Source organism: Gorilla gorilla, chromosome 16 (assembly GCF_029281585.2).
Source record: "Gorilla gorilla gorilla isolate KB3781 chromosome 16, NHGRI_mGorGor1-v2.1_pri, whole genome shotgun sequence".
Lineage (NCBI taxonomy): Eukaryota > Metazoa > Chordata > Mammalia > Primates > Hominidae > Gorilla > Gorilla gorilla.
The window spans coordinates 61,111,866-62,260,548 of NC_073240.2; the positions used below are offsets into that span (position 1 = coordinate 61,111,866).

General features: G+C 41.1%; 3 protein-coding genes, 5 long non-coding RNA genes and 2 pseudogenes across 27 annotated transcripts; 7 read left to right on the plus strand and 3 right to left on the minus strand.

The window, feature by feature from the left end:
* Window positions 1-7,825: 7,825 nt before the first annotated feature.
* Window positions 7,826-55,736, minus strand: ANXA2 (annexin A2). Of its 5 annotated transcripts, none has more exons than XM_004056283.5 (13): window positions 55,617-55,736; window positions 43,737-43,795; window positions 40,057-40,156; window positions 24,670-24,764; window positions 21,193-21,306; window positions 17,387-17,477; window positions 16,158-16,237; window positions 14,401-14,460; window positions 12,630-12,723; window positions 11,971-12,066; window positions 11,440-11,498; window positions 9,568-9,690; window positions 7,826-8,183 (listed from the first exon to the last, which is right to left on the minus strand). In XM_004056283.5, the coding sequence occupies exons 2-13, from the start codon at window positions 43,782-43,784 to the stop codon at window positions 8,124-8,126; spliced, it is 1,020 nt and encodes a 339-aa protein (XP_004056331.1). In that variant the 5' UTR covers window positions 43,785-43,795; window positions 55,617-55,736; the 3' UTR covers window positions 7,826-8,123. The 5 variants fall into 5 exon arrangements, with proteins under 5 accessions (XP_004056331.1, XP_063554638.1, XP_063554636.1 ...); XM_063698568.1 differs by having other exon boundaries at window positions 55,545-55,661; XM_063698566.1 differs by having other exon boundaries at window positions 7,826-9,690.
* LOC101124068 (large ribosomal subunit protein eL42-like) lies at window positions 48,078-48,389 on the plus strand (annotated as a pseudogene).
* A 6,693-nt stretch (window positions 55,737-62,429) lies between the features above and the next one.
* LOC101123719 (small ribosomal subunit protein eS10-like) lies at window positions 62,430-62,927 on the plus strand (annotated as a pseudogene).
* An 18,385-nt stretch (window positions 62,928-81,312) lies between these two features.
* ICE2 (interactor of little elongation complex ELL subunit 2) lies at window positions 81,313-137,324 on the minus strand. Of its 9 annotated transcripts, XM_019011190.4 has the most exons (16): window positions 136,750-137,323; window positions 136,120-136,252; window positions 134,246-134,350; window positions 126,270-126,531; window positions 124,798-124,917; window positions 114,889-115,026; window positions 113,541-113,657; window positions 113,218-113,377; window positions 111,822-112,003; window positions 107,025-108,018; window positions 106,153-106,328; window positions 100,598-100,727; window positions 94,389-94,473; window positions 90,221-90,271; window positions 86,701-86,959; window positions 81,313-82,004 (listed from the first exon to the last, which is right to left on the minus strand). In XM_019011190.4, the coding sequence occupies exons 2-16, from the start codon at window positions 136,158-136,160 to the stop codon at window positions 81,876-81,878; spliced, it is 2,949 nt and encodes a 982-aa protein (XP_018866735.2). In that variant the 5' UTR covers window positions 136,161-136,252; window positions 136,750-137,323; the 3' UTR covers window positions 81,313-81,875. The 9 variants fall into 9 exon arrangements, with proteins under 9 accessions (XP_018866735.2, XP_055219133.1, XP_018866736.2 ...); XM_055363158.2 differs by lacking the exon at window positions 86,701-86,959 and having other exon boundaries at window positions 136,750-137,324; XM_019011191.3 differs by lacking the exon at window positions 136,120-136,252 and having other exon boundaries at window positions 137,185-137,323.
* Window positions 137,325-146,682: 9,358 nt separating this feature from the next.
* On the plus strand, window positions 146,683-242,080 carry LOC109023482 (uncharacterized). Of its 6 annotated transcripts, none has more exons than XR_010130998.1 (6): window positions 146,683-146,754; window positions 186,516-186,663; window positions 203,789-205,450; window positions 209,671-210,036; window positions 211,674-211,820; window positions 241,690-242,080. It is a non-coding gene; the product is annotated as an uncharacterized lncRNA (long non-coding RNA). The 6 variants fall into 6 exon arrangements; XR_008671828.1 differs by lacking the exon at window positions 146,683-146,754 and adding an exon at window positions 173,868-178,207; XR_008671829.1 differs by lacking the exon at window positions 146,683-146,754 and adding an exon at window positions 173,868-178,181.
* Window positions 151,280-887,812, minus strand: RORA (RAR related orphan receptor A). 3 transcript variants are annotated; one of them, XM_031002532.3, is made up of 11 exons: window positions 887,391-887,812; window positions 337,188-337,217; window positions 189,708-189,793; window positions 172,815-172,956; window positions 169,421-169,816; window positions 163,702-163,823; window positions 161,727-161,859; window positions 160,952-161,059; window positions 159,148-159,258; window positions 158,082-158,194; window positions 151,280-155,754 (listed from the first exon to the last, which is right to left on the minus strand). In XM_031002532.3, exons 1-11 carry the CDS (start codon window positions 887,554-887,556, stop codon window positions 155,590-155,592), a joined length of 1,572 nt encoding a protein of 523 aa, XP_030858392.1. In that variant the 5' UTR covers window positions 887,557-887,812; the 3' UTR covers window positions 151,280-155,589. The 3 variants fall into 3 exon arrangements, with proteins under 3 accessions (XP_030858392.1, XP_055219135.1, XP_030858391.1); XM_055363160.2 differs by lacking the exons at window positions 337,188-337,217; window positions 887,391-887,812 and adding an exon at window positions 251,514-251,836; XM_031002531.3 differs by lacking the exons at window positions 337,188-337,217; window positions 887,391-887,812 and adding an exon at window positions 251,100-251,348.
* On the plus strand, window positions 254,325-265,972 carry LOC129526999 (uncharacterized). The gene is made up of 3 exons (XR_008671832.1): window positions 254,325-254,935; window positions 257,051-257,115; window positions 259,575-265,972. It is a non-coding gene; the product is annotated as an uncharacterized lncRNA (long non-coding RNA).
* Window positions 340,118-345,762, plus strand: LOC101126260 (uncharacterized). Its single transcript, XR_008671833.1, has 2 exons — window positions 340,118-340,949; window positions 345,240-345,762. It is a non-coding gene; the product is annotated as an uncharacterized lncRNA (long non-coding RNA).
* On the plus strand, window positions 422,143-423,877 carry LOC129526996 (uncharacterized). The gene is made up of 3 exons (XR_008671827.2): window positions 422,143-422,644; window positions 423,302-423,660; window positions 423,741-423,877. It is a non-coding gene; the product is annotated as an uncharacterized lncRNA (long non-coding RNA).
* LOC129526997 (uncharacterized) lies at window positions 521,161-526,292 on the plus strand. The gene is made up of 3 exons (XR_008671830.2): window positions 521,161-521,289; window positions 522,408-522,548; window positions 526,102-526,292. It is a non-coding gene; the product is annotated as an uncharacterized lncRNA (long non-coding RNA).
* Window positions 887,813-1,148,683: the final 260,871 nt, after the last annotated feature.

Genomic DNA, 1,148,683 nt, shown 5'->3' on the forward strand with positions numbered 1-1,148,683 from the left:
GGGCCCAGTTTCTAATCGTACACTACAATATGACATATATTATAGATGTGGTAATATATTACATATATTTATTTGATTTAGTACATGCTTCCTTTATACTAAGAACTATACCAGTGACATTACCTGTATTGCCTCATTTAATCCTCACAACAACCCTATAGGGTAGATACTATTATTCCCAGGGGAGCAAAGCCATAAGGAACACCAAGTGGGGAGACCCTAGGGAAAAGATTCAGCTTAAGAGAACTCCCAGGCTTCCACTGGGGTTCAAGGGTAACAGCCTTTGTTGCAGGTGAATCCAACCCAGAGACAATCATCCTGACTGTCCTATGGCCTCTCACTGGGGACTTATAGCCCCACAGGTGGTCCCAGACAATTTCGACCCAGCAGGCTAACCACTGAGCACCTTTAACCCTATAGACTTTATTTGGTGGAGATAGGAATTGATTGATTTATGTATCTCTGAGGGAGAGTCCCTCAAAACTTCTAGTATCGAACCCAGAATTACATTGTAAAATACGTCAGAAGTACATTAATGACCCACCTTATCTGGCTCTTCCAGTTAAATGCTTACTTACATTCAGCCTCCGGTTATGCTGCACACTTTCTCATACCCTGTTCAATAGTCCCCGCCCCAAGTTCCCTTCTTTAAGAGCCATATTCTCTGTTGAAGAAACGATAAATGAATATAAAATCAAGTATGCTAAAGGATTCATGGATCACCCCTTCCAATTATTTTTTTTTTTCCTGAAGACAAATCTTAATGCCAAGACCAATGTCAAGGGGGGAGTTTCCGGCAGAGAGACGGATGGATGGGGGAAGAGAGGACAAGGTTGTTTTCTGGTCTTTGGACTTGCGTAGCACATTCTTTGTGCCAAACAAACAACTTGTCATCATCTCTGAATTCATCGGTGGCAGGCAGGTTATTTACAATAAGGTGAGGCAGGCAAGGGGTCGCAACAAATGTTCTAAGTAGGAGCAAAGAGTCACCAGCAATGATGGAAAGACAGCAGAGGTCCTTGGATAAAGTGATAGGATAGTCCAAGCACCAGGGCAGGGCCCACCCTTTAAGAAATTGCTGTCCCTATTGTGCAAACACTCCTCCAGGAGTGAACTGAGCGGAGCAGGACAGGGAATGACAGGAGGAGTTCTGGGGCATGGGGAGAAGGGTGATGCAAGAACAGGGCTTCCAAGTAGCTGGGACATGAGGTTAGCTCCCGGGGCATAGCAGTCTCAGCCCCCACATGACCAGGGTTATGAGAGGGGAAAAAACATGAGCCCCAGGCACAGCTCACCCCTTCCCCAAGGGGTAAGGAGGCCAACAGAGTCTCGGGAGCAGCAGGAGGCACAGCTGAGTCAACATTCCATGCCCAGGCTGGGATGAAATGAGGGAGGGCCAGGACTGAATTTCTATGTGGAGTTCTGGAGGCCTTGGCCAAAGGAAGAAATAAACAACACACAGGCTAGGAAGAAGGCTAACATACCTTACCTTACTCTGTGTCTGTCACTATGAGAAGCCAGGTGTCAATTACATGGAAACCTCATATTACAACAGAAATGGCTGCCCCCCTCCCACGCTAGTGCACACCTGTAGTCCCAGCGACTCAGGAGGCTGAGTGGGGAGGATCATTTGGGACCAGGAGTTTGAGGCTGTAGTGCACCGTGATCATGCCTGTGAATAGCCACTGCACTCCCTCCTGGGCAATACAGCAAGACTGTGTCTCTAAGGAAGAAGAAAAACAGAACTGGCAATTATGTCACTGAAGAGCTGAAAAGTTTTGATTCTACTACCTCTTTCTTTGCTTCATCTATGCTCTGAAATCATTTTCTGTGATTTCTTTGTTTTCACAGCAGTTCAGAATACAATATCTGGGTGCAAACTTCATTTTCCTTTCCTCGTTTTATGACTCTGATGGGAACCTGTGTTCCCTACTGATACATAAAATTGCGTTAACTTAGGCTCTTCAAAGCACAAAGTTAGCTCTAAATTATGGGGCCCTGAGGTGTCTGAAATACTTACTATGATTTGTCTGGGAAACATATTGTAGGTATAAAAAGTCAAAAAGAAAACAAAGTCAGGGGGTACCCATAAAAAGCTTCCCTTCCAGCTTCCCATCGTGGGATGTGGGCTGTTCTGGTAATGCGAGAAGAAATGGTGTCAAATCAGACTGAGATTGGAAAATAGGCTTTGACATTGAGCAGGACCTCATTCCTCATTCCCAGGCCCAGTCAAGAAGACTTTTCCAGGGGTACCCAATACTGCTGTGGTCAGTTTTTGATCTCCTGCAAACACCCGACTTCCCAATCAGCGGTCAGACACTCCAGGTGATATGTGGGGGCTGGGCACCATTTCCCATCACCTGGGAACTTCCTCTTTCCATCTCTGGAAACCCAGCTCTCCCAGGGAAAGGCTGTTTGCTTCTCTCTTTCACCCCAGAGCCCACTCCTTTGAGATAATCCAGGTATATATCCTGGATTGAACTAGACATTGAAAAACCAAAAGCCACCTTAACTCTCCCATGGGGCGAGGAAGGCCTGACTGTGGCTGCCTAAACACCAACTCCTCTTTGAGAAGGGGGAGGAAAAACTGCATTTTGTTCTTTCTGATGAGCTTTCTGTCAAGGAAACAAGAGCTGATTCCCAAATGGGTCATCTTGCCAATTATATTAATAGCAATCCGTTCCAACTGGGGTTTCAGGTGATTTCCGTTTTCTTCTTCACACTTTTCTGTGTTTTCCAACTTTCTGCAATGATTATATAATCCTCTTTTAAGAAAACCATACCAAAAAAACAACAAAAAAAAATCCAGCTTTATGGATTGCCTCCCCATGCCTGTAATCCCAGCACTTTGGGAGGCCGAGGTGGGTGGATCACTTGAACTCTGGAGTTCGACACCAGTCTGGGCAACATGGCAAAACTCCATCTCCACCAAGAAATACAAAAATTATCTAGGTGTGGTGGTATGCACCTGTAGTCCCAGAAACTCAGCGGACTGAGGCAGGGACAGCTTGAGCCTAGGAGGTCAAGGCTGCAGTGAGCCATGTCCACACCACTGCACTCCAGACTGGGTGACAAAGCAAGGATTTGTCAAAAAAAAAAAAAAAAAAAAAGAACAAAACAAAAAAAGGATTGCCGCCCCTAGAAACTTTCCAGGTGCTTCTCTTGGATGCAATCAGCTACTCTCAACCCCCAAGTACCTGTGCTTTTCCCAGTCACAGCCCTTGTCATTCTGCTTGGCTGGCTTTGCCTTGTTCTTACTCTCTCTTATCTGCATATCCCTAGTGCTTTGTTCAGGGACCAGCACATAGGAGGTACGTCTATTGAATAAATGAAGTCAATGAATGAATACATGGATGACTGAGGACCAATATTACCTGCAGAACTATAGACTTTAACAAATCTTCATAGTCATATATCAGCTCATGTCTATTCAGACAAAGGCAATTCATTGAGACCAAGATGGTTCTCCAAAACCCAAGACTCCATGGTAAAATTTGAAATCTGGCAATCTCGGAGTAACAAAGACTTGTTTCAAACATTTCTCTGTTCCTAATCCAAACTCCTTGTTATTTCTTGGATTAATTAATCTTTAGACATTTACTTGAAAGCATAATTGCCTTGGGCTATATATTAGTTCATTCTCACACTGCTATAAAGATACTACCAGAGACTGGGTAATTTATAAAGAAAAGAGATTTAATTGACTCACTGTTCTACATGGCTGGGTAGGCCTCAGGAAGCTACAATCATGGCAGAAGGTGAAGGGGAAGCATGGACCCTCTTCACATGGCAGTAGGAGTGAGACGTGCAAGCAGGGGAAATGCCAGACAGTTGTAAAACCATCAGATCTCATGAGAACTCAGTCACAGGAACAGCATGGGGGAAACCCACCCCTGTGATCCAATCACCTCCCTCCCTCCACACGTGGCGATTACAATTGGAGATGAGATCTGGCTGAGGACACAGAGCCAAGCTGTTATCAGGCTGTAATGGATTACAGCTGAGAAAGTTCCAATTTGTCCTCACCTGCTGTTTAAAAACATCAGCCACCCTCACAGCCAGGTTCCAGTGGCATTACATGTTTTTTCTGGTTTGTTTCTTATTAGTAGAGACCTGATGGTTCAACTACAGGTCAGCAAGGGGGTCAGGGGTGCGTTGGAGGAGGGCCACGATCATCCCTAAATATTTAGCTCATTTCCTTCACTGATTTTAGGGGCACAAGAAAGTCCTCTTGTACCCCAACCATTCATTTCCTAACTCTTCTCATGCCTGTACTAGGAGGACAAAACTTCCATTCCAAGATAGAAGATAGGGTGGGTCCTGCAGACTCATCCCAGGGAAAAGGACATGGGCTAACAGCCATACCAAGGAGTAGCTGGGAGATGCCCTTCCCAGAGCAGTAAGGAGGCCACCAGAGTCCTGGGAGCAGCAGGAGGCACAGCTGTCCTACAGACCCTGTAAGGGGACCAGGAAAGACTGAAGTCTACCTTTGACTCCCTCCCAATTTTGCCCAGAGCTTGCCTAGCTTTTGCACCGAATGCAGGCTATTTAAAGCTGGAATTGTTGAGTTCGGATTTCTATCAGGGATTTCTATCTGGTTCCCTCTCCTCTAACACTCTACTGCGAGGAACAAGACAGAGAGGCCTGATTAGGGACACAGAGCTGGGAACAGCACAAATGCAAAAGAGGACTGGCAAAGTGTTTTTGTTTCAGGGGAAAGTGTTTTTGTTTCAGGAAACCTGCTGACATAGGGAATGCTTCTGTTTTTCTGCAGAAATGCTGCCTTCAGTGGACAAAATTCAGTCAAAATCAAGCTAATTGAGTGCACAAATGTAATATTTTTCCAGGGCACCTCCAATTTAATGCTTGATGAAATTGTGTCTTTCGCATATATTTACAAAAGCTTTTCTTCATCCAGAAATGTCTGTTAAAATTGCTTATAGATGCTGAGATAGCAAATCACTCTTCTAATGTAATGAGATAAGTCATCTCTGTAAACTTTGCTTGCTCAAATGTACTCGCATAAAAGAAATCAGGCTACAAGCTTTTTTCAATAAATAGAATGAACAACTAGAACTTGATGGCTGTAGCATGTTCTGCCTCATTGCTAAGGGATGTTTAAAATTGCTCGCACTCTCTCTCCTCGCTCTCGCAGCAGTTTTCATTTTGGTAGTTGATGGAAAAAGGAGGTCAAATAAACCGATGTGGATAAGAAGCCAAAGCCGTTTGTCAAAACACAGGGAGAGGACTGGAGAGGGAGTCATTTAAAAACTAAAAATTGATTTAAAAGATTTCTGTCCTCAAATCATTTGTCTTGCTAAATGTAGCATTTTGTGAGCCTGGTTTTCCCTGCTGTAGCTATATTTACTAATAGTTTATACCATGGGAACTTCACATACTGGGGAAGATTCATATATACAGCCATTTGTGCATAGCCCAGTAAAACTGGTCTGAAGATCAAGAGTCCATGGAGAAGTCAAGACCTTTCGGGGTTCACCCATTTGTTTCTAAATAAGATTTGCCTTCTAACTTTTTTAACTGGAAAGGCAACTCTGTAGCAAAAGGCGGAATAGACCGTCTCACACACACCTAGGTCACAATACAGGGCTGTCATGTATGGCTGCACAGGTTGTGCACTGCACAACACCAAGGGAGATGTCATTCACATAGACTACAACAGGATGAGTATTCTCTGAGGTTGTGCGACATGATGGCTCTGCCCAGCCCCACCAAGGCAGGGAGAAAAAAAGCATGTTCTTGATCGCAGTGTTATAGTACAATAAGTTTTCATAGCTACATTGCATCAATTACCTTTTATTCCTCAAAGAATAAAATCAAAGTTCTTGTTACCAACTCACAGCCTGCCAGGTACCCTTTTCCTTCTCTTTGCAAAGTAAAATTTCTGGGGAGAATAGTCAAACCTCCAGATGGTTCTCTTTATTCATGAAACAGTTTGGACAGCTTGACTGAAGAGGACAGGCTGAAATCCAGAAAAAAATGGGACCAAAATTCAAGTGCCCTGGCTGTGAGTTTTGGAAAACACTGGACTGCCATTGCTTTGTATAGAGGAAAGACAGTAGACAGTGTTTGAAACAGTTCTCCAAGCGCCTTTCCTACGTTGGCCTGCCCTTTCGACTTTCCCACATACCTGTTGGCCACACCAGTGGCCAGACTGTCCTGGGCACAGTGGGAGCGTAAGTTTCCCCACATTCACCCCATGGCCTTGTCTGCTCCACACCACTGCTCCCTTTGCAGCCTGAAACACACGTATGATTGAGAGGTAACAATGCCTAAATGTTCACTGATCTGAAACATTGCTCCTGACAGCCTCTGCCCAGCCCTATCAATTCTGAGTTCAATATAATTTGGGGTTAATGAGAAAGGTCCTGCTTCTCAGGCAGTTCCTTGAACTCTGCCCCAAGCACACAGAACAGTATATTCTGTGATTTGGGGCATCCATTTTAATATGTATAGGCAGGACATATTTGATAAAATACCTGATTTTTGCATAACCTGCTTTTTAAGGACTATCTCAGGGGCCTTTCAGGTACGTTATGGGCCACTAGTGACCCAAGAGCCATGCTCCATCCAAATTTCCATCTAAAGTTTGCCAAAGGGCCAAAATAGCAGCCAATCAGCTCACGGATGTATTTGGTTTGGTCAATGCCATGTTGTTACGACTGTTGTTTGAATTGAATTTGAATGCCTCAAGCAAGGCAGGCATTCCCCATTTTCCCCAGATTCCCCACTTCTGTCCAACCTGCCCATTTCATACATTCATTTCCATTACCTGCCTAGTCCCTGCAGATGACTGAGTGGGCCCTGCATCAGCCAGGTGCCAAAAATGAGTAGTTGACACACCCTCCACTAAGGAGAAGGGTTAGGAGGAGTAGTCAACTTCCCCTCACTCCCAGCCCTCTACCCTGCTTACGGGGAGCACTTGTATAAAAAGGAATCTGCAGAACCCAGTACCAGCAGCCTGGGGACAGCACCTTTGCATTTATGAACACAGATAGATACATACATATATATACATGCGTATGCAGTCTATCCATGAAAATGTACTGGAAACCAGGCGACTCCAGGGAAGGCCACTGGCTAGTGAGGGAGAGACATAACTTTCACTGTACAGAAAGAAGTCTCTAAACTTTTTGATATGTGTACCATCGTATCAGCGACCTGTCATTCATTCCCAGACCCCTAAGAACCTGCATGGAGTGCTTTCTCCCAGCTGTAAAACCTCACCTTAGATTTTAGGGTGCAGCTCAAATGGTTCCTTTTCTCTATCATCTTTCTCAATCCTCCCAGTCAAAAGAAATCCCTTCTCCGTGCTCCCCATCGGCTTGTGTTGGATCTCCTTTGCCAGAACGCTGTAGCCTGCCCCACCCTGCCCCACTGCTCTCTCCAGTTTGTAGCTGCCCCGATGCTTATTTTCACCTAATTAACCTGTAGAAAGATAAGCAGATGAGGGGTCCCTCTGGGATCCTTTTTCTCCCCTATAGGTCCTCTCATGCCCTGGGCATGTACTGCTGCCCAACAGAACTTTCTATCGAAATGTTCCCTACCTGCACTATCCAGATATACTAGCTGCTGACCACATGTGAAAGCTGAGCATTCGAAATGTGGATTGTGTGACTCAGCAACTGATTTTATTTTATTTTATTTCATTTAAATTTAACTTAAATAGCGACACTTGGATAGGGGCAACCATGCTGTACAGCTCAGTCCCAGAGCTTTCTTCCTACAGGGACAGCCTCACCAGCTGAACCCCAAGCACGTTTAATTTTCAAACAATTCAATTGAAAGCAGGGCCACAAAGTACGTGTTTCTAAAGTACAAATTCAGTTTATTCATCTGTTTATGACACAGTACACAGGAGGCAAAGTGTTTCACATCATAGACTTCACTTCCAACTCCTTGGAATGTTCATTTCTTTGGCTTACAGGAGAGACTAGACAGGAAGGCCAGGCAATGCTTAGGCAACTAAAATGAGGTTGGGGGTAATGCTAACGCCACCCTCACAGGGACGGCCACAGGGACTGTTATTCGCAAGCTGGTTTTCTAGACCTGTTAGCTGGAAGCATGGTGAGCACCATTTCTGGACGCTCAGGCCGTGTCGGGCTTCAGTCGTCTCCACCACACAGGTACAGCAGTGCTTTCTGGTAGTCGCCCTTAGTGTCTTGCTACAATGGCCCAGGAAAAAAAAGAAACGCGGTATCAGAAAAAAGCCCAGACTCCTCAATAACACAGAAGTAGCCTCAACGCACAATGAAGCTTCTCCCACGACAAAGAGAAGACTCTGCAGGAGACCTGCCCTGACACAAAGGCCTGGAAGGCCACACCCAAACCATTGCCAGGGAAGCCTCCAGGAGTGTGGTCGGAGGAGGTGCTGGGGAAGACACTCAAGGCTCCTTAGGACTGTGGGGTGGAGGGAGTGCAAGGTGCTGAGGATTGACATAGGTTAGTGACCAGGGCTGTTCTTACTGCAGCAAGGTCCTACAAACACCCCGACTTTCCTCTCTCGTCCTCGTCTTTCCACAGAAAACAGGGTACTTTCCTAGCTCACTCTCCTATTTCCTGCATTATTAAGGTCAAGTGGAAATAAGCTGGTGAGGTGAGGAACAATTACTAAGAGTCTAACTGGTCCTTTGACTTTAAACATGTGCCCTAATAAACCTGGCTACAAAAAATCCAGCTCTAATTTCATCCTTGCTAACCATGGGCATGCCTTTGGACATCTGAGGAACTTTTAGAAAGGGGAATTGCAAGGGCTGTCTGAAATCTACACAGTGGTACCACTGTGAATGCGATCACTTCCTTACTGCAAATGCGACATCACATCACAACAGAGAGATGCTAAACTGATTGGAGAGATGGGAGTTCTGAGTAACTGAAAGTTGTTAGGCCTATCCCAGAGGATTTTTCAAGGAATCAACGCATAATAAAAGTAAAATGTGGCCAGGCGCGGTGGCTCACACCTGTAATCCCAGCACGTTGGGAGGCCGAGGCGGGCGGATCACGAGGTCAGGAAATCGAGACCATCCTGGCTAACACGGTGAAACCCTGTCTCTACTAAAAATACAAAAAAATTAGCCAGGCATGGTGGTGGGCGCCTGTAGTCCTAGTTACTTGGGAGGCTAAGGCAGGAGAATGGTGTGAACCCAGAAGTTGGATGTTGCAGTGAGCCCAGACTGTGGCCACTGCACTCCAGCCTGGGTGAGAGAGCAAGACTCCGTCTCAAAAAAAAAAAAAAAGTAAAATGTAATTGATCTTCTAAGCCTCTTCGGGATGTCAGCAAGCCTTGCAGGATCATCGTCATGAACACCGATGATCATTGTAGAGTAACAGATGTGAAAAATATAAAACATCTGCCTGATTCTACAAAGTCCAGGACAAATCACAAATGGTGCTTTCAAAATAAATCCCTGATAGTTGATGGCTAGCATCTCTTCCCCAGAGAGTTAGAAAACAGAAAATCACCATTCTGTCATCATTCTGCCAGGCCACCTGCCGGGGCCCGGGGTACTCTGGATGGCAGGGCAGGCTGACACTGCACCTCGGGCTTACCTGGATATAATAGTACAGGGACTTGCCGTACTTTCTCTTGAATTCAGACCTAATTTTCAACATGTCCACTTCACTGCGGGAGACCATGATTCTGATCAGGACCTTATCTCGCGTCCCCTTGCCCTGAAAATCAAGTTGATATTTGTTACATTCGCTGAGAATGTTATCGTTAAAGAAAGCATCTACAGGTTGAGCATCCCTGATCTGAAAATCTGAAATCTAAAATGCTCCAAAATCCAAAACTTTCTCAGTGCCAACATGATGCCACAATGAAAAATTCCACATACATCACTTAACACAAACTGTTTCATGCACAAAATTATCAAAAGCGTTGTATAAAATTACCTTTAGGCTATGTGTGTAAGGTCTATATAAAACATAAATGAATCTCAAGTTTAGACTTGGGTCCCATCCCTAAAATATTTCATTATATATATGCAAATATTCCAAAATCAAAAATAACTCTGAAATATAAAACATTCCTGGTCCCAAGCATTTTGGATAAGGGATATTAGGGCACAGTGTACACTGCCTGGGTGATAAGTACACCAAAATCTCAAAAATCAGCACGAAAGAACTTATTCATGTAACCGAACACTACTTGTTTCCCAAAAACCTATAAGAAAGGAAAGACAGAGAGAGAGAGAGAGAGAGAGAAAGAAAGAGAGAAAGAAAGAAAAAGGGAAGGAAGGAGAGAGAAAGAAAGAAGGAAGGGAAAGGAAGGAAAGGGAGGGAGGGGAAGGCAGGGAGGCAGGGGAAGGCAGGGAGGCAGGGGAAGGCAGGGAGGGAGGGGAAGGCAGGGAGGCAGGGGAAGGCAGGCAGGGAGGGGAAGGCAGGGAGGGAGGGGAAGGCAGGGAGGAAGGGAGGAAAAAAGAAAGAAAAAAAAAGACAAGAAAAGAAAAGAAGAGCTTCTGGGAATTTCAAACACACCAGGCTGTAGTCAGCACAGACTCCCACTCTATGCCACCATTCAAAAAATATATACTGAGCACCTACTACTGCAAGGCTCAGTTCAAGCAGTCTGAGTCTCCATATGTAACAAGAGGTTCCTGACTCTTGCAGGCTTAGAGGGGACATGCCAACACATTCCTATCATCGCTCTGTGCCATTTCTAATGATATGTGCAATAAAGACCACTGAGTTTACTTCCAGAGCATCAGACCGAAGGCACCAAGGGGTGCTATTTGATATGGAACTCAAAGACAGATGGCAGAGGCAGCGCAGACAAGGGAGATGTTCCAGAAGGAAAATGCAAAAGCCTAGAAGCCAGAAAACACATGGCACATTTGAGGCGTAGAAAATGGGATGGGTCTACAGGAAGAGGTGGTTCGTTTAGGGAAGGGTTGTGGGGCTGTCTTTGGGGTCTGATAGACCCAGGTTCACATCTGTCTGTGTAACTTCAAGCAGGCTGAGGTATTCTGAGCTCCATCGCTGCATTTATAAAGAAGATAATCATATAAGCCTCAGAGGTTGTTTTGCAATGATTTAAGGTAAAATAGTAGCACATGTCTACTGTATAGTGGGTGCTTAATAATCGCTCCCTTCCTCGCTTGTCTTGACTCTGGCAGTAACAGGAAGAAATCACTGAGAAACCTGAGAAGGGATCAGACACGACTACCATGTCGCATTTTCTCTCTCCCATGGCACTTTACTTTCTGTCTGTACACAAATATACGTTCAAGCAGCTGAGAGAGAGAAGACAGATTTGTGGTTCTCTCAGCTGTCAAATACAACCACAGCTGACTAGTGTGTTCCTGCATCCAGACAGTGGGGTCCCCTTCCTCCATCCATGAATCAAGGAGACTCAATTTGGGACCCAAAAGAAGAAAAGCTGAGTGTGGAAACACAGCTCTCTCAGCCAGCTGCCCTTACCTTCATGGAGTCGTACAGCCGATCAGCAAAATACAGGGGCTTGTTCTGAATGCACTGAACTGTGGAGAGAAGAAAGGGAGTCAGGGCTGCAGCTGCTCTGGTCTCTCCTCTACCAGTGAGAGAGGATGCCCTGGCCCTGGGCCACAAACCAGAAGTGACCTAATGCAATGGAAAAGAGCTGCAAAATAGGACAGGCTAAGGGAAATGTAGAAATCCTCTGCAATACTAAGTTCCACCAAGGTTTTAAACCAGGGGTCTCTGAGGCCTGCAGAACCCAAGTGCATACGTGAGTTTCCACAACACACCCCTCTCTCCTCCCGTTCTCTTACTCCTCCCTGGCAACAATCTGTTACCAAGTTAGGCCTTTCTTCAGTTTTATATTCTTAAATCTATACAATTAAGACTGTAAAACTATCCAAAGCATGCATAGAAGCCACACCTCCCAAACACATTTGGATAAAGAGGATGGCCATCTGTCACTTCTGCTCTGGTAGCTGATGTCTACCAGGAATGGGGGCCACATTCACTTACCCAGGTTCAGGAAAGCATTTTCCAGGTCTCCTTTAACCTCCTTCCTGATGCTTTCCAACATGTCATAAGGGCTGTAACTCTTGTACCTATCAAATACTGAGGAAAAGCAACAAAGAGTTATCAGATCAGAGCCACTAGTCAAAGCTGTCAACGATCACCCACCTAGTTTTATGCACCATAATTTTTTTAAAAATTGAGGATGATCATAGCATCCTAGGAGCTTAGAGGTTGCCACGGTGACTAGAGCCAACATTGGCCAAGTTTGTTGTGGAACAGCCATACCACCTGTCCTGAATGGCACTGCCCAGGCCACATATTTGGACCATCTCTATCTCCCCTGAGTGGAACCCATTCCATCCGAAAACCATAGGAAACAGTACAGAGCATGCACCAAAGTCCACTACTTCAACAAATAATGGCAAGACAAAATGATCATCAAACAAGAAGGAGCTGCAGAATAAAGCACCAAATGCAGAAACTATTTGCAAGAGAAAAGAATCCAGAATGGGAGAGAAAGGTGAGGGAAAATGGGTGAGCCTATGAGAGTGCCAAGCGGAGACAGAATCTCATTCTGGCAGACTCCACCCCAACATGGACATCCACCCGGCCGCTCCAGCCAGGGCTCCAAGGCACTGAGACTCCCTCAGCACAGTGCCCACCTTTCTGGAGGTGGGGCACGCTCCGCTCGGTCATGATGCTGATCCACTTGGGAACATCAGTTCCTTTCCTCTTCACTCCAGCGTCATAGAGATCCTATGAGTACAACCAACCAGGAAAAGTTAACTACACATCCAATGTAACGTCAAAAAAAATGTCACGCAAAAAAAACAAAAAAAGCTACACATTCAAAATGCCAAACGAGGAAAGATGATTATACTGCAGACATGGGCAGAGACCTACTATTTAGGTCAAAAGTCTCAATTACAAGCAGTCTTCCTTAGGCACAGATGGATACCATATGAGACTGCAGATAGTTCGTGAGGTCTGCTGTACAATCTCCTTCCTTGAATAAGAAAGGAGGGACCAAGAGCTTGTATTCATATAAAGAAGAACAAGTAAATGTTCATTAACACATCTGGCCCTCCTCCCTTTGGGCACATTTAGGGGCAGATAAGCTAGCAGATGTTTACTGGACAGCTACAGACCAGGCTCTCATTCCCAAGCTTCTCAGAGACTCAGGGAGTGATGGAGCTTGAAAAGGAGCCCATCTCATCTCATTTTCAGTTTCTGGAAAATTTAGGGGCTACAAGTAGCCCTCACAATGGCAGGGAGGGCAAGAGGAAGAAAGGCTTATGCAAGGGTAGATATTCATTCCGTGATCTTCCACCATCTAGGAATTGCAAAACCCAACTTCTATTACTTTATTTAAAACCCTTCTCTACTACCTGCTAGAAGTGCCATGTGGAATATATTGAATTTTAAAACTAACATTAATTTAAATTAATTTTTTTCTGCAGCTTTTATGACTTACTTTGAGATAACTGTTGTCCCTCTGAGTAAAGACTATAGTTCATTGCAGTCTAAATAAGCTTAACAAATAGTTCTCAGAGATAATGGAACTAGAACTGGCAAAAGTCTTATTCAGCCAGAAAAGGACAGGTCTCTGCTGGCCTCCCTTTCTCCCCCACCACAACAGAGCAGTACGCCATCCTGTCCCTGGCTGTGTCTTCTCCACCTTCTTCTGCTTCCCACCTGCCTGCCTGATTGGTATGCACAGCCACATTACACTCTGCAGAAACTAATGCTTCCATACAAGCAAAGCCTGAGTGAGCATATGTGAGTCACGTATTGATTCTGTAAGTAACACCAGCATTATAAGAGAATATCTTCTAATAAACACTGCTGTCAGACTACGGTGGGTTTAAAATATGGCCAGAAATTCTTTGAGGTTCCTCCCTTCCAAAGGAAGAGCCTAATCCCCTCCCACTGAGTGTAGGCTAGACTCAGCGACTCACTTTTAATGAAAAGAGTATGACAGCAGTGCAAGGTGGGACTCCTGAGGTTAGGTCATAAAAGACACTGTGGCTTCCTCTTTGCAGATTGCTTGCTCTGGGGAAAGCCGGCTGCTATGTTGTGAGGACGCTCAAACAACCCCATGGAGAGGCATATGTGGAGCGATTCTAAGGTCTCCTACCAACAGTCATGTGAAGTGCACCATCTTGGAAGCAGATTCCCTTGACCCAGTCAAGCCCTCAGGTGACTGCAGCCCTGCAACATTTTGTCTGCAACCTCAGAAAAGACCCTGAGCCAGAACCATTGGGCTAATCTACTCCTCAATTCCTGACACACAGAAACTGAGAAATAATACATGTTTGTTGTTTTAAGCCACAGAATTTGGGAGTCATTTGTCACACAGAGTTAAATTACTATATAGACTATCCAGAGACTTACCAGAAAACAAAAACTCAAACCAAAAAGCTCAGCACTTACCCGGGCATCTTGGTCAATCAGTTCATAATCAATGACAGAGCCATCCTCTGCTCTTCTACCCTATGGGGGAAAGAAAAAGAACTTCAAATCCATTTCTTTGTGTATTTTAAAACTGAAAATGTTTTCTCCCCAGTCCATGTACGCCATTATTTAATTTCCTAAATAAGTATCCACGTAAGATTTTTCTTACTTTGAAACCTAGATGGGGCCGGGCGCGGTGGCTCACGCCTGTAATCCTAGCACTTAGGGAAGCCAAGGCGGGCAGATCACGAGGTCAGGAGATGGAGACCATCCTGGCTAACAAGGTGAAACCCTGTCTCTACTAAATTAGCCAGGCATGGTGGCACATGCCTGTAGTCCCAGCTACTCGGGAGGCTGAGGCAGGAGAATCGCTTGAACCAGGTTGCTGTGATCTGAGATCACGCCACTGCACTCCAACCCTGGTGACAGAGTGAGACTCTGTCTCAAAAAAAAAAAAAGAAAGAAAGAAAAGAAAAAGAAAAAGAAACCTAGACCAGCCAAGGAGTGGTAAAATCATTGAGCAAGGAAGTGGGGGCTGTGCCTTGCCATCAACAATCCCCTCCTTGGTACCCAGTCCTGGCCTACACACCTTATAGAATCCCTGTCCCCATCCCCCACAAAAAGCTGATGAGATTTGGCTCTTTCTCACAGAGAGCTTGAGATGCGGATGGAGGAATATGTGGAAACAAATGTAAAGCAGCCCGGGAACCCACAGCACTAGAAAGACACAAAATGCGGGAGGAGGAAGAACTCTCAGAGGGCAGAGTCAGCAAAGAGTGTGAACGATGGGCCCGGGCTTAAGCTGAAACTTCAAGGGTCAGTCAGATGCAGCTAGCCAAGCAGAGCAGGAGAGCCAGCTGGCACACGAGGGATGGCACAGCACGCTCTCAGGTAAGTAAGGAGCTGCCCTGTCAGAGCAGAGCTGAGCAGGAAAGATGAGCAAAGATGCAGGGAGGGTTTACAGGACCTTTCACAGCAGTTAGGAGTTTAAATTTGATGCAGCAGAAATGGGGTTTCAACAGAGGAGTAAAATGGTGAAAGTGTATTTCACAGAGATCCGTGGATGGTGGTACATGGGGCAGGTGGTAGCGAAGAGAGGAGAGCCAGGGAGAATGGCATAGGAGTTGTTGCAGTAATGGAGATGTGAGTGGGCTGGATGCACTATCTGTCATTTGTCATCAGGGTTCCCAGGGTCTCTCGTCCCTCCCCTGGCACATAAGTATTAAGCTGCACGCTGGCCAGAACTAGGGATTCACAGGGGAAATGCCCCTTCCTCCATGTTAATGTGTTCATACTAGCAATCAGCTCCACAAAGACTACTCCACCCCAGACAAAGGACTATATGGGCAAATTCTTCCATGAGAAGTAAACGCAGTGAAAAAGAAACCAGAAGGTTACTTCCCACTGGGTCCTGCATGACCACAAATAGAGGCAAAGTGACCTTCCCTAAGTCACACGGCCAAGGCTCTGGCACATAAATCCAGGCCAGGACTTGAGAGCCGCCCATCCCTTCTCTGGCTCCCAAAGTCCACTTGTCCATGAGGTTTTGCAGGATAAGAAATCCTATTATACAAAATTGACAACTCTGCAGTGACAGTGCAAACCCACTTTCAAAAATGCAGCTGAATTTCTGATGCAGGCACAGGGGATTTAGTTAATTCACTCCAAGTATAAAATGAGGTACGTGACTTGCCTTGGGAGGAAGCAAGGGCAAAGAAAGAAACTGGGAAACCAACCTTTGCCAGGGCAACCATCAGCTTGCGGAAGTCACCAGATGTGTCCGAAATAATGTCCTTCTCCAGATCAGTCTTGTACACTTGCAGGAAAATACATCTGGTTTTATGCTTTCTGCCTGTGTAGCCAGCCATCCACCCCAATCTCCCCATTTCCCACTAAGACTCTGAGAAGGAGAACAGCTACGTCAGCTGGACATATCCATTCTCCTTAACCCCAAACAGAGGAAGGATTCACTAGAATGATTTTCACCCTCATGAAATCAGAGCCAGAGTTATTATCCATGACAGGGGGCAGCAGGGCTAGATCAAATCAGGGATCCTCAGGCTCACCTTTGATTGGTGACCTCTCGTGTAGTTTAAATACTGGCTCCCAGCCCTCCTGACTGTGAGTACTTGTTCTGAACATCAAAAAAATTGGAGGTCTACACACGCACACACACACACAATTGTGCTTTACTGTCCACCGAGAAAATGCACAGCGGCAAAAACTACTAAGAATTAAACAATGATTTGGAGTGAAATTATATTTCAATATTCAAAATAGCATCTATATTGAAATACAGTAGCTAGAGAAGAACTGTAATGTTCCTAATACAAAAAAAAAAGATAAATGTGTGAGGTGATGGATATCTCAATTACCCTGACTTGATAATTACATATTATATATAATACATGTACCAAAATATCACATGCACCCCCAAAATATGTAAAACTATGATAATAGCAACTTTAAAAAGTAAAACAAAAAAGAAATGCAGTAGCGATGTAAGTTGCATTGTTTATTCCCCTCATAGCCTTCTATACTGCTTAGTGTGCACCAGTCCACAGGGGTCTCTTGCTGTAATTCTTCAATTATCCACAGTCCAGAGTTGGCAACCTCTTGAGCAGAGACTGAACAGCACCCAATAAGTGGGATCCATATATAATACTTGCTACTTCTCCTCATCCGATCTTTTTTAAAAACAAGTTTTGTTTTCTCTCCTTTCCCTCCTGTCTACCCTTCTTCTAACACAGAAGTTCTAGTGGAATGTAATAATCAAAATGCAGGCAGTGAGGAGGTGAAGGAGAGAAACTTGGACCACAGCCAACCTCGCCTGCATAGTCAAGGTGGCAGGCGCTTCTGCACATCACTAATGCAGGCATCTTAGCCCGAACTCTAACCCCAGTGGCCAAGATAGAGTCACATAAATTAGGCTGAGAGGATGAATCACAGAAATCAAGCTACTCACTTTCCTTGTAGACTCTGTTAATTTCCTGCAGTTCCTGGTTGGTTCTGGAGCAGATGATCTCAATGAGAGAGTCCTCGTCGGTTCCCAGCCCCTGTGAACCAGGAAGCATGAACATCAGCAGGGAAATGCTTCCCCACCATTAGCCTACTTCTCTGATCTCCATCAAGTAAATTGCAAATATGGATTGGGTCTGTTAGCATCCTGCTTTCTACATTCCTTCTGAAGAATCTATACTCTATCCCTCAGCACAAAGTAATGGTATTTTCTATTCCTTTAAAAAATGCGTCACCAGAGCACAAGATGGTGGAACTGGCATGTTTGAGTTCAACTGTTAATATGTTTTTTTTTTAAAGTAGTGAATAGGGGCTGGGCACAGTGGCTCACGCCTGTAATCCCAGCACTTTGGGAGGCCAAGGCAGGCAGATCACGAGGTCAGGAGATCAAGACCATTCTGGCTAACGCAGTGAAACCCCGTCTCTACTAAAAATACAAAAAATTAGCTGGGCATGGTAGCCGGCGCCTGTAGTCTCAGCTACACTGGGAGGCTGAGGCAGGAGAATGGCGTGAACCCGGGAGGTGGAGCTTGCAGTGAGCCGAGATCGCGCCACTGCACTCCAGCCTGGACGACAGAGTAAGACCCCATCTCAAAAAAAAAAAAAAAGTAGTGAATAGGAAGAGGCAGCAATAGAATATGCCAAAATGTTAAAACTGGCAATTGCCTTTTGCTGTGGGTATATAAAGTAACTTTTTCTTATTATTATTTTTCACTTTCTACAATAACCACTCACTATTTTAACAGATGAGAAATTTCTTTGTTAAACAATTCTCGCTAAAATAAAGGAATACAGAAATTTTATGTTGTCACTTGCAGCCAGCATTGTTAGAGTAAGTCTTTTTACAAGGCAAAGGTATAGTTAAGAAAAAATTTTTAGCTTCACCTCTTTGAAATGTAAAATTGTGTTAATGTTAAAAATTTCATTCTTGTCCTTCCATTTTTGCTTGATAATTATGCACTCTTCAGGCACTTTAGGGAAGCAAAAAGAAATAATGAAGTGCCAAATAAACCTAGACACCAACACTTTATTAAGGAATAAGAATTTGATGGGTGATGTATTCAAATTTAATATATACACTTTTGAGCATGTCAGATAGCTTGAAAGGACTCAATGAAACATGTATTTCAAAGCTGGCTTCATGATCAAAGTCAAGATTTAATAATCAGGATTCTTTAATACTTGTCTTTCCGAATATGGAACTATCACTTTGAACTAAGTAGAATTACAACTGTTTAAAATGTAAATCAATTATAAGGTGTTAATACAATAAGAAACTTACTTACCCACATGAAAAGTATGTCAGCTATTAATTAAACTTATTAGAGGTTATATGCCCCTGAAAAAGTAGTTTGTATAATATAAGCTAAGCCTCAGGTTAATGGTTAATTTTGAATTTTATTCTTCATCTAACCTTTGAGCCGACGGCTCTTCTTTCTGAGTTTTTAATCATGATTTGTAGAGGTTCCAGCAAAGCCAAAAATTCTCCCCTTGTTAGCAAAAGGTCCACACAGCATTCTACACAAATGTTATTAAATGACTACCGAGTATCTTTGAATATTTTGAGAGGCAGTTGTTCAATCTCAAGGATGATAGAAATATAGTCTAAAAATAACACACATTGGGAGAAATGTTATATCCTGACATTGTAGAATTGCAAGACAGGCAGAATAATGTACGATGTGTTTCCTTCCATCACTGATATACCAGTGGTAATATCTGAGAATTCCAATAGTGTTTTTATGTCTACATTCAAAGGTGACCTTGGCAATTTCCAAAGCCCGGCCCAAACTCTCCACAGACTGTCCACAATTCCTATCACAAGGGCAAATTCTACTGGAACATATGGCAGATACTGCCACCGGTACTGCCAGAAGTCAAAACAGATTTTTTTTTTAAGCATAGTTCAGTTAATGTCACTTCAAGCTTCATGGATTTTGGACGGGTATTCAGCTGTGATAGCTAATGGAAGAGCTGGCACAGGGTCAAAGCTTCAGCAGTTAAAGCACCTTCCATTGGGCCCAATTACATAGATTACAACAGTGACTGACAGCTCAAAAAGGTCTGTTTCAAGTCACTAATACCTAGTAATAGATACCAGTAAAGCCACACGAATCACAACTAAATAGATTCTTGACGAAAATAAGATAAACTGATCTGAAGTGTTGATGGTCAGAAGAAACCTAGGAGAGGCTGACTCATCTCTGCCTCCAAAGGTCCACAGACTCGGTTTTCAGGAGCGCTATTTTTATCAACCAGGATCATGAAATGTTGTCGACATTTTATCATTCTTAACGACGTCTTTTCTGCAGTACAGCCTACTTAGGAAACTCAGACAAGTCCGCTAAAATAAATTGAGCACAGCTTGGGCTAAGCTGAAGAACTAAAGGAAGAAAGAGACTTAACAACAAATCTTACAGCAGCCCTGAGCTATCAAATTCCAGGCTTTGGAGATGCCCAGTGTCCGAAGCAGCCTCACTCTTGTGTTCTCTGGGAAAAGGATGACAACTGAACTGTGACATTAGCTCTGGTGACAGGCTTACAGCTCAGACTGTTCATAATTCAGGAACAGTGGCATCAGAGAAAACACACTCAGACTCAGAATAAAAAATCAAGACCAATGGTTTCCCTCATCTACAGCGCAGACTTTACCCATGTATATCAGCAGAGGGCAGTGTCGGACTGTTCAAATGCTGCAGACCCACACTAAGAAAAGGGTCCAAATGTGTTGCAATACAACATACATTCATGTGTGTGCATCTATTGCATTTATATAAAACTTGATGTTGGCCAGGCGCGGTGGCTCACGCCTGTAATCCTAGCACTTCGGGAGGCCAAGGTGGGCAGATCACCTGAGGTCGGGAGTTTGAGACCAGCCTGACCAACATGGAGAAATCCCGTCTCTACTAAAAATACAAAATTAGCTGGGCGTAGTGGTGCATGCCTGTAATCCCAGCTACTCGGGATGCTGAGGCAGGAGAATCTCTTGAACCCGGGAGGCAGAGGTTGCAGTGAACTGAGATTGTGCCATTGCACTCCAGCCTGGGCAACAAGAGCAAAATCCATCTCAAAAAACAAAACAAAACAAAACAAAAAACTTGATATTTTAAGTATGCACAAAGTTCAGGAGGTTTCCAATCTACAGTTTTTACTTAATTTAACCTAAAATTCCAGGTTCAAAAGAACTTTACAAAAGAAAAACATAAAAGATAACGTGCATTGAGACTTCACAGTTACTTTCTCACAGGTACGATTCTGGTACGATTCATCATCCAGAATTACCCCTTATATGCACTATGATGTTCTGATTCTGCCCGAATTTGAAACAAATGGTACTGACAGAGAGAGTATGGGAGGAAGAAACACCCACGAAAGGATAGGCAGAATTTGCAAGCTTCACTTAACAAAAGCTATGAGTTTTTTTTCTTGCCTTAATATCACAACATATCTTTTTAAAGGAGGAAGTGTAATCAAGGAAGTAGTTTTCCCAAATGGTATTCCAATTGCCCAGGTGCTGAGTAGTAGCAGCTGGTAACTGACTTCTCAGCATCATGAAATTTCTTTACAGTCTTAAAACAAGTAATTGAAATATTTTTGGTACAAATCCTGAGACATATAACTTCAGTTCATTTTTAAAAAATGGTTCCAAATGAGAATTCAACAAAACTGAAAATCACCAAATTACACTCAGAAAGCTGTAATTCTCAAAATTAATAGCAGATTTGACAGAGATGACATCTCACACGCATTTACCTTCATGGAAGCTTTTAGCTCAGAAGCGTCATACTGAGCAGGTGTCTTCAATAGGCCCAAAATCACCGTCTCCAGGTGGCCAGATAAGGCTGACTTCAGTGCTGATGCAAGTTCCTTCAAGATAACAGGCAATCATAAAGAAAATATTTATTTTACTTTAAAACTAGTGAGTAAAACAAAAGTAAAAGGGATCTTTTTGTGAAGCAGGTTGGGAGTCTTTGACCACTCTGGAGTCTTGGGTCAAACACCCTCAACTGCATTCCCTTCAACAGACCCACATCTCAGAAACATAAACATCAGGCTTTGCTTCAACGAAATTCCTTAAAATCCAAGTTAATTTTGCCATCTTCCCCGGTCAATAAAAGGAAACTGGAGTCGTATGTGATTCCTAAGAAAGCTGTGAGAGTGCAGGCACTTTGCAATATGCTTGAAAGCAGTAACACTCCGTGGAAGGCAGGACGCTTTCCGAGATCAAGGGCCCTGCTAAGAAGGAGATGTTTGAGCAGACAGCCTCCTGGCAAGCAGATCTTGTGGCCTCCCGATATACTGTAAAAGACGTGGGGGCAGCCATTCCAGCGGCACCTCCTCAAAGTCACCAGAAGGAACCAGAGGCCCCAACACAGTTGGAAGTGAGGTCATGAAACTTTCCTAGGCAAAACACTTCATCTAATACTGAGAAAATATCTCTTTGTCCACACCAAACTTGGTGTTTAATGGAAGTGACAGGAAACTAACACCCCCGAATTGGCCCCCTTGAATTCCCTGCTGCATGTAATTTCTTAAGGGTTGGATCCACTGTCACCATGAACACAAAAATTTGTCAGAGGTCTGGTCAGCACCCATGTATGTAGACAGACACCCCAACTCAATGTGGCTTTTAGCGATGCTTCCTCGAGCTAAACTTCCTACAAATCATGGCTGATGACGGAAGCCTCCTACTGAAATAATGTTCTTCTTTTCGCTTTTTTCTTTTTCTTCTCTCTCTTCTTTCTTTCCTTGCTTTCTAAGAGCACCTGTGGCATCTACAAAGCTTAGCCCCTACAGGTACTTGCAGGCTACGAGAGGTGATTTGCAGCCTGCTTCAGAGACAACCATCCTGAATCGTTCGTAGATGTCAAAAGTGTTAGAACTGACATGGATCTTAGAAGCCACCTGGCTTTCACCACCCATTTTCTCCTGCTTCCCAATGTCCCAGGAACACACAGCACTTAGGAGGGGACTGTAAAAGCAGTAGCTCCCAATTATAACACCAGTCTCCCAGTTTGGAACTTTGAGGTTAGGTAACTCCAAACTTAGCCTACCCTTGACACTCCCCTCTACCCATTCTCTATTCAAACCTCAAATAGCATTTGGGCACCTACTGACTTCTTCCACTTCTATTCTAAACTCCTTACGGGTGTTCAACTTCCTGTTTCTCACAATGTCCAGCACAGAGCTTTGCATTTAACAAAAACTAAACACAAACTCCAGAAATGTATGATAAATAAAACATAACCCTTCCCTGTAAGGAGAAGCCTCGCATCTGGCGTCTGCTAGAACATGAAAGAATCGTAAAAGCAGCTGTCTCTCCCAGCTCCTCTCCACTCTGCCAGCAGGGCCTAGGTTCTTCAAGCTCATCACCTGGGAAGCTGCAGCCCGTATCCCTAAAGAACTCTGCAGCACAAATCTTCCTTATTTCACAAATTTTCTTCTTTATTTCACAAACAGCCGATTGTTTCACTTGAAACTATCTCAAGTAGTTTACATATCTTTTATAAAAGATACATAATTCTCCTTGGCCTAAGGCTGAGAGTCAAGAATTAGTAGGATGGTGAGCTGTCCCCAGCACACAGCAAAGCCTGTGAGATCTTGGGACCTCATCATAATTCTGGTAATATCTTCCCTCCTAGAGGGTACGTGGGAGCTTTGTTCTCCATATATCTAATCTAAAACCAAGATCTAGGTTTTGGGTGTGGTGGCTTATGACTGTACTCCCAGCAGTTTGGGAGGCTGAGATGAATCATTTGAGTCCACATGGCAGAAGGTGCAGTAAGCCGAATCACACCACTGCAGTCAAGCCTGGGTGACAGAGCAAGACCCTGTCTCAAAAAAAAAAAAAAAAAAAAAAGATCCAGGCTTCTATGTTTGTGTGTACACACCCAAATGTATTCCAAGACCATACTCTGTGACAGCTGAAAGATCAAATTTTTTGCATGCTGTCCAGAGATGAGCCTTCTGCTCCACTGGGAACTTGGCTCTACCAGCTCACAGACCCCTTTGGGAAGCTGGAGAAATAAAACACTCCCCTCTATGCCTCACTACAGAAGATTAATACACGTCTAGTGAAAGAAGAATTTTAATGCACATGAGATGAAAGAAGCCAAATGCTTTCCTATTTATGTCCTTTCCAACTGTTTAGAGTGCGGGGGATGGAAGTGTAGCAAGGCTTGACCTGCAACTCCCAGGACCCTGCTGGTCATGTCAATCCCAAAGGCAGAAATGTCTCTTCTAGAATCCTTCCAGCTCACCTCCACTGTGGCTACGAGTGAAAGCCATAAGTCAAACGGGAGCTGCAGGAAGCCACACTTACTGCACTGTCCAAGAATAAATCAAAAGCTTTTAATAGCAAGAAGTTAAAAATAAAGCAGCACATCCTTAAAAATAAAATTTCCTAAAACTGACACAATAAAGGACGAACACGCACTGGTTGTTTCTTAACCACTAGTGGACAAGCAAAGGGAAAAAGCACACAAAGACCCTTTAAATAGTAGGAGCATGGCATGTTGAAGGTAGCTTTGCAGACCAAATGAACTACCAACTAAGCCCACTCGTTGCAAAACGCTTAAGAATTCAAGTGTATATTTTTAAAATGAGAGGAGCTTGTTAGGATCAACACTCAGTGGAGGCTAGTATCCTAAAATTAAATTAGAAACATCTTATCAAGAACCGGCAGAAGTCATAAAGATGAAATGAGTTGCTACATGTACAAAACTGAGCACAGTGCCTGGCCCAAAGTAAGCACTCAATAAATGGCGCCTGTTGTTGTTATTGTTGTTGTTCCCTATTCCTAACTTTCTATTCCCAGAAGCTCTCCCTCCAGGTAGCCTGGGTTGGGGGAGGGTACTGTCCTTACACGGGAGCTCCCAAGCACTCTAAAGCGAGCATGACCATCTGCGCTCTGCCTCCTCTCAGATCAACGGTGGCATTAGATTCTCACAGAAGCGCGAACCCTACTGTGAACTGCACACGCGAGGGATCTATGTTGTACACTCCTTATGAGAACCTAATGCCTGATGACCTGAGGTGCACGCGCGCGTGCACACACGCACACACACATGTGCAGTGACTCTTACAAGGATTTAACAAGAAAATCTTAGATATCCAAGGGTCCCAGAAGTCTTTTGCGCATGAGAGCCACAATTCATGAAAAGAAAAAGCAATGTCTGAGGAAACAAAAATTCAACAAGAAATGTCCTCCATCCCTGGAATTGCCTGTACCTTTTTGGTCCTTCTCTGGTAGGCGAAGGCAATATCCTGTCTCTGTGCATTGCTGCGGTTGGTCAAAATGTTGACAATGGTGACCTCATCCACACCTATGGAAATACAAGTTGTTAATCGTTACTCAGTATACTCTAGTATTTTGGGCTTACATAGAAGGTGTCAAGCAGAGTTTTTCAAACTGAAATTTATATACTGTTTTCCAAACTGAAATACCCAGACACCAAGATTTGTTCTATCTCTTTCGTCAGCATCCTCTACCCAATGCGTACACTCTCTTTCCTTTTTTCTTGAGAGCCTCAAACCTCAAGCTTAAATGGACCTTTTAAATATCTGTGGTTTAAAAATTACTTTATTCATAAATTGGTTTCTGGAATCAACAGTAGGAGGTGCATATGTGGGGCTTTGGCAGTCAGATGGAACAAGAGAGATTTAGTAGGATTTTAAATGAAGGTCCCCAAATTGCCATTTAACTCAGGATTTAATAGAGAGTAACTGCAAACTGAATTAATAGAGATAATTATTTATATTTATTGCAGGATTATGGCTATATAAGCAGCTAGGTATAATTTCTATAATTATAAAAACTGCCATGACAAATGAGTCAGATTTAATATGGCAGTTGTATTTTAATAGCATAATTGATTAATACAATCATATTTATTGAAGACAAAATTGTTTTGTAAGGAAAATAAACGTTCCACTGCCTTTAATCTTCAATAGGCAATTTTAATAATCAATTTTATAACTTCATTAAAAAGAGTAAGTGTTTTAATCTAAATTAAATCTAAATTGGGAGTTTTGAGGTGCCACCAAAATATTTTAGTACCTATTTTAATTGGAACATGTGTATTTACAAAGATAAGCAATGCCTTCTGGTGTCTGCAAGTTTCCAATTTCATATCAGAAATACTCCTAACATGCCATTTAACTTAAGAATGCACAGTTTGTAAATTCAGAATGTGAAAAGTCTCTCTCCTGACTGATTATTAACTTTGTTTAATAAAAGAAACAGTCTTTGCCATAACTAGATAGGTAACTCTTGGGTGAGAGAGTAGAGTTGCTAAACCTACAAAGTCACTTGCAAACTACAAATGGCTTGGCCTGAAGAAAATCGGAGGAGTCCTGAAGAAACAGAGAGGTCAAAACTGTAACGCTTGAGACAAAGACAAACAGCAGATTGACAGAGGAAGTATTTTGAATTCTCAAGTGTGTTAGATTAAAAAGTTTATATAAAGTTAGAATTTCTGGGTATAAAAATAAATAACTTTTTAAAATGTATATGCTCATTTCAAAGCAAGTCCATACCAATATGCTTGCTATCTTAACTGTAGCATCTATAACTTTACCTCTCATTTTTAGAGTAGCCAAGGTAAACACAGAAATCCAATTGCTGGATATGAGATTCAGCTTCAAAGATGCTTATTTCAGCATTGTATACAATATTGAAAAGTAAAGTAGGAAAAACACCTGTGTCCAATAAGAGGCTGATTAAATGTTCTTTTTTCCATATAATGGGATACTATGCAGTCATTTAAAATGATGGCATAGAAGTATTAATTAATGTTGGAAAATATCCACAATATAGGTACTGTTAAGTTAAAAAAAAAAAAGGTTGCAAAGCAGTATGCTCCGTATACTCTCATTTTTGTAAAATGTGTATGCACGTATAAGAAAATACCTAGAAGTCTCTATATCAAAATTTTAATAGTGAACATGTGAGTGATGGGATTATGTATAATCTTTCTTTTGATTATCTGTACTTTCAAAGTTCACCATAATGACCATAAATGGGTTTTTTTAAATACCCAGTGAGTGGCAGGCAGTCATTGCTCCAGAATCGACTGGTGACTTCACTTCAAGAGAGTCCCTGTATAACTCTAAATACTTCAGTTAGAAAACACAGTATGCATGGTAATTAGGAATTACATCTATATAATTCTCTTCAGTTTCCAAACATCGTAAGACAAGCTATGTTATTTAATCCTCATAACAACCAAGAGGGGATAGCTATTTCTCTTTCTATTTCCTAAGTGGAGGCTCTAAAGCTCAGAGGGACTGCAGCCCATCCCTGTATGTGTTATGTGTGTAAGCATTTGTCCTACTGGGATCTCAGCTTCTATATCTGCACAAGAAGGGGGCTTGAACAATGACCCCCCACTTCTGCTTCCACAAAACACTAATGGATATAATTAAGCTTTAACTTATATTTTGTTTCAATTAGGAACGGGCAGAAGAGATTGATTCAAAGACTCTAAAATACCCACAAAGTGACGTGTGCCTGGGCTGCTGTGCATGCATGCCTACCCACACATGCGTGTTCGCTTGCTCGTTTGCTCCCTTGCTCTGTCTCTCAAAATTCTATGGCTCTAGCTTTGTATTAGGAAAACCACTTGTTTATTAACGTGTTTTGCCTTGTACTTAATTTTATTACCCACAACTGAAAATACTGAAGAACCATCACAAAATACAATTCTATCCTCTAACCTCAATTCTAATACTTCCAGAAGTCAACCTAGGGGCCGCTGGCCTGAAGGCATACCAAGAACAGTGACCCATAAAAAAGTATTCTCTCTTAAAAACAAATGCAAAGTCTGTGTTTGGGTCAGAATGCGGTTCTTGGCCCCACCTGCATTAAAATCACGTGAAGCACTTATTAAAAACACAGTCCCTTAGGCTGCACCTGAGAACTACTAAGGAAGGCTCTCTAGAACTTGGGACCCAGGAAGCAGCACTTCAACAAACTCCCTAGTAATTCCTTATTTGAGAATTACCAACAGAAATGGATAACCATGGTGGGAAATGGAAAGGTCTCTAGAAATCTACCTATCTAAAAGACTTCTATGTCACTTCTATCAACTGCTTTTGTGAGGTACAGGATCTACTACAATTTTAGGAAAAGAAGTGCTTACTTTTGTCCAAACAACCCAGGTAAGAAGTAACATCTAAAGAGTTCACTCCACAAGCCGCAATGCAGTCCCACACTCTTAGCCAACGACACAGCTTTTTGCCCTTCTTTCCATAGCAGCTAAGTGTCCAGCCAGCACAGATAGAATTTAATCCAATTATCGGAAATCCCCATAAAGAGCCTGGGTGGTTAACCTGAATCTTACCTAGGAGGCAGCAACAACCACAGTCTAAAGGAATCAAAATGTATTATACCTAAATTATTTACCAAGCAAACAGCCAGCTGAGATGCAGTATCTAACATGCTGGGACTTTACAAGTGAACAGCCATAATGCATTGCACAAGTGCTAATGCCACTAACTACAGAGAAATGAAATGGAGGCTGTTTCTGCAAGCAGAAGATTCCCCTCCTACCGCCCTGCCCAAGAACCTCACCTGCATCAGCTATTTCTCCCATACCACTGTCTGAATGTTTCAAATTGAACTGGAAAGAGGAAAAAATCATGGAGCCAGGATCGACTGCCTAGTCAAAACCACTTAAGTCATGTCCTATATTGTAATACCAAATACACGCATCTGCAAATGGGATTGAACCATCTTATCTTTAGAACACTGCTGCTTCCTCTGGCCCTGCTATTGTAATTGGTGAGGCCATTTATTCCTGTGAAAAATTGTTCAGTACAGGTTGAGGCTGCAAGGGTCATCCGGTTACTCACCATTTCTACCCAGGATGCAACTGAAGGACTCGGACGGAACCTCGAATACCTATGTCAGCACAATCATCATCAACAATGCACAACCAGTGCCAGGACACCAGAAAAGCTCTAAATTGAATATAGTGCCAGAGGCCCAGGAGATGGGGCTCTGCCTCCCTTGATTTATACTCTCTGACCGTGTTCCAGTGCTTAAGGAAGTGTTTGCTGGGCGGAAGGGCACAGGGTCTAAAGAAACTGTGTGGGTGGGGCGAGGGCATAAAGAAGAAACAGAAAACCTGAATATCACTTTCTTTTCCATCCTCTTCCTCGTGTGTCTGATATGAGTGATCACAAAGTCATCTAAGCAAAGGCTCTCCCCAAAGAAGATCGATGTGGATAGGGTGATCCCACAGAATATGGGTGAGAACATGAATTCTGTGATCCGGGCAGATTTTTTACAATTTTTTTTCAAAACTAACAGGAGTTACAGTTTTCCAACATTGGTGAGGAACCAAGACACAAATGTATTTGGCTCCTGATAAGAAACAGCACAAGGAAATCTTTAAGCATTTACTCGTTGAACAAAAATAGCCAACTAATCTAACTAGGTAACTACAACAATATTTTCAGCACCTGGATAGTGGGCACTCCCAGAGGTCAGTCACTGTTCCAAATGCCAGTCAATGCGAAGCAACAGCTTTGCCAAGGGAATGCCACGGGGAGGTGTTGCTGACAGCAAGGTGCCAGTAGAAACCTGGGGGTCCTGGGTCCCATAAATCATTCACTGTATTTTTCAAGCACAGAGAATATTTGCAGTTTAAAATGATGGCTGGATCCAAAACCACAAAATCAGCCTCCTGGAGTTTCCTCCTCCTCTCTGCGGGTGGAAACCCCAAGTCAGCTCAAGCGCCTGGCATTCCATGGAAAATGTGTGTCTTTATTGTCCATGGCAAGGCACCAACAGCCATTCTGAACAGGATGCTGACTCACATCTGCCGAGACACACTGACTGCACAAAGAAAATGGATTTCATTTGTGTTTGATGAAGGTCTCGGGAGAGTGGGGGTTGACTTGGAAAACAAAGGAAAACTGTCCAGATCCTCTCCTTACCTAGATTATGGGGAAGACCACGACTTGACTAAGATTACTGAGCATACCAGTATCAAAGCTGAGAAGAAATCATCTTTACAAAAAGAAGGTCAGAGGCATGCCACAAAGAGAGGACAATGCCACAGAGCTATGGGACGTGTACATGGAGTACACATCCATGTAACGTGGACGTAGTTCATTTATTATAATAATAGTAACCTTTTGCCGGGCGCAGTGGCTCACGCCTATAATCCCAGCACTTTGGGAGGCCAAGGTGGGCGGACCACGAGGTCAGGAGTTTGAGATCAGCCTCACTAACACGGAGAAACCCCATCTCTACTAAAAATACAAAATTAGCCAGGCTTGGTGGCACATGCCTGTAATCTCAGCTACTCGGGAGGCTGAGGCTGGAGAATCACTTGAACCTGGGAGACAGAGGTTGAGGTGAGCCAAGATTGAGCCATTGCACTCCAGCCTGGGCAACAAGAGTGAAACTCTATCTCAAAATAATAATAATAATAATAATAGTAACCTTTTACTGAGTACCTTCTATGTGCCAGGCATTTTTATCAGATGCCCATATTCTATCATGTACTTCTCACCACACCCATCTGAGGTGGGTGCCATTGTCACCCCGGTTGTACTAATGAGGAAACCAATGCTCATAGAAGGCAGAGACTCACTCAAGGTCACACAAGCAAGACACTTGCAGGGCTGAGATTCAAATCAGGACTAAAGACCCTGGCTCACTGCACTGGGCAACTCTGCCTCCTGTGATAGAAAATTATGCAAAACTTGAAAATAAAGCAAGAGGAAGACAGCATATCCTCCAGGTATGTGCTGGAGCACTATCTCACAGGCCCAAAGACTCCTGCTCAAGGGACCTGCTCTTACCTGACGTGCTGCTTACTACTGATTTGGGCATACACTCTGTGGGGTTACATGTTAACTTGTAGATTTTGGTCCAGTAGAAAAGATAACCCCAAAGGTTGTGGCTTCACTGCCCTGTAGGACATTAATGGTCTTGTATTCAGCTCAACAATTTTTCCTTTTTTTTTTTTTTTAAACAGGGTCTCACTCTGTTGACCAGGCTAGAGAACAGTGGTACAACCATGGCTCACTGTAGCCTCAACCTCCTGGGCCCAAATGATACTCCTGCCTCAACCTCCTGAGTAGCTGGAAGCACAGGCACTCACCACCAACACCCAGCTGATTATTAAAAATGTTTTTTTAGAGATGAGGTCTCCCTTTGTTGCCCAGGCCCTCCCAAAGTGCTGGGATTACAGACAAGAGCCACCACACCCAGCCTGGCCCAACAATCTCATTCCAACATTCTTTTCTCAACACTTACCAACATCCAGTATCTCAAATTCCCTCTGAACCAGCCTTACCTCAATGCATTAAATGTTTAATATATGTTTATCCTATGAGTCAAGTTTGTACCTTTTTAAAATTATACTTTGATACTTTTTCATACCACACTCCACCATCTAGCTCCTACAAAGGATATGGGACAATAATGTGTCAACACGTGTAGAGAACTGGGCTGAAATTTTTACATACAAATGCACTTACATTTGGTAATCTGTAGATAATGATTTGCCACCTGGTAATAATGCATGGCCACTAAAGGGATAACCCAGTTGAGGTTTTTTCCAGCAGAAAGAGCTAGAAGACTCTCTTCTGAGGAGAGACATGAATAACTCAGCAAAGGGAGGAAGTCCTTCCCAACAAGCCTGTTAGGCCAGCCAGTCATCCATCTACTGAGAGAGATTTTTAGGGAGAGAAAAGCTCCCCTCTAGCCATAGGACTACCCAAAAGCACCTTCAGCCATGGTGCTGGCTGGCCCGGAACCCCTGCGGTCAAAGTTGCCCCTCTGGGTCATCCAGCACAAGCGAGCACTGTGTCTCCAGAGCGTCTCTCATCAAGACAGGACACCCAGCAGGCTGACAGATGCCAGGGGAGGCCTCTGGATAAGTAGCAGCCACAATATAGTGCTTTGGAAACTCCATGGGACTCAGACCTGTGAGATCCTGGGGCACATTAGTTCCCTTCCTAGGCCTAGGTATCTCACCCCTATAGAACAGAGATAATGATAATACTTATTTTACCAGGATGCAGAAAAGGCTGGCTGAGTTAACGACTAGAAACACATCTACTGCCTTCATTCAGCTTCTCTGTCACAAGCCTGGCCCCTGCCTGCATTTGAATTTCTGCCTGTGAAATATGGGGCAAAGAAAGATAGAGAACATTTTTGCCATTGGCACACATGGATGAGTAGTCCAGTTACATGACAAACTCTCGCAGCTGTCAAGAGATGGGAGAGAAAGTAGGCATTGCACAGGGTGCAGTGAGGCAGGGGAGTTTGGTGCCTCTCCCAAGTCTGGCACAGCTGGGGCATACAGTCTCAACTCGGGGAAAGTATAGTTTAGCTAAGTGCCTAAGAAGTGGTTTTGGTCCAAAAATCAGATTTCTTCTATTTCCATTCTGCTTTGATCTCACTTCAGCTGAGTTCCTTAGAAAGGATTTAAGGTATCATCGACTTGGTAATCTCACCGGCTGCTTTAATAATCTAGAATCTTGTCTGCCTTCCATGCAGAATTATATTTCTGAAACAAGCTACAAGACCAGCAGGAAAACACAAAGTACACCACTGCTCAAGATTCAAATCAAATCGTCAGTGAAGGAACATGCATAAAATGCAAGCCCTGTATTGTGCTCTGCTACTCCGTCAGCCTCATGGGACAGAAAATTTAAAAATGTGAACAGATGCAAGAGAAACCAATGCAGCCACCCTTAACTCACTTGATAGTGGAGAACTTTCTTGGCGTTGCTGACACCAGATTAGAATCTGGTTACTGCCATTGTCCCTGGGTGAAACTGGTATTTGGATTTCCTCAGGGAAAAGAGCTAACCGTTTTTTAAAAAAAAGAAAGAGCTGAAGAGAGGCAGGTGATGAAAGCTGATGCTTACAATTAGAAAGGCACCAGGGACTCCTTTTCCAGTGTTTGATAGCTACGTGGCTCAGGTCCGGCACCTACATAGCTACATAGACAAATATCACTACAAAGAAAATCTGTGCTGGCAGAGTCACAGGGTGGCTGTGACTCAGCACTGGCCTCTTTGTTCCCAGCACTGCTGTAAGATGAGAAGTCAGTCTAAAGTAAACTTGAACACAGAGAGAAAGGCCTCAGCAACTGGGAAGGGTCCGTTCCCTCCCGTTCCCTTCCAGGAGGGTGAGAAGGCCCTGGGCTACATGAGTCACAGAAGAACTCACACTCAGACCTGCTCTTGTTGGTTTAGCTTCTCACTTGCAGCCCTCTGTTAGAGGACAGAGGCTACTTTTCCCACCCAGTCTGCCTCCTGGCGCCCTCAAGAGAATATATTTCTAATTGTTCTGCTCAGCCAAATGAATATACCTGGTGTGCAGGTGAAACCAAAAATATCCATCCTGGCTTGTTCTGCAGTGGCATGGGATGTTAGTCTTTTGGCCACAGAAATCTTAAGCAGTTCTATTTTAAAAGTATAAGAAAAAAATAAGTGCAAAACTTCGTGCAGTTATGCTTCTATACTTGCGCTTCTGAGAAAGGGGGAAAAAAATCACCCACTTTTGCATCCCTTCCGGAGAACACAAATACTGCTAAAATCAAAACTGGCAATAATAATAGGGTAATTCATTACCCTCCCCTTCCAGAGAGAGACCAAAGCTGTACCAGTTTATTGGCACTTACACTAACTCTGGGGTTGTGCTGCTGCTAATTACAATCTATTTTCTGGAGTCTAGATTCATCCTTTTCTAATTTAGCTGACTTTCCTTTCTAGTTATTTGGACCCATATGGTAAACCATTCACAGCTGTGTTGTACACGCCATAGTATATATTTAACCCAAGGCCAATCTAAACCAAGAGACTCCTACAGATTAAGCCTCAGCAACCTCTTGTTAATTAAGCAGTATTACTACTTTTCCATGACTTTACTCAGTTTCTAACCAGACATAAATTAAGGTAAGTCGTTGCATAGTCTACCTCAGGATGGAGCATACATAAAACAATCCTGCATTTATTTGGTTTAGGCAGCACAGACAAAAAATACTCAGATCCCGTCAAACTAGAAACAAAGCAGACTTATTTTGATTTTAGCAGTATTGTGCTTCTCCCCGCTTCTCATAAGCACAATAAACGAGTATGTAGAGTATGATGAGAACACAGACCAAGAAATAGCTGGTTCTTCCTTCTCAGAGAAAGCCTGTTGATGCTGTGCACTGGCCCAGGCTGAGAGGTGAATGGGAACTGTGCGGATGTTTGAGGTGGGGAGGAAGGAGGCTACATGCTCCTCAAAGAACAAAGGCAGAGGCATGCTCTGTAGAGGGCCGTGAACAGAGCCAGAGATGAGGCTAGAAAGATACTCTGTAAAGGCTGAAGCAGGGAGGTCCCTTAGAAGACAGATGCCATAGGCCAGGCGCAGTGGCTCACACTCGTAATCCCAGCACTTTGGGAGGCTGAGGCAGGTGGATCACCAGAGGTCAGGAGCTCAAGACCAGCCTGACCAACATGGAGAAACCCCATCTCTACTAAAAATGCAAAAAAAAATTAGCCGGGCATAGTGGCACATGCCTGTAATCCCAGCTACTCGGGAGGCTGAGGTAGGAGAATCGCTTGAACCCGGGAGGCGGAGGTTGCAGTGAGCTGACATTGTGCATTGCACTCCAGCCTGGGCAACAAGAGCAAAACTCTGTCTCAAAAAAAAAAAAGAAGAAGACGACAGATGCCATAACAGCTCACAGGAGAGGGATGACAAGAGTTAGGGGAAGGGGTGAATAAGAGCTGCCTCCCAAGCACAGGAAAGTGAGCCAGGACAGGTATTTTTGGTTTTGTCTGCACACCTGGAGGTATATTCATTCAGTTGAGCATAGCAATTAGGAATATATTCTCTCGAGGGTGCCAGGAGGCAGACTGGCTGGGAAAAGTAGCCTCTCTCCTCTAACAGAGGGCTGCAAGTGAGGAGCTAAACCAAGAAGAGCAGGTGTGACTGACAGTTCATCTGTGAGAACAGCCTTCGTGACTCCTGCAGCCATGCCCTGGCCATGGCAGGCGGTGCCCCCAAACAGGTCTCTGACCAGCTCTACCCTCCTCGCCATCATCCCACTCCAGGCCTGCTCCTGTGCACCATCCGTGTACTCGACAGCAGCTGATTAAGCCTCCTCCAAAGTGGCCTGCTCCCAGCTCTTCTTCCTGAGAGCACACAGACCACAGGGAAATCAATGGAACATTACATGGAGTGGGTAACGTCCCGGCACACTCACACACACGTGTGTACACACACGGCTACCCCCGTCTAGGAGAGAAAGAGGGCCAGTCATCATCACATGGTCCTTTGGCTTTTGTTTCTATCAATACTTGAGGTTTATACCGTGTCCTTTGATGTCAAGGAAACACCAACTACTTAGTATTGTCTCTTCCCGATGAAGGGTTAGAGGTGGGAGTGGGGCCAAGGTGCGGTGTAAGCTTCTTAATTACACTTAAGGTAAAAGGCATTCTAAAAAAAGAAGGTAAGATCTTAATTAGCTCATTTTTAAGTGGTTTTAGTTATCCAGTATCTAATAATATCAAGGAGAAGGAGGAAGGAACAAAAGCGTTGTTATCCTTTCCAACTAATGACTTCATTTTTGTTTTTAATTAAGTTTACTGCCTTCCACTATGAAAGTAATACAAGTCATCATAGAAAATTTGCAAAATACAGAAATACAGAATATACTGAAAGCCCAAGAAAGGAAAAGGAGCGATTGCCCACAATTCCATAAACAGGCATACCTCAGAGATACTACTGGTTCGGTTCCAGACCATCACAATAAAGCAAATATAGCAATAATGCAAGTCACACAATTTGGTTTCTCAATGCATATAAAAGTGTGATTATATTATATTAAGTGTGTAATAGCACTATGTCTAAAAAACACATATCTAAATTTTAAAAATACTTTTATTTCTAAAAAATGCTGGCACAGAGACAAAGTGAATAGCATTGCCACAAATCTTCAATTTGTAAAAACCGCAATATCTACAAAGTGCAGTAAAGGAAGGACCATGAAGTGAGATACGTCTGTTTCCATTGCTAATGCCTTTTATTTTTTCTTTTTTGATTAAAAGAAATCACAGGCCAGGCCTATGATTTCACACCTGTAATCCCAGCACTTTGGGAGGCCAAGACAGGTGGATCACATGAGGTCAGGAGTTCGAGACGAGCCTGGCCAACATGGTGAAACCCTGTCTCTAGTAAAAATACAAAAATTAGCCAGGTGTGGTGGTGCATGCCTGTGGTCCCAGCTACTCAAGAGGCTGAAACAAGAGAATTGCTTGAACCCAGGAGGGTTCTGCCAGGAGGCAGAGGTTGCAGTGAGTCAAGATCATGCCACTGCACTCCAGCCTGGGCAACAGAGTGAGACTCCGCCTCAAAAAGAAAAAAAAAAAATGGTTGTGGTTGTGATCACATAGCATATACCATCCCATTTCTATTTCTTGATGCAACTGACACATTTAAGGTGAATGGATGTTAAAATGAGTGTTAAGGAAGTTACTATGGTGATGGCTGCACAACTCTGCAAATACACTACTAAACACACTGAAATGTACACTTTATATAGGCAAATCGTATGGCAGATTAACTGTATCTCAATAAAGATGTTGAAAATTATTGACAAACTTTATTTTTCCTATCTACATTCTGCAGACATTCTATGTAATACAGAGAGTTACACATTATCTATGTAATATAGTTTCACTTATTTACTTAATGATTATAAGGAAGTATACCTCAAGACATACTTCCCAACTAAAAGATTTATCTGGTCTTTCACTATCATAACCAATGCTAATATTAGCACTGAGCTCTTATGAATATCATATTCCTTCTTCGCAATAGTTCCTAAAAGGATTTAGGGTTTTAATAATGCCAACAATCTAGAAATTATTTTAAAGGACCAATGGACTTGCAAAACCTAGTTACTCTCTAAAATCACTAAGCATCAAAAATAAATAAGTAGGCTGGGTGCGGTGTCTCATACCTGTAATCCCAGCACTTTGGGAGGCTGAGGTCAGCGGATCACTTGAGGCCAGGAGTTCGAGATCAGCCTGGCCAAGATGGCAAAACCCTGTCTCTACTAAAAATACAAAAATTAGCCAGGCATGGTGGCACATGCCTATAGTCCCAGCTACTTGGGAGGCTGAGGCATGAGAATAGCTTGAACCCAGGAAGCAGAGGTTGCAGTGAGCCGAGATTGTGCCACTGCACTCCAGCCTGGTGACACAGCAAGACTCTGTCTTAAAATATATATATAAATAAGTAAATAAATAAATTGGCCAGGCGCGGCGGCTCACGCCTGTAATCCCAGCACTTTGGGAGGCCAAAGCAGGTGGATCACGAGGTCAGGAGTTCAAGACCAGCCTGCCCAAGATGGTGAAACCCCGTCTCTACTAAAAATACAAAAATTAGCCAGGTGTGGTGGCACACACCTGTAATCCCAGCTACTCGGGAGGCTGAGGCAGAGAACTGCTTGAACCCAGGAGGCAGAGGTTGCAGTGAGCCAAGATCACACCACTGCACTCCAGCCTGGGTGACACAGTGAAACTCCATCTCAAAAAAATAAATGAATAAAAATAAAATAAATAAAAAGTGGACCTAAGTGAAACTCACTGAGCATTAAGTCTGGGGGGAAAAAAAGGAGATGGAGAATCTAAAGCTAGACCACAAATATGAGACTTAACAGAAGTCAGAAAGACCACAGATGAACAATGTTTTTCATATCTGAAAATTCAAGGCAATGAAAAAAATCCACTCCTCACAGGTGGGTGCTACAACATTGTGGTGCCTAAGAACACAGGCCTAGGGGTGGACAGAGGTGTGTTCAAATCCCAGTTTGATCCAAGGCCAAAAGACCTCAGGCATACTAATCCTGACTTGTATCACCCAAGACCTGGGGATGACAGAACACTACATCAGAGGTTACTTTGAAGTTCATCTAAGATGAATGTTCCTGAAGTGCCTGGTGCAATATCTGCCCACAATGAGCATTTTATAAATAGTTGCAATGATGATAATGTCAGCTGCTTTTGATCAAACTGGAATGTCGGAATCTAAATCTTAGCCCTCCCAACGTTTCTGTCTAAAAACTACAGTATTTTTCTACTAACTCCAAAAGGCCTGAAGGTATTTTTATTACCATGAGAGTTTCAGCTGTGACCAGAGTTCATTTGCGCAATCTTTACATTCCAGTGCACTAAGTGCTTTCTCACGCAGGGACAAAAGAAGTCTTTGTCCCATGCTTGTGAAAAGCACCATCTTTGCTAGATGAGTTAACTGCTAAACTTAGGGCTGCTGCAATGACATGCTGGGAAACCACATGAATCTAGGCACATCCAAATAGTGAAATAGGATGGGTTTTAGGAAAGCAAACCACATGGATGTGTATGGGCATGTGTGTGTGCATGTGCTTGTACGTGTGTGTGTTTTAAGGTAACGTATTTTGAGTACCATCTATATGCCAGGCATCGTGCTAAATGCTTCATACTTTACAACAATCCCGTGAGGTGGGAACTTTGATTAGCACCCCTTTATAGGCAAGGAAACTCAGTCTTAGCAAAGTTCCGTGTTTTCCCCGAGTCGGGTGGCTAATGAGTGAGTTGTGGAGCCAGCATTTGAACCTGGGCTCACACACGCTCTCATCCACTATGCTCCACTGACTGGAACTGGCTGTAGTGAAATAAGCCCTGCAGATTTTAGTTTAATTTTCTGATTAGTAACTTTTGGCAAGAATGGTCATTTAAATGCACCAAAAAAAAAAAAAAGAAAAAGAAAAAAGAAAAAAGATTGGGCTGGGTGCGATGGCTCATACCTGTAATCCCAGCACTTTGGGAGGCCAAGGCGGGCGGATCACCAGAGGTGAGGGAGTTCGAGACCAGGCTGACCAACATGGAGAAACCCTGTCTCTACTAAAAACACAAAATTAGCTGGGCATGGTGGTGTGTGCCTGTAATCCCAGCTACTAGGGAGGCTGAGGCAGGAGAATCGCTTGAACCCGGGAGGTGGAGGTTGCAGTGAGCCGAGATGATGCCCTTGCACTCCAGCCTGGGCAACAAGAGTGAAACTCCATCTCAAAAAAAAAAAAAAAAAAAAAAAAGATTTTTTTTTTAAAGGTCTAATTTGGATGCTTCATTATTCTGCCCTCAGCTGTGCAGACAGTCATCTGGGGGGTGGTCCACAGCAACTGCAGAACATAAGGCTTCCCCAAGGCAGATGATGCAAATAAATCCTCACATCTTGTTAGAACCATACAACATTAAGTGGATTTTTCTACTCTACTTCCTGTCTCTGGAAACAAGGCCACCAGATTCTACACGGTTTTAGGAAAGGTGACCATGTAATGTATCCTCCAAAATAAGACAGTTCTGAGAGTGAAAGGTGCACTATTAGTAAATACGCAGGCATAAACCGGGACTTCATCCTAGTTATAGGTTCCCAGGTCACCCTGGTTGAGGTTTCTCAGTCTTTCAACGAACCGTATATGAACTATGTAAGTGTGTCAGTAAGTTAAAACGCTGTACATAGAAGAGAAAAATGTGACATGGCTCTTCACCAGGGCCACAAACCAGCAGCAGCTCTAATTGTGCTGGGTCACGTCTGCATCCCAATCTGGCCTCATGGTGAAAGGAAGTGCTTTATCCAAGGGGGGAAAAGTGGAGAATCACAAAAGTCACCACAAGAACTGCAATATTTTTCAGGGATTCAGGGGATGGGACAACCCCAAGGATTGCTTAATTAATATAAGCCCAGAAAGTCTGAACATCCTATTTTGTAGACCCAGAAAACAATATAATGACCATAAGAAGCTCTTGCTCAACCCTAACCAATTAGCACTTTATTTGCTTTATTTCAAGAGGAAGGCTTTTACGCCTCCTGGTCTTCTCTTACTCATCCTAGAACTTGAGGAAATACACTCATTCTGACAGCTCTTCTAATTCCAGCTCCAGGCCTAAGGAGCAGCAGAACTTACAGGGGTTTAAAAAAAAAAAAAAAAAAAAAAGTCTGAATTTTTCACTCTCTAGATCAATCTAAGAGCAATGTAGTAAGACTTTCCCAGCAAATGTAATTAAATTAAAGGGGACTTGGAACAAAAAATGCCCTTAGGGACCACTATGACCAACTTCTTCCTTGCAGAAGAGGGACTGAAGCCTCAAAGTGAAGAGCTGCACCCAAAAGCATACCCCTAGGACCAGATCCGGCTCCCAGACTGATTCCTTTTAACCATTACTTGGTTAAAATACTATCTCATGTTGTACATCTCTCCAAGGAGAAGAAACGGGGGGTGGGGGAGGAAAGAATGGAAGGGAGGGAGGAAAGGAAAGAAGGGAGGGAAGGGAGGGAGGGAGGGCAGAAGGAAGGAAGAGCAGGAAGAAGGGAGAAAGAGAAAGAGGGAGAGAAGGAAGAAAGGGAGAAGGGAGGGAAGGAGAAAAGGAAAAAGAAAGAAAGGAGGGAGGGAAGGAAGGAAAGGAGGCATGGGTTGAGCTAGGTCTGGATCCACTCCATTAAAGCTCGATAACAATTTCAAATCCCCAATGTATGGCGATTTGAGGGAGAATAAAGAGACAACCAAAAATGTCTCAGTAAGACCCTGACAAGAAGAGGACAAATATATCACCTACCTTTGGTCTTGATGGCTGTTTCAATGTTCAAAGCATCCCGCTCAGCATCAAAGTTAGTATAGGCTTTGACAGACCCATATGCACTTGGGGGTGTAGAGTGCTGAGGTTAAAAGATAAACATACTCAAATGACACACATTTAAAATCCTCTTGTTGAAATAACAATTCCTAATATGTTTTCCTATTGTTTCTTTTAACAATTCAGATCATTCTCATACTAGGTAACTAGGTAGGTATTAACACACCATCACACTTCACGCAAGCAATTTCATTTTTTCTAATAAGAATTCTTCAAAGGCTCAGCTAGTTTAGAATATGCTGTCTCAATTTCAACTTTTCATCTTACTTTCAGTGACAGATCAAAAGCAGACAATGCAAAGCTGGAGACCTGAAGCCAGCATTTACTCAGGACGGCTCTGAAGACCATTAAACTGGGCTGGCAACAGTTCGAAATAAGCTGAAAATGTGGAAATGCCTCAATGACAAGGGTGTTTAGCCAAGTTTCTGCTACAGGTACATGAATTTCTACTGGGCCAGTGTTGCTGAGCTTACAATTCAGATAAATGAGGGAAGCAGCTTCTCCCACCTCTTTACTTTGGTCACCACTGTGGCACCAAGGTGGTCTGGCCAGACGGCCCACATCCTCCTTGTGTTTCCCCCCTCTCTCCTCTGTATCCTTCTCTCTGCCTTTGTTAACACCATCCCTTGTGCCTACCACCCTCCACTCTTCCTAAGATTTCTTATTGCCTTTTAAACCACACCCTCTTCCTTTCCCAATGCTTTTCTTTTCTTTTCTTTCTTTTCTTAGGTAGGGTCTCACTCTGTTGCCCATGCTGGAATGCAATGGTGTGATCATGGCTCAGTGCAGCCTCAACCTCCTGGGCTCAGGTGATCCTCCCACATCAGCCTCCTGAGTATCTGGGATTACAGGCACCTGCCACCACACCGGACTAATTTTTTCATATTTTTTGTAGAGACAGGATTTCGCCGTGTTGCCCAGGCTGCTCTTGAACTCCTGGGCTCTAGTGATCCTCCCATCTTGGCCTCCCAAAGTGCTGGGATTACAGGCGTGAGCCACCACGCCCGGCCTTTCAGTGCTTTTCAAAGCTCATTATCCTTCCTGATCTGACAGATGGGAATCTCCCATTCCAGATTGAGGTAAGGACAATGGCGTGCTTCTACGTCAGTTCTCCTTTCAAGGTATTAACTTCCCTCCTTCTTTGAAATGCTCTTATAATTTTCCCTCTCCCTGCTACCCAGTCCCAAAGCTAAGGGCAGACAAAGAGGATGTACATTGTGGTTGTGGTTGGCTGATGGCTGGTGGAGGCAGCATCACTGCCCATCCTCAACATCAAGGCTCCCATCCTGCAACCCACTCCAACCTCCTCAGCACATAATGCCCATATAATGTGATGACTTGGCCTTGGCGCAGTTTCTGTGAAGAGTGAAAAGGCCAAGATCCCTGAGTTACTTCTCCACCCACAGGCATCACATTATAAACCACCCAGCACCCACGCCATTCCATTTTATTAGCACGGAGACTGTATAGGTGAGCATCTAAGATGCCTTCCTGTATCTAGATGACTCCCAGGAGAGGCCAGAAATCTAAGTTCAGCATTTGACAAATGTTTCCAAATGCACATGTGAGGCCTATCTTGGCCAAATATTAAATCCAGTTCATATTTATAACTTGACATGCAATGCATTATCAAAGTATGTTCCATCTAATTTCACCACTTAAACTTTCCAGTAAGATGAACTTGATGACACGGAGCACACATTCAGGAAAAAGGCAAAGTGCTATTTTGAAATACTCAGTGTGTTTGCTATGGTAGCTATAAAATGTGGATGAAATCTAAGGAAAAACATTTTCCCATTTATTAAGAGTGCCATCAGTTATTTACAAGGCAGGCAGTCCAGGCATTGAGCCATATCACGTATGACTGCATTTACCAGGAGATACGTAGTCTTGTTCCAAAAACAACAGTGAGGGGGAAAAGTTTTGTGTCATTTTATAGTGTCTCTGGAAATGAAATTAAATCGAGAATTGAACCTATTACCTATAAAATCCACTTGTCTGAAATGAAATTAGTGAGACAAAGTTATCTTTTCTTTCCTTAAAATAATGGGGAACATGTGACATTTTCTGTTTCTGCCCCACCTCTCCACACATAGAAATATACTAGAGTAACTTCAGAGGCTACACAAAAAGCCATCTTATAAAACCTGATAGCAAAAACAATCTAAGTCCAGTAGAGAAGCAAATTATTTAGCACCTGAATTTGTCTGACCTCAACATGCAGTTTGTATTGCTGCCAAAAACAGCATGCACAAGTTTCAAGAAGAAAAAGATTTTTAAAAAACTCTATAGGCTTTATACTCCATACAACCTGCGCTTTCACAGGCTCCATCAATTTGAACATTTTGATGGCAAGTACCATGAACAATACAGAGGGTCTTGCACCATGTGACCCAAGTCACTGTCAACCCTCTGTTGAGTGATTCATTGCATTTTAATTTCAATCAAAGCATATTTTGAAAGATCTGTCGGATATGGCTACAAACCAGTATCAGTGCTGAGTTTGCGTAAAAGCCATTTCTGCCAAGATGACCTGGAAGATGTATAGTATCATTAGCTATTTTACATATTCATAATTTATATTCCACTTGATTCTAAAAGTATTTGAAATAATTTTAACTTCACATATAGCTTAAATTTTTTAATTATAAAAAAAGAAACAAATGCAACAGAATTTCTACGTTCACATATTTCCTATGAAAGAAAATTCAGTTTAGTTCTAAATTCCCTAATAGCCACAGCAAAAAAAGAAACGGATGAATTATAATAATTTCATTATATTCTTGGTTTTTTAAAAGAAATATCCTAGCTTTTTAGAGAAAATATTTTCCAGGTGTGAAATTTTTTAAAGTATAGATCCTCGAGCCAGGCATGGTGGCTCCCACCTGTAATCCCAGCACTTTGGGAGGCCAAGGCAGGCAGATCTCGAAGTCAAGAGATCAAAACCATCCTGGCCAACATGGTGAAACCCGGTCTCAACTAAAAATACAAAAATTAGCTGGGTGTGGTGGTGCACACCTGTAGTCCCAGCTACTCGGGAGGCTGAGGCAGGAGAATCGCTTGAACCCAGGAGGTGGAGGTTGCAGTGAGCCAAGATCACGCCACTGCACTCCAGCCTGGCGACAGAGTGAGACTCCATCTCAAAAAATAAATAAATGAATAAATAAAATAAAAGTATAAGTCTTCATCTGGAATAACTTCCTGGACACTGTAAGAAATCCAAAAGATGCAGAATTATTTTTGATATGGCTGTGGCTTATGCCAACCAGTAATAAAATCCCAGGACATGACATTAAAAGTCATGCATCATAACAATTACTACCAATGACATGCTAAGTATGGCAGAATAAAATTCCAGCCATTCCAGTGTCACTAATTCTGTCCAATTTTAATGTGAGGCCAAGAAAAGTTTCCAGTGCCATGATATTTCTTTCAAATTGAACTACTAGGAACAGCTGAAGTATTAAGAAAGAGGAGAACCAAATGATGACTGTCTGAATTGTCCCCAACTTCCTTAGATGTACAAGGATAGAGAGTAATATGGTTATCCAGAGAGATGTCCAACTTGCAAAAATTATATAAAGTGAAAGTGATATACTTACGTCACCCTCCAAGCTGAGCTTGCACAGGATTTCGTGAACAGTAGACATTTTGAAGGAAGCTGGAAAAAAAGTACAACAAAAAGTCTTTATGAAGAGGCTTTCCTTTACTCTGAAGCACAGCGATTCATTATGCTAATTTCTACTCCTTGGACCATTTCATCTGACGGTATTAGAGTAGTTTTTGCAAACAGATGCAATTCCCATCTTACGATCGTAAAAACTAAACCTCAGAGATGGTCTGCCTTGGGTTGGGATGGACTACTAAACTAGCCAGTCTTTCTCTTCCTCTGTGTAAACAGAACCTGGGGAGACTGATTTGTGAATGCAAAAACAAAATGTTCCCCATGGCTAATGCAACCTGTTCAGACAGGATAAAACTGAGTCTTCTACTTCTCATAAAAGGTGATGGGCTTGCCAAACCAGCCACTACTTCTGTATTTCTCACAAGTAATTAAACATATTGAGAAGGACCTGAAAGCTACGATGTGAATCGAAATTAGTAGCATTTTCATGTTGCCCTAATTCTTAATTGGAACCTTTATTATTACCCATAATTACTTTCTTAGTCCAATGATACTTGGAAGATATTAAAGTATTTACGAGAAAGACGATGGACAGATTTTCTGACCTTAACTCATTCCATAAAGGACTGAATCTGTTGTATTTAAGATTTGAAATGGTTGAAATGAAGTCATCTTCCAGTTAATATACTTAATGGGGCAGCAAAACAATAGCCTGATGAATTGGCTTTCCAGCTTTGCAATCACACAGTTCTCGGAATTGATACACCCAATCCCTGCCAATAAGGAGTGCTCAATTGGTGGTAAATTTATCTCAACAGAGACAAGACAGGTCATCAACATAATCACCCCAAGAATAAAGAAAATAGAGTAGAGCTGCGTCCTGAAATAGACAGGAATGACATTTAAATTGCAGCAACTCCTGCTTTGGTCTCTTTTTGCTTAATATTCTTTGATCAAGGAAACTGCACACATGCAAATTCAGCTTTCTATTCTCTTCACTTTGTTTAGTCTAAATATTTTCATAAAACTGGTTTGGCGAGAGTATGTGACATAGATATTTGCTAACTTATAGGAACATTTTGGACTAAGCAGATCCCAGGCCTGGTGTGGGAAGAAAGTGGGGAAACGTAAGAGGAGAGGATTCGCCTTTAGTTGTGGTGAAGGATATATTTTTGCAAGATTCTCATCCTGGGCTCTCCCCCAGACCACTACTCTCTTCTTGATGCTCACAGAAGCTTTTTATGCACAGCGAAAAGTCAGTCAAAGACCTTCCACTTCCCCCACACTCACAACTCTCAGACAGCCTCCCCACCCCAATTTGTCCCACCGTTGGGGTATAATTCTGGTTTGTAAAAAGTATTGCTCTAGAAATAAACTGTGGTACATTCAGACATGGAATATTATTCAGCACTGAAAAGAAATGAGCCATCAAGCCATGAAAAGACACAGAGGAACCTAAATTGCACATTGCTGAGTGAAAGAAGCCAACTGAAAAGGTAACATAGTGTATAGTTCCAACTTCATACCATTCTGGAAAAGGCAAAATTATGGGGACAGCAAAAAGATCAGGGATTCAGGGGAGGGGATTATTAAGGCAGTGAAATGATTCTATATGATATTGTAATGGTGGATGCATCCATGTACAACACTAACAGTGAATGCTAATGTAAACGATGGACTTTGAGTGATAATGATGTGTCAATGTAGGTTCATCAGTTCTAACAAATGTACCACCCCGATACAGGATGTTGACAGTGGAAGCTATGTGTATGTGGGAACAGGGGAACATGGGCATTCTTTGTATTTTCCATTCAACTTTGCCATGAACCTAAAACTTTCCTAAAAATGAAGACAATCGGCCGGCCGGGTGCGGTGGCTCACACCTGTAATCCCAGCACTTTGGGAGGCCGAGGCAGGCGGATCACGAGGTCAGGAGATAGAGACCAGCCTGGCCAACATGGTGAAACCCCATCTCTACTAAAAATACAAAACTTAGCCGGGCGTGGGGGCGGGCGCCTGTAATCCCAACTACTCCGGAGGCTGAGACATGAGAATAGCTTGAAACCAGAAGGCAGAGGTAGCAGTGAGCTGAGATCACACCACTGCACTCCAGCCTGGGCAACAAGAGCAAAACTCCGTCTCAAAAAAAAAAAAAAAGACAATTTAAAATAGTCTTGCTCTGTAGCAGAACCATCCAATACAGTAGCCACCAGCCTCATGTGGCTACAAAGCATCTGAAATGTGGTCAGTTCAAACTGAGATGTGTTATAAGTGTAAAGGACATACTGAATTTTGAAGACATAGTATGAAAAAAATATATAAAATCTCTCATTTATAATTTCTTTCTTGGTAAAGGCAGGGGCTTGCTATGTTGCCCAGGCTGGTCTCGAACTCCTAGCCTCAAGTGATCCAAGCACTGAGATTACGGGCATAAACCACTGTGTCCAGCCCAATAACTTATATATTGATCATATATTACAATTACAACTATGATATGTTGAATATATCTTATTTCCATTTAATTTCCTTTTTCCTTTTTCCATTTTTTTTCCTTTTTTTTTTTAATGTTTCAGTAGAGACAAGGTCCCACTGTGTTGCCCAGACTGGTCTTGAATTCCTGGGCTCAAGCAATCCCTCCGCCTTAGCCTACCAAAGCACTGAGATTACAGGGGTGAGCCACCACACCTAGCCCTTTTTTTTTTTTTGTCTGAGACAGGGTTTCTCTCTCTGTTACCCAGGCTGGAGTGCAGTGGTGCAATCATAGCTCACTGCAGCCTTGATCTCCAGGACTCAAGAGATCCTCCTGCCTCAGCCTCCCAAGTAGCTGGGACTACAGGCGTGTGCCACTACACCTGGCTTTTTTTCAGTAGAGATAATGTCGCGTTATGTTGCCCAGGCTGACAGTCTTCTTGACAGAGCAAGAAATCTCCAACTTCAACATGGACCAAGAAACATTCTAGAGGGTCTCATCAGTATCCCTCAGCCCGAGAATTACCGAAGCAGAGATGAAACTCCTAGGACGGACATCAAACCACCCAAGCCCTGGCCTCAACTATCACCCCTGGACTCAGGCAGAACTGGACCAGGTCTGCAGCAGGGGATAAACTGTTGTCATCTGCTGTGCAGAATTCTAGTCTCTACCATAAACAGGCAAGAAATAAAAAATGCCAAACATAAAACAAAAGCAATACCAGGGAACTAGCAAGTCAGAGTTGCAAACAGAGTTGTTTCCACTTAGAGAGTATAGATTAAATTCCACTTGTTTATGAAATCAGGTACCTCACATCGGTTCCGATGTTTAGAAAATCTCAACTAGAGGCACGGTAACTTTTCATTGTGTTGTTCTTTCAAGTTGTCTTTCCAGCTCTGAGCTTTGTACACTGCTGCCTACCCGTGTCCCACATGGGACTCCCCAGTACTGTGCAGATCAAAGACAATCTGATAGGCTTCTTTACACTCTCCATTCATGTTAATTCTTCTCCCACAGCCACAACACCTTGAGGAGACTGTTAAAAGCCCCACAAATCTTCCTTTCGGTTTCACCATTCATAACTGTGCTGCTCTTTCATCAAATCAGTCCTGCATGCCACCACCAACTAAATTTCTCCATTTAATCTTGTCAAAATCATTTGACATCATTTAAAATCAGTCCTCCAGCAGAGCCCAGCCTTTCAAGATGAGCATCAGAATCCTGTAAACAGTAAACAGTTCCCTCTGTTTACTCCCCAGCTAAAGTAGACTAGGGCCAAAGTGTGACTTGCCTCTCCGCACTCACCACTACTTCAGTATCTGCTCCAACAGGGTCACCACGACCCCTACTCTACAGAACTCTATCTTGCCTTTCACTGCCAGGGCACTTTTTGATACCACTTCATTCATCCATTCGGCAGAATGTTTTAAGTGCCCTACACGTGCCAAGTATTCAAATGGTGAATGTATAGGTACACTTCAAAGCAGTAGAGAGTATATGGTTGACCTCATCTTCCCTACATAGTCCCAGTCCCCCTACAGATTTCAGATTATCTTTACATAATGCAGGTGCTAAATCAACTTGAAAACAATGAGTAGCTATTTTGCATAACATTTATATTATTTATAACCATTTTGCAGAAAAAAAAACCAAAACACAAACATCACAATAACCACAAAGTCACACTTACCACAAAGCAGTATCTACGAAATTTGACATTATCCCATGCAGGTGCCTTTTGTATCCATATAAATATTTCCTACTTCATGCGAGTTTAATGGCAAACATTTTCACCCTAGAAATAAAATATGGCCTCTTTCCTCCCATGCCGATAGCATTCCGGAAAACATGGTGAACATTCCTAAAACCCACTGGGCTTTCTGTAAGAAGTGTGGCAAGCACCAACCCCACAAAATGGCACAATACCAGGACTCCCTGTATGCCCAGGGAAAGCGGCGTTATGACAAGAAGCAGAGTGACTATGGTGGGTAGACTAAGGCAATTTTCTGGAAAATGGGTAAAATTACAAAGGAGGTTGTGCTGAGGCTTGAGTGTGCTGATCCCATCTGCAGATCTAAGAAAATGCTGGCTGTTAAGACATGCAAACATTTTCAACTGGGAGGAGATAACAAAAGAAAGGGCCAAGTGATCCAGTTCTAAGCATCATCTTTTGTTTTATTATGAGGACGATAAAATCTTGAGGTTATGTCCAAAAAACAAAACAAAATAAAAAGAAATAAAATACAGTGCTTGCTTCTTCACTCCATCAAATCCCCTAGCAATGCAAAGTCATTCTGCATACGATCTATTATTCGCTGGAAGGAACAGTTGGCTTTGCGATTCACTGTTTGTTAAAACATTAGTTTAATATAGCATATTTGACTAATGAGAATGTGTCAGTGTGCTGCTATCCTTGAAAGCAGGAAAAGGAAGTCTTGGCAGTGCTACTGTATGTTACAAACACTGGTAATACGCAAGGAATTAATCAACGAACCCATACCAAGCATACGCTGAGCCTGCACTATATTAAAGGATACAAAAGACACTTATAAAACTGTGAAATGCAGACTTCCACCCTGCAGGACCTTTGAGCTCTCTTCCCTTCGTGCCTCTGTGACACACTGAGAGTCTAGTCCAGGGTCACCCAGTGAATTAAGTAGCTGAGGCAGGGCCAAAACCCAGATCCCCAGACTCCTGGGCCAATGCCCTTTCAACCTCACCACAATGGTTCTTTATTCCAAGTGATTAAGACACAGAGAAAAAGATCATAGTCATCAGAGCGGGATTAGTTAAGGGCTTAACAGGGAGGTGCTGTCTGCCTAGGCTGAGAAGGGTGAATCACCACGGGAGGTTCCAGCCAAGAAGCAAGGGGCAAGGCCTGGGGAGAGGGGAAGAGGAATAATGCCCCAGGGTGGCAGAAGAACAAGACTACAGGCTGGAAAATGAGCCACGTCCAGTGGGGTGCCCTGTGGGGAACCTAAAATATAAGTCTCTGAATGGTGCAAAGTTAAGCTTGCCTATGGAAATACTGGGGAACCTATGAATCAAAATGATTGGGACTCAGCACTCATATTTATCTATTCACTAAAACATTTGCTCTGGAGGCAGAATTTTCTTACTGAAAACAACTACTCTGACTTTAGTGTACTTACTGTTTTGAATGAAAATAAAAAATAAAGCCTACATGCTGTATGAGACAATTTCACCTCTACTCACTCCTCATCACCGTATAAAACTCATAAATCCATTAAAAACAGAACCACTACTCCTTTTCTGGCAGACTTCTCTAAAGAACATGAAAATGGCAGTTTGCACCACTCTTTCCAACACTTCATCCTCACCCAGCTTGCCGACTGGTTTCAACTCGCCAACAAGAAAAAAAAAAAAAATCAGCAAATTCAATCTGTTGATGAGTACATCTACATACACATCAGTGCCGTGCCTTCCATTCCCAGGGAGGGCAGGGTCACTAGACAACATCACTAAAATGACCCTTTATCAGAAAATGTTTTTCTGTTTAAGGAAATCAACTAGAGGTACAGGGAGACTCACTGATAAAAGCCATACCCACCTCAAACTGGTTTAAAATCATTCACCACTTGGGTGGGAAAACAGGTCACTTGGCCCCACCCTAATGAAAAGAACAGTTTCTTCTGCCTTGAAAAGGCTGACAAATGAGACTGTGAATGCCTGGCTAAAAAAGCTCACAGTGCAAGGCTGATCATTAATGAAATCAGTGCAGTTATTGAGAAACAAGTCATTTACATTTAACATAAGGACTATATTATTTAGGTTGGTGCAAAAATAACTGCCATTACTTTTAATGGCAAAAACTACAATTAACTTTTGTACCAACCTAATAATTTAAGGGTTTGTCCTTATTAAAAAAAAAAACTCTATAGATTTTATTGTATTCTATTGCTTCACTACGAAAGTGCAGTTACAAACAAAAAAAGGACAAGTGAAGCAGTTTTAACTTCACTCCCAAAAAGAAGAGTAAAAGTTTACAAAAAGGTTAAAACAAACAAACAAAAGAAAACTTAAAAGTCAACACTTCAAATAGTAAAAACACATTCTACTGAACTGAATTAAGAACCAGTTCCAAAAAGCCCAAATGTTAATCTGAACAAACAAAAACATACTGCAACAGGGCTAGTCTGCACAGGCAAATCTGAGTCTAATCCAGAAGTTTTGTGGACACACCCACTTCACAGTTTAAACGTGGAGTGTTGATGCGTTACCACAAAACAGATTCTTAGCAACCATGGTGAATCAATCAGGGACTGATGATTCAAATGAAGATTTTAAAGCAAAAATGGGTAGAGGTGGGAGCGTGGAGAGTTGGGTTTCTCCATCAAAGCTCTTACTGTACACAGTCCTGGACACACAGTCTACAGGCCACACTGGAATTTTAAACTAAAAAAAAAAAAAAAAAAGCATGTACTGGGTGAGGAGAGGGGTTCCCACTGTACTCCATCCTCCACCTACCTACTGCATCTTATTTAACAGAACCTTTTTGAAAGCAGATATTCTTCTCCTTGGTTTTATGGTCTTGATTAATGACTGAGTCACAGGGCCAACTCATTCCCCAGAATTCCTGGAATTCGGCCCAGTGACCTTGATCAAACTGAGCAGGAGGGACACACAGCACTTGCTCCAGCTTGTCTCTTCCGTGGCCTGATCTGAATCAATATTTGTTTGCTCCCTACTGACTTGTTGCAGCTTCATGCTCTCACAGCCTCTCTCTGCTGGTATCCTGATCGGGGGTTGGAGTGGGTGGAAAGAGACCGGCAGGAAGAATGATGTCACTTGGCATGAAGCACTTTCAGGGTTGGGAAATCCAGGCCTTCAAGTCTACAACTCAATTTCAGTGTTTTATGGCCCACATATTGTATTTTCAACAGGGCCTGGCCGCCTACAGAAAAAAGTCTAATGTCAGCATTCAAGACCTTCCACACTGTGGACTTACCTACCTTTCCTTAAATATCTTCTATACACACACACATGCATACACGCATCCTGCACAGAAGAGTTAACTGGACTGTTAACTCTTCTCCAAACATGCTCAGCACTTTCTAAGTTCCCTCCACCAGGAACCTCAATCTTAATTAGCTGACATCTGAATGAGTCTTTAGGATACAGGAAATCATAAATGCCGCCTTTCTCACACACCCCTCCTTGCCCTGTGCTTCTGCAGCTTTTTGTGTGTCTGTGCAACATTAAAGTTACATGTGTAAAGTCTGTCTTCCGTATTATCTGCCCACAGGGTTTCCAACTTAACTCCCTCCTGTTTCCTCATAGGTCTGAGCACAGTGCCTGGCACACGATAGGCATTCAATTTCATCTTGGGATGGTTTACACACACTGGGTCTTTCTATATTAGAAAGTCTTTTTTTCTTCTTTTCCAACACACTCTCCTTCCTCAATTTTCTCTCTCCCTCAGACTGGACATTTCAAATGCAGTTCCAGTTCCGTGCATTCAGAGCTGGAGGCTTAAATCACCAACTTCTGCAAATCTTAGCAAAGCCCAGCAGGTCGCTTCAGGGCAGCCTCTTAACATATAGCCATGCCCCCCACCTCTGTACTGTCAGGGATACTTGGGTCCTAGCTCTGTCCATAGGGCCACATGGGAACGTAACCTACAACTCCTAGCAAGAAGGCAGCAAAGAGGCAGGATGTATGAGTGGCCTTAGGACTCTGATTTCCTCTGAGCTGTGAGTGTATAGCCTGGGTGTGGCAGGGAGACAACGGACATGGACAAAGGGCTCCATAACACAGTCACTCCCTAGAATAAGAAATTTCTACACCACACCTGGGGTAAAACTCAGGCCACTTGGGTGCTACCGACTTGTCCTCTAACAAGGTTGAGCTCAGCTGGATTAAAAGCTTCAGGGTGGGCCAGGCATAGTGGCTCATGCCTGTAATCCCAGCAGTTTGGGAAGCCGAGACAGGCGGATCACTTGAGCTCAACAGTTCCAGACCAGCCTGGCCAACATGATGAAACCCTGTCTCTACTAAAAATACAAAGATTAGCCCGGCATGGTGGTAGGCACCTGTAATCCCAGCTACTCGGGAGGGTGAGGCTGGAGAATCACTTGAACCTGGGAGGCGGAGGCTACAGTGAGGAGAGATCGTGCGACTACACTCCAGGCTGGGTGACAGAGCCAGGCTCCATCTCAAAAGAAAAAAAAAGAAAAAAAAAAACAGCTTCAGGGTGTACCCTAGAAGGGAGATTTGGAAGTAATCTGGTAGAACCACCCAGAAGGACAAATATGGGCATCTCCTGACCCCTACTGCTGACCTGTCCCTCGAGAAAGTAGATGAGGACTGCCTCTGGCAACAGCAGAAGAAAAAAGATACCAGGCAGTGAATGGGTGGAAAGAATTTTTCTGAAGGACTGGAATTTCCTCTGGTGTGGCCTACAACTAGAATAGGGTGTGGCACCAGGGAAAGTGAAGAGGATTCTCATGTGAAAAAAAGAGGAACATTCCATTTCTATTTAATTCTCACAATTGAATCTGGAAGGCAGCTTAAGACACCATAATTTTAAGCAAAACTTCCCCAAGGTAGGTAAAATATGAAGTTCAGGTCTGTGGAACAGCTGGATTAAAGGGGAAATGAACTCCCACCAAGTTTAGAAACTAGTATTAATTTGGGAAAACATAAAGTTTAAAATCCAACAATTCACTTACTTTGTCTCTTTTCTTTCTCTCTCCGCCAGATTTAAGGTCTAAAGAGCAGGGATTTTCTTTTTGGCGGGGGTCTGTTTTGTTCACTGCTGTATCCCTAGTGCCCACAACTATGAGTGGAACACAGTAGGTAATTAATATTTTGTGGAATAAATGGTTGTTTAAAGCAGCCCACTAGAGCCTGAGACTCCTTTTGTGACAATCCCGCTCTCCTTTAATGAAAAATGTCTCCGCAGGCTCCAGGCTCTGCACAAGCAAAGGGTGAGAACGAAGGCTCCAGACAATGCATTAGTGCCAGATTCTAGGCCCAATGGTGTAGGAAGAGCCTACAGCCCTCAAAATCAATAGCAATTATAGAAGCACATCTACTTTGCCAGGAAAACTACTTAAATCAGAAATTAGGAAACTAACGGCCATGACTGCGAGCCTAATGTCAATCAATACCATAGTTTAATAGCTCAAAGACACAAGATGCTAAATATTGAGACTCCAGTGCAAGACTGAGCTCCTAATCAAAGTCAGTGAGTCAGCAATATTTCCTGGGCATTTACCACAGGCAGTCTAGTTGGCACTGCGGGAAATCACAAAATCTAAAAGGTCTCCAAATCACAAACCTCCAATTGTAAAAATGCACATAGATGTCACATCCTTCCACTGCAGATGCAAGGGACACTTTTGGAGAAACCCTTGACCTTTAGATAATCGACAGACTTGGAAGAAGGGAAGAAATTACTAAGCAGGACTGTGTTAACACTCCTGGCCCTTGCCCATCAAGGGCACCTCTGCTGCCCCAGTCTTACCAAAAATCTGCCTTAATATTGCCTGAATATTACTGCTTTACGTTCTATAAATTATAGATCTGTTTAGGTGAACGAGGGTTTTTTATTATTATTATTTTATGTATTTATTTTTTGAGACTGGGTCTTGCTGTGTTGCTCACATTGGCCTTGGACTCAAGAGATCCACTAGCTTGAGCAGCTGGGACTACAGGCCCACGACCACGCCCAGCATCGTTGTTTTTTAAATAACAGGACTCCTCTGGGTTGCTGAGGCTCTTAGGACCACCAACCATTCCTAACTTAATGAATATCGATTCAATCTGCTAGTCTCTAGCTGGATGCAGGTCAGCCGAAATGGGAAGGAGGAAGGAATGCAGCGTAACTGGACCAGCCTGGATGGGAAGAGCCAGAAGAGCGTCTCTAAGGAGGTGGAAGGTGGAAAAAAGAAAGTGGAACAGGGGCAAAGACATAATTTTCCAATTAAAATAATTTACTCAGTGTCAACCTTAAAGCTAAAAAAAGTTCCAGAAAAATATTTCAGTGATTTAGTCTTCCTATACACACATTGCCCCTCACTACCCTCCACCTCCCCACCACCAATCCCTTAATTAGGCAGTGCATGTTAAATAGGTCTTTCAGGGCTAGCCTGGGAACGTCAGCACCTTCTGCAACACTGTTTCAGTGGGAAAGTGCATTCTGCATTCCAAGTCACCAAGTTCCAGACAGGCACAGTAGCACACACGTGTGAACAGAATCCATCAGTACAGTCTGGGGCCCAGGCCTCTGCACACCAACAACTTAAGGTTCTTGGTAATGGCCCAGCGTGCACCCATGAGGCCACTGCTCTTTTACACACGCACTCAGAACACCCACAGCTTTAAAACGGCAATCTTACTACAAAAATGACACTTCGCATTTGCACAGCACTTTGTTTTTTGTGTACTTTACACATTTATTACCTAATGACCGGGGTTTTTGAAATCTCCAATAACTCTGGGTGGTGGTAAGAATAGGCATCCTTAAGCCACCTTCCCAGATAAGGAAACTTATCTGTGTTCCCCTCCTTCTTAACAGCCGGCTGATGGAACCCAAGCCCTCCACACCAGCACTGGGGCCAGCTGCACAGAGCGGCCAGAAGGGAGAGGCCCCGGGGCCACGCCCTTCTCTCTACTCGCAGTTCCTGACTCATTGTCACATCATGGCGAGTAACAGGACAACCCTCCCCACAGAATCATGGGGGACACTACCTTCCTGATGCCAATGTGTTCAACCAAGCGGGAAACTCTCCGGGTAGAGTGAAATCCGAAGTTGCTATGCTACAAGATAGCCTAGAGCAAGGGGAATAACTGACGTTTTAATGTCTTCTTTTATGGGGGGCTGAGGGGTGCCTACTCACACGCCCCCCTCTCATCTTCCCCCGCTACTTCCCTCCTGCTGGTCGGTTCAACTCCACAAGCGCGCGTTTGTTTCGAGTACAGTAACTTAGAGCAGATGGGGGGCACTTCCTAGAGGGCGGTGGAAAGCCCACTTGCTACTGCGGCGCCGGGGACCTGCGGCTCCCTGGGCGGCCACGCCCTGCCTCGGCGGCGCCTGGCGCGTCTGGAATGCGGGGCCTCCCTCCGCCCCCCTCCCCACGCCGCCTCGCCCCGCTCCCGCGAGGGCTTCTTGGGGAAGCCCGACCCCCCACCACCTCTGCCCTGCACCCTCCCGGCCCGAGCGCCGATGGCCCCTCACCCCTGCCCGAAACACCTTGTCCCTGAGCCCCCTCCCCAAAGACTCTCCAGTGCCGGCCGGCCCTTCAGCCCCCTGCCCCCGACGGCCGCCGGGGCCTCCCTGCCAGGCCGTACCCTTCTTCCCAGCGTCTCCGCACCCCGCTAGCTGGCGGCCCATCGCGGGCGGGCAGGGCGCGCCCCGCTTACCTGGGCCGTGCGCCGAGAGCTGAGAGCGTCCCCAAATGCTGAGCAGAGCCGGCTGGCCTGGGTGGGGCTTTTATACCCGCCACATCCTCCCTAGGCGAGGCGAGGCCCGCCCCGCCCCGCCCCGCCTCCCCCTTACACGGCCCGCTCCCACCCCAAGTCAGGGGTGACTCACCCCGGCCAGCCGGCCCGCAGGGACCGCGCCCTGGAACGCTCCCGAGCCGCGCCACGCGGGAGCGGCCCCAGCGCCCCTGGCCCTGCCCTCCGAGAAAGCCCGGCCGAGGCTGCCCCGAGGCCCACAGGGACCCCGTTTCTTCCTCCTTTCCTCATTTTACTTCTTAAGTGCCACGTCGAGCTCTCAGCCTCGGCTTGGGTTAATAAATTAACAAGACTTTAGTAGTAGACTCTGGGCTTGATTAAGTGGCTTTTTTTTTTTTTTTTTTTTTGGCGTTAATGCAATAGAGGAAAGAATTGTTCCAAGAAACATAAATCTGGACTCCCCTGAGCTGGGGCTGTTGGCATCCAGCGCCCCATTACCGTCTGCAAACATGTCAGCTTAACCTCTGGCCGCCAGTTCCCGGGGGGCGCGCGGCGAGGGAGGGAGATTTGCCCTGTGCTGCAAAGCCTGGCCCGCCCCGGCCTCCGAGCGCCAGGAAGCCCCGAGCCTGGGCTGGGAGGCCAAAGCCGGGAGCCAGGATCCCACCTCAGTCCCGCCCAGGGAGGCGCCCCTGTCCCTAGCACGGCTGTGCTCCGCTTCTCTCCGCGCCTGGGGCATCTCTGCGCGGCCACGTGGCAGGCAGTCCTGAGCGGGGTGGGGCCCATAGTTTTGAACCCGGAGTTTCGTGTGTGTGTGTGTGTACGCCCATAGCTTTGAACCCGGAGTTTCGTGTGTGTGTGTGTGTGTGTGTGTGTGTGTGTGTGTGTGTGTGTGTGTGTGTGTTTCTTGCAGCATAGCTTTGAACCCGGAGTTTCAACAAAGAACTTTCCTTTCGTCCTTCTTTCATGACTGCTGGGTGTGTGTGTGTGTGTGTGTGTGTGTGTGTGTCTGTCTGTCTTGCAGCCGTTTAGCCACTGTGTGTGTGTGTGTTTTGCAGCCGTTTAGCCACTGTGTGTGTGTGTGTGTGTGTGCGTGTCTTGCAGCCGTTTAGCCAACTCCCTTGCTCAGTGTTGCTGTTACTCGCTTTTCTTCCGAGAGAGAGAGAGAGAGAGAGAGAGAGAGAGAGAGAGAGAGAGACAGAGAGACAGAGAGACAGAGAGAGAGAGAGTGAGTTTCTTGCAGCCGGTTAGCCAACTCCCTTGCTCGGTTTTTCTGTTTCTCACTTTTCTTCCAAGTGTGTGTGTGTGTGTGTGTGTGTGTGTGTGTGTTTCTTGCAGCCGTTTAGCCAACTCTCTTGCTCGGTTTTGCTGTTTCTCGCTTTTCTTCCGTGTGTGTGTGTGTGTGTGTGTGTGTGTGTGTGTGTGTGTGTGTGTTTCTTGCAGCCGTTTAGCCAACTCCCTTGCTCGGTTTTGCTGCTTCTCGCTTTTCTTCCAAGAGTCACGTTGGCAACGTGCAGGCAGACACCTATTTGTCGTATGTGAGACGACGCAAATACTGTATTCGAACCTCAAACTAACAGGAAAGCGACGCTGAGAATCCCGAGGACCTCTGGCTGCGTTTTTTAAACCCCTCCTTGCACACTACTTCCTGCAGCTCTTTTTCCTGGTTTTGATGATTCTGTGTTTCAATCTCCCATTTATCTTAACATCCATTTTTACTTTCCAGTTGAGCGTCAATTCACTCCTGGGAATCAGAGAATGATAGTAAGGCCAACATTCAGTGCTCTGCTCACTCGCATAGAGTGACACAGGCAAAGTCGGCCACAGCTGGGGTGTTTTAACCCGCCCAAAGCTTTCTGTTACCCAGCGCTTTCACGAGGAATTATACACGATGGGCCCTACCACAGGGCCAAATAGAAAATCAAGCAACACTTTGGGTACAATTGCTGATTTACATTTATAGCTCTTCAATTCAGCCTGAAAGCTTCAAAGTCAGAAACAATGTTTATCTGCTTACTTGGTGTGAACATTTTGGAAGGTTAGGGGAACACAGGCAGACAGTAATATTGGGCACGATTCAGCCTCCCTTCTGTGTATCTCAAGGTAGGTTCCACAGTCTCTTACTCCTAATCGTGCTGTGATAGGCCCTTTACAGAAGATAAAATTTAATTCAAATCATGTGGAATATATAAAAGCCATCAAATGTCCAAAAGAATTTTGTGCTCATCTTGGGCATGCCACAAATTCTAACTTCTATAGATTTGTACAATCACCAGGCTTTGCATCATGCTAAAGAAATGTGCACTGATGTTATCATAAAAATGAAGCTATTAGAAGTCATAGTTTGCTATTTCTGAGGAATGTGAGGCCAGTTCTTCCAGTATAAAAGATCTTTTATTAGTCAGAAGACTCTATTTTCCCCCCGGTTGAGGAGAATGTTTACATCAGCCCTCAGATTGTCTGCTGTTGTCCATATTGTTCTCTAAGTGCTTGACTTTGTTTTGTTCACACTTCATCTGCTGCACTCAACACCTACTAGCGCCTAGCTAGCAATGATAGGCACTCACTAAATGTGATAGAATGATAGAATACAATTATTCACTGAATAATAGAATGTTAAAGCAGGGAGGGGCCCTAGAGATTAAATTGCCCTATCCTTGATTTTTACTATTATTATTCTTATATCTTTTAGTTGAGATCTCACACTGTCACCCAGGCTGGAACGCATGGCATGATTAGGGCTCACTGCAGCCTTGATTGCGGAGGCTCAAGAAATCCTCTCCTCTCAGCCTCTTGAGTAGCTGGGACCACAGGCCCACGCCACCAAGCCTGGCTAATTTTTCTATTATTTGTAGAGACGACAAGGTCTTGCTATGCTGCTCAGGCTGGTCCCGAACTTCTGGGCTCAAGTGATCCGCCTACCTTAGCCTCCCAAAGTTCTGGGATTACAGGCGTGAATTACTATACCCGGCTCTTGATTTTTATATATGAAGAAATTGGAGTCCAAATAAAATCTCCTGCCCAGTCCAGGGATTAAATAATGCACCCAAGACCCTCGTATCAGTTAGTTTTGCAGTATAATAAATTATCCCCATAAACTTAGTGGTTAAACATAACCATTTACTTGCTTGTAATTCTGCAATTTAAGCAGGACACCCAGTGGGGACAGCTTGGTGCTCCTCCACAGCATGTTGGGTTGGGTAGCTTAGTTGGGGTTGGAAGATTGAAAGCAGCTTCATTCATTTGTCTGGCGCCTGAGCTGGGATTGCCAGAATGACAAAGAGCAGGCAGGGCCTTTCTCTTCCTTGGTCTTACATCCTCCAGGTTCTCCTCTTTTGCTACACCACGGTAGTCATGGCAGCCAGCCTTCTAGAAGCAAAAGCTGAAGCTGCCAGGCCTCTTGGCTCACAGGCTGTGCAAAAACAAGCAATAGGCTGCATTTGCCCTATGGGCTGTAGTTTGCTGATCCTTGTTTTAATCCATTGCCCTACTCAAGTTTTTGGTTTTGCCCTCTGATATCTAGGCTCCTCCCTTTAAGATGTATTTCCTTTTCTTAAGAATGGCCCAGTCCAGGCATGGTGGCTCACGCCTGTAATCCCAGCACTTTGGGAGGCTGAGGAGGGCGGGTCATGAGGTCAGGAGATCAAGACCAGCCTGACCAACATGGTGAAACCTCATTTCTACTAAAAATACAAAAAATTAAGCTGGGCGTGGTGGCGGGCACCTGTAGTCCCAGCTACTCGGGAGGCTGAGGCAGGAGAATGGCTTGAACCCAGGAGATGGAGGCTGCAGTGAGCTGAGATCGCACCACTGCACTCCAGCCTGGGTGACAGAGCGAGACTCCGTCTCAAGAAAAAAAAAAAAAAAAAAAAGAATGGCCCATATTTGTAGCTGAGCAGCTCTCTCAGTCTGCTTCATTCATGCCAGGAGAAACTGAAAGGTCTAGAAACCTCTTTTCATTTTGCACTTTTTCTGGTTTAAGCTGGCAGTTGTTTCAAGTATCTTAAAAACCATGTAGATTTTCTATATCTTATTAAGGTTCACACCATGCTCCAAGATTTATATACAATTTTCTCAAAAACTTTATTTATATAAATCTTGCTGAGGTTTAATTCCATGTTCCAAGAGTCACATTCATTTTTTTTTTTTTAAATAGATCTCTCTCTACTTTACATGTCAGGCTGCAGTGGGACAATGCACTTAAGATTCTTACAAGCCCTGAGATGGTCTTCGAAGTACCACATTAAATCTTTCTTGGAGTCTTTAAAAAGAAGTTTTTGCCGGGCGTGATGGCTCACACCTGTAATCCCAGCACTTCGGGAGGCCAAGGCGGGTGGATCACAAGGTCAAGAGATTGAGACCATCCTGGCCAACATGGTGAAACCCTGTCTCTACTAAAAATACAAAAATTAGCTGGGCTTGGTAGTGTGTGCCTGTAATCTCAGCTACTCAGAAGGCTGAGGGAGGAGAATCGCTTGAACCTGGGAGGCGGAGGTTGCAGTGAGCCAGGATTATGCCACTGCATTCCAGCCTGGCAACAGAGTGAGACTCCATCTCAAAAAAAAAAAAAAAAAGATTAAAAAATGTATAAAGAATGTCTGGTATATTGTAGGTGCTGAAAAAAGCCATAGTTATTTCATTGGCTTTTTTAGTCTTTGCAGCAGCTGGCCTTGCTGAACTCATAGTAAGACCTCAATAAATCCTTGTTGAATTCACGTGTCATGACCCAAACCACACAGAGTACTCTTGGTATGGACAAACCACAATGTCTATTTTGTTTGGAGGCATTTCCAGGGAAAAATCTGCAGTGACTTCAATGTCTCTTTCTCAGCTGTAACAGACATTTTTGACCTCAGTTCATTCTCTGTGAGACAGCCAGAATTCTCTTTCTGAGACATAATTCTGATTATATGACCCCTCTCCAGAAACTCTTCCCAGCAGGGCTCTGACCTACCTGGGCAGCCTCATTCCCCCACATCTTCACTCTTCACCGCTCCATGTGCCACTGCTGGACAGGCCAGGCTCATTCATGCTCTGTACCTTCCTCCATCCTGTTTTCCTGCTGGAATGCCCTTTCCTGCTTTCCTCAGTGGTGAACTTTGCCTCATCCATCAAGCCTCAGAGTAAATATTATTTTCTACTGCAGAGCAAAGGCTTTCCCAAGCCCTTCAGGCAGATTTGACTACTTCTCTTGGCATTTTTAAAATATACCTCTCCTCGAATGGCGTGAACCCGGGAGGCGGAGCTTGCAGTGAGCCGAGATTGCACCACTGCACTCCCGCCTGGGCCACAGAGCGAGACTTCGCCTCAAAAAAAAAAAAAAAAAAAAATATATATACCTCTCCTCTTGCAATTGTCACCCCGCATTGTTATTTTTTAATTTGTTGGTCTCAGCAACTAGGCAGGAGCTTCTTGGGGACAGGCATTTGGATGTTTCCTCTTTGCAATGACATTATCTTACCTAGTACCTGTTTACTATCAGATTTTTCTCCATAAATGCATTACCTTGCCTTTGTTCATACTTAAACTCACCTGGCAAAAATTAAAATGTATAGTATTCAGTGTGGTGAAAATGGGCAAAATGGGAATTCTCAGACATTATCGGTGGGAGGGCAATTTGTCAGTATCTATCAATACTTAAAATACTCATGCCCTTTGATGCAGTGATGTTGCTTCAAGAAAGCTATCTTGAAGAGAGAGCTCTACATGACCATAACAATATATGTATAAGGACATTTATATCAGCATTTTAAGATTGAAACACCCTAAGTGGCCATCAATGAGGCTAAATTAAATTAATTTTAGAGTATGTGTTCAGTGGAATGAAACTGCTGAAAGGAATGGAGTAGATCAATATGTTCTGACATGGACAGATTTCCAAAATATAGTGCTAAATGAAAGAACAAGCAGAATGCAAGTGCAAAACTGTGTCTTGCTGGATTGCTAAGTTACAATACGTTGTATAAAACATTATGAAAACTGATTTGGCTACAGATGCCCACTCTGTCAAGATCATTCCTATATTAACCCACTGGAATATTGGGATGCTTCCTGAGGTGTAAGCATCTTATTCTTAACTCAGCACATTTTACTGCATTTATACATTGGCATGTCAGAGACTGAATATTTCAAACCCTATCAGCCTCTATTGTTTCTTCCAACAGCATTTTTCCATCTAATTTTGTAGAAAATACAAATATTTAGCTGCTAAGTGTCTGTTATCAATAGAAAAAAAACCCTAATTCTGCAATACAATATGTATTTCTTAGCCATAGAGTCTATTCAAAATAGGACAGTATTTTTCATGAAATAAAATATTTTGAGTGAACATGAAAACACACAGAAACATAGCTGCATTTTGAATGTTTTTATCTTCATTAAGTGTCTATTGAAAGTATTTTGGGTGTTTTGAATTTTTTTAACTTTGAATTAGTCTTCAAAGTTAAAAAATTGAATTAGTCTTCAAAGTTAAAAAATTCAAAACACCCAAAATACATTCAATAGACCCTTAATAAAGATAAAAGCATTCAAAATGCAGCTATGTTTTTGTGTGTTTTCATATTCACTCAAAATATTTTATTTCATGAAAAATACTGTCCTAACTGCTTGGGAGACTGAGGCAGGAGAATCGCTTGAACCCGGGAGGCGGAGGTTGTGGTGAGCCGAGATTGCGCCACTGCACTCCAGCCTGGGCAACAAGAGCGAAAAACTGCGTCTCAAAAAAAAAAAAAAAAGGTTCCTTTTTTTCCAGCCCCGGCCCCAGACGCTACAGCCGCCGAAATGTTGATGCCTAAGAAGAACCGGATTGCCATTTATGAACTCCTTTTTAAGGAGGGAGCCATGGTGGCCAAGAAGGATGTCCACACGCCTAAGCAGCCGGAGTTGGCAGACAAGAATGTGCCCAACCTTCATGTCATGAAGGCCATGCAGTCTCTGAAGTCCCGAGGCTACAGGAAGGAACAGTTTGCCTGGAGACATTTCTACTGGTACCTTACCAATGAGGGTATCCACCATCTCCGTGATTACCTTCATCTGCCCCCGGAGATTGTGCCTGCCACCCTATGCCACAGCCGTCCAGAGACTGGCAGGCCTCGGCCTAAAGGTCTGGAGGGTGAGTGACCTGCAAGACTCACAAGAGGGGAAGCCAACAGAGATACCTACAGATGGAATGCTGTGCTCCCTGGTGCTGACAAGAAAGCCGAGGCTGGGACTGGGTCAGCAACCGAATTCCAGTTTAGAGGCAGATTTGGTCGTGGACGTGGTCAGCCATCTCAGTAAAATTGGAGAGGATTATTTTGCATTGAATAAACTAACAGCCAAAAAAAAAGTCAAACAGAATAATATGACTAAATTGATTCTATTTATGTTAATATTTATGTGTATTCACACATTTATGTGTATATTCGTATATGTCTGCATAAGTAGGTTCATGTAAGCACATATGTAAATATATGGAAGTATGTACACCAAAGTGATATTGGTCAGCTTTGGGAAAAGTATTTGTTCAGGAGAGTGTTCACCTTTACTACATATGCTTGTTTGCATTGTTTGATTTTTGTTAACAGTTAATAGAGACACCTTCTATAGTTTTGAAAAGAGTTGAAAAAAAAAAGACATATAGCCAGCGAAAAGAAGGGCTGTCTTCTTACACTTAAGATTATGACAGGTCATGCCAGGCTTTGGGGAAAACTTGAATCTTTTTGATGGTATTTTTCATGTATATTTAAGAAAACAATAATTTAAAAATCTATAAATAGAGGAAAAGATGGACATCATAGCACTCTCTGCTGACAAAGAAAGCACTCAATATTGTAACATCTCATGTGATTTTGTTTCTTCTAGTTATAATCTATGAGAATACAACTTAGGCAGAGCCAATGCTTATATATTTCATACAATGCATGAAGAAAAAAAGCTTGCTAAGCAAATTAATATAATAAATAAGATAACTTGTGGCATGAAGTTTATGGGAAGGGTAGAGCACATTTCGTTGTTCATATAAGCTTTGTATTGTTTGTATTACATCTTTTATCTCTTGGTACTATGACTGTTTATGTTTCAGGTTGCACCATCAAACTAGGAGCTCCTTGTTCATCTTTGTAACACCAGCGTGGGGCTCATAACATGCTCTCCATGTTGAGAGACCTGACGTTGTTGGAGTGGACTCTATTACTGGATACTCTGATATTCATCATAGAACTCAGGAGGCTTGGGCTCCGGTCCTAGCTCCTATATAAATTGGGTGTACTTGTACATGTCGCTTAAGCTCTCTGGTCCTGTTCCTCACCTGGAAAATAAGGGTCTTTGACTAAAAAATTATCAAATTCTGTTTTAGCTCAAAAACTTGATCCTTAATATGCAAATGTAATAATTTAAGCACATTAATCATATACATGCACATCTATATTGCTAAACAGAGACAAGATTTATCTGTTCACTGAAAAGGCCCAATAGGATTTCTAAATGGAAGTACTTTGAATAATAAAATTATACCTTTTTACAAGTAGATCAATAGACCATTTTTACCAAATATGATTGGCCTTCCTTCTCTGAATTCCTTTTTTGTTCAAATTAGGAGGGGTATCCCTGTGTAATTGAATACATGCATATAAAGTTGTTGCTTTCATTCAGACTCTTTGGATTGTGGGGCCCCAGCATGTATTTAGCTCCTAGATTATTTAAACATATAGCTACAATTGAGAAATATCACTTTAAAGTAAATAAAGCTGTGTCAAATATCATTAAGATAATAACAGGCAACTGTTAAATGTCCGTATGTTGCAAAGGAACTTAGGTTTCTAATAAAGTGAACCTGTGATAACATACTTAGGTAACTAAATATGGGTATATACACTAAGGACACACTTAAAGCTATCACTAGCAATAGAGTGCAAATATTCCTCCCCACTCTTCAGGGAGTGTTGGCAAGCAGCAAGCAGAATGGAACCCAGTTTTGTAACCCAAGAGGCCAGAGCTGGTACATGGTTGCTTTGGGAGAACATGAGAAGTTGGAGTGCAGCTAAGCTAGATACCAAGGGAGAAGCCAAGGGCACTATGATCTGTTAAAAAGTCTGAAATACAAGAGCAGAATTTAAACAGATGGGGAGGCCAAGCTCTATGGCTGGAAGAACACAAATGCAAGTAGGAGGGAAGCAAGGAGGGAGGGGACAGGCTGCAGCTGGGGCTGGGGTGGCATCCATTGCCTCTGTGACCATGATGCTGGGAGATTGGGTGAGGTTGGAATGAATCGCTGGCATGCATACTAAATCATCTCTGCCATTTCTTCAAACAATGCAAAAAAGAGAAGAATAGGAAGGAGAAGGAGGAGGAAAGGAAGAAGACAGTGGAAGAGAACATTGTGAGGGAGGATACTGTGACATTGTGATACAGAGAGCAGTGAAGGGAGAGGTTTATACTCCTGACTACAGCATAATGACATTTTTTTAACGTCTAAATTTTAGTTTTTACTTTCTGAGCCAGTTAATATAAAAATACATACATAAATCAATTTTAGTTTCTTAGCATCTGGAGAACAGAATATTTTGGCCCAGATCATCTGTAAGTTCCTTGCTAGCTTTTACATTTGTAAGACCCTGCTAAAACAGTCTCAAATTCTGTAAGACTCAGTTAAAACAATCACTGAGAGATTCATAAACCAACTTTATTACTCAGGTAGTAGAATTTTAGTTCAACTACTTAACACTTTGGCATCTGGTTTTCCTGGGGTTTTTGTTAAGAAGGCCTGATTGCTTTCTAACAGGGTGGGGTCTCAGAATTGTGTTAGAAGCAAAAGGCAAACAGATGGGTAAGCTGCTCTAATCAGCTCAAGCTGGAAAAACAAACAAACAAAAAACCAAAAAAACCTCTTTTCTCTTAAAATGAGAGGTTGGTCTTCCCCAAATTCCAATGCTCCACTCCCTGATTTGGAGATGAATCAGATGACTTCACTGGTCTTCCCCTTCTCTGATTTCTATGATTCATCAGCTAAAGCAACTAGGGTGGGGGAAAAAGAACCCTTCTAGTATTCAGGTTATGTTGCAGCTTAAAAGGAAGGAATCTAAGGAAAAACTGTTAGAATTGTAAAATAATGAAGAAAGCAAACTTATAATTCTCCTAACTCAGACATATTTTTAAAGAGGACTCCCTATTCTGGTAATTATCAATTACATGGACTTTCCTGGTTATCAGTTGTTTTATAAATATTTTTCTATGAAATCAGTAAAAAAGAAAAAAGAATGCATCGTACAGACAAAAACCTAGTTTCAGGCTGGACGTGGTGGCTCACGCCTGTAATCCCAACACTTTGGAAGGCCAAGGTGGGAGAATTGCTTGAGGCCAGGAGTTTGAGCCCAGCCTGGGCAAAAAGGCAAGATCCCATTGTTACAAAAAAAAAAAAAAAAAAATTAATTGGGTATGGCGGTGCACATCTGTAGTCCCAGCTACTCAGGAGGCTGAAGCAGGAGAATAGCTTGAGCCTATGAGTTTGAGGCTGCAGTGAACTACGATTCCCACCACTGCACTCCCCCATGGGTGACAGAGTAAGATCCTGTCTCTAAGAAGAAAAAAAAAAAAGAGAGAAAAAGAAATCTAATTGGTTTTGACCATCTGAAAAAGCTGCCAGTATCTACCTGATTATAATAATCAAGGAACCCCCAAGAGTCATTCAATTTAACAAACAATGAGTATCCACTAAATGCCAAGCCAGGCAGGGCTACACAGCACATACATAATAGGAAGAAACATCAAACTCCACCTTAAGGACTAGTGGAAGTTAATATGTAATGATAATTTGACAAATGCATCAGATATGAAATCTAAGTGCCAGGAGAATACAATAAGAGAAGGACTAATTCTGTCAAGGAACAGTTAACAATTAGAGAAAGGAAGTAAGCCATTCCATCTTGGCCAATGCATTAAAGTTGCTCATAGTTAGTTGAAGCCATTGCACAACCATGAAAGAGGAAATGTAACATAAACCAATGTATTCTCTATCAGCAGGAAGTGGCAATGTAGAGAGGTGTGACTGTTTATTTTTAAACAAACCATCCAGTATAAAAACAGGTGAAGAGAATTAGTCGTTAGAGAAGGTATGTATTTGATTAATGCCACCATTGTGAAGATAGTTTTGGAAACCCTCTGCTTAAGTATTTCCCTCAAAGCTGAAGGCAAATTCTGGTCACTTGAGAGGAGTTTTGAGGAAGAGCTAGCAGTCATTCTGGACCAGGGCTGGTGATTAAGAGGGGAAAAGATAGTAGCAGAAGAGGATACTGATTTGATCAGGCCCTCATTTGATAACATTGTTCAGTGAACTCAGCAAGATTTATTTTCTGGTTGTAAAAATATTTAATCATTCTGATATGAGGGCTGAAGTGGATATCTATCAGTCCAATCAAGCTTTTAGACTTCCTGAAATACTCAATATTCAAAATCATGTAATATTATTTAAAAGTAATAATTTGGTGAGGGTAAAAATGTTCAAAAATGTAGTGAACTGAAGTGGAATATTCAATGATAGCATGAATAATGTACTTATACAGCAAAAAGGAGTTTAAAAATCCAGTATTCCCACGAGCAAGGGAATAGCTAAGTGTGATGTGGTTTCCAATGAATGACATCAGCCCTATGTAAGTCTCCACAGAAATAGGCTAACATCTGCCATCCCCTTCCTCTTCCAGAACCTGTGGTATTCTTGTGGGCATTCTGGATACCTGGAACAAGCTGAAACATGAACCCAGACAACAAAAGAGTTAAGAAGGTACAGACAGGCCGGGCGCGGTGGCTCACGCCTGTAATCCCAGCACTTTGGGAGGCCAAGGCGGGCGGATCACAAGGTCAAGAGATCGAGACCATCCTGGCCAACATGGTGAAACCCCGTCTCTATTAAAAGTATAAAAATTAGCTGGGCGTGGTGGCGTTCGCCTGTTGTCCCAGCTACTCGGGGGGCTGAGGCAGGAGAATCGCTTGAACCCGGGAGGCAGAGGTTGCAGTGAGCTGAGATCACGCCATTGCACTCCAGCCTGGGCGACAGAGCAAGACGCCGTCTCAAAAAAAAAAAAAAAAAAAGGAAGGTACAGAGTTAGTGGATGCAGGGTTGGACCTGAGACATCTGCCACTCACCCAAGCCAGTCCTCAAAGATGTTGACCCCTCTCCTAGGGCTGCAGTTACTCTTCCTTCATAAACAGAAATCATATCTTGGAATAGTTAACATTGCTTCTGTTAGTCTACTGATAAATTACGTATATTATAAAATTACATAATTTTATATTGTATATTATAAAATATATACTATATATTTATATATTTATATTTATTATATATATTATATATTTATATATATTATATATATTATATATAATATATATAATATTTATATATATTATTTATATATAATATTATATTTATATAAATATATATATATATTTATATATAATATTATATATTTATATATAAAATATATAAAAATATAATATATATAATATAATATATTATAATATATATATTATATATAATATATATATTATAAATATAAATATATATATTATATATATAATATATATATTATAAATATAAATATATACTATATATAATATATTATAAATAATATATAAATATATAATATATATTTTATAATATATTATATTATAAAATTATCTGCCCTGTTTTGTTAAAAAAAACATGAAGCCCTTATACCCTTAATATCTAATTGAAAAGGAATGGCAGAGAGGTAGGGGAGAATGGCCTGGGACCCACATGGGCTGACAGTACAGGTCTCCATATTACCATTTTGTTTTGTTTAAACTGTTTTTTTGCTTTTTTTTTTTTTTGGTGTTTTTCGTGTTTTTTGAGATGGAGTCTCACTCCGTTGCCCAGGTTGGAGTGCAGTGGCGTGATCTCAGCTCACTGTAACCTCTGCCTCCCGGGTTCAAACAATTCTGCTGCCTCAGACTTCCATGTTGCTGGGATTACAAGTGCCCGCCACCATGGCTGGCTAATTTTTATATTTTGAGTAGAGATGAGGTTTCACCATGTTGGCTATGGCTGGTCTCAAACTCCTAACCTTAAGTGATCCACCCGCCTTGGCCTCCCATGGTGTTGGGATAACAGGCGTGAGCCACTGCGCTAGGTTTGTTTTAACTGTTTAAGCCCAATTTTCTCTTTCAAGGCTGCAGCATCTTTTTTTTTTTTTTTTTTAAGGCAGAGTTTCGCTCTTGTTGCCCAGGCTGGAGTACAATGGCATGATCTCAGCTCACCACAACCTCCGCTTCCTGGATTCATTCAAGCGATTCTCCTGCCTCAGCCTCCTAAGTAGCCCACCACCACGCCCAGCTAATTTTGTATTTTTAGTAGAGATGGGGTTTCTCCATGTTGGTCAAGCTGGTCTCGAACTCCCAACCTCAGGTGATCTGCCCACTTCAGCCTCCCAAAGTGCTGGGATTACAGGTGTGAGCCACCAAGCCTGGCCTTTTTTCTTTTTTCTTTTCTTTTTTTTTTTTTTGAGACAGAGTCGCACTCTGTTGCCCAGGCTGGAGTGCAGTGGCACCATCTCAGCTCACTGCAACCTCTGTCTCCCGGGTTCAAGCAATTCTCCTGCCTCAGCCTCCTGAGTAGCTGGGATTACAGGCACGTGCCACCATGCCCAGCTAATTTTTTGTATTTTTTGTGGAGATGGGGTTTCACCATCTCTACAGGCTGATCTCGAACTCCTGGCCTTAAGTGATCTGCCCACCTCGGGCTCCCAAAGTGCTGGGATTACAGGCGTGAGCCACCAACCCCGGCTCAACATCTTTTTTTTTTTATTTTAATTTTTATTAGAGATGGGGGGTCTCACTATGTTGCCTAAACCGGTCTCGAACTTCTGGGCTCAAATGATCCTTCAGGAATAATTAAAAATATTTTTTTTGTAAAGCCAGGGTCTCCCTGTTGCTCAGGCTGGTCTTGAACTTTTGCTCAAGTGATCCTCCTGCCTCAGTCTCCCAACATGTTGGGGTTATAGGCGTGAGCCACTCCTGGCCAGAGCCACTGTACCTGGTTCGACTTTAAAAAGGTTAGGAGAAAGACCAGCTAGGTAAAAAGTAGCATTTAAAGAGTTATCCGTCCAGGCGTGGTGGCTCATGCCTGTAATCCCAGCACTTTGGGAGGGCTAGGCGGGCGGATCACAAGGTCAGGAGACCATCCTGGCTAACACGGTGAAACCCCGTCTCTACCAAAAAAATACAAACAAATTAGCTGGTCATGGTGGCGGGTGCCTGTAGTCCCAGCTACTCGGGAGGCTGAGGCAGGAGAATGACGTGAATCTGGGAGGCGGCGCTTGCAGTGAGCCGGGATCGCGCCACTGCGCTCCAGCCTGGGTGACAGAGAGAGATTCCATCTCAAAAACAAATTAAAAAAGGGTTAACCATTATTTTTTTAAGTGACTTTCTTGGAAGGTTACCACACTTTTCTTTGGAGAATTACATTTGAATTATATCATTTGGAAGTGAACCTTGAATGTGGAAAAAGATTTAAAATCTGCACCTTCCATCTCCTTGGCTTGGCTGCATTCTCACCATATGGCAGGCATATTTAGCACACAGAAACAAGAGTGAACAGCTTGCCAAGTAGGACTGATCACTGTAAACTTAGGGGTGTTTTTGTTTTTGTTTTTTGGAGACAGGGTCTCATGCTGTTACCCAGACTGGAGTGCAGCGGTGCAGTCATGGCTCACCTCAGACTCGACATCCTGGGCTCAAGTGATCCTCCCACGTCAGCCTCCTGAGTAGCCAGGATGACAGGCACATGCCACCATACCCGGATAACTTTTTAAAATTTTTTGCAGAGACGAAGTATTTTCATGTTGTCTAGGCTGTTCTCGAATTCCTAGGGTCAAGCAATTCTCCTGTCTTGGCGTCCCAAAGTGCTGGGATTACAGGTGCGAGCCATTGCACCTGGCCAGCCTTAGGTTTAGATTGAAAAGTAAGGTCTCCTGACCTCCATGTCCTCAGACTTCCCTAGTTTCCATCCTGCCCCGTCAATCTATCCTATCTATTGTAGTCATACTTTCCATTCTAGAAGTTTAACCATGTTGCCTATCCCAACTCCCCCCACCCCCCGCCAGTTAAAAAGCTTTTGATTATTTCCCATCTCAAGATAACTTCCACAGTCTTTTTTTTTTTTTTTTTTTTTGAGATGGATCCTCACTCTGTTCCCCAGGCTGGAGGGCAGTGGTGCGATCTCGGCTCACTGCAACCTCTGCCTCCCAGGTTGAACTGATTCTCCTGCCTCAGCCTCCTGAGTAGTTGAGATTACAGGCGTGTGCCACTACAATACTTCACATTTATACAGTGGGTTGCATTTTTAAAAGAACTTTCATGTTCATTATTTATTAGATGGGTACTACAGCCAGTAGGATATACTAGAAAGGCATTAATATCCAGGTTTTTTTGTTTTTTTTTTTTTTTTTTTTGAGACGGAGTCTTGTTCTGTCACGCAAGCTGGAGTGCAGTGGCACGATCTCTGCTCACTGCAAGCTCCGCCTCCCGGGTTCGCGCCATTCTACTGCCTCAGCCTCCCCAGCAGCTGGGACTACAGGCGCACGCCGCCTCGCCTGGCTAATTTTTTTGTATTTTTAGTAGAGACGGGGTTTCAGCGTGTTAGCCAGGATGGTCTCAATCTTCTGACCTCGTGATCCGCCCGCCTCGGCCTCCCACAGTGCTGGAATTACAGGCGTGAGCCACCGTGCCCGGCCAATATCCAGGTTTGACCGATGAAAATACCAGGACTTGAAGAAGGAAGAGATAGGGCCTTAGCAAATGGCAGAGTTGAGACTATGTTTCAGTGATCTTTCCCCTTTCCTCCCCTAACTGCTTCTTCCAACACAATCCAACCCTGAGCTGGCTACTTCTAAGACTCAACCTCTCATACTTTTCTTCCTCTGAAAGTTGCAGCTGACAGTCTTAACGTTCCGAAGACTTCCTCACTGCTGGATGTGAATCAACTCTAGCACTGGGCTCCTGGGAGGCAGAAGGCTTGGCTGACAGCCTTGTATGCAAAATGACATTTAGGCCTTAGGCACTTAGTCAGTTACAGAGTCCTGCTCCTTAAGAGTAAAAGTTTTCAGACGCTAGAGTGTAATATCAAAAAAGCCAAACCGAATTAGGAACGGACCTATCACTTTATTAGCCTCCCAACATGCACACATAGACAGAGCTATGCAAGCCTGCTGCACTGTGACTTCACACGCTCCCCCACCCCACTTTCCGAACTCAGAAGAAACTCATTGCACAATTCTACGGGACCGCAGATTGGTGCTGGACAGAAACTATTTCCAGCTGCCCATTGTGGCACTTGGGAGTTATAATTTGCATCACTTTTGATGGGGCAGAGGGGAGACATTATACCTGCAAAAAGTGTTCAATTATTTATTTTTTACAATAGTAAAACTCTTGTTTGGGTATTGTTGGGACCCATGACTAGATATTAGTTAAAAATAAGACACCAATTCCCTAAAATACAGACGGGACATAAAATACATTCTATTTCTTAGTTGTATAGAAATGTTAACTCTCTCATTCAATTAAACAGGTGGATCTTAATCACTTGATCATTTATTCTGGATCCCTTTCTGACTTTCAGTTGAAAACTTCAGGGACAAATGTAAATATTGTCTCATGAAGGATTATGTAGTCAGTGAGACTGTTCCCAGACATGATATTCTCATTATTTATTTGGAGTTCCATCTGAAGGGTTAAACCAAAAAAGCTTTAATTTTTTTTTTTTTTCAGTTTCAGCGGCTTAAGTTGGACAGATGTCTGCTGAAAATCCAGTTTGCAAAACTGTGTATGACTCATGTTTACTTGGCGTTGGAGAACATTATCTATGGATGGTGAGGCGTAGGAAAGAGTGGGCATATTTTCAGCACACCTGTGATTGGGCACAGGTCTCTCCCTGTGAGAAGAGGTAAGCTTTTTGTTGTTGTTGTTGCCCCAGGAAGAAGGACAGACTACATACTCAGGTGGAGACAAGTTTTGGCTGAAAGATAGAATGGTTTTGTTTGTTTTTTGAGACAGGGCCTTGCTCTATTGCCCAGGTTAGAGTACAGTAGTGCGATCACAGCTCACTGCAGCCTTGATCTCCGTGGCTCAAGCAATCCTCTCACCTCAGCCTCCCCAATAGCTGAGACTACAGGTGTGTGCCACCACGTCCAGCTAATTTTTTAATTTTTATTTTTATAGAGACAGGGTCTCACTGTGTTGCCCTGACTGTCCTCAAACTCCTGGGCTCAAGCGATTCTCCTGCCTCGGCCTCCCAAAGTGTTGAGATTACAGTCATGAGCCACGCTTGGCAAGATAGAATATTTTTCAGAGGTTTCTTTTTTTTTTTTTTTTGAGATGGAGTCTCACTCTGTTGCCAGGCTGGAGTGCAGTGGCATAATCCCGGCTCACTGCAACCTCCGCCTCCTGGGTTCAAGCGATTCTCCTACCTCAGCCTCCTGCATAGCTGAGATTACAGGCACATGCCACCATGCCTGACTAATTTTTGTATTTTCAGTAGAGACGGGGTTTCACCATGTTGATCTGGCTGTTTTTTTTTTTTTTTTTAAGACAGGGTCTCACCCTGTTGTCCAGGCTAGAGTGTAGTGGCGTGATCATAGCTCACTGCAGACTTAACCTCTTGGGCTCAAGGAATCCTCCCACCTCAGCCTCCCAAGTAGCTGGGACCATAGTCATATGCCATCACGCCCAGTGAACACTTTCTTTCTGGTGCAACGTGATGTTCCAGATTAATCTTCCATTGTCCCTGACCCAGACTTACAATCAGTAATTTCTTCAAAGAGCCCTGGTTTCTTTTAGTGAAGAACGGGATATAGAAACCAAGATCTGGATGTTACATGTGCCATTGCTACTAAATTGTCACTGCATCTAGACCCTCTCAGCAGAATAAGGAAATATGGGACGGGCACAGTAGCTCATGCCTGTAATCACAGCACTTTGGGAGGCCAAGGCGGGTGGATCACTTGAGGTCAGGAGTTTGAGACCAGCCTAGCCAACATGGTGAAACCCCATCTCTACTAAAATACAAAAATTAGCCAGGCGTGGTGGTGGGTGCCTGTAATCCTAGCTACTCGGGAGGCTGAGGCAGGGGAATTGCTTGAACCCAGGAGGCGGAGGTTGTGGTAAACTGAGATTGTGCCACTGCATTCCAGCCTGGGCGACAAAATGAGACTGTGTCTTTTTTAAAAAAAGGGCCAGGCAAGGTGTCTTATGCCTGTAATCCCAGCACTTTGGGAGGCCAAGGCAGGCAGATCACCTGAGGTTGGGAGTTCACGACCAGCCTGACCAACATAGAGAAACCCCATCTCTATATTAAAAAACAAACAAACAAAATTAGTCGGGCGTGGTGGCACATGCCTGTAGCTACTCAGGAGGCTGAGGCAGGAGAATCGGTTGAACCCGGGAGGCGGAGGTTGTGGTGAGCCGAGATTGCACCATTGCACTCCAGCTGGGCAACAAGAGTGAAACTCTGTCTCAAAAAATAAAAATAAAAATAAAAATAAATAAATAAATAAAAAATGTATGCATATGTACTCACACAGCTGTAACTGTTTCTTCATCTCTCTCACTGTATATTAAATACCATGAGTTCACTCTGATACTTCCAATTCCAATTGAATATCACAGGGTTTATTCTTGCCTTCCCCTTTCCCATTATCTGTATTTTTTTTTCTTTTTTTTTTGACAAGGATTCTCATTCTGTTTTCCAGGCTGGAGTGCAATAGCTGAACTCAGCTCACCGCAACCTCCACCTCCTGGGTTCAAGTGATTCTCCTGCCTCAGACTCCCGAGTAGCTGGGATTACAGGCGCCTGCCACCATGCCCAGCTAATTTTTGTAATTTTAGTAGAGACAGGGTTTCACCAGGTTAGCCAGGCTGGTCTCGAACTCTTGACCTCAGGTGATCCACCCGCCTCGGCCTCCCAAAGTGCTGGGATTACAGGCGTGAGCCACCACGCCCGGCCCCCATTATTCGCAATGTATTTATTTGCTCAATGAAACTGATATGTAACCTAAGTCCAGGCCCTTGGCCCTAACAAAGGTGAAGAGGAGTGTCTTAGTCTATTTTGTGCTGCTATAACAGAATACCACAGACAGGGTGATTTATAAAGAACAGAAATGTAATTCTCACAGTTCTGAAGCCCAGGAAGTGCAAGATCCAGGCACTTGCGTCTCGTATGTGCCTTACTGTGTCCTCACATGGTGGAAGTCAGAAGGGCAAGAGCGGATGAATTCTGAATCCTCACATGACAGTAGATCAGAAGAGGGTGAACCCACCCCCATACATCCTTCTCATAATGGCCTAATCCATCCATGACCTAGCCACCTTCCCAAAGGCCACACCTCCCAACACTGTTGCATTAGAGATTAAGTTTCCAACACATGAATTTTGAAAGGGAACACATTAAAACCATAGCAAGGAGAAAATAAAAAAAGGCCAGGTTGGTCTCAGACAGGCAAGCCCCATCTTTCCTGGTGTCTCAGCACAAACATGAGCCCTAAACATAACATGCCTATTCCTCTCCCCTAAGTTACAGACCCACATTTTCAGTGTTCTATACGACATCCCCGTAATTGTTCTGCTGACGTTTGGTTGAAAACACAACTTGTCTTTTCACCCCCTCTCTATTCTAATATTTTCATTTAAGTCAGTGGCAACACTTAGCAAAAACCTCAGTTGTCTTTGAAATATCTTACTGCATGATTCTGTACATACATGCTATTTCTTCGCTTACTGAGCGATCTGGGCCATATCTTCGCTTACTGAGCTATCACACCCCTACCTCCAACCTTATCAGCTGGAGAACATGCACACATCAATAATCCAGATGCTCATTAACTTGTGATGGAATTATATCCAGATTAACTCATTGTGAGTTTAGGCTGAGCACAGTGGCACATGCTAATAATTGCATCACTTTGGGAGGCTGAGGTGGATCACTTGAGGTCAGGAGTTCAAGACCAGCCTAAGTAACATACCAGGTCCTCATGTCAACAAAAATAATAAACAAACAAACAAATAATAAGTTGAAAATATTGTAAGTTGAAAATGCATTTAACATACCTAACCTACCAATAAAAAAACAGAATGGCTGTATGGATACTTGAAGTATGATTTCTATTGACTGCATTTTGCTTTGGCATCATTGTAAAGCCCAAAAATCGTAAGTTGAACCATTGTAAGTCAAGACCATCTTTACATATTGATTAAATGTTTGCTGCTTGCCAAGCTTGATTCTAGATACAGGGGAAAAATCAGATACGGTTTTTAGGTCAAGTTTTAGCTCATTTATGAGATCTTTTTTGATGTCTACAGGTAGAACAACTCCTACCTCTTCATGTAACTCTTACCCATTACAGAAATTAATCACAATATTTACATTTTTGTACCCATTTAGATGTCTGTCTCCTTCTGTGAAACTGTAAACACTGAAAAATGTGTTTTAAGTTTGTATTCCCAACACCTAGCACAATGTCTGTTACCCAGTTGTGATTCAATGTTACAAGTAAACATTTATTTTGAGGATAGGGTAAAATCAGATATCTGCTGCCTCTTAAATAGCTTTCTAATCTATACCTTTTTAATACACCTGCTATATGCACAGTTAACACCTCCTGGCCATTGGTCTTTCTCCTCTCTAAATAATTCTTTATACTGTAGCCTTCCTAAAATTCATCATTTTGCTTAAAAGCCTTTAATACCTCCTCATTGCTTTCCGATTCAAACCAAACTAGGCATAACATTCAAATCTCCTACTATTGAGCTCCAACATACCTCAACTTCATCTCCCACTTATCATATTTCACCCCCCATGCTTTTCACATGACCAACTTCGCTATTTCCTAAATCCAGCTCCTCTCATGATTTTCCCTCATGCTGCAACGCTCCACTTCCTTTTTGTCCACATTTTTACTTGTCTTTCAAACAGCTTAAAGGTCATTCCTACTAAGCCTTTCTCTGATTTCCAAGTGTCCCTTTTTCTTACTCCTTTGCACTATTGTGTCAGTTGAACATTTTCACTTATATTACAGCTAATTATGCATATCTATCTTCTGAACTAGATTAGGAAATACTCTTAAGGCAGAAACCAATCCTAAATTTATCTTTAAATCCCAAGAGATTGGTATAATGCATTACATCCAGTAGATACCCAAAAAATGCATTACCAATTCAACAGAGGACAGGCAAGGTTTTGATATGTGATAATAAATCCAAGTAGACACAGAATCATGTACAATAGCATGCAGGCAGGGACAAGAATAGCTAATTTATGCAATGTTAAAGCCTGGCTAGAGCAGTTGTTGCATTAATGGCAGTGCTTGGAAGGGACCGGATACTCATGTTATCAATGTGGCTTTGCCCTACTGGCATATGTCTGTTAGGATTATGTGTAAATACTCTCCAGTGCTGTATATTATTATTTTTTGAGACGGAGTCTCACTCTGTCGCCCAGGTTGGAGTGCAGTGGCACAATCTCGGCTCACTGCAAGCTCCGCCTCCCGGGTTCACACCATTCTCCTGCCTCAGCCTCCCGAGTAGCTGGGACTACAGAAGCCCACCACCTCACCCGGCTAAGTTTCTGTATTTTCAGTAGAGATGGGGTTTCACCGTGTCAGCCAGGACGGTCTCGATCTCCTGATGTCATGATCCACCCACCTCGGCCTCCCAAAGTGCTGGGATTACAGGTGTGAGCCACCGCACCCGGCCTCCAGTGCTGTATATTTTTAAATAAGCAAAATCTAGGATAGGGAGAATAGAAAATATTCCTTCTCCCCACACCCACAAGAAACAGATTTTGAAGAAAAGGGAAGAAAGTCAACCCACTAATCACAGAATCTTTATAAGGGTTCTTCACTTTCAAAACAGCAATAAATTTATACTCAGGCTTTCCTCCTACTTTCTTAAAGAATCAACCAGGCTATAGCTCATATATTGAAAGCAAACACATCTGCCAAGGCAAACTCTTGACCGTTTAAATCTGTTTGATGAAGTAATCTAGAGATCCACGATCTTGGAAACACAGGTCTGGTTCTTGACTCTTTCAGTAATTTTTGCCTGGCAGGGCAGATCCAAATCCCAGATAGATGCCTTGTAAATGTGTCTGCCATTATATACCTTGATAAGTAGTCTGGACATGAGTGAAGGGGACATGGCAACAGTAGATGGATAAATGAAATGGATCCCCTTTATTTCTACATCTCAACAAGAAACTCAATAAATCTTAATATCAAATACGTTAAGGTTTGATTAAAAACTACTACATACCAAACAACAAAACAGAACAAAACAAAATACTACTATATACCTATAATGCATAGAAAACATCTTAACATCTTTACAGCATGTCCATTAGGAACTACAGATGCAGTATGCTAATGAAAAGTTAAAGTTTTCTTTCCTCTCCCTCCCCTAAACCTGTTCATAGCATATGTGATTTAAAAATATGTTCACAAATTCTTTCCAAACTTCTCCCTTCAAGGGTGGAGCTTAAGTGTGGGCTTAGCGACTTACTAATCCTTCAGATGACTGCAGCCCTAGCCAACAGCCTGACTGCAACTTCATGAGAGACCTGGACTTTTGACTTACAGAAACTGTGAGATAATGTTTGTTGTTTTAAGTAGCTAAGTTTTGGGATAATTTATTATTTAGCAAATTGGTTATAACCAATATAGCACACAAACCTAGAATCCAAAAGTAGAAATGACTAAAAAAAAAATGAACATTTAAAATTAACTTTCTTCCCACTCTAACCACACTATTTTCTCAATGGGTTAACACCATCATTTACTCAGTATCTCAAATGAGAAACCCAGAAGCCAGCCATACTTTACTCTCCTTACCAACAACAAAACTGAGTTGTCATTTTTTTTTTTTCCCCTATACATCACTTGAGCCCACTCCTATTCTTGCTGCTTTAATTCTGGGCCATTGCCATTTTTCAGTTACTACAACACAGGCTCCCAACATTTCTTCTTTCGCTTCCCAGCTCCATCGCATTCTCTAGACTAATGCCAACAAGAGCCCTTTTCAAATACATATCTGATCATGTCAGTTAATTAACCTTCACTACTGGTTCCCACATTGCACAGGACAAAGTTCAAATGTCTTAGCACAGTGTTTCTGTCCCCATCCTGCAGTTTTCTCTCTCATCTCCCATGTTCATAGCCTACAATCTCTCCAACTTTCACCTTTTCATAGGCTGCTTAGTTTCACTTAGTTTCTTTGTGGAAGACCTTTAATTTTCCCTTATAAATCCTACTATTTTTAAAAGACTCAGCTCAAGTTCTATCTCAGAAAACCTTAACTACCAAGATCTGGTTAGATGACTTGCTTACTTTATCAAAGCACTTATCACATAAAGCAGTATAGTGTCTTCCACTAGAATGTGATCTCCTTAAAAAAAAAAAAATCTTTGATACCTACACATTCATGCATCTAACTAGTATCTGCTAAGCAACTACATGACAGGCACTGTATTAGGTGTTTATTACTAAATGGTGAACAAAACAAATATGCCCCTGTCCTTGCAGAGCTTGTAATCTATAAGAAAAGAAAATCAAAGAAACATATAAATATGGTGAGATCTGAAAAAACAAGAATATGAGAGAGTAACTGTGGGGACCTACTTTGGAGTGCATGGCACATAGTTGCACTCACTTACTGAATTAAACTGTTCTCAAAGAGGTGTGTATAAATTACACCTTCACTGCTAAGGTATAAATGGGCCAGGGTGATCACATCCTTGCTAGCCCTAAGTCTGATTTAAAAAAAAAAAACTTGCTCATTTTTTGAGATAGGGTCTTCATCTCTCACCCAGGATGGAGTGCAGTGGCACCATCATAGCTCACTGCAGCCTCGAACTCCTAGACTCAAGCGATCCTCCCACCTCAGCTTCCCAAGTAGCTGGGATTACATCCTGCTAAACATATTGTCAGTTACTTCTTGGCTTATAAATTCTCAGTACTAAAAATCAAGAAAAAGAACATAAAGCATATCAAATGTATGTTAAAAAAGGAGGCTTCACTAAGCACAAGCAAAAAACTACCTTTATATATGATCAGTGTTATTCAAATACATGGATAATATAACACATTTTATGATGTAAAAAGTAATATTTAAAAATTAAAAGGCAAGTCTTTCTGGTATTCAGAAGTCTGAAGCAACCACTGTCCAGCTCTTTAAAAAGAGCACATTCCATTCTGGTGCACACAAATGTGCATTAAAAATAAAATAAAAAAGTTTAAGAGTACATTTCAAGGGAATCCCTGCCTTTCCCTTGGCTCGCTGGCAAATGATTCACAACCAAAACATTTCTGGGATATGTGACTTAAGGAATAAAAAAGTTCAGTGTTTTATAAAAGGGAATGGCAGGATGAGGAAATGATTTATCAAGATACAATTTTACTAATAATTACTTCTTAAATAACTTAAAAATGTTTTATAACAAAAAATCAAAATGAAACAAAACTTGGTAGTTGAATATAAGTATTTTCAACTGTTACAATATTTGAGGAGATTTTTCGGTCTAATTTCTCAGAAATTAGGCCAAAAGAATAGCTATTCTTTAACACAGAATAGCTAAAAAATTTCATTGTGAAGCAATTATCTAGGATTACAAAACTTGTATTTTACAAATGACATACATAATTTCTGAAAATTTTAGTGTAAGGGTTCTAAAGATTAAACAAGCCTGTCCTGTTTTTTTTTCTTTGAGACAGGGTCACACTCTGATACTCAAGCTGAGTTCTGTGGTGCGATCACGACCCACTGTAGCCTTGACTTCTTGGGCTCAAGCAATTCTTCTGCCTCAGCCTTTTGAGTAGCTGGGACTACAGGCACACCGCACCACACCAGGCTAACTTTTTTATTTGTAGAGATGAGGTCTATGTTGCCCAGACTGGTCTCAAACCCCTGGACTCAAGTGATTCTCCCGCCTCGGCCTCGCGAAGTGCTGGGATTACAGGTGTGAGCCACCACGCCCAGCCCTGTCTGTAGTTTCTTAGGTCCAAATTTGCTACAGCAACATCAGTTGATTATGCCCTTTTCCAAATTCATCTGCAGGCCCGGAAAATTTAAATCAATCAGTATAGATGATAAAAATAGTTTATGCTGGCCAGGCACGGTGGCTTACCCCTGCAATCCCAGCACTTTGGGAGGCCAAGGCAGGCGGATCACAAGGTCAGGAGTTTGAGACCAGCCCGGCCAATATGGTAACACCCTGTCTCTACTAAAAATACAAAAAAAAAAATCAGCCAAGCCTGGTGGTAGGTGCCTGTAGTACCAGCTACTCGGGAGGATGAGGCAGGAGAATCGCTTTAATCCAGGAGGTGGATGCTGTGGTGAGCTGAGATCATGCCACTGCACTCCAGCCTGGGCAACAGAGCGAGGCTCCGTCTCAAAAAAAAAAAAAAAAAAAAAGCTTATGCTTTACCACATTAACCTTGTCATTTGGAGCAATGACACTGACTTTTTTTCTGGAAAACATACCTATCTCTTTGCTTTCAGCAGTGTATTTCAACACTCAGCTTTAATCTAGAGATAGAGGCATCTGTCATCAAACATGTTATACCACCAAATTTTCTCTTTCATTAAACAAACTGATGGTTGCCAAACAAGAAGACAGTAATCTGACTTTTCAGAGGCAGGGAGTTTTTATTTTTGGCTTCTGTAATGGAATTTCACCAAGTTTTTAAAGGTATTAACTTTATTAACCTGTAACATTCATCATTTTAAAGGAGTATATAAAAACTGTCAAAAGGGGTCAGAAACAAGGTTTGCGATGCTCATAATCATCTTCAGCAGTGGCAACATTTAACTTTTTGAGTCAGTCTCAACAGACTGGCAATATAACACAATACATAATGATAAGTGTTGTTCTTGATAAAAAACCAAATTATTTTTCTATTTACAATTTTTAGAAAAGGTTTAATGTAAAAATATTTTTCTTCTTTATATATTTCCCTGCCATGATAATGTTAAAACATATCAAGATCCTCCTCAAACTTTAAGGGTGAAAAGCATACCATTCCATTTTAGTTGAAATATTCCTTCACATAGCCAACACATTTTTTCAAGGCACTCTAGCTACTACAGGAAAAATGTTCCTCTTGCCTACTGATTATTTTCCCTCAAACTTATCTAAATTAAACACTGTTATAACTGGTTTTTTAAATTTAATTTTCCATGGTACAGTCCTCAAGTTATTTTTCTTTTATGTGGAGCCACTCCTTCAGTTTCAACTTGCTGAGCAGGCAAGCAACTGCTTTTGGTTTCCATGGAAACTGGATTCCTGTGGCTGCGTGTAGGCATTCTCGTTCCACCAATCTAAGAGATGAAGCAGAGAACAGAATAGCTTAATGTATCTACAACATACCTATATACAGTCAACTCTGTAGTATTCATACATGTGTTAACCACCTTGCAAATAAGCTCTTATATATTTTTCATCTCCAGCTAGCTGGCTGTTTCTAAACAAGTTTTAATCTGACACATTTTTAAGTACTAAACTTTCAAATAACCATCAGAGAAGTTGATAGATCTGAGTAGATGGGGAGAAAAGTGAATGGGGAAACTATTCTCTGTGTTAAATTTATTAGAGGTTGAAAAGATAAATTAGAAATCAAGGGAATGACAGGCCTTATGTGTGATGTGTTTGAAATAATTAAACTGAAGGACAAGAAAAAGGAAGAAGTGAGTAATAGGGAGGGAGCGAAAGGAAATACAAGAAGGTCAGAGGTGGTAAACAGGGAGAAGAAATTACGTGGACAAACAAGAAAGACAATAAGAAGGGTAGGGAAGATAAGGAAAGAAAATGAGGAAAGAGATGAAGATTAAGAAAAAGGGAAGTAAAAAAAAAAAAAAAGTAAAAGTGTAAGGAAGTTTCAAGACAAGAACCCAAGTAGCAGGGAAATCCTGAAGGGCTGAAAGAGGAGAGCAAGAAAGAAATAAGAAAAGGGGAAGAAAAAACTGGAAGGCGGAATACAGAGGATGGGCAAAGGGGAAGAGGGGGATTAGAGTTGGGGAAGGAACTTTGCTGTGGTTCTACCTTCAAGTCTACCCTTCCTTACCCTCACTTTCTAGCTCACACAGTCAAAGAGAGGTGGTCTATTTTTTTTCTTTTGAGACAGAGTCTCGCTCTGTCACCCAGGCTGGAGGACAGTTGGCGCGATCTCTGCTCACTGCAACCTCCACCTCCTGGGTTCAAGTGATTCTCCTGACTCAGACTCCTAAGCAGCTGGGATTACAGGTGTGTGTCACCACGCCTGGCTAACTTTTGTATTATTAGTAGAGATGGGGTTTCACCATGTTTAGGCTGGTCTGGAATTCCTGACCTCAAGTGATCTGCCCGCCTCAGCCTCCCACAGTGCTGGGATTACGGGCATGAGCCTCCGCGCCCAGCCAAGGTGGTCTATTCTTAAGACATAATCCCTTGCTATGTAGTCATGTTAAAGATGTGATCTATAAAAACAGTAATGGAGAAGGCCAATCTCACAGAGAAGGACCAAAGCTGTATAGCCTGAAACTATTTCCACAGAACCTGCCCATATCTGCCTTTATTTTCCCTGGCCACCTTGTTCTCCTCTATTTCTTCATATCCCGTCCAGTGAATTTCAGGCCTGGGACTGAAGGGTGATAGTGTAACTCCAAGCACTCTCTCTCATAATGCTAGCCCAACAGAAATACTATTGGCATTTGCTCCAAGGGGTTACAGACTCACTGAAAAGGCTCGGACTCTGGCTTCCTTTATTTAATATCTACTGTCCCTTTACAAAGCATTTTTTTTGATTTACATTTACCTGACCAGAAAGGACAAATTGAATATAGATTTGTCTGTGTGAATCTGATGAACTTTTGTAATATACTGATTAGAAAAGTGCTGCGACTTTTGGATGATCTATACCACTCCTCACTCAGCTGGTATTTCCTATAAAGGTATATTGACCACACTAATTCTATCTGTTAAAATCTTTGAGAAAAGCAAGCATTTTGAAAACCTCCAATGCAAGATTGTGTGTCTGAATGTGTAAAATAAATGTTTATTACAGAAGATGTAGAAAGAAAAAAGGGATAAGTGTGAAGCTGCTGCAAGAAGACTGGAAGCAGAAGTCAAAAGTAGCCCAGGAAGCAAATGGGACCCTTAAATACAATCTCTACTTGATGCAGTAGGGAGGCAGATGCAGGCTCTACTGGCATATCTCTCAGGGTTAGTACCAAAGGCACTATACAAGGATGAGATCAGAGTTCAAGTGGACTTGTGACTATGGGATCACATCAGAGGCAGAAACGTTTGAACAAATTTTTACACCATGAAAACATGCAGATGATTTCTATTTCATATAGGTCTTACTTCCCTGGTTTCCTGAAAGCTGTCATCTTACCATTGCTGCTAAAACTAGAATCCATATTTGCACTTACTTTGGTTGGGACTAGAAGGCCCATTCCCATGGCCTAGGTAGGAGGTAGGGAAGAAGATGGGGTAATTCCTATCAAACACAGGGCTAGATTGTGGGGAGGTGAGTAGGTCACCAAAAACTTTCCACTGGCTTTCAAAAATATATCAAACCAACTATTAGTTATCTAATTGTCCACTGTACCTAATGCTGGGCTCTACAACAACCTGGGCCTGGATAATCTCGTTAAGTATTTGTTCCTGGACTGAACGCATGAAGCACACTCCGTGATACACATGTAATTGAACTGTTGTAATTATGTGGCCAAATTGTCAACATATGGAATTTCTCCTTTTCCAAATACAGTCACATTTTGGTCAAAATGAACTACATATACAACAGTGGTCCCAAAAGATTATAATGGAGCTGAAAAATTTCTATCATCTAGTGATGTCGCAGCTGTTACAACATAACAGTACAATGTATTACCTTGTCTACGTTTAGATATCCAAATACCAGTGTATTACAATGGCATACAGTATTCAGTACAGCAACATGCCGTACAGGTCTGTAGACTACCTAACAGCAATAGGCTATACCATACGGCCTAAGTGTGTAGTAGACTACACCCTCTAGGTTTGTGTAAGTAAGCTTATGATATTTAAACAAAGACAAAATTGCCTAGTGCTGCATTTCTCAGAATGTATCCCTGTCATTAAGTGATACATGACTACAAATTGTGTTATTGTACTAAAGCACATTCTAGACATTATTTAAAAAAAATCAAATCATTAAAGTATTTCCAAAGCATAAAGCATTCAACACTATTTTAGTGTCAGTCTATATCAATAAGGAAAGTATATTACTCATTTTTTTAGAAACACCTTGCACACACGTAATACATTTTTCCTTTCACTTAAAGTTGTTCAATTCCAAGGTATTAAACTGTTCATTTTCACTAAAAAGGAATAAGCCACTCCCACACAGAATTACATGTTATAGGTGAGAGACTATAATCAGTGTTTCTAAATTAAAAGGAAATCATTCTCCTAGAAAAACACAGATCCTTCAAAAATAGTTCTTCAATTATTTTTAAGTTACTTAAGAAAATTTTTCCTTAGGTTATAAAAGTTACTACTTCTAGTAAACTGGAAACAGACAACCAAAACTGAAGATAAAATAGCTTAAAATGCTAACAAGTAACTTTCTCCATTCTTTCACTTGTCCCAACTTAACATTTATATTTTCTTGGCCAAAGCTAAGTAGGAATGTACAAGGAGTTCTCATGTCTAAAAGGATACTCCCAAACAGTAACTTAGGGTGGAGAACTGAAAGACATAAACAAACAACCCTCCTTACTTTAAATTATTGAAAAATCCTCAGTATTTGCATTCCAGCTGTTTCTCATAAGGATTTGAGGACATTTACAGATTAATTCAGTATAGTACAGACAGTGAAAAGGAAGAATACACAAGTGATAGATGCTCTGGGGCAACCATAAAGAGAAGATAATGACTCAGACAATAATTCTGATTCAAAGACTTTTGGCAGTAAGTAAGGAAAATATACTGGATCGCATTCTGAACACATTCAGAGTCATTTGTAGAGAGCAAAACTTTTTTCTTTCCTTTTCTTTTTTTGAGATAGAGTCTCGTTCTGTAGCCCAGGCTGGAGTGCAGTAGAGTGATCTTGGGTCACTGCAACCTCTGCCTCCCAGGTTCAAGCGATTCTCCTGCCTCAGCCTCTCCAGTAGCTGGAAATGATTACAGGTGTGCACCATGATGCCCAGCTAATTTTTGGTAGAGATGGGGTTTCACCATGTTGGTCAGGCTGGTCTCAAACTGCTGACCTCAAATGATCCACCCACCTTGGCCTCCCAAAGTCCTGGGATTATAGGTGTGAGCCACCGCGCCCAGCCCAGTGCAAAACTTTTCTAACAACTAAACTCAAATTGGAATTTCCTACACAATATACAGAATGAGTGACATAGCAGAGAATAACTCTAGCTATGGGTTTATAAGCTTCAGATAATGTCATTCAACTGTTACTTTTGGCAAGGATTCTATAAAGAGAGTAATGTTAATTGTAATTCAGTAAATACTGAGTTACATAATACCTAGAAAGACACAATTTAGTCCTTGATACTTTAGTTATATTTTTAATTAGGCACTCTGTTCACAAACTAGTATTACTTCTTTTTCCTCATCCTAATTAACAATGTTTAATTATATCATAATTTTATTACATGTACTCTTCCGCAAATTGCCTAAAATACTTAATGAAATGAAACCCAGTATATATAAATAAAAATTACAAAAAAACCCACAACTTTGCTTTTCATAGGAATATAAGGATTTAACTACGTGGATGCCTTACCCATACACCCACTGTGCAAGCTAAGAGAGTTTTCTTTAGTTGACTTATAAATCTTGCAAAAATAAAAAAGTTCCACTACCACAAAGACTGGACTCACTATGGCATACAACTTTATCCTTCCTATGGATATAGCTTTTAGAATGGTGCTGTGATTAATATGACAATGAGAACATCAGGTTGAAATATGGTAAAGTCAGTGAAATAGACAAATAATAAACAACCTAATGAACCTTTAATTTCAAAAAAGATCTTACCTTTTGTTGTGTTGTGGTATCCAGTGATTTAGGTGGAAAAGTACAAGGTATTCTTCCATGATGGATATGATATGGTAATAACAGGCTGGGATCTAATGGGACCCAGGGAACTGAGAGACTGGAAGGTACACCAGGAAGGCCGCAATGTGTTTTATACAAATTGTATGCTGTCCTGGTAACTTTTCCATCAGAGGCCTTATAAATCAGGAGTGAAGAATCTTCTGCTGCATGAGATAACAAGTAGGAACCCTCCTGCAAGCTAAATTCACACAATGAAACTCAACCCACTGGCTCACTGTGTCAATTTCAACATCACTTTCTTAATCATAATCTATTAGTAAAATTGAAAATTATGAGAAGATCACATCACCTCTAAAAATACTTTTATGACAAAATAAGATTGAAGAAATCTTTAAAACTATTTTTATGCTTTTTAGGCAACTAATTTTAATTCTTATTCCAAAGTTCAGAATACTTGATCATTTTCTTTTTACTTTTATAGCAATTCGTAAGTTTTCATTTAATGGGAAACAAACAGTGTGCCTAATTCTCTAATCCATAGATTAGATATTTATAGGTATCTATACTGAAAAGCATTCCTACAGCATTTTCATTCATTTAACACTGCAACTATTTTGTACCTAATAATAGATAGATGACTAGATACAAAAGTGAAGGTGATATGTTTGCTACACTGAGTAGTTTAAAATAAAGTGGAAGAAACAGTCAATGGAACAATCACAGTACAACATGAGGTGCTATGAGGATAACAGAAACAATAGCAGCTAGCAGGTATTAAATGTTTATTATGAGCTAACTACTATATTATGGCTTCAAATCTATTTTCTATTAGATCTTCCACAATAAACCTTCAAGGCATATTAATTTAGGGTGATAAATAAACAAATTAGAGATGCTAAGCAATTTGCCCAAAGTTGTGAGTGTAGGCTTAGATATAAACCCAGGCATTTGAACTCCACAGGCCATACCCTTAATCATGATCCTCTACTGTAGCAATAACAAACTATGTTGAACATCAAATCCACATTTTTCCTTTCTCCTTATAAAGTTTTAAATAATTCAATGTATCATCTTAAAGAACTAAAGGGATATGAATAAATATATTGTGCTTTCTTAGGATTACACAGTCCTCTGGATCAAAGATGTTAAGGAGAACATCCGTTCTTTACAATATATTATGAAAAAATAAAGACTTATCATACTTTAGCTATACAGATTTGCCTATAAACCTAATCAGTTACATTTTCATCAATTTTTAAACTGAAAATAGGTGTTGACAATTGCTCTTATCCTCTGGAAATTTTTTTTCCCAATCATTTTCATATTTCCATATAAAGAAATGAATAATTATTTGATAGTAGGAATAAACATTTCAAAGATTGAGTTTTAATCAATGAAAATCATATATCTTAACTACCTCCACTAAAAATGGAGAAAGCTTTCATTTACAGAAGAATATATTAATATTTAATTCATGGAGAATGAGAGATACTCTAAGGAGGAGTATCTTACAAGTGCTGTACATGTCTAATGTACATAGATGAATATAAGCTATGGTAGACAGAATAATGGCCTCCTAGAAATGTTTATGTTCCAAACCTGGAACCTATGAATATGTTACATGGCCAAAGGGAATTAAGGTAGCAGATGGAATTAAGGTTGCTAATCAACTGATTTTAAAATGATCAAATTTTACTAATCACAAGAGCCCTTAAATACAGAAGAAGAAGGCAGAAGAGACTCAGAGGGAGATGCGACTGTACAAGTCCAGAGAGATGCGACTTAACTTGGCTTTGTAACTTTGAAGATGGAGGAAGGGAGCTACAAGCCAAGGGATGCAGGCAGCCTTTAGAAGCTACAAAAGGCAAGGACTAGATCCTTCCCAGAGCCTACAGAAAGGAATGTAGCTTTGCCAATGCCCTGATTTTAACTCAGTGAACCCTGTTAGACCTCTGACTTGAGCACTGTAAAATAATAAATTTGTGTTGTTTTATAATATTAATTTGTGGTAATTTGTTACAGCCACAATATAAAGCTAACACACAAACTAAATAAAATATTGATAATAAAATTTCAAAAAACATCTGGCAAATTTCATGCATAAGCTTTGTATACAACATGAAGAACAGAATATATAAAATAAAAATCCTGTCACATAATCACAGAATATCAGAACTGAAAAGTACCTAGGAAGTTATTGCACCTGACACCATCATTTTACAAATAAGGAAAATGACATCAAGTTAGATAATAGAATTCTTCAGAACTAGAGCTTTGAGATTTTGACTGTAAGTTCAAGTTTAACATTTGGTAAGGGCATAAGAGAAGGAATGCAAACATTCATATAACAAAACAGTCTGGCAAATCATCAGGGGGAAAATCCATATCCTAAGACTTGCCATGGATCTAAATGACTGTTCATTTAGCTCTATGTTCTTTTTTTTTTTTTTTTTTTGAGAGGAAGTCTCACTCTGTCGCCCAGGCTGGAGTGCAGTGGCACATCTCAGCTTTGCAATCTCTGCCTCCCGGGTTCAAGCGATTCTGCTGCCTCAGCCTCCTGAGTAGCTGGGATTACAGGTGCACGCCACAAAACCCACCTAATTTTTTTGTATTTTTAGTAGAGACGGGGTTTCACCATGTTGACCAGGATGGTCTCCATCTCCTGACCTCATGATCCGCCTGCCTCGGCCTCCCAAAGTGCTGGGATTACAGGCGTGAGCCACTGCGCCCGGCCTCTATGTTCTTTTTTTTTTTTTTTTTTAATCTTGAAAGTGAAAATAATATAGCTATGGTGGGCTGAATAATGGTCCCCCACCATGATGTCCTTATGCTAATCACCAGAACCTGTGACTGTATTATATTTAATGGTTTTGCAGGTGTGATTAAATTAAGGATTTTGAGATGAGGGGATTATCCCAAATTATGTGAGAAGGCCCAAAGTAATCACCAGGAACCTTATAAAAGGGAGGCAGAGGAAGATATTACCACAAAAGGAGAGAAAGCAATGTGATGCGACGCAGAGATCCAAGTGACATGCCCTGAGAATGGAGGAAAGAGCCACAAGTCAAGGAATACATGTGGTGACTAGAAACTGACAAAGGTAAAGAAATGATTCTTTCCTTAGTCTCCAGAAAGGACCACCCCTGCTGACACCTTGACTTTTACCCAGTGAAACTGATTTTGGATTTCTGAACTCCAGAACTAAAAAGAGAATCAATCTGTTTTGTTTTAAGCCACCAAGTTAGTGGCAATGTGTTACAGCTGCAATAGAAAAATAACATAATAATAGACTTACAGGAAAATGTACTTGCAAGCTCATTAAAGCCAGATACTAAATTATTTTATATTTTTACAATATAAATTTTTACATTTGATATAATAATTTTTGCATTTCTAGGTTATTTTGTCTCTATTCCTGACAGTACATTTTCAAAGTTTCTAAGAATTTTCATCTAAGAAAATCAGATGTATCAAAGCAAAATGCCTAAAAAATACTTACCTACTTAATTTCTTTAGAATGTGTTGGAGGATGTTAAATAAATTGGAAATCCTGATAAACAAAAGAAATTCATGTAAAATTAAACTGCAAAAAACTTAACTTTTAGCAATTACAGCTCCTCAGGCAGAGAAATGCCCTCAACAACAACAAAAACAGCGGATGAGATAATGTAATACAAAAAATACTGAAACTTATTTCTATTTGGATTAAATTATGATATTTACTTAATTTTTGGCATTTCCTTTTTTTTTTTTTTTGAGACGGAGCCCTGCTCTGTTGCCCAGGCTGGAGTGAGTGCAGTGGCGCAATCTCTGCTCGCTGCAACCTCCACCTCCCGGATTCAAGTGATTCTCTTGCCTCAGCCTCTCAAATAGCTGGGACTACAGGCATGCGCCACCACACCAGGCTGATTTTTTTGTATTTTTAGTAGAGACGGGGTTTCACCATGTTGGCCAGGCTGGTCTTGAATTCCTGACCTCAGGTGATCCACCCGCCTCGGCCTCCCAATGTGCTGGGATTACAGGCATGAGCCATGGCGTCGGGCCAATTTTTGCCATTTCATGATTTCCTTTCATTATCATAATGTATTTGGCTTTTTGTGAGTCAGAGCAGTTGTAAAGAGATCACTATTTTATGTTCAAATTATATACTTAAAAAAAAAAAAACGCTGGCCGGGTGCAGTGGCTCACGCCTGTAATCCCAGCACTCTGGGAGGCCAATACAGGCAGATCACGAGGTCAGGAGATGGAGACCATCCTGGCTAACACGGTGAAACCCCATCTCTACTAAAAATACAAAAAATTAGCCAGGCATGGTGGCAGGCGCCTGTAGTCCCAGCTACTGGGGAGGCTGAGGCAGGAGAATGGCACGAGCCCGGGAGGCGGAGCTTGCAGTGAGCCGAGATGGCGCTACTGCACTCCGGCCTGGGCAATAGACCAAGAATCCGCCTCAAAAAACCAAAACCAAAACCAAAAACAAACAAACAAAACGCTAAGAGGTCTTTAGTAAAGCTAATATGCCAAAGAGTTTGTCTTTCAGAGATGGTGGTGAATTAGCTTCCAAGAAAATTGATAGGTACGTTAAACCTGTGATGACAGAGAAGCCACTCACTCGGGACAGGATAACTAAAGGGAAATAAAACACAGGCTTTTTTTTTTTTTTGAGACAGAGTCTCGCTCTGTCGCCCAGGCTGGAGCGATCTTGGCTCACTGCAAGCTCTGCCTCCCGGGTTCACGCCATTCTCCTGCCTCAGCCTCCAGAGTAGCTGGGACTACAGGTGCCCGCCACCACGCCCGGCTAAGTTTTTGTAATTTTAGTAGAGATGGGGTTTTACCGTGTTAGCCAGGATGGTCTCATCTCCTGACCTCATGATCCACCCGCCTCAGCTTCCCAAAGTGCTGGGATTACAGGCATGAGCCACCGCACCCGGCCAAATACAGGTATTTAAAAAATTTCTTTAGTAGTTCTTCTAGACCTAAAGTCCGTCTGTCCATCCTTCCTTTCTTCCTTCTCTTCTCTCTCTCTCTCCCTCCCTCTCTTTATTTTTATTTTTTTGAGACGAGTCTTGCTCTTTTTGCCCAGGTTGAAGTGCAGTGGCACGATCTCGGCTCACTGCAACCTCCGCTCCTGGGTTCAAGCGATTCTCCTGCCTCAGCCACCTGAGTAGCTGGAATTGCAGGTGCCCACCACCACACTTGACTAATTTTTGTATTTTTAGTAGAGATGGGGTTTCACCATGTTGGCCAGGCTGGTCTCGAACTCCTGACCTCAAGTGATCCACCTGCCACAGCCTCCCAAAGTGCGGGGATTACAGGCATGAGCCACTGCGCCTGACCTCCTCCTTTTTTAAAAAAAAAATGTTTTTCATTGAGAAAAGCGAGGCAGGTGGAGAGTAGGGTATGGAAAAGCTTTTCTATTCAAATATGTAAAAAAAAAAAGTTACTGTTCAAAAGAAGCAGTCCTTGTAACAAGCAGACATACTGAAGTACAAGCAGAGAGTTCAAATTTAGATCTGGGACCCTTAAAAAACAATGTCAAGCCTGTGAAAGCTGGAACTATGCGGCTAGTAGAAGTCAGAACCATTTCTTATCCTAAGTAGGAATCAAACATATTAACTACCAAGGCTGCAACTAGCTTAGCTGTGTGCTCTAGGGCACACCACTCTAATATTTCCTCATATAAAAAATGGAGATAATACTACCACCAGCCTTTCCTAGGAAGTTGTGAGATGAAAATGGGATAATATTCATAAATTATTTTGCTTTGCATTTAGACATTTAGAGTTCTGAGTACGATAAATTCATTTCAGTCACGTGTGTAATGATGCTTGGTAGAAGGGCAAACTTTGAGAAATTAGACTCTCAGAGTTTTTGACTGTACTATCCTTTCCCTTTCCTGTAATGGAGTAAAACGTTTACTTCCCATGCATGGTGGCCACTTTGGCTCTAGCCTCCCTTAAGTAAAAAGGCTGGTGCCACTGGCATTATATTTAATTTGGAGATGGAGATAATATAAACGGATCACAAATTGGGTCTGTGCTCCATCAATGGATGAATGAATAAAATGTGATTACACACACACACACAATGGAATATATTCAGCCATAAAAGAAATGAAATTCTGTTATTTGCATCGTGGATAGAACTGGAAGTCATTATGTTAAATAAACCAGGCACAGAAAGACAAATATTGCATGCTTTCAATCATATGTAGAAGCTAAAAAAGTGGATCTCATGGAGCACGGAGATACAGAATAGCAGATACAAGAGGCTGGGAAGGAAATGGATGGGAGAAATGAGAAGCTGGTTAAGGGGTTAGACAGGAGGAATAACTTCTAGTATTCAATACCATAGTAGAGAAATTACAGTTCATCATAATTTACTGTATATGTCCAAATAGCTAGAAGGGAAGAATTATAATGTTCCTAACACAAAGATAAATGTTTGAGGTGAAGGATATTTCATTTATCTTGATTTGGTCATTACACATTGTATATGGGTATTAAAATATCACACGTAGGAGCCGGGTGCGGTGGCTCACGCCCGTAATCTCAGCACTTGGGAGGCCGAGGCAGATGGATCACGAGGTCAGGAGATGAGACCATCCTGGCTAACACGGTGAAACTCCATCTCTACTAAAAATACAAAAACTTAGCTGGGTGTGGTGGTGGGCACCTGTAGTCCCAGCTACTCTGGAGGCTGAGGCAGGAGAATGGCATGAACCCGGGAGGCAGAACTTGCAGTGAGCCGAGATCACGCCACTGCACTCCAGCCTGGGCAACAGAGCGAGACTCCGTCTCAAAAAACAAAACAAAACAGAACAAAAATCACACGTAGGGCCGGGCGCAGTGGCTCACACCTGTAATCCCAGCACTTTGGGAGGCCGAGGCAGGAGGATCACCCGAGGTCGGGAGTTTGAGACCAGCCTAACCAATATGGAGAAACCCTGTCTCTACTAAAAATACAAAATTAGCCAGGCGTGGTGGCGCATGCCTGTAATCCCAGCTACTCAGGAGGCTGAGGCAGGAGAATTGCTTGAACCCAGGAGGTGGCGGCTGCAGTGAGCTGAGATCACACCACTGCACTCTAGCCTGGGCAAAAAGAGCGAAACTCTGTCTCAAAAAAAAAAAAAAAAAAAAAAATCACATGTACCCCAAAACACGTATAACCGTCATCTACCACTAAACAAAGAAAAACAAAACAAACAGTACATACTGCTGGCCAGGCATGGTGGTTCATGCCTGTAATCCCAGCATTTTGGGAGGCTGAGGCAGGCACATTGCTTGAGTCCAGGGGTTTGAGACCAGCCCAGGCAACATAGTGAAACCCCGTCTCCACAAAAAATATAAAAATGAGCTGGGCATGCTGGTGCACACCTGTAGTCCCTACTTGGGAGGCTGAGGTGGGAGGATCCCTTGAACTGGGGAGGCAGAGGTTGCAGTGAGCCGAGATCACACCACTGCACTCCAGCCTGGGTGACAGAACGAGACTCTGTCTCAAACACACAAAGAACAAAAAAAAAGACAAAACAAAACTGAGTCCAATGAGACCTCTATACATAAAAAGACTAAAAGTCTTGAAAATAATTTAAGCTTAAACAATATTTAAAGAAAAATTAATGATCACATTAACAAATTTTTCAATTCTCACCACAAAGTAAACTTTCTTACTTGAGTGCTGAAAGCTTTTCTTTTAATTCTTCTGAGGTAATTTCTTCCAGTAGAAAAAGTTTTGAAGTAAATGCATCGATATGCCCTAAAATAAAATATCAAACTTAGAAAGAACAAGCAATTGCAGTATTTAGAAAAAAAAACAAACCAAGTTATCCTGTCTCCTTAAAGATTACAAATTTTAATAACTGTGAAGAAATTTTACATTTTAAAAGGAGAAATACACATTTTATTAAGTCTTAAGTAAAGCTATATTTTAAAATGACATAATTCAGATTATAAAACATTTATACTCATTCTAAAATATTTGCTGAATATATGTTTACACATGTCCACACATACGAAATCATTTCAAAGCCTACAATTTATGAACAACAACTATTAAAATACTGGTGTTTCTAATTCCTATTTAAGTTACATTTAATTAGCCAGGCGTAGTGGCGGGCGCCTGTAGTCCCAGCTACTCGGAAGGCTGAGGCAGGAGAATGGCGTTAACCCGGGAGGCAGAGCTTGCAGCAGTGAGCTGAGACTGCACCACTGTACTCCAGCCTGGGTGACAGAGCCAGACTCTGTCTCAAAAAAAAAAAAAAAGAAAGTTACATTTGCATGGCGTTTATGAGGAGAATTACGTATGTATTATCAAAATAAGCAGATAAAATCAAATGTACAGGGGCTAAGACACACTTGGTTCTTAAGGTAAAAATTAGATTATGAAAATCTGGCTTAATATTTTTTAATTAGACTGGGTGTGGTGGCTCACGCCTGAAATCCCAGCACTTTGGGAGGCCGAGGCGGGCAGATCACCTGAGGTCAGGAGGTCAAGACCAGCCTGGCCAACATGGTGAAACCTCGTCTCTACTAAAAACATAAAAAAATTAGCCAGGCATGGTGGTGGGCACCTGTAATCCCAGCTACTTGGGAGGCTGAGGCAGGACAATTGTTTGAACCCAGGAGATGGAGGTTGCAGTGAGCTGATACAGTGCTACAGCACTCCAGCCTGGGTGACAGAGTAAGACTCCGTCTCAAAAAATATATATATATATTTATTAAAGCACACCATAAGATTTCCCACAGTTAAAAAAAAAAAAAAATCAAAGCAGTCAGTTCCAAGTTTTACTTTTTTTTTGAGACAAAGTTTCGCTCTTGTTGCCCAGGCTGGAGTGCAGTAGCATGATCTTGGCTCACTGCAACTTCTGCCTCCTCAGTTCAAGTGATCCTGCCTCAGCCTGCAGAGTAGATGGGATTACAGGTGCCCACCACCAGGCCTGGCTAATTTTTTGTATTTTTAGTAGAGACTGGGTTTCATCATGTTGGCAAGGCTGGTCTCGAACTCCTGACGTCAGGTGATCCACCTGCCTCAGCCTCCCAAAGTGCTGAGATTACAGGCGTGAGCCACTGAGTCCGGCTGAAGTCTTATTTTTATTTATTTATTTATTTTCATTTTTTTTAAGACAGAGTCTTGCTCTGTCTCCTGGGCTGGAGTGCAGCAGCGAGATCCTGGCTCACTGTAACCTACACCTCCAGCGTTCAAGCTATTCTTGTGCCTTAGCCTCCTGAGTAGCTAGGACTATAGTTGTGTGCCACCACTCCCAGCTATCTTTTTTTTTTCTGGTATTTTTGGCAGAGATGGAGTTTCATCATGTTGGCCAGGCTGGTCTCGAACTACTGGCCTCAAGCAATCCACCTGCCTTGGACTCCCAAAGTGCTAAGATTACAGGTGTGAGCAACGGCACCTGGCTCCGATTCTTACTTTTTTTACAAACACAGTATGAATCTAGAATTCCAAAAAACAAAACAGCAAATTCTCAATATGACGCTTTTGTTATAACAAGTAATGCGTATGTTCTAAAACAAAACAGGTTGAGAGCTAACACCAAGGTCCTGAAATATACCAAGGAAGAGTGACATAAAAGAGTCCTGGGTTAAATGTTATATAAGCAAGTCAACACAAAAATCGTATGTATCGTACCATAGTTAAAAACATCAACTAGCATGATGAGAATATAACACGTATCAATGTTGAAGACAAATTGTTCTTATTTTTTTAACTCCTAATATTTAGGTATCAAAACAAATTACCTGGAAAGCTGATGTCAATCACTGGGACAATTAAAAATGCACATAATTTAATGTTTCATTTTCTTACCAAGCCCCCTTTCATTTGCTTTATGCTCATACAAATAATTAGAAACATTTTTACCAGATGGCTTCCTTGTAAGACACCAAATTCATTTGTTCCCATACCTACTTATTATATGTAACACTCATTAAACAGTGGCATTTCTAATAACAAAGACACATTGTAATGATTTAAAAACCATAGAAAGGAAATACTAAGCATAATAACTTTTAGATGTTTACTAATTATGTCTTTGAGAAGACTAATAGTTCTTACCTTTTGAAAGAAATTCATTTAAAAAAGTTTTATAGTATATGTCAAATATGGTCTGTCAAAAATAACTATACAGAGAATACCATACTAAGTGCTCTGAGGATCTACCTCCTCAAGGAGTTCACAACTCTCTCAACATTGGAGCTTTCTAACCTGTGGGCCTCAAATAAGATATATATGTGCTTAAGATACTCATCACCTCAGCCCTTCAGGCAGCTCAGCAATGCTTGGGATGGCAAAAGCTTCCTGGCTAGTGCCCTTCAGCCACAAGCAATCTCTCTTATATATCACAGTGTGCTGTACAAATATTTATGTGCATCAAGGCTGGAAAGCACTGATTTATAGAGGACAAATAAAATCTATACATAATAAAAATAAAGCTTTTATATACAAGCGTTCATTCATATATATATATGCACATAAACATATACATGCATACATGCATTCATATATGTATAGGTACTCCTTGCTTTGCATGCAGTGTTAGGACCATAAAAATGCCCATACAGGCTGAAACCCTGCAATTGTAACAATCAATAGTGAAAATTACAACTGTTTGGTTACCTTTAAAATTTTTATCAAAACACTATAAATTCTCTATCAATCATAAATGTATAGGAAAACGAAAAGAACAGTAAAATATTTTAGTACACTGTAATTCAAAAAATTAAAGTGTTTTCTTCATGAAACGTTAATGAAGAGCAAGCAGTTTGAACAGTGCTTGTTACCTTCTTGCACAACTTGTCATAGGAAGGATGCATCTTTTCTTTTTCTTTTCTTTTTTTCTTTTTTTTGAGACAGGGTCTCACTCTGTCGGCCAGGCTGGAGTGCAGTGCTGCGACCTTGGCTCACTGCAACCTCCGCCTCCCAGGCTCTTGCGATTCTCCTGCCTCAGTCTCCTGAGTAGCTGGGACTACAGGCGCATGCGACTACTGCCCAGCTAATTTTTTACATTTTAAGTAGAGACAGGGTTTCACCATGTTGGCCAGGCTGGTCTTGAACTCCTGACCTCAAATGATCCACCCACCTCGGCCTCCCAAAGTGCTGGGATTAGAAGCTTGAGGCACCGTACCTGGCCGGATGCATCTTTTCTATGCCATGGTGAACCGTTATATTCCTAAGGATCAGCTTCTGACACTGTATCCTTGGTGCCTTCAATGTCATGAAATTATCTTCAGGATTTGTTTAGTGTAAAATCTTATGCAAGTGCCACTTGTTCATCCTTTATGTCACAATGCTTTCACTAAGTTTGTCTGGCAGCAAATCTAGAGTCACTGTAACAATAGCCGTGCCAACATTCCCACTCTTTGCTATTTCCTCTGTAATTCCATTTATGTTCCATTCAAATTTCACTTCTGGCAGTATCACCTTTTGTTTCTTTGCTTTGCTTTAATATTTTTTGGTCAATTCTTTTGATTATCTACTTTGGTAAAATATCACATGGGTTTATCACTGGGAGAAAAAGAGTCAACACAACTGCACACTCTGCTTTCTGTGCATGAACTCAATGGGTACACAATAAACAATTATAAACAGACTTTGAAAGAAGTGACATGACTGGTCACTGATCATGATTTGCCTGTTACTTATGTAGTGATCTGTGGACTGAAGAGCCAGCAGTGAAGCTTATACCTTATACAATTACTCACTGTTAATACACGGTCATAACTAAAACTTGTGCTTATTGAAACTGTGTGCTAAGTGAGGACTGCCTACATATCAACTATATAGAATTGATAAATATTATAGGGTTGGAGGGTGAATACAGAAGTTGCAATGAGACTATGTGGGAAACTGTCTTAAAGGAGTAAATCTTAAAGTTTTTATGGGGAAAAGATAAAAAGAGTACTGCAACTAGGGAAAGCGGGGAACATGTTTATAGCAAAGCAGAGCAAACAAACAAATCACAAGTGTGTTGATTCTACTGAAAAAAGAGACTATAAGCTATAGAATTGATTCTCAAAGTGTGGTCCCTAAACTAGCAGCATCAGTACCACCTGAGAAAGTCTTAGGTCCCAATACAGACCTAGTGAATCAGACACTCCAGGGTGAGGCCAGCAATCTCCACTTTTAAAAGCACTTCGAGTGATTTTCTTGAATAGCTTCCTTAAATTAAAAGAGTATTATAACATTTTTAAAAACTCAAAAACTCAGATGTTATCCCCCAATACCTACACCCCACCAAAAAACCCCGAACAAACCAAAATCCCACAACCATACAATTAATATATGCTTTTCACCAAACACTTGTCACAGAAGCCAAAAATACTATCCCAGTACATTGAAATGAAAGGCTCACAAGAGGATAGGATTCACAGAGAATAATCAGCAGTTAGGATTACTTAGGATTTTACAAAATAATTAAAATGAAGTAATCCATACAGTTGATGTTAAACTGTACATTTAAAAACTGAAACCTTATTTTTTTTTTGTCATGAATCTCCATTCTCTGTCAGTACTTTAAACAAAATTTCAATCATAAGTTTTTAACTGGGCCTTTTCTAAAATGGACGTGGCTGGCAAATTGCATTCAAGTAGCTAATGTTGAGATTGTTGGTGTGAGGTCTTTGGAGGAACATTGAAATTTTGGTTACAGAATGAAAATTACTACAAAAACTTCGAGTATGTGTATGAAGGAGGAGGAGGGAGGCAGTACATCACCAATTAGTGCATTTAGCTACTTCCTTTTTTGAGTTAAGCAGAAAGAATCAATTATCTACTTAATACTCTCATAAAACATGAAAACAAAATACTGATTAACCAAAACAGGAAAAAACATTTTAAGTGAATAACCTTTCTTTGATTAAGAAACACACCCTCATAGGATTTATTACATACAAGCAATCAAGCTATGCAGTATAACACAAAATTTTATTAGACTCAACACAGAATTTTATCAGACTCTGACCTTAAGCTGTTTATTGTCTAACAGGAAGAAGGGATAGGTGTTAAGAGAGAATAAAGTACAAAGTAACAAGTCACAGAGAAGTAAAAGACTGCACTAAGAGATCAAAGAAAGCAAAAGACTACACAGAGGAGCAGTCTGAGATGATTAGAAGGGATTGAGATTTATGGGATGCATTGAGATGTTCGATATTGGACATTCCAGTGGGAGGAAATACTACCAATAATGACTAGCAAGTAATCTATTATGTGAGGATGTTAACTGTACATGAACTGAGCCAATGCAAATTGAACTTCAGCCTAATCCCCATACCCCAGGAGAACAACTAAAACAAAGGAAAAAGTCATTTCATCAAAATATTTGAGGTTTTAAAAGTAGTGTCATTATAAGAAAATTTCAAAATAAATGTATAGGTCAATAAATAGTTAACCAATTAAACAGTACTCTAAGAAGCTAGAAAACAAATGTGTATTTTTGATTATACTATTAAATAAGTGTTTCTAAAATAGGCCAGCATGGTAGGTCATCCCTGTAATACCAGAGCTTTTGGAGGCTAAGGTAGGAGGATTGCTTGAGGCTAGAAGTTCAAGACCAGTCTGGCAATATAATGAGACCCCATCTCAAGAAAAAACAAAAAAATCAGCTGGGCATGGAAGCACATGCCTGCAGCCCCAGCTACTTGGAAGGCTGCAGTGGGAGGATCACTTGAGGCCAGGAGTTTGAGGTTACAGTGAGCTATGATCACATGACTATACTCCAGCCTGGGCAACAGAATGAGACCCTAAAACTAATAAATACATAAATAAAAACGAAAAGTAAAAAAGGGCAGAATAGAAGTATTCACAATTGAATTTACAAGTATGTAATTACAAGGAAATTAAAAAGGAGAATAAAGACTTTTGTATAACTTACCAACATAAAATGAGCTGTTGGAATGCAATAAACTTTCAGTCCATAAGCGACAAAGTTCACTTTCAGTCAGAGCTTCAACTCCATAACAAGCTTGATACTCTACTTTTGGTAGTACATAAACTGGAAATTGCTGCAATGCAAAATTATACTTTTTCAAAGCTCTATTAGTTTACTATTAATGGTAAATACATTTGCCTATACAGCTTTGCCACTTTCAAAATGCTTTCACGTAATCTTATTTCATCCTTTCAATTACAGCAGGATTCACACTGTAAGATGGATACATTCAGGCCTGATGAATAGAAGAATGTTTGGTGCCAAAAGGTGGATGGATGAAAGAGATCTCTCCTCACCATTCCCATTTGTGACCAAAATCAACATACCTCCCCACATAGGCAAGGTTTGATTTTGGTCAGGCAATGTGACTGACAGCAGAATCCTTGCAACAAAGCCTATCATACATAGTTGCCCAAAGGCTCAAAGCCAGATGCTGGGAAGCACTGACTTTTTTATATACTAGTCATTTTCAAGAGGATAAAAAAGGTAGAATTTGTTTCTCCTTTAAAGCATGAGTCACATTGTCTTAGGCTCAAATACTCTGAGCAGCTGGTTTCATTCCACAAATGAAAGAGCACTAATGCCTACATTAACACCTGTTTGTCATTAGCTTCAATTTAACGGCTTTATTTCAGACACGAAGTATCTGACAAATTATCCATCCAAATTCACTGGTCAGGACACTACATAAGTAAAATGACTGTACCTATTACTGGCCTAAGGGAGCGTAAGCAAAGAAATACATGTTGTTCACTGTGCTTATGCTATCTCATTATCTTCAAAGAAAACTCTACTCTTAACAGGAGTCTATTTCCAGTTGCAGAAAGAGAAACACATGATTTAAGGTACTTAACTTGAACTGATAAGGCTAATTAGTACTTCAGACATTATACTGTGTCACCATTTATAGATTTGAAAATATTTCATCAGTATTTCTTAATTCTTGATTTTTACAAAGTGGCAAAGAGTGGGCTTGGTACAATGATGGTGGTAAGAACAATTCAAATCCACTAATATTTTTGTTATCAACAGTAAGTGCTGTTTCATGTGATTTGCCCTTGAACTATGTGCATGTGAGAAATCTGGTGATCTTGTTAAAATGTAGAATCTGGGGTGGAGCCCAAGATTTTACATTAATAACAAGCTATTGTTCCAGGGACCATACTTTCAGTAGGTAAGGCCTCCAGTGTGTCTTCTCAATTAAAAACAAAATTAAATGTGATTAGGATTTTACCAATAAAGCACTTTATAATTTTGCAAATGGTTATCTGCATATGATTTAGTCTCTCATAACTTCAGAGCAAATAGGAGGCCGAGATAAAGAAATTTGCTCAGGCTGCGTGCAGTGGCTCATGCCTATAATCCCAGCATTTTGGGAGGCTGAGGTGGGAAGATTACTTAAGGCCAGGAGTTCAGGATTAGCCTGGATGAAACAGCAAGACCCTGCCTCTACAAAAAATTTAAAAAAAAAAAAAATTAGCTGGGCACGTGGCACATGCTTACAGTTCTAGTTACTCAGGAGGCTGAGGTGGGAGGATCACTTGAGCCCAGAAGTTCAAGGAAGCAGTAAGCTATGATCGTGCTACTGCACTCCTGCCTGGGCAACACAGCAAGACTCTTGTCTCTTTTAAAAAAAGAATGAATGAAATTTGCTCAAGGACACATAGCTAGTTTACAGCAGAACTGAAAAAAGTTGACTGAGAAAAAGGATCACATTTCTGGATTAGAAATGGGTAAGAGTTAATTCCATATATTTAAAAAAAATTTTAAATATGTATTATTTCTAAAAAGCAAATACTTTGGGAGATTTTCTTTGATGAAACTACTCTATCTATAAAACCAAGTCCTAAAACCAGTTTAATTTCTGTATGTATTCTACTGCCATCTCCAGGAAGCCAGGGGAAAAAAAAGGCCTGAACATTTCATCTTTCCTTAGTATCCCAAAATTGAAGTAAAAATTTAAGGATAATCAAAATTTTCATACTATAAAGTTTACTATTTTTTTCCCTTGATAAATGGCTCCCCAGGTAAAAGCTTTTCTTGGTTCTGTTCCAATTTTTCACATAAAGCACTTAGGATACTTGGTTCATTGAGACAGACAGTAATAGATATTATGACATCATCCAAAGTTCCTGGGTATGGATTTCATAATCATGTATTGAACTCAGTAAATTCTGTTTTATATCTTGTGGTCCAAATTAGCCTCTTTATTATTATTGTTTTTTTGAGATGGAGTTTCACTCTTGTTGTCTAGGCTGGAGTACAATGACGCAATCTCAGCTCACTGCAACTTCCGCCTCCTGGGTTCAAGCGATTCTCCTGCCTCAGCCTCCCGAGCAGCCAGGTTTATAGGTGCACCACCACGCCTAGCTAAGTTTTGTATTTTTTTAGTAGAGATGGGGTTTCACCACGTGGGCCAGGCTGGTCTCGAACTCCTGAGCTCAGGTGATCTACCTGCCTCGGCCTCCAAAAGAGTTGGGATTACAGGCGTGAGCCACCGTGCCTGGCCTAGCCTCTTTATTTTATCCCATCACTTGAGACTGGCTGATGTTTTAGGTTCTCCTTTAAAGTGCAACTCTTATTAAGCAGAGTTTTGGTAAGGAAACATAAATGATACTGGAAACTGAAATGACAACTAAAATAACTGAAGAACTGAGGAAAAATAAAGAAGAGATGAGGTTCTTGGACAGCAGAGGTTGAAGACACTTCTAAGTATTTCAAAGCTCTATCTAAGCAAGTTGGTTTTTAGGTAGGAAATACTAATGGGGGATGTAATTTTGCTGAATTAGTTTAAATAGTACCACTTACAACATTTTCAAACTGGTGCCTCAACCTCCCTAAAGTTCCCTTAGTCAACAATACCACCCCCTCACCATTTTCCTCATTTACTCAGTGCCTATTTACTGAATTTCCATAGGATAAAATATTTTGGAGAAACAGAGATGAATAGGACATAATTCCAAGGGGCATACATTTTAGTAAGAGATTTAAACCATAAACTACTACATATAATAACGGGGGCAATGTAAGCATTCACTGAAAATTTTAAAATTTTATTCTGAGTTTGACACAATCAGAAATATAAGGCTTCTATTTAGACAGTCTTTAGGGTGTGACTATTTTGACATATTTTGATGAAGAATGGATTTTCTTCTATAAGGTTATGTCTTGAAATTTACAAATTTCACCTTAGTCAAGTGAATTACAATGTCCTTACCAAGCTGTCTTGTTCAAGAATTAAACTGGTATCCAAAATTTCCCTAGGCTATTCTTACTTAAGAGATACTGGCCATCAACAATTTTTAAGTGCTGTAAGCTGAAAAAGAAATACAAAGTGGTATGGGTTCACAGAGTAGGAAGTTAAAGAAATGAGGTTAGCCTCAAAATAAATCAGAGAGATAGCAAGAATCAAAGAAATAAAACCTTGAAAATACAATCTATAGGACTGATACTGTATGTATTCAAGATGTTCAAGCTTATGGTTATTAAGTTTATTAGTTAACACAGATGAGGCAGGAAAAATTAGCAAATAAAGTCAAATCTTTTAATTCACAGGATGTTATAGCATTTATCTAGGAGGAGACTATCAAACCTACAGAATTTTGTCATTCCTTGAGTTTCTCTTGTAAAGAGCACTAAAACCAAACAGTTTTCAATTAAAACCATTTGGTTTCTAAAATTTCAAGTTTGAATCAATGATAAAAACTAAACTATGTGAATTAGAAGTTTAATAATTTAGGACTTTATAATCTTCCTTCTATTTAACAAAAGATAAAAACATTATCAAGCACAAGTTCCACCAAGTCCACTGGATTTGGGTGGACAAAGTGTACATCCTGGATCTGGATGGGTTGGCCTTAGAGTTTATCATAGTAGTCAAACCCTCATGCCGCTGTTATTAGCAGTGTGGAAAAGTTGGCACTTTTTTTTTTATTTTTTTTGAGATAGAGTCTCACTCTGTTGCCCAGGCTGGAGTGCAGTGGTGCGATCTCAGCTCACTGCAAGCTCTGCCTCCCAGGTTCACGCTATTCTCCAGCCTCAGCCTCCCATGTAGCTGGGACTACAGGCGCCTGCCACCATGTCCGGCTAATTTTTTGTATTCTTAGTAGAGAGGGGGTTTCACTATGTTAGCCAGGATGGTCTCAATCTCCTGACCTCGTGATCTGCCCACCTCGGCCTCCCAAAGTGCTGGGATTACAGGCGTGAGGCATCACACCTGGCCCAGTTATTCTTTAATATGATACAGTAGACAGTAGTCAGGAAGTACTCCACAATGATCAATAGCAGAACATCACTAGTCTGGATTCACCTGATCCCTACCTCAAAACACAGACATTCAAAGTGGTCAGTGATGATTCTTATTGGGCAGTGGGTTAGATAACAAGAGACAGGGACACCAAAACTTGTTTTTTTAAATGTGTACTGTGACAAATACATACAACAGAAAAAGTCCTCAAGAAAAATTAAAGGAAACACTTTAATATTACATACTCAATTATAATATAGAAGATTCCCTTTATTTACCAGAATTCAGTAGTCATACACACAAAAAAATGCAAACTAATCTGAAAGAGAATTTCAAATATGAAAAATTTTTAAAAGAAGTAATTACTCAAATTGCAGCAATACATTTTTTTTCCTGAGGAAAATATTTATATCAAACCCAAAAGAAACAACAGGGGAAAAAAGAAAGGAAGAGATTTGGTCTTCTAACAGTCCTGAAAAGACCTTACATATGTGTGAAAGGCCATCTTTCAAAAGTTCTACTTGGACTTCTAAAGCAAGTCAACATGAGCCCCAAAGTGAAAAGAACTCGAGTTCACATGTAATAATGGAAATCCAAATTCCCAGAGAAAACAGGTATATATGTGCCAATCTAGATGTAATCTATGATGATGCCATTTTTTAAAAAGTTTATAAAAGTGGAGTATCCCTTATCTGAAATGCCTGGGACCAGAAGTGTTTCAGAGTTTGGATTTTTTTCTGGATTTTCGAATATTTACATATACATAATGAGATATCTTGGGGACAGGACTCAAGTCTAAACACAAAACCCTTTTATGTTTCATATCCACCATATACATAGAGCCTGAGAGTAATTTTATACAATATTTTATATACTTTTACACATGAAACAAAGTTTTGACTGGAGTTTGGACTGTGACCCATCATACGAGGTCATGTGTGGAATTTTCCACTTGTGATACCATGCCGGAGCTTAAAAGTTTTCCAACTTTGGAGCATTTTGAATTTTGGATTAGGGCTGCTCAATCTGTATATTCCAAGCATGAATGTTACCGGCATTTATGGCTACTATATACACTTTCCCTTATTAAAATCGATCTCAGCATTTTAGTAAAAACAAAAAACAAAAAACAGAACTCAACCTGAAGATACTACTATGAGTGCTCAACAATTTAAACTTCATAGTAATGGCATGTTAAGTATCTACTGATTATTTATGTGATCATATTCTAACTCCGCAAATAACAACTTACTCTTCTGATTTTCTTCCGTTTTTTAGAACGTGGTCTTGTCTCTATCCTCTGGACACTGCAGCGTACGAGTAACAAAAGGTCTTGCAGGCTAAATAACTTATAAACAAAATTTCCTTCCTGAGGAGCTAGGTATTCCGATGTATCTTCAACATAGTCCTGAAGTTCATACGGCAATCCTTTAAAAATAGTATTTCTCATTTTTAAAATACATTAGCTCTTACCCATCATAAGCAAGGATACAACAATTCAATTAACTATTTTTAAACTTCTATCATCTTTAATTTTCTACTTCTCTGCCTAAGGGACCCTCACACTATTACCATTTGCTTACTTTTACTGGAACTGCTAAGAGCTGAAATCCTAGCTTTAAGGTTCTTCTCCTTTTAACCTTCACTAACTATAGGCAAAGTATAAATTCGTGAGACAGCATACCATGTGAGAAAAATAGAAAGTTTAAAAAGTAATGTTATTCCTAATCTAGGCAGAGCTGAGGAGCAGATTTATTTCACAAAACCAAAAAGTATAAAACTGCAGTCCAACACCAAGTATAAATAAATTTTAAATCAATCAATGTTTATGATTATTCTGGATGCTTACCCGTCATCAATTTGACAAATCACATTACCTATAGCTTAGCAGTCACTGTACATGTTAGATAAACACAAGTTGCAAGACCCACACGCCTTTGTATACATATCTAGAGAGGATTATTTTGGAAGCTGAAATACTGATCAATAGATTGAAAAAATGAAATATCAGTGACTATATGACAATTACAAAACAGGTTATAACAAAGTAAAGGAACGAGGGAGAAAAACCTAAGGAAAAAGAACAAGTAATACACTGTAGGCTCTTTGTAAATATTTACTTACGTCCTTTTGGCTTCTGAAATGCAGAAGGCCATCCAGATTTCGGCCAACTAGAGGAGTCTGAAGGACCAGACAATTGCTCAGAAACAGAAGGCTGTTTAGAATTTTCTAAATTCATTAAGGGCAATTCGGGTACTTTTCTGGAAATTGGCTTTAAGAGCTCATCCTGCATTTTTAAAATCTCTCCAACTGGATCAAATTTTTTATATACTCGTTTGATAGGTTTTTTTAAAACACATGACTCTTCAGGACTACAAGCAGTATTAGTCTGGTTTCCTACAGAAGCCTGTCCTGAGGAAGAATTTGGACTAGCTGGTCTAGAACTTAAGTTAGAACCCACAACAGCTGTCTTTCCATCACTATTATTTTTACACTCTGTATCAATGATTAAACACTCCTCATCTGTATCACTGCTGCAGAGAACTGTATCTTCAGTTTTTGCTGCTTCTGATCCAACAGTCTTTTCCTTTGAGTTGTCTAGGTTTTCCAGAACATTAGGTTTTTCACCATCAGCATGTACCATATCTACAGTCATATCATTTTTATTAGAAGTTTCAATTTCCTGAGAATTTTCTAACAGTAAGGCATCAGATGTTTTCAAGTCACTATCTTGTATCAAAGGCTTGTCAGAATTTGATACCTTCTCACATGATTCAAATCCCTGATCATCTTTAGTTATGCATTCCTCAGGGCCACCATCCATACCAGTGACCAGCTGTTTCTCCTTTTGCAATTGTTCCATCAGAATCTGAGATAAACTTCTAGAATTAGCAGAAATGTCTGGTGCACTTGGTGCCACAGTTGTAGTTCCTGCTTTGGGGGCTGTAGGAGCATCTGTCATGTTAGGTACTGTGGAAGTACTTGCTGGACTTGGTGATTTTGATGCTTTGGTGGTGGTTACTCCAAAAGTTTCAAGTTCTGTGACATCATCATCAAAATCCAGATACAAGTTTTCAAGACTCTCAATTTTTCGGCACTCGTTGACTTCACAGGACATCTTAAGTAAATAAATTGGTAAAGTATTAGTAAAAATTTCAAGCCACCCTACCTATCTCTTAATGTCCCTATCCCTGTCATACATACTTCCTGCTCTTTTAAAGTAGAAAGAAAAGTCTAATGGTTGTAAAAGGTTCTTGTTTAAGATGACAACAAACTACTACCAGCTATTATTAACCTTATCTTCCCACTGAAATGTTCATGATAACAGGCAAATTTGCCAAGTTATAATAGCACAAGAAATGGAATATTTACAAACTACCACATCTCAAGAGGAATTTCAACGAATCAAAAAATAGACAAGACCACAAAGAAGAAATGTAGGGCCAAAGGGGAGGCAGATTTTCATTTATGTCTACTCTATAGGCTCCTGCAGAGACACTTGGTCTTAGCTGACCAGGAGGAAAGTCCCTCTGCCACTGTGAGGACGCTGCTTTCTAATGCGTCCAGAGAAGTGTCGCCAGCTTCTGGTGCACCCTTAATATCAATCAGTGACTTTCTTTCCACAACTACTCAGGGAAAACAACTCTCAGCAATAAAAGATGGGGCAGAAATTGACAGAAGGTGGTTTACTGTATTCTGAGACATGAAGTCATAAATGTTGTTTTTCATGTACTGTTTTGGTAATGGAAAAACTACACACAGCTTTAACTTATTCAGGACTACACTGTCCCCTCTACAAGGAGACAAGCACCAGAAGATCTCTCTTCAATCTGACAGAGCACTTTAAATACCATAGAAATTTGGTAACTGGTTATGTACATCCACTAGCCTTACAGTTGAGGATTTAAGAGAAAGGTTCTAACAGTAACCAGTAGTGAGTAAGAAAGATCAACTCATGTAAGTTACTTAACCTCTCTGAACCTCAACAGCCTCATCTCTAAAACAGGTACAGCAGGGGCATCTTCTTGGATTTGTTCTAAAGATTAAGTGAGAAATTATATACAGAAAATCTCTTGGCATAGTGCCTGTCACATAATAAGCAGCCTCTCAGTAAATGGTAGCTAGTGAATGGTAATTCCTACTAAAAGACTACCAAATTTAGTAAAAAAGTATAATTAAACTATATGCTGCTTATGTGAGGCATTCCTACACAAAAAGGTTAAAAACAAAACAACTACAGATGCCATCAAGAGATAAAAAGAGGAAGAATAGCAATGAAAGTGTTAGACAAAGCAGAATTCAAAGCAAGAAGCGTTATATAGAAAAGGGAGAAATGCTAGTTTGAAAAAAGAAAATCCATGATAAACAGATAGTGGTCATAAATTTTTATTGTACAAACTGAAAAATAAAAGAAAAATTTGACAGAAACACAATTATACTAGGTCAATGAGATACTGTCTCTAAGTAAAAAATAAAAAGGAATACAGAAAGTATAATATTAAACGATGAGAATATATATGAAAGATTGAAAATACATATGTAAACAGACTACAAAGATATACTTTTTCCCTTCCCAAGAATCCAAAGGGCATTTCAAAAAATGAACTATAAATTAATATACAAAGAAAATCTCAATATAGACCAAAGCAGAATCTGATAAAGTCTTATTCTATGTTCAGAAGGAAATAAAATTAGATATCATTAAGAAAAATGTAAACAAACAATAAACTCAAGCACTTGAAAATTTAAAAACATTCCAAATTGTTGGACTACAGAAATCAAAATAATTCCACAATACTTAGCAACATAAATTAGACTAATAGACATTAAGAAGTATAATAATTCGAGGCAAAAAAAGCATTATCATCCTCTCATTTTTACTTACTTTTGCTAGTAAGCAAAAAAAGCATTATCATCCTCTTATTTTTACTTACTTTTACCTGCACAATCCAGAAAAAGCATTTTACTCCAAGTTCAGGGCCTGAAAACTCAGGCTGTAATTTCAGAGAAAGCTCATTTACTTCTGGTTCACCCTGACTCCTGAGGTGCAGCCCCTTTGGGGTCCAGGCCCGTGGTGGAAAATTGAAGTTTTCCTTTTATCCCCCTAGTCCTATGATGCTGCCAAAAGCACAGTTCATTTTCTTAGTTGCCTCTTCAGAACTGGCACATATAATCCAAGGAAAAGATGACCCTAAGTAATAGGCTTACCTTCTGGGAATCCTGTTTTCTTCAGTATCTCAGCCCTACAATTCCTCACTATCTTGTTAGCTTTGTGATACTTCTAAGAAAGACATTTTAATATTTGTCCAGCTTTTTTACATGTCATCAATAAAAGGAGGGTCCAAATTACCTGGTCTACCATTACTGAAAGAAGCCACTGTCAATTTTCATCCCTCTTAACCTACCTCATGTTTCTTCTTGTTACTGCCTGACATTCACCTCAATATAAGTTTTAGGCAGATTTTTAAAAGTAAAATGTGTAAGAAGAAAACATAAGTTAAAAATGCTTTATGACATATGTATCATAAAAATATTAAAAGGCAAATGGCAAAGAGACAAACATAAACAAATATAAAAACCAAAAGGCCAATATCCTTAAAATTGTATGAGCTCTTAAGTACAAGAAAAACATTTTTATATTTTAAAATTTTGTTTGCTTCCTCATTTTACTCAAGTCTCTGTTCACACTTCCTATCCTCAGAAAAGCCTTCTTAATCGTGAATATAAAATGACCCCTTCCCCACCCATCTCTCTATTTCCCCTTAACGTACTCTATTTTTCTCCATAGCATTTACCACTACCTGCTTTTTTACTGTATCTGGGCCCTCTGCCACTTATTTAAGGTCTGAGGGAAAACAGGTTTTGTTTTTATTCACTGCTGCTTCCTCCCTGCATAGAATAGTATCTGCTTAATAAAAACTTATGGAATGAATGAATCAAGTTCTCTATAAACAATGTATTTAAAAATAATGGAAAAAATATTTTAAAATACAGAATAATAAAAGCTAATATTTACAGAGTGCCAAGTGTTACTCTAAATGCTTTATATGTACAAATTCATTTAAACCTAAACAATCCTATGAGTTAGGTAATATCATGATGCCCATTTTACAGATAAGCAAACTAGACACAGAGATATTATGTAATCTGCCCGAGGTCACATAGCTACTAAGTATACTGAAGATTAACAATCTGGCAAAATACTTTCTGTAACAATCAAATTAAGCTCACCTGTTCCTTTTCACACTTAAAAACTCTTAGACATGGGTCAGGTACAGTGGCTGACGCCTGTAATCCCAGCACTTTGGGTAGCTCAGATGGGTGGATCACCTGAAGTCAGGAGTTTGAGACCAGCCAGGCCAACATGGCGAAATCTCATCTCTACTAAAACTACAAAAAATTAGCTGGGTATGGTGGTGCACACCTGTAATCTCAGCTACTCGGGAGCCTGAGGCAGGAGCATCGCTTGAACCCGGGAGGCGGAGGTTGCAGTGAGCAGAGATCGCACCACTGCACTCCAGCCTGGGTGGCAGGGTGAGGTTCCATCTCAAAAAAATAAAACTCTTGAATATGAATGAGACCAATTAAACAAAACCTCATATTAACCACCACCATCAAGGAGTTTTCACTACATACATAACTAAAAACCGTGCTTAGCCTTTAACATAAAATATCAAACTTAACCCTCATAATAACCTCGTCAAGTAGGTACTACTTCCTTTCATGTATGAAAAGAGAAAACTTAGGCTGAGGGAGGTTAAGTTAGTTGCCTAAAGTCTAGCTAGACTCGAAAATCAATTTCAGTTTGAATCTAAAGCCTGTATTTTTAACTACTAGGTTTAGGGATTTGCAATAAAACTTCACGCTTCAAAAGGATAAACAAGTACATTCCCCTTAGGGGAAAAAAAAAGCATTACATACGTCCATTTCAGATATAAACTCTTCAGGTTTGTCCATAAAGACTGCAGAGACTGGAACAGATGTGTTTTTGGACATCATAAATTTTAATGGAACTTCATGAAAGATTTGATTTCTCTCTCTCATAGTCATTTTCTTTTGGGGAAGTGGTGAATTAATATATATTACTTTAACCGGTTTTGAACCTTAAAACAGAAACCAAAGAAAAGAGGTGATTAGTATCTAATTGTGATATATTTTTTAAAAACAGGATGTATGACATGAGGATCACCAAAGAGACACAGGAGAATGGCAGCACATGTCCCATATATTTGCTACCCTTAGACTAGCAGATATTAAAGTCCTTTAGAAATCTAAGGGCAAGAAAATCCAACTGGCGGGAGAAAAATGTCTTTCTAGCAATGTTTAAAAAGGATTTTCTGGTTTTTACTATTATATTCTTACTGTCATTATTACTCAGTTTCTTATAGGAACTTGCAAAAAGTGATGAAATATTTACCACATAGAATATATTACATTTAACTCTTGTAGTTTTGTTTCAATAGACATAGTCTTTCATTTATTGTATTTATGCTGTGACATATATTAACTCTGAAAGATATTTAAAAAATTAAATATCAAAACAGTATGGACATAATTTCTTATATACAGGAATTAATATGCAAATATTAATTTTATTGTCAAAAGAAAGACTACCCTATTGCTTTTATGTATAGACTTACTGTTATTCCAAGTTCCAGTAACGAACAAGTAAATAAGTCATAAAAACTCACCCATTTGAGGCTGTCTACTAAAGTACTACGTTCCTTTCATTTCAGTGAAAGACAGAACAACCTGACCATTTCATGTATTTCTTGGCCACCCTTTGCCACCATTTTGTCTCTAACTCTCACCCTTAAACATGACTACAGGTGCTATAGACCTAATTAATTCATTTAGTAGTGCTGAGCCTAAAGTAGCTTTACACATAAAAAAGTTTTACTGAATGTGTCAAACTTAAATCCTCCTTAAATCAGTACTTTGATATCTGACAACTGACCACCTATATTTAGACAGCTGAAATGAAATGGTTCCAACCTCTTTTTTCTTTTTTTTAAATTTTACTTTAAGTTCGGGGATACATGTGGAGAATGGGCAGGTTTGTTACATAGCTATACATGTGCCATGATGGTTTGCTGCACCTATCAACCTGTCATCTAGGTTTTAAGACCTGCACGAATTAGGTATTTGTCCTAATGCTCTCTCTCACCTTGTCCCCCACCCCCTGACAGGCCCCGGTGTGTGCTGTTTGACTCTCTGGGTCCATGTGTTCTCATTGTTCAACTCCTATTTATGAGTGAGAACATGCAGTCCAACTTCTCTTTTTTGAAAGCATTATTTGACATAGCAAATTACAAACCTGCAACAGGTATTACTTGAATACACACTGGAATTTCCCACTGTTCCTTGTACGTTGGTCCATGATTATTTAATAAGGTAAATAATGACTGACTAGTTAGAGCTATCTGAGGGTGATATCTGGAAACAAGCTTCTCTGCATTTGGATCTTTACTAATATCCTGAAAAACAACAAGTAATTTGTTACTTGGTTATACTTATTGAAAATTTCTTCAATAAAGAACAAAAAAAGTCAGAAAGGGGACTTTGGGACAATCGGGTTAGATATATTTTGTGAGATATAAAAGATTATTTAGGAAGATCCAATGTTGCCTTGGTACTTACATAATGCATAGCTTCAGCTGTTTGTTCTGACGTTTCGATGGTAGTTATATCGTCCTTTGAGAGCTGCAACTTTATAGGCATTGAGGGAAATACTGTTTTCACATATTTTACACTGCCCTAAATATGAAAAAAAAATCATTTTACTGCAAAAATCGCAATGTATTTTTTTCTAAGAAAAGTATCTTTCACCATATGAAACTCTTAACTTGAACTTTATAATTCTACTAAATGTAAACATCAGATTTAGAAACTTTATGCCAAGATATTCATGTTTTTGCTTAAGAACCACTACCTGTGGTTTTTTTTTTTTTTTTTTGAGACTAAGCCTCACTCTGTTGCCCAGGCTGAAGTGCAGTTGTATGATCTCAGATCACTGCAACCTCTGCCTCCTGGGTTCAAGCAGTTCTCTCACTTCAGCCTCACGAACAGCTGGGGTAACAGGTTTGTGCCAGCACGCCCAGCTAATTTTTGTATTTTTAGTAGGAACGGGGTTTCGTCATATTGGCCAGGCTGGTCTCAAACTCCTGACCTCAAGTGATCCGCCTGCCTCGGCCTCCCAAAGTGCTGGGATTATAGGTGTGAGCCATCATACCAGGCCAGTTTCATAGAATTTTTCCTGCCACTTTAAAGTCTATCCTGTCCTTTTAGGAGATACAAATCATAACAGGGGATGGTAGAAACTCCAAAATATCCTCTCCACACACTTACTTCCAATATGTTTGTCAATAAAATCTCATTAAAAAAAGGGGCTTTCTGCTTGTATTCAGGGGCATTCAGATGGGTGCCCCTGAAAATCAAGGAACAAAGTAGTGACATTTTTAAAAACATCAAGTATTTGTATCCACAGAATAAAAAGAAAGGGAAACAGATTGGTATTACATATTTTAAAAGTTATCTAATTATTGCTTAAAATTTAAATATAATGTCTATATAAAATATACATGAGCCAGGTGCAGTGGCTCACTCCTGTAATCCCAGCACTTTGGGAGGCTGAGGCAGGTGGATCACCTGAGGTCAGGAGTTCGAGACCAGCCTGGCCAACATGGTGAAATCCCCACTTCTACTAAATATACAAAAATGAGCCGGGCTTGGTGGCAGGCGCCTGTAATTCCAGCTACTCGGGAGGCTAAGGCAGGAGAATCACCTGAACCTGGGAGGTGGAGGCTGCAGTGAGCCGAGATCATGCCATTACACACCAGGCGACGAGAGAGAGACTCTGTCTCCAAAAAAAAAAAAAAAAAAAAAAAATATATATATATACACACACACACACACACACACACACACACACACACACACAAATATTTCAGACAAAAAAAAGCTTATATCCTCTGATAATAAACCTTACCAATGCAAGAAGAGTTTTTTCTAACTTTAATCCCATCTCTACTCTGAATGGGAAGAATCCCATTAAGCTGGTGACCTCGTGGAGAGTATAGAATTCTGAATACTTTTTCACTTGTTCAATGCAAGCTCTTAAAATTTTCTGAGAAATAGAAATTAAGAAAAATTCATTTGTATTGTATTTCTCTAATAATGCAAAAAGAAAATTTTTAGTTACATGTGACTATGTAATTATTCATTGCAAAAATTAGCCCGATTTCATTAATCAAGCTACTAATACACACATTGTATATTCTTTATTTTCATATTTTTAACCCAGTTACTTACAATATTGATGTTTAATACTAAAATCAGCAGTCTCATTAAAATTTAAAATTAGAGAAGACACATATTTTCCATGTTATTTAAGAAACTGTTAAAGGCACATGAAAATTTCAACACACTTTTCTGCAATCAAAGCAGTTATATGAATAATTAGAAATTAAGTAGTATACTCTAAAAACATTCTCAAGCACAATGAATTAACGAAGTAGTTATCTTACAGGTCACTCTAATCTATAATCTAAAAAAATCAATGAGAAATGTTATAACTAATCCAAATGATGGAGTACTTAGTATTTTCTTTCCTCCAAACTGTTTTCAAAATATTAATGACTTATCAGGAAATGTAATCAGTAAGTTAATAAAATTCACAGCTTTCTGTGAGAATAATATGTGCCACTTCTGATAATACAGAAACAATTCAGAGATGCACAGCTGTTGGGGGTGGGGAAGAGTTGTTTGATTAAAACACACACACACATTATCTTCTAAGATACATATTTTTTCTTCTTCTGTCAACGAACCTTATCTGAAATGTCTTAGAAAATATTTTAGGTCGCAAAAGCTCTTGACATCTTTATATATTATCTTTATCCTATATATCTACGTCCCCTCTCCCTTCACATATTTGTAAAATGTGTCACGTTACAAATCAGTAACTTTACTCCAGTATATCTTCTCATCTATAGTTTCAGAACCCCTTCCGCCCTTTTCTAATCTCTACTGCCTGCTATCTTTCACATTTTCTCTCTTCATCTATGCTTTTCATGGAAGATCTATTTAATTCATGGTATCATTTGTAACTAACACAGATGTGGACTAATATGGAAAAGTTTTAAAAAATCTGAGTCAACTGCAAACTCGTATCTGCAAAATATCTTTGCTCCTTATTTGTACTATTAGTTAACTTTCACTTGCAACATTCCTTTCCTATGGTAGTTATTACAAGAATTTGAATACGCAAAGGAAGGTGATAAATAAGAACTATGTGAAATAGAGACCATTCTTGTTAGATATTCATTGGCACATCATTCCTGGTAAAACTGTGGTGGATGTTAGTGTTTTTAACTGAATTTACTTAATTCAGTAACTACAGCAAGAGAGTCAAAGGAAAATCTAAGACAGTTTTACACCTATACTCTGATACATTATACAATTATCAAAGTATTTTACAACTGGTAGGTATTCGATTAACTAAATGATCATTATTTAGCTTATGTAGCAAAAAAATGTTTTATATTAATAATTTATCTTTCTTTGAAAAATAACTAACTGAACACAAGAGGTTAAAAGATTCAGGCTGTTCCCCATCACTCACCCACTGAGTGCTATTAGTGTTTAATACTCAAAATATCTTGAGAATTAAATACACCAAAAGCAAATGCATTTATACAATACAGATGTATCATGATTAAAAATGCTCCCTAAATTTTATTTTGGGCTAGAAAGGAAAAATATTTCTGGGCTTGGTGAAAAGTGAGGAAAATATGCAAAAACCATAAATCAACATATAGAGGAGAAACTAGAGCAGTGAGCAGTAAGAAAACCTATGAAAGGTGAGGTGGCTTGAGGGCTAATTCTTCAACCAGTTCTAAGATCAGGTGGGAAGCAAAACATAAGACTTCTACATTTAAGCAGGGATTTGAACAGATATATGTACATTTATGTTCATAACAGCATTATTCATAACAGCCAAAAGGTGGAAGCAACTCCAGTGTTTATCAATGGATGAACAGATAAACTAAATGTAATACACACGCGCACACACAAACACACACACACACAATGGGATATTAATCAGCCTTAAAAAGGAAAGAAATTCTGACACATGCTACTACTTGGACAAATCTTGAGGACATTATGCTAAGTGAAATAAGCCAGTCACAAAAAGACAGATACCGTATGTTTCCTTTTATATGGGGAGACTAGAATAATGAAACTCATACAGACAGAAACAGAATGTGGTTGCCAGGAACTGAGGGGAAGAGGAAACAGGGAGCTACTGTTTAATGGGTACTCAGTTTCAGTTTGGGAAGACGAAAAGTTCTGGAGATGGATGGTGGTGATACTTGCAAAACAATGTAAATGTATTTAACGTTATTGAACTGTACACTTAAATGGTGAAAACGGTAAATTTTGTTATGTATACTTTACCAAAATGAAGGAGAAGCAATCACTGAATATGGTTGAGAATTCTCCAGAACTGATGGAGGCTATAAATCCATAGACACAATAAACACAATCAGCCAGCAGGATTTTATTAAAAAGCATATTTTTATGAAACTCTAAAACACCAAAATTAAAGTACAGTAAGAAAAGACAGAAGCCCTAAAAGAAATGACAATTAGACAATACATTTTTCAACAATAACATGAAGAAGTAGGATTGTTATCTTTAAATGTTGTGGAAAAAAGGTAACTGCCAACTTTGAATTGCATATGAAATACAATGATCTTACTAAAATGAGAACAAGAGAGATAAAAGATTTCCAAATAAACAAAAATGGAGATTGTTCACCATTAAGAGACCCTCATCAAAGGCACATCTAGAATACACAGGTTTTCAAGAAGAATGAAAGAATCTCAGAATGTAGGTTTGAGAAGAAACGGTGGGCCAAAATCTAGCAAACCTGTAGATAAATTAAAACAAATATAGTCCATATAAAACAATAATGTGGGTAAGTTTAAAAAAGAAACAGCATTACAACAAAAATAGCATACAAGTCAAGAGGGATGTAATGAGAGTCAAAATGCTCTATGATTTCTATATTGTTTGGGAGGCTAGTTGATATTGAATGGAAGTATTGACTATAAAAATTCAAGAGTAACTACTAAGAGAACAGAAAGTAGACATGTAAATTCCAAACCAACAGAGAGGGGGAAACTAGGAAAAATGTCAATCCCCTCAAAAGGAGTTTAAAAAAAAAACACACACACAGAAAAAGTAAAAGAAGCAAAAACAAATCAATATATACCTCATCATAATGGATGTAAGTCACTAAACTTTCTAATTAAAAGAGATTATCAGATTTTATTTTTAAAAGAAAGGAAAGCAATCTAGCTGAACAGTTTTAATCCCACCTAGATTTTTGCAGAAATGGACAAGCTGATTCCAAAATGTACATAAGAATGTAAAGAACCCATGATCTCAGGACTACAAAACTACAGTTATCAAGACCATATGGTTTTGGCATCAAGACAGACATACAGATTAATGGAACAAAATAGAGTCAAAAAATTGATCCAGGCTGGGTGCGGTGGCTCACACCTGTAATCCCAGCACTCTGAGAGGCCAAGGAGGCAGGTGGATCACCTGAGGTCAGGAGTTCCAGGCCAGCCTGGCCAACATGGTGAAATCCATCTCCACTAAAAATACAAAAAAATTAGCTGGGTGTGGTAGCAGGCGCCTGTAATCTCAGCTACTCGGGAGGCCGAGGCAGGAGAGTCGCTGGAACCCGCGAGGGAGAGGTTGCAGTGAGCAGAGATCACGCCACTGTACTGCAGCCTGTGCGAGAGAGGGAGACTCCGTCTCCAAAAAAAAATTGATCCACATGATGGTGACAAGGTAACTCAGTAAGGGAAAAAATACCCTTCTCAACCAAACTCTGTGCTAAAGCAGAGTTTCTCAACATTGGCATTACTGACATTTTGGACCACATAATTCTTTGTAGTGTTAGGCTGTCCAGTACACTGTAGGATATTTAGTAGCACCTCTGGCTCTACCCACTAGACGCCATCAGCACCCCTACCAAACTCTAGACATTGCCAAATGTCCATTAGGAGGCAAAGTCACTCTCAGTTGAAAATGACTATGCTAGAACAACTAGATATTCATAGGGGAAAAAATGAACTTTGATCCTTACCTTGTATCTTACACAAAAATTAACTTGAAATCAACACAGACTTATTTTCATGTATAAGTTAAAACTGTAAGCCCTTTAGATTAGGGTTTCTCAATGCAAGCACCCCTGACATTTCCAGCTGGATAACTCCTTGTTGCGGGGGACATCACTCACATGCATTTAGTATGTTTAGCAGCGTCCTTGGCCTCTACGCAGTAGATACTAGTAGCATTCCACCAGTTGTAACAACCAAAAATGTCTCACCGTCAAAGTCCTAGGGACAGGTGGGGTGGGGGGGCGGGTCAGGAAGGATTAAAACTGACCCTAGTCTGAGAATCACTTGCGATAGGCAAATATTTCTATGCTAGAACACATGAAATCACTAACCACAAAAATTTTTGATAAATTAGACCATTAAAATTCTGTTCTTTGAAACACTATTTAAAAAATTTAAAAATACATCACAAACTGGAAGAAAACTATATATAATGGAGTTGTATTCAGACTATATAAAGAAACTTTACGGCTTAATAAAAATAAAAGCAAATAAAAAATCAGCAAAATACTTCAATAGACATTTCACAAAAGAAATGCACTTAAAATGAGTAATTTTTATATGTAAATTATACCTTAATAAAATTGTTTTAAAAATTAAATGTGGATTTAAAAGGGAGGCTTTAGTATTTAATGGCTATATGATGCTCTAACAATAAAAACACAGTGCAATCTTTTAAAAAATGTGGGGGAGAATGAGAAGAGCATAAGAAAAATAATTTCAACTGTTTTCAGTAATCGTATTGATCACTAGTATTAATATTGTTATTTTGAGGCTGTTGTGAGTGTAATGTGGGATAAAGCAAATGAGACATATGAGGTATTTTTCCTTTAAATCTATTTCCTAGTTCTATCCACTGAATTATTCTCAAAACAATGATCAACCCAGGAGCATCCGTAGTGCCCAGATTGTAGTCTTGAAATATCATTTCACACTAAAAGAAACAAGGGCTCTTGAAAATGGCTGATTCCAGGGCCAGGGCAGGAAGTGTACAAAATGAGCCTCAAAGACTACCAGACTGACTGAAAAGCCAGTAGGAAGAGCCTCTCAGTGAGTTAATACTATTTTAGGCTTACAAAGGATAATAATCGTAGTGGACAGAAACACATATATATTTAACTCAATGATTTAATAATAACATTTTAAAAAAAGAAAAGACACCAACATTGGAGAATAAGAAGGAACTAATTTTTTTAAAAGTGGTATTTAAAAGGAAAGAATCTAGTATTTATTCTGCTACATGGTAAGCTATATGAACTGGGAAACCAAATAGTAAGTAAGGGAAAGCATATCTTTTAAAAAGTATTCCAATGAATAAATGATGCAATCAGAATATTACAACTGTGCAAACCACAGTGAATGAATCCATCTAGGCAGTGAGCATTACTAGCTGGGGTGGTGGGGAAAATGTTAGTTGACATAAAATTTCAGTCAGGAGGAAAAATTCAAGAGATCAATTATAAAACATGGTGATGATAGTTAATTACAATGTATTGTGTTCTTGAAAACTGCTAAGAGAGTAGATTTTAAGTGTTCTCACAACAAAAAAACAGGTTTGTGAGGTAATGCATATGTTAATTAGCCTGGTTTGGCCTTTCCACAATGTATACATATTTAAAAAACATACAGTACAAAATATATACAATTTTAACTTGTCAATAGAAAAAGATAAAATTCAAAACAGAAAAAGAAGAAAAACTGCAACATACATAGCCCATAAAGTTTTTGTATTTGGAATATACAAAGAAATCTTACATATCAATTAGAAAAAATGAACAGTCATTCTGCAAGAAAAAGTGAGCAGGAAGCATATGAAAACATGCGCTCTCTCTAGCTCTCGCTCTCTCTCTCTCTCTCTACATATATATATATGTCCCAGATGTGGAGCAACAGAACTCTTAAACACTGCTGGTTAGAATGTAAATTGATATAACCTGGTATAGCCACTTTGGAAAACCACTTGCAAATCTACTCAAGTTGAAGATACGCATACTCTATGACCCAATAATTCCACTTATAGGTATACAAACAGTCCCCAACTTATGAAGGTTCCACTAAATGATTTTTCAGATTTATGATGGTGCCAAACCATTGCAATTTTGTCGCAACGTACAGCATTCAATAAATTACAAGACACTCAATTTATTATAAAATAGGCTTTGTGTTAGATGATTATGCCTAATTGTAAGTAAATATAAGTATTGTGAGCATATGTAGAGTAGGATAAAATACACTATGATATTTGGTAGATGAGGTGTATGCATCTTTAACTCATTACAGGTTTACTGAGATGTATGTAACTCTATCGTGAGTCAAGAAGCATCTGTATATCCAACAGAAACGTGTGCATATGTGTACCAAAAGAAATGTATGAGAATTTTCTTAAGAGTACTGCTTAGAATAAGCTCCAAACTGGAAACAACCCAAGTTCTGATCAACAGGATAAATTGTAGTTTATTAATATAATGGAAAAATGGACAGAAATGAAAATGAATGAACTACAACTCACACAACCTAAGAATCAAAAAGCACAATACTGAATGAAAGAAGGAAGGCCCAAAAGGATTCTGTTCCCATAAAATTCAAAATCAGGCAAAAAGGGCCAAGCACAGTGGCTCACGCCTATAAACCAGCACTTTGGGAGGCCGAGGCAGGTAAATCGCCTGAGGTCAGGAGTTCGAGACCAGCCTGGCCAATACGGTGAAACCCCATTTCTACTAAAAATACAAAAATTAGCTGGGCGTGGTGGCAGGAGCCTGTAATCCCAGCTACTTGGAAGGCGGAAGCAGAACAGCTTGAAACCTGGAGGCAGAGGTTGCAGTGGGCTGAGATCGTGCCATTGCACTCTAGCCTGGGCGACAAGAGCGAAGCTCCGTCTCTTAAAAAAAAAAAAAAAAAATCCCAACAAAATCAGGCAAAAGAGAAGTAGAACTACCACCCTCCATACACACACAAAAAGCACAGAACTTATCACCACCAAAGCTGGGACACTGATTATTCATTCAAGTAAGGACAACGTTATACAAGAGGACTACACAGGGGGCTTCTGAATTACTGGCATTATTTTATTTCTTGACCTGGATAAGAGTTACGTAGATATTTACTATATAATTATCTGTTAAGCTGCATCTATTTTTTCTTTTGTTCTATATACTTTTCCATATGTACATGACATTGTACAACATAAAATTTTCAAACTAAAAGATCTCAGAAAAATATCAGTGAATCTTTGGGATGGGGATGTAAAATACAACTTAGAGAAAATGTGCTGCCACATCAATATGGAAAAAAACATGACAATGTTTATCATTTATCATTAGCTACCAAGTAATGTACTTTGTTAATAAAGTACAGTTTTATATTCACCTAAGAAATATCTACATTGAGCATCTGAGCACTTAAGCGTGCCAGACACTATTCTAGTCATTGGAAGACCACGAGTGAATAAAACAGCACTTACAAAAAGGCACTGTTTTATAAAAACAGTGAGGGGAAGGACAATAAGCAAAAATAAAATGTGGTAAAGGGAAAAGTGAGGGTCATACTACATTCCATAGGGTAATGAGGGACACCCTCATTGATAGGTGACATCTGAACAGACAGAGACCTAAAAGAATCAAGACACTACTACACGCAGAAATCCGGGGAACAGATTGAGAAAAATAGAAACCCCAAATGCCAAAGGACTTAAGGCAGGACTATGCTTGCAGTATTGAAGAAATGTAAAGGCCAGTCCGCAGGTGGGGGAAGAATAACTGATAGGGCAATTTGTAGAAAGTGAGGATGGGGGATGGGAGGGAGGGGAGAGATCATGCAGGCCACTGTAGAACTTTGTGAAGACTCTTCCTAAGAAAGATGGGCTGTAATCCCAGCACTCTGAGAGGCTGACGCAGGAGGATTGTTTGAGGTCAGGAGTTTGAGACCAGCCTGGTGAACACAGGAGGCCCTGTATCTAAAAAAAGATAGCTGCAGTGGCATATGCCCATGTCCTTGTTATTCAGGAGGCTGAGCTGGGGAGGATCACTTGAACCCAGGAATTCAAGGCTGCAGTGAGCTAGGATTGTGCCACTGCACTCCAGCCTGGACTATGACTTATGTATTAAAAACATCATTCTGGTCTTTTAAAAGGCACTATCAAAACAAGAATAGCTGCCAGCTCCTTTTCCACATAGAAAATTATGACATTCCCTTTGGATATATTTAGGTTCACAGAAAATAAAAATCAAATTCGTTTATTTAGAAGAACCATTCTTCCGGTTCGTATTAACAACAAAATTCTTCCTTACAGTGTTTTTTTTTTCCTTCCTTTTTCTGAGACAGGGTCACGTTCTGTCATCCAAGCTGGAGTGCAGCAGCACAATCAAGGCTCACTGCAGCCTCCACCTCCTGGGCTTAAGTGATCTTCCCACCTAAGCCTCCCAAGTAGCTGTGACTAGGACTACAGGCACATGCCACCATGCCAGCTAATTCTTTTTGTATAGATGGGATTTTATTATGTTGCCCAGGTTAGTTTCAAATCACTGGGCTCAATCCTTCTGCCTCGGCCTCCCAAGGTGCTGAAAAAATAGGTGTGAGTCACCGTGTCCGGACTTTTTAAAAAAACAGTGAAAGTGTAACACTCCTGCTGTCCTTCAACTTAGACTGGCTAGTTTTGTTTTTTTAAACTACGGTAAAATTTACCATCTTATCCCTTTTTAAGTGCAGAGTTCAGTAGTGTTAAATATATTAACACTATTGTTCACAGTGTCCAGCTTTAAAGGCTTAAATAAATTTAGACTGATATTTATAAACTCTACTACAAATATATGTGTGTGTGTACACATATATAGTTATTATTTAAGTAGTATACTTTATTTATTCATTTTTTTTTTGAGACAGGGTATCGCTCTGTCACCTAGGCTGGACTGCAATGGCACAATCTTAGCTCACTGCAAACCTCCACCTCCCAGGTTCAAGCGATTCTCCTGCCTCAGTCTCCTGAGTAGCTGGGATTACAACCGCCCACCACCACGACTGGCTAATTTTGCTATTTTTAGTAGAGACGGGGTTTCACTATGCTGACCAGGCTGGTCTCAAACTCCTGACCTCAGGTGATCCACTCACCTCGGACTCCCAAAGTGCTGGGATTAGAGGTGTGAGCCACCAGGCCTGGCCTGTTTAAGTAGTATACTTTAATTTTCTGGTAGGCTCAATGAATGATGGTAGGGTACAAGCTGGGATGATATACAGGTCTTACTAATAAATTTGCATGAATGAGTGAAGTATCCAAAAATGAACTCAGAGTTGAAATTTATCATTTTGTGGCTGGTTACCACAAACATAATGAGCACAAGTTCACTTGACTGAGTTTTAAAAGGCCATTCAGACTTTTAGGGACCAGGATAACTCTTTAAACACTATTCTCTCACAAGGGAAATCAGTGGGTCAGTTCAAACTATTATGTGAATAAAATGTAATGATACAATACAGTAGTTGGATTGTTAAAGAATATAAATATACATAAAAATATACTATAGTACACAATTTTGAGATGTTAGTTTTTCTACTATTTTAATGCATGATGAAGAAAAGACCTGTGGTTTTTAAATTGGTAACACTGACAGTTCCGAATGCTTTTGGTGGAATCATCACACATTTCAGAATGCTGCTATTGCCTATCACTTGGCAATTTACAGAAATGTGAGTTGTTTTTTTACCTCTGTGAAGAGACGGGCATCATCAGAAAGCATATTATAATCCTGCGCACATTTCTTTGCAGAATTCTGCAAAAACTTTAGGAACTCAGTAACTTCTTCGTTCACGTGTTTTTTCATATCCTGATTTTTAAAAAAGTAGACATGTCTTGGGATAAAAAGTTTCATTAAAAAGAATCACATTCTTAATCACTGCTATAATAATTTGGACTTAAAGAATAATTAAAGTATCAAATCCAAAGCAGAAATCAAAGAAGTCAGTAAAAATTATTATGTAGTAATGATAAACTGCTATTAAAAACTCCACAAAATAGAAAAGCAAATGACTAAGACTATACAATACATGCTCAGGAATTGAGAAGTTGATTTTATAAAATGCTGTCAAAAAAAAATTTTTTTTTAATTTATTTTTTTGAGACAGAGTCTCGCTTTGTTGCCCAGGCTGGAGTGCAGTGGCACGATTTCGGCTCACTGCAAACTCCGCCTCCTGAGTAGCTGGGGCTGGCTATATAGGCGCCTGCCACCTCACCTGGCTAATTTTTTGTATTTTTAGTAGAGATGGGGTTTCGCCATGTTGGCCAAGCCGGTCTTGAACTCCTGATCTCAGTTGATCTACCTGCCTCAGCCTCCCAAAATGTTGGGATTACAGGCATGAGCCACTGGGCCTGGCCTCAATTTTTTTTAAAAAGACATACATCCGAATAGAAAAACGAGCAAATAATATAAATAGGCAAGTTACCAAAGAAAAAATAAAAATGGCTTATACACATATGGAAAATGCTTACTGTCATTAGTAATCATAAATTAAATTAATGTAAAGCAAGAGATCATTTTTCCCATTTTAAATTAAAGGCAAAAAAGGTAATGTCCAATATTAGTGAAGATAGTTTTTTCTTTTTTTAAATTTGATTTCGATTTTCTTTTACCTTACCCCTGTAGGATTAGAGAAGATAGTTTTTTCAAAACCTGTCATACAACAGAGGTACAAACAAACTGGTTTAAACTTTTTGCAGAACAATTTATGCATGTGTAACTGCAGATCAAAGCTTTGAAAACATGCATAGGTTTTGACCTAGCAGTTTTATTTTTAAGAATTTATCTTACGGAAACTATCATCGATATGAACAAAGATTTTGCTACAAAGATGTTCAGCACAGCATCATTTATATAACTGAGAATTTGGAAATGTCTTAATTGAAATAATTAAGCAATAATTTAAAATTGGTATAATCTACGTAAAATTCTACTGCTAGTACTTAAGATGAACTGGAGCGAGTCATGCTCAGAAGTAGAGCCAAATGCTTGAACTACAATGGAACCAACAAAAGAATTAAAGCACCATTGCTCTCTCGATCTCCTTAAATTTTCCATTTTAAAAAAGATGACGGGACCTAAAAACATAAATGTAAATTTAAGATACAAATATTTCCTAATTTTTATTATTTTTTCCTGAAACTGAAGAACACAATACATACCAAGTACTGCAAGTAGTCATTTTTATTTATTCCAACAGCTTTGGAATTTGCAGGAATCTTTGCGTATTTAACCAACAAGTCCACATAACTCCTCTGCTCTCTCTGTGAGAAACGAGAGAAACGAGGATAAGGAACTCTTGGTTTTGGAAGAAGAACCATTCCAATTGTGGTTTTAACTTTTTCCTTTGCTTGAGTTGCTGAACTAACTGCCGGCTCATTTTCTACAGAACTTGCTGAGGCATTCAAATTTTCTCCTATACGTCTGGAAAACAAAATATAATTTACAAATATGTGCTTTTCACATGAAGATTACTATCATGGAACTTCATGATTCTCAATCACCAGGGAGAATAGAGCGTGATTAACAGAGTAAACTCTGGATTATTATCTAACTCTGCCACCTGCATTTTGATGTTTAGCCATTTAAAGTAGATTAAGTATTCTGTGGGATATGATCACAATGCAAACTTACCTTCAATTACCTGATGGAGAGGAAGAGGTATACTTATTCAATTTAGAAGTTTTTTTCCCATTAATAAAGAGGGGAAAATCGTTCTTGCCAATTACACATGCAGGTACTTTATGTTTACATTTTATTACAATTTGAGTTTTTAATACTTAAATTCATCACTAAGATTTATCAGTTAATATGGTGAATAAAAGCTACTAAGAACAGAATGTAAAGGAATCACAAATTTGAGATTAACAAAATTCATTGAGATTCTAAATGTTCTGATTTCCTCTGCTTATCTCAAAAATTAAGAAAATTCTAACATTATGCACCATATTTTTTGAAAGCAGTATTGGTTTTGGAAAAGTTGTACAATCCTCTATCACTCTGGTACATGGCTGAGTTCATGGAAATGACTTTATGCTTTTCATGGATGCCAAAGAAAAATCCTGGTGTATCGTTAATGAAATGTACCAGAAGAGAAAGTAGTGAGTAGCTTCAGAACCTGTTACCATATGTGTTTATGGAATGTGTGAAGGTTGTTAGAATCACAATGGAGTCACCAATGTTTAAAAATCCCTTAATATCATGGAATACTATGCAGCCATAAAAAGGAATGAGATCATGTCCTTTGCAGGGGCACGAATGGAGCTGGAGGCCATTATCCTCAGCAAACTAACGCATGAACAGAAAACCAAACACCACATGTTCTCACTTATAAGTGGGAGCTGAAAAATGAGAACACATGGACACAGGGAAGGGAATACACATGGGCGTGTTGCGGGGTGGGGTTGGGGTAGGAGAACATTAGGAAAAATAGCTAATGCATGCTGGGCTTAATACCTAGGTGATGGGTTGGTAAGTTGGGTGGTAGATTGTTACCTACGTAACAAACCAGCGCATCCTGCACATGCACCCTGGAACTTAAAAAAAAAAAACAAAAAACAAAAAACACAAAACCCCTGATAATAAGAGCTAGGGAAGGCCATGAAGACAGAGTTCTCATGTTTGAATTCCTGATAACAAAATATTTCTGCAAGGGTATTTGTTCAGGAACTGACGGTCCTTGGATTGGTGTCACCTTTGTTATTCATCTTTCAAAGATCAGGTATAAGTATTTCAAAACGATCAGATAATCCTAATTTTTTACTTTAAAAATCTTTGTCCTCCTTTACCTCCCTGAATACGCATAGTTTACCATGGCATACATACTCCCATTGCAATGCTTTATTCCCAAATAAATTTCTTTTATTTTAGAGAGTTTCTCTGTTACTTAGATTCACAAATGCTACCCCTGCTTTTAAGAAGTCACCTTATCCAAATCAAAGTATATGAACACAACTTCCTTATCTTATTCATAATCCATCTCTATTTTTGCTATTCAGTTATTGTAATCTACATTTTAAATAAGAGACTTTAGAAGTGCATCAAAAACTATACTTCTTGGCCTGTACACTATAACTTCCACCACAGTAACTGTTCCTATAACCTGGCTCCAAATTACACAACAATCCACAGAGGAAGGGAAACTAAAGAGAAAGATGGACATCTGCTGACTCATTCTTCATTCCTCCATTTGTTAATGTTTATTAACTACCATGTGCCAGCCTATGCCAGGTACTGGAAATACAACACTAAGTACAGTACCATCTCCAATCTCCAGGACATTATAATCAAATGCATTAGACAAGTCAATGAAGAAGAAAGAAAAGTAGATATGTACATCAACACAATGGGACTATGGAGAACTTGTTTCCAAAAGTGAACATACCAAATACATGACTGAAGAGAGTCCTAAGAACATAATGATCAGGGATTAAGGGAAAGAAAGAGAAGAGAAAATATCCATAGCAGTGGTTCACAATCATGACAGTTTTAATGTCCCCAGGGCATTCTGGAAGCCTGTAGGTGTATTTGGATTGTCACAAAAGGGGGGAATTAAGGGTATTCAGAAGGGGGGAATACTAAATGCCTGCAATATGCAGTACTATCCTGCATATTTTAACAGTCCCCTTCAGGCTTTCTCTTACCAGGTACAAATAAGTCTAGTCCGTTATTACCTCTTACCAGGTACAAATAAGTCTAGTCTGTTATTATTTATCCTAACAGTAAATTTTATTTTTCCTATGATTATTTTATGGTATGCTTTATTTTCTCTTAAATACTTAAAATGAACTTAAATGAACTGTATTCATTTTAACTGATGCATCTCACTACCTCATTATATCTCATAATGCAGTAGTCTATGAGTTTAAATATTAAAAAATAAATTATTTCACACTTATAGGTATAGGATATATTTGTTTTTAAAAATTATATCTATTAATTTCATTTTAAGCTAGTAAAGGAGGTATCTTATTTCTTATAAATACCCGTCATAAAAAGTGGGAGGGTATCAGTCTGATACGGCTGAGAACTACTAATTTAGATCTGCATCTGGACAAAGGGTGAGTTACATTCCATCCAAAACTACTACTGATTAGTTTTAAATTAACTTTATAACACTAGAATAAATATGGCAAAAATTCCAAAAGATGACAACAGTATTTTAGAAATATGTAGGTCCTCAAATAAAGCAAAAATATTTAAGACCACTCTCTCAGAGCTAAACAATGGATAAAAAACTACCCAAAGAGCTGATAAGGGGATGGGAGAATTTTGGAAATTAAAATTAGGATGCTTAGGTTGGCTCTGAAAATAACACAGGTAAAAAAAGACACAGCTACTAAAGTTTCTCCAATAATTGTATAAAAATAAGCATATTTTAGGTTAACAAAATAAACATTAACTGCTGATCTTGGGAGAAATGTATTACAGCAAATTGACTTCTCACTAGAAAACGTCTTGAGAGCTCTTCAAACCTAACAGTATTGTGTCTTCACTTTTAACAATACTGCTTCACAGCTGTCACTCTGAATATGAGAACATGTCCGTCCTTGTGACACAAACTGGCAAATTTAATTAAGCTGCTGCAGCAACAAGATGCTGACTCAGATATGCCAGACTAGGAATGTCAAGAAATTCTAGCAGTTTAAATTGGCTACATTCAGCAAAGAATGAAATGGTAGCACATCAAGATCATTTCCTTGTGCAGTGCTGTCAAGAACTTCATCAGGGTGTAAACCAAAAGCATCTGACAGGGTTTCTCTATTCACGTATACAGCATTATGTTTTATTTTGGTTGATGGTTTGAAGTTTTGCCCCTGCATTTTGTCAACTACCCATTCTCCTTTCTCAAAGTTTCTATGGAAAAAAAAAAAAAAAACAAACAGGGTAGAATCCAAAACTTTAAGTTTCCTATACTTTAAGTACTGGTTTGGTAGCTTGTTTAAAAGTAGCATTTGGAAATGGTGCTTCTAGTCTCCATTTCAAGTCTACTAGTATCTTCTGAGTTTGATTTATTTTCCTAAGTAAAACGTGTTAAAGCTTTATATATATATATTTCCATGTAAAGCTATTTCCCCGCTTGTTTGCTTAAAACTCAGTTACGAGTATCTGCAAACAGAAACTTTAATTAAAAAAAAAAAGGTAATTGTTTACAGTGGCTATTTCTACATGAACAGCTCATGGGTCATTTTAATATCCTCTTTTATTTTCTTGGGGGACTTTCCAAATATTCTACAATTTTTTTCATGCTTCAAAGAAAAGTAACACAATATTAACTTTTTATATTATTCATTTGTAAAAACACTATTCAAGTTGTTCTTTCATTTTACAAACACTTATGGAGCACAGAGAGTAAAAGGAAAATTTTTTTTATCTTGAAATTAACAGAATAAAAGGCCTTGTTTTTCAACAAGAAAACAGTTGTAAACAAGAAAGCCTGAAATAATTGTAATAATTATTACAGCAATTAAGAATTATTACAGTAATTACCGTAACAATGACTAATAATTCTTAATAAAACAAAGTTAGGAAAAAAGACTAGAAACATCAATAACTTGTGTATTTTTTCTATAGTACAAGGTAAATTATACTAATAGATTATTTTGTGCTCTACAGAAATCTAAAGAAAACAAGGGTATTCTAAGAAAAAAATATTTTAGGAGTTAGGTATGCCCAACTTCCAGCAAAATGCCTTTTTCCTTGTACAAAGCCAGGCTATAACCCACATCTGGGATATGCTGAACAGAAGTGGACTTGCAAAGAACCGTAAAAATAAACTTGGCACACTGGCGTGCACCTATAATCCCATCTATTCAGGTGGCTGAGGCAGGAGGATCACCTGAGCCCAGGAATTTGAGTCTAGCCTGGGCAACATGGCAAGACACCAACTCTAAAATTAAAAATAAAATGAGAAGCAGTGGCAAGATGAAGATTAATACCTGAAATTTTTAGTGTGAAAAGAGAAAGGCTGAGAGAAAAGTTCAAATAAGTTGTTTTTTTGTTTTTTTTTGAGATAAGGTCTCAAATTTTGAGATGGGGTCTTGCTCTTTTGTCCAGAAGTGCAGTGGCATGATCATGGCTCACTGTAGCCTTGACCTCCCAGGGTCAAGTGATCCTCGTACCTCAGTTTCCCAAGCAGCTGGGACCACATGTGCCTGCCACCACACCAGCTAATTTTTAAATTACGTGTAGAGACAAGGTCTTGTTATGTTGCCCGGGCTGGTCTTGAACTCCTGGCCTCAAGTGATCCTCTTGCCCCTAGCCTCCCAAAGTGTTGTTATTATAGGCATGAGCTACTGTGCCCAGCCAAGATTATTTGTGTGTGTGTGTGTGTGTGTGAGTGAGTGAGTGAGAGAGACACACAGACACAGAGACAGAGACAGAGAGGGTCTCACTCTGTTGCCCAGGCTGGAGTGCAGTGGCGTGATCCTCACTCACTGCAGCCTCAACCTCCCTCGACTCAGGTGATCCTCACACCTCAACCTCCCCAGTAGCTGAGACTGCAGGCACACAACCACCACACCTGGCTATTTTTTGTATTTTTGTAGAGACAGGTCTCACCATGTTGCTCAGGCTTGTCTTGAACTCCTGGGCTCAAGTGATCCAGCTGCTCTGGCCTCCTAAAGGGCTGGTATTACAGGTGTGAGCCACCTACGCCTGACCTGAGATGATTCTTTTTTTTAAAGATAGACATATGTTCTCTAAATCCCAGGACAACAGAATTTATAGGCATTTTTTGATCCAAATAAACAATAGCAATTCTTTAATTGGTAGTAAGTTTTAAGAAATTAGTTATCCTCAAAAAACTTTACAAGTTGAATAACAAATAGTTTTTAAAAATATCCATAAATGTACATACATAGGGAGTCTATTGCTTTAACTTTGTATATCTGACATCAGCACAGACATTATAATTATGCACTTTGGCAAGAGGAAAGTTGCTTCTGAAACTGCCTCTTTAAAAAATTGTTTATTTTTAAAAAATTGTCTCTTTTTTTTTGTAGACAGGATCTCACTCTGATGCCCAGGCAGGAATATAGTGGCACAATCACAACTCACTGCAGTCTCAAACTCCTGGGCTCAAGTGATCCTCGTGCCTCAGCCTCCTAAGTAAGACTATAGGTATGTGCCACTACACACAGCAAATTATTTTTGGAGAGACGGGGTCTCAATTTGTTGCCCAAGCTGGTCTCAGACTCAGGCCTCAAGTCATCTTCCTGCCTTACCCTTGCAAAATGCTGGGATTACAGGTGTGAGCCACTGAGCCTGGACTAAAATTGTCTCTTTAATACAACTTCTGCTTGTTTTTATGTAAACTTACGCATTCATTTGATGGAATCAAAAAAGCACTTTTTTCTTTAATGCTTTTTAATGGCAATCTGGCAATATCTATCAAAATAAATACACATACGTACCCTCCACTGACAGGAGTTTATCCTACTTATACAAGCACATGTAAAAAGGCTGCTCACTGTTTCTAACAGTAAAGGAATGGAAACAAGCTAAATATCAACAGAGGTCAATTTAAAAATTATATACACCCAACTATAGAATACAATACAGCTATAGGCCGTGCATGGTGGCTCATGCCTGTAATCCCAGCAAGTGGAGTAGGATGTGCAGTAAATGGAAAGTTTTTAGTCCTGTTTTTAAATCCATTCTGCCAATCCATCCTTTGATTGGGGAGTTTAATTAATTTACATTTAAGTTATTGATAGGGAAGGACTTACTACTACTGTTTTCTGTATGTCTTACAGCTTTTTTGTTCCTCATTTCTTCCCAGTGAGCATATTTAAGTCTTTAAAGAAGTCTAAGTATAAATGAGAGAAGAGGTAAGAAAGTAATTAGGAGAATATGTGGAGTCCAGGGATTATTTAAAACAGGAAAACTTGAGCATGTTCAAATACTGATTAAGTTGGCCATGCGGAGTGGCTCCTGGCTGTAACCCCAGCACTTTGGGAGGCCAAGTTGGAGAATCACTTGAAGCCAGGAGTTCAAGATCAGCCGGGGCAACACAGCAAGACCATGTCTCTTCAAAAACAAAACAAAAACCAAAAAGTAATCAAGATGACTGAAAATGGGAGAGAACAAAGATAGAAGAGTAAGAGGGTACAACGGACAGAAAAGATAACTGAGAAAGCAGGAAAAGATGGGGAGATATGCTTCCTCCACTGTAAAAGGAGAAATGAAAAAAGTAAATGTTGAGCTTCCCTGGGGGAGTTTCCTAATTCCTCATTTGGTGTATTTATACATTTTTCTAGTAAACTCAATTACTTGGTTTCCGGATTCATCAACAACAGAGTAGAAACAGTCGATAAAAAAGGAAAAGAAGAGCTACTACAGGCAAGTTGGCAGTAAGAAGTAAAAATTATCACTTAATAGTCATTAAATATCAGAGAGGAAAAAAACCTTTAGCAATTTGGCAATATCTATTAAAATATAAACTGTACATATTGTCTGACCAAACAATTCAATTTCCGTGAGTATATCTTACAGAAATAACTATGAAAACTCACCAATATATTGTTTTTAATTACCAAAAAAAAGAAAAAAGGGAACACAATGTTTTGCAACACAAGACTAGTTAAATGAATTAAAAGTACATCTATAAGCTATATAGTGAGGTAATATGCAACCATTAAGATTGAACTAAATGTTGGGGCATGAAAAGATATTCAAAATATCACTTTAAATGACAGATAACTAAAAAACAGTTTTATAGTATATTTTTAGTATGATCCCATTTTGTATTATATACCTGTATATGTATGTGTGCGTGTACACGTTATAAATAGTATACTGCTTAGTACTATGCTAAACAATTATTAGTATAATATTGGTACTATACTAAAACATTTATTGGTATAAATGTTTCCATAGTATTATACTATATTGGTATAGTATTATAAAAATATTGGGATAGTTTAGCATAGTATTATAAAATACTATAAAATTGTTTTGCAGTTCATGTGTGGAGAAAGGACTGAAGGTCTGAAAAGATAAATACCAGTGTTAAAAGTTGTTTTACTTTAAACATTTCTATAATTTGAATGTTTAATACTAGAGATACACATAAAACTTCAACTATCAGAAAAACGACAATCAAATATGGAAATAAATAACCAAATAAACATATTACCTGTTGGATAAAACACGTAGTTCTTTTAAACTTGGAGCCATGGAATGATCTTTATAATTTTCTCGAGAGAAAAACGTCTTAAGGCCATTTTTGGGGGAAATATCCCTGTGAAACAAAGTAATTTACTTACATTTGACAATTCAAAATCTCATGCTAGACTACGACACATAATGGCACAATTGAAACTTACAATTTCATACCTTCTTACCCCCCCATCCCCAGACAATCTCTTCTTACTATGTTTAATTTCATATACCAGATCTGTGGGCTTAGAAGTGTTACTTCTTGGATAGCTTTAAACCCAGGCCCATTATGAAATTCTCCAGCTCCAATAATCAGCTCTACATTTTCTGTAGTACACAATTAAATAAATGTCACAGAGACTGGAAAGTTAAAGATAGAAAAGACTGAAGTATAATCAAGGGTCTGTCAAAGGCTGGCCTCACTTCTGGCTCTAGGACATAACATTAAGATATTTGGTTGCTGAAAACACTTCTCAACTTATTTTTGTTTCATGCACTACTGTGCTGAGCCAAAAGACACTACAAAGACTAAATAGCCTAGCTATTTTGTTTACTTTGGCAAATGGGATAACTGGTTTGCTAAAACCACCTCAAAGGTGATATGATTTTTCACAACACCATAATTAATTTAGAGACTAACATATTATATTCAATGCTTTCCATATAGTTAGGCATCCAAAAATGCTGTTTGAATGAAGGAATTAAAAATTTGAAAACACTGAATCCATTAATGTTACTAGGGAGGACAAAGGTCAGTAAAATTCCGTGGAAAAGGATAATTCCAAGGGCTACAATATTGTGCAAAGGTTCTAAACCACAACTAGTTCCACAATGCCGGTGGTACACAAGAGCATCTGTGCTACATCTGAATGCATACTTTATAGCACTGGCAAGGAATGCAAATGTGCATACCTCTTACCTAATCAAATGGTAACTTCTGGGTGTCCTAGTGCCCAGATAGGAAATTCTAGCATATTTGCTCCATACTCTTCTCCTTTTTAAACTGTTCTTAAGGGCATTTATCCAAAAAACTATATTAAGGTATTAATGGTAAAATTAGAAAGTCTTATTTGCTATGTATCAGTATAGTTTCTTATTACCTTGTCGTGGTATTGTATCTGTGACATCTCAATAAATTCTTAAGTTTCTGCACATCATATAAAAACAAAGTAAAGGGTCTCAGGGATTGTGAGCTCCCTGGGGATGGGAGTGTTGTTAGCAATAAACAAATACTCACTGAACATACTGACTTAATAGTCTGAGTCAGGTACTATTTTAATACTCTTTGTAACCATTTATAACATTTGATCCTCCTTGGCTGGCTTAGTAAATGTGTGTTAAAATGAACTAAAGCAGCACATGTATTAGCTAGATGGCTACAAAACCACTATATTATTTAACCAGGCTCTCTATTTGCAAAGTTCTCATACACTTTTAAAATACAGTCTATGCATTTATATCATTTGATATAGATTTCAATATAACAAAAAGCATGTCTATTCTTAAAGAGGGTCTTTTTTATTACTTGTATGGAAATGGGCCAAGGTTCTTGGACTCAAGAAAATTCCAGTATCTCTCCTTCACAGGAGACCAACAATAAATACCTGAGGGAATTATACCTAAAAATAATTTGAGTGCTGAACTGTGTTGTTCCACTATAGAAGTGGAAGTACAGTCAGCCATAACTCTAGCATTCAGTATGTGAAGATGAGGATAGGGTAAATTCTGAGACCCTAAACTTGTATTTTCTGTTTCCTCCAAATCTCTCTATGCCAGAAATCTATTTTCTTATGTCAACCATCAGCCCCACTACACTCCTCTTCAGTGGATTACAAAGTGGCTACAACTCACCAATCCAGTCCTGGTTCACTTATGACCATCTTGGAGCTCATCTTCCTAGATTTCTGCTTCACTCTAGCTCACAGTTCACAGCTGCCTGGCTGCGAAGGCTCCAAGAGGCAGGATCCCTCCAGAACTTACTCAGCTGAGTAAAAACAAAAGGCCAAGATCAAAAGCAAGTGATTGGCTAGGCCAGGTGCTATTAGGTGAGGAAGAATCTCTCCCTAAACATCTACCCTCAACAGACTGTGGCACCTAAAACAGAATACAGCAGACCCAAGGTTCTTTGTAGCAGAGCAGCAACGACGATACAGGACGAGCCCTTTTCCATTTAATCTACGCCGGGAGTGTTACTCTTAGGACACTCACTATGGAAATAAGAGCTGAAACAGAACGGTGTTCTCATCGCTTACATACTAGGCCACTTGATGGCATGGAACGGGAAGTCAACTCAGTTTTCCATTCCCTTACTGCCAAAATAAATCTTTTGTTTTCCCGACCATGCTTTGTTATGGGGCAGATTCTGGCAGGCACTGCATGACAAAAGCTACCTCGATATCAGGAATCTTAGGCCTTTCACAAAGAACCTCACATTTGAGGAGACTGAGGTCAACTTAAGTGACATTTCACAAGATCACTTACAGACATCATCAGGACTACAAATCAGGCTTGATCTCTCATGTTCAGTACTTCTCCTGTGACCCCAGGCAGACTGATAAAGTGACATGCGAGAACCTAATCAAATTTAGGAGTCGGTCTCTCGGCACCGAACGGGCCCGACCGGCTCCCACTTAATCTACCTCTCACACTTCGACCCAGTGTGGAGCTGGGGGGGAATACTCGAGGAAGGCAAAAGAAACGGCTGAGGGAAAGGGGACGCAAAGAGAGGGGAAACAAGGTTCCAGAAAAGCAGGTACAAGGGCAAGCAAACCAGGGGTAGGAGCCGCGCACAGCCAGGAGCAAGGGGTCCTGGCCCGGCCGCCATGTTCCCTCCTCCCGCCCCTGCATGAGCACGCCCGCTGGCCCGGCAGCGCCCTCCCGTCCGCGTCTCGGCTGCAACACAGCCTTTCCGCCCACCTCATGGTCCGCGGCGGCTCTTGCCCAGGCCGCAGCCACACACCACACACGCTCCACCCCACTCCTCACATTGTCGCGCGCGCCCAAGAAAGACCATATTTAAAGGATGTGGCCGCGCCGACTCGGCCCTGCGTGATGACGTCATCAGCGGCATAGTGGGCGGGGCCTTGCGTCTTGACGGCTGCTCCCTTCTTTTCCTCCCGCCACAAGCGCTCGCTGTGGTTCTGGCAGCGAAGGGCGAGACTGGGTTCGCCAGGCGGAAGTGGTTGGAGACTGCGTGTTTTCCTAGAAAGTCCTCGACCTTCGTCGGGGAGAGGAGGGGAGTGATAAATTGGAAGGCGGACAAGCGACAAGTGCAGTACTGTAAAGACCCAAAGATACTTGGTTGTGACCTCAGGCAAGTTTCCTGACTTCCCTAACCCAAACTCCTCATATGTAAAATGGAGATGAAATTGTTACTGCTGCTTCATACGGTTTTTTGGAAAGGATTAAATGAAACAAAGGAAGAAGCTGTGCTCTGCACAGTACCTGGCACATAGTAGGGCCTCATTAAGTGCTCCTTCACCTCCGCTCCACTCCCCATCCAGTTTTAGCTGTGAGTTCAAACACTAGTTTTGTTCTCATCCATTACGGAAAGATTTATTGACCATAAACAGAGTACTTTGTGCTTGGTGCTGGGTACACATGGACTAAGACTGAATACTGATTTTTCCAGTGCTTTGGATCTCTGGCAATCTAAGACATTTACATTAAATACAATAGAAAGTAATAAACTACATAAGAAAGGTGTATAGATTGAGGTTAGAGGGAGAGGAATAGCTAGTGTGAGGGGCAAAACGCAGCTTTGAATAGTATTGAGTACTTACATGTCAGTTACTGCACTGAGCACCTGCCATGTGAGCTCATTTGAAGAATGTGGGTATGTGGAATGAAGAGAAAGGGCGTTCTAGACAGACCAGCACAAGTGTCAAAAGACAAAAATTTGACACATCTAAAGATCTCAGTTGGCCTTATTGCGATTCTGGAATCAGGCAACACTTCATTCCTTAAAATGGAATGAGTGTCCCAATGAGTGGAACAGAGGAGGTTGGCATTACGGACAGAAAAAAGGGCTGTAGAAAGTGGAAACAAAGAACAAAAAGCAGATTGATCATTTCAAAGTTACTTTCCTGGTAAGGTGGAGACAGACAGTACAATAGAAAGATAACTGATTGGTTAACATCAGGTTACTTCAAGTTACTCTTTGCTGTAGGGACTAAAACAGAGGAAATTCATTATCTTGCTGATTGAAAATTGAAACTGGCCTGTTACCTCTGTCTCCTGATTTCTTGGAGGGCCAGATAACTCAGTTTCGGTGTGGTGAGCATGAGTGATTCCATTTTTATTTTAGTCTGGTCTCTTGGGGTCTAGTGCAGAAGTTCAAAACAATGGCCTCCTATAATTTTTTTTAATACAAGGAACTGCATAAACTTATTGCATAAACAGAATCTAGTGTGTGCTATTAGGGAAGCATGTTCTACATTTTATTTTAAGACAGAGTCTCCCAGACTGGAGTGCAGTGGTGCGATCTCAGCTCACTGCAACTTCTGCCTCCCGGGTTCAAGCGATTCTCCTGCGTCAGTCTCCCTAGTAGCTGGGACTACAAGTGCGTGCCACCACACTTGGCTAATTTTTGTATTTTTTTTTAGTAGAGATGGGGTTTGCCAGGGTGATCTTTAATTCCTGACCTCAAGTGATCTGCCCACCTTGGCCTCCCTAAGTGCTGGGATTACAGGTGTGAGCCACTACACCTGGCTGACATTTTAGACTGATTTAGAATATTGTTAGAAATTATGTTAATGTAAAAAATATGCTACAGGAAACCATAGGTAGTTTATTTTGCCTGGAATGCAAGGTCTCTGAAGAGTAGTAGAGGAAAAGGGGTTGGAAAAACTGGTTGAAGCTAGAACACTTAAGATTTTATAAGCCAGACTAAGGAAGTTTGACTTTATTGTATAAGAAATAAAATGCTAGGAAACAAACAAACAAAAAAGCTTACATAATGACACAATCAGAACTGGCTGGCTGTGCTTCAGGAAAGTTCACCTGGCAACCTACGGAATTCATTGAAGGGAGGAGGCCAGTTAGGAGACAGTGTTTGTGAATGCTTAAAAAAATCAACCACTGCAATGCCTGGCACTGTGCAGATAGCATTTCTTTTTTTCTTTTTTCTTTTTTTTTGAGATGGAGTCTCCTTCTGTCATCCAGGCTGGAGTATAGTGGTGCGATCTCGGCTCACTGCAACCTCTGCCTCTCGGGTTCAAGCGATTCTCCTGCCTCAGCCTCCTGAGTAGCTGGGATGACAGGTGCATACCACCACGCCCGGCTAATTTTTATATTTTTAGTAGAGACAGGGTTTCACCATGTTGGTTAGGCTGGTCTCGAACTCCTGATCTCGTGATCCGCCCACCTCGGCCTCCCAAAATGCTGGGATTACAGGCATGAGCCACCATGCCTGGCCGCAGATAGTATTTCTTATTAGGTAAGTGATGTGGATGGCTTGTGTAGGACAAAGGCAGTGTAAAAGTTCATGTGTTGGGTACTGTCTCACAAAGCATGCAGTCAGGAAGAGTTGGGGACACCTGACCTGGCCTGAAGGAACTGCTCTAATTGTTTAAGAGCTCATGCTGCTGGGAGGTACCTGCCCATGGTAGTGTGATATGGTAGCATTACCGTACAGCTCTGTGTTGAGATTTCAGATCATCACCAAACAGTATGCTCTGAACTGGTATATCTGAGTTTCAGTGGTTGCAAGATAGCACACAGAATCAGAATTTTTAGAATCAGAACATGATTTGGAGATTATCTAGTCCAACCCTCTTGTTTTCCTTACAAGGAAATGGGCTCGTTTCAAGATTGTCAAGTGACTTTTCCAACATCACATGATCAGTGATAAAACTGATACTAAAACTCAGGTCTCGTAATTCTTGCCAACGTGTGCATTGTGCATCTTCCCAAAATTCATATCTTAAATGAATATGTAATTCATATGTCATATTATAGGAGCCTAATGGCCTCCTATAATTTTTGTTTACTACAAGGAATCCTAATGGTATTTGGAGGTGGTATCTTTAGGAGGTAAGCAGGTTTAGATTAAGACACAAGGGTGCAGCCCCAATGATGGAGTTCATGCCTTTGTCAGAAGAAGAGAAACCACAGCTCATTCTCTCCCCCAAGTGAAGACACAGCAAAAAGGTAGCCATCTGCAAGCTGGAAACAGAGTTCTCACCAGGAACCAAATTGGCTGGCAGCTGGATCTGGACTTCCAAGCCTCCAGAACTGTAAGAAAATAAATGTCTCTTGTTTAAGCCTCCCAGGCTATGGAATTGTCATAGCAGCCCCAGCGGAGTAACATACAATACAATAAATATATGCAACCGTTCTTTTCTGTTTTGTGAACCACAAGAAGCTTAGTGGCAAGAACATGGACTTCTGGATTCCAGTAGATATCTATCTGAGGTTTGCATCGCAGTTTTTCTGTCTACTGGCAGTGTGATCCTAGGCATGTCGTGTGTCCTCTTGAGTCTCAGTTTCTTCATCTGGATAATGGAGGCAGTGATACCTCACCTACAGAATTGTTGTGAGGACTAGAAGTAATATATATAAAAAGTGCATTGCAAAGAGTAAATGTTCAACAAATACTAGCTATTAGTATATAATTTTTCTGAAAGAAAAATCAAAGATGAACAAAACACAGTGGAGATGGCACTGTACAAAGACCTATAATGCAAAGAAGAAATGGTGGGCCGGCCGCGGTGCCTCACGCCTGTAATCCCAGCACTTTGGGAGGCTGAGGTGGGTGGATCACCTGAGGTTGGGAGTTCGAGACCAGCTTGACCAACATGGAGAAACTCCGTCTCTGCTAAAAATACAAAATTAGTCTGACGTGGTGGTGCATGCCTGTAATCCCAGCTACTTGGGAGGCTGAGGCAGGAGAATCGCTTGAACCTGGGAGGCATTGGTTGCACTGAGCCGAGATTGTGCCATTGCATTCCAGCCTGGGCAACAAGAGTGAAATCAGGCTCAAAAAAAAAAAAAAAAAAAAAAGGAAATGGTATACATATATATAGAACATTCCATGGGACCACAAATGAGTAAGAAATTCATTCTGATGGAGATAATTTAGAGATTACTTCAGAGGAGTTTAATTTATTTTGGGTCTTGAAGGATGCGTAGGAGTTCACTGGGTAGAAAAGGGGCTGTGGGTTTTAAGTGTGGGAAAAAAAAGCACAGAAGTGTGAACAGCTCCACATATTCTGGGGAAGAGGAAAAGCTGTTGCATCACTGTGTTGGGGAAATGAAGGTTGTTGGACCGGAAACGGTGAAGCGGACTAGAGCTGGTCTTCATTGCCATGCTAGAGATTTTGGACTTTATTCTCTGCATTATGGGGAATCTGTGTGTGTATATGTTTGTGTATCTGTGTTTTAAATAGCTTGAGTTATAAGCTACATACCATAAAATTCATTCATTTTAGTTGTACCATTAGGTGACTTAGTAAATGTGTGAAGTTTCACAACCATCAGCATGATAAAGTTTTGGAACATTTCCATTAACCCCCAAATCCTGTGTGCCCATTTGTAATCAGTCCCTCTTTCCAGCCCCAGGCAACCATTAATCTACTTTCTGTCTCTATAGGTCTGCCTTTTCTGGACATTTCATTTAATGAAATCATACAATATGTTGTCTTTTGTGTCTGGATTCTTAGCATAATGTTTTAAGGATCATCCATGTTGTAGCATGTATTAGTATTTTTTCGTTTCTGTTGCTCAATAGTAACTCATTTACGGATATGCCCATTTTGTTTATCCCTTCAACATTTGATGAACATTTAGATGGTATCTACTTTTTGGCTTTTCTGAATAATGTTGCTGAGGGCATCATTTATGTGTACAACATTTATGTGAGCATTTTATATGTACAAGTCTTTGTGTTAACTTTGCATTTTTATTTCCTTGAGTAGATAACTAGGAGTGGAATTGTTGTATGGTAAAGTTATGTTTAACTTTTTTTTCTATGTTGCTGACACTGGTTTCAAACTCCTGGCCTCAGGTGATCCTCCCCTTGGCCTCCCAAAGTGCTGGGATTACAGGTGTAAGCCATCATGCCCGGCCTATGTTTAACTTTTTAGAAAACTGTCAGATTGTTTCCCACAGCATTTGCACCATTTTATTCTGTGGATTTTTAAGCAGAAGAAAGATGTGGTTTTCCATTTCTGGTAAACTGGGGAACAAACAAACCCAGAAGTTGAATGAGAAGCCAATTTAATTTTGAAAGAGTTTATAACAGTGTGTACTTCTTTGAGTTTACAAAATGTTTAATTGGACCAGAATTTAAAAAAGAACTCTAAAAACTGCAAACATTAACTAAGCAATTACTAGGTGTTCATTTCTTCTTGGGGACCAAATCAAGACAGAGAAATGTGCAAGATCATCTTTTTTTTTTAATCAGTAATAAGTCATTTTTCTACCCCTCAGCTAATGAGCTTCCTTTGCTTGATTTGGGGTGAACTTGGCCTTGGAATAGTTTACAGCTTGGTAACTGCTTCACTCAGGGAATTGCCTCATGAATTTACAATCATCCATAAGGTATTTTCAAAATAAGAATCCAGAAATAGTCCTCTAGCAAAAAGGTTTCAATCTAGTAATTGATTCAGAAACTTTTGGGGAAAATATTGTCGCTAATTGCAGTTTGTTCAAATCAGGCCTTTCAGCAATAAATGGTGTTTCGAGTGGAGAGGGAATCATCAATGCCAAAAACCAGCAAAATACTCTGGCCTAGGATATGCTATGTAAGAACAAGAATGGCTAAAGTTTTCGATTTTTTTCTACTCAGAAGATAATATTTTCTAAAATGTATTTAGGTATGTTCTGTATTATGTGGCCCCTGGGCTGAAAAAAACCCCAGAAATCATTGTTCACTTGAAAGATGGTCTTTTATAGCGCATAAGTGTTCTACAGAGAGAAGTTGATAACAGAGATAATTCCAAGCAGAATAATTTAAAAATTGTATTTGTCTTTAGAATGCAGTGTGTGTTTTATCAGAGGGGTAGAGAGAGAATGGTAGAAGGGGTGGGTATGGGGCTTGTTAGGAAGTCATTATAATAGATTTTGGGTGAGGCTAATATTAAAGTTAATTTTTGTCCTTCAAGCAAAGAACAATTGATAGATGATATAGCTTCTTCCCCACAAAAGGGAAGTTATCCTGGAATTAAAAATATTGTTTGAGAAGTCTATCAAGTGGTTAAATAACAAATGGATTACTGAGATGACTATATTATACTGGAGTAGACAGTTCCCCTCCCAAGGAGAAAAAAATCTAGAATCAAATTAAATACAGGAAGACTGGTTTCTCTCTTTCCAACATGAGAGATAAATGACATTAGAAAAAAACCAAGAGTTTTCTTTAGCTCACCACCGGTGGCACAGTGAAAGGAGAGAGCTCCTGTTAATCTCCTAGAGTGACGCTTCTGCCACCACTGGGAGTCCAGGCTTGCTTCAAAAGCAGGGGGCGAGGAGTAGAAGCAGTAGGGGAGCCATCAGTGTGAATCTGCTGGAATCTAGGGGGGTTCTCTTGACCAGACATTCCCTTCTCATCCTCAAGTTCCCGAAATCCCTTAAGCATGGAAATATCTTTTTTTCTTCCTGTCTCTGATGACTTACATTACATTAATAATCTCTTTTGGACCATGGTTTTGAACACCACTGGGCCCTATCTTCAATTTCTTATTCAAAAGGGGAAGCCAAGGTGCTTAACTGCATCTCAGCACAGCAGCAGCTATCTTTCTTACCACCATGCATGTGGCTCGGTGTTTTCACAGACCTGTTAGGAGAAGCTGAGGCCTCTGCACCTGCCCATTTGGTACAAATGCACGTTAGATGTGAAGTCCGCTTTTGAGGGGCTAGACTTGCCCCTTGCTTCCTCTTGCCTCATGAAGAAAAGTTTAGTAGTAACAGTAGCAACTAAGACATTCTTGAGGTCATGTCTTACTGACCAGTCTATGGTTATTACTTTTGCTTTCTTCCCTAGACTTTCTTAATAACCTGACATTTGTTATCCTTTCTGCTTTTCCTGTGAGATCATCAGGAACAGAATTTTAAGAAGTCTCTTCTATATTCCCGTTTACCCTTTTTGAAACTGAGCAAGCTAATCCAGGATAAAGAGGTGGCTGAAAATCATTATTTTTGGCAAAAGGAGTTTAGGCATGAGTTTGGGCAGAGATCTAGAGGTGACAGATTTCATATTTTAAACTCTGTTTGCATTAACTCTCAATTTCTGCAGACACTGGAAAGTGTAGTGTTTATAATTATGTAGAACTTGATGGTCTACAAAGATTTCACATGCATCATATTTCATTCTTTTTTTCTGAGGTAGTTGAAAATAAAAGCAGGATTAGGGATTGTTTACTACTTGCAGCAACTTTGGGGAATAATTCAGATATTTATTGAATGCTACTGAGTGCAGGGGATGCTTAGGCATTATGGTATGTGGAGGAAAATGCCAGCTCAGTTGCCTTTACTCTGACTTCAGAGTGTTTTATAATTTGAATGTCCTTGATATTACATTGAAAATAATTGATGAGGTTTTTGCCCCATTAAAATGGTGTAATACTAAGCTGATGCTAAATTTATGGTTCACCCCTAAGTAATTTACTCAAAAGAAAGGGTGGGAGTGGGGCCATGACACTGCAGGTAGTCACAGACTCTATTAAAAGTCTTTGGCAACATTTCTACAATTCAATTTTAATGACTTCTAAAGCAAAAATGACAATCTATGCATTCAGGATTTCTCTCTTTCTGCACTCAGGGAAGATGGGACTAATCAGTCATGGCACCCTTTTTCTATGAGACAGGAAGCAACTTCAGAATTCTCAGTTCTGCATTTCCAAGAGTGACTGTCAATCAGTGGGTGTTATCTCACAAGTTAATACCTTTTTCTTTGCCTTCTCTGATCAAAAGGGTTGCTTGATCCTTTTAAACATTATTTTCCCTGCAAAATGGCAGCAAATAATTTTTTTTTTTTTTTTTTTTGAGGCAGAGTCTTGCTCTGTCGCCAGGCTGGAGTGCAGTGGTGCGATCTTGGCTCACTGCAACCTCTGCCTCCCAGGTCCAAGCGATTCTCCTGTCTCAGCTTCCTGAGTAGCTGGGACTACAGGCACATGCCACCAGCCTGGCTAAATTTTGTATTGTTAGTAGAGACAGGGTTTCATCATGTTGGTCAGGCTGGTCTCGAACTCCTGACCTCGTGATTTGCCCATCTTGGCCTCCCAAAGTGCTGGGATTACAGGTGTGAGCTACTGCGCCCAGCCAATAATTTTTTAAAAAGTGCCTGGCCAATAATTTTTTAAAAAGTGCTACACCGGCCAGGCGCAGTGGCTCATGCCTGTAATCCCAGCACTTTTGGAAAGACGAGGTGGGCGGATCATGAAGTTAGGAGTTTGAGACCAGCCTGACCAACATGGTGAAACCCCGTCTCTACTAAAAGTACAAAACTTAGCTGGGTGTGGTGGTGTGTGTCTGTATTCCCAGCTACTTGGGAGGCTGAGGCAGGAGAATCTCTTGGACCTGGGAGGCAGGGGTTGCAGTGAGCCAAGATCGCACCACTGCACTCCAGCCTGGCGACAGGGCGAGACTCCATCTCCAAAAAAAAAAGCCAGGCACGGTGGCTCACACCTGTAATCCCAGCACTTTGGGAGGCTGAGGTTGGCGGATCACCTGAGGTCAGGAGTTCAAGACCAGCCTCAACATGGAGAAACCCCGTCTCTACTAAAAATACAAAATTAGCCGGGCGTGGTGGTGCATGTCTGTAATCCTAGCTACTCAGGAGGCTGAAGCAGGAGAATTGCTTGAACCTGGGATGGGGAGGTTGCGGTGAGCCGAGATCTCCCGCCATCACGCTCCAGCCTGGGCAACAAGAGCGAAACTCCGTCTCAAAAAAAAAAAAAAAAAAAAAAAAAAAGGTGCTGTGGTATACACCGGTGCTTCTCACACTTTAATGTGCATACGGATCACCTGGGATCCTATAAAAATGCAGATTGATTTAGTAGGTCTGGGTGGTGCTGGGATTCTCCAGTTCCAACAAAGTCGCAGGAGATGCCGTGCTGCTAGTCTGGACCACACTTACCTACTCTCTCCTAGACCCTTCACTAGAGACAGGATGTAAGTTAGGAAACTATGTACAGTCCAATTCAATAACCAAGAAAAAAGAAGAAAAACAAGGCAAGTGTTCCATTAGAAGCTGAAGTTTTATTATAGGATAACAGTACATAAAGCACATCTAAAATTGATGTGTTCAATGCACTTTTAATAAAGGTAATGTGATATTAAAGGTACAGTTTCTAAGTACAATATAACAACATTCATATTAGAATGAAAATTGGAGTATTTAAAAGACAACATTAAATCTCTCTTTTTTGTACAGCTTGTATTTACAAAATGAATCAAAATATTTTTTTTTTAAATTCAGGACTCAATAAAATAAACAGCTGGAAATAAGCAGACTACTGTAAGAGTGAATTGAAAAGAAAACCCAAGGTAAGTGAAAAGTTGGATGATCCTCTAATAAAGATCATTAGCAAAGTTTTAGTTCAATACTAGTTTTAGGATTCCCATAAATGGCTTGCATTTTTAGTGTGGCAGAAAAGGAGTTTTTACATACTGTACACAAAACAGACAGCATATATTTATAGGTACAGTATTACTGTTTCCAAACTTGCATGTATATTTACAGAAGGCTGAGTTTGTTTACTCAGAGGTTTGTGAAATTTGTGTGCTTAATCCTCAAGACCTACACACAATTAGAATCAGCATTTCATGTGGTCTTTTTAAATGTGGCTTTAATACTTGGTTGTAGAGGAGAATGTTAACCGTAAGGCTTGGCTTACTTTGTAAATTTAACAAAACAACCCAGGAAAAACGTTTTAATTGGGGCACACTTGTTATCATTTAACAATTGTCAAATGCTGACATGTGCTAGCCATTGTGCAGACGCAAAAAGATACATACAATCTCTACCCTCAGGAAGCTTAGGATGCTAAATGGTGCTTTAAAAAAAGGTTTCAATCTCTTTCCAAGAGAGGCAGTTAAGGAATGATGTGATTTATATTAAAAGAGATTTCTCCCTCAACTGTAGCCAATCCACTTTAAAAGGTTAACTACTAGCATTAGCTCTCATTAACCACACAATTGCATTTATAATTAAGGTAACAGCAACTCTTCCACAAAAATGGAAAATGTCTAGAATTGTGGGTAAATATTGCAGTGCATGGAAGCCAATAATCATGGCTTAAGAATTTATCACCTTCAATTACAAAAAGTGCAGTAAACAGAAACATTTGCTCTACATTTATAAATTGCTCAAAAATCTTTGCTAAAGATCTTACAAATTCAGTAATATTACAGAACAATTCTAATCAATATTTAATAAGGTTAACTACATCCTTAGTTAGATATTTGATAAACTTTGCTTTTCAATAATGCCAATAGATCTTGGGAGAACGGGTAGAAAGGCTTAATTAAGCTACTTATTAAATAACTTTAAAAATGAAGGTCCTTCACTCAGTTCATGGAACTGGTTGAGGTCATACTGAAACAGAACATCCCGTGTCGAATTTGCTTTATGGCCCATGTTATGGCAGAGGACGTCTCCATCCTTCTCATGACTCAGGTAGGAGGGGAAAGGTTTATTCTGCCATCAAGCCATCTAGGATATTTTATGTAAATGCCTATTATCTATAATAGGAGCTAAGAATACAACTGTGTTAGGTGCCAATAATACAATTCCTTAATAAGAAAAAAAAGTATATTGCTCCATTAAACAAGTTTCTTTAGGATCTTGAAGGCCTGGCAAATTATTTTTCAGCTTAGGAGATATGCTGTAAAGCCAAGTAGCAAACATAAAGTAAATGCTAATAAGTTTCCATATAGCCATATTTATAAACAAATTCACCCTACAGATGTCAAATATCCATACTAAGGAAGTAATTTTATCCTAATTAAATACACTCTAGAATAATTTATATAATGATATTATGTATTTAAAGAGAAAAGCATGTCCCAAATCCAGCACTCTGATACAGCTGCCAGTTGGGCATAGGTAGATATATATATATGTATATATATACAAATATATAGTTATACTCAGTGAAATTAACAAGACCCAAAGGTGGTATTGTCTAGGAATAAAAGGGATAATTTTTGTTGTTCACAAAAGTAACTTGTCTAGCACCACACATCAGAAAAACACAAAAATAGCACACTCTAGTTCTAAACAGCTATGTCTAAAATAGATTATATAGTAAAACCGGTATTATACAGCATATTGTGGATTTGATAAACAGATAAATATTTGCACTGAGTAGGCTGTTTATAATATAACATTTTCTTATCTATACAGAATGAAAGCCAAAAAGTTAACTGTATAGAGATGTGCAGAACAACATTAAATATTATGACTCAAAAGCAGGGACAGGTAAATTTGAAAGAAGAGTAAGAGAGAAAATGTTTACAGGCCATTACAAGTTCTTAAGTTAATAGTAAATAAGGAATCGATTGCTCAAGTTGAAGAAAGCAGTAAACAAGAGATTGCATTTACATGCAGATGTCTAAAATTTGTATTTTTTAAGTCTATGCACAAAAGTCATTTGTTTTATTGCTTGACATTCAGTTATGGCTAGATTATTTAACCTATTTTTTTTGTACTTTGGAAACAAGAATATTGTTAAAGGTGCCATAAAAATGGACAACATTGAAAACGGTTTGCAAATAAACCACCTAACACTGCAGTTCTTTATACATATTAAAAGCCTTGTCTGGGGTTTGTCATATGTTAAATATTATTTAAACTGGGAAAATATGTTGTAGCTTGAAGCCTCCCATTGGCCCAAACATCCAATACAAAAACACATCTCCACAAAAGGAGCAGGCAGACAATACAGGTACATTTATAGAAGCAGCCAGCTAATGTCCTAATGTTTAAAAATTTACCACTGTGTAATATGAGATTTCAAACTGTGTGGATAACAAGAGAATTTTGGATTCAGGAAGATGTATACAGTACCTATGGATTTTTTTTTGTGAAATCATTTTCACTATATTGCTCAAGAATTATCTGCATTTACATATGCAATCTGTTCAATGATAATCAAGTTCCTAGAAATAGTATTCATCCACATTAAAAAGTAATAATGATGAAAAAGGAATCACACATGAACACTGGAGAGAATTTAGTTGTTCTTAGAGAACAACATAATGGCATGTGCAACATGTCAAAGCTAATAGCAAGCTATCTTTCATTAGTTCTTAGAAGGATGAAAGTAAAAGAAGTGTGGTACTGCTAATGTGGCAAAGTACATTAAATGTAAACAGCAAACAGATTTCCTAGGCATCTATTTAAAATATTCATATTCACTTTCTCAATATAAGACTCCATGTTATGTTGCATCACTGACAAAAGGTTGTTTCTATTTGGATTGAATATTCTGTCATTCATTTATAAATAAATGACTGAATGTATTTATTGCTCTAAGTTCTGAGGGTTTGGTTGAACATGGAGATCCCCCCCTGCCCATCTAGGATGGCTACTTGGTATGAAGTCAGGCTTCTGGATTCTTTTAAAAATTATTCTGAGAGCCTGACAACACTGATCTCACCTACACAAACAGACAGACAGACCCAGAAGTGAAACCAATTGCACTGTGGAGACATTGCTAGTCAGTCTTCTCATCTCTTAAACATAAATAGCAATAGGAAGGTCTCTATAATAAAATCTGATGGAACCTCTTTACTAACATTATGTTTAGGGATAGAATGAAGACCTGTATCATAGACTATTACCAATAGATGAAGATTTACTGTTGCAATTGCATTTCTGGGCACATTATTTGATCTATAATATAAAGTTGTTTTCATGGGGTTCTATATCATAACTTTATAAGAAGTGGCAATCACATGTTATGTAAAAATGTCAATAACGTGTGTGTGTATACACACATATACAAATACACATAGGAGAGATTTCTACCATTTTCCATATTCTTTATTATCAAAAACAACATGGTAAAGGTATCCTTTTCATCTTATAGACATGGGAAGTTTTCCCAGATTATGTTCCTCTATCATAGTAAGAAAATATATAAATCTTGTGAATGTGTATCCCAAGGTGGAAGAATCAGAGCCAACAATTACATTGAACTTCTCTGATTTTATGGAAAGTAATATGTGGAATATGATAACAAAACTGTATTTCAAAAATATAACATGTAACACTAAATGTTGGCTCGAGTTGCTGCTGTCATACAGGCAGGTTTTGTTTTGTCTTTAAACATTAGCTCTTGTAATGCATCAGATATAAACTACACATGTAGAAGTAAGAATTGTTTTCCATGAAGGAATTTTTGGTTTGCTTCTAAGAGGAGAACACATGAAAACAATAGTTAATTGCTGGTATTTTAAAAACATATTTTATCTTTTACCTATATCACTGTACTGATAGGCAGGTCTCTCCTCTTATTAAAATTTTCATCCTTAATATGTAGAATTTGAAATAGTCTTTAACATATGCTATATATATATTTATCATGCATATTTTAATTATTAGAGAAATGGTAACTGGAATATGCAAGGACTATACTTTGAATGATGCTCTTTGCTGGTACATTATTAATTTATCTTTTGAACACACTGGCATAACTTTGCTTTGGAAGTTATTCAGTGTTTTGAAACACAAGACTGACGAGCACATCAAGTTCTAAACTCAACAAAATGAGACGAGAGTAAAGAGTTTACACACACGCAGTTCTATATAGTTCACTTGTGCCTTGGAGGGATAGTATTATTATCATTATTATTAATAATAAAAAACACAATTTGTCCCAGTAGTACTGGCCACCCTGTTTTAAGAGTTTTAGGAGATCCCTGAGCACATTGTTTCTGACTCTTAACCCCAACTCCAAAATGATAGGGCTTCTATCGTTGATACCAAGATGGATTGTCATTCACAGTAAGTCAATTATAAGGTGCTTATTTACCCTTGTTTTTCACCAATCAGCACAAAGAACTGTTAGAAAATAACTTTTTATTATTATCTTAAAATAATAGCATTGGAAGGACATATGATTTAAACAATCAATGTTGGAAACAGTGGCTTTAGGATTATTATCTGGCTGCCCCTCAACAATAACAAGTGATTCGATCGACATTCCTTAGCCAAAAACAAAAGGCAAAACAAAAAAAACCAAAAAACAAAAAAACCCCAAAAAACTGTACAAATATGTATTTTTCCCTGAGGGATCAAGGTACACCCGCAAGTGCTCTATGTACATATTGCACTAGAGAGGAATGAAGAACATGTGCAAAAAAGCAACAATGAGAGAAGCTTACATACTACTTAAACCTTTTCATGAAAGATACTACTAGGTTGTTTTGCATTTTGGAATGTCGGAACACAACAACTAGCTATTCCTTAGTCTAAAACTAAAAACACACATTTCTACTATGGCACATTCAATGAAATAAAAAGTTTTCCAAAGACAGATAGACAAATTCCATCAAGAAAATAATACAAAGTTTGTTTGTATTTTTTTTTTTAGAAAATTACATTACTTTCTTTCTTTGTTTCACATTACAAAATCTTTTTTTCTTTACACAAATCACATTTTATTGCAGGAATATTTCAAGTGCCATCAAATATTTATAGAAGGGTTAAAAAAATAGAAGTCTCTCTAAAGTGGTCCAGACAAGGCTTTGTATAGAATAAATCTTTTTTTCCCCATCTTCTAGTTTTGATTTAAGTATTTTGAATACATTTTCTTTTCCATTGACACTTAATAGCCTAGAAGCGGTCCGACGCACACACATCATACACATGCAAATCACACACACACACACACACACACACACACACACTCCTTCCTCACCTGACCCTCAGCCCACCCCCATACGCTCACAGATAACTGGGTATCCACACTATAAAGAACAACCAAACTTAGAAGCAGTGTCTTAAGTCATGTTTTTCTTAAGTTAGAAAGGGTGAATTAGGATGCTGAAGACTTTAAAAAAAATCCATAGCTTTAATACACGTTAAGATGCTGAACACTTTAAAAAAAATCCGTAGCTTTAACACAATTTGCAAACTGTCCAAAAAGCACTTTCATCTGTACTTTTGTTTGCATTGTGAGCAAGGCCAGATTTTTCACAATATAATAACCATTTGGACACCATTGGAACAGAAGGTATTCAGGCTTTGTACAAAAGCCTTATTTGCCTTATGTAAAAAAATTGTATAAAGGCATTGTAGCAGCGGGGCTGACAGTGATGTGGTTCCAATCCTTAAAAGACTATTGGAGATTGAAGTTTAGGAAACTTTAATTATAAAAACTATTAAGGATAATTGTTCTGATATCACCCAAGTATTTTATGTCATCACATAGATGTTTTTATAATAATGAAGAAAGGAAAATGCAAAGTTTTTCACATCCTTTTCTGAGCTCCATATTTTTTTTAAACTGAATTTATTGTTTAACATCAGATCCCAACTTAGATCCAAATAGTAGTCAGTTGTTTCCTTGTTTCATGGAGCATGTCTCTGTCTACAATTCCATCCTATTATGTCAATCAGTGGACTTGGCTCTTAAGCTCCACCGCTGCTTTTCTTTCAGAAACACCTGGGAAGAAGCATCATATTACCTATCTTGGTTTACCGTAAAAGCAATGTCACCATGGCATGACTATTACTGTGGTTAGAGCATGATTGTTTGTAGGTACATGCAGAATCCCTTCTGGGAAAAGGAATTTCTTTTTAAGTTCATCATTATGTTCTCTCTCACCCTTAGAGAAATTCAATTAGCTTTTATTATTTCACAAATCGACACTGGAATTAGGTTTAGTTGCTCTTTAATGCGCTAGCACCTGAGGCTGGTCATATTCAGAAAGCTTTGGTTAAAAAGAAGTTAATATACTTTAATAAAACCATCCCCAAATTTAGTGAATCTGAATGACAAAAAAAAAAAAAAAACCAAAACCAAAAAACTAAAACACAAAACTCAAACAAAAACAAAACACCATTTCCCCCCAGAGGAGAAACAATAGAAAAAAAATGGATGAATAAATAACTGAACTAAGCTTGGTACTCTTTTCAGAGTATAAATACTATTGATCTTTAAAGGAACTATGCTTACTTAAATTAAAGATTTGATTTAACCCTTCTTGCCCCAATATAAATACTATATGCCGACAGTTAGCATCTCTCTATAAACACATAAAATTTTACACGCCTGTAAGAAATTTAAAGGAATATTACTCTTCTAGTTATGGTTAAACTCTTACTATGTTTTTGGAAAAAAAGTTGGATGTTATTTAGGCTTCATACACACATCTGTGTGAATAATACCTTCCCCTTTTCCAAGTCCCTCAAGAAACAAGTCAGAAAAGTCAGTGGAGTTAGAAACAGAGTGAAGTGCTCTGGGAAGCCCATGCTGGTAACCTAGCATGACGTGAAGAGCTGCAATTCCTGTAGAAGATTCCGCAGGGACCCCAATGGCAGAGGAGACTATTTCTCAGACATAAAGGGCTGCATGGAAACTCCTACCTTAACACCCATCGGAGATGTTCCCTTTTCTGTACAAAATGGTCTTTGACCAGTAGTTTGAATCCCACCCCTAGTGCGACTAAAATCATCGTCTAAATGCCTACATTCCCAAAAGGTCACTTGTTTTTAAAATATGCACATCTGTTTATCAGACTATTCCTTTCCCCTTCACCCACTAGGGATTATTAAAAAAAAAAAACCATGAAATTAAACAAAAACAACTCAGTATTTCTCACCTGAACACACAAGCCAAATAATCTTCTAAATATTTAATAAAATAAATTACAGTCCACAGTTTCCTAGTGAAGATAAATACAAGAGTAAATGTTTGCAGCTAGCATCAACTTCACTTTAAAGGCTTAAAGTATTTAATATTTAAATAAGAGAAACTGGTTCAACATTGTATGCTTCCCTCACCCTCCTATCCATCGTTTTTCAAATATGGAGAGCAACATTCTTGAATTATAGCATCTATTGACAACAAATCTAGAATTAGTTCACTCTGAGATAAACTCATAGGGTTCCTAGATTATACCAAGAACATAAACATTCACAAAGTAAATGCTTCATGTCCTCACATGGGGAGTGTGCATTTGCTCAAGATATAATCTTTGGGTCCTTCTTATAATAAAAGCTAGATTCCAATAAATATTCTGGTTATTGATTTGTTCTCAAAGCATAAGAATTCCAAGTTGAGACCGAGTCCATATTTAACTACTGAATTGTGTAAAATGAGCTTCTCCTCCCCCTAGCCTCCATGAGGTGGCATTTTAAAAAGCTTTAAAAAAAAAAAAAAATGAGCATGATGGTATATGTCCACCACGCCAATCATTCAACTTTGTATGAAGCATAAACACATCTATCATTAAACTTACCAAAAAGCAAAGTATAATTTAGGGAGAGTTCCGTTTCTAATTCCAAATTCACATGTTAAAAAAAAAAAAATCCAACGTGGTGATTTCTAGATATGACCAGCCAGTTTCTTAAAAGTAATTTTGTAAACAGCAGCATAAATACCTCCCAACGTACCTTCCAAGCCTTCTCAGTTAAACTTGTGTTTCTGGTGCACATGCGACACGACAGTGAACACGCTAGCATTTAATTTAAAGAAAAAGGTGCAAAATGAAAGTGCCTTATCAATTCAACAGGAAAAGCTACACCAGTAACTACATTTTATATTACTTAAAACAATATATAAACAATATCTCTTTTAGCTATATATAGTCTTCATGCCCATTTACCCTGTAATATATTATAATGCTATTGTTGCTACTGCTATGGACCCTTTTCATGCCATCCTGCGGACTGGCAATAATCGGTGAAAAAATAAAAACTTCCTTCATGAAACAAAGAACTAGTTGTGCAAAGTAATGCCGCAACCTCCGCTATGCACACCAGTCACCGATTATTGCTGGACTCTCTGTTGTTACTGACAGATTGGTGACTCTGTAGAAAGTCTGTGGGCAGTGAGCTACAAGAAAAGGAAATCCTCCGACTTTAGTACCCTCCTTCTGTTGTAAACAGAGGTCAATGATCAAGAAGTCAAGACAGAAAAAGGGTCCATATCTGTAGGCATAATGGAAATCATATGCATGAGAAAAACAAGTTCAACTTTTATTTGTTTTCATTGTTTCCCCTCCTTTGCCTGACCCCGATCACCAAAAGATGTGCAGTGTGTGGCGCTCCAGGTCTGTGCAGGGCCATATAAAGTGTCTCGGTTAATTTTTTTGTTTGTTTTTCATGTCTGTACTTCAGACATTCTAGAAGTGCTTAGGTGATAACATTTACCCATCAATTTGCATTGCTGGCTCAAATTCTGAAGTGAACAACTCCTTGTATAATGGAGGAAAATGAAGTCGCACAATGTCTGGGTATATTGCTTTAAATGCCATTAGCTTTTCTGTATGTCGTCCACATAAGGCTCTTAATGTAGACACCTTGCATATTAACTGTAAGTGAAAGAAAGGACACACCGTCAGGCAAGAACAGGCATAAGCATCAAAGATCAGGGAATCTGAATGATCTTTATGACATTGTTTATAATGGTGAAACACACTTAAAGCAACTTAAACATCCAGTAGCAGAGGATTGGCAAAAATAAATGATGGCTGGGCGCAGTGGCTCATGCCTGTAATTCTAGCACTTTGGGAGGCCGAGGCGGTTGGATTGCCTGAGCTCAGGAGTTCAAGACCAGCCTGGGCAACACGGTGAAACCCTGTCTCTACCTAAAAAAAAAATTAGCTAGGCATGGCAGCATGCGCCTGTAATCCCAGCTACTCAGGAGGCTGAGGCAGGAGAATTGCTAGAACCCGGGAGGTGGAAGTTTCAGTGAGCCGTGATCGCGCCACTGCACTCCAGCTTGGGTGACAGAGCAAGACTCTGTCTCTTAAAAAAATCAATAAATAAATGATGATATAGTCATGTCATAGAATGCCAAGTATACATTAAATATGATTTTCAAGATGAATAATTCAATAACTAGAAAAGATGTTCATAAGCAAAAGTTGGCACAGCTTGTCAGCAGCAGACTCATACAGAACCCAAGGCTCTTGACTTCTTCTACTCCAAGATGCCTTCTGCTCTACTTCCTGGAATCCTGCCTTCTACCACTGTGCAAAAAGATGTCTAGTGATAGAGAAGCGGGTGAGGGGCAGTGGTGGGTGGGTAGTGAAGGCACTGCAACTGGAGGTGATGGCATCCTCTACACATTTTATCCAGAACTGGCACTAGTCAACTCCGATAACTACACATTTCTTTTCAATAAGGAGTTTTGCCTGTAATAAAGCAATGCTGGGTCTGAGCAAAATAATAGAGTCAGAAGGCCTGGATGGAGGTCCTAGCAGTGACCATTTACCAGCTGAGGGTAATGACACAATTTGCAAAATTACTTTTAGATTCCAAAGCACCTCACAAAGGCAAACTGCTTATTATTTTAACCCAGAATAACCTTCTCTAGGAAATGTTTTCACCAGATCTTGTCCACATGTTAAGTGCTGTTTATAATCAGAGATCCTAATGGTACTCTTGCATTTGGGCAAAGAGATGGAGAGTGAAGCTCCTGACAGGGCTCCTCCCTTCCACTTCCCATTCCTGCCCTGTTTGCTCATTTAACAGGTGCAAAATCAAAAAGCAAGACAGCAATTAACCCCCAGTTACCCCTTTCTGACCTAACAGGTGCGAAATCAAAAGCAAAACCAGCAATTAACCCCCAGTTACCCCTTTCTGATCTAACATAGCTGTAAAGGAGAAAAAAAAAAACAAGCAAACAAATAAACAAGAAAACAAAACCAAAAACTTCTCACATCATCTCACACAATAAAATACATAAAATAAGAAAGAACAGGGCTGATTGTTCTAAGACCAAATACATACTACTAGCAATGACACTGAAGGATATTAGCACATTTAAAAAATTGACATTATAATCATTTTTATTGTGAAAGATAATGATTGGTAAAAATGAAACCTTATGCTTTGAATACAGAGTAGTGATGGGAAATTGACAAAAATGCAAAAGTCATTTACTGTTGATGACTAGTGAATTTAATGGAAGTAGAACTAATATTAGTATATATGGTCATCCTGATTAAGTCTTTTAGTCCTTTATAACTTCTTCCAAAATTCAAAGATTATAGGCTGGGCACAGTGGCTCACTCCTATAATCTCAGCTCTATGGGAGGTGGAGGAGGGAGGATTGCTTGAGGCCAGGAGTTCGAGACCAGCCTGGGCAACATAGCAAGATACCCATCTCTACAAAAAATAATAAATAAACTAGCCAAGTGTGGTAGCACATATACCTGTAGTCTCAGCTACTCAGGAGGCTGAGACGGGAGGATCTTTTGAGCCCAGAAGTTCAGGGTTGCATAGAGCTATGATTGTGCCACTTCACTCCAGCCTGGGAGACGGAGTGAGACCCTGTCTCTAAAAAATAAATAAATTCAAAGATTATTTTTCCAGTTTATGTCAGTGCAGAATATTAACTCTGCTTTATGCCTAACTTTGATGGAAGAGAATTTCTAGAATGTAATTTTTTTTCCTACATTGCCTTATTGTTGCAGGACACTTTGTAATCAACGATAATAAGTATAATTTAGACTGAATAATGAGCTGTGGCTCAACAGAATTTTTTTGAAATGGAAATTTATTTCTTTTTAGTAGCCTGTTGCCTTCTGATACTTTTGGGAATTGGTCATATGACTTACATAACCATATTGGCAGCATGATTTGTGCCAGGGGATAGTTCAGGCCACGCCAACTAGAAGCCTTTGGCACTCACCTTTGTTAGTATTCCATCTTCTCGGTGATTCTTCTGTAGGACGTGTTGAAGAGCTAGCTGAATTTTCTGTTGCAGTTTTTCAATTTTTACCTTTTCTTGCAGCCATGAGCGATCTAAACATAAAAAAATGATATTCTTTAGCATTCCTCTGACATGGTGTCAGGATCCTTCTTCTCCGGATTCTTTTGATACAGATAATTATATCACAATGGATATTTAGAGACTCAGAGGCCAGTTTCACTCGTCTTTCAAAATTTCTCCTAATGGAGTGAAAAGTGATCTAAGGAAGTTATAAAACAGGGTGTTAAACCTTTCCTTTTTTACCAATACTTAAAGGAAGGATCCTCCCTTTCCAAAGGATAAACAATTAAATATGAGGCCATACTCATATGAGTGCAAATGAAACCATCATAGCCCCTTGAGACGTTCTAATAATTATACTCTGGAATGAAATATTCATTATCGATCCTGCTAGCTTTTTTGAAAAATAGGAAAGTTTTCTTGTAATCTTTGTCAACTAAAATTGTCAATAGAATTCCAACTGACCTAAGGGTTGTTAATTTAGGATAAAGTCTTTATGTCTAAGTCTTCCAAATAGAAGGTAGTAACTTAGCAAAAGTGATTATCCCCAAACATGCACTACTGGTTGAAAACACAGATTAAATTCAGATAATCTAGTGGATGACATCTAAATGGATTTTAACAAAAAATAGGATGTCTTAAAAATCACGTTATCCTGGAGACTGGTGTTAAGACAGGCAACCCTATTCTACCACAGCATTTCTCTTGGTATCAGGAGGTTAATTCTGGACTGGATTTTGTTCAATTCTCATTTCTTTACATTTTGTCTGAAAGGCATGAAGTTTTCTCAAAAGAATATATGTTTGTGTTGGATGGGTGGAAAAGAGAGGGTGTTATTTGAAGACTTAAAATCCAATTTAATAAGGGTGGAGACCTCTCTTAGTAGCTCCCAAATATTTTATAGGTATTAAACGTATGGGCCTTGTAAAAATTCTTTATCTTAGACAATTCTAAAACCATTTTTATTTTTATTTGGTTGTCTTACCTGCTGACATCAGTACAAATGCAGAAAATAATGCAATTTCATCTTCAGTCAGGTGCATAGAACATAAACTCTTTCCAAATTCAAACACAAAGCTAATAAAGTCTTCACAACCTGCCAAAATGAAAACAAAGACAGTTTAGAATTTTGATTATTGTCTTAGGAGAAAAACCTAGGTCTTAGGTTTTCCTAAGGTTCTCCTAAGTCCAGTAGAAGGTCTTAGGAGAAAAACATGGGGAAGGTGAAGAGAGATCTAGTGGTTGAAGATCAGAAGGAATAGTAGTAACATTTCTACAGTATAATAGTTTAAAATCTTAAAAGAAAAATCTGTTTAGCCATCACCACCACTTCCATCACATCACCATTGCCACTGTCATCCTCACTGAAAATAATGAGACTGAACTTTTGTTGTGTGATTACTGTGGCAAGTATTGCTCTAAGATATTTCTTTGGGTTTCTTCTTATTTTAAAACAGCTCTATGAAGGAGGGATTATTATTATCCCAATTTTAGAGGTAAGGAAACTGAGACTTGGAGAGGAAAGTAATGCACCTATGGTCACACAAGTAGAAAGTACAGCCTAAGAAGAAGCAAAGCTAGGCTGACTGATTTCAGAGCCTACACTTTTAACCTATAGAGTCTAATAGCCATATTCTAACTGATATGTTAAATTAACTCATTTTTGTTTTCAACTCTATTTCATCTGAAACATCCTTAAAAATGTTAACAAATGACACATTCTGGTGGTAAAACTATTATAACTATTTACCAACCTGAAAACACAGAATGTGAAAGTCCCCTAGAATAATAATCCGTTTTCCAAAAGACTGGTTAAGTTTGGTGTCTATTCCTTCAGATTTGCATATTTTACATATAAATGTATATATTTAAATGACAATGTGCTACATGACTTCATTATATATATCATCTGTCATATAACTTTTAAAAACATCACTCATTTTAGATATTTATCCATTCTTCTTAATAACTATGTTCATTTTATTTAAATTATAGAAATCCAAAATTTATTATTAATTATTCTGAGACAGAGTCTCAATCTGTCACCCAGGCTGGGGTGCAGTGGCACGATCTCAGATCACTTAAACCTCCACCTCCCGGTTTCAAGTGATTCTCCTGCCTCAGCCTCCTGAGTAGCTGGGACTACAGGCGTGTGCCACCATGCCCAGCTAATTTTTGTATTTTTAGTAGAGATGGGGCTTTGCCATGTTGGCCAGACTGGTCTCAAACTCCTGACCTCAGGTGATCCGCCTGCCTTGGCCTCCCAAAGTGCTGGGATTACAGGCATGAGTCACCGCACCTGGCCCAAAATTATTTATTATAAATTATATATCATGGTTTCACTTAACTGTAACTTTTTTATTTCTTTGATATCTGCATTTCAGTCTCATTAATGGTTACTGTTTGAGGGGGATGGAAGGGCAAAGCTTTTGCCCTTTGCTTAATTTTATGTATCAACTCACATCCTAAAGGTCATCTGAATAATATATCACCAGCAAATCTGGTTTCTTAAAATCTGGAAGGGAACTGGAAGGACATGTCATATAAATCCCTTTGATTACCAACTAGATAAAATGAAACTCTACATCTTTACATGTAATGTAGACAAAAAACTTTTGAGCTATATGACTTTTCTACAGTGACTAACTAGAAAGTAAAATAGGTATAAAACCCCTTAATTTTTGTTTCTAAATAAACAGTTTTCATTTTGTCCAAGCAGAGCTTTCACTCAACCCGCATCTTTTCCTATAGCCCCGATTTGAAGAAAAGGCACCTTGATATCCTCTTACCTAAGGATTTGAAGACGTCAGGGCTGGCATACTTCCCATCAAAGTACACGGTGTTGTTCTGAGAGTCAAAGGCACGGCACATTCTGATAAACACCACCTCTAGAGAACCTAAGCAGAGGCAGAAATGGTTTGGGTCATTTGGGTCATCCAATGTTAGTGAGTTTGTTTCTAAGGTGCTCATGTAGAGACTCCTTCTGAAACAGCATGGTGGGTGTCATGTGCAGTTTAGCTAGCGGGTTCTCAGTTACATCAGCTGTCTATCCAAAAGGGCAGAGTTTTCTATGTAATTAAAAGACTGTTGTGCTGAAGCTAAGCCCTGTTCAACTGAAGTGAGGGTTGATTTATAAATTACTTCCTTAGCACTCTTCTACCTCGCAATGCAGAGTCTCAGAGTTGCTAGGAAAGCATTTATTCATATGTACTAAAACCAAGAATCAAAAACAAGTATATCTTTCTGAGTTCTACTTCCTTCTTCCTAACATCATAAACTCGGAGGACTTGGAGTGTAGAAACAAAACACACGTGATGGGAAAATTTGGGAATGTAGGTGACCTTCAAATTAATCTTTTCACCCAGAAGAGAAGAAAAGTGGGGGGAATGATTCCTGAATATATCTTAAAACCTTTGAAAAGAACTCCATTTCTGCTAAGGAAAACCTGAGCTATTATCATTGGAGAAAAACTGTTCCCGACACCTTCCTTACCAAGCATTTCTTTAATAAGCGGGTGAAAGCAGGTTAGGAAGAGATCTCAGAATTCACTTGCAAAGCACATACCTGCTTTTAGAAGCACAATTTGATCATTTTGACACAGTTCCATAAATCCATCAATGCGTTTGGCAAACTCCACCACATACTGTATAGCTTCTGTAATTTTGATGGCACACAATTGCCACATCACCTCCCGCTGCTGTTAAAGAGGGAAACACATTAACATCCTCCAGGAAGATGTTAGGTTTTGTAGCAGAAGCTGCAGAGTTATGAAAGCAAAGCATGCCACTGCTTTAGCCCTGGGCCACGAAGAGTGGCAAAGTGGGATCTTATTTTATTTTATTTTATTTTTGAGACGGAGTCTCGCTCTGTCACCCAGGCTGGAGTGCAGTGGAACAATCTCAGCTCACTGCAACCTCTGCCTCCTGGATTCAAGTGATTGTCCTGCCTCAGCCTCCTGAGTAGCTGGGATTAGAGGCACCTGCCACCACACCCAGCTAATTTCTGTATTTTTAATACAGACAGAGTTTCACCATGTTGGCCAGGCTGGTCTTGAACTCCGGACCTCAAGTGTTGTCTGCCTGGGCCTCCCAAAGTGCTGGGATTACAGGGATGAGCCACCGTGCCCGGTCTGGATCTTCTTTTAAGTAATTATTTTGCCTTGGGAAATTTAACACCACTTTACTTTGGGGGAAGGGAGAAAAGGAGGAATCAACTGAATTTATTGTGCACCTACTATGAGCTAGGTGCTTTATGACATCCTTGTTTTAATTCACTTTCATAAGAATATTTTTTCTGGCTGGGCACGGTGGTTCACGCCTGTAAACCCAGCACTTTGGGAGGCCGAGGCAGGGGGATCACTTGAGGTCAGGAGTTCAAGACCAGCCTGGCTAACATGGTGAAACCCTGTTCCTACCAAAAATACAAAAATTAGCCAGGCGTGGTGGTACACACCGGTAGTCCCAGCTACTTGGGAAGCTGAGGCAGAAGAATTACTTGAACCCGGGAGGCGGAGGTTGCAGTGAGCCGAGATTGCGCCAGTGCAAGTGTCAGCTTGGCGACAGAGTGAGACTGTCTCAAAACAAAACAAAACAAAAAACTGGTGGATATGGGAGCCAGGATTCAAATCCAAGCATTCTCTGACTCTAAAATCCCATTTCATATACTTTGTTGCTTCTTACTGTTTTCTTGCTTCTCCTTTGTAGCTTTGGCTGCTGGCATTACCTGCTACCTCAAAGGCAAACAAAGCAATGTGTTGCTATTCCCCAACATGTCCTGTTAAATTCTTCTTATATTCGCACTCTCCATTTCAGTTACAGAATGATCTGGATCTTTTTCGTTGCTAACTTGTTTCCCCAATCTTAGTTTCAGACTGTTCCCACCGATATGATGGGTTGGAAGAAACACTGAATTAGGAGCCAGGAGTCAAGGTCTGGTCTTGATGTTTCACTCTCCAGACATGCCAACGCATGTTAGTTTTCCTCAAATGTAAAATGGATTCACCTAGATAATCTTGTTGATCTGGGTGTTTTATAGAAAAAGGCAAGTAGGGTACTATTTGTCAGCCTCATATTGCTAGATTCAGACTGGAGTTATGATCACAGCTTCTAAATTTTTTTTGTATATACTCCCTAATACAACTTCCAGAAACATGAGGCTTCCTTGTCAACTTCCAGAAACATTAGGCTGAGATTATTTTACATGAACTTCCAGACCTTAAAATCTTGATTGTGATATTGAGACAATTCTCAATTCATTTAGACTTTTGGAAGCTGCTTAATCTATTCTCCTGTTGACAAATGGAAGGAGGTATGTGTATACCTAGAAAGCACAATAGAAATTATTTGCTATTGCTGAAATTTTGCATCTCAGTTAAATGGCAAAGCTTCGAGTACATTAGTAGCTTCAGAAAAAAGATATTTAAACAGAAACCTGATGACATTCATTCTTTAGTCTGTGTGAACTCTTGACCAACTTTCCTATACCAACACCCTTCCCAATATTGCCTCAATCCTAGGAGGAAAAATTCCTCAGATCATACCTTGTTTTGATAGTTCTCAATTTCTTCCTGTAAAAAGGTCTGCCACGTTATCTGCTGGAGCTCTTCTCTCAAGTATTGGCAGGTTTCCAGATGCGATTTAGATATATTCTGTGCAAGGTGTTCTAAGGAGAAAACGGGAGATCACAAACATGAAAAGCGAAGTTCTTTGAATAATTGGTGATTTAACATTTGCTTTAAGAAATAACAAGTAGAAAACAATGTGCTGTGCGAGTTTTGACTGTCTTTACACATTTAAACAAGTAATTTGGAACTGTTTTGTATTTCGGAATGTGAAGGAGGATAGGGACTTTGCAAAGCCAACATTTGAAGATAAGACCTGGTGACTTCAAAGACCCTCCTGACTTTGCCCTTGTTCTGTGCCTTTATACCAATGTCTAGGAATGAAAAAATATTGACCTAGATAGACATAGGAAATGATTGACGTGGTATTTCTTCTTGGCATTTTTATGAAGACACATCTGCCACATAACATTGACCTGGGAAGGATTATTCTTATTCTTGAAAAACTAGAAAATGATATTCTTTTATGGTGACAACTAGGTATTTCTTTTGTTTTTCCTGCAAATTGAAGAACAAGCATTACTGAGGGCCTACCATGTGGCTATGCATAGTGTAGCTGTGAAGCCACATACTCTGGAGCTAGACCATTTGAGTCTGTATCTCAGCTCTGCTGCTTACTAGCTGTGTGATCTTGGGTATGTTATTTAACCTCTTTGTGCTTGGTTTCCTCATTTGTAAAATGAGGGAAATGGTACCTATTTCACAGGGCTGCCATGAGAATTAAAAGAGTTGAGCCCTTAGAATGGGGAGGATTACTTAGAATGTGCTACAGAATATTAGTTATTATTATACTTGAGCATAAGGAGTTTGAAGATATGAAAGACCTAGAGGCCAAAGAAGTTTTCTCTAGGAGCTTGTAATCTGGTGAACACGTATGAACACATTGGAAGGACAATTCAAGTCTAGATAATAAGGTATAAAGTTGAATTACAGAAGAAGAGAAAGAAAAAAGTAATTGAAGCTGTCAGAAAAGGAAGAGATTGGCTGGGCGTGGTGGCTCACGCCTGTAATCCCAGCACTTTGGGAGTCTGAGCTGGGCAGACCACTTGAGGTCAGGAGTTCAAGACCAGCCTGGCCAACATGGTGAAACCCTGTCTCTATTAAAAATACAAAAAAAAATTGGCGTGGTGTTGGCTGTCTGTGATCCCAGCTACTTGAGAGGCTGAGGCAGGTGGATCACCTGAGGTCAAGAGTTCGAGACCAGCCTGGCCAACATGAAACCCTGTCTCTACTGAAAATACAAAAATTAGCTGGGCGTGGTGGCGGGTGCTTGTAATCCCAGCTACTTGGGAGGCTGAAGCAGGAGAATCGCTTGAACCTGAAAGCTGGAGGTTGCAGTGAGCCGAGATCACACCACTGCACTCCAGCCTGGGCAACAGAGCGAGACTCCCTCTTAAAAAAAAAAAAAAAGAAAATTATATCTGGGGAAATGGAACAAGCAGTTTTGTGCTTGGTGGATTGGAGCACAGAGAAACTCAGGCAGGAGGACCACATAGAAGGCTGCTAGAATCTAGATGCCAGGAACTAACAATTTGGAGCAGCTTGGTAATAATTGTTCTGGAAGGGAAGGATGATTAAAGAAGTATTTTTTAAAAGAATTGACAAAATCCCATGAATATAAAACCATATCAAAAAATGATCCCTCTCCCTAGGGTTTTGAGTATAGAATAGGCAAGTCATTTTAAAAGAACGGTGCTGAATGCAAACTTGGCAACACTAGGGAGAATATCTTTTTGTTTGGAAATTTGTAACTGCTTTTGTCAAACAGAAGCAGACTTGTTTGTGTGAAAACAGAGCAGGTTCACCTAAATGGAGCTGGAAACCAGAATCTCCTTAGAGACACTGAAACATAATAAACCTGAATGGCCCTACTTGGCAACACATAGACACTAAAACAGCATGAATAAATAACATAAAAAATAAAACACAAATAAAAGAACAAATGTAAAGGAAAGAATGAGAAAGTGAGAGGGAGAAGCCAGTAAATTACATGTCTTAGAATCAATGACGCTGGAGAATAGGTGAGTAAAGACAAAAATAATGGGGAGTAAGAAACAAGAAAATACATAAATAAGGTAGTGAACTACCTCTTTTGGAAAGAACTCTCACTATATAAGATCGTTTCTAGAATGTAAACCAATTTTTGCCGATAAAAAAATGATGAAGATGAAGAGTCTTCGCAGGGAAGTAGGGGGGGGATGCTGTGGAGTGAAGAATGAGAAGAGGCTCATATCATTTCCTTCCAGGTTATGTTTCATTTCTAGTTAATAAGATACTTAGCATCTTGTGGTTTCACTTTGTCTTAAGAAACTGTGGCCACTTAGCCCTACCTATTTAAAACAGCCAATAAAAAGTGGGACAACAAATCATGCAGTGTACATGACATACCAGTAGAGGGCAGTGGTTGCATTCACACCATCTGCTCACCAACAGCCTTTCATTCCAATTCATAGTCGATTTGGCAAGTGTAAGATTTTAGACACTTCGCTATTTTTAAATCTCCATTTCAGCAAAGGCGAGTATGGTCAGGCTGAATAAAATTCGAGAATTTAAGCGTGGTCTCTCAGATAAAGTCTGGAATAGTGAAATACCTTGAGCTAGGAGTTAGGAGACCTGGCTTCTGTCTGAGCTCAGCAGATAATCTATAGTCTACCTCACTTTGTGACTGGGACAAGTCATGTGCCCCAACCATGACTGCTTCAGCAATACAGCCAGCGCCTCGATACTTCAGATGGGAAGTCCTCGCTTCTGAGTTAGTCACAGATTTTCATAGTGGGAAGGAACTTTAGACAGCATCTGGTCCAAACTGTCCTTGTTTAACAAATAATAATGACATTAATAATTATGATAGCAGTTAACACATATAGCATTCACTATATGCAAGTCCCACATAATTTGTGTCTATCCTGAATATGTATGTTTTCTCACTTAATCCTTATAACAACCCCAAGAGAAAGGTACTAGTATTATCTCCATTTTACAGAGGAGGAAACTGAACCACAGTGAAGTGACTTCTTCAAGGTGTCACAGCTGGCAAGTAGCAGAGCTATGATTCAGACACAGACCTTTATATTCTAGGAGTAGAGAAACTACAGCTCGCAGATGTTACGTGGTGTATACTAGGTTGTATAACTTATATTAATGCCAGGACCACAACCCATATAAGCAGATTTCTTGTCTCATACTTTGCCCAATATATCAGCTGTTTCTCCTGCGCAAAGCTTTAGATATCAGTTATAGTAACAAACATAATTTGCACTTAAAACCTAGGTCGTTTATCTGGAATGTATAATTCAGGTACTAATTGTACACCAAGGGCAAAATTTCCTAGCCAAGGATGAAGACATATTTTTCACTAAAAGTAATAGGTTGTGCATACTACACTTGAAAGAGAGAATTGGACTTAGGATGTGTTGGTTTATAATTTATTTTCCTATTATACAATTGGTTTCATTTGTTTAAAATCTGATGACAAAGTTTAGCCTAAAATGAAGTCAAGAGTCTTAGTTAAAGAGATAGCAGGCTTTAAGCCCCAAAAGAAATACCAGGGAAATTTAAGTAGCTTTGGAGAAGCAGCAACAAGACTTGGGCCACTTTCATGATACTCTTAGCTCCCTGAAACACTTTGCATGTATAAATGGGATAAGAGAATTAGAGCCCAATTATATACTTTCCAGATAAATGCTAGTTTAGTTTTGGGTTTGGGAATTCTCCTAGTGATGATCTCATTTAATTTATCCTGGTAAATGCCACAACACCTGTGAAAAATCCCTAATTTAAAAGCACATAGAGCAAGCATGGGGGGCAGGGCTCCCAGACTGCACTGGAAAGTGAGACCATGGAAGAGGAAGCTGACTTGTCCGGGAGCCTCAGGGAACAGGCTCAGCCATTTCTGGCCCCACTTCGGTATGAGTGCATTTTTTAGCCAAAGTGCCATGTTCAAGGGCAACGCTTTGCCTAAGGCCTATGGATTTATTTCAGGATTGAATATTTGACAAACAAACAGGACAGAGTCACTAGTATTTATGGTAAGGTGGAGGCAAACCTAAAGTGAGTCAGGTCATTTTTCATGGTATCATGTCAGCTTTCAATCAAATCCTTATTCATATCTGAAAATTGTACTTTCATTACAGTTCTGCTTAAGGCTCAGCCAACCAAGATTTCATGACAAAAAGGGAAGGTTTTTGTTCTAGTTCAAGAAAAAAAAAAAATCAAACCTACCTCTGCTCAGCTTGGCTTCTAGCTCAGAGGTTTCTCTGTTAATCAAAAGAGCTGCAATACACCTTTTAATGCTGTTCAGTGGTTAAAGACCAGGCTTAAAATGTCCCTGCTCTTGAGGATTTAAATTTAGACCCATAAAGAGATGCTTGTGTAAAAACCGTAAAGAACATTCAATTTGTTCTATTTGGAGAAAGATTTTACTGGAAATATAAATTTTCACTTAAAAGATGTTTTATGGGGTGCAGAGGTAGAGAAACCGTCTAAAGAACACAGCCATTATTTCTGTGAACTGAGGATTTCTGTGCTCAAGTCTGAACCTGCTGTTTCTTTTCCGTCTGAAGTCTTCATTCTCTCCTCGTATTAACTTAGTCATCTCCACAGCAACTAATTGAAATATCCCAAAGGATTATAACCTTGTGTGAGGAACCACCAGGAGGAGCAGATCAAATTTAAAAACTACAAAGGTTCTTATCAAAGTTTTTCTAATAATAGTGCTGTACTTAAAAATCGATTAAATATAGCAGTGGATGTTAACACAACTTCCTTGAAATGGAAAGTTGCCCATTGTCTGTGTTATCAACATTTCTAGGTCACATCTCCCAAGAAGCAGTAATATTCCAGCAATAAGAAAAGGACAGTTTTTTGTCTTTTGCATGGTGAGCCTTATATGAATTACATCAATTTTGTCACCAATATCCATCATCAGAACATTTTGTTAAGTAAAGAAGCTGATTTCTGTTGAACATTTATACTATATATCAGAGTTGCAAAAATGAGATGCCTACAGGGGCTGTGCATATGATATAAATGGCGGGAGTCGGGTGGGCCCATTGAAAGGTGTAATCCCCTGGCTGTTGCCAGTTGGCTGTTGACATTCACAAATGTTGGCCCAGTGTAAATAGATCATTTTTTCCCCTCCCACAAGAAGCTAAAAAAGCTGAACTTTTGGGTATAATTATCCAAATTTAAATATTAGCAACTGATTCAAAAATTTTAAAACTCTGCCCTGGGCAAAAAAAAATATGTCTGTGGGCCAAGTTCAGTTTGTGGACTGCCATTTTTTTTTTTTTTTTTTTGTCACCTTAGGTATAAAGCAATCCTTGGAATATAACTAAAGTAAACCACTAATGAAGTTAATGTAGCCATTTCCTGAACTTACAGTTTTCTGCAGAATTCAAAGACTGCTTCCGTTGGTTTTGTCCCATTTCTAATGCTGAGAGGTCAATGCATGTATTGGATAAAACATGGGAAACAGCAGAGGGTCAAAAGCAAGGGGGCAGGACAGAAAATTAAGTGGCCCAAATGGTAAAGGTGAATTGCATCATTTAGCAGAACTCATTAGAGGAAAGTCAGACATACCCCTTTTACTTCAAAGGGCATGAATAGAGCATCCCAGGAGAAGCATGCATGCCATTACCTAATTCTGCCATGGACACAGTTGGGGAAGTCTCGCCGTTGGTGAACGAACAGTAGGGAAAGAAGCCTGATGCTGGTGTGTAGTCACATATTGGTTCTGGTTTGATTCCATTGATATCAAGACCTGACTGGTCTGGGGAAGGCTGTATGTCCAGGTAGAAGCTGCTGACGGCGGAGTCTGCCTTACTCCCCTCAGGGGTGTGCCCGTCAATGTAGTTACTGAGGTCGTCGTGAAGTTCCGTCAGCCCGTTGGCCGAGATGTTGTAGGTGGGCGTCAGCGGCTCAGCCTCTCCAGGCTGCTGCTGGTGGTCGCGCTGCTGCTGCTGCATCCGGTGTTTCTGTACTTCTGCATACAAGCTGTCTCTCTGCTTTTTTGACATTCGGCCAAATTTTACAGCTGGAAGAAAAAAGCCAAACCATACTACATACAATGCGCTTTTCTTCAATATTCTCTCCTGCGAGCTTTGGGGTTTCCTTTGAAGTCTCACACAATCTCAATCCAAAACTGCATGACCACAAAATAAGGACATATTCAGAGGTGAAAACAGTTCCAACCTACACAGACTTGCTCCAGCTCCCCAACAGCAAACACACATCCCAGAGAAACTCATGTTTCAGAAAGAGGCCTGGTGCAGGTAGGAGGGGCCCAGAGAGATGCCACTTCTGTTTCCCTGCTGTCACATCCCCCCTGTTTCCACTGCGCCCCACTGATAACTTAATGGGCTTGTTCACTCTCCCCCCGTGCAGCTGGCTTAGGCTGTCTCTTTCTCTCCCACGTTCAGACCAAGGCACAGGGAAGCAAAAACTCACAGGGTTCATCAAGAAATAAGCAGTCAAACCTCAGCGTTCATTCAGTTCACCGTCTTGTATGCTCCGACAGTTCTCCCTGATCAAATGGCCACTTCTGCAGCTTCATTGTGAGGTCTGAATGAACTGGATGAGGCCTCTGTAATTCTTTGAATTACATCAGAGTACCTGACCTAAGAAGCCCCCTCCTCCAGTCATGGGTCATGGGTCATGGGTCATGGCAGCCCCTGTGGAACCCTGAGACCCATCTTTATTTTTATTTATTTAGTTAGTTATTTTGAGACAGAGTCTTGCTGTCACCCAGGCTGAAGTGCAGTGATGTGAACATGGCTCACTGCAGCCTCAGCCTCCTAAGGTTCAAGCAATCCTCCCACCTTGGCCTCCTAAGTATGCTGGGACCACATGTGCACATCACCACACCCAGCTAATTTTTTAACTTTATGTAGAGATGGAGTTTCACTATGTTGCCCTGGCTTGAGGTCTGGAACTCCAGGGCTCAAGCAATCCTCCAGCCTCATCCTCCCAAAGTTCTGGGATTACAAGTGTGAGCTACCACTCCCAGTAGGACCCATCTTTAAACACTTTCTGCTGTTCCCATTTAGCCTCAAGTAATCACAGCATCAGGATTTGGAAAGGAGAAATATGGTATTATAATATAAGATCCTTATAACGTATAATCCTTGTTGGGCAGATTTCTGTTTGTAATGCTTCTCTTTGGGATGTGTCCCCATATTTAAAGTGGAGCAGTCACTATAATGAATAACTTTCCAATTCATTCAGAATATCAAATGAATTCTTGTGAAACACCAAGATAACGGAAAACAAAAACACGCAAACAAAAAACCCTATGATTTCCTGGTCTGAATTCTTCCATGAACTCATTTATTTTTCAGCTAGACTGTCTTTGCTGGAGGGACTTAGTTCTCCTAATTGATTGTGGTTAAATTTATAGCTGATGGGGTGGATGCATTCATTCATTTGACTGTGATCGTAGTTATAAGAGTCTAGGGCAGGAGGCAGGATAGATGGACACGAAGTTGGGAACCAAGGCCCTCACAGTGGCCAGGTGGTGAATTCTTTTCTTGCCAAAGAGGACGCGCTGTCCTTGTTCACAGAGGAAACAGGTGAGCTGGAATACTGGTCACCTTCCAGTTTCCACAACTCAGATAAGAAACTTGGGTGGGGCTGCTCAGGCAGCAACCAGGCTGATGTGGGCTCTGAATTTCAGAACCATAATTTCTTAACCTCCAGAATTCTTTCTATGCCTACAACAACTTGTGCTATTTCTTATATGCAAAATTTTCAGAAGGCATACTGAAGGTGCTAAATTTTTTTGAAAAAAATTTTCTAGGACACTCAAGGGGCCTAATACCCACAGGTGAAACTTTCTGCTGTGACTCCGCAATTATGATTTAACTTTTGTATTAATATTAACGACAGTAATTATATCCTGTAAGTGAAATAAAGGGACCAGCTCTTGAGAAAATGCACACACAACTTGTGATTTAAACTTACAAATTGATGAGATATACCTAACTTTGTCAGTTTAGTACCATCGGAAAATGAAATCTGCAGAGTTGCATGTCACAGGAATTTCTGAGAATATGGTGGAAGTTCTGTGATTTGTATCTTCCAATGTCAAAAGCTTCACTTTTGTAGTGGTGCACAGAGTGCCTCTTAGAATACGCAGGAACAAAAGTGAACTCGTGCCTATGTAGATCTACAGGCGCTAAGAACATCAGATTATGGGGAAGGCAGACTGTTGGAAAGCCTGCTCCGCATTCTGAAGTATTTTTCCACAGGCTGAAATTCCACTGGAGGAGACATTTTCCTTCAAAGGGATCTCTTAAGAGAGCCAGCTGGTATATTTGGAAAAATCCTTAAAATGGACCCGCTGTGCTTTCTGCCCAGTTTCCATGTATAAGCATAACTGTCTTGAAATCTGGTGTTGATTATTCAGTGCACTTAAGATAGTTTTCCAGGAAGATCTTGAAATGTTTTGTACTTGAATGGTAGACGGTCTCTATTCCTTAAAGTAGCTTCATTTAATGAAAAGAACACTTGTCATTGAGCCATGCTTTGCACTATTTTCACACATTCTGTATGTACAAATATTTGGCTTTGGCATGTGATTCAAAATATCCAGTTAGCATAAAAGCGGCTTCATCCCAACCTCCAATAGACTTACTAGTGTAAAGAAAGTAACAGTTGTGGTTCACATTTCCTGCAGGGGAAAATGCCTAGAGGAGACATCTTTATTAAGGCCTTCAGATGACACTTACCGTCAGTCAATCGACCCACCTATAATGGCTGAAATATCAAAAATCTGAAGGTGTTCTGAGCACAAGACACTTCTCCTCCACACCACCCCCACCCATCAGCCAGCTGGCTGACTCTGAGGATGAGGAGGAGGAGGAAGCAGCTGCTGTGAGTTCCATGTAGCTGCCAGAGGAGCATGGGGGGCGGGGCGTAAGGTGGAATAATGAGGAGGGGGCAGGCGGGGCAGATATTGGCAGATCTGAGTCCAGGTTTCAGAAGGCACTTTCACAACCCCGTGCAACTGTACAACTCAAGCTGTGAGAGCTCACCATCTCGAGACATCCCTACGGCAAGGCATTTCTGTAATCGACAGTGTTGGCAGCGGTTTCTACTGGTTCGATCAATCAAACAATTCTTCTGACGAGGACAGGAGTAGGTGGCATTGCTTTGCTGACTTCTCCTGAAAAAGCCCTGTGATATGGTTATAAAATATAAAACAGGTTAGTGTCAGAATGAGTGGTATGATACTAAAGGCAGGATGCTAAGCACTGAGGGGCATTAATATTTAATGGAGAATTAAACTTGTAGCAGAATCATCCAGGAGACCATTAATGAAATTAAAGTCACTTCTTTTTCCTTGAGTAAAATTGATCCCCAGAGCCTAATCCTCCATCCCTTATACCTGCAAAACTTTAACTTCAACAGACAGTTGCCCATGTAAAAGGCACAGGACCAGGTCCTTGTTCTTGGCTTCTGATGATCAAAAGCAATGTGCCTGATGGAATGATACAAAAGGACTTACCTTTAGCCTTTATCTCCAAGAGATTTTTTGTAAAATAAATACAAAACACTTCCCTGGAATATCCAAGTTAAGGAAGATGCAGCCACACCACAACCTAGGGCACTGTGAACCTGGTGAACCATGGTAATCTTCACTAGCCCATTTCAACACACAGCCCTTTAGGCGTTTCTCACTCCCCAAGTCTGAATCTGCTATCGCAAGCATTAGATAACACTTGGATGGATTATTTTGGCAGATCAGATTGGGAATATTCCCTCATCCCTGGCAGTTTAGAAATACCACATGTTCAGAACCATGGCCTTTAAAGATGGAACAAATCCAGTCCGATGCTCATCAAGTTCCTCTCGTGTCAAGTGCTGTTTGGGAAATGAGAGGGGATACAAAGATGTATAAGGAGCTACTGACCTCAATCACTTTATTTTTGTTTGTTTTTGCTAACTTCCTGAGCTGTATTCTTAGCTGATTTTCACTGTTTATTCTTAGAGTGTCAAGTTTTCCTTTTAGTGATGTTTTAACAGCAACCCAAAAGCTTTACTATGTAGTATTTTCATTCTCATTCAGTGAAAAACATGTTCTAACTTTCAATAGATTTCTTCTTTAATCCAGATGTGATTTAGAAGCATATTTCTTAATTTCCAAACACATGGGGGCTTTTTTTCAGGGGAGGGGGCAGGGTCTTGCTCTGTCACCCAGGCCAGACTCCTCGGCTCAAGCCATCCTCCTGCCTCAGCCTCCTGAGTAGCTGGGACTGTAGGTGCACACCACCATGCCTGGCTAATTATACATACATACATACATACATATATATATATATATATATATTTTTTTTTTTTTTGTCGAGATGGGGGTCTCGCTGTGTTGTCCAGGCCTGTCTTGAACTCCTGGCCTTAAGTGATTCTCCCACCTTGGAGTCCCAAAGTGTTGGGATTACAGGCATGATCCACCTTGTTATCTTTTTATTGCTGATTTATCTTTCAGTGGTTTTGCAAGCTAGGGATGTATGCAGAAAAAAAGGTAAGTAGAGTCATTTCCATGAAGCAAAGCCATGAAGGGTACAAAAGAGAATTATTACCTTCAAAGCTTTAGTTGTGAAGATAGATGACCCCAATGAGGGCGACACTAGTGGGGAGAGGTAAAATCCTAAAGAATTAACAGAGTGGTAGGCAAACTGATAAGGGTGCTCTCCCACCGAACGATTTTTCTGGAGGTCAATTTGGCAGTTGTATCAAAAATTTTTAAAAAGCCTACCCACTGAGCTAGGCTTTTAAGGAATACACCTTAAAGAAATATTTAGAATGGTACAAAGATTTTCCTACAAGGGTGTTCTTCACAGTACTATCTATAATATAGAGAATGTAGAAAGATCCTAACTGTCCAACATTACTGAATTAAAAGAGTCATATTGTATACTCATACAATGGGATTCAACCACTACAAATGGTATTTCAGAAATATAATTATTGATATAAAAGGTGATAAAAATATACCATTGAATGTTTAAAAAAGGAACTAAAGAGCTAAACATAGTATAATCCAAGTTTTGGGGAAAAAAAGGACACCCATATATTTACTATAAAAGAAGATTTGGAAAATTATGCCCCAAATTGTTGGCAGTAGTTGGTGGGGCCAATCATTTTAATTTTCTTTTCGTTCATCTGTGCTTTTTTTTTTTTTTTCCCCCTACAATAGGCAGATGGGAAGGTATGTGGGCAGCTTGAGAAGAAGTGCACCTGCCTTCCTTTGTAATGGCTGGGGGCCTTTGTCAACCAAGTTGATGTATATGACCTCAGGTTCCAGTTCTTTGGAAAATCCAACCTGGGATGGGACAGGGCAGGACCCTGACTTCTCACTCCTCTTGCTTTCAGCCAAGCTGCTTGCTAACCTTGACATGGGCAAGGCTGGGGGCCTCATGTCTCAGACTCTCTCTCTGTTGTACTTTAAAACTCTACCCTTGATCAAGTCCCGCCTCTTCTGTAAAGCAATCTCTCTCTTCTGAAAAATATCTAAAGCTATGTTTTTTATTTTATTTTATTGTTTGTGTGTGTCTGTTTCCCCTGTGAAAAGGAAGAAGAAGTAAGGCTTTCTTTGGGGGCTTACTAGAGAGAATTCAAGAAAATATAAATGGTCACAGAGGCAGATAATCCTTAGAAAGAGATACCAAGAGGTCAGCTGTCTAGGTATTCATTTTCCCCTGAGACACATAATCTCTGTCCAAGCTGAAAGGTGTTTATCTCTTTCTTGAGACTCTCCCACCATTCATACCCTTTGTGTAAAGGCATCACTGTGGATGCTTAAAATCAGGAATGTATTTGTTTTTGCTTTAGCTGAAGTTGAGTTTTGTTTGCTTCACATTAAGCCTGTTACAGTTTCTTGTATGATCACCGAATATGAGGAATGTCTGAATGATCTCTTCTTTTTTTCTTTAAGTGGAGCTAGTACTTGAGGGCTGCCATGCTATTTCCTAGATATCTCTTCTGAAGACCAAATCCCAGCATCTGTCACCTTTCTTTCTAGGCTCTTTTCCACCTTGCATATTTCTTCTCAGAATCCTTTCCAATTTCTTCACTACTTCTTTTTTTCTTTTTTAAAACTGAGACAGGGTTTCGCTATGTTGCCCAGGCTGGTCTCGAACTCCTGGGCTCAAGCGGTCCTCCCACCTCGGTCCCCCAAGTAGCTGGGATTCCAAGTGCGAGCCCATGTATCTGGCATTATTTCTTCATTTCTTTCAAAAGTCTGAAATCCCTAACTAGACATAGCTCTTGAATAATGGTTGGGTCATTAATGAAAAGGATGCTACTTTTTAGTTTGCACACACACATTAAGTTAACTTCCACCCACCATTAATAAAGTCCAAGACTGTTAACATAGAAGCCGTATATTAATCATCGGTTAGCTCTGCTTTAAGGGCATGAGGATGATGATGACAGATTATCAGTCTTACTGAGTACTTGTAGTAACCATATCTTTTTATTCTGTATTTTGGATGCAGACATCTTCGGGTTATCAGTCCTACTGAGTACTTGTAGTAACCATATCTTTTTATTCTGTATTTTGGATGCAGACATCTTCGGGCTTTGCAGACACTGGAGGGACTGCCCTTGCAGGGCTGGATAACTCCTACATACAGCAAACAACCTGCTGTCAGCCACCTCTCACACAAAACCAAGCGGGCTAGAGCCCACACCCAGGACACCTTCTTCATCAGGCCTTTACACTTCTCGCCATGATTCCCCTGCCCTGGTCACCCTAGGGCTAGGTACCAGACAATTAGGGACAGCCCCTACCTCCTAGCGCCATCTGTAATGATTCAGACTAGCCACTTATCCTAATCCTGCTCATCCTACTGCGCCTTCCTTCCTGTGGAAAACACCATGGAGGCTCTTGGCAGTGTTTCCCCACATCCCTCTCCCCTTCACTGACCCTGGCGCTTCCCCATGTGTCCCCTGTATGGTCCCCTGTATGGCGTGGCATGGGCCCTGTCTCTAGGGATTTGTGAGTCCAGCACTCCCTCCTTAATTGTCGTTTTGCTTTCCTCGTTTCAGTTACTTGCGTCAACTGCAGTAAAAGAATATTAAGATATTTTGAGAGAGAGAAGGGAAGCAAAGAGAGACCACATTCACATAAGTTTTATTACAGTATATTTTAATAATTGTTCTATGTTATTATTATTGTCGTTAATCTCTCATTGTGCCTAATTTATAAGTTCAACTTTATCACAGGTCTGGATGTATGGGAGAAAACAGTATCTAAAAGGTTCGCAGTTTCAGGCATCCCCATGAGGCTAAGGGGGGACTACTGTGTAACAAACTTCTTCCTTCATGACAGTCATTTCCAGATCTGTGTGTCTTATGGTACCTGATAAAAACAAATCCCAAATACCATTAAAACAGCACTGACTTCATACTAGGCACTCTATGCTTTATGTGGATTGTGACATTTACTTGTGACAAGGGCAATACTGGGCAAATCCTATCATTTCCCTGGTTTTAAGGCTGAAAAAACAGAGGCTTAGAGAGGTGTAGTGACTTGCTCAGAGTCCTCGCTGTAGCGTGGGGTAAAGCCAGGATATGACTTCACATAGTTTAACTCCAGAACTTACACTGTCATCTTGTTTTGTTTTTCTGCTTCTCTTGTGTGTCAAAAGAATTCCTCCTTAGTTGTTCTCATATGGGGCAACCATTAAATTAGGCAGTGTAAAAAACAAGTTATGCAGAATAAAGTAGCACGAGCAATCTACTCTGAAATTAGTGTTTTCCCTCACTTTAGCACCTTTAGCTGACCCAGCTTCCTACCGCCCAGACATTTTACAAAATCTCTCTCTGCAGTTGCCTCCTGATCTGGATTAGGAGTCACACAAGAAAATCAGTCTCATGAGTCCATCATTTTTCCTCATTTCTGACCAGAAGTATTCTGCCCCATTTGCTTCACCTTACTTATTTCTAAATCACTCTAGCTCATTTAAACAAACAAACAAACAAACAATGAAACTTACTGCAAGGGCACAGAATAACTATCATTAAAGATGTCTGTGTAATTATGCCATAAGTTGCAAGGCCAACTCATGAAGCATTCTGTATGTTCTTTGAGCAGTGGCACTGTGGCTCGAACCAATGTCCAGCTTCCACACTATCTGCTTGGAAGAGGATTACCCTTATTTGGAAGTCTGAGTTTTGAGGATTTGGGGAAAGCAGGCACGCAAGCAGACACACCTTATTCTCTACAGCATCATTTATACCTCAACTAAGTCAGCTGAGCAAATGCCTGCTGAAAAGTTCTGGGAGTGGCATAGCTAAGAACCAGAAAGGCGATCTTTCTTTTGGATTAAGTCAACAGAGTCATACCCACAAGGAGAACTATCAAATATCAGATGCGAGAGGTGAAGTCGGGTTATAAGGTGAGAGCTGAGAAGGGAGAAACAGGGTGAGTAAACCTCCATGACTCAGACGAATACTGAACTTTGCATTTCAGGAAGAATGAGGGTTTGGGTTGCTTCTTTTTCTTTTTAAAAACCTCTTCTTTTCAGTATTCCTTCGGGGGCGGGGCTTCTCAGAGGATTAAGGGTTTGGAAAATTAAACAGATAAGATACTACGAGTTAAATAACACATAAGAGGAAGAAGGATTAGAAAGAGGAAGAAGAAGAAAAGTAGAAAGTGTGGTAGGTACCTTCCTACCTCAAGGTAGAAGTAGTGTGTTTCTAAGTACAGAGATAGATTTTGTCTGATTGGGGAGAAATCCTGCAAAAGGATTAGGAAGTGAGTGAGCTGAGAGATGAATTCCAGGGATCGGAGGTCATACAGAGAGCAGGGGAAGCACAAAACTAGGGCATGGAGTTTTGGGTGGAACTGAGGAGGCGTAAAAAAAAAAAGTGCTGAAGTTGTGAGCTGGGAAAGGTATCAAGTACATAATTTGGCAATTTTGTTATTTCTAAAAGATGAGCTAACAAATTACTTGGCTGTCATAAAAGTTCACTTTTTATGGATGTTAAAAATACATGGAGATGTTCATTTACAAACATGGTGAGCTTGAGCCAGAGAGCCACCATGATACATTTCAGGTAGTATATGTTTAGTGTGACTGTGGCGCACTACCACCACCTAGTGGCAGCAGATTACCATGCAGCTATTGCAAATAGAAAATTAGAATAAAACAAACAGGCCTTTGGTGCTGAAAGACTTTGAGAGATTATCAGGTACAGCAGTTGACATATAGGTGATGCATCAGAAACACCCACAGAGCTTTTAAAAGATACACCTTAGATATATCAAACCAGAACTATATATCAAACCAGAACTATATATCAAACCAGAACTTTTGGCGATGTGGTCCAGGCATACATAGTAGTTTGAACAATGAGAAATTCCCATTTTTATAAGTCAAAAAAGAAAAAAATTGTCATTTTTTTTTTTTTGAGACGGAGTCTTGGTCCGTCACCAGGCTGGAGTGCAGTGGCATTACCTCGGGTCACTGCAACCTCTGCCTCCCGGGTTCAAGTGATTCTCCTGCCTCAGCCTCCCGAGTAGCTGGGACTACAGGCGCGCACCACCACGCCGAGCTAATTTTTGTATTTTTAGTAGAGACAGGGTTTCACCATGTTGGCTAGCATGGTCTAGATCTCTTGACCCCGTGATTCGCCTGCCTCGGCCTCCCAAAGTGCTCGGATTTACAGGCGTGAGCCACCGTACCTGGCCACAATTGTCATTTTTATAGTAAATATTTTTTAAAAGCTCCCCGAAGACTTTGACTTCCTTTTGTTAAGAACCAGAGATTGATTCGAGTTTTCTGATTTGCCAAAAACAAAAATGAAGTTTAGAATGTTAAATGACTTGTCCAAGGTCCCATGGCTGGGACTCAATCTCTTGTCCTGATTTTAAGTCCAGTGCCCTCTCACTTATATGTATCTTCTTCATTGTGAGACAAACAAAACAATGTCACACATTCTCGATTTCCTGACACAGAGTCCCTACATATCCACCTTTTGTTTCAATTCCTACTGTCTCAAAGACATCTCTCCAGTGTTCCTCCCTTATTTCACCGAGCTTTTCAAAACGCCTTGCACTTTTATTTCTGATACGTGTCTTACCTTCTCTGGAAATTCTATTCCCTAATACTTTTTCTTTAAAAAAAAATGACTGCACACTATGAATTTTTCACTGACCCCATTAGATGGGCGCTTGGCAAACTGGGACAGAGGCCACGGTGTTCAGGAGAAGGCTCCTACCAGGTTGCCAGAGCTGAGTGCTAAAATGTCAGGAATTTTGTTATTAAGGCTAGTTATTAAATCTGTTATTACACATTAACTGATGCATTCCTGACATAAAAAATTAACTACTTTTTAATGATTATTTTACTATTATCAATATTCTTCAGGTTGTCTACATCAATTATCCTTATATCTGAAGGTGGAAATACTATACCATGCTGTGCTGCTGTGCATCCCTTCCCTACTCTGCATTCTGTGAAAGAGCGGGTCGGGTGGCTTGAAAATGGCCATTGGTGGGATTATTTACACCACAGAAATTGGCAAATGTTACAGATCAGGGTTTGATTTATTATTTTGCTTTATTGTCTAGATTTAAAAAGTGATGGCCCAATGCAGTGGCTCATGCCTGTAATCCCAATACTTTGAGAGGCCGAGGCAGGAGGATCGTTCGAGACCAGCCTGGGCAACATAGACCCTGTCTCTACAGGAAATAAAACAATTAGCCAGGTGTAGTGGCATGTGCTTGTAGTCCCAGCTACTTGGGAAGGTGAGGTGGGAAGATTGTTGGAGCCAGGAGTTTGAGGGTGCAGTGAGCTATGATTGTACCACTGCATTCCAGCCTGGACAACAGAGTGAGACCCTGTGTCTTTAAAAAAAAAAAAAAAGACCGGGTGTGGTGGCTCACACCTGTAATCCCAGCGCTTTGGGAGGCCGAGGTGGGCAGATCACAAGGTCAGGAGTTCGAGACCAGCCTGACCAACATGGTGAAACCCTGTCTCTACTAAAAACACAAAAATTAGCCAAGCTTGGTGACAGGTGCCTGTAATCCTAGCTACTCAGGAGGCTGAGACAGGAGAATTGCTTGAACCCAGGAGGCGGAGGTTGCAGTGAGCCAAGATCGCACCACTGCACTCCAGCCTGGGCAACAGGGCGAGACTCTGCCTCAAAAAAAAAAAAAAAAAAAAAAAAAAAAAACTGATGAAAATTATAATAATGCAGATTAAACTTAACAGTACATCATATCCAGTGCTCCCATTGTGAATAACATAAAAAGTGGAAGAAACGTTCTTCTAGTATTTGAAAACTATTAACTGAGTCAGCAAGGAAGTGGTTCATGTCGTTGGCGAATGAATGAAGTTCCAAAATGTCTTCGTTGTTTCACTCTCTTCTTACTCATTAATGTAAACAAAATATCAACCAACATTCATGTTGGAACTAGTCTTTCCTCAGTTGTAACCATGCAGATAGATGTAGGAGTTCAGCAAAAATCATGAGAGCATTCAGTGAGAATCATTTGTCTATATGAAATTTAAAATAAAGAATATTGTATATTTTATTATTGTTTGAAAATTATGTGAAATTATATCAATGAGATAGATACCAAAGTTATCTACATACAGATAGACACTTTTTGCTTTCCAGAGAGCCAGTTGTTCACAGCTTACCAGCATGTGGCTGGCCTAAGCCTCATCCTTGCTGTGTCACCAGCTCTCCATCACGTTGTTTCAATGCGTCCCCCTGACTTTGGATAGGCATTCACCCAAAGTTGTGGTTTGGCCTTCTAGAGCCCCCATTGACTTTCTGGAACAGAATATATATATTTAGAGATAGAGTCTCTGTCACTCAGGCTGGAGTGCAATGGCGTGACCACGGCTCACTGCAGCCTCAACTTCCTGGACTCAAGTGATCCTCCCACTTCAGCCTTCTCAGCAGCTGGGACCACAGGTGTATGCCATCATGCCTGGCTAATTTTTAAATTTTTTGTAGAGGAGACGGGGTCTCGCTTTGTTGCCCAGACTGGTCTTGAACTCTTGGCTTTAAGTGATCCTTCTGCCTAGGCCTCCCACAATGCCGGGATTACAGGCATGAGCCATTGCACCCGACCTAAAAGAGAATGACCCACAGCCTGTTTGCCAGCTGTCCTCTCCAGTGTTTTCTTGCTCAGTGACGGGCATCATCTTTCCCTCAGTTACTCAAGGCAGAAAGATGGGCTTCACTTAATCTCTGCCTCCTCCCCACCCATGTTCAAGCATCACCAAGTTAGGCTGCTTCTTGGCACCTTGCTATTTCTCAGATCCATCTACTTGTCTCCATCTTTACTGCAGTTTTCTTAAGTTTCCATGTCTTTCACTTCTTGAGTTGGTTATTATACAACCTTCCAATTGGGACCCCTGCTTCCATTCTCATTCCCTCCAATCCATTTCACACAGTTACTAAAGATATCTTTCTAAAACATCAAACTGATCAAGTCACTTCTCTGCTTATGAGCCCTTAATGGCTCCCTGCTGATGACCAGGCAATGACCACATGTCCGGGCAGCTCTTCTCAAAGTCATAGAATGACCAAGCCTAAACTTCTATGTTCACAGTTCCCCAAAGAAACTCTCTCCTTCCCTTCAGGATTCACTGAGAAGATATTCGGTTGCTCTGGGAACCTCTCTGACCTGGGCCCTCTCAAAGCTGGTTGAGGGGCCCCTCCCATGTGTACCTTTAAGAGTCCTGTATTTATCCCCCTCCTAGCCCTTACCTTGTTGTATTATTAATGTCTACCTTTTCCAGGGCCTGACTGCCTTGTTTCTTTGTTTCCAGTAGCTAACCCAATACTTAGAGAAGTCAACAAATACTTGTTGAATGAACAACCAGAGGAAAAAATGGTGGCAGTGATAAAAACAGTGGTGACGATATGCTGAGCACCTGCTCCCTACTAGGCACCATGTTGGACACTTTGCCATCATTATTTGCAATCCACAACAACCTACAATTGGCAAAGTAGGGATATGTATATCTGCTTTACAAATGAGAAAGTTAAACTTAAGAGAGGTTAAGCCATGTGCCCAAAGTCACAGAGCAGGTAAGGGGAGGGCCCAGGATTTGAATTCCTGAATCCTAGGTGTATCTTATTCCAAAGGCCATAGACTTCTTAATACACCACCTAAAAAGCACCAAGACAAACATGTAGGGCCGACTGAATAACAACAACAACAACAAAAGATGAACAAACAACAAAACAAACACGCAAAAAAACACTTTTCAATTTCTGTAGTCCGAGTTCCCTACAATGGTTCAGATGAGGGAGACGGCATTTTATAGGGTATCAAATACCAGGTTTCCATACAGGTAGGAAAGCACTCATTTGTCAGATAAATTTTAAAAGCCTGGAAATATGCCTGGCACTTCCTACTGGAGTTTTAATAGTTTTGTCTAAGTTCATGGGCTGGCTGGACGCTGCACTGTGGGTGTGGCTGGGAAGGTGAACGGGGGTCTGATTCTGAGTTGTCCCCTCCTGTGTGGGGCTCCTTCTCAGTGAAACAGAGGCTGAAATGCTGATCTGATGTTTGGTCTTTTGACAATTTTCACTTAATGAATTGATTCCTACAGTTCATTAACATACCCACTTCCACTTCTGTATACACATATGTCTTAATTAGCTGCTCATTGGCTGTTTAATTACAAGAAAACAGCTGACAGCTGCCTTGCTGAATTCTAATGGCAGACGCTTTGGAACGGCTACACACTTGCTTTTGACAACCAATATTTATTCATAACTCTGCGATTTATTGTGAATGCTCGTATGCCTGCCCAAATTATTGTATTTTCCAGTACAACTAAAAATTTGGAATTTGGGGGACTGCTGAAGTGGGTGTATGTCTACCTTTCATTTTACGTCTGAGACTAAGAAAAGCAGAGATGAGAAAAGCAGAGAATCTTCTATGTACAAGCATGTACTGTGTTGCAATTTTATTTATCGTGGCAACTTTCTGTTGAGAATGTTCAGAAGCATGGGGGTGAGAAGGAAGAAATATCTCTGGATCAGTGTGGGCCAAAAGTTAATTATCTGGCTAGAGGGGGAAAAAGAGGATAACTTCATTTTATTGAGGGGTAAACATAAAGGGCATGCATGGATTAAAATCAAGCAGATGAAATTATAAAATTAAAGTTGGGTGGGGGTCAGAAATAAGAGTCCTCAAAGAAGCATATGAGGAAAAAAAGTTGTTCTTTAGAAAGAGCAGGCAGCCTCATTCACGAAAGTTAGCTGGTCCAGCCCTATACTCATACATCTGGCAGCAATACATCACAGAAATTCAGATTTCCTGAGCTACGTTTTTGTTCAATAGTGACTGGCCTCCCTGTAGAATTGTATGCGCAAGTGGTCTCTGATTAAAGCTGCCCACGTGTCATATTTGTTAAGTGTCGATATCTGCTTTTGACTGTGCTTTGCCATACTCAGATCCAATCCAAGTGAAGACATTCAGCAATGGTTATTCCCAAGCACGCACAAGGGACCTGCCCCAAGCCAGGTGCTGTGTCAGGGCCCTATCTACAACATGGCTTCGAGCCCGGCGTTTTCTGTGAGCTGAGGAAGGGCAGCAGTTACTGAGACATGATTAAGATCTAAACAAACAAATAAAAAAAAAAATCTGAATCATCTTGATGCAAATTGGGTTTTAACACAGCCCTACCACTTGCGCATTTCATCACAGGACTGGAAGATTTAGCTAAACAAAAAGTTTCGCTTACTGCCTGTGTATAACAGAACCGAAACTCAGGCATCGTGAGGATGCAGTAACAGCTTGTCCTCCCCCAAGTGGAATTTTCATTTTAAATGCCCAGCTCTAATACTGGGGCCACGTATTAAAAAGCATTAAAATAAAAATGTTGAGCATGAATGTATCAATGGTGAAAAGTAGACAGAATTAGTTCACGACTAGCGACATTTTACAACTGAGATAATAATATTAGAATCCTTTAAAAGACAATTTGAGCCAAAAGGAACATTCATAAAAGCTTCTTTTTAACCTAAACATAAAAAGCTCCAGAAATGAAATGGCTTTAACTACTTCAGTGGGGGAAGGTGTCACTTATACACTCTAGATATTTTTGAAAAGCCTTTTTTATTGTTTAAGAAAATATATTTGTTAACGCAGAGACATTGTCTCAAATTATCTTTAGTGGGTAGAAGAGGAAGCTTTGAATAAGACATCACCTTAAATGTATTGATTGGTAAGTGTATATTGGACAAATGAATGCCAGTTTGTTCTTAGTGTTATCAAGAGGAAAAGGTTTTAAATGTAATCAGAAACCAATTCACTAACCCCAATACTGGATCGTGCATTATCATTAAAAAACTTGCAGTTAAAATTGTATAGCCAAAATATCTAAAAGGATATGGATTAAAAAATGTATGTGTGTCTATGTATGTGTGTCTTGAGATCAAATGTTCATCCTCATCATCTGAGCAGCCACTGTATCTCATGATGAAATTAGGAACAGAAGTTGAATGGCAAACAAGATGATTTCTCAAAAGCAAACCTTAACCAATGATTATTTTCCTCCTAACACTTCATATTTTTATTCACTTTGAAGATTGAACTTTAACATCTACAGCCTCTAGTGTTACCATGGCCTTTTCCTGTGCTGGCATGGGGCACGACCTGCCCCTCCTCCCTGGCAGGCCTGCCCCAGCTCACGTTATGCCCCCTCATCATGCTCACCCAAGGCTGAAACTAAATTCTTTTCCAAGAGCTCAGAAATGTCTGTATGAACAGAACTAAAAACCTTGCAGGCCTGGATTCTAACATATGTTCTTCCGAAATGCAGTGTTCAGGCTGAAGCAGTGCCAATACATTGTTCCCTGATTCTTTCAAGAGAACAAGTAAAATACGTTTATAATAAAAACCTTGGCATAATGGAGTCCTTAAAAATTTGAGGATGGTGTGCCTGTCTACCCTCATCTTCCACTAGCCACAGAAAGTGACCCTTTGCTTCAATCAAACTGAGTTATGTGCTGTCCCCTAAATACAACCAAGACTGCCCTTTTTCTGGGCTTTTGCCTCTGCCATTCCTTGTTCTCCTTCCTCCTCAGCACAGAATGCCCTCCCAGCCACCTTGACTGGGAAAATCCTTCCTCAGCTCCAGCCCACAGTTGGTTCCTCCTCAATGAAACCTTGCTAGGCCAACTCTCCTTTAGACCACCTAGATATGCTGTCTAGTGGATATGTGCTGCTTTTTTCTTTTTTTTTTGAGACAGGGGTCTTGCTCTGTTGCCAGGCTGGAATGCAGTGGCGCCATCATAGCTCGCCAGGAGCCTTGAACTCCTGGGCTCAAGCAATCCTCCTGCTTCAGCCTTCCGAGTAGTTGGGACTTCAGGCAAACACCACCATGCCTAGCCAGTTTTTTTTATTTTTAATTTTTTTGTAGAGACAGAGTCTTGCTGTGTTGCTCAGGCTGGTCTTGAACTCTTGTGCTCACATCTTCCTCTCAACTCAGCCTCCCAAACTGCTGGGACTACAGGTGTGAGCCACTGTGCCCAGCCTATATGTGCTTCTTATGTATATCATAGATTGTGGCCTTCCTCTATATTAGTTCTTGCATTGCTATTTAGCTTTCCCTACACAGGCCTCATCTCTACAACTAGACCATAAACTGCTTGAGGGAAAGATGTGGTCTTCTATATCTTTGGATCCCTTACAGTGCTTACATAGTGCTTGGTCCCAAGGGAGTGCTCATAGTATTCTTTTTTATTGGCAGATTCTACATAACACATTGCAAATGGTCACAACAATCAAGACTATATCCATAGATGTCCCAGAAATAATATCTGACTATACAGAGCAGCATTACCAAGCCACCAAGAAGTCTGCCTAGTAATGACAATGATAACAACAGCTAACACTTAGTAAGTGCTTGTGATGCATCTGGCATTCTTCCAGGTACTTTCCTTAAATGCATGTGACAACCCTATGAAGTTAGTTATTACAGTTACAGTCCTCATTTTACAGATGGGGGAACTGAGGCACAGAGCAGTGGTATAGGCGCTCAAGCTGGTAAATAGCAGAGCTGGGATTTCAACTCGGGCAGTCTGGTTCCAGAGTCAGAGCAGAAGCATGGCACCTGCTGTCTCTCTACAGACAGCAAAGGGGTTGGGGAGAGGATGAACTAGGAACAGCCAGAAATGACAGAAAGAGCTACTAAAGCTTCTACCATTTTTGCTTTTCATGTGCAATGCTTAGCAACTATGTGCCAAAATAATTATTTCAGCAATTAAACAGGTCCTCTAGTTTCTTATGGTGTCAGCTTGTTAATTTAAAAATGCAATTTAAAATACGTTCACAAAAGGATTAGCTCAGAAGATGACTGATCACCTTTCTTCTCTCATTAGATATCTATTTGATATGTCTAATGTGAAATTTTTCTTATGTTTAATTACACTATCTCAGCAAAGTTATTTACAATTGATCATAATAGAATCACCTTTACCTGGTTAGAACATGATAAATAATTAACATAAAATGGCAAAAATAGAAGTCTTTTGACTTCTGTTTTTATAACTAGGAATAAAAGTGTTAGTTATAGCAGAGAGAAATTATAACGGAGAACAAAGAGTATATGTATCAAATATAAGCATATAACATTGTTCAAGTCCCTGGCTAGGCATAGGCCCAATCTGTTAATAAAATTATGTTTTATTTATTTTGTGGTTTTCATTGGATAAAGTCAACAGAGCAGAGGAACAGAGCCACAGATAACTGAAAACCACTTTGGCACTGAGGAGGTATGCAGACAAGATCTGGAAGGGAATCTAGAAAAATGGCAACTTTGGAATAATAGATACCTTTTGTTTTCTTATCGCTTTTATTTTTGTCATGATAAATATTAAGAGTAAAAAGAAAATTCACATTGTTTGTGCCATGGTACTCAGTCAACTTAGGTTTTACTCAATAGCATGTTGTTAATTAATCTTCCAAATTGTTGGGGTATTTCATATGAAGTAGCCCTTACCCCCACCTTGTCCTTTCCCCAGACTCCATTCCTAGATAATCACTTCTGTCAATTCCTAGATAATCACTTGCCTTACTGACAGATTCAGAGGAAGCCATCAGTTTTTTGGGCAGAATGAAGGGACAAATGGTGAACTGGTATCCGGGATGCTGCCTAGAACCCTGTCCATTTAAGAAGACACCCAGGTGATACGCAATGCACAAAAAGCACTGGAACTCCCAGCAGGCAAGCACTGCAGTCTATAAACCCTCTATTGAGAAAGGCCATGACATGTCTACCAGGGACACAGATTTGGGAGGCAGAACACAAGACAGGGTGAGGGTGAAAGGCAATGGCTACCTGGCCACGTCAGCCAAACCAGCTCCAAAAATCAATGCAATGACAGTGGTCACAGGCAGATCACTCTCACCTTATAACCTGGGATGGCACAGACCAGACAGATTATTTCATTTTGTTTTGTTTTTCATTATTTTTGTTTACTTTTTTGGAGAGAGGGTCTCACTCCATTGCCCAGGCTGGAGTCCAGTGGTGTGATCATAGCTCACTGTAACCTTGAACTCCTGGACTCAAGTGATAAACCTGCAGCTGTCTTCCCTGAGTAGCTGGGACTACGGGTACACACCACTATACCGGGCCTCTCATTTTGCTTATTTAATTAGTCAACTAATTTTGAGGGAGGGCAGATTTTGGAAGTAAAGGGCATAGATGGTTCTGTAGTATGCGGAAATCTGAAGCTTTGCTAAGATGGGATCAACATGAAGCATCTGTACATGTACAAATTAGCAAATGTTACCATGACTAACAGTAAAATGAATAATTAAGGAAATTATAAGGTTAATTTCCTTGGAGTCTCTCAGTAGTCATTTGTGTCTATAGGTGATTTTGTATTTTACAACATTGTATTTTCTAATTTCATGAAAGGAAAGCTAACCAAATTTGTGGATTTTATTTTTTGCCTCAGCCTCAAAAAGCCTTAGGGCTGATTCAGGCCTGGTTGTAGCAATCGGCTGTCTCAAAGGCCTCCTGCATGTTTAAATAGCTTCTCTCCTGTTTATTTTGCACTGTTTTATCCTGTAAGCTGAGCTGTCTCGAGGCCCTTCCAATATAAGCATGAGGATTTAAATCTTAATAAATTGAGATTTGAATAATAGAGGTAATCTGGGCTTGGGGGGTCTTGAATTATAGGGATAAACATCTCTATTTCTCATCTGCACATTATGCATGTGCTGTACACATTTCCCCATGACCAAGGTCAGAAATAATAAAATAGTCATAGCAGAAATAATACTGATAATATTTAGAGGTAAATAGCACTTTTCTGTTTGTAAGGACTTTTATGTACAGATTCTCCTTCTATTCTTGGAATAGTCCTAAACAGTAGAAAGATCAGGTGTTATACTCACTTTAAAAATGAAGCAACTGAGTGACAAAGAGATTAAGACACATTCAAAACAATATGGACAAGTGGAGGCACTAGGACTGGAACTCAGGTCTTCCTGATAGCTTTCCCACAATTTGTTAACATTATGTGTGCTAACAATAAGACTCAACTCAATGACATTCCAATTAAACTTACTGGAGATGTCTTTTTATAAGCTTATGACAGGGACATTGTAGAAGTCTGGAGTTTTAAAAAATCTTTTTAAAAAAGATTGCCACAGAGATTGCTCATGAGTTCAACTCTGGGGTTGAAAGTGATAAACAAGCAATGCTCAAATACCTTTTTGTAATCTCCTATTATTTTGAAGGAAGTAGTAAAAATATATATAACTTCTTTAATTGTAATTTAACACCAAAATATTCAAAATATTTTTTCTATCCTGTAATTTATCATTCAAAATTCTAAGGAGTTGAATTTTAAGACATAAATGGAGACATACAAATCACAAAGATATATTCTAACAAACATTAATAGAAACAACAACAATTAAAAAGGCTTACCTTGCAGCCTTCACATGTAATGACACCATAATGGATTCCTGATGATTTGTCTCCACAGATCTTGCATGGAATAATTTCAATTTGAGCTGCAACAGAAGCACGCAACCAGTTAATTACATTTTCTTTTAAACACCTTATAAAAGCGTTCCCTGATCAGCATTTGTATAGTGAAAACTAATAACCTGCTAAACATTATACTGCATTAACTATTCATTGCTGAACTGTGAGGGTCCCCCTAGAGCCCTGGACTAAATTATGGCTGCTCGTTATATAATAGCTTTCGGGTTATTAAAATGGGTCATTTGAGAAGGTGTTTAAGAACCCGCAAGAAGACTGGAATCAGCATTTCAAAGCCTTCAAGAACTGGAGAGTTCGCAGTTTAGGCCTCAGAGCAAAGCAGATACTGAAATGTTTCCTCCAATCTCATTTTCTACCATTATTTTTAAAAGATCATAAATCTGTCTTGGCTGAGCATTATAGCTTGACTGCTAGAGAAAAATACACTCTAAAAAGTCAGGTCTAGTTAGAAAATGATTCAATTCAAAATATTAATCAGTTACATATGATGGTAAGAATTCCTTATCTTTTAAAAAATTAACGCAGTTGCCATGTGTTAAAAATTAGTCCATTTGTGTACAATCAGAACCTTTCAACCATAGAGTTAATATCCTGTTTGAATTTAATAATGATGAATCCTGACAAATAGGATGTGTTGCTTCTGAGTTCTTTACACTGGAAATTTAGTTCCTGGTACAGAGGGCATGTGTTTCTACCCAACTGATTACTTAAAGATGCCTCATGCTGGAAGACCCGCAAATAACATGTATCACACCAAAGTTCTCAAATAAGGCAAAGCACATTTCTAAGCAAACACATTATACCTCAGAGTTAAAAAGAGCATAATTAAGGATAAAAAATAAGGAATAATTAGGCAAAAGAAAATCCTTAGATCAACTATTAAATAGAATTTATATGTGAAATAAATAAAGACCAATGCTGAGCTGTATAGACAGGATGGGAACAGTCACCAGTTTACCTGGAATGTGTCATTATGCTAAATTCATTTTCCATGGTTTTCACTACTGGGTATCATGTTAGATTACCTACTGAGTTACACACACAAACACAACTGCAAGTGCCCAAGTCTATTTCATTTCTGTACAGCCCTTACCTAGCCCCAGACCTTACACAGAGTAATTTCTTTGTCCAAAGAATATGTCACATAGTGTAAGTACCACACAGAGACACACAGCCCACTCTTTCTTCTAATGTAATCCCATATCCTGGGATGATTTCACAACCACTTACTTTGGATTTAAGGTGATGTTGCATTCAATACTTAGAGCACACATGAAACTATTGGATTTAACCTCATTATAAACCATGTGTACTGCTAACTCCCTTTCTCAGGGCCTAATACAAGTACTGTGGTGACTTTTAGGGAGTGCAAGCTATTCTAAAAGCTATCCATCATTTTTTTAGTGCTTGCATACTGAGTTTCTTTGCTGTCCAAATTTAGAGATTGTTCCAGATCTCACATCCAGTGTATTTTCTATACTCTGGAGGCTTTCTAATACCCCAATAATGGTGACTTTGGACACTAATAGGTATAGTTTGAGTTAAGCAACTTAAGCAAGTTAATATGTTTAAGGTTGCATTCAACAAAAGTTGTCATTTGCAAGTCTGCCTCATGTTAACACTTGGCTTGATTTCTTCAAGAAAAATTCTTTATGAAATATGAAATCTAATAATGTCTCATACTGCACAGTCCTTCCAATATGTTTGATATAGTCAAGGCAAAGGTTTGTGCCACAGATCTGCAACTCTAGAGAAAGCGAGTTACGCCTAACATTTTTCAGAGACGTGGAAAAGCCAAGTGGAAGTAGAGAAATCCTGAAAGGTGCTATCAGCTGAGAGTTATTGCCTGCTTTTCCCTACATGAATTGAGTAGGCTAGAATGAGAACCAGCCTCCTTACCCTGATTCCTAGGAATGTAATAATTAGGCAACGTGAAGTCCTTGAACCACCTGTTAAACAGAATTTATACATGAAATGAAGAAGACCTACTTGGAGCTGCTTCTGTCCATGTCTCACCTCAAGGTGTAATGACAGAAATTAGGGATGAACAAACCTCTTTAGGTCCTAGCATTTAAGTCAGCATCAAAACTACCTGACGCTAAACTTGGGCCTTTCAAGAGTTATCTTCATTCCATCTTAACAATGAGGGAGATCAAGCATGTCTATTTAGTCCTTTACAAGAATATGAAGGCCCTGGGCAGGGCATATTGAGAACAATGAGTAGAACTGCATCTGGACAAACTGAAAATGATATGCAGTATTCCTGTACAGTCGGCCTGGACTCACAGTGGATTACTAATTAGAAGTGAAGCAACGATGTTTAAGGCTGTGACCAAGATGCCTGCCTGGCATGGAGGTCTGCTCATGATGGGGGTGGCCCCGGGAGTACCATACTGGCCCCAGCACTTCCACCCTTGGAATGGCTCATGTCCTGGCAGGGGTGAGGGTAGGGGTGCGGGTGGGGAGCAGTTGTAGTACAGACCCCAGAGTTTGGTGCCACTGTGACACAGGACTGATGGCCTGAGTCAGGCTTCAGCTTGCAGGGGTTTTCAGATCTGGAGGATATTTGAGCGGAGACAGTCACGAGATCTGTGGAGGCCAAGACGCTTAGGATAAATGGACTCACTGTAGATTGACTTGTATTTCCAAACAGGGGGGCCATTCACTTAGATCTTTGTCCCCATGTGTCTGTGCTTAGTTCCAGTGGGCTAAAGAATCAGATTTAATTGAAACAGGCTTCACCGGGAATCTCTCGGTAAGGTGGTAGAAGGGTTTCTGGATAGCAAGTTGAGGTATTCTGATTGGTTAAACTATTCTCCTAGGCTTCCTCCTGCTTGGTTCTCTTATCTCAGATGACAATTTCAGTTGCAAATGCACTTTAGGAAATGACTAAAATCCTCCCACTCCAAAAGCAAACCCTCTGAATGTGATCTGATCACACGTGTTGATATTCCCAGAAAGCGAGCATTTGCAGATTGGAGCAGGGCACTTGCTCAGCCCTTCATTTAAGCCAACAATGCACAAAAGCCCTCCCCATCCCCCATTTTAGTCAATTTCCAGAATTCAAATGAATCCATGAGAAAAAAACGCAGTCAATGCCTTGCAAATTTTTCAAAAGAAGGCAGTTTAGTTTTGTGAATTTGAGTTTTCAGTCCAACAAGAAGGAGGAAGACAAAAATCCCTCTGCCCTTTGCCTTTCATCGTGTAGGCTTTTCAGTTTCCCACCAGGTAGTGTGGTGTCTTCTCAAAACAATCTTCTTTTAACACAAATTATGAATCTTGGCCCATATATATACTGCACACATTAACTCAGCCAGCATTTCAAAGGATGAGTTCTGTCAGACAGCACTACTGTCAACGTTCACAAGTATATTGATTAAATTAGCCCACATACATATTCATCCCAGCAAAGAGGTTTATTGTGTAGTGGAATATCTGGAGCAAGATGCGCACATATAATCATGAATTGGCTTCACAATGAACAATCTTGCTATGAAAAATTCTAATTTGCCCACATTTTCAGCTCTATTGCCTAAATAATTTGCTCTCTCATGCACCCTGTGTAATTCAAGCAGGCTCTCCACACCTGCAGAGGCAAATGCAGTTTCAAGGAGCTGACAACAAGTGGCAGCGGGCATCAGGAAATCCTGGAATGCAAGGGTGCTAATTAACCAAGTGGTCCTTTGGGCTAGGCTGTCATTTAGCACTGCACTTCTAGAAGAAGTTTGCTTTGAATTTTTAATTATAAAAGGAACAAGAACTTGGGCACTAGCATTCTTAAGATGACATTTATTCCTCAGGACCTATCTTAGGAGATAACATGGTCCAGAGAACAATGCCCATTTTCCCAAAGAATTAAAAAAATAAAAATTGTATGACAGGCACCCAGTACTTCATTCTGTGGGTGAGTAGTGATCTCTCAATAATAATCTAATTTATAATAATAATATCTACATGTATTTGTGCTAATAATGTGTCACGCATTATATCTCACTCACTCCTCCAATACCCTTTGCGGTAGGCATCACTACTTAATCGTTACTGTCATCATTGTCATCATCATCATTGCACTCTTATTAAGCAATCACTAACCAGGGCTCAAAAGACATCCCCTAAGTAGTTTGTTTAAACTTAACACACTACTCAGGAATTGATGTCAACATCTCTTGCTGGGAGTTATCCCCTTAGTTTATAACTAAAAATAAATAACCATCAACCTTCTAGGCCACTGATCTCAGTTTCACAAAATTCTGGTTAGAATTTTAACCCTAAAATGACCAATGTCAACGTTTGACAGTTCTTAAGGCCGGGCAGATTACTTAACCTCTCTGAGCCTCAGTTTCATACTTGAAGATTCAAGGATGTGATACATAAATGACATACCATATATATCTGTATGAGCATTTTATATATGTATTCTCTATATATGCCCATCACATAGTTCTTAGAAATAGTTGGCACTCAATAAATAGTAGTTGTTATTATTGTTGTTGTTGATAAGAAATCCTGCCTTATAGTGAAATGAAATTCTTTCCTCTAGACTTTAAGCTCTTTCCGAGGTGGGGATAGAGAAAAGCTGCTTATCCTCCAAATAACATGACAGGCAGTTCCTACCAGCTACCGCAGCAATCCTTCACAACATTGCTGCTTAACTGTTTGCCACAACACAGTGGTATGTTGCAATAAGTTGCAGGAGTGTCACAGGGAATTGGTTACTAATAAAAGTTTTACAAAATTAAAGTTTTTTATTGGTTCACATGAAAACTAAACTAATATAGACCCAAGGTTACCCCAATAATATCGTTCACTCTAGCTCAATTGCACAACCAAATATTTTCTTGAATTGGACTGAATGGGGTGGGGTTACTGCTGGCTTGCCAGGAAACGGCCAATGGCCGAACCTTGGGTACACCTATGAGAACATGTCTGTCATGCTTATGAATGTCAACCAATTTTGTGTGTCTTGCAAAAACGGTCAAAAACTAGTGCTTTAAAAAGCCTATCTTTTACACAGATCTGTTGATGGTGTTTTTTTCTGGAGTGCAGAGAATATGGAGGACTTTTCACTTGCTATGTTACATATTTCTCTAATGTTTGAATTTTTTACAACCAGCATGTATTACTTTTCTAAGCAGAAAAACCAATAAAGATTAAAAAGAAAAACCCTAAGGCATTTGATTTTATTTTCAGTAAAATGGCTTGAGTCCTTTATGGATTAGTCACTTTATTTTATCCCCTGTTTAAAACTGCCAGGGTATTAAAGGCTTCTGCAGCTGCCTGAATGGCGGCCTGGCTTGCATGTCAAGGTTAGCCGGGGGAGAGCTGCAGAGTCTTCACCTTATTCCCTGGAGGGACTTCTTCAGGAGCACCAGGCTTCTAGAATTTTGTGGCCCCCTTGTTTCAGGGCTTCTAAAGATGGTCATGCAGGTTGTGCTCTGCCCAGTGCGGCCTAGCTGAGGGGTCAAAAGTAGAGGCTGAAATGCACCTGGCTGTGAGCCTTGCTGCAGAGTGACTGCAACAGCCTGGAGAGAGGAAACCTTTCTTCAATCTGTCTACCCAGACAAGCTCCCTTTTTTCAAACCCTCCTTCCAGGGGTAGTGCCCCTTCTCTATAGTGCTAGGAGTGGACAGTTCAGGGAGCAACATGCTTTCTCTCCACTCTGCCATGGGAGGCCCCAGGACACCATAAGGGTTTGCAGAGAGCTCTCATTACATCTCCATGTGGAAGGGGAACAGACCATTGACCTGGACCTGTGGCTTGGAATAGAGTATGGGTATGTTCCATAGCACAGGCATGTTCAATGGCCATCAGGGATGAGCAGAGCCGAGTTATAGCTGCATCCTATGCAAACTAACGATGAGCTTGTTTGGCCACTTGGTCTGCTAAGTTCATTTTAAATATAACACTAATATGTTTCCCTAGTACATTATTTTCTTCTCTTGATTTTGGATTCTTTCATGACAGTATTTCATCCTTGCTGAACATCACCAAAACAATTAGATCTCCAATTAGAAAGCCCTACTCCTTCAGTAAGCAGTCTCGCAGTCATTTTTGGCAAAAATAGTAATGCCTGAGTTTTTGCAGAATTCTATGTAGTTTTCAAAGTTTTTATCCTTGTCAGCTTGCTTTGATTTTGGTGCTTTCAACATCCCTAAAGGAGGCAGATAGGTATTATCATCCCCATTTTACAGATACGGAAAATGAGCCTCAGGAGGGTTAAATGGCTTCTTCTCTATGTCCAGATTTCCCAGGGTTTTGATGTAGACATAGCCACAAGAAAGACAGACTTGGTGTCTCTTTCCTATTCAGGATTATTTGATATGTTTAGATTTATGCCATCACTGATCTGGGGCTCTCAAGAGGACATGACACCAAAAAGAAAGCACTGGGAGTCAATTCAGCTAAGAGGTGGAGTTGGCCCTTCCAGGTCTCCCTCTGAGACTGAACTCCCTGGGTGGCCTCAAGCAAGTCACTTACACCTCCACTTCCTCCATCCATAAAATGGGAATAATTCTTACCTCCCAGGCAGGTGGTGGTAAATGAGTGCTCACAAAGCTCTTTGAAGATGAAAAACCTATATAAATGGGAAGCTTCAGGAAGCTTGCCACATCATTCATGGCAAAGATTGCGATGCTGTGTCCTATTACCCATATCCAGCTATGCCACAAAGAGAATAAAAATTACACAGTACCATAATTCTCATCTGCTAGCTAGACTTACTTAAATGTTTTTTAATCATTGGTTTCCAAGATGCTTTCCCAACGGACTGATGGGTCCAGATGTTACTATCTTATTCACAACTTAGAAGAAAAAGAGCACTTAGATGGAGAGGTCGCCTCTCTATGCAAAGTCCTTGACCTAGCTTTATCTAGGGCTTGTACAGTCTTGTCAGGGCATGATGGAAATGGCACGATTCCCACTTGTTAACATAATAAACATATATGTCACCCTCTGACATCCCAAGCCTTATTATTAAGTTGACATCTGACTCAAATGAGTCTATCAAATTATAGCCATTAAAAAAAAATGTTCTGCACCTTACTAAATAAGCCACTTCTCAAAAACTTCAACTGGATTGTAATTTCTCCGGAAAACTTAATGGCTTTAAAAAAACCATTTTTCAATAAAAAGTGTTGAGTATACCTGCCAAATGCACACACACACACACACTCCTCAAACCATCAAGAGATCAAACATTCGTGAACTAAATTTAAAATAAGACAAAATTGAAGTTTTGGAACTTTGACGATTTTTCTTCAGTCTTTTAAAGACTTAGGTGTGTAAGAGTTAAAATACTACGCCAGAATGCCCCATCTGAATTAAGAGAAAGCTGAGCTGTGTGTGCAGGAAATCTCTGAAGAAGAAGGAAGCCAGGCACATCTTCTCATGTGGCTTTCTGTGAATATGCAGGTGGTTCTGACAATGGGAACTGAATATTAATCCTTTGTAATATGTTTCCATCCCTACTAGATTAAGCTTTCTAGAGAAACTGACTCACATTCCCTGATGCATATGTATCTCTGCTAAAAGCCAAATCCAAATGAGCACTTTTATCCCTAGACAGGGAAATTCTGTCAAATCAGAGAGGAAACAGATTTTTCATATAGAAGAACAGCGGGTGGCTTTGATTTTTCGATCCAGTTCTCTCTAGAATTCTCCTATCACATAGTAATGCACAAACTGTTTAACTTTAAGGCAATTGACTCTATACCTTTTTTGGTATCTACCTGGTAACCAATTTAAACCTTGAGTGAAAGACCTGAACAGCAAGAGAATAAGCTTCCTAATACTTCATCCTACTCATCCAGTGGGTCAGATACTAAATAAGTAAATTCTCACCCAATAAATGATGCCACCATGATCAGCAATACAATCCTTTTTTTTTTCTTTTTGTTTTTCCTCTCTTTTGCCTTTGTAAACAACAGAACGTATTTGTTGTTAAGGATTTGTGGGGTTATGTGATATCAAGGGCTAAGATAAAGGTAATCGGCTGTTTAACCAATGGTTCTCAGTTGGCATAAGGTCCCTCTAAGATTCTAGAATTAACTACATTTTAAAATATAAAGTCCTTGAAGATTTTCTAGGACCCTGGGATCAGTAACATTTAACAAAAGTCCTCTTTCTCTAGAATCTCTTGGGGTGGGTTAAATGTCATTTCATATCAGCAGGAAAGAGAACCCATTTATTTTGCTAAGTGATTAGACTATGCTCAAGGGAAATTCCTAATAATGTTGTTTCCAACAATGGTGTCCCTTACATAATTCTGGATAATACTAGACAAAAAAAAGTCATCTGACTCACAGAACTGCGTACATCTTTTCTTGCGATCAACCTCACTCTAGATACCAATTCCTTTTTTTCTCCTTAACAGGAACAATTACGCTACATTTAGGTGAAATCTTCCTTACAGCTGAGAGCACTGGGGTCAACTCTTTGCTTTCATTGCTCAAGGTCTGTTTTTCACAACAGAAAAGAACATCTTTAAAATCAAACCAAATCTGGTGATCTAGTTTCTGCTCAACTAAAACATGAGAATTACACTTACTGCGTTTTATGTAACAATCTTACTTTAACCAATTACCCCCAACATTCTCACACCTAAGCCTATGAGAAAACCACTCCACTTTCCAGCTGTCTTAACTTCGCACCAAATTTCACATAACCCCACAAATTCTTAACAACCATTGATTACTAATTCCACCTGCACAATTTCCATGACCCCGCCCATAACTGTGCGGTCACAAAACCCAGCTGCATGAAGTAAGATGTGCAGAAATGGGTCAAAATAACAAGAATACAGATTAAGTCATAAAAGCTTACCAGGCAAAGGAACCCATCATTTCTTTCCATGAGCTCTGATGGCATTCTGAAGATCTGCTGCTGCTCATTGAATAGATGTCACTCAAGAAATATTCCCCAACTAAATAAACTGGATTCATGGTAAAAGATTGGAAATAACTTATAACATTAAACCTTGAAAATGCATTTACATCCCTCTATAGCAAGCCAAGAACACTAAAAAGACAACACATTTATAGTCACAGGAACATAGTGTCATGACACCAAAACTTTCTTGGTCCACAGATCATTTTAGTGGGTGAGGACTGTTAAGAGAATTAGCCCACAGCCTGTATTTCTCCTCTACCTCTGTGCTGTTTTCCATTTCAAAAAAGTGTCCTTAGAATTAATAAGAGGATGAAGCTTTGGATGAGAGATGAGGGAAGGGTCCGGTTTTTATTAAAAATCACAGGCAAATTATTTAGGCTTGCCAGAAGCGGAAGTGTAAATGTTTTCATATTAACCACTTTAAGATTGTAAGATCTTGAAGAATTAGTGACCAACTCCTAGAAATTCAACTAGTTCCTTCACCTCCAGTTTCCAGGACATGGTCATTAACATCTAAACAAAAAAATATGGCAAGTTCTAAGCCTTTCAAATACATCACAGATGTATTTCTGAACTGTGGCTCAATGGTATTTCAAAAAATTCTCTTTTGTAATGCTTTTCTAAGACAACCAGTTCAGCCAGGCATACTAATGACCAAACAACCTGAGGACTTGTTTCTGACTTTCCCTAAATGCATGGTCTTTAAACTTGCTGATTAAAGAAACATTTCCATTCTTAATTACAACATATAAGCTCAACCTGAGAATGGATAGCAATATTTGTGGATAGCTGAAGCACAGTTATTTCTGTGCCTATTCCCAAGGGGAAGTGGCAGGAGCTGGTGGCTATTTCTTAGTAGGAAAGGGAAATACAGAAAGAGGCAGCAGAGCCTTGGGGATTTAAGTAGTTGCGAGACATAAGGAGAAGAAATGCTCTGGACCAAGCTAAGAGATTGTCAGATTTATTTTAAGAAGGTCTGACATCTGAGCATCAATGCACACACTGTAACACCTCATAAATGTCATTTTTTTTCCCCAAGAAAACGAAATGTATAGCCTGTGTATTTATCTTGAAGCCACTTATTTTTATGTAAGTCATGCACTAGAGGCAAAGTAAGAACACAACAGCCATGTAAAGATATCAAAACGAGGCCCGCACCACTGTCCTTCCTATACCATTTTCAGTTTCTGCTCCTCTAGTCCAAGGTGCTTCTTTTGCCTGCAGAGACAAACATTTCAGATGACATTCTATGACTGTCCTGAAAACACTGCTATCAGCTATCCACTGTTTGGCAATGTGTGTCTCTGTCACTTAAGATAGCTTGAGTGAGTGAGTGTGACATTATCACTGCAATAAGTGAATCTTTCTAATTTGCAGTAAAAGTATACCATTCACACACTTTGGTACTTCAGTACGGCAAGGTTTTCAAATCCATTTCACAAGTGGTGGCAGCACATTTCACATCGGATGGAAACACACTCTGATTGCTAACAGCTGCTGTGGGCACAGCTTACTGTCAAAGCCAGAGCTCAGAATAGCAGGTCCTTTTTAATGCCAATAGCTGCTACCATCTTAAATGGTAACACAGGCACACACACGCATATGCCACACATGCACACCGTATGCTCACATGTACCACACATACGTACACTACACACATATACCATGCTCACACACACCACAGATGCACACCTCACACCACAGCACACATGCACACCTCACACACACGGCACACAGGCACACCTCACATGACACACATGCACACCTCACACACGGCACACAGGCACACCTCACACACAGACGGCACACAGGCGCACCTCACACATGGCACACATGCACACCTCACACACACATGGCACACATGCACACCTCACACATGGCACACAGGCACACCTCACACACGGCACACATGCACACCTCACACACGGCACACAGGCACACCTCACACACAGACGGCACACAGGCGCACCTCACGGCACACATGCACACCTCACACACACATGGCACACATGCACACCTCACACACGGCACACAGGCACACCTCACACACGGCACACAGGCACACCTCACACACAGACGGCACACAGGCGCACCTCACACACAGACGGCACACATGCACACCTCACACACACATGGCACACATGCACACCTCACACACGGCACACAGGCACACCTCACACACAGATGGCACACAGGCACACCTCACACACAGACGGCACACAGGCACACCTCACACACAGACGGCACACGGGCGCACCTCACACACAGACGGCACACGGGCGCACCTCACACATGGCACACATGCACACCTCACACACACATGGCACACATGCACACCTCACACACACATGGCACACATGCACACCTCACACACACACGGCACACAGGCACACCTCACACACGGCACACAGGCACACCTCACACACAGACGGCACACAGGCGCACCTCACACACAGACGGCACACATGCACACCTCACACGCACATGGCACACATGCACACCTCACACACACGGTACACATGCACACCTCACACACAGGGACACATGCACACCTCACACACGGCACACAGGCACACCTCACACACAGATGGCACACAGGCACACCTCACACACAGACGGCACACAGGCACACCTCACACACAGACGGCACACGGGCGCACCTCACACACAGATGGCACACGGGCGCACCTCACACATGGCACACATGCACACCTCACACACACATGGCACACATGCACACCTCACACACGGCACACAGGCACACCTCACACACGGCACACAGGCACACCTCACACACAGACGGCACACAGGCGCACCTCACACACAGACGGCACACATGCACACCTCACACGCACATGGCACACATGCACACCTCACACACACGGTACACATGCACACCTCACACACAGGGCACACATGCACACCTCACACACATGGCACAATGCACACCTCACACACGGCACACAGGCACACCTCACACACGGCACACAGGCACACCTCACACACACAGCACACGGGCACACCTCACGCACACGGCACACGGGCACACCTCACACGACACACAGGCACACCTCGCACACATGGCACACAGGCACACGTCACACACAAGTCTATTCAGCTGCAAGTCCTACCTCCACTTGCTGAGAACCTGCATGACTGGGCACCAAGGATACAGCACACACACACAGCCACCCCACATACATACAGTCCACACACACACAACACATATACACCACACGCACCACAGATGCACACCACACATGCCACACACACATACACTGCACATGCACCCTACACACACACCCCACATGCTTACACATACACCTCACCCCCCACCCCCAACATATGGGCCTACACACGAGTCCATCCAGCTGCATGTCCTGCCACCACTTGCTGAGAACCTGCGTGACTGGGCACCAAGGACACAAAAAGGATGCACAGAACCCACCAGCGCACCTCATCTTGTTACATTAGTTTCACTGCATAGGAATTAAGGATGAAAGTGAAAACTTTTTTTTTTTTTTTTAAGGAGAAAGAAGAGAGTTGATTATGACCTTGAAGACAAAGTGTAGAGATTTGATTTGCAAAATCTAGAGTCTGGGGTTGAATTTCTACCCTGACATTTGTTAGCTATGAGAACTTGGACACTTTCTTAATCTCTCTGTGCCTCAGTTTCCTCACCTTTAAAACGAGCCCTATCTCATTATTACAGGGTACACAAGTAAAGTGCCTGTAGCATCAGCGCTCACCACATAGTAAGTGCTCCATAAATGTTAGCTATAATCATCATCACTGTCTTTTTTTTTCTTTAGACAGGGTCTCGCTCTGTCACCCAGGCTGGAGTGCAGTGGTGCGATCACAGCTCACTGCAACCTCCACTTCCTGGCCTGAAGCAATCCTACCACCTCAGCCTCCTGAGTAGCTGGGACTACAGGCACACACCACCACACCTGGCTTTTTTAATATTTTTTTCAGTAGAGATGGGGTTTCACCATGTTGCCCAGGCTGGTCTTGAACTCCTGGACTCAAGTGATCTAGCTGCCTTGGCCTCCCACAGTGCTGGGATCACTGTCTATCTTTTAAGGATGATAGTATTTGGCAGGGGCTGCAGCTGGAGTTGAGGGAACTATCAGAAGAATGGAGGATAGGTCACTGTATTCCTTTTGTTGTATAACGACATGGAGTTTAGCCGCTTTATTTCTAACACAGAGGCCTAATGTGAGAAACAACACTAACCAGGGCACGATAGAAAGAAACCAGTGTTTCTTTCTAGGGAAAGCCCACAGTGAGGCTGGCATCTTGGAGAGGTGGTAAGTGGAGGAAGTGGGAGAGAGGCCTCACACACTGGTAAAGTGGGGAAAAGACTGAACTACAGGGTTCGGAGGCTCTCACAACTGCCCGTGCAGTGAGCAAAATTCACCAAATGCCTGTAACGCTTTGTGACCCTCTTTCTCCAGAGCTCAGCTTCCTCTTCTGTTCTTAGGCATAGTGCTGCACTACATAATCTTCCAGAGCCAGTCCTGCTGTATTACACTGTGATGTGAAGAGTGAGCTGAACTCTCATTTCCCCAACAGGGACCTCTTTTTATGGCAAAACCCAGCAGGTTTCATCTCGTCAGGGAAAAGGGATAGAAAGTGGAAGAGAATTCTACCTAGTAACTAATTTTTCATTTTCATTGGTTTAGGAAAGGAAATACAATGAACTGTTCTCTTCGAGATCCAGAATAAAAGTTCTGGCAGCTAGAACACCGTTTTTATACACCGAACCCCTCGTGCTCTCCCTGCTTTTTTTTGTTGTTGTTGTTGTGCTTGATGTTAGAAAATAACATTACTACTATGAAACGAAGAGAATTTTTTTTCAAAACCATGTCTTGCCATTACAGATGAGACAAGGCAACACCATGCTAATACGCTGTTGATGTAAAAATAAAAGTTTTTTTTCCCTTCAAAGTAAACAAGTTAATTGAACGTGCTAGGACAGAGTTAGGTTATTTTTTTTTCCCCCTCTCTTTGAAGGCCACTAATTGTGCCCTTTTGCTTTAAATCAATAGAGGCAAAGCCCACAGCAGATAGTGTCAGTAATGCAAATCCATTTCCTATTGTAATTCACTTTTCAGAACAAAACCTTTTCCATCAGCAAAGCATTTTAGAACCTCAAGCTACACTGTTCCCACCTGCAACTGTCTAAGGTATTGGAGGTCAAGGACAGTCCAAGGCCAAGTCAAGGACCATCAGGACACAGAGGAGTAACTTCTGAGGCAGCCCCCGGTGGTAACATAAAAGCGTAATATGCATCAGACAAGTGCCTTCGCTGTGAGATGTTGGGGAACCAAGCCCAGTGGGGTGGCTGGCGTCAGCTCAGTGTTCCAGAAAATTCAAACTATTCACCACAACTTGCCCTGATTTTGCCTTCACTGCTATTCAAAGAGGCCTGAAGCAGTTACTGAAAGCAATTCCAAGAAATTGAGTTAAAAAAAGAAAATTAAAGTTTAGAAAAAAATCATGTGAATAAGTGTGTAGACTTACAAATAAATTCTGAATGGAACAGAATATTTGGGGGGTTCATAACCTTTGGTATATTTGTTTTAAAAACCAGCCGCACCTCAAACACACCCACCAACAATGAGACGAATGGCTAGCACTTATGAGGAATTATTATTCATTTAAAATACCCTTTAAACTATGTCACAAAGATAAATTTGTTTAGTCCTTACCTGTCCCCAAGCTTCAAAATAAACCATAATATTTCTATTGAAGCCAGTTTCTTGTTCTTGGAATCAGCTTTGTGAGTTGTCAGTTAGGCTAGATGAGCTGATTAGTATGGAACTTAACACTGTCAGTAGCAAAACAGGTGCTCTATCAGAGAAATATCAGTCCATTTTAGGAATGTTTTTGAGAGTGAACTGTGGTATCTATGAGAGAAAAATCAAGCCTTTTCCCTCTTCCGGTCTGCTACGGTAAATGGTGTGACACAAGGATGTTTCACTGCCCAATTAGCGTGGTCCATTTTAAAGTGAATCTGTTATTTTCCTTTCCTTCCTCATTCTTGACTTTTAGACACTGCAAGTTAACCTCAAAGAATGTCTTCTTTGGGCATAATTTTACAAATATTCTTTAAGATCCTTTATCACATTTCAAAGCACTTTGCGAAAACAAAATGTCCTCAGTGGGGCAGGTGAGATCTCAGGAATAGTGATAGAATTCATTTTAAATAAGTCTGTGTGATTTTTCTACTGTATCATTTCAGGGACTTTGCTTAAAGAGGCTTTAAGGAAGAACTTAAAATGGAGAAAGCCAACTTTTGAACGTGGTGATCAGGTTGCCTTCAGTCTCTTCTACGTCAGGGAGTCAAGGGGCTGTGGAACCATCCGTTCCACCTGCTACATGCTTTCTCACCCTTCTCCTAACCTGACAAATACTATGTGGCATCTCCATCATGGTTGACATTGCTAGGCCCTACCTTATTCAACTCTAACTGAAAAATGGAGAGCAAGAAAGGATTATGTAAGAAAAAATGAAAAACTTTGAGGGCCAACTAACAGATTTCCTAAACTAATGATGTATTTTAATATTCCAGGGATTTGATTTAGGAAAAATTGTTATTTGGATGGATGCTTGTCTATTGAGAGAGTAATTGTTAAACTAAAGGAAACTGGTCACAAATACTTTAGCAATGGCTATAAATGACCAGTGGGCCAAGGATTTTGAGATCGTGAGAGACTTCTCCAGGAATGTTGTCATTCATTTCACTCCAGTGTGGCTCTTTTCCTCCATCTGCGGTAAGCCAAAACAGTTCCCAGGAGAAACAGATAGAGACAGGAAAATAGGTAGCAGTTCTGTATAGTCTTCAGTAACAGCTCATAAACCTTAAAAAAATGGGATTTTAATAAAGCCCATTTTTTATATTTTTAAACATAAAATGGAATAAAATGATGATAGTTCCAAAGGACTTCCTGTGGGGAAAGCTTCAATGTCACAACTAAAATTTACGTCAAATTCCCCAGCACACCCTTGTCTTCAACCCGAGGTTGCGTAACGGAGGTTTGCTGAGCCTGGAAACAGGGAATTCTGTGTGATTGCAGTAAAAGCACCAAGTGGCCTCATGACCAAACTCTCCTGCCTCTTAGTGGTTTCTGAACTGGTGGCTGAAGTCAGAATTGTCCGTGATTACTATCAGATTATGACAATGAAAGTCACCATTCTGTGTTCTTTTGAGCAGGATTTTCCCTTGTGTTGTCCCTCCCTTCAGCTTCCCACACTCACTGCTTGCGTAGAATTTTGTTAGGGGAGTAGCAATTCTGACACAACCGAAGGTGTGTACGGATCAACAGTGGGGTAATGTGGATATCTGACACGTACTGTGGGCGTGGAGATGCTCCTATGTTGTGGTGGATGATAGCCTTCGAATGTTCTTTGTTGTCTTCATTGTCATCCACTCTATTAATGTTCTAGAAGAAAGCTAGTGGCCAATATTTTCTTCCAACAAATTCACTGGCTCCAACCTTGACACCAAAATGAGGATTGAGCGTCAAAGTTCTTATGTTGTCATTGCCCCAAACTACTTGGAGCTACTTCTTATGCAGCTGCTCTCAGTGCCAATGAGATAAGACACAGTTGTACTTTATAGTCCCTCTCCTCCTTTTTTTTTTTTTTTTAAAGATAGGGTCTCGCTCTGTCACCCAGGCTGGAGTGCAGTGGCGTGATCTCGGCTCACTGCAACCTCCACCTCCCCCAGGGTTCAAAGGATTCTCCTGCCTCAGCCTCCCGAGTAGCTGGGATTACAGGCACCCACCACCACGTCTGGGTAATTTTTGTATTTTTAGTAGAGACGGGTTTCTCCATGTTGGCCAGGCTGGTCTTGATCTCCTGACCTCAGGTGATCCACCCACTTCGGCCTCCCAAAGTGCTGGGATTACAGGTGTAAACCACCATGACTGGCCTTTTTTTTTTTTTTTTTTAAGGAAAATGGCCTGGTTTGGTTTCTTCACTTACCTTTTTCAGCATATTAACTATTGGTTGTTTTCAAATATCAAGCTCACGTTTCTAGGAGAACTATGGCCACTATGGAGAATATGAAAACATTGCTGAAGGAGGTGAAAGCCATTTCAGAAGAAGAGTTATATATTAGCTTTTGGCAGTGACAGCGTTATGGGCACGGACATTCAGCCTTTCCAGTTGACTGCTTTGAAGGGGCAATGTTCACGTGGAAGTATACCTCCTAGTACGTTTGCTAAAATAAAATCAGCTTCATTACCTAATAACATAAATGACTTTGGGAGAAAACTCTGAGTCTCATGTTTTATTTTTCCTGATAATGCTGTTCAATTAGGGCAGACTTTGTGGAAATTCTGATTTCATTACCCATCACTGCTGCATGAAAATACGTTTTCTGAAGTCATGCTCTGAAAGAAACTAAGTTGTTTGCTACAACTACCCCTACACAGAAATTAGAAAATTATATGACAAGAAGTTTACTTCAGCCTGCAGTTGGGACATAGGTTATTACTGAAAGTAGTCGTCGGCATGGTTTCTGGTTTCACAGTAAAAGAAGACGACTTGAAAGGACTCAGTGGTTTTGATGCTCTTCTGAAATGAAAACACTCAGTGAGCACATAGCATTGGGTTGTCATTAATGTCAGCCAAGCGAAAACACTGTCTCCATGAACACTGCAGTCATTTCCCCGCCGAGACCATGACTTTCCACTCCCTGGCATTTCGGGCACTGTGCTAGTACTTTTCCAAAAGAGACTCTTAAGGCAATTCATTCTAGATAATCAAACACACATAACAGTCTTAAATGAATAGGTGGCCTGAATTTGCTAAAGTCAGCCAACAATTTCCAGGGGAGAATGTGTTATTTTCTGAGAAATACTGTAAGGCAATGATGAAACCCTCAAGCGCTGGGAGGCACGAAGTATAACTACTACACTTCACGGTAAATAGCATTAGTTTGTTTGTTTGTTTATTTATTTATTTATTTATTTATTTATTTGAGACGGAGTCTCGCTCTGTCACCCAGGCTGGAGTGCAGTGGCGCGATCTCGGCTCACTGCAACCTCCACCTCCCACGTTCACACCATTCTCCTGCCTCAGCCTCCCGAGTAGCTGGGACTACAGGCGCCCACCACCATGCCTGGCTAATTTTTTGTATTTTTAGTAGAGACAGGGTTTCACCGTGGTCTCTATCTCCTGACCTCATGATCCGCCTGCCTCGGCCTCCCAAAGTGCTGGGATTACAGGCATGAGCCACCGCGCCTGGCCAATAGCATTAGTTTAAAATCATGTTGTGGATAAAAATGTAATCAGGTAGCTTTACATTGCTCTTATTAAACTTGATACACACAGTTTAACATGGTCTTGTGGAAGAAAACAGGAAAAATCTCTGGCATTCTCGATATGTTCTATGATATGTAGCAGCTCTTATGTTCTGTGTCTGTCGCCTATTTTGTAAACAGGCAACAAAACACCATACTTCATCCCAAAGTTACGAGAAACAAGGAATTAAGCATGTTGTGTTGGATGGAGTTAATGATATAACGTTAAAAAATAACCCCACAGTTTCCATCTACTCTCTTGCTCTCTGCAATCAAGCTGGGCATGAGAGAAGAAAATAAAGTGATTTTCTTAGGTAGCGAGCAAGTGTTGGAAAGTGGCATTTACTATATCACCAGGGCATATTTGTTGTTGTTATTTTTCCTCCCCCATTCATTGCCTATGAATTAATTTAAGAAACAAGGCATCAGGGAATAGGCTAAATATAAAACAGTATTTGCTATGTTTTTTAGTGTCAAACACTATAAGACCAAGGTACTAAACTTTGAATGAGAAAATATTCTGCAGTTTCTCAGGATCTCACATGTTTGTCATACTTCTTACAGTGGTAGTATACTATTTTTAATATCACTTTTATATTGCCATGATTTTTAAACACCAAGGTAAATTCTCACAGAAAGATTGCCTGGGGATAGGTATGTGTGTGTGGGAGGGAGGATCTGGCGATACTCATATGGTAATCTTTTTATTTCATCCATTTTCTCTGCTTTCAAATTATAAATTCAAACTATAATGTCACTCTCCACCCCCTCCCATCTCCTTCCCAATCAACAAAACAAACAATAAAATTCATATTTTACTATGTGTATTGTGAAACAGCCTACAATAGGACACCAGTGCTTTTTAAAGTCCTACTTTTTATAAAGGGTCTGATTTTCTTCTGGCCATCAACTGAATTGTAAGGACAACATAGCTCATTTTATGAAACGAAAGTGATATTCAAAAACTAAGTGGCTGAAGATGTAATTGTCTATATGTGAGCTGCTTCTGACCTTGAAAAAAGTGTAGAAGAGGGGCCGGGCGCGGTGGCTCACGCCTGTAATCCCAGCACTTTGAAAGACCGTGGTAGGTGGATCATGAGGTCAGGAGTTCAAGACCAGCCTGGCCAAGATGGTGAAACCCCATCTCTACTAAAAATACAAAAATTAGCCGGGTGTGATGGCACACGCCTATAATCCCAGCTACTCGGGAGGCTGAGGCAGAGAATTTCTTGAACCTGGGGGATGGAGGTTGCAGTGAACCAAGATCGTGCCATTGCACTCCAGCCTGGGCAGCAGAGTGAGACTCCGTCTCAAAACAAACAAACAAACAAACAAACAAACAAAAAAACCAAGAGGCACATTTAAGACTTGAAATTTAGATGGAAATTTTAAAGTTTTAAGTTGTTCATATTCTACCCCAAACACATTCATCTCAAAAAATAATATTTAAAGCCATAGAATTTATAATTTATGCGTCAATAGTTTCTCCTTTAAGTGGTCACCAAAAAGATATCAAACTTTTTTTGCTATAAGAGCATATTTAAAAAATATCAATGAAAGTGTTACCAGTTTTCAATCCTCCTCACTTGGACATTAAAGGGATTAAAGTTATTGTCAGCACACACATGGATCAGCTTTCAATGGAAAAAAATTAATGTTTTTTGATGTTGTTTCTTTTCCTTAAGGCTCAAGGACACTAGGAGAAAGACATAAATAGAAGTATATATTATCATCTAGATGGTGACTCTCCAAGGGGATGATGAGGGAACAGAAGTAATGCTACCCTAATTCTGAAATAATAAAAGCTCAAGCAATGAATGGCTGAATTCACACCTCAAAATTTCATGGAAGACAGGCATCCAAAAATAAGCTTTCAAAACTGAATGAACTCATTACCACAATTAAAGAAAACAAAAAGAAACATTTTGCATAACTGCTGGTTTTGCTGCTCCTTCTGCTAATTTAGTTTGTCTGGAAGAGCCACTGTGTGGACCACCCATGCTTCAATGCACTTAACCAACACCTTTAGAAGAAAACAGGATAGCTACAAAGTAAGTGGTATCTTTTTATGTTTCAGATTTCCATAAGGCGATTTCACAGTATTGCAGAGTGAAATCAATTAAGAAATAACTATAGCTATATAGGGAATATGCAACACATTAATATATTTATGGAGACTATATCTAGGCACATTTATTTTCAGCATTTGAAAATTACTGGTGAGAGTGAGTAACGTCCCTTCCCTGTTGTTTTGATAATCTCATGTCTTTTAAGCAAAAGGAAATGTATACTGCAAAATAGCTTTACCACTCTGACCTCAATATGGAGTAAAATGACAGATAACAAGCAGAAGCCGGTCAGTTTCACAAGTAAGTGATTCTGATGCTTTGGCTCATCCTGGTCCCTACATCCTGATCTGGCTGACTTAGTTAAAACCTGCCATTTCTAAAGTTTAAGAAATTAAACATAGTTTGGGAGTACAAAGAGCCATCTTTGCTCTGATCTCATTAACAACCTCATAAGAGTTCATTTCCCTCACTAACTGTCCTCAGGAATGAAAGTTAAAAGACCTTGAATAATTTTTCCTACCGCCCCACAATGATACTGTACTACTGTCCTCGTTCCTGGTCTGAAACTCCTCTGGAAAGAGATGCACAGCCTCTAGTAAATCATAGTTTTTGTTTTGTTTAGTGTACTCTAAAGAGCTACATGGAACCTTTTAAATCATTCAATGCCAGGTCCATAAAGACCTCTGTGATTAACAAATCAAACCCCTTTCTTTTCAGTCAAGGCACCTGAGACTGAGAGGTAAAGTGACTGTCCTAAGGTTACCAAGCTGGGGCAAGACCAAGGTGATACTGCCACCATCTGTTCATTCTCCTGCCACCTTTTCAACTAGGGTTTATCCCAACCTCCTCATTTCACAGAGAAAAACAGAACCAGTGTGAACAGAAACAATTCACTTGGGAAGAGTGAGCCGAGGCTCTTTTATCAGTGTAGGTGGTTGAACTTCGGTAGCCACAGGGGACCTGACTTTGAGGACACAAAACACAGGATCCTTCGTGGTTCACAGTGGTGGTGTTAGGGAGAGGCAATGAGCCTTGCATCATAGGTAGAACACGATGCAGCTGCAGGTGCAGAGAGTTATCAGGGAGAGAAGGGCCCAGAAGACTGGGAAAATGATAGTGGTGTCAAACAGGAAAATTACACTGAAATTACACCATGTCTTTTTACATTTTCCTCAGTCTCCGTCTGAGCCACAAGTGCACTGCAGTCATTTCAGAGATACAGAAGCTTATCTTGCTTTTTGAAAAGTTTTTCTTAATATCTGTCCTAGGGTCCACAGGAAATGAAAAACCCAAGGCATCCCTCGCCCTCTCCCTGCAAGTCACCTGCTATGAATACCTGCATTCATTCTTCAAAGCCTTTATCACTCCCTGGAATGCCACGTATTTATTAGCTGTCTCCACACATTAAGAATAAGATGTATAGAGCAGGAACCTGTCATTCTTCTCCATCCTATCTTCCCAGTGCCTGCCTCAGTGCCTGACACATAGCAGGTGCTCCAAAGGAATAAATAAATTAGGAAATCCTACCACCTGCTTCTAGCACGTAATATCTACTACCCTGGAGTGGAATGAAAGGGTTATTAAAATACCCAATGACAGCCTCAGGTCTTTCCTTCTAGTGTGGAAACTCTACAGCAAGAACCAACACAAATTAAAGTGTCTAAAAAAATCAATTGGGGCAGGCATCTTCTTCTGAACTACATTTACTAGAGCCTGCCACCCACAGATGTCAAAGGAATTCACAGGATTAAAAGAAAAGGCTGGAGGTGAGAAAGTTAATAACTACTCTTGCGACATCTAGGGCTGGGCTACAAGTGGTCAGCACATGGACCTCTCCATATATGTTGTTAGATGTCAAGGAGTGGCTTTACAGATAGACAGCCTTGGACCCCAATGCTAAATCTTCCACTTATTAGCACTGTGATCATGGGCAAGTTATTTAACCTCTCCAAACTTCTATTTCCTAATCTCTACCACAGAGATAACAGTACCTACTTCACAGGGCTGTTATGAGGCTCAAATGCGAGAATATATGTAAGCAACTAGCTCAATGCCTGGCATACAATGGTAACTGCTATTACTATTGTTATATGAGCTATTGATATTTTTATCTGATCCCAGATAATACTCAATAATCAAAGTTAATCTCCATCTGCTTTTCTGAACCAGGAATTACTGCTTTATCCTGGGATTACTATAAGGTCAAGATGGCAAGTGAGTTTCAGCTCATATTCCGAGTCACATGGATTTCAAGTGAATGCTTGGGGGCTGGTTGAGATGCACTGTGCTGTGATTGATTGTGACATGTGCCAAGGGTGTAGAGCCAGGCTTGTTGGTTGGTTCTAATATTAGAATTGGTAAGCCTCTTGTAGTAGTATCACAGAGACTAACAGCTATTTTAATATTATATAATAAAGCACATAGAGAAATCAAAAGAATGGGCTAAGAGTCAGATGGTCTAAGTTCTAATTTTAGCTCTGCAACTAACTGGTGAGAAGATCAGAATATGCCACCCCAAATTATGACACTGTGGCATGAAGATTATTTTGAGCTGAAAGCAACTGAGAAACAGCAGAAAAAGCTCTCTACCCTACCCCTATCTGCCTATAGGCAGGGCATACATTTCCCCTTGTAAAGGTGCCCTCTGCCCCAACCCCATACCAGGAAGAGGAGACAACCCTTATCACTACAGATGGGCACTGACTTAAATCTGCTAAAACAAACCTTATTGAAGTAACCCTTGTCTTCCATTAGTTCCCACATATATTTACCTTCCCACAATATATGGCCCCTAGAAGCCTCAAACCATTTTCCTTTATCTTGTCACTTCTCCATAAGTTTATTGCCCTTTGTTAAAATGGTACATAAGCCTCCAGATCTGATGACCTTCTTGGGGGTATTCACTTAATTTCTGTGAGGCCCCCTGACATACATATAAAATAATCCTTTTTCTCCCGTTAACCTGTCTTTTGTAAGTTTATTTTGTGGGGCCCCAGACACTGAATATAATAAGCAGGTAGAGGAAGAAGTTGGGTTTTTTCCTCTCTAACACTGAGTAAGTGATTTTAATCCAGTCACTTCTCTTTCTCTGTAAAGTTATTTCCCATTGAAGTACTGTGATTTGCTGATAATTGATTTTTTAAAATGTAAGTAAAGTGAAACACATATAGCTATGACAGGGCCTGGGGTACAGGATGGGTATTTGTTATGATTATTTGAAAGAAAAATAAAAGCACAAGGCTATTATATGGAAGTGTAACAGTTAAATATTTTCTGTCCTCATTCAAAAAGATTGACTCTTCCTATCAATGAGGAATATATTCACAATGAGATAAAATTGCAATATTTTTGGCACTAAAAAAAAATCAGCAAATGCTTAGTAATTCTCCAAGAAAGACAAGACTGTTGTGAATATGGGGGCTCTTTAATAACCAAGGCACCATTTAAAAATAGCTAGAATTAATTACAGGGCTAATGACCCATTGAAAGGCTTATTTAAATACCAAAGCCAGCACTGAACAATCATGGAAAATATGACTTAAAAGGGCTTTAGAGAGCAGAAACCAGGAACCGCAGTTGAAACAAAAAACACATTATCCTAGAACTCTAGCTACTTTGGTGAGAAACATTCAGGATGCGAAAAATCTCAGGGGAGTTCTCAGGCTGGGTAAGAGAAGCCACTAGGATCAACAGAAAGACAAGAAGATGACACATACGGTCACCTGTTTGGAAAAGAAGGACTGCCATTTAGCATTCACCCAAAGAGAAGAGAGAAGAGCCCTTCAAAAACCATTCTCCCCCAATCATCAAGGCTTTCTTTCCCCCACGCTCACCCCCTGGTTTTCTGATGTACCCACCCATTTTTAATGTACCATAGGATAAAATTAAAATTTCCACAGAGAGGAAAACATATATTTTAATAAGTCTCTGTGGCCACTTTAGAGCCGCATTATCTCCAAGAGCTTCCTGTGTCTTGGTCCTCTGTGCCCTGCATCCATGCCATCATAAGCCAAAGAAGAGGTGATAATCTTCAGCGTGCCCTACTTGCCAGGCAAAAGTGATGCCACTGCAGTTCTTAGCTTCTCTCTGTACCAAAATGGCCTTTCTGTATGTCAGTATCCTGGGAGCACACCAGGTGGCCAGAGCTGAAACAGTTTCATTACTTCATTCATGCCCATTGATTAAATGCATTACTCTTACCCTTATTTACTGTGGCCTAGACATGCCTTGTAGTTGCCTTGCTAAGTTAAAAGTGTCATAAAATCAAAAGGTTCCAAAGCCCTTGAGAGCTCAAGGTGGGGAGGTAGGAGAGGGAGTGAGGCACTCTCGACATATATTGGTTTCAAGGAGCAAATATAAATTTTAGTATAAATTGCTGTTCACAATAACGCTTTTAAACCAGCAATTATTTACACTGTACTACTCGAGAAACCCTATAATTATTCTGAAAGCACTTGCCAACGTCTACCCTGTTTCATAATTGCCAACACAGCCTTCTTCAAAAGAATTAGTGGCAATGTTAAAATTCTGTTTGGTACTAGGTTACTGTTTGAAACAATTAGTGATTGCACGATGTTGGGATATGCAAGCAGAATGGGGCCAATAAAGTACCCTAAGAATGAAATGGTCTTGTGTTCATATTCACAGGTGGGAAGAAAAGGAAGGTGGTGGCTGAAAGGGAAAAAAAATTGCTTGAATTTTTTTTTTCCTTTTTTTTTACTACTTTCCCAAGAAATACTGTCATCTGTTGAGCAAAATGACTTTAAGAAAATGTTTTTTCAAATGCTGGAAATGGTAGTGATTTGAAGGAAAAAAGATAACCCACTTCTCCCTCTTCCCCACTCCTTCTTGCCTGGAAAATATGTTTCTATTTCCGGCCTTTACTCCTGATATTTGTAAGTGAATCTGGGTAGTGATTGTGGAACCTCGGCTCACACATCTCAAAACACCCATCTGTGCAGGTCACTTGACTTTGCTGACCTATTTTCTGCTGTTTCTTTCTGCTACACAAATCTCCCCCACTTGAAAGAGCAATAGTCCCTCTACTTTCCAATGAAGCACAGACAGCAGAGAGATTTCTCACTCTCTGTAAATGCAAAAGCTTTTGGAACGTCTGGCATTTCAGGTGAGTGTTTAGGAAAAAACGGATCTCATCCTGGGTGTCTCTCTCATCTTTATTTCATGCTTTCTCTTCTTATAAACCCACAACTGTGGACAAGGGGATCTGTGTTCCCCATCGCCAAGTGAAAATACATGCTAAATCTACCCTCAAAATTGAGGGTGCTGTGCAAAGTTTCATAAATAGAAACAGGGAGGAGAAAAATCTGGCATGATAACTTCTGAATTTAAGCCATTTATTCTCACCTCCACCCCACTTCTATCCCGCCTTTTCTCTTTTATGAACAGGTGATATAAAAGCAGAGAACTAAGGCAGTTACCTAAATAAATTTTGTATTACTTGTCTAAGTATTTTAGGGAAGTGTTTTTTCTATTCTGAGTGTCCAGGCTATTTTCTTAGTTCTCGTGTTCACTCTGCAGGTGAAGATATTGTCACTGACTGGGGAATGTGCCTGTGGACCATAACCCAAAGGTGGCATCTTTTGTGATAAAACAGGTATATCCCTGTTTCATGAGTCTATTGGCCATGAAAGAGATCCTCTATGCCTGGAAGTTCACGGCTTCCCCTTTCTCTTCATCATTTTCTGGTTCTGCGGGAGGCTCCATCTTTGATTCAAACTTCACTTCTTCCTAAAAGCCTTCGTAAATGAAGAAACCTTGCAAATTACAGTGGATGTTTCCCCTCACCATTCATGTATCCAGTTTGTAATTCCTTATCTTCTTTTTGTGAATATGGTGGCTTGCCATTTTGCCTCCAGGAACACTTGTTTGTCCACCCCAATCCAATGATAAAGGACAAAGAAAAGATTTATCAGAGCATGTATTTATGCATAGCACATCCCCAAATGGTTGAACAGCAATAAGTACCCAAAAAAGTACTGTTTAGGTAGCCAACTCCCACTGTCTAATTTAATCCCACTGAAACTGGATGTGTCTTTTTCTCCTTTTGTTCTAAAGAAACTTGTTCTACTACTATTTGCTGGCAGGAATAATTTTCTGCCACCTGTAGTACTCTCTGCTTCTGTGAAGGCTGAACTTCAAGTTGCTGTGAAAGAATCTGCATTATCCCTCTATAGTCATACCTAAAATTAACCCACTGTCTTAAGTTAAATAAGATATAGAATGCTCACAACTGTTATGGTTATCGGAGAACTAGAGAGTGAGGCTTTCTGGCACTACGAGAGGATGTAGAAGATGACACATGTGGTTTGGCCTTTATTTGGAAGCAGCAAAAATCACAGAGGTGGTGGTTACAAGACAAAAAAGGCCAGGGGAGTGAACACAAAGTTTTGGCTGAGTTACTTTGTACTATTATGTAATGAGATACAAGCTCGGCCTTGCTTGAGTTTAAATAACCATAATGAACTGTTATAAACTCTGGGATGGAGGCATTATAAACATAGGAAATTCTGTACTTGGTCCTCCGGTTGGTCAAGTCTACTTGTATTCATAAGGAACACATTCCCTTGGGCTACAAGAGAAACATTCTGCAAACTGGAAATAGAAGTTACTTTCTGGATAGTTCTCTCAAAGAATATAATGAAGTAAACCCGAACTTCAGAAATCTCTGTGATCATGTATTTTAGAACATCACCAGAGCAAATAGCAATGAATCTCAGCTGATTAGAGCTTTAGTAAGTAATTGGGATAGCCGAATATCCAAATAGCTGGAGTTTTATCCAAGTAAACACATGAAAACAAAGAGGGCAGTTATCATAAATATTTTTAAAGAAATATTTCTAAATTATGACCTATTTCTTTTCTTTGTAGAGAATTTTGAATAGAATTTACTTTCTTGATGATAAACAGTCATCAGAAATTTTATTTTAAAATTTATTAGAAATTTGGAGAGCAGGATGTTTGGCCTCTGAATGGGAACCTTAGTAGTGCCAATGACGAAAGAGAGTATTAAATATGGGTGATGTTGAGAAAAGCAAGATTTTTGTCTAGAAGTATGCCCAGTGCCACACCGTGGGAAAGGGAGGCAAACACAAGACTGGGCCACATCTCCATGGTCTCTGGACGGAGGACAGGTCAGGCCTTTGGATTCACTTACACAGACGCCAGTGAGAACAAAAGCATCACCTGAAGACAGGATACACTGATGGAGTATTTGGAGAATCCCAAAAAGTTCATCCCTGGAACGAAAATGATAGCCTATCTCAAAAAAGCTACTAATGGGCATTAATTAGTTGGCCACTGCCTTGTTTATGACAAAACAGGAACATCTCATGACTTTTTTGTGTGTACCATAATTTAATAGATCTCACACACCAGAATTCAGATCATTAATGTCTGACCGAATATTTTTGTTGGGCAGTCCTGTTAACTAAGACTGGATTGTGGTTAAATGCGTATGTTCGATGTTTCTTTGAGTTTTAATAGTAATTTCGATTCAGTAAATGCTATCACTGTTTCCCCCTTCTAAAGATATGGTTGGACTTCATTAATAATGTTCAACTTTTCATAAAGATGGTGAATACCACCTTAAAACCTATTGGAGATTGGTTTTATGTTTAGATTTATATAACTGGTTATGTGAATATATTTAAATACTTGGGAATTTCCTTCACTGTCTCAGAACCAAGCAAAAGTCACCTGTATTTTGTGTTCTGTTGCCTCTTAAAGGCAAGGTCTGAAGATAAGGTAGCAATGTCTACTTTATATTTTTGGCTTTGACTATGCCAATCTAATTAGAATTCCCTGTATCTAAAACGGTTCCCTTTACTTACAAAAAGGCATTTTAGTGTAGGCTTTAGAAAAGTGTGCAATATTTAGAGTGATATTATACACTAAAGTGTAATAGTTGAGAAGAGTGAAATATTTTTTATTTGATATTACACTTTGGTGTGTAGTGTAATATCAAATATACTTTATAAATAATAAAATCTTATAAATAACAAAATCTAATAAAAATCAAATAAAGAATATTTAATATTACACACCAAAGTGTAATACCAAATAAAGAGTATTTTACTCTTCTCAAAAAAATTTATTAGACACTTATGAAAAAAGTATAAAATTATTGTATATGCTGTAATGCTCTGAAGGCCTTCTAAGATTTATATGACATTTTGCCCCAACACTAAATGGCCCTGGTTTTTATCCTTTTTATGCTTTTTCTTCCTCCTTCATCCGTAGTTTTCCTTCCTTCTGTAGTCATATGCTAGATCTTATGAGGCCCTCCCTCTACTTGTAATTAATATTTTGTCTTAGAATTAGCTATGTCTTGGAACCCAACCAGATAACTAAGCTTGTGTAAAAACCAATTATAAATAGGATGTACTGGGTCTAAAGAGATTTCCTCTGAAATCAAGTGCATTCACTGTAGTGCTTGAACTTTGGGACTCTGTTTTGGCAACCTAAAGGCCTATTTGCTTACTTCCTAACTTCTCAGATGTTTTGTGACAGAGAAGGTTGCCAGAGGACAGATTCATCACAGGTGACGTATTGCTGTAGTAGGAAGGCAAAAAAGGTAATTGAAAGACCCTGTTCTTCAAATTACCAAGAGAAAGATGTCGTGCAAGGAATAGGACAATGACCTTTCTGTTATTTGCATTACGGCTTGATAATTATCACAAGTACATTCAGTTTGAGAGTTTCTCGATCTCTTCTCAATGCCTTCAAATAGATATGTTATAAGACACGGCAAATTGATTCTTTTCCTAAGCGAGGCCAGTTTCACGTTCCAAAAATATTTCAAAGCCAAATACACATAACTTTATAAATTTGGCCACTGTTTTTTTTCCCCTTGACTGTTTTATTCTTGACTGCAATAGCCAAGAGTTAATATAGTTGCGTTTTCTTAAGGAAGCAACATAAGTTCTAACAATAAATCTGTGAAAATGAATTTGTGATTTTAGTTCATTTTTGGATGATTTCAACCAATCATTGTAGCCCATACCTGGCAAAGCAAAAAGTTTATCACAGCAACTCCTTATTTTGCTCCCTATGAGACTGTATTAAATTTAGATCTCTCCAGAACATTTGACTCCCTTCTTAAGGAGATTTATGTTGAAAATTATCATATAGCCACAAAACGCAGTCCATTTTATATTAAAATGTGAGTGTATTTCTAAAATTTTTTCTTTTGTTTTGTTTGTGTTCTCAAGAATGCTTTCTAAAACAAACTCATGTGACATAAACAGGGCCAGCTTGCCCTAGTTACACCCTTACTATTTCATTAACAAAGGAACTGGGCTGCCATTCTGTTTTTGTTATGCTTATGCTGAATAACTGTACTCAGCCAGCTGCCATGACTTGTCTGTAATCCCAGCACTTTGGGAAGCCAAGGTGAGAGGAACACTTGAGCTCAGGAGTTCAAGACCAGCCTGGACAATATAGTGAGACCCTGCCTTAAAAAAAAAAAAATGTAGCCGAGTGTGGTGGTGCCAGTCTGTGCCTGCCTGTAGTCTCGGCTACTGGTAGGGGAGAGGGGCCTGAGGTGGGAGGGATCACTTGAGCCTGAGTCACGGCTGCAGTAAGCTGTGGCAACAGAGCAAAACCCTGGGTGACACAGCAAGATGTGTCTCAATAAAAATAAGTATATAACTGTATTCAAATGACTTTCTTCTTCTAATGTGGCTGCCTGGGCAATTTGTCCATTTTTTCCCAGCAGCAGCTGCTAATGTTTAAGTGTAATTTTACGATAAATTTTTTTTAATTAAAAAAATTAAAAGTTACACCAGCTTATTGAAGCAAATATAGAAAATACAGAAAAGTATACGGAATAAAAAATAAAACATATTGTCTTCACTGCAGAGACAACCAAGTCTTTAAAAATGTACATGTCTGTATATACACATCTGTACTCACACATGAGCACACACACATGTTGGCAGTGATGTTTTAAAATGTGTTTTTATACATGGGAAGTTTTAACTTGTGTTTTTTTAAATATGGAGAATGCAAAATAATAATAAATAATGAGGCATAATTGTAATTGTGATGACAAGAAAGTAATAAAAAAATGTTAAACTCTTTAACTCTGAAACTAACGTTAAGAATTTTATCCCGTGTTGTAGATCCAGGAACACTTGAGGAAGATGCTTTAACCACAACATGGCTCTCAAGGTTTTTGGACCCCCTTCCATAATGTAATAGATTCTGAATTGCAAAATACCAATACATTTTGTTAAAGGGTCAAGAACTATAGAAGGAAAGTACATCTCAATCCAAAACTATATCCATTGAGAAAAGAAAAATAGCTCAGAACCGTATGAGCTATATGAGTGATGCAAAATTTATCACGCCCTGAGAGACATAATATGGGACTTCAGTCACACTCCCCCCATGCAGGGGTGGTGGTGGGGGACTATTTAAAGCCATTTTGTTCCTGACTAGATGCTGCCTCCATTATCTTCATGTTACTGGAATCTGTGATACACAGAACAATAGCTTATGGGTTTAACAAAAAAAAAAATTTTTTTCTTTTTTTTGAGACGGAGTTTTGCTCTTGATGCCCAGGCTGGAGTACAGTGGCGTGATCTCGGCTCACCGCAACCTCTGCCTCCCAGCTTCAAGCGATTCTCCTGCCTCAGCCTCCTGAGTAGCTGGGATTACAGGCCTGCACCACCACATCCGGCTAATTTTGTATTTTTAGTTTCACCATGTTGGTCAGGCTGGTCTCGAACTCCCGACCTCAGGTGATCTGCCCGCCTTGACCTCCCAAAGTGCTGGGATTATAGGCATGAGCCACTGCACCCTGCCAGTTTACAAAAATTTTGTTGAGACAGAGTCTGACTCTGTCACCCAGGCTGGAGTGCGATGGCACGATCATAGCTAACTGCAGCCTTGACCTCCTGGGCTCACACAATCCTCTTGCCTCAGCTTCCTGAGTAACTGGGATGACAGGCATGTGTCAATATGCCCAGCTAGTTTTTACATTTTTTTTTGAGGCGGGGTTGAGGGGGGGTTGTTTTTGTTTTGAGACAGAGTCTTGCTCTGTCGCCCAGGCTGGAGTGCAGTGGCTCTATCTCGGCCCACTGCAACCTCTGCCTCCCGGGTTCAGGCGATTCTCCTGCCTCAGCGTCCCAAGTAGCTGGGACTACAGGCCCATGCTACCACGCCCAGCTAACTTTCTGTATTTTTTTTTTTTTAGTAGAGATGGGGTTTCACCATGTTAGCCAGGATGGTCCCGATCTTCTGACCTCGTGATCCACCCGCCTTGGCCTCCCAAAGTGCTGGGATTACATGCATGAGCCACTGTGCCTGGCTTTGAATTTTTTGTAGAGATAGGGGTCTTGCTATGTTGCCCAGGCTGCTCTCAAACTCTTGGGCTTAAGTAATTGTCCTGCCTCAGACTCCCAAAGTGCTGAGATTACAGGCATGAGCCACCATGCCTGGCCAATAGCTTATGTTATTTAAATATAAATTCTTGGTAAACAATTTAGAAACTGCCTCTTATTTCTTCCTTTAAAAATTCACTTGTAACTGCTGTTAATCCGAGTGTACAAGGCAACTTGAATCTGTACTCCCAGGTGGCTATCCTCAAGTTTGGGCTCAAATAAATGCTATACTTAATCATATTTTCTGAATCTTGTTACTTAAGGCTGACACGTATAAGTTGAAATTCTCCCAAAGTGAACATGGAGTCAGTCTACCAAAGTAAAACCAAACTAAGGTGAATATTTAAATATTCAGACAAACATCCCTGCTATTGAAAAAATCACAAATATTTGCTTAGCATCCACTAAGTGCAAGATGCTGATGGTGCAAATACCAGGTGTGCCAGACAACTGCTCAGCCTTTTATACCTCTTGGCCTAACTAGACACACCTGCAGTTTTCCACATGGAATTCCTCTTCTTGCACTTTGGCTTAAGCATGCATTTTTTCTAATGGCGGAAAATATTAAACAGACTTTTGCTTTAGAAGGTATCTCACTTCACTTCAAAGCAAAGTCTGCCTTGTGAATTTAATTAGGGAACCTTCATGAGATTTTAGCCCTTATGTATATTTCCAACTATTTTAGTCATCAAGAACACTTACTGTTCCAATTCTGCCACTGATGTGGTCAATCTTAGGGAAATTTCTTTGAGCCTCAGTTTCTTCATTTGTAGCATGGGGATCTTACCCACCTAAAACCAAACTGAGATAGCACAGTGCTTGGGGGACAGGAGACTCTCAGTAAACAGCAGCTCTTATTGTTGTGCCCCAGAGAGTCTCTTAGGAAACGGGCTCCCCAGAGCTTCAAACCATGGCTTTTCCTGTGTGGCTACATCACAGACATTGTTTATCAGAGGACACATCTTCTAGTTCACTGTGGTTCATTCTTGGTGGTCATTGGAAGTTTGCTCCATTACAGCAAGTACACACACAGGTAGCGATGGCCTACATATTTATTTTCAAGCAATGTTTTCCAGCAGACATGGCATTCAGTGTTGTATGAAACATCCCCATACTATTCCACAGACCTGCATGCAGCTTTCACTTTGCCCTCTATTGTACAGCCTTTCATGGGCTGCTTGACTTGAGCACACTTCTCACTACATACTTCATTTTATTAGGATATGAATTTTATATCCAGATAATGAATCCAAAGTCTGAGAAAGATGCATGCTTACAATTGGTATACAGCACGGCTGTGGAGACATGTTGAGAAGCTCTGGGATGAGACACCTAAATTCAAATCCCAGCTCACACTTCTGTGTGAACTTATGCAAAAATTTTAACCTTTTTGATTCTCAGTTCCCCTCATCTGTAGAATGGTTATCCCCATTCTGGGTTATCCCCAGAGTTGTTGAAAGTTAAAAGTGATCATGCTTGTTCAGTGTTTACCCAGTGTTTGGCATAGAGAAAAAATGCAATAAATGGCATCTTATAATGCAACTGTTACTGATTTTATCTTAACATAATGCTCTTTACATTTGGCCCACCAAATAAGATCATCTTTTGGAACCATTTTTTACTGCCAGTGAGAGCCATTTGGTGAGAATGATCCACACTCTCATCTAGTTGCTTTTACCTTCACTTATGAGAGAGCTGACTAGGGATAGGGGTAAACTGAGGGTGACAAAAGACTATTTTCCTGTGTTCTCAGTCTGCTGGGCTATATTAAATCTGATCTTTTGGTCTCATCAGGACAATCCTCTAACCAGGAAAGGTGGGGGCCTGAGAAGACTACAGCTTGCTAGAGCAAGTCATCCTTGACATGTTGAACTTTCAACAAGTTTATCACTCAAATATATTTGGGGGATAGGGAATCTGAGAAAATCCTAGATTTAAAGTATTTTATCAGCGCAAAACAGTGATTATTCTAAGACAATTATATGACAGCATAAAAGTATTGATATTTAAATATCTCAATACCCCAATGACACCCGAACGAAAACCCTGCAACCAGTACAATAATAGCATTATTATACATTTTTGCTTCACTTTGTGGGACTTTAAATTTAATGCCAGAACCAACAGCTTACAAACTGCTGTGGACAAGCAGTGACCCCCTTGTGAGCTCGGTAAATGTTATCTACTGTATTCTACCAATATCTCAGCAAAAAGACAGAGTGTTCCTGAAACAGTCTCTAAAGTCGTCCATCAGAGCTTTGAAGAAGAACACTGTCTTCTTTTCGTGTGGGCTGATTTTAAGGGACAACAGAGGTTTAACAGAGGACAACACAAATGGATTGAGATAAAACTGCTATATTCCCAAGAATTCTCCCATAAAGGTAAATTCCACAGATAAGACATTTACTTTTTTCTTTTTACATTTTTTTTGGTTTTAATTTTTAAAGTTTCTTTTTCTTGCAACTAGAAGCTCAAGTACTATTGCTATTCAGTGTTGGTTTCAGATAGTGCTAGAGGTGGCAAAAATAATTCTGCAAATGCGACTCACAGTGTGCACATTATATGTAATCTATTTTCATGTATTCATTAGCAGAGACATTTGGAATACCTTGTTGCTGAATAATGAAATAAATTGCATTTGTCCAATATCGTCCCATCTATATCACATTTATTCCAGACTTGAGCCTACACCAATGTTATTCAACAGCCAACTCTGTCTCATTCATAATGGATTTTTTTCCAAATGGATCTGTTTCATGTTAAAATTAGTGATAAAGTTAGTTTTTAATGGAATAGGCAGCAGGCAACAGCAGCTTCCGAAAGTATAACCTAATGGGGATAACTTAATTATTAGCCATATCACCCTCAGAGAACCAGGATTATAATAAAACTCAATTTGGTACAAACATATATAGATACCACCCCTGTTTTTTTTTAAAATTAGCTAATTATGATGTGGCCTGAATTGATAAAGTCAACACATCGTCTCAAAGAACCACTTAAACACTTAAGGAAAATGAATAGTCCTTGGATTCAAGGCCAGATATTTGATGGATTTATAAATGTCACTCACCTCCTGGCTTGAACAGAAGTGAATTCTGATACAAGTTTCTTGCCCACCTACACTCTTGATGCTGGTAAACTGTTAATTAAGCATTTCGGTAATATAATGCGAAGTTAATAACAGAGACCTATAATTAACATACACTCATATGTGCACTCTAAAAATAGGGTATCAAGGAAAGTCTTCCTATTAGGTGATGTGATCAAGGATTAATTGGTTAATGTCTATATAGCCCACCTATACATAAATAAGCTTATGATTATTATAATTATGGAGAGCAGAGTTCAAAATCCACTTCAAGTTCAAAGAATAATAATTTATACATCTAAGTATAAACGCAAATATTTAACTCTGTAAAAATACTTATTTTAATGCTATTCCAAATGTTTAATAAGTATTACTCATCACTCGTTTTACTTTTTCTTAGTAAAAAATCATAGATGTTTCAAAAAATAATTCCCTTTTGCCATTAATAACATTTTAATGTTATTTTAATTTTTTTTGAAAACTTGGTCATAGGCAGGGAAGAGGGAAAGTTTGGTGTTAATGCAGAAACTGCCTTGTTAATCACAGTGCATACTGGTGGATGGATAAACAGGTGATTTAAATTTATTGAAAGCTAGGTTTATATGAAAAATAGAGCAATAAAGTTGGCTTCCCAATAAAGTTGGGTTCCTAGCCTCCAAGTCTTATATATTACTTGAGGTTGGGGAGATGACTAGATGAATACATGGTAGCAACTTATAAAGATCATAATAACAGAATATACCAAACCAGATTTTTTTTTAGGGAATTCGAGAAGATTATTTGTCATTTGACTTGGGCCACAGAGAATGAATATCACACTTCCCTAGGCAGTGAAAGTTGCGATGGGAGTGAAAAAAAGCCAAGGAGAGGTCCCAGCATGAACATGCGTGATGTGTTCAAAGAGAGGCTCACTGTGTCTCAAGGGCAGGGTAGAGTGGAGCAAATGGCTCAATATAAGGATGGAAAGTGGGTAGCCAGGTTGGCGGGACCTAATCCTAAAGGGCCTTGAATAGTCTGTTAAGGAGTTTGGACTTATTTTCTAGGTGACTTAAGCCTTCAGAACAGAAAGGAGTCTGTTTAGATTACGTGTGAGAGCTCATTTGTCCAATGTTCAACCACACAATCTCAATAATGATAAAGATACTAACAAAGATGAACTAGCCAAAACCATTAATCTGCTTCCATAATGAGCTAGCCTATGAGTTTTTAAAATATGTTTCTAGCCATTAATAACCAGGGAATTTCACATTAAAGTTCAGATTTATAGATTCTCTTAAAAAAAAAAAAAAGACCTGGTGATGACAGAGCAGTTATTCCAAACGGCGACAGAGCCAAGGGAGGTGCTCCCTTTCCAAAGCATATGTGCCGTCCAGCGGTCCAAGTGCCTCCTCTACCTGCCACACTCACACCACCTGCCTAGGGGCACTAAATGTTTGGGTTTGCATCTTTTCTTTTAGAGAGATGCCCTCTTTTATTATCATTATTATTATTATTATTATTATTATTTTTCTGAGACTGAGTCTTGGTCTGTTACCCAGGCTGGTGTGCAGTGGTGTGATCTCAGCTCACTGCAAACTCCATCTCCCAGGTTCAAGTGATTCTCCTGCCTCAGCCTCCCGAATAGCTGGGACTACAGGCATGCACCACCACACCCAACTAATTTTTGTATTTTTAGTGGAGACAGGGTTTCACCATGTTGGCCAGGCTGGTCTCGAACTCTTGGCCTTAAGTGATCTGCCTGCCTTGGCCTCTCAAAGTGCAGGGATTACAGGTGTGAGCCACCAGGCCCAGCTGATACCCTCTTTTATTAGCAAGAATAATTCTACCATTGCATGAGTTCATACATACTGATTATCTCCAGCTTCTTTTGGTAATGCATTACTTTCCCTTTTTTTCTTTCTCATGCCAATAAAGTTTTCCATTTATTCCTTTACTTAAAATTGAAGTTATACGGTGTTAAATAAAATGTGTTTGGGTTGAAAATGAAAATGAAGATGTCATATGTAAGGGGCCTATGATGAACAGAAGGTAGAAAGCATGCTCTGTGGCAGGGTTTCTCAGCCTTGGCACTACTGACATTTTGTGTGAGATAATTCTTTGTTGTGGGGGTTGTCATGGGCACTGTAGAATGTTTAGCAGCATCCCTGGCCTCTACCCACTAGATGCTAATAGCACTCTCGAATTGTATTAATCAAAAAAATCTCTCTAGACACTGATAAATGTTCCCTGGGGGTCAAAATTGCCCCCAGTTGAGAACCACTGTTTTATGGAGAGAATGGTTTCCAGGAAAATAAGCTCTGGATAGGACAGTGGTGCTCTGCTGGAAAATGGATAGGACAATGCTTATGTCTCCTGCTGTTACCTCTGCCCCCGTGCACCTTTCTGTTCTTCCAGAGACAAGGGTTGCCCCACCCACAGAAAGGTGGAACAGCCAGGCATCCTGAGGGTAGTGATGCCAAAAGAAGCCCAAAGTCCTCTCCTACCTGGGAGAAACTTCAGCACCTCCATGAGGCAGCATGGCAGTGAAGGCTTTCTCTGCTCTCTACTGCTGATGTAGTTAAGGGAAAGAAGAAAGAAATTTGCATGATCTACTCTCAAGACCCAAACCTCCCTGTTTGCATACCCCGGCTCAGTGCGGTGTCAGAATGCTTCTAAGGAAGGAAGAAGCCTCTTTTCTCTGACAAGGCACTGGGGAAGTCTAGTCTAGATCTCACTTGGGAAAGCAGGACTTGCTGCTGCTAACACCTGGGAGGCAGGAAGCAGGCCAGGCACAGATCCTGGAACACATCAGACCAAAGTCCAGGACCTCCTCTCCTTCGGCTCGAAGGGCCTTGACCCAGAGCTCACTCACCTGAGAGCTTCTTTCACTTTTCTTGTAATATACATTTATCTTGAATCTAAGCACTGTTGTTGCATTATCAAACTGTCAGGATGGTTTTATATGTTTTCCTAGTACAAGTAAAAAAGATTAGTTGCTTTGCAAGGAAGGAACAGGGAGTTGTTGATGACAAAGTGAAATAGGTAAAAGTTGACTGAATAGTTTTGATATTTTTCATATGGATTTCAGTTTAGATGGTTTTGTGCTAAAAAAAAATCTCAAGATTATGGCATTTCCTGGAGTTTAAAATAGGCTGACAATACAATTTACAAAAGGCCTTTTTGTGGTTAGTGTCTTTTCACACCTCTATCTTCTGGCATTTAGAATCTAATCATTTCTTTGTGGTAAGAGGTATTATATATAGAAAATTGGTTGAATTAAATTAATCAACGAAAGTGGCTTGTTCATTTTGCACTCCTTCTCAAAAGAAACCACTGAGGTGGGAGGACTGCTTGAACCTAAGAGTTCGAGACTAGCCTAGGCCACATGGAGAGACTCCATCTCTTTAAAAAAAAAAAAAAAAAAAAAAAAAAGCCATGTGTGGTGTCACATGCCTGTAGCCCCAGCTACTGGCGAGGCTGAGGCAGAAGGATCACTTGAGCCTAGGAGTTCCAGGTTACAGTGAGCTATGATGGCAACACTGCACTCCAGCCTGTGAGACCCTGTCTCTTTAAAAAGAAAAAGAAAAAACCCAAAGGATTCATTTTTACAAAATTCAAGTCTTCTGAATGATGCTTAGTAAATATGTAGTAGATGCTCAATACAGGCTAGCTAATGACAACAGTGATTTTGGTCCTCACCATAATGGGGCGGAAGGGTGGTGGTTAAAAGGGGAAACAGGGCAACAGCAAAGAAAAATGACAATTAGTCTCCTCATTCAGTAAATAATGAGTAAATGAAATAGCAGTCACTCCCTTACAGTAACGACAGCTCAAAAGGGTGAATGGCTTGAACAGGGGAGGATGAACAATACAAGGGTAAAAGAGGGATGCAGACAAGGAAGGTTTTGAGTAAGTTAAACCTACTGGCGACAAAGAACGTACAGAGAGCAGGGCCAGGCAGCTGAAGCATTCTTTTATTCACAAATCAATGGAAGTTATTCAAGCCAATATGGTTTGATTTAGCAGATATTAACTGCAGCTAAAGTGATGCAAATACGTCAGCAAAAGGAGAGCAAGATAAACATGAGAAACCCACACTCGTTAAAAAGGGAGATGAGAACAGAGACTGACATTTAAAGATCAGATTAAAAGGATAGGAAAAATGAGAGAAAAGTAAGACAATGTGAGCATGAGATCCTTCGACAGAAGGGAGGTGAAGGGGACAGATCCAACAATCCCCCTGCTTATTTGACTCCGAGACAAGAGAGAAGATAGCCGATCACGGGCCGTCAATAACACAAACACAGCCCGGGCACTTCATAAATATTTGTTGAGTAACTAAATGTGCATGAAAAATGCCTTCCTTTCTGGATGTGAAGATAAACTGAGATTTTATATGGTACCATATTAACAAGTTTTTGTCTTCAGGAGAATGCTTAAAAACATGGACAGCATTATTTTTGTTTTGTGTGGGTGTATGTGTTTGTTTTTCAGACAAAGTCCTGCTCTGTCACCCAGGCTGGAGGGTAGTGGTATGATCACAGCTCACTGCAGACTTGACTTCCCCAGGCTCAGGTTATCCTCCTACCTCAGTCTCCTGAGTAGCTGGGACTATAATGCATGCCACCATACCCAGTTTATTATTATATTATTATTATTTTGCGTTTTTTGTAGAGACAGTGTTTCACCATGTTGCCCATGATGGTCTTGAACTCCTGGGCTTAGGAAATCTGCCCACCTTGGCCTCCCAAAGTGCTGCGATTACAGGTGTGAGCTACTGCGCCTGGCCCATGGACAGTTTTAATGATGATTTTAAAACAGCTATTCATTTGGATAAATTTCCATGAGCCTCATCTTGTACCCCTGACACAGGTGCCATCATAGATTCAATTAGAGGGTCACGGTACAGTAGTTGGAGCACTAGACTGAGAGTCAAGAGACTAAGGTTCCAAAATTGGCTTTGCTGCTAAGTGTGTGATGCTGGGCAGCCACTTAACCTTTCCGAGTTTCTGTTTTCTCTGGGGTAACAGGAGTGGCTTGGACCAGGTAACTCTCAGGCCTCTCTCATGACCCTACATGTGCAATGAAGTACATTACCATATTAATCAGCTATTTTGCCCTGTCTGTATCCTGCCTTGTATGCCCAGTGTTGAATGGCAGATAAAAGTTCTTTTTTTTTCTCTCCTCATTTTGCCTGCTAGTGGCTTGTCAACAGTAGTTGCTATAATCAATTCTGGAAATGTTTACCCATCTGTATTATCTGAAGGCTGTTATTTACTGTTCTTGCTATTTTTTTTCCCGGGGGGTGTAGTAATTTCGATGTGCCTCCCACAGGAGACCGCAGCAAACAACAAGGATACATTTTCACAATACTCAGCATGAAGGGACACTGTTTTGCTGATGTCCCTGACACAGTTTGAATTCATCGTAATGGTATATTTGAAGTGGTTTCCTGTGTTTTTTTGTGTGTGTGTGTGCGCCTGTAAAGACTAAATTAAAGCTCCAGTGCATATGAGTCCTACTGTGTGCTGTTACTCTTAACTAGAATTAGTTTTTTCTCTTTTCTGTGAAAACACAAATAATTGTGCAGGCCAATTAAACCTTTTGATAGAAATGAATAGCCTAGTTTTTAAAAGAGTTAAAGAGGCCTAAAACATCACTTACAGCACTTTTTGATATCATAATATTACATCTGAGCTCTCTGTGGCACTCTTAGATGAAGCATGAACTATGGAAAGATCATGAAGAGGCATGAGGGGTCCCTGATTTTAGTCCCTGCCACTAACTTATCCTGACATGGTGTTTAATCTCCCAACTACGCGATTATAAAGTTAGCAGATTGGACTAGATGACTGCTAAGGTCTCTTGCAGGTCTAATAGTCTATAAAATGCCCAGGTAGTTATGGGACTGTTGTATTTAGCTATGTCACCTTCTACAATGAAAATTTTCTTCCCTGCTGGGAAGTTATCAAAATTCACTTTTTAGAATGTTATGCCAACACATAAATTGACCTCACTGCATTTCTGTTACCTCATTAAAAAAGTAATAATCCATGAAAAAGTACAAGGTGTGAGGGTGATTTATGTAAACAGAATAATACCTTACCTTAAACACACCAGAACGTACTGCAGAGCACATAGGAGTAGCTCATGAATCCCAGCACTCCCAGATGAGGACAGGGAGGCCTGATATCTAAATTCCATGCATAAGATTCCATAAGTCTACGGAAAAAATACTAGGTATACCCTCATCCATTGCTCACTAGCCATGCTTTGAATTTGGGAGCCTTACAATTACATAGCAAAGTTGAGTAGCTTTAAATGTAGAAAGCAGGTCAGTGAGTGGCTTTAATGTGGATTCATCTGTTGGAGAAGATGTGGTCCTGCATTTCACATGGCCAGCAAAGGGCAAAGAGGGGACAGTCACTCAGAAATGTGTATGTTGGGGGAAAGAACCCCATAAGAAACCTACCAGAAAATGGGCATCATCCCTCACATTTGCAAAGCCTTTCACAACTTTACTAAACACTCGAATGCTCTGGGCATAGTGAACCATAAGAAACAGAGGGGTTATAACCCACAGGGTTTAATAAATGCATGGCTATTATAGACAACTGGATCATCCGGCTTTTACCATTGGTAGCAAGAAAAAAAAAAGAGGGGCTTTTTAGTCATACTCCCTCCTACCATTTAAAAACAAATCTATACATAATATAGATAACAAAACTATATTTATGAAGAAGCACTTATTGATGGGCCAACCACCTGAAATGTATTACCTCATTTAACAACCTCAAAATAATCCAATGTGGTTGAGGCTGTTTTCATCCTCGGTAGGAGATGAGAGCTGAGTGAGTTAAGCCGCTGGTCCTGTGGCAAGGAAGTCAGATCACCACTATTCTGGATCAATTTGTCAAGTTTCAAGTGTTTACCTTGAATACAAAAACAACCTGAGAGGCAGCTGGCAACGAATACTTCTTCACAGTATGGGCATGAGTCCTGACTAACATGTACTAAATTACCAAGCATATCTTTAAATAAACGTGTACCACAGCAACTCTAATTCAAACAACAATCTTTAATGTAATAATTACACTGGCTGTGACACGAGCTCAGCCGAGAGTGTATTTTTATTTTAACAAGGCTGAGTAAGTACATGAGTGTGGGCTGAGCTTTTTGCTCGACAGTCAATACTTGAAAGCTGGCTCCAACCTTTAATTTAAGCATTCGCTTGTAGCACCAACAGGGCTACAGGGTTTCTAGTATCAAAGACACAATCCTCCGTCCTTTCATGGCCCTACTTCTGTAAGCAGCATGATTGAACTGCGGCACCACAGAAACTTGTTTTCCCTCCTTCTGGCAGCGTTAAGCCAAAACACTACTGCCCCATTCATCTTAACGACATCATAATGAAGTCCCTGAATCAATTTATATCAAGCAAAGTGCAGAAATCCATTGAAGACTCATGGCGGATGCCCTTCATACCTCTCTCAACACCATACAAGAGGCAGAGCGGCCGCACAGAAACCCAAATCATACCACAGAAGAGACCTTTGCCGCATCCAAAAAGCTTTTTTATCTCTTGAAATAATTAAGGGAAAGGAAGATACTGAGAATATCTCATTGTTTCTCGTGTTTCTTCATGTGCCTTAAAAATATCTGGCAGCCTCCCTCCGTGGCCTCCCGGCACCTTCAGTAGAATGAACAACTCCCGTAGAATGAGGGTGAGAGCCTGTCATAGTTCAGACCCCACCGGTCTCCTCTACATGCCTTGTCTCCTGCAGTCCCCGACTTGCCTTGCTCGCTGTCTAGCTTTCAAGGATTTTCACAAACTACCATTTGTTGGCAATAACCTTCCTTTGCTTCAAAGCTCAGCTAAGCCTTCACTTCTTCCAAAAAGCTGTTCCTAACCCTTCAGTCTGATTTGTGCTCCTCCTCTGTGCTCCTATCATCTCCTGCATTCCTCTGCTCTGGCATTTACACTATGTCATGATTTTATTTCCACCTTGGGCCCTCCCTGGCCTGTGAGCTCCTTGAAGGCAGGGACCACTTCTTTTCATCTTTCTGGTTCCAGCACTTTTTATAGTGCCTGGCACACATCAGATGCTCAATCCATTTCTATGTGTATTTTGTCTACTTCCATTCTACTGCAGTGTTCAGAAAAAGCCCCTAACCTCAATTTGCATGATGACCTAATCTCGGAATCTGGAAGAATGTGAGTTTCTGAGACTCCGGTGGTGCTGGGGCTGTTGGGTCAGAACAGAGCAGGGTTAGCCCAGCCCTGCGAGTCTGGCAGACTCAGCCCCCAATTGGAGCTATGTGCTAGCCCTGTGATCCTAGACAGGTTGCTCTGCGTCTCTGAGTCTCCGCTTCCTCCTCTGTAAAAAGGAGGATGAAAGGCTAATGTAAGTATTAAATGTGGTAATCCATTTCATGGTGCTTGGCACACAGGAAGCGCTTTATAAATGATAGGCTTAGAACATATATTACTGGTTACAAATAGCAGGGCTTGGAAAATGCAGAATTAGAAGCCTCTTATGTTATATGATGAGAATTTCATGCAAGTTCTTCTTCCATCAGCCCCCATCTGACCAGACCACATAACTCATATGCTTGGGCACTGGCAAAGGCCCCTGTTAAAATGCAATGTGTACCGGCTAAGGCTGGATGAACTCATTACCCTAACTTCAAACTTGAATACATGACGTGTACCATTTACCACGTGTACAAGAGGATGAGAGGATGGGGATGTTAATAACAACACTTCTTCAGTGCCTGCCATATGCTAAGTGCTTGTCACATGTGAGACATTGCATTAAGTACCTTCCATGTGTTACTTCCTTCTTCCCAAAAATCCCTATGAGGTAGATGTTATTATCATCTTTATTTGATAGATGATAAAACTGAGGTTTAGTGAGGTTACATGACTTGCCCAAGATCCATCAGCTAATACGTGGCATTTCTGGGACTTAAGACTTATATTTGGAAAAATTTCCAGATCCATGCTTGCTCTTATGCCTATGCCAACTTTCTGAGAGTCTTTCTTATTTCTGTATCTTGTGTCACCCGGAAGAGCCAGGAGAGAATGGGACAGAAGATCAAACTACTGAGTCAGGGGCAGGAGAAGAGGAGGAGGTCTGGAGATTGTACTACTCGGTTTTTTATGTGGTGATTAGGCAACTCTGCCCTCAGCTAAACCAGAAGGCCACCGAGAGCCCTAAGAGAGGAGATGATAAAGTTTGAAAACATAACTCCGTTTGTCTAATGCCAGCCTTAACCTAGGGCCAGAACCTTCAGCAAAGAGCTAGAATGTACACAGACAGCATTAAGTCTTAGAAGACCTTCCTATTCCTATAGCAACGTCACCACATCTTCTGATTCACTTTTTCCTTCCCACTTGACTAGCAGGTCATTCAAAAGCCAATGGTTATAAAGCAAGAAAACAATCCTGTAAAGGTTCATACTTGGCCTTCATGATACGGAGTTACGGCTTTGTACCTGTACTTGAAGTATAAATGCCTTCAGTTTCCCTACTGTAAGGTCGTAGGTCCAGTTTACCTTTGTGAAGTGGTGGTACAAAGGAACTGAGAATAAACAAAATGTTTAGTAAATGACAGAGTGAAAAATTCCAAAGTCGAGTCTAGAGAATATTTTCAGTACTGAGAGTACATTATTTACAAAAAAAAAAAATTACTGGAATCCTCCTGCCCTTTGGTAAGCTTTTTATTGAAGTGCAACATGCAAACAGAAACAGACACAAATGATAAATGTAAGCTTTATGAATTTTCACAGGCAATACTCCCAGATCAAGAAAAAAAAAATGTCCCTTTGGTTTTTTAAAATAGTTTTCCATGCCTGGGTCAAAATCACCGAATAATGCAAAACTTAGCTTATAAAATTTATTGTTTAAAGTTCAGTTAGCCAGAAAATGCTAAAAGTTTAATAAAATACAATGCCTAAACATGAGCCATTTTATTTTACTTCAAAGAGAATAATTATCTTACACTTGTATTTCCCAAATTGGAAAGTTAGAAGTTTTGTTTTCTTTTTAACCACGAATGGGCATGTAGTTATTTCTCTCACCCTTTAAACGGCCAGGATTTCCTCAGCTGCACCTTCCCAACACCCTCTCCAAGAATAGAGCGTGGCTTGCCTTGCTTTCCTTCCTCTTCACTCCCATCCTTCCCCCACATCACCACTGTGAGTTGTTCTGAAACGGGGCCATCTCATTCTCCTCAGCCCTCCTAATTTTGGGTAGATCCACAGAAGACAGGAGGTGCTTTTTCTCATGGGCAGCGTGGCTGTGGGCCATTGCACAACCTCTGTTTATACAGTGAGTCTGTTTATACAGTGAGTATGCTTCAGCCTATCCCTTTAACTGGCTAATAAAACTATGCTGGGAGCAACGTATCCCAATATTCTGAGACTGATTTGGCTCTGGGGGCACCAACTTCTCTCTTAGTTATAACAGTCAGAAGCAAGACCCTGGAAATGCAGAATGTGCCAAAACACATTTGCTCCCACTCAATGGACAGCCTTTTGATAGGAAACCAAATGGAATGCAAGACCTGAATGCCCCCTATTTGATAATAACAAAGAGGCAGATGGCCCAGCCACAAAGGGCAATGTGAATGTCTATATGTTAGATGCCAACAAAGTGATTATAAAATTAAGGACAAGTATTTGGGCATTGCTTTCTAACTGCATGTTATTTTTCACAAGAAATTTCAGGGAAGGTTGAGCTTTCACATATTTAATTAGTATAATGGAACTGATTCTGCCAAGTGTATCTGTTAGTCGAGGGCTTAGCCTCCTTGTCACACTCAGGTGCTGACAGCTATCTGGGCAGAACTCTTCCCCCTTGGAGAAGGTCTGATGGGGAGTGAATGGTATATGTGTTAAGGTGCCTATCACTTGCATTGTGGCAGGCCTGCAAGGGCTTTCCATCTCTATACACAGTCATAAAATTCTCCAAGGTGCCTACATTCATGACAAAAGTTTCACATCTTTCAGGAGCTGGGATAGCTCTGGAAGTGGTACTAATTGTATAAAAGCTTTTTCCTCCACACCAGCCCAAACCAAAAAGAAAAACAGCCATCATTTACTAGTACTATTTTTGCTAATATAGGTTGCAGATGATTAAAGATAAACTGTAAAGCCTCTGTAAACCACAAATTTTATGCCCAGATCTTTGCTATATTAATTTAAAAAAACCCCAAAATCTCTGAAAATAGAATATCACCAAAGATTCTGGTCTTCCACTGTTATGAAAGATGAAGACATTATAAAGAAAACGAGGATTACAAAATTTGCTCTGGAATTCATGTTTGAAAGTGCTTTCTTTAATATAATTTATAGGTCATCTGATAAATCTGTCTGAATTTAAAGCCCCTTCTATCATTACCTTGTGCTTTGTCATACAATTTTCAGACTATGTCTCCTACAGTAAATTGTAGAGCAAGAGCTCTCAAACTTTTTGGTCTCTGTATACTTTTATGCTTCTAAAAACTGCAAAGAGGCCTGGTGTGGTGGCTCACGCCTGTAATCCCAGTACTTTGGGAGTCTGAGACAGGCGGATCACCTGAGGTCAGGAGTTCGAGACCAGCCTGGCCAACATGGTGAAACCCTGTCTCTACTAAAAATACAAAAATTAGCTGGGTGTGGTGGTGCGTGTCTGTAATGTCAGCTACTCGGGAGGCTGAGGCAGGAGAATCACTTGAACCTGGGAGGTGGAGGTTGCAGCAAGCCGAGATCGCGCCACTGTACTCCAGCCTGGGTGACAGAGTGAGACTCTGTTTCCAAAAAAAAAAAAAAAAGCTGCAAACAGCTTTTGTTTTTGTAGGTTATACATCAGTCATTACCATATTAGAAGTTAAAACTGGGAAATTTACACAATTTACTTATAATTCAACTTAAAATAATAGTAATAAACACATTGCATATTAACATATAAAAATAAGTATATTTTATAAGACAAAAAGTTAGCATGAAGAATACCATTATTTTACATTTTTGCGAATCTTTTTATATCTGGCTATTAAAAGAAGACAAGTAGATTCTCATAGCTGCTTCTGCATTCAATCTGTTGTGTTATGCTCTTATGGTTGATGTATGTGAAGAAAATCTGGCCTCACAAAGATATGTAGCCAGAAAAAGGAGAGGTATTATAATAGCCTTTTCAGATAATTTTGGATATTCTTCTGTGGTACTACACTAAAACTCAACAAGTGGTAGTTTCTTAAAGATTAGTTAGCATATGGAACCTGAAGCCATATCACTGACTTTTTGTACTTTGTTAAATTAAAATACACTGGTATATTTTGCACTTTGAGTGGATCATTTACCTACATATATTTTTAAAATATCATCCATGGGTCACTTGGAAACTACTGGTTCACTGGGTTTTGTATATCTTCCAGATTTTGACACATTTCATTATTAGATGTGGTTATATCAAGGAATTATGTTGATTAATATCACTACCCATACCATCAGAAAAGTTTTTTAGTATTGGGAAGCTGTCAGATTCCTGGGGTTGGATACAAGTTTTCCAAAATTCAGATCTTTGCCTGAATGTATGGGCAGTAAATACTGTGAACTGTTTCTCAGGAGATAACAGACTCAAAGTTCATTTTTGAGAAAATATATGAAACATATCCACATCTGAATAATTATAGTCCGTTATTCTATTAAGTAAAGTGGCATTCCATTCAAAAAACAGCTAGTTCAGCTCTTAACTCAAACAATGACACAAGTACTTTTCCCTGGAGACAAACATGGTACTTAGTAGTATAAAGCAGAAGTGCTTTATGCAAACTTCCAATTTTGTCATAAAGAACATTAAAAAGGTATGGACTCGAGGGTCAAAATTTAATAAAGTTAATAAATTTTTCTGCTTCATCAAGGACATTCTTAAATGAAACTTTTTTTTTTTTTTTGAGACAGAGTGTCACTCTGTTGCCCAGGCTGGAGTTAAGTGGCGCAATCTCGGCTCACTGCAAGCTCCACCTCCCAGGTTCATGCCATTCTCCCGCCTCAGCCTCCTGAGTAGCTGGGACTACAGGCGCCCGCCACCACGCCCAGCTGATTTTTTGTATTTTCAGTAGGGATGGGGTTTCACCATGTTAGCCAGGATGGTCTCGATCTCCTGACCTTGTGATCGATCCGCCTGCCTCGGCCTCACAAAGTGCTAGGATTACAGGTGTGAGCCACCGTGCCCGGTTTTTTTTTTTTTTTTTTTTTTTTTTTAACAGCAACTGCACAGTAATGAAGAATACCATGACTGCTGGTACAGCTTGGCATTACTGTCCTGCTTCCTGCTAAGGTGCCAGCAGTTTTACCCACCAATGCTTTGCACCATTAATACAAATGGTGGTCACCGTAGTAAAAAGGGGAAACAATGCCTCAGTATTGTTATGGAACTGGTTTTTATCTCTTGGAGCTTCTGAGAGGGCCTTGGGGCCCCGCAGGGGGTCCCTGGATCACACATTGAAGACCACTACTATAGAGGATAGTATCTATAAATCCAAACACTCTCTAATCTGCTAAATGCTTATGTCCTTGTGGGGTTCACGTAAAGAAGATTTAAAAGGTTTATTTCTGTCTCCACTCTCCTGCCCTTCCTGCTTAAAAAAAAAATTCCATTGTGGTAGTTCAACATAAACTGTGTGTATAGAACAAAGAAATTACAGTACTGTTGATTTCATCAGCATTTTCTCCTAACAAAGAAAGCTAGCTATTCTAACATGCTATTGAGAAAACTATTGAACTACCATGAGTTATAGGAAATATGACATGCTCAGTCCCCCCTCCATCTCACCTAAGTCCCAACTCTCTCCCAAACCTTTCACTTTGGGGGTATTTTGGATGAGCTCTTAGTAGTGTCCTCAGAAATGATTGGTTGTCCTAATTCAGCCCCATGCAAATTAATGCTCCCCTAAAGAGGCCTTATTATAATTTTCAACCCTTGATGTCTACATAATCCCCTATAGTTCTTTAACTTCTTGCTTTCTAACTTCTGTTTACCGATGCACTACTTTTGTCAGCTCAGTATAGCATCATTTAGTAACACAGTTGCGTTTATTAGGTCTCCCTAGAGCCTTGAGAAAGCTGCTTTGTATTTATTAATGACTACACAGAGCACTACTATTTTTCAATAGCATTTAAAAATGAGTAAATTACTGAAGATGAACTATAAAAGAACTTTAAATTTCAAAGGCAAGCAAAAAAAAAGCACATTATTTAAAACCACTCATAATACTTGCATGGTTAATTTTATTTTCAATGTAATATCAAGAGAGAGGGAAGAAAGTCAAACCCAGACTCTTCTTCCTGTTCTACTTCTGGCATTTTGGAGTACGCATGATTTGAGTTGGAGAACTGAGGCATAGATCTGGTGATTAATTAAGAGCTGGTTTAACAGGTCTAAAGTTCATTATCTCACACACCTGTTAAGTAATGCACACCTGATTCAGCAGACATCCACCCACAAGGTTAATCTCAAAAAATTAAGCAATCAACAGGAAAGAAAAAAGAGGCATACTGCACTAACTTAGGTCCAGTTTTATGTTCTCAAGCATAATTCCAATCCACCAATTTGAAATGTATCCACTTTGTTTTCTCTTATTTTGTGAATAATTCCCTGTACTATATTAGGCGAAGTTAGAGTTGCCCACACTGGTATAGAATTCACTACTCAAGGAAACCAGAGAGACCAATCGCTCCTGTGATGAATCTTTCCGAACCAAACTTAAAGTGATGTGAGCAATTATGGCGTTCATTTGCCCTGCTTTTATATTCCTGGTCATTTATGAAATGAAGACGCTGATCTGCAAAAATCACTATGCATTCATGAAAGGAGCTCTGGGAGCTCCCCCTGAGGATCTGGCTATGAGGCAGAAACATACCTCAGTGCACTTCCTTTGTCTTGTGCTCCCTCTTTGATGTACAAGTCACTGGTGGAGTAAGCTGTGATCGCTTTGATGTTGAACTTCTAGACTTTATTGTTACTAGCATGCCTACAAAGAGAGCTGTCAGTCATTTCTTACATCTGAACAACCATGTTTCTTTACAGCACCTCTTTTACAAGCATCAATCCTTAAATACATGTTTTCACATTCCTGCTGATTACCACACTATCTTTGTTGGGGGAGGGCTGTGCTCAAATATAACTACAGCACCCACATTTTCTGTAAACACCCTGAGGCATCATCAGATGGCTGGTAACCAACCTTCTTCAACAAGAGAAGCCCCAGTGCAAAACATATTTCTAGCAAACGAAAACATTCTGAAAACGCTCGATCCATCTTAACAGTTGAAATGAGTAGTTTAGCCAATATTTCCCCTAAGCAGCCACTGAAATTGCATTGAAACTTCCAAGCCACTTCAAAAGGGATTCTGAACGCAACAGCAGCAGGGGGCTTAGAAAGACTGCCAAAACTCTGAGACATCTTAACTCATCTTAAACAACTTTGTTTCTCTGCAATAGTGGAAACAAAATGCTTCTGTTTTACAAGATTTTGCTTGTGGTAGAAACATTGCTTTTGAAATGGATTTCTATCAAACCAATTGTTTTGTTAAACAATATCATTTTCAAAAGTTGCTTGATATTACGGATGCAACTTAAGTTAGAGGAGGATGATTTTTCATAATCTTGTGTCTAGGGCAAACGTGGCTGTGAATGCAATGTATGTACAATTTCTTAGATATATACAAAATAGGCAGTATGCACATCTTTAAAGATCTCTGTTGAAAAAGATATGGCTCTAATTTCATTTACCAGCTCCCATCAGATTTTCTTTCCAAACTCCTTTATCGCTTCTGAAACTGCTGAATACTATCAAACCCCACTGGGAAATTCCACACAAGGAAATAAACTTAAGGTGCTTACATCACACCATGCTGGTTTATAATGAACTGCTGTCTTTTTGAATAAATGTTTCAATGAAATCCAAGTTTTTAAAGATGCCAGGTCTCAAATTAGGAAGTTAAATGATATTTTTTCATGCTGGAGCTTAGTTCTGCTTTTCTTTTTTATAAAATAAGATGGCATCACAAGAGATACATTGTTTCTGCTTGCTAATAAACTGCAGACGATACATTGGGAGAGACTCAATTTCTTTGGGTTCCTGGCCTGGAATATTTGGTAAAGAATAAAATTACTGTGGTATGCAATGGTTAAGGCTACTCCACGGTTTCCATTTTTAAACAACTGCCCCCGCCCCTTGGTTTTAAATCAACCATCAAAAACGGAAAAAGCTTTAGGCTACAATTTGATAAATAAGGTATGACTGTAATTTACTAGAACTAAGTCTGGGCATATTTATTATTAATATTAATGAAAACTTGCTTGTTCTTAAATTTATTTAAATAGCATAAAGTAATTACCTCTTTCTATCTTAAATTTTCACTTCCAAAAGGAACTGATTAGCTGATCGAAGGACCTATAGCAATTAAGGGTAGAGACAGGGAATAAGGAAAGTAGGAGGCATTTGTTTGCCTCTCCCAAGTCTCAAACAAGAAACTAGACCATGTTTCTGTTTTAATAGAAACACTTTCATAGAACGGTAGAGATGGAAAAGATCTTGGTGACTACCAAGTCCAACCCTTCAACTTTAAAAACAGGGAAAGTGAACAATTGAGGTTTAACCTGACAATTATTGCATCGCAGATCTGGGACAATAACCCATATCTTCATCTTCCCCCACCCTATGTAGGGGGGTTTCCACTACTCAACATTGTTTTGCTACACTGCGGACAGGGTGACTCATGTACAAAGTGAGGGTGTTGGGCTTCAGAGGTTTCTCAACCAGAATTATCTGAGTATCTTTAAAAATGTAGCAATACTTGAGCTCTACACCTTGGGACCAATAAAATCAGAAATCTGTAAGAGCACAGCCTGGGCTTATATATCTTTTAAAAACTCTCTAGATAGATTAATATGCAGACCAGGTTGGGAGCAGATGACCTGTGAGGTCTATTGCAAAATGTTCACCATCAGTTGGGAAAATTTTTTGATTCAGTTCCCTGATGTTGACCCATGAGGCCATAAGCATTTCTAAACCATTATACTGTTTTTACATTGGCTTAGCTGTTGTCATTATCTGCATTTATCTAGTTCATTGATATGTTTACTTAAGTATTACCTACCTCTCCCACCAGAATGTACACTCACAGAGACCAGAGACTGACATGATCACTGCTGTCCCCTCGGCCGCCAGCATCACATCTGCGACAATAATGAGATACTACACCAGCATTTTCAAAAGAAAAAGGGGGCTGGTGTCGCAGTGTGGAAGCAGGCAGGTGGTCCTTCTCCACACCAGCCAGAGGAGGTCTACTTTCGTCTATCCCACCAGACTAGAATCTAAGCTGCACGAAGGCAGCATTTGGTCTCCCCTGTTTGGATGTCACCTCCAGAGCCTGGACGCTGGCAGATACACACCAGATGCTCAGTGCCTGAGAAAGGCCATGTGCTAAACAGGAAGCACTGATCAGCTTCCAGGGCACTGAAACCTTTACTTTGTGGCTGAATAAAGCAACCTTGAAAAGACATCACTGTTTCCACTGAGTTGGCCTTGACTTCTGCAGTAAGACTCCTAGCCTGCTCCTGCTAAGTGGTCACAGTATTGGCAAGACCCAGCCCAGGCACACACTGAAGGCTAAAATACTTTGTGTCTATGTCACATGCAGAGGCTGGGGCTTCTGGACAAGGCTTTATGCCGAAAAGGAGCACAGTATTTGAAAAGTCTCACAGCAGCCTCCAGCACCAAAACAGCCTCAGGGTTCTCTCCTGTTTGGGCCAATTGGGGTAAGAGATTTGAGGGAACAGTCTGCCCACTTGCTTCTGCATGCTGGTTGACAGCAAGGCCAAAGTTAACAGAAAAATATTTCACGTGTGTTAATAACAATGCCAGAAATTGCTCACATCTGGCACCTCTTCCATGCTGAAGGGAGTGAGCTAAGGAGAAGTGAATGGTTACCTTAATATAATTTACCTTTCTGAGATTCCCTTTCCTCGTGAGTAAGAGGAAAGGGTTAGCCCCGAGCAGTGGTTCCCAAACCTGTCTTATCCTCACAAGAGGATCTTTTACAAAAGAAGATTCCTTGGCCTCCCCCCCTAGGCTTTTGGAAGCAGGATCTGTGCAGGTGTTGCTGGAGAACGGCATTTATTTTTTAAATGCTTCCCAGATGACTGTGAAGATCAATGACATTTGGGAACCACTAAAGGACTGGAGGACTCTGCGGTCCACCTGGCTCTGACAGGCTAGAACAGAGAGCTTCACAAAGTGAGGCCTAAGGACCAGCTGCATCAGAAACATCTGAGATGCTGTGTAAATACACGCCTTCGTGGGCCTCACCCCAGACTGACAGAATCAAACTCTGTGTGAGACCCAGGAATCTGCCTTCTTAAGACTCTCTGGAGTATGGGTGGTACTCTACAGTTTCAGAACCACTGTTTCAGGCAGGATTTTAGAGCTAACTTATGGCTTATGTGGAAGCAAATCATGTTCATCCATAAGTATAGGGTTTGACTTTATCCAGTTACATTAACATTTCATTGCATTGTTTGGCATGTCACAGAAATCTCCTTTGTTTTAAATGGCATGTAGCTTATAGCAAATGCAAATGTGTAAGTCCAACAGTCATAAAGCAGCCTTCTCTGACTAAGTGTGGCTGCCAACTTCTCAGTGCATTTTTTAAATGCTGATTCATGGCTTAAGACACTTGATTGGGAGGAAGGTGTCTCGGCTCCTATTATAAAAGCACAAAGGTGGTACCTGAATTACCTAGCACACAATAGGCACTTAAGTATTTGCTGAAACAAATTTATTTACTTATTTTCACCCAGTGTTCTACAGAAGATTTGAAGTGAGATAAACAAATAAAAAGAAGGAGGAAAAAAACCTTTCCAACAACCGAAAAATGAAAATAACATTCTGTGAAAAAGAGAATACTTCTCATGTGGTGAAAAAAATCACACTTCTGGGTGGCGCAGTTTGTGAAACGGTTGGCTTCAATAACTGATCTGAAACTTAACCACAAGTCTTCACTTCTGAACCACTGCCTTATTTCTATGATAGAAAGGTTTAAACAGCAGGTTTTCCTTGCTTTTTATTTTTTTCTTCTTTTTCATGAAACGCTGCAATTTCATCTTTCTAATAGGAACACATAAGCACTATTATCCTTTACAAGCCTGGTGATTATTTGTCATTATTATTACCCTGGTTATTCTAGCTCAGATCAAAGGCTTTGACTTCTTCAGCAATGCAAAATTCATATAAACGTGCATTCTTATACCTCTGTGTAGCACCAGGAACAAATAACATTTAAGCAAATAGGAAGATCTATATTCATTCCTCAGATTCCGACACAGAAATCAGATTGTTTTACCATTGTTTCACACTTGTTATCACACCAGAATCCAAATCCACAATCCACTTGTATTATCTATTTATCCTAAAAAATATGCAAATGAATGCTTGTCGCTACCTCATGCAGAGTTTCTGACATATCCTCTATCTTATTTTTTAGGCAAACTGTATATACTTAAGTGAACCAAATGATCTAACCATAAATCTTCAGAAACCAAGGGGTTAATAGTTTTTTTCATCCATGTTTAAAATTGTTTTATTACCCCCAAAAGCTACTGTAGTTTACTTTTTTACTAAATGTTTATCATTTTTGAAAAAGAAAAGCTCTAGATTTAAAAAGGGGAAACGCTGAATTTAGCTCATCAAATGACGACCTCTTTTTAAAAGATATTCAAGGGTTGGGAAATAGAATGGAGTTTTAAACTTAAAAAAATACGAGGATTACTAAAAATGTCATAACAATTGTTTACTCACAAACCAAATTTCCCTTAAATTTAATATTGAGCCAAACAGCAAATAAATCAGCTTTAAGTTAAAAATTTTTTTCCTTTACTTCCTGCCAAGCAAACTTAAAATTCAGTATCTCTTCCACAGTTACATTTCTGATAACCATGAAAAACAACGAGTTAAACTTTTGAATCTGGAATAGAATGTCTCTCATTCCAATTAAGAAAATAACTACAACCTTTGACCTTCCCACTAGCCTGATGGGAAATTCACTGGCACCATTATGGGTTTAGCCGTCCATGTGCAAGTAACCACTAGAGGGCAGCCTTATCTCATATCTGACATGCGGCAGAAAAATACCTGAAATGCTTCTAATGTTCCTTTAATTATTTTTGTAGTATCTTTGATTTTCCTGGATACTTAATAATCAACTTCAAATGGAACTAAAAGTATTCCTAAACAGTTCAAAAGTCCACTTTCACAAACAATGATATCACAAAGACTGGTGGTGAGAGGTGCTAGCGATACAGCTAGCTGATGTTATCTTTAAAATTTTAAAACAAAAGTTTTTCATCTTTAAGTCATGGCTGCCTCTTTACTATGTGCTGGGTTAAGTGCCAAGTCAATTATATCACAGCTGGCACTTGGGGTCCATCTTTGGCATCAAAATTTCAAGTGGTTCTAGGCAAACTGAAGTGTGTTTGAGGAAGAAACTGACCAAGATTGTGGGAAGGCAGAACCACACTTACAGCAAAAAGGACTGGAGAGGGACAGCAGATATTACGTATTAGAGGGGTGTGTGTGTGTGTCTGCGTGTGCATGTGCGTGTGTGTGTTACAGTACTAGTCTTCAAATGACTTACAGTCTTTCATTTGAAAGATGGATTAAATGTGTTCTGCACAGCCCCAAAGGAAAGGATCAGAATAAGGGATTAAAAGTACAAAGGAGAGAGTTATGCTTGATATAAGAAGACTTTTCTAATTCAAGATGGAGTAACCTACCTTTAAAGATAGTGAGTTCCCCATCGTTGGAGGTGTTCCAGCATAACCAGATAACTACTTGGCAGAAATATTGTGGGCAGGGTCCAAATCCCAGTGAGACATTCATCTGAGTGACTTTAAAGGTTTCGTCTGAGACTGAAATAATCCTTATTTGCTTTCAGACAAACACACCTTAATCCAGCAGTCATTAAGGCCATTCCCCACTAAGTGAGAAATGAGCTTTTTCAGATCTACTTGAAAACTTTTAGACTTCACGTGATTTTCTAAAAGACAAACGATTTCTCAAGAATAGATCTACAATCATGCCCCTAAGCTGTCATGAAAACAAACAGGACAGCACTCACAAGCACGAGAATTCGTAAGCTTTATACTACACAAAGTCATATTAAAATTAGAAGATGCATTTGTGAACGTTCCCTTTGCCTAAGGATAAGTGGAACATATAGATATATCTCTCAATTCTATCATAATGGCGATTGGTTATACAGGTTAGCTGTACTTCATGGTATTCTGTATTCTTGGGGAAAATAATGCTTATATTTCACTCATATCCTCTTAAAACAAGCAGACTTAATGAAAATCATGGATGAAGAGAGCTACTGATAAGCAAATAAGAATAACCCCATTTGTACCAAACTGATTTTATTAAATAGTAATTTAAAGATATTAGGCTCAGCAAAGCATTACATAATTGGATCTATTTTTTTCCCATAAAAATGCCAGAGTTATAATTTCCACTAACTAGAGACAAAGTTATATCCAGGACGTTTTTCACAGCTTCCTCCAGGGGAGGCATGAAGATAGAAATTAGGGTTGTAGTTCTTGTTTCACCACGTTATCAGATGGAAAAGCTAGGCTATAATGCAACCTCTGTGAGCCTCAGTTTCTTCATCAGTCACTGATGGGACTATCAGTGACTCTCTGTGGAGGATTAAATGATGTAAGAGTGTTTGTAAACCATAAAGCACAAAATAAATATAGATTAGCATCATCTCCCTATTTGTTTATGAAATGCCTAGTAAACTTCATAAGCAGTAACATTTTAAAAAATGAAATAACTGGAAAACCTAGGGAATAATCTTGACATTATTTTTTACACCCACAGGAGCAAAGATTTTTAAAGTTATCGTATTATTTCCTGAAAATATGATGAGGGCTAACAAATTTCATTCCAAAAAGAAAATCCAGAAACAAAAGATTTCAGCTGCTTCCTTGCATTTTGCCCATTGGATAGTATATGCTATTATCCATCTATTTAGACCTCCTATCTCTTGACATAGCACTCTTGACAATTAACAGAAAAATCATGTTCTATCATGTCACACAAAATACTGACGGATAGAAAAAGCTCTGACTACGACTCTCTCAGTTCATGAATCAAAAGGTTGGGATGGAAGGGAGTTATCTTCAGTAGAATAGCTAGATGGGGGAGACAGAACTTGTAAATCATTCCTCAGAGGGTCTGTATGTGGTCTTTGAGATACTATCAAATGTCAATTCACACCTGACTTGTCACTGGTAGATGGCTCCAAAAAAACTGTTTTTTAAGTAGAGAAACATAGACGTGGTGTAGCTGCTGACTCTGAGTGTCTAATTATGGCTTTAAAATTATTAAATATGAAACATATAAAGGCAGCCTTGATTTCTTACTAATAACTGCTGTAAATAGTAAAAATGAATGCAGAAAACATTTCCATGACAGAGTATTCTTAGGAAATTTGTTCCACATAAGGGGTTTTGTTGATCCCTATAATAATTTAAGAGATTAAGAAAACTGAACCCTACATCTACCTCTGCAAATCTATTCATCCATCCATCCATCCATCCATCCATCCATCCATCCAGTAACTTCTTCTCTCCAGTAAATGGCCATTTATAAATATTATTTTTCTAGGTACCCCAGAGCAAATAACAAAGTGGCTGGGTGCTATTGTAGGTGCTTTGCAATTGTCACCTTGCTGATCTCATCCACTTTTATTGTGTTTCACTTGAGTGGGAGGGAAAGATAGGAGAAAAAGGAGACTAATGAGAATTATTAATATATTTACAAGTGTATCTACTACATATTAAAGAGCTAAGGTTTAGATGACATACTGTATATTTTTAAATGACTATTTCTGTTTAGAAATTACATTATTTCATGACTGGGCAGCATTAAATAAATTATATGGTTCTCAATTCAAATCGTGGGCAAAAGGGTTTACTTGTGCATGCTGCTGCTTTGTATCTCAAGTAACGTGATTGAAATATATGAAATCAAGAGGCTGCCCATGAAAATGGTGCTTTTAAAATACTCTCTACTTCATGGAGGGTCCAGGCTTCTCCCTCCTCCCATGGATAAATGGATTCAGAAATCCTCTTTGTCTTTAAAAGAACTGATCCCTTCTTGCCAGATAAGTACTCTGCTCAGTAGTGGCAACCATTTGGGTTTTCTCTTTTCAAGATCCAGCCATCACCTTCTCCCAATCCTTCCCATCACAGGTAACAAAAATGGTACAAAAATCCCAGTGAAGGGATACCAGGCAATGGGTCCTTACAATGAGATCAGAGATCGAATTCCAGTTTCATTTCGGAAAAAGAAAGGCCAAGTTCTTCAAAACTACAGAATCGTATTTATTAGAGTTGGACATACTACCAGCACATACAGTATTTTCAAAGTGGTGAGGAGTCTTGCATTTGCACATGAATCAGGCTGGACAAAGAATCTATGGGCCAGAAATTCCCTTTAAGCCTCCCTGTGCTCTTATAACTCCATTTACACGAACACAGGCTGAGCACTCATATGAAGCAAAGGGGTATATCATCTACTGAAACTGATGAACGTCTTACATTTCCTTTCAGTACTCCGCTGCCGCGTGACATCTGGCCAATGCACTTTTATGATGAGCAGAACAAGTGCTCCCCCGATTATAAATGTTACAGCTGGCTCTCTCCCTTTGCCCAAGAAGCAATCCAAATGGTATTGGAATTTTGTTGTTAATTAAACAAAAGCAAAATTGAAGGATGAGACTAGAGTTGCTCAAATGAAGATTTATTACATTTGAGCATGAAACTAAGCCTAAACTTATTTGACAACTAATGCAGAGGAAGGATTTTCTTCTTTGGTGAGTTCAAAGGGCCTGATTTACTGATGTTTAAAAAACATCAGTAAATCAGCCAACAAAGAGAATCTTTCTTTTATGGTGGCTTGTTTTCTCCTCCCTTGTCCACATGCATCCACATACCAAAAAGCTATATTGTAAACAGTATTTCTGTTTTGCACGAAAAATCTAGTTATACAAACTGTCTTACACATGGAACCAATTTAACTATTAAAACTGAGAAGCAATAGGGAAGTATTTAATAAGATTCTAAGCCAGTTTTTTCCTCTAAATCTGATATGGAAACATTTACAGCATTCCTCACTTCCCCACAAACTATTTTCTCTTTCAGCTTAAGTTTGCACCAAAGCAAGATAATCCCATTAAAATTCAGGATATTATGATATTGGGAGTGAAATATTCTAATTGTTCAGATGCATTCTCTCTCCCTCTTCCTCTACCTATCTCTCTCTCTCTCTCTTTCAGGCAGCTGAGTTTATAGAAAAATTGCATTGCCAGTACTTCTGAGGCACTTTTTTCAAAGCACCATACTATGAAACTATTATTTTATGGCGGACAGAGGTCACTCCAAGTGTGGGGGTAGCGTGTGTGATTCTCATTATTCTATTAGGAAGGGATAGTATGGAACTTCACTTTGTAGAATTACAAAAGCAAAAGCCTATGTACTAGGAAACATCAACTTTAAATCAAAATATTAAAACGTACTTTCCTTTTTTTTGGTGGGTCGTTACTGTTCATTAGGGGAGAAAGCAGTTTAAAATGTCTCAGCCTCTTGCCTTTCCTCCAATCAACACAAATTATGTTAGACAAAGTGGATAAAGACTGGCATTGACATCTTCCAAATAGCAAAATCTATTTTATAATTTAAAGACAAAAAATGCTTTAACTGCAGAGGGCATTTAAGACGTTTCACACTTACAGGGCTAATGAAATGCAGGACTAGCATAAAAGTTTTTTTGGGGGGGTGGGGGAGAATAGATTTTTTAACATAAGAAGTCGATAAGAAATCTTAATAATTTTTCCTCCCAAATAATTTTAAGTGCTTAAGAGCGCGGATCACGGGAGGTTTCCTCTCTTTTACTTATATGAATTACATATTCTAAAAATGATTAAATTCCATTTCCCTCAAGCCACAGGGGAAAAGAGAAAATTTGCTGTGGGCACATTATATATAGAAAGATTTCATCTCAAGCAGCTCATCTTAACGTCCAGTACGTTTCGGCCTGTTAATAATTAATAAAAGAGATGCCACCCAATCTCTAGTGAAGAAAGGCAAAGCTCGGTGATCCGAAAGTAAAACCAGCGCAGATACCGAACTGGTGTCCTTCATTCCAGATTGCAACAAAACCCCAAACTAGCAAACGTTTAACAAGCGCTTGGCACCCGCACGGGTGGGTAGGACCCGCAGGACAGTCTGGGTCTGCACAGTTGCTGCGCATTAGGGAAGCCGCGTCCGCCGCAAACAGATGGGGCTCTAAATCCCCAAGCCTGGCGGCCGGGCCTGCGAAGCCGCTCGGGCAGATTATCCACGGCGAGGAACCTGCGGGCGCACAAGCGGGCGGCGGGCGGCGGGCAGCGGGCGGCGGGCGGCGTGCTGCGGGCTGAGTTTCTCCGGAGCTGTTTGCAACCGTCCCAAGAGCGAGTCTCGGTTTCTCCGGCAGCACGGGCGACTTCCTGCACACCTCCAAACTTTAGCTTTCCCATCAGAAAGTTCCCTGACTTGCCACGGTTTCTCTCCTTCTCACCTGAGAGGACCTAGAGCCAGTCCTCCCTCCAACCAGATCCCCCTCCCCTCCCGCCCCCGGCCCGGCCACGGAGTCCTGATGAGGGCGGAAGGCCGGGCCGCCCGGCAGGATTGGCCGCGACTAACCCGCGCCCGTCGGCCCTCACCACGGTCTAACCTCCGCCCCTGCCCGCGGATCCCGTGGGCTGCCGAGTTCCTCCCCACCTCCATCCACCAGCCAAAGTGTCAAGCGGGGTGCGCCGCGGCTCCCTGGGCCGCCGAGAGCGTCTTGGCACGCCCGAGGCGCCCGTCTCGCTCCGGCCCGCGCGCTTTCGGAAGTGGCCGCGGCGGGACACAGCGCGGACCTACGGCTGTTGCCCGGCCGGCGGCCGCTGAGGCGCTCGGGGCCGCAGGGGGAGGGCGCAAGGCCTGGGGCGCTGACCAGTCCCCGGGGATGACATCGCGACAACGCGCACGCACGGCCCTGCCCGGCCGCGGCGCCTCCCCGACCTAGGCCGGAGCTGTCCCGGGTGCGGGCCCTGGGGACCGGCCGCGGGCGTCCCCGGCTTCCTCTGAACTCCGCAGACCCTCCCCTTCCTTTCCGAAGCGCGGCGACTCCCGGCAAACTTTCTTTTGGGAGACCCGCCGGGTGCCAAGCGGACCCAAGAGACTGACAGGAGCCGGAGGGGGCAGCAGAGGGGGATCCACCCTGTGCGCCTTTGCCCAATTGGAGGCAGGCCGATCCCGTGGCCGGGCTCAGGTGGCGCCGCGGCGGTGGCCCAGAAGGCCCTGGCGGGGCCCCCGCGCCGAGCCCCGGGCAGTACGTGCGTTCGGGCAGGCGCGCCCACCCCTCCCCCTGCGCGCCCTCCTCCCCGCCCCCCGGAGCCGCCAGCCCACCCGGCCCCGGCGGGGCGCCCGGGCTCACCTTTCATCGCTGCGATCACAAAATACATCATTTAAGCCGCGGTGCGGAGAGCGCAGGGAGAGCGGATGGTCCGACCCCGGAGCCCCCTCTGCCGCCGCCGCGCCGCCGCCGCCCGAGCCACAGCAGCAGCTGCCGCAGCTGCCCGCCCGCCGAGAGCCATCCCGAGCCATAAGAGGCTCCATGTGACCGGCTGACATCACGGCCGCCGCTCTGTTTACACCGCGCCCCTCCGCTTCCTCCCGGGGCGGGAGGCGGGAGGCGGGAGGCAGGCGCGCCCCAGCGCCGCGCCCCGCCCCGCCCCCGCGGGCAGGTGAGTAGCAGCGGCGGCTCTGCTGGCCCACCCCGGCCGAGCCTGCCCTCCCGCGTCCCGGGCCCTCGCCCGGGCGCCCGCCTTCCCCTCGCCTTCGGGATCACCTGTGGCCGCCGGTCGCTTTTCTGCACGCAGCGCCCCGCGGAACGCGCCTCTGACCACTTTCTCCCCCGACTCGGTGGGGCAAGAGGCTCGCAACCCGACGCCACTCTCCCGCTGGCTGGCCGGAGCACTCGGGGGCGATAAATGCGCCAGCTCGTTGGTGGAAAAGACAGGTTTGGTCTGGGGAGCTACGGTCACCCTCATTTCCTAGAGCGCCCCAGCTCTAATCGGAAGGTACGGCCCCCTTCTGGGCCGTGGAGAACGAAGCCACTGGGACCGTCCGGGGAGTGGAGTAAGCTCCTCCGAAGTCTTTCTGGAGAGACTCGGCCTGGGCGGGGGAACTCCGCCCACCCAACCCTTGGCAACCCTTGGATATTGGCAGTTATACCAATAACCAAGGTCCTGGTCTACACCTGTCCCCCCCAACCCCCTTCCCCGCGTCCAAGACCACTGATACCTGCAAGGAAAGCCGGAGATTGTATGTGAATCACCTAAATGAACTCCAGTTGCCAGCTGATTTGAGCCGCTAAATTCCCAGGCTCTTCCGTATCTCTCCAGAGAACCCATCTACAAGTAGGAAAAGCTATCGTTTTCATACCCTAAAAATGAAACACTGTGGTAATTCTGACAGAAAATAAAGACCTCTGAAGGTGAACTTTGTACATTTTAACATGCGACTAAGACTTAATTCCCTCTAAACTTTGAAGCTTAATTCTTTTTACTGTCCTTATGGAACTGTAAATCATGACGTTATTATTTTACAGATCAATCTCTTTACGATGAATTTCAGATGCTACATACCCAGAGTCTGCATTGTTTAAAACTTTGGTCAGGTTGTCTATAGTACCGAGCATAACAGAAAAAAATTCTGAAAAGCCAAGTTTGCGTACCTATTGCGGTTCCTTCACGAAATTTCATTCTGCTTGCTTTTCTGTTGGTCTGTTGCCACGCACAACTTAAAATATCAGATGGCTGTTAGCTGTTGCATTCATGATGATTAAGCAAGGATAATTCTAGCATATTTTTTTCTCCATGTAAGTGAGTTGCTCTTGCCCCTGAGTTGGGCCACAATTTAAAACACAAGCAAATAATCAGCACTGTAGAAAACAAGGATTCATACACTCCCTCCCCAGCCCCCTTTCAAGGCAAAATTGAGTCTTCCAAACATTTATACGGCGCTCTGATTTAGAAGGTCAATAAAGTTCGTTGTCCTTCAGTCAAGCCATGGCTTTATAAAAGTTTGATTTCAGATAAATTCATTCCAATACAGCTTTTTCTCTTAAAGATTTTCCCCCCAAAAAAAACTACAAAGAAAAGAAATTATAAAAATGTGAACCCAAGACCTACCCATGTTAACTCAGCTGTCCAGCCATAGCAAAGTGGACAAGAGTTTCAAATGAATCAACCATACCCACCGTAATGTTTACAATTATGAAATTAAATCACACCACGTTCCTATGATGCAACTATATCTCCCAATGAGGCAACGCCCCTCAGTTACACTGACACCATCATTCACATTTGGTTATTGATTTCCCTTGTGCTAACGACTAATGCCAAGCTATCCTATAAGCAGGTCCCAGGTACAATTTTCTTTCTTTTGTATCGTTAAAGGATGGAAAACCATCGGAGACTGCATCCTGGTAAGTATGTTCTTCCCTACTCAATGCAAGTGAACCCAGATATACAACTCGGATAATTCACAATGCTACTTTAAAACAGTATCCTGCTTTAGAAAACAATGTTTTCACAATAACCAAATCTATTAGCTCTAGCATGCCTGTGAGACATCTGACTCCAAGGTGAATAATCTGACATCACTAGTAATCAGTATTTATTTCCAGATCATTTCAAATGAAATCAGTCATTGGGAACAACATGTAACATGACATCTGCTCCTGCAGTTATAAGTAGAATCATTCATTCTATAGATATGTCCCCAATAGAAATATAATCTCAAGTACTTATCTGAAATATTTACACATTTATTCAACAAAGACATTTCCAGAATAATGTAATACTGACCTTGCCCTTTAGAGATGTATTTCATTCACTTCCTACAACTAATGAGCAACAGAATTTCAGATATGAAGTCCTAACCTTCCAATGTAGCTAGATGCTATTTGTAATACATGCCTCTATTAAATGTCTTCAGCTTTTAACCCAGGTTATATTACTGTTCTTTATATTAACACAAAGCTCTTTGAGAGTAAAAGCTATAGGCTGTTTTTTTTTTAACCACTCAAAATGCACATTTTCTATGACATTATAAGGCCCCAACCAAACAAATCAGTCAGGAGTAAAAGGGAACATCTCCCATATTGAAGGGACATCTCCCTTCAATAATACCAAATTGGAGCCATAAATGATACATTTTAGCACAAACTTTTACCCACTGTATATTAAAATACAATCATGTAAAAGCCGGGCATGGTGGCTCATGCCTGTAATCCCAGCACTTTGAGAGGTCAAGGCGGGTGGATCACTTGAGGTCAGGAGTTCAAGACCAACCTGGGCAACATGGTGAAACCCCATCTCTACAAAAATACAAAAATTAGCCAGGCGTGGTGGTGCATGCCTGTAATCCCAGCTACTACTCGCGAGGCTGAGGCATAAGAATTACTTGAACCCAGGAAGTTGAGGTTGCAGTGAGCTGAGATCACACCACTGCACTCCAGCCTGGGCGACAGAGCAATAATCTGTCTCAAGGAGAAAAAAAAAATACAATCATGTAGAAATACAATAAAATATTAAAATGCAATAAATATGTAGGAATAATCGTTTGGATTTTATTAAATAAATGCTTATGAGTGCCGACTGTGAGAGAGAACACAGTGCTAAGGAACATATTCTTTCTTTTTCTTTTTACCAAGTGTTCTGAAAAAAAAAAAAGTAATATTGCTTACATGAAGATAATTAAAGAGAATGGGACTTCTTTACCAGGAATGGGAGTTTGTTATATATTAATTTGCAGCTCAAAGGTTTCTGTTGACTAATCTCAGAAAAAGAAGGCACACAACATACTTATAAACACATGTAACTCATCTCAGAGTCTCCCAGGATGGTCACAGCCCCACGTGGTGTTCCTGTGTGCTGGGTTCCACACTGAGTCTGCCACTTACTGAGAAAGTAAAGAGACACTTCTAATGCCAAGTTGTTCCCAAAAACACCTAGGGGAAAAGATGGGTGCATTTTTGCAGGAGTCTAGACTGTAGTATCACTAGTAAATTGGTGCCAATCTTCCTATGTTACAGTTTAAATAAATGATACTTGACTTTATGAGAGTATATTTTGTTTTTCACCACACAAGTTCTGATCTCATAATTTGCCACCCCAAATCACAGATGTAATGCTATTGGGGAGAACAACAAACCAGTGGACTGGCAAACTTATCCCGAATCTGCAAGTGGCTCCTAGGACAAAGGTGATTTCAAAGTTTGCTGATGCATGTGAGGCACAGCATTTTGGTTTTGTCTCACCCAGGCCCTGCATCTCTCTCTCCAGTGTGCATCTGCTTGCTAATTCAATTAATTTTGTTATAGCTGAACAAGAAAGGGATCAGTGAAAGGTTAATGTGGTCCTAGGCAGCTTGATTCAATGGAATCCTTAGCCACCACTGCACTGTGACCTTTAGGAGTTGAGCCATTCTGGTTGACATAGAGCCAGGGGACCAAGTTTCCTATAAACACAATAGGGTCAGACCCAGAGAGTTCTAAAGCAAGGATACTTGGGAAGCTATGGACACGTCACAAACTAACCTAGAAGAGATCACAGCCTTGCTTAAATATGAGTCCAGAAGGAGCCAGTTTCTCATAAAGGAACACTTACAAATGGAGTAATACTGGTGAGACCCAGAAGCCAACAGTAAGACAAGAAGCTCTGCTGTTTATGAGTATAAAGGGGGACGGGACAAGTGGATTAATGTGGTTTATCTGCCTTATTCATGATTTTAAAATGAATATAGATGTAGATTGAAATATGCATGTATGTATACATATGCGTAGTTCATGAAATATGGTGAAATAGACTACATTTGGGTGGCAAGAGACACCTACAATTTTACACACTCCCACCCACACACACATACACATATTTCTCATAATCAGCCACACTTACTGAGTAGGTATTATACTGACACTGTGATGGATAATCGAACAAGAATAAGACAGTAGCCCTGATTTTGAGAAGGTCACAAATCAGCTGACCTGTGCTCTGAAAACTGTAGCGTTCCATGAGTCGGTCCAAACATTCCTGAAGGTGTAACATGTCTGGTTGCCCATTGAAAAGATGTTTGCGCAGCACTCTGCCACTCACTAACAGTTGATAGATGACTGCAAATCATTAGTGTGGCTATTAGTGTAATGGGATGTTGGAGGTGAAAGATTTGACTAAATGGAGACAATGGTGCAGGGCTTCTGGGATTTCTGGAACCATATATTTCATACACTTATTAGGAAATTCAGAGGACTGGCTTATGTTTTGTAATCACCACAATAAGGAAAAGGGTAAAGTTCACAGGCATACAGAGCTGAGCAACCTCCACAGAATAGGTGGGTGGCAGGTGCCTCACTACACACACACCAGTCAAGGCAGGAAGGGGAGAAATGCAAACCAAGGCCAAGAGGGACCTCCATTCCTTTATGTCCCCATGCTGTGTCCTCACCCCATTCCTATACCTGGCAGTGGTACAGGAGATACACACACACACACACACTCTACATATATATATATACGTAAGCGAACGCAAGAAATACAAGTGAACTCAGAATCTGGAATCTTGGGTCCAGGATAGTTTCACACTTGTCATTAGCTTTCTACATCACATCAGGCAAGCCATTTTACCTTTCAGGACACCAGGCCCCTCAACTGTAGCCTGATGGAGTAGGAACTGACTGCAACGGGCCCCTACCACTCGAACATCCTGTGACTGCTTTCAGAATCATTCCCCATCCACTTTTCGGGAACACTTTCTTCCCTTTCTCTATGCTGTGCCATATCTGCTTACTTCTCCAAGAAGCCTTCTTTGTTTGCTTGAACTCCATGGTATGGTGGAATGGGCTTTGGCATTAGATGAAGTTGGGCTCAAAACCAACCTACATCCCACTCAGTAGCTGTATGAGCTTGAGCAAACCTTTGTTTCACCATACGTCAAATAAGGAGAGTAGAGCCTTGTAGGGCCACTAGGAGGATTAAACAGTATACAGAAAGGAAAAAGTGATATCTCTCAGTAGAGCTTACAAGTGGAACTGCCATCACCACCCCTTACATCATCACACCCTTACATTGTTACACACACAGCACCTGTGCCTGACATAAAATGTTAACCCTTAATCAAAATTTGTTGAAATGTTTCTCCGCATGCACTTTTGCTGAGCGTTCTACAATTTTGAAACTCGTGTGTGTGTGTCGTGTATATAAAACAAGTATAGTTGACCCTTGAACAACACAGATTTGACATGTGTAGGTTCACTTATATGAGAATTTTCTTCCGCTTCTGCCACCCCTGAGACAGTAAGACTAACCCTTTTTTCCTCCTCAGCCTACTCACTGTGAAGACAATAAGGATGAAGACCTTTATGACAATCCACTTCCACTTAATGAATAGTAAGCATAATTTCTCTTCCTTATGATTTTCTTCATAACATTTTATTTTTTCTATGTTACTTTATTGTAAGAATACAATATATAATACATATAACATACAAAATATATGTTAATTGATTGCCTATTTTATTGGCAAGGCTTCTAGTCAACAGTAGGCTATTAGTAGTTAAGTTATGGGGGATTCAAAAGTTATATGCAGATTTTTTACTACAAGGGGGTCAGCACTTTTAAACCCTACATTGTTCAGGGATCAACTGTATTTATTAAGCACCTGCTAAGTACTGAGGACACAAAGATGGATAAGAATTAAATTGTCCATTGGCCTAAGAGGCCCTGTGGTCTAGCAGGCTTTTTATGTCTTATTTCCTATAGGAGAGAAAGTTCCCATCCAATGACCAATGACTAAACACCTTCTGTGTGCATTACACTGTGCTAGTACGTCGAGAGGAAAGGACAAAAATCAAGGTATCAGTCTATCCTCCAAGGAGCTTGCAATCTAGTAGGAAAATAAACGCAATGCTTATAATGTAAGGCAGAATGTGTGGCACATACTCGAAGTGTTCCAGAAATAAAGTACCATGTAAGTCAAGAATAAGAGTGGTTACTGTGTGTGGGGTTCATCTGAAACTTTAAGAGAAGGAGGACTTCATGAAGGAGATTTGAGCTAGACCTTGAAGGCCAAATCACATCTTGGTGGATAGAAGTAAAAATGAAGAGCCTCTTAGAAGGACGATAGAACACAGTTGTAAAAGTACAGGCTGGGTGCTGTGGCTCACGCCTGTAATCCCAGCACTTTGGGAGGCCAAGGTGGGCAGATCACCTGAGGTCAGGAGATTGAGATCAGCCTGGCCAACATGGCGAAACCCCATCTCTCCTAAAAATACAAAAATTAGCCAGCTGTGGTGGCAGGTGCCTGTAATCTCAGCTACTTGGGAGGCTGAGGCAGGAGAATCACTTGAATCCGGGAGGCGGAGGCTGCGGTGAGCTGAGATCGTGCCACTGCACTCCAGCCTGGGCGACAGAGCAAGACTCTGTCTTAAAAAAGTAAAGAAAATAAAAGAACACAGTTGTAAAAGTACAGAGACAGAAAATGCATTTCTCACTCAAGGAAACTAATAATGAGCATTTACCAGAGATAAAATACACACAGATAAGAAGGGGAGAAAGCCCAAAATGTAGGTTGTAGCTATTTCTTCTGCCTTCCCTCACAGTGCCCAGGACAGAGCTCTGCAAACTATACACTTTCAGAGAATGATTTTTGAAAAAATAATTGGAGGTAGAAGAAGGGAATTGTGCTTCAGAAAATAAATCTCTTTGCAGCTTGCTTATTTCATAGTCTTATTGTAAGGATTAATCGTTGGTTTGATAGTCATAAAGTTAAATTACACTTAATAAAACACATAGAGCAAAAGAGTTCCACATCACAGCACACCAAGGAAGAATAAAACTGGAAATGGATGTTATTTCATCAGAGTGAAAAGCTAAGCAGAGCATTTTAGGATGAACAAGATAAATGGAATGTTATTTGATTTTGTATCTCATCCATTTCAGTTCTGAAAATTATCTGAGACAGTTCTATTAATATAGATGCTTCATATATAGGCCATATTTTATTTTTTAAAGAACTATCTTAAAAATATATTTTCAAATAATGGAGAAAAGATAAGCGGTTACAGATGGTTTTCCCTATTTTTGTCATGCATGATCAAGGACTGCAGAGTAACGTGGGCTTCATTGGGAAATCCAAATCTCGCAGCTAGGAGCGTTCCAGGAGCAAATGCTGGCATTATTTTGCTTTCACAGGGAAAATATGTTCCTGTTCAGTCAAGCAAAGTAATCAATTATTCTGCATTATGAAATACTCATTTTATAACTATTGACATTTCAGACAGTTGTGCCACATGTCAATAGTGGTTTTGATGCTCACATTTAAGCTCCAGCTTATAGGATGGGATTCATCTGGGCTGACAGTGTCTGATCAGAAGTCTATTCTCTGCTCTCAGAAGTCCATCTATTATTTATGTCCAGTCCTACACTGTGGAAGTCTGTTGTGAGCGCTAAAACAAGAATAGATTTGGGTATTTTTTTTTTTAATAAAAAGGTTAAAATTTTCTCAATGTGTTAGATCCACATTTTAAAAAATCACTCTTCTCTTAAAATCTCTTCCTACATTTTGTAAGATGGAGGTAGATTAAATTAGGCATTCCAGTCAGAAGTTCCAAAATTCCTGTTAGATTTTTAGCATCTAGTGAAGCCTTGTGTCCTCAAAAATAATTTTGTGAAATCAAAATGGCTTTCCAATCATTATATAATACTGTTACTGTTGCTGCTACTACCTCTCCTACTGGTTAACTATTCCTTGGAACTTCCTGTGTGGCAAGCATTGATTTTATGCTCTTTTTAAAAATCATTTCATTTATGGAAAAACATTCTGTACTTTTATTACATTCATTTTACAGATGAGGAAACTGGGGCACAGAGAAATTAAGCGACTTGTCCAGGAGGACAGGGCCAATAACCAGTGGAACCATAAGAAAAAAATCCAGGTACACTGATTCTAGCATGTGCACTCCTAAACATTATGCTGCAACTCTCAAAAATTGAATTAATTTTTCCTTCAATTCAGCATTACTTAGCATTTCAAAAATAGCAAGCTGACTTCTCCAGAAATCAAGAAGTACTACCCTAATAACATCTAGGCATGTGTGCGAGAAATTCTTTTATCACTGGCTTCTATAATTGAGCAAGGTTAGCATGTGTCATTATGAATTGTTGCACAATTTAGTAAATTATTTAATTACTACTAATGAGGAAACATACTGTACATGGTTGTAATTATCCTGTTGGAAAACAATGTTGCCATTTGTACGTTTAAGAAACACTTGCTACATACCAAATTAACTCTTGAGGGAAGTTTATTTTGTATTTTGGAATAATCAAACAACTCTAAATGTTGTTAATGGATGTTAGATAGGATTACAAGGAAACTGAAAAATACACAAATCAAAGCTGACATTCCTAAAAGACTCCAAACCAGAAACATCTGTTAAAAAGGTAAAAAAATAATGATTTCATGGTTCATGATATTCTACAGAAAAAGCACAAGATATATTTACTGTTTTTACTTTTCCAAATTGTTTCACTGCTGCTCTTTTCATAGTTTTTGCAACATATATAATATAGCAATTTGTTCACCTACTTTAATCACCCAACAAATGGCTTTGATAGCTTAATAATCTTAAGCAGAGCCATTTATTTTCAATGTACTTTGAGTAAGCTGTTATCTACGTTTATTAAGTGACTGTAGTTATGCATAGTCTTGTTATTTACAAAAGAACACAGTACATACATAGCCTCGGGATGTTTTGACAACACATCTTAAGTAAAATATTGGTAAAATAATTTTCAAAATATAATAAAAGTGAGAAAGAGTGACTTGTTTGTGTTAGCTACAGTATACATTATTGAGAAACTACTGATATGCATTATTGAATTTGTTGTAAAGCCTTAAGTACGTAATAGTCTCGGAAAGCCCAACTCGCCCATTATTTCAAAGGTTAGGTACATGTTATATGGTGAAACTGACTTTCATAAACCAGAATGTAATGGTGATTTGATTTACAACATCTTTGCTCCTTGAAATATAACAGAGGTAATGTAGCAAAGCCATTATAAACAAGGAAGAATAAAAAAGGGAAATATCAGAGTTCAAGACACTCAAAGAGGGCATATGGTAAGTCTCTCTGCTTCCAAGGACACGAACAGTTAACTGTCTGTTTCTGACAGTTGCCTATCATTAAATAATCATATTCAAGCAAGATAAGTGATATTATCATATTTGCTCTGTTGTCTTGTTTGTTATATTATCCCAAGGTCAGCTGCCATTAAACTGGGTAATCCAAATCAAACAAAAGTTTTGTCCTCTTATGAATAATGCATATACTGGAATCATATTATGATTTGCAGATTTCAGCACTTGTCAAAAAACTAGTAAGAAACTGTTTCCTGTCACCATGTTAGATTTAGGCGTAACAAAACAAGAGAAGAGAAAACATGTTTTATATGTTCAGAGAGATCGCTGCTCAATTTGCAGTATAACATAAATTACTACATAGTGGTTATTTTACACTAACAGTATTTTATCAACTAGAACTACTGTAAAACATATAGAGTGCTCTCTATTTTAATGGTATTTTCTGATGTCACTGTGTCAAACTAGAAGAATTGCACTTTGATTCGTCTTTCAGATCTCAGTTTTTTAATCTTATTAAAATATAATTTACATGTTGGAAAACTCACCCTTTTTAGGATACAGTTCTTTGAGTTGTGACTAAGGCATTTAATTGTTTAACCACAATTAAATTAAAAGACACAGAACAGTTCTATTCCCCTCTCCCCCAGTATTCCTCTGTGCCCCTTTATAGCCAACCCTCCACCCCAAATCCTGGCAACCAGAGATGTTTTGTGTCCCTACAGCTTTGCCTTTAAAGAATATTATTTCAGTGGAATAGTATATTATGCAGCCTGTTGACTGGTTTCTTCTACTTAGCATAAAGCATTTGAGATTCATCCCGTGTTGTTGAGTACAATAATTTGCTCTGTTTTATTGTTGAGTAATATTCCATTCCACAGTTTGTTTATTCATTCCTCAATTGAAGGACAGTTGGGTTGTTTCCATTTTATGGCAATCAAAAATAAAGCTGGTATAAATATTCATGGTACAGGCTGTGGTGTGAACCTAAATTTACATTTATATTGGTAAATACCTAGGAATGGGACTGTTAGATCATATGGGATGGATATATACATTTAATTATAAGAAATGCTTGATGGTTTCCAGAGTAGCTGTGCCATTTTGCATTCCTATCAGCAATGTATGAGAGTTCCAGTTGCTCCATATCCTCTCCAGCACATGGTGTTGTTGAATATTTATCCATTCATTGCTGATTTTAGTTCTTCAAAGTACTTAAGTTCTATAAAGTTCCCAGGAACACTGAATTTTAAAAGACAAAATTATTCCTCCTAGAGGAAATAGAGGGTTAAGTTTCTGTGAGTCTGTGCTCATAACTTTTTTGTCAACTGATCAATACCTAACTTTGTTTTATGTGTGTTTCTATTTAAAGACATCTTATTTAGTATGTATTGCAGATTCAGTAACATTGCACTGGCAGCCAACAGCAGTATAACTCATGGCTAGAGACAGCTTATGTAACACATTGTATTTTCTCCATTAAGACATATCACAATCTTCTCGCGCTTGAACACTAGACAGCACTTCAGCAAGCACTGTGCTTGGGGATCATTTTAAACAGTGAGACTTATCAACAAAAAGCACAAACAGGGTGGGGCATGGTGGCTCACGCCTGTAATCCCAGCACTTTGGGAGGCTGAGGTGGGTGGATCACCTGAGGTCGGGAGTTTGAAACCAGCCTGGCCAACATGGTGAAACCCCGTCTCTACTGAAAATACAAAAGAAATTAGCCGGGCATGGTGGTGCGTGCCTGTAATCTACGCAGGAGGCTAAGGCAGGAGAATCGTTTGACCCTGGGAGGCGTAGGTTGCAGAGAGCCGAGATCGCACCACTGCACTCCAGCCTGGGTGACAGAGCGAGACTCTGTCTCAAAAAAAAAAAAAAGCACGAACATTAGAAAAATATGGCATTGAATAGACTTTAAAAAGGACACCTGTTTATAATATGACAGCTGAAACAAGAGGGCAGAACATCACCTCAATGGACCTCAGTGGGGAACCTGTTCTAGGACGCTGTGTGCACATACTTGTCTGCCAATGACCGCATACCCAGTGTTGATTTTGGGGTTATAAATAAATTTTAGTGAGTATGCAAATTTGTAAACACAAAATCCTCCAGTAATGCAAATGGACTGACCTTGTTTATCTGCTTTTTTTTGCCATTCTATGGTCTAAGTTTAAATGTCACTGCCCTATAGACATCTTGTTCTTCTCTTTTTGTAAACCTGATTCGTCACCCTCTTTTCAAATCATTTATTATCTTTTCTGCCTTCTTCTTTAGACTCTCCACACTAGAGTCAGGAAACATACCTGTCTTATTCGCCATTGTATTCCTTATATCATTAAGGCTTACCATAGTGCCTGGCATACATAGATGTTGAGTAAATATTTGTTGAATCAGTGAATACTTCTTTGAAAGTAGCATGTATGGAAGAAAAAGCACTGGAATTGGAGTTGGAAAATCTGGTTTTCCATTCTAGTTCCAACAGTGGCTTTGTGATTGGTGACAAGTTACTTATATTCTTTGAGCTTCAATTTCCTCTCCTGTACAACTGAAAAACTAACACCTATCTTTAGAGATGTTTTTAAGATCTTAAAAGTCAGGCAATAAACATGAAAACCATTAGTATCTGGCACACTGTTGATACCCAATAATCACTGGATTGGAGTGGTTTATGACCTACCACTAGACATTTATAACTGTATGAGCCATATAAAATATACTAACAAACAGTGTGAACAGGAAGTTTATTTGGACATACAGATAGTGCTAACTCTCCATGTATTTGGCATTATATACTCAGAGCTCCCAAATAATTAAGAGAATTTTTCACTTTAGAAGTGGATCTTTTGTTATTCTGTCAACCTAGCTATGTTCTTCAGAGTCAAAGGTTCTACACACGATATACTATGTACATGTCACCATGAAAACTGATAATTTGTCTACTCCATTTCAAAAAAAACTTCCTGAATGTTTAAAAGCAATTCTTCAGTAATGTAGTTAGAGTTTGTACTCTCTGGAAACAAGATTTTTTTTTTCTTTCAAACACTCCTAGACAAACAAGGACATTTAGTTAAGAAGCTTATTATGATTCTGTCTGAAATGCTTTCTTACAAAAACCTATTGTATCCCTTAGGATTTCAAGGCAATAAAAACCAATAATTTTAATAAAATTATGTCAGTCTTCCCACATATAACTAAGGCTAACAACATAATCTAAATGTTAAACTATAGTGGAAAAGAAACTACGTAAACAATGCATAAGGTTACTTCACTCAAAATTTATACAGATGGTTTTCTTACAAAATTACGATGATCAGATATGATTAATGATACGATTTAAGATTATTGGTCTTTAATAGAGGCAAAACATGATGACTCACTGACAAAGCAAGCTAATAGCAGGGAGGGAGAGAAGGTAAGTTTGTATATTTGACTACAAAGCAAAACAGATAAGTAAAACCACAGAGTCAATAATGATTATATTATAGGAAACTTTCATTGTTTCCTAACTTACATTTATATTAACTTTTCTGGAGATGACGTTTTTTAAACATATAAATCGTCATTAGGAACCTGACAACAGTTCTAAATCAAACCTAGGGTTTAAAACATCATTTGCCGACAGACATCCTCCAAGTGTTTTCCGCAGAGGCACATCACTTCTGATTATTCCCAGGCTATTTTAAATGATCTTGGACAGGGCTACTGAATGACTTGTCAGCGAACAGGAAAACATTATGACACCACTTCTCCAGATTTCTTCCCAGAACACGAAATATTTGGGATCGTTCTAATTGAATCAAGGCTAGCTTGAAAAAACAAGTTAAGCTTCACTTTAAAGCTTTCAGTTTTAACTGGAGGAATGCTTCTAACATATGGCAGCTGGGCTCTGACTCACAGCAACCTTCAAATTCTGGCCAAAATGTCTGTTTCCTGAGATTGTGTCTGATATGCCTGTGCATCCCTGGTGGGGCCCAGCAAGCATTCAGTAAATGCTATTGTTGGAACGAATGAATGAATTAAAGGGCTCCTAATTAGGAGCTACAAATTCTTCCAGCAACAAAATAATCCCATAGGAAAGCTGCAATGTACTTGGAATTGGTATCTACGAAGAGTTCTATTTTCAGCTCCTTTACAAATTATTTTTATCATTTATGCTCAACTTGGTCTTTCTTGTTGTTGTTTTTTTTTAAACCAAGATGTGAAAAGCACAGAAGCATTTTCTAGAACATGAAAGACCAGTATACTTTGTAGAAAGTTTCATTCGTATGTAGCTTGTGTGTGATAATTATTTTTAAATCTCAGTTAATCATCATATATTTTCTCGGAGCAGACTTTGGGTGAGGCACTACGTGAAATGTTTGAAAAAGATAGTTAAAAGGAAAAAGTCCTATTCTTGACTATGCACCAAAAATTGTAACTAACACTAGTAGAAGGTATGCAGTTTCCAGTAAGGCAAGTGGTTATCTAAAGAAATACTAAATTAGAACTGCTATCTCAGAAGTATAAACAATTGCTATAATACTTTTCAATCAGACATCTCTCACATGAAAGCCTTGTGAAATGGAAGACAGAAGCCGAAAAAACAGAAAAGAAAAAAGAAAAGAAAGAAACAAAGATCAGCAGAGATACCACTAAAACTCCAAGAACCAAAAGTTTGTATATGTGCTTTAAAAAGCATCCCTTTGATATTTACTCCGAGGCTTTTTTTCTCTTATGTAAGACATAATTCTGACAACCTTGATGTCTGAACTTCCAGTATACCGGAGATATTTTGGAAGCACAACAGAGACTTGTGCTCATAGGCGCGAAGAGAAACAATAAATATTGAAGGAAGAGATTTAAAAAATGATAAAAAGGTAGACATAAGAACTCAAAAAGTATGGCAGCATGGAGCCATTTAGCATAGGGGCAAAGAGCCAACCACACCTGCCGAGTTTCTGAGTGCATCCTGTATTACAGCATACTGTACACACCATAATAATTAATGGTTATAATGACTTTGAATCACTAAGGACGTATTAACCCATGAACTCTAAGAAGACAGGGACTTACATAATATATTTTGAAAGCTCCCCTTCCCCCTATAAAGTGATTTAGTTTAGGCACTTACAGAAATACGCTGCAGAAAATTAATTTTTTATGATGTACCTCATTTTCTGATAATGCCTTGAATGTGACATGGTATACATACCTAAAATAATAACCCTAACTATTTAAGACCTTACACTCAAGGACTTAGGTGTTCCTGTTTCAGTAAGCTGTGTTCTGAAGCATACTGGAAAAATAAAGCGTGTTCCATAGGAAGCTACCTGCATTATACACAGGTATTTTATTTAATTCTAATATTAGCCAAATATCAATAAAGTAAAAACTCTTCAAACACAACCCTTTCCCCCTATTTAAAGCTAGAATGTTTTTGTAAATATTTACTGGAGTGATGAGTGTTCAGGGCTCAAGTTTATTTATACATCATTCTGTGAAGGTATTTGTTGCAATTGCTATTTATATAATAATGTTTAACCTGCCAGAATTCTGGAGAAAGAAAGATTAGCAGTTAAAGCAAGTTCAATGGGAAAAAAAGAAGAAAGCCATAGACACAACTTGGCGTTGTTTCCATTCAGTGCAGGTGAAGTGACAGGTTTCTAAAAGTATGCTTTATCCATGCACACACATGATACGGATACCTTTTTCTTGGCTGCAACAATTCTTTTTCAAAACTGCTAGCCTGTTTCCAAGGCAGCTGCAAAACGTCCGTGAAAACTAGTTAATTTGTAAGAGGCATGGAAACTGCTGCCTCTCCACCTGCCAGGCTAGATCCACATCGTACAGACTCTACAATGGCAGGAGCTGAGGGTCCTGAGATAAATTTTCTCGGCTCCTGCACAGACGGAGGAAAGGGAAGTGATTGCTGAGAATGTCCTAGACATGGACGCGGAGCTCAGATGCTTTTGGGTGTTCTGTCTCTTTCACTCCACATATTGTCCTGGATGCAGAATAATACTTTTTGTATTAAAGTCACTGTGGCCACCTCCAAATTGCTTTTACATTTTATTGTTATTATCATTATGTTGTTGTTAATGAGAATGCAGCTGAAAGGCTAAGTTTGACACTTAAAAACGACCAAAAATCCAGCAGGCAGGAATCACCCCCACTCACAGATAGGGTAAGTGAAGCTCAAAGAGGCCTCTGGTTCAGCAGATCATACCGCTGATGGTAGAGCTGGGGCTTGAACGGGGGTTTCTGACTCCCACTCTAGTGCTTACTACATGTTGCAAGATGCTAAGTATTGAAAACTGATTTCCTGTTCCTGAAGAGTTTATATTTTGAGAAACACAGGTTGGCAAGTGTAAGGAAAGTTTTCCATGGTAGGACTTTGAAAAGGAAACAGGAGGCTGTTTTTTATTTCTTCTTCAGAAGATTTTTTGTCACCACTTCTATCTTTCTTTCTGTTCATACATTATTATATTATCTAATCATTCCTGCCACGAGAGATAATTTGCATGGCTCTTCAACAACATGTCACCAATAAATCACCAAACACATTTTAATAAATCAGGCCTCATAACAATCTACAGTAAACCGGATCATATGACGTTGAGCATATACCAAGCCTGGTCATCTCATGGGGGTGTTACAGTCTCTGGTCCTTTCTGTGTGACCGAGAAACACACACAGTTTACAAAGGGCCCCCGTGTCTATCATGACATTGGCCTTAGAAGTTAAGAATATACTTGCAGTTATGTCTCTTCATTTTTATGGCCCTGTATTTCATTAATTTCATTAAGTCTTCCTTGTACATTTTAATATTTCATCCATTCACATGGTCAGGAGGCCTAGGCAGGCTGATTCATATTTGCTTACCAATAGCAGAAAGGAAGGGTTCCTATGATTAAGTCTAAAACTGACCTCCTTTCCACATTGAAGGGATTATCATTTGGCATCTCTGCTCCACAGACCTTTGCTCTTAACACCATTTGCTTGGTATGAAATACGGAATTAATTTAGAAAAGAACCATGATTAGGTACTAGGGCTTTTGAATTAAAACGTGAAATACTTAATTAGGCAAAATAACATGGAACATTAATGGCAGGGATTTTAGAGGAAACAAAAATGTGGCAGCCTTAGGGTTAAATGACTTTTAAAAGTCTCAGGTATAGGGAATGACAGACCCAGAAATAAAATCCTCAACGTCTCATACGTGCTCAATGTTCTGATCATTTGGTCACACTCTAGGAAGAGACAATAAATATATATCTGTGGAAAGTCCATAAGATGGAAATGAGGTGGCCTACCTTTCATCATTTGCAATGATCACAGACAAAGCCATTTATAAAAATACCTGCCATAACAGAAGCCGCCGCATCTCAACCCAAAATGGGAAGACACAGAAGAGGTTGATAAAAATGAAATCATGATACACGAATCCTCATCCTATCACCAAAGTGGTTGCCCAAAGAGGGGTCTCCACGGTTGCCTGATGAAAAGCACAAATCATGGACTACCCACTGGGAAAGTGGGGACAGAGAAGTGAGGGAATGGCCTCTTCTTCAGAGGGCCAAATCATGGACTACCCACTGGGAAAGTGGGGACAGAGAAGTGAGGGAATGGCCTCTTCTTCAGAGGGCTGAATGGCTGGACTCTGTCGAATGAATAGATAACACCATTGCAGAACAGACAGTGGAGATGAAAGTAGGAGCCAATGAAAACAGAAGCAGGGAGGAAAACCATCAAAGGCGTGAAAAAATAACAAAAGTCCAGGGACTGATGTGATCAGCACCCACATGCTAAAATTGCAGCTCGAGAGAGCCGTTTGAAGCTGCTAAAGAGATTTAATACAATCTGGAATGAACAGAAATTGCCATCAAATAGAACAGAAGGGCCACCAAGAGACCTTAAGGAAGGGCAACCTAATGGAATGTGAGCCCTGCAAAGAGCTCACGTGGCAATGTCCTTTTGAACATCTCAATCATTCTAAAGTGTCGTGTAAGTCACACACACACACACATACACACACACAGTCCAGGGTCTGTGGGGAATTTTGATGGGAGGTGCTCATCAAAAGTCTTAAATAATGCAAGGCAATGGCAATCCATCCGATCTTCCACTCTGAGGACCAGGAGCAAAGAACAGACGCAGGTTTCATCAAAGCAGCCTCTCATCTTTCTAGCACATCTGCAATGTCCATCTCACCAGGGGTGACCTTCTGAGTGAACTTTGGGAGAGACGTGCTCTTTGGTTTTGTCTGGGTTGCAGTTTAATTCAGCAGGAAGCGGGCTGTGGCTGGGAACCACAGCACAAAGAAAATCACGGTAAGGAGGTGAAAAATGCGGGACTGATCGACAATAAGTGAGATGAAATAAATGACTGGTAGTTTTTTATGAGACCAGCAGAAGAAAAATATATATGTATATATGATAGGTGATCACTTTTAAGGCTTGTTCCCCATTGCTGTTACTAAGTAGGCAGTGATAGAAACAGCACAATTGAGCAATAACACTGAGATCAGAGAGAGAGAGAGAGAGAGAGAGAGAGAGAGAAGGAAAAAAAAACCCAAAAACCAAAAGGATCAGAGAGGCTCTTTAGGACTGTGTCCAATCCAGGGCGACCATCCAAATACAAACTTTGAATTTCATTCAAGTGCCATGTGGATAAATTGCATTGTGGAGATAAAATATAGAGACTTTAGAAAATGATTCTGTTTTCATGCAGATCATTGTCGATAACTCCTCAGGACTGAGAGTGTTTTGGTTTGTGCAAGGTAGAAAAATCAGAAGATAATAAAAAGTTCGTAGTAGATAAAGCTAAGAAGTCATGTCACCTAAAGTGTATGGGCCAGTGGTCTTTCCTAATTTCAAACAAAGGGAGAAAGAACGTATTCTAAGTAGTGACAAGTTAAAGGGAATTTGCATTTGGTGGTAAACAAAATTTCTATCGCCGCTCAATTATCGTCACTCTGCCAGTCTGGGTATTATTACATAGACAGTGGGGAATGGAAAATTCTTTCCTCTTGAATGGGTTCAATCTCTCAGACCTCAGAAGATCTCCAAGGGAATCTCCATAGCAGGAGTGGCTAGACCCTTGTTTCAATATCTTCTGTCTCTAACCCTTGGTTGTTCATTTCATATCCTACCATGTTTCCAGCACTGAATCAGCCCCAGAATAGGACATGAGTAGAATGAAAAAGGGATTCGATTTGCCATAGCTTTAACCTTCCTTAAAGTCTTCTGTGTTTATGTACTACGAGTTTTCTAGCGATATGAAAATGCATCTTTTTAATAATTCTATTCTGCATTTTCTTTGTCTTGGTAGAAAGCAAAATCAACATGTATTTTTACCTCAAACAATCTTGAGTTTTGCAAAAAAAAAAAAAAAAAAAAAAGGTGGAGTCTTCTTTGCACAAGGAGTCTAGAGAACTCTTAGCACCTAGTAGGTGCTCAATAAATACCAGCCAATAGGCAGGGCTCCTTTCCTCTGACAGCTGGCCATAGACACAAGCTGCTTTGGGAAACCTGATGGAGAGACCCGCCTTTCTGGCAGAGCCATCCTCACTCTTTCATCACTGCACTCAAAGATATTACTGATGTTGGTCCTCTGGTTTTGCTGCTTTTTTCCTCTGACTGGACTAACTGAGTCTACTCTGCTCACTAGCTGCCACTTCAGAATCCTGTCACGCAGCGGAAGGCCAAAGGACATTTTCCCCTAAGTCCTTTTAACTTCCTGGCATTCCGTTTTTCAACCCCACATTAAAGGTGCTGATGTTTCATCCTAGTCCTACCAGCCAATGGGTGGCCTCAAGTTAGACTAGGCAGGGCTTCTATCGGCTCTTTCCCTGTTGGGCACAGGGAGAAGGAACCCAGAGAAATGTTTCCTCAAGCTCATTTTCTAATTTTTCCTTGGATGCTATCACTGAAGTTCTGAGATCATGTATTAAGAAACAGACACATTTGAAACTAACATACAACAGATGTCAACCTAGGGCCAGGATTGGCCAGCAAGACTGATTTTTTGCAAGTTCTCAAAAATAATTTTTTTCTTTTTGCTTGCCTTTTTTCCCCTGTGCCCTTGTCCAATGCCCAGTCATCTTATAATCCATTAAAGCTGGTATACCAATTCTGTTTCCTTTCCAAGACAAGACCTGCCAACTTGAAAAACAAAAATGAACCTCTCCTCTTTTTGGCATGTTCCTCCAAGCCTCAACTAACCCCGGGCAGAAACTAGTGGATGTATGCCCAGTTGAAGCCTGAGGTTAGAGTCATAATTTTTACCTCCTTTAGCGAACAATTCCCTGGTATGTTCCTGAATTGTCATTCTTAGTATATTGCTAGACCAGGCATTAGCAAACCCAGCAGACTGGCATTCTCTGCAGTTTGGTAGAACAAGCCTGCTGTCATACGGAAGCTGAAATCTGAGACACCTCTGTACCTAGAAGAATCTCTCTCTCTCTCTGTTTTTTTTTTTTTCTCTCTCTCTCTGTTTTACTCTGTCCCCAGGGGTAAAGTATTTTCTGCAAACATGAAATTAGTTTATATTTTAAGGGCTTTGGATTTACTAATTTTGACTAAGTTAAAAAGGGCAGAGCAGTCTCCTAGTACTCTCCTGAGTGACTCAATCTGTGATTCTTGGGAAGGGTTTAATGGACATATTTTATTTTCATTCAGGGTGACCTCACTGATCATTGTGCAAAATGCCTTTTCTTTTTTTTCTTCCTTAAAAGAAAATAACTGCAATTTTCTAGGCATTTCCTAGAGAAGAAAACTGTATTTTTTTTTACTTATCTTTAAGGCCACTGTTCAGGAATTTTTTTTTTATTCTATTTAAAGTGTAGGTGAAGGTGATTATATCTTTCCAAAGTCAGTAAAACAAATGTGTTGCATAAGTCATTTCAATTCAATTAAGAGAAACAGGTCAGATGCTAAAATATTAGTAAAATCAATTATGAGTAATAGGTCTCCTGTTAACATGTATCACTACAACCGCCTCTCTCATAATATTTGAATAAATTTACATTTGTTTCGTATCTCTGTGTGCCTGTAATATACAGGGGTGTCACTTGACCATAAAACCTTCTCTATTTCCTTCTCTTTGTTACATTTTCTCTGGTGTGCCTTGGAAATGACATGTAGACTAACCCTTTAGAGTGAAGTTTTTTCTAAGGAGAGAAAGCCCGGTGACAAATTAAAAAGAGCTTTGGAGTCAGATCCAGCTTTGAATCTTGTCCTGTCACTTGTCAGCTGGGCAGGGAACTTCATCCTTGGGAGCCTTGGTTTCCTCACCTGTGAGGGTAATAGTACCTTTCCACGGGATTGTTCTACGATTTAAATACAACAACTTGCTGTAACATGCCCACCAGATTGCCAGGCACGTCTGGCATTCATTAAATGAATGTCTCTTTGTGAACTCTTTTGAAAATCCTAAAAATTACTAATATATAAGAGAAAATAATAATCACAAAATCTCAATTTGATATCTGTTTGTGTGTGTGTGTGTGTGTGTGTGTGTGTGTGTGTGTTAGGATTACAGCCACAAAGTCACCTGAAAAAAAAGAAAAGGTGTCAAAGAGAAAGACTTTCTTCTTACTATTTGGTAAAAGGGCACCCTCAGAATCTCAGGTAGACAGTTCATGGGAAGGCCTTATGGGACAATAAATTTCTGCTGCAACCTCAGTAGCCTTTCTTTCAGACAAACAACTGATATCTGATATGGGGAAATTATGTGAAAAAAAAAGAATACAACATTGAGTCTATGCCATAATTGGAAAAACATGAAAATGACATACATATATGATAAAAAATGAAAAAGGAAAACTGGAAATTTTTTGGTAGGTTAGTAAAAAAATGGTCATTTTTTTTCCTTTGTAAAATCCTTTATTCTTACAGGACTTTTGAACATTTAAGTGAAAAATAGAGAATTGTGTGATTAGAAATTCATCCTTTTAGGCTGACAGGCTACAATGCCTGCCGGTTGAAAAAGATAATATCTCAGGAAGTTAAGTACAGTTTGGCTTAATGGAGTACTTTCCTCCTAATCGCACAGAGGAAATGCAAGCATTGGCATTGACTGCTGGGGAGGAGGAAGGAAGGACAATTTTGGAGCATGGGCCATCAGCTGAGGGGAGCAGACCTGGAGATAGTAGACCCTAAATCGAAATAAAAACATTGGAGCAGCAAGGCAAATCAGTACAAATGCAACCTCTGGAAGGTTCTAGTTGTGTAGGAAAGAGCATTAAGGTTGATTCGTTTGGAGTGTTTCTGTGTATTTTTGAGGAAAAGAGGCATTCATAGGGCACATTGATGAGAAAGTCCCAAGAAAAGCATTCAAGGGTTTGGAATGCAGTTCACGGACAATCTGGCTTATAAAGACATGGCTTCTGTGTCGGTTCTGTGACCCTTTGTGGGGAGGGGGCAGCATGGCACAGGAGAAAGAACAAGGTCTTCAGGGCTTGACAGAATAAGGTTCAAGCCCATCTCTGCCACCCACTAGCCATGTGTGCTGGGCAAATGGCTTAACATCTAAAACTCAGTTTTCTCAAGAAATAGGATACTTAATATTTATAGTAATCATAAGGTTTAAATGAGATTATACACACGCACATGCAGACAGACACTGACATGCTTACATACATATAGCTGCCTGGAGCATAGTAAGCTCTCAAATAACGCACCTTTTCTCAATGCAGGGAGCAGAAAAGAGAAGAACTCCCTTAAATTAATAAAGTTCTTGGCTGTGGCTCCATCCCAGTTTATGTGCTCAAGTTGAGACCAGAACAGCCTGCTCAGGGAGCTACAGGTTGAAGAGCTGTCAGGGAAAACAGAACAGCGTCAACCCACACACAGCCCCCTTTCTGCTTCCTAGAACCTGGTGGTGGATCAGCTGCCACTATCCACAGCCACCCAAGTCCTAATGCTCTCTCGTGTTTCCTCATCTTAGTGCTAGTGCACTTGGCAGAGCTGATGGCTCTGATTCCTGTATTTTGAATCCTGTAATAGCCCATGCTGACCACACTTGGGGTCAGGGGATATAGATAAAGGGGCACTGGGTGGCTTCTCTTCTCCACGGAGCCCTGAGATCGAGTGCTTCTACGTCCTGAAGGTTTGCCTATCTTATCTGGGAAACCAGTAATAGGAAAGAATAACACCCCAGCCGGTATCTCTAACCCTCACCTTGCAACAAGTGTAAAATGAGAAGGGGAGGGAAGATTCGCCCCAAAGTCTCACGAGATGGGGCCTCCAAGGACTTATCAGGAGCTTGCTAAGCAGGTAACTCTGTACCGGGGGCTCCAGCAGCAGCCGGGGAGGAGAAGGCTGATAATGGGATTTGCGTTTACCCAGCAAAACCAACAGGGAGCAATCTTCAGTGGGTGGAGGAAGAATGTGAGCTCACGATAGCCCAGGTCCGGGGAAGCTGCTCCCTGCCAGCCTAGCTCATAAGGAAGTTGTTTATGTTTTCTGTTTGCCAAAAAACCTTTGTGCGCTGCTGAAACCTGTTTATCCTGAACTCCTATCAATCAACGCATGGCAACCAGTTCTTCAGATGACAAGTCCTTTTGTTAATGAGCAAGGAATGACTGACGAGGCCCTGCTGCCTGAAACCCCTTAGCTGCATGGAGTTCTGTGGATGGAGGTTGAGAGGGCTGCTTCGAAAATAACTCTGTTTTCTCACTCTCCATTCACCCATGTGCCCCAGCTCTTGACATGTGAGCAACCTATAAGCATGATTGTTATGAGCATGTCTCATTTGGGGGGTGCTGAATTTAGTTCCTCTAAAAAGTGCCATTGCTCCAGGAGAAGAAAATGCACCTCTATTGGACTCTTATAAAACTCAATGTGAAGAGCATTATAAAATACCTCAAATTTTGTCCACATATATACACTCACACGCATAAAACACTTTATGTCCTGTTTAATGTATGCATGCACAAACTTAGGCACACATATGTATTTGTGGTTTGGGGATCAACCGAGAGCAAGGTAAATTAGGGAACATGTGAATTGGCAGTGTTAAACAATTTGATAAAAGTGTTGATCAAATCCCATAAGGGTGTGTGTGCTCAGGGTGGTGCTATGACGCGTCTTCAGTGTGTGTGAGACTAATGCCAGCGCATGCGTCTGCCCTCTCATCTCTCACCTTGTTGTCTGTTAAAATCTCGTCTCCCACACCTGCCAGGCAACCTCCCAGTTGCACGAGGGCTGTCATTGGTTGGTGAGGATTGAGAAATTTTGATTTGTTTGTTGTTTTACTGGTATCTATTGTGAACCAAAAGTTAGAAAATATTCCTTGAGTCCTTGTGAAGGCTCAGAAAGAAACAAGAGCCGGGAAGAGCAGCAGAGGGGTGTCTGGGGGAAGTTGTGAAGAATTCCAGGGGTCATGGGGTTTAAGAAATTCTGATCTTGGAACTGAAACAGACCCCAAACATGTCAGAACTGCATTTCAGGAAAAGAGCTTAGGAAAGAAAGTTTCTCAGGTACAAATGAACTGATTTTCCCTGAGTAATCTTGTGCGTTGCACAAATAAGAATGACCATACCTGCGTTCTGTGGTTGAGGTACATCCAGCTTCAGCTCGACTAGCTGCAAGGTTTGCTGAGTCAGGGGAAAGGCTGTAGGAAACCCCCTGGTCCTCAAAACCCCCCTTGTTCTCAGACCAGCCTCACGTCTACCTCTATAAGTAACAGGTTGAGTTCTCAGAGAAAATACATTGAAGAAGACTTGATGTACATGCTTTTACTATGATGGGCAAGATTCATATAAAAGACAATGCATTTGGGGGAAGACTTGCACAATATAGAATTGCTTCTGAAATCAATCAAACAAAAAAGCCCACAACAACACAATAGCCCCAAGCTTTCTCTCCTTTCTGTCCTAGCACAACTTATCAGAGGCAGGGGTGATATGATGATATGTATTCTTTACTAGTGAGTACAGTAGGACAGGGAGTGTATCTGTCTGGCTCAGTGTTCTATTCACAGAACCCATCACAGTGCCTGGTATACAGCAGGTGCCATTTTATTGCTCATATTTGTTGAATCAATCAATCACTCGTACAAGGGAGAGAACCCAGCCCCAGTCTTCAATAAGTGCTTGTCCACTAATTGAGGCAAAGAAATCATACCTGGCCCATTGAAATTTGGGGGCCCTATTTTTACCACAGAAACACAGGAGCAAAGGGTGAACTCTGTACTGAGTTTTGAAGGCAGCAAGGTCTGAGGAAGCAACTGTGCAAAAGGCAGAACATGACAGTGAGAATTCCTCTTGGAGAATATCCTATCCATAGACTCCCCCGGAGGGAATGCCTGCAGAACTGTCACTGGCCAATTTCAATGCGTGTTACAGATTCATAGCACAGTGGATGATGAGCTATATTAATCAGGAAGGAAGGAAGAAAGAGTAAAGAAAAACACACACACACACACACACACACACACACACAGACAGAGAGAGAGAGAGAGAGAGAGAGAGAGAGAGAGAGAGAGAGATAGAGGGAGAGAGAGAGAAACCTAAAACTGTGAGCTTCTTCACAGCCTGGTCTTCATTAAGAACTTCAAACCTGGCGATGGGCAGATTTGCCCTGTGGTGGGAAGGAGGCCTCAATTCATCCAGTTCTTGATAACAGTTGCTAAGCCCAAGTTTGGGCAGGACTGTTCCAGAGGCTGGGCCTGGCTATGTCAGGGTGTTGCTGTGGGTATGGGGGAAAGATAGAGAGGCAGCTAGGGATAAGAGGTGCTCAAGAAGTCTGCTGTACTCTTGGCAAGCCAAACTCTGGTTCTTAAAACTAAGAAGTCATAGAGAAGTGAATGGGGCTTGTAACTGAGGGCAATTTTTAATTATCAGTTAGGAATAGACTACTACAGGGCACAGATAAGGTGTTAAACAGATGTTCTTTTAATAGTTATCCATATCTTTCTTTTCTTGGCCAGTAACACTTAGCTTGGCTGGTTTTCTTCTCCTGTGTTCCTGGAGGTGGGGCAGAGGTGACTGGGGACTCTAAGAATCTGACAGCAACACCATCCTCAGAAACAGTGAGGGAGTAATGCTTGGGTACCAGCATTCAAGACTCAATCAACTTTGGCCAAGGCCAAGGGCAACCTCTGCTACACTGCTCTCTGCTCTGACCCCTGCCTACCCACACAGCCCCTACAGATACATGTAGCAGATGGTGACGCAGATCCCATACACGCACATCTTGAAGCCCATCCTTTGTGTTCAGTATTGCACCCCAGGCACCTGGCACACAGCAGTGCCCCAAAAATGTGTCAAATGTTGGATGACTGGATTAAAATATTAGGAGGCAGGATACCTACTTTATGTTATAGTTGCCCCTACCAAATTTCAACTCACTATAAAATATGTGAACACAACTTAAAAAAAAAGTATTTATTCTCCAGGAGCTTTATAAGAGGCAGGATACATAGGTAACATGTTCTTTATACTTTGATGACAAAAAGAAAAATGAATGTATTTTCTCATTTCAGGATAGGAGAAAGTCATCCTTCTTTTGAGTTTTACCTCTTAAAGATAATCCCCTTCTCACTCTCCAAATGTCACTTTCCAACATTTCTATGTTATGGGAATAGGTGATTTCTTTGTAACTTTTCCTGCCTTGCCCTTTCTCCAAATCTTGCTAATCTGCTGGGTTTGAAGCTCATGCATTTGTTTTTCCCATCTGCCTTAACACCTCCTTGCTGACACTTGCCCAAAGGTGCTCAGCATAAAAAGGGAGTGGTCTTCAAAAACATAAACTAGGTGTTCCCTGTTCAAATGCAAACTTGACAGGTATTCTCACAGGGAATACTGGCACCTTTCCCTCAACAGCTGTACAAAAGGTTAAAACTTGTTCCTGGCAAACACAGTTACACTAATGCATCCTACATGGATTGTCCCTTCTTGTGCTTCACTAAGCTCTAATTGCAAACATGTTGGACATAAACTGCTTACTGTAATGTTTCATAATGTAAAGTGCACTCCAGGATTCAGTGGTGCTTTCTTCGAGTTAAAGCATGATCATGGTAACGAAATGACTACAAAAACTGACACACATTCTTCAATAGATCATCTTTCTTTGGAGACAAAGACAAGTTGTGACTCCTCCTATTATTGAGGATTGAATTCAGTTTTATGCACTGTCAGCAGCCATCTCAGCTGCATTTGAACAATTTGGGGACAAACTATCTTGGGGCTACAAATATGGCAACCCATATTCACAGATGATGTATCATGATGATGCCTTTTACATCAGTTCATAATCATCAGGGCTGAGGAAATTTTGTTTTGCTTTGTTTCCTAAAATCTTTTAAAATTTTATTGCATAAGAATATCATAACATATAAGTCAACTGAGAAATTTAGTAGTAATCCTGTAACACTAAACACATTAGCTGCTTCCCTCCTTCCCCTCATCTCATAGCATTGAAATCTGTCTGCACACAAGCAGGAGTTCGGCCTACAAGTTGGTCCCCACATTTTCTGTATCGCCACTTTATCATGAGTCATAATGTATTATCACACAAGGATCATCCATCTTGACCACTTCACTGTGGCTCAGGAGCTGTCAGGTCCACCAAACCACTCACGATTTCAGGGCTTTATGCTTTTAAGATCCAGAACCACGGGCATTGTTTGAGGCACTTTCTGCAGAAGGTGTACCGCATCTTTGCCTGCTTTTGCAGGCCTCAATGGACAGACAGCCGTAGTCCACTAGGCTGATTCTCTCTGTTCATTTATTCAGGTTTCCAAGAGCTCCATCCACCTTCTCTGACATCTTCCCCAATCATTCCTGCCCCTAAGATTCTTCCTGTCCCTTCAACTCCTGAAGGTCCCACGGTCAGCATCTCTCACTATCTCCTTTTGTAGCTAAAGTATAGATGCTTCGTTACCCTAACCAAACTCTGTTGCTTTTAGAGTGAGGAATCTACTTTAGACTTCTTTGGAGTCCCAGGATATCTGGTGCACAGTAAGTATTAATGCATATTTACAGATGGATCTGAATAATATTTTTGAGATAGCCATCAAATGGAAAGTAAGTGAAAATAACATAGAAAATGCGAAAGGGAAAAAGACATCATGGTATTAGCTCAAATAAGGACAGGGACCACATCTCATCCCTTAAGTGACTTAATCTCTCTGTGCTTCATTTTCCACATCCAAAAAATTGAAATCATAATAGAACCTACTTCATAGGCCGTCATGAGGATCAAATGAGTTCTTATGTGTAAAGTGGTTAGAACAGTGTCTGGCATGCAGCAAATGGTACGTATTTTTAAATGAAAATAAAAATTAAGTAACATGGTAATGTCCAAATCTAGGGTAGTACCTGCCACAGAGTAGCTGCTCAATAAAGGCTGAACTCAATTACTGTGTGTTTTGTGACACTTGCACCAGCATGGCCCTGGGAGGGAGCAGCAGCTGGGACCAAGGGGCTGGCTGGTGACAGTATCTTCCAGGAGAAGTGTTTGGGAAAGCAGTAAGCTCCACACTCCAGTTCAAAGGCTCTGGAAGTTACCAGGTTCTGCCACAAACTCGTTTGGCTGGAGTGCTCCCAGGTCTGGGATGTGTGGCTTTTCGGGTTAGTCCAAGGCACAGTTGCGGGGCACCCTGGCGCTGATGGCTGCTGGGGAGAAGGGGACAGCCCGGAGCTCCGCCTCCCACTAGCAGCTCAGAGCCGGCACGGAAAGTTACTGCATGTGAACGTGGCAGGAATGATGGAAAGCCCAGGGCTGCCAAGTGCTGCAATCCCGGGCTGCGTTTCTTATGCTCACAGGTACCGGCTCTTCAGGGAGTCTAGTCTATACACGCTTCCTGCGCATAACTGTATTCTTTCAGCAGTTACTATGCTTTGGCGTAGAGGGAGGAGACAAAAGTTTGAGGGAGTGGCAGTGAGGCATGAGCCAAGATCCCATACACAATGTCTTCCTTGCCCTAAGATGTTCCTAAGAAGAACTTATAATTTCACCCACTGTATTGTGTATCTCTGAACTTTCATCGAATATATATATATATTTTAAGAAAATACCTCTTTATCAGGTTCAACCCACCAGAGGCTTCCATTTGTCTATTTGCCCATCCATTTTTTAACAAACATCTCCTAAGCATCAATTTTCTGTCAGCTACCCAACTAGGCCCTGGAAACCCAGAGAAGCTCATAGTCCACTGCAGAGCCAGAGAGTAAATTGTTGCTATAAGACATGAAGGGCTATAACCGGGGCACACACAGAGAGCTGCCTGGCAGAGAATTATTTCTGCCAGGTGGGGACAGCAGCCTGCACAGGCTTGCAGGGGTGCCTTGTTAGAGCTGGGCTTTGAAGAATGACTCCAGTGGGGAGGTCACCAGGTGAACAAGTGGCCTAATTAGGCTGTGATGTACATTTATCATCTTTGTCCCACACCTGCTTTTTAAGCGAGGCTTTAAAAATACAAAAACAGATTGTGGGTTGGAGAACAGTATTGTATCAATGTTACATTCCCTGATTATGATCATTGTACTGTGGTCATGGAAGAGAAAGACTATGTTCTTAGGAAATCTACACTGAAAAAGAGTAAAGGGTGGGGGCCGGGCGCAGTAACTCACACCTGTAATCCCAGCACTTTGGGAGGCTGAGGCAAGCGGATCACCTGAGGTCAGGAGTTCGAGACCAGCCTGGCCAATACGGTGAAACCTCATCTCTACTAAAAATACAAAAATTAGCCGGGCGTGGTGGCAGGCACCTGTAATCCCAGCTACTCGGGAGGCCGAGGCAGGAGAATTGCTTGAATCCGGGAGGCGGAGGTCGTGGTGAGCCAAGGTTGCACCGTTGCACTCCAGCCTGGGCAACAGGAGTGAAACTGTGACTCAAAAAAAAGGGAAGTGGAATGTTCCCTCCATGTAGTACCCATAGTATGTGTATACTCCCTCTATAATAGTATATATAACAGTATTTATACATGGGTATGAGAATGATAAAGCAAGTAGAGCACAATGTTAATAATTAGTGAATCTGGATAAAGGGTGGGTGGGAGTTAGTTATGCTACACTTGCAACTTTTCTATAAGTTTGAAATTATACTAACACAAAATGTTAACAAAAATGTGTAAAATACAAAAGATACCAAATCAGCTTCTAAAATACCAAGATGCAGGCTGGGCGTGATGGCTAACACCTGTAATCCCAGCACTTTGGGAGGCTGAGGTGGGCGGATCGCTTGAGCTCGGGAATTTGAGACCAGCCTGGGGAACATGTGAAACCCTGTCTTTACTAAAAATACAAAAATTAGCTGGGCATGGTGATGTGTGCCTGTGGTCCCAGCTACTCAGGAGGCTGAGATAGGAGAACCACCTGAGCCTGGGAGGTGGAGGTTGCAGTGAGGCAGAGGTTTCAGGGAGACAAGACTGCATCACTGCACTCCAGCCTGGGTGATGAGCCAGACCCTGTCTCAAACAAACAGAAAGAAATACAATACCAAGATGCCAATGCCTTTTATTACCATCATTCTGAAAAGGATCAGCAATACTCAGGACATAATTTTAAAACAATTATTTTTTGAGATGCAGTCTCGCTCTGTCACCCAGGCTGGGGTGCAGTGGCAAAATCTCAGCTCACTGCAACCTCCACCTCCTGGGCTCAGGTGATTCTCCCATCTCAGCCTCCTGAGTAGCTGGGACTACAGGCGTGTGCCACCACACCTGGCTAATTTTTGTATTTTTAGTAGAGATGGGGTTTCACCATATTGGCCAGGCTGGTCTCAAACTCCTGACCTCAGGTGATCCACCCGCCTCAGTCTCCGAAAGTGCTGGGATTACAGGCATGAGCCACTATGCCCGGCCAGGACATAATCTTTGATTGCAAGGTTGCAGCTACCCAGTGAGACCCTGGAAACCCTGAGGAATGCCGTGTCTTCCCTGTGTCTTGCCTCACTTATTCACTCCCTTCTTTTTTCCCTGAAACCTTGAAACTTACAGTGTAAAAGAGCCAGGATAGCAGTGAAGCCCACCACAGGTGTGCTCTGCAAAGTCCCTGAAAGAGGAGGGCCCAAAAGATGTTGCTTGCCTCTCTGTAGTGTAGGGACCCCTAGGAATCTAGAGAGGGGTCAGTCTAAAATATTTAAAATTCTTTAGTAATGCCCAGGAGGGGGCAGTCAGCTTAGCAAGGATTTGGGATCTATCAGCAACTACAATTCTATTGCACTTGCTTATGATACATTTTTAAAAGCAGAAAGCAAAAATTAAAAATAATAACAGCAGCAGCTAATATTTACCAAGGGCTGATATACCCTAGGCACTTGTCTAACTACTTAACATGGACATCTCATTGATTCCCCCATGAAAGCACCATGAAGTAGGTACTGCTAATGTTCCCATTTAACAGACAAGGGAACTAAGGCCCAGCTAGTCAATGGTGGAATTGGATATAAGCACAAGTGGCCTGGCTCCAGAGCCAGGCTGTTGCCCATAACATTATGTTGCTGTAGGCTCTGGTTACCGCTTTATGTGAATATGGACAAAGGATACAGAGGGGGATGAAAGCAGTATGATTAGTTGGGGTGGCAGGACCACAGTAAGTTTACTTTTATTTTGATGTTCATTGTTATTTATGTATTAAATAATTTTTTAAAATCAAAACTATTGATTGATCATTTTTGACCCAGGAGATGCAGTTTGAGATATGTGTGCCTAACATAGAATCTTTATCACTAAATAAGTTATAGCTTCTCTGTGACTTGTTTTCTGTATCTGAAATATGAGATGATATTTGCCAACATTTTCCCACTAAAATTCTTGCTCGAAGGTTGAAATTCTGTGTATGGTATGTGTAGGATATGGAGCAGGTGGAGAGTAGGGGGTGGGAAAGGGTGGGGAGGCCTATGGTGGGGTGACTACAGAAATACTCTATAGGACAATTACTCACTGGTGGAATCAAACATTATGCATGAGGCCAGGCTGTGCTTTCTATTTATAAGGTATTGTTCAACATTGGAAAGAAACATCAGATCTGAATTAGGGTTTTTATTTTTTCCACCTTTCCTTCCTTCTTTTTTTCTCTACATCCCTCTCTTCTTCCCTTCCTTTCTTCCTTCTTTCTTTTCCTGGGCCACTGGAAGCAATGTTTGGTCATAGTTATATATTTTATCTGATAGAAGAGACTAGCAGAGACTTAGACCATAGAGAGTCAAGAGGCCTAAAGACCTTAGCATATCTTCCTTTGAATCCAGGGACATGACCCCCTGATATAATTTAACCTCATTACCACATGTATGGAAGAGGTCCTCTTCCATTTGCTGCATATATATATATATATATATATATATATATATATTTGCTGTATGTGTGTGTATATATATATTTGCTGTATATATATATTGTATATATATTTGCTGTATATATATATATATTTGCTGCACATATATATATATATATATATACACACACACACACAAACACACACAATTATTCATTGGAAATGTATCTACAAAAGGTAAATTGTTTGAGGTAAATAAAGGGACATGCTACTATGGCTAGAAACTATGTTGGTTAGTTGGTATTTTCTTCCTGGTCACCTTTCAGGCAATCTGGATAGAAAGCACAGCTTTCATTTCTGTGTAACATCCATCTGTGTTCAAAGATGCTTTTGAGAGGGCCAAGGGAACAATGATTTAATGCTGTCAAGTGCTTTGAGATCTCAGACAAAGAAGCTCTGTAAATACTGAGCATTAGCAACCCCAGTATCATTCCCCTCAGTATTATCAAGGCTTTGGAAAAATTAACCAAGAAATGGGCCCTGGCATATTGAGAGCAGCAATCGCTTCTGGAAAGCTTTAAAGACCCTCTACATTGGGAAATGTAGGGCTTAGTGAAAACACTTGCCCAAGAACTACTTTTCTTCGTTTGCAAATTAAAACCACCAAAGACTAAAACCTGCTACAATGTGGGAAAGAAATAATTACATTAAAGCTTTTCAACCAAGCTCCAATGGAGAGAGGGCAAGGGATTGTGGGTGTGCATGTACTTAAGAGACACAGACATACAGAAAGACACAGACGGGGCTTCAGAAAAAACAACAACAACAACGGAAAAAAGGCTTTTGTGCATGTTTAGATTTACCACAAAAACAAATCTTTTTTTTTGTTTTGTTAAGTAAAAAACTTATTCATTATGTTTGGTGAGGTTGTAGGGCAACAGGCACTCACATACATTATTGGTGGCCACATAAACTGGCAAAGTCTCCATGAAGGACCACTTTGCAACGTCCATTAATATTATAAATGCATTTACCATTGTCCTACTATTCCGCATCTAGGAATTTATCCTGTACCTCTATTTGCATATGTACAAAATGGTTCATGTTTGAGGATATTCACTGTAGCTTTGTTTGTATTTGCAAAGCCTGAAAACAAATTAAAAATTTATTAGGGGATTAAATAACGTCTGGTGTATCATTAAAATGGAATATCATACAGTTGTTAAAAAGAACAAGGAAATTCTGTACGAAATTGCTATGGAATTATCTCTACAGATGTGGTGTGAATTGAAAAAATCAAGATGCAGAACAGTGTGTACAAACAGATATATTTGAATATGTATGTTTGAATTCATCCTGCTAACATATTTATAGAATGGATTTTCGGAAGGCTGCATAAGAAATTGGTAACTGTGGCTAAGGCATAGGGCTTACACCTCTAACTTTATATCCTTTCGTACCTTTTGAATATTGTGTCATGTACCTATGTGTCCTATTCAGAGAACAAATTAATGCTAATGGTGTATGAAACCACTGATTAAACAACAAAGTGAAAATATGAGCTTTGTAACATTTTCTAGGGATGGGGGTTGACAAGTTGTGTCTTCAGGGCTCCCATGTTCTTCCTTCCTCAGCAGGGACAGGCTTCTCAGCACGCTGCTGCCTCAGGGAGCCCAAAGGGACACCAGGAATGCTCAGCCTGTGTTAGCTCACGACTATTTCCCTGCCTCTAACTTCTCTAGTTCCCCACAGTTCAACCCAGGGTGGGTAGCCTGGTGTCTGTTTGAGCTCAACCTCCCCAAACCAGGAAGCCCAGAAGCTGTACCAGTCACTGTCAAACATCTATCTGAGCATACAGGGAATTCCCCTCTTGGGACTGACAGGGAAAATGATCCCTAGGGATTAGGGCCTCCACTGGGCTGTGTCAAACATATTTCATAGTTCCTGCAACTCTGACCAGGGATCGTTTTGAAATTCGGGTTTTGTTGTTGTTGTTGTCGTTGTTGTTGTTGCAAGGAACAAAGACTCACCAAACTAAAGCGTGATTCTTGCAAGAATGCACATGGAGTAATATGAGTAGCCGCGTTCTCATGGAATTTAATAAGAATTATAAAACAACAACCTCAAAAATATCATTGATGAACTAATTAGCTGCCCAGCATGGTGCTCGGTGCTTTGCGTGGATTGTCTCCTTTCAACCCCATCATAAACCCATGAGGCTGTCGCTGTTATTACCCCCATTTTATAGGACATTTGGGCTTGTAGAGGTCACTGTCACCAGAGTGGGTGGGCCCCACAGAAACAGGATCGGGAAAATCTGCTGCTCTCTTGCTGTCCCTCTCGTGGGCAGAACAGTTTCTCTGCCTTAAGGTTACTGCCTTTCCCTGGATGTTTGCCTCTCAGTTCTGATACTAACTGACTCACTCACCACCATTGGGCTCATTCATAAGACTTTGCTTCCTTATAACAGCAGCTTCTACAGAGGGATTCACGACCTTCTCCACCTCAAATCTCTGTGCTTCAGCTGCTGCCCACCTGCCTCCTCCTGTTCAGATTTCCCCAAGAGAGGACTTGAGAGATCATCCTTCTGTTGGAGGCCAGCCACTTCACTGGTCACCTCCTGACCTTTGGCTTGGGCATCCCACCTCGGGTTCCCATTTTGATTCATTCCTCTGTGGCTGAAGTCCTCATGGGCTTCATCTTTTCCTTCACTCGTCAGATATTCTTGGAGAACTGACTTTAAGCCAGACATTGGGTTGTGGGTGGTGGGGGGAGGGTACACAGTGATCAGCAGAGCAAAGAACTTGCTCTCAGTGGCTCTTACCTTCTGGCTCCTTCACCTGCAGGTGTGGGTGTGGCAGACATTCTGGCCTGTCCAGTTCAAAGACAATGACCCATGATTGACCACGGCACTCTTGCCTCAGTCTCTAAGTCACTGTCTCCTGGGGCCCCCTCATTCATGCCTTTTCCTGGTTACCCATCTGCCTCCAGAAACTGGGGCTGTGCTTTGCCCCAGTGTACTATGGAGTCCAAGGTGATCAAACAGATGGCTCCAACAGCTGGGTGGAGAATGATGGGGAGGAGTCTGGGGGATAATGCTCAGAGGCCCTGTGAATCTGCTGCCACGGGCAGTGGAATCCCAGCCACAAAGAATGAGGTACTTACAATTCTCCCATAACTGTTGACTAAATTCCAAAGCTGGGCTCCTCTCTTTTCTTTTCTTTCTTCCCTTTTTTCAATACCAAATAGTTTGAAAAAATTCCATGCTTTGTCAAATGCCCTCTCCTAGGCTCAAATTAACCTTTTCCAAGCGTCTTTCACATTCTTCAAACTCTTATTAATCCCTCAAAACCCAGCTCCAGGCATTGCCCTCCTCAGTGATTTCTTCTCTAAATTTGAGATAATCATGGCTTCGTATGGACTACTTTTGTACTTGGCATACATTTTTATTGTTACCCTTATCATACTGAGTTGCAAATATTTGTTTAGATGCGTGTCTCCTCTCCTGGAGCGTAAGCTTATAGAGAGCACGGAACATGTCTTAATTATTTATTTATTTTTTAATTTAAACAAATTATTTTAGGATAGTTTTAGAGCTACAGAAATTTGTAAAAATAGTACAGACAATGCCTGTATACTTTATTGTCTGGTTAACATATTGCTTTACTATGGTATGTTTGTTACAACTAAGGAATCAACATTGGTATGTTACTGATTATTTCGCTAGTTTTTACCTGGTGTCCTCTTCCTGTTGCAGGATCCCATCCGATCTCACATTATGTTTAGCTGTCATGTCTCTTTTGCCTCCTCTGGTCTGTGACAGTTTCTCAGACTTTCCTTGTTTTTGATAATCTTGCAGTTTTGAGGAGTACTGGTCAGCAGTGTTGTAGAATATCCCTTAATGGGTTTGTGTGATGTTTTTCTCGTGGTTAGACTGGGGTTTGTTTATTTTATTTATTTATTCTTTTGGAGATGGGGTCTTGCTTTGTCACCCAGGCTGCAGCGCTGTGGCACTGTCATAAATCGCTGCTGCCTCAAACTCCTGGGCTCAAGGGATCCTCCTGCCTCAGCCTCCGAAGTAGCTAGGACCATAGGTATGTTTACTGCACCCAGCTAATTTTTACATTTTTAAAATACAGACAGGGTCTTGCCATCTTGCCAGGCTTGGTTATTTTTAAACACCAGCACTGAATTAAATACCCAGCATGTACCACCTAGCACAGACCAGGCATTTAATTAATGTTTATTGAACTGAATAGAATTCAAGTATTTCTTCAGCATCTTCTATATAAATAGAAGCCTGACTGATGCCCTTGGAGAGGTGAAGAAAGGAACTCAAGTCCTGTAAAGATCTTCCACACAGCTGAATAATAAAAGACAGTATGCACCCAAATGTCAAGTAAGGAGAACCCAGAGAATGACCTATTGCAGCTCAAGAGATGAATTAATCAGAATGAGCAGGTGAAGTCAGCATCTGTGTGAAAGAGGTGTCTGGAAAGGGGGTGGGTTTAGAGAGGCCCTTTTTAGTTCTCAAGCACAAGGAGCTTTTCCCTGAGCTAGGGTCTGCTCACATGCTGAGCCTGAAGTCCAGAGGTATTTCTACCCCTCTTCTCTCATGGCTGGCAGGCTTCTCATTTTTGAGGCCTTGGCTTAAATGTGACCTCTTCAGACCTACACTATCTAAGATAGGCTCCACCTGCCACTCTGTCTCACAGCACCCCGATTGTTTTCTTCATAGCTTTTCGATGTTTATAAGGATTGACTGTTTATTCTTTTTTTTTTTTCGAAACAGAGTCTTGCTCTGTTGCCAGGCTGGAGTGCAGTGGTGTGATCTCGGCTCACTGCAACCTCCGCCTCCTGGGTTCAAGCGATTCTCCTGCCTCAGTCTCCCAAGTAGCTGGGACTATAGGCATGCACCACCACGCCCAGCTAATTTCTGTATTTTTAGTAGATACGAGGTTTTGCCATGTTGGCCAGGATGACTGTTTATTCTTTGTTGTCTGTCTTTCTCATTAGAGTCTAAGCTCCTTGAGGGCAAGTACTGCGTTTTGTTATTCACTCTGGCAGAGCACATAGTGGTTCTCAAATTGTCTTGCTGTATCAATGAATGGGCTGATGTTGGCTGAGACTGAGAAGGCATGAGACAGTGACAAGAAGATATGTGAGGAGTTGCTGTAAGAGGCCCTGAAATGGAGCAAGAGTGAACTGGGTAGGCAGATGGGATGCTGCCAGGTCATCAGACTGATCACAATGGTGTCAGGTCATACCAAATGGGGTGGCATAATTTGGGCAAAGGCCAGCAATGTACTAGGTGTGGGCTGCACAGATGTACGGGTCATCCAGTGATTTTCCATCTTGGAAAGGCCAGCCAGCATTCACAGGACAAAGATGGGGGGATTAGGAATAACTGAGGTCAAGGGAGGGGCAAGGGCTATAGGAGCGTCTACATAAATCAACATTGAGAATGTATTCCATGAATGAAAGTAACACAAAAGCTGTTGGCAGGCAAGGGTGGAACCCAGCCTAACTTCCATGGTGTTGTCACAAGCCCAAGAAGAAAAAGGGAACTCTGATGAATACTTCTGAATGACAAAGATAAAATGGAAGACCTATGATTTGGCTATTGGGCTATAAAAAAGGACAGCCATCACATGAGGAAATCTAGAAAAATGAGATAATGAGCTTCAGGGCTCAGAATGGAAAGAACCCCATAGAAATCTTTGATCTTTTCCACCATGAGTTCTACACTGATGCAAAGGACAGAATCAGAATATACATTCCCTGATTTGGAAAGTATATATTTTCCCATCCAAGTTCATTGTGAACTGCTGACCAAAAGGGCAGTGTTTTATACAGATTCTGTCTAGAACTAGCCCAGTGGGAAAAGCCTCGGAAAGTATATGGCAGAGAAACTCAGACTCCAGAGTATGATTTAGTAACAAAAAGAGTGGTGTGTCTTGTCTTTGTATGCCCGTATAAATAATCACGATGGCTGAACTCTGCTATTTTTCATCCAACCTAAGTAACAGCTTTGAAAAAGAAAGATAACAGTGACCTGTGTGTACAGCGTCCAAGGGAACCATTAGCAGTGGAGCTCCCCAGGCTCCTGGGAGGACCAAGCACATGGTCCAACCAACCATCTTCTGACAAGGTAGGGGTGGGCAGTGGAAGGCAAAAAGAATGGCTGCACTTGTGTTTCTGAAGGTCAGACCAAGAAACCAAGGAGCGTCTTTGTTATTTCAAATCTATAGCCTTTGAAGTCCCAGCAGGTAAGTGGGTGAGTCTCATATACAGCTCAGGAACTCCTTTCTCCTCTGTACCTCCTTAGAGATACAGGGCTAAGACAGCCCAGGTGTTAGCCTGTCCAAGCCCTTCATTTGCAAAGGAGGAAACTGATGGGCAGAGGACAACACAAACTGCCCAAAGTCACACTGGTAGATGGCATTTGGGCCAGGATGAGACTTTCTTTTTTTTTTTTTTTTTGAGACGGAGTCTTGCTCTGTCACCAAGCTGGAGTACAGTGGCACAATCTCGGCTCACTGCAATCTCCTCCACCTCCTGGGTTCAAGCGATTCTCCTGCCTCAGCCTCCCAAGTAGCTGGGATTACAGGCACCCACCACCACACCCAGCTAATTTTTGTATTTTTAGTAGAGACAGGGTTTTACCATGTTGGCCAGGATGGTCTCTATCTCCTGACCTCAGGTGATCCACCCGCCTCGGCCTCCCAAAGTTTGGGATTACAGGCGTGAGCCATTGCACCCGGCCAGCAGCATGAGACTTTCTAACCCAGCTTTCTTTTCCCAATCCTAAGCAGCCCATCTGGAGCTATGTGACTGACCACTAAAACTGCCTCTGATTCCACATTTTGATTTTTGCTCCCATAAGCACTGTTCACAGTTTTCCCCCTCATATTACTTCTGTAACAACCTTGAGGTGGTCAAGGAAAAGAAAAAACACCATCCACATTCCTAGGCATTTTAAGGAAATGCACACCAGGTATCTGACCCAGACTCCTACTTCCCTGCCAATCTCCAGCTCATATCAATTCATTTCCCTAACAGAAAATAGGTGTCAACTTTGTAGATGGAAAGTAATTTCCCTGCAAATATTACCAGAGAGGTTACTGGCACTACTTGACAGTTTTATTATTACTTTTGTTTTACAGTAAGGTGGGGGATCTCTACCTTTGCCAGGTAGAATACTGAAAAAAAAAATGTAGAGCTTTTAACTTTGTATTAGTTTTAACATCGGAGGGGAAAACAAGAAACAAAGAATATGTGTGCTGTCCGCATGCCCAGTACGGCTAAGGGCAACCTCACAGGATCCTGGCTTTACTCACTTCTCACCCACAAACTTTCAGATCCTGGAGCTTCAGTGTGGGTTAGAGGGAATTACTCCGCAGCATCTGAAAAGCCAGCTCACAGGTGGGCCGCTGGGGTGATTTGGCAGGGCCTGCTTGTAAACACTGGCTATCAACTCCTTTACAAGGTAAGCCAACCAGGGGCAAGTTAACTCGCTTTACTCTTCTCCGGGTTTAATAGAAGGTGGGTATACTTTTATAAGAACCCAATAATCTAAATATTTCACACGTAGACAAGAAAACTAGAAAGCCCCAAGAGAACCGAAAGAGTATTTTATTAATAACTATTTATGTGTAGTAGCTACTTAAATTCATGTTTCACTACCTATTTTTTTTTTTTTTAGACGGAGTCTCACTCTGTTGTCCAGGCTGGAGTGCAGTGGCGCATCTTGGCTCACTGCAAGCTCCGCCTCCCGGGTTCACGCCATTCTCCTGCCTCAGCCTCCCAAGTAGCTGGGACTACAGGAACCTGCCACTACACCCAGGTAATTTTTTCTATTTTTAGTAGAGACGGGGTTTCACCGTGTTAGCCAGGATGGTCTCGATCTCCTGACCTCGTGATCTGCCCACCTCAGCCTCCCAAAGTGCTGGGATTACAGGCATGAGCCACTGCGCTCGGCCTCACTACCTATGTATTTTCTAAAGGGTCAGATAGACTTAGGTGTAGGTTGGCCCGAGAAAATGCAGGGTTCCCAGTTAAATTTGAATTTCAAATACACAATGAATAATTTTTTAGTATATTCCAAATAATGATAGGACATACTTTTATTCATTGTTCATCGACACTGAGTCCATTAACCAGCTGGTTTATTTATTATTATTATTTTTCCCCTTCTTCATTCTTTTCTGACCTTCTGTGGCTTAATTTTAGGACTCCTATTAGAGGGTGGAGGGAGAAATACAACTCACACGCATCGGGTGTCCTACTTATCATTAGCTGAGGCACAAGTTTTGGGAGGGGAGGGATTTGCTACTTTGAGCTAAAAATGGTGATTATCTGCATTCTCTCTATTACCATATGGACAGAATTAGCCATAGACTGATATTTTCCAGAGACTGGATTTTGCAGGCCAGTAAAATCCAAAAAGAAAAGAAAAGGAAATTGGGAAATTGTGAGAAGATCAATACACTGTTGCCAAGTTTAAATTTGATCAAAAAAGGGTGTTTAAAAAAACCCCACAGCTACCATCTTCAATTACCATTAATTCATAAAAGAAAGCAACATTTCAATACCCCAAAAGTAGGAAGGACACACTCTTCTTTATTTCTTAAATAAAGTTGGCAGCTTTACAATGGATTGCCCTCATTTTTGTGGAAACTTCATCACAATCTGGTGCTGGCTCTGAGATCTGAGAATATGCAGACCAGGTCATGCCACAGCAGCACCCATAAAGTGACAGCAGCAATGCTGCACTTTTCACAGGTTTGTGTTGGTAGCAGATAACCACAGAGCACCTTGCAGTAAAGGAAGGAGAAGGTGAACATGTGCCAGTTCGAATTCTGATGATGTTAAATTAATATTTAATTTAAGCATTTTATTTCTGAGATGTATATTATTTGTGTGGAAGCATAGTGTGATTTTTCCCAAACCACAAAGCATTTCTTTAACTTATAATATATAGAAAACGTTTTTCCAAACTTCCTTTGGAGCACAGCTCAATCTCTGAACTTTTCCTCCCTATCTCTATAAAATGAATGCTTCAGGAACTGGATAATGTGACGCTGAACTTAAATAGCCCCCTTCCTAAGAGAGTTCAGAGGTCTTTGAAAATACAGGTAATTAAGCCTCCTGGTTCCTGAGAGCTGGCAGAATGTGTGACCTCAGCTGAGAAGAGTTGGGTATTTGCCAAAAGGCAGGTGTAGTTGGTAGCAGTGCTCAGAGACCAAGTCCCCAAGTTCAGATTTTCTATCCCTCTTCCCATTGTATAGAAGGGAAAACTATGGTGTGAAAGTGGATGATTGCCTGAAATTGCTGAGTAATTAAAAGGAACCATGATTAAAATAAACTGCCCAGCCCAAATCTCATATGTAGTTTGTTTTATCTTCCTCCAACCTAAGAAATGTATATAAAGGTATTTTTACCAGGGAAATCCTTCTTTAAATAGGGTTGAAACTCAATTTCATATGCTGCAGAGAGATGCAAGGTATTATTTACCAATGATCCCTAAATATTCTTTTCTTCTTCACATGGCTGTGAAGTTGCAAACCGAGTATCCTTTTCAATGGCTTGTTGAAGCAAAGAATTAAATATACATATACAGACTAAAATATATGTTAGTATATTCTTTAGAAATATGAAGAATACCCCCAGCTTTTCACAGTGATAATCTCTGGGTGGGGTCTTTTTAATATTATGTTTTTCTGTAATGATGGAGTTTTAAAATAATTGTAATTGTCTATTACTTTTAGAATACGTAAAAAAGATACACAGCATGCACATTCTTATTAAAAATCACTTCAACCTGGACTTCTGGGATGTCCTTTAAAGTCACCTAGTACTTGCACTTTCCCACAGTCCTCTGTCCAGCCTCTCTCAGTGACCTGAGACATTCAGTGCCACTTGGTTATTCCAGACATTTGTCTTTCTGAGAGAAGCAGCGCCACCACTTTTTTTTTCTTTTTTTTGAGCCAGAGTCTCGCTCTGTTGCCAGGCTGGAGCACAGAGGCGCAATCTCGGCTCACTGCAACCTCCCCCTCCCGGGTTCAAGCGATTCTCCTGCCTCAGCCTCGGGAGTAGCTGGGACTACAGGCGCCCGCCACCACACCCGGCTAATTTTTGTGTTTTTAATAGAGACAGGGTTTCACCATGTTGGCCAGGCTGGTCTCAATCTCTTGAGCTCGTGATCCACCTGCCTTGGCGTTCCAAAGTGCTGGGATTACAAGCTTGAGCCACCGCACCTGGCCCACTTTTTTACCTTCTCAAAACCCCAACTCTTCTGTAATTACTGAAGCCCAGGTAATTTTCCCCCTAGCCCCATTGAATACTGGCTTGTTTTCATTTCTCTCTCTTTGTCTTTTGCCTTACTAATTCTGATGTGATTGTTTTTTCAGCCTCAGCTGAATAGCAGAGAGATTTTGGCTTTCATTCCAGAATGATGTTTCACAGAAAGTCAACTCTTGTTCCAGGTATGTGATAAACATCTCACTAGTGAACTTCTTGCTGTTTCTAAGCGATTAACGGTTTGGTTAGCAAGCCCAGAGCCCTGCAGATACCTTTTGCCTCCTACACAAGAAGTAAGCTAATGAAACCCACGGAGCATGGCCTGCCCCTCTGCTTCCCTTTAATGGTTTCTGTCACCCAGGCCAGGCTGCCGCCACCATGACTCTGCATATCGATGTGCCGCCTCAGGGCAAGCAGAATGCAAATGACGGTGGCCCTCAAATTGCAATTTAAGGATAGCTGTTATATCTTCCCATATATTTCTCTTCCTAACCTCCAAATTTGAGGATAATGTGCTGTTTTAACTTATTCTCAGTAGGAAGAATGTTAAACCTTAGGGTGATGGTAGTGTATTGCTGAATTCTGTGTTTTGGAATAAATTAGATTTTTTTGATGTGGAGAAGGGAGAAAGGGGGAGCACTGAATGCAAAGATAATTTGATTTTAAAAGCTAGAGTTTCCTGGTTCCTGGGTTCTAGATATTTAAAAAATAGCCACAATTAATTATGTAATAAATTGTAGGAGGTTGTCAAGTTGTCATCTTTATTAAGGTGTTTCTTGCCAGACATATTCAAAATCTGTGTACTCAGATGTTAATTGCATTTGCCTCTATTGATTAAAATATACTTTCTGCCATCAAAATGGAACTCCAAGATGTAAAGGGAAAGAACACTTTAAAAGGCGTTTCCAAAGTCGTCTTGGATAGAGGAGCTTTCATCCAAGGGTGCTATGTGGCATTCCGGAAATGAATCAGAGACTTGGGCCTCCATTTCCTTAGAAACAGAGACGCTGAAGATCGTTAGGGTAAATGAGTGGGACAAAGTACACTCTGCATTTTCTTTTTAATTTCAACTAAAAAAAATGCTGCACTCTTGTCTTGGCTGGAGAAACATCCTCAGCCTGTTCATCTCCTATCCTCTTCCCAAATCAACTCCAAATTTGACTGACTGAATTTTCAGTTCCTGTATTTTCAGATCTGGCTCTCTCTGTGGTTGTGGTAGCAGTGGTAGTGGTTATGGAGTCTGTAAGACTTGCCATTTTTAAAACGCCGAAAGCTCTCTTCAGGTTAAATAGTCTCTCTGTCTGATTCTCAAATGAACTCCTTGAGGAAGAATGTTCTGTGTGTATCTAGAAACCTTAGTTCTACAAGAATGAGAGCTAAAGAAGCTCACCCATGTCCCACAGAAACCACTTCTTCCCTTTCCTGAACAAGAAACCGATGTTCTTCATCTACTGTCTGTCCACCCAGGCTTGGAAGACAGGTGAAAACAATCCCATCTTTCTATTCCTAGAAAGAGGTAGGGATGTGATGCTTACATTCCCCTGGCTTTTACTTGCATCAAATGTGGGAGGAAGGAATAAAAGAGAAGAGGAAACTAAAACCTGAGAAAGGGGAAGAAGAGAAAGTATTAGGCTGATGCAAAAGTAATTGTGGTTTTTGCAATTACTTTTAATAGCGAACCCCCGCCCCCCAAAATCATCTAGCAATCTGCCCTCTGGAGTGAACTTGAATAAAAGTAGGTAATAGTACCACTCTTGGCTTAGAAGTATCTGATTATCCCTACTAACCAGTACAAGACATAGATTTCTGAAGGAAAAGGATGCCTACCATTGGCTCTTTTTTGTTTTTGTGGTTTGATTTTTCTTATTTTTTAAAAGGTTCTAAAAATAATACATATATACCTGGTAGAAAATTTGAAACTTAGAAAGAAGTTAAAAGAAGCATACAGAATATCACCACATCATATTATCTTATTAGCCAAATGCAACCACCACTACCATCCAGGGAGGGTTCTTGCCAGTATTTTCTCTATTTTTTCCTATGCTTTTAAAAATCTTCACAACTAAAATCATTCTGTGCACAGAATTTCACATACTACTTTTTATTCAATCAAACATATTTTCTCATGTGTTTATTAATTCTTTAAATATTATTTTAATGGCAGTATAATTTGCCATCATATGACTATATTATAATTTATTAATAATTTTCCCAATAAAGGACATTCAGAGTGTTTAGAATTTTAGCCATTATAAATAGTATTAAATAAACATGGTTTTTGTGTGCATTAATCTTTACTTTTTAAATTATTTCCTTAGAATAATCTACTGGAAGTAGGATTACCAAATCAAAGAGTATCATCATTTTCAAGACTTTAGTACCTATCACCAAGAAAGCTGTATCAATTTATATTCACAGTATATTAATGTCTTTCTGAAACTGACTGAATTGATTAATGTCATTTAAAAATCATGCTATCTTGTTAGGCCTCTGATACTTTGTATTTACTGGTAAGGCTGAAAATTGTTTACAGACTAATTAAACACATTATATATTAAGGTTATTTATTTTGTGCCTTAATATTTGAAAAAATACATCTTATCAGTTTGCTTTTTGTCCTTTTTGCTGATTGTTTATGATCATTTTTGACATATAAAAATTTTATTTTTCTCTATATTTCAATGTATTGACCTTTGTATTCTGTAATTTCTTCTATTACTGTAAAGTACAGAAAATCTGCCTGTATCTAGATAAATATGCAGAAATACATTCTCGTTATTTAATTAATTTTTCAAAAATATTTCTTTAATTTATCTAGGATTTAATTTGTTATACGGCATGAAAAAAATTTATTTTTCTCTGATAAGCTAAAAATCATCATGCACAATTTATTACTTTTTCCCCACAGCTTATATATGTATTCTATTGACACATATGCAAGATTCTTTTTACATATGCGAGATTATGTTTTGGGGTTTTCTTTCAGCACTTTACTGATCTCTTTGCCTATTCATTTATCAGTAGTTTCTCCATCCCTAGTCCTTTTCTTTCTTTTTTTCTTTCTTTTTTTTCTAAAGTTCTTTTAACTATTCTTATTTCTTTCAACTTAAAAGGTGGCCAAGATGACATACCAGAAGGCTGTCTAAAATTACTGGAGAAAGAGAATCTTTGCCTTTAAAGTTTTAGGTCTTAGGTGAAAACGATGCAGTGTTAGCTCTTGTGTCTATAAAGGGTGGGGTTCATGCTATGACACAGAAAATCAGAAAGGATTTTCTTGACATTTGTAGAAACAGTAATATAAAGAATTAGGTACCTTTTGGTTCATCTTAAGAAAAGAAAATTTCCAGTGAGGAGATTGAGACATTTAATGTTAAAAAGATCCTCTCTCTTCTAGGGCACGAGTAAAGATATCAACCCATCTATCTGTAGAAAATTGCCAGAAACTGTCACAAAATAAAAAATGAGAGAAGGCCTGAATTACGACAGTCCTGGTGGGGTTCTACAAGGTGTGTGCCAAATAATTTTGTTTTCTTTTTAAGGCTTGTTAACAGTGGATAGCTTAAGGTGATGGGGTTATAGGTGATTTTTTTCTTGTCCTTATTTAACTGTATTTTCTTTTTTTTTGTCAAATTTTATAAAAGCTTTTTTTCTTAATAATGGCCTGTTAATTAACATCTAGAACCCAGTACTGGAAGCATTAGTCCCAAGAAGTGCAAAGTTACAAAAAGTGGATTTTCTATTTCTTCACCTCTTACCTTAATAGACACAGAAACACTAAAACTCATCTCATTAGAAGAGGTTTTGTGAAAATGAGACAGGACATATCTAAACCAAGTGCTTTTCCTCCGAATAAGATTTAACCTAAAATGAGGTTGGGGACTGGATGAAGTTATGAAAAAACTACTCCTTAAAACTGCTATTTCTAAAGCTAATAGGAATTCTTTTGTAGTGGGCTTTTTTCCCTTGACAACCAACGATTGATACATCTTGCATGTTAAAATGCAGAGGGCTATAAGTAAGTTTTCAATGGAAATACTTTTTTTTCCCTGCACCTTCCCTTTTTGTGATACAGTTGGCACTATTTTACTGTCTTAAAGATTCCCATTTTACTTTAATGGCCTCTACTTTCCCCTTTTCTTAGCTCTTCTTAATTTTTATGCTTTTCATTAGTAGATAATTCTCTCTGGCTGACCAACGGGGATGAGGGTCAGAGTCACGGGCAATATACTATATCTGCGTTAGTCTGGCTTGAGAACAGCGAAACCGTTCCTCCTTCTCGAATTAGTCACTTTAAGTATAAGTGATGGGCAGTCTCTGTGACAATGATTTTGTCATAGTAAGCACTTGAAATACCTGCTGCAATTTTTTCACCACCCCCCTCCTCCCCGTTTCAATCAGGCAAGTTTATCTTTGTTCTTTAAACCATAAGCAGGTTTTTGTATTTTTTTTTTTTTTGCATGCCACATTGAAAAGAAATAAAAACCAAGCGCCATACATGTCAATTAAAGGCATAAACAATTAAGGGATAGTCCATTTCCCCCTTGAATCTTTCATGCTTATTTTCCCTTCTTAGAATGACACTTAAAAGCCATCGAAGCTTCAACGGGACCAGCGTCTCCCCGTTTTGTGGGGTGTAGAGCAAGGTGTGGGAGGAGCGTTTGGCATGTCAAGTCTCTGCTCTACAGTGGATCTCCACGTCCTGGCTTCCAGTGGACAGCCCTGTGAGATGGGGAAGATTTCCTTCCACTCAGATAATGTCAAGGCCAATGTGCCTTTCAGGAGATTGTCTGAGAGATTTCGAACATTGAAACTGTAAAAAAAATTGAGCTGGACAGATCCTTGCCACCACTTTTTCTGCTAAATATAGAAAAGTTGTCATCGGGTTGCACAAGCAATTTCCAGCTACAGCACCTCAGGAGGGGAGGCGGGCTCCTGTCTCTCATAGTTAAAGTGCATAGAGCTGAGCCGACCCTGACTCATGGGTTGTGAGGAACAAGGGAAGGTGGTAGAAGAGTAATGAGAGAAAGGCGTCCTTGTTTTGGTTAAATATAATGACATGGGAAGATGTGCAGTTGATGATGGTATTTGCTTACAATGTCATAAAGCATCAATAATTTGCAAGAAAAGGGTAGAAGGAGCCCTACCCCAGGAGTCTGTGCTCAGAGTTTCTCCTCTATCATTGCTTTGGAAAACACTGTTGTATAGTGGAGGGAGACTGTAAGATATGGAGCCAAACAGGCATGGGTTGGCATCCCAGCTTTATCACTTACCCTTTGTTTGATTTGGAGTTAATTACTTAACTTCTCTGAGCCTGAGAGTCCTCATATAGAAGATGTGGGTAAAATAATATTCCTCTCGCAGCATCACTAGGATTCATGTTAGGAGTAAAGTACATGGCACTACTAAGTGCTCAGCATTTGTTGGCACCCTTCCCCTTCTCTCCTTTTAGGCAAATCATTTAGGCCCCCTGGACATCAGTTGCATCTCTCTTAGCAAGTCCTATTGGTTCTACCTCCGGAATATATTTAGAATTTATCCACTTCTCTCTATTGTCATTGCTGCCATGTCAGTCCAACGTGTAGGCCGTTGCGATGCCTTCCTAACTGGTTTTCCTCCTTCTGTTTTTAAACCCAGTGCAATCCATCTCCACATAGCAGGCAGAAAGGGCATTTTAAAAATGTAAATCACATCGTGCCCCTACCCTGCCTAAAACCCTCCCGTGGCTGAACTTAGAGTAAAATCCAAGCTCCTCACCACAGCCTTCAAAGGCCCATGTGATCAAGCCCCTGCCTACCGCGTTCCTTTTAGACTCCACTTGCTACTGCTTTTTTCTTCTATAAATTTTTTTTTTCCGGTTGTACTGGCCCTTTTCAGTTTCCAGAACACTCCAAGTTTATTTCTACCGCAGGGCCTTTTAATTTGCTGTTTCCATGGCTTGGAAGATGCTTCTTCTAGATTCTCCTGTGGTTGAAACCTTCTCCTAGGTCAAATGTTCCCTCCTAAAATTTGTCATCCTTGACCTAGTCACTCTCTATCACAGCCCTAATTTATTTTCTTCATAGCACTTGTCACTATGTGAAAGTATCTTAAATACTGTTTATCTGTTTATTTTCTGTTTTCCCCCATGAGAATGTGAGCTCCATGAAAAAAGGGGACTATGCTTTTCTCTTCTTTTAATTTTTTTTGAGACAGAATCTCACTCTATTGCCCAGGTGGTAGTTCAGTGGCGTGATCTCAGCTCACTGTAGCCTTGACCTCCTGGGCTCAAGCCATCCTCCCATCTTAACCTCCTGAGTAGCTGGACTACAGGTGTGTACAACCATGCCCAGTTAATTTTTTGTATTTTTGTAGAGATGGGGTCTCGCCACATTGCCCAGGATGGTCGCAAACTCCTGGCCTCAAGTGACTTGTCTGCCTCAGCCTCCCAAAGTGCTGGGATTACAGGCAAGAGTCACCACACCTCGTGTGGGACTATGCTTTTCATTGCTGAATAAACCTAGAACAATGCCTGTACCTAGGAGGCCCTTGGGAAGCATGTAAAGAATGGATTCTGAATAAATACGTATAATGGGATAAAAATATCGTCCTGAAAGTTGGTGACTGGATTTGAAAAATCTATGTCCTTTCCATTTCTTTTTTTTTGAGATGGAGTCTTGCTCTGTTGCCCAGACTGCAGTGCAATGGCACAATCTCAGCTCCCTGCAATCTCCGCCTCCTGGGTTCAAGTGATTCTCCTGCCTCAGCCTCTCAAGTAGCTGGGATTACAGGCATGTGCCACCATGCCTGGCTAATTTTTTGTATTTTTAGTAGAGACGGGGTTTCACCATGTTGGCCAGGCTGGTCTCGAACTCCTGACCTCAGGTGATCCGCCCGCCTCAGCCTCCCAAAGTGCTGGGATTACAGGCATGAACCACCACGCCCAGCTTCCTTTCCATTTCTAAAGATTCTATGATTCCTTGGACAGAAAGACTAAATCCTGGGATAATTTTAAAGAAACACAATTAGAAAATTTTCAAACACTCAACATATAGTAACTCATATTAAGTTTACCAAGTAGAGGCACTTCGGGTATCTGCTTTAATAAAAAAAAAATGACTTACATTTTGCATGTCAAGTATTTGTATGTCAAAGGATCCTTCTAACCCATTTAAAAATTTTGTACCTTTAAGTAGCATTGCGATTCTCTGAGCAAACCTATTTAGAGTTTGCTTAGCATGCCCTTTCTTCACAGATCTTGAAAAGGAAAGTGACCCCACAGTATAGCACATCTGCTGAAAGAAGTGGCTCAGGTGAGCTCAGGCTGTGTGAATAGTATGTCCTTTAGCTCAGGGAGTCATTCTTTCCACTGTGCTCTGTGCACGTGAGACCACTGCTGGGGCCGTGCTTTAAGAGGGACACGGTAAAGTGGATCACATCCCAGGGAAGTAAGTAGAAACCAAGTGAGGAGAAAAAAAAAAAGGAAGAAAATGGGAATGCCTAACTTAAAAAGGAGGGGATGGTAGAGACCTGATAGTTGTCAATTATTGGGACCAAATCTGAAAAGACAGATTTGGTGCCATTCCATGGGACAAATTTGGAACCGGTGAGTAGAAGCTACTGAAAGGCAGAGTTGGTCCAGTCAGTGTAGGACATTTCCAACAGTCTGGCCTCATACCTAAGTAAAGCCCTGCTTAGAAATATAATGAGCAGCTGCCTTTTCTGGATGTTAAAATTTCAGGCAAGTAAACTGCTAGTCAGCTATGTCCTTCCTACAAGGATTCCTCTTATTGTAGATGGGTAACATGCACACTTCCGGGAAGCTCTCAGTGAAATCTCTTCACACTGCTCAGCATAGTGGTTCACACCTGTAGTCCCAGTGCTTTGGGAGGCTGAGGTAGGAGAATCACTTGAGCCCGGAAGTTCAAGACCAGCCTAGGCAACAAAAAATTTACAAAAAAAACTTAAAAATTAGCCAAGTGTGGTAGTGGCATGCCAGTAGTCCTTGCTACTCTAGGTGCTGAGGTGAGATGATTGCTTAAGCCTAGGCGTTCAGTGAGCTATGATCACGCCATTGCACTCCAGCCTGGGCAACAGAGTAAGACAGTCTTTAAAAAATAAATACAGGCTGGGCCCGGTGGCAGCCATTTGGGAGGTTGAGGTCAGTGGATTGCTTGAGCCCAGGAGTTTGAGACCAGCCTGGGCAACATGGCGAAACCCCACCTCTATTAAAAACGCAAAAATTATTTGGGCCTGGTGAAGTGCACCTGTAATCCCAGCTACTCGGGAGGCTGAGGCATGAGAATTGCTTGAATCCGGGAGGCGAAGGTTGCAGTGAGCCAAGATTGCGCCACTGCACTCCATCAGCCTGGGCGACAGAGCGAAACTTGGTCTCAAAACAAATAAATACGTACATACATGCACACATTAAATTAAATTAAAAAGAAATCTTTTTACATATTCTATGTTGGTTAATATTCTTTGGTTTGCATCAATAGTGTTATTTCTACTCTGTCATGTGTGGAATATGATAAGTCTGCTATTGCTAATGACCTAGGCCCAGAGAACTTTGAATTTCAAAAGTTAACCTAGAATCTCAGAGATCCATGGTTTTATATTCTGACTTGGAAGCAAGTCACTGGCTATTTCCTATTCGAGAGATTTCTAATCTGGAAGGCTGAAGGAGGCTACCACTCTTCTTGGTGAACAATAGTTTGTGTTCCAAGAATAACCCTGGGTTTGAGGATAGAAGATAAGAAGATAAGGCTGGAGAGTTTAAGAGTTGTATTAGATCTCCTTTTAATCTGCAGCCTAGGCACTATGTTATTTTCTCCCTATGCCTTCCAGCAGGGGTGGCTTATAACTCCAGGCAGAAGCTGAACCTCCTTGGCGACACCCCCTAGCCTGACCCCTCTTTTCTCCTTCTTTCCTTCCTTTGCCTTTCATTAGAATTCCTATGAGCCTTTGAATGCTTAGCATGAAAATGAGCCCATTTTATTTTTGGAACCCACAGAGGCAGCCCTGAGGGGAGTTATTGTGTTGCTTTTAGCAGCTAAACAAAAAGGTGTGAAATCATTTGCTGGCTGTTCTAGAATGGGAAAAAATAAATAAAAAACTGAGAAGGAAGGTTCAGGACAGTGTGTGGCAGCTTGGACAGAACCTCGTGATGAGGGCTTCTCTGAGACTTATTAGTAACCAAAGTGACTTTGGGAATGTCTGTGCATTTCTCTCACCTTCCCAGGAAGTTACTAGAATAGCACAGGAAGCCACTGGGATTAAAAAAAAAAGATTGATTTTGCAATACTATTTCCATGTTGCCTTGAAAAAGACTTGAGGAGGGGACTAATTTGAGAAAATTCCTTAAAGCTCTTTGTAACATTTCTTATACAGGCAGCATGAGGGAGAGGAGAGAGGACTATTTTACCAAGATTTTAAGACTTTCAAACAACCAGGGAAGGCTTCTGTGACAGGTATGTGAGTCTTTGACACAGGCCCCTAATTATTTAAACACATTAACAGTGGTAAGAGACAAAGGCCTCAAAGAACTCAAGCAACAAGAACTTCTTGTGAAACTTGAGGTTTTTGCCCCATGCTAATAACATTCATTGAAAGTCGTCTCCTGTTTTGGGGGGGCTGACGGCCCCAGATACGTCTCTTCTTGGAAGAAGATTATATTTTGAAATGTCTCTTCATTAGAAGGGCAACTTCATTTTCAACTGGAATCTTTGACATGGGATTTCTTTTTTTAAAAATTATGGAATATTTTTAAAACGGCAAAGTATTAACATGTAAACATGCAGAGACATGGTAAACTCATGTCCTTATTCCCAAATTTTCACATCTGTTTTACATTTAGACCAATCTATTTAAGCTCATTTTAAAAGAAATGAAAGGTTATGGTTGTATCCTTCACATTTCCATGCCTCCTTCTCTCTCTTCCCAAAGAGACAAACCGTGTTCTGTGGCTGGTGTGTGTCCTCCTTCCTGGACTTTTAGGCAGTCCTGACCAAGTAGCCACTTGGCCTAATGAACATGACCTTTGGAGTATTTAGGTAGCCTGATTTCAGTGGCTGGAGGATCTCTCCTTGCGGGGGCCAATCACTGGGCCCATCTTATGAAGGTGGCTAAGCCTTCTTTTTTTCAGTATTCAAGGCCAGAATTACAGTATAGTAAAACAACAGGAAAAGGCAATCCTCCTCAAAGTACTATTTCGTTAACTGAGTCATCTATAGAATAAATAATATTGATTTTCCCTTTATTGCCAGGAAGTATGCCATGTGCTGAGATATAGTGAGTCACAGATAAACAAGTAGAAATTAAAAACACTGTAATTCCAAAATCTCTCTTAGGGAAGGAACTGCCCCGGTTTACAAAAATTCCATGATAAGCTATGACCTTGAGGATATGAGTGGCAGGAATCAAGAGACTGTTGGGCAAGGAGGATCGTGGCATGAGGGAGGGGGAAGGAGAGAAGGAAGGAGGAGAGGAGGAGAGGAGGAAGTAGGAATCTCAGGGTGGGAGAGACAGAAGATGGATGAGAGTGGCAAAAAGGACAAAGGAGGGAGATGAAAGGGCATGTGGCAAAATGGCTATGATGAAAAAAAATCTACAGTGGCTCAGCTGCTAGAAGATTCTAACAACAAGGTCCTGACAGATAAATTTTTTTTTTTTTTTTTTGAGACAGAGTCTCACTCTGTTGGCTCACTGCAACCTCTGCCTCCTGGGTTCAAGCAATTCTCCTGCTTCTGCCTCCTGAATAGCTGGGACTACAGGCATGCGCCATCACGCCTGGCTAATTTTTGTATTTTTTGGTAAAGACAGGGTTTCACCGTGTTAACCAGGCTGGTCTCGAACTCCTGGCCTCAAGTGATCCACCCGCCTCAGCCTCCCAAAGTGCTGGGATTATAGGCATCAGCCAAGGTGACCAATTTCCTTACAGATCAATTAGAAGTCATTTGTGTTAATGTGAAGGAAGCCCATTATTTACTACCCGTCCTCTTCTTCCCACTGCAGTAAAATGTTCAGTGAAATAGGTTTTTTTTTTTTAAATTAAGGGCTGATTTCGTTATATGTTATCATACATATATACAGCATATACATATACGTGCCATGTACACACAGACGCATATACACACTTCTCTATGTAAAAGATATCTGGATAAACTGAAACAAATCAGTAAAAAGCAGAAATTCCGCACCATATGTGAGCATGAAAACACAACTTCGGGGCCTCCCCCGTATGCTCTCAAAGCTAGGAATTCTCAGACACCCTGGCAAAGTCTTGACCTTCATTTGGCATTGGAAAAGTACATTGAGGGACATCTCAAAGGACAGGGAGAGTTTATTTGTCACCAGAGTTGAGGGCCAAGCTTATTGTTTCATAGTTTTATACTGTAAGTTATAGGGAACATGATTTGAATATGGGGGTAGACTCTGAAGTCATAATTTATCAAACCTCTACCATAGCTGCCCAAATGCTCTTTTTCCTTGCTTCCAACTCGCAAACTCTTAATTCATCTTTTCAGATTCTATTTAAATGTCACCTTATCTATGGAACCTTCCCTGATTCCCCAGGGAGGGTAATTTCCTCTCCTGAACTTCTATATTTCTCCAGATATCTCTCTATTACAGCCTGTATCACATAGGATCACATGACTTTGAACCTTAATACAAGGTGGACCTCATGGTATCACTTTTGAATTCCCATTGCCTAGTGAGACATGTGTCACTTTTGCTGAATAAAACCCGGGTATGTGAGCAATAAAGAGAAACTTAAAAGTGAATGCACTGCTTCAGAAAGACCAGACTTCCAAGCCCCCGAATGGTGGCACCACTGTCCCCCAATAATTTTGTTACTACTTGCCATTTGTTTTGCCCCTTGTTCCTATTTTGAATAAGAACCCATTGCTCTCCAGAAGTAAAAGCAATGTGATCATTTGTTTGTTTATTTACTCCCTGCACCAAGACCCAGGGTGACGAGGCTGGATTGCACATGGGGCGTGGGCATCAGAAACTGGAAAGTCTCACCCTGCCCAGCCTGTCTGGCTCGTATGCTTGGGCAAGTCACATAGCTCCTGTGGGACTCCGTTTCCTCACCCAGTGATAATGACCGGCTTCACAGGGTGGCTGCGGAGCTTAATTAAGGATTGAGAAGGAAGCAGAAAATACAAAGTGCAGCATACACGCAAATTTCCCATATTTATTTTTGGGCTCAGTAACCTGTTGGTAGGAGGTGTTTATGACCTGGAAGAGGAGTCTAGCAAGAGATGTAACTAGCTATTCTCATTCCAAAATGGTTCACTTGGTATTGACTGGGAAATGGGCCATGTCATTCTTGCTTTTGTTCGAGTACATTCTGTGGCCCTTCCTGCTAAATTTCTGGGTATAGCTTGCCAACTCTAGGCCTCAGTTTTCTTGTACAAGGACTTTATCTATCTTTCCTTTATGCTCAGATATGCTGTGATGGCTTAAGCTTTTTCCTTAGTGCTTATACCCTTAAGCCGCACTCAGATAGAAGACAGAGGGAAGGCATACACGTTTGTGAGTGACCCCATGGGGTAGTTCCCTGAGCCAGAAAAGACAGAGACTTATGACGCCCTGCATAGGTGACACTCGAAATCTGCCTGGCTTTGCGGATCCTGGCCTTTCTTCTAAGTGCTTGGAAGACCTTGGCAGATTCAGCCAGCATTTTGATCACTGCCAGAGCCTGCAGCTTTGTTGCTAATTGTTTGCAGAATGAATTGAGCAAAAGCACAACTGGTCCCAAGGCAGGAGTGAGGAGGTGAGGGAAAGACAGAAAAACAAACCAGAAGAGAGGACTGGGTGACTGCCTTGGAAAATCTTATTATTACTAGTACATTTTTTTGTCTTTTAATCACAAAGGCTGTCTCTGCACTAGGACTAAAGAACCAGAACTGTTCAGAAAGAGAGAAGAGCCCAGCGCCTTATACGCAGGAGATACTGAAAAACATCATATAAAGTGTTTACTGTTGAGAGAAAAGTACACATCAGAGGATGCCCATTATTGATATAGAGCCTTCTCTGTATCTGGATGAACGTGACCAGGAAGTCACCCTCAGCCTGCTGCAGCTGTTTTCAGAATCTGTGGGATCACACCCCAGAGGCAGTTGGGTCAGCCGCAGGCATCAGGTGAGGAGGAGGAAGAGTGAGACAGCTATTACAGGCTGCCGGACCAGGTGGCTGTGAAGAGGTGTGGGGCCACCAAGGCTTATATAAGGAGGATGGAGAACACAGGCCAAAGGGGAGGCTGTAATGCTGACTTCGATTGGCTAACTTAATATAAGGCAGACTGAGGGAGGAGGAGGAGGGCAGGAGAGAACACGCTTTAGAAAGCATGACGGTGTCTCATTCTGTTTGCAAGTGAGCACATAGGTGCCTTCCAAATATGATCCTGAAGAAGGTGCAGATAAATGAAAAATTGGATATACAATAAACCACATACCTCTTTATGTTTATATATGAACATATTAAAGAAGGCTGGCTTTAGTAATGATGCATATTCTAATTATATCAATATTGGATGCACCGTTAGTACCATTTCTCAACTTCATTTAAAAATCACTTTCAGAAAATACAAAAAATAATTCTGAAGATTTTAACCTTAGGTGCCCGTAGATCATTTTCTTAGGAAACTGCAGCTTTTAGAAATGCTGGACATACTTTATCCAAAGCATTATAACTGGTCTTCCACAAGCCTAGGATAAAGTTTTCCACAGAAACACTACTACAGAAAAATGCCACATGCCATGGATTAAACACTGAAACCAGCTAATCACAACACATGAGAGCAAATGTAGCATGTTCAGAGAAGTACAAATATGTTGTTGAAACATGTCTGTCATGAAATCTGATCTTAACAATCCTCTGAAGACTAGCCTTTTTGCAAAGAGAACTTATGACTAATATACCTCACGGAGGGGGTCTCAGTTTCTAATACAGTTAATTTTATCTGCTTTGATGATGGAAACGAAAGACACCCTGGAAACATCCTCTTAATTCTAAGCACCATCCACTCTTTTTGAGGGGGGAGAGGGAAGCTTTCAGTAATTCCCAGTGTGTCTTATACTGAATATATAGAAGATGGTAAAGCAGGGCCAGGTAATTCCAACACTTAAACTGCTACTTAACCATCCACATATTAAAGGAGTTTACATGGATTGTCAGCTACGAAAGAGGTTTCTCAATCTATATCCCACTCCACAGTCAACTCTCCTCACAGGTGCTCTTGGCTGTGGGGCACTCATAATCTCAGAAGCCGATAAGGCTGCCAAGTTCAAGTTGCCGTGACTCTGAACATAGTATAATATTCCCATTCCAAGCCATAGCCCGTCACTTTTGTGGCTGTTCAGATGAGGGCCCTTCTTGGTACCACTCCGACTCACATACACTGGCTGCAGTCATGTAGCAGGTGAAGGACTTAAGTGTCACTAAGTTGGTTTCCAGTTGCTTCCAGGAAAAAAAAAAAAATCCCCGGCATATAAGATTCTTGCTCCTGACACCTGGCACTTTCTCCTTGTGTTCATGGCTGCAGAGAGAAGATCCGGCCATTACTGTTTTGGCTTCAAGTGCTGCCTCCTACACACATATTGAGGGGCTCTGCAACAAACAGAAACCTAGGGACACTGACATTTTGGAGGCAGGGTGTAGAAAAAAACACTGTATGTGTATCTGAAAACTCTGCCATGCACGTCAGCCCTGACACGCCACTTCCTAGCTCTTCTAACGTCAGAACATTCTGTGTTAGGAGTTGCTAATCAGTCCAATATCATATGTAGTTTAACGGTGTTGAGACACATTTGCCAGAAAGGAGGCCAAAAGGAAGGGCCCCTCTACTGCTATCTTCTGCAAAAGATCTGATCACTTGTGACTGCAGCCCCTCACTTTGCCCCCAGGTGTTTTCTCCCTGTGTTGTTCTTGGGAGTGTTTAATTTGGATTGAGCATCCATGGAGCTGTGTAAACACTGAGGTCCCATGAATATTACAATATTAAACAGCAGTGGTAATTACCAATAGACCCCTCAAAAAGCAATCGAATAGCAAACTCACCTTAACTTGGCCTTTGTATCTCTGGCAACGGAAAGCTCAAAATGCAGTTGTCATTTTTGCACAGTCATTTACCTTGACACCCTCCCTCTGCCGTGGAATCAAATCTCCATGTATAAAAATAAACCTAGAAACTTTCTGTTCACACGTTTTGAGGTATATGCACCAAATGACACACTTTGGGAGGTAAGCACGAGTCATGGTAACTGACCACATCCTTTATCTTTTCATCCTAAGACTTAGCAGAACTTTATCTTTACAATAAAATGGCCTTTAGAAGTGGGTATCACCAACTTCAGAATGTGAACATCGTTACTGAGAAAAAGCATTTTCCTTTTAAACAGAAACCAACAGCCATGCATTAAAAGGCCTGAGGAAAAAAAAAAAAGTTGAGCTACCACAAAACAAACAAATATTCAGCTTGGTTTCAGGAAGCTTAGAGAGGATCAAACAAGGCTTTCTCTATTGAAGTTGTTCGAGAACATTTATGGTTATTTCAGCTTCAGTTTCTATTTACGCTGCTGGCTTTTATGCCTCGACCTCAGGAGGGCATTCCAACTTCAGGTTAACTCACAAGTAGCTTCAGAAAAGTTGGCCTGAAAATCCCACCCCCAGAGTGGGGGAGGGGAAAGCACAATGGTTCACACTGGTTTCCAAACACCTTTCAAACCACTGCTTTGGCCTTGAGTCGAGGATATCTCAAAAACTGGGGAGAGAAATTCCACGGAGAGAGGGTGAGAAAGGTATCTCATGGTGTGAAAATTCATATAGGGAGACTATCTCTTCCTGCGGGATGAAACCAGGAGGAGAGAGCACCAATTTGCGGAGCCCTTGTGAAGGTTTCCACTCAGGAGTTTGCAATTTTCTGTTGGTCCCTAGGGAGGAAGATTTAGTACATGGTTGAATTTCCAAGCAAATTAACTTCCAGAATAAAGGAGGAACTATGCCAACCCTTTGCAAACAATATTTTTGTTTTATAAATCTATTTAGTTTTCAATTCTTCGTGCCATTTATCCTCATAACCACGTTTTGGTTGGTATTTTTAATCCCCTTTTGATGGATCAGGAAATTGAGGTTTAGAGATTAAGAAACAAGCCCAAAGTTATACGATAAATACATAGAAAAGCTAAGATTCAAACCCGGGTCCTTTTGCCTCTAATGTCCGAGTCCCTTCCAGTATGCCACACAGCCCCTGACCACTCCCTTCCGTTAACAATGCATATTGTCAGTGGTGGAAAGAGGAAGAAACTTTTGGAGTAGAATACTGAACGGTTTTGATTAGGGAGCGGATATGAGGCAGAGGAAATATTATCACTTTGGTGGTTGTTACTATGTCCCCATCCTTTCATGGAAACATATGGAAGTTTTCTCTTAAACGTACGTGTCAGAACTTGCCGGTGAAATTTAAGTCACACCCTGCATATGGTGCAAGTTCATCTCCGAGAAGCAGGAGATGAAAAAGCCGCTGTTTCCAGATGTATTAAATCTCACATAAATACCACACGTTGCTTGCCTCTGGAGAAGGTCTCAGTAAGGTTTGTCCAGATTTCAACACAGAGTATTCCTATTTACATATATCCCGCTGCATACATACTTAGCTATGTCAATATCCACTTGGCATACTCTGGAGCTTAGAAAAAGTTTCCTGCCGAAGCTGAACAGCTTCCCTTGATTGCTCCTTTGCAAACCTTCATGGTTTTTTCATTATAACAGATTTTTGATTACACAAAACATGCCACTATTCTATGGTACAAAATCAAGCTACATCCCTTTACCCAACCGCCCTTCCCCCATAACATCGATACCAAAAAGGCTTCCACTCCAGGGGGCTTCTGGGAGCATTCCCACAAACCACACAGCTTTCTGCACCCTCCTTCAGCCCCAATCTTTTTAAAAGTTAGTACAACATGTCCATAAAGGCCACACTCCCTTGCAGAGTTTTTGAACAGCCACTTTAGCCACCTAAATCTGAGAGAGATAAATTTACAATCCACTTTAGGTTTATGTGGGGAACCATAAATATCAGGCTTGAGCCCTGAGGGCTAGAATTTCATGGGCCGTTAAGCATGTCACCAGGTGGAAAGCTGTCAATAGCTGGATGTGAGTTACACTGAGATAACCGCAGGGGCCTGGCTTAAGAAAGTGTAGCCCTGATCAAAGAGGGGTGTCCTTTTACGTTGTTCCATCACTCCACTCACCAATTCTCCCTTCCTGCCTCTGATCTCAACCTCTCCTTCACTTCCTGTTAGGTGTCCTCTGTGCTAGGTAGCAGACTGCCTTTTTTTTTTTTTTTTTTTCCTCTAGAGTGAAAGGTTGGGTGACATATGGAAAGAACAAGAGACGTGCAGTTCTGGCAGATCTTGATTTAAATCCTCACCCTGCTATTTAGTAGCTATGTAATAATGCACAAGTTACTTAACCCAACTTAGCTCATTTTTCCAACTGTGAAATTATTAAAGATAATTAAAAGCATAAGAAAGGCATAAGTAGGGCCAATGGGTAGAGACTGTAAAAAGACAGATTGCCTACTTAGTAGACAGAAGAACTTTCTAAAAGCCAGATTGGCTCGAAAATAGAATGGGCTGCCTTGAAAAGAAATGAAGAAGTGAATATTCTCTGTGACAGGTTTTGCACATAAGCCGGATGCAGGGTGGTAGATCCCGAGAATAGATAGGAGTTTAGACTGGCCACTGCAAAGGATTTCTAATCTTGAAATTCCATGGTTCTATGATTTGCATATGTGTCCTTCCAGAAAAGCTAAGATAAATCTTCTCAAATCCCCTATGCGGAAGAAAAGTAAATTGGCATCATATTTTTTCATTTTCATTTTCCTTCTAGAAAACTAATCCCTTCCATGTTTTCCCCCTTCCCTCAATTAGTTGGTAGAGAATCCCATTTCCATCAAGTGCACAGAACACATTTAACCATTTTGAAACACTTAACATTTAACACAAACCACATGGCCGTAAGTTTTAATTAGTTCCCGCTATACAAATAGGTCCATTTTTAGAAAAATCAAAATGCTCAATGCTGGTGCTTGCTCTCTTCCTCTCCATTGTTTCTCTGTTTGACTAGCTCAGTGGCACTTTCCCATCCTGCCCTCTTGCTGTCTGAGCCCATGGCACCTGCCAATAAAAGTGATGACAGGCTTTGATGCTCACACAGGTTTGCAACAACAGAGTTCACTTCATAATCACCAGACTTCAGCCCGTAAGCGTGATCTGAGTGACACTGGATTTTTTACCTGAGATGTTACGCTGTGGGCTTTCGTTTCTACAGGTTATGAACCACTTTGAAAGTGATTTTTTTAGCTTGCTAGGGGGAATGACCTATGAGCCTGCAGACAAATCTCAACTGATTGGGCAAAGCCCAGACCCTTATTAGAGTGCTTGAGTTTGCTGGGAAAACTGGCTGCCACATATGAGCCACAGATACAAGGTCGTCCTTTGGCATAATGTGTACAGGTGCATGCGTGTGTGTGTGTATGCGTGTGTGTGTGTGTATTTGAACATGTTCAGGTCATGAAGCAAATCAGAAGTACAAACCAGTGTCTTCTGTTTGGCCAAAGTGAATATCAAGGGAAACCACAGAAGATAAAGTGCACTCGTGCAACAAGGAGTGATGGGAGGGCTAAGCCTAGGGCTCCCGTCCTCACCCTCATCACAAAGTGACTGCTATGAATGACTGCATGTTGATTGGCCAGGCATGGAGGAAGCACATACTTATACCAACATGTTATTTATTCGGCCAGATATTATTGTCTTACTTTTATGGATAAGACTCAAAAAGATTAAATAACCTGCCCACAGCCACATTACTTGTAGGTGGTTGTGATGGAAGTTGAGCCCATGGTAATGGACTTTTCATGGCACTGTCCACTTTCAGAGGCCTTCTCAGCTCAGAGTCCGACTGTATCTGCCTCTCAAGCCCTGTTTCAGCCACCTTGTCTCATTTTTTTTTTTTACTCTGATATCATATTTCCTACAAATAGTGGCCAAATTCTTCCTTCTCCATGTTGGCTGTCTTATTTGCCTAATGTTATGATTTGTGTTTCAGATACCCTAGGGTACATGTTTTTCATCTTTTGAGTGTCCAAAACTACAAACAGCTTTAGGGACAATTAAAATCTCAACAGGAGCAAGGATTCTATCAGGAGACCCTGACCTTTGCAGCCAACACTTTACATGAAGAAGCAGCTTCTCTTCTTCTCCCGTGAAGGCCGCCTCTTTAGATAGCTGGGATTTAGCATGCCTGTCATTTTAGTCAAAGGAGCTGCTGAATAAAGACTGTTGACCAAAGCTTCTCACCGGCTAAGGACAGAATATTTCTTCTCTTTGCAAATGAAGATTCCAATCTTCTCATCCTGAGACAGGGGTAATGCAACTGTTTTGATTTGTACCCTAAAATGTTCCACGGTACACTGAACTGTTTTTAAGGTAGAGTTTTAGAAGAGGCCGATTTATTTTTAACCTTGACACAATTTGAATTTAACAAACATTTTTTCCATATTTCACTTTACACATTTGTTTGCACTGAAACTGCATGACTAGAATAAAGCATTCAAAACAAAGCAGGCAAGCAAGCAAGCAAACAGAAACCCATCCCACTTCTCCCTTGCTATGCAACTAGGCAAGTAGACCCGAGGCTCTCTGAGATTTGAAATGCTGTGTTCCTTAACGCAGTAAACTGAGTAATGTGTCCCCACCCCCACTCCCCAATGTCCACATCTTAATTCCCAGAACCTACAAATATGTTATTTTAGGCAAAAGGGACTTTGCAGCTGTGATTAAATTAAGGATCTGGAGATGGGGAGATTATTCTGGATTATCTGGGTGGGCTCAATGTAATCACAGGGTCCTTATAAGAAGTAGACAAGAGGGTGAAACACAGAAGGTGATGTGACCATGGAAGCAGAGGGACAGAAGGAGACTGGACGATGCTACGTCGCTGGCTTTGGAGACAGAGGAAGGAGCCATGAGACAAGGAATCCAGGTAGCCTCTAAAACTGGAAGTCGGGAAGCAGATATTCCCCTAGAGCCTCCTGAAGGAACTGGCCGAGTGTTAGCTCAATAAAACTGGGTTTGTACTTCTGATCTCTGGAACTTTAAGAGAATAGTTTTGCATTGTTTTAAGTCCCGAGTTTGTGGTATTTTGTTATAAAAGCCATAGGAAACGAATACACTTGTTTACCACTTACTGCATCTCTTATGTCTAGTATTGGGCTTGGTATATGAGATGGACTCGTAAAGTAATATTTGTTGGATGCACTGAAAATATAAGGGAAAGACGTCATGAGAATGGAATGTACCAAATTCATGGCAACTTTTTAAATTTTTATTTATTTATTTATTTATTTTTGAGACAGAGTCTCACTCTGTCGCCCTCATGGAAACTTTTCTGATTTAAAAAAATTCTCTCTTTCTTAGGATGAAAGAAACATTCCTTTAAGGCTCAGAAGGGTGTACAGTTACCCAGATATCCATGGCAAGGCCCCAGCGGTTACAGAGTTGTGTTTTAGCTCTTCAGGCCTAGCAAGCTCTTTCCTGGGACAAGTAAAGGAGACATAGGCCATGATAAACAGCACTTAGTGGCCAATTGCTTTAAGAATACCTGTTTAGTGTTTCCAGGGACTCAAAGCTCCAGGGGGACAAGCAGGAAGGAGAGGCAGTGTCAATTACTGTACAATACAATTAGCAAATACCAGCACCTTGAGGAATGTTTGGTATATAGTAGGCAGTCAGGAAGCAAATGCTAGAATGAATGACATTCAGAGCTTGTGACCCCTTTCTCCTAAAGCTTCCTACAGTAGAAGTCAGTCTCCTACTACTTCTACCTTCTCTGTCTCTTTGGGTGTTCATTTTCGTCGGATTTTACTCATATCTGCTGAAGAAGAGCAAAGGGGAGTACCTTTCAACCTCAGACACAGACACGTGTATTTGTCAACAGGCCACACATATTCTGGGCACAGGGACTGCAGACCGTAGCAACGTACCTCACCTTTTCTGAGACCCTCACCCTTGTTCAGTATTTGTAAGCCTTTTAATTTAAAGAAAAATAAATTAAGCCATGCTAGCTGATTAAAGAATAATTCCAAGGAATTTAACACTTAGTGATTATATTAGCGATGTACAATAACTTCTCACTTTGGATTCTTTTAGATGTATTATGGAGGTAAAAACCAATATTTTCTACCAAACTGGAGAAATTTAGATGATCTATTTTTGAGATATAGGTTCAGAGAAAAATTAATGATAAAGACTGGAATAACTCTAGTTGCCCCAAGTCAACATCTCATTGGCCCTTAGAATCAGAATTTAGGAAGAGAGAGGTTTGGGAGACCATGCAGTCCTGCTTCCTCACTTTGCAGATACGGAAACCAGGCCTAGCTGGAATTTCCCCAGATCACACAGCCAGGAAACAGCAGGCTCAAAACTAGGGCCTTCTGAGTCCCCAGTGCAGCATGCATATGTGTCTGCCTTGTTTCATTATGTAATGGTACAGCGAGTTTGGAGGCATACGAAAACAGACAGACACTAATCTTGCCTTCAAGGCGTTTACAATTTAGCAGGGGAGATAACACATGTATATAAAATACTTACTAGACAAAGTAAACAGCAGTATGCTCTATAAGACAGGTATGGATTAAAAAGGAATCTTTAAGTCATTGAACCCTGAGATTCTTTTTTTCATTTTTTTAAAACAATAGTAATCAAACTTGTGAAATAGTGAACTTCCTCCATTTTGCAAGATTCCTCGAAACCAAGTACTTGGAATATAACTTAGTTAAGGATTGCACAACACACACTATTTGAGTATCTGATTTGGAAAACTAAGCCACAGAGCCAGACCACACAATGCACACTGGTTGGAATCTGCTGGGCAGGTATCTCCCCGTCTGTCCAGGCAAGCCAAATCAAATAAGGCCCTGAGTTGAAAAGGAAGAAAAAGTAAAGGATAAATCTGTTGACCACCACTCTAGGAGGCCAAGGTCTCTTTCCTCCCCATTAGTGGTGGCTTGCTCTAAAATAAAAATACCACACTTAAGCTGTGATAGAGGAAAGCCCGTGGTTTGGGACCCAACTACAAAGTAACAGCAAAAGAGAGATTATTACTCCCTAGTGACTCTCTTTTTGGTATAATTAGAAGAATAGAAAGACCATTGAAGAGTGGGATTTGTGAGAAATATGGGTCATGTGTCTGCAGCACTAGTTGCTTGCAGAATTGGCTATGTGGGTTGGCACACAGCACCGTGAATATTAGAAACCACAAATCTCCAGGGTTTCTTGAACAAAGTAAAAGGCCTTGTCTTCAGATTGCCAGGTTGGAGGCTGGCTTGTGAAAGAAGCCCCTGGGTGAGCTCCAAAGCTACCTATGCATTTCTGCCTTCTCCGTCTCTTTCTTCTCTTCCTCCTCTCCCTCTCCCCATCCCTCTCCTCTTATTTTGGATATTGCATCTTGGTGGGCCTAACTGTAGCTTTGCTTATGCCAATACCCCCCTGCCCCACCCCCTGGGGAAGCAGGCCCTCTCCATGACAACTGCCGACGTAGAATCCACAGAGCTCTGGACAATGGGACAAACCATATTTCTATGAACAAAACCAAGGTAAGTGGATTCCTTTGCCCCTGGAGGACTAAAGGAGTTACTCCCCAGTCAGATTATGCTGTAATTGAGGGCCCAGAAAAGGAATGAACTTCCCTGTGTAGACAACAGAGCCAGTTCTTAAAAAGCTATGCCAGCGTGCAGACCCTTTAGAATCTCCTCCTTGGGAGCCTGAAATGGAAACAAAGTACTTCCCTGTGTTCACCTGTCCAATCGTTGACTCCTCTGCAGAATTATTCTCTTGGGTTGTAAGTAAGCTAAGTCTTCTATAAGGCATACTTCAAGAAAAAAAGGAAAGCATAAAATGAGTTTATAAAATCCTAAGGATTAACTATGCCTTGGACACAGATAAATTGCCACGTTTATCACTGCACTTCCCTTTATCTCCTCCTGAGATGCTTTCTTGGTTCCTCCTTCACTGCTCTTCAGGTTCTGGAATATTTCTTAGCCAACACTTCATCCACGATGACTTCCAGGACCCCCAGTGAGGGGTGGAGTTTCCTATGTTGTCTCTTTTCTTGGCCTCTCCATCCAAAATATTTAGATGGTGCATTTGTGGCCTTTCTCTCTCTCTACCACTGCCTCCTCCAAAAAAAGGAAAAGCGGGGAGTGGCGGGTGGAAGGAGATTACATTTGTCTTTCTTTTTTTCTTTTTTTTTTTTTGGAGATGGAGTCTTGTTCTGTTGTCCAGGCTGGAGTGCAGTGGCGTGATCTCGGATCGCTGCAGCCTCCGCCTCCTGGGTTCCAGTGATTCTCCTGCCTCAGCCTCCTGAGTAGGTGGGATTACAGGTGTGCACCATCACGCCCAGCTAGTTTCATCATGTTGGCCAGGCTGGTCTCAAACTCCTGACCTCAAGTGATCCGCCCACCTCAGCCTCTGAAAGTGCTGGGATTACAGGCATGAGCCACTGCGCCTGACCCATTTTTTTCTCTTATCCTTGGTGCTTTCCATATAGTAGGAGGTCAGGGAGATCAAGGGGATTCCTGGATGCATAAATAAAATCTGCATTTCTTAGGAATCTGATGGACAAGAGAATCCAGAATCTCTGCAATGGGCAGAAGAGAGGACCAGACTTTATGGTTGATCTCCCCACAGGCCATACCAACAGGGCAAAGCCCTTCTGTATGTATTTCTGTTTTCACATGTATCTGCACAACCACGTGTTTAGAAATCAGAGGGTTGCTATTTGTAAAACTCTTGAAAACCCCTCTTTTAAATTGTAAAAATTATTTAATAAATGCCAACCCAATCTACTTTAGCTCAGTGAGCTGCTATTAAGTGCAAAGAAGATAACATGTTACAGGTAAGTCTGTGCTTAAAGAGCTTTGGCCACAAAGACTAAACAGGGTCCATTCTCCCATGTGAAGAAAAATGTTTCTATTTCAATTGTGATGTTTGGAATTTCACCTTAAAGTACAAAAAAGGCACTGTTTCTGTAGTGCCTTTTGGAAAGGCACTGTAGAAGTGGCTGATGGTCCTTGTGGAATCAGCTGGCCAAGTGTTTCCTCCTTTCTACCCAGACTGTCATTGGAGTATATTGACCCATCCCTGACAGAAAGTCTGTGTAAGCCCGAGGAGGAAGAACATGCCGCAAACCTGCTGCAGAGCATTAACAAGAACAGAATTAAAAAGGATCACTTCTGGGACTCCTCACACAACTTGGAAATCATGTTCAATAAAAGAAAAGATAATTTGGGGCCACACTACCTGGAATGAACATCTGACACTCAGTCACTGGTCTGGATTTAGAAAACTGCTTTGATCCCCGGAGGGAAGATTGTTAATGAGTATTTCAAAGGACAAGATTGTCGAAGCATGATAGAGTTGAAAAGGGTACTGGTTTTGAAGGGTCCCAGCCTTGCTTCCACTTCCGTAAGCAAGTAGAACTGACTTTGAACAAGACACATTACACTGCCCTGAGAAAACGTCCTCATCTCTAACATGGGAGGTGAAGTTAACCCTCTAGTCCATCCAACAATCAAATCTAGGCCTTAATGACTATGAAAACATGGAAAAAAATTTAAAACAAGAGCAGGTAATGCTTGCACCTTTTCGCTACCTGAAAGGAAGGTCAGACAACCTTATTATAAAAGGTAACTTTTCTTACTTGCATGCTAACAATCAATGCATAATTTACATAGCAATGCATACACTTTATATAGTTCAAGAGATCATGTTGACTGCCTGAACTTGATATGCTTCATCCTTGTCATGTCCTCCTCACTAAATACTAACTACCCAAAGTGATCAAACCCCAGATGTAAAAATAATCATCTGATAAATCACAGACAACAAGGAGGTGAAAAAAAGAACTCAAACATTTTTGAGTTCATAAAAAAATTGAATAGCATAATCTACCACTATGTTCCCATCTCCCTGCTAAAACAATATTTTATCACTCTGGCTTTATTTATTCCCAGTCCTCCCCAACATACTTATTTTCTGGAGCATTTTAAAGTAAATCTTGGATATCTTGTCATTTCATCCACAACGACTTCAGTCTTCATCTCAACTAATAAGGATTTTTTAAAAACTACTACCACGACAGTATTATGCCTGACAATATTAAAAAATTATTTACTATCATCTAAAGAACCAATCAATATTCAAATTTCAACAATCATCTAAAAAAATTTTTTTCTTTCAGTTTTTGGCTTGAATCAGCATCTAAACAAGCTAAGAGGTGAAACTGATTTCACCCAATTCACAATCCTTTGTCTTTTAAATATTTCTTTTAGATGCTGACATTACTTAGACACAATGTATCTGGAACACAGATAATGTGAAGGTCAGCTTCATCGCAATATTATTTGAAATGTCTTATTCTATGAATCAGATATAAATGTAGTTAAAGGCTCAGAACTGGAAAAATCTCAAGTAATTCTCAGTTTTCCCAAATGCATAAATGATTTAGGCAACCTTAATGGAATGCTTTAAAGATATTTTGCTAAATCTTACACCATTCCTAGGAAGAATACCTCTGACAGACTTTAGCAGCTTTTATTGTGCCCATATAAAAGCTGGATTTCTTAGACCGTGGAGCAGCCTAACAGCACAGATAGTGTTTTCAGTTGTAGTTTCACCTGCACCTTAAAAAGAAATCTACCTGCATATGCTGGCAACGAGGACATCTTTGAAAACAGAGCTAAGAGCCTCAAACTGTCAACTCCGACTTTTGGGAAGAAGGGAGGTGAACAGTTTCTCCATTCAGCTTCCATGAGGCCTCTCTGGTAACACACAGGCACTGCTGTGACTCATAACCAGAAATACTGTTTTATAACACCAGTCTGTGTTTTGTAACACACACTGAAAGAAAAAAAAACCTATTTAGAAACCAAAACCAAGCCCTACATCTGGGCATTGGTATCAAGATCTCAAGATGTCAGAGTGGCTATTTAATTCAGATAAAGTAGGCAAGTCCTTATCCCTTTCCTTGGCAAGAAAGTGGAGGCTTCCTGCCTGCTGCACATGCCCACAGGAGGAGCAACCATGAATTTAATTTTCTTAAAACAGAAGCATTTTCAGACTTGTGTTTTCCTGGACAGCTGCCTAGTGGCTGTAATCCATAATAAGGGCGTGTAATTGACAGTAATGTGAATCACTCACTGAAATTCTGGCAAAAAAAAAAAAAAAAATAGAGGAGTTATTTTTTTTTTTTCAGGAAAAAATTAAAGAGCAGATTCATCCTGTCCATTGAAAATAGCAATTACTTTACATTTCAGCTCATTAGCTACCTTTATATAAAAAAATCACTGTAATTTGTACTAACTATCAGCAAGTGTTGTAAAGAAGTGGTGCAGTTGCACAAGGCATGCAATCGGATGTGCTGGGCCAGGCACAATCTGTAAAATGGCAAATGTAGATGAGTTACTTGATATAGCATACATGGGATTCCTGGCCCAAGAGTGAGTTACAGGACACTGTCCTAACAGTGATTTTGCCACTTAAAAAGCTGCTATCTGCCTGGGACCTTGTAATTATTATGGTAATACCCAGGGCAGACTGATCAAGCTGCCATTGATGTCTATGGGCAGTTTCAGAACTCCTTTCACTCAGACACAGGGATCTCCAAAAGAATGGTTGGGGATTTTCCCAGGTAGAAGCTGTTGGAACCATGGAAACTTTGAGACCAGGTAAAGGGTTTCTCCCATCTATTAATTCTCTTTGAATAAGGGGAAGAATAATCTCAATTAACTTCACTATCAACCTGAAAGGGCCCCCTCTTTTCCAAGGCAGAGGCACGGGAACTAAACACTGGAAAGCTACGGAAGATTTAATTCCATTTAGATAAACCCTGACTCCATCAGAACCCGAGAGGTTCAGATATTTTTCTGAAACTTCAGCACCTGTGAGACTAGCAGCCCTTGTCCAGAACTACCTGGTATCTCGAGCTTCTGGTCCCAGAGGGAACAGAGGGGTATTTTGAACTGTGAAAATCCCACGAATGCATGAAGAAAAACTTGGGACTTTAGAATGCTGAGGTCTGTGTTAGGAAGATGTATATTGAACCAAAGAGTGGAAACACTTAACCTCTTTCCCTCAGTCAACCACACTCTATGAAGAAGGCTTGGATTTATTTTCTCCTATTGGGATCTTCCATTCTTAGAAGAAAAATGGAAGTCAGATTTCATTAAAATAGAGGTAATGTTGGGATTTTGATGAATGAAACTAAAATTCATTTTGTGCTTTATCATTAATTATTTCTGAGAAGCTTTTTCTCATATGACAACAGTTGGGGGATGGTATTATTAGCTTATGATGGTTCCCATCTTTGACAGCCACCACTAATCTCCTACTTAATTCTGGCTTAATTTGCAAGTAGTTGCTAACAGGCAAAATGAGGGTGGAGTCTCATAAACCACTAAAAAGAGAGACTTGCTATGCATATAAATAGGCCCTGCAAAAATATTTCAGATACTGTATCTCAATTATTAGACAGTAGCAAACTGTCAAAATCTAAAAAGTAACATGGAATATGTATAACTAGTTCTTTGCAGGCATTCTTTTTGTTCCTATATGAATACATTTTATGTGAGCCCAAATGGTTGGAAATGTGTTATTCATTTTTATAATTGAGAAAAATGTGTTAACGCTCTGGAATGTCCATGTGTGGAAAAATAAAACGTTATATGGAATTGCACACACATATGATTTATAATGCATGCTTCCAGGACCAGAAATCCTAACGAAGAACCTTATTCAACAGAAAAAAAATTTTTTTTTCTTCAGTATGTGCAATTCTGGTATACTGTAATGCTGAGGCCAAGCATATATTTTATTAAAATCCTAGCTAAGCAATAAAATATGTGTCATCTTAAATAAAAGAAAACATGTTTTTCACAAAAGCTAAATTTCTTGTCCATTTTTGTCCCCCTGTAGTGGATGCTGTGGTGTGCTGCACAGGTCCCTCCCTTTAGGATGGAGGCCCTCATTCCCCTGGGGCCCTGAGTGTTGACTGCCAGTGGCTCATAGCTGAATTGCTTCCTGAGATTTGTCCTTAGGTAAAGTGGAGCTGCCTTGCCCAAGGTTATGCCCTTAGGTGCAGCTGACACCCAATGGCTGCCTGATGCAGAGTAAAAGATGCAGCCCCCTTGCTTCAATTTGGTACATCACTGAAGGGCCACCCCCACTCTGATCTCCCTGTGGCATCTGCTGAAGCCTATATTGCAACTGTTCAAGTTTTCCTTCTGCCCAGTCCAGCTTCCCTCACTCCCTATAGGCATTGTCCCTATAAGCACACTCCCATAAACTTTCTGTATGCCAGTTTCAGAATCTGAGCATCTATTCTCTGGGGAATTCAATCTAAGATAACTTCGTTTATTTAAGGATACTTTAGTGGAGTGATTAGCTGGGCATAATGATGAATTTTAGATCAGAATATGGTAGAACTTCACTTTCTTCAATGTGAGATAGACCCAACTTAGCCTTTATGCCAAGAGGGTTAGTTCCAGAAGTTTTTAAAAAACTCTAGCATTGCAAGGTGAGCTAAATTAATGGTAATGGTACAGAATGAGACTTTTTTTGTTGTTGCTGTTATGGAGTTTCACTCTTGTTGCCCAGGCTGGAGTGCAATCACGTGATGTTGGCTCACTGCAACCTCTGCCTCCCAGGTTCGAGTGATTATCTTGCCTCAGCCCCCCAAGTAGTTGGGATCACAGGCATACGCCACCATACCCGGCTAATTTTGTGTTTTTAGTAGAGATGGGGTTTCACCATGTTGGTCAGGCTGATCTTGACCTCCTGACCTCAGGCGATTCACCCACCTCAGCCTCCCAAAGTGCTGGGATTACAGACATGAGCCACCACACCTGGCCACAATATGAGAAATTTTATAATGAGGCTTTGCTATTGAAAATAATCGAAGAATCACGTACGATATGTAGATGATTGGTCACACACAGAATGTGAGAAGTTGGCTCTTCTACATTTCAGTGGCATAATTAACCCAACTCTCCACAATTCTTGTAAGTAAGACTCTGGGATAGAACGAGGAAGAACTCACTGACCACTAAAGAGTAGGTAAAGCACTAGGAAAATCTGTGAGAATGAGACGCATATTGGTCATTTTGTTCATTAGAAATCTAACCTAAGAGAAACGTATCAACAGAATCTCAGGTGAAGCAATTTAGGGCAATAAAAACATATTCTTCTAAATGATACTGTCCCTGAGTGGCTCCCCTAGTGAAAATGAGAACATCTTCCTGTCTCTCAAATCACCCCAATTATACACAGGATTAGGTAACTTCCACAAATCAGGCCATGGAAAGTTCTTTGATTTAGAGATACCAGGCAGGACTCTTTTTTGAGGGGTGTGGGAGCAGGAGGAGAGGAGGATGGTGGTGAGGATGTGTGTGTGATAGTAACAGTTTTTCCTTTTCCAACATCAAAAACCATAGGCCTTCTAGGACAGCTTCTACTTTGATTGCACTTGGCTGTGTGAAAGAGCAGCACAAAATGAAGATAGCTCCTCTCACTGTGCTATTAAAGACTCCCATCTGAGAAAGAAAATGGGTGAAGGAGGCTATAAGAGATGGCCTTTCTATCAAAAAATCAACTTCAGAAGCCTAAAAGATCTTCTTGCTTCATCCTGTTCTCATTTAGCTTGCTAATAGACGCCTCATGAGAAAAGAATTATTGTGAAGCTGAGAAAGTAAGATTTAAATTTCCTAAGAAGAGATGGACTTTACGTTACAGGCAAGGGACATTTTTTTTTTCTCTTTTTACAATAATTCCAAAGTGCTTTTTGACCTTGGAAGAAGAAAATCAGTGTTAAGATAGAATTGGTTAGGTCATCGCCTAAGGAGGCATAAAAGGCCACCAGGAAATAAATTAAAATTAAAATAGATTCTTTTATTGGGTCACATCTCATCCTCTCATTTATGAGCAAGGCTTCCACTCAAGCAATTGATACTGCAGGGGATAATTTTGCTCCTCTTGTTTTGACTCAAGAAAAAGTTACAAACAAAAGTAGGGAGGAAGCTGCATATGAAGCCTAAAGGACATTTTTAAAAGAATTCCAAGGAAAAGAGCACAGAAACTGTGGTTGTGTGCAGCCACTGATGAGGTGGACAATAGTTTTGAAATTATTGGTTCCTGCTAAACTAAGGGAACATACTTACATTCTAGACCAGACAAACATAGCAAGTCACGTGTTCTGACCTTGAACAAATAAATGTCATTTCTTTCCAGAATTTATGTTAAAATTCAATAAGTAATCTGGGATTATCAGGACATCTACTTCAGAAACTGTTAAACATTTTAGGATTACTTTTTCTTCTCTAGACTGGACAAATACAGGATATTTCCCTTGATAGGATATACCCTTCATTCTTGGAAAGGTCAGCCAATTCTCTTTTCTAGTAGGTAGTTTCCTACTTTGCATAAATGTAGATGCCAATGGTAACTGAAAATCGTCCCTTTACCTTTTACTCTATAGATTTGATCATCTGATTTACATGGATAATGCAAACAAATGGTGTTCAAGAGGTCACTCAGAAAATTAACACATTCTTCATATCTAGAAAGATAGGCAAGTATTTTTAAACCTCTCGATAAGATTCTGACTTAAATCTTACAAACTGCAGAAAGAAACTTTAAAGCTATCAGCCCTAAAATTTAGCCCTAATACTGAGACTCAAAATGCATATGGTAAATTGCCAGGTGTCAAGAAGCCCTTTGAATTATAGTATCAGTTTCCAAACTATTATAATGCAAATCTCACAATATAATTTCAAGTAATAAATACCTATTCTTTCTTTCTTTTCTTTTTTTTGAGACTGAGTCTCGCTGTGCAGTGGTGTGATCTCAGCTCACTGCAACCTCCATCTCCTGGGTTTAAGCAATTCTCGTGCCTCAGCCTCCCTAGTAGCTGAGATTACAGGCGCCTGTCACCATGCCCGGCTAATTTTTGTATTTTTAGTAAAGACGGGGTTTCCCCATGTTGGCCGGGCTGGTCTTGAACTCCTGACCTCCGGTGATCTGTCTGCCTTGGCCTCGCCAAGTGCTAGGATTACAGGTGTGAGCCACTGTACCCAGTCTATTCTTTCTTATAGCTGTTAACAATGAAAAGATCATTATTTTTGGCCAAACTGAAATGAGCGACAAGAGTGGTCATAAAATCGTGTATGTATACACACACATACAGACACACTTATTTAAAATCTACAGGTATTGAGCACATAGTAGATACTGATCACTCTGTTAAGCCCAAGGGATACAAAGATAATTTTTTTTTTTTTTTTGAAACAGGGTCTTGCTCTGTAGTCTAGTCTAGAGTGCAGTGGTGCACTCTCTGCTAACTGTAGTCTTGACTTCCTGGGCTTAAGCAATCCTCCCAGCTCAGTCTCCCAAGTAGCTGGAACTATAGGTGTGTGCCATCATGCATGGCTACTTAATTTCTTTTTTTTTTTTTTTTGTAGATACCTGGTCTCCCTATGTTTTCCAGGCTGTTCTTGAACTCCTGGACTCAGCAATCCCCCCTCCTCAGCCTCCCAAAGTGCTGGGACTACAGGCATGAGCCACCACACCCGGCCAAAAAATTAAAGAATATCTAGTAGGACAAAGCTACATAAACAGCAACTATTCTGCAATACATTTCATACTGTCACCTTAATAATGTACTGTGGGGGCTGCAGCAATTAACAAGGTGGAATTGGAGAAGGCTTTGCATGGCAGATGCTACTTGTGTTGGCCTTTGATGGAGCAATAAGACTTTATAGGTGCAGAAGATGATGAAGGACATTCCAGGACAAACAAGATACTACAGATACAAAGGCACTGAGGTATGCCCATGCATGGAATCTCCTGGGAACAGATCATTGAGGATGGCAAACACTGCCTGCATGGGAGAAGTCATGAAAAGAGCAGTGGAAAGATTGAGACCAGATTGTAAAAGGCCTTGAATGCCATACTTAGGATTTAGACTCCTCAGGTGACAGAAAACCTTACAGGAGGTTGAATGAGAAGATTCCACCTTGTTTCTAAGGAGGTAGAATCAGAAGATTCTAGAGAAGGCCACAGTCAAATTCTAGAGAAAGCCACAGTTTTTCTTTTTCCTTACTTTTCTTTTTTATTGTGCAGGAACAGGAATTACCGAATGTAAGGCTGGTGTTCTCTAATATACCTCATCTCAGAGAATAGAATTTAGCCAAGACAGATTTTTATCACAATCTTAGCACACAGTGAGTCTTGGTACCACTAGACAAGACTGCGCTCTCTTCCCTAAAAGATTCACAATCGTCCCTCTTACTGTTGGTGTTCTGTTGTATTCACACTGCAAAGCAAAAGGAGTGCCAAGCCACACCTTGAGTTCTCTGCTCTGCAGGTTTACTGCCTGACAAGCCTTAAAGTTAGAAAAATATTTCAAGCTGAATCTGTCACTAACAACTTTATATGGTTTGTTGTTTCCTGTGTTGCTTGTTGAGAATGCCTGGCCACTGAGAAACGAAATCGGAGGCAGATATTTCTGACAGCGAGCCTCCCTGCCGGGTGCTTTATCATTCTTTATGTTAAATACATCACCACGCCTAAGCCCTTGCAAGCCAAGAAGTTAAGGTTATGGTGTGGACAACAAAAAACTGATATTTCTCCTAATTGCCTACATTTATTAGAAGTTTTTGAATTTATACAGGCCATGGGTAGCAGAGAGTATAGTTCGTTTTTTGTTTCTTTTTGTTTTTGTTTTTGAGACAGGGTCTCACTCTGTCACCCAGGCTGGAGTGCAGTGGTGTGATCATAGCTCGTGGCAGCTTTAAACTCCTGGGCTCAAGCAATCTTTCCACCTCAGCATCCTGAGTAGCTGGGACTATAGGCATGCACCCCCATACCCAGCTAATTTTCTTTTTATTTTTTGGTAGAGGTGGGGTTTTGCCACGTGCCCAGGCTGGTTTTGAACTCTGTGGCTCAAGTGCTCTACCTGCCTCAGCCTCCCAAAGTGCTGGGTTTACAGGCATGAGCCACTGCACCCAGCCCAAAGAGTATGATTCTATTTTTCTTTTTAAATTTAATTCCTCTTCATGACAGTCTCTTGTGGCAGGAAAGTGGTTAGTTTATAGATAGAAGAAATCTAGGACCAAAGAGATGAAATAATTGGAAATCATTGTTTTGATAGAGTCAGGGGCAGAGTTTGCGACAGCGTGACAGCATTCCTTGGCTGCTGCTTTCAGGGGGAAGCCCGACAGCCTTGTTTCCGCTGCAGACTTAACTGTCCTCACTCCACGTAGATCAGTTCGATTCCTGAGCCCGAATGACAAGTTGAACTACCAATAATGCCTTGCACAATGTTTGAAGCGACATAATCAGCCGGAGAGGGACTTGTGTCAGTTAGACTTTGTCTCCTTAAAAATCAAGAGCAAGAGTGGTAAGAGAGAAGTTTTTAACAAGGAGGAAAACCCTAGACAGTTGTCTCTAAGATTCTTCACCACAGCTTCAAGGACAACCAGGAAAAGAGCTGCTATTTGAGGCAACTTCATTATAAAATCATTTTTAATAAGCAATCTTAACAAAGAGAGGGAATACTCTTGTGGAGAAACCCTCCAGGGACCCAGAGGCTGCCCAGTTAAGTTATTAGGAAGTTTCACACAAGGGACCAAACAGCTATTTCATTGGCCTCGGGGGACAGAGTTTAGTTTTCACCTTTTCTCTAGAGGCACTGGTGTTATCCTGTCTACTAACAGCAGAGACTGGTAACAATCAATTATCCCGACGCCCCAACCTGGTGAGGGAAAGTGAATTTTCAGTTTTGTCGACACAAAAAGACATGGTGTAAGAGAAAGAGAGATAAATTAACTCAATATGGCTCATTATACTGGAGACTAAGAACGCACAGCCAATGAAAATGCCTCATCAGGACCTTGGTATTCTTTAAGTAAAACGACAGAAACTTATTCTAAGGAAATTAAGAAATATCCACAATGAGAAAAGGATGCTTAGTTGTCCTCTTACCATAATTGTCCAGCTACATGAGGGAAATAATTCTTTGTGCTGATGAAAAAGTAATAGTCACTGCAGTTGACTTTGCCTACCTAAGGAGTGAGCAAGGTTTGGAATTTGGGGTTTAAATTTTTATAAAGCTATTTGTAGCTGAGTTTAAAAGGGTTGGAAAGACAGAGGCTCCCAGGGTAGCAGAGTAGCCTGCAGCCAATTAGCAGCTCGAATGAAAGAAAGCAAGGAGAACCATTAGCTGCAAAATTCAAAGTGCTTATGTATTTTTCAAGTTTCACTGCACATTCCATGCCTCTGATTTTAATGAAATGGCAAGAACGGGTCTTACAATTAGACCTTAACACTGTGGAGTTAGAGAAAAAGTGAACATCCTTTTTCTTTAATAATCAGAAGAGCCTTCTCTTTTCGGACCAGATCTCTCCTTCTCAATAAGCAGTTTTTTTTTTTTTTTTTTAAATGTAGTTGGTCACAGGAGCACACACAGAAGTAGTTCTAACTAAGGATAAAAATGTCACCTGGGTTCAGAGAAGGGACTGGAGCAGGGAACATCTGATTCACATAACCCTAACTAAATGACTGTGGCAGAAAAACATTGTTTATAGGTCACTGCTTTTTTTCACACACATTCTGTGGCTCCGCATTGGTAATGAGAGAAAGCCAAAACCTGCTCTCTGTTCTTACTGGTCTGCCTTTTCCTTGTTAATACTCTACTCCAGTCAGACCGATCTACACAATCATCCCTGATCACACCTAATTCTTGCTACCCTTCCAGAGCAAGCTCAGCTCACCACACATGTTCCCAACTCATACAGCATGTAAACACATATTCTATTAGGTTGGTGCAAAAGTAATTGCGGTTTTTGCCATTGAAATGGCAAAATTTCATAGCCCTGCATTTTCCTGCAATTCTTTCATTACTGAAAGTTCCTCAAATGTGTGTGTCCTTTCTCCTAGATACAGACTAAACTATTAGACAGGGAGGAATATAAGTTAGATTACCTATACTGCAATGTGCCTTAACAATGTTAGGCACAGGAGCAGGGGTTAAAAATATCAAGCTAAGAAAATCTGCCTGGCTCCCTGCCCTATCTTTCCATAGGTATGAACTGCAGTCTACTTTCCAGTCTCTGTTCCTCAGACCCCGATATTACAGGTGTCTGGATTGCCCACCATATAATTTCCTTCCCCTTTCCTCTAAGAAGAAAATGTAAAATAAAAGATTTATAGATTAAGGCCTTTCCACTGAATCCAAACCTTAATCTAGTATATGCTACCTCTTATTTTTTTTTTTTTTTTTTTTTGAGATGGAGTCCCACTACATTGCCCAGGCTGGAGTGCAGTGCTGTGATCTCAGCTTACTGCCGCTTCGGCATCCCAGGTTCAAGCGATTATCCTGCCTCAGCCTCCCTAGTAGCTGGGATTACAGGTGCACACTACCACACTCAGCTACTTTTTGTATTTTTAGTTAAGATGGGGTTTCATCATGTTGGCCAGGCTAGTCTCAAACTCTTGACCTTCAGTGATCCACCCGTCTCGGCCTCCCAAAATGCTGGAATTACAAGCGTAAGCCACCATGCCCGGCCACTCCTCAATATGCCTTCTAATCAGTATCCTTGGCTATGAACTATTTAAGACATTAAGAACTGGAGTTGATGCCTAGGAGACATACAAAATCAAGAAGGGAAAGAGCTATCACTCCTACATAGAAAAACATGTTTTCCCAGAAGTGGAAGTGGATTGGGTGGAGAACATTCCATTGCAAGGGATTTTGGCAGTCAAAGGAAAACATTTAACTGAATAGCTTAAAAATCTTCATCATTATAACGTATAGATGTGGATGTCAATTATAATCCAAAGGGCCATGTGACTACAAATGCACCAACTTCCTGGCCACAGAACTGATAAAGAAATCAGTGTAAAAAATTTAGTGTCATCAATGAAAGTGAATGTAGAGTGATCACTCTCTTCTTGTTTTAAACACATTGGCATCTCTGTTTCTTCTACGTTTTTATTCCTTTGCGTACAGATTGCAATAAAAAGAGAAGCTGATATAAGTGTAAATCCAGTCCTAAGTTCAGATATGCTTAAACATCCTCAAAATCTAGATGTTAATTTTCTTATATATCCCATTGAGATATATATATATATATATATATATATATATATATATCTGTTTCCTGAGCATTCTTTTAGCTTCCAGGGTTTTTTTTGGTTTGGATAGGTTTCAAAGAAACCACTGTGTCCTGAATCACAGTACTGCTTTGTGGCAATGAAAGTTATAAATGAATTACTAAGTTGGTCTAACAAAAAATTATAAATTGATTATAAATGTCATTAATGTCCGTTAAAGGCTTTGTTTCAGAGGAAGATGGGTTTGTGCTGTACGAAATATATATTATTACTAGTGTGGGGTACATAGCTGTCCTAGAAGCAGAAGTAACCACTTTGAACAATTGTTTTATTATGGAATCAGCTGTGTTATATGACATTAAGTAGACATCAGTTCTTTGATGAACTAAGTTAAATTGTTAAAAAGATAAGTAATGGTCATTTAAAGTAAGAAGGTTGGCTAGGTGCAGTGGCTCATGCCTGTAATCCCAGCACTTTGGGAGGCTGAGGCAGGAGGATCTCTTGAGCTAAAGAGTTCAGAGACCAGCCTAGGCAACATAGCAAGACTCTGTCTCTCTCTTTTTTTTCTTTTTGAGACAGACTCTCACTCCATCGCCCAGGCTGGAGTGCAGTGGCATGATCTCGGCTCACTGCAACCTCTGCCTCCCAGGTTCAAGTGATTCTCATACCTCAGCCTCCCAAGTAGCTGAGATTACAGGCGTGCGCCACCACACCTGACTAATTTTTGTATTTTTAGTAGCGATGCAGTTTCACCATGTTGGCCAGGCTGGTCTCAAACTCCTGACCTCAGGTGATCTGCCTGCCTCGGCCTCCCAAAGTGCTGGGATTACAGGGGTGAGCCACCAAGCCCAGCCAGCAAGACCCTGTCTCCACAAAAAACTAAAAATAAAAAACAAATTAGCTGAGCATGTCCCAGCTACTTGGGAAGCTGAGGCAGGAGGATCTCCTGAGACCAAGAGGTTGAGGCTGCAGTGAGCCACGCGCATGCCACTACACTCCAGCTTGGCCAACAGAGCGAGTCCCCTTCTAAAAAAAATAATAAAGTAAGAACGCTGTACAGTTTCCAGTAGACTACTTTGTTTAAATACTTTTTTTCACATAGTGGGAATAACATTCCCCTTTCTTATAATCAGTTTGTTCTTCAAGCTTAGAAGCCTGTGGAGGTAGCATAGTTGTAAGGTAAAAGGAAACCTGGGTCAATTGTAAGAATGACTATGTTGCACTTGGCTTTCTTCCTATACTTTAGAGTGGAAGAACCACTCTGAAAAATGAAGCTCTTCATTTTAAAAGCATTTAAACTGGGGATTGCCTTTACATCCTGGCTCCACCACATACTAGCTAGTTGTAGGACCCTGGACCTCGGTTTTCATCTGTAAAGTGGGGATAGTAGCAACACCTACCTCACAAAGTTGCAGTAAAGATAAATAAATGAACACTTAGAAAGTGCTTAGAGAAGTGCCTAGCACTCAGTGCCCCACAAGTATTAGTTAATGTTGATACTGGAGATAACAGTGTGGCTCTTATGTGTGCACAAGGGGGCAATCTACTCTGTTTTGACTCCGGGCTTTGCCCAGCTGGGTGAGTTAACAAGGTTTTTCACTTCTCTAAGCTACTTGTCTCTCATGTACATTTTCTTATTTAAAATGCGGGTGCAAGCAGTACAAAGCTTATAAAGCTGATGAGCAGATTAAATGAGATAATGCACGTAAAGCATTAAACACAATGCTTCGAATATTCAAATTGCTTGGTAGGTGGTGTTCCTGCTATTGCTGCTGCTGCTACTACAAGTAATGGTACTACTGCTATTACTTCTGCCATTATTACTGTCAATATTAAACTAAGCATAATGCAAACTTCTGTCATAGACATCTAACGCTTTTTTAAAAATCAATCTAATCATGTCTAACTAAGCATTTATCAAGTAGGTAATAAGTCTATCAAGTCCACACCAATCCCTAGTGGGCTAGGCATGTTTGTTTTCCCCCTGGTAGTGATTATGGATTTTAAAGAGCCAATCACCATCTCAACACACCCTTTGGAACCTATGTTATGAAGTGGGAATACAAATACTTTTTGTCCAAATGCAATTCATGAACCTCAAGTCTACTAACTGGGCAAACTTGAATCAACTGGATGTTGGGATGGAAATGCTCGGGTAACTATTCAGTTTTTCTACGGAGTTCACAGGTCCTCGCCATGAACTGCGGGCTTTAAGACTATGCAAATCTTCTACTTTGGAAGAACTGACTGGCAGGGCCAAGTGCAGTCCATTTATTTTTAATATGATGAGACAGAGAAATCCTGTTAAGCTTAGGAGCGCTTGGCTCTAGCTGAGCAGGCTGACTCTAAACAAGGCAAATGCTTCCAGACAGTACAGAGAGATTTTTACTTTCTCAGACTGGCTGATTTGAAGAAACTAAACAGATGTTACTCTGTAAGAATGGGTGGAGATGAGCAGCGGGGATAGGTTTTAGCACCCAGGGTTAAATTTTTGCCTTTTGCTTTATGGCTATTTTATGCTTGGATCACAATATGAGAATCCTGGATATTTCCTCTAGTTTTCTTTTCCTCTCCCATACTTCCAGCTTAGTTTGTTTTCCAGTTATGAGCTGACTTATGGAACTGGTACACCCGGCATTTGTGTTTTCAGATTGTTTTATGTGATTATGTACTTCTATCCCACCCTATCCCCTATCTTGTCTCCCTCTAGTCTTTACCTACAACTAGTCTGTAACGCCTGGAAGGTAAAAAGCCTATCAGCGCAGAGTAGGTCCTCAATGAATAGTTGTCCCTTAATTAGCCCTTTAAGAGGCCAGCACCTGTATTTTAGTCATGACCCACTGCCAACAAGCTTACTGTCTGAGATAGCTGGTAGCCTTGGTAAGCTAAGCAATGAATCTTCCAGTTACTTTGTGAGTACTAGGTTATCCCTTTTCCTATTTGTCAATGGGCAGACAGGATCTGGATGAAGGCCTACTAAAAGAACTTCAGCATGGCTTCTTCTCACATCTGTCTTAATGGAACACCCTGCCAGCAACAGAAATTATAACTGCCGTGAGTCACTGTGAGTCACATGGGTTGCCACGGAAACCTACTAACTATATCACCAAAGCACCTTCCATTAGCTTTGCCAAGAATGGTTCCTGAGTTTTCCTGGACTGTGAAAACAATGTGGGTGAGCCCCAAGTTTGGGGTTGCTAAGAGTCTACAATAAAAAAGTATGGCCTCAAGGAAAGGAAAAAAAATGAGAAAATAAGATTATTCTAGTTTTTGGATCTCCTGAGTAAATGGCAACAATTGTGACAACTTGTTGGGTTCATTTTGTGATATCAACAAATGCCTATGGAGAGGAGGTTGAGGCCTCAAAACTAATTTTCTCTAAGTCAAATTCAAAGCCAAGTCTCTGGGGTGAAAAGTGAATACATTAACCTATTCCATTTTAAATGACTGCAATAAACACTTTTTAAAATGGATGCAAAAGATTAGTTCTCAGAGAAATATTTTGATTTGTGCTAAAATATTTTACTATTGAGAACTAAATCTTTTTATAAATAACACAGTGCTTTAATTTTATATTGTAGGTATTAGCCTGCTACAATCAAACATTTGAAAATGTACTAGATTACCTTTTAATGGCTATTCACGTTAAATGAAAATATTTCAGAAGGTTCAGAGGCATATCTTGTTTGGGTTTTTATTGGGGAAAATTAACAACTCAAGTTGGGAGTAAACTGACACATTTTCCTGACTGCTTCCACTGAGTAACCTGCACCTTTCAGAAGCTTGTATCTGTCCCTCAGTGTGGGAGAAAGCAGGCAGGGCAGGCTAGGACAAGAGGTACAAGGACTGTAAACAAGGATGAGAACAGAAGGAAGCAGCAACGGTCTGATGCCTCTGGAAACGGTTCAGGGGCCTACCAGATATCTTTTGGGTCTGTGTTGTGGTGGCTGTCTGATATATGTCCTCTGAGGTTAGGACTCCATGATGCTAAACTTTCCAGTAGCTGGAAAGAGCTAGGATGATTTGTTGCATCTTTTCACCTCCATATTTATCCTCTTGTAACATTGCAGCAAATGCAGAACTATCCAAGAAGCATTAGACTAAGAATTCAGGAGTGAATGACTCGTTGTCCTTGGCAAATAATAAAAACCAACACAGCAGCTGATTCCGAAAATGATACTTATCTGCATGGTGGCTATTTCAGCAGGAAAGAGACCAGAACAAACTTGTGAAACACCAAAGCAAAGCAATCTTGAAGGGGTCCAACCAAATACATGTGCTATATAATCCCCAGGAAAATTAAACTGCAATTCCACACCACAGTGTAAAATTGATCTAATATTAAAAACTCTCTTTTATGTTTGCACACCAAAAACCAACAGCAACATTTCCTATCAACAACTGAAGAACATCACAAATATAAGAATTCCTTGAACAGTTTGGGCATGAGAAGCACTAGAAATTCCAAAGCTTGTCTTCTCCCACTGGCCAACTAAACAGAAAACAAACACTTAAGGTACCCTTCTCAGGAACTTAGGAGAAACTGAGTTCTCCAAAGACTATGTCCATGGGCTCCTCTGAAACTTAACAATCAAATTTCCTTTCATGGGAATTTCTGGCTCAAGTCACCCAAAACATTTATTTTTTTTTAAAGAAACACTACCTGTGCTTTCCAGATAACAAGGTGGACTAAAATACTATCTGGTGTCACAACTATTCAGGCTCATTTTGCAGTATGTGCACCTCTGTCTTGTGTACCTGTGAGCTGACACTCTGGTCTGATAATATATTCTGCAGCTGTACATATTAATTTGTAAGTTGAACAATCTCTCCGTGAGGGCAGTTAGGAAACCAAGATTGAAATTGCTAATGTCGGGTGACTTCAGCTGTCGATGATTATGTAGTCAAGTCTTGACTAAGGTTTCCAAAACCCTGGCTAAAAATGGAAGTTTTGAGACGGTACAAAAATGAATTCATACACTTCACTGATAGTGAAACTTTTTGAAGAACAGATGTCAAGATGATTTAAGAGGAGCTGGAATTTAACATCTTAAAAAAAAAAACGTATAGGCAAGTTAGGACAGTTCAGTTTTCAAGAAAAATTCAACAAATGCTAAAGAAGAAGTAATTTGGGTGACTGTTAGTAGAGAAAAAACTGACTGATTGTCTTTCTCCTCACAAGCTGTGGGCCCTGTGGAGATGCTAAGATCAGAAATACGATGGGCTGTCTGCTGAGCTGGGTGACAAAAACAATCTCCATGTTCAAGTGGCATGGAGGACTTCCACTAACATGTAACTTGGACAATTCAATTTCTCCTTGGCATATGTAAAGTTTTGTGTCAACTGTGTTTTCAGGTGCTATTCTTTCCAATTTTGTCATTTGGCCATTTTTATTCTGGGCCCTCTCCCCCAAATCATGAAAGTAAACATCAACCAAAACAATATCATTTCTGATCCAAATCTTTCTGTCCATTATATAAAAGGAGCTTTAAGTCTTTCTACATTGACTTCAAGCTTAATGCCTAAGAATTTTCTTGCTGATTTTCATAGTTAGAAAGGCACTCAAAGTCCACCCTGTGTGGCTATATCTTGATTTTGCATTAAAGCCAGTATAGCTGATGAAATTCTTTAAGCCTTTGTGGAAAGACCCACCTGGTTCAAGTGTCTGTTATTAGAACACCAATTTTTCCTCTCTAGCCACCACTCTCATGCTGTCATCTAAGTCCCTCCATGAATTTAAACTCAACCCCAGGTTATTGTTTCTGCAATAGCCCAAGAAAATTATTCTCAGGGATGACAGTTCCTCGAATGTCTCTCTTTATATGGACTGTCTGTATACTAGGTAACATCTAGATTTCTGTCTATGTTATCTTATTAGTTGAGATGTACTCTTCATGTCCAGTGGAGCTGAAGTAGTGGTTTTGTCCACTTATCTAAGAGCCAAGTCATAATGCAAACAGTCAGTAGCTTTCTGTACATTGCCAGGTGGCCAGGAGTCCATACCCCAAACCACCATACACAGTAGGCACAATCATCAGCCCCTGTTGGGGAGAGGCCCAGGACTGAGCTAGCAGAAAGACTGAATTACTTACCACCTCTAGAGTGGGTCCCTCCGGGCCAGGGACGAGCTCATGGGCAAGGCTGTGCAAGGAAGCGCTCTGTATCATGCCTGCCCTGCGGATATACAGAGGACTTCAGTCTCCTGCACTGTCAATCTCTCAGTCATCATGAGCTCAATTATGCACCGACAACAGCAAGAACAAGAACAACAACAACGACAAAACAACCCCCAAAAAGCTAAGGGTCACAGACTACCCTGATGGAGGGACAGCCAACTGGAACTGTGCATTGAGAGATGGAGGTGCCATCCGGATCATGTGTCTAGTACGGGCCTGACCTTTTCATTGTTCCTCAAGCAAACATTCCATTGAAGGCCATGAGAGAGCCACGTGGAGAGACTGCAGGACAGGGCCCTCAGAGTCAGGCAACTTCTCATCCAATTTGACGTTTTTTGGTTTTTTCTTTTTTTTTTTTTTTCATTTTTGTTTTCTACAAATACAGATAGACAGACAGACAAACCCAAGAGCAGATTTCAAGAATCAACTGAGGCACAAGATAAACTACTTTGATGTAATACAGATGTTTTCCCCCAAACGTTTCACATGAAATAAAAAAATTTAAAGTGTAATTAGGAAAAATTGGGGGATACATCCTTGTTGTCCCTGTATTGTGCCATAAATATCTCCACTGCTTGCCTTAGAAGAATGCCCAAACATATCTCATAGGTAGCACGTATCCGTGGTCTAAAATAGTCATCAAATTCTAATGACACCATTAATTCAAAGCCTAAATAATATGCTGGTCAATTACAGTGAAAGTTGACTGCCTGCATCAATGATGTCTTGTTTCATCCTGAGGTTCAAGGCACAGTCAAACATCATTGCTCAGATTGCAAATCACAACACCTTACATTGACGTGAGTTTGTAACTTATGGTGTAGTTCAAATGAAGGCAATTGATGAAAGCAGTTGAACCTGAGAAGTGGGATGAATACAGAGCATAAATCCAGCACACGTTTCCACATCAAACTACCGATGCCATTTATCAGGGCCCTCGCAGGCCATGCCCGTGGTCGAGCGACAGCGCCTCTATTCCCAGTCAGCATCTCTGCTCCACAGACATGAGTACGAAACGGCCTAATTTGTGAACTAGTGGTGAGGAAAAGGAGACCAAAGTTTAAAAGAAATCAAGGTGATGTTTCCTAGAAACATACCAGCTCTTCTAAGAAGGATCTAGAATAAGGGTGATCAGTAAGTAATTGATCCTCCTGGCTAGATTTCATGATTTTTCTAAAGCTTCATGGCTTGAAACACTGGAATTCATCAGAATATGTCTCTAGCCTCTCTCTTCAACACACACTCAGTACAAACAGGTGGAGATGTGCCACTTCCGACCACTACAGATTGAAAAAAAATGACCTCTGTTGACCATGGATCACAGCTGAAACATTAGTATATACTTGAAGGGTCACAGCAGCCAGACATATGCGAATTCCAACTCTTCAGAAAACTTTGGACAGAAAAAAAATGCATTACTTACATGTATGTGTCTTCTTCGTTACTGAGATACCTGGAAGAGAAAAAAACAATAACATAGGTTAGAAAGTGCCCTGTGTGTGCTGCTTTGAATGTCCATCATTCCCAGTGTGCTCAGGAAGGCGTTTAGTTCAGATGGGGAAGTGGAAGCAAGACCAGTTTTAACATTGCACAGGAGTGTCACTAGACCTACCCCAAAGGCATGCAACCGTGACTGATGAGGCAGCGACCATCACCTCCTGGTTTAAGAGGTTCTGTGGTAAAAGTGGGGAGCATGGACAATAACTAAACAGGGTTAAACAGGACGCGAGGAGACTCTTATTTTTTATTTTAAGTAGGGGAGACAATCATGTTTATAGGCAGAGTGGGAAAGATTTAAGGCACAAGAGAGCAGTGCCAGCCTACTCAGACGAGGGTAAGATGAGCAACACGGCAATTAATTTGCTATGGCCATTGGTTCTGTGTTTACTCTTTAATGAAAACGACCCTTCCTCCTCCCATGAAGCACAACTTTTAATGGTGAGGGGGAAATACATCCACCAAATGTACCTATGTGTCTGTACTCATTAAGGTCAGAAAGGGAATCACTGCTACTTCTCCATAAATGGCCCCCAAATGTTTCATACAGTTGAAACACAACTGAATGAAATGTATGAACACAAACTACGAAAACACGAGCGATTCATGAGTCAGCACCCTTGATATTTCAGGGTGATTTATAGGTAGCAGGTGACAAATAGAACTAAGCAACATTTGGCACAGAAGTCCTGATAAAGATAGCATAAATGTATGCTTTGATGCAAACGACACTATCTCCATTTCAGAATTACTACATTTTGAATCCTTTATGCTGCATTCTTTTTGGGAGACGTTCTTGAGACTAAGTAGGCTCAAAGTCATAAAACTGTTGAAAACATTTAGCCTGTGACTAAGAACTGTGGTAAACCTTGAAATTTTTTTTTCTTTCAAGTTATTAAGGGAACCATTTAACCCTCCTTTGGAAAGTAAAGGTTGTTGAAAAATTTGGCAGCCACATCAGACCTATTACTTAGCTAGGGAACATGTCGTACGGGGAAGAAATCTGTTGTGAAAATCCACGGCAGACATTTTTTAAAAAGTTGGTTCCGAAGTTGTGAGCCAAGACCAAAATCACACACTTGCTCCCCCCAACACTTTCCAAAGGATTTATTTAGGGAAGCTGAAATTACATAGCCCAACTCAAATTCTTCTCCCCAACCCCACAACTTTTATTGAGGAAAACTATTGTTTTGTTTGTTTGTTTGTTTGTTTTAAATCATGTTTGAGTTGGCTTCACAAAGTGAAGTTAGAACCTTCTAAAAAAATCCTTGAAGACTGTCTCACATGAAAACTACAAAAGTGTTCTAGAACTTTTTGAAATAACCTTTATCGTGGGAAGGGAACTTCCCCCAGCAGCAGCAAGGAGTAAAGTTTAAAATCTGAATACAATTTGCAACTCCAGCTCATGACACCAGCACCAATAAATTGATACATTAGTGCACTTTCAGCATTATGAGAGATATATGTGTATTTTCCTTAGGAAATAGTGCTTTCTGTAAAATCACTTTGAAGAGAAAGTGCTTAGGCTGTCTCTCCTGATTATTCAAAACCTCCACACAATTGGATTTAATACAGCCCAAAACGACCTATCTATATTCGCTGAGTGTGGAACTATTTTCTCTTGACATCCAAAGGCCTGATGAAAATACCACTGCTTTGACTTTTCTACTTAAATTTATTATACAGCGTGATGCAGTGTTCTCATCAAATATTTTCATGACGATTACATTGATAATAGATTTTGAAAATCTTCGCAAGAAAGCTGCTTGATCTCGGAGGTCGCAGTAGCTGGCATGGAGCTAAAACTTTTCATTATCTGTCTCCAGCAGGAAGCATGACTTTGGCAACAACACAATCTCTCGGTCCCTCAGTTTTGTTTAACTGTCAATTAATAATCAATATAAATAACTGGGAGCTACACTTATATTGGGATTGCCAGATTTAGTAGATAAAATACAGGCTACCCAGTGAAATTTGAATTTCTGATACTAATTTGTAGTTTATCTTACATTCAAATTTAACTGTGCATTTTGTATTTTATATGGCAGCCTTAACCTATACAAGAAGAATGTAAATTACATTTATGATAGCCAATGAAGATATACCAATCAATTAATAAACACATTTTTATGGAGAAAAGCTTACACTCCTGACACAAGAGCAATATTTGTTAAAATTGCATTACAACTGCTTAATTATGGAGGTATGACTGTGCATGATATTTAATTTTTTTAACCTAGCCATTCTGAAGACAGAAGTCTATTTCCCTAGAGTAAGTGAACAAACAAAAACAATACAAACACACAAAAGGCAAATTTAATGAAAAAAATCAGAAAATGTATTGGAATTCTCTTTGTTCCTCTGAAACCTAATTTCTCCATAGAAGCTCTAGTACTTCATAGTAAATGATTCCATAGAAGTACCAAAAAAAGCAGAAAACATCCTTTTCATTTCACAGATGGGGAAACTGAGGCTCAGGAAAGTTTAATTGGCATAATAAAACATTTCTCTGTGGAAAGTTATATTAAACTGGAAGTACACTCATGGCAAATCTTTAAAAATGCTAGTGTAGATGTACCCTCAAAAAAGTAAATACTCAAAAAAGTTTTACTCCTTGGAGCATACCACTCAGCAGTCAGCTCTGTAAATAATTTAAACCTATGGGAGTGCCCTCAGCCATATTTAAACCAGGAAGACTCATCCTGAGTTTGGGTGAAAGATGTACTCAGATGCTGATGCAAACACACAGAAACCACAGTCCCTACTACTAGAAGAGCATATTGAATTGAATCTAGAATGTTCCGGAATATTCTAGAACATAGTATTCTGCCAGGAATCCAGCTGACCGAATTACCCACACTTGCCCGCCTTAGGCCTTCATTCGCAGCAGGCATGTGTGCCTGGGTTTGTTACCAGCAGCCATTTTCTCACCCTTAAATGAGGGATGGGTCTCCCCTTTTCTTTTTCTGATTTTCCTAGAGGTTACAAGATTCCTGTTTTTCTCACCAGGAAGAGAGGTCAGCCTCAGTGAGCTCATAGCAGTCATACATTGCCAGTGTTTTTCCTCAAGTGGAAGGAGAAAGGCCTTCAGAAAAAAAATCATACGCAAACCTAGTGCTACCACCAGCAGTAGCTCTGAATCGAGATTTTTGGGAGAATTAGGCTTACTAAAGATAAACTACAATAAGTCTCAAGGAGGCAAATAATTCTGATTCTAATGAGGAATCCAAGAATAAAGGCAGCTCTTAAGGTAACTAGATCTGGAGTCAAGCTGACCTGAGCTTGCGTGTATAGCCCATTTTCCTGCTTCTAGGTTGAGAGACCTTGAACAAGTTACTTAACTTTTCTAGTCCTGAATTTCTTGGTTTCTAAAATTGTATACAGTCATGATGACACTTAAAAGACTGTTGTGAAAATTCAAGGAAATAAGGATGTATGAAGAGCTTTACAAATTGGGAAGTGTGACACAAATGACTTTGGTAAGGGGTGAGCAACTCACATAGTATTAGTTTAACCAAACTGAATTACCATGTGATACTGAAAGCTATGCCATTGCTACTCATGATGTCCCTCAGTTTCATACTGACTCATGGCCTAGGACTCTGGTTTTCAGATCAAGTACTCTGACTAGAAAATATCCTCATGTTTGATGGAAGAGAGCATGAGACGGAGAACCAAGTTCCTTAAAGTAAGTGTACTCTATTCTAGATCCCAAGCTCCATTCTCTTTACTCTCTAAAGTCTAGGGAAAGAGCCTGGTATGGTGGTGGGTACCCATAATCCCGGCTACTCGGGTGACTGAGGCAGGAGGATAGCTTGAGCCCAGGAGTTCAAGTCCAGCCTGGGCAACATAGTGACACCCAGTCTTAAATTTAAAAAAATAAACAAAAGGAAGCTGCCTACTCACTAGCAAGTGGCTGCATTATCCAAGTGGGCTGCTGATCAGCACAGGCAAGGACTTTGGTCCCCACTACCGAAGGGCATCGAACCAAGTCCAGCTGTTGTGCAGGTTTTGATTCACTTCCAAATGACTGGGAAGAACACCAAGATCCTTCCCCAGAGATTCACAAACAGACCACGAGCAGGGTAATGCTCTCTACAGAGATAGGGACTTGATAGAGTTGTGGTGAATGACGGGGTGGAACCAAGTTTCTAAACCTAAAATACACATACACCCTAAGCCCAAAGTGAACACAGTGGATGACTTGGGCAAATAATTTAGCTTCTCTGGGTCTTAGTTTTCTTATATACAGAATGAGGTAGTCAGTGACATTTTTTTTCTTCCAGACAGGTTCTCAGTGTGTTGCCTGAACTGGAGTGCAGTGGCACCATCATAGCTCGCTGCAGCCTTGACCTCCCAGGCTCAAGCCATCCTCTCACCTCAGCCTCCCTAGTAGCTGGAACTACAGGCATGTGGCACCATGCCCAGAGAATTTTTACTTTTTTTGTAGAGATGGGGGTCTTGCCATGTTGTTCAGGCTGATCTTGAATGCCTGGCCTCAAGCAATCCTCCTGCATCAGCCTCTCAAAGTGCTGGATTAAAGGCGTAAGCCACCTTGCCCAGCCAACACGATTTCTTAATTTCCCTTCCAGTTCATCAACCAATGGCTCCTTGCCCTGCTTCTAAGCTATCAAACCAAACCACATCTTTCCAAGCAACAGGCTGTCAGATCTATTTCTCACTGTAAGAAATCCAATGTGGCTCATAATCAAAGGTAACCCCCTGAAACTTTTTTCTTCTTGCCTTTAACAACCAAAGAAGAAAAAAGGCAGTGCCCACAAAAGGTTATATAAGTAAAAGATGCACTTTTCTTGGGAGATCTTTAAAAATTATCTGGGCTAGAGAAAAATGGCACCTTTTGATAAAGCTGTAAGACTCCTTCTATTTTACCCAGATACACACACACACACACACACACACACACACACACACGGCAGGTGTATTTCCAGATTTCCAGGTAATGCTTGAGCACAATTTCTAACTTAACAATATGACAGAAGTTTTAAATTGCCAGTTAAACCCCTAAAACTAAGAGGGCTAAAAGGCCCCAAAATATTCGGTCCAAAGCAAAGTTGGGCTTCTAATACAGCAAAAATGCTTGACTCTCTTTAACTGGCCATGCTTCAAAGTAAAGCAAAGGAAATGTCATGAAAATATCACAGATTTAGCCCTGCCATGGTTATCAGTAGGGAAGTTTCATTATAGTCATCCCAGAACAGAGCACTTCAGGAATGTAAGCTGGTATTTCCCATCAGTGCCAAATCTTGGACCAGTTAACTTTCTTGACGGACTTCTAATTTTCTCTTGGTTTTTAGGAAATTGTCTGGGTATCCAGTTAATTTTACTTTTTTTTCTTTTTTTTTAGTAAGAGGTGGCATTTTTCCTCTTCCCAAATTTTGCAATTACCAAACCAGCATTTCCAGAGGCCTTGTATCCTGGACAAGGCTCTAGACTTGATGCCACTCTGCCACTTTGCCAGTATTCAGCCTGCGTGTCTTCTTTTGTCCTCTTTTGCAACGAGAAAACAACTTTTGAGATAGAGATATTAAAAACTGAAAAAATTCTGTGTTAGTATTAAAAAACAAACAGGCTGGTCATGGTGGCTCACGCCTGTAATCCCAGCACTTTGGGAGGCCGAGATGGGTAGATCATGACGTCAGGCATTTGAGACCAGCCTGGCCAACATAGTGAAACTCACAGTCTCTACTAAAAATACAAAAAATTAGCCAAGTGTGGTGGTGGGTGCCTGTAATCCCAGCTACTCGGGAGACTGAGGCAGGAGAATCACTTGAACCTGGGAGATGGAGGTTGCAGTGAGTTGAGATCACGCCACTGCACTCCAGCCTGGGCGACAGTGCGAGACACCATCTCAAACAAACAAACAAACCACTCAAAACCATGCCATGTAGATTTCCTTTTATTTTAAAAATATGTCAATATTTTTACATTGCAAGTGAATGTGGCAGGGAGGAAGAGATGTGTTGAGTGATAATGAACAAAGTCTTGAATTGGCCCAACTCATGTCTCTACACCAGGCTTGCACATTGACTCCTCCTTTAATTCCTAGAAAAGGAGGGCTCCAAATCTGAAGGCTTTCACAAGATTTATTCTCCCTCCCTGCAAGATGTCTGAGTTAAAGAAGACACCTATTATTTAAGCTATGAGAGCTTGGGCAAATAGCTTAACTTCTCTGAGCCTTTCTTTTCTTATTCCATAAAATGGGAATAAAATTCTTAGGACTAGGTTTATAGTAAAATGTAAGATAATTCACGTGGGGCACAGGATATAGTACCTCTTTCCTACTAAAGTATGTTTCTTATTGCATACACCTTGTGAATCCACTTTATATTAGACAAACAGAGAGACAACCCTTGATTGGACATAGGCAAAACCCATTAATCCTGTTATTAAACGGGATCATCCGGGAAGGCAGCATTGGAGAGCTAAGGAAAGAATTTTCCAAATAAAACCCAAACACTTAACCCACTCCCTGCCACATTCTCAACAAGCATGCTGCAAAGGCTGTGGTCTCCTGGATCCGCTGTGCTCTCCTTACTTCTTTTTGACTTCCTCATTGTGAGGCGCTAGCAGTTAAAACGGCAAAATTATATGCAGTGCATCAACACTAGCTAAGAAACGAGGCCTAGAATTTAGGCTTCTTTTTTGAATAGCTAATAATTGTTTTCTAAAGAAAAAATATCACTTTGTGCTGGCCTTCTGTCCCCCTCCTCCTCAATCCTGAGTTGTCCCAGGAGACTGCTCCATTCTACACATAGTCAAAAAGAAAATCTATGCACGAGGCGGATCCGGAACACAGCCCGAGTAGGGCCTCGCCAAACAAAATGATGTTACAAAACAACGTCCTTGTCTAGGACAAAAGAACTATTAATGATAATCAGTACATATTACTGAAAGTGCTCCAAGTAATCTTTGGACTTTGTTTCAAAAATTCTTAATGGACACTAATGCTTAGAGTTCACTCAAAAGAGAAATAAATTATGTGCCAGGGTTGCAGGGACCAAGGACAACACGTGGAAGGCATCAAAGCATTAGCAATGTTACGACAATCAAACATTTTGTAATTGCATAAAAAGCCTTTAAAAATCATTTAGATATACTAATTATGAACATTAATAATACTGTAATGGGAGGTTTCTTTTATGTTCGATTTGAGCCTAGGTTGAGCTGTTTCGGCCATAATATTTCAGCTCTTTTACCAACCAAGGTGCTTTTGACGCCATGAAAAATATTCCATTTTAGTTTGAAAAATGGTTATGGGAATGGATAAGAGGAATTTTTCCTGTTTTTTGAATTCAAAAAAAAATTTGTGATTGCTCTCCATCTCTAGGTCATATTTCCTGACATTAGTGCCCAGAAATATCTTTTAATTTTGGACAGGCAGACCAGAAGTATGCCCTCTTTCAAGTCCTGCCTTTATCTTTAACAAAACAGTTCCAAGGACAAAGCCTCATTCCGGGTTCCCCAGCAAAGGCAACATAAAGAGACCATCAGTCTATCTGAGAAAGAAATCTTCAGACAAAACTTATTTGGGAAACATCCCTCTTCTCAGAGATTACTATTCAATGCACTACGAAAAGTCCATATGTAAGGAGGGTAATTTCTCTTGTTATTTACTCGTCCCAAAGTATGATTAGTACTTATGTATAGTAAGAATCATAAGAAGCCTTATTTTTTCAAATTGACTTCCTTTTATTGGGTGTCTGTATGGAAGATGATGCTATCCATTAGATATTACCTGGTTGATTTAAATTTGATCTTGGAGCTCTGAGGGCAGAGGTGTGAACTGATATCAACACTTTCAGCTTAGCCTTCTAGAATTGAGCAGTTTTATCTTCTAAGTGAATAATTCAGCTCAGGTAAACAGCAGCAGCTTTCACCATGCTTTTCCAGAAATGCTTTACTTTATGTGCCTCTGCAATCTGTTAAATCTGTTTATCTTTGTCACTCATATGGGCAGGTACGGACGTGAACTGTCTGTGGGTGACTTGCCTGGATGCCGGCTATAGCTGCAGCCCCCAAAGTCGAAGCTACCAGAACAGGCTGGATGAGGATGGCCCAAAGATTATGGAGTTGCTGGCCCCAAAGCAAGTCAGACACTATGGGAAGTTTGCATGAATCACGCCCTTGGACAGACAACCTAAATCATAACTCATCGAGCATGGATCCTGGTCAGCATACCAAGTCAAGGCAAGTAAAGACTGAAGAAATATCACCTGGTCTGCAGCTCCCCCCAAAACGAAGTCTGCTACTGATGGCAGAAGCATAGATAGACCAAGGGTATCACTATGTAATGATGGAAGAAGGAAAAACCCCATGCATTCACTCATGTCTTGAATCACCTAGAGAAGAGAGGGAATCTGCCAAAGTGGACACAATAGAAATTCAGTTCTAAATTTGGAGGAAATGAGACCCACTCTCAGATAAGATGAAAAGTAAAAGCCCTAGGATCCAATGGGGTATTAAACAAATATTTAAAAGTAGAGAGGTAGTGACCAGTTACTTCCTAATATATAGAATACCATGGGCCCCTAAAGAATGTTTTAGAGTATCAATATTATTAACACTTTGAAGAAGACGTATGAAAAACTGATTAAATTATAAATTAGGAAATCATAGATCATTATTATTTGTAGCCTCTCTACTCCCCTCTGATTACAAAACTTTAGGCAGTTTGTCTGGATTGGTGATTGCTGGATAAAAGCTCAAGAAAAGAAAGTAGCCATCAAGATACTTCTCTTGGGAGGCCGAGACTGGAGGATCATCTGAGGTCAGGAGTTTGAGACCAGCCTGGCCAACGTGGTGAAACCCCATCTCTGCCAAAAAATACCAAAAACATTAGCCAGGCATGGTGGCGCATGCCTGAAGTCCCAGCTGCTCAGGAGGCTGAGGCACAAGAATCACTTGAACCCAGGAAGTAGAGGTTGCAGTGAGCAGAGATTGTGCCACTGAACTCCAGCCTGTGTGACAGAATGAGACTCCGTCTCCAAAACAACAACAACAAAATACTTACCTTGCATTCATAGATTTTATGAAGAAAAGTTTGGTATTGTTAGATTAGATGTACAAGCTATGTTCCCATATGGGATTTTAGAATCAGGAAATCTGGATTCTTTTCCCAGCTCTGCCACTTACCAGCTATATAATTTGGGGCAAGATACTCTCTCCGATCCTCAGTTTCCTCATCACTAAAAGGAGAGGAAAAAGATTTCTTCTTTCATTCTAAAATTCCACCACTAGAAATTTTAGGAATTAATCATGAATATACACAAGAGTTATCATAACATTATTTATATCAGCAAAACATTCAAGGGAACACCCAAATATTAGCAGTAAAGGATGGCAAATAAAGCATGATATGTTTACCAAATGGAAGACGCTACCATCATTAAAATAAATAAAAACAAATCAGAGACAATGATGTTCCAGCTGCATTATGAGAAACAAAAAAATTCAAAGTCCCAAAGCATAGTATATCATTTTGTCAAAAAAGGAAAAAAAAATGTATAGAAAAAAGACAAAAAATACATACACCAAATTAATGAGAGTGATTATCTTTGGGTGGAGGAATTATGACCGATTTTTCTTTGTCTATGTTTTCTAAAATTTCTATAAAACACCTGTACAAATAAAATTATAATAATAAGAAAGAAAAGTTAATATTAAATAACTATTCCACAAGGTTACTGTGAATATAAAATGAAATAAAGCAAGGCAATGTTGACCTAATATTAGTTTTTAATATTGCAAACATCTCTCTGTGACTGTTAGGAGACCCAGTTTCCTATGGCAAGTACTGATTGCATTATCCTTTCTAGGGAACCCTGTGTGAAGTCTGAAGTGAAAGTGTGATAGCATAGCTGGCCACTTTCAGGAGTGCCCTGTGGTGATGGATAATCTGATAATACTTGCCAAAATGGTAATCATAACCAATATGCTGATAAAGGTCTGAAAAATAAGGCTTGCTTAGTACCATGTATTTTGCGCAGTGCTCGAGAATGCAGTGAGAGACCTAGGGGCTGACGTGGGACAACTTTTGACTCCTAGGAAAACCACCACCCTTTAGCTACCACACAGGTGTTTGCCTAAGCCAATGACTATAGGGCATATGACTACAGTGTCAACACATACCAGCAACCAAAGGCCTGTGGAGACCTCTGCAGTACAGGTGCTACCTCAGAGACTGATCACAAAATCCTCAAGGCAGGAGTGAGCCCTTTCATCAGGACCTCCTGATAAATCTCCAGGAGTTAGTGCCCTGTAATACAAAGAGGATGACCTCTGGAGTCAGAAAGACCCAGGTTGCAAGCCCAGTTTCACCTACCAACTAGTCGTTTCACTTGAGGCAAGCTACTTAGCTTGAGCCTCAGTTTCAATATCTGTAGGATGGAAGTAAGGATACTTTTTTCATGAGGCTGTTGTGATTATCAAAAGATATAGGCAGTGCAAAGCTGAAAGTGGTCAGCTGTCAGTGAATTCTATTATCTAAGCAATGTTATCTGATGGCAATGCATCTTACAGGAATGCATTGGAATGTTCCATAGAGAAGGGAAGGAAAAAAGGCCCATATGTCCTTGGGATGTGACACTAAGGTGGCCCTGAGCTTCAGAATAAACTATGGGTTCTTTCTGAGATTGACATACCTTGTTATATTTTGATTGATTTCAACTAGCACAGTTCTTCTCTTTTAAATTATTCTTTTTCCATTTGTCTTTTTTTAAATTTTAGTTTTAAAAAGGTTGTAACGGGTTGAGTTGCATCCCCCAAAAAGACACATTCAAGTCCTAACTCCTGATACCTGCGAATGTGACCTTATTTGGAAATCATATCTTTATAGATATAATTAAGATGAAGCAATACTGGTTCAGGGGCCAGTCATCTGAATACTTAGACTAAGTATTTAGATTTAGTCTAAATTTAATTACTACTATCTGTGTAAGAGGAAGGAGAGGGAGATGTGCATTCAGGGACACAGACAACACATAGAGAAAAAGGCCACATGCAGATGGAGGAGGGATTGGAGTGACATAGCTATAAGCTCAAGAATGCCAAGGATTTCTAGCAACTACCAGAAGCTAGGAGAGAGGCTTCAGGAACTGCTTCCCTAAAGCCTTCAGAGGGAGCAAGGCTCTGCTGCCACATTGATTTTGGGACTTCTAGCATCCAGAACTGTGAGAGAACACCACCATCCTTTAGCTACCACACAGGTGTTTGCCTATGCCAATGACAATTGGCGTAAAACAATTTCTGTTGTTTTAAGCCACCCAGGTTGTGGCACTTTGTTACCACAGTTCCATGAAATTAATACAAAGGTCCAGGAAATGTTATGAGTGTAAGGTGTCTGGCAATAATACTCTGGGGTCCTCCAAAAACAGAGTGCAGCTGTTTTCTTGCTGCCCCACCAAATCCATTCTCCCATGCCTCCAGGGCAGTCAAGTTTTAGATGGACACATAGCCATCCAGTTAGAGGCTGTAATTCCCAGAGTCCCTTGCAGCTGGGTATGGCCAAAAGACTAGATTCTTACCAAGACATGTGACCAGGAGGGGCGTGTGTAACTTCCATGTCACTTAAAAGGAAGCTGTTCACTCTGGATATCCTTTCTGTCTCTCTTTCCATGGACTGGAACTTGCATAAGGCCATGACCCAGCTCCAGCCATGTGGGCAAGGCCACCTTTGGAGACAGGAGAGAGCACCCAGACAGGACCTGTGAGCAGAGCTTCCTTGGCAGCCTCCACTGGCTTCAATACCACAGGAGAGAGAAGCCAGCTTCTACCTCATATAAGTCACTGTGTTCTTGAGTCTCTTTGCTACAATAGTTTTCAACTTTTACCCTAACAAATACACAGGGTTAGGAAATAACTAGTTTATAGATTAAAATCCCCGAATGTTAGATCTGGAATAGACTAAAGAAATTGTACCTCTCCCTGAAAAAGGACGGCAAACTGGGACTCAGAGGGATTAGGCAACTGTTTTCAAGTCAGCCAGCCAATTAGGAGCAGAGCAAAAAGTAGCACCCTACACAGGAGTGGCTCTGTGGGCTCTGAGGCCTGGACGTGTTGAAGTCTTCCTGTTACTATACAGGGCACCTCAACTGGACCCAGGAACAATCTCACTAGCCTTACTTAGAAGCTCCATGTAAGCCAGAGTGACTTTTTGAACTATAAATCCGATCACATCAGTCCCCTGCTCAAACTCCTTCCACAGTTAAGAGGGTCCTACATGATCCGGCCTGCCTAGTTCTCCAACCTAGTGTCTCCCTCTCTCTCTGTGTCTCACCCATCTCATTCTTCCACACTAGCCATCTTCAATTTTCTCTAAAGCTCTAAGCTTGCTCCAGACTCATCCTTTCTGTTTGTAGTTCCCCCTGCCTGTCTCACTTTCCCTCCACTTCTCCGCAGGTCTCCTTCACATCCATCCAGATCTTTGCTCAGCTCTCATCTCCTGCTAGAATGCTTCCCAGCCAGCTTATCCACATTCACTCTCCCTGCCCCCCTCTCCATTTTGCTTTACTTTGTATCTTCACAATAGTTCCCTCCTCCTGACATTCTATGATATAGTTGTATGTCTTCCCAACAATTTCAATTCTTGAAGCAGGGACTTCCCATCCTTGGTATACCACTGTATTTGTGATGCCTAGAATGGTGCCTGGCACATAGATACTCACAAAAAATTGTTAACTGAGGATCAGAAAAACTTGTTAAGTGAATGAAGTTGACTCCCCAAAGCCACACATCTAGTTTACCAATAGTGACTCCAAAGCTCCTGGAAGTGTGTAGAGAAGACAAGAGGAGCATAGAGGGTGAGATAAGTGCTAACTGAGAAGGTCGGGGACATCTAAAGAGAGGTTTGCACAGCTGAAGAGAAACTGGAAGGCTACATACAAAGAGTGAGAGGGGAGAGAACACACGCTAATCCCAGGACCCAAAGCAAAGGTCAGGCAATCAATAGAAAAGTTAAAATGGCACTTTTAAACACTTGTGATAAAATTGATTTGGTCATTACCAGAGCTGAACACAGGGCATGCATGCCTCATCTGTTAGAAAGATCTTTATGATCTTGTTAGCAGATCCCCAACCCAGAAGCTGTAAAGGTTATAACCCAACTTGTAAAACTAATCTCATATTGGCTCTGGGATAATAAAAAATCTGCAGAAAACTTTTTAGTTAACCATATGCTACATACAGCAAGAAGCCAGGCTTGTGTGGCTGGCTTCTCCTACATGGCAATTCAGGATAACTCTCTCATTTCTGAGATTGAGAAAACTATTTTGGAAACAGTGATTTCAATATGCATAGTTCTTAGATACAACAGCTTAGAGGTTAACTTGAGTTTAACAATTTCTCTCCTATTCAAAGTGATTTTATAATAAAAAGTCAGCATGCCATTCCCACTGAATTAAGCTGGGATCAGTTGGAATAGTAGTTTGGCAAAACTGTTTTTGCCAGATTTTTAAAAAAATACACTTTATTTTTAAAGATAGCTCTGTTTTATATTTGCATAATCCCAATTGTAAATATTTAGTTTATCATTATTACTTAATCTGTGAATTTTGGGTCATTCTTCCTAAATAAAACAATGCAGCATCATTTCTTGACTAATACTCTTTTGGACCACGTGGCAGGTCTATGGGGTAGTACAGAAAGGAAAAATGAGTTCACGCTACATAGCAGGTCCAGAAAACAGAACACAATAACAATCACAAAACATTTCTAAGCAGCCTTGTAAAGGAAACAAGGGATAATGTGAGAGCACTGGGCATTTACTTTTGAGCAGGATGCATGCTAAAATATGTAAAGATGAAATGATATGATGTCTGGGGTTTGCTTTAAAATGCTTTAGCAAAGGGAAACAGGGATAGATAAAGCAAGTGTGACAAAATGTTGGTAAGGCTGAATCTGGGTGTTGGGTATAGGGCAGTTCATTCCACTGTTGCCCCTCTTTGCATTCATGTTTGAAATTTTCATAATAAAAAATTCAAGCCAGTAAGGGCTGGCTGGAAAACTTTAAAAAGAGGTTCAATCTCTCTAAAACTGTGTGAGTGATCCCAATCAAAAGAAAGCCCAGGACCAGACGGATTTACAGCTGAATTCTACCAGAGCTACAAAGAGGAGCTGGTACTATTTCTTCTGAAACTATTTTAAACAATTGAAAAAGAGGGACTCCTCCCTAACACATTCTATGAGGCCAGCATCATCCTGATACCGAAACCTGGCAAAAATACAACAAAAAAAGAAAACTTCAGGCCAATATCCCTGATGAACATTGATGCAAAAATCCTCAATAAAATACCAGCAAACTGAATCCAGCAGCACATCAAAAAACAAATCCACCATGATCAAATTGGCTTCATCCCCGGGATGCAAGGCTGGTTCAACATGTGCAAATCAATAAATGTAATTCATCACATAAACAGAACTAAAGACAAAACCACATGATTATCTCAGCAGATGCAGAAAAGGCCTTCAATAAAAGTCAACATCCCTTCAGGTTAAAAACTCTCAATTAACTAGGTATTGATGGGACATACCTCAAAATAATAAGAGCCATTTATGACAAACCCACAGCCAATATCATGCTGAATGGGCAAAAGCTGGAAGCATTCCCCTTGAAAACTGGCACAAGACAAGGATGCCCTCTCTCACCACTCCTATTCAACATAGTATTGGAAATTCTGGCCAAGGCAGTCAGGCAAGAGAAAGAAAGAAATATTCTTTCAAATAGGAAGAGAGGAAGTCAAACTGTTTGCAGATGACATGATCCTATATCTAGAAAACCCCACTGTGTTTGCCCAAAAGCTTCTTAAGCTGATAAGCAACCTCAGCAGTCTCAGGATACAAAATCAATATGCAAAAATCACAAACATTCCTATTCACCAACAGTAGACAAGCAGAGAGCCAAATCATGAATGAACTCCCATGCAGAAGTGCTACAAAGAGAATAAAATACCTAGCAATACATCTAAGAAGGGGAGTGAAGGACCTCTTCAAGGAGAACTACAAACCACTGCCCAAGGAAATAAGAGAGGACACAAACAAATGGAGAAACATTCCATCCTCATGGATAGGAAGAATCAATATCATGAAAATGGCCATACTACCCAAAGTAATTTATAGATTCAATGCTATTCCCATTAAACTACCATTGATTTTTTTTCACAGAATTAGAAAAAACTACTTTAAAATTCATATGGAACCTAAAAAGAGCCCGTATAGCCAAGACAATCCTAAGCAAAAAGAACAAAGCAGGAGGCATCACGCTGCCTGACTTCAAATTATACTACAAGGCTACAGTAACCAAAACAGTTGGCAGCATGTTTTCAATCTACTTTCTGATTTCCTCATCTCCCTCTGTGAAGTAAGTAGTGAAGATACTGTTGGATCCATTTTGCAGTGAGGAAATTGAGTGTCAGAAAGGTGGAGGGGCATGTTTAAGGTCAAATGGTCCCTGTAAGGCAGAGCTGGGCCAGAGCTCAGTCAAAGGTTTTTGTTTCAGTGGCCATTAAACTTATTTCCTCCTCCTCCTGACACTGGCCCAGTGACTTAAATGCTCCTCCCATGCCCACATCAAAAGTCAAAGGTACCCGGCAAAAAGCACGGAAGATGAGCATCTGAATTCTGGCTCAAAGAGCTCCCTGTGGTCTCCATGCCTTGCAGCGTTAACTCTTTCACCAATAGGCTCTCCTAGCTTTACATCCTGGTTGTCCCTTCTCATTTCGTACAGTTTGGATTTGACAAATGAGAGTTTCGATGGTGTATTGTTGTGCACATAACTGCCCCTCCGTTCTACCCACCTTGTATTTGTGAGCAAGAGATACATCCAGGACTGGAGGGGCCTCGCCCAAACCTCGAGGACACTCCTCACTGCCAGGGTGAGAGACTGGACCCTTATGATATTGTATTATCCAAATGCATGTGGATCAATCCTGCCACACACAGCCAAGTGTTCCCTTGTCTTTGCTTTTCCCCACATAATGTAAAACCAGCACTCTCAAGGCCTTTACAAATTGATAAATCAACCCATATGCAGTGAGGTCACTTTAGTTACCTCTAATTTCAGAGCTGTCACTAATTGGTCCCAGAATCTCTTTAAATTCAGGTCTACAGGGCCAAAAAGAAGCTTGAAATTATTTGAATACCTCATTAATGGACAATGTATGAACAATTTGATCTTTCAGCGCAAAGTGGGATTTATTTGTCTATGAAATCTCAGGCTTGCCATCTACCCCCGGTTGACTGCATAATTGTTCTTGCCCTGCCCCATGTTAGTCAGGCACCATGTTAGGTGACACGGAAACAACGGCAGACAAGATAGTAATGATCCCTGCACTCATGGTGCTTAGGAGGAAAGGCCTATGTATGTATTCTAGTACCAGCCAAAGCCTCTGCTAGTGACCCAAATTCCACTCTGCCCATACATGTTGCATTAGCCCCACCCACGTTCCTAGAAGCCATCTCTTCTCCCTAGGGAAGCCCCAACACTGCTCTTCATATCCACAACTTTAAGGAGCAAAAAGTATTTTAGGGACACTGAAAAAATTCAGGCTATACTAACTTAGCCCAACCCTTAGCATGTTCTCTTTTCATCTTTGTCACTTGAGACCCTGTTGACTTTTTTTTGAGGGTGCCAATATCCATCCGAGTATGTACATGACAGGGACCTCTTCTTGGCTTATACATTTCCTCCTACAAACATCTTGATTTTTTTTTCACTTGCATTTCACCAGATCCTGTTACAGGATCTAAATATTCCAAATAATTCTTACAATTGCTATATGATGAAGAGAACGGATCCTGTTACTCTTTATTTACGTACATAAAATCCGTGCCTCAGTTTCCAAGGTGACAGAACAAAGAAAACAAGTCATCACCCTGATGCCAATACGGACGAAGGTCAGACAGCTTTGATCTCAGACACCAGGCACTTTTCAGCCAGCGCAACATTCTCATTTTTCATGATTCCTGCCCCGCGCCCCCACGTCCCCACAGCTATGCTTCCTGTGGCTTACTGAAGGGTGCTTTAAATATGGCTCGAGAAAGTACACGGAGGAAGCAAGTAAACTTTCAGGATTTTAGTTCCAGCAAATGAAGGCAAAAGTGACTAATCAGAGTGAAGAGGACTCAGTCAGGAGCATCAGTCGCAGAATGAATCAGCCTCAGCCAGCAAGTAATGGCACAAAGCACTGTTCCTGCGACCACCAAGCCACAGATAAACCACCGGCACTGCAAAGAACTCCTACATCACTTATAAGCTGACAGAAGTCTTATTATTATTATATATTATGCTGAAACTCTGAGCCTTACTGTAAGTCATCATTTTATATAGTTTTCACAATGACAGTAAAATCCTGCCACAAGTGGCACTGTCAACTTTTCTATGAGCACTTTCTTTTCCTCACGGTGACATTCAAAGTTCAGAGTCTCCTTCATCTAAAGGAGCTGTCCTATCAGCTCGCTAATGGGAACAATTCATTTAACCTGCACTCCAAGTACAGCCACGGAGCCGAGTAAAATATGTATAGGATCCAGGGGGAATCGGTCCTCCCAGCTGGCCCCTCCTGCCATTTGATTCATTGACGAGAGTCCCACTTTCTTTCCACTTAGGCTGATTTACAGAAAAAAAAAAAAGACATTCCAGAAAAATTAACTATTAGCCAAATCTCCTCTAGCTGCTGGCTTGGATTATATAACAACTCCCTAATTCCAGAAGCTAAGGAACAGAAGGCCAGCATTTTCTCTGATTTCCTATAGTTTTAAAGCCTTTCCACTGTACCCTCCTTTTCTCCCAGCCCACTGCACCACCACATCACCACATACGCCTTTGACAGTCTACATGGCTCATATTCCTCATTTATTTTAATTATATTGGGTGCTTCTGCTTACACACTGCAATGTATCCTGGCTTCATAAAATACTCACTTTATATGACCCTTGCTTGCTGCCTTTGACCCACTCACCGTGAAACACTTGCGGAGCCAAAATTCTAGGAAAACCACCTGCAATTATTAATGCATTAAACCAGTGTTCTGAAACGACTAAATGCATTATTTCTGCTGTAGAAGAAAACGCTGAGGTGAAGCCAGAGCAAAGGTAAAAGACCTGGTTTTCCTAAAATGGATATAGCCTTAGAGGCATTTATATTCTTGGAGGACACAGTCCTGATTCTTCTGATCATTTTTCAAATCGACTTAATGAGTGTGAGATGGCCTGCTCATTAAACTGATATAATAGGTAAATATCACCTGCATTTAGGGTGGGCAACAGAAAGAGGGCAACTGTTTTCTGGGATTGTAAAGGATTTGCAAAGGGAGCAAAAATGCGGGCCTGGTTTCTGAACGAGGTTTATGTTCTGCTCTCACTTTTGACTGGCTGCCACAATACACAGGGCGAGAGATTTTTAAGCTTTCATGAACTAAAAGCAACGCCAATTGCTATGGATTGCTTTTTATAGAATTTCAAGTAATTTCACATTACAAATGTTACCTCTGCTTATGACTTCCTTAAAAGATAACCAAATGCCAAGCCCATTGGAATAAACATCTAGAGCAAAGAGCTACATGTACCCCAACAAACTGTTTTTTCAAAAGCCACAAGCCTAGGTTAGATGCTTTGTCTACCACACTGCCGCTCAAGTGAAGCCTCCCTTCTTCCATCTTCCAAGTACAGCCAAAACCCTAAATACAACCTTTTTAAGGATTCTTTACAAAGTGGATGTTAAAAGTGAACACAACCTCATTGAACCATCTATTCTTCTTGCTTTAACCTGCAGAGTCATCTACATTTGCTATTTCCTTCAAGTCTACTTTTTTGTTTTTCCCAACACTGGAAACTTCAGAGCCACTCACACATTGCAGTAATTCTGCTTGCTCTACATAAAATAAGGCCTGCTCTTGGGTTCACACAATCAGGCCGGTTACTCAGTAGAATCCGTGGTCTAGGGTAACTCTGAAGAGACGTAAATTTCTAATTTTTATACTTTCCTCAAATTTTGTATGTTATTTTTGTTGTTTCAAAATCCAGTGCTTTATAATAAATTTATAGGGTGCCTAAGGGGGTCTCCATTCATATTATATGGTATCTCATTCACGGCTCCTCCGGGAGAGAAATACAGACTTATACCTCTCAGCCAGCCAGCAACACTTCCGCTTGTGAAGTTCCTATATAATAATGAGAAACGAGGCTCCTGTGGGTATCCCACACATGTGTGTAAAATAAACGCCTACAAACTGAAAACGATGCCATGCTACACTTAAAGCAGGATCATGTGGGTAAGCTGGAAAAAACACTTCCGTGTCTGTAGTCGTGAAGTGATTCTGTATTTTATTGTAGACATTGTATCAAGTCTCAGTTTCAAGTGATTTTTATATATACTCCATGCTTCAGCTGAGATGTCTTCTGTTCCTCCTTCTTTCCAGGAGCATCAGCAGCTACAGTCAAGTTTCAAGAATGGGGAATGCTGTGGGAGTGTGCAGGCAATGGCCTAAAAACAATAAAAAAGCCCCACTAAAAGCTGGCTTGCTTTTGATTATTACTCTGTGCTGACAATTCTTAGTAATGTCAGTGATAAAATAAATTACTGGGCCGACCACTCCCTAGCCTGCCCCTCGTTGACATGGCACTGCGAAAGCACTCCAATATCTTTCTTAAGAAGGATACATTAGGATTTAAATACTGAAAATACTATATATTCACTGTAGGACATGTAGAAAAAAATTTTAAATGTTTTAATGGAGAATTAAAATGTACATTAACTCTACCACTTATTGATAATCATAGCCCTTTATGTCATAATTACTTTTTTGGTTATTAAAAGTAATTCTACTATAAATATCCTTGTTACATAGATTTCTTTTGGCATTTGTGTGTTTTTTTTTTTTGGAAGTACATTCTTGAAAGTTTAACTTTTAAAAAGCATTGAATAGATATCATCGTGTCCTGTAAAAAGTGTTTACCAATTTATAATTCCTAGATTAGTGTACACCTGTCCCAACGCAGAACTTTATCATGAAAAATAAATCCTGATAATTTAACTGGCTAAAAAGGTGTCCCTTTAAAATTGACATTTCTTTGTTTATTTATGATGTTGTTTTGTCTGCATTTTAAAAAAATTTTGTTTTTGTTGTCTAAGTTTCTTGACTTTTGTATTTCCTCTTTTGTTAATCGCCTGTTCATAATCTTTGCTCACTTTTGTATTGTGGTATTAGTCCTTTACTACTTACTAATTTTTAAGACTTCTGTATAGTTAATCATATGTTGCTTCTCCCCAGTTTTTCTTTTAAATTTAGTTTAGTTTGTTTCTTGTATATGTAAACTAGCTCTACCACTTATTGATAATCATAGCCCTTTATGTAATTTCTACCTTTTTGGTTATTAAAAATAATTCTACTATAAATATCCTCTTTAAAATATCCAACCTAGTAATCTTTTATTTATGGTTTCTGCCTTTCCTTGCATGCCTGTAAGGACTTTATTTATTGCAAAAATATATTCACCTATACTTAAAATATTTTTATGATTTTACTTTTTATATTTAATTTAAAAATTCAAATAAAATTATCTAAATATACTTTTTTCTTGCTCTAGTTTAGCTTGCACAGAAATTTGTTTCACTCCACTTCTCAAGATTTGAATCTAAACAACACGCCAACTATCTTATGTCTTTCTTTCTTCTCCCGAGAGGTATGTCACTGTGTCTGTTGTGTCAGAAAAAAAATCAGGATATCAAAAAGGCTTAGAGCCAAATCCTAGCCCAAAAGATTTACATGTAGAATCTGAGTTAGCTCACCTCTTCTTTAGAAAATAAGGCCAACCATTGAGATTTGGGGCATCTATTTCTTAAATTTGTTTTTACTGAGTAAACCTGGGCAAGTTTCCTGACTTCTTTGTAAAATGGGGATTCTAATAAGAGAAGCACAGTACTGTAGCATCTATATTTAACACTTTCTGTAACAGATTACTGGTATAACAGGAAGTTTCACTTTTATCTTTATTGTATTTAGTTTTTGCCTGCCACAACAACTACTTATGATATTTTAATATTTACCAAGAGTTTTCCAAATAGGGCTGATTCTATTAAAAAAAAAGACCCCTTGTGCTATTTATACAAGCTTGTTTAGATTAGGATTATATTCCTGAAGCTAAGAGGGCTTCATTTGCTGATTTCAGAACAAAGTACACAAAAAGAGCATGAAATGACACTGCTGAGACTGTTCCACTAGTTTTCTGTTTTTTGTCCAGAAGGAAAGCCAGGGAGGTCAGAGAGACAGAAAGTTCTTTGCAGAGAGGTCCACCCTGCCCAGATATGGGAATTGTGCTCGTTAGGAGAAGTAGTGGGGGAGAGGACGCACATATTTTCTGAAAAAACTGGAGCATGGGAAGAATAATGTGCACACTGGCCATCAAATGAGATTTGAATAACAATTTACCACTCTATTCAAAAGTGTCTAAAATATAACAACCCCTCTTTATTACTCCCTTTTGCCAGGACATTTGCCATCCCAGAAGTACTAAGAGACAAAATTTTCAGCAGCAATGCATTTCTTAAAGAGAAGGACAGCAGGGTAGTTGACCTTTGATCCTGTCTGACCATACCCCAAATCCTTGACATCCTTAGCTTTGCAGAAACTGGAGGAAGCAGAGCCAATGTGATGATGCTTAAGGGAAATCTTTCATGCCACTGATAGGAAACAGGAATCCAAAGGACATTTTTAACTCATTCCTCAAAGATATGGGGATGAGTATAATTTACATTCATCCTCTACTTCATGACGGGGAAAGAACAGCCCAGTAGTCAAAGCAAGGAAAAAGTCAGGAATCTTTTCACTGGTGTATTTCATCAGCAATAAACGTTTCCCCAACAAAATGCTGTATTCAAGGCATCAAGGAAGTTACTTAATGAAGAAAGGCACCTGGCTTCTCAGCCTTTATAGCTCTCCAAATGTTCCATGTTTTTAAAGACCTCCAAGCTTTTTTCTGTTCCTTCTTCTAGGGATGCTCTTTCCTTTTTCTTGACTGGGCTAATTCCCATTTATCCTTCAAGATCCAAAGCAGGGCTTCACTTTGTCATCACACCCAGAGTATATTGGTTGTCTCTCCCTAGCACATCCTTAATCCAGCCTGCTGTGGTCTGTTGTGCAGGTTGGTCACAGTCCAAGGTCATGGGTGAAGGGATGTGTGGGGACATGTTTCATTCGCCGATTGCCAAGCCATGTGCCCTGGTTTGGGTTTGCCTCCATCCCGAGGAAGGAGGCACCTTTTAAAAGTCACCCAAAGGTGGCCTACTCTTCTCTGCACTTACCATTCTCTTGTTTACTTGTCTGTCTGTTCACTGCTCCCACCACGTACATTCATCCCTCACTATCTTCCCTCTCAAAGAATACAGAACATCACTCCTTCCAATTAAGTACACGGACAATATCTTTTATCTCTTGATCCTAAGCCCCTGCCATTGTGTCTGGCACATAATAGCTTCTTGGAAAATATCTCTTGAATATTTGCTGAATGAATCAAATGTACCTTCAGGAAAGGTACAGCTTTATGCAAACGCCTTAGCTTCCTAGAAGTACTGTAAAAAAAGCTTCACATGGGCAAGAACCACCATGGATCAAAGGGGACTGAAGAAGTTAGGAGAAGTTTATGGAGGAGGTGAGTCAGTATCTCACAGGATCTCACAGAGAAACTTCTAACTGGGGATTCAGTTTCTCTCAATTTAGTGTCCGGTGAACAAAGGATTTGGAACTTACCGACGTACTGCCTCTGCTCTCCCCTGTAACTGTGAGAATGCATTCACTAGCTCAATCACTCACCGCAATATTTATCCATCACCTACCACATGCAGAACTCTGACAATACCCAGGCCCTCCACCTGCAGCACAGGCTCCGGGGAGTGCCCTGTCCCCGACTCGGTCTGCTGTGATTTTTCCTGCTCTTGTCCTTGCGTGCCCATGCTGTTTCTATAGGAGAGAGAGGAACGGTGCTCCTCTCCTTCCGTATTGCAAACATGCTCACCAGTGACCTCAGAAGTCTGGAGGGAAGAGTGATGAGGCAGTGTTTTAAAAGGGCTGTGAGGTTATCAGGGACTGTTACATCAGTCTTTGACTCTTCAAAGGCCTGGAATACTGTAAGACAACAGCAACTTCTCATAAAGGTCACATTTCTGTAATTCCCTCTGAGACCCTCCCGAGGAATGCTTAATTGATCAACTAACATGCAGGAAATGCTCTAAAAGGCAGTTTTCACAAACTGGTGGAGGATAAAGACAAGATCTTTCTGAGAGAGGTAGTTTAGGATTATAGCTGAGAGCACAGGCAGATGATGGAGTTTGAGGCTGGGATCAGTGCTTACCAGCGGTGGAACATTGGGCAAGTCACTTACCCTCTCAAAGCCTCGGCTTTCTCTTCCGTGAAACTGAAATAATGATGGTACTCTTCTCATAGGGTTGTAATTCGGCTTCAATGATCTTTTTTTTTTTTTGAGACAGAGTCTCGCTCTGTCACCCAGGCTGGAGTGCAGTGGTGCGATCTAGGCTCTCTGCAACCTCAACCTCTGCCTCCTGGGTTGAGGCGATTCTCCTGCCTCAGCCTCCCGAGTAGCTGGGATTACAGGCACGAGCCACCATGCCTGGCTAATTTTTGTATTTTCAGTAGAGATGGGGTTTTGCCATGTTGGCCAGGCTGGTCTCGAACTCCTGACCTCAAGTAATCCGCCTGCCTTGGCCTCCCAAAGTGCTGGGATTACAGGCATGAGCCACCGCGCCTGGCAAGTTTCAAGGATCTTATGTCTGCAAACCATCAAGCAATGACCAGTGTGGAATGAACTCCTTCAAGGGTATGTGAATAACCTTAGGAAGTCACATCACTTATAAGCCAGTATTAATATTAATGTTACCTAGCTTGGAAAATTTTACAAGGATTAACTGAAACAATGCATGTGCAAGTGGTTGTCATATGGTAGGTCCTAAAAACGGTAGTTCCTTAAGATTATTGGCATGAGATTTTTCTATGATGCTATGTTTAAAACTTCATTCTTGAAGGCTGACTTTAACTCGGTTTGTTTGGGAGGAAGCCCTCTCCTTCCATGGTCACCTTGTGTGGAATGGGCCTTTTCCCTCTTGCCATTTTCATTCAAAATATCTGTGGCAGTGCTGCGGAATATTCCAATACGTCCTCTTGACCTCTATCCATAAACAGCCTTTCTCACAATGAGATGTTCCGAGTTTAGGAGCCTTGCTATTTTCAACAAAGAATTAATTGCAAAGTAATTAAGTTTAGAGCAAGGGAATAGATGAACCCTGTCTATCATAAAGGAACAGTGTGGATGGTGACATAATGGAGCAAGGAGACGATGCTTCAGATTAACACACACACACACACACACACACACACACACACACACACACACACACACACACACAATCTCTTTTCTAAAGCACACAAAGAAACCTCCCATCACATATATTGACAAGATAAATCTAAGCTGCTTAAAGAAGCACTTAATTTTGTTCTCATTAAGTCGCAGGGTTAAGGGCTTTACCCTCAACGCCCATGGAAGCAATGTTAGGTTTTCACCTTGGAAAGTTCTCTGAAGCCCTAAGTCCATTGACAAATATAGCACTAAGATGTGTTACAGAAAATTGCATCTGAAAGCCAGTTGCTTTGCTGGCCTCATTCCCACTTGGCTCTGTGTTCTTCAATGAACATAGAACGCACAGAGAGCACCAGAGGGGCACACGTGTTCATCCCTCAGCCTTAATGCACACAAATTCACGACTGATCAGCAGTGGATCTAAGGTGGGAGGGTGTGCAGCTTAGATGGGGACAGTCACAAGCCGGTTTTACTACTAGAGCTAGGAGGCTTAATCTTCTTAATAGCGATTAGGTTGATGCCACCCTAACATTTTCTCTGGTTATTTCAGGGACTGAGAAGGTGCCAGCTCACATCACACATCCTTTCTGATGATATGAATGGAGAAGTCTATGTCATAATTTAAGGTGCATTCTTACACATCCTGTGTTCTGATTAGAGCAATATATTGCCAGATACCTCATCTTTGCACCTGAAAACACAGTACCTGGGATTTAAGAAATATTTGAGCACTTGAAAGGAAGAAAGAAAAAAAAAAGGAAAGAAGGGAAGGAAGAAGGTCTAGAAGGACACATACCAAAATTTTAACTGTGATTGTATCTAGTAATTTTCTTCCTTTCTACTTTTATGTCTTTTCCATAATTGTTATAGTGAGTATTGTTTTACTTTTATGACGGGTACAATAAAATGAACTTGATTTTGATCATTTACTAAAACTGCTTTCAAAAAACATCAATTCTAATACAACGTGCTTTAAAAGTCTTCATTACCCTCAAGGAATTTTACCTCTGACTCTAGGCAACACAGCCGTGACAAAAATGCGCCACTCCAAGCTTCAATAGACAAAGTCTAAAGTTAAGGTTTTTCCCGAGGTGTTTACATCTCGGCTCTTCTCTGGTGCTTTTTCATGGTTTGGTTTGGAGGTGAGTTGTAGGAGGGGCCACACCGGCATGTGGTTGCAAGGAGAGAAGGGTGTTGCTGCCCTCCCGGCATCACACCCATCCTAAGAGCAAACACAACCCACAAACTTGGGTGTCATACTGCCTGGGTGGCTCCCCAAAGGTGCTGGAGGCACACTCCTAGAGGGTGGGGCCGAGGAAGCTGAGATGCAAAAAAATAAAAACAATGGCCAGGTCTCTGTTGGGCAAGGTTTTCTGTTGTCTTCTTTCTTCTTGCCCCTACTGTTCACAGTATTTGGCTAGGTTTTGCTTAAATCTTTCAGAGAGGAGTGTTAACCTCCCAAAATGAAATAAAATATAAAAGGAAATAAAATAAAAGCTTGAAAAAGATGACCAGGAATGCCATAGAAAGAACGTAGAGATAGAACTAAAGTTTAGGGTACTTCAAATGCGTAATCTAGGTCGGACGGGCACTGATTCACAGAATACTATATTAGAGACCCTCACAGCAAGCCTTGTTGGTTATTGATTCAGTTCCAGACCATGGTTACCTTTCGGTATTGTACAATATTGGCTTGAAGTACTCCACGTTTGCACCCCTGACTCATATTGCTCTGGATGGTGAATGAGCTTGCACACGACATCACATTGCTCCCCACTCTGACCTACATTATGTTTTGCTGTGAATGAGTTTAATGGATTAAGATCTGATTGGCATGAGCTTCCACGTGTGACTGCCTAGGGTTGGCAATGCTTTCCGTGAGCCCACAGAGGCACTGCAGACGTTTGCTCTGAGTTTTCTTCTCGAAAATTTTGCTTTGTGTTTTGTTTTGCTTTCCTCCTAGTAAGAGTATCGTTCTCATTATGACATTTTTGTGCCAGAAAAAAAAAAAAAGAAAGAAAAAGTGAGCAGTTCCCTACCTACACAGTGAAAAAACCTAGGTGGTTTTTACTGTTATCCAAAACACAGGGCATGCTGAACTGGTTTCATTTGAAGGCAGGGCTTGTATTAAATGCCAAATAAGGAATTTTTACACAATGCGGAAAATGAGGCAAATATAAAATGAATATTGGGTTGAGTTTTCCCTGAAATTTCTGTGGACTGGAGTTTGGATTTAAAATTTTCCACTCATAACTTACATTATCAATTTGTAGACTATCACCACAAGTATGTGCATAATGATGACCCTGTGATTTCTGAACAGTTACTTAACTACAATGGGATTTAATCAAAGGATTCAACAATTGTAGGGGCAAAAGGCCATAAAATGAACAAACTTAGAACTGTAGAGCTGTCTTTACTATGTAATTATGATAAAGGAGACAAGGGCATTTTCTAAAAGCAGAGAGGTGATTGTAGTGTCTATTTTCTTTGGTAACTAAGACCTTAAAAACAAGCTTCTGAAGTTACGGTTACAATTAGAAATCCATCCCATTCCCTTCACCAACCAACCAACTGACATTTTTTTATTATTAAAATTTTTTTTAATATATATTCTGTTCTATAGATTGTAAGAATTAGGAAAACTGGGAGATAATTTCTCTAAAGGGAAGTATAATCTATTTGCTTAATGATCCTACAAGGAGCTAATAAGTATCTTCTCTCTTAGAAATAATAATACTTTGCTTTTATATAGAATCTTTCTCCAAGGAGTGCAAAGTATATTACAGATAATATCTAATTAATCCTCTTAGGGTCCCCAGGTGAAAGGGAAGTGGCAGGTATTATGAAGGTTCATTGGCACCATCAACATGTCTCAGGTGAGGAAATGGAGCTATAGAAAGCACGGTAAAAAGGGCACACGCAAAGTTATTTAGGCTAGATCTGCGTGACCTCAAAGCACCGAATCCACCCATTGACAAGAAGAATCAATCGAGTTTGAGCAAAAAAACAGGATCGTTTGACTGAATGCTTTGCCTTTTCCACCAGCTGGGCTCATGTAGCATGAGTTTTAGTAGATTTGCCAGTGAAAGAACCCACATTACCTGACTTCCAGCCTGGTGGCTTCTTCAGAAGGACAGCATGGGTAGTATGGATTGCTTCAATTTCCCATTTGCTGCTTGACACAGCACTCTCAAGCAGCACATCAGCCATGTGGCTGTGGTTTTGTTTCTCATTGTCCTTTTAAGTTTGGTTGCCTGGAGTCTGTCCATTGTTCTCTGCAAAGTGGGTTTGTATAGGGTATTTTGGCGGTGGGGCATGAAGGAAGGTAGTATGGTAAGAAAGGGGCAGGGGATTGAATAATCTGTTTTGGTAGCTTCTATCTGTTGAAGCAATAGGAGATACACTACAAGTCTACATCTTTTGTATCAAGATAAATCACAACCTGAGTCTTGAGAGAGGGAAGTATTTGCCCTGCTGCAAGTGCTGCTCCATTTCACTTTTAAACATTCCATGGGCCGAATTCAGCTTCCCATTGTCACAAATCCTCTCTGGAGACAGAAGCCCATACCAGTGTCTTGATCAATACCTGATGAACAGGAAGAGAGTGCTTCTGCAAAGAGGGAGCAAACCTTAAAATAAAAGCCGAAGTAGCACTTCCTAAGCTTGAAACTCTTTCACTGACAAGCTCTCTGCGGAGTTGGGGCTCAGCTAAAATCACCTCCCAAAAAGGAAAAAGCCTCCAAGAGAAAATTCAGTCAAATTAACAAACTAGTTGCCTCTGATGTGAACTACATTTTTGACAGGTTGAGATAATAAATAGTTTCTGATGCTTACTTACCTAGCTGAGGAGAAGTTGATAGTGGTTTTACAGGAGAAAGACACTAATAATGTCACTTGTTTTGCAAATGGAGGCATACAACATGCTCTGAGGGAAGATACCACTTTTTTCAATATTGGATCTCAACAAGTCCATCCGATGGCCCTCAATTGGCCACTGGAATCTGTAACCGTTGGTTTGCCACTAGACAGGTGAGCATCTACTGAAGCTTCTCAGAATGGAAAAGCTTCCATTCTGGCTGTTGCGAAGAGAAGAAATCTCACCCATCCCCCTGAATTCACTCTAGCCTGCTCTCTGACTCTAGCTTGCCCCTCATACAAGTACGAATATTTCCCTTTAAGCATCCATGGTCATCTATTTCTTTATTTTCTTTATTTTATTTATTTATTTATTTATTTATTTATTTATTTATTTATTTATTTGAGATGGAGTCTTGCTCTGTCGCCCAGGCTGGAGTGCAGTGGTGTGATCTCGGCTCACTGCAAGCTCCGCCTCCCGGGTTCACGCCATTCTCCTGCCTCAGCCTCCCGAGTAGCTGGGACTACAGGTGCCTGCCACCACGCCCGGCTAATTTTTTGTATTTTTAGTAGAGACGGGGTTTCACCGTGTTAGCCAGGATGGTCTCGATCTCCTGACCTCGCGATCTGCCCGCCTCGGCCTCCCAAAGTGCTGGGATTACAGGCGTGAGCCACCGCACCTGGCCCACGGTCATCTATTTCTTGAAGCCACTCAACTGGTCCTTAAGTCCACCCACTGACATAAATCCTCTTTTAATAACCTCGTTGACCTCTTCCTCTCCCACAGCTCTTCTCTGTTTCCATGAAGTTCCCATTTGTGTCCAGTTCTTGACTGGTACACTGGCCATCCTCCAGCCTGGAATATCACCCTACTCTCTAAGTTTAGCCTCTCCCCTTATTTAATACTGGGGCACATACTAAGTTCTTCCAGATCTGCTTCTCATCCTGTTCCTCTCACCCACCCTGTAGGATTTGTATAGAACACATCGTATACATACTTGAGTTCATGTTTACCACCCATTTGCAGGCCTTTTTTGTGGATGTATGCTCAGCCTCTCCTTCCAAACTAACTGCCACCTCCTTGGACTGAGACTTAGAGTTTAGGGTTTTCAGGATAGAGAGCTTATCTGTTAGGTCCTTTGAACCGCTCCCTAGCATTCTGGCAATAGAGGAGCCCTCTGTATTATTCGTGTTGATAGCCCAACTAGGACTTTCCTAGGCACCTATCTTCTTTTTTAAAACAAAATGTAGCCTGACCAACATGGTGAAACCCTATCTCTACTAAAAATACAAAAATTAGCTGGGCTTGGTGGTGTGTGCCTGTAGTCCCACCTACTTCGGAGGCTGAGACAGGAGAATCACTTGAATCCAGGAGGCGGAGGTTGCAATGAGCCGAGATGGCACCACCGCACTCCAGCCTGGGCAACAGAGACTCCGTCTCAAAAAAAAAAAAAAAAAAAAAAGGAAAAAAAAATGTCACCAACATCACATCCAAGTGGCATTCAACTCTGGCTTGCATTAGAAGTTGAGTTCTTTGTCATTTTATGCCTGTGTGTGTGTCCCAGGGTGGGTGGGAGAAACACTTACAAATAGCTTCTATTGAATAAAGGGCTATGAAGGAATTTTCCGTAACACTTGCACAAAAATTATTGCATTTAACTCCCCAGGCTCTTCATAGAAATCCTAACATCTTCCCCTCCCTCCCAAGCCTTTTCAGTTCCCTACACTTTCCCCCCAACCCTGTTCCCAGGGTATAGCGGCAATAGAGCAGCTAAGTGTGTTTGGTATTCAGTTAGAATTATTTATATATCAGAGCCCAGGCTTGTTCATGCAGTAGAATGCTGAAAAGGAAGTGAATCAGATCTATTCCCTAACAGAGCATCCAGGGGTCAGGGTGAAAACAAATACTGATGATAAGGTAAAATCCATGTTCTACAGTCAGCTTTACTGTGAACCTCAAATACCACAGCCACGCAGGACCAAGGCCTTGATGTAGTGCCTGCATAGCTAGCAAAGAATACGTGAGCAGCTAGTCATTCCTATCCTAGGGAAGCTCCTGAGCCCATGAGCATGGGGAAAATCCCAGAGGCCTTCAGGAAACCATTGATTTTCCATCCCTTCCTCCAGGCCTACACATCTCAAAACTTATATCAGAAAGATCCGTGGTGGGATTCTACAATATAACATACCCTAGCTTGATTAACTTTATGTAAACATATCTTTGAACTAACTACATTTAGGTTTTTCAGCAGCAGTAATTAAGAGCTACTACCATTCACTGAGTTTCTACTATGTGCCTGGTATTATTATACAGCTCTCATTTAATTCTACAACAACTCTGAGAAACCATTAGCATTACTCTCATTTTATTGATTAAGAAACTCAAAGATGCAAAATCTGATATCTACGAAGTAACAGACTGAGGATTAACACTCGGGCTCCTTTGATTCTAAAGCCCATTGTTTTCCTTTAGATCAGGGGTCCTTAACCCCTGGTACTGGTCCTGTTAGGAACTGGACCGCACAGCAGGAGGTGAGCCAAGGGTGAACCAGCATTACCACCTGAGCTCCAGATTCTGTCAGATCAGCAGCAGCATGAGATTCTCTCAGAAGCATGAACCCTGTTGTGAAGTGCACACGTGAGGGATCTAAGTTGTGCGTTCGTTATGAGAATCTAATGCTTGATGATCTGTCACTGTCTCCCATCACCCCCATATGGGACCATCTATTTGCAGGAAAACAAGCTTAGGGCTCCCACTGAGTCTACAATATGGTGAATTGTATAATTATTTCATTATACATTACAATGTAATAATAATAGCAATAAAGTACACAATAAATGTAATGTGCTTGAATTGTCCTGAAACCATCCCCCAACACTCCTGCCCCACTCTGTGGAAAAATTGTCTTCCATGAAACTGGTTTCTGGTGCCAAAAAGGTTGGGGACCGTTGCTTTAGATCACCCTGCCTCTGTATGCCACATGTGAGGCAGTGGCTGCATTTAGAAGGTGGGGGCTGAAAGTTCTGCTGAGGAGGGAAGAAGTAACTTGAATATCATGTGTCTGGTGTGTCAGGAGTTTTTACCTTGGTTTCACTGTCTCAGAAACACTCAGGGCTGGAGGCCCGATAGGAGAGAGACTGGATTCTTATCCAGTTTATGCCACTCTGGACAAAGCCCTATCTTGCCTTGCACTTAGACTTGGGAAGACAGGTTTCTCCTTATGTTAAAAATTAGTTGGCCAGGTGCAGTGGCTCACGCTTGTAATTCCAGCACTTTGGGAGGCCGAGGTGGGTGGATCACCTGAGGTCAGGAATTCGAGACCAGCCTGACCAACATGGAGAAACCCCATCTCCACCAAAAATACAAAATTAGTTGGGCCTGGTGGTGCATGACTGTAATCTCAGCTACTTGGGCAGCTGAGGCAAGAGAATCGCTCGAACCCAAGAGGCGGAGGTTGCAGTGAGCCGAGATCGCGCCATTGCACTCCAGCCTGGGCAACAAGAGCGAAACTCCATCTCAAAAAAATAAAAAACAGAATTAGTTATATTAAAAAATAGAACAGACAATGCTGCCACTGTAAGTCTTCAATCAGAGTGTGGATAAGTAACCCATCTAAGATGTGGTGCAGGATATGTTCAAGTCTCAACCCAGGCAAGAGCTCTGTGATGAGAAGTTGACTATTAATGGCTGGGTGGCCTTCACCTGGCATGCATTTACTCACATTCTCATGGCTGCAACCCAATTTCCTTCCTGAGCAGTGGGATGATGTTGGTGGGCTTTCTGGACAGCTCCTGTGGTGCCTCTGAAAAGCAGGGTTCTGCTTACTACACTGGTCCCAGGGCACAGAAGAGGGAGGGAGGGCCCCGCATGAAGAATCCCAGGCAAACCTCCAATCCTCTATGCTCCAGAGCACACAAACAATCAGGACCTGTAGGCCTTTCAGCAGAAGGGGCCTCAGAGATGATCCCTCCAACTCCAGCACTTAGAGGTGGGCAGACAAGGCAATGAGAAAGGAAGCTCCATGCTTAACACTGCTGGGAAGTGGTGTGCTGAGACTAGAATTCTGGGCTTTTTAAACTCCACATCATCAGAGCTTCTCCAGCCTTGCTCTGCCCCTGCAGCCCAATTTGGGCACATTTATCCCAAAAGAGGTTTTGCCTCTGTACGGCCTCATAAGGACGGGTCACTCCTGTCCCTGCTTTGAGTAACTCCCAACACAGTCTCCGTGCCCTCAAGGCTATGTGTGTTTCTCACTTTCCCTGGAACTAGTCACTCATGGACACTCTGGACTCCTACTTCTGAACTGCATACTTCTGCAGGCCCAGGCCTACATATCTTTCTTTCTTAGCTGCCATCTTCTTTTTGTCCAAGTAGCTGCCAGCATAGAACAGGTAATCAATACATATTTATTAAATAAATGAATGTATAATGAATAAATGTCAAAAAGTTGCCTATAGTACTCAAGAAGATGGACAGTTTCAGGCAGCAGTTAATTAGAAGACAACTTCAATAAGGGGTAATATAAGGTGGCTCTTCTTCCCCATTTTTGCATCCTTCCTTCCTCGCACTCACACTGTGAACCAGAAGGGTTTACCTTTAGCGTGCTATTCTATGGTTGAAGAGGAGGCTAGGCTGAGGGTCTCCTTCCTCTGTCTTGTCAGAAGCACCCCTAATGGTGGTTAATAAATTCGATTGCATCTATCCTTCAGTTTTCTAACCTTCTGTCTCTTTTGGTCCTACCTTCAGCTCAAGGGCTTAAGAAAGAAGATATTTCTTTTGGGGAAGATGATTTAACCTTTGATTGGACCTCCAGGTTTCTCAAACCCTGTCAGCAACCCACCTTTGCATCCAAGACTTACTAGGAAGATCCAACATTTAAAATATCACTACTGAAACAAATTATATGATAATAAAACAGCAAATTCCTTAGCCTTCCCACAGTCACCCTCAAGATGTTATAAATTATAATAGAAGTGGTTTCAATTCTTTTTTTCTGCAACAGTACAATAAAACTATTTTGTGATACGTAGTCTAATAATACACAGATTTTTTTAAACAAATGAAATCTGAAATGTCAATGACAGTGTTTTTTTCTTCTATGAATATTAGAAATCTTAGCAAGTGTGGCTGATACTTTCAAATGGGACTCATATCCTACATAGGACATGTTGATAATATTGCATTAATTTGGGGATGATGAAGACTTATTCCAGAGGTGGTATACCAGTTGTTCCCTAAATATTCTATTTGGATTACAAGTGATTGTCTAACATTTAAAAAATTGAAGTATATTCCAACATTTAAACATCTAGATGTTTTCTTTAAAAAGGTGTGTTTTGTTGAATATAGAAAATAGGCAATACAAGGTCTTTGTTCCTGCATTATACAATTAAATTTGGTCTAAATGAGTGACCGCCATCTTTAGCCAGGACACAAACTCTCTGGTCAACATAACCCACAGTACTCTCTATTGTCTAGTGGAACTGAGGTCACGTGTCAGTTGCCACTTATCACTGGGTTTGCGTGATGATTTGGATTTGTTTTGGCTTATCCTTTTGATATGAACCCAGACAGCTTAAGGTATCCACCTAACTTCTGCAGTCATCTGCGACAGGACCCCAGTGTATTGCAAGGCATTATATGACGGACTGGACCCAATTCAAGCTCTGGTACTTGTTCCCGAGGTCAGAAGGCAAGCCTTTCTTGCAAACTGCACAAGACTCAACACAGTCCTACTGCTTCCAGGAAGCCTTTTGTGACTGCTGGTGCTCAGCTTTTCTTTATTTCCCTGACGCGGGGTTCCCCAGCAGCCAAAACCAATGACACCACTTGGTGAGAATTCACATTGTCGTTCAGTTGCTTGACTTAGAACAGATTTGTCTTTCTATGGGAGAAAAACCCTGAAGATGAAAATACTATCTCTTGGACAAGAAAGCCTGACCTCTCTCTGCTCACGGCTATTGGACACATATCCTATTCAATAGAGCGAATACTTTGAACCTGGGTTAAGCAGGGGAAAAAAAACAACAATTTAGGTTACCTTAATCAGCAAGGCAAACAGACTTTTCATTTCCTTTACTTTTTTTCAGACTGTGGCCAGGGCTTCCCTGGCAATAAAAGATCATACCAAATTGTTCTAAATTATGTAGATGATAGTTATTAATATAATCATCTTCCATAAGAAAACAAATGTCATAAAGCCAGCAATCCATGCCAGAGAAGCCCAGGAATGTTCCCCCTTAGTAGGGTGTCCGGCTAACCCGGGCGCTGGCAAGTCATTCCTCCCTTCACAGTCTGAGGCTGAAGAGGTCACTTGGTTTGAGGAAATGGCTCCTCAGCTCCTCCTACCCCCACTTTACCCACTAAGAAAACCAATGGCGCCTTTTATCAGTTTGGCAAAAAGACAAAGGGAATGTTTAATTCTGTACTTAAAATTCTTGGTTCCTACTGTCAGCATTCCCAGTTCTCAGAGAACACTGAATGGATATTTGAAGAGTTTTGTGAAACTGAGACTGAACAGTGGCAACGAGGAGGAAAAGATCCAAAATTAAAAGAACATTTAAAAATACACGCCCCCGTACATTCCACTCTCCTCACTTTTCTCTCCTCCTCAACCAAGTCATATTCAGCCCTTAGGAATATTCCCACAGGAGGGAGGTGATGTAATATCCTCAGACTGTCTGTGTTCCAGTCCCAATTCACCCTACCTAGCCATGAGGACTTGGGTAAGGAAGTGAACGTCTCCATGCCACAGTCCCCACGACAGCAAAGTGAAGTTAACAACAGTGCCAAGTTCTGGAACCTGTCATCTATGAAGGGCTCAATACATATAAACTACTATTATCATTTTAATTTTCTAAGGAAAGCACCTGATTACAACAGGATTTGCAATACAGAGTAACAGCTGCCAACTGGCAGACTGCTGACCCTAGCCTTTCAAGCTAAGACTTTGCAGGGTAATAAAGTGAAGCTCTCTAGTCATTTCAAATGAGTGAACTGTTCTCACTTGGCAAAACCGGGGCCTCTAGAAATCCAAAAGAAATTGAATTAGCACCTTCTTCATTATCTCTCTCTTTTTTTTTTTTTCGAGACAGAGTCTCACTCCGTCGCCCAGGATGGAGTGCAATGGCGTGGTCTCAGCTCACTGCAACCTCCGCCTCCCAGATTCAAGCAATTCTCCTGCCTCAGCCTCCCAAGTAGCTGAGATTACAGGCGCATGCCACCATGCCCAGCAAATTTCTTTTTTGTATTTTTAGTAGAGATGGGGTTTCGCCACGTTGACCAGCCTGGTCTCCAACTCCTGACACCAGGTGATCCACTGGCCTCGGCCTCCCAAAGTGCTGGGATTACAGGCGTGAGCCACCGCATCCGGCCAATTCTTTTTATTTATTTATTTTTTGAGATGGAGTCTTGCTCTGTCCCCCAGGCTAGAGTCAGTGGTGCAATCTTGGCTCACTGCCACCTCAACCTCCCGGGCTCAAGCAATTCTCCTGCCTCAGCCTCCCTAGTAGCTGGGATTACAGGCACCTGCCAACACACGTAGCTAATTTTTGTATTTTTAGTAGAGATGGGGTTTCACCATATTGGCCAGGCTGGTCTCGAACTCCTGACCTCAGGTGATCTGCCCGCCTCAGCCTCCCCAAATGCTGGGATTACAGTTGTGAGCCACCATGCCTGGCCAATTATCTCCTCTTTTAAAGAAGGATTTTTCTTCTTACATAGAAAATTTGTGTTTAAGGGGGATCTTGGGATGTCAACATGGGCTCTGCCTTTTCAATCTGAAAATATACTGACGTGATGCATGACCATCTAAGAACATTGCTGCACTTGAAATGTGGTCTATAAATTATTTTATAGACTGAATAATGTAATCATCCTCAGATTAGAAGGCCAGAAGAGGCTGTATGAGGCCCTCTTTTCACAGAAGAGCCATCCAATCCCTGAGAGTTGAGAGACTGTGACCAAAATCAAGTGAGGGGTAAAGATGGGGCTGGAATTCAAGTCTTTTGGCTTCCCATCAAATGAATTTTTCATCTCACCAAGCTAACTCTGATAGCTAGGTTGGATGACTATGCTGTTGGAAAGTGCTGGGCCTTGTAAGACTTTCTGATTCTAGCTCTTTTTGTGAGAGAGGATGAGTTTTAATAACTACACAAACACCCTATTTATTCTCAAGCAGCCTGTGATGCAGGGCCTTGGCCATACCTCCCAATGTGTCATCATTTCCATGGGAAGACCTACAAGGAGCAGGAATCCAACATACAAGGACATAGTGAGGAGCAAAGAGGCATGAAAGTGGATAAGAATCTTAGTGGTGGAAGTTTGAAAACACTGAATAATGAGAAACTTTTTTGAACACAATGATGTGGCACAGTCGGCTGTAAAACATCTTCTTCCTTTGTTAGCTTTCTTCCAAAGTGTCCCAGCGACAGGCTGGTGGTCAACTTTCATGGTGTTTCTCCAAAGACCTTCACGTGGTGTCTCATGGCAGACTGGGAAGACATTCCTTGGAGATTGTCTAAGGAGAATAGAAGAAGCCTGGGCAAACAAAGCTATGAAAACCACAACTTCATTCATTCCTGAAGGTTTGCATTCACAAAAATTGCACAAATTGTTCTGCACATTGAAAAATAACACCAAAATCTTATTTTTAGAAAGGGAATATAATGACAAAATTGGGGTTCCTTTAGCTTTCCAAACAGTGCCCAACAGTAGTTTCCAAGAAAGTCATGAGCTAGCTTTTTTCTAATTGTGTACACAGTTGTGTTTGTGTAAATGTGCACAACTGTATGCATGTACACAAACACACTCACCATTTAATAGCCAAAAAGCCCTCTAAAATGTGAGGGGAAGGAAAGATCCATTTTCTAGTTCAAGTCATCAGTCTTAAAATTCACAGTTGGGAGAAATTCTGCTACAATGAATTATGTAAAAAAATTATGATTCTTCCTCTCAACCTAATGTAGGAGAATTGCCTTCACCCACAAATGATCTTACGCTACACTAGAACTACTCAGTCAGCATCTTTAATTATCATTTCCCACCAGCCTCTAGGCCAGTGCTTTTCAAAGTTTAATGTGCATACGAATTGCCTGGAGATCTTATTAAATATGCTAATTCTGATTCAGTAGGTCTGGGGTGGGCCCTGAGATTCTACACTTCTTACAGTTGCCGAGTGATGCCACAACTTCCAGCCCATGGACTAAACTTTGAGTAGCAAGATTCTAGACCAAGCCCACTTAACACTGTTCTCTCACTAGGGCAAGAAGTGGGCTACAGCCAATTTTATGGCTAGGATGGTAGACTTCTGTGAGGTGCCACATTCCCTGTGAATCTTCCCCTCCTTCAGAGATACCTCCTTCTGTATCATCTTTCTTCCTTCTCTTCTGAACGCACTTGCAGTTGCAAACCTAAAGGAGACAGCCTGTTGCACTGGTCCAGGGAGAAAAGCATGCAAACTTGGATTTGAATTTCATCAATACCACTTACAGGCCAGGTAATTCTCTCTGAGCCACATCTGTAATATGGAGCTAAGATACTGTGGTGTGATGATATATATTGGTTTTCATCCACAGTCCCTGGCTCATAACTCCCATATCCTTTGTTACAGTCTTTTGTTATAATGTTGATTGTGTGAGGCCTCAGGGACAGGTCTCTGATCTTCTCCTGCCCTACGGTCACCTGCCCCAAAGCAGGACTCTACTCTTTCCCCACCTTTCTGATTGTAGGTTTTAAGACCCTCCTCAGAGAGAGTCCCACCCTATACTCTGAAGAGAGATAATGCTGATATCATGACGCTTCCATAAAAACCCAAGAGGACTGGGTTCAGAGCTGAATATGCGGAGGTTCCTGGAGAATGGTGCCCCAGGGAGGGCATGGAAGCTCCGTTCCCCTTCCCCCATACTTAACCCTAAACATCTCCTCATCTGTATCCTTTGCAATATCCTCTATAATAAACTGGTAAACATGTTTTCCTGAGTTCTTTAGACTACTTCAGCAAATTAATTGAACCCAAAGAGAGGGTGGTGGGACCCTCAACTTGAAGCTGGTTGGCCAGACGTTCTGGAGGCCTGGACTTGCAACTGCTGTCTGAAAGCATGGGGGGCAGTTGTGGGAACTGAGCCTTCAACCTGTGGGATCTGACAGTATCTCCAGGTAAACAGTGTTAGAATTGAATGGAAGGGTACCCAGACGGTGTCTGCTACTTGGTGTGTGGGAAAAACTCCCACGCATGTGGTCACAGAAGTCTTCTGTGTTGATTATTGTTGTGGTGGTATGTATGCAGAGGGAAAACTCAGTTTGTGAGAATTTTTCCCAAAGTGGAAATCCACCCCTGAGCTTGTTATGGTAGATAAATGAGAGAATGTACAGCACCCAGAACAATGCCTTGTGCGCAACCATTCAACAAACAGCAGCACCCTCTTCTCTTTCTTTTCAAGTATCATGCCCCAAGTCAGTTCTTCATCCATGGTCCCAGCAGGAAAGACTTGAGGGCATAGCTTGTAATACCTATAGCATGTAATAAAAGTCCTATGGCACTGGCAGTTAGAAGGCAAGGTACAATCTTCCTTTCTTGGCAATAAGTTATAAAACCTTTATCATGTTTTTTTGTCTTTTGTCATCACCCCTAAATTGGTATTATTTGGCATTGTCATTAATTAACTAACACATTTTACTGAGCCCCTATTATGTGCCAGACAATAAATCAAAAATACAGATGAAATCTCCAAATGCAACCAGCTCCCAGATTAGCTAGAGTTTAGGTAGAAAAACTCTGGATAATTGATTAAAAGGTCGCATCTTCTTCTTTCTTTTTTCTTTTTCTCTTTTTTTTTTTTTTTTTTTTTGAGACATTGCCTTGTTCTGTCACCCAGGCTGGAATGCAAAGATGTGAACTCTGCTCACTGCAACCTCCACCCTCAGGGTTCAAGCGACTGTCCTGCCTCAGCCTCCTGAGTAGCTGGAATTACAGGCATGCAGCACCATGCCAGCTAATTTTTGTATTTTTAGTAGAGACAGGGTTTCACCATGTTGGCCAGGCTAGTCTCGAACTCCTAACATCAAGTGATCCACCCACCTTGGCCTTGCACTGGGATTATAGGCACATTGCATTTTCATTCTAAGATTTGGTGTTCTACAGATAGGACCTTCGTAACAGCAAAGTTATGTCACTATGGTACAGTTGGCATAATAAAATTAGTTCAACATATAGGCAAAAGAAATGATGGTCTGGACATCACTGGGCAGAGTTTTTATTCTTCTAAGTTCATCAGTTACTGGTAGAAGGATTGTGCTAGAATGCTCAAGTTTCTCATCTCATCCCTGATGCTGCATTCAGAAGCAAACACCACACCTGCCAACATTCTAAAGGTGGTTTTCTTGTTGGGGAATTCAAAGCGAAGGTGACAGCAGAGAAGTAAAGACACTCACTTAGAAAATGGTCACTCCTCACTTTTAAAAATGAGTCTGGTAAATGAAAAAACGTTAGATTTACAAATTGAATAGAAAAAACACTCTATAAGAAGGTTTTCTGGCTAAATGAATGAAAGGTATCCGTCTGTGGTTTAATCACATTCGATTGAATAACGGTTGTTAGCTAAATTTGACTTTCCTGTCAAAATTGTCACCATGTTGCAAACTGACTTTAAAAGACTAACTAGAGCCAGAGTGGAGTAGTGAGAAATTAATACACAAAGCTCGGGTAACAAGGAATTCATCTAACCATCCATTTCTTGACCTCTTTCTAACCCAAAGTACAAAACTTGGCAGGAAGCAGATGAGGAAGTCATTAATATGTGGAAAAGGATCTCTCAAAGGCACACCAAGACCCTGTGCCTTTCACTGATGAAAATCAAAAGGAATTGTACAAATATTTACCACAAGAAAATAATTCTAAAAGGTGAAGGATTTCCACAATTGACACAGAGCTCTGTATTACTACCTAGGCAAAGTTTCTGGTTAGTACAGGCTCCCGTGCCGTTCTGAAAGTGAGGTGTAGAGGTCAGAGTTCAAGGACTGGCCTTGAGCTCTTTAAAAAGATAATCAATCAGCTTTGTGTGTGTGTGTGGGGGTGTGTGTGTGTGGCATTTCTAGTCAAAGATGCAAAAAGGCCTGATGAAAACTGTTTGGTTATGATTCAATGTTTTTCTTCCTTATTTGGGTCTTTACTTGATCAAATCAACTGTAAATTTGAATATGGACTCAATATTATATAACATTAAAGAATTATTAATTTTCTTTTGGTTTGATCATGGCATTATAGTTATATAAACATATTTAAAAATATATACATTGAAGTATTTAGTGTTGAGATGACATGATGTCTGAGATTTTCATTAAAATACTTCGGCAAAATAAAAAAATGTGTGTGTGTGTGTTAGCCGGAGGGGTAGGTGAAACAACGATGGTAAAATGTTGATGGTCACTGAAGCTGAATGATGGGTTCACTGGAGCACTGCACTTTCTCTCAACTTGAGTATTTTTGGAAATTTTCACAATAAAAGATTAAAAATCCAAAACCACAAAATATAGGGTTTCTTAAAAAGCGCTAAAAATAGTTTACACAACAATACTGACTCTTGCCGTGAAATGCAGAGAATAGGTGCAAAAACCCAAGAGCAGTAATTAATGGCCAATCTTATGTGCATTCCTTTAAGCACAAGCAGCTGTCATAAACATCTTAATTTAAAGAGTTGGGGTTTGGGGAATCATGGCACTGCAAAAAGCTACGTCCTGCTGCTGCTCCACAGAACTGGTACATATCAGACCCTTAAATTTTTAAACACAGCTTTCATGTTTTTGAGAGCTGAAAAACCTTTGAAAAGTCAGCTTGTTAGGAAATTCACCTTGCAGACTCCTACTTCAAGGGTTGGTGGAGGTGCTTGGGTACCGGAAAAATTGATTTTGGGGTGGGGGTGGAGGTTCACAGGTAAAATAAACATGTTGTGTGCTTCAGAAGAAGCTAGCTTGCTCTAAATATACGGGGTGTAGCTACATTGCAGTGTTGCCTTTCAGCAATGCAAAATATACCACCTGGCTAGAGAGGTATTTCAAGTCTACAAAGCCCCACCTCCCAGCCTTTATTGTTCCTTTTCCAGTCTTTGTCATAAAATAGAAAGAGGCGGCATTTTGAAGACGGAAGAAGCACGAAACAGGAAGCAGGAGCCTAAAATCGAGTTTCTCATACTGCTGTGTGTTACTGTAAACACTAGGCCATGACCTGCCCTAGGTGCTTCTTCTGTGACATAGGATCAGCATCTCACACCCATGAAGGTCTCTTGAATCCCTTAGGGCCTAACACACCTGAATACATGGGCTGTGATATGGGAGCTAGTCTGATGCCTCCATCACCCCACAAGATGTAGTCCTCTCCCTGACGGCAAGACGGCATGTGAGAGTCCTATTTGGGTTGTAAAGTTTAATGCGAGCAGAAAGAGGCAGACGATAGCTAACATAATCTAAGTTAACCATTGAAAAACCCATACTGTCCAATAAAAATACTGGAACGGACCCAGTCACCTTTTATCAAGGGTACATTTAACCATCCTCATTGGTGGCTACTTCCATTCATGGTCACGCCCTTCCCTCTTCCCTCAAGAACTCAGGATTTGTGTGTAAATAAGGACGTGTTGTGGTATTTTGGGTGCTGATGGTTCCCCAGGAACTTAGGGACACCTGTGTGCAGGGCTGCACTTGACAAGAAACAAAGTTGCCGGCAGCACAGGACAAGGCCTCCTATTAATTTCTCGAATCGATCCTGGCAGTGATTATCTGGTCCAGGAAAGAACAGGTCTTTGTTCATAGCACCAGATTTGAATTTTTTAAAACAACACTCTCTATTGCCCGTAAGAATGACTAATAACGGGCGGCTGTAATTTCCCAGAGTTTGTGGGTATGACTTCTTCAGCTTTCCTTGCATTTGAATTTGCCATATTTCGACTGGGGGCTTCCTAGGGCTTTCAAGCACAATGTAACCAAAACCCCCAGCCAGCTCTCGGTTCAGCCTGGAGAACTTTGTGGTACTCTCGAACTTACTACTTCCTGCCCCCACACCTGAGAGTCTCCCCGCACACTGTTTTCCCTGCATCATCCACCATCAATCAAACAAACAGAGAAACACAGAAACCTCAGTTCTCAACTGCAATCAATACAACCTCCTTTCCTGGGGTAACGCTGCCTTCGTTTTAAAGGTCATGGAATGAGTCAGGGGCAGAAGAGAGAAACAGAGGCCGTGGGTTCTTTGACTCCACATCTCGCAGAGAGATCGGTGGATCCAGAAAAATGACCTCATTAAGCTGCACCAATTGCCGGGCGGGGAGAGCAGTCCAAATTAACAAAAAATCAGAGTGATCAGAAAACAGTTTTGTTATTTTACACGTGGTCTCAAGAGCTAGAGAAATAAATTTGCCTAGTGTATGTTCTAAGTCACAAATAGATAAGAGGAAATTGAAACCACAATCAATAGCCAAGCACCTCCCTGAGGAGACCAAGGCTGCGCTTCCATTACAATAATATTCTTATTTATGTTTTCCCATGCACATTATTTAAGTATATATTTATTTACTCATACAGACCAGATTTGTTGAGTACTGCTATGTGGAATTCACAGTATGAAGTGCCGTGGGGCAGGCAGACCTGGGTACCCTCAAAGAACTTGGTAAATAGCTATTTCTTAACTGCTAGTAAACAAGTTTCTCTTCTAGTAAGAAAAAATAATGGCTGGAAAACTTATTTACACCTTCAATACACAAGGCTATTTTGCACAAACCAGATATAGGAAACATTTATATATGGAGCTTTTCTAAAACAGATAAAATCAGGGCTCAGTCTTCTTTATGAAAACAAAAAGTAAAACACTTTGCAATTTGAGCAAAGATTATTTCTGCAGAGGGTCGTCTCTAGTAAGAGGTGCCTGCTCCTCAGACCAAGTCTGTCTCTTTCAGGGCCATTCCTTACTGGATGGTGACTCATTTTACTCAAGGACTCGCCCTAGACAGCGTGCAACCAACCCTTTAGAAACACATCAATTGTTTAAACAAACTATGCCTGTATTCATTTGCTTAGCAAATCATTTTGTCACAGATTTAGCCCAGCCAGAGTCTAAATGATCACAATTACTGAAACCATACCAATACCTTTTCTACTGAAAACCTATCAAAGAAATAACATCGGTTCACATTATCATGATCGATTCTTGCCCTTTTCTCCCTTAACACCATTCTCTTCCCTTTCAGTTTGTTATTTATTTTCTTATGTTCTGAATTTCAAGAAGACTTCCATGTGTTATCAACATATGGTACATCATTCACATAAGTACATAAAATTCTCTATATGTCATTAAAGAACTGAGCTTGCGTTCCAGTGAGTGAAACTGAAGAGGAAATAAAATCACAAAGATAACCCCACAAACTAAGGTGCAGCTAAAATAGCAGTACGCTTCCCCCATCACTCACTGCACTATTTCTTAGAACTTTTATCTTTACATATGTACAAATAAACAGTGTGTTTCTGTTCTGCCTCATTTGTGTAGAGGACTTACGTGCAGCTCTCTGACCTTCCTCTGGCTCTGATTAGCCCCTGAGGGACGTGGATCACCCACATGCAACAGGCTGCTGACACCAGCAAAAAGCTGTCTTTCAGAAGAATCAAGAGTCCCACCTAAGGACATCATGTCCACCTGCTCTTCTCTGGTTCAGCTGACTTCCCTGGACTTGCTTTCTTGTTGCCCTGACCTGTGCTCTGTGCCAGATCTCACAAACAAGGCTGGACTCTGCTTATTCCTGACCAGTCTTGTCCTGTAGTCATCCAAGAAGAATGCTGGAAAGGAGGACCACAACCTTGGCCAGTGGAGACCCTGTCATTCTGATGAACATTTCTAACACAAGATGTGAAGACCCTCCTTCCCATTTCTCATCCTTCCCTCTCCATGTCTCACAAACACCAAGTCTATTTCCCAGAGAAGCGGTCAGGGTGCAGTGAGTCGGGCAGCCAAAGTAATCCTGCAGGTGAGCATGTTGCCACTGACCCTTGAGTTTAACTTCTTACCAGGTCTCTGCAAAGATAGAAAAAAACTAGCTTGCAAGAAACCCCAGCTCTCTGGATGATCTGTCCTTAGGCTGCTGAGATTTTCAACGGTGTGCAGAGAGTTGAACTTCACTTATTTTCAATAATTATAAAAATACATAAGAATTTTATGTATTATTTAAATAATACATAGGGACTCCTTATCCAAGAAAGACCTTATCCAAGAAAGATATTGTCAAAACTAGATTTTATAAAAAGGCTAACCATTATACATAAATAAATGGCTTAACATATAACGTTTTATTTTAGCAATAGCAGCTACCCTTAGTTTCGATGCGCATATAGGTTGAAAAAGGTTTGCTGAAAGAGAAAAATAGACTGTTTATTATCTCAAAACTGGTTGAGATTGACAAATGTGATCCTATCAAAACCATTCCCCGCCCCCCACTCACATAAAATGGCCATGTTCTTTGAAAATTTGTGGAAAATTACTTTTTTTTTGAAAATTATTCCCCTCAGGGCACATAAGACGCAGGGAAAAAGCAAAGGAGAAACTAAGTTAAACTAGTTGAGTACTTTCTCAGTGAAATGATTTGAAAGATCAAATCCCCCTAAATAAAATAAACAATAGATTATCTGCAAATAATCCTTCCTGGAGGTTTTCACACCAAAACAAATATGGAATAAACTCATGAGACTTTATCAGAGTCAGAGTTATGACTCTAGCCAGGAGTACACACAACTCCATCCATCCATCCTGCCATCCACACATCCATTTATTCATCTATTCAAATAACAAATCAAGAAGTATTTATTGAGTGCTTACTACATGCAATATCTTGCTCTTGGGGCTTGGAGGCTACAGGAAGGACCAAGGCAAGCTCTCAATCCACAAGGAGGGTGAGAGAAAGGAAAAAGTTTGGAGTATGTGCAGTTGTGTAGAGGTTTCTTCAGTGCACCAGAGACCAGATGGATCTGTGCGGCACGGTCAACACTGTAGCCCTTGACCTTATCTTAGAGAAACTAAGTGCTTGAGGTAAAGATGTTAATTCCCTTAAGGCTTAGCAAATGTACCAAATCTGATAGTGTGCCATCTGTATACTGACTTTACCTCTGGCTTCATGTTATGATTCCTACCTTTGTTTTCTTTCCACCCTGATTTATTCATGAATTTTTATCTTGGATACTCTATGTGGTATTATAAGCCACCTCAAATCCTCTTGGGAAATAAAGGGGTCTAAATTCTTAAAGGATAAATACAATTACCCTGCTAGATCACTAACAATGATAACAAGGATGGTAATTCTTATTATCACAGGTAACTTTCATTGAGGGCTTCTATGTGTTGAGTACTGTTCCAAGCACTTTACATGTATTTTCTTGTTTATTCTTTATAATAATCTTTCGAGATTGATACAATTATTATCCCTATCATAGTAAAGGAAAACGAAGCACAGAGAGCTTATGTAGTATGCTAGTATGTGGTAGAACCAAGATTTGAACCCATACACTTTGAGTGTGGAGCGGCTCCTTGTGTTTTATCCAGGTGTTCGGGCTCTCCAGGTCTCCTGATGGGACAGAAGCCCATTGCTTCCTGCTCGGACTCAGTAGCTTTCCCTATTGTTTGACTTTAGGACTCCGATGCTGTGTCCTACCCAGTCTTAGGGAACTTCTTGAATATTGGCCCCATCTTCTCTGATGCTGTGGCCGGTTTAATAGCAGCTCCCATATCTGAGTACTGTGTCTCTGGAAGGTGAGCTCCTTAAGAAAAGAGTGTGTCTTGCTCACTTTCTAATTTTGAGTACCTGGAGGCACACATGAGCCATAGCAGGTGTTTAAGAAAGGCTGGTGTGGGTTGACTGAATGAATGAGGGTCCCACCACTTTCCGGTGAATACTGTGCCTGAGATCTTCTGACCACCCTCCCAGAGAGGCGCTCCCAGGTCCTGGCTCCCTCCTCCCCGCTCCTCACACTGGGCCCTTCATGATAGCTCTGTAGCTTCATCTGCCTGTGTTTGGTGAGTTCTACCTGTCTAGGTGACGCTTCTAAAATTAAACAACTATTAATCTGTGAATGGTAAAGCATATGCATTCAGATTTTATCAAAGCAGAAAGCACATTTTACAAGGAAAAAGGTCTTTCTGATTAGCGATTATAACATTGACTTAATTTCAATCTAGTTTACCATATTCAGAAGTGCCACATTCAGAATTGGAATGGGCACTTTTAATTATCGTACGAGTGCAGGCATTTCAATGTCTTCCTTTCCCCCGATTCAGCTTAGCACAATGCCAGCACCCCTCTCTTTCCCACTCTCACATGGGTCTTTCTCCGTATTTTCTGCGCTCTTATTACCTGGACTATTTGCTTGCTGATGAATCATGTGTAACTTAGTGATATGCATCATGGTGCTCAATTGTTATTTAATTCCTGCTTTGTTAGTTCATGGCACCCATGTTTCTATCGCCCATGGAATTTTTTTTTTTAATTTTTAATTTTTATGAGTACATAGTAGGTGTTTATATTTAGGGGGTAGATGAGATACTTTGATACAGGCATGCAATAAGTAATAATCACATCATGGAAAATGGGGTCTCCACCCCCCCAAGCATGTATCCTTTGTGTTACAAACAATCCAATTATAATCTTAGTTCTTTTAAAATATACAATTAAATTATTTTGACCTTAGTCACCCTGCTGTGCTGTGAAATACTGTTTTATTCTTTCTGTTCTTTTTTGTACCCCCTCCCATGGAAATTTCTTGAAAAGAGATCATTGTGACTTGTGCCTTTCGGGATCTAGTCACTTGAGAACTGGTTCCACGGTGCTTCAGTAAAGGCCATGAAATTTCATCAAAGACTATGTCCCTCAAATAAATCTAATTAAATGTCCTCCACTGGGTCATTCATACGAGTGAAGTGGAAGGGAGGCCATATAGAGCAGTCTTCAGGCAGAATTCTGGTCAGAATTGTAGAAATTCGAGTCACAAGGTAAAGGCAAGAAAGGCAAGGGGGGAATGGTAGTGGTGGTGGTTTGGGGGGCACACAACATTTTTTGAATCACCACATCAACTAGGTACCAGGCTAAATGATTTACACACCTGATTTCACTTAATCATCTGCATAACCCTCAGATGTTGACATAATGCTGCCTCCCCTTCTACCCATAATTAAGGCCATATAGCTATTAGGTGATGAGGTTGGGGTGTGACTCTGGGTTTACCTGACTCCAAAATGATACTGTTTCCCCTATATTGCTTTCAGAGTCACCTTCACTTTTCACTGCATGCACTGTCCAGAATCCCTCTTTAAGCTCAGAATGAAGGAAATGAAGGTTAATGAGAGGTCATGCTGGCAAGTCTAAGAAATGAATGGGGTCAGGACCAATGGAGAAGGAAAGTGGAAATGTCTGCGTTCTTTGTTGTCTCGGGATTGCAAAAACAAAGGAGGCAAATGGTTCTAAGCAGGTCAGTAAAAGCCAGTATTGAGCACCTACTGTGTGCAAGGCAGTTTGCCACAGCACAGGGCACAAACAGAATTGGGACAAGATCGTATTACCCAGGCTCCAGCTTATGTGAAAGCCAGCTGGGCCAGCAGGACTCATTTCCCTTTCGTTGCTGCTGGAAAATCAGCATCCAATCATCTCTTGAAAGACCAAACCAAGGTAGTTCCTCAGCCTTGCTTTGCGTAGGCCCCGCCTACAGCCTCGTCTGCATGTGTCTCCCGTGGGGCTGCAGACGCGCCACTGTGTCTAGGGGCCGGTGGGTATGCGGAGAGACTAAACCAGACTTCAGGCAAGCAGGGGGTTAATAGCTCATAAAATAAAACCCTCTAACAGAAAAATGTTATTTTAATTGTATTACATTGAGGAGCCCTGAGGGTCGTGGGGTAGATAATCAAAAAGGACAAGGAGGAAATTAAAAAAGGGAAGAAGGCAATCAAAAAGGCCATTTAGGAGAGGCCCTTAATCCTCAATAGAAAGAACACTAATTATACTACAGAATCTCCTTATAATTAACCCTGATATAAAGTGTTTTTTGAGCAGTAATAACTTTCACATTCACAATCATTTTGATCGCAAACTCCTGTGAATGCCTCACAAACAGCAGCTTGCACAGGTTTGCTGGTTTTTGTCCCCAGCAAGCCCAGGGATTACACTGCTGTTCATAACCAAAAAGACAAATATTTCTGCCCTCAGCTAAGTCCACTGCTTCACTGAACTCACCCATTGCTTTCATTTTTTGTTGTTGTTGTTTTGTTTTGTTTTTTGGCAAGAATAGCTCAAAAGTCAACCATTCTTGTGCCTCCTTCCCCTTCTTTGCAATTGCTTCCCTGTGCTCGTTTTTAACCTTTAATATGACTTGGAATATCCCACGGTTGCAAAACCCACTGAATTCCCAACATACCTTCCTTAGTGAACAGACCCCTGCTTAGATTTACCTACACTCCTAGGGCACACATTGCTGTAATAGTTCTTAACGTTTCCAGACAAAAGCAAGGATTCAGACGGACTCTGCTCAAATCCCATCCAAAATAAAAGCCTCACATTCCTCTCGCTGACAGCTGATCCCTTATGAACCAAAGCTCTAAACTGTCAACTAGAAAATTTTAAGCACAGAACAGAACAAGGAAAGAATGCAGACAGTTATAGATTTCAGGGGTCCCAGGGTATCTGGAGGCAAAGCAACTGGGACCAGTGCACGAAGGGAGAAGGTCCTGGAACAGGTTGTTTGGGACTTTAAAAAAAAATGGCGTGAAAGTGAAAAGAATCTGTCCCTGTCCTTACATGAACCGGCCATCGCTCTTATCCCACCTAGTAAGAGAAGGAGCAGGATCTCAGATCCCATGAGATCCCTGGGGAGATAGTTTCAATGGGGCACCTGCCTGCCAAGTGAAACTCTAGGAGAGGTTCACGGGCACTCACTCCTGACATTCACAGCGCTCTGAAGGTATTCATCTCCTCTGAATGCACTCCTGGACCTGGCTTCACCTCCTCCTGGCAAATACACAGCGGACGTATCTGAAAGGTCTACCTGCTCACAATGGGCTACATCCCCACTTTAACTAGGAGACTGGGACACCAAGGTTTGTGAAACATTGAGACTAGTATTTTTCCTCTGTATCAAAAGAACGAATGCCAAAGGATTTTTTCCATTTTTCCTTGCATGTTATTGGAACTAAAAACCTTACTTCTCCTTCCCATCCGGGTGACTCTTCTTCATGTAGAATTCAACAAGATAAGAAGATGCTTCCTTTTTGCTTTTTTATTTATTTACTTTTTTAGAATCAGGTCTCATTATGTCACCCAGGCTAAAATACTTTTTTTGCTTTGTTAACAGAATCCATAACAAAGAGACAAATATTCTCTTACCATTCAACAATATTAAGTATCTGCAATATACCCACCCTCCCAACTCACCCTTGGACCTAGACAATACAGGATAGGAATTATATTGACCCTGCTTGTGTAGGGACTAGGTTGCTCCTCCTCAGTTACCTATTCAGTTGAATAGCAAGTTACAGCTCATTAACACAGAAAAACATAGGACATTAGTTCATTTCCACTTAAAAATATCCCTACTAAGTAAATCATCATTCGTTTCATCCAAAATACCTACAGAGACACACAATTCACTTATAAAGTTGAATGAGTGGATTAAAAATGAAGAAAAGATTATAAGTCTCCCATTTAAAAAATATTATAAGTAAAATGCATTTACCAGTAAAATACACTAAAAGGATCTGCAGAAACATCCCTGCTCCATTCATTAATGCAACAAGTATATGCCAAGTGCTATTCATTTCTCAACACCTAAAGGTGAGCCAGGCACAGACCCTGCCCTAAAAAAACTTAAAGTGTAGTAGGGGAGGTAACTCACATTTACATATAATTCAACTGTAAGTCAGAGTGCGAAAAGTACTATAAGAAAGGTGCAGATTTTTAAAAACTTTATACAATAATAAAATCATAATATAAATGTAAGATATTATTAATTGCATCTGGTAGAGGTCTCCCCTTGAGTTATCCCATCTGAACACAGAGCTAATACATTGTTATATCCATAGGCGGGATATTTACAACTCCCTTTGTTGGGGTTTTATTCTAGGTGTAATTACCACTAGCAGGACAGGAGCTGGAAGCCAATAGGAAAGGCCGAAGCTGATGCTGATCTTTACCTCCCCGTTTTTGGTGTCCCTTGCTTTGAGAAGGCGGGCCCCAACACTGGGTTCCCTCTCACATACCCCCACCCCACCCCATATTCTGAGTTCCTCCCACCTCTGTTCTGCTCCATCAAAACTTCATTGACAAAGAGCCTCATGGATGCCACTAAAGAGGACAACACATTAACTGGAAATGCTCAATCTCTCGATCACTTTCCTTACTCCAACCTCCAGTGATACATATTTTAAAAGAGTGTCCTGGAGATGAGTCTTTAGCCAAAAGAAACTCCACCTTAGGAGAAGTGGGGACAACAGAGTCAGGAGTCCTGGATTCTAGTCCCAGATTAGTCACTCAATGTAGTACCCTAGGACAAATCCATTTATGTACCTGAGCCTCCATTTTCTCCATTGTTAGAATTCACCAATAGCAGACTCCCAATGTCCTGAGTATGTAATATGCAATATAAAGCTCTCATGAATTATGCAAATAAATTTAAATACAATCATGAGAGGGAATTTTAGTGAGGTGCAAGGGATCTTTTTGACAGGAACCCTGTCTGTATTACCTTGGGTAGGGTAGGTTTGTCCTGAGGCAAGACCTGTGCCAACAAATGGCATTGAATCCAACCCAACTGGATTGTAATCATTTATACAGTTGTTGGTTGATTTCTTCTTCTGTGTATTAAATCTAACATATGAAGTCTAATCCAACTTATACTTTATGTAGTCAGGGTTAGGGATGGTATTTTCTATGTAATATCTTACCTCTCTGCTTTAAGGCTAGTTGTGGACAATAGATTTAGTTTTTTTAAAAAATTGCTAGATTCCTTCTTTTCTGGTTCCATTTCTGGAAATAGCAACATTAGCAGCACTGAATCAAAGTGGTTCTTCTCACGACTTGTCCCTTGTCCCTTTTTACATTTATCTCGTGTTACGCCAGCACAAATAAAACCATGAACAAGAGTAAACAGCGAATGTTGGGGAAGGAGTTTTTAAAAGCAGACCTTGGTATCACTTTTAAATAGTCCACAGTTCTAAATGAGGCTGCAAGCATCTTGTCTTCCTTCAGTTGACTGCAGGAGAAGATCTGTACTAGATGATGCTGGAAGGTCTTCCTCTGTACAGGAAGACGGCTTTCCTCCCACACGGTTTCAGGTGTGCACACATGACACTCGGATGTGACTGTTAGCAGCTGGAAACTTTGAGGTTACCAAGGACCGTAGGAAATGCCATTCTTCTCATTCTGAAGAACTGAATTTGGCCAAATGGTCTTAACCTTTCATAGCCTGATTTCTTTTGTGGTTGTCATATCATTCAATTAATTTAAACCAACCATTCCTTCTTTAAAATATAGAAATAATACATGCTGGCTGGAAAAATCTTAAAAAATACAGTAGTATGTAGAATACAAATCAAAGGAGCTTTTCACTTCCCCCGCATTCCTTAATCCTTCTCTTCTCTTTTGAGGTCGAACTTTTAAATATAACATTTTCTAGGCTACTTTCTGTGCTTTAAATATATGCTTAAATACAGATGCATGTATGCGTGTGCTCACTTGTATTTCTCTTTGCATGTTTTCCTGTGATCATTTCATTTTACTTAATACTATATCATGGATTCATTTCCAAGTCAATATATCTATATTTGGTTACTTTCTAACACTGTTTAGTATTTACAAGGAATAAATAGAAAGGTATATTACAATATGAAAACTTTATGTCTCAACAAAATCTCAGTGAGCTATTCATATAGGAAAAGAATTTTTTTTTTGACAGACAGGACAATATTTTCATTGCTTCTTTTTAAACATACTTTTATTTTAAATCCAGGGGTACACCTGGTTTGTTACATACGTAAACATGTGTCGGGGGGTTGTTGTATGGAATATTTCATCACTCAGGTATTAAGCCTGATACCCATTAGTTATTCTTCCTAATCTTTTCCTTCCTCCCACCTTCATTGCCTCTTAATAATAATCTGTCATATATTGAGGCTAACCCAGTAAGCAGGAAAGCAGCCCAGCATCTTTAACTCAAGAAACTTGTGAACTTTGGTGAGCCATATGGAGTAAACAACTGTCAGTGATGGTGGATAAGGTCATTTAAGCAGGTGTGTCTAGGAAAGAATGATGCCCCAAACCCCCAAACAATACACTTGAATTTCACCAATAAAAATTCATTCCTTTGGTCTAAACATGGCCAATACTAAGCCTTCTCTTTAAACATGCATATGTGTTTGGGATAAGCAACCATTTAGTTTGTGGGATGCTTTCCTTTCCAGAAACCATGATTCAATCTGAAAACACTGAGTGTTTCTGGTGAAAGAAGATTCTGACATTGGGGAGAGGCAGACACAAAATAGAGAAGATGTACTGAAGGAAGAAAACAGAAAAAAGTCAAAACAGCAAGGATTCCAAATTAGCCGAAGAATCAGTCCCCTGCCTAGAGATGGCCCCAACTGCTAAGAGGAAAAGTTAACTTCAGGTGAATAACATTAGATTTTTTAGAAAGGTAAGTGGTTTCTTTGGTGAACTAGAACAGAGGAGGCAAGTAGAGCAAGCACACCAACACTCCCACTCCTTGTTTACAGCAGACATCACTAATCTATTGTGGCATTCTTGGTACTCCAGGCAGCCACTACCAATTGACTGCTGTTAGTGCCCAAAATGAAATACAGTCTGTCATTCAGTCATGGGAGTCATCATCTCCATTATTAGCAGCCATGAGTTTGAATTTCACAAGTAGACATGAATTGCATAAGCTTAAAGTTGCTGTCAGGGTTCTTTTTCAGCCAAGTATCTGCAGAGGAGGACACGTCCCAGGGAAAATAGGAGGTCTCTAATAGCTAATGAATTAGGATCCTGCCATACCAGGCTAGAAGCTCCGAATAGGCAAAGGGAGAGCACTGAGTAACCAGCCTCTTAGAGGCTGAGTTGAATGGTCATCTAAATCAACTGTGCTATGGAATAGGATGCATCTCTAGCAGATGCTGGGTACACAGAGTTTTCAAGAATTTAAAAAAGACATTGCCTTAAAATGTCTTGTTTGGATAGGGCCATTTCTGCATATACACCCCCAAATTAGATTATTTTTAAAAGGTTCTATTATCTAAAAATACTATGTAACATTTTAAAATATAGTAACCATCAAGGAAAACAGAGACTGAATCTAACAGGAAGAGGATGTGAGTGTCAAATTGTTGGATTATATAAGATGGAAAGGTAGGTGCGGGTGAGCCAGCACCTTCCAGATTCCTGAGAGGCAGCAAAGTGAAGGTGCCTGTGCAGAAGTCAGGCCAAAGCTTTTCTCTCTGTGGGAAATCTTCAGCAAACAGCCAGTTCCCTGAGCTCAGGACACACCACATCTACCACCACATTTCAGGAGGCTTACTTGGAGTTTCAGTGTAGAAGTTGTCCTCAAAAAAATTAAGCAAATTAATCTAGAAAGCCTTAACTTGATTTGGCCAGCTTAGTTCAACTGTGTCAGAGGGAGGTTGAGCAAGCCCTTCCAGCTTGTCTGAGATGTGATAATCATTCTCATTCTCTCTCTCTCTCTTAATCACTCGCACATATCCATCCGTGGACACACACACGTGTACACACACCCCCCTTTACATAACCAACACATGAACACTTACACAACACTACATACCCTGACACGTGAACAGTTAAACATACTTACAATCACACACACACCCACATACACTCACATACTTACAGCTACACACACACACATGCACTTACACGCTTCTATAAAGACTATCCTGTTATCACCCTTCAGAGATGCAGATTCAAATATTGCCCCATCCCCCATCATAGTATTTTCTTTCAAAACAAAAACTACTTTCTTTTGACAGAAATCTCCGTCTTCGAAAGGGACACTCTCATAAACATTAGGCCTTGGAGACTGTGTGGAAAATAAGCACACACCTGCTCTGCGGCCGGCCCCTTTATTGCCAAGATGGCATTAGCTTGCTCCTCTGGAGGAATTCTGGCTCAGAACTTTTATAAGTTGGAGACTCAGTTATGCTTCTTATGAGTTCCCTAAATTTGGAAATGGAGGTAAATAAGGAAATGCATTAGTCAATGTCCTTCTCAACCTCCTCCCCTACTCATATTTCAATCTTTTCCCCCTGCTTTCTTGGGGTGATTTCTTTGAATTAGTAAAAACTACCGACTGTAGAGGCCAAAAATGAGGCACAATATTGAGATGGGAATAAGGACAGTGGAGGACACAAATGCCAATCTTACATATGAGTATGACCAGTCTGTGTGAGTAAATCCCCAGGGCATGCAGTTTTTGCGTGGGCTGAGCCAACTCATGTCATGCCAGACTCCACTGAAGAGTGAGCAGTGTTACTGTGAGATACCAAGGAAATAACACACTTTGACATGAGATCTTTAGATTTTAATTAAAATGCAAATATTAATGTTGTCAATATTGGGGGATTAGAGAGGATATTCCCCATGAATAAGTACTGAGGAAGAAAAAAGACCATGATCTGAAAGTTAAACTGTATGATCTCCCATAAAAGGGGATGGCAGAGATATGCAAAGTCACTTTACGGAGCTTCTGGAAGGCAAAATTTGACTGGAAGCTGCCTGAATTTACAAATCCATCAGAAGGAGGTATGATAATCAAGCATGGCCATGGAAGCAGAGAGAAAAGAGAGTTATGGAAACAAATGTGGGCAATGGCCTGCTAGGATTTCTCAGGCCTAAGGACCCAATCAGTTGTTCCCAGTGGATGGGAAGTTGAGTTGCCCAACTTATGTGTATCCAACTATCTGCACACAGGTGAGCGGTTAGAATAGGGGCAGAGAGAGAGAGAGAAAGAGAGAGAGAGAGAAAGAGAGAGAGAAAGAGAAAGGACTGAGATGGGAATGAGGAAAGGAATAAGAAATGAAAAGAGGGCAACAGAGTGGGAGGAGAGAGACAGAGAGTGAGATGGAGATGAGAGAGGTGACTCTTAATCCTTCATCAGCCTCTTGAGCTTCTCAGAAGATGAACATCTCTCTGTGCTCAGCAGGATTCTTAGTGTTAATTACAGCTGCTGTTCATTCAACGTGACCCCTAAATCAGTGTTCTCCAGCTGAGGTCTTTGAGCCAACAGCATCAGCATCACCTGGAAATTTATTAAAATACAAACTTGAGTCTCTCCCCAGTCCTGCTGAATCAGAAACTCTGGAGGTGGGGCCTCTCAGTGATTCTGATGCACGATGAAATTTGGGGACCACTACCCTAAACACAAGCCAACTACCACATCTGGAGCTCCACTGAAAAAACAGCTAAAGAAATCTCTCTTCTTAAATAAACGCTGTAATATTCTGATTTTAACACAGGAATGATTATTTTATATATCAGTTTTGGGAGCTTGAGAGATTTGAGTCTGCTCTCTCATCTCTGAACACTGCAAAGACAAGACAAGTTTTTGAGTCTGTGGAGTTGAAAGTTTGTCTTTGTAAATAGGAGACAGTCACCAACATAATGGCCCACCGTTAGATTTCTTGGGACCCCTGACCTCTCCATGTCCTGCGTGGGTACTTCTCCGTTTTCACACACTTAAGAGAAAAGTAGATTTCCCTGATTTGAGAGAGATCCACACCTTGATAACATGCTGCAGAAAGATACAGTATACTCTCCCAAAAGACTATTCAGCATGGTGTAAATGTAATGGCAATCATGTAGAGACTTTGAAGTGACAGATGGGGCTAGAAATCTCTGTGATACTTTTGGCAATGGCTAACTAAACTGTTTTCCTGCATTTCTAATACATCAATCTGGTATTTGTTTCTAGCCTGCTTTTATTGTTTCATTTTATCTGCTATTTGCACTCAGACTTGACTTGCAGACAACCATGGGCAGCACAGCTGGGTATAAAAGAGAGTTATTTAATGGTGTTATTTAAGGTGTGCACCTTAGCCATGCAGTTTACAAAAGCAAATCTCTGTGAAGTACAAAGCATCAGAGAGCAAAACAACAGTCACTGACATCTCTTCAGAGGAGAGAAAGAAGCTGAGTCACTGAGCCTGCAATTCAAGAGAAGGCAAATATATCACAGAACAAAGAATAAACCTCCACCCTGGGTCACAGGACATCTGCCTCAGAGATGTTCACCAACACAGAAAGATTTGTTGCTTATGATAAAAGACATCTGTGACAAGACATACTGAACAAAGGATTATTTGACCTCTAACTAAACATAGCTGCTGTATAAAAGGTTGTTTTTTTATATAATATTGCCAAACACTATTTCTGTAGCTCTTTTAAGAAGAGGGAGAACAGCAAGTGTTATTAAATCTGTGGTAGACATCATTCTAAACTGTACCTGGGAAAGCATATGACACCTCCATCGTAACTGCCTAATTTGCTACTTAGGGATAGAAACTAATGCTACTTAATTGAAATAAAACCAGATGTGCTGCTGAGAGCCTACCACCTTTAGAATTATGCTAAGCATCACAGGGTAAAAAGGAAAAAAAAAAAAAACAAAAAAAAACGAAATTGCACTTCGGCCTCCAGACGAGACAAGGTAAACAGAAGGTGAGTTCAAAAATGTTTGTATTTAGAGAACTCCATGTGAATTGGAATGTGGCAGGAGAAGCTTTCATAGAAGAGATGAACTTTGCTCAGTGGGTAAAATTTCACAAGGCAGTTTGGCAGGAAACACAAGCAAAGCAGCACAATGGATTCAAGGCTCAGTGGTTTTGAAGATAAAATTCAATCCCTCACTTCCATTTGGGATGAAATATTGGGAAGCAGCAAAAGTGTCACCAGCAGGAAGGTCAACTCACTATTGGAGACAGACTTACTGACTTGACTGGTCAAGCCCAATTTAATCCTCCATCCCCAATTCTAAACACACAGTAGATTAGATGTACCCATGCCCTTCACAACACACATTTCAGCTGTTACCTCTCCCAATTATCTTGCTTACCTGTCAATTTTAAGGCATCATCTAGGGATCAAGCAGATGCCTTCAGAAGCCAGGACTGAGTCTAGGGGAGGGGCTGAACAGGTTACAGGGCTGGGGGATTCTCACTAGGGATGTCAGTTCACTGCTGGCTAAGAGTGAGGCCCAGATTCAGTCTTCTCCTTTTTTTCCCCTGGTCCCAAAGTATCCTGGAACAGTGTTTTCTGGTTGCGCTATGAGTTTTCATGGTGGCAATCTCAGTTGGTACAGGAACCTAAGGTAGACAGCAGAGGTGCTAGCAGCATGGTGGGAAGTCGGAGTTATTAAGGAAAATATCCGAAATACAACCCATTCTGTCTCCCTCTTCCAACTAGCAATAATCAGGAAGGCCCTTCAGCTTCAGTAATATTTGAGAAAGGACTCCTGCACCCAAAGGAAAACCTTTGCATAGGCCAGCATTCGGTTTAAGACTTTTGGCCTTGTTCTCTCAGTTCATGAACTCTGATTTGATATTCTGTTACCTGAACAAACTCTGATCTGATATATATTTTTTTTCTTCCTGAAAAAGAAGTGCATTGGAGGTATGGTGATTTCCAGAGCATCTCTGAGGAAGTGTAAGTCTGTTTGTGTGGCCCCTGTCTACCATGTATTATAATGATTTATGGGTCTGCCTCGCTGTCCCCTACTAGAGTATCAGCCTCAACATTCTCTACCTTGCTCAGTCTAAAAACTTACACTGGGGAAACATTCAATAAACAGTTATAGGCGTCTACGGCCATACCTCCCTGAAGGTGCCCGATCTTGTCTGATCTTGGAAGCTAAGCAGAGCCGGGCCTGGTTAGTACTTCGACAGGAGAATAAATAGATACACCTTGGCTAAAGGAACATAGCGGTGAGAATTCAAGTTCTTGCCACCTTCCCAATGCCTCGAAGACAGAAAACTGAGGTCTTGCTAGACCTTTATTTACCACCGCTCCTTACCACTATGTCCTTTCCTAGAGCCCACCGGTGCAGCTCTTCCTAAATGCCTCAGCATCCAAGTGTACTTTCAGACCTGAACCGCTGCAGCGCCTTTATCCTGGACCATCCTGCTACAACCATGTCATAGCTGTGCATCACTAGAGGGGATGCCAGTGGGTGGTTAGGGAAGGTATCAAATTGCATGGAACAGGAGAGGGTACAATCAGGTGGATCATGTTGTCACTGCTGCTGGACGGTCTCGTGGTCCAACTGCACACAGCCCTTCTGGAAAAGTGATGGTGTCTACTTCTACCTATTTCCAGGAAAGGAAGTTCTATAACTTCAGGCAGACAATTCCTATGTCTAAAATTCATTACGTCCCCTAGTAATTTCACGATGGTGCTCTTGGAAGAGCACCACCTATTGGCAAAAAGACCAATGGAAGGTTAACCTCCAGACTAGTGCTTCTCAGGGTGTGGCCTCGGGACCAGTGGCATGGGCAGTACCTGGGAACTAGGTTAGAAATGCCAGTTCTTGGGTCCCATCCCAGGCTGACTGAATCAGAAACTCTGGGCATGGGCTCAGCAATCTGTTTTTAACAAGTCCTCCAAGTGATTGTGATGCTCACTCGTTTCAGAACCCCTGGTCTACAGAATGGGGGCTATAAGCGTCATGTGTATATATCAGTTGTCAATTTAGAATTACCTGTTTGTTTGGCTCAGGTTTCTTCTGTTTATTGCTGCTTGTTAGGAAGAGATATCCCCTGCATTCCATAGATTGTGTGAACTGTCAACTGGAGAGGATGGGATACAATTTTCACAGGCCACTGGGCTCCTGGAAGCTCAGGCTATTTGACTTCGAAGAACTACATACAAGACCCTGATTAATAAATTTGTCAAGAGCTGCTCCTTTTTGTGACAATTCTAGCAGAGACTTCGGCGACAGCCGTCCACTTTTATGGATTTTAACTGAGTAATTAATAGGATAACAGTTACAAGTGCAAGTTAAGTGCGTATGATTTCTCCTGGATTGGGTCATAAATCAGTAATATAGCTTTTGAAAGTGAATGGGAAGAGACGCTTGAAAAGAAAGACCTACTGGGAGCTGAATGAGGGATCCCAGACTTAATTTGAAGCTCTACCTTCTCATTTTAGTGAAGCAAGCAGTTCCACAAGGGATAAGCCGAGACCGTAGCAGCTTCTGTTTCACTTTGTGCTTCAGCTATAGCCAAACATCGACAATGTACCAAATGGAGACATTTTTGAAACTGTCCTCCTCTCACAGATATTAAAAGCAAAAACAACTCTTCAATACGCCAGAGGTAAGAAGAAAGGAGGAGCATCAGCAAAGACTGAGGAATATTTTACAACACAGTTACACAGACTATTACACTTCTATCTTTTCCCAGGTCCCCGGGCTGACTCCTGCCCCAACCACAAATTCCTGGGCTGCTCTAGGATGTAGGGGCCACTCATCTGTTCCAAATCAATTCAGGGCCTCAGGGCCACATCACATCTTTTGTGGGCCCTGGGCGCTTTTGGCTTCACAAGCCCCTTTCTCCATAATCAAAAAATAAATAAAAACTACATTTTATGATTTCGTTGGTATTAAGACAAATATAATCCAGGCTGGATTTCATCATTATGTATTCATTATTCTTACATTCATTTTGTCCTTCTGATTTGAAAAGAAATGAAAATTAAAATAGTTTTGTTGGTCCCTAAAAGTCCTGTGGGCCTGTAGTCGTTTCCTACGACTGCTGGAACAAAGTTCCACTCACTGGTGGCTTACACAGAGGAAGCGCATTGTCTCACAGATCTGGAGGCTGGAAGGCCAAGATCAGGTTGCTGGCAGGGCCATGCTTCCTTTGAAGGTGCTGGGGGAAAATCCATTCCAGTCCTCTGTCCTAGCTTCTCAAAGTCCTCTGTCTTGTGGCAACATAACTCCGATCTTCACAAAGCATTCTCCCTGTGTGCATCTGTCTTCAAATTTCCCCCTTTTATAAGGACACCAGTCATGTCCGATCAGGGGCCCCCTACTCCATGATGACCTCATTTTAACTTAACTAATTGCTCGGAACAGACTTATTTTTCAAATAAGGTCACATTCCAAGGTACTGGGGATTATGATTTCAAAATATAAGTTTTGAGGAGGGGGACACAGTCCAACCCATAACACAGGGCTGTGGCCTTGTATCTAATGAAAAAGTCACTTCTTTCAAGGACCTTCTCTGAGATTCTGAAGGCAACATAGAAACCCGGGGTCTTCAGTAGCATCAGAAATGTGATAAACACCCAGGGGTGGGGAGAGATACATTTTTGGTTTGGGGCTGGGCGCAGTGGCTCACATATGTAATCCCAGCACTTTGGAAGGCCCAGGTGGGTGGATCACTTGAACTCAGGCTTGAGACCAGCCTAGGCAACATGGCAAAATCCCATCTCTACAAGAAAACACAAAAATTAGCCAGGCGTGGTGGTGTACACCTGTGGTCCTGCTACTCGAGGGGCTGAGTAGGGAAGATCACTTGATCCCAGGAGGCAGAGGCTACGATGAGCCCTGATCGCACCACTGCACTCCAGGCTGGGTAACACAGCAAGACCTTGTCTCAAAAAAAAATGTTTTTTTTAAAGGAAATACTTCACCACACTTCCAGGAAGATTTTGTGTGGACCAACTCAGTCTGGGGGAAGGTGAACTTCTCTCAATGCCCCACTTCATGCAAGTGCCCTGCCTCGGGGACCTCCCAGTCTCTGATTTAGGAGCAAACCTTCCTCCACCTTGAGCTTTTCATCCTGCACATTGACCGCTTGTCTCTGGGAGATGAGCCCCACTAGGTATCGAGGAAGGAAACGATTTCTTTTTTGAAAGAAATCTGATTTTCATGAAGGCCATGTACTTCTCGTGCTCTTTTTCCCATGTTAACTTTAGCTTTTTTCCTCTCCTGAAAGAAACAATCAGCTTGCCCCTGGGTCTTAACTGACAATCCAAAACAGAGGAGGAAGAAAGAGAGGTTCCATCCAAAGAAAGAGATTTGTCCATCTCCCCTGGACACCAACCTCTCTTCTCCTCACCTGACTCCTCTCTTCTATTAGAAAGGAGAGAAAGGGAGCAGGGGAAACTGGAAAGGGGACTTGAGATTATCACTCCCTTTTTTTTGGCTTCAGTTTTTTTAAAGTTACTATCAGTCCATGGCAACAAAGGCCTCTGAATTCTTTCTGTCTGGCTCAATGGTTTAATTATCAAAGGATTCTATAAACCCCAACAACGTGTGGGCTACCCAGCTCGTTACCCCCCGCACTTCAGAAGAAAAATCACCTCACACAAAAACAGCCAAATAAAGTTGCACAGTCCGAGAAGGCCCATCAAGCGAGAACTGAAACAGTACATGAACTCTGCCTGTCCATTTAAATTGCAAAAGCTCCAGCACATTCGCAGACACACAATTCGGTCTGGCAAAACCATTCACAGTCCTGGATGTGAACTGGAGCCTACGACATTAAAGGCACCAAGGACAATGCCAGTGAGGCTGTGTCCAAAGCTGGACTATCTCCATGAAATGGTTCTCTCTGAGCAGGCAGAGGTAAATAACAGTAATTCCTTTGAGAGTGTGCATGCCAGAAATGAAGAGCTTGTGAAGTTTATGTGGAGGAGCTGTTGAAACCACCCCAGGAAGACTTTTTCTCTCAGCACAAATTATAATAAAAAAACTCAGTGGCACTCTGAGCTGTAAATCTCTTAGGTTAACTTTTAAAAAAATGTGACATTGTTAGGTACATACGCAGGACCAAATGAGGTATTTCTTTTAACTGTTCTGCTCTTCATAGAGCCTCTCTCTCTCTCTCACAGCTTTGGTGGTTTTATGACCATACTGAAGGAGCTAACAGAATCCTGTTGCTACCAATAGAGGGTGGGTTGGTTAACCTAACAGACTGACCCGAAAGGTTGGGCGAACCCCAGTGAGAAAGCAGCTGTGGCACTTTTTGAGGCTGTGCAATTGGTTCACCTGTATTTCCTGCGCGGTGTTGAAACAATTGCAAAATATAAGCCTAGGCATTCTTCCTGGGCAGTGGCAATGGTGTGGTTTAGAGTGAATGGACATCCCATGCTCCAGGTCAGTGATAAACCGCTTGAGTTATCCCCAAATCCTCTCCAAATGCTTCAAGCAGCTAATCTTACAACACTGACCATTAACAAATAATGTGGGACAGGAAGAGAAAGTTCAGTGAACCAATGACTCAAATTCAATTCCCAGCCAGAAACTTCATGGTGCACAGAGGACAGTGTCCTAAGGAACAGTGGCTCTTGCTTAATATGACCTTCAGGCTTTCTTTACCTTGCAGGGGCTGCGTGCACTCCCAGGCTTCTCCTTCCCTCAAAGGAGAAAGACTGTTTACTCTGTTCATATGATCTCTGATGATAAGAGACTCAACAGGCCATGGGCTTCAGGGGTTCTTTCTTGATGCTATGAAAACCAAGATCAGGAGAAAGTGAGATGGGTCTATGCCTCCTTGGGTAAGAGCTTCTAGAGAATGGAATAAAGCACAGGATAGGGTCAGACAGACTGAAAATTCTCAGAGGGTTGTGTTCCAGGGCAGACACTGCTGTTGGTTCCTCCCTGTCTGGCCCTGGAAATGTAGAGGTTTACACCTGGGCCATTAGTAAATGCCCCATAATTCCTGATAGCAGATCTAGTTCCCCAACCTTACTGCAGAGGCATGGGAGCTGCACCTCATTGGCCTAATGGACTCCAGGGAGTTGGTCAAGGAGGTGCAGCCCTCTCCCTGGAAATTTAGAGTCTCAGGGACCTTCTCACTGTCTTCATCTCTTCATTATTCAAGTGGAAGGCCTCAACAAACTTGTCTTCTTTCCACACTTCCTGCATGGCCGCATGGCCACAGCTGATCCCCTCACTCGCCTCAGACCAACTGTGCAAATCTCCTTGGGAAGCAACATGCCACTCCCTGCCAAGCCTCCTCTGGACAGCGCCTGCGAGTTCCTTCCCTCTCCACTGGACAAAAGTTTCTCTCACAGCATTTCTGTGACTTCTGAAACCCAACCTCCTCCAAGAAGCCATTCTAGATTGATTAGAGAGAAATGCAAATAATTCCTGTGACTACAACTGGAGATATATCTATATCTATCTATATGTATAGATAGATATATATGTGTATGTATTGGGAGTTATTATCATCAACAGCCACCAAGTTTCTTGGTGTCTCCTCACTGTCATCCACATTGAATGCTGTTATTCTTTTAAAAAGTGAAAATAACTTCAATGTTTGAGTGATTATAAAAACGTTATATGCTCACTTAAACAGGTAGATATGTAAGTGCAGAAATCTATTCAGAAGAATGTGAAAATCACACAAACCCCACTACACACAGAGTAAACTTTTCTTTTTATCTGACAGGTAAAAATGGTATGTGTCTATGTTGTACAACATATTTTGATATATGTATACACAGTCGAATGGCAAAATCAAAGCAAGCTGTTTAATATGCATTACCTCACAGACATCATTTTTGTGATGAGAATTCTTAAAATTTCTGATGGCAATTTGTAAGTATTTATTATTATTAATTGTAGTCACTACGATGTTCAATAGATCTCTTGAACTTATTCCTCCCGTCTAATTGAAATTCTGTGTCCTTTGATCAATGTCTCCTTGATCCCCCCAATCCTCAGTCTTTGCTAACACTATTCTCCTCTTTGCTTCTATGAGTTTGACTTTTTAGGATTCCACATATAAGTGAGATCATGTAGTATTTGTCTTTCTATGCCTGGCTCATTATTTCACTAATGTAATGTCCTCTAGGTCCATCCATGTTGTTGCAAATGACCAGGACTTCCTTCTTTTTAAAGTGGAATAAATAGCATTCCATTGTGTATTGTGTATATATACCACGTTATCTTTCTCCAGTCATTATTTGATGGACACTTAGGTTGATTTCATATCTTGACTACTGTGAATAATTCTGCAATGAAAATGGGGAGGCAGATACACAGAAACAAATTATATGATATCCCTATTTATGTAAATGCATTTATTCAATTTTTTTTTTTTTTTTTTTTTTTTAGTCTCACTTTGTCACCCAGGCTGGAGTACAGTGGCACAATCTCGGCTCACTGCAACCTCCGCCCCCTGGGTTCAAGTGATTCTTGTGTCTCAGCCTCCTGAGTAGCTGGGACTACAGATATGTACTACCATGCCCGGCTAATTTTTGTATTTTTAGTAGAGACAGCGTTTTGCCATGTTGACCAGGCTGGTCTTGAACTCCTGACCTCAAGTGATCTGACTGCCTCGACCTCCTAAAGTGCTGGGATTACAGGCGTGAGCCACCGCACCCGGCTGTAAATGCATTTACTCATGACTGATACTGGTTCTGTGATGTTGGCAAAAATTAAACTTAGGCTAATTTCCATAGCAAAGGTTAAGTAGCTACTTATTAATTGGTCCTGTTTACATGCCTACCATGAAAGAATTATTTTTAGGCTTAAGTGGAAACCTTAAGCTTGACTAAGACCATCATAAGAAAACAGTGAATAGCATATCTACTTGAAGTGGAAGATGAGTGAGCTTCAATCCCATTGTCACTCTGCTATAGACACTGATAAGTCTTATAAAGGCAGGAAACTCTAGTTTGAGTGAAAGAATGACTGAGGTTGACAAAAGAAGTATCCACAAGGCATGGTGAGTGGATCTGCCAATCTCTCTGCCCATCTCCAGACAGCATGACTCTGATTCTAAGCCCAAATTTAGTGGGAGGCTCTGCCGCCACATCTTATGTGCTGCTGGGCTTGGTGAAGTTTAGCAGTCACTGTCTCTGTTACATGCATATGTGACAAGGAAAAAGTGATTTACAGCTTCTCTTTCCCTCTTGTCCTCTAGGGAGAAGAGAACCTCTGTCCAATTTTATCCTGGGCCTTATTTTTCCAATCAGAGTCATGGAATGGGGATGAAGGAGAAGAATAAAAAGAAGCCAAGACCATTTGGTTGGTTTCCATTGGAGAAATCAGACTCACAGGAGGGGAAATGCTAGATCTGTAAGATAAGGGGTGGGTGAGAAAAATATAAGAATCAGAAAGCACTAGGGTTGAAAAAAAAAAGTTCTGGGAAACTTCCTTTTTTTTTGAGAAGGAGGAGTGATTAAGACAGCTGTCATATTGTGATAGGTGGAATTTTGAGGAGATAGATAGATAAAGAGATTTTTCAGAAAATCTGCCGTAAGCTGTGGATGGAACTCTTCTTTTAGCATTTTCTGAAAGACTGTAATAAAGATATACGTTGCTTTTAAATTATTTTTGAAAACCAATGTGTGCTTCTTTGGGAATGACACTGTGCTGACACGAGGGACACGAGGCAGCTCCATTTCATGCAAATTAGGTAGAAACAGCTGTGTCGTTTGCTTAGGGCTCTCAGTTTCTAGAGGACAGACTCCCATACCCATGTAGCTGATTCGGTTATATCCAGGGAGGCATCTTGCCATAGTTACAAAAGCTCTGAAGTAGGAACCTGAAGACCTGCATTTGAGTTCTGGTTCTCCCTCTTACCAGCTGTGTGGCCCAGGACATGTCACTTACGCTCCCTAAGTTCAGTGTCCTCACCAGTAAACTGGGGAACAAGAATGGTGCTATGTGCCTGCACCCTGGACTTCCATGAGAATCAAGTAAGATAAGGGTATGCCAGCTTGCTCTGAGGACTGTGAAGAGCCACCCAAATCATTACTGAGGAAGGCCCCTTGGACAGCACGATATTCAGCAACTTACTGTCCTGGTGATAACAGTGGTGGCTGCAATGGTTCTGAGACTGATTCTGCCCAGGGCCATTAACAATTCTTCTCTACTCCTTCCTGGTATCTTCTCTGAGTCGGGAGCCAGGGAGGAATAAACTCAGTCCTAGGAAACCTACTGGGAACTGGACAATTTCCCCACCTCATTTCACCCGGGGCCTCCACCACTGATTAAATGGAAATGCTGGAGGGCATGATGGGCCCAGGCCAGGATTCTCTTGAATCCAGCCTATGCCTGGCCACCGCGCCCTGTGCTGATGGTGACTTCACCCGCTGGCTCCCATCTCAATGGACGGCTCTTTCTGAAAGGCCATTTTGTGACTCGTCTTGGGAGTGCTTCATTCATGCTGGCTGAAGTTCTTTGCTCAAAATTAACTCTACTCAGCCCAAAGCAGCCAAAAAGAAACCGAATGAGACAGCAGGGAGTGAAGACCTCGCACACTCTAAATTTGCTTCCAGGGGAGTTTTCTCTGCTTTCCAGGATTCCAGCAGAATCTCATCCAACCTCAGAGGCAACTGCTAGGCTGAAGCCAAGAGCCCACCTTCTGTGAAGTCCTCTCCCCATACGTTCCCGTCACTCCCAGGATCTGCATCTTCCTGTGCAAAAGTAATCAGACACATGTCCGGGTAGCTACCTGCTGCCTCAGAAGCAGATCTTTTCTTTTTGTTTTTAGTTGCTGAGACCAAAAACTTGGCCGATTCTGTCTCTGGTCTGAGGCAAGAGTCCTTGCATCTGATTTTCCTAAGAGGCAGCCCAGAGGCTGGTCAATAAGGAGCTGGCCTGCTTTCCTTGGCCTCGGCATGGACAGAGAGGCCAGGGCCCAAAGCAGCACCAGGATCTTGAACTAAGACACAGGCAACTCATTTCACTTTCCTGGCCGCCTCAACACATCTGTCTTGTTGGCCTGTGTCTAAACCTCTTGAGCGATTCCAGCTGCTGAGCCATGCCTGTAGACATGGCGACATTTGGTTTCTGTTAAAACAGAACAGGTCAGTGTGTTCACCTGCTTCATTTTTTTCCCTCCTGCACAAGGACAGGGACAGAGGCAGCCAAAAACTGATGCTGCTGACTTGGAGATCTCCCATTCTGTTTCAGTGACTTCATGCCTTGGACTGGCTGCTGCTGGGTCTTTTAAAGCCGCTTTATTTCCTGTGTATTTCCAGCACTCAGCCAAAAAGAATGTACACTATGAAGAAAATGTCTACTACCCCTCAATTGCAGACCCTCTGGAAAAAAATATCTGGAAGGCTTTTAAATAAAAGAAATAATTACAACCTGCTGAGTGCCTTACAGAATCCATGAAACTCGACCTTTTGCAAAATATCATAGTATTTCCTGTGGCTTCTGTAGGCTAAGCCTTCGTGGATTTATAAGTATGTGTCCAACACAGTCTCTGGGCTCCATTTTTTAAAATCCAAAAGTCAGAGTTGAAAAGCACAAATCCATCCTCTTGGAAGACAGCATCCCAAAAGGTGTTAAGTTAAAACCCAGCTGTAAAAATATAGGCTGCCAGCTGTCAGGGGTGGTGGGCCATGTGCATTTTTTTTTTTTAATTTAATGAATGGAGGTTTGATCTTCCAGCTTGCTGCCCAGTTGCAGCTTTTCAGATGCTGAACATGTCAGGTATGCCCTGCAGGTGTGTATAGTTACCGCTTACACCTACATAGTGGGTGGAGAGTGGTTTACGAGCCTTGAGATTCATAAATTCTAGTCTTTAGAACTCGCAACATAAGGATGGTTAAAAATTGGAAAGGGAGAGAATAAAAAACATTCTGACCTTAAACTACCTGTGATCAATGATGCAGACTCCTGGTAGCCGGTCCCAAGAGAAAACTGAAACCTTTGAAAGACAAACCCAAGGAGACAGAAGTTTCTATTAACTTTCCAGAAGAGGTAAAGATTCTAAGCCTGGGTTCACTGTACATGACTGTGTCTTGCTATGACTGTGTGTGGACAGACAAGATGAACTAGAGGGTGTACAATTACATGGATACTTCGTCTTGCATAGACCACCTCAAATATGTAGTCATAAAAAATATCTTTCCCTAGGTGTTTTTGAAAAATAATTCAGATTATTATTTCAACTGCATGCTGTAGGTTGCCTGCCTTAGTTAAACCCAAGGAACTAGGGACTTCATTTCCAGTGGGGAAGAGTCGAATTCCATATCAAATTACTCTGAATAAAATAGTGAGTAGAAACTCACCGATCGACTCTAGTTAGTGTCAGCCTCAGGCTGAATTGTGAACTGATTACCATTTGTGTTCACAGTCTTCTGCCCTCCCCTTTTGTTCCTCTTAACCCCCAATGTTAGAGACCCTCTATTAAAGCTTGGCAGCACCCCAGGCTGGGGAATATCCCCCTGCTCAATCTCTTCTCTAAGAAACCAATAAAGTGATTTTGGTTAAGGTGAGAACAGCTAAGTATGGCCCACCTCCCAGATAACAGCAATGTTTTAATCCTTAAGGGAGAGTTCAAAAAAAGTCAAAATCCTTAGAAACAAGGCAAGCTGGTGAGGAAGATCTTTTTAACTGGGAGATGGGCATGTTCAATGCTTCTTATCCACCAGCTTCAAGGGAGTATGAGAACACCGCCTGAGAGATGGGAATGTACAGATGAACTTGATTTACTCCATAAATCAAAGGTAGGGTTCGAGTGACTGGAAGTAGAGCAAAGATATCGAAACAGATTTTTTAAAATTGGCATCTCTTTACTTAGCCTCGATCTATTAAATAGAAGAATACATACAAATATTTTTATACAGAAAGAAAAATTCTAACATGCTCCAATCACCTGCCAGAGACACTTTATAAACTTCCTACCATTTGGACTTGCCTCCACCATTTCAGAATTTCAGAATAGGTGAGGCTTTCCCATGTGGACCACAAGAATGACTACTGTGCACAAGGAGAGGCGGTTTTGAGATGCACAGTATGTGACTGCTGGAGGACACAAGCAAGGCCAGGAGTAGAATATGCAAACAGGCCATGGTAAGCTCTCAGATGAATTGTCTTGGGCTCCCAGTTAAGCTACAAATCTAGTAGGTAGAACCTTTCTTGTTTCTATGCCTCTCCTTTAGGGATCTAATTCTTAGTAAAGCAACTCAGAAAGAAAAAAAATAATAATGCTTCTTTGTTTCTAGGACTTGGCCTTTTGTTTTATAATTAATATAGATTCCCACCCAATGCATAAATGTTTAAAGCATCATTTATATTGCATTGCCCACTTGTTAAAGTTTAAAATGTTGCAAATGGCCAAGAGTCTGTGCTTCAGTTACAAGCAAACTTGCTCACCCCATGGTCTTAATCTCCAGCAAACAGTGGCATAAATGAACCTCTGGGTCAACTTTGTGTTTGCTGCACATCCTCTGCCATTATAAAATAAGATGAAAAGATTTGCTTTTAAGTCAAAGCCTAATTTAAAATATTTTAAGTATGGACATATATGCGCTGGCCTAAAATGTGTGTGTTTGCACATGTGTGCACATCTGTATCATATAGTTTATATAGAAATGGATGAAAAAAGTAGTCATAAGCCAATACTGATATAATTAGCAAAAAAAAAAAAAAAAACCACACATAAGGAGACATAAATTAGTGCCTTCAGACATAGGGATTATTTTGTTAACAAGGGAATGGGTCCAGAGACTGAACCATCTGCATTCAAATAAAGTAAGAGGTTCCTCCTCACGTGGTTCTTATATATGTTAATGTTTCACACTTCTTTGACTTATATGTCAACTCATAGGTGGATTGTGCAGTGGCTTCAAATTAAGGCAGCCTCTTAGTCAACTTGTCCTGAGCTGGGTTCTTAACTAGGTTCCTGACCTTATGACCTTATGACCAACCCAGCTCCTGGTTCAGTAACTGAGTCCTTGTTCAGTTCTATCCTGGTTCTCCTTCTAGGCCTCCCAGGTCTCAGCCTGGTTTCTTTGAATCCCACTCTTACCACCCTAATTTTTAGGTAGTATGGATTTCCATTACAGGGTTATAATGCAGGAAGCATGGCATTGATAACGGGAAGTTGGGGTATGTTTCAGCAACACCTCCCTGTTTAAGGGGGAGATCAGTCTGCACTAGTGGGAGTGTTTGTATTCTAGAATATTTTTAAAAGAGGAAGCTCGAGTGTTTTCCAGTACACAGAGGAACTCTAGATAGCTGTGAAGGAGTTTCCCCATTACCTTAATCAATGTATAAGTGATTGTCAATATTTTGTATAACAGATAATCATAAATTTTAGTAAATATAAGAATCACCCCGGGAGCTTGTTAAAATGCACATTCCTACAGTCCATCCCCACGGATCCTGATTCAGATGTCGTGGGGTGTAGTTTATGAGCTGTGGTCTTTCCCCCTATTCTCTCTTGGATGGAATTTTGAGAAACATGGCTCTATGCCTTCATTGAACAACATCCACCTATAAATTACAAATTTTAATTTCATACAGACTATTATTGTTATAAAAATATTTACTGTCTTTAAAAGTTTAGTACATCCCTTACAATCTCACTTGCACCATTAATTCTTCCAGTAAATTATTTCTCTAAAACATAGATGTAAAAGTTAACGTAGCCTGATCCAGATTGAATTACCGCAAATTGCTCTAAGCAGGGATGAAATGTAAATTAATGAGATTTCTGTAAATGCTTATTTTTTTTTTCTAACTAATATTCTATGGTGGTGAGTTATGATATGCAGTCAAATATTGAACTGTTTTAGCTATTTTAGGAGATTAATTTAAAGGCTATTTTTACACTAGCTAAGAGAGGGAGAATAAGTTGATGATCAATTTAAGTAACCCTTACATTAATGGACTAAACTTTGTGGGAAAAAGTAAATGCAAACCAGAATTGCCCAGGTAAATGTTGCAGGCTGTCTGTTAGCACACTTAGACACTGTCTCCTTTTACCATGGGATATGATGGAGAGAAAATCTGTTCCCTGATTTCAGGCACCTAAAGATCTAAATCTAAATAACAAAAACAATAACGATAATAGCTAATATTAGGGCTGGGTGCGGTGGCTCATACCTGTAATCCCAACATTTTGGGAGGCCGAGACAGGAGGATTGCTTGAGCCCAGGAGTTCAAGATCAGCCTGGGCAACACAGTGAGACCCCGTCTCTACTAAAAATTACAAAAAATTAGTCTGACGTGGTAGTGTGCGCCTGTAGTCCCAGCTACTCAGGAGGCTGAGGTGGAAGAATTGCTTGAGTCTGGAATGTCGAGGCTGCAGTGAGCCATGAGTACACCAGTGCACGCCAGCCTGGGAAACAGAGCAAGACGCTGTCATAAAAACAATATAGCTAATATTAATCAAAACCTTTCTATGTGCCAAGTATTTTTCACTTATTATTTCATATTATCTTCACTACATCCCTACAGATGGATACTATTATCAGCTCCAATTTACCGTTGAGGAAATGGAGGTTCAAAAAGGTTAAGTAATTTGCCCAAAGCCATACAGCCAGAAAGTGGCATAGCCAAGTCTGACTCCAAAGCCTAGGAGACCCAGGTCATGTCTACAGCTGAGAAAGGACTCACTCTCCACCATGCCACTGGTCTCCTCAATCAGTATTTCCTTTGTTTTAGGCATAAACTAGCTAGCTAAAATCTGCAGTTTGAAAAGTTCATGTCAAATGAAGTGACATACAGAGAACAATTGTGCAGATAATTTTCTTTAGAAAACAGAAGCAGAGAAAGAATCCCTTTTAAAATTTCAGTTTCAATATATTTTTGCAAGCATATTTTTGTCCCAGATGCTACCGTGTTCAACCTTGTCTGAGTCTGGTGACCAAACCTCAGTGAGCGTTCTGTCCAGGTATAGCAGCTGTTTTGGGCAGCCTAATAATTAGGCTCTCTATGTATATAATCTTTCAAGGAGAGAAGACATCAAACTGAGATTAGATTAGAGGAAAAAGAGTGAAAGAGGACCATGGATAGTAATCTATTCCCTTTTGTGATCAGCATGTAGAAAACAGTTTCAGAAATGTATTTTCATTTTTCACTTAAAAATATTTGTATTTTACCTTCAGGGAAGGTATTCAGTATTCTAGCAGCTGCTTCAGAAAGAGGGAATTGGCTGGCACTGTGCCATGCATGCTTCATAGACAAAGCCACCTAGGTCCATAAACACAGTCATCTGAGGGGCAAAGGGCAGGGAAGGATTCAAGCACCTTAGTTCCAACTCCAGGTTGGATGTCCCTCTCGTTACCCCATGGTAAAGGGATTATTTCACTCAACTGTGAGGACTTGGCTGGCAGAAGGCATTTTCAGGCAGGCAGTGAGGAGAGCAGGGAAGAAAGGCAGGTGGGGAGCAGAATCCAAGACAGTGCAGAGGGCCTGGGAGACCAGGAGAACAGGGAAAGCCCACAGTCAGAGGCCCTAAGGAGTATGTCTCCTAAGAGCCTTCAGCTGAATGTCGTTTCCCTCCCCATGGCGGGGCATCTCTCTCTACAACCTGTCCATGGTTCACTTTGTTCTGCCTCCTTCAACAGTGATTCCAACCCTGTTGTCATGTATTGATTACTTATGGCAAATAACATCAGGAGGAATTGGCAGTTGCGTGAAGATCAGCAGTGGGAATAAGAAGTGGGACTAGCAGGAAACGGATCACCATCATTAGTATCATTATTATTTAATTAAGCTTTGCTATTACAACAATAAATAATAACTGATAATAATAATAATGATGATAAGCTAGCATTTAGTAGACCAGGTGCTATGCCAATCATTGAAAATATGCATGCTTATTTAACCCTCAGGCTATTTTGATCAGTATTTTCTTTATCCCACTTTACAAATGATGTTGAGGTGTAAAGAGATAAGTACCTTGACCAAGGTCCTGGGCAGGTGAGTGGTAGTGCTGGGGCCCAGATCCCAAATTCTGACTGCATACTCTGACTCCAGCACCTGCTTTCTTGACCACTGCGGGCCTGGCTTTCACAGGTGTTACCTTCCTGCATCCTCACGGCACCAGGTTGAGCTGGGTGTCGCTATCCCTGCTTATAGATGAAGAAACTGAGGCTCAGAAACAGTAAACAATCTGCCCAGGGAGGAGGAACAGAGCTGAGGAACAAAAACAGGCCTCTAAGCTCCTCTACCAAAACTGCATAGACCACTCTGTAAAACACTCCAAGTAAGGATGGGACTTTATTTCTCACCCCTATGACTCCATGTCTAGGTAGAAGCAGAAGAGTTTGGGAAGAGATCCGACAACATGTGTGAGGAGATAGAGAAGCTGTATGCATTTAACCTATCTCCAGGGTCCCCATCACTTGAGAGAAGGGCCATAAGGAGGTGGAGAAGGATCATCCGAGCTAGGCTGAGTCTTCTTTGACTTGCTAAAAAAAAATAGGGAGGGAGAAGGCAATGGGCTAGTATGGGAAAGAATAAAGAAGAGAGAGGGCAGACATAGGAAAGAACATCAGGCAGAGAGAAGCGTCTTAGAGCAGTAATCACAACCAAAATTTCGGGCACCAACAAAAGCCCATTGACGCTCAGACACCTCTGACTTTCCCCATTTCCTTCCCGATGGCACAAATGGAAGCTCTGATTTCCCCTTTCCTTTTCCTTCTGGCTGATGCATCCTGACAAATACAGTATGTAAAGCGCAGGGACGTGTGAAAGGAAAGTGTGGCGACGGTTGTTTTCCATCTCCCAATAATAGCGTTTCAATTTGGTACCTAAATAAACAATCTATTTTAGTGGCTCCCCTTTGATATCTCCAATGTTCCCTTCTGTTATTTCTGGCAGTTCCCAATCCTGTGATGTGATTAGAGAGGATGATTACACTTACATAACAGCATCAAATTAATTTGCCGCCGAGAACAACAGCGGTAGGAAATCATTGGAGTTCTCAAATTGCTCCCCCCACCCCCACCCGCCTCGAGTTTATTTAAGTGACATCAAGGGATTAGAGCGAAGTCGGTCAGTAGAGCACTGCTGGGAAAACAACCAAAACATCGACTCTGACCTTGTAAACGAAAGAGGAACAGAGCAAATAATGAATAGCGCTGGTCCCAGGCCTGGTGCAGGGGCCATTGGATGAATCAGCCTCCCAAACACACATTTCCGTCTGTCTGCGGGAGAAAGAAACAAACTGTACCTTTCAGTGCAGATTAGATCCATTTTCCTGGGGCTATGTCCAGCCAACCAGGGACTGTCAAAACCAAAGATATTTGAGATTTTGCTTATGTTTCTTTGCTTTGCTTTTTGGCCCCTTTTCAAAACGACAAGAAGAATGTAAAAGTTGACTTGAATTTTTTTACTCTGTGAGCCCTGAACAAAAATCCAGAAAAATAAAGCAGAGGCAAATATTATTGCTTCTGGTTTTCTAAAAGATATGACAATAACAGCTCAGAAAACTGTAGCCCATGATTCCACCAAAGGTTAGAGGTTCAGAACAGGGAGCAGCACGTGGATGGCGTAGAAAAGGGACCCCTTTAAGTCCTACTCGCAGTTTAGTTCTGACACGAACCTTCAACAGTTACTTCAACTCTCTGAGCCTTGGTTTGCTTACCCAAGATAGCAGATATTACCGTCTTTCATCTCTGTTACAGGGTTGGTGTTCACCCATCCGTTCATTCTGTTAATCCATCCATTCAACAAGTATTTATTGAACACCAATTCTGTCTCAGGAACTCTGCTGGTAACTGGGAATACCAATGGACGTGGTCAGCCCTAGGAGCTTATGTCCTAGTGGAACAGGGAAATAAAAACAGCCAGTGTGCTCTGAGGGCCTGCATGGGCAGGCACTGACCTCTCCACCCTTCATCCCTTATCACATGTGAATTTCACAACCACCATGCATGCGTAGGTATCTCTATGTCTATTTTACAGATGAGGAAATTGAGCCCAGATGTGTTAAATAACACTACGCCAAATCACACTAGGAAGCAATGAGATTGAAACCCAAACCTAGGTTTTCAGAATTTAAAGCCATGCTATATCCCTTTATATTTTTTGGAACCTGACAAGCTCTGAAGCACTCTGCAAATACAAGGAACTACTTTAAGTGTGTTTGCACAAGCTGTTCATATACTAGACAGACATCACAAATGCATGAATTTCTATTGCTTTATTCCAGTGATTACAGCACTTGATTCTTTTTAAAGCAAATCCACTTCTATTATCCCATTTGATCCTTGTAACAGCATCATGATACATGTGGAGCAAGTATTATTACTCCCACTGGACAGATGAAGAGACCAACATTAAGCAACTGGCCAAGGCCCTTGACCCAGACCTGGAACACTGGTCCGTGGCTACTCACTTGCTCTTCTTCCTCAACCTCCTCTCAATGAGTCTGAATAAGGATGACGTTTTCAATTTTGGCCTCAATAGAATTATGGTTACTTCCTATATTGTGTTAGTCTTTTGAGTCCTAATGGCATCCCTTTTTGGGTAGAAATCCATATTTACAATATAGCATGAGGTATTTTTACATTTGTCTGCTTTGAAAATCATCGGCTGCTTTTCCACCTTATGAGAACGTGTCACACTTTCCCATCATCTTTTGTTTACATCATTGTTTCACTATCATGGAGGTTTCGTTGTGCATTCCTCTCACTTAGCTCTTTTAGAAGACTGCTCTTAACACCAATATATGGGGTTTCCAAAGTTGGGATTACTCCAGTTAGGTGAATTTGACCCTTTGTTCCAAACAAACTCTTGTTAATTCCAGCTGTACTGTAGAATCCATATCATCTGAGTCTGCTTGTTCATACTTCTCTTACTTCATGAAATGGACATCAAAAAATTATTAGGGCTGTTTTAGTCTCATGGCTTAGCTCCTTGCTAGTTCTTCTACCTGAAATGCTTGACCCCCAACTTTGACGCCCTTCCCTCATTCTTCAGGGACAACTCAACTTCCACATCCTTGAGGATACATGTCCACAATACCTCTGCCAACATTGACATCCACCTCCTCTGAATTTCCAAATCCCATAGACTGTCAGAGGTTTGCTGCACAGGCACATGGGAGGAGCTCTGGTCCTAGTCCTTTCTTACACAGATGAGGAAACTAGGACCCAGAGAGGGCAAATGACTTTCCAGTTGGTGGCAAAGCTGGAAATAGGGCTCCATTCTCTTGCTTCTTAAAGCTAGCACTTCCCTTAGACTCCTTTTTCTTTCCTTCTAACGTCTGTGGAATGTGGGTTGTGTATGCTCAGTCTGGAATGGATATCTCTCTTATTATCCCCATAAACTCAGTGCACTTCTTGAAGATGAGAGCTGAGTCTTTTTTTTTTTTTTTTTTTTTTTATACTTTAAGTTTTAGGGCACATGTGCACAGCGTGCAGGTTTGTTACATATGTATACATGTGCCATGTTGGTGTGCTGCACCCATTAACTCATCATTTAGCATTAGGTATATCTCCTAATGCTATCCCTCCCGCCTCCCCCCACCCCACAACAGGCCCCGGTGTGTGATGTTCCCCTTCCTGTGTCCATGTGTTCTCATTGTTCAATTCCCACCTATGAATAAGAACATGTGGTGTTTGGTTTTTTGTCCTTGCTATAGTTTGCTGAGAATGATGGTTTCCAGCTTCATCCATGTCCCTACAAAGGACATGAACTCATCCTTTTTTATGGCTGCATAGTATTCCGTGGTGTATATGTGCCACATTTTCTTAATCCAGTCTATCATTGTTGGACATTTGGGTTGGTTCCGAGTCTTTGCTATTGTGAATAGTGCCGCAATAAACATACGTATGCATGTGTCTTTATAGCAGCATGATTTATAATCCTTTGGGTATATACCCAGTAATGGGAAGGCTGGGTCAAATGGTATTTCTAGTTCTAGATCCCTGAGGAATCACCACACCGACTTCCACAATGGTTGAACTAGTTTCCAGTCCCACCAACAGTGTAAAAGTGTTCCTATTTCTCCACATCCTCTCCAGCAGAGAGCTGAGTCTTTTCGTCTCTGAATCCCATAGCATTTTTCACAAACCCAACACATAGAAGCTGTTCAAGAAATGGTTGTGGGATAAATGATTGTTCTTCATGGAAATGATCTGCCTTTTCACCTCCAAGGTTGTTTGCTAACTCATCTCCTGTTTGTTCCCTCTCTTGTTCTTGCAGCAGTTTCTCTCCTCCATGCAAATCATGTCCACTCCATTCCATACCTCTGCAGAAAACTCTGACTTCGGCTTAACCTGCATTCATTCATTCATTTATTCACTGAATATCTGCAAAGTGTCTGTGCTGTGCCAGGCACCGTCCTGGTACAGGGGATGTAGCAGTGAACAAAACGAAATCCTTGCCTTTGTGGGGCTTATCATCCCTCAATATCTCCACCTTCTCCTAAGTGACAGCTCCCAAACTGAGGGAAACCCAAGGTTTCACAAAAAAGTTTCTGCAATGTTCATATCATTAAAGGTGATAATAGCAGATATTTTAATTTCTACTTAAATAACTGGATGAATGTAGTGAATACTTACATATGGTTTTCCTTTAAAAGAGCAGAGTTTGGCATCACCTACCTGTGCTCATGACTTCGTCACCCTCCACCATTGGGTGAGGAGCTGAATGTTACCAGTTATTGTGGCAACTGAACCACGAGGCAATTTAAAATGTTTATTTTTGGTTAATTGTTTAATTGATTAAGTTGTCTGATTCTTACCCACAGCGGGTTTTTGGTAACGACAAATAGTAGAAGAATTCTGAAGTAAAAATTTGAAAAGTTTATAAAGACTGTGCATCTGATGATAACTTTATAAATATATGTCAAGGTATTCTTCACTGGATTTCAGAATTGCATTTACGTGTCACATAACCCATTAAGATCTCGCCGTTAAGTTCAAAAGTCAATGTTAATAATGGAAAGTTTGGTGTTGCTTATATCCAGTTTGGCTTTTAATGTTTTGTATAGATGTGTTTACTAATAGCAGCCAGAAATCCTCTTTTATTTCAGTAGAAATAAACAAAGAATAAAAATAAATCACGTTTTTACCCAAAATGTAAGCTTTTCTAGCATTAGTTGTAAAGGCAGATTTTGTCTGTTTTTGACTACTTTTGATACTATGAGACACAGTTAAATTTCAACCCACAGTTCAATATTTATTTAGTTGCCAAACTAAGCACACTAATAGATGTCATTTTAATGTATGTTTCATAAATGGTCATTTCTTACATAATTAAAGTAAATTAAACCATGGGCATCACTTTTTAGATGGAACTCATTCAGAATTTATTATTATAATCCATGAATATTAGTAAATACTATATTCAATTAATTTTGTAATAAAATCTTTAAGATACACTTATCTAAAATGACGCATACATTTTAAAACATTAACTCATTTCATTTTGCATTACATGCAAAACGATTAGATGTTTAAAAAAATGTTCAAATAATATATATTAGTATGAAATGAGTGCATAAGTTTAGAAATGGTTGGGGAACGCTGTTCTAGACTCTTTATATCTGCCCTTGCCCTTACCATCTTTGCACCTTCTCTAAAACAACCATCCTTCTCAGCACTGTTGATCATCTTTTCTCTCCCTTGCATCATCAGTCTTTCCTTTTCTGCTTTCTTCTTTTCCTCAAATCCATAAACATTATCAGGTCTCTCTATTCTACACAGCCAGCCAACCAGCTATACACAGGTTCAGGAAACCTCCTTCCCAGTCCTGTCTTCCCCTCATGCTGCCACCTTACACAGTCAAACTTCTGGAAAGAGTATTTTTCTGCCATTTTCTCTGCCTCAGGGCCTTTGCACTAGCTGTTCTTCTGCCTAGAATGTTCTTCTCACAATTCTTTGCATCACTGGCTAAGTCCTGCCATACAGGTTTCAGCTCCTGTAAGAGCTGACCAACCATGCTACAGTGCCCAAACAATCCGTCTTCTGATTCTGAGTATTTTTTACTATCTGACACTTTCCTTGTTCCAAAAACAGAGCACATCCCTGGATGTGACTCCAGGGTGTAAAATAGTGCCTGGCACATAGAAAGTGCCCACGCTTACTTGTTGAATAAAGGAACAGACAAGTAAATGATGAACCCTTTCAGCCTCCCTTGCTGGTTTCTTCCCTCTCTCCCGACCCCCAAATGCTTGCTTTGTGCAGGAGTCTGCCTTTTAACCTCTTCCCTTCTTCCTTTTCACACTCTCACTGGGTTATCACAGCCACCCGTCACCCTCAGAATTCTAACATTCACCCACATGGAGATCGCAAACACAGAGCATGGTACAGCCCAGCAATGCAGACATTGCTAGCAGATCTCCACTCTCTTTTCAGGATAGTCTAGTGTGCATGGTGATCCAAGACAGGATCTTCCAATCAATGGGACCGGCACCTCTAGGTGAAGGCTATTTGCTTTCTTTGACCTATATGTCAATGACTTCCCAAATCTATGTTGGCAGCACTGGAGTTTTCAGACCCCTTTGTCAAACAGCCTTCTGGACACTTTCATTTGTTCACCTCTAACATCCAGCACAATGCTTGGCACAGGGTGAATGCTCAGTAATTCTCCATGCTACAATAAGCATGTATTCAGTGACACTACCCACTCAGATAGTCTCTACCAGCTTGCTAGGTATAAAAGGGAGGCTCACCTATTTGTGCTTCTCTTCTTTCAGAGTTGTGGTGGCAATTTGCCAGGTCTCGAGCACAGTACCCATTTGTAACAAGTTCCACGTTTTGGCCAATAGTTCCACAATTTCACCCTTGAGTTCCTTCAAAACTCTTGGGTGGCTGCCATCAGTTCTGGTGACTTATTTACACCTAGGATGTCATTCTAGGACATCCTGTCCATTTGCCACAACTTGTTCCAAGGCTGGAGACCTCTCTGTTTTCAAATACAGTTGGGGAGCGGGAATTTTCCTCTTCACCTCCATGGTAACAGCTAATGCCAAGGATTTGCCACGACTCTCTCAACTAGTTTTTGCTCATTTTTAAAGTGGTGATCATCAAGTGAATCCAACTGATATAATGGTCTCTCTCATTTTTTCACTGCCATCGGTACATAAGAAAAGAATACTTTCTGATTGGCATAGAAATTCCCTGCAAAGTCATCCTCATATTATCTCCTGAAGCACTGTGCCAACTAACTCTATAAAGTTCCAGCTGATAACTCAGATGGATTCAAAAGCTTTAACACCCACCAGATCATTTAAACTGAATTAAGAATTCTGAAAGATTGATAAGAGAGGCCAGACAGTTACCACTTTACAGACAAAGAAACTGAAGTCCAGAGTGATCCAGAGATCTGAATGCCACATAGCAAGTTAGCACCTGAGCTGAGGCTCAAACCATTCTTCAGATTTACAATCCAGTGGGTTTTCTCCTTGCTACACCTTGATTCAGCTGAACTGCATCAACCTATTCTAATCCAATCAAATGCTGAATGAATAGTCATTAGGACAACTGGAAAGAACTAACTGACGTCAAAATGGTTGATTCAGTAGCCACATGCATCTATGGCCTCATGTAACAAAAATGCACTCTGCTAAGAAATATTCCCCAAGGAGAGCCTGAGAGAACACACTGAAGAGTCCTGCCTTACAGAGGCCAGCCTGGACTATGTTTGAGGGTGGACAACACAACACACATAAATACATACATAGCTTTGTACATTTCAAGGCTTAAAAGTTCTTGCTGCTGGATTTTATCTTGAGATTAATTGAATTCTCACTATAGGATCCTCAACTGGAATCCAGGTTGAGGGGGACATGGGGGCCAACTCTAGCAATGAATACATCATCAAACAGGGGGCAACTTTGAGTCAGTAGCAACCACAATTCCCACAAGAGAATAATGAGGAAGCTGAGTAGTTGGAAGGATTAAATACTGGCATTTCATTTTTAGGATCACATTTTGCGTGCAACCGCAGCTCCAGACCTGAAAGACTGGCCGTCTCAGATTTGCCCATACACATAGAGAAATCTGCCTCTAATGTAATCTGACATCGTCCCTACTCTCTGATTAACCACTTTTGGGTAGGCCTCAAAGAAGTCCGTGCCAAATGATGCCCTGTGGATCTCAGGAGCTGCCAGTTTCATTTTCCCTTCTACCTACTCTTTTCCCAAGTATTATCTTGCCAGTTGAGACAATCTGATGGAATGGAAAGAAATATTTAACCATCTTTGATACAAAGATAGGAGGGGGAAATATGATTTGCTATCCTATTTTCCCCCATTGAGGAGATAAAAAGTACTTTGTTAGATTTAATTTCTTTGGTACAAAGATTAGTCTGAGAGTATTTTGAACTTGTCAGTCATTCAACTCAGTATTTTAAATTTTTTAAAAGCATAACCTTGAAGTATATGTGGGCTTTTTAAAATAGTTTTAAATTTGAAGCCCCTGAATATTTTATAAAAAGTTCAATTTGTATGTGTGTTTTTTTAAAAGGTTTTAATTTACTTCATTAGAAGCTCTCTGAGCTTTAAAATATTTTTTTTTTCTAATGTTTCTGAGCCTTCCTTTGGAAGAATAAAATGCTCTTCTAAGAAATGTCAATTGATCGTTGGGGTCGAGGAACTGTGCAGAGGATGAATGTGAGCTAAACATTCTCTGGCACCTAGTTGATCTCTCTTCCACATGAAGCGTATTTGCTAATGAAGGGAGCATTGGTATGGGACCGAAGAAAGGATTCCCTTAGTCTGTTAATTTACTTGGAATAATTCATTAGCTGACACTTTTAGCTATGAATTTAGCTGGTAAATCCCAGATCACCCCAATATTATGTGTAAAGAGGATAGTTCAGTCTTTTTGTGAGAACTTTGGGAGGATGGATTAAAGCCCTTTCTCCCATAGTTACCCTGACATAAGGGAGCTTGTTAATAAAGAGCTCTTTGGATCCTTTCCTTTGTACAGGCACTGTATGAATATTTATGGAATATTTCATCTGTAAACAGCATTAAAATATAAACAGAGCATACCAAGAAATAGGAAGGCCATTTTCACCTAATGCATAGCAGTGCTGTGAAAATGCTAGGGTTCCATTCCTGGTTATCAGCTAAGGAACAGCAAAGAAGGAAAAAGTTATTTGTTTAACAAATCAGGGGGCAGCAAGTCGTGTGATCCAGTGGAGCTTTGGTATTCTTGTTAATCAAGTCTTCTGGGTAATTGAATGACGATGCATGTCTATACATGCAGACAGACACACACACACACAGACACACATACAGGTGCCTGATATTTGTAACCACTGTGACTGGTCATATGAGATTGTTGCTTTTGTAGATAAAAAGTGGTCAAATATCAGAGTTTTTGTATGACGCTGCCTAATTAGTGCCACCCTAAGTTTCCGGCCCTTCTCCTTTTGGGCACAGGGAGGGGTGGGAATACGGAATTGCTGTTCACACGTGGGCTCCTACTAGCAAGATGAGCAGGAAAGGGAGGAGAGGGAGGAGTTGAATGAAACCTTCACAGAGACCAACTTCTGCAGATTCCATGGGCGACATTGCCTCTTCGAAGCAGCAGGATGGAGGATGTGGGGGTGCCACCCAGCCTGTACACCAAAGACACTTCCCACTCACCAGTTGTGGCTGTGTGCTCTTGATTGCAAACCTCTGGTACCCATCACAGATGTATTATCAATTTTCAAAGGGATTCGTATACAATAAAATACACTCAACAAGAAAACCACCCAGAACGCAATGAATCATTCTTTGATGATTCAGAAGGCACTTTAGGATCCTGTAGTGCCTTAGGGGCAGCATTACAAACATCAATTATCTTATGGTAAATGTGTAGAACAGCTAGTTCACAAGTTAAGAAAGAGCTGGGCAACTCTCTTTTATGATATGTTTTTTTAAAAAATAATGTTTTATCCCAGGCCTTTTCTACTTTCAAGCTCTTGCCCAGAATGTTGCTTCTATTTTTGCAAAAATGGCTCACTTACCAGCTTGGAGAAGTACCTCTCCTATGGTGTGCCTGAGTAAGTAAAACTGAAATTGTCTTATTTTCCTATGAGCCATTTCTGGGGCTAGACTTCTGTCCTTCTCCCCTAACCATTTAGGTATGCCTCTAATTAAATTCAAAACACTATATGAGAATTTTGGTCCGACAAAGATGACAAATATTTGTTTAGAAAGCTCAGTCAGGTGGCACACTTATGCATGGTTCAGTTTCAAATGTTCCTTAAAACCAGGAGGGTGTGCGATTCTATTGAATTCAGGCCAATTGCAAGCTAAGTTTCTCCCTCTTTGCAAACTACAGTAGTTGGTAATGAAAAAAAAAAAAGTCTAGTCCTTGGAAATCAAGTTCTTGAGCACTTTTGAAAACAGACTAATCCAAAACATCTGCAAGAATTTTATCTTTAAAAACCCAGGTGTCTAAAACATAAGGGGAAAAATATACAAATGAGACTTTGTCAACCAAGTTTTTGAAAAACAGGTTTCTAGCAGAAAAAGAAGCATCTAGAATAAAATGCAGCTGGCTTTATGAATCTTTATTTTCCATGGTGATTCTTCCTTTTTGGTCTTCAACAAAGAATGGAGTTTCTAGGTGAGTCTTGTCAGATTTTCCAAAAATACTATTAAACTAAAACGAGGGGATTCCAGGCAAGATAACATCTCTGGGAGGCTCAACTCTGGCTTGAATTTATTAAAAACTTCTGGTTCTTAATTTAAATTTTAATGGTGGTAGACCCAAAGCAGCCAGACACGAAGGTTATGGTATCAGATGTGAATAACTGAAGACAGATGTGCCGTATTTCTATCAAACCAGAGGCCTGGGCCTTGCCCCATCTATGGTGAAAGGTCACCAGAATTCAGAGAAAGAAGGACATATTACAGCCAACTGTGTGCCTTTAAAGAAGTGCATGAAACACACACAGTACACACACACACCCACGCACACACACACCACACACACAGGGAATAAAGGAGCATCTCCAGCTTGCTTATACACATATTTACTCCTACTATTACAAGGTGAGCCTACACATGATCTAAAGAAATGTCATTTTACTTGAAGCTACTGTGGCTTTGTAGCTACATTTTGTTACAAGTTCAATATCATCTAACCGCTACCCTAAAATTATGTCTGCAAGGGGGACTATTGGTATTTCGTAAACTGCTGCTGCTTCTCCTCTTTCTCTGTTACACATGGTCTAATGGGTTTAGAAAATGACATTCAAGACGCTGCTTTGCCAATTAGAACTTCCGCTACCTGATTCTTGAAGGACATAGCATGCCTAATTGTGTGCTCAGACATTTTATTAAGTTGTTTTGAGTGCTGAAAGTCTTTTAACCTTCATATAGACCCATATTCATAAACAAAAATGTTTTCAGGGAAAAAATAACAGGGAAAAAGGCATTTAATTACAAATAAAAGTACTGTTTCCAATATGCACAGATTTTTTTTTTTTTTTTAACCAACCTACCAAAGCAAAGGCAGGCTGCAGATGGTGAAAACTGAGTTGGGAAAACTGCACAGATATTTTCCCAAAACGTTCTCAGCGATGCTGCAAATGCCATTCTGGGTAGCTGAGAGGAAAAGACAGCAAGCATCATCTTGCCAGGGGCAGAACCTATTCTCAAGCCACTTTGAGAGCAGGAGTTGAACAAATATGATTTAGATGTTTCCCCCGCCCTGGAAACATGGTCTTGGGTTAACCGGTCCTTGGACAAATTTAAGAACAGTGTCTCCTACCAGGGAAATTATCTCATGCAAGAAAAAAAGTTCCCGTAAGCATCAAATTATTTTTCCTTAACTTTCTTTTAGAAAGTTTCCTTTTCAAAGTTTAGGAGGTTACACAGCATGTTAAACTCTTGACGAGATCTAAGGCAGAGGAGCGAGGAGGTTCGCTGCTGCCAGCCTTCCAAGAGAACCCAGTCATTAAGGAGCCCCAACTGTCACCAATCATACGGATCCCCATGTGGGACACACTTTAGCATGAACACAACCTTGCCTCGGAAAGCATACGTGGGAAAATATGCCAGGGGGGTAGCTCCCCAATTCTCCTGCCCAAAGATGTTTGCCATAGACTACGCTGACTGGCCCATTCAGGAGCCCCTCGGGTTTCCGATGGACCTACCCTTCTGATTTGAGATCATCCACGTGTTTTCCCGCCTCTGGAGGCTTTTATTTTCTGCTTCCTCCCTTCTTAGTACAGTGCCAATCACTGCTCTCCCCCGCCGCCCCCCTCCCCAAAGGCTCTCTGAGGCTGCTCCCTTTGTGATTGGCATCTCATTAATGAAGAAGGGCTGGTGTCTCTCATTACAGTTAGAGTGAGTGAGAGGACCTCAGAACTAATTTACTTGCTCTCACTAGGGAAGACACTTGCCTCCATCAAGAACTTCACTTTCCTGCTGCCTGTGGCAATAAAAGAACCCGTTTTGTTTTAACATTAATAAGGTGAGAGAATAGAGAATTTCCAAAAGAAATTAAGAAAGGCAAGAGGGTAGGTGTTGGCCCATGGAAGTTTCCCTAAAGCAGGTCTGATGGTGGAGTTCAGTGAGAGGCCTTTGATGCGGCAACATCTGGACCACATAAAAAAAAGCCTAGCAGGCAAATAAGAGACTGGCCAAGCAGAGAGGCTGGGGTGGGAAGCGGGAGGCATGGGTTCTAATCCTAGGTCCTAAGTCCCTGAGTGACCTTGGGCGAGTCTTTGATTTTTCTCTGGTCCTCAATTTTATTATCAGTAAAATAAAGGAATGGAATAAAATGGTCTTTTAGGGTTCTCTCAGCTCAAAAATTTTAATATTCTGTAAATGGGGCTCTGGACTATTTAAAACTTTTTTCATGTTTGGAGTGAGTTTTTTTATCTCTGGCAACAAATTAGAAATTCCTCCAGAATTAAAGAGCATGGAATGGAAATCATTTGGCTTCTCCAGCTGAAAAGGTCAACTAGATTCAGAAATGTACTCCAAGGCTGCACTGTCTGCATGGAAACCTAATTAGAGATCATACTTCATTGGCTAAAAGGGATCAAACTTATCTGAGCTTTCATCTGGATATGTATTTTTAAAAAATTACTCTGAGTTACTAATTCATTTATCTTTCTACTTACAGGGAATTCCACTCATTGATAAAGCTCGGCTTCGACACCCCTGCTCACAATGAAATACCTTCCTTGCCAACCACATTGCTTTATGATCGTGCCCCTTTACCACATTGTACTTGAAATGCCTTGTCATTTAAGAAACCATAAAAACGACGTCTTTAAAAATGGGTTCATCATTTAGCTGGAGATGGCTTCTGTGCCTGGAATCAGAAGCCTGTCCTCTCGGTGGTATGCCTCCACAAAAGGAAGCGAGCTACCACAAAGGACAGCATCATGTGTTGCCTTCATTGCTATTGAATCGGGAAGTTGGTGCCCAGTTTCAATACGGATGACAAAGTAGTGGGAATCTGAAATGCCTACATTAGAAGTAAGGGTGTCTTTATATTGGGAATATCCTCGAACCCAGGGCCCATTTCTAATTCCCCCTTCTCTCTTTCCCTGATACAGGCTATTTTTGAACGAGAAGGACTTTGGCTCCAATCAACAGTTTGGTTTCTTACTGTTTACATCTATGAGTCAAAGTAGCTTGCTCCCAGGATCCCCCACCAAACCGAATGAAAATAAATTCAATGTGTGCCCACTGAGCCTGGCCTGGGAGTTCTTGAGATCAACTCAGAATCATGGTCTTTCTGTCACTCCCAAAACAATCCTACCTAATTCTACTTGTTCCTAAGTATTGCCTTAGGATACTGACAGTCTTTTCTCCTACTTACAGCTTTTGAATGAAATTAAAGCTAATCCTCTCTGGCTTGGTCGGGTCTTGTGTAAGATTCCCACACCCCACAATCAAGGCCTTGCAATGTGGTGTTAGAAGAGATAGCCAAGTTACCACACCTGCATCACGATTCGGATAAGGATAGTATTTTTTGCCTTCCATGAGACAGCTTTGAAAACCTGAGTCACAGAAGCTGCTTCATGCAAATCCTTCCACTCTCCTCCTCACTGCCAGTACATTGGCACCTCCTTCTTAAAATGAGAAGAGAAGCATAAACAAGACCTTTGTGGACCTCAGAATAAAATGTAAGATCTTCAGATTTCCATCGCATGATTTCACCAGGCCAAGGCAGCCCAGCTTCATTTTTACGTGCACTGTGGTTCTAAGTATTTACAGTGGTGTAACCCGCTCCCCCACCCAACCCCCCAATATCGGTACTTTACTCACTCAGCTTCTAGCAAGAAGAATAAACAAAAAGAATCAAAGAGAAGAAGGCAAGAAACCGGGGACCAATTTTCAGGTCATCCTTTCCTTCTTAAAAGAAGGAATTCGCCTGCAGTGTCTGTAATTTAGAAGGTTTTAATGAATGGCTTCTAAATTATTTATTACGCATAGAAAGCTGTAAACATCCCTCTCTAAACCATTATGATATTATCTGGGCAGGAGTCAAAAGGTTCAAACATTTGGCACTTTTCACTGGACTGTTGTTGAAAATAGTTCTGCTCTGTGAATGTAACTTCTCTCCTTCCTTGTTACATGGAATTGTGTGTGAGCCTGTGAGCCTGCGAGCCTGTGTCTGTATCATTCACTTGAGATCGTCAAAAGGCATCCTGGCTTTGTAATTTGCTCTTTTGCAGACTTTCGACTTAGTAAGAGATTCCAAAATTAGTAAAAAAAAATATAATAAAGTAAAATAAAGCCAATTTAAAAAGCCATCGACAGAATACACAAACTGGATATTCAAGCAGAAGTGTTTGAAATGCCTCAGCCTCATTTCAAAGAGCTTCCTGCTGTCAAGCCCAAACACCCAGACAGGTAGACTGCTGTGAAATATGTAGGCGATGCCTGCTGCCTGATTTTCAGATGGCGAGGAGGCATTTGAAAGCATCAAAGTTCCCTGTATAGATGTGTGTACATTAATCCCTGCCTCTGTGATCTCTGCACTCGCCTATTGTAACTTGCTGTTTAATAGATTGCCAAACTTTGCCCTTCACAGACTGCACATTTTTTTTTTTTCCCAAGGATCTGCTCCTCTCCCAGGAGCTTCTTGCTGGGGCCGAGTTTTAAAAGTTTTCATTCCTGGGCTTGTGCTATGGCATTGGGTCACTCTTTGAATTCTGCACTTTTGAACACCTCACTTGTTGGCTTGCTTTTCCTCGCCCCTGGTGTCGATGTCTGTATGTGGCTAAAGTCAGTGCCCTCCAACCACGAAGCATCTGCCATGAGCCAGCCCTGATACGAATCATTAACAACCACAGCACTAGCCCTGTAAGAGCCTGTAATGTAGTGGGAGAGAAGATAGAGATCAAAGGCTGTCAACTGGCAGCCCACAGGTTGTGTATGGCCCAAAGACATGTACTGTTTTGCCTACACTGTGTTTTAAATTCAGATTAGTAACTAACACAGAAAAGATGGGAAATTTCACTTAGAAATCTGTGCTTCAAGCTTCTCTTGGAAAATTGGAAGGTGTGATTAAACAGGGCTTCCTGCCTGCATGGGTCCTGTTTTAGTTGGGATATATATTTTTTTCTAGACTGAGGTGGTGGAACAGTTACCATTAAGGACCTCAGCCTTGGCTTTCTTGATATCTTGATGCTATCTGCTGGGACATTGGCCTTTTGAGCCTGTGGTCCATGATAAGGACACACACAAAGGCAAATACTAACTGGAAAATTTGGGGGATACCAGCAGGTACTCTAAATATGTCCTCTCATTTGATCTTCTAAACACATCTACAAATCTGCCATTATAATATCCACTTCACACATGAAAAGTTGAGGCTGTTTTTAAGTACCTTGCCCTATTTCACACAGCTGACGATAGAGGAGTTGGGTGTTGGAACTAGAGCTATTAGCTTTGAAGCACCCTTCTTTTCAATTAGAAAGGCAAGAAAGTCCCCAGGAAGGGTGCAATATGGGCTGCCAGATCTCACATTGTCTTCTCCCACTGAAACTCAACTCTGCTCTAGTCTAACCACACCACACTTCTCACTGTACCCGAGGTATTCTTGGTCATTTGATCACTTCTTGTGTTTGTGTATTCTATTCCCTGTCCTCACCTTCTCTTTTGTACCTGCAAACTCCCTTCTTGCTTTGCAAAACCAAGAATAATTGTTAGCTCCTTTATGAAGATTTTCATGATGCCTGGGTCAGTTTGTCTAACACTGGGGCTCCTAGAGCCTCCATTTCTACTCAAGTGTCTCGTGGTAAAAGGTCCGTATACTGGTGGCTTTTCATTGGACTGTCAGTTCCTTAAGGGCAGGGCCACATCTCGTTCATCACTCTACACCACCATGCCCAGCACAGATGCCTGATATGCAGGAAGTACTACTCCATGCAGGGTGGCCTATGGGTCGAGTTTTCCGGGCTGAATCACACACTTATCAAGGTCTCCTTGGGGGAAGTGAAATTGAATTGGAAGGGTCAATAGTAAATTCCATCCGTGTTTTCATTTGTTTTCTCATCCCCCATCATGACACCCTCGCTTATCCTCCAAACTTTCTGCTTAACAAGACTTTGCCGCTGCCTCCTCTTTTGCCAGATGGCAATGCACTCACTACTTCCAATACCCAGATACATCCATCAAGCAACTTCAAATTTGAAACACATCAGAAACTTGCTGGGCATGGAACAGGTAATGAGGAAATGGCATATGTGCACAGTGGGATCGTGATGGGGCTGTAAAGTTAATCAAGAAAGAAACAATTCCACCAAGAGCTTGTGAACGTACCTGAAAGGATGGGCAGGTTTGTCCAGGTGTGAGCCGTAGGCTGGCTGAATGTCTCTTTCTCATGTGGGTTATGGGAAACCAATATGCCTCCAAATCACTGGCTGGACGTCAACTGAACTTTCAGTTTTTATTTTCCACTCCCATACTATTTTTGAAAGCGTTAAATAATTGCCTTTACAGCTAACCACTAAAGGCCTCATTTAACAAAAATCAATATGGAGCAGTACAAGCGTGGAATAAACCAAACCAGAGGCCAAAGCTTAAAATTCATCTCACAACTGAATCATAAGTGGTAAAATTAAGAGCAGGTGCACTGACAGACAGAGGTGAAGGCTGGCCTGATAAAATGGATTTTTGTTATTTCTAATGAACTCATCACATGCAGACAATGAGAAAGGACTGACCAGGTGGGAGGGAGGAGCTGACTTTGGCAATGATGTGTCTTCTCCACAAAATGATTATTTCAAGAAAGGATGCAGAGTAGAGGCTGTAGTACATTTAGGGGAGTTTCAATCGGCATTATTTCATTTCTCCTCCCTAACAAATCTTCACTGAATGTGTACTGCATGTGTGGTTATTTTTAAAACGTGCACAGTGAACACAGCTTGTGAAACTTCGGTCATCATCCTAATCAGGCAACGAATGCCCTATTCAAGATTGGTGTATGCTAGCGACCACATTTTAGAACGATTTTACCTGGTGTGAACAGAGAGTAAAGAAGGGCCACCCCTTTCCCTTAATAACAGGTTCTTAACTGTTAGTCCCAGGAAGTAAAGCAAAGGCAAATGAACTTCCATGATAAATATTTAAGAAAAATAATCTTTAATTGAGTTAGAATGAAAGTAAATGTGCAAACTGCTATTTGAGATAACTGTCTCGATAAGCCTCTTGCAAATATAATATGAAGCAGAAAACCTGTTAACTCTTTTTGTCTCGTCTTTATTCACCAGGGTTAGGTGCTCTTACATGGCAGGGGGAATCTGGACTAGTAATATCTTGATGAAGTTGCAAAAAGAACAACAAAAAAAAACCCATTTGGTTGAGCACTGTGAGCTGACATATGCACCTGTAAGCCAAGATAATTACAGAGCTGCTCTGCAAATTTGGTTACGGTTTAGGGGATAATCTTAGACTAATAAAATAAAACATCCTTGAATGTTCTAGTCACCAGGTAGCAGAAGCCTGCTTAGGTCTCAGTGGATTCCTTCTTTCTGGTCTCATCGGCAGTTAGATGTTGATGTTATAAACTCTTATGCCACGAGTGTGCCTCTCTGATGTCTGATATCCATTTGGAATCACCTCGGAAAACTCACTATTACCAGCAGTTTCTTCAAGCAGACCACCCTCTATGCTCCTGAATGTTCTCTGACCAGGCTGGGCCTTTCTTTTCCTCTAATAATTAGCCACCCATTGTCCCCCTCCAATTTCTTCCAACCCTGTTTCCTACCCCTTGCATTTTTCTTGCTTCTTTCATTTTCCCTGTGTATGCTGACTGCCTAGTTCCTCTTCTACTAAATTATGCTCTATTATTTCCACTGCCTGAAGAACTCACAGCTGAAGCATTATTTCTAACCTTATTTTGTATTCCTAGCATGTGCTATAACCTGTTTTGAGTTTTATTTGCAGCCAAGATGCTGACACAGCTCCAATTTTGTTTTCATATTTTGATTGGGTAGGAGTGTTCATTACTGTGGGTACTAGGGTAGGGAAGAAAAGTCATTTTAAAAAGGCACAATTTACACCTTCGTTAAAAGGCTTTTTGTTTCTGAATGCTGCCCATTTAAATTCTAAAAACTACAAATGTTCAAAAAACATATTCCTTTTTTTCTTGGAGAAAAGAGATTTTAATGAAAATTATAGAAGTCCAATGTAATTTTCCTATTATGTTTTTAATGTTGTGCCTATTATGTCTGATCTCCTTTTGTGTTTCTTAACTGACCAGCACATACAGGCAGGTGTGGAAAGCCTAGAAGTCAGGGGTTTGTAAGAAATTATGTTTTCAAAGCCCAATTCAGCTCTACACTAACCAGCCTTCCCAGGGACAACTGCCTCATTTGTGACATTATTGAATTCATGGTTCATATTAAGCTTATATCTCATAACCAGGTAATTCATGAGTTTCAGCTACAGGGAACCCCTTAGATGGGGCATAAAATTTCCAATGAGCTTTCCCATAAACGAAAGTGTAGGATGAGTGAGGTTTCATGCTCCTTTACGTTTGTTTGTTTTTTAGAGACCCAGTCTCATTATGTTGCCCAGGCTGGAGCTCAGTGGCTACTCACAGGCCCAATCATAGTGCACGGCAGCCTCAAACTCCTGGGCACAAGAGATCCTCCTGCCTCAGCCTCCTGAGTAGCTGAGACTACAGGAGTGCTTCACCATGCCTGGCTAGTTTTCACAGCTCTTGATGTATGATTCTCAGGCTCCTTTTTGGAAGAGATTTAATTTCATGGGACTCCTCTACTCCAAAATCTTCAAGAACTCCACAGTTAAGGTTGTCAGGTAAAATGCTAGATACCCAGTTGCATTTGAATTTCAGATAAGCACCAAATAATATTTTCGTATAAGTATGTCACATGCACTATTTGGGACACAATTATATCAAAAATTATTCTTTGTTTATCTGAAATTCAAACCTCTCTGGGCATGTTGTATTTTTATTTGCTAAATCTGGCAACCCTATCCACAGCGCATAAGGGAACAAGCTTTAACTCTTAAGGTAGGACTTCTGAGTCCCCCGTAGACTGACTCTCTTTTCTTTCTGCCTTATTTTCTGCTATATCCAACTCCCCCTATCCTCCCACCCTCCATTCCACTGAGTTTGAGTTACTTTCCCATCTGGAATGCCTCCTTTCCTTCTCTCGCCCTGGATTATTCAAGACTGCCTCCTCAGGGAAGCCTTCCCTGAACACTCAGCCAAAAGTAATCTCTTGGTCTTTTTAGACCAGTGAGCTCGTTCTGTGTGGCCCATTCATTGGTACATCTCACACACTTGCCTGGGAGCTTAGCTATCATTTCATCTCTATACTGTATTCTTTCCAAGAGGACACAAGCCCTTGGGTAGCAGTGACCTTGCCTTATGTTTCTTTGTGCACTTTGCAGTGTCCAGCACTAGGCCTTTCATATAGTTGGTGCTCAAGGGATACCTAGTGATAGAAAAGGCCACTATTGATTGTCACCGAGCTGCTCTCTTTTGCAGCTTCATGTTTCTCACACTTCTTTCCCTGCATTGAGGGAAGGCTCAACCTGTTCTCCAGAATGTTAGCATGAACCCCATACATGAACTTCATCATACACCTCATTAAAAACTTGATAGCCAGGTTCATTTCCCATGGACAAGTGAATAATAAGTAACGCAAAACTCAGTCTTCTGTGGGCAAGCCACTTGTTCTCTCTGTAGATCAGTTGTCTCATCTGGGAGAAGGGCCTGGTTCCTCCCCTACCTCTCAGGATCATGAGGATACATGAGATCTTGGAAAAACATAGGTAGCACGATGCTGCAGTGCATTTAGTGATGACGCCAAGAACATGGAATAAACTTCTCTAAGTATATTCTGTTTAAACCGGATCCTTGAGTTGCTCATGAGAATTTCAGGGTACATGCCAGCAACAAATTTTCAAATCATGGCTGACAAGGTGGGATTTTTATTTTATTATTTATTTTTATTTTTATTTATTTGTATTACACTTTAAGTTCTAGGATACAAGTGCACAACGTGCAGGTTTCACACATAGGTATACATGTGCCATGATGGTTTGCTGTACCCATCAACTCGTTGTTTACATCAGATATTTCTCCTAACGCTATCCCTCCCCCAGGCCCCCACCCCCCTGACAGGCCGCGGTGTGTGATGTTCCCCGCTTTGTGTCCAAGTGTTCTCATTGTTCAATTCAAGGTGGGATTTTTAAAATGACACAATTGGAGACAAAAGTAGCTGGCAAGCAGGTGGCAGGATTCTCTTGCTGACCTAGGGTACTAAGTCTTGGTCACTGGAAATTTATATTTATAAACTACCTCATATGATTGCCTGGATTTTAGAAATATGCAAAAAATAAATTTCTAGGAAAAATACCACAGAGTAATAATGTCAGCTTTAACTTTCTTTAAAAACTGTTTTAAATGTTTCTCTTTTAAAAAACTATTTTGCTTTTCCTCGTATGGGTCCCCACACCTACCTTGTGTGAGTCATCATCTCATGCACCAGGGCTTTCAAAACGTGATAAGTAAAGCAAGACGTCTACTGTATATCTTGTTAGGAACTTGCTTTGCCTTTTTGCTCCTGTTGCTCTACAGAAAAGACGGAGCGTTCATGAATGGCAAGGTGAGCCACACGTAGGGGCCGTCCTAGCCCAGACTGCCCAACACTCCTGCAAAACCTCATTTCACTGCTGGATCTACAGGCAACCCCTGCACTGCGATTCCTCCTCCTCACACCCACATTCCAGGCTCAATTAGTGGAATCCTAGTCTTATATCCACACCATGGCAGCACATTAAAATGTCTCCGATTAAGCCCTGGATTAGCATGTGCCCAGACTTTATCTTAATTGCCGATTAAGATTAATCCCGCCAGGGAGTTTTCCAGGGCTGCTTTATTACCATGGGGTGAATCATTACATATTTTGAGTTGCAGGTTCCATTTAGCTTTCTTTGACTAAAATGGGAGACCCAGACTCTCTTGGCCTCTAAGGAAGGGGCTCTTTATTGCTTTCTGAAAACCTCCCTTGACAGCTCATTTGCACCTGAAGGTTGTGGGGATGAAGCCTTGATCCGTCTTGACAAGTCTATGAAAACTGGAACACAGGGAGTCACAGGCTTTCTGGCGGGCTCTTGGCTTTAAAAATCTACAGTGAACTTTGACTTGAAGAATGATCTTTATATACTCGGTGCTGGCTTTATCATTCATAGTGATTTACTGAAAACCTTTTTTTTCTCTCTTTCTCTTGCTCTACATGGATGTATATATTTGTTTTCTGAACCGTTTGAGGATATAGTATATACATGGTCCTTTAGCTCTACATACTTCAGTGTGTGTTTCCTGAGAATGGGAATAATTTCTTACCCAATCACAGCTGAGTTATGAACTTCAAAAATTTACACTGGTACTTTTTACCAATCCTGATTTTACCAATACTTCTACTAATATTGATTTACTCCAAAATCTACTTCACTAAGTGATACCCCGATAACTATTAAGTCTGGCTACAAAAGAGAGAATTGAAAGCAAGAGAACTCTCCATGTCAGAAGTAAAGTGATGAGACCTAGAAAAGAGAAGTAACTTAGTGAAGGTCACACAGTGGCAGAAGAGTCCAGGCAAACTCAAGAACTCAGGGGCAACTTCTAGCCACTGAATTGATACGCACATAAAGACTCAAGAAAGGTCAGGTCAGTATCGACTCTGGAAACATCCAGAGCTACCGGGCCAAGCAGACTTGACACTACCCTACCTAGATATGGAAATTTCCCAAGGGCAGAGGCCAAGAACTCTGTTTTTGAAAAGGTGTGCTTCACATTTATGTAATACGTAAGAAAGACTTGAGGATAGCTATACCTGTTTCACTGAAATACTTCTTTTCTCCCAGCTTTAAGACGCTAATTGTTCATGGAATTCTGTTTGGCTGTCTGGGGAGGCATAAGTCAGGAGCATTCAGCAGCAGTGTAGAGATCACTAACGTGGCACAGCTGTGAGACCCTTTGATAACAGTACGTGCCTTTGGCCTGACTCAGACTGCAGGACCTGGCGGACACCCACAGCCATGGCTTCTGGGGATTCCTAATAGGGCAGTTCCCTGCTTTCTACCTCAGGGAACCTGATCATGTTATCGCTCTGAATGGGTTGGCTTTTGTCAGAGCATCTGGGTCAGGTGAGTCTGCATAGTACTTTTCAATGTCAAGGCCAGTCATGATATTCATCGTCAAATCTGTGGCGCCATTCTGTGACGTCTCCATCTCAGAATCTGTCCTAATCCAAGAGCCAACCATGGAAATGGCTTCATCCTGAGAGGCCATCAATAGAGACTTCAGAAGGATCACAGAGGCCCAATCTCCTTCACAGATCCTCCACCAGACATCCCTTCCTAAGGACTCTTCCTCACATGGCTGTGGGTATTCCCGCTTCTGCTAGTAGAGTGTATGCCAAGAAAAGAGAAAGCCCGTCTCTGGTTTCCCTACCCTGCTTACTGCCCTGGGCGGCTACCAGTCTTAGTGGTATTTGGGAGTCCTAACGGATGCACCCATATCTAGGTAACACAAATACCCACAGTCTTTATCTTCCTTTACACTAAACTCATGAGATACACCACATTGGCCACTAGTATTTCTGAATGGACAGAAGTCATTTGCTGGTCTCTTTCTAAAGGCTGTAGCCTGCCACTTCCATGGTAATTTCATCCTAAAGCAGAGCCTAAGAATTGAGGACGAAAGCTTTCTCTTTTGTTGAACCCACAGCATAACCATGTTCCTTAGATTCTATTACAAAACAACCATTGGCTTTAACTGGAAACTTGAAAATTTAGGGTAATTATAGTATCAATTCATGATTACTCAACACATTTCCTCAACTTCCTTTGTGACTGATATTTTGAGTATGTTACTGTAACATTCGTTGAAGAAAGTGTGTTGTCCTGAAACAAGTGAGGCCTGAGACACCCCACACGTCTAAGATTTCTTACCTATGATTCATGTGGCTGCCAGAATATCTTTTACCTTCTTTCTTCTTTCAACCCTTCTCTCTTAAGTTCCGTAAACTTGTGTCGGGCTTCCTGAATTTGCCTTCAGCACTAGCAGTAAGATGACTCTAAATGGATGGGTTTTCCATGTTATTCTGGTCCAAGCTGCAAAAGATTAGATTCCCTATGGAGCCCTGATGGTGGTATTACTAGGCTTTAACTTGATGGGACTGACTTCGTTAATAGAATTCTCTCTTCAGTTGTTTGACTATGTTAATGTTGCTAGAAGGAAAAAAACCCCTGATTTTCCTATATGTAAGCTGTTTTCAAATTTGCGTGGGGGTTCTCTTGAACAGATCTGCAGTTTTCTTCCTATGGAGACACTACAATTACACGTTCCTTTTTCTCTTTATAAAAACTAATATCTTGCTAGGCACTCCGCCAGGAGTACTGAAATTTAGTTCTGATAAAAATCCTTCTTGGATATTTCTGGTCTAAGCTTTAAGATCTCTTTTCCTTCTTTCCCTCTTTGCTCTTTTCCCCTCCCTGATTACCCCCTACTCAAGGCACGAGCACACACACGCACAATTCATTTATGCCTACCTTGGAACAGATCTGAGCCAACATATTCCCTGGGGGGAAACAACGGTCTCTTTTCCTATTAATGAACAGTATGTTGTTGCAGATTCATGGAGGGCTTAATTTAATAAACAGGGAAAGATGAATATGCTTATGGGACATCAAACCTCTTTAGGTTTAAAATTACTGACATAGAAGAATTGTCTTGTGAAGCACCCCGTCCTTTCATGGCTGGGTCATTATGGAATACAATGCGGCAGGGGAAAAACATCCCCTACCTGGGGCTTCGACTCCTTCTACCCTTTGACTCCATCTCCTCCATCCCTAAGTGCCAGAGGAGGCGTCAGATGTGCAGAAGTCAGCAATAACTGTGTGTGAACTAGTTCAACCTCCAATTCTGTGGCTTAGTCCTTATCGGTAATTTGATGGGAACCTGAAACTTTGTTGAAGGGAAGGTATTTTGCTGGCTCGGCTAGAATTGAGTTTAGACAGCACCCACGATATTGTGATAACCAACCAGCTTGAGATGAAGGCACTCATGACCAGCTTGCAGGAGCAGGCCTCGTCCCAACTCCTACTCCCTTTCTCTCCCCGCCACTCTTATTAGACACACTTCAGACTGAATCTTCTGTGGTCCCCACCTCACTCTTCCCATTCTTGAGCCCCTTCCCCTTCATCTTGGATTAGTCTGTCAGATGGCTAGGTAATCTGGCAAGGTCTTCAGGAGAGGAGGGAAATAAAACAGGGGGAACTCTGTCCAGGCATTTAAAGATGCAAAAGGCTGCCTGGTGGGGAGCAAAGGGCTGGGAAGCTAGTGAGCACCTACAGAGAGCTGGGTGCTGGGGAGAAAGAAAGGAAGGAGCATCAAAGACTTCACAACCAGGCTTTCTTTAAGTACATGTGCTCTTCTGCTCCTTTTAAATTATGCAAACCAAACTGAGATAGGCACAGCAGAGTGTAGATCCTCCACTAAAAGGGTAAGAAGCTTGCAATTGAGCTACGGCTGTAAAAGGTAAAGACAAGGTATGGGGTCCCCAGGGTTTGGGGTTCAGGTCTGGTTAGGGGAGTGGAGTTCTTGTAAAGAGTCCTTAAATCTTTCTCTAAACCAAGGACTATCTAGACATGGCATCAGTAACAGTGCAATTACCGTCTTTGGATTTATGCAGTCCTATCCTTACCATTCTGTTTAAACCTGCAACCTGCCTCCCTTTTTCCTTGCCCTAGTTTTCCTTCTTCCCTTAGCAATTATCACCTTGTACCACTATACAATTTATTTATTTCTTGTATTTACTGCTAATTGTCTGTCTTCTCTCTGCAGAAATATATGCTCCTCCAAGACATGAGTATTTGTCTGTTTATCTTCATTGATATATCTCTAGTACCTGGAGTAGTGCCTAGTTAATAATAGGTGCTGAATAAAAATTTACTAAATAAATGAATGAATGTCATTACTCCTTACAAGCTGTCCCATACTCTAAAACACCAGGAGCCCTTTAAGACGAGCAAAAACAGAGCCAAAATAACTATGCAGAAACAAAGCATAAGAATGTTCACAATTTAGTCTTCTCTAACAAAGTATATTCCAATTAGTTAAGTGAAAAGCTGAATACAAAACAAAATAAGACCCGGAACATTAGCTCAGGAAGAAACACGGATACGGAGAAATCACAACGAGCAGCCTCATGGTATCATGGAAAATTGATAGCCTAGATATCACGAGACCCTGGTTACAGTCCCAGCTTTGCATAAATCTGTGTGACCTTAAGCAAATCACCTTGCCTCTCTGGGCCTCAGTTTTTCCAGTTAAGTTTGATTCAACTCAAATATTTAATGTGTGTTCATTTCATCACTTCTATCTCTAAAACGGCATAATCTTACCTAGTCCCACCTGATATTAAGATGCTAAAATAGCCTACTACCTAAATGTGATCATTTCTGCGAGAGAAATCAAGATTGCATGCCCGGCCCCCTATCACTGTGGGCTGCAGTCCCCAGATGGATTACACCTTCATTTTAACATCCTTATTCAGCACGGTAGGCATTTACTCTAAGAGGTGAAGTCGAAAGAGTCCCCTCATGCAGCAGAGTCCAGGTGCTCACCTCTAGTAACCACTTTGGAGAACCGAGAATCAAACCGCAATCTCGGCAGCACAGGGAATGAGTAAAATACCCATAGTCGAGGAGCGTATTGAACTGCTGAGCAAGGGGTGTGCAAATACTATTTCAAATGGCTTAAAAAGCATCACAGCAATGTTTAAGTGGGTTACGGTTGCCTCACAAAAGCACATCTGGAGGATCTCTTTGCTCTCTTGCATCCCTGAATATTGAACGCAGAAAAATAAATTGACTTGCTGTTTAATCCAATAGTCAATATGAGCTTCTAGTGTATAGACTCAATTGACTTAAAACTCAAGCTATGGCCTCCAGCAAGAAAAATGTAACACAACTGCGCAGGCTTGGTATTGATACATATCACAGGTAGCTGTTTCTTCAGCAAGAAACAATTATCGAATGGTCAGTGCTGAGGGATCAATGTGCTTCATAATTTCTGATGTGGCTTACTGAACAGCTGGGCATAGGTTTTTGTTTTTGTTTGTTTGTTTTTTTGTTTTTTAATCTTTACGGGTCTGATGGCTCTCTAAAGGGATTAGGTTATTGTGATTTTTTTTTTCCCATGCAAAAGCACCTGCCTTTCTTTCCCTGTTCTAACGAAAGGGCACCCCCCACTGAGTTCCAAAGAGCCGTTGCCCCTTAAAGTGCCCTCTGCCATGCATTACCTTAGGTTATGTGGCAAACCTAACCCCATACTACAGCCCAGTTACCTTGTTGCAGACAACTGGCTGTATTTGATTGTTTTGCTGTTGACAACAGGATGGATTAGCAGGGCTAGAAATTAAATTATATTGAGTATTCTTTAATGCCTTATGTACAAATTTTTCTGGCTGTCAGATTCTCTGTTTGGCTTTCTCAGGGCCTTGAAGGTAGGGGGTCAGGAACTAAATGTTTTGAGAACTGACAGCTCCCTTTAGTGAAAAACAGAATTCTCCCACCCTTACCCCTTCCCAGTTCAAAGAACTGCTTCCTGCTTCTTTGCATGGAAGATAGTTACTATTTTTTTCTTTCCCTTTTGAGTCAGGATCCCTGGAGAGCCTTATAAGAAAACAGTGTCTACTGGTTAAAGGGTAACCATTTTCAGGGAATTTGCATTAATCTTATTACATTTTATCTTCCTTCAGGGTGAGGGAGTGGGACGGACTGTGAGGTTTCCTTTGAGTTTCAGGTTTAGACACACCCCAGAACTCAAAGTAAAAATGATATAGGCTTAATAATAACTTCCCAAGAAGCCTTTTCAAGTTCAAAGTGGATTATAAACATTAATTAATCAATTCCTCCTCCCAACACTGTGTGAGGTATGAATTACTCCCATTTTATAGATGAGAATGTTTAGGTAGCGAGCATAAATAACTCGTTTCAAGCCTAAATTGGACTTCTAGTCAGTAAGGGACAAGCAATTTGGATTGCTGTGCAAAGTGAAGGCTCATCAGACTTTTCTCATTCACAAAAATTAATGAAAACCCGTCCTAGGAACCCAAGCCTCATTGTCTCCCTGGAGTGATCCGAGTGGCCTCTCCCAGGTTGGCCCAACTCTTATCTTTTTGCATCCTCAGTTTTCTGGCCAGAAAGAATTGCCTTCCTCCAACACAACCACAAGGAGTTCAGATCAAAGGCTCACCAATGGTCCATTTAAATGCCCAAGGCTGTCTAATGCATCTCTCCATAAGACTCCCTGAATGGAGGCTTGGGTTTTACCAGCCCAGCCCTGCCATCGAAGTCATTTGCAATCCAGGCTGCTCACTGCACCTGCTGCTGTGGAAGATGTAATAGGAGCAGGAAGCACCATAGAAGGGGAAATGCTGTTTGGCACAAGTAAGTAAATAGATAGGTTAACAGGCCAACACACCTTGCAACTTTTCACTATATGAACCTGTTGGCTAATGTTAGTAATCCACACTTCTTTTACAAAAGTCAAGCTGGTGGTCACTTTGCAGGAAACTCTACAAGGTTTTTCTCAAGACAGTCCTAGCAATGAAGCTTCCAACAAACTTAACATGGTTCTACATTTCCCCAGGAATTGCTGTAAACTGATAAGCACTGATATTCTTTCCATTGACTAAAACATCATGATCAGTCAACTGAGGCCTGGGAGGAATGATCTTTGTGGCTCATATGCACCAAGGAGGTTTGCCTCAACTGGAAGGGTGGAGACACTCAGATTTCAGCCTTCCCTCATCAGAAACACATTTCCTCATTTGGATATGTGTTTTCCAAAGCACTTGGGGGTTTTCAGCAAATCTTTATACATCTCATGGAAGTAAGAAGAAAAAATACTCATACTTCACAGAATACATATGAAATGTGTCTGTTAGGTGGGGAGAGGGTAGGGAGGAGGAGTTTTAGCTGAGCTGTACTGAATATGAGAAATTAAAGATAAATAGAGGGAAAGAATTTTCTTTCTTTTTTGCCACGCTGGGAGTGGAAAAGTTTGGCCTAGTGGATCTCTACCCTGGCTGCTTATCAAAACCATCTGGAGAACTTTTGGAAACTCTTATGTCCAATTCAGTTCTACTGCATTTGCTTCTCTGGAACTAGGGCCTATGCGGGAGTATTTTTTTAAAAAGTTCCACATGGACTGGTGATGTGCAGACAGGCCTGGGAACCACTGGGCTGGTCTAGAGAGCCCAGTGTAGACAGTGAACATCCGCATGTAAGATACATGACCTGTCAGAGAACATTCAAGAGGGAAGTTCCTTTAAAAAGAATCAGGCGAGCTTCTCCTCGCCTAATAGCTTCCAACTAGCATCAGTGTTCAATTAATAATGTAGTTTTATTTGATGTTTCATGTGAGAAACTATTTAAAAACAAGAACTCTTTCATTCTTTTTTTCATTTAAATGGACTCAAAAGAAACAATTTGCTTGATAGGTGAGCACAATGAGGGATTCTATGACCGTAAAATAACTGAAAATGAAAAATGATTAAAACAACAAAACAAAAACCCCACTTCTCCATCTGCAATCCACATCCGTGTAGCCATGTAGTCAGAAAATTTACTGAGGGTCTATTGTGTTTCAGGAACTATGCATGAATCTAGCAGTGCCAGGGTGATGCAGACACGGTCCCTACATGCTAGTGTCACCCAGTCTAGCAAGGGAAGGGACAACCAAAGAGAAAAAGCACTCTGATAAAAGCTGATTTTTACTTGCCTCTTACCAGGGGTCATGCAATCTTCCAAGGGCTTTTTGTTCCATATCTCATTTTGTCTTCACAGTAACCTTAGTAGGTGGTTTCTATTATTATCCCCATTTCACAGACGGGGAACTAAGACTTAGAGGACTTCAGTAACTTCTTGAAGGTAACAAAACGTGTAAAAAGGAGAGCTGCATCTTTTGGACTCAGTAGATCAAACATATACATCTGCCTCCTTCTGCTTCTTAAGTGCACAGAAGGTATGCTGAGGTTCGCTGGTCGTGCTAGGGTGGAGTGGGGACGACTGAGCATATCCTTGTCTCTTGTTAAGTCACTGCTGCTCCAGGTGAGAACAAACTCATCTCTGGTGCCTGCAGCTTTCAGGGTTGGTGTTGAGGAATCCCCTTCCCCTTGAACTTGCATGCTTTATGGTTAGCAGTGCCTTTGAGGCCACACACATAAGCGAGGAAGGAAAACATAACCAGCCCAGAGTCCTCGTGCTGGGGCTTAATTTCGTACCTGAGAGTCATTCATTCCAGTTCCTGGGGCAGGACTCTGCCTGGCCTGCTTACCAGTGTTTCAGCAGCACAGAGGGGACCCAGCCAGCCCACAGAGTTAAGCGCAGCTGATCTGTAACTCCAAGTCATCTATTTATCCCCTAACCGTGCTGCTCCACGGGCAAGTGCAGGGATGGAGAACGCACGCTTTGCCACAGTTCAGTGAGCCAAGTGCAAGCTCCCTTAACTTGGCTGTGGTGTCAAGTCACAGTTATATAACCCCTGGGCTGAGTGCCTCCCTGGGGTGGGGGGTAGGGGGCGGGCAACGGGGGAGCAGGAAAGGCATTATTAGTATAATGTTAAGAAAACAGACTCTGACATCCTCCAGAGTTTGAGAGTCTGGAACTGTTTGTTTCCCATTTAGTTTGTTTCCCATTTTGTTCTACAATCTTCAAATCCCAGATTTTGGAGTCTGGGCAGCTGTGGGTGGGGAGGCCAGCAGCGTGAACTGGACTCAGCCTCTTTCAGGCAGTGGGCTTATTTAGCTTTAAGAAATGTCCCAGGCCGGGTACGGTGGTTCACGCCTGTAATCCCAGCACTTTGGGAGGCCGACGAGGGCGGATCACGAGGTCAAGAGAGACCATCCTGGCCAAAATGGTGAAACCCCGTCTCTACTAAAAATACAAAAATTAGTCACGCATGGTGGCAGGCACCTGTAGTCCCAGCTACTTGGGAGGCTGAGGCAGAAGAATTGCTTGAACCTGGGAGGCGGAGGTTGCAGTAGCTGAGATCGCGCCACTGCACTCCAGACTGGCGACAGAGTGAGACTCCAACTCAGAAAAAAAAAAAGAAAAAGAAAAAAAAAGAAATGCCCGTTGCACGACTGTTTTCAGAAGACCAATGATTAAGAGCACGTGAAAATTAATGCACAAATACAGCTAAGGAAGTGTACCATATACCTTTTGCAACCACTCTTTTGCTTTGAAAGTGTTAAAGTACACAACTGGAAAGATGGAAAGACCTGAGATTGACGGCATTGTAGATACTTCTGGAAACTTTTCAATAAGGACAGCAGAATAAACAAATGTGTTCTCCTTTCACGATCTTTATTTTGGTAAGTCCGTTTCTTTTGGCCACAAGAATTACAACCATCTTTTCATTTTTTTAACTGCAAAGGCGGTCATATGATATGAAGTCACTCCATATCACAGAAATCAATTCAAGTTTTATTCATGGAGACTCTTCCACAGCTGCCATCTGCCCCTCCCGCTATGAGAAGCAAAGTTTCCCGAAGACAACCCCTCTCTCAAATGTGGCCCTCAAACATTTTTAATGAGTAGTAAGAGATAAGTGAACATGTGGGAAAATGTTCATCCCTGCTAGTAATAAAAAATGCAAATTAAAGCAACTTTGAAAAGGTAACATTTCAGTTTTCGGAAATAATACCCTAATGCTGGCCAAGCTGCATGGAAACTGATAGACTCAAATGCTATAGGCATTGAGTTAAACCAGCATAATTCTCCTTGAAAGAAATATGGCAATTGGTAACCAAAATTATAAAGATGTGCATATCCTGACCCAGCAGCCTTCTCTGGGACTATACACTAAGGAAATAATCTGACAGAAGCAAAATGCTACACAAATTGTACTACTGCCTTTAATGATCAAATCTAATCACAGACATACACACAAAATTCCAGAAGGAGCCTAATGTTCAATAATGGGGAATGGCTTAGCAAATTCTGGTATATTGATAATGGAATAGTAAAAAAAAGAAATCAAACTGCAAATAAAAAGGGGGTACATGTAAGATCTAGTGTCACTGGAATCATAGGATTTACTTGAATGTTTTTATCTTTTTTTTAATATACCAAAGAGATAAAGGCTTTTGTACAGACTGTACTAGGAGGCCCTTAAAACAACTGTTTTCTTGTCCACCTCATCTCTGCGAAGGGGTGTTTATTTCTTTTCTATTTAAAAATTAATTAAATTTTATTGACAAAAATTATATATATTTATTGTGTGCTACACAATGTTTTGCAATATGTAAACATTATGAAATGGCTAAATTGAGCTAATTCACATATGCATTACCTCCCAAACAGTATTTTTTGTGGTGAGAACACTTAAAACACAAAGGGGCTTTTATTAAGGATTTTGAAAATGAAAATAATGAAATACCGAGGGTCACCAAGATCATGCTGGATACAGGAAGAAGGCTTAAAACATCGCATCCTTGAGTCTCTGGTCTAAGTCAGGTCCTTGGCCTTTGAGCCTCACCTTTGCAGAGGACCTCTTCCATTTTCCCACATGGGATGACTTTGAAAGGTGCTAAAATGGGGCCCCACTCTCCTCATACCAGCCATATGAGCTCACATCCATTCAGGTCCTGGAAGTACCTCCAGTAAGGGCCTGAGAAAACTTTAAATGCCAGGGTTTCAGAACCTTTCAGATCAACAACCCGTCTGTTAGCCACCCTGAGATGAAGGAAACCCAGATCCATGTGTCTAATCATCTTTTCAAGACTAGCGAAGAAGGGAATTTCTATGCATGATAATAAACCATTCCCACAATTAGTTTAACACAATGATTTCTGGTCAAACCTAGGGGAGCCATCCCTCCTTTATGTCAACAGCTTCCACATGCTGGTCAGTAAACAGTATGGGCAGGCCCACGCTTTGGTTCTCACTGGTCTGTATCTAATTGGGGAAAATAAGGATAACATAATAAGTTTTCATGAAGCTAAATATATTCAAAGGAGAGAATTATTCCTTACTCTAAGATAATGTCCTTTCTATTTTTTCAGTCCCCAAAGTCCACTTTTTTGGGGAAAGATGACAAAAAATAGATGGAGTGATTTTGTTGTTGTTCATGTTATTCCTTTGCAGTAAAATATAGGGACCCTGTATTGGCCTCCCCAAATGTTACTGAAATCATACTGCTTCATTAAGCATATTAACCTTGGATCTTCCATTCAGTGGGGGAGATGGAGATTCTGGACATTCCAATTGGGTCACTCCAAACTGTTTGGCAAAAAGTTCTGATCCTGCTGGCATTTCAAACTGTTCTGCACAACCATTATAGAGCTTTGATTCCATCACCGTGTCTGTCTGTCTACCCTACCTGGCTGTGAGCATCTTTGCCCAGGAACCACTGCCTGATTCACCCTTCTGTTTCTGGTGACTAGCCCAGCACTGAGTATACTGTTGTTAGACTGAATCCATAGTTGGATGTACAATATGGGTGAAATGCAAAGAACAGCTGTAAAATTGAAGAGAAAGCTTTCAGTGTTGGTTCAGAAGACCTAATTAGCAGCCTGGTTCTGCTATTTAACAGCTGTATGACTTGAGCAGTGACTCTCTCTCATACTAATTTCTTTTCTTTAAAGTAGAAATCCAACCTAACCTCTATAAAGTAGAAATGTCGCCTATGCCCTTCACCAGTATCCTAGCTGTGTCCTTGTGTGAAGGGTCATGTGAAAGTGCCTATACATATATGTTAATTTCATTCATTTCTCTCCATTTTATTCCCTGACCAGAGGCTTCTCATATTTAGATGTCACCCCTGTCCCAGCCCTGGCGAGAGGAAATTACAAAGCAAAAAGCCAGATCCCCCAACCCAACGATGTGGAAGTCCAGAGGCAGCTGTCAGCATGCTTCAATTACAGACAAAATCAAATACAAGCAGCATCCGTTTGCATTTACTCACGATTATTGTGTTTGACAAGATAACCTGTACCCACTTGTACATTCATTACAGAGCTTCTGAAATGATTTTTCTTTGTCTGTGAACATAGGAATTTTTAATGAACAGTTTCAGTGTCTGGTTTCATGCACTCGAAAAGTAAACATCAGTGAGCATCTTTCTAACAGGCTTGATCCATGCCCTCAGATGGTCTACCAGGAGGCAGACTTGTGTGGGTTTGAAACTTTCTTCCTGAGGTCACTGATGGAAACAAAGAAGGAGAAACTTTCAGCCTCCCCTTTCCTGTGATAAACATTTTAAATAAATGAATAGGTAAACAGAGAAGGGATCTCAATGTTAATTGCTAGTAAGTGAGGCATAAAAAGGAAAAGAGAGAGTTGTAACTGCCAGGACAATCTCATGCATTCTTTTGAACAGATTCATCTACAAATGAATGTGGCACAAGGAAATGTCAGGTGTTCTGCATGCAGTAGCTCAGGAAGCTCAAGTCAGGTCTCTCGTCTGTCCCTCCAGCTAGCTATATCTCACATCATGCTTCCTCACATTTCAGGGCTGCAGCCTCGGTAGCCTTCACCCAGTTCCTCAAATACATAATCCTTCCTCTATCCACAGGACCTTTGCATATCACACTCCCTTTGTCTGGTTCAGTCCTATTCATGTTTCCGATCATCTCTTCCTTGGGGAAGCATTCCTCCCCTCCATATTGAGGCTAAAGTATTTCCAGGGGACAAATCCTTCATTGCGTTTGTCACTGTTGTTGTTTTACATTGATTTGGTGGCAATCTGACAAGCTCTGTCTCCTGCAGAAGACTGTATGCTCCGCACAACAGGGCCTATGTCTCTGTTCTCCATCTCATCTCTGGCACCTCACATGGTTGGTACTCAGTAACTATTTGTTAGGCACTAAATGAATGGAATGAATGGATCCCTGACAAATAACTTCACCAAAATCTTTTATTAAAGACTTGCCTTTGCAAGGAACCCTGTGGAATACGCCAAAAGACATGGTTCCAGGCCTCTGGGGGCTTCATCAGCTGTAGATGTCATGTTTATACATACACGACATCACTACGGTTGAGAGTTGGGCTGTATCAGTGTACAGGAGTGCTCTGGATAGGATGTTCTACCTTGGACAAGCCACTAAATACATCTGTCCCTCCATTTCCCCATTGATCAAATGGTGACAGTATCAGTGTGCTCCTTGTTGAAAGGTCAGGGGATAAAACAAGATAACAGAAACAAAAATGCCTCAAAAAGATAAATATTACTAATACCTTTTACCTAAAAGTATCCACCTCCTTAACCAACTCTACAAAGAGTCTTGAGCCTCGCTAGAGAAACACGATGGAAGCTACTCTCTTCGTAAGACGCACCTTGCACAGCAGGAGTGGGCTGGGCCAAGTTGGGGGCACAGTCCAGGCAGGTGGGAAGACAGAGATGGGGCTACTCTAGAGAGCTAAAGGACACCAACCTTCTGCCACCAGGGCCAGCCAGGGTTGACAGTGGATCACGTGGCCTCCCTGAAATAGGGCTACTGAGCAGCTTCGTGATGCACAGAGACCCAGGGTAAAGGAGCAAAGGGCCAGATCCTGCTGCAAAACACACTGCCCATCTGCCCTGAGGTCTGTCATTCCTCCAGTGGTCCTTGGGCCCTGTCTTGCCTGGGACTGGCAAACAAACAGGAGGCCTCCTCCCTCCCTGATGCTCACCCGACTGGATCCACACCTCACTAAGCAACAGCTGTGCGGGTGCAGGTAAAGTCTTTCTGGAGTCTCAGCTCGTGATAACCATTTAGCAAACTTCCCAGCGGAGGTGTGGAGCAGACGAATGATCACAGAGTGAGAACCATGGCTTTTCTCAGGGTCATTGTCTCAGGAACCATGGGGTGGTGTGTGAGTGGAATCTTGTCAGTGTTTTGTGAAGATACCTAAGACTTTCAGTCTATAGCTCTGAGAATGTCATCCCATTTTACAAATGAGAAACAGAGAGGCTAATAAGCAAATCTACAGCAAGTCATTTAATGCTGCAAAGATGTAGTCCATGGAAAGAGATCTAACAGGAAAACTCGGGAGAAATGCTGGGGAGTGCCATGGGGCCATCAGAACAGAAGGCCCTGTTACTGCTCAAGCAGCTGCCACCAAGCCTGTGAGCTCAAGGATGCTGGGCTGGTTGAGAGACAGATGTGGCAGGCATGCATGCGATTCAACAATGCAACAGTCCCTTTCTTGTTTGTTTGGAAAGGTTATACCGCCTCGAATGCTAACAGCAATCACGAAGGAGCCACTAACTGTGGCATTTCTTCACAACATTTCCCCTGCAACTGCGGTCAAGGCGGAGGGATGGCCACAACCAGTCATCTTTTCTGAGTGTTCCTCTGCAAGGGGTGGAGTGCGGACAGCATACGTTAGTGGGCTAAGAATTTGCTTATCTAACAGAAATACAGCTTAACTAACCAAGGGATACATACAATTGTTCTTACAAATTCTGCAACCCATACTGAGCACTTATAAAGGCCAGGCCCTGTGAGAAATACTGAAAATGCAAAGCTGAATAAGGCACCTTGACTGCTTTCAAGGAGCTCTTTCCTAATTGGCTAGGAGAGGATATAACCCAAAATTTACAGCTGCCTTTTGGCAAGCCTATCACTGCAATCTACAAGGTGCTATGGGAACTTCAGGGAAGGAGAAACTCTGTGGGAAGAGCCTAGGAAACCTTCCCCAAACAAGGCATTGATGAAAGAGTAGAAGTTCATCAGGCATCAGAAAAACCACTCATTCATGTATTAACATTCAACAAATACTTAAGAAGTACTGATTGTGCTGGGCACCCTTGTGGCTGCTGGGGATACTGCAGTGGGTGAAACAGCCCAGTTCCTACCCTCATGGAGCTAAGTCTGGTGGCAGTGATAGGCACACAGATAGCGAATCACAAACTTGGAGAGGTCTATGAACGAGAAGTATAAGGTGTCTCAAGAGTATCTATCTGGGGAGCTGATTGTGTCTGAGAGGCAGAAGCAGCTTCGGTGGGGATGTGACATTTGAGCTGAGACAGGAAGGATGCTGAAAGCAGGGGTAGGCTGAAATTTCCGGGCTGAGCAAGCATCATGTGCATTCATCCACTCCACTGACATTTATGAAGAACATGTTGTTGCACCAGGGTCCCTGATGATGCACAAGACACATCTCTGACCTCAAGGAGCACACAGTCGAGTGGGGAGACAGATGATTGCAATAGAATGTGCTAAGTTCACGGCTGGCGGGGTGGAGAATGCTTTCCCATTAGAGGGAACAGTGTGTGCAAAGGCCAGGAAGGCACAGCTCAAGACATTTTAGTGGGAAGTTAAGGGTTCCAAACTCCCCTCGATTGACTGCTATGTGAGGTGTGCTTGATCCATCATCTTTCTTTTTCTTGCTTAAGAACGAAACTCCTTTCTCTACTAATCACGGTATTGCTGCACCAAGAAGAAGCCGCCTCAGCAAATGCTGATGCATGCATTTTGCAGTGAGCTGGAAGTGCCTGGCCTAGCTTGGCCTGTGCCTCCCTCCTTTCCTCCCCAGGCAGGATCCACACAGTCATCAGCACCACGGGGCTGATTGCTTAAAGAAGGCACCCTCCCTGCCTCATTGCTCCAAGCTGGCCTCAGCCCAGGTACCTCGGCCACACCCACGGCCCATCCAAACCTGCTGTCTGAGGGTCAGAGTCCCCTTCCGTGAGAAAGCCCCTGTCCCGCTTAATAACATTTTCTCTCTGCCTGTCTAATTAACTCCGTCACTGTATCTGCAGTCAGATAAAATGCTCATTTCACACCACATTAATTTTTATCAGCTGAACATTAAGCAACACAAAGCTATCTATGCTTGGTTTAATTTACATACTGACAGACCTACAAAGCGTTACCCACAGTGGCTGCGAAGCAAATAAGCAGAACTGGCATCAAACAAGGCTCTTCAAAATGAAATATTGATTTGCAAGGCTGACAGTAAAGAAGGGTTGGAGGGCTACGGGAGAAGAAGCAAGGAATAGAAGAGTGATTTTTCCTTGAACAACAGTTATTGATGTTGTCACCAGTAGGCCTCCCAAAGGCCAAACAGAGGAGCCAGCTGAGGCCAGGATCCCAAGGATCAGGTGTTACCAAGGAACACAGCCCTACAGTCCATACTGCTCCCTGGAAAAGGACTCTCTTCATCCTGGCATCAGAGGCTATCCCAGCCTGAAAGAAAATGCCCTCAAACAGCAAAGTATTTTAATCACATACACAAACACATAATATATCTTGCTTCTGTAACTTTGCTCAAGCTGTTTCTCTAGAAGAGTCTTCCTTCTATTCCATGGCCAAACTCAAGCACCACCTCTTCCAGGAAGACTTCCCTGGACACCCCGCTTCCTTACAAATGTGTTGCCAGAATTCCCAGCACTGGGTCTGCATTGCACCGACTATCCATACCGTTTCTTGATAATCTATATGTATGTTTCTTTATCCCACTGGTTGTGAGCTCTTTCAGGGACAGATCTAGGTTTGGGGCAGCTGAAGTTTAAGCAAGTTAGGGGATTTTCTTTAAGAAGAAAGAATTTTAAAATATCTAACTTTTGCAAATATTGCAGAAACTTATAACCATGAAAATAAATTACTAGGGGCACTCTCAGGGCTTTAGGAGAGGCCAGTGCAAATGAAGGGTCCTGAAGTTTAAGTTTTATCAGCTTTGAAGTGGGTCTACTTCTGGTCTCTTGAGTGCAATTCCTTGCATGTAACAAGCATTCAATAAATATAGGAAGCAAGAATTAAATGAATAAAGAAAAAGGAACTACTTTGGGGTGCCCAGTCTGTGATAGGCACAGCCAAATAACTTTGGGAAGGATATTCTCCTCTAAGCAGCACAGCAGCCTATAGATGATACAACCGGTAAGTGTTGAAGCCAGAATTGATTTCCAAGAATCACCTTCCTCCATCTGAGAACCTATGACCCAAGAGAAAAAGAAGCAATACCCCAAGTGAAAAGACAAGTGGCTCACACAGGTTAAGTCTTTAGACTTTAGAGGTCTTAGCACTCATAATTTCACCCAGACCGGTGGTTCTTCCACTTTTGTGAGCATCTAAATCACCTGACTCACTTACTCCACGGCAGATTCTCTGACCTGCAAACCAGAGAGTCGAATTTCTCATGTCTGTATAATTGGAGTGGAGCCTGAGAATTTGTATTTTAAATGTGTCCACTCACAATCTTGGTGCAGGTTTTCGAAGACTACACTTTGAGAAACCTTGACTCAACTACAAATGTTGATGTTGAAGGGAAGTGCACCAGGAGAATTAATTCGGTGAGCGCTGATGGAGAGGCTAGTGGAAAGCTGTATTTCCTTCAAGAAGCTGGGATGTGACTTTAACATGATGTGGCACCATGGCCTCAGGAAGACTGGGGACTGACAGAGAATGGAAACCGCAAGTCTAGAACCTGATGAGTAAGAAGGCTGCAGACATATTTTAAAGTGCCTAGGCAAGCCACCAGTTTGAGAACATCCCTCGTCTTTGTGTGACTTTCAACCTGCAGATGTTTTCAACTGAGTCCCCCATGAAGGAGAGGAGCCGAAGACCTTCTCCTACCACAGGGGCCAGTGCTGGCTGAGTATTCTGCTTTGCTATATTAAGAATTTCAAGAGGTAGCTGCTGGATATGTAATGCACAGCGCTCTTGTCCTGGTTATATATGGCTTCTCATGAAGGAAACTTCTGGCCTAGCTTCAATTTCACAATTATGCATGCTGGGGCTTGTAGGTACCAGATGGTTCCAGGGTTACCACAGGTATTTTCCTTTCAACACCATCATGGTAACGTTTTTCTCTTCAGAAATGTCTATGACCTTCAGAGGCCCTAGACACCCCCCACCACCCCATTGCCCCCCAAAAAAGCTTCAAAATCCAGGACTGTCTATTGTTTCATTGTCTTTTGCTTGTTCGGTGGTGTTTATTGGGAAGAAAATGCAATAGATGCTTTGGTATCGAAAAGTCTGGCTCTTTTAGAATCAAATGTACATAAAACTGATTGTAGAATGAGCCCAGGCTGATGTCATGGGCTCTGAGTTCAGGCCTGATTCAGTTACTACTTGGGCAAGTCACTTAACTTCCCTAGGTCATCTCATCTGTGATATAGACTTGATAATATTAGTTCTGCCTCCCAGAGCTGTGATATGGAGACAAAGTGTTTTGAAATATCTAAACATAAATGTAAGGGCTATTGGCTTTGGTCATAATCTACTAACCCCTTACAGATAACAATTAAGTTATCTACACACAATAATTTTTAAAAACCATTTCCAAGGCAATGGAATGCAGTCAAAAGTCCAACAGGAACTGGAAGGGAGTCTGTCCCCTGAAACATGAACCTTCACCAAGTAAAATTTATGAATTTGTGGGGTTTTGTCTGGGAGCACTCCCAAGTTAGCTTTCAGCTCTGAATAGCTTGAACTGTCAGAGAAATAAGTCAAGAAAGGAACAAGAACATAAGGGGAGAAATTCTGGAAAGGTGGGAACTGCAGAGGCAGCGAGCTGCAAAATCTATGTACAAAATCTGCCCAATCCTCGGCTGGCTGCAAAAATATATGTGCATGAGGGAGACTCCAAGGGACCCAATACAAAGAAGCAGCTGGAAGCTAAAAGAATAGAAAAGTGACTTTATCTGCTGTCAACCGCAGGAACAACAGAGCTGGAATTTGAGTCCAGGCAAGTCGAGTGGTTGCTAAAGCAAAAATTATTTTCAGAGAAACAGAATCTAGGGTCTCTGCAACAATCATTTGTTTTGTCTATTACCCAATCCAAAGTCACCATACATGCAAATAAAGAGTAAAATGTAACACATAAGAAAAAAAAAAAGCAGTAATAAAAACCAACCCCAAGAATACTCAGATAATGCCCTTAGCTGATAAGCACTTTAAAGAAGCCATTATAAATATGTTCAACAAATTGAAGGAAATATATACATAATAAATGAACAGATATGGGACTTCAGTGAGAAACAGAAACTATAAAAATGAACCAGATAGAAATCCTAGAGTTGAAAAGTAGAATGAATATAATGAAAAAAAATACTACTGTATGGGCTTAACAGCAGACTGGAGATGGCAGGAAAGAGTCAATGGACTTGAAGATGAATTAATAGAAAGTATTCAATCTTAAGAACAAAGAGAAAAAAATGAAGAAGAGTGAACAGAGCCTCAGTGACTTGAGCATTATAAACCATCAAACAGTATACATATATGAAATAGCAAGTCCCAGAAGAACAGTAGAGAGAGAATGAAGCAGAAAAAGTATATTTGAAGGAACGGCTGAAAATTTAACAAGTATGGTTAAAGACATCAACTTACAGATTCAAGAAACTCCGCACATCCTAAGCAAGACAAATACAAAGAAAACAATATCTAGACAAACCACAGTCAATTTTCTGAAGTCGAAAGATAAAGAGAACATCAAAAAAGCAGCCAGAGACCTACAGCAGAAACAACAATATGAATAATAGCTATTTCTCTCACAAATAGCAAAGGCCAGAAGACAATGGAATAACATCTTTAAGGTACAGACTGAAAAACATTGTCAACCCAGAATTTTATCTTCAGGAATAAAGAGAAAATAAAGTCCTTTTTGGATAAACTGAGAGACTCATTGCCAAGAGATCTGTACTAAAAGAACTGGAAAAGAAAGTTCTGCAGTCTTAAGGGAAATGACACCAAATGGTAACTCAGATCTACAGGGAGGAGTGAGGATCACTGGAAATGTTTTCTCAAAGATGTAATAAGTTATTAATTTTTCCAGTGGGTAGCAAATTTATGCCATATAATCATACTTTGCCCTATAGTAAATGACACATTGCCTCTTTGTCACAAAACCCCTAAATTCTACAAATACTGTTTTTTCTGCTCCCTTCCTCCCCATCCCCACCACTCCCTCAAAAGAGAGAGAGAGAGAAAAAAAAAAAGAGAGAAAGAAATCTTGATTTTATTTTCTAGCTGTGTGACCTTGGGCAAAAAGTTAACTTCTTGGTGTTTTAGTTTCTTCATTTATAACAAGAAAAAGTGGAGTAAATGATCTCAAAAGTTCCTTTTGGCCTGAACATACTGTGATTCAGACTAAACTGGTGCAGTATGTTAGGAGTAGTCTTCATTTAATTTTTACTATTATTATGGTTACAGTAACTAAGTCTTAGTCTTCATGATCAGACAAACTCATAAAATTCATTGAAGAACTAATAAGGCTTAGAAGTGTCTTACACACCAACATCCTTTGGAGTCTCACCACTTAAAAACAACAAAAAAATATGCTGCCATGGCTGAAGTAATCAAATGAGGTAAGCCACAATACATGTGCTCTACAAACTGCAATGCCCAATGCAGACAGAGGTAAGGTGGTTTGATTATCCCAACTGTCAGATTCCCTTTCACATTTTCAATATATTGATGCTGGATGCCAGTTTCTTAAGTCATCTCAAACACCAAGGAACTACATTAAACCATATCAGAATGTGCTTAGTCAAGTGCGAAAGTTCACTGCACAAGTCTTGCCTGTGTGAGAAGCAGAGAGTAAAGAAGCCTTGAGCCCCCAAGGACTGGGAACAGTTAATTAAATATTCAGTGTGTCCATGTTTCACTTGGGGGAGAATTTATGAAACTTCTAAGAGCTTTCTGGTGATTTGCCACAGAGATGGACTTAAGCCAGGCTAGACTCCAAGGCTTACTGACCACCAAATCCTGGGAGGCTGCCCTGGGGTAGCCTTCCTCAGTCCTGATGCTCTGTGACATTTGAGCCGTGCAGGCTTTCTCTCCCGCCTCAGTGCCTCTGTGATTCTGCCGGATTAAGCAAGCGGTGGGAAGTTCCTGACTCAGACAGTGCACTCTAGAACGGGTTCTTTGAGGACCTGGGTCCCAGCTGGCTCTCCAAGGTGACAGGGAAAAGGTAGAAAAATACAGTCCCTTCTTTGGCAGCCTTTTTACAATTCTGCTGAGTGCCGTGTGTTCAACTGTTTCTTTTCTTCCCCAGAAAACAGTCACTGCAAATAACATGCTGTTTGGAAACAGGTCTACTTAAAATGCCACATTCACATAATTATTTACAAATACTGGCATAAATGAAATAAAGGTCTGACTAAAACAGAAAATCTCAAAGCCCAACACTATTGCTTTAATGAAGAGAGTAGAGAAAGGCTGAATAATCTGCTATTTCACCGCATTCTTGAGAAACTTTTTCTCCCTCCTGCACACATATTCCATGTTTAATCTTCCTTTTTTAATTTGCTCCCATTACCCAACTTATAGCACATAATGAAGTATACATATCACCTGTGTTTTCAAATGGCTTTTAGATAGATTTGAACATGGTCACCAGAGAACCATTACACCTGTGTGTATGCTGCCCTTTGGAAGAAAAACAACTATAAAGTCCTAGGGAAACATACTGGGTGCATACCACTGAGCCAAAGCTTGCTTTTAGATATCCAAAGCTTGCTTTTAGATATCCAAAGCTTGCTTTTAGATATCCAAACCTCCACTGACGTCACCAGCTAACTGAGTCCCCAATATCCCTATGAGCTGCCTGTAGGTTTCAGACAGCAAAATCCAATACATGTCCAAAATGGCAATCATTAATTTCTAAACGATTGGCCACTGTTTGTTGAATAACAGTACTTCTATTCTGGCAGGGTGGAGTTATCATTCAACCAGAGGCAGAGAAAAAGCACCTGGCTTCCTTACCTGCTTTCTGTTTAGAAGGGTGCTGTGCCTCATGCACCCATATCCTAGGGCTCACTGCTCACAAGCACCGTAGGCCTGGAGTTTTGCCTGTCCACTTTCTGTCCTTCAACCACATAAATGTGGAAAATGGGTGGTGCTGAGATTCCGCTCTCAGAGGGGTTCATTTCAAAACAAATCCTGGACCTTAGTTGCTAAAATGCGACACCCCTTCCCACTGTTTCTCAACTACATAAAAACCTCAAGAAACCTACCATAAGCACTGGCATTTATAATCTATCACCATTTTGCTATGCATATAGGGTGATATCTGGTATCCAAAATCCCCACACACTAGATGTATGCCACCTCAGGAACCGGGAAAAAGAGTCCTTACCTCTGAAGAACCAACCTGAATTTTGTGGTTGGTGGTGGAGACAGCCATAGAGAGAATTCAAAATGGCAACTCGAAGTCAATGTTTCAAATGGGCTATTCACCTTCTGTAGGCTGGCAGGAGCTCTTCACCTTTACTCCTGTGCTCACCACGAAACAACAAGAGCAGCAGCAGCAAATAAAACCCCAACTCAAAATGGGCTGCTTGAGATATAGAATTTGCTTTTATATTCTTCTTCTCTGAACTGTGTTGGAAAGGGCAGCCAAACCCCAGGAGAGTATTTTTGAGCTAAGAATTTGACAACTGTTTAGACTGGAAGCTCCCTGAGGGAAGGCTCAGTCTTTAAACTGTATTTCGCTGAGGCACAGTTTGATACCATGGTGGTATATGGTAGCTAACATGATGCAATGATGAAGGAGGGATCTCGAACAGCCACTGATCTCCTAATATCACAACTTCAAACAGCTTCCTGCCCTCCCTCCCTCCATGGTGAGTAAGGCAGAAACAATAGGTTGATTTGTCAACCGCAGACAATCAGAGGAGGCCTTCCTTATGGCGCCTCCCTATATATGGCAACTCCCCTCACCTAGCCCACCATTCTCCCCTCACTTCCATACCTACCAGATGTGACATGCCTTGTAGACTGTAAGGCACTGCACCACCATAAAACATTACATAAGACGAAGTAATGTAATGGAGATAACTCTGGGAAATTACCCAAAAGGCCTCATGCCTCGGTTTCTTCCGCTTTCAAATGGGGATCATACTACCTGATGTCTTGCCTACATTACAGGATCATTGTGGGTATCAAAATGTGTAAAGCCTATGCAAATATAACCATCAACATTATAACATTTTCTTAACCTTTGCATCCTCAAAAAAGGGAAGTGCAAAGTGAATGTGTGGTTCTTGACAGAACTGAAAGAAGCCTGAAGTAGGAGTGAGACAGGCCTTAGCTGTGGTTCTGCCACGTCTCCTCCTGGGTGCGGGAACCAGGCTCTCTGCTCTCAGTGCCTCTCTGTATCACAGTGAGGGTGGTATTCTAGCTCTGCTGGGAGACACAGAATGTACGCTGGAACAGGCTTGAGCTCAAGAGCTTCCCCATGCACACAACTCTCCAGGCACTCACCCTTTTGACTTCCCCACATGGAGAAGCCTGATTCTAAACTTGGAGAGGTAATGAGACCTAGCAGGTCAGGCTGGGCCAGCCCATGGCAGTGACCAGGTCGGTATGAGCTTTTCACCTCTGAAAATCTTTAAACTATTTGGGAAAACAAATTACTCTGAAAGAAAGTCAGACAGATACCACTTTATACCCACTAGGATGGCTATCCCCCCGCCACCAAAAAAAAAGAAATAAAATAACAAGTGTTGGTAAGGAAACTGGAAACCTTATGTGTACATGCTGGTTGGAATATAATGTTGTCACTATGTAAAGCAATTTGGTAGCCCCTCAATAAATCAAACATAGAATTATCATATAATCATATAATCCAGCAATTTCACTCCTAGGTATATACCCAAAAGAACTCAAAGAAAGTGTTCAAACAAAAACTTGTATGCAAATCTTCATAACAGCACCCTTCACAATTGGAAAAAGGTAGAAGCAACCTCAATTGCTCATCAACTGATGAGTCGATAGACAAAATGTGGTACATTCATACAAAAGAACATTATTCAGCCACAAAAAAAAGAATAAAGGACCCATACAGGCTACATCCTGGATGACCCTTGAGAATATTATACTCAGTGAAAGAAGCCAGTCACAAAAGGCCACATAATATATTATCCCATTTATACAAATACCATGAGTAGGTTTATTATTATTTATGTCTAAATATATTTTATTTATATATTTATATAATATATAATTATATTATCTATATATTTATTAATTATATTTATTATTATTATTATTATTATTATTTCTGCACAGAGGCAGAAAGCAGATTAATGGTTGCCAGTGGCAGAAGGGAATGGGAAATGGGATTTCCTTTTGGGATAATTAAAATGTCCTGGAACTAGATAGTGTCATGGTTGCATAACTTTGTGATTGTCCTAAATGCTACTGAATTGCACATTTAAAAATGATTAAAATGGTAAGTTGTACATTATGTGTATTATACCATTAAAAAAAAGATAGCCATACATAGGTGGGAATGAGGTGGCTGGGAGAAGGGACAGTTCTGGAGCTCCTGTCGAGGACAGCCTTCCAAAGCCATCTTTGCTGCACTGTGTGTGCCTTTCCAAGGGCCTGGGTTGTACATTAATTGAGAAATGATTCCTAATAAGTCCCAAGAAGCCACAGGTCTTTTCCTTACAAACGGGAAACAATCACATCTCATGGCAGCTCATTACACTTTCTTTGGGTACCATGAGTTGTTTTAAAACCGTGAAATTAGTTCTGGCAGAGTTTACAGAAAAACACCCATGAGATGAGACTGAATGAGTTATGTAAGACTTCTCGCACTCTGCTTATGAGATATTAACTCCTTACGGGCCCAGCCAAGGACACCGGTGTCATTTATAAAGTAGTGAGCACACCCTGGTTCCCACCAAGACCAGCACGCGGTTGACAAGAAGCAGCAGTGGAGCCCTAGATCTGGATGGGCTCATCGAGCAATTGCCAGCTTCAGCAGCTAGGTACTTCCTTCTCCACAAGAGGCCAGTGAGGCTGCTAGCCAGGTGAAGGGACTTGCTCACACAAACTGGCTCAACTAAAAGTTCCAGTCTTTTCCCAGGAGTTAGGCTGACCTTTTGGTGTGGTGTACGGAAAGCTTTAAAATCAACCAGATGTGTAGAAGATTAATACGATCATCACTGGCCTACAGCTATGCCACAAGACCAGCCCCACCCCACCAGGAAGATAAGTAATCTGATCCATTGAGCTTGAACTCTGGCATTAAGGAGACACATATTTCAAAAGTTTCCATCTGGCAATAGTCACTAAATTAATTATTATACATGAGAAAAAAAAACTTATTTAATGTGTGAGCCCCAAACAATGAAATGAGCTCAGGAGCTTTCCTCCACCCCTTCTCCTTCATTTCCCCAAAAGACACACACACACACACACACACACACACACACACACACACACACACACACACCACCTGTAGTGTACTTACAAAATATGTATGGAATATTTTACCTATGAAATATACGTCATAATTTATTTAGAAAGTAGCAAAGCATTCAAAAATGAGTTTAAAAAGCTTGTTCAAGATTTGTCTCAGGAATCAAGTACTGAACTTGGAGAAACCTTAGGACTCTACTTAGAATCCATGGACTCTTATTTTAGAAATAACATGCTTAGTTGTCTGGTTCCTGAGCACTAGCTCATTGGAAGAGGAGACAGGGCGCACTGCAGCAAGGTACCCTAAGCAAGAAGTGAGTATTCACCACCAGAGTGGGAAGAACAGAGAGGACTAAAGGCAAGCAGAAGTCACCAAAAAAATGGCACCAACCCAAGCCTGGAGCCATGGGAAGTGCCAGCAAACCCTCTCACCCTAACAGGCAGCATGGTAGCGGGGAGGGGACACAGGCTTAAGAATCAGACAGATCCAGGTCTGAAAGCCAGACCTTGCTACTTATTAGCTGTGCAATATTGGGTAAGTTACTTCCCCTCTCTGACCCCTAATTTCCTTCTAAAAAGGAATGATATATCCCCACTCTAAAGTGGAGGCAAGCATGTGTACCTTACAGGGCCTTTGTGAAAATGGGATAAGTTATATAATGAGCTAACAAAGGCATCTAGTTATTGCTCAATAAAGGACTTTTTTTTTTTTTTTAAGACTCAAGGACAGTGTATTATGGCGTGGGCTGATTATTCATGCTCACAATGAGAACCTTGAGTCATGCCGAGAGGGCTGACATATAGCTGTGTCCTCAGTGAGAGGGCAGGGACCTTCCCTTTAACCTACCCCAGGACCCCAATACCTCAGGCCTCCGTGCCCTCGTGCTGGTCTCTGGAACTATACTCAGACTCTATATCTCTCTTTGAAAGCTACTTGCAGCTAACTATTCTTCTGTAAGTTATCCAATAAACTAATTTATCTTAAGGTGTCAGTGTTCAATAATAGCAAAGTTTTCATGGGAATCATTTAGCAAGGGGGAACCGCTATAAACCAACAGTGATGTTTCAGCAAAGGTGACAGACTGATGAGGAATTCACTTGGGGTCTGGGGGCCTTCTTGGCATCCTCTCAATTAGACGTTGTAAGCAGTTTCCTTTTTATGGCTAGCCTGAAACATTACAATATGGAGTCGAGACACTTCATGGGGCCCAAGCACTGGCTGCTGCTGTCTGGCACGTCTTTATAAGAGTTAGATGTTGATACACATCCACTCAAAACATAATAGCTCCTCTTCCGATCGATTCATATTTATTTATTTAATTAATTTATAAACTGCATTGGTCCAAAAACATTGCGGGGGAGAGGAGTCACTAAGGTAAACAAGTTCAGATGCCGAAAAATCCCACCACCAAGATACTAAGTATATCACATGCTTCATGCCAAGATGCACTGAAAAATCAAAATCATTTATTTTTCTTTGTCTTACTTTCCCCTGCAATCTGATGTTCTTCTAAACACCCATGTCCCAGAGACTGCAATAGCAGGGAGGTAGATAACGAGGGAGGGGCACAGAAGAGACAAATGGCTGAAGCATTTCAGAATTTACCAAGATATGTAGATAGGAATGGATCAGTCTTTGTCTTGCTCTCTGTTTCTGTCTCTCAGTGCCTCTATCTCTTCAAAATAATAACAGAAATATTGCTAAGATCAAATAAAAAAAAAGTCTCTGGCTCTATTTCCAATAGAGGGCTGCAGCCAGGGCTGTGTTATTCACTTGTCTATCTCCTGGGCCTGCAGCCATGTGCTACACCAAGTCTGCTTCTCCTCCCAACCTCGTATTCAGCCACCCTCACGTTGGTTGCCCAAAATTGGCTACGGTGAGAGTATTTACACCACAGAAATTGGCAAACATTAAACATCAGGGCTTTTTTTTTTCTTCCTTGCTCAGTAGAACAACTTCTGTAGAGTTAAACATTTCCCAGCACACTACTTATACAAATACTTGTTAAGTAAACAAAAGAAGAATGACACGCTGTTCCACTTAATTCAATCATTTCCAACACCTCTCTGGCCCTAATCATGACAAACCCCTCTGTAAGTTCTTCTCCACAACAGGATGACATGCCCTGGGATTCAGTTATGAAGCAGAGAAGGAAATGCCAGGAAGACTAATTTAAAACAAAATTTCGTTTTGGTAACAGCGTCTCTGACTCAGCTCTGATGGAAAGTATCAACCTTATAAACCCACAAGGAAGAGGTGAAGATTTCACATCGTTTCTTCCTTTGATGTTAAAAAGAGAACCTTCTTGAAGGCTGGGACAGCACTGTGAGAGGAGGGCCACCAGGCTTGCAGAGAGCAGTCCCTTATAGCAGCCTCCTCTTGGTGAACTCAGGGGGCGAGAGACTTTCCCTGAGCCGAAGTGTCCTGGCTATAGACCAGTAACTATTATAGCACCTCCTCTGTCTACCCCACACAGCATCTACCTCCCAGCCCCCCAAACTCCTATTTATCCTCCAGGACCCAGTTCATATGCCGCCCCCACCTCTTTGGGAAGAGGCCTGCTCCCTCAGCATGCAGGTCTTTCCCCAGGTCCTTCCTGTCTCAACTCCAGCATTTACTATGTTGGGCTGCAGTTAGTTCTTATCGATTTGGTCACTCCCCTGTCCCTCTGTGACCCTCTCAAGGGCAGGGGCCACGTTGAGCCTGCATTCCCAGTACTTTCTGCAGTGCTTGGCACACAGCAATTGATTGCTGCATGCCTATTAAAGTAAACCACTGAAAAACTAGACGTGAAGGGACTTTTAAACTGGAAATGTAATCTATAAAGTATAAAGAGTTATTACCAAAGGCAGACCACAAAATAGAGTGGCACACTACTGCCAACCCTTAGGAACAGCCCTTACTTGGCGCAGACCCTATTGAAGCATTTAATCACCTCACCACTAGGTAAAATTTGTGCAAACACCTGGTGAACTTAGGTGGAAAGGCTCAATTAGGAATTACAGACAACATTCTCTAAGTAGTGGCCTCCCCCTCCCCCCTCCTTAGACAGCTTTGTCCCAGGTTTCCACACCCTCCCTGCCCACAGGGCTCAGAGGTAAGAATATTATATAAGGAACGAATGCTGCCTTCATTTGTTTTAATAAAGAAACAGCCCATTTAAAGAAACACAGACTTTAGTGGCTTAGATATTTCTGAATGTGAATATGACCCAGAGGCTCAGGAATACAGAACGGCTGTCTTGAGAATGAGCGTTTTTTTCCTATTTAAAACATTCTGGAAAATTGCTCTGTATCCCCGTGCCAAGATGAAAAAATAAAAAACATAAGGGCTATTTGGAATGTCTCTGCATTTTACAGATGACTTTAATGCATAATGTTATAAAGACATGAAGCTCTCTGGCCTCAAATGCCCCCAGTGCAGCCGCCGGAAAGCCCGGGAGAGGCACGCCACGGTGTGGAATCTGTGAGCAGACCCCACAAAGAAAACTCACGGTTTCAGATGAGCTTTGTGGTTGTTCGTGGGCTTTTTAGCTTACAGAAGCCTCCTAAGAGGATGCAAGCAGGCTTGTGTGGAATAATCCCTTAACTGTATGGTATAAAATTTGTTAATATAAAATGATAATGATGATGATGGTGGTGTATCTCAGTGAAAGAAGCTGTTTTCACATATATTTCATCTTGTTTTATTTGATATTGCAACCACGTTAGCTAGGTAGGAAATGAATTACTGATGTTATAGATGTGGAAGATGATGGCTGAGAGAGGGTTGTGGCTGGCTCCAGGTCTAATTGCTAGGCAATGAATGGTATGGCACCAGAGCCCAGAGCTACTGTACAATGCCTGGTGGGAGTGGGAAGTTGAGTAAAAACAGGCACCACTGTTAAGTAGGGAAGATTTGAGAGAACACAAGTGCTGGATCCTTACAGACCCAATTCTGCACCTGGGCCCTGACAAGGACAGGCTACATGATCATGGGTCAACTGTTACAACCTTCTGGTCAATTTCCTCATCTGCGTATGTGAACAGCAATTCCCAACTCATGGGTTAATATGCAGACCAAGTGTTTGGGCTCCAATACAGCACAGGTAGGAACCAAAGAAGTGGTAGCCATTAGTATTTTGTCATTATTTCTAGCTTTACAGAGGGCTATTGGTCCTGTAAAGGGGCTCATTTCATTTGTTCACTGTGACTCTGTCTGGGTGGGAATTCTCCTAAATACTTCATGAGGCCCATCTCTCTCTTCCCCTGTAGAAGCTTTGCCAAGGACAAATAGCTCAAGTATCTGGCTTCCATGTTCCGAAGGAAGAACCTTGCCTTTTAAGGCATAATGTGTGTGTGTGTGTTTATGTGCGTGTATGTGGCATGTGTGTGTATGTGTATACGTGGGGTGTATGTGTGTATGTGCATGTCACGAGCCTGGTGGCTTATGTCTTTTACTCCTCTTTACTTTTGAAATAATATTCACCTGTTGTTGTCTTTTTCAAATATTTCTATGTCTACAGAGATGAAAATCTTTGCCCAGATTCAATAAGGCAAGAAATCAATTAAGGTTTTCATTTACTGCTTAGCCTCAAAAGATAAGACACTGAGAGAAGACCTAAGAAAGTATGTACAGTTTCCTGGAGGTTTCATTCTGGGTTCTGTGTTCTAGAAAAAATAAAACAGGAAGGAAAACCCTTACATGTCCTATTTAAAACCTAAATGTTTTGTTTCTTTTTTTAAAAAAAAATTTAAAGCCATACCACTTTATTTTGATTAATATGGACAACTCCAACAAAAGAAAGATGCCTCAATTTTTTGAAGACAGTCCTAAACCTAACAGCTTGGTTTTTAAATGGTTACATTTAAATATTTCTTTCTCTATTCATTTCCAAACCTGGGCCATAAATCACCCTTATGAACACAATGGCCTGTGCCTATAGCAATTTATCATTTGGATAATGTCACTTGTTCAGGTGTGCACTAATTTATGCCTCAAATTAGAACTCCTGTTGGCTGAAATCTTGCCTTTCACGTGCACATCCTGGGCTTCGGCCCCTTCGGACCAGCTGGGAATGGTCCAGGCAAGGAAGAACCTACGCAATTCTTCACTCAGGGGAGGGGGATGGAGGTGATGAAAAGAGAGCTGGGGCTTAACAGTTCTCTTCAGTTCACTTGTTTAGACTCTTAATGTTTGTGGCCCAAGGATGCAACCTATTAGGAAATACTCAACAAGTCCAGACTAAAGAGGAGGTCCCTGCATGCAACGTGCATGTCAGCTTTTGCTGCTCCAAGAAAAGGCAAGGAATTGAACAGCAGTGGGTTCAGAGCCCACAAGGCAGCATTTCAGAGCAGGAGGGACGCCAGAGTGGCTGTCCCAAGTTGGTGGCCTAGTGTTGCTGCTAATTCCCTGTCAAATCATCTTTCTGGGCCTCAGTTTCCCTAGCAGTAAAAGAATTCTAAGATCTTCTTCCTTCTCTGGCATTCTGTGACTCTCTCTCAGGAGGAAGTAGTTGTTTATTACTATAGCCAGCTGTTATTACTACCTACAACCCCCATGATATCCCTATTTTCTCCAATTATCCAAAAAGAGACGGCACAGGAAAAACTCTTAAGTTTCTGACCCACAATATGGAGAATCAGTACTTACACATTCGGCAGGGAAATCTCTATTTGGAATTCTCCCCTTCTATCTCCACTCTATATTTTCTCTCTTTCACTGTCTCTCTCTTCCAAATATGTCAGGAAGAGACAAAGCACTTTCTAGCACCAGCATTAAAATGAACTACCAGGGCCAGATGCAGTGGCTCATGCCTGTAATCCCAACACTTTGAGAGGCCAAGGTGGCGGATCACCTGAGGTCGGGAGTTCGAGACCAGCCTGACCAATATGGAGAAACCTTGTCTCTACTAAAAATACAAAATTAGCCAGGCGTGGTGGTGGGTGCCTCTAATCCCAGCTACTTGGGAGGCGGAGGCAGGAGAATTGCTTGAACCTGGGAGGCGGAGGTTGCAGTTAGCTGAGATCACACCATTGGACTCCAGCCTGGGCAACAAGAGCAAACTCCATCTCAAAAAAAAAAAAAAAAAAAAAAGAAAAAGAACTACTAGTTAACACATGTTTGCTCTGTGTTAGCTGTTATGTCGTAATTCTTTAATAAAATAAATTCATTTAGTGCTCCCAACAACTTCTAGAGGCCCACACGAATCCTCTTCATTTGACAAATTAGGAAACTGAGGCTCAGGGAGGTAACTTGTCCAAGATTGCACAGGGAATGGCAGCATCTGAATCTGAAGCCAGGGCCGTCTGAATCCCAAATGAGTACTATTTCCACAGTGCTGAAATGAGCAAGTTCATGAATCAGGGCCATTTAAAATGTGGCTAAGTGAGTTTGATTGCTTAAGCTCCATTGGTAATTAAGATCAACGGTAGCCAAGAAGGACTACAAATATTTTTGAATTTCCACAAACGAGGGGTGTGACTATAGAATTACATATGTATGAGATTAAACAACCGATTTCAAGAGCCACACACAAAAATTAGTCTCATTGCATTTTAGCCAGGGTTTATATATTTGAATTGTAAATTCAGAGATCCTTTCTCAGTTAATATCTCTTTACAACTCTGTGATAATAGCTCTTAAATTATAATAGGCTCTCTCTTTTAATAGAAGAAACCAGAAACCTAAAATTCACATTTGTTCATTGTTCTTTTGTAATGCAGTCATTGACTTTCTTATATGTGTATCTTTAAACACAATTTCCTCATCGCCCAAGTAAATCAAGGGAAAATGGCTTCCCAGACACAGTTTTTAAATGCACCAGTTTTGTTCAAGGCGTGAAAATTGTGAGAATCCCATGGATCCAGGGTGATGAATCACTGCTTCCGCCAGTCACTTCCCCAACCTGCAGCTGGAGTTGTCCCAAGCTCCTCTCTCCCACACCCCATAGGCAGCCATCCCCTCTCACCATGACGCCACTCTCCTCTGACACGCAAGGGAACACCTGCCAGAGGGTGACTTCACCATACCCAGTCACTCTGACAACAGCCCAAATAAAACCATGTCAGTCATTTAACCAGAAACAACAGTCCAACAGGGCTGGGGAATTCAAAGTCATAGGAAAGACAGAGAGAAAGAGGGAAAAGAACTGTTGCCACAAACAATTAAAACCCAGGCACAAATACCTTAATGTAGGAAATGCAGGGAGAAGGAGGCAGCAAGAAGGGAGGAGTCAGGAGTCAGAAGGGACTAGGTTTGAGCCTAGCACTTACCGGATGTGCAACCTTGGGAAACTTACCTACCTTCTCTGATCTTGTTGTCCTATATGTAGGATAGAATAACAGGACCCAACACGTAGAGTAGTTGTGATTCTGAGTATTTATGTAAAACACTTAACACCTAGTTAGCACTCAATCCATGTTAGCTGATGATATATTGTATCATTGATATAGGATTACATGGTAGGTCTATGAACATTCTAGAGCCCAGTAGGCTCCTCTCTCTGGCAAACTGAGCAGGAAGAGCCTTGGATTCCAGTCCTGGTTTTGCCACTGGCCAGATGAGGCAAATCACATTACTTGGGGTCAGTTTCCAATTCTGCCAACTAAGAGCGTCATTTCAATGCCTTCCAAAGACCCTTTTATAGCTCTGTAATATGGTATCTTTTCCTTTACACAATGTTCAATATCAAATTGGCAACACAAGTCACAGAAGTTTAAATCTCAGGTGTTCAGGAGCCTCTTCAGAGGACCAATTCTTCTCTCTGTCCCAGCAATCTGTAGGGGGTAGACTGGGCAGGCTTTGGGGCCTGGCAATGGTTTGTGAAGCCTCCCTCTTGAGTGCTTGGCCAATCTGACTGCATCTCTCATAAGCATTTTAGGCAGTGACATGCTGCCTTGAAATTCTTCCTTTCAGTAGAAAAGTCAGATCTGTCAGGAGGAGAATAACTCCCTGCTTTTGATTTCCTGTTAAGAACCCAAGATGGGAAAAAAATGCAAGGAGATTAAAAAAACAAAAACAAAAACTTTGGGGCAAAGGAAAATACATACTCTAGCAGCTGGCTGGCCAAGGTGCCCGAGTGAAAAGCACCCACAATTCTGCACACTCTGACTATAAGTTTATCTCTGTATTAAGGTGTCTACAGCTCCACCCATGAACAGCAGCCACATGCAGACTAAATCAGGCCAGACCAGAATGGAGTAGTTAAAACATCTCTTGCCATGCCTTCCGGAATGCCACTCTTTTAATATCGCAGAACTCTCATCAGTATTACTAACGGAAACTTCTAGATTGCCTGTACTGATTTCTCTCCCAGGGAGTTGCAGTGGTAATGAGAAAAATGGCAATGCCTGGGATCTATAAGACTTGGTAGTTTCATAAAGGACCTTATCTATATACTCTCTTTTGATTACCTGCAACAATGCTACAAAGTAGGCACTGTGGGTATTATTATTCCCATTTTACAGATGGAGAAACAACCAACATGCTGAGTGAGTTAAGGACCAGTAGGTTAGGAGTAGAGTTAGAACTGGAGTCATGGCTTTCTTGCTTCCCATCACATGCCCTCTCCCTTTTTGGAACACCTTTTATGGACAAAAAGGAGAAAAAGGCAGGCTTGAAGGTGTCAAAGGAAGAAAATTGGGCCAGTTTTCTTTGTAGTGAGGCTCCTGTCTATTTAGAAAAAGTCATTCAATGTACCTTAAGGTAAGAAAAACCATCTATGACAAACCCACAGCCAACATTATACTGAATGGGGAAAAGTTTAAAGCATTCCCCCTGAGAACTGAAACAAGACAAGGATGCCCACTTTCACCACTTCTATTCAACATAGTACTGGAAGTCCTAGTCAGAGCAATCAGAAAAGAGAAAGAAAGAAAGGGCATCCAAATCGGTAATGAGGAAGTCAAACTGTTGCTGTTTGCTGATGATATGATCCTGTACTTAGAAAAACCTAAAGGTTCATCCAAAAAGCTTCTAGGTCTGATACATGAATTCACCAAAGTTTCAGGGTACAAAATTAATGTACACATATCAGTAGCTCTGCTATACACCAACAACGACCAAGCTGAGAATCAAATCAAGAGCTCAACTCCTTTCACAATAGCTGCAAAAAAACAAAACAAAACAAAAACTTAGGAATATACCTAACCAAGAAGGTGAAAGACCTCTACAAGAAAACTACAAAACACTGCTGAAAGAAATCATAGATGACACGAACAAATGAAAACATATCCCATGCTCATGGATGGGTAGAATCAACATTGTGAAAATGACCATACTGCCAAAAGCAAGCTACAAATTCAATGCAATTCTCATCAAAATATCACCATCATTCTTCACAGAACTAGAAAAAACAATCTTAAAATTCATATGGAGCCAAAAAAGAGCCCACATAGCCAAAGCAAGCCTAAGCAAAAAGAACAAATCTGGAGGCATCACATTATCTGACTTCAAACTATACTATAAGGCCATAGTCACCAAAACAGCATGATCTTGAATAAAAATAGGCACACAGACCAATGGAACAGAATAGAGAACCCAGAAATAAAGCCAAATACTTACAGCCAACTGATCTTCAACAAAGCAAACAAAAGCAGAAAGTGGAGAAAGTACACCCTGTTCAACAAATGGTGCTGGGATAATTGGCAAGCCACATGTAGGAGAATGAAACTGGATCCTCATCTCTCACCGTATACAAATATCCACTCAAGATGGATCAAAGACTTAAATCTAAGACCTGAAACCTAAAGATTCTAGAAGATAACATCAGAAAAAACCTTCTAGACATTGGCTTAGGCAAAGACTTCATGACCAAGAACTCAAAAGCAAATGCAACAAAAACAAAGATAAACAGACGGGACTTAATAAAATTAAAAAGCTTCTGCACAGCAAAATAAATAATCAGCAGAATTTACAGACAATCTACAGAGTGAGAGAAAATCTTCACAATGTATACTTCTGACAAAGGACTAATATCCAGAATCTCAAACAAATGAGCAAGAAAAAAACAATCCCACCAAAAAGTGGGCTAAGGACATGAATAGACAATTCTCAAAAGAAGATATACAAATGGCCAACAAGCATATGGAAAAATGCTCATCATCACTAATTATCAGGAAAACGCAAATCAAAACCACAATGCAATACCACTTCACTCCTGCAAGAATGGACATAAAAAAATTTTAAAAATAGATGTTAGTGTTGATGTGGTGAAAAGGGAACACTTTTACAGTGCTGGTGGGAATGTAAACTAGTACAACCACTATGGAAAACTGGGTGGAGTTTTCTTAAAGAACTAAAGGTAGATCTACCATTTGATCCAGCAATCCTACTACTAGGTATCTACGCAGAGGAAAATAAGTCATTATATGAAAAAGATACTTGCACACACACGTTTATAGCGGCACAATTTGCAATTGCAAAAATATGCAACCAGCCCAAATGCCCATCAATATATAAACATATATATGTTATATATATGTTTATAATATATAAAACATAATTTATATATATGTTTATAATATACATTATAAACATATATACAAATTTATGTGTATATACACACACACACCATGGAATACTACTCAGCCATAAAAGGAATGAAATAATGGTGTTTGCAGCAACGTGGAAGGAATTGGTATTTGCAGCAACCTGGAAGGAACTGGAGATTATCATTCTAAGTGAAGTAACTCAGGAATGGAAAACCAAACATCGTATGTTCTCATTCATATGTGGCAGCTAAGCTATGAGGACACAAAGGCATAAGAATGGCACATTGGACTTTGGAGACTCAGAGGAAATGTTGGGGGGTGGCGACGGATAAAAGACTACACACTGGGTACAGGGTACACTGCTCGGGTGAGGGGCGCACCAAAATCTCAGAAATCACCACTAAAGAACTTACTCATGTAACCAAACGCCACTTGTTCCCCCAAAACCCGTTGAAAAAATAAATTAAAAAATGTAAAAAGTCCTTCAGCTCTAAATTCTGTAGATAAATATTCCATACATCCTAAAAATGGCCAGGTGGATATCACACTTGAATTGGTAAATCGTGTGGTAACAGTGGCCTGAACTACAACAATTGATAGCAAGGTGCACAGTTAATCCCAATTCTGTGTTTTTCAAAATTCATTTATTTAAAGTTGTACCTGCATGTTAAAGAGACAAATAATTCTACAAAGCTTTATAGAAAAACCAACAGTCCCTGCCCATATTTCTTATCGCCAAGGGCAACCACTTTCAACTTCTTTAGCTGATTCTTTTGATATTTACCTCCATATCTCGAAATAACAGGTTTATGTAACTACTTTTTGATGTTTCTGTTTTAGGCTTTATCTGTTGACCTTCCACGACGGAAGAGGAGGTTTTTGCTTTCTTTCAAGAACTCCCACCCCCACCACACACATGCACATTTCCTGTTCCCCATCCTGCCAATTGCAATTTATCACAGTTTTGGTTGGATCAATATTCTGTGCTTCTGGTTTTATGACAATGTAAATGCTATTCACCAATGGGGCATGTTATACACAATGAATATTCTTTCTTTTCTGTATAATATTATGTTTTTTTTTCTGGCATTAATAATTAACTTTTTTGCTTGCTTAATTTTCTCTCTACTTATTTCTTATTCAACTCCAAACTCTCCAAATGTAAGTTTCAATGCATTCAGACAAATCAGGTGTTCTATCAGTTTCACCTTCTTGAAGCTATTTCCCCAGGATCCTGCTGACCTGCTCCAGTCTAGATTGTTTTGTTTCTGGGCTGTTGTAAGGCTGTTGTGTTGTGATTTCTCTTTCTCATGATCCTGGGGACTCTCTTCACTCTCTATTTTGTTGGCTTCCTTGTTTTTTAGAGCCTCCTGTCTTTCTTGGTTTATGCCCTCAAGTTTGATGGTGCATCTTTCAGTAGTCTCCTGAAAGAGTGTGTGTAAGCTAACATTTTGGAGACCACACATATCTAAAAATGTTTTTGTTTTAACCTCACATTAATTAATAGTTTGGTTAGATAGAGAATTCTACACTGGAAACAATTTTCCTTTGGGACTTTGAAAACCTTGCTTCATCACCCTCTGGTTTCCATGTTGCTGTTGAGACATCTAACATGGGTCTAATTCTTGATCTTTTATACAAAAGCTGCTATTTTTCTTTGGAAACCAAGGGCCTTCTTGTGTTTGGTGTTCTGAAATCTCATGATCCTGTCTTAGTGTAGATCTAACCTCACCGCTTACACTGGGCATTTGAGAGATTCAAGGAGAAACTTCAGTGTTGGGAAATTTTCCTGAATCACCTTTTGAATTATTTTACCCTTCCCATCCCCTGCTTATTTTTCTCTCGTTTTTTGCTTCTACTCTTCAATTTTTAATTTATTACAGCTCATTATTATTTTTGAGTATTCCTTTTTTTAGAACATTGTTCTTTGCTCATGAATGCAATATCTCTACTTATCTTTCTGTGTTTTTTAAAGTCAAGGGTATTCCACCCTTTCCCTCCAGTTTTTTTTTTCCTCCCTTCGTAGTTTCTGTTTCCTCTAACTTGCTGCTTTCTCTGTATCTCACATTATATGCTTTCCTCAAATGACTGGTAATTCTTGTTTATCTGCTCTAATTTAAGAGTGGGGCATTAAAAAGCTGAGTGTGATTTCTGGGTACACGAAAGGGGTTCATCCACTGTTAGAATAATGGATTAGGCCATTTCCTTGGGGAGCCACAATGCCAGCTTCTTTGGTCTTTTATTCCTCTTAGACTAGTCAGATACCACAGAGAAAATTCCAGTTGCTGCTTAGAGATAAACATCTGGCTGCTATTGTGTGGGAGACAAGTCCGAAAGAGAAAGCAGGGAGTCTTCAATTAAATACATGAACCTATGTCTTAACCCCACTGTTTGCATACTGTCCTGAGTCCAGAGACACTCAGTTTCACACTACCCAAAGGATAACTGTCTAGCTCAGGGGAGGGATGGTACCATTTCCTAGAGTGAATCTAGGATAAAATTGCTATTTCAACAGACTTTCCATCCATTTTATTTTTAGCCCATCGATTTCATTTTCAGAGATACCTGGTGCCATCAGTTCTTAAACCTGCGTGGCACTGGGTTCTGTGATAATCTGGGTTTTCCCCCTTGCTGGCTTGGGATTCAGCTTTCCTGTATCTGGTCAGTCAGTTACCTCTATTCCATCTGCTTTCCAGCTCCCAAAATATTGTTGCCAATCTATTCTCCACTATTCTTTTTGGTCTGTGGGTTATTCTTGAAAAAGACTCTTTACAAATCATTTTAGTGGATTTTGAGGAGAGAACAGAATTACACATGTGTATTTAATCTGCTATCTCTAACCATTCTGTCTAAGCTCCTTCATTCTGTGTTTAACATAGTAAAACAGTCAAATATACTTTGGACCAATGATATAATACAGAAACATTGTTTGAAAAGAAATCTTAATCCACTGGAAAACTGACAGTTTCTTTATGGCATTTATTATTACCCACATCTCAATTCTCATTTCTGACTAGTCCATCTCTGCAGAACCAGTCCTGCCCAATGGATTTATAATCTGCACCTTTCAAATACCTATTTGATCATTAATTCACAGTAAGCAATGTGGGTGCAAGGCCAGCCAAGGACCAAGGTGTGTTAATTTCATTTACTGTCTCTTGGGTGGCTAACAACTTTCCATCTCAGGTTATTTATGCAAGTTGAATCATTTTCATATCCATTATTTTAATGGTGAAATGGCAAAGTTTTCTAATTATTAAAAATCCCAAAGTTGAATCAAGCAGTAGCATTCTTTAGTTTTTAAGAATTGTGCACATGGTGGGGAAGCATCACGTGTTTATAAGCATGGCATCTCTGATCACACTACCTAGATTTGAATCTCTGCTTCCCTTTGTTTGACCCCAGAAAATCTGCTTAACCACTCTGTGCCTTAATTTCTCCATCTATAAAATGGAAACAACAATAGTACTTAACCTGTAAGTTTATTGTGAAAATTAAATGAAAGCAAGGTGCGGTGCCTCACACCTGTAATCCCATTACTTTGGGAGGATGAGGCGGGAGGAATGCTTGAGCCCAGGAGTTTGAGACCAGCCTGAGCAACATACTGAGACCCCATCTCTACAAATATATATATTTTTAAAATTAGACAGGCACAGTGGCATGTATCTGTAGTCCTAGCTACTCAGGAGGCTGAGGTGGAAGAATTGCTATATCCTAGGAGTTCAAGGCCGCACTCAGCCATGATCATGCCACTGCACTCCAGCCTGGGCAACAGAGTGAGGCCCTGTGTCTAAAAATAAATAAATCGATAAATAAAGAAGAGTAAATGAAATAATATGTGGAGAAAGCAAATTCCCCAGTGACTGGCACAAAGAAAGAGCTCAGTAGATGTTGTCATCTCATATTTTTAAGGACTTAGGAATAACATCAATAAATATGTAGTAAGTGGCTTAAGGAGACCAGAGACACTCCCTCCTTGTCCACTGTAATAGAAGAGAAGTAGCAGTGTCGTCTGAGAGTTCAACTGTAAATTCAGCACCTAGCAGGTTTGAGCAGAAATACACAAAGTCAGGTTGAAGGAGGTATTAGGTCAGAGAGCTCTAATGCAGTGTAAGTGATGGAATCTGGACATTGGATAGGTGAACATCATCCAGAAGGGGCATGTCCTATCATTGTAATAAAAAAGGACACTGCCAGTTTCTGAACTATAGTGACACCACCAAGGCAACGGGACTGTGCTGGTCAGAAGAGGCTGTGCCCTATGATAACAAATCTCTACCTCTCAGTAGCTTAACAGAAAAAGCTTTATTTCTTGATTCCATCAGGTCTGATGCAGATCGGTGGTCTTCCTCTATCTTGTTTCTCTGCCATCTGCAACATCCTGCCTCCAAAGGCACCATAGGAGAGAAAGAGAGACAGAAGAACTAGAACTTGTATCCTGTCCATTTACATCCCATTTGCCAGGACTCAGCCTCACGGCCCCAACCCAAGAATGAGGGGACTGGGAAATACCATATCTTCTCTGCCCAGGAAGAGCAGACAGGTTGGTGAGGGCAGAGACCCTTGCAGGCCACTCGCTTTGTGGAGTTCTATCTGGACGCCCAGCTGCTTTCTCCAGGGAACACCTTTCTGTATCTTCATTGAGTGCTCACGGTTGTGCATGACAGGCTGTGTTTGCTCATGTCCCACGAAGTGTATGGGTGGCAAAGTCTTGAAATCTGTGTGCTTAGCTCTCTTAGGCTTCAAAATAGTGAGAATCTAGGCAGGTAATGTGTTAGGAGCTCCACCCCAGTGCTGAATGGGGTCTGGAATCTGTTGACTAAAATATAGTCTTCAAAATGAGCCCCACTTAACTGTAACCTTTGCCCATCTTCCCATCAGCCTGCCATTGAAATCTTAGCATACGTTGTGTGGCTGAACTTAGAGAGTCTAACTGGCCACAGCTGAGGGAGTAAAAACTACTACAGAATATTATATATTTATTATAATTACCTATCAGATCAAATGTAATAAGAGCAATATTACAGTATAGTTTACAAAGTACTTTTACCTGTGTTGCCTTATTTTATCTTTGAAATAATCCTGAGAAATAGCATAATGATCATAATTTTATACAATAGAAAATCAAGGCTCAGAGAACTGAAGCATCACATTTAAGATCAAAACTTCTGTTAATTTCACCTTTTTCTTTGTCTTTTAGGTAAATGTTGGATACTCAGTCCTGCTTAGTTCCATGTTATGGGGGAGAACAAGGTCTTAGAACTTGAATAACATATAATCTATTTGGATAAAAAGGCATACTACATATCATAAAACAATCTATGAAGATTATGAGAGAATATATTATTAGGGACTAATTTAGCTCTTCTAGTCCAAAGGAACAATGTCCCATAATGAAGACTTAACTTTTTATATGGTTTCCAAGCCTCCTACAGTGTCATGTCTCCATGCCCTTACTCAGGCTGTTCCTTTTGCCCAGAAGGACTTTCTCTTAGTTCTCAGACCAACCTTGGCTCCTCCCCAAAACTTTCTCCAACTCCCCAGGTAGAATTAGCCAGCGTTCTTCAAGGCGTCCTGCATGTGACTCTCCTGTACTGAAGCATGAATCATATGCTAAGGATGCTGATTTTGGGTGGAAGTGGGCGAGGCGAAGGGGATCTATGGTATCTTTTTCTCTTTCCAGATGGAGCTTCCTGAGGGTAGGAATTAAGCCTTATTCTACTGTATCTCCAGTGCCTAGTGCAGTTCCTAATATGAGTTAAATATTCATGGAATAAAATAATAAATGAAGAGAGAGCACAGCTTCCTAAGATGCCCAACATAGTCCCAGAGATGTCTTTTCCAAGCTTGAATCCAAGCCGAAGAAAATGGATGGAAGAGAGGAAAGGGGCTGCACAAGTGGATGCTGAGGAATTGCTGGGCTTCAAACTCCTGCCATCAGAAGAGGAAGCTCCTGAAAATAGTGGCCTCTCTGTCCTTCCATTTCCCTCCCCACCTTACCTGGCTTTGTTTGCCATTTTCAACCGGTGCTGTGATTTTCCTCCAAAGCACTGTCCTTGGCATCATTACGAATCAGCTTCTCTCTGTGCATAAAGGCCCATGAGAGTATGGAGAAATAAAGGGCACATGTATTAGGATTGCTTCTGGGTGCTTCTCCTCTCCAGCCTGTCCTCAACCCTGGGGTGAGGAAGGTAGGACCAGGGTCTGTAGGGTTTCTCAACCCTGTAGGTTTATTCTTTGCCTAGGCACTAGGTGAATCTGGATCCATGTTCACAAGTAGGACACATGAGGCGAAAGGGTTGATCAAACATAAAAATCCCCAGGTTTTTTTTCCCACGGTTTGACCTTAAGGAAGTCAACTAATCCAACTGTGTTTCAGTTTGACTCCCCTATAAAAACGAGTCTAATGATGCTTCACCCAACTCGTGGAGGAGTGGCCAGGTTTAATTAACCAATGCTCATTTCTCTCAGCACTTTGGATGTCCTCCATGGGCACAAAATTATGTTATTACTTGGAATAATAATAATAGTTTCCCCTAATAATTCTGTGTTATTATTGCATTTAAGGAACTGTATTAGAGGCCTTCTGGAACTAGTTTACTACCTATAAATGTCTCTCCCTGGCAAAACAAGGGAGCATTGCCTGGTGATTATGGTTTGTCTTACATTTCAAAACTAGTCCTTTTAAACCCTCAGCAGAGTCCTTAAAACAGCGCCTGGTCAAGGGGGACCTCTTTCAATCTCAATTTGCCGGACCACTGACAGCACTGAACTTGAACAAAGTGGCTTGTTTTCACAGCCGAGGACTTGGCAACTCTAAGGGCCCAACTTACAAACGTGGAAAGATAGGCACAGAGAAAAGATGAGCAGACCCAGCTTCCCCCACTGCAGCCAGAGCCAGGTGCCGAAATCACAGATCTGATCACCATTGCCCACCCTCCCTGCCTCGCCACCACTTACTTCCACCGGCTCCCCTTGGCTCTTCATTAGAGGCCAGTCAACACCCCCCGAGGCGTGCAGAGCCCTCCAGCTCATTTTTAGATGCCCCCTCCCTTGCACTCTGTTCCTCCATTCTGATCTTTTAAAAAAAATTTTATATTTCATTGACAATAATAGTATATATTTATACTATTTATATACTATAAACTATAAACTATATTTATACTATTTATGTACTATAAATAGTGTATATATGTATATACTATAAATAGTGTATATATGTATATACTATAAATAGTGTATATATGTATATACTATAAATAGTGTATATATGTATATACTATAAATACTGTATATATGTATATACTATAAATACTGTATATATGTATATACTATAAATACTGTATATATGTATATACTATAAATACTGTATATATGTATATACTATAAATAGTATATATTTTATATGTTAAATGACGAGTTAATGGGTGCAGCACACCAACATGGCACATGTATACATATGTAACAAACCTGCACATTGTGCACATGTACCCTAAAACTTAAAGTATAATAAAAAAAAAATAAAATAAAGTGTAGTGTTGAAGTCTCCAACTATCTTCCTGCATTTGGAAGCTCTGTTGTTAGGTGCTATATGTTTATAATTGTTATGTTTTTCTAATGGGTTAACATTTTTATTGTTTTAAAATGTCTCCTTTTATAGGTAGTCACATTTTCTGTTTTAAAAGATACTTTTTTCTGTTAGTAGTGTATGCATTCTAGCTTTGTTATGATTGCCATTTGCAAAATATATTATTTTCCACCCTTAAAAAAGTTTTATATTTCATTGACAAATAATAATAGTATATATTTATGGTGTACAATGTGGTGGCTATGATACATGTATGCGTTGTGAAATGAACATATCATCACCTCACAGACTTATCATTTCTTTGCAGTGAGAACATTTAAAATCTAATTTTTTAGCAATTTTGAAGTACAGGCAAATGTCGGAGAGATTGTGGGTTCGGTCTCTAGACCACGGCAATAAAGCAAATATCGCCATCAAGTCACACAATTTTTTTGGTTTCTCAGTGCATCGAAAAGTTATGTTTAGACTATACTGCATTCTATTAAGTGTGCAATAGCATTATGTCTAAAATACTTTATGGCTAAAAAGCTGACACAGAAACATGAAGTGAGCACACGCTTTTGGAAAAATGGTGCTGACAGACTTCATCGAGGCAGGCTTGCCACAAACCTTCAATGTGTAAAAATATGCAGTATCTGTAAAGCGGTGCAATAAGATGATGTATGTCTGTATATAATACATTATTATTAACTATAGTCCCCAGGCTGTGCACCTGTGCAATACAGCACCAGAACTTATTCCTCCTGTCTCCATCCTGGTCTTTTGTTTCTTCAGTAACACCAGGTCCAATCTCTCCTTGGTGCCCTGACACACCTTGCTCCTAGCCTGGCCAGCCCTTTCTCCCGTGTCTTTACCTCCAGTTCCCAGGTACACGTTACTGCCTTCCCATGTGTGGGCTGAGGCCCCTCTAGGGTGCACCCACAACACCCTGTGTTTGTCCCCTGTGCCAAATCACTTGGCAGAGAGAAGCGTACCTACCTGTTTACTTCCAGGTTTGCTCATATACTCTGTGGGGGCATGAAGTATGTCAGTCTTGGGCCCTGGGTCTGCACACAGTAGGTGCTTCATCAATATTCATTGAATGAATAAAACGATACAGTTCTCTTTTCTCTCTTATATACTATTTTCTTTTACTCAATGCCCTGATTTTAATGCTAATCCTTCCCTACCCTCTTTTATGCCAGTCACAGGTGAGTAATACGGATGAAGAAATGAAAAAGAAAAGGAAGTAGATTCTTTGAAAGGAGAGAGAGAAATAGTGTGAGTGAGAGGGATTAGGAACAAGGCAAAGTGAGAGAGAAAGAGGGATATTTGGATGGGGAGAGACTAAAATGAAATCAAGGAACAAGTACAGGATTCTATTTAGGTTGGTGCAAAAGTTATTGCAGTTTTTGCTATTACCTTTAATGGCAAAAACTGCAATTACTTTTGCCCCAACCTAATAATAATATGTTAAAATGCAAAAAATAAAATCATCCTTAAATTTTATTTTTCAGGAATTTTCCACATAAGAGAAGTGAAGAGGGAAGGAGAAACCCGTTAGAATTATTTACATATACCATTTCCTTTTATTCCTCATACCTTATTAGACAGGAATTCAAGCTACATTTAACAGAGAAAGACAAAGAAGCTCAGAGAGGTGGAGTACCTTGCACAAAGTCACACAGCAAAGTGGCAAAGCCCAATGCAGAACAAGCATGTGTTTGAATCCCACCTTGCCCATTTATAACCAGGATGAAGTGTTCTTCCTTTGGGACTCTAGAGCTTTCAAAGGTCCCTTCTCTTTGGGATGCAGAAGAGAAAGGCAGTAATTAATAACTAAGAAGAAAAAGAAACTTAGCACACAGCTAAATGCTGCACTTTGAAGAGTGGATTCTTGCTTTTGCATGAAAGATTAAAAAACAAGGATTTCTATCTTTCATCAGTAGGACAATGAATTGAACTGATTTTCTTTGGCTCTTGGTTTGTCTTTCCTATGATTAGGTACATGTTTCTGAGCCCTGTGTACATAAGCCCAGCACGAAACTTGCTATTTCCTTGTCACAGCAATATTTTCCACGATGGTTTGGGGCAGGCAGAGAGAATAGTGCTGCTGGACTTTTGCAAAACCAGCCAAAGGAAGGCCAAGAGGCATGTTGAAGAACAAACTCTACACCACTGTTTGCCTATCTTAAAGCCTCCCTGACGATATGAATAGATTCCAGCAGCCCAGACCATTACTGACAGCTAAATAACTTGGTCTCACTCTCTGGTTTTCTACATCTAAATATCCCCTCCCTCTGGGGCATGAGATTAAAAACAAAAATCTTGAGCAGAGCAAGCAACAGTCTTGTCTTTGATTTATGCTATTACTGGAACTGTAGTCCTTGAAAGAAATTCCTTCACCACCATAATGAGGATGAAGATTCCGTTAACTAATAAATCCTTCAGGAGTATGCTCTGATGCTATTGAACTTTTCATGAAACCATGATGTACAAGAAAAGAAGAAAGATTTTTAAATAACACTATACAGACACACATCCGCCATGGAATTAGTCAAGGCTTCCAGACACCATGTGTAAGAGAACCAGGTTGACAATCAGTGATAATACATCTCTCCTGAAAATACTAGATAACTTAGCCTTTTCTTCATTCCTGGGCCTGCCTTTGTAAAGGGAAGGGAGAGAACTAAAAACCTATCAGTGATTCAATCAGAAAATGCAAATGAGGTCAAGTTTCTTACAGGCTTCTGTGAGATTTCTCTAGAGAAATTTCCACAGCATCTCTGCTGCTGGCGCCCTTCGGAGGCTGGGGCTCGTCTGTGGGGTGGGAGGAATGCAGTACAAGCTTCCTCCTTTTTCCTCGGACCTGAGTGGATGGTTGAATTCCAGTAAGGGGCTCCCTAGTGCTTTGGGAATATCACTCCTGGACTGAAGTCAAACCCAGACACACACACACACACACACACACACACACACACACACACACACACACACACACACACACACACACACACGGGTTGCTTTTCCATGGGTGGAACTCATGGCCGGCCCCTCTGCCCTGTCTCAGAGTGAGGACTCTGCATCCCAGTCAGGCAAGAGGGAGGCTCCTTAAGTGAATCCCTGTGTTCTGAACCTATCCTGCCTGCTTCCCTGCCTGCTTCCAGGGCCAGCATCTCCACCCCTGCAGATGCCCCAGGGCAGTCTGGAAGGAGCTGTCTCTCACACAACCACGCCTCTCCCTAACATCCCAAACTAAAAGTGTTCGTGCGTGTGCACGCGGTCCTCCCCTGGGCCACAGAAGTTTGAAAAGCCTTCCCTGCTATCTTTGATTGGGAAACTAGTCGATTGGGACAGGCTGACGAGTGAGGCTGCAAGTCAGGACGCTGCACTCCACCTCCCATCACGTGAGGGTGGTTCAGGGAATTTACAGGGTTTCTCTTTGTTCAGCACAGGTTCTAGCACGTGTTTTGAAAGTTGCCTATTTTTTTTAACCCAAAGGTAGGTAAACACCACCAATCAAAGCTCTAAGCCAGTTCCCTTAAGTTTTAAGATTGGACAGTATCAGGTGTTGTCTTTCAAGGGGTTGAAAGGAAGGAAGAGACAGGAAAATCCCCCTCACCCTAGCTTTAAGGGTGTTGGAGGTCTTGAAGAAATGGACAGACCCTTGATTAAACCTTCTATATTTTTATGTAAAACATATGAAAAGGGCTGGTGAAAATGAGGCCTGCATTGTGTGAAGAAGGTTTAAGATTTGAGGGAAAAAAGGCGCATTCTCTTTTCTGTAAAATTTTTAAACATTTTAAAGCTAAACGCTACCCTCTTGGCCTATAGCTTTCACCCTGGGAGTAAAGGCAGAGGTGTGGGGGTGGAGGTGGCAGGTGAATGGGTCCTTCAGGAAACTTTGAGGAAAACAACACAGGTTTCCCCTAAACCGTAAAAACGGCAGATCTGGAGGTCCCAACTTCTAATTTTCAATCCGTCAGCTTAGTCTTGGTTTTTCATTACTGAGGTTCCCTTGACTATATAGCATCTCACAACGTCTCTCAAAGTGCAGTCACGGACTACAGATGGGAGAACTATGAGTGAAGCTGCTTAAAATGCAGATTCCAAAGTCCTTCCCTGAAGGATTCTGGTTGTGGTACAGGGATCTGTAAATGGGGTGGTTGATCTCTAACCCCCACCCCCCACCGCAGTTCTGCGATTCTATGCTTCTAGACTCTCTGGAAGGGAACACCACCAGGAACTGTGGCTGTCCCACTGCCAGAGTCCACCTCACCTATGCCAGGTGTCACCAATTGCCTATTTCCAGCTGTAGGGCCTAGGACCTTGGCCAACATTGGCTCCTTCCACCAGCTAACAGGGCCAGTTGGCTGTACAAGGGATCCATCTTCCACTGGAGATGCCTCCAGTGCCTCCAGGTTCACTGATCATTGGCTGCAGTGTGTGCTCTACTTAGCCAACTCCCCCTTGCCATAGCCTCTTTCCGTCTCCCTGCTGTCTGCTGTTCCCTTTCAGTGCTGACTCTTGTCCCCTTGGCTGTTTGGATCCGGGGCTCCTAGCCCCTACGCTCTGCACTGGGTCCGCTCCATCTGCTGCCCGTGTCCTGGCGCCTGTGGTCCCCTTAAGTCCTCCAGAAGGTAGGGCTCGCATTAAGAGCCTGCTCCTTCTTCCTTTCACCACCCAAAGTGGCTCAAAGGCTTCCACATGACTAGTAACTCACCACTTTTATCCCCTATCTCTCCTCTGTATTCCTCAAAGGCTGGGAACACACTTTCGTCATTTCACATCATATTCTAGTGATTTGTATCTCTTTCTCCTCCCTGCCTAGGTTGTAAGCTCTATGATGCCAAGGACTGTGTCTTACTCATCTTTGCATCCCTAGCAACTAGTGTGGGGCCTGATGGTACTGATAAAAACGTTTACTGAGTGCTTACTATGTGGCAGGCATTGCACTAGGTGCAAGATACTCCTTTGGGCAATACTTGCTATGCCACTCTATCCTCACAATCACTCTACAAGAGCCCCAGTTTTATTAATCCCATGTGAATAAGTGAGAGCAATGAGGCCAAAGGGTTTAGGTAATTCGATCAAAGTCACACAGCTAGCATGTGGTCAGCTGAGGATTGGAATCCAGGCAGTCTGACTCCTGAGCCTCATACTAAAAGCTCAAAGTTTGCTGAATAAATAAAGGAAATCTGAATAAAGCAATGAGTAGCAGTATTCACAGAAGCACTGAATTTTAGAACTAAAAAAAATATACACACTATGTAGTCCAAACCCTGATTGTATGGCTAGAGAAACTGAGGGTGAGAGCAATGAAACAAGGTGTGGTGGTAAATGGTAAAACTCTTATTTTATCAAAGGGAAAATTGGGGTTCAATTTCACACTTACTTCCACAACTGAAATTGCCAGAATTTGATCATTTAAAAGAAGCATAGTTATCTCCTAGTTCAAGAGCCTCATTTTGCAAAGGAAAAAGTTGTAGCCCAAGGAGTGCTATGACTTGCCAAGGTCTCTACTTCACCAGAGCAGAACTGGAAATGAACCTGGCTCTCCTAACTCCAGCTACACTAACACAGACCCATGAGCCAGCCCATTCCCCACCACTCTCCCATCCCAGCTTCCCAGGTCAGGTACAGACAGTCCAACTGTCCATGATTTAACCTCAGTGGAAACGCTCCACACTGGAGCTCAAATGCAAGGCAAGCAGGTCCATCCAGATCCAGTTCTTTCATATGACAGGTGGGTAGAGTCACAGGCTCACATTGCAACTGGGGATTTGTGAGATCCACCTCAGAAGAAGGCAATGCTCCCCACAACGAGGCTGACTGTTGAGTGTGTGAATCAGCATCTGGGTGGTGAAGCACCCCAGGATGTATACACTAGCCAGTGCTCAGCAATCAGCACCATGCTTTCTGGCACCACCTAGCATGTGCATTAGCTGCCTTTAAAAATGCTGATGCCCAGGGTCAGGCCCGGACAAATGCTAACAGAATCTCTGGGAGTGGGGTCAGGCATCAGCATTTCGTTTAAAGGCACCACCCCCTGGCTCCAGGTGATTCTAATATATGCTAAGCTAATTCATAAGGCAAGTGAAATGTCTTCCATCCAAATTAGCAGTGTCACCTGGAAACGTGTTAGAATCCAAATTCTACATTAGGTACCCTTCATTATTTTCTTTCTTTCTTTCCCATCTTTCCTTCCTTTCTTCTTTCCTTCCATCCTTTCTTCCCTCCCCTTTCCTTCCTTCCTTCCCTCTCTTTCTCTCTCCCTCCCCTCCCCTCCCTCCCTCCCTTCCTTCTTTCCTTCCTTCTTTCTTCTCTTTCTTTCTTTCTCTTTCTCTCTCTCCCTTTCTTTCTTTTTTTCTCCCTTCCTTTCTTTCATTTTCTCCCTTCCTTTCCTCCTCTTCCTTCCTTCTTCCCTTCCTTTCTGAGACAGGGTTTCAAACTGTCACCAAGGCTGGAGTGCAACGGTGCAGTCATAGCTCACTGCAATCTCAAACTCCTGGGCTCAAGCAATCCTCCTACCTCAACCACCTGAAGTGCTGGGAGTACAGGTGTAAGCCACCACAGGCCTTCCCTGTTATTTTCTCTCGTAGCACTCTATTGTTAGTTTTCATAACACTTAGCAGGATGTGAAATTATAGATTTGTTTATTTTATATCCTTTGCCTCCTCCCAACCTCAGATGGTAGGCTTCATGGATAGAGGCCACGCATGTGTTACTCAGCACACCTCATGCCTGGCACACAGTGGGCACTCAATACACATAATCAACAAATGGATGGATAGACATTAGGTGCATATAGGCAAGACAGATGTCTGAATTTTTCATTTTTTGGAATTCATTGCTGTAGCCTTATAGAGACAGAACACAAGCATATGTAATAGGCACTTTATCTTCCCCAGAAATAAGGAAGTTTAGCTTACTGGAGTAGGTAACTAGGAATTTTTTTTAGACAAGTTACCAGAAAAAAGAAAACACCAAAAATAAATAAATAAAAACAGCAGGTGCTGATAAGAAATTAAAAAAAAAATCAATGTAACAACTTCGGCCATAAGTGTGGCTTCACCTAAAACCCTACTGCTTCTTTAGGTCAAGTCCCTAAATATTCATTAAATACATCTTGGAGGCGGCCAGCATATTAATACATTTTTTTTGGAGAAATAATAAAGTTTAAAACATGGTTTATGGCCTTCAAGTTTGTTGGGAAAGTGGAGCTTATTGAAGCAGAAATATAAGAAGGATAACATAAGTTAATAAGTAGTGAAGTGTTATTCCCAACACACAGGCCGGTGGAATGCATACATATATGTGAGCTGGCAGATCCCCTTTCCTAATATAGGTTCAGGGGAGCTCCAAGGAAGAGATCTGCATGAGGAGAGCACACTATGGGCTGCCATAATCAGGAGGATCTTTGTGAATGAGGAAGAGGTTTGGGACTTGCAAACATTCTTGATTCAACCAGGCTCTTGGAAGTTAATGCAGTCAACATTTTCCCCTAGTCCTTGTGTGGAGAAGAGGTCTAATCTATGAAGTCAAAACAAACTTTGTTCTTGGATATGATTTGGGGGTTCAAATGAGGAGACACAATTGTCTCTTTGAGCTTTAAATATCGTTTTGCTGACAGAAGACAACTGGCTCTTTTCATAGATATCTTCCCTTATTAAAAAAAAAAAAAAAACTCCTAAAGTGCCAGGAACTGGGGTGTTACATTCAGTAATAAAATCCATGTTTCAAAACTTGGTGTGCTCATGGCCATATGCTGTAGTGATTAAATCAGACTAGCTGGATTCAAATCTCATCTTCTGCCATTTAACAGCTGTGCGACTATGGACAAATTATATAACCTTCCTTTGTCTCAGTTTCCCCATCCATAAAATGGGGCTAATAATAATTCCTCACTCGTACGATTGTTGCTGTGAAGATTAAGTGAGGTGATTTTTGTAAAGTTTCATAAGAAATGCTATGGAAGAGTTAGCTCTCATTGGAAACCAAACCTAATCTCAACTCACACCCATGCAATCTCCCATTAAGATCTATTTACTTATCTAAAAGACCACGTAAAATGAACTGCAAATCTGCTAGAGGACAGAATAACAGCTGGCCAAGGACAAAATAACTTAATGGTTGTGGAAAAGGTCACAGCAGTGACTTCACAATGGAATATAAAATATCATAAAGACAGTCCAAATGGGCTAACGTAGGACTGTATGGCTAGGAACTTCTAGAGCTGCCTACTGCTGATACCTGGGACCTACCTCAAGTGATTAGAGCATTGTTTGTAGGAGAAAAGTATAGGGTTCATCCTAATTTGAATCAGTTGCTATCTTTCCTGTGTCATGGTATCAGAGGTATCTGTTGTCAACCAGGGCACCTTCTAAATTCTTGTGCCACTGTTACTGAGCAGAACCAGAAGAAAGTGTAGTGGAGATGGCTTGCCACAATCCATCACTGCTTCTAGAACCACACCTCAGAGCACATGCTAAGTACTTCTATGTTCACACCACCCAAGCACAGAGAAGGCATTAATGCAATTATGATACAGGAAAGTCAGGTTTGATAGGCAGAGCAGTAAAAATGATGTAGTGATTCTGTGGAAGTCACTGTGACATTAATAACTATATTCACTATTCATCAGAGACCAGAATTTGAACTATGGCAAAGCTATCTTAGAGTCTCATTCAGGAGGTTGGTTTGAATCACTGAAGTTCCATAGTGGGGTTGATTCAAGATGGCCTCATTTATAAGTCCCAAGGTCAAGAACCAGAGGCATTATAGTGAAATCCTAGCATATACACAGTCAGCACCAAGTAGGCCTGCTTCCCCATCTTCCATCTCCATCCTTCACGTGCTGTGATGCCACCTTCCCCTTCACACAAAGCATGGCCCCGAAGAACAGCGAACTGGTACCCCAGCAGCCTGACTCTCCCAGAACCTCCTCTTCTGTGACATACAGGAATTGGGTTAGCTAATTTCTAACATCTTTCCACTTCTAACATTTGAATCTAAGATTGTCTTTAGCAGGTATAATTTAGATGTACCTTGTCTGATTATTGGGCAGAACAAGCAGCGGACATCCAGAATAACATGAAGAGTATCCTTACTGAAAAACTCTCTCCCCTTCTTCCTATCACAGTTCCTGAAATTCTAGCATTATAAATATATTTCTTTGGGCTTCAAAGCCCTTTTAAATTCTTAAAAGGCTTTAAATTCTATGAAAAGGCAGGTAACTCTGAAAACAATTTAAGCCTTCACTAGTTCTCACCTTAGGCAGGGCCAATTGGTCAGACCACTTTCCAAATATGAGGAAGCCACAGGCCCTATGGGAAAGGAACACTGGATTGGGATGGAGTGGATCCCAGTCTACCCAACAGTAGGAACTATGTCTCATTCATGGCCATAAATCATGTCCTAGTACTGGCACATGCTTGGCACTTTTTACGTTTTCTTTTCTTTTAGAAGGAAGGAAAGAAAAAAGGAAAAAAGAAGAAAGGCAGGATTAATGAATGAACAAACCAGAAACTACTATTGAGAGTATTTTCCACACCTGACCTGGTCAGCATATCCCCAAGGGCACCTTTTCAACTTGGGTCCCGGGTGCCAAAAACAACCCCTGTTCTCAAGGGGCAATTTCCAGCCTGGCTGCTGACTTCCCTTAGCTCAGAGAGGGCCCTTGCTATCACTGAGGACTATTCAGGGACTGAGGCAGCCCAAGCCATTGCAATGCTGAGCCCTGCACCAGTTCTAGGTGCTACACTTTTTTTAAGCACTTGATTTAAATGAAGAAAGAAATTGGCTTATATTTTTAGCAGCTCCTGCTACTAAAACTCATTTGACAAAAGTGCCAAAGGGACAGTTAAGTCTGAGTATGATTTTTTTTTTTTTCCCATGGAGGAGGAGGAGGGTATAATTTATCTGAAAATGACTGGTACTTTCCTGGCCTGGGGACATTATTCTACCTGCTCTCTCTCTCTCTCCCTCTTTCTCTCTCTCTCTTTTTTTCTTTTTTTAAAGACATACCTGTTCTTTTCCTTCCCATCAAATTCCAAGCTTAAGATATTTACTGTCTTCAGGTTTAGTTCCTAAACCCTAAGACAACCTCAGAAAGGGAAAGGTATATAATTGGAGTCTGGAAACTCCGTAACTTTCAGTAACATTTTAGAATTAGCAGCATCTAAGTGGGTATACCAAAGCCCTCCGTGATGTGAGTATAATATCAAGTTCTTGTAGGAGTATAACATTAAGCCCAGTTGAAAAACAATATTAACGCCATTTCTACATGTACTGGGTATCAGATTCAAAGTGTATGACTTCAGAGTGCCCCAAGCCCCTCTTCCCAATGTTTCTATTACTGACTTGCTTAGTATCTACCTGAGGTCCCCTCCATTACAGCTATGGGGAGAAATTCTTTTTTCTTTTTCAGGGCTGAGGCACTGTTCTGTCAGAAAGGTCTGCTAAAATACACATATATTACTTTCGAAAGTCACATATTAACCCAATGCTTTCTAAACGTAAATGACTTCGAACAATGCGTTGGCTCGTGGAAACTGAGTCTTGAAAGAACAGGAGTTTTAGGGCTGCTAAGAAAATGTCTGGCACGTAAAAAAATCCAAAATGAACTCATTTCTTTATTTGTTATTTGGAAACTTTTCCCCAGAAACACAAAGTTATGAAGAGTGGTTATGTTCCCAGAGGACAGTCTGAAAAAATATGTTTTATAACCATAATGTAATTGAAGTGTACTCCTAAAGGGTATCCCTGAACCACGCTGCATGGCCAGGCTTCCAAGGGAAACTGTGTTCAGACAACCAGCTTGGAAGGCCAGGACCCCAGATTCCTGCTGCTGGGACATGGGGGGTGTTGGAGCTGCCTCCTGGGAGAGAAGGGGCTCCTGAGGAATCTGGGTTGGGTGAGCAGCTGCCTGTGCGGGTCCCTGGGAAGAGGCCAGCTGCATGTATGGATGTTTGCTCCCCGTGAACCTGGGGCTGCTGATTATTGCTGCTTCCAGTTCCAGTCCTATAAAGGATTCTTGAAGACTCCTTTATAGCAGTCAGGACCATTACAGCTGTCAAAAAACGATGACAACTACTGTTTGAGATGTTTCATAGACAGCCAGATATAACCGCTCATTCATGTTAGTAACCCCTGGTATAGTGGTTGGCATGTATTTGGTGCTCAGTTAGTACTGGATGAAGTAAGACAGATTCGTGTACATATCAGAGAAAAACTAGTATCAACTATGTTGGACATTTCATTGAAGAGGGTCACTAGGGTGAAGAACAGGCAATGCCAGGAGTGGTGGGCACTGCACCTGGAAAAGGTATAAGGCAGGAGGCGGGCAGGGAGCTGACACTTGAGGAGACAGCTATGGGGGAGTGGCGGTAGCTGTGAGGAGCAGGAGGGAGTGCTGCTAGTTGGAAAGTCAGGGTCAGGAGAGGCAGCACCCTTCCCTATCCTTTCAGCCTTGACTCAGTGTCTCAGCCTGGCGCAGGCAAGTAAAGAGACATGGTAGGTGAAGAAGGTGGCCCTGCCAATCTAGTAATCAGTTCCAGGTAGAGAAAGTCTTGGGTTGGGCCCAAAGTACTTCAAAGGGCTCCAGAAGGAAAGAGAATCTATGAGGAGGACAAGGGAAGGGAAGGGGAAGTGAAGACACTCTAGTGAATGTAAAGTCTGGATTTAGCTACAGAGTGGGGGTCTGTTCATTTCCAGCATCTCTGGGCGGCTAGTGACTGAGGCCGCTGAGTGTGGAGAGGACACACCCTCTGAAAGCCCCCACATAGGGGAGAGTGCACCACTCTGCCTGGTCCAGGCGCATGGGGGCTCTGTGACCCTCAAAGAGAAAGCTCCTGGGAGGCACTGGGGCAGAAACCATACGGGATATTTCTTTATAACCTTAGGAAGAAAGTAATAAAAGTCAAGTCTTCATTAATAGCTTCTCTAAGGACCACCTCTTTACATTTTCCTTCTCTCTCTTCTTCCCGATTCCCATTGATTTTTATTCTCTCTCATGATCAGACAACGGCTCTCCACCAGTAGTTCTCTAGTCTCTCTCAAACCTGTGTAAAGGTGCAGAATTCATTTGCATTCATTATGGTCTCAGGGCAACTCATTTACTTTCATCTTGCAATATCCAAAGAGTTGCTCATTTACTTAGATCATTTAAGGGTTTCCAGAAATCCTGCAAAGAAGACATTAGGTGTCCCTCTCCCCCTAAAACTTTCAGAAGAAGTTTTGCACACCCCATGGGTCGGGGGGGAGTGATGCCTTGGAGCCAGTGAGAGAACCAGTCAGACAGAGCACTCAGTAAGAACCTATCAGGGAGGAGATGCCTTTCTTCTGGCCCACTCTGGTTCAAGCCTCACCCTCGCTTACCTGGATTGCTGCCAGCCTGGAGACAGGAGATGCCTCCAGGAGTTTTGCAGCAGGAAGTCTTCATCCCCCCTGGCATTTATTTATACCTTAGGGCTAATGGAATTCAGCAGGTCACTGCTGCCCGGAGCACTGGCCTGTTCAACTCTACGTCTCGCCGGGATGGACGATGCCCTCCTCAGTCCCTGTATCAGTGAGCAGGGGGCAGTGAGGGTGACAGAGGGCCTTTTCAGGACCTTTGAGGTCACGTCTTGGAGGTTTTAACTTCCACCTCCACATGGGCTCGATTCTGCCAAAAAATAGTTGTCTGGCCACATCTCTAGCTTGAGTTGTAGTCCCACTGGATCCCCACATTGACTAGGAAGAAACTTCACACATCTGGAGGCCTCCACCAGTGACTCCTTCCAGAGTCATCTGTTCCTTACATGGTATAAGCTCGCCAGGACAGCACATGGAAAGAGTTTGTCAGTTCTTCCATGAGCCATTGTCATTTTATGAAGCAATCCGCTGAAAGGGTAGGGCCCAGACACTTGAGATTCCTACCAGGAGATGGAAGAAATCTCACAGAGCACCAGAAAACTCCGGAATAAAAGGCCAGTGCTGGTGATGAACTCTTGCTTCCGTTCATTGGTAAATTCACACATTTATTAATGTCTTCAGTGAACACATACTTTATTCACAACACCAGAAGACAATTAACATACTGTCTTAGCAGTAGTTAATGTCTCCCTACTGTACTGTAGTCTTCTCATGGTGACCTAGGCTTTAATTAGTTTAGCACTGTGCTTGGCATACAGTGGGAGCACAACAAATAGCTCTGAGTAATGAATGAATAAACAAATAAATGAACAAACAACTTTAAAGATATCCCACTGAGCACATGACTTTGTGTTAGAACTCACTCAAAGGTGAGGAGTCATACCATTTGTCTTGGATTTTTGTAGAAAATATCTACTTCCATCCATACCTTCACCCATTTGTTAAATAGTAGTTTTGTGCTTATTCTTTTTAAAAATAAAAAACTTTATTTATAAATGTAATATGTATTGGCATTCAAATAGAAGAAAGAATTATTTATTTAGAAAATGTGGGAAAATACAGATCAGTTTAAGGAATAAACCAAAACTTGTCCACAATCCAACAAACTCCGTTAACATTTTGGATAATTTTCTGCCACTGTTTTTTTCCGTATATAAAAATTTACAAAATTGAGATCATGATGCAGATGCAGTTTTAGATATTGATTTTTCCACTTAACATTATATCATGAGCATTTTACCACATCATTAAATATTCTTTGAAAATGTTATACTTAATGGCTGCATAATATTATATTATATTATAGCTCTTCAATTCTTAACTAAGGCAGATTTACTGTCCTTAATAAATCCCTAAATCACTACACAATTGAAATTGTTCCCTGGCTTCTGTAACTGTCTTAGTGGCTGATGCAGATTGAAAACTTTTACAACATGACAAGTACTTCCAGGCAAGAAAAGCTGTTTCAAGTATGGCTGGATCTCATCTCCAGCTTTTTCCTCCTCAAAGCTACTAATTCATACAAGCATACTAATGGCTTTGGAATGCTTATTCTCTTAAAATTGGAGGCTCTAGGGTACACAAGAAAACAGGCACAGAATGTGATGAGAAACACATGGCAAGTGTCTAGTTGATTCACAAAACACTCAAGATTTTCTTGGGCATGAGGGACCACACCTCAATTTAATGGAACAGAAATATTTTAGTTCTCTACAGTAAAGTGTTGTTGCTAAAAATATATGTGTGTGCATGCACGTGTGTGTGTGTGTGTATGTGTGTGGATCCATCAAAAACAGAAACCCCAATTCAACATAGACACACAGCTATGCACTTGTATAGTCAGCGAGGAGACTGAGAATACCTGGAGAGGCGATAGTGAAAGAGAAGCAGATGAAGGGCCTTTACAGTTTGGGGAACATTAAATAATGTGTGTCTTCGGCTCTCTTCTAATGAACAACTAGTTTCCAAATGTTACTGTATTCTCTTTCACTCCCTGGGTCTCATCCTTTTCCAATCCAGTCTTCTTTGCCTTGAAGCTGGAGCATTTGACAGGGTCTATTGAAACTTCTAATGAGGGGAGGTTACATGGAGAGCTCACTCCAGAACAGCCAGGACAAAGATGGGATGGTATGCCTGGCAGGGGTCACCCTCACGACTCAGTGGTCACACCTGTGTCCTCTGGCTCATTCTCTCCTGACATCCCAGCTTGAGAGTGGATACTACCTCCTAATAGCAAAGGACACACAACAGACATCTCTCCTGGAAAGCTGTTTCTGGGCTGCTCATTGGCCACTTCAATGGAAAATCTTCCCTGGAGGTCAGGTCTGAGGCAGTTCCTTACATTTGCTATAGGTGAGTCTCCTAGAAGCTCACAGTTATATATCTCTGATAATATTTTAATACAAAACACCATATCCACGCATTTGTCCCCACCTCATTTGGGTATTTTGAGTTGAGGGAGAGAGACACCACACTCTCCAGATGAATCTTTCTCAAGTGCTTTTTCATCACGTCATTTCACAACTCTTGAACTCAAAACCATTCCGGTGACCTACTGGAATGCACCTTAGTGTCTGTGTCTGGCCATAATGGTATGTTGCAATCAATTCTGAGGATGTCAGAAGAAATACTTGTGGCTGATTAATACTTTTAAAAACAAGCGAGTAAGGTTCAAGGTTGCCCCTATAAAACATCACTCTCAGATATGCCTCCTAAATTGGGAAAAAGGTGAAGTGGCAGCTAATATGGTAGGAGGTACACAAAGCCTACAACCTGACCTTCTGGGACAGTGTCTGCTGAGCTGCATTTACGGATACAGCACCATCAGCCACACGAATGCCTGCTAACTATTCTCTCGACCAACAAAAAAATTTGTATGTTATCGCAAAGACAGCTAGCTGTGGCTCAATATCTATTATCCCCTTCTTCCATAGCCAGAATAAAGACCATATTTTCCATCCTTTCTTGCAGCTTAGTGCAACTTGGTGACAAAGTTCTAGAAAATGAGATGTAACTACAAATGAAGCACACAACTTTCAGGTGGGGCCCTAGAATGAGGCTGACAATCTGCACTCCCAAGCCTATCCCACACCACCCCTCCAGTTTGCCAGGAATTTTCCTGGTTTTAGCATTAAGAGTCCTGTGTCCTGGGAAATCCTGTAGTCTGGGCAAAACTGGGATATTAGTCACCTACCTCCCCATTTCCCTCTTTCCTCAGCCTATTTCCTGGAGTATGGACTTGGTGGTGAGCCACCTTGAACATGCAAATAAAGGCAGACCCCAAGAAAGACAGGAGAAGCCTGGGACCCTGCCAGCTTCATGGAGCACAACTGTTACTCCAGCTCAGACTTTGATGTAAAGGACAAATCAATTTCCATGTTGTTTAAACTACTAATTTTTGAGGTTTGTAGCATACTCTTAGACATCTATACCCAAACTAATGTATCTAATTTCATAGTTTACATTGCTGATGAAAAAAAAAATGGAGGTGGGGTGGAGAGTCGATTCATCAAAATTTAAATATGCCAGAGGAAAAGTGTCATTCCCAAAAACATTATCTGTCACATTTTGTTAAGGAAAAAATGTTGGGCAATTTTATAGGGCTGAAGTCCGAGGCTTTACCTGGCATTTCTCTCCTGCTGTTACCATGCCTACACTGTGTCTCCCGCCATCCAGCCTTCTCCTCGTCCCATCTAGCCTTCTGTTCCATCCCAACTGAGTGTTCTTTTTTTTTTTTTGAGACGGAGTCTCACTCTGTCACCCAGGCTGGAGTGCAGTGGCGTGATCTCGGCTCACTGCAAGCTCCGCCTCCCAGGTTCATGCCATTCTCCTGCCTCAGCCTCCTGAGTAGCTGGGACTACAGGCGCCCGCCACCATGCCCGGCTAATTTTTTGTATTTTTAGTAGAGACGGGGTTTCACCGTGTTAGCCAGGATGGTCTCGAACTCCTGACCTCATGATCCGCCCGCCTCGGCCTCTCAAAGTGCTGGGATTACAGGCATGAGCCACCATGCCCAGCCGAGTCTTCTTTTTTTATTTGTATTTTTTATTAAGACGGAGTCTCACTCTGCTGCCCAGGCTGGAGTGCAGTGGTGCTATCTTCACTTACTGCAACCTCCACCTCCCAGGTTCAAGCGATTCTCCTGCCTCAGCCTCCTCAGTAGCTGGGATTACAGGCATGCACCACCACGCCTGGCTAATTTTTGTATTTTTAGTAGAGATGGGGTTTCACCATGTTGACCAGGCTGATCTCAAACTCCTGACCCCAAGTGATCCACCTGCCTCGGCCTCCCAAAGTGCTGGGATTACAGATTACATCCCACCCGATTCCAAATGAGTCTTCTTCCTGGGTCCTTCCTTTCTATGTCCCTTTCTCATTTGCTACTCTCCAGTTAAAAAACTCTTCTCTTTTCCCTTAAGTTCACCAAACCCACCAAGCCCAATCTCCTTTACCATTTTTCATTACCATGATTTCATCCTTTTCTGGAATCTGGCAACACCTCTATGAATTTGGCGTATACTTACTAATATCTTTGTACTGTCTTTTTCATGTATTTAAGTCTTGTATCTCTGGAAAGGTTCTAAGATCCAGGGAGGAAGAGTGGTTGAGAGAACATAGCTTAGGAGTTAGAAGATCTGGACTGAAGTCTGGGTTCCAAGACTTGCCTCTTGGGTGGCCTTGGATGTCAGTTTCCTCATTTATAATGTGAAGGTGATTATAACTCCTCTGCCTTTGCACCATGAGGTTGTGAGAACTGGACACTATAGGAATACATCATCAACCAGTAAGCACCTTAGCCATGCTAATTGTTCTTCAGAAGCTATCCTTTCTCTAATGTCCCACTGGACAGCCCTAGCATGCTTACCACAGTGCTGGGGATGTAGTGAATGACAGCCCCATCAATCTTTGTACAATGGATGAGGAAAAAAGGTAAAAATAACAGTTCCTCAAATATTATAAAACTGCATAGAAAAGTCTCTGCCTGGACATCTCCTTCAAATGCAAAGAAGGCACAAAATAGCGGTACATGTCAAACTGAGGTCTCAAACCCCAGTTCAGGGGCAACCTTGAACCTTACTCTCATGTTTTCATTTCTGAGTGGTTTTAAAAGCTAAATGACTTCTTAATTCATGGTAATAAAGTCTAAGTCAATAATGCTACAGATCCAAGGTTAGTTCCTGTGAACAGCGGCACCACCCTTCTCATCCTCAAGTCCGTGTGCTCCATACCTTGACATGAACACGAGTAAAAATCAAAATGGCCCCAGATATGTCCTAGGATGCCAAGAAAGAAGTGGCTGCTACTCAGCAAGCGGCAAAGAGAGTGGCTATTTTCAGGTGCTCTCTAGTTTGGCAGATTACCAAGGTGATGATATTAAGCTTAAGACTGCCTGTTAATGGAATGATAAATGTGAGAAATTCAGTGAGGCCACTTAAGCAAACACCAACTGAAGGATAAAAAGCATCATAAAGCCCATGGGGGAAGAATTCAGATGCAGATTTGCCCAGCAGCCCAATGGACCTACTTCCATCCCCCGATGAGGGGCTGCGCATTTGTTGAGGGGAAGTCATTTTGTTCTCATCTGAGAGTGACACAGCGACCCCTCGACAATGCTGAGACCTAGGCCCAATGCCTCGAGTTTTCCTTGCTTGTTCCCCTTTTCCCCTCTCACACTGCAATAGTATATTTTCCTTCAGGACCCTCATCTTCGCAGGATTTTTTTTTTCCCTCCAAAAAAAAACTATCTTTGTTTTCAGAACAGGAGTCGACAAGCTCGGCATCACTGAACTATAAATGATTAGTAGTTATGTTTCCTAGATATATTTAGAGCTTTAAAGGGACTGGAGGTTCTTAAACACAGAACGTGGACTTGTAATTGTGAAGCTCAAGTGTCTACAAGACCGGGTAGGAGTGGTATTGTAAGGGAAAGTGGTTTTGAAGGGAGAGACACCCCAGTCACTTCAGAATAACATCATTTGGCTGCTGTCTTGGCTGCATCTGCACAAAGTGGGACCAGAACACTGCACACAAACTGCTCTGATCAAATCAAGGGGCCCTAAAGGAGATCAGGCTTGGCTTAAAAGCTCTTGGGCTATGAGTTAATAAGAATTTTAATAAAAATGGAAAGTATAGCCTGGGGCCATGGTACAATATCTCTCTGGGTTGCTGGTGTTCTATCAGTCAATCATATAATCTTTCTGACGTTACTAAAATGAAGAGGGTAAGCAAAAACTGTGTGGACCAAAGATTTCAAAAACAGAATCTACAGAAACACCATCAGCTCTCTGATTGGCCTTCCAGAGCCAGGAGATATACCTAAAAGTGAAGTCTTCCCCCGAATGTGAGACACCAGTGAAAACAACCTGTGCCCAACTCACTTCACATCACAAAGCAGTTTCCATACACATATAACTCTCACGGCAATCGTGATTTCAGGTTATGACCATCTCTATTTTACAGGTGAAGAGTCTGAGGATGGGGTGTGGGAGCCTTGATCCAGGTCTTTGACTCTTACTTCCCTCTCCAAACTCCTCAGTAGCTTATTTGTACATTTGAACTCAAGCTATTGAATCGTTACGATCCTCTGCTTTGGTTTACTATTCTGACATGCAACCAAGTAGATGACTGGCCTCTGTCATTTGATTCAACTCTAAAGCCAGAAAATATTATTAATTCACCTTACCTCCAAGAATTGGCATTGATATGAAAACTTATTACTGATTTAAAAACAAATAGCTTCCCTGGTATTTGTTTTTGTCTGCAAAACTCAAGTTCTGTGATACTCAAGGCATACATGAATACCTAGAGTGTTGCCCGATCACTTACTTACTTCATTACACTGACCTCTTTTAGGGTGTCCACCAGTGACAGGCATATTTCTTATGGTTAAGCATTGGTCACAACAGTTTACATGCAAACTTGGTTTGTTTTTGAAATAGATGGCATTTAGCCGAAAGTCTAGTCTATGTGGTGTACACTGGTTGTCCTTGAATTTCTCAGACCATTCTTTATCCTTGCCACAGACTCCTCCCTCTCTGCCTATCCAGAAGTGAAGGTCCCACAGGCTTCCTTGAGCAGTAGGCTGGTCATCCCATGCTCCACACTTTCCCTGGATACTGAGAAAATCCCCAGCATCAATCTCTAAGCAGAGCTCTCCCTGGGTCTAAGCTCCCTCTCCTATGGCTCCCTGAACACTTCCACCCACACGTTCAGCGGGGACTCCAGACATAGCATTGTCAGAATCAAACTCAGCCTTCTTGCCTAACCTACTGTTTCCCAGGTTTTCCGTCTTAGCTGGAGACGCCTCCATTTAACCCCTGCAGGAAAGCTGAGAATCTCTACCATCAGCCCTCTTCATCATAGCTCATGTCCATTAGTCACTGAATCCTCCATGAGCTCTCTCCTAAAATATCCTCCAATCAGCTCCCTCCTCTGCCCTCCCACCTTTACTCTCCTAGGTCAGGCTGTCCATGTCTCTTGCTTTACTCTTAGGCACCAGCCCACATTCTTGTGTACATTGCAGCCAGCAATGCTTCTACATAGCAAATCTGAACAGGGCCTTTCCCTGTTGAAAAATCCTTCAGTGGCTCCCTGAACTCATGCTCACATACAAAATTCATATTCATACCTTGACCCTTTTTTTTTTTTCAGATATGGGGTCTTGCTAAGTTGCCCAGGCTGATCTCAAACTCCTGGGCTCAAGAGATCCTCCCACCTCAGCCTCCCAAAGTGCTGGGATTATAGGCATGAGCCATCATGCCGCACCCCCTCGTTGACTTTTAAGGCCCTCTTGAACTTTGTCTTTGGCCCTTCCTTCCTGTCACTGAAACTCTTTCTTTCTTATTCATTTTCTTTCCCACATTTCCTATGTTTGTGTCAATATATCAAATTAGAAAAAGCAACTGACTAGGAAAAAAATGAAGCCTATTTGATTGAGGTGATTCCAGATGTGAAATGAAGCTTGGCGAACACCAGCTCCTCTACAGGTGGGGCTTTAATAATTACGAAGCAAGAAGGATGCACATATATCAATCAATGCGCATGCAGCACACTGCCAACCTCACCCCTCCTTGCACACGTCAATACAGGCTCAGGCTTGGTAGCAGGTACTACAAGTTCCACATGTGAAAAACACAAAGCAAGAAAATCACCACCTCCTGCCCTGCCTTCCATGGGGAGCCTGTTTGGAGCGTAGGGGCGCACCCACTCTAAGTCATGTCTCAGGCTGGCCTGTAGCCTTGCCCTTGGTTTCCCTGTCGAACACAGCCTTGTGCACCATTTCCCCCTCTAAAGAGCTCACCGGGGACACAGTCCTTACTGTCTTCATCCACTGTGAAATCATAAACGGCTCCACTAAACAAGTTAGCATCTGATTGTTTCTTCTCAGGTTGCCAGAAAAAAAAAACCAAAAACCTGGATATTTGGACACCTCTGGGAGCAACTGAGTTGTCTGCTTTGCATGCAGGCATTTGGCATGTGAAGGTACAGCCTGAAGGACAAGAGCTGCCTCCTTCATGTCTGTGTCCTTGTTGCCTAGCATGGGAGCTGGCAGAGAAAACGTCTGAAAATACTTGAGAAGGGGCTTTTAGAAATGAACAACCCGGCTCTATCCCATGAAGAGGAGCGTAGTGGACCATCCAGATCCTTCAAGGCTTGGCTTCCAAGTCCTTCTCTGAATACAGACTCTGTTCTTACTGCTTCTGAGATCCACTCGAGCCATCCCAAGTGGTGGGATGAGCTGTGTTCCCTACCCTCTTAGACCTCTATCCTATTGTTTCTGCCACCCCTACTCTCCAGCATGCTGTTCCATACCAGACCTTAGAGTCCGCTTTATCTACCAACAACCCTAGAAAACAGGTGTAATTTGTTGACCCAGACATGGCCTGGGCTGGGGATTTTACTCTATGACCACATAGCACCAAACATCTGGAACAGAAAGGGAAAAAGCTCTCCAGCTGTTTCCAGACATCCAGATGTCTGGCATGGGAAAGAGGAACATCCCGCCACCTGCCCCATTGAGGGTGTGCTGTCCAAGCAGACAGGCAGCAGGTCACCGGGCCATGGGGCCAGCCTCTGTGGTGCAGGGCTGCCACTGTGTCTCTGCGCAAGATGAGACTTGACCTGAAACCTCCAGACTGAAAGACCCCTCTTTCTGAAGTTTTCTTTAGAAAAAAAAGTGGCAGAAGCTGCAGTAGGTTCATGGGGAACCCCACTCACACCAGATGTAATGGCATCTTTTATTTGTAGGTATCAAAAAGTGTGGCCAGTTCAAGATTTTCCTCCCTGCTTTCAGTTTCCAGGGCACATGGTTTAACCAAAATCATGTTAAAAACTTCAGTGTCTTCTGGCTTTAACTCAGTTCCCCCAGACAATTTTCTTCTTTTCCTTTCAAGGGAGCATTTGGCTTTCCACCTGGTCATTCTTCAAAACATTCATTCAACACACACACACACACACACACACACACACACACACACACATATACTTTTTTTTTTTTTCCAGAGGGTGTCTCACTCTGTCACTCAGGCTGGAGTGCAGTGGCGCGATCTCTCCACACTGCAAGCTCCGCCTCCTGGGTTCACGCCATTCTCCTGCCTCAGCCTCCTGAATAGCTGGGACTACAGGTGCCTGCCACCACACCCACCCGGCTAAATTTTTTTTTTGTATTTTTTAGTAGAGACAGGGTTTCACCATGTTAGCTAGGATAGTCTTGATCTCCTGGCCTCTTGATCCACCTGCCTCGGCCTCCCAAAGTGCTGGGATTACAGGCGTGAGCCATCACGCCTGGCCTCAACATATATTTTTTAAGTGCTTACGTGTCAGGCATTGTAAGAATAGTATTAATATATTGTACCCTTAATGAATATAATGACAATTTTGACTAAACAATAATCACATTAAAGATGATGATAATAATTGAAATTACATATTGACCATTTATGTACCTCACTGAATAATCTCATTTGTATTTCTTAATTTATCAAACCACCCTAAAAATGAATGCATTACTTTTAATGGCAAAAAACGAAATTACTTTTACACCAACCTAATATCTCCTAGGAAGCTCAGAGAGATTAAATACCTCACAGAAAGCCGCACAGCATATTGATAGTCTAGCTCGAACTTGAATGCAAGTCTGCCTGGAGTTCAGCAATCACACCCTTACTCACTGCATTATATCAATGCACATCTACACGGTGCATGTGGCAGAGAGGAACCAGGGTAGGTATAATGAGTTTGTAACTCCAGAGAGCACCATTGTATTCCATGAGACTGGCACTGGCTAGAGCACAGTGTACAGCCTACACGGTGAATGACTCCCCATGGAGTTGTGAGACACAGTGGCCCTGTCCTGTGTTCACTTACAGGCACCAGAAGCATGGGAGGAAATAAAATCCCATGCCTATGTATATGTGCATATATCATATATGTCTATGTGCAGGTATGGAGTGTCTAGTATGAAGGCTGGCATCTAGTAGGTGCTCTTAGATCTTTGCTGTTTGCCTATTTAAATAAAAACATTTTAAAATGTAAATAGAGAAGGCAGATGCCGAGACTGGAGGAGGAAGTAAGAGTTACGCCCTGTTGTGGGTAGCAGGCAGGGGCTGGAGGGAGAGTCTGGGAACAGCCAAGGGATAAGAGCTGTGATGATGGGCGGGGTCTGAGTGTGTAGAATTGGGCCTAAGATGGCTCTCAGAGGGAGGAAGAGACCTGGGTCTGCAGCAGCAATTAGAACTGTTTCTGGGGTTCACCTCACTTGCTGCCTTAGTATGAGAACTAGGTTTCCTTTGACAGCCTGTTTCTTGGGTGGTCCACTTTTGACTCGGAGGGCTCATCAGAGGGAAAGGAAGGATGCCTATTCCTCTGGTGCCTGGTCCTCTCAGCCAGTGTCCTCTGCACCTGCCCCAGAGGGCTCTGACACAGGCCTGGTGGAGATTGAGAGCTCAACATGGGGCCAGGTGAAGGCAAAATTCCCCAGGTTCTTAGGCAAGATTTGATTCAGACCTGTGGCTGTGAAGCCAGGCCTTTTGCCCTTAACCAGAAGTCTCCAGACAATGGATTTGCAGCCATGACTCATAGAACCCTGTCCCCACTCTCACCAGCAGAGGCTTGGCTCTGGGAAAGATGGTTCAGGACTCTGGACCTCAGGAGTCCCATTTAGAAAAGGATCAAGAGAGTGAGATGTTTGCTTAGCTGCCTTTTCCCTCCAGAGAGGGACACTGCATGTGCCCCGCCACTGCTAGGCTGGAGGAGGAGAAGAGCAAATGAGCTCTGTGTTCACAGCACATCTTCTTACCCAGCCTCTCTGGACATCCCAGGAATGGGGGGCTTAGCTTCTGGTTTGTGACAAGGGGAGGATGCCTTCATTATCCCCTAATCCTGTCTCTGTGGCCCGGCAGCCTGACTGACAAAGCATCCTGCCTGGCACTGTGGCAACTGCCATCGAAGCCTGACCAGCTGGAGCCCAGGCGATAGTTTTTCGAAAGCTGTTACCCAAAAAAAGCAACACTGAGTTGGGTGTAGAGATAACTATCTCTGCTGTCACACCACACGGGGAGGGAGGGTAGCGACAATACCACCTCCTTCCTCGACAACGATACCTTACGGAAGCCAGAGAAATTTAGGCATTGAAAGTAAAAACATTCAGCTTACTTACCAAATGTTGACTGACTCCCCGTGAGCATTTTTTCAGCAGAGAGCTGAGGGAAACAACTTTTTCTTGTTTTCTCTCCACGCCATCCCACAGCTGACACAGCTTGGAGAAAGAACACACACCCATAGACTGCAAACACTTCTCAGGTGGCTGTGAACCCTCTCGGGGCCTCAGGCACTACAAGGTGCCCTCCCTGACCTCCTGGGTATGAAACACAGAGGAATCTAGGGCTGAGTGATTGTGTGCTACCAAAGAGAAAGAGAGAGGAAGCAAAGCCACAATTTGGATCATCCTGTGGCTGCCGCGGCCGCAGCCATCCAACCAGCAGCTCGCCTGGCAGTGCCTACTGGCAATGGGCTCTCTCTGTCTCTCTCTCCCTTTCTGTGGCTCTTTCTTGTTTTGTCTCTCCCTCTCTCTCTCTCCTTTCTTGGGGGTTGTATTGGTTCTGGAGAAGGAGGCCCCTGCCATTGCTTCTGACATTGCACAGGAAAGGAAGACTAAAAATGCTATTGAGAAAGACCTGGTTTTTCTGTTTTTCCTGGAGGGATTCCTCCTTCGCAAAGGGAGTGGATTAGAAATGATGGAATAATTCGAAGGCCACAAGTGGACAGGTGGAGCCAACACCCCTCCACACACCTGGTCAGTCCATTTTCTGCCCTCATTCTCTCCTCCCCGTCATGATGTTGTGCTCCGCCCTTTATCTCCTTTTTTTTGGTTGTCACAGTTTCAGCTCATTGTCACTTGTGAGGAAAGGAGAAACCATCCACTGTATCTGGTGTAAAACAGCCTCAAACCTTTTTGAGAAAAGCAGGATACAAATGAATCAATGTGCCAAGCAGTGCCCTTGGGGGTGTGGGACCTGGGTCCAGTGATCCCAGATGGTGGCCTTCCCCCAGGAGAGAGAACGGCACTGTTTCTCCTCCCCTCGCACTGCAGTTTGGGTCACTGCCATCACGGATGCCTTCTCAAAACATATCTTTGACCCCTTCTTCCTTCTCTGTGGTTGCCAAGCTGACCCATCCCTTGCTCCTCAGCCATCTTCCTTTCTAAAGTTCACGAATTTGTGTTTTCCACCCCCTTCCCTTCTCTACCACCCCAGGGCCATCGTCCACTTTGCTTGGATACTGACAGAGCCTCCTTGCCAACATTCCTCCTTTCTCCCCAAACTGATGACAGGTGAAGATTTCCCCAAACAGCAATTTATTTAATATCATCCCTGCAGGAATATCTTCCTTGGCTGCCCATGGGCTGCAGGATAAAGTCCAAATACCTAGTCTCGGCAAACAGAAACTTCTACATCTTGACCCTAACTTACTTTTCAAAGCATTAATCATAATAGATATTTTTAAAGCTACCATTTATGATTTATGGGCCACTTAGTACACATCAGATACAGTGTTAAGCATTGCTTCCTGAGTTAGTTCTCACAAGAGTCCTACATGAAGTTTCATTACTTGCACTTTCCATTTTCAGGCCTGTAGAGATGAAGCAGCTTCACAAGGCTGACAGTGAGTCAGTGGTCAGTGGTGAGCATTGGACTGCAGATCTTATGATGTCAAAACCCATGCTCTTGACCCCTTCACTGCCCCTTCTACCTGAACGGATGCCCTGTGCTGCTGTCACACCCCTCCCCCAACCCTCCACACAGGTCCTGGGCTGTCATGGTCACCACCTCCCAAACCCAAACTGGTGCCTGGGGCAGAGGAGCTCTAAGAAGTCCTCAATCCATATGAGCTGAAAGTTCTCAGCCTTCAAAGTAGAAGATCGGGTGGGTAAAGAAGACATGCAGCCCAGGAAGCTTCAAGTAGATGGGCAGTGAGTGCCGGCCCGCCACATCTGCTGAGTGACAGTGGGTGGTGGAAGAGCTGGGGCTGGCTGTATTCATTTGAAATGTGGGCTCTTTCTCTGCATCCTGCAGCAGCCTCTTTCTCTGTCCACCCTTCTTGTTCACCCACCACACCCCTCATGAAACTCCATTCCTAAGGTAATTCTCCAAATGTCCAAACCCAAGATCTACTCAGCCAAGAAGCTGGGTTCTGCCTCTCTCCCTCCCCCTGCTGTTCTGCTGCAAGGAAATGGAAGAAGGAACAACCTTGCTGGGCCACTTGGTGATTTGTTTTTTCCTTGCTCAAAGCACAAACATGCACAAATCTCAGAGTCCCCATGTTAAGCAGAGATGCTCCCTGGTCAGTCTCCTGCACTCTAACTTCCTAAAAATTAAAGAGTCAAGGCAGAATCAGACACGGTAGAAGGGAGAAAAGGCCTCTTAGTAGCCATAAAGTCCAGGTACCTCATTTTACAGGTGAAGACATCGGAGCCTGGAGAGAAATAACTTGTCCAAGGTCATTCAGTATCACAGTGGTAGAGCCCACACGGTTCCCAAAGCCTTTTCTCCCAGGCGGAGAGCACTTTCCCTCTCCCTGTGATGTGGCTGCTGCAGCCACACAAACCAACTGTTCTTGTAACACGTGTCATGGTCAAATGTCCACTAGCTGCCCAAGGGCCAGAAGAGTTACAAGAGCAATTCTTCCCATGACTTTACAGTTGTCAGGAGGGGTCAAGGACGCTTTCAAGATTCACACTCTGACCGTGGCAAGCCAGGTTCTTGGAGGGTTAAATGACTGATGAAAAGAAAGCCAAAGGCCGAGTCAGAACCAGGGACAGAACGGCTGGCACAGCCCTGTCTTGCTGGGGAAGGCAAAGTTCTCCATTTTGGCAAGGTCCATGAATGTCTCTTTTTGCTTTTCCTGGGTCTCTGGTGCACTTGTTGGATTGAATCTTAAAGCATACCCTGAATGCTAAACATCTCAGGATAATGCACTAAGTCCCTCCTCAGCTGGGCTGGCCCATCTTTCTACAGCCTCACCCTAATATACCTACTCTGCTCAGGGCACAGGAAACATAGCCCACACTTTCACATCTTCATTTACTTTTTTTTTTTTTTTGTTATTCTCTCCACCAGGAATATCTTCCCCTCTTTAACTGGCAAACCTGCACTTGACTTTGAGGATGGAGTTTAAATGCCTGCTCCTTTTCATAGCCTCCTCTGGCTCTTCTCTCCTAGTCCCCTCACTTGTCTTCCCAGAGAACTCTGTTCCTGGCACCTCTCTGCCCTTCCTGAGTTGAATTCTAGCTATTTGTTAACATGTTTTCTCCTATGGCTGTCCTGAGGCTCTCTCAAGGACAGTGACTCAGTCATATTCATCTTTGTACCCTGGGTTGTCAGCTCAGTTACTGGGACACAGAGGGAACAAAAGAATTACTACTTTAAACTACACAGAAATGCATCTACTTAAGGAAAACTTTGCTCCAAGTTCCCAAATGGAAAAGCCAATGAAGGAGTTGTTGTTGTTGTTGTTGTTGTTGTTTGCCCCTAAGAGTATAGCAAAGGCCCCCAACCAGCCAGTTTTCATTCTGAATGGTAAAGTGTCATTTTACAAGCTGCTGCCACGAGCAAGCCTCCACGCATGTCGAATGCACACACACATAGGAGCTAGAAGGAGCTGGTTGCTCTATGGCAAGAAGCAGCAAAGAAGATAAGATCACCATACTGCAAAGGAAGGTAAGCCACGTGATGACGTGGGTAACCCCAGGCACAGATGATACCCTCAGCGAGGCCCAGCTTAAATCTAACCACATCATCTTTTCATGAAACAGACATGAAAAAGTAAGACTAAGACAATTACAAAAAAGGTGGTTTAATGCCTTCTTGCCTCGATGGTATCAAAGCTATTGGCTCCAAGGCTACACTTGGGGAAACAATTCTCTGAGATAAGGAGATGAACTATCTGCTCAAAAGAATGTGCAGGAAGCCAAGGTAACTGGGCAACACATAATGAAACGGTTTGTGGCCAATGAGCCATCTAAACAAAAGTATCCCTGGTAGGCATCGGTTGTATAAGCGAAGGAAACCAAACCCACCCTTGTTTCAAAGTGAAGACTTTGTGGGTGCCAGTGTGTGTGTGTGTGTGTGTGTGTGTGTGTGTGTGTGTGTGTGTCCTCACTAAATATTATAGTTAAAGTGAAATTCACAGCTCCTCCAGCTGTGGCTGACACTGGTATAAAATGAAAAGGTTGAGAAGGTGAGACTAGTTGTCATACAGCAACTTTGAAGTGCCTTTCCGGGTGGCACTGCCTGCTATGTGAAGGCTCATTTGCTGAATGACCATCACTACGTCAACACAAATTGAGATCTCAGCATTGATTTATCGGTGTGTGTCCCAGAAAGAGACACTGCATTTCAGCATCACGGTATTCTGATGTAGTTAGGTTCTGAATTCTCTGAGCCACAGACGATGGTATGTTTCTCCTCTCTAACGCTCTGCTAATGCCTCGTCCCTATTTCCCTGAAATATGGTTTCCCCCATCAGTTTTCAACCTTTTCATTTCCCCAAGCAATCTTCTGATGATTCTTTAAGGTCCCCAGATCCACAGAATGTGACAGCTGGGATGAGCTTCCGGGGGTGCCGATTGGAAGCTTTACAGGCTCTAAAACTTGCTACTGAATCTCAGCTCTGGCATTAGTCGGTGTTCTTTGATTTCAGGTAAGTCACACAACCTAAATCTCAGCTTTCTCATTTATAAATTGGGACTAACAGAACCCATCTTCTAGTTGAGTTTGCTTTAGAAATATATGAGTTAATTCGCATAAAGTACTTAGCACAATTATACACCTCAGTATGTGAAGCTATTTTTTTGTTTGTTTGTTTGAGATGGAGTCTCGCTCTGTCACCCAGGCTGCAGTGCAGTGGTGCGATCTCGGCTCACTGCAACCTCCGCCTCCCGGGTTCACACCATTCTCCTACCTCAGCTTCCTGAGTAGCTGGGACTACAGGTGCCCGCCACCACACCTGGCTAATTTTTGTATTTTTAGTAGAGACGGGGTTTCACCGTGTTAGCCAGGATGGTCTCAATCTCCTGACCTCGTGATCTGCTCCCCTCGGGCTCCCAAAGTGCTGGGATTACAGGCGTGAGCCACCGCGCCCGGCTGTGAAGCTATTTTTATTACCACCACCAGCGTGATCCCTTCAGACCCTCTTAATCTTGAGGTCCAGAGAGATAAAGTAACTTGTCCTAGGGAAATGAATCTTGGTTGAGACAATAGCTATTGTCTCTGCTATACGATGATTAAACCAAAGATGGCAGCAATCGTAAGTGGCTGGCAGGGTTCAGGTCTACTCGCTCAGGTCAGAACCACATTGGTGCCCGTACTGTGATTTATCATTGCATACTTATTTTTTTCAGAGTGTAGCACTTGATAGGTACTGTATAAATATTTATTAATCAGCTGATTGCAAAGATCACTGCTGATTTTCAAAGCAACAGGTTTCTCTATCGTAACTGCTTCTCCTCCACACTATCACGTCCTTATAATTTCAAAACACTCATCTAGGAAGGACTCATACTAATGTGTTATCAGAGGGAAACATTCCACCCCTTTTTGGAATGCAGATATAGATTGCTCCAGATTTCAGGAACACTAATTAGAGCCACTGGTAATTTGACTGAAGCGCTAAAGCCCCAAAGCACTCACAGAAGGCACCTTTGTACTCACACATTAGAGCTTTTGTCACTACATATCAAAAATGGTCAAGCTGCCTTTTGATGGTACCCACAGGCTGGATGACAGGGTCAAGATGCCAGCCTACCAAATCCATCATCGGAAAGAAACTCGGGGCCAGCCCATCTCCTAAAAGCTGAGTATGTTGCACAGATTGCTGGTTCTAAATAGGATATTCTAATAAACATTGCTATTGTTTTTATTGTCTTGTGCAGTATTGAATATGCTTCTCAAACACTAGACTTTATGCAAAACCACCATGACCTAAATGTTTAATTCAGATCTTTATTTTCTGTTTCATAACCCCTTTTAATATCACTGTAAAAATCTAAATGGATATACATAATGCTCTTTTGGTACTAAGCTTTTTGGGCTATATTTTTATGGTTAATATCAGGGTCACAGCAAGAGCTCAAGAGAGCATGGGTATAGCTTAAAAGTGCCTGGAATATACTTCTTGTCCTAGCAATTGATACCCTCTCATTGCTTCATTGAATTTTTCCTGTTCTTAACCTCTGCCCTTGTTTTCAGTAATATTAGTATAATGAGTTGAATAAATGGCCCTATCTATAAAGAAATGGGAAAAAAATCGGGCTTTGGCTGAAACTCCCTTGAGGATTAAAGGTATAAGGGTGAACGCAGAGGTGAACTTAGATATCTATGAAATAAACAGAGACAGGGTGTTTCTTGGAAGTTGCAGCCAGGCAAGAGTCTAATCAGAGTCTGTGGCTGAACCTCATCAGCTTCATCAGAGGACATATCCTTTCTAGAATCTCCTGTTCCATTCCCTACTTCCTGTGGCCTACTCAGAACCTCTGGAATTGGGGATGGCTGATGGGAGTGACAGGTGGCCCATATGTTCTGTGACATTGCACTGTTCATTGCTTTTCTGAACACCTTTGAGTAGACTTTGCACAGGATTCTGAGAACAGTGCCTAGACATGTACTATCCAAAAGTAGCCACCAACCATATGTAGCTGTCGAGCACTTGAAATATGGCCAGTCCAAATTGAGGTATGCTTCAAGCATAAAACCCACACTAGATATTGAAGATGTGGTACAAAAATGAATATAAAATATCGTATTAATAAGTTTTCCATATTGATACCACGTTGAAATGATAATACTTTGGATATATTGGGTAAAGATAAAATGTTTTATTAAGGTTAATTTCAGCTGTCTCCTTTTACTTCTTAACACGTGGCTACTAGAACATCTAAACTGACAAATGTGATTACATTGTATTTCTACCAGACAGCACCGCTCTAAACAACTGCCAGAGAAACTGTCTTCATCCATGTACAAGTTAGCCCAGTGAGAACACAACTCTCCAGCCCTCTGCCCACCTTCCACTGCACTCAGAATGAAATCTGCGCTCCTTCTCAGGCTCCCGCAATGCGGAGGGACCTGGGCCCTGCCTCCCACTTCAGCCTCCCCTTGCTGCTCACTTCAGTCATGCTGGCATTTTCCTCAGAATCTGCAGGCTTGTGCCAGGTCCAGGATCTTTGCAGCCTGTCCCCCTCATCTGTTTTTGTCGTGTGGGTCTCCTCTCAAGTGGCAGCTCCTGGGAGAAGCCTTCCCTCACCTCCTGTGGTAGGAAGAATAATGGCCCCCAAAGATGTCACCTCCTAATCCCTGGAACCTGTGAATATGCTACCTTACATGGCAAAAGAGACTCAAATGAGGAAGAATTTTGAGATGGGGAGATGATCCTGGGTTATCCATGTGGGCCCCATATGATCACAAGAGTCCTCATAAGGGAAAAAGAGGGAGGAAGGGGAGTCAGAGTCAGAGAGGGAGGTGTAATGACAGAAGCAGAAACTGGAGAGATGCAGGGCCATGACCCAAGGAATGCAGGTGGCTTCCAGGAGCTGGAAAAGCCCAAGATACGATTCTTCCCTGAAGCCTTCAGAAGGAATGCAGGCCTCCAACCTGTGTTAGTCCATTCTCACATTGCTACAAAGAACTACCTGAGACTGGGTAATTTATAAAGAAAGGGGGTTTAATTGGCTCATGGTTCCACAGGCTGTACATGAAGCATGGCTGGGGAGGCCTCAGGAAACTTACGATCATGGCAAAAGGTGAAGGGGAAGCAGGTACGTCTTACGTGGTGGAGCAGGAGAGAGAGACAGCGAAGGGGGAGATGCCACACACTTTTAAACAACCAGATCTCATGAGAATTCAGTCACTATCATGAGAATAGCAAGAGGGAAATCCACTCATAATCTGTTCACTCCCACTAGGCCCCTCCTCCAACACTGGGGGTTATCATTCAGCATGAGATTTGGACCGGGACATAAATCCAAACCATATCACAACCAATTTTAGACTTGTGACCTCTAGGACAATGATAGAATACATTCATATTGTTCTAAGCCAAAACATTTGTGGTTATTTGTTATAGCAGCAATAGGAAATCAATATACCTCCCAACCTGAGACTGTGCCCCACCCATGCCCCAGCTCCTCTATTCCATCCTTCTCGGTTCTTCTTTTTGTATCCTTTGCTGCTATCAGACTGTTTCTAATTTCTTTGTGGATTTGTTTACTTGTGTATTTTCTGTCTCTCCTGACTAGAATGTGGAGCTCCCCTAGGGCAGAGACCTCCTATGTTATGATTACCTCTGAGTACTCTTGCCTTTGAACTAATGCCTGACACATAGCAAATGCTCACTGGTATAAATAAATGGTTGAATGAAGAAAGGAAGGACAGACAAGTAGCTATTTGAAACATTCACTTATAGCCAATTGGATATCATCTGAGAACTTTTAGGGAAAAAGTACACCCCAAATATTAATAGATGAAATGGACAACATTGACAGATACAGATATCGGACAATACTTGCTATTTACGAGGTACCATGATGATGCTGTGGAGATACAAATAATTTGATGATCCTCCTACAGTCTCCACTGAGAGACAAGCATGGGCACATCATAAAACATGGCCAAAGTGTGGTTTTAATTGTTGGGGCCAAATGAGTGGTGGGGCTTTAGGTATGAGCAGTGATGTGCTGATAAACCAGCCTGCAAAACAACAGCAAAGATAAGGGTCTGATTTGCAATCTTTGCCAATTTCTGTGGTGTAAATATTCCTACAGTGATTGATTTCAAGCTACCATTGTGATGTCTCTGAATGTGGAGCTGGGAAGAAACATGTACACAAGGATGGTTTTGTTGAGGAGGTGGGATTTCAGTTGGACCTATCAGGGTTGGTGGGATGTGGATGGCCTGAGAATAGAGGAGGAGGCATCTTGCACACAAAGGGAAGAATCTCTTCAGGGCTAGTGAGGTGCGTCTCAAAGGCCCCTGTGGCTCCAGTGGGTTTCCTGTCATTGAGAGAAACAGAAATGAGCAACTAATGAGGCGTCATCATGAAGAGGACTCCCTGGAAAGATGCAGGAGCAGGGAAGACATAGATAATTTTCCAGCCCTGTGGTCATTTTAACAAGCATGGCGGTATAGCTAACGCACAGGCTGCCAAATCCCAGGGAGGAGAATCAACAGTCCGTGTTCATGGAGCTGGTCCCAGGAAATCCAGACCTGAATCCAGGCTGATGCCCTCACTCATTCTGCCTCTCACATGTTTAGGGTCGATATAACATGCAGCTCCTCCAGCCCAAAGATGAGCCAGCAAGGGAACTTAGAACAACCCTCTTTGGAACAGTTCTCAAAGTACACCTCCCTGAAATTCCCCTCCTCATCCACGACTCATCCCCTCTAATTTGCAGGCATGGGAGGTTTGATTCTGAGGATCTTAAGGTAGTGTTTAAGATGCTGGTGTGATGTTTAAGCGGGGGGTCAGATGGTACCCGATTCAAATCCTGACTCCACATGACTCCTGGGGAGGTTACTTGACCTCTCTAGACTTTGGGTTCCTCATCTCTAAAATGGGGATAATAATGATATCCTCCTGAGAGGGTTTGGAGCAGATTATATGATGCCTAAGAGACACCCTCTCCTGTGCCTGGTGCATGGTAAGTGCCCAATTCATGTGCACAATGATGGTGATGATCATGTTTTCCCCCTCTTAAGGCCTTGCCAGACAGAGCAGAGCTGGTTTCCAGCAAGCCCCTTTCCCATCCATAGTCACCTGCCCATCAACTTGCTCTAAGCAGGGAGCCCTGTAGACACCTGGTCCAGCATCCTCCCAGCCCATGTCTTCCCTGCTGATCACTTTAAGGGCATGCATTCTTCTGTGTTCAGGGTGAGATGTTTTCCTTGCTTTGAGAATGTTTCAATGAAAGACAAGGATAAGGCCATTATGTGAACACAGGGACAACAATGAAAACAAGACTGCTTTCTGAAAAGCACCAAAAAGCCTTATTTTGCCTGAATGGCCATTATTTTCATTCTTTTTCCCCCACACAAAGCACCGGAGCACATTTCATTCAGTCTGTTACTGATGACTGGGTGTGAAGATGCACTACAAACAAAAGTGGTAACATATTGCTGTTGTCAGGACTCTTCTTAAGTGCTTTGCGAGGTGGACCAAGCTTCCCTGCTAGCACCACTGCTTGAGTCATCAGGAGCAACGACGTACATATACACACATAAATAGAAAACCCCTCCATAATCCTTGACATGGCTACACGGCAATTTACGAGCAGGAGCTGGATTTCAAAAGTCTGCAGAACATAAAAGCACAATTTTCTTCTAAGATGACAGCACCTTGTCGGCCCCTCCCACAGTCTTATGTGTGGATCCTGCCACCTTGGAGATGCAGTTCCTTCTGTGCAAGAAGGCAAAACTGCTCCATTCCTCTGCACATTAGGGCCCCTGGGTGTGAGCGTGAAAGGCCTCAACGGGGTTGCACGTGTTGGCAGCCAGGTGCCTTGGAGAGTGGGGAGGACATGTGAGGTCCCAGGGTGCTGGGGTGTTCTAGGTCCCAGGCTATCCAAATCATACCACTCGAAGTAGGAGAAAACCTGCTATCTCCTACTCTGAGTTTGCTGAAAATAAAAAGCAATTTTGAATAGGGGAAGGAGGTAAATCTTGGCACTTGCTTCCTTTTGCCATGTAAATCTTGGCATTTACCATAAATTGTCCTTTCTTAAAGACAATTCTGTGGCTTTGGTTTATGGCAAAATGATATGTGTGTGTGTGTGTGTGTGTGTGTGTGTGTGAGTGTGTGTGTGTATGAGTGAGTGGGTGGGTGAGAGAGAGAGAGATTTTTTTTTTCCCCAACAATAGTTTTCTTCCTCCAGCTTTTGTCAAAAAGCTTACTCTACCAATGATGTAAGTTCTGAGAACTTTTCTTCCGGATCACTGGATGGTTCTGAGGAAGTAGGAATTGTGTGCTGATAATGTCTCAGCTCCCTGAAGGGCAGGATTCCCCGGCCATGTTCCCCATCAAGTCTCCAAGGTACCCATGTGTGCCCACATTGTAAAGTATTTACTGAGTGAGCTGGGGAACAAGCAACAACACTATTGTGACTTTTTCCAGTTTCACAATCCCTGACAGGCCCTGTCAGAGGGATCCCTGCCCCGATGGCACACCAGCGCCGGAACCTCAGTGCAGGGCCTGTCCCTATGTGATTCAGCCAGAAAAGCATCATGTTTAAGGACACCATCATGGGTGTTCTTATTGAATACTAACGATGTGTCTGGCGTGGTGGGGTGGGTGACACAAGGGTAAGGTAGTCCATGTTTGGAGGCTTATAGGAACTAACATCATACATGCTTTGAGCCTCTTCCCACCTTTCCCCAACCCATGTCCAGGGGTTGGCATCCTGCCTTGGTATGGGCCAGCTGCACAGCTGTGCGTGATGCTTGGCAAGTTTGTAATGTTCACAGTGCCTATAAGCTCCAGTCCCGTGTCTACAAAGTGAGGATAACAACTCCTAAGTTGCAGGTTTGTTGTAAGGATTAAATGAAACTATATACATAAAATACCTACCATAGGTCCTGGCACACAGTAGGTGCTTATGAAATTTTCATAGTCAGCTTCGCTTTGATAAGTAGTGAAAAAAAGCTATCTGAGGAAACAAGATGAACATACAGAAAGCAACTTGGGAATATTTTATAGTTAGCAAATAATAAAGAACTAAGTAGAATAAATAATGAGACCTTTAGAATAGGCTCAAGCTGTCTGCAGCCTGGAAGGGAAATGAAGGATGCGGGGTGAGTCTGCAGCAAACAGTATCATCAAGGACAAGGACTGGAGATGGAGCTTGAAGAGATGGCCTAAATGGCTGTGGTTCCTCTTGGATGACAAGATTTCTGGTGCAATAAATAATGTCATTTGAAAAAAAAAAAATTCAAGTGCCTGATTCATCTCATGGGATCATGGGAGTAAAATGAATATGAGAAGGAAACATGGGCTGGTCCAGGTGGGACAAAGGCCCTCTTCTGCTGACAGCATCTCCCCCTGAAAGATTGCCGGTAATATCCTTTGTGTCTGTCGCTGTGGCAATTAGTAATGACCCCCAGCTTGGCATTGAGAGCATTCCTTTATAACGAGAGCCAGCCAGACACAATCTCTCTGCTCAGAGTTCAGGGCGGAGGGGGAGAACCAGGCAGATCCACACGGTACACGCTTCCAATTAAAAATACAAACAGAGGCAAAGCAAAATGAATGTCACAGAAAAGAAAGTGCTGCCACCCACTCTTGGCCTAAAGGTCACTGTGCCACAGCCTTGGCCATTATCTGCAGCCGCAAAGGTCAGGGGGGCTGTCTGCATTGCTGGGGAGTACGTAGGCTTTCATAAGGTCTCAAAATGACTGTTGCTCTGACACCAAAATTAGTGATAAGCTCTCAGCAGAAGACGATAATAGAGAAATGGAGTGACTGTAACCTTTTCCGCCATCTCTCTTGTCGGTTCCATGAAGCAGAGTCACAAGGCATAAAACGAGAAGTTTCCACATTCTACAAAAGACTACAAGATTGCTGACTTAATTGGGTGCGTAACAAATGGCTATACCACTGCCAACAAGAAGACATCAAAAAGGAAGGAGAAAATAGCGATTAAAACATCTCATGACAACCCTTTGAATTTGGAAACTGGCTCCAGATATACCTGGACAGGCCTTGATACAAGTGCAGGGAGCTAGCCATGTGGTTCCATTAATATTCCAATCATTGTGGCCCAGCCGGGGCAACCATGCCACTAACTAATTTGTTGAATTTCAGGAGAATTTAAATATAGGAAGAACTGGAAGAACACTGGACTTGGAGTCAGATAGACCTGCATTCAAATCTCAATTGTTGTCCCTATTTGATGGACAATATTATAAAATCTTTTACCATCCTTGTACTGTAATTCCGCAATGTTTTCATCTGGAAATTTAATGACTTTAATACCTACTGCACAAGGTCCCAGTAAAGATTAAATGTGAAGAAAAACACCAGAAAAGTTCTTAGTAAATGATCAGGTACAGTGGGGCGTGGTGGCTTACTCCTGTAATCCCAGAACTTTGGGAGGCCAAGGCAGGTGGATCACGAGGTCAAGAGATCGAGACCATCCTGACCAACATGGTGAAACCCCATCTCCACTAAAAATACAAAAATTAGCCGGGCATGGTGGTGCGCATCTGTAGGCCCAGCTACTTGGGAGGCTGAGGCAGGAGAATCGCTTGAACCCAGGAGGCAGAGATTGCAGTGAGCTAAGATTGCACCACTGCACTCCAGCCTGGCGACAGACAGCAAGACTCCATCTCAAAATAAATAAATAAATAAATAAATAAATAAATAAATAAATAAATAAATAAAAATAAATGATCAGGTACAATACAAACACAAACATAGTTCGAATTCAAATACAAAAATAACTTGAATCATTATTATTATTAGCTAGGAATATCATCCATTATCCCTGAGAAAATCTCTACTCCTATCCACTCTGAGGTAACATTGTTTTTCTGTATTTAGGCCATCCAGGGAGAAAAATTTTTGCTGTTGATGATAAACAGAATCTGCAAAATGCTACATGCAGAACTATTTCTTTGGGTTGATATATAAAACACTAAAGGAAATAAACCAAGGCACACAGCACACACATGAACATATGGCTGAATATGGTCTTTAGTAGGTATCAGAAACAAAATTAGCAACTTGTAGCACTTCAGCTAAGCTTCCTAGCAACAGAAATACATAAATAACAAATACTTATGATGATTATCCCTAAAAGTCACTGAAATATTAGCATGTGATATTGGTCCCTCCAAGTGTTCTCTAGCTCAAGGCAATTGGCATTTTTCAATTACTTAGGTAATAAAGTATTTGATGTTTAAACCTGCCAAACATCGAGGACGAGGCATGAATGATACTTTGGCAGTTTAAAGTATTGGCCTCCTTCCTTTCCAGAAGGAAATCAATCATTGAATCACCACTACTCCAAACTCAGAATCGCCCAACATAGCAACGTGGGTTTTCCTTCTAAAGTTCTGTGCCTGTCCCTGTTAAACAGGTCTGGAGAAGATGCTGGTAGTAATTTTGAGAATCGCACAGTAACTGAAAGGAGCTGACAGGCTCAGAGGCTGGGCAGAGCTTACGATTGTGCTTGTCTGTGTGGCTGACCACATGGGGGATGCTCTCGGCACTGTTTGCTTTATTAGCCCGCATATAACTTCTTGGGAGACATAGCCAATTTGGTAAGATGTGGGAGAAATCTGTACTTTAAAGTTTCCTGGAACACTGGGTATCAAAGGAATGAGATGTCTCCTGGCCTTTCATATTGCAAACTAGAGGGAGAGACCCAGCTTAGCAGAACAGCTAAAGCTTAGGATCAACTTTTACAGTAACATGGAAACCACATGACAGATTGTATAGGCGCCTGCATAACTTCTGACTCATCCCCCAGGTGCTTCTGCTCTCTATAGCTACATGGAGCCATGTTGAGGAGACAAGACCAGAGCAGTATTATTCCACTTGGTGCAACTGGTCATATTTAGTCATATACTTATGAGGGAGGACAACAGCAGAATTAGAGGCAGTGTCTGAGTTTACTCTGCCTTTGTGCAGGTAAAATGTGACTCAGATACCAGAGGGTGAATGTGTGGATCCTTACACTTTATTATTTATTCTCTTGCAGTGTTTGCTTTTATTTATTTATTTAATGAAACTAAGTCTCGCTCTGTCGCCCAGGCTGGATTTCGCAGTGGTGCAATCTCAGCTCACTGCAGCCTCCGCCTCCCGGATTTAAGCGATTCTCCTGCCTCAGCCTCCTGAGTAGCCGCGATCACAGGCGCCCGCCACCACTCAAGGCTAATTTTTGTATTTTCAGTAGAGACGGGGTTTCACCACGTTAGCCAGGCTGGTCTCGAACTCCTGACAATGTGATCCATCCACCTCGGCCTCCCAAAGTGCTGGGATTACAGGTGTGAGCCATCGCACCCAGCCCTGTTTGCTTATTTTTTTAAAAAGCATTTATGCATTAAATTGAACTAATATTAAATACAGTGTAGATTTCTGGGCTAACCTCATATACACTGAATCAGGAATTGTGATGAAAGGCCTGGGAATCTAAACTTTCAGCAATCTCAAGGGATCCTTAAACCCACTCAAGTTAAATATGGTGGCCCTGCTGATCCATCCTCAACAACCACATCCCTGAACAGATCTGAAGATCATCGCTACCAACTGGGGAAACCGATGAAGTGGAGAAGGAAAAGTTAAAAGACAATGAAAAGAGCTCAGGTAAAACTATCTTCTTGGCATATTTGAGGCCACTATTAAGTGGCATAGAACGTTTTGCTTCTGAAGGAGGAAACCATTCAGATGCCTTCCACAATTCAATATTTTCTTTTCCTCTCAACCCTCCCCCCAGTAATAACACTGAATAGAGTTCACCTTTCCAGGTCTCTTCCTGTCCAACCACTCACCTGTTAAGATTTAAAGCATGGTAGCAGATCTCCTGAATAGAATCTCTTGGGGTGAAGAGGTGAGATCCATCACTGATTTTAAAGAATCACTGACCTTTTTTTTTTCTTAGAACTAGAAGAGTCCTTAGATATTATCAAAATATTTACAAGACAAAGATAAGTCATCGATGCAAATTAATACTTTTACAACTTGAAAAAAAAATGTATAAGATTTTACATCATGCTTGTATCAAGGGGGAAGAAAGAGTATGCTGTAGAGTGTGAATTCAGGTGACTCCTGGCAACTGCATGTTTAATTCAAATAGAGCAAGAGAGAAAGTGCTGCCTCTTTTCTGGACAGGGAACACTGCCTGAATGAGAAGAGTTTTAGCTGACATTTCAGAGGTGGAACCTGGACTGTCAGAAGCATGTGTTGGTAAGGACAGAGAGGGAGAAGGGGTGCTATTCTGGGAACAAATTAGGAGAAGGCTCAGAAGAGAGATTCACCAATTGGGTAAACCTTGAGTCTATCAAAAGAGGAAGAATGAGGAATAATGGGAGAATGTCAGAAAGACAAAGGAAACTCTTGTTCCTAATCTGTGCGTCGAACACTGGAAGGATGAGACAGAGAAAGCCACCGTTGCTTCATTCATTCCTCCACTCTTCATGCAATAAACGTCTAGTGGGAGAGCATCCAGGGATGAATGATACATAGTTGGCGCCTATAAGGACCTTGCAGGCTTGTGGGCCAGCCAGAAAAATAATGAGAGACATTTTCATTATGGTGGGACAAGGGCTATGACGAATAGTTGAGGGGCACATGGGTGAAGTATAAATGCAGACAGAACATGTTAGGGAAAGCTTTTCAGATAACATGGCACTTCCCAGGGCTTGAAGAGAAACAATGAACAGAGATCTGAACCCCAGGGGGAGCTACCCGGCAAGTCAAGTTCCCACGAAGAAGCCCGAGACTGAAATGATCTTTGCTCATGCACCCCAAATGGAAGTAAATGTATCAGATGTGAGTCTTTGCCCTCTCCACCTTGAACACCCCATCCACACAACACAACATGCCAGGCTTTGGAATGAAACCAGCAGTGTACACTCAGCCAAAGTGACTGATGTTGCTTTCCGGGTATTTGTAGCTGAAGGTATGCCTACTCCTTTCCCATACAAACAGAGGAACTCAGCTGGCATCAAGACTCAGCCTCAAAGCATCCAGCCAAGCAGAAGGCCTACCTGGCTGTCGCACATGCCCTGCAAAATGGCACACAGGTGCTATCATCCAGCTAGCAGCTTCAGCCGTGTAACCAACTCCAGAGTGTTGACAGCTGCAGTAAAACTCACTTGGAGTTCAACACAATTAAGCAAAATGATTAGTACTGAAGAGAAGCTGGCAACAAAGAACTTTGGTTTCTGAGGCAAAATTATAGGATCCCAGGATATTAGAGCTGGAAGGAGGTCTTACAGATCACAGCCTGCCACCTCCATTTCACAGATGAGAAAGTCAGGCCAAGAGAGGTGAATTGAAGGGCTGAGGATGACAGAAGAAGCTACACAGTATCAGGGTAAGAGTGAGGACTCTGAGATCGGTCACACTGGGGTTTGCAACCCAAGTTTGGAACTCACTGACTTCAGGACAGCACCTTGGTCTCTCTAAGCCTCAGTTTCCTTTCTGAAGTTTGTGTTGCTTTGAGGATTAATTGAAGGTTATTACAGGGCCTGTTGCCCATGGCCAGTATATAACGTTACTATGGAGAGTCAGAACACGGGGTCCATGGCCTTGCTTCACCATGTATGAGCTGTGCTTCCCTGGGTCTCAGTTCTTGTACTTATGAAATGGAAATAAAGATGCTAGTACCTGCCCTAATTATTTGCCAGGATAGGTGGAAGGCTTGTGAGTGAGAGCTGTGTACACTTCTAAGCAAGTTTTTGTTATTACTATTCCCATTATGGCAAAAACATGTTCTGGGTCTTTCTACTGGTAAGTGGTAGGGCCAAGACAGGACATATGCAGTGAAAAAAAAAGACCAGGGACATTTTCTCCCGGGCAACTGATGGACTGCAATGTTTGGACTCACCCAGTATGGTTCAGAAGGTCTGATGGGTCAGTGATGAGCTCAGGTGGGAGAAGAAATCTGCAGTGTATTCAATGCCAAAGGGTCTCATTTCTGGGTGGGAGGGACAGTGGGGATGGGGTGAAGCAGGGGTGGGCAGCCGGAAGGAGAGGAAAGAACCTGGGGAAATCAAACCACCTGCCTGGGTTTCACTCTGAGTTTTCAGATTCATTAAAAAGAAAGAAAATACACACACACACACACACACACACACACACACACACACACACACACACACAAAAGCACAAAGCAAAACCTCGGTTTGGTCAATCCACAGAAAATGAAAGACAGGGCTGCAAAAAGTGCTGAGAATGGGATTGCTCGACTTTTCACAGCTTCAGCTGGCTTACAATACCCTCAGCTTGGTGCTTCTCCCGAATCCACATCTCAAACGCTCTAATTAGATTGTGCAGCCGAAAGAAGGCCCGGTGCCCTTGGAAATAAGTGATTGCTTACTTGCCACAGGAATGTTCTGTGCTTTCATAGGCTTCATCTTTTTTTTTTTTTCCTGGGGGCTTGGGAATGAATTGGGCAATTTCTTAGGTGTCTGCTCCACAGAAAGATGTTGAGCTTATGTTTGGTTTCTCTTTTTACCTAGGTTCTTGCCTCTGCCTCAAATACTCTTGGTCTGGCTTCCTTACTTGCTCACCTGCTCACCTCTAAGACCCAGTTCAGGGCTCCCACAGGATCCATCCACCTAAATCCTTACCAGGGGTGCCTGTGGAATGGTTACCGTTTACCTGTCTTCCCACCAAGAGATGATCCCCTAAGGACAATGGCTTTGTCGTCTTCATCTGTTCACCTTTGTGTTCCCTATATTTGGCATGGCGCTTTGCACCTGGGGCCTTGCAACTCACAGTGATGCTTATGGCTTAGCAGCATCAGCCCCACCTGGGACCTTGGGACCTTGTGAGAAGTGCAGAGATCTCGAGCTTCACCCCAGACTTACTGAATCTGAATTTTCTTTGCCTTTTTTTTTTTTTTTTTTGAGACAGGGTCTTGCTCTGTCATCCAGGCTGGAGTGCAGTGGCGCAATCATAGCTCATTGCAGTCTCTTCGTGGGACTGCCCAAGAGATTGTCCCATCTCAGCCTGGTGAGACTATAGCAACACCACACCCGCGTTTTTTTTTCTTTCTTTCTTTCTTTCTTTTCTTTTTTTTTTTTTTAGAGATGGGGGTCTCACTTTCTTGTCTAGGCTGTAAATTTTCAGTTTAACAAGTTTCTTATGTGATTTGTGGCCACATTGAAGACTCACCAGAACAGGGTGGGGTGGGGAATACTTAATCAATATTTGTGGAATTTACCTGATGAAATCCAGTTATTCCTGCTGAATTTCTCTCTCCTCCAGGAGGACATAGCAAACGAGCTGAGGAAGGTGAATGCTGCAACCCTCTCTCCTCAGCCCTGCAGCCGATCCCTGACATAAACTCCTTGAAGTTCAGTGGCCTCTTTCCATGCACCTACCACCTACACCTGCTACTTTCAAAGAAACCACAACCTGGACCGGGAACACAACTGGACGTGCCAAAATGCCTGAGGACACTTCATCGAATGTGGCTGGCTTGATGGGAAGCTGGCATGACTAGAAATGTCAGGAGTCTTCCCTCTCGAGGTTTCAAGCTTTGTGTTTCTGATTCAGTGGTCCGGATTGAGATCAGATGAGTCAAGTTCAGATGACCATCCAAACCTTTAGATGGGACCTAAAACCAAATCTGTGTTCTCAAACCACTCCAAATGTGTTCATCACCAGTTTTAGTTTACCATACCACCCAGTCCATGAGAGTGCAGTCATTTCTCTAATAGCAGATGCATAATTTTCTCATCAATGGAAAATCTAAGTGTACATCACAAGGTCAAAAGTTGCGAGAAACTTGACACCTTTGAGATTGTGCCAAACCTCAAGCTTTCAGTAATAAGGGCTCTCAGTCAAACCTTCTGAGAATGAAGTGTATTTGACCCAACATTTAGCATAAGCAAGCACGTACTATGCTGTCCCTTTACGATGGCTGAATTCTTGGCTAGACTATGAAGGAACGCAACAGCCTAAGCAAAGCCTATATAAAACATCAACCCACGGTCATGGCCCAATGAGATATAGAGATATTGTTGAAATCCAAGAAAGTGAAACAAAAGTCCTGAGCCTTATTGGCTAAATTCCCTTAATTGTGACACACTAAACAAGTAACAGTCATTAGTTCTAGTATCATGTAAGTACAACATTCTAAAATGTCTACTACAGATATCAAAAGCATTAATTCAATGTACACTTACTGGGCACCCACTGTGTGCTACGGGAAGTGTGCTAGGGTAATGGAGATTCACCATGGAACTTCCTTTTATTTTCCCTCACTGCCTTTCTCTTTTCAAATATTTAATGACCATCCACTGCGTCCCAGAAGTTGCCAGGCCTGGGGCAGGAGATTCTCTCTCCTTAAGGCCCCTGTGTCCCAGCTGGGAGTGACAGATACATCAACCAATAAATAACATGGTGGGAAAAGTCCATTAATAATGATATGCACACAGTCCTTAGGGGTATCCTTGACCATCATGCTCCAGCTTAGATCTCTGAAAACGACCTTTTGGCTGTTACTGAGGATGTCAGCAATAAAACTGGATCCTAAAGAAACCATTCATGATGATATATCCTTATTGGAATTGAAAATGCATGAGGAAATCACACATGTAGGTCCCAACTGATAAAGCATTATCCATCCATTAAGTTAGACAGGAGAGGTGGCTTAATGTCAATAACATATCTCAGAAAAAAAATGTGCTTATCTCTTGATTTTTGTAGATCAAATCCCACTAGAGGAATTGGGTATGTTTGTAGACCCAACCACTTACATTGATAAGGCAGTTTTCAAAGTGCTTTTATAAGTATTTGCTCATTGGGTCCTCAGAGTAACCCTGGAGGTAGCTGGTGGCTCACCAGTGTGGCATGGTTGTGATGAGGACTACTGTACCATGCTCTTCATCAAGCAAAAGGAAGACAGTCACTCTCCACCTTCTTATAGATAGATCGACGATTGATTGAGATGAGTCTCACTATGTTGCCCAGGCTGGTCTTCAACTGCTGGGCTCAAGTGATCTCCCTGCCTTAGCCTCACGAGTAGCTGAGACTACAGGTGCGAGCCACCATGCCTGGCTCATTCTTCATTTTAAAAGCATAATAAATACTCTTTAAAAATTCCAAGGAACGAGATGTCTCTCTAAACTGCCTTCTTCCTCTTCATGTAATTTGACATTAAGTGTCCTGGTGTGTTAAGCTTGCCTCTATTTAAATAGCCCTGCAGAAGGCCATACCACTCAGGCTTAAGGGGACAGAAGGTACTCTGTCCTCGAAGCATCATGACACTAAAAGTTCATTAAGATCTCTATCCCAGCTATTACACTCCTAAGGTCACTGGGCTCTCCTCAATAGGTATATTAAGCAGCAGCCTCAAAAACAGTCCTCAGTTTTAGGATGCAAGGAAAATAATTCAGGAAGGTGATCAACTTTAAGTTCAAATTATATTCACTCTAGATTTTATCATGGCTCCTGCCCATGAATATACCATCTTCCATTCACATCTAAGGCAACTAGTTCAGGGTGAGAGGAAATGGGCACTTTATGAACATCTGCTATATACAAATCTTTACCCACCTTTTTCCTCCTTTAGAATTTTTCTAACTCAGTGGACTCTCCATGATTCAAAGGAAGTCCTTGATTTTCACTCCTTCTCACAAGGTTACCTCTTACAGGTAACAGTACCCTCTTGCCTGCAAAGGTCAGGACAAGAGGATAGAGGAAAAAGCTAAGGGAATCTCAGAACTGTTTATGTGCTAAAATTCTTAGCTTAGATGTATAGATGGACAAGGAAAAGTGGGCAAGAGAAAGTAAAACTAAAATTTAGGCAAGGAAGCCAATTACCCAATAAGGAGGGAGCCTAGCATGAGAGTATCAGAGCAGACTATCTCAGACCCTTAGTCTTGTGGATCAAGGCACTGATGGAGGGCATTGTAGAAAAGTGCTGAAAGCAATATGGCAGACACTACTGGACTGGCAAATTGCATCCGCTCCTACCAAAGGATCACACTCCCAGAAGCTAAAGGAAAGAAATGGAGAGTGGGAGGTGTATTTTGGGTAAAAAAGAAAAAGAAGCGCTTGTATGAATTTTCATGTTATTTCAGTGAAGTCATAATAGAACAGCTTCCCTTCCCAGAGCTTGCCCACAACAGCTATTTAAAGGGGGAGTGAGAACTGTACAAGCTTTGACTAGATTCTGAGGTCGGAGCCTTAATTAGAGTCACAATTGTATTGTACATCTATTTGTGTAACTGTTCAATTAGGAGTGTAATAGCTGGGACAGAGATCTTAATGAGCTTTTAGTGTCATGATGCTTCAAGACTGCCCTTTTTTGGTTGTTGTTATTATTAAGCTTTCATATAGGGGCTTTTCCTCTCTGCTGTCCAACTGTGTGGCTCTCCCTTCAGGCAGGTTGAAATGCAAGACTGAGTCTTGGTGTATCTAAACTTGGGCATTAAAAATGGGCTGTCTTCCCCTTATCATCTTCATGATTAGCTTATAAACAGTTTCTTGGATCTATCCTGTTATCAACATAAACTCTAGGAATATTGGAATATTAGGGCCAATCTTTTACAATTGAGATAACTGAGATTCAGAAAGATGAAGTGAACTACTGGACACAGCACAGATAGTGACAGAGCCTGGGCTTGCACACTAGTGTTCTGACCTTTCAGGAACAAAACAATCACAGTGCCTGTACATGTCATAATAAGGTCATTCTAACACTACAATGTACACCAGTACCCAAACTGGATCATTCATTTAAAAAAAAATTCATTCCAGAAGACATAGTTTTTGTGGTCTTAATAGGTATTTTACTTAATTTTTCTCTGCCTTTCACTACTTAGACTTGGGTACAATTAAAGATGATATTTATATTTTGTGTTATATAGAATGAACAGCACTCAAAAACACATTCTTATTTACGCAAACCTGGCCTACGAAAAGCTGTATTCATGAACCCTCACCAAATAAATGGTGAGGACGGTTTTTTGTTTTGGCTTTAGAAAATGATTCTCTGCCTTAATTCCCTCACATGTAAAATAGGCATAATACTGCCATCTACCTTACAGGATTGTTGGGAAGATTAAATGAAGTAATGCAGTTAAACTGTTTAGTAGACTGTTTGGCAGAGCTTCAAACTCAATCAATACTAGCTGCTTTTGTTCTTATTCTTTTCATTATCACAAAAGGGTGGCCAGAAGATTATGCATGCCAACTGTCAGAATCATTTTTTTTTTTTTGAGACAGAGTCTCGCTCTGTCGCCCAGGCTGGAGTGCGGTGGCACCATCTCAGCTCACTGCAACCTCTGCCTCCCAGGTTCAAGCAATTCTTCTTCCTCAGCCTCCCGAGGAGCTGAGACTACAGGTGTGTGCCACCATGCCCAGCTAGTTTTTGTATTTTTAGTAGAGACGGAATTTCACCATATTGGCCAGGCTGGTCTTGAACTCCTGACCTCGTGATCCGCCTGCCACAGTCTCCCAAAGTGCTGGGATTATAGGCATAAGCCACTGTGCCCAGCCCTCAGAATCATTTTTTATATTTTGCAGGAGGAGGCAGACAAGTGGGGTGGCATGGTGGGGGTGGTTTAAGTGTTAATATTTTGAGATGATTAAAAAGGAAGAGAAAATGAACGTCAGAGCTTGTGAAAATGACTGTTGAGACAAAACAATTACTCTGTTATAAATTAATAATGCAATTAACTTATGATATGTTATTGAGTGCTTGAAGAATGGATAGCCCTCAAATATTCTTTTTAAAACCCATTTATTGCCCAAGATAAACATAAGGGTAGTGTCACATTTTGAAAAATGTTATTTTATTGGCCATAATTTTTCACAGTTCCGATGGGGACTTAGTGACAGCCCAACACAGCAAATGTCCTTCATGTTACCATCCTTGTTTTGTTTTTTTTTTTCTTCCAAAGCTAAATTGTCCTGGGACACTCCAAATGTGATTTCTTTGTCCCGAGGCCAGTAGAAGGTTCCATGTAGGTGAAAATGGATGTTTGGCTAGTTGAAGAGAAATGGAAATGAGTTCTGCAAGCTGACTTACTCAGTGGAAATGGGTAAGTAACTCAGGAACATTATATCACTGTACATTCTGACTATAAGGAATTCTGGATAATTCATGTCCCTTATAGATACATATGAACTTACACATGATCTATCAGGAAGGAAGAAGACAGGAGCCCCATGAAGGGGGTGGGCATCTCAGTGCCAGGCCTTTGTGCTACGTGCTTTATTTACTCACTTAGTAATTGCAACGGTCTAGTGAAGCTTTAGGTTCCAAAGTCACAGAGCACCAAGTAACACTACCACTGGGATTTGTTCCACATTTGGTATTGCTAGTATTGTGGAGACTTTGTTTTACCTTGCCTCTTCCTTTGGGGAACAGTAGTAGGCAACCACTTTTACAAGAAAGTTGATGCTGTGAAGAGGAAATAAGAGGCCAGACAAATTCAAGGTAAAATTAATGAAGATATGTTTAGATCCTGGTTCTCCCATTGCCTGGTCTAACGTTCTTTCCACCACATTCCAGTCCTTAGGGATGAGGTAGAAAGAGAAAAAGATGTTTGATAGACCTGATAAACCCTGAACAGGGCTCCCTGTCAGAGAACTTGGGTTCCAGTCTAGTCTGTGAATTTCACTGCCTGAAACCTGGCTCTTTACTTCCTCACACCTGTTTCCTCATATATCAAATGGAGAAGTTGGTCTAGAAGATCTCCAAGGTCCATTTCAGATCTAACACTCTATTATTCTATTATCTTTGTGCTCTGGTAAGTAGAAGCATATAGCCCTGGGCTTATTAATATTAACTGGGGCAAACAAGTGAAATTAGTTTATGAAAATAGAGCTGTGGTTTTTGCTTGGAGCCAAATCTGCCTTATGAGACTCACTTTAAGCATTGGTAATGGGTTTGCTGATGGCTCCTTGGCCAGAACCTGAATGCCCTGCTGTTACACTTTCCAGGTGGTGCCAAGGGTGAGCGTCCTCTGTAGACACATGAAACTGAGGCATCACACAGTTTAAGTGAAAGGAATAAATCAAATCAGTTACATTCAGCCTGACTCATCTTTTGTCTATCTTTTCTCAATGCTTGTTCAGTCCAGCTCAGTATGAAGGCCAACCCTTCCTGGAAACAGCCCCTTCCAGTCCCAGCCTGCATTGAATGGGTTGCTTCACTCAACCACAGAGAGTTCCTACTCTCTACACTCATACCATTTATATTTTGGGATTCAGGCCTGTCTATATGTCTCAATAGCTGAGAGCTATAATGAAGATCGTTGTGTCAGGGGTAATGCTTTGTGCCTTTGTTCAGGGGAGAGATTGGATATTAAAATTTTTTGGCCTAGACAACTTATCTTCATTTATTTATATATTTTTACATGTGATATTTTGATACAAACATACAATATATAGTGATCAAAGGGCAAAATGCATCACCCCAAGCATTTACCATTTTTCTGTGTTAGGAACATTCCATTTCTCCTCTTTTAGTTATTTTGAAATAGACAATAAATTATTACTAACTACAGTCACCCCTATTGTGCCAATGAACATTAGATCCTATTCCTTCTATCTAACTGTATTTTTGTACCCACTAACCATCTCCTCTTTATATCCACCTCCCCACTATTCTTCCCAGCCTCTGGTAGCCATTATTCTACTCTCCATCTGCATGAGTTCAAGATTTGTTTTAGCTTCCACATATTAAATATTTGTCTTTCTGTGCCTGGCTTAGTTCACTCAACATAATGTCCTCCAGCTCCAAATGATTTTGTGATTTATAACAAGAAATATATATTTGGTCTTCATCCATTTCTGATACTGAGTTCCTAAAACCCTTGGAATTTCTGAAGGGCTAAGAGAATGAAGGCAAAATAATCATCTTTTATTGTTCATAACATACCCTTTTCAATCACACCTGTGTTTATATTAATGACTGCCCTTTAGGAAGCTCCTAAGGATGGGGGGCTGGTTGCCAGAGGAACAAACTGTGTGATTGGGACTCTCAGCCCCACTCTCCAGACCTCTAGGGAGGAGAGAGGGGCTGGAGTTTAAATTAGTCACCAGTGGCCAATCATGCCTACATGACAAAGCTGCCATACAACCCAAAAGGACAGGGTTCAGGGAGATTACAGGTTGCTGAAGACATAGTGGTGCTGGGAGGGTGGCATGCCCATCCCCTATATCTTGTCTTATGCATCTTTTCCATCTGGGTGTTCCTGAGTTGTATCTTATCTTTATCTATCTATCTATCTATCTATCTATCTATCTATCTATCTATCTATCTACCTACCTACCTACCTACCTACCTATCTACCTATCTAGTTTTGAGTCAGAATCTTGCTCTGTCATCCAGGCTGGAGTGCAGTGGTGCGATCTTGGCTCACTGTAACCACTGCCTCCAGGGCTCAAGTGATTCTCATGCCTCAGCCTCCCAAGTAGCTGGGACTACAGCTGTGAGCCACCATGCCCGGCTAATTTTTGTATTTTTAGTAGAGATGGGGTTTCGCCATGTCTCCCAGGCTGGTCTTGAACTCCTGGGCTCAAGTGATCTGCCTGCCTAGACCTCCCAAAGTGCTACCACACTCAGCCTTTTTGTATAAACCTTTTTGTATCTATCTTTTAATATAAACCAGTAATTTAGTAAGAAAACTGTTGTCCTGAGTTCTTTGATCTGTTCTAGCAAGTGATTGAGCCTGAGGAGGGGTACTGGCAACTTCGAAATTATAGCTGATGGGTCAGAAATCACAGGTGACAACATGTAGATTGACATCTTAAGTGGGGGCAGTATTGTGCGACTGAGCCCTTAACTGTGGGATCTGATGCTATTTCCAGGTAGATAGTGTCAGAATTGAGTTTAATTGTAGAACACCCAGTTCGTGTGTGCCACAGAACTGAATTGTTATAGGAAAAGAAACGCACACATCAGGTGTCATATGTGAAGTACTGAGAGCAGTAGTAGAGAATCTTTCCTCTTAGGGTATATAGATGGGAGGTCATAGGCTATATATTTGACCTACATTGCCCTTTTTGCCAAGTTTATTTTAATGTTCTGCTCTTGGGTTCTAACAAAAGATGCATTAGAGCCTAAGTGTATCAATGTGCGAAATAATTAATATGTACTCTATAGAAATTTTGTTGAGGCTACAGCTACCAAGATCTCTTGATATTCTCTATATGAGATCCTATGAGAGAGTTTTCTCACAATTTAATTTCAAGAAAATGGCTACCCTGTTTTAATGATCATTTGATTAATAAGAACTGTGAATTGACAATGTCTCCCATTTTATTTTGGTTGCCAGGAAGTCCAGGTGAAATACGAAATAAATTGATGCACTCTTTCTTGTTCTATATAATATGTATAGTATATTTTTAATTTGGTCATGATAGTTTTCAATTTTACTTACACGTTCCCTGATCCTGCTTCTCTAATCTTATTTATATTTTGCCATTGTTATATATCAGAAGTTTCCTTCTATTTTCCCCAAATAGCTCTTAAAATAAGGTGAAATATACATAAATATACAAATAACACCCATAATTTGTTTAAATCTAAAATGCCTAGCATGGTGCCAGAATTTTAGCAGTTAATAACTACTGCTTGATTTATAGGGAGACACATTACACCTTATAGAGAAGCAGTTTCTGAGAGTCAGAGCTGGCTGGAGAAGAACTGCATGGTCCCTGTCACTGGAGGTATCTGTGAATAAACTAGATAAGCACTTTGGCTCACTTAGTTAAGCCTTGGTTTCTTTAACTGGAAAATGGTAGTAATAAGTATCTCCCTTGGAGGTCACTGTGAATAGTATAAGTTGGTACATGTCAAGCTCTCAAGCTCTTAGCACAGGGATGCACATTTGAAAAAAGTAGCCTTTATTATTAATGAGGACTTGTGCATTGAAAGCTGTTTTATTAGCTTAGGTACACTTCCAAACCTGATGGTTCTGTTGGGTTAGCAAGCCCCGGTCATCAGAAGAATCATAGACTTAGAGTCTTGGACCAACCCTGCCTGTGTGGCTACTATGAGAGGGATTTAAACAGCAAATGAAGGACTGGATGGAGTGGCCTTTAGGCTTCCTTCCACCCCAAAGTGCGTGGTACTTCGGTTTCAAATCCATTCAATCAGAGATGGCATAAGGGTGTCTGGGAGAAAAGAAGGATTCTAATGTCATTTTATTAGAAGTTCTCCCTTCTTTCATGTGTAAATTTCACTTGGGACCTTATCAATTGGATATTAAAGCATTTTCCAGGGGGAAAAAACACTCAGTAAGAGGAAAATTGAGAAAATGTCTGAGAGCACTTCATGCCTTCCTGTCTATCTGTACATAAAGAGCTGCTTTCTTCACAGCTTTCCAAACACAGGTTGGCAACCTGATTATTTCCACTAGGCACAGACAGCACACTTCAAACAAGGAAGCTGACCAGAACCCATGCCAAACATGATGGATGTTCCAGTTTTATTACCATCAACCTCGGACCAAATCACTCCATCATGCACCCCCCATTATTTTACAGTATTTTGATGGTGGTATCCTTCAGAAAATGGGCCACATCTAGAAAAAAAGAACACATCAGTTCCTTATATTTTGGCTGAAATGACCATAAAATTGCAGGTCCTCAATGCAGCCAAGGTAACCATTTTTTTCCCACTGACCTTTGTATAAGGAGTTCTCAGGCATTCGGAATGTGGCTGAATTAATAGGTAGGACCTTTCCCAGAGATATAGAGGGCACAGGCTGATTTCGCGATTTTATAAACAGATTTTTCTTTTCCATGAAAATCCCAGGAGAGGCATCTATTACAGAGGCTGGGACTATAGGTGTCACCCAGGATAGGCCACAATATAGATTATCCAGGTGCACCTAACAGGAGAAGGAAAGGTGGTCTCAATAATGCAGGGCATGTTTCAGCTTAATACTCCTGAGTTCAGCCAACACTTTGGTTAGAAACATGATTGGAAATCTCCTGTTGATAGAGTCTCTCCAAATAGACTCTATCAACAGGAGATTGCCAGTGGGCAGGTCTGATGGCATGCAATGTCCGGCATGTGGCTTGTCACATAACAGGTATTATAAATATTTGTTAAAAGTTTCAATTTGCCCCAGCTGCTCTCAAGTAATGGCTTTTACAAGTCCCAGACTTCTAGGAGCGAAAAGTGCATAAGCAAGTGACCACTCCTCCCTCTCCCCTTAGAAAACCATAAAATGGACAAGAAAGTGCATAAGCGATGCTAGCCCTAAGGGGAACCCTGGCCCTGACACGTTGTGCCATCCTCCTCTTGTTCCCTCTGGCTTGGTAGTGCATCACTGTTCTTGCTTCCTCCACACTTATGTCCCAGAGGAGGCAACTTGACTAGGATACATTGCACCACTCAGAATTCATAATAAGATCAAGAAGTGACTTGAGGACTCTTTGTGTTCCTTGGTTGCCTGCTTATCTTTTCTCATTGTGGTTGATTGGGCCAAGGAAAATATCTCCATGAAGTAGTCTTTGCAACAATGGTATAAGAATTCAATCAGACATGTGACTAGGACTTCCTATTATTCATGATTTCAGTCATAAGGTAATGAGCAAAGCAAAGGTTATTCTGTTACTAGCTGCAATTGGCTACAGAAACCAGGTGCTATTTATTCAGAGAGTTATTGAACTGCTGGTATGTACCAAGTAGCATGCTAAGCACGGTGGGGCTAAATAAAGGTAAATTAAACAAACATCCTATGCACAAATTAATTATCCTATGAGGGGGAATTAGACACCTACTTACATGACCAGAGAGTGAAAAGTGCACCTAAGAGATATAGACAGCGATTTTTGTGGATTTTAGAGGAGAAATAATATCTTCTGTTTACAGGTATCTACCAGGTTGTACAGAAGAAACAGTTCATATGCTGGTCCTTAATGGATAAAAGGCATCTGGACCTGAGGAGGTAGTGGAAGTGTAGTGAGAGTGGCAACAACCATAGAGCAGAGGGGCGTCTTTAGCTAGCAAATCTCTGTGGGAGGATACATTAGACTAAGAAGGCACTTGGCCATTAGATTACGTAGTCAGTTTATAACTGTGTATGTGTGGTGACGCTCAAACACTTTTGCACAGAAACCTACTTGGCGTCACAAAAGCATAAGACCTCCTGGACAATGGCCTGCATTTTCCCCTCCCCACTAGGCATTCTGGTTGTCAGTGGTCACAGGCATTTTATGCTAGGACAATCCTTACACTCACTAGTCACATATGGGTCACTTGTAGAGTTGTTTAACTGTCCCTGTGACATAAGCATATGCTTGCCTTTGGCAATTGTACAAGACAAGTCCTAATCCTATTGTTCTTTTCCAAGACAATCAATGTGATCTCCTGCCAATAAGTATTTTTTAAACAACTTCTTAACTCTCTCAGTTACTCTACTAGTCCTGTTAGGAAGACACATCTGGTTTGCTAGACAATCAATGCAAGTTGGAGAGGTTTGATACTCATGCAAACACAGCCAGATCCTCTTTTCTCTAAAGTGAGAACTTTTAGAAATGCCTTCTTGAGCACATCGGAACAAGCATAGGAAACAGTAATTAGAACGGACTTCAATGCATAATAGATCAAGTCTACAAAAGGAGATGGGTTGGAGATATCCAGGCAACAGAAGTTTTGCACGTTTCCCCAAATTACATTCCTGTTGCAGATCAAAGATTTGTTTTTTTTTCAAACCACACCAAAGCGCACATTTGGAAGCCAAACTCCTCAAGGGCACTTAAGAATTATTTGGTAACCTTCCTGTTAAATTTGGAGTTCAGCTTATAAGCTTAAGGTATACCAAATAATGGCCTTCACTGAATCGCTGCCCTAGCAAACAAAGCATTGTTTATGGGATTGGAGAATGGCATCTACATGAGGTTTGAAGCATTTTATGTGCATAATGTGTTTCAAGGGCCATGGCCAGCCAGTCTACCTGTAATGCCATTCATCAAATAAATATTAATATCACCAACTCAGATTTTGACTGTTCTTCCTTGTGGGAGCCATTCAACCTAGGAGAGTTGATGAGGGAAATATTGCCCCTATATTCCAAAGCTGAATGGTTTTTCCGCTTAAGAAAGGAAGACTTTTCCCTTTTACAGAACTGGCTCTCTCTTGTCCAGTCTAGCCAGTTCAAAGCCTCTTATGTGAAGCAGTCAGCTTCCATATACCACAACCATGCATAATTAAAAACTTTAAGGATGTTAAATGCAATGCAGTATCCTGGATTGGATCCTGGAAACAGAAAAAGGACATTAGTGGAAAAAACTGGTAAAATCCAAATAAAGTCTGGACTTTAGTTAATGGTAATGTGCCAATGTTAACTTCTGAGTTTTGGCAAATGAATCATAGTTATGTAAGATGTTAACATTGGGAGACACTGGGTAAAAGGTATGCAGAAACTCTCTGCATTATCTTTACAACTCTATGCAAATCTAAAAGTATTCCAAAGTAAACAGTTTATTGAAAGCTTTGCGGATGAACTTATGCTTTGGAGAATAACTCACTGGCAGCACTATGAGGGAATCTCTATCATAAAGCAAGTGTGCCATAGCAGAGTAAGCACTAGTCTAAGAGGTAGGAGCTCCATGTCTGAGGCCCAGGTCTGTACATACTTTAAGCTGTGATCTTGCATTGGCCATTTAACCTCCTATAGAATGAATACCTACATCTGTGAGATGCTCTGCATCTCTCATAGGGGTATTAGGAAGGTCATATGCAAAGATGCTCTGGAGAATGCAATGAAAACCTAAAAGGATAACAAATTCAAAATGTGGTCTGAGCAAGACGTTGGGTATCTTGAGAAGGTACTGAGCCATGATCCGCAGGCAAACACAAAGGCAGCTATTGTTTGGTCTTAACTCTGGAAGTGGGACAGCAAGAGAAACTTTTCCAATGGTACCTGAGAGACCACACCAGGGTCTCTCAGGGTGCACAGAATTTAGCAACCAAGTATAAAGTAGGGCAGTGAGAACAGCAAAGGTTTTGCTTGGCATCTCCTGGAATCTCTGAAACTGCAGAGTGGAATCACTTCTCTATTTAGTGACTGAAGAGGTGGTTCATACACAAGTAGAGGAATCTTGTGGTCCCAAATGCTAGCACCATCACTTGTTGATTTGTCATTCCAATTAATTAGTTCTTTCCTATGGCAGTACATCTGGTCTTTCTTGCACAATTCCCCAGCACCAACAATATCAAAGTCAACTCTTTAGCATGGTGCACAAGCTCCTTCACATCTGCCCCCCTGGCTCATCTCCTGCACTCTCCTCCTTACCTCCAGCCACGTGCCCCTATGTGCTGTTCCCCAAGTGCACATATTGTTTGGCGCTATGTGCCCTTCACCTGCTCTTCCTCCTCTCTGGGGTGCCCTTCCATATCTTCCTCACCAGCGCAATCCCTACTCAACTTTTCTTTTCCTAATTCCTTTATTTATGGGATCCCTCTTTCCTCTTTTCCTTCTTCTTAGTTTTCGTTTTTCACATCAAGTGCCAAGTCTTTAAAGATTCTTCCTTGATCTTTTGTCTCTCCCAGTCTCAGCTGGTGCCCAGAGCCTCTTGTGCCCAGAATTTCCCCTCACTCATGATTAAAGTGTTCATCTCAGATTCTGACTCTCTCTCTAACACATCCTCCACACCAGATTGTGGTCTTCTATGGGTAAAGGTCGTGCGTGTGTGTGTGTGTGTGTGTGTGTGTGTGTGTGTATGTGTGCAAGTTATCTTAATCATTTAGCCAAATATTCAGTACAAAGTAGGTTTTTGGAATAAATGAATGAATGAAGAAACGGTCATGCCCCTTAGATCTATTCCAGAAGTATGCAGGTACTTCTAAAAGGCCAGGAAAACTTGGTATTACATGTTAAAAGTTACTTCTATTAGAATAATTTCCAAATACATTCATATAACTTGTGGTGAGCTCACACAGTTCGGTATTATTAACAATATGTACAGAGGATTTTGCAGAATGACATAATGAGAATGACAACATTTTATGACTAAGTACCAGATAATGAAAGAAAATTAATTAATTTGCTGCTAAGATAAATGACTATACAAACTTAGGGGGGAAAGCTGCCACAGCTATTATGTTTCTAAGTTTGTTCTGGAATATAAAGTACCTTCCACTGAACAACTCCCACCTCCAATTAGCTGTATTAGCTCTATTAAGTTGAAATGCAGCTAGAGATATCCAGTTGCTGTTTTAAACATTCCCAAATAATACATTCTGGAGCAAAAAGCAAATTTTGTAGGTAATAGGTATAAAATATCACGGAATTTATCTTTCACATAGTAATTCACAAAAGAAAGGGCAAATACAGAATGCAAAGCAGTCTGTCTATTCTTCTATAAATATTCGCCAATTAGCTTATAGGGAAGTCACTTAAAACAAATAACCTATTTTTTTCAATGTTAATATTAATTTTACCAAGCCAAGGCATGAAGTCCTGAAACGGGAAGAAGAAAAACCTACAACAGCTGTTTATCTTAAATCTGGCATCCCTTCTTTGGCTCAAGAAAATTGATGAAAATCTCATTTTATAAGTTCACCGCTACATAAAATTTATACATTTGAACATTAAATTTTATGGGTTTTGTTTTTTTAGGGGAGTAGATTATACTAAAATTCTGCTTATTTGCAGACAAAGCTGTGTCCTTGAGGGTATAGTTGAAGTTAGAAACAAAATGTTTTATCTTATTTTTTTCAAAAATATGCATTAAGCATCAACTGTGTACCAGGCACTGTTCTAGGTGCTGGGAATACAGCAGTAAACAGAATAAACTTTCCAACTTTGTAGGGTTACATTCCAGCTTAGGGGTCCGTAAACTTCCATAAAGCATCAGCAGAGTAAATACTTTTAGTTTTGTGCCAAGACTGTCTTTTGTAAGACTCAACTCCGCCATTGTGGTACAAAAGCAGCCACAGACAATACATGAAGGAATGAGTGTAGCTGTGTTCCAATTCAACTTTATTAATATAGACAGGCATGGGGCCTGATTTAGCATGTAGGCCATTGTTTGATAACTCCTATTCCAGCATAGAAAATTTCTTCTTAATCACCAAAACTAAGTAGGGGTATTACAGAATTTATGGAATGATTTACAGAATTATGGAAATTTAGAATTGAAAAAGGACATCCACTTATTTTAACCTTATTTTGCCCTGAGGAAGTAGGATCATGGTTAAAAGTGTGGCCTCTGGGGTCAGCCTGCTAGTGTACAAATGCTGCTTTTTCACTAACTATAGGTGATTTGGGGCAAGTTATTTAATCTTTCACTTTTTCTCATTGATAAAGGGAAGTGAATAATACTATCTACACCTCAGGAGACTCTTAAGATAATCCAGGTAAACATTTATCAGGGCATATGGCTCACAGGAAACTCACAACAAAATTCTAGCTATTCATCAGAACAACAACATCATCAATAACAACAACAATAATGGTAACAACAAAAACACTGAGACTCAGAGAGGTGACAGGACTTGCAGAGGGTCCCATAGCTAGACCCCTAGCTTACTGATCCCTAAGTTTACTGACCCCTAAGCTGGAATGTAATCCTACAAAGTTGGAAAGTTTATTCAGTTTACTGCTGTATTCCCAGCACCTAGAACAGTGCCTGGTACATAGTTGATGCTTAATGCATATTTTTGGAAAAAAAAAAAAGATAAAACATTTTGTTTGTAACTTCAACTATGCCCTCAAGGACACAGCTTTGTCTGCAAATAAGCAGAATTTTAGCATAATCTACCCCCTAAAAAACCAAAACCTATACAATTTAATGTTCAAATGTATAAATTTTATGTAGCAGTGAACTTATAAAATGTCCAGTGTCCAAGTCAGGATAGGAACTCAGGCTCTGTGCCTCCAAACTCAGGATCTCGTCTGATCACTTGCTGTCCTTCCTGGATCTCGGTAAATCATGTGATCCATGAGTAATAAATGTTGGGTATGTCTACAGATGGTGGCAGGACTCACTCAGTTCAATAACCCAGGGAATTCTAGAGCTGGGCTGTGCTGTATGGAGAGGCACTTCAGGGAAACAGACCTTTGAGAGTTAACCAAATCTTTCTGTTAGAAATGCGTCTGCTGTTGTCTCACCAGTATGTCCAATGGTGAGGATACCAGTGGAAATCACCCAGGAGAAGAATATGGTCATTCTGGGAATACATTCTGCAGCCACGGTGGATGAGAGAACCCAATCCCTCTGGATATGAATGAAGCCAGGCCTTCAGTAGTAGATTCACTGTGAACCAGAACGCCTGCAGGAGGTTAAACATTTTGGCTTTTTTCACCTGATGGCAGGCTCCAGTGGACCACCCAAGGAGCCCTTTGAAATACTACTTTTCATGGTAATTAGTTTCAAACTTTTGCTTGTTTCACTTAAGGATCAGGTTCTCTAAAAACTTCTTTGAAGACCACAGTTGTTCAGGGTATTTAATGTAAGTTATCCTCAGGGAAAGAGAAAAACCAGTTGTGAAAGCCAAGGGTTTTATACCACCACACCCTCCTGAAGTCCCACAGATTTCTACTATTTCAAGCAAATAAAGCCACAATAGCATAAATGTTCTTTCAAGGAACTTTAAGCTAATTAATTGTGAATGTGACAGCTAGAGTACAGAGAATTAATTTCCTGAGGTTGGTCTCCCCTCACCAAAAAATGTGTTTTTTCTGAAGTTGGCTTTCTGGGATCTGTCATTTGTGGGCTCTTACAGGAAGTGGGGGGGCTAGGAGACCACCACACTTGTTGGAGGCACTCGGAATTCTTTTGACAAATGGTTTTGCTGACTTGAGACATCTGGGCCATATTGGGCTTAAATTTGATTTTAAAATCTTTCTTCTTAGGCCAAAGATAATGTTCTCTTTGGAAATCCTGGACATTACTGCACTGATGCTCATACACATCAACCTTTACACATTTTTTTAAAACTTTCGTTATCACATCTAGGCGATGTGATAAGAGTCACACAACTTCAGACTGCTTGTGACACCATGGAGCACACTTGTTGGGATTTTTGCTAAATTTTTTTTTTCTGAAATAATTTTTACATAGTACCGTTTCCAAGTAATTTTCAAAGAGAAACTTCATCTAGTATTTATGCTTCAATCATTCATATGTTTAATACAGATGTATGGGACATCTTCTATGCCTGAGAGTTACCAGGTATCTGATATCATGAAAACATGGCTCTTTCCTCAAGGATTAGTGAGACAGACACCTAGTCACAATTCAAGATGCTAAGTGCTATTAAATTTTGTGGATATTGGACATATTTTCACTTGAGAATGGGAGCTAAATGATGAGAACCCATGGACACATAGACGGGAACAACACACACTGGGGCCTTTCAGACGGTGGAAGGTGGGAAGAGGGAGAGGATCAGGAAAAATAACTAATGGGTACTGGGCTTAATACTTGAGTGATGAAATAATCCGTACATCAAACCCTATGACTTATGTAACAAACCTGTACTTGTACACCTGAACTTAAAATAACAGTTAAAAAAATACTTTGCAGATATTGGGGAAGACTTTTGAGAAGAAAGGACATCTCAACACAAGGCTGAGAAGTAGTTCACCAAGGCAAGTAAATGAGAAGCACACACCAGGCTGAGCATGTATGAAATCCAAATGCAGATACAAGGACCTCTTAAGACCTAATGTAGTCTTACTGAACAATGAGAGCCTGGGTTTCTTTCACCTGCTTGGTGTGGTACACTCTTAACCTTCTCATCTACCTCTCTCTCCCCAGGACTTAGCATAGTGCCCGCTATTTTATAAGAATACAGTAATAATGTCAAATGAATGAATGAGTGTTCTTATGACTTTTTTTGGACACAAATGTTCTTCCCCTGAGATAGTAAGTTCTCTTAAGATAGGGTGTGAGGCTGTTTTGATGTAATCCAAAGATAACTTAACTGATTTAGTCTGTGAGTAAAAATGGCTGTTATTATTTTTAAAATCCAGGTGGATGCTATCACTCTCATTGTTATTATAACACTGTTATCATATCCAAGCATTTTTAATGAAAACACCAAAGATCATCTTATAAATAACAAATCCATTACAAATCTAAGACTCTGTGAACAATCAAGATCCATATTAATGGAGTTCCTGACACTTTACTACTTCAGAAACACTAGTAAAATAAATTAATAAAATAAAGCAGTCAAAGCAATAAAAGAAAGATTTCACTGTCATGCTACGGAATTATGTCTGAATATACCCATAATTTCTTCCCTTTGCAGATAATGGTAAAATTGCCTAAATCATAGATCAGTGGTGCTCTAATGAGACCCGATTTGGATTCACTTCTATTCAAGGCAAACTAACTGTATATAAATGCCTTGCTTTAAACATTCACAATATTATACAAACTATCCCACTGAAGTGAGTTTGGGCTGGGAAGAATAAGGTGTGGAGCCTAAATTAAGAATTTTCCAGTGTTGGCCAGGTGCGGTGGCTCACACCTGTAATCACTTTGGGAGGCAGAGGTGGGCGGATCACGAGGTCGGGAGATCGATGCCATCCTGGCTAACAAGGTGAAACCCTGCTTCTGCTAAAAATACAAAAAAAAAAAAAAAAAAAAAAATTAGCCAGGCGTACTGGCGGGTGCCTGTAGTCCCAGCTACTCAGGAGGCTGAGGCAAGAGAATGGTGTGAACCTGGGAGGCGGAGCTTGCAGTGGGCCGAGATCGCGCCATTGCACTCCAGCCTGGGCGAAAGAGCAAGACTCTGTCTCAAAAAAAAAAAAAAAGAATTTTCCAGTGTTGAAGAGGACAGAGTGACTTTCTCCTCACCAGCCTCACCCTCTGGGGACACAGAGAGAGCTGCAAATTTGGCATTACCCAGTTGGTGGCTGGTGTGACTCAGAAGGAGGGAAAATCATGGCTCAGAAACTGAAGATGTGTTGAAACCACCTTGATCTTTTGAGGCTCTGCCTGCTCGCCCTGCAGTGGCTGAGTCCTGACCATCCTCGGAGGTCACTCCTGCTCCCCGAAAGCTCTGCTCCTCTGCTAGTACTTTTTAGCCTTCTTAGCTAAATCTTAACTTATTATTATTGCTCAGACCTCTGTCTGAAAACCTGGGCCCTGCAGAAACAGCAGCTATTGGAAGCAATACTCCTGTAATGACCTACTGTGCTTATTTTTCTAGATGAAGTAAATTATGTCTGAGGTAATGTCTTGCAGGGCGTTAGTTAAGGAAAAATTCCCATTAGGTAGGCCTCCCTATAGGTATCCAGAATTGGTGTCTTATCCTACAATGTTTATTTTAATTTTCTTAATTTAAGCTCCTTGGATTCCAGACCTCCAGACCAATGGTGGATCTGCTCATCAAGCCCCAACTCAGCCACTCATCTGTCAGCTTATGCAGGTTTTGGGACAGGATCTGAAGACCTCCATGACCTTTCTAGTTCTTGGAGTCATGATTTCTAAAATCTGGCTGGCCTTGGTCTTCTTGGCTCCCAAGGTCCTCTACTGCCCAAGTTCCTGTGTCACAAAATCAACTGTTTCCATGTGTTAGAAGCATACACTTCACCTCCACTAGCAGCAGCAAAGAATGATCACCTATCTTTGTAGGGGAGCAAGGGTTTACTGCAATAGAGAACCAGGGTAGTGGGGCCCACAGTGCTGAGTTTCAATCTGTTGCTAGTTGCTAACCAGGTGGCCTTGGAGAAGTTTTTTTTTCTTTTTTTAACCTTTCCAAACCTCAGTTTGTTCATCAGTAACATGAGAATAATTATGGTACCCATACATCATGGGACTGTTGGGTACAGTATATGAGATAATATATTTAAAGCCTTTAACAGAGCCAGGCACACAATCAATGCTAGAAATATTAGCTGTTCGTGTTAGTGTTACTTAGAGAAGGGAAAGCAAATAACTATCAAAAGTCAATAAAATGATACTCTAAACATCTAATTAAATGCAACTTGATAATCATATAACTGTACATTTATATGATTTGAAGCATTTTTTCCTAAAAAGAACAGTTAGTTTCTATGATTAATTATTTAGATTACAGAAACAAATTTGAGGACTCACTTTAAGAGGCCATGAAGTGGCACCAATGGAGATCAGACATCAGAGGATATCAATGAAATTTATGTCTAACAGGCTAATAGCACTGAGGGTTAGGGTCAGGGTTCTGGAAATTCCTCTATATTAAAAGGAAATGCTTTTAAATGTTACTTAGCAGAAACAAATCATTTCATTTTTCACCACTTGTAAAATAAGTCACAAACATAAACCTTCCACATCTATGTGCCATTTTAGAATGCTGTTTCCTTTAAAAGAAGACATACAAGCCATCCCCATGAATGTGGGATTGTCACTGGGTCACTAGATAAAGGAGATTTATAAAATCTGTGACTGCATTTCCTGTAAGCATGCTTTGAAGAAGTAATCTACTCCTTCACCCATGGGTCCTAGAATATGGCCTGCACACAGACAAATGTGTAAGTTGTAAGGAGCAGTTCTGCCTCCCTCAGAGGCTGAAATTCTTTCTTCTGACCAATCACATCTCACCTTACTCTTTGGTTTCCAGGAACATTTAAGGATTAACTACTGGAAATCCTGTAGGTCTATAAGCCCATGTATTTCTATTCCCTCACCCACTCCTCACCCTGGCATTGGTTTGGCATCCACCTCTTCACTCTATCTTACTTTTGGTCCTAATTTCTAAACAATGATTTCTATTAGGTCAACCCTACTGTCATTTATGTAGGTCAAAAACCTTTGAATTTCACCAGGAACAGTGGCTCATGCCTATAATCCCAGCACTTTGGGAGGCCGAGGCGGGCAGATCACGAAGTCAGGAGATCGAGACCGTCCTGGCCAACATGGTGAAACCCCATCTCTACTAAAAATACAAAAATTAGCTGGGTGTGGTGGTGGGCACCTGTAATCCTAGCTACTCGGGAGGCTGAGGCAGGAGAATGGCTTGAACCCAGGAGGCGGAGGTTGCAGTGAGCCAAGATCATGCCACTGCGCTCCAGCCTGGTGACACAGCAAGACTGTCAAAAAAAAAAAACCATTGAATTTCAACAACTTCATTTGATTCAACCTATTTTTCCCATTGTTAGTTTATGGATTTGTTGTAGGCCAGCTCAAAGCCTCCGGAAAAGGAGAAAATATATGCATATAGCAATAATCAGCAATAGACTGGTTTTTATAGATATTCAACATAACACAAAGAAATTAAATTTAATACGTGTCTGACTTGAGAAAGCCAGAAATAAAAAAATCCGCCGATGCATTTAACTTTTTTTCTTAGGGTATGCCTTGCTTTAAAGGTGAGGCAGGTACTAACCTACAAAACAAATCTAGCCACCCGACACCTCAGCCTCTATCTCTCACCCCTATTTTAACCTCAAGGCCTCTTCTGTAGACCCCATTATGGGCTCCTCAATGGTTAGACAAACGCTGATCTAAACAAGGATGAATTAGAAGTGAGATGAAAACAATGCTCTGTACTCTGCCTTTCCCACACTGAGTCTTATGACTCCAAACTTCATCATGATCTTTGGACCCTTGCTGCACCTTTCTTATTGTTAGCCTCTGCTTTTGGACTGCACTTGTCTTTCTTCCCACTGCCACACCACACCCCTAAGGCCTCCTAAGCTGCATGGCTCCTGCCATTCCCACATCTGGACACACTCAGCCTGACTGTCTCTGCTATTTCCAGCCCCACTAGAGAGAGACCCTCATCAGGCCAGGAGGCCCCAGACAGGTACCTCTGACCAGCCCTGCTGGGACCCAGTGCTGGCCCACCATTTCTCCCAAAGGGAGATTCAATATATTCAACTGTCCTGAAGTCTCTACTCTACACTGGATGAAACACCATTTTACCATGACTTAGAAAATCAGGATACGGCTTAAACTACGAGGCTGGCCATTAGAGCTGAGGCTCACAGCACATTTCAAAACCCAAAATGGCCACTCTGTCACTGTCATTTCATTTTTAGTAAACCTCTAGCCTTTCTTTTACCACCAAAAAACAAGAAGAGAGAGAGAGACAGAGAGAGAGACAGAGAGAAAAGAGAGTGGGAGTAAAAGGGAAAGAGTTAGAAAACAGGGTGACTTTTCCTGAACAATGGTTGCATTAAAAAGTGTCCTTGAAGCAGAGAGACCACTCAAGAAGGAAATAACACCTCAAACCAGGGGGCCATTCACCAAAAAAGAGTTCACATTTGAAGCTCTTTGCAAAATGTTTTCCTCTGTCTGCTTTCCCTTGTTCACTACAAAACTGATGAAAAATAAACATGATAAATATGTTTATACAAAAAGAACCCATTCAATAATTCATCACCTTGTTGGCTTATAATATAACTACTCCAAAAGAAATGTGTTTTCCTACCCACTGACCATGAATGGATACCTGAGACTTAAATATGGCTCAGAGCATTGTCTTCCTGTGCACGTGTTGCAGAACTGTCCCCAGTATGCTGCCTGTGCTAGTTAACCCAGGTGGGGCTTCATCCTTGATTTGACCCGCTGTTCTGTATCTTCCATCTCTTATGTCTCCCACTACAAAGCATGCTGGCGAACACCCAAAGTTTTGTTTCGTTGCAACCACTAAAATTCACTAGACACGGAATTATAGTATTTTTCAGCCTAGAACAGCATTCTCAATTAGGGGCAATTTTGTCCCCTAGGGTATATTTGGCAATGTTTGAAGACATTTTTGATTACGACAACTAGGAGGGGAGTATGCACTGACCTCTAATGGGCAGAGGTCAGGGATGCTGCTAAAAACATCCTACAACGCACCAGACAACCCTTCATGATAAAGAATTTTCTGGACCAAAATGTCAGTAGTGCTGAGATTGAGAAACTCTGGCCTAAGTGGAACACAGTAATAATAAGCATCTGCTAGGCCAAAGCCTAGGGAGGGAAGGGATGACAGGATTTGCCTAGAACTACCCAGTTTGGAGGTGGTAGAGCTACATGTGGCACTCAGGTTAGGTAGTGCTATATATTTCCTCTACAGCATGTTTATTCTAAAAGGACTTACCCTTTAGATGGAGCTTAACTACACACACACACACACACACACACACACACACACACACACACACACACGGTCTAGAAGGATACACACCTAGACGTAATTGGTGATTACTGCTGGACATAGGATTGTACTGATTTTCCCTCCTTGTTCTGATACGTTCAGCCAAGATTTGTTTGGTTTGTTACTTTTGTTTTGCTTTACAATAAGTACTTACTGATTTTATAAGCAGAAAGAATAAGAAACTATTTTTATTTTGAAAAACTATATAGGGAGGCCGAAGTGGGAGAATCACCTGAGGGTATGGGTTAGGAGTTCGAGACCAGCCTGGCCAACATGGTGAAAGCCCATCTCTACTAAAAATACAAAAATTAGCTGGTCTTGGTGGCAGGTGCCTGTAATCCCAGTTGCTCGGGAGCCTGAGGCAGGGGAATCACTTGAACCTGGGAGGTGGAAGCTGCAGTGAGCCGAGATCAAGCCATTGCATTCCCACCTGGGTGACAGAAAGAGACATCGTCTCAAAAAAAAAAAAAAAAAAGAAAGAAAGAAAGAAAGAAAATCTATATAAAATGCAGTTGAATTTAGCTTGATTAATATTTATTGCTGGTGTGAGCACAGCAAGAACAGCATTACGAGTCATAGGAAAAGGATGGATACGTGGTACAAATAGGGACTCTTTTGGAAAACTGACAACATGGATTCAGAGTATTAAATATCTAAAATATGGCTTAATAAATTACAGTTTGAACAAAATATATAAATTATATTAAAAAGTGTTGGTTTAACCCCAAATATATGCAAATGATGGAATGGTATGCAGCTGTTAAAGATCATGTTTTCCATTATTTCAGTGTTGATCTCCCCATTAAACTGAAGTCCATGAGGCCAGAGATCTTGCCTTTTCAATTCCTTCTGCATCCCTTCTGCATCCCTGGTATCCAAAGAAGTTCACACAGTAGGTATGTAATAATTATTGTTGAATGATTAAAATGAATAAATGAATATAGTTATCAGTGACAGTATTACAGATAATTAGAATCTTTTTATTTTTCTGTTAATATGTTTCTAAGATTCTCCAATAAGCATGTGCTACTTTTATAAATAGAAGATAGGTTGTGTCGTTTGTGCAAAAAGTAAAGGAACAGAGAACTTAAGTAAAAAAGAAAAATGGAGTACAAAAGAGTATAAGAAAGGGTGTTGAGTACTTGGAAAGCCCATTCCACGATGCAACTGAGGGATACCACGATGTGGCTACCATGGATTCCAAGTGTGGGTGTTATATTTAGCCAATTGACGGCCAGCACTCCTTTGTCAAACTGGTTTTCTCTTCCAGCATTCTTCCCTGATTTGAGCTTTTCTCCCACTGGTAACACCAAGAGCTAAAACAATGGAGAAGCTACAAATCAGATTCGTTGGTTATAGCCTCCAGTGGCCCCCACAGTATTGGAGGCATTGTGGCAGCCATAGAGGCTGGAGGTGCTTTTCAACTGGATTGCGTCCGTGGCTGACAAATGGAATAAAAGAGCTATGCTGTGGTGCTCAAAATAGAACAGAAAAAAAAAGGATCCCAAAGAGAGAAAGAGAGAGAGAGAGAGAAAGACAAGAAGAAGAAGAAAATGGCACAGACATGAGAGGCTAGCTTCTGGAACAACCTAAAAAGACCAATGTTAACCCAGACCCATGAATATGATTCTCACATCCTTTGTAGAATTTTTTTTTTTTCAAAAGTGCCTCTTTGGGACTGCAACCCTGAAAAATGTCATCTGCCCCTTTGCTGGAATGACTGGATACTTACGTCACCCAGTAGAAAAAAATGCCTGGTGATTTTATGTATATTTGACTACTTGTGGTCATCTGGGTGAGGTGATTGAAGAAACAAACAAATCTAAAAATATAAATCCACATTTGTGTATGGAGAGAGAGCAAAAGAATCTGAGTGAAAAAAATGAAAGAGGGATACAGGGAGAGAGACAGGGAGATGCGGACAGCCTGTAAAACAGGGTGGGCCCCGCAGTAACTGTCACAGGGTAGAGTTAGCAGTTACTGAAGTGGTCTGGAGTTTATTGACTCTATTAAGGTCCTATGTCAAAACCCATTCTCTCTTGCCTTCTTCATCCCCCCAAAATTTTGAGACAGTATGTCTTTACCAAGAGAAAAATCCTTTCCTCCTTCAATTAGAGCTATAGCTCAAGATGAAAACAGCCCCCAAAAGAGCATGGGAGTCATGAGTGTCTCATTGTTTTTGAGCACAGGTTTTAGGGACATACAGCAAGGATGACTGGGAATCCAGGGGTGAGAGGAAGGTGGGAGTCACTGAAGAAATAACAGGCCCCCAAAACAAATGTTGTGTTCCTTATAGTTTGGACCATAGCAAGCCCTGTCTTTAAAAGCAGCCTTTTCATTTCATTCTATGAAAACAGCATATATGACTGTAGTAGATTAAAGATGGCTATATATTTTTAACGCTCCCTTCAGTGAGAAGTGGGTTTGATTTCCACTGGCCTTGAATCTGGGCTGGTCTATAATACTTTGACAAATAGAGTAAAGTGGAAGTGATGCCATGCCCATTTGGGGCTCAGCCTATAAGAGGACTGGTAGCTTCCACCATGTTCTCTTGTAGCCCTGATCTTCCACATAAGAAGTCCAAGTACTCTGTAGTAGAACCAAGTAGAGATAACCTGAGAAAACATGGAGTGTGCAGTTGAACCCCAGACTTCCAGCTATCCCCACCAGGTTACCAGATATACAAGTATTGCCATCTTGGACCCTTCAGTGTAGCCTGGCTGCAGTTGAATACCAACAAGTGACTAACTGATGCTAGGCAGAACAGAAGAATTGCCCAGCCTAGCCCTGTCTGAATTCCTGACCCACGAAACACTGTGAGATATAACAAAATGGTTGTGGCTTTGGCTACAGAATTCTGGAGTAGTGTGTTTTACAGTGATAGACAGTCTGGTCCAGGCAAGAGGATGACAATGTCTGTCTACTTTCAATGTTGGCTTTGAATCAAAAAAATATATATTTCAGATAGATTGATCGATAGAACACAATTTGTAGTCTTTATGGAATGCAGTACAATGCAAATGCTATCTGTTTGTCTCAGCTCAAATCTTAGCCTTGCCATTTGCTCCGCAGTATATAACTTTGGCAAACTACTAACTTCTTTGAGCCTCAACTTCCTCACGTGTAAAACAAGGACAACAACATCGCCTTGCTGGAATGGTTGGAATTGTTATATGAGAAAGCAAATGTGAAGCACAGAGCTCAGGAAGAGGTGTGCACAGCCTGTGCTCCCTGAGCCATCTTGTCTGTGTTAACTTCCAATTTTCAAATCTCAGGCAGCTTCTCTGCTGCCTCATTTCCTGGTCACTCTGACTTTTCCTAGGGAATCACTTCCCCACTGTTTGTCTTGTTGACATTTCCACCTGACTGACTGTTAGACCTTCAGCAAATAGAGGGAATCTTTAAAAGAACCATATCTGGTATCCAAAAAGTCCTTCAGTAGCCGAGAAATTGTTATATGTGGAGATTACATTTCCCCCAAAAAATCAAAGAACATGGTTTGTTGTAAGGCAGATGATCTAAACATCCACAATATGAACATTACAAAAAGATCAAAAAGGAGTTCTAAGAATTGAGATGGTAAGAATAAGAAGAAGGTTCTAACTTGGGATTTCACTGAAGTGACTGGACAAAGGTGAGCAGGTGGGGGTCCCTGGATATGTTTCCCATTTCCCTGTCCTACAGCTCACGAGGGCTGAGGCAGTAACTAGGTCTCAAAGGCTATACACTGCAACGTCTTTTGCCTACAACCAAGTGCAGAAATATCCCACATGAAAGGCCCAAATTCCATGCCTGGGTGGTTCCTGTGGAACCTTTCCTCGCACTTGCTTATGTTAAACTCCTTATAGAGTCAGCCTGCCAAGGGCCACCCAGTGACAACCATGGATTTCAATTCCTCCTGCAAAATATGTCAACCCATTTGTTTAGTCAATATAGACAGCTTTGATCTCCATCTGAGGTGGGTCTAAAAGTAATGAAAAAAGCAACTTTTCTTGCATAAACAATTGTAAGGATGATGAAAGAATCAAAACTCTGAAAGAACAACTTAAGACATTACTAAAAGGACTGTGTCCTCATCCAGGTTTTGCAATGGGGATATTTTATAGTTACAACTTCTTCCTAGACAACCGAGTCCCTTTCTGAAATGGTTTGGCACACCTGCTAAGAGTTTGTGGCATAGACTTGGAAGACGACTGAGAACTTTGAAATCCCTACCCTTTGCAAGGACCAGAGGAGACTCACAGTTGCCACATTTAAACCCAACAGCCCACTAGAACAACATCATCTGTGACTATCTCTCTTGTGCTCCTCAGCTACAAGATCGTCTTCCTTGATAGTTTTTATTGCTTCTGGAAGTAATTTGCTCTTCATCAGGTTATCACAAATGAAAACCAAGACAGGTCAGAAGAAAGCTGGCTTCTTTGTCAGCAAGATACTTCCCTTTGCCAGAGCTGAGAGAGAGAGAGAGAGAAAGAGAGTTGGAATTAGAAAAAAAAGGTTTCAAGTCCCTTTCTGACATCTGTGATCTTTTAACAGAGATGTAAAGCATATGAGATTTGCAACCTTTCGTGGCCTGAAGGGATCCAGTTATTTGGCCAGTTGTGAAGACATACTCTTGTTCCTACTCGCACTGTCATGCTGTCATAGGGGGTGCATGCCTGTTTCATGATAAAAGGAAGCTAAACGGGTTTTTACAGGAATTTCAGAAGTCTCAGAATTATTGAAGACTCATACCAGGATGAAACCCAAGTTCTTCAAACCAAAGTGAAGCAAATGTGACATATTATAGACAAGAGCAGAGGAGCAGGAAAAAAGAGAAAGAAATGACAAAGAAGCAGGAGGACAAAATGAATAGAAAAAATGGCATCTTTTCATGCATGTTGGATGTAACTCCTGGGACATCAATTTCTTTCTATGTGGTTATACGTTTGTGGTTATCTGGCATTTGGACGGGCAGAATGGAGGGAAGGGGTTTTTAAAAATAACACACTCTCTTTGGCACAAGACAGTACTAGCATGAAAGGTTGGTTGTTTCAAAGGACTAATCCAGGCTGTGGGGCTGTCCTGCAAACACTGAATCATGACCTTGCCGGCACCTTGCTGCGGGCATCAGCAGGAGATGATGTGGAGGTTCCAGCAATGGTATTTTGTTCCATGTAAGACCAACCACATTCCCTCACATCTTACTTCACATAGTCTAGCACTCCGTGTAGTCCAATATGGGCATCTAAGAAGCAGCAGGCTAATAAGAACCCAAAATGAAGAAAATCTAAAAATTAGCCCGACTTAGCCAATAAAAAGTAGCTCCAGCTAACCCAGCCAGACCTTTAGGAAAGAGCCCAGGAATGTCTTTCTCCATCCTTGCCCTGCTCCTCAACCTCCCCTTTGTTCACCAGGCTCCCAACTTCTCTTCTTGTCTCATACATACCCGGCCACAGATGCTGTCTCATCGGCTGGATGCACAACACTACAATGGAGCAAGGGCTTTCTGTTGTTGTTGTACCTGCCCTCTTGCTCCATCAACTCCAGGTGAGTATTTCAGGGTCCCAGCTGGGCGGTCCCAAACCTGTCAGGTCTGACCACCCCACCTCAGGGGACACTGGCCTGACCTGAAGCAAGGGCAGCAGGCCGGTGGGCCTGGTCACCAGTCCCTGGAGAAGATGTTTCTACCACGTTTTTTCAGTGTGGTGAAAAGGACATGTGTGACTGCTAAGGAAGAGTTACACGGGGCGAAAAGGGAGAGGAAGATTATGTGTGCACATGCACACACACACATGCACATATACACATGCAAACACACACATGCACACACACTCACACTGGCAGTCTTCTCAGGGAAAGCAGCTGATGATTATGTTTCCGCAACTGAATAAAATCAGACCCAAACCACAAGGTAAGAGCAGCCGTCTGGCTGGCCCTACACATGGCATTTCTGGGCACAGTGTGGCGGATTATATCCTTCACCCCACGGCTCTTTCAGCCCTGCTGTTTCTGGCTCTCCTCAAGATTCTCTTTCCCTTTAAGACATCAGGCGGGTGCTTGTCAATTAGAGTGAGCCACAGAGAAAAGCTGTCTGTGCCCTGGGAGAGGTGAACCTGCTTCTTGATGAGCCCTTCCTGAGCCAGCAGCAGGCCTCCTGCCCAGAGAGGATGGGGCAGAGAGATCCGACCAGGGGATGGGCAGAGGGAGCCACACACATTCCTGCTCCGAGGAGTGGGAGGGTGGGCAGGGGCAGAGAAGGAGCCTTCACCACAGAAAAACAATCCGTCTTCAATTGTACAGAAAGCCACTGGGATCACAAGCTGCTCACGCTGTTTAAGAGATGCTTAAGGAAAATGGGGCCACCTCAGAGGCACCTCTCCTGACCCTTCTCTGCCACCCCTAGCCCCGTGCTCAGGGTCAGAGTTGCCTCCCGTGTCGCACATTTATCCTGTGTTTACCCCACCATTATCCTGGCTGCAGCTGACTACTTCCCCCTTGATGAACTCCTCGAGGCAGGAACTAGATTCTCCGGTGCTTTGCTTCCAGCACCACGCCCAGCACAGAGAGGGGGTTCACTCAATGCTTGTGCAGGGACTGACATCTAGGCAAGCTTCCTTTTGCAGAAGAGGAAACTGGTGCTTAGAGAGAAAGACAGGGAAGGGAGTGGGGCGGGGTGGGGGGGAAGAAATCCCCCCTTCTGGAATACCAGGGAGTATGTTAGGCATCTGGCACTCATTTGTTCATTTTCCTCTCAGAACCCTGGTGAATTAGGCTTCACTGCCTTGCAGACTTCCTAGTGAGTGCTGGGACATCCATTTATTTGGGAGAGAACAAAATGCACAGTTGTACGAAGGCAAAGGCTGAACAGGTGGGGAGAGCGACAGTTGGAGAGAAGAGCATCAGAGGCCTCCTGGTAAACCGAAATGAGAGCTGCGCTGTGCGGGAGGATGCCTGGGAGGCACCAACGCCCCTGGAACTTAGATCTGGACTGCCTTGCAGGCAAAGATACACAATCCCCCAAGTTAAAATGTTGAAGGGCAACAGACCAAAACCAGAACAACACAGTTTCCACCTCCTCCCCTTCACCTTTGCCCATTAGCAGAGTTAAATTTATACCAGAGTTAAATTTCTATGTATGAACTCAAACACAGAAACCAATATACACTACTACTGGAAACGTAAATCATGACAACTCTTTTGGATGGCAACGGACGTAAAAATAACTTAAAAATATAAAATTACTTGTGACACACAAAGAATAAGAGATTATTAAACAGTATCAAGTAATTTACCAATTTTGAAAATAGAGGAAAATGTATCGTACATGTATTCATGTACTCTGGAAGGTTCCCTACTGAAGGCAGGCCCTATTAGGATTCTCGGAGTCTATCTTTCCACAGTAAGTCCCTGAGAGGTCAGTCTTATTTTCCAATTGTCTGTGCTATGCACATACGCATCCCTGCATTTTATCAGTACTTGTTTAAAGTCACCTGATGTTAGAGCTGAAGGCACTTTCACGTTCATTTATTCTAGCCCCCTTATTTTACATTTGGGAAAATTGAGAGCTCAATGAGTTTTCTCAAAGTTAATAGTGGAGGTGGGCCTGGAACACTGCATATTTCTAAAATGTCCCATTTAATGCCACTCTTTAACTACAGACCGCACCAACTTCCCTCAGAAGAATGCAGGGTACACAACTTTTAAATAAGGAAGAAATTACATGCTTGCCATCAAGAGGTGTACCGCTTGTCCACACCATCTCTGCTTTTCTCTTGCTCTGGAGGCCCCAGCAGCAGAATCGTGAGCACATAAGCCATGGAGGATGACGCTGCAGAGGAGAACATGTGTTCCTGTGGTGAGGGCATCAGCCACCATCGCCCTGCTGGGGGCCCCTTCACAGGGACCACAGAGAGCAGTGGTGATAAGGTGTGGCCGAGGGCTGTTCTTTTTGAGCCATTTTAGTGATGCTGGGATGTTATGCAAGGAAATCTTTGGCATTGCAGTAATCCTGGATTATAAATAATTTAGCTTATTTCTTTGTAAACTACAGGCCAGAATCCCTGCAAATAAGAAAGGATTAACTTTTTTAGAAGTACTTGCTCTTGAGACTTTAAGTTCAAGGCAGAACAATGCTTGCCGTGGTAATTCCATCTATTTTAAGATCACAAAACCATACCAAGTTGAAACCAGAGCAGAAGATATTAATGCAGTGCTCTCTCTGAAGTGCCCAATAGTGGGACGAGAAAGCTTTCAAAGGGAATTAAGTAGACAGAGAAAGCTCCCTGTTCATGTCCAAATCACAAGGAGGCGGCTGAATAGGATTCACAGTTCTCCGTGGGAAGGACCCACACCACAGCTAATGTTCAAAACAGGGGGGAGATGTCTCGGGAAGATCAAGGACCCAGAATTCTGCTGTCAGAATCAGCTGCCTGCCCATTAGAGCCTCAAAAGGACCCTCTACCATGTGTGAGCCAATATGATCCTGCAAATGAGCCCATTTTTCTTTTTGTAACTGGCCCAAACTTTATCTGAAGGAAGCTATCATTATGTAATATTTCCAAAGCACCCTTGATGTAAACTTCAGATCTGATATGTGGGTGTATGTATGTGCACGTGTGTGTGCACATTGTGTGTGTGCACATTGTGTGTGTGCATGTGTGCAGGGGGAGAGGGTGAAAGGACAGTGAAGATGTACATACAAAGTAGAAAAACTGATGGGCAGCTGCTGTGAATATGCAGGAACAGAGAAGCATCCAGGGAGACCCTCAGGTCAAGGCTCAGCACCTGGTACATCACACAGACAACAGACATGAGGGGAACAATATTAGCTCTAGAGAAAGTCAGAGCCAGGACCACTAGAAGAGTCAAATGGGCAGCAAGAGGCGGAGACTCAGAAACCATCAGCCAGTAAGTAGGTGGCAAGGCAGGAGCATGAAGGACTAGGACAGTCAGTGAACTGCACCTCCAAAGCCTGTCCTCCAGTGCCCACTCTGCTCTGGCCTCTGCCTGTCTTTCCAGCCTCGTTTCCTGCTATTCTGCACGTGACTCCTTTACTCTACCAAATTATAAATGCAGCCTACTCTGCATGCTGTTTTCTAGCTTCTTGCCTTTGGTTTTTCTGTTCTTTGTGCTAAGAAAATCCTTTCTCCCTTCTCCTAAAAATGTATCTCATTTTCCAAGATTTAGCTTTATGGTCACCACCTCCTGGATGCCTTCATGGCTTCCCAAACCTTCAGGGTGGGTTTAGTACCACTCCTACAAGCTCTGATGATACCCTGCCAATTTCCAAGCTTCCTCCAGAGGAAGATGGCAAAGAAGTTTCATCTTTGAAAAAAGCTCTAAAAGAATTATGGCTGTTTGGGGCAGGCGCTGTGTTGAGAATGATTCCGAGGCCTCATCCAGAATCCACTGGAAAGACTGCTGCAGTCAGTTACGGATGCCTGCCATTTAAGGGTGTGGGTTGAAGTTTAGCCATTCCTGATGAGGCCAACATCTTCATTAGGCAGATGAGGAACCTGAGGCTGAAAGATGGGAAATGTCTTGCCCAGTGTTACAAGGCTGGTTAACAGCACACTCAGATGGGAATTCCAGGTCTTGGGATTCCTAAGCAAGTACTCCTTTTAAATAAGATTCCCAAAGATTCTAAATCAGGAATATTGAAACTCTTAACATATTTTTAACTTTTTTCCAGGGGAGGAGGGTAATTATATAGTGAAGGAGCCAGTGAAGAAAAACTTGAAGCTTTTGCAATTTTGCTTGGACACCCACTCACCTGAACCCGTGTCTTATGATGTTTTCTCCTGCCCAATCCTCCAAAAGTCCCTGCCTTTATGCTTTCTTTAAGTGAGCACTGTTGGTACCACCAGTGTCTATTACCCAGGTTAAAATGAAGACTTCGAGCTGACTCTCCTGGTATCACGAATATACAATCAAAATGGATGCCTACACCTCTGTGTCAGGGAGGAAAGGTAGAGGAAGTTGAAGCCACATTTTCCAACTTCATCCTTCACTCCTCTCACTCTAGAAGCTGAAACTTTCCTGACAAAGAAATATACTTAGAATAGTTTCATTAGATAAACTCTTTCTCTGTCTTACTGTGAAAGAAATTTTCCAGTGAGTTCCAGTTTCAGGAGGTTACAAGGTAAAAGGGAAGGAAAGTTGGCATGCTCCCAGCCTGACAAGAAGTTGTCGCATTACCATCAACGTCACATAAATTTAGCTGGAACATTGTATCGGATTCTATAACGCACTTACCTGAGCCATTAAATGGTGAGAAACACATAACATTTGCCTGGCCACCCCCTCTCCCATTGCCCTCTGCTTCTGTGAGAGTTTGGGATTCCAGATGAATTCTCCCAGCATAGCCTCAGCTTGCAAAGGGTCATCTAACCTTTAAACTTCAGTCCAGCAAAGCAGGCTGAAGAGAATCACCAGGGTGTCTCCTGTTATGTGCTTCAACATCAAATGACCTGCTTCACCAGGTTACCCAAGGACACAGCTTTAACCAAAGACGTGAGAATTCCCAGAACTGGAAGCAAATGCGAGCTGATGATAGGACATTCCCTAAACCCCCTATCCCAGGATGCTCGACAGCAATTAGCAGCCATGTCCTTTGTCTCACCTCTGCTGTGTTTTTAGCAGCTCAGTTTCTTCAGAGGACAAGGCAAGTGGGAATGGGATTAGGCTGGGAGCCCTGATTTTCTGAGGGAAGAGGGTATTAAACATTTTCACTTGGAGTTTCTCTGAAGGGTTTCTGGACAACCAAACCCCCACGCTGCGCCCCGCGAAACTCCTCCTGGCACCGCCCCTGACTCTCTATTTTCTTTAGGTGCCCACCCTACCCCTCCACAAGAAATCAAAGCAGCCGATATGCAGTTGAATTTCCAAGTGGATTCCCTTGTATCCGTTTGTCTGGGTGTGTGTGTGTTTTTTTTAAAAATTTTTAAATTTTGGATAAGCCCTCTAAGAAAGAGGCTCCTAAGGGAAGCGGGGGCTGAAGGAAGGAAGAAGTGGGTGACAAAGCCTCTAGGGGATCAATAAATTCAGCTGCTCCTGTGTACAAGGGAAAGGACAGTGCAGGAAGTCAGATGGGAGAAGAAATCCCAGAATCATAAATTTTAAAGCTAAAAGGATCTTTAGAGGTCAGCTGGCATAACCTCCTCTATTTTATAAATGAGGAAACTAAAAGTCAGACATGCTAATGGACCTGCCCAAGGTTATGCAACTTGGTGATGAGAAAACGAGGACCCAAACCCAGACCTCTCAAGTCCCCCGTCTGGGTCCCTTCATCTTCTTCACAGCCCACAGCAGCTGCCACCTCGGCCGAGCAGCCATTTTGATCGCTAAAGTGCCTGCGGGAAGACCCCATGGCCACCCCCAGACACTTCCCATGATGCTCCTCTCCTCAGAAGCCATGTCATGGCTGCCCACTCTCTCCAAAGACTCCCTCCACCAGCCACGCGGCCCGCAGCCAGAGTTCTTCCTGTGAAGAGCCCTCACCGCTTCACTTTTTATGTGAAGCTGGCAAAGCCGCTTCAGCGATCATTTTTTAACACGGCAGCTCCCTGACAAGAGGATTAAAGCAGGCGGCTTTCAAAAAAGTATTAAGAATAATTTAAAACGCAATATGTTAATGCTTGTCTAGAGTTTTGTACACTTTCGTGAAAAGTCATCAATCTCTCCCGCCACACCCTAACGACAATCCTGTAACTGGCACAGTTTTCTGACATTAAGAAAAAAAATTAGTGAACACAGTCATAAATTAGGACCAGAAATCTAACTGCAGATGAGGCTTCCGAAGTCACAAAGCAAAATTGGGCGTGGAGTCACAAACTGAGGATTTTTGAGGGAGTAGGTGGTGGTTATTTTGGAGGATGGTTCCTTTGCAGTCTTCCTGGAGGATGAGCAAGGGGATCAGAAAACTGCCGCTCAAACGCTAGTGTGCATCAGAATCACCTGGAGAGTTTGTGAAAACAGATTGCTGGGCTCCCTCCCTAGACTTTCGGATTCTGCACGTCTGGGGCAAGGCCTGAGAATATGCATTTCTAGCACGTTCCCAGGAGCTGATGCTGCTGGCCTGGGGAACCATGCTTTGGGAACCTCGGGGCTGAAAAGACACTTTCAGGCCTCTGCTGGTGTTAGGACTTCATTAAAATATGGAAGCAAGAATGTGAGGTGCAACTTAAACATCCCTGCATAGGCACAGCAGGCAAGGCGGGAAATAAAATCGCACAGACACCAGGACTCGTTGTCACAGCATCAAGCAGTGCCTTAAACAGGGAGGTAAGCAGTGTCCTCCAGCTGCTACAGTCACCTCTAAAAAGATAACGCCTGTCTGAGCAAAAGCAAACACCAGAAGGCTTAAAAACCTGGGGTCCCCATGCTCATTCCTCAAGCAGTTGAAAATGTCTTTATGTAGAGAAAGTACAGTGTAAATAGAAAGTAGGGCTCGATTTCCACAAGCTCAAGTCAAAGAATCTGCTGAGAAGGCCACATGACACACGAAATGAAATCCAGGTCCTTGATACCCGGAGGCAAGAAAGCGAACGGAAGATCCAAGACAATCCAAAGGTTCCTGAATTTTTACAGTAAACAGTTCTGATCGGATTCACTTGCTATTTTGGAACATACATGAAGTTCATTAACTGGCATATATTAAAAAAGAAAAAAAATTAGAAAAAGAAGGAGCTGGAGGACAAATCAGTAATTGCTCCTTTAGAGCAAACCAAAGTTACTGAGAAAATCTCCTATAAAGGCTCTGTCAAAACAAGTCACTTAAGGATTAGTGAGAGCTAAATCCTCTGTCAGAGAGATTTTTCTCAACAGTCGTAAATGGGTTTTAGTATCGGAAAATCTTAGAAAATATACTTCTCCTGCCTCCATCCACCCCCCTCTCAGAATGGCTCTTTCAATAGCTCGGCATCTTGTGGGAGCACAGTATTTCCTTAGGCTGAGGCTTTTTATTTAAAAAATAAAATAAAATAAACTCTGTCATTCATGGCAAAGTCAGTGGCTGGAAATAACTCTTTACAGGCATGGAGTGCATGTTTCAGAGGCTTGCCCATACAACGCACATGGTCAAGTACAGCCTCAGCAATTTCCCTCCTAACAATTAGTATAAGCTAGGGCTCTTACTTCGACTTTTTACCTTGTTCCATTTTTGGTCTCATTTTCTTAAGGCTTCACTGCTCAATTTGTTCATTTTGTGAGGCAAGAGCTTAAAGTTCATCCTTAAAAATGCATAGGTGATTCAGTTTTTTAATTAGAAAAAAGCAAACACTGCTAATCCCAAACCTTTTCAATGGCAGCCTTCTAGGGGCACACATTTTAATTCCATCAGTAAAGGGTCATCTTATTCATTCTCTTATAATCATCGTGGGGGCCCATGCTGTATTTCTGGGCAGCCTCTGGAGTCTATGACACTGGATTACAGAGGTCTGTCTCTGTTCATTAAGTGAGTGTTCAGAGAAGACCCACTCGTCCTGTAAGCACTTAGAGACACTCTGGAGTTTGATCCTCGTGAGAGGGTGACCTGGCAAGGCCATTTTCCTGTCTGCTTCCCAGATGGTCACACTCTTCTTTGTCTGCCCAAGCCTTTTTTATCTTATCAGTACTCAAAGCTAACGCATCTTAGACATCATTGGTACCAATCAATGGAAAGCTAACACACTTGCACAACAGTCCATATGTGAATAAGCATTGATTTTACCCCCCTTGGTTATAGACTGCATTTCTAAACTTTCCATTTCCTCCATTAGACCCTTTAAAAACATCCATTTGTCAGACATAAATATTTCTCCTGATACCCACACAGCAAGTCTTAGTTACAGGCCTGGTTTTAGGCATTATTATACTAGGCCATTCCTTAGCATGTGTGACATGAGTGAGTAATCAGAAATCCCAACCCCAAAATATTTCCCTTCCCAATCTACCTTATGCCCAAAATTTCACCACTGCAAAATCCTTAAGACACTTTCAAGTCCAGAAATACCCTTTTAATATTAAATTATTCTGAGAGGCAATCCATTAAGTCTGTTTAATTAGCAAGACTCTGGAGAATTTAGCTTTTTTTTTTTTTTTTTTGGCTGCATAGCCAAGGGAATTTAGGGTTGGAATGACACAGGCCTGAGTGGAAATTCAAGAGCTGTCATTTCCTAGCACCATGAAGTTGGGCAAGTCACTTAACCTCTAAGAGGCTCAGCTCTATCACTTTATCTAAGTGGGGCCTGACACTTGGGTAGTACTCAATAAGAAAATTTCCTTTCTCATGAGCTGGCTGCTCAGGGAGAGGAGGTCAGGACAGAATATCTACCCAAGGTTGAGAAGACAGAGGAGAAACCAGGGCACATCCTGGAGAAGGCAGCTTCAGGAGTGGGTCCTGGGGTCTGGGGTGAGGTGGGAGATGTTTTCGATGTTGTTTAATGGGCAGTAGTGGGACCAAGGAGAGTTCCGGTCACTTGGAAAAGAGGACTGCAGAGTGGAGGCAAGAGCCATAGAAAAGAGAGAAAGCCCTAGAAGGGGCTAGGAGGGCAATCTTCTGCCGCTTCACTCATCTGTGGATCACCAGGTCTACCCACAGTTTTACAAATTTCACTCCAGTTCTGCCCTAACTTATTACATATCAGGGCCTTTCACTCATTATCTCAAAAATGACATATAGAGATCTTTGCCTGTGGGGTTAATGAGTAATCAGGAGGTATCACATTAATCTCCATTTCACTCCAGAATAAGTTAAACAGTTGCCTCAAATCCTTCTTCTGTAGAGGAAGAGGGGTAGAAATACTAGGTAAATTTGTAAAGAAAAGCATGAACCAATGACCTCGGTAATGGTTCCAGAGACCAGGAGTCCCTATTCTGGGGGTGAGGATAAAAGTTTCCATGTCTGATTTACCCTTGCTCAGCGATGAACGCATGTTTCTGTATTCCACATCCACTGGATAGATGCCCTGCAGCTAAAGACATCTTTTGGAGCCCCCAGATTGAAGCCTTTGGATTTCCCTATGACATATGAATTGTATTTATGTAGGTATTCTGATGAAATTGCAATTCCCTCAAAAAGATGAAACTTAAATGAAAGAGGATGAACCTGGAACATGTGCAGTGTGAAAATTTACACAGCGAAGGAGCTAAGTCTCAGCCATGATCAGTCTATTTTGAGCTTCCTGTTAAGCACCAAAGTGATGGAATAGGACAAAGAAAAATTGTACCCACAATAAATAGAGGATGACCCCTGTGAAAAGTAAAGATAAAACCCATATTGGATTAGAAAAAGACTTGATATTTCCCTCCACCTTTACCTCCTTCTATGTCTATCCAGGAGTAATAAAAATGATGAACATGGGATCTTAAGTAGTCAAAAAACTGTAAGATTAGGAAAGGAAGCTGTAATTGTTTAGAATCTACTATGTGCTAGGGATTTTATGTGTACTGACTCATGTAATAGATGAGATGAGAGCACAATGAAGCAGAATACTTTTCTCCACTTTACAGGCCAAAGAAGCAGAGGCTCAGCTTGGCTCAACTGCGTATCAGTAAATGACAGGAATAAGATTCAAACTGAGTTCTGATGACTCCAAAGAATGTGTGGGGCAGGGGCAGGATGGTCTTTAGGCTTTGGAGGCCTTCTCTTTACTGGAGGCACAGGCTTTGTTCTAGGTTGTAGGAAGAGAAGTAAATAAACTGGTCAATCTTTCTGTATAATTTTCTCAGGGTTGAAATGGTGGCAGGGGAGCTGGCCCCGGTGGCTCACAAATGCAATCCCAGAAACTCAGAAGGCTAAGGCAGGAAGATCGCTTTGAGAATAGCCTAGGCAACACAGTGAGACACTGTCTCTAAAAAAAAAAAAAAAAAAAAAAAAAAAAAAAATTTTAAATTAGTCAGGACTGGTGGTACACACCTATAGTCCCAGCTACCCTGGAGGCTGAGGCGGGAAGATCACTTGCGCCCAGGAGTTTGAGGCTGCAGTGAGCTATGATCATGCCACTGTATCAGCCTGGGTGACAGAGTGATACTCTAACTCTTAAAAAAAAAAAGAGAGAAATGGAGGCAGGAAAGGCAGAACTCTTCAGAAAACAAGGCAATGCATTCTGGCTTTTTTGGTTTTTGAGAAACATCACATAGACTGGATGGTGAAGTGCTCTAAGAATATCTATTCAAAATGACTATGAAAAGGTTCTGTCTAGCATACAGTTTTCAGGAAGCAGATATGAGGGCACAGGGGATGGGTTTGGGGTTAATGAATGCATGTTCTCAGGCTTACTAATAGATGAGACCATGGTAGATATTCCCTTGAGCTTCCAGAAAGCACCCAGCAAGTTAATGCATTCATGCCACTGTAAACTAGCATTTGAGTAAGGGGTGGTCCAAACACCCTACTTATGGAGGCAAAGAGCAGCAGCTCATCTGCGGACCACTAGGGGTTGTTCGCAATGCAACAGAAACCACGTCTTATCCTTGACATGGCAGCCAATATGTAATCATGTTTTACACATGTCATTTTCCAACTTCATCTTCTTTCATCCTTCTGTAGTATTTCCCAGGGAAGATCTCAGAGAAGTAACTGCATATACCAGTTTCAAACACCCTCAATATTAAGAGCATGGAACTCTGCATTCAGCTACCTGGGCATGTCAAAAGCACATCATGCAATAAGCCAATGTTTAGTATATGGTCCAACATGGACATGGTACCTTCACAGCTCTTATCTGATTGAAATGCATAGATGTGGATAGGAAATGACATGATTACTAATTTTCTGAGAGGAAAAAGGGGAAATCCAGTATAGTGACTGAGTGAAAAGTTAGTAATAAAAGGTAAGTGACCCAGACAGGGAGTTTCCTGAGCAAGCATAACCCAGCAGTTTTTAGCCACACTTCTTTCATGGCTTTCTCTTCAAGTTAGGTTGACAGATATCTGATCCAATGCTTGGCCATCTACTGAAACCACCTCTTACCATTCCACCAGGTAAGGACGTCAGCAAAAAGCCTTTTCACCACAAGTAGCAACCTACTTCCCAAAACAACTCCCCGCACTTCAAACTAAACCAACGACTAAGTAAACCCAGATTAAATAGAGCTTTATCAGGATGGAGTCTGAGTAATCTCTAAATCAACAAATTCTAGGGAATGTGTGTACAGAATATCCATTATACAAATGTCAGACCACAAAGTCAAACTCTTTGTTGAGATGCTGTTAAGGCCCTCCCTAATCCAGCCAATATAGGAGAGTGGGAGAAGCAGGGTCATGCTAGCTTCTACTCCAGAGCCTGTTTTTCCTTATGCAAAGGCCAGTAAAGCAAATTTTTTGCAGAATTATTTTAGTTGTTCCTAAAAAGAACAAGATAGCCTTTCCTCATTAGTCTGAATAGACAGCTCCTTTTCTGAGTTGCTTTAATTGCTGTGGGTTAAGCTTCACTATCACACATCCTCACAACCATAATACAACTGGCATCATTTGGCGCTTTTTGACTTGGTTAAGTACAAACTACAAAGTCCAAGATGGGAAAGGTCATTTATTGTCTGCCAGATGGGATGTTTCAAAATGAAATGGTTAATCACATCATTAGGAGAAAAGGGAAGAATTAAAATGTATGCTCACATACAGATTTCAGTACGCACACAAAATGATCAGCACAGGAAAACATAAATGGTAGCCCAACAGCACACAAGTTACACAGACTTCCTTAAATGGTATCTTCTACATTGATGTTGAAAAATGTGGATTGCTATTTTAATACTGCTGTCGTAACAGTCTAGTACAACTGGTAGCATGAGGCTGAATATGCCTCAGAGTCAGATAGAGCTGGGTCCAATACGAGACTCTTCACTTACTACTCATGTGTGTTTGGGGCATATATCTTATTTCCAAAACTGCCTTATAATCTATAAAATAAGGACCATATGGGCCGGGTGCAGTGGCTCACCCCTGTAATCCCAGCACTCTGGGAGGCCGAGGCAGGTGGATCATGAGGTCAAGAGATCGAGACCATCCTGGCCAACACGGTGAAACTGCATCTCTACTAAAAATACAAAAATTAGCTGGGAGTGGTGGTGTGCGCCTGTAGTCCCAGCTACTCAGGAGGCTGAGGCAGGAGAATTGCTTGAACCAGGGAGGCAGAGGTTGCAGTGAGCTGAGATCGTGCCACTGCACTCCAGCTTGGGTGACAGAGGAAGACTCCATCTCAAAAAAAAAAAAAAAAATAGGACCATATGGCCTTCCTCCTAGGTTTTTGCATAGATATAATAAGGTTACATGTAAAGTATCTGCCCCTGACACATACTACTTCCTGAATATTATTCCTTTCCACCTCTCCTTAGGCGTGTGTGCATGTGTGTGCATATGTGTTTAGTATTGAAATTATGCCTATATGTAGAAGGCACACAATAAATACTTCTTGTCATTTACTCAATAATGGACATTGATCATTTACCTTTTATATTAAGTGAGAAAGTCTTAAATGATCTTGATTCATGATTTTTTTTCTTTTTTTGAAATGGAATCTCACTCTTGTCGCCCAGGATGTAGTGCCGTGGTGCGATCTCAGCTCACTGCAACCACTGCCTCCTGGGTTCAAGCGATTCTCCTGCCTCAACCTCCTGAGTAGCTGGGATTAAAAACGCCAGCCACCACACCCAGCTAATTTTTGTACTTTTAGTAGAGATGGGGTTTCGCCATGTTGGCCAGGCCAGTCTCGAATTCCTGACCTCAGGTGATCTGCCCACCTCGGCCTCCCGAAGTGTTGGGATTACAGGTGTGAGCCACCACGCCTGGCGATTCATGATGTTCCTAATGGTTCTGTCCATTTTTACAGCCCATCTCAGCTGAAAGAAATACCTAACGGTTCTGTTTATTTGTAAATTACACCCAAATAACTTAACAAGTATTTATGTCCTAACAACTTGATTTCTGAAAAAAAGAATACACATAAACTAAAAGAAAAATGAGTCCCATTCATTGTTAAATAATCATAAGTGCTTAATAGTGAGATGCATGTGCCTGTTGGGCACTACGCAACTTCTCAAACTCTGGCATCAGGTTGGATGCCCTCACCCTTGTTTCCTGCTCCACATTGATTTTCACATGGTCCTGTTTTATATTACAGCAACTGACAAGAACTTAGCTTCTCAAAGGTATGACATCACTGAAAGAAAGTTATGCATTCCAGTAGTGAAACTGTGAACTACCTTGAGCTAGTAGTTCACACGGTGCCTGACAGATGTCAAGAATTGCTGTATTTTCCTCAACTATTTAAAATATTTCCTGGCACCCCTTTGAGGTCACTGCAATGTCCAGGGTGCCTCAGCTCACACCTTGGGAACCCAGAGGCTAATTAAGCATATTGAATCAGATTCATTTTCTATGCTACTACTGAAATATGAATTAGACAATATTATAGATAAAGCTGAATAATAACATGACTTGTTTTAATACAGTTCTAACTCGATTTTCTACTTCGATTCCATTCTTCAGCCATTGATATTTGGCTTTTTAAAAGCTGTCCGTGTAGTGTCATATGGTCACCAGATAAACTCTGCAGTGAAGGCTCTTTAGATTCAAATCTATGTTGAACTATTTCAATTTTATGATTTTTTTTTTTTTTAAACACAGAGTAACCCAAAGCTTACCAGGTGATCCTTCTTAGTAAAAGGGATTTGTGGGCTGTGGATCGGCTTCCCACTGATTCATCTGAGATGAAGACAGGACCCTCCATCCTGCAAAAATGGGTTTGAAAAAAGAAAGGAACCTTCCTTTTATACGTGAGAATGGCTCAGCCCTAAGAATGCTGCTTGCAGGTTCACTGTTCTGCATTTAGAATCCAGGCCTAGAGAAGCAGCAGCGCTTGCCTCTGCTGTAAATCAGACTCTATCTTGTATTGTTTTAGAGTCATGTCTACATAGCTGAAAGATGATTTGGATCTTTTTCAAGAAGAGAGTGGTAAGGTGAGGTACAGTGAGGCAGAAGACAATGCTGGTCAGTGCTTTAAAATGACTCTCTGAGAGGAAAACCCTTGGTTTCTACTCTCTGCTGATTTCTGTGTTAAAAATACTCCCACCGTGGTTGAACGAGGTCACTGAATTCAGAGTTAGGGAAAGAGGCACACAATCAGCTCTCACGAGCTGACTCTAGCCCTTCACTGGGCAGAACGCTTTTCTCCTCTTCTACAGCTGCCCGCGGAATGCTCTGAATCTAGGGGCGTACTCCGCTGAAAGGAAGATTTATAAATGCTCACATTTATTAGCTCCTAATTGAGGATATCTGCCAGACACAATAAATAAAGTTGAAAAAAAGAGTGCTTTGGAGAGAAAGTAGGCTAATCCGAAGCTTTTTACTCAGGGGATGAATTCTGGTCTTCCTCTCTGTATATGGAACACTATCTTGACCTTTCTGGCTGAGTCTATTAGCTCAGAGGTGGCACTCCAGTGGTCAAGTCAACTGGCATTCATCAAGCACCAACCACAGGCTTGAAATTTATATTAGTTGTTTTGGAAGGTTCCAGGAGAAGACAATGTAGACTCCTGAGGAGGGGATGATGTAGGTGAGGAGAGAGACTAATGGCACATGAAGCCTGCAAAACTGGGCTCTAGACTCTTCTCATTGCAACTTCAGAGTAAATCAAGTAACACTGTCTGTCTTCCCAGAGGTACCCTTGGCAGAGACCAGCAGGATCTGTTGTTTCTACTGTTGGACGCGTTTATGGGCCCTACTGGCCGATTTGGCAAGCAGCTTTATATAAAATGTCTTCCGGAACCATCCTTTCCCCTGTGAGTCAGTCATCCTCAGAGTCCTAATTCTGCCCAGTTTGCATCAGGCCTCCTCAGTCTCTGTAGCCCAAAGCACACGATAGGGTACCAATGTTCAAGGCTCTGCTTTATTTTGAAATTCAACTGCTGAAGCTATTATATGCTACCTACTATTTCTCCAAGTAGTATGCAATGCAAAGTGGCAATTTTACACCGTGCTAGCCCAACATAAATTCACAGATGAGTGCACACCTTATTTGGAATAAAGAGAAACACAATAGTTATTAAAGGGGTGATTACCTTCCCAGGGACCATGAATTTAAAATTATGCAAAATCGGAGGTCGGTCTCTACAAGTTCACATAGTGATTTAAATGGGGGTAACAATGAATATAATATCTTCTAACATGTTAAAACTTCCACAGCAAACCTCTTATATAATGCTTTGTTGCTTCATTGATTTGATAAGCTTGTGGGGGTACATTTTGCATTCATATATGACGTATAAAGTATCTTGTTTGCTTTACAAAAATGAAACGTCAATAATAACAATCCTCAGGTTGCTATGATTTCTCTGTCATTCATACTGAGTGCTCAGTGTCTGGAACAGCATTTGTTCTGCCCTTGGGGAATTTGCAGAGCAGTTAGTAGCTATCAATGTCCTTTGTAGTGGTTCCAATAACATATAACTATCGTAATATATTTGAAACAAGCGAATTATTATGCCATTTGAACATTTATCCTCCTTAAGATATATCCTGGGTTTTACTGAAGGACTTCTCTCTTAATAATGTTTTTCTTTATGATATGAGCGTCCTGGCTGGAAGAGAGCTGAGCTTCAGATACATGGTGTTGGAGTGAGGAGAGAGTCTTTTCCCTCAATGGTTATTTGCATGGGGGTTAAGGAGCCTCCTAGGTGGGGAGGTGAACTTGAACTGTAGCAACAATCAAGATTCAAACATGTATAGACAAGTATGATGGCTTGAAGAGGAGACTGCAGGCAGAAGTCAGGAGACAGGGATGGAAAAGAAGGGTCACTGTGAGAGAATCCGGCAGGGCCAACAGACTCAGCCACAAGTCAGCAAGTAAAAGGGGAGATGTTGAAATGGGTGAAATGTTCTCCTTCAGTATGGTGGCTGGTGTTTGAATTCATTTTACCCTCTCTCCCAGGGGCTGTGCACACTTTAGGTAGAAAGAGTTATACATGTGAACTGAAACAACTCTCTCACCAAATTCTAAGACACTTTGGGGCTCAAACTACTCTATTCAAACTACCCATCTAAATGAGCACAGAGACAGAAAACTTTTTCCTCACTTCAACACGGGCTGCTATCCTGTCACGGTAATGAACGACGGAAGAAGGCTGGTGGCTGGGGCCTTCTCATAACCATGAGAAGAAACAATAAAGAAAAATAGGGGTGGTGTGGTTTGGGGTGGTCAAGGCCAATGTTGAAGACATTGATACAGCTCAGAACAGCAGGCAGCATCCAATGGTGAGTGGAAGCCCAGATTAATTCCAAAACACACATAAAACATGTCTACCTCTTTGGGAACTCAAAAAATGTGAGGTTGGGATGAGCTGCATGAAGGACTGCATTACCTGAACAAACGGGTGAGGGCTTGAGGCTCTGGGGGCGCTCGTCTTTAATGTTAATGAGACTCATTCATACCATGGGCTGGGGAGGCTTGGAAATATTTTAGTTACATAAACTGACATCAACCCCTCTTCTTCTTTTAATTGATATGCAGTCTTAGCCCTGTTATCATCTCTGATCTTGACCACTTCCTTTAGCCACTGGGCAACCAATGTCTCCTTCTGAACAGTTGGGAGAAATGTAAATTCACTGTTTTTTCTCCAGAGCAGCCAGAGGTTCCTTAATTTGCATCGTTATATGAGTGCAAAGCATGATGATAAAATATGCAATTCTTAAGAAATGTCAAAGACAGCTCATTAGATCAACTTTTTTTTTCTGTGTATTTTTTTTTTTAAACAGGGACCACTGTGCTTCCTTTCAAGTGACAAGAGTTGTGACAGCTGCTCTATAAGGTATTCAATGGTTAATTAAGACACGAGTGTCATTGCTGAGCTCTTTTGTGTTTCATAGAAAGCAGTTGCTAAACAGATGAAAGTAGGTCTGAGGCAAGGGGTAGCATAACTATTATTTCAATTAATAAATAGCTCTAAAAGTGAAGGAAGTGATAAAGGCCTCAAGAGCGTCTGTATCTGCCCCGGTTCTGTCAGGAAAATTAAACAGAGCACTTGTGATTGCCATTGCTTCTGTTTAAGAGATCCAAGCAAGTAGGGTCACCTGTGCTGAGCAGGTTAGAGCCTGCCTGGTTCTTGGGGCACCCCCTAGTGACATGTTCCTATACCCTAGCATATCCCTTTCCTTGCTACTGAAAGAAATGGTGCTGAACTCACCTGGTTCTTCCACCCTCATCATCCTTTATTCTCCCCCTCTCTTCTACCAAAGAAGCCCTAAAATGTATTTTCAGATAAATATCAGGAAAGCATTTATAAATATTTCAGAGGTGTTTCATAAATAAATCAGCAAATCTACAAAAAGACTTCTCTCTTTTAATGAGATCTTGTCTGTGGTATATCCCTTTTATTTGAGCATCATTAAAACCAGTTGGGAAGATTTTTATACTGGACTCTCTTTTGGGGGGCTTCATAACATATGAACAAGCCTGCTATGCATCTGTGAAACATGTAGCCTCTTCTTCTGACAGATTAGGCAGCCCTGGTGCGAGGGAATAGCTTTTACTCTTTTTAAAGTAAATACTAATCAATAGCAACTGTTCCGACAAAAACCTTCTTGCTGCCTAATTGCACCACAGCTATTCATAGACCCCAACAGAATTTTCCCCTAGATGTAACAAAATTAACTACCAGGGGCTGAGCTAGTGAATTATCACCGTCTCTCTATTCAAATGTAATTAACACAACCCCCCAACTACCACATGTACCATTAAAGTACCATTTGTATGTGTAATTTTCAAACAGGGTCTAAAGGTCGTGCCCACATCAATCTTTTCAACACACACATCTGCACAGGAAATCAAACTGGCAGGGAGGTGGTGGCAGCCATTCTAGGAAATCTCTCCCTCTCTCAAATATTGTTTGTAGTTTCTCTTCTGCAGCTTAATGCCCTCTGTGGTCTCTTTGGCCGTGTCAGAAATAGCCAGACTGTAACAGAGGCAAACAAGTGATTTAAGGAATTTTAGCAAGCCAATCTAGTACCCAGCCCTGGCCAATCCAGGGGCTAGCTATGCAGGAATCTTACTGACAGCTTGGGATGGATACTACGGCCACGTTGGTTAATAATAACTAAGATTTTTATTGTACATTCAGATTATAAAAAAACTTGTACCTGCATTTTTCAAACTCATTATTATTATTGGCAATTGTAGTAATACCAGGGGCTATATATTGAGCATTTGAGCTAAGAGCTTTACATCTATAGTTTGTCAATTAATCCTCATAACAACTTTATGAGTTAGGAATTATTTCCTCTATTTTACAACCAAGGAAACTGAGGCTCAGAGTGAGTGTGTGACTCAAAATGCTCCAAGCAGCTAGAAGGAGGGAGCACCAGGGTTTGAACCCAATTTTCTGACTCTGAGGCTCATTCTGACACGTAATCACTTTGGGAGGGAGGTATCATCATCATCCTCAGCCCCCCACCAACACTATCATCATCACCACCATCATCATCAACATCATCTGCCTTTCATACATGAGGTAAACAAGGTACAGAGAGGTGAAGCAACTTGTTCAGGGCTACACGGCACAGAAGAGTATGGAAGAAGAGGCTTGGAGGCAAGATAAAGGGAAGGGGCAGTCATTGGGGATTCATGGAATAGATGTCTCTCTAAATGTCTCTCACGTCCTGGTGGCCATTCCATCTGTCACTTTCAAAAGTCAGTGGAAAGAGCAATGGAAGAGGAGTCAGAAGACAGGGGCCATCCACTCAGACCAGACACCAGCTGGGTGACCTTGACCTTGACATTCCCTCTCTGGGCTCAGTGCTCTTGATTACATAACAAGCTAGATTAGAAGATCTCTCAAGTCACTTCCAGATGTAACATTTTAGGCTCTTCATTTGTGAATTATTTGTGCTAGAAGAGGCCATATGTGGAAATTTAACATAGCAATACTTTCTCAAAACTTCACCTGTAATGTGCCTGTTAGGACTCAGACACCCATGTTGTCACAAAGCCATCTCTTGATAAAAGGAGGAGCCCTGGGCTGAGGATGCCCACATTTAGTGTTTTTTTTCTCAGAAATACTCTGCCACTCCCAGAGCCAACACGTACAAATAGCATTTGCTGCACACCCTCCACTTCCCATGTGTCATTTGGCAAGGCTGCCCCGCTTGTCAAGAGGGCTATGCAAAGTCACCAAGGTCTGTAACTCCAGTTAGAACTCAAACACTGTAATTTTTCAGCAGCAGAGTCTGTTGTGAGAAACCTTGCTCCCAGGTGCACAGTGAACATAGAGGGTCCTTCTCTAATGGGAGTCCCTTGACTTCTTCCACTCAAAGACGCCTGGTTCCAGCCTGTGAGGCTGTGCATGGGGTCAGCTCCAATGCTCAGAACGTCCCGCCTCCACCCAGATACACACTGGCCACATGTGTCTGGGGCTCCTGAATTTTTCTCCGGCCCATAGCTCACCCAGGGCATGAGTGCCTTCTGCAGTTTAGTTTATAGTTGATCCATGCTGGTGAGGCCTGCCTCTGAGTCAGGGCCACCATTAGCCTGGCCTTGAGGGGACATGCACCTTCATGCCTGAGCTGACTGTGGGGTGTGTGTGGAGGGGGCGCTTTTGGTGTCCAGAGGCACTTGGCATCACATTATATCCATTTAAATATGTTTTCCCTTGATTCTGAATGAACTGAGAGAAACAAAAAATACTAATCAAAATGGAATGCAAATATCCAAGGCTCCTTTCTCTCAGAAAATGCCCTATTTTCCCCCCTCCATGGTACTAATGTTTTAGAAATAGAAGGCACCTCTGGAGAGACAGGATAATACCAAATTTTCAAATCTGTAGAAAATGAGTACAGGGGTAGGCGGCACTATTAGTGCTACTAAAAATAAGCTTTGGGAAGCTACAATAAATGGAAAAACCAGAAGAGTCATTCCTTTTTTAAACTGTACTGAAAATCCTGTATGTTCAGGAGCCATTTTCTCCAGAGATTCCAATAATAATACTTTGAATTCAATATCCATTTCTACAGTGGTCTCTCTCCCATTTTGTCCCCCTCCCTTCACCACTGCCCCAGGAATGCAGGCTAAATATTAAGCTTATTACCCCCACAGAAAGCATGGTTCTGCCAACTGAACATTGTGCCAGATACCAAGAATTGAGGCGATTATGCCCTGCATGCTGCTTGGTATACTGAAGATGGGCGTTCTTTTACTTTATTTTTATTTCATTTCATTTTTTTTTTTTTATTAAAGAGAGTTCTAAGGTTACTGTAGACAAATAACCCAGGGATTGTTTGAAGAAAAGAGATATCCCCTCAGACTTGGGGATTCATTTCTCCCTCAGTGGCTAAACCTCTTTGTCATTATTACCTCCAGAGAGAGACACCCAGGGATCTGCTCACACCACCCATCTCCAGGCAAGTTGAAGCATGTCCTGGAAAGCCACCTGAACCCTGGACAGCTCCACCTGACTAGAGAAATGGTGGCAAAGGAACTCTTGCTGTGGTCCCAGCGGTGAGCATAACAGAGTTACCTCTCTCCACCCCAAATATTCAGACTGCAAGGACACTGGCTCCCAAGCTTCGACCTGCTTGGAGTTCCATTCCAGGTACTCTGCTGATGTCTCGGCCAGCCTCAGCCACAGACTCCCAGCTGAGCTGAGCTGTTCTGAGGAGTCAGGAAATTTGGGGGATTTTAACAGAAAAACAAAGCCTGGCACCCCATGTGTCAAAGCTCTGGAGACTAGCTCCTTAGAACCTAGGTGGGCTGACGGGAAAAGTCAATGTTAGCAGTAAACCCAAGATCAAAACTTATTCCGTGCCTTTCCATCTTCTCGCAAACATAGCCTTTATCGAACGATTGAACCCTCACACACCTAAATAAATGGAGAAAGAGTACTCTGAAAAAAAAAACTATAGAAAATAGAGTCACAAGTTATTTATAAAGGGGGGATTTGTTAAAGTAGCCCATCTACTTCCCTCATTTTATAGGCAGAGAAACAGAGGAACAGCAGGTTGAAGGTTCTGAATAGGATCTCCACTAAGCGTGTGTCACATTAGGGGACAGAACACTAGCATGGGCTTTTGCCTCCTAATTCAGCGTTCTCACCACCCTTGTTGTTCCATAGAGCCTCTGGAAAGTGAGCGGCCTCAAGTGAGACTGGAGTGAAAGGCCAAGATTGAGAACGCCTCCCTAATTTTTACAAGGTGGTCTGGAATGTATTATTATTTTTTTTCCTTCTTTATTTCAGTCTGGGCGTTTTTGCCTCTTAAAAGCAGCTAACCCTTTACCACGGAGGTGATGCAGAAATCTACTCATCAAGTAAGCCTGAAAGCCCTTTGCTTCCTGCAGAAAAATCTATATGTGCCCTTCAGCCTCATAATTGAGTTGCAAAGGGGAAAAATAAAATTGTTTCCTAGCTGTGTGGAGCCATTCTACCCAACATGCCAATAAAAAGCAAGTGGTGTTTTTGTCCATAGGATGTCCAGGTTCAGAGTCAGATCCATGAGGCTAAACAAGGGCTAGGTTATTACCAACAAATGATTACACTCCAGGTTGTATTGAACAGAGTGAGATATGTGAACTCTTGAGACTAACTGGAAGGGGAAATGTCAATGTTGACATCCCCTGACTGGATTCCCTAAACCACAGTGGAAACTAACCCAGAATCTTAAAAATGCTGGCTTCCAGAAAGCCCTATTCTTATCAAGAAATGTGAATATTAATCCTAGGCAAGTCACTTAGCCACTACTGTGTTTCTTTGCCATCAGATAGTAATAGCCATCTGCGGTATCTTTTTTCAGAAAATTATTTGGAAGATCAAGTAAATAGGGTAGAGCATTTTAACTTGTGAAATACTCCTCTTATTCAATCACAGTTATTCTCTGCAGTATGCGGAAGCAGGTGAACACCATCTACCTCAAAACAACCTTGTGAAGTTGGGGGTCCCATTTTAGACATGGGAGGACTGAGACTCAGAGAGTTTAGGTGGCTCATCTAAATTCACAAAGAACTTAGAGAGCAACAGACAAGGTACAAACCCAGATTGGCTAGTTCCATCTCATTTTCTCCATGGAATCACATGGCTTCTCTCTTGATACATGCAAAATGCTTTTAAAGGTTAAAAGAGTGATACTGTAACAACTAATTGAATTCATCCCCACACTGTCAGTCATGTCAATATTTAGGAGTTCACACTTCTCTCCATGGACATAAATCATCTTTATGAGGCTCTGGCTGTTTTTTTTTTTTTTTTTTTTTTTGAGATGGAGTTTTGCTATTGTTGCCCAAGCTAGAGTGCAATGGCGCGATCCTGGCTCACTGCAACCTCCGCCTTCCAGGTTCAACGATTCTCCTGCTTTAGCTTTCTGAGTAGCTGGGATTACAGGCGCCAACCACCATGTCCAGCTAATTTTTTTTTTTTTTTTTGTATTTTTACTAGAAACACGGTTTCACCATGTTGGCCAGGCTGGTCTCGAATTCCTGACCTCAGGTGATTCACCTGCCTCAGCCTCCCAAAGTGCTGGGATTACAGGCATGAGCCACTGTGCCCGGCTGACTCTGGCTGTTTTTGTAACTACAGTAAGCTCCTCTGTGATGGAAGCTCCTAGTTATATCTGATTCACTGGTGGACTGATGGAATGCCTGGACTAGTCTTCAACATACCTTCTGCTCTCAGGCCATTTCCACGGCCATGTTTGAGAACATCAGATCAACCCAATTTTCTGTCATACTCCGTCAGTTGACTACACTGGCGGACAAAATAGATAGTTGCCTTCCTGTTGTGATTTCTAGGATCTTAGGGGAAAGCCCTTCTTCTTCACTACCCTTCTATCCCTTCCCTTAAGGTTTTAAATCCTTGAATGAGGAGTTTAAAAATCATTCTAGAATGAAAGACAGGTTTAAAGTGCAAATATATTAAAAAGCCAAGGACGCATTCTTTAATGAGTAAGTAAAATACTAAGCAATTCTTTTTGGGAGAAAGAGGGGCTAAAAGAGAAAAGTGTCAGGTAACGGATTTTTGATTTTTTTTTTTTTTGAAACAGTCTCACACTGTCCCCCAGGCTGGAGTGCAATGGTGCAATTTCGGTTCACTGCAATTGCCAACTCCTGTGTCCAAGTGATTCTCGTGCCTCAGACTCCCAAATAGCTGGGATTACAGGCATGCACCTGGCTAAGTTTTTTTTTGTATTTTTACAAAATACAAAAAAGACAGGGTTTTGCCATGTTGGCCAGGCTGATCTTGAACTCCTGACCTCAAGTGATCTGCCCCCATTGGCCTCCCAAAGTGCTGGGATTACAGACATTAGCCACCACAACCTGCCCAGTAACTGATTTGAGGGAAGGTCACAGAGGTGGAGAAAGGGCACAACAGGCATATTAGAAACCCCTCAGTTTGTCCAATATTTTGCTTAAGACAATGCCTGTTAAACTCTCTGAACCAGACCAGGTGCAGTGGCTCACGCCTATAATCCCAGTACTTTGGGAGACCCACGTGGGAGGATTGCTTGAGGCCAGGAATTTCAGACCAGTCTGGGCAACATGGCAAAACCCTGCCTCTACAAAAAGAGAAAGAAAAAGAAAAAAATAGCCAGATGTTGGGGGGCTGCATCTGTCGTTCTAGCTGCTTGGGAGGCTGAGATGACAGGATCGCTTGAGCCCACGAGTTCAAGGCTATAGTGAGCTATGATTGCACCACTCTATTCCATCCAGCCTGGGCAATAGAGGGAGACCATGCCTCAAAAAACAAAACAAAACACAACAAAAAAACAAAAAAATCACCACCTCGCCGGGCATGGTGGCTCACACCTGCAATCCCAGCACTTTGGGAGGCCGAGGCATGTGGATCACGAGGTCAGGAGATCGACACCGTCTTGGCTAACACGGCGAAACCCCATCTCTACTAAAAATACAAAAAATTAGCCAGGCATGGTGGCGGGCGCCTGTAGTCTCAGCTCCTCAGGAGGCTGAGGCAGGAGAATGGCATGAACCTGGGAGGCGGAGCTTGCAGTGAGCCAAGATTGTGCCACTGCACTCCAGCCTGGGTGACAGAGCAAGACTCCATCTCAAAACAAACAAACAAACAAAAAACAAAACAAAACACAACAAAAAAAATCACCACCTCTAGGTGCTAGAGAAACAGTGTTTGGGGAATCCATTAACAGGTGTGATTTAAAAATTTTTTAGAACTGCTTTACTGAGGCATAGTTTATATACCACAAAATCCACACATTATAAGCATCCAATTTAATGATATTTAATGATTTTTAGTAAATGTATAGAGTAGTACAACCATTACCATAATTTAGTTTTAGAAACAAGTTCAATTTGAAAAAAATAGTGCTTTGAAAAGGTATCACTGCTTGCCCATTATAGCACTATAGGGTTTATTCTTACTGACAATCTGCCTAAAGTGGGCTCCACAAAACACTGGGTAAGGGCAGCCACGCTTTGGAGGACTTCCTCTTTCCCTGGCTTCTGAGTGATTATGTGCTGGGATTCAGGAGTGAGCTCAGAGCTCACCACCTTGTGCTCAGGCTCAGGGAGGGGCCCTTGGTGTGGACATGGAAATCCCTGCCATGTCCATAGCCTCTATGCTCACCACCTGGAAAGTTACAGAGAGCTCCCAGTTACACCTCTGGTTTCTAGAGCCAGTAGAGCAAGCCTGTGATCAGCCCCTCCACCCCAGCCTCCTACAGCCACCTCTCCTAGGAAAGCCTAGAGGAAATTGGCCAACGTCTTCGTATTCCATTCTGGTTGCCAAGTCCCCTTATTGTTTTTGCATTTCTAAGAGACTGTCAGTACAACTTCCCCCGTGACTGCCACGTGACAGGCTGTGCTGTCCTTTATCTCAGGGCACCAAATGACTTACTTCATTCCAGGTCTTTCTGTTTCACTGTGAGTCAGGTGGAAAACAGAAAGGTGGCCCTATTTTAAGGGAAATGTTAAAGACAATGCTGTGCTTTGCTGGCATTTGTTAGCAGCAGACACGGTTAAAGAATGGCTATGGGCAAATATTTGGATGACTATAGAATCTGCTTAAATACTATGGATTTACTGTATAGGGTGTCAAAGTAACAACTGTAGAGTTAGAGTCTATTAAAGGGGGTCTCAACAAAAAATATTTATGCCTTTATATGCATGCTGCTTTGTCTTTTGAAAATTATCTTTCCTCTTTTTTCCATCTCATAGTTCCCTCCAAACAATTGACCACTCCTTTTGCCATGTCTCTGCTTCCTATGGAACTCAGTCCGGTGGATTAAGTGTTTCTGTTAATGTCTGTCTCCCTTTCACACTGAGTTTTGTAGGAAAGGGACCATGCCTCTTCACCTCTGTAACTCTAGTGTATACCATGGTGTCTGGCAATAGATGATCTGCACTCCATTGACTGGGAAGAGGCTGTGAAAACAAAGACGGGTGCACATTCAGAGCAAATATTTCCTGCTTTGGCTGTGCTAATTTGCTGTACTTTACACAGTCAGGGAATGATGTGTGATCATTTGTTGAATTAAGAAATTGTTTTGGACTCAAGAAGCACCAAATGTAAACTGCAATGTCAGACTGCGAGAGAAAGGGCGGGAGGCTTTGGGGAAAGGGCTTTCCCAAAGTGCTCGCCCATGGGGAGGTGAGGGGGAATGCAGGCTCCTAGCCACAGAGAATGAATTCACTAAGTCCACCACCATGCTTTGTGAGAACCAGGCAGCCACTCCTCCTTACATACAACCCCAGTCAGATCTATAGCCACGACAAGAAATACAAAGGTGTGCTTTCTATTTGTGGTTTATGGAATTGCCTTCAGGATTTGACTTTTATCTACCATGTCCACTGTTCTGCCTCCAAGACCTATCACGGTACCTGGCACACAGAACACAGTAAATATTTGTGATGCAAATGAATATTTCATAGTCCAGCTGGCTTCTTTCCCATGTTTTTTTTCTTTAACTGTGCACTAAAACCACAGTGTCCTGGAATAAATTTTCTATTGAACATCTCACTTGACTGGGAAGTAATCTGTGAATGTGATAAAGAAATGGATAGCAAATCCTTGGAAACCAAGGCTTGGGAGTTCCATCATTTAGGAAACAAAAGCAGTCAAGACTAAAAATCTCAGACATCGTAAAGTGATTACTCACCTTCTGAGAGACCCCAGAAATATCAGAGGACGCCGGGGGTCAGTGGGCCATCCAGGAAGAAGCTTTGGTGAAGGGGAGGGCACTAATGTTTCTTTGGCACTTATTGGGTATTGGGCCAAATGCTTCCACCTTTCATTTCGGTACTCACAAGAAATCCTACCAGATGGTCATGGTGATCATGCCTTTCCAAATGAGGAGGGGAGATCAGAGAGACTATCTATCATACCCAAGATTGCCCAGCTAGAAAGTAGCCACACCAGAACTTGAACACTAGCCTGTCTAATTCTAAAAACTCAGCTTTTTCCAGCCCAATATGTTCCTCTGGATTTTAAGTCCCAGGAGGGCAGAAACAAGGCTCTGGGCAGTTATCTCTGTAGCCTGCTCTCCCCAGCATGGGCCAGAAGAAGCATCAAAACATGCTTTCTGAGCTGCATTTCAGATCATGAGCACTGGGACTTCTTTCCCCAGTAAGTGGTCTGACTGATTCCTGGCCACTGCCTCCACAGGCACTCACCTACAGAGTGCTGGCCCTGCAGCAAGTTCTCAGGCAGCACTGATTCCACTGGGGGGGCACAGGCCCCACTGCAGAGAAGGGGCTCATTCTTAGGCACATCACTTCTCCTCTCTGGACCTCAGTTCCTCATCTAAATTGAGATGATTTGCCAGATTGTTTCTCGGCATTGTCAAAGTTTCCATGGTGGCGCGAATACTCTATTTCTGCACAGTACAGTACATTCACCACTAGCCACATATGCCTACTGAGTACTTGAAATGGGGTACGACTTAAGAACTGAATTTTAAATTTTATATCATTTTAATTAATTTAGATTTACATTTAAATAGCCACATGTGGCTATTGGCTCCATTATTGGGCAGTGAAATGAGGAAGCTTCGGCTTGAAGAAGTGGAAAAGGAAGCAGTATAAGATCAGAATTCTAGCTCGCTCGAATGTGGGTTCAAATCCCAACAGGCTGTGGGGCCAAGAACAACATATTTACACTCTTCAAGTCTCAGTTTCTTCTTCTATAAAATGGAGATAATAATGGCTTCCGCATGAATTTGCTGGGAAAATTAAATGAGATAAAGCACTTAGCACATTGCACATCACATAATAAGGGCTCCTACAGGAAGGCTATTAGAAAAAGTTCATAAAACAGCAGGGACATGGGGGTGTTTCTTTCCCTGATTAACCCATTATTTCACTCACCAACATGTCACATCTCAAATTGAATGGAAGGAAAGAAAGGTATAAAATCCACTGGGTGGGGCACTGGAGGGGGAGGTGAGGAGTGATGGAGACAAGGCAGTTCTGCCGACTTTACACTTTTCCCAGGGCTGTTCCTGTATGTGTCGTTTGACTGATTGGGTCAAATTACACAAGATCTAGCTAGATATTCAGATTCCCTCCAATGCGTCTGTGTTGCGTAATCCTCCCAGCCTTGTAAAGGAACAGATCTGATTGGCCAGGGATTGTACAGGAGGCAACTTCACTGAGACTCACAATGCATTGGAAACAAGGGAAGAGATCCTGGTATTCTATGACAAACGTGCAGACAGTCTAAAACATCAGGACAACATTTTCTATGAGATTTAGCTGGTATTTCTGAGCTGGAATAATTAAACAGAGATCTATCCACTTGACTAAAAGAGGAAGCAGTCGATGAGGAAGTCAGTCCCTAGCTCCCTTTGCCCCGAAATATGCCAATTCTGAATATTTCGCATCAGCTTCCTCTTAATAAATAGCTTCCTACTCATCCATCCCTTGAAGATATCATTAGAATTGCCTGGATATATATATTTTTAAATACCAATGCCCAGGCCACATCACATTCGATTAAATCAGAAAAGGTGATAGGTGAGTATGACACTCAGGCATCAGGCATCAGTATTTTTTAAAGCCCCCCTGACCCCCAGGTGATTCTGACGTGCAGCTAAGTTTAAGGCCAAGTGTTAGAGATCAGGGTAGAAACTCAGGAGTTAACTGCACGGTGAGCCCTGATCTGTATCACACACTCAGGGCCTAATCAGAACATGCTGATGTTTCGCTTAGCATACATTGCTTATAGCAACTAGAATATTTCTCAACCAACGTCCTTCTTAATAAAGTCTAATTTGGGTCAGTTCTACACTGTTAGTGTTGACAGGGAAATTCCCCATCGCACTGGTGATGGGAGGGGGTGGTGCTTTCAAATCAAGCCTTGAAGAAGTATCCGGCTTCCAGAGCCCGAAACTCTCAACAGAGGAGCTGCTTCAACAACTTCTGCATACTGCCACCTGGTGGGGCCTGGACCCAACTTCATCACAGCTCTTCAGCCTTGGGCACCTACCCGCCTCCCCAAACAGATGTAATTTGGGAAAAAGTCATGCATTTTCGATCCAATTTACTGGTGCCTTCCACATTGATCAGACTTCCTTCTCCTTTTTCCTCCCATCTGGTTAATATCATTATTGCTTTTACGTGGCAAAGCCATTTTATGTAATAGCTTTGTTTGTTACTATGGTTACAAGTTTAGTAGCCCTTTGGAATATAAATCTATCATCCCTGAAAGTAGCTTTTTATTAGTCAAGGTGCAGCCCTTATGTAAGGAGAGTAACGGCGTTAGTTTTCTGTCGTAAGGAAAGTGGCCTTTCTTGGTCTTATTTTTGAAAGTTCTACGAGCCTAGCCTAGACACTCCCGGGAAATTGCTGGGTGCTGTCCCACTTTTTCCCTCTGGAATTTTCCTAACTGACGAGGCACCCATGAGCAGCTCTATCTGGGAGAAAGTAGGGAAACGTCGGCCGAGGGGCAGCTGTGTTTGCTGGGCCAGAGCCCTCGCATTGCATAACTGGTGTTTTTCCTGGTCACTTTACTCTTGGCTGATTTATTTACCAGTTAAAGGCAAGGGCTGAGAATATAATCTCTCAGGAGTTAAGTTTCTTTGTGTGTAATCCCTTTCCCTCACGCATCTGAAGCATCGGCCCTTATTTCCTGATGGAAGTGGAGTTATAATCTCCCTTTGGAAAGTGGTAAGAGTTCAGTGCTGGGTTCAATCTGCCACCCTCAAGTGACAAAGCGTGACAGCGTCTCTGCTATAGTTCTTCACACCCAACTGAATCAGACCCAGCCCTCTGAGCACAAAAGTGGGATGGCCTGTGAAGCTGGGCTTTCTTCCCATTCTCAGCCAGTAACAGCAAACCTTGGAGAGTTTATAGCATGCGTCCCTGTACGTAACCTCATCTAATCCTTATGACAACCCCAGGAGGTATGCATTGCCATCAAATTGGCATCACTCCCATTTTACAGAGAAGGAATTTGAGGCTCAGAAGGATTAAGCACCATCCCCAAGTCATATAACTAGTGTGTGGGACTTAATGTCTTTGGAAAGTCCTGGTTGCTAACTTAACAGAGCCTCACTTTCCAGATTCAAGGAACCATGAGAAAAGAAAGAGCAGGCAGTATCAATGCCTTCACTAAAGCCTTGATTAAGCCAAACTGAACAAACATCAACAATCTTCTTCCCTCTTCAGGAGAAAGTTACTGGTTTGGTAGGCCATTAGTGAATTTCCAGTGGCTACTAATTAACTAACCATGTCATTCATGTTTATTATCACAGAGCAGGTACGTATTTATTTACACCACTCACACGGCAGGATAATTTGCACTTATATAATTTCATGGTAATTACGATTGGAATTGCCATGTAGAAACTGGGCACTTTGGAGATGCATGATTACCAACGACTAGCTACCTTGGAATTACCCATTAATGACATGATTAGTTGTGGCTTTGTAAGAAAATGTTGTTATGAAAGGGACTTTATCTTTTCATTCCCAATTGAAAGAAAAGCAGGAACCTTGGAGATATCAGAAATATTTTTTTTCTTCTTCTGGCAGGTGAAAAATGTAGTTGTGCAGGTTTGTCCTGTTTCTGGGCATGTCTGGGGTGCCTTGGTGACAGGGAGGGAGCAGAAAGAGATGTGTGAGCTTGAGCAAAGGGTGCAGGCCCTGAGCTGTACCAGGCTAGTCTTCAGGTCTGTTGAGCCAGGGTACAGCCAGGAATTACCAACTTGTTAGGCAGGGAGTAAGGAAGCTCAGAAAGCCTGTGCTTGGGCTAAGGGGTACGAAACCCAGGAGACTGAATGACTGCCTGTCCTGTGCTCTGTGGGGACCAAGAGAATATAAGGAAGGCAGAAGCAGAGGAGATGGTAGGTTCCATCTACTTATGATGCTATGAAAAGACACGCGGCTTATATAATATGCACTAGGCATGAACCACCCTGCCCCCAAATACAAAACTGGTCTCCAGACTGTATTTCTTGGCAACAGTAGCCTCCTTGGCTTTTCCTCCACATCCCCTTGAGTTGACTGTCCTCTGAGGTTGCTCTTGCTATTGATTCTCACTGGATATCACTGGGCATGGGGAGGAGAAACCCACACAACGGGGTGCCTGGCATATGAAGAATAAGAGAATGTTTAGCTCTTAGAACTGCAGGAGACCCCTCGTTTAATAGAGGAGAAGCCCAGGGCCCAGCAGGGGTGAAGGAAGGTATGGTCCAATGTCACAAAGCAGATAAAAGGCAGAGCCAGGCCTGGAGCCCACACAGGCCACCTCCAAGTGATTTTCCATAATGCAATTCCTTCATGAGGGAGGAGTTGTTGATGCTTCAAAATTGAGACTAGGCTAATATAGATAATACCTATATAGGGAGTGCCTCTGCATCCATTATAGAGGCTACTCTGGGATATTTAAATACATATTTTTTTACCTGATTATGGCACCTATACAAAGACTCCTGTATCACATTCCTTTCACTGGTCAAGAGCAGGCAGACATTTGCACCTCCTGATCTGCAATGCCCCCCTACTAATAGATAATAAGAAATTTGAAGTCCACACTGACTCCCTTTTCCTCTAGCTGCTAGGAAGCTGAAAATCTATCTTTTCCTTAGGTAGGAGTTTTCATTACGGTTTTCTTTTCCTCTCTTTTGCCTGATATCTGCTTTTTTTTTATATATTGTTTTGATCTTTTTGTACCTGTGTTTTTTAGTATAAAATTTCTGGATGCAGGTAGGGCTGTCAACTAATCAATAACAAATAAACAAATAATAATCTTCATGCTTGGTGTTCAACCATGCAGGAAATAAAATCTTATAGAACGTACAGAAGAGCCAGGAAGGATCACACACTCCACTGTGCTAACTACATACGAAGGAGAAGGGGAAGAAGGCTCAGTTTTAGTAGAAAGGAATAGGAAACAGAAGAGGCCTCTTCCTTTATCAGCTCCATCACAGCTTCAGCAGCACTATCTCACCCCACTAACCAAACATCCAAAGGACTTGGAGGCAGAAAAGAAAGCTTCTGGAGACCTTGGAATTATGTGTGCATCTATCTATGTATCTATCTATATATCTAAGTATCTATGTTTCTATCTACGAATCAGTCATTTTATCTTCCACCTCTATCATCTAAGTTAACCTTTCTCTAATATTTCTCTAAGGCTAATCTCATCATCTTCATCTTAAAGAAGCAGACTCAGAATTAAGTAATGTTTTCAACGTCAAAGAATAAGTAGATCTGGGATTAGAACCTATGCCCATTTGTATCTGAAGCCCACATTTTTTCCTGTCATATCACCCACATCCTCAGACCATGGCTGTCACCTGGAACTGTCAGTAGGCCACCCATTTTAGGTCTCTCTGAGGCCTAAAGTCACCAAGCTTTACCAGTACCCAAACTGGGTGCTAGGAACAACAGGTTGGGCACTAAGATATGACAGATGTGGATTACCACATACCCCAGGGAGAAGCCTACATATCATGGGTTCATAGTTAACAGCGAGCTATTACAATAGATATTGTTCATCCTCAAAGATGAAACTGTGATGAGACCATTGCTATAATATTGACAAATCTTCAGGTACACCAAATGTGAAGATGAATTTTATTGAAATCTTCATAACATTTTTCCGTTTGCTGATGGTTTAAACAATTATGTTCATGTTTCTCTCTGTGAGATGACTTTTGGTGTCCTGAAATGACATGCTATTGTGTAAAACTACAGATGCAGGACACCTGAATGGAGTTCTTTTCTTGCATTAAACTTACTTCAGGGAAGATTTATGAAGCCTTGAAGGTCTGGATTGGGCCTTGGGGCTCATCATCAACCCAGGACCAGAATATCAAGGCCTAAATTGCAATCTTGGTTCTACCTCATAGCCTTCTAAGACCCTGTGTTATTCTCCAGTCTTATAGAACTAATCACATAAAGTGGTTAATTTCTTAACCTATTTGTAGAGACAAATGGGTGATAGAAAGAAAACTGGAGCTCCTGGTTCACATATGCCTACCCCATGCCCCTGCAATTCCACTGCCAGGATATATCCAACAGAAATCCATACTTATATCCACCTGAGGACATGTATAAGAATATTCACAGAGCCACTATTCATAAAAACCCTAAAATGGAAATACCACTAATTCCATCCCTAACAGAATGGATCAACCATGGCACATTTCTACCATGGAATACTACACAGCAATGAAAAGGAAAGACCCATTACAGGCATCAACATGGACGAATTCTATGCACAGAATGTTAGGCAGAAGAAGCCATCCATAAAAGAGTACACAGCACATGATTCAATTTAAATGAGGTTCAAAATATATGCAAAAGTCATCTAACGTGCTAGAAGTCAAGACAGTGGTTACCTCTGAGGAAGGGTAGTGACGGGCAAGGTCATGAGGTGGTTTTGGAGATGCTGATCCTATTCCATTTCTTTATGTGGGTATAGGTGATGTGTTCACCTACAAATTCACTGAGCTGCACAAATATGATCTGTGCACATTTCTTTGTATGTGTTATGCTCCAATACAATTAAAGAAAAAACGGTTCAATTCCCATCTCTGCCACTCACCATGTGGCTTTTGGAATTCACTTTACCTTTACACTATATCTTCCTCATCTGCAAAACCAGCATAATACAATTCACTAACAGGGCTGCTGTGAGGATCTAATAAGAAGCTGTGTATAAAACACCTAGCACTGAACCTCACACATGGTAGGTGCTCAATATATGGTCATTCATTATTAAAATTTTAAAAATGTGATGGACAATATTGAATATATACAAAACTAAAGAGAATACTATAACAGACCCACATGGACCCCGTCACTGATCTTCAATAATTATCAGCCTATGGCCAATTTTGTTTTATCTGCATCTGTCTCCCCAACCGTTAAAAAATATATGCACAGTCTACAGATATATGCTTGTTTTTGCATATATACATCAGTTTGCATCTCTAAGAAATAACTCTTTTAGAAAACATAATTTAAAAAGATCAGTGGTTGTTGGGGCTTGGGGGAGGGAGGGATGAATAGGTGGAGCAGAGAGGATTTTGAGGGCAGTGAAACTGTTCTGTATAATACTATCATGGTAGATACATGTATTTATAAATTTGTCCAAACCTGTAGAAGGCACAACACCAAGAGTGAACCCTAAAATAAACTATGCAATTTGGGTGATAATGATGTTGGTTCATTGATTATAACAAATGTGCCACTCTGGTGGGGGATATTCATAGTGGGAGAGTCGGGGGAAGGGGTATGTGGAAGCTCTTTGTAATTTCTGTTCAATCTTTCTGTGAACCTAAAACTGCTCTAAAAATAAAGTCTCTTTAAGAAAATACTCACATCCATGATCATTAAAGACTACTGCTACTATCCTATTTCTTGTCCAGTTTTCCTAACTCATAAATGTATTTTCACAACTGTTTTGCTCAAATCAAGATCCAAACAAGGTATACTTAGTATGCATTTCTTCATTCTTAATTAATTCAATGTCTTAACAAATCACAAAGGCAATAGATAGGAAAGCTGTTTATGACTTTGGCCACCAATCACAGAATACTTTGTGAGGAGAGAAAAAAGGGTATTGTCATGAAGCCTCCTAAAAACATCCAGAGTTTCTGTCTGTAACACTCTTCTGAATTCTTTAGAACCATGGATGGTTGCTGTCACTGTCAAAACTACATCTAATACTATAAAGGAAAGACCCTTTAACACAAGACTGTGAATACAAATGGCAGAGCAGATACTATTGTCACACATATATGCAGAAGAAATTCTGTAAGGGGTATTTCCGGGAAGACAGACAAGGTGTGATATCTGGTGTCACTGTTTGTATGAAAGAAGCGTTTTAAGATCCTCAAATAAACATACCGCCCAAATTAAGGTGAAAGTAAAGCAGACAGGACCCACTTTTTGCACTTTGTATCTTTTCTCTCTGCTCTTTCAGCATTGCCCAAAGAAGCTGTCGTTTTCATCTTGCACACTGGATGCCGTCCTCTGAAGTCTGAACAAAGGCCGGATCACATACCTAAGCAGTATTTTACCTTGTGCTGATTCCTTAAAAAAACAGATTGTCTCCTGGATTGCATGCATCTAGAAGTTCTTACCACGTTTTATTAAATAACCAGCTAATGCTTCTGCTTCCTCTAAGGAGATCATGAGTCCCCCACTCCCGAACAAAGGGCCTTCATTTTATTCATCTGTGTATTCCACATCCTAGCACAGCACCTGGCACATAGTGGGCCCTCAAACAAATGTATGTGGGATAAATGAACAGATGAGAGTGAAAAGAGGCTGTGAGGAAAGCACTGGACGGGAAGCTGGAGACCTGAGGTCATCTCGGCCCCTGACATTCAGAGTCACTTGAGTCAAGGCACCAACTTCCGTGGGCTTCCAATGATTTCTAGGGTCTCTCCCAAGTCTTTTTAAAAAAGGCACATAATCCTAAAATGTGCTTACTTATTGCTTTGCTGTGTTGATCCACCTAGTGACTTATATCTAAAGACTAATTGCTAAACAAATTACTGAGGCCTTTCCAAACGCTCCACAGCAACAAAACTTTGTTTTTCCAGTTGCCCCATACCTTCTGTGTCATTTATGTTCCCACTACAGATCACAGTGGCAACAACCCCACCCAGAAGAGCCAGGAAAAAACCCTCCCCTCTAACTCACCACAGGGCTTGCCATGTGCTAGCTGTGGTTTTGCTAAGTTGTGCTGGAAGCTGGAGTGGGCAAGGGCTCAGAAGCCTTCTCTTTCCCCCTTAGTCCATGCCTGGCCCTGCTGTGGGCAGAGCTATGATGACTGACCATGATCATGTGTGAGCACGGGGCAGTGTGTTTCAAGGGGTGAGCACTGGCAGGGGTGGGTCCAGAAAGGGCCAGCCCACTGAAAACTTCCCAAGTGGGTGAAACTCACCTTGGCACTTGATCTCCTCTTTCCTGCCCTCTATCCCATACCCCATGTGTAGCATTCCATTCCAGAAAAGAACTCTGACTTTCAGCTTGTTGACAACTTATCTCCTGAAGGTGTTAGCTGACAACTTTTCTGAGGCAGAAGATGTGACCAATATAGGTGCTGGGAGAACGGAAGGAAGGGGCTGAGTTACATTTATTCAGTACTTTTTCACTCATTTAAAACTAAGCACACAACTGAGAGGAGTACTCTTCTACTTTTAAGAAATGTTCTTATTGTATCACTGCCGCTAATATACGCTTATAGTCTAAAAATATAAAAACACAGATTTGAACAAAGAAGAAAACTAAAGTTACACATACTATAGTCCTTTAAAATTTTAGAGCCTTCTAGATCTTTTCATATATTTATAAGTGAATATATTTCTTACGTGCCTGTAATCATACCTCTGCTCATCCGATTTAATGGAATTCTATTGTATCTGTAATGGAACAGAAATTCTTGTCCTTGGATAAGTCACTGGCCCTTTCTATCCTCAGATTCCTCATTAATCAGTAAAGCACGAATACACAGGAAAATTAAGTCGTGAAGCACTAAACCACAGGGCGGTGCGTGGAGGCAGCCAGACCATGTGGTGGAAATACTGTGAACTATAACAACCATAGAGATATGAGGAGTGATTATTGATAGGACACATTACCATTTTCAAGGATTTAAAGGTAATCAGGCCAGGCACAGTGGCTCATGCCTGTAATCCCAGCACTTTGGGAGGCCGAGGTGGGAAGATCACTTGAGGTCAGGAGTTCGAGACCAGCCTGGCCAACGTGGTGAAACCCCATCTCTACTAGAAATACAAAAATTAGCTGGGCGTGGTGGCACATGCCTGTAGTTCCAGCTACTTGGGAGGCTGAAGCAAGAGAATCCCTTGAACCCGGGAGGCAGAGGTTGCAGTGAGCTGAGATTGGGTCACTGCATTCCAGCCTGGGTGACAGAGCAAGCTTCTGTCTCAAAAATAAATAAATTAATAAAATAAAATAAAATAAAATAAAATAAAGGTACTCTAACAATTGAGGAAGTGCCTCCTTATCACATCCTGACAGGAGGACCCTTGCTGCAGCCACAGGTGTAGACTGCTCTCTCGACGGCATTTTTTGAAAGTTGTCAGTTTCTTGGTGCTGGAACCTCTCCCAGCTCAGAAGTTGTCACCTTCAGACTATCTATCTTCTCTCAATGGTATTGGCTTCGAAGAGAATATTTGAAATGTCCCCATATTCAAACTGAAAGGAGACAGGCTGGACCAGTAAGACCAGCCAAGAGATGTTGAGTTACACATATTGTTTGGGGCCACAGAGCCCTACTCTGTTTCTCCTCCACCTGTCTGATCCCACAGTACTAACAATACATTGTCTGTAGGCCCAGTTGTAAAGACTCTCGCCCCTGTGGACTGGCTGTCCTCAGAGGGGAGTCAGGGAACGCCCAGCGGGGCTGTCATGGAGCTTTGGCCCAGCAGCCCCACAGCTCATTCAGAAATGCACTGCATGCCTGATACAGTGAATGATCATCAGACCGGCCATCGGCGGCTGAGCACTTTGCCTTTCTGGGCTTCCGTTTCTTCACTGGAAGCATGAGGGTGTGGAATCCAAGGACTATCAGAATTCCTTCTTGCCCAGATGCCACAAATCTGTACATTTGTGTTCATTTTTTGTGTTCTGCTGGTACTCAGGACAGTGCCTGTAATAATGCAGGTACTTAGAAGTATCCGTTGAAGGAATGGGTGATGAATAAATGGGTGGAAATTCTGTGCTTACGATGAGTGGAAACACAACGGTTGGTGGGAATTAAACTCTAACACATCACATGGTGACCAAAAATGCTGAGGCCATATCTGGCCTGCATGGTCTGACATGATTGGAGGCACCCCTGAAGGTGGGAGGATAGAGTAGATTGAATGAGAACTGCTCTTGAACACCTAGGATACAAGGCTGCCATATCAGGCGCCAGAAAACATTGCATGAGGGCCTGGAGATGGTAACATTCACGACAGGTATACATCTATGGTTTTGGAGGCATCTCCATATCTGCATTTCTTATAAGCTTGTGCATATAGTGACACACAGCTATTTGAAAGCCAAAAGTCCCTCAATCCAGTGACATTTGGAACAGAACCTGGAGCATAACCTGGAAGGCACCTGCAGCAGAACCTGGAAGGCACCCTATCTGACCTGGCATCAGCTGACACCTGGCTGTCTACAGCTTTCCATAAGCCCTTGCCAAAGTCTCACACTCCCCAACAGGCCCATGGACTCAGCAGTACTTGGAGACCGAGTCACTGGGTAGATTACAGAGTTATCCCAGCCCCCATCTTGCCCAACCCCAACCTTGGGTGCATTGACTTCCCAGTGAAACAGAACATCAAATGACATTTTAAGCACAGTGGTACATCTTCTCAGAAAGGGTACTTGGCTATAATATGCTGCAAACTTTAAAATGTGCATATACTTTGCCTCTGCAGCTTCATTTCTAGGAGATCATTTGAGAAATGCATAAATATATATGCACATGGATGCTCCTTAGTCTCGTTTATAAGAGAAAAGTTGGGAACAAACTAAATGTCTATTACTACATATCAGCTGAATACATTATGATTTACTGATGAATGAAATATCCTGCATCATAAACATGATGCATAAAAATATCACAAAAGATGTCCACAAGCTACTATATCATTGACTAAATAAAACTGTCTATATGATGTAATTAATCCATGTATGTAAGTACATCCAGATAGACTGTACAGAGAGAGATGACTGGAAGGATCCTCATGGAAGTTTTAATTTACTACCTGGCTCTTGAGATTTGGGGTAAATTTTCCTCTGTGCTTCCTATTTTTCTTTACAGTTGGAACACTTCACGATAAGTGTGTTGTTGATATCAGGAAAAAATTATTATCATTTTGAAATAAAAAATAATTTTATTGGAAGCCTTGGAAGGGAAAAAGAGTGGAGATCTCTCCAAACAGTTGAAATGAATTTCTAAGCAGGTGCGCGCTAGTCACACACATCCTTCCCACCTCTCTGACCAGATAGGAAGTGCTCAACACGTGTGGACCAGTTCCCTACTAGCTGCCAGGTAACCAATACCTGAAGCAAAATGGGGATTCTACAAAGTGAGAGTCCTAAGGAAGCTCTATCCTATGCGATATGGAATGGAGGCAAAGGATGTGTCCTACTGTCATCTGTAACATTCACTTCCCAGGACCCAGCCATATACTCGGCAGTAAGTAGCTGATGAACATTCCAACCATTATTAAATAACACTTCTTTCAATTTCGAATACAGTCTTTGCAGCTTCCTCTTCCTTCCTACTTCTAACTACAGGGGAACATAAAAACCTGAAAACCGTCTGAGTGTGGTGGCTCATGCCTGTAGTCCCAGCACTTTGGGAGGTAGAGGTGGGTAGATCACTTGAGGTCAGGAGTTCAAGTCCAGCCTAGCCAACATGGTGAAACCCCATCTCTACTAAAAATACAAAAAATTAGCTGGGTGTGGTGGTGCACATCTGTAATCCCAGCTACTGGGAAGGCTGAGGCATGAGAATCGCTTGAACCTGAGAGGTGGAGGTTGCAATGAGCCAAGATCACACCACTGCACTCCAGCCTGGGTGACAGAGGAAGACTCTGTCTCAAAACAAACAAACAAACAAAAAACACTGAAAAACCTAATCCCTGCAGAATGCACGAGTCAGATTTTGAGACCATTCAGTCCGATGTTCTCATTTTATAGAGCAGGATACCCATTCTGGAGAAAATAATTCAAGTTGGCTATTGACAGTGTCTGGATTAGAACCACACTCTTCCAGCCCTGTTTTCTCCTCACCTTCCTCACAGCCATGCCCTTGTTTGGGGCCCATGCTTTCTCTTGTTTGGACTACTGCAACAGTCATCAAGCAAGATTTTCCTCCCATCCTCCCATCTTCTCCAGGTCACATTCCCTGGCACTAGAGAATCTCTCTAGAACACTGAACTGCCCTGCCCATATCTTTTCCCTGAATAAATCCCTTTAAATGTTCCTCATAGACTCCAGGACAACATTCAGACTCCCCTGCATCTCACATGAGCCTTTTGCAACATATTCATGGACCACAGTGGCACCCTGAAGAAATAATCTTTCACACACAACAGCTGGAAATACTTCATGTTCCTTTATTGTCAAGTAAATGAGGGTTTCTTCCAAGGGACTATCCTGTAACTACTTAATTTAAGGATTAACTAAATCCGGAAGTGCTAATCAGCTCCTGAAAACACAACCAACATTCTAGACAGGAAGCTCGTGGAAGCCAACAACAAAAGCATTCGCGCTCAGTATGCCTGCCTTCCCCTTGGAACCTAAGACATGGTAGGACCTCAGTAAACACTACTTGCCAAATGAATAGACTAAGTAATAATCAGAAGTGGAAAGGTTAAACTAATACAATGGGCAGTGAAAAGAAAAGCTGTTTTTCGTTTTCTTAGACCCCTTAGAACTGAAAAAGACTGAGTTTGTCCAATTCGACTCCCTCATCTCACAAGGAAGGCATCTGAAGCTCAGAGAGACCAAGTGACTGCCCTGAAGTCCCACAGCACGTTCATGGGAGAGTTAGGACTGTGCTGGGAGCTTCTGATGGTTTCCACTGTGCCATGCTGACTCTCCAGGCAAGTCTAAAGTAATGCTGGCAATAATGCACAGAGCTCTAGGCACAGGCTCCTCTGGAAGGTGCCAGACAGCATACAGGCTGGGGCACCAGGTGTACAGCTAATCATCCCCAGAGAGGTTTACCTGAGCTTCCAAAGGGTTTTTTTCTTTTCTTTCTTTCTTCTTCTTCTTTTTTAAATCTTGAATTGCTTGGTGAAGAGTGTCTCAAGCCAAGGAGCAGACACACTTGTGTGCCCCCCTCCCCCTCTTCCCTCCTTTGTTCTTTTCTTTGAGCTGGGTCCATTGGAGGAGCATTGTATGGTGCCCCTGCTGGGTCTACAAGGCCCCTTTTTGGTTCAATTAATGAGCCATAAATAACCCAATGAAGGTGTCAACAAAGAGGGTAATTTATCATACCTTGTCAAGACGGCAAGCCTTGTGAAGCAAGCGCTCATTCACAGCCTGGTGCAACATGTTAAGATTTATTCCTGGCCAGGTCCCTCCTCCTCCAGCCCTCCCTCCCCCCACCAAAATTTATCTTCCACAGGAATCCTCACAGGTGTGCTGCTTTGACAAATAAGCTATGAAGTCTGGTATTCATCACTGGCTGGTCTTTGTTGAGAGGAAGGCAGCGGGAAATAAATTTATGTTAGAGGGAAGGTACTTGTGATTCAAACACACTCCAGGGGAACAACAAGGTTATTTCCATCCTCCTGGTTCTGCAAAAGGAGAGAAGGAGATAATGCTAGGACAGCCACTTTCTTCAGTTTTTACTACTTGATGGAAGAACAGCCAGGACTTTACCGAGATGCGCGCTTAGCTGTCAGTCTGGAGGCTCTGGTCGCATTCTCTTGAAAATGTTGGGTTGGGAAATCTTACAGTGGAGTAGAAAGTGCTAAAAGACATCTGATGTACCCAGAATCGCCATACCAGGAGGTTTTCCCGCTTCGCTCTTCAACTTCTGGCTTCCCTTGGAGTGCTCATCCTGAAGTGTGAGTTTGCATAATAGCCATCTGGGAGTGCTTGCTAAAATACTGATTCCCAGGCCTCCCCTCCAGCCCCCAGAGATACGGATCTGGGAAGTCTAGGGAGGAGCCCAGGAATGTGTGTTTTGACAAGCTCGCCTCTGTTCTTGCCTTCAGACGCATATGGTTTATGGAGCACATTTTGGACCGACACATGCTGCTTAGAGTCTCCGGTGCATGCATTTGAACTTTCTGCAATGATGGAAATGCTCTCTATTTGTGTTACTTAATACTGCAGCCACTAGTCTCTTGCAGCTATTGGGCCCTTGAAATGTGGCTAGTGTGAGAGAGGAATGGAATTTCTTAATAGTATTTAATTTTAATTTATTGAAATTTATATAGCCATGTGGCTAGCGGCTACCATTTTAGATGGTAGAGCTCTAGCCCATCATTCTGCATTCTGCATTCTGCATAGTAGATACAGACGAAAAAGCTCAACATAAGACCTGATATGCCAGTCTCCTCCTACTCTCCCCTATTTTCCAGCTAAGAAATACTCCAAGTCCCTGGGGTGTGCCCTATTTAGTCATTTCTAAACAGGAAGAGGGAGGAGCATATCCTCCCACCTCCATTCTCAAGGTCTATATAAGCTGAGAGACAGATCCAATTTCTTAAGTGCCTTCCATGTGGGACGGTGGGAGGCATCTTTGAGAATTACATATGGTCTCCCAATACAGGGAGGGAAGACAAATATACAAGCGACCCAACACCAGGTGGCCCACTATGAAGCTGTAGAAAACACCTATAGATGCAAAGTGCCAGGAGTCCTCAGCCTCCCCTAGCAGATGTGAACACTTCCGGACACCAGCCATTCCCTCCCCACTTTGGAATTAATGCAACAGCCTTGTAGTTCATTATGCCCAATTCACTGAAGGAAGTTAGACTTCTGAATTCCTTCCTTGAAGTGTCCAAGGTAGGTTTCCCACTGTCTGCCCTGTTGAGATGGGACCCACCTCTGTGGTTACACTTTGTATGTGGTGACTGTCATCACCTGCTCATCTGCTCACCTGTAGACTTTGAGGTCCATGAGCAGAGATTCCCAATCATTTATCTCTGAGCCAAGAGACCGACCCTGGTGGGGCAAAACTAGTATGTTCTAAAATGAAATGGCCTCACATCTGCCTATATGAGGCCTCTTACGTCTTGCTTAAGGATAAAAGTGGCCCTTGAAAAACAGAAAGTGGTCTGTTCTCTGAAGGTAAAAGGGTGTAGGTGTTCCCTTTCTACAGTGTTATGAGAGGGACTTACCCCTTAAATGTGTATTTTAAATGGCAGGGGGAAGAGGGGGAAGACCACATGGAAGGGTGACTGGTCCAGGGTCTGGGGAAGAACTCCCTGTTTGTGAGAAAATTCCACCTGGGAAAGAGAAGGTGAGTCTGCCTATAGCAGCAGATAGGCTCCAGGTCCATAAGTGGGGCCAGGCAGGCTTACAGGAGTAGGAGGCACGGAGGCACATTGGGAGGTAGGCTGTTCACTGCCCAGAGGCACAAAGCCCCTGTCCCAGAAGTGAAGGGCAGCCTACAGGCCTCCACTGGATGCCCTGCCACCCATGGACAGCCCCTCCCTGCCCAAGCACTCTTCCTTACTCACTCCTCTGGCTCCATGGGGAAGCAGAATCCCAACTCACAGCTGCAGGAGGAATAGCTGAAGACAGAAGAGGCCTGGCTTCAGCTTCCAGAGCTAAGCCCTGCCAATCTCCCAGCCTCCTGCAGTCTTTCAAGTCTCCGACATTTGATTCCTCCTTTCTTCTCACGAAGTGTCCTTATTTTGCCTCTAGAAAACAGGCACTGGTATCAAGAGTTGCGTGGCTGATGCCAAGACTTAATGCTCCAGAGTGTCTTGCACAGGGCCAAAGCTGCCTCTTCTGGCACACACAGAGTTCTACAGAAGAGCCCCCTTATAGGCCACCAGCCACTGTGAGGACCTCATAAGCAAATGTAAGGGCAGGAAGAGATGGGACATGGTCTGACAAAAACCTCAGCCTTCTCCCTAAGCTCTTCTGCCTTATGATGCTAATAGCTCAGACTCAAAACAGTTGGCTGAGTTCTCCAGCTAAATATTCATTTCTCCAGCTAAATATTCATTCCTTCAATATTAACACCATGTTAGGGAGCCATGTTAAGCCATTGCCTCAGCTTGTCACTGCAGCTAAACATAATGAAATGCCAGAAATTAGGGTCTAGAATTTATTATGGTACCAATTCTAATCCTGAATTCTCAAAGCAGTATCTAGAAAAATATTGAATCAAGAGATTTTTTTTTTTTAAATGAAGATCCTATACTGGAGGGAGATGGGCAACTTCCATTTGGAATAACAAGCAGTATCAATGTCTTTGAATTCACCTTGAAAACCAAACTGTGGTATCCTTTGGAGTAGAAAGAATTCATGGTATTTGAAATTTCCAAGACTACTAATGAGGGGAAAATCTGACGGACCTGAGAAGGTGGGGTTGCTTGAGAAGCAGTAAAGCTTCTCAATGAAGAAATGGAGATGCCATGAGCAGCTGCCTTGGACCAGATTCCAAGGCAGTGTCTTGTAAACTCAGCCACGATTAGGGCTGGGTCATTCTGGACCGTCCTAAAGAGAAACCATTAAAAACCATTAATTCCTTCAGATATCACAGCTGCTTACTCATAGTAGCTCATTCATAGGTGAGGAAACTGAGATCTCCCTAAGATCAAATAACTAACAGGTATGTTAAAAAGTTTCATTTGTTTACATGTTATTACCAAGGGCCAAGTTTCTCCATGTAGTGCAAGGAAATAATTTCCGTGCAACAGCTCGAGATATGCAGCTTGAGTTTGCCTGAAGCCCTGGCACTGTGAATTGCGGCTCCTTCAGATCTTGCAAGCTACCAGCGATTTGGCGGGGTGGGTAACTGGTTGGGAAACCTCCCAGGAAACCACAGCTCCTGCAAATGACTCAGTAGGTGGTTCCGACTTCTCTGAGTCAGAACCAAGCCCATGGCCCAGCCCCATGCCAAGACTCCCTGGCATTGTTGAGATGCGCTGAGCTTGGCTGGCATGTGACACTGAGGACCTCTGGTGTTTGTCTGCAAAGGGATGAATGCTCTTTCTGATAAGGAACCAAGGAGTGTGGAACAGAAAAGCAGCTGAATTCTCTCAGTGGCCTGGCTCTCTCTTGCCCCCTCAATCCCTGAAGAGTGTTGATGGCTTCCTACATCAGACAACCTTTCACTTAAAAACTTACTCCTCTTCCTTACCCAGGAGTTTCCAGGTTGCCTCCCACAGTCATGAACTTGCAGATACAGAATGCTTAGTTCTAGTACTGATTCTGCTGCTTCCCAGGGCTGTGACCCTGAGCAAGTCTCCCACTGTGGGCCTCAAGTATTACCCATCCTAATTTCATCATCAGCCCAATTGTCCTCTAGTGCCATGATGATCATACTAATCTTCCAACCCAAATTCTCCACTGGCTCCCACTGCCTATGGAATCATGTCCAGACTTCTTAGCCTGGTATTCAAATCCCAATCTCTCTTTTAAGCCTCAGCTTCCTCTATTATTCTCCCTGTAGCCTACGTTCTTAGCAAATTGGACCACTCACTCTCCCTAAATGTACTGTGCATTTCCCATTCCCTGTGCCCTTGCAGTGCCCTTTTCTTGAGATGCCCTCTCCTTGCCTCTGGAAATTTTGCCTACGCTTCCAGGCTCAGATCACATGTGACCTCTTCCTCCAAGCAGCTTCTGCAGCTCATCTCTTATGAAGCCCCCTTGATCTCTCACATCACAGTTTGTTGGTATCTTCCTATTGACATAGAACACATTATTCTGAATTGCAGGCATTTGTGTGGATGACTTCTCTCTCCTCCTGGATGGCATACTCCTAAAGGAAGAGGGGTGGGGGAGGATGTCTTATTCCCCTTTCAATTTCCCATCATGCCAGGGTATACAAATCTGTACTAATGAACAAATGAATGAATTTAGAAAATCTAGATGGATGTTCTAAAATTATCTACAGCTGTGGTATTTCATACCAGAGGTGGCTGCACATCAGTAATAAAAACCAGCCCAGACACAAGCTTTTCATATGGGAAAAAGCAGAGGCACTGGTGCGATCCATTCTGTTGGCCATGAAATGTCTTTGGGTGTGTGCACACAGACTCCCACAAACCAGATGCAACATCTGCTTTTGAAGGGCCCAGAGAGGCTGGGCTCCCTCATTTCTCAATGTGATGAGAAGCGCATTGGAGTCTTGCAGCTGACAGTTGTTCGGTAAAGAAACACCTACTTAGCATAGCCCCAGCTCCAGCTCCACACCATATGCATCAATAGGGGTGGGTCACAGTGCCCTCTTGGCAGTAAGCCAGGAGGAGATTTGAGGTTTGGTTTTGCTGTGCTCAACAGGCAGTCCTGATCTACATTAACAAGTCTCCTGCTTCCGTGTGACTAGCTAACAAGGAGACTGCTGCCTGCCTCATGCAGGGAGACCTTTCCCAAAGCTTGGCACCTGCCCTATGCTGGCCCAGTGGAGGCCAAATGGGGGAGTAGAAAGGAAGACATTGCTAAAGTTCTCTTTTCCACTTTCCTTCAAGAGAGTAGACCAGTATTCTCAAACTTTAGCAAGGGTCAGGGTCCTCTGGAGGGCTTGTAAAAAGAAAAAAAAACAAAAACACAGATTGCTGGGCCATAACTCCAGAGTATGTGACTTAGTAGCTCTGGGATAAGGCCCAAGAGGTTTTTTTTGTTGTTGTTGTTTTTTTTTTTTTTCTGATATGAGGTCTCACTATGTGACCCAGGCTGGTCTGGTCTTGAACTACTGGCCTCAAGCAGTCCTCTTGCTTCAGCCTCCTGAGTTGCTGGGATTACAGGTATGAGTCAATGAGTCATCACACTGGCTCAAGAATTTGCATTTCTAACAAATTTCCAGGTGATGCTGATGTTGCCTGTCTGGGAGCCACACTTTGAGAACCGTTGTATTGGCTACTCCAAAGAAAGGCAAATGAAAGCCCTCAAGCCATCACTGGCTGGACAAGAGGTGTGACTGTCTCCCTGCCTCCAGGTTCTGCTCCATTACAATCTGTCCTCTACTTTGCCACAGAAAGCACCTTTCTAAAGCACACATCCACCTATGCCATTGGCTGCACTGCCTGTTCCTTGCCTATAAAATACAAACTCCACAGCCAAGCTTATGTTGTCTAAGCCGTTAACTGTGTGCCAAGCACTGTTCTAAAACCTCTACACATTATTAGCTCATTTAATCCACATAATTCTATGCAGTAGGTACTATTATTATCCCCATTTTAGAAATAATGAATCCCACAGGGGGCCCTCAGGAAATATTTTCTGAATGAATGAATAAAAAGATGCTCACAAGCATTTACACTGTGTACTACAGAGGACTATTTCCATGCCAAAGGAAACCATCAAAAAGTGAAGAATTGGCTTGCCAACCAGTCATTTGTTCCTGCACTACACCAAATAACCCGTTTGCCTGCAATTGGCTGGATATTCTGGCTTTGTGTAGACATCTCCTCGCTGGGAGAAAAGCCAGAGTTAATCCTTCACAAAGGGTTGTTTAATAATAACCAGAAACTGGAGGAGAGCAGAAAAGAACACAATGATCCCACACAAGCTGAGGAAAATGGACTGTTCAAACTCACAGTGTCCATGCTGCCAGTAAGGGCCCTTGGTGTGGCCTGAGGTTTCTTAATTTTTATTATAAAAATAGAACATGAATATGTCTCTCCTGATTATCACCACCAAATGCACCAGTGAAAACATCTATGGCTACATATTACTCTAATGCAACACTAATGCTTACATTGGAACAGAAAATCAGGTCATCGTCGAGAGTCTATAAATGGACAGCCCTCTCCATCCATTACTTATTTATGTTTCCCGCCTTTTGCTTAGCCAGCCTTGAGGCCCAAACAGAGAAACACACCACACATAAAGTTACCAGTCCAGATAAATAAAACATCAGACTCAAATTGGCAGCTTCATCCTTCATTGCTTTGGAGGAGGTGGACTTCAACAGCCAGATGCCGCACAAATGATCAGCAAAATGTGACCCTTTGAGACCGCAGCAGACAAGTCATTCCTGAGACGTGTATCTTCCCAAAAGTTAGCTTTGCCCTTTTTAGAGAACATTCTTGTTTACTGCAGACAGAAGACAATGATCCCAAAATAAGTTTGAGCCCAAATCTCTTTGAGTTGGGCAAACTGAGACTGACATTGTTGAATTCATCACCAGTTGAAGTCAAGGGTTTCCCCATGTGGCCGGCCCTACAGTTACTCAGCCTGAAGGCTCATCATGGTAATATTACCCATGGGAAGGTCTGCATATTAACGAAACCATCAGAGTCCCTGCGCAAAGTTCCAGCAGAAAAACAATGATGCTAGCACCCAATCCTATCTGATGGCCCAGAGGTATCTATGACCCTGGGGGAAGCCCTTCTTAGTAAAAGGAAGACCTATCTCCAGGAACAAAATGACTTGCCTTGCTCCTTACAGTCTTCTGTCTGTCTACTCACAGCAGCCATCTCCTAGACTGAACAAAGTAGGATGCTTTTACCTAGTTTTCAGCTTAGCCTTGTGCTAGGCAACCTGTGAAGTGGCTCTGACGGAGAGAGCTGGTGTAATTAGCAGCACAGGGCACGTTTCCAGAAACAGCCTGGATGGAGAAACAGAGGGCACCCTTGCACACCTGTCACACCTTCAGCCTCTGCTCAAAAGTGTCCACCGTCTTTGTCCACAGTAGCTACAGAAGTGAAAATGTTTGCCTCGGCATCCTCTCCATCACCGTCACCACCACCTAGCCCCCAAACGGGGATCACAGTGCTCTATCCACCCCTGAGAGCAACTGTGTGCAGTCACCAGCAAGGATGGTTCTGCCAGAGTGACGGGCACTGCCTGTGACCATACAGTGGCAGCGGTCAAGAAACAAGCCCTTCTGCTCAATACTTCATCTTTTCCTGTGTGCTGAGAATTAGGTACCTCTTAGCTAGTTAGAAAAACTAGCAGTTATTATTGATGAAATGTGTAAGACAGACATTTTGTTAGGGGCAGAGGAGAAGATAGTAGAAATCTCCAGTCATTGAGGACTGTCTCTAAAACCATTCAAATCAAACCACTTCAACAAGGATAAAGCACTGTGCTGATGTAAGGGATGGTCATTAGATAAGAGGAGTATTACATCTTATGCTCTGTGAAGGAAAGGGTATAGGTCTTATATTTTTTTTAATCCAGTGATAACAACGGCAAACATTTACTTAATGTGTGCTAGGCACCATATGGAGTGCTCTATGTTGGATTATCTCATTTCATCCTCACAATTTTATGAGGAATATATCATTATTATCAACCCATTCAATGGATGAGGAAACCGAGGCATACAGCTGGCAAGTGGCAAAGCCAAAGTTAGAACCCAAAAGTCTGACACCAAAACTCAAACTGCCCCCTCTGACACAGAAACTTTCATGGAGCTCAGTGAGAACTCTAGGACCAGTGTAGGCACTCTCTGAATTCTTCTAGATAGCACTGAGCTTGAGTATGGTTGTTGTTTAAGAGTATTTACTGTCTGGGTGATTATTCTGGCTCATTTCATAAGGCTTTTATCTTGGTGAGAAAGCACTCACCATCTTCTAGTTGGAAAGCCAAGGTCTTCCAACCTTGGGAAAATCCTGCCTCATTATGCCAAGAGTTACCAAACAGCACAGGAAAATATTATCACAGATTTCCTGAAACTGGGTGAGATCATTCAGTTCAAAGCCTGCACAATTCTGTTTCCTATGCATTGGGGGCAGAAAAATGTATGATTGCTCCTTAGAGCTCATTCTCACGGGTGATTCCACCAGTTTCCCAGACTCCAACTTGGGTCTTCCCAGTAGTGTCTGCTACCACCAAAGACAGTAAGGTGCAGTGGAGGGAGTTCTGAACCAGAACACCTGGTTCACGTTTCAGCTCCAACTACTGTTACAGTTTGTGTGACCTTGAGCAAATCACCCAGCCACTCTGGCCATCTGAAATATTATCAGTCAAATGGGGATGCTGATATTTGTGATAATGTTACATAAACTTGCCTACCTCAGAGGCTCACAGTTAGGACCAATGAAGATTCTATATGTGAAAACACAGGCTAATATAGAGCACAATAACAGTGATTACAGCTAATATTTCTTTTCTTTTTTTGCTTATGATGTGCCAGGAACCTCATGAGGTGGATCATATTATCTGCAATTGCCAGTGAGGAAGAGGAAGGAGAGACTCAGAGAACGAAAATTAGCAGAAGTAGAATTTGAACCTAGGTTTCTAGGTTCGAGATAGGTTTTTCTAGCTTGTGTACACGAGCTAATGTTGCCCTAAAGGGAGTGAAAATTGATTTTTGAGGGCCAAAAAGTTGCTGTTTTTATATATAAAGTACAGATATACACATCGTACATAAACAAACACATAGTGTATCTGTATCTGCGGTATTACAATCTCATGGGGAGAGTGATTAGAAAAAACAATGTCTAAAACAGCTCCATAGGAGGCAATAATGAAGAAAAATTTGAGAAATACTGGTCTATCTTCACTCTATCATTCCATTTCCCATAATTAATAAAGATGATCATTGTTACCATGACAATTAAGTTTCTGCAGTGGAAGGTTGCATGCTGTATTCAAATATAGTACCTGTGAAGGTGGTGGCCAGTTTAGCTGCCACTGTAGATGATCTAGCTTAGAGGTCGTGTGCAAAGAATTCAAATATCTTCACATTTAAATTCTAAAGTGTAAAACTTCTGCCAATCAAAATTAAAAGGTAATGTGTCATTAATGCTACTCACTCTACACCCTGGATACAGGTACATGGTTAGATCAGTTCATACAAACTAGAGGAGGGAAACACTCACTTAAACATTTTAAATAAGAGGAAGGCAAGGAGGATTGCTTGAGGCCAGGAGTTTGACACCAGCCTAGGCAACACAGTGAGACCTCATCTCAAAAAAAATTTTTTTTAATACTGGGAAAAATAAAAATGATAATTGGTGCATTTAGAACATTAATACAAATCTGCCTAGATCTGCCACTGCGGATACAGATTGCTTCTTTTCTTTTGGCTACTGAAAAAACTGGAGATTTGTGTGTAAATTCCAAGTAATATCTGTGAATTAAATAAAAAGGCACTGGCCCATGCCCGGCTTCTTAAACAAATCAGGCTTATTCATGCAACATGCTTCCAGAAATGTGTTCAAGTCTTGTCACCAGTGATGGCTCGATCAAAGTTATTTGCTCAGGCCATTGCTCGTTGGCCCATTTCAACTTGCTACGTCCTGCAGCCATCTTTCCTCTCTCAGACCTCTTCCCTCGGCATCGCAGCTCCTGACCTCCACTTTGGCCTTAGCGCTCCCTCGGAGACTTCTTGTCATTCCAATTATGGATTCACTCACTCACTCACTCACTCATTCATTCATTCCATTCATTGTATTATATTCAACAAACTGTGACCTTGTCCCCACCATGAACCAGGCATTCTTTCAGCATGGTAGCCCTGCCTCTCAGGTCTGAGAGGTCCAACTGTCTGGGCCAGCCTTGTCCAGATTCTCTACTGGACAAAGGGGGCTGGAGAGGAGGGGCACGCAGTCATCAGAGGCTTCATTTTGTACAAATTGCCTTTGAGGTGTTCTTCTGACTGAAGCACAGCAGGGACGCACGTGCTCACTTGCAACTCTGGGCCAGGCTGGTCCTGAGGTACCTGTGATAATCAATCCAGTTGCCATAGCGGCCTTAAGTGTTCATTTACCACTATGCGACCTGGAGCAATAATATATTATGCCTTTCGCCAGAGGGAGCCGTGCCAGCCTCAGCACAGGGCGGCCGTGTCGGCCATCAGTCACCACTCCCCTTCACAACCTTTTGTTCCCCGCTCATTACGGTGAATTACAACAGGGGGACAGCACATTTTTCAGGAGAGTTTCTCCTGTTAAGTCTGAGAGCTCTAACTCTTCCTGGGTTGTTCCAAGTCGGCTGTGCTAGCCCTGTACCCCTGCAACGTTTAAGCACGGGACAGTGCCGTTCACTGGACTTCCCTCTTTTCCCTCCTCTTGCACTTAGAATGGCTGAAAAGCAGTGTGTGTGCACATTTCTACAAGGCAAGATAAAAAACCACTCCAGTGTATTTACTATAAATATTGGATACTGCATTTTGTTGCACTCTGTCATGTGCCTGAAGGCCTATCCTGGTGGTAAATTACATTACAGAACACTAAATTGGCCATCATGTCAGCTTTGAGCCTTGGCATTGCTACTTCAAGATGAGTAGAAGATCACTTCCAAAGTCACGCATGGGAGGATCAGGGGCCAACACCTCCAACCCTATCAGCATTTTTTGAAAATGTTTCACTCTAATAGTGATGGTGAACATTCTAAGATCCTAAAAATTAGAGGCTGGGTCACAAGATTAGATCACTGAAAGAAATTAAAGATAAAATTGTTGGCTAAGATGATTTCTAATAGCCCCAAACCAGAAACAACCCCAAAGGCCATCAATTGGTAATGAATAAACAAACTGTACGTCCATACGATGGAATACTATTCCAGTAATAAAAAGAAATTATAATACAACAACATGGATGAATCTCAAAAACATCCGCTAGGTGAAAGATGTTGAACAAAAAAGAATATGTATTATATTATTGTATTTAGATAAAACTCTAGAAAAGGCAAAATACAGAGACAGAAAGCTGATCTGTGGAAGCCAGAGGCCAGGTTGCAGGGGGATGGGATTGAGAGCCAAGAGGCCCGAGGGAGCATTTTAGGTGAGGGAACTGTTCTATGTATTGTTTCTGATGGTGGTTATGGTTGTAAACAATAACCAAAATTCATCTAACTGTATGCTTATAACTGGATTACATTGTATGTAAATAATATTGTAGTCAGCCTGTAATCCCAGCAGTTTGGGAGTCAGAGGCAGGTGGATCATGAGGTCAGAAGATTGAGACCATCCTGGCCAATATGGTGAAACCCTGTCTCTACTAAAATACAAAAAAATTAGCCGGGCATGGTGGTGCGTGCCTGTAGTCCCAGCTACTCGGGAGGCTGAGGCAGGGGGAATTGCTTGAACTCGGGAGGCAGAGCTTGCAGTGAGCCAAGATCGCGCCACTGCACTCCAGCCCGGCAGCAGAGTGAGACTCTGTCTCTAAATAAATAAATAAATAATCATAATATTTTAGTCAGTGGAAGAAAAGGAAAACAAATGTTGACCAAGGCAAATGGCCATGATTTTTCTCCTATGTGATAGTAGACCTGCAAGAAAGAAGTGGTATTGTATAGAAAAACAAGTTATACTCATTAGACAAAATCAAATGAGCCAACTTTGTGAACCTAAGCTTGGAGACACCAAACACTTCATAAATTTTATGGCATGGTGATAAGCTATTACATATACCACCCCTGGCATGGAAAAGCCTTGTCAGTTGCAGGTCAACCTCTGGTTAATTCAAGCTGGGTCTAAAAGGCACTAAATTGAGTGTGGTTTCACTTCCTTGGACTTCAGGTTCCTTGTCCTTGAAGTGGAAGGGTTGGATGAAATGGCTGTTAAAGCTTCAAAATGATACAACTGTGCCAGTCTTTGCTCAACTCCAAGCTCTTTAATGTGTTGGCATCTTACGATTCCATTTAGCTATTAGGATCCCAGGGCCAAATCTGGCTTGTCCCAATGTCACTGTTCTACAGAACGGGGTGAAGGGGCCTAAGATACTTGGAGGAAAGTCTACCAGTGTCATGGTCAACAGTGGGCCCTCTCAATGAGACAGCCTCGGGCTGAGTTCCCTGTCTGGACACAGCAGCCAGTTTCTATGATGCTTTCACCCAGAGGTGTTCTTGGAAGATCTCCAGTGTACTTTATTTTTAGTTCCTTGGTGAGTGCTCACTTTGTATTCTAAGAAAACTTTTAGATCTCAAGACAAGGAATTTTTGATCTCATTTTTTTATGCAATTATGAGTCATTCCACATGTTAGCATTAGCAACCCAAGACCTCCCTCTCCTCACTGATCTATCTTTTTCATCTCTTCAAAGATCCTGGAGGTAAGGAAGGGTTTTAAATGTTTGCCCTTGAAAAGAAAAGACGTGCAAACCGGAAACTGGTGACTAGCACTGCTGTTGTTACCAAGAAATAGTTTTTAAAAGCAGACCTTTTAGGAAGATAATTGTTGATCTTTGCATTACCCACCAGTCCAGTGAGCAGGCAAATCTCCTATGCATAAAATCTGCTAAGTGTTCAAGCAAACTCACCTTTCCTAAAGGACTGAATTAAAACTCAATCCATAATATCTTGGGAAGATTCCCCCTAATTTTTTGAAAACATGGAAATTTTTTTTCATGTGATAGATCTGGTTGAAAACTAAAATATCAGCAAAAGCCATAGCTAATCATAAACGTAACTATTTATGGAGCCCTTACATAATGGTCAGCTACTGTGCACACAGTAGATCTTTCAGACCTTACAACTAGATGTGGAAACTGAGTCTTAGTGAGTTTATGTCTCAAGGCCAAGGCTGCCTCGCCTGTAAACAGCAGAGCTGGGATATACACCCTTATCAGACCAAATCCCAAATCAGTGCTCTTCCCCCTAGTGCTTATTGTCAAATTCTGGTTTGTCAAATTGTCAAACCAGAACCAGGTTTCTGTTTTACGTTTCTATTCATAAGGCGAATTACGTGTGTTAAGCAAGATGTTCGGCAATTATTTGTCCATGGATGAAAAGGTGTATGTTTAGGTTTCTTGTATCTTATACTTTGCTTCACATTAGGGATGTAGCCTCAGGCATACATTCATGTGAGCAGTGACCTGTAATCAGTTTATAAGATTATCACTTAAAAGAATTTTCCTGTTACTGATGATACTTAGAGATTGGCTGTTAGAATGCTGTGTGAATGTTATATGCATATACATACAAACATGTTTTCTCTTTATCCTTGATCTTCCTATCCTCCTTCAAAACAAACACAGTCTTTAATCTTTAGGTTTATGTGCAAAAGTGATAATGCAGACATACCCTGGGATGGAGGTGGGGAGGACACAGGCAACTGGGCATAAGGAGAGATAATAAGACACAATTCCAAGGCTGGCCTTTGCTGGCCTTACACATTCTGGAACAAATAAAGCTAACAATATTATCAAGCCCACAAAGCCCTGTTAGAGTTGAAATTGCAGCTCACTGAAGGTCAAATTTATTAGATTTTCTTTTCTGCCTTCATAGAATGGTTGAATAACAACTTCCTATTTTTAGCATGAACTCTCCTTTGTAATTGCTTCACCCAAACCAAGAAAGCTGGAGTCAGGGTACCTGTATCCATCTTTGCTGGCATCATGTTCTAAATCAAGTCCAAGTAGCTATGCATAGTAGCATCTTCTTATTTTGAGACTTGGCCCTTCAACTAGTGGTTTAGAAAGAAAGGTGACTTTGCTAGGATGCTGGGGCAAAAACCAGGGTGCTGAGGAAGACTGCCAGGTTCTGCAGGACATTTTAAAAGTACACTGTCAGGTTTGGGGTTTAACCTCTCACATGTCTTTCTTAATTTTTTTTTTTTTCACTTTTAAAGTTAGCTTAGGAACGTCAATTCTGATTCTATTCAATCTTGTTCTGGCTCTTGTAGTCACTCTTCTGAGGCACTCTTGTTCTTTGCTGTAATCAAGGTCATGCTTAAAAAGAGATGTTATTTCTTGATCAGGGTTTTGAGAGGATTACATTTTCAATGTGAAGGTTCAGCCACTGTTTTAGAGGACTGTACTAATGAGCATAAGACAGAAGGTCTTGGCCCAATGTGGACCCGCATTCAGTTCTATTCTCCAAGGATGACATCTTTAACCTCAGCCAGCCATTTCGCAAAAGTGAGTAATGGGTCGGCTGGGCATGGTGGCTCATGCCTGTAATCCCAGCACTTTGGGAGGCCGAGGTGGGGGGATTACCTGAGCTCAGGAGTTCAAGACCAGCCTGGGCAACACGGTGAAACCCCATCTCTACTAAAATACAAAAAATTAGCCGGGCGTGGTAGCGTGTGCCTGTAATCCCAGCTACTCGGGAGGCTGAGGCAGGAGAATTGCTTGAAACTGGGAGGCAGAGGTTGCAGTGACCCGAGATCATGCCACTGCACTCCAGCATGGGTGACAGAGCCAGACTCCATCTCCAAAAAAAAAAAAAGAAGTGAGTAATGGGTCAAAGGGGACCAGATGAGAGCAAAAATGAGCATAAATATATCACTTCTATTAACTAAACAAACCATAAAATGGAGGCCCTTTGCCATAGTCAGTCAGTCGTCCATTATCATGACAGGAAAAATCACACATATGCTCTCATATGAGTTGTCCATCTGTCAAAGAATTTGTATAAACCGAAGAACAGTAACATGCACTGAAGATGAAAAGCACCTGGGGAGCTTTAAAAATTCCTGAGGCCCAGGCCACCCTGGTCCCACCCGGGAAGTCTGACGTAACTGGTCTGAGATGGAGCATGGGCATCAGTACAATTTAAAAGCCCCAGGAAGATCCTCCCATGCCACTAGAGCTAGAACCACTGGTCTAGACCCAGTTGGCCACAGTGAACACTGTAATAAGGGCCAGGGACTCTGCACAAACTGCCTTAATGGGTGGAGTTACAGGTGGTAAAAAACAGAAAACCGTATACAATAAGCAGCACGGAGCGAACTGCGGTGGCTCAAGCCTGTAATCCCAGCACTTTGGGAGGCTAAGGCAAGTGGATCACCTGAGCTCAGGAGTTCAAGACCAGCTTGGGCAACATGGTGAAACCCCATCTCTACCAAAAATACAAAAAAGAAAAAAATGGCGAGGTGTGGTGGCAAGCATCTGTGATCTCCGCTACTTGGGAGGCTGAGGTGAGAGGACTGCTTGAGCCCGAGGGGCAGAGGTTGCAGTGAGCTGAGATCATACCACTGTACTCCAAAAAAAAAAAAAAAAAAAAAAAAAGCAGCATGGCCCAGAATTCCTGTCTGATGCTTCCCATATTCCCAGACGGAAATACACCATTTCCAATAATCGTCCCTGCAGAAGGATAGAAAAATGTCAGCAACAAGAGTGACACTTAAAACTGCACGCCAGACCCCTGTGGTTGAGATGCTACATGCCCAACGTGGTCTGACTTCCCACTGACTGACCTAGGCATAGCACCAGGTGGAGCATGCAGACATATCAAGGTTTCCATAGGGTCCACAGCTCAGAGATATAACAGATGCCCGATAGGAGCAAAATGAAAGATTGAAACAAAAACAAACAGCCCACTTTGGTTTTAGAGCAGAGAAAGCTAGGAGCTGATTGGCTTAAGAGCAGAGAGGAGGAAGGCTATAGTTTAATATACCCAGCAAACCCAGCAATATGGGGCTGGACCACTCCATATAGATAACCTATAAAATATAATTTCCCTCCCCACCCTCTCTCTGAAAATCCAAACTCACGATCACATAAACTGCACAAATCATGGGAAAGAACAGGAACTCTCATCTCTCTTTTTAAAGGAAAATATGTATTCCAAGGTTCCTGTTGGCACGAGCTGGACATTACAGGGCTGATATCTCTGGGGACAAGGCACAGTGCTGGCTTCTTGCATGGAGGCAAGTGGTGCCAACTGGCCAGCATGCCAGGTTGGCTCTCTTCCAGGACACAGTGGCTTGCCTGAGCTCCTGTCAGGGGAAACGTTGTTATATCATGGCTGCTGCAGACAAGAAGATGATGGAAAGGATAAGGCTCTCCAGGCTACAACTACCGAGAACAGTGCTTGTTAGAAAAAATACTTTTCACCATTAGGGGAGGAAAACGGCTCTTCCTCCAAATTCCTCCCATTTGCTCCCCATCCCTGCCATGCATAACAATATGTTCCATTCAGAAGTAGTGTTAGAAATAAAGGATTGCAGACAAAACTGTACTTTGGAAAAGGGAAAATAATTGGTTCAGTCAAGGGGCACTTTTTTGGCAAACCCAAGGCAACTCACCTTGGTACATATGCTTGTCTATCCCAGTGCACATGATGAGACCTGAAATCGAGAGGTCACTTCTGTTTGTGGGAAAGTCAGGATCACTTAATTGGCCAGAAGAGCCAGAAGCAAGCCAACTTATCAACCTAGTTTTTAATCTATGAGGCCGAATCTATTCCCTGACTTTTTCACACAGGTGATGATGCTCATAAGTTCTCCCAGCAGCTGGGCAGACTGATGAGTCAGGAATGTACCAGGTTCCCCACCCTGAGTTCAGGCTGGGCTCACTCTAGGACTCAGGTGGGTTATATGCAGGAGAAACCAAGGAACCTCCAGGAAGAAGATGCATTCCAAGGGAAGAGTGAAGCCAAGTGCACCTTTCTGAATCAAAGATAATGAGCCAGGATCAGCGGGTGTGCTGAGGGTGATTCCGCACAGCGTCCCCCACCCTGACTGTCCTATGTCCCATGGGAGAGCAGCTGCAATTGCATGGATGAATAAAACCAAAATGACTCCGACTCCCTCTCCCTCTCTCTCCCTCCTTCTCCCCACGGTCTCCCTCTCCCTCTCTTTCCAGGGTCTCCCTCTGATGCCGAGCCGAAGCGGGACTGTACTGCCGCCATCTCTGCTCACTGCAACCTCCCTGCCTGATTCTCCTGCCTCAGCCTGCCCAGTGCCTGCGACTGCAGGCACGCACCGCCACGCCTGACTGGTTTTCGTATTTTTTTGGTGGAGACAGGGTTTCGCTGTGTTGGCCAGGCTGGTCTCCAGCTCCTAACCGGGAGTGATCTGCCAGCCTCGGCCTCCCGAGTTGCCGGGATTGCAGATGGAGTCTCATTCACTCAGTGCTCAATGTTGCCCAGGCTGGAGTGCAGTGGCGTGATCTCGGGTAGCTACAACCTCCACCTCCCAGCCGCCTGCCTTGGCTTCCCAAAGTGCCGAGATTGCAGCCTCTGCCTGGCCGCCACCCCGTCTGGGAAGTGAGGAGCGTCTCTGCCTGGCCGCCCATCGTCTGGGATGTGAGGAACCCCTCTGCCCAGCTGCCCAGTCTGGGAAGTGAGGAGCGCCTCTTCCCGGCCGCCATCCCGTCTAGGAAGTGAGGAGCGTCTCTGCCTGGCCGCCCATCGTCTGAGATGTGGGGAGCGCCTCTGCCCCGCCGCCCCGTCTGGGATGTGAGGAGCACCCCTGCCCGGCCGCGACCCTGTCTGGGAGGTGAGGAGCGTCTCTGCCCGGCCGCCCTCTCTGAGAAGTGAGGAGCCCCTCCGCCCGGCAGCCGCCCCTTCCGGGAGGGAGGTGGGGGGCCAGCCCCCACCCGGCCAGCCGCCCCGACCGGGAGGGAGGTGGGGGGTCAGCCCCCGCCCGGCCAGCCCCTTCTGGGAAGTGAGGAGCCCCTCTGCCCAGCCGCCACCCCGTCTGGGAGGTATACCCAACAGCTCATTGAGAACGGGCCATGATGACGATGGCGGTTTTGTCGAATAGAAAAGGGGGAAATGTGGGGAAAAGATAGAGAAATCAGATTGTTGCTGTGTCTGTGTGGAAAGAGGTAGACATAGGAGACTCCATTTTGTTCTGTACTGGGAAAAATTCTTCTGCCTTGGGATGCTGTTGATCTTTGACCTTACCCCCAACCCGGTGCTCTCTGAAACATGTGCTGTGTCCACTCAGGGTTAAATGGATTAAGGGCGGTGCAACATGTGCTATGTTAAACAGATGCTTGAAGGCAGCATGCTCGTTAAGAGTCATCACCACTCCCTAATCTCAAGTACCCAGGGACACAAACACTGCGGAAGGCCCCAGGGTCCTCTGCCTAGGAAAACCAGAGACCTTTGTTCACTTGTTTATCTGCTGACCTTCCCTCCACTATTGTCCTATGACCCTGCCAAATCCCCCTCTGCGAGAAACACCCAAGAATGATCAATAAAAAAAAAACAAAAAAACAAAAAACAAAAATGAAACAAAAAAGGGCCGTTTTCCAGAAGTCATGGGTAGCACCTGGCTAGTGCAAAGTGCAGTCTTGGGTGCTGTGCTGCCTGCAGCCTCCACAGTGGGAGATGGTACCTAAACAAGGTATTGGGAAGAGTTGCAGCAGTAATGGCATCATTAACAGGCAGGGCATGGGGCCTTGGGGCCTCAGGGGCAGCTATTTGTGGGCATCAGAAGTGGCATTAGTGCTATCCACAGACAGCAACACCACCCCTATGGCCACCTGTGGGCATCTATAGTGGTGGATGATGCCTTGATGATTTCCTTGGATGTCATGGCTAAGCCATTGTTTTTTGGCAGCTGCAGCTTCTGAAGATGTTACTGAGAGCCACAGAGAAAGTGAAGACGGCTGAGACAACCAGGTCATGCGAGACATGCCAAAGATGCCCAGATTGCTTAAAAGACATTTGGGAAAGGGAGCATTTAAAGTTCTTTCCAGAGTATGGATGGGGACAAAACTACCTGGAGAGCCTATTTTTTATTCCCAGGCAAATATGACTGAAAAAAAAAATCACAGGTGTTAAAGAAGAAAAATAAAATTGGATGAAAAAAATGTCTCTGCTTTTTCTGGTGATGCAAATACAAGGCATCATCCATTTAGAAGAAATAAATCCATTTTTTTCTTTCCACTCCAAAATGCCAACATTTACAAATGAGTTATAGAAGTCACTTCTGGAAGACAAAATACTCTCCATGGTTCATTTCCTCAGTCACTCAACAAATAGTAACTAAAAATAGATGAAGTTCCCAGCTAGTGCAAATGTCTGTCAGGCATAAGTAACAACAGAAACAACAATATATAATTTATGCCAGACTTTTTTACATGAGCAACCTCATCTAACACTTATGACCCTACTGTGACAAGTACCATTTTCTCCTATTTTAAAGATGAAAAAACTGAGGCTTAGACAAGTCATGTGACTTGGTGAAAATAATAGAAATATTAAGGGGAAGAACAAGGTCACACATTTGGATCTTCCAATTCTAGCCCTAGATTCTTCCCATCCCCCACAACAAATATAAGATACGGTCCTATTCTCTGCTTTCAAGAAACAGACACAAACCCATTAAAGAACTAGAAACTAGAACCTGTTTCTATTCTCTCCTGGTTCTAAAGGATGGATGCAGAAGAGACTGATAGTTCAGGCAGGAGAGGAATCAATGGAAGCTGGAATTGTCAAGGAGTTGTTCCAGAGCAGGAGAGATATAAGGATCTGAACAGGCAAACAGGAAACAGGCAGAGTTGAGTAGAAGTATATTCTGAGAGGTGGACAAGATGAAGAAATATGAGCTTTCTTCCTAAGGTGTGCTGGAGTGATGAGATACAGCACAGTAGTGGTGTCCAGTCCTGCATTCTTTCCTTCCCCAACATCTCTGAAGCACCTAGCATGCACCAGGCACCTTGTTACACCCAGGAGCACACACCCCCTATGACATGGTCCCTTCCCCGTGAAGCTCACAGCCTAACGTGTTGAGGCAGCTGAACCCCACGTGATTCCCAGCCCAGCCAAACTGTCTCCTACTATCCATGATGAAAACATCAGAAGTTGCCAGCCCAAATCTTGCTTGGCTTCTCAAATCAGGCTGTTTATCAGCACTGCTTCACACAGATAAAACCTCTCAATATGGAGCTAAAGTGGAAAAAAACTCAGCACGTAAAAATAAACTGCCCAAATCGTGTTCCCTCCCCACTCCATTCAGCGCCCAGTATCACTACACACGTGAAAATGCCACGCAGCCCTGGACCTGAGCATCAGAGCAGCTGCTGTGTGTGGACACAAAGTACAACTCAAGAGCCCTCTCCAATTCTGCTCCAATTGTCGTAGCCTCGTCTGAACTCTGAGCTGGACGCTCCACTGCAGGATACAGAGCATGAATTGAGAGAAAGCTTCCTAACCTTCATATTGTCAACTGGTGTCTTGCTGCATTTGCCACAGATCCCATAGCGTGGTGTTAGAAATGGTGTTGACACACTCCCACATATCTTTAGCATTACATTTCCCATGTTGCTCCTCCTTATATCTTTATCTGCACTTGGTTTATAAGTGAAATCAACTGATAAGGCTTCCATTTCATACCATCTGTTATGTGTCACCAACACTGGTTTTGTAAAAGAGATGAGAAGGATCTAAGACTACTGAAACTTTCACAGTCATTTCCAGCTCGGTAGGCTAGAAACTGAATCTTAAAGAGTCACTGGACATACTCAAAGAAGAACTTCCCACTCCAAGACACATAATTGTCAGATTCACCAAAGTTGAAATGAAGGAAAAAATGTTAAGGGCAGCCAGAGAGAAAGGTCGGGTTACCCTCAAAGGGAAGCCCATCAGACTAACAGCGGATCTCTCGGCAGAAACCCTACAAGCCAGAAGAGAGTGGGGGCCAATATTCAACATTCTTAAAGAAAAGAATTTTCAACCCAGAATTTCATATCCAGCCAAACTAAGCTTCATAAGTGAAGGAGAAATAAAATACTTTACAGACAAGCAAATGCTGAGAGATTTTGTCACCACCAGGCCTGCCCTAAAAGAGCTCCTGAAGGAAGCGCTAAACATGGAAAGGAACAACCGGTACCACCTGCTGCAAAATCATGCCAAAATGGAAAGACCATCGAGACTAGGAAGAAACTACATCAACTAACGAGCAAAATCACCAGCTAACATCATAATGACAGGATCAAATTCACACATAACAATATTAACTTTAAATGTAAATGGACTAAATGCTCCAATTAAAAGACACAGACTGGCAAATTGGATAAAGAGTCAAGACCCATCAGTGTGCTGTATTCAGGAAACCCATCTCATGTGCAGAGACACACATAGGCTCAAAATAAAAGGATGAAGGAAGATCTACCAAGCAAATGGAAAACAAAAAAAAGGCAGGGGTTGCAATCCTAGTCTCTGATAAAACAGACTTTAAACCAACAAAGATCAAAAGAGACAAAGAAGGCCATTACATAATGGTAAAGGGATTAATTCAACAAGAAGAGCTAACTATCCTAAATATATATGCACCCAATACACGAGCACCCAGATTCATAAAGCAAGTCCTGAGTGACCTACAAAGAGACTTAGACTCCCACACATTAATAATGGGAGACTTTAACACCCCACTGTCGACATTAGACAGATCAACGAGACAGAAAGTCAACAAGGATACCCAGGAATTGAACTCAGCTCTGCACCAAGCGGACCTAATAGACATCTACAGAACTCTCCACCCCAAATCAACAGAATATACATTTTTTTTCAGCACAACACCACACCTATTCCAAAATTGACCACATACTTGGAAGTAAAGCTCTCCTCAGCAAATGTAAAAGAACAGAGATTATAACAAACTATCTCTCAGACCACAGTGCAATCAAACTAGAACTCGGGATTAAGAATCTCACTCAAAACCGCTCAACTACATGGAAACTGAACAACCTGCTCCTGAATGACTACTGGATACATAACGAAATGAAGGCAGAAATAAAGATGTTCTTTGAAACCAACGAGAACAAAGACACAACATACCAGAATCTCTGGGACGCATTCAAAGCATTGTGTAGAGGGAAATTTATAGCACTAAATGCCCACAAGAGAAAGCAGGAAAGATCCAAAATTGACACCCTAACATCACAATTAAAAGAACTAGAAAAGCAAGAGCAAACACATTCAAAAGCTAGCAGAAGGCAAGAAATAACTAAAATCAGAGCAGAACTGAAGGAAATAGAGACACAAAAAACCCTTCAAAAAATTAATGAATCCAGGAGCTGGTTTTTTGAAAGGATCAACAACATTGATAGACTGCTAGCAAGACTAATAAAGAAAAAAAGAGAGAAGAATCAAATAGACGCAATAAAAAATGATAAAGGGGATATCACCACCGATCCCACAGAAATACAAACTACCATCAAAGAATACTACAAACACCTCTACGCAAATAAACTAGAAAATCTAGAAGAAATGGATAAATTCCTTGACACTTACACTCTCCCAAGACTAAACCAGGAAGAAGTTGAATCTCTGAATAGACCAATAACAGGAGCTGAAATTCTGGCAATAATCAATAGTTTACCAACCAAAAAGAGTCCAGGACCAGATGGATTCACAGCCGAATTCTACCAGAGGTACAAGGAGGAACTGGTACCATTCCTTCTGAAACTATTCCAATCAATAGAAAAAGAGGGAATCCTCCCTAACTCATTTTATGAGGCCAGCATCATTCTGATACCAAAGCCGGGCAGAGACACAACCAAAAAAGAGAATTTTAGACCAATATCCTTGATGAACATTGATGCAAAAATCCTCAATAAAATACTGGCAAAACGAATCCAGCAGCACATCAAAAAGTTTATCCACCATGATCAAGTGGGCTTCATCCCTGGGATGCAAGGCTGGTTCAACATACGAAAATCAATAAATGTAATCCAGCATATAAACAGAGCCAAAGACAAAAACCACATGATTATCTCAATAGATGCAGAAAAAGCCTTTGACAAAATTCAACAACGCTTCATGCTAAAAACTCTCAATAAATTAGGTATTGATGGGACGTATTTCAAAATAATAAGAGCTATCTATGACAAACCCACAGCCAATATCATACTGAATGGGCAAAAACTGGAAGCATTCCCTTTGAAAACTGGCACAAGACAGGGATGCCCTCTCTCACCACTCCTATTCAACATAGTGTTGGAAGTTCTGGCCAGGGCAATTAGGCAGGAGAAGGAAATAAAGGGTATTCAGTTAGGAAAAGAGGAAGTCAAATTGTCCCTGTTTGCAGACGACATGACTGTATATCTAGAAAACCCCACTGTCTCAGCCCAAAATCTGCTTAAGCTGATAAGCAACTTCAGCAAAGTCTCAGGATACAAAATCAATGTACAAAAATCACAAGCATTCTTATACACCAATAACAGACAAACAGAGAGCCAAATCATGAGTGAACTCCCATTCACAATTGCTTCAAAGAGAATAAAATACCTAGGAATCCAACTTACAAGGGATGTGAAGGACCTCTTCAAGGAGAACTACAAACCACTGCTCAAGGAAATAAAAGAGGATACAAACAAATGGAAGAACATTCCATGCTCATGGGTAGGAAGAATCAATATCGTGAAAATGGCCATACTGCCCAAGGTAATTTACAGATTCAATGCCATCCCCATAAAGCTACCAATGACTTTCTTCACAGAATTGGAAAAAACTACTTTAAAGTTCATATGGAACCAAAAAAGAGCCCGCATCGCCAAGGCAATCCTAAGCCAAAAGAACAAAGCTGGAGGCATCACACTACCTGACTTCAAAGTATACTACAAGGCTACAGTAACCAAAACAGCATGGTACTGGTACCAAAACAGAGATATAGATCAATGGAACAGAACAGAGCCCTCAGAAATAATGCCGCATATCTACAACTATCTGATCTTTGACAGACCTGAGAAAAACAAGCAATGGGGAAAGGATTCCCTATTTAATAAATGGTGCTGGGAAAACTGGCTAGCCATATGTAGAAAGCTGAAACTGGATCCCTTCCTTACACCTTATACAAAAATCAATTCAAGATGGATTAAAGACTTAAATGTTAGACCTAAAACCATAAAAACCCTAGAAGAAAACCTAGGCATTACCATTCAAGACATAGGCATGGGCAAGGACTTCATGTCCAAAACACCAAAAGCAATGGCAACAAAAGACAAAATTGACAAATGGGATCTAATTAAACTAAAGAGCTTCTGCACAGCAAAAGAAACTACCATCAGAGTGAACAGGCAACCTACAAAATGGGAGAAAATTTTCACAACCTACTCATCTGACAAAGGGCTAATATCCAGAATCTACAATGAACTCAAACAAATTTACAAGAAAAAAACAAACAACCCCATCAAAAAGTGGGCGAAGGACATGAACAGACACTTCTCAAAAGAAGACATTTATGCAGCCAAAAAACACATGAAAAAATGCTCATCACCACTGGCCATCAAAGAAATGCAAATCAAAACCACAATGAGATACCATCTCACACCAGTTAGAATGGCAATCATTAAAAAGTCAGGAAACAACAGGTGCTGGAGAGGATGTGGAGAAATGGGAACACTTTTACACTGTTGGTGGGACTGTAAACTAGTTCAACCATTGTGGAGGCCAGTGTGGCGATTCCTCAGGGATCTAGAACTAGAAATACCATTTGACCCAGCCATCCCATTACTGGGTATATACCCAAAGGACTATAAATCATGCTGCTATAAAGACACATGCACACGTATGTTTATTGCGGCATTATTCACAATAGCAAAGACTTGGAACCAACCCAAATGTCCAACAATGATAGACTGGAATAAGAAAATGTGGCACATATACACCATGGAATACTACGCAGCCATAAAAAATGATGAGTTCATGTCCTTTGTAGGGACATGGATGAAATTGGAAATCATCATTCTCAGTAAACTATCGCAAGAACAAAAAACCAAACACCGCATATTCTCACTCATAGGTGGGAATTGAACAATGAGATCACATGGACACAGGAAGGGGAATATCACACTCTGGGGACTGTGGTGGGTGGGGGGAGGGGGGAGGGATAGCATTGGGAGATATACCTAATGCTAGATGACGAGTTAGTGGGTGCAGCGCACCAGCATGGCACATGTATACATATGTAACTAACCTGCACAATGTGCACATGTACCCTAAAACTTAAAGTATAATAAAAAAAAAAAAAAAAGAACTTCCCATAAATGTGAGATGGGAGTCAAATCTTTACAAGTGGATGGTGAAAGCAATTGTCTTATGGAGGTCTGTCTTACGGAGGAGTGCCCTGTTTGGGCCCCAGTGGATTTGGTATTCATTACCTATTGACCTATGTGGGGTTTCTACTGGATTTAACAAAAGTGAAAGAAGCCTGTTGCCAAAAACTTCAAGGGCAAATTCTATTAAACCTTGAAGTTTCAGGTGAAATGCCAGATCTTCCTGAACTATTAGGTTGTTGCAAAAGTAATTACGGTTTTTGCCATTAAAATTAATGATTCCCTAGACTCCAAGACCAGTTATTTCTGCTGAGCTCTCCAAGCACTTGAAGGGCCTCATTCAGCTCTCATTACATTCTGGGCAGATGGTGAGCTTCTTGAGGGCATGGACTTGCTTTATTCCTCTTTGCAGTCATCCAGTAATGACAGACTTTAACTCAATACATACTTACTGAGGAAAACTGGGCATTTTTCTCCAGTTATGTGTTGCTTTGACTTACCACATTAACATGCGTTTTATATCTTTTTAAAAAACCATCTTAAGGCTGGGCGTGGTGACTCATGCCTGTAATCCCAGCACTTTGGGGGGGCCGAGGTGGGTGGATCATGAGGTTAGGAGTTCGAGACCAGCCTGGCCAACATGGTGAAACCTCGCCTCTACTGAAAATACGAAAATTAGCTGGGTGTGGTGGTGCATGCCTGTAATCCCAGCTACTGGGGAGGCTGAGGCAGGAGAATGGCTCGAACCCAGGAGGTGGAGTTTGCAGTGAGCCGAGATTGTGCCACTGCACTCCAGCGTGGGTGACAGAGCAAGACTCCATCTCAAAAACAAACAAATAAAAAAATAATTGTAATGTGTATGTGTTATTCAAGATTGCTGGCATTCTCTCGTTTTAAAGTACTCATGAACACTAGGAAATATGATAATACATATAAAACATATAGTATATTTCATTATATAGTAAGTACTCAATAAATATCAGGCAGACCTCCATAAGACCTCCAATTGCTGTCATTCATAAGGTTACCCTGGCATTGACTTCATGTCTTTAAAAATTCCTGGTTCTAAATGCAATACAAATATTTTTCAAAAGATGCTAAATATTCTTGGGAATTCAACACAATAAGAACTCACATTTATACAGTGCAAAACATTTTGTGAGCCGATTTTTACAAAGTTACAACTGCTGTCTTTTGCTGGAGAAGAAATGGAGACTTGGCCCCCATATATGCTCTATTCAAGGTCACAGAGCCAGGGTGGAGCAAGAGGAGTCAGGCCCAAACAAGAATGCTGACTTCCAATCCCGACAGTCCCAACGCCTCTCTAGTTCTTCCTTGCTGCTTTCCAACATTTTTTTAGTTTATCCATTTTGTGTATTCCACTGAGAAAAGGACACTTTATAGACGTATATTCTGCAAAGAGGTCAGATGACATCTGAAATTGCAAAGCGGTAGACAAAGCTTTTGAGCAGGATGGTATATTATTGAAAACAGTTAGAAAATAATGAACAACACTGTAATCGCTGGCACAATTTTAAAAAAGATTGCTTTACCTGGTTTTGTTTCCTTTCTGGTTAGATAATTTCACCAGCCGGTTTGTAACAAAAAGAAGCAGGGCAAGCAGATTCTCTTGCTGGAAATTTAATAGCATGAAGTTCAGTGATGAATAGAATTATTTCTCTTATTTTGATCATGCTTTGCCCACAGTATGAACTCAATAAACACTTGTTCAATCAAATTATTATTACAATGACTTGTTGTTTTTTTTTTTCCACTGGGCAGTAATAACTTTAATTTGTATAATGCTTTATAGTTTACAAAACATATTCTTCATGTATTACCATTTAATTCTCACAGCAATTCCAAAAGGTAGATACTAATTTCTTCATTTTACAAATCAGGAAGCAGAGGCCCAGGTAAGACAGGTAATTTGTCCAAGGTCAAAACTGCTGAGCAAGACCTGCTAGAAAACAATGACGATTTAAAAGAAAACTGGTCTTTTAGGGGAGGAAGTATAGCAGAATGGGAAAGTATAGGAGCTTTGAACCAAACCACCCAGGTTCAAACCATGTCTGTATGATGCACTAGCTCTGTGATGAGGCACAGGTTTCATAAATATTCTGTGTCTTGGTTTCTTCATGTATAAAATGCAAGTAACGATAATAACTGCTTAGCAGTATATTAGTTTGTTAGGATGACTTATATGAAGTGTTTGGCATTTATTGAGTACTCATCTTAAGGACTCAATAAATAGCTATTACTGTTACAACGATTACTCTTTCTGTCCTCAGAAAAGTATCTTAGTAGGCCCCCTCATCCTTTCAATTATCAGTACATACCAGTCTATTATAAATTGTAGAGGAAGATGTGAGTTAGGGACATAGTTCAAGCACTGGAGGTCCTCCGTGTGAGTCTTGGTCCCACCTTTATCAGCTGTGAGATCAGCAGCAAATTTTCGAATCTTTCTGATGGCCAGATTCTGCATCTATGAAATGGTATCACTCTTGTCCTATCAGCCTCACAGTGCTGCTGTATAAGTCAGGTGAGATCTGAAGGGAAGGCACTAGGTAGTCCATTCATTCACTCATTCATTCATAGCCTGTTGGCAGTGTGCCTCCTAAGTGCCAGGCACTGTGCTAAACAGTGGTGATTCAAAAATGAGTCAAGACGATGGAGGAGACAGACGGGTAGAATAAGTAACTGTATTAGAATATGCGTTCAAGTAAGGTATTATTACAATGCACTTATACTGAAATAGACACTTTGCGGGCTATAAGAGTGCTTTAAAAATGTGAATTCAGCCCACATTCTCACTGCAGAGAAAAGACTAAAATCCTCTCAGCAACCACATTCAGGAACTTTGCCAAGAAAGGCAGGTGAGGACTCCATTGTGCCTGTCATCCTTCAGCATGGAAGAACTAGTAACTGCAAGGGTTATGATTGTAGCTGTCGTTCCAACAGTTCTGTGACAACACGTACCTCCTCAAACACAATGCAACAGTGAGGCCTAATGTCCCAGGATTTATTTTCATTAAGTCAATGCTTATGGAAGACCTAATATGTGACAATCACTGTGCCTGGTAAATAATGTTGGAAAGAACACTTTGCTCAGTCCCTGAGGGGGCTATAGTTCAGTGAGGCAGAGATGCACATATACTAATTATTTTGAAATAGCCTGACTGGAGGTCAGGAAGGCTTCCTGGAGGAGGTTACACCTAATCTTAAAGGGTAAGAGCTAGTTAGCTAGAGAAAGGGGGGACAGTATGACAGAAAAGAGAAGAACATAAAGAAGATAGAGACTGTTCTAAAAGAGTTAATTATCCTAGGGAACTGCTACATTTTCCTCTCAAATATAAATACTTGGTCCCCAAATATAATCATATTATGTCCCATACTTTTCATGATTTATCCTATAAGGAGCTTTGTAAACATAACTAATACTCAAAATGACCTATGAGGCGTGTTTGATTTCAGAGTCTTTTTTTTTTCCCTAATCCAGTATACCTTGAAATGAGAATAATTAGCCATCTGCTTTGATTCAATGTCTCCTTTGAAATTGTTCGTCTACTTTATTTCTTCAATTGCATAAATAAATTATTCAGAAACCTGACTATGGGAGCACACAAATCTAAAATCTGAGCTAGAATTTTGGTGGGCAAAAGTTCATATCTCATTACAGAAGATGTTTGATATAAATATTAATTTTCCTAAAGTGGTGATGGCAGAGATTTTATACAAAGGATGTTCATATTGGATTAAACACCAGATTCAAATTACCTGAGCCATTGCGTGCACGGAGCATCAAATTCCATTTCATCTTGATAAGAAGCTGCCCTGGAGAGTCATTAGGGATTCAGCAGGCTGATGTGGTCCACTGCCCCCTTACCAAAACATATGACTGTCTAAAATATTATTTATGCCTTAATTGCCTTGGCTAGAGGTGGAGAGGAAAGTGGGATTTTATAATATCCCATATAATATAAATTTTGCTCCTGAAAGTGAATAACTGTATATTAATTGCCTAGCGTAGATGCTCATTCGATTATACCCAATCTTCCCAACCACTCTTGGAGGCTGGAATTTTATCCCCGCTTTAAAGATGAGGAAACTGGAGCACAGAGAAATTAAGTATCTTATTCAAGGTCAAATAATTGAGACTTAGCAACCATTGTTGTGAATAATAAAGGAAATAAAACTCATGGAAAATGCCTAATCTGGTGACTGACAGCTAAGAAATAATGGCAGCTGTGGCTGTCATTAAGAAAATCTACCATCCACAAAAATGTATGGAAAGTACATTTGGAATGTGTCTTGTGGGAAGATGATTCTTGATTGTGGGTCAGGATATGGCACAATCTGAGACATCCACTCAGTAGGTTTGCACAGCAACTTGGCTCAGGCACATTCTTAGGTGGCTGGCAAGGAAGACCTCAGAGAGGCAATGGCCCATACTCTCTGCACCAGAAGAGCAAGAGTCCCAGCAACCAACTCTCTGCCAACAAGCCAGACATCAAAACTCTTCAAACACCATCCAAGTCTGAAAATTGCACACCTATTAAAGTTGTACCTGCAAAGAGATCCTTATGGACATATTCCAAGGCTGTAGAATTTTGGAAACTTCAAAAGCTAGAACTACCAGCTTGCTTGGTACAGCCATTGCCATTAGGTGCTTTTGTGTAAGAGGAATAGAAATTGTTTCTTTTCCTTGCTTTTATGTCTACTGGACAGAGGACTATATTGGATATTCTATGGCTGCTTGACTCAGTGTAACAGAGTGACAAGTAGGAAACTGACCCAAAGAGATCTAACAAAATATACATTAAAAAATCATTTTCCTGAAACATTCAAATAATTTCAAGTATGTGGCATCTTAGCCTGACTCATCTAAATTCTAGCACTCTGAAGGAAGGGCTTACTGGAGTCCTAGTTCAACCACGTACCTGATAGTGACTTTGTTCCAATGTCTTTATCTTTAAACTAAGGTATTAGGCAAAATCAGTGTGTCCTGAAACACACAAATGTTGAAAGATGTTTCCAGGAGCCTTAAAATAGAAGGGTTCTTTATAAAAATAACCAACAACAACAACAAATCCTATAGATATGGCTCATGTTTGTATCCTTTCTTGGAGAGTCACCGTGCTAATGGGAGCATATTAAAGAGCCTGAAACTCCAGATGCAGACATATTAGTGTCCTTCAAGTCATCATTTCCACATTTAGTGGACCATGAAGTGTGACACCTTTAAACACCCTGGGAAACTGGTACAACACATTTGAAAAAACACCGGATTAAATGGTCCTGAAGGTTCTTCTACTGCTGCATCCCATGATCCTCCAGAGAAGGCTTTTTTTTGTTTTGTTTTTTTTGCCATAAAGGTTTATGGTAGAGACATATCTGTGAAAAATCTCTCAATTCCTCTCCCATCTAGCACTTGTGGCCTCCTTCTCATCTCTCTTTCCTGGCCTTGGGGTAAGGGTGTGGGCTTGCCATGCAAGAGGAGGTATCCTCTATACTTCCTTATAGCCAGTATAGATTGTAAAACTTTCCTTTGAAACCCCCTAAATAAATGAAAACAGGATTTTTTTTTTTTTGTGGAATGAGGAAAAAATTGCCTGAAACTAGGATATGAAGTTCTGGACACTTCCTGGTTTACAGAGCCACCTGGCTTTACCTCCCCTCTCATTGCTACAAAGACTAGATTGATTTTGTGGTCCCTTCCCACTCCAAAATTACATGATGCCATAGAGACATGTTAAAGAAGAATCTTTATCATAAAATCATTAGCTTACGGCTGGCACATTTAACAAGCATGGTGCTCTCATGCAATTCCTGTAGCAAAGACAGCCTCTACAAGCAAATGAGCCAGACATTTTTACTTGTTCTCCTGAAACCAGCCTCAAAGGTGGGGGACTCTCAGGAAGTAGCAGCTGAGATAGCACTTGAGATAGACACAGATTTAGGCAATACAATTGTCCATCTGATTAAAAAGAAAATACCTGCTCAAAAAATAGTCGTGTTGATGACTTGGCCTACTGGAATGGCTAATTAGGAGTCTGCGCAGCTGATCTACTGAATGGGGCAGCAACTAGAGAGTTACACGATCAGGAGAGATGAATTGCAGACACACCAGTTTCTCCTTAAAATCCATTTTCATCATGTTACACTTTGGCACACAAATCTTTTTTTTTTTTTCTAAAAACAGTTTTCCCTCTTTCCTACTGCACGAAGTCCAAATTCCTCCAAATGACTTCTACGGGCCTCCAAAGGCTGGCTTCACTTGATTGCCTCTGGATTTTAACACATTCGCTTCACTCTAGACTGTTTCACTCTTTGGTCTCCCTGCATCACCACCATCATTCCTCCTTTTTAGCTGTGTGCTTTACAGGTATTATTTCAAATAACCTCAAAGCAACCCAAGAGACAGACACCATTGTTATCATTCCCATGTCATAACTGGGAAACTGAGGTTAAGTAACTTGCCCAAGGTCACACAGACAGCAAGCAGCAGAACTGCGATTTAAGCCAAAGCCATCTGTCTCCAGAGTCTTCACTCTTAACTCTCAGTTTATATAGGCTTTATTCATCTTGTTTCCCAAGTCTGATCACTCCATCAAGGTCAAGGGCAAATCTCACCTCCTTCAGGACATTCTTAGATCTCTCTGGCCTCTCACCTGGCCATTCCATTTGCTACACTTCCCCACATAACATTTCTTTTCTCATGTTGTGTCATGCTGATCTCTGTGTGCATGGATTCTGATTGGACTGTTAGTCACCTGAAGTCTGGGACCACATAAAGCATTACTCCTATATCTACTACAATGCCCTGCATGGATTCTGATTGGACATGTTAGTCACCTGAAGCTGGGGACCAAATAAAGCATAACTCCTATATCTGCTACAATGCCTTGCATGATGTAAAAGGTACATCATGCACAACAGAAATCTGTTCACAGAAGAGTTCTCTGATGGTCCTATAAAGGCATTGCTCCAGCCTCAATCTTCCCACCTGAGATACAGGTACACCTGGTCCTTGAAGCCAAGATTCACAAAGATAAAAAAAGGTAACAAGAAGAAAATGTTTATCACCCATTGATATATGTGACAGAGACTTAAAAGTCAAGTGCAGATAATATGAAGTAACCACACTTGTGTTGCCATAAAGCGTCTCAGCTGCTACTTTAAATTTGGCCTAAGATATGAATGGGCAGGAGCCTCTTTCCTTTGAAAGACTTTCCTGGCTCTGAATGGGCCAGAGGAAAGGAGGAGGGAGGAAGAGGGGAAATAAGCCATTATGGCTTTAATAGTTTAATCCACCGATATATGTTGTCGACATGGCCGGCCTCCAGGAGCACTGAGAACCGCCAGCTCAAGCCAACACAAGCACATGCTAACTTGATGGGCAGTGTAATGAGACACAGATTGTATAGCTGAATGTAGGCACAAAGCCCTCATCAGGTTTATGGTCCCTGGGGTCCCAGCCTGAAAACAGTAACTGACACAGGCACCACATGTGCTGGGTTTAGACATATAAACACGGAAGGCCTGAGAATATATATGTGAAAGGTGCTGGGGTTTGTATTTGTTTGGCCCAGTGCATGAGCTGCAGATGGGCAGATTCTGTTGGAACATTGAAAGGTGCCCCGGTCCTGACCGAGTGCTGTTTTCTTCTTACTGTGACCACAAGGCGAGAGAGTGAGAGTGAGCTGCTTTGAATTCTGAGTATCTTTGCTTTTCTGGAAGTTTTAAAGTTGAGCTTTCTTCTTCAATGCCTTCAATTATCACAGTGCAAATGATTATATTCCCAGCACCTCCACCCAATAGCTACAGAAATTTGGCATTTCCTGTCCTGACTAGAAAATGACCTGGCACAGACCGAGCGTAAGCCTGGCTCTTCAGCTTTTTTTCCTGATGCAGCCTTTAATTCATTTCCCCTCCCCACTTTCTAACTGCTAGAGAAACAAGAGATTAGTGCAGATGGATGGAAATATTTTTTCCGCTTCAGCACTTGCTGTCAGAACCAAGTACTAAGAAGGTTCTCAGACAGTGTCTCAGGCAACCTGGAAATTCCCAAACTCATCTTAAACAATAATTACCTGGTCCCAAAAGGAATGCACAGACCAAGGAAGCTGTTTCCTTCTGAGAGCAGCCCCTCGACATGCCACTTAGAGTTCTAGTCGAGGCTGGACTGCTCCCCCCTCTCCTCCACTTTACCCTAGCTGTTTCAGAGCTGTCCTTGAAACATTAGCACACCATTTTAGAGACCATAAAATGAACACTTGGCAGCCTGAACACATCCACCTGCCCAAACATGAATGTTGCTCTTCACTGATAATCGTGGTCCCCAGGAGCCAAGGGTTGTAACACTCTGTTGAGAGTGGTGGCATGGTCTTTGTCTAAAAGGGCTGACAATCAAACTGGGAAAACACAAGCCTTGCTCAGAAGAATTGGTAGGAAGAGATAAAGGCCAAGGAAGTCATAGAAAATAGGTGCACCCTATGTTCAAAGTAAGTGGTTGCAGGAGATTGGGAAGACAACATGGAGGTGGTACCATTTGTGGTCATGAAAAATAGGTAGGGTTTTAAAAGGTAGGAAAAGAGTATTCCTTTCAAGGGAAATAGCTTAAGTAAATGTATCTAATCACCTCTATGTTCCTACTACCATGATGCCTATAAGCAGCAATCATACTATGTACCAGACACTCAGATGCTCTACATGCATATGCATGGTACATAGCGTAATTCTCAAGCTTATGAGGCAGATATGACTATCCCCATTTATGCTTCGAAGAAATTGAACTTTTCAGAGGGTAAATGACTTGCCCCCAAGCTGAATAGCCAATGGGTAAGATCAGCTCTGATTCTAAAGTGTGTGCTCTTAACTGCTCAAAGGCATAGAAGTTAGAATGTGCGGATGGTGCAGGGGAGCCCCTGTTGCAGAGCACAGGCCTGAGGCATGGGTCATAAGGCACTGTTGACTAAGCAGAGGTCTTAGGCCTGAATAGCAGAGACGAGGAATGATGGAGGTGGATGATGGGAGCAATGGTTGAAAAGGGCCAAGTCTTCAGGGAACCTACAGAGGTTTATGTTAATTTCTCTTGGGCCTAGAGCAATTATCTGGGTGGTGGTGGAAAGGATGCTGGCATTATCTAGGTTGTGGCCCCTTGGCCTCCTGGAGTGGGTAAGCCAATCAAGAAATTGCATTTATTTGTGAGGTTTCCCTTGCATTCCTCTGCTCCTGTGCAGCTGACTGCTGAAGGCATCCCCCTCAGCTTCATCTGAAGCCCTTTCTGAGCACTATGTGTTGATGAAAGTGTTCTACTAAATGCTATAGAACTCAGCGGGAATGGCCCAGTTAGCTCTGCTAGCACATTCCAGGAGACTCTGGCAGACAGGTGTGGATTTCAGCCCTGGCTAACATGAACAAGCTCAGGTTCCTCTGCAGTATCCTAGCCACAGTAGGAACCCTTCACAAGCTTTCTGGCTGGGATATTCGAGGGGAGGTTCATCAGTGGGTGGTTTAAAGCCAAAGATTTATATCAAATTATTCCTTATGTCTAACTTAAGGGAATGGAGAGACATGAGAAGCAAGGTGGATTTAGCACCTCTTATTTGCAGGCAGCAGTGTACCTTCATTTCACAATTTTCTCTCACATAAAACCCCTGTTGTCCTGTAAGATAGGAATCATCTCATTTAATAGACTGGGAAACCATAGCCTAGAAAGTCTTAATAATTTGACCATGGTCACATAGCTGGTAAGTGGTATAGTCTGGTTTCAAGTAGAAGTTCATCTGATCCCTACCCCTGAATGGTTTTCCCATTCTGTTGAAGCCATGTTGGGGCTCTATGGAATATTTTTGGTGCCTGAGGCATTAATATGTCTATCTGTATAAGATGAGGTGTGGTGTCCAGATGAAGAGGATACCCCTGGGTAGCCCATTTCTTTATGAAGCAGAGATCCCAGTTTGAGCCTTACTGCTACTCACCCTAGGATTCAGGTATGGCCGGTGGAAGGTTTGGGAGGCTCTAGGGAGCTTCCTGGGAAAGCCCTCCTCTGAAAAGAATGAGTCTTGAGAGGAATAGTGTGAGGGTGGGGATCGAGCAGAGGGGAGAGGGTCATGCTAAGATTTCATTCTGCTCCTTTCCTTGTAGCCATACAGCTGAGTCCTGGGGAGAGATAGAATAAGATGGCTACTAAAGACTCCAGGGCCCTGGGGAGTGTAGGGAGGGCAGTGCTGCCTTGTGGCAAATGCAGGTGAGTACAGCCAGCAAGACTTGGGGTGAGATGTCCTGCTGGCACAGCACACCGTGGCCTGAGCAGTTGCCAAGGGATGCACTGGGAGGAACTAGTTGAGAACACTGCTGTCTGTCTTCAATCACTGCAGCCCTTTGGCAAAGAGCGCCACAGTTGCTGATGTGGGAGGAAAGGGAAATGGTGGCTGGAGTGGCCACTGAGAGGATGGCTTCAGAAGCATATGCAAGTGACCCTTCTGGGAGAAGCAGTGGTACAGGGGCAGTGGGTAAGGAGAGCTCTTGTTTGAGACTCTTGGGAACCATAAGTTGCACTGAATTATGCCATACTAATTATGCTATGGGGATGTTCCTTGGACCAAAGAGAAGCTTCTCTTCCTCTCTCCCTCCCTGTAGCAAACATTTATTGAGTGCCAACGATGAACCAGGTATAGATTAGGTTCTAGAGATTCTGAGATAACTATAGGATGAAGTTATCCCTCAATGAAGATACCTTCCTAGTCCAACAGGACTAGGGTATTATGGGCCTTGGGTACTGCGGTGATCTTTAAGACCATCAGCACCAGTGGAACCCCCATGTCCCGCCACCAGTTTTTGACATCTTGGAGCTCATGGTCCACCCTTCCTTCCCAGCATCATTTTTCAATACCCTGTCATAGAGCATCCCAGCAATAGAACACAAATGGCAAAATATCACCCTCTTCTCAGTCCTATTGCTTCTCTCACCACCTAGTTAGTGTCCTGGTGTTGTCCCAAGGCGCAGTAGTCAGGGCCCAAATCCAAATGGAGAATTAGCAATGGTCTCTGTACACTGGGCTTAAAACTAAATTCCAGCATTAAGGAAATGCCTAACTGTATAATTACATGAGACACAGAGAGTCTCACATTGGAAGAACTTAATATATCTGAGCAGAAGAAGAAACTAGCCCAACACGAAGCCATTTTACATCTTTGTAAAACAAGACAATTCAATAAACATGACATCAAGGGGAATGAGTCCTCTGGAGACGGCAGAAGCCTCTTTCACATTGATGAAGCTATTAAGATGCAAAGAAGGTTGCAACTTGATTTCTCTGTTTGCAAGCGCTATTTTTCTCCCCAAGCACTGGTTTATTTGCTTTTCTTTTTTCCCTGAAACACTAATTATGCCAACCTCTTTCTCTACTCAAAACCTGACCAAACCTTCACCCTGTCTCACACTTATGACCCTACTACGAACCCTCCCCAATCAGGCCAGTCCATTCCCTGTCCATGTGTTAGAATTTTAATATATATGTATTAGTTTGCTAAGGCTACCATAATAGAGTATGGCATAATAGAGTATAACCAAGTAACCATAACAAAGTAACCACCTAGTCTGAGTGGTTAACATGACAGAGATTTACTGCCTCACAAGGCTACAAGTCTGATATCAAGAAGTCCACAGACCTGGTTCCTTCTGAGGATGGTGAGGGAAGGGTCTGTTCCAAGCCTTTCTCCTTGGCCATTCAATGGTCATCTTCTCCCTCTTTCTTCATATCACCTTCTCTCTGTATCCACATTTCCTCTTCTTATAAGGATATCAGTCCTGCTGGATTAGCACCTTCCCTAGTCACTTCTTTCCACTTAATTACCTCTTTAAAGACCCTATCTATAATATGGTCACATGCTGAGTATGGGGATTAGGACTTCAACATATGAATTTTGTGGTGAGGGGACACAATTCAACTCATAATAATACTCTCTGGACATGGCTTTCTGATTGGTTTCTGGAAGATGAGTCTTATTTCCCAGCTGGCTCGCACATTCCACCAATGTGATTCATTTCTGTTTTCACAAAACTTAATGGCTAGTTGACTTAATATTTAAAATTTGTAAGCTCCAAGAAAGAAGGGACTGTACCTTTCTTGGGAGCCAGTGCTAATCCTAGAACAATATCTGGCACATGGTAGGAATGTATTAGATGAATGAATAAGTAAACAGAATGTTATACATTGGGATTACATCCCTCTGACCTTCCAGAGACTGGCCTTGTTTCTAGAGAACAACCTGATCTTGGCTTTCACTGTAAGAGAGAATGCTTCTACATTTCTGATAAACCTGGTATGTTGTAAATATGTTGCATCAGCCACAGAAGTAAACACATGCTAGCAACAACACGCAGTCAAAATACTCTTTAAGTGTGATTGAATAGAATTCTGATTATACAGTTTAGCCAAGGAAGTCGGTCCAGCTCAGCACCAATTTTCACAGTCAAAGCCAATTTGAGCAACTTGGGACTGAGGTTTAAACTCTCAACTGCCATGATGTTTCTGCAGGGCCATGAATCGGTGTCATAGCTTTAGGATATTCCACTCTTCTGCCACCTCAGCAGAATGATCCTGGAAATACCCTAAAGCACTGCATTACCCAAAATGATTATCCATGAGTCCAACTGGGACCAACTCCCTATCTTCTACAGGGCATGGAGATAGATTCTAATTAGTAGCAGAACCTGAAGTTAAGAGTTGCTCAAGACACATCATGACTTTAAGTCCTTGCTATTTGTGTATGTATATAGATACTTCAATATTTTTTGTAGATTTTTTTAAAGCACATGACATATAATTTTTGTTATACATCGGCATATATATTTATGCATTGACAGATGTACCATATTTATATGCATGTTTACAAATATGTTTTCACGTATCATGTGTTCTTTTTAGCCTCTACTTCATTACCCCTACCCCCAAATATTACCAATTAACAGAGAATTTGAATTGGGAATCAGCATCAACAAAATGTGACAACATCGAATGGAGCTAGGAGGGACAGAAGCAGTTAAAGCAAAGAAGTGCCTATGTCCCTGGTTATGTCTATCATTATGACATGCTCCTCTCCATCCAAAGTGACTGACGGGCCTGTAATTTGTTGTTGCTGTTATTTTGGCACATATTTGCAGAAACAAACTTGTTCATGGTCCCCCTGCTGATAGCTCAACCATGCAAGTGCCATAGGAAACAGACTTTGGCATTTGAGCTGCTCACAGTCTGGGTCATTCATAAAAGTTTAATTTTCTAAAAATATTCAGTGAGGTGCTTTTCCTGAATGAGATGATTTCTGGTTCATCAATGTATTTATGTGAGTAAATAGAAGGAAGATCAGTAAGTCAGGAATCTAATCAGCTATCATCCAGTCCATCTGGTTTAATTAGAAAGTCCAGCCGCTCACAGGCACCTTTTAGTAAAAGGCTTCAGTACTGGTTCCAGAAAGGCGGGGGTGCTTCTGAATGTGGTTACAAATGCTTGCCATCTTCCCTGCCTCCACAGAGCCCCTTATCAAACTCCCATCACAGAACACACTTGAAACATATCAGTGCATGCCTCTTAAGGGCATGCAAATGAAGCTAAAATGTGGCACAGGGGAAACACCACTGAACATCACGGCCAGTCCCTCAATTCATTCGATAAGCATCAACTTAAGCACCAACAATAAATATGTACTGGTGCTTACGCTATTCCAGAGACTGTGTGAATGAGCCTTGGACAACCCTGGTTGGGGAGATCAGGACGTAAACAGATAATTCCCAAACTCTGAGATGCACTCTAAGGTACTGAGGGAGCCCCAGGACTGGAAACCTGCTGAGCTGACTCTGGAAGGGCACTTGGGAGCAAGTATGGACAGAAGGGGAGCAAGGAAGGTTATAGCCAATAGTTCTTAAACATACGCATGCACCAAAACCTTGGTACATTACAAATTGTGGGTCCCACCCTCAGAGTTTCTGATTCAGGAAATCTGGGGTGGGGCCAGAACATTTTCATTTCTAACAAGTTTCCTGCTGATTCTAATTCTGCTGGTTTGGGGACCATACTTTGAAAATGGGCTAATAGGGCCAACCCAGGCTCACACTGGAATCAACTGGGAGCTCCAACAGCTACTCAAGCCTGGGTCTCCTCTCTGGAGTTTGTGATTTAATTGGTTTTGTATACAAACTGGATATCAGGGATTTTGTCTGTGTGTTTGTATTTTAAAAATCTCAAACTTACAGAAAGGTTGCAAGCACAACATAAATCTTTTTTTTTTTAATTAACTGAGCCATTTGAGAGTAATTTGTTGTCTTGATGTCCCATCTTTCTTTGTAGTGTATTTTCTTACAAATAAGAACATTCTCCTACATAACTAAAATATAAACATCAAAATCAGTAAATTCGCATCAGTACATTACAACCACTCAAGTTTTGGCAAATGTACCCATCATGTTTTTGATAGCAAAATGATCTAGTTCAGGATCACAAGCTGCCTTTAGTTGTCATGTCTCTTCTTCCTCAATCTGAAACAGTTTATCAGGCCTCCCTTGACATTCATAACCTTAACACTTTTGAAGATTACAAGACTGTTATTTTAAAATACGTCCCTCAGTTTGGATTTGTCTGATGTTTCCTCGTGATTAGAGGCAGCTGTGCATCTTTGGCAGGACTATCTCAGTAGCAACTTCTTACTGTACCCTATGAAGCGGCCCATGGTTTCTGTGTGTCCCATTACTAATGATGTTTACTTGGGTCACTTGATCAAGGTGGAGACTGTCAAGCTTCTCCACTGTAAATGTACTCATTTTCGTTTTGTAATTAATAAGTCCTTTTTGCAGAGTTCTTTGAAATTATGTAAATACTTTGTCATCAAACTATAAATTCATTAGGTAATAATCTGTATCACAGGAAATCATGGTTTCCTATTTTGTATATTAGGTTATAATCTGTTACTATCATTATTTCTTTGAGACCAGTGTGGGCCCTTCAATCTGGCTCTGACTTCTGGGTTTTTAAAAGCTTTTTGGGTGATTCTAACGTGCAGCCATGCTTAAGAACCACTTCTCTAGGTAGATCAAAGCACCTATATTCAAAGGATTGCAGGCAACATGCAGCAGCCTCAGGGAACTGCAAGGTTTTCAGTGTGGCTGGTGGACAGGATGGAGAAGGAGATGAAGACAGGGAGAGATTGAGTCTTTAGATTCATCTGAGCCCAGACAGCCTCATCATCATTATCTCCGATGACAGCATCCTATCCCTCTCTACACACCAAGCTATCACTCCATACACCATGGTGGTACCGCCTCACAGTTAGGTACATGGTTTTCAGCATAAGGGAGGGGGTTTGAGTTTCTGCTCCAACACTTCTTAGCTCTGCAACCTTGCACTAGTTTCCTGTTATGGGCTGAATGTTTGTGTTCCCTTCCAAATTTATATTTGGAAGCCCCATTGTGGCTGTATTTAGTCATGGGGCCTTGAAGGAAGTAATTAAGGTTAAATGTGGTCCTGTGGGTGAGGCCTGAATCTGATAGGATTAGTGTTTTCGTAAGAGATACCAGAGAGCTCATGTATGTGCACTCTTGCACACGCACTCTCTTTCTTTCTCTCTCTCTCCAAAAAGAAGTGGGGAAAGAAGAGGTCCTGTGAGCACACAGCCAGACTGCAGCCGCCTACCAGCCAAAAGAGGCCTCAGAATGAAACCTACCTTGCTAGCACCTTGATCTTACACTTCTCAGCCTCCAGAACTGTAAGAAATAAATGGCTGTTGTTTAAGCCACTCAGTCTATGGTATTTCCCATCTGTAAAATGGATACTAATGGTCCTATCTCATGGAGGTCTTGTGAGGTTTAAATGAGAAGGAAACAAAGTACTCAGCATGCTCTCTGGTTCTCAGTAAAGGCTTAACAAGTGTCAGCTATTGCTTCGCTTGTCCTCAAACACACCCTGTACATTCCCACTTCTCTGCCTTTGTTCATCATCAGTTCAATTCCGCAAACATTATTTGAGCAAGTCCCCACTGCGTGCCAGGCATTGTATGAGGTCCTGGGGATACAGAATGCAACAAGGACTCGCTTCAAGTCCAAAGCCTAGAGTGAAGATGCTCCCCACTGCTGGCCTTGGTGAAGCTGTTTCAGATTCCATTTGGAATAAAGGGACTGATTCGCAAGAGGAAACAGGAACTTGGTTTGAAACCTGTTTCACAGCATTGGGCTGCTGAGAAAACGAGTAAATCATAGGATTAGATCCAACAATTTCTCATAGTATCCCTTGGTTTTATCATATTCATATGGAATAAAGTCCTCTCCCCAGCTTACCAGTAATTATCTGAGGCCCTCCAAACTAATACGGGTGTGTATTTTTTCCTTGACGATCACAGAGATTTTTTTTCCCTTTGTGTTGGTCTCAGGTATAAGAAAATCACACTCTAAAATGAAAAGAACTGTGAAGCAATTAAGCAAAAATGGAAGGGCCTTCCTATGCTCCAGTGAAATTCAGACAGGAGAGAGACAGAAACATTCCTGAGCCACGTGCAATCATCACTTACAGCAGGGGTTCAACCGACTCATGTCGGAAGAAAGCATAGTCATAATTTTATACTTCCTTTGGGGGCATAAACAGAGAAGTACTTTCTTCGTTTTTGGATGAGGGAGTCAAAATGAGTTTGAGAAGATAAAATATGAAGAGTCCAGAATGTCACCCAAAGTCCATATTGAAGCATGGAAAGGGACATCATGCCATGTGTTAGAGGAAACTCGGCATTGGCTTGGACACTTTTACAGAAGCCGCCCTCCTCTGGACTCCCCAAACACTCCATTTGTATCTCCACTACTGCCTTTCCCGATTTCCTCTTTGCTTTAGAGTGTTTGAGTATGTTCCCTCCTAGACAGTGAGTTCCTTAAGGGAGAAATTCCTCTCTCATGGGTCCCTGCTGGTGTCTCCCATGGCCTAGCACAAAGCAGGTGCACACTCCCCACTCCCAGGCCCGCATGTCCCTAACTGCAGTGGGTGGCTGGGCACACGGAGGACGCGGATGTCCAACATTTGGCCTCGGATCCAGACATATCGTGCTTTTCCCTGCTGCTGGAAATTCCCAGTCTGTATGGTTTTTCTTAATATCTTTGTGATTCTTCTCCTCACTCCATTGCAATCCTTAAATGTTTTTCCTCTTCCCCTGTATCATTCTCGACCTCAGAACTAACCTTTCTGTTTATAGCCACCAAGCTCCCTTTTCTTCCTTTCTTAAAGCATTTCTGCAAACCTCTTAAAAGCTCTTTTACAGACATGAATGGTGGATGAAAGACCCTGCGGAGGTGTTCACTAAAGAGTCACATTCTCCTTCCTTTTGGCCAGTAAGAATGTTTAGGAGAGATGTGGATGTTCCTTCAGTTCACAGGCAGAACTTGCTCATATTGGGCCAGAGAGAGGGTGTGGAGCTCCTGACACTGGCCCTCCCACCATTGGGCTGTCTGGGCCAGGGCAGTGGTTCCCAAGCTGCATTCCCTGAAACCTGAAGCTTCCTTGGCCCTCCAGGCCTAAGGAGAGAACAAGAATGGGAGAGGAGAGTGGATGGGGTCATGCCTCCCGAATTCATGCTTCAAACACAGCCACTCTGCCTTCATCTGTCGTACAGATTAGGCTTCTCTAAGAGATCCGGGAAGAAAATAAAAATGGTGCCACTGCTCAAATATTTTGTAAGCCACTGGAGTAGTGGGAAAAAACAGCTAGTCAGAGCAACTGAATGTTGGCAAATCCTTCCTTTAAGGGTAGATTGGATTTGCATATTGGAAACCATCAAGAGCCACTTGTAGTCAAGCCTGGTGAAAAAATAATGTGAGCACAAGGAATAATAATACCACTGGAAGGCAAAACAACAAGGACAACAACAGCATAAAGAGCACGCTGCAGCTATGATATAAAAATACACATGTGTATGTGTGTAGCTCATGAAGCACTCCCGGGAGAAACTCCCCAACCAAGCATCTGTGATACTGTTGGAACAAGCACATAAACTGACCTTACAAGGTGATGACACTGAAGCTTGGAACTCACTGGTATGCATAAATTCTCCTGTTCGTTATGAGTATGGCTGAGTGTTCGTTAGGAGTATGGCTGAGTGTGTGTATGCATGTCTCACTGCACGTTTCACTGTTTTAAAATAAAGTCCAAAATTTCTCTAGTCTTTGGAGAAAAAAAATGCCTCGTGGTGTTTAGTCTGGATTTAAATGCTGCTCCAATGCTTACTGGCTGTGTGATCCCAGGAAAATCATTTCAACTTTTCTAAGCCCAGTTTCATCATCTATCAAATGGAAATAATAATATTACTTACTACATAGGGATTTGGAGAAGTTTAAATGTGGTAAAGCATGTTAATTCCTCAGCATAAGGACTGGCAAAGAATAAGTTCTCTTAATAGTTGTGGCTCTTAGTATTATAATTGCTATTATCATTATCCTCTGACCTGAGTATACCTGACTCCAGCACACCTGGCCAGGATGCATTCAAGATCCCCTTCTCTCTTCAGTTAATAGATGAGGTCTTTAATTGACTGAGAAGCATTTGGGAGAAAAAAAAAAACAAAAAAAAAAACAGTGAGGGGCAACTTTGCTAAGTCATCCGATGACTCATGGGAAATCCGGAATTAGAACAAAAAGTAGAGGCAGTTTGGTCAGCAGGGCATGGGGAGGACACGCATTAAAGCCCCATGCATTTTGGTGTGTGGAGAGATTGAAAAAAGAGGTAGGGAGGGTCCTGGAAAGGAACATGAAAGATGCGGAAACCTGAGGGCATCTTAAAATCACAGGTTCACTCAGTGTCAGAGTGAGATCTGTGAGAATCCTCATTCTAGTCCACACACAGTGAGGCCCAGAGAGGTGAAGTTTCCTGCCCAAGGTGGCCCAGCTCCTGGGTGGATGAGCAGTATTTAAGCACTTGCTTTTATCTCCTGATTCAGGAGCCACTAACTTTTTCCTGCCACCTACCCAATTTCTCTGCCACCCAGAGGGCTCTGTCTGAGCTAAAAGGGTTTATGAGGGTCGGGCAGGGTGGCTGAGCAGCCTTCGCCCAGTGCTCTGAAAATGCTCTGGTTTTTCAAGTCTGCAGCCTCAAAGCGTAGCCTGCAGTAGTTCTCCTGTCTCACCTTCTACTAAAAATGTTCACTCTGAAACTTGTAACAGTGGTGACCTCTGACAAACGGCACGTCCCAGCTGTTAACATTATTCGGCTTACAACAGAAGTTGCCCTCACGACCCTTGTAGCCAGGCCCAGGGAGGAGGTGACATTGTCAGGGCCAGGCCTCAAGAAGAACAAAGAGAAAAGTCACCTTGGCACTCAAGGTCTGGGAACGGCTGGTGGCTCGATCAGGCTCCCTGCAATCACTCCCTTCTGTAACCGTGGGTCGGAGACATGAATGCTGCCTCTGGACTCGCCAATTAGGCCCAGCCATGGGGCTGCGGAGCCCCACACAAGGAATCCCTATTAGCAATTAGCTGATGGAGGATCACTTTATACCAGGGCTTATTTTTAGCACACTGTCACCTTTTCACTGGGGCCAAACCTTTTGTATCCAATCCATACCTGAGTTGCAAGACATTGCATTTCAAACCTCTGTTAATTGACTTCATTAGTTAATGTGCTGCTCCTTGAATCCCGGGGGTAAATGAGCAGATGAAGAAGACTAATTTAAAGAAAGTCTGCAGACAACAGAGGAGGAGGGATGCCCCTGCCCCCACCCTGGCCCCCGTGGAGCCCACGTCAAGGAGCATCAAATTCTCCCCAGGCTTAACTCCATTAGTCATCCCTGAATCCTCTAATGAGCTTAGGTTATTTCCTGTTTTTCCAGGTTTTGATGAAGGGAGCTGTCATAGGAAATATGAAGACTGTGTCTGTATCTGAACCCCAAAGCAGCTCTCTTCACCAGCACCCCCTTGCCAGCTCATTTCAGTTCAGTTGTTTCACCTCTCAGGCTCCTTGTCTATACATTGGGAAAAATTGCGATCTCACCCATTTCTCCCCTTCACACAGCCAGCCAGGTAGTTCTGAGGAGCAAAGCCCTGCTAAGGAGAGTGTGATTAGCTCCCTGGGGTGATAATGGAAGTCATTCACTCTGCTTTTTCTTTGTGGCTCCTGAGTTATCAGGACCCTTAAGAGCCAAAATATATGAAAAATTTGTTCTGGAGTTTTAGCCCTCTAAAGGCCTCATTCATTCCACGTGCACTGAGTCTGTGCCAGGTTCCTTGTAAGCGGACAGGTATAGAGAAATCCCAAACAAGGCCCCCCAAAGCCACAGATGAGTGGCAGCATCATACAACTTAAATGCCAGGGCCTGGCCTCATCCTAGAACAGCCTCCACCCCAGCGTGGGGCAAGGGGACCACCGTATCAGGTACCTTTTCCTGAAGGAGGGGCCCTCACAGCTTACAGAACCTTTGCAAACAAAGATTCAGCCAGTGAAGAAAGGGAGGTGGCTTTCCTAGGCGTTGAAAAGAGGATGGGGAAAGGCTGGCACATCTGGGGAAGGGCAAGCAACACTGTTCGGCTGGACATGGTGAACAAGTGTGGACCTGAAGAGGTGGGATCTGGGCAGGTGGGCCAAGGCCAGATTGCAGAGAGCCCGGAATCTTTCCTGAATGGGAGGGGAGCTGAGAGGCTACTGGGATTTCAACAAGGGAAGAAGCATGATGAAGTACACATCTTAAAAAGATAACTGTGGAGAGAGTCAATGGCGGAAGGGGCCTGGGCAGGGTGAGCACAGATGCCCTTGGAAGCTGCTGCACCTAGCAGGGCTTGGGGAGCAAGTCGCCTGGGCAGGGAGTAATGGGGGCCTAAACAATTTCAATCCGTCATAACATACAGTGTGAAGATATGCAAAGCTTTAGAAGTGAGATCCGAAAAGAGAAAGCAGGCAAACCGAGTACTGGGTGCCTGATTCCAGGAAGGTGTCCCCGTCTGCCAAGTTCCTTCCCAGGCTGAGTCCTGTCACTGTCAAGGCATCTTCCTGGATTTGTCAAGTAAGGCTTGAGCTCTGACAGACCTTCTGGAAGAAGTCCATTTTCAGTTTGCCAGACTTAAAAAAACAGTAAGAAAATTGGATCCTAGAACTCACTCTGGAGAGCACTGAAATGAACATGTGGGGTCGTATTCAGAACATGTTTGCCTTGAGTGTATGGAATCTGGGTCACCTTCACTGAAAGCCCCTCTCCCTTGCAGGCTAAGCTGGATTCTGGGGCCCTCCACTTCTCTCCAGGAAGTGAAGGTAATCATGCATATGTGTGAGGAGCCGGAGGATGAAGAGTGAATGAATGGAAAATAACTGATACAGTGTTAGGCTGGGCACACGAAACGGGAGACCCCTAACAGAGTTCCCTGATTCTTACATGCTTGACATGTGTCCCCTCTTACTTCACAGCCACCAACACTAAACACATGCACACGTGCATACATACATGTGCATACACCCACATCTCAGTTCCAACTCTCAGCTAAGAGTTGGCATTTGCATTTTGTGAGGTTTTCTTGGGAGGGGACCTTTCCAGAGAGCCACAGATCCCCCTACACTCATCTCTTCTCCTCACCTACCAGCAGGGACTGGCTTGGGCCATATAAGCTGGAGGACTGATGTAACTTCTCTTGCTTTAAGGTACTTTCTGGAGGTGGAGCAATTAATCCACAACTCAGCCCAGGGAAGCAGACAGCAGATCGTCATTTCACTAATGAGATTGCTGAGCCGTGGCTCGGAGTGCGTGGGCCTGGCCAGGTGGAGACTTGATGCTGGCAGGAGGGGCGTTAGAATCCTCAGCTACTTAAGCCTGTGGTGGAGCAAACAGCCCTGCAGGACTCAATGCCTTTAACCCTTGGATTTTCACCCAACACTTCTGCAAGTCTCTTTCCTCAAATAAACCATCCCCCATCTGCATAATAGATCGCCCACAAAGAAAAGAGAACAATCCTGTATAAAATGAGGAAGTCAGACTAAATAATTCCAAAGTGTCTTTAGGCAAATGCAGACCAGAATACAGCATACTGAAGATGGATCCTTTTAGACCCACTCCTTCTGCTTGTCTGGAAAGCCCAGGGCTGCCAGCATCAGCGGCGACATTTCAATTCTGCCAGTTTGATCAGACCACGTGGATTTTCTCTCTCCAATACACCAGCTGATAATGAAGACACAAATGTTAGCTAAGGCAGCCCTGGTCAATCCCAAAGTCCTTAGATGCAAAAGACAGGGAAGGTGCTAATCATCTCAGGAGGAGACCCCAGACGGGCTCATTAAAACCATTATAAGAAATCCCTATCTCCCGAACCACACCTCCACGGAAACCCTGACCCTGGTGAGTGAGTAGGGATTGCAGGGGCTTCCCTTGCACCACTTTTTTCGGCTTAGGAGGGAGGACATGGCCCAGCTCACCACCACCACCTGCAGCAGCAACAGCAGCAGCAGCAATTACCTTTGAAATAATCCTCGCTCGCACACCAAGTATTTGTTATGAGTCTGTGCCTGGAAGTAAATATCACTTCTGTTTAGGTGACCATGTATCCTGGGTTTCCCAGGACAGTCTGGTTTATGCCTGTTGTGCTGACACACATATGATTAGTACCTACTGCCATGCTGAAAAGCGTCTTGTTTGGGCAATAATGTATGGGGTTACCTAAGCTCTACCAAGTTGTTTCAAAATTGATTGGAGGGAAAAACAAAAAACAAAAAAACCTATAGCGCCACCAACAATTAAATTATAAGATTATTTTTCCAAGATCACAGTGACTCAAAGTTTTCCCTCATAGGTGTTATATATTTAGTTTGAGGTACTGGTGGGGAGGGGGTCGTAAATGCAATTTAGTGTTATAAGATTAGACAAGCAAGAATGGTATTCTGTAGCCTTACGAAATCACAAACATGTCAGTCGTCAGTTTAACAAAGCATCCTCTGTTTAAAAATAAAATGTTATGCTAAAAACAAATTATATTTAAATAAGTATATAATTATACTTATTTTTAAATGCTTTCCTATGAAAAGAAAGGTTTTCCTGTTTTTTTAATGAGATAACATTCGATAATATAAAATTAACCATTTTAAGGTACACAATTCAATAGTTTTTGGTGTATTCACAGTTGTGTATGACCATCAAGACTATCTAATTCCAGAACATGACCCCAAAAAGAAACCCCATAGCTGTTACCAGACAATCCAATTCCCTCTCCTTCATCCCCTGGCAACCACTAATATATTTTCTATCTTGATGACTTTGCCTATTTTGAACATTTCCTATGAATGGAAGCACACTGTATGTGTCATTTCATGTCTAGCTTCTTTCTCTTAGCATAATGCTTTGAAGGTTAATCCATGAGGTAGCATGTATCAGTATTCCCCTCCTTTTTATAGCTGAATAATATTCCTCTGCATGGAGATACCAGATTTTGCATGCCCATTGATCAGCTAATGGACATGTGGTTTGTTTCCACTTTTTTGCTATTACAAATAATACTGCTATAAATATTCAATGTACAAGTTTTCATGTGAACATATGTTTTCAGTTCTTGGATATATACCTAGGAATGGAACTGCTGGGTCAAACGGTAACTCTATGTTTAATTTTTTGAGGTACTGCCAAACTGTTTTCCACAGAGGCTGGATCATTATACATTCCCACAAACAATGATTACGAGTTCTAATTACTTCACATCTTCTTCACTCTTTCTTATTTTCTTCATCATCATCATCATCACGATCATCAACATCGCCAGCCTAGTGGGTATAAAGTAGTACCTTACTGTGGTTTTGATTTGCATTTTCCTAATGAATAATTTTCATGTGTTCTTTCATGAGCATCTTTTTGCAGTGGCTTTTTGTATATCTTCTTTGAAGAAATGTCTATTCACACCCTTTCCCTATTTTATTTTAATTTAATGATTCAGTTGTCTTTTTGTAGTTGAGCTTCACGAGTTCTTACATATTTTGGAGACTAATCTCTTACAAAATATCCTATATACAAATATGTTATCCTATTCTGTGGGTTGCTTTTCACTTTCTTGGTAGTGTCCATTGATTCACAAAAGTTTTTAGTTTTGTTGAAATCCAATTTACCAATTTTTTTCTTTTATTGCTTATGTTTTTGGTGTGACACTTAAGAAACTATTGCCTAATCCAAAGTCCTGAAGATTTATACCTATGTTTCTTTCTAAGAGATTTATAACTTTAGATTTTACATTTAAATCTTTCATCTATTTTGAATTCCTTTTTTGTACATAGTATGAGGTAAGGGTCCAACATTATTCTTTTGCAGGTGGCTATCCAATTGTCCTGGCAACATTTATTGAGAAATTATTTCTTTCCCATTTGACACCCTTGTTGAAAATCAATTGACCATACATGTATGTATTTCTGTGTGGACTCTCAATTCTATTCCATCGGTCCATATGTCTATCCATATATCAGCACTACACTGTATTGATAACTGTGGCTTTGTAATAAGTTTTGAAATCAGGAAGTGTGAGTCCTCCAACTTTGCTCTTTTTTTTTTTTTTTTGAGACGGAGTCTTGCTCAGTAGCCCAGGCTGGAGTGCAGTCGCGCGATCTCGGCTTACTGCAAGCTCTGCCTCCCAGGTTCACACCATTTTCCTGCCTCAGCCTCCTGAGTAGCTGGGACTACAGGCACCCACCACCACGCCTGGCTAATTTTTTTTTGTATTTTTAGTAGAGACGGGGTTTCACCATGCTAGCCAGGATGGTCTTGATCTCCTGACCTCGTGATGCACCCGCCTCAGCCTCCCAAAGTGCTCGGATTAAAGGCGTGAGCCACTGCACCTGGCCCTTGCTTTTTTTTTTTTTTTTTTTCAAGAATATTTTGGCTATCCAATGTCCCTTTCATTTTCATTTGAATTTTAGGGTCAGCTTGAATTTTAGGATCAGCTTGAATTTTAGGGTCAACTGCAAAAAAGCAGCTGGAATTTGACAGGGATTGCATTGAATCTGTATATCAATCAGGGGAGAATTCTATTTTAATAATATTAAGTCTTCCAATCCATAAACATAGAAGATGATTTCTTTCAAAACTCTTTTGTAGTTTTCAACGTATAGGACTTTCACTTCCTTGGTTAAATTTATTCATAAGTATTTTTTAATTTTTGATGCCATTTCAAGTGGCATCACTTTCTTAATTTCATGTTTGGATTTTTCATTGTAAGTGTATAGAAAGACAACTGATTTTTGGATATTGATCTTATATCCTACAATTTTGTTGAACTCATTAACTCTAATAATGTGTGTGTATGTATGTGTGTGTGTGTGTGCGCACATGTGTGTTTCTTTAGGATTTTTTAGAAAATCATGTCATCCACTAATAGAGGTAGTTTTAACTTCCTTCTTCTAATCTGGATTCTCTCTTTCTCTCTTCCACTTCTCTCATTTTTCACTCTCTTTCTCACCTAATTGCCCTGGCTAAAATTTCTAGTAAAATGTTGAATAGAAGTGGTGAGAGAAAACATCCATATCATGTTTCTGATATTACAGGGAAAGCTTCCAGTCTTTCACAGTTAAGTATGATGTTAGCTGTGGGTTTTTCATAGATGCCTTTTATTAGGTTAAGGAAGTTCCCTTCTATTTCTAGTTTGTTGAATATTTTTATCACGAAAGGATGTGAGATTTGGTTAAATCCTTTTTCTATATCTATTGAGATGATCACATGGGTTTTCCCCTCTTCATTGTATTAATATGGTATATTGCATTGATTGACTTTCATATGTTGAACAAACTTTGCATTCCTGGGATAAATTCCCATTAGCTATAATGTCCAGCCCTTCTAATATGCTGTTGGATTCTGTTTGCTAGTATTTTGTTGATAATTTTTGCATTTATATTCATAAGAGATATTAGCCTGTAGCTTTCCTTTCTTGGGATACCTTTTTCTGGTTTAAGTATCAGGGTAATACTGACCTCACAGAATGAGTTAGAAAATGTTCCCTCTGCTATTTTTTTGGAAAGATTTTGAGAAGGATTGGTGCTAACTTTTCTTTAAATGTTTGGTAGAATCCATTGATGGAGTCATCTGGTCCTGAGCTTTTCTTTGTTAGAAGTTTTTTCTTGCTAACTCAATATTTACTTTTATAAGTGTATTCATGTATTCTATTTTATCTTGAGTGTCAGTTTTGGTAGTTTTTATATTTCTAGGACTTTGTCCATTTTATGTAGGTTATCCAGTTTGCTGGTATATAGTTGCTCATTATATTCTCTTAAAATCCTTTTGTATTTCTGTAAAATTGGTGGTAATGCCCTTCTCTCATTTTTTAATAACTTTACTACTTTCTTTTATTTCTCTTCATCAGACTAGCTAAAGGTTTGTCAATTTTGTTAATCTTTTCAAATAACCAACTTTTGGTTTTCATGATTTTTTTTCTATTATCTATTCCATTGATCACAACTCTAATCTTTACTATTCTTTTCTTCTGTTTGCTTTAGGCTTAGTTTGCTTCTCTTTTTCTAGTAACTTAAGGTGGAGTTTAGGTTACTGAGTTCAGATTTTTTTTATGTAGGTCAGGTGTCATAGTGACAAACTATCTCAATTTTTATTTATTTGGAGGTTTCTTAATTTCTCATTCACTTTTGAAGGATAATTTTGCAAGATACAAAATTCTTGGTTTACAGTATTTTTTTTTTTTCAGCACTTTGAATGTCATCACACTGCCTTTGGCCTCCATGGTTTATGATGAGAAATCAGTTGATAATTTTACTGAGGATTTCTTCTACATAATAAGTTGCTTCTCTCTTACTGCTTTTGAGATTCTCTATTTGTCTTTGATTTTCAACAGTTTGATTATGATGTCTCTCAGTGAAGATCTATTCTAGTTTATCTTACTTGGAGTTCATTGAGCTTTTTGTACATATAGATTGATATTTTTTATCAAATTTGCAAAGTTTCACCATTATTTCTTCAAATCATGGTTCTACCCCTTTCTCTCTCTTCTCTGAGACGCTCTTTATGGGTGTATTGATAGGCTTAATGTCCTCCGGTCTCCTAGGCTCTGTTAATTTTTCTTCATCTTTTTCTTTCTTGTTCCTCTGAATGGATACTCTCAATTTACCTGTTTCAAGTCTTCTCATTCTTTCTTTGGTCTGTTCAAATCTTCTGTTAAGCCCCTCTAGTAATTTTTTCTTTTAGTTATTCTACTTTTCCATTCCAAAATTTCTATTTGGTCCCATTTTATAATTTATATCTCTTTACTGATATTCACTACTTGGTGAGGTATTGCTCTCATAACTTACCTTAACTCTTTAGACATAGTTTCAGCTTTTTGAATATATTTACAATAGCTGATTTAAAGTCTTTGTCTAGTAATGAACTCATTTTCACTTTCTCACTTTCTCAAAGACAGTTACTGTTGATTGCTTTTTTTTTTTCTCCTGGTATGTGCCACTGATGTTTCTTTGCATGCTTTGTAATTTTCTAATTGAAAATTGAAGATTTTGAATATCATAACCTGGGAATCAGATTCTCCCTCCTCTCCATGGTTTGCTATTATTGCTGTTATTTTATTTGTTGTTTATTGACTTTTCCGAATTACTTCCATAAAATCTGTATTCTATGTCATGTGTAGCCACTGAATGCTTAGTTAGCTTAGTGGTCAATTAATATTTGAATAGAAATATCCTTCAACACTTGGAACTAATAAATCATCCACTCCTAGCCAAGGGGCTCTGTGTCCATTGTGTGGGGGTGGGAGGATACCTTCAACACTCAGCCAGGCAGTTTACTACTCAGCCTTTGCCTTCACTTCCTGATTATGCGCAGCCTAATGGCCAGCCAGAGTTAAGAGACTGGGGCCTGCCTGCATTTTTCCTGAGTGTGTGCACAGCCCTGGACATGTGAATGTTCTTCTAAAATCTTAAGAACATGTAAGACCTTTTCAAAGACCTTATTCCCTACAGCATGTCATTCCCTAGACTTTGCTTCCAAGTTTTTTGGCTAGTCTATTGTTTCTCCCAATTGTTATCCATTGCCTTAGACAGTAGAGAAGAATGTTTAGACCATGCTCCCTTGGGAGCAGCTTAGTATAAAGCAAGTTTCCAGTCAGGAGAGATAAAAACATGTGTCTAGTAGCATGTCTTCAAGGCAGCCACCAGATAGATCAAATTAGAATTTTCTGTAAATAAGGTCCATTCTGCTCCCTCATATGCCCGCACTGGGAATGTGGGTTGTTATTTCAAGGCTGCTGCTGAGCTGGGGATTGGAGTATGGGATTAAGATAAGTTAAGACATCACAGTTTTGCTTTTTTGTTTTTGTTTTTAAATAAATGCTTCCCAGAGTACTTCAAGTATTTGGTTACATTCCAGAGTTCTGAAAAAGCACATTCTGATGGTTATTGCCACTTTTTTTCTAGCTTTTATAGAAGGGTGAACTTTTGGGATTCCTTATTCCACCATTTTCTCTGACATTACTTGTTGTTTTGTTTTGTATTTTCATAAAGGTGAGGCACCTCCTGCTTCTCCTGGATGTCATGGGAAGCCAGCTACCTTTATAGTCCTTGAAGAAGACTGGAGGGTGGGGAGTGGGGGTTGGGGGTTTCTAGGTGTAAACCAAAAATTAAATTCTTAGTGCCACCCCCTACTACAACCAACTGAATGGCCCCTCCTCTCAGCCAAAGGGATTTCAAAGAAACCTGCAAAATTAGTTCCGGCCATGATAGGAAGGAACCAGGAAAGAGTGGTTGGACATGTTTCATTATACTCTGTTCCCTTTGGCATCCAGGTACAACTGACCAGCATTAACAATAAAACAGAGATCTTAAGACTAACAAAATAGACTCTTTGTAGCAATAAGATACCAAATTCCAGCCTGATTCTAGTATAGCATCACATGACATAGCAGGTGCTGAAAGTATCAAAGTGTTTTACCCCAAAATATATTTCTTTGTCACATTTTGAAATAGCCCTGCAAAGCTGTCTCTGGTGGGGAAAATTTACATTCTATAGAGAATCCTCTTCCCTTTCTAGTTTTTTCCTGATCTGGGAGAGATTTTAACTAAGAGTCTGGCACCTTTTAAGGTCTGATGAGAGACATACACCCTCTATTCTGTCTGAAGCCTGCTACCCAGAGGCTTCATCTACATAATAAGAACCTTGGTCTCCATAAACCTTTATCTTAACCCAGACACTCCTTTCTATTGATTCCAGGTCTTTAGATAAGAACTCTTTCAACCAATTGCCAGTCAGAAAATCTTTGAATCCACCCATGACCCATAAGCTCCCACTTTGAGTTGTCCCGCCTTTCCAGACTAAATAAACGAATGAATACATACCTCAAATGCACTTATTGATGTCTTATGTCTCCCTAAAATGTCTGAAACCGAGCTGCAACCCAACCACCTTGAGCATATGTTCTCAGGACCTCTTGAGACTGTACCTTGGGCCATGGTCATTCATATTTGGCTCAGAATAAATCTCTTCAAATATTTTACAGAATTTGGCACTTTTTGTAAACATAGAGAAGAGGCAGAATTTATAATTTTTTATTTTTATATTTCATAGCAAAATTGTAACTCTGCTGTGTTTTTAACTCCTAAATACTCCTGGATTGGTAATATACTGGGGATAATACCAAAAACTGTTTCTGAGAATATGTTAGTAGGATAAGAACCAAGATGTGAAGAACTATTACAGAGTTTCTCATATACAATTATTTTCTGATTCACTTTATAAGAACATATAGCACCCCGATTGAGTAATGATAATTAACAAGATGCTTTTGTTCCTTTAGGTTTTAAAAATTACACTTTCCCTATGAAACTAGATTTAAGCAATGGAATATCTTCAGGATAATACTAACAAAGAGAGGTTGGAGAAGGGTGCATTCTACGTATATTTTTGTTGTTGTTAAACAAGAGTTGTGACAATAGTAATAGCAATTAATTGCTTTTATCAATAATGCTGCTAATTATTTTAATTATTTAATATTAGTATAATAATAATAGTTATTATTATAATTACTACTGACAGTTACCTACTTACAAGTCTTATTGGAGAGAGTGGGGGAATGTGGACACATAAATACACACTATCTAATGTCTACAAACAATTTACACAACATAGGAGGTAACATACACAAATAATAAGGCACTGTCTGTAATAACCAGTGCTACTCAAAGTTCATTTGGAGCAGAGCTGATTTGCAAGCTTGTTGTTATTGGTTTGAGACAAGATAAATACAGAAATTGAGAGTAGTGTTTAGAAACTTACAGCACTTTGACAACGGGGCACATCCCCTCCAAAGTGAAATGTGTTGTCTGTGACGTTTAATAACAATAAGCCTGGGCTTGGACTACATATGTCTTTTTTTTTTTTTTTCCTGTTTCATTCTTCTGGTAACTCATTTTGATTATTTCCTTCTTTAACAAAAGTATTGGTCTGCAATAAATTGGGAGGGAGAGGGGAGGAACTAGTTCTTCACTATAGATAAATGTCAGTTTAGAAGATCTATGCTGTTTGGTTTGGGAAATGAAAGGTTTGGGCTACATTTATTGTTTGAATTTGGAGGGACAGAGAGATTACTAGGGACTAGAGTGGTCTGAGCAGGATTTATGGAACAAGTGTGACTTCACATTGTTACAAATTATAGGTGAAGAATGAAGGAACATTCCAGGATCAAGTTTCCTAAAATTTGGAAATAAACTGTGGAAATTCTCCTAAGGTTTGTATCTTTCTTGTCTGAATATAAGAATCTTTTTCTATTATGATGAGTGAGATCAGGAAATGAATTAAAATATTTTAATTTCCTCCTTAGTTTTGAAGTTCTTTAAAGAAGGGATTTAGAATTTAAATAGTATGGTTATTAGGATCTTTGAGTGAAGGAGAAAGCGTAAATTAAATGTCTTCTCATTTTTTAAATTAGGTAGAAAAGCTCACTCCCACTTAAGAAAAAGAAGAACTAAATTAAAATTCGTTTCGCCCTGAGAGCAATCAGTATATCTAATCCAAATTGAGAAAAATGAAATCCTTTTTAAATTTTAGTACCTGTATGTTCAAAAGCCATAATTCTGTTTGGAAATCTATGAAGGTACATTTTTCTCATATACGAAAAATTAATCTTGTGCTAGGTAAGAAACTCATCCTCTTTTTTTTTTTTTTTTTTTTTTGAGACGGGGTCTCACTCTGTCACGAGGCTGGAGTGCAGTGGCACGATCTTGGCTCACTGCAAGCTCTGGCTTCCAGGTTCAAGCAATTCTCCTGCCTCAGCCTCCTAAGTAGGTGAGACTACAGGTGCGCGCCACCATGCCCAGCTAATTTTTGTAATTTTAGTAGAAACGGGGTTTCACCATGTTGGCCAGGCTGATCTCAATCTCTTGACCTCATCCGCCTGCTTCGGCCTCCCAAAATGCTGGGATTACAGGTGTGAGCCAACGTGCCCAGCCAACATGTTTTATTTAAATCAAGGAGTTCTCAAAAATTAAGAGTTTATCTGAAGATTTAAATTAAAACTTCCACAGTATTTGAAGGCTGTGGGAACCACGACTGATCTGAATCAAGTTACTTAAACTTAGCAGTGAAAAGTCCCCGGGCCCTAAGAAGCTAAGACTTCCTGGTGGTCCCACAGCAAGACATAAGTAGGTGGGACTAGAATATAGGACCCTGGATTGAGAGTAAAGGTAGTACAGTCAACTGATTTCTTCTTTTTTTTTTTTCCTGGAGACGGAGTCTTGCTCTGTCACCCAGGCTGGAGTGCAGTGGTGAGATCTCGGCTCACTGCAACCTCCGCCTTCCAGGTTCAAGCGATGCTCCTGCCTCAGCCTCCCGAGTAGCTGGGACTACAGGTGCACACCACCACACCCAGCTAATTTTTGTATGTTTAGTAGAGATGGAGTTTTACCATGTTGGCCAGGCTGGTCTTGATCTCCTGATGATCAGCTAACTTCTAATCCAACATCCTTACTTTTATAGTTTCCTATCACTACAATTAGCCCCTTCAGACATGTGCTTTTCAAGTTCCTGAACAATTTGAGGCTACCTCTTCATTAATTGGCCAAAGTTGTCAGTGATCATACCAAGTTAGACAGAGGTGACCGGCTAGGTGAGAAGCTGGTAACTGTCTTTGGCCATGGGAGCTTTAGACATGGGCTCATCTGAGGACAACACAAGGTTATCAGGGACAGGGTGAAGGCTTTCTTTCAAGTTCACAGTGCCCAGACACACAGACCCTGAGTTTTTGAAAGGCTCTGAAAGTGCTTAGATCATAAAGCACACATCACATGCTGTAGTTGTTGTCATTGACCTGTGTTTGTCTCTAACTGCATGAAAACTCTCAAAGCTGTCACATGGGGGTCCGGCTGAGCCAGCAGGATTGCAGAAGTACGGACCAACTTCCACGTTTTCCTGAAGTATCTGCTCTGTCTCAGTTTAGGGGGAGACAGAACCACCTAGAATCACTGACACCTTGATTCAACACAATCCTCAGACTGGGTGATTAAATAAAGCACTTTGGTTTTTTCGTATGTTTGTTTGTTCATTTTCTTTGCCTGTCCTCCACTCAAAGCACTTTGGATTCAGCTACTTCGGACGTCCAGTAATGCCAAACATTCCTGTAATAAGACTAAACTTGCCTCTCCATGGAAAGACTGGTAATCACATAACAAGGGATATGATGATATCAGTAGCATGCTGAGGTCAGCTGGGTAGACTGATGCTCAGAACAGATTTCAGGACTAAAGACATGGGGTTATAATGTCTCATTATTTCTTCCCATGCCACATGGATGGTGTCTCCTTATTGTTGGGCACGTCATTCTCACCTCCGTGCCTTGGTCCCAGCTGTTCCTTCTTTCCTGGAGGACGGTCTGTCTAATCATAATTATCCAAGACAGACTCCAGATTATCCAAGTCTGCTTATTCTTCAAAGCTCAACTCAAATCCTACCAAAACAGTACTGCATGATGGGAAAACCATGGACTTCGAGGTTGACCAGATCTGAGATGGGCAAACAACCTCTCTGAGTCACAGATTCTTTATCATAAAATTCTGGGTCATAGTGAGGATTAGGGGTGCTCAAAAATGGTAAGTATTACAACTTTCATTATTCCAGCCAATTACTGATGCCCTTCTCTCATTAATACCAAAAACCTGAGACTTATAACCACATCCTTCAGGATGTGTATGATTTGTACAACATTTTGGGGATTTCATCGTCTCCCCAGACATTCTCGAGGGCAGTGAAGGCACCTCACTTCTTTGAAACAGAGATTCAGTTACACTGAGTATCCACTTAGGGAGCCCTTGCTTTGTGATAAGTACTGGGCTGCCTTCGTTTAACTCTCCAAAGAGTCCTGAGGAAGCAATTTTTATCCCAGTTACAGACAGGAAAACTGAGGCTCAGATGTATTGGTTGCATGTCCAAAGCTGCACAGCTAGCAACTGGCACTCTGATCTTGAAGGCAAGCCCTCTTTACCTACAAGTGCTCTCCACACAGAAGGGGCTCAAGTGCAAATACTGATTGATGGGCTGGATCCCACTCATATCGCTGGTCTAATTGCATCCTTTTCTTCGTGGCAGCTTGGCCTGCTGTCCCCTGGCTGCCAAGATGTGCTTACTCACACTGCTCTGCCTTCACTCTTCCCATTGTGTTGAGGATCCATCAATACAAAGCTGTACAATTCTAAGTACCCAGGAAGTGAGCAGACCATATTGCACAGGGCAACTAAGTGGTAAGAGTGAAAACAGCGTAGCAGACGGAAGCCCTAAGCAGGTCCTCCGGGCCAGAAGGAGGGTTGGGAGAGGGAAGACACTGGGGGCAAGTGACAGATTACCTAATTCTAGAAACAGGTAGAAATATTAATTCCCTTTGGGGTAGAAAGTCAGAAGCCAATGTAGCTACAATCAGTCATAGCATGCTAATAGCCAGGGAGTCACATTTGATGCTTCTGGAAATGGACTGCTCACCTCGTAGGTCAGAAGGCAATTACCTCCATTCAGCTCAGGAAATGCCTATTTTTCAACCAGTGAGCATAATGTTTGGGGATTTTTGTTCATCTGTTGTTCCGCCTCCATTGGAAAGAATATATAAAAGTCATAGCCAAAGGCAAAACACTTGCCCCGCTGACAAACAGCCCATTGACCATGGCAAATCCTCTGCTGCTAAATTATTAGAATTATGACTCGCTGCTTCCTTGGCAAATACCTGCCCTAGATGAAGTGCTCCAAACGCTGTAGCTGTCTCTGTCTATTCCCACCCCTCCAAAGACTCTATGATGTTTAAAGGCCACCTGAAACATTCTCAATAAGGTACACAATGCAGTTTAACAGACACTAACATCTTAAAGGGCTGACCTAGATTTATCTACTCCAGGTGCACAGATATTGGTATGTGCACCCCACTCCCCATTTCCACTTACTTTTCAGTTGAAACTACTATGATCTCACTGTCTTTTCTTTTACACCGAAGGAAAGAAGGAATCATCCAGAAAGGGTGCGGGTTGTGGGGCGGGCACAGTGATAAAGGCAGAATAAAGAAAGAAAAGGGTATTTTTTGAATGTCCACCATGTATACATCATCCTGATTTAAACCTAATCACCTTCAGGGAAAAGTATTCTTATTTTATTTCTATTCAGGTGAAGGGTCCATCAGATGCAATTAGCCATTTTAAAGTGCACAATTCAGTGGTATTTGGTGCACTCACGATAATCTGCAACCACCACCTCTTTCTAGTTTCAAAACAGTCTCATCGCCCCTGAAAAACAACCCATGCTTATTAAGTAATTGCTCCCCATCCCCTTCTCCTCTCATCTCCTCTTAAAGACTAATCTGCTTTTTGTCTCTACGGATTTGCCTATTATGGATACACCACATAAAAGAAATCATGTAATATCTGAACTTTTGTGTATGGTCTTTCTTTTAGCTTAATATTCTCAAACTTCATCTAAGTTGTAGCACATATCAGTACTTCATTCCTTTTTATGGCTGAATAATATTCCATTGTATGTAAAAACCACTATTTATGTATCCATTAATCAGTTGATGGATAGTTGGATGGTTTCTGCTTTTTGTCTATTATGAATAATGCTGTTCTAAATATTCAAATTTCTGTGTGAACATATGTTTTTCTTGGGTATATACTCAGAGTGGAATTGCTGCTTTACGTCTGCTTTAAGATGGGGAAACTGAGGCAGGAACCCTGCCCGAGGTGATTTAGCTTGTTCGTGGTAGAGTCAGGATTGGAATCTAGTCCAGACCACTCCAAAACCACTTTTTTAACTTTTGTTTTTATAAGAAAAGTAGTCCATTCACAGGTCCATCGACTATACTTAGAACTTCTCTGGCTAAAAATTCAGTGAATAATTATTTTTGTCAGAGATTACTAACTTTTACTCTCCACTCAAACACCCTGAGGTCGAGTCAGGATTGGAATCTAGTCCAGACCACTCCAAAACCACTTTTTTTTACTTTTGTTTTTATAAGAAAAGTAGTCCATTCACAGGTCCACCCACTATACTTAGAACTTCTTTGGCTAAAAATTCTGTGATTAATTGCTTTTGTCAGAGATTACTAACTTTCCACTCAAACACCCTGAGGTCATATGATTAATACCACTAATTTGAACTCATGGATCCAATAGTTTCATTTGGTTCATGCTGAGATCTGAGCTTTTTGTTTCCCAGGAAAATCAATAGCAACAGACTTTATCTTGTTAGATGAAATATAACTTTTATTTTTAAAAGCTCCAATTATGCCCTAATGCACTGTTTATATACTCAGAGGGCTTAATGAGATAATAAATGAAATTTTAATTTGACAATTAATAGTGTAAAAGTGTTAGGATATTTTGGAATTAGGAAGGCTTCTGTGTGATTTTCTTTTGTTATTAGCCCTTGTTTTAGGATATAATTATACTTGTGTCACATTATGACTGGGCAGCAACTCAATTATTGAGAAGTAGGAAAATGAGTAAATTTCTACTCCTGTGCCTTTTGTAGCAAGTTATGAAAACAAAATAAAAAGTAAAATGTAATCAGAAATGCTAAGAAATGGTGTAATTCTTTCATTTTCAATCATTCCCGGGTAAGAAATGGCTGATCAAACAGCCGATACCTTTATCATGAATATTCTTCAGGAATGTAAACTGATAAGACAGCAGATTCTGGAAGAACTTGGGTTCTCGGAATGAGGCAACGGAAAATTTAAAATGTGTGAAATATGTTACATATACAATTACAAAGTCATTTCCTCACACACCTGTGTATGCACACACACACACATCCAAGCCTAAACACCCACACCTACAGCATGAGTTTTCCAGGGTTCCAAAAAAGCAAAAATACTTGGACCATTATTTAATACACATTAGGGTGCCAAGCATGAAACATTATAAAGGAGTTAAAGTAAATGGAATCTCAAAATACAAGGCAAGCAAAAATCAAATTATAAACCTTAGGTTTAGCTAAAGTGAGTTACTGACAACTAAGTAAAATGTTCTTCATGTCATCAAATCCCAAGTAATCTTTATCTATATGTCATGTTTATTAAAAAAGCAAACAACTATTTTTCAAACTAGCAAGAGCCAAATCTCTTTCATTTTTCATTTATTCAATAATTACTGGATGCTCACTATAAAAGTAAAATTTTTAAAAATGAATGGAAAACCCAGTCCCTGTTGAGAAGACATGGACTATACCCAGGAAATAATAAAACTTCACTCTTCTTCTCAGAACCAGGTGGCAAGAGAACAGAACTTCCTGTATCAAGCTGACTTCTAGCCAAAGACCAAAGAACAAATATCAGTAAAGCAAGTAGAAACAGTTTGTTGAGTGAGTGAATGAATGAATGAATGAATTAAATACCGCAGACAGAATAAAGACCGTCGGATTTACTTGGAAACTACAGACTGGGTAAGGGGAGACTCAAATGTGGGTTTTCAAGGAGGCAATAGGCTTCAGTTAGAGAGGTCAATAGAGGATATTTCCGGACCACTTTAGACATGCAAAAATTAACCTGACAGGCAATACATATCAAAAGTCCTAAAAGCTTTAAGAGTGTTTGTGTCTTAATAACAATAATTCTAAGAGTTTTTGTTAAAAAAAAATGGCTCAAAAGATGAAAAAAGTTTAAAAATAGTAAAGTTTTAAAAAATATAAAATGGTATTTAAAAGTTAAGACTGGGTGTGGCAGCTCACACCTGTAATCCCAGCACTTTCGGAGGCTGAGGCGAGAGGATTGCTTGAGCCCAGCAGTTCAAGGCTAGCTTGGGCAACATAGCAAAACCCCATCTCAGCCAAAAAACAAAAAACAGAAAACAAAAAACAAACAAACATTATCTGGGCTTGATGCTGCAAGCACCTGTGCTACTCAGGAGGTTGATGAGGAGGGAAGATTGCTTGATCCCAGGAGGTCAAGGCTATAGCAAGCCATGATGGCATCCCTGTACTCCAGCCTGGGTGACAGAGCGAGACCGTGCCTCAAAAATAAAATAAAATAAAATAAAATAAAATAAAATAAAATAAAATAAAATAAAATAAAATAAAACAGTAAAAAGTTAGAAACAACCTCAATGTCTAACAATAAGAAATAAGAACATTATGGTAAATGAATAAATAAAATCAAGTCTTTGGATTTAAGGAGAAGCAGATGTAACATAGTGTTAAGTAAAAAAGATCCATATGAAAATGTTGTTAGTACTATAATGTATGCTTTTACACATTATTGTATTAATAAACACCAGAGTTTCAAACAAGGAAGAAAAATGGATTCCTGCTGGAGGAAATGGCACAAAGAAGGCCCATGGGTTTGGAACGACGGAGAGAAGAGGAAAAAATGGAAGACTTGATTAAAACAATTTCAACTAGTTGCCAGGATTTAGGCCACATTCATTTCTGGTTAAGCACGGAGCTATGATGAAGTTAACCTAAGATTTTAAGAAACACTGGCACTTACGGAGGGAAATCTAGGTACTTGTATTTCCTATGCTTGCCGTAGGATAAAGGGCCTACACAACCCATACATTACAAATTTGCCCTTACAACCCATGTAGGGTAGGTCCTACAGACACAACATATATAAGAATGGGAACAAAGAATAGTCAAGACTAGATCTTCCTATCCCCCACGAGTGGGTATCCAGGCCTAGATATAGATGGCAAGCTACCGTGGGATCACTTCCCTCTCCTCATTGCCACTACAGTTCTGAGAGGGAAGCTTTACCTCCACGATCATCTACTCATCTGTCATCATCCCTTGTCCCACAGTCAGAGCCTCTGACACCGTGGATGTTTTCAGAGAGCCATTCACACAGGTTACAAAGATACAAGAGAAGGATGTATATCTGGAAATTAGAATGCACCTGTAGACATTAAGTAAGTCAAAAGTCAATCTGTGCTTTAAATATAAAGTCTACTTCGGTCTGGTTTGAGTACTTAACTGATACTTAAAACACTGATACTTAAAAGAGAAAGCCATATAGAAAAATGGCTTTCCTGGATCCGCATACCAAAAAACTTCAAGTGCTTCAGCATGAAACTACTGATCCATAAATTGCAGAGGTCCCACCACCCACCCCCTCTCCCAAAGTGCTGGACTATTTTGAAATGGAAAGCATGAGCTTCTGATCAAGCTCTTCTGCCATACTTACTTGTCCTTGGCATTGGTTACTTAACAGTGTAGGTAATAGCTATTTACAATATTCTCATTATGTTAAGCTCAGCTCTTTCTTGGATAGTGGTAACATTTCCAAGTTGAAAAAGTACCCTGCAGGTCTCTGAGAAATGGCTAAATCTGTGCATTCTTCTAGCATGTGTCATGTCCCAAGTATTCTTCCTCAGGCACTTCATATACGGGATCTCACTGACCTTCATAACATTATTGTGGGGAAGGTATTACTGTCCCCCTTTTATGTATAGACTGGCTAAGAAACTTACAAAGCAAGTTAAAGACCTGGGATCGGCTGGGCACAGCGGCTCACTCCTGTAATCCCAGCACTTTGAGAGGCCAAGGTCAGTGGATTACCTGAGGTCAGGAGTTCAAGACCAGCCTGGCCAACATGGTGAAACCCCATCTCTACTAAGAATACAAAAATTAGCCAGGCATGCATGGTGGCAGATGCCTGTAATCCTGGCTACTCTGGAGGCTGAGGCAGGAGAATTGCTTGAACCCAGGGGGCGGAGGTTGCAGTGAGCTAAGATCGCGCCACTGCACTCCAACCTGGGTGACAGAGCAAGACTCTCCATCTCAAAAAAAAAAAAAGGACCTGGGATCTACCTTAAATGTTGTAGATACGTTGTTACGATCAGTACCACATTTAATTCTCATTCAACCAGTCCAACTCCTTTTTCTAAGGAACCTAACTGCAATCTTTTAAACCATCAGAAAAAGCATTTGGTATTCTTAGACACCCACAAACAGTGCTACTAGTAGCCTGGATAAAGACAATTTAGGGGGTGGATCCCTGTACACCAAAGGTAAATTGATAAAACATTTTCCCTATAATATTTACCTAGATACATAATTTTCAAAGGAAAATAAAATATAATCTCTATCTAAAAATTCTAAGACCTACAAAAGGGGCAAAAACCTGTGTTACCCTCATCTGGTATAAATGCACTAAGTAACTTGGTAAAACTTTGGGTTCATCATGAAATGAGTCTGGGCATATTAAAAATTCAATGTTTTGTCCAAGTTTGAACTGGACAAACAGGTTTATCTCTGAAAGCTACCTCAGATAAACAGAGGTCACTAAGAGTGGTTATCTAAGCCGTGTGGCATTTATTTATTTTTGCATTAGAGAATTCAAAACAAAGAGAACAGAAGTGAATGGCACTAATCCTGATAGGAAAAGCCCTCATAATTTCTTCTTTATATTCCAAAAACTTCAGTGATTACAACACTTAGAGGCTTCCAAGGCGAATCTCCTCAAATGTAGTAGCTGTAACTGTAAATATTCTGCTACCGATTTTCTTTAAAAGAAACTGAATGGAATGTAACCAATTGTTTGTGTAAATAACCAGACCTACATCTCCATTCTCAAGCCTATTCAAAACCCCTCCCTTCTCCTTTGACTACCATTTCATGAGCCCCAGGAAAAAGGGGTCTAGGCCCATTAGCCTGGCTTCCTGTTGCCATCTCTGCCTTTCCCTGCTTCTTTGGGTACCAGATCTTTCTGTCCTTGTAGGAGGATTTGAGAAGGAGAAATCCTCTCCTCCTGCCCTGAAGCCTACATGATTATAGCCCAGGAATAGCGGAATGCAAAAACTGTGACCAGAAATCAAGTGGTCCAAGAGCGGGGAACAGGATGCTGAGAGAGCACTGTAGGTGAGACTGAAACCAGAATGAAGACATCTCAACATACGTGTTCTTTCAGGTCCTTCCATGCCCTAGCCCATTGTAACCACAGGCCTGAATGAACTCACAGGCCTCCTTGAGAAAGGCAACTTTATCAATCTTTTGAAGACCCTTCGTTTTAACAAGTGTGGATATTCTATTGGGGCATTGGGGTGTCAAGGGCCAGAAACTTTAAAAGGGAAAGAAAGAGAAGAAAATCAGGAAGTGGTGTAACAAAGGCCTAATTACAAGGGAGGAGTGTCTCTCTACAGACAGGTCACTGGAAGGATGCCAATGGCTCTCGCCGCATAAAGGAAAAGATTGTTATAAAAAGATTTTTAAAAAAAGAAGAAGAAGAAGAAAGAGGCATGGCAGTGGAGACTGGGAGGGTGGGGCAGAGAATAGGGAAATGAATAAGAATAATGACTTAAAAGCTTTCTTTTTTTTCTGGTTCTCTTCTTTCCTTTCCGCAGATGCTCAGCTGAGCCAGTGCAGCTGGCTCCCTGACAAATGTGGAAAAATCAGCCAATTTGAGCTGGTTGTTAGCAGTCCGGGTACAGAGGCTCAGATAAATGAGGGCCTGCCTCAGGTGTGGCAGCTGAGCTTCCCGAGTGTTCTCATATGATTCTCGGCCAGCGCGAGGCCTCCTGGCCTTCAGGGCCTCATGGGTGCTCCCTTCTATTTCCTGGCTCCACATTCTGATAGGCGTGACCTTGGAAGAAGCATCTTCCTCCATTTGTTCCTCCTCCCCCTGATCAGGTCTCCTTCCTTCAAACTGGTGGGGCTTCCTCCCGCTCACTTAGTAAAAAGCCTATAGCACAAGGTCTCTTGTCCCCAGACGTTTGAGCACAGATCTGATAGCCCAACTCAAGACCCCCTCAAAAATGCCTGATGTGTATTCCTTTTCAAATCACTGCATTGGTCCACAGAGTCTGTTGATATGCTGGCAGAATACCCTGGGGTTTCCCTACAAGACAGTGAAGGCTTCTCTGTAAATGTTCACTAACACCAAATAGTACGCCCCACATATTTATGTCCTCATTGTTATGTCCACACACAGAGTATGAATATGAAAAAAGAATGCACATCTGACCATTCTGTTCAAGAAAAGCAGTCAATATTTTGAGTCAAGTTTAAGGGGAAAATCGTTTTCTTGAAAGTAGCTGTGAAAGTTCCTTGCTTATCAAATTGTCCCCTTTCCAATGATTCTTGTTTATGCATTGATAAATAAAAAGAACAAAAATGAGGAACTAAGATATTTAAGAGCTTATGTAAGGGAAGTTTCTAGAGGGATGGAAATGATCTAGATCTTGTTTTTTGTTTTTTTTTTTTTTTTGAGATGGAGTCTCACTCTGTTGCCCAGGCTGCAGTATAGTGGTGAGATCTCAGCTCACTGCAACCTCCGCCTCCCAGGTTCAAGTGATTCTCCAGCCTCAGCCTCCCAAGCAGCTGGGATTACAGGCATGTGCCACCATGCCCAGCTAATTTTTGTATTTTTAGTAGGGACGGGGTTTGCACCATGTTGGCCAGGCTGGAATCGAACTCCTGACCTCAAGTGTTCTGCCTGCCTCGGCCTCCCAAAGTGCTAGGATTACAGGCATGAGCCACCACGCCCAGCCCTACATCTTGTTTTAATTGGTGGTTACATGGGTATATACGATTGTCAAAACTCACTGAACACAAGATCTGTATACTTTGCTGTATCTCCATTATATCCGATTCAAAATTAAAGAATTTTAGGTCTTTTGTTTCAGTAACACATTGAGGTCTACACCAGCACAATGAAGTGGCAGCTACAGTAAAAATGCACAGGGAATACATACACTGTGTCATATCATCAGTTACCCTTTAAATACAATATGGTATCTTCAGGCCGGGCGCGATGGCTCAGGCCTGTAATCCCAGCACTTTGGGAGGCCGAGGTGGGTGGATCACGAGGTCAGGAGATCGAGACCATCCTGGCTAACATGGCGAAACCCCGTCTCTACTAAAAGTACAAAAAATTAGCCGGGCGTGGTGGCGGGCGCCTGTAGTCCCAGCTACTCGGGAGGCTGAGGCAGGAGAATGGTGTGAACCCAGGAGGCGGAGCTTGCAGTGAGTGGAGATCACGCCACTGCACTCCAGCCTGGGAGACAGGGAGACTATGTCTTAAAAAAAAAAAAAAAAAAAGAATATCTTCAAAAGAATCTAACGTAATTTTTATACCATCCTCAAATACATTTTAGGAGCCTATAAAGTCCACAGTGAGTCAAAAAGTTTTTTATGGAAGAAGAGATGATATTGGTGTGTGTGTGTGTGTGTGTTTGCTTACTGCTATTCTTACAAACTGAAAACAAAATATGTTAGGTGCTTGAATTGGTTGTTCTCAGACATTTTGATGTGGGAAGTACTAGCTGGGAGCTTGGAGGGGAGGGTCAACATAATTGGTTTGTTTGAATTATACTGATTTGTAGATTAAGAATGTTTGTGTGATTTAGGAAGAGAATGATAGCACTTCAGAGGTGAAAAGGTATCGGATTTATAGGGTCTATTCTCTCATTAAATCAATATAAAAATAGAGGCTCAGAGAAGGAAAACAATTTGTCTATGAACATACAGCTGTCTCGTGCCAAAAACGAATCTTCCGAGAGTCAAGTCTGTTCTCCTTCCAGTTTTTCATTAGTTTTATTTTACATGACATTCTCTACAATATTTTAAAGATATATTTATATGTCATCAACTTTCTAGAAAGTAATATTTTTATTAATATTAAAAACATCTTCAAAAATTGTTTTTCCCCTGAGAATGGCTGCTTCTCAAATAGTGTGTTTTAAAAAATTAAGATAGTCTACTGATATACTCAAATACTCACATTTATCTTCTTAGAAAGCACCCATGTATATCTTCCACGTGAAAGTTATGGCTTAAAAAAAATTCAAATTTATGTTGCTGCTGTCCCATCCACCCATCTCTACAATAAAGATTCCAAAAAGTGATTTTGTCACCAGAAACCCACATTTTCTCCCATCTGGACCTTGAAGTTTCCTTTAACTTTGCTTTAGTGATTGGGCAAGTCATCTTTCTTTCTGTGGCTTTAAGAATTGCCCATGATAAAGTAAAAGAGCCATAATCTCAAGGAAACCATTTACATAATACTCTTGTTTATGTCTTCAACACATTGTTTATGGAGAGAATGAGCCACAATGCACAGACACTATCACGATGCTCGGGTGAAGATGGGTGATTTAATGCCCAAGAGCAGAACTGAATCCACTCTAGAGACCAATAGGTGTGGCTCAACCATAGCTTCAAAATTTCAGAGGGAAGTTCAGAAACCCCATATGGGTTTGCTTTGCTTTTTCTATTCCTTTTAACCAAAGCTGCCTTCATCATGCATATTTCTTTCTTTTTTTCTGAGACAGGTTCTTGCTATGCCACCCAGGCTGGAGTACAGTGGCACGATCACAGCTCACTGTAGCCTCAAACTCCTGGACTCAGGTGATCCTCCCACCTTAGCCCCCTGAGTAGCTGCGACTACAGGCATGTAATACCACACCTGGCTGACTTTTTTAAAAAAACATTATAGAGATAGGGTCTCACTATGTTGCCCAGGCTTCACCATGTATATTTCTTTCTTTTTTTTTTTTTTTTTTGAGACAGAGTCTGGCTCCTTTGCCCAGGCTGGAGTGCAGTGGTGTGATCTCAGCTCACTGCAACTTCTGCATCCCAGGTTCAAGCAATTCTCGTGCCTCAGCCTCCCAAGTAGCTGGGATTACAGTCACATGCCACCACGCCCAGATAATTTTTTTGTATTTTAGTAGAGACAGGGTTTCACCATGTTAGCTAGGCCGGTCTCGAACTCCTGACCTCAGGTGATCTGCCGGCCTCAGTCTCCCAAAGTGCTGGGATTACAGGCATGAGCCACCGCACCCACCCCACCATGTATATTTCTGACAGCCTCTTCAGAAGGCTGATAACTTTGTGATATTCTTGACAGGTCCCCAGTATCTCTCTCAGCTTGGCCAGGGCCCACCCACCTACCCCTTTGTAGAATCTCGAAACAACACCTCAGCATCCTGGGAGACTGGCATGATAATATTCGTTTTTCAGAGCAAGAACCAAACTGACAAGGAACAGCCATAGGAGGCTCAGATCAGGGCTATCTCCGCTCAGTGACAGGGAAGTCTGTCTCTTTGGGAGAGGTTGAAGACAGCTAAACTGGAGTGGTTGCCAGGGGGAGAGGGGGATCCAGAACACAATAAACAACCACACTGGATTCTGCTACAGTCACAGCATCCCAGAGCTAGAAGAGAGCCTGAAAATCATCAAGTGTGGTGGTTATCAAGCAGTTGCTGATGTGTTCAAGCAGTGGAATTCTTTTTGAAATTTAATCTTCTGTGGAGCCCTGGCATAGAAAACAATTAAAATTGAGGAAGAGGTTGCTAAGCAGTGAAAACATCCTCACCGTTTGATAGATTCCTCTCACGGCATACGGAGCCCTGAAACACTGCTGTGGGAAGTTTCCCAGGCTCCATTTGAACATGGGGTTCTCAAAAGAACAGTGACAGGGAGCTCACTCCCACTAAGGCTCACTCCACCATAGGTAGCCCAGACTAGTAGAGGGTATCTTCCTGGCACAGACCTGGAATCTGACTCCTGCTAGCTTATATTCATGGATGTTAGCTTACCTTTGAGACCAAATAAATTAGCTTGTATCCCTATTTCACATGGGAAAATCTTCATATATTCAAAACTAGCAGGTTGTCTTTTAGACATGCCCTTCATTACATGGCAGGCTGTATCCACGCCCCATCTCTCCCATACATGTGCCCAAGCTCACCCCACCTCTGCCCCTGCTGCGGCCTTATCAAGACTTCCTGTACATCTGTCTGTGTGTGCTGGGGGCTCAGCCTTCACGAGGACCCAGAGGCTCCTTAGGGAAATCCACAGGCCCTTGTGCATGTGAACAATAAGGAAAGGAAAAGATTTTGCTTTTGGGTTCTTTATCCCCCCCTCCCACCAGCTTCAAAGTTGACCCCACCCGTTCTGAATTGAGGGCCATGAAAACTGGCTTGTGGCCATTTAGAAGAGGATCAGATTCTGGGGGCAAATTCTAAACAGACTTTGCATGTGAAAAGAAAATAAAAACAGCTGAATTACAGACAAGAAATTAATCTGCCTCTTTCCCCCTCAAAAAAAGCATCCTAACAGAACTACTTCAAGATTGCAAGGGAGACTTCCTGCACAGTAACATTAAATGTTTCCAGCAGATCAACAGCTGGAAAAGCACAGTTTTTTTTTTAAGTGTTAACATTTCACAGTTACAATCGTTTAACAGATGTAAAATTATAGGATATACTTAGCGTTTAGGTTTTAAAAAATTATTAGCTAAATATCTTTTGGAAAATACAGTTGATGGTGAGTTCTTCTTGATGATGATGGCAAGAATATTTTAAATGTTCATTACACTAAAGAAAAATGTTCATTATACTAAACCATACTTTAATCAGCTTAACATGTGGCTTACACAGGTTTACCTAAGATTAACTGGACATTTTAAGGCATGGGAACAGATTGTTCTACTGACCAGCCAACTAATGTAAAAGATGAGAAGAACCAAGACTGGGAATGATATCAGATGCAAAGTGAACATCCCATAATCAAAACGGATAATGACTCATGCTGGTGAGTGAAGGGACATCAGGATCACAGGTTCAAAGGCAAGGAGACCCTTGTCCAGGGAGCATGCCTGGGAGAGCAGGGAGAGGTGGTGTCCAGCCACTGCCCTTCAAGTAGGGGAAAAGTGAATGCAGAGGATTGAACCAGAGAACAGAAGCTGCTAACCTGACGGAAAATAGACCTGGTGAGGGAAGGTTAGTGGAATTGGGGTGGTTTTGACCTCAGAAGAAAGAAAAAGGGCAATTTGATTACTATTGTCAAGCACATGACTGACCCTTATAAGAGGCTTTAGGGAAATTAAATGAAAGCAGGAGAAATTCAGGTGGCCATTTCCAGAGGGAGGCCAGGCAAGCCAAGTGGGAAGTGATCAGCCAGGGAATCAGAGGACCTGGGTGGGCCCAGCTTGTCACTATCATGTGGGGACACCTGAGATAAGCATCTTACCCTCTTGGGCCTCAGTTTCTTCATCTTTAAGATAAGAAGACTGTAGCAAATGACTATGAAGATTCCTCCAGCTCATGATGATCTTTTAATTAAAAATAAATGGAAAAAAAAGACCTCTCTTAACTGAGGTTAGTAAAAGTATCAAGCAGGTTTCTGAGGACACTCCATTTTAAATTACCTTATTATTGGGCAAATGTCTAACCCACTGGTTTCTTGTAAGTCCTTCCAACATTCTGGCCCTGGCCTGCTTTGTCCCATCCCAAGTTGCAGTCCCATCACTCTGTCCCTCACCACTGTGATAAACACAATAGTTACCAATCCATGGTCTGCTGGAGGAAACAACGCTTTTGAAAAATGAATTATAAATCCCTGTGAGAGCGCAAGAGTGTGCTATAAAAAGGTCATTAATAACTCAACTTAGCGCTCAGATTCCCATTGGAACTATCAACCACAAAACAATCTGCTTCCTGGCTGAGTAAGGTAAGGGCTCCAAGAGGAGCACAAAGCCTTTGAAGCTGAAATGTTAGAGTCAGAGGAAGAAAACTAACGTGATGTGCTGGGCTAGTTTCCTTGAAATAGATTTAAGCTTTACAGTGCCGCTGGGAGATGGGCATTTATTATATCTACCACTATAAGCAAGCAATCAAAAGTTCAGAGAAGTCAAGAAGGCTGCCCAAGGCCACATGGGTGGATTGTGGAGTCACTCTTTCAACAAGTATCTACTGAGTGCCGGCTCTGTCCTAGATACTAGGGATACAGTAGGGGAAGCCAACATGGTAACTGTGCTGGCAGAGTTCACTTTCTAGTGGGAGGAGTGAACAGCTGTAAAAGCACCAGTTAATAGGAAAGAAATATTTGGTAGTGTGAAATATGACAAAAATTAAATCAAGGAATAGGACAGAGAGTGACTGAGGGGTTACTTCTATGTGGCCAAGGAAAAAAGAACTCTCTGAGGAAGGGGCATTTAAACCAAGAACAGAATGACAAGAAAGGCACAGTCATACAAAGATCCAGGCAAGAGTCGGCTGAGGTGGGCAGGAGGAAAGAAGACAGTCCTGGAGTGGAGATAGTCAACTTCAAACAGAGCGTGGCCCACAGGGGCAGCCATGAACAGGCAGGGCAGCTGGGGAGCTGGTGGCCACCAAATGAGCTCCTTTCTCTGCCAGGCTGTTGAGGCGGGCTGACTGGTTTCATGTCTGTCTTTCAATAGAATGAATGCGAGGGAAATAGAAACCATGTCCACATGACATTAGTACCTGCATCTAGGAAGGAGGAGTTAGTCCCAGGAAGGCTGGCCCTCCCATCTGGCCACCCTGAGAGGTTTCAGTTCCCTTCTGGTTCATGTGCCAAGCTTACCTGTCAGCTTTCACCTCCCAAGGGATGCAACGTCAGTGTGTTGAAGCTGCAGCATCTGAACCAATAAAGCTACCTCTGAGTAACATGGAAGCAAGGTAGGAAGGCAAAAACCACATCCCACTGTGATATCAGCCATATTTCTTCCACATGGCAAGTTTTATTTTGTTTAATTTAACAATAAAGTCATTATATTAACTTGATTCAATAGAAGCAGCAGGGGGATTTCTCCTAATTTAATCTTGGGCTTTGGGGCATCTTGCTCAGTGTTAAAACAATACCATATGAAAAGATTAAAGGGATTGTATTATATTGAAAAAAATATGTTAGCGTCTCCAAATGCAGCCTACCTTTAATTTAGAAACTAGTCCACCTACTTCTTACTTTATCCAAAGTGTCATCTAGTCAAGAGGGCCAATCTTTGCAAGCAAATCATGCCGCTTTAGGGTTTAAACTCCGCAAAGTGAGCATTTCATCCATGGAGCTGATGCTCCAATTTGAAGAGTTATTAGATACACCCAGCCAGGGAATATAAATAACTTGAGCTTACCAGTGTCACAGAACTGGTTTTCTGTAAGTCACTTGAAAATACAAGGACACAGGGCCGGGCATGGTGGCTCACGCCTGTAATCCCAGCACTTTGGGAAGCCGAGGCGGGCAGATCACGAGGTCAGGAGTTCGAGACCATCTTGCCTAACACAGTGAAACCCCGTCTCTACTAAAAATACAAAAAAAAAAAAAAAAAAAAAAAAATTAGCCAGGTGTGGTGGCGGGCGCCTGTAGTCCCAGCTACTCGGGAGGCTGAGGCAGGAGAATGGTGTGAACCTGGGAGGCGGAAGTTGCAGTGAGCCGAGATGGTGCCACTGCACTCCAGACAGAATGAGACTGAGTCTCAAAAAAAAAAAAAAAATGGAAAAAAAAGAAAAGAAAATACAAAGACATAACCAACAATCTGTATCAATTTATGTATCCATTATATAGGCTATATAGTATGTAGTTTAAAACGAAAAGAAATAATCTCCAAGCCTTTTAGAAGTCTTGAAGGATTGAAGAGACTATATAATCTGCTGATTTAGTGATTTGAAATCTGGGGATTCCAAATTCACACACACATATACACACACACAATGGCTAGAGACCAAACAATGTTTTTTGTTCTCAGCTGGCAAAAAGAATTAACAAATTCATTAATTAGGATGCTGTTTATGCTTGTACTGAATATATATGAATGCAGGCCCACTCAAGGATTCCAGCTGGGAGATGCCAACTTTTGAAATTCAAAGACAAACTAGATTTATCTTTGGTGCCTTCATATGCTTATTGTAGTCACACTGACCATGTGGGTTTGTGTGTCTAAGTGAGGCCTGTGAATATTTATTTAACCAAGCAAGTTTTAAAGTCTATTTCATGGCCTTTCAACTACAAAATGCAAAACAAAGCTAGCCATGGGTGGTGGGAAGACAGAAGAAATTATACAGGACTGCTTTTAGAAGAAGAAAGAAGTGGCTGAAATCTGGGGAAAGGTACAGATAATAGCTGTGATTCACTCCAGCCGTAGCTAACAAGGCCATGTGCTTTTCCTGGTGGGAAGCAGATGGGAAGGATCTGGAACAGGGAGAACGAGTAGGGAAAGGAATAAGCCTTGGATACACACCGCTGTTTCCCTGTCTCTCACATGGTCTTTCTCTCTCTCCCTCTCTATGAGAAATCTTTTTTCATGGCCCAAAAAAAAAAAAAAAAAAAAAAAAATGTTTGGGGAACAAAACAAGATCCCATTGTGGAGGGAATAAAGACACGCCACAGGGAGCTTCTGTCACACGGTTCAGATCCCAGAGTGAAGGGGAGTCAGACAAGAGGAGGTTTCAACTCTTGAAATCTTTGTCATGCATTTGCTTTCTTTATTGACAGTACTTCCTTCTTGTCATGGAAAAGTGTAATTTGCCAAAAAGGGGGCAGTGGGGAGAGGGGAGGAGTAGAAAGAAATGGGGAGAGAGAGGAGAGAGAAGAGAGAGGGAGAGAGAAAGAGAGAGAGAGAGACTAATACGTACAATACAAATAATACAGCAAGAGGAAGCATCCTATTATAGAATTCTTTATGCTTAAAATGGAGTCTGAATGTTTTTTTTTTTCATCTAAAAATAAGCCTGCGACCTTTTGCATTTTTCAGGCCATAAGTATTTCTGCAAGGTCCAGAGTCCCAAGGCACATGGGGGCAGAGTGAGGGCTGTCTGGTCCAGGTCCCCGGAGCTAAGAAGTATACCTGTCAGAGAAGCAGCAGCCAGGTTGAAAGAGAAGGAATCCACAGAGGCCTGGGAGGGTACTCTGAACCCCCACTTCCTCTGTCAGTTCTTGATTAAACCCCTTACACATACACAACCGTTCTAGGGAAGCTGAACTTTAATTTTATGCTTCCTGCAGAAAAGAGAGATGGATACAGACATGGGTCTGGGAGTAAATAACGCTCAGCAACATAAGAAGAACACACACCTGCAAACGTTGTCACGGTTAGATTTTTTAAAGTGTAAAGAAATGAAAAAAAATGTCGAACCTCACTTATAATCAAAGCTATGCAAACTAAAATGTGTTACACTTTTTAAAACTTATCCAATTAGCAAAGATGAAAAAGAAAGATAATACCAATGTTGATGAAGGTTTATGCAGACAGGCGCTCTTATGTCTATTCAAAGTTGGAATAGAAATGAGTAGTCTTTCTGGAGTTAAATTAGAAAACATGTTGCAGATGCCTTAAATGTGCAGATTCTAGTGCAGCAATTCCACTTTTAGCCTCGTATTGTATCAGACATATGCAGTAGGATGTTCATCACAGCATTGTTTAGCAAATTGATGGAAACAATCTGAGGGTTCAACAATAGGATGATTGGTTAAGTCAACTGTGTTACATTCATACAATAGATGTGATGAAAAGTTATGCTTGGCCAGGCGTGGTGGCTCATGTCTGTAATCTCAGCACTTTGGGAGGCCGAGGCAGGCTGATCATTTGAGGTCAGGAGTTCAAGACCAGCCTGGCCAACATGGTGAAACACCGCCTTTACTAAAAATACAAAAAATAGCCAGGCGTGGTGGCAGGCGCCTGTAATTCCAGCTACTCAGGAGGCTGAGGCAGGAGAATTGCTTGAACCTGGAAGGTGGAGGCTGTGGTGAGCTGAGACCGTGCCACTGTACTCCAGCCTGGGCAACAGAGCGAGACTCTGTCTCAAAAAATAAAAACAAAAGTTATGCTTACAACAAAGACATAACTAATGAAATGCTGAGGAAATGTTGCTAACCTAAAAATGAAATCTGAAAGCTCTCTCTCTCTCTTTCTCTATATGTATATATACATACACACACATATATGTATTATCCATATCCATACAATGCTTATGTTCTAAGCGTATAGCTAAATGTACTTGCATTATTTAACACTCACAACAACACAATAAAGTATACACTATTATTGTGGCCTTTTCACAAATGAAGAAACTGGAAAATGAGAGAATGAAAACCTAAACTCAGGTGTAGTCCAGTCTAAACTATATAAACTTCCTCTCTCGGCCATGAGTAGGAGTGTGCGTATGTCTGTGTATGTGTGTATATGTGCCTTCCTCATGAATACAGATACTCTGAAATGTTCATAGTCACCTCTTAGTGGTAGGCTTAGAGCCATATATATATATATATTTTGTTTTGTTTTGTTTTGTTTTTTTGAGAAGGAGTCTCGCTCTGTCACCAGGCTGGAGTGCAGTGGCGCGATCTTGGCTCACTGCAACCTCCACCTCCTGGGTTCAAGTGGTTCTCCTGCCTCAGCTTCCCGAGTAGCTGGGATTACAGGCAGGCGCCACCATGCCCAGCTAATTTTTGTATTTTTAGTAGAGACGGGATTTCACCATGTTGGCCAGGATGGTCTCAATCTCTTGACTTCGTGATCTGCCCACCTCAGCCTCCCAAAGTGCTGGGATTACAGGCATGAGCCACCGTGCCCGGCCGTAATATTTTTTTTTTTATTGCTTTGTGCTGTGTGTTTCATGATTTCTACAATGACCATGTATTTCTTTTGCAACTAAGAAAAAACTGCAATTAGCTTCTCTTTTGAGATGTTATTCTGATTATGATTATCTTCTGACTCGTCAGAACTCAGAAGGTGTCAAGAAGAGGGAGAAAGTAACTAACAGATAATTTTCCCCTGGGTGTACTCTGAAGCCCAGGAACAGCCACTGGGAAAAGTCTGCCCATGTGCCCTGGGAAAGGTCACTTGACTCCATGAAGTGACAAATAAAAGTGATAATGCATGTGTTAATAAAAACACCTGCTACACACAATCCATGCTGTTGCTCCTTCCTCTGCCAGCCTCTGAAAGACACCAATTCCAGCAGTGGTATTCTCCAGACTCCCCATCAGACACAGTTGGAATTTTCTCAGGAAAGACCATGAACTTACAATCAAAGGGAAATACATTCTGCCTGAAGAATGCATTATCAGTGCTCGCTAGATGCAACTGACTGTCCCTACTCTCCTAAGTTCTAACTCCCTTTGAATTATTGTCCTTGGTTTTTGGAGCTTATTTCTATCTCTATTACAGTGGTTTTCAAACCAGAAAATGTATCCTCTTGAAGTGTCACAAAAATCCTTCCTAGAAGTATATGGACATAGATAATTCTAAGGAAATTAAATTCCAGAATCTCAATTTCCTGGAGTCTTTCCTAAATGTGTCTGATAATGCATTTGTGGTTAAGAGGTCATGCCAGTTTACTCACCTCTCCATTTACAAGCTTGCTTCTCTTACCTTCAAGCAGAAAGACGTAATTTTCACTTATGGCAAATTATTATAACTCCCTGTCCAGGGCTATGAACACCATTGGAGTTCTTGCCCCAGAAAGGACCAATTTGATATAGGGGTTAAAAGTAAGCCTTCTATAATCAAGACATTATAAATCCAAGGTAGGTGGTTGGTTGTTTTGGGTGTATAATTCAGAGGTTCAAAATGGAAATGACATTGCTCTAATGAAACTCTGTTCCCATCACATAATTGATAGGCAATGTTTCTCACCATTTATATGATACGGACTAAAACAAGGAATGGAATTGATATTGAACCCTTGGCAAAAATAACATTCATCCATAGGTAAATAAACTAATTGGAAATAAAGAACTATCCATCTCATTAAGAAATATATTTCTAATAGACATTAACTTCTATATTTAATAATTGTTTATTGAAATGTTCAATACATTTGTGTTGTTTTGATCAAATTTGTTCTAAAAATCACTGTAATGATAAATCAATCTAGAAGATTTAAAAAATTCCCTATACCTTTACGGTCATAGGATTTAAAAAATTTATTTACAAATATTTTTATTACAAAGGATTATGACAGCATGATCAATGAAAGATTTTTAAACATAAAAATATATAACATTAGGCTAATGTTATATAGGCTAATGTTATATATTATATATAACATTAGGCTGTTATATATTTAACATTAGGCTGTTACATATATATAAAATATTACATATTTATATATATAACATTAGCCTAATGTTATATAAAATATATAGCATTAGGATAAAATTAGGATAATAGAAATTATCCTAATAGAAAATTAGGATAAAAGAAAAAAGATGTAGAAGTTTTGGGTATCAAAAAAGAGCTTGTTCGTGTATTTCTTTAAAAAAATGAATGACAGCAAACATTTACACCAAAATAGTATTTAGATTTCACTAGATACATTTCAAAAGTGACAAGTTTTATTTTTAAATGTAAATATTTATAAAATGCCAGAAATTAAATCCTCTGCTATTGAACTATTTAAACTTATGATAAAAAAAATTTAAATGTCAAATTTTGGATAAATATGTGGAGGTATAAAGAATTTCAAAATTCTCTCTCTCTGTGTGTGTGTGTGTGTGTGTGTGTGTGTGTGTGTGTGTAGTAAATGAACGACAAAAAATGAAACCCACTGTCTAATGCATCTCATGACTATTCTTTTTCCTCCATGGGACCCAAGAATTTACTTTTTGGGTTTAAGGGGGCTAATGAAAATATTTGATTTACTTCTCTCAAGAGATCTGGCCACATTCCAGCTGCACCCACAAGCCAGGTATATCAGCTGGGTCTCTCGAGCAGGTGATCAAGAACGCATTAACAGGAATGAGCACAGGTCAGCCCTGAGGAAGAGGGTCATGTCTGATACTGGGCTGTTCCCTGATGGGTGGAATCAATTTGACTCACAGAAGGAAAGGAAAACTAAACTTTCCACCTGTGACTTATAGCTACAGTCAGGTCATTTATGCTATCATTTCCAAGAATGGAAGAAATCCTATGGAAAAAAATGCACATGTAGATGGAATTCTTTTCCTTTGTACACATTTGACTTACCCCTTTTTAATGCCTTTTACTTGATTCCATTAGAAAAAAAACCCACAACTGAGTACACTATGCTTTTGAAAAGCTGCACACGTATACCCACTCTCAAACGATGAAAATGACTTGGAAATTAATGATGTTGATGTAGAAAAATTGCAGGAACAGGCATACTGCTTTTCTTCCTCTCTGCTGACTCTGACCAAGGGCAACTCCAAGGATAGAAAGTTATCCATTCGATGAAATTAGAAAGACACGGGGCATAGAAAGGATCAGGTCCAGCCACTTACCACCTCTGACAGGATGAACATCCTATCAGAGTCTCGGTTTCCTTATCTTTAAGGTGGACTTTAAAACAGACACCTTGCCTACTGCTTCACAAGACTGCTGTGAGTAGCAAATACAAATGTGAATCTGAAAGAATGTTATATGCCATTAGTGATTCATCACTTTGAGTATTAACAGCTCTTCAATGCCATCGCTGTTAGAAGAAGAAACTTGGTGTTCTCCATCCCCTTCTCGGTCCTGATGCTGCCTTTCTTTCCCTATAAAAGTAGCCCATTCTGGGGGAGGGATGGGTAGGAAAGTTGCCATTGATTTTATTAAGATAGAGTAAAAATTTATTATAGGAAGGATGCACATTTCAGCAAAAGCTTAGGGCTTGCAGCCCTGGTTTCACTCTAATGAAAGAAACTGCCACAACTCTGGGCATAGTCCTATGCTTAAACAACTGTGTTTAGCTTGGTGGAAATACACCAAGATGAAAGATGTCCACCTTGATTCATCCGTATGATACAGGAAAGAAAATCTGGCAAATTAGAAAGACATGGGGCATAGATTGTCTATTTATACCTATAAGGTCAAGACTAATCTTTAATTTTAATTCAGATAGATCATCTTAATGAAGCTGTTAACAACATCTGTTAACAGAAATGGAAACATCTGATTTGTCTTGACTGCGCTTAGACCTCACAAATCTTGAACTACAATCCACAGAACCAAGATCACTTAACACTTACTTAAACTGATTTCTGTAAGTAATGTCAAAGCTCTATCCTGAGGTAAAATATTATTAGTCCTGACATGATTAACCGGGGCAATTGACACATAAAAAGGATCTTAATCCATTAATTTGCTAATTGGTGTTCATTACTTTGGACATGGGCTTTGACATGTCAGCCTAGTGTTCATCTGTAGGAAATAAAGACCCAAACAGGGTATGCAACTGTGCAGATCTGACTGCAGCTTGGAAAAAAAATTGGAGTCTTCAAATTCTCTGAACATGAAAATGAAAAACACAACTAATAAACAGTTGTGTTGCCTTTTCGTCTTTGCCCCCAACTGTACTGCTTCATTTTTAACATATGTTTAACTGCTATTTTTTATTAAACTCATATTTAGGCAGGGAGGAACAAGCTTACCACATATGCTTTGGGTTATATGCTAACTATTCCTTGTCAGATGGTGAGTTAAAAAGAAAGACACTGGAAGAGTAGAATTAAATGTAAATCTGCCTTATGAAAATCCCTAGCTTTTGAGAGGAAACACTTCTATTTGAGAGAATTTGGGACAGGTAATTTTTCAGGGCCCCCTGGGACTTGAATCTAATACTATCATACAGAGGTTCTGTTTCAGGTAGAGTCATCTTGAGTCCCATCTGAGATGTCCCTGAAGTGCTAAAATCATCCCTTTAAGAATCCATATCTAAGACGGTCCATATCCTAGACCCTATTCTTGGCTTATAAAGTTGTAGTGAAAATTAATGACCTTGGTCATATTAGGACTTAGTTGCAAGTACTCTCTATCAAAGAAACAAAGGGCTGAGAGATCGATCACCTGGTCTGGCCAATTGCATGAACGCACAGGCATACAATCCAAACATCCCAGGGGTGTGGAGCTTCCATTCACCAGAACTGACCAGGAAGGGGAGTGTTCACTAGCAGATTACAGAAAACATGATTTTAATGTGCCCTCTCTTCAATATTTACTGTGAGCCCTTGTGCCTCAGTTTTCCTACCTCTGAAATGGAAATAAAAACATCAACGAAGTCATATTACGACTTAGTTGCAAGGGGGTGCTGTGTAATGCCCAGTGGACAATAAGAACATGGCGTGACTTTAGAACCTGGAGATGAGGACTGTTGGCTGGGAGTACTCAAATAAATTTACTCCCTCAGGTTCTTCCCTCCTATTTCTACTTACATCAATGAGCCTGGTTCCTTGGTTCTGTTCTGCTGTTATTCCAAAACTCTCAGATTCCATGCATATATATTGATTAAGCCAAGCACATTTCAACTACATCATGTCACCTAAACATCGTGTAAGGCTTATATGATTATTACTTCATGATATAAAAAGATTCTGATGAAGTCAAGTGCGAAGGCAAAGGTCATTTAAGCAAAGGCAGAGGTAGGAACTGAACCCATATCTTCTGATTCCAAATCCAGCTTTCCTCCCACCCCCCTCATTCAACTGCACACACTTCTGGCTTCTTGTCATTTCCTTCCTCTCTCCATTTTGTATTTCTTTCCTTTTCCTCCACCATCTGCATCTTCTGCATTCTCTTCCTTGATCCATTCTCTCATGAGATCCATTATCTCATCACTCAATCTGTTTCTCTTCTATAGAACTGTTATTAAAGTTCCTGAATTCTAAGATAATTTTCTTAGAAGGATAGAAATGTAGGAAGGAACTCTAATAATGATATCCTAAAACTAATGATGTTAGGACTAATGAAATGACAAAAGTTTTGCTTTTGTTGTTTGATTTTAAATGTATAAATCTCGCTTTAAGTATCTGTGAGCATAGTTGGCTTGAAAAAAAAAACAACAACAACAACAACCTGTAATCCAAAGAGGAAACACAGTGCTGTTTCCTTTGATTTTCTCAAGGGAGATATTGGGAAAATACTATCACGGAAAGCGTATCTGCAAAAGCTTTCCTACGCATTAAAAAAAAAAAAAAAGAACATAAAAAGTATTAGCTATTTGACACTCATAAAGCAGACTGAATTACTCTAGGCATTGCTGGGTACCTGGCATTTACTACAGTCACTTGAGCTATTTTGATTGATGAGGGTGTAGCCCTCAAGCAGGTTAGGTTTAACTAAACTTGCTACCAAGTGCCCACTTAAGGATTCTTTCAGCAAACAAGAAGAAATATTCTTCAGTTAGAGTTCGTGCCACCAAGCCTCAAGCTTCACTAGTAATGAGGCATTCATTTCCAGAGAGCTTGCCCTCTGTTTTCTCCACAGCTTCCCTCAATTTACATCTCTATCAAAGAAGCAAAGAGCTGAGAGATCACCTGGTCTGGCCAATTGCATGAAATGCAAGGGCATGCAATCCAAACATCCCAGGGGTGTGGAGCTTCCATTCACCAGAACTGACCAGGAAGGGGAGTGTTCACTAGCAGATTATAGAAAACATGATTTTGATGTGCCCTCTCTCCAATATTTACTGTGAGGCTTTGTGCCTCAGTTTTCCTACCTCTGAAATGGAAATAAAAACATCACCTATCTCATAAGATTGTTTGGAGGATTAAATGAATTAATTCAAGCATAGCATGTAAAACATGCGCTAGAAGATGATATTAAGTATGCAGTAAATTTAGCTAATACTATCAACGCTTTCCCAATTTGTTCCTATAGGGCACCCAAATTGGTACAGTAATCTTTGCTGACAACCTTCCTCCCCATCACAAGTCTCACAAACACTAACTTGTTCCTCTTGCCTTATTCTCTCTCAAACCTACCCTTTGCTAGTCAAAATTAAGTTCTAACAAGACAACTGGACAGACGAATTTGTAAGCCACCTAAGGTATTTTCTCTCCCAGGGAAAGGAAAACTATAATTCAAACAAAATTCATGTCTCAGAAAGATTCTTAAGCAATCACTTTAATAATAGACTTGTAGGTTAGCAGATAAATGTTTTTTGGATCAAATATCCTTTCTCAAGTGCCTGGCAAACACTGTTTCACTAAACCAAGTTATCACTTTTTTTTTTTTTTTGAGACAAGGTCTCATTCTGTCACCGAGGCTAGAGTACAGTGGTGTGATCTCAGCTTACTGCAGCCCAGACCTCCAGGGCTCAAGTAATCCTTCCACCTCAGCCTCGTGAGTATCTGGGATTATAGGCACACACCACCACACCTGTCTAATTTTTGTAATTTTTGTAGAGATGGGGTTTCACCATGTTGCCCAGGCTGGTCTTGAACTCCTCAGCTCAAGTGATCCACCTGCCTTGGCCTCCCAAAGTGCTGGGATTATAGGTGTGAGCCACCGCGCTCCCAGCCTCATCTAACTGCTTGTTTCATCTGCTCCCAATTTTAATTACAATCACAGGCAAATGGTATCTTGGGATGACAAACTTCCCTGAAATCTTTCTGGGTACATGTCTTCAATTTAGTTCATGGAGCACCAAACTATAACCGCAGAAAGTGAATTCTCGTTCCAGACACATTGTTTATTCATTCAGTTGCACAGGATAAGTTACTTTACTTTTCTGAGCCTCAATTTTCTCATCTGAATAATGGAAACAATAATATGTATTCACATAACCACAGCTTGAGAACCAAATCCAGCTCGTCACATCTTTTTGTAAAAAGAGTTTTATTGGATCACAGTCATGCCCATTTGTTTATGAACTGCCTCTGGCTGCTTTTTTTGGGGAGTTGTGACAGAGACCGCATGGCGCATAAAGCCAGACATATTTAACTATCTAGGCCTTTACAGAAAAGTTTGCTGACTTCTGCTCCGGATGACTGCTGTGAGAAACCAGTAAGATAACTGACAAGGAAGTGCTTTGTTACCTGCAAATACTGATGTAAAATGTGAATCTTTATTATTGCCTTTTAGATGTCTACAGGATTAGTGTGTCGCTCACCCTGTAGCTGCATTCTTCCTAGCTAAGCAATCCCAAACACCTTGAGCCTGTTATCTATTAGGTCAATTTAAAAAATTTCTCTTGTTGCCTTTGTTGCTGGGTGGGGTATTTTTGGACTTGCTCCAGTTTCTCCTACTCATTTTTCTTTTAAATTTTAATTAATGTATAGTATACTGGAAAGGTTATTATCTGGTTCTCAAGTAAAATCTCAGTTACTATAGCCAAGAACTGGGTTGGCTTTTTTTTTTTTTTTTTTTTGGAGGGTGTCTTGCTCTTTCGCCCAGGCTGGAGTGCAGTGGCGCGATTTCGGCTCACTGCAAGCTCTGCCTCCCGGGTTCACGCCACTCTGCCTCAGCCTCCCGAGTAGCTGCGTCTACAGGCGCCCGCCACCACGCCTGGCTAATTTTTTGTATTTTTAGTAGAGACAGGGCTTCATCATATTAGCCAGGATGTCTCGATCTCCTGACATCATGATCTGCCCGCCTCGGCCTCCCAAAGTGCTGGGATCACAGGCGTGAGCCACCGCACCCGGCCGGGCTGGCTTTTTAAATAACAGCTCTGTAATGAAGTACTCTTGGTCAAGTAGATACAGCAGGATCCAAAACCAGTTAAATCACTAACTGTGAACATTTGAGCAAATTATTTACCCTCTCTCGGCCTCAGCTTCCACATCTATAAAATGAGAGGACAAATTATATACAGCTTTGAGAGTTACTGTTGAGATTATTACAGTGTATTTGTAAGCAAGCTGACTTATGCAAAATGCCTGGCACATAGTAGGTCCTTAGACAAGGCTGCGGATGTGGCTTCCTCATGTCCTTGACAGAGAGACACTTTTCCATCACAATCATGCCCAGATGATTTTAAAATTGTGAGTCCATCTATTGGGCATAAGTATCCTACCTTACATTTGTCCCTATTGAACTTCAACTTGCTTTTGATTTATTGAGGTCACTTTGACTTCTATTCCTGTCTTCTAAGGAGTTAGAATTTATGCTCTTCTGAATTTGTATTCTGTGAACCTCATTTCCAAAGGATGAAAGAATAAGAGAAAATACAGGTTAACTAGGGTCATAAGGCTAGCTGTCTAAGGCAAAATTAAGTGTAGATTTGGCACAATTATTCAAAACCCAATACGACAAAATGTTTTGGCTGTAACTATCTAAGCCTTAAGAAAAGAAATACATTTTCCTATCAATTTTTCACTTCACACTGCTAACACAGACGAAGCCAAAGGGGTAGAAAGACAAATGGGTGATCAAAATTAACAGCATGCTTAGGGAACAAGGAATAGGGAACCTGCGACTTTCCTCCCCGGCAAGCTCTCCCTGATTTTTAAATGCTTCTGCCTTACCAAGGTTTGTTTTGAGAGTGTTTTTAATCTGAGATATTTTATCTGCTAAAACCTTATTTTTTCTGTTCCATTTTCTGCATTTTCCTCCAGCATCTTTGATTCTCAGCATTTACAGCAAGCACTGGATCTCTCCTATAGCCCGAAGCTCGTTAAACTACCGCAAAATAAGATATAAGCACCTCATTAATTACCATCATCAAGAGAATTAGCGTGCCTATCAATAAATATTAAAGTTGCACATTCTATCTCTAAAGAATGAACTTGCCATGCACAGGTACTGGATGCCTTCCCACCTGAGACAGATCTCAATCACAGAAGACAAGGAAAGCCCTGGCGGCAGATTCTATTTTAATCCAAGGATTTGGGGAGGGACTTTCCTGCCAACTAAGGATTAGTTCTTTTCCTTAGAGCCTTGTGACTTTGAAAACCAGCTAAAAATGCATATCAAAATGTAAAATGCCTAAATCAGCATTGTGGGAATCATTTAAAATATACTGACAAAGCTGCTCTTATAAGTTGAGATATTAATTCAAAATTTTTAAGTAAAAAAAATTAATTACATTGAAATACACAAAAAAAGTTTGGAAGAAAGGCTTTTTGCTCACCTGCAATTTCTAATTTTCCAATAACACAATAATTATACTAGTTCATATTTATTGAAGTTATTATGTAGAAGATGCTGTATTGAGAAGCGTAGGTGCTCATCTGTTCACCACCACAATGCCATGAAGTCTGTGCTATTATTATTTTACTCACCAAAAATGTGGGGCTTAAAGAGATTGAGCAACTTGCTATAGATCACAGATCTGTTTTTAAAAATCAGCTGCATACATGGGGGAAAGAATACCAAACAATTCTAAGAATATGCTCCAAATGATACAAAATTATATACCTGTAAAAGGGCTTATTGCAGTCTTAGGTTGCATTAATTGAAGAAGATGGTCCAGGAAAAAGGAGGTAATGACCTTGCCCAAATCCTTGGACCTCAGAATTCCTCCAGGGGTCTGTTTTCAGTATGATGAACACAGTTTACGTGGAATATGGATAAACCAGGGGGAACGTGGCCAAGATGACCAGAGGGCTTGAGTCATGATATTGGAGAGATGACTGCAGGAACTAGCAGTGGCAGCCTGGAAACAGAAGAGTATCAGGCTTTGTGAGAGACTGTAGACGGTGTAAAAACAAGAACATTAGCTGGGCTCCAGTTTCCCCCTTTTCTCTCATTAGTACCACAATGTAGAGTGAGTTATTTAACCTCTCTACATCTCAGTCTTCTCATCTCTAAGACGGTGCTAATAATGGCACTCTGCTTCATACAGTTCTTGAGGGAATTTAGATGAGATAATACAAATAAAGCACTGACCATTGCACCTGGCATTCGAGAAGCTCCTAGCAAATGCTAGCCACTAATATTATGGTTGCTGTCATCATTGCTTCTCTGGTTCTTAAAACAGAATGGTGATTTCCAAAATCACTGCAGAAAATGGTCTCCCAGGATAAACAGGAGGCATGCCAACAAAGACTTCATGGTTCCAAAGGTTTGGGAAATACCAACTTAGAGAAAGTTAAGCAAGATTTGTACTCTGTGCATGTGGCTCTCCAAGAAGAGGTAAAGTATATAACAATTCCCAGCTGCGTTTGGTTAGGATCATTTTTAAAGAACACTCCTTGGAAGGAGTGTGTTCTACGAGCTTTGGATCCCATGACCACAGAAGAGTCTACATCGTCATAAGCTATGCCCATCATCTGATGTTGATGAAGCACACCCCAGAGAATCTGCCCGGAGGTTTCGGGACCCATAAGGAGTAAAGAATAGCTGAATGTGGTGAAATGGGGAGACAGGTCACTGGGCAATTAGAAGTGTGAAAATGTGCCTCGTTGGACACAGGGTATGAGGCAAGCAGAGAAAACTGGTGGAGTAGTCCCCCTGGTAAAAGCTTACTTTTAAAGTAAAATGGCCCAGATAAACCTGATTTCATTAAGTGAGACCTGGAAATAAGGTTGCCCCATATATACTCAGCCGAAGACGTATGAATGAATAAAGAAATGAATGAATATTTTTATTCCAAAGTTACCCTCTTTCCTATAAAACATATCATAAAAGTCACACCATTATTATTATTATCATTGATTACCATTATAGTTAAAATTATAAACAACATCCAAACGAATATCGGCTGAGCCTTTCTTTTCCAAGTTGAGTATATCACATAAAGCAGGCTCTTTTGATTCCTATGTTTTTATTTATTGGCTTAACCTCCAGGGCTCCATTGGAATAAGTAACACTACACGAAAACAAGTTCCAAATGTGAGAGATTCAACAGAATCCAGGACAGGCTTTGTGTAGACACGGATTTTCACATGCTTATTCAAAATATTTGCTGTCAACGGTACTTGGTGAAAGTGATTGTTACATACAGCATGGCTAACTTTTTTATGTAAATGAAATGCAAATGTATGCAATGTTATCTTTAATGCAGATGTAGCAGAAAGTATTAAGATATGCTGAGAGCCTAATTAGGTCCTACATCAAAAACTATATATAAACTTGACTCCAATATCTCAAGAACACAAATTGAGTCTAGAAATCCCAGTTTGCAAGCTTAAAAAAAAGATGTACATATATATTTTAAATCACAGTTCTTTTTCTTCTCCCTTCTCTAAGTCTGAACACTTGAAAGGATGATCTTGGACAGATATTTCAGCATGGGGGAGGGGGTGTGGAGTGGGTGGGAAATGAACAAGTTTCTTTCTAACAAAAACCAGGAAGCAAGAAAAGAAAATCAGCCACGAGCCCCCAAAAAAGGCAAAACAAAGCTGTCTTGTGCTTTCCATTTTCATATGAAAAATGATGACGTGCCACAAAGCATATTTTTGCATTTATTTCCATTTCTAACCTTCCTGGAGACAAACACATGTGCATTCCTTCCTAATCGCTGTTACAGTAAAACCTTATGAACTAATTCTCCATGTTGATCCTTCTGACGGGGTGAGCGGAAGTTTACCTTTATTTAAGGAATGAAAGGGTTGACAAAACAAATAAATATCATAAAAAGCATTGCAGCATGCCTGCTCAACCTACATGATATAAGCTCTTCTTAAGCACTTAGAAGCATTGTTCATATAGAAAACTATTCAACTGTCTTTTCTATTTACTACAGTAGATCCTCCAAAAGAACACTCCTATGTGATACTTTGTTAGCCCCTTATAATTTACTATGCATAGTAGAAAAGTGATAAAATGGAACATCTTCGTAATTGTCCATAATCCAGGCTCCTTGCTAATTCTGAGGAGTCTTGCCTTCTGATTCCTCAGCAAAGTGTAGTAGGCTTAGAGTGGCAAGTACCGGGGGCCTCTCCTGCGCTCTAGCTGTGACTTGCTTTGTGTCCTTGAACAGCTCAGTGGCTTCTTTCCTGCTAGTTTTATGGGGCTTTTCTTTCCCCATTCACATTCTAAAATTGCTTTGGGAATCAAAATAGAAAAAAAAGGATGCAGAAACAATCAGAAAAGTATGGAAAGTACTTTATAAATGTAAGGTGTCACTGGTCTCTAAATTGTGAGGGCGTGTGGGAGCGTATGTGTATGTGTAGTGTGTAGCGTACTGAAAACCTCCACATGCACACGCATATATATATTTGGATTCATAAATATTTACAGGTGTATATACATCTGTATGCATGTATATACTGCATGCATGTATATATTGCACTGCACTCATATATAACATGTGCATAGGTACTCATGGATAAGTACAGATGTATATATGACTATACTGACCTCAGAGCAATCATACATATAACACATATGAGTACGTATGTATATGATGATATACTCAAATATACACACATATATTGACACATAACAGACACACATCCTCATAAATGGTAAGGATGTATATGTCTATCTCTGCCAAGGCACACATTAAATGTGCATATATCTGAGCTAATTAACCTGTGCACCTTGCCACAGAGAGTACCTGAAATGGCCCAAGAGAAAATCTAGACCTATGTATCCAGGCTGAAGGGCTTAAAGCAAACAGAGCTTATCCAGCTCTATTCCCCTCTGAGTTTTCTTCCATCTTATCTAATACACCCTCTGAAAAGAAGGATCTTTTTTAGTTCTGCTAAGATCCCCAAATGCTCTTAACATCTCCAAAGCTCTCTAATACAAAAGGACCCAGTTGCTGCAAGGCACAAGAATTGCACTGGCTTCACAGCACCACAGAACATGCCCAGCGGAATACATTACACACCGCTCCACGCAGCTCCTCTGAAATTGATATTGCTGGCATCACTCGCCCCAAATTTCTAACATTGTCATGATAACCCCATTTGTTCTCAGGAACTGCTTCCCACATTTTAAAGGAACAGAATTTTCCCCATGTCTGTCCTTCATCATGCCCTTTCTTTAAAGAAAAAAGAAAGCCTTCCCCTGGGTTCTTCCTCCATTTTGTGTAGTAATTGCTAGTGTTGTCAGTCGATTATCAAGTATATACCAAACATTATTTCCTGCTAATATACAATCTGTGCAATTTCAACCAGGCTTGCACCCCAAGCTGAGGACAATGGAAGGTTTTGTCTTCGTGCTAAATAGTTTGGTTCAGAGGATAATCGTTAGAGATGCTCAAAAGAGGTGGGGTTGTTCCGGGCTGGAAAAGTTAGTGAAGGGGGGGAAACCTGTCCTGCCCCACTCTGACCTTTTCCAGCACTCCCCTCAAAAGAGGAAACCATTCAGCTACTTCAAGTCTCTCAGATCTGTACTTATCCATGGGTACCGTACCTTCATGCACCTTGCTTCTCCTCTGTGCCACTCTCCTAATGACCATCTTCCTTCCTGATGGGGTTCCTGATGTCGGCCTGACCACCTCTCCAATGGCTGGTCACTGACGGGGCCTGCCTGCCCCCATAATTCACCTCTAAAGTACAGCATGCTCCTGGTTCCTTTGCCACTTCTCAAAAAGCTTCTTCTGATTTCTGCTCCGACACCAACTTCCCGTCCTCTGACCTCCGCTCTTCTCTCTCTGTATCCTTCACCACCACCCTTCAGCATTAACCACTGAAGGAATCGCTAACCTCTCTCAGAGGCTCCAGATTCACATTTACAAGTGTCTGCTGGACATCACCACAGAACGTCCCTTTGTAGAGTATCAATGAAACCAGCTCTGAATGCTGCATCTTCCTTCCAAATCCTAATGTGGCTGCCACTGTCCGAATTTTGCAAGTTTGAAATGCTTCATATATGTCTTTCTGTTCCCTTCTCTTTAGGACTCCACATTAAGTCAGCATCTCAGTATCACCTCCACTTAGCTTCCCACATCTGTCACTTACATTCCATCCTCTCTCCTACTACTCAAGTTCAGACCATCCCACCTGCAGCCCAGGATGAAAGCACTCTCTTTGCCCCAGAAGTAGCTAGCATCTTACCATGGAAAGCATGCACACACTGGGGAAAGAAGAGCCAGGATTCTAGTTCGGAATTGCTGCTTCTTCGCAAATAGACTTTGGGCAGTGACTCAATACTTTTCAGGCCCAATATTCACATCTCTAAAATGTGAATGAGGCTCTTTTCTTATTGTTTATTGAAGATAATGATGGCTGGCTATTGTTACAACAACCAAGGCTTCCCTTCTCCAATCCAGATGCTTCCAAAACCTTCACCCTCAGAGAGACTGATCAAGGAATATCAACAAAAGGCCCTTCACATCTTTATTTTGAAAAGTTTCCCAGGCAATCTTGGTGCACTATTAGATTTTGTAGTCTCTGCTCTAATCCATCATTGAACTTGAAGCTGGAATTCCCTTCCTAAAGCATAACTTAAATCACATTATTCCCAAACTGAGAAAACTTCAAGGGCCCCGTATAATTTCCTGAGGACATTTTAGGCCCCTCATCTATCTTTTCTCCTTCCCAAATGGTAACAGACCTTTGTGCTAAATTAGGCTATTTCTTGCTGCCTCTCAGTTATGATGAATTCAATTTTATCAGAAACTCAACTGACAGTGGCCTAAACAACTAAGCATTTATTTTTTTCCACATAACATGAATTCTGGGGGCAGATGGCTTTGTGCTTTGCTTCACTGGTTGTACAAGGTCAGGGATCCGGGCCACAGTTGGTAATTCTCTTGGTCCTCCCCTCAAGGTGGGGAGATGACAGTAGCAGCTGCGGCAAGCACCAAGTCCACACCTGTGTTCCAACGCTGGGGACGGGAGAGGCCTGAACAGAGAGGAACTCCTCAACGCCCCCTCTCTAGTCTATTGGCCATAAATGGGTCACATGGCTACAGGGGAGGCTGGAAAAATGACTGCGATGTTTCAGCCTCTATAGTGGGAGACTAGAAAGGCAGAGGCTTTGTGAATGACTATGAGTAACCAATTATTAGAAACCCCTAAATACACCCTCAGTATCACTGCCTAAACTTAGAATTGTCCTTTTCCAAACCTGTGTCTGTTTAAATGATTATAGCTAACATTCAGTAAGTGCTTGCTATAGGCCAGGCAGTGCTTCAAATGCTTTATGGGTATTAGTTCTTAATATTTACAATAACTCTGAGGCAAGAGGATTATTCTAGCAATCGTACAAGTGAGGACATTGAGGCTGATCAAGGTTCAAACACAGGGAACCTGACCCTGGATCCCACACTCCTAGCCACAGAACAACACTGCCTCTCAAGGAACAGCTTAGGCATAAATCTTCTCCATGAAGAGGATCTTGCATGCAATCCCCGGACCAGATGCACAATTCTCTTCCTTAAAATCCTCTGATGTACTTCTCCTATGGTGAGGGCAATGATATAATCCAAAGTAGGGCATGTCTGAGATGCACGGAAGCACTATCAATAATTACAACAGGAAAACACACTGTCCTATGCAAACTGGGATGTATGAACATCCTACCTGCGGTTCTAGCCTCCAGGAGAGTGCTTGTGTACACATCCAATTTCTTCTTACTGGTGCACTGGGATTTTGAGGGCGGGCACTATACACGAATGGTATATCACCTGGATGGGCTTCATATGGTGCTCTGCTCAGAATAAGTGCCCTTGGTCAATTAGCTATGGGCTGACCCGAGGGAGCCTTGAAAGGCTGTCAGTATGTACTTACACAAGGGACTACAGGGTGGCATCTGTAAAGAGTGGGAAAGGTGAAGGCTCTAAATCAGATTTTGCCTGAATTCAAATGCTAGGTCAACCATTTGCAGGCTCTATGATTTGGGACATTTTACTTCCCTACTATGTTGACTGAGTTCTCCTGTCTATAAAATCATGATAACAAAATAAATTTCCCTATAGGGTGTTTGGGACCACTGAGTGAGCTAATTGCATGTAAAATGCTTGACACAGAAAGACTCCAAATTTAGGCAGCTATTAATTAATACAAACATGTTCATTAATTTGTGGGAAAAAATGTATATGAGTAGAACGGGGCACGGCAATTGTGTCACATGCTAAGGTACCGCAGGAAGATAAGTTTGAATTGTGTGTGTGGCTGCTGGGCTTGACCTGATAGGCACCATCTTTTTCCCAATGCTTTTAAGAACAGAGCTCAAAGTTCAGAGTGCCATCTTTGTTTTCTCGCCAGTATTTTCAATGGTGCACACACAGACACACATTCCGTGGATGCAAAATCTGCTATAGACTGGGATGGGGTCATATTCAGAGCCCTGCCATGATAAATAAGACTCCTTTCTGTACTTTTGTGCTTTCTTATTTCAAAACTGGGTAAAAATGTGACCCCCTAGACACATTGTGGCAAAGACTGTACAGATTTAAGTAAAATGGTTAACTGAGAGTTAACTGGTTAATTCTATTCTAAAACACGTTTGTGGTTTTGCTGTCTGGAGGTAGAAGAAAATGGTAGGTTGAACATAAATGTAGGTTTGCATCTTGTCTTTGGCTCCTCAGGTAAGAGATGCAGGGAGGCAGCAGTATCCCTAGTGGTAATCAATGTTTAAGAACTGACAGGCCGGGCACGGTGGCCCACACCTGCAATCCCAGCAGTTTGAGAGGCCAAGGCGGGCAGATCACTCGAGGTCAAGAGTTTATGACCAGCCTGGCCAACAAGGTGAAACCCCGTCTCTACGAAAAATACAAAAAAAATTAGCCGGGCGTGGTGGCGGGCACCTGTAATCCCAGCTACTCGGGATGCTGAGGCAGGAGAATCGCTTGAACCCGGGAGGCAGAGGTTGCAGTGAGCTAAGATCGTGCCACTGCACTCCAGCCTGGGCAACAGAGTGAGACTCTGCCTCAAAAAACAACAAAAAAAAAAACTGACAAAACTTGTATTAGTCCATTTTCACACTCCTGATAAAGACATACCTGAGACTGGGAAAAAAAAGAGGTTTGATTGGACTTACAGTTCCACATGGCTGGGAGGCCTCAGAATCATGGCAGGAGGCAAAAGGCACTTCTTACACAGTGAGAGTAAGAGAAAAATGAGGAAGACGCCAAAGCAGAAAGTCCTGATAAACCCATCAGATCTCATGAGACTTATTCACTACCATGGCAATGGTATGGGGGAAACCACCCCCATGATTCAAATTATTTCCTACTGGGTCCCTCCCACAACACATGAGAATTATGGGAGTACAGTTCCAGATATGATTTGGGTAGGGACACAGAGCCAAACTATACCACTCAGCTTTTGCAGGGATATGGAAAGGTGGGACAATCTCAGGATCAGTTAGAAACCTTTAAGACAGCAAACCTGTTGCTGGTGTTGCTGCAGTGTTCCAGGTAAGAGCTTTGGATATTTTTGTCTAAGCATATTTGGGTTTCCTCTCATGTGAGTGGACACTGAAACAAACGAACCAGCTATGAAAGATGCACCTTTATTCATTGTAATCTCAACGCCAACTTCTTCCTTTTCATTATTTCACATGGGATGAGAGACCTTATCACACTGTCTTCATCAGTAGATAACTCCCACTAACTCAAGAAAAAGCAGAAGTATCCAATTTGTGTACACTGATATATAAAACCATGGTATTCTCCTACTTACTTTGATCAACCCCAATTTGGCATGTCCAGTTACTGCCCTGGGGACCCATTAAGAGTCTATGGAAACAAAAAATGCATGAACGAGTGTTGGGAGTTGATTACAAGTCCAACCCTCTATAAAGGCCACGGCATACTTCTGTTTATTTAATATGCACAACTCCAAGAGAGAGAGGTAGTAATTCAGTCTGTTGGGTTTCTCCACAAAACCTACCCTAAGGACACCAGCATAACAGGGGAACAAGTCAAACTGGGGTGGAAATCAGTTGGTATTTAAAAAAATTATACAAGTAGCATTCATCCTAGGAAAAAGCAGAACTTGGATCTCTTTTTTTTTTTTTTTTTTGAGACAGAATCTTGCTCTGGTGCCAAGTGCCCATGCTGGAGTGCAGTGGTTCAATCATAGTTCGGTGAGGCTTTCACCTCCTACACTCAGGTGATCCTCTCACCTCAGTCTCCCAAGTAGCTGGGACTGCAGGTGCAAGCTACCATGCCTGGTAATTTTTTTTTTTTTTGAGATGGAGTCTCCCTCTGTCACCCAGGCTAGAGGGGGCAGTGGCACGATCTTGGTTCATTGTAACCTCCACCTCCTGAGTTCAAGCGATTCTCCTGCCTCAGCCTCCCGAGTAGCTGGGACCACAGGCATGCACCACCACACCCAGCTAATTTTTGTATTTTTTGTGGAGACAGGGTTTCACCATGTTGGTCAGGCTGGTCTTGAACTCCTGACATCACATGACCTGCCCACCTCAGCCTCCAAAGTGCTGGGATTACAGGCATGAGCCACTGCACCTGGTCCTGGCTACATTTTGTATTTTTTGTAGAGACGGGAGTCTCCCAATGTTGCCCAGGCTGGTCTTGAGCTCTTGCGCTCAAGCAATCTACCTGCCTCAGCCTCCCAAAGTGCTGGGATTAAAGGTGTGAGCCACCGCACCCAGCTGGAAATTTGTTAGACCCCTTTCCGCACTTGATGTTAGCCAACAGACCAATAAGCAATTTTATATCTTCCGGCTTACTTTTTATTTGTTTTGCTTTGGTTTCTGTATTTCATGGTTGGGAGCAAGAAAAAGTGCCCCAAGGTTTTCGGTGTTTAAGATCTCGGAAGTTTTAGGCCCAGATCACATATCTAATGAATCAAACAGCCAGGATGCAAACCCATGCCTCCGTGACCCAAAGCCCCTTCATGTATAAAATGATGAGCCCGGGTCAAGCACCAGGATGCCCCGGAAAGTTCTAGCCATTCTTATGGCATAGCACTGTACACCGGGGCATGACTTAATTTCTCCATAGGCTTCTCAAATCCTAAAACACGTCTCTGTCCATGCCTGAGGCTCGGTATCACAAAGCCTTGTGAAAACGCCTCTCCTGAGAGAACTTTCAGCCCCCAGACAGCCGCTCATTCCCTTCAAGGGCTGTGGTCCCAGGTCCCGGGCCCTAGCTGTGCTTCAGTGACATGATTCAGGAGCACCTCCTCCAAAGCAGCAGGGCAAACCCTGTTATTTTCTGGGAGCTGTTGTCCTTGAGTCATTACCTCACACTCTTAGAACTTCTTCCAGTTTCTAGAGATGAAAATGCGACTCAGACAGTCTTTGTGACTAAGGATAGAAGAGAACATAAGGGTGAACACAGGACACCTTGTGGACTGAGGACATAAGTTTGTAAAAGCTCCCTGGGCTGATGATTTTAATACAAAAGAGCCACCAGACACGGTTCTGAGTTTAAAAGTGGAAGAAATCTGGTCCAGTGTAAATCAAGCTTATTAAGGTAAAGAATTAGTGCAGAAAAATTAAATGAGTGGATGAAGAAAAAAGTTTGGAAGGAAAAAATAATCCTCCTCACTACCTTTTACCAAATGAGTGTTGGCAACATGGGTTGGAGTTGCCTTTGTGCACATAATTTGCCATGCCTACATTCTTTCGGGGCCTACAGTAATGTTCCTAGCCGTGTATTTGAATTATCCAGGCCCAGAGGATAAAACTTTCAAATTAAACACATTCCTAAAGGATTTCAGGCTCATTGTGTATGCACCAAGGAAACATAACATCCTAAAAATAATACGTACACAGAGAGAAGCATATTTTCCATGAACATTAAAGTGGAATATGAATTATGACCCAGCTCATGGGAATAGACATCTGATTACATGCAAAATGGAGCTTTTGTAAATAACATCAGTCTTTGTGAGCTACCACAATTATTATCAACCATTTAATTTTATTCCCTAGCAACTCATCCATCGTTGTTAAAACTGTCCACTTTTGTTTTTTACCTTCTGATGCATGAGGCTCCGAATTTTATAAAGTTCACCGTTAAAGCTATGTAGATTACCAGCCCAACAGCGAACGAGTTCACGAAATTATTAGATTCACCAAAGCATATGCTGCATTGTATATCTGCTATTTTGGGATGTATTTTGCTGGTGAATTGCTAGAAGCAGCAAAATTACAACGGTAGCCATTCTGTTCACTTTTTATACAAAGGAATCATGAAAATGTGTTTAAACTTTTGGTATTTGGGTATTTAAGTGCAAAGTGACTCTCAAGAAAATCAAGTATACTTCTTTCTGTCTCCCTAGCCTGCAATCTTTGACACTATTCTATGAAATACCATCCATAATTCCAGTTGGTCTATCATATATAATACGCCTGCCTCATAAGGAGTAAAATAAGCCACTTTGTGCCTTCACCAATTCTATTTCACAACAAAGTCAAGAGACATGTTTATTAATAGAACTAAACTTTTATTGATAGAAGTTTAAACAGGAATAGATGAAGGATGCTGCCAAATGCATCCTTTGCCTGTTCCTATTTTAAACTCAAAAACCAGACACAAGAAGTACCTATGGCTAATCTTTTGTTCTGGGAGAAGTTGCTAGGTGGCACCTCTGAACAATGCCTTTAACACCTTATGGGAGACCTGACCTCATAAAATACGTTGTATTTTCTTTCCCTTGAAATTCCATTTCAGTCAGAGGTGAGGATTTTCATTGGCTTCCAGAAACCTTTGAGTTTTAACTGCATCAGGAGTAAGCTTAGAAAGCCTCCTGGCCTGCAAAAAAAAAAAGCTGTTAAATTTCACCATGCAGCTTCAACAGCATTTATCATTGTAACTGAGCTGTATTTGGTTGAATTATAAAAGCCTGTTTGTTTATGTCTCTTCTAATGGAATATGAGCCCAGTGTGGGCAAGGGTCCATTACTATCATATTCATTTGCATGCGCCAATAGTATTAGTTGAATTGATATTCACTGAAATGAAGAGAGGACTATTTAAGGTGGGAATGCAAGTTTATATTTCTAGTAAACATTTTAACATTTTAGTCCCAATTTCTTTTTAGTCTTGGCCTGAAACGTATTAACTGGGAGGGCTAGCCATACCTTTCTATTGGAGCCATTCATTTGCCCATTAACACAGAAGAAGTAGAAGAAATGAAAGGGCAGAGGTGGCTTATTTTGTTTTTAGCATCTACTTTGTGTCAGACTTTGGCTTGGCGTTTTGTTTATTTTGTGTCATTTGATCCATAACTATACTACTGAGATTGACTGAATTATCCCCATCTTTAAAATTAGGAAACTGGGACTCAGGGAAAGTAAATAACATGCTCAACTAATAAATGGTGGAATCCAGATCTATCCAGCTCCCAAGCTTGGGCCACGTCCTCTGCTCTGTTACAACAAGTATGCTTTTACTCAGGCATCATCTCTAACTTTCTTCGTTAATTCTCTACTTTAAATCTTGCAATTAATAGGAGATCCTAGATCTGCCAAAATGGATAGATAGTACCTAAAACTATGGTGGTTAACATGTGATTTGAAGTTAGAAAAACTATGGGATAAAGGCCAAATTATATTTTCTCTCAAAGTCTCAGTTTACCAATCTGCAAAATGGTAACAGGCAATGTCTATCTCCCAAGGTGGCTAGGAGACATAAATGACCTTACAAACCTAAAGCCCATCGCACTGTAAGTACCTAACCCACAGTAAGTGTTCCACGAAGGGTAGCTACTGCCATTATAGCTAACCACTTGTTCAAACAAAAATATTTCTACCATAAATTATTTCCTATACTTTAACAACAAAGAGAAAGTTTGCTTAAAAATATTTTTTTTCCCCAAATACTGACAAAAGCTTGCCCTGGGAATCCCATTCCTCTTCACATCTGACAGTAACCTGGATTTTGATAGCTCTGCTTCTGGCTCACAATGTATTCACATCAGGGCCTGCTCTGCTTTTGCCCATCATGGTTACTTCTACATTTTTGCAAATTAATTCCAATAAATATATAAAATAAATACTGAATTCTATTAATAAATACACAAACGGGTAAAGGCATGCTGGGGGCATGAGGAGGAGTTGAGTGGTTTATGGAGGGCCCTTCCTATCTCCAGCACAATAGAGGCTATGCCAAGGAAATTCATACAAACGGTCTAGATAAGTAGACTGCCAGAAACAATCTGGTTTTAATGAACTAAATTAGGATTCATTCATTCAACAAGTATCTAATGAGCTCCTACTATGTGCGGGGCCCTTTGTTAGGTGTTAGAATATCATGGTGAGTCAAAGCAGATATAGTACCTGCCCCCTCTAGTTTACAGTCTGTTAGAAAAGACCAGCATTAAATTAGGCCAAGAATCAAGCAAACAAAAGTAGAATTGCAACCATGACAAATGCCAGCAAGGTGACAGACACAGTGCAGTAATCCTATCTAGCAGGATCTGGCCTAGTCATGCAGGTCAGGAAAGTTCACCGAGGAAGTGATGCTGAATTCAATATTTAAAGGCTGGCCCAAATGTCTATCAACTGATGCGTGGGCAAATAAAATATAGTCTGTCCATACAATGAAATATATTCCACCATAAAAAGAAATGAAGTACTGATTCATGCTAAAATGCAGAGGAACCTCAAAAACATTATGTTAAGGGAAAGATGCCACAGTATTGCACGATTCTACTTACATAAAATGTCCAGAACAGGAGGGATGGTGGTGGTGAAGGTGGTGGTGGCTGAAGAGTGACTGCTAGTGGGTATGATGGGGAGTGAGTGCTAGAGGATACAGGTTTCTTTTTGGGGTGATGAATATATTCTGAAATAAGATAGTAGTGATGGTCTGAAGTAAGATAGTGGTGATGGTTGCACACCTCTGTGAATATATTAAAAACACTGAATTATACACTCTAGATGGGTGAATTGTGAGGTCTGTGAATTAAAAAAAAAAATCTAAACACCAGCCCGAACCAGATGGTCTGTGAATTATATCCCAATAAATCTATGTGAAAATACTGCAAGGCTAGGGAAATGACAAGCTGAGGAGCAAACCTCCTGTGTGTGGTTGGAGGACACACGATGAGCACCATTGGAAAGACAGAAAAAAAAGGCCAGGGAGGATCAGGCCTGAGATGACACTGAGGAGGGAAGCAGGAGCAAATCCACACAGGGCCCTGCCAGCCATGTTGATGTTCTGTTTATCCTAAATGCAATGGGTGGCATTGGAGGGCTTTAAGCAGGAAAGAGGTGGAGGGAAGAGGAAAGGACACAATGGAATTTACATTGTGAAAAGATCATTCTGGCTAAAGTAAGGAGTACAGACGGGAGGGAGTTGGAAAGCTTATGTGTAGGCCAGTTGAGAGGCTGCAAAAGTCCAAGGCAAAGGTGGAGGTAGCATGGATGGGCCGAAGTGAAGAGATTAGAAAGATGTGTAAGATGTTAAATCAACAGGACAGGGTGACAGACTGGATCTGAGGCTAAAGAAGGGGAAAGAATTCTTGTTTTCATGTTTTATAACAAGATGGATAGTGGTAGCACCCAAGGGAGACAGGACACTGTAAGAGGCCCAAGATGTCAGAGGGAGAGAATGAGTCTGGTTTTAGACATGGAGATCAAAGCCTTTGGTATCCAAAAGGGGCCACGAGGAAGACAGTGGGTGCAATGATTCCAGAGCTCACTGGAGAGGCCTGGGCTTGAGATGGGGATCTGTGGCTCACCTAAAGAGAGACAAGTGGAGGCATAAGTACGCATGATCCTGCCCCAGTGAGATGACAGGAAGGCTTGAGACTGAGCTCTGAGGAGCCCTGACACTTCATAGCCTGAAACTGCATAACTGGAATCTCATCATAAGACAATCCCAAAGTGATGGTCATTCCATGAAGTAACTGACCTAGAGTCATCATCTGTGTCAAGGTTATGGAAGTCAAGGAAACGCTAAGGAAGTGTTCACATTAAAGGCAACTACAGAGACCTGACAACTAGATGTAATAGGTGATTCTGAACTAGTACCTTTTGCTATAAAGGACATGATTGAGACAACGGGTGAAATTTGAATGGGGTCAAAGGATTTGAAGGTTATAATGTATCAGTGCTAATTTGCTGATTTTGATGGTTGTATTATGTATATGCAGGAGAATATCCTTGTATACAGGGATTACACACTAAAGTATTCCAGGTATTGGGGCATGAGGTTGGCAACTTATTCTCAGATGATTGAGAAGAAAATTAAGTTTATCTGTACTAGTCTTGTTACTTTTCTGTAAGCCAGTGGGCATGACCCATGTGAGAGGTAGAGTGGGTTTTAGAAGAGAAGGAATAATCCATGGTGCACAGGTCCTGAGAAGGAAGAGTTGAAGCAAAGGAAGTTTGAGAAGAAATTTAAAACAGTTGTCGTGTTGTGTGAGAAAATGAGTCAATCAGAGAATTAGAAGATTGCCAAGCATATTTGGGGCCCATAACAGGATGGTGATTATGAACAAAACAATGCCGTGACTTTTAAGCACACTGAAGAACTGAAAAAAATGTAGCATCTAAAACAGATTTTTAAGGTTGCGTGTATATCCAACTTACTAAGCAAGTTTATTTCCAATTAAAAGACAAGCTATACTTTATAGTATCTCTTCCCCATTAATTTTGAGAAAAACGCAAATGATTGTGAAGGATATTAGAAAAATATAGTTTAAAACTCACAAAACTATGAAAGTCAGTTTATGTATATGTATATGTGTGTATAAAAAATATGCATATGCACACATACACATGTATATTTCATTTTAATTAAAAAACCCAGGTTATTTAAAATATCATTATTCAAGCACTTCAAGACCAAAACAGTTGGCATCAGTAACTGTTTAACTGAACTAAACTGAATTTATTTACAAATTGTCACTCTCTTGACAAGATTTGAGCAGTGGAAAGGGGTAAGAGAAACAACGGCATAAAAATATCAAATCCAAAAGTATTATTAGCTAGCTGAAACTCAATTATGATATAAAGAAAAATTCCTTTTGAATACCAAATTTTGTGAAACAATGGGATACTTATGAAAGTGTAATTTATATTTATTTTCTTTTCAGATCTCTAGGTGAAGGATGGCTTTATTTCACACATCTTCATCTGGGATCTATAATGCTCAAAAGAGATTATGCCTCCAGTTTATTTATTTGCATTATTTCTTTTCTATTATATACCAAGTGGTAACACTCTTGGTCTGGTTTTCCTGAGATGCATATTTGAACTAAGACTTGACTTAGCTCAGCAAGCAACTAACTTCCTGGGATATTGTTGCTGAAGTTTTGTACTATGTGGTTGTGTGTATGTTCTAGACATACATGTATGAAGTAGTTAAAGTTCTTCTTGGCAAATCGGTGGTTGGGGGAGGATAAGGGTTACAACTATATCTACTGACTTCTAGAGGTATGCCAGATGTACTGTTCAGTGGAAAAAAATATGCATAGTATGATGCTATTTCCATACCAAAAAGAGAGGAACTCCCTATAAATGTGTATCCATGCATATGTACATCTGTATTAGCAAAGAGAAAGACATGGAAGGATAAATCTGCTATTACTTGTTCCACGACGATGGGCAAATGGAGAGGATGACAGAAGAACCACAGGAATGGTTAGAGACTCTTCTTATGCAAAAGACTATATATAGAAGTTCATGTGTACTATGTAAAACTGTTCATAATTTTGTTTTCATTATCACTTACTTCTCTTCTGAAGAGTTGGAAGATATTTGTTCCTCCTACCTAATCTGCCAAGGATGGTCATTTTATCGCTGATTACCTGATAGGGTTTGTCTCAAAACAGTGTCTTTTTGTGTCACAAGGGAAGTACACTGTGAAAGGGACTTACTGCACGTAAGCATGTATGTCAAATTCAGCACATGCTCTACCCATGAAGAACACTTCAGTTAATTGACTGGCTAGCAAAATTACATGCAGAGTACTTGAAATTATGTAGGATTCCAAAGAAAACCCTTCCAAGTAGCTTACATCACATTTTACCAATTGTGGTTACCATTTGTACAGATCCCTTAAAAAGCTATAAAATGTGACCCAAATGTAATTTAAAGCCAGAAGTGTTGAACTGAAGAAGAATTGTGTATCTCCCCCAATACACAAATCAAGTAGAATCCTGCAAATAGTGCCCTTCTGGGCATGAGACTGAGTCATATGAAATTTGGCTAAACTCACAACCTTGAAAATGAATTAGAGAAGAGAAAAAATTAAAAGTTGGCTTTCAAACTATAAGCCACTAAAAGGTAAAAACCAAGAACTTCTATATTTGATCAACAGAGTAGACCAAAATTGCCCACTTCACCTTTTCACATGACAATCATATGCAGTGTAATCACACACCCAGGTTGGACCAAGGGTAGATATTAGAAACATTTTACATTCACAACTAAAGTCATTTTGAAAACCATGAAAAGAGGCCAAAGTTAAGTCTAACAAATGCTTAAGAGTTTTCTGACACAGCCCAGACATCTACCTATTCCTGCCCTGGCTTCAGCAAGAATTATCTTCATACAAGATCATAAACTAGGAAACTAGTTTTCATTTATGGATCAAAGAGCAGTACAGGGGATCCTTCTGCATAAGGCCACAGCAGCAATTTGGAACAATAATAAAATAAGGAATCCTTTCTTATTACCTATGTCTATATAAATATTACATGCGTATACATTTATATTATGATAATAGCTATAATTTATTGACTGCCTACTATGTGTCAGGCACTTTGCCAGGTGCTTTAAATACTTTATGATACTTACTCCTCAAACAACTCTGCGAGGTAGGCATTGCCTTTCCTGTTTTACAGAGCGGGGAACAGATTCAGATCTGCAATTTGCTCCAAGTCACCCAGCTGTTCAAACCGAAGGCTATCAGATTATAAAAGTCCACGCTCTCTTGGCTATACCCCAAGGAGTTTGTGCATGTTGATCACTGAGCTTGGAACAAATTTAGGCTCCAGTCTATGGCTACAAAACAAACAGGAGAGGCAAAGCGGGTCTTCCATGAGGCAAGAGCTGCCTCAGGCAATCAGGGGAGAGTGCTGCTGAGTTTTCCTTTAGTCCAAATGTTCCTTCTGTTCTCAGATTGTTCAGAGAGGACTAATTCTTCCCAACAATGCTTCCAGTTCAGTCCTCACTTGCAAGCAAAACTCAAGAGCCCCAAATTTATAGCTTTATTCTGGAAAAACAAAAACAAAAACAAAAAAAAACAAAACAAAAAACCAGTTTTGCTCTCAATGGGACCCTTCAAATTTGTTAAGACCTCCTGCCATTTTCTTTCTCCAAATCTATCACCAACCAAGTGAGAGACAGAGGGTGATTCATTCTTTATCTTCAAATTGACCTAGATAGTAGCTCCATATAAATAAGACACTCAAGCCTACAGATTTTATTAACTTAATAGTGGGTCTTATTCAAGTATTATTTACTTGCTATGGTGTCCAATTTGGTCGCCACCAACCCACATGGCTTTTGCACATATGAAATGTGGCCAGTCTGAATTGAGATGTGCTGTAAGAGGATACATACACCAGATTTTCCAGAATTAGTATGAAAAAAGGGATGTAAAATATCTTATCAACAAGCCAGGCATGGTGGTGCATGCCTATAGTCCCAACTACTTGGGAGATTGAGGCGGGAAGATTCCTTGAGCCCAGAACTTTGAGACCAGCCTGGGCAACATAGTGAGACCATGTCTCAAAAAAAAAATCTATTAACTATTATTTTATATTGGTTACATGTTGAAACTAAAATATTTTGGATATGTTACGTTAAATAAGCTGCATTATCAAACTTAATTTCACCTATTTATTTTTATTCTTTTTAAGGTAGTTACTAGGAAATTTAAAATTACATATGCCACTTCCATTATAGTTCAATTGGACAGTCCTGGTCTAGAATGAAGGCTTGCCAAAGCTATTTAAAGACTGTTAAAGTTCTGTATCATACACAGGCTCTTTTTGTTTCAGTTTAATCCTAGAAGGAAGAAATGTGTTAAAATTGCAGCTATATAAAATCCTTGACGGACTGAAACTAAGGGGGAAAAAGAGGAAGCAGGTGGGTTTGAAAGAAGGAAAAAAGGAGTATCTAGCATTTTCTTTTAAAAATGTGATTCTTGATTTATTTGGTGGCACAAAGTGATTTTCTTATGTTTCTCAGACTGCTTGAGTCAAACAGTCTATATAGAGGCTATTCCCGGATCTTAGTTGAAAGCTGTTGCCTTTCTAATTGTTTAACTGATCACTTCTGAACGACAATTATAGCTCATTGTTATTCCCTCTTAAAAAACCATTGACATCCATCCAAAAGTTATAGCTTACAGGTCAGGGAATATTTATGTGATATTTATAGTCTGTGAAGAAAACCCTGGGGAACTGCCAGTAGGGAGGATTATTTACCAATTTCTTTTTCTTCAAGTTTGAATTTATTTGAGATTTATATCCAAAAGACATTTTGTAATCCTGTGTAACTCTGATGTGTGACTATAATTGTGCATGTTGGTCAAGTTCAAGGAAAAAAAAAATCTTTTTTCTTTTTAATAGTGGGGGCCGGGAACCCTGGTTGATTCCACTAAAAACATCACAGACCAAAAAAAAAAAAAAAAAAAAAAAAAAAAAAAAAAAATCCACTCAAGGAAGTAGTGTTACATACTTGAAGAATTTTCTGAAGTTAGCCAAGAAAAATAAGCTACGATCAAGGAGGAAAAGCTGGAGTTTCAGTTTTCTGGAGATTGTACTTCCTGGTAACATAAAAACAAAAGTTAAATTCAGAAAAATTCAACTATGAAGTTAGCATCACATAAAAAACAATGGAAAATATTTAACTATGCACATATGTTTGTACACAAACAGAAATAGATATAAACAGACCTTAATTAGCATTGTAGACTTTAATTATCTTTGTACAGTAATTGGGAATGGTTTTGTTCTGATTTATTCCATAACGCTTACTGTGTTCTGTTAACAACTCATTTTTTTCCCCTTCCAGCCCATAATAGAAGGCTTTTACTGCATACTTTATTACATCTGCTTCTCATTTAATGACCATTGTTCTGGTCTGTCAGAGCGAGTGGCTATACAACTTCCCAAATCTGCAAGATTAAGGAAATATTTTGACAATGTCTAGTTTCTTTTTTCCTTTTTTTAAAAACATACCAGATAAAAATAAAAAGATTTTTACTTACCCACACAACGTTAGGAGAGTTTTTAATCTAACGACAATAAAGAACTAAGCGGCAGCGAAATGTACTTCATGTGGCAAAATACATCAAGCAATTTTCTGTCCCATTTCACTTAAAAAGTCCTAAGAATCTGGCCTGAATCACAAAGCTGGGGTTAATGGGAGCACTCCTGGACTGCAGGGAGGTTGTGGGCCCCTGGGCAAACCACGTGGAGACCTTCAAGCTTCTAGAATGAGACAGAGGCCTTCTGCTCATTTTGGAGGGCCCCGGCAGGTAAGCTGAATGATAGGTGTCTGAATCACTCACTATGAAATGTCATTTTTAAAAATGGTCATGCTACATACAAAATTGCAATACCACTGATGGCATAAGGACCAGGGTCGTAACTCTCCCCAAAGAAGGTGGATACGAATACACAAACAGAAGCATTTCTAAGCAACTGGGCAGAGAGATACAGAGAAAACAGGATACAGTGAAAAATCTATTAACCCATAGGCATTCATTAATTCTACAAATGATCTAATGGTGGGAAGCAGAAAATACACAAATAAACCAACAAAAGCATGACATGGACATAAACGCTAAGAGGGAATGGTATGTGGTAGATGCTGCAGTCAGTGGAATGAGGGAAAGGGGTTAAGAACAGATGAGCTTTCACGAGACAGTCTAAGCCTTTCAGAGTAGTTTAGGAAAAAAGTTACCAAAAGATAACTAGGAACAGAAAACAAGGTGACAGAAAGGACCACATTAACCCCAGAAGCATAAGCCTCTTAAAACTTTCTGGTGGGGAGCCTCTCCTTGGAGGCAGCAACCAGGGAAAATTCCTGCAAGTAGGTCCTACGGGAGTAGCCAGAATTCTACTAGAAAGACAGGAAAGACATGACAGGGATGGGTCTGTAGGAGAGCATCGGCAAAGATAGCAAGAGGATGCCATCCTCTTTAGAGGAAGCAGAGGTTTGCCTTGTTGCTATTAGATTGCTTCACATCTCCACTGGTTTGCGTTTACTATAGGGAGGAAAGTACAAAGCAGGATGTGTATGTGCTTCAGGAAGCTTAAGTGCAAGGCAATGGGGTTCATTTGTGAGCTACTGGCAAACCATTTGTATTTGGGGTGGGCGTCCTGTGCAGCACGCCTCTGGAACAGTCCCTTCACTGTTAACACCACTGACTGGGCCCTTAATTGGAGCAGGTCTGAGCGTTTTAATAAACATCTTTGATGAGTTCTCTAGACTGTTCCATTAAACACTCATTCTACCAAAAATGCCTGGTAATTCTCTCTAAAAATGTTTTCATGTTACCGCTTCCAGTTCTTTCTAAAGTTAGGCAGTACAAAGAAACAAAAATCCAAAAGACTTGACTTTAATTTAGAAGTCTCAAAGAGAGTGTTCACCCTAGAGCAGAGATTTCTAAAGTTGTAGTATTGGACTCGCTTGCCTCCACCCCCACCCCTGCCCTTCTCTCAAAACAAGAAAACAAAGCAGCATCAAAGCTTGAGGTACAGAACAGAATAAAACATGTTGGTGCAGATTTGCTGGCCTCGGTGAAAACAGCCTGAATCAGTAGGTCTTGGGGTATCTTCACTTTTAACAAACACTACAGGGGATTTTGATGCAGTCAGTTCAGGAATTAAATTTTGAAACACACTTTTGTCAGGAGGCAACAGGGTAGATAGCTTAAGAATGGGGTAGGAAGCTAGACTATAGGAATTCAAATCCCAGCTCCTCTACTTCCTAGCTGTGTGACCTTAGGAAATAAACACTCTGTGCTTCAGTCTCCTTATCTTCAAAATGGGATAATGGGAGCAATGTGTAAGAATTGAAAAATATGTAAAGTACTTAGTACTGTGCCAGACATGTCGTAAGTGCATGAAAAGTGTTAGCCACTATTAACAGTCGGTTCATCCCAAAGTGATTTCAGCTAATGAGCCAAATTTGGGTAGAGGAAGTACGCTGAAGCAGATTCCAACCAAACCAATGAATGAATACAGCTAAGCATAAAATAGAATCCTTATTAGGTATCCTCCCACCATCATTTCAGTATGGTCAGCACCAGTCTATAAGCTGTACAGACATCCTATACAATATCAATCTCCTGTAGCACAATATATCCTAACAATCCTCTTGGGCACAGACGCAGCCACAGGGCAGGAGACAAAGCAACAGAACCAGCAAGCACACACTCTGCTGCCTCACTTCACGGGAATCCCATTCAACACCAGTCTAGGAAGAGATGACCTTGGAATGCAGATCCAGTTAATTCAATTCAATGAGCATTTATTGAACCCTTGTGATGTATCAGAGATTCACCTAGATGCTGAGGATAATACAAAGAGCAACAAGAAAATCACCCTGTCCTCAAGAAGGTCATAATCTAGTGGGAAAAAGAGATACAAGTAATTGTAAGGCAAGGTGGCCTGAGATGAATGCTATAATAGAAGATGGAAGAAGGCCATGTGAACAGAGTAAGTAGTAATTAACTCTGATGGGGGCAGTCAGGAAAGGCTTTCCTGAAGAGCAGACATAGCATGCCATTGTGAGAGATCAATAAGGCAAGCCTATGAAATTGTTTAATGACTTTATCATTCATGGAAACAACCCAGAAAAAGCCTGAGGGACCATCTCTGTCTCTGCATTAACATCGGTGTGCTTAAGATTTGATTAAATGTTTGTTGATTCTGTAACATCGCATTTAAAAAAAAACCAAGTATGAACATTCGTCTATTATTCTGATCTTCTTCAAAGAGAAAAAGAGTCCTAGAATACTTTTCTTTTTTCCGAAGCAAACCCTCTGCATTAATAGCAAAATAAGAATGGCAAGTTATCGAACGTATTATGAACTAGTTAGCCAAAGCGCAAGTCTGGGAAGGCCCACATTTGTTTTATGTAGCAATAAGACAAAATATGAGAGTTTTTTTCTTCTTATATATGGTTGCCTCTTTCTACTTGACTATAATCATTAATAATTTCTTTGGACCAGCAGAGGAAACAGGTATTGATCACAATAAAACACTGCATCCACAAACACTTGCTATAGCAGGTTATGGTCTCCATGGAAACCCTCCAATAGAACCAATCTGAATTCAATTTCACAAGTAATGAGAACAGATAATTTTACACTCAATCAATCACTGTCAGCTGCCGTTATCAGCCAATCAGTCATTATGTCAGTCAGTCACACTCTCAACAAACTTCTTCTGCGGCATGGTCAGATGAGAATGTTTTGACATCCAGAAGCAACACGAGAAAATTGGCTCATCTTTCCTGGCAAGATGCCAAAGACACAGCAATGCATTGTGTTTGCTAAGGCAATAAACAGTCCAATCCAAATACACTGTGGTAGCGGAAGATTCTAGGCAGCAATTTCAATAATTGTTATGATACTGATGGCAGAGACGTACTTTCGACCCAAAAGTCATATAGTTTAATCCTCTCATTTAAACATGAAGAAACAGAGCACCAGAGAAGTTCAAGTATCTGCCCAAAGCTGCACAGCTAACTGGTGGAAAGCCCACGACTAAAACATGAGCATTCTCCCCTTCCAGTGCTCATCCAGGATGCCTTGCTGCTGCTATTCACTGCCTTCCTTTTTGAGGCAAGAGGGTAAAGGGATATTTGAAGATTAGGTTTTAATTCTAAACAGAGAGCCCCAAGCCTGTGGGAGACTCACGGGATATTTGTGAGGCTTGTGCTTTGGAGCCAACTCAAACCTCTTGCTGTTTGGGGTTAGCTCGTCCTTGGCCAAGTACAACTTCTGGTTTCTAAGGAGGAACAAAAGATTTTGAAATACTACAGGGCAACCAAATCACTGTTACAAAATGACATTTTCGATAAGTTTAGTGCAGGACTATCAAGAACACATGGATTGAATTCCCTAAAAATGCTTGGGAGAGGGAGGTAAAATTTGAGGGGAAAAATCTGCTTCTGGCAAAATACAGTTGGGCTCTTGTCAACCTCAAACATTAGAAATGTTGGCATTTGGGAATTGTGAAGAATCTGAAAGGTGTCTGATTTCTTTCTTTTTTCTTTTTACTGCATTATTGCTTTGTCCATTTCTCAGAGACAGTTCTCTGAGGCTGAGGTTCACATTCTTCCTTGGTAAAACAGATGGTTGGGAGGCTGAGGCAGGCAGATCACGAGGTCAGGAGTTCGAGGCAGGCAGATCACGAGGTCAGGAGTTCGAGACCAGCCTGACCAACATGGTGAAACCTGTCTCTACTAAGAAAATACAAAAATTAGCTGGGTGTGGTGGTGCACACCTGTAATCCCAGCTACTCAGGAAGCTGAGGCAGGTGAATCACTTGAACCTGGGAGGTGGACGTTACAGTGAGCCAAGATTGCACCACTGTACTCCAGCCTGGGCGACAGAGTGAGACTCTGTCTCAAAAAAAAAAAAAAAAAATAGATGGACCAGCTTGATAGTTTGCAAACTTCAGTGTGCATGGGAACTTACAAAATCTGTTAAAAATGCAAATCCCCAGATTCCACCTCCAGAAATTTTCATTCAGCAGGTGAGGCTGGGCCCAGGAATCTGCCTTTTTAACAAGGGACCCAGGTAATTCTGATGCACTTTCTTTGCCAATCAGTGTTAGAAAACATTGGTTAACTAATGCTATTTGGTAAAGAATTTGGGCCATTTTGTTGATGGTAGTTTTCCAATTACATTCCTCCCCAAACATTCCAACTTCGTAAGTTGTGTGTATCACCCATATTACAAGAACATAATTCTAATGGCTATGATCACAAGCTTTGATATATATATAAAATATATGAAATATACATTTCAAATATATGAAATATACATTATAGTGCCACTTTCTATTAGCTGTAAGTAGGCTTTATCTTAAATAGGTAGGTGGTATATGGGACACTAATACATCCCATCAGAATTTGTCTAAGGCAAATGAGGTGAAAAAGCAAAGCAAGAATACGGGTTCAGGCTTGAACTAAAACTAGTAATTGCAAAAAGAACAGTTTGGAAGCTTTCACATGAAATGCTTGCTTCATTTCTCTAGTCTGCTTGCCTGACCTCAGCTCACGATACCTATTTTATCTTTTCGCAAAACACTGATATAAAGCTTTTTGCCTGTTTCTACATGTAATACTGATCTTTTCCCTCCATTTCCTTCCGGGCTTTATTTTTTTTTTCTTTTTCTGATGCATTTCAGGACATTTGATGAGTCTTGGAGTGTGTTTAAATGATGACAAGCATGTGATGTGTACACTAGGTAGACCATACACCCTATGAGGACAAATACAGTTCTTTTTTTGCCATTTCATCCCCTGAACATGTCACAGTACCTGGCACAAAGCACTGAAAAATATTCATCGAATAAATAAAATGAATGAAAGGATGGATGGATGCATGACAGACAAGTAAAAACTCATCCATCTGGAGGCTGAATGAATGCAGATACTTCAAAAGATCTATACTTTATAGTCATAATCAACAATCACTCATTTTTTCAAAGGTTGTTTTTATTGATAAAACTCTTGGTTAGGTGTTGTTGACCCCACGGAAACCAAAAGCAACTATAGTATTTTGTAATTATGCCTTCCTTTGTAAAACCAGCTATCATACAGATTTTTCTTTGCAGTCTTCAGGCTTATTTCATTTTTGTTTTGACTGAAATGGAAATATTACTGGAAGCTAAAATAACTCATAGACATTGGGTGAACCATAGGGGAGACAGTCAGGAATGGGGAGATGGAAAAAAAACCCAAACCTCACCAGTGCAATCAGCAACAGATCCTCTAGAAGCCTGTAAAAATTAAGACAACTTTTAAAACTCTCTTTGCCTGTCATCACTACACACATCCCAGGCTCACAGTCTTTCTGCATCATGCAGATGACAGAGGTAACCCTTAGGAAGCTTAACTTATCTCACTGGTAGGTTTCACAGCCTCATGCCAGTGACGTCACAGAAAACGACTTTAAATCTTCCATGAAACAAGCAAACTGGAGGAGAGATGAATTCAATGAGCTATCAGAGGTGCTTTCCATCCTATTAGAAAAAAGGAGGAAAGCAGGAAGGAAGGCAGTAAGAAAAGGAGGAGAAATTAACATTTGTCGAGCATCCACTGACAACCAGGCGCCACACTAAACTCTTCATATTTTATCTCATTTGAAGCTTATTATATTTCCAGGGGGTGGAAATTCATTGGTTCATTTTATTTTATTCATTTATTTACTTTATTTATTTTAGAGACAGCTCTCACTTTGTCATCCAGGCTGGAGTGCACTGGCACAATCATAGCTCACTGCAGCCTCGAACTCCTGGGCTTAAGGGATCTTCCTGCCTCACATTCCCAAAGTGCTGGAATTACAGGTGCGAGCCACCATGCCCAGCTAGTATTTTCATTTTATAGATGAGGGAAATAGGGCTCAGAGAGGTTCATCCCCATGCCCCAACAGCTAATGAACAATAAAGCTGGGACTAAAGTAATAGCAAATATTCACTAAGGACTTAACGTCAGTCAGTTTCATGTGTGTTAACTATTAATTCATTGAATCCTCCTTTTAATCTTATGAGGTAGGTACCTCTATGCCCTTTTCAGAGGTCACAGAACAAACACAGAGAGGTTAAATAACTTGCCCAAGGAGTCACAGCTGATACATAGCAGAGCTGGGGCTGGAACCCGTGTGATCAGCATCAGACCCTCGTCTCTTAACTACCACACTCAGCCATTCTCTACAATAGGGTCTATGTTGGCCTTTTTCCAAAGGCTAAATCCTTTCCAGAATACAATTTTGATTTTATGTTTCTAGAGAAAACAAAAAAGGCATACCTCAACAATAGCCTATTAGACTTTTCCAAGCATGACAAGTCATGTGTATTTGTTATATATACAGATAGGCTATGTGGTCTTAATTAAGGTGACCACATAATTTATTGTCCAAACCATGAAAGAAGGTGCTATCAATAATTATCCAGGGACAACAGTGGTAACCTGGAACTGTTCCAAGATGGCAAGGGTGCCTGGTCACCCTAGTCCTAATGAATAAGTACACACACACACACACAAACACACACACAATTAGATATCGTTACTTTCAGACACATTCTCATACTATCCGCTGGAGTACGGATGTGGAGTTAAATGCTTTCTAACACTGTGTGAGCCCACCCTCCTCCCACCTCAAGAGCTGCTAGCCCTTTCTTTACCTAATGCATTTCTTTTAACTTGTTTTCTCACAAAAGACTGTACGTAATTGGTCAGCCACGAGAGATTAATTTGTGCTTAGCTGGCTGAGCGGACACAAGATAACTCAATAGCGGATGATGCCAGTGCATGAACCAGCAGCTTCTCTCGATAAGCCTTCCTACCTATTCGGGACCTCGTCCCTCCCTAGCCTGCTTCTTTGGGAATTGCCAGCCAAGTCCTTTACTTTATTTACCTCATTTTTGCCTGCCTGGAGAAATTCAAACTTGCAGTTTTTAAGTTTCTTCATGGGCCATTTTTCTTACGGAAATAGAAACAGTAGCAAAGACACCCAGACTCTCCCCTTCTAAAGCAATGCATCAAAGAGTGCACTGGGGTATGTGGATAGCAGAGAAACTGAGCAAGGGCAAGGTTATGCATATCCTTCATCCTGCTCACATTGTTTATAACTGCAGTCAGACACAGACAGCAGGCTGAGAGTGATGGACATGGCGATGACAATGGCGATGATGGTGATGGGAAGACTTCTAAGAACTTACAAAGCGTTTTACACAGATGATCTCATCTAATGCTATCTCAGCCCTAGGTGGTGGGTGCAATTATCATTCCCATTTTAGAGACGGAAAAACAGATATTTACAGAGGGCAAACATTCTGCCCCATGTCCAATCTAGGTAACTTAACCTCAGAGCTAACACTCTAACCCACAGGGCCTGGACACTCAAATGCACAAGTCAACCACAGATGACAGAGTACAGGACAAATTGGACTGGAGAGATCCATGCCTCCCAACTCCTCATCTCACAGATGAGAACTCCAGTTCAGTTCTTTCGCCTCCTCCAGAAAATACTTAACTGTCAAGAACTTTGTAAAAATGAAATGAGAGAAGGTTAAAAACATAACCAAGAAGTGCTACATAAATGTTTTCTGCTGTCACTAGACCAGCCCTTAAACGCTATTTCAGAATGTATTACTCTAATAGAGTAATTTTTAAATACCTGGACATCAGAGCTAATTGGACATCAGACATTGGAGCTAATTCCACCTAACCATAGAAATGCACCATGGCCTGGATTTATCCCTGTCGTACAGTTCCCTCCCGGGGCAGGTACATTTGCCACATCCCAATACACTGCCAGTAAAGATAAAGTACCTTCTAATATACTTATAAAAGCACAGAGTGCAGGGGCTAGGGACTATAGAAGAAGGCAGGAGGCAAGGAAGCAAAGGGTTTTATTTTTTTTTAATGTCCCCAACTCCTCTAACCTGGTCCCTTTGCTTTGTTTGGCTGCTACGACAGGTGGTGACTCTTAAGCACTGTGTAGCCTGCTCTTGTGTCCAGATTATCCCAAGCAGCCTGAAACTTCAAGAGAATTTGCAGTAATGCACAAGTCAGGATTTGGTTCCCAGAGCAAAGCTGTGCTCAAAGGATTGGACATCAGAAACAAACCTAAAAAGAGCCACAAACACGGACCCCAGGCTCCTCCCACCCCCTCCCTAACTCACCTGTAGGGTTTAAAGAGATTCCATTTTAATGAAGCAGGATGGGCATAACACTTGGGAAGGAAAGGAAATCTGGCCTACCCCAAAGCAATTAGCTTCCTCTGCTAGGAAGAGACTGTGCTTGTGTCCTGAGGTTTTTATTTCATTTCTCCTCAAGGGAATGGGAAGTTCGCTGGTCTAAGATTCATGCCTTTGAGCCTGCTCCTCAAGTGAGGAGACCACGTGGCCCTGTAAGCCAAATGCCAGGCCCTTGGTATCACCTTCTGCTCCTCTCAGAGACACCTTGATGTCACCTTCCGCTCCTCTCAGAGTCACTCTGCTGAGTCGCCCTGTGATGAGGACATTATCTGGACCTGTGCTAATACAGTGGCTACCAGCCACCTGTGGCCACCGAGCACTTGAACCTGGCCAGTCCCAACTGAAATGTACTGTCAGTGCAAAATCTACACCTGAGTTGGAAGTGAATAAAAATATCTCAATTTTTTTACATGAATTACACATTAAAATTGTACTATTTTGGATATATTGAGTTAAAAAATGTATCTCCAAAATTAATTCCACCTTTTTCTTTTCAATTCTTAAAAAACATGGTCACACAAATATTTAACACTGCGTCTGTGGTTATCATGTATACATGCTATATTTCCACTGGACAGCACTGTTCTAGACACTCATCAGGTATGCTGTGCTCCATTTCCCAGCAGCATGTGTATCAACCAGGAGCCTGCTAGAAATACAGAATCTCAGGCCCCATCCCAGACCTACTGAATCATAATCTGCATTTCCAGAGATCCCCAGGTAATTTGCATGCACATTAAAGTCTGTGAAGCACTGCCCTGGGGCCTAAAACATTACTTGGCACACAAGAGGCACTTGAGAAATATTTGTTGAATGAATAAATGAGTTATGTCTAGGAAGCTGCTGTACTTGGGGGCACTCGGGAAAATGTGAAGGGCTGTCCGTGGCTTTCTCCTTAGCTCAATTAATATTGATATACTCATCAGATTAATCACCTTTCATTTTAGTAGCTGATAGGGTTTGGCTGTGTCTCCACCCACATCTCATCTTGAATTGTAGCTCCCATAATTCCCACATGTCCAGGGAGGGACCAAGTGGGAGGTAATTGAATCATGGGGGTGGGTCTTTCCCATGCTGTTCTCATGATAGTGAATAAGTCTCACCAGATCTCATGGTTTTCTAAAGGGGAGTTCCCCTGCATATGCTTGCCTGCCGCCAGGTAAGATGGGACTTTGCTCCTCATTCACCTTCCGCCATGGTTGTGAGTCCTCCCCAGCCATGTGGAACTGTGAGTCAATTAAACCTCTTTCCTTTATAAAGTACTCAGTCTCAGGAATACCGGGGTTATAAACAGACCTCCGGCTGAATGTTAAGCACTTTAATGACTGAGAAGCTGGGGAGTATGGGGCAGCATCTTTCAATTGCTGCGCTGAAGTAAAAAGCCTGAGACAAGGACAGAAGGTGGGGAAGGTGAGTACTCTGAGGCACCCATGTTGCATAGCACTGCTTGTGCTGGGATCACAAGGTGCCCAGATCATCCAAGGGGGGTACCAGGTATAGAGGGGAGAAGAAGACCCTAGAACAGGTCAGACAGTGCAGAGAATGAGGGCAGGCCCTGGACAGGGGTCAGGGAGAGGCTGGGCCTCAAGGCATACTGCAGTGTCCAGCAAATCAAAAATCTGACATGGGACTGGTCTACATCTCTACTCCCCATTCCATTCCTTTCTAGACCTAAAATCCTCAACACAAACGGAATGTCTGATCACTTTAGCTATAAAAACATATAAAGCCGTATTTTTCCCCTTTAAATCAGAAGCAAATGCTAAGGGAAAAGGACTTCGTGGCATGCAGAGAACAACAGGCACAACTATTGTCTCTGTCTCCTGGCAGTCTCCCCCAGACATCTGCAACCCCCACCGAACAACCTCAGACCAGAACAAGAGAGGGCTGGAAGGTTGGTGGGGAGCAGAGAGAAAAGAAAGCAAGGACTGAAATCCAGGGACAGGGTAGATGAACAGAGAAAAGGGGAGGAAGTGAGAGGAAGCAGTTAGGTCTCAGAAGTTCCACCAGAAGCTACATGTGTGCATGGGAGAGGGAAAGGAGGGCAGGGGAGGTAGGGGAGAGAAATATGAAGGTATGTCTGAAATAAATTTCCCTTTTAATTAGCATGAGGAAAAAGAGGAATCTACGTCTGGCTAGAGGGCACTGTACAAACAGGATGGCCCTTGTGCAAACTCAACTTCCTTCACCCCATTCTGGCAAAACATGGTCAGCTCTTTCTCAGCTTTGATAATTGTCCTAGGGAATAGTCTCCCCCAGGAGAGGTGGTGGGGAGACAGCCAGCAGGTTTCTATTAGCCAATAAGCCTCTCACAAAGGGGAAGGTGGGCGTGGGCACATGGAACTGAGTGTCGCAATCATCCTGCTGCCACCGTGCTGGAGCAGCTTAGAGATCCACCTGAGTGAGCCAGAGGCGAGCCGCAGGAAGGGTACTGCAGAGATGTTCATGCAAATGCAGGGTGATCCCCAGGTCCCTATACCAAGCAGCAGGGTGCCTCTGAAAAATGTTGCTTAATATTTTTTAAGCAAATCAACAAACCCCAGCTGGACTGGGTGGAATATTACACAGCAGGATCCAGGACTGAACTGAGGAAAGGGAGCTAGAATTGATAACAGATGTAACAGGCCTTCAACAGAGAGGGAAAAAACAGCCTTCAACAGAGAGGGAAGAAACAGCCTCCTCTGGTGTCAACCTGAAGTAAGGTTCTTTTGACTTCGAGGCTGCTCTGATGAAAAACGAGGACTCCTGGAGGTATTCAGAGCCAGGCTCCTGCTAAACACCATACTTTGTCAAAGTGGAATTGATATTTGCAAGCTCAAGGCCCTTCTTGGAGAGCATCTTTTGCTCAAATTGGCTGCCTCGGAGTTCTCAACCGCTGAGGCAGCTCTACCTAGTCCTTCATTTCTTACCTTGACTGAGGCAACCAGCCGTTCCATAGCCACCTCTGGTGTGAAACCTATAAGGATTCTCTCTTTTTATTCTAGAAGGGGTCTGGGTCTCTGGCATGCTGAGCGGCCTTCAAAACCACAGAGGGCCTTCTTCGATGCCATGGATGAGTGGGTTCTGACCGTCCTTATGCCCAGCATCCAGGGATTTGCACTAGCTCTCTTCAGGTCACCTGGCACATGGCCTGGGCCCCCTGCAGAAGCCCTTACTACACAGGATTAGGAAATAGGACAGACTGACCAGGGGACTGATTGGTGTTCCCTTACTCTCAAAGGATTTCAAAAGGAAGACCAGTTTTCTCATTCTATACTCACATTTTTCCTGAAGAGGAAAGCAACAGGACTTGGGTTTTTGCAAGTGGGAGGGCATAAAATGCATTAACACCATAGAAGTGCCTCTAGGGGGCTTGGTAATTGCAGCCTCAATGTGTTCTCTACCTTCTTAAAAGGGCAAATGGAACTTCTCCTTGGAGTGTCTCTTCCCTTGTTCTTGAGACATAAATCAGGATAAAGGTGTCGAGAATGGTAAAACAAAAACAAAGACAAAAACAAAATTCAATGAAAAATCTGAAGCATCACTCATTTTGCGGTATTGTTCCATTTTTAAAATGACTGTTTAACATTTTTCCCCTTTTTTGGCATCTGATAGTACACATAAAATTCCAATCCTTTATTGCCCCCAAATTATTTATATATGCAATAGACCCAGAAAGAGAGGCAGAGGAAGTGAAGTGTGGTCCTCCGGCCATGACTTTTTGCCTTGGTTTTCCCAGCTATTAAAAGGGAGATATCATCATTCATTCAACAAGCATTTCTTGCGGACCCATTTTCCACCACAGAACCATCCAAACCAAGACACTTCTTCCTATTGTGGCAAAAATGAGCAACGTTAAAACTCCCCAGAATGCAGAGGTGACTCACGTGTTTATGTAAGTAAGCATTTAGATATGGCTTTGGAAAAGAAAACATACACCTAAAAGAGGCTACCAGCATTTGAATAAAGTGTGTAACCTGGGTGTTCAAAACTGTACAACAGTTTCTGTGTACTTCAAGTCACTATCCTTCATACTTCTTCCCTTTAAATTCTATTTGAAACTAAATAATATCAACAATACTTTAAGTAAGATTATGCTGGTATTACTGATGAAATTATATGCAGGTCTGCTTGGCCTGTTCACATGCGTAAGCCTTTGATAACTTGTTCCTAGGTTATCCAGTTCTGCTTACCTGAGTACCCACTTTATCCCAGGAAACGAGACCTGAACACTGTGTCCTGGTTTCATCTTTCCAGTGAACCAGGCCTTCTGAGGCATTAGCGGCTCAGCAAGACCATGGAGGTGAGAGAGGCACAGGCACACTCCAGATGCAGGGTCTCTGCCCTCTGTCAAGAGTCACACAGCAGAGAGGACAAGACTCCTGTCCCGGGGGAACTGTTTTTCCTATTGCCCCACACCCCAGATATCTTCGTGACAGCCCCTGCCCTGAAAGCCCGGTGAGTGTCACGGCGGAGGAGCCAGCCTGTTTCCGATTATTCTGCCTGACAGGGACTATCTGCTGCTGTGTGCAGTTGTAGAAATGTCATAAGCTCAGGACTCAGGACACTTTGACGTCGATTCCAACAGGACCCATAGAGTCCCCCTGAACAATTCTCATCTGTGTGGGAAGCCTAAGGGGTGGTTTTAAGTAGGGGCTGGCAGGAGAGTGAGGTCTGGGCTGCTTCTTTACGGCTCTTCAAGCGCCGGCCATTTCCTGGAGTTTCATGGGAGTCAAGACCTACTTTTGGCCTCAGACACAGTCAAGGATCATCCTGATGCAAAAAACAAAATCACCTTTGAACCTCTTCCTCCACACCATCTTCCACTTTGGTTTTCCGCTACGCCTTTGTACTGGGGACAAAGACTATCCACGAATCCTTACTTTAAAAAAAAAAAATGCCACTGAGGTAGTGGCTCTGAATCATTCCCCCTTGGACACCCCCACACATCTGAACACCCTCGTGTCCCAACACCACATCTGCTGAAGTTGACTGGACCTGAAATGCTGGCGGCTCAGTGTTTTCGGAAACTGTGGAGAGTTCTCCTGCCACAATTCTCTTGTTGTCGTCAAAAGCAATTACATGTTTCAGATGATGAAAAGCACTGTCATGAAAAGCTGGCACAGCAGCCAAGGAGACAGATGTATTAAACCACACGGCTTCTCAGAACTCCCACTTATGTTGGAGCTCAGCACAGAGATGAGCATGGTGATATCCCCTCCTCTAACATCCTCCCATTTGGATTTAATGCATGAGGCTCGTTTCTGATGAGGTGCCAAATTCTTTCGGTGGACAAACACAAAGTTGCAGAATTCAGTGATCATACAAGTCCATGTCCTCAAACGAAAATAATAATACTATAAATGCAAAGATGCTACCATAAAAAATACAGTAGGTGGACTTTTGTGAGTCAACATTAAAAAATCCAGCATTTCTAACTGGTAGCATGAGGAGTACCAGTCTGCAGGATGTTAATGCACTGATAGGCTATGGACAATATATTCCACACTTACGGAAGTGGGGAAACTATAGGTCAGACAAAGCTACAAGTACTTCTTTCTTTCTTTTTTCTTTTTTTCTTTCTGAGATGGAGTCTCCCTCTGTCGCCTAGGCTGGAGTGCAGTGGCATGATCTCAGCTCACTGCAACCTCCGCCTCCCGGGTTCAAGTGATTCTCCTGCCTCAGCCTCCTGAGTCACTGGGATTATAGGCGCACACCACCACACCCGGCTAATTTTTCATATTTTTAGTAGAAACGAGGTTTCACTGTGTTAGCCAGAATGGTCTCGAACTCCTGACCTGGTGATCTGCCTGCCTCAGCCTCCCAAAGTGCTGGGATTACAGGTGTGAGCCACGGCACTCGGCCCAAGTACTTCTTAACTGCAGGACTTCTCAGAGGCTTTTAATATGGTAATGAGTGCTGTGCAGTGAGATGACTCAAATCAATGTATAGCCAACACATTTGATATGACCACAGAACCCATTTCCCTGAACACTTTTTATCACCTCCTAGAGCAGGGGTCAGAAAACTACTGCCCATGTGGTCTGATCTGTCCACTGGTTGTTTTCGTAAATTTTCACTGCCCACAGCCAAGCTCATTTGTGTACGTGCCGTCCACGGCTGCTTTCACACTGCAGCCGCAGCGATGAGTCATGAGACATGCACCCGTGGCTCACAAAGTCTAAAATATTTACTCTTTGGCCCTTTACGGAAAATGTGTACAAACTTTGTCCTCTGAAATATAGTTTGGGAACCTACTTCACTCATGATATCAATAATTCTAACAAATCTCAAACAATTTTCAAAGTCAACATTGAGAAGCTTTCCATGGTTAGAATTTAATAATTACAGTCAATAACTCTCTTAAAGCATCGTTGTCAATAAAGTAGAAGGACACTGTGTAATTCTATATGGTCTCTATCTTCAGGGAGCTCCCAAGCTAGTTTGTGAAAAAGAGAACTCAAGGCACAAACAACTGGGGGGCAAGAGATGTTCTAAACACTAAGAGGAGGCAATATGGCATAGTAGAAAGAATGCAAGCATGTGTAAGAGCAAAACATACACAGGGCGCAGAGTCACAAGAGTCAGGGGTTGGTCTTGGCTGTGATACCTTCTCCTGCGCTAGGAGTAAGACCTGCTTTATTGAGCACTTACTATGTGCCAGGCACCATCCCAGTTGCTTTCCATGAAGGATTGCTCTTTAATTCTTACCATAATGAATAGGTACTATTATTATCCCAGTTTATGGGTGAGGAAACCAAGTCTTAGGTTGACTAACTTATTAAAATAAAGCACATACCTAGTAGGTGGTGAACAAGAGCCAAAACAAGTCTGTTGGTCAGGTAACCACCACGTTATAGTGGCTGCTGCTTAGGGGCAGCATATATCCTCTGCATTTCCCCAGAGGTGACAGAAGTAGTGGAGAGGGTAGTGCTCTCTAGGCTCTGACACACAGCCCATGTTTGCTGACTCAACAACCACACAACGTAATGCTATGGCACCTCAGGTGGCAGGGAGGGTATTGTGGGCTGGACTGATCTTCAGAAGGCTGCATCTGAGCAGGGTGTGGAAGGATGGCAGAAGGAAGAGGGGAGTGAGGCACTCAGGGTAGACAGAAGGTGATACTGCCACATCCTCCACTCAGAAGGAATCTGGAAGGTTTTGACAAATATGTACATTTTGGAGTGGGAACAGCAGAAAGTAGGGGCTGGCTACCTACCTTCCACTACCCCTATCCCCACTCCCCCTAGGGGGTGAGGCAGAGATAAGCACGCTTTGTGGGGCACACTGATCCACAAACTTGAAAGCCTGAGCTCCACTCAGCAGCAGCCTGGGCAGGATGAATGGTGGTGTGCAGGTGTTTGCGGCATGTAGCTTCTCTTTCTCCTAGAGTCAATCCAGTGATCCCCTGCGAAAAGAATCCTCCACTTGACCTGAATGCTCTGTATTGGCACCTTCTGGACAGGAATCCTATCGGGTATTTCATCAAAGCATCCCACAGCAGTTTTAAGTGTGGCTCCATGAGAGTAAGACACCAGGACAGCTGTGCCACCTAGTGATGCTTGCCTGTACTGTCTGCATCCCAGAGAGTGGGAGAGGCTTCGGAAAGGACTGGTATTTGCTATTTTTGGCCAACACTTCTACATGCAAAGGAATCTGAAGTCTCCGCCTGGGCTTCAAAACATTTCTTGTGGCCTCACTGACCATTCCCGTGAGCCTCAGGGGACATGAGTGTCTTCAAGCTAAGAGGGAGCAGTCCAACTCTGCAGCACGAATTACTAAGGAACATACAACAGACACTTCCCCTCCTCCATTTCTGCCTTTCAGCAGAAAGGGAGGGTGCACCTCCTCTTACATCCTATTGTGGCTGCAATAACCTGCTTGCTTTCTTGTGCAGCCTGGAAGTCTTATGCACACAGCACCTGCTGCTTTCTAAACTAAATAGAAATGCTATCGTCTGCAGTCAGAAACAGAAAAGACAGAGGATGCCTGGTGAGGATCTGTCCTACATCCCAGAGTGCAAGAGTTAAAGGTGCTAACCATTAGTGTTATGTGGGTGCAGCTTATGCACACAGAGAATGATCAGTGTTTTCATTTAATAGGAACTCTCCTCCACTTCCAAACACAGCAGTGGAGGGAAAGGCCTTTTAAGCCTTATTAAGGTTGAGGAAAAACTCTGGTGAAATTATACTACATATTTTTGTTTCTTTCTCTATTTCAGATTCCTTGCAAGAGGTCCACTGGAAAGCTAGAATTCTAGAAGTCAGGATGGGAAAGCCTCATACGTAATGCTTTTGCTCCTTTGAATTACAGTTAACTCCAGTGGTGCCACTGACACTGCTTTCGTGTAGTCGTTCTAGTATCATACGATGCTAATACAAGTAAGCTATGGCTATGTGTTCTCCGTAAGAAAGGAAAACATCAGTCCAGGAGAGAAATGGAGGATGAATGATATTTATCAGATTGTAGCTTCTGAAAATGGATTTGCTTTACCAGATCAAAGACAGCCTGTTTCTACACATCACCAATTCTGTGGGAAACATTCCAGATATTCTGAGAGCACATTTTGAGACTGAGTAGTTGGTTCCCTCACTGACTGTTTCTACTGTAAGTAACAGTATATTTCCATGCACTCTTGATTGGTATTATACAGTTCATCAATAAGACAAAAGCAGAAAAGAGGTACAAAGAGACCAACAGGGAAGAAAGACGCGAAGATGAAAACTTCAGCAGCATGCCACGTACAGTTGGCTTGGATGTACCCAGCACAAAAGTGTCCAGCCTGTACCTCGCTGACCTAGCTGTTCGCCGGTACAAGATTAAGGAAGTGACAGCTTTTCCTAATTCACTGAAAGTGCTTTGGGACTAAATTGTAGCACAGTATAAGTAAAGTATCCTAAGGGGAAAAGAAAACTCCAAATTCATGATCCTTAATCTATTTTATTGATTAAAGATTTAGCCAAATACATCACTCCTGCTTTTGTCCCTGTAACAACCAATGCTGTGTTATCAGGAAGAGATAAAATCAGACCTGATCGGAGCTACTCAATCACTTGGTCCTGAATCACTCGCTTTTCACCCAAAGTCAACAGTCTTGATTCCTCATATTTTAAGATGTTCATTGTAATGTACCGTTACTGTTTGCATACAGCTGTCAGCTGCAAAAACATTTTTTTTTTTGAACACAAAAATCTGGCTTTTGCCCCCCAACACCCGCCCCCTTCCCGGGAGACTCCATGGTAGCCCACTGACTCACACTGACAAAAAGGACAAAGGCCCTGGGTTGTCTCTGCCGCCTGCCTGTCCAGGTGTAATTAGGCCTCACACAGGTAACCCCTTGGGCAGCAGAGAAAGCTCAGCGAGAAGGCAAGGGATTGTGAATACAGTTTCACGATGATTTCCATGGCTACCATGAAGGCTCTGATCAGTTACAAATGGGCAGATGCCAGGATGACCCTCCTGATTTCCTGGTCCCTGCTGGACCTGGATCTGGATCTGGATCTGGTGTCCAGGGAAGAGCAAAGACCAGGAGAAAGAGGCAGAATCCCAGCAACAAAGCCTGGGTATGCAGTCTTTGAGAATGCCTCAAGAAAACAAATTCTTGCTTCTCCCTTTTCAAGGGGCTACAGGGAAACGACACAGCTGATGGTTATTTTTGTAGCCAGATAACAAGTAGTGTTAACGTTGGGCATAGGTTCAAACAAATGTGCTCCGTTAAGAATCTACACAGCATGAAGAGTGTTTAGACTTCACGTATTCCTTTAGCACTCCCAAAGCATTAGATATATATGCATTATATATATGTGTATTATATGTTCATATACATATATATATATAAACATTCTTCAGGGAGGGTTTCCTTCAGAAAATTCAATACTCAAGGAAAAGGAGTTAGGGACAGTTTATTTTGGTTATTTTCTTTGTTTGTTTTCTCCAAAGCTATTTCTTGAAAAAGGAATCCTTTCAAAGTAAATAAAGGAATCCTTTCAAAGTAAAATAGACTACATTACATTTTTATCCCAAAGCTGCTGGGTGGTAGGTGTGACTTGGAAAACTGTAGTTTGTTTCAAGCAAATCCACTTGGATTGAGCATGAAGGAAAATAAAATTAAAGGATGATGACGAATAAATGGAAATGTTTAAGGATTACTTTAGCCAGCATCTTCATACTTAACTGTTGCTTTTACATGTATGTAGTTTTTCCTGAACACAAGAGGAAACATATGGTAATGTGAGGAACAGAAAGAATAAGATGGGAAACTAAACATTTGAAAAGAACTTTCATTTTCTGAAAAAAAAAAATGTTCTCCCATAGATGCAACAGAATTAATCTTCATTAGTTAGCACAGCTATACTCTTCTTCTTAAATGTCTCAAATGATACTGTGACTTCCCTTAGGAGGAAATCAGAGGACAGCAGGAATAATTAAGACAGTAGGGCTAGGGGCATAGCAACAGGATTGGAACCCAAAGCCCCTGGATTTCTCATCCTCACTGAGGCACAAGAAACATCAGGCCTTTTGATTTAGGCTCCAGGCAATAATTAGCATCTAACAAGGTCCCTTCAATGAGCATTTTTACATATATTTCCTATCACTAGTATATTATTTTAGATACTTTAATTACTTTTGAGGTGCTGGTGGTATATGAATAATATAGGTAAATGACACTACGAGACAAGGCACTGTTTGTAAACGGCCAAATTCTTCGGGCTGTACTAATCAAACAATGGTTGACTCTCCCTTTAACTTTCATCATGCATTTAAAACATTTTTTTTGTTGTTGTTCTTTTTTTGGTGGGGGAGCAGTGAGACAGTGTCTCGCTCTGTTGCCCAGGCTGGAGTGCAGGGGTGAGATCACGGCTCCGTGTAGCTTCCACCTCCTGAGCTCAATCAATCCTCCCACCTCAGCTTCCTGAATAGCTGGGACTACAGGTGCACACCACCACGTCTGGCTAATTTTTGTATTTTTAGTAGAGACAGGGTTTCACTATGTTGCCCAGGCTGGTCTCGAACTCCTGGGCTCAAGGGATCCACCTGACTTGGCTTCCCAAAGTGCTGGGATTATAGGTGTGAGCCACCGTGCCCGGCCTAAAACACAGTCTTGAACTTATCTGGATAAGTACAAGGTGCTAAAGGTGCCACCTTGACCATCCTAAGCCTCCTGTTCTTTTCCCCATTTCTCACTTTTTAAAAATTCGAATTTATTTTTTGGTGTAAAGCTTAATAGCATGGGTTTTAACGTTTTTGAGGGCTGCTTTTCATTCAGACTTTTCACCACTCTTCATCACAGCAGTTCCTGGAGTAAGCATGGCTTCACTAAGGGACCGAGGCCACAGTGAGAATTAATATTTATTTTTTGGCTAATGTTTACAGAGTGCCTTAAGCTGTTCAGCAAAAATCACTTATTTTCCCAAAGAAAACACACTCGTCTCACTTCTCTACCATCTCTCCCGCCCCTACAATGCCTTGCAGGTGTGTCAGTTTCTTCAGGTGTTTTCGATGTTCAGGTCCTGTGCCAGGCCATTATTAGGCCCACCCTACAAAATGACTTTAGAAAAAAGGAGGCTGCTTCAAAAATTCCAACTGGTTTTTGAAAGTAATACTGAGCAAAAGTACACAGGCAGAAAAATGTGATCATCCTGAACTTTTATCACACATCAAAATTTCCCTCCTATATTTTTAGAACCATTTCAGTGGAAAGTGTAGAATGGCATCGCTAATGTTTATAGGCAAAGAAGAGAATCATTAGGATTTGAGACATGTTTTCAGAAAAGTGCCTTTAAATAATTAACGTCATGACACTCTTCCTCAATTCTTCATCCAGCAGAGTAAATGTCTCTTGACAGGTAATAGTCCTTTATGTGAAGCAGCAACTCCAGTTTGGTCAAGGTAACTAGTGTTATTGAAAAGCATGCTTTAATTAAATGCAATGTCTTAGAAAACCATGCTGTTTACAAGTAATAAACGACTCTTAAATATTCAATTAATCAGCTATCAACCCAAATTCATAAAAGACCCACATACTACTTCTATGCTTTAAAAAGGAAAAGGGACATATTAAGAGTGAAAGCAGGTTAAAGAAAAGAACTAATCAAAAAATAAGAAACCAGGAAATGACATTGTCAATAGTGAGCACCCGTTTTGGAGTGTGCGCTAAGAATTTGCTGGCTCCGACAGTAAGTATTCTTACATGGGCTTTCTCATTTAGCACTACCCTAAATCCCGTGAGATGGTTATTAGCATCCTTCCATCAGATGAAGAAGCTGAGGTTCAGAGACGTTAAGCATCTTGTCCAAAGGCAGTCGCTCTTAAATGGAAACACTAAAATTCCTATCTGGAACTCTCTGAATCCCATGCTCCTTCCACTATTCACAGTGCCTCTCAAATAGAAGAAAGTAAAAAGGGGAGAAACTGAAGAAGTCAAAACCCAGGATTATTCAGAAGCATGGAATTAACCATATTTTGGGTAAATATGTGTTTTCCAGCCATTGGATCAACCATGATGTGATTCAAACTGGCTTTTATGAAAGCCAAAGATACCAGATGGACCATCCTTCAATCTGGTGTTTTTGTCATCTAAACATGGTTCTAGAAATCAAAACAAATAGAAACATGAAAAGCATTTTTTTAAATATGGGCAATCTCTATTCTAGAATAAAGGCAAAGAATGAAAAAATAATTATCAAAACCATTCCTAGAATAGACAGGGCCTATTTTAACATTTAAAAAGGCAGACACCCGTCCAGTTTCCTTCTGCAAATAGTCACCAATCACTACTTCTGCTGAGTACAGATAAAAATACCTGATGTGGTTTTCCAAAGGGCTTCTCACAGTATTTGGCCTATTCAACCTTTGCATCTGCCTTCCCTCTTGGCTCCTGACTTTTTTCAGGTGTACCATGAAAAGGCAATGCCTTTAATGATCTACATTTGACAAGACTGGAAATTAACCTTTTAGTGAATCTTTCACATTCAATGTGAAACAACAGAACCGGAGGTGATGTGACATTTTTGGTAGGTGCGTACCTCAAAGGCGCCTGCCTTCAAGATCTCCCTGAACACCCAAGGGTATCTCAGGCTGCCAGGTCTCCTTAGACTCGACAGGCGAAGGGAGAGAGAGGAAGCCTGGGCAAGCTCTTGGAACATCTACATAAAATGAAGGTATTCAAAGCTGCTTCTATTTAGGTCCTATGCACTTCATTACGCCTGGCTTTTTAATATTCTAGTATAAAAGAGAAATACAGGAAAGAGTCAGAATACTGTTTCTTATTGTCAAGCCCCCCAGTGCAGAAATACACAAACATTTGACTTCTATGCCCCACACTCACACGTGATCTTTCTGCCAGCATTTCTGGGAATGATCATGTTTAGAATTTCTGCTGGGAAGGCAAGCGCCTTCAGCATTTCTTTAGATGTCATGAAGCATTTTTAAACTGAAAGCACATGAAATTTGAAGTCAGCTCATAACACTGACATGTCATAGTGAAAGTAACAACAAATACTTACTCGTCTCTAAGGTACCATCTTTCTTGCACCCCCACACTCAGTGTGTAATGACCACCTCTGAGACACAGACATCTATAGAAACTTCTTGTTTCTTTGTCTCTTTCGTTTCTCCTTAACACAGGGAAGCAAGGGGAGGAGAAACCATGGAAAAGTACTAGCCTTTGTACAGGGCCACCATCAAGATCCAGCACTTAACCCTGAGCACCCCACCCATACTTACTGGAGAGCAATGATAAATCTAAGTAGACGGCTTGAAACTCTAGAACTTCTAAAATCTCTCTCTTCATTCAGGAATCCATCCTCCTGGAAAAAAGACCACTGTGGATGGGGAAGCTTGAAGGACAGGCATTTAGATCTGAAAGGCATTTAAGAGGAGATTCAGCAAAAGATCCCGTGGGAGTAAGGATTTTGCGAGTCATTCTTACATGAGTGCGGCTTGCTGCTGACTGAGTAGGATGTTTTCTGCTGCTCAGTCCGCGCCCCTTACAGGCTGGAGTAGTTGGGGAGGCCTCCTGAAAGAGGAAGGACTTTAATCAGACTGTGATGAGGGCAGGAGGTCCCCTGGTAGGGAGGGGAGCAAGAGCAAAGGAGGAGATAAGAACCCGCAAGGTGTTGTGAGATTGTGAGGAAAAAGCACTAGTAGAAAGGTGACTTTTAGATGAGGGAAATATAGATCAGAAAGGCAGGGTGTCGTCAGGCAGAAGAAAGCTAGAGTTTTGGAGTTCTGCCATGGGGAGCTTCTGAGCCACTCTTGGCACCCTTAACCATTGGATGAGTGAATGTGCAGGCGGTGCCAGTTCAGGAGGAAGAAGGAAGTGTTTTAGGGAACATTAATCTTACTACAGGGTCCTGGATAACATTGAAGGAAGTCAGCTCAGGGGTGAAGAAATCAGCTTAGAAAGCAAGGAACTTAGCCCAAGTAGGAGGTATTAAGGCCCTGGGTTCAGGTCTGTGATAGAAGTAAGCAGAAGGGGTAATCTGAAGAATGTCAGGAAAGTTACAGACTAATTGAATATCAAAGGGTGAGTTGGGGAAGACGGAACAAAATTGCTGATAACTAAGCCTTTGTGCTGGAGTGAGAAGAAGAATGATGCCAGTGTTCACAGAGCCAGGGGATTCAGGAGACCCTCTGTCTAGGAACTAGCACTTTGTATCTTAACCAGATAGAACACACTGTATCATCACACCGTATCATAATGTGGCAGTGCTGCTCATTCCACTGTAAACTAGGCAAGGACAACGTCTTTATGTTATCGGCCTTTCTATGTTTAAGCATCCGAAGCCCAACGCCTAACACAAAAGGGGTGGTCAGTAAATACCTGTTGTACAAGGCAGGTTTCATTTTGGAGGAAGATGAGGTAGTCATCTGGAAAATATGGTGAATTTACAGTGATAAAGCATTTCCACAGGCATGATAAATGTTGAAATTTTGGAGAGTGAGGTCATCTTTGATTTCTTCCTTAATTACTAACTACCTCTGCCGTTCCTCTAATAGTGCACAAATACTCCTGCATCTTCCTCCTAATGTCTATCAGTCACGGCCTTTCCTTTCCAATGGGCAGAGGGATGTTACAGCTCTGAAGACAGATTATAGTCTCCTACAGAGAGTGAAGAGAGAAGATAAGAAAGCCAGTGACTGAGCCTCAGGGGATGCCCCTATGTAGGCAGAGGAGGAAAAAGAGGAATGTCATTCCCAGTTGCTGTAATAGAGTCAAAACAACCAGGATCCTTGCCTACTGAGAGAAACATAAGATGTAGGCCAATGGGGCCATGTGCAGATGATCTCAGGTATCAGATGTTCACTGCACACCTTAGAGTGATGTTTATTCAACTGTAGATAATAATATTTAATTGTCACTCTTTGAAAGATAGTTCACTTTAAGTTCCCTGAGTAGCATAGAGTTATTCAAATGTACCTATTTATTACAAGACCATTGTATAAGGAACTGTGAATGTTTCTGGAAGAATAGGGATTTGTAGAAATCTTCCTTGCTCCATACAAAATCTGCTTTGAGATACGCTATTGCCATTTGTATCAACAGAATCTTTCCTCCCACTAGGAAATCAGAGCCCAGGATTTCCTGCTATTTATGAGTTATAATAAAAGATTCTTCTTCTCAATTTTTTTTTTAATGTGTCCTGTCCCTAAATAGGGCTCAGCCTGAAAGCTGGGAAAAGGACAGATGGTATCAAGGAGAAAAATGACAGTGAATTCAAAGTTCCCATTTTGGCAGCCAATCACTCTAATCAAGAAAAAGGGATTTGGTTACTTTCAATAATAAAATAACTCTTAAAATGTAAAGGATGAAAAAAATGTAAAGGATGAATTAAAACAGTTCCACACTGAAGAAGAAGAAGAAGAAAAAAAGCCTTTCTGACAATCACCACCTAACTACTAGTTCCATGGAGGTGGAGGGGTTTCCGTATTATTCGATTTATCTTCATTGCCTAGAGCACAATGTGGTTCCAGATCTCAGTCAAACCCAGGAAATGAATAGACTGTAAACTAACTCCTTTCAGGGAGAGACAGAGTTCACATTTCTCAGGATCTCCACCACGCCTAGTATCCTGCTGGGCCAAAGTGCGTGCCTGGCAAACATGTCCCTGGTACTTGGACATCTCTTTCCCGCGTTCCTCTTGGCTCTCCTTCCTTCCCCTACTCATTCTGCTCCTGGGAGAGTTAATGCATTGCAGGAACCCTTCTTCCAGGCCTGGTTTCAGGCGGCTGTCATGACAGCACCCCCTGAGAGCAGGCACTTGCCATGGGTGCCTTTCAGGTACACCTCAGGGTAGGGGTCGGGGGCAAGGGTGACCGTGAGGTTCACAGCAGGGGATGAAGTGAGGAGACCCCATCCAGGTAAATAACACCTCTCCTGACACCCAACCAATGTCAGCTGCTCAGGGAAACTGTGGACCCCCTCACTGGGGTGAGGTTCTAGCTTTCTCATGCCAAGGACTCTTGGGGAAGGCAGTTTGGGATGCGCTTCAATGATCCAGCCACCTCACTCTTTCTAGTGAAAGGAGAAAAATGGCTGGAATCTTACATCAAGACAATGGAAAACAGGGGTGTCCAATCTTTCGGCTTCCCTGTACCCCACTGGAAGAAGAATTGTCTTGGGCCACACATAAAATACACTAACCATAGCTGATGAGCCAAAAAAAAAAATTACAAAAATATCTGATAATGTTTTAAGAAAGTTTACGAATTTGCACTGGGCCACGTTCAAAGCCATCCTGGGCAGTGTGCGGCCGATGGGCCATGGGTTGGACAAGCTTGATATAAAATGTCAAGCCTGAATCTAAAAGCAGGTATCCTCAAAGTCCTCACGGCTGAAGAAGGAGCTGCTGTTCTTCCTCCCTGGAATTTGGCATTAAAGGGCATTGCAGGGGCTGGGCGCGGTGGCTCGTGCCTGTAATCCCAGCACTTTGGGAGGCCGAGGCAGGCGGATCACAAGATCAGGAGATCGAGACCATCCTGGCTAACATGGTGAAACCCCGTCTCTACTAAAAATACAAAAACATTAGCCAGGCATGGTGGCGGGCGCCTGTGGTCCCAGCTACTTGGGAGGCTGAGGCAGGAGAATGGAATGAGCCCGGGAGGCAGAGCTTGCAGTGAGCCGAGGTTGTGCCACTGCAGGCGTGCAGGGAGACAGAGTGAGGCTCTATCTCAAAAAATAAATAAATAAATAAATAAATAAAAGGGCATCGCAGGAAGTCCTGATGTCAAGGTAATGCGGCCAGGCATATCTGTTGTTGCTGACCTGAGAGCTATGGATGCTGTGAGCAAGGGCTTGGTAGGCCAGGACAGACAAACTTCCGACCTCGCCCCTCATTTTAAAGTGTAATTCCCAGATTTTCAGTAACTTACATACCAACCTCTAAGCCCCTTTATGGTTTATTCATTCCTAGATATATTAAAAATAATTCAGGTTTACATAATCCTTCTCTAATTGCAAGAGTTAAGAGGAAATTTAAACTACTGCTTTAGTTGTTGGGCATACGGGTCTCTAGAGACAGGGTGTTAAGCATCACTGTATCACCACTTTGCATATAGGAAGCACTCAATAAATGTTAATAAGGCCGGGCACGGTGGTTCACGCCTGTAACCCCAGCACTTTGGGAGGCCAAGGCAGGTGGATCACTTGAGGTCAGGAGTTCGAGACCAGCCTGGCCAACATGGTGAAACCCCATCTCAACTAAAAACACAAAAATTAGCCAGGTGTGGTGGCGGGCGCCTGTAATGCCAGCTACTCGGGAGACTGAGGCAGGAGAATCCCTTGAACCTAGGAGACGGAGGTTGCAGTGAGCTGGGATTGTGCCACTGCACTCCAGCCTGGGCCAGAGAACAAGACTCCGTCTCAAAAAAAAGTTAATTGGAGGAATAGAAATACTATAGGTAAAGACAGTACCCCCACCCTACGGAGCACTGCCACCTCTTCACCAAGTCTTCTTGGCTCAGAAGGCCTGACAGTGCTTTCAATGTGGACACAGGCCTTGTCCCCACACAGGGTTTTTGCTGTTCTGTTTGATCAAGCCACAGAACTGGGGAGACGGCTTTGGGCCCAGCTTCCCAAGTTTGTCTTTTTCTTAGTCCTTTCCCTGAGATGCAGCTCCTGTCTTGCTCCCCTAGCCCCTAGCCCCAGCCACCCTCTACTCTCTGCAGTGCTGCATGGTTGATTCTGTATTTCCTCTGCAGCCTGCCTCTCTGTGCCACTCTCCTTGGAGAATGAGCAGAGCAGAGCCGGACGCCAGGCCTGGATGGAGTCAGGGAAGAGGTCTCAGAGGAGGGAACCTTTAGGGGAGTGTTGAGAGACAGGAGGAGCGAGCCAAGTAGAGAAGAGCAGGGCGAGTGATTCAGGCAGAGGAAACAGCTTGGGTAAAAGCATAGCATGTCTGTGACCCCTGCTTCTCAGATGGGCGGCCTTCAGGAATCTCTGGGAGCATTTGCATATCATGTGTATATTAATTTATGTATTCAATGTATGCTCAGCATTCCTATCTGGAGTGATGAGAGTGATTACGCTCCCTCCTCTCCCAACTGCACAGGGATGGAACAGGAGTGCCTTATCCAATTGAAAAAGCAGTCTCCATCCCCGAGTGAGGGTATTTCCATGCTCACTACCAAGGTTCAGGGACATGCTCCCCAGAAATAGTCTGTGATGAAGCACGTGGTAGAATAAGGCATCCCACTTCACATGAACTCTGTTTTCTATACTTGTTTTTTTTTCTAAGTTATGATAATCTGAAAATGACAGAATTTACACAGTTGGAGTATATTTCCTGAGATCCCACCACATAGAGAAAAGATCATAATATAAGGCATGAAGAGTGGGAACTCACAGACCCGGCGTATTCACCAGTGTGCTCCCTGACCTGGAGAACACAACCGCAGTTGCCAGGCTGGCCCTGTGAAGCCCACAAATCAGGACACGCCACTTAATGGCACCACCAGCAACATAGCCTTCCCTTGGAGACTCAATAATATCTGATCCCTTCACGGCGTGGAGCTGATAATGTTCCTAACTACAAATTCAGGCTCCACAGAAAACATGGCTTCTCTTTATTTTAGATTATCTTATTTTATAAAAAGCAAGAATATATAAAAGATACAGAGAAAAAAGGCAGACAGAAGCCACTGCCCAGTGAGAACCTGCCAGAATATAAAAATGTAACTTGATAAAAGAAACAGTTACCTAGAACCTGGTATACAGTAAATGTATAAAACATTTTATCTTTCATTATCTAAATGTGAAAAGGAATTAAGTTAAGATCACTTGACCTTGCAACTGTACAAAATGAATTTTTGTATATTAGCATGATCAACCAACAGTGCAATAAAATGTAAAATAATATCTTAGAATCAGATTAGCCTGGGTGAAATCTTTGTCCTCCTAAATTGTATATCCTTGGAAACACCCTTGAAAGTTTCTAAAGGCTCAGTCTCTTCATCTTTGAAATGGAGATATCTGCCTGCTGAGGAGATTAGATGGTTCATGGGTATAAAGTATTTAGAGTGCTGCCTGGCACATGTGTGTGGTCAATATTAACTATTGTTATTAGAAAAGAAAAAGAACACTAAATGACAGTTTTTCCATTTAAAATTCCCAAATCAGGTTTCCTGTGAAAATGGTAAAAAATGAGCCAGCACTGCAGAATAGAGAGCACGTTTGGCCTAGCTACTGAAACTGGGAAAATGCTGGGAAAGCCAAGTTCTTGTCCTGGTGCTGAACTGCCTTCCGTCTGGTATGGGCACGTCAGATCACCTTGCCGGGGCCCTTTCTCGCTTCAGAATAAAGTGTGAACGGAGTTAGTGCCGGATAATGTATCAAGCCCATTCCAGCCACAACATTCCAGAGTCAACCTCGAGGGCAGCTGTGATGGCAAAAGTCAACACAGTACATTTTATAAACCATAATTAGAGGACAGAGTGATCAGGCCTATTGCCCACATTATGTAATTAGCCCTCTGCCTCCAGGGAGGGAGTGCCTGTGTGCAATTATGCAATCACATTTTGAAGGGAAAGACACCAACTCACATCACATCATCAAGAACAATTATGATTCACTTGAGTCACAGTTTCCATCCGCGAAGGTTGTCCAGGTAATTTTAGTCTGTACCTTTGTAGTGCCAAATATTTAAATAGTTCCTTATTTTTGCAATGCCTTGCAATACAAAGGCACATTTACATGACCCACTCTTACTGGCTTTATATTAGACCAGCAAGTTACATCCCATTATACCTGGACCATAACCTGCTACTCCCACACATGCAAACTGCAGGGATCTCAAACTTTAGAACCAAGAGAGTCATCAGGGAGCTTGTTAAAAATGCTGACCCTCCTCGCTCTATATTGATTCTGCAGGTCTATTGTGGAGCCCAGGGATGTGCTCTTTTTAACAGCCTCTCCAAATTCCTCTGGTGTCAGTGGTCCACAACATGAAAAAAAACTCAGATTTACCATGGATAGCTTTGGTGGAGACAATGCAGATGGTTGCAGGACCAGCATTACATGAATTGAGGCTTCTGTACCTCCCCCGTCATTGGGAAGCATGAAAAGCTACTGCCCAATCCCCCCATCCCCTTTCTTGGCATAGAAGCAGAACTCTAGAATTTCTAGGCTACAAGCCAACTTGGGAGCAATAAACATTCCCCAAGTTCCCCACTCCACCCTGTCCCTTCACACATAATGAAGCTGCTTCATTACCTGCCCTGAGCTACTTAACTCACTCTTCCCCATCTCCCCGCAACAGAGACTAACATCAATCACTAAGTGTTCCCAGTACATCAAGCAAGGAGAATCTTGAGTCCAAAGCAATTGAGAAAGCAATGTATCTAAGGCTCCAGAATGTATCACAAATTAACAATAGTGTTATCATTGGAAACTCAGCTCAAATGTCACTTCTTCCAGGAAGACTTCCTTAAAGGTAACCCCTCCCCACAGAATCTGTTTAAGATTTTCCTTCTAGGTAATAACATGACATGCCCACAAAAATCTTCACCACAGGTAGCAAGTATCAAATGTACTATAACTGTTTATAACTGTTTTATTTAGACTACATGCTCCTTGAAGGTGGGGGCCATATCTGTATCATCTTTACATCTGCAGCTCCCCTCTGTTTCACCTAGTTAACTCTTACTACTCTAAGTTAAACTGCCATTTTCCCATGACAGCCTTCCCTAACGTAAGTCAATCCTTACTATAAATGCTCATTCCACCCTTTTCTTCTCTTTTCCAACACTTCATGATGCTTCTATTTTCCACATTGACTGGTTAAACCATGTCTCTGCAATCCCACTAGCTCCATGAGGACATCAAAGGGGAATAAAACAAAAAAAAAGGTATTCAAATAATATCTCTTTAATAAATAAATAGATTCAGATGACAATAATACTAGCCTGGGAGAGGCTGGTCAGAGAATATGGGGCAGAGTGGGATACCTGGATGGTCTACCTTTAAGGTACTGTTTGATCTTGGTTGCTTCCTACTCTTGCATTCAAAGAATCCAGTATAAAGCTCATGCTGGTAAAAGTTTGACTGCAACACTGGGAGAGAAAGGACCTTTTAGAGCACAAAAATTATCTGCCAAGACCTTGTTTCCATTGCATAACCCCTAACTTTCATGCAAGACTCTGATCCTACTCCTTTAATCTGACTACATTTCATATTCTCCAATAACTTCTCCATTCTACCCCAAAAGCAGGCAATTTCTCTTTCTACCATGGCCAGTGTTCCCTTCAAGGTTGGTTGCAATTTGGGTGAAATATCTCAGTGGAAAGCCAACAACTGAATCCCATGCTGAATTTTCCTCTTCTGGGCTAGGGTTTGGGCCTTTTACTTATGTCTACTTGTCTGAGAAATTTACTAATGCGTCTAGTGGTTTTTATGATTGTAAAGACCCAGTTTGCAATGGTATATTGGCACTCATCTACATTCCACATGCATCAGGAGCTTCCCATTTTCACCTATCACTCATCAACTTTTAACAAACACAGCCTAATGATTCCATGGTGGTAGACAGGCATTGTGGAACCAGAAAGGAACATGACTCTGCTATGTGTTCATTAGCCCTAGTAACACTTCAGAAAAGAAACTTGAGAATGTTACATGTGTACTATAAAATTTCTTTCATCTGGGAAACTTTTTTTAGGACCAAAGTGACAAAGATGTGAGTAGTCTACAACTTCTACAATTGTGGGAAGACAGGGCATATTCCTTTTTTTTTGAGACGGAGTTTCACTCTTGTTGCCCAGGCTGGAGTGCAATAGCGCGATCTCAGCTCACTGCAACCTCCACCTCCCAGGTTCAAGCAATTCTCCTGCCTCAGCCTCCCGAGTAGCTGAGATTACAGGCATGCGCCACCACGCCTGGCTAATTTTTTTGTATTTTTGTGGAGACAGGGTTTCTGCATGTTGGTCAGGCTGGTCTTGAAATCCTGACCTCAGGTGATCCACCCAACTTGGCCTCCCAAAGTGCTGGGATTACAAGCGCAAGCCACTATACCCCGCTGGCATATTCCTTAAGAACACAGAACTTTCAAGAAGTTCCAGCTCTTTTTGGAACCAAGTAGGTAAAAATGTCATTTCTCAAGTCCAAAGAGTCCAAATCTTCCTTCTTCTAGATCCACATGCTATGAAAGGAAAGGGTTCATAAGACCAAAAAAAAAAAAAAAACCCAAAAAGGTGGATAGCCTAGGCCTTGGTCCACCGAGCACTGTCATTTTTGGCAGCTGCATTAAAGGTACGATTGTGGAAAAGAATGGCTGCAACCCTGATTTCAATGTCAGAGTTTAAAGATTTAGCGCAAGTGCCTCTAGCTCTCCCAAGTTAACCATTATTGACATATTATCTATGTATCTATGCATTAGTCTAAACTTTTTTTTCTTTTTTCTTTTTTTTTTTGAGACAGAGTCTCACTCTGTCACCCAGACTGGAGTGCAGTGGCGTGATCTCGGCTCACTGCAACCTCTGCCTCCCAGGTTCAAGTGATTCTCCTGCCTCAGCTTCCTGAGTAGCTATGATTACAGGCCCATGTCACCATGCCTGGCTAATTTTTGTATTTTTAGTAGAGACGGGGTTTTACTATGTCAGTCAGGCTTGACTCCTGACCTTGTGATCTGCCCGCCTCGGCCTCCCAAAGTGCTGGGATTACAGGTGTGAACTACTGTACCTGGCCTAACTTTTAAACTCTCATTAATTTTCAACTTGTGCAATTTGACTTAAAACTGCCTCTAATGATGTTGATGACAACGAGGGTAATGGTAGCCATTTGTTAAATACTTTTATAAATTTCAAGAATTATGGCAGGTGGACATGCACCTCTCATTTAATGATTTTAAAAACAATTTTAAGATTGCTATTTCTTTCCTCTTCAGATAAGAAAATCAAGAATCAGAATGATTAGGTGAAATGCCCATGACCAGACAAATAAATGGTGGAACAAGGATTTAAACACTGGTGTTCTCATCCGGTACACCATGCTGTCACCCTCAAAATATATACATATGTACTGCTGCCAGGTTCAAGGAACAAGTCCAAGTTTATGCAGTCCTGCTCTATAATGTTCATCCCATCCATTCTCAGCTTCCTACATAAAAGATACTAAATGTATTTGCCCTTCCAAGGTAATATCTGAAATCCCTTGGCTACTTTAGCCCTCTCAGACCCTTCCTTGGTTTTGTTAGGTTGTTCTTGAGGAGTATTGGTCTAGCTGTAGATGATATAATGAATGGCCAGAGGGTCAGAGATATGCTTTTGGTCTTTGATTCCAGCATCCTCCATGATTATACCCAGCACTAGGTCTCTGAACCAAAGCCATATTTTGGTCAAAATATTTGGAGAAATGTCTGAAATGATTTATAAGCCAATTTTCTAGGTTATCACCTATAATTCAGGCTGCTCACCTCCAGTTGTAATTTGAGGTGTTTCTTTTTCCATAGGTTTGGTTCATATGGATGCTCTTCAGTCTCTTTTTAACACACTTGGCCCATGATGGCTTTGTATTTCTCTGTTAGAAAGATTCAGAAGTTTCACAACACAAAAGGTTATAGAGAAGTGTTAAACTGGATTAGCTCTAACCAATGCTTAATGGTGTGTACTGTCTGTAGTTCTCCATTCAGAGAAATAACACTGTATATCTAACCATTGTTTCCTCTCTTGAAGATAGCCTCCACCCATGAGAGTGTTTCCTCTGATATTACGGTCATTAACAATTTTAATGGAAGGAAATAGCTGGAAAAAATCACTATGTCAATTGCATTTATTTGTCAGAGTCTCATGATAATGGTTCAATTGTTCCATGTTCCTTCACATCCTGGACTCAACTTCAGAATATTTCATTGCTCTGGGCATCTAAATGTATACAAGCAAAGCAGAGTAGGTGGTTGCACAATTGTTCTATAAAGCTAAGCCATCCATTTAGTCAATATAAACCATTCTGGGAAGAAAAGGATTTCTTTGCTCACATCAGGAGTCTCAGGTACTGGAAATGACCACATTCACCCATGTATAAGCTTTAGCTTAGCTCATTTAGCTCAAGACCTGCAACAAGTCACCCAATAAAATAGCAAAAATTTTCTTGGGCACACAAGCAGTTAAAACCATTTCTCCACTCAGTGAGATGCAGAAACAAGTACTCTTGAAAAAACAAAGAGAAATTAGTCTGATAATGGAAAACCACTGAAAGCAATTTATGAACCATCCCCCCTGACAATATAGAAACTCTTAATATACTGTACATAATTCAGGGTCGGTCTTCTTTTGATTCCTTCCTTCTAATCATCCACCTTTCTAGCAGTAACACTGACATCTGAATCTCTTTTTCATACTGTTTCAAGGGATATACGATAGCAAAAATGGCTATGCAGTGGATGAAGCTAAAAGCTTGTATTGTTTATTCAATGGTACACCTCTGATAATTTAAAAAGAAGATTAATCAACCAGCTGTGAAACCAAATATTTGCAGAATCTAAGCACTTATGTAAAAATCTACATTTGTAGCTGTGTGCCCTTAAATAAATAAACTAGTTGATCACTGCAAATTAAAAGAACTTAAATGGTAAAAACTGCCATTTCTTTAAAAACGATGACAGTGAAGAAAAAACTTTTGCAAATAAAATTGGGTGGAGAATCTAATAAACAGGGAGCTATGGCATCCCAAAGGAGAAAAAAGCAAAAAGAAATTTCAGAAAAGATAACAAATTAGTTTAGCAAAGTCACAATAAGAGAGGGCAGACAAAAATAAAGGCATAGGATGCAGCGTCCAGGGAAAGAGGAAGGGGCGAGTGGAAACAGCTGGAATTGTTCAGCTGTGTCAACATTCGGCTGTTTCACAGATTGACTAGCAAAGTGTCATCTGAAACCAATTACATTCCCAAAACCCCACGGACCCAGTTCATAACATTGATTAATCCACATTGTGAAAAAGTCCCCAAGCAAAACTAGAACAGCTGTCAGCCCTTGGAGCTCAAAAAACAGCAATTGCTTGAGGAAAAAAAAAAAAGAAAGAAAGAAAAAAGAAAAGAAAAGAAAAGAAAATCTCCTCTTGAAATTTTAGGGATTTTCAGGAGGTATGTCTACTGAAATCGAAGATAGATTTAAAACGAACTCCTCCACCTCCTGTCTGTTTGAGCACAACTGGCTATAATTAGAAAAGCAGGGGTCATGTTAGAATAAACCCAAAGTCCATTCCCAAAGTCAGAACAGAACTGCCTCACAGTCTCTAATACCTTGTATCTTTTTGCTCCTTTCTGGAGAAAACACCATCGTTTGATGTTTTTAAAAGTATGTTTATTTTTTCTTCTCATTATTTTAAATGCATTAATCTACTCCCTTTGGGCCCATAAAAATGTAGTTATATGTTATACGTTTTCTATTAAAAGCTGTTTTTATACCGTTTGTTCTATTTCACAGAGGTAGAAGAATACATAAAGTCCTCGATTTGCAAGCATCCAACTTGTGCATGACTCAAATACAAAAATGGCGACTACACCTCTCTGATGTGCAAAACTACTGGTCTAGGAGCCTGTAAAGGTTTTCACACACACCCGTATGCCCCCATGGGATCCTATATACCTCATACCTTCTAGCAAAGCCACTCATCCGAAGATGACTCACTCATGGCAAATGCCTTGGCCTTGACTCTGAAGCTACTGCAGCTAGAAATCCACCACCAGGTATGGTAGAAGAGACCCCAAAACCAAATAAGCAGCCACGAACATCTCCTTAAGAAGTCTCAATTTCTGTAGACCCTGGCCTAAACTCACCACTGTGAGGATGCAGAAGTTGTAGGCATCTGATCCTTTGGACAGATTTTTTCCACGGAAATAAAATACATGCTTATTCATTTGCTCATTCATTCAGCAAACATTTATTGAATGTCTATTCTATCTCAAACACTGGGTTGTACCCAAAAAAGCAATGTTAGCTTACAAAATGTTTGCACATGCTGAATTTTGTAGATGGGTAAACTGAAGCTCCAAAAGGTTTAGTGACCTGCCCAGGGCCATCTAACTAGTAGGTGTTGGAGTTTGTACTCAAACTGAAGGCTGTCTGATACATTTCATACTCTTTTCAAAAACCATATTTACTACATTATGCTTGACACAGGTTTTCATAAGCTAGCAGGGGAGCCCAAAAGCACGCAAAATATAGTTTCTACCTGGAAATGCATTCCAAGTTACAAAAAACTGGGTATAAATTGGACTTTAAGAACATAAGCGGTTTACATATTCAGATTACATTCTACTTTTGCTCTCTCCTCTGTAAATACCCCATTAGTAATCTAATGGACTCCTCTGCTGAAAAGCCATAGTGTAATTGCAAGTTTTATGAATTGAAGTATGTCTTTGATACACTTATCCTTTTTCTTCTGCATGCTTATGCATATGTAGCACTAACCAATATTACCAATATGAGGTTGTTTCTAAGTCAAAGCATTCAGAGAAACACAAACCTTGACTTCACTGGTACATCCTTGGATTTGAAAAAGGGGAGGGAAAGCGAAGGGAGGGGAGGGGAGGGGAAGGGAGGGGAGGGGAGGGGAAGGGAGGGGAGGGGAGGGGAGGGGAGGAGAGGGGATAAGAAGGGGGAGGGGAGGAGAGAGGGGAAGGGAGGGGAGGGGAAGGGAGGGGAGGGGAGGGGAAGGGAGGGGAGGGGAGGGGAAGGGAGGGGAGGGGAGGAGAGGGGATAAGAAGGGGGAGGGGAGGAGAGAGGGGAAGGGAGGGGAGAGGGAAGGGGTGTGGATAAGAAGGGAGAGGGGAGGAGAGAAGGGAAGGGAGGGGAGAGGGAAGGGGTGGGGACGGAAGAGGAGGGGAAAGGGGAGGGGTGGGGAGGGGAGAGGAGGGGAGAGGGGAGGGGTGGGGAGGGGTGGGGAAGGGGAGGGGTGGGGAGGGGTGGGTAGGGGTGGGGAGGGGAGAGGAGGGGAGAGGGGAGGGGAAGGGAGGACCCACAATTCACTGAGCCATACAAAGGAACAGGCTTATTCTTTGGATTTCAGAACTGAGATGAAGGTTACCAAAAGCAACAAATTCTTTTAGATGTAAAGACAAAGTGTTACTAAATACTGTTCTCCAAATAGTAATAACATTCCCAGAGATTTGCAATAGGTACCCTCCCTACTGAGTTTTGAAGGATGTGTTGGGTAGGACAGGGTATAGTGAATGAGTAGAGATGGGGTAGAGGGAGGATACTCAAAGACAGGACAATAAGAAACAACCACTAATGTCTCTAGACAGATCCTCTGATTCTTTTTACTATTTTTTCACCCTGGAGGATATTTATAATTATTGTTTTTTAAATGCTCATGATGTCACAGATAAAGAACACCAATTGCTCCCAATAGAACTCTAACTACAGTATGTGTTTACAAGAGCAAATTACTGTTTATACACGGACAGGATTGTGAATGAGGCAAAGAACATTACAAATTATATGTTACTAAAGAAAAGCCAAAACATTTCCTTTTTTTTTTCTTTTTATGAGAAGACATCATTACCTGTATATGCCCCCTCTTCTCAGTTCCCTCAATGGACATTGGCATTGATGACCCCATAAGTACATGATAAGCCTACAAGGACAATAGTGAATTTATATTTTTATGTAATGATTTTAGAACACGGGATAATATCCAGAGTGACGGAGGTAAAACTATTCACATTTCCATATTCCAAACTACTTCAAGAATCACTAGAGTGCAGAAGTTATAACTCTAAATGCTGAATGGAGAAATCATCTGTCCCAAGAACTACACCCATATGACTTTCAAATAAATCTATCTCAAAAGGCCTACCATTTAACAACAACAGCAACAACAAAACTTTAAAAGAACCCAAATGAAGTTTTGTGTAAGTTGGTGTCTTTTTTTCTATACATTTTGAATGACCAAAAGGTGCTGTAAGCTACACTGTTTTTATTTTATTATAAACCATTCTTATTTTATAAAACACAGCCCTACTCCCAGAAAAAATATTTTTGTGAACTAATGTGGGTCAAGACATATATCTGAGGCTACCATATGACCCTAAGAAGAACCCAAGGAATGCAGTATTAGGACTGCCTCATTGGTTGAAATATTGTTTTAAGGATTAAATGAGTAAAGCCCATGTACAGTGCTCAGAACAGGGCATGGCCCATAATAAAAGTGTTGGAAGCATGTTAGGTGTTCAAAATCAGTGTTTGCATTCCATTGGAGTTCCAGGAAAAGTGAATTCCAGGAATTTATGTTTGGGTAGACCTAAGGTAGTTTTGCAGCAAAAGAAGACTTTGAAAACGGAGGGTTTCCTGTCCACTTCTCGCCACCATCAATTGCATCCTTTCTTAACTCTCTGTAGAAAAGAAGCTGAGAAAGAGCAGACAGTGCATGTCTGCACTGAAGTACAACTGGCCAAGGGCCGGACATGGTCTCTCTTCTCTTGCTTCTGTGCTGTAAACGGCTCCTCTGAGCGGTTCCTTGAGATTCACAAGCCAAAGGCTTTGTTAGATTGTGAGGCAAGGTAGAGGGCAGGGCGCAGGTATACCATTCGTCACAACAAGCTTCCTTACCACTCCTGTTTTATTTAAAACTCCGCTCCTGTTTTATTTAAAACCAAAACACTCAATCCACCATGTGGGATCCTTAGTAGCACACATCTCAAAAGCTTGCACTCATTCAGGGTTGGAATGGGCAGTGAAGCTTATCTAGGCACATTTCTTCACAGCCCTGTCATCGGGGTTCAAATTCTCAAATGGCATGAACTGCCTAGTAATAGTGCCACTGTTTTTACTGTAGGGCTGTGACTTGCCTCCACCTAAGGGAGTTTCAATGATATGGGCTTAGGGAATACAGGGAAATAGACTTGTGCAGAGTTGAGAAAACCTCAGAATTCAAATTCGCATCTCAATGAATCAGGTACCTGACTTAAAGTAAGGTAACCATTAAATAGGAATGCATATCTTGCCTTCCCAAGCTACTTCCTACATCAATGTAATTATGCTTCGTCCATCTTTAGATGAGAGGCGGGCAATCCATGTTAGATCTACTTTAAAAGAAAAAAAGATGTTGGGGTTTTCTGGAGTTACTCAATTTCTCCACAATGTTTTGGCACCCTAAATGCCAAGCATCGCTGAATCAATTGCTAAATTTCAAAAGGCATGCCCTGGCTTCAGATACATTAATTTTCTGGAATAACAAGCAGTCCATTTTAATGAACATAAGATACTATTTCCTTCATCTTACCACTCATAACTGAGCTTAATGATAAAACGTGGGGTGGCTCAGAACCATTGGTGGGCTTCAGTGGTTTTCTACTCAAGAACAATGTCAACTACAGAATGGGGGCTAGATACAAATCCACGGGGTGTGCTTGCTATTATCATGAAGAGCAAAAAAGCTCCTCCAGGCCCCCCACCATCATGCCAACACACTTTGATCTCACTTCCCCTTGTGAACGCTTGAGAGGATAAGCCTGTCCCTGTATATGAAGCCTTAGCTGCAGTGCTGGATATATTTATGTTACCCTTTGCAAGCCTAAAAGAACAAGATCAAAGGAAAATAAGACTGGTGCCCATTAGAGAAGCCATTTGAGAACCCATAAGTCATCCATAAAGGAGTTATATAATGTAAAAGCATACAAGCACCTACTCTGTCCCAGACCCTGCCCCACAGTAGCCAACAATCCACTCAGTGATACAGACACAGACATAGATACTGGATATGGCAATTATTCTGTTACTTCAGAAAGAAACCATTTCTTCTTAACTAAGCCACAGGCAGTATATTTACAAATGGGTTTAGAGTTGGCTTGAAATTGATTCTGACTTTGAAATGCTGGTAAGGGAATAAGTCATATCTGTCAATGCTTATCCTTCCTTCTTATAGGAATAATTTTTTAAAAATCATTATTCTACTGGACTATTCCAAGGGAAAGTTCATGAGGGTGGTAGACTCCTGGGAATATTTCTCAATGTTCTAGCTCCCATCTTTTGCCTCAGGTGAGGTACAGGCCAAACTGTGGACTGCAACTAACTCACAGGAAAGCCATGGGATGTTTTAAAGTTTCCTTGGAGAAGTCGGGTGTGGTGGCTAGCGCCTGTAATCCCAGCAATTTGGGAGGCTGAGGCAGGTGTATCACTTGGGGTCATGAGTTTGAGTCCAGCCTGGCCAACATGATGAAATCCCGTCTCTACTAAAAATACAAAAATTAGCCAGGTGTGTTGGTGCACACCTGTAATACCAGCTACTCGGGAGGCTAAGGCATGAGAATCACTTGAACCCAGGAGGTGGAGCTTGCAGTGAGCAGGGATCGTGGCACTGCACTCCAGCCTGGGTGACAGAGTGAGACTCTGTCTCAAAAAAAAAAAAAAAAAAAAGTTTCCAGAGAGTAACAGTGGCACATTCAGATTCAGCATGGACTACTACTATTATTTGAAACTACTAACAAATGGAGCTAGTAGGTATTTCTCTTGTTACAGGGGCACTGTGAAAAAGTTCCCAGACACAAAAGCACCATGAATTGAGAAAGTCCGGGAGCTTTAGGAATCTGGAGGGAGGAGGCTCTCTCCATCAGACTTCAATGTCCTCAAGCAACAGGCAAAAGGGCATCCCTGCTCTCCAAGGTCACCTTGAAGGGAGTTACCATGACTCACCCTTGTGTTCGACCATGCCTTCCTAGGGAAGGCCTGCAGTGGGTGTGCATCTGTGCAGATGCATCAGCTTAATTAATCAGTAAAGAACTTTGCTCCCCCCATTAGTCTGTGCTTCTCATTGGTAGGGCACCTTCAGTCAGGAATCTGTTTGAGTGGAGAAGTAAGGGTTTGGGTTGAGCAAAATCCCATCCCAACCCCTATCTCAACTGAGCAGAACATCCTATGAAAGAGACAGGGCAGGTATAATTATCCCAGTTTTTGAGATGAGAAAACTCAGGTCCATCTGAGTCTAATGAGGTTAATGGATTTTCCCAGAGTCTCAAAGCTACTAGAGCAGAGCTGTGCCTTGACCTAAGTCTTCCATGTCTAAACCTCCTCGCGTTATACCACAGCTGCTTAGATTTTGAGCAAGAATTAGTGCCCTTCCCTGCTTCAACACACACACGCAGTGGAGAAACAAGGAGTCATTCCCCTCAAGGCAAGAATTGTCCTATATCACACCCTCCCCATACGGGCTTGTGGAATTACTTGGCTCCTGGAGCTGCCAGGCAGCCCTAAAGCATCCAAAGGAGAGAAGCTGCCGCATTTTTACCCTGCTGAGGCAGCTGGGAGGCTGTCTCAAAGCCAGGCTTCACTTCCTGAAAGCTTAGTCCCCGCCCTCTAGCCCTGCTTCTACCCTAGGTCATCTCTCTCCTCTTTGCAGGAAAAATGTCTGTGGAGGGGCTCAAGGACCTGCAGGGATGCAGACCCGTGATTCTCTGACAGCAGCATGCATCAGATGTGCCAGGGAAGGTGTGTTAAAGCAGAGGTCGCAGGGCCTGATCCCCAGAGTTGCCGAGGGTAGGGCCAAAGAATATGCATTTCTAACACATTCCCAGGTGATGCTGATGCTGCTGGTTCAGGGACCACACTCGGCGATCCACCAGCATACAGTGACTTGTCTCTTCCCAGGATCTCACTTATTGCTCCACGCATAGCAGAGATACTTATTGAGCAAACATTAAGGAGGGCATCTCTTGATCATTTCAAAAAAAACGTTTCAACAACTTCTATCATCAGCTCTGTTTTGGACCCAGTGGTAAAAGTTAAAGTCCCTGCCTTCCAGGAACATGCAAGCTAAAGATAGACTTAATTCATGTAGACATGCATAGAAAGATAACACTACCATATTCAGATTATAAGAAATCCCACTGAATAAAACAAAAGGCTTACAATAGAAACTGCAAAGTTCCTTGGGAAGTCTCCAAAGTTTGCACTTTTTAATTTTCAGTGATACCATCATCATGCCATGGATCACTGTGCAGATGTTACAACTGTATTTAATCACAATTCTAAAGGCAGATTGGGCTGCTCCAACCTAATGGCATGTGAGTCCTTGAACTGCCATCAACTGGATCTGACAGCAGGCATGGCTGCAGCAGGCAGTTACAGAAATGGGTTTAAATGTGGGTGACTCTTGGTATCAAAGAACTGTGAACTGTTCAGCTAAGCAGAGGAATCATCAGAATAATGATCATTTTTCACTCTACCCCCTCTCCCTTGCTTGTTCAAAGTAAAAAAAAGCCCTTAATTGCTTCTTGAACTACACACAAGTGGGCTGTTGACTGTGACTGTAATTCAGCATGGAGAAGCAAGGGAAACACTAAAACAGATTTTGTTGTGGTAATGCCTTAAACGGAGAAAACACTGCAGTGGGATCAGCAGGCACAGGACACTGTTAAGTAGAATAATACCTCCTTAAAGCACGGCTTGAGATATTATCAGCTGGTAAAGTAACATTTAATTGTAGATGATACCAGGTGTGATCAAGGGGGAATATATTAATACAAGGGGTGTGGTGGGGGCAACGAAACGGTAGTGAGGGGAGAAAAATAAGGAGAGAGAACAAACAAATGATTTTAGAAGGACAGCACATTACGGGTGCCCTACCGGATTCAGGCTCCTAATGAAGAAGACATGTTTAGGGGAACTGAAAAATTGTGGATTCAGTCATTTGCCATTTATCTTGAAAGACACGTCCAGATAAATGATTACATCTTCAGAAACTTGAACCATTTCCTTCATTCTAGACTATGGGTACCTAGATAGGGTTATGAACGTGAAAGGCAGAAACTGTTTTGCCCATACTGCCCTTCCATCCAAAGCCATGACCCTCTGTCTAGGTGGCACTGGCTACAGGGAACAGAAAACAGATGCCTGCAACTGAGAAGCCTACTGCCAACTACAAGCCGTTTGTAAACACTTCTCTCCATGTTTACCTAAGAAAGATGCAGGCTTTCCAAGGAAAGCCTCCTTTTGAAAAATGTGCCTTTTTATTTCTCTGTGCTGTTAGGTCCCTAAAATAAAAACTAATGCCCACAATTCTTTATAAGTCTCCCATCTCACTCCATCCAGAAGCATCTCTTCTTCCCTTAGATGTTTTTTCAACTACCTTACAAAGGTAGTGCTTCCATTTCTGTACCCTCACATGCAGGCCTGCCCTCTTGCCTGAATATTCTACTTCTTCTGTACCAGCAGAGTAGGGTGAAGGCCCACCACTTTTGTCTTCTGTTCTCCACATAGTGGCTATGTTACATCCTCAATGACACTGAACTGTAACCTTGCTTGCAAAACAAACCTCGGTGAAGAGAGCAAGCACTCTTGTACTGGAAAAAGCCTGATACCTACTTCTTAGTGAAGTAACCACTGGATAATAAGAAAAAAGTAGCTGGTAGTAATTAACATCTATTAATACTTACTATGTGCCAAGTTCACACTAAAGGCTTTATTTTTAAATTAAAAACAATTTTTATTTTAAGACGGAGTCTCGCTCTCCCCAGGCTGCAGTGCAGTGGTGCAATCTCGGTTCACTGCAACCTCTGCCTCTCAGGTTCAAGTGATTCTCCTGCCTCAGCCTCCTGAGTAGCTGAGATTACAGGCACGTGCCACCACACCTGGCTCTGTGTGTGTGTGTGTGTGTGTGTGTGTGTGTGTGTGTGTGTGTGTGTGTGTGTAGTTTTAGTAGAGATAGGGTTTCACCATGTTGGCCAGGCTGGTCTCGAACTTCTGACCTCAAGCGATCCGCCTGCCTTGGCCTCCCAAAGTGTTGGGATTACAGGCATGAGCTACTGCACCTGGCCCAAACTAAAGGCTTTAAACAGATTCTGTCATTTAGTACCAACAGTAACTATTCTAGGCAGATATTATGATCCTTTCACAGAGAGGAAAACCAATGCTTAGAGAGGATAAGGAGATTGCAAAAGTCATAGTGACAGTGGTAAAGTCATGCTTTGAATCCACATTTCTCTGACTTTGGTGTAAAAGCTCTTATACTCTTTTAATGGCCAGAAACTGTACCACAACCAGGGCACAGCCTACACAGGGACAATTTGAAGGAGGGTATGACTATCTATCTATCTATCTATCTATCTATCTATCTATCTATATCTACCTATCTATCTATCTATCCATCCATCCACCCACCCACCCACCTACCTACCTACCTGCCTACCTATCTCATGGAATCAGGGGCTTAAATGTCTACCACATATTGTACAATGATCTGATTGTTCTAATATACTATTTCTAAACTTTATAACAGCTCTACAAGGTCAACTCTTTAATCCTTATTTAAGAAATAAGAAAACCCAGAGTCCACATGAATGAATAACTCACCTACCTTTCCACAAGTGGTAGGTACAAGTGATTAAACGACTAAGTCCACATGCTTCCCATTCTGCCTTCTTAGCTTCACGTGCCCAAAACTCCCTTACTAACCAATTACAGACTTATTACCATCCTCCTCCTAATTTCCCAAAAGAAAAAAAAAAGTACTAGCTCTAATCTAGGACTATTACAAGACCATCCTCTTGCATATCTGATCTTTGTGAGCATCAGAAATGATGCCACCAATTCATTTAGACAGTGCCTTCAAATTCTCATATAAAAGGTACTTACTATTTAAAAAATGGAAATGTATAACAGTGATACTATTAATAGATCAATTAAGGAGATTTAAATCACTTATTTCATTGCCAGATCGTCGATGCAGTACTATACTGTTCATCGAGTTTATAAAGCTTTCTCCATGACATAAGCCTGACTTTATTCCCCTGATGGCATGATATGCTCTCTCACTCTTAACCAGTCACAGTCCCACTCCCATCACCAAGTATCGTGCAAGGATTTCAAGGGTCTCTTAATAGTAGCTACGTCGACTAGTTCATCTCCTACTGATTTACCTACTCAGTTTCAGAGGAATTAGGTAAAAAATGCATAACTCCATTGGCATTGTTGAATTTTTTTCTAAACTCTTGTGATAGGGATGGAAAAAAAGGACAGAGATAGAGCATCAGTTAGCAAATATTTACTGAGAAGGTATAATGTGCTCTGCTCTGAGGCACTGGATACCCAGCAGAATAACCCTTGCCCTTATCCACAAAGAGCTGGCTAGGGAGTTTTACACGAGCTTTTCATTTGCTCGCCTGGGCACTCTTGGGTGGTGGTGGTGAAGAGCTCGTGTTTTGAATTAGACCTGGTTTGAAACCTGGTTTTGTGGCTTTATTTCCTGTGCGACCATGAGCAAGTTACTTAAGCTCTTAAGGGCTCAGTTTCTGTCTTTGTAATGGAAATCATAATACTCATAATAGGATGGGAAGAAGTAGCAAATCCTGTATATAAAGAGGCCAGCATGTGCCCAGCACACAGTAAGGATTATGGGAATCAAGGACCACCTAGCACACAGTTGAACAGAAGAGAGCTGGTTCATGGGAGCTGCTTCTCAGGCAGCTCAGGAAGCTGTGAGTTATTCAGAGCTTCCCTCTCTTATTTATTCAGGGCTTCGCGCTCTTTTCCTTGGTTGCAACTCCCCACTTCCCTACCTCCAAACCCCATGCAAATTTCACCTGGTTAACCTTTATTCATCCTTTAGTCTAATCTAAACCTCCATTCCCTTTTCGTCCTGAAATTCCCACCTGATCACAAAAGCACCTAAGCTTACCCATATCTTTGCACCTGTCACTCGCCTTTGAGAGTCCCTATTTTCTTGCCTACACCCCCTGCCAGAGTGAGAAACTAGAGGGCAGGACCATGTGTCAGCACTATGTCCCCAGTTCCTGGTACAATAATGGACAGTAGCAGGTGTTCAATAATCATTTGTTTAGAAGGCGAATGGATGAATGCAAATAGATACCGTGTCCAAACCTGCATAGATCTGGCGTTAATAAAAAGGGCATGGCTCAAATGCGGCATCAAATTCTGCTGCCCCGTCTTGTGCCTGGTATCATTAAATCTCCAGATAAGAAGCAGGAATGGCTGCAATGTCACTTTGAGGCCTTTCTACCGTGACGTCAGCTGCTCATCCTGCACACAGTGGGTATAGAGTACATTACATGGCTTAGCTGGCTCTTTCTCAATAAGATTATTGTTGCTAGATATGGGTGTGAATGTGGATGCAGTTCAGATGTTTATACCAACGACTGGCATAAATAAACGAGGAAAGAATTCAGGTCGGTCCAATCATTAGTAACAATATCTTCTTGCTCTCCTGGGAGCTGTTTCAGATTTTGGCTTCATCCTCACCCCTACATAAAGAGACAAGGATAGGATTGCAGCTTCTAGAATTACAACCATTTTGTCAACTTGTCATTTGACTCACTGTCTGGCCGGTGCCTCTCCCTCTGGGTCCAGAGACATTTTGCACAGGAAGAAAGCAATAAAGTGAAGTCACAGGGCCGACGAATTCTCCAATCTTCAAAGCACCTCGTTCTGCCCCACAGTACATACATATTTCTGGTAAGCGCCATGGAGAGCCTCACATCTGTTACCTCCTGCACCGCTGGGAATCAAAGCATTTATCCCCATGAGATGTTTTCTAAAGGCCTGAGGGCACTGGGCCATTTTATCCTCACTCCCTTGGAGAGAGCTTCTCTGACTACATGAAAATACCTGAAAAGGCTAACTTTGTCTGTTCCTTATTGCCTTAAAAATAAGAGTACTCTTAACCTTTAGGGATTTATATTTGGAAGAGGGAAATGAACTAGATACAGCTTATAAAAAGGCAGGAAAGTGAGTCATTTTTTAAATTGTTTACAAGCTTGGGACCAAAAAACATACATATTTGCAGATCTCTGAATATACACTGGTCTTATTTCCCCGTGTATATTACACCTTTTCTCTATTATCTTTATGCTTTTCGAAGAAAACTAAGTGGGGCCAGGCATGGTGGCTCACACCTGTAATCCCAGCACTCTGGGAGGCCGACGCGGGTGGATCACGGGGTCAGGAGATCGAGACCATCCTGGCTAACATGGTGAAACCCCATCTCTACTAAAAATTCAAAAAAATTAGCCGGGTGTGGTGGCGGGCGCCTGTAGTCCCAGCTACTGGGGAGGGTGAGGCAGAAGGATGGCGTGAACCTGGGAGGCGGAGCTTGCAGTGAGCCGAGATCACGCCACCGCACTCCAGCCTAGGCAACAGAGCAAGACTCTGTCTCAAAAAAAGAAAGAAAGAAAGAAAGAAAGCTAAGTGGAACCTATACAGCAAGACACCTAGCTGATTATTCGAATAACTAGGATTTACAACCATTAATTAGTAAAAATTAGCCCTGGGAATAATAACTAGAATTCTAGAAAGCTGGGAAACAGCCCATATTTAGGGTTTCGGCTTTACTACTTACTAATCATTTCCAAAACATGGGGATACTACACAGTCACCTCACAGGTTTACTGTGACAATCATATGTAAAAATAATTTTGTAAGTGCTGTACTTCTTAGTAGTGACAGGTCTTTCTACAGTTGCCCCTTAAATGACATAGGTTTGACTGCCGAGGTCCACTTACACACGGTAGTCAACCAAACGCAGATCAAAAATACGGTATTTGGCCGGGCGCAGTGGCTCACACCTGTAATCCCAGCACTTTGGGAGGCCGCGGCGGGCGGATCACCTGAGGTCAGGAGTTGGAGATCAGCCTGGCCAACATGGTGAAACCCCGTCTCTACTAACAATACAAAAATTAGCTGGGCGTGGTGGTGGGCGCCTGTAATCCCAGTGACTCAGGAGGCTGAGGCAGGAGAATTGCTTGAACCTGGGAGTTGGAGATTGCAGTGAGCTGAGATCACACCATTGCACTCTAGCCTGGGTGACAAGAGCAAAACTCCATCTCAAACAAACAAACAAAAAAACCACATACACAATAATACAGTATTTGCAGGATGCAAAACCTGCCCCTACAGAGGAGTGACTTTTTGTAAACGTGGGTTCTGCAGCACCAACTTCATCACTTGAGTATGTGCGGACAGGCAGTCGAAGCAATCCCCATGAACACCGAAAGATGGCTGCAGTTCTTCATTGGGACTGAAGGAGAAAGGCCAATGGGGTTGCTCTTTCACAGAAAGAGTTACATCAACATGTTTTTTTAGATGCTAAATCATGTTTATAATTAAATTGGTTATTTCTTTAGATTTCTTTTGTCTAGGACATTCTAGGATTCTAAAAGAAGAGATAAAATACGAATAATTTATTTGATCTGTTTAATACTGAGAAAGAATTGCAGAGTGTTGTCCTCAGCAGAAGCTTAGAAAGCATCTAAAGAAGGAGAGGCTGGATGAATTCCCCAAGATGACATACTGAAAAATAGAACCAGGCTGGGATGGAAGGGCTCCTGACTCCTCCTTCAGTGCTCTATGCTAAACAAAACCTTCCTTTTTGCCTTTCCACATGAAGCCCACATCTGAGACCACAAAAGCGTCCCTCTCAAAAAGGTGTGGAATTGTTGTGAAAGCTGTGCCTGGAGGATGAGGGCTGCGCCTGACTGTTCGCTGCAGGATTCTTTCTCTTGTGCCTCCACAGTAGGCAAGCAGGACTGATGTTCCGTTGTCCCGAGGCTGACACGGCTTCCCTCTCCCAGCCTGAAAGCATCCAAATGGGTCACACTGGCTTCACTAATAGTGACCATGTTATTAAAATTCCAGGCAGAATCCGAAGTGCAAGATTAAGATTACAAAACGCCTAGTTCCGGTAGGGATCAGAGAAAAGAGGAGACCCATTCCTTTAGATGATCTGGGCCAAGAGGTAGCAGTTCCTTCATACAAAGCCATCTATACCTATGGACTTTTTGGAATGGGGTAATTAATTCCTTAGTCCCTCTGAATCTGAGGCTGAAATCTCTCCATGTTCAGAAGCCTAACATATTTCACAAAATCCTCTGGTGCAGGAAAAGCCCAATTTAAACAGACCCAAATAACCCCAGAATACACTGTTGCCGACTCCACATCTGTTGCTGTGTTTGTTCATCTGGAAAGGATTCTGTAGTTCTCAGGCACTAAAGGGGAAAATTAGGAAAGGGAAAAAAAAAGCCCCCTCAGCTCACACTTCCACCCACTTCTCCAAGCACCTTCTCCCTTACGGAAAATTGCTCTTCCCAGAAAAAATCAAATAGAGTCAGCCTCCTCAAGCAAAACAAACAGAAGATGGAATACGTAGGCTTCTCTTGTTTATCAAGTCTAAAAGCATGAGGAAAACAGAGGGAGAATATAAAAGGAGGGGATAAAAGGAGTCCTTTCTGGTTGGCTTCAGAATAATATGAAGAAAGCACAAACAAACCCTGAGCAACTCATGCACAGAAAGCTCTGTCTCCACCCCTTTAGGGTTGAACCAACATTTAAGGCCCAAGAGTTAGCTGGGTAAGAGGTTGGTAAGGGGCTTCCTACCATGGAGATTATTCCCTTACAGGTAACGTGAAGTGAGAGACATAAGAATATTGAAGGGAGCTCTCTCACCTCAGACTGGCTCCAAGAGGGGCTATTGATGCCACTCCCCTAACAACTCGAATTTTCTGTCAAACCTCTCAGAGAAGGTGAACAAATCATTTCCTCTCTCTGTTTGAGAGTGCTCTCGTCTGTTTGGTTCTTTGGGAAAGCACAAGATTCTTCTAGATCCCATCAACCATGCTTGATGAGAAGTCCATCCGCCTGGACATTCACCCACCATGTCAGGAAAATAAAAACCTAGGTAGCAACTGTACAGATTCTAAGTCAACAAAGAGAGAGCAAACTGCATACCCTCTCTAGGAAAAGCAAACCACTGACTTTCTGAGGTCTTTTGTTTAAGCCCAAAGATAATTACAAGAGATGGATAATTTATTTGACCTTTTTCAGAGGTACCTAAATATAGGAAATAGTTAACACTTTCCTGTGGGACTTGCTATATCTTCTTAGAAGCGAAGGAATATCTCTATGTATGTCTCTGTCTCATTTCCTAAATTTCAACTATTCTATTGCCAGTTTGAGTTCTCTTGGCAGAATCTTCAAGTGTTCTCAGTAACAGATGCCTGGAGGAGAGGGATGCTATGAGTTCTGAAACAGAGCAATGCACAGAACCGGGGAAGCAGCTGCTCCGCTCTAGTCACTGTGTATACAACTTCACCAAAAGTGTTTAGGAAACAGATCATTCTGGAACCTATACCACCTATTCAAAATTCAGGCCCTTTCAGTTCTACCCATCCTTTTTTTTTTTTTTTTTTTCCTATGCTGTTTGTTTTCTGCCATGAGCTTTAGCAATCTGTTTATGTTGTGCGTGTGTGTGTGTGTGTGTGTGTGTGTGTGTGTGTGTGTATTTGTGTGTGTTTCCCTCTCCAGCCTGGCTGAATTATCCCCAAGTGACTCTTAATCCTCAACCATAATTCCCAGTGATTGCACTGACATGATAACGGGGGAGCCCATTTTCCTCCCACCCCTCCTCACTCCCTCCCCCCTTGTTGCTAAGCTCAGCCAAGGATGCTCTAGGGAGCTGTTGATTTAAAAGAGGAAGTTCACAGCAGGGTCACCAGGCTTTTAAACAGAGAGAGAGGTTGCCCAGGGTAAGAAGAGAGCTCAAAGTCACAAACCCTTTCCTCTGTCCTGTGACCCCAGCATGTGGGGACATCAGTCCCAAGTCGTCACTCTTTCCGAGGCCCCTGACATCCCCACAGCGTACCTGGTTGGGCACTGTGACTAGCAGAGGTCTGGACTGGGAATCAGAAGGCCAGCACCTACCCTGAGCTAGCTGTTTCATGGTGGGAAAGTGGCATGCCCACTCTTGCCCTCAATTTCCACAATCACAAAAATGGGCTGGACAGATCTGGCTGGATGATGAATCAAGCGGTACTTCTCACACTTCACTATGCACAGTCATCATCCGAAGACCTTGTTATAACAGACTCGTGGGTCCACCTGAAAAGGTTTTAATTCAGTAGGTTGGGGCCAGGGCCTGAGGATCTGCATTTCTAACATGCTCCCTGGTGATGGTGATGCTGCAGGTCTGAGGACCACACTTCGAGAACCACTGATCCATGGCCCCTTTCACTCCTTACATCCCACTGCTCTATTCCCAGGATGGCACAAGAGCAGTCAGAACTATTTGGCCCTGGTCATGTGAAAAATTCCACAAAGGACTACAAAAGTCACAGGCCTCTCCCACACTTAAATAGTTTTGTTTTTCCATGCCCCCAGCATCCACTCACTTATATGCAAAGACAAGCAGCAAAGATATGGAGTGAGGAGAACTACTGGCTTAACTTTAAGTTGCCAACAGTTGCTACCCCTGGGAGGCCATTTGCATTTATAAAACAGAAACAAGCTGAAATAGCGAAATAGGAATAAGAATGAATTATATAGGCTCCTCTTGCCTCGGTTGCTATGCTGGGTCATAGTTTGTCAACAGCACAAGTCACCTGGAACAGTGCAATGTCAATTTGGTAGTCTCACACATTGTGTAAAGAGGTATAAAAAATAACTCCAAAGCAACAGGAAAAGAAGTACTATCATGCAGACCTTCAGATATTTACCTTGTTCCTCGCTCTATAATCCTTTTCAAACTGCAAAACCAGAAACCTTTCTGCCATTTGGCAATCTGACTATCATCCATCAAATATTTACAAATTCCTGCATACGTCCATGATCACAGAGTTATCTGGCCTGGTGCGAAAGAGCAAAAGCACTGGGCTGGGGATGCTGGGATTATGTCTGAGAAGGAATTCTGGTTCTAAGCTCCTGCTTTCAGATGCCGAAGTATTTTGACCGATCTGAAATTCTAATTATTTAACTGTGATAGTTTATGCTAAGGCATAGCTGTAAATGAGAACTTAATGAACTCAGAGTAATGTCACTAGGCCAGAGTTCTCAGCCCCTCTACCTGTTTGAAAATCTTTGCTATATTGAGTCACTGCTACTAAGAATATTATATGCATCAGAGGAACTAAAATCAAATAAATATTAAGAACCACTGCACTGGGACAAATAAAATTTTGAGTCAAAATTTTATTCTTTAACTTAAAATTTGATGTGGCCGCTTTAGAGATTGCCAAATGGAATGGGAGCCAGAAAGGGGTCCTTTCCCAAAAGTTCTAAAAAAGTTTTTTTTTCTCTCTCTAAATTTCCCAATAGCTTTTAAAAAATCTGTATTTGTTTGAATTGGAGGCTAGCAAACTATGGCCCACTGCCTATTTTTTTTAAATAAAGTTTTATTGGAAAACAGCCAAACTCATTTGTTTACGTATTATCTATGGCACTTCTATTGTACAACAGCAGAGCTGAGGAGTTGCTACAAAAACCATATGGGCAGGGTGCGGTGGTTCACGCCTGGAATCTCAATGCTTTTATAGGCCAAGGCGGAAGGATGGCTTGAGTCCAGGAGTTTGAGACCAGCTTGGGCAACACAGCAAGTCCCATCTCTACAAAAAATTTAAAAATTGGCCAGCCATGGCGGTATAGCCTGTAGTCCTAGCTACTCAAGAGGCTGAGGTGGGAGGCTTGCTTGAGCCCAGGATTTTGAGGTCACAGTGAGCTATGATTGCACCTGGGTGATAGAATAAGACCCTGTCTCCAAAACAAAAACCAAACAAAACAAAAAGCGAGCATATGACTTGCTTAAAATATTTACTCTCTACCCCTACACAGAAAAAATACTGGTTTAAATAACAGAAAGGAAATAATGACAACACTTACACTTAAAGATGTGATGTATAACATGTATACTCCAACCAATTACCAGATAAATTAATTACAAACCTGTTGGATCAATCCTATCAAGCCAATCTCAGAACCCACTCCTTTTTCCCGGCTCTCAGCAGTGTCTTCAAATGCAAAGTCATAATGCTCTGAAATTCACTCAGCTGTTTTAACAAACTTTTGAAAGCCTATTCTATTCAAAGTGCTAAAATCAATTTAAGTACTGAAAATTTATACATACCCATATCCACCAAAAACTAAAAGCAGAGCCATACTAATCACGAATTTCTGCATGTGATTTCAGTCATATAAAAACAACATATGAGGAAGGGGACAAATGAGGTCTTTAGAAGCCATAAATCTGCAGTTGGCAGATAAAATGCCATCTCAGATAATCACATTCAATTGTCACTAATGTTAATATATGTTGGTAACAGTCGAGCTTGCACACCAGAGGTTAGCTTTACTGCCCATGTGCAGATGTTTGCAATACTGAATCTCTGCCATAACCCTGTGGGAATGGCATTTTTTATGTGTTCTGCAGTGAATTTATGGCCAGGGAGCCATAAATGTTATAGTTCTTTAAACCTTTTGCTTTTGGAGATTGTCACAGTGCTTGAAAAGTAGAGAGACACAGATGTCTTCTGCTGGCAAGCCATTTCTCGATGTGCTCAGGGATACGGCCTACGCCACCTCCTAAAGTTCCAGTCATCTGTGTTATCAATGCTATGCAGTTTGAAACCCCACTCTCGACTTGGTTCAATTCGGATCTACAGAGGGTTATCAAGGCCTGAATGTGCCAGGTGCTGGGCTAGGCTCTGAGACAAGGCCCTTGACCTCAAGGCACTCACATGTTGGCCAGAGTGACAGGTCATCTATGAAATATGACATGGTTAGTGTCAAAACAGAGCTCGAGAACAGACCCATCAGAGAGGGCGAAATGACAACCTGTGGAAGTCTGCTGGCAGGAGAGGCCATATGCCTGTACGAAGTCTTGAAGGGCCAGTGCAAGATATGTAAGCAAAGAAAAGTGTGTGCATGTGTGTGTCTCTGTGTTTGTGTTTGCCTCTAAGTGTGTGTGCATGTGTTGTTCATGCAAGAAAAACTGCACAAAGCCACAGCTGCAAGAAACGGGATGATTTGTTCCAGAATGCACATGTAGTTTGGTACTAAAGAAGCAAAAAGCGGTAGGGGATGGGGCGACAGGAGACATACAGCTGTAGAGACTGGAAAGACTGTGGGCTTAGCAGAGAGGTAGGTAGATCTTGATTCAAATTCTGGCTCTATCACCTACAGGTAGTGTAACCTCAAGTAACTTGCCAAACCCCATAAACCTCATGTCCTCATTAGTAAACAGGACCTCAGAGGATTAATATGAAGGTGAAGGGAGGCATGGCTGGGTCTGAGAGCAAAATGGGCTAGTAAACTAGTAAACTAACAACGAAGCCACCAGGGAAGAAAAACACTCATTCTGTACAGCAAGAAAAGGTCTTCCATTTTCTTTAAAGAATTCTATCTAAAGTCTCCTCCATCATCACTGAATAATGATGGAAGAAGCCATTTAAAAGAGGAACTGAAAAGCACAGCCAAACCTCTAAAATCTCCCAATCACCCATGTCATCATCATGCACGTGAGAAACACTGCTAGGGAGACTGTGAATCACAAACACGATTGACACTGTTCAAAACGGTAGCCTCCTAAACATCTTCCCCAGTGTCTACACCCAACACCAGCTCTGTTTGCTACATGTGCCCCCAGAACCACTGGGAGTGTGAAACAGACCCCCTGAAGTAACACAAAACCCACTTCTGACATACCAGGAGCCATACAACACATGCAAAGTTTCTTTCAAGATAAATGAATCAGCACCTCAAGCATAACAAAAGGAATGAATTTTCTGTTAACTGGGCTTTTCCAGTTTCTCTTAGAGATGATAAAAAGCTCCCAGTGAATATGAGTAAATCTCCCTACTGTAGAAAAAAGCCCAAGATGAGTGGCCACCCTTCCTCAAAGCCTGTCTTAGTTTTATGTGAGAGGGAATTCCACAGAAGAATAGAGACCTTGCTAACTTGGGAAAACATCCTGTTTCTCACAGATGTAGCTTTGTTCATTGCTTTTTCTTGCATGAACAACACACATATACACATGTGCACATACATGCACACAAACATGCATATATATACACAGAAAATGGCTGAGACCTGCATGGCTGAGACCTGCATCTTTCAGGAACTTGGTGCAAGGTGAAAAGGATGCCTTTCACTTGCTTGAACATACAGGCCATCCTTGGAGATCACTTCTAAAAGGTCTCTAGACAGAAGATCCTGAACCCAGAAAGGCAGTCCTGGTGTAGCCCCAAATGAAAAAGATCACCTTGATCAAGAAATTCTCCTTTAAAGGTTTCAGAGCCACATTTTTGTGTGCGTGGTGGAGAATAGACCTATCTAGCTGCAGCAAAAACCATCACCGTAGGCTCTGAAGTCCTGGGATTGGTTTCCTGAGTTCCTCTGTAGCCCACCGAGCAGTGACAAGTAGCAGGCTCCAAGGATGCCCTGACCTCATCAAGCTGTTGCCAAACACAGCTTTCCAAAGATGGAGGGTAGAACATTCCCAATTACCAGGCCAATGACCATTCTGAGGGTAGATAAAACTAAGCAAATGAATCATCCAAGGGCAACCTTTAACTATAAGACCTGGGGGCTGGAATTCACTCTATCTCTAGCCCCCACTTCAACTTTCAAAGCACCAAATGGGGCAAGCCCAGGGTTTTTGCCCAGAAGACTTTTCCTTCAGAGAAGTTTCTCCATTCGTAATATTCAGTAAGCAGAGAAGGATGCAAGAGTTTTTCTCTAGAGTGGGGTAAAGTGAGGATAGTGCCCATCTAGGAACCCTGGTCTGAGTTCTGAGGATCAACCATTTCACCAATTCCTGGGTCAGGCTGAGTGAATCACTTTCAAGACCTTGTATTTCTTATTCTGTTTACTAAGAGATCTGAATCAACTAGATGATCCCAAAGCTTCCTTCCAGTTCTCAGTTTTATGATTCTAAGTGAAAATAACCCAAATCAAGGTGTCCCTCTGTGAATATGAATGAGGCAGTTGCCAACACACTGTCATTTGGGGGCTCTAAAAAAAGAAATACCCCAGCCTCTATTGGAGATCCCTGAGAATCTTGCCACCTAGTGATTCTTGGATCAAGGATTAAGGCTGCTAAAATGTACTCATTGTGTAATTTGGGAATGCTTGCCCATTAACTCATTATCAGCCATTTAGTCACCCACGTAAAGAAAGCTATACAATAAAGTCAGCCAAAGGTTATGTAATTTTTGTTGAGGCAGCACAGGTCTTAAATCTCTAGCCCAGGAAGATGACAGCAGCCAAAATCCATCTATACTGAAATGATTATGGAGCTCTAGACAAGATGAGACAAGAGACAAGCTGTTTAGTTAATGAGAATCCCAAATCTCTCCCGGTGAAACAGGAATCAGTGGTCTCCAGCTACCATGTCACACAGCCACACTCATTGTGATCTGCCACTGTTATTCACCCCTGCTTGATAGCTTTTGTCACCCCCAAAACGCCCCCCAAAATTCACCACCTCGACACACGCAGTCATTTATGAGTCTCAGAAGAGCTGAAAATAGTGTCTGAAAACCTCATGATCTCACTCTGTCCCTGCTAATACCTAAAACAGTCCACTGTTCCATTTACACAGGCTTTTCTTCAGCAGATTTACAAGGTAACATCTGCTTCAGAAACAGATGTTTATGCCAGAATTCTCTTCTGCTCATTAATGCTTTTCCGGTTAACATCTAACTATCTCACTCATTAGTTCTTAATAATACTTTTTGTATCCGAGCCATGCCAAATACGCACTCTTTAGAGCTCTGCATTATTGTTGCTTCTGTTGCTGTTGAATTACGCTGCTGAATAAAGGAAAAGTAAAAATAAGCCCCTCTAAGAAGGCTGCTATGTGTCAGAGCTCTATCTTTGTGAACTGAACAAGCTGAAATCAATTAAAAGTGTGTGTTTAGAGAATGCATCTCAGCTGTCTAATTGCACCACCTCTGCTTTAGGGCCAAAGTTTGACTCCCTGCCAAATTGCCATCAAAATGGGCGTCCGTAAGCGCTGCTGTACTCCCTCCGCCACTGCCTGGGCCTGATGCAAGCGCTTGTGTAACGAAGGAAGCCCAGTGCACCCCAGGGCTTGGCACACACACTCCCACTTCCCAGGGGCAATCCTCAGCTGTGGGGCTCCAGCAGAAGATGCCATGAAACCTCTGGGATGAAGGTCCTGGGACTAGATAAATTATTGCACCCGACTTCCTCAGTCAGCCAGCCTTAATAGATTGACTACAGGAAGCATTCGCATGATGCTCTTTATTTATCCACAAGCAACTTCACATAATAAGAATTAATTCAGGAAAGGTAGACTCGACATACCTTTGCTGAGTGCCTAGTAGTGCGTTGGGCTGCTAAGTATTTTATACCCATCCATTATTAGAAATGTAAGTACTGCTTGTGTGTATTCATAGGCAAGGGAAAAGATAAAGTAAGGTTCATTTTTTCCTGATTTGTTCCTACAAGGGTATATGTTAAAGTGGTCTTTTAAACGTGTTTCTACAATGGCATATGTTAAAATGTCTTTAAACACTTGAAACACTTGATGGTGGCCCCCAAGACTAGCTTTTATGTTTCCAGAAGCCAACACCATAGTCAAACAATTGAACAAACCAAGATATAAATAAAGCTAAAGTTGGTCTATGCAATAATGGAAAAGCCAGTCCTCTAGGGAACTTGGGCCAACACAATGTATTGTTTGGGATCAGGAGAAAGGATGCTTAATAAATCATCTACAATAGTTTCCATGGTTACAATAAAATGTATAGTCACCTATATTGTTTAGTTTTATAACCATTCTTACAGGGAAGAAATAACGAAGGGTGCTGGTGATAAGCAAATATGAAACTCACTTAAAGGCTGGCAGTATGTTCAAAAAAAATATGAAATAAAACTGAAACTAAGTCTAATCAAGTAAACTTTTAGTTTTTAGGTCTCTCGGTAACCAACATTTCTTGGTCCCAATGAACGACATTGCAGCTCCATAATCTGCTCTGTTCTTTTTATAGTAGGTTCTTCCCTTTCTGCCTAAGTGGCTGCTTTTCAGCAAAATTACTTGGCAAACACTGCTTTATCAAGTATAAATCAGATATGCTACTCTGGAATCTAAACCCACAAAGAATATGCCCCATAACACTACATGAAAATGAAAAGGAGAAACACTGCATTCTTGCTGCCAAAAGAAATGTAAAAATATGAATGAAAATGATTGCTGGGTGTGCCTTCCATGAGATTCCATTTAAACAACATTCCCCATTTACTTACATCTCTACAATCTGATGGGCTTACATATTGCAAAATGAAATAAAAGCACATTTTATGAGGAAATTAAAATGTTATGAACTGCCCTGGGTGGTGTTGGCATTATACACAGAATGGTGAGTCCTAGCCACAGTCAAAACCTTGTTCCCCTCCAGTCAACAGATATCATCTGAGGCTTTGAAGCAAGTGCTAAGGGAATTCAAGCTGGAGATTTAGGGGCTCTCCACAGTGCCTCTCTCCAGGTAAACTCCAGGGGATTCCAGGGTGACAGAGTAGGTGAATGCTGAAGTAGGTATAAATAAAGTATGACATTGCACCTCCCAGCCCTCTTGTTTAAACACTTCCCACTTCCAGACCTACTCTGCTGCTTCTTCCTGTATCCACTGTCAATACTGCTGCCTCGTTCTCCTGGACTTCTGAAGTGTTTCCTTAGATCCTCTAGTTGGACTGATGGGTAATACCTATCTCATGTGACTGCAGTCACAGTATTTACTCATTTATTCCACAAACAGATAAGCAAACAAAAAAAAGGTAATATTCTTCCATCTTTTAAGAGTTTTCTTAAATCCCAACTAGAAAGATAAATTTCCTTTCCTATTACTGTGCTCCTATCAATATGAACGCATTAGGTGCCACAAGAGACCATGCTAGACCCAAAGTTTCCCTAAGACAGAGCTCAAGGGCTTGCACTAAGCAGCTGTCAGGTGTGGGTCTGCCAAGGGCACCAGCCAAAGAAATGATATAGGCATGAGGCCACATGGCAGACTATCTGGGCATTATCCCAGATCCTATGCCTGGAGATACAGACCAACAATGCTGTGGCTACAGAGCTGGTGACTTTCTCATCCCTGTACTCAGAAGTTACTTCGGTCACAGGGGACATGCAGAAAACCATGCAGGCGAGTAATCTATACCCCGATATGGTAGTAACTAAAGATGATGCGTCAACAATAAGTAAGCACGCTCATCTGGACTTTTATAGAATTGCTCTTTGCTTCAGGAAAGCACCTTTCACATCAACCCTTTGGAAGTGGTGGTGTGGCAAAGCTGTTCTCATGACCCATAACTCGATGGCCACCTCTGAAGCTAATCATCTGAGAAGGTGAAAAAGGAGCAGGCACATTTTCTCTTGTTCCACAAGGTCTACAAGTAGTTGTTACCCACTGACAGAGTTTCCAGAACTCCATGAAACGGGGTTTGGGCAGGCACATACTGAACGAAAAGGAAACAATGCCTGCCATGTCAATGACCTAAAGAAGACAGAGATGACCTCAGGTGAGGATTACAAACTTCTCTGCTTCCATCGCCAAGTCCTTCAAGGCACGTGATGGCCAGAGATATTTTCCAAGGTTCAACATGGCCTAGGGCTTTGTCTCAGTTGTAGGACTTAGGCACAGGAGAGAGCCTCATGCTGGTGAACCTGGCAGGTCAAGATGTTGATATTCATTAGAAAGACTTAGCCTTTTCTCCTAAGCATAGAGCATCAGGAGGTATCCATTCCTGGGGTAACTACTCCTTCATATGAGTGAACAAAAATAATGAGATTTCCATAGATTCCAAGGAGATATCAGAATAGTGAGAAGTCTTGCCCCCAGAAAGACCTATAGATTTAGGAGGCAGAGATTCACCGTCCAGTTTTAGGAAGGAAGATCTAGGCCATTAAATTGACCTTGGAATGGTATTTTTCCTTACCCATTCTAAGTAATCAAATATGACCACATGATCTAATCAAGCAGATCCAGGTAGTAGGTATCTCAGCTGTTGCTGTCTGGTGTGTTTTAAGAGACACCAGTACAGAGCTCAGCCCTGCTCCAGCCGTAGGCGATGCCCATCCAATGAATATAGAACACACTATGGGAAAGAGTTTCATCAGCATCGGTCCCACTTCTCTCAAACAAGATGTGGTAAGGTCCAAAAAATGCACCCAACATGTCTTATGCTCATTGTTCTGTGGGGAAGACAAAATTGAGAAGGAATTAGTTATTTCCAGCACAGATAGGAAAGATCAGGAAGGAAATAGAAAACATTATTTGAGCCATTACTGGGTATCCAGGGCTGAGCCAGATGCTGGAGATACAATGACAAAGAAGACCCAGTTACTGCCCTTCAGGGGCTTGGTGCACCCAGCAGACAACTACTTGCAGCAAACCTTAGGTAGAAGAACAACAGATACATGTGCATATGCCTCAGGAATGAGAAAGAGGCGTTCCTCTGCCTAAGGAAGAATTCAGAAAAGATGCTACTGGAGCTGGTTTCACCAGGTAGAGAAAAGGGGAACAGGATTCCAGGAAAAAAGCACTGCATCTTCTTGAGAGCCCATAGTCTTTCTGCATCAACCTGGTTTCTTCAGTGTTCAGGACAGTGCCTGGAATATCATGGGGACTCAATAAAGGTTACTGGATGAATCAGAGAATTCAGGGCATGGATGAACAGAATGTCCTTTGGGTGTAAAGGTGTAAAGCTGTAATCAGGGAAGGCCCTGGTCAGTCCTTGGTTTTGAAAGATTTTTTTGGTGTTCTGGAGGCTGAGCTGGCTTGCCCAGGGATAAGCTAGAATGCTCAGGTAGGAGGCTGCTGCAATGGTCTGAAGGGTATATGCCGAGATGATCATAGGGGGTAGTTTTCAGAAGTATTTTAGATACTTACAGTAGGAATTTATTTACCAAAAATATATATTTTTAAATACCTATCTTTAAAAAAGACAATGCCTTTTAAAAGGCTTATTTCCTGGAAAGAAAGAGCTTTTCATAATATGTACTAATAATTGTAAAGGAAGTTACATATAAAACCAATAATGAAAAGACTGCATTCAACTAAACAAAGTTAATGCCTACCCATCCGAGGAATCTTGGCTACTCTGTAAATATCAACTCAGTCTGCGGGCTGGGCCCTGGTGACAAATGCTTTCTCCAATCTTATGGAGAATGAGGTTGTGCAAGGACACAAAATCTAAAAGTATATAAACTAGAGGTTTTGAGCACTTTTTAAAAAGCAGCAGAACCCTTTGCTTAAGCACAATCTTATGCAGAATCCTATAGGCAAATCAGATTACAAATAAGGATGCTTGTTCGAGGTGGAGTGCTGGGGACTAGAGGACCCCAAGGTCCATGATTTTCCATCACCTCCTGGCCTTTTGAGGCAGCCCATACAGGCCCCGAACAAACACCCAGGGGCCCCTTGGGACACAAACTACTTTCTAAAAGTCAGGACAACTTCCAAACTGGCCCATCTTTTATACTAAAGGCCTGGTCCTCAGAATGATGAGATGGCCCCTGAAGGATCTGGACTGCTACTTCCTGCTGCTTATTTGATCATTGATAGGGGGTTTGGAATTATGAATCACAAGCCAAAGGGCAGACTCCAAAAGCTTGTCTGCAAGTGGAAGAAGTGAGAAGAGCAGGAGATTGGCTCTTCTTGGTGAATCCCAGAGCTGGGGTTTTGCAGATGAGGAAGGCAAGACCCCATGCGGACAGCACCTTACCAGGCCCGCACCCACATTGGGGGAGTGTGAGGCAGAGCCAGGTGTGAAGGCTCCTGAAGTTTCTAGGTGGCTTTGGGGAATGGCTGCGTACACTACTGTCCCTTATAGAGCTGCAGCCTTCTCAGAATCGGGTACATGCTTTATCCAGTGTGCTCTGGTATAAGTTCACAAGCAGTGCAGCATGGGGCAAATCCAATGACATTTTGTTCCTTCGCAGAGACTGATAAGCTCATTTAGTAGTGACAATTCACAGTCCAAAAGAAAATGCTGAATCTCACTTACAGACATAGTAAAATTCAGGCAAAGACAGCCAGATAGCACTGGAAGCTATTTTAGACATGCATACATATTTTAATACCATAAATCTTTATTTTTCTTAACAAAATAGTCCACAAGATTATCTGTTACAACCAAGTCCCCATGAGAGAGGTTATAATCCCCATTTCAGAGATGGGGAAACTGACTTGTCCAAGCTTCCAGGGATGAGACAAGAGCAGGATCTTCCTTGCACACAGCTGCCCGTGAAGCTCACACAAAGAGCTTCCACAGTCAGCAAAATGTAGGCTCCTAGTGCCTAGGGAAGGCAGCTCAGAGTCATTAAAAACCGGTCCTGTCCCATCCCAAAAGGACATCTGGATAAATACACACTGGGGAGCCATTTTGTGAGTGTTCGTGATACATTTCCCATCGTGCCCTCAGATCAGCTTCTCTCTGGTGCAGCGCTTTGGGAAACACTTCTCTGCTAGCCTGATATACAGATTTGAGTTATTTCAAGTCGATAAATATTTACTGGGCATCGCCCATGTAGAAGGCACATGTGCATGGCAATGGATACAAAAAATAAAAAATAGTGAGTAACACAAGGTCTTGGCATCCCAGAGGCTCTTACTCTACTAAGGGTGAACAACATGAAGAATTTGAAAACAAGGCAGAATGTGAGAAGTACTATAAAGAGGAAAAAGCAAACAAGAGGGGGAGTGTTTCCGATGGGGCAGACTGTGGAAGAGCTTGTGGAGGAAGCGGGATTTGAGCAGGGTCCAGAAAGTCGGGAAAGACTGACTCGCAAATAAACAGGAGTGAAAGGAGGGAGGAGCCTGTCTTGACTGGTCTGCTTTCCAGCACATTGGGCTGGTTAAATATCTAAATTGTAATAGGCTTTCTGCATGCAAAATAAATAAAAGGAATTGCTACATACCTGGAATTTGCTACAAACTTTCCCCAGGATTTACCAAGGTCCCACATTTTCTGGCCTTGCCTCTTTCTCTGACCTCAGTTCTGTCATCCCTCTCCTCCCTCCCTTCACAGTAGCCACCCTGTTCTCCAACGGGGCTCCAGGACTTTCTGCTTGTCATCTTCCCTCTGCCTGGAAGGTAAACTCCATCAGAGCAGGGACTTTTGTGTTACTTATAATTTTATCCTCAGTACCTGGCACAGAGTAGGTACTTAGTATCTTTGGAATAAATAAGTGGATAAAATAAAGTTCTCAAGTACAGTACAAAGGAGGTGACAAATGTAGAATTTCTTCTAGGATAATTTCTCTGGCTGTTTTTTATTTTTAAAATACATCTATCTGGGCTGTAAATCGTGACTTCACCTGCCCTAAACCACAAGGACTAACTAGTGTTAATTAAGTCTGATACACCATTACTCTTCATTCCCAATGTACCACTGCAGCTTTTGAATACAGGATCATTTCAGTCTGCACAAGAATGCTTGGCCTTTTAATTCCAACTTCACAGTTGAGAAAACTGATACTCAAGGCAAAGAATCTTCTCAGTAGTCAGAGTCAATAACTGCAGGAACTCAGACTGGAACCCAAGTTTTCTGCCTGGTATGTTGGGCCTAGAAGGGAACTGCTATTCCTATCTTTCCATCTTTCCTTCCATCTTTCCTTCCTTCCTTCCTTAATCCTTCCTTCCTTCCTTAATCCTTCCTTCCTTCCCTTCTTCTCCCCCTCCTTCCTCCTTCCCTCCCTCCTTCCTTCTCTCCCTCCCTCCCTCCCTCCTTCTCTCCCTCCCTCCTTCCTTCTCTCCCCCCCCCCTCCTTCTCTCCCTCCCTCCCTTCCTTCCCTTTCTCCTTCCCTCCTTCCCTGCCTCCCTCCCTGTCTCCTTCCTTCCTTCTTCCCTCCCTCCTTCCTTCCCTCTCTCCCTTTTCTCCCTCCCTTCTTTTCTCCCTCCCTCCCTCCTTCCCTGCCTCCCTCACTGCCTCCCTCCCTGTCTCCTTCCTTCCTTCTTCCCTCCCTCCTTCCTTCCCTCTCTGCCTTCTTTTCTCCCTCCCCCCTTTTTTCTCCCTCCCTCCCTCCCTCCTTCCCTTCCTCCTTCCCTGCCTCCCTCACTGTCTCCCTCCCTCTCTGTCTCCCTCCTTCCTTTCTTCATTCCTTCTTTTCTACTTTTTTAAGAAACAAGGTCTGGCTTTGTCACCCAGGCTGGAGTGCAGTGACGTGATCACAGCTCACTACAGCCTCAAAATCCTGAGCTCAAGTGACCTCCCACTCCTGCCTCCTGAGTAGCTAAGCCTACAGGCACATGCCATCATGCCCAGCTAGTATTTTGTATTTTTCGTAGAGACAGGAGTCTCACTATGTTGCCCAGGCTGGTCTCGAGCTCCTGGGTTCAAGCAGTCCTTCCGACTTGGCCTCCTCAAATGCTAGGGTTACAGGTGTGCACACCCAGCCTGCTACTCCTATTCTTAACATCAAGCTGTACAGGGCTTCCATGTATCAACAAGGGAATGTGGTGTGATCTGAGGAAAATCTCACCCTACAAACAGGAAATATTAAGCAAGTTTTGACAGTTACTCCTCCTTTGCTTTGCTTTAAAGTGAACTTAACTCCTCTTGATTACTGTTATTGGAATGTCTAAACTTAAAAATAATAAGTACTGCTTAGGAGCAATCGTTATTTTAGCTGTGAATTAAGAGCATAAGTCTTTTGTTTAAAATTCTCTTGCGTGTTCTACTGAATACTTCCAAAGGTTCCGGGCTGTAATTCCCTTGCAGGCAACGTACGCTTCACTGAAATTTTTCATTTGCAAATTAGGTTCGTTTATGGCAGAAAATGAAAAGTCATCATCAGACAGACCAAGAAATGGGGCCAATCTTTACCTAGAAGGAGTAATTAGCTGAAATATCTGTGGGGAAATTTTTATCTTTCACGTATTGTCAATTTTACAAAGGTATGAAAGAATCACTCTAAAAACCTCAAGAACATATCTAATTACGGTTTACCCCAGTGACTGTTCGTATCTGACTGTTTACTCAGATTGGAATGGGAATTGCAGACATTCCTTGGATGAGATCACACTCCACAATACGGAATTCAGTAATGAGGTTCCGGTTCACAACCTCCCAGTGCAAAGTTTGGGCAAGATTTAGATGGTTCTGTAGATGTCAGTTCTAATTATCTCCTAAAGGACAGTCTATATTGTCCCCCACTAAATCGCCAGTGAGGGAAGGGAAACCTTTCCTTGGAACATTACCTCCCTGTTTATTTAATTTTCTAGATAAATCAGGAAAGATACAAGGAGAATGGAAAGGTAAGCTCACACATCACAGGCATCCTTGAAAGTAGTGGGACATTAGACTGCTGATCAGACACAGGTTGGTGGTTATCTATAAAACGTTACTTATTACTTCAAAACCAACACACGCAACGCATACCTCCTACCAAAAAAACAAGCTCTTTTCATCACGACTGTGTACCATGTTCAGCTCTGGCCATTTTTATTTCCAGCAAGTTGGATTCATTCCATTTTTAATGGCAACTCCTCGAGGAAACGCTCTTTTTAAACCTGTGTTTTGAGAAATGAAGTTAATGGGCCAGAACTGGTTTATCATGAAATACTCATCAAGTCAGGAAATAAAGTTCAAATCCTTCTACCCTTAGGTGAATGAAATTCGTTTGTAGGACACTCCTGGAGTAACTATCTAAAGGTCATCTTTCTAGTTAGTGAAGACAGTTCTAAAAGAGTAAACTTGGGTTCACTGCTATTACCTTTTGTCAAACTTAATTTAAAAAGAAGGAAACAAGTCTGACACTAAATCTAATAAAGTAGTCAATCATCTTAAATCATAGGAATAGAATTCAAAAGAGCCAGAAATTGTCTCCTTTCCTCTCCCCACCAACATCTGGGAATGAATGGTCAATTTTCTTTTCTTTTTTTTTTTTTTCTTTTGAGATGGAGTCTCTGTCACCCAGGCTGGAGTGCAGTGACATGATCTCGGCTCACTGCAGCCTCCGCCTCCGAGTTCCAGCGATTCTCCTGCCTCAGCCTCCTGGGTAGCTGGGATTACAGGCACGTGTCACCATGTCCAGCTAATTTTTTGTATTTTTAGTAGAGATGGGGTTTTGCCATGTTGGCCAGGCTGGTCTTGAACTCCTGACCTCAGATGATCTACCCTCTTTGGCCTCCCAAAGTGCGAGGATTACAGGCATGACCAGCGGTGCCTGGCCTGAGTGGTCAATTTTTAAAGTGTTCTCCTAATTTATCAGAGCATTTTGCAAAGCTGGAAGAACAGGCTGTACATGGAAGAAGCAGAACAGTGTTCCCTTCTCCACTTCAGGGCTCCAGGGCTATCTGTGGCTAAAGAGGTCTCACTATGTTGTCCAGGGGTGTCTGTGGCTAGAAATCTTCAGGGTCACCTGTGGCTAGAGAGCTGGGACCATTCACTTGGCATGGGGCTGCACTCCCCCTAATGGAAAGGGGCCATGACACATTCCCGTGGCTCTGGTTTTCAACATTCCTTATCAGCCATCACATTATCTATCACCAGCACATGCCCTCAGTTACAATTAACTAGAGCATGGCTTATCTTACACTCCTTACAGTTTAGGCTAATGTCTTTCTGAGATTTGGGAATGGTTAATCACATCCCCGGTATGTTGATTCTTACCAGGTTTAATTTCAGAAAATTATACTACCTGGAACACCGGCATGAGAAACTATGTACTCAGACCACCCTGTATATAACTCTGTTATAACACTTACTCTACTGTGTGGATTGATAGTTTATGACTGTCTCTTTCACCAGAATCTCCTTGAAGATAGATAATGTGCCTTAGCTTGCACATATTAACTGCTCATCAAATGTTTGTAGAGAGAACAAATTAAGTTAACAGTGACTAGCTGCTTAAATTCTTCTCCATGAAAGTACAGAGTCACAGCAACTTGCTACAAGTCACTCATTCATTCACTGTTCCAGTCAACCAATATTTAAAATATATGGAAGACATCCAGATGAACAAAACAGACATGGCCCCTCCTCTTAGGGTATGGATGGTTAATAGAGAAGACAGACAATGAACAAGTAATCACATAAATGAACATCCAATTGTAAATTGTAACAAAGTAAATGGAAGCAAAGTAGGGTCATGAGAGACTGAAAAAAAGGCTTGTTTATTTTGAGACTGGAAGGATCAGTAGGGGTCAGCTGTGGAGAGAATAAGATAAAAATTTCGAGGCACTGGGAACAAGATGTGCAAGGGCCCCGAGGTGGGGAAGAGCATGATACATTCACGAAACTGATAGATCAGTATGGCTAGAATTCAGCAACAGGAAGGGTAAACCAGAATGATCCTAGAAATTGAATCTCTCTAAAATCGAATCTCCCTTTCTTTTCTCTGAGTATCCTTCCTTTAAAATAGGAAAATAACGTCACACAAGGCCTTGTAAACCTGGTAAAGGGCTTTTAATTTTGTCCTCAGGGGAAAAGAAAGCCTTTCAAGCAGGAGAGTGACAGAACCAGATGTGCATTTCCGAAAGGACATTCTCCCTGCTGTGTGTGGTGGAGGAAAAGGAGGTGGACAGCAGAGGGCAAAAGTGGGAGACGGTACAGAGGGCCACTGGGAGTCAGGGTCAGGACCTGGACCGGGTGGGGACAGCAGACAGGTTTGCTATGAATGCTGGAAGTAATTCTCAGGGTCTTGGTGATAGAATCCATATGAGACAGAGGTGCAATGTGTGCCTGGGTTTGTGTGTGCTCGGAGCTAACTTGGAATACCTAGCCTGCCCAGCTCCCAAACCATCTCCCAAGGCACACAGGGAAGGCGGGGCTTTGGTTAAGAATGCACCCTAACAAACCCCAGGTCATCCCCCGGATCCTAGTTCTGGCACAAGCTACACATACATTTCTCCCAGCCCTCAGCACAAGGTTCTGCACCCCGGCCCATGTCATTGCCCCACTGAGGAAAGTGGATGCTTGAGAGAATCTGTGCTTTCCTCCTTGTCAGCAGTTGTCAGCAGGGTGCAGACACCCACTCTTGGGGTCTCCATATGAGAAGCCCCTCCTCAACCCGACTGACTTGACAAGCTCAGGGGTGCCAGTGAGTGGACTATAAAACGTCACACAGGCAGTGAAATCTAATGTCTCTGTCTCTTCCTTGAGTGGCCTATAAACATCCCTCCCTTAAAAGAACAAAAGAAAAGCCCTGCTTCCCATTGTGAGTTCTGGCCTTGGCTGCCCCAACTGTCAGAGCCACAGCTGAGGACCTCTGGCCTCCCAAGCCTTTCGTTTTTGCTCTGTATTCCCTCTGCTCCAGTCCCCTGACATCCAAAGCTCTTCTTAAAACATCCTTTGATATCCAATTTCCTTTTGATATGGCCCCTACTGTCAAAAGCACATTTTTGTTTTCTTGCTGGAGAACTGATCCAAATTCCTCTTCTCTGTACCCACAACTTCCTGGTTCTGCTCATGGATCCCCGGGCTGGTGCGCTTAATCCTCACAATCACTCAACCTGCTCTTTTCCAGGGAAGCCTCCTACACTGAAGCATGCACCTACTTTTTCTTTCTTTAACATCCAACATTCTAATCTAGCTTTTCTTGCTTGACCATTCTTTTCCCTACATGACAGAGTGTTACACATTCAGATTCCTCCCAGTTAATAGACTGGATGCTTTTTTAAAGAGGACCAACAGAGGCTTTTCAAAGCCCCGGCAAGAAACTCCAGTACTTTGTTTAAGAATCATTCTGTATTTTGAATATGAATGTCTCTTAATTTTGAATGCCCAGTGAGGTTAAAGACAGACAAAAATTATTGAGTGCCTACTATATGCTTGGCAGAGAGATATCTGTTTAATAAATGTCTTTATTCAAACACCTTCCTATCTCCCTTGTTCCCTAACTCCTTTCACTTATTTTAGGTGGGTAACTCAAGCGCAGTGTGCTCTGGAGTATGAGAGAAAGCAATGTTGTAAGCAACCATGGAGAAGGCATGGTGAGATGTGGGCTGCCCTCCTCTCCTGGGCGGGGCTGAGGAACTTGGCAGTGGAGGATGGGCTGTGAGCATCAGCAGGCTGCTTTGGGGCAGGCAGGACGGAGCCTTCACCATGACTGCATGGGTAACCAGTCCCCAGACAATTAAGAGTTAACTGGATAAATTTGGGGTTATCCAGGACCTCATTGCTCCTACTACTCCTTTGATTCCGGTAAACTCAGTGTAATGACTTCCACTTTCCAGAAATAATCCATGGGGTTAAGAACTTTCTCCAAGAAGTCACAGGGAGGGTGGGGTGCCCCCTGCAGCAGAACCCTCCCCACATGGAGCTGACTTTGCAGCCCATCACCAACACACACACCATGACCTTGTCCCTGGCGCCCACAGTGTCTGGCTCCATGACCACTAAGGAGGCTCTGCCTGCCACTGCTAGGAGACCTCAATGACTCAAAGTCAGAGTGTGCATAGGTGTGGGGCTCCATTCTAATTCTCAGGGCATTCACACTGTCCCGGCAACTCACCCCCAGAACAGATCCAGATATGGCAGCCAGCAGATAAAGACCTTTATGTGTGGGCAACACCAGGATCATTTGCATGTAGGAAAGAGGCCATCCCCCACCCCGTCCATTTACACAGGCAGAATGTGCCCTGCCACTTGGACCTAAAAAGACCTCTGCAAGCACCACAAGGTTTATGAAACCAAAGAGAACCAGCAACAAACTCACTGAATCAGAGGGAAGTAGCAGGGGCTTCTTCCCCTCCCCTGATGTTCACACTTGGCCAATTTGTTTAATTTCCTTGGCAACTATGGACACGCTAAACTCACAAAAGTTAATTCTCTGAGAGAAGAAAGATGAATCTTAGATAAACAAGGCTGCATTTGGGGAGGTGGGAAAAGCCACATGATGCATGTTCTCGTCTCCCCTTCCACCCAACTCACCTGTCATCTTCCTGTGCTTCCTCATTGCAAAACCAGCATTCCTCTCACGGTCAGCTATGCACAAAATATCCTTCTGTTCTCCTGGTCACATCAAAGCACCTTCACGCTATGCAGACAGGTCATTGAGGGAACGGAGAAAATTAACAAACGCACCTAGGTTATTTCTATTAAAATTAGCCCCTCAGCCGGTAGGTTCTGTCAGTTTCCATTGAACACAAACTCTGACAAGTCTGGTGAAAACTTTTAACCTTTCCAGGTTGTGTCAACAGCTTGCAAACACAACAGGAGGATGGTACCTCTGAGTTCTGCCTTTCCTTTTGGAATAGAGGAGGTATCAGGATTTGTTACCAGCAGCTTTCATGTTTATCTTCACTGCTCTGCTCACTCCCCACTGCCACTTAAGGAGCATACAAACACCTTACTGGATAAAGACAAACATCTGTCAATTGTCTATAAGGTCCTGATGAGATTTAGCTTTTGCCTACTTCTCCCCTCATGTCTTAGCCCACTCTCCCCTGCCCTCTACTCAGCTCCACTGAAGGCTACCTTATGGAATTCTTCAAAAAAGCAGGTAGAGTTCCTCCTGCCACAGGGTCTTTGCATATCCTGTTCCTTAGCATGGAGCCCTCTTCTTACCTAGTGATATGGTTTGGCTGTGTCCCACCCAAATCTCATCCTGAATTATGGCTCCCATAATTCCCACATACTGTGGGAGGGACCCAGTGGGAGATAATTGAATCTTGGAGGCAGTTTCCCCCATACTGAACCATCTGATGGTTTTATAAGGGGAAATCCCTTTCACTTGGTCCTCACTCTCTCGTCTGCTGCCATGTAAGATGTGACTTTCGTCTTCTGCCATGATTATGAGGCGCCCCGCGCACCAAGCCATGTGGAACTCTGAGTCCATTAAACCTCTTTTTCTTTATAAATTACCCAGTCTTGGGTATGTCTTTGTCAGCAGCATGAAAATGGACTAATACAGCTAGTTAACCCTTACTCATCTCTTGGGATCTCAACTCAAAAGTAACTTTCTCAGGAGAGGGATGGTCTAAAATTTATACTCTCACAGCCCTTATACATTTATAATGAAGCATGTTCCATACTTGGGTATTATATATAGTATTTATGAAATTATTTATCTAAGGTCTGTTTGCCCACTAGAATAAAAGTTTCATGAGAGCAGGAACAATGTGTGATTTGTTCCAACACGGAACACGATATATACTCACTAAGTGTGTTTAATTATTAGATTAATTAATAATTTTATCATGTCATACCTCTAGTTAAACATTTTCCAGTGGTTCCCATGATATATCATAAAGTCTGAAGTCTTCCAAAACCATCTGTAATGGAATCTCACCCAATCATAGGAATTCAAGATTATTTATTATTAATCCCCTCAAAGGTACTCTCCTCTTCTGCCAAGGTCATTGGTTGACTGTGCCTCAACCATTGCCCCTCATCTAAAATAGCTTCTTTTATCTCCCCTCTGATTATTCAAATCTAGTAACGCATGAAAATGCAGGGGCATGTGGACACCATAACACAATGTAAGGAATGCAGCTCTAGCTCAGAGTCCTAGGTTCAAATTCATCTATCATGACATATTATGTGACCTTGACCAAGCCACTTACATGCTCTGAGCTTCTCTCTTTTAAAAGAACAAAAGTGATATCTACAAGGCTACTGCGGAAGTTAAAGCACATGGTAGATACTAGGTAATTATTAGCTCCACTTCCATTCTTCAGGTGAGACCATCAAAAACCTATATGGTGAAAAGTTGGCATAATGGAGAAGCAGCATGGACCAAGTTCATCTACAAAATTAGTTGCCAGGAAAACACAGGTTTATCTTCATAAGCTGGCAAGGAGATTCTCAAAAGTGGTATACTGGTGTCAGGCAGACCCTGGAGGTAGGTCTGCTCTTCCTGGTAGCAAAGCAATCTATGGTCACAATGATTTGTTTCTTAAAGGGCCCTAAAAAAACACTAGTTCTTATCAAAGCTTAGCATCCTGTGTCTTTGACCATCTTGTTCAATGAGAAAGGGTTTAGGCAGCATCTGCTACATGTTCAACATTCTAGTTATTACTGGAGAGGATGAAAAATATTACACATGGGCCTTTCCCACAAGGTATTAATAGTATAGCCAGACAGGAAAGAATTGCCTGATGAGGTGAGACCATACAGAATTGAGTTTTAATTGTGTGCTATAGACTAAGTTCAGAGGAGAAAAAACAATCAAAATAATTACTCATTCATTTAATAAGCATCTGTTAAGTATTTACCAAACACAGGACAATGAATTAAAAAACTAAAACATAACCAGCTTTTTAGGAGCTTGTAACTCTCTCTACCTGTGATCCCCTTTGTTCTATCCATCCAAATCCTACTCACCCATGAAGGCCTTGGTCAAATCACACAACCCCCATGAAGCCTTCCTTAACCATTCTGGACCAGCTCCCCCTCCTCCCATCTATACTTCTCAAACATTTTCTATTTTTCACACTGATTTTACCACTCACCTCACATTTGCATGGCCTGTGCTGTCAAATACAGCCATCTCTACTTGCATAACTCTCATTTCACTTTTTTTCTCAGTATATACATCTTTCCATCTATTTATAAACCCTGGGAGGCCAAGGGCCCTTGAATCTTCTGCCGCAGGTTTAAAACAAATGCATTTTTATTTGAATTAAAGTAGGTCTTCCTACCAGCAGTTCAAAGTAGAAAGAGGGGATAAGGATGGAAAGTGCCCTTTATGGAACACGTGCTATGTGCTGGGTCCTTCCCTCAGGCCTATTTAAATCCTTATAATCCTAGAAGAAGGTACTGAGTCTTCTTGGAATCCTTCCTCTCCTCCTACACACATCATCCTGAACATGGTCACTGAGCAGCCAGCATCTGCCCACCTTGGCCCTGGCTACATTCATTGCTGGAGTGGGAGTATATTTAACTGTTTCCAAAAGCAGGGAGGTAATTACTTGCTGTATCCAATGAGCTGGAATCACCCGTGCTCTGCTTGTTTCTAATACGCCCATCAACCAAAGCTAAACACACAGGAGACCACCATTAGAAAACGCAGGCTCTTTTTGCATGACTGCCTATTCGAACAAACTCACAAAGGTCTTAAATCCAAGTAAGACCATCTAAGCATGCAAAAGTTTAAAAATGATGGGTGGCAGTTTTGCCAGGATGTACGAAACTGCAGTACTTTTTTTATTTTTAAAGGAAGTCCACTATTCTCCACTTCCCAAAAAGTTCTTTGTTCTTTTGTTCTAACAAAGTAAATTATTCCTCACCTTGGGCAAGTTGGTAGGAACGTGAGAAAATTACATTAAATCAGACATCCTTGAGATCAAAATAGATTGGAACAGGGGTTCTCTTTGTTTAAAATAGATCTTCAAAGAGAAAGCAAAAGAGCTTAAGGGAAGAAAAAGTTGTCAAACACCCTCAAGCACTTTGGAAGCACCTAAGATCTACAAACTATTGATATGTTAATTAAAATTTACTTTTATCTAGTATAGGTGTTTGCTGGTCATGGTCTCATTACCCTGTGGCTCTTTTGGCCCTTGAATAAAATTTCATTTCTTGAAAGACATTAGAAAATGCTTCTTTTTCTCTCTTTCAGATGGTTTCCTCTCCCTTATTGCAATTTAACAAGACTTCACTCTGGCTTAAAGCTGGACACCGAATCCCAGAGAGAATACACTATCCATTCACTCCATCCACCAGTAGCCTTCTGACCAGATCAAAAACAAGCCATATTGGACAAGATACAGAAAAAGTAGAAAATTTTAATCAGTGAGTAATTAATAACTCTGTATTGACCAGTTGCCAGAGTAGGACTTCTCCGGAATTTAAAATGTCTAGAGAAAGAAAATCCTGTTCAGCGATAACCCTTCTATTTCAATTCTGCAAAGCCCTCACTGCTGAAAATTCCTTCAGGGCCCAATATAAATGTCCATGGGATAGTTTATCTCCTCTGGTTCTATTCCAGAGAAGATGTCCCTTCCAGGTTCTTGAAATTTCTTCCTTAAGTGATCCTTAGTACTGATCCTGATCTTGAACCAGTCAGAAAATAAGGTCATGCAAAATAGTAAACTTAAACCATCAGGAGTCAAATTCAGATTCTTAAGTGTCTAAGCAGTCTTGTGACTTTGCAGTGAGCCAATGATTTTTTTTAATATTAGTTCATGTTTTCTTTTAAAAAGCTGATCCCCTGCACAATGTTACTGCTAATAGAATTTTTACTTTCTTCCGGAACAGAGGTTGGCAAACTGACCTGTGGGCTGAATGCCTGTTTATATAAATAAAACTTTATTGGAAACACAGCTATACCGATTTGTTGACATATTATCTATGGCTGCTTTCTTCTTACAGCAGCAGGCAGAGTTGAGTAGTTGTAAGAAAGACCACATTGCCTGCAAATCCTAAGACATTTACTGTATGGCCATTTACGGAAAAGTCTGTAGACCTTTGTTACTACTAAACCATTACCACTAAAATGCACAGTATCAAAATTACTACTCTAAGGTTTGAGGAAAACATGCTGACTATCTTAAAACCTAAAGCCAACTTCTATTGTATGATTAATTCAACAGTGGTCATTCTGGAGACCTTCAAAGAACCATAATCACCTTTTATGATCTAATTTGCCATCACCATCTACAAACCCTGTTTTGCTATCTCATTTGACACACCCTACCAAAAAATTAGGAATGTGCCAATACTGTCTGTAAAAAGCACTAACCAGCAGCACCATATGATAATAACACGCCAGGCGCGGTGGCTCACACCTGTAATCCCAGCACTTTGGGAGGCCGAGGCAGGCAGATCATGAGGTCAGGAGACTGAGACTTCCTGGTCAACATGGTAAAACTCTGTCTCTACTAAAAGTGCAAAAATTAACTGGGTGTGGTGGTGCACGCCTGTAATCCCATCTACTCAGGAGGCTGAGGCACGAGAATCGCTTGAACCCAGGAGGCGGAGGTTGCAGTGAGCCTAGATTGTGCCACTACACTCCAGCCTGGTGACAGAGCAAGACTTCGTCTCAAAAAAATAAATAATATTAACCAGTACCATAAGCACTGGTGCTAAGCATGTTACGTATATTGTTATGTAACCAAGATGTAAGATACACAAGGGTAGGGTTTTGTCTGTTTGGTTTACTATTGAGTCCTTGGAACTTAGACCAGTGGCTAGCACATTGTAGCCACTCAACAAAAATTTGATAAATGAATGAAAGTTCGTTCTCCCATAAAGGCCACGGGATTTATCCTGGTATTGACAAAGTGACACGCAGAGATTTGAAACCAGGTGGTTTCAGTCAACACCTCACTGCCTCTGTTATCACATGGTTCAGCCAGCACACCCTCATCCAGCCCATCTTGTTTTCAATTAAATAAACACCCTTTGGCAACGGAATAACTAAATCTAACCTGATTAAATAGTAAGCATTTATTGGGAGTTGATTTACTTAGCACTGTATTAGAAACTACAAACCTAAAAAGAAATCTAAGATGCTTTTGCCTGTGGCACATGCAGAATAGTACGCTTGTTAAAAGCATGAGCTCTGAAAGACTGCCTAATGTTCACATCCTAACTCCATTATTTCTTTGCTATGTTACCTTGGCAAGTTATTGACCTTCCCAGTGCCTCAGTTTCCCCATCTGTAAATGGGTGTGATTACAGTATCTGAGAGCTTGATCCACAGTAACAGTGCCTATGGCATTCTAAGTACTAATATGTATCTGTGAGTGATTTGTTATTACAGTCATGTGTCCCATAAAGACATTTTGGTCAATAAGGGACCAAATATGACAGTGGTCCCACAGGATTATAATGAAACTAACAAATTCCTATTGCCTAGTGATGTAGCCATCAAAATGTCTTACGGCAATGAGTTAATCACATTTGTGGTGATGCTGGTGTAAACAAACCTACTGCACTGCCAGTTGTATAAGAGTACACACAGACTGGCCAGGCGTGGTGGCTCACGCCTGTAATCCCACCACTTTGGGAGGCCAAGGCGGGCGGATCACGAGGTCAAGAGATCATGACCATCCTGGCCAACATGGTGAAACCCACCTCTACTAAAAATACAAAAATTAGCTGGGCGTGGTGGTGCACACCTGTAGTCCCAGCTACTCGGGAGGCTGAGGTGGAGAATCACTTGAACCCAGGAGACAGAGGTTGCAGTGAGCTGAGATCACACCTCTGTACTCCAGCCTGGCAACAGAGCGAGACTCAGTCTCAAAAAAAAAAAAAAAAAAAGTACACATAGAATTATGTACAGCATATAATACATGATAATGATAATAAATGACCATGTTACTGGTTTGTGTATTTATTATAATATGCTTTATATTGTTATTTTAGAGGGTACTCTTATTTTTTTTTAAATGATAACTGTAAAACAGCCTCAGGCAGGTCCTTCCAGAGATATTCCAGAAGGAGGCATTGCTGTTATAGGCGAGGACAGCTCAATGCCTGTTATTGCCCTTGAAGACCTGCCAGTGGGACAAGATGTGGATGCGGAAGAGAGTGATACTGATGATCCTGATGGTCATAGAGTCATCCATAAGCCCTAGAACTCTCTTCCACTACTTCCTCTGGTAAATTTCTACTCATCCTTCTTGTTGGACCTTAAATGTCACTTCCCTGCACTAACCTTCCCTGAGCTCCTTGTCGTCCAACTGGATCAGTATTCACAACGCAATCCTCATACACCGCACGCCCTGCACTTCTCTCCCCATGGATATGGCGCTCCTGGACTTGTGCAATAACTGTCAGCTACATGTGTGGAGTTGTTTGTTTCCTTGTGTCTTGTTTTCTTCTGTATTCCTGCTCCACACATAGGAGACTTCCATAAATGTTCCTGGCCTGAATGACTGTGCAGTGTAGACCTCCCCCCAAAAAGGAGAGATTGTTGTGAGTTTGAAAGTCTGCAGAAAAGTGAGACCAGAGATAGTAAGACAATAAAATGAAGGAGGCTGAATGGTTTGCAAGTCTCGATTTTATTTTATTTTCTCTTTTTAAGGTGAAGGAACAATAGCAGTATGTGATTTCCAGAGAAGAATGTGTATAGCTTATCCTCAAATCTCAAAACCTCCGTTAAGTAGTTCTAGAGGAGGTAGGGCTGGGTTTTGTCTTCTGTTGAGACAGATGCAGTGATTATTGGAAGGCATGCTTACTGGTGCACTGGTTCCTTTACCACAAGTCTGGGAATTACCACTGTATTCCCCAAGGAGGAAGAAAACCTGGGTAGGGAGATTTTCTTTTCAAATAACGTTGATTTGGTGATTGATGGCAACACTACAAAATAAACTTTTACTTTTGTTAATTCAATACGGTTCTTGAGTGGTAACTGTTCAAGTTTATATACATATAAGTATATAATATCTTTCTTCTGCTCTCTAATTTGCAATTATTCAATTCAGAAATCCTGATTCTTACTAAAGCATAAGGTATGGGTTCTCTTAAGATTCTCACCTATCTTATTTCTTAAGATATTACCAAGTATGCCCTTATTTTTGTGAAAGTATAAACCTTATCTCCATTTAGCTATCACAGACGGAAAATAAAAAATGTTTTAAAAACTAAGGAAAAAGAATTGGTCTTAATATGCAATGCAAATGAGTGAATTTTATAAAAGGCAAAGATAAAAAAATTATAATCCCTTTGGCATGCTATTCATTAAGAAAATTCTTCCTAAGGACTATGAGTTTTAAACATGCTCAGCAAGTCAATCATCTATTCATTCATTCAATATTTATTGGGCCTTCATTTATTCACTCATTCATTCAATTCAACTAATTTATCGAGCAACCCTGTGTATAAGCCTCCTGCCAGGTGTGGGAGGTTGGGTTCACTGAATTAGACATGTACCTGAGTAACTGTGCCAGTGCAGATGGGAATAACGTAAACTCCACACTATTCAAAGTGTGCTCCATGAACTGCTGCTGGTCCTCATATTGGTCATTGTTGGTCTGGGGCAAGAGAAGTACAGAAACTGAGAGTAAGCCTTTTAAACCTTGCCCATATATGTGGTTGTGTAATTTTGTGTCTGTTAACTCTGATAATAAAAAAATGGAGCTTGTATTTTTAACTGCCTTTTTCTTTTACATTGTACTTTATAAAAGTATTGATCCGTCATGGACTGGGGGGCATGGGGCCAGTTCTTGACCACAGAAAGTCTGAGAAGCCTTGCTCCAGGAAAGTAGCACAGTGCCAGGAAAGAGGGAGAGTAGGAGAGTGTGCGCGTTTCCAGCCTGGGAAAGGGAAGCGGGGAGCAATCTGAAAAGCCTCCCCCAGGGGGAGTGGCATTTGAGCAAAGCCTAACAGGATGGGGACGGTTTGGAGGCAAAGACAGGAGAAAGGACGTTTTGAGGCAAAGAGAAAGGTTGAGACCAGGAAGTAAAGGGTTTATGCAGGGTGCCACGCGTATTTAACGCTCTGTAAAGCACAGAGCAGGTGAGTAATAACGATAATAATAGCAGCTAACATTTATTGAACACTTACCGCAAGCCAGGCTCTGTGCTAAGAACATGCTGGGAATTATCTCATTTGTTCCTTCCAACTACCTGCAGGGACACTGATTTGTGAAAATCGTTCCCAGACAGACGAAGGATATTAAATAGGAGGTGAGAGTGCCCCTCGGGGCAATGGGCTTCAAGAGCACAGGCAGACGGGAGTCAGATGCCGTTCAGGGACAGCTGGGCACCAACTCTATTGTCTGTCTCCTCCTAGACGAGGATGTTGCCTTACTGGGCCTGAGTCAGGCTTGTCAATGTCCTCTTTAAGTGGTGGGCATAATATTGTCCTGCAAGTTCTTTTGGAATGGTGATGTGAGCCCAAGGACAAGAATGAATGGGCAGGTAAACAGAAAGCATTGGCTTGCCAGGTCTAGCACAGCCTAGCCTTGCTGCAGGCCTTCTTCACAACCCTGGGGACAGCTCTGCTGGGCTGTGCTGCATCTGGCTCCTGCTATGAGTAGCCCCCTGGAATAGGTAAGATTTTGTGCCTCTGGCTCATTAAATGCAGACCTTAATCTAATCTTACAAGGTAAGTGTTCTGCTCTTTCTAGTTAGTACAGAAATGCTGCATTTGCTTTTAAGTAAGTGTGAAGTGATTTGTAAAGATGTTTCGAACTCAGGCCTAACTGCCTCCAGAGATGCAGGAAGTAAGACCAGAACAGTAGGTGGGGGCCAAGACATAGATGGAGGCCCTGATTCCCAGGCTTAGGACCTGAACTTTGATTCTGAGGACAGCAGGGAACATAAAAATCACATGGGAGTTTCTTTACCACCACAAAGAACATTGTTTGGCTCAGCAGGACAATATGGTGGGAAATGACAAAGTAACTCCTGTGGCCCTAGGTCAGGTTCTCTTGAGGAAAACAAAAAGGCTGGAATGATATAGCTCTTCGTAAGCCAGGTGCCTCCAGTGCCTGCAGTTATTCCCAAGTCCACATTTTGCAGACAGGGCCCTAAAATGTCTAGCTAGGAAGTTCCTGAGCCTGTTTTTTTAAAATTCTACACACACACACACACACACGCGCGCGCGCGCGCATGTGTGCACGCATGCAGATATATACATCCTCACCTTTTCTTGAGATTACTGCTCAGAAGAAGGCACATTTGGTTTGGTCTGCTTACCAGTTTGTGAAGCACTTCAGCACCTTTTAAGATGTCAAGTGCCATAAAATCAACATCCTTGTTATCGTGGTAAATTGACCTTCGTTGCCAAGGCAAAGTCAGAGACAGAGTTAACCATGACAGCCACGGATAGCTGTTCTTTGAGGGCCAAAATCATGATTTTCAATGTTTTTCCATCTGAAATAGGGGAACATTACTCACTACAGCCTATAACTGTTTCCTGTCCCATGAAGCTAAATTCCTACACCAGCAATATGGTCTCAACAGAAGCCCTGAAAACAGAAATGTCATTCCGCAAAGTTCTTATTTCAGCCAACAAAGCTTTAAGTTTAGACTTAACTGTGAAACTGAAAATTTGGCTCACCACAGAGGGAACTGGAGAGACTTTTTTTTAAAACACCAGGAGACTGATGTCACTGCTTTGCCTATCCAATGTCATCTCATCCCTCTCCCCCAAACCCAAGCAAACTCTGCAGTAAGTGACAAACGGCTGAAATTTCAGCTTTACCCCTCAGCTAGCAGGCACTTCCAAACTCATTTAATGCTCAGGTAAGTTTTAGCTTTAAAAAACTTGGTGGGGAAAAAGACCAGGTAATTTATCCCCTATTCCATGAAAAATAGGGGAGTGGGGACCTATGTTAATATGATCTTTGGCAGAAAAATGCAGTGTTGTTAGGCCTGGTTTCTCATACAGATTTGTTTACTGTATCCATATTTACCAAAATGTTTGTTGCTGTGACTACAAGAAATCAGGGATTAATATTTACCTCTGTTACATGAAAGAACTTACTGTCCCTTTTCTGCAAGTATTTGGAGTCAGAGATTCCTTAAGTAAAAATGCTATAGGCGAATGCTACACCTGAAAAATGGCTTAGCAAGATGCTGAGTTCTAACCCACTCTGATGAAATTGGTTATATAATTGGCCTTGCATCACGGATGGTTATCCCTATACTTTGTTCTTGTCATTTCAATCAGCCCAAGCAAGTGCACCCCTTCTGATTTAGAGACCCAACCAATATTTGCCCACATAGACATGGTCAGGACAACCCCCAGGGCCTTCGTATGTTGGCTCTTGGCTCAGACGGTATAAGAGTCCATTTATGACATCAAAATATTATGCAAACTCCCACAACATTAGAGTTATGCTTTTAACCTATTCATTTAAAACGCTGACTAGTTATTTAGCAGTGCTTTAAAAAATATTTCTAAATCCCAGAAGCATCTACATTTATGTGAAAGATAGAGCAGAACATGTTGCGTGTACAGTAGGCACTATTTGGTGGCAGGAGTCTGTGGCTTCCTCTACCCCCAGTGAAGCCTAGAGGACTACAGGGATCCAGCACCCACGGGTTTAGAGTCTTGGGTCTGGTCCAATGAAGACACTGCTTTCTTTCATATCTCCAGAGTCCATGAAGGAGCTGGCTTTTGCATCCTTTAATTTGGCTGCCTTTACTGGGAGGTGCTTCACCATGAAGGCTTGGTAATGGATATTCCAAAAAAAAAAAAAAAAAAAAAAAAAGTAAATAGGAGCCACATTCAAGAGCACCATTTAAAATGAAAACCCACATGAGGTCTCCCAGCAAACCACTAACTTTAAAGGGAGCCTGGCTGACTAAGAAGACAGGACACTGGATCCTGGACATGCTGCACCACACAGCCTACCGGCCACAGCCCTGCTTCTTCTGACCATGGAATTTCCAAAACAGACTCCCTCAAGGAAAGCCAAGAGCACATTTTTGTGGCATTAGAGTGAAGTGAGGTTTCTCTTTATTAGAGAGAGATGGCATTGTAAATAGGCTCATTTTCCCTCATAAGGTACCAGTCTCCAAAAGACTGCCTTCCCGGAGAAGTACCCTGGGAAGGAAAATGCCTCAGTTATGGTACCACACGGTTTGGGGGACTCCAGCTGTCTCCAAAAAGCCCTGAGAAGGAAGGATCCACTTCAGCATCACAATTTTTCTGAACCAAGCGGGGATCAACAATGTGGGCACCAGAACTAAATGATCCAGTAATTATTCTACAAGGAGGTCCCAAAGGGCCCAAAAGCCATGACGTAATGAACAAGAGGAGGCTCAGCTCCAGAGGGCTTCCTTTAGGAGGTGAGTCATGAGCTGTGTTTCGCACTGGCAGAGAGGAAAGCTACGTGGGTAGGGCAGAAAAAAGTGAGCTGTGTCTAGGGGACAAGATGAATTGGATAGGTGACTCAGTGTCAAAGATCCACCACTAGTGAAACACTGTAGACCAGGCAATGTAAAGGTGTCCCATAGGAACCCACTGTTGATCCTTCAGCACTTAAAAAAAAAACAAAAAAAAAAAAACCACTGTTCTTGATGCAGGATGAACCATTTTAGCAGTGAGGGGCAAGATGAATTGGGACAGCAGGGAGACTAGCTATGAAAATGGAGTAATCATTCAGGTGTGGTATAGATGGCATTGGAATGAAGATGGTGAATACAGGAATGCAAATTAATAAATTAGGCTCAACCAAGAGATGACTCCTGAGCAAATTATCAGACTTACTGCCCAACCGTGAGCCCAGTTTTAGGATTTTAGGGTTTTAGACAAAACAGTATAGGGCTTGGCTATGTATACCACTGGCCTACAGTACAACCTATTGCTACCCTACAAATAAGACAACAGCAGTTTAAGACCCCCACATTTCCTCTTCCCGTAAGCACCTCACAACATATTCACCTATCACCGGATACCCCATTCCTGGACCAAGTGGCCATTCCTTTGAGGTGACTGATTCAACAAGGTAGTGAAATAAAGAACTTACCCAGATGATTACAAATGCCACTGAAATGTGACACTTTCAAATTGGAGAGGGCATGAAGCTCAAATGATATGCTCATTTTATGGAGGAAGAAGCAAAGACTGAAAGCATTGACGAGGTTTCCTCAGGCTCTGAGAGAGCTGAACTGGGTGCTGGGTGAGTTCTGTTCCTGGCTCTACCCCTGAAATACTGGAAGAAGCTGAGAGAATTTTTTTTTTTTTCTGAGCCTCAGATTCCACATTTGTAAATAGAAAAAATATAACTAAATGGCTCCTAGGTCCCTGCTAGCGCTAACTTCTCGTGTGATCAGTGCTTCTAAAATTGCAATGTGTCCAGGTGGGGAAGTTCATTTACCCCCTATCTGGTTTACGCTCACTTAAGGGAGTGATTTCTTTCCTCTGAGGCTCTCATCTTGCCCATTATTCAGAGTGAGCTGCCTCCTGGTGTGCTGTCAAAATACATCAGCTTCAAAGACAAACACACACCTTTCAATCCCAGTCCAAGAGAGTTTACTGTATAATTTATGATAATGTTAAGTCTGTTTCTCATAAATGTTAATGGTGCTACATTTTTTTTCATAGATGGGTAATTCTCAGAAAAGCAGCTGGATGTTAAAAGTTACTTTTTTTTTTTTTTTTAACATAAACTGCCTCAGCCAACAAATCTGATTAAAACAAAACTCTCCAGGATTGCAAGGCACAAAGATTCTGTTAATGGTAGTAAGTAAATCCAAACAAAAATCATTCAATGGTTCTGTTCTTATAATTGTTTATCTACCATGATTTGATTAAGTTCACATTCACAGACTTTTCTCCATTTTAATGTGTAGATATTAAGAACTTTTTACCTTAATCCAATTCTTTCCACTCCTATAAATTGCTGAACTTGTACATTAGTATTAATATAACATGCCTAAGTACCTCCCAAAGTAAATTCTTTCCTGCTAAAAATATTTTGCTAGCAAATATTCGGCCTTTTCTCATTTATAGAAACTGTAACCTTTACTTCTAAGTGCCATGCCTTCATCTTTTATACTCTGTAGAATTGTTTTGACTGCTAAATGTGTTTGAGGGATTCTCTCCCAGACATTAGAAAGTTGGATTTTGAAATCATTTGAATCTTTCAAAGTTATTCCCTGATGAAAGAAAATGCATCAATAATTTCAGATTAGTTACTGTACTGGAGCTTCTGAAATTCCAAATTTTCTATTTTGAAGCATCAATTTATAGAAGAATGTAAGTATTCTTAATTTTTGAAGCTGTAAAATGCAATAACAATAGACATATTTTAACACAGAAAGATAAAGACTTCAAAAGTACATAAACAGCCAGAAAAACATACAAAAGAATTAGTTTAAACACCTTCAAATTGCTTGGGCTGAAGATACCTGGGTTCTAATCCCTCCTCCACTTGATAACTCTGCAACCTCATTCATTGATTCATACATTTATTCAACAAAGGCATATTCGGTTTGACACCAAGGTACTGTGCTGGGCATTAGTTACAGAGAAATGCTAGATATGGTCTCTATTCTCAAAGAGCCCATAGTGTAGGGGAAGAAACAGCCATGCCAACAGATATTCCTACAGTGTGGTGGGAACATTAATACAGATATACAGAGAGTATTGGAAAGGAAAGAGGGTAGGGGTGGGGGAATGTCAGGGTTTCAAGTTTTCTTAAGGAAGGTGATTCCTCAACTGAGCCTTCAGGCCTGCCCTGTCTCTCGGCTTCACAGGGCGCTTGCGAGGCTCTCGTAAGATAAAGCCCGGTAAAGGCCCTGTGAACTAAAGCACAAAAGAGCTGTACTGGGATTATTTTCCATGGTGAGAAATAGAAAAGCTACAGCATAATGAGTGAGTTCTTTTGCATCTCTGGCTATTAAGGAAAACAACCAAACATGATTTGGAAGAGGGTTTTAAAAAATCCAGTTTCAGCAGATATTCTCACTCTTATTTGTATGTACAGAGGACTTAAAATGAAAGGACTATATATCTCCATTTCACAGATCAGGTCATTTAGGCACGGGGCCCCGAGAGTTAAGAAAGATGGCTAGGGGAAAGAGAAAAAGAAGTCTCAACCAGAGGTCAGAGAGAGCAGCTCAGGAACCTGGAGCCGGACGGCAATGGTGGGGGATCGCGTCTTCCTTCTGTGACACTCTCCTCAAGGGTGACGCTACCCCTGCCAAAATAGGAAGGAGGAATGATTTTTTTTTCCTTCATAAAAACAAGTCAGAAAGGAAATAAAATCCACGTTTAAAACTCCCAAATGTTTTTTGAAACAAGTATTTTCTTCATTTCTTTTCCAAGGCAGACAGAGCAGGCGTTAAGGCTGAGTTCCTCTTGTCATGTGAAACAAAGATGGCCCTGACTGCCATGTACTGGGCGACCTATAATACTGACATCAAGCGCAAAAAGGAAACAAAAAGAAAATAAAAAAGGAATTCGTGAGGGTCGGAGTTTTTGGAAGATGAACATGGGATGACAGCATGAGCTGGGTGTTGAAGTCGGGAAGATGCAGTTAACAGAGGAGGAGGAGGAGGGGTGGGCGCCATGGAGCAGTCCTGTGAGCCAAGGTGCAGGAACAAGCACTCAGCTTACCCAGAGGGAGGACCGCTTCCCAGAGATATTCTCAGGGGCAACTTTCGTGTTTTGGTTTGTTTTGTTTCTTGAGACAGGGTCTCGCTTTGTCACCCAGGCTGGAGTACAGTGGTGCAATTTTGGCTCACTGCAACCTCCACTTCTGGGCTCAAGCAATTCTCCCACATCAGCCTCCTGAGTAGCTGCGACCACAGGCATGTACCACCGTGCCTGCCTAAGGTTTTAAATTTTTTTTTGTATATGTATGTGTGTGTGTGTATATATATATATATATATATATATATATATATATATATATATATACATATACACACACACAAAATATATATATATACAAAATATATATATGCACAAAATATATATATACACAAAATATATATATATACACACACAAATATATATACACACACACAAATATATATATATATATACATATATATCTCTACATTTTTTTTTTCCCCCAGAGACAGGGTTTTGTCATGTTGCCTAGGCTGGTCTGGAACACCTGTACTCAAGCCATCTGCCTGCCATGGCCCCCCAAAATGCTGGGATTGCAGGCCACCACACCCAGTCATCGGGGCAACTATCCTTCAGGGCTTCCTCCAGTAGGGCTGCCCAGGTTGGCCTTGAGGGCCACAATAAAAAATCTGACTTAGTTATACTCCTTCCCTGTCCCCAACCACAGTTATTCTTGTGGATGAGGCAAATGGCAGCAGGACAGCTGGAGTATACCAGAGTTGACTCATTTATTTTATGCACGCTTAGTGTGGCAGCCCTGGGGACATGAAGTTCCAGTGAAATCCAGTCTTTGTGCTGGAGAAGCTCACAGATCTGTGGAGGAGGCAGATGCCCACCCATTCACTGTACAGTACAAGGGGTTGAGGGTAACAAAAGAGAGGTGTGCGGCCGGGCGCGGTAGCTCACGCCTGTAATCCCAGCACTTTGGGAGGCCGAGGCGGGTGGATCACGAGGTCAGGAGATCGAGACCATCCTGGCTAACACGGTGAAACCCCGTCTCTACTAAAAATACTAAAAATTAGCCGGGCGTGGTGGCGGGCGCCTGTAGTCCCAGCTACTCGGGAGGCTGAGGCAGGAGAATGACGTGAACCCAGGAGGCGGAGCTTGCAGTGAGCCGAGATCGCGCCACTGCACTCCAGCCTGGGCGACAGAGCGAGACTCCGTCTCAAAAAAAAAAAAAAAAGAGAGGTGTGCAAATGCTAGCGGCAACAGGTGAGGCAGGGAGGAGTTTTGTGAAACAGAGATGATGGTAAAGGAGAACATGAGTGCACAGGGATAAAAACACACAGTACGTTTTGAAGACAAAAGAAAAGCCAGTGTCAGATCTAATGTGGATGACCGTCTGCTTGGGCTGTGGTTCTCAGCTCTGGCTGCCCATTAGAATCATCTGGAGAGTAAATACAGATGCCACATGTCCTATATTTTGCTATGGGTGGTGGCTAGACAGATGTATTTCTATGTAAAAATTTGTTAGGCCATATACTTAAGATTTGCATCCTTTACTGGCTTAAATCACACCTCAATGAAATTAAAAATCCTTATGCTTCAACCCAGACCAATCAAATCAGAATCTGATATGCAAGCAGAGCTGAAGACCATATGCAAGCAGAGCTGAAGACCATTGTTCCAAAGGAGGAATTTTAAAAAAACATACCTGGCCGGGCACGGTGGCTCACGCCTGTAATCCCAGCACTTTGGGAGGCCGAGGTGGGCGGATCACAACGTCAGGAGATCGAGACCACCCTGGCTAACACGATGAAACCCCATCTCTACTAAAATGCAAAAAAAATTAGCCAGGTGTGGTGGCAGGTGCCTGTAGTCCCAGCTACTCGGGAGGCTGAGGCAGGAGAATGGCGTTAACCCGGGAGGCGGAGCTTGCAGTAAGCCCAGATTGCACCACTGCACTCCAACCTGAGTGATAGAGCAAGACTCTGTCTAAAAAAAAAAAAAAAAAAAAAGGAATAAAAAAAAAAATACCCTACTTTAAAGGCCACATATTTTTAAACATGAATCAAAGCCTTAGATTCCACTATCTACTACGGAGAAATTAACAAAAACAACTAAAATTTATTGAGGTTAAAAATCAAGCCTTATTTCTTTTTTTATTTTTTATTTTTTTTTTGAGATGGAGTCTCGCTTTGTCTCCCAGGATGGAGTGCAGTGGTGTGATCTCAGCTCACTGCAACCTCCGCCTCCCAGGTTCAAGCGATTCTCCTGTCTCAGCTTCCCCAGTAGCTGGGATTACAGGCGCCTGCCACCACACCCGGCTAATTTTTTTGTATTTTTGGTAGAAACGGGGTTTCACCATGTTGGCCAGGCTGGTCTCAAACTCCTGACCTCAGGTGATCCACCCGCCTCAGCCTCCCAAAGTGCTGGGGTTACAGACGTGGGCCACCATGCCCAGCCAATTAAGCCTTACTTCTGATCCTTACCACCACTCCATAACGCAGACTAAGTTATAGCCATACTATTTTACAAATGAGGACATTAAAGCTCAGAGAGGTCACTGTCTTGCTCAAGGGCACAGAGCTAGCAGGAAGTGGAATTGGGTGGCTGTCTGCAGTGGAGGGATGCATATGTCTCCGAAGAGATCCAAGTATCTTTCCTTAAGGGAATTACTAAATATCATCAAATGACTTTTGTAGCCCACCACCATATCTAACCCAAGCTCTAACAACTTCTTTAAAAAGAAGCTTTTGCTGCTACAGAAAGAATTTCTGCAAAGCAGGAAGCCTGAAGTCAGCAATGATTAAACTGCCTCTTGAAACCCTTAGCTACTTGCACGTCTCTTTGTCTTTGGGGTCTCATCTCAGCAATTCGTTTCAGCTTCAGTCTGCACCAGGATCTCAAATCTGTCATGCCGAGGGCAAGAAGAAATGCCCTCCTAACAAGACTCTGGGCATCGCTGGAGCTGCCTGCAATCCAGACTTCCAAAGACTCATATGCTTCATGAGCAGGTAACGAAGCTCATAGGAACAGGAGAAACTGCACAAAAGCAGAAAATGACAATTCAGAACACACACCCATCCAGTGATGGCATTAAGGAAATCCTCAAAGCCCTTAGCAATGTAACTGCCAAAAGAAAAAAAAAATGACTTCTTATAAAAAAAAAAAAAGGGGGCCCAAGTAGAAGTTATAATAAGGATCCATATACATACTGCAGGTTATGAAAATTACTGCAGCATTAAAAGTGATAGTAGAATAATGTCATCTAGTGTATATGAAATCCTGGACAATATAAGATGGGTTGCTTAAGCATAAAGGCTAATACTGCTTAGAAACACCAGGGAAATAAGAACTGTATGTAAGAGGAAAAATATTCACTTGGTATTTCTGGATCACCTCTCTGCTCTTTGCAGGAGGGTAAACAGCATTTCCGGATGGCATCTCAGCAGTTCTTTACATTGAGAGAACTTCTTTCTTTCTTAAGCCAGGCTCTGCTGTTTGAGCTGAAAAGTTCGGGAAGACATTATTCCACATTATTTCTTCACTCCCCATTCTATTTCTAAAATCTCACAGTGGATAACAGAGAGGGCTCTCTTCTATTGTGGAGAAGACTGAGAACCAAGGGAAGCATTTGAAAAGGGGCAGTTTTGGAAAACTGCACACCAACGGTCTTTTCTAAGAATCCAGACACAAGACCTATGGAGCTGGAATATATTTTAAAGTGTCTCCTCCAAATTCTTAATTTTAAAAATGAGGAAAAGACAACTCAGGGCAGTGAAGTGACTTGCCTGAGGTTACACTGACTTCATGGCAGAACTGGGTCTAGTAAAGCCGTAATTTACATTTTATATATGGCTGTATAACGTTTAAAGCCCTTTCTCAGATATGATCTCATAAATACCCTATGGAGGATATCACTTTTTTTCAGATGAAAAAATTGAGGCTAAGAGAATCAGTAATTTTTTTTTTTCCCTAAGCTTACACAGCTAGTAAGGGGTGGATCTTTTTAAGACAGGTGTCTGGAATCCCTCTCTGGTATCCAGAAATTGCCTGTGCCAAGTGTGTGGCTAGCATGCAAACATCCACATCTGTACCAGGCTCCATTTGTCCTGATTTGCTCTAAATGTAAGCTACGCCATCCTCTCTGCCCACACCCCAGATAAGGCTTCTTGCCTGTGCATTACTGAGTAAAATATATTCGGGCAGCTTCAGGCACATGCTGTACTGAGAAAATTGAGACAAAAGGCTAAGGATGTTTGGGCACAGGCAAGAAGCTAGATTACAAAGGTACATCACTTTCATATTCATTTGTACATTTTTCCTCATAAGAAAATTAGGCTTTAATATAACCTCAATTTCAACCTTGTTGCTTTATCGCCCAGAGCCCATTAGAGAGCTATTTCCCAGGGCCAGGAACTTATGACTGGAGGTCAGGAGGCTGAGGTTTTAATCGACTCATGATGAAGCTGCTTTCCCGGGGTGTCACTCACTCTTCTGTCTCAGCTCTGCCCTGTTCTCAGGGTGGTGGGTAGGGGGTGCATCCTACATGAGCAGTGAGGATTTTTCTTAATACACCAGAGGCTGAGTTAACTGCCAATGAGGCGAGGGGGGAGCAGGGAAGGGGATGGGAAACGGCTTCGTTCATTCACTCACAGACCAACATATATCAAAACTGAGCAGCTAAAGCTTGCAAATACACTGCCCAAAATAATGTAAGGGCAGGACGTGTTCCCTGCCCTGGGCTAAACCAGGTGTCTAATCCGTATTAGGGGGCACATGAAGAGCCCCTGAGGAGTTTCACGTGTCCCAAAACAAACAATCCTCAAAAAATTCTTCATATAAAACTATCTGCAAATTGGGAATGTTCTCACCCACTGGTTCTAGATCCACACTGGAAACACCGAGGTAGGCTTAAAAAATGTTGATGCTTGGGCTCCACAGCCCTTTGGAGATTCTAATATCATCGGTCTGGGGTGTGGCATGGGCACTGGGATTTTTTAACTGTCCCTTCCCCGTCTTCCAGGAGATTCTAACATGCAGGCAAGTTTGAGAAGCACAGCTCTAGCAGAGGCCTAAGCCAGATTTCCCAGCCTGCCTCTGACCTGAAATGTCTCCCTAACCTCCATGTCCATACCTGGGAAATAAAAGGGAAGGGCATGACCCTACTGTCTACTTCCTACATGCTGGGGCCAACCATTCCAGGTACTTGACACCTCTGGGTAGGATGCTGGTGAGAACACCAGAGCAATTCACTTCAGCCTGCTGCAAAATCCTCGAAGTCTCGCTTATCCTACTAAATAAAATGTTTATCAGGCCTCAGACTTCAAAACATACATGCGAACAGCCACTGGAGGCCTGTGAGAAGGTTCCTTACCCGCCAGCACCTAGCACCATGCCAGCTCTGCTGATTCCCTTCAAAGCAGATTTCCCTCGCTGCTTCCTGAGGTCAGCCTCCTACCTCTTAGCCCATTATGCAGCCTGGCACTCCTGCCATTTAGGTGTTGGCTGCTTTTCCTTTAAGCAACTCCCTTATCGGGGCTCATGGATAATGCAAACACCAGGAAAATACTATTTTTATATTCTAGTGGGTACAGCTTATAATAATTCATGCTGGTAGGTTTTGTTTCCTATATATTTGGATCCTGACTGCGGTCTACCTCCAGGCAGGAACAAAATGGATGCAGTTGGAGGCAGCGGGGGAGGCTCCCGAAGCGTTTGATGCCGATTCAGCACCCTCTCTGCCCCTCTGAGAGCAGAGTGTGGAGTCTCACCAGTGTTGCTTCTCATCAGGAAGCTCAGGAGACCAACAGCAAGAGGGACGCACTGGAACATGGCTTTCTAGCCAGAGAATCCCAAGAGAAGAATAACCCTTTAGTTTCCGATGTAGGTCATTCTTTAAAAGCAATGCCTTGTCTATATTTATTTAACTATTTTTTAACCTTGTTTTATTTTTTTCCCAGGATAACTTTTCCTCAATTCCTTTGCTTTTCAAATCCTGCCTGGGAGCAATAAAACCTCTATCAATAAGACTTTAAAACCCAGGCTCTGTTACTAAAGAGCCTTGTAACTCTGAGTACTCAAAGACTGAACCCTCTCTGAGCCTCAGTTTCTCCATCTGATAAGAAGATCACACTTCACTAGCTGATTGCTAACCTTCCACTCTGACCTCACATGACTCTATCACTGTAATCCCCTTTTTATTCCATTATAATCTTTGGGTCTTATTTCCAGCATCTAATCCATGGCAGGCATTAACATGATCTTTCCTTATACAACCCATTCTTATTCCACCCCTGCAAAAATGCAAAAGAAAAAGTGTGTGTTTGGAAAGGGAGGGGCTCAATTGGATTTTTTCAAATTTAAAAATTTTTATCATCAACCCTTTCTGTTATTGCAATGTTGGTGGTGATGAAAATAAGTTGCCTATCAAATATAAAACTGTACCTTTTTGGTCCACTAAATGTCATATTTTACATCTATTAACACTAGTATTCATACCAAAAGCCAACTATCGTATTATTGTAAAAAGTGCATCTTGTGAGGGCAAAAGGGATAAGGATACTAAAAAACGTGACACTGAATACCCTACACATGTTTATGGAATCTTATGGTGTTTGGGTATTATCCTTGTTATCTCAGGTAGAAAGGCGTTATCAAATTATAAACTTGGGGGCTGTTGCTATTAAGAGCAGTTAATTTCTTTATTGATACTATTAGATTACAAAATATGTCTATTCCACTAACCCGACAAAAAGAGCACAGTGGTGTTAAACAAGTGGGCACAAAGGGCCAACAAATTTCATGGAATTCATGCTTATTTCAATTATACAGTATATCAGATTGTTTGTTAGATCACAATGAATATGTTATTATTTGATCCCAAATATTCCTTTTTGCAAAAATTGGATTACAAAAGTAACTTTATTATACCATTTCAATTATTTCCCTATGAACTAATTCTTTTTAAAAATTGACAATGCTTCTGATTCCTCTGTTTAGCAAGAATTTTCTTGTTCTGTCCTTCCTCTTTTCTCCTCCCAGTTCCAAATCAGAAGGGTCAATAGGAATACACTTAAAAGTCCTATTTTCCACCAAAGCCCTAATATCAAACGCTTTTGATTTGAATAAAATCAGTTCCATTAGCACATTTTAAAAAATCAATTGGCTAAAAGGTAGTGAAAAACCATCACATTTCCTGTGAGCAGGATTGTATTGCCACAGGAATGGTGGCATAGGATCCAGAAAAGCAAAATTTCATGTTGGGAAGCTGTGCTATGATACCAATTGACATAAGTATTAATGTTGTGATCTTTTTGAAATCTTGTATTACATTAAATTATAGTTTTGCAGCTGTGTAAGGAGTAATGGGAAGAATTCTGGTCACTTTTCTTTAAAAAGCTCCTCCTCTGGGGCTACAAGGAACCAGGCTTGGCTAACATAAGCAGCCCTCCAGTTGACAGCCAGACATAGAGTCTCCACACCCTAAAATCATCAAAGGCTCTCAGATGTCTTTTCCCCTCCAGCTTTATTACAGTCTGACACACAAAAATTGTATGTGTTTACGATATATGCACAATGTGTACACAACCTGATATTTTGATATATGTACACATGGTGAAATGATTAAATCCAGCTAATCAACATATCCATCAACTTACATACCTTTTTTTGTACTGAGAACATTTAAAATCTACTGTCTTAGCAATTTTCAAGTTTATAATAAATTATTTACCATAGTCACTTCATTGTATGATATCCAGAACTTATTCATCCTAACTAAAATTCTATAACCTTTGACCAACATCACTTCATTCCCCCTCCTTGCTTTTTAAAAAGTGACTACTGTATAGGGACAGTGAAGAGTATGAAATAAGGAAACTATCTATTTTCAAAGAGTTGTAATTAACAAGTTACCAGTTTTTTCACCTCCTATTGTAGATGCCAGATAGAATATTCACGTCTTATCTTGTTTGATCATCAAAACACTCTCCCACATACACCTGATAAATATCACTATCTCCATTTTACAGAAGAGAAAACGGAAATTTAAAGTGTTTAAGTAACTTACACAGGACCTCCCTATTGGAACTCCATGAGCCTGCGATCAGCCCACGCTCTCTCCACCATTCCATGCTGCTGGAGTGCACCACAAAGCAAGATAAAACACCAAAGAGGAAAGCAACTTAGGTTGTTAAGTCAATAAACTAAGGCAAACAACACTGCATGCATTTTATTCTTCCAATATATTTTTGGCGAAGAACAAATTGCCCTGGGAGAGGTATTGTATAATTTCATTTGGAGCCTCATCCTTCTGGTAGCAGCAAACTGAAACACACACACACTAAAATCAGATTGCAATTAAAATCCAATTATAAATATATTACTATATTAGACACCTACCCAGGAAAGATCCAGCAGGGGACCTTCTCTGAAAGGCAGTGTGTCACAGTCTTCAAACTGCTTCCATGTGTACTTCTGACTGTGCCCCCTGACCTTGAGTGTGTGTTAAACAATGCTTGGCAGTTTTTCTCTGAGTGGAAAGGACTCAATTTATGTCTCATCATGGAGTAAGTTTAATAATACTATTACCAATTTGCTTTGGAGAATGACATGCAAGGAATATTAAATCTTCCTCATGCAGACTATTAAACAAATTAAACACAGCATTTAAACTGGTGGGATTCAAGAGATGGGATCTGTGTGAGGTTAGGAAACGGAGTCACAAAAAAAGGTCCACATGTGACGTTCACACCTTTTCGGCTCTTTGTTCAAACTGTACGTTATATCTCTGACTTGAAATGTCTGGCAAACAGATCTCCAAAGCAATGGGCAGTCACATCCCCTCTACCCAAAGCTTTGTTTTCTTACAACACGATGCACAAACGAAATGAATGGCAATCAACACCAAGTATGCATCATGTCTGACGATTCTGGAGTTTCCTTTCAGTTGCCTTCTAGAAGATTTGTGCTGCTGGCATTTAAGTTGATTTTCTTTAATTTGACAGAACATTTCAACAGCAGAACTCAGGCTTCCAATATTTTTCAATAGTTGTCCGTGAGCTCATTTGTCATCATTAACATGGGCCATCCAGACAGATCACCCAGCACAACTGCATTCACCCGTCCAGTTCTCCGGTGAGGGTGCAGTACCTGGGCTGGCTCTCAATATTTTTAATTTATGAAAATGTCTAAAGGCCAGCCACTGGACCCCCACAGTTTCTTTTTAAGTGGTCTGGCATAGACTATGAGGCCACGCTGTATGCATCAGCTTCTTACAGCTATAGGACAGGTGCTAATTAATCTACCTAATTATGCAGTCCAGTAGAAGAGGCTTACCCGTAGGATTTTAAATCTGGAGGAAAAAAACAAGGGAAGGAGAAAGGGAGGGAAAATGCTTTTGGTTTCACACTGAAACTTAATTTCAAGAGTCAGCTTATTTATCATTTCTACTTAAGTTGGAATGATTTGTATATTTTCCCTATATCATAATTGCTGTGTGTGTGTATGCACACGTGTGTGTGTGTGTGTGTGTCTGTGTGTGAGTGTGTTTCTGCAAGGGTATACTTTTAAAGCACTAGAAAAAAACAGCAAATTGACCTGAGAATTATTAGCTTACCTTTATTTTTTAAACTGCAAATACAGAAAGAAAAAAAAAATCTAAACAGTATATAAACTTAAAATCAGTCATATGAAATGTGCAGGATCTCAAACGATGCTGTAATTCCAGCAGGCTCCTGTTTGCAGTTAACCACTTACAGGGCCAGTCACTGGAATTCCCTGGGCATCCATACAAATGAATATAATTACAGATACCATGAGCACAGACCTATGACGCTTGATTATGTTAGATAACTCAGGGATACAGGGAGAGAGAAATCCTGGGGTGTGCAGTCGATGTTGTCACATATATTCCCATGGTTTTTCCAGCTTTACAGAAGGGTTGAAATGTTCTTTCTCTGGTTCCAACTGCCAGGGACACATATGAATGCTGTGATATCTGTCAGGGAAGGGGAAATAACTCCTGAATTTCCTCCAGGGGAGTAAAAGCAGATCACAAAGGATGTAGTGTCTCAGATCACAACCAAATATTGGCAATGCATCCTGAGAGAAGAGTCAAGTGCTAAGCAAAGTCAATCAGCACACGATGGCCCCAGGAATGAGAGCAACCAACCTGGTCCTGCACGCTCATTTACATGGGACCCAAGAAGAGACACTGGCCGTGGCACCACGCGCCTGCCTTGGGCCCACTCCCTTCTACGAGTGCCCTTAACCCTTTACAAAATAATAACTAGTGTCGTGAATTAAAATAGCTGAAAATAATTTTTAAAAATGAATAATTTAAGAATTCACATGTCTCGTTAACACTAAATGACTTTCCAGCTGGGCAGAAAATCAAACTCTGCATTTGGCAGTTTTACAAGTCATTATGGAAATATGTCTACTCTTCATTTGATCTCCTATTTCTATATATCTTCCCTACTTCTAGATATTTTCCTTCTCTATATGTTACAGAAGGTATTTCAAAAGGCTAAAAAATTGGGTGCCATTTGTGATTCGAGAGGGAAAAAAAAAAGAAATAGTAAAAAACCTGGCAATTTAAAATGGCAACGTTTTCTTGAAAACATTGTGTTAAGTGAAAGAAGCCAGACATAACAGGCCACATATTGTAATGATTCCATTTATATGGAATATCTAGAAAAGGCAAATATACAGAGACAGAAAGTAGATTAGTGGTTTCCAGGGACTAAGGAGAGGAGGTTATGGGGGATGATCGCTTAATGGGTACAGGGTTTCTGCTCGGGGGGATGAAAAGGTTCTGGAACTAGATACTGGTGATGGTTGCACACTGTGAATGTACTTAAAGCCAATGCCTGGTACCTTTTTAAATGGTAAATTTTATGTTATGTATAATTTGCGATAAAAAATGTGATACTGTTTTAAATGGTAGAGTTTAAAGCTTGGGTTCTAATGAATGACAGTTCAGTCAAAGGATCAGAAATTCCGGGCACTCTGCTAACCCTACCAGGGCTTCACAAGGAATTTAAAAAGAGAAGGACAATGCTTCCATCTCCCTGGTTTCCTGTCTTAATCTTCTGATCTTGAGATCTGCCTGCAACTGAAAGAGATGCAGAACTGGCAAAAGAGGAACAAGGAGGCAGATACCCACGTTCCCCCACCTTTCTTAATCAAAAAGACCAACACACATTCAGTAAACAGGGTTTCCAATGTATTCCATTTCCTCAGAGTGTTTACAAACAACAAGAAATGAAAGGTGTATAAGATTACTGCTTATAAACTCCAAACTGCTCTGCATGGCTGCACCCTGATAGTGTCTCCTTTCCTTATCAAAAAGGAAGAAGAAAAACAGGAAGAAAGCAGAAAGGGAATGGAGAGAAGGAGAGATGACAGTATCATTAGACACCTCTTGGGTCATGAGTGCCTAATGAATATCTTTCCATTGCTCTGAAAAGAAATAATATATTAGTTATAATATTAGCACAATAATTTACTGGTTATTTCATCTATAAAATGGACACAACTCATATTTGTTTTGGAAGGGATGAGATAAATGTACACATCTGATTTCTGATGCTGGGAGTTGGCTCTACATGATCTCAGAGCCAAAGACTTCAAAATCTTCCACAACCCTCTCATTTCACATATGGAAAAAAACAAAGGCTCAGGAAAGAAAATATCTGAAAAGATGATATTTTATGGTGGGCTTTATAGGTTTTGATTCTATGAAAATGGAAGAACCAAGTGAATGCTTTGTGGACGCATTGCCTTTCGCAGTGTGAGATGTTTTGGCAGGAAGGTCTGCTTAGAATTCAGAATTTATAGATATGAGTTCAAACTGTGTTTCGTCATTTGATAGCTACAGTATTGAGTAAGTAATTAATATATTTGGGGCTTAATTTCCTCATCCATAAAATGGAGATAAGTATATCTAGATATAAGGTCACTTAAAGGATTAAATGAGAAAAATACAGGTAAATGATTTAGCACAGTACTTGGAGCAGAAGTACTTGGTACATGGTAGTTGTTGGTAGCATTACTACTATTAAAATCCACTCTAGAATGGGTGTTCCCTAAGCAGTTCTTTCAACTTTTCTGCACATTTCAAAATGTTCATAATAAAATGGGAATCACATTTAAAAAACATAGGGCTTCAAGAAGAAATAAAGAAGAGAAGGTGAGCATCTATCTTCACAATCACTCCTGGTATCACTGAGACCCAGCCAAGTTTTAAAAACAATTCATCAATAGTGGTGAGGCCCAGGTCTCCTGACTCCAAATATAAGTCTAACCAATATTATATGCATATAAATAACTTCAGTACACGTGTACAGTTCAGACGATGCACCTACTACTCAGCCCTCTGTAATATCCAGTGAGGCAAAACGCAAGTCACTCAAGAGTGGGAAGGATTAGCATGCTATGGTTGGCCAACCAGGTCACACCACTTTTGAACACTGGGTGTAAACTTGATGGTCACTAACATTCCTGACCATGTGCTTTTACCAGGATCTATGTCACTAACTCTCTAGGTGGCCTCATCCCACTTGTGATTCAGCAAAATGCTTTCACTCTTTGTGTATTTATCTGTTAATAAATAAATCCATGTTTTAAAAGTTTTGAATTGTCTGTAGAAAATAAATCTAGACTCTAAATCTAGACTCTTTCATCAGAGACTTCTAGCATATTTCAGCAGCACTTGCTGGAGCAAGGTGACTCCAGCATTTCTCTAGAGGACACAGCTGCAGGCTCTTTGGAGCTACTCCTGGGTTGGGTTGAGTGGGGACTGAGGACTTCCTGGGGAAAGACTGAGGGAAATTATAAGGGACTTTGGCCATCCACTGGAAAACTGGAGGAACTGGGATCTAGTTACTCATGCTATAGAAGTAATAATGTTATTAATAGAACATGTGCTACACTACTGACTATCCGTTAGACAGTGCTTTAAGCACTTTTAACGTATTCACTCATTTAATATGAAATGAAAGGCAATGTGCCAACATTGGAGCTCAATTTGGTACAGTGGAAAAACATACTGAGCAGAAATTCCAACGTGGGCAGGGATGGGGAAGGAGTAGGGCAGGAGTGAGAAAAATGAAACTGGACTCCAGTTCTGCCACCAACGGATGTGTAACTCTAAGCAAGTCATTTCTCCTTTTTTTGGTAAAATTTCATACTTGGCAAATAGGAAAAACTTCACTTGGAAAAAACAGCACTGAACTGGAACTGGGGGTAGATGCTGTAACCCTGATTACTAGTGGAGATGGAACTTATGGGTAGAATTCATGCCCCTTGTGGCATTCTCCATTGCCTCCCTCACTTTCTCCTTCCCTCCCTCCCTCTCTCTTTCTAAAATAGAAATCAGATTTGCATTCAAGTCTTTTAAAAAAGGAGGAATTTGCTCACTAATCTATCTATTCCTGGTATAAAATGGAAGTAGAAATTCATTGAAATGCATATAATCTAGGGGTTTACAGAAACAGTATCATTCCAGAAAAATGAATTCAATTTGTTTTAATTTCCTCAAAGTTTAACCACATTAAATGCTAGCATATATACATGTCAACAGGAAAATTATTAGTTTTTTTTTATCTTAGCGGATGTTTGAATGATTGATAAACCATGACCTCCATCAAGACAAAACAAAGACAATTGAACAAAGTGTCTTACAGCTAGATTGATCTTGCTGTTTACAAAGTTTTTTCACGGTAAAGTATAATTACCCTTGACCCGATTTTACAGGCGTTACATATCCCAGTTCCGCATAAAAGGATAAAAGACTTTTATCCTTCTTTTCAATATTATTTTTATAGTAATCACAAGATACTTTAATAAGTAAGGTCAAAAGATAAATAATGAAAATGCAGATTTCAATATGCTATAATTCCAGTTGTAAAAAAATGAAGTGCAATAACTTGGGGTTTGTTCTTTAGCAATTATAAACATAAATAGAATTTCCTTCAGCTTTTACACAGATTCTAAGTCTGCTGTAACAGTCCTGCTGTCAGAAATGCAAACAGCTGAAAGAACAAACACCAGCTTTACCTACTGTTCTATAAATAAGGTTAAACTATACTGCTGGCAGGGGAAACGCAGCCCATAAATTTGGTACCACCATTTGCTTGGTACATTTATATGATTGACCTGTATAAATGTATGCTGTTTTCACTGTTGACACTTTTATAAATATAAAGGACTTGCTGAATAAATCCGGCTATATATCTCTTTGTATCAAAATGGAACACTCGACTGTTGTGAAATCTGGCGGTTAATAAAAATAGCCTGCTTTTTTATTAGCTTCATCCAACTATGGGAACAGAATAGTTTAACAGTAACTAAGTATGCTTCAAAAGGTAAACTCTCTAAAAGTAAAATTGTAAATACTAGAAAATGTATCATACTAGAAAAGGTATAAAGGGAAACGTTTTGTTCATTATCCCCCCACCAAAAAAAAAACTTGCCCTGTTTTTTAAGGAAATACTTTTCAAATTATGCATATAAAGTAATATTGATCAGATAATATATATAATGTTCTGCATGGTAACTGCTAATGCCCTCTGGGGGTGTAAAGAGAAAGCCATTCTTCTTTGCATCTTCCTGAGCCTTGTAACCATGGAATAGTCACAATGTGCATGGTAGAACTCTCAGAAGACTTAAGGTAATGATTGGAGTAACAGTAAAATAAATTACATTTACCCTTTCCGCAAGGTTACATAACCACCTTATGAAAACGAAACAAACGAAACCAAAAATGACCCAAAGTAAAAAGAATCTGGAGAAGCATCTATGAGGATAAAGAAACCTGGAGAGTTGAGGGCTGATGGCTGATCGGAGAATGAGGTCAGCTGACTCTAATGTCAGGCAAGCCCAGGGGAAAGGGTGAGTCACAAGTCAGGATGGCCAAGGAGGGCCCAGACAGACAACAGTTTTGTTGGCTCGAATGGAGGTACTCTGGGGCCACGACTACATTCACCCCATGAACTTACCTTCTCTGTTCTCCTCCAACCTGAGATAAACCAGTCCTTTCTTGAAATTGACTGGGTGCTGTGGCATTATACTTAAGGTTTCTTTTTAGTTCCAGGAATCTGGGAACATTTGCTATGATGCCACCCCCTTACCTTTTCTAACGCCTACCCTTCTTCCTACTGCATCATCAGGCTCAATGAAAATAAATCTCTAACTGTAGCAAAATACACTTAAATTCTTCCACAGGAAGGCAAAGGCTCATGAACATCTTGCCAAAACACAACTGAAAGGAGAAGCCAAGTTTGTTTGTTGAAATCACTGTCTGGTTTCTTTTACTATATGTCTGATTTCTTGCAGACTCAAGCAGGTAGGTCACTGATTTCTGGAACCACAATTTACTATGTGAACAGCCCTGGGTTTCCTTCCTTTGTCCTCAGAACTGTTATTTGGGACTCAGGATGAGCACCCTGATTTAGCCGTTTATGGCTCAATGAAACTTTATGTCCCTCCCTCAGAGTCTAAGAATTGGCTTGCCCAAGCCAGCCTGAAAGTACAGAATGGTCTGCCGGATTATTGATGATCTAGAGTGTTCATACACTAAGGAAAGTTTCCTCATCAGTTTGATTTTAAAAAGATTCCCTTTCCCACTTAAGAACATCTAGTCCAGTAACAACAAAGAGCATGGGCTCTGCAGACTGCTGCTGGGCTGTGAATACCAGCTCCCTATGTAAGGTTCTGTGCCTCGGTGCCTCATTTACAAGGCCAGAGGTTCTAACAGTATCTCATAAACTCTGCAAGGCAGGAGCAAAGAATCCCTGGAAAACATTGAGGAGGGTGCCAGGAACAGAGGAGGCACTCAATAAGTATTAGCCTTTACTATTAACCCATTAAAAATGCAGCAAGAATTTCTATTCTCAACTCCTTGGGTAGGAATAATACAAAACTATGCAATGGCCCAATGTTGATTTATTCAAACACAAATGTGCTTATAAAATCACATTCTAGATGATGAAATGCACACCACAATGTTCAAACCTTAGACCTTGTTCTGGTTGTCCTTGGTGCAGTATACATGACACAAGCAAGCATCTGACAAGTGTGACCACACTTTGAGACTCTTCAGAGTTCTATGGGCCTTTGGAAGGGTGGGCAGTTTCCTTCTTCAGTGGGTCACTCACTCACTCCCCAATCTTCTACTTACTACCGCCTATAGAATCATAGACCCTGTCCAATATACCACTATCCTGAGAGATTTCAAGCCAAAAAATACCCTTCCAGGCCACTTCCATGCCACTATCCTGAGAGATTTCAAGCAAACCCCTGTCCAACATACCATTGTCCTGAGAGATTTCAAGCAAAAAAATAGCAGTGGCTCATGCCTGTAATCCCAGCACTCTGGGAGGCTAAGGCAGGCAGATCGCTTGAGGCCAGGAGTTCAAAACCAGCCTAGCCAACATGGTGAAACCCCATCTCTTACTAAAAAAAAAAAAAAAAAAAAGCCATAAAAATTAGCCAAGCGTGGTGGTACGTGCCTGCAGTCCCAACTACCTGGGAGGCTGAGGCATGAGAAACACTTGAACACAGGAGGTGGAGGCTGCAGTGAGCCATGATTATGCCACCACACTCCAGCCTGTGCTACAGAGAGAGACTCTGTCTCAAAATAATAATAATAAATAAATTTAAAAATAAATGTTTGCTTTAACAAAACTTTTGTATTATGTGTTCCTATCATAACTTTGGAAGACTAATAGTATCTATTCTACTTACAGCAAGCGCAGACACAAACTACCAATAAAGCCTATTTTGTTTCCCAAAGTGTTAGAAAAATATCTAAGTGTGATAGTTTTTCTCACACTTTGATGCTATTCTCACATTTGTAATGTTAGAAACTTGTATTTCCACATTAAAAGAAAAAAAAAAAAACCACAACTATCACCAAATCCTAAAACCATGTGGCTACAAAATTCCAGTACGTCCTTATTCCCCCTGCAGAGCTGCTTTTGCCGGGTACCAGGGAAGCAGAGAGCAGGACTGCTAGAAGCAGGGGTGGTGAACTAAGAGGTAGGTAGATATGATAAGCTAGCCCATTGGAAAATCTAACAGACACCGAGCATCACTGACAGCCAAACCACACATGGTCTCAGATTAAACAAGAGAGAGCCAAATAAGTGCCTAACATCTTGACCCAACTAGCCAACTTGCTGCCACCTTTGAAACACTAGTAAAACTAACCCATAGTTGTATATAGGCTAAGATGAAGAAAATGAAAATGGAAAGCTGTGAGGGGAAATAAAAGCTTCCAGCTCATCAAACGTTCAAGATAACAGGTTACCAAGATGTCCAGGTGGTATTTGTTTGAACATCTTTGTTTATCACTTGTCTTCCTTTTTAAGAATCGACCCTAGTTTAAATTTAGTGTGCCGCTTCCAGATTTATTTTCCACTGTTCTTGAAAGGGGGTGGAAGAGTTCCTGGCCATAGAAGCACAGAAGCTGGCCTTCCCTGCCCCACCCAAATATTACCACCCACCCTCCCATCTGAAAGATTTGTCCACAAGACCATGTGAGAATTTTTTCTTATACTACCTAAATTATCCTCCTATATACCATTTCCCCCCATTTTGTTTCTTAAACAGTTATGTGATGCTGACAGGCACCGTTATCCAGTTGTTACGTGTGATGCTAGAGTTGGGTCCATTTTAGTGGTGCTGAAGTTCATAGTTAAACAAATTTGTAGCCAGTATCAAATGTTTGGGGTCTCATCTACAGTTATTATCAACAATTCAAGCAAAATCATTTAAGTCCTTTTTTTTCTTTTAAAAGGTAGTTACTATTTTTTTCATTAAAGAAAGAAATGCAATAGACTACAATAAGACAAAACACATGAGCACATGTTACCCCAAGACAGAACTGCGGAAGAAAAGGGATTTTATTTCTCGTAAAGAAACAAGAAGTGGACACGCAGTCAAAAGAGCTGTCCTTCAGAACGAAGGGTTTCAATCAGTATAATTCAGAGTTACTGGGACTCATGAACCAACTCAAGGCTTGAAGTGAGGATGCTAATCATAATGATGGCAATTATAACACATTCCACGGCAAAGCATTTGAAACTTTGTTCACAGTGCCTTCCTCTACAGGACACCATCTCTTCCTAACATTTATGGTCTTAAAATAAGGCTCATGAATATCACCTTCATTTTGAGTCCAAAGTCAAGATGGCCTCAGCTTTACATAAGATATTTCCTGGAATTTGCTCTTTTGGCATCCACTCATTCCAAGAAGAGAAGGTCCAGCATCCAATGACTGGAGACCAAAGCTGATAAGAGTCCCCTCTGAAAAATAAATAAAAAAGAAAGAAAGAAAGAAAGAAAAAAAAAGCAAGGGTGTCCAGGGTGGCACAGTTCTCTCTCCAGACCAAAATAAACATTACCAACCTGTAAATGAAAAATAAGATCCTAACCAAATCTAGCTCTGTTTATTCTAAAGTTATCCTTTGAAGACTACAAACTCCAACATGTTTTATTTCTCTCCAGGCTCTTCATCATTCACTCCCTCTGTAGCTCACACAATACAGACAATATCAGCAACAGCAGTTATAGCTCTAACTTTCATTTTCTCTCTGGCGCCCAAAGCGGCCCAAACCTGGAGACTGTGGCTCAATTGCCTTTTGTGTTTTTGAACATTAACTTTCTTAAAGGAACAGACCTTAAGTTCTTCCTACAAAATTAGTATAATGCACACACTTATCCCCATTTGTAAAATGCCCTCTTTCCTGGCAGCACGTGCCCATGGCCTCACTGAGCCTGCAGTTAAAAGTGGCATCAGCTTGCAGCAGCAAGTCACAGAGCTGTGCCACTGTGCTGGGCCGTTCCTAACACAGATGTTCTCCAGAGCCACAAACACACCTCCTCTTGGGCTCAGAACACAGCTGAAGTGCATTTAGCATTTTGAAATTTAAAACATGTGCTTAGATGAGTGCCACTCTTGCTGAACAATCAATTTGCATTACATTAAATTAACAGTAATGGACAGCTATAAAATTACACATTTTATGCATTAAATGTAATGATGAAATAATAGGTAATAACAGGTTACCAATTCTGACATAACTATCACACAATCAGTAAATTCACTCAACAATAATGAATAACTTCAAACATCCCATTTCCTGGGTAACAATCTTGAAAGAGAAACATATAAATTGGAAAGTTATTGTCCGCCAGGAAAACATAATTACCCTGGAAAGAGACATACAGGGGGCCATTAACCTATAGCATATGGTTACCAGAGACTTTTCCATGCTTTCTTTATATTGAGTCATTTGGGAAGAATAAATACAAAATCACCTCTATTTTGACATGCTGTTTCCATATCATTCATTTTTATGGTAAAAAACACTAACTCACATGCTTGGAATAGGATGAGAACAAAGGTGGTAGTTCTTGGTAATCCAAGAAAGTGAGAAACATATGTATTTGGTTCTTAAGATTCATTTGGGCTTTTAAATTAAACAACATGATTTATTTTTACTTGTTTTTTTCTCTAATTATCTATGAGCATGAGACACTTTTCAAAAAAGAAGTACTTAAAAAAAGTGACTCACATAGACGTGGGATGGAGCTAGATGGTTTCGTGTATGCTGAATGATGTATGAACAAAAATATTCGGAGAGCAGACTTCATACAATATAAAAACCTAAGTGCTTCAGGTTGGCCATCATTACTCCCCCAGGGTTACGAAGACCGCTCTGAAAATGCTCCAGTTGCAATGTTTGCCTGTTTTGAGCACCGATCTTTGGATGCCCTTTGACAAAAATGTGTTGAGTCTTTATATGGCAAGAAATCCAAGTCCCTCCATGTCTCCAGATCAAACTGCTACCCCCAGCAAAAAGCTTGTAACCCCATAGATAGAGAAGCTCCTAGAGATACAGGGAGGGCCTTTTCCTGCACAGTCTAGGCTGCATTCTGTGGAACGTCTGTGCCCCTCGGGACATCAAGAGGTGCTCTGAGGGGGAAAAAAGCCATTCTAAGCAAAAACAAATGTTCTGCAAATGCTGTCCTAAACAGAGATAAATGCCATGACAGGGACACTGCATAAAATAAAAAAAAAAAATTAATTTAATTAAAAAAAAAACCAGGCCGGGCGCAGTGGCTCAAGCCTGTAATCCCAGCACTTTGGGAGGCCGAGGCGGGTGGACCACGAGGTCAGGAGATCGAGACCATCCTGGCTAACAGGGTGAAATCCCGTCTCTACTAGAAATACAAAAATTAGCCAGGCGTGGTGGCGGGCGCCTGTAGTCCCAGCTACTCGGGAGGCTGAGGCAGGAGAATGGCGTGAACCCAGGAGGCGGAGCATGCAGTGAGCCAAGATCGCGCCACTGCACTCCAGCCTGGGCGACAGAGCGAGACTCCGTCTAAAAAAAAAAAAAAGTTAAAAACTTTTCTTTTTAAACTGCAAAACTCTCTATCTTTAATGCTAATATGCACTGAGAAGCAACAAGGGGGTGATAGGGCAGGCAGTGCTCCCCAAACTAAACTGACCACAGAAATATTTTCCACAGAACAACTACAGCTACCTCACCAATCACCATCGTTCTGCTGAGCAGTCTGGGAAACACTTGTCTAAATAGATTAGAAGAATCAGGACATTTTGCCCCAAAAGACCCAAAGTCTTGCTTACTTTCTTAGAAAACAAAAACAAACCAACAAAGTAATGAAAGAATAAAAAGTAATTCACAAAAAGACTGGGACATAAAAAAGGAGGGCGAGTCTTAATACATCAACTTTTGGATTTGCAGGTGAGAAAATGTGACCAAGTTAAACCAGAGGCCACCTAAACTGGCAGTCCAACAGTACTTCTGTGGCTTTAAGGGACTTCGTTCTCACTGTGGGGAGCAGAGCACTTCAGAGAAGCTGATGTGCTCGATTCTGCAGGGAGAGCTTCAGCAGAACCCCTTGCTCACCAACCTCTTAATGAAATCGAGAGAGTCCACTACTCCTGCCTCCGTGGCTGGCACCAGGGCAGGAGAGACAGAGTGAGTTTAAGATCTGATAGGAGAAAAGAACCTAAAAATAAATCACAAGAAAAAATAAAAAGATGTCCACCCCTAAAAGCTTGTAGCCTCATTTTCTGAAAATTCTAGCCCCTTGCCCTAGGTTTTCTTTAAAAATATAGTTAAATGAATTGGATTGAAAGGAATTGTTACCTGATTGGAAGTTCCTCTCACACCAGAAAAGTTCTGTGAGATGCTGGAGGACACCATTTGGCACTTCCCAGACTTCATTTGCACATTCTCAGTTGTACCGCTATAAATGTAACCACTGGTGTGCATATACATTCACAGTACACTGAATGTACAATGTTGAACTTATTTTTCGAGAGAGAAAAATTTCTCTTCAACATGTCAATGGTCTCATTTTACCAGTCTGCTCACTTCCAAAAATGCAAAGACAGAGGAAGAAAAGTTCGTTCTGTCTTCACTCGCCTTATGTATACGCAGAAGGCCCAACACGGTACCTAAAATTTTCAGCAATACCATGATTCCATTAAGAGCTCTGGATACAGGTGCTTTTAAAGTAGGTTAAGGAATTATGTTGCCTGGTAGGGATACTTAACATACCAGCACCTGTAGGTGTGCTTGATTAATAACCCCCACCAAAATTCTACTCATCCTTAAAGACTCAGTTTAAATGCCATCTCCTTCAACATATATTCTATGATGTTGCCACCCGGATGTGACTTCTTCCTCACTTTTTAATTGTTATCTGCTTGAACTCAAAAACAATGCCCCGATCCAGAGCAATGGAACCAGGGAAGATATGTTCCAATGGCAGACAGAAGTGCTGAGGAATGATCTGATCCCTATGGGAGCCACTGGTGAACTAGAGATCTACAAGGGGACCCCAAAACTTTAGCAAGGAATAGCAATGTGGAGTTATGGATGGGAGAAAAAAAAACCTCATAGCAGAGGCGCAGAGCTGACCTTACAGCAGTTTTATCAGGGGTCAGCCCTTTGCCTAGGGTTTAACGCTGGTACTCTGGGCAGTGGCGGGGGGTCACGGGGAAAAGAAGAAACTACTGTACATTCATATTGGGAGAATATTTTTGGTCTTGTGTTGACGTGTGAGCTGCCAGCACAAAATACACCAAACACCTTCCTAACTCCCTCAAACCAAATAAATAAATGAAAAGAGATGCTGTTGAAAACCTTGACAAGCAGCTTGTCAAGAAAAGCTGTTTTTTCACACAAGAAACCTCCTTTCAGAACCCTAAATCCTACCAACTTCCATTCTATTTGCAGTACCCTTATCTGTTAGTATCACAACGGAAAAGTGTAAATTGGACCCAAAAAAATCCTCTTTATTTTTAAAGCCAAAAACTGATCAAGGAGTTCTGTCTACATTTCAAAACACTGTATTCGTATTTCAGAGATATATTTATAGACTATACAAAGAGGTGCAATATTGACTTCTGGGGTTAATGCAATATCCCATAGATTTATCTTATACATTAGGTTCTTCAACCTATGTTACTGAGAATAAATTTTTCATGATCAGTTAAGCTTGTAATCGATGTAGAATTTGGAATGAAGTATTTATCAGAACAATTTGTGACTGGAATGATTTAAAGCCCATACACATGTTATGTAATCTTCTGCCCTGTTATAAAATCCAACACAATTGCTTAGGACTAGCGAAAGATACCCAGAGAGCAAAAGAAAATCTAGAAAAGTGGCAAAATGATCCATTTTAATCCCACTGACCAGCATGAGAAAGGAAAAAAGAAACCAGAATAATGCATTTTTTAAAAAATTTTAGAAATCTATTGGAGAAGAAACCTCAGAAAGACTTTAGAAAAGGCGTCAACAGCTTCAGAGATACAAGACTGCTGAGGCTCAATCAAATAGTACTACGGCTTGATTTCATAAGGACAAGACTGACCCTACCCAGAACAGCCAGAATGAGAAATGGGGAGTGTGGCTTTATCAGGCACACAGCAAGGTCCTGCAAGCCTGCCTGGCAGGCCCCTACCTACTGCTTTGGGTTTAAATATCCTCGAATCGCCCTGCAAAATACAAACAGGTCGACTGCAGGAGGCACAGAGACAAACCTTCATGTGAGCTTGGATTGGACTAACACCTCATTAGCAAAGAGCTGCCTCACTCAGGGTAGGTTGAGGAGTGGGAAAGAGAGCCTGATGCCTGAGCAGGTGAGTGCTTCCAGGTGGCTCCTGGGCTAAGTGGAAAAGGGGAGGGACAGGAGGGTAAATATGGGGAAAGCCTCTGAACAAAGTACAAAGAAGGGAACAGAAGGAACTAAGACAGCAGTTACCCTTTGACATTTTGTCAGAGGATCACTCTGTGAATATAACAGTAACAATCTTAATTTCAAACTACATGCAATACAGACCATTTATAAAGTTTTTTTTTTTATTGTTGTTACCATGAATATCTCCAGGATTTTTCTGTGGATTCCCAGCATGTTTCAGCTGAATTCTCTAGCTCCCCACCTCCTCTGAGCACTTGCTGGCATATTTCCAAGCTCCTCTGGCATCTCTCAATTCCTCAGGAAGATACCTATTAGCTCCTTCATCTTCCTTTTCCATTTTGAATAAGACAGTCCAATCTTGACAATTATTAACTATAACTCATCAAATATGTTCCTCTAAAAAGACATATTTAGGGAAGCACTGACAAAGACACTAACAGACAAGCTGCTTCATGCTGGTTCCCATTAAAATATTTAAATATGTTTTCAGGAAAGAAAACTTTTAACTTATTTTTCCAAAACAGCTATAACACTGATTTCAAACCTGACAAAAATAACCCAAAAAGAAAAGTCAGATCACTCTAATTTATAAATAATAATGTAAAAATATGAACTCAAACATGAGCAGACAGAATCCACCAGTGCAATAATAGAATAAGATACCACCACCAAATAGAGCTTATTAAAGGGATACCAGGATCATTCAAGAACAGAACTTTTACCTCTGTCATCATAATATCAATACATTATAGCAGAAAGATCCTATAATCATCTTCACGGGTGCTAAAAAAGCATTTGACAAAATCAAAATCCATTCTGATTTAATAGGCCCTTAATAAAATAGAAATCCATGAATATTTTTTGATATGGGAAAGAGAGATATATATATAAATGCATCAGCTCAAAAGCCTAAATCATACTAAATGATACCCTAAGAGGCATTCCTATTAAGACAAGAATGGTCATTGCCAATACCCTATAATTTTACACTTTCTAATTAGTACTAGTGCAATGAGGAGAAAGTCACGAATAATAAAAATTAGAAAGAGACAAAATTATTATTTTTGCAGATGATACATGTATGTACCTAGAACGCCAAAGAGGATCAACTGAAAATGGACGGATACATTAAGAGAAAAGGTAGATGCTTATAAAGCTAGTACACATAAATAGCTTATATAAACAAAAGCCAATTAAATATACAGAAGAAAGGTATCATTTTTAAGAGCAAAATGGGCATACATTTAAAAAAATAAATTTAGAAAAGTATAGAATTCGCAAGAAAAAAATTTTAAATCCTACAGAGAGATGTAAAAGCTGACAAAATAATGGAAAGACAGACTTTGTACTTAGATGGAAAGACTCATTGTAAAGATGTATTCTCCCCTAAATTTAATGTGAATCCAATAAAAATGTCAATAAGAGTATTTTGAAACTTGGAATGTTAATTCTAAATTGCACCTGAAAAATTAACCTGTGAGCATTGCCAGTAAAATTCTGAAATATAAGGTTATTAACTCTATTGGCTATTAAGACATACAGTAAAGCTAAGGAATTAGAATAGTTTGTTATTAGCAAACCAACAATCTTCTGAGGGAAAAAATAGTTCAGAAATAAACATAATGCACATAGAAACATTTGTTATATAATAAAGTTGACATTTCAGATGTGGGAAAATGGTGGATTGTCTAATAAATATGTTGGTACAACTGGCCAGTTAGTAGGGAGAAAATAATGCTGGTTCCACTCTCACTTCTTACATAAAAATAAATCCCAGGTGGCTCAAATATTTAAATGTAAAAAATAAAGATCTTAGCGGAAACAAAGGAACATCAGAAAAACAATCATCTTAGCATAAGGGAGGCTCTATTAGGCAAGGGACAAAAACCAAATGCTATCAATCAAAAGAGAAAGAAAAAAATGATAAATTTACATTGCATTCGAAACTTCTGAAAGGCAAAGAAAACCAACAACAAAGTGAAAAGCAAATGACAAAGAGGCAAAAGTATCTGCAACTAATATGTTAGATAAAAGGCTAATTTCTCCTAAACAGAATCCCTTCAAGTCTCTAAGGAAAGGACAAGAACCCTGTGTAAAAATGGGTATGGTTATTGTCCTCTACTGGAATCCCTGGGAAGCAGATTTAGGAGGTGGAGAGTCATGTGCAGGTTTATCGGGGAGTATTCTCAGGATCAGCACCCACAGAGGAAGGAAAGGAGCCAGGACTGTTCAGAGACCTTAGGCAGTGATGAAATCACAACAGAGACCTCAGCTGATTCCACAGGCAGCTCGAGCTGCGATGGCCATTCAGAGTTGTCCCAAACTGGTAAAAAAGGAGCTGAGCCTTTTAGTTTTTGGATGTAGAGTATTCCGAGGAAAGGGGCGTGACTTGGCCAGGGGAGTGTGTTCAGCAAAGGCTGAGTTCCTTCTGCTACCCACATGCACAGCAGCTGAGGACTGAGAACTTGGGTCCTACAGAGGGATCTGGGCAGCTCAGCACAGCTGCCATGACTGTTAGTAGGAGGCAGTTCATAGAAACAGGAAAGCAAATAATGGCTAGTCCATATACAAAAAGATGCTCACTCCATTCATAACAAAATGTACATCAAAACGAGTATCATCTCTCTTATCAGATAAGCAAAGATAACATGGTCGGCAACAGAGTTGTTAATACTGATATTCTTAATACTGTTGAGTGGAATGTGAAACTCTAGGATCTCTTGGAGGAAAATTTGGCAGATCTTTCTAAATTTGAAATACACCCTTTGACCCAGCACCACATTTCTATGAATTGTTCCTATAGATAGAGTCACATGTATATCCAAAGTATGCACTAAAGTTATTAACATTGGCTACTTTGGGGGAGTATGTCTGGAAGCGAAAAAAGGACAGGAAACTTTAAGTTTCGCTGCATATCCTTTTACGGTATATTGAATTTTTTATTCTGTATGTGTTATTTTTTACAATATTAATGGTCAAAAAGGAAATCTGAACACGAATTTGAGATACCTATCTATAAAGATATCTTGATGGTATACGCCTCTATCTAAAAGAAGCCTTTTTTTGTTTCCATACTACTATACCTAAAATATCTTCTAGATTCTCTTACACTCAATGTCATAAACTTACTTCTCTATACAGGATATCTGTACAAAGATTTTAAAAATCTAGATGTATTTATCTTAGGCATAGCAAACTACACCAATTCAACTCAAATCCTGGCAGTTGTTAACACTTTTGGAAAGGGAACTGAGCTACTGATATACTACTGTGTGCCTACTATACTAATAGGCACTTTAATACATTATCTAATGTAATCCCAACAATCCTGCAAGTTACGTCTTATCATTCCCAATTTACAGATATGGACACAGAATGCACACAGGTTAAGTATCCAGTGCTCTGTCATACAACTGAATGTGGGGGAGTCCAGGCTACATCTAGATGTGTACTTCCTTCGACAACATGCTCCTACCTCCCAGGGTATTTTCCTTTTGGCTTCCAAAACATTTTGTAAGCAACCACTGGTAACCTCAAATAAGTGGTGTGATTTCCATTATAAAGAAGAAAAGACTGAGAAACAGTAACAGGGAAATGTCTTTCTCTAGCTCAGAAAGCTACAATTTCACATAGTCCTAAAATGCCTGTCTTCATCTTTCTGTTATCTCCTTTTGAATACACTTTAATCCACTCATAACCCTTTTCCTAAAAGAGAATTCAAAAGACTGAGGTGGAATCTCTGCCTCAGTCTTCCTCTTTGAATTGCCATCAGAAAAAGGATCAGGGGAAATATGTTCAGCCAAGAGAAGGGGGCAGTATCCCAGCACCATCATTTTCCTTTTAAACACTAAACTCCAGGCTATATACTGGAAACCTATCTTAGGGCCCATTATACGAATCCCACAGAAAGAGACCCACAAAATTTGGAGACAAAAAAGCAATAGGGAGACAAAGTGAAGGATGCTTCTCTCAAACATTAGGACAATTTACTTAACTAATGAGTTATGAGATAGCAGGTACCTTGAGTTTCCCAATATCCAACGGAATTGTTTCCCAAATGAAAACAACCAATGCCACCAAAAATTAGACTTGAGCCAATGGCAGAAATCCTTTTTACAATATTTTAATCGTAAGTAATCAGAATGCATGATGGGTTGGTTTAAAGATATGTCGAGGATTTTTCCCCTAGATAGTGTTGCTGTTATCCAAAGGAAAGATACTATTGCTTCTGCTCCACTGACACTGTTTATCACTTCGCCCAGACCCTTCAATAGAAATTGCTGTTTCTCACTGCCGACCATCTGTTGTCATCTACATGAAGGATCTACATAAATCCCTACTAGTTGCTGTATTTCAGAAATGCCCCCCCAAAGAAAATCACAGATTAATTGTTGCTGCTTTAGAACTCTAAGAAAGGGAAATGAATCTAAATATACCTTCCTCCCCCCAACATACATACACATACACACACACACACACACACACGCACACACGCATACACAGCAACTTTCATCTATAATTTAGAAAATGGATGCAGTTCAGCAACAGTTAAAGACTAATTTCTTGTGCTTTTTGTGCATTTACATAATTGATTCGCTAGATAATGCACTCTGCTTCCTTATTTAATAAACATGTTAATGATTTCAGACAATTACTCAAAGCTGCCTACAAGCGTCTGCCTAAGAAAAGCAACAAAAAATAATTAAAATGAAAATACACACCAAAAGGCACATCCTTCATATCACATTACACAAGATATTAAGTCAATATGTCACCCTGTCACCAGTCACTTGCTACCTGCTGTTATACATTTATTCAAATTCTAATGTATTAGCTGAGGCTGATACATTGGTTAGACACCCAAGCGGGCAGACACACAGAGCTAGAAAATAAACCTGGTGCTTTGTCAGGGTAGAGGCAGTAAAATAGCAGCAGCAAAGGAGGGGAGACAATAAAACACGGGACAGAAACAGAAGGTTGAAGCAGACGCTTTCACAAGAAAACCCTCTTCAGGCTATTCATGGTGGGGGGCAGTCACGGGGGAACTAAATGGATTCCATTTCCTCTGCCACCTCTGAGTGCTTGGAGAGCACCAAGCGGGCCAGACATCACAATAGGTTAGATTTTGGCAGATGCCTCATGCATTCTGGCCATTTTCGGGCTTATTTTATTCCCCAGAACCTTTGCATGCGTCAACCACTAGTCATGCCTTGAACCACACAGCACCGTGGTCGTTTCCACCACCCAAGGGAACCGTAAAGGTGGAAAGGGGCATTAAAGGAGTTCAGATGCCAGACAGCCACGACTTTGGCCCTCTGTGGTGCCTGGCCAGTCCCACTAGGCTTGGCTCTTCCAGTTCCTGCTGGAAGCCATGTTGCTTGGGCACCGTGAGGCTCACCCTCCCTCCCCAGCCCTCCAGGAAGAGAGAGGTGGGTAACCCGACAGGTGCAATAGGACTCTGAAGAAGGAATATGAGAGCTTCCAGCCCTTGCTAGAAGCTAGCTGATTCTGGCTGTGGAAGTCCTGGTTCCAAACCTCATAGAAGATAGGTTGGAAGCAGGAAAAAAAGATGAAATTATTTGAGGAGAAAGTTAGCTGTCCATCAGTAACTTCTTCCGCTAGAAAAGGAGTGTAGGAAGAAGAGTAAGTAAACAAGAGGCTTGCTTGACCAGGTGACACTCTTCACATTTCTAAGCCCAAGTGTCCTAGCTGGAGTTAACCCATGACTTCAGTCCTAAAAGAAAGGTTGATGGTCAGTAGGCACGTGCGCACACGCACGCGCGCGCGCGCGTGTGGGTGTGTGTGTGTGAAATCTTTAGGTTTTTTTACCTGCCTCCTTCACTGTATAAGCCCAACCTGTTCACTGTGTATCATGCAGAGGAAACAGGCAGAAACTTGGCAGGGCAGGAACAAGGATAGTTCATCCAGAATCACCTTAAGAAATAGGCATTTTATCAGGAAGGTTATGGAGAGCCACTAGGGGACTTGAAACAAAGGGTGACAGAAACTGTTTTGCTTCCAGAAGGATCATTCTGCCAGTAAGGTGGAAAATGGCATGAAGGGAACAAAGAGACCAGTGAGGAGGCTGTCACATCAATCCATCGATGCCGAAGGCGTGAGCCAAGGGACTGGCAGTGGAATCTGAGTGACATCAGCAGCAACATGGGGCTAAAAGAGGAGCCACTGAGGTTTTGAGATCAGGCCACAGCAGTGATGTGGAAGGAGATGCTGGTCTCAGAGTGGAAGGGAAACAGGAAGTGGGCAGGAGGTAGGTGGGTATCAGGATGGAAGAGGAGGTATGGTCCTTACCACAGCTTTGTGTCAGTTGGATGCTGGCATTCAGGTGCCTAAGGTACATCCAAATGAAGTATTCAGAAGATGGTGCGGAATTCTGCCTGTAGTTTCACTCTCCCACATATTAAATGGTCCACTAGACTACAAAGGCAGCAAAAGGGATCTTTTACCCGGGTTATGGCATCACCCCACTCACCATTAGAAAGTCTCTCTCTAGTCTCTGGAAACAATAAGGCATGAAACAGTAGATCCACTCCCATCAAGTAGCAATAAAATACCTAATCAATAAATTAATTTAAACCACCCCTCCCTTGAAAAATGAAGAACAACATAAATAGAATGGGAAGGAATTGCTTAATGACATTAATTACACTCCTGCAATTTCATGGCCAATTCATTCAGGTTAGAAAGTGGAGCAGATAATTCTCTAACCAAATGTCCAATATTATTATGAAATTCTTATAAATCTACTCAGCAGTTAATTTAAAATTAGATTAGAATGGGATCATGAAGCCTGACTAGGCCGAGGGGAAAGGTAACCTAGGTGACCTTTTACAGAGGCAAAAATCTACCCAGGTACGAAAGTTGATTAACCAAAGGGAGTGCACACACCCTGCCTAAAAAGCGTGTGGACTGCAGAAGGGAGGGGCAGCTGTATCTACGGATAGACCCATGATGGGGGCTCCCTCTGCAGCTCTGTTGGGGCTTCACATCAGACAATGTGCTCGGTCTTCTTGATGATGCCTTCTACAAATGAACAAAAGCTACATTCCAGGATTCCAAATGCTGAGGTGTGGCTTACGTAATCAAATGTGAGCCAGGTGTTAGAGACTTCATCCATTCAGCTGACTCTGTTCCTGTGCTATCTCCTACAGAAAAGGCAGCCTCCTCGCCAGCTTCCACCAGAAATCCAACAATCCCAGACCTATTGTGATTGTTCGTGTTACTGAAGGTCTGCAGAGCCATGGCGGGGGAGTTCCCATCAGAGAGTCTCTTTCCATGTCTCTGTGCTTAGCAGCTCCATCTCTGGTCTTTCTTGTCTCTCTTCATCTACAGAGAAACCTCATCCTGAAATCTGAATACCCAAGGACTTCACTCTATCCTACAACGAACTCATCAGACAAGTTTCTCATCAAAAAAGAACCCCACCACCACTACTAGAAAAGAAGTTACTTCAGCGGCTAAGAAGACACTATTCTCTCTAAATCATTTCCTTCTTATTTATTTATTTATTGCCTTTCCTATCTCCCTCCAGAAAGGATCTGAAGAAACTTACAGCAAAGGAGTGATGTGCCATAATTCAGCTATGAGGAAGGGAGGGAGAAAATACCCTGACCCCATGATGATTAGAACTGTTGAGATTCCATATGAACTCCAGCCAGGAGCTCCAGGTAGCCACAACAGAAGGGAAAGCACTATTCTGGAACAGCTATTTATTTCATATTGTCATAATGATAAAACATCCTGATACCCCAGAGGAGAAAACTTCAGGGCAGCTTTCAAAGCATCAACTTGGAAGGCCAAATTATTGGATAAGAAGTCCCATTTTGTCTCGTTCATAGCCATGTGACTTCAGACAGTTTTTCATTTTCTTTATTATTGACTTAAGGAAAGAACAGATATCAGACTGGGAGTCAAGAATTACTGGTGTGATGATGAACTCTGAGTCCAATGGCAAACAGCTTCACCTTTCCAGTGAAACAGGAGGCAAGAACCAAACACAGAGCTTTCCATCTCCAATGTCATATGGTTTTTAAGATAAGTATCATTGGTTTTCAAAGAGTACTACACATGGTTAAACTCCTTTCTATGTGGAGAGACAGGACTAACACCCTCTTATAAATTAACTCCCAAGCTTATATAGTATCTTCAACAGCCTGTGGTTCTGTGTAACAATAAGCCACACATGACAAGGGGTGTTCCACCACATTTCTTAGAAGTAGAAGAAATACACAATCAGAAAACCATACGTGAAGCATTTATTGGCCTCCTTCAGTTAATCCTCTTTGGGCTTATAAAGCTCTACATCAATTGCCATTCTTTAAAATACAGTGTACAGTTTAAAAATAAGCACTGTAGAGCCATCATTTGCACACACATGAACATTCACAAATAATATGTACATACAAACAGACAATCTCATACATTTGGTCTATATTTAATGACCTTGTTCAGCCCTCCCTATGCTAACACTAGTATGTATAACAATCTTAATTTAAACCCATACTCAAAAGATAACATTCCTAATGAAACACAATTTCAAATTAGAGTTAAATCTGTCTCCTAGACCAAAATATACAAAAAGGCTCTTGCTTATATTTTTAAACTTCATGTGACTTATTTAAAGATTCAAGGTTTTCGCTGAAATGAGGCATAGATGACTAAACTCATTTCGGCTAAGTAGTAACTCAGGCAGAATTCTACCTGTGGATTTGGATTAATACTCCTCATCAAAACATATGGAAAGCAGTTTGACCAGGGGAAACTATACTTTTCTCTTGTTCTGTTTAAGGCAATGGTCTGAAAAAAAAAATGTGCTGGGAGGAAAATTGCCATTTCTCTACTTACAAGTGGGCATTTGTAATCATTACATTGTGTCAGCTGCCCTTTGGTGCTTTCATTTTTTAAATTAATTTAAATAGAACTATGCATATCTGCAGAGCTTTTAAATTATTAGAAGGCAAAGACTTACCTTACCAAGCAAGAGAATACAGGTATTGGAACTTCATGGATTACCTGACGCAAGATAGCAAGTAAGTTGCACACATGCTGTAATTCCTACCCATCATCCATAGCAGACATCACCAATAGATCATGAATAGCATTCTTTTACTCTATGCCCATTGTAGCCTTAGATTTCTTTTCATTGATACCAATTGATAGTACATGAGATGAAAGCTTTTTGTATTCTGTGATGTCATCCAAGCCTGATGTTATGAGAAAGACACCAAACAAACTCCAAGTTGGGTAAGATACACAGCAGTTAGGCAATAGAGCCAGGCCTACACCCTGAACTCTAAGCTCTAAATACAGTGCTCTTCCACTAGACAGTAAGCGCAATGTTGTACACTTAATATGTAATCCCAAATAGGCTGAGTGAATAGATGAAACTTTCCCCTTTGTTCTTCAGTACCTTCTCCTTTTCATTTGGAAAGATATGTCTAGAACAAAGCTCCTAATCATTATTAAGTCATAATTTTTGGGTACCAAATGAAGCTTACTAGGCAAATAAGAAATATTGCAACTCATCCATCTGTTCAAAATACTGGAGTGTCCTATTATAAATCATCTCGTGATATCAATCTAAATATCCTGCATGTTAAATCCCACAGGATAAGAACTGCACACCTCTGATTTTGCTACTATTGATCTGTGACACCTTGAACTGAATATTCCCTTCTCTGGCCACCATTGTCTTTATCTGTAAAACGAAAAGTTTCAAAGATCTGACCTCTAACATACTTTTTGAACACGAAGCTTATCAAGCATGTACTTTAAATTCAGCAGCTATTTATTAAATGTCTCCTGGAAGCAGAGCACTATGACAAATGCAAGGCAAAGCCAATGGAAAAAAAACCTAAATTCTGGATTCTGCCCTCCCTCTAGTTCCTGCATTAACTATTAGCACATGGTTTGTCTTGCCACTCGCCAGGCCCATATCACAAAGAGGGCCCACTGTGCTCTAGAGTTGTGGAAAATCGTTGTTCCCCTTTCCCCATGAAGCTGTCAGTCAGAGTAGTTTGGGAAAAATTCCAGTGCGATTTCATTCTCCACAGCTCAATAGCTTCTCTATATGAAAACTAAAAACAAAAAACAAACAAATACAAATTCCACCAAATATCCTGGTGGAGAATGATAAACCCGGAAAGGCAGTGGCAGGAAAGCAAATGTTATAAACACATATTTTAAATGAACGTTTTTCTGAAGTCAACGCCTAAAACTCACATTCTCTTAAAGCTTCCCCAACTCCTAAACTGGAGAAACAGTTGAGTTCCTGCCCAGCTATCAATGAAAAGAAGCTACTAGAAGGAAGTGGAATAAGCAAGCAGTCCCGAGGAATATGAAAAAACATACCCATTCACTGTGAGGAAAAGAGTCATTACAGATCTAATAGATGTTTCCTTCCAAATCAAACATGTTTATGAGCAAAAGTAATATTTATAGTTAAATATCATATATTTATATTTAAATGTTATATAATCATATATATTATAAAATATTATATGTAAATATTATATTGTTAAATATAGTTCAAATCTAGAAAAAATATTCTATTGTGTTTCACTTATTCATTCAACAAATATGTACTGGATCCTTTTGTGTGCTAAGTACCATTCTAGGTGCCAGGGCATTTAGTGAACAAGAGATCTTTCTGCCCTTATAGAGGTCACATTTATATAAAAATGAAGCCTGGAAAGCAACTTTTTAGGACATCTCTCTAAGCATCCATCCATCCACAGACTCAAAGATATTTATTAAGTAACTACATCATGCCAGGCTTTAGGTTAAGCTGGGAGAAAATCAAGAACGTAAGATGCAAGCACTTGTAGATAAATAAGCAACTCCCTACAGAATAATGGAGGTCTGGACAAAGCACTGTGGACAGGCTGCTACTCCTTTAAATGTAGCTCACTGAAGAGCTACTTTCATGGAGGTACGGACAAAGCATTGTGGACAGAGGGGTGATCGATGTTCTTCACATTTTAGAGGAAGACAAGTCACAATTGAACTGGCCTTTGAAGGGTGGGTAGGTGTGTACCAGGTCAACTAAGGGGGAAAAGGTGTCCTGATTGATAATCCTATCAGAAAAAAAGTCACGAGAGTACACAGAGGGATGGACACGCACAAGAAGCCCTGGAGCCTGCAGCACTAGGTAGGGATTGGAAGGAGAGGATTCTGGAAAGGCAGGTTGGAGCCCCAAGGAGCTGGTCTCAATGTCATGTCCAGGAGTTCGCCCTTAACCTGCAGGAATGGCAAGATGAACCCATTTTTAGTAAATATCTGGTTCAATTAAGGCTACACCATGTATACCTAAGTGGGGTGGGATGGTTTATCCCTCAATGTTTTGATTCTCCTCCAACTCCAAAACCAGTGAGGGAAATTTTACTAATTATTACTAAGAAAGGACATGGGGGTGTGAATGGCACAGGCTGGACAGAGCCCAACACATTCAGAGAGAGAGAATTTTCTTCCTTTCAACAGCTGCATCCAGTGAGCAGCTGCTAACCCACTCATAGCGCCAGAGAGACTCAGTGGGTCTGATGGCTGTTAACGGGCTTTATTACCTTGCTGAGTACCTCAAACTCCAGTTACTAATTACAGGGCATCGACTTGAATGTTTGGCTATATAATTTTTGTTAATTGATTTGCATGAGGGGATTTGGGCATGATCAGCTGTAAATGTTCTTCCGGCTCTAAAACTCCATGACTCTTCTCTATTGCTACATGCGTCAATAATGACCTTGTGTATTTTGGATTGTGGGTTTCATGCATGGGCTCCCCCTTCAATTGCTAAGAACCCTCAGGAGCAAAGTTGTTATGCAAGGGCACACAATGACATGGAGGCCCAGGCCGGAACAGGACGCAGCCATTATCATTCATGCTAGCTAGCATTTATTGATCTCCTATCAAGAAACAGATTTTGTAAGGCCAAGCCACTTCTAGCCATTTAGACACCTTGCCTGCAGTGGGCTCACACAGCTTATAGACACGAAGCAGGTGGTTCTGCTTGATTAGTGAATCTCAAACCCTTATATCCTGCACTTCCTAGCCAAATCCTTTCTATATTTCTCCTTCACTTTCCAATACCAGGTCTTTAACTCACCCCTTTTCTCATCCCCAGTTCACCCTTTCACCTCCCCAAATCCACAGCTCATTTTGAAGGCGTTCCTCCCCACCAACAACATTACTCTTTGGGGTCTTTGACATTCTTTTTCTTGGCATTTCCTATTTGTGGGATGAAAAGGGGTACAAAAGTAAAGGCCAAGATAGGAAGGACCCACAGGTAGGCTGATTCAATATTTACATACCAGACTTCCCTGAGACCATCAGCGAACTGCTGATAGACCAAGCAGTTCACACTAACTCTCAGAGCCATAAGCCTTTCTAATGCCCTGGCTTTCAAGGTGAAAAATACAATTACTAAGAACTGTGAGCCACAGCACTCCATCACCAACTGAGCTTCCGGGCAAGAGATCCTTGGAAAAATCTCTGTAGTGGAAACAAGTGATTCTCAGTCACAGACAGGTCACAGATCTACGTGACCTGTCATCCAGACGGGTCATGAGCCATTTGTCGCTAAGAGTAGTACAAATTTTAAAGTTTCAAAATAATTAAACTTTACTTCGTAAATTACAGGAGATTCAAGGTTATCATACAGTAAAGTCCCTCTCCCAGCCCTGCATTCTGGTATGTTTCATCAAGTGGGAAGGAAAATGGTGGTCTTAGAGCTAGGGTGCCCATTGTGTCTTTGCCTCAGTGTAAGTGTGTGTTCCACATGGAAATGTTATTATGGCAGTTGTGGCAAAAAATACACATTGACACCCTCGGCTGGCTCAAGAATAGAGAGTGGGCTGAGAAATGGGAAAAACAATGGTTCTGCCTCTCGCACTATGAAAGGGAGGTCACCCGGGCAAGGAGTATTTCTTTGGGCACAGATGCAGAGATTATCACGTTCCCGGATCCAGATGTTCAAAGAAAGTTACAGTTAGACAGGACAAATACATTGTGGAGTTCTATATACAGTATGGTGACTGTAGTGAATAACAATGTGACTGGCACTTGGTATATTTCAAGACAGCAAGAAGATTTTAAATGTTGTCACCACAAAGAAACGACAAATGTTTAAGGTGATGGACATGGTAATTATCCCAGCTTGATCATTATACAATGTATACATGCATTAAAACATCACACTGTGTCCCATAAATATGTACATTATGTGTCACCTATTAAAAATTAATTTAAAAAGATGAATATCAGCATGTTACTTCAAAAATAATTAAAAATAAAATTCCATTAACCTTCAAATAAATACTAAATAAATAAAATGAAGGTGATTTTCTATAGCTAAAGAAAAGATAGAAGAAATACATCTTCAGGCATATAAATCTTAAATCTTGAAACTAGCCAAATCCAACTCAAGAGAAGGCACCAAAGGGGTTTATATTTTGAGAAGGAAAAAACAGTGTGAGGAAAACAGAAGGTTAATGAACAAAGCTAGAAGAGTTGCCCGGTTTTCCCTTTTTAAATACACCCTAGCTGTTTGGGGAGTTGTGGCTGCAGGCATGGGAAGATCTTTGGAAGATTCCTTGGGCTATTAGGCAACAGAGACCGATCAATGGGAAAGATTAAGCAAAATAATACACTTGTCTATGATGCCTGACAAATTCTTTCTCATCTTCAGCTGTGAAGGGAAAAAAAATAATAGTTTCCTCCAATAACATTAATTACCCAACCACAGAAGAAACTTGACAAAGGCTGATGATGTGTTTACAAACAGCAAAGGTGGTGAATCACCAGGCCCAGATCCAAGGATTCAGACACCTCAGAACCACAGCTTTCTCCTTGCCACACTCCAGGTGGAAGGAGACCCCGCGTTTCAACCCAGCCAAGGCAGGAATGCACACACGGGCACTCTGGACTTTGTGTTCTGGAAAACGGGATTATACAGAGAAGACACCATTGACATCTCAGAACCCAACAGGCTGGGTGTTAATCCAGCTGTAACCATTCACTCTCCTTGCACATGACTTTTCTGGAAGATATTCCCTGAAATTTTGCAGAAGAAAAAAAAAATCTCATGATCTGCTCAAAAGCCAAAGGACTGTTCCTACTCTTTACTGGGTGAGAAGCCAGTTCCTTGTCACTTTCTCTTTCTTTTTTTTAAGAGCATAAAGCAGAGGAAAAGAGGGGAAAACAAGGGGGGGAAAGTTTGAAGATATGTATTAAGATATGTTAAAATCTGTTCCTGTTGCCATTTTAGTATGATTCTAGATTTTTTGTTTGTGTTATAATTTTTGCAAATGGTCCAATAGTGTGGAAAAGGAGGCTGCCTGAGATAGTCGGTTCCTTGAGTTGTTTCTTTTAATCAGAAAAGAAGAAACAAGCAGTTTCCTTTCTGCCCCCACAGGCCGGCACCCCTACAGTACATGAGTCATAAAATAGCTCCTGGAAGAGCCAGTTCCATCAAGTCTTCTCAGCAACTCTCCATTACCTTCCCCAGAGACCTGGAGAGATGGCGCCAGAGAACAGCCCAGCAGGAATCTGTGGGAGCGAAAAGCAAACAGGAAGCCTGAGACCCTAGGAGGTAGAAGCACTCTGAGAAGGAGGAAAGTTCTGGAAGCTACAGCATTATAAGAGCCATCGTTTAGGGTATAAAGATGAAATACAGCAAAGGCTTGGAAACAGAAAGACCCTTAAAACTTGACATCTTCTCCAGACTCTCCCATGTTATAAGAGATGTTAAATCTGAGGTGAAAACAGGTTAATAAATTTGTCAAAGTCACACTTTCATAACTTAGTACTGGCCCATATCAAGGATTTGCTTTTTCAAAGGATTTTCCAGGTTGCAAAATATGGCCAGTGCAGATTCAGCCCAATACCATCTATCTTTTGTAATGAATGGTGAGAAGGATGTTCATCTTGAAGAACCCGGGTACTGCCAGAGCCTCCAGTTCCTTCTAAATCAGCCAAACAATAGTTTGATCAACATGTTTTCAAGATAGAGTATAATTTATCCTTTTCCAAGCTTCAGAAAACCAAACAACCCTGCATGGTACATGTAGTAAATCTGAAACAGAATATTTAATTAAGGTAGCACCTGGCACATGGTAGGTACTTAGTAAATGTTTGTGGGATGAAAAAAGAATGACCAAAACCAAGTATTTTGGCCAAGTGAGAATAGATTATATCCTCTGAACCATTAAGTTTTGACACCTCTTAGGGAAATAAAAATAGCCCTTTTGGCATAAATATAGGCAACATCATGAATACTGAAAGGAACTTTCAATCCAGAGACCTCTGTGTTGGGCATGACACCCAACTAGCTGTGTGATGGTAGGGAGGTAGGTTAACTCTTCTGTGTTTCAGCTAAAAATAAAATGTTAAAAAATACCTTTTAAGGTTAATGGGTTATTTGTGTAAACTAAGTGATATAGTGAATATGAAACTACATTTATAAAGTTTAAAATACTGGACTCAGCTAGGTATTTGCACTACACAGATACAATATATTTGATCCTCACAGCCGTTTGTACCCAGCTTACTTACCCCATTGTTCTCCAGAAGCCAAGATTTAAGGGACAGCCCTCCTCACCATGTGCTGGCACAATGAAAGGAACTGGGCACACACAGATAAGACAAAGAAAAAAATCTTTGCGATTGATTTTAAGCAGCTCTCTCCCATTAGCGTATATGTTTTAAAGGAATCTGATTCTCTTTACATCTAGCTGAGTGACTGGCCCTAGTTTCATGACTGCCACACAGTAGGCTGTTATTAAATGACTGTTAAATAAATCGATAAATAAATGTGTTCATGGTGGAAGGAATGAAAACAAACCCAGCATTGGGATAATCGCCCCATCCCTCAGACCCAGATTAGTAAAATTCCATAATATGCAAAGCTGAAGAGAGCAACAGAGTCGGGCCTCTGAGGTATGTGTATGTTCCTCAGCTGGAGCCAAATCCCAGACCCTGGAGAGCATGGAAAGCCACAGTTCAATTCATGAGAGGACGTGCCAAAGCCCAACCCCAGCTGCACACTGACTTGTCGGAAAACTTACCAAATTCCCTTTCAGAAGGGTTTGCTGTGACCATTATCCCAAATGGAGTGTTGGTCACATGTCAGACAGACTTGGACGCCAAGTCCTTGTCCACAGAGTGTGGGATGAGCAATTCCATCCTGACAGATGTGATCCCTGGAGTGCTCGAAGTGACAGTGTGGAGTTTTCCACTCCTCCAGACAGCGGGCAAATATGTGCTGATCTGACTTGGCTTAAACGAAGACCTGACAGCCTTCTCCTCTCTGGAAATGTCATCTCAACTGGAGATCAGCCAGGATGTCTTTGCAAGTTGTGGGTTCTCAACTTTCTAGAACTGGCGGGGGCTGGGAAATCTGCAGCATTAATTGGATATTAACTTTTCATTCCTCCTCCAAGCTGGCTAATGTTGGTCAAACGCATATTATTTTTAACCTATTTTATGTCTAAATGGCTACATAGCTCATTACTTCCTAGGTGGCTGCCAATCTTTGCCTTTATTGAATAAACAATTTTTGAGCACTTGCTATATGCCAACCACTCTTCTAGATTCTTTGCAAGTGTCCACTTATTTACTGCTCATCCACTCCTCCGAGGTAAGTACTATTATTTCCCTCAGTTCGCAGATGTGGTAATAGAGACCAAAGAGGCTCAGAAACTGTTCCTGGTCTGGATTGTTGCGGGAGCTGTCGTGTCAGCTGAAACAATATTTGATGAAAGACTGTGCACTTTGGAGAATAAAATGGCTCTGTTCCTCTTCAGGAGTGAGTCATTCTGAAGCACGTTCTATGGCATTTAAAGGATGAAGGCAAGGATGGAGTGGGGAGGTCCGCAAGGAAAAGTACATTGGGAATACTGCATTCACATCTGCACCTTCAACCAAGGACAGAGGATATCAAGGGAAGTACACATTCATGATGTGGTAGGATCGTTTCTCAGATTCAGTCTTAGTCATTTTACGACTAGACCTCAATAAATCGCAAGCATGGTGTAACATATATAAATATACAGCTAGACATAGGTAGATATAAATAGATAGATATAACTAGACAAATCAGACTCTGATTTAAGAACAACTTCCTACCCTTTGTTAATTGGAAAATAATCAGCTCTCATAGATCCTCCTACACAGAATGAAAGGGGGTTACTTAGCCTATATCAAGAGTCCCATTTATCAGCCTTTTTGAAGGAAATGCCACACCCCTTCGAGACACATCTCTCCCTATAAAGAAGCAGCTTTGCCTTTCCTATTTACCCATCTACCCTTGCTGAACATCATTAAAGCATTAAGCCATCATTTAACCTGAGAGATAAAATTTAACCCTGAAAATGTACTTCCAGTTTTTTTTACTTACCAGCTTGTCACCTACAGCTAATCCCTTTCTTCCATCAGAAACCCTTGTCAAAAACTGATGGTTATTGCATGCTAATTTCACCACAAATACCTGATCTGAATTCTAAGTAATTAGCAAATCAGGTAACCTGTGAGATGCTGATCTTTTTTTATAACTACAAAAAAGCTTGTCACGGAGGATATTTTAGTTCAAGAACATTTCCAATCAGGAAACCTAACATCGTGTTCCAAAATACCACACTGTATTGCATTCATACATTTAGGTGACATATTGACTGTGGATAATAATGTACCTTTGCGGCAATCACACTGCATTTTGAATGTGCAATGGCAACGAGGTGTGCATTATGTATGTTTTACCAGTTTGGGCAGCTGCCCATAAATAGGGATTAGCTATTACCAAATTCATTTTGTGAGGTTCAGTTTCCTATTGTGAATGAAAAGCATTTGTTTGCTCAACTAGAAATATGTATGTGTACTGAGAATTATCATTTTGTGAGGATCTGAAGATGGGTACACTCAAATGATAAAAGATAAAATTCCCACATAATTCTGAAAATCAAACGATTGGGTAGTGGACCCTGGGATAGAAGATGACTCATTCCAGTTCCTTCTCTGCGATCACCAGATGCGTGACCTCAGTTTCCTTACCTATAAAACAGGAATGCAAATAAACACCTACATCAAAAGGTTGAGAAGAATAAAAGAAATGATGTGACAATGTTATACAAACTTAAATCAACACTCCACATAAGCTCTCATGTTCCTGGCATGGAGCACTAATCCAAGAACTGACAGGACCTACTTCAAACAAACAAAAAATAACAGCAAAGTTGCATAAACCTGCTTCCATTACTGATGCTCATAAAGTGGTTCCCTGTTTCTAGATACTAGCTTATTAGGTCTATAGCCTACAGTAGTATACGTAAAGTAACTACGAGGTGAGAAAGATAACTTTTTTATAATTTACAAGTTCATATTACATTACACATTTTCACAGCATTGCTGTTTTAATGTTGAACCACATTTCACACTATAGCTATCTTATTGAGCTTTAATATTCAGTAAATATGTTTATTCTTATTAGAATTTCAAACAAATATAAAAATCTCTCGAAAAACAGAATTCTGCAAATGTTAAGCATGAAACAACGGCGAAGAAGGGGACTTTGCTGAGCATGCCATGAGAACCTGATGCTTGCCCGTAGCTGGTGCTCAGTGCCTGCTTGATGAAGAAATGGATGAGTGAATAAACTATAGAGGTGATAAGAAACATAGTGGCAAGTGGAGAATTTCAGAACTGCATGCTATTTTAGAGCTATCATAATTGATCACAGAAAAGATGGAGAATTCTCTGGGAAATATTAGGGGGTTATGAAGAGAGCTGTCTTCACAAACGAAGACATAAAAGTCACAATGCAGAGTGAACACAAAGAAAGTTCTTTTTATTTCTTCACTGAGACCCAACCAATCATTTGCCCAATGAATGAAGGTTTCCCATGGAAATCTGGGAAGGATGTTTCTGGGGCAAGTACCAATCTAACAAACCCACTTTGCGCTGGGGCAAGCACGGATGTTTGGAGACGAGCTTCCATTGAAAGCCAACTGTATTTCACTGAAGCAAAAGGACAGGGGATTGGGTGCATTTGGGAGGCGGAGGGGGTCCGGCAAAATAGGGGTCATCTTCTTACTCAGAAGCCCAATATGTAAAACAGGAAAAGGCTGAGTTGCTCTGACTGAAGCAATGGGAGGAGAGATGATGCAACTCCATGGTCCCCCAAGCAGTGGGAACACTGCTCTTGTGGACTATCTTTCTGAATTTTTTTGAGAGCTTTACAGTAATATAGGGCAGAAAAGCAGCAGCAGTCACCTTGATCCAGGGTTTGATTTTATTTAGGCAGTATGATATAAAATCGGAAGAATTTGCGTTTTGGATTTGAGAGACCTGGGTTCAAATGCTGGCTCTGCCGTTTTCCAGCTACCTGGGCAAGTGCTGAACCTCTCTGAGCTCAGTTTTGTCCTCTGCAGAACAAGAATAAGTAACATCTATCTCACAGACTGGCTGGGAGAACGTAATGTAATAATGTATGCGCATTCACATAGCATGTGCTCCATAAATGTCAGTTTTCTCCTCTTCCCATCTTTTCTTAATGTTTTATTGTTTTGACTGTTCTTATCTCTACTACCGGGCTTGGGTGCACATAACTACAAAAATAGAATCTCAAAAAAAAGTCCTTATCTAGTATTTGAATATTTAAACAGTAAGCAACTTAGATTGTAGATAATTTGAAGATGCTAATTACAGGCAATTTCTTCTCATAGCCAATATGAAGTGCAAATCTATTAGTCTAAAGACATATTTATCTTCCCCCCGTGAAGGCCACTTAAAAACAGAAACTCATGGGGTCCAAATAAAAATACATTGATATACTGTGGCAAGAGTTCAATAAATTATGGTATAATCACTATGAACTGTATATGCAGCCACTGAAAATCACGTTTTTGAGCCATTTTTAATCACGTGGCAAATGCATAAGATATTTGATGCAAAAGGCAGAATGCAAACATCCAAAAATAGAAATGTAGATATATACACATATATGTTAAAATTAGTCCTAAAAGTGAGTATTTTATTGTTATTGTTTTCTATTCCAAAATAAGCATCTACTTTTGCCTATAGTCAGAAAAAAATGAAAAATGGCCTTAAAAATATTTCACAGTAAAGAAATGATACAGCTGTTATGAACTGTAACGAATGTTCTTTGCAGTGTAATGTGTAACTTTCCCCTGCTGTAGGCATCCATATAAAAGTGTCTTGGATCATCACTATTCCCACAGAAAGATGTGTCTGGTAACCACATGATCTGGTCCTCAGTCCTGGGTCATTACAGTGGTCATGGTTTCAAATGAACTAAAACATTTTAAAAAGCAAAAGAAGAAATATCTTAGTCCATATTTTAATAAACTTTAGCCTTGACAAAAGGCCACACACGAAAGCACCCACAAGGGCTCCTGTTCATGGAGGAGATGCTGCCAGTAGGGGCATTTCTGGTACTAACAGTGGTCTTGGTGAGGGACTCTACCAACTGTGAGTAACATAAGGGGGAAAGGTGACAGCCGTCCATGACCCTCTCTTTTAGCCCTGACATTTAAAAATAATTTTTATAAATTAATAGAATTCTAGATCTGGCTCAACCCAAACCAGCTGCCTCTTATTATGGCTAAAGAAACCAAGGTAGGAAAAGGTTAAGTGTTTTATTAAATATCTATGGACCCACAGTTAGCAAAAGAGCCGAGACCATAAATGAAGTTTCCCAACACACAATCCAATCCTCCTTCACTTACCTAATAACTACTTTGGCCAGCTCAATAAATGGGCTTCTGTGACCAGTTTCCAGCTTCTTACAAGTCTTCAACATAAAACTGGAAACAAGGCCACTATTACTGGGGAATTTGGCAGAACACAGAATTGTTGTATGCTACATTTAATAGGGTCAGAGCAGGTCTTGCCACCTATGCGTCACTCACCGCACTCAGCAGAACGATTCATAAGGTGCAAGGACCTGATTTATGTTGGGTGATAAGTCAATGAATGAATCAACCAATGCCAATGGCTCCAAGTGGCAAGAGAAACACACTTAACTTAGTAACACATCATGCTTTCCTTCCATCTATTTTAGTGGGGTTTTTAAACATTCGACTTGCTGTTTTCCAGTTAACTATCTATTTCTCTGTTTATCTGTGTGTGGATATGTTTGCATCCATCAGTTACTTTAGTATCAACATGCCAAATCATGGAAGGCCACATAGAAATTAAATGGACAAGGGGTCTGGGTCCCAGAGCAGAGCCTAAGAGGATCCGTATTCCAGGAGGCACCAGTTGGTCAGGGCAAATAGAACACTAGCGATCAGCGTCATGATGAGACGGGGCATCTAGCAATATTTATTCAGAGGCAAGTCAGTTTTCCAGAAGACATAAATTCTGCCAGGTAAAGGCCTCCTCTAGAGGGCAGGACATGTATAAGGTTCTGGAATCTGACAAATTAGACAAAGCAAGAAAACACCACCAGCAGCCAACACATAGACCTGAGTCTAATTGTCAGATAAAAACAATTCAAGATTCGTACTTCCTACTAAAGAAGGGGAGCCGATGAGGGAAGAGACGAAATTGAGACCAGATATGTGTCAAGCAGGGCACACAGGTGACATCGAAGCAGTGATAGCTGGTCAGAGAGGAGTCACAGCTGCTGATCTGCTCAGGGGCAATGACAAATTCCACAGAGTTTGTCACAGGAAATCTGGTGTCATCTTCTCATCTCAAAACCATCACACAGCTCACACACAATCACACACCATTCACTGAGAGCCTTTTACACACAAAGGACCACACTGAGCTCTTAACATGTCATTTATTTCTCCAAAGAGATTGTTGCCTGCATGATTCACATAGAGAAACTTCAGCATGGCTTAGATGAAACCACTTACCCAAGGTAACACAGCAAGTGATATAGAGGGATTTAATCCAAATTAGTCAGATCACTGAGTCTGGGCTCAATAAACTGTTAGATAGTTTAAACACCTATGCGACCAAAAAACCCCAAAGCATACACAAGATCTTACAACTGGAGGTTTCATCTCTCAAGAGAGTGTAGGTGTCTCTGCATCAATGGTACAGCCAATAGGTGAGCCCAGGTGGCTCAGTGGCCTGTATCAAAACAAAAACATGTGGAGCCTGTAGTCTTAACTACGTATTAATGGGTACTTTTTCTGACTTTGAGTATAAGGTTTCATCAGCACTTTAGAGATATTTTCCACATTTGCTGTCTCTCTGTAGTGTCCAAACCCATAAATTACCAGCAGCGGCTGGCAGGCTGAAAATGTTCATATGTGGTAAGACCACTCTACTCCAGGCTGATTAGAAAGATTGGGAGTGAAGGATCTGTGGAATCTTTAAAAAGTAAAAAGCTTGTTTTTCCTGAACAATCAGGTGTCATTGCTTTTTTATCAAGAATAGTAACACAAACCTGAGCAATGCAACCATTGCCGTATACAGGTCCTGCTTGTATGAAAAGGCTAGAACGGTTTGCAATTAGGACAGCAGTTGTATGCTCTTAAATATCTACAAGCCCTTTGTTCCTGTTGGGTAGATCATATGAGCTCTGGATGAACTTGCTCCAGCAAAGTCCTTTCCTCCTGAGCAATGCTAGTTACATCTTTTTCTTTCTAAACCTCTGACACAGTTATCACAAATTCTGCATCAGTAAGGTCTAAATTAACACTATGTTCTGTACCAGATCTGCAGATTATATAGAAGGCTACTGTTAAGGGCTAAAGAGATCTGGAAGCTGAAAGACTGATTTTTGAAAAACGAAGAGAGGTATGGAGGGATAACAGAAAAAATATAAATGTTCCAGGTAATTAGAGAGCACTTTCCAAGAAGCACCACAAAATTGCAAGTGCCCATCAATACTAAAGAATACCATGCTGTTGACAGCACAGCAGAGAACCTTTTCAAAGACAGATCGGCAGCTTTACCCAAAGCACCCTTCACCCTGCACCACCTACCCCTCTCCTGTGGCTCCATCACACCCTCTAAAGCGCCTACTGAGAAGAAGGCATCCTGCTTCTCTCTGTAGGTTCCCCTAGCAAACCCCAAAGAATAAACTGCTGTAATTGTGAAATACAGAATCTGTGTGTGAAAAAACACTTGTTTCATTCTTTTCACCTTCCTGCTGCCTCAACATAGGGAGTATCTTCCCCACATCAACACCACACCAGGCATCTGGGGGCATAAGCCAGTTTTCTACGAGATTTGGGCTAGAAATATTTATTGTGGCTGCAACTCCAACTGTCATCCATTGGGATTATTTCTTGCAGGAATCATAGCCCCATCTTCTCAACAGTTCAAAAGTGGCTGTGTGTATCCAGCTCCCCTCTTTTTTCCAGAGCATTTCTGTGATTTTAGAGCTGCTAAGCCTCACCAAAGTCAAGTCCTTTATCTAATTCCTTCTTTTGATCCAGTGTCTTTATCCTAGACCACGGCCAGTGGTTGGTGGGTTTCAAAACTCTTTGTCTTTTTTCTGTAGAACTTTTACCCTAAAGAAATTCCATTCTAAATGCCAATATGTAAAATAGATCAAAGGCTTGATTAGAAGAGAGTTGGAGACCTGGGGTCCCACCAATCCCCAAGGCTGGGGAACCTGAGGGTTCTGTGGATCACTTGAGAGTGGAAACACAGGAACACGACTAGGGAGAGGAGGGGTTCACAGAAATGAAAGAGGGGCAAACAACATCCCACTTTAAACATGAAAGCTGAAAATCTTCAACCCATTCTTAGTTGCACAGGGCATGTGGAAATCTCAAACTCAGAGGCCTGCCTTACAAACATTAATAATATCTACCCCTTACTCCAGACACTTGCAGAGACCTCATTTAATCCCCACAACTACTATCTGTGGTTTATAGATTTTCAGCTTACAGAAAAAAATGTGAAGCCCAGGATAATGAAGTAACTTGTCCAAGGCCACATAGACCTAAGTGGCAGAAGTCTGACCTGAGCTCGATGTGGGACTTTGAAACCTTTACTCTTAATGCATGCAGGGCTGCCATCAGGTGCAAGTTTTTCAAACTCTTCTGAGTGGGGTGCATCAGCCCAATGAAAGGATATTCCAATATGTGGAAGAAATGTAGCAAATGTAAAGACTGATGCCATCTTTCTTTGACTTTTTTTTTAAAAGACTGAAACATTTCAAGAACTCTTTCCTTAAGAGGTTACTGAGGACCTCGATGAAGATGCAAGAAAGACACTGACAGTATTCACGATCTATTAAACTGACCAGTTTCTACTAAACACCTACAACATGCCCAAGCACCAGAAAGACACAGATGAACGTGTCTCTTGGAATACCAGAATAATTTCCCCATGTCAGCCTTGTGAATCTGTTTAGAGAGGAGGGCCCAGGGACAGCAATAGGAATAAAAACATGAACAGACACAGAACAGGAGCAGGCAGAAGAACAGAAGAAAAGGGATGAGGCAGGAGAGGAGTAGTTAATCTTACACAACATTTGGACTTCCCAAACGTAATTGCACATCCATTGACAACTGTTATATCACCTTATATTTACCCAGTGCTTTTTGTTTGAATCTCACAGCAGCATGATATTATAGGAAGGGGAAATATAAAACCAAGTTTTACAGCTAAAGAATATGTGGCCTCAGAGAGGTCATCTTTCCAAAAGTCACAGAAGGAGACTCCCTCTGTTAGAGGGAGAGCCAGAGCTAGGATCTGGACCTCAGGACTCCTAGCACAGTGCTCATCCCACCACACAGAGCGCTACTTGTGAAGCAGAACATACCCTTTACATGTTATCCACAGCTACAATGCTTGCCAGTGGCCAGCATGGTAATAAAGACTCCATTCTCATGTACATCTCCATAATTAGATTACTTTTCCCCATCCTCATCCCCACAACCTCCTCACCAACAATTATCTGAGCCCAGCTATGCTCACCCCTTCTTAAGACCTGCCCTCTCTGGAATTACAATAGACAATGACAAAGAAGTTGTAGTTGCCAGATGTCTCAAACTGCAGTGACACACATACACAAAATCACAGAATCGGCTGCACCCCCAATGCTTCTCTGTTCAAAATCCAGTTCTTCTTGTAATGACATCTAATCAGGTCCTGGAATCAGCTGAAACGAGAGCTTCTGAAAAATCACTCTTCACTCGGTACTCAGCAGTTAAGTCTCTTAAATGTCAACCTGCTAGGAATTACTTTAAAAGATTTTTTTTCCTTCATTACAAATCTCAAAGCTATTGAGTCTTTTTAACTTCCAGCTGGATCCTGACATTCATATAGTCCAGAAAATGACAATGTTCTTTGTCTGCTAGGTTTGAACAATTTTGAGTTACTTAAAGAATGTGTCCACATTATTACAGACACTCAGGTTAATAATAAACATTGAGTTCCTTATCCAGATATTTATAAGCCTTTATAACTCTTTAAAGGATGCAGATAATTTGACCAGGATTTTTTTTTTTTTTTTTTTTTTTTTTTTTTATTAAGAAATTTCTCTACAACCAGGACTCTGGCTAAATCCATTAGCCCTACAATTTGGCTATGTGACCACCAGGTGGTGACAGTGTGCCACAATTCAGGACAAGCAAGGTTGGCACCAGGGAGCTCTCCCCACACTTACGTTGAAAACCCACCTTTCAAATTTAGATCTCACTTAATCCCCTGCCACATTTAAGGTGTTACTTTTAATACAGCATCTCAACCATCACCTCTGGGTTAGGTCCTTCATAATCTGTGGAACTGAAATCTTTTAATGTGGCATTCAGGACCCTCCAAGGTGGTCCCACCCCACCCACCACTCTCCTACACAGTCCCTGTATTACAGCCACACTTCAATGCATGTTTCCTGCACATTCACACAGATGCAAAAATGGTTCTAACATTTCTTGCTTCTGTATATTTGCTCTTGTGGATATCCCCTGATGTTCACCCACCTTTTCAGGCACCTATAAAACATTTGGAAACTTGCTCAGACAAAACTCCACCAAACAGCTGTAAAAGCCCAGAGTTCTGCTAGTATTTAGGAATATGCTGCGTGCTGTTTCCTGTAGAAAACTTGTAATGTATATACATAATATATATTAAAAACATACATATATACACATATATACATACATATACATATATATGTAATTCATTACATATATACACATATATACACGTGCGCGTGTGTGTGTGTGTATATATATGTATTTTGAGACGGAGTCTTGCTCTGTTGTCCAGGCTGGAGTGCCGTGGTGTGATCTTAGCTCACTGCAACCTCCACCTCCTGGGTTCAAGCGATTCTCTTGCCTCACCCTACTAGGTGAGACTACAGGTACGCACCACCATGCCCAACTAATTTTTGTATTTTTACAAAATTACAAAATAGTAATTTTGTAATTAGTAGAGACAGGGTTTCGCCATGTTAGCCAGGCTGGTCCCGAACTCCTGAGCTCAAGTTATCTGCCCACCTCGGCCTCCCAAAGTGCTGGGATTACAGGTGTGAGCCACTGTGCCTGGCCCTTGTATTATATATTAATCTTGATATTTTTAGGATTAAAAAAAGTGTGTCTTATTGAGAGCTAGATCACATAACCTGCCTTATCTACTTAGCTATTTCTCTTGAACATCTTTCCATGTCATTAAATGATACATGAAGCGTTTTATGGTTCCCCTCACCAGGAGTCTGCTCAGTCTGGTGGACAGTATGCTGGGCTTGAAATCAAAACACCGAGATTCAGTCCTAGTTCTAGCAGGTGCTAGCTGTGTTTGGGCAAGTTATTTAACCTCTCTGAGCCCAAGCTGCACGGGTGTAATGCTTACCTCCCAAAGTCTCTGACAGCCTAAATGAGATCACTCATCTGATCATTTCTAGCTTGGAACCTGCCTTGGAGTGACCTCTCAATTATTACTCATTTCTATCCACTCGGTTGATGTGATTTCTTTCTCCCTCCAAGCCACACCACTCTTTGTACCTTCCTGTGCCTCCATCCTGCTGGATCTCACCTTAAAGGAGCTTGGGAACTTGCTGTATTCCCCCTGCCAGAGCATAAGAACACTCCTGAAGGCAGGGCTGGCCTGACTCCTCTGACTGGCCCCAGGGATCCCCTAGCATATGCCAAGTCCCCTGCAGACGCCAGGCATCTGTGGAACTGAATGGGGAATCCAGCCTCCCTTCGCCTTAACCCTTGCCATTCTGGGCCTTGCACTCTTGCAGCCCTGTACACAGCTTGAAAAAAAAAAAAAAAAAAAAAAAGTCTGGCGTCTTTTAAGGCCCTGGCTTGACGTTGATGCTAAAAAATACTTTCAATCTGGAGCTTGGCTCTTTGGGGTCCCGATGATACCTCTCTGCCTGGTATCCTCTGCCTACAGCTTCTCTCTTGGTGGCCAGCTCTGCCTCCTCTTCTGCAGGTTCCTCTTCTGTGGCAGCAGAGGATAACCTTGTTAAGTGAGAGGAAGAGTGGTATCCCCTCTCTGCCTCTTCCTCACACGGGACGTAAACACCACGGCTTCAGCAGGGAGCTAGTCCATGCTGAGGCCTTCTCCAGCCTTTCTAGCCTTGATGTTTCTTTATTGTTGTCTGTGGCTTGGTTTTGTTTTCCCATTTTCATGAAAAAAAAAAAAAAAAAAAAAGCTTTCTTTTCTTGGCTCTTCTTCCAGCAGTTGATTGATTTGCATTGGATGCTGAAGCCACTTCCTGTTTTTCCTTCAAACCCCCCAGCAACTGTCTTCCTTACAAACGGCCTCAGAAAAAAAGAAACAGCTCACATTCATGGTACAGGGCACCTGGGAAGAAAAATTCATTGGATTTCATCAGGAAGTATGATGTTCCTTGGGCAGCATCCCAGGGTGGACCTTTCTGTTGACCCTATCAGGATGGTAAAATTGAAAAGAACCCCCAGAAGGCAGTCCTCACTCTGCAGGACACCTACTCCCAGAGGCACTGTGTCCATCATAATAGTTCTAAGTGTGTGTACTAGAATTGGATGTGGGTGTGTTTACCTCTGCACTGCCTCCTAGCTGTGTGACCCAAGGTGAGCTGCTGTGCCTTGCTGATCCCCAGTTTCCTCATTTGTCAAATGGGTTGAGTCATAAGACTTCCTGTATTAGTTTCCTGTGGCTGCTGTGATCAATTACCATAAATGCAGTGGCTTAAATCAACACAAATCTATTAACTGTTCTGGAAGTCAGAAGTCTTCAAATCAAGGAGTTGGCAGGCTTGTATTTCTTCTGAAAGCTGTAGGGAGAAATCTGTTTTCTTGCGTTTTCTACTTTCTGCAGGCCACCTGCATTCTCTTTGCCCTTTCTTCCACTATCAAAGCCAGCAGTGTAGCGTCTTCAAATCTTTCTCTTCCTGTTTGTGTGTCCAGTGCTTTTGTCATTAAATCTCCTTCTTTCACTCTGACTCTCCTGCCCGCCTCTTATAAGGACCTGTAATTACGCTGAGCTCGCCTAGTTAATCCAGGATCATCTCCCATCTCAAGGTCCTAACTGAATCGCATGTGCAAGGTCGCTTTCCATGCAAGGTAGCAGATTGCCAGGTTCTAGGGATTGGGGTATGGACTTCGCTATTTTGCCTGCCATACTTCTCTCATAAAACCATTATGAAAATATAAAAAGAGCATATATGTGTATTTTTCAGCACAATCCTGGCACATTGTAAGTGCTCCAAATATATAGCCATGATTATATCAATATACCAATACCAGCACTAGCAGTCAAAAGAGAAGTGGTTGTTAATGCTTAGTTAGGTAAAGCAGAGCCATTTGGATCAACCTTGAATGAAAGCAAATGGAAGCGTAATTGGGGCTAGATAGTGCACAGACACATCCTTTTACAGTTTCATATCCTCACTCTTCGTTTTAAAAACAAATGTTTACTGGGTACCCTCTAGATACCATACTTTCCATTCCTCATAATAGTCGTTTCTGGTAGATGTTACCGCCTTACTTTACAGGTGACGACAGTAAGACTTAGGTTACACAGTTTGGTCAGATTGTTCAGCTAGTCACTAGCAAAGGCAGGATTTGAATTTGCTATTGTCTGATTTAAGCCCGCCCTCTTTCCAGCCTCCAGGACTTGGCGACATGCTGGCTCATACTCACTCTGATCATCAAAACTACACCAGACCTGCCCCACGGGCAGCTGGCACACTTGGCTTTCAGGGCAGAAATCAATTTCTTGCTTCTCCGGTGTCCTCCACAGCCCTACACCCATCCAGGGGCACATGGTGGGTGGGCTATGCCATCCTTGTGATCTTGCTAGGAATAGGAGAGCCCAATGAGAGGCCTAAGTGCTTCTGGGGCAATGGTTCTCAGCCCTGGCATGTGTCAGAATGACCTGGAGAGCCTGCTAAGCCAGACTGTTGGCCCCACCCCCAGAGTTCAGTAGGTCTGTATTTGCATTTCAAATAAGAACCCAGGTGATGCTGATTCTGCTAATCCAGGCCCACACCCTAAGAACCACCCCTCTGCAGGGATCTGGAAGTAAATTTATTAAAGGAGAATACACTGCTCAGATGTGGGGTATTAACACTCACTGGTCCCCACCCACTCCACTTCTGGACTGCTGCAGAGCTGCTAGCCCTACTTGACTAATACTTCCCAGCAGAGGGGCAGTCTCCCCATAACCTATGACACATCGCTCACTTTCCTCCACTGCTCCTGGAGGTGGCCCCCATTGGGAATCTTAGCTTTACTGGACACATCTTTAGCAGAGAGGCCTGGGTCATCTGTCCTCCCTGTATCTTCAGCTCAGCCAAACAATAAAATACAAGACACAAAACGTTGCCTTTGAAAATGAGGCAGCTGGGGAGAGGAACGATGCCTTTAAAAGGGCAAAGGTTCTTTGGGACACCGATCCTCAACATCTCACCCTGCAGCTCAAAGTCAAGGCTTGCCAGGGTTCAAGTTCTCAAGTGTGCTTCAGTGGTGTTATTTAGATGTGACCCTATAGGCTGAAGGGCATGCACATTAGCATATTTTGTAACAGCTGTTGATGAAGATTTTAAGTCTTGCTCAGGGGACCAGTTGCAGTGAGAAGCATTTTATGAGAACAATACATATTGCAGACATCTGAATATATTTCCATGAGAAAATAAGGATGAAGAAACAAAAAAAAAATAGTATAGTGTTCTTACACAGCAGATGAATATTTAATACACTGGAGCTTATCTTTAAGAGAAAAAAATACCCTTTGCAATTTTACATGCTTCCTACAATAGCAATCCATATACGAAATGACAACAAACACTATAGCCACCCATATAAATACCACGTATTTCATTATTCCTTTCTTATGGTGGCACAAAGACCAGCTGCTACATGAAGTATCATGAAAACATAAATTAGTGGTTATAAATAGCATATTTAAAGGATGAGGCCATCCAAAATCAGTTGGTTTAACAGAGGCCAAGAACAAGTCTGAGGAATTGATAAGACAGGAGGGAAACTCAGGTAGTATATGCAGATCCCAGGACAGCAGCCCACAGATGCTCCACGAGGGGCTCTCAAAACAGAGTTCAAGGGGGATAAGTCTCAGGGCCCCGGAGGAATGATCCTACTTTCAGTTGACCCTTGCCAGCTCAGGAGGGACCAATTCAGAGACTGCTTATCACCACTATTTTTAACTTCTTGGCAATATAACCAGTACAATGGGAAAATCGCCCAAAGTAAATACATACTCTCCTTTGATTCTCCTCCTGGAAAGCAGTTTTCTACTATTTTCCGTTAGAATCATTTCCAGGATAAATCACACTTCAGAGGCAGAGCTTAAGTCTAAGGGTCCCCTAAGGAGCATGTATCCTGGGCTGGGAGGAGCTAAAAGAAGGCATGTCTTTGCTCTCTGCTGTAGATGCTGTGTCCAAGCAAGTCCTTTGAGAAGCCTCTGCAAGTTTTTCACCTTCAAGCCTCCTGCGTTATTACTATTTCCTGAGTTTTGCTACCAAACAAAATTACCTGTAGTCATATATAATTATTTTTCCATGAGACAGCTTAATATTGATAACATTTTTGTGGTTTTTAAATTTTATTTTATTTTTCCTTTTCCATCTCTCTTTCCTGGTATCAATAACATTTTTGAACATTTTCTTTATACTAGGCACTGTACAAGGATCCTCTCATGTAATCCTCATCTCAATCCTATGAGCTGGGTGCCACTATTACCCCCACTTTATATATAGGAAAACTGGATCACAGCAGTGCAGTAACTTGCTCAAGATCTTGCAGCTTGAAAGTGGTGGTACGAATCTAAAATCCAAATCCAGATCTGGCTTCAAAGTCCATGCTTTTAACCACTGCACTGTGCAGCCTGAATTCATCCATTCACCATATTAATACAGTTCCATATTAAAGAGAAAACTGTTTAAACTATTTTAAAACTTAGGAAGGATAAATGCATAACTTGTGTTGGAATTTTTTAAGCACATAAAATAGTTTCAGGCATCCCATTCAGGTCTTCATGGACCCCTAGCTGTCCTGGACCTCACATTAGAAATCATTGACCTAGACCCACCTGAACATCATTTGCCATGTGAATCTTCTAGGTCTGCACAAAACACCTAGTTAAAAATATTGTCTGATGCTCTAGAATAACAAGTCAAATAAAATCAAAATACGGAATGACATTCAAGCCTCTTTTTTTGAGTGTGTGAGATGGGGTCCTGCTCTGCCACCCAGGCTGGAGTGCAGTGGCATGACCACGGCTCACTGCAACCTCAACCTCCCAGATTCAAGAGATCCTCACACCTCAGCCTCCCGAGTAGCTGGGACTACAGGCATGTGGGGCCTGTGCCACCGTGCCTGGATGATTTTTTGTAGAAAGGTCTACGTTGCCCAGGCTGGTCTCCATCAAGGCTCTTATTAAACTGGTCCTTCCTATCTTTTCAGATCCATCTTCCAGATCTGTGGTATGCACACTGGGTCTGAATCAGCAGGTGAGGGGCCTGGGAATCTGTGCTTTTAGCAAACTCCCCAGGAGACCTTTATTGGCAGAAATTTTGGAAAACATTTCCATCCTGTTCATGGCCATTCACAAACATGGTAACTCTGACCTCCTGGGGCAACTCACCATTTACAAGGCACATTACCTACTCTCTCAGCTTTCTGCCAGGGCTCATGCCCATTCTCCAGCCTGAAATGTATGTCTCATGCTTTCTTCCCAGGCCTGGTTCAAAGGTCTCCTCTGGAAAGCCTTCTCTGCTGGCTTCTGTTAGAATCTGTCACGTCCCCCCTGCCCCCACACCACCCAGCTTACATTCTGCCTTCTTCCATAGGGAGCCATTTCCTAGTTTCACCCAGTAAGCTCTTTAAGAGTTAGGCTGGTTCTTACTAACCTTGGCTTCCCCAGCTCTTAGCCAACCACTGGCCATAGAAAATTCTTAATAAGGATCAGCAGATTTAGTTTGTCACTGGCAACCGCAAGTAGCCACTGTTCTGGAAACAGACTTCTCCCTTCTCACGCAGCTTATGCCACTGGCAAAAGAGAGGCGGGAAATGTGATCCAGGATTAATAATGCACAGATGTTTCTCAGGAAGTAGTATATCACTGTGTCAAAACTTCCTGTCATAAATTCTGACAAAATATCTTAGTATTTGCATTTGTCATCCTTATCAACCACTCACACATGAAATGGAGCAAATGACTCCTGAGCCTGACTACACCTTCCCAGGCTCCAGTGTAAACCTCAGCCATACAACCCTACATTTTTATCCTGCATCTGTTCCGTAGGGAAAGAGAATTTTACTGATTGCCAGCTAATGTTTATTGCATACTTACTATGTTCCAGAGACTAAAGCCTCCATTCTTATGCATACCTGACCCGCATAATGGCTCTCTAAGGTGGTATTACCATCATTTTCTACATGAGAGCACTGAGCCCAGAGAGGTTAAATAACTTGCCCACAGTTGCACAGCTAGTGAATTTGGGGTTTGAACCCAAATCTGCTTGACTGCAAAGCCCATGTTCTTAACTATTCTACTAGTTTTTAAATAACAAGAGCCTCATGATTTCACAGGGTATAAACAATGACATCAAAATATAAGTGGAAGAAGGAAAGTCTCTGGGTCTATACTATGGCTAGCTGGAAAACACTATTTCAGCAGTAATGGCTTTGCATCACATAAGCTCACTCTGTCTAGAGCACAGGGATCATCAGGCAAAAGTCCTGGTGGGCAAGGACAGCACTTCAAGATGCCACGAGGGCTGTGTCCGTGGTCCTGAAAATTTAGGAAAATTTAGGATTCAAATTTAGGAAATAGTACAAGGCTGCCCAGCCCAGTCCTCAATGAGCACAAATGCCAAGCTGCCTCAAGGGCAGAGTCTCATGAAATTTTACAAAACACAAGGGCCAAGGAGACTAGGGAGTTCCCTCGCCTCATTTTCTCATTTTAAAGATAGGGGCCAGGCACGGTGGCTCATACCTATAATCCCAGCACTCTGGGTGGCTGAGGTAGAAGAATTGCTTGAGTCCATGAGTTCAAGACCAGCCTGAGCAACATAGTGAGATCCTGTTTCTAAAAAAAAAAAACTTGCCAAGCATGGTGGCATGTGCCTGTGGTCCCAGCTACTTGGAAGGGCTGACATGGGGGGATTGCTTGAGCCCGGGAGGTTGAGGCTGCAATGAGCCATAATTGTGTCACTGCACTCCAACCTGGGACACAGAGCAAAACCCAGTCTCGAATAAAATAGAAAGGAAGATGTTGAAACTGAGGCTCACCAAAGTTATGTGTTTGCCCAGGCCACAGAGCTAATGAGCCACAAAGCTAAGTCTCAGACCCATATTTCTTGCTCTGAGTTGGGCTTGTCTTCTTTCCTTAAGTTTTATTTTTTAATCTCATAAGAAAACATCACAAGTTATTGTAGCGGTGAAACAATGAGGGCATACACAATGAAAAAACCTCTCCTATCTCACGCCAATCACAGGCTTCTGCCCTGCAAAGATCACCAATGTCAACAGTTCGGTAATACACCATCATAAAGGTTCCTAAATTCATCTATATATCTACAAACACACACACATTCTTTCTTTAACAATTTGGAGTACACAGACATTTATTTACTTTGAATCTTTTAACACTTAACATGTGTTGAATATATTCCCATATCAAGCAGATTTAGCTCTTTCTTATTAAATGCTGCCCCACACACCACAGTCAAGAGGTTGCACATGTGTTCAAACACTCTCTTCTTGGTAGATAGTCAGACTATTTGGTGTTCCTTCTGCGGACCGCCCTACTGTCATTTAAGTAACAAACTCTGTTGATACAAGAGTGGTCTCTAACTCATTTAGTTTCCTGTGGATCAAAATAAAATCCTGGTCTCCTAAATGGGTGCGGCTGGGAGATCACTTGCTTTTCAGAGAGTAGTTTCCATTTCCTGTACATCAGATGGTCAGCCCTTTAAGCAAGCCAATCTGCAAAAAGAAAATATTTCTTTTTACTTTCATGTTTCAGAGATGGGATCTTGCTATGCTGCCCAGATTGATCTTGAACTCCTGGGCTCAAGTAATCCTCCTACCTCAGTCTCCCAAAATGCTTGGGGATTACAGGCATGAGCCACCATGCCTGGCTAAAAATGAATTATTCTTATCAACTGCTTAAAAACATGCTTACTAAGCCATATGAACATGGGCAAGCGGCAGTTTCTTCATCTATAAAATGGGAAAATAATAACCCTTACAGAGTTGTGTAATTCATAGTAAAATGAGATGACACATATAATGTGCCTAATATGATGTTAGGAACACAGTAGGCATTTAGTAAAAATGACTACTATTATTATTGTTGTTAAAATTACGGCATTTATACACTAACAAAAGAGGTACACAGGTTTTAACATAAATGTTCATGCTTTATATGTCCTGACTTCAAATTAACATGTAACTGGCCTCTGGAACATTCACTGCCCTACATTTATTGAATGCCTGCTCTCATAGGTCGGGGGAAGGGGATGGCAAAGAAGAAGCAAACAGGATTGGTTGGCCTTAAATGGATATCGATGATTGAAGATTTAAAAGACATTGAAGACAAAATCCCTACACAGCCATTCAGTGTTTATAACGCACCTTCTGTGAAGTGATGGAAGGAGTTCTGATGTTTAATTCTAGAACTTTTCAGCATCCACAAATAATGCTACTTCCAGCAGAGAAGAGGAAGGTTTGCTGCTCTGAGTTAAAGCTAGAGAATCCAAGTGAGCACAAAGGCACTTCAAGGAAAATGCAATTAGAAAAACAGGTGAGTGGGGACTTGGGTTTCCAGAAATGCGTGCTTAGAAATACTGACAGGCTTGGGCTTTTCACCCAAGACGTTTTACATCTTTAAATATGTTTGTAATTTGAGTGGTCTGCACACTCCAGATTTTGTTTTGAAAGGGAAACTTTATAAATCACTGTATTATTATTACAAATAATGGAACTAAAAACTAAGATGTGGTTGCACACGTTTACAACGATGTGAAAAATACGGCTGTCAGCACCAGGGCCCAGCTTCCATCACATAACTGTTTGTGCGTTTTAATGGACATTTGAGTGTTACAAATCTGGCCAGGGTGGGAGTCAAAGAGAGGCATAAAATTATATAATAAGAATAAAAATAAAAATAAAAAACAAGAAAGGAACCGGAGCCCGGTGCAGTTGCTCATGCCTATAATCCCGTATAACCCGAGCCCTTTGGGAGGCTGAGGCAGGCAGATCTCTTGAGGTCAGAAGTTCGAGACCAGCCTGATCAAGATGGTGAGATCTCGTCTCTACTAAAAATACAAAAAATTAGCCAAGTGTGGTGGCATGTGCCTGTAATCTCAGCTGCTCGGGAGGCTGAGCCAGGAGAATCCCTTGAACTCAGGAAGCGGAGGCTGCAGTGAGCCGAGATTGCACCACTGCACTCCACCCTGGGCAACAGAGCAAGACTCCATCTCAACAAAAAAAAAAAAAAAGAAAAAGAAAAAAGAAAGGAGAAAATGAAGGAAAGAAGGCCAAAGGGAAAGAAATGAGGAAGGGAGGCAGATAAAAACCTTCCTTCCATTTTCTTATTCTTAGCATTAAAAAAGACTCCAAGTGTTACACTGGAAAGTGTGTTTAAAATACTCGGATTCTAAAAAAGAGCAAAGAACCTAATGTGTGTTTTTCAAAATCCTTTGATTCTAAATCCATTCAACTATAAATCTGAGTTATTACTTTGAAAGCTAGCTACATCCTGACTTTCCTAAAGTGATACAAATATTCAAGCCCAGGCCAAGAAAAATCCCAAACCAACCAACAGAAGGCAAGGAAAATTGAATACAGAAGCTTGCAACTTGAATTATTCGGATCCAAGGAAATTAAAACTCTTTCATCCTTTTTCCCCAGTTAATTTTTAAAACATTTTAAATACATTGCCCTAAATATTTGAAAATATAATCTGAAAGTGCTCAAATTCTATTTTATGAGCAGAAAAATATGGATAAATATATCAATTTTATCTAGAATGCTCACAGCCATTTCTTTCAAGGATATTGGAAAATACTGGTAGTGCTGTGTCTACTAAAACACTTCTAAGGCATCAGAGGAAAAGCTTTTGGATATTTTGATTGATTTAACTCTAAAATAAACCATCACCCCAAGATTCTTTTTAAAAATAAAAGACACTCTATGTGAAGAAACAAAAAATCATGCAATTCTTTCAATATATACACAAATACTAAAAAGGAATAAACAGGTTGTGAGTTAGTTACAACAAAGAAAATAAGCTTACATATAAATGACAAACAACCTAGCAGGAGACAACTGTTAAATGGAAACACGACACCCATGGCAAGTCCTTGAATAGCTAACCATATAGACTATACCCGCTTTTGAAGATATCTTTTGATGGGGTAAAATGTATTGCTATATCTAACCCATTATTTAATGTTTTAACGTGACCCATCTACATACTTTTTCCTTTGGTACAAAGAAAATCTAAACACATGCATTCTTTTCTCTTTTGTGGATTCAAACCAAAATAACCATGGTCACATGAAGGATGCGTGATCTCCTCTGCCGGGATGTAATATGGACCCGAGGGCCTCAGCCCACAGCTCTGCCTCCTCAGGTTCTTTTCAAGGCACCTCCAGGATTCAGTGTCTCCACTCCATAGAGGGAAGCAGCACGATTTAGCACAGCAGTTCCCACAAGTGTGGTCCGTGGTCTCTTGCAGGGGTCGACTCTTCCAAGGAAACCCATGAGGTCAAAACAATTTTCATAATACTTTGACAAATAGTAGAGTTTTCCAAGGGTTACGTGACGTGTGATACCACCACACACTGAATGCAGAAGCAGAGCTGGGAATCCAGCTGTTTTCTATTAAGCCAGACATAAAGGAGATATGCAAAAATAAAAAAGAATGCCACTCTTCTAACTGGTTTTTGTTTTGGAAGATTTTTGTTTAATTACAATATGTTATTTATGTTAGGATGCAATGGGTTTATAATATTTTAAAACGCATGTATTTTAAATTATTTTCTCTATTTTCAGTTCTTGGATGGTAAGTATCAATAAATGTAATTCACATAAACAAAAAGCTCTTTAAGATCCTCGATAATTTTTAAGAGTATAAAGGGGTCACGAGATCAAAAAGTTTGCCAACCAGTGATTTAGCATAATGCCTGACATATAGTAAATGTGTGGCAAATGGACAAACTGATGGATTAAAGGGTTTTAATAACTGCTTTCAAATGTTCAGAGTGCAATAAATGAACATGGCCAGTAAACATCTTTGGATAACCATCTTCAGGTCCTCCACACCTGCTTACACATGATTTAAAAGCAAATGATGGTAAGAAGACAAAACCGTAGGCTGGGCATGGAGGCTCACGCCTGTAATCCCAGCACTTTGGGAGGCCGAGGTGGGCAGATCACCTGAGGTCAGGAGTTCGAGACCAGCCTAGTCAACCCAGTGAAACCCGTTTCTACTAAAAAAAAAAAAAAAAAAAAAAAAAAAATAGCTGGGTGTGGTGGTGCATGCCTGTAGTCCCAGCTACCGAGGAGGCTGTGGCACGAGAATCACTTGAACCCAGGAGGCAGAGGCTGCAGTGAGCCAAGATCGTGCCACTGCACTCGAGCCTGGGCAACAGAGCAAGACTCCATCTCAAAAAAAAAAAAAAAAAAAAAGACAAAACTGTAGAGCAACAATTACTACACTAAAGATACCAGGTAAGTATGGCTTAAAGACAAGTAAAGGGAGGATCCAGGTAGGTAGCAGTACAAATACGTTTTCATCATCAATGGCTTCATTTATCCATCCCATCACTACTTATTTCTCATTTCAGAGAAATAATATCTTCTATGAATTTGGAGAGGATGTTGTTCTAAAGGGTTGTATGAGATTTAACACAATTAAACTATGCAACACCTTACATGGTTCAGTGCTTATAACCCTACAAGGTTATAGGGTCATTTGTGTGGACCAATTAGTTACTTTGCTGTGTTCTGTGGCCACAGTGTTCACAACTTTCTACCAATTTTCTTCCTGGCAATATCTTATTCATCTTGCAAAATCCAGTTTGGACAACACCTCTTCCAAAAAGCTTTCCCTGAATTCTTCTTTTAAAGAGACAGTTAAAAATTCCTTCCTCTCTTACCTCTGTATGTTGTGCCTATGTCTATGGTAACACATTCTATTGAAATTCTGTATTTTTGCTGTCTTCCTTACTAGACCATGAGCACCCTGAAGGCAGGGCCTGTGGGTTGCCCACTTTTGAGTTCCAGCACCTAGCACACTGCCAAACATGGCAGACACTTTAAAAATCCACACAAAGAAAGGCCAGGTGTGGTGGCTCACACCTGTAATCCCAGAACTTTGGGAGGCCGAAGCAGGTCTCCTGGATCACCTGAGGTCAGGAGTTTGAGACTAGTCTGGCCAATATGGTGAAATCTCTTCTCTACTAAAAATATAAAAATTATCTGGGTGTGGTGGTGTGCACCTATAATCCCAGCTACTCGGGAGGCTGAGGTAGGAGAATCATTTGAACCTGGGAGGCGGAGCTTGCAGTGAGCCAAGATCATGCCACTGCATTCCAGCTAGGGAGGCAGAGCGAGATTCCATCTCAAAAAAAAAAAAAAAAAAAAAAAAAAAAATCTAGTCAGTCACCTTACAGGCCAATAGGACTAGTATCAGAATTAAGTAAAATGCTAAGGAATACTAAGACAGTAGTAACATTCCATATGTTTCTGGCCCAGTCAGAAATCCAGCATGTGTGTCTTAGTGAGTTGGTCTTAACATGTTTGAGAATGAAGGGTAGCCATTCTACCATTAAAGAGCCATTAAAGAGAGCCCTTTCCTAAAAACATTATCTCCTGGAAGAACATTGAGCTCTTCTCATCCTTCTGAAATGATGCAAATTGCAAATGGTAAGGCAAGAATTTCAAATGATAAATTAAACCAAGGTAAAAACTCACAAAGCAAAAAGCAGTACTAAAGTGAAAAAGGGTCAATTAGCAGAAAATGACCAGAAAGGGGGAAAATGTGACAATCTGGAATGCTTATGGGACGTCAAAGAGGGTTTGAAATTCATGCTCTGAAATTAATCAGACTTTGTTGCCACCTTTTCAGTGACATGCCCATCAGCAAAGAACAAGCATTTTCATTAGCAGAAGAAAGAAAAAAAGTGTATGCCTAGGATTAGCTTTGGCAAAAAAAAAAAAAAAAAGGATAAAGTAGGTCATTTCCATGTTCAGCTTTAAGAATACGGCCATATGGTAAGAATTAAGATGTTGCCCAGAATCTAATATGGGAGAGATGTCTGCATACTCCAAAAGAAGAGAGAAATACCAAATACCAGTAGCACTAGAGTGGAAATCTGAGATTGGGTAACTAAAGGCAATCTAATCTTGTGAAAAGCTACGGAGAAGAAAGGTCTTGAACATAAAGAGCTTGTCCTTTCTTACAGCCATCCACTATAATTGGATGTATACCCTTTTGTGAGACTTTGAAAATAGCAATTTATTTCTCATTCATTAATGATTTCAAAATACCCTTAATGGATGTCTCAATTACAGAGACTCCAAGGTCATATAACACCCAGACACCCTTCATATCTGTTTTCTTTACTGTATTGTAACTCAGTTTTCCTTATTAGAGGTAGAGTTTTAGCCAAGAAGGAAATCTCACCATGGAACTACAGAATGTTACCAGTGAAAGTCTCTCTAGGAACTGACTAATCTAACCTCAGCCACTTTAGGAAAACTGAAGCCCAGAGAACTCAAGTTCCTCGCCTGAGGTCACACAACTTGGTATCATCAGGAACAGACCAGTCCTCAGGGTTTCCTTCCTCCACTTCAGTGTTGTTTCCATGATAGCAAAACAAAGTAGTGCAGATACTCATTTGGAAACGTGCGTTTGGAAAAATTGCTAGCCCTGAGCACCATTTCCTCTCTACATAAATAAAAGCAATGCTTTACACCTGCTACCATCACCCTGGGAACATCCATGGTGTGTGAGTTTATTCCCTGGAGCCAACTGCGGGAAGATGGAAGACAGAGCATCGCATGAAGCCACAGTGCTGTTTCCAGTAGGAGAAAGGTTAGAATGAACCATGACAAAGGCTTGAAAAGGAGCTTGTGGTAAGTTTAAGGAGAAGTAGAATATTTCCTAGCCCCAAAGTATTTGTTGGTTACAAAGGGAAACATAGTGACTTTATAGTGGAGATGCCTGGCAGACACCACCTTAACTAGGGAATCAGATTGAGGTTCACATCACCAGAAATGGGACAGCTCGATGTCATGACACAATATACCGATGATATGATATGTTATGGAGAGCCCTTTACCTCTGTGTGGTGCTCTTCCCCTAAATCCACAGGCTCCCTTTAACCAGGAGAAAATGCCAGAGAACCCAAATTGGGGGGCCTTCTATAACGTTCCTAACCAATGCTCTTCACAGGGATCAAGATCAAGATCATAAACAACAAGGAAAACCAAGGAATCATCACAGGTTGGGGGAGACTAAGTAGACAACACAACTCAACGCAATGTGGAATCCTAGAACAGAGAAAGGACGCTGGCAGAAGAATGAGTCAATCCAATAAGGTCTGTAGGTGGTGGCATTGTGCCAATACTAAGTTTTTAGTTGATAACTTGTACCATGGTTACAGAGGTTAACTTTGGGACAAGCTGGGTGAGGAGTATGCAGGAGTTGCCTGTACTATCTTTACAACTGTTCTGCAAGTCTAAAAGTTATTTCAATTTTTTAAAAAATGTGGCCGGGCATGGTGGCTCATGCTTGTAATCCAGCACTTTGGGAGGGCAAAGTCGGCAGATCACCTGAGGTCAGGCGTTCCAGGCCAGCCTGGCCAACATGGTGAAACCCCATCTCTACTAAAAATACAAAAATTAGCTGGGTGTGGTGGCAGACACCTGTAATCCCACCTACTTGGGAGGCTGAGGCAGGAGAATCGCTTGAACCCGGGAGGGAGAAGTTGCAGTGAGCCTGGATCACACCATTGCACTCCAGCCTGGGTAACAAGAGTGAGACTGTTTCAAAAAAAAAAAAAAAAAGGAAAAAAACTGGCTCATGGATGGACAGAGAACAGAGCTGAAGCTTTTCCCTCCTCTCAAACCCTTGTTAGAATCATTCATATATCACTCTTTCTTTCAAAAGCAGTTTGCACTAGTTCTTCTTATCCTCATTTATTCTGATTTTTTGTGTACCCATCTCTTAAAAATGGTAATGTTTTAATGACAAAGACCAGGGAAGAATCTTTATCACTGCTAAGAGCACCTTGTCCTGTGTTTTTCCACAAAGCAAATGCTCAATAAACAACTCTGCTACATGAATGAATGGGTTACAATCAATAGTCTCATGTCCTCCTTTCATACCTCTCTTCCCAGCAATTTTGTCAGACAGACACGCCTTGTCTAACCTTTCCCATCCTTGGAATGGGAAGGCAAAATTTCCTGGCTGCTCCCACACACCTCTGCCCTAACCCAGTGATCCTCTCCTCATCTGTTAATTCAGAGGGCTGAACTGACACAGAACCATCTCCTATCAAAGCCCAGTTCCCATGTCCACAGAACTCAAAAACACATCTCTGAACAGCTGATGTGAGAATGTACTTGCTTCCCACAGATGAATTCCACGCATTGCGCTGCATTTCACAATTTTGCCCCATCTTCCCATTCCATAAGTTAAAACATAAAATTTGCATTTGCAACCATGTGTCTATCCCTTCACAACACACTCCCCTTACACACCGAACGCTGAGAAGCAATAGCTATTCACATTTCCCTGTGCTCTTTGCCTAGACTGCTCTTCACCTCCTTTTCAGTCCAGAAAAATGGCCAGTTATCTTCCCAAACTTCACGCATTACATCATCTCCTCCAGGAAGCCGTCCCCAGACACCCCTCAATTTCCCCCGTAAGATAAGTCTCTTTCTCCTTAGAATTAAGGAGAGTCTCTCTTTCCTTAGAATTAATCACTTCCTGCTCTGTGGTACCTATGTACCTGGTATGAAATCCTGTTTCGGTAGTTGTAACACTTAATCTTAATTATCTATACACATCCATCTCCTCAACTATCACAGGAGCTCCTTGAGAGAAGTAACTTTGCTTTATTTATTGTATATACTTTGCCCCCTAGGGGAGTACTTGGCATAGAGTCAGCCATATAGTAAAGGTTTGCTGAATCAAAGGACTGTTAGGAGACTGTTAGGCTGGGAGTGATGGCTCAAACCTGTAATCCCAGCGCTTTAGAAAGCCAAGGTGGGAGAATTACTTGAGGCCAGATTGTTCAAGACCAGCCTGGGCAACACAGTGAGACCCCTACAAAAAATAAAAATAAAAATTGGCTGGGCATGGTGGCATGTGTCTGCAGTTGTTGCTACTTGGAAGGCTGAGGTGGGAAGATACCTTGAGCTCAGCAGTTCAAGGCTGCACTGAGCTATGATTGTCCCACTGCACTCCAGCCTGGGCAACAGAGCGAGACCCTGTCTCTCAAAAAAAAAAAAAAAAAAAAAAGAAGAAGAAGAAGAAGAAGAAGGACTGCTACTTCTATTCTTTGGCTCCTACCACCCAGGAACTTATCAAGGTGGCAGACACATGGAACATGCAGGCGTTACCTGGAACAAATGAACCCAGACTGCAAAGCTGTTTCGCAGGTCCTTTTGCTTGTTGCAGAGAGCTCATGGTTTGGATGTGTCCCTCTGTAAATGAGGTTTCAGCACACTGATGAAGCATGAAGTGATTATCTGCTGACACTCTGATTTCTCTGAGCCTCTGCAGCAAACTAAATGATATTTAGCCTCCAGACCTGTTGATCCCATCTTTTTTTTTTTTCCTATGAGCATTAATGTTCAATAAGAGGACAAGAAATGAATTTAGGCAACCAGACTGGCAGGATCTCTAGTGACACCACGGCTACTCAAGTATAAAGAAAAAGTGAAATCTTCCAAGAATGTTCTCATCAGAAACTTCATCTCTGCCAACTCTGTAATCAGAGTGGTTTTCCTTGATTGCCCCGACGTTGGCAAAACCTTAGGATAGCTCCTAAACTTCTGGCCAGCTACACTGCTATCTCACTGGTCCCCCAAACTAGAAATCTTAGATTTGTCAGTCACTGAATTTTCTCTCTTTTGGCTCCCACATTCAAGTGAAAATCTCATGCTATTGATCATGCAACAACTGAAATAACCTAAACTACCACTCTGCTTCATTCTGTGGCAGGACTCAAGTTCCAGCATTTGATGCCTTAATTCTAGAACATCCCTATCTGCACCTCAGGCCCAGCCTAATCTCATCTCTTCCCCATGGCTCTGATGGTCTCCTCGGGAGAAGGTGGTCTGTAGTCACACACCCTTCTCTCTGATCCCTTATCACACAGGCACCATGAAATGCCCAGACCAAGACCTGCATTGCTGCCACTCTTTTTCCCTGGAATGCCTCACCCTGTTTCTCTACTGGATAAACTCCTATACATCCTTCACCACCCAGCTCTAAAGCCACAGTGGTTAACCTTCACTCTAAGAAAACACGTCTGATTATTCAGTACTCAATACTAAAGTTCTCTCTGTGGCTGGCTCCTCCTAAAACGTGAAAAATTAACCATTTATGATTTGTCTGCAAAATACAATCTGTTTGTTGAATTTAACTATTTAACTGCTATCATTTAAGTCTTCATATGCATCTGTCATGTCTTTGATTAGACTACAATTTCTTCCTTGCTCAGCACACTGCAACCTTGGGTCATCTAAAAAGACATGCTGGTTAAGTGACTAAAAAGCAAACATCATCCTGTATCAGCCCCAGGATTATCCCTGTAATTCTCAGACCCTCATGCGCATCAGAAGCACCTGAAAAGCTTGTTAAGAATCCAGATGCCCTGGCCTGGCACAGTGGCTCATGCCTGTAATCCCAGCACTTTGGGAGGCCAAGGTGGGCAGATCACTTGAGGTCAGGAGTTCGAGACCAGCCTGGCTAACATGGTGGAACCCTGTCTCTACTAAAAATACAAAAGTTAGCCTGGCATGGTGGTCCATGCTTGTAATCCCAGCTACTCAGGAGGCTGAGGCAGGAGAATTGCCTGAACCCGGGAGGTGGAGGTTGCAGTGAGCCAAGATCATGCCACTGCACTCCAGCCTGGGCAATGATGTGAGACCCTGACTGAAAAAAAAAAGGGGGGGGGGGAAGAAAAAGAATCCAGATGCCATGGCACTGTCCCCTGGGAGGGTCTACCAAAATCTGCATTTTCCAAGAAGCCCCCACTCCTCCCAGTTAACTGTGCTACTCCTCAAACATGAAAACTACTCCTTCCTACTGTGGGGTTGGTGAGCTCCAGTGCCCTGCTTGCCCTTCGGGCTCACTCTGTCTGGAGCCAGAGGTCAGAGGTAAAATCAGGAGGAGTCACTAAAGAAGAAAAAGTTCAGAGCCCTCTGTGCTGGCTTCTCTTGGGAAATGGCTCCCAATCTTGGAGGCAGCTGAGAGGTGATTGTATCTGGAGAGCACACGGACTACTTATCTGCTCTCTCTGAAATGCCAGTGAGTTTGAAAGGCACTTTGTCCAATTAGAAGTGTGGAGAAATATTCATCCTGTCCATGACAAAGATGAAGTGCTTCTTTCAAAAGCGGCGGTGGCAGGCTGCCAGGTTTAAGAAGTCCAACCATTCCACATCGAGCCAGCAGTTATTAATTAGTTTTATTAGTGGCAGGTCCTTAATGCAAAATGACAGAGGGAGACAGAGAATATCCCCGTTACTACTAAAATACAAATTGTCCAGATTTAGGTTGTGTTGTTCCCCAACATGTACAGGCGGCCCGCCAGGCCCAAGTGGGGAACGGAGAAGGCAGCCAGATGCCTTTCTGCAGAGTTCCGGACTATTAATGGCATGACAAAGAGACTCGGATCCTTACCTCAGGTAGCTCTCGAGAGGAAAATCCACCAATTTTAATTATCAAGGAGGAAGAGCCTCCAGGGGGAGGATAGGGAGATCTGAGGGAAAAACCAAGAGGAGGAGGAGGGGTGGTGGTAGGGATGGGAAGTGGGCCCGTGTTATTCACGCTGTTCAACACGGCCTCTGCATAACAGCCTCTTCCACAGGGAACAGCGCAGGGCTACTTTCCTGAGAATTAGTCTTACACTGTCAACCAGTTTTTTATGACCATTAATCACATTTGTATTTATAAGCGTTAAGACAGGAAAATCAAATCTCATGCTTCAAAGCGTATGTTTATCACCACAGGCATAAAAGGGAAAGAAAAAGTTTACAAGGCCGCACTGCTGGCAAGAGCTGCTGCGTATCTGGTGGCTTCCCCAGAAGCACCCTGGGGGCTCTGAAGAACGTTTTGTAAGGGAGAAGACAGAACTGCCCAGTGCCTCACTTTGTTAATGTTTCTCCTTCTTTCTGCACCAGAAATTCCTAAGGCAGAAATTTAAAGAAGTTCCCCAACATCCTCTCCCTCAACCCTCCCCTAAAACACCCCTGAACTCCCTGACTCAGGCCTGCCAGGCCTTCTTCCTCTGCCCCACAAGACAGAAGATCCCGACAGGCTTTGAGTGATGTCGCTCTCACCACAGCTTTTCTTCTAGCAGCTGGCATATTCCCTGTCGTTCCCCCCAAATACCCAATGACCCAACCCCAAGCTGTCTGGGCTTCAAAGAGGTTTCCCCACCCCACACCCCTCAGGGCCACCTTCCTCCAGATGGGAGCGGGGATGGGGAAACTCTGCAAAAGGTCAGAAAGTGAATCGTCTTTGCGGGCCAAAAGGTCTCTGTGGCAACTACTCAACTCTGCCATTGTGGCCCCAAAGCAGACCCAGGCAATGTGTCAACAAGTAGGTGTGGCTGTGTTCGAATAAAACTTTATTTACAAAACCAGGCTGTGGGTGGGCCGGGTTTGACCCACCAACGGGGCCTAGTTTGCTGACCCTTATTCTGGAGCAGCAGTGCCCAATCTAAGAACCCAGGTACCAGTGAGTTCTGCAAAACTGGAGGGAATATTTTAAAAATTCTAATGGAAAACGTGCAACCGTCTTCATCACAACAGCACAGGCTAACCCAGATCTCTTGGCTGGAACCATATGGGCAACCTGTTTTAAGAGCACCTACCTCACATTGTCTGAGTAACAACTAGGAAATAATCATTAATGATTTAAAAATAATTTAAATAAATAATTAAAAAATCAAAATACAGCTGGATGATCAAAGTCTTTCAAAACATGGGTCCACAATGGAGAGAGGGCAGGTGATAAAAGTGGCCCCACTGGTCCTCTTCTTCCTTTGATAGCAAAGAGGGGTCTCAAAAACGTCTAACGTCACATGTTTCCTAAGAGATTCCCTCAAGGAGCTCAACACACTTTTAATGAAGTAGAACATCATCTCCTAACCTACGAGTGACCAAGGTCAAGGTGAAAAAGCCTTACCCCCACTTTCAATATTAAGAACTAATATTGCAAGTACTCACCGAGGAAGAAAAAATTGTGTAAGCTCATCAGAACCAAAGGCATTACCAACCCACTCTCAGATTTTCTAGAACAGTATGAAAAAATACACAGCACTGGGGAAAGAAAATAAGAGCAAGGGGAATGCAAGAGCAAGGAGCCCCTGCTTCTCTTGCTGAGTTGCCAGGTAAGAAACAGCAACCCACGAGCCTAAAAGCCATGTCTTCTTCATCTTTGACTCCTTAGTGTTTAACACAGTCCTTAAATGTCCCTTGAATAAATGCATTTTTACATTCATGATAGATATTATAAAAGATTTAAAAATGAACATGAGATGATCTTTGCCTTCTTAAGGTTAATGGTAAAATAATGGAGAACGTCAAAGGAGAAAGACATAAATAACATCCAGTGCCTGTATCCAGGCACTCTATTTGCCGGCTCCCACTCGGCAGCTATGGGCTCTTGTTTTTGAGAGGATCTTCTCCAGTCTGTCTATCTGGTTTCCCACCTCCTAGCTGCTCTGCAGTAGATGATTCAAAGGATGGCTGGAGAAGGAGCCCTGTGGGGCCAGCACAATGTCAATATCCCAGCAAGAAGGAGGGCTGCACCCTCCACAGGGCCCCAGGTACTGAAGATAGAACAGATATCTGGCCAGGTGTGGTGGCTCACGCCTGTAATCCCAGCATTTTGGGAGGCCGAGGTAGGCGGATCATGAGGTCAAGAGATCGAGACCATCCTGGCTAACACGGTGAAACCCCCATCTCTACTAAAAACACAAAAAATTAGCCAGGAATGGTGGCAGGCACCTGTTGTCCCAGCTGCTCAGGAGGCTGAGGCAGGAGAATGGCATGAACCCAGGAGGCGGAGCTTGCAGTGAGCCGAGATTGCACCACTGCACTCCAGCCTGGGTGACAGAGCGAGACTCTGTCTCAAAAAAAAAAAAAAAAAAAAAACACCACAGATATCCATCATTATTCCAGCATTATTTATCATGGAAAAAAAACAATACCAAACTGCAAACAACCTACATGTTTGTCAATAGGGATGAATAAATTAATACATGTCTACACCAGGGGAAATTTTGCAATTCTTAATAAAAAGAATAAATGAGATTTATATCTACTGGCCTGAAATGAAGCTCATTATATCTTTTAAAGTTTATCTGTTCCTCAAACTCCAAAAGCCTGGTAAGGCTAATTCTCATGCTTATCAATAAAAGTTACTTTTCTCCGTCAATTAGTATTTGGTCCAGAAAAAAAAAAATCAGTGTGTCTTGCTTTAAGAACATCAGTGTGCTCAGAATTAAAATTAGGAAACACACACAAAAATAAAACCTGACTTTACAAGGGGCATTTTCCTATTAACAAAAGGGACACCAATAAGTTCTATAAAATTGATTGTTTTACACGGTGCATGGAAAGCATGATGTTGCATAGAAACTAAAGTGATATATGTCCTGCATAAAGTGAGGCCTACCTTTAAAAATCAGAAGATGCTTTCCTAAAAAATAAAATCATGAGATAGATTACATAAAGAGTTCAAAGGACGCTGGGCATGGTGGGTGGCTCACGCCAATAACTCCAGCACTTTGGGAGGGCAAGGTGGGCAAATCGCTTGAGCCCAGGAGTTTGAGACCAGCCTGGGCAATACTGCAAAACCCCATCTCTACAAAAAATACAATGGGAGGCTAAGGGAGGCTATGGGAGGCTAAGGGAGGCTATGGGAGGCTAAGGGAGGCTCAGGTAAGGAGGATCTCTTGAGCCTGGGAGGCAGAGGTTGCAGTGAGCCAAAATGGCACCACTGCACTCCAGCCTGGGTAACAGAGTAAGACTCTGTCTCAAAAAAAGAAAAGAAAAGAAAAGAAAAGAAAAAAAGAATTCAAAGGAGAACTGACATATCACCCAATGTGTATATTACAGAATGCTTGCATGTATGTGTGTGTGTGTATGGTTTTATATATATTTATATAAAGTATAAATGCTTTTGCTTATATATATGAATCTCATTTTCCCACTGGCTTTCCTTAAAAACTAAACAAAACACAAACACCTTACTGATCTTTAGTAGCTCGTAAGCTGATTTTTAGCCTTTCAGCTGAGAGGAAATGGTCCAAAAAAAAAAAAATACTAAATGCATCAGGGAGATTTTTCATACATTCGCATTTCCATGTGGGAAGCAGCATTATGTAGTGGAAACAACATAGTCTTTAAAATAGAAGAGATTTGTATTGAAAGGCTGGCTCCACCGTTACGGATTTGGGCAAAGCTCTGAACCTCTGTTTCCTCATCTAAAGATAGGAATAGCTGCACTTTCCTTGCACCATCATCATGCGGAATGGAAACACTACACATGAAGCCTCTGGTACAACTCTTGGCAGAGTACACACTCAGGAATTGTCATCTGTATTATTATTTCACAAGCTGACATTTTTTAAAGGAAAGCACATCTAGGCTGCCATCTCCTTGTAGCAAAAAAAAAAAAAAAAAAAAAAAAAAAGAAAGAAAAGAAAAAAGAAAAAAGAAATCAGTTCTGATCAAGGGCACATCTAATAGTTGAGAGTGAAATGTGAAATGGGAAGATGACACCACCACACAACCATCCCCTTCCTCATTCATTTAGATGTGTCCCAGGACACCACAAGGCTGGCTATTGTACTTCTTAGGCTGTGTCAAAACCATTTTAGTCAAGCCCAGTGCTTTGCAGATAAACACATTGCCAAACTTTAAAATATTCATCTTCCCCTCTATCGTTCCTTCCAGTGGAATTGAGACACTGACTGCTTATCAGTTCTCCCTTTCCAAACAATAAGAACAGTAAAGTGGTACTCATGCAGACGCAGCGCACATAGTAATCCAAGGACAACTCTGTCCATCAAGGAAGCTTCAGCAAGACCCAAGGTGCCAATGGGCTCATTTATGATTCTGTGTCCTCACATTCTGTAGTCTTGCATCTGTTCTGAAAACCTGATGGTTTATAAAATAACAGGAATATTTAAAAATTAGGTCTGTAGAGTGGGATAGGTCTGAAAGTCAAATACTATTGCCATTCAAGCTTCGCTTCTCTAAGAAAAGACTGCCTAGAATGAAGATACAACTGCTGTCCAGGCTTAATCTAAACCTTGCTTAATGGTGCACAAGGTACTTGGGTTGATAGAGCTACGTGCAGATTTTAGGCGGTAGCTCTCCATAGAGCATGTTGCATGCAAACAGAGGTCGTGTCAGCACGTGTCACCCTTAACCAACACGGTGCTATTTAAGTAGGTGCCAACCTGCACTTTCAGCAGTTGCGATTTATTGAGAAGAGTGGTGTGAATAATGCAGAGGACTTGACCATTGGCCTTTAATTCCTCTCATTTAGACAGGCTGCTCTTTGCTATAAAATAGTCATTCTGTAAATTAATGTGTTTTATTTTAAAAGTGACATGTTGTACTGGCTTATGCTTAAAGGCAAATTACTCTGGATTGCCAGTTTCCTAACCAGGCTACAAGGGATCCAGCATACTCTACCCAGAGTAGAGGAAAAATCTATACAATCAGTAAAAGATGACAATATCTACCATCCCCACCCAAGACCCAGGTACCCCATTCACCAACAAGGACATACCTGCTACAAAATAAGGGGTACAGTGCTCAGTAACTGAGGACCTCTCTGCAGCTCAGCACTGGGCTCTGCCTCATCTACCAGGAAGCACCCCAAAGACAGTGCCTGCCACAATTCACTGTGGTCTACACTGCCCTGAGACCCAAAGCCAGTCAGGCAGTGAGTGAGTCTATTGCTTTCCCTTGGCTAGCAATGAATAATGATTTATGGAATAGATTATAATGCACACTGCTACCAGTACACATCCCAACCTACCATGCTCCTCACTGAGTATGTGATTTGTTTCCTAGAGACTTGAGTTCACCTCCCAGCTCTGAGACTCTGGTTGTCAGAGAGTCCCAGTGAGTCCCTTAACGTCCCAGTCTACATTTTCTAATCTGTGAAACGGAGCTAACACTTGCCTTACACGGCTGTTGTGAGGTCAGACAAGGTACCTATGGCAGTGATTGGTCAACAGAACAGTGTTTGCACATACTAGTTGTTGCTATTCCTATTATCTTATAACTCCTTGGCACGAAACCTTCAACGACTCTCTATTATCAAGTGAATAACAATGAAACTCTAGCCCAACAATCAAGGCCCTCGCCAGCCCCTATTCTCTCTCCTATCTTATATCTTTCAAACTCCCAATAGGAACTATCTATTCCAAAGATACGTCATTTTACTTATCCCCGAACACATGATGCCAATTCCTACCCCTTACACTTTGTTTCTACCATCCTGAAATACTTGTACTTCTGTCTTCAGCACAGCTTAGCCTATCTAAATTCTATACTTTCATAAAACAATAATATACTTTTAGAATCTATATGTGTTCCACAAGAATAGGCACAAGACCCAGTCCTACCACTGGGTGTACTACATCCCAGCCCCGCACAAAGTTATACTGCTGCAGGGTGGAGAAGGAGGTGTCACATGAACCAGCCTAAGCTAGTGAGTATTTTTTTAAGGATTCATTATAGAAAAAGTTAGACTTTTTCCCTTAGGTCTCTTGCTGTAGAGGAACTGCCCGTGAATAGAGAAAAACCAACACAGGAACACTTTGACTCCCTGGATCCAGCCCTTCCTGAAGTTTGATCTCCTCCTTAAACTTTCTAGTTATACGAGCCCATTAATTCTCATCTTTACTTAAGATAGTTTGAGTCTGTTTTTCTCATTTGAACTCAAAAGAGCTATGACCAATACCAATAATTATAATAGCAGCTCCATTTGCTTATGAAGAAACATTATGTTAATTGCTTTACATATGCAATATCCTATAATTCTGTAATTTTACAGTTGTGGAAATTGAGACCCAGAGAGGCTCAATCATTTTCCCAAGGTCACACAAATAGTGACAGTGTCAAGCTTCACCAGTCCCAGCTTAATGCTTCATTTCCACCATATGCCACCTTGAGACACTAACCTTAGCGGATGGCTCCAGGGGCACGTAGGAAGGGTTGTTGCTCTTAACGCGGCCCCTTTTTCAAGAATTGCTGTAGTTGGAAGCAGCTCCACAGTAATTTCCTATAGCCCTGGGGAGTATGCTTTTACCAATGGCACCTCTAGCTGCCCTTCACTCTCTCTTGCAGCAGGGCCAAGACTGATAATGAATGGCCCGTGGGAAGCGCACGAAGTCCAACGTGAATCAACGATAGCACTAATGAAATTGCTTCAAGTTCTAGAGCAGAAGGTAAACTGAATGCCTTTCAGAGACATTTGACCTTGTGCCCTTCCAAGTTCCCAGAGAAGAAAGAAAATGCACATGGGGTGCAAGCCAAGAGTAGGAGCAAGCCGTCACATATTTCTTATTTTTACTTAAAATCTGTAACACAGGTCGGGCGCGGTGGCTCATGCCTGTAATCCCAGCACTTTGGGAGGCAGAGGCAGGAGGATCATGAGGTCAGGAGTTTGAGACCAGCCTGGCCAACTTGTTGAAACCCTGTCTCTACTAAAAATACAAAAAATTAGCCGGGCGTAGTGGTGGGCGCCTGTAATCCCAGCTACTCGGGAGGCTGAGGCAGGAGAATCACTTGAACCCGGGAGGTGGAGGTTGCAGTGAGCTAAGACTGCGCCACTGCACTCCAGCCTAGGAGGAAAAAAAAAAAAAAAAACTGTAACACTTCCTCACTTCGACCATATTGGTGGAGAAGGCAGTATTCCACATACATGATTCCATAGACGATGGCCATTTGTCTATTTTTTCATGGTTCATATTTTTGAATGCAACATTGTACATTTCAGCGTGGCAGTAAAAGGGCTTCCTGAACCTTATTTCATCATGGCCTAAGGCTTGGAGGTTATTAGGTGGTATAGAGTATTTCTAAAACACAGGTAGAGCCAAACGGCCTGGGTTTGTATTCCAGTCATATAATTTTCCAACCGTGTGACCTTGGGCAAGTTAATTAACCTTTCTAAGCTGGCGTTTTCGCCTTGTAATACAGAGATAATTGCAGTACCATTCTCATTGAAGTGCTGTGAGAATTAAGTCAATGCAAGTAAAATGATTAATATAGCACCAGAACAAAAAAAAGCCCTTTAGTTGCTGTTGTTGTTAATAATACTAATATTGTTAATGTTGTTATTTCAACATCACCAATTATGATTTTTTTGTGACTCAGTGATGTCTTTAGGATCTAAAGAGGTATACAGGTGGATTTACCTTATCCCAAAATAGCCCCGGTCTCTTTTTTAAAAAATGCATTCTGTAGTTCTTTTGACTCTGTAAGATTTTAGGTTGTCAGCTATTACTGCTGTCAGGCTGGATGTTACTTACATTCAGCTTCCAATGTATAATACAGTGCAGCCAAGCTTGTGAAAGTTATGCATTAAACAAGATTCATACCATTAAGGGTTGCAGTAACTCTCTCGCCACTAGAGGTCTACTCCACATTCATGGGTTCGCTCTTCCCAGAGGTCTGCAGGTCTAGCCAGAGCTCCATGCTTTAACAAACCAAACCACACTAGATACGGCAAGGATTTCCTTAACCTGGCATTCACAGTTCTCCACGGAGGGGTTCCGATCTACAGTTCTAATCAATCCCACTATGTATTACACACAAACCATGACTCCCCAAACAAATGCATATTCTCATTGTTTTCCATATGGACCTCAACCTCTTCATCTCTGTGCTTTAACCCTACTATTGACCCCATTGATAAGCAGTTGCCGGCCTTCTCCACACACAACCCCCAACAGTCTTTCCACCTGTCCAAATTTTCATCCTTCCAAAACTGGTCAGATCCACATTCATAAGAAGCTTACCTAGTGATCTATCTTCTCCTTTGAACTCACTGAATTTTAGGTCTACACCACTCACTAGTCAATGAGTCACAGACTATTTGTGACATTTCTCGTATTACTCTGTGCCTTTATTTAACTCAGGGCCTACTGACACTTTGCCTCTTCATCTAGATGGTAAGCTCCTGAGGCCACATCCCACATGAGTGTCAAAAGGGACGAAAGGTCTGACCACTTACTGAGCACCTAATATGTATGTGCCAAGCACAATGTTGGTCATCTTATAATCTTGATCAATAAGCCTACTTGACAGATATGTCTATTCCTTTTGCAGAAATTGAGCCTTAAAGAGACAAAATGACTTGGCCACTAAGGCCTCACTGCTATTTTAGTAGCAAAACCCACAATTGCTTTTGCACGAACCTAATAGTAAACCAAGGGTCACAATTCAAATCCAGATCTGACCCCAAAAGTTATGTAATTCTGCCCCATTATATCACATCGATATCACATCTATCCAATATTGCAGGCAGTAACTACTCAGTAAATATTTAGGAGTAACTTGAAGAGCTGGGTAGCAGCTTATGCTGAATAGCTGCAATATCAGACTATCATCAACCAGTAGCTTGCATCACCAATCCTCAGACCCCCTGAGTCCGTGTGACAACTTAGCAGCTCAGCAGTTTACCTGATAAGCCAGGACTATTTAGGGATGGAAAAGCCTCCTTCTCCAGCATTCCAGCAGTTCTGAAGGTCCTGTGCCTGGCCTCATGAGCCCATTACAGGTTGCAAAGATCTAATGATCTTCTCAGAAGGAAACTGAGGAGACAGGAGGCACTGAGAAGCTGCACAAGCAGCACTTGCGTGATTCTCAGAGAGTACATGAGGCTAACGCACACGCTTTCCCTGCTAGCAGCTTTGTAATTCCAGTAGCACTACGACTCAGTTAGCCATAATATTATGAAATATGTCGCAAACAACTGGATTTCATTTCAAACAGCATAAATTAACAAATTGCACATGTGCACAGAGCATCTGCTAACCTAATAATTAAGATATTTAAAAAGTCACCTAATGGCACCAAAGTCAGAATAATGGAATAATTGTTACAGTGTTTTAAAAAAATTTAAAGACACATAATCCAGTCACCCATGCAGCGCACCAAACGGAGGGCTGCTTTTTCCTGGTCTCTTTGAGCACCGTGTTTGGATTAGCATGATGTGAAAAGCAGCAACTGCTGTTATGTAACTAAACCCTGCATATACAGTTGTCAGTCTGGGTAAATTTAACTCTGCAGGTTTAAGGCAGAGCTTGCTTGCCAGAGCAGAACTTAGGAAACAACAAAAATTTAAAGACATATTGCCCCATGGACCACAGAGGAAAGCCGATGAGGGAGCTGTTCAGGCAGCAAGGTGCAGAAGGCCAGCATTACTTCCCGGTGCCACACCGGGGCCTTAGCCCCCTGTAATAGCTGGTTTGAAAACAATGACTACTGACAAGAGCATGGTTGTTCAATTACAAAGCTGTCTGCATTTTCTCTCTCCCTACATGGCAATAAAGGCACTTAGGGGGCCTAATGTAGTTTGGAAAGAAAGGCACTGAAATCCAGAATCAGGGGGAGACTTTAATAACAGGTTGCCTTACAGGGAGAACAAAGTGGATCCCGTCTCCAGGCAAGGGCTCCCCCGTTCCCATGGTGTGGAGAAGCCTGCCAAGAGCCGAACCGCGGCCTGAGTTCTAAGCACCGCCGGTCATGTGGCTCACGAGGAGCCCATCCACCTTCCTGCACCTCAGGTTTGCCAGATGGAAAATAAGGGATGAGGGTTAACTCTCTGGTGGTCCCTTCCAAATCTCTCATTTCTCCCTCTGGTTTCATTGGCAGATCTATTTTCACTACAGACAAGAAATAACTCTGTAGGTAACCTCTCATTCTAAACCGGGCTCCATCAGGTGAGGCTGAGAGAAGGACATTCACTGGGAACTGTCAAGATGTCAAAAAATATCAATCCCGTGGACCATGTTTCCAATCCTCCTCGCTACCCAGACGAACTCATTACGAAACAGGTTTGTCCTGGATCCCATCCAAAAAGACCTGGTGAAGTCAAGCACAACAAGGAGGTTCCCACTTCTCAGGTGTCTCTCCACGCACATCTCAATGCCTTAGGGAGAGGGTATAACCAGGGAAGAGCCCACCACCACACGCTGAAGGGAACATCCCTCCCAGGAGGTTCAAGGGAGGCTGGAGAGTGGTACTGCTTTGGTTGCTGCTTGTTTTGTGTGGTATCAGGGACATATTCCACAAGGATGTGAGTAGACTCGAAGACATGCTCAAATGACTCAGAGCATTTGAAAGATTTTCCACTCTGTTTTATAAACGCAACAGGGCCAGACTAGAGGAAGCAAGTGAGACGCTCATCTCAGGCGCAGGATTTAAGGGGATCCCAAACAACTCAGCCATCTAGATAAATAACATTTTAGTGCAAATTTAAAAAAATTGATATGGATGCAAACAATCCATGATGAGCAAAATACCAAAATGTTAAATAAAGAGAGCAGCAGTCTAGGAATAAGCAGACAGCCAGGTTCTTTTAAAAGAGTGGGTCTGGCTCGTGTAAAATAAACCATTGTAACATCTTCCAATCCCACTTTAAATTTAGATCTAGGAAGATAACCTAGATCTAGGAGACTTGAGTGCTGATGATTTACCCACATTCTCATCTTTGTCATATCCACATCTGCATTTGCTAAACATTCTCATCATGGATGTTCGGGAATGAGCAATACCGGCCGCAGAATTGTACTAGGAGGATATGCCAACAAAAGGTACGCAGCTTCCATCCTTTGAAACTAGACTGAACAGAAATTTTCAAGGACGACTGTAGGAAAATTCATGTCCTGGAAAGAAGTATTATCCAAAAATGTTCAATTCTAAAATGATATTTCTTTGAAATAATTATTATTTGAGTAGAGATAAAGCTTTGGCCTGCATTATATTCTCTCAAAAAAAAAAAAAGACAACTACTATATATACTGATACCTATTTATTTTCTGGAAGTGTAGTTCAGCTGATGCCACCCCCAACTCAAAAACCTCAGAGGGCTCCCGACTGCCTGTAAACTTAAATTCAAATTCCAGAGCCCAGTAATCAAGAGGCTTACTCTCCATACTAATTCCTATGATTTCCCTTAACTCCTCCTTCTTTCACTCACCCGCCAGCAGCCCTGTCCATTCTCCTGACCCAGGCTTTCCAGCCTTCCTGCCTTTGCTGAGGCTCTTCCCTCCGAGGAGCAGGAAGGCCCTTCTCTCACCACCTGCTAGCCCATCTCTCCTTTTCTAAATCTTATTCATTCTTCCCATCTCAATTCTAAAACTGCCTTCTCTGCGAAGCCTTAGAACTCTGTTAGGTGCTGAATTATCAGACAAAGAAAAGTTTGCAAGTGATGGCCCCAAGTAGCTTTTGCATTTTAATTTAACCCTAAATTAACCCAAATGCTTAATTTACCAAAAATGCCTCATTTTCAAAGCATACTGATTATTCCTTCTCTGCCCTCGGGAGCAGTGCCAATAGGGGCAGGAAAGAAAGGGGAAAAAAATGAGAAAAAAATAAAGCTTCTTTTCCTCATGGACTCCTGGAACAAAGCAGATATTCAATAAATGAATAAACAAACAAATCCAATTTTTTATGAACAAGAAGTCCAATGGCCCCAGGAATCAGATACAGATATACAAGATAAATATTCTCTGTATCCCAAAAAACCCACACAAAGAAACACACACTACTCTCGGCCCAAGCAGGGAAAGAAAGAAAAATCCCGTTTTGACTCCTGAGGCTTAACTGGGATTCCCAGCTCTCCCAGACCTGTGCTGCCCTGCCCTGGGTGATTTGTTTCCAAAACTAAGGGCCTGGTGCTCAAAGCCTGATTTTCTCCATGCAAAGCAATTCAAAACCATCTTAGTCACACAGATAGAAGGTGAAAACATATTGCAAGCAAACTACTGGACTGAGGTCTAGTTTATCAAACCAATTACACCGAGATGTTATGGGAAGGGGGGGAAATGTAATCACATATGACAAGGATTATCAAAACTGCTTACACAGTAAATCAGGATACTGATAACAGGCTGACAACGGCATATACCTGACTGAGGAATTTCAGGATTCCCCAGGCTTGTAAAACAGAAATAACAATGCAGAACGAGCTGTGCCGTGCTGTCGGGCACTGGGATACACCTCGGTGAAGGGTGGAGGGCGAGAAAGGCCTGGGACAGGTGAAGCAAGAGTCTGTCTCAAGGACCCTTCTCCAAGACCTTGTTTTGCAGGGTGCCCTTTCTTGTTACACTCTTCAGAAACATCTTAATGGGTCCTGACCTTGGTCAACACAGAATTAGAGCAGTAAGTCAGGGGTGACATGAGGAAACTCCTTGGGGAACAGAAAGAGACACAGAGAAATCAAAGTTGTGGTAAGGACTAGGGTCTATCAGAACTCCACCTTGACAGGAGAGTCGGGAAAAGAGTCATTCTGCTTCGTTTCTGGCATCAACTGACTTTCTGAGGAATGGCCTAGAAAGCTATATGGGGCTTCACGAGTAGGGACGTGCAGGCACACTGAGAAGCTCTCGCTCCTTTTTGGACCCTGCCTTTCAGGGTGTTGAGAGGCCATCCAGGGTAGGCAAAGGCATGCAGAGTGGTGTCATGTTGTACCCCAAATAAAAGGGCAATAAATTAACTTTCTGGAACGTAGAGTCACCGCAGGATCCATCGGGGCCCAGAGCAAAAGCAAACTGCAGGAGATACCAAATGAATCACTGACAGACAAGACACCAAAATAGAGGCCCTAAATAAAGCAACTGACCTGGAAAAGGAAATAAATACCTACATTTTAAAGGAGGGCCCTCCTAGTCTTCCCTGTGCCTCACTAGGTTTGGGTTTTTGTTCACAATTGTGGCACCTTGAAACACTCTAAGAAGTTTGGCTGACTCAGGAGGGCACAGGCTTAAACTTTATCAACGTCGGCAACGGCCGTGATTTGCATCAAGTTCAATGCTGTCCTTTTGGCAGTTGTTGCACTTAATTGAGTGAAAAAAGCTGTCAGTCTAAAGCCCCAATCCCAAGGTAGATTCACTCTGAACTAACCATCTGCCAGGGCTTCTCCCAGGGTAGTCAACACTTATCATCCAGAGGACTGGATTCACTTTCTCATAATTAGATCATTCCTGAATTAAATTGACGGTCCCAGGAAAAAAAAATGCAAAGTGTGTTTTGAGACCAGAAAGCAGAAGCCGACTTGTTTTAACAAATGCAGAAGACTACATATTTTTCCACAGCAACACAGTGGCAAATAAATGATTTTTCTAAATTAGGCTGCACGACAATTATTATCTTTCATGCCATCCTTTGAATTATATTCAGGTTTTTATTTGGAAAGTTAAGGCATTTCTTGGAAGCTCCACACACAAAGCCAAAGAATGGGTAGCTAGCTGTTCGTAGCCCCAGGTACCGAAGCAAAGTCAGGCCACGCTGACCAATCTTATCAAATGCTGTGAATGTCAAAGTCTCTGTGCATTTGTTGGCACACCCATGAACCTGCTCCTCACTCAAAATAAAGGGAAAGAATTACACGCAGTTTCTTGTATCCCAAGGTAGCCATTTGTTGGAAAGGCCTGGGTTAGGGGAGTCAGGTCAAACAAACCACTAAGAGATAAACTGGAACCAGGTCCCAAAAGCAACACAATCATGCTCTAAGCAAAAACAGGTGAAGATATGAAACAGGAGGAGAGTCTGAAGGTTTCTCTGTAAACATGATTTCATTCCCTGACAGTAATTGGGTGACTTGCCTCGAGTCAGATTCAGTCTCGTGGGCACTTAACTGCACAAGGTTTTTCAAACATTGCACATTAACTCAAAATTTTCCAGGAAATATTTCTGAATTAACTAAAGTGCTTAGTAATTTTTTTTCTATTGTTCTTCAGAAGTTTTCACACCACTTGGTTATCACTATTTTTCTGATGAAACACAGAGACAGAAACCAGTGAAACACTGTCTCATAGGGCCTTCTCCAACCATAGGTTAGGAAAGATTAATTTAACTCAAAATAGAATGAGACCAACACATTTTTTCCTGAATATCCAGATTAGACATTTCCATGCTTACTTTTGCAAGGGTATGATATTAGAGGTAAAATAATGGAAAACACAAAGAACAAATTAGTTCCTCATAACATTACAAGCCAAATCGAACTGACTATTAGATTCGATGTAATATCTATATATGTAATATAACATTTCTATTTCTCAAACTTTTAATATTTATCAACCCTGCTTGATCTTTTTTTTTTTTTTTTTTTTTTGAGACGGAGTCTCGCTCTGTCGCCCAGGCTGGAGTGCAGTGGCGCGATCTCGGCTCACTGCAAGCTCCGCCTCCTGGGTTCACGCCATTCTCCTGCCTCAGCCTCCCGAGTAGCTGGGACTACAGGCGCCCGCCACCACGCCCGGCTAATTTTTAGTATTTTTAGTAGAGACGGGGTTTCACCGTGTTAGCCAGGATGGTCTCGATCTCCTGACCTCGTGATCCACCCGCCTCGGCCTCCCAAAGTGCTGGGATTTTTTTTTTTTTTTTTTTTGAGACGGAGTCTCACTCTGTGGCCCAGGCTGGAGTGCAGTGGTGCGATCTCAGCTTATTGCAACCTCCGCCTCCTAGGTTCAAGCGATTCTCCTGCCTTAGCCTCCCAAGTTGCTGGGATTACAGGTGCGCACCACCATACCCACCTAATTTTTTTTGTATTTTTAGTAGAGACGGGGTTTCACCATGTTCATCTGGCTGGTCTCAAACTCCTGGCCTCGTGATCTGCCTGCCTCAGCCTCCCACAGTGCTGGGATTACAGGCATGAGCCACTGCTCCCGGCCCAACCCTACTTGATCTTAATAGTTACCTGCAGCATTTCTTAAAAACATAAGGTTTTTGGGTCCTTCTTCTAGAGGTTTAAATTCAGTAGGTCTGGGCCTCAATAACCTTTTACACAAACTTACCAAATGCAAAAACTTAGAGTGGAACACAGAGGCTAGAATCAAAGCAAAAAAAATAAGAAGAAACGTACAGATGATGCAATGCTGGCCTGGGTCAGGGGCACTCACCTTCATCTATACATACCCTAGGAGGGTAGGGCCTGGGGTGCTAACAACCTCATAGGAGCAGGAGATGAGATCTTGCAGCCTCGCTTGGCCAGAAGCTAGAATTCAGATGCCTATTTTAAGACTATCCTTGAAAAACAAACCCCTTCATGAAAGAAAGACTAGAAAAACTCTACCCCTTGCCCAAGGAAGTAAAAAAGGAACTTGCCATCTACCTGGAATTCCAGGTAGAAAAAACACAAACAAACAAACAAACAAACAAAAAGTACGCCCATATGAGAAGCTGAAATCCTAAACCTATGGAATATGCAAACATATTTAGGCTCTGAATTTCCACTACCCTGTGTTGCAGGATAGAGACACTTGTATGACCCAAGAAACACAGTACTCAGTGAGAAAAATAATTTCTGATGAAGATGATTTTACAGTCAAAAATTACAATCATATAAGGAACAAGTTCACTATACGTAAGATACAAATAACAGAAATTAGTATACCTTAAGTACTTGACATAATTGACTAGTATTAATATAAAACAAGCAAGTCTGAATATTTTTAAGAAGTTTTAAAGAAGAAGATATAGAAAACATAATGAAGGAACAGAATACTATGATCAAAAAATAGGCAAGTTTTAAAAAATTTTAGAAAGGACAGACAAACATAGTCACTTAAAATTACACAAAGGACATGACACAAAAGAACGCATTTGGCATGTTTCCATTTATGTGAAATTCAATAAGAGGCAAAACTAATCTATGATGATGGAAGTCAGAAAAGCATCTAGCTTTGGGAGGATATTGCCTCAGAGGGGCTTTTAGGGGAGCTAGAAATGTTCTCTGTCTTGATCTGAGTGATGGTTTCATGAGTGTTTTCCCATGTAAAACCATCATCACTTCATGTATGTTAAACTACCATTTAGGAATTTCAATAGGCAGTTTAAACAGCAGAGTAGACAGAATGAGTGAACCATTCTGAAAGAACCAAGGAAACTGCCTGAAACATGAGATGGACAGAAAAGGAGATAAAAGATATAAAAGAAGTGAAACGGGATAAAATGAGTAGATCACTCATATATCCAACAGAAGCTTCAGAAAAAAAGATTAAGAAAAGAGAAAAGTGTCCACGAACATTCTAGAATTAAAGGAAAACATGAGTCTTCACAATGAACAAGCACAAGTCTTGAGCAGAATAAATAAATAGATCCATGCTTAAACATATCATAGTGACCCTGCAGAACACCAAAGAAAGAGAAAATCTTAAAAGCAACCAGGAAGACAAATTACCTGCAAAGGAACAACAATATGACTGACAGCAAACTTATCATCCGCAACATTAGATGCCTCCTACTGGTCAAAGGCCACTGCCAAGCCGTTGACAATGTGGAGAATGAGTTTTGTTCAAAATGTTTGCAGAGAGTACCTATTTTTTCACTGAGGCTGTTTAGTGTTAAATGCATCCTTCCTTCATTCCTTCAACAGATTGAGTACCCACTATGTGCCAGCCTGGGCAAGGAACGTTTCTGCTTTCAAGGAGCTCAACACTGTGAATTCAGGTGAGTTGTGAGTGCTGTAATGCAGAAAATACAGGTGCTCTAGAGGGCAAAGGAATGATGTCAAATCCAGAGGAAAGAAGTCAAGGATAGCTTCTTGGAAGAGGGTGACCCAAGCTGAGACTCACCAGATGGGTGGGAATTAGCAAGTGAGGACTGTGAACTCTATGACAGCAGGACCCTTGTCTGTCTTCACACGAATGTATCCCCAGGATTCAGAACAGTAACTGGCACTTAGGAGGTGCTGCATAAATGCTTATTAAATGAATGAATGAGTGGATAAATCAATTGTAATGGCAATCAATGAGTGGATAAATCAGAGCAGATAAATCAACACAGGTGTAAGGGAAAGCACATGGAGGTGAGAATGCAGAGCATGTTGGAGGACCAAAGTTCAGTATGGCTACAAAGGCGAGCACATATGTGAGTAGGGGAAGGACAGATGAAAGATGAGTCTGGAAGGCTGGACAGGGGACACTTGAGGCCAGCTTAGAGGGTTTGAATTATATTCTATGAGCAACCGGAATCCAATGTAGGGTTTTAAGCAAGAACATGAGATATGAGATTTGCATTTCCAAAAATCCACTTTGGTCCCAGTGTCCATGTCAGAAAAGTGAGCACTGTTCCATAAGGGAAAAGAGCACTTCCTCACTGGTATTATGACATGCAGCTTTCAGACTTCCACCCAAAAAGTATGCGCAAGAGAGAGCGAGCAACAGAAACTGAGACTGTGCGTGAACAGGTCTAAGAAATAAACATAAAATCCTGGCTATCCAAATCCTGCAGTGGGTGTATTTTCCAATCAGCCCTGAGGCTTATGGAAGAGATAAAATAGGAAAGGAATATGTCCCCAGCTCCAGCCGAACATTCTGTTCAGGCTTTTCAATCTAAAAACTTCAATGTGCTGGTCGGCACCATTGCTGTTCTCGTGTTTGGCCTACGCTGGGCCAAATCCTGCCCCAAAATATCAACGTGTCATATGTGGGCCCAGACAAGGCTTTCTAACTCTTCTGAAGTTTGAGTTTTTTCCCCTTCTTATAAAAGCAGTGAGCCAGAGAAGAGTCCATGGTAATAATTATGGCTTTTCTTGTGTGGACAGCATCCAGAAAGGGGCAGCAAGCCCACAGAGCCTGGCTGAATAAAGCCATTCCTCAGCCAATGCCAACTTCAGCAACTTCTCTGTTAGCAGCTCTTGTTAGAGCTGCAAAGCACCGGTAGAGCTGGCGAGGGTGGGGGGCAATTCTGAGGATATGTCCACCTTGCGTTCAAGGGTCCTGCCATGTCATAAACTCTGCATCTTTCGTATTCATAGTACACAGCACACGCCTCTGCCAAGCCACAGTCGCAGGTTGTTCTCAACAATTGGTTAAAGTTACTTGTCAGAATTGCACGCAGGAATTCCTCCAGCAAGATCAGAGTTTCGCTTTGTCTAGTCAGCCGGAAGTCAGCTAAGACAGTGAGGAAGAGAGTAAAATCTCAAGGAGTTCTCTAGCACATCCGTCTCAGGCCTAGGAAGGGCAACAGGATACCTAAGGAATGAAAGGAAAACCTGCAACCGGAAGAGTGAAGGAGCTGGCACAGGAACAGCCAGAGGGCAAGAGAAAGTAGAAAAACAATCTCTAGGGGCGGCTGTGGTCAGCTGACTTGGCTGAACACTGCACAACTCCAAGGAGCTCCATTTGCTTAGGCTGCTTGCTACCTCCCACCTCCACACATGGAGAAGGGCACACACACAGATGAAAAGGGAAGCCAGGGTGCTGGGGCTGTTACGGAGACACATTTAATGCAGTTAGGGGAAGGGGATGGGGACCTGGGGTTGGTGGTATGGTAGGAGGCACGAGCCATGGTCGAGAGCAACCTTCTGGACTCAGACTAAGCAACTCTTCTAGGCCTCGGTCCTCTCATCTGCAACATGGGGATCATAATTCTTGCTTCCTAAAGACGCAGTGAGAATTTTAAGGACTGAGCCCAGTGTGTTCAGTACCTAGAGCAGATTAAGCTATCAATAAGAGCTCCTAACTATTGTGAACCACTATCAAATCACATACCGAACTCTAGGATAACATTCTTATTAACTCATTGAGGATGCAGATAATACTTTATTTAATCTTTGTAACCTCAGCCCCTAGTGCAGTGCCTGGTGAATATAAGAACTGATTATTGCAGAAGGAAGGGAGAGAGGGAGGAAGAAAGAAATTCTTATTTCTATATCATGGCCACCCAGCAAGCGTCAGGCATTATTGTGAACACTAGCATATTCACAAATACTGTTTGTTGAATGGAAAGTATTTATTCATCAGCTACTTACAAAACAATAGCTGAGGACGTGCTGTATGCAAAGCACTGTGTTAAAAACCCTGGGAAACACGTGGACAACCCCACGACATCCCTGTTCTCAAGGATCTCATAACTTAGCCAGAGACTCCTACATACATCATCCTAGCAATAATCAACTATGATAATACCATAATATAGGCCCAAATAAAAGAGGATGCTGACCATCCCGCCCTTCACCCCGACCACCAAACAAAAGATATGGCATTTTTTTCCTATTTCTTTCCTGATGGAGAGAAGAAAAATTTCACCACTTTAAAGCTGTGGGAGAAAAGGATAAGAATGTGATCACACCTGGATGCAGTTTGCTCATCCTCCAGCCTGGCAGCACACAGCCCTCAGCAGCCCTCTCTGCCCAGTTGCCAGATCTCAGGCTCAGCACATGGGAGGGTCTGATGTTTACTAAACAATGGCCTGGCTTATCTTTCTCCACAAGAATCCTACCATATGGATTCAACAAAGGCAAAGCTTTCGCAGGACCCAAGAGGCAGGGTGTGATGCTCTAAAGGATCACTTCCACCAGTGGGAACAGTCTAACGCCTAAATTCCAAAAGATATTACTGATACTGTTTATAATTAGCATGCTAAATAAAATTGAGGCAAGCTGCTGGCTTTTGTAGGCCTCATCCCATTATGCAGTTAGAAGAATATGTGTCTGTGTATACGTGTGTGTATATATATGTATGCATATACACACATATGTATACATATATACACACACGCATGCATATATACACACATGCACACACGCACATACTACTTGTTGGGCCCAACCTTTCTGAAATTTACAATAGAGAAAGCCTACAAAACATATTTACCACACATATGAAGATGAGAAAGGCAAATGGAATAGACTTTCTCCTTCATCCTACAGGACGCGCTAGCCAAGGATGGATTCCAGGAAGTTAAATGGACCTAAGAACAGCTGAGGCTCAAAACATACTACAGATTAACCACATTTCCAGAGCTGGGTTTTAAATGAGAGAATCATTTGAGGAGCATCCAGAATACTGACTTGCTACCCTCCATTAGCTAGAAGCTCAGCAAATGGAAATGCACATCGTGGCTTCACTCACAACATGAAAAGAACAACACACATTAATACATTAGAGTTGTCTTCTCTATGGTTTCTCTTTAAAGAAATCAACAGCCCGAAGACTTAGCTCAGTCCTCTTCTAATCACATCTACCTTTTCGTCACAATTATATTTGGCAGTCTTTGTGATTCCGAGCTGAAAAGCAAAGTATGAGGCTGCTTCCCTCTGTGGGTTTGTTATTGTTCATGATAATTCTGATGACTTCCAGAGAAAAATCCTGAAAGTGACATTACTAAGTTAGATTAACAGCCAGTGTCCTTAACTCTTGCTTCCAAATACTTCATCCAATGTGTAAAACAAATGCAAAACAACAAACAGGCTGTCATTGGGAAAGCTTGAGTCAAGTTCCCTAATGCAGAAACCTTACATTCATATTAATCACATAGCAAGGAAAAGTACCTACAGCTAGTGCTTTCACATTACTGATAGTTACTACATAGCTGCTTAATCACATTTTCAATGACCCAGCCAGCTCAATCTACTGACTTGGAAGGGTTTAAAACACAAAGCTCCAGCCTCTTCTGCAACGGAAGGCCTGAAATAAAGACCTCGCATGTCTCTAAGAGAGACCTGTTTTTTCCCAGTATGGGGTAGGCAACAGGAGGGGAAGCACTCCAAGGGTAGGAAAGGAAGAGAAAGGAGTCTATCAGTTGATGAATGAATAAACAAAATGTGATACATCCACATAATGGAAGATTATTCAGCAATATAAAGGACCAAGGTACTGATCCATTTTATAACATAGATAAACCCCCAAAACACAATGCTAAGTGAAAGGAGGCAGACACAGAAGAACACATAGTATATGATTCCACTTAAATGATGTCCAGAAAAGGAAAATCTATATATAGAGAAAACAGATTAATGGCTGTCTTAGACTAGGGCTAGGAAGGAGGAGTAACAGCAAACGGGCATGTGGATCTTCTGGGGCTGATGGAAATGTTCAACTAGACTGTGGTGGTGGTTGTACAACTCTATAAATTTACTAAAAATTATTGAATTGTATACTTAAGATGGGTGAATTTAATGGTAAGTAAATTATGCTTCAATAATAATTTTTTAAAAGTTGGAATGAATAAAGAAGTATATTCTTTGGTGGTTCCTTTAAAAATCACAGGATTATAGAATATCAGAGCTGGCAGGAAGTTGTAGTTCAGTGCCTCTCTGTACTAAGGAGAAGGTGAGGTCTCAGGGTGAAAGCCATTTGCCCAGAGCCACTTACATAATTAATGGTGGGCTGGGATCAGAACCGAGGCCTCCTGGTTACTTGTCCAGTGTATTCTTCACAATTTGTCTTCATTATTTTGCTTCACATAAACACTCAGGGCATTAACCATAAAGATAATAAAATATCCTCACAAACAGATGTGCCTGATTCAATGACCAGAATGTTTTTGTGGTATATATCATACTGGATAACCCATGATTTGGTTATTCTCTGCTTGGGTTAGTACTTATATTTTTCGTTTTCTTGTCTTCTCAGTATTTGTTTTTAGGTAAAATCCATGGCTGTTTATAAGCTTTAAATTGAAGGTTCTTTCCTTACCCTAAAGATTCACAGATGAGTTTTTCAGAAGCTGAATCAGCTCTAAAAGCCTCACTGCTTCAGTACTTCTAACGGCAAACATCCTAATACAGAGCTCGCCACAGGGGCTTGTCTTTCTAATAGAAATGTAAAATAGATCTTTATTTGCCACAAAATTAAAATGTGATCCAATTATGCACAATATGAAGGAACTTGTTGTTGAATTACAAAAAAAAAAAAAAAAAATTCACACACTGTAATTTAAAACAATGATACCCCAGCCTTAATTACCTTGGGTTTCACTACTGTGATTTCAAACAGTACAGGAATAGGAAGAGAGGCAACCATGCCTAAGATAAAATACACGTAGGAAAACACGACTCTGTTGAAACAAACAAATGACAAAGCTAAAAAATTTTAACTTTTTAGAGACAAATCAACCACCCTGTAAATTATTAGTATGCTTTAGGCATCAACCTATGTTATGAAATGAATGTTTGTGTCCCCATAAAATTTACAAGTTAAAGTGCTAATCCTCAGTGTGATGGTATCAGAAGGTGGGGCCTCTAGAAATGTGAGAAAATAAATGTCTGTTGTTTAAGCCACCCAGTTGATGGTGTTTTGTTATAGCAGCCTGAGCTAACTAAGACAGCCAAATACTTTACTTTTGTACAGTTGTGCAGACCTCTGTATAACTCATTACAGTGATCAAGGTCAAATGGTTACACAACATCCCTTTCTCAGGAACTCGATCGGGGGTTATTCATGTGCATTAAAGTATGTGAGAAAATATTTAGCCTCCCTAAATCTGCATTTTGCAAGGGGCTATTCTTGCACTGACTTACTTATACATTTATAGTCTATCTCCCAATGCTTTTGCCTTGGCATAAAGTGAAAATTAAAATAGAACTGCATATTTAGCTCAACTTCCCCGCCACAGAACCAGTCCCTAACTTTCTAAAATGTACTTCAGCCTTAAAGTGATGCCTGTCTCGAAACTGCTTCACTTTTCAGGTCTCTGTGTGTACAGGGGCCAGTTGGACAGATGCTCCCGGGATGCTGAGGGTTCCCCCAAGAGGCAGGTGTCTCCTCTAGAAACATAGATGTTAAAATGTGCAGTTAACAAGGAAGGGCAGAGCTTCACTAACCAGCATGTGCAGAAGCTCAGAATTGAAGTATACTGATGATCTTACACTTAAGAAGACTCCAAACTGCCCACAGGGATCAGAACTTTTCTAGCCAGTCTTTCTCTGACAATGCCCAGTAATGTTTCCTATTCCATCTAAATGACCCAGCTGATACCTAAAATGGAAAGAAAAATTCCAAAACTGAAGGCTGTACTTATAGGCAATAAGGCGAGGCTAAGACCTAAACTAGATAATTTGAAGACAGGGAACAAAGATTCCATTTCGATTCCTGAAGGTTACCCCCATACCTATTATAACAGAATAAAATAAAATAATTCGAAACTGCACAACCTCTAATTTATCAAATCCTATATATGCCTCATTTTCTCAAATGACTCCTAATTTGTGTAAAGAAAAAGGCAAAAAGAGAAAGGACAGAAGTATGTCAAGGTGGGCTAAAGCTATGAATACCTTTTTATGTAAAATAAGAAAAAAATAGATACACACGCATTTTTTAAAAGGGAACTTTTTGAAACCTTGAGCCGCAAAGAGGAAAAATTCCTGGCTAAATTGCACCACTCAAAGACAACTAGACTTACGGTCATAAATTTCTTCTCCAACCCATTTCTTTCAGGATTCTTACAGATCCATAGCATTTTGCAAGCTGACATAGGACCCTTTCAAACAATGCAACCTAACCTTCACCAACAGCTATGATTCTCTTCCTACTCTTCTGCACAGAAAGGCCCTGACCCTCAGCTGTCGCTGGAGCTCGAGATGGTGGCCAAGGCGAAAGCCGTCAAGCCGGAGAACTTCCGAAGGTGGTTCTCAGGTAACCAGCTGGTTAGATTTCATCTCGTGTGAGTTTAGCTTTGCCTAGCTAGGCCAAGGAGGCACTTGGCCTGGGTTTAGAATGATTTCTGTTTTTCTTCAGGGCTCAATTATAAACAGCCCAAAGAAAGGCTCTGCTGTCCTGAAGGGCACCTTTCAAGAGAAACAAAAATGGGACGCTCGCTTAACAAAAGGGGACTGTTTGGCCACCAACGTCCTGAACAGGGTCTGAGTGTATAACTGGAACGGCTTTCTGCAAAGTTAAAAAGACAGAGAAGAAAACAACAGCAAAAAAAAAAAAAAAAAAAAAGGATCATCACAGAATCTCCCACTCCAAACCTTCCTTCCGCTCAGAAGTGCCAACAGATAAAATATAAACCCCTTTGAAGAAAACTCCAGCCGGAGCTCAGCTTTCAGGTTTTAGAAGACACTGGCATCCCAAGGCCTTCCCACTGTCAGATCAAACACACACAAAATATTTCCCTGATATTTTCCTGGTTTCGCCCACACCATAAAAAACAGGCTTTCCTTTTAATCTACTTACCACACTGTGGGTGAAGGCCTCTAATTTCACAGCACAGAGATAACACAAATAATTCATATGACACATTAGTGAAATATTGACAGGGAAAACATTAAGTCAGAGCTCAACGAAAACAACAGGGAGCTCAGTGATGGCCACAGAGGGCAGAGGGATGCCTTTCCAACAGGGCAGAGCCCCCTCCCGCCACACTACTTGAGTTGAAGATAAAGTCAGCCTATTTGGATCCGAATTGTTTTAAGGCAACAGGTCTTCATAATTACACAACATTTTTCTGGTCCCTCAATGGGCTGCAACATTATCAACCTCCTTCCAGGACTTCCAGGGGCTGCTGCGTATGTGAAAGTCCCTAGAAAACTGTTAAGTGCCATCAACTTGCAGCAATGGCAATCCCACCCAATCATAACCAAGGTCAGCATCCGCCTGGCCAAACACTTGTGCATTTCTTTTTCTCTTCCTGATCAACTTAAAAAAAAATTCTTTCACTTAGTTTCCCATGGCTAGACCCAGCCTTTGAAGATCTCAGCCCCTTTCTCAAGACCCTCTTTCAACTTCCTCTCCTACAAAGTCTTCCTCCCAGGGCAATAAGGAGACCTATCCACAGCTACTATTCATTCCATTTCTCCCACCCTTAAGGTTCTGCCAAGTGTGGGGCAGATTGCCTTTAGAGACAGGACAACTCAATGCTGTCTGTGTAGAAAGGTTTGTTTGTTTTTTTTTTAAAAAAAAAAAAAAGGCTGCAACACTTCAATCATCAGTTAGGCATGTTGGGAGAGCACCATCAAAGCAGAGAAAAGTGAAATGCAACCCGAAACAGCAAAGGGTCTAAAACCTGACTCTGGGCTTACAAACGTTCTGACTTTATTTTTACTTATTTATTTTTTGGGACGGAGTCTCACTCTGTTGCCCAGGCTGCAGTGCAATGGCGCAATCTCAGCTCCCTGCAACCTCTGTCTCCCAGGTTCGGGTGATTCTCCTGCCTCAGCCTCCCAAGTAGCTGGGATTACAAGTGCACACCTGGCTAATTTTTGTATTTTTAGTAGAGAAAGGGTTTCACCATATTGGCCAGGGTGGTCTTGAACTCCTGACCTCAGGTGATCCACCCACCTCAGCCTCCCAAAGTGCTGGGATTACAGGCGTGAGCCACCATGCCAGGCCCATTCTTACTTTTTTACACCTTATGTAGATGTAGGGTCTCCAAGTCCCAATCCACTTTTGTGAGAGACTTTTCTTTGTCATCGTACCAATCCAACCCCTTCAATTTCCCAACCACACCCACTTGGACCTTAGATTTATTTTCTGCTGATATCATTTAAAAATCCACGAACATCACCTCATAGATGTAAAAATTCATCTTCTAATCCTCTATCAAGGGTGCTGCTCAGAGTTAGGACTCCAGCTCTCTAGCCTGGCCCTCCTAAGTGCCAGATACTTGCTATTGCTATTGCTATTTTTTTGTTTTCTTGCCTAATGCCACATGTAACATATGGTCACCTACCCCCTGCTAGACCCCCATTCCCCACCGCCCATCAGATATGTCCCTGGAACTTCCAACTCAGCCCATCCCAAATTGAACCCATGCCTTCTCTCCTCTTCACACTGTGCCCCACTACACTGTCCCAGCCAATAATCCCGGCCCACACTCTGCACTTGACTCCTGCCATTCTCTCCATCATGTTCTTCCAATTCCACTTCCTGGGGAATCCTGCCACAGAGTCAACTCTTCTTCGCCTTCCACTCCCAACCCTCACCCCAGTCTTGGCCTTCAATATCAGTCACTAGAATTACTACAGAATCTCCTAACTTGGTTCCTTTCCTCCCTCCCTAACTCCACATAAGTATATTTAAGTACCTTACCAAAAAGAAATCAGGTATTTTTCATTTACTCAAAATTTTGCTATAAGACAAGGTCCGAAATGCTTAGGCTCGCCCCTGCCTACTTTCTCCAACCTCATCTCCTACTCCTCACCAACATACTCTCAGGCCAAGCTACATCTCACTTATGTTACCTGAATGTGCCATGAACTCTCCCCTTGGGTGCCTCAGCCTGGAATGCCCTGTCACTTTTTGCCAAAAGAATCTCCTCATTTTTCTAAAACCCAGGCAGGCATAACCACCTCAGTGAGCTTTCCCTAACTCCTCTTGGGGCATTTTCTCCTTCTTCTCTATGTTATAGTTTTCCGAAGTATCTCTACTATAGCATGCTACATCTTTTTAAAGTAATGTCTTTCTTGCCCATCAATTCACTTAATTCAGCTTTGTCGCTCCATTGACTAACATGGGACCTGACACATAGTAAGTGCACAAGAATACTTGATGGATCAATGCAAGGAGGCGATATATTCTATCATACTGCCCTTAAACATTTGAAACTTTTGAGGAATAGATTTTCTTGCTTCATCCCAGTCCTCCCTCAGCTGGCTCATCTTTCACATATTGATTCTAAACTGCACGTCACTAGCATCCTGAGGGCATTCACCGAATGCTCATGTAAAAGGCAGAGAGATATGGGACAGAACACTGAAGACAATCTATAACCTTTCTCCCAAGGAACTGAGACGAATGAGAAGATAAACACAGCTGAAGTCGCAAAATGCAAATCCAATGAGGACTATAACTAATGAGAGCTAAAACCAGAGTGTGTTTGCTACTAAGAAAATAATAATGGAAAAGACCAATTAATAAAGAGATGTTGTCAAACGCCATGACAATTTTCATTAAAACATTTTATTAGGCTGAATATGATATTGATGCTTTTTCATTGAGGTTTGTATTAAAACTTCTCCACTAAATATATTCTTAATTCAGATGCCAGGCATTGATACTGTCTAATATCTCCTTAAATCCTTGTGGGGTTTAAAACTTATGTTGTTGATTTCAAAGACAGGGAGTGAACAGTGGCTTAGGAAGCAAATTCGCTTTCAATATATTGATCATCAGAGCCAGCAGTATATATACGAAAGTTAAAGGTATTCTAAACTACATACAATCTCATCTCTATGGACAAGTCTTTCTGAGGTTCTAGATTACCAGATGGTGGTGTTGGGAATGCCACAGAAGCAAAATCCAAAAGCGGGGGCAGGTGAGAGATGGGAGGCCATCAGTATAACCCCTTCTAGATGCTGTGGTGGCAGAATGCAGAGGGGGCCTTGGAGGCAGCAATCCAGACTGGAGATGGATCAGGTAAGTTTTCAGGACCTCCCTGGCCATACCACCCTAACGGTTGAAAACTCCTGGACAATTACTGCCAAACTATCCCCTGAAGCCAGTCCTCTTGTGGGTGAAGGGATAATGTCACTGGAACGTCATCGAAGTTTAACACCTTCTTGGACTTTTTTTTTTTTTTTTGAGACGGAGTCTTGCTGTGTCCCCAGGCTGGAGTGCAGTGGCACGATCTCGACTCACTGCAAGCTCCGCCTCCTGGGTTCATGCCATTCTCCTGTCTCAGCCTCCCGAGTAGCTGGGACTACAGGCACCCATCACCATGCCCAGCTTTTTTTTTTTTTTGTATTTTAGGTAGATATGGGGTTTCACCGTGTTAGCCAGGATGGTCTCGAACTCATGACCTCGTGATCTGCCCGCCTCAGCCTCCCAAAGTGCTGGGATTACAGGTGTGAGCCACCGCGCCTGGCCCTTCTTGGACTTTTTAATCTACCTGTCCCACTGGGAGCAGCCATGTTGGACGCTGCCTTCTCAGGTCCTATTTCTGCTCTTAGCGTTCATGTGTGACTTAAGGCATAGAAATGTGCCTCTATCTGCTGTGGAAACAAAATTGTTTGACAAATGTCCTTCCTTAGGAGATAAATGACAAAATAAAATGATCATTCCTGGGCCCTTAATACTTCTTTCCAAAACTTGAGAAATACCAGTTAATAGGGGTTCTCAGGCATGGTAATAAGGATGAAGAGGTTGAAACAAACGTAGAAAGCCTTGTTTTCAAAGCCTGGCATTGATGCCATCATTGACTTGACTTGTCATAATTAATATGTGTCCCCATTCATAATCAACTTGTTAAAAGGCAACATAAGCCAAGCATTTTTTTTATGCCAAAGTCATATATCTTCTTGAACTGCCTGACACAATATGTATGTGTGCATGTGTGTGTATATTTATATATGTGGCTGTGTATATATATGTATATGTATAAATAAATTTACTTTGCACAGAACCAATTATTTTTGTTCACTGACTGTTCAAAATTATAGGACTGGGGTTTCTCTTCTCAGCTAGAGTCTATTTCTTAAAGACCAGCTCCTCTACGTCTGCATGTGTGTGTATCACTCACACTATCACAATACAAATTAGACAAAATAGATGCTTAATGGTGTAATTCACTTTACAATGGCACTATTATTACAGCATTACTCTATTTTCATTACTACCGCATATTAGAATCAGCTTCCAACATGTTTGAGTGAAGAAATAAAACAACCTAATCACAATGCCAATTAATTCTGTAAAAGTCGTGCAGTATATCAAAACTAAAACATTTCACAGCCATCTCAGAAAGACAGGATTCCATACTTGCTTCACTATTTTTAGCCAGCTATGCCTCTACTCCTTGAATACTTTGACCTATCCTAGTCCAGTTATAAGCCAAAATCGATAAAAGACCCTAAGCAAGTTTAATTGATTCTCTAAGAAAGGATATTATAATCCATCAGCACACCCTCACCTTGTGCTGACATTATTTTCCTGGGTTTACCTAATACCATTGTGGTACCAAAAACTACTCTTTCTCATGCTGTTCTCTCATCAGCTCAAATACTGTAACAGCAGAGCAATTTCAAACAGGTTGCAAGTCTTTTAGAGTATTGCTTGCAAAGTGCATGTAAATTATTAGATTACATTACAAGTGAAAGACTCAGCAGTGGGTCACCATAGTGGAGCATTAATGTAGAGCAAGTTGAATGGAACCCTTGCAGACAAGCTTCTCCAATGTGATTTTTTTTGGCAGAAAGGAGAAAGTGAGTAAAGGGAAGGGAGGGCAAGGAATGATGGGTTGGTGAGAAGTGAAGTCTCTGAGAGCACCAGGGCAAGGTGGGAATAAGGTAGCAACCCCAGCCTCAATGCCTGGATGGGGCAGCCAGAGGGCAGTACAAGAATAGTGGGAGCAGGGAGACAGGGAAAAGGGAAGGAAGAAGCCAGACAGGTATGGGAGGTAACGTCAGGAAAGCTCAACAAGTGGCTGATGGGGCTGAATTTCAGTGATTTGTCCTCTTTTAATTGGATCCAGCCCATGGTAGCTGAACTGAGGGATTAATGAATTTACCTAAGGTCACACGGCTAGCACAGCACACACCTGGGTCTTGGCCCAGGTCTGTCTCACTCCTCCCAGCAGGCTTGTAAAAACCACATACACATATTGTCTCCCAACACGTCCAGCTTTGGTCTGAGTTGCTCAAGACTAGAGTAGGCCTGATCGCGCAATTGAGGGGATCAGTGGATTCAAGAGAGGCAGAAGTCAGACAAACAAGTGCAGCTGAGCCCAAACCGAAGGCCCCATTGGAAATATAAGACAGCAGGAGATGTGCCTGCAGAGTTGGGAAGTGCCTAGCTGGTGTATTGAGAAGGCAAACACCTCTGCAGGACAGTGTGTAAGAGAGTATCTGCATGGTTAATGGGCACCTATTTTATGCAAGGTATCGTGCAGGGAGTAAAAACATAAACTGTGGTCTTGATCTCCTTAAGACTAGGCTCATACCCAGAAAATAACTATCAGACAGCATAAAAGAGGCCTGGCAGAGGAAGAGGTTACATGTTCACTAAATGAGCAAGGCCCATATGACTGACTGCTGTAACAAACAGGAGTCTGGGAGCTTCAAGAGGGAGAAGGTGGATCTTATCTGGAGTGAAAATGATGGTAGGATTTCAATGAGCAAAGAGAGAGATGGGGACTAGGTGAGGCAGAGGAGGAGGGGAAAGGTGAAGGCACATACAAGGTAGAGAGATGAAAAGGCCAAGTTCAAAACACATTTAGAAGAGAACCACCACAAATGCCTGGTCTGAGGTGACCCAGGTATTTCAGTGAGCTTCTTAGAGAAATGCCACCACTCAAATATAAGATCCAGAAAGGCAGGGAGCTCGCCTCTCTTGTTTGCTGCTTTATCCGCAGGCCCTAGCACATAGAAAGTACTCAGTAAATATATGTTGAATGAAAGAATGCCACCCTTGGGCTCTTACACACTGATGTCAGCTCCAAGCAAAAGAGGGATCCCATAATTTATATTCTAAGCCAGTCTAGGCAGATGTGCCTCTAAATGTACTAGCATATTAATGAGCATGTGCTAAAAGTGGCATAAAGATACTGTATGATTATAAATAATAAGTATTTACATTATTTTCCCTCCCCCTCCTCCTCCCTGAAGTCATAATGAGTAACACCTGGAGTTTAACATCAGTTACTGTGGAAACACTTCTTTCCTCCCCCACTGCTGGGCCATGGTCCCCCAGAAAGGCTGCTTCTACTTCATGCCCAGGACAAGGTTTTCAAATAGTGAGGAGTGGCTCATAAATAGATCATGAAACCAATGTGGTGGCTCGTAACCTGTATTTTAAATAATAGAGCAAACACAATCACACATCACAAGTGAAGGGTAAATATTTTACATGAAAAGTTTGTGTGTGTGTGTGTGTCTGTGTGTGTGTGTGTGTACTAGTTCACAAAGTAATATGTTTTTCTCATTGTGGATCACGGTATTAATGTCTCAAAGATATCGCCCTGAGAGGCAAGCAGTTCCAGTGTTAGGACCTGTAATATTCAAGCTGAATGACCCTTGTTTTACCGGCTAAATGTGCCTGTCAAATAGTATTTCTCTTTGGCCCGGTAAACTTGACCCATCCTGAAACACTGAGATGTTCTGTGTAACATACTAAGTTCAGAATCAGTTCCTTCAAAGGATCCCGAGTTTCACAACACACAGTCTTTTGTGGAAGAAAAAATGATTTATTTTTTCTAATTACAAAAGTAACATATACATAATGCAAGAACTTCAAAAAAATACAGAAAAGCACAAAGAAAAAGAAACTCACAGGTAATCCCAGCATCCACAGATGACCACTTTATCATTTCATCATTTTGGTATTCGTGGGTCCAAGTTAATTTACTAATATAACTCACACACACACACACACACACACACACACACACAATTTCCTTCTACAAAAAAGATGGCATTCCGTGCACACTGCTATGAAAGCTGTTACTTTTCACTTAGCAATGGCTGATAAACATTTTTTCTTGATAAGAAATACTTTTCTAGTGCAACATGATTTTTAATGGCTACGTAATATTCCATTCACAGACTTGATCCTGAGCATCTCTAGACAAGGCACAGCCTTAAATCCTCTACTTTGAGAAAACAAGCTTGCTGCGGAGACACACATCTTTGCTGTGGACCCCCTGGCTGTGTCTAGCTCTGGTGAGCACTAAGCATGAGATGCTCAACTCTATACCTATTAATAGAAAGTAAAAATAGTTTTACTTTCCACTAAATCAGAGCATGAGACTTGGACACTATTTTCACTATGTTTTAGAATGGCTTTACTGACATAGCCACAAGCTCACTGGTGGATTTTTAATTAATAATAAAAATGCCCAGTGGGGTTAAAAAATAACAATTACTGACAATGTTCCACTAATAATGCATAGCCAAAATAACCCATGCTTAATTTTGTACATAATCTACTGCCTAATGCTAGATCAACTTGCACACATCTTAATAGCCTCGTTAGGCTGGGTGCGGTGGCTCACGCCTGTAATCCCAGCACTTTGGGAGGCTGAGGCGGGAGGATCACGAGGTCAGGAGATCGAGACCAACCTGGCGAACATGGTGAAACCCTGTCTCTACTAAAAATACAAAAAAATTATCTGGGCGCGGTGGCTGGCGCCTACTGTTCCAGCTATTCGGGAGGCTGAGGCAGGAGAATGGCGTGAACCCAGAAGGCGGAGCTTGCAGTGAGCAGACATCACGCCACTGCACTCCAGCCTGGGCGACAGAGCAAGACTCCGTCTCAAAATTAAAAAAAAAAAAATCCTCATTATTCGAACTTTGGAGGATCCTGGCACAGCACACAAGTGACAGGAACATGAGGTAAGAAAGTACAAGACTTGGGTTCTAGTCACAGCCTTGCTGCTTACTAGGAATGTGATCTCAAACACATTACCTTTGTCAGCATCAGTTCAAATAGGGTGGGCTAGGCTCGCTGATTCATAAAGCCCTTTCTGGCTTTAACACACTTTAGTCTAATAAAATACGACCAAGTGGTAGCATCATGAGTGAGTATCACATATTTAACATACAACCCCAAGTTCAAAACTAAAAAGTCAGCTTTAGAGGGTTCAAGAGCCCTTTCAGTGTAGCTTCAGTTCTTCTTCTGATTCCCTGTGAGTCCTCAAGAAGGCTAGGGAACCTCACCAATCCTCAACTGTCATCCTTCACAGTGTGAAATTTTACAGCTTGCAGGTTAACAGCCTGGTCTATAGAAATTGCCCGGGTTCCCACTTTCTGCACACACGTGCTCATCCAAAGCGCGTGATGAGTGCCAGAAATGGTAAAATACAACTCTGGCAATTTCACACTTGTCATCGTCAGTCAACTAATAAGAGCACTAAAAGAGGAATCATTTTTTGATGATCAGGTTATTTCATTTGCCTTTGCTTTCCCAATGCTTCATTACCTGGACAATTGAGAGTTATGAGCAATTCACCCTCCCAGTTGCCCTGTCCTTTCAGATATAATATCCCTGTCACACAAACATTCCTGAGAGTACATGCTGTATTGTCACATGGCCTTTTCATCATCCACTGGTTTTATAACTGGAAAGTGAAAATGAAAAGCAATGCAGTTTATTTAAGAGGTTTTAGACTTGCTAAATATACATGTGTGTCCTCTGTGATTGGATGTTGAAAATCCATTAATTTCCACACAGCCACTCCTCCCCATGACTGGCATCGATCATATGGGATGAGATAAGCCTCTTTGCTTCTGGAAGGGCGGAATCACATCTGGTTGCCTTTTCTCTGTCTTTGTCCATTTCTTCAGGTTTCTTTAAAATTAATTGGAAGAGTCAATAAACACGCCTGCCAATTCCCTTTACACCCGAGGAAAGCAGCTCACCGTGCCCTTCAGACCTATTCTTGCTGTTTTTCCAAGTACTCCCTTACCTGCCTTTGTCAATTGGCATTCTCGACAAGTTCGTCATAACTTCTCAAAGTGTCAACTTTTCCTCTTTTCATTGCCCTTGTTAAAGATAATTTAAAATTAGAAAGTCACATTCCCAGCCATTTCAGAGTCAATGCTAATGTCATTTTCCTTTGCACAGAAGTCTCTTTTCCCTCTAGAGGCTCCCTGCCTTCATCCACAGCCCCCACTCCCCAGCCCCAAACAGGCATTGTTAATCTCTGCAGGCACTAGTCCATTCCCCTATTTCATCCTTCTTATCTTTCCCCCAAAATACTTCACCCAGTGAAACACACTTTAGCTTGTGGTTCTCCTTCCTTCACTCCACTTCAGAGAGAAATGTCTGGGTCTAGAGATTGTAAAGTCACCTTCAGGAAAGAAGCATACAGTTGGCTGTCAATCAGGATAAGACAGAAAAAATTACACCATGTGCAGCTCGGCTTCTCAGTACATGCATTTATGTTTTGGGATCAAGAGGATTTCTTCCGTATAACCTAAAATTCATATTTATGGCTTTTGTTTGGCTATAACTAATTCCCTACCTAACTGCACAGTACTTAATAGTCCGGAATTCTTAAAACAGTGATTACCATACTTCATAGTAGATTCAAGCGATGGTCCCTCATTTCCCCCTCATTCTATTTCACCTCTATTCTTGCCTGTTTATTCTTGGTAGCATTCTTTGCTTATAAAAAAAAGTCAGACGATTTTATATTCTATAATTTTTATTCTCGTGGCTAGTTTGACATAGATTTTAAGCCCGTTTACTTTCCCCCATTAAGCACAGACCTAAACATCACCATTCTTATCACGTGTACAATCCCATCAAGTTTCAGAGTGTCATTTATACACAATTTTATTTCTTCTTACTTCTTTCACACACGCCTACCACTTACGTACAGCAACTTCACTACATTCATATTTCATAAACTTCATCAGTATTCAGCCAAACCCTCCCCCGAAGTAAGCTAGGTATTTTTAACACTGCACTGCCTCTTTCAGTGGCTTGAGGATCCTATACTAAGTGGCACCCTTCCTTGCATCCCAGAAGAGTTTATCTATTATGGTCTGTGCATGGATGCTGAAACTTCCTAATCGTTTCAGGAAACTTTAAGATGTTCATAATCAAGCCAGGTGCAGTAGTACATGCCTGCAGTCTCAGTTACTAAGAAGCCTGAGGCGGGAGGATCCCTTGAGCCCATCTCTTTAAGAAAAAAAAAAAACAAAAACTAAAAAAATAGTTCATAATCAAAATTAAAACACCCAATAACATTGTTAAGATGATTCTAGGCTAGGAGATTATAAATCCTCTATACCATAATATTTCCTACTCATTTCCATCCTCTGACACAGAGTTTCAGAGAAAACACCTATGGTATAGAAGCTCTACCTGGGGCAGCCTGGAGTCCTCCACCACCTACAAGGGTGTGTGAAACCTGTACTCTCAGCTGTCAGTGGGTGCTGTACAGGGCTCCCTAGTTGACCACCAGGGCCCCAGTTCTGCAGACAAAACCATCACCAGGAAACCACAGCGCCATGCCATTGTTAATGTGCCATACTATGTAATGTGATAAGACAGTCTGTAATAATGACGTGTCAGTTAAGGCCATAAAAATATGTCAGAAAAAAAAATTGTTCTTGCACCAACACAGGGGAATTGTTACCTAAAATTCCTTTTAGCATTAGCATGTAAGAGCCAGAGCAAAAAGCCGGCCTGACTAAACTGTGAGCTATGGTACATTCATTCCTCATCATGCCCCATTCCTCTCTTCTAAGGATTTCTTTAGACAATCTCCTTGATGTCTTTGCTCCAAAATCAAGAGAGAAACAAGAATAACTGAGCTGTCACAAAAGAACATCAAGACTCCCAAGCTGAATTTCCAACACTACAATATCAAAGATAATCACAAGACAACTGCAGACTATATCATTAAGTCAAGTGGGACATCCCTGAGAAAGTCAGCTTCTGATGGTGTGGTTCCAGGGATGCTTTCCATATTCGTCCAGTGAAAACAACCTGTGCTTGGAAAGAGGGTTTCCTTTGGGGCAGTCGAAATGTTCTTTGTTGACATTCTTGGAATTATTCCTTCTAACCCTAGAGTTTCCTAACTTTCAGGATTTAAGAGCCTCATGCCAAAGATACCCCTTCAATATATCTATGGAAGAGTTAGGACTACCTGGAGTTTCTGTCTACCATTAGATGGGAGAAAACTTATATTATGTTATCATAATACAGTAAATAACTTATTTGAAAATATAATATCCTTCCTGAATATTCAAGAATGACTTTACCGCCAGGCATGGTGATTCACACCTGTAATCCCAGCACTTTGGGAGGCCGAGGCGGGTGGACTGCCTAAGCTCAGGAGTTTGAAACCAGCCTGGGCAACATGGTGAAACCCCATCTCTACTAAAACACAAAAAATTAGCTGGGCATGGTGGTGCGCACCTGTAGTCCCAGCTCCCCAGGAGGCTGAGGCACAAGAATTGCTTGAACCCAGGAGGCAGAGGTTGTAGTGAGCTGAGATCGTGCCACTGCACTCCAGCCTGGGAGACACAGCGAAGACTCTGTCTCAAAAAAAAAAAAAAAAAAGACTTTACATTCTCTTTAACTCCAAAGAAAGAATTAAGAAGAGCCTAAGCTCTGAATGAAATTTTCCTATCAAGTAAAAATCTCAATTAACTAAAATCAACTAATTGAATTTCTATTTTGCTACTTGAAACTTAGACAACAAGGGAGGCAAATAACAAAACACACTGATATTGAGGATTTAACAAAAAAAGAAAGAAAGAAAACAATTTCCAAGTGGGGATCAAGATAGAGTTAGTCCAATCTCTGACACTGTGTCCATTTACAGTTCTATAATGTACAATTGGAATTCATACTCAGAACAGTGACCTTGTGGCACCATAAGATTCTCAAACCTCAAAGACAGATTCAATTACATTCTCAATGTTCTTTCTAGAGTAGGAAAGGGGACTAGTACGTTTAGAAAACGTACTCAACAAGTAAAGGACAAAAAATACTTTGGGTTAATCTACTGTTAGTCAGAAAAACCAATTCATCAGTAATGTCCTGGCACCCTTAGAGGAAAATCATGGTTTACTGTGTATTAATCAACACTTAAACATGGATTATCAGTTTTTTTTAAAGCATTAATTTAAAAAATACAATTTTATTTTAACATACAGCCTAAAAAGATGGGTGAAAAATTTAACAGCTCATTTCTAAACCAACACTTCCTGCGTGAATTAGATATCAAAAAAAAAAAAACCACTAAAAAATGACAGAAGAGAAAATGAGAGACAGAGAGTATTATTCCTAAATTTTGAGTAAGGAAGATAATCTTCATATTCACAAAGTATTCCAAATTCTGGATGAGTATTCACTCCAACACTTGAAGGCCTTTCAAAAATACTCTCCTTGTTTCTGCACACTTTATCACTAATCTGGGATGAATGGGACGGGAATCTGTGAGCGAGCAGATGAGGTCTACCTCAAAGTCCCTGTATACTGGCTCACGGGAGACAATGAATGTGAACAGCCAGATATGTCATAATAGGAGAGGTGCGTTTCCTATAAATTTTTTTTATTTTTTATTTGTTTTTATTTGTTTTATTTCTTATTTGCACACATGGCAATCACATTACAGCTCTTTCCCCAGATACCTGGGAAATGTAGTTATGCATTTGGCTTCCACAGAAGTGTAAGCTAAGAAGCTCAATTTGTCAAGTAGCCTGGGAAGATGAAGGGGGAAAGGAAGAGTAAACTCAGAACACGTGGCACATGCTTAAGATACCATACCATATGAACCTCTAATAACCTCCAACTCCATCTGTCCTGTCAACATGGTACCGCAAGCTCCTAAACACAAAAATGGGAGAAGCTGGATCTTAATTCAGAAGTGACATGTCCAAGGAAAAGAACCCATGGGCTTGTCTCACTGGAATTCCAAAGGTTAGCTCTGGACAGAGGGCAGTTTGCTTCCAAAAGTGATTCAGCTGTCACTAAAAATCCTCAGAACATTTTTATCCGGAGGCACAACTATTACAATTAACATTCTCACACCTCCCTGTGTCCCACTTCAGGAGTCTAGTGTGGAACCAGAAGTGTGTGCTACAGCCCCCACCTCTGCTACCTTGAAAACAAGCTGAAGGGTCTCATCGTTAGGGGCTTCGATGCAGGCTCCATACTTCAGTTTCAGACGTAGAGGCATTTTCTAAAGCCAAGGGCTCCTCACAATGCCAGTAGGTATTGGAAAATTCCAGCAGGTGACTAACATTAGAAGAGTCTCCTATAGATGTTTTGAACCACTCAGGACTTGAATTCTAGATTAATAATTCAATTTTTTTTAAGAAATAAGGGGGAAGCAACAGAAAAGGTTATCATAACTATCATCAAATGCCTTTTCTAAAATTATATATTACCTTTTTAAAGGGTATATTATTATAAATGTTTTTATGAGCAATTTACCGGAAAATTAAAGTCCTTTAGTTTAAAAAATAATTATTTTATCCCTCTGGCAAAGGCTTTTCTCCCAGCCAGCAGCTCTTTCAAACTATGGGGCATCATTTGTTCACTGTGGCGAGCCGGGTCCATGTGAGGAAAGTTGATCTGAGAATCAATCTCTAGAAAGGGCGCTAAATTGCTAGGTAAGAGCACCTACTAGAAAGTGAATCAGCCAAAACTGAAGGGGGCAAGAGAGGCCACGCACTTTCAAAGTCAAAGACGTATGTGGTTCTAGAAGTCCTCAGGGCTACACATAAACTACAGGCCCTGTTAACTGATTTTAAGTCAATCTAAGCTGAGCTTCCAGGGGGTTCGATCTCAACCCAGCTGAGCTTTTCACTGTTAATCCCATCTTTTGGTTTCGATTTTTCCCTTAGGTCTGCCGGCCCTAAAAGCCTTCAACCTTCAGCACTGGTGTTCCAAACCAACTGTGTGGTGGTACACAGCCCTGTGTGGATAACTTCACTGAACTAAAATATGTAAGCTTCCGGCAAGCACATACAATAACGAGATTCTGAAAAAGGGTTTTTAACAACAGTTATGTCACGAGGCTCATGGCTCCCTGAAGTCCCTGAAAGCCTTGTTAAATTAAAGATTCGCTGTGGTTTTTTCTTCCGCTTCATTCCTACTTCCCATGTTGCTTCCTGCCTTTCTTTTTTCTCTTTCATTGTGTTGTAAAGATGGAACTGAGTGACACCAGCTATCATTAATATCACCTAGAAAATGGAAGAGTTTCATTAAAACTGCTAACATTCCCAGCAGTTTTATGGACAGGGGAAGGTCGTCTTTCAGATTATAAAGTCACACACCTGATTTTGTAAGCTCAGGCAATAAAGGTACACAGTGCATCCACACTTGGATTCCCAAGAGGGAGGAATTCAACAGTAGCCTCAAGTCTACCTAGGTAATGTCTCATGAGGTCACTGCAATGTCATGAGAATCCAGACCACAATTTCTGTGGACTTCAAACACTGACTGGCTAGAAGCTAAACCTGCTACCCTTTGGAAAGTATCTCCCAAATCAGAAAGCTTCCCATTTCACCCAATGCCAAGAACTCCACTCCACCCTCCTGGAGGTTGAAAATGCTAATCATAGGGTGATGATGTTTGCTTTTCCTTTCTAGTTGTGTGCTTTTATGTTTTAAGTATTTAAAAGGCGTAATCACCTAGTGTGTAGGTTAATTTCTTTCCGATATTGTAATTTATGCAACATTAATACTGGATGCCAGCTCCAATTTTCTTACTGCTTACACTCTGGGAGCCGGCTTGCATATTCTGCCAACTCCATTACATCATCTGAAAACCCAAACATTTCCCATTTTCAAATCACTCTCAACTACCAGGCATACTTACACATTCTCTCTTTTTCTCCCTAGCTCACACACATAAAGATTGGTACCCCTGAGGAGCAGATGCTACATCTGAGGTTAAAGTCTGCAAATGCACATAATTTCTGGAAGCTATTACTACTGCTGTGTTAGCTAAAGGATGCCTCCATCTCTGACCTTCCTTTTTCCATTCAGACTGTTATATAACCTAGTGCCTGCGTGCAGGATGTGAGTTGAGTGTTTGGGCCTTACCACCCCCCTCCCATTAAATCTTCCAGGAGGGACAGACAGGGGCTGGTTCAAAGAATGAGTTGGGGTGGGGGCAGAGGGTGGGGGGAAGGGGATATGGGTCAGCAGGTCAGCTGTGCAAGATGTATCCCACTCCTACTATGCCCCTCTCCCCTTTTTGCTGAGCCTAAGGGGGCTGGTGGCACTGAATGCTCCAGCGTTACATAATTTGCAAGAACAGCAAGTTACGGATTTGCTAGTCGGTTCTGCAGCCTGCCACCCTGATCGCTTGCAAGAACACCTTCTGGCAAGAATGACACCTGAAGATGTTAATAACACAGGGTGTGGGGGGGTCAAGAAGGAGAAGGGTGGCAGCACAAACCAAAAATTAGTGCAGCTTCCTAAATACTATGTCCCCCCATTCCAAAAAAAAAAAAAAAAAAAGCCCCAGAAACACATGAAGGGGATTTTCTCCAGTGTTTCTGATTAACCCTGTTACATAACCCGCTCGCATTCCAAATCCACCGTCTCAGGGTCTAAATATACTCTTTGCAGCCAAAAGCTCCCCGCACACAAACTCACCGAGCTAGCGGCAGGTCCGGGCCCCCAGCCCTCATCCCCTTCCCTTTTGTCCCAGCCCTCGCCGCCCCCCTCCCGCTGAAACCGCGGTTCGCCGCGGTCACCCTTTGGAAATCGCCTTTAATTAAATGTTTTTCGCGTGTGTCATCCTGATGGCTTTTACTGTACTCGAATTCCGTGAATGGGAAAGCGCCTGGACAGGGGGTGTGGCTAAGGTGGGGGGGGGGGGATACTGTAAAACAGCCAGCACATGATCAGCCATATTCCTACCTCCAACTACAACATCGAGAGGAAGGGAGCAGTTCCTGGGGCCCCCATTCGCCTCTACCCAGCCCTCCCCAACCGCCGCCAGAAGCCGAGTGCAAGAGGAGGGGGCGCGCTGGGCCGGTACCCAAGCCGGGGCTGGAGAAATCCTCTCCGTCCCCAGCTCCAGGCGGCTCGCGCGAGCACGCTTCCTCCGGAGTGACAGGCGTGATTTATACATTATTTACAACAGTAATTAAAGCTGTAGCTTCCTCCTGTTCTTTGCAAACTCCAGGCGCATTCAAATAAATAATCCCCCACTCTCGAGAAAAACACACATCAGGTTCCAATACCTTTAAGAAAGAGTGAGCTTGCCGCAACAGCTTACTTTAGGAAAGGAGGGAGCAACTGAGCCCCCCCCCATCCCCCCCAACACACGCAGACACAGACCAAACACCAAAATGAAGAGTAAAAATCGCCAGGGGAGGAGAAAACACTGCTTGCACTATCCAACCAGCATACAACTTGCACTGACCATGCCCAGGTTCCTGCAGAAACGCTTGGAACCTCCGAGAGGGAAGGATTCCCAGAGCAGAAATAAGTTTGGGTGCTTGCTTTTGTAGACGCTCCCTCCGAATGCGCGTGGAGCGCCCCACAGGACCGCCGCCCTCTGCGCGTTGGCGCGCACACGCCCCCCGCCAGCCTGGGCGCCGGGCTCCGAACCCCCGGTCTGCAAACTTGCGCATCTCCCCTCGCCGCGCCCGCCAGACAACTTGGCGAACAGCTCGCTCGCCCGCACCCCGCTTCCTTCGGCCCTTCCTTCAAATCCCAAACGCACCGCCGTGCTCCAGAGAAGGTGTCCACGTCGCCCCCAGACCCCGGAACGCCCCCTCTCCACCCCCGGGGCTTCCCAGGTCGCTCACTCCTCCCGCCCCCCGCCCAGATCTGAGAGGGACCGAAAACACACCCCCGACTCGGGCACCCAGGGCCGAAACTGTCAAGAGGAGAAAAGGTAAAGCGGAAGGAGGGTGGCCATAAACAGATTTTTTTGCCCCTTCTTAAAAGGACACTGCCGCTTTAAAAGTTTCTTTCCCGGGCCCCCACTCCCCTCATCTCCGTATTTTGGGGGAGCGTATTTAATTGAGGCAACGCAGCTTTCCTCCTGTGTTTGCAGAAAAATCAAAGCCAGGGGGGTGAGCCCGCCGGCTGTCAACCTTCCCGCCGCCTCCCCCGCCCCACTCTGCTCCCGCAAGCCGAGAACGGGCTGCAAAAGTTTGCAACATTTCTGGGGGGCGGAGGGGGGAGGGGAGGGGGGTCCTCCGGGCTCGGGGCGCCGCCGCAGGCTCGCGCGCGGCCGCCGGACCCCGCGCCCCGGGCGCCCGCTCCCGGCCGCCCCCCGCTCCCCGCCCGGGCTCCCGCCGCCCCCTCCCCAGCCCCTCTCCAGCCTCCTACCTCTGCTGGTGCTGGAATAGCTCTGTCTGCGCACCGGGGCAGGCGGCTCGCTCTTGCGGGCGGATTCCTGGTTCAGCGGGGTCTCCCTGGAGCCGGCGGCCGCGTCCGCGCCGCTGCTGCCTGGCTCGCTGGCGGCGGGGTCGGGGGCTGCCGGAGCTGACTCCATGTTTTTTCCCAATGTAGAGATCGCTGGAGATGGCGAGCTCCGAGACTCCCTCTATCTTCTGTTTTCAGAGCAACTCTATGGTACCAAAAAAAAAAAAAAAAAAAAAAAAAAAGGAGAAGGCGACCGGCGAGAGCAGGAGGGAGAGAGCAGGCGGCGGCGGGCGGGCGAGCGAGAGCGCGAGGGAGCGCGCGGAGTGTCTGGGTGGACGTGTGTGTGCGCCCGAGAGGGGACAAGAGGCGGGTCTGGCCACAGGCAGCGCTAGCGAGAGCTTCTCCAGCCGGCCCCCACACCCACATTCCCCACCCTCCAGACCCCAGACCGAGAGCCACAGACTGGCTGCCAATTTTGGGAGGTGGGGAAAAGAGGGGAGGAGGAGAGCAGAGCCTCCCGCGCCCCAATCCTCCCCTCTCCCCAGCCCAGGGACAGAAATTAAAATCGGTGAGATGATTCCGTGCCTACTTCTGAGACTCTCTCGGGAACAGAACTCGTCCCCATCCGCTGCCAGCTTGGGAAGAGACAAATCCGATTGTCCACGTCCACGTTGGGAAATCGCAGGTAGCCCCCTGCCAGCCCTGCCGAGGGCTGAGGAGAAACTAAAAAGGAATTAGAACGGGGCTGACATCCCAAGGAAGGCAGAGGATGGGAGGACGTGGCACTTTTTACTTTGGGATGGGACGGCCAGTGGGTTTCCAATCTTGGTTAAAGACATCTGTGTCTAAAACAGATTTTGTGAATCTAGAAGCGCCATGGACAGTTTCTGGCATGGTTGAAAGAGGTCGCTTTCAGCTCCTTTGCTGTTTGTCTGCGAAGGATCCAGAAACCATTTGGCAGGGCATTTTCTACTGAAGAAAACTTTGGCCTGTTTGGTCGATGACTATCTAAGCTGGATAAAACATGCCACGCTGCATCTAGCTCAAGCGTGGCTGCTAATTGTCAATTCCCACTGGTACTTTTCCTATTAAATGTAGTCTCATCCATAAAAGGTAGATATACTGGAGAGGCATTACTAATGCCCGGATAACATTCAGATAATTAACAGCTCCTAATAATTCGTATTATTATAGGCATCATTCTACACCCTCCTCCCATTGAAATACATTCATCCCCTAGTAGGTACCTAAAACTCCAGGAAAGCAGATAATTGCATCATCGTTACCTTGACCGCAAACTCCAAGATGAAGGAGCAATACAAATTGAAAGAATGGAAAATATTCCAATGGTAGTAGCCTGATTTCTCTGCCTTCGTACTCAATCTACCACTTTCTTTTGCCTGCGAAGACACTGTGGAAATACGCCCCACCTTCCTTTCAAAAGGATCCAAAATTTTGACAATAAATAATATTATTAGAGGCCAGAAGGTGGCATAAATATGTGTGCTTCAGAGCGTGGGGTAGGCGGAGGGAATTGGGGGACATTTTTCTTTTGCTAACTTCCTGGTTTGGAAAAATGCTTTAAAAACTAATAAGTGCGGGAAACCCAGTTAGCTAATCCTTCAGAGGAACCGCCATATGCCAAATTTCACACATAGTTTCTGTTACTGTTACTGATCTTGATCTTATTTCAAATACACAATGCCCTTTGCCATAGTCTGTGTACTAATCAGCAGAACCTGTGGTCCACTCTTCGGGGTGATGTAAATGAGATGTGAACAGTCCTGATACCTTAATCCTGTCTCTGCAACGATCCCTGGCTTTAGCCTGTCTGTTGGCGCCTACAAACGATGCACAATTGTCTCCTCCATCCCAAATCAGATGTGTGGGTTTCCCCATACATCAAAGCACAGATTTCCAGAGCAGCCTTCACACCATTTACCATTGGTTAGCCTGTTAGTAATGTTCTTGATGCAATTGACCTAGCTTGTTACACTTGACTTTTCTAAGGAAACAAATATATCAAAGTGTACAGTTTAAGAAACAACTTCCTCTGGGACAGTGAGCATCTCAGAATACATTGGCTGCCTCATGTTTATTTTAGAATACTTTAAAAAATACTCGTCACATCAAATTTCACCAATAATTCTATTTGGGATGCAAGTGACTTAAAAAGTATCCCTGGTTTCCTTTTAGGTACCAGTAGCAACTTGTTAACATTTTTTATTAAGTCTGTTCCCCTTGGACCTTTAATGAGTTTCTTACTGTTCTCCTTTAACTAAGGTGATATTTAGTCACCCTGAAAAGACCATCTAGAAAATGGTCATAATGACCTGAATCAATTAAAATAGACTCTATATTCCCTTCAGAAAAAGATCGCAGCTCCAAAAAGCCATTTCTCCTAACTCTCTAAGACAATTACTGCTTCTGCAATTTAAAACAATTGGGAACTCAAGTGCTTTCCCCAAGGGAAAAAATAAAAGTGAGTTAGATACGTTCCTTGACTGTCAATCACTGTGACTAAAGTGTAAATTACCTGGATTGGGGAAGCATTTGAAACCTGAAAAGCACAGTGATTAGGTTTATATTTCTTTCCTTCCGTCGTGCTCCCTTTTGGATTACTAATTAAGGCTTTCCAATTTTCCAAATATTTGAAGAGATGGGAGCCTTCCTTAGACTCTGCTCATTGACAAAGGGCAACAGTGTTTGCTTAAAAATGGTTATTTTACTTTGCACCGAGTTCCCTGAAAATGGGTTAGAAAAGCTATGCTTGTGGAAGAGATCAGCCTAATTTCAGTTTTTTTGTAACTCCTCTTTGCAACACCACAGCCATCGCCCCCTACCTCCTTGCCAATCCCAGGCTCCTCTCCTGATGGTAACATTACTTTTCTCCTACTCTAAGGTAATTACTGGGAACCTCAAAGTTAACTTTGACTCCTCTCTTTTGCTCCTGCCCCTAGTTCTCCACATCCTAACATGCTTGCCAAGTGCTACAAATTCTACCTACATGACATATGCCCCTCCTTTCTGCAGCCATCCATGCGGTTCCAGACATTATTGCTCACCTAAACCATCTCAGTAACCTCTTAAATAACTGGCCTTCAGTCTTATAACCATTCTAATCCATTCCAGATAGTACTGCCAAGTTAATTACCCTGAACTACAGCTCTCATTTCCCACCATGTCACTCCCCTACTTACAAGACTTTAATGGCTCCCCATTGCCCATGCAATTAACAACTAACTAGTCAACGCGGTATTGAAGGCTCTATCTCCCTATCTCTGCACTCCTATACCAAGGATGGCAAGTCGATCTCGTCATGTGGAAAGGTGTGGGCTGTGATTGATTTATGTTATCTCCCATGGGTGGAGGATAGGGAGTGTGACACTCCTGGCAGGAGTTTGTCAAACTGTCTTACATCCTTATGTAATCTCCACAATCCATGTGCAGTACTCAGGCCAGGCCACATGCTGCTGCCTGCTCCCCCTCCTACTTCTAGTCCATGATACATAGATAGTTGCCTCTGCCTCTTCTCCCTAAAGGCCCTCCCTGCCTTCTCTGTTTACTGAAATCTACCTTCCTTTCAAAGTTAATTCTAAATGACAGCTCCTCTGTGGAGCCTTCCCTGATTTACCCCAAACCAAATATTTTAACTATCTTAGTGCTGTGCACCCCTCCTAAGGCATTTGGTCTGCTCAATCTACTTTGTATTGTGGTTGTTTGAACATTTGCTTTATCCTCCCTGGTGGAAGACATGCTCCTTAAAAGCAGGGACTGTGCCTTCGCACATAGTAGGCATTCATTAGAGTTACTGAATTTGGGGAATGCAGTCGATGAAGTCATCAAAAAGTAGCATGTCCACACGGTAATTCCATTACCCAACAAGAATGAAAACCTAAGCATTTCAACTTTCAATCACTTGAAATAAGCCTTTCCTTCTTGGATAAAAGATTCATCAGCATATATGTGCTGTTAAAATTTATATATGCAAAAAAAGTTGACAGTTATTTTCTTGCATTTCTTGAGAGGGAGAGAAGGGAAATGATGGAAATATATAGTAGAATTTCCTTGGGAGTATGGAGCTTTCTACAACATGCACAAGAACAAAGAAGACAGAAAATTAAAACTGAGTGCCCAGACAACAAGTTTTCCTTCTTTCAAGAAAGCATCCAGAAGCTGAAGCTGGGTTATGTGCTGAAAATAGAAGACACACCAATGAAAATGCAGCACTGCCCTTGGGCATGGGAGGGGCTCCATCTCACTGCTTGTCAATAAGTTGTCCCCCAGCTGGTAAAGTCCAGGGTAAGAAGGAGCCAGAGAATCAATGATGTAAACCTGATGTCCTCCTGGGTGGTAACAGGAGAGCCAGACTTGCCAGACATGAGGAAATAAGACGAAGATTGAAACATGCAGTGTCCACCCTGGATGATCCACTCCACCCATGCCCATTTTATAGGTGAGGAAATGAAAATATAGAGAAGAAAAGTGACTCGCCCAAGGCCACACAACTAATCGGTGGCATGATGTGACTGACGGCTTCAGACTGCCTGAAGTCAACGCCCAACTCTGCCACGTGCTGGCAATGTGGCCAAGGGAAAGTCACTAACCATTTCTATGCCTATATTTCCTCATCCATAGATGAACATTGTTGGGGTTAGATGAGATGATCCTTCTGAAATCTTGGCACTCAAAATTCTGCTCTTATCATTATGCATCTTACAAGTTGTTATAAAATTCTGTATAAAACAGCACTGTCCAATACTAGTTGTTAGCCAAATGTGTCTATTGATTTCTTAAAATGTGGTGAGTTCAAATTGAGATGTGTGATAACTGTTAAAATCCACATTGAATTTCAAAGACTTAGTACAAAAATGTAACGTGTCTCATTAATACTTTTTTATTGATTGCATGTCAAAATGATCAGAGTTTGGATATATTGGGTTAAGTGAAATATTTAAATTAATTTCATCTCTTTTAACTTTTTAAAATCTGACTACTAGAAAATTTAAAATTACTGTGTGGTTGATAGCATTGTCTATTGGAAAGTGCTGGTATGGACCATCTCCAGCTCATAGTAGGTATTATAACAATTTAATAAGAGTAATTTCTAGGGCTCAGCTGGGGCTCAAAAGGTAGCATCCAGCCGGGCACTGTGCCTCACACCTATAATCCCAGCACTTTGCGAGGCCAAGGCAAGCAGATCGCTTGAACCCAGGAGTTTGAGACCAGCCTGGGCAACATGGTAAAACCCCTTCTCTACCAAAAAATACAAAAATTTAGCCAGGTGTGGTGGCACACACCTGTAGTCCCAGCTACTAGGAAGGCTAAGATGGGAGGATCACTAGAGCCTGAGAAGTCAAGGTTGCAGTGAGCCATGATGATTGTGCCACTATATTTCAGCCTACACAACAAAGTGAGACCTGTCTCAAAAAAAAAAAAAAGTTAGCATCTGTCTTGTCACTTCACAAAATTTTAATTGTGCTGCTGCTATTTCCAGGGCATTACGCTGGATGCTAAGGAAAACAGAGACAAAGGTATTGTGTCTTGTAGGAAAGGTAAAGATGTGCACATCAAAACTAAGTGTAATTGTGTGCCTCTGTTAAAATCCTTTAGGGATGAGGCTTACACTGCCCTAGAGACCTCCATAAAGCAGCTAATAATCTCTCCAGGGCATGAAGCAAGAAAGACCCTGTCTTGGGCAGCAAATGTTCCTTTTGATAACTTCTAGAACTAGGGCTGAGGAATTGGAGAAGAGAAAGGCATTTGACAAGCGGCAAATGCCAGGGGACTTGAGGAACAGTTCTTCTGTAGCCCAGTGTTTTCCAGCAGCTTCACCTGAACTTCACCTGGGTGAGATGAAGGGATGTTGCATTCGCCTTAGTATCCTTCATAGACCCGTTATGACCCCACCGAGATTGAGTTCACTAGTATCTCTGGCTGGCTTTGGAACACACAAGGGTAAAGAAGGCTGGATTGTAAGCTCGTTGAGGGCAGGGACCTTGTCTCACTTGTTCACCTGTGCATCCCCAGTGCCAAGCACTGTATCTAATACGTGATAAATGCAATATTTGTTGACAGATTGATTGAATAATGAGGTAGGGTCAAAATAAAAAAGAAAACTTAATAAATCAACAAATAATGGAGTACGATTGATTGCATACCCACTAAGTTCTAGAAACTTTCTCATGTCTGATACATATTTTATAGATTACATTCTTCCACTTTGCCATAAAGCAATTTATTTTCTCTAAGATTGCATTTTTTCCAGCTATAAAATGGACATGATGACTTTTTAAACCACTTATATCACAGTGGTGTTGGTGAGGGGCAGGTAAGATAACATAGATGAAAGTGATTTGGAAATTCTAGAGTAGTCCACCCAATAGAACCATGTATGTGTTCAATGTGATTATCACGCCAACGTGGCTATTGAGTACTTGAGACACAACTAGTATGAGTGAGGAACTGGAATTTTTCCCCTTTAAATAGACTATTTTTAGAGCAGAAAAAGTGAGCAGAAAGTAGAGAAATATCCCATATATTGCCTATCCCAACACAGGCACAGGCCCTGTCACTGTCAATATCTGGCATAAAAGGGTACATTTATTACAATGGATGAACCTACATTGACACGTCATAATCACTTAAAGTCCATAGTTTACATTGGGGTTCACTCTTGGTGTTGTTCATTCTCTGGATTTTGACAAATGTAAAATGACATGCATCCACCATGATAGTATCATAGAAGGTAGTTTCACTGCCCTGAACGTCCTCTGTACTCTGCCTATTCATCTCTCCCTTCCCCCAACCCTGGGCAACCATTGATCTTTTTACTGTCTCCAAAGTTTTGCCTTTTCCAAAATGGCATGTAGTTGGACTCATACAGTATATAGCCTTTTCAGATTGGCTTCTTCACTTAGTAATGTGCGTTTAAGGTTTCTCCGTGTCTTTTCGTGGCTTGGTAGCTCATTTCCTTTTAGCACTAAATAATATTCCATTATTTGGATGTACCGTGGTTTATACATTCACCTACTGAAGGACATCTTGGTTGCTTCCAAGTCTTGGCAATAATAAATGAGGCTGCTATTAACATGCCTGTGCAGGTTTTTGTTTGAACATAAGTTTTCAACTCCTTTGGGTCATTAACAAGGGGCACAATTGCTGGACTGTGTGTAAGAGTATGTTTAGTTTTGCAGGAAACAGCCAAACTGTCCTACAAGGTGGCTGTACCATTCTGCAGTCCCACTAGCAGTGAATGAGATTTCCTGCTGCTCCATATCCTCACCAGCATTTAGTGTTGTCAATGTTCTGGACTTTCGCCATTCTAATATTCATGTGACTGGTAGCTCATTTTTGTTTTAATTTGCTTTTCCCTAATGACATAAGATGTGCAGCATCTTTTCATATGCTTATTTGCCATCTGTATATCTTCTTTGGTGAGGTGTTTGTTCAAATCTTTGGCCTTTTATTCATGGGTTTTTTTTTATTATTATTGTTGAGTTTTAAGAGTTCTTTGGCTATTTTGGAGAGCAGTCTTTATCAGATGTATCTTTCCAAATATTTTCTCCCAGTCAGTGCTTGGCTTCTCACTCTCTTGACACTCTTTCACAGAAGAGAAGTTTTTTAATTTTAATGAAGACCAGCTTATCAACTATTCCTTTCATCAGTTGTGCCTTTGGTGTATGTATGTGAAGGCATCTAGATTTTCTCCTATGCTGTCTTTTTTTTTTTTTTTTTTGAGACAGAGTTTTGTTCTTGTTGCCCAGTCTGGAGTGCAATGGCTTGATCTCAGCTCACCTCAACTTCTGCCTCCTGGGTTCAAGCAATTCTCCTGCCTCAGCCTCCAGAGTAGCTGGGATTACAGGTGCCTGCCACCACACCCGGCTAATTTTGTATTTTTACTAGAGACGGGGTTTCTCCATGTTGGTCAGGCTGGTCTCAAACTCCCAACCTCAGGTGATCTGCCTGCCTCGACCTCCCAAAGTGCTGTGATTATAGGCGTGAGCCACCACACTCGGCCTCCTATGCTGTCTTTTAAGAGTTTTATAGTTTTACATTTTAAAGTATACAATCCATTTTGGGTTAATTTTTGTGAAAGGTATAAGGGCTGTGTCTAGATGCACTACTTTGCATTGGGATGTCCAGTTGTTCCAGCACCATTTGTTGAAATGACTATATTTTCACCAATGTATTGCCTTTGTTCTTTTGTCAAAGATCTGTTGACTACATTTATGGGTATCCATTTTGGAGCTGTCTATTCTGTTCCATCGATCTATTTGTCTGTTCTTTTAGAAATACCATACTGTCTTGATTAGTATAGCTTGGAACTGGATTTTTAATTTCATTTAACTTCAATTAACTTAGCATTAAATCGCCACACGTGGCCACTGGTCACTGCATTTGACAATGCAGACTGTTAATGTTAAGTTTTACTCTTTTGACTTCCTAAGCCCATCCTCACATGGCTACTCATTCATAGATTTTAGGATCTATAAATATTTATTTTGTATCTGCCTTGTGAAAGACCTGTAGGAAATTCTAAGATGAATCAGATAGATTGTACATCCTTTATGAAAAGCTAAGACAAGTTCATAAGCACCTGTACTTTGCCATAGAATGGGTTCAGGGTCTCAGAAGAATAAGCCAATATTTCTTGCTGGAGAAATCAGAGAAGGCTTCCTTGCAAAGGAGGCATTTCATGAGTTGTTTTTGCTGGATTCAGGACTACTGATACAAATTTGGGAAGTGGGTATGGGAGTAGATGAACTTTTTGCAAAGAAAGTTGAGGTTGCTGACTCCATTTGTATTCTCCAGGTGGACCTATTCTTAGTGTTGCACACAAACATGTTTTCATTAAGGAAATGCATAAGAATCTTCTCTGTCAAGGCAATGTGCCACATGGAATCTATCTCATGCATACATAATTTTTCATCTCATATTGGTGGTTTTCAAAGTGTGGTCTGCAGACCAGCAGCATCAGCGTCCCCTGATGGACTTAATAGAGATTCAGATTCTCAGGCCTCAGCCAGACTTAGCTGAGTTACAAACTCTGGGGGTGGGGTCCAGCAATCTGTGCTGTCACGAGTCACCCTGATGATTCTGATGCACACTCAAGTTTGAGAATAACTGTCCTATATTCAAGACCACCTGATTAATAAATGCACTTATGTGAATGCCATAAATCCTAAAAGAGGGCTTTTCTGGGAGATGAGACCTATACTTCTGTGGGCCTAACTATCATTTGACTTATTATTTCAGCACAATCACAAAATTCCCAGTACCATTTAAGAAACCCTATCATAACTAAGGATATGTATGTCTGATCATTTTGGTAGTAGTTATATAGAGAGGGCTTTTTCTCTGTTTTTCCACAAAAACTTGGAGAGAGCTTAAATTTGAAAATTAAAAAAAAAAAAGGAAAGGAAAAGGAAAAAAAAAAGCTGTCAAACTAGCCTGGGGCACTGATGATTCAGAATGCCAGCTCTGCCCTGGTGAGGATAGATATTTAGATGGCAGCCCTGTGTGAAACTGAGTAAGAAATCAGCAGGAAATATTTTCTGCTTAACAGATCAGAAGGGTGACAAAGACAGTAGCACTGTTCCAAAAAGCTACATTATGGCAGGCATGATGGGTCAAACCTTCCTTTAGAAAAAGTTATAAGTTGTCTTTTTCTCTCACGCAAGAAGAAATGTTCAATTATCCAAAATGTTGGCCATCTCACTAAATAATCTTTTTCTTATTTTAGGTATGTCAGTTACCTCTTACACAAAAATGCTGCCTAGCAAACCACCCCCAAACTCAGTGGCTTACAGCAATAACACTTCCTTCCCATTCTTATGTCTATGGGCAGGCTAGGGTTCAGCTACATTTGGCTCCAGGCTGGTAATTGGGTTTGGTTCTGCTGTATGTGTCTCTTCCTAGGACAGTGGTTGACTGAAGCATGCTCTTCTCCTGGCAAAAAAACAGGTGCACATAAGAGCAAGCCCATCTGCCAAGCAGCTGTCAAATCTTAGCACACATCACATTTATGAACACTCCATTGGCCAAAACAAACCACATGGCCAAATCCACAGTCAAAAGGTGGGGAAATATCTTCTGCCCACCAAGAGATTATAGCAAGGGTATCACTGCATAGCCCTACTACAGGGGAGTGAACGACTGAGGACAATCATTCAGTCACCCAGGATGGCTTATTGCTAAATCAGAAGTTCTCAAGCTTGGCTGCACATTGTAATCACTGGGGGAGCTTTACAAAGTTCTGATGCCTGGGTCCCACCCCCAGAGATTGTGGCTTAATTGGTTTGGGGTACAGCCCAGGCTGAGAGTAGTAAAAGCTCCCCAGGTAATTCGAATGAGCAGCCAAGTCTAAGAACCATTGGTGTTAAATCAAATGCTGTTGATTAAACAAATGTAATTTTGACTACTGCTTTGGGGAGGACCCTTTCCCATTCATTTTGGGAACTCCCCATCTTTTAAAACCTTTTGCAATTAAAGCACATTACTGTGTCAGATGCAATTTCAGTTCCCTCCAGTAAGCAGCCTCAGGTCAGGTTCATAAAAAGGTATCATCGGAGATTTTCTTAGTGTTGAATTCTAATGAATTGTTGGTGATTCTGTGTGTTACTTATCCATCGTTAAAGTGAAAATGCTGGTGTGGGTGCTAATTGCTGTCTACATTTCCAAAGAATCCTTGTATGGGAGTGGAGCATCTTGCTGTATCATTAGAAGTTAGGATCTATCTTCTCAAGGCATAGGACAGTTGCTCAGATAATGTACATTTTATTTTGCTTTTTGTTTATTTTTGTATTTTCTATATGTAAATACATTGAGAAAGATTTCCTTTTTCGGGTGACTTCTGGCACTCAAAATTCTATAAATACATGGAAGTTGTAAAGGAGCTTATAAAGGTTTTGAGGACCTTATAAAGATATCTTCTAAGGTTTTGTTTATTTTATTTTATTTTTGCCATACATTTTGGAAAACGATGCATGGAGCTGATTACAACTGTCACCCTCGTCGTTTATAAGCCATGTTTCTTCCCGTAGGAGATTTTGCCACTTAAGGGTCCCTGTATATTTTTAGTCTTAAAATGTTTCATGTTATTTATTCCATTACTAATTTTATTTCACAGTTTTCAGTTTGGGATATTTTAAAACTTGTTTATGACACTGTAAAAATAAAAATATTGCATCATACCCCCTTTTCTGACTTTTTTTTCTGTGTGTAAGGAAAACAATATTTTAAGGACCAATCTATGTTTTAGAAAATCCTTCATATCTTTCATGGATCTTCTAGACATAGTGATCAAGCAAAAAACATCCTCCCACAATGTCCCAATATGATGTCTGGCTCATAGAGAGCTCATTTGTTGGAAAAAGAAGAAGATAAATACTCAGTCTGCATATTATTTCACCCCTCAATTGATTGCTGGCTGTCAGGATGCTTGAGATTTTGAATAACCAATCAAATTATTAATTTTTGGATGAAATTCCATAATGCTTTGGCTAATTATTGATGCATATGCAGATTAGGGGGAGCTCTGTGTAGAGCAACAAAAATGTCAGTGTCTAAGAAGAAGAAAAAAAGATACATCTGCCCTGCGCATGAGTCACTGGGAACATATTGGATACATTTATCAGAGTAGGAAGCACTATAGAGTCAATAACATTTCACTTTGACACTTCACATCCAAAAGTTAGATCCACAAATATTTTCTTCCTGGGGACATGTTGTCATAATAAAGAAAATAAAGCTTTGGGACTACACAGCTGTTACCCTTCATATTTATTCCTTGATGACATGCCCCACCAAAAAATGCATCATCAGGTACCAACTACCTTTTTATTGCAGGAGGCTGAAGGCAGGTGTCCTAAAACTGCTGCCAAAAAGCTGTGTGACTTTGGAGAAGTTGCTGAACATCTCTGAGTTTCAGGTTTTTTTTTTTCATCTGATAGATTAAATGGTTTCCAAACCACCCCCTGCAATTCATTTTAATTGCCTAGAGAATACTTGGCACTACAGAAGACACAGTGTTGGAGGGAGCTGTGTTTCAAGATATGGATAAAAGCAGATGTTCAATATGAAAGATGTTATGGGTGGAATGTTCTGGTGCTGAAGACATTCATTAAACCGATACATAACACTAGACACTTGGAAAATAGACAGGGTCCTTAAGTGACAGGAGGAAACCAGTGAGGTCAGTGAGGTCAGTGAGGAATTGGCCAAAGTCACTCACAGAGTTGGTAACTGAATGAAAGAAGGACCTGGAACTCAAAACTCCCCATTAGTGCCCTTTCCTCTGCCCCAGGCTGCTTCTTTGGCCCAAGTTCAGCAGCCTTGAGATTTACTGGCAGCTCTCACTGTTTGGCTGCTGAAAGGGCACTTTAACTTACCCTTTGTTTTAGTGTGAGCAAAGGGATCTTTGAGGGCAGACACAGCCTACCAGATTGGAGACAAAATCATCCCATTGAATGTGGACCAAAGTATGGCCAGTCTTTCAAGTTCACTGTCAGCTGCACTGTAACCAAATGATCGTACAAGGTCAGCAATCAGTCCTGGTCTTAACCAAGTGTTCTGGCTGGATTTGAGTTTATTTGACTGTACTTCCTTGATCCATTTGGGCAAATGGTGCCACTTTTCAATCTCAGGGGTGCCCCAACACTGCCTCCAGAGAAGATGTGGTTAAGACTCGGAACCCCTGCCTTCACTCTTGGGCTTGGGCCTCAGGGGGAAATATCAGCATGCCTTGAAACATACTAGGGTTGTTACTTGCATTATCACGTGGAATCCTCAGTGCTAGGAACTGAGTGGTGGAATCCTTGCTTGGCAAAGAAACAGCCCAGATGTATTAAGGGGTTTGACCAAAGCTCTGTGGTTAATATTCAACAAACATAGGCTGTCAACCTAGGTCTGTCTAGTTCCAGTGCCCATGTTCTTCCCACAACACATTTTCTCTCTAATGCAAAAATAATAAAATGAAAATAAAAGATTAGGCTGAAATCTCAGGCTAGGGAAAAGAAAACGGAAAAAAAAAAAGATGAGTTAGTGAAAATAAGTAAGAATTTTAAAACCAGGGTCCAAATTCCAGGTCCTTCTTCTTGATCATCATCCCATCCTCTTCAGCATACACTAGATATTGCTATACAACTAATGACTATTGACCACTCACCCTTCAAGTGCTTTATACTTATTTCCTGTACTTTACAAATATTTCCCACATAGCAATGCAATGAGGCAGCTACTGTTATCACTCGTGGTGTGGTCGAGGAAACTGGAACACAGGGAGAAGATAAATAGCATGACCAAAATTATGCAACTCATGGTGTCAGAGATGACGTGTGCCATCACCCCCTCCCCATTTCAGACTGACACCAGGTTTGCCCTTGACCACTCAATGTACCTGCCAAATTGTTTAAAGTTCCCAGATAAATCAGTTTCCTACTGGGGGGACCTGCCCCCGATAGTCACATAGTTTCTTTTCTATTTTCCCTAAGTGTCAGCTGGTCTGAGAAGTAAAGGGACAGAGTACAAAAGGAGAAATTTTAAAGCTGTGTGTCTGGGAAAGGCTTCACGTGTCGGCAGATTCCATGATACCCCCCAAGCTGCAAAACCAGCAAGTTTTTTTTAGTCATTTTCAAAAGGGGAGGGAGTGTATGAATAGGGTGTGGGTCACAGAGATCACATGCTTCACAAGGTAATAGAATATCACAAGGGAAATGGAGGCAGGGTGAGACCACAGGACCAGGGTGAAATTAAAATTGCTAATGAAGTTTTGGGCATGCATTGTCATTGATAACATCTTATCAGGAGACAGGGTTTGAGAGCAGACAACCAGTCTGACCAAAATTTGTTAGGTGGGAATTTCCTCGTCCTAATAAGCCTGGGGGCACTACGGGAAACTGGGGCTTATTTCATCCCTACAGCTGCAACCATAAAAGACAGCCACCCCCAAAGCGGCCATTTCAGAGGCCTACCCTCAGGGATGCATTCTCTTTCTCAGGGATGTTCATTGCTAAGCAAAAGAATTCAGCGATATTTCTCCCATTTGCTTTTGAAAGAAGAGAAATATGGCTCTGTTCTGTCTGGCTCACCAGCAGTCAGAGTTTAAGGTTATCTCTCTTGTTCCCTGAACATTGCTGTTATCCTGTTCTTTTTTCAAGGTGCCCAGATTTCATACTGTTCAAACACACATGCTCTACAAACAATTTGTGCAGTTAATGCAATCATCACAGGGTCCTGAGGCGACATACATCCTCCTCAGCTTACGAAGATGATGGGATTAAGAGATTAAAGTAAAGACAGGCATAGGAAATCACAAGGGTATTGATTAGGGAAGTGATAAGTGTCCATGTCCACGTCCATGAAATCTTCACAATTTATATTCAGAGATTGCAGTAAAGACAGGCATAAGAAATTATAAAAGTATGAATTTGGGGAACTAATAAATGTCCACGAAATCTTCACAATTTATGGTCTTCTGCCATGGCTTCAGCCAGTCCCTCCGTTTGGGGCCCCTGACTTCCTGCAACACTTTCCCTCCCGGACATCAGCTTCCTTGTCAATCAAACAAGGAGGCTAGACTAGATTCATAAGGTCCTTTGCAAACCTATCATTTGTTAAATTTGTGTAGGACAAAAAGACTAAGAAAGATATATGATTAAGAAGAAACTAGAGTAAGAAGAGAAGAAGGAGGAAAAGCAGTGGACTAGGGCAGCGGGGGTGTGCCTCTTTCCCCACATTGCCTATTTTATCGCTACCCTAAAGGAATCCTTCCACATTCTGGTCAGCAGAATTTTCTTAAGGCAAAGGGCCCTGGCTTTTCAGGTTTTGAGAGATCTTAAAGAGCCAGAAATTCAAGTCCTGTGTTCTAGGGACAGAAAAACCTGGATTCAAGTTTAGGTTTTTCTCTGATCAGCTCTGTGACATCAGGTGAGTCATTGCTTCTCCTGGGCCTTAGATCCCTCATTACTAAGATGATGGCCTCAGTAACCACAAAGTCCTTTTCTGTTTTTATAGATAGTGATTCTGTGGAAAGTGTGAGTACTTCCCCCACAGAACTCTGAAGTGTTTACAGTATGGGCTTCTCTGGGTTAAGGCACAGAAGACTATCACTAAACTGTGACTTTTATGCAAAAGGAAGTACATTAAATCTATATGTACCATTAACCCCTCACTAGTCATTTGTTTTGCTTATTCATATGATTATATCATCATTCCCTCCACTGACAAATTAGTTACCATTTATTGTGGGGCACATAAGTGTGAGGCATTTTACCAGGTAATGACGATGAAGCTATGACAGCCTAGAGTCTCAGCTCAAGATGCTAGTTGAGGGGGCAGAGGTGGGCATGATGTGGGAATGTGATAAGAGGTATGCATGAGAATTCATGTATTTGTTTGACCCCATTCATCAGAGATCAGAGTCGTCATCATCCATTAGCAAGTTTTGCTATGCAAAGAGCAGGGGTTTAGAATCTCAGGACATGTGTTCAGATGGCAAGCTCTTTTACCCTGATAAGTCTTTCTCCATGCTGGACTGTATCAAATTATGTTCCATTTCAAGGAACAAAAAACTCAACTCAAAATGTCATAAGCAAAAGGAAAATATGTCATAATGTAAGAGTTACTCTGTTAAGATGGACCTGGGCTGGGCTAATTTTGTACCTCAGTGATATCAACAGGAGTTTTTCCATCTCTGTTCTCTGCATCCTCTGAATGTCACCTGAATCCCTCATGCTGACAAAATAGCTGCCACTGCTCTAGGTATTACGTCCAGCGGAAGAGGGCTATCTTGTCCTTGTGCCTTTTTTTTTTTTTTTTTTTTTTTTTTTTTTTTGAGACAGAGTTTTGCTCTTCCCTCTTGTTGCCCAGGCTGGAGTGCAATGGCATGATCTCAGATCACCACAACCTCTGCCTCCCGGGTTCAACTGATTCTTCTGCCTCAGCCTCCCAAGTAGCTGGGATTATAGGCCTGTGCCACCACACTGAACTAATTTTGTATTTTTAGTAGAAACAGGGTTTCTTCTCCATGTTGGTCAGCCTGGTCTTGAACTTCCAACCTCATTTTTTTTTTAAGAGAGAAGACAATTCCAAGTAGCCCCTCAACAGACTTTCAGTCTTGTCTGTTGGCAAGAACTTATTCACAAGCCTGCTTGTAAACCCGCCACTTAAAAGGGAACTGGGAGTACCAGAATTGGCTTAGGCTAATTGAAATTTATTCCTGAATTGTTGGAAGGTCACCTTTGCTGGAGGAGTGGGTGCCTGAACACAAGTGCAGTCCTATTAGTAAGCCAGGACCTTCAGCTCCTCAGTTGAAAGGGAAATAACCATTCCACTTTTGCAAGACCGTTGTGAGTATTAAAATCATGTAGCAACATTTTGAACATTTTAAAGCACTCACAGATATAAGGCACTATTATCCCTCTACTATAAAGCAGAGATTCTCAGATTGAGTGAGGATCAGAGTCCCTTAGATGGCTTGTTAAAACAGATTTCTGGGCCCCAGAGTTTCTCATTCAGTATGTCTGGGTGAAGTCAGAGAATTCCTTTGTCCAAAAAGGTCCCAGGTGCTGCTGCTGATGGTGGCTCAGGATCATGCTTGGAGAATCTGTGTTCCAGACTATGAGTTTCTTGTGCGTAAGGACCATGTCTTATTTCTGTTTACATCTCTAGCACTTCGGTGCCTGGTGTGCACAGTAGATAGTGAATAATAATAGCTAATATTTATTCTATACTGAGCACATTATTAATTCTTTTACATGGATTTAATGTGGGGAAAGAGGCACACCCCCACTGCCCTGGTCCACTGCTTTTCCTTTTCTTCCTCCTCCTTCTCTTCTTACTCTAGTTTCTTCCTAATCATGTATCTTTCCTTGTCTTTTTGTCCTACACAAATTTAACAAAGTAAGGACCTTTAATCCTTACTGTAACATCATGAAGGAGGTACCATTATTACCCCTATTTTACAGATGGATAAAGTGAGGCATAGATGCAGAAGACTAGTAAATGTGAAGCCAAGATTCGAACTCAGATTTACGTCATTCAAGAACCTGTGCAATTAACTAAAACTTTATTCTGAATGTAAGTGGTTGCTGATTGTTTGTTGAATGAATGCATATAAGATTCTAAAGGAAGGACAAATAACACAGTTGTATGCCAATGAGTTAAAAAAGACAAGGCAGAGCTAAAGCATGGGCCAACTCCTTGGGAATGTAGTCCAGGAAAAGCCCTTGACACTGTGGATCCTGGGCAGAAAAGTAGCAGGCAGCACAGAAGGCCCCCTAGGGAGGGAAGATCCTCAGGGAGGTGACTCTAACCAAGGGGAAACAGCTTACACTCAGGAGCTCCAGTTCACCTCCCTTACTCATTGGCCTTGGCTTATCTTTCACTGACACAGCAGCCCTGCATGAGATGTGATGAAAACATAAGAGCACCAAGGGGCCTCATTCTCCCCATTTTCCCCCCTCGGCTGTCCATGCATTGCAGGCAGAATTCTGAGCATGCATCCCTTGATGTGAAGGAAGCCTCTTTACAGATGTGCATTCACTCTCTAAGTCACCAGGGTACCATTTGGTAAATTGCTGCTGCAAAGCAGTGAATAGTACCCTGGTGGCCTCACAGACTGATTGTATCCCTAAAAGTGTTTAATTTATCTCTGGGGGGAATTTACACCCTGGGAAAATCTGCTTAAATGTACAAATGAATCTTCTAACCAGCCAAGATTGAAGATATCATAAAATAATAAAGCCAGAAGGCACTCCCTGAAAGCAACAGGTTCATCCCTCTCCTGGCACACACTCACTACACAGTCTCAGGCAGGTGGATGTCCCTGGTGATTTCAGAAGAGCAGAGGAAGGAGGATCCAGGATGTCATTCCACCTCTCTGATCCTCAGAATATTTTTGCACACCTCACTTAAATCCCTTCAGCAGTAGCTTCGGCTCATTTCAGTCTTCTCAGCCCCCAGTGAAGATGGAGGACAGATGATCAGCAGCACCCTCTGAGTAAGAATGTTCTTAAGCATGATGACAGCCAGTAAACTTCTAGTAGGTCTATACCTTTTAGGGTTAAGCCCCAGTTTAATGACTTTTCTTTCCATTCCTTGATGTAAAATTAAAATGCCAAGAATCACTCTCTCATTGGACAATTTCAATAGCGTCTCAATCAGGATAGACTACGTCACAAGGTTGTAGTCACCAACCACCAGCTCTTAATAGCTTATAGCAACCAAGGTTTGGGTCTTACTCACACCAGTGTTCGCTGCAGGTCAGCAGTGTGGGCTCTGCTCTTCACAGTCATATTTCAAACACTATTGGTCACTGGACCAGTGGGAAATCATGCATGGACTCTTGCAGCTTTCACCTGGAGGTGATAGTTGTCACTTCTATTCACATTGCATTAGCCAAAGCAAGTCACATGGGCTCACCTAACTCAAGAAGGCAGGAAAGGGAAATCCTAACATGTGCCCAGAAGGGAGCATGGGAAATACGTGGTAAATCAGCACTAATGACAACCACAAGGAACATTCCTGTGTGGCAACTTCTTTGAAAAGGTATTTTACATCACATACCTGGAAATACCTGGAAAAAAGTTCAATGAAGTTGTGAGCATGTATATGCAACAGGAAGATGAATCTCCAGTTCTGTATTTTTACTAGCACATGCACTTTTGGGGGGAGCTATGTCTATTACAAAAAATTAATATTTCCATCTCATGTAATAGGAACACATTCAAGGGGCAGTAGAGGAGGAGAGAGATGTAAATTCAAATGAGCTAGTGTCTGATTCTATACTACACATTGAGAGTAAAAAATGAATTAAGAAACTGTCCCTAGTCTTAAAGAACATAGAGTCCATCAAGGAGATAGTCAAATTAATACTTAAATTCACTATAATGCATTATACCATAATAGGTAAATATACAAGTTTTGGGATCAAAAAGACCTGAATAGGCATCCCAGTTTCTATCTACTCAAGTGTCTTCCTCACAGATTGTCCATAATCAGAGTGGCCTTCTTCAGAGGGCTTCTGAGAATTAAAGTAGGCAATCTGTGTAAAACATTTATAGCACATATTAGAGAAATGCTCAAAAGAACATTTTATTGGAATGAAGTTTCAGTCCATTACAGGAGCACAAAGGGGCCTTAGTCTAGGGCACTAGGGATGGTTTCCTGAAGAAAAGTGGCTCCTGCATTGTGTTTCGAAAGGTGAATAGGGTTTAGTTAAGGAAAAAAGGAAGTTAGAGGCCTTCATAGCAGTAAAGATAATGCAGCCATGGTCCGGGACCTAAATCAGAACCAAGACATAGCTGGGTTCAAACCCTTGTTTTGCTATTTGTTAGCTATGTGACCATGGGTAAGTAATGTCAACCCTCCAAGGCTCCGTTTTCTGATATATTCCTCATGGGGTTGTTATGAGTATTACAGTTCCACCTAGCATTTGATTAACTGTATATGCAATAAATAAAGGCTTGAACTTGTGCAAGAATGGAAACATGAGATGCCAGTGCTTTTGCCTACACTACATTTTTACCAGTGCCTTGGATTTATAACAAAGAGCATGAGCTCACTGCCATTATTCCATGCACAGAAAATGTAAGAGAAAGGCAGTTTCATTGGCCAGGGTTGAGGGCAAGAGCGAGGAATAGAGCTTTGTGTTTGTTTTTTGTTACAAGTGGTAGGGTTCTTGTTAGCAAAGGAAGATAATTGACTTATAGTTTCCACCAAACTTTAGACGCTTCAGTTTGTGCCAGATGAAAATTAAATAATTAGCAAGGAATGCTCAACTCCAACATCCCCAGCCAACAGCCTGTTTCTCTATAAAGATGGGCCCCCAGGGAATGGAGATGGATGTAACTGCAATTAAATAAGTGCATAAACCTTGCAGAGAGCTGTCACCGCAGTGCCAGAGCTTGGCTGGGATCTATTCTAGAGCATTCATCACCCCCATTCATGGTTTGCTCCAAGGGAAAGTGAATCAAAATGGTGGTGAGCATTCCCAGATCTGCCCATTCTTAAAAAAATAAAAGTCCAAAAAAAATGTCATTCTAAAATGTTGTCCATGAAGGATGATTGTTTCAGAAAATATAGTAGAGAGGGTCTGATGTTTCTTTTAAGGTTTCAAAGTCATAGGCCCCAACCAAAGATGTGAAAAGATATATATTTTATCACCTTACCTGAAATTCTCACAGTCACTACTATCTTGCCTGTAAATAGAAATGTATGCCTCCTATGCACACTTATTGAGTATTTACTGTGTTCTATACCCAGTGTCAAGTTCCGTGCATGTAATACTGAGTAAAATATAAGCCCTCCCTGTGGCTTCACATAATTCAAGACTAGGTTCAGCTCTGTATAAAAGAAATCTATTCAAAACAATGTTTTAAACTACCTAGAAGTTAATTCTGTTTCTTGGATAAAAGAAGAGGAGCATGAAGTTGAGGACTGACATCCCAGCTCCATGAAGTCAGGGGCCCTGACTACTCCTGTCTTGTTGCTCTGGCCTCTTTTACATGATACCATACAGTACAACATGGCTGCTTTAACTCCAGCCATCATATTCATATCTCAGTAATCAAAAAAGAAGTAAAGGCAAGGATATTAATGCTTCTTCCCTTTAAAGACATTTCACAAAACCCAGATACTTTCGAGTTTCAAGGAAAGCTAGTAATTATATAGTTTTTATTCTGGGTTGTCATGTACTCAGCTAATAATTGGGAGTTCTGTTACTAAGGAAGAAGGCAAAAACTGATATTGAAGGACAATTAACAGCTTTGCCACAGGATTAAAAATCTTGCTTTCTTTCTTTTCTGCATTGTCTTATTTATAACCAAACCACTGAAGTAGCACCATTCTCCTCCAAGAAGAAGAAAAAGCCCTAGGCACAAGTGTATTACAGGAAGAAAATTGTCTTGATTTTTACTATCTTTCAGATTAATAACAGCCGAAAGTTTTGTATGAAAACTAGAATGGGAAAATATAAAAATATCAGAGATATTTTAAGGATGTCCCTCCAGGAGATCATTGTTTAACCTCTTGGGGAAAAATAAGTGTAGATGTTTACTTCATGCTGTAAATAAAAACAAAATCCCTGAAGATAAAAAATTCAAATACGAAAAACACGAAGTATTCCACAATTAAATTTAGGGTGTTATATATTTAATCTTGTGGTGAGTAGGGTCATAAACAGATCACACACACACACATATACACACAAGTATATACATGCAACACCATGCACAGAGATGACGTACTAGGTAACGTATTTGAAATGGTAATATAATAATAGCCTTAATGTAAGAAAATGATGAAAACTCCAAGTGTAAAAACGGCAAAGGCAATTTACAAAATAATTACATTTAATTTACATGAGTTTAAACATAATTTTGCCAAAAACAAATAAAAAGGAGATAAAAATCCCAAGGAAAATAATTGGAGTTATTCTACCCACTATTCCACTCAATAAGCCTAAACTCTAGATTGCACTTGTAATAAGAGATGAGGACCTATCTCTTGTCTCTGTACTTCATGGACAACGTAAGGGATCTTTGAGAGTCATTTGAACTGTATCTGATCTTTTGCTTTAAGGGCTGTCTTTAAAATCTAAACGTCATGTGGAATGTAACATCTCTTTACCCAGAACTGGTGAGGAATGGGGGAGATGGACTTTCTCACTCACAGCTGGTGGGAAATAGAAGCTGATAGAAGCTTTCTTGATGATAATTTGGCAATGCAATGCATGAAGTTCAACAGCCTGGGAGGTGTTTGAGAACTGTAGCTTGTTCACCAGGCATGGGGACAGACTGTTGGCAGAGCTGAATAACAACTTAGTGAAGCATTTCAAGAAATTAGGCTTGCTAGTTGGCCACATTTAACCATTTTTTTTATTATGCATCTCAATAGAGACATAGGTCTATAAACCAGCGTTTCTTCAGGGAGTCCTGAGAATCTGGGTGGTCTTTGATAGTCTTTAAAGGGTTCTCCAGGTCTTTTCATGGTTTCAGAGGAAAAAAGGCTTAAAGAAATTCTGTTTATATATGTTTGAAATGTGAACTTCATTATGATCTTCTAGAAATCTATAGTGCTAATAACCATTACATTCTTAAATGTTGGTTATGCACTAGTAAAATTGCATTTGTTACTCTGTCTTGACTAATTTCAGATAATCAGTGTACTTAACATTGGTTAAAACCTTTTTCTGTCTCCTTTGGGTTATAATTTTATTTGTCAAATTTGAATTTATTGTTGTTACTATATTGTTGTATCATATTCTCAATGAACTGAAAGGATCAATAATTCAGAAGTCACTGACTGAAGTATGTGAGTAGTTAGTGATAACACAATTCAAAATAATGTGTAAAACATGAATTGTGGGCTGCTCCAGGGGACTGCTCCGGTGCAAATTGTGGGCTGCTCTGTGAATTCACATTCAAAAAGATGTGAATCTCTGTGTGCTGGGACACCTGTATTTGCAAGTGTGATGGCTTTTCATACACAGTCAAGAAAGAAAAAAGGGAGTAGGAAGAACTACGATGAATCTGAAAATTGGATTTTATTGAGCCAGCCAGCTATTCATTCTCAATTCTAAGTGTTTTGTCTGATACGGAACTGCCAAATCGTGGCATGAAACCACCACATTAAACAAAAAAAATTCTCTCTAAACACAGCCACTTCTCTAGTAAATAAATTTATATTTTCCATAATAAGCACAAAATAATGTTTTCTAGCATGAAATTGATGAACATTGTTGCTAAAGGCAAACAAGAGACCAAAACTACAGAAGCATCCTTCAAAGTCACACTCCTTATAGCATAAAAAGGAAAGAGTGTTACTCCTGAGAAGCTTAGGAAATGATACCCAATATAACATATATTACACTTAGAGAAAGAAGACAAGCTATTGGTGAAATTCCTTTATCAAATGAGACAGATGGACATAGCATAACAACAGTGATTTACAATGTGGGAGAGCAATTACTCTCCCATATACAGGCTCACGATTGGAAGAAACCAACGATACAGAGTGCATAAATCAGGTCCTGGAATATTATGGTGCTTGTATAAGGCAGAAATGATGATTAGCTTTTGTTTTGTTGATCACAGAAAAAAATTCATGTACAGGAATTTAGGTAATGGCATTTTGTGAACTAAGATAAAACTGAAAAAGGCATATTTTGCTACATATTGATGAAACACCAGGCAGGTATTCAACAAGAAAAGGAATTTCCACATACACACTAAGAAGTCTTATCTGAACACCAATCTACAGACTGATTTATTCAAAAAGGGCAATTGGGAGTGAACACTGTTCCTTCTGGTCATGACTTAGTGCTGAAAAAATATTGACCTCTGTGAATATAAGCCAATTACACCATGTATGTATTTTTTCACTTTGGTATGCTAACAAGGCAGTAAGGTACAAGAATGCTTTAATACACTGGTATATGCTTCCTGTGAAAAAGAAATTATGCACCAAAGTTTTCGAAGGCCAGGGGTATAACTTAAAATATTCAAAGCTATGTTAAAAAAGAAGAGTGCAGCCAGAAGACTTATTCTACCTTGAAGCTTACAATAAAGCTTCAGTAATCAAGACAGTGTGGTGCTGGTATAAGAAAGAAATAGATCAGTGGGACAGACTAGAAAGCTCAGAAATAGATCCAAACTTATGCCATCAATTAATTGTTTAACTTAATTGTATTGTAATAAAAAGTCTCATTACATAAAGTCACCATTGTAAAGTGTGCAATTTTACAAAGCATATGGTTTTTGTAGTATACTGGCAATGTTGTGCCATCATCACCGTTACCTAATTCCAGAACATTATGAACACTCCAAAACGAAACCCATAACTGTTAGCAGTCACTCCTCTACTCCTTACTCCCCATCCCCTGGCAACCACTAATCTAGTTCTTAATCTCTATGGATTTGCCTATTCTGCATACTTCACATCAACCAAATCATATAATATGTAGACTTTTGTGTCTGGCTTCTTTTATTAGTGTAATTTTTACAACGTTCATTCATGTTGTACATGTATCAGTATTTCTTCTTTCCCTTTTCATGGCTGAATACTATTCCATTGAATGGGTATATTACACTATATTTTGTTAATCCATTCATCTAGTGATGAACATTTGGGTGGTTTCCATTGTTGCGATATTATGAATAACGATGCTATGAACATTTGTGTACAAGTTCTATGTCAACATATGTTTTCAATTATCTTGGGTATATAACTAGAAGAGGAATTTCTAGGTCATACGGTAACGCAGTGTTTAACTTTTTGAGGAACTGCCAAACTGTTTTCCACAGCAGCTGCACCATTCTACATTCCCAGTGGCAATGTATGAGCATTCCAATTTCTCCATATCCTTGCCCATAATTATTATTGGTAATTCCTCAAAGATCTAGAGTCAGAAATACCATTTGACCCAGCGATTCTATTACTAGGTATATACCCAAGTAAATATAAACAATTCTATTATAAAGATACCTGCACACATATGTTCATTGCAGCATTATTCACAAAAGCATAGACATGGAATCAACCCAAACGCCCACCAATGATAGACTGGATAAAGAAAATGTGGTACAGGTACACCATGGAATACTATGCAACCATAAAAATGAACGAGATCATGTTCTTTGCAGGGACATGGATGGAGCTGGAAGCTGTTATCCTCAGCAAACTAATTCACGAGCAGATAAGCAAACACCTTGTGTTCTCACTTGTGAGTGAGAGCTGAACGATGAGAACACATGGATACATGGGGGTGAACAACACACTGGGGCCTGTTGGGGGTTGGGGTGGGGGTAGGGGTGGAGAGAGGGAGAGCATTAAGAATAGCTAAGGAATGTTGTGCTTATACCTAGGTGTTGGATTGATCTGTGCAGCAAACCACCAAGGCACATGTTTACCTATGTAACAAACCTGCACATCTGCACATGTACCCCAGAACTTAAAAGAAAATTTGAAGGAAAAAAAATCTCAAGGAAAAAAATATTATTGCTATAGCAATCATAGTGGGTGTGAAGTAGTAGCATGGTTTTAATATGCATGTCCCTAATGGCTAATGATGTTGAGCATCTTTTCATCTGCCTATTGGCAATGTTTGTTGATCTATTCAAAGAACCAACTTTTGGTTTTATTGATTTTCTCTATTGTTTTTCTATTCTCTATTTTGTTTACCTTTAATCTTTCATTTCTTTCTCTTGCTTTGGGTGTAGTTTGCTCTTCTTTTTCTATTTCCTTAAGGCAGAAGATCGGATTATTGATTTGAGATTTTTCTAATTTTAATGTAGGTTTTTATAGCTACAAATTTCCCTCTAAGCACTGTTTTCACTGTGTCCTGTATGTTTTGGTATGCTGTGATTTTGTTTTCATTTATCCCAAAGTGTTCTCTAACTTTTCTTGTGGTTTCTCTTCTGATCCATTAGTTATTTAGAACAATGTTGTTTAATTTCTGCATTTGTGAATTCTCTAATTTTTCTAACTTTATTCCATTATAATTGGAGAGCATACTTTGTATGATTTCAATAATTTAAATCTATTAAGACTAGTTTTGTGGCCTAACATATGTTCTACTCTGGAAAATGATTCTCGTGCACTAGAGAAAAATGTGTGTTCTGCTCTTGTTGGATAAAGTGTTCTATAGATGTTCAATTGATTTTTGATCCAATAGAGGAGCAAAGTCTTTTCAACAAATGGTTGTGCAACTACTACATATATCCATATGAGGAAAAAATGAACTTTTGCTTCTCCCTTATACTATGCACAAAAATTAATTCTAGGTGGGTCATAGCCTTAATATGAAAACTAAGACATCCAGATATGTAGTAGATAATATTTTTGCAACTTGGAGGTAGAAAAATTTTTCTAAGGTAAGACAGTACACAATAAACAAAAGAAAATGATATATTAGAATTCATTGCAATCAGGAACTTTTGCACATCAATAGACACTGATAAGAAAATGAACAGACAAGACATGGACTAGGAGGAAATATTTATAAAATATATATCTAACAGAAAATGCGCAGTCAAGACACATAAACAATTCCTATGACCCAACACTAAAAGGACAAATAACTCAATATAAATCAAGTAAAATATTTGACAAATATTCTTCATAAGACATATACAAATAGCTATTGAACGCATGCAAATATGCTCAACATCAACAGGTAAATGCAAACTAGAGCGATAATGACATTCTTATAGAACACTACATACCCACTACAATGGCTAAAATTTTTTTTTGTCTTTTTTAAAAATTTTATTATTATTAAAGTTTTAGGGTACATGTGCACAATGTGCAGGTTAGTTACATATGTATACATGTGCCATGTTGGTGTGCTGCACCCATTAACTCGTCATTTAGCATTAGGTATATCTCCTAATGCTATCTGTCCCCCCTCCCCCCACCCCACAACAATCCCCGGAGTGTGATGTTCCCCTTTCTGTGTCCATGTGTTCTCATTGTTCAATTCCCACCAGTGAGTGAGAACATGCGGTGTTTGGTTTTTTGTCCTTGCGATAGTTTGCTGAGAATGATGGTTTCCAGTTTCATCCATGTCCCTACAAAGGACATGAACTGGCCGGGCGCGGTGGCTCACGCCTGTAATCCCAGCACTTTGGGAGGCCGAGGCGGGCGGATCACGAGGTCAGGAGATCGAGACCATCCTGGCTAACATGGTGAAACCCCGTCTCTACTAAAAATACAAAAAAAATTAGCCGGGCGTGGTGGCGGGCGCCTGTAATCCCAGCTACTCGGGAGGCTGAGGCAGGAGAATGGCGTGAACCCGGGAGGCGGAGCTTGCAGTGAGCTGAGATTGCGCCACTGCACTCCAGCCTGGGCGACAGAGCCAGACTCCGTCTCAAAAAAAAAAAAAAAAAAAAAAAGGACATGAACTCATCATTTTTTATGGCTGCATAGTATTCCATGGCGTATATGTGCCACATTTTCTTAATCCAGTCTATCGTTGTTGGACATTTGGGTTGGTTCCAAGTCTTTGCTATTGTGAATAGTGCCGCAATAAACATACATGTGCATGTGTCTTTATAGCAGCATGATTTATAATCCTTTGGGTATATACCCAGTAATGGGATGGCTAGGTCAAATGGTATTTCTAGTTCTAGATCCCTGAGGAATCGCCACACTGACTTCCACAATGGTTGAACTAGTTTACAGTCTCACCAACAGTGTATAAGTGTTCCTATTTCTCCACATCCTCTCCAGCACCTGTGGTTTCCTGACTTTTTAATGATTGCCATTCTAACTGGTGTGAGATGGTATCTCATCGTGGTTTTGATTTGCATTTCTCTGACGGCCAGTGATGATGAGCATTTTTTCCATGTGTTTTTTGGCTGCATAAATGCCTTCTTTGGAGAAGTGTATGTTCATATCCTTCACCCACTTTTTGATGGGGTTGTTTGTTTTTTTCTTGTAAATTTGTTTAAATAGACAACACCAAATGTTAGCAAAGATGTGAAGCCATTGAAACTCTCATATTGCTGATGACCTTTAAAGTGCTTCAATCATTTGGGGGAAAAGGTCTAGCAATTTCTTATAAAAGTAAACATGCTGACCTTATGACTCAGAAATTCCAATCATAGGTATTTAACCAGGAAAAAAAACACATCCACAAAAATACTTACACAAGAATGTTCATAACAGGATTATTTATAATAGCTACAAACTGGAAATGGCTCAGATATCCACCAACAGGAGAGTAATTAAGTAAACTATGGTATATCTATACAAAGTAATACAGAACAGAAATGTAAAAGAATGGACTACTGACACAGCCAATGGGTTGGGCAAATCTTTAAAATGTTATGCTGTGTGAAAAAAGGCCTTACAGAAAATAATGCATACTGCATACTCTATGATTTCATTTATATGAAGTTCTAGAACAGGCAAAATTAATCTTTGGTTTAAAAAAAAGTCAGAACCTGATTGTCTCTGGGAGACAGATGTTGTGGGGATTGTCTGGGAAAAAGTATGAGAGATCTTCCTGGAATGATGGTACTTCTCTCTATATTAGTAGGGGTTTGGGTAACATAAGTGTTTGTTTAGATCTGTCAAAACTCATAGAACAGTACATTTGAGATTTATGCATTCATTGTGTGTACATTCTATTTTTCACAAGGAACTATAAAAAATTTTGAACTCTAGTTAATGCATGCTTCAATTTACTTTAAAATGTATCAAAATAAAATGAATTGGTGGATGGATAGGAATATGGAAAGAGTGATAAATGTATAAGGCAAACGTAGTAAATATTAACTGTAGAATCTAGGTAGGTATGAGTGTTCACAGTACAATTCTTTCAACTCTTCTGTGTGTTAGAACATTTCATAAAAACATGTTAAAAAACAAGGGTCTGAGACAAATAATAAAATCATGGCTCTCATAATTCTTGTGAAGACCATTTCCATGATTTTAGGAGTCTAACCATCTGTTGTTTCTTAGTGTAAGTGTTTCAAATAATATAAGACTATTATTTCAGTTTTTAAAAATTTATTTTAGTGTTGAGGATAAAGTGTTAGGATCCCTTACAAAGACCAAAGTGTGGTGCAAATAACATAACTACCAAGAATATTATGTTTTCCATCACTTGATTTTATACATTCGTCAGAAAATGAGAACTATAAGGACATGAAGAAATACTTTCCAAAATCAAATGCAATAATGTAATAAGAGCAAAATTGAGAATCCATTTGCTGCTATCTCTCAAGTTGAAATATTCAACCTTCTGGCTTTCGAATACTATATGCTCATTGATTTAGCATCTGACTGAATGATGAAAGTAGTCTTCACCGGAAAATCCCTTCATAATTTCTATGTCCACATTCAATCTAGAACCATTTGTCAGAGTCACCAAAAACTTGCTGCCATTCCTGACAAGCTGTGATGGTAAATTTGTATTTTCTAATATAGTGACTATAAAGAGTAAAGAGAGAAATTGACTGGATACAGAACATGGCCTGTGGCTCAACTTATCTGTCAGATAGTAAAACAGTCTTAGCCCAGGTTCCCTAGAAGACAGAGCCTAAGGCAAAGATTACCTGTTAACACTTTATTGGTAGGTGCAATCTCAGGCAAGGAAGAGTTAGGTAAAAGGAGAATTGACTAAGGGAAGGGGGGAGATCAAATGCAAGATAGTGCATTATTGAGGTGGTCAAATTCCATACCAAATACAGCTCAGTCGCTTATTCTTACAGAGATGTCATCATTGAGACCATACGTTACGTGTTCCAGAATAACCCTTGGGAAGGGGTGAGTTGGGGAGAGGGATGGAAGTGGGACACAGGTTGACACATTTATCTTCTGGTTCCCTTTGCCTCTCCTCTTCCAGTGTTTGAAGTCCACCTGAGGCCCTGCTCTCTGTTCATCACCTGGCCCTTCTGGACACCCATGGAGACTCCAGAATACTGAAGGGTCCACTCCAGCCAGTGCACAGGAGTGGAGTCCTCTCCTTGTCAGCTGACACCACAGACAGCTGCTGCTTAATGCAGGCTTGGTGGCAGTAGCTAACTTTTAGAATCTTGGGAATAGAGTGAGCTGTAGTTAGAGCATCTTTGGCCAGGAGGTAAGACATATGGCCATGATGAGAGGGACTGCGTAGAGCTGGGGAAAGTTCACAGTGGGCCTGGTATGGATAAGTTGATGAAAGATTACGAACAATAAAAACTTGACATAAAGTTGACACATGAAATTATCATTAATGTTTTAGTTTAAATTTTAAATATTCTTTTCTTCTAGATTTTCTAGTTTATTTGCGTAGAGGTGTTAGTAGCATTCTCTGATGGTAGTTTGTATTTCTGTGGGATTGGTAGTGATATGCCCTTTATCATTTTTTATCGCGTCTATTTGATTCTTCTCTCTTTTCTTCTTTATTAGTCTTGTTAGCAGTCTATCAATTTTGTTGATCCTTTCAAAAAACCAGCTCCTGGATTCCTTAATTTTTTGAAGGGTTTTTTGTGTCTCTATTTCCTTCAGTTCTGCTCTGATTTTAGTTATTTCTTGCCTTCTGCTAGCTTTTGAATGTGTTTGCTCTTGCTTTTCTAGTTCTTTTAATTGTGATGTTAGGGTGTCAATTTTGGATCTTTCCTGCTTTCTCTTGTGGGCATTTAGTGCTATAAATTTCCCTCTACACACTGCTTTGAATGTGTCCCAGAGATTCTGGTATGTTGTGTCTTTTGATCTCGTTGGTTTCAAAGAACATCTTTATTTCTGCCTTCATTTCATTATGTACCCAGTAGTCATTCAGGAGCAGGTTGTTCAGTTTCCATGTAGTTGAGTGGTTTTGAGTGAGTTTCTTAATCCTGAGTTCTAGTTTGATTGCACTGTGGTCTGAGAGATAGTTTGTTATAATTTCCGATCTTTTACATTTGCTGAGGAGAGCTTTACTTCCAAGTATGTGGTCAATTTTGGAATAGGTGTGGTGTTGTGCTGAAAAAAAGTGTATATTCTGTTGATTTGGGGTGGACAGTTCTGTAGATGTCTATTAGGTCCGCTTGGTGCAGAGCTGAGTTCAATTCCTGGGTATCCTTGTTGACTTTCTGTCTCGTTGATCTGTCTAATGTTGACAGTGGGGTGTTAAAGTCTCCCATTATTATTGTGTGGGAGTCTAAGTCTCTTTGTAGGTCACTCAGGACTTGCTTTATGAATCTGGGTGCTCCTGTGTTGTGTGCATGTATATTTTGGATAGTTAGCTCTTCTTGTTGAATTGATCCCTTTACCATTATGTAATGGCCTTCTTTGTCTCTTTTGATCTTTGTTGGTTTAAAGTCTGTTTTATCAGAGACTAGGATTGCAACCCCTGCCTTTTTTTGTTTTCCATTTGCTTGGTAGATCTTCCTCTATCCTTTTATTTTGAGCCTATGTGTGTCTCTGCACATGAGATGGGTTTCCTGAATACAGCACACTGATGGGTCTTGACTCTTTATCCAATTTGCCAGTCTGTGTCTTTTAATTGGAGCGTTTAGTCCATTTACATTTAAAGTTAATATTTTATTTATTTATTTATTTATTATTATACTTTCAGTTTTAGGGTACATGTGCACAATGTGCAGGTTAGTTACATATGCATACATGTGCCATGCTGGTGCGCTGCACCCACTAACTCGTCCTCTAGCATTAGGTATATCTCCCAATGCTATCCCTCCCCTCTCCCCACACCCCACAACAGTCCCCGGAGTGTGATGTTCCCCTTCCTGTGTCCATGTGTTCTCATTGTTCAATTCCCACCTATGAGTGAGAATACGTGGTGTTTGGGTTTTTGTTCTTGCGATAGTTTACTGAGAATGATGATTTCCAATTTCATCCATGTCCCTACAAAGGACATGAACTCATCATTTTTTATGGCTGCGAAGTATTCCATGGTGTATATGTGCCACATTTTCTTAATCTAGTCTATCATTGTTGGACATTTGGGTTGGTTCCAAGTCTTTGCTATTGTGAATAATGCTGCAATAAACATATGTGTGCATGTGTCTTTATAGCAGCATGATTTATAGTCCTTTGGGTATATACCCAGTAATGAGATGGCTGGGTCAAATGGTATTTCTAGCTCTAGATCCCTGAGGAATCGCCACACTGACTTCCACAATGGTTGAACTAGTTTACACTCCCACCAACAGTGAAAAAGTGTTCCTATTTCTCCACATCCTCTCCAGCACCTGTTGTTTCCTGACTTTTTAATGATTGCCATTCTAACTGGTGTGAAATCGTATCACACTGTGGTTTTGATTTTGCATTTCTCTGATGGCCAGTGATGGTGAGCATTTTTTCATGTGTTTTTTGGCTGCATAAATGTCTTCTTTTGAGAAGTGTCTGTTCATGTCCTTTGCCCACTTTTTAATGGGGTTGTTTGTTTTTTATTGTTATGTGTGAATTTGATCCTGTCATTATGGTGTTAGCTGGTTATTTTGCTCGTTAGTTGATGCAGTTTCTTCCTAACGTCCAACAATGATAGACTAGATTAAGAAAATGTGGCACATATACACCATGGAATACTATGCAGCCATAAAAAATGATGAGGTCATGTCCTTTGTAGGGACATGGATGAAATTGGAAATCATCATTCTCAGTAAACTATCGCAAGAACAAAAAACCAAACACCGCATATTCTCACTCATAGGTGGGAATTGAACAATGAGAACACAGGAAGGGGAACATCACACTATGGGGACTGTTGTGGGGTGGGGGGAGGGGGGAGGGATAGCTTTAGGAGATATACCTAATGCTAAATGACGAGTTAATGGGTTCAGCACACCAGCATGGCACATGTATACATATGTAACTAACCTGCACATTGTGCACATGTACACTAAAACTTAAAGTATAATAAAAAAATTTTTTAATATTCTATTATAAATTTTTTATATATCTTTAAAAATGTAACCTACAATTGTTGTCTTTATGTATGAAGAATACCATATAAGTGGTACTTGGTGGCCAAAAATTAGAGAAATGTAGGTATATATTGAAGTCCTTGTAGATTCAGGTGAAAAAATTCATTAATTCATATAATTTATTATATTGTGAGCAAGACAAGGCATTGTTCCATTATTTAGCCATATGTGTTTTAGAATTGTATCAAGAAGGACAAAGCCAATAATAGTGACCAAAGTATTAAAACAAAGCATGTAATCTCATCAATATACCGTAATAGGAAACTTCGTATCCATCAGTTTCACTCTGATACGTCCAGGGGTTAATTTTTACTTATCCTGAGCGCAATTCAGTGGTTGTTTTTGGTTTCTTTGTTTGTTTGTTTCTATTTGGTAAATGAAGTCTTTCTTTAGTTGTGTTAACATCTCAGCTAACATCTTTTCAACACTGCCTTTCTGCCATTCCAACTCTTGTTTCTTGAACTTTACACCTATATTTCCCAGTCTGTTACCTGTGACTTCTAAATTCCTCCTTCCTATTTTCCTTCTTTTAATCTCTCATTCTGCAATTTAGATTCATTTTTTAGTATTATCTTTCTAGCCATTAATTCTCTTTTCAGCTGTGTCAATCTGGTGTTTATTCTGCCTTGTGGGTTCTTCCATTCTTGAAAAGAATATATCTGTCATTTTCAGGATTTCTAGCTGGTGGCTTTGCTAGTCCTCTAGAACTTCTTTACTATTTTTATAGTTGTTCTTGCTTCCTTTAACTATTTAAAGATGATTAATATATTTAGTTTGAAATGTTTTTCAGAATCCTCTATGATATCTATTTCCTCAAAGTTAAATTCCTTTGGACAGGAAGGCATCTTTCATATCTCAGTTTTCCTCATGAACTTCGACATTTTCCATGCAAGCTCATTCTGTGTGGGAGTTTTGTTATGTTTTTCTCTTTGCACTCAATCTTCTCTATCTAGATGTCATTTGGTTGATTTCATCAGGGCCCCCATGTTTGGGTCCCTAGTTCAGAAATGGGTCTTGTATTTGGAGTTCCTGAGCTCTTGTTCCATGGGACTATATCTTTAATCACCCAACCATTCAGCTTGATGCCATCCACAGACTCAGGCAGTAATTGAAACTTTTTTCAGCCTCTGTTCACTGAAAAACCTTATCCCAGAATGTTTCCCACAGTGTGAATCATGAGTCGGTATGTCTGATCCCTTTTTCATGGGAATGAACCCTTTGCTTCTATTCTGGAAGTCCAGTAGGACCAAAGTTTTAGCTCCCATTTGTCCTTGGATGTTTCTGGTCTACAGAAATATTTGCCATATCTTCAGTGATAAATGTTTTAAAATTATTTTAATAGAAATATGTTATTAATCTTTTTTTGCATTTAAAATATGAGTGTGTATATTTGCACAGAGTTCTGTGACCAAACTTCTCAATATATTGAGTGAAGTTCAAAAATATAATAAAGTGACATTATTCTGATATATGAATATGCTAGATGAATAGAAATGTAATTTTTTAAACTCTTTTATTTTATTTTTAGATGGAGTCTCACTCTGTTGCCTAGGCTGGAATGCAGTGGCGCGATCTCAGCTCACTGCGATCTCTGCCTCCTGGGTTGAAGCAATTCTCCTGCCTCAGCCTCCTGAGTAGCTGGGGTTACAGGCGCCCACCACCACACCTAGCTAATTTTTGTATTTTTAGTAAAGGCAGGGTTTCACCATGTTGGCCAGGCTGGTCTTGAACTCCTGATCTCAAGTGATCTGCCTGCCTTGGCCTCCCAAAGTGCTGTAATTATAGGCATGAGCCACCGCTCCAGGCCATTAACTCTTTTAAAATATGCATATTTTAAAAGTAAGACGTTAACTTTTAAAATTAAACCCAAAGGCAGTTATTAAGGTATGTGAAAAAAAATTGGCCTTTGGGAAATGCATCACAGCATTACTTAAAAACAAACAAACAAAAAAGAAACAACTAAATGATCAAAAATAGAGGATTAATTAAATAGATTGTGCTACATGCACACAAGGAATCTTCATAGTCATTAAATATAATTATATGGACGTATTTTTGACAAGAAAATATTTTTACCATCTATTAAGTGAAAAAACAGTTTATAAAACAATTTATTCAGCATAATCTCATGTGTATTTACTGAAAGGGGATAGAGTAAAATATTGACAGTAGTAACCACAAGATGGTGGATATGTAGGTGATTTAAAATTTTTCTTTTCTTTATTTGCCTGTATCACTTTCTTGTTATTTTCTGTTTAGCTAACTTTGAAGTTTCCCTTGTTAGATATTTTAATCTCTAAATTTTGATTTTCTTATCTCATAAATGGGAATAACCACAGTAAGTTCCCCATATGATTATTATGGGAAATAAATGAGATAATTTATACACATCAAGCCTTCTAGCACATCATCCAACCAAAAGATAAATGAGAAAGCTTTGTAAAAGGACTGATGATAAATATTTCATACGTTTAACTATAGATATAAGACAAGAATAGAGTACATAAGGGGTTAAAAATATTACATATTCTGATACAGTAAAAAGAATGCAACTAAAAAGTGACAGAAGAGAAGAAAAAGGGAGACTGTAGAATAAGATCACTGACTGTTCTATAGGTAATAGAGGGGAATGAGATGGTTCCTTTAAACTGAGGGAGAGATTAAGCAAGTAAAGAAGGAATTAAGGATGCTATAAAAATATTAATATAAATGTAACCACTAGAACAAAAAAAGAACCTTCTAAAATACTAAATTTTTTGAAAAGCAAAGAGGACACCCCAAATTCAGAAACAAAATCAGTAAATACAACATAATACACAGTACTTTCAGTATAAGCTAGGTCAAGTGGATAAAATATAGATAATGACATAAAATATCTAAACTACATGATCAATAGCATAGATCTTTTGGAGATATATGTAATATTGTACCCTGATGAGGATATGCTTTCTTCTCAAGTGTGGATGGAAATTTCAATACAGGTAATTGTATATACTAGGGCACAAAGTAGATTCCATAAAATAGAAATATTGCAAATAACACTAATCATAATGCAATTAAGTAAGAAATTAAAAACAATTCCTTTGGCTACAAACATAAATTACAGAAATACTAAAAAAAAATTGAAAACACTACGTATCATAATATCGTATACATTTAAAGCAGTGATCAGAGGAAAATTCACAGCCCTAAACATGTATATCAATGAAAATGTGAAAAAATAAAAATACGTATTAAATTCCCAATTCTAAAAACCAGAAACAACAACAAAAGCAAACACAAGAAAGGAGATCATAATGATAAAAGCAGAGCAGAACATCAGAACAGAAAATCAGTAAGTCAAATTAAGAAATCAAAACCCTGATTCTTTGAAAAAAATCAACAAAATAGCAAAACGAATAGACGATCAGCTCAAGGGAAAAGGGAGAAAATGAAAATATATTAAGAAATGACAAGACGACTTAACTACTGATATAGAGGCCATTTAAAAAAATCATGAAAATGCTTTGCACACCTTTATGCAAGTAAATGTGAAAAACTAGAGGAAATATATACTAGGCAAGTATAATTTAGCAAACTGACCTCAGTGATCATAGAAAGCTTAAAAAGACCAATTTCCACAGAAGCAAGCAAGAAAAAGTTATCAAGGAACTATCCCCCAAAGAAGCACAAGCCCAGATATTTTTTGTAGGTAATTCTCCCAAACTTTTAGAAACTGGATAGCCTCAAAGCCCCATAGATTGTTTCAGATTGTAGAAAATGAAGAACACTTTCAAACGGTTTTTGTGAAGCAAGTATAATATTGTTAGCTAAATGTGATAAAGATAGCACAAACAAATTACAGACAGTATCACTTGTAAATATTGATTAAAAACTTTTGAACAAAATATGCAAAAGACTCCTACACTCCATTAAGAAAATAATATATCATAACTTATTGTGGTTTATACCAGGAATGCAAGGATGGTTCAATACTAGAAAAGTTGTTAATATAATTCACCATATTAATAGCTCTAAAAAGAAAAACAATATAATTATCTCCATAGTTTTTTTTTTTTTATTTTAGAGACAGGGTCTCACTGTGTTGCCCCAGCTGGAGTGCAGTGGCTATTCACAGACATGATCATTGTACATTACAACCTTAAACTCTTGGCCTTAAGTGATAGTACTGCCTCAGCCTTCTGAGTAGCTGAGATTCCAGGCATGTACTACTGCACCTTCCATAGATTTTGAAAAACATTTGATATAATTAAACACTTATTTCGAATAAAAAAATCTTGAGAAAATAAGAATGAGTAGTTCCTCAATGTGTGTGTGTGTGTGTGTGTGTGTGTGTGTGTGTGTGTGTGTGTTGTACTTAAGACTATTCGCACATTTCACTACTGAAATATCACTGGGGTTGATTATGAGGTATTGCTTCAGACACTGCTGAGAGTTTTGCCTGATAAATAGCATACTTATCATATGACCTTTCTAAGATCAAAATTCAAAGATATAATTGGCCCAAGAGTTCTGGATAATGGATAGTGGATTTCTTCTGCTGCTGCTATCAACATTACTACTAGTTCTACCATGTAACCCCCCAAATAGGGCCAAGCAGAGAAAGGGAGAATAACACATTGCAACATACTTGATAATAAAGAATTGGAGACAACAAAAATTTGCAATACAAAATAGATGGAATAAATGAAATATTTGTCATCATTTGTGATGACTCTGTAGCAACATGAAAAAAATTACTTCCACCATACTGTTAAACAGAAGAAAAAAATAGAATATAAAAGTTTTAATTAGGTTAGAATTTAAAACATAGTACTATTTTTAGTAATACGAATGATATGGACTGAGGTGGCATATAGAAAAGTAAAAATGAGTGACTTGCGGAAATGGTAAAATTTTAGGTAATTATTTTCCTAATTCAATTTTCTGCATGTTATAAAACTGTTTAGGAATTAGTTAGAATGATACTGAATTCAAGTTTGTCTAAGTATCGCCAAGGACATTGTCCTTGATTTGTTCTTTACACATGATATGAATGTATCCAATTATTACATGTACCCCCAAAATATGTACATCTATTATGTATCAATAAAAATAATACATATTTTTTAGTTATATATAATTTAGTAATCTGAGAACCTTGTCCATTTGATACATAGAAGACTGATTCTATGTAAAATCATAAAAGAAGAGATTACCATGTCAAAAACTCCCTGTCTTCCTGGTCAGTCTTATACTTGCCCTCTCAGAAAAACGGGTTGGAGCACCAGGATTAGGCCCACCCCCACCTTTGTTGGACCTGGGGCAAGAATGTAAATAGAAGTCCATATATAACACATCTAAATATTTAAAGAGATTAATTATTTCACAAACAGTTAAATATGTTTTGACAGATAATGACAGAACTTAGAAACATGGAAATTCATGGTTTTTATACGACTGATAACAAGAAAATTATTGAAGACACCTAAATTTAGTTATTGCACATGTCTGGGTGATCTGTTGATGGGCTTTCAGTGCTTGGAAGAGTAACAAAATACTGACACATGTATATGTTTTACAAATTTTTATATATCAATTCCACAAAATTTATTTTTCTGGCTTGTATTTACCCCAAATCATTAATTATGGGTTATAATCAAGATTTTGATTTAAATTGTGTTCTATGACAGTGATGATCTAAATGATTAAGAAATAAACTTATGTTCAATCATACAAAACGTGAAAACCTTTTATCAAAACAAAAATGAAATTGATATAAAAATGGAAAAAACTAGCATCCAAACAAATCCTTCCCTAAAGTAGACCTCAGAATGGCAGTGCCTGTGTTGGTGGGCATCCTGATCTGCAGTGACTGGATAACATGTGCTTGCTCCTCTCAGTCTGTCAGAGGCACTGGGAGCCCAGTAATGTGGGCTGTAGACTTCCCTACTTAGTTTACATCAGCTGTCTTTGAAGTGTTTCTTACCAGCCCAAGAAAAGCATGAAATCAGTTTAGCAGAGAGAAATAAACAGATGGACAGAGTCATTTATTTTGAGGGGAACTCTGTGCTGTTTGAATTAAAGTAATGAGCACTTTAAGATGCAGTGAAGCTGTTTTTACATTTCATTTGAGTAATTCAAGATGTAAACAGAGCCTCATGGTGGATGAGCAATACCACACTTCTTCAGCTTCTGAATATTCTAATAAAGGATTGGGAAAGGAAACATCCTTCCTCTGAGAGGAGGTAATAATAATGATGGTGATGCTGTCACCAACAGCATCTTCTTTTTGAGCACTGTCACGTGCAGGCCCTATGCAAGGCATTTTTATCTACCTCATCTTTAATCCTCACCACTATTCTACAAATGCCTGCTCAAAGATGAGGAAACTGAGTCTGACAAGTTAAGAAACTTATTAAGGGTACAGAGCTTGTAAGTGATGGAACTCGGATCTGAACCCACTCCCCTGTGATTCTAAAACTCTTTGTCACTCTTTCTGCTACTCCACGGACTGAGGAAGGTCTGCTGTCTTCCATTCATCCACCGAAGCATGGTTGCTTTGCTTGTATTTGAATTTAATTGCTTTCTTACTGATGCTCTGTAGCTAAAGTAAGAAGCATAGCAGTGGTCTGCATTCTGGCCCAGACTCCAACAGCTATTAGTTTGGGATATTCAGCAGGTTACTTGATGTCTCTGAGTTTCACTTTCTCCATACTTAGAAGGGGGATAATGATACATTACCTACCAAGGGTAGTGAATGAAAAGGCATTTTTGGGGGGTAGGCTGGTTGCGAGGACAAAAGTATAGCAACGATGTAACAAGCTATTCACATAGTAGTAATTATAGCATAGCATAGTTTAGAATAGTACAATATAGTATACCATAGAATAGAATACAGTAGTGCAGTTTTTTATTGAATAGACTAACATAGTATAGTATAGTATAGTATAGTATAGTATAGTATAGTATAGTATAGTATAAATAATAGCAAGGTAACCTCTGTGCAATGCTCTTTGATTGTTAACATTAAATTGCTGGGAAGGAAGTTGTTTTAAAATGTATATTTTAAAAAACAGATTCATATATCAAATAACAATTGTCATTCAATCTCTAAGAATTTGTATACATAATAGGCATCAGACTCTATAGTAAGAACAGGATCAGAAAGCAAGAGGAGAGGAGATATGAGAAAGTATCATATTCTCTAAAAACCAATTCTAAAGATCTCCTTGCTTTAAGTAACTGTATCCTTGGACTACCATCACAGCATTTTGGGTGCTAGCTATCACCCCTGCTACATAGGCCTAAGAGTTCAACCTTCAGAACCTAGACTGGTGCCATGATACAACTCCATGAGGTTATATCACTGGGCTGCTGATTGACTTATTCACCTCTGTGTCCCTGGTACCTGAGGGCAAAGCAGTCACTCAATAAATGTTTGCTAAATGAATTGAATGCATAATAAAATGCTCTGCATCCATCAAACAGGCTACCAAAGTGCATTTCTTGACATGAGAATATATTTATTATTTATAATTGAACAATTATTAAACAAAATGTAATACTATCTTTTTTTGGTAAGAGAATTATGCTTAAGTACAGAGAAACACACATACCGATATATTATCTATAGAAAAATACCTAAGAAGAGAGACAAAATATTGCCAATGATTATCTCTGGATGGTGAGATTTTAGATGTCTTTACATTTTATTTCATTATCCTCATTTTCTTATTTTAGACAATAACCATGTCTGACTTCTAATAAAATGTATGGTATTGGAAGGAAAAAACCTCTTCTTTTCCCTTATCAATATCACACATTTCAATAGCCTCGGATGCCTGGCAATGGGAGAGTCTGCACTGTTACAAACTGGTGAAGTGTTGCTGCTGCTGTCCCCGGTATTCAGTAATGAGGGGAAAGAGGGCAACTCTGTTCAGTAGCAAGAAAATGGTACTCAACCTTTGAGTCTGTTAGTTGGATTTTCAAATCTGCATAGGAGTGTGTATAGGGGATTCATAGTTTTAGATTCTTGCTCAGGGTGAGGCTCCAATAAAGACTAACTGGGTTTCAAGACTCAAATTTGCTTGGCTCCCCAGTTACCATTGACTTAATAAGAGAATCCAGTTAGCAGACTAGTATGGAGAACAGAATGCAGATTAAGTTTAAGGCTAACTGGTTATGTGAATTTGAGCATGGTTTTTAACTTCTCTGAGCCTGTTTCTTCACTGGCATAATGAGGGGATTGGAGTATGTGATCAAATATTTTCTGGGAATATATGTTTTGGGATTCTCTTTCCACCATGATATCCCGTTGGGGCCTGACTGCTTAAAACAAGAAAGTCAAAAGTGATTGTTTTTGAGGACATGTGACTGTCCTCAAAAATGACTTTTCACCCAAAGTCATTAGCTTTCTAGGATCAGAAAGTTGCTCCTGCCTTGGGAACAGGCTTCTATACCTCTAGCCTGGGCTCAGCCAGAGGCCCAGCACCTTCACATGAAAATTCATGATATGAAAAGATGCTCAATGTAAACTGTCATAAAGGAAAAGAAAGATACAAAGCAAATGGTAACAGAGATCCACTTTGGGAGGTGGGATGATAAAGATACCCACAGAAAGGGGCTGTTGAAAGTTGATTTCTTAAGACTCAAAGACCTCTACTCTGTTAATAGCTGCTAATGTAGACCTCAGGGACAGTGGGGCAAAATGGGCATTATGCAACTTCTCCAAATACTTTATGTGTATGTGTGAGTACTAAATAAGCTAACACATATAAAGCGCTTAGCAATAGGGGCTGGTAGCTAAAAGGTACCAGTTAATGGTGGCTATGATTATTGTAACTTGTAAATGTGGTCTGCACTCTTCTTTTTTCCCTCATCACTTTGACCATTTCATTTCTGCTTCCTGTGTTGCTGCGCAGACTTTCAAGTTTTCCCCTATTATTTTCCTATATCAAATACCTTACCGTCATCTTTGTATGTAGTTTTTGTTCCAGAGGTAGCATTATACTTGCAGGCCAGTGGGCTCTAACTGGTTAACCTGGAGCAGAAAGTATACAGTGTCAATATTTAGAGTGGCACTATTTGACTGACGGTGGTTTTCCCTTCTCAGAGTAATTACTCTTTGTTTGGATTCTCAGTTTTCATAAAAGAAACTTGGCTTGCTAGCTATTACATATACCAAATGAAGCCTAAGCTTGTGTAAATGTTGAATAATGAATTAAAATAAAATTGCTGCTAGTGACAGGCCTTCCATGACTCAGTGTGGTTTTGGAGGCAAAAAGTCCCCTATGTCAGCTTCCATGAAGGAGAACATTAGAGTGGCCACATAGTACAACCTCATCGCAGTTCCATTTGGCTGAATGATACAGACAGCTTTAGAGATAAGCAGGGGCTTTTGAGTCCTCCCTTCCTGAAAACACAAGCGGTCCAAATGTTGACTTGGGTACCAGTTACTTTCATGAAGACAGAGGCCTTGGAGTTATATCCCACCCTGTGAAGCTTAACTGCTGAATGTTGAAAGCACATTTGGAAATGGTTACATCTTTCAGGACACAATCAAAGACTCTTTAGTATTTAGCAAAGAAGCAATCAAACATACATTTGTGGAGGGATTGGTGAAAGCTACTTTGGCCAATATCTATCAGGAGACATTTTAGGACCCAATATCCTTAAATTTAGTTCTATTCTGTAAGACCCACCGAATCTCCATTGCAGATCACTGAGGAAGAAAATGTAAGTGCCACATGATGTTAATCTAAGTGAATGTGATTTTAGTCCTCAGGCAAGTAAAGAGAAAGGTAGGAGATGAACCTTTAGAAGAAAAGTCATATGGAGAGGTGGGGCAATTTATTTTGGGCATGGTAGAGTATGTACTTATTCTAGTTGAAATTAAGAGAGAGTTTGATGCTAATATGTAGACAAATATTCCTTGATTAGATTAATTAGTTTTTTTAAAGAACAAAGATCTTTGCTGAAAAGATTAACATGTTTCTTTTTGACCCCAGACCTACCCCTGTTTCCAAAGCCTCAGGGTCCTTCAACCTCTGCCAAAGCCGTTTTCTACCATCAACCAAAGCAGTCGAATCAGGATCTGAGCTAATTCAGCTCAGTTCAACTTGGCAAATATTTACTGTGCATATTTTACTCTGCTAGAAAGAAGGGAGACACAGGTGAAGATGTAGTCCTTACTCCCAAGTAGCTCACAGTCCAATAGGAAAAAGACCTGTCATCAACAATGAGCTTATCTCTGTGAAGTTACTGAAAAGTTAGAAGTAGCCCCAGGTTACCACAGTGACATAAACAAGGGCCTGTGAGGCACTGCCTGCCCTGGAATTTCTGGTTAAAAGAGGTTCAAGGACAGCAATCTAATTGTATGTGCTGGGAATGGGGCAGGATGGGTGGGTAGCAGGTAAGGTTGCCAGACTTAGCAAATAAAACTAGAGAACACCAAGGTAAATTTGCAGTTCAGATAAACAACAGATAGATTTTTAGCATAAGTATATCCCATGCAATAGTCTAAGTTGTTTTTTTTTTTTTTTTTTTCTGAAACTCAAATTTAACTCGGAATCTTGTATTTTATATGGTGGGCCTAGGAGTTGCCTTGCAGTTTTAATCGCTTAGCATTTTTACTGAAGACTGAGACAATGTCGAGGTTAGGAAAGGCTTCCTGGAGGGAAGAACCCAGGGGCTGGGTTTTGAAGACTGAAAATGAGAACCTAGACCCTTTGAATCAAAGTGTGATCTACAGACAAGCAACACCAGCATCACCTGAGAACTTGCTGGAAACGCAGACTCTCAGGCACCACCCCAGACCTACAGACCCAGAATCCGCATTTTAACAAGATGTCCAGATGATTCATATGCACATTAGTGTTTGAGATGCCCTGGTCTAGGTGAAAAAGAACAAGGAGCAAATAAAAGAAATGGCATGCCCATATGTACACATACCCAAAACAGCACAGTCGTCTCGTGAAAAATCAATCACTTATTTTATCCTCTATCACACACAGCACAGCCAGCAATATCTTGCACTTTGTTATTATTATTTCTTGCATAGATATTCTTCTTCTTTCCATTATAGGAAGCAAGAAGGCCAATATTACTCTTATTTAGCAAGAGTTATATCCTGGTCAGAAATTTAAAGACATAAAACTTAGTTACAACCTACTAGGTTATTTTCATTCATGTTCAATTAAGGGTTTAGTGTACAGTGGGCTACACTTTCCATGTATGTAATTCTGACATGCATTAGTGATTCCTCCACATTTTTATGGTTCCTCATGTGCATAATTCTACCATGCATTAATGCTTCCTCTACATTCTACAAATGGGGAAATGAATGCCTTGAGGGCTGAGTGACTTGTAAGTTTCAAACGCAGAATTCTAACCCGCAAATGTCTGACCCAAACTCTACATTTTTTGCCCATTGCTTTTAAGAGGTGACCGTGAACAAAGTGAGAAATGTTTAACATTCTAAAAATCTTTTAGAAAATTCAGGTTAAACAAACATTGCTACAGACTTCTAGACATTTTAGGCAGCATTTTTTTTGTTTTGTTTTGGTTTTATGGGGGGGCAGCATTAACTTGCTAATTGCCTCAATTGTACATTCTTGCATGTATATAAAATCGTGGGCCTTAATATTGGCCTACCATTTTCTCTTCTCTTCACTTATCTAATCTCAAGGCTCACCTGATACTGTTTCTCTTTGTTGTTCCTTAAAATGGTTTCCCATAGTACCTTAACTCACAGGGATCCCATTCCAGGCCCTTCTTCCAATTCTTTGTTCTTATTGATTCTGCTTGTGGTTCTCAACTTTCCCCCGAGAAGTGGGCTCTTAAACAAACAAACAAAAAACTGAAATCATGCATAAGCCAAATTTGAAAAGAGAAGTAGAGCTCTGGAATGCCCTATCTACCCCAGACTCACCTCTTCCCTCCTCCAGTGTTCCCCATGTGCCTCCCAAAGATCCCTTAGGCACGTGGAGAACATTGGGAGGAGATAGATGTGTGCCACTTGTATTGCCGTCTCAATTTGTTCTTGTACCTGTGTCTATTTTCCTAAATAAATGAAAGCACCTTGAGGGTGGAGAATATTGATTATCATGGCTGCCACCTCAACCAAATCCCAAAATGGGGCTCTGGTACTTCTGCGCATAAGAGGGCAGAATATTTGAAGGCTAACCCTGAAAAACCTAGAAATATGGTCATTTTCTACTTTCGTGTCTCTCCTCATGATTCCTAGCACAGTGCGTTCCACGTAAAATATGTTTAATCAATTCCGTACATGCTGATTAATTGACTGCTCTTGGAGTTAAGTGGATCATTTTAATTGTGTTGGCTGAAATATATTTATTTAAATTGTATAAATTGACTGCACTCTTTATAATAGCGTGTTAGTGAATAGTGTCTTCAAAATTTAGAAATGGTGGAAATAAGAACAACGTACATCCGGACAGCAAATAGCTAAATAGCCACCATCTGATTTACAGGTTGTCATGCTTCTTTGGAAATAAAAATATGTAGTCAGATAAAATGTATTATAAAGATTTAAACTCTAGGAGGAACTTTTTGTTTGGATATTCTCCTTCCTTAAGCATTCAAAAGTTTCTTCTACTACCTTGAGGATTAAATCCATAAAGCAGGTAATCATTCAAATTAAAACATTGCTGAAAATTCAGATGGGCATATGGAATGGTTTCCTAGTTGCAAATGGAATCTGTGTCACATAAAAAATTGTGGCTTCTTCAAAGTCTAAGTGAATGACTAGAATGCTCATTCCATCGTTCGTCTATTCATTCATTCACCAAATATCTATTGAGCAACTTATACATGCCAGGCACTCTGTTAATACAAGTGGTTATACACTAAAACACTGTATGCACTCCTCCAAAACCTCATGTTCCGCAAAATCATGCACTTAAAAAATAACAGGACTTGGAAGAAAAATAAGGTTGGAACAGACCACTCAAAACCTAGGCTGTTTTGGAACCAGAGCACTAACATGAGTAACAAAAAACAATAACAGTTCTAAAAGTTTTAACATAGTTAAAAAGACATGTTAAATTTCTAAATAATAAATACTGTGGTAAATATTTACCAACTACTGTAAATATTTATTAAATAAATAGTTGTTAAAAGGTGATTGGTTGCTTGGTAGAAGTGGGTGTGAGGTGTAAGGGAGGGTGGAGGCCAGAGGTCACTGAGATATGGAAGCGGGGCCATGGACGGGGAGGACCGTGTTCCAGCACTTCCAAGACAGCGTGGAGATGCAGTCAAGAGGAAGAGTGAGGTGTATCAGCTCAGATTTCCCTCAAGTCATCCTTAAGAGCAGGATTTTGGTGCAAGCAGTTTATTGGGAGGTGATCTAGAGGAAGCACAGTGAGAGAGTGGAATAATGAGCAGGCCAGGGAGGAAAGTCTCTTCACTTTATTACATCAGTGAACAGATTACTACTGTGGGCAACTGGGACTCAGCCCAAGTGGGACGTGTCTGGCTGCAGATCACCCCTGGGTCATTAATTCCTTAGCAGTTCTTGCCCTATGTATAGCCCAGGCAATCTCTCTTGGCTGTCAAGGAAACATACTCAGAGAGATGCAGATAGTGACTTGCAGGTCCTAGAACCTTCTGCAAGTGACCTTGGAGAAGTATGTAGGCTGGGAGGATCCAGGAGGGAAACTTAGAAGGTCTGCTAGTGGGCAAATGAGGATGTATACAGTGAGGCAAATGGGCACTGGGTTCAGTATTGTATTCATTAGTGGCTTGCTGGGATCAGCTTTGTTTGATTGCATCAGTTACTGTTTGGTGGAACAAAACTGTGGAGTGTTAGCACATATTACCTAGGAATCAGGGAAACTTCCAAGTTATGCTTATATCATATCCCTATTTATGAATTGTGTATGGGAATATCATCTTTTTTTCTCTTTTTCGTTTTCTTTTAGAGACAGGGTTTCATTCTGTCACCCAGACTACAGTGCAGTGGCACACTCACAGCTCACTGCAGTCTTGAAATCTTAGGCTCAAGCAATCCTCCTGCTTTAGCCTCCAGAGAAGCTGGAACTACAGGCATGCACCACCATGCCCAGCCATTTTTTAAAAAATTATTTGTAGAGACAAGGTCTCACTCCATTGCCCAGGTGGGTCTTGAACTTCTGGCCTCAAGCGATCCTTCTTACTTGGCCTCCCAAAGTGCTAGGATTATAGATGCGAGCCACCATGCCCAGCAGGGATACTACTGTTGAATAAACTACTGAACTGCCCCTGATTGCAAGAAACTTCCAGGCTAGTGGGAGAAACAGGAGTTTAGATTTCAGTGAGGCGCTATGGGAGAATATGTTACAAAATTCAACACATCCCCAAAGGTAGTTCCCCCCTCCAGTCCTGGGGCATCAGGGAAGAGACACTGAAATTCTGAAGGATGAGCAACAGGTAGGTAGGTAGGCGAGAGGAGAAGCCTAGGGAAATAAATGTGTAAGAATACAGGGTGAACTTCTGATGATGAAGTCATTGCCCACTCCCTACAAATCAGCAAAGATCCCTGGATTCCAAGAGTTTAGTGTAAGAAAAGGGGGAACAGGAGGACTCAAATTTGGGTCCTCGAAGAAAAAATTTAAACCCTAAGGTAGATGCTCAAATTGATCCCTGCCTCATGCAGAGCCTGGCTGGCTGCAAGGATTGGATAAATAATAAATACCAGCCCCTTCTGTCTCTAGGATCAGTGTCCTGCCTTGACCTTGCTTATCAGATCAGGTAGGAAACCGAGGGCCTCCTTACCACATGTGGTCATTACATTTCCCATGGCATTTTTCACAAGAGGCTCGGGCTGCTTCCCTGGCTGTTCTCCAGGTAGGTAATTATCTTGCCTCCTGTTCTAACTCCCTTGTGGTTTCAGTTGTAGGAGAGAGCCTTCTTCATTCCCACGTGATTGGCTGCTGGTACTGAAAGGCTTCATTCCGGAAATCTGTTACCTTCTGCCCTGGAGCTTGGCTGGCATTCAGGGGTGGGAGAGGATGTTTGAGGACAACTTGGCTGGGTCTATCCTTACTAAGAGAAGTAGAGAATTGGGACTAATTTCCTAATACATTGAGCACCAAATGTAATTATTTATCGTATGACCTAATTTTCAAAAAATATGAAAACCTGGAGTGTTCAGGGAAATGAAAAAGTTTCTTATTCAAGATTACCAACATAAAAAGCATATTCTTTAGCTTCACCATAAGGTATGCTGTTTTGGCAAAGTGGTGGGTAATCACGACGGTCAAATTTGCTGAAGATGACACACCTGAGGACAGAATATCTGCACTAAGACTCTACCAGAAAATCTGTCTATATGAATCTATCTATCTATCTATCTATCTATCTATCTATCTATCTATCTACCTACCTACCTACCTACCTACCTGCCTATCATAATCATTTCCTTCCTTCTTCATGCATTATTAGTGAATAGCTGTCAGCATGCAAACCTTGGTGATGATGTTCCAGGCAGTTTCATCAGGCAACCAGTAGTTTCTGAGTTGGTTTTGCAGTTGCATGGCCCTGGCACAGGAGATATACACAATGACAGTCCCTCCCCTCCTCCCTCAGTTCACTTCCAAGCTGTGACGCAGCTTAAGAGGACCAGTTCTTAAAACAGGCCTGACTTTAAATTCTGGCACCACTACTGCTGCAATCCTGAGCAAGTTAAACTTGCGAACCCACAGATTCTTCATCTATAAAATGGGGGTAATAATATTGGTACCTAACTATTACTAATTTAACAGAATAATAGATTCCATGAGATACTGAAATCGAAATGCACAGTGTCTGATGCCTAACAGGTTCAATACGGTTCAATACGTGTTTGTAATCATTAATAAAACACCAAAAACAGATAAAAAACATGACTGCACTGCTAAGGGAAGAAACGCCCAGTCCTCCTGTTCTGTTCTCCCCAGCAGCTCAGAGAAGAGCTGGTGCTTGGTAGAAATATAAGATGGTTGTTAAGAATATTGGCTTTATGGTCAGCCAAACCTGGTTAGAATCTCAAGTTTGTTACTTATCAGCTCTGTGACACCAGGTAAGTTAAATGACCTCTCCAAGCCTTGTTTCCTCATGGTAAAATAGGATAGTTGTAGGATAAAATGCAGTCACTATAGGATCACATAGAACTTGCCACATAGAAAGCACCAAACAAATAATAGTCATTACTATTAGAGACAATGAAGAGGAAGCATTTGATGATTTGACCATAGGAGCCACTCAAAATGCAGCTATTTTTTAATCTTTATCCATCACTTGAAAATGTCTGTTATTCAATATTTATCAAAGGCCCAGTTGAAAGATACTGTCCATGGAGGTCTCATGAAGGGTAATAGTCCCTCCCTCTTAGCCGTGGAACAAGCCAGTTCATCTTAATGCAGAAGTAGGCTTTTACTGACTTTATCTTTGGCCCTCCGCTCCTGGTGAGCATTGGAGCTCACCCAAGTTATCACATGCATGAAAATCACTGTAGTTTTTTCTTTCTTTCTTTCTTTCTTTCTTTCTTTTTTTTTTTTTTTTTTTTGAGACGGAGTTTCACTCTTGTTGCCCAGGCTGCTGCTGGAGTGCAATGGCGCAATCTCAGCTCACTGCAACCCCCACCTCTCAGGTTCAAACGATTCTCCTGCCTCAGCCTTCTGAGTAGCTGGGATTACAGGTGCATGTCACCACACCCAGATAATTTTTTTATTTTCAGTAGAGATGGGGTTTCACCGTGTTGGACCAGGCTGGTCTTAAACTCCTGACCTCAGGTGATCCACCTACCTCGGCCTCCCAAAATGTTGAGATTACAGGCCTGAGCCACCGCGCCCGGCTTACCACTGGGTTTGAGCAGGGAAATTGTTGAAACCAAGACCACTCCTTCAAACAGTATTACTGTTTGAGGACCTGCAGACAGAAAGTCCCTCAGACTTCAGTTCCTTGAAAACCCAGACCACTTCAAGTTCAACTTGTAATGTAAAAACTTTTAATTTTGAAATAATTATAGATTCACAGTAAGTTGCAAAGACTGAACAGAGAGGTCTCATGTACCTGTCACCATTTCCCCCAGTGGTTATACCTTAGATAACTATAGCACAATATCAGAACCAGAAAATTTAAATTATCTTTAGGGGCTTTAATGAAATGTATAGCATACCTAAATGATATTAACCCTGAGTTTTTTTTACTATCTTCTCTTCATTTTTCTCTTTATTTTGTTTTCTCTTTCCTTTTATTTTATTATATTTTTACATCAAATCCTTTTAGGAACAAGATTGGGAATAAATTAACACATTTAATGAAATATCCTTGTATACTAACACTATGCTTTATAGAGTTTGGAATATTGTTCAAGTTAGGTGAATCCATAACCAGAAAGAAGTATAAATTCATAATGTCTTCTCTCTGTACTGTAGACTCTTACCAGAGCATTTCAGCATAAAGACATTGGGTAGCCCAAGGACAGTTACTTAATTGACTAAAACTTGGTTTTTTTAATGATCAAATTAGAATACTACTATGACTGTACTATAATAATAATAGGTAACAGCTTTTGAACATCTATCACCTGCCAGACACTATGCAGAGCAATTCACGCGCATATTTAATTCAATCTGTTACAATTCAATCCTATCATTAAATACTTTCCAGGAATATTTAAGTTACAGATGAGGAGACTGAGGCTCAGAGAGGCTATGTGCCCAGAACTTACAGAGTTAATAGACGACAGGTTGGCCAGGAGACCTCTACTATGGCACTTGGAACCATATTCACATTTATATCGGTGATTTAGTTTAAATGACATCATCTGTCATAATTAATTTCAGCAAAATGACATTATCTGTGACATGCTGTGAACTTGATTTTGGTTATGAGGATTTATTTAATCTATAACTTTTATATGAAATAAAACTGCTAAGGATCTGTACTTTATTTTATGTTTGTATATTTTAGGTATCATTCTGAAAATAGTTGAAGTCAATATTAGGGAGAATTTTTTCCACTGGCAAGGTTGATACATTTCTCAGATTTGGGAAATATTGATACGGGGAAGTTTCATCTTTTATCTGTTTTATCTTTTAAATCTTAAGTCTACAAGATTTATAAACACTGAGAGGAAAAAGAGATCCCATTGGGATGGGCTAGAAAAAGTGGGATTTGAACTAACTTTGAAAGAAGTATGAAATTCAGAATGACATCCAGCTGCAACACCCACCACCCAGGTAATTTTTGATAGGTTTGTCTCACGTGGATGGCTAGAAGGGTATTCTTCTTTCCTCAAGATTCCAAGTGGAGCCCTTCAAAAGCTGAGAACTTGGTTAAAAGAGGACAGCTTTCCAAATAAAGGGGGATCTGTCTTCAGTCAGAAAACAAGTTTCAGATAAGCGGAGATGAGAGAGAAACCCCTCTTGCTAGAAGAGTCCCAGGCATGCAAGGGGAAATGAGTAGAACACATCGAGGTCCTATATAAACCAGGCTGATGGAGCCAGGGACCACAGTGAAAGTTAATTAAGATGAATTAGAATCAGAACCAAAACCAGAACCACACAGTGGAAGGCTCTGAACATGGAATAAGGAGTAAAAAGCTAAACAGTGGGGAGCCATTGTATATCTTTGAGTAGGAGATTGGTATGAAATACAAATGCAGAAAATGACTAGAAGAAGGGAAAGCTTGCTGGACTAAAAAGAATATGGGTTGTATTCACCAGAGTGGGGCTTAAACAAGTGGAATAAGGCATGTGGGAACAACCCTCCTTCACTCCCAGGGAATGGGGACTCTGACATCAAGGAGTAACTGAAGGGCACTAGTGAACTCAGAACAGTTATGGCTAGAGTCTCAACTTCCCCGACGGCTTCCTATATTTTGGTTAGATCTATACACATAATGGAGAAACCTTAATATTTTTCCCTTGTCCTGCTGGCAAAGCTTGTGCCTACGCTATCCCACTGGGACCAAAAACCACATTGAGATTCCACAAGTATATTTTTTACAATACTGGGCAATAGCACATTCAGAAAGACTCTTCCCAGGGTAGCTACTGCAATCAACTTTCTCACTTTGGGTTTCTATAGTAAAGAACTTGTCTGAAGGTTTCATGCAGAGAATTCAATTTATATCATCCAAATAGGTGAAACATGAAGTGTACCTCCCTAGCTCCTGGGGTTGGTAGCAGTCCCCATGTTTACCTTCACTATTTTCTGGTTTCTGGGAGCAAATGAATTGAAATTCATGTTACAATTAAAAACCATTAACAAACATCAGGAATAAGAAGCAATTAGTTAATGTATTATTTAAGGCTTTACTACACTTCAGCTATCAAGGGCAATCATTCATTTGCAGTAAAATTTGTTTTACCCATTATTAAATGCTTAAGTGTCTACTGATAACTGAAAATATGTTTGGATTTGCTTGAATTCTACTCTAGGGAACAATACCTTGACAATATTTCCTGACCAAATACCTAAAATTATGGCATGGGGTCTAAAGCTAAATATATTAACTTTCCAACCCCCCTAAATGCTAGTCTATATATTTTGCTATAGATTCTTTACGTTAATCCATCCATAATTTTTAAATATCTGTTCTGTTCAGGGCACTATGTTCAAAGCTACAGGGTAGTTGAAATGTAGTTATTATCCTCCATAAGCTTCACTTCTTCTCAATGGATGTAGTTAACTAGACATTAATAATGACAACAGTATGGCTAGACATTTATTCCAGCACCATCTATTGAATAGGGAATCCTTTCCCCGTTATTTGTTTTTGTGAGGGTTGTCAAAGATCAGAGTGTTGTAGGCGTGCAGCTTTATTTCTGGATTCTCTATTCTGTTCTATTGGCCTATGTGTCTCTTTTTGTACCAGTACCATGCTGTTTTGGTTACTGTAGCCCTGTAGTATAGTTTGAAGTCAAGTAGTGTCATTTCTCCAGCTTTGTTCTTTTTGCTTAGTATTACTTTGGCTATTTGGACTATTTCTTGGTTCCATGTGAATTTTAAAAAGTTTTATCTAGTTCTGTGAAGAATATCAGTGGTAGTTTAATAGGAATAGCATTGAATCTATAAATTGCTTTGGGCAATGTAGCCATTTTAATGATATCGATTCCTCCTATTCATGAGCATGGAATGTTTTTCTAATTGTTTGTGTCATCTTTGATTTCTTTGAGCAGTTGTTTGTAGTTCTCCTTGTAGAAATCTTTCACCTCCCTAGTTAGCTGTATTCCTAGGTATTTTATTCTTTTTGTGGCAGTTGTGAATGGGAGTTCATTCCTGACCTGGCTCTCAGCTTGACTGTTGTCCTTTGCAGGGACATAGATTGAGTTGGAGGCCATTAACCTTAGCAAACTGACAAAGGAACAGAAAAGCAAATACCACATGCTCTCACTTATAAGTGGGATCTAAATGATAAGAACACATGGACATATAGAGGGGAACAACACACACTGGGGCATTTTGAAGGGTGGATGGTGGGAGGACAGAGAGGATCAGGAAAAATAACTAATGGGTATGAGGCTTAACACCTGGGTGATGAAATAATCTGTACAACAAATTCTCATGACACAAGTTTACCTATATAACAAACCTGCACTTGTACCCCTAAACTTAAAATAAAAGTTAAAATACATGACAACAGTAACAATAACTGTCTATAGATAATTTTTTTAACAAAATTAAGAGCTGGTTGGGTGTGGTGGCTCATGATCCTAGCACTTTGGGAGGCCAAGGAGGGTGGATTGCCTGAGCTCAGGAGTTCGAGACCAGACTGGACAACATGGTGAAACCCCGTCTCTACCAAAATACAAAAGAAATTAGACGGGCGTGGCAGCATGTGCCTGTAATCCCAGTTACTCAGGAGGCTGAGGCAGGAGAATTGCTTGAACCTGGGAAGCAGAGGCTGCAGTGAGCTGAGATCACACCACTGCACTCCAGCCTGGGTGACAGAGCGGGGCTCCATCTCTCCAAAAAAAAAAAAAAAGACCTTTCATTCATAAAATTTTATCTTTTAATTTTCCATTTAATATTCAAGGGGATTCTTTGAGATAAGAGGTAGGGAGAGGCATGACTAGCTACATTAAATAAAAAAAAAGAGTTTAGCTAGAGACATTTAATAACTTACTCAAAGTCACAAAGTTGGTGATGGGAATAGAACTAATATTGAATTTCCAGACATGTGATAAAGTACTCCATTTACCTACTGACTGAATTTTTAGTTATATGACACTAGCATGTCTCCCATATACTATGGAAGAAGTACTCTGTAATGGTAAGGCAATTTGGATGTAGGGATCTTCAAAGCAGAAATAGCAAATTTCTGTTTTAGAAAATTTCTGGCTTTATATCAAATTCAGAGGGGTAAGTTGAGCTAACCCTGGATACTATCTTTCCATTCCAAACAAGATAAATTATGGATAGACTGTTTAAAACTTTAAACAATATGTACCTAACCATGAAAGCAAGAAATGAAAATGCCCAGATGCCAGAAATGAAGAGGAAACTAAAAACTAAACTCATGAAAAGTTGAAGATAGAGAGGCATGAGATAACGGGAACTGCTAGGTGCCCTGGGATGGGGAGAAAAACACCTGATGAGGAAGGAGTCTGGAACTCAGGCAGCTGGCACTGGGCAACTGGTTCCTGGCCTGAGAACCTCAGCTCTGTGGCCTGAGAACTGGCATGGTGGCACACAGTCATCCCAGACTGTGAATGAGAAGCATTTGCTCCAGAAAGAAACTGGAATCCCATGCTCAGTACTGTGTGTCGTAAGCTGGTGGGGGCCAAATTCATATTTCCTGAGAGGCACAAGGGCTTAATTTCAAAGCTACCTGATGGTATCTCTTCTAAGAAACCATAATTAAGATGTTCTGTTGCTACAATTTTAAAAGAATCATGAGAAGAATAAAGAACATAATATTTTCCAACCAGTAGAGGGAAAAGTGGGAGAGAAAAAACCTTTCAAAACCTAAAAATAAAAATTAAAAAAAATCTTAAAAGGAGACAAAAGACCTTAAAAGTTAACTAGAGAGGGAGGAGCCAAGATGGCCGAATAGGAACAGCTCCGGTCTACAGCTCCTAGCGTGAGCGACGCAGAAGATGGGTGATTTCTGCATTTCCATCTGAGGTACCGAGTTCATCTCACTAGGGAGTGCCAGACAGTGGGCGCAGGTCAGGTGGTGTGTGCACCACGCGCGAGCCGAAACAGGGTGAGGCATTGCCTCATTTGGGAAGTGCAAGAGGTCAGGGAGTTCCCTTTCTGAGTCAAAGAAAGAGGTGACGGATGGCACCTGGAAAATCGGGTCACTCCCACCCGAATACTGCGCTTTTCCGACGGGCTTAAAAAACGGCGCACCACGAGATTATATCCCACACCTGGCTTGGAGGGTCCTACGCCCACGGAGTCGCCCTCATTGCTAGCACAGCAGTCTGAGATCAAACTACAAGGCGGCAGCGAGGCTGGGGGAGGGGCGCCCGCCATTGCCCAGGCTTGCTTAGGTAAACAAAGCAGCCCGGAAGCTCGAACTGGGTGGAGCCCACCACAACTCAAGGAGGCCTGCCTGCCTCTGTAGGCTCCACCTCCGGGGGCAAGGCACAGACAAACAAAAAGACAGCAGTAACCTCTGCAGACTTAAAGGTCCCTGTCTGACAACTTTGAAGAGAGCAGTGGTTCTCCCAGCACGCAGCTGGAGATCTGAGAACAGACAGACTGCCTCCTCAAGTGGGTCCCTGACCCCTGACCTCCGAGCAGCCTAACTCGGAGGCACCCCCCAGCAGGGGCACACTGACACCTCACACGGCAGGGTATTCCAACAGACCTGCAGCTGAGGGTCCTCTCTGTTAGAAGGAAAACTAACAAACAGAAATGACATCCACACCAAAAACCCATCTGTACATCACCATCATCAAAGACCAAAAGTAGATAAAACCACAAAGATGGGGAAAAAACAGAACGGAAAAACTGGAAACTCTAAAAAGCAGAACACCTTTCCTCCTCCAAAGGAACGCAGCTCCTCACCAGCAACGGAACAAAGCTGGATGGAGAATGACTTTGATGAACTGAGAGAAGAAGGCGTCAGACAATTGAATTACTCTGAGCTACAGGAGGACATTCAAACCAAAGGCAAAGAAGTTGAAAATTTTGAAAAAAATTTAGAAGAATGTATAACTAGAATAACTAATACAGAGAAGTGCTTAAAGGAGCTGATGGAGCTGAAAACCAAGGCTCGAGAACTACGTAAAGAATGCAGAAGCCTCAGGAGCCGATGCGATCAACTGGAAGAAAGGGTATCAGCGATGGAAGATGAAATGAATGAAATGAAGTGAGAAGGGAAGTTTAGAGAAAAAAGAATAAAAAGAAATGAGCAAAGCCTCCAAGAAATATGGGACTATGTGAAAAGACCAAATCTACGTCTGATTGGTGTACCTGAAAGTGATGGGGAGAATGGAACCAAGTTGGAAAACACTCTGCAGGATATTATCCAGGAGAACTTCCCCAATCTAGCAAGGAAGGCCAATGTTCAGATTCAGGAAATACAGAGAACGCCACAAAGATACTCCTCGAGAAGAGCAACTCCAAGACACATAATTGTCAGATTCACCAAAGTTGAAATGAAGGAAAAAATGTTAAGGGCAGCCAGAGAGAAAGGTCAGGTTACCCTCAAAGGGAAGCCCATCAAACTAACAGCGGATCTCTCGGCAGAAACCCTACAAGCCAGAAGAGAGTGGGGGCCAATATTCAACGTTCTTAAAGAAAAGAATTTTCAACCCAGAATTTCATATCCAGCCAAACTAAGCTTCATAAGTGAAGGAGAAATAAAATACTTTACCGACAAGCAAATGCTGAGAGATTTTGTCACCACCAGGCCTGCCTTACAAGAGCTCCTGAAGGAAGCACTAAACATGGAAAGGAACAACTGGTACCACCTGCTGCAAAATCATGCCAAAATGTAAAGACTATGGAGACTAGGAAGAAACTGCATCAACTAACGAGCAAAATAACCAGCTAACATCATAATGACAGGATCAAATTCACACATAACAATATTAACTTTAAATGTAAATGGACTAAACGCTCCAATTAAAAGACACAGACTGGCAAATTAGATAAAGAGTCAAGACCCATCAGTGTGCTGTATTCAAGAAACCCATCTCACGTGCAGAGACACACATAGGCTCAAAATAAAAGGATGGAGGAAGATCTACCAAGCAAATGGAAAACAAAAAAAGGCAGGGGTTGCAATCCTAGTCTCTGATAAAACAGACTTTAAACCAACAAAGATCAAAAGAGACAAAGAAGGCCATTACATAATGGTAAAGGGATCAATTCAACGAGAAGAGCTAACTATCCTAAATATATATGCACCCAATACAGGAGCACCCAGATTCATAAAGCAAGTCCTGAGTGACCTACAAAGAGACTTAGACTCCCACACAATAATAATGGGAGACTTTAACACTCCACTGTCAACATTAGACAGATCGACGAGACAGAAAGTCAACAAGGATACCCAGGAATTGAACTCAGCTCTGCACCAAGCGGACCTAATAGACATCTACAGAACTCTCCACCCCAAATCAACAGAATATACATTTTTTTCAGCACCACACCACCCCTATTCCAAAATTGACCACATACTTGGAAGTAAAGCTCTCCTCAGCAAATGTAAAAGATCAGAAATTATAACAAACTATCTCTCAGACCACAGTGCAATCAAACTAGAACTCGGAATTAAGAATCTCACTCAAAACCGCTCAACTACATGGAAACTGAACAGCCTGCTCCTGAATGACTACTGGGTACATAACGAAATGAAGGCAGAAATAAAGATGTTCTTTGAAACCAACGAGAACAAAGACACAACATACCAGAATCTCTGGGACGCATTCAAAGCAGTGTGTAGAGGGCAATTTATAGCACTAAATGCCCACAAGAGAAAGCAGGAAAGATCCAAAATTGACACCCTAACATCACAATTAAAAGAACTAGAAAAGCAAGAGCAAACACATTCAAAAGCTAGCAGAAGGCAAGAAATAACTAAAATCAGAGCAGAACTGAAGGAAATAGAGACACATAAAACCCTTCAAAAAATTAATGAATCCAGGAGCTGGTTTTTCGAAAGGATCAACAAAATTGATAGACCGCTAGCAAGACTAATAAAGAAAAAGAGATGAATCAAATAGACGCAATAAAAAATGATAAAGCGGATATCACCACCGATCCCACAGAAATACAAACTACCATCAGAGAATACTACAAACACCTCTACGCAAATAAACTAGAAAATCTAGAAGAAATGGATAAATTCCTGGACACATACACTCTCCCAAGACTAAACCAGGAAGAAGTTGAATCTCTGAATAGACCAATAACAGGAGCTGAAATTCTGGCAATAATCAATAGCTTACCAACCAAAAAGAGTCCAGGACCAGATGGATTCACAGCTGAATTCTACCAGAGGTACAAGGAGGAACTGGTACCATTCCTTCTGAAACTATTCCAATCAATAGAAAAAGAGGGAATCCTCCCTAACTCATTTTATGAGGCCAGCATCATTCTGATACCAAAGCCTGGCAGAGACACAACCAAAAAAGAGAATTTTAGACCAATATCCTTGATGAACATTGATGCAAAAATCCTCAATAAAATACTGGCAAAACGAATCCAGCAGCACATCAAAAAGCTTATCCACCATGATCAAGTGGGCTTCATCCCTGGGATGCAAGGCTGGTTCAATATATGCAAATCAATAAATGTAATCCAGCATATAAACATAGCCAAAGACATAAACCACGATTATCTCAATAGATGCAGAAAAAGCCTTTGACAAAATTCAACAACACTTCATGCTAAAAACTCTCAATAAATTAGGTATTGATGGGACATATTTCAAAATAATAAGAGCTATCTATGACAAACCCACAGCCAATATCATACTGAATGGGCAAAAACTGGAAGCATTCCCTTTGAAAACTGGCACAAGACAGGGATGCCCTCTCTCACCACTCCTATTCAACATAGTGTTGGAAGTTCTGGCCAGGGCAATTAGGCAGGAGAAGGAAATAAAGGGTATTCAATTAGGAAAAGAGGAAGTCAAATTGTCCCTGTTTGCAGACGACATGATTGTATATCTAGAAAACCACATTGTCTCAGCCCAAAATCTCCTTAAGCTGATAAGCAACTTCAGCAAAGTCTCAGGATACAAAATCAATGTACAAAGATCACAAGCATTCTTATACACCAACAACAGACAAACAGAGAGCCAAATCATGAGTGAACTCCCATTCACAATTGATTCAAAGAGAATAAAATACCTAGGAATCCAACTTACAAGGGATGTGAAGGACCTCTTCAAGGAGAACTACAAACCACTGCTCAAGGAAATAAAAGAGGATACAAACAAATGGAAGAACATTCCATGCTTATGGGTAGGAAGAATCAATATCGTGAAAATGGCCATACTGCCCAAGGTAATTTACAGATTCAATGCCATCCCCATCAAGCTACCAATGACTTTCTTCACAGAATTGGAAAAAACTACTTTAAAGTTCATATGGAACCAAAAAAGAGCCCACATCGCCAAGTCAATCCTAAGCCAAAAGAACAAAGCTGGAGGCATCACACTACCTGACTTCAAACTATACTACAAGGCTACAGTAACCAAAACAGCATGGTACTGGTACCAAAACAGAGATATAGATCAATGGAACAGAACAGAGCCCTCAGAAATAATGCCGCATATCTACAACTATCTGATCTTTGACAGACCTGAGAAAAACAAGCAATGGGGAAAGGATTCCCTATTTAATAAATGGTGCTGGGAAAACTGGCTAGCCATATGTAGAAAGCTGAAACTGGATCCCTTCCTTACACCTTATACAAAAATCAATTCAAGATGGATTAAAGACTTAAATGTTAGGCCTAAAACCATAAAAACCCTAGAAGAAAATCTAGGCATTACCATTCAGGACATAGGAATGGGCAAGGACTTCATGTCTAAAACACCAAAAGCAATGGCAACAAAAGCCAAAATTGACAAATGGGATCTAATTAAACTAAAGAGCTTCTGCACAGCAAAAGAAACTACCATCAGAGTGAACAGGCAACCTACAAAATGGGAGAAAATTTTCGCAACCTACTCATCTGACAAAGGGCTAATATCCAGAATCTACAATGAACTCAAACAAATTTACAAGAAAAAAACAAAGAACCCCATCAAAAAGTGGGCGAAGGACATGAACAGACACTTCTCAAAAGAAGACATTTATGCAGCCAAAAAACACATGAAAAAATGCTCATCATCACTGGCCATCAGAGAAATGCAAATCAAAACCACAATGAGATACCATCTCACACCAGTTAGAATGGCAATCATTAAAAAGTCGGGAAACAACAGGTGCTGGAGAGGATGTGGAGAAATAGGAACACTTTTACACTGTTGGTGGGACTGTAAACTAGTTCAACCATTGTGGAAGTCAGTGTGGCGATTCCTCAGGGATCTAGAACTGGAAATACCATTTGACCCAGCCATCCCATTACTGGGTATATACCCAAAGGACTATAAATCATGCTGCTATAAAGACACATGCACACGTATGTTTATTGCGGCATTATTCACAATAGCAAAGACTTGGAATCAACCCAAATGTCCAACAATGATAGACTGGATTAAGAAAATGTGGCACATATACGCCATGGAATACTATGCAGCCATAAAAAATGATGAGTTCATGTCCTTTGTAGGGACATGGATGAAATTGGAAATCATCATTCTCAGTAAACTATCGCAAGAACAGAAAACCAAACACCGCATATTCTCACTCATAGGTAGGAATTGAACAATGAGAACACATGGACACAGGAAGGGGAATATCACACTCTGGGGACTGTTGTGGGGTGGGGGGAGGGGGGAGGGATAGCATTGGGAGATATACCTAATGCTAGATGACGAGTTAGTGGGTGCAGCTCACCAGCATGGCACATGTATGCATATGTAACCAACCTGCACAATGTGCACATGTACCCTAAAACTTAAAGTATAATAAAAAAAAAGAAAATTTAAAAAAAAAGTTAACTAGAAAACATAAAATAGTATAAATAAGTATAAATATATGAGTTATAAGTGGCCTAAATACAGTGGTTAAACATACAGATTGTCAAATTAGTTAAAAAATAAAAAGTGAGTAAATCTAAAATCTGAGGGCATGAAAAGATTGAAAATAAAAGAATAAATGAACAAACATGAATACATAATTATATTTACATATATCATGCATACATATATGTATATATCTCAAGAAAATACTCAATAAAATTTAGATAGCTTTATTAAAAACTGACAGAAGAGATTTTAAGACCATAAGCAATATTAGTGATAAATATGTTATCCATATGATAAAAATATAATTTACTAGAGAGCTATAACAATTTTAATTTAAACACCAAAAATAACAAAGTAAAAATTAACATGAGTACATGAAGAAATTGAAATTTTCATAATTTAATAGATTTCAATATGTAACTTACTATAATGATACCTCTAGAACTTAGAATTTAGTAAGAATATGGAATATTTGAATAATACTCAACATGCTGGATAGAATGGATAGAAATAGAATGTTATACCCAACAATTGAAGAATATATATTCTTCTAATAAATTCCAGTAAATTCCTAATAAATTCCAATACATTCCTAATAAATTTCAAAGAAATGATATCATACAGATCACATTTCTGAACAAAGTGAAAATAACTTAAAAATCATTAAGAAAAAGAAAAATTAATCCCAAATAATTTAGAAATGAAAAGTTCATTTCTAAGTAACTCATAGGTCAAGGAATAAATCATAGTAAGCAACTGAAAATATTTAGAACCCAATACTAATGGAACCATAATATATAAAAACTCATGGGATGCAGCTACAGGGGTGTAAGCACAAGATAGCTTAAATATCTTAAATGCTTTTATTAAAAAAATTGAAAATCAATAAGCCAAGACTCACCCTCAAAACAATTAGAATATAGAATGAAATAAAATAATGTGTAACATGATTTCCATTCTTGTCTATGATAGAAAAGATTATATGACGTTACCCCTACCACTAAGAATAACCAAGCAATCTGGGTAAAACTTAAAAATGAAGCGTTTGAGGGCAGTAGAGATCAACCAAGGTTGACAGGACTTGAGAGTCTAAGATCCTAAAGAGAAGGGAAGCACATTGTGGGGAACCTCACATTTGTCCCCATTTGTTCCTCTGAGGGGATTTGCTGATTTGTGGAATAAGGAAAAGAAGTAGAAATCATCAGCATGAGGCTTATGACAGTCTCACTGAGGTGAAGAGACAGAAGTTAAGAGTTTGGATCGCCAACATGGGCAGAACTTGAGAAGCCCAGATCTGAAAGAGGTAGGAACTGCAGAGGAGTCAGCATGAAATTCTACATGCAATTTTCGCTATAGCTGTTTGTCAAGTCTTCAGCTACATATGCACAGGGCAAGGTGTCAAGAAACTAAGCAGAAAGAAGCTACTGTAAAGCGAAAGAACTTGAATAGAGTCTTTGGTTGGAGAAAAAGAGGTTGGAGCCGGGCAGCTACCAAAGTGGAGAAACCCCAGTAAACACCCCAGGCTTTCAGTTGAGACACCTGAAGGGTACACTCTAGGAATCAGAGCTTGCCCTAGAAGCAAAAGCAAGTTGAAATTAAAGACTCCTTTCTGCCAAAAATATCTGAAATCCAGCCTCACCTGGATCAAGGTGACCTCCCTATATGCTATTCACCTGCCAGAAAAAGAATTAAGTATTCTCTGTAGAAAGATAACGTCATCTAGATCCTTCACAATTTTTTTATTGTTACATACAGTGTCTAACATTCAATTAAAAATCACCATGCAAGTATAGAAATAAGACCACATGACAATGTTAAAAATAAAACAGGCAATAGCAATAGTCCCACAGGTGGTTACAATATGATTTCATGCTCCAGAAAATAGAGGAAAAGACAAAGCATTTTATCAGAGAATGCATTGGAGTTTATAAAAAAAGGGATCAAATAGAAATTTTAGAAATAAAAGTATAATAACTGATATTAACAATTTAATATTGGCTTAATAGTGGGTTGGACACAGTAGAAGAAAGGATTAGTGAAGATCAGTAAAACAAATCTCATAGAAGTTCAATATATAAAAATCAACTGCATTCCTATATACCTGTAATACCTAGAGGATATAAAGTGTATCACTGATAATGGCAAAAAAGTATCTAGCAAGAAATCTAAAACAAATGAGTACGTGACCTTTATGGGGATATTTATAAAGACGTAAATAATTGGAGAGATTTTGCATAATTACACATTACATCAGGGCTCCCCAAACTATAATATGCATATGAAACACATAACATCTTGTTCAAATGCAGATTTTAATTCAGTAGGTCTGGGGTGAATCTCAAGATTTTACATTTCTAACAAACTTTCAGCTGATGTCCATGTTGCTAGTCTATAAACCAACTTTGAGTATCAAGAATTTAGAATGCTCAGTATCATAAAGATGTAGGTTCTGCATAATTTACACGAATATTTCAATGAGATTTGAACGAAAATTGACAAATTCTTTCACAGAATTTTACAAGCTGGTTTTAAAATTTGTATGATAGAGGCTCAGTGCAGTGGCTCACGCCTGTAATCCCTGCACTTTGGGAGACTGAGGGAGGCGGATCACTTGAGGCCAGGAGTTCGAGACCAGCCTGGCCAACATGGTGAAACACCATCTCTACTAAAAATACAAAAACTAGCTTGGCATTGTAGCACATGCCTGTAATCCCAGCTACTCGGGAAGCTGAGGCATAATAACAATTGCCTGAACCTGGGAGGTGGAGGTGGCAGTGAACCAAGATGGCACCACTGCACTCCAGCCTGGGCAACAGAGCAAGACTCTGTCTCCCAAAAAAACCAAATAATAAATAAGTAAATAAATAAATAATAATAAAATAAAATTTATATGGTAAAGTGTCACAAATAGCCAAGGCAATTTTGAAGCAGACATTTAATGAGTTTATTTTTAATCAAATAATAAATCTATTCATAAAGCTAGAGTAAATAAAATTGTGTGGAATTGTACAGAAAAGACAGATAAACCAATGTAACAGAATAAAAGGAAGGAGCAGGCCTATACATGAATATAAACTTGATATATGAAAGAGGTGGAACTGTAGTGCAGTTAGAAAAAAAATTTAATGTTATTGGTATGATTAATTATTTATATGCAAAATAAAAATAAAATTGAAGCCCCATCTCATACCATACACAAAATAAATTCCAGGTAGGTGTAAGTATTAAATTTCAATAACAGGACTTTTAAATTAAAAAAGAATAAGGTGAGGAGGGGTTCAAGATGGCTTACTAGAGGCATCTGGTACTTGCCTTCTCTATAAGGAAGAACCAAAATAGTGAGTAGATAATCACACTTTGATTAGATTATTTAAAAAAGAATATTGGAATTAAACAGAGAAGTGACAAGAAACACCTAAATCAAGGAAGGAAAGAAAGCAAGGCTGCCTGCTCAGCTAGGATCAGCTGGAAGCCTGGAGAGGCTTCCCAGCATAGGGAAAGGTTAAGTGAGAGACCCCCAGTGGTCCACATTTTCACTATGAACTCCTCACCTGTAGACAGAAAATATAGGGATGGAAACAGACATTCCATGCAATGGACTCCAAAGTAAGCAGAAGCAGCTCACTCAAAAACAGTAAAAAGAGACAAAGAAGGTCATTATGTAAAGATAAGGGGATCAATTCACCAAGAGGGTATAATGATTCTGAACATGTGTATGCATCCAACACTTGAGCACCCATATATATAAAGCAAATATTATTATATCATAGGGGAGAGACAGACTCCAATACAATAGTGAATGGGGACTTCAACACTCTACTCTTAGCATTAGACAGATCATCTAGACAGAAAATTTACAGTGAACATTGGATTTAAACAGCACTTTAGTCCAAAAGGATTTAACAGACACTTCCAGAACATTTCATCCAACAGCTACAGAATATACATTCTTCTCATCACCACATGGAACATTTTCCAGGATAGATTATCTGTGAAGACACAAAAGTCTCAAATTTTATTTATTTACTTTTAATTTTTGTGGGCACATAGTAGGTGTATATATTTATGGGTTACATATGATATTTTGATACAGACATGTAGTGCACAATAATCACATCAGGGTAAATGGGGTATTCATCACCTCAAGCATTTATCCTTTGTGTTAGAAACAATTCAATTATACATTTTAATTATTTTAAAATGTATAATTACATTGTTTTTTAGTATGGGCACTCTGTTGTGCCAGCAAATACTAGGTCTTATTCTAACTATTTTTTGTACCCATTAACCATCTTCACTCTCACCTTTCCCACACTCCTTTTCCCAGCCTCTGGTAACCATCCTTCTACTCTCTGTCTCCAGTTCAATTATTTTAATATTTAGCTCCTACAGATAAGTGAGAACACGTTGACATGGTTTGGCTGTGTCCCCACCCAAATCTCATCGTGAATTGTAACTCTCACAATTCCCACATGTCATGGTAGGAACCCAGTGGGAGGTGATTGAATTATGGGGGCAGGTCTTTCCAGGGCTGTTCTCATGACAGTGAATGAGCCTCACAAGTACTGACGATTTTAAAAATGGGAGTTTTTCTGCACAAGCTCTCTTTGTCTGCCACCATCCATGTAAGATGTGACTTGCTCCTCCTTGCCTTCCTCTATGATTGTGAAGCCTCCCCAGCCATGTGGAACTGTAAGTCCAATTAAACTTCTTTCCTTTGCAAATTGCCCAGTCTCAGATATGTCCTTATCAGCAGCGTGAAAACAGACTAATACACATGTGAAGTTTGTCTTTCTGTGCCTGGCTTATTTCTTTTAACATAATGACCTCCAGTTCCATCCATGTTGTTACGAATGACAGGATTTCATTCTTTTATATGGATGAATAGTACTCCATTGTGTATATGTGCCACATCTTTTAAATCTAATTATCTGATGATGGACACTTAGGTTCTTCCAAATATTAGGTATTGTGAATAGTGCTGCAATAAATGTGGGAATGCAGATGTCTCTTCAATATACTGATTTCCTTTTTTTTTTAGGTATATACCTCCTAGGAGTTGTATTTCTGGATCAGAACCTCCAAACTGTTCTCCATAGTGGCTGTACTAATTTACATTCCCACCCACAGTGTACAAGGTCTCCCTTTTCTCCACATCGTCACCAGCATTTTTATTGCCTGTTTTTGGATAAAAGCCATTTTAGCTGGAGTGAGATAATGTTTCATTGTAGTTTTGATTTGCAATTCTCTGATGATCAATGATGTTGAACACCTTTTCGTATATCTGTTTGCCATTTGTATGTCTTCTTTTGAGAAAGGTCTATTTAGATCTTTTGCCCATTTTAAAATTGGATTGTTAGATTTTTTTTTCCTATAGTATTGTTTCAGCTCCTTATGTATTCTGGTTATTAATTTCCTGTCAAACGGGCAGTTTGCAAATATTTTCTCCCATTCTGTGGTTTGTGTCTTTACTTTGTTGACTGTTTCCTTTGCTGTGCAGTAGCTTTTTCAACAAATTTTAAAAACTAAAATCATATCAAGTATATTCTCAGACTACAGTGGAATAAAACTAGAAATTAATAATGAAGAAGTTCAGAAACTACATAAATACATGGAAATTAAACAATATGCTCTAAAATGACCATTGGGTCAAGGAAGACATCAATAAATATGATACATAACAAAGGACAAAATTATATAATCATCTCAATAGATGCAGAAAAATCATTTACTAAAATTCAACAACTCTTCATGATAAAAACTCTCAACAAAATAGGCATAGAAGGAAATATCTCAACACAATAAAGGTCATATATGATAAACCCACAGTTAACATCATACTGAATGGGGAAAAGCTGAAAGCCTTTTTTTCAAGAACTGGAACAAGACAAAGATATTCACTATCATCACTTCTATTCAACATAGTACTGAATGTCTTAGCCAGAGTAATCAGGTAAGAGAAAGAAATAAAAGACAGCTAAATTGGAAAAGAGGAAGTCGAATTGTCCCTCTTTTCAAACTATATAATATTATATCTAGAAAAATATACAGATCCTACCAAGAAACTCTGAGGTCTGATAAATAAATTCAATAAAGTTGCAGGATACCAAAGCAACATATAAAATTTAGTAGCATTTCTATAATGAAAGAGCTGAGAAAGAAATCAAGAAGGCATCTCATTTAAAATAGCTACAAAATACATAGGAATAAATTCAACAAAGGAGAAAGACCTCTATAAGGAAACAACCATACTACCCAGAGCAATCTACAGATTCAATATAATTCGTATCAAAACACCAAGTCATTTTTTACAGAAATAGAAAAAAAATCCTAATTTTTTTGTGGAACCAAAAAAGAGCTTGGATAGCCAAAGTAATCCTGAGCAAAAAGAACAAAGTTGGAGGCATCACACTACCTGACTTCAAAATATACTACATGGCTATAGTAACCAAAACAGCATGGTATTGGTATTAAAAATAGACACATAAACCAATGAAATACAATACAGAAACTCAAAATAAATTCATGCATTGACAACCAACTAAATTTTTACAAAGATGTCAAGAAAATACACTAGGGAAAGGACACCCTCTTCAATAAATTGTGCTGGGAAATTGGATATCTATATGCAGAAGAATGAAACTGAACCTCTGTCTCTCACCATATATGAAAATCAACTCAAGATGATTTAAGACTTAAATGTGAGACCTGGTACTATAAAACTACTAAAAGAAAACAGGGGAAATGCTTCAGGACATTGACAAGGATTTTATGGCTAAGACCTTCAAAGCACAAGCAACAAAATTAAAAATAAATGAGACTATATTTAAAAGGCTTCTGCACAGCAAAGGAACCAGTCAACAGGGTGAAGAGAAAATCTGTTGAATGGAAGAGTATGTTTGCAAACTGGTCATCGGATAAAGAACTAATTTCCAGATTATACAAGGAGTTCAAACAACAGAAAAAAATACAAATAATCCCATTAAAAGTGGACAAAGGACATTAATAGACATTTCTCATTCAGATCACCAACAAGTATATGAAAAAATGCTCAATATCACTAATCATCAGAGAAATGCAAATCAAAACCACAACAAGATATCATCTTACCCCAGTTAGAATGGCTATTATCAAAAAGACAAAAAATAACAGATGCTGACAAGGTTGTAGAGAAAAGAGACTCATATATGGCTAGTGGGATTATTAATTAGTACAGCCGCTATGGAAAAAGTGTGAAGTTTTCTCAAAAACCTAAAAATGGAACTACCACATGATCTAGGAATCTCATTACTATTCATTCAAAGGAAAAGAAATCTGTACATCAAAGAGATACCCGCAGTCCCATGTTTATTGCAGCACTATTCACAATAGCAAAGATATGGAATTGACCTAAGCGTCCATCAGCAGATGAGTGGATAAAAAACATGTGGTACATATACATGATGGAATAATATTTGGCCACGAAAAATAATGAAATAATGTCATTTGCAGCAACATGAATGGAACTAGAGGTCCTAATGTTAAGTGAAATAAGCCCGGCACAGAAAGACAAATTTTGCATGTTCTTACTAATATGTGGAGCTACAGCATTTTATCTCATTGAGGTAGAGAGTTAAATGAGAGATACTGAATGGTGGGAAGAATGTGTGGGTGTTGGGGGAGGGATGAAGAGAGGCTGATTAATGGTACCAAACATACAGTTTGATAGAAGGAACATGTTCTAATGTTTGATGGCAGAGGAGGGTAACTATAGTTAACAACAATGCATTGTTTTTTAAAAATATTATATGTTTTGGCTGGGTGCGGTGGCTCACGCCTGTAATCCCAGTACTTTGGGAGGCTGAGGCGGGTGGATCACGAGGTCAGGAGATGGAGACAATCCTGGGTAATATGGTGAAACCCCGTCTCTACTAAAAATACAAAAAAAAAAAAAAAAAAATAGCCGGGCGCGGTGGCGGGCGCCTGTAGTCCCAGCTACTCGGGAGGCTGAGGAAGGAGAATGGCGTGAACCCGGGAGGCGGAGCTTGCAGTGAGTCGGAGATCGCGCCACTGCACTCCGGGGACAGAGCAAGACTCTGTCTCAAAAAAAAAAAAAAAAAAAAAGTGTATATTTTAAAATAGCCAGAAGAGTATAGATTTAGTACAGGTAATCATCTGTGAAAAACGTCAACATACGTCTACCATGATTCTTATTGTATGTTGTTCAGCCTGAGTCGGCAACTGTAGCACTGCTTTTTCTTTCATTTTCACACTTTATGTCCTGCTTTTTACACTTATGAATATGTTATGTTTATCACTTCATGTTGCCAATGTAAGAGCTACCTCAAAATTTTGAGTGGCTGCAGAATACTGTGCTTATATTCAGAGTTTGGGTTGCTTAAGATTTTTCACAAATACAGACAACGCTGCCATAGGTATCATTTTATACCTTTATTCGCATGCTTATCTGGTTTTTTTTTTTTTTAGAAGAAATTCCTAGACACAGTATTGCCAGGTCCAAAGTTGTGTGTGTGTGTGTGTGTGTGTGTGAGAGAGAGAGAGAGAGAGAGAGAGAGAGAGAGAGAGAGTGTGTGTGTGTGTGTGTGTGTGTGTGTAGTTTTTCTTTGCTTGCTTCTAATTTTGTGGGGTGTTCTTTAGTCCTTTTAGTTTCTTTCCATGCTGGTAGGTATAAACTTCTACGCTGTTTTAATTAGCATTTCTTTAATTATAAAGGACATTAAATATTGTTTACTTCTCCATTGGCCATTGTATGTTTTTAACTGCCAAAAAAATACTACCTGAAGTATTCCCAACACACAGAAATGATAAATACTCAAGGTGATGTATACCCCAAGTACCCTGACTTGATCATTATGCATTCCATGCATGCAATAAAATATCACATGTACTCCATTAAATATGTACAAATATAACATACCAATAAAAATTTTTAAAAATCTACAAAAAGGAAATATGACAGTGTTTTTATGACTCAATGTATGGAGGGATTTCTTAACAATGCGAATAAGCATAAATGTTAAGTTAATAGATTGACAGCTTTGACTAAATTAAGGTAAAAATTTCTGTAAACCAAAAGTCACCAATAAAAAAAGTAAACGATAAGTCTCAGACTGGGAGAAGAAATTTTCAGTGCATACTACTGGAAATTAATTAGCATCCTGCTAATTGTAAAGCATCCTATAAATCAAGAAGAGAAGGAATTTAAAAAATAACAGGAATAACAAGCAGAAACTCAAATGGCAAAAGTAAAAGCATAAAAAGATGCTACATCTTGCTGGGGACTAGAGAAGTAAAACACAAATGAAAATCACAAGGAGATATGATATCCAGCCCACCAGAATGGCAAATATTAACATGCTGATAATTCCTGGAATTGACAATGAGCAGCAAGGTGAAGTGATCTTATAACAGATGGGAGGATAAATTATTTTTAACTTTGGAGAGCAGTTTGACAAAATCTGTTAAATTGACAACAGCAAGTTCCTGTTATTCAACAATTCCTTTCCTAGGTGTTTGCACTAAAAGTTTTTATGCACATGTGTGCAAGTTGGTATGTACTGGAAAGTTGATAGCATTATTTTGGTAATTGCAAAAAGTTAGGAGAAACCAAAATATATATAAACAGTAGATTGAATAACTGTATGACAGAATATTATGCCATGGAATATAATATAGAATTAAAACTAGATAAACTAGAAATCTATGTATCAACATGACAAATTAAATTTTTGACTAAAAAATGAAAGTAGCATCAGGATACCATATAATACCATTTTATAAAGTTTAAAAATATATTAAGCAAAACTGAATATTATTTGGAGGAATATATGCACATGTAAGGGTCCAAAAACTACACAATTCAGCAGTGCTTATCTCTGGAGGTGAGGCGGAGAGGTGATAGCAATTGAAAAGAACTACATGGGGCTTCAAAAGTATTTGTAATATTTTATGTCTTAAGCTGGCTAATGGCTACACAGGTTTACGTTATACTATTTTTATACCTTTTCATATGTCTGAAATATTTTATTACAGAACAATTTTTAAAAATGGTCCAGAAAGATTAAATCTGTAGGACCTTGTTAGAAGCAAATGCTAAACTGCTAGATGAGATCATTTCCACAATCCAGGCACTACTGAGAAAGTGAAAGACAACTGTTGAAAATAAGCTAACAGTAAAAAAGATATGAAGTACATCAAAAAATCCGCCCCCATAAGAGAGACCCAGCAGACACAACAAATGAAAGAATTCACAGTTGAGAAACTAAAGAAAATAGAGCAGTTTCTAAAGGACTTCAAAATAAGTATGTTTAAAAATGTTCAAAGAGATAAAAGAATCAACTGATCTCATAATGTTAGAAGACGTTATGGAAACAGAATAAGCAGACTTGAAAATAAACACATACTCTAGAATGGAAAATATTGCTATCATAATTGTAAGACTCCACAGAACATGTCAAAGCAGACCAAAGCAAAAATTAATAAGTTGGAAGATGAATCTAAGAATGCAACTTAAAGACTCTAAAGATTCATGATAAGAAGGAAGCAATGAGAGAAGTGAATAATAGACTACAAAACTCCAATACATGCATCCACAAGAGTTCCAGAAGGGGAGTGAAGTAATGGGGAATAGTAAGACACAAATATGGTTATGTAGAGAATTTCCTAGTAAGACATGAGTTCTCAGATGGAAAAGTCACACACCAGGTTCCAAACTGAAGAAAACTGAGAGAGAGAAAGCCGGAGAGAGAGAGAGGGAGAGAGAGAGAGAGAGAGAAAGAGAGAGAGAGAGAGAAAGTCAGAGAGTCAGAAACTGCAGTACATCAAAAATAAAGAAGAAACCTTTAAAACTACCAGAAGAGATAAAACAGATAACCTATGAGGAACAACATCCAGGTTGACAGAAGATTTTTCATGAGTCACAAGGTAATCTGGAAGAAAATGGAATAGTGCCTTCAAAGTGTCTAAGCAATAATATAGCAGCCAATCTAGAATCCTGCACTTACCTAAACTATAACTCAAGAATGAATGTGAAATAAGGATATTTTAACACATACTAAGAGAATTTATTAATCATTGAAATAAACTTTGAGGACAGAAATAGAATTTAGAAGAAAGGAATAGAACGGAAGTGGTAATGGTGATTAAAAACATTAGTAGGCATGCACATAAAAATAAAGGCTGGTCATAAAAAATAATGAATGTTAGAATTTAAAAATAAAACTTTATAAAACATGAAATATTTTTGGGGGAAGTTCAGGTGGATTAGAATGTTCCCTTTTGCATCTTTATTCAAGATGTTGATTAACTTTAGACTTTGATAGAAAAATACAAACATAGACATACGCCTTAAAAAATTCAAGAGCAATCACATGGGAATAAAGCAGAAATTTACATCTTGCAAAGTAGTACATAGCAAAAAGGTAATTGAAAATCTCTCTGTTCAACAGAAGGCAGGAAATTAAGAAAGTAGGGGAGGATGAGAGGAAGGAGAAGAGAGTCAGGAGGAAGGGAAGGGGAAGGGGAGAAGGAGCAGCACTAAAATATGTGGTAAATAAAAATCCAAATGAGATAACAGGAATTAGTCCAAATACAGATGCTCCTCAACTTATGATGGACTTATGTCTCAATAAACCCATAATAAGTTGAAAATGCATTTAATATACCTAACCTACCAAATATCATAGCTTAGCCTAGCCTACCTTAAATATGCTTAGAACACTTACATTAGCCACAGCTGGGCAAAATCCTCTAACACAAAGCCTATTTTATAATAAAGTGTTGAAAATCTCATGTAATTTATTAAATGCTATGCTGAAAGTGAAAACCAGAATGATTGTATGAGCACTTGAAGTATGGTTTCCACTGAATGCATATCCTTTGCATACCATCCTAAAATGGAAAGATCATAAGTAGAACCACTGTAAGTCAGGGACCAACTGTATATTAATGTAACAATATACTATTTGTGATAGTTGTACTTATTAAATTCACTAATCTAGAGTCCTTATTTATTCAAACACTAATCTAGATATTGTTGTAGAGGTATTTTGGAGATGCAATTAAAGTCCATACTCAGTTGACTTTAAGTCAGTTGACTTTAAGCCTGGAAGGCCTTGGTTCATCAATTGAAAGGCCTTAAGAGCAGAGTTAAGGCTTCCTCAAAGGAGAAGGTATTTAGTTTGTGCGCTGCAGCTTCAGCCTATTCCTGAGAGTCCAGCCAGCCCTTTCTGACAGCCTGCTCTACAATTTCAGACTTGCCTAACCAGCTCCACAACTGTATGATCCAATCCCTTGCAATAAATTTCCTACTGGTTTTGTTTCTCTAGTTACACTCTGTATATTAATAAAACTCACATCTTTACATGCAAAGATTCTCAAATTGCACTAAAAATAAATAAAAATGTTCTTGAAGAGAAACACACCTAAAGCATAAAGAAGGTCGAGAATTAAGGATCAAGAGAATGTGTACAGTAGGCCAATTCATACTAAAGGAAAGCAGTGACAGGGTAACGAGTGACATTACATGAGGATAAGAGTGCCTCTGATGAGCAGTGACATTAGGAGCAACAAAAGAGTCTCCCAGAAGTCACCCGTACTTCCAGTGAAATCCCAGCCCTTTTGAGTTTCTGGGGCACTTGATCATTCCCTTCAACATCTCATACAAGCCCAGACCACTTCCTAAGTTAAACCTGTACATTTTAAAACTTTTAATTTTGAAATAATTATAGATTCACCTCAAGTTGCACAGATTGTACACAGAGGTCTTGTGTCCCTGACACCCAGTTTCCCCCAATGGTTACACCTTAGGTCACTGTAGCACAATATCAACATCAGAATATTGATGTTACTGTATGTGTGTGTGTAGTTCTGTAATTTTATCATGTATGTAGATTCCTGCAGCCACTGCCAAAATCAAGATCCAGAACTAGTCCATCATCACAAAGCTCTCTCCTGGGCTATCCCTTTACAGTCATACATATCCTTCTTCCCTCAACATCTTTAGCTCCTGGCAACCACGAATCTGTTCCTCATCTCTATAAATTTGGGGATGTTATATAAACGGAATCACAGCACGCTACCTTTTGAGAGTGGCTTTTTCACGCAGCATAATGCCTTTGACAGCCATTCACATTGCTGCGTGTATCATTAGTTCATGCCTCTGTACTACTGAGTAGTATTCTGTAAACCTGTACCTGTTTTTAAATTCTAATAAAAGCTATGAATTTTGTTAAATGCTGCAGTGAGCTGAGATCATACCACTGGACTCCAGCCTGGGTGAAAAGAAAAGAAAAAAACTAGGATTAAGAAGGAGCATGTAAATATTGTAGATATTAGACATGGGAAAACTGGTAACATCCGTGCAGGTAAGAACTAAGAGGGCAACTGTGAGAATGAAGATGATGGGATTGTTGAGAGATGGTATGAAGATGGACAATTTAGGACACGGCACCTGGTGGAAATGACTGGGGGTTGTTGGTGAACAGGGAGGGAAGCATTCAAGGTGGCTTAGACGTTTCTTGTCTGCATACCTGGTTAGATAACAGTGGAATTGGAAAAGGAGGAATATGTTTCAAGGGGAAAAAGAAACTTCAGCTTCAGATACTTTGGATGAGGGATTCCAGGAGCACTTTTAGGTTGCAGGTAAAAATGTGGAAAGACTGAAACTCTGCAGAGAGTCTGGAGGGGCTGCAAAATTAGCCCTGAGAATGGATGAGCTTACTTCATACAAGATTTTCTAAATACTCAGTTTTTAAAGGATTTCTAACTAGTAAAGAGACCTCAGACTGAATAAACCAAGTTGGTCTTTAATCATGAAGTTCACATACCACTGAACCAAGATTTTGCTCAGTGTGTTACTTGCTTATTTATTTATTTTGAAGGGATTAACATTTAAGAGTTACATAAAAAAAAGAAAAAAGAAATGTTTAAATTCAAGGCTTAAAGGAATGGCTGTGGGAATTTATACCTGTTGTGGGGAAAAACCATAACTATAGTGCATTCTAAACTTGTCATGATTTCAATTTACAAACATGAGAATAAACTATTCTTGTTAGCAGTTGATGATCTTTTAAATTACAAGCTAATACTTCCTGGAGCAAAAAGTTTTGAAAATTTCAATATTTTGCATTCAGATTTCCTATCTGCCGTTACTTAGGTAAAATCTTAGGTGTGGGGAAAAAGAGTGATTAAAATTGCAGAAATGGTAGTAATAATAAAAATAATAATAGTAATGGCAGCAACAAGTCCTAAAATCAATAGCCTATGGGGTCTACTTGAAGTCTTTAAAAAAATCGTCTCTGTATCTTTAAAGTTTTGGCAGTTTTGGAAGAGGCTGCTTAGATTAATGTCTACTTTTTATTCTCCTGTTTCCATACTCAGTTCCTTTTTGAAGCGTGAGTTAGTTGAGGTACTATTTGTGGAGGAAAAAACCAAAATGACTCCATTATGTCTCGGCTATCCCCTAAACAGTCAGTAATATTTTGCCTGTTTGTTTAGAACACACCTCTAAGTATATCCTAGGAGAGAGATTCTTAACCCCCAATCCATAAATTGGCTTGAAGCAGGCCCTTGAACTTGTATACATAATTGTGAGTGAGGTGCATGCATTTTTCTGGAAGCTGGTCTTAGCTTTCCAAGTTGTCTATGAAGACTCAAGAAGCTCAGACCTCATCTCCTGGGATCTTTTTACGATCTGGGACTGTGGTCCTACGGTATACTCACTCTTGCTTGATTCTGAGCAGTGTGTGTGCATTGGAAAATACTTCAGGCTAGTATTTAGGAGACATTTATTTTAGAACTGTCTGTACTCTAAGCTTGCATTAACTTCCAACAAGTCACTTTTTCTCTTTTGGCCTCAGTTTGTTCATCATTCGAATGGGAACAGAATGTCTATCCTACTCAGATAGACTAGACCAGCTATTGTGAGACTAAAATAAGGGAGTAAATATACTCTGAATAATGCAAAGTATCCTAATGAAGCCAGATATTACCTGCGGCTTGGAGCCTTTGCTTTGTACTCATGCTTCCTTCATATTCTTTCTCTGCTTCTTTATTTTCCTGAAGGCTGTTGGTCCCCTCAATTCTGCATTCTCTACATTTTTACCCATGTTTTTTAGGTGCTGCAGTAGAGACAGACAAAAGGAAAAGATGTTGATTGGGCAAGGGGTCACTTTAAGAACTTGCTACTGGCCAGGTGCGGTGGCTCACACCTGTAATCCCAGCACTTTGGAAGGTCAAGGCGGGCAGATCACCTGAGGTAAGGAGTTTGAGACTAGCCTGGCCAACGTGGCGAAACCCCATCTCTACTAAAAATACAAAAATTAGCTGGGCATGGTGGTGCGTGCCTGTAATACCAGCTACTTGGTAGGATTAGGTAGGAGAATTGCTTGAACTCGGGAGGTGGAGATTGCAGTGAGCAGAGATCACACCACTACACACTCCAACTTGGAGACAGAATGGACTCCATTTCAAAAAAAGAACTTGCTTCTAAGAGGAAAATATTAATACTTTGCCCTCATAGAGTGTGTCAGCTTTTCAAGGCATTTCATATTAGCTGCCATGCTTCTTCACCATAGCAGACCAGGAAGAAGTTTTCACCACACTCATTTAATTTGGAAACTGAGGCAGAGACCAGGAGTCCAAGGTCACTCAAGTTATCAAGGGTGGTGCTAGGGCTCGAAACTGAGCTCTGTGACGCTGGGTGCCAGGGTTTTGTCAGCATTTCCTTGAGACTGATCTTGGGTGGCAGACACAGAATCAATCATGAGAGTATTTTGTAGTCAAACAGCGAGCAGATATGCATCAGCAATCCCTGTCTTGATCCATCCCTTTTCTTTATACGATGATCCAGGAGGAACTGTCTGTCTTCCATCGTGTCTGTTTTCAGATGGATTTTGACCTTGCAGCTAAGTCTTTCTCTCACTGCTGACTCTGCTCACTCTCCTTCAACTTGATTCATTTGGGCCCAATGGTTCCTGCTTGGGAAAGGCCCATCTGGGAGTGCTCAATACATTCCCCTGTCAAGCAGGGGAAAGAGCTGCACTTGCAAAATGAGGAAACTTCCAAGAGGGCTCTGGCCAGAAGTCAATTTGCAATTTTGAGAGCAGCACTTGATCTGGAAACTGACATAACATGCCTGTTGCTTATTACTTCAGAATGCTGCTACATAGCTTTTTACTCTTGCCGATAGCAATGAATGATCTAAACCAGTATACTGCTTAAGTTTTCAGCCAGTCTTTTAATGTGCAGGCATCTCACATACCTTTTTTGGGCATCTACCAATGCCAAGTTCTCTGGGTAATAAGAAAATGAAAGTTGAAGGGGCCCACTCCAGTGCCTCCAGCATTCAGGAGATAGCAGTGGTGTATAGTGACTCACAGGTGCTTCTGGAGAAAGCTGTGCTCAGTGGCTCAGGGTTACAGAAAGAGAAGAGACTAAATTGCCAGGCTTAAAACATTAGCTTCAATAAAAAGATGTCCCACATTGTATGTCATCAGGCAAATGCAAATTAAAACAACAATGAGGGCCGGGCGCGGTGGCTCACGCCTGTAATCCCAGCACTTTGGGAGGCCGAGGCGGGCGGATCACGAGGTCAGGAGATCGAGACCATCCTGGCTAACATGGTGAAACCCCGTCTCTACTAAAAATACAAAAAATTAGCCGGGCGTGGTGGCGGGCGCCTGTAGTCCCAGCTACTCGGGAGGCTGAGGCAGGAGAATGGCGTGAACCCGGGAGGCGGAGCTTGCAGTGAGCTGAGATTGCGCCACTGCACTCCAGCCTGGGCGACAGAGCCAGACTCCGTCTCAAAAAAAAAAAAAAAAAAAAAACAACAACAATGAGATAACACCACACATTTATTACAATGGCCAAAATCCAGAACACTGACACCACCAAATGCTGGTGAGGATACAGAGCAACAGGAACTCTTATTCCTTGCTGGTGGGAAAGCAAAATGCTAATGCCACTTTGGAGAACATTTGGCTATTTGTTACAAAACTACACATACTCTTACTATATGATCCAGCAACCACACTCCTTGGAGTTACCCAAAGGAGTTGAAAACTATATCCACAGAAAAACCTGCACACACCTTTCTATAGCAGTTTTATTCATAATTGCCAAAAACTCAGAGGCAACTAAGATGTCCTGATATCCTTCAGTAGGTAAATGTGTAAATAAACTGTGGTACATCAGACAATGGAATATTATTCAGTGATAAAAAGAAATGAATTATCAAGCCAAAAGACATGGAGGAAACAAATGAATATTAGTAAGTGAAAGAAACTCAACTGAAAGGGCAACATATAGTATGATTCAAATTCTATGACATTCTGGAAAAGGCAACACTGTGGATACAGTGAAAAGATCAGTGGTCGGCCAGGCACGGTGGCTCACGCCTGCAATCCCAGCAGTTTGGGAGGCCAAGGTGGGCAGATCACCAGGTCAGGAAATCAAGACCATCCTGGCCAACATGGTGAAACCCTGTCTCTACTAAAAATACAAAAAATTAGCCAGGTGTGGTGGTGGGTGCCTGTAATCCCAGCTACTCGGGAGGCTAAGGCAGGAGAATCGCTTGAACCTGGGAGGTAGATGTTGCAGTGAACCGAGATCGCGCCACTGCACTCCAGCCTGGGTGACAAAGCGAGACGCCATTTAAAAAAAAAAAAAAAAGAAGATCAGTGGTCACCAGGGGTTAGGGGACAGAGAGGGATGAATAGGTAGGGCAAAGAAAATTTTTAGGGCCATAAAACTACTCTGTATGATACTATCATGGTGGATACATGTCATTATATATTTGCCTAAACCCACAGAATGTGCAGCACCGAGAATGAACCCTAATGTAAACTATGAACTTTGTGAGATTATGATGATGTCAATGTAGGTTCATCAGTTGCAACAAATATACCTCCCCGGTGGGGGATGTTACTAATGGGGGAGGCTGTGCATGTATGGGAGAGGGTGGGATTCACACATAGTGAATCTCTGTACCTTCTGCTAAATTTTGCTGTGAACCCAAAACTGCACCAAAAAATAAAGTCTATTTTAAAAAGTTTGAAAGCTCCATAAGAGCAAGGATCTCGTCTATCTTGTTCACTGCTAGATTCCCAGCTCCTAGCCTAGTGTGATGTTCAATAAATATTTCTTGATTGAATGACTAAATAACCTCTGTCTGAATTAAGGAGAAGGTTTCCTGGAGAATGTGAGATTTGAGTAAGCTTGATGATGAGTTGTGCCTCCCTGAGCATGGAAGTACAGGCACAGTGTGAAAATTACAGGCAAAGAGAATAATTCAATAAAAGCACAAAAGCATGGAAATGAATGAACTGCATGGGGAACTTCAAATGATCCACCATCGCTGGAGTTTCGGAAGAAAAGTGGAAGGAGATAAGGACAAAAACATTGACTGGTGTCAGGATATAAAGTCATCATTATGACCCTCATGTTACAGAGGAAGAACCTGAGGCTCAAAGACGATAGGTGACTTATCAAAGGTTATGCATTAATAATATCTCTATCCTTTCTATGTATGGGTATCATACTAAGCACTCTTTGTGCACTGTCTCATTTAAATCCATATAGCAAGTTTATGAGATGGTTACTATTGTTTTTCTCATTTTATAGATAAAAATAATAAGACATAGGGAAGATAAATAACTTTTCCTGGGACATACTGTCCAAGATCGAGTACACACTATGGCCTCTTCTTCCTGACCTAAATCCCTAGAAATGAATGAAAACAACTTTTTTTCAAAGAGAAAAAGAAATCACAGCAACAATGGAAAATAAGGAGAGAAATCCTGGTAAATTAGAAGAAATTTTAAGACAGTTCTGAAAATAAGCATCAGGATATAGACTGAAGAATAAGCCTCTTTTGGTAGAGTTCTTTGATGAAGGCTGGGAATAACACTAAGAGTGCTCCGCTCTTGGGAGTGGTGGGTGCCCCAAATAGGTGACCAGGGATGATGACAGGCTGTTGAGTGGGAGCAGCTGGGCTGCTGAGCCTCTGCACATGCTTCCTCTCTCCTGGCAGGCAGCCATGGCTGAGGATGAGGGGCGGGCGGGGTCTGCCTCCAGACTGGAGCATGGGCTTGGGGGGAATGCAATCAGAGACCCACAGGAAGGGACACCTCACGGCAGGGAGAAAACTCTTCACTCATCGATAGCTTCACAGGTTCCATGCCCAGAGGTGTGCTGTCTCACTCCACCATAATTTCACCAAAAAAATCTGGAATTTGAGCCTCAGCAGCACATCCTAGCCCTCCCCTTGCCCAAGAGTCACGAATTCTATTTGTGCACACAGATAGAGCCAACAGATAACAAGGGATCTGAGCACAGAGATGGGCCCCCGATTAAGAATTATGAGCCAGGGTGAAAGTTACTTGCCCTCAGTCATCCCTAATTTGTTTGAAAACCCGAGTTGGTAGCAACGGCTTGGGTTCTCCATCTTAGGTCTCCACAGTGACATCTCTTTCCATTGTGCCAAACTATTTCCTAAATTGAACGTGTGTTATAGGAGGGGTCCCCAACCCCCAGGCCATGGACCCCCATCCATGGCCTGTTAGGAACTGGGGCACGCAGCAGGAGGTGAGTGGCAGCGAGCATTACTGCCTGAGCTCTGCCTCCTGTCAGATTAGCAGTGGCATTAGATTCTCATAGGAGCAAAGACCCTATTGTGAACTGTACATATGAGGGATCTAGGTTTTGTGCTCCTCATGAGAATCTAATTCCTGATGATCTGTCACTGTCTCCCATCATTCCCAAATGGAACCATCTAGTTGCAGGAAAACAAGCTCAGGGGTCCCACTGATTCTACATTATGGTGAGTTGTTATATGTAAATGTAATTTTTTCTTTCTTTTTTTTTTTTTTTTGAGATAGAGTCTCGCTCTGTCACCCAGGCTGAAGTGCAGTGGCGCGATCTCGGCTCACTGCAAACTCTGCCTACCGGGTTTATGCCATTCTCCTGCCTCGGCGTTCTGAGTAGCTGGGACTACAGGTGCCCGCCACCATGCCCAGCTAATTTTTTGTATTTTTAGTAGAGACAGGGTTTCACTGTATTAGCCAGGATGGTCTCGATTTCCTGACCTCGTGATCCGCCCACCTCGGCCTCCCAAAGTGTTGGGATTACAGGTGTGAGCCACCGCGCCCATCCAAATGTAATGCTCTTGAATCATTCCAAACATGCCCCCTACCTCTACCCCCAGCTCTGTCCAAGAAAAATTGTCTTCTATGAAACCAGTTCCTGGTGCCTAAAAGGTTGGGGACCGCTGTGTTATAGCATTGTTATAGCATTGTGTGGATCTGCATCCCAGCACTGGGGCAAGCCCTGGACGCTACATGAAAAGCTGTACAATTTTTGTTGGGATATTGACCCACCCGGCATGAAACACACACTCACCACAAATTCAGTGAGTGTCTCTTGTGGGTGCAGAGCCTTCCCCAGGGCTGGGGGAGCAGGTGCCGTAAGGAGGAAAGGCAGGAGCATGGACTTCGGAGGGAGTTCAAAGCTGACAGTCATGGGCCCAACGAATGGGTCTCCACAAATAATGGAGAAATGAAAGGACACCCAAAACTACTTAGTTTGAGCCTCATGGAAGTGGAGACCTTGAAGGAACTATGCTTCATGGAGGGTAAGGAAAACAGCAATGCCAAGAGTCCGAACCCGAGCCTGAATATGGGAATATTCAGAGAAGGCACTTACGTGACTCAAGGGAGCATCTTTGTCTGGGGCAGTAGCAAGACAGCCTGGTTTTTCTCACTTGTGAAAATGGGTAGTGTGGTATATTACCTTCCTAGGGCTGCTGTCACAAATGATCAGAAACTCAGGAACTTAAAACAACAGAGGTTTATTGTCTCACACTTCTGGAGGCCAAAAGTCCAAGATCAAGGTGTCAGCAGGGCCATGCTCCCTCTGCAGGCTCTAGGGAAGAATCCTTCCTTGCCCCTGCCAGAAACCCTTGGTGTTGCTTGGTGGGTAGCTGTATCTCTCCAATCTCTGCCTCCATCATCACATGGCCTTCTTCTAAGGACATCAGTCATTGGATTTAGGGCCTATCCTGATCCAGCATGACCTCATCTTAACTCATGACATCTGCAAGGATCCCTTCCAAATAAGGTCACATGCTAAGGTTCCAGGTGGCCATGAATTTTGAGGGGACATCATCCAACCCTGTACAGATGGTATCACCTAATCCTTCCTATAGGTGGTATGATTTATAAAGTGACTGCCAAGACTCTGCTTCTGGACACAGGTTCAGATTTTCTTGACTCAAAAATAGCTTGGCCACTCAAGGTGATGGAAACCCTTCCTGTAACTTCTGAAACTCTCCTAAACGATGGTTATCTACCATCCTTTCTCCCAAGTCATTCTGAGATGCCCAACGGTGCAGCTATTCCCTCCCCTTATTTGTTAATTTCATATTTGTGGATAAATGAGAATGTTATTCTCCCTCAAATAGTTTGCCTCTGCAGACAATGTACCGCTTTCCCGTTTCTATTTTAAAGCTGCGCACGCATCTGTAAGAAGACGGGAGTGTTATGTAATACCTACCATTTTTGTCAAAACCTCATCTCACCCCATTGCCTGATACAGGAGGAAGCTACTGGTGTGAAATTTGCTGCTTTTTTTTTTCTTTTAAGGTGAAGAGTATATTCAGATGGATTTCATACCTCACATTCATAAGCAGGTCCATTTTTAAAAGACTATAGGTACTGTGTTAATGAAAGATGAAATTCACATCCATCTCCTGTATAGCACACCAGCAATGATGGTACAAATATAGCTGAATACTCTGCCTTTGCCTTTATAGGTATTTTAAAGAGGTGCCCTAAAGGGAAGCATGCAGACTGATCAACAGAAAACGTCTTAAAGAGAGGAAGACGACCAAGAATATTTTCCCTTCTGAAAGGTTATGATGTTAAAGTCTTAGTCCATTTGGAGCTTGTCGTCTGGACTATTGCAGTTTATAAACGAGAGCTACAGCAGCCCCAGGGGGCCTCAGAAAGGAAAAAATTACTTCAGGAAAATGATATTTCTTTGTTAAAATCAGGGCTTTGTGAGAGGTGAGATGGGCCAGCTCAGGGAGAGTCAGGACTTGGAATCCAGTCGGAGCTGCAGGCTTGGGCCAGGTGGCAGCACATAGGAGCCAAGGCAGGGCTTGGGAAGCACAGACACGGGGTGGGTGTGAGTCTGAAGTTGCTCTGAATGTAGGGACCAATCTGTGAGAGGGACATTAGCAGGATGCAAAGTTCTATTAGACCAAAGTCCAGAGTGAGGCCATTCTAGTTTAGAGTATTAGCCATTGTAGGGAGTGGGAAGCTGACTGGGGTCCAGAAAAAGGGGGTCAATAACGTAAAGGTCTGGCATTGGTATTACGATCCTGGTCATGGGAAAACTGGGCGTTCAAGGGGAAGACATCCAGTCCAGCTGAGTTCTCAGACATTCCAACCTGGGATTGGGAAGGAGGTAAAGAAGGCCTTGGCAGCCACTTTGTAAATTGTACTATCAATAGAATGGATTGAGTGATATCATCTCTTCTGGATTGAGTGGTATTTCTTCCAAATTCATGTCTTCTGGAACTTCAGAGTGTGACTTTATTTGGAAATAGTGCTATTGCAGATGTAATTAATTAAGATGAGGTCACACGAGGTTAGGGTAGGCCCTAAATCCAATGACTGACGTCCTTATAAGAAGAAGGCCATGTGATGATGGAGGCAGAGACTGGAAAGACACAGCTACAAGCCAAGGAACACCAAGGATAGCTGGAGTCCAAAAGAAGCTAGAAAGAGGCAAGGGAAGGATTCTTCTCTAGTGCCTTCAGTGGGAGTGGTGCTGCGAGGAACCCTGGAGCACTTCATGCAGCACCATTTGGTGCTATTCTCTGCTAGTTCTGGGTCTGTGTGTCCCATGCCCATTGGGTCTGTGAGCACCATGAGCTCACAGCTTGGGGAAACTTGGGGAGCTTGCTATTTTTTGAGGCCTGGGAGCTTTCTATCCCGCATTGGTCAGCTTTGGTATTGAAAAGAGAACTAGACTTAAATTTAAGAGCCCTGGGCTGTGTTTTATTACTTATTTAGGTATGCATTTATCCACTAAGCGAATATTTATGGATCACCTAATGTAGATCAGGCACTGAGCTATGTCCTGGGGAGATATAGATACGTAACAGAGTCTCTGACATCATGGAACCACTGACTGGTGACCTGTCCAGTCAGTTACATTCCTGTGAAATAATGCATAAAGGTGATAACAGAGGATTATAAAAGCCCTGGGGGAGGCACAGCAAAGGTAGCTGAGGGGAGATGGGAGATGGTGGAAGGCAGGAAACGGTCCACGAAAGGAAATCCAAACAGAATTTGTAAAGAGTAAACAGGAGTGAGCTAGGTGAAGAGGGTGGGGAAGGCATTTTAGAGAGAAGAGACAGCATGGGCAAGTGAGTGGAGGTGGCATATGTAGCATTTGCAGAGACCCCCAATCAGATCGTGTGGCTGGAATTAAAACCTCTGAAGCAGGGAGGAGTGAAAAGAAAAGTAGAGACATATATAAAGATGCAGATGATGAAGAGTCTTGAATACATGTTACAGAACTTGGACTTTATCTACTGGTAATGAGAAGCCACTGATGACTTTGAGCAGACAGTGATAGGGTCAGATTTGCGAAGGATGGATTGGAACAAGGCTGGAGGTAGAGGCAGGAAGAGGAGGTTGTTGCAATAATTGAGGTGAGAGATGCTACTGAGCTGAACCAGGGAAGTGGGAGAAGAAGCGGGGAACAGTATATCTTAAGAAACATTTAGGAGATCAATCAAGAATTACAGCCTTGTGAGCTTGTATAAATTAAGGCTCAGTTTCTGAGCCTTAATTTTCTCATCAGTAGAATGGGAAAGAATGACAGCCAGTCCATAGAGTTGTGGAAGGATTAAATTAGGTCACCAATGTCCAAATGGCCTGCAACTTCTCTAATGCTTTGCAACTTCAACTCAGCCTCCAGGGCGTGGCAATTAGTAGATTTTCCATAATATTTGTGGAATGGCCTACCTTGTGCCTAAATGATGGCCAACCTGGAGAAATACGTAAATACTGAATAGTTTCATAAGCTAACTTAGAAATTTAAGATGTGATTTTTAAAGCCCAGGTTTATAAGTACATACTTACTTCTATGCGCTTTCTAAAATATATAATTATGTTCTCTGCTCACATAATTTTATCCATTATAAAAACTGAGCATATCACTGTCACTTTTATTGCAGGATACTGGCAGAATTTGCTTTACCTAGCAGATGTGTTTCTGAAAATTTTACTTGTAAATTGATTTTAAAATGAGTCAAATCATACTTTATTTACACGAGGGAGATGCATTTCAAAGAACCCTCTGGTTGTGTCTCCTTTGGTAAAATTAATAATTATTTTGAATTTTTGCAGGGATTAAATATGAGCCTCTACATACTTAAATTGGTGGTAGTGGTCTATATAAAATATATTTAATATACAGAAAATGTACAATATCTGTTCAAATAAATGAAGCAAAGTTTCTCAGCCTGTTGCTATGTGGTTGGACTTTTTAATACCCATCCATTGTAATTTAAGACATTCTCCCACCAAACGTGTCAAATTAACATCTACATTAATCTTCTTCATACTTGACACAAACCCAGTCCCAACCCTTCCATTACTGACATGAGATCAATTCACTTTCACAATATGATCTTCTAAGAGACAATAAATTACACACTTTCTATTTAGTATCTAGTCAGCATCTAATTGCATTTTGATTTGTTTCTTGATGTGCGGCTGGAGTGCTGAGAATTGGACATAGAAAGTCGGATGAATCATATGGCCTAATTATAACTGTAATTGTTAAACATAACAGTATTAATATGATAAGTGCTGCAAATCAATACTAAAAATGTTCAGACAGGAAAGATTTATGGCAACACGGATTTATAATAATGGTCATTTATGAAGCACCTACTATGCTCCAGGAACTGCACTTGTTACTTTATTTTTACCTCTCCCCTAGCCCTAGCAGATATTATTATTTCTCATTTTGCAAATGAGAAAATGGAAGCCTAGCTATATGCAGTCATTCACACTAAGTGACCCAGCTAGGACCTAGCAGAGCTGAAATTTAAATCCTCAACTAATATCCCGTCAGGTCCTCTCACTTGGAGACCTGGGTTCCAGCGCGGTGTGGGATTCTAACTTACCTTCGTACCTGGGTTCCTCATCTGTCACAGAGGAGTTTGTTCATTTTTATCTCTGAGACCCATTCTGCTTCCTGACGTTTTCAATGAAGTTTCAAGAAGGCCTTGAGCTACTTTTAAACAGCCTGGCATTCCACCACACCTCCCCATAGTCAATGAATTCCAACTTGAAATCCAAGAATAGCTAAACCTCTACTTCAGTCCCAAGAGCCATTTCACTTACTGAAATACTTACCACACTACCATCCAATTACTATGTAAAACACCTTGGGATACCATTAATACAAAAGGTTATATATTCTAAAACCCAAATGTCATTTTGTATTAGACATTTTCTTAAGGGCTACTTATCTCAGGATGAATTCCAAGAATGAGTGCTTAATAATTATTTTGCATTTAAACAACCTACTTATGAATTCCAGGGATACATTGTGCCACAGTACGGCTTCTGCAGGATACAGCAATTATTATAAATGCTTGTGGATTAACTACTACAGTATTGCAGCCTGACAAAATGACACATCTGTATTAGATCACTGGTAGGTCATCAGGCAAAATCCTTCCTTCTTCTCCACCCCCAGTCCTCATTCCAGAAAATAGGGCTATAAGGAATATTTCTCAACCCAGTAAGAAATAATATCAACCCTCAGCAGCTTATATAATATATGTAGAACTCCATATACTGGACCTGGTCATAGATATTTTTATTATTCAGTGAATTGCAGTACAAACACATCCCTCTTAAAAGATGCTGGGAAGAAGATTTTTAAAAGCCAAGGTATTTTTACATAGACTCCTGATGAATTTGACTTAAAAGCCAACTCAGCCACCGAAATCTGGGGCTTAGGTCTGTTTGGATTTATAAAATTTTTATTAAAAGAATAGGATATAATTTTGGAGAAAACAGGGCTTGGATCAAAACATGTGGATTCGTTCTTGTGTGCATATATGTGTGAGTGTGTGGGGTGGAGGGGGAGGGCTGGGGTAGGGAAAAAATTCAGTTAACCTCTTATGAACTCAAACAGCCAAGCTCCATGCAGCTTTAATAAGTAATCACTTGGTGATGAACATTTAACAGTCTCATTAAATCATAATTTAAAAGATTGCTTTTTTTTTGCCCCAAACAAATAAAACTCTGTTAAATTCTAATAAGGATCTTTGGAACAGCTGTTTTGTGCTACAGAATGTGTAATGACCTTATAATTGTATTAGATGTGGCATGCAAATGTTTATGTTTCTGCTCTAGTATGAAATGTGCTAAATAACAGAAGCCAAAGAAAAGGGATTCGTCATGAATTCCAACGGCACAAGGGCTGCATTTCCAGAGATGGTGGGGCGGTGGGGGGTTCTCAGTCAATTTCTGACGTTGATGCTGGGCTGGGCTGGATCAGACTGAGGCAGGCTAGCTGGTTTCCATACAGTTGGATTCCCTTCTCTGCCTGCCACCGCATCCTTCACTTCACCTCAAACACCTACCACAACTCTTAGATCTTAGAAAAACCTACTCTCTGATCAGACTCTCAGGTTGCAAGGGCTCAAAATTTTCAGGGCCAGCTCCTGTTTTCTTTGGATTTTTTTTACATTAGAAAAATAAATCTGATTGTATATGTTTGAGGTTTACAACATGATGTTATATTGTGAATTTCCCCTAGCATGGGCGTTGCATGACTGCTGCTGGTGCCGTACGCCTGCTGTCCAGCACTACCCTCCAGGTCTGGCAGGCTAACCCGTGTGAACTTGAACTCTATCTACTGGCTTCTTGGCCTTCTGCTCTCCTTGGGTGTGGCCAGTGGGGAGCCCAGCAGGAGGGGGCAGAGTGAAGTTCAGTAAATAGTTCCCTGGCTCATTCCCTGTGGGGTTACCATGGATTGTGTCTCTTTATATATATCTCCTTTTGTACTGTTTATTTTAGAATTGAGGGTACATGTGCAAGTTTATTACAAAGGTATATTACCTGATGTTGAAGTCTGGGGTATGACTGAACCCGGCACCTAGGTGGTAATCGTAGTACCCAATAGGTAGTTTTCAGCCCTTGCTCCCTTTTCTCTCTCCTGGCTCTAGTAATCCCCGGTGTCTATTGTTTCCATCTTTGTGTGCATGTGGACCCAATGTTTAGTTCCCACTTATAAGTGTGAACATTCAATATTTGGTTTTCTGTTTCTGCATTTGTTTGCTTGGGATGATGGCCTCCAGCTGCATATACATTGCTTGATGAATATAAAGCATTCATGTAAAGACATGATTTCACTCTTTTTTAATAGCTGCATGGTATTCTATGGTATATACATACCACATTTTCTTTATCCAATCCACTGCTGATAGGCTCCTGGGTTGACTCCATGTTTTTGCTATTGTGAATAGTGCCATGATAAACATACAGGTGAACATGCCCTTTTGGTGGAATGATTTATTTTCCTTTGGGGCTATCCATATGCAGAAGAATGAAACTGGATCTCTACCTATCACCACATAGAAAAATTAATTCAAGATGGATAAAAGACATAAGTGTCTGTCTCTCTACCAGGGCCTCAGCTCTTATCAGGAGGCCTTGCTCCAAAGGCTCTTTGCCTGGAGGTTCTGGTAACTTGCTGCCTCCTTTAGCTCCTTCAAGCCTCAGAGTGGAAACAGATCCTACCTGGTAACAGCCCTGGGATGCTCCTTAAAGAGATGTCCTGGCAAACTAGTTCTCCAGAAGGAAAAATGAAAATCAAAAAACAAAAACAGAAGCCAGTGTTTGCTGATTTCCAGGATGTAAGCGTTCCCACCATGGCTGATTTCAGACTATCAACATGGCGTCACTCAAGGCAGAGATGGGAAGGATCTCCCACAATCGACTGTCACAGCCTTGGTGAGCTGGCTGCAGCATCCAGCCACTTCCCCACAGCCTGCTCACACCTTTCTAGTCTCTTTATTAGGCTCTGCACATATTACCCATTTTGACCTCACCGTCTGTTATTACCCGAGTGACACAACCTTCTTCTGAAATGGTGGGCCTTGTGTGCTCATACATATGTAGTGATGCAGAAGCATCTCTGAAGCGGCACGATTTCTCTTGGGCCAGTTCCTACTGTTACAAGTTCTTCCACCAGCTACAGGGGGATTTGCTCTCCTGGGTCCCCTACTCGGAGTATCATGATGCTCCCAGTCTGTTTCCAAAGAGCAGGTACTGGAGCTCTTCTCTCTCCCATTAGGGGTCTACATACAAGTGAACGAGGGTGCTGTGGCTGGGTTCACACTGGTATTGAACCAGGGGTTGACAAATCCCATCCCATGACACGGAGGCAGCTGCCCTGAGAAACCTTGCTTGCCTGGGTCTGAGATGACTCCTCTCAGGCAGCCACTGCTCGTTTTTGCGGGGGTCTCTCCAGCAACCTTGAATCCACCCTTTGGTTTCAGCATTTGCTGGGCCTTGTGCTGCTGATGGACTCCATGTCAGGGCAGGTGCTCCTGTCTGAGGCTTCCTACTCTGAGTTGTACTTTCTTTTCCCTTCCGGATCAGCAACCTCTTTTTTTTCTAGCCCTTTCAAGTCAAATAAGTGCTTCCAGCTAATTTGCTCCCACAAGAGATCTCAATGGTTCATCGGGCAGAGTGTAGTGCCCTGGGATGTCTCAGACAATGGAAATTAAAAAAAAAAAAAGCTTATTTACTTCCCTTGGGGCTAATTCAACTGTTATTACCATTGCTAGTGCTGCTGTTGGTCATAATATTCTGTAACATTTATTAAGCACTTACTACGTGTCAGGTGCTGTCTAAGCACATTAACTTATTTAAAAACTTGTATCAATCAGAGTTCCTGCCAGAAACAGATGGCACACTCATATAATTGAAGAGGGTTTAATGAAGGAGTTATTTATCCCTGTAAATGTATAGTCAGGATTAAGAGAACCAAGTAGGAATAGTGTAGCGCCATAGACTACCAACAATGGGAATCATTACTACTCATCATGACCGGGAAGGAGCAAGGGGAGATAACAGTGTTCACAGAATTTAGAGGTGCAAGCTGTGAAGAGAAGCAGGTTCCCTACAGGAGCTGTGGTGACAGAAGTCAGCATCCACCTCCAAAATTAAGAGCTCAGTGAGTACGGAGTGGATGGACATATTGGGAGGTGATGAAGATCCTGACCCATTTCTTTCCACCTGATGTTGGCTAAGCCCCATGGAAGTGAGAGGGCCCAAGAGCCAGGTGATACAATCCATAAACCTTAGCCTCTTGGATATTGAGCACAGCAGAGAGGGCTGAAAATGAACCTCAGTGGGAATTGGTATATACAGAACAAGCACTATCAACCCCAATAAATAAGTATGACCATCCATCAACCTTAATATGCAAAGCAGCTGGATTTGAACCTAGAGAATTCAGTGGCAGAGCTTTTATACTGCATTCCAAGGCTCATGATGGAGTTTGCAGAAAAGGAAAGTGCTTCCATTTGCTCCAAATTAGTGTTCTCTTCCCCATTCCACTTCCAATGCCCAGAGATGTCATAGCCATGAAAATATGAATGCAAATTGACTTTTCAGAAGGTCACCCAAGAGGTCCATCCTGGGCAGGATAACTGCTATGTATGTTGTGATAAAGTCAGTCTGTTACCACTCATTTGGTACAAATGGTAGTTTCCATTTGTTCATCTTAGTTCTGTTCCTTGGGGCGACAGAAACCAAGCCTGTTTCTCTTCTACCCGAATCCCTTTGCATGTGGACATGCAGCCACTCTGCTTCCTTGCAAGCTCCTCTGCCTCATTGAACCTTACTTCCCTCAGTTGTCTCTCTGCTGATGTTTTGGTTGCCTTCACTGAACAGAGCCCTTTCCCTGGCACATGGTTTGATATGCACCTCTCTTAAAGAAGACAATCCTCTTGTAGAAGTCCTCCTTTATTTGCATACAGGGAGGCAGAAGGAAGAATAGTTTTAGAGAAATTTTGGACCCATATTTTCAAAGGAAAAGGCTCTATATTTAAAATCCTTCCATGTTGCTGAGAGCAAATATAAACTCTTCCTCAAATAGATTTCATTTCTCTGTTAGGGTAGCAGAAAGCTACACATACACTGACTGAATTATTTTAACATCAAAACACCTTCCTAAAATGAAAAGGAAGCTCTCAACTATTATTTATTTATTGAGACAGAGTCTCTCTCTGTCTTCCAGACTGGAGAGCAGTGGAGCCACAATGGCTCACTGCAGCCTTGACCTCCCAGACTCAAGTGATCCTCCCCCATCAGCCTCTTAAGTAGCTAGGACCACAGGCATTCTCCACCACACCTGGCTAATTTTTAAAATTTTTGTAGAGATGGGGTCTTCCTATGTTACCCAGGCTAGTTTCGAACTCTTGGGATCGAACGATCCTCCTGCCTCGGCCTCCCAAAGTGCTGGGATTACAGGTGTGGGCCACCACGTCTGGCTTCTCTCAACTTTTATAAGAAAGATCACTCAAAAACTTTCTGCAAAATTTTGTACAACCACCACCATAGGCAACCTCTATGGTGTGATCTTTCCTGATAATGTGTCATTTCTCCTTTGATAAGCTAGTGAGAGCTGTAAAGATATCTTCTCTTTTTGACTTGACTTACAGGAAGTTCCGTGTTAATTTGTTCGTGCAACAGTTGGTAGTAACTTACTTTACCTCAGGCCTTCTGGTACTAGTCTTATTGCTGCATCCTGACTTTAATTGCTCTACAAAAAGAGTGTCCTTCATTCTTTGATTAAGTAAGCTAGTGATAACAGTAATTAGTTCTATGTCTAGTAAGTTGACATAGTGATTTTTATATTCTTTTCTGATCCTTACATCAACCCTATGAGGCCTACTGGACTACTGCCATTTTGATGTTTTTAGATAGCATTTAGGGAGGTGAACTAATTTGGCCCAAGTCACTCAGCTTGTAAGGAGTGGCCCCTGTAGAGAGAATAGCAAAGTGAGAAAAATGATTTTTGAGCTCTGCAGTCTGTGTGGTGCATGTATCGGTTCATGCCAAGTTCACTTGACCTTGAGCAAATCACTTACCTGAGCCTCCCCTATGTAAGCTTCGCTGTTCTCGTCTTTAAAGTGGGAATAATGCTTGTACCTACTTCACAGGACTCTTTGAAAAACAGAAATGAGATAATCCATGAAAGCACTCAGCATAGCTGATGCTTAGTAAGAACCCAGTAAATGCTAATTATGATGATGATGATGAATAGTATTTAATCTAATTCCAGGCTGTCTTCATTTTGCCTAAGGCTAGCCTTCTTTATACCACCATGCTACCTTTCAGAGGTTATAAACAAATGGTAAGCATACTGCATTCAAAAATTTCCTTTTTCTGAATGTATATATATATGTTCCTCCCCAGACCTGATGTCAACTTGCAATCCAGCAGACCCTTGAGTTACATAATATAATTGGAGAAAGCTGCTGGCCAGGAGCAAGTTTTAGTCATGGTCTGATGCCACAGAGGAATGGGCTGCATCAGCACCCAGGGGAGGGATGGGGCTGATGGTACTGCTGGGATAGGTGCTCTTGCCTTACACTAGCACCTCCTCCAAGAACAGCTCCCTCTGTCATTTTGGCAGCTGCTGCTCTCACAGTGCCTTCTGCAGGGCCCATTACTTTACTGGAAGACACCCCAGTTCAGAATTTACAAATAAAGAAATAGGCTACTTGGATGGGCCACTTCCCTTTCTGGGCTCTGTTTCCTGATAAGTAAAGAGGATGGCTGGTGGTGAGAATGGACACCAGGATTTCAAAGTGCCACTGTCTGACCCCAAAACCAATGTGACCTCTCTGTAGGGAAACTGGCTAAAAGGCCCCCAGGACTGAAACATCTCCTCCACCTACTGGCCTGTCCCAGCTCTCTCTAGCACATTCTATGTAAGGACATGGGGTCACCTGGGAGGCACAAGAGAATACGAAGATTCATTGATAAGATTAACACCCATTGTCAATTGCTGACTCTAGAGAGAGGGGAAATTTGAAGGATCAAGTCACATATTTGTAGAGTTTGAAGGCTGAGCGTGGGGGAGTGGAATTAAAATAATAACATATGATGTTACATTTTACAAAGCATCGCCTCATGCATTATCTTTCATTCCCCTGACAAATTCAGGACATAGGTGTTGTTATGTGAGTTGCTTAAGACCACACAAGTAATAGTCTGAGAATTAAACCAGAATTTACAGCTCAAAAACCAAGAGATGCTCTATTACACCACCCACATTTTTATAGCTCAGCCCAGAGTTCAGGTTTTTCTGAGCTATATATGTGTTATATATTTAAAAATTTGACAGATCTACTTCCCCCATTTTCCAAGACAGTCTATAGACATGACAAAACACAAAGTTCAGGGCAGACAACCATGTTCAACAATAGATACTGCAGAGGTGGCCTGGAGGTGGGGTGATGTTGGAACTAGCTGGTTAAAGTTTCAGTACTGTTGCCTTGACTTTCAAACTGGCTATCATCACATCTACTCACTCCTCACCCATGGGATCCCATCAGTCCTTCTGAGGTTTGGGCTTATATCTCATTTCACAGCTGTGTGACTGAATTTTGTGTCTCTGCAGGTTTTGCTTGTTCAGACACCTCAAGCTGTCAAGTGGCATGTCATCTCCCCAGCAATGAGTCACAGACCCATAAAACCTGAGTGCTGTGCGGGCTTTCTGAGAGGCATCGTAGTGTCGATCAATGGTCCTCAAAGTTTAGTGTGCATCAGAATCCTCCGGAAGGCCTATTAAAGCACAGATGCTGCCCCCCTCACCTCCCGGAGTTTCTGGCTCAGGTGGTCTGGAAGGGGACTGAGAGTTTGCGTCTCTAACAAGTTCCCAGGTGAGGCCGATGCCACTGGCCCAAGAACCATTAATACCAAGGTGGAGTAAGGTGGAGCTTTAGCATTGCCAAGATTTTGGTGCAGTCTTGGCTCAGCTTCTTAGACAAATTGCCAGACCTCCTGGAGGTTCAGGCTCCTCATTTTGCAAGTGATGATAATAGCATCTACTCCACAAAATTACTGAAAATGTTAAATGAGATGGTCCATGTGTAACCCAGGGGGCAGATGTTCCCTGAATCATCAGGCTGTGACCATGCAAATGGCAGAACTCGGCACACCCAATAATAGAGGACACCCAATAATAATTCACTTATAGAAAAGCATCCATAAGCACCTAGAGTCTGAAGAAGATTTGAAGAGGAAGTTGACATCACACCCCACAACCAACAACTGGAAGTCCCTCCTTCAACATTCTTGTTCTCCCAACCTCCTTCCTTGGCCTCTTAGCCATGACCTTTTATCCCTGACCCAGACTGATGGAGGTCCCCAGTGACATTGGATGTCTTCTCTCCATTGTTCACAACTTTAATTTCTTTCACATTGAAGGAGACAGAGTAATTTACCTCTCTGCTAGCCTTTCCCCTCCCACTCTTGTCATGACATTTGTACAACAAGTCGCCTCCAGTTATGAGCACGCACCTTCCTGCAGGAAGCTCTTGGCCATCTTTTGTGACTTGAGTTTGCCTTTTTCTTAGTAGAGCATCTACCCCTTCCTCATCTCCCCTACATTGGTCTCCACCCAATTAAAAGAATAAAGTATCTTCCCTGTCCCTGCAAGTTATTATAGAGCTGTTTTCTCAAGGAAGAAACAGTTTAGGGGAGAGGCAAAACAAACAATACCTGGTGGCACTTGGGCCTCCTTAGACACAGTCCCAGCCTCCCGCATCTCCTCCTAAGGGGTCTGAAAGGACTTGCTTCTGACATGCCATTAGAAGATTCTTCCCTGGATCTGATGGCTCATAGGGCAGGGGTTGTCCTTATCCTCTGTCTGCTGGCTGATGCTTTCAGCCCCTCCAAGCATTTATCTGTCAGCAGGATCTCTCAGAGTGCACTGGAACAGTGTGGCATTACAGCTCCCTAGGCTGATTAAACCCACAGCCTGAGGCTGCCCTCTTCCTCCGCCATGGAGCCAGGGCCCACCCTTCGGCCTCTCACTCTCACAGCCAGATGATACCGGCACTTCTCTCTGGTGTCTCAGCCACCATCAAGAAAATGAGTCTCCTGTCTCTCAAGCCATTCCCCTCCCTTTGAAAATCTCGCTCTGCATCCTCTCATGTATTTCCGATTGGAAGCTCTGGTTCCAATACACCTGCTCTTGTCCTCCATGGGCTTTAATTATCACCCCCCTCCCATTTCTCTCTAATTTAAAACTAGCTTCATGAAAAGCAAGACCTAGGAAATCCTAATCCCTGCCTCGCTGGGAAGCGAGCTATGTCTTCCAATCATGATTGCCCTAAATGGCTCTCACTCTAACTAACTCCAGCAAGCCTCATTTTTCAAACCGTATCCCAAATCTCCACGTCTCTTAGTTTGTTGCCACTGTCTCATAAATCCGAAAATTAAAGCAACAGTGTTTTAATTTTTCACTCTTGGGGCACATTGGCCACTAAGGTCTAGAGGGTCTCCACATATCAAGCACCCCTATGAGCACTCAGCCATAGCAGTTGAGGAGCTGTTGACTTTGGGGCCATGTTTGTTGCCTGAGGTTGGATCCAGTGAGCTTTGCATTAATCTTCTTTGATTATACACCCACGTGTCCCTTGGCCTCTCCCAAAGAGGCGAATTTATTTAATTATCTTACTCTTGTGGTTGGAGGAGCTTAGGATCTGATTTTAGAAAAATGTATGAGTTCACATGTGATAAGCTGCTAACCAGTTTGTTTTTGTTTTTATTTTGAGACAGGATCTCCCTCTGTCGCCCAGGCTGGAGGGCAGTGGCATGATCTCGGCTCACTGCAACCTCCGCCTCCCGGGTTCAAGTGATTCTCATGCCTCAGCCTCCTGAGCGGCTGGGATTACAGGTGCCTGCTACGACACCCGGCTAATTTTTAAGTTTTTAGTAGAGATGGGGTTTCACCATGTTGGTCAGGCTGGTCTTGAACTCCTGACCTCAAGTGATCAGCCCATCTCGGCTTCCCAAAATCCTCATATTACAGGCATAAGCCACCATGCCTGGCCGCTGCTAACCAGTTTGTTTGGAAAGACTGTTTCACCACTCAGCCTATGTCCCTGTCAAAAAGGGATCATAAAATAGGGCTCATGCTAACATCTACTTTAGAAAAAGATTGAGAGAATTAAGGTATATGTGAAGCCTTTTGCAAATATTTGGTACTTTTAACTGGTGCTTCTTTTATTTCTAGGTGCACTCACCTATTCTTTCTTCCGAGGTTTCTTCTCCAGCCAATACATAACTGAGCATTTGGGCATATGAATAAAGTAGGATATTCTTTTGTCAATTTTACTCCAGGTGACTAGGCTGCCCTGCTCCCATGGAGGGAAACACGTCCAAGTTGTTGTCACGTTAATCACAAGCCAACTGGGAGCAGGCTATTTACACTGTGTCACTTCCTCCAAGATTCGATTACTGTAATTGCCTATTGACTATGTGGTCTGCCAGCTTCCACACCAGCTCCAGCTGTCAGGGTTGGGAGCAAGGGCAGTTTGTATCATGGCGAAAAAGGACACTTCCACACCTACACCAAACCAGCTTCTGAGCCTGCCTGTCCATCATTCCCAAGCCCTTGTTTAATGTGCTGGTCCTCAAATTGCTCCTTTTCCCTTTCTTGGTCTGGTATAATGCATCCCTGGCCACGGATATCTCTCTGCATTTTGCCATGGATTCTGTGATCAAATCCTGCCTAATAGAATTATCCAAGGTTATACAGAATCTTGTTTAAAGATATGTCTTTTCATTTGGAATTGTCTGATGCCCTCACTGTATTTTTTTTTTAATTTAAGCTTTCTGCTTATCTCATGCTGCTTAAATTGATTTTTATGAATCATTTGGCTTCTCTATTGATTTTTCCATTTTATTTCATTAGTGTTTTTTTTTGTGGGGAGGGTGCTAGTGACCGTTCATTGCTTGCTTTTTCAGTCAACCAAGTTATGGGCTATCAGACTTCACCCTCAGCTGGGGAGCCAGGTGCAAACTTTCATTTTCTTCAATATATAAATTGGTTCGAAAGAGGATTCATGAATGAATTTAATTCCTGCCATTTCAGGCATGAGTGCACTGTTCAACCTCCCTGCTGATGCCTCAGCCTAACTTTACACAAGTTGTCCCATGTTCAGTTGTCATCCAGAACAGAATTTAGCTTAAATCACTGCCATCTACTGCGATTGCCACAGGCAAATCTTTCCAGTCATCTAGCTCTCAAATGAAAAGTGATTCCTCACTGCCCATTTGATGGAGGGTAATGAGGTGCTGTTTCTACAAGATTACTTACCCAATGAGACAGGAGGGCTTGTTTGGAAAGACCTAGACAGGACCCCAGATGGCTCTGGCTGAGCACTTCTGGAGAATTGAGCTAGCATTTTGGCAGAGAGAAGTCAATGCTTTTTCTCCTCCCTTTAAGCCCCAATAAATTAATGCAGCTGTTTGTCTTTATAAAATCCTCTTCAGCATTTTCATTCTCCCCAGTGCCTATAGCAGTGATTCTCTAACTTGAACACCCATCAGAATCACCAGTGCATCTCACCAAAACACACATCCCTGGGTCCCACCGCCTGAGTTATTAATTCAATAGGTCTGCCTTGGGACCTGATGGTTTGCATTTCTAACAATTTCCCAGGTGCTGCTGCTGCTGCTGCTGCTGGTCTAGATACCACACTTTAAGAACCATTGGCCTGGAGTATGTAAAGCCAGCAAGCCATTGTTGCAGCCCTCAATCATTTGGCTGCTTTCTCCTGTTCCAGTCTTGTCTTCCATTGCTACCACACACTGACCATTCACTCGATCTTTCATTCATTCACTCACTTAGCATATATGTATCTGTGGATAATAAATCCCTTATAGTTCTTGAAAGCAGCAAAGTACCACCCATTTCTTGCCTTTGCTGGTTGTTGTCGACTATCCTTCATCCCCACCTCACCCGTCTGGCTCATCCCAACTCATCCAAGTTTTATGTCAAACACTAACTTCTCCATGAATCCGTTCCTTTCCCAGTGAGTCAGCACTTTCATTTTGCCACTACTGGACTTTGCATGATTCCCCATCATAGCACTTGTTACATTGTATTTTGGCTGTTTCTTTACACATTTTTGCCCTTGCTACACTGACTTTCTGAGGGCAGAGTTTGTAATTTAATTACCTTAACTCCAGACCTCATACAATGCCTACCTCATATTTGCTGCTCTGTATATGTTTGTGGGTGTATTAGTCGGTTTTCATGCTGCTGATAAACACATACCCAAGACTGGGAAGAAAAAGAGGTTTAACGGACTTACAGTTCCACATGGCTGGGGAGGCCTCACAACCGTGGCGGAAGGCAAGGAGGAGCAAGTCATGTCTTACATGGATGGCAGCAAGCAAAGAGAGAGAGCTTGTGCAGGGGGAACTCCCCTTTTTAAAACCATCAGATCTTGTAAGACTTATTCACTATCATGAGAACAGCATGGGAAAGACCTGCCCCCATGATTTAATTACCTCCCACCAGGTCCCTCCCACAACTCATGGGAATTCCAGATGAGATTTTGGTGGGGACCCAGCCAAACCATATCAGTGGGCTTGATTATTTCATGGCAGGGACATCCACTTGATTTAATGAACTAGGAACTTGGGACTGAATGTGATTCCCTTTGATAGATGGGCACACTGTTCATTTGCTCAGTTGGAGTCCCGTGTAAGTGAAGCTCAAGGAAGAGTGCTTGTCCCCTCATAGGTCTGGTTGCTTCACCTTATTCCATGAACTCAATCTACATCTCTAATAATCAGTAAGGAGCTGAGCCAGAAAGCAGAGATGTTTGAGATTGTTGTATGTTTGAATAGTATTCTATAACATTAAAACATGTTCACATCCATTATCTTAGTAAATCCTGAAAAATGGTCCTATGATGTACTATGATGCTCAGGTAGACACAACTCATCATTTTGTGTGGAAAAATTACTCTATGCAAAGAGCCTTCCATACAGTGATCAGGAGGTGAATAGCAGTCCAGGTCAGGGATGGAGAGCACAGGAGGAGAGTGGGCACTGCTTTGGGCAAAGAAAGTGTCCAGGACTGGACTTAGGAGCCATGAGTTCCTTGGTCATGATCCACTTATGAATGGGCATGCAACTCTCAGCCTCAGTTTCTTCATCTGTAAAATGACCTAGCTGACTTCTCAGGTCTCTTCCAGCCTTAAAATCCTGTGATAAGATCTTTAGACTAAAAAAGAGGTTCATTTACAAATTCCCAAATGAACCCTTCAAAGGCAATGCTGGCTTCAGATTGACATTCTCCAGAACTGTCACAGCTTATTCTCCAGTGTGCATCAGGCCACGCCTCTGAGGGAAGGGGCTAAGAGAATACAGGTTAGTTCCTAGGTGGAATGCTCACTGAGGACGTTTTTAAAAATAGACTTTGGAACGGAACTGAGCTCAGATTCATCCCAGACTTTGTTCTGCGCACTGCCGGTATTGGTCTTGGTTTTCCAAAGGCCAAGAATTTTATAGCGTATTTTCCTCTTTGGGGACCTCCATACATGAACACAAAGCTCAAATGCTCACTGGAAGTTTCTCCTAACTCATGGCTTCAGTGAATAACTCAGTGCTTATGACTGTCCAAGCAAGGTTTTCAGCCCTGATCCCTGCTGGAGCTGCTCAGCATTCATGCTGTGTGCTCTACCTGTTACTGCAGAAGCAACATCTCCAAGGTAAACCTATCTCACCTGCCTAATAAGCTCTACTTTCTAGGGTTCTCCAAATCTTTTAATAGAATCCTGTTACCTATGTTTAAAATGATGGATTCCTCTTTGACTCCCACTTCTCCTCACTCTATATTCTAAAGGTCCCATCCATTTGTTTCTGGGTTATTTCTGCTCCCCTTTCCTGCCTTTATCTCACTCCACTGTCCTAGTACAGGTCTCTACATCTTGCCTGGAGTTGTGTAGCTGGCTTCCTTTAACATCTATTTCTCTGGCTGCAACCTGTCTGTCCTTTGGAAGTCGACTCTGAGGATCCATGAACAAGTAATATATTACAGAAGGGCTTCTGAGATAAACTGGTAAGGAAGTGCAAGAAGCAAGACAGGTAATGCAAAGAAACTACGCAGGATGGATTTCACGCAAAGTCTCAACCTCAGCCTGGTCCTGTGGGGGAGCTCTGGAGTGTAAATTACACTTCAGAGTTTGTGCCAACTGAAGGGAAGAAAGCTGGGCCTTCATATCTCCACACTGTCAGTCATTGGCTAAGGGCCGCCCCAAGGGATGTTAAGTCCCAACATTTTCAGCACTCTGCTTGTTTTGTCAAAGTACCTCCTGCAACCCAAGGCAGGCATCCGAATAAAGTCAAAGGTGTGAGCTGTTAGAAGCAAAAATACAAATCTTAGGGTGGGCCTGTGGTGGGGTTGGGGGAGTGGTCAGAGAGAGCAAAAGCAGTCTGAGGGGACCTGGGCACTTGGCAGAGCATTGACAGTGTCCACTATACTGACCTTCACGATATGGACAGCTTAACATTGCCGTATTACTGCTCAGTCATTGCTTTACTTAGCAACCATTAATGCCTCCCTAAACTTTCTAAGCTCCTTAACTACATCAAAGTTTCAGTAATTTAGCACCAACAACTTATCCATGCTTGCCTTTTTTTCTTCACAAATCTTACATTTCTGACAGATTGGTTTAGTATTTTACATACAGATGAGAGCTTTGCAGCCTCTATGCCTTAGCCCACTCAGTTCCCTCTGCCTGGAATGGTCTTTAATCCACATCTGCAAATCTTACTCATCCTTCAAAGACCAGGAAAACTTTTCTGATTATCTCCCAAGAGATGAGGTCTTTCCCTTTTTGGCTCTTCCCTAGCACTCTCTCTGTTCCTCAACACATGTATTATGCATGCAAGTGGTTGTCTCATCTCTCCTCTGGACCAGTGGCCAGACTCACCATCTCATTTCTCTTTGCAGCCTTCCAGCACCAATCACAGTGCTCAGGGCTTGGAAAACAAAGGATGTTATAAATGCTTGTTGAATAAATGGTTGAAACTCCTCATGTGCCTATGTCAGACAAGAGGGTGAATTGGGAAGTGACAGCCCCCTACCTCCAACTGAGTTCTTGAAATCCAGTTTTTTAGATGAGATGTTTAAGTCTTTGGAAAAAAATGGATCCCTTCTGCACCTTTTTCATGCGTAGGCCATGTGCCAACCCCTGCTGTGGAGGGGATGCAACGGTGAAGCTGGTGTTAAAAAAGAATTCCAATTCACCATGCCCTAAAACAACTCTTTCTTTCAAAGAAATTATAGTAAACAGCTTAAGAAACCACTTAATATGTGTAGCATATGTAACACTCAGGAGTTTTTTGGTTTCTTTTTTGAGATGGAGTCTCGCCCTGTCGCCCAGGCTGCAGTGCAGTGGCATGATCTTGGCTCACTGCAACCTCCACCTCCTGGGTTCAAGCAATTCTCCTGCCTCAGCCTCCTGAGTAACTGGGATTAAAAGCACTCACCACCATGTCTGGCTAATTTTTTTTGTATTTTTAGTAGAGACACTGTCTCTACTTGAACCCCTGACCTCAAGTGATCCACCTGCCTTGGCATCCCAAAGTGCTGGGATTATAGGCGTGAGTCACTGTGCCCGGCCTCAAGAGTATTTTTATGACCATAAATGTGAAGTGGTTTCCTATTGGGAATACTGCTGGGACAGCATTTAAAGACCTGGGGTCTAGTACTGTCCCCACCATTTTGTACTGTGAGGCATTGATCAACTCAGTTAACCTTTTTTGGGTTCCTTTTTCTCATAAGTTAGTGGTGTGGTTGGGTGAGATGGTATCAAAGAGCCTCATTAGCACTGTGTTTTATGATTTCACCAGGAGACTTTACATGCTAGCCACTGCACTAAGTACTGCAGGTATGAAGACCAATGTCATAGTTCCCTTGACCACAAAACTCTTGGAAATGTGGCTGTCTGGGATGCCCTTGAATATCATCAAGGTACCCTAGAAGAAAGCTTGTTCTGGTGTTTAAATTTTCCTTCCTGCATCTTTTTCCCTTCCGTTCCAATCAAACCTTTTATTGAAAAGCATTGAAGATAAGCCTTCTTCTTCCATTGGGCAAGTCTTTAATCACAGGAGACTCTCAGGAACTTTGAGACTTCAAATTTGTTTACACAGTTTATCCCATAAAACACATACATAGAGATAAGTAGAGGAGAAAAAAAGCCATGTCAAGTACGGATCCCAGCAGTCAGCTAGGTTCACTCAGTAGCCATTTGATGGGATTACACACAATTACTCACTATCACATGCAATTCAAATTAATGGCAGAGTCTAATGAAAATTCCCTACACCATGGACCATTGGGTTCCCTCTTACATACTTGAAACTGACCTATCAAATCATGAATACTACCGGTCTTCTCTCCTATAGACTAAACAAACATAATCATAGCCCCATTGACCCTCTTGATTCTTCCGCCTCTCACTCTTCTGATTGACTCTGTTAAGATTGTCTGAGATGTCAGTGTATGGTTTTGTTCACTTATTAAATACTTATCTTTACCAAGTACTGCATAAGTCTTTATAGGTACTAAAATATTGACAAATGTCCAAGGACTGGAGGAGATTCCAGCCTAGTACTCTTCAGGTGCTCTAACCAGTTCAGAATTACTACTCTTGGTTTGCCCCTTCTTCCTGCATGTGTAGTCTAAGACCATGTTTGTATTTTGCTTCACCTTGCATATAAAACTCTTCGGCCTGTAATAACAAAGGCTAAAAGTGTCTTCATTTTTGTTGTTGGCTTGACTGTGTTTTCTTTCTGGACCAATTACCAGTGCATTATATGATATCACTGGATTCCCAAGCATGAGGCAGCAGGTGCCATGCATTTGTGCAGAATGATTTTGTTCTGACTTAAAAGCCTCTTGTCAGAATCTGGCATTTTGGAGGGGGAAGGAACGTTGCTTAAAAGATACCCTTTTGGAAAGTTAAGAGCTTTGGTTTTGGACAGAAAATCTCCCCTCCTAGAGAGTTTCTTCTCTTCCCCATACCCCTTTCTATAAAGCATGGAAGCTGTAGACCAGTTTGGAAGGAAGATATTTTATGGTGAACTAGCTCTGGAAGTGCAATCCACCTGAGTTGGCTGGAGAGCAAGTTTACTCAGAGGCCTTACTGTTGGTGAGGTTGACAAGGCTCAAGATTTGTGATTCGACTGGAAATGCTACAGGGCAATGCTATGCACGTGCTGCAAAGCTCCATTTGGAGGTGAAGAATCTCTCCCTGGTTTACCATAAAGCAAACCTCTGGCTTTTTTAGGGCACCAATAGGAGAAGTCTTCCCCTCCTTTGTTGTACCATTTCCTCTCCTTGCATGCTTCTAGGTGTTTTTTGTTTTCACTCAAGATCCTTAATCAACATGACATTTTCCATTAAAGGAAAGTAGTGGGGGTAGTAAACTTTGAAGAAAACTCAGATTATTTTGTTTGGGCATTTATTTTCAGGGGGGAGAAAGTTTTCTCTTAGATAATTTCTTTATCTTTTACCTGGAGATACGGTGAAGAGATTGTAAAACAATGCTAAGAATAATTTTATGAGGGAATATAAGATTGCTTCTAAGCAATACCTGGCCCATATCTTCAGGTAAACGATGACAAGGATTTTAGATAGGTTCATGTGAAAATGTGCATTCTCTAAGCAGCTGACAATGAATGGGTATCACTGATTAACACGTGTCTATTCCCTGTATGTTCCGCGGGGTCAAATCTAAGAGAAGCACCATCCTGGGGAATGGTTACGAGGGGCCATGTTAAGGTGGGAGGGGCTTTTGCAAGAATGTCCAGAGTTGCTCAGCTAGAGAAAGATTCCTGTGGTACTTATGAGGGGGAAACATCAGTTCTGTTGAGTAAAAGAAAAGTCATAAGTAAGGGAAGAAGTAACATGGACAGAAACTGGGGCATTTAGTAGTTGGTTGGAAAAGCAAGGAACAAAGTCATTGCAGGTGCATACTCCAGAAGCAATGCCACAAAGAATGAGAGGTACCCAAATCCCATTTTTAAGGGTTGCCTTACTGTTTCCTACCTCGCCAAGTTTACACCATCTGTCTCTTCCCTCACATGGTTCTTCTAAAATGGTCTTGCCATGTCACTATTCTCCTTGTCTATATTTTGCTGAACCTTCAAGGCCTAGTTGAAGTTCTACCTTCTCTGTGAGGCTTTCTTCTTATTCCCATTGCTCTCAGGTCTAGTCACTCTGTTAACTCTTTGAGAACCACATGACTTAAATGGCAGGGCAGATGCAATCCTTTTTCCTAATCATCTGCATCATTCTGTCTAGGAGTTTACCTCAGCATATGCTGCTGAAAAAGAACATGTTTTGTGCACTAATTATCTCAGATAGATGCTACTTGTCTCTTTCAATTAAATACCTTTCAGGGAAGCAGCAGTGTAGGATAACTTCTTTTATCCCCAAATATGTGGCAGAGTGCTAAGTAATCATAGTAGCCAACATGTATTGAACACTGACCATGTGCTTGGCATTGTTCTAAGTACTTTGCAAGTATTAACTTATTTAGTTATCACAACAACCCTATGAGGTAGCTACTAGTATTATCCTCATTTTACAGGTAAAGAAATTGAGACTTAGAGGAGTTTTGTAAATTGCCCAAGACCACACAGCTAGGAAGTGGGAGAGGTAAGGTTCAAATGCAGGCTGTCCACACCATTGGTCGTTTATTGTAATGGTTGCTGCTAGGTAATCTGTAAATGTTTAATACTTGTTAGTGGATCAGTTTTGGCTAAAGAGGGAAAAAATTAACTCTAAAGCATCCTTTGTACAGAAAGGGGGCTCATGCTTCGTAGTGAGTATTCCTAATTTCCTGTTACTTGAATTTGATTTGAAAATTGAATAGAAAAAAATTCAGTCTTTTCAGGCTGCCCTTGGGCTTTTATTAAAAACTACAGGAAACACAGAGTCTGATCAGGGCTTTCAACCGGGTTCCTCCTCATCTAAAGGTGAAGTGGAAACTGGGCAAGTATCCAAATGCTTTACCAAACCAGCTCATGCTACTGGAAGCTCCCTAGAAACCATTAAGGGGCTCACAAAGCCCATAGTACACAGGGAAACCTGGGTTGCTCATGAAAAGAGGAAACAGGAAACAAGCATCAAAGAACAAGCTCTTTGGATGATACGTTCACGTTACATATATGAATCATCTCTCAATAGAAAGGACAAAGGCTGCTCTTTGCTTCCAGGCTTGTTACGTCCACACTGCATCCAAAGTGGTAATGTGGTGTTTGTTAAGGCTGCCCTTTGAAAAGCTCTCCTGGTCTTCCAGAAATGCAGGCCAGCAGCAGAGTTGACAGGGAGTGGTATGAGCAGTCCCTTGTGGAGCATGAGGATTATCTCCCCTCCGCCTATCATCTATTCGGATGTTTATAAATGAGTAACGAGGTCAATTTGGGACAGGCAGGTTTTGTGCCACAATTTGGACAGATGTTCAGAGGCTCTGGAAAGCACAGCTGCCTGGTCCAAGTGGTGGTTCTTGCCAAAAGTACTAAGTGTTCAAAGGCAATGGGTCACCAGGGATGCTTGGAGGAGTCCACTGATTATCAGGGAGTCTGCTGGTATTGATGCTTTCCAACCAGATTTATACTTGTAGAATCTGTAGCTTTCACAAAGTACAAACACATAAAATCAAAAGACATTTTTAGAATTCATAAATATTCTGTTAACATAGTTGTCAATCTTTGTTTGCTTATATCCAAAAAGATTACATTTGTATTCTCTTCAACTGGTTGAAATTCAGCTTTGAACCAGTCACTACTAAGGTGTCTGAGTGCCATTCTAATTGATGATATGATTTGGTCATTTTGATAACAGGCACAGAACTATGAAATGGAATAGGAAGATATTTTTTAGGGTACATGTAGTTTACATGATATTGGATGTGAAATGGCTATAAAATGCCAGAGCTGCTGTGGAGATATCTAATGAAGCCAAACAGGATATGCCATGGGATTAGATGTTTCTGCCCAAAGGGCATTGTATCCATTGTTAGGTAAGATCATATATCTGGGGTTTTTTTGCTATTACAAACCATGCTGGCATGTACATTTTCTGCATGGCTCTTTGTGCACATTTGTTGTTTCCCTAGGGCTCATACTAAAAGTGGAAGACCTGGTCTGTAAAGCAGACACATTTTCAACCATTCTAGTTATGTTCAAATTGCCCTCTAAAAAGGCAGTACCAATTTGAACTATTACCAGCAGTTTGTGAGAGTCCTCACTTCTCTACATCTTTGCTAACATTTAATGTCAGGTCCTTTTATGTTTGCCCAGCTGGTTGGTATGATATATTTTTTGTGTTTTTTGTTTGTCTGTTTGTCTGTTTGTTTGTTTTCTTCTTTTGAGACAGACCTCTGTTGCCCAGGCTGGAGTGCAGTGGTGCAATCTCAGCTCAGTGCAACCTCTGCCTCCCGGGTTCAAGCGATTCTCCTGCCTCAGCCTCCTGAGTAGCTGGGATCACAGGCATGCACGACCACACCCAGCTAATTTTTTGTATTTTTAGTAGAGACAGGGTTTCACCATGTTGGTCAGGCTGGTCTCTAACCCCTGACCTCATGATCGGCCCACGTTGGCCTCCCAAAGTGCTGGGATTACAGGCGTGAGCCACCGTGCCTGGCCAGTATGATATGTTTTTTAATCGTCTTGTTTTCATTGCTCTGATTTCTAGTAGGGCTAAACATTGTTACATTTTTTTTGGGCAAAGGATTACTCTTCTCTGGAAGGTCTGTTATTTCCATTGCCATTTTCCCTATTGGGTTGTTTCTCTTATTATTTCAAGAATTCTTTATAGACTCCGGATATCAGTTCTTTGTAAGTTACATGCATCGTAAACTGTCTCCCAGCCTGAAATTTGTTTTCTTCATTTTCTTTCTTGGGTCTATTTTTAAAAAGAATTGTAAAATGTTTGTGTAGTCACACTTAACAATGTTTTCCCCTTCAAAGATTATGCATTTGTGTCTTGTTTATATACTCTTTCCCTAACCCAGTTCACAATGATGTTCTTCTATGTTTTATTATAGAATATAGTTTTGCTTTCCACATATAAGTTTTTAATCCACCTGGAATTTATTTATAAAATATGATGTGAGATAGGAATCCAATTTTGTCTTTTTCCATAGATGGCCAATTGTCCTCACATCCTATTCTTTAACAGTTAATTTGTTTTCCCGTGATTTATAATACTATTTCTGTTGTGTATCAATTTTCCATTTTTGGTACCTCTATTTCTGGTGGCTATTTTTTGTTGCTCTATTGTCTCATTTGTCTATCTGCCTGTCTTTCTGTCAGTAGATGCATCATCTTCTTTAGGACAGCTCTATAAAGCATCTTAATATCTGATAGGGCTAGCAGAACTGTCAACCAATCTTGTTCTTTTTTCCAAAATTATATTAGCTACTTTGGGCCTTTTTCTCATCTAAATCAACTTTAGGATGAGTTTGTAAAGTTCTAAGAACTTTCTTTGTATGTGTATTGACAATCTTTGCAGCTACAGGTTAATTTGGTGATAACTGACATATAACAGTTAGTTTCCCAACCAATGAACACGGTATAACTTTCTATTAATTCAGACAATCTTTTATGTGCTTCAGTAAACTTTTGTATTTTTTTCCAGAGAGATCATAGACATATTTGTTGATTTTAGGAGTAATTGTCTTAGAGATTTGTTACTATTGTGAATAAAATATTTCCATTTCATTTTAAAATGTTTTATTCTTGGCATATATAAAAATATTGGGTTTTGAATAGTAAAAAATATCTAGCTACCATGTTGAACTTTCTTATTAATTATGAAAGGTTTTTGTAAATTTTGACGGACTTTCTACACAAATAATCACTATAAGTAAAAACGTTTCTCCTTCCTCTCCAATTCTTATACTTATTTTTTTTTTATTTTTTATTTTTTTGAGATGGAGTCTCACTCTGTCACCTAGGCTGGAAGGCAGTGGCACAATCTCGGCTGACTGCAAGCTCCGCCTCCCGGGTTCACGCCATTCTTCTGCCTCAGCCTCCAGAGTAGCTGGGACTACAGGTGCCCGCCACCATGCCCGGCTAAGTATTTTTTGTATTTTTAGTAGAGACGGGGTTTCACCGTTTTATCCGGGATGGTCTCAATCTCCTGACCTCGTGATCCGCCCGCCTCCGCCTCCCAAAGTGCTGGGATTACAGGCGTGAGCCCCCGCGCCCGGCCCAATTCTTATACTTAAAAAAAATCTTAATTCAATAGCTAGAAACCTAGAAGTGGTGATAGTGAGTATTCTTGCTATGCTTTTCAATTTAATGAAATTGCTTTTAAAGTGTCGCATTAAGTATAATGTATGATGTGAGTTTTGAATATATATCATCAGATTAAGGAAATTGTCTCCAAAATTTAGTTTGCTAAGGGTCTATTTCCTGAATAAATATTGAATTTTGTCAAATGATTTTCCTAAACCTGTTAAAATGGTCACATTTTTCTACTTTAATTTGTTAATTTGCTGTGTTACATTATTAATGTTTATTCTTTAATTTCTAGGGCTAAACATATTTGGGTGCCATTTAAGAAAATACTGCTAAATCAGATATGCTAATATTTTATATAAAATTTCTGCATCTATATTCATAGTTGAGGTTGATCAATAAATTCATTTTCAAATATGTCAAGATTACAACAACCTTATGATATGAGCTGTAAAACTTTTCCTCATTTTTCTTTTTGTTAATTTTCTTTAGAGTTTTTGTTTTGAATCAAAGTTGTAAATGCACAAACTTTAAAGAGTAAAATAGTTTCTCTACGGTTTTGTACAATAACAAAAAGCTTCCTTCAACACCTAACACTCCTGTCCCTCACTACAATTTTTCTTCCTCCAGGGACAAAAACTTTTAGCTGATTATTTTGAAATTTACCTCAAGATTACTGGAAAATATGCTTGCATTGTTCTTGATTTTGCAATTTAATAAGTATTGATTTCCTACTATAAAGAAGGAGGATTTATCTTTCTTTCCTTCCCTTGTTCCTGCACACGCATATACTTTACCTGCCTCTCCACCCTCCCAATAGAGTCATCTTATAATGCTGGTTAGATATGACTACATCAGTGTTTAATTATAAAGACTATGTAACTGCTATTCAAAATGAAGACAGTTTTTGCTCCCTGCACCTTATTCACCTTTTTTGCTTAAAGTAAATAATAATGGTGTTTTTATTTGTTTTGTTTCATTTTGCTTAGTTTCTATGTTTTATCACTAATTCAATCCCAAACTAAACTCCTCACCAATTGTCTAATAACGTCCTCTTGGACATTCAGATATCATAGGTATTCTAGTCAATTTTATCTTCTGCAAAAGTCTCTGACCTGCTCCAAAATAGACTGGCTGCTGTCTATACTGGGTGGAGAGCAGCCATTCTGAGATTTTCCTTCATTACCATCTTGGAGATTCCCTTGGCTCCTTTCCTGTATGGATGTTTCCTGAATTCCATGTTTTCCACTGTCTTTGGATGGGCACACGTTTTGAGATGTTACATGGCTGAAAATGTTTATTATAACCCTCCTTGAATGCTAATTTGGCTGATTATAGAATTCTATATTGGAGACAGCATTCCTGTAGAATTTTGAAGGAAGGTATTGCTCAATAGCCCCATACTTGCCAGTGTTAATTCCGAGGAGTCCGAAGCCATTCTGATTCCTGATCCTTGCTATGTGACCTATTTTCACCCTCCTGGAAATTCGTATGTTTTCCTCTCTGAGCTGAGAGTTCTGGCATTTCAGAATGATATTCTTTGTGTAGGTCTATTTCTACCCACTTTTCTGGGCATTCAGTAAGCTTTCTCAATCTGGGAACTAAGATTCATTTCTGAGAAATTTTCTTGAATTATTTTTATTACGTTTTCTTTCAATGCATTTTTACTATTCTTCTAGAATTTTCAGAGGTTCGACCTCTTGGACAGGCTGTCTGATTTTCTTATTTTTTCTCTCTTTTTTTTTGTTTTTCTCTTTCTTTCTAGCAATTTTCCTTCACTTATCTTTGACAAATTCTATCAATTATTGTGTTCCTTCAATTTAATTCTAATTTTCAAGAGGAGATGATGGTTGTTGTTCTTTAGGTAATCCTTTTTATGGTAGAATGTTCTGGTTTTATGGTCAAAATATTTTCTAATCTTTCTCTGTTATGACCTTGATAATGATGTTTTGAAGTTTTCTCCTCTCTGCTCAGTCTCTGTTTCTTCTAAGTTGCTTATTTCTGTTTATTTTGGTCTTTAACTTTCATTTTATAGGCTTTCCCTCAGTGTCTTGTGTCTAAGTTGTCACCTTGCTTTTCTGTTTAGATCTTTCCTCTTGGACAGTTTAGATCCCAAGAATAGACTTTTCCAATCATACGTGCCTGAGTGCCCTGCTACTGTTTTGGGAAAATAAAAAAGACTGGCATAGACCTGTGGGAACTGGAAATCTCAGCATTGAATATGCTCATGTTTTCTTAATAGCCTCTGTTTCAGTGTGGTGCCCCCACCCTCAGTTGTGCCAGCCTCCTCCAAATCACAGCCTCTGTTGACCCTTTTTGGTCTTTTGTTGGGGGTGAGGGAGGGAAGTTTCTGGGCTGTCAGGAGTAGGGAAGAGGATGTGAAGAGCTAAATGCTCTTTAGACTTTCGACTCAACATTTCTTCACCCCATTTCCTGAGGTAACTGGTGTGGACAATTCCTGAGTCTTTTGGGGATTCTGGGAAATCTAATGAGTTTTTGGCAATTTCTTTGCAAGTTTAAAATTAGTTTTCTCAAGTCTGCTAAGTTCTTTATGCCTTACCCCAATGCTTTCCAGCTTCCAGAGTTCTATTGCTTTCTGATTATTCCTGTATTTGTCTCCAGTTTACTTCTGATCAATTCCACTTTATTCTGACCATTCTTTTTTTTAGATATCTCAATATTCTTCAAGTATTAATATATTTCTTCAAAGTTATTTTCAAATTATTTTGTATGTGATAAGGTAGTTTTTTTCTTCCAATTTGACTATAAGCCCCCAAAGTCTTCTCGTTTTTACTCCGATCATTTTCCCAGAGTATCTACTGGAGTGGTCCCCTCTTATCCATGGAGGTACATTCCAAGACCCCTAGTGGATAGTATGGAACTCTATACATACTATATTTTTCCTATACATGCATAACATGATAAGGTTTAATTTACAAATTCTGAACAATAATAGGGTTAACAACAACAATGATAAAATAGAGCAATTATAAAAATATAGTATAATAAAAGTTATGTGAATGTGGTCCCTCTCCCTGTCTCAAAATATCTTAGTGTACTATACTCACTTATTTTTTTTGGCTGCATTTGGCCACAGCTAACTGCAGTTAACTGAAACCGCAAAACCATAGATAAGGGGGACTATTGAACACTCCACATTTGTAGGACTTAATGCCTGTGGGTAACTACTGTCATATTCAAGCAACACATTCAATGTATCACCATAAGCTGCTCCATGTCTAGATACAATATTTGTGTAGCATTGCATCAATTTTTTCTGATCACCGATGTGTTGTAACCAGCAGCCAACTGGACATATATTAAATAATGGTTGTGATAATGTTGAGAAAGATGGAGATAGGACATTATGGATGTCTTTAACTTTTTTAAAGTAGTTCCATGTAACTCCAGTACTATGGTATATATGAACAGGTGTTAATAAACAAAGGAGTGTTGGTCAAATTAACGTGGCAAATACTGGGTTAGGCAAACTTAAATAGGCTTCTTTATCATAGGATTTCTCGGAGCCTTTAATATGTTTTCATGCATGATACAGCATTTTCCACATTTTCTGTCCACAAAATACTTTTGTTTACAGGACACATTTTCACATATTTTTTGGTTTACTTTACATGTAATGAACTTAGAACAAAGTGTTCTAAGTTTTATTCAGGAATTTTTGGTTTTGTTTTCTGGTTTGCCTTGCTTTTAGGTTGTTGTTGTTGCCTATGTTTTAAAAATCTAGCCTCCAAGTTAGGGCAGCTGTGAAATATTAAATGTAATTTTTCCTTAATTTTTTTTCTGACCACACTTTGAAGAATAAGATTAAATAGAATATTTCTTCATCAGCAAGAAAAGAAGAAACAAGGCCACTTCCTGTGTTATACCAACATGCTTTCTAACTAAAGGCGGAGGTCTGAATGAAATCACTGAGCACTAAGAAATCATAGTGCAGTTCTCACTGATAGAGCCAGGGAAATACCGTAAAAACAGTGTCCCAGGGAGAGTTTGGTGAGCCAGACTGTTATAATGGGTGAGTCGAGAAGAAGGCCAAGTCCAAGAGGACAATATTTGGGGAAGGGGCAGACAGTGGTCTGATCTTAGGCTTCTTCTCCAAGGGACTCATCTCATCATTCATGAGAGCCAAGGTGGTAGGAGCCAAGAAGATCGGAGCTGTGAGCAGCTAGGAAGCAAGCCTAAACAGGATGAAATAAGGGGCTCAGGGGCTCATTATTATTGAGTTCTGGCTGGGGAACCTAGGATGGGTTGGTTGGTTTAAAGTAACAGGGCTGGCCAGCCACGGTGGCTCACACCTGTAATCCTAGCACTTTGGGAGGCAGAGATGGGTGGATTGCCTGAGCTCAGGAGTTCGAGACCAGCCTGGGCAACACGGTGAAACCCCATCTCTACTAAAATACAAAAAAAGTAGCTGGGCATGGTGGCATACACCTGTAATCCCAAATACTTGGGAGGCTGAGGCAGGAGAATTGCTTGAACCCAGGAGGCGGTGGTTGCAGTGAGCTGAGATCGCGCCATTGCACTCCAGCCTGGCCGACAGAGCGAGACTCTGTCTCAAAATAAATAAATAAATAAATAAATAAATAAATAAATAAATAAATAAAGTAACAGGGCTGCACCCAGAGTATAAACTTTGACTAAGATGGCCTTAACTTGATTAAACTTTAGACAGGCTTCTTCCTAAGTCTAGGCTCTTCCCATTCTCTTTTTTAGAGCATTTACTTTAGAAAATTTTCTATTGTAAATTATTTCTCTGCCCCTTTAAGATGTAAACCTTTTCACAGCCTCTAGCCAGTTATGCCACCCAGGAATGTCTTTTTCAAGAACTTCGGGACTATCCTTTTGGAATGTAGTCATGAAGAAAGATAGCGCCCCTGTTTCCCAGTCTCTGCAGGGGGGCAGAAGCCTAACTTTGATTTTTAAGTACCAATTATCAAATATAGATGCCCTAATCTCATTGATCCATATCCCCACCATTTGTTTCAGCAAAGTTGAGTTCAATCTCTCTCCCCTATTGCAATAGACTTGAATAAAATCTTCCTTACTGATTTTTAAAAAGTAAAGTAAAATTTTTTAAAGTAATAGGGCTGAATCGGGTGATAAGTCACATAACTTAAAACAAGTTTCAAGTAATTCTGTTCCCATATGAAAGAGGAGGAACTCGGATCCTTTCAGGCTTGTATGACTTGCAGAAGGTACATGAGTGAGCTGCAGAACTGCTTAGAGAATAGTTCCTGGACTTTTAGTTCATCATCATTGCCAATCTACCATCTTGCTTTTCATACATGCTTCTTTAGCATCCTTGGGGCAATTGAACTCACTCAGATATGCTAACACCATCATCCTAAGAGCCTCTCTAGCTGCCAAGGCAAGGGGGTTACAGTCAAAGGCCAGAATCCTCTACCTGAAATCCTGATAATGCAAACATGTTTCCTGGGATTATGACACATGGGCTTCATCAACAGAAGGCCTGCCCACTTGGAAAATCTAAGGTCACTTTACATATACATATACATATACATATACATATACATATACATATACATATACATATACACATACATATACAGAGAAAGAGAGAAACTAAGTTTAGCATGCAGCACAGAAACAAATATATTTTCCTTGTGTTAACTGCTGTTCAGAGTAAGGCAGCCAGACCACAGGAAGCCTTAGCACCCTGCTAGAAAGATGATGTTCAGGGATGATTCCAGTAATGAGGCTTGAGGCGATTAACCCTGGTGCCCAACACAGCTAGCTGAGTCTAGTTTAATAACTCTGATAGCTGGATAGGCATTAGCTCAAAAGGGCTGAATTCCCTACCCCAACTGCCCACCATCACTTAGTCATCTGGGCTCTGCAATCTTGCCTAACATGCAGATCTCTGGACTCCAAACACATCACCCTGGGAGGTTGTCTGCTTCATCCTGTCGGTGCTTCCTGCCTGAAAATGCCCAGAATGCTTATATATCTTAAATCCAAGCCCCCAATCCAGCCATGACCCTTCAAGTAGGCTGACTCACCCCCAACCCTGTCGCTATCCCAAGTCCATGCTTCTGGCTAGCCCTCTGTACCCTTTAAATCATTAGTTTGACAAAGCAGACTTGAAAGTTAATGATTACTTTTGGTAAAGCACCTTGAAACATTTCTGTTGCTATTCAAGAGGAAGCTGTGGGGTGACTTTGCCTGTCTATCAATACCTGGCTAATTAGAAAGAACTTCCTTCTCTCTCCATTGCTTGTTCTTTAGGCTAATGCTATTTTCACTTCCCATCTCCAACTTTTTTTTTTTAACGAAATGTAAAAACAATATAGCAACCAAAATTTTAATTTAAGAATTAAAGAAAAAATAAAACTGCAGAGCAAATACCCAGGTCTCACACCTCGGAACGATTCTTTTCTCTTTAAATTTATTCCTTGTCTCTCCTAAATATCTCATATTTCACCTGGTAATATCCATTGTGTAAGAATAATTCCATGTGTTTTTATTTAATACTCTATCTTAGAATTTTTCTGCACATATAATTTTTCTTAGTGCTCATGACTACTTGATATTCCACAAAGTTGCTGTCACAATCCCATTATTTCTAGAAGACCCCATTTATTTTTATGAGCATCATTTCACTAACTATCCTTGTGCTAACTGCCCATTATTAAAGCAGACACTTTAGCATCTTATCCTTGTGTTAAATTTTCAAAATGAGAAAACAAAAGGGAAAACAAGTTATATAAGAGAGCAAGCATCAGAGCCTAGGAATTACAGATCACAACTCTATCACCAAGAATTCTGGGCTGATTTCTGTGAAGTCAGAGGTAAAGATTAATCTAAGCAAAGAAGGTGAAGCCTGAGCATTATGAAGTCAGGAAGACATAGACCTTGAGGGTCAAAACAGAGAGGGGCTTGGAGTCCCCAGGTGATTCCACCAAGGCAGTATTGTAAAAGAGGAGTCGTCCTTCCATAGAGCTTTGCTGTCTGCCCTCCCATTCATTCTTCTCGCTGTTTTGGTTGTTTCTCAGATTACCAGGGATGGGGGCATTTAACAGGTATTATTTGTGGCTGAAGTAACTTGATGCATATTTGCTTTGCCTCCAACTACAGCAGCATTCAGAAAACTGGAATTCCAAGGGTGTGCCCTGGAATGGCAAGTTCATGTCCTGCCCATGATGTCTCCCAAGAGGATCTGCCCCACTCATGGTCCCTACTGAAGGGGGAAGACAAGGGAGCTGTCCTCGGTTGGATTGGGGTGGGCACCCAACTCAAAAGCAGCCTAATGCCTGATCTGTGAAAACAAACTGGGCCAATCTGGTTTTGTTTTAAGGAGTTTTGCTGTTTGGAGACTGAGGGATTGTTGCCAGTTACTGACAGTATAAAAGAATACACATGGAGTAGAGGAGCCTGTCAGCCACAATGCAGCACATGGGATGAAGTTAGGAGGAAATGGCAATCGAGTGACGTGGAAATGAAAACAAAGCGAGCATCCTCGTGCAAGAATAATCAACAGAGAAGAAAAGCAGTTCCCCAAAGATATTCCAGTTTGTGCCTTTGCTAGTGCCTGTTTCTTCATTTCCTGGGTGTAGCATACACATGCATCTTTTCATTAAATCTTTTCTTTTTCCCTCCCAGAGGCATCTGAGTGAATCTCTGTTCCAACTAAAAGATCACTGTGTCAAGGACTCTAACAATGAAGTCTCAATAAAGAAGAAATTCCCCAGAAATCCCCAAATGAGGTTGCCTTAAAGTCACATTTCCAACATACAGGCGATTTGGCAAGAAAAACCAAAAGAGCTCATTGCCTACCTTTACAGGCAGACAATTAAACTAATTAAAAAGTGAGGTACTGTATGCCTTTTGCCTTCAAGGTCAGGGCTTGACTTACTAGAACCTTGGCAAAGTCTTGCAGTCTGAAGAGAGTAAGAAATCATCCCTGTCGATGACAGACTTCTGAGTAGACGGTTAGTAAATCAAGGTCCTGATGTGAAATGTTGATGCTATTTAGCCCAGGACGATGCAGGTGAAATATTACCAAGTTAATCACAGAGGGAGGACTCCAGGAAGTCACTGGTCACTGTCCTTAAGGAAAAGTGTGAGATGAGATCCTGGTTGCAAGGAGCAGGACTATAAAACCAATTTAGAGCCCCAAGCCCAGTGGGATAGGAGGGAGCTATCATTAAGAAGATATCATTTGTATTGGAAAAAGTGAACAAGAGCCTCCTTATTTGGCAAACAGACTATGTATTCTGAATGGGTAAGAAAGAGGAGGGTAGCCTACTCCAGGATTGGTATAATAGGACTGGTAATATTAAACTCCCAATTGCAATGATGGGTTCCTCAATATATTCAGAATAATCATAATAATAAGCACATAGTAGAAAAAGCACAGGGCTGAAACAGCTGTGTCCAAACACCAAATCTGTGGATTTTAGCTTTGGGTTGTGGGTCCATTAATTTCCCTTCTTTTATTAAAAGGGATTCATATTTCTATTCTTTAGGGTGGGCTATTCTTGCTTAGGTGGTTCTCCCTTGGGGTAGAATCAAGTAAGAAGTTCCTGGCTGACTTTTGCTTGGAAAGACAAAGGGCAGATGCCCAGAGTCCAGACTCCCACAGAAAATGCCTGTGGGAACCCCAGCACCCAGTGTATGAATATTCACTTTCTGGGTGCTGTAGCCTACAGATGCCCCGCAACACCCACTGTCCTTAGGTGAAAACTGCAGTCAGGCTCCAAAGGGACCTGTTTAGAGACTGTCATACTTATACTTTTCAATTTCCTCGTGGGGCTTTTTAACATGAATTCTTACATACCGTCCTCACAGCTACCTTGCAAGGGAAGTGTTATTATTTCTATTTAACAGACAAAATTGATGCTCTGAGAAGTAAAGCAAATTGTCCAAGGTTGCACGACATGCAGGCAATAGAACTAGGATCTGAACCACTCATCACATTACAGTGTGTGTGCTCGTTCCATATCCTATGGAAACTCTGTTCAGTGGGCTGTCATCATGGCACTTCATCAGCTAATTGCAGGCTGCTACCACTGCCTTTCTCACAGTTTGTTCTAGTTCAGTGCTTCTCAACACAAATGTGCATGTAAATCACCTGGGCTCTTGTTAAACTGAGCCCAGTGTAATTTGAATTAATATGAATTCAATAGGTCTGGAGTGGGGCCTGAGATGCAAGTGCCCAGGTAGTACCGATACTGTTGGTTTGCTGAGCACACACTGAGTAACAAAATGCTAGCTAACATCCAATACTTGCAAACTATTTGCTGGGTTATGAATAGAACCCCCTTTTGAAAAAGCTCAGTATCTTCTCTCTCACTAAATAGTTAGTGGCCAGATCTGTGAAGCAGTCTCAAATAGCTCTTAATGAAATTAAAACCAGACTGACATCCCTAATACTCTCCAGCTGTTATCCAGTATGTGTCATTAGGGTAATTGTGTGGGAGAGCTGAGAGTTGAAGCTAAAACAATAATCTAACCAAAATCTATTTAAAGCTGCAGACAACACTTGATTGGTAAGGTAAGGAAATTTAAGATGGAAATCATGGATTGGAGGCAGTAGTAGTAGCTGTACCAGTATCATTAATTGAATGCCTTCTATATTTTAAATTAGACATATATTTTATGGGTAATTCTTATAGCAGTTCAGCAATATAGACATTATTATTACTTTTTAGTTACTCATAGTCTACTTTCATTGATAAAGTAATCTAGCACAACATCCAAGAATATTTAATATTTAAATATGTTAATATTTAACATAGAACAAGAGAATACAAATTTAAATATGGAAACAAGAAGAAATAATCTGGGTAGTAACAAAGTAGTGCCAAGACGGTGGCCCTCAGTGACTGCAGAGGGATTGAACACATTCTTGGCTCTCAGTGAGCCATTCTTGGTTCTCAACTTTCCAGCAGCCAACAAGAAAAGAGGAATCTAGCCAGTTGAACATTTTATAGTGATCATGCAATTTAAAAAAAACAAACAAAAAAAACAAACCCTTTTCAAAGACAGCAAACTGTTCTTCAGACCAGATCATAAAAGATATCTCCTCTCCTACCGGGGATATCGTGTGCTGTAATGAACGACTTTCTCAACAGCTACTTATAACAGTCTCAAGGATGGCTTTCATTAGGTTATGTTTACCGTGATCCTCAATGGAGGCTGATGCATTGAAACCAGGCACGATTCAGAAACGCAGTCCTTCTGGGACAAATGTAACACAGCCTAGCATCTCACATTTGGTGGCTCTGGTTTGATTCAGAACTACATCTTGGACAATCTGAAGAAATGGAAAGGTTGTGTGTCCTTCCAGCAATCTCCCTTTCCGTTGTCATCCCCCCAGTGCCATTTTCTTCAAGATGATAATGAAGGACCCACAAATAAATTAACTAAATAAGGTGCTAAATGCTAGAAGGAAAATAACAGAGTATATTCCTGATAGAGATTAAGGGTGGTGGGCTGGGATGGTGTACAAGGGGGTAGTCAGGGAAGGCGTCTCTAGGGAGATGGTGCTCAAATGAGATCTGCGGAATGAGAAGCATCAGGGGAAAAGCATTCCGGATGCAAAACTCCTGGTGCGGAAGGAGAATGCTAGTTAGAGAAACAAGCAGAAAGCAACTAAATGGTCACATCTTATTGGGTGTTTACCATGCAGCTATGACTGGAGATGTCAACCAAAATAATTTATTTTAGAATAGTTGATCAATTTATCTTCCTCTTTGCAATAATTATTCAGCAAGGACAGTCAGACACTCATTGTTTAATGTAAGAAGCCCTATCATTTACATGTAAGGATGCATGACTTTCTTTTCTCTATAGTGGGACACATACATTTTGCTTATTCAAAATAGGCATCAGATCTTTAGGAATCACATTAAATACAAGGGATATCTCTCATGTCCAGGCAATTATGAGGCCTCCTTGAAGCCTCATAGCACCAGAATTTAAAACACAAATTTGTCCACAGCATAGACCTTTGCTTCTACACAATTGAGGGTACTAAAGCTTGAAGAGACATAATCAACCTTAGGATAGTCCTCATTTAAGGACATTATCTGCCTTGGGGCTCTGAAGAAGGAACGCAGTAGCTCACAAGTTCTCCCTTGTAGCCCTACCTGGAATATCAGCCTTAAGAAAAGCCAGCTAGGTGGGATGGCTCACGCCTATAATCCCAGGACTTTGGGAGACTGAGGTGGGTGGAATTCTTGAGGCCAGGAGTTCGAGACCAGCCAGGCCAATGCGGAGAAACCCCATGTCTACTAAAAAGAACATACAAAAATTAGCTGGGTGTGGTGGCAAGTGCCTGTAATCCCGGCTACTCAGGAGGTTGAGACACGAGAATCGCTCGAACTCGGGAGGCGGAGGTTGCAGTGAGCTGTGATCATGCCACTGTACTCCAGCCTGGGCGACAGAGCAAGACTGTATCTGGAGAATAAAAAAAAAAAAAAATGCCCTGCAGGTTCTCTTCACAAGTATGTGACCCTTTTCTCCTAAATTCCACCAGCAAAAGTAATACTATTGCACCAAAACATACTATTCAAATGCCCACTTTTCCTGGGGTTTGCTAAGCCCTGGGGTGGAGAGGTTTCCTGTCTATGGATACAACTGCTTTTTTACTTGGCTGGTCTTTTTCCTCTGGACGCAGTGTAGATTCCAGCATTCCCTCACCATCGTTTTGCTTTTGCAGAAACCTCTGCTTCTTACTTTCTCCATCTTATTTATTAGACAAGACCCCAGTTCTGGGTGAGCTCTCCCTTTCTTCTCTGAGCTTATACACAACCTGCTCAATGTGGATAGAAAAGATGAAAGATAGCTGTCTAATTCACTTTAAATTCATGATCTCCAGCATCAAATGGGCACTCAAAACTGCCCAGCAGGTCTTTTATTTTTCTCTTGTTGGTTTACTTTCCTATTCCCTGAGAAGACTGTTTTCTATCTTCTCTTCTCTCCTGAAACCTCCTACATTCCTTTCTCTACACTCCGATGATGACTTCTCATTTCATGGAGAAAACTGAAAAATCATCTTCCCTTCACCAAACCTGCAATCTTCATCAGGGCCCATTTTCTCCTTCTTTGCTCTGGTTAAAATGGAAAATGTACCCTTTAGCCTATCAAAGTCTAATTTCTGCATGTACAACCTGGATTTTATCCACTCAAATACTGTCCTACTTTAGTTATTCCTTGTTTTTACATTATTAATCCCTCTCTCTCTTACTGAATCAGCCCCACCAATAAATAAACATGCTCTCTTATCTCCTGTATTTATTTAAAGCAAAACAAAACAAATAGTCTCTACTGACCCCACATCGCTCCATGTACCACCCCATTTCTTGAGTTTGTAACCCAAGTCTACATACTGATGTCTACACACTGGCTTCACACTCAGTCCGCCTTTTGCCCCCTCCCACCCTCCCATCCAATGACCTCAATATGCAGTGCAAAGTTTCCAAAGACCTGCAGGATGCCAGGTCAAATGGACAACTTTTAATCCCCACCTTATTCAACATCTCAGCAGCAGACAACTCCCCTTCCCTTAGGCTCACTTCTGACTCCCATGACACCTGTTTTTCTCTTTTATGTGACTTCCAAATTAGAATGTTCTCAGGACTCAGTGTGAGCTGCTTTTCTCTCTCCCTGAGCAACCTCATCCAGTCCACTGGCTTATGTGTTTTCAGAAAAATTGATTTTCATTTTTTATCGGAGAAGCACGTGTACAAAGCTTAAAAGACAGACAGTATTGGTAGAAACTCTATTCATATTTTCCAAACATCAAACACACTAGATAATCTGACAGCATCATTTCTTTTCCTGGTTTCTTTACTCTGATAGGCTGCCGCCCTCTTCCTCATTCAACCTGGCTCTCCTGCACAGCTGACATCCTGAGACTTCCCTTCACCACTCTTCTGTGTTAAGTAAAATATCTCCTGGATCTCTTTCTCTTTCTTGGTTTACAACTTTATTTTGCTGAAGAACATCCTTCAGTAGTTTCTTAAGAAAGAGTACACACATTTGAATTCTTGAAATTATTAAAATATTGTTATCTTCTTTTTTTGGTTAGTAATTTATCTAAAAATATAATTCTATGTTAAAAATAATGACGACTAAGAATTTTGAAGCACTGTTCTGTTTTCTTCTAATTTTCATTGTTACCGTTGAGAAGTCCAGTGTCATCCTGATTCCTTTTACTTTATATGTGGTTATTTTCTTTCTGTCTAAAAGCTCTAGTAAGATCTATCTCTGGGTTCTAAAATTTCTCAATGGAATGTTTCACGTTGTGTGTCTTCCTTCACTCATTGTGCTTGGCACTTAGTGGTCCCTTTTCAATGGGATAAATGTGTTTTTTAATTTGGAATATTTGTATTAAATCAAATTAGTTGGCTGTTGGGCTTCTTGTATCAATCTTCTAATTATCTTCTCTCTTTCTTGCTCATTATATATTCTTTTTAAGTTCTTGTTCTATGATTTATGAAACTGCTTCTATTTCATCTTTTGACCTTTCTATTGATTTTAAAAATTTAATTGTCAGATTATAATCTTCAAGAATTCTTATTCTCTGTTCCTTTTTCATAGTATCTTATTCTCGTTTGGTAGACATCATGTCGTCCCTCACCCATTCTAACAATATTAATTTTCATTCACTTGCAACTTTTTTGTCTGCTCTCTTCTAAAAATTGTTTGCTGTGGTTTCTCTTTTATTTTGAAGATGTTCCTAAAATGTCTATTCTTCTTGTATGTTTATTTGTATTTAAAAGAGAATTAATAAAAGCTGCTTGCAAGCTCTGTGAGCTTAGTGGGGCTTGACAGCTGGTATATTATATTGTAGATTGTACCAGCCAAACTGGGGATTTTTAAATTCCTGAAACCTGGCTTTGGACATTATGATCTATCCGGAATCTACCTTTCATCTCTCTCTCTCTCTCTTGCCTGAAGCCTGTTATCCTTTTAGACCTGTGCGTATACATCACTACTCCAGTGGAGCTTTGTCTAGCCATTCTGTCTAAATAAAATGGCTCCCATTATTTTCTCTCTCTTTCCTTACTCTAGAATATTTACCACAATCTAATTTATGTAATTGATGGACTTATGTATTATGCAATTGAGTACTTTCCTGTGTACGTCCCATCATCCAACAACAAACTTTGTGTGGACAAGAATCATTTCTATTTTGCTTAGTGCTCTAACCTCAGGACTTCGCACTGAAACACAGCATGCTCAACAAATATTTATTCAATAAATGAATGAATGGATGGATGAATGAATGTATGGATGAGTGAACGGATGAATAGTAATTCTAAATGTTTAATCAGTCTCAACTATAAGTATGTCTATAACATTAGGCAAGTCAATTAACCTTCCCAAACTCTGTTTTATTAAGTCTCTTCAGATATAGAGAAACACTGCTTATTCTACTGTAGAGGTATTTATGAGGCACAACTGAAATAATACATGTAAAAGTGTTGAGTAAAGAGGTTTCATATAAATATGAGATTACAAAGACTCATATGAAAGAATATGGATCATTCCTTTTTCTTTTTTCTTCTAATTTTGAAACCACAATTTAACACTTCAAAGATGATACCTTGGTAGTATTTCTTAAGTGGTGTTAAGAGTTCTTTTTAGAACAAAATTAACTAACTCTTCGAAGTGATTTAAATCAGACATACCTTGTTTGGACTCTTGAGCAAATAATGTCATAAGAAGGTTTTGGTTTCTGGTTCTACTCATTGAAGGGAATTGGCAATGTCAACTCATGTTCTACTCTCAATTACAAAAATAAAAAAGAGTATAGAAATTCTGGTTCAGGCCTTTTCTGGATCTATTGGGATAATCATGTGGTTTTTGTCATTGGTTTTGCTTATGTGATGGATTATGTTTATTGATTTGCGTATGTTGAACCAGCCTTGCATCCCAGGGATGAAGCTGACTTGATTATGATGGATAAGCTTTTTGATGTGCTGCTGGATTCGGTTTGCCAGTATTTCATTGAGCATTTTTGCATCAATGTTCATCAGGGATATTGGCCCAAAATTCAACAGCCCTTCATGCTAAAAGTTCTCAATAAACTAGGTATTGATGGAATGCATCTCAAAATAATAAGAACTATTTATGACAAACCCACAGCCAATATCATACTGAATGGGCAAAAACTGGAAGCCTTCCCTTTGAAAACCGGCACAAGACAAGGATGCCCTCTCTCACCACTCCTATTAACATAGTGTTGGAAGTTCTGGCTAGGGCAGTCAGGCAAGAGAAAGAAATAAAGGGTATTCAATTAGAGAAAGAGGAAGTTAAATTGTCTTTGTTTGCAGATGACATAATTGTACATTTAGAAAACCCCATCGTCTCAGCCCAAAATCTCCTTAAGCTGACAAGCCATTCAGCAAAGTCTCAGGATACAAAATCAATGTGCAAAAATCACAAGCATTCCTATATACCAATAATAGACAAACAAAGAGCCAAATCATGGGTGAACTCCTGTTCAGAATTACTACAAAGAGAATAAAATACCTAGGAATCCAACTTCCAAGGGATGTGAAGGACCTCTTCAAGGAGAACTACAAATCACTGCTCGACTAAATAAAAGAGGACACAAATAAATGGAATAACATTCCATGCTCATGGATAGGAAGAATCACTATTGTGAAAATGGCCATACTGCCCAAGGTAATTTATAGATTCAATGCTATCGCCATCAAGCTACCAGTGACTTTCTTCACAGAATCGGAAAAAACTACTTTAATGTTCATATGGAACCAAAAAAGAGCCTGCATAGCCAAGACAATCCTAAGCAAAAAGAACAAAGCTGGAGGCATCACGCTACCTGATTTCAAACTATACTACAAGGCTACAGTAACCAAAACAGCATGGTACTGGTACCAAAAAAGAGATACAGACCAATGGAACAGAACAGAGCCCTCAGAAATAACAACACACATCTACAACCATCTGATCTTTGACAAACCAGACAAAAACAAGCAATGGGGAAAGGATTCCCTATTTAATAAATTGTGCTGGGAAAACTGGCTAGCCATATGTAGAAAGCTGAAACTGGATCCCTTCCTTACACCATATACAAAAATTAACTCAGAATGGATTAAAGACTAAAATGTAAGACCTAACACCATAAAAACCCTAGAAGAAAACTTAGGCAATACCCTTCAGAACATAGGCATGGGCAAAGACTTCATGACTAAAACACCAAAAGCCATGGCAACAAAAGCCAAAACAGACAAATGGGATCTAATTAAACTAAAGCACTTCTGCACAGCAAAAGAAACTATCATCTGAGTGAACAGGCAACCTACAGAATGGGAAGAAATCTTTGCAATCTACCCATCTGGCAAAGGGCTAATATCCAGAATCTACAAAGAACTTAAACAAATTTACAAGAAAAAAACCAACAACCCCATCAAAAAGTGGGCAAGGCTATCAACAGACACTTCTCGAAAGAAGATATTTATGCAGCCAATAGACATATGAAAAAATGCTCATCATTACTGGTCATCAGAGAAATGCAAATCAAAACCACAGTGAGATACCATCTCACACCAGTTAGAATGGCGATCATTAAAAAGTCAGGAAACAACAGATGCTGGAGAGGATGTGAAGAAATAGGAATGCTTTTACACTGTTGGTGGGAGTGTAAATTAGTTCAACCATTGTGGAAGACAGTGTGGTGATTCCTCAAGGATCTAGAACTAGAAATACCACTTGACCCAGCAATCCCATTACTGGGTATATACCCAAAGGATTATAAATCATGCTACTATAAAGACACATGCACATGTATATTTATTGTGGTGCTATTCACAATAGCAAAGACTTGGAACCAACCCAAATGTCCATCAGTGATAGACTGGATTAAGAAAATGTGGCACATATACACCATGGAATACTATGCAGCCATAAAAAAGGATGAGTTCATGTCCTTTGCAGGGACATGGATGAAGCTGGAAACCATCATTCTCAGCAAATTATCACAAGGACAGAAAACGAAACACTGCATGTTCTCACTCATAGGTGGGGGTTGAACAATGAGAACACATGGACACAAGGCGGGGAACATCACACACTGGGGCCTGTTGGGGGTTGGGGGGCTGGGGGAGGGATAGCATGAGGAGAAATACCTAATGTAAATGATGAGTTGGTGGTGCAGCAAACCAACATGGCACATGTATACCTATGTAACAAACCTGCACATTGTGCACATGTAACCTACAACTTAAAGTATAATAACAACAAAAAAAAGAAATTCTGGTTCAGCAATGAAAATTAAGCTACCCCTATATTTGTAGCATTATTGTCCTTTAATATTTGCCCCAAACTCACCAAAAATAGTGATTCCCAATTCTGGTAAGTGTGTGGTCGAACTAGCACATTTATTCATTGTTGGTAGAAATGTAAATTGATAAAATTCTTCCAGAAAGCAATTTAGAAATATCTATAAGATGGTTTAAAGGTATTTATATCTTTTGGTACCATAACTATTTTGAGAAATTATCCTAAGGAAATAGTCCAAAATATAGAAAAAACTATATATTAAAAATGATTATTTCAGGTATTTAAAATTTTTAACTATTATATTATTAATTCATAGATTTCTAATAATATATTTTATAATATATATTTCTAATAATATATTAAAGCTTCAGTAAATTTAAGGAGTATATTTGGTGGAATATTATGCAGCCACAGAAGTCAGGATTATGAAAGCTACACAGCCACCTGGAGAAATGTTTATGAGATATATATACCCTATATATATATATATATATATATCTCATTATATATTATATACCAAATACTATATAATGGTATATATCATTTGATTTATAAACGTTTGATATGTATTTATATATCAAATGATTATCTATATAAATATATCAAATGATATATCATTATCAAATTGTATATACACTATTATTACTGATTTTAAAATGCTTAAATTTTTAAAAAGTTTAAATAATCATGACCAAACACATCCTGTTTAAATGGTAAAATAATGGAAAAATTACTTTTCCACAGGTGCCTGGGGACTGGCCAATTGGTTAACTGCATGGTGTGTTTAAACTTTAGGAAAAGGATATAAAGAAAAACCATGAAGGGGAAGGGAAAATCACCTTCAACCAGATGTTGAGCTTCTTCAAATTGAGACATTGTTCTCACTTTTAAAATACTCCCTGCATGGGTATACATGTGCCGTGGTGGTTTGCTTGTATATCTACGCAGGGAGTATTTTAAAAGTGAGAGCAATGTCTCAATTTAAAGAAGCTCAACATCTGGTTGAAGGTGATTTTCCCTTCCCCTTCATGGTTTATCTTTCTATACATGTATCCCAGAACTTAAAGTATAATAAAAGAAAGATATATGAAAAAAAGAGGCTTCATGCCGTAGTGTTTGTCTCTTGCCCTTCCAGCTTCTGCCATGTCCACCATGTGAGGACACAGCTAGAAGATCCTCACCAGACACCAAATGCCAGTGCCTTAATTTTGGACTTCCCAGACCCTCCAGAACTGTGAAAAATAAATTTCTTTTCTTTACTTAATAAAATACTCCCTGCAGAGCTTAACTTGTATCTTGGCACATATTAAACAGAAGCATGATTATCAAATGCACAGACTATTGGTCTTTGGCTCTAGTTCCAGTTCTGAGGCTCTTTCTGATTCTTACTGCAAGATTGAACACTAATAAGGAAGCAGACGGGCCTCCTTTTAAGAGTATCTAATACTACAGGGGAGATGGGCAGATATCTCTAGCTCAGGTGCTAGCAAACTTTTCCTATAAAAGGCCAGATAGTAAATATTTTAAACTTTGCAGATCATGTGATTTCCATTGCAGCTACTCAGTGTTGACATAGTAGAGTGAACATAGCCATAGACAATTCATAAATGAGTAAGCATAGCTGTGTTCCAATAAAATTGTACTTACCAAAACCAAATGATGGGCCATAGCTTGTGGATCTTTGATAAAGCTAATGTTTTTGTCTTCATGTGATTTTGATGCTCCCATTTGTCATAAATGCTCAGTTAGTTCCAGGATTTCCTTATCTCTTTAAACATCTTCTATTTCCACCGGGCAGTAAACCCATTTAGCTTCATATCCTCAATATGTCCTCTGGAGCCTTGCTTTTGAAAGTACAGTCGACTGACTTGCAACATTGGCATCATCCAGAAGCTGGTTAGAAATAAGCATTTGGGGTCTACCCCAGATCTACTAAATCAGAATCTGCATTTTAGCAAAGTTTGAGGTGATTCATATGCACAGCACAGTCTGAGAGGCACCACTCTAGAGGAAAAAAATCACAGTTGTCCCTGTAGAGCTGCCTATAACACTATGATACTATGTGGTTCTTTAAAGAAATTAGGGGAGCAGCCGGGCGCGGTGGCTCACGCCTGTAATCCCAGCACTTTGGGAGGCTGAGGTGGGTGGATCACCTGAGGTAGGAAGTTCAAGACCAGCCAGACCAGCACGGAGAAACCCCCATCTCTACTGAAAATACAAAATTAGCCAGGAGTGGTGGTGCATGCCTGTAATCCTAGCTACTCGGGAAGCTGAGGCAGAAGAATTCTGCCTTGAACCCAGGAGGCGGAGATTGCAGTGAGCCAAGGTCACACCATTGCACTCCAGCCTGGGCAACAAGAGCAAAACTCTGTCTCAAAAAAAAAAAAAAAATTTAGAAGAGCAAGTCAGTGTGTTATCACCTGGTCTCCCTCCTGGATGACTCCTCAACGCCTCTTTGCCTCTGTTAAGGTTGGCCAAGGGTCTACTGACAGATGACAGCGTTAGGGCTTTTCTTGTCTTCCCCAGTATAGGGCCCATCCTTCCATCTAGTGAGGGTTTAAACTCAGCTAAATAACAGTACTTTCACATTTCTCTTTACATGGCTCTCCTATAAGGCACTGGGTCCCCAACGTAATCTAAGAACCTAGAGTATCCAATAATTCCATGATGCAAAGGTGCAAATCCACTAGCCACAATCCTGTTCGTGAGGCCATTAGGTAGTTTTTAGAGAGATGTACTACAGCTTACTATGCTTGCGCCCAAACTGTGAGTAGAGACATATTAGGTTGAACCACATAAAAACAGCATCTTGGTAGGTCAATAATTAGTTGGACATCATTCATTTCACGTGGTTCAACCTAATGATAATACAAATAACTCACATTATGGCTTAACTGCTGTCATTTGTTCTTACTCACTATTTGCCTTGTTGGGCAAATTTCACATACCATTATTCTAGCTAGCTCTCAAAATGACCATGTAAAATAAATGTTTGTGTTTCCTATGTTACAGATAGAGAAATAGAAGCTCATAGAAATTGCATACATGACCCAAGATTAAGCTGCAAACTGAGGTTTCAGTTTCAGAATCTAGGTTCATTCCATTGAATCACACTTTTTAAATATCACTTTTTAAAGTTCAAGTCCAAACTCTAGGCCTATAAAAACAATCATGGCTTACATTTGAGCCAGATATTGAGGAAGGCAAAAGCACCTTAGGTATTCTGTGTCCCTGGCTCCCCCTTTCCCCCTGACATCTGTCTAGGTTACCAGTGCCATCATGTTGCTTAGGGGCGTCCACTAAAGAGCCTTGTTGATCCCTGACCTTCCTTTGCTCTAGACCACTGGCTCTTGGTGGTTTACAACCCTTAGGATGCATCAGAATCATCTGGAGGACTTGTTCAACACAGATTGTTGACTTCGATCTCTAGAATTTCTAATTCAGTAGGTTTGGAGCTAGGCCCAATAATTTTCATTTCTACTACTTCTCAGGTGTACTGGTGCTTCTGGCCCAGGTGACCATAGTTTGAGAACCACTGTTCTAGACCTTGACCTTTCAATCTTCTAGCCCCTTGTTGGAGTTAGGCTCTCCTGGACCTCTGACCCTCCCATTCTTGTTCACTGCTAAACACATGTGAGTAGCTATTCTGACTTGATAAATTCATGGGATGATAATGATAGGTAATAGTAGAGTGCTTGCTAGATGCCAAGAACATTTGGCACACATTTAGATACACACAAATGCTGTGTTGTTTCATATGCAACCCACTGCAAGAGTAGATTATACCCCACTCAGGGGTGCAATTCTTATGTCGGAGGTGCCCTGGTTATGCTTTTCACTTTTTGGTGGGAGGGTCTTAAGTTTTCCTTAATCTTTATCTTGAGTCCCCTTCCAGTGTTCAACATTCTTTCTCTTGCTGCCCTGGCTTTACTCATGGAAGTCCTCAGGATAGTGTTTGAGCAGGGGGCTGAATGAAAAGAAAACAATGGTCTGCATACACAATAAGTTAAATGTGTGTACAGTGACTGAAAGTCTTGCACTATGTGAGTAACTTGGAGTCCTCCAATGGGTAATGACTGCACTCATGCATCACCAGAGAGAGGCTAGGTATTTTCTGTTTCTGTCCCCTGGGGCCTTTGGAGTGGTTATCTGCCGTATGCCTCTCTCCTAGATCCTTCTCCCTTGGAACTCTCTCTTGATTTCTTACAAGTGGGAACTCTTCAAGTTGGTGACACTTAACTTGGACAGCCCTCATCTCAGTACCTCTAGAAATTCCTGATCACACCCTTGGCTTTAGCCAGTCCACTCCTCCTTTTTGCTGCTTTGATGCCGTAAGCTCGTGTCTTATGTAGGCTTCTATGCCTCTGCACAATAGATACAAATCCTGCCAAAGCGTGATTTTTTTTTCCTCTAGTTTCTTGTTTCTCAGGTATATCTGTACATCACCCACCTTCAAACCACGTTTTGTGTCCTAGGATGGCAAAAGTTTTCATTCACTCAACACACATGTGTTGAATGACTTTTAGATGCCAGACACTGTGTTAAGAATTGGGAGGGCAGATGTATTCAACATGCAATATTTGCCCTAAATAACATCTTGTATTTTATGAAAAGCCTGAGTATACTGACACTGAATATCAGGCCACTGAAAACACTTGGATGTTTTTGGTATGTGATAAAAAGAGAAGCTAAATGACTACACTTATTACTGTCTGACTCAAGGTAGCCCCACCCATAAATGAAGTAGGAATGCCTTAGGTGGCATGTTTTTAGGGACTTCTTCCTCAAGGTTGCACAGATTCTTCCATTCTTTGCTGCTTTGGTTGTGGTAAGGGTAATACAAATATAAGAGGATTTGTCTCATATTAATTCAGATTCTGTTTTTCATTTTAGCTATCCAAAGGAATAGGATATAGGTCAAAATAGCTTTTATGTGGGAGAGAAGGTTGAGGAGTTGGTATCTTGAGACTTGGGTGCACGAATCATGGCTCAAGGGGCCAGGAATAACAAGGAGTTTCCTGAAGATTCCTAGCCAGCCAGGAATTATCTTGGGAGTGTTGGGTGTCTGGCAGCAGATGGGAATGAAGTTATAGATGATCAAAACTCTAGAGTTAAACTTCAGTTACGCAAATGTTAACAAGATAGTTTTCTTTAAGGGCATGAAATTAGTCTTATTCACCAGGTCCAATTGCATATGTCGTCCCCTCCCCTTTGGCTGAGGACTCTGATTCAGTATTTCAAATCTAGTTTCAAATAAGCATTCCAAAGTCTTAGTGTAGCTCCAGATGAGTAGCCTCTAAACCAGAAATTAAGAGTCTGAGAAATCTAGCTATGAGCTGAGAGGTTGGCAACTGGGTTTATAATTTTCAACATTCTCAAATATCTTTTTAAACATAATGGCAAAAGGCTCAAATCATAAAAGTAATGATTGACAGGTCTCACTGTGTAAAACAGTTTTTTAAGGCATTCAAAATGCCATAAAGACAATTTTAAATGCAAACAAGCTGGGGATTATTTTCTTTGCAAAATGTAAGGTAAAAATTTTATATTACATATTTAATAATAAACACAGAGCTCTTTCAAATGAATAAAAAACTCAATACCCCAACACAAAAAAGGTATATTAATTAGGGTAATGCTCACAATTGAAAGAGCAAAATCTCAGTAATTCATTACAATAGACATTCTTTCTCACTCATAAAGTCTAACATAAATACTATGGTGTGAATGTTTGTGTCCCTCCAAAATTCATGTTAAAATTTAATCCCCAAATAGGTGGGGCCTTTGGGAGCTAACTAAGTCATGAGGGCAGAGCCCTTGTGAACAGGATTAGTGCCCTTATAAAGGTGACTCGAGGGAGCTTATTAGCTCCTGCCCCTTTGCCATGTAAGAACACATAGCAGGCTCCATCTGTGAGAAGCAAGCCCTCATCAGACACCGAATCTGCTGGCACCTTGATCTTGGGCTTCTCAGCCTCCAGAACAGTGAGCAATAAATATCTGTTGTTTACCTAGTCTAAGGTATTTTGTTATAGCAGCACAAATAGACTAGGACAATAAGTAAGTGTTCATTGTTGGCAGGGGACTTTTGTCCCTGTAAAGATTTAGAGTCCCAACTTTTTCCAATTATGGCTCTACCATTTTCAACATGCGGCCTCCAAGATGGTTGGATTCCACTTTATGGGCTGATAGAAGAGAAAAAATCTGGGAATGTGCATGGGAGATTTTTACAGGCCAGTAGCTCATGTCATGTCCTATTGCATAGAACTGAGTCCCAGTCACGTGGAAGTGCATAAGTGCAAAGGAAGATGAGAAATATTGCACAGCTCTGTGTCCAGGAAGAAGAAGAAATGGTTGGTTAATAACTTTCTATTCTCTGCTGCAGCAGGTTGCCAAATTTCATGCATTCTAGAAACCAAATATTTATATATCCACTTATAAACACCTGAAGTGCTATGAGTCTTTATCTAAACTGAGACCCTAAGATAATAGATGTGAGAGCATCACAGGGGAGACGAAAGGTGTTCACAAAACAGTCTTGTGACTGAACCGCTCATTGACTGAAAGAATATAAAAAGAATATGAAGTTACAGATGGGAAGAGGAGTTATTTAGAGAGAGAGAGTTATTGGTGTTCTATGAGTTCCATACTTCTCCTCTTTTTTAAGCCTTGGAAAGATATTTCAATGAGATCACTTGGAGAACTTAATATATGTCTTATGGCTGAGAAGTCTAAAGAGAGAGAAGCTGAGGTAAATAGCTGAAAGAAGGGAATTAGAGGTTGCAGTTTGGGAAGTAACTTCACTCTTGTCATGAATAGGAGGTTTGTGTTTTGTGCAGGCCAGACTTGAGAACCACATGCCAGGAGAGTTGGTGAGCAGTTGCTTCAAATCCTGACCAACAGGGGCCACTTGGAGAGACATGGAAACCTCAGCAGAACAAGCTGGAGACGTACTGCCAGATGCTTAGAGGCTCAGAAAAGCAACCATCCAAAAGGAACACATCTACTTGTGTCAAGAGAATTACAAGTGAGAAATTCTCAGAAATGGGATGGGGGATCTCCAAAGAACCCCCTAAAATGCTCCAGGAGAGAAAACATGAGTTAAGTACTTGTTAGGTCCAGATAGTATTGAGGCCAACTCATGACAGCATCAGTCAAGTCAGAACTCTCTTGTGTCCCTTTCTTTTTCTCCCTCCCCATCTTCCAATTCCATAGCATCAGAAAGCAAGTGGGCAAGTCAGAGGAGAAGAAGAAGGGCTGGGTGAAGAAAGAAGGAGCCCTCCTTTCTCACTGCAGGAAGCTGCCATGCATGGGCCCATGGTGGAGGGCAGGGAAGGTGGCAGGGGCTGGGGAGCTTTACCTGTAAGTAAAGATTGGAGCTTAGATTACTACTCTGGGCTGGACATTAACTACTGAACCAAATTGTTTTATGAACAAAAGTGACTGAAGAACTTGTATCTGAAGTGACCAGGTTTTCATCCAAGTGGAGGATGGAGGAGTTTTGATGTACAGTACAAGACTGCATATGTGATTTCCATATAACCATTTCACCCACACGTGTACACAGTTCAGAAAAGATAATGACAATCTGCTAGCAAGCATACTGCCTGGATGGTGGGATTATAGCCAAGTTAGTTTTCTTTTTTTATGTATATATATCTATGTATTTCAAAGTTCCCACAGTACACCCTGTATTTACCATACAATCAGTATGATGTACATACTGTACAGTGTGCAATAAATTATACATAATTGTAAAATATTCTGCCACATTCCATATTGCAAGATGACTATTTTCCTGATACCTAACATCAAAATCATCGAGTGTAAAAGCCCTAATTATTTGATTTATGAACATTACACTGGACACGAAATCCATTTTTAAGTGGCCATATTGGTATCAGTTCATGTTTTAAAGTGTCATGTTTATAGCAATTGAGTGATCATTTCACAGTGCGGCATCTCTACCCTTTTGCCCTCCAAACATCTGTCTGCTATTTCTGTATTTCTTCTTTCTCGGAGTCCTCATTAAAGTTATCTGTCTTAAAAGAGAAAAACTTTGTCATCCATCTCAAATCCTACATCTTCAAAAAGGTTTCCATCATTCCTCTGTAAATCTCTTCCCCCTCCAGACTCCCACAGTGAAAGAATTTGGTCATATAGCTGAGCAATTGAGGAAGTACTGTCTTATGTAGATAGATTCCTGGATGTTAGGCTTATTTTCTTAACTAGACCGAAGTTTCTTGATGCTAAAGTATGCTTGTAGTCTTGCCAAATGCCTTGAGTCCCTAACAGCCTACTCCTACGCATCTATTAGGTGCAGAGACAAAATGTTTACTACATTAAATAAATTTAGGTAAGGGGACATGCCTTCTTCATTCATCTTGTCTGATAACCTCTGCGATCTTGAGGCACTCAGGAAGGTTTTTCTAGCCATGGTTATAAGACTATTATTGTTTATCTGGTTAGTATTCTCTTGCCTTTTGGTTTCTTGCCTATCAGCACCTTTATCTGATGGCCTGCATTTGAAGGGTTTTGTTGATCCACATGCCAGGTGAGCTCCAGAAAAGGAGGAGGAATGAGAATAAATATCAGCAAACACTTCATACCACATACACTTGTTGTTTGACCTGGCTGTGAGTTTGGAAATGATTGGTAGACTATCTGCTTGTGCTATTTCCCAAAAAATAAATTATTTGAGGCATAATCTAATTTTATTATTATCCTTAGATACTTTTTATTAAGCTCCTTCTCTTTATATTTTATAAGGCACTTTATAAATATTATCTCAATTAATTCTCACAACACTGATAAAATATAGAATTATTTACCCTCATTTGCAGATGAGGAAACAGAGAGGTTAAATGACTTTTCTAGAGTCATTCATCGGCTAAATAGCAGTATTGAGATGTCAGTTCAGGTTTACTTGCATCTAATGCCAGCAAAGACTTAAATACAAATGTTAATAGCAGCTTGTTTGTAATATCCCAAACTTGCAAACCATCTGAATGTCCATTGTCAGATGAATAGATAAATAAAATGTGGCATATCCATGTAATGGAATACTACTCAGCCATAAAAAGATAGGAACTACTGATGCATACAACATGAATCGACCTTCAAAACATTATCCTGAGTGAAACAAGTCACTAACAAAAGACAGGTTATCTTATGATTTCATTTATATGAAACTTCAAGAGAAGACAGGTCTAGAGATGAAAATCTGGTCAACAATCGCTTAGGACTCGGGATGTCAGTGAGGATTTAGTACAAATGAAAAACGGAATTTATGGGAGATGGAATTCTTCATACTGCAGTATAATGGTTGTACAGCTGTTTAATTCAGTAAAAATTATCAAACAAAAGAAGAACTGTATGGTATTTTGAGTTTAATAAAGCTCTTAAAAATGAGTATACCCATTTTAAGTGTACAGATGAATATGCATCACTCCATTCATGACACTGGACATTTCTACCACTTTCATAAGTTCCCGTGTACTCCTTTCCAGTCAATCCCCATTTGTCCTGTCCTCTGGTTTAGGCAGACACTGATAGATGAGTTTGACTTATTCTACATTTTATATAAATGAATCATATAGTATTTTCTCTATTGTGTTTGGCTCTTATCACTCAGTATAATGTTTTTGAGAATTATCTATATTGCTGCATATATCAGTAGTTCATTCCATACGCCATTGTATGAATATAAATTTGTTTATTCATTCACCTGTTGATGGAAATTTGTGCTGTTTTTAGTTTTTGACGATTATCAATAAAGATACTATGAACATTCATTTACAAGTCTAAGTAATACCTTTTGACTTTATTGATTTTCTCTATTAGTTGTTTCCTATTTCACTTACTTCTGCTGCTAATTTATTTTCTTTCTTCTAATTTTGAGCATAATTTGCTTTTTATTTTCTAGCTTCTTAAGAAGCAAAATTAGATCATTGATTTTATACCTTTATTTAGTTCTAATATATCCATTTAAATTCTTAATTTTCCTCTAAGCATGCTATGGATTTTTATATATTTTCATTATACTTTAGTTTGAAATTCTGCCTAATTTCCTTTATGTGATCTTCTTTAATCCATAGGGTATATAAAAGAGTGTTGCTTTGTTACCAAATATTGGGCGATTTGTAGATAGCTTATTGTTATTGACTTTTAATTTAATACTGTTATGATCAGAAAACATGTATTACAGTTTATATTCTTTGAAACACATTTAAATTTGTGTTATGGCCCAACATGAAAAAGAAAGTCTATTATACAGTTGTTGGATGTATTATTCTATAAATGTCATCTAGGTCAATTGGATGTTTCAGGTTGTCAAATCTTCTATAAACTTACTGATTATTTAACTATTCTATTAATTATTGAGAATGAAATATTAAAATCTCCAACTGTAATTGAGGGTTTATCTATTTCTCTGGTCATATGAATTTTTGCTGTATGTATTTTGAAACACAGTATTAGTCATCAACACATTTAGGACTATTATACCTTCTCAAGGAACTGATCCTTTCCTCATTATGCTATTTCCCTTTTTATTTATAATTAGTTCTCTTTATTTTGACTTCTGTTGGCCTTACAGTTATGTAACCACTATAGCTTTTTGATGCATAGAATCTCTTCATTTTATATCCAACCAGTCTATATGTTTGATTTTAAAGTGTATGTCATGTAAACAGCATCTATTTATATCTTGCCTTTTAATATAGTATGTAAATCTCTACCTTTTACTTGAAGCATGTGTTACATTTACATTTAATGTAATTATTGATAAGGTTAGGTAGAGACTGTCATCCTGGTATTTGTTTTCTACTTGTTCCTCCCATTTCTTTTTTACTCTATTATGCCTTTTCTGCCATCTTTCAGTGAACTTAATTCCATTCTATTGAATACAAGTATTCCATTTTATCTCCTTTATTGACATTTTAGATATATTCCTTTGTGTTATTTTTAAATTATTGCTCTAGAGATTAAATATATATCTTTAATTTATTACAATGTACCTTCACATTATATGCCTTCCCAAACAATGTAAGAATGTTAACTTAGTATAATTCGTATTACCACCATACTATCCTTTATGTTCTTATGTAGTTTACTTTTATCACGATATAAATTCTTATTTTTGTTTTAAAGTCAATAATCTTTTACAGATATTAAAATACACATATATAAATATAAATAGTAAAGATAATAAAAACATTTTATATTTACTCTTTCTGATGTTTTTCATTCTTTCCTGTAGATCTGAATTCCATATGGCATAATCTCCCATTCAGCATGGTAAACTTCTTCTAGTACTTCTTGTAGTGTAGGTATGTTGGAGTGAATTATTTCATCTTTTGTATATCTGGAAATGTCTTTATTTTGGCTTCAGTTTTGAAGAATGTGTTTGCAGAATACGAGAGTGTCAGCTGACAGGGCTTCTTTTTCTTTCAGAATTTTAAAGATGTCTTTATATTGTTTTATGCCCTATACTATTTCTGATGGGAAGTCAGCCATCATTGTACTCTGGTATGTAATATGCCTGTGTTTTTTTTCAACTTGGCTGCTATAATATAAAGATTTTCTTTCTAACTTTAGTGTATTTGAGTATGATGTATTTAGATTTGGTTTAATCTTTATCTTTTTTCTTGTGGCTTACAAACATTTTGAATATATGGCTTGAAATCTTCTATCAGTTTTGGAAATTTTTAGCTCTTCAGCCATTATCTCTTCAAATATTTTTTCTTTTTTTAAAATTTCTTCTTAAAAAAAATGGGATACACATGCAGAACGTGCAGGTTTGTTACATAGGTATATGTGTGCCATGGTGGTTTGCTGGACCTATTGACCTGTCCTCTAAGTTCCCTCCCCTCTCCCCCCACCTCCCGACAGTCTCTGGTGTGTGTTGTTTCCCTCTCTGAGTCCATTTCTTCTCATTGTTCAACTCCTGCTTATGAGTGAGAACATGCAATGTTTGGTTTTCTGTTTCTGTGTTAGTTTGCTGAGGATGATGGCTTCCAGCTTCATCCATGTCCCTGCAAAAGACATGATCTCATTCCTTTTTGTGGCTGCATAGTATTCTGTGGTATATATGTACCACATTTTCTTTATCCAGTCTGCTATTGATGGGCATTTTGGCGTGTTCCACATCTTTGCTATTGTGAATAGTGCTGCAACAAACATACGTGTGCATGTATCTTTATAGTAGAATGATTTATGTTCCTTTGGGTGTATAACCAGTAATGGGATTACTGGGTCAAACGGTATTTCTGGTTCTAGATCCTTGAGGAATCACCATACTGTCTTCCACTAATTTAGATTCCCACCAACAATGTAAAAGCATTCCTATTTCTCCACAGCCTTGCCAGCATCTATTGTTTCCTGGCTTTTTAATAATCGCCATCCTGACCGGCGTGAGATGGTATCTCGTTGTTTTGATTTGCATTTCTCTGATGATCAGTGATGTTGAGGTTTTTTTCACGTGTTTCTTGGCTGCATATATGTCTTCTTTTGAGAAATGTCTGCTCATATCCTTTGCCCACTTTTTGATGGGGTTGTTTTTTTCTTGTAAATTTGTTTGTAAATTCTGGATGTTAGACCTTTGTCAGATGGGTAGATAGCAAAAATTCTATCCTATTCTGTAGGTTGCCTGTTTGCTCTGATGATAGTTTCTTTTGCTGTGCAGAAGCTCTTTAATTTAATTAGATCCCATTTGTCAATTTTGACTTTTGTTGCAATTGCTTTTGGCATTTTTGTCATGAAGTCTTTGCCCACGCCTATGTCCTGAATGGTATTGCCTAGGTTTTCTTCTAAGGTTTTTATGGTTTTGGGTTTTACATTTAAGTCTTTAATCCATCTTGAGTTAATTTTTGTATAAGGTATAAAGAAGGGGTTCAGTTTCAGTTGTCTGCATATGGCTAGCCAGTCTTCCCAGCACCATTTACTGAACAGATCCTTTCCCTATTACTTGTTTTTGTTAGGTTTTTCAAAGATCAGATGTTTGTAGATGTGTGGTGTTATTTATGAGGTCTCTGTTCTGCTCCATTGGTCTATATGTCTCTTTTGGTACCAGTACTATGCTGTTTTGGTTACCGTAGCCTTGTAGTATAGTTTGAGTTCAGGTAGCGTGATGCCTCCAGCTTTGTTCGTTTTGCTTAGGATTGTCTTGGCTATACGGGGTCTTCTTTGATTCCATGTGAAATTTAAAATAGTTTTTTCTAATTCTGTGAAAACTTTCAAGGGTAGTTTGATGGGAATAGCATTGAATCTATAAATAACTTTGGGCAGTATGGCCATTTTCATGATATTGATCCTTCCTATCCATGAGGATGGAATGTTTTTCCATTTGTTTGTGTCCTCTGTTATTTCATTGAGCAATGGTTTGTAGTCTCCTTGAAGAAGCTAACATCCTTGTTAGCTGTATTCCTAAGTATTTTATTCTCTTTGTAGTGATTGTGAATGTGAGTTCATTCATGATTTAGTTCTCTGCTTGTCTATTGTTGGTGTAAAGGAATGCTTGAAATTTTTGCACACTGATTCTGTATCCTAAGACTTTGCTGAAGTTGCTTATCAGTTTAGTTTTTCGGCTGAGATGATGAAGTTTTCTAAATATAAAATCATGTCATCTGCAAACAGAGACAATTTAACTTCCTCTCTTCCTATTTGAATATCCTTTATTTCTTTCTTTTGCCTGATTGCCCTGGCCAGAACTTCCAATACTATGTTGAATAGGATGGTGAGAGAGGGCATCCTTGTCTTGTACTGGTTTTCAAAGGGAATGCTTCTAGCCTTTGCCCACTCAATATGATATTGGCTGTTGGTCTCTCATAAATAATTCTTATTATTTTGAGAGATGTTCCATCACTACCTAGTTTATTGAGAGTTTTTAGCAAGAAGCAATGTTGAATTTTATCAAAAGCCTTTTCTGCATCTATTGAGATTATCATGTGGTTTTTGTCTTTGGTTCTGTTTATGTGATGGAATACGTTTATTGATTTGCTTATGTTGAACCAGCCTTGCATCCCAGGGACGAAGCTGACTTGATTGTGGTGGATAAGTTTTTTGATGTGCTGCTGGATTTTGTTTCCCAGTAGTTTATTGAGGATTTTCAGATACATGTTCATCAGGGATATTGACCTGAAATTTTCTTTTTTTATTGTGTTTCTTCCCAGTTTTGATATCAGGATGACGCTGGCTTCATAAAACGAGTGAGGGAGGCATCCCTCCTTTTCAATTGTTTGTAATAGTTTCAGAAGGAATGGTACCAGCTCCTCTTTGTATTTCTGGTAGAATTCAGCTGTGAATCCGTCTGGTCCTGGGCTTTTTTTTGTTGGTAGGCTATTAATTACTGCCTCAATTTCAGAACTTATTATTGATCTATTCAGGGATTTGACTTCTTCCTGATTTAGGCTTGGGAGGGTGTATGTGTCCAGGAATGTATCAATTTTTTCTAGATTTTCTACTTTATTTGCATAGAGGTGTTTATAGTATTCTGTGATGGTAATTTGTATTTCTGTGGGGTCAGTGGTGCTATCCTCTTTATCATTTTTTATTGTTTATTTGATTCTTCTCTTTTTTCTCTTTATTAGTCTAGCTAGCAGTCTATCTAGTTAATTAAAAAAAAAACAGCTCCTGGATTCATTGATTTTTTTGGAGTGTTTTTCATGTCTCTATCTCCTTCAATTCTTCTCTGATCTTAGTTATTTCTTGTCATCTGCTAACTTTTGGATTAGTTTGCTCTTGCCTCTCTAGATCTTTTAATTGTCATGTTAGGGTATTGATTTAAGATCTTTCCACCTTTCTGATGTGGGCATTTAGTGCTATAAATTTCCCTCTTAACACTGCTTTAGCTGTGTCCCAGAGATTCTGGTACATTGTCTCTTCGTTCTCATTGGTTTCAAAGAACTTCTTGATTTCTGCCTTAATTTCATTATTTACCCAGGAGTCACTCAGGAGCAGGTTGTTTAATTTCCATGTAATTGTGTGGTTTTGAGATGAGTTTCTTAATCCTGAGTTCTAATTTGGTTGCACTGTGGTCTGAGAGACTGTTTTTTATGATTTCAGTTCTTTTGCATTTGCTGAGGAGTCTTTTACTTCCAGTTATGTGGTCGATTTTAGAATAAGTGACATGTGGCACTGAGAAGAAGACATATTTTGTTGATTTGGGGTAGACAGTTCTGTAGATATCTACTAGGTCCACTTGATCCACAGCTGAGTTCAAGTCCTGAATATTCTTGTTAATTTTTTGTCTTATTGATCTGTCTAACACTGACAGTGGAGTGTTTAACTCTCCCACTATTATGTTGTGGGAGTCTAAGTCTCTTCGTAGGTCTCTAAGAACTTGTTTTATGAATCTGGGTGCTCCTATATTGGGTGCATATATATTTAAAATAGTTAGCTCTTCTTGTTGAATTGTTCCCTTTACCATTATGTAATGCCCTTGTCTTTTTTAATCTCTGTTGGTTTAAAGTCTGTTTTGTCAGAGACTGGATTGCAACCCCTGCTTTTTCTGCTTTCCATTTGCTTGGTAAATTCTCCTCCATCCCTTTATTTTGAGCCTATGTGTGTCTTTGCACGTGAGCTTGGTCTCCTGAATACAGCACACCATTGGGTCTTGACTCTCAAATTTGCCAGTCTGTGTCTTTTAATTGGGGAATTTAGCCCATTTACATTTAAGGTTAGTATTGTTATATGTTAATTTGATCCTGTCATCATGATGCTTTTTAGTTATTTTGCAACTAATTGATGCAGTTTCTCCATAGTGTCATTGGTCTTTATATTTTTGTGTGTTCTTGTAGTGGCTAGTACCAGTTTTTCCTTTTCATATTTAGGGCCTCTTTCAGGAGTTCTTGCCAGGCAGGCCTTGTAATAATGAAATCCCTCAGCATTTGCTTGTCTGGAAAGGATTTTATTTCTCCTTTGCTTGTGAAGCTTAATTTAGCTGGATATGAAATTCTGGGTTGAAATTTCTTTTCTTTAAGAATGTTGAATATAGGCCCCCAATCTCTTCTGGCTTGTAGAGTTTCTGCTGAAAGGTACCCTGTTAATCTGACAGGCTTCCCTCTGTAGGTGACCTGGCCTTTCTCTCTGGCTGCCCTTAACAGTTTTTCCTTCATTAGGACCTTGGAGAATCTGATGATTATGTCTCTTGAGGTTAAACTTCACGTGGAGTATCTTAATGGTGTTCTCTGTATTTCCTGAATTTGCATGTTGGCCTGTCTTGCTAGGTTGGGGAAGTTCTGAACAATATCCTGGAGTATGTTTTCCAGCTTGTTTCCATTCTCCCTGTCTCTTCTGGTACTCCAGTCAATCGTAGGTTCGGTCTTTCTATGAAGTCCCATATATCTTGGAGGCTTTGTCCATTCATTTTCATTTTTTCTCTAGTCTTGTCTGCATGCCTTATTTCAGCAAGAAGGTCTTCAAACTCTGATATCCTTTCTTCTGCTTGGTGGATTCAGCTATTGATACTCGTATATGCTTCACGAAGTTCTCATGCTCTGTTTTTCAGCTCCATCCGGTCGTTTATATTCCTCTCTAAACTGATTATTCTATTTGTCAATTCTTCCTACCTTTTATCAAGGTTCCTAGCTTATTTGCATTGGGTTAGAACATGCTCCATTAGCTCAGTGTAGTTTTTTATTACCCATCTTCTGAAGCCTGCTTCTGTCAATTCGTCCATCTGATCCTCCGTCCAGTTCTGTGCCCTTGATGGAGAGACGTTGTGAGCACTTGAAGGAGAAGAGGCACTCTGGCCTTTTGGGTTTTCAGCATTTTTTCATTGATTGTTTCTCATTCATGAGTTTGTCTAGTTTTGGTCTTTGAGGCTGCTGACCCTTGGATGGGGTTTCTTTGGGGGCTTTTTTGTTGTTGTTGTTGATGCTGTTGTTGTTGCTTTCTGCTTATTTGTTTTTCTTTCAATGGGCAGGTCCCTCTTCTGTAGGGCTGCTGCGTTTGCTGGGGGTTCACTTCAGGCCCTATTCATCTGATTATCTCCCATGCCTGGAGATGTCACTTCAGGAGGCTGGAGAGCAGCAAAGATGAGTGCCTGCTCCTTCTTCTGGGACCTGTGACCTCGAGGGGCACCAATCTGATGCCAGTAGGATTGCTCCTGTATAGGGTGTCTGACAACCCCTGATGGAGGGTCCCACTCCGTTGGGTGGCACCGGGAATAGGGCCCGTTTAACAAAGTACTTTGTCCTTTGGTGGAGGGGGTGTGCCTTGCTGGGGCGAAACCCACTCTTCTGGGCTGCCTGGATTCCTCAGAACCACCAGGAGGAGAGGCTAAGTCTGCTGGTCCACAGATACTGCAGCCGCCCCTCCCCCTAGGGGCTCAGGCCCAGGGAGATCCGAATTCTGTCCCTGAGCCTCTGGCTGGAGTTATTGGAGATCCTGCAGGGAAGCCTCACCCAGTGAGGAAGGATGGGTCAGGGTCAGGCCTGAAGAGGCACTCTAGCCACAGACTGCCACAGCCAGTGTGTTGGGCTGTGGGGGACAAGTCTCGGAACTAAGCCGTCTAGCCTCCCTGGCTCTAGCAGGGGAAAAGCACAGCCTGGAGCTATAGACATGGGTGCCGCCCTTCCCCCGCCCATGAAGCTTAGTGTGTTAGGCAGTGGCGAGTCCCAGTGCTGGCTACTGCCCCTCCCCCAAGGAGCTCAAAGGGCTTAGACAGCAGGCAGCGGCAGCGGCAGCTGCAGTGCTGGTCGCCCCTCCCCGCAGGAGTTCCGTAGGCTTAAGCAGATTCCAGCTAAGAGGCTGTTGAGAATCTGTGTGTTCCAGGGTTGTGATGCTAGGCCCCCGTGGTGTGGGTTCGCGAGTGGGATCTTGCAGTCCGTGAGTTGTGCAGCTCCGTGGCAGAAGCACAGTTTCCCTGGCTGGGTAGTGCACTCACTCATTGCCTCCCTTGGTTGGCGGGAGGGGGCTCCCCTGCCCCGTGTGGCTCTCAGGTGGGCCGCTACACCACACTGTTCTTCTTTCTCTCCGTAAGTCATGCCAGCCTCCTAGTCAGTTCTGATGAGAGAACCTGGAAACCTTGGTTGCCGGTGAAGGATTCACACGCTTGTTATGGTTTTTTCGATGGGAGCCTCCAAAGGCCCCACTGTTACTAGTTGGCCATCTTGGCCCCACCCCTCCAAATATTTTTTTTCTACCCCCATTCTCTCTCTCATCAGCTTTTGGAATCTCAATAACAAATGTATTAGATCATTTGATATTGTTCCTCAGTTTTAATTTGCTTTCTTTTTTTTTCTTCTCTGTGTTTCAGTTTGGTTGACTTTCACTAAACTTTCTTAAATGTTGCTGACGATTTCCTGTGATTTTCCTGTGGCTGAAAAACCTTTTGAATAAATTAGTCTTTTGTGGTATCATGTTTTTTATTCCTAGCATTTCTACTTTGTTTCTTTGTATAGTTTTCATCTCTCTGCAAATATATCTCCTCTGTGAATACATGCTGTCTATCTTTTCCACTAGATTCTTGGACATATGTTTATAGTTATTTTAAAGTTCCTGTCTTAAAATTCCAATATTTCCTATCTTCACCCTGGCTCACATGTTTTTGCTTCTTTGGTAGTATTATTTTAAAAATTATATGCAGACGTTGTCTATTAAAAACTTGTAGAGACTGAACTAAATAATACTGCTCTCAGAAAAAAAGTGCCTCTTTCCCTGTAAGGCCACTATTTGAGGAAGCTTATTCTATCACTGATGTAGTTTATGTGGGTTTATAATTTAATTAGTTTAATAGAGCAGTAGTTAGATTCTATTTACCACTAGCTTTAAATATTTTGAGAGCATTATAAAGAATTTCATTTCAGCAGGACCTGGAATATCTGATGACTAAGTTGCTCAAGTTTCACTTTCCAAACTGTGAGAATTATTTCTTTGCCTAACAGCCCATGGCATACAGCTTCTTCAGTTAATAATAAGTTCCTATTTGGAGGGGTCTCACTCTATTACCCAGGCTGGAGTGCAGTGGTGCAATTATAGCTCACTGCGGCCTCGAACTCCCGGGCTCAAGTGATCCTCCCGCCTCAGCCTCCTGAGTTGCTAGGACTACAGGTGCACACCACCATGCTTAGTTCTCTGAGAATTTCTTCTGCTCTTCAATTCTACCAGGGTGAAGACTAGGATGAGGGAAGCAAGGCAGCTAGGGCACAAAACTCCCAGGGTTGTGTAAGTGCGGTGTTGGGGTGGCAGATTTAATGTGTTAGACTGAGGGGATGAAGATAACTAACAGACTTCTTAGTTGGTTGATTGAAACCTAGGCCTAAATACGTCCAATACTAAATAAGTTTTGAATGCCAGACATGTCCTGATGCAGAGGAAGATATCCAAAGTCTTAGAGAGAACTGGAAGGCTAGAGTGGGCTTATCATGTAATATCTGCTCATATGCTTTCTCTTTATGTCCTCTGCAGCATTATAAACACACACTTTTTACTACGCTGTGAAAAAAGAATTGCTAGGGGGGCTCCAGCTTCCTTAAAGAAATTTGTCATTGTCATTCTCTAAAGGCCATTAATAACAGTGGGAACTGCTGTCATTAAACTAGGCTCCCTGAATTCAGTGGGGATGATAAAGCTTCAGTGTGGCAGATACTTCATGGTGGCACTGAACTGCCAAACACTGAGTGAGCATGGTTACTATAATGAGCAGTAGAGCCAAAGTTGTTATAAGAATAATATGACCTGCAGAGATCTTTGATGTTGGCTTGTTGTTATTACAATGTTCCTATAAATGAAATAGATGGGCAACCTACTAAGGTCTTACTTGAGTTGTTTAAGCAGAGAAACTCTAAGCCTGGTGAATAGAAGTCTAATCACCACACTAGGTGTCATGACCCTTCATCAGCTTCCCAGACTTGAGCCGGTTCACAAACTAAGAATACTTTGAATGACAGGGAGGTCAGGTTTCCTTGAAGAAAAACCATGCTATACAACCAACAATCTATACTATCAACCTTATTTGTCGTTCATACAGCAACCAGTGGATGTTTTCCAGGGTGATTGTGAATTGGGGAAGGGGGGACTAATTGGGCTTGCTCTGAATTGATACCACAAATGCCACTGTACAACTATAGTCAGAGTAGAGGATTGGGAAGGCCATGTGATCAGCGGAGTTTTGGTCCATCTCACAGTGGGTCTAGTGGGTCCCTAAACTCAGTTTTTTTAGGTACCCAGTCCTAGAAGGCATAATTGGAATAGAAATCCTAGAAACTTGGAGAATATTCACTTTGGTTACTTAGTCCATGGAATAACAGCTATTGTGGAAGCAATGGCCAAGTGTAAGAAACTGAAATTGTCTATCTGCTGAAAAGGTAAGCCAAAAGCAAGACCACATTTCCGGATGGCAGAAATGAGGGATACCATCAAGGGACTTGAAATATGTAGGCATGATGATTTCTACCATATCTCCATTCAACAATGCAGAAGATACATACACCTTGGAGAATGACCATAGATTACTGTAAACTTAATCAAGTGAACAAGATGGCTTTTCCTGTGGACATCAGTGAGTCTTTTTCATCAGCCACTACCATTCTTGCCCAATGGACTCACAAAGTTGCCATGGTGACATGGAGGAAGGTTATGCATGGGCTTAGTAACATGGCCACTCTTGAAGTCCAACCTGGCTCCTGTCACTAAAGAGTACCCAATCTGCCAACAGCCTGCTGAGCCTGTGATATGACAATATGGCATCATTCCCCAAGGGCATCAGCTAGCCACCTGGTGGCAGGTTGTTGACATTGGAGTACATCCATCATGGAAGGAGCAGAGCTGTATTCTCACTGGAATGGATACTTACTGTGAATACAGATTTGCCTTCCCTACCTACAATATTTCTACCAAAACCATCACCTACTGACTTGTGAATGCCTTATTCACCATCTTAACATTCAATACAGCCTAGTGTCCAAGGATCTTGTTCTATAGCAAATGCAATATGGCCATGGGCACATGCTCATGGGCTGACCACATCTTTCAATCACCCATAAAGTGACTGGCCTGACAGAATAGTGGAATGGCTTTTGAAGCTCAGATATAGTGGCTGCTGGTAGCAAAACCTTGCAGGTCTGGGACAGTGTCCTCTAGGAGGTAGTACACGCTCTAAACCAGCAAGCAATATATGGTTTCTTCCATAGACAGGATTCATGGGACCTTGATGAGGGGTGGCCACGGCAGGGACTCCTCTCATTATTATGCCTCGTGACCTGCTAGAAACATTTTTGCATCCCTCCCCACATCTGTGTGAACTGCTGCTCTAGAGGTTTTACTCTCCAGAGGAAGAACGCTTACACCATTGGGCACAGCAATGGTTCTCTGAAAATGGAAGCTGAAACGGACACCTGGCCATTTTGGAATCTTCAAGACAGTGAATCAATAGGAAGAGAAAGGGATTTTTCTACTGACTGGGGTGACTGAACCTAACTACCAGGGTAAAATAGGGTTGCTATGATACATGACAGGAAGGCAGAATATGTCCGGAATGTAAGAAATCCCCTCTGGAACCTCTTAATACTACCCTGTCCTATGACTACATTAAATAGAAAATAACAACCCAATATAGGATTGCTTATGGTCAAGACTCTTTAGGAATGAAGGTTTGAGTTACCCCATCAGGCAAGGAATCACAACCAGCCAACACATCTGCTGAGCACAAATGCAACGTACAATAGGTAGTGCAAGAAAATAGTTATAAATACCAGCAATGACCACCTGACCAGATGCAAACACAGACATGAGGACTATAGTAGTTTTGAGTAGTTCTTTCTTATTTTGATATAAAATATTTGTGTATATATAAACCAATTTTTTTCTCTTGTCTTTTCCAAACCTCCTACCATCTGACTTGACATACATAAGATGTTAATAGTACTTAAACTTCTATGTCAGTATTTAAATTATAGGATATTAAATAGGCAATGTGACTCAGATAGAAGAATGAAATCACTAAAGATGGGAGGGAGGATAATGGCATCCCAGTGATGTGCACATTCTAATACCTGTAACTTGTGAATATAGTAGGTTACATGGTAAAGGAGAATTGAAGTGGAAGATGGAATCAAGATTGATAATCAGCTGACCTTAAAATAGAGAGATTGTCTTGGATTATCCAGGTGGCCCAATGTAATTGTAAGGAAGCTTAAAAGTTAAAAGGGGGTGGTACCAGAGAGGTCGCAGCATAAGAAGGACTTGCCATTCTATATTGCAGGCTTTGAAGTAGAGAAAGGAAGCTATAAGACAAAAATGTGGGCAGCGTCTAGAAATTGGGAGAGGTAAGGAAATCAATTCTTCCTTAGGGCCTCCAGAAGAAACACAGCCCCGTTGACACCTTGATTTTAGCATTTTGGACCTCTGACCTCCAGAATTATAAGATAGTACATTTGCATTGTTTTAAGCCAAGAAGTTTACGATAATTTGTTAAAGCAGCAACAGGAACTAGTACAGAAGGTTAGCACGTTTTGAGTTGCAGGAGAGGCACCCGGTGCTGCTGCAGCTGGTGTACTTTATCACTTGGCTGTTCTCACCTGATTGTTGTGAGGCAGCAGCTGGGTCACAGTTTCTCCAGCTCCCATTGGACCCTCCTTCAGCTTCTCCAAGTGAAGAACACCTTCCTGGCTCAGATGGATGTTGAGCTCTGTGACAAAGGGTACCACCTTCTCCTACAAGACACCTGCACCATCACAATGGGAGGGTTGGATACACTGAGAGATAACGGTGGGCCCAGCCTATTCCATGGATTTCAGCTCATCATGGGTTCCAGTTTTTCCTTTTTCTCCCCTACTTCATACCCATTTTCCCTTCCTGACAGCTGTCCTTCTGACTTCAGGCTCAGGCATCAGATACAAAGCTGTTAACAATGACCTAAGGTGAAATTCATACAATAAATCCTGATTATATCTACCACTCCTAGTGTTTTTTTTTTCTCTGCTTGAACTCTGATTGATGCAGTTACGCATTTAAGCTACTTTCATCACTGTTGTTAAGGATTTTCCAGCATTTTTATGTGTTTAGAGCAGGAATTAGATCCTTCTATGTCAGCTTATTCTGCCGTGTTGAATATAAGTCCTCTAAGTTTGCTTCTATATTGTTAAATTTATAATTTCCCTACCTTCTCCCAACATGCCCTCTGTTATTTAGTGGAGAAGCTTATACTTGGGCACGGATTCATCTATCTTTGACTTTACCAGTCTCACTTTGTCTCCACGAATTCTGAATAAAAGCAGCACGAGAGTAAAACACAAGTAAAACTACTTGTGTCTCACGGTTTTTTTTTTCTCCAGATCCTGTCAGACATGGGAAAAATCTGTTTACAACCACAGAAATTTGGCTTCAGCTCCCACCTGTTATTGTTCTGGAGGCTCCATTCCTCTCATTCCTGCTGTTTGCTCCTCAGTGACAGGTTCTCGGCCTCCTTAAGTGGAACCAATTGAGCATCAGCTTTACTCTGCTGCAGCATTTATCAATGCCCCATAGGAAGATGGAAGGCATTTGTAGGCTTAGATCCAGGACACACTGAACTCCTTTGTCCCATAATTTTCTTATCACTTCATACCCTTTATTACTATTGCCTTTGGACTGACCTTGACCACCAGCCCTCCCATTCAAAACAGGAGTTTTCTCAGCCTTGAAGCTTAGCTCCCTTCAGTGCACATGTCTTCTTACTCTTCTCTACCCCAGATGAGCATAGATGGAAGAAATGAGCAATTTTTACCTCCCCTTCTCTGATCAAGAATCCTAATCATAATATCTTGGTGTCCAAGTCCCAAATTCACTGCATGAAAATAAGACTAAAGTCCCTGAAGCAGGTAAACAAATTGGTCACCACCATGACTCTTTTTTTGCTTTTGTTTTTTTAGAGATGGAGTCTCACTCTGTCACCCAGGCTGGAGTGCCATGGCGCGATATCATCTAACTGCAAACTGCACCTCCTGGGTTCAAGTGATTCTCCTGGTTCAGCCTCCTGAGAAGCTGGGATTACAGGCACAGGCCATCACCTTGGGCTAATTTTTTTGTATTTTTAGTACAGGCAGTGTTTCATCATGTTGGTCAGGCTGGTCTCGAACTCCTGACCTCAAGTGATCTGTCCTCCTAGGCCTCCCAAAGTACTGGGTTTACAGGCGTGAGCCACTGCACCCGGCCCATCATGACTCTTGATAGCTGCTTAGAGTATAATTTATTTGTAGTTGTCTTCATCTGTTTACATTGCTATAAAGGTAATTTATTTTTTAAAAAAGAGGTTTATTTGGCTCACAGTTCTGCAGGCTGTAGAAGAAGCATGGCCCCAGCATCTGCTTCTGGTGAGGGCTTCAGACCACTTCTATTTGTGGCTGCAGGTGGAGGGAAGCAGGCATTACATGGGAAGAGGAAGCAAGGGGAAGGAGGTGCCAGGCTCTTTTCAACAATCAGTTCTCGTGGGAACTAATAGAGCAAGAACTCACTTATCACCATGAAGATGGCACCAAGTCATTCATGAGGGATCTGGCCCCATGGCCCAAACACTTCCCATTAGGCCCCACCTCCAACACTGGGGAGTCAAGTTTCAACAAGAGATTTGGAGGGGACAAATATCCAAACCAAATCAGTAGTGTTAAGCAAACGCCAGATTGAGAGAGGTATAAATGCATTTCTACATATAAACTGGCCAACACATGGTAACCAAGGCAATTTCTGAATGCTGATCTAAAAGGACCAATGTTTCCTGATGGTCTGTGTGTTTGGTCCTGCAGGGTCTCTTGCCTCCCTCACAGGACAGGAGACTATGGACCAAGGGTCACCTGGGCCTCCAGACTGCATGAATCTCTACTACCTTTGCCTTTTTGATTATGCACCAAAAATTTGCTTGGGAGAGTTTAGACACATTAGACATATACCGCATTAGGAAAAAAGTGGCATATTGTTCAAGAAAACATCTGGTATGGTTTTATCATTGCTACTAACACATTGTATTACCTTGGGTAAGCCATTTTATCTTCCTTGGCCTCTGTTTCCTCACCTGTGAAGTGAAGTAATTAGACTTCATACTTTAAAACACTTTCTAACACTAACAGTCTGCTATTATCTAAATAATGGGAAAAACATGTCAGGGTAGGGATAACAAGTTCTTAAACTATAGTTCCTTATGGAGAAGACTGGCTCTGGGCAATCCTAATTGTGATATACTGATATAGGAATTCACAAAGAACAAAACTTGAAGATAGAATCACAGCAGCTCTGGTCTACAGAAGGAAAGATAAATCTGGCTATATTCAGACACAAATCAATCAACTAAATAAAGTAGCAAAAGAGAAAGAGAGGAATTCAGCTTGCACTTACATATTTAACCAATATTTATAGTTTTAGCCGCTGTGCTAGTCACGAGGGAACGAATCGTGAGCAAAACAGCCATGGCCCTTACTCCGGTGAGCTTACGTTCTAGCAGAGGAGAAAGACATTGATTGAATAATCACACCAGTGGATAATTACAAGCTGTGATAAATGCCATGAAGGAAAAGCACAGAGGCAAAGTAAGGGGTCAGGGCAAGCTTTCCCAAAAGTGTCATTTGAACTGGGATCTGAATAAGTTAACTGGAGGCTTATGCATTGTATGATAAACATTGCTAGAGATCAGGATTTGTGGGGGTAGTATTAGACAGGCTGGGGTTGAGATGCTTTTGAGATACCCGAGTGGAGATGGAGGCAGTTGGATACATGGGCCCGAGGTGCGGAGGAGAGAACGGGACTGGATGTATATATTGGGAGCTGCAGTGTCTACTCAGCAACTGAAGCCAAGGGTGAGGATGAGATCACTGAGGAATAAAATGCAGTGGGAGGAGAAAGAAGGCTAGGAGTATACCTTGAGGAACTATCATATTCAAAAGTAAAGAAAAAGGAGGTTAAGAATGGTGATCAGGGAGATAGGAAATTGGGAGAGGGAGGTTTGTGAAAGCCAAGGTTGATGGTGTTGAACACTGCCTAGGCCAGAGAAGAGAAGAGAACTAGGCCCATTGGGTTCAATGACAGGAAGGTCATTGGTGGTCCCAGTGAGATCTGTTCAAGTGGAGGGAGTCATGGAGTAAATGGGAGGCGAATAAATAGAGGCAGAGACTTTATGTAATTCTTTTAAGTAATCTGATAACAAATATTTAAATGTTAGGTTTAAAGAGATGCAGGAAGGAAGCCTGAGATCGGGAGTGTGCCAATTCCTTCTGGTTATACATTCATTGCCCACTTTCAGCAGTTCTGGGCATGTCCCTGACCTACTGACTTAGTCATTTATCGACCCATTCGCTTATTCATTCAGTAAGTAACACGAATAAAAAACCCTCTCTGCCTTTGAGGAGCTTACCATCTATTGGAGTTCAGGGTTTGCTTAAAATACCTCATTTGAGTATCTGCTCTGTGGGAAGCACTTTGCAGAGATGGACACAGAGATGAATAGGACATGTCTGCTTCCTGCCTTCAAGAGTAGAGTCTATTGGGACAATACAGGCATCAGCAGCAAATGCAAAATAGCATTTCTAGACTGTTTTGTCCGTGCCCAGCTGTCTATGACAGTAATGTTGATTGCAAGTTAAGCTAAACGGAGCTATGAACTAAAGAAAGGCAAGCCTAATGTGATGTTCCTCCTTGTTCTTTCTGGAGAGAGAATTATAGAAGAGTGTTGCATAATCAGGGTGAATAGGACCTAGAGGTTGTGTTAGTTATCTATTGCTGTACAACAAATTACCGCAAACTTAGTGTTTTAAAATATGAAACATGTATCGCAGTCAGGGATCCAGGCAGAGCTTACTTGGCTCCTCCACTTTGTGTCCTTCACACCTTGCAATGAAGGTGTCATCCAGGGCTGTGGTCTCTTCTGAAGGCTCCAATGGAAAGGGTTGCTTCCAAGCTTATGTGCTTGTTGGCAGAATTCAGCTCCTTTGGGACTATTGGACTGACCACATCAGTTCCTTGTTGGCTGTTAGTTAGCCAGAGACTTCCCTCAGTTTCTTCCTACATGGGCCTCTTACAACATGGCAAATTGCTTCAGCAAGGCCTGCAAGCCTATCCACCACAGGTATCCAAAGCTGCCATGAATTGCTAGGTAAGTTCTGACTCTTGATTTTCATTCAAGGTACCCAGATGATTTGTAATTTGTTTTCTAAGCCTTGTTGACTCTCTTAGACAGCTGGGCTCTGATACCTTCATTGCAAGAAACTCCCAATTCTAGTAGGCAGCAGGGACTGGACCCTGTCTCGTCTTGATGAATTTCTCTGACTCATGACACTGGCACTGACCAGAAAACAGGAATAATTGCTGTCTTTGTGCCATTTCCATCCTTTTGGTTTATAGCCCTAAGCTAGAACACATCACCTTCAAGCTCTGGAATCTTGACTCTTCCTTGAGGATATGACACTTACTTTCTTCCGGTCAAGCCATATGAATGTGTGGAGACCTGCTAAGCCCACACTCTGGCTAGGAAACTCCTGTCATAAATCTCATATTTTTAAAACAGTTTTATTGAGATACAATTAACACATCATAAAATTTATCATTTAAAGTGTATGATTCAGTGGCTTTTAGTATATTCACAGAGTTGAGCAACCATCACCACAGTCAATATTAGAATTGATCTCTTAACCCAAAAAGAAACCCTGTATTCATTAACAGTCACTCCCCATTTCCCCCAAACCCTAGACAATCATTAATCTACTTTCTGTCTCCGTAGATTTTCATATTCTGGACATTTCATATAACTGGGATCAAATAATATGTGGCCTTTTCTATCTGGCTTTTTTCACTTAATGTTTTCAAGGTTCATCTGTGCTGTACTTCCATCAGTACTTCATTCCTTTTTATTGGAAAATAAAATTCGATACATATTACCAACCATACATATTACCAATGTCCATAAATAATATCGATGTACAAGGCACTGTATGGATATACCACATTTTATTTAACCATTCATTTTGATGGTTTCTACTTTTTGGCTATCATGAATAGTAATTCTATGAACATTTGTATATGAGTGTTTTTTGGGTGGACATATGTTTTCATTTCTCTTGGGTACATACCTAGGAGTGGATGGTTGGGTCACATGGTAACTTCATGTTTAGCAATTTGAGGAACTGCCAAACTGTTTTCCAAAGCAACTGCACCATTTCGCATTTCCAGCAGCAATGTATTAGAGTTCCAAATATCTCCACATCCTTATCAACACTTGTTATTAATTATCTTTTTGATTATAGACATACCAGTGGATGTAAGGTGGTGTTTCACTGTGGTTTTGACTTGCATTTCCCTGATGGCTAAATGATGCTGAGCATCTTTTTATGTACTTATTAACTATTCGTGTATCTTCTTTAGAGAAATATCTACTCAAACTCATTGCTTGGCCTCATATTGTACCTGGCCCTTTCTGATCCTCCTCTGGCCCCTCTCCATGGGATAGGAATCCAGGATCCAACGTGACATGCCAACCTAGAGCGCATGCCCCCTCTGGGAGATGATGCTTTGCGTACTGGGGAAACTGGAATTCCCTGTCCAAATGGTATCCTTCAGGTCTCTTAAGTCTGTGGACCTGAGGGCAGACCATACTGCCAATCCACACACCCCAAGTCCTAAAGGGTGGCCACCCAGGGGGAAGCTGTTTGTGGGGAGTATGGTGGAGCATGAACATGTGGGCAGGGGTGTGAGTGTGGCCCCTTATGGTGTAGGCAGAAGCAGGGTGGGAAGAAAAGGTGGAGGCTGGCCTGGGCCTAGAGATGAGCTCTCCCTATGCTGACAAGTTCTAGACCAGAACTCCTGGGAATGTGAGAACTCTAACTTCACGCCTAGTCTTCCAGGTCATTATGAAGACAATAATTTTCAAAATTGGAAGACAGAACTTATTTAACAGTTTGCAGGCATGATTTATAACTTTTAAAACATTGGACATACATTATGTGGACTTCCATGTGTTCTTTTGCTCTGACCTACAAATAGAATAGTAGGGTCAGGGATGAAAGTGTCCCTATTGCATGTGCTTCCTTTGCTGGGAACTCCATAGTTGTGGGTTGGAGCTTGGTCAGGCCACAAATACAAAGGGCAAATGGAAGTAAGTGATATGCATGAGCCCAGAGAGCTTAGTAGCTAAGGGCAGAAGCTCCAGAGCAAGGCTGTCTAGATTTTGAGTCCCACCTCTACCGCATACTGGCTCTCTGAACTGGACTAAGTTCTTAACAATTCTCTAGGTTTGTCTCTGCAAAATGAGAACAATTATACTATCTGCCTCAAAGGAGTTCTGTGAATTTTAAATGCGTTACTACTTTCAGAGTATTCAGAATACTGCCTGGCCTGGAGGTAGCATTCAGTGCTGTCATTATTGAGGGATGCTGTGGGCACCAGAGAAGGCAGAAGGCAGACTTTCTCAGATCTAGTTGTCTCTTCTTCAGTGGAATCCCACTAAGATCATCCCTAAATCCCAAAAGACTGCACGGAAAGGGACAAATTCCCAGGGGTAAACTTCTTTCTGTTTCCATGGCCTTTTAAGACAGCAACCCTCCCCAGCAAATGCCAAGAAGCCCTGGTTTCATACTCCAACATTCTCTAGCATTTGCATGAGGGCACTCTGAGAATAGCTTATGCTTGAGAAGGGGACTTGGGTGGGGGGCTAAAAATGCTAAAATTTGACTAAGTCTCCAAATGAAAAATACAGCTTTAGGGAAAACCAGAGACATCTCCTTCTTTTTCTTTCTGTCTCAAAATGCATTATGATGAATAATGCCCCAGGGCTGGTGTATGCAAACTTCCACTGTACTCATGGAGATAATTGAATCCCCTATAATGATGGGCCAAAAAAAAAAAAAAAAAAAACTACACAGAGAAGGCTGTGGATCGGCCCAGTTTGGCTTTTAGCTCACAGAACCTACAATTATTCTGCAGTGATTTTTATTTACCTATTTAGTGCTTCCACTAGGCCGGGAAGGAGACAGAGAGCCGGAGACGGAGAATCTAGTCATAATTCAGCCCTCATGGTTAGGCAGCAAGCTCGAAATTGAAAAAGTTATTCAAATGGATAATGAAATGGGGCTGAGTTTCTAATGTCCTCCTCCATGGGAAAATGGCATAAATTGTGGGGCTTTGCAAATGGCTTACATGCTGTTTGTGATGAGATTATTTAAGAGTCAGCTTGGCCAGTCGTGGTGGCTCATGCCTGTAATCCCAGGACTTTGGGAAGCTGAGGCTGGCAGATCACCTGAGGCCAGGAGTTCAAGACCAGCCTGGTCCAACATGGTGAAACCCTGTCTCTATTAAAAATACAAAAATTAGCCAGGTGTGGTGGTGGGCACCTGTAATCCCAGCTACTCAGGAGGCTGAGGCAGGAGAATTGCTTGAACCCAGGAGCTGGAGGTTGCAGTGAGCTGAGATCCCACCACTGCATTCCAGCCTGGGTGACAGAGCAAGACTCTGTCTCAAAAAACAAAACAAAACAAAACAAAAAAGAGTCAGCTCAGTGATGCTGCTGTATGAGGGCATTATCCCAGGGTGACCTTTGCACCTGCATCCAAAGGAAGAGTGGAGTCTCTGAATTTGGTCTTCAGAGGGTCATTGTCAGCCAGTGAGTGGAACCAGGGACTCTTCTGGGCTGCTGAGATCCTCACTGGTGGAACTATGGGTAAGAATTGTCTTTCAAGGCTGTGGCCCCAGATGAAATGTTTGAAACATAGTCAGACAATCAGAGTATGTTCCTCAGTGCTGCTCAGTCCAGAGGAGAGGTTGATAATATAAAACACCTGTCAAAAACAGCATGCGGCCAATCCTAGAGGCTGGTGGAGCTGTGGCCACGACCACACCTCTCCCCCCATCTATTGTGAGGGTCAGCCCCAAATAGTTTCCTCCGTCTTAAGAATAGGCAACAAGCACATGGTGATCACTTCTGTTACATGGCCCATCTGCAATCCCCAGTGAAATTCAACGTTAGTTTTGAATGTAATAACAAGCACTTTTATATACAACAGCTCAGGGAAATAAGTAATCTACTTTATTGTCACTTTATAGATCTGGAGTAACTCAAGGGCAGGAAGTAAAGTGATATGCTCAAGCTCATATGGTTAGTGAGGCCTTGGAGCCAAGGTATAAATCTGCGACTCCGTAACTTTTCACCATATTTAAGCCCATATCCCTTTCATAATTGGAATTTTGACACTCAGATTTTGAAATTTGACGTTTCATGATCCAGAGCAGCACTGTCCAACAGAACTTTCTGTAGAGATGGAAATGTTCCATAATCTGTGTTGTCCAATATGGTAGCCCCTAGCTACATGTAGCTTTTGAGCACTTGAGAAGTGGCTAATGTGACTGAAGAACTGAATTTCAAATTTTATTACAGTGAATTTAAATTTAAAAATCACATGTTGCTAGTAAGTTACCTGCCATATTAGGCAACAGAAAACTATTCACCTATCCCAAGGAAATTTGATCCTACTCTAGACAAACACAGTGGTTTAGAGCATGCACTTCAGGGTCAGATTATTTCACGCAATATCCACTCAAATGAGAAACTAATGAGAAAGGAGTGGGGAGCTTTGAAGAAATATAATGAAATGGCTTAGAAATCAGAAAATTGAGGTCTAAGTGTCTTATAATATATATATCATTGTTACGGCATTAATGTATCACTGAAAAAAGAAAAAAATATAAAAAAGTAACTGGAAAGAAGAGGTAATCATTCGCTTAATTTTTCCCTAGCAGTATCTTCCTCATGTTGAACTATGGAGAAATTGTGAAGTTTGGCAGCAAGAGGCACAGTCCCACTTGCAGAGAAAGGTGATCTGGCAGGCAGGGGATGCTCACTAGGGAGGTCACAGCCACAGCTTTGAATGAAATCAGGCAACTTGGACTTGAGGCTGAACGTCACATTGGAGACACAGACATATGATAGGTATCCAGTAAGCCCCGGGATCTCAATTCCAAGTGGAACAGTGAAAGAAAAGAGTCAAAATTGTGTCTTTTTGAAGCAGTTAAAGAGAATACAGGGTAAGAATCCAGGAGCCTGATATGTAAGACTTAGAAAGTTCTAGATTCTACCAGAAGTTTTGCTGCCAGGATGTAGAGAAAGAAAGACAGGATCTATGGATGGCCATTGTTGCAGCGAAGAGTTCTGAGATGCTATGGTGTAGTAGCAGTTGTTGCTGTTTAGAGACAGGCGTCTAGGCTGGAGGGCAGTGGCACAATCACAGCTCATTTCAGCCTTGAACACCTGGGCTTAAGGCTGTAATTATTGAGGTATAAACCTCACAGGTGGGAGCAGCACAATCAAACACCAAACAAAGGTCAGGATGCATTCAAATGCAAGTCAAAGAATCCCCAGGTAGTGTGTTTTAAACAATAAGGACATTTATTATTTCACACAATGAGAATTCCAGAGGTAAACAGAGTGATTTCAGAGTTTGATTACTTTTATTGCATTGTATTCTCATGACAATTTCATTAGGGAAGTTCGTTTTGTAGCCATGAAGAATTTAAAGCTTTGGGAGGTTAAATTACTTGTCCAAAGTCACACAGCTGGTGGAGCCACAGTTGAACCCATAAAGCCATGGATACTCCAGGTACCTAAAGACTACATTGCAGTGAGGTTTACCTTATATAAAGGATTTTTTGTGTGTGTTTTACATCAGCATTAGGAAAAGGAAATAACCTTTATCCAATAAGATGTATCCAAGAAGATATAATTTCCATTTTTTGAAGGTCAGAATTCACGGCAGAGAGAGATCATGAAGACAGTGTCCAAACCACACAGCAGGTCAAATTGGTAATGAACCCTATGGCTCAAAACAGAGCTTCCTATCAGAACTATCAGGTGTCATTTCATAGCTCCCACCCCTGTGGAAGAACAGTAAACAAACAAACAAACAAAATCAAACAACACTTCATGCCTCACAGTGCTGGCAGAGTGCTCCATGATGCCAGTCTCGTTTTTCCCCCCTCATTCCCAATGGCTGCTGTTTCCACAAAATGAAGAGACAGTGAGGCGGCATGACATGGATTCAAAGCAAAGTGAGAAGGCTGAAGTCAGCATCTGCAGCCCTGGGGGTGGAACACCCCAGGAGAAACTGACCCCACACCAAGGACAAAAGGAAGTCCTGGCCTAATCTAGGGAGGTGGAGTCTAAATGTTGAGCCACTTGACCATCTATCTCTACTTAAAGCCTCAAACTGGATTTTGTGTCAAAAAGTAGCCCATGAGCAAATGAGCCCATAAGCACACCTGCATGAAAAGGGCTTTAAAAATATGCAGCCTGTGTATAATCTGAGAAAAAGGTATTACTTTTGGTTGTAGAGAACGTCCACAATTGGAAGGTCTCAAACATATTCAATAGATAGATCTAAGCTTGGCTTAGCCTATGTGGAGTGCTATTATTTTTCAAAAGGTAATTATCCATGTATTACCTTATCTGTTGCCAATGTCACGTAACACTGAGAAATTGATCAGCATACAGCCTTAAATGTCTAAGACTCCAGAATGGAAATAACTGCCAAATACGGACTAAATTGATAAAAATAATTCCAAACATGATTAGAGTCACTCTGTTGTATATCCCACACAGCAGCAGGTGGGAAATCCTTGAGAAGAATTAGGGAAAGGTTTAGAGAAAGCAGATTAATGGAGAAAGATTAAATGTGTTTCAAAAGCAGTACAAAACATATTTTAAATGACAGTCCTTGCATAGGCAACATTAAAAGGTACTTGGACATATGAAAAATTCAAGCACTTGATTTAAATGTACATCGTGCAGTAAAAAAATAGAAATCTGTCCATGTGGCATAAATTGTACCCATGGGAGATGCTGGAGAGTGACAAATATAAGTGGTGATAAAGTTATTTTTCTTTTTATCTTTGCATTTAATTACACAAGTGATATGGAAAACACATTCTTATTGTAAAAAATTCAAACAGTACAAAGAACAATGTATAGATCCCCCTGGATGTTGCAACCTCCTTGCCAGCCCCTCCTTCCCCATATGCTTATTTCCCAGAGTCGCCTGGTGCTAACTGGGATGTGAGCCTTCTGAGCTCCTTCTACTCATCTACCCACATACACTCACATATGTACATACATTTTTGTTTCTTACATAAATGTAGACAATAATGTAAATATTATTTCATTACTTGCTTTCTCTTCACATACTAATATATCCTGAAGCAATTTTTCTGTTAGTACATATACATCTACCTTATTTTTAAATGTCTGACGCAGTATCTCATGGCATGGGTATTTCATAATCTATTTAGCTAATGTCTTGTTGACTATAGTTGGCGTGTTTGCAATGCTTTATTATAACAAAGATTCCAAAGAAGGCTTGTTTACTGATTTTCCAAGAGATATATCAGAGAAGGCATTATTTCTAGTGGACTCACTTAAAACTCGCTCATGACTATTACTAGATAGGCAGCCTATGGTGAACCAATTAATGCCACTTCTGCCCCTATGGCCGAGGCCAGGTAGCCATTTGCCATGACCCCTCCTCTTGATTTATTAGCATTCTAATCACTGAAATTTAGGGAGGGTGATCCACCACATCACTGCATCCCTGAGAAGCAATGCCATCTGCTCTCTACGGGGTGTCAGAACCCCTCTCCTTCTCTCTTGTTGGTCTGTAGAACCACACCTTCCACAGAATACATAAATAGCAGTTATTTCTGAATAGTGGGCCTCTATGAGATTATTTATGCTTGTCTATATTTTATGTTTCTATGACGTACATGTATTACTGGTGTAATAAAGAAATAATAAAATAGTTTTTTAAAGGTACATGGTATTTTAAGAAAATCAGAAAAGAAAGCAAGTGAGCAAGCATGAACCTGGAAGTCACACAGACTCAACCATAAAACTTTATCATTTATTAATAGTAAATACATAATAACGTATAATATATTACATATAATTTAATAATATGTAACAATAGATACATGAAAAATATCTTTTTTTTTTTTTGAGACGGAGTTTCGCTCTTATCACCCAGGCTGGAGTGCAGTGGCGTGATCTCAGCTCACTGCAACCTCCGCCTCCCGGGTTCAAGCAATTCTCCTGCTTCAGCCTCCTGAGTAGCTGGGATTACAGGCGTGCACCACTACACCCGGCTAATTTTTTTATTTTTAGTAGAGACGGGGTTTTGCCATGTTGGCCAGGCTGGTCTCAAACTCCTGACCTCAAGTGATCCACCCTCCACGGCCCCCCAAACTGCTGGGATTACCAGCTTGAGCCACCGTGCCCAACTGATAAATATAATCTTTACTTGTAATCTATATGTTATCTGTGTAAAACTAAGCAAATTGCTCAATTTCTCTAAAGCTTAGTTGTTGTTTGTTCTTAAATAAAAAATAAGGATGCTAATCCAACCTCATAGAGTGTGAAGGTCAAATGAAATGATGTTCATAAAATGTAACATAGTATATAAGAGGAACAAAATGGTATACAGTGTAACACAGTGATAAAGAACATACACACATGGGGTTGAATGCCTGCTTCATCACTTACCTAAAGAGTGACCTTGAGAAAATGTACTAACCCTCTGAATCTCAGTTTCCTTATCCATAAAATGAGGACAATGCCAACTCCTTAATGTGATTGTGAGGACTAAATAAGAAATTATATCCTAGCATTTGACCTACCATGTGGAGAGTTCCCAATAATTCCCCTACTACCAAAGGCAGTTCCCCTCCTGTTCTGTTTTCCTTTTTGTTGATTGCAAAACTTCAAATGAAACAAATACTATGACTTCGCTAAGAAAATATGGTGACGTGGTTACAAAGGCTTACTTCTTTATAGTTTTGCAGGCTGTTTAGCAAATGTTGTATTGTTTGATTCACATAAAATCCTCTGTGCTAGACAGAAAACTTCATGGTTTTTGTCATGGTTTTTCATTGTTGTGAAAAAATTTCCCATGGATATCTTATGTTTCTGTACATCTTGTAAGCAAACGCACTGACAGCCTTTTTGGTGGACTGTCTCATTAAGGATGTTTTTATCAGGAGCATCAACCTCTGGAACAAAGAGCAGATTTGTTCACTGTTCAGTATAAGAAAGATTATGTTGTCTTCCAGGGCAACGGGCAGATTTTCATACAGCTCATTATAAAAGATTTGGGCTTCCTAAGCTTGGAGTTCCTCAGCTGTGATGCAAAGCCACTGTGTGTATGGCATGCACCTGAGCCACTCTGTGAATCCCCGTGGGACTTGGGGGCAAGGGAAACTGATGCAAACGTGAAGCTCATACTGCCTGCTCTGGGATAAGTAATAAAGTTCTTCATCTCTGAATCACAGTCTCATGTCTTCTTCCAGCATCCATAAAACTGTGGCAGACTAACATATTAGCTTCCAAGTAAGGTAAAAGCTCAGACCCCTTATGTTCTTGACAGCTGCACAGTGCATGGGACTACCATTCATCTACCAGAAAGTATGGAGACCATTCTGAAAACCTTCATCTCCTTATCTTTTTATATATTTCAAAACCAAGTCCTGTCAGTTTACCAGGTAAATATGGCCTTGATTTGTCTAGTTCTCTCTCCAACATTACTACCACCCCAGTTAAACTCCCACCATCATACTCTGAGTGACTGTAGTAACCTCCAAATTTATCTACTTGCAGCCCCTTTGACTCTACTCTAACCCAAGATTTCTACAGTAGCCAGTACTCTTTGAAAAATGAAGACCTGATAGTGTGACTTCCTAAAACTTTTAGAATAAAGACAAGATTCCTTTACACGACCACCACCTTTCTTTCCTGACTTATGTGACATCATGCTTCCTTCACTCTTCCAGGTGGAGCCACATGGGCCTTCTTTCATTTCTTTCTTTTTTTTGAGACAGAGTCTGTCGCTCTGTTGCCCAGGCCTGAGTGCAGTGGCGTCATCTCGGCTCACTGCAAGCTCTGCCTCCCGGGTTCACGCCATTCTCCTGCCTCAGCCTCCCGAGTAGCTGGGACTACAGGCGCCCGCCACTACGCCCGGCTAATTTTTTGTATTTTATGTAGAGACGGGGTTTCACCATGTTAGCCAGGATGGTCTCGATCTCCTGACTTTGTGATCCACCCGCCTCGGCCTCCCAAAATGCTGGGATTACAGGCATGAGCCACCGCGCCCGGTCAGGCTTTCTTTCTTCCATTTCTTAAATTGGAGTTGTCTTATACCATTTTGCAGGTTTTGCAATGCACAACACTAAGGGGCATCAGTTAACATCATGCACATCCTAGAATTCAACAATCTTCTGGCAGCTAGCAATAAAGTGTCTGGGGAAAAAAGGGGCGTATTTTTATGATTTTTCAAGGGCATCACAAAGACCACCATATTTTTATGACCATGAGGCCTTTGAATATGCTGTTCCATTTGCTCAGAGTACTCTACTTCTTTTGGTTCAGTTTTCTTGTATTTGACCTTCAAACGCTAATTCAAGCTTCACTTCCTCAGGAAAAGTCAATCTTCCCTGATTCCATTACTCCATAAAATCTTTCTATTATATGCCCAACATCCCTTCTTCACAGTGCCTGCCACAGTTAATATTTTATCTTTATTTGTAAGTCAAATTTATTATTTTATGTTTATTTATATTATTCAATTAATGTCTGAATCCCCCTGGACTGTAAGCTCTGTGCAGAGAAGGATCATTCCTATATTTTATTCACTGTAGTGTCCTCATTACTTAGCATGTTGTCAATAAACCTGGGTTGTATGCTGAATAAATAGACAGGGTGGGAAACATTATCCCAGTTTTACAGATAAGAAAACTGAGGCTTACAGATGATAAATGAGTTTTCAAGGTCATAGAGCTACCTAGAGGCAGTGCCAGGTCTCACATTCAGGTTTCCCAAATGTACAAGTTTCTTTCCATGAAGCTTGTTCCTTTGAGTTCAGGAAGGACTAGAAAGGTCTGCCTAAGGGGAACTGTATATAGTAGGAGAGTCTGGAGGATGGTTTATTCTCGGAAGGGTGTTATGTCTGTAAATTAAACAAAGGAACTAAAAGAAAAACAGACAAGAAGAAAAGACCATGGAACCAGATGGTAGATCCAAATGAGAGGTGGGGCAAGGGAGGGCTTACATGGGAGATGGGCAGCAGACTTGGTGGCCAGGAGGATCGGGTAGAATGAGGATTGAAGAGTAGGTGTAAAAGAGGTTAAGAGATTGAGAACCTGACCCTCAAAGACTGGTCTCTGGGCACTTGTTTTCAGAACAGAGGCATCTCCTTAGGAAAATAAAAGCTACTTATAATAATAAAAGTAATGCTAATGGTCATTTATTAGATACCTTGTGTGTGTGTAGCCTTGTGTTAGATGCTCTACCAATGTAAATTTAGTTGGTCCTCTAAGCAGACTGCGGAAGATGCTAGAACCCTGGCTTGTCCTTTTCTTCTATTTGTTTTCACCATTCTAGTTATTAAGTATATAAAGTGTTTCTCACTTCTTGTGTTTTTCTCACTTCTTGTGTTTTTCTCACTTCTACTTTGTCTCCTAGTCCCTACCCTCCCTCCCATCCTTTTTACAGCCAGGGGTTGGGCCTCTGATACCCTCCATGAAATTCCACTAGGTCTGTCTGTCTATCCCCACCCTCTTTCTATTAAATTAATTGCCATTAAGGTTTAAATGACTAGCAGATTCTTACTGGATTCTTATCTCTCCTGAGGACAAATGTATAATAATATTCTTAGAGAAATATTTAAAGTAGTCTTCTAACCGAGTAAATGGATCTTTAATGATACTACTTAAGGCAGAGATGCAAGATATTTTTGAAGGGTGAAAAGATTTACTAGACATTTGAAATTACAACCATACCTAGGTCTCCACTAATTCCACCTTTGGAAGATTAATTCATTCTAGGTGTTCTAATCCTCCCCATCCCTTTTCCCACCTCTATGTTAAAATTCTATGATTTCACATGCCCCATGGGCAGATACAAACAACTTCTTTGTATATCAATAGCAATTCTCTCCACTGTCAACTACATCTCCCTGCACCCATGGGATCCCTGGGAAATGAGAAAGCTCAGCTGTCTCCAGGGTGTGGTGGTGAATTAGGGCAGTTGTTCTGCTCCCTTTTCTACTGTAGAATGATTGGGATAATTGGGAGAAAGGTGGTTAGATGGAACTCACTTTTTGAATTTGTGTTATACACACAGCCAAGAGCTGTTAGAGATCTTCTGACAGTAATGACTAGTCAGTTTGTAGTTCTTTGAAGGTGCATTTGGGGTTGGCATGTGACATGGGGGGCTTTTTCTCCAGCCACAGTTGAGCCTTTAGGAGCTCCATGAAGAGTTTAAAGAACTTCTCCAGGATCTGTTTCCTTCTCCCGTAGAAATCTTTTCATTCTCATATGGACTGGGGTTCCTGGTTTCTGACCTGTTACTTCAACCCTAGATTCTGCCTCCTGGCTCATATCCCACGTATAAACTTTTCAGTTGGACTGTCTACTTGGCTTCTGATTTTGATTTCACTAATGAAGGTCGCTTCTTGGGCCATCTTCTTTTCTATTCCCTATAGACCCAAAGATCAGTCTCCCTATACCCTCTGCCCATTACAAGCTTCTGGGATTCTACTGTTCTGTGCTCCCACTTACCTGAGAGGAGAATTTTGATATGACTACTAAATGCCTTGCTTTGCCCTCAGACCACAATTAAGAATTGTTTAGCCAAGTGATTTTAACAAAGGTTAGAATGAGAATGCTGCTTAAGCCATTATCTTATGGGTACTTCTTGCTCAGCCTTTCTTCATAGACAAATGAGAATTCAGAACTTGTATCCCAGGGCTTCGGCTGAATATGGGGATGTGGTGCAATGAGCTCCCTGAACTCAGGATAAAGGTGAATACCATGAGACAGAGTGTGTCCAGCAGCAATCAAAGTAAAAAAGCCAAGCTGTTTGGATGATCAAGACGAAAATCTGCATGGCTTGGCCAAGGAGAAGAATCTACGTACTAAACGATGGAACCAGAGGGTACCTTGTCAGAGAAGAAGAGACTGGAGACCAACCTTGAGTTTGCTGAAGGAATCTCCAACCACTTTTTACAGGGTGTCTGTAGCCTCAGTTATAGATGTACAGACAGCTGAGTTAAGGGGCCAAACTGGTACAAATAGATATGTAGTAAACAGATTTATACATTGTAGCTTTTCAACTCTGGTTCTTATTAGAAAAGTTCTTATTAGGTACCTATTATGAGTGTAACAGTTAGTGACTGCTGTGTAATAAACCAACTCAATGCTCAGTGGTTTAACACAATTTGTTTTATAAATTTATAGGTAACATTATTATAACCCATGTTTCTAGGGGTTTGTTGCAAATTGGCTAATGTAGGCTGGGCTCATCTGGGTGGCTCTGGTCATCCTTGTTGGGCATACTCATGTGTCTGTGGATTGGCTGGGACAGGAAAGTGGTAGAGCCTCTGCTCTAAGCTAGGGCAACTTTGTTAGGAAAGCTCCACTCTTCAACTTAGTTAAGAAAGCTCCTCCTGAGAATAGCAAGCTAGGCCAGCATGTTCTCACAGTGATGCCAGAGGAGCAAGAGCAGAGCAGAAACACATAAGGTCTCTTGAGGCCTCTTCTAGGAACTGGCATAATGTTACAATCTGCTGCATTCTCTTGTCCAAGGTATACTTTGTGATCAAACCGAAATCAAAAGTCAAGGGAGTACATTCTGCTCACAGTGAGAAAGCACTGTAAAGATAAATAGCAAAGAGGGTAGATGCAGGAAGGGGAAATAATTGAAGAAAGTAACTCATTCCATTAAGTGTGCTAGGCACCCATTGAAGAATGGTATGCTCTTAGATGCTTTATCATCATATGTACAATGGGTAAGTATTTTGATCCTGATTCTATAGAGTTCAAAATGTTTACATCAGTCATTAAGGTAACACGTCAATTAAGTGGTAAACAAATTTCAACCCAGCTTTTTATGGTTCTAAATTTGAGATCTTTCCAATATGGGATAAGAATTCACCAAATTATCTGCCTCCATTCTAGTTAATTTTTATACAGAGCATACATACAAACACCTACGTTATATGTGACACTTTAACAATTCAACAAATAAAATTAAAATAAAAATGAAAGTTAAAAACAATCCTTATTTTATTGTATGTTCTTCCTATTTGCCAGTATATTAGTCTGTTCTCACACTGCTGACATCTGAGACTGGGTAATTTACAAAGGAAAAGAGGTTTAATGGACTCATGGTTCCATGTGGCTGGGGAGGCCTCACAATTATGGTGGAAGGCAAAAGGCACATCTTCCATGGCAGCAGGCAAAAAGAGAATGAGAACCAAGTGAAAGGGGTTTCCCCTTATAAAGCCACCAGATCTTGTAAGACTTATTCACTACCACGAGAAAAGTATGAGGGAAACCACCCCCATGATTCAATTATCTCCCACCAGGTCCCTCCCACAACACATGGGAATTATGAGAGCTACAATTCAAGATGAGATTTGGGTGGGGACACAGCCAAACCATATCAGCCAGCAATCTTCCTGAGTCTGTTAAAATTTTTTGTCACTTATTCTTTGCCCTTATAATATTCTAGAAAGTTTAACATTCTGTATTAATAATTGTTCCTGCCATTTATACATATAGAGTTGGTATTTAATATATTATAACATCGAGCTCATTAGTAAGGCAATTCTTTCACGTCATGAACAAGCATTCCATTACTTAAAACAAAAAATTCTAACACCTTAGCACTAAGTATAGCAATTTGCTTTTGTGATGTCCCTTTAAAACATGTTCAGAGGGTTTATTTAAAGTTCTTGTGCCAGAGTCAGGCCTGTGAAGTGTGTGATGACTATGGTGGACTCAGAGAAATGATGGCCTGAATCATCATGCTGGGGCCTCAAAGGGATTATTCCTATAGGCAAATGAGCTTTATTTTATAGAAATTCAAAAAAAACAATGTAGGTTTTCATGACTAAGCCCCAATATCACTGTTGGAAAGGGATCTTGCTAGTTCTCAATTGCTTAACAGACATCTGCTGAGAAGCAACACGATGAGGAATCTTCACAGCCCCCATCTCACCATGTCAAGAAACTACAAAGAATCGCTGCTGACCAGGCCCCCAGCTAGTCTGAATTCTTCTCAGGTGAGAATTAGTACCACACCCATCAGTTACAGCAAGTCTGATCTCTGTCCTCTCCATAAGCCTGTTTTAAAGCCTAAGACCAGGACAAATCCATTCTCACTTTTGAACAGGGGAGAATTATTTATACAATGACAGTCCGTGGGTGGTTTGTGAAGAAGGCAATATAAAGGAGATAATATGTCTCTTCTATGTCTTTGTCAGCAAACTGAACTAAGAGTCAAGAGACGTGGGATCTGGTTCTGGTTGAACTACTAACCAGCAGTGAAACCTTGGGTGCACTACAACCCCTTCTTTAGCCTTAGGTTTCTCATCTGCCAAGTTTGAGAATAAAAAGTTAACATTTTAGAACCAGACGGTCCTAGGTTCCAGCTCCACATCAACAGAGAGCTGGTAGTTCTTGGGCATATTACTTAAGCTCTTAGAGCCTGAATTGTCTCATCTATTTTACAGAGATAATGATCGCTACTTTCCTTTCCCTGGAGGGCTGAGAAAAACTGTTGGTGCTCAATAACTGTAAATTTGCTCCTCCACTTTGATCACTCTCTAGCTGTACTGTTGTGGAATTCCAAAAACTAGACTATTGATGACTTGAACAATTCTTTTTTTCTGTGAGATGTGTCCTCCTAATAAGTTGCTGATAATAACACATCACTATACAGCTCTTTTCAAGACATTTTTCTGTCATACTCCATTCTATCAAACTGACAAAAGACTTACATTCTTATTGTCTTATTTCCCATAGAAATAGTCTCAAACCAATGGGAGGATAATGGAAATTTTTTCAGTCCTGTGATCCCTCTACAGGTTCTTCCTATGCTTACATTCTCATGAAATTGCACAAGATCACACACAGCAGGTTTCACAGTCATGAAACTAAAAGCCACATTAAACCACAATGTGATGTCAGTCTTGTCTACCACTCACCATCTCATCTCAATAACAAGTAGGAAAGGTCACATTTGGAGAAGAAAGCTTTATCTTCCTTTTTCCTCTAATTATTAAGTTTACTGAAAGTTTTAGGGGAAAGGATTATTTTTTATTTTAATTCTGAAAAATGAAATACATTTAAGGGGTTTGGTTTGCCTGACTTCCCTTCTATCTCTCTGGATCCCAGTGGTTTGGGGAGCTATGGCAGAGAGGCACATGTGGGAGCACATACATCAGCCTGAATATACACTGAATATACATCAGTCTGATTGGCAGGTTCATTAACCAGTTATCTTTAACATTGTGCAGCTTCCTTTGAGTTAACCAATTGATCAGTGGTCTGTAATACACGGCAGACCATATAGAGATTTTAAATATGTTGTCTTGCTTGATTCTTAGATCTGCAGAGCAATGATGGTGAGAGAGGAAATGAACAGATATTTGATTCTTATAACTTAATAATTTCCATATATGTATTGTGGTTGTTTCATTGAGACCTTTACTGCATGTCAGGTCCCATGCTAAGATCTTTGCTTTCATTATCTCTTTTAATGCTTCCATGATGTAAGTTGCTATCACTTCCATTCAGAGACAAAGTCTTTCAAAGGTTATCCAGCCAATAATTTGTCAAACCACTCTTGTCTGACACCAGAGATAAAGGGTCTATGAAAGAAAGCATTAGGTCTAGGGAACCCCCTCATATTATAGAAAGTAAATACTGGAGGTGAGAATTGGGCCCTTCAAAGTCAGCACCACTGCTCATTTAAATACACCAAGGCTTGGCTTATTTTACCCTGACAAAGTGCACTAAAATCCCCTTGCTGGGAGAAATAGCAATTAACGTGGATGGTAAGTATGTGGGCTGGTATTACGTAGTTGGAAAATACTGAGGTCAATTTCTCAGGGTGATCTTAAGTGCTCATGGGGGACATCACTTAGGAATAAATATATCATGATTTCTCCCATTCCATGAAAAGACATCGTTACAGTGACATTGAAAAATAATCACACATATGGTTGAACCATATGAAATTGCCAAATTCAAACCAATTTATAACCTACAAAGTGACAACTTTATATGGCTCAAATGTTTAAAAAGCAAATATAGTTCTGGTGTTTTTAAACACCTACACTAATTCTACTCCTTCCTAAAATCCCACTAAAACTTGTGAAGTAGATAATTTTAAAAGACAGAAACCTACAAGGAAAGGAAAACAGGACAGGCAACAACAATTACAACACTTCGGAGGCTGAAAAGCAGGCAGATGAGTGATAACTAATTTAGCAGTTGCAATAAAGCTGAATCATAAGATAAAGTGAGGAAATATAAGGACCAATCCAAGTTGCATTGAAGAATCTTCAAGAGGCTCAGCACCCATCAGCACTGGAGCCTCTGGAACTGGGAGTGAAGAGATGGGAAGCTAAAGTCAAAAGGGTTGGTGAAAAACATGTTTTGAAGGAGTTCCCCCGCCCCTTTTCTCATTCCTTGATAACTATCCCTTCTCCATCTCATCAAAAATCTGGAGGCCTCTTCTCTGGCGAGGAATGTTTTTAAAAAAGGTCTTTGGACATGGTGTTGACAGAAATGGTTGATAGCAGTGAGTGGCTAATCGCATATCCAATGCTGAAAATTTCTAACCCTCTCCTATGGTTCAGCTGCCGCAATACTGGTAGCCAGACTTTTGCCCTCCAGGCAGGATTTTGGGAGAGTACTCCCTAGAGAATATAACAAGCCCAAGGGGAAAGACATAAAAATAACCACAGGAGAGGTTCCCCTAAACAACACATTCAGAAAATGCTACAGTGGATCTCAAATTCAATCAACTATCCCTTTCCCGCAATCACGAAAAAATAAGGATTGAGTAACATCTGAGGACAACCTGTAACACAGAAGAGAAAGGCCAAAAATCAAACTGAGAAATGCCACTTATATGTGGAACCTAGAACAACACACAATCATTAATATCCCCAGAAATAAGAGAAGACAGTGTGTTCATGAAAGTAGAATGCTGTGAAAAATAGAACACACACATACACAGCCTACTTATGAAATTAACATCATCACAGCAGAAGTGAAAAGCTCAGTAAAAGCATTTTTAAAAAGATGTTTTAAAGTCAGAATTGAATGATTTGTTTAGAAATCCAAAAAATAGTTCCAGAGAGAATAGAATAAATCCAGGGAAGGAAATAATCAACAAAATGATTCAAAAAGATTTCCTGCAGTGGAAGGACATGAGTTTCCAGACTAAAAGGGCCCACTGAGAGAGCAGTGGGAGGAAATGGGCTCTCATCAATGTACACTTTGTAAAATTTCAGAGTACTTGGCTCAAAGACTACATAAGCTGTCAGTGAGAATCAACAGGTACATGAAAAGAAGAATAGTCAGAATAAGTTTAGATTTCCAAACAGCATTACAGAAAATCTAGAGGGCAGATAATCCAAGTCTTTAGAAAATTCAGTGGAAATTCCTAGCATGGCATTGTTCTGCTGGTGTAGATAGCACTTGACAGATAGAAAGGGAAGATAGAGGTATTCCAGATGGATACACCCAAGAGAAAAATGGAAAAGATAAATTTCTTAGTGTGGTTGATGTGCGGATAATTGTGCTAAAATTTTGGAAGGTATCAGAAAAATTAGCAACATATGCAGACAACTAATAACACGAAAAACAAAGAAGACAATCCACTTCAGAAAAGACAAAAGGCAAGAAGGAAAGCAAATGTAATTCTCTACAGTGCAAAGCTGGGAATAATATTTGCATAGAAGCACTACAGTAATAACTGAATATTGATTTAGCCAAATACAATGGGGACAGGGAAGCAGAGTGGAAGGAGCTGAAACCTCATCTATCATAATAGAAACTCAAGATAAAACTTAAAATTCATTAGTCCAAAGAAAGCAACATATGCATATTATTCAGAAATGTGTGTGCTTAAATGCCAGAAGAAAAAACTAAAAGAACAAAACTGTTCCTTGAAGAGGGAGATTGAAGAGTGTGGAGCAGTGACACAGGGAGTAACTTAGAAACTGTTATGAGCTTTTTAGAATTATTTTTAAACCATGGGCATGTGTTACTTTGATAGAATAAATATTTTTTTAAATATAAGTTCAGTGAACATGAGGATACAGCCCCTCTGAAAACAAATTTTTTTCCCAGTTTTGACACAGGCCTTCTTACTATTACCAATACTTAGAGAGTGGGCAAAATTGGCAAAGCAGTATGTTAAGTACTGTTGAGAGAGTCACAAGAATACATGACTGAAATAAATTCGTCTTAGGGAGTTCGAAGCTTTGACCTTACAAGATCAGTTGAGAAAAAAGAGTCAACGCTTCCTTGTGTGTTAACCAAAGCTGTAAGCTCAAGAAGTACATAGGCTACAAAACATCGTATACAAGACAGCACATTTTGGTAAAATGAATATTAATTACTAGTAAATAAGTTTAAGAAATAAATGTTAAACTATTTATTTCCCTCTGTCGAGCTTTAAATCTTCATTACTTTCTAAAGTGATCTTTCTGTCTGTGGGACTTTGTTGACAAATGGTTTCATGTCCTCTGGGCAAGTCTTGGAACATTCTCTTTGTGCTTCCAAGGAGAATAATAATCTTGGCAAGAAGCTGTAGTTGTACTAGCTTTATTTCTCTTAGCTGCGGGTGAGTGTCCCTCCAAGGGCTCCTGCTCTGGGCCAATTTTGGATGGGTGAAGTGTGACATAATTCTTATTTTTGCATCTGACCATTTAGAAGAGGTTGTCTTTGTCCTTTCAGTTTCAGTTCTGATAGGTCACTTTGTGGTGATCTATATTTAAGAATTGCTGTTGAGAAACCTTGTCTTAGCATAAATACTAGACGCTGTGCTTTAACTCTTCCCTCACTTCTCACCCCCTTGCTGGTCTAGGTTTTCTCTTGCCGAATTGCCATAACTCCTCATTCTTTTGCTTAGGTCTCTCATTCTGTTTTGCATTGTATCAAATGTTTATACAATTTTATGGGATTTTGGTTGGTGGTACATGAGATCCTACGACTAACTCTTTAACCTGATGAAAAAGCCTCCTTTGACACCTTTGCTTCTGTTAGCACATTTGCAAGTTTGGTTTTGTCTTTTGCTACCCCTGCAAGCTCCCATTTGTAGTTACATTTTTTTTCTAATTTCTATCAAAGATCTATGATTACATGATTTCTGCTGCCTCTAGGGAGGCTGCGTCTTTGTTGGTGTCTTCTCTATGTTGTTGTCGACTTTCTGTTCTTCTTTAGAGTTATGAGTGTGTTTCTTCAAATACTCCCTCCTACATTCTCCAAATTTACACATTGGTTTTGGGGCCTAAATTCTGAATTCTGGCTGGTGCATTTCTTCATTTCAGGTGTGTCTTCATCTGGATTGTGGTGGATCTACTCTCTAAGACTTTGCCTATGTCTAGAATAAGGAGAGGAGACCTGGAAGAACTGCAAGTTTAAACTCAAGAGATACTGAGAACTGAGAAAATACCTGCAGAGCTGGGAAGCCATTGGGAATATGGAAAAGCTTGCAGAATTGAAGAATCCTGAAAACCCCAAGTGCTTTCAATCCAGACCCAGGCTCCCAGGGGGACACTGTGATGGCACTCACTCCAACAGTTCCCTAGCAAAGGTCTCCAAGCTGGTCTCCTGGAGAATGTTCCCTTCTTGGAAAGCTGCAGCTAATGAAACTAAAATAAATGATAAAAGGATATTTGATTCTCAGAAATCCCGTTTTCAGTCAATGTGACTAGAATACATGCATTTAATAAAGTAAAGCCGTCTCTTTTTTCTTAGTTTATATATTCAAAATAAGATTTACTTATGTTGCTGACGGCATTTACTCATGTCGTGTATTCATTAAACATTTATTAAGTACCTACTAAGGTCCAGGTACTGTAAATTGGCTTATTCTTTTGGATTATAATTCAGCAGCACAGATTTGGAGTCATTTTTATATGATTAGTTTCGGTAATCTGACTCGTGGGAATTTGTCTCAAGGTAATAATTCAGATGACAAAAACATAAGCAATATGGAAAACATATTTATAGCAGCAATATTTATAATGGTAAAAAATCTAAGTGCCCAATGATAGGAGAATTAAGATAACAGTGGTATATTAATTCCATGAATGTTAGGTACTTACTGAAAACAATAAATATAAAGTTTAGTAAATGGAAAAGAGTACATGAGATGTTGGGAACAAAACTAAGACAAAAATTCCATTAAAGTACAATTGCAATTATATAAAAATATTTACATAGGTATGAAAAGTGACAGAAAACAATGAGAAATGAAATAGTTGATATGATTAAGTGGTCATATTATATCCTTATTTTTCTTTTTGAAAAATTATAAAGCTGTGTTAAGAGTAAGTAAAAATAATGACATGAATTAGAAAACATCTTAAAATCATCTACTTTTTATAGCACATGGCAATATGCAATGTATATGGAACTCCTAGGATCCTTAATATTAATAGTTTGGTTACATATGGAAATGTTTTGACCCTTGACGTCAAGGGAAACAGCATTCTCAGAAACCAGCAGCGATAACCAATATCATCCAATACTCAAGGGCATGTAGTTTCCTAGTCTTAGCTACTTCATTTCCCAAACCAAATTTGCCTGGTTTCTATAACTCTTCAGTTGGTTTCTCACTACTCTAAGGAGTGATCACACTTGTCCAGTGCTTTCAGAACCTTGAACTCCTTAAGAGATCTCGGGGGTAATAGAAAATTCAGCTCATACTGAGCTAAACACTTACACTCTGACTGAGCCTGGTTTCCTCATATGTAGAAAGGAGATGATAATAGCTCCTCTCCCACAAGGCTGTAATGACAAGGTATACAATGCACCCAACACAATGCCTGCTCCTTGATGGGGCAGGGCAGGGGGACCAATAAAGAGGTATTTCCTATTTCAAGGTTAAAAAGCCAAGTAAGGTTCTACGGGCCATGCAATGTGAGAAGGTTGGTATGAACTTTTGTAAATAGTCACCTCTCACTCAGCTGGCATCAAGCTCTGCCATTGCAGAGTGCAACCTCAGGCAGCACGGTGGGCTGTGCCCTGAAAGCAAGTTTCTGGCAAGAACATTTGACTGCTTATTTTATTATTGTAAAGGCAATATAATTTTATTTGCTTACTAAAAAAAAACTTGTAAAGGAGTGAAAAGTGGAAAACAATTCCCAGAATCTTCCTTCCCTTTTGAAGAAAATGACTGTTAACATTTTAAAGTGTACAGTCATGTGCTGCATAGCAATGATGGATGTCATATATATCAGTGGCCACACAGGATCATAATTGGGCTGTAAAATTCCTATTGCCTAGAGATGTCATAGCGCAATGCATTACTCCTGTGTTTGTGCTGGCACCGGTGTAAACAAATGTACTGCACTGCCAATCACCTAAAAGTCTAGCACATACAATTATGTACGGTACATAATACTTGAAAATAAATGACTCTGTTACTGGTTTATGTATTTATTATATTTTCAATAATTATTTTAGAGTGTACTCCTACTTATAAAAAAAGTTAACTGTAAAACATCCTCAGGCAGGTCCTTCAGGAGGTATTCCAGAAGAAGGCACTGTTATCATAGGAGAGGACAGCTCCATGTGTGTTGTTGTCCTTGAAGAGCTTTCAGTGGGACAAGTTGTGGAGGTGGAAGACAGTGATATTGATGATCCCGACCCCGAATAGGCCTAGGTTAATATACGTGTTTGTGTCCCAGTTTTGAAAGCAAAGTTTAAAAAGTAAAAAATAAAAAAATTTTAAAACAGGAAAAACTTATAAAATACAAATATGAACACTTTTCTACAACTGTACAATGTGTTTGTGTTTTAAGGTAAGCGTTATCACAAAAGAACCAAAAAGTTTAACAAATTAAAATGTTTATAAAATAAAATTATAGTTAATTTTAAATAAAGCAAAAAAATTGTTAAGGACTCCTTACTTTTAGTGAAGAAAAAAAGTTAAAACATTTTTAATGGTAAAGTTAAGGTTTATTGTTTAAGAAAGAAAAATATTTTTTCTAAATTTAGACCTCATATTCACTCACCATTCATTCACTGACTCGCCCAGAGTAACTTCCAGTTCTACAAGCTCCATTCATGGTAAGCACCCTACAAAGGTGTACCATTTTTTATCTCTTATATTGTATTTTTTTGCTTTACTTTTTCTATGTTTAGATACACAAATACCATTGCATTACAGTCGCCTATAGTATTCAGTACAGCAAGGTGCTTTACTGATTAGTAGCCTACGAGCAATAGGCTATAACTTATAGCCCAGCTGTGCAGTAGGCTATACCATCTAGGTTTATGTAAGTACACTGCATGATGTTCACATAATGACAAAATTGCCTAATGATGCATTTCTCAGAACATATCTTGGTTATTAAATGACGCATAACTGTATTTCTTTCCAGGCTTCTCCTCTGCATAGGTTTTGGCTGGTAATCATATGCAGCGTGATGACAATTGTAATGCTGCACATGAAATTTTGCATTTTGGATTTTTTATTTAAATGCAGTAAATAAGTTTCTGGCAAGATCGTTTGACCCATTTCATAGTTTTCAGGGCCATTTTTAATGGCTACATAACATTCCCATTTGGAAAACTTATAATTAGCATGCGTGCTTTCCTTTCTTGCCCCAAGAAGCCACTTGCACTGCCTTTCATTTCTAGGAAGACATCTGAGTTTTCCAAAGGACTCTACATCACAGAGTCAAAGGTGTTTGGGAGCACAAAAATCTTCCTGGAAAGGGTGGAGTAAAGGGAAAGAGGAAAAGAAATAAACAGAGAAAGAGAAAGGCTGAAAGAGGAGAAAGGGAGAGAGAAAAAGTGAGGCAAGAAAGAGGAGGAAAAGAAGAAAAAAGGAGAAGAAATATGAAACAGACAAAATATGAAGTAGAAGAAAAAGTAAAAGAAAAGGGAAGAGAAGAAGAGAAGAAAGAACAAGGAGAAGGAAAGTGGGAGGAGGAAGCAGGTAGGAGGAGGAGGAAGAGGAAGTTTGAGGAGGAAGAAGAAGTTGGAGAAGAAGAGGAAGTTTGAGGAGGAGAAGGAAGGCAGGGAGAGGAGGAGGAATCTGAGGAAGAGAAAGGTTGGTGGAGGAAGAGAAAGATGGGAGAAAAGAGGAAGAAGTGGGGAGGGAGAGGGGAAAGGTGGAGGGGAGGAAGAGAAAAGTGTGAGGAGGAAGAGAAAGTAGAAGGAGGAGAGGCAAGTATCTGGTGTTTTTAGATAAAACCTGGTCCCCTTTGATTCTTCCACGATAGGTGCTTTCTAAGGAAGATCATGATTCCCTTGGGGTCTTGGATCATTGGCTTCCAACATATCACCAGCCTCTGTCATTTTGTTCTCAATCATTTATATTTAAGCCTTGGCCACTGGAACTTTTGGCATTTGATAAATCTTTATTTTGAATCACAAACACATTTAACTGACATTCTTCTTTCTGAAGACTCATCATTACTCCACTAAATGGATGAAGGCCTTTAACTGACTCCTTGGGTTTCAAAGGGCTGGGTCCTTGAATTCTGCCTCAAGGGATTCCATTTTGTTTCTTTTTGATTCAGTGTCTGGCTGGGACTAAAAATCTCTCTTCCCCAGGTTTTGCTCCTGCGGCATTCACCACGTGCTGGCACTTTTACAGTCCCTGGTGGGGCTCTGGGCCCATGTGCTGCCTCTCGTTTTGGAAAAAGGTTTACGGAAGATTCCGGAAGCCCCTTATCCTGCTACCAGTTGATCAGAGCTGCTGAAAAAAGGGCCCTGAGTCTGGCTGTCCTCCAGTCTGCTCAGTTAATTATGAGCCTGGGACCTGCCATTGCTCACAGGATGACTGTGGACATCAGAGGCACTGGCAGGTCCTCCAGTAAAGGCTGGAGCAGGACATGAACAGCTTGCCAGCATGCCTGCTCATCCCATCACCCCAGATGCCAAATGCTGTGCCATAGTGCCTTGGCAGGAAGACCCTCCCAATCAGTGGGTTTGCAGGGCCCTCTTCATCATAGCAGTCCAAGCCCAGCAAGCAGACAGACCCCTCCAGCCCCACCAAACACAAACACAACCAGAGAGGGCAGGGATCGGGCTGCTTCTCTGCTACGGAGGAGCCATGGTCAGAGAACCTGGTGTTTAAACCTGTCTCTCCCACTTGGATCCTTTGTGACTTAAGTCAGCAAAATGCCTTAGACTCAGTGTCCTCATCTGTAAGACGGGGACAAGGATCCCTGTCCTGGTTACCTTGCAGAGTTGTTGCAATTGTAAAGGATATAATGGAAGTTAAAGTACACAGTAAATAAATGTGCTTCACAGGTCAAGGGAGAAGGAGAGTGCTGTAGTAGTAGAGAGAAGCTCTACCATTGGATTGGAGCTTTGCAATCAGGAGTCCTAGGTCCAGATAACAACTCTGCCATCCACAACATGCTTTCACTCAATTCCCTTGTTCTGTAAATGGAGCCAGCAATGCCCTCTGCCCTTCCTCACAGACATTTTTTGAACATCAGGTGAGATAAGGGGAGTAAACCTGGGAAGTGCTTCAAGTAAGACACTACTAATATTATTAGCCTCCCTGTTGTTGTGGGCACTATTGTCAGAGGCAATGCTCACCCTTGGTGTTATGAACCAAGCTTTTCCATTTCCATCCAAATTCAACCCAAATCAATTGAACCCTCACCCGCAAGGTAATGGAATCTAGAGGTGGGGCCTTTGGAAGGTTACCAGGGTTAGACGAGATCTTGAGAGTAGAGCCCTGTTGATGGGATTAGTACCCCTTTAAGAAGGGATACCAGAGAGCTTGCTTGCTCTTTCTTTGCTACAAGAGGATACAATGAGAAGGTCGCCCTCCATAAACCAGGAAGAGAGCACTTACCAGAACTCAGCCGGGCTGGTGCCCTGATCTCAGACTTCTAGACTCCACCACTGCGAGAAAATAAATTTCTGTTGTTAACCACTCCGTTTCTGGGAAGACTAAGAAACTTCGTGTTAGGCCCAGCCAAGAACACGTTTCGTGCCCTAGATGTGGACCTGTTATCATACTCCCCACCATGGCTGGCAATCACCCAGGGTTGGGACTATGATCAAGAAAATGAAGACTTGCCTCAAGGCAGAATTTAAGGTGGTGCCCGAAACTCAGCACCGAGATAAATATTTCAACAAAATGTTAAACACAACAACAATTTAATGCAAAATATCCCGGATGAACAAAATACCAAGATTTTAAGTAAAGATGAGATCAGTAACAGTGCTATACCAAGTCACATTGGAGCCTGAGGCAAAAGGAAAAATTAGTAAGAGTGATTTTATTTTAACAATTTTGATATTTTGCTCACCATGGATTTTTTTTGCATAAATTTAGATTTCAAAAATATTGCCTTAAAATATGGATTTATCTTGATTGCTAAGTCTTGAGCCCACTGAAGTTTTGTACCTGAGGCAAGTGCCTCCCTCTCCTAACCTTAGTCCCGGACCTGCAGTCTCCCGTGTCGTGTCATTTCATGGGGCCTACTGGCCCATGACCCTGTCTCTGCCTCTTCCTTGACAATCTAAATTTACTGTCTACTGTCTCATTTTTCTAGGCCATGTTCAGTAAATCTATGATGGATATTGAATTCAGATTTACTGAATAGTAACTATTGACAAAGGATTTATTCTCTCAGAAATTGGCCATTGAGCAAAAGTGTCCTTAAAACACAATGTGTGAAGCCAAAAGAATGAATCTCTCATGGTGGAATGTTAATTTTTCATTCAACAAACAATTATGAAATGTCCAGTGGTTTGTGTCTTATGCCGATACTGAGGATATTTAGACGAAAAGATCCTCTCTGTTCTGAAGGGCTTGCAGCCTCACAAGGAAGCCAGTGAATGACAGCAAAATGAGAGCGGTGCTCCACGGCAGACGTGGGGAAAGGTAGGGCCAGGAACAGCTCTCAGTCCTGCCTCCAGAACCAGTCTTCACAGAAGACTTGCCGAAACTCACCAAAAATAGTAACTATTTTATTCTGATTCTATTTCATATATGCTTATTGTAGAAAAAATTGGAAAAGACAAAATATAAACAAGAAAATAAAAATATTTACTCTCACATCCCAGGTATGACTATTGTTAACATTTAGCTTAGTTTCTTTTCAATTTGTATCCATGCCTATATTTATATCTGCTAATATAAATAAGGTATAAATAAGATATAAAATAAGGTGTGTCCAAAATACGGAACTGTTAAAACTTACTGCCTTCACTTTGTTCTGGGGCCTGCATTCCAAGTGACGGAGTTAAAGAGAAAGAGAAAGAAAAGAAAAAGAGCATTTTTACTAAAGAAAAGCTGTCTTAAAATAGTGGGATCCATTTTTAATAAATGTTCAATCAATTCCAAGTTCAAACTGCCCATCAGTACTTGTCTTTCCTTTGAGACTCTCCTGCCTGCTTCTTCCATGGTTCTGGGGTACAGGAGTTAGCGTGCCTGTCCTCTGAGAGGTGGGGGTCTCCCTTGGCCTCCCATGAGAGGTCACGTGGGGATCATGTGCCTGAGTCTGTCTGGTGTGGGTGTGCTGCTGGCACCACTGCTGGGGAGCACGGATCTTGCCATTGCTCAGGTGGCCATGTGCCTGCCTCCATCCTGACCTCGAGCCTCTTCTGGCTCATAAGTTCTCTCAGCACTGCCATGTGCCTCATCCTGGTGTGAAGCAACTTTCCTGCTACCACCTAGTCTCATGGCAGGAGAAGAGTTTGGGGAGATGGACACAGGTCAAAAAGGAAGGAATTTGAGTTTTATTCTAAATGCATTGGAAAGCCATTAGCAGGTTTAGGCAGATAATTGATACGAAGCAGTTCTCATTATGAAAGGATCACATTCATTGCTCTGTAAGAATGGATTGGGAGAGACAGGAGTGGAGGTAGGGTGACTAGATAGGAAGCTATTGCACAATCCAGGCCAGAGGTGATAGTGGCCTAAACCTAGGTGGTGGCCACAGAGATTAGAGATAAATGCAGGAACTTGATATGGCAGGACTTGCTGATGTGTTGGATGTTTAGGACAAAGGGCCGGTGGATGGTTACACCACTATTGACATGGAGGAACCTAGGTTGGGACAGATTTTACATGAGGGTGAGATCAGGAGTTCTGCCTTGAACATGTTGAGTTTCAGATTTTCCTGAGATCTTCAAGGGGAGATGCTAAGCAGGGAGCTGGCTGTGTGAATTCAGGAAACAGGTGTGGACATCGTCAGCACACAGCGGACCTTTTAAACCCATGGCAATGAATGCAATCACGTGGTGATTCACGTAGGCCAAGAAGGAAGAGCCTCCACCTAGAGAGCTTGAGTAGAGGAAGGAACAGGGAGAGAGGGAGTCAGGGAAGAGAAGTGTGCCACAAGCCAAGAAGAGTAAGGGTTCAAGGAGAGGAGGACATGGTGAACTGTGGGAAGCTGCTGAGAGGGCAAGCAAGGGAATCCCTTCTGAGAAGCACTCCACACCTCCCCTGGAAGTCAGGAAGCCTCTCCTATCCTCCCCCATCCCTCCCCAGCCCCAGATATACTCTTTATACACTCATCACATTTCATTGTAGATTTTGTTAACATATCTGCCTCCTTGACTAGTCTGAGAGTGATCCTAATTTATCCTTGCATCTCCTCCAGAGGTAGCCCAATGTCTGATCAAGTCTCAGTTCCCAGTAAATGTTAAAGGAGTTAAAAAGATTAATCACTAGGGCGAATGAGGACACTGTGCAGAGCACTGGAAGAGATCCATGAAGATTAAGAAGGGGCTGTTACTCCTTCAGACAGAAAATGAGGAGGCACCATTCTAATAGAGGCATGGTTATTGCAGGTGCCCATGTCTGCAGGGCTGGCTCCTCTGGCCTCCCTTAGAGAAGCTCTTCTTCATGGCTGAGAGGAGGGGTCAGCTTGGGAATTAGCTCTACTGATTGTTGGCATTTGTGAGAGTTTTGGAAGGTGGAAGTGGGGCAGATTGGCTGCTTTCTGCCGGCAAACATGGCACAGGGACGTGCAACTCTTCCTCAGCATCGTACAACTTGGGGAGCTTCAGTGGTGGAGGCAGTGACTTCCTATCGCTGGATCTCAGTGACTGCAGAATGTTCTGCAGCTCTGGGGGCAATCTCCTGACTGGGGCAGAAAAGGCTGCTTCCCTGGTGGGTCAGGTCTGCAGTGCTCTGGCAGTCATCTAGCCCAGCTTAGGGCTCACTCCACCAGCCCCTCAGTGATCTGATAAGTCAGTTTCCCGGATTACATGTTGTTCGCTTTCAAATACACAGGGGGTTTCTGGTTCTGGTTCTCAGTGCTCACTGAGAACACCATTCCCTATAACTCTTCTAAGCAACAGCCTGCAAGGAGGAAGGAAACAGGCAATTAACATGGTGAAACAATTCCTCCTTCCTCTGTCTGTCCACCCATTTTCTGGGGGCACATGACCCAGGAGTGGCTTCACTGGAGTTTGTTCCTTGAAATGGAAAACCATGAAGGGTATGAGACTGCGTAATACATGCTGATGTAAGGGTCAAACAGAAACTCGGAGATGAAGGTGAATAAGACAACAAATAATTCTGTGTGGGACATTCTGTGCAGGTCTCCAAATTAAATGGAAATGGTGGGGATTGATGAAAGGTTCAGAGCAGGAATTGTGAAACGGCTCCTGGCAGCAGCCTGAATCTACTGTGCACTCTGTCATGATGCCATTGCCTGGGACTTATGAATTTTGCTTGTACAAGATTTATTATTTTATTTTAAACTACAGAATTCCAAAACACAAGACAAACCCGGGCCCAAAGGTCTTTGTAGAAGTGGTAGCAGCTGAGAAGGGGACGTTCATAATGGCACATGGTAGGTGCTAAAACTTGCCTAATGAATGAAGGAATGGTTAATAAAGGGCTTCTTATGGCATGGCTGTGAGCATTCACCCTCACCTCTTTTTCTGTGGTTAAGCAAAGTGTTTTGAGCTGCGTTTGTGCTCGCTTGATACGTAATATTGTTAAGAGCTTGATATTGCTCTTTGTAAACCTCCTCACCATTGGGACCATCCTCCTTGCTGCCTGCCTCCTCCCCCTTGTCTTCTCCAGCCTGGAATGGCTTCATCTCTGCTTTCTCTCAACCCACATAGCCCAAACTTGGCAAACCCTGGATCACGTCCTACCGTCTTCTTCAAACTGCTGGGTTTCTCTATGATAGACATCTCACCTCTCTGAGCTGGCAACACCTTGAGCTTGTACACACTTTAGAGAGTTTCATCCTGCTGAGTCATGAAGCTAGCTGAGTAACATTCATCTTGCTGCTAGAATTCCTGGAAGGGAAACCAGCTCACCTGCAGCCCATTGCATCTGCCCACTACTTTACAGGCCTTAACTCTCTAAGTCATCATTTCAATCCTTCAAAAGACACAAGGGATCTTAGAGTTTAAATAACTTTCCCAAGGGCAGCTGGCTTGGAATTGGCCAAGCTGGAAATGGGCCTTAGTTTGGAACTGAGTCTGTTTGGACCTTGTGTGTGTGCGTTTGTGTGTGTGTGTGTTTGTGTGTGTGTGTATGTGTGTGTCTCCTTTATTTAGTTTACCGCATGAAGTATTAATAATTTTGGTTTCCAGCTTCATCCAAAACCATCATTCTCAGCAAACTATCACACGGACAAAAAACCAAACACCGCATGTTCTCACTCATAGGTGGGAACTGAACAATGAGAACACATGGATACAGGAAGGGGAACATCACACACCGGTGACTGTTATGGGGTGGGGAGAGGGGGGAGGGATAGCATTAGGAGATATACCTAATGCTAAATGATGAGTTAACGGGTGCAGCACACCAACATGGCACATGTATACATATGTAACTAACCTGCACATTATGCACATGTACCCTAAAACTTAAAGTATAATAATAATAAAAATAATAATTTTGGTACATATAATAATAATATAGTGATTATGTTTTTTAAATGACCACCTTTGTTATAGATGCTCACTGAAGTATTTATGGTAAAATAGCATGATGTCTGATATCTGTGTTAAAAATTCCAGAAAAATCAGTGGATATGTGTGGAGAAAAAGTGGATGAAGTAAGACTGGCAAAGTGATAATTATTGAAGATGGGTGTTAGGTACATGGAGGCACATTTTATCATTCTTTCTACTTTCTGTATCTGTATGAAATGTTCCATAATTTTTAAACCACTATAGATATTAATTTCCTGTGTAACTCACTCTAATCTCATTCTCCTCTCTTCCTTCCCAGATGGAATTGCCATGCTGAATTTGGTGTTTTTACTCCTTTCCATAATTTTAGTATTACTATACATTTAATTATAGTATTACTACACGTTTAATTACAGTATTACTACACATACATGTCTTAAACAATATATAGAATTAGTTTGCACATTTTCACAAATTTATATAAATAGTATCGTACTGCACATTTCTACAGAGTTTTTGCAATATATTCATGCCGACACATGGATAACTCTAGTTCTTTCTATTTTTAGGTAAGTAATACAAAGTATTCAGCAGTATGGCTATATCTAAATTCAGCCCTATGTTGATGTATATTAAAGTTGTTTTCAATTTTCAGTTACCACAAACAATGCTGCAATAGACCTTCTGAATATCTCCTGTATAAATGTGTGAAATTCCCTTTAGGATACTAAGTAGTGGAATTGCTAGTTTATAAGGTATATGCATCTTCCTCTTAACTGGATCTTGCTAAATATTTACTAATGAGGTGGTGCCAATTTATACTCTTCTGCCGTATATGAGATTTCCATTTATAGTCACATCTTCATCCCCATTTAGTATTCGAAGACTTCAAAATGTTTGCTAACCAAATTGATGTGAAGGAATATCCACTATTTTATTTTATTATTTTATTTTATTTTATTGTTATTATTATTTTTTTTGAGGCAGAGTCTCCCTCTGTCACCCAGGCTGGAGGGCAATGGCATGATCTCGGTTCACTGCAACCTCTGCCTCTGGGGTTCAAGCGATTCTCGTGCCTCAGCCTTCCCAGTAGCTGGGATTACAGGTGTGCACCACCACGCCCAGCTAATTTTTGTATTTTTAGTAGAGATGGGGTTTTGCCATGTTGGCTGTGCTGGTCTCAAACTCCTGGCCTCAAGTGATCCACCTGCCTCAGCCTCCCATAGTGCTGGGATTACAGGCGTGAGCCACCGTGCCTGACCCCCATTATTTTAATTTGCAAATATCTGATAGTGAGGTTGAGCATCTTTTTATCTGTTAATATTCTTTCATTTTCTCTTTTAATTCTTCTTCAAACTGTGTCTAATCTAAAGCTTATCTCATCTCTTATGCTTATTTTAATATTGTTATTTCCAATATTTTTAAAATTTCGGCTTTGTCTTTTTAAAATGTCTGCTTTGGCATTCTAAACATTCCTACTTTAAACTCTTGGAAGATTATAAGATTAATTTCATTCAGAGTGAACTCATATTTTGATGACTGACTATTGATTTTGTAGACTCTTAGATTTTTATTGGTTTTTGAATATAAGTGTGTAGGCTCAGTTTGAATTTGGGATTTTTGGTTCCTATGTTTGTTTGTTTGTTTTCTTCCTCTTTCTCCCTCTGTCCACATCCCTTTCTATCTAGCATTACCAGTGGCTCCTTCTTGGATTCTTAGATTCTCAGTTTAGACCTGGGTCTTATCATGGTATTTCAGGTCTCCCTTTTTAAGGTGAAATTGAGAGCACTGGAGAATCATTCAAGGAGCAAGGGAGGGGCTGGTGTCAGATCCTGTTTGTGAAAAATACCTGTGCCTTACTGCCTTCAGAGTCTTGTAGCTTACTAAAGGCAAAAAGCTCCAGGTGGTGGTCAATAGCACTTTTTTTTCAGCTCTTATGCGTAGGACACCCCTACACCAGCCTGGGCTTCAAGAAAGGAGCTTGGCTTTGGTCTGCTTCTTTGCATAGAGCAATTTTAGTCTTACTTACCCCACATATGCATCCCCTGTCTGGCCTGTCTCTGTTTATCACTTTCAATTTCTCATCTGCTTCTATTTTACAGAAATGGGTAACCAAATTTTCTAATCCAGCTCTGAATTTTTAATTTTCAATTTTATTTGTTATGGATAGGCATCTACACCGAAAGGGTGCATTGGGTGTGATTTCCGATAGTCATTGTGATTAGAGACACAGGCTACTTTGCTCCGGGAGTTAGCTTTTTACATCCTGGGCACTTTCTCATAGGGTTGTTATGTGGGGTTGTTGAGACAAGATACAAAAAATACTGAAGTCACAATTTTGAAGACACCATTCTGTTATGCTCAGGACTGAATGCTGCTGCGAAGTATGTTGTGAATCTGATTCCTGTTTTCTTGTGAGTGCACAAATACACACAAATGTATGCATGCATGCCTTCATATTTCTGTTTGCAAGTATAATATCTATTTGTCTAATTATCTACTTATGTATATTATGTGTTTATATCTTTATTTGAAAGTATTTACCCTTTTCTTAGGATTTTTTTTAATGTTCTGAAATTGACAAAAATGAACTGATGTGTGAACCTTTTCCTTCTTTCTTATTGATGCTCAGTGAAGCCTTTCATTCTGAAAACTTGTATCTCACTAGTTATGGGAAAGATTTTCTTATTATTTTTATATTATTCCTCCTCCATTTCTCTATTCTTTCTTTTGATAGATGTTGCCCTTTCTGGATTGTCTCATATTTTCCTCCTTATCTTATTCTCATATCTTTTTTGTTGTTCTTGTTCCATGTTTACAGAAGCTCCTTAATGTTTTTTAGTAGTTCTTTAAACAAATTTGTTGGCAAGCATACATTTTTTTTTCTTTCCATGAATTCTTCCTTGTCCTTTCGCTGGTTCTTTTTCATGGTGGCCTGTTCTTGCTTTATAGGTGAAATATATTCTCTCTTTCTAAGGATATTCATAAGAAGTTTTAACAGTTATCTTCTCTTCCCCAGATTCGTTCTTTGCCTCTTAGGTAATTTGTTGTGAATGGTCACTTTCCTGCAGCTGGGTTAGCTCAGCTGTCTGGTGGTCCTTGGTCATCTCCCATGTTTATAAATGAAGGACTGTGCTGAGCATCTGACCCCAGAGAGCACTGTATGCAGACTGGCTAGCACCAGCTTCTCCCTGGATTCTGTCCTTGACAGGATGACTGACCAGCCACTTTCTCTCCCAGATACACTCAGGGGCTGCATGCAAAGAAGAGACTCTGCTTTCCTTGCAACCTTTCCGCCTTGGGTCTCCCTTTTCCCTGGTTTATCAGTTAACATGATTCCATCTCCTTTATACTCCTCCAGAAAGTTATCAAAGTCTCTACCAGAGATACACCTCCCCACTCCTACTCTAAACATTTGAAAAAGTGTGTTTCATTCTATATTGTCTAAGCCTGATGGGACTTAGGAGGCAGAGGATAGCAGGTAGCTTAAGGGGTTCACTATCTTGAAGCAAAACATGAATGGGACGAACTGATAATTAAAAAAAAAAAACATCGCTCTTGCTGCTTTATGGAAAGGAGGTTGGATAGGGCCATAAGTTAGAGCTCAGAGGCCAGTGAGGTTCATCAATTTCTAGTGCAAGGTGATGGGGCCATGTCCGAACTGAGGGAGTCAGAAAAAAAAAAAGAAGTAAAAGGATGAGGGAATGTATTTTGAAGGTAGGGCTGACAGAGGTCTCTTTTCACTTCTTCTGAACATGTCCATACTTGTGTGAGATCCTGGGATTGAGATAAGAGGGTCTGGGCCACAGATGACTAATCTCAGAGAGTAGCATGGAATAGTGGATGGAATACTGGGTTGGGACAAAGGCAGGTCTAAATTTGAATTACACAAGTAATATTTATAGACTACCTCATAGCCTCAGCATCCACATTTATAAAATGGGTACACTAATACCTACTGTTTTCAGTCAGGCAACAGAAGTCCCTTAGACAACTCTACAGAGGAGAATTACTGCAAGGATATAGGCAGCTTAGCCTGGAAGTGGGAGGCTGTTCAGAATCAAGGCCACCGATCTCTCCACAACTCTCTATAACCCAAAGGATTTCTCTCTCACAGCATTTCCATTTCTGTGTGTCTAGTGAAGCTCTGTTTTCTGAATGTCAGTTTGCAGAAGGAGATAGTCTGATTTCGTTAGGTCATTATTATCAGCCCAGTTGGAAAAGCCGTTTCTAGCAGGTTGCTGACCATTGACTGAGAAGGCTTTCTTAGGTTAAGTCAGGGGCCACTTCTGTGCAAAGAGCAGCATAGCCCTGCTTTTCTGGCCAGAGTGAACTCCATGTGTTCAGATAAAAGGAGACCCAGGAGGCATAAGTACCTTGACTAACATATCCAGTACCTTATCTCTTAGGGTTGATGTGAACAGCAAATAAAACAAGACATGTAAAATACATAGTAGGTAGTAGATTTAGATGAATCCCACTTCATTAAAAAACAAACAAACAAGAAAACCCACTTGCGTTCCTTAAAAAAGTGGGTTTAATAATTGTTAGGCTACCCAGCTTTCCCTATTATGGGACATCCTAATTAGCAAAAATTAGTTTAATCGTGGAAATGTAAGCAGGCTTTGAAATGCATCCAAAAATAAATACCGGAGAAATAAAAGATCCCAGGAATTTGGGGGAATTACTTTGTTTCCTTGGTTTTGTTTCTTTGTGAAAATCTCTATTGTAAATTCAGTGAGTTGAATTAATTATGCCTGATACATGCCTTCCCCTCTTTATTTTTCTTGAAACTCCAAGTGAAAATATGATTTATATGTTCAGCACCATGACCGTTCAATATCTATTTCTAAATCTGTATGGTTAAAAAACATATGAAAACAGAACCTGTTATACTGTCATTTAATTAATAAAGGCAGAATTCTCAGTTTTCCCACCATATGCATTCTTTTGTTCAGTTGCAATGTAGGTGCTATTTTCTGCGTTCCTTTTTAACTTTTAATAAGCTTCCTTTCTGTAAAGTGTGGATAATGTTGTAAAAGAGTAGCTAAAACATATTTTCAAAAGAAAAACAATCCTTAACTGAAAATTGATCCAAAGGAATGGGGGAAAAAGAAAACTACCCTGACACATTCACATAAATTTAAATTCCTTATGTGTTACTGCTTACTAGATCGAAAGAGAGGAAACAGAACAGCCTCACTTTTTCTGATTTTGTATTTTGTCACTCAGTTCTTTCAATTTTGTCTCATTAACATTTCTGCTTCTGTAGGAAATTGAAGTCATATGGAGAGAAAACAGACTGTGGGGTCTGAAGACCTGGAACTGTGTACCAGTCCTATAGTTAACAAGCTCAACCTATCAGCTGGGGAATAAGTAGGTTTGGACTAGGCCTGGGCTTCCCAAAGAAACAGCCTAACACTGCTGATCTGGGATTTGTGAACATTCCATAACATTGACTCACATAATGACATGTTAATCCTTTTCTTCAATTTATGTTCAGTACTTTTCTTGCATTATATCATGGAGAAAGCTTCAATTTTATGCTGGTATGTCCTTAACACCTTTCTATCCTTGATCTTAGCCAAAAGGTGGAGAAGCAGTCTTCAACACCTTTCTAATCCCTCACTGATTTTCCTTTTTTAACAGAGCAAACCTCAGGCTCAGACCCTTTGGCAGGCAGCAGTATCTAGCTGTAATTTAAAAATCACTCCCCTCACCTCCCACGGCATTTGATGTTAAGGTCACTACTAATTATGGCAAGTGATCCTGCTATTCCATTTACAAAAATAATACAATGTTTTCTTTTAAAATAAATGAAATCTAAGTTTTAAAAGTATGTCTAATGAATACAGTCACATGTCACTTAACAATGGATACATTCTGAGAAGTGCATTGTTAGGTGATTTTGTTGTTGTGTGAACATCATAGACTGTATTTACATAAACTTAGAAGGGATAGCCTACTACACACCTAGGCTATATGAAATGGCCTATTGCTCCTGGGCTACAAACTTGCACAGCATGTTACTGTACTGAATACTGTAGGCAATTGTAACAAAAGAGTAGGTATTAGTGTATCTAAACATATCTGAAGATAGAAAAGGTAATGCATTGCACTAAACATTAGAATGGCTATGATGTCATGAGGCAATAGACATTTTCAGCTCCATTATAATCTTATGGAACCACCATCATATATGTGCCTGTCATTGACCAAAACATCATTATGCTATGCATGACTCTACTATTATTTGTACAAGAGGCAAATAGTTATGGCTAGGATGGTAAGCGATATGATTGAAGGAGAAAACACTGGTCTAGATGATCTCTAAGAGCCCTTGCAGCTCTTGAGCCTAAGCATTCCCACTTTTTGTGCCCATCAATTGCTATTTCTGTTAGTAATGCAAACACAGTTTCAGAGGATCAAACACACCTACTCCATCTCCTTTATATGACAATTCACTGGGTCCTGTGCCCCTCAGAGTATTTATATAATAAACACAGGAAGAACCTGTAGTTCATGACACTGGGTTGTAAAAGGAAAGTGAGAAAGCAGTACTTGAGGAGTTTTAGGAAGGCTGTAGACTTCTGGTTAAACGTGAAAGATTGAACACATGTTTATTTTGGCTGTCTCTCAAAACCCAACTAAAAAGACAGTAAAGGAATAAAACAAGTTTAATCTTATAAAAACAAGGAGAATGGAGAAACAGTGGACCAGAGATCCTAAAAAAGTACTTTGGAAGGTGGAAAACTGATGGATGAAGGATAATTGGAACATAAGTGCCTGAACAGAGAGGTACCAGGGAAAGCCAGATGATTCATGCTTTAGCACCTTGGAAAAGCTCAGGTATTAGAGATGCCAGATTCCTCTAAAGGCAGCAGAAGAGCTGCGATCAGAATGACTGCTGGAAATTCTGTCTAAAGCAGAGTTTCTCAGCCTCAGCCCTATTGACATTTGGGGCTGGATAACTGTTTGATTTAGTGGTGATCCCACATCACAGGCGGTAGAGCAGCATCCCTGGCTTCTACCCACTAGATGCCAGTAGCACCACCTCCCCACTGTGACAACCATGACAGTCTCCAGACTTTGCCAAACATCCTTTCGGGGGGGCAAAATTTCCTCCATTTGAGAACCGCTCACCTTAATATCACTAAACCCTCCCTGAGCGGATGCAGCCAAGTCTCTATTGCTTATCTACCTTGACAAGGAACCAGAGGTTTATTCTGTGGATACACTGGACCAGAGAAGCTCCAGACCTGGGAACAGGAGGCACAGAGAAGGCAGGGGTAAGGCAATGTCCTGAAAGCCAGACATTAGGTAAAGTCTACATACAGAACCCAAGCCTCTTCCCCTACTCAGCTGCTGGAACATGGCCAACCAGTGAACTACCTTCCAGGAATGGATGGAGAGGCTTCTCTGGACAAACTGGCCCTAGAGAAGACTTAATATTTGAGGGCTCCCCTGAGGTACAGCCAGATCCTGCCCAGTCTTCCTGTAGGGGGCCACAGTCAGCAAGTACCCCCTCCACAGATACACATACACATACATACACATGGAGATACACACACACACACACACACACACACACACACACACACAGAGATACACATATACATACATAGACACACATACACATGTAGAGGCACACAAAGACACACATGCATATACAGACACACAGACCCACACAACACACACATGTGCACACACACATGCAGAGCTTCTAACGAGTATTTTTGTGCATCATTCGTAAACTGACAGCCAAGGGGTATTTGTCAGATTGTGTGGTGACAATAAACAAACCCTGAATCTTAGTGGCATATGCTAACAGTTGTTTTTTGCTCACCGGTCTGCAAGTTGGCTGTGTCTTGGCTTTGGCCGGGCTATGGTTCAGTTGTGCTCAGCTCCAAGCTGGAGGGCCTCAACTTCCATATTGAAAGAGCTGACTAGGCTGGGTGCAGTGCCTGTAATCCCAGCACTTTGGGAGGCCGAGGTGGGCGGATCGCATGACCTCAGGAGTTCGAGACTAGCCTGAGTAACATGGCAAAACCCCGTCTCTACCAAAAATACAAAAAACAAACAAACAAAAATAGCTGGTCTTGGTGGTATGCACCTGTGCTCCCAGCTACTTGAGAGGCTGAGGTGGGAGGATCATTTGAGCCTGGAAGCGGGAGGTTGTAGTGAGTAGAGATTGCACCACTGCTGGAAGCGGGAGGTTGCAGTGAGTAGAGATTGCACCACTGCACTCCAGCATGAGTGATAGAGTGAGAGCCCATCTCAAAAAAAAAAAAAAAAAAAAAGAGAGAGAGAAAGAAAGAGCTGACTGAGTGCTCAGTGCAATTAATTGTAAAAACCCACAAAGGAACACATCAACTAGATTTCTCAAAGTGCTATAATGAAGAAAAGAGCCCAGAAGGATTGAGGATGAAGGTTATGTACAAATAAGAGTTATTAAAATGGCACATGACTGCTCACCAGCAATGTTGGATGGTGGAATCTAAGGGGGCAGTGCCTTCAAAATTCTGAAGGAAAAGGTTCGCTAATCTAGAAATTTTGTCCACCAAATTATCTATCTAAGCATAGACTAACTATTTTCAGGCATGGAAAGTCTCAGAACTTTCCCTTACATGGGGCTTTATTAGAAAATTACTTGTGGACCAAGGTGGGCATATCACCTGAGGTCAGAAATTCGAGACCAGCCTGGCCAATGTGCTGAAACCCTGTCTCTACTAAAAAAACTAAAATTTGCAAAACATGGTGGTCGGTGCCTGTAATCTCAGCTACTCGGGAGGCTGAGGCAGGAGAATTGCTTAAACCCAGGAGGGGGAGGTTGCCATGAGTTGAGATCACACCATTGCACTCCAGCCTGGGCAACAAGAGTGAAATTCCATCTCAAAAAATAAAAAAGAAAATTACTTGTAGATGAGTCCACCAAAATAAGGGAGTAAAGTAAGAAGTTGGAAGATGCAGAATCCAGGAGAGACAAGAAAGGGATTCATGGTGCCTGAAAGCTGTACCCGTCTGGCAGCCGATATGTACAGGGAAGCCAATTCAAGTTGGAATGGAAGGGTGAGGGCTCTGGAGAGGATATATACTGTACTGAGAAAAAATAAAGAAAACTTGAGCAGGCCAGCTTTATTTGTGCACAGAGGCAATTTGCCTGAGGCCCTGGGCAGATGAGCCCCTGCCCTGGGTCCTCCTCCTACCTGCTCCTCCGATTGGATGAAGCACTTTCAGAACTAAGGTGTATTAAGCCATTCTTGCATAGCTATAAAGAAATACCTGAGACTGGGTCATTTATGAAGAAAGCAGGTTTAATTGGCTCATGGTTCTGCAGGCTGTACAAGCATGGCACTGGCATCTACTGGGCTTCTGGTGAGGCCTTGGGGAGTTTTTGCTCATGGCAAAAGGTGAAGTGGGAGCAAGAGAAAGAGAGAGAGGTGCCACACACTTTTAAACAACAAGATCTCTTGTGAACTCACTCATTGCTTAGGGAGTGGTGCTAAGCCATTTATGAAGGCTATATTCCCATGATCCAAACACCTCCCATCTGGCCACAGCTCCAACACTGTGGATTACATTTCAAGATGAGATTTGGTGGGGATGCAGATCCAGACCACATTATTCCATCCCTGGCCCCCTAAACCTCATGTTCTCACATTGCAAAATACAATCATCCCCTGCTTAATTGTCCCCAAGAAGTCTCAACTTGTTTCTGCATCACTCAAAAGTCCCAAGTCCAAAGTCCAGCATCTCTTGCGGAGATAAGTTCCTTCCAACTATGAGCCTATACAATCAAAACAGATTACTTACTTCTAAGATACAATGGCGGTACAGGCATTGGGTAAAGATTTCTGTTGCAAAAGAGATAAATTGGCCAAAAGAAAGGGGCTAAGGCTCCACACAAGTCTGAAACCCAGCAGGACAGTCATTAAGTCTTAAAGCTCCAAAATAATCTCTATTGACTCCATGTCCTACACCCAGGGCACACTTACTGCAAGGAGCGGGCTCCCAAGGCCTTGGGCAGCTTTGCCTTTGTGACCTCTCCACACTCAGGTTGTAAGCTGCTAGTGTTTCCACCATTCTGGGGTCTGGAGTGTGGCAGCACCCTTCCTAGAAGTCCATTAGGCAGTGCGACAATGGGGACTCTGTGTGGGGCCTCAAAATCCACATTACCCCTCTGCACTACCCTAGTAGAGGTTCTCTGTCAGGGGTCTACCCCTGCAGCAGACTTCTGCCTGGGCACTCAGGCTTTTCCATACATCCTCTGAAATCTAGGTGGAGGCTGCTAAGCCTCCTTTACTATTGCACTCTGCATACCTACAGACTTAACACCATATGGAATTCACCAAGGCTTATGGCATGCACTCTCTGAAGCAGTGGCCTGAGCTGTACCTAAGGCCCTTCCAGCTGAGGCTGGAGCTGGAGCAGCTGTGAGGTGGGAAGTAGCTTCCTGGGGTAGCACAGGGCACTGGAGCCCGGGCGCTGGCCTGCGACACTATTCAGTCCTCCTAGGCCTCTGGGGCTGTGATGGGAGGGGGTGCCTAGAAGATCTCTGAAATGCCTTCTTCCTATTGTCTTGGCTATTAGCACTTGGCTCCCTTTTAGCTATGCAAACTTCTTTAGCAAGTGGTTGCTTCTCAGTTTGCTTGGATTCTTCTCCAGAAAACAGGATTTTCCTTTCTATCACATGACCAGGTTGCAAATTTTTCAAACTTTTATGCTCTGCTTCCTCTTTAAATATAACTCCCAACCTTAAGTAATTTCTTAGCTCATGAATCTGAGCATAACTCGTAAAAAGCAGACAGGCCACATCTTGAATACTTTGCAGCTTAGAAATTTCTTCTACCAGAAACCCCAAGTCATCACACTTTTTTTTTTTTTTTTTTTTTTTTGAGATAGAGTTTCACTCTTGTTGCTTAGGCTGGAGTGCAATGGCGCAATCTAGGCTCACCACAACCTGTGCCTCCTGGGTTCAAGCAATTCTCATGCCTCAGCCTCCCAAGTAGCTGGGATTACAGGCATGCACCACCACACCTGGCTAATTTTGTATTTTTAGTAGAAATGGGATTTCTCCATGTTGGTCAGGCTGGTCTCGAACTCCTGACCTCAGGTGATCTGCCCACCTCGACCTCCCAAAGTGCTGGGATTACAGACATGAGCCACCGCACCCAGCCATCATCTCTCTTAAGTTTACACTTCCACAGAGCACTAGGGCATGAACTGCATGCAGCCAAGCTCTTTTCTAGGGCATAGCAAGGATGACTTTTGCTCCAGTTCCAATAAGTTCCTCATTTTCACCTGAAACCTTGTCAGCCTGGATAGCACTGTTCATATCACTATCAGCATTTATTCACAACCATTTCATTCATATATTTAACTTAGTGTTTATAATATATATAACATACATATATAGAGATTGAAAATTACTCTTTTAAATATTGACATATAAATAAAATGCAAAGATGTTTGAGACAGTTGTGTGTGTCAGCTGGTGGGCAGTAGTGGGTGGTTGTCAAATCCTTATCTTCCATGGTAATATGTCAATAGAAAGGTTCTTTTTAATAGCATTGAAAAATCAAGATATGGACCATGTATATACTACATAAAAATATAAAAGTGAGTTCTAGAGAAAAAATTAAGTGTTGAAACTAGCTGTCTCTGAAGAGTAGAATTTGAATGTGGGGCAGAGTGCATAGTGATATTTTTCAGGGTAAACTTTTCAGTACCATTTGCCTTTCTGAACCACGTATGTGTTTTACACTGATATAAATAATTTTTTTGTTAAATAAAGGCTATGGAATATCAGTTAGGAGTCTTAATATATAGAATATAGAGGAGAGAATATAGAATAGTGAGTATACAAGAATATGGATAAAAGCAATAGCATGACACATTTTTGATATCAGTAGGGAATAAGAAGAAGATAGAACACAGTGGAGAAAAGGGAGCACATGTTAACACAGTGAAGACACATGGAAAAGTCACAGACTTTAAAAAAATAAAGGAGAGAGACAGAGCAGACATTTGTTTACAGTCTACTAAGTGGCTGGCAGAGTGCTAGGAATTTTACATATATCTTATTGAATTCTCATGACAATTCCATGTAGTGCATATCGTTAGTCTCATTTTACAGGTGAGAAAACATAAAAGTATAACTAGGAACAGGAAGGTACCATGGTGCATAGGTCTGGAGCAAGATGCTCAGGTTTAAATCAGGCTTCTGGCATTCATAAGCTACTGTGACCTTAGGCACTAGCTTTTTCTTCCTGTGCTTCTGTGTTCTTCTATGTAAAATGGGGATGAAGATGAGAATGAGGATTATTATTATATTATCCCATCTCATACTCATATAGCCCATCTCATAGGAATATTGTGAAGAATTTATGAGCACATGTATGTAAGGCATTTATAAAAGTGCCTAATACACCATAAGTGCTATTATTGTAAAAGGCATGCAACCAATCAAGATGGAATGAAAACAATTGGTAGATATTTTCTGAAACTCAGTATCCTCCTATTATTTGATCTCTCTGGGCATTTGGAATCACAGACCACTTGCTCAAGATCACATAACTATTCGTTACTGAAGGTAGACTTCAACTCAAGTCCTTCCTCAGAGCTCAGGCTCTTTTCTCTATAATCTGTTGCCATTCATTAGCTAATGGGAAAAGTGACCGAGGGGCCAGATACAAAAGCAGAAAACATCGACACTAGAAAACAAGAAGAGGAGAAGGAGAGAGGTGGCCAGTGAAGGAGTTAAACAAGATGATGTTGCGTCAGATAGAGGGGGAAGTGTGATCCATTAGGATAAAAATAAGATGGCAGCACAGGTAGGAGAGCGTAGAAGATTGTGTTGCTGAGACAGAGATAATATCCAAGCAAGCACGAGTAAGTAGGACACTATGATTGGCAGAAATGAATTTAAGTAGGGATGGTCTCGGGAGAAACACTTTAGTGAGTCTTTAACTTCGCTTACTTTAACTCCTGCAACGCCGACAGAAAGATCCCAGCTGGACTTTCAGAGTTTCCATGTAAGGAGCACTCATTTCCCCTCTGCTTCATGCACTCTGCTTTCCAACCAACTGCATTGTGATTAATTTTTTATTTTGTGATGATTTTTTTAATACCTTTCTCCTTAACCCAACAGTGAGGTCTGTGAAGGCTGTCTGCTCCATCATGTTTAACCCAGAGTTGGCAGCACGTTGAAGGAAGAAGTAAAGGGAAGGAAGAAGGGTGTACTTAGATATTTAATAAATTATACTTTAAGGGTGGCCCTGAAGGCCTGTAGACCATGCCAGAAGTCATGAAAAAAGACTCTTTCATATAAATTAGCCAATATTTTGGTTTGGGAATCGGAATATGCAACCTGGAAGGATGTTAGAGGTTATTCATTTATTCCCTCATTTAACTAATGTTGACTAAATGTTTAGAATGTGCTGGGTCAAGTACTAGTTACAAGGGACACAGAAAGGAGTTGGACATAATCCCTGCCCCAAAGGAACGTGCTTCCAGTCTAAAGGGGAGAAAGAGGAGACAGATCAATATAATAGGAGTTAATGGGGGATTGGAGATAGGAGAAAGGAGAAAAAAAAATGGAAAGCAATAATCCATTCTTGTGACTGTTCATTAGATATTTTATTTTTGTTAATGTTTCCAAAGCATGCAGGGAAATCTAAACTTGCCTAAAAAAATAGCCAGGTGGAGCCCCAAAAGTCCTTCCTTCCAGTGGGCTAGGGAAGGGGTCAGGGATCCGGTGATCAGGCAGCTATCACTGAACGACTTGTGCCAGCCCCCATCTCTTTACCAGTGCAGTGGTTTTCAGATCAGGCTTTAAGAAGAGCACGTCTGCAGCCATAGAGAATTGCCAGCTTTAGTTCTGCCCTGAAATGGGCATAAAAATGAAACAACCCCCAAGCAACCTATCCATTACTCCTACCATCACTGTTGTTAGGTTCTGTTTAAAAAAAATTAACATATTTAACATAAAAAATGTAGGAAGGAAGTATTTTGGTAATTGGAGCATTTCTTTAAAGTGATTGTCTCCTCTGGCCGGGCGTGGTGGCTCAAGCCTGTAATCCCAGTACTTTGGGAGGCCGAGGCGGGCGGATCACGAGGTCAGGAGATCGAGACCATCCTGGCTAACACGGCGAAACCCCGTCTCTATTAAAAATACAAAATATTAGCCGGGGCGTGGTGGCGGGCGCCTGTAGTCTGTAGTCCCAGCTACTCGGGAGGCTGAGGCAGGAGAATGGCGTGAACCCAGGAGGCGGAGCTTGCAGTGAGCTGAGATCGAGCCACTGCACTGCAGTCTGGGCGAAAGAGCAAGACTCCATCTCAAAACAAAAAACAAAAAACAACAACAACAAAAAAAGTTATTGTCTCCTCTTTAGTGTATGCGGGATGATACTAGAAGCCAGGGAGCTAAAATGACTTAATCAAGGTCACAGAAAGTTGGTGGCAGAGCTAGGACCAGAACCCAGTGACTCCCAGGCCAGCGTTCCACCATATATAACAACAATGTCCAAACAGCGATGAGAAAAATATGAGCAAGCCTTTTTAGTTCAGGCTTCATCCTATGACAGTAGGTTTCCAGGAAAAGCCAATCTTGTCTTTGTATATTCCAACCACTTACGCACAGGCTGAGAGTCGAGGAAAAGCAAATCCTCTCAAATGGAAAACCTGCATAAATAATCCAGCTGATAGAAGATAGCTTCTGAGATATGAGTGGTTGCCTCTCATTACCAATATTTAAGTGTTTTCTTGGCATCTCTTCATTCTGCACATGCAAGAAGGGTGCCTTTGAAACACTGGACACACAAAATACATCATAATGAAAAAAATTAACCTTTGCATGTCAATCCTTTCATTTATTATCTTACTCATTTTCTCCTTATAACAACCCTATGAAGTTGGTGCAGTTGTCATTTTCGTTTTAGAAAAAGGAAAACTATGGCTCAGAGAAATTAAATAACTCGCCCCAGTTTACTGAGCTGGTAAGAGTGGAGCCAGGCAGGATTTGAACTCAGAAGTGTGACTGGAGTTCATGGTCTTTTCCATTATGTTCTAACACATCACTCTAGAGAGCATTGTCAGACACACATCACCACCCAGGGATATGATTGATTCCTGTCAATCTAGAAAGGAATTCAAAGTCTCTCACCTAATGACAGTAACAAAAATTTATCTGAAGCACTGAACAGTTTACAAAGAATTTTCCACATGAATTCTTTTCTCTAATATTTACTCTAATCTATGAAAGAGATAGAATTATTCCTGTGAGGAGCTGGAATTCAGAGAAGTCAAATAATGTGCCCAGGTCACCTAGCTACAATACATCCAAGCCAGGATCCAAACCTCATCTGCCTGCCCTTCCAGTCTGAACTCTTGGCACTGAATTTGCTTTCTAATGCATTTTTACCCCTGTGACTACAGAGGCAAACTCTGGTGGGATATTGTTTAAATGGCATCATATTTTACTAAAATTTTACAATGAAAGTATACAACATACTAAACTACACAGTAAGCCCTGATTTATCTAGAAAACCTCAGAAAAGTCAGAGTTTTTCTTCCAATAATGCCTGATAATCATAATAATCTGTCGAGAAAAATGGCCCTGATTAAGTTTAAAATCTCAAAATGTCAACCAAGAATGATTCTGTTATATTCAGGATTATTTAAGATTCTCATTGAAATTAATAATACCTTGCTCAAATTTATACAGTCTTTGCAGTTTATAGAAGATCTTCATGTTCGTTATCTTATCTGACTTCACAAGATGATGGGCGTATTCAATTATTATTATCCCCATTTAATAGAAAAGGATTTTGAAATTTGGTGAAGTTACAGCTTACTTACAGCGGCTTGCAAGAGATAGCACTGGCGCTTAATGCAAATCACCTGACTCTAGTTTAAAGCTCTTTCTACAACCCCACCTGTAACCTCCCCATCATGTGCTTTTAAGCTAAAATCAAACTCTGAAGAAGATTCCAGATGCAGTATATATATGTACCCTTCCTAGCATTGCCTAAGTCTTCTGGAAAACTAAGTTTATGGAACCTCTGACAAGCATCCTTGGTGTTGGTGTCCTCCAGGGCAGGGATGTCTGTCCTCACTGTGGTTAGACTGCTGGTGTATTTGGTGGCAGATGTGGGAGCCTGAGGTTTCTGGGAAGGACCTGCTCTCTGCAAAAACACCCACAACAGAGAAGGGTTCGAGAGGTGGGAAGGTGTTTGGAAATGGCTGGAAGAGATATGACAAGCATGAACAGATACAGCTTGGGGAGTGAGTCATAGGCAGGTATTAATGAAAAGAAACTTAACGCTTGAACAAAGAATAGAATCACTCAGAACTGTGGCAAACTTGATGAAATAAACACTAATACCTATCCCAAAAGAAATGGCACTGGAGACAGCCCACAGCGCAGGACATCAAGACTACTCCTTAGAGCCCTGGCTGTTTTTTGCCTCATATCCTACAGAAGCCAGTGGGGCAGAAGTAAAGTAACCAACTGTTGGTCTGGGTATGTACTATTGTCTGTTTCATGAATTGTTCTTGAAATCTGTGGTATCTTCTCTGCTTGCCTGCATAAGAACATTCTGCTCCTTTTCACAGGATGCAGTCCTGTTTTCCTTTAGGCCCAGATCAATATCACCTCCTTTATTAGGCTTTCCCTGACCTCTCTCCCCATGCAGAGTTTAATGTTCTTTCCTTTGGGTTTTAACTCATCATACTGTGATGTAATGTTTATGTACCTGGATGTCAGCCACTGAACTGGGAGCTCATGGAGGCCAAAGTCTTTCTCACCCTGCAATGTATAACAAACTACCCACCACAAACTGGGCACCTGAGAGATTTCAGCTGAACACATGCATGAAGCAAACAGCACTAATAAAGAATTAAAATTAACTTTGAATGAATTAGGATGCTCAGTGAATGGGAAGTGGCACTCTCTATTCAAATGAAGTTTTCCAAAAAGCTCTTATGTCTTATCTAATTGTAAATAATCTATCTCAATTTTACCTGTCCTTGCTCCTGCTTAAACAGAAGCATCAGTGAATATCAAGAATCTGTCCTTGCTGTTGGAAAGCACAGGAAGGAGTAACTGATTCTAATCAATGAGATTGTAGCAGGTTTTGAAACCGACATCTCCCCTCTTCTAATACTGCTCTCATTTGAATGACTTGTTTGATATCTGTATCCTCTATTAGGCTTCGTCAGCTCTGCAGGGGAAGGGAACAGACTGCGTTGCTGCCTGGGGTATCTCAAAGGCCTAGCACAGTGCCTGGCACTGAGTAGATTTCAGTAGCACTTTGTTTACTGAATGTGTACACGAATTAATAAATCAAGGGCTTCACAGGAAAGGGGGCTCACTGAGCCTCCCATCATTCATACCAACCTCAGGGCTACATTTACAGAGTGCCCACTGTGGATCAACTGCTCTTCTAAACACCTCAAAATTAACACAGGATAAGGACCATTGTCTATGTTTTCCAGATGAGGAAACCGAGATTCCATGAGTTAAGTAACTCGCCTAGACTCACATCACCAGTTTTTGGCAGGCATATCATTCAAACCGGTTCAAGCCTGATCCCAAAGTGAGTGTGTAGATAAAGGGGAAAAGCACTTTCTGGCTGAGAAAAAAGCATGGTAAAGGTGTGGACATGGAAGCGACTGATATGTTGAGAAACTGGCTGGGGAGTAGGGCTGTCCAGGGAGGAAGAGGCTGGCAAGGGAGCTCCAGTGGGGCTTACCACAGCATCCAGGACTATAGGCTATACCAGATCTGCACTAACCCCAGAATTTCCGTTAGAAGGTAATTTTCTGCATAAATCCTAGGTAATAGCTTATTTGCCAGGTCTTTTGCTAAACACAGAAGTATAGAGAAGAAAATTTCTAATACATCAAGGCTCCAATTACTTGGGTTCCAATTAATTAAATTTTACTGTCCTAGCTAGTAAAAAGTCCTAGCTAGATTACTTACAGTTAATTTTTTTAAATGAAAAATAATGTTATTTTACAGAAAAATTACAAAAATAATACAGGGAGCCCCCATATACCTTTTATCTCGTTTCATAATGTTAACTACTTACATAAATAGTGTATAATGATTGCAACTAGGAAACTAACATTGGCACAACACTATTCACTTACTCCAGACTTTATTTGGATTTCACCAGTGTTTCTTCTAATATTTTCTTTTCTGTTTCAGAATCCAGTCCAGGATCCCACATTGCATTTAGTTGTCCTGCGTCCAGAGTATCCTTCAACCTTGCAATGGTTGCACAAACTGTGTCTTTAATCACCTTGGTACTTTTAAAGAGCACTGGTCTGCTGGTTTGTAGATTGTTCCTAAATTTGGGTTTGTTTCATGTATCATGATTAATGTCATATATTTTTCACAAAATGTGCCAAATGTTGCCATCAGGGCAAGTCTATCACCTTGCATCATACCAGGGGGTACAGGATGTCACCTCTACCTTGATCACTCGGTAAAGATGAAGTGGGCTGGGTTTCATCACTGTAAAGTTACTATTTTCCCCTTTGTAATAAATAAGTATCTTGGGAGAGATACTTTTAGACTATGCAAATATCCTATAGCTGCTCAAACTTCTGCTCACTACTTTTAGCATCCATTGGTGGATCTTGTCTGCAACAATTATTACAGTGGTGTTCGCATATTCATTTTACGTTTTTCACATTTCTTGGGGAGTAATGAATTGGAACTATACCCTAAAGGAAAGTTGCCCCTTCTTACCCACGTATGTATTTATTCAATTATTTATATCAGTGTAGACTCATGAATATTTATTTCATTATGTGGGCAATAATCTATCTGTTTTTATTTTCTTGTTCAAATTGCTCTGGAGTTGGCCACTGACAACTCCTGTGTCCTTTTGAAATGCCCTAATCCTTTTATTAATACTTCTCACTTTGCAGCACCCTGGATGTGCCAGGTTCATCTGGTTTTTTTCTGCCCAGCCTTGGAATCCACCAACTCTCCAAGGAACCTAGATTCTTTTTATTAGAAAATGGCATTCAGAAACCAAGATCCGGGCACTAGATATGCATATTGCAACTAGGGTGCTATTTCTTCTAGGCCCTCTCACTAGACAAAGCTAGGAAATACATATATGTATCTTCACCCATGCATACTCATACATACATCTCTATTTCCATATCTATCATTTCATGTATATGTTACAAAACCATGAGTTCATACTAATACCTCTGATTCCAACTTAATACTATAGGTTTCACAGCCTTTACAGTTTTCCTAATGAAGGCTGACTTTTGGAACAATTTTCTATCTCTCCCTATATTTAAACACTGCAGCACATCACCAGATTTCAGAAATTCTGCTGTGCTGAACCAAGAAGAAATATCTTCTAAGGCAGATGAGAGCAAAGGTATCCCCTTGTGTTTTCATTGGCCAGTTTTATATCACACACACCTAACACAAAGAGACACTAGCTGGCCCCTGTGGAAACTTTAAAGACAAGGAAAAGTAAAATGCTAAATAACTACTTGAAACTTGAAAGACCCCTTCCTCAGGTTTCTGACAAACCATCCCCTACAGTACCTCAGATTGAGTAATACCGTTTAAGGGAAAGAGAGATTAGGGATCACCACTTGTAATCAGAGAAGGCCTCTTTGCTGAGGCCAGAAAAATTAGGCCCTTTTCAGACCCTTAGCTTAAAGTGGTCAAACTTAGCCTCTCTGTATTACAAATGGGCTTCCACAGAAGAACTGCGGCACTTTTTTCAAAAGCACTTATGGGTGTGCTTCCAGAAGAAGCCTGCTTTAGAAACCATAAGAGACATAAAGGGAATATGAAGGAAAACTAAAATATTTTGGTATAATGCATGAGGAAAAAGAAGGCATCAGTAGAGTAAATGCCTCATTATGGCACAATTTCAGCAGGACCATGCATTAAATAAGAACCTACTATACCCCAGTCTTACTGGAGACAGAGAGAAACAGAATATTCCTTTTATTATAAGGTGGAATTCATGAATTTCAGTTGGTGTTGTTTCTGTATTTGAAATATGACCAAATGATTGATGTATTTAATTCAACTTCAATGAATCCCTAATGTGTGTCAGGTACCATGACAGATGCTAGATGGATAAAGGTGAATGGGCAATAAGCATTTAACGAGTTGGGTAATACATGATTTAATAATACTAACAATAATAAAAGTTGACAACTGGAGCTCAACTGAGCATTTCAAGTTTTGGTTTTGCTTTTTTTTTTTTTTTCCAATTTAGTGGGATAATGTATCCTCTTTCCTCTTTTGTTGAACACCATGTCCTTGCTGTATCTTGCATTCTACCCATAGAGATATTCTTCCTTTTTCCCCCCATGTCCTCTTGATAGTCTAATTGTGCAAAAAAAAAAAAAAAAAAAAAAACACAAAACAAAAAAAACCCTTTTTCTCAGTCCCTAGCACACTTCCTGCCATGATCCCAATTACACACTCCTCACCCTGTCTACATTGCCGATGGGAATGCAAAATGGGGCCCTATTCTGCATTAAATACTGAAAAAAAAAAAAGACCTAAAAATCCTTTTTTTTAAAAAAAAAAATACATTCACAATTTCCATGTCTTTAGAGGCTTGATAAATTTTTTTTGTAAGATATTGGAGGTGAACAAGAGAGGGGCTAGAAGAAAAGAATGCTGTCATGAAAATTCAGAACTCCGGTGTAGACTTGCTCATGTAGAAGAAACAGCCCTGACACTCTGGTCAGCCCATTGTCAAACAAGACTCAAGATATCCAGCCCCTTACACATCTTTGTTTCCTTTTTTTTTTTTTTTTAAAGAAGTCCATACCCTTAAAAGCCCCACAATAGAGGAGACATTTATCAGTGACAGTGCTGTTTTCCAAGCATCTTTATGGAGGCTTAAAAAAGAAAACAAAGTTTAATGTACATATCAATGAAAACTGTTTACAAGGCAGAAGATTGCACCCAGCGTGAGCCTTCTGACACATTTATCACTTCATTCCAAAGCTGGGTGGGAAGAAGCAACCTTCCCCCGACAGCTGATGCCTGGTAAAAAGGATGAAGAAAGTGTCAGAAATTTTATGAATCTTCTGCAGGCAGTTATAATAGTGAAAATGATCATGATTCTTCTCTCCATCCCCATTCATAAATCTCCGTCAGCACTTGAAGATAACACTGACGATCTATTGTAGTCTTTCAACATACGGTACTATTGTGGCAGCTTAACTTAGAGCCCAGGAGTGGTACCTGAAATTGGAAACCTTCCTGGTAAGGTATGTACTGATAAGATGCTGAAGAGGGAGAGAGAGTAATGGGAAAAGAAGCAGGAAGTTGGGGTGGGAGGGAGGCAGGAAAGGAGAAGTGTTCTAGCCCTAACTGTATGAAGGGAAGCAAACCACTTTGCATTTCTGTGATCTACTTTTCTCTGTCAAATAAAAATAACAATATTTGCTTTTCCTAACTCACAGGAGAAATGTGAAGAGAAAAACAAGATAATGGATGTAAAACCACTTTGAAAAGTTGAAAGCACTATGCTAATATGAGGTATTACTATTCATATTATTGTGCTTTTGTGGTGGAAAATGTTCAAAGGAGAAGGATCCAACTAATTAGCAGTAAATGTGTAGCTTGGAAAAGATATGTGGGCGACGTCAGGCGGGGAAGAGAATCTTACGCTTGTATTGGCAAAGCTGAAATTCGACATGAGTTCAGTGTTCCATATTGCCAAGCTGATAGTATGTGCTCAATAAATATTTATTGACTGAGTGATTACTTTTAGTGCATTGTGTAATAGTTGTTTCTGTAACGTCTTCCTCACTGTGGCAGTTGTTTAAGACAGGAATTACGCTTACTTAATTTATCACTCTTTCCCAGAGACAGTTACAAGGCTAGCATTCAATAAATATTTATTGAATAAATGAAAAAAATAAATGAATGGAAGAAGGAAATAACGGCAAATGTCTCCATAATTATGGTGAATCAGTTAAACTAATGATTACTTAAACATTGAGCAGGCTGGGCATAGTGGCTTATGCCTCTAATCCCAGCACTTTGGGAGGCCAAGGCAGGCAGATCACTTGAGGTCAGGAGTTCAAGACCAGCCTGGCTAACATGGTAAAAGTCTGTCTCTACTAAAAATACAAAAATTACCCAAGTGTGGTGGCGCATGCCTGTAATCCCAGCTACTGGGGAGGCTGAGTCAGGAGAATCGCTTGAATCTGGGAGGCAGAGGCTGCAGTGAGCCAAGATTGCGCCACTGCACTCTACCCTGAGCAACAGAGACTCCGTCTCAAAAAAAAAAAAAAAAATTGAGCAGTTTAGAACCACGTTAAAAGGCTTATATAACATAATTTCAAGAGTCTATAACACTACAGTAATGAAGACTCCTGAATACTGATAAATGGATAAACAAATAGATAAATGGAAGAGAATATAGAGGCTAGAAACCCACATTTATACAGTCAAATTTTGACAAGGGACTGAAGCAATTCAAGGAGGAAAGAAAGTATTTTCAAAGATGGTACTAGGATCACTGGCTATCTATAGGAAATATAAACCTCAACTCCTAACTCACAACATCTGTAGAAGTTAATTCAAGATGGATCACAGATTTAAATCTAGAGTGAAAATGAGAAAACTTCTAGAAGCAAGCATAAGGGAATATCTTCATGATCTTGGAGGCAGGCATATTTCACTGAGAGGTCATAGAGAACACTAACAATAAAAGAAAAAAATAATAGGCCAGGAGTGGTGGCTCATGCCTGTAATCTCAGCACTTTGGGAGACCAAGGCGGGCAGATTACGAGGTCAGGAGATGGAGACCATCCTGGCTAACGTGGTGAAACCCCGTCTCTACTAAAAAATAGAAAAAATTAGCCGGGCGTGGTGGCGGGTGCCTGTAGTCCCAGCTACTCGGGAGGCTGAGGCAGGAGAATGGCGTGAACCTGGGAGGCGGCGCTTGCAGTGAGCCGAGATCGCGCCACTGCGCTCCAACCTGGGCGACAGAGCAAGACTCCGTCTCAAAAAAATAAATAAATAAATAAAAATAATTATAATAATAATAATAAATTGGAGTCCATAATAAAATCTTCTGCTCATCAAAAGACATGATTATGAAAATAAACGAAGAGCCATAGGCTGAGACAAAATATTTACAATGTATATATTTCGAGTATCTTCACTGACATTTGAGAGAAATGACTACTCCCACTTGGTCTCGGTCCATACCATATTTCCTTCCCTCCCTCATGGTTTTCCTCCTGCTTTGGACAACCTCTCTTGGGCTAATTTTAGGCTTTTCTTCTTGCCTCTTGTATTCAGAGTTCCTTGGGGCTGTATCTTGAATTTTCACTCCTACCTTTTGGAGATCTCATCTCAATTCATGATTATAATTCTGCCTGTATGTTGATAATTCCCAAATCAACATTTTTTTAATTTTTAGTTTTTTTATTTGTTTTTTACTGTAAAAAAAAAGTCAATAAGTTTTTGGGGAACAGGTGGTGTTTTGTTACATGAATAAGTTCTTTACTGGTGATTTCTGAGATTTTGGTGCATCCATCACCTAAGCGGCCTATGCTGTATTCAATCCGTAGTCTTTTCCCTCACACCCACCGATTTCCCCCAAGTCCCCCAAAATCCATGGTATCATTCTTACGCCTTTGTGTCCTCATAGCTTAGCTCCCATTTATGAGTGACATTTATACAATGTTTGGTTTTCCACTCCTGAGTTACTTCACTTAGAATAATAGTCTTGAATTCCATCCGGGTTGCTGCAAATGGCATTATGTCTTTCGTTTCAACGGCTTAGTAGTATTCCATGGTATACATATATCACATTTTCTTTATTCACTCATTGATTGATGGGCATTTGGGCTAGTTCCATATTTTTACAATTGCGAATTGTGCTGCTATAAACATGCATGTGCAGGTATCTTTTTCATATAATGACTTTTTTTTTCCTGTGAGTAGATACCCAGGAGTGGGATTACCGGATCAAATGATAAAATGATAGATCTACTTTCAGTTCTTTAAGGAATCTCCACACTGTTTTCCATAGTACTAGTCTACACTCCCACCGCCAGTATAAAAGTGTTCCCTTTTCACCACATCCACACCAGCACCTATTATTTTTTGATTATGGTCATTCTTGCAGGAGTGAGGTGGTATTGTGTTGGGTTTTTTTCCACCCTTTTTTCTTTTTCTGAGATGGTGTCTCACTCTGTTGCCCAGGCTGGAGTGCAGTGGCATGATCCCAGCTCACTGCAACTGCCACTTCCCGGGTTCAAGTGATTCTCCTGGCTCAGCCTCCCAAATAGCTGAGACTATAGGCGCACACTACCATGCCGGGCCAATTTTTGTAGTTTTAGTAGAGATGGGGTTTCACCATGTTGGCCAGGCTGGTCTCGAACTCGTGACTTCAGGTGATTCACCCGCCTTGACCTTCCAAAGTACTGGGATTACAGGCATGAGCCACTACGCCCGACTTAAACTTTTCCCTGTTCAGTATAACATTGGCTGTGGGTTTGTCATAGATGACTTTTGTTACCTTATCACATGTCCCTTTTATGCCAATTTTGCTGAGAGTTTTAATCAGAAAGGGATGCTGGATTTTGTCAAATGCTTTTTCTGCATCTATTGAGATGATTATGTGATTTTTGTTTTTAATTCTGTTTTTGTGGTGTATCACATTTAGTGACTTGTGGATGCTAAACCATCCAGGCATCCTTGGTATGAAACCCACTTGATCATGGTGGGTTGTCTTTTTAATGTGCTGTTGGATTCTGTTAGCTAATATTTTGTTGAGGATTTTTGTATCTATGTTCATCAGGGATACTGCTCTGTAGTTTTCTTTTGTTGTTGTATGCTTTCCTGGATTTGGTATCAGCGTGATACTGGCTTCACAGAACGATTTAGGGAGGAATAATTCTTTCCCTATCTTGTGGAATAGTGTCAATAGGATTAGTACCAATTTTTCTTTGAATATCTGTTAGAATTCAGCTGTGAATCCATCTGCTCCTGGACATTTTTTGTTGCTAACTTTTTAATTACTATTTCAATCTCTCTGCTTGTTATTTGTCTGTTCAGAGTTTCTATATCTTCTTAGTTTAATATAGGAGGGTTGTATATTTCCAGGAATTTATCCATCTCCTCTAGGTTTTCTAGTTTATGCATGTAATGGTGTTCATAGTAGCCTTGAATGATCTTTTGTACTTCTGTGGTGTCAGCTGTAATATCTCCTCTTTCATTTCTAATTGAGCTTATTTGGATCTCCTCTCTTTTTTTCTTGGTTAAGCTCACTAATGGTCAATTTTGATGATCTTTTCAAAGAACCAGGTTTCTGTTTCATTTATCTTTTGTATTTTTTTTCAATTTTAGTTCTGCTCTGACCTTGGTTATTTCTTTTTTCTGCTGGATTTGGGTTTGGTTATTCTTGTTTCTCTAGTACCTCGAAGTGTGATCTTAGATTGTCTGTTTGTGCTCTATCAGTCTTTTTACGTAGGCATTTAATGCTATGAACTTCCCTCTTAGCACTGCTTTTACTATATCCCAGAGGTTTTGATAGGTTGTGTCACTACTATTATTCAGTTAAAAGAATGTTTTAATTTCCATCTTGATTTTTTTCTTGATCCAACGATTATTCAGGAGCAGCCTATCTAATTGTCATGTATTTGCATGGTTTTGAGGGTTTCTTTTGGAGTTGATTTCCAATTTTTTTTCCACTGTGATCTGAGAGAGTACTTGATATAATTTTGATTTTCTTAAATTTGTTGAGACTTGTTTTGTGGCCTATCATATGATCTATCTTGGAGAATGTTCCATGAGCTGAATAGAATGTATATTCTGCAGTTGTTGGGTAGAATGTTCCATAAATATCTGTTAAGTCCATTTGTTCTAGGGTATAGTTTAAGTCTACTGTTCTTTTTGTTGACTTTCTGTCTTGATGTCCTGTCTAGTGCTCTCAGTGGAGTACTGAAGTCCCCCACTATTATTGTGTTGCTGTCTACCTCATTTCTTAGGTCTAGTAGTAATTATTTTATAGATTTGGAAGCTCCAGTGTTAGGTGCATATACATTTAGAATTGTGATATTTTCCTGTTGGACTAGTCCTTTAATCATTACATAATATAACGTCCCTGTTTGTCTTTTTTAACTGCTGTTGCTTTAAAGTTTGTTTTGTCTGATATAAGAATAGCTACTCCTGCTCACTTTTGGTGTCCATTTGCATGGGATACCTTTTTCCACCCCTTTACCTTAAGTTTATGTGAACGCTTACATGTCAGGTGAGTCTCTTGAAGACAGCAGATACTTGTTTGTTAAGTTATTATCCATTCTGCCATTCTGTATCTTTTCAATAGAGCATTAAGGCCATTTATGTTCAAAGTTAGTATTGAGATGTGAGATGCTATTCTATTCATTGTGCTATTTGTTGCCTGAATACCTTGTTGTTGTTGTTTTCATTATGTTATTGTTTTATGGGTTCTGTGAGATTTATGCTTTAAAGAGATTCTATTTTGGTTTATTTTTAGGATTTGTTTCAAGATTTAGAGCGCCTTTTAGCAGTTCTTATAGCACTGGCTTGGTAGTAGCGAATCCTCTCAGCATTTGTTTATTTGAAAAAGACTGTATCTTTCCTTCATTTATGAAGGTTAGTTTCACTGGAAACAAAATTCTTGGCTGATAATTGTTTTGTTTAAGGAAGCTAAAGACAGGACCCCAATCCCTTCTAGCTTGTAGGGTTTCTACTGAGAAATCTGCTATTAATCTCATAGGTTTTGTTTTATAGGTTACCTGTTGCCTCTGCCTCACAGCTGTTAAGATTCTTTCCTTTGGCTTCAATTTAGATAATCTGATGACTATGTGCCTAGGCGATGATCTTTTTGTGATGAATTTCCTGGGTGTTCTTTGAGCTTCTTGTATTTGAATGTCTAGAGCTCTAACAAGGCTGGGGAAGTTTTCCTCAATTATTCCCTCAAATATGTTTTCCAAACTTTAGATTTCTCTTCTTCCTTGGGAACACCAATTATTCTTAGGTTTGGTAATTTAACATAATCCCAAACTTCTTGGAGTTTTCGTTCATTTTTTAAAAATTCTTTTTTGTCTTCGTTGTACTGGATTAATTCAAAAGACTTGTCTTCAAGCTCTGAAGTTCTTTCTGCTGCTTGTTCAGTTCTATTGCTGAAACTTTCCAGTGCATTTTGCATTTCTCTAAGTGTGTCCTTGATTTCCAGCAGTCATGATTATTTATGCTATCTATTTCACTGGAGATTCTTCCATTCATATCCTGTATAGTTTTCTGATTTCTTTAAGTTGGACTTCACCTTTCTCTAGTGCCTCATTGATTGGCTTAATAATTGACCTTCTGAATTCTTTTTCTGGCAATTTAGAGATTTTGTCTTGGTTTGGGTCCATTGCTGGTGAGCTAGTGTGATCTTTTGGGGGTAGTAAAGAAACTTGCTTTGTCATATTAGCAGAATTGTTTTTCTGGATCCTTCTAATTTGGGTAGACTATGTCAGAGGGAAACTCTGGGACACAAGGGCTGCTGTTCAGATTCTTTTGTCCCACAGGGTGCTCCCTTGGTATGGCGCTCTCTCACTTCCCCTAGGGATGACCAAAAGCTGGGGGCAGGGTTAGGCATGTATGAGCTCAGACTCCTTGGGTAGGGCTTGCTGTGCTTACTGTGGGGGTGTGGTTCTCTCAGGCCAATGGAGTTATGTTCCCAGGGGGATTATAGCTGCCTCTGCTGTGTCATACAGGTCATCAAGGAAGTGGGGGAAGCCAGCAGCCACAGGCCTCACCTAGCTCTCATGCAGCCTGCAGCCCGAAAGGCCAGTCTCATTCCCACCGTGCCTGTCCAACAGTATTGAGTTTATTTCCAGGCAGCCAATGAGCAGGGCTGAGAAGTTGCCCCAGGCTACAAGCCTCCCAGCTGAGAAAGCACCCCAACTCACAGTTCCTTGGCTGTCCCATGGAGCCTACAGCGGCAGTCCACCTTCTTCAAAGCATATGTGGAGTCTCTCAGCTTTCCTGGTATGTTTCTGTGGTAGTTCTTGGAGCAAAAGTTCACAGTGTGAGTCTCCACATGCTGCTTTGTCCATCCAAGTGGGAACTGCAAATTAGTCCTGCCTCCTAGCCACCATTGTCCCATAATTCTTACCCAAATCAACATTTCTGAGTGACTTCTCATGAACTCCAGGCTTGTATACTCAACCAGATGTTTTCTGATGTTTCCAGATGGATCTCAAATTCAATGTGTTCATTACTAAATGTATCATTCCTTTCTTCTTCGCCACAAATCTGCCACTCCCACTGTTTCATTTTCAGTACAGGAGAGCACTATTACTAGACCACACAAGCCGAGACCCTGTCATTTAAATCCAATCATTCCCAAGTCCTGTAGATTTTCTGTCCCAAGCATTTTCTCAGGTTGGTTCCTTCCTGTCCATTTCTATTGTTATTGCTTTTTGCCATAGATGTTAACTTCTTATGATATCTTCTTCCATTACTGCAAGAATTTCCTCACTCTTATCCTTGCTGGGAGCCTGCACCCTCCTCCCTTCCATGCTCGACATTACTTGCAGCCACAGTGATCTTTCCCCAACATAAATCTCATGTTGCTACTGTGTTCAAAATCCTCTGATGGTTTACTTTACCTTCAGGACAAAATTCAAACTCTTTAGTTTGATACCCAAAGCCTTTTTTACTTAATTCCACTCACTGCACAATACATTTTAAGTTTTGGTTCTCCTGGCAGTGCCTGAGTAGCCTAGCCATCCATCTCTTTGTTTGTCAATTCATTTATTACTACTGAGTGTTCATCCTGTCCAAAGAGCTATGATGTTTCACCTTCCTGAATCTTACATGAAGGATGCTGACCTGCAGTTATGACTAGAAAAGAGACAGTGGGGGCTTCACACTGACAGAAGTTTTTGGTTACAGAAATTCAGCCCCTACTCTTCCTTATTAAAGAGTTAATTGTCCGTGGCCACCGTCTTTTTTTTTTTTTTTTTTTTTTGGAGACAGAGTCTCACTCTGTCCCCCAGGCTGTAGTGCAGTGGCACAGTCTCAGCTCACCGCAACCTCCACCTCCCGGGTTCAAGCGATTCTCCTGCCTCAGCCTTCCGAGTAGCTGGGACTACAGGTGCGAGCCACCATGCCTGGCTAATTTTTTGTATTTTTAGTAGACACAGGGTTTCACCATGTTAGCCAGGATGGTCTCGATCTCATGACCTCGTGATCCACCCACCTTGGCCTCCCAAAGTACTGGGATTACAGGCATGAGCCACCGCGCCCGGCCCATAGCCACTGTCTTCAATGTGTTTTGCACTTTTTTGTATATAACTAACTTCCAAAAACCCCTAGAGACTCAATACAATGGTCTCTTCTCCTGAAAGACTTACTGACTCTCTATCTTATTTTGATATTCCTCAAACTCCCCTACAAGCATAATGGCCTTGGTTCTCATACAGGCCTTACCACACAGCATTGCATTCCTCTATCTCCTTGCTTATGTGTCTCCCCAGCTAAATAAAATCTCCATGAAGGCAGTATTTAACATTTTAATCCACTGGAACAGGGTGGCTTTACTGACTTGTTGAATGAAGTCAACCTCAGTTGCATTCCTATTCACCCACTTCCCTGCTCAATCATCTTGGAAAAATTATGTAACCTGGGAAATTTCTTTGAGTCTTCTCGGTTGTGATCATATTTCATAGCACTATATTTTGAGGAGATTGAATAATACAATATACGTCAAACTTTAAGCACATGACCTGGCTTCTGGTGGATGGTTCACAAATGTTAGTTCTAGCAGTTTAACCATCATTTCCAATGGTGTAAGCCACCTCTGGCCTTCCAGAAGAAGATATCCTGAGGTATAAACTATTACAGAAAGAGACTGTATTCCTATCGTTGGCCCATTCTGTGTAAGAGAAAAGTCTGGAGATATTTGAAAGATAAAGGCTGTATGAATTGACTACATATAACACATTAGATAAAATACAAATGGAAAGTCAAATTGGACATGATATAATTTAACATGAACATGTGACTGTTGCAAGTCATCTCAGTATGAAGTTAGCTTTCTTCCGGAAACATTTATTCCTTCACTAAACAAGCTTCCACTATGTGTAGAGTCCTATGAAAGATGTGATAAATGACCCAGGAATAAAGCAGACCCAGTGCTGGTTTGGTAGGAAGAACACAGAAAGATTTATCAGAGACCTTTGATCCAATTCCTGGCTTTATCATTTACTAGCTATGTTATCCTAGACAAAACTCTTAATCTTTCTGAAACTCAATTTCCTCAGCTGTAAAATAGAGATGATGTTAATAAATACCTCCCTTAATTTGAATAATAAATGAAATAATGTAAGAATCACATGATAAACCTTGAAGTGCTATAGGAATATATCAATTTTTATTGATGTGCTGCTTTTTTTTCTTTGTTTTCCTCTTTTATTTTACTTTATTATACTTTAAGTTCTGGGATACATGTGCAGAACGTGCAGGTTTGTTGCATAGGAACACATGTGCTATGGTGGTTTGCTGTACCCATCAACCCGTCACCTACATTAGGTATTTCTCCTAATGCTATCCCTCCCCTAGCTCCCCACCCCACAACAGGCCCCGGTGTGTGATGTTCCCCTCCCTGTGTCCATGTGTTCTCGTTGTTCAACTCCCACTTATGAGTGAGAACATGCAGTGTTTGGTTTTCTGTTCCTGTGTTAGTTTGCTGAGAATGATGGTTTCCAGCTTCAACAATGTCCCTGCAAAGGACATGAACTCAAAGTAATTTATAGATTCAATGCTATCCCCATCAAGCTACCACTGACTTTCTTCACAGAATTAGAAAAAACTACTTTAAATTTCATATGGGTGTCCTGCTTTTAAGAAATTTAGAGCCTAGCAGGGAAGATAAGACATATCACGAAATATGGAAAATAATGGCCACTAGTTGAGGCAGTCTGGAGGGGCTGAAGTGTGCAAGTGCTCTTTCTTAAATTCTACTTTGTTCACTTGAGTAAAGGCACTTTGGTTTTGGCATCTTGTTTTGTGTTTTGCTTCGGCCTATCTCCCTTCCCTCTCTCCTACTCACTTTCATGTTTTTGCTTTTGCTGTCCCACTGAGCAAACAAACAAACCTCAAAGCCCTGTGCTTGTTCAACTCATTCCCACTTTCTAACCTTTTCCATCACAGATCTTTTTTTCTGACTCTGACTTATTCTAAAAGATGAAGATGCTGACCTACAATTACGACCAGAAAAGAAAGAGTGGGGGCTTTACACTGCAGGTTTTTGGTTACAGAAATCCAGCACCTACTCTTCCTTATTAAAGAGTTAATTGTCCACAGCCAGCTGTTTAATCCACAATATTTTCATGTATCCAGAGGAAAGTGTGAACCAGAAGCTCTCAGAGAATGAACTATCAGAGAAGGCATACTCAGCTCAGCTTTCTTTAAATGTGATGGGGTTTGTAGAGATAATAAATATAACTTTTTAAAGCCTGGAGTGCTTGATTAATGAAATGAGGCTTCTTTCTACTAGATCTCATTTACAATCTAATTTACAATGTTCCATTTTTTGCTTAATATTAAGGGACAATATTTTATTATAAGGGATTGTTTTTTTCAATTAATATGCACTTATAATAGATTTTCTACATTCTTTAAGGTAATTTTGGGTCCTGAGGCTACCATAGCTCTGATATTACAGTGAAAATAAGTGAGAATATAGGGTTTGGCTTTACATCTAATGTTTCATGGGTATAGCTATTTCAGAAATCAAGGTAACCTTGCGCTTAAACTTAATAGAACCATAAAAATACATTAACCTTAAGGTTAAACCCCATTTGTATTTATAAATAGGGAGCAAATTTCTCAGTAGCAGAGATGCTATTGTGAATTTATCACCTTTCCTCATGTCAGTGTGAGACATGGACCTAGTCTAAGGAGAGAAGTCAGAACAGGGCAAACTCTACAAATTTAGGATTTGTTTTTTCATTTTAAAATCAGGGATTTGGTCAACATTAGGCTTCTCCTCAAAGTGTGCCCTATATAGTCCCATAGGTCCTACAGGTATCTTCGATACTGCCACGAAGAACAAGAAAAGCTTTCAACATGCAGAATTCTGGGCCTTCCCAGCTAGAGCCAGAGAAATTCTGCTTTTATTTTATTCTAATATATTGAGCTTCTGAAAATTATTTGAAATAAGAGTTATGTTGTTACAAAGAACACATTGACCTAGGTTAACCCTGAGATTCATGTCAGAAAATTATTAAAAACTAAATATCTTGGAAAAGCCACCAGCTCCAAAACATCTAGAAACATAGGATAGAATGTAAAAATGTCTTCTTAAGTTTGGCTAAGTTTTCAGCAATGAAAGGCAAAACCTGAGGGCCCCAAAGCCAGGAGGAGAGGAATCAAGAATAATAGCCTCCTACTGAAGCTTTTGCTGCTTTCAGGGCCTTTGCCAGTCCCTGTGACTTGAGGGACTAGATGGCTGCATGTGAGAACCTGAGACTAACCTTGGGACTGTACACGGTATGGTTTCAAAATTAAGACTCCTATACAGAGTCAAAGGCCTTCAAAGGAGCCTAACTTCAGTGAAAGGGTGGGCTAGGAAACTTTAGCTTGGTAACAAGAGGAGAAACTTGTTAATCTGGGTATAAACTCTTGTGAGGGAAAAAATGTCTCTCTTGAGAATTTGTGAACACAGATCGGTGCTCACATGAATTTCAAGCTTACCTCTGTGCTATCAAGGTGATCTAGGAAGTCACCTAGATATCGATTTATAATTACCATAGCACAAGCATATGGCAGAAACAAAAGCAAAGCTTTCCTATAAAGAATCACTCTTAAAATGGACTTTGCAGAACTCACATGAAATGAATAAGTTGGGAAACCAAAGTTGTAAAACTCTGAGAAATAAACCAAAATGAATTAAGATTGACAAAACCACAAACAAAAGATTTAAGACTCCTGTGGATTTTAATATGAATTGTCAGAAAAATACTACAAAATTGGTATGTTTAAAATGTGTAAAGAAATAAAAGAGGGAATTGAAAATATGATCAAGGAACATTATGAAAAAAATAGAAGGACATCTTGAAAAAAAGAGAAATTCTAGGAATAAAAAAGATCACAACTTTAAAAACTAACAACTCAATTCATGGATTGAAAAGCAGAGTAGAGTTAAAGAATAGGTGAACTGGAAAGTAGCTCTAAAGAAATTGTTTATTGTATACTGACCGTATACTAAAATAATTAATGTTTAAAGAAGAAAAGTATAATAGAATAATTTAGAAAAACATTGACTATTGAAAGAGACAGTCTAGAAAATGTCTAATCAAAACTTCAGAAGGAAAGACTAGTGAAAGTAGGAGTGGGTAATATTTGAATGATAGCAAGAATTTTCAGAATTGATGGAAGTTACAAATTCTCAGATTCAGAAACCAAAACAAACCTCAATAACAAAAAAATTCTATATCTAGAAATAAAATTACAGAACAAAAAAGATAAATAAAAAACAGCAAAAGCAGCTTTAAAAAGATTACCTTCAAATAAATAACAATTGAACTCACGTAAGACTCCTTACAGCAATATGGAGATAAAAACAAACTGAAATATCTCCAAAATTCAGATTAAAATATCTATACATATATACCCAGGAAATATATCTTTCCAAAATGAAGATGAAACAAAAACATTTTTAGACAAAATTGAAGTTTACCAACAACAGATCTTCACTAAAGGAATATTTAAAGGAGTACTTTAAGAAAAGTAAACATGATTCTAGAAGGAAAATATGTATCTAAAAAGGAATGAGCAAAGAAATTGCTTCCAGAGATTAAGTGCTGTGCTTCTGTGAAAGTTGTTCATATCTAATCAGAAGAGGCTATTTTTGGGTGACAGAGATGTGAGAGAGAGAGAGAAAATAAAATTTCTGCTCTTTTAGAGGAAGAGAAAATAAAATTTCTGATCTTTTAGGATTAGCAACAATATTTTACTATTCAAGGTTTGCCACAAAGCGTCTCTATAGAATCAAATCTACAAAAAATGAAGGAAAACTGGGATTCACAGGTAACAACACTTCTCAGCTACAACCATTATACTCTAGTAGATGCCTCTATCTCATCATTCATTTACATATTAATTGTACATGACTTTAAATATTCCCTCATGCATTCCTATCTATTCTCATCCTTTCAAATTGGGGTACCTACCAAGGAAATGCCATATTTCTATATAATTTCTGCTTGAGAGTGCTGCCTTCAGTGTCATCAGAAACCATAAGTTTGAAAGCAGCCTGTAGTAGTACTAAAGGTTGGAAGAAATTATTGAAGAGTGCTGCAGACCCTGCACTGAGAAAATCACTGTTTACACTTCTTCAGTTGCATTAACTGAGCCAATTAGTAGTAAAAGCAGCTTCTTTAAAAGATGAAAAGAAAATATAGTAAATATCAGCCCATCGTTATGTAAAGTGCCAATCCAAGTTTGTATACTGTTTGTTAAAAATTATACAAATACGGTAAAGGGTGAAGGTCCAGTCAATTGTTTTATTGTCCGGTCAGCCCTGCTGCGAAAAGTTGTTTCTTATCCTAGATAGTGCCTGGGGAGATCCTAAAAATGGCAGACAGAATTTAAAAAATAAGCTCAAAGCAACCAGCCTGTGGATTCTGGAAGCAGCTTTATCACAATTGGCTGGGTATCCTTGTATAGGAATGAACCTACCTACTTTTCTTTTCCTGACAGAGACGTATCACTGTTTCCTGCTACCACCTCACTCCCACTTTCCAAACCATCATTCCGGTATGGAAATATGGTACTAATATGTTTGGCATCCTGGAGCGTTCATTGTACTACATTTACAAAGCGGCATTGTCACTCTGTGCATGAACTAAGGCTCACTCTTTATTTTGCTGTTCTCTCTTCAACACAGCTAGTGACTAAGTAAATTAAGATCTTGCTCTTCTTTTTTCACACATTCCTGAACATTATGGCCATTCTGTTCAGTTTTTAATAATGAGCCAGGGCAGAATCTGGTAAGATTCAAGATTTGGATTGAAGCTTTAGTGAATGATGAAGACTCCTTAGATTTTGAATCCAAGACGTTTGCTCTTTGCTCTTAAGAGTGTTATGAGAGTTTTGCATTGGGCTTCTTCAGTGCTCCTGCAAGCTAAAATCAAAGAAGTCTTGTTGTTTCACATTTGCTTACTGTTCCTATGTATTTCTCTCTTGAGAGATGGTAATAATGGCTAACATTAGGTGGGTGCTTAACTCTTGCTAGGCATGGTTCCTAGTGCCTAATGTAAATTAATGTTAGTATTACAATAATAGTCCTATGCAGTACTACCAAAACAGTCTCCTTTTTACAGATGAGGAAAATAAGGTCTAGGGATTAAATAACTATATTCAAGGTCACAGAGAGAGTTAACAGTGAACGTAGGAATTAAACCCAGGCAGTCTTTTCATATTGAATATACTATACTCTGCTCTTGGAGCGAATGGGGTAGATGGCAGAACAAGATTCTGCCATTCCTGGGACCTGATTATAAATCCAGTAAATAGTGCCAATACCCCATCCCAGTACTATACAGGGAGGTAATCCAGGAAACCTGCACACCCACTGATGGGGTTTTTCCCAGAACACTGCTGTTCGCCCAATGTTCGTTCATCAAGGGCCTCTGCCTGGGCTTCGTCTATTCCCTGATGTCCTCTATTCCCTGATGTCTCCCACATAAAGCAGGCTGATCTACTTGCATCCCATCTGGAAGTTCATTAATTAAAAACACACTGGGAGCACCCCAACTCCTTTGTGAAATTTTCTTGGAAACATTCACTTTGTTGTCATCCCTTCTCCTACCTCCTGCTCTGCTCCTGTGGTTTGGATGTGTTTGCCTTGTCTGAATGCAATTCCAGGTCTGGATTCCCCCACAAGCTTTTGGATAGTGAACTTTGGTGTCTAGCTTGACTCTTTCTAGGATTGTAGCTTACACTTATCATCTGGCTCACCCTCTCCAGGCTGCTGTGGGTAAAATTCCAGAGCTGACTGAATTTGGAGCTCTTGGTTCTCACACCAACTTTGACTGGTTGGCTGATAAGTGTCTTGTTCACATAGAATAAGTGAACCAGATCTTCAAAACAGACCTACAACCTGTTAGGCTGGAACTGCACCAAATTCTGGCCAATGTGAACTTGGCACCATCTCCCCTATTCCCACTAATGCTGACACTCTCCCTCCCATGTATCAATCACGTAGAACCACAATTCTCCTCTCTCTCGTGACTCACAGATTCATCCTCTAGGTATATTTCTGACCCTTTGCCTCATTCCTATAGTGTACCACTTTTGATATTGAGGCTGGTCCAAATCTATCCCCCTTAGATGGTCTGCTTATTGCTCTTCTCAGGGTCAACTCTGTAGTTACATAAGTTTACTTGGACTAGATGTTATCAAATTTTGTCACTTGTCCCACCTTTCTATGCTGCTGAGATCTGATAGGCCTTATTCCTGTGCCGGCTTGAGTTCAACCAATGGCTAAGGATGGCTCAATGACAAAGCTATCCTGAGCTTTACCAAGCCACAGTAGGGAGGATTCTCAGAATCCCAAGATTTAATATTGCATGTTTTGTATTTTCAATTCCTAGAGGACTGGGTTCTTGGCAGTTTTTCTCTTCATATTACTTAGCACAGTGTCAAAAACATTTGAGAAGCAGACAAATGGGATTTTTGAAGGATAAGTCTGTTGGGCAGTACCCTCTTTGTGGTGGCTAGAAATAACTTAAACAACAAAGAAATCCAGCGGTAGGACTAGCCTTGGAGGCTCCTGGCAATTCAGACAGTGCTATCAGGGTTCTCTCATTCTCAGTTTGTACTGGGTTTGGGGCTTGTTTGTTGGTACCATCCACAGGCTTCCTCCATTTGGCAAGAGGAGGGGATCATGGCCAAAGTCATGCTTATACTATTCTAGAATAGGAAGCCCAGGAGAAAGTGGGAGCTTGTCTCACTTAGCCTCTACATGAAATTCAGAGAAGAATCCTGACCAACTGGGCATGAGATCATTCCTAAGCCAATCATCATGGCCAAGGGTCATGTGTACTAAGATTAGCCAGGCAAAGGTCATATGTCTTTTCCTATAGCCAAAGGGATAGCTTATGTAATTAGCATCCTCTTTAGGACCTAACGGACTTGGGCATGGGCATTTGTCCAAGGAAAGGAATGCAAGTCAGACGAAAATAACAGATGGTCACTATAGCAGGTTGCCCTGGGTTCAGGTGTGTGTGTGTGTGTGTGTGAGAGAGAGAGAGTGTGTGTGTGTGTGTGAATTTCTCAATCCATTGTTCAGAACTGCATGAATTTCTTCAGCTGAATGTCTTTCTCACTCAGCAGGGGCACCAGAGCTCACTCCTGTTTGCAGCCTTCATTCTTAACCAGTGGCTTTCATTATAGATCACATTTCCATCTACTCCCACATACCTTGAAAGATATTACCTCCCAAGTTCATCATTCATTCTCCCCCCTTGGACCTTATCTTACTTTTCAGTCTTGATCCTCACCATTTTCTACTTTACCATGATCTTGTGTCCTCTTCAGCCACAATTCTGGCTGGCTCTGGTCAACACTTCCCCAGCTCTGACTCAGCCCTTGAGTCTCCCATGGACCTACCTTCATTAGTACCATCATCTATGGATGGCATCTCAGGGGGGTTTGCAGTGACTCACACTTTCATAGGGACGTAAGTTCTGGCGTTCTTTGCCTAGATATTTATAATATTAAGGAATTTCCAGATCCTGATTTGCACTTGAAGAGACTTGAATGATGCCTAAACTGTTCTATTCTCTTTTTTTTCTCATCCAATCCCCTAATTGCTTTAAGCCAAATGTCCAGACATAGCTTCCGCTCTTTTGTTGGTTTAACTGCTTTTTGTTGTCTTTAGCTTTGTGGTTCTACTAAGGAGGAATCTAGCCTTTTCTTTCTTCTCCACAATTGTCTCTTTGTCTCGTACTGTCAAACAAATATTTTTTTTTCTTAAAAAATGTCATTAGTTGCCAAACATGTAGTTGTTTCTTCTGATATTAACTTTTGTTACTATAGATGTGACATCCTTCTTCCCTTCTCTCCTTTTTTTCCCTCCATGAACACATTTCTTAGGAGTCATGTGAGTACTCTCATCAGGCTGTTGGTGAGGGTATGAGGATAAAGATGATACATGCAAACAACAGGAAGCCACAGCAACTTAAAAGGCTGAGATAACCATTGTCATCAGGTTGGACTCATTTGGCAAGTGTCACCATATCTGTCATAAAGGCCAGGTATTTTAACGGATACAAATGTGTGTATAGGACAAAAGAACATTGAGTATAGCCTGTTACTGAGCTGGCTTAGCCTCAGTCTGGGCCAAACTGGCAAGTAAAGTCTATCTTCAGTGTCACAGAAGGTATAGTGCTTACGCTGAGGAGCCAGGTTTTTCATATTATAAAGGCATTTTTGTGCAATGCTTAAAAACTTAAATTCTGTGGTGAGTAAAAATGGATTCATATCCCACTCCTGTTATTTACCAGCCATATAATCATGGGAAAATCATTTAAGAATTTCAAACCACAGTTTTCTCATTTGTAAAGTGGTCATTCATTTATTCAACAAACACTGAGCACTTAGTATGTGCTAGACACTGTTCTAAGTGCTGGAGAAGCAGCAATGACTTCAAATCCCTGCCTTCCAGGGTTCCGTCTCTAGTAGGAGGACAGATAATACATGAAATAATCAATCACATAGCATCTTAGAAGGTGGTAAGTGCTGTGAAGAAAAAACAAGGATGATAGATAAGTTTATACTACATTACCTCACATGAAATATAGAAATCTTGTAACAGTATAGTTCTATTTATCCCCCATTCTTTGTGCTATTGCTGTAACATATAAAATAGCTACACAAACCATTAATTCTATAACATTGGGTTGTGGTCTTTCTGCTCCTTAGCTCAGCTAGGTCTGAGTTCTTGTCTCACAACCAGGAAGAATTAGGTGCATGGACACTGGAGAGTGAGTGGTGTAAAATTTATTAAGTGAAAGAAAAACTCAGCAGAGAAGGGACACAGTGGGTGTTTCCCCTACTCAAAGGTGGGGAAGTTCCGTCTCGTGTGACTGGTCCAGGGCCTTTCACGGACTCAGAATGGGGAGTGCATGCTAGTTGTTTTGTGAGTATGCAAAAAAGTTTAAAGTAAAGAAAGCACTCAAAGGTGGACAAGACACTGTAGAAAACCAATTAGGAAAAGGTAGGTATAATAGCAGTTTTAGAGTCTTGTCTGCTAATTTCAACATCTGAAAAATCTCCGGGTTATTTTCTGTTGACCACTCTTTTTTTTTTTTAACTGGGTCTCATTTTTTGTTTCTTCATCTGTCTAGTAATTTTTTTTTAATTTAATTCTGGGCTTTGTGGTAATATATTGTCTTAAAATGAAGAGTACTGACTCAAACTCCAAACTCTGTCTTTCCTGTAGTGAAAATAAGCTGAGATTCCATCTCAGTTCTTTAAGCTTCCATATGCTGTTTTTGCTGGGGTCCTGGGATCTCCCTTGAATGTGCACAGTTCAATGACTAGTCAATAGTTAGAGGACTTTATCTTCATATATTGAGGGGTCCAACCCTTCTGCAGCTCCCTCCTTTCAGGTATTTCTCTTTTAATTTTCAAGCCACTCTGACTCTGCCTGCACAAAACTTTGTCCTCTGATACCTCAATTCAGCAAGTCTGTGGCTTTCTGTAGCCCTGCCTCATGTGGAATGCAGGTGCCCTCAGGCAAAAAGTTACAAAGATGCACACATTATTACATATAATTCCTGTCATTCAAGGGTCAAAAATGCCTTACAGTTTCCTTCTACACTTGGTTGCTCTCCAGTATTTTCAAATTGTTTTAAAAACATTTTGTCCACATTTAAAACTGCTATCTGTAGGAGGGATAATTCAACCAAGTTTTCTACTAGTATCAAAAGCAATAATACAGTTTGGAACATGTTAGACTTGACATATTTACTAAACATTCTTGTTAAAACACAGAGTAGGCAGTCACAATATACAAGTATGGAGTTCAGGGTAGAGATCTGAGCTGGAGCTATACATTTGGTAGGGATCAATTTATAGATGCTATCTAAAGTTATAACACTGGGGAAGATCACCAAAAAAGTGAGTATAGATAAAGAAGAGAAGAAACGCAAGGACTGAGACTTGAGCGTCTTCGAAGTTTAGAAGGCTTCGAGAAGAGCTGACAAAGTAGACTGAGATGGAGTGGCAAATGAGGTAAAAGAAAAACCACGCGATTGTGGCATCCTGGATTCCAAGTGGAAAAAGTTTTAATAGAAGAAGGAAGTGATCAATTTATCAAATTCTGCTGATAGGACAAGTAAGATGAGAACTAAAATTGATTATTGGATTTAGCAATGTAGAGGTCATTGATGACCTTGGTAAGAGCAGTTTTAGTAAAGTGCTGGGGGTAAAAGCCTGACTAGAGTGAATCATAAAAAGCAATTGCCAACTTCATGGAATTATTGTGAGGATTTATATGACAAACCACAAATTATGTAAATATATAAAGAGCTCATAAAATTAATGAGGAAATAGGTTATTGTTTAATGGATACAAAGTTTCAGTTTGGGATGATGGATAAGTTCTGGAGATGGATAATGCTGATAAATGCACAACAATGTGAATGTACTTAATGCTAGTGAATTGACCAGTTAAAAATGTTTAAAATGGTAAATTTTATGTTATGTATGTTATACCACAGTTAAAAAAAAGAAAATGGCAATCCATAAAAACAAGCAAAATAAGAGTGTGCAAAAAATACAAATGGCTGTTAAACTTATGAAAGGAGTTCTATCTAATAATTAAATGAGCTAGCTAATTAAAGAAATATAGATTAAAATGGACAAGTAGTACATTCCACCTATCAGATTGACCACTTTGAAAAAGTTTGATGATATATTGTGCTGGTAAAGACATGGAGGAACAGTACTTTTTTTCATTATTAGTAGAATGCAAAATGGTATAATGTTTTCAAAGAGCAATTTACTGATATCTATCAAAATTAGAATGGCATATACCACTCGATCTAGTAATTCCATGTTGGTGTACATATATATTCATACATATATAATTCATATTTACACACACATGCAATTACTTATTTAAAGAGATATTTTTGCTATATTGCTTTGAGTAGCCATAGACTAGATAAATCGATCATGGTATAAACATGTAGTGGAATTCATGATTTTTGGGCAATAATTAAAGAGAAGAAATCTGATCAACCTAATCAGCTAAAAAAAAAAAAGCAAGGTACAGAACAATACATATAGTATACTAGAATACTGATGCAGAAAAAAGAAATATACATACATATATTCATAAATACAAACACACACTCAAATATGAATACACATAATCCTAAAACAGCTCTGGAAAGACTTGGGAGAAACTGTTACAGCTTTGCCTCTATGTAAGAGACAGAAGACTGTGGGTCTGAGGTATGAGGGAGACTTAGTGTTTACTATGTCTTTCTATAAGTTAAAAAAACTGGGGTTGTTTTTCTTTATTTTTTTTTATTTGAGACAGAGTCTGGCTCTGTCACCCAGTCTGGAGTGCAGTGGCGCGATCTTGGCTCACTGCAACCTCACCCTCCCAGGCTCAAGCAATTGTTGTTGTGCCTCATTTTCCCGAGTAGCTGGGATTACAGGCACGTGCCACCATGCCCGACTAATTTTTTACAGGGATTCACCATGTTGTCTGGGCTGGTCTCGAACTCCTGGCTTCAAATGATCCGCCCACCCTGGCCCCTCAAAGTGCTGAGATTACAGGCATGAGTCACTGCGCCCGGTCAAAAAAGTGGTTGTTTTTTTTTTTAACCATGTGCCCACATTACTCTTTTAAAAACTTCATTAAGTATAATGTAGACAAGAAAAGTGCACTTAAGTGTACAGTTTGATAAATTTTCACACACCGATGTAACTAACATAGAAACATTACCAGTGCCCCTGAAACCCTTCTCCCTCCCATTCCAATATTACTGCCCCAAAGGGATTATCTTTTCATTTTAATGGAATATTTAGATATATTTCTTTCAATGCCTAGACCTAATCATTATCTGTATTATTCCTCAAAACTGGACAAAGGGCAGAATGTTTTTAATTCTCTATCTCTTCTTCATCTCCCATAAAATATTATCTGAGAATTCAATTCTCTATTGCTACTACTTTTAAAACATTAAGAACAGCTTGTTTAGATTAAGCACTTTCCTGGCTCACCTGCTTCTTATATCTCCTGTCTTTTTGTAGGGGTCTGTAGTCATGTTTGATATTCTTTTCAGTTGTCCTCTTTCTCATCCCCCTTTCTATCTTTTGGAAATTTTCTACCTCATAATCTAAACCTTGCTTACCATGAGAGAATTTGGAAGTAACAGAGATTTGCTTTCCCCGGCTGCCTTGCAGCATGGGCCAGGTCTGCCAGTCAGATACACTCTCCCTAAGGAAGCCAAAATCTGTCTTGATGATGGGAGGTGCCAGAGCTGGCAGCTGCTTCTGGTCTCCAGAGGCAGCAGGGGTGGTTGTTCTAGTGGGAGTAGCCACACAATGTTTCTGAGATATTTCCATGGTTATGTGTTCAGAACTTGCATCCATAGTCCATTTTACTGCTTTAGAAAATTTCCATTGTATAAATACCGTGTAATTCATTTTTCCATTTTGCTACGTAGGAACGTTTCAGTCATTTCTTTTTTTTTTTTTTTTTTTTTTTTTGAGACGAAGTCTCACTCCATCACCCAGGCTGGAGTGCAGTGGCACAATCTCAGCTCACTGCAAACTCCACCTCCTGGGTTTAAGCAATTCTCTGCCTCAGCCTCCTGAGTAGCTGAGATTACAGGCATGTGCCACCATGCCCAACTAATTTTTGTAGGTTTTGTTTTTTAATTACAAAAAGAATGCGACTTCCAACAAACTTCAGACACATTTCTTGGTGCACATGGGCAAGGGATTCTCTCTTGCACACTAAATATTCATACCCTATCCCATCCCAGAAAACTAAATCATAAGATATAGGAGTGCAGTCATAAAACTGATAGAAATTAGATTATCCATATAAGTTACATATCTGACATCATCATCATCAACATTAGAATTCTAGACTAATCCACTGAAATCTAGTTCCCCTGCCACCACTGACCTTGTAGTCGGGAGGGAATATGTATCCTGTATCAATTTCAGCAAAGTGTCTATTCTCATCTCTTTTGGAGAATCTGAGAGATTTCTGGTATTATCCTCTTGACCAGTCTTCTCCAGTGACCCGGCCTGGAAAGAACCTAATGCCCTTTTGCACACTCAAGAATTAATACAGCACTGTGAGTTGCCTTTGCTCAACATAAAAGGCATTTGAACAGGATGTAAATAATGCTTTAGCACAAATAGAGAAGTTTCTAGTAGTTGAATTTTATGACTCATTGTCTGAAATAGTTGAAGGGATGGTGGGTTTTCTTCCTTCCTTCCTTCCTTCCTTCCTTCCTTTCTTCCCTCCCCTCCCCTCCCTTCCCTTTTCTTCCTTCCTTTCCTTCCTTCCTTTCTTCCCTCCCCTCCCCTCCCTTCCCTTTTCTTCCTTCCTTTCCTTCCTTCCTTCCCTCCCTCCTTCATAAATGATACCATCTATGCAGCCACCTTCTACAGATCAGGCGTGCATTCCCTGAGAGCATTCTGAAAAAATGGATGCTTTGGGCTCATTTGCATTTCTGATGGAAAAGAGGCAAGACATTCCAGGAGCTGAATCCTAGCACAAGTTGGGCTTGGGAAAGTGCTTCAGGCAATAATATTTTTTTCAATTCTGTATTGGGAAAAACCTAAAATGTACTTAGCCAAACACCCTGAGCCCTGAGGCACTCGAAGCAAAATGTAATCCATATGTTTCTGATTCATTTCACTCACCTCAAAGGCTTTCAGAGTGGGGTTTCACTGCTAAGAAGTTTTCAAACTGTTCAACTTTTCCCTTTCACCACAATAAAAAGAATTCATCTATTGAACCCATTTCCCAAAAGATAGTAACATACAGGCTTAGTATTTAGGATTCTAATTTCTAGGATCCCACATGCAACTGAATATATTCTGCATCCTTAAAAATCTGTCTTTTTTTGTGGTTTAAAATAGAAGCACCATAACATTTTATTATTATATTATTATTTTTTTATTATTGAGACAGAGTCTCACTCTGTCACCCAGGCTGGAATGCAGTGGGATGATCTTGGCTCACTGCAACCTCTGCCTCCTGGGTTCAAGCCTCAGCCTCCTGGGTAGCTGGGATTACAGGCATGCACCACCACACCCAGCTAATTTTTGTGTTTTTAGTAGAGATGGGGTTTCACCATGTTGTCCAGGCTGGTCTCAAACTCCTGACCTCAAAGGATCCTGCCCACCTCGGCCTCCCAACGTGCTGGGATTACAGGTGTGAGCCACTGCACCCGGCCCACCATAACATCTTAATAACAAGCTGCAGAAGGGGAGAGGAAATGTTATGCTAAGGAATGATTTTGTTTTAAAGATACAGAGGTTCTCAAGGTTAGAAGGGAGCTGAAATTCCATAATTTAATTTGGTCCAATTTCCAACTCACTTATATGACGTTGATTATACTTAATATTTTTCTCTTATATGCAAAATATTTCTTTTTTCCTCCCTCCTTTCCTCCATCGCCCCCTCCTTCCTTTGACACAAAAATTTTGCAATTATACATTCTAGGCAGAAAATATTTTGGTTTCTTATTAGAGCATTTTACAGATAATCTGATCTCTTGTTTGTTCCTCTTAATTGGAAAAGGTAGTCTCTGTACACATAAGGAGTAAAGTCTAAGGGGGTGTACAGAGCAGAGCAGATCCCCAAAATATGTTAGCTGTTCAGGGAAGTGAACAGAAATAGCACAGAGGATAAGCAAGAAGGCCCAAGATGGGACTTGAATTTAAGGAGGAATCTGGTAAATATATTTAGAGGATCCAAACTCCGTGCATGCGATTGCTGAGTGCTAATCCCAGGGCAGAAACTGCTTGCTTTCTGGCCCATTTTATATAATCTGCTACTTATATTTTATAAAAACTCTTTATATTTGCCATTTCTTTTAATAAAGAATAGCCAGGAGAGAGTGTTCAATGGTCTACTCTTCCATCTGCATGCACAGTTAGAACATTTTGATTAAACTGCCTAGTCATTTCACACAGTGAGACATTTTTCATCAGATAACTAAACTAGTTAATTCTGTCAGCATGCTTGAGTTTTTTTTTTTTTTTTTTTTTTAATGACACAGAGTCTTGCTCCGTTGCCCAGGCTGGAGTGCAGTGGTACAATCTCGGCTCACTGCAACATCTGCTTCCCGGGTTCAAGTGATTCTCCTGTCTCAGCCTCCCGAGTAGCTGGGACTACAGGTGTGTGCCACCATGCCCGGCTAAGTTTTTGTATTGTTAGTACAGACAGGGTTTCACCGTGTTAGCCAGGATGGTCTCCATCTCCTGACCTCATGATAGGCCCGCCTCGGTCTCCCAAAGTGTTGGGATTACAGGCGTGAGCCACCACGCCCAGCCCTGAATTGAATTTCAACTGAATTCAAGCCTGACAAGTTAATCGAACTAGTTATAGCTTAAGTAAAATTATTCTAGTGAGCACTGTCCTTGAATTTTTTTGAATTGACAAAATTTATATTACTGACCTGAATTTTCAAGTTACTCAGGTCTAATACTTTTCCATTCTATCTAGAGCCATTATGACATATGGTAAATGAAATGCAATTTTCCCCAGTAGCTTATTAAAAAAAAGACTAAAAATAGCTTTTACTTCACCTGCAAAACTTTGCTATCCAGATTTTCCATTATGAAGAGGAAACTAGTCAATAAAGAATAGGACAAAAAAGCTGTGGAGAGGAAAAAGTTAAAAAGAAATACCAGTGGTTGTCTTTTTTTTTTTTTTTTTTTTTTTTTTTTTTTTTGACACAGTCTTGCTCTGTCACCCAGGCTGGAGTGCAATGGTGTGATCTTGGCTCACTGCAAGCTCCACCTCCTGGGTTCAAGCAGTTCTCCTGCCTCAGCATCCTGAGTAGCTGGGATTATAGGTGCGCACACCACCACAGCCGGCTAATTTTTGTATTTTCAGTAGAAACGGGGTTTCTGCATGTTGGCCAGGCTGGTCTCGAACTCCTGACCTCAGGCGATCTGCCCACTTTGGCCTCCCAAAGTGCTGGGATCATAGGCGTGAGCCACCGCGCCTGGCCACCAGTGATTGTCTTTTATATTGAAGCCCAAACTCTGTCCTGTAGTGATCCATTTCCAGTGTCTGTAGTTTACGGGAAGGCAGCCTTGGGAGGAAAGTGTCCCCTTCCCAGGTTCCCTGTTCTAACTGCGAAAAATGTATGGCAGTTATGTAGCGTTTCCAGTGTTTCATACTGGAATAGTGTTTATAGACGTACATACTGTTTTCTGCATGACATTCTCTTATTATGCAAAATATATATATTTAGTTTAAAACTAGTTGACTAGGGTTATATAGAAATGCTTTGAAATATTCCTGAAAAATTACTCCATTTACAAAATCATATTCATGGGTTGTTAGATGTTAACTTAATGGGAAGCCGCTCTTTTTCTCCTACGTAGCCAAATTTAGGGTCTGACTAAATTTTACACCACTTTTTTCAGTTAGTACCCAATTCCCTTTCTATTCTACACCCATCCCAATACATTTAGTTTCATAAAAATGTTTAGGTTCTCACTGAGGAATTCCAGGCCCTGGGGTACATTTCTAGAACTATCTGCCCCTACAAGACCTTGCCCAGCCACACTGGTGGATTCTCTGTTCTGGGCATGAGTGTATCAGCCTCTGCATTTCTCACCCCTCACCCATTGCTGAGGTTGTCTCCTCCATCTGGCCTCTCCTTCCTCTCCCCTTTACTCATATGACTTATCCACCTTTGAGACCTTCATGTTCTACCTTATCAAGATGGAAGCTTTTTCTTGTCTATTGGGTCCACAAATTTCTCCCTTTCCTGAAATAGATCAGCAACTTTCCTTTTGTGCCCCTCATCTGGTAATGACCTGCTATCCATTATTACTAGACATGATTACATACATTTTGAATCTTTACCCTTTTCTTCCAACTAGATTGAAGTTCATTGAAGAAAGAATAAGTGCTGTATGTTTTGGATAAATACATGGTAACAAATTCAAGTTTTTTTTAACATCATTATCACCAACATCACCATCATCATCATCACCATCATGTATTATTAATAATACCTTACATTTGTTTTAACTTTTATTTTGTTTTAGGTTGGGGGGTAACATGTGAAGTTTATATAGGTAAATTGCATGTCAAGAGGGTGTGTTATACAGATTATCTTGTTACCCAGGTGCTAAGACTAGTACCCAATAGTTATTTTTTCTGCTCCCCTCCCTCCTCCCATTCTCCACCCTCAAGTAAGCCCCAGTGTCTGTAGTTCCCTTCTTTGTGTTCGTAAGTTCTCATCATTTAACTCCCATTTATAAGTGAGAACATGTAGTATTTGGTTTTGTTTCTGTGTTAGTTTGCTAAGGATAATAGCCTCCAGCTCCATTCATGTTCCTTCAAAAGAATACGATCCCATTCTTTTTCATGGCTGTATCATATTCCGTGGTGTATATTTACCACATTTTTTAAAAAATCCAATCTGTCACTGATTGGTATTTAGGTTGATACCAAGTATTTACTATTGTGAATAGTGCTGCAGTGAACATTTACATTCACGTGTCTTTATGGTAGAATGCTTTCTATTCCTTTGGGTATATATCCAATAATGGGATTGCTGAATGGTAGTTCTGTTTTTAGCTCTTTGAGAAATTGCCATACTGCTTTCCACAGCGGTTGAACTAATTTGCACTCTCACCAACAGTGTATATGTGTTCCCTTTTCTCTACAACCTCACCAGCATCAATTATTTTTTACTTTTTAATAGCCATTCTGACAGGTGTGAGATGGTATCTCATTGTGGTTTTGATTTGCATTTCTCTCAGATCAGTGATGTTGAACTTTTTCCATATGCTTGTTGGCTGTACGTATGTCTTCTTTAGAAAAGTGTCAGCTCATGTCTTTTGCTCACTTTTTAATGGGGTCATTTTTTTCTTGTACATTTGTTTAAGTTCCTTAAAGATGCTGGATATTAGACCTTTGACAGATGCATAGCTTGAAAATATTTTCTCCCATTCTGAAGGCTGTTTACTCTGTTGATACTTTCTTTTGTTGTGCAGACGCTCTTTAGTTTAACTGGATCCCATTTGTCAATTTTTGCTTTTGTTGTGACTGTGTTGTGATTGCTTTTGGCATGTTTGTCATAAAATCTTTGCCTGTTCCTATGTCCAGGATGTTATTGCCTATGTTGTCTTCCAGGGTTTTCATACTTGTGGATTTTATATGTAAGTCTTTAATCCATCATGAGTTGATTTTTGTGTATGGTATAAGAAAGGTGTCCAGTTTCAATCTTCTGCATGTGGCTAGCCAGTTATCCCAGTACCATTTATTGAATAGGGAATCCTTTCTCCATTGCTTGTTTTTGTCGGCTTTGTTAAGATCAGATGGTTGTAGGTGTGTGGCCTTATTTCTTGGCTCTCTATTCTGTTTCATTCATCCATGTGTCTGTTTTTGTACCAGTATCATGCTGTTTTGGTTATTGTAGCATCGTATTATAGTTTGAAGTCAGGTAGCATGATGCCTCCAGCTTTGCTCTTTTTGCTTAAGTTGCCTTGGCTATTTGGGCTCTTTTTTGTTTCCATATGAATTTTAAAATAATTTTTTCTATTTCTGCGAAGAATGTCATTGGTAGTTTGCTAGAAATAGCATTGAATCTATAAATTACTTTGGGTAGTATGGACATTTTAATGATATTGATTCTTCCTATCCATGACCATGGGATGTTTTTCCTTTTGTTTGTGTCATCTCTATTTCTTTGAGCAGTATTTTGTAATTCTCATTGTAGAGATATTTTGCCACCCTGGTTAGCTGTATTCCTATTTTTTTGTAGCAATTTTGAATGGGATTATATTCCTGATTTGGCTCTCAGCTTGGCTGTTGTTTGTATATAGGAATGCTAGTGAATTTGTACATTAAATGGTGGATCCTGAAACTTTGTTGAAGTTGTTTATCAGCTGAAGGAGCTTGTGGGCCAAGACGATGGGGTTTTCTAGAAATAGAATCATGTCATCTACAAACAGGAATAGTTTGACCTCTTCTCTTCCTATTTGGATACTCTTTATGCTTTCTCTTGCCTGATTTCTCTGGGCAGGACTTATAATTCTATGTTGAACAGGAATGATGAGAGAGGGCATCCTTGTCATATAGTTTTCAATAGTACCTTATATCTGAATGGTGATATACATATCATTATATTAGAACCATGTAAAATGAGTGTGCTACTCATTCTCACAATACAGTTTTGAAACAGTTATGACAAAATTATGTCCATTTCACAGAGGAGGAAACAAAAACCTTGTGACTTGTGCAATTTCATATTGTAAGCGTCAGAGACAGAATCAAAGACTAATTTTTTGGGGGGTGGGGGAAGGGATATTAAGATAAATCACAACTTATTTTGACTCCAAGATAAATTGGACAAAAGGAAGCTATTTTAAAATCACTAAATGAAGATGTACACACCTTCCTAGTTGAAAACTATTATGCACTAAGCATACGCTCTCCATTATCAAAGCATTTACCCATATGATACCACGTAATCCTCATAAACTTCCTAAGAAGTAAATATCACCCACTTTTACAGCCGAGGAAACTGAGGTTTATGAATTTTAACTCACCTGAAATCACACAACAGAAAGTGATAGTCTAGAGTAATCTTAGAGGGCCTGATTCCAAAACACACCCTCCTTCTATTACATTATGCTGCTTTGCTAGAACCCTAGAGCAAAAGGAAAAGGAAGAAAAAACCTTATAACTGTGCAGACTATCTGCTCAGAGATAATACAGATATTCCTACATTGAAAAGTAGTTTCATAATCTATCTCAGTTACAGATTCATTGATGTATTTTTGTTTGTCATGTTTTTCTCACTAATTTTAATTGATTTTGATACCTATTTGCTTTATACTATCTATGCTCTGAAAAGAATAGATTTGAGACTTCTGCTTTCAGCTACAATGGTGTAAAGATAAAGACAGAGTTAAAAATTCATCTTGTAAATCCTAGAGCAAGTGCTAAAATAAAAAAAAAAGAACAAAGAGTTACAACTAATTAGCCAATAGTGGAAATGAAATGGAATTATTAAACAACTCTATTAGTACAGAAGAATTAAGGAAAAGAAGAAAGGGACAAAGAACAAATGGAATAACTCAGAAACAAACAGTGAAATATTAGATTAAATCTAAACACATTACTAATTCTATTAAATGTAAATGCTCAAAATACTCCAGCTGAAAGACAGAGATTGTCAGACTGGATAAAAAAGCAATTATATGTGGTCTAAAGAAATGTAATTAAATATAAAGATACAGTTTAAAACTAAAAAATGAAAATGATATGAGGCAATTATTTATATTTATATTTTTTGTATTTTTTTTTTCTGGCTTTATTTCCCATTCTCTGGGCCTGCTCTGTTTTTCAGTCATGTAGTTTCGTGGGAGTAGTAAAGGACCAAAAATATTATCCAGACCTTCTGTTTAGTTATTAACCAATCATCTGCCACTTAATGAAACTAAGAAGGAAAAAACCTGCTAGCTGTCCAGTGTTGAAGAGGTATTGATTTTTCTTCTAGGGAAACAAGGAAATACATATTTATATAGGTATGTTTCATTTTTAAATTTAAACAAATTGTTTTTGAATAATTACAATGATGGGTGTTCACTGTAGAAAATCTGAATATCTTGATAAACACAAATAAGAAATTAAAGTTATCCAATATTATGCCACTTATATTTCACACATTTCCTTTTTACCAAAGTCAAGCATGTTTTACAAAAAGGAGATAAAATTTATTTCAACTTTAAAACACATTGTGTATATCTTTTCATGTCAATATATCTTCTAAAATTCTAATGATTATTATTCTCTCATATGGTATATTGTAATTTATCACAATAATTATAGCTAATGTGTATTGAACACTTACTGCCCGGCAACATGCTGAACTTTACATTATTTATTTGGTCCCTATCACTGTATATCTATGTGAGTAACATCAGTTGCCATGACAATGTTCTTTTATATTGTAATTAGGCCAAGTTCTCTTGTATTATAGGAAACGTTAAATTTTCCTTTAGAATTGGCTTGGCCCAACTGGCTACTCCTTCTACCTCTAAAATGTTGTATCTTTCTATTTCTAGTTCATGTGTCCACCCAATACAGCATTTCACCTATTGAATGTATCCATGACAGTGTGTCCCTCAGTTGCAAAACAAATTGAATTTTACACATTGATATAAACTTAGTGAATGCTGTGAGTGCTTCAGCATTGCACTGTAGTACCTCCTAATCTCTTACATCATGTCACTAATTTGTGTCCACATTTTTTGCTATTTTTGGCAATGCTGTGATGAACATCCTTGTGGGTATGTAAGTAAATTGTGTTATACTCATGCCATGACTTTCCTTATGTCCAGATGTTCTCACTCCCTCTCAAGACCTGAACTATGCACTAAGATACTCTATTTGGTGCTGAGTATAAGTCTAATTCAGTGGTGTGTGAGATCGACTTCTGTTAACTTGTAAGAGTTGATGGTGTGCATCTTTTCTTACACTTAGCATTGAGCGAAATCACATTGAAATCAGCCATGGGAGTGTATTTACACTCCAGAAATCAGCGAACACTGTAAGTCAGGAAACTTTCTTTCTTTGGAGGGCAGATTATGAAACATTTACTAGCACATTGGCTTCATTGATGAGTTGATACAGGTATCTTGTATGCAGCACTACACAGCGACTCAGTTGGCATAATTCTTAATCAATATAGTGTTGTCCACCAGCCAAGAAGTCTGCAACATAGCAGTGATGAATATATAGTGTGGCGCAAGGTCACACAGCCAGTAAGTGGCAGAATCAGAATTCTAACACCAGATGTTCCCTGTCTACAAAGGCATATGTTCCTCTGCTCCATCTTTACTGTTTCAGGAAAGCGTAGGGCCCGGAGACAGACAGCCTGGCTTTGTCTCTTGACACTACGACTCTGGGTGTGTTATTAGCTTCTGTATCCCTAACTTTCCTCAGCTGCAGAAAGGGAACTAGAATAGTACCTATGTAATTGTGATACCGTGAGGGCTAAATGAAGTAATGAATCCAAGGAACTTAGCACAACACTGGGCACATATCAATAAATATTAATTATTTTTAATATGTATATTTTAAAGCACACAGTGTAATAAAACTGATATCATCTGGAATTAATCTATCTTTTATCCCACAATGTTCATTTTAAGGTTAGGAATGTTTGACAGTTTTGTTTTTAAAAAGACTTAAAATTGAATTGAGCACATAAATTCTTTTTTTTAAGTTAATACATATTTCACCTATAGTTCCATTATGAAACAATTATTTACCAGTTCGCTTAGTTGATCAAGTACCCTTAAAAGAAATATGTGGAATCATAGGAGTCTTTGGATATCTGGAGAAGTGATTTCCTTTAGAAAAGTTGCCATGCCATGACGTGAATACTTAATTTTGGTTAATCATTAGAAATCTGGTTGTTGCTATCTTGGACAAACATAATCCCCTTAGACATCTCTTTATGAGGAAGCTGTCCTTCGGACATAATGTTCCTGTCATTTGAAAGAACACCTCTTGATAAGTGGAAATATTAACTTTCAGCAGAGAATCTTCTTCTACCAAATTTATTCAAAATGAGTTTAATATTCTCTTTCAATTCCTCTGTCAATTGATGGTGAGGAAGAAGTTCTGGGGTCATGATTATCTATAAAACAAAGATAGGAACAGATTGAATAGAACAGTGCCTGGCCTATTGTAACCTCTGATACATATTGAATGAGTAACAAATCAATCTGAAGTGGAGGTTGTGATGCGCGCGCACACACACACACACACACACACACACACACACCCCTATAAGCAACTTATATATAATACACACACACAAAGATAACAACTGAAAAAAACCATAAAATCTAATCTGAAATAAAAGCTGTCATGTAGATCATCCATGCATTTCTCATGTTTTATGGGAGCAATGTTTTGACGGATGGCTTTTTGTAATGTGCCTGGTACTTCTCTTGAAGTTATCTGGCAGCCCTGACACTGAACACTGAGTAAAGAGAGCACTGACCCAAGAGGGCTTCGTGGAGAGGCAGAACTGGCAGTCAATGGTCAAACCTGACAGCAAAGAGCCAATCCTTTTAGCCATGTTTTCCTCAGCTGATACCCTAGACTGCGATGAGAAAGTCTGAAAACAGATCCAACATTTGAAGTGTCCTTATTATTTTTGCTCGTTTTCTAGAATTTGGATTTCAATGGCATTTCCTCTGATGCTATGGTGAAACTTTAAGGCAGTTTTTAGTTTTCTGTGGAGTTTTGACAACTGAAGCCAATTTCTCCCAGTGCAAACATAACTTGCCTCTCAGCTCTGCCCCAGGTTGAAAATGTCAGCCACTGAGAGGCCTACCCAGGCTGCTGATGGCCAGGGGCCAATCAGAAAGACACTTTTTCTCTCCCAGAGTTCCCCTCAGAGAATGTTTGCCGCCCCATTTTCTACAGGGATCAAACAATGACAAGTGAACAGTATGAAGTGGTAAGTCAAAGTCCCCTAAATTCTAACAAGCCCAGCCCGACAGAGACCTCCAATGGCTCAAAGACACATGCTCTTCTCACTACCCTGTTCTCTGTTTCTGTCAGGCCAAATGGACTAGCGAAGGAAGGAAGATAGCAGACCTCTCCAGCTAGTTCAGTCAAGGAAGAGAAGAAAGATGTATTGTGTATCAAGAAACATCAATTCTCATCCTGCCTCTGCCATCACTCGTCAAAGGAAGTGACTGCCTGGTCCCTAGTCTGCTCAGCTATCCAAAAAAGACGTGAACCAAGTGATCTTGAAGGCTTTCCAAACCTGCTCTTTTAATATTTTTAAGGATCCTACATCTATGGAGTGTTTACTGAGTGCTTTGGATTGTCCTAACTTCTTCATATGCATCGCCTCACTTTGTTTTCACAACAGCCCGTTCCACTGATATTATTTTCCTTTTGCAGAGGAGAAAATTGGAGCTCAGAAAGGTTAGGCAACTTGGTCAAGCTCATGAATAGGTATTAGGGCAAGGATTCAACTCCAAGCCAGCCGGTTCCAAATCCCACATGCTTACTCCCTACCCTGAGCTCTGTCTGACACACCCTTGATATTTCTACAGCATTCAAAAGTATCTTAAAGTACAGTCAGATCAAAGTCTCAGGAGATCCTCTGGACACTCCTCTAAATGTCCCTTTTACAATTTTCCATCCTCCCATCCATGGGTATTAAGAGCCCAGTTCTATATTGTGTTTAATGGCAAACGTCCATGCAACACAAAGAAGCTGCAGGATCTTATCTGGTCACTTCATTTGTGCAAGCAAGGCTGTATGGAATCCGGATGTCTGACTCATCCATCAGCCCTGGAATCTCTTTCAAAATGTACTGATCTCCTGACAGGAATGGGCAATGGCTTCACAGAAAATGGAAAGCTCTGAACTTTTGCCAAAATCTTAAACCCAAATGAAACCCAACTGCTTACACTGAGGATGGGTAATAACTCTGTTCTCCTGGCTCCTGCAAAGTCAAAGACGTCTCTCCTTCCATTGCTCCAGGCTTAATGAATGACAAATTAAAGTGAGCCAAACATGTACCTAGCAAGGAGGGCTGCCAGAGATGGATTTCTGATCTAATAGCCTTAGGATTTTCTCTGACATGGTTAAGCCTGAGACAGTTCATTTAGAGGAAAAGCAGTTATAGGAAATCTGATAGAAATCTTCCATTACTGCTAAGGCAGAGGTTTTTACGAGTCAGAATGGGGAAACAAGGAGAATATGTGCTTTGGTTTCTGTGGGCCCCTGGTACGAATTCTAATTCTTCCACTTAACTGTGTGACCTTAGCCAAGTTAGATAGACTCTCTGAGCCCTAATTTCTTTATATAAAAAACTGAGATAATATTATTTGCCACACAGATTTGTCATGAGGATTAAGCGCATTAATTATGTAATGTATCTGGTGGCACATAGTAAAAACTTAATATGTTTGTTACTCCCAAATTTCACAAAATTATGAAACTTTAGAGTAAAAAGAGACTCATGACATTAAGTTCAGACACTTGATATTACAAATTAGAAAGGTGAATTCCCAGGGACTTAAAATCCAAAATCATATAATTAATGGTATTCTAGTCCATTCTATCTGTAGCTATCTGACATTTTACAGCTTCTTCATTTAAACATATACTTATCCATCAATCAACACAATTTATGGAGTGTCTTGTATGCACTCAGCACCATGTTAAGAAGTGTGAAGGATTAGAAAAAAGCATCTCAGGCCTCATCAACAACAGGTGTAGAGACCCTGCTGTGTACAGTGTTCTGAGCTTCAGGCCTGGGGATGATAAATTAAGTGTAAGACATGGTACATGGCTCTAAGGGAAGTCACCATTTAGTTAAGAAAACACTATCTCACACAGAACAAGTAGAGAGCCATGTAAGGTGTCTTGTATAAATGCAAATGGTATGGTTTAGATGTGGAGCTAAGAGAAGAAAATAAGTAAGCACTGGAGGACTTGGGAAAGGCTTCCTGGCGTTGTCTAGCATTGAAGGATTATCTTCCTAAAGAGTCTACAGATCTTCCCTGACTTAGGTTGGTTCAACTTAAATGGAATGAAAACAATAGACATTCAGTACACTTCTTGATGTATGAAGGAACTATGTGCAGATAAACCCACTGCAAGTTGAAAATATCGTTGGAAGTGCATATAAATAAATAAGTTTATTGGGATATGACCCCATTGCAGTTGAGGAGCATTTGTTCTTTTAATGTCAAAGAGAGACTCGAAGAGCTCCTTGTGCTCCTGGGAAGATGACCACTGAGCCTCTTTCTACCTACCTTTGCCTAACCCACCAACCACTGAACACTGAGCCCCTGCAACTGCCTGAGAGGACAGTCTCTGGACAAAGGCTATAATTAGAATAGATTCTTCACCTCCCTTTAAGAGACAATAAGGAAACCATTACACTTTATATCCTTGGGAACCTTCACTTCCACAGAAGTCTGTGCCTCCCAGCTTCAAATTCTTAGACTCCCTCTTCAAATGGACCCTTTGGACTCTTCTTGTACCCTACAACTGTATACATCTTCTGATCTGTGGAACCAGGGTCTGGCATAAATGAAATCTCCTCTTTGGACTCTGAATAATTTATCCACTTTCTTGCTGATGCCTGGTTCTCCCCTCTGGACCTTGCCTCCGTGCCAACCCCCACTACTAGGAGAAGTTCCTTTTTCTCTTACTTCCTATATACTACAGGCCCTGGGGTGAGGCGGGGTCCTCCTTGCTCATCATTGCTGCTTCCAGGCACCATCCCACCATTAAAAATGCTCTTTTAAATACATGTCATCAAATTACACCACTCACACCTTTTAATTGTAATGACTTCCTCTCTTGTAAGCTTGATTTATTTCATTAAAACTATGAGCCCCAAGTTTATCATGTTTCTTTCTAACACAACTTCTGTAACCACTCTTAGATACTGGTGACCTCAGTATCTATTGAATGTTTCTACATTTAACCTCACCAACCTATTCTCATGGTCAAATCCTAAACCTTATAATTTGAATAATGGTACCAGCTTGGAAAACTCAATTTCAGACATCTCAGCCTCACACCACCCCCGTTAGTCTTTGTAGCTTAATTTCTGTGATATGCCCATTTCAGTCATTTTTCACTGCCCTGAACCTCTAATCTGTTGATCCAACCCCTTGCCTGTAACTATCCACATGCCCTCCCATCTCTTCTTACCTAACTTAGGTGCCATGACCCATCACTCCCTTGCACGTTGCCTCATCATCTACCCTTTGCCCTTCTCTCCATTTTCTCACTTACCTGGAAAATCCTCACCTCTGGTTAAATTTGATGTCCACACTCCATATCTGAATCTGAGAAACTGAACATGGCTGGAGGAAAAAACAGTTGATTGGTCACACTTTAAATGTATGACCACAAATTTTACATATTTCCTTAGTCAATTCACGCTTTGTCTCACGTAGATAACTATTTTATACCTTTTCCAGTTTCCTTACATCTTCCTCACCCTATCCCATCCTTAGGCTTAGCAGATGGCTTTCCCTCTTGTATCAGTGAGAAAGATATTTAATTAAAGAAAACTTTCTCTATCTTCCCATGCTTTCAAGTCTAGACACTCTGCTCAACCCCAGATCATATGCCTACTTGTCAGCTCGAAGATATTGCTTCTGCGATTGCCCATATTCTCTCCTAACTAAAATTTCCCCTAGATCCTAGATTTTCCTCTTAGGCAAACCATTGTGGTTCCATATTTGCAATCTCAAACCAACCATAATCCCTTTGAGTCCAAATCCCCTTTATTTACAGTTTTATTTGTAGCAAACCTCTGAAAGAGTGATCTACAGTGACCATCCATCTCCTCTCCAGCACCTCCTATTCTATCTTGAGTCTCCTCGCCTCAGGTCTTTGTTCCTACCACCCACTGAAGTCCTCTTGCCAAGGCCCTGATGTTGTTCAAATCTAATGATTAATTCTCAGTGCCCACACGATTTTCTTGAAGTGTTCTTAAGAATTTCCTTTGCTGAAATATTCTGGGATATCTACTCTTCTGCTTTTTCTCCTACTTTACTAGCTACTGATCTCACTTATTTAGCTAAATTCTCTTTTTTTCTTTTTCCAGATATTTCCAAATATTCGAGTGTACTTGGGCTCACACTTCAGGTCACCTTTCTTTCTAGCTCCTGTCCCTAGGTATTCTTGTCAAGTCATCTTGTTTTTCAGTGCCATTATTTAAACATACTAGTGACTCCCAATTTTATAGATTCAGACCTCACCTCAACCCCAAGTTCCAGACTCGTATATACAACAGCCTACCAGCTGATTGTCTAATAGCCATTACAAACTTAACATGAAAATGAATCTCTTGATACCCTCTCCCAAACCCTAATTGCCTTCTCCCTTAGTCCTCTCCAATTCAGTCATAGGCACCACCACTCACCCAGTTGCTCAGGACAAAAGCCTTGGAAACATCCTTAATACCTCTCTTTGCTTTACACTCTGCCTCCCTACACACAAATCCAGCTCATCTGACATGTTGCAGGTTCCATTTTCAAAAAATATTTCCCAAGTTCCAGATTTTGCTTCTCTTAATATAGTATCCAGATTTCCAGACCAAGCCTACCCTTAAAAACAATACAAATGCTAGTTTAAAAACGTTTTAAACTCTTTTTTGAGACTAAGGTCAAAATCTAGGTGAAGGTAGGAATTCAGACAGATAATCATTGCACTTCGGAACTTGTGCCCTGGAGTATTTAATAAAACTGAAGAACTTGAGTTTCATATTTTATAGCCTACGCCTCTATATGAAGAGATTGATAGCAGAGCTTTCTGCCACAAAGCTAAGACCATTAAGAGTTATGTCTTTCATGGAAGAGAAAACCAAAAGTAAATCCACTTAACTTTCAAACCTCAACCAACTGCAAGAAAAGTTGCACTGATGCTGAGCAATGATGAAAAAAGCTCCTGAGAAGCTGTCACCATGAGTCACTCCTAAAATTTATTTGTAGCCCAAATTTACATTATCTAGATGGCTTTAAATTGTTAAGCTGTGAATTTAGCTGAAAGGAGACCTAGGTGGGTAGATATTCCAGGCCCCTGTAAGAAGCAGATGCAAATTCTCTACGGAAAAATTGATCTTTTGTCCTAAGCCTCAAAGGAGTCCTACACATAATTTTCTTGACAAATGGTAATATCACAGTAAAGAAAAAGAGACTTTGAATACTGGAATTGTGACACACAGAATTAATATAGCCATGTTTACTATGTTTAATATACATATTAATTGTCTTGAATAGGAAACTCTAAAGAATAGTCAAGCAGATTTTCAACAGAACAAAATTAAGCCTCCAGAAATAAAAAATATAATCATTGAAAATAAATATCAATTAAATGGTTAAACACCAAATTAGAAGCTGCTGAATAAATAATTAATAAACTGAATTATATGTTTGAAGAAATAATTTAGACTGTAACACAGAAAGACAAATAGAAAGTATGAAATAAGCTTAAGAAAAGCAAAAAAATTGTGTGAAAATATTGAACATCCAACTAAATGAATTCCAGAAATAAAGGAAAGAGGGCATTAGAAAGGGACATTATTAGAAGAAGGAATAGTTGAGAAACTTTCAAAAGTGATAAACCCCACCAATCTACAGTTTCAAGAGACCTAATTAATCCCAAGTAGAATAAATAAAAAAATAAAATTCACATCTTGACACATAAACATGAAATGCAAAATAAACAAATACAAAGAAAAGACTTTAGCAGCATCTGGGGGGAAAAGACAGGTTACCCTTAAACAGCAACAGTGACACTAACAACTGATTTTTCAACAACAGCAACGAAAGCTAGAAATTCTAGAGGATGTACTTCATGTACAAGGAAAATGATCCCAGATGCTAGTTCTGTGCTGCAGGAAGACATGAAAGGCAAAGTATACAGTGAATACATAGGTAAGTCTAATCATAACTATGTAGCAGCCACTCCTGTGCATTTGTTCAAGCTCTGTTTACTTTTCATTTTAGTTAGGCAGTGAGGCTACCTTTCTTAGGGTGCCTGGCAATTAGTTATAGGCATGTGACTGTCTTTTGGCCATTAGTGTCTGAGCAAAAGTAATGTGGGTTACTTCTGGAATAAAGAGGTAAAGAAATGGTTGTGCCTTCTCCCATGGACTCTTCTCATTTGCTGGCTTAATGAAGAGTGTTCCAAGAACTAAATGAAGGTAGAGCAATAGGATGGAAGAAGCCTGGATCCCTGAATGGCCACAAAAAAGGTTGTTCAACCAGAAATATCCCCCACTCGAGTGAAGCATGAGTAAGAAATAAACTTCTATAATACAACCACCGAGATTCCAGGATTTCACTGTTTGAATCCTTACCATTACCTAACAAACACATTTACTGAAGGGTTAAAACAAGGTTCTGAATCAGAACACACTATAACAATTGCCTGTAAGTTGGGAAGTAGGTATGAGTAAATATGAAACTTAACTCTTCTGAGATTCTTGATTTGTCCTAAGGGAAGGTAGAGGTATAAACTTTGACCTTCAATACATTACATATACATTGCATATACATATTATAATCTCCCAGGTGACCACTAAAGAAGAGAAGCATAGAACATAAATTCCAAAAGTGAGAAAAACTTGCATAAGTAAAAATAATGAAAAAGAAGGTCATAAAGAAGGGTCAAATAAAAAGCATAAAATAAGATGGTAAACATAAATATATAGGCAATTGCATTAAAGGTAAATAGACTAAATGTTTCCGATAAAAGATAAATCAGAATGGACTTTTAAAAGCAATTATATGGTAGTTACAAAATATACATCCACAGGAGAATAGTTCCAGGACCCCTAACCCATGGATACGAAAATCCACTGATACTCAAGTCTCATATAAAATCACCTAGTATTTACACATAACTATGCACATCCTTCCATATACTTGAAATAATTTCTAAATTACATATAACACCTAATACAATGTAAATGCTATATAAATAGTTGCTATGCTATTTTTTAAAATTTGTACTGTACTTTTGTTGTTGTATTGTTATTTTGTATTGCTTTTTCCTAAATATTTTCCATCCATGGATGGTTGAATACACAGATGCAGAACCTGTAGATATGGAGGGCTGACTATATCAGACAATCAAGTGACATGTTCTTCTCATGAGGATAGCAGAAGCAACACAAGAGTGAGTAGTAGCACAGGATATCTCTAAGGTTAAAGTTTGGATGAAAGTGGCATACAGTCATTTTCACTGATGCTCTTTCGGTCACTAGTCACATAGACAAGTCCATTTGTCAGTGAGGTAGAGAAATATATACCACCTCAAGCAAAAAGAATTGCAATGTCACATGGCAAAAGATATGGACATAGGGAAAAGTGAAAAGTTAGGAATAATAAGGCGATTTATCAGAAATAGAAGAAAATTTCTTTTAACTGATAAATGATGTCTACATAAAGTAAGCAAAAATCTACAACAAATAACATACATAGCTATGACACTTGAACGGTTTCTCTTTGAGATAGGGAGAACATAAAGATGGCTCCATTACCATTTTTATTTGACATTTTTGTTGAATATCAGTGACAAATCAATGTACAGAAATCATACACTAGCAGTCTACATACTAGCAACAAACACATTTTCGAAAGATACAGTTAATGCCTCAGCAATATAGAGTATACAGTTGACCCTTGAACAACATAGGGGTTAGGGGCACTGATCCCTCTGTGCAGTTGAAAATTTGTATATAATTTTGGTTCCCTCAAAGCTTAACTACCAAGAGCCTACGGTTGCCTGGAAGCCTTACCAATAACATAAACAGTTGATTAACAAATATTTTATATGTTAACTATGTCATATACCATATTTTTACAATAAAGTTAGAAGAAAAGAAAATATTAAGACAATCATAAGGAAGAGAAAATACATTTACTCTTCATTAAGTGGAAGTAGATCATCATAAAGCCCTTCATCTTCATCATCCTCACATTGAGTATCCTGAGGAATTAGAAGAGAAAGAAGGGGGTTGGTCTTGCTGTCTCAAGAGTGGCAGAAGTGGAAGAAAAATCCACATATAAGTGGACCCTACAATTCAAACCCGTGCTGTTGAAGACTCACCTGTGCTTAGAAATGTACATAACGAACGATGTTCAAGACCTTTCAGAGCAAATTATAAAACTTTATTGAAGAATAGAGAAGATCTAAATAGAGAAATATATGGCCTTTACGGATTGGGAACACTTAATACAGCAAAGATACCAATTATTTCCCAAATTGATCTATACATTCAATGTATCCCAGTCAAAATCCAGACAGGATTTTGGATTGAACTTAGAAGTAGATACCAAAATGTAGATGGCTGGGAACCATCTGTTATAGCTGTACGAACAGGGGACCATGGGGAATCAGAGAAGTAATTGATTTTCCTAACTGAAACTCAGACAGAAGGGCGAGGTAAATGGTGCCTTTGAATAGCTCTATAAATCCATACGGAAAGGGGGAAATAGGCTCTTAATGGTTGAGACAAAAAAATGGGGCAGGAGGTTGAGAATAAATTTTCCAGAGACTTTTGACAGCAAACTGGAATAAAAGTCATGAGTCATCTCAGCTGGAGTCTGAACTAAGATTTAAGTTAAGAAAGAGGCAATTTATTCAAGTCTAAGGTTATATTCAGGGCTAGGATTTATGCAAGAGGTCCAGGTATTTGATTTTTTAAAAATAGCTTTTATGAAATATACTTCAATGAACGCTGAACACAGAACAATGTAGATGTAGCATTATATATCTTCATATTTATATTTGGCTGTTTTAATTATGAGTTGTACTTTTGTAAGGAAAGACACAGATGCTTGTGTTGCCTTCTAAGTCATTGGTTCTGAACCTTGGCTTTCATTAGAAACAAGCAGGGAGCTTTAAAAATCCTGATGCCCAGGCCACATCAGAACAATCAAATCAGAACCCCTGGGAGCGGGGCTGGAGCATCACCAGTTTGTAAAATTTCGCTTGTGATTCTAAGGTAGAGTCAATGTTGACAACCTCTGCTTTAAGTAAAACCAAGCCTTCATGGTTGGTGGCTCATAAAAGATACCAATTTTGAGAGCCCTCTCTAGGCAAATTAACCCAAAATTTCTGTGGATACAGCTTAGAGACTGTCATCTTCCCAAAGCTCTCCAGGTAATTCTAACTTGCTGCCAGGGTTGGGAACCACTGGTTTTAGGCCTTCTACTTGATCTTAGCCACCACTCTCAGCATTGCCAGTACCTACTGCTGATGTTCTATAACAGATGTCACTCTTATACATCTGGATAACTCTTTGAGTGGTGAAATGGTTAAGCCCAATTAAGAAACTTATCCAACATTTATTTACTGACTGTCAAATACACAAATAGCATTTGTCTTTGGATGAAAAAAAAAAACCCTAAACAAATACATATTCTAGTTTTTGGTAAATTGTAGGTGGTCCCAGTACCACCAAACTCTGAAAAGACCCTAACAACATTAAGGATAATTTATTAAGATACAAGGCATGTATATCTTTTCTCCAATCCCTCAAATACAGCCCAGTCATATGAACCATATAGCACCTCTCCCATTCTCACAGCTTGGAAAAAGGGGAGCGGGCAAGGGGGTGATAATAGAAGGCAACATCACACCAAATATTATAATAGTCCTGTCAGCCCTGTCGTACCTGAGAAGTGTAGTTCACACTCACAAGAGCAGTGTAGCAAGTTATGCTCCTCTGGCACCTCCTTGGCAGGCATGTAACTACTAAATGACTTAGCAAAATCTGGAGCTTAGAGGCCAGGGCACTCATTTGCAGCTGAACACATTGGTAGGAATCATCTGTGGGCCCCGTGGACACCATGGCTTTGAATGGTCTTTCTCCATGTGCCCCTTCACTGGATGCCAGTTCAAAGGGAAAGCATGACGCCCAAAATCCTAAGGAACAAACTCTGTATTCTAAAACTTTTCATTATGCTTCTATTTTATAAAGTTCTTTTGCAGATATTATCTCATGCAAGATAGGCTGTCATTCTGTTTCATTTTTATGTATTGCCTTCATGGGTTGGAACACTTAATATGGCAAAGATATATAAGATATTCTGGATATAGAGAAATCCAGAAAAATGAGGAAGTGGCTCAGGGCCGTGTGATGAGTAGGGACAGACCTGGGATTTAAACTCAAGTCCTTCCCCCTAGAATCCATGCTTTCCTCTTTATTATAATAGGAATACTTGACATCAGTTTGATGCCTTGTGATACACAAAGCACATTTCCAATAATACTTTTTAATGAGAAGATATAAGTAAAATAACAATATGCCAAGCACATAATAGGCATTTGATACATAAACTTCCTTCTGCTTCTTTTTATTCATATATTATTTACTGTTCTCTTTTGCTCAAAGGATTTGAGTAGACCATAACCTTTATTAACCACAGGGTCTAATAAAATAATCAGGATTGGCCATCACATTCGGTCTCCTAATATATTCCTTTGAGTGAAATGGTTTCAAGGTCAGAACATGGGATTGAGCAGTGCATGACCTGGAGCTTCATAGGCCAAAGGGAGAATGACAAATAGCTCTACACACCAGAAAGAGCATGGCCTCTGATCCAAAAGGAAAGTTGGAGCCTGAAACTTCAAGTCTAGATCAAGTTTCCACAATGGTGTTCACCTTTACTTTGGACAGATTTCCTCTTCATAATTGTTATGGACTGATGTAAGGGTTTGGCCACTATGATACTGTTTTGACCAGAGTCCCAGGAATAGTTATATCCTTTCCAGATAATCCTTCTCCCTTATCCTCTCCATCCACTCTCAATCCTGAAACTGTTGTACACAGGAGACACAATAGCAGAAAGGGAATGAAAGTGCCAGGTCATTGATAGCTGTGTGAGAGTCCAACTCCCAAACTAAAATGCTGATAAAAACCCTTGTTACAGCAGGTGGGTTAGGCTTGAAGCCAAAGTGGACAAACCTCCAGCCCTCTCCTAATCCCCAGGCCCCCTTATACTATGGGACCAATGTGTTTCACATGAGGCTGTGAAGACGGAGAGAGATGGCCAAAGTCAACTTATCCACTCAGCCATATGGAAACAAAAGAGAGAGGGACACAAGACCTCCGAGGGGCTGTGTCTGTCTCACTTTACCAATTCCACTCCATTTCCACTGCAAAGAGGAAGTTGAGTGTAAGAGCAAGAGGGGAGCCCTGGGTTTTGCCTTTTAAGACACAGTAGCCATGTTTGCTGGTAAAATGCAGCCCCATGAATGTTTTGCACTATGATCAACCAGCTCATCAACTCCTCCTCCCCTGTAGGGAATGCAAGGTCTAGGAGTGGAGTGGATGGAAGTGGGCCTGGTTCGGAAGATGGGTAGAAATACCCTCATTTCACACATAGCAGATACAGGTTCAATTTTCTTCATTCCTTTCTTTGCTTTTCTTTTATTCTTTTGCTCTAAAATATCATGCTTATAGATTTTGTGATGGTAAAGTCTTGGAAAAATTTAACGCTAATACTACCTTTAAGGTAAACAGAACATACCATGTGTCCTGCAATCACACGGCCCATATTCTGACAGATGATTGACCACAGAATAATACTCCTCTGCCCCGTCGTAATTCCCTTGCTGTATGTAGCAAGAATTATTCCCTGAGTTTCTCCGTTTCCACATGAAGAAGGCTATTCTCTTTTGTTAGGATGCTCAAGGTCCACTTTTAACAACTTTGAAGTTTTCTGCTTATAAGGATCTCCTACTGACTGCCTTCAGGCAGGTAGGAATCCTGAGGCCCTCTGTGTCCACTCTATTTTCAAGACTTGTTCCTGCGACCTTTTATCAGTCATGCACTCCTTATCTCCTGAATAGTTGTCAGATCAGTCCCCTCCTCTCTATCCCCATCACAATGGCAATAGCTTCCTCTTAAACTCATTTTCCTAGCCTAACCTTTTTTTTTTTTTTTTTTCAGACAGTTTCACTCTTGTTGCCCAGGCTGGAGTGCAATGGTGTGATCTTGGCTCACCGTAACCTCTGTCTCCTGGGTTCAAGTGATTCTCCTGCCTCAGCCTCCTGAGTAGCTGGGATTACAGGCATGTGCCACCATGCCTGCCTAATTTTGTATTTTTAGTAGAGATGGGGTTTCTCCATGCTGGTGAGTCTGGTCTCGAACTCCCAACCTCAGGTGACCCACCTGCCTTGGCCTCCCAAAATGTTGGGACTACAGGCGTGAGCCGCTGCTCCCAGCCTCCCTGGCCCAATCTTTTCTCTCTCCAGTCCACATATCCCTCTCCAGATGTAAGATTTAATTCTGATCATGTTCTTACCCTGGTAAATATCCTTTGGTGGCTGCCCATTGCCTGTGGCTGAAGTTACCAGCTCCTTAACATGAAATTTAAGGTTTTCTATGACCTAGCTCCTTAGAATGCTCAAACGTCACTTCCTTCCTTCGAATTTTACGTACCAGCAACATCATTCTTCAGGTAGTTTCCAGTGTACCTGCACACGCTATGTTCTTTCATCCCCATTCCTCTGCTTGGAATGTCTCCTTACCTACTTATCATGCCTACCTCCTTCTTTATCTGGCCAATTCTCATTTTTCCTTTCCATGTTCAGCTCAGGTGCTACTTTCTCCAGGAAGCATTTTGGCTATCCCACCCCACTCCCTGCTGCTGTTGCCTAAGACATTATCCGTACTGTTGCCACAGCATGTACTATACAATGTGAAATTTTGTCCTTGCCACTAGACTGCAGAACTCGGGGACTATTCTCAGTATCCTCAGCCTCCAGAGCTTTGAAGTAGGAGATCCTGCATGCCACATTTCTTACAACCCAAAATAAGGCTTAGAAACAGCTTCAGCAATTCACATGGGAACCAAGCACTTGCTTAAATAGTATTATTTGCAGGTAAAATGGCAAAGTCCATCTCTCATACTAATTACATGGGTTAGCAGCAGCTACCTGGTTATCTCTTGAGGATTATGAAGAATTTCTGGATGCTATGAAAAAAAGTATGACTGAGGATACCCACCATTAGGACAAGAGAAGTGCCCTATAGCTGCCATTCTGGATATAAAAGAAAAGAAACTCATCTACATTGATCATCTAGATCAGATAGTATACACATGTGGCTCTATGGTTGTTTTGCTTTGTTTTAATTTCAATACTAACCTGAATTCTTATGTTTTACTGATCCCATGTTATTGATCACGTACTGGTTGTCAGACACATTATGTAACTTTCTGTAATCACTGTTATTAAGATAGTAGAATATTAACTTAAGGTGGTGGGCCTGGAATTCAAACCCTGCTCTCCCTAACTTAGAGGTCCTGGCTCCATCCAGTGCATCAGCTCTGTCTTCCTTTAAGTTCGAGCTATTGTTACCCAATGTCAAATCAACACTGATCACGAATGATGGAGGCGCAGCCCCTGACAAGATGGAGTTGGAAATAAGCCTGCTCAGGGCCCTTAGCCGCATCCAAGCACTTGTCCTGGACCGTGCCTCTCACTGTGCAGGGTCTGAACACTTGAACTCTCTCTGCAGCCCTGGCTCATGCCTCACTACTCACTTGCTGGCTGCCCACGACCCTGGCTGGGTGTGATGGAGCTGCTTCTACCCTGACCCTTGGCCTCGGGAGAGAGGACCCTACTTGCCCCTAAACGCTTTCCCTGGCTCCTCACTCTGCCACAGGGACCAATGGTAAGTCCAAGTGAGAATTGGCCAAAAGCTGAGGAAAGTGGAATGGATGTACAGGATACAGAGCAACATGCCAACTGTTGAGGCTTCTCCTGGGTCTGCTGCCTGCCTCCTCTCCTGGGGGCAGTTCACCCCATAATGTGGAAACTGCCCCAGGCCTTAGAATCTGGGCTGAGCCAACCCCTGTGCCAGGAAAAGGGAGTATTTGTTCTTTTTTCTTCAGAATATTCTAAGTCCTGCCTTCCAAGTTCTCATTTCCTGACCTAAGACTGTTCTTCCAGGATTAGACACAGTGAAAGAGCCCACACTCTTTGGGAGAAACTCCACTCTTGTCCCCAGTTCCAGAGTGTGGCCTCACTCTCATAACCTGGTGACTCGGTCCCAAGCCTGACATCAGTATGTTTCCCAAAGCCAGAGTTTTATGTCATCATGGTCATCTTTTTACACAAGTCTCACCATAATAGTTCCCAAAGAGAACTCTATCTTAGTGGGCAATGGACTTCGAGTCTCCTCACTGAACTAACTTCCAATCCATTTAATGAATGTTGAAAGAGCAGTTGCTATATATCTATTATTCCAAGTTTATTATGGCAGTGATAGATAATTCTTCAGAGAGGGAGGTAAGGGGGAACAGAAGGAAGGGAGAAAGGAAGCCAGGAGAGAAAGAAGGAAGGAGGGGAAGGAGGAAGAAAAGGAGGAGACAAGGAAAAAAGAAAATGAGTAATAAAGGTGATTTCCATTACTGGGGTTAGAAGGGTGAGACATGCCTATAGTCAGGACTCATTGGGAAGGCTTTGATGTGGAAACTGGGTCTCTCTGTGGGAACCAGCAAGACAAAGAGTACACTTGAGAGGCCCCTAAAGACAGAGAACCGCTCCCACTGCCCCCAATTCAAGTGAGGATGCCCATTCCTGTTTCTAAAGCTACCTGATAGCACCAGCCATAGTCACTGCCCAGCTGCCTGCCCTAGGGGCTCTCCATGGTTCACCCATGCACAACATCAGGCAAGCTGAGGCCAAGCACCCACACTGACCCACTTCTCCATGTTTACTAAGGCCTGATTGCCTTAAGAAATAAAGGGACAGATTTTAGCAAGGTGGGGAGGAAGGCAGAGCAAGGTTGTGACAGATCACATGGTCATCAAGGTAGGAGGAAGCCATTCATTAAAAAGCATATTCTTCCAATGATGGATGGATACCTCTTCTTTGATGTTCAGGTGGCATGTTTTAAGATTGGTCTTTAGACAAACCTTTGCAAGGTAATCAGTTCCAACTATTGCTTATCATATATTTCTCTCCATGCTTTTGTGTCTCATTTGTCTGTCTTTTCTGTTCTATTTTCAGACAAAGGGGACTTAAGCAAAAAAAAAAAAATTTCCAAATGTATTCATGAATATTTTAGCATGTATTTTGTGTACACATTTAATATTCTCTCCAGGGCACTCAGAGCAAGGAAGCGATAAGAGGAAGCTAGACCACTGTTTGGTGCTGGCTGCCCAGCGGCTGATGGTCTCAGGAGGAAGGGGCCGATTCCCTAAGCTGACATAGCCTGAAGGGCTTCTGCAAAGCCAAAAGATGACATAGAGTTTTCCTGGTAAAAGGCAGAGGGTGGTAGGGGTGTGAGGGAGTGAGGTGAGGAGGAGAGGAAAGGAACAAGAGGACAAACTACCATGTCTCTAAAGAGGTATAATGACTGCCTGAATTCATTTACTCACTCCAAATAAGTTGAACACTTGCTGTGATCCTGGATCTATACTGCTTTTAGGGATACAAAGTTGAGACATAGTCACTGCAACAAGGAGCTCATAATCAAGAGGGATGCTAGCACAGAAATCAGCAGCCATGACTCAGTGTCGTGGATGCTGTGAAAGAAGCATCAAGGGGGAAGGAGAAGCCACAGGAGTGGGAAGTAGTATTCAGGAAAGACTTCCTGAGGGAGGCCATACTTGAGCTAAGCTCTAGAGGATGAGTTGCCTTTAGACAGAGGGCCTCCATCCAGGAAGCCACATGCATGAAGGTCCTAATGCATGAGAGGCTGAGGCCAAGCCCATGACCAGAGTGGCCCTGAGTGGCTGGAGTGAGAGAAGGGGAAGGCACAAGAAGGAAGGCTGGAGCGGTAGAGCTCTGTTGCAGAGTGGCTGGTGTGCAGTGCTAAGGAATGTGAACTTTACTGACAGACAACAGATTTAGAGTCATTTAAGGATTTAGAACCTGCTCAGCTTTGCATTTTGGAAAGGTCACCCTGATAAAAGTTTTGAGGATCCATGAGCAGGGAGAGGTGAGATTACTGTAATGATGCAGGAGAGAGATGCTGAGGGCCTGGATGGAAGCAGTGGGTGGGAAGAGGGCAAGGGGATGAAGACGAAGGGTGGGATGCAGATACATTAGAAGTCAAAGGGACAGATCACCAATGAGATGTGGTGCACGTGGGAGTCTAATCCTTCCTCCCACAAGTACCTGTGGGTGAGGGAGGGCAATAGTGGTTAAGGCCTAGGTGATCTGGGTTCAGAGGTCATCCAGTTGCTGCCATTTACCAACTCAGTGATTTTGGGCGTCTGCTTCTGCTCCCATAAAAGAGAAAGGGGTAATGAAAGATTAGCTTAGGCAGGCACCTGTAGTTCCAGCTACTTGGGAGGCTGAGGCAGGAGAATCGCTTGAACCCGGAAGGCAGAGGTTGCAGTGAGCCAAGACTGCGCCACTGCACTCCAGCCTGGGCGATAGAGAAGACTCCATCTCAAAAAAAAAAAAAAAAAAAGAAGAAGAAAAAAAAGAAAAGAAAAATTAGCTCAATACTGATAAAAGTCAACTCTTGTAAAAACCCTTAGAACAGTACCTGGCATAAAATAAGTACTGTATGCATGTGCTCAATAAAAGAAAATCTAACCCTTGAGCTGGGGGAGAGATGCCAGAGGGAATGGGTTGGGATGGGGTAAGACTAGTTTCCTAGTCAGGGTGAAAGGTGGTCTAGACCATAGTGCCACTCAGAGTGTGGTGCTAGGACCATTGTTGCTCCTAGAACCCTTTGTCAGAAGTTTGTGACAAGTTAAGGCACAAATAGAGAGTAGATATTTATCAGCCTTTATACCAATTTGACATTGCTGCTATAGCCAAGGAATGTGGTTCTTTTAAATTTTACAACCAGATGGATTGCAAATTAGCAAGCAGAATGGTCATGCACCCGAGATGGTTTGAGAAGCCTTGGTGGAGAGCAATGGTTCTCAAAATTTGTTTCATGTTAAAACCACCTGGGGAGCTTTTAGAAGATTTGACACCCAGGCTGACCTTATTACAATTACATGATGATTTCTGGGAGAGGAACTTCAAACTCCAGTATTTTTTTTTAAGTTCTGTAAATGATTCTCATGGGCAGACACATTTGAGAACTAGCGGTCTAGACAAAGGCTGAATTTTTATGTGCAAATAAATCATCGAGGAGCTTGTTAAACTGCAGATTCTGATTCATTAGGTCTGAGTGGAACTCAAAAGTCTGCATTCTTCACAAGCTTCCAGGTAAGGCTCTTGTTGTTGGTCCATGGACCACACTTTGAATAAGATCTATGGGAAAAAGTTGTGCCTATCTAGCCAACTGTGGTCATTCGTATAACAGTGCAGAATTTGACCTGCAAAAGAAACCAGAAGGCAGACAGTACAGAAGAGAAAATTAAAGCTCAGAGACATTACAAGCCAGTAAGTAGTAAAACAAGGACCGCAACCTAGGCCTCCCATACTCAAAATCATCATTTCCTTACTCATCATGTCTTTGTCAAGACTACTATTTCTGGCTTTGGCTTTATGCTTCCATCTGCAACATTTCCTCCCTCACCCACCACTCCCACCCTAGTCACTGGTTTTCTGTTATAATAAAGTAACTTTCAGAAAATCATACAGTTTTCTTGGCTGAATTAAAGAGAACAGGAAATTTGCCCATATGTAGGCCTAACTCTAAGCAAACCTTTATTCACGCCTCTGTCTTCCAATAATATTTCATCAGAGTCCTTCTAGCAGTAAAGAACAACCAAAGAGAAACAAAAGAGGAAGAGTGGGATAAACTGATCCAAAAGGACAGCATCTTGTGGGGTGAATGTGCTTCCTTTTCAGGGAGTATTTGCTTCCTAAATGATGACGATTAAAAGAAAATCGTCAAATGCTGACATCTCAGATATAGGCCAGAGCACAGAGGGAGAGCTCCTGCAAGCCCTTTTTTTTTTTTGACACCCCTAATCATTCAACTCTATGTGTTCGCAAAGGCCGAGACTTGTATCTGACGCAAAGAAGAAGGCTGGGTGTGATCATCATAGACCCTTGGCTCAAACTGTTGATTCAGAATCCTTTGCGGTCTTCTGATTTTCATCACGCCACTCCTGTCTGGCAGAATAGTCAATCCTTTGTCTCTGCTTCCAAGGCATTTTGTACATTCTCCTATACGGCATTACAGTCAGGGGAATGTATGGGACTTCTCATCAGACCATAAGTCCTTTCAGCTCTAAGAGCCACATCTACACCCTATGCAGCCTTGAATTCTTAGTTACTGGACACACAGCACAAGCCCAGTTACGTTTTGTTGAGTACTTGAACAAACGAACTCCCGTTTTACATGCAACATGACTTAAAATGTGGAAGACTGAATAAACTGGAGAATACAATGTGATATGCAAGTTAGGTGTGACGTGGCAGCTTCCAAAGGGACATCAGGCTGTGGTCACAGAAAGGGTGAAAGCTGGAGAGTGGGGCTTGGAATGAGCTCTGAGGAAGATAAATGTGCAAGCAAGGAAAGACGGTGAGACTCTGAAATCCACTGGATTCTGAAGTGGCCCTGCAGACTTCAGAGGTTGCTTAGCACGGAGTTGTGGAGTCCCAGTGACTGCAAAGCACATGATGAGTCCCAAAAGATAAATGAACAGAGAGGGTGAAGTAGTGTCCTCAACTTCTATCCAAAAGCGTCTGCCAGAAAATGGTGGGGAAGTTTCAGAGGCGATAGGCCTGCAATAGGAAAGACCTCCCACGACTCTAACCGCCATGAGCAAGTTGAAGGACGTACCTGTGTCTGGGAATTTGGCTGCATGGGTTGGGGAATTGCCAGCTTCCCAATCTAGGTTCTGTCTTAATGGTGTTACATAGTGTTTTATGTTAATTAAATGTCTACTGTAGGCATGTGCCAAGAGGCCTTGCAAAATCCGGTACATGGGGAAAAAGAGGACAGACATGCTGACCGCAGCAGCCATTCCCAGGTGTCTATAGACCAAAGTGGGAGAGGCATAAAAACTTTCACTGGGCCCTTGATGGAGATAATCGGAAGAAAAAAAATCCTGTACAATGCAAACAATTGCTGCAGAAGGGTTGAGTAACATACCTGGGTCCCCTGCAAAAAAGAGGTAAAAATTGGATGAGTCTTCTACCTCTTCATTCTGCTTTCTCATCCACCTCACCTCCTTGCTATCAGTAGAAATCTAAACTGTTGGTAAATTAAAATAAGAGCACATGGTGGGAACAGAAAACATTGCTGTCACACAACAAGAGTAAAAACGTTAGAGGTTTTGATAATGAAGCCATGGTTTGGATTTACTTCCTTTTTTGCCTTGTGCTACACGAGTCAGGAGCATTTACTGTGGGCCTGGCCCTATGATGAGTATTTTACAAACATTGCCCCTACAAAGCCAAGCTTGGAGTTAGATTCAATTATTAAGAGGAAACAGAAATTAAAAGATGTCAGGTGACCTTCAGAGGTGCCCATAGAGAGCAGCAGAATTGGAATTTGAGAGAGCTGTACATGTGGACAGCCCGGGTGCTTAACTACTACCTTGATGGCCTCCTGGCCTGGGGGTTGGTCTCACTTCCAGGCACCTCAGCATGAGAGTGGAGGGTAAGAGAAAGGCCTTCCTAGAGAGAGTGTGCTCTCACCTTTCCTCATTCTCCTGCTTCTCCTCCTTACCTCCTGCGCATCCTCAGGCTCAATGTCTGCTCATTGCAAAAGAGAGGGATGTCATGGCATCTTCTTCAAGCGTCTTTTTAGAGCTCTGCCTCAGCAGCCCAACGTTCAGGCCTTGTCCAAACTGTCAGAACCGTCTGCCTGCAGTCCGTGCAGCAGAAAGACCATCTGTCAGCCTCTGACCCGTGCCTTCCTGTCTCACGGACCACTTGAGCTAGCTCTATGCTCCCTGAGAGCCTCTGAGGTCCCTGGCTCCACAGTCCATCTCCCAAACCTGACTGACAACTCCAGGCAGTTAGAAGACAGGGTGCAGAGGGTGAGGGTGAGCTTAGCTGAGAAACCGTGCTCTCGATGGCAAAACACACACACAGACACACACACACACAAACACTCTTTTCTCATTTGGATCATCTTCTTGCAAGAAAATAATTATTTTATGCAAGCTTTCATTGAATACAAATACCCACTAAATTATGTAAGGAATACATACCAGGAATAGGTATGCTCTTAATACCTCTTCCTCAGGTTAAGCCACATCAAGAAAATAGTAGGTCAGCATTATGAGATTATCTAAAATTATTGTGAACAGTTTCTTACCTTTAACCATGTAGCCCAGTAACTCTCAACCCAAGCTACACAGTAGAATCATGTGGGGAACTTAAAAAAAAATCAATGCTTGGGGACTGTTCTGGACCAATTAAACTGGAATCAATGGAATAGAGACTGAATGCGGTATTCTAAAAAAGTTTCCCATATGATTCAAACATGAGTCGTGGAGTGAAAATCACTAAGCAACCATGATGTCAAGGAAAAAGGGAATGGCTAGGTGGCAGGGAGGTATGGGGCAGGGGGCACTACTGCTGATTTATTTTGGATGATCAGGAAAGCTTTCAATAGATATATGACGTTTGAGCTGAGATACAGGTAACAAGCAAACATTGCATACAGAGGAAATAGCAAGTGCAAGGGGCCTAGAGTACAGTAAGCAGTGTATTTCTCAAAAACAAGACAGCACTGTGGTCCAGTATAATGAGAGAGAGGATGAATACTAGGAGATAAGGTTCAAAGGTGGGACAGTGGCTGGATGTCTAGAACATTGAAGCCTATGGTCAAAAGTTTGGATTTTCTTCTAAATCTACTAGGAAGACATTGGAGTGTTTTAAGTGATGGAGAAATACAGTCTGATTTTGTTTTATAAACATCATCTTAGCTATTCCATGGAAAATGGACTTGGTGGTGGCAGCAGAATGGGAGCAGAGAGGTGGGCTGGATATCATTGCAGGATGTCAGGAAGGAGATGACTAGCATTGTTGCCCTGTGACGCCAGGACCTTGAGGCAGCCATTTGTGGACATGGCTAAAAAGTATGAGAACAAAAATCCAATATGCTGTGGGGAATGGAGAAGAAAAAGTCCAGATTCCAGCAGCATGGTGAACAGCTGAACCAACATGGACAGACGCCTACCCCTGGACTGCTTATCTGAGAAAAACAAACCCCTATTTGTGAAAGCAAATGCAGTCGGGTTTTCTGTTACTAGTAGTTAATGCATTGCCAACTGGTATTACCACTGTTTTCATGTCAGGCACTGGTTCTAGGGAGCTACACAAATGAAAAACATTGCATCCCTGATTTGCCCCCAAATTTCAACTGAAGAGTTGGAAAATTTGCTCTCAAAAGTTGAAGACTACCAAAATATTGCAGTGCTTTGAAGCATGGACTAGCTTCTCTCATTTGGATAGATCCAAGAAGCAAGAGCTTCACTGTGGATTTGATGAAATCTGATTCTTGCAAATCTGGCCATGAAGGGCTAACAAAAACAAGCTAGGAGAAATAAACTCACAGGGAGAGAATTCTAATTCAAAGAACTAGCAGAGAGCTCAAAAATCATCTGGTCCATGAGTCCAAGAGTCTGTTCAAAGAGAGGCCTCCTTTGCTTGAGAGAGTACATTGAAATCTGAGACTGGACAAGGGGCAGAGGGAAGTTTGCAACCAGGAGATGACGTTGCCCTTCTCCTGTTCTCCATTGCTATTTTCAGCACAGGCTTTCCAACTTATTCATAATTAGTACTTGCAGTGAGATAAGAAAAGAAGAGGGAAGGGCACCGTGGCTGGGACTAGGAAGGGAGGATAGTTTATCAGCAATGAGCCCAAGCTCCTAAGCAAACTCTGATCTTGTCCCCGTGCTGAGTAATGAGTAAGCTGGAGGCTGAGAGGGGCCCAGGAAGCGACATCTCTACCAATCTGCTGAATAGGAAGACGGATGCCTGACATCCCAAGGTGGAACTCTAAACATATTTTCCTTCAAAACATTATTTTAATCAGTGATTAGATCACATAGTACTGTATTCCTGGTGCACTTGGATTCAGTAGATCATTAGGAGCAAGCCTAGTCTCTTATTCTTTCTTTAATGTTATTTGAAAGTCACTGTAGTTTAAGTTTCAAAAACTGGCTTATAAAGAAAGTTTTTCAAAAGCATTTTTTCTAAGTCAAGGCTTGCCTGTACTATCTTAAATATCATGATATGTACATATATATTCAAATACAAAAATTTTGGGTCCCTAGGTGCTGGTGACATTTACTGATGTTTAGTTTTTTGGACATTTCATTTTGACTCACTGGACTGACAAAAATATTCTTTAAATTGGAGGCAATGTTGTTTTTAGGTTAAAAATTCTCATTTTACCATGAAAATATCTCTCTCCAAGAAAATAATAACCTTCTTAAATGTAAAATAAATTAGTTTTTAAAAGTTTATTTAAGCTTTAAAAGTTACAGCACTATGTACATATATAGAGAGCCAAATTTATTCATTTTTAATTCCCTGGTTTTATCAAATAGAAGAAATAATGCTTATAAGAGGTTTTCCAATTGGCACAGTAAGGAAAAACATTTTGGATATTTCAGAATATACTGTGAGAAAATATTAAGGCACATGTTTTCTGAAATATAAGTTTGACATTTTGGAGTAGTATTTAATACTGTTGACATCAATAGCCTGATGACCAGTATTCAACTACAACTTAACTTTCTTTCATGTATGTTGCAAAAAAAAATTGTTTTCATTATAGTGAGTGGATTTTGATCAACTGCAATGCCATGACCATGATATTAAGAAGAAAAGTCTCTGAGATAAGAGGAAATGTTTATAAGATTTGTAACACCAGTGTTACTAAGGAGAATCACATGTGCCAGTACAGGGAGAGTAAAGTAATAGAGAATCTTCCATATCTGTATTACCACAGCACACATGGTGCATTTATAAAAATTTACATGTTACTAGGCCAGAAGGCAAATCTCAACAAATTTCAGTACATTAATATTATTGGAGCATATTTTCCACCAAAGTGGAATAAAATTATAAATAATAAAATAATAGCTGTTTCTCTTCAAGAACTTTAAAAATAACCCTCAGATTACTGAATTATTCATGAATAAAAGAGGAAATCATAAAGAAACAATAAAACATCTAGAACTGAATGGCAGTGAAAACTCTCCAAATAAAAAAGTTTAAGATAACACTAGAATGTTACACCCTTCTCCAGAACATGCTTATTCTCAATGATTATATTAGGGAAAAAAAAAAGACTAGAAATGAATGAACGATTCAACCCAAAAGTTAAGAATTGGAACAAATAAGAAAAAGAAGCTAAATGTAAGGAAAAGAAAGGTTAACAAATAAAAAGCAGAAATTAATGAAATAAAAAACAAAACAATGATAGAGACTGACACATTAAAAATAAATTTTGGCTCATTCATTCAAAAAACATTTATTGGTTGATACAGGCACTGGGGATTCAGTAATGATCCAAATGAACAAAAATCTCTGCTCTTTGGAAATTATATTCTAGTTGAGGGACAGACAAGGGGGACAAATAAATAAAATGTATACTATGCTAGATGATGATATACATTAGAGAGAAACAAGAAAGCAGGAAAATTGGATACAGACATTGCCTGGAGACTGTCAGGTAAAATGTTACAGGTGATGGCTAGGGAAGATCTCAAAAGGTGGCTTTGACTCTTTAAAAAATGAATACAGTTAGATACCTTTGGACAACCTGATCAAACATTAATAAAAGGACAGCAATAGTGCATGCTGAAACAACATTAGCACTGAAATAGATCACAGAACTATTTATACAGTAATACAATATATATTACATAATAGTAGTATATATTGTATATGAATATATACATAGTAATAAGTATATAAATATTATTAGAAATGTACTAGATCATATTTATACAAAATATTTGATTAGAAAATCTTTAAAAAATTCAAGGTACAACCTCACACTTAAATTTGAAGATGTAGACAAAATAACACTTAAGAAAAAGTACCAGAAGAGAATTACAAAGAAATAATGAATAGTCCTAAAATCATTAAAGAAATTGAGTAGGTATTCAGAAATGTAACCCTAAAATCCCCTCCAGGAACAAATTCTACTATGCTTTCAAGAAACAGTTTGTAGAGTTTAACGGTGGCCCCTCAAAAAAATATGACCACATCAAATCACCAGAACCTGTGAATGTTACCTTATTTGGGTAAAGGACTTATGTGGATGTAACTGACTTAAGAATTCTAAGATGAAGAGATCATCCTGGATTGTCCAGGTGGGCCCTAAATCCAATGGTGTGTCCTCATAAAAGATATACAGAGAAGAGACACATAGACTAGGAAGAGGCAATGTAGCAATGGATGCATCCGCTATCCACCAGAAGCTGGAGTAGGCTAGGAACGGAATCTCCCCCTGGAGCCTCTGGAGGGAGCGTGACCCTGC

Bases quoted from the DNA above. Each gene is read 5' to 3' on its own strand.
- RORA (XM_055363160.2), bottom strand. From the start codon at position 251,715: ATGAGGGTGACCGTAGCTCCCCAGACCAAACCTGTCTTTTCCACCAAC. The intron at 172,957-189,707 runs GTAAGCCTTTTT...ACCATATCACAG, and splicing joins TTACATGTGAAGGCTGCAAG to GGCTTTTTCAGGAGAAGTCA. The intron at 169,817-172,814 runs GTGAGCTCTCAC...TTTTTCTTCCAG, and splicing joins CGTAGGGATGTCTCGAGATG to CTGTAAAATTTGGCCGAATG.
- ICE2 (XM_019011190.4), bottom strand. From the start codon at position 136,160: ATGAGCTCCAAGATGGTCATAAGTGAACCAGGACTGGATTG. The intron at 100,728-106,152 runs GTAAGTTGTTAT...TTTGCATTGCAG, and splicing joins AACGGAAGAAAATCAGAAGA to CAATTTCCAGTTTATGTACT. The intron at 86,960-90,220 runs GTAAGTATTTTT...GTGTGAATTTAG, and splicing joins ATTCTAAAGAAATTAAGTAG to CTTGCAGGAGGGTTCCTACT.
- ANXA2 (XM_063698565.1), bottom strand. From the start codon at position 55,587: ATGGGCCGCCAGCTAGCGGGGTGCGGAGACGCTGGGAAGAAGG. The intron at 24,765-40,056 runs GTAGGTGATATA...GTATTTCCATAG, and splicing joins AACAGCCATCAAGACCAAAG to GTGTGGATGAGGTCACCATT. The intron at 9,691-11,439 runs GTAAGGGCAGCT...CTTGATTTTCAG, and splicing joins GGCTGTACGACTCCATGAAG to GGCAAGGGGACGCGAGATAA.